General features: G+C 48.2%; 1 protein-coding gene across 2 annotated transcripts; it reads left to right on the top strand.

The window, feature by feature from the left end:
• The first annotated feature begins 199,193 nt into the window (after positions 1–199,193).
• Positions 199,194–1,134,525, top strand: WDR33 (WD repeat domain 33). Of its 2 annotated transcripts, XM_069617825.1 has the most exons (22): positions 199,196–199,487; positions 241,090–241,316; positions 342,608–342,676; positions 394,529–394,633; positions 539,172–539,267; positions 539,734–539,885; positions 800,892–800,989; positions 864,928–865,054; positions 877,841–877,995; positions 905,009–905,087; positions 924,430–924,540; positions 924,842–924,936; positions 925,480–925,566; positions 933,199–933,338; positions 935,049–935,201; positions 993,716–996,079; positions 1,031,427–1,031,538; positions 1,051,871–1,052,315; positions 1,080,981–1,081,141; positions 1,081,239–1,081,331; positions 1,095,760–1,095,969; positions 1,133,698–1,134,525. In XM_069617825.1, the coding sequence occupies exons 2-22, from the start codon at positions 241,113–241,115 to the stop codon at positions 1,133,922–1,133,924; spliced, it is 5,283 nt and encodes a 1,760-aa protein (XP_069473926.1). In that variant the 5' UTR covers positions 199,196–199,487; positions 241,090–241,112; the 3' UTR covers positions 1,133,925–1,134,525. The 2 variants fall into 2 exon arrangements, with proteins under 2 accessions (XP_069473927.1, XP_069473926.1); XM_069617826.1 differs by lacking the exon at positions 1,081,239–1,081,331 and having other exon boundaries at positions 199,194–199,487.
• The last annotated feature ends 12,607 nt before the right edge of the window (positions 1,134,526–1,147,132 follow it).

Here is a 1,147,132-nt window from a genome sequence, read left to right as displayed (position 1 = left end):
GGAAATGACTTGAAAAGTACACAAAACACATAACCCAATAAGAGAACTTTTGAAAATAAAATGTTATAGAACACATTATGAGAAGCATATAAATACCAGCAGGCTCTGACTGCCCTATAGGGCAATGCCCGAACCAAAAACGCAAAATGCTACTGTGAGCCATTTTATGTGTCCGAGTGGGCCACTTTCTTGGCCCATGTGGACCAGTTTGATAAATTGCTTCACCAGCAGCTAGTAGTTTTGACCAGTGTTACCGAATACATATTCTTTAAGATGCACAATTTGCATCACATGTTAATAAAAACCTCCCCCTTGGGTACTACTCAATTAGTCTGTCAGGAAAGGAAGGAATTGCTATTTGCAACGGTGGGCCACTTTTTCATTGGTGCCCGAGGCAATTTTATATCCAGTCCAACCATGAGTACCAGCATTCAAATTGATGTGATCTTAAAAGATTTTATCTGGGTTTCTCTTTTGTATTTAAAAGCTTTAAATATGCCCAAAGCACAGGCTTGTGAAATTATTTGTGAGAGTGCAGATACATCTTTGAATTGTTCAAAAAAAAAGTTTTTTGTGTCAAATGAACAGAGCTTAAAGAATGCTTTCCAGAAGCCTGCAATATCTGTATGCTTGCCCGTGGCCTGCAATATCTGTATGCTTGCCCGTGGTCTGCAATATCTATGCTTGCCAGAGGCCTGCAATATCTTCATGCTTGTTAGGCAGAAACCTGTGCAGTTCCCTCTGGGACCACTGCAAAAGATTTAAGACTACAGGTGTTTGGCAGTAAACCCACTTGGTAGCAGTCTGTACCACACAGATTCACTTGGTAGCTGTGGCTGAGCAGTCAGACTTCCCTCAAGAAGAGTTAGGCAGTATACAGAGTATTCACAATAGGTCAAGAGACCACAATAGAACAAGTAAACACTGACCAGGGCTTGGTGTAAAGAGATATAATTATTTATTTAAAACCACATCTAGAAAAACACACAGGCACTTATAGTAAGCAATTCAAAAACACGGTCACTAAAAGATATACACTCCCTTAAAAGAATATTAGACAAGTCTTAAGTAAAGCCCCACTTATTTTCAGACAGCGGTGAGCGCTTAACGTAGATGGCACTCTAATAGTTCGTTTTAAAAAGGGAGAGAAAAGCAGAGAACAAGTTGAAGCAGATCCCAACACTTTTACAAGAACATAACAAGAGAGGAAGGCAAAGTAAAAACCGTGAATTCATAGTCAATAGGCCGGATCCGCTTTAAGAGGATCGAAACGAAATGTGTCCAAGGTCACATGGTTGCAGTGCACAAAAGTCTTGTAATGGTTCAAAAAGGAGTTGGACCAAAGAAAGGGACCAGTTAGAGGGTCAAGGCGGCCAGCCCAGTCCAGAAGGTTAAGGAGTTATAATTACCTTGTAGCAATCTTTAGAAAGGGAGGCCTGGCGGACACGGTACCTGAAAGTGGTGAGAACACTCCAGCGGAGGCAGTTGTTCCTGGCAGCGGATGCAAGTCGGTGCTTCGTCCGGGGGAAGAGAGGATCTCGTCGTGGAGGAAGACAGTCCGTTGCACTGCCAGGGAAGAAACCAGCCGCAGAGTTTCTCAGGTACAAGGAGCGGTCTGTTGATTCGCGGTTCAGTGGTGAGTGGCTATCCGGCCGCCAGGGTGCTTGGCACGGGCAGTTCGACCACAAACCGGTCTGGGGTGCGAAGAAAGAAGGTAAACTGGTTGTGCCCACCAGTCAGGGGAAGAAGCCTCTCCAGCCGGGAGATCTTTTGTCATCGGGAAGTGGTGAGTCGGTTCTGCAGGGCTCCAGCGGTGGTGTCGTCGTGGTAGGTCGGCTCAGCTTCTCCCTCGTCGGATTCTCAGGTCCTGTGGCGACTTCTGAAGTTCTCCAGCATGGGGTCTGGCATGGATTCACATGCTCATGAATATTCCCCGTCGTCAGGCCGGGAATCCTCGGTATAGAAAAAAATCAGTATCAGTTTCATTTCTGATCTGTCTTTCTTAGTAGTAACCAATCACGGGTCTCTGGGTCATACTCCCCCCAGCCAATGACTGCCCTCTCCCTAAGCCCCGCCTCCGGCAGCCATCCTCGGATGTTTACCGCACGTTCAAGTGTTGGGAGTCCTCGTGCTGTAGCTCTCGAGCTTTTGCTGCGTTGTTTCGCTTTTTCAGGAGATTTTTCTCATTTTTCAGTTAAATAGAGCCTCAAGCTCCACCGTTTCTACATCCGATCAACGGGGATCCGTTTCGGAGTTTTCTACGCCCCTCAAGGGTGAAGATTTCGTCGAGGTACGCTTTTGGAGGATTCCAGAAGTGCCGAGGCCTACCCCGGACATGGCCCAGGAGAAAGGAAGCTCGACGCCCCGGAAGCTGTGCAGGACCTGCCCTGGATGCCAGCTTCAGAATGTTTTCAAGGAGGACGAGCATTTGTTATGCCTCTGTCTCCATGAGGACAAGATGCACACGGAGAAGGACTGTGAGTTTTGTGGGAACATGTCGGAGCGGACCATGAAGGATCGCCACCTCCGTATCGCCAACTGGCTGGAAGGGAAGAGCCCGTCAGGCGAGAAGAAGAAAAAGAAGTCCGAGCGGTCTTCTAAGTCCTGTGAGGGCGCCCCGGCGACAGGGGCCCAACAAAAGGCTAAGCACCATGAGTCCACGGGCACCGGGAGCGCCGAAAGGTCGGGCTCCTTGGCTGCCAGGCAGGGCGCATCCTCCCCGGCGCCATCAACCACGAGCCAACGCTCTGGCTCGGGTAAGAGGAAGTCCGAGAACCCGGCAAAGCTTCTGGAAAGGCCCCGGTCGATCACGAAGATTCCGGCAGACGGGGAGCGAGGCTCAGACCCTCCCCCCAAGGTGAAGGCCCCAGGCGTCCAGAAGGTGACGATGGCGTTAATTCACCCTGCTAAGACCTCGATTGAGGATGTCGCCGTGGCCCTGTGGAGGCTACACCAGTGGAGGCGACCTCAGTACCCAGAGTCTCCCTGCCACCGCGGAGGGAGTCGTCTTTCTGGCCCATTCAGAAGACCCCCACATAGTCCTCGTTGGAAAAGGTGGGGAGGGGCTGGTGGCCATCGTGGATACGGACACGACCACTGAAGAAGAGCTCATCGAAGTCGTGGAAGAGGCCCAGCCCATCGGGAGGGATCCCGACGAGAGCAACGGTGTCGCCGACAAGGCTCCTCAAGAGCCCTCGCGCCCGTCGTTTCCGGCGCCGCAGGACACTTCGGCGGCCATTTTGTCAGCGATTCAGTCCTTATGCTTGGAGTTAAGGATAAGGTTGCCCCTCCCCCCGACGGAGGTACATGAGCCAGACCCGACGGGGGAACCGGAGCCAGGACCTTCGGAAAGTCCACCGCATAAGAGGACGACGACCCATCCTACGCCACCTCTCCCACCTCTGCGGCCTGCTCTGCCTTCCCCCCGGTCTACTACCCACGGGGATGATACAGGCACGGACATGGCTACGACAGGTACAGATGACGACGGAGGCGACGACGGGAAGTGTCCCCCTTCGCCCCCTGCTCGGGCATCCCCGCCTGACGAGATTGGATCCTTTCATGCCATGATTTCCAGGTCATCCGAGCTCTTCCAGCTCTGCCCAGAAGAGAAGAAGGAGGAAGGGTTCCTTTACCAATGGCGCGAGGCTAAAAGGAAGACGGTCCTCGCCGTACCGCTTCTTGATGACATCTGAGATGAGGGGCTCGCCCTCCTCAAGAACCCTGCCACGGCGCCGGCAAAGAGGGACCGGGTCCCCGACACTGCCCCCTTGTGCCTTCGGGCGCAACCTACCCCGGATATGGTCGTCTCGGCGGCGGCAAAGAAAAAAGCTAGGGGGGCATCGGCCTCGACATCAACTTCCCCGCCGGACGGCGAGGGCAGGAAGTTGGACACGATGGGACGGCAGATCATCTCATCCGCAGCGACGACTATCAAGGCGGCCAACGCCCTGGCTATCGTAGCCCGCTACGACAGGGAGTTGTGGTTCAAAATCGCCCCTCTGTTGGACTTCCTTCCGGACGCCAAAAGGGCTGAGGCCCTTGAAATCCTACAGGAGGGTGAGATTGCTTCGGACCACGCCATCACGGTGGCAACGGACATTGCCGACACCGGTTTCCGTCAGTTGGGCAACAGCGTTTGCTTCAGACGACGAGGATGGCTCAAGGCCACGGATTTCCGCCAGGACGTACAAACCAAGGTTTTGGACATGCCCTTCGACGGGAACAACCTGTTTGGGAAGGCGGTTGATGAGTCCCTTCAGGCCATCAAGACAGACACAGAGACTGCCCGGGCACTGGGAGTGCTCCAACAACGACGGCCGTCCTTTCGGAGCTCCGGAGGCAGACAAGGTGCCTCCAAGGGATCCGGCAGTGGCTCCTCCACGTACCGCCAAGCGGCAAGATCTTCGTCCCAGGAAGCCTACAGGGGACGCGGCAAGTCAGGTGGTGCCCGTTGTTGTTGACAGGGAGGTCAAGGAGGCAAGGCGGCCTCCAAACAAGATTGAAGCGACCGTAGGGTCGGGCCCCCGCCGAAGTACCCCGGTGGGAGGCCGGCTGGCGAGGTTCGTCAGCGTGTGGGAGTCCATCTCCACCGACCGTTGGGTGCTGGACGCCCTGGCCCAAGGGAACACCCTAGTTTCAGAAGAAGTGCCCTCCCGTTCCACCCGTGGCCAGGAAGGAAAATCACGTCCCTCAACTACTGTTGGAAGTAAGGGCGATGCTCAAGAAGGGTGCCATCGAGCTCGCCCCAAAGAGGCTTCGGGGGTCCAGAGTTTACTCAAGGTACTTCCTCGTAAAAAAGAAGACGGGAGGATGGCACCCCATCCTGGACCTACGACGACTGAACAAGTACATCAAGGCACAGAAGTTCCGTATGGTCACCCTCGAGCATGTACTGGGACAGCTGGAGGAGGGCGATTTCCTGTCGTCGTTGGACTTGGAGGATGCGTACTTCCACATCCCCATTCTAAAAAGACACCGAAAGTTCCTCAGGTTCGTGGTCCAAGGGCGGCACTACAAGGCCCTCCCGTTTGGATTGAAGTCGGCACCCAGGGTGTTCACCAAGTGCCTCGCACCGGTGGCGGCGCGGCTGCGCCTACAGGGGATCCACGTCTACCCCTACCTGGATGACTGGCTCATCCGGGCAAGGACAAGGGAGCTCGCCGTGGAGCACACTGCGAAGACCGTCCACCTGCTCACGGACCTGGGATTCTCCATCAACTTTCCAAAATCCCACCTGGTTCTGTCGCAAGTCGCCCTGTTTCTGGGAGCCAAGCTCGACACAGTGGCGCGGCTGGACTCGCCGTCGGAGGAAAGGACCAGGACCATTCTGGGCAAGGTGCAGCATCTGCTGGCCACGGACATGGCCAGGGTAAGATCTATCAAATCCCTCCTCGGGATGATGTCCTCCTGCATTTATGTGGTGCGCCTTTGCAGGCTTCGGATGCGCCCCTTACAAGAGTTCCTCGACGCCCGTAGGGTCCAGTCGACGGGCAGCTTCGAGGACAGGATCCCTCTCAACGAGACGTTCCGTCAGGCGATCCTTTGGTGGGGTACCCGCTCCCATCTGTCGGCGGGCACAGACGTTCAGACCCCAGCTCACCAGGTGACGGTGACCACGGACGCCTCCCTGGAAGGTTGGGGAGCGCACTCCGGAGATCATCACGCGAGAGGCCTTTGGCTCCCGGAGAAGAAGTCTCTCCACATCAACATCTTGGAGCTCCGTGCAGTGTTCTGGGCCCTCAGGTCCTTTCTTCCGTCCCTCAAGGGCAAGGTGGTGAGGATCTTCACCGACAACACCACGATGTTCTACATCCGGAAGCAGGGCGGAACCAGGTCCCCGGCCCTATCCAAGGAAGCCCAGGATCTGTGGCATTGGGCCGTCGCCCAAGGGATGTTTCTGGTGCCTCTTCATCTGGCAGGAATAAAAAACACGATTGCCGACTCACTCAGCAGGGAGCTGCGCTCGTGCCATGAGTGGGAACTACGCCAGGATCAAGTGGATCGCCTCTTCCGACGATGGGGCGAACCCCGAATCCATCTCTTCGCGACGGCGACGAATTCCAAGTGCCGGAGGTTCGCCAGCAGGTTCCCCCAGCCGAGGAGCATGGGCGATGATTTCTCGTTCCCCTGGGACGACCTATTTCTTTATGCGTTCCCTCCGCTGCCGTTGCTGCTCCGGCTCATCAACCAGCTCAACAGGTCCCGGTGCAGGATGATCCTCGTCGCACCAGCATGGCTGAGACAGATCTGGTTCCCGGACCTTCTGGACTTGTCAACGTCCCCACCAGTCAAGATGCCGACGGACACAGAGCTTCTCTCCAGAGAAGGAGGCGCCATTCTTCACCACAACCCGGAGTCACTGAACTTGCAGGCCTGGCTCCTGCAGCACTAGAGTTTGGAGGGTACGACATCCCGGCCGACTGCAGAGAGGTTCTTGCAAAGGCCAGGGCGTCCTCAACTCTCAAGTGCTACGGACATAAATGGAAGAGGTTCTCTGTCTGATGCCGTGCACAGAAGATTAACCCGCTGCGGATTACGGCCCCTCAAGTACTGCCATACCTACTGTCGCTGGCCAAAGCTGGACTGGCTCACGCCTCCATCAAAATACATCTGGCTGCAATCTCCCGATATACCAGGACTACGGGACGGGCGTCCTTGTGGTCTCATCGCCTGGTGAAAGAATTCATGAAGGGACTTTTCCGATCATTCCAGCCGGTGAAGGCTCCTGCCCCGGCGTGGGAGCTTAATGTGGTGCTGACCAGGCTCATGGGGGGGGGCCCCCCTTCGAGCCTATGCATTCGGCGCCTTTGAAGTTCCTGTCATGGAAGACAGCTTTTCTCATGGCCATCACCTCCGCGCGACGAGTGGGAGAGATCCAGGCCCTATCTTGCAAGCCTCCATACTTGACTTTTCATGACACAAGGGTGGTGCTGAGGACACACCCCTCCTTTTTGCCCAAGGTGCCGTCGGACTTCCACCTCAACGAGCCCTTGGTGTTGCCAGTTTACTTCCCATCGCCTTCGTCGCCGGCCGAGAGGACTTTGCACTCGCTGGATGTAGCTAGAGCGCTGAAGTTCTACGTGGACCGCACGAAGAGTTTTCGGAAGACGTCACTGCTGTTTGTGAACTTTGGGGCTGTGAATCAAGGGAAGGCTCTCTCGAAGACTTCAATTTCCAGATGGCTCTCCGGCTGCATCATGCACCATCACCGGTTGTCAAACCGACCGCTGTCCGGCCGTCCGAGAGCCCATTCGACCAGAGCGATCGCTGCTACCACGGTGTTCCTGTCTGGTGTGCCCCTGCTGGACATCTGCAGAGTTGTGACGTGGAGGTCGACGCACACCTTCACAAGATTCTACTGCGTCGATCGAGACTCGTGGGAGGAGTCCAGGGTCGGCCAAGCAGTGCTGCGCAACCTGTTCGCCTAAGGTGAGCCTGGTGAGGAGGTAAGTGTTGCTTAATGTTGAGTTGTTGTATTGCTTAATGTTGAGCCTGTGGCCACCTCCCGTGGTTGTGCATGTGTGTACTGCTATGTATTCTCTTATTCATGAGCATGTGAATCCATGCCAGACCCCATGCTGGAGAAGGAACCAGTTACTTACCTGTAACTGTTGTTCTCCAGCATGGGTCTGGCATGGATTCACATGCGAACCCTCCCGCCTACCCCTCTGCGGCTCTTCACTTGGTCATACTGCCACTTTACGTGCTACCAAATCTGAGGATGGCTGCCGGAGGCGGGGCTTAGGGAGAGGGCAGTCATTGGCTGGGGGCAGTATGACCCAGAGACCAGTGATTGGTTACTACTAAGAAAGACAGATCAGAAACGAAACTGATACTGATTTTTTTCTATACCGAGGATTCCTGGCCTGATGACTGGGAATATTCATGAACATGTGAATCCATGCCAGACCCATGCTGGAGAACAACAGTTACAGGTAAGTAACTTTTTCCTTCCAGTCCCCAAAGCCCTGCTTTTATGCAGCATACCCCCATTCACTCAGCCTAGCTGTCAATCAAACATGCTAAGTGGTGAGCCGGCCGCTCACCACTTGGGCCAATCACACAAGAGTGCGACTTGAGTTACCAAGGTAACTCAGTCCAGGGTGCCTAAACCCCCTCCCACACCCCCTGTGGTACCCAGACAGAGTGGCACCACTTTTGGAGGCTTCTGTGGAGAAGCCTGCCAAAAAGTGGAACAAAGGGCTCGACTTGGGTTGGAGTCACAGAAGAGAACACAAACGCCATTTTAGAATCGAGTCTTGGCAAAAAATACCAATCGGCGAATTAATATTAATTAAATAAACCGGCGGTATGTTCGAGGCTATGAGAATTAAATAATTAAAGTTGGTAGCCTAGAATAATGGGAAAATCCCATAGGGAAATATTTGCGGTCAAATATAAGAAGTAGTTTCCACTGCCACCAGCCAAAACTCGATCAGGGGGGGAAGGAGACGTGCCCCCTCGACTAACAGACCCCAGGGCAATCGAATCGCCCCGACCAGTACGTCCACAATATGATGGTTTGTACTGGTTTCTGTTAATAATTTGGGACTAGTAAAGCCAATGGTGACTTTACATGCCCTGGGAGACAGTAGTCAGTCCAAGGGTTTGGAGTCTATGGTGGGGTGTCACTATGACACCCCTGTGTTACTGCACGGAGGGTGCTGTGTAACACACATAGTAAAAACACATGAGATCCTATGGAGTAAAGGACCCCATAGCCCAAAAAACACATTACCAGTCAAAGGAATACCATAAATCATGTCCAAGAGTGGGAGAAAGAGTCTCACTCTTGGCAGGAGGAAAAAAACAAACTCCAGAAATCCAGCAAAGCTGCTGGGGGACTCACTAGGTTAGGAAATTCAGCCTAAAGAGAGAATTCTCCCTAACAATGCTTGCCAGAGGCCTGCAATATCTGGTCTGCAATATTCTGTCTAGAACCCCTTCCACTGAAATGGCCTATATAAAAAGAAAGATCAATTAGTAGGCTAAATAATACCACAGCATGCCAGAAGGTAAACCTTTTTTAAATTATTATTTTTTTTAAAGGCAGCACAGTACTGTCAATGGTGTGCTATTTATAGATCTATTTTGCTAAAGCGCTTTACATAGGACATACAATATCAACTTACTGAAGTTGGCATTCATTTATTGACCACCGAAAGATGAAAGGCTGAGTTGGGCTTGCCGGGATTCAGACCTGTGACCTGCAGATCGTAAACAGATCACAGTTGCCAGTGCTCAACATGCTGAGCTACTTTACCAGCATATAAAATGATTTGTTCAGGATCACTATCGTCTACTGGCAAAGCCATGATAAAAGAAAGAATGCCTTAGTTTCACAGTTTTGAATTTGGATCCCTAATCACCTCTCCAGATTAACAATGCATGCTCTTCTTTAGGGGTAGCTACCTAGGTTTTACAACCACTCGTCTGAAGAAACCAATTCTGAGACCTTCACCAGACTGATGCTATGTTTGTTTTCATAGCAACCGCTATCTGGTGCAGGTACATTGCTGATAATAGCACTTGATGTGCTACAAAACAAAGTACATATACGTATAGGTTTTTCAACTTCAGAAATAGAAAAGGCTGGAATTTGCTATTGTAATCTGGTATATGAACACAGACCTCTGCAATGAGTGCTTAACACACTGAGCTATCTTCTGAATCGTCGCAGCACTCTGGTTTGTCAATATTCATATCAAATTTGGCTGTTGCGCATGATCAGTATGATCACCACAGAAATGCTACAGTTGTGCCATAGTGAATAAACAAACTATGTATACCACGATATGTGCTATTCATCTTTTGTGAGCAATGGAAACGGATTTCTTTAGATCCGGCAGTCTTGTGCGGCCCCCTCCAAGGTGAAGGAGTGGGTCAAGTACCCCTTTTGTCCTCCCATAAAGACGTCTCTGAATATAGGTTGTGTCAACTTCAAAGAAAATGTATGAGCAGCAGGTTTTCCTTCCCCAACTTTGCCTTCATCTCTTTGCCAAATGTTAGCCAAATTATTTACACAAAAGTCTTGGTGCCACTCTCTTGGCTTCAGGTAATGCTTGCACACTTGTATTTTAGGCAAGGTTAAACTTCTATTGGGCTCGGTCTTGGTTGGATTGTTTTCTGGTGCCCGTTTTCAATCTTAATAGGGTAAACTCTTGGCTTGGGCAATGCATGCTCTCTTTAACTGTCGATACAATGTTTAAATGCTTTTCCTTCTTCTATGAGTATTTGCGCGTAAATAAAGATGTCAAGGTCACTCTTGCTTTGAAAAGTGAAATTAGGACCACATGACCAATTCTTCATAAAGTTTCAAGTGTTTAAATATGTTCACAATGGCTTTCTGAAGCATTTGCTCTTCACGCCAGTGAAAGATAAATTACTGATCACACTCTAGTGCTACCTTCCCATTGTCACATTATTAAAAGTGCAGCAAATCACTTCAGCTCGCTTCTGCTTATACGCAAATGAAGATTGAACTGAATACTGTTGCCGGCAGTGATCGAGCAAGGAATCGGAACATCAGGTTTGACTCACCGGCTTCTGTGATCCCTGTTCCGTAGGTTGCACAACTTCCATGGCTTCGGGTACAGCTTCTACTGCTTCTGGCTTCACTGGGACCCGCACACCTTCCTCGTTGAAGGTGTCTCCAATCCGGCTACTCAGTTAGGGAGCCCTTCTCGCTCCTGAGACCCACCTCTGTCTCCGACACACTTCTTGCACGACAATCTCCACAATTGGGCACACATGGGGAAAGGCAGTCTTCCTGCACGCCTTTTGCTGCTCAGCCTCTGCAACACAGAGTTTGGGGGAACAGGACCCTCCCAGAATAAGTGGGTGGAATCTGCAGCATCAACGTTCTGGTGTCCCTTTTGGTTTTCCCACTTCTGCCTGGGTTGCCAACAACACGTCTTCTTTCTGCCTCTGTTTCTGCAGCTCGCACTCCAGCCACGGTTCCTGCTACTTATGCCTCCCAGGTTCCTTCAGATGTGGGCTGTTAGGCTTAATTGCCTGACTTCTACTGCAGCTTGCCCATTCAGCCCTATTCCTCTTCCCAGTACTCATGGGATTATGGTACTTGTAGTCCCCAACAACAAAGTAAGTTATTTTAGGTAGCTGCTTGATACCCATCTTTTCTGTCTCCTTTCCTCCATCCTGTATCAGCGTCCCTAGGTAGGGATGGGAACGGAACCTTTTGCACCAGAAAAAAAAACACTTTCCTTTAAATGTATCCACACGTGGCCTTAGGAACATGCGCTCCCTTAACCCCACCGCACTATGCCACACCTCAGCCCTCTTTTCCAGCTCGACGGGAGCGGACCACTTTCACCAATGCCCAAGCGCAATATTTCTAGATTTCTTTACATTATACATTTGGGAGTAAGGAGGGTGTTTATCCTGAAATACCTTGAAGCATCTTTCTGTGGGTAATGCTGACTCGGGTTTTATGGAACTTGTGCCACAAATCTTGTGTGGTTCAGATACATGATGATGACAAAAAGCCATTGCCTGTCTCAGCAACTCCTGAATGCTCTCCCTTTCAAAGGACAAATGCTGTGTCTCATCCCACGGGATATCCTTGCAACTCTCCGCGTCTGCCTTTCCCAGGACACCTGAGAGGAGACTTTAGGCAGGGTTTTAGTGAGGGATCTGTAGAATTAATCGCACCTCTCTCTCCTATTCCAATTTCCTCCTCTTCCCGCACAACTACCATCACCTTCACAAACACACTCTCATTCCCTACTTCACTCTCTCAACTGGTAACTCTCTTCTTCACATATGCTTGCACACTGCCTGAGTAATCAAACGTAATGCTCCTCTGTCCTTCCTCAGCCTTATCTGTTAGTCGGTGTCCGCCTCCTCACAACTCACCCAAACAATGACACATTGCCTTTCCTTAGTTCTCCTACTACTACATACTGTGGTCCTGAATATTCTCTCCCCGTCTACTTGGCTGCAGCTCTCACCTGATTCTAGGAACCAATATGTGCCCGTCTTCTACTCAGGAGCTGGGTTACACAGGTGAGAGGCTTAGCCACTTAAGTGCTAAGGTTATATGCTCATTCTGATTTCCCACAGGAAAACATTGTAGGCTCTGCCCACTCCCACAGTTAAAAAAAAGAAAAGAAAAAAAAAATCCTCTAAGCCCCTCACACTTTTTCATTGCTTGGCTATGGCAAGGATCTAGATGCTCCTTATGTTCGACCATCCATCCCCCATTTCCTTTCCTTTGATGTTTTTGGACCAGTGGATAGTGGGGAGGGTGTGCGGTTTGGGTCCTGCTTGGCTTACGGCCTCCTTAGCCCAACCTCCTCTGCTACAGCAGCCTACTTCAGGGGACAGGTTCATTCTAAAATTCCACATCCTCATGTCCACCCCTGCTATGTGGGTCTATTTCAGAGACCACCTCTGTGCAATGTTGCCACCATGCCTGTGGTGAGAGCCATTATCTGGGCTTCATCTGAAGATCCTCCTCTTGCGGCTCCCCTACTATGTCCCTCCAGTGCAGCCAACTCTACCACCTGCACTGCAAGTGGTAGATAATTCGCTCTTCAATGGTTATGGCCAAGGTTTACCAGAAATCTGCCTTGCATTTCCAACAGGCCAATCGTTCTGCTCTCCTAATAACTGCCAAGCAAAGACTGTGCTGGGAGTTTCAAGACAGGAAGCCATGCAGGAGGCGTTGAACTCTGGTCCTGCAGAGGTGAACAGATTTTGCAGGATCTGCTCCTGGCTGTGGCCGACCATGTCAATAAGTGGATGCCAGTAGGGGTTGGCATGAGGAGGCAGGTTATTTACGTGCCACAAAGTTTGTTTCCAGTGTCCTGGACAAATAATGGACCCTCCCCTTTGAGGGCTCGGGCGTCTTCCACACTTCCATTGGCAAAGGGCTTCCGAAGAAGAAAACAAGGATGCAAATGACCAAGTCTCTTTGGGCTAAAGCATCCCAAAAACCCTTTGCAAACCTTCAAAGATCGTCGAAGGGCAGATCTCGCTTCTTGGGGGACTTCAAGGGATTTCTGGAGAGGTGGGTTAGGCAGGCTCATCACTCCCACTCTCAGCTGAAGATGCAACAGCAGCCTAGCATGAGTAGTTGTAGCCTTGTGCACCCTCATTTATCTCTAATGGGATGGAGGATTAAATCCACCTGGTGGCATGCAGGGAAGGCTCATCAGTTCCATGGGGCTAGTCCATTGCCAGGGCTGGGTATCACAGTCCACGTCCTCGGTTTGCTCCCACTCAGCCTCCTCTGCTACAGCGAAGACCTCTCCTTGGCTTCTGCGGTTTAGAAGCTATTGAACATCCAGCCAGTGGTTGAGATTCCACCCTGCCTAAAGTGAATAGGCTATTGTTCCAATCGATTCATGGTGCCTTAAAAACAAGTTTTTAAGTTGGCCTTTAATTTGATTGCCATATTGTAGCATGCTCTAATTTTAAAATTGCTCAAGATTTTAGCTTGTAGTACATTGTCGCTTTTAATTTTGATTTTAGGGAATTATTGTTAATTGTGCCGTTTGTTTAGAAATGTGCTTTTAAACTGCTTTATTTAGTCAGTGTTTACATTATTGGGATCTCTGTGTGGATTACGATACGCTAGTGCCATGTGCACTTTCTTGGTACCCTTCAGAAGGATCGTAGAGTTTAGAAATACAACTCCCAATGGAGTTGTAGACCAATTCGAATTTCTTTGGCTAGTTGGTACGACAGCCCTGGTGCGACTGCCCCAAGCCAGTATTTGCCAGTCTTTGCCACTCTGTGTCGCTGTTTGCTGCCCAAGTCTTTCAGGTAATACTCTGTCTCCCGTCCTTCCCACTAGCGACAACTTGCCAGCATGCACCCACTGGAAGCGGTGAAGGCAAGATGCGGAACGGGATTGCGGACAACACCGCCTTCCTGTCGAGGGCATCAATTTGCCGTACAGAAATCAGCAGACATCTGAACACTGCGCTGCTTACAGATCATATGGGTAAGGGGCAGAGGGGGGGAGGGGAGGGATCTGGTTACCAAAAGGGTTAGTACATAACACACTGGAGGAGAAGGTTTCATGTGTCGGTGATACTGCCATCATCCATATAGAGAATGCATTACAGGCTCAAAATAAAGATCCTCCTCTAGTATCACCCCCAAGAGATGCCGCTATTAATATAGGGGATTTCAGAATGGGCTCACCGAAAGACGAGTCATAAAGTAGAAAATAAACAGAACTGAACACCCTATTACTTAATAGTAGATTGCTAGTAAAACATCCCATAGAGGTGGCCGATTACATCATAGAATATGATGTGATATATGCACCAGAACGTAAACATGGCTCCGCGAGGCAGCCGCACCCTCTGACATTAGCTTCACCCAATGATGATACTATTTTTATTTTATTGTATTTAACTGTATCAACAGTTTTTACAAATAGAACCGAGTCCTCATTGAGGTTGTTTATTTCTTTGTTTGTTTCTTAAAATTTCTTTAGGTTACATTGCGAGGGCTAAGCCCTTTCCTGTTGTGTCTTCTAAATTCGAGTATCCAACTCGAGGCTATGCAAAATATTTCCCATTGCTATAACTGGTCTTCGACTTAGCCGGTCCATCATGATGATACTATGCGATGCAGGAATAGGCAGAGCCAAGTGTGTGGGAGGGGTTGCTTTTATTCGTAAATATAATTTGGATGTCTGGGAAACTGATATTACTAGCCAAGATGGGTATGGAGCTCTTCTCATAAAGGTATGGACGGCAGCTAATGATATAATTTATATTATGCTAATATATAGGCCCCCTACACCGATGGCTGATTTCATTTCATAGATAGGCAAGCTCATATTCCCACTGCTCAAACACTTATCTACATTTATGTTTATGGGAGATTTTAACCTGTGGAAAGGAAACAATAGTGATGTACTGGCCACAGAACTGGAGAATATGCTCGCCAACCTGGCCTTTACCCATTGTATTGAAGAAGCTACTCGCATAAAGGGTAACATATTGGATTGTGACATATTTTACGAAGCAAACCCACAATCACCCCATGTCCCTGGTCCAAGTGGCTACAACATGGGCCATTTCCAGAAATACGAGGAAATTGAAGCCTGAAAATGTGCAAGATTGCTTTTTACCATTAAAAAATAACTTACTGCACACTTATGTAAATCTAACCAAATCATACCAAGAGACAATGAAGAAGGCTATGACTACCTCAGAAAAAAGTAATACATGGTTCTCTCCTGAGGTAAAGTTCTCTCAGAAAATGTAAAAGCTCTCAATTAGATTTGGATAAAACGGCCTATAGTATGGCTGCTAAAGAGTATAACATAGCAGTGATCCAAGCAACAACAGATATCTTTGAATCAAGAATAGTAATAGCACAGCAGGACTACAAGGATTTATTTAAAATCCTTAAAGAATTAGGAAAACCCTTGGATAACACACAAGAGGAGCCAGCCAAAGGCAAAGCATGGTGCACCTCGATGTAGAATGCCATGATAAATAAACTGGAGTTAATACAACAGAACATTCTGAAGGCTAGGCCAGTGGCTGATCTTGGATGCTCACAGCAAGGTGATGTTTATAGTCATGACCGATTCCCTAAAAAAGGCAGGCAATACCCATCTTTAACTTTATAGCGGTGACAGAATCAGAACTTAGAATCCTCTAAAGCAAGCTTAAATCGATGACTTGTAAGGGGGAAATGTGTCCTGCCTTGATAATAAAAGCATGCTTGGAATCACTCCTTTGACTCTCACTAAAATTGTTAATACTTCATTGATGGAATTCTATGTGCCATTGTATCTCAAAAATGCATGGATAACGCCATTACTGGAAAATCCAGGATTAGACCCAGGAATACCAGGGAATTATAGACCTATTACCAGCTCCCCTTTTTTGTTGAAGATCCAGGATAGAGTTGCCTATTGGCAAATATTAGACCACATGAAAGAGCTTAATGACCTCATTAAGTGGCAGTCCATATTTCTCCAACCAGGTTTTGGTACCGAATCGGCCTTCTTAGACCTTAAGTCTAATTTGGAGAAGGGTCAAATGATGTTGCTGATGGTATTGGACCTATCCGCTGTGCTTGATCTGGTGGAACACCCACTACTGCTACAAAGACTGGAGGAAGTGGCACATTTCAGTAAGGATGCTGTTGCCTGGTTACACTCCTTTCTGGAGGATAGATCTGTTAGAATTTGCAATGGTATTGCAGAGGTGAGCCTTGTTCCTTTATCATACGGGGTGCCTCTGGAGCGTGCTTGTCACCCTCCCTGTATAACATTTTCACAGATCTTTGTTTCAAATATTAGAGAGTAAAGACATATGTTTCTCAGACTATGCAGACGACACCAGTGTATCATCGCTTTAACCTGGAAATTATGAGGAGGATGCACTTGCTATAAACAAGATAAGATTTCATCCAGCATTGGATGAGGGAGAACTGGCTTGCGATAAACGAGAAGACATCGGGACTAGCCCCAGAATATCGTACCTAGGAGGTGAATACCTCAAGTTTCAAATAGAATGCAAAATTGCTATGAAAGAGAAGATCAAAACCCTTGGCGTATTCTTTGATCAAAACTTTAATATAAAAGCGTAAATTAACAGCTTTGTTGCCACATCCTCCTCCTATATTAAACTACTTTACCACATACGTCCATATCTGTCCAAAAAGAGCTGTGTTGACAGTCGCTAGAGCCATCATAAGCTCCAAGGTCATTATTGTAGCAGCTTTTTTACAGGAGTCAACAAAGGCGAAATTGCAAGACTCCAGGTCATACAAAACAGTGGCATTAGAGCTATTATAGGGCTTAAATAATACGACCATGTCTCAGAGGTTAGGAAGGGTTTACACTGGCTGCCTGTAGAGGTCAGAATACACCTCTGTTTGCTTACAATAGTGTACAAATGCCTGGAGGGCTCAAATCCGCATTACCTGGCAGAAAGGATAATGAAGCCTGTTGTCAAACACCCGAGATTAGACAATACCAACATGCTTGTTGTGTCAAGAGCAAAATTGCCACAGGTCATTAAAGGTGCATTGTATAGCAGCACCCAGATTATGGAACTCTGTCCTGCTGGATCTCAGAAGTGTAACTTCAAGAAGAAACTGAAGACCTTTCTCCAAGTAATTCCGAGAGCTAACTAGCCTCCTGGTGAGCAATCTATGTTCTAGGAGGTCTTGTTTAATCTTTGGTAGGATTTAATCCTACAGCTCCCTTATGCCTCTGGGCCTTCCTGGTTTTGCGTGGTACTAATAGAGTAAACCAAGCCGACCTGCCCTCCATCCTGGACCCGTCTTTCTTCAACACCTTCGTACTCCCATGATGATCACTCTGGTGCAGATGCGATCTGTGGTTTGTCAGGGAGATAAGATAAGACCTATTTTGGAACCACATCAGCCCTTTCATCGTTTCCACTAGAGAAGCTGCCGTTCCAATACAGACCGCTTCCTTTTGGGGTAAATGCTGCTCCCTGTATGTTTATGAAAATGTCTGTAGTGGCCTCCTCCCTCAGCCCCTCGCAAATGGGGTCATTCCTTTTTGTACTTGGCCAGCTTGTCTGCCTTGGTTTGTTGGTGAACTCTGTTAAGTAGTTCTTAATGGCTGCCCAGAGGCTGACTTTTATTGATTTTGTTTGGGATACTTACCTAGCGAAGTTTTTTCTAATAGAGGACAGTTCAAGACCTGATAAGAACCTGGGCGCAACTTTTCTGACGAGCACAGGGACGACAGCCGGGTGGTTTCAGAGGCTCTTGGGGGGGGGTCATGGCTTCCTGTGTGCCTTTATGCTGGGCTCAACATGAGGAGGGTCCAGCTCCTTCTAGTGTCCCACCTTTTTCTGGTTTCAGAGTGGAGGTGGTGGAGTGAACATTACAATCTGTTTAGGAGTGGGATTTGTGAAACCTCTTCCCTCCTGACAAATCACTACAGTACATGACCTTTGGAATACTGAGCAGAGGAACCTCAATATCGATGTGCAGATCTCCAGGCCATCTTCACTGCTCTGAAAATCCACCTCCCAATCATCTGGGATTCCTGCTTTCAAGTACTAACGGACAACAAAACTGCAATGTTCTATGTGAACAAGAAGGGTTAAGCCAGGTACCCATAGCTTGTGGCTTTAGCAGTAGACCTGTGGCAGTGGGCCAGTAAACAGAATATTCATGTGCATGCCTTCCGGGGGAGATGGGAGACCTGGAGGAGGCGGCTATGGAAGCAGATGCTGTCGGTAGGAATAGAGGCTATAGTCCACAAGTGAGAACTCTATCCAGAGTGGCACAAGAACCTTTTGTGAGGTGGTGTCCTCCAATGGTGGCCCTCCCACCACCATTTCAAAGTGGGAGGAGCTGACCATCTACATTTCCCCCCCCCCCCCTCACACACACTGTTCAGGAAATTAGGAAATTCATTGTGACTGTTTCTTGTTAATCGATTCTGGTTAATGGACTCCTAAAGGCTAGCCCACACCTCTTTGGCCAGGCTTCCCTCTGGGCTGGACCTTCTGTCGCAGAGCATCCGACACCACTCCTCTCAGCCACTTCAGTTTTCAGCCTGATTCGTGAAGAAGTGACGCTGTGTCACCAGGGGTTGTCTGAAGAAGATACTGAAGTTATAATGGCTGCAAGATGCTCTTCCTCGAGGACCCAGTCTGTAAAAGCAAATTGGCACGGTTCTGCCACTGGCAGATTAATCCTTTGTTGCATGGCCTGCACCTAGTTTTTCCACAGTGGTGTCCTTTAAGTATGTTGAAGGGGTTACCTTATACCTCTCTAATATAGTGGTGAAGCGGCATTTTGAGTGACCTAAGTATCTACCTTTTAGGAGTCTGCATCCTAGTTGGGGCGTCAATGTCCTGTTCTTTACTTTGGCCTATAAACGATTCAGGCACATGGCAACACTAGTTATCAGCCTTGTGGCCTGGAAAACAGCAGCCGGCACCTCAGCACACATGGACATCCGTCGAGCTCCGAAATTGTATCTGGATAGGACCCATGAGTTCAGGTCCTTGGATAGACGATTTATAAGGGCCGGTCTTGTGGCAATTGGCTTTCAAGCCCATGATCACTCTGTGGTTAGTTTTGAGCATCATGAAGGTTACATATGTCGGTGATTGTTCATACGGTTCAGGCCAAGGATGCAATAGTGGCATTTCAATGGCATGTTCCTTGGGAGGTCATTGCCAGGGCTGCTACTTTGGCTTCGCCATCTGCTTTTTACCGTCATTACTTCTTGGATTTAAGTTATTGGGCTAATGCCAGATTTGGGCCAAAGCTTTTGGGATAGACTACGTTGGGTCCCTTCAGTGGCTGTGTTGTGACAAGGACTGTAATCTGGCTTTGTCAAGGGGAGACGGGATCTTTTTTCTTCAGGAGGTTGGGGAAGGAATCTAGAGCCAGCCATAGTCCTGAGGGCCGGTTCAGCAGAGGACCCCAACTACTGCCCCCCACCCACTCTTTTTGCCTGTATGTTTGTATGTATGCAGACCCTTGTCTCCAGCCTTGCCTCTTTTATTAGATACTCACCAGTAGCTTTCTATCTTTTATAGAACGCCTGCATCCTATGCAGAATCTCCAGCAAAGAAGGCAGCACCATCCATGGGACAAAGCCATTCCAAGAACGAGCGAGCCGCTTGTGAGACCCAAAGTATAGCCACCGACAAACAGTGACCCAAAGAGAGTGAAGCCATGGCCCCATTTGGCAGTCCAGGAGATCATGTGGAGCAGCTGGAGGGAGCTGGCAAACCCGCGAATGGACAAGAAAAAATCCCAGGACCACCATGCAATAAAAGGTGTAGCACATCCCACCCTCCCCAGAGACTTAGCAGGAATCCCCATCAAACAGGACCTACAACAGGAGCTGGAACACTGAAGAATCTGTGCTGCCATCTTTGGTGCACGTCAAAATTGTGTGGAGCAAGTGGGCTGGGCTTGGCCCCCTTCCCCTTTTCAAGCTTTTCACTTCCATATGCAAGCCCTGGGTCAGGAAGACTAGGGAGAGGTGGCCAATTGTCACTGAGAGGGGGTTGGAGGGGAGGTATTTAAGCGAGGGACAAAGCAGTAGGTGTTGTTTGGGTGAGATCAGAGGTGAAGGAGAGTATGACCAAAAGATGTGCTTGAGGAAGGTGGGAGAGGCAGCTTGTGGATAAGATTTGTGGAGCAGGTAAGGTATTGACTTAGTGGAAGAGGTTCTGCATTGTGCTACATGTGTTTGTGTCACAAGTGAATAGAGCGGTTCATGTAAATAGTGAAGGTGAATTGAATGGTACTGGGTGAAAGAAGGGTGCTTGAGCATCTTGTGGGATGGGAGTAGTGGTGGGAGAAGGGGAATATTATTAAGCACATGAGAGTATAGCAGGAGGGGAGTAGTCTGGAGGAGGGGAAAGAGTAGCAGATAAGAGTGGTGGAATGGGAGGAGAAGTAACATCAAACGGTGGAGAACAGAACTAGGAAGATTGAATCATCTGAGGGCTAGAAGATTGATGGGAGGAGTAAGGTGGAGGGCGAAATGGAGTAGCAGAGAAGAGGTGGGCACGAATGAACCAGCCTGAATCTAACCAGGTAAGTGCAAGGCACTCTCCCAATTCCCTATTAGAACCCAACCCTTGGACAAAGGAGTGTCATAACAAGAATGCAGACAGTGGGGCAATACGCTTGAACTGTCTCTAAGACTAGAAGTGATTTCTGTGCCAGTATGCTGTGTAATCTCCCACAAGTTTGGAGGAAGGGGGCAGGCATTAAAGTAATTAACAAATACCATAGTGAATACTGTACTGCAAGTTCATAGTCCCCCTTCCTCCATATGCCCACCCCCCGCTACCAAGCCATACAGGGTCTAGGTGATGTAACAGGACTGGTGCAGAGAGGCTGGTGGCAGAGCCTGGAGGGCTATGACTGTGCGTGCCAAATCAAATTGTAGGCTTTTTCCAATGGCTCTGGTCCAGTCACCACAAGCTGGGAACACCCACAAATATGAAGGAATGGGGACTATGGACTAGAAGTGCAGTAGCGACAGCAGTGAATAATATTTACTATACAGCAGAACATTGACTGCAAATAGCCCTAATTTGTACTCTTCTTTATCTGCATGAATCCCCTTCACTTCTTCGTATTTTTTAATTGACTCTGCTAAAGGCTCAATAACAAGTGCAAACAGACGAAATAAAGGGTGTCCCTGTTGAGTCAATCTATGTAGATTTAATACATATGAAGAGCTACCATTCACCCTGCTGCTGTGTGTATAATTCTGTAATCCAAAACAGCCAAAGTGGTACAAAACTCCCAAGACGAATCTCCAAATGATCGGGGCAGAGGCCCTTCCCCACATCGAAGGAAAGTAAGACCAGCCTGATAGTAGGGATCTAGGTATGTAAATATTGTCTATGCTTTTCTTAATGTTATCCGAACATTGCCAAGCCTTCATAAATCTAAATTAGTCTGCATGAATCGGAAGTATTCCATCTAATATCTAGGCCAGCACCCTTGCTAACATTTGAGAGAAATCGTTGTATAAGAAGCACAAATCTTTGGATCCTTTTCTGTATAATACAGATATGGAGGCCTCGATTTTAAAAAAAAAGGTTCAGCTTTTTTCCATAGGGCATTCAATTAACACATTCTACTAAGAGCCAATATATCTAGGAATATTGTCTGAAATAGCACAAAAAAGCAGTCTTTTACTGGAGCATGTCTTGCTTATAAACTTTTTTTTTTTGCTGTCCTCACTTTGCGTTTCCTAAACCTGCCCCCGAGCAATGTCAATTGTTTTTGCATCATCATTGGGAGCTTAAGGCTCTCGAAGTTCTGTTGAATGCGAAGTACGTTGGTGCAATGACATCTTTGTAGCGGCGGATGGTCTGTGGGTATTTAGTGAAAGGGACCAAGTGGCACTCGATGTAGATGTGCCTGCTGCAGGCTATGTCAAATGACACCCAAAACCCCCAAATTGCTGCTTTATCCATATTAAAACTATCCCCAACCGTGATATGAAGAAGCCCTGACTGCGGTGGCTGATTTCTGCATTTATGGGAGCTTCTGACGCTGGCACTTGCCGGTGAAATACTTTTGGAAGCGCGCAAGCTCTGGCAAAATGGCGGCCTCCTTGGTGTCCTGAGAGCCCGTGGAGCGATTTGGGGACGATTATTGGGCTAATCGACTCACCCTGCACAGCTGAGCGGGACCCGTCGAGGAGCTTCAGGGATGAGGGATATCACTGGCATGGGACCTGGGAACGCTGCTTCGGGAGACCTGAGCGGCCAGGTAGCGGGAAGTACCGGCATCAGCAAAGAAGCAGCTCTTCCCCATTCGGATCCAGACACAGGGACTGAGTACCTCTGTGCCCGACACCTGCTTATCACACGCCTCTACTGGGAACCCTGCGGCGACTGGCGGGCAACCCGGAGACCAGAAGCAGATCAGACACTGTCTGCCCTGCAGTGTCCTACTGTGCGGTGCAGAGACAGTGCCTTTGAGGGACAGAGCCTGAGAACGCTGCATCCGGAGAGGCTTACTGAACGAAACTGGGCACCAGCGTGAACATGTATCCAGGCTGAAACGTAGCAGGTAACTGATAATATGATCATGTCTCTGCGTGCATTGAGAGCTCCCTCGCCAGCCTGATCTGACATTGCATCACAGGCACAGACTGAAGACACCCTGAGGCCCAGCGAACTGCCTAACCTCCACCCGCCATGTCATGCCACCATATAGGATATCCTTTGACAATAAGAGTGCACCCACTCCGACGATTCCTGCGCCTTTTTGGGAACACTAGGAGAGTCTGGAGCCAGCATGCTAGACACAATCCAGGAGTAAGTGAACATTACTGCTCTACTGCGGCGACCTGGGGCTGGGGGAATGCTTTGTGGGATCTTCCTTGCCTTGGTGGCCCCAACCCCCAACTACCTGAGGGCATAAAAGCACAGCTCCAAAAAGATCAGGCACTCAAGCGGTGGAACAGGAAGACAGACTGGGGAGTGTGGCACTGCTGAGCACAAACTCTTCACTGGAATAATGCCTAAAACAGGGGGCAAGACAAAAGGGGGTGACAGCAAAGCGCTCCTGGGAATACCTGACAGAGAAAAGACTGCTAGGGAGGTCCACTCACTACCTCCAACCCCTACCCAGACAAATCCTTCATTCAACAAGGAGGACATGATGGACATGCTCGCTACTTTAAAACATGATCTCACAATGGAGATTAAGTCCACAAATGAGGTGCTGGGCAAGACGGTTGCAGACCTCAACTCACACCTCCTGGGCCTGGAATTGCGAGTGAATGACATCGAAAATACAATTTGCGAACAGGCACATGACCAAGCAGAGCTCTCGAACAGTATGCTGGGGATCGAGAACAGCTGGACCTAATCTGGGCCAAACAAGAGGACCTAGAGAATAGGTCAAGGAGAAACAATGTTCGCATCCGAGGGGTGCCCCGCTCGGTACAAGATCAAGAGCTGCCAGAATATGTCTGCGACCTGTTTTGATCACTATTGGACATCCCAAATATAGCAGCGCTCAAACTAGATAGCACCCACAGAGTCTATTCTTCTGCCTAGTAATGGTACAATTTACTACCCGATGTACTCTCAAGAGTCCACTATTTCCTAAAATAAGAAGATATCATACTGGCAGCCCGGAAGGAGGAGCCGATAGAATTCTGAGGGGCAAGGAGCTCCCTATATCGGTACCTTTCACCCCGTACGTTGGCAAACAGCAGGAAATTGCAGGTGGGTATGGCTTGGCTTCACTCCCATAACATTCATTACTGCTGGGGATTCCCATGCAAACTATTTGAACACCAAAATCAGCGCTACTCCATCTGTTCTGAAGAAGAAATGGCCGAACTAATGGATGCTGTCCTAGAATCTAACCAGGAGGACCCTGACAAGCCCACTGGCACAACCACAGCACGGGGCTACAACATTAGGAAACCTAGATGAAGGAAGAACTCAGTGCGACCTGTGCTGTGCGAGGAGAGGGGTCGCCCCATGGTGCACCAACTTGACGATTCTGGGCCCAAGCGCCTAAACACAGAATGGAAACATAACAGTTTGCGATTCACCTCACAGGAGGCCATTTCTTATTTAAGGCCCCAGTTTTTCTTGAGGCCACAGTTACGGCACATGTGTTAGAAATCATTCCACAGTTGGGGATAAGGCGGGGGGGGGGGATATCACAAGCGAACTGCGCTCATTTCAGAAACTTTATAAATGTTTAAAGGTTGGTTAAAGATTTAGGGTGATTTCTGCCCAGATCAGGATTCATATTTTTCTTTGTTCTTCCTTTTTGGTCACACAGGGATCCTATAAACAACAGAAACCACGCTCACCCGATATTGGCTACCCTTTGGGAACATGGATGGCCTGTGGAACCAGACATTATCCTGGTATAGGACAGGATGGCGGCTTCTGACCTTATTTGCGTTAACCCTGAATGTGCGGGGTCTAAACTCTCCGGTGAAGCGCAAGGCACTTCTACATAGACTGTCCTTCCTGGATGTTGCACTAGTTTTCTTGCAGGAAACCCACCTGCTAGCCTAGGATGAAGAGCATCTATGCAATAAACAATATTCAAAAGCGTACTTCGCCGAAAGCAGCCTTAAAAAACAGGGGGTCGTCGCCATGTTCCGGAAAGGGTTTTCGGCCAGGGTGGTGTGGCTTCTGAGAGATAATGAAGGGAGATACCTGCTGCTCAATACTATTATGAATGGCTGCAAGGTAACATTAGCCGCTATATTTGGTCCCAATGATAACCAGACTGAGTTCCTCGCAGGGTGGAATTTGCAGAAGGTGAATTAGTGATCAGGGGGGATTTTAACTGTGTAATAAACCAAATGGTAGATAAATAGTTACCCCGTACCCCTTAAGACAGAAACAACTTCTATGCCATGACAACACTGTTGTTGCGAGAACACTCCTTGATTGAAGTGTGGTGCTTTTTTCACCCAGTTGAGTGATTTTACCTTTTACTCACCGGTTCACAAAGGCTTTTCAGGGCTAGATATGTTTTTGATCTCCAATACCCTTATCCCACCACACAAAGGGTAGAAATCTTACTGAAGGCCCTATCAGATCACTCGCCCCTCAGGTTAGCTCTAGACCTGTCCCATTCTGCCCCACAAGATAAGCCCCCCCTGGAAGCTTAATGACATGATTTTGACCGACATTGCCCTGAGAACACACATTGAAGAAGCCATAAGGAATTATTTCCAAGACTATGGCAAGGGAGGCATGGACCCTAGGATGATCTGGGATGCGGGAAAAGCTGTGCTTCGAGGGGTCATCATAGAATGTTCAGTGGCATGGGAAAGGGCACATAAGCAGCAGCTAAGGAGGGAAAAGAACACACGGCGAAGGGTAGCCATCGATCCCTAAGTGGCTCAGCAAGCACTAGAGGCACACCTGTCTGGGAAGGCTGCACAATCAATACTATGTACAAAGCAATTTTTATATTCCAGAGGGAACAAAGCTAACAAATTGCTGGTGGTAAAACTAAAGGAGGCAGCCTCATGACACTTTATAGGGGCACTGAGAGATGCAAAGGGTAATCACAGAAGAGGGGGAAAATGCAGGTCATGGGGGACTTCTTTAACAATGGCTCAGCCCCATTCCAAGTGGATCGAGCTCACACCCTTGAGTTCATCCAGCGGGTGCAGCTCTCGCAGGTCCCAGAAGAGATCAGAGAAGTACTCAAGAGAGATTACCGCACAGGAAGTATCACAAGATGTTCAGGCCCTCCCCATGGGCATAGCCCCCAGCCTAGATGGCTTCACAAATAAAAAAAAAAATGTTATCCAACTTTATTTTCAATTTACTACGACAAAACAGATTGTAAATAGTTACAACTTGTATTCACAAATACATTTATTTTATTTTTATTTTTTACATTTATATAGCGCGCAGGCAGCCCAAGGGCATTGTGGCGCTGTTACTTGCAGACAACTTAGTTACATTATGCATAAGTTACAGATTGGGTACATAGGCGTAACACATAATATGCATAGAGGCGTACACAGGTCAGGTATACATATGGCGTGTGTACATGAGAGACGGTTGAGAATCAAGCAAACGGTGGTTTTCAAGGTTTTGCGGAAGGTGGTCAGAGAAGGTTCAGCTCGCAGGGCAGTGGGGAGGGTATTCCAGTGTAGGGCCGCAAGGTAGGGGAAGATGGCACCCCCTGCTCTTGCTTTTTTTACCCTTGGTACAGTGAGTAGGTTGGTGTAGGGGGTCCTGGTTGGTCTTGAGGACATGGCCGGGTGGATCCTTTATGCCAGGTAGGCTGGTGCTGCAGAGTGGATGCATTTGTGGGTGAGGGTCAAGGTTTTGAAGATGATCCTCTCTTTTATAGGTAGCCAGTGGGAGGCTCTTCTGGCAGTAGATATGTGGTCTCTTTTGGAGATGCCTTGTGCTGCATGGAGGGCGTTGTTTTGAGTGACTTACAGTTTCTCAAGGATTTTTGTGGAGGTCCCTAGGAAGAGGACATTGCAGTAGTCCAGCCGTTATCCCGTGATAGCCCTAGCTCTGTTTGTGCAGGTGTCGCTAGAGAGGTAGGGTCTAACTGCATTGAGGAGTTTGGCCTGGTAGGCAGCTGAGGAGGCAATGGCGTTCACCTGTCTGGTCATGGACAGATTGGAGTCCAGGTAGACGCCTAGGGTTTTCACTGACTCAGATACTGGAATTATGATAGAGTCAATGGTGAAGTGGGAGAACTACGCGTCAAGTTTTTTTAGGGTGTCGGGGGAGCCTACAAGTAGGAGTTCAGTTTTGTCAGAGTTGAGACAGAGGCTGTTGGCAGCCATCCAGGTTTGGATTGCGTTATAGATGGTGTTGAGGGTCTTGGTCATTCTACAAAACATTTACAGGCATGCTGACCCCACACTTCATTTAACTATTCAATGCCTTAACAAACTCAAGGCAAGTATCTGACTCTATGGCTGAGTCAACTACGATCCTCCTACGGAAACGAGGCAAAGACCCAGACGAATGTACCTTATATCGCCGTATAGCCCTGTTATACACAGACGCAAAAATATTCAGTAAAATATTGGCCACTAGGCTAGGGGGAAGTCCTCCCTTTGATAATTGATAATGATCAGATGTCTTCATTAAAAATAGGAGTTCCCACGACAACATCCGCAGGGTGATTGATCTTATTGCCCTACCCCCCAAAATTTCAGGTGGTATGTCCTGCTTATCCCTAGACGCCCACAGGGCATTCAACAGCATGTCATGGGAGTATTTGCACGCTCTTTTGCATGCATATGGATTTGGCCCGGTATTTAGTAAATTTTCGGATTCCATCGTCTACTGATGCCCCCCCTGGGTAAAGGTATACGGCAAGGCTGTCCCCTCTCACCCCTAGTTTTTGCCCTGGCTATCAAACCCTTAGCACAGATAATACGCAGCCATCCCCATATCTCTGGGCCAAAATATGGATGGCACATACATAAAGTACCGCTATATGCTGACAATATTATTTGCTTTCTACAGAACCCATTAACCTCACTTCCTGCACTACTTGAGAAATTCGAGAAAACTGTCAGGTTTTCGCATTAACCATGAGAAGTCGGTGGGACTAAATAGCTCAGAGCCACCAGACATCCTGGACTCCTTGCGATCCACTTTTCAAATGAGCGGGAAAAGAAATTGTATACCTGGGGGGGGTCCATATCACCAACACATATGGAGCACTAGTAGGAGCCAACATCCCTGCGCTTGGCAAAGAAGCCAAAGACACAGAGACTCCTATATACCTTCCAAGTCCTTCCATGCAGGGTCCTGGAGCATTGGATATACAAAAAGCAATAGGGCAATTCATCTGGCGAGTTAAACCCCAGAGAATCTCCCACAAAATACTCCTGAGAACAAGAGGGTTGGGGGGTTTAGCAGTCAAGATGACCTTGCTTCTGAGACGCCTATATACCTTCCACGTCCTTCCATGCAGGGTCCTGGTGCATTGGATATACAAAAAGTAATAGGGCAATTCATCTGGCGAGGTAAACCCCAGAGAATTTCCCACAAAATACTCCTGAGATCAAGAGGGTTGGGGAGCTTAGGGGTCCCATCGATCCAGCAGTATTTCTGAGCCTCCCAGATTGCCCCAATGTCAGATTGGGCATCCGTAGACAGATACCCAAAATGGAAGACCTTAGAACAGGCGAGCCTTCGTGCCCCTATGGCCTACCTCCCGTTTCTTCCTAAATCAGCAAGGACCACCCCATATGGACTCATAGAATCCACTGCCTCATCTCTATACCATTGGGACACAGCTTGCTCCAACTAGGACTAACATCTGGTCTGGCCCACTTTCCCCAATACTTCAAAGCCCTGAGTTTTCCCCAGGCCATGAAAGGCAGGCGTATGCACAATGGGAAAAGTCACGCGTGCTGCTTTTAAAAGACATATATCGGGATGGAACGCCGCTTAATTTTATAGACTGTAAAGGAAACTTCAACCTACCAGAGACAGAGCGCTTTAGCTATACGCAACTATGACATTGGGTGTCAAATGCTGGGGTCAAACAAGCTGGATGCAGGACACCGGTGGGATTAGAACTTCGGATGCTAGAGGGTGTCGAAACACGTATCGCCTCATGGAGAAAGGGGGGTTGGGTGATATACTAACCTACATGACCCGTTGGAAAACCGAACTGGGAATGGAAATCTCAGAAGATTCTTGGCAGAGAATCTGGATGTGTGCGCATAACAGCTCACGTTGCACTCTTATCAGGAAGGGGGCTATCAAACTGTGTCATCAGTGGTATATGCCCCTTCAGAGACTGCATGCTATTTGTTCGGACTACCCTGACCGGTGCTGGCACGGCTGTGGGCAGCAGGGTGACCCCACACATATGTGGTGGCACTGCCCTATCATGCAAACATATGTTTAAGAACTGACGTTATCCTGGCATTCGACAGGTACTGTACTCATTGAAAATTCAATAAAAAGAAACTTAGTTTCTCAGCACTTGTAATGGGGAAGATGAATAAACACATCATAGCAGAAAGGAGAGGTGCAAAGAAAAGCCACCCCCTCCATTTCCCCTAAGTGTAAACATATTAAATACTATAATAAGATCAGGTCTACAGGATGCAACACACAAAACACTGGCCACTTTTTAGGGAGTTATTTAGTGGTACCTTTCTTATCTAGTGTCTGGCTTTGCCCTGGGTGTTACTGGGGAATGCCTTCTCAGTACAGCAGTCTTTTCTAGTTTTTCTATAAAAGGAGGGTTTAGAATTCACATGCCCTTTATTAATGAAATACCAATGAACCTATCTACTCTTATTACAGAATGCTACCTCTAGAAAAGCAGCTGCATGTTAAAAAATGATTTGAAAAATATAAATGTTGCACTTATAGCCATTGAATGGAAGTTCAAATGTCCTGGGCTCAGGCAGCTTATCAAGGGCTGCCTGAGGTGTTCTCTGCTTGCTGCTCCTCAGGAATCGTAATAGTGAGCCACACAAAATAGTTTTGGGTCTGGCCCCTGATGAGCTGATGGGGCTAGTGCAGTCTCCTGTGATAAGGCCAGTACCCTTGCCAAGAATGGATGTCAGGCTGGTAGGGTGGCGCTAGAGAGCCCGACCATGATGACTGTGACTCTCTTGAGCTCCGTTTAGCCGGGGCCGATTACCCTCTGAAATCCTGACTGATCCTGTACCTTACGGATGACTCGGACCGTGTACCGTGTCAATACGTGATTGTGCTCTCTCTGTGGGACTCTTGTTCCTGCCCCATGACCACTGTCCTCTGATAGCGGCCTGGCTCTCCCGACGGTGCGCTCAGGTGATGACGTGCATTGGTGAACAAGTTGACGGAGGCCAGGCCGAGAAGATGGCAGTTCGATGGTGTCTATCTGGAGGAGGCGCAGCTGGAGGAACGGCTGCAAAGAGCTCTTGTGGGCAGAGGCGGAGTGTGGCAGTGTGCTGGAGGCGAGGGGTGCCTTGAGGGGAAGTGGTCTCGCCAGCGCCGGTCAGTGGATCGGAGTGGCTGGGGGAGTCAGCTGGCCGGTCGTACAGCCGTTGGATCCTACGCTATGGTACCGCTGCGACAGTGGTGAGTGCAGCTGGCATCAGCGACCACAGGAAGGAAGTGGCCTGAACTGGGCTGGCTGTGTAAGGTACTGTGCATACTGGCCACCCCAGGTGTGGTGCACAGCCAGTTCTTACCTGGCGTTGGCGGTCGTCTGATACAAGGAGCCATATTCAGGAGTCAGAGGCTTGTGTATGGACACGCCCTGTGGAGAAACAGAGGGGTACTCTCTGGATAGTTGACAGTGTTGCGTACAGACAGCTGGGGCTGGATGCTCATTCGCCACATCAATCGGGAGTACGGAAGCATTTGTGTAGGCGTGTGATAGAAGGGCAGCTTAGGTAACCAATTTGTCTGGTTTGGGGCAGAGCTTGTGGACTCTGAGTGGGGCAGCAGGGACACTCTCTGTGGTTTATCCAAGCTGGTGTGTTCCCAAGAGTGTATTAGAGGGACGTGTAGCCTGACCCCCTGGGGACTTCTTGCATCATGGTGAAGGGCCAGCAAAAAGGAGTAAACCGCCTAAACAAAGTGCAAGTTGTGGAAGAAGGTTTGGACCCGGGCCCGCCTGAAGGAATGCTGACCATGGAGTAGCTACTGGCAGCGATCCGCGACTCCAGGTTTCGCTGGAGGGTAAGGTGCAAACGGGGTCTATTGAATTCTCCCTAGTGAGAATGGACTTCAAGAAGATGGGAGAATGGGTGTCTGAAGCGGAGAAAATAGTTGGGTATGTGAAAGATTTGGTGTTGGTACTTCAATCCCGGATTGATGTGCTCACTGCGGCTATGAGAGCACTTGAGGTCAAGGCAGAGAATGCTGAAGGCCATTCTCGGTGAAGTAACATCAAAATTCTTAGGGTCGCAGAGGTGGGCCCCAGTATGGACCTGTACCTGGAATGGATGTTCTGAAGATTAGAGGGCTTTCGATGTGGTTTATCTTTGAGATGGTACACTGGGTATTGGGAAGAAAACTTGTGATTGGATCCTGGTTGTCCATGAAAAAAACAGACAAAAATCGCTGCACCCACTTCCCCCATTTATTATATTTAAGTGCTCTACTTTCGAAAAGAATTGGGAAAAATACGGTCATTTCTTCCTTTTTTTCTGATTTGTTTTTTTCTACGGATACCTTGGAGCCCCACTGAGGGCCATAGTGGCAGAGCTATTGGATTATAGGGACTGGGATGCGATTCTTCAGGATGCACAGAGAGCATCAGTCTATAAGGGGGGGGACATATAGTGTTTTTCCCTGATTTCACCCAGGAAGTGCAGAAACCAGGCAAATCCTATGACGCGGCGAGGAGACTCTGGGACCTTGGACTGGGATAGATGATGTTCTTCCCCGCAAAACTAAAAGTGCTGGTGGATGGTCGCTCACTCTTTTTTCAGCCCTGAGTGATTTGTGTGATTGATTGGACTGTGAGCACAGAGGTAGCACCAAATCACAGCGTAGGGAGGTCAGAGGACCGAAATTAAGTGGTGAGAGAAATTCCAGTCATACTGGGAGTCAAGCAACGGAGAGTGGCCTGGGGAGAGTGGCACAGAGAAAGTCTGCGGGAATGAGGATGGCACGCTGGAAATGGGAGAGGGATTGCAGCTCCGGAACCTTGGTCATGGCACTAAGACGGAAATTGCAGATTGTGTGGACTTGGTTTGTGGTGGTAGAGAACAATGGTAGAAGAAATCAGATGGGACAAATGGTTACGCTTGCTGTACATGTTATGACAAGATTTGTTTGTTAGATGGTGGGGGTTTGTTGGGTGATGAGATGGGTGTAGGGGCAATGGTTATTAGCCGATGATTTATAAGTGGAACATGGGAATCCTGGTAGATTACGCCAGAAGGGATGTCCAAGAAGGGCTGGGGTAGGTTTAATTGGGGTGATCGCCCTGGGCTGGACGGGGTAGCCCACTCACAGTGTTCTACCTTTACCCCTATATTTGCCCACAAGGGTCAGATATGGGGCTTGAGGGGGAACCTCAATTTGAGGATTGGTGTGTGGAGCATGTTTAAAGGGTTAGGTTGGGAGATTTGGGAGCGTCCTATGTTGGGGGTTTTGGGCGTAGGTTTGTGGGGGACTCGATGGGATGGGGAGGTTTTGGTTTTAGGTTAAATTGTCATATATTTCTAGGTTTCACTCTAGTATCGGGTGGATGAGCACTGAGGACGCAGTGTGTGTGGTATGGCGATGTTGAATATAATCTGTTGGAATGTGAGGGGGCTGAATAACAGTTAAGAGGGTTAAGATCCAATCATATCTCAACAGGCATAAAGTTGATGTGGCTATCCTACATGAGACCCACCTGAATGGGCATGGGTTGCAGGTGTTGAGCACGCAGTGGAACGGGAGAGTGATTGGCACGGTTTCTTCCTCCTACTCTAGGACAGTATTCATATGGATTAGGTATTCCTTGATGCTGAAGATATCTCAATCCACAGTGGGCAAGGAACAGAGGTATGTGGCTATCCTGGGTGAGATGCTGGGAAATCCGATGTTTCGTCTTTGGACATAGGCTCCCAATATGGCTCAGGCTGAGTTATTTCAAGGAATGCAGGACCTCATTGTGCAACATAGCAGTTTTTGGACTCTTTGGTTTCAGACACTTCAGTTGCATACTGGACTGTACACTGGATGTTGCTATCAACATGGTGAGGACGCGGGGTACAGTGACTGCCTTATCATGGGTGGTTGGGGACTTGTGCCTTAGGAACGCATGTCAGATACTACATGGGGATGAGTGCAGTTATGCCCATTTCTCTGCTGTGCATGGATCCTATTTGCGCATTGATCACGCTTTGTTTGAGGAGAGATTTGACTTGGTTTCTTCAGTGGATTACCTGGACAACAACACTGTCCGACACTCGCCTCTATTGGTGGGGCTGGTTAGGAAGAATGTTAATCCACTCATACCGAAATGAAAGTTTGATAACGGAATGCTATTGGATTGCCCCTTCCGAGCCTCCGTCCGAGACAAGATCTGACTGTTTTTGGATGATAACTTGGGCACAAGGGCGCTTAGGTGTGCCGAGTAGGAAGCATTGAAATTCTTTACATGGGAGAAATGCATGTCTGTTAGTGTGGGGGTTTGCAGAGTACGCAATCAGGAAGTGAAGGTCCTTGAATTTAAAGTAGCAGCACTAGAACACAAACTTGCAAGGGGGGGTTTTGTCGTACAGTGAGGTGGCAGATGGAAGATGTGAGTTATGTGGGGCAGGGGAGCGGTTGGATATGCCAGGGATGTCGCTCAGCAACCTTCTGAGGGAGATGAGGCTAGTAAGCTATGTGAGGATGCGTAGTGGTCACTGGAGGCTGAATCATCTCACGCAGCACTGGTTAATCGGGTGTATGTTCTGATATTTTGGATTAGCAGCAAATTGCGGGGGGAGAGGTGTTGCCCCCACCTCTTGCATTAGCATGTAGGGATTGAGTCCCAAATATCTCACTCTGGTGAATATAGTGAAATAAGCTTTACTTCTGACGTTTTTGTTGAAAGTTTTGCGAGTCAAGGTAGGTCATCCAACACAGTTTTCGACCCATACAGATCTTTATGATGGCTATATTAACTCTGGGCTGCCCACGTAGGTAAGTGAGATGGTTTGCTGGTTCATCGAATCCCAATTTTCACTGGTCGAAAACACCCTTCTGTGCTTGGTGTAGTTGTCTGTGTTGACTTGGGTGTCTCTGGCTTTCAATTACTATACATATGGGCCCAGGTAGGGCTTAACGGAGCTGAGCCTTTGGGCTCACGTCTGCTCTGCGGATGTCCTGGTTAACTGAGCTATGTGCTTGGTTAGTTAGGAAGGAAGGTGGGCAACGTTTGTGAGTGATTTAAGGACTCTGAGGGGGCATTAGTCACTGATATGGTAGACATATGTGGAGAGTTTCTGCATCTCTATATGAAAAGAGGGGAGTGTCCGGCTAGCAAATCGGTGGTGCTGGATGAAGAGCAGAGGGAACGGCTGGGTTGTGCTGTAGATGTGCATGAGGTTGAGAGGGCAATTAATAGCCTATCGCGGGGTAAGAGACAAGGGTTAGGTGGGATTGCTGTTGAAGTGTATAGAGGGTACGTGGAGGTGCTGGCACCCAAATTATTTGGAGTTTTTCTTGAAGCCAAGGAGAGAGGCAAGTTCCCAGACTCGATGCTTAAAGCACTGGTAAGACTCCTACCAAAGGAGGGGGGGGCTGTGTCAGTGTGCTTTGTATCTTCCCTTACCTATGATTAATGTAGATATTAAAGTTGTGTATATTATTGGCTGGCTGCCTGTCTCCGGTGATGCAGCGTTTGTTGCATCCGGATCAGAATGGATTCAGTCCTGGTAGGTCCACTTCGCAGAGCCTGAGATGGCTGCTTTGGATCCTAGACAAGCATAGACAATCTGTGGAAAGGTTCGGTTTGGACTCGTACAAAGTGTTTGATTCTGCCTCATGGGATTTTCAGTGAATGGTGTGTGGATAGGATGGGACTGGGGGTCCAATTCATGGAATGGGTGAAGCTATTGCATAGGGGTTTGACTTCCAGAGTGCAGGTCAATGTGGTGATTTTGAGTCAATGGCAAGTGTGGCTGGGGACGTGGCCGGGGTGTCCATGCTCCCCTTTGTTATTTGCTCTAGTTATTGAGCCATTAAGTTATGGACCTACTGTTGGGGGCGGGGGGCTTAGATATTTCATATCCCTATATGCTGATTACACGCTTTTGTGCCTGCTGATCCCTGCTGTGAATTTGGAATGTGCCATGGATACGTTAGAAGAGTTCGGGAAGCTATCGGGGTTAGTCATTAATATCTCTAAATCTGCTATCTATGCTTTGCCTACACATTCCAGTGGTGATATGGCACAATTTGGGAGGGATCTCCCTGTGTGGGGATACAAATAACGTGCTCACTGGGACTGGATGGTGTCGAGGGCAGACCCAAACTGCTGGAGGTGCAAGAGAGAAATGGGGGCTTACCTACATATATGATGGGGATGTGATTGGATGAAAGGGTTTTGGGGAACAGTCAGTGGGGAATTGTTTGGGTTGGTTGCAGCGAGTTCAACTGGGGGGCTCCTGCTTGCTAAGAGAGTGATCGCAGTGGCATAGAAGGCACAAGGAGGGCCTAAAATAGGAGACTAACACAGGGAAATGTGCAAGTAGTGTGATGAACCCAATGATGTCGTCACTCCTTTCCTTGAGGTAAACTTCCCTCATGTGGCCAGGGTGAGGCAGACGCTTTCTGATCCAAGCCCTGCGGTGGCTATTTGAGGCAGGATCACATGGGGAGCAGGGGGAAGAAGTGGTCCGCAGGGAGGGGGCACAGCATCATTGAAGGAAAACCCATACCCTGCCCTTTCCTTTTAGGGGTGTTACTTCTCTTCCTCAGGCCCTGATCTATTGTAATATTCTCCCTCAACCTTTTGCCAACTCCACCTCCATATTCCTCCACGTGACATAGGGAACGATATATCCACAACTGTAACAAGGAAGAGGCAGGGAGCAGTAATGATTACTCCCAATGATGTCCAACATCAGCTTCCCCAATATTGCATATTAAAAGGACCAAGTAACATCAACATGAAACCAACATATATTTTTTTTTACTTTAAAGATACTGAAATTATAGATCCAAGCCTCCTTAGTAATACCAGATTTTCTGTCCATAGGTAGTGAAAAGGACAGGAACTTAATATTATACCAAGAACTGACTACCAATTCCATGCATGTGAAAGTACTGTGGTGAGAAAGCCGAAAAGAGTAAAGAGGACCAGTGAAGGCAGGAAACTCGAGCTTGCTGTAGTTGTTACGAGCACATATCTGGTACGGGGAGATTTAAACCCACGAACAAGCTGACTGAGATGCTGGCTGGAGAATTACACTCTTTTTGGTATTGACTGAGGGACTGTGGGGCTGGTGCGTGGTCCGTGGAGACAACCGACTCACCGACAAGGAAGAGGAGAGCTGACTGCAGGTGAGAGTATGCTGTGAGGACACCAGAAGCAAACTAAAGGCTTCTGGGCATTCACAGGTACTGGAAGACAGCCTACACACCATGTAAGCCTGGAAAGGGACAGAGCAAACTGGCGGGAGCCCGAAGAGGCAGTGAAGCGGAGAAGCAGAGGCAGTCGGTGGGAGCGAAACGCCGAAGGACCACCACAGACTTGCAGTAGGAGAACCAACATATGCCAACCAGAGCTGGTGAGTCCACTCAAGCGAAGCTGGGATACCAGTGCATATTGGCAACCCTGCCAAAGCCTAATGTGAATAAAGTATATGAGAGAGAACAAGCAAATGAACATTACTTAAAAAGGCAGAATGGAACAAGTTTGTAAGTGTAGAATTATAATGGTTCTTTTATATCGCACTTCATACCAGAGCTTGGTTTATAAGTGTTGGATTGAGATGCAAACCTGTGTTGTGCTGCATTGTCTTGCTTCCAGGACAAACGCATTTCCTGTGAGCTTCCACCACCAATGCAGTACACTTATAAGAGAATCCCTGCCAGGAGAGTATAACAGGCAGATGCAATTGTACGTGTGTTCATGTGAGAAAGCCCTGGCAGGAAAGCATACCAGGCGTGGTCAATATGAACAGTGTGTAATACACATTACCTAAGGAAGTCCTGAGACTAGCCAAAGGCTAAAAACATATTGGAAAGGAGTGAAAACCTGGCAGGAGAGTACACCAGGTATCCAGTTAAGATACAAACTAACAGCCACGTTGTTTTGTGTACCAGTTGTGTTGTTGATCAAGAAAAACCGAAGGAACTAATCATTTTCTTGAAAATATAAAACCGAGTGAAGAGAAATCCAGGGGAAGGGAACCTCCCGCTGGAACAAGAAACTCCATCCTTCTGAAACCTTGTGTTGCTGTTACATATTTATCTTTTTTGAACATTTGCACACTACTCGAGGCCAAGGATATTTTCCCTTTCACCTTGAAGTTGATTTATTTTAGAATGTGAGGGCCAGAATAGTACTTTGGACACAGAATGTTTTGCTTTGGACTTTGACATTTGTTTTGTTTGATGCCGGGACAGAGAGGCATTTACCAAACCCCTTTTCCTTTATTTATAAAGGTTTATGGCCAAAATCCAAAAGTCTCTGTCTGTGTCTAATTTCTGGCTCCTCACAGTGGGTAAGGGCTCAAATGGATTTGGGTGAACTGGTGGCAGCAGCGAGAGAGGGTGTCTCCCGGTACACTGTATGGGACAAGTTGGAAGCACGATTGGACCACAGACCGCCTTAGGTTTGGAGTGGATTACAGTTATCAGTCATTGGATTTGATAGGAAGGGGTATTCTGCGGATCAGTACTTGCATAGGTTACTTGTGGATTGGGATTGTCAATTGCTTTCCTCTCTGTACCTGAATATGTTGTAAATGAAGAGTGTTACCAGAAATTGTGTGGGTTTGTTCAGATGTACCTATGTCACATGTTGTGTAAAGAAAATTACATTGTTAAAAACAGATTGGATGTGTGGCCTATCAAGTAGAAATTCAGATCCATTACTACCCCTGAGGTGGACGGCACCAGAGAGGGCCCCTATTCCTGCCAACCCCAACCGTGCCAGCATGTATCGCAGCAGTACAACTCTTGTCTCAATCCATACCTCCAGTACAAGTTACTTGCCAGTGTTTCTCTGTTTCTTTTATAGCCACATCATCCAAGCAAGAAACTAAGAAGAGACATTAGTGTGAATCCAGATCCAACACCATACATTGGTGATAAGAAAACTGAAGCCCAGTCTCTGCCAGCCTGCATCACTAAACTGCCCTGGAGAGAGAGTAACCCACAAAGAGAAAATGGAAACTGTGACACACATGTGGATATACAGCACAGGCTTTTTGATCCACAGCGGGGGCACGGGGGAGCGGAGCAGCATAGAGGTCCACCTCCATCCATGACAAAAAGAAGGATCTTTCAGTGGCAATCCCTTGCAATGATCTACAAGCTCCCTACACCCCCTGGGATTAAGAGGGGAAAAGCACTTGCCCTCCCTGATAGGACTTAGCTCAGGGGCACCCGAGCCCGGTCCCTGAAACACCAACAGCTGCCTTCCTGGGCCTGTATTGCATGCAAAAATCTGGGTGTGCCTAGCCCACTACTGACTTTTTTTCCATAACATACCTCCGGTAGGGAAGGCCGGGCTAGATTGACCAGGTAGAGAGAACTAATGGCAAAAGAATGGGGGGGATATAAGAAAACTATAGGAAGCAGGCAGTGTGGGTTATTTTGGTGAAGTCTGAGGAGGAGGTGTAGGAGGAAAGCAATTGACAATCCCAATCCACAAGTAACCTATGCAAGTGCTGATCCGCAGATTACCCCTTCCTATCAAATCCAATGACGACCAAGAGACCAACAGGAAGGAGTAAGGCGTGGTTGAGTGTGGAGGAGTTTTCAGGTTCAGATGAGGTGTTGTGTAAGGCATGCAAGTGGGACTGCAGTGTGGGTGGTTAGTAAAGGTAGTGTAAGGAGCAGGGTTGGATTGACCCCTCGGCCTTTCAGCCCATGGCCGTGCCGAAATCTTCCCTGGGGAGTGGGGGCCGGTTTCTGGCCATGCCTGGGCCGGTTTTGACAACAAAGGAAATGATTTATTTGTATTTTTAAAAAGAATATATTTTTGGGGAAAAATACCTGCAATGGCATAATTCATCAAAGCAAGGTAACACATGTTACCTTGATGATTTATTTGCATGCATGATGTGTGCATCATAAATTATGATGCAGGAGTTATTCACATGCTGCTGCAACATGTAAAGTTGAGGGGCCGGGGCTGCCGTCGGGCCGCCGGCTGTCACCGTGCCGCCACTCCAGGGGACACGGTGCCCCCTGGAGTTGCTGTGCTGTTGTATTAGTGATAAATATGGATTAGTGATATTAGTGATAAACAACCAATTTTAGAGTAGAATAAGCATCCATTTCAGACTATGTATTTTGCCTTTTGCAAGTTGCAGTAATAGCATGTTTTCTTTCTGCCCTTGTCTCTGTTACGATCATCACAAGACATTCAATCTCGGTGTCTTCAGTCACTTGACAAAATCCTTGTGCCTTAAAGCTTCTGTACAGAGTACAAATATTTGACCATAGCACATCAAGTGGCCATTGACTTCATTGTGCCACAATGAACGCTTTGTTGCAATGTGTCTATCTTTCCCACCTCACTGGCATGCTGTTCAGGATGTTTGTTTGCATGTATGAGGTAACGAGTGCTCAGAGTATGGAATGTCCTCTAAGGCCTTAAAGTAGATGCATGCAGGCTTGACATGCGCCCAACTTTGCACCAGACCTGCAGATGAAAGGAACTGGTTTGCTGTTAAATCTCAGTTAAATGTTTAATGGTATCCACTTCAGAATAATTGCTCATTTTACTATAGCCGATATGATAGCTCAGTGAGTTGAGCACTCGCTGCTGCGATGAGTGTGTGATCTGCAGGCTCGAATCCCAGCAAGGCATCTCAGCCTTTCATCCTTCTTAGGTTGATAAATGAGTACCAACACAGGTTGGGTGATATTGTATGCATATTTGTTCTATAAAAAAGAGCTTAAGCATATGTGCTATACAATAACGTATTATCGTTTGGCCTTGGACGTCTGCTTGCATTAACAGTAATTTGACAATATGGATCTATACACACAGATATAATGATCCATATGGGCATCCATTCTTGTATGAAATGTATATTGTTTGTTGTGTACTTAGGAACAATGCTATTTGATGGCACTTCCTGTTTTGTCAAGGGGTGAAAGGTTGTTTCATCGCTTCCCGGGATGTCACTTTGGGGTGGGCTCAAATGACATCACTTCCGGTGATGTCATCAGAGGTCAAGGGTTGTGAGGCGAGGGGTGGGCCACTTTGTTTTGGGTGTCCGGGCCTATTTGTTGTACCAGTCTGACCCTGGTAAGGAGTGATTGTTAAGTGTATGATTCAGGGTGAAACGAGAGTGGTTAAGTAGTGTGGAGGAGGGAGAAGTAACATCAAAGGTTGGAGACAAGGCCTATAAGGAGTGGAAAACATCGGAGGGAAAGAAGATCAGAGTGAAAAGTGGGTAGAGAGTAGAAGAGTGTCAGTGTGATAGAAGTGGCTGAATCCAGCCACTTTTCTATAAGGCACAATTCCCAAGTCCCAGTACAACACTCACAATTGGATAGAGTAGGGAAAGTTATGAAGTCCCTGGGGGAGTTTAGCCAGAGAAGGCGCACATCTGCCTTTTAGTTATGTGAACGATGCCACAGAAATCACTGAGTGCTTGAGATGGTTCAAGGGTTTTTATGATAAAGAACATGAAGGATAGGGACAGTTTGATATAACCATGATAAGAGACAGACAATTGTTGTTGATATGGCATACTGGCTGGGTCTCGGTAATTGATGCGAAGGCTGTCCCTCTCTCTTGTCTTCCCAGGGATTCCTGCCCTAGCCCAGGTGTCAAAAAAGTTATGGTTAGAGAATTTCTAATGCAGATTACATTAGTGAAGTTTTTGGAAGAAAAAAAATGAAATTTAAAGAGTATACGCATGTGTACCTCCGTTTTGTATTCAATTGCTTGGATGCTTTCGATTGCCATAATCACGCAATAGATCACGCAAGAATAGTAAGACAGGAAGTTGAAAGCAACGCGAGAGGTTAGTAAAAGTATGAATGTGTGTGTGAATATGATTGCATCAGGGAGCTAGTGTAAGCTCAAAAATGCATAATGAAGCAGTTTCGATGACTGCACATAACTAACAATAGAATATGTCAACAAGCAGTTATACATTAGTTTGTATGTCACGCACTCAAATGTGCGAGCGCACGAAAATGGATACAACAAAGTTAACATGGGCACTATCAATGTTCGACATTATGTGAATTTGGTATTTTGGTACGGGCAAAATTCAGTTCATACGACCTTTTTAGGTTGACATGTTCAGGTATTTCCCTTTTCCTTCCCTCACTCTACTGCTACCACTCTGCCTCCTCTAATACTCTTCCTCTTCTCGCCCTACTGCACCTTTCCCACAACTACCAGTACTCCCCTTGCTACTGCCACTACTCTCTGCACTACTACTACTCCAACCTCCAAACACTACTACTCCCACACCTCCTTTAACTCTGTATCTTCCCCTTCACAGTCACTCTACACTAATTTATACTCACTTGCTGTAACGCTCACCTGGTATCCACGGGGACGTCACTCAGCCTGTTCTGACCTCTTACGACCTCAAACACTTCCCTGGAGTCTACTCGACTGGAGACTGAGCCTGAAACACAGGATTGGTAGAGTTTAACTCCCTACTGTCTCTGTGTGCTTGAACCCCTTCTTCCCCGGGGTCCGACCCTTCCCTTTGATCCACAGCTCACCTTGTTTTCTTGGAAAGTGTGCTCTCCTTCCTGCTTTCAGCGCAGGGGCGCGTTGATTGATGCGGGATCGTTGCTGCCTAGTTACTTCACTGGCAAGAGTCCGACAGGTAAGTATAATGAGTCTTTTGAACAGTTCTCTAAAATTGTTCCTTTTCTTCCTTAGAGGATGGCCGGCGTCCGTGGATGGCGACGTGCTGCTGAGATGAGTAGCGCTGAAGGTGAGTGAGAGCGCGATACGTGATGCGACCCTTTCGTATTTGTATTGAAGTGAGTTCTTTTTCTGTGTCTTTTAGGTGCCGCGAAGTTTTCAGAGTGGATGCCGGTTATGAAGAAAAAATGCAGTGAGTAAGCGCGGTATGCAGCGCCTCTAGATGTTTCCACGCTAACCTGGAGTGTCTTTTCCATCTTGCAGATGGATGAGAAGTTCCGGAGACAGAGTTCCCCCAGAGCGGTTGGGATTCAGGTAAGCGTTTGAAGCTCGTACAATCTTTAAAAATAAGCAAAGATTTGCTGAATGCTTACTAATGCCTTTTTCAGTTCTTTTTCCTTTTCCTCAGGAAGCGGCGTGCCGGGATGGCAATGATACCACTGAAGATACCAGCAGAACAGAAGGAGCGATGAATGGTGGGCAGAAGCGCTGCAAGGAAAGGCTGTTCCTAACTGTGTTCTTGTTCTTGCAGGAGCTGAGCGCAAAAGAAAGATGCAGGCCTACTGGAGACCGATCCGAACATGGTGAGTGTCACGCTACAGGTGCAGAAAACGCAAAGCATGTTTCTCAGCCTGGGCGTGGCTTAAATAGTCTCTGGGTATCCCAGGTGTCTCTGGGCTGAACCACACCCAAAAGACTAGACTGCACATGCAGTTCTGGGAACCGAAATATGTGGGGGCATCCATCTTGTCCCCATCAATGCACTACAAGTTCAATCCCCAATGTTATCCTATGGGAGTGAGTGAGTCTGGTGCCACAAGCGCCAAGTCTGACTCCAAGTGGGTCTTTGGAGGAATGGAGAGGCCCTTGAGGGCCATGTAGGTGATCGTGGCCTGGATCCAGCCTGACATCTTGGAGGGCTGGGAACATGAGGGGCAGGAATCATGACAGCACTCCCCCCGCCCCCCAAGGCCCCTCTCAAGGTGGCTCTTCTGTCTGGTCCTGGTTTGTTTGGATGGTTTTGATGAAATTGTCTAAGCAAGCGAGGTGCATCAATGTACTCACAAGGCTCCAATGTCCTGTCTTGTGGACCATACCCCTTCCAGTCTTCTAAGTAGTATAATTTGGATCTGATGTACTTTGAATCCACAATGTCCTTGACTTCGAATTCTGGCTCCCCGGCGACGACTACTGGCTGCGGTGGCGTTGCTACCCCGGTCCCAGGTTGAACAGGTTTAAGGAGAGACACGTGGAACACAGGATGAATCTGCATGTTTGACGGCAAAGCTAGTCTGACCGCCACAGGATTTATCACGGAGGTGACAGTGAATTGACCCAGGTATCTTGGACGGAAAGTTCAGGTTCCTTTAATGGACACGTGTTTAGACGCCAGCCAGACTTTGTCTCCCACTTAGTAGTTGGGGGCCTTTGCTCCGTGTTTATCAGCAAACTTCTTTTGGCGATTCATAGCTTGAAGTAGGTTTTCAGCTGCCCTTTTAAAGGTTTGAGAAATGGTCGTGTGCAAGGTTTTGACTGCTGGCATTTCCAGGGTTGTAGGAACATCCAACTCAGAAGTACGTGGGTGCCTGCCATACATGGTATAAAAGGGTGCCTGCCCAGTGCTGGTGTGTAGGGAATTATTATAAGCATATTCAGCTATCCATAATAGGTCGAACCAGCTTCCTTCAGCTTGGTGTAACATGCAACGCAGATACTGCTCGAGCATCTAATTTGTCCTCTCAGTTTGACCATCCGTTTGGGGATGGTGACTGGTGGATAGCCGGATGTCGATCTGGGCCATAGAGCAGCATTTTCTCCAGAAGTTAGATACGAATTGAGTACCTCGGTCTGAGACTAAAACTGAAGGAAACCCATGGAGCCGTATGATGCCTTCAAGGAATACCTTTGCCAGAGTGGAAGCATTTGGGAGCCCCTTAAGAGGAATGAAATGTGCCTTTTTTGAAAATAGGTCCACGACCACAAGAATAGTGTTAAACCCTTGACTGGGTGGCAAGTCAGTAATAAAATCGAGGGACAACGTGTGCCAGGGTGCTGGTGGGATTTCCAATGGTTGTAATAGCCCAGCCGGTTTCTGCTTGGATGACTTGTTTTGAACACACACTCCACAAGATAGGATGAATTGGATAATGTCTTTATGCCAAGTGGGCCACCAAAAGTTTTGTTTTACCTTGGCTAGGCTTTTAGCTTTTCTGGGGTGGCCCTCGATCAAGGAATCATGATAACCGGACATCACTTGTTCTTGTAGTTCTTGATTTGGTAAGAATAAATGATTCCTGAAGTAGGGCAACTGATCTTTTATCATGTAATGTTCTCCTTGTGCACTCCACTCTTGTAATTGCTCCGGACTCATCAGGTTTTGGATTTCTTCATGTAATTCTCTTGAGTTATGGTTGCTGTGATTCCTAGGGGCTTGTCACTTGGGATGATTGCTATTGGGTCAGGGGTCTGATACCCTTGCTCTTCCACCCCCATACGGGAAAGGGCATCGGCCTTCCCGTTTTTCACCCCTGGTTGAAATGTAATCACATAGTCATATTCAGCAAAATAAAGAGCCCAACATAGTTGTCGTGAGGATTGGGCCTTTGCCGTTTTTAGGTACTGGAGGTTCCCATGGTCAGTTATTACGGTGATTGTGTGTCTGGCGCCCAAGAGGTAGTGCCGCCATGCCTTAAAGGCTGACTTAATGGCCAGGAGTTCTTTGTCTGTGATAGCGTAATTGAGTCCAGGGGGTGTGAATTTACGCAACCAGAAGGCAACAGGGTGTAATTGGCCCGTTTCGGGGTCCTTTTGTGAGAGGACGGCTCCCATAGCCATGCTTGAGGCATCCGTTTCCACCAGGTATGGGAGATCAGGGCAAGGGTGGCGTAAAATTGGGGCAGATGTGAATCTTGCTTTGAGTTCCTGGAAAGCTTCCTCAGCTTCTGTTGTCCACTCAAACTTTTTGTTGCTTTTCCTTAGCAGTGACGTGATGGGATGCACGATTTGCAAAAATCCTGGGATGAACCGGCGGTAGAAGTTTGCAAAACCCAGCATACTTAGAACCCCCTTGAATGAATTTGGGGATGGCCAGTTCAGGATAGCATCTACCTTGTGTATTCGGATTCTATTCAGGCTGAGAATAAAGCCCAGGAATTCCACCTCAGAGACGTGGAATGAGCACTTTTAGAGCTGGTGTTGACGGAGTTTCTCCAATACAGATCGGACATGTTTAACGTGGTCTTGCTTTGATGCGGAATATACTAGAATATCGTCTATGTACACTTGAGCATCCGAGATGGTTGTTGGTGATCGTGGCCTGGCTCCAGCCTGACATCTTTGAGGGCTGGGGACATGAGGGGCAGGAAACATGACACTTGCCACACAGACACCTCACTCACTCTGCAGTACCCTTCCATTCACTAAACCAATACCTCACCTGCCTGTAACAAACTCCTCCACACTTAACCTCCTCCGCACTTAACCTTCCTCCCTCCCTCCTCTGGTCTCTTGGTCCTTGTCCACCTCACTGTTTCACCATTATGTACTCCTCCCCTTCCTGGCTTTACCTAGCCAATCTAATTCTGTTCCCCCACAATCAAACCAGGGTGTGTAGGTGCAGGGGAAGGTTTATATAGGGGCCTACACACCACCCCTTTCCCCCATTCGGGATTGCTTTAAATCTACTACGGCGGCTTTGTCAGATCCCAGTTCCCGTTTGCTGCCTGGTCCTGTTCAGGCTGCTGGGAGTTGAGGTAAGTTTAACTGGGGCAGATGGGTAAGCTTCCTGTCATTCTCAGATGGTCTAGGGATTGATGCGCAAGTGGCATTGAGGTCCTGTTGCCTGGTTGCTAAGCATGCTTCTGCTTCCTAGTGCATAGCAGGTATCCAATTGAGGAATCCTCCAAAAAGAGCCAGGGGAGTATTATGTTGTGTAGGTATGGTGTGAGATACAGGGATACCTTTAACAAACAGGCCCAGCAAGGAGGGAAGGGGTAAGGGTTGAGTCCTCTCCCCCGCTCTTGACAAACCCTGGGTGCTGGCTTTGTCACATACCTCCTACCTGTTTTCCAAAGTCGTCCTCGGCTCCCTTTACCTGTAGGCTGACTGACTCTCCACAGATGTAAGTTGGGCGTTTCCATTCTCCTGTATTTCTTGATTCCTGGTTAAATTGTGGAAGTGTTCTTTATAATTCTTATGACAGTGGTAGGAAATATGTCCCTGTATCCCACACGTATAGCACTTTGTAGCTATATTTACCCAGAGTTTCGGGGGTGTCATTGTCCTGGTCTCTGACATATGGACTCTGTTAAACCCAGGGGAAGCTTCGGTCTAGTATTGGATCGTCCAAGAGGTTCAGGTTCAGCAGGTCCTTGGTTTCTCAGACGGTCTTGCTCATTTGTATGGAGACTCTTGATGGTGGGTAGGACATTTTTTCTCCCTGAATGCAACAGGTGGCCCTTGGGCTCCTATCTTGCTGACTGTTTGGTGGTAGCACTTCTAGATGAACACTATTAGGGGCACTGTCTGAGTCTAGCAGGGCCCAGATTGCCTAACCGTGAATTCTTACCTGCAACCTGATGGTTTCTTCCAGGAGGTCACAAAGCTGCAAGTGATGAGTGTCCTTTGGAGGATCTTCCCTTCTTTTCTGGGCTTGCGCTTTCCATTTGGGTCTGTGGTTGAAGGGCTGATGTCTGGGGGACTACGCTAAACTCCTCCTCAATGGTCCCCATACTTTCATTGACTAGATACTGCACTCCTTTATCTAGTCCTTGCTCCTCTCCAGGTCATCATCCTCTGGCCATTGGTGCAATACCATAGCCCGCAGTTGGTCTATATTTTCATTAGTGGGGCCTTTCTCCTCCTTGGAAAGGATCTCTGGCAACAGGAACAGGGACTTAGGTTCTGACACCGGTTTTCCTGTGGCACGCTATCTCCCTGAAGAACCAAGGTCCTCTTTAGTCGCAAAGGAGTTCTCTTGTATAGATGTTTTAGCCCCTCCCTTTCTATTTTTTAACCCCTGGTTGACCTTTCTGCTTTGACCTGACCTCATTGACCCGTTAGGGAGGTATTGTACAAAAGGGCTGAATACCAAATGTTCGACTCCCTAAATTCCGCCCCCCCCATTTTCCACATATATATATGTGGGGGGTAAGTGTATAAAAATTGTATAGGGGTAAGGTGGGGGGGCTTTGGGAGGTCTCCCCCCACATATATATATTTGCGGAAAATTTTAAAAATAAAAAAGTCGAACCTTTGGGTTCGGTAAAATCACACAGATCGGTTAGGGAAAATGTCTCTTAATGCTAATTTACTTGTATACTTGTGGACCCCCCAAACATTTTGTTTCAGCATCCTGACCTGACTTTGTCCAATGGAGTACAGCCTTCAGCTGCACTCCACTGGGCTTTAGCTCATCGTTATGGGGAAACTGACACGTCTTTCAGGCCGTCAGTACTGAGAAACTTTGTTTCTCTTAGTCTTACGACTTTGTTGCTACTTTTGGCAACTGTATTTCATTGCCAAAGTGCATTACTGTACCGTGCAATGGGGTCCTTGCGTTTTGGAGCCCTAGTCATCCACAAAGGATTTTTTGTAACTGGACAATGTGCGGCAGAGTGCAGTGGTCAAAGTGGAAGAAAAGAAGTAGTGGAGCTATGTTCCCCACAGGCCTGCCCCGCTCCTCACAAACCCCATTGCCCTGCCCCCTCCCACACACTATACAAACCCCCAAGCACATTTGCCTGCTGTTTAAGGGAATGTTCAGTGCAGTGCACTTAAAGTGCAAGTTTCAATTTATTCCTACACTGTTATTATAAAACGAAACCGTTCCGGAACGGTTTCTTTTTAAAATAAAAGTATAGTAGCTGTAAAACTTAATTTAAAAAAGTACAGGAGCACTGCTCCCAACCGCTCCCGCTCACTTCGACCACTGGCAGAGTGGACTGTTGGCAACGGAAGCTTTTTTGTTTATTTTTTATAACGTTTTACTGATCCATACCGCGCTTACCGCATTTAGCTCATGACTGTGGCTAGTGTCCTTCATGGCCGTGCCACAAGGTCTTTTCTCAATACCTTTGGCCATTTTGTCCTTTGGCCTTCCCCCTGGTCTTTGTGACCCAGGTATTCCTCATTTGGGCATGCAGTTGGCCCGCGAAAGTCACGTCTTTCGCGGGCTACCTCAGTTCACATGTGTGGGTACACAGGAGGTGGGCTGGGACTGTATGGTACCAGGATGTCCGGTGTGCATGAGGGGAAGAGAGAGACAATAGTCCCTGATTGGACCACTGCTGGCGTACATAAGTGGGGCAGATCTCATTGACCGGCAGGTTGTGAGCACTCCCCGGATTTGTGTTAATGAGGAGGGGTTCTGAATGCAGACCCGCAGATGAGCAACAGGTCTAAATCGACCTGTCCACGGAGCCAAGTATCCAGAAGAGCTGAGCAGAACCAAGAGCTATCCAGAACCGCGCAGAAGAAGGTTGGCACCCTGAGCCCGTAGTTGTCCCGGTAGAGCCCTGCTTTGCGCTCAATCTCTGGTTGCCCTGCAAAAGAGCCTGTTCGAAAGTTTCCCAGGGCCTTCCAGTGGACTGTCCAGCTTGGACCTTGGCTCCCATTTAGGAGCGTTGTCCCATCAAGTTTTGCCTCGAACTTTTGGCCAATCCTAGCTTGCACTGCAAAGCACCTTCTTGCCGAATTTCATCATCACAGCTGCTTTGAGCCTCAAGAGTTTGTTGCCCCTGCATCACTGTCCCACAGTGGCGGTCATTGAAGGCGGTTTTCCTGCATTTCTTCAAGTGCCCTGAGACCAGCTGCATCAGTGTTTTCTTTGTCCTGCTACTGAGACGAGAGATGCAGCTCCTGGTGTGAACCGGCGCTGCATCTTCACCCGCAGCGTCTGTGCATTTTTAAACCAAATCAAGGGTGGGAAATCATACCGCTGGCGACCCTCTCCAGACCTGCCAAGTTTGGACCCAAACCGAGCTAAGGGCGGTGAGTACTGAAACCACTTACCGGTGGCCCCTGGTTCATCCTTGGTATTTTACAGACGGAGAATCCTTTGTGGTCCTCCCTTTGGCTTAGGTGGCCTCTGCTTCCTAAAGTCCTCCAAAAGTTGGGGATAGCTTTTTTCATCACAGCAAATCCTCCCTTGACTCTTGGAACCTGTTTTCACCTTTCAGAATACTTCCTCTAACTTTTCCAGCTCCTTAGATATTGTACTTTATGCCCGACCAAGCGCTTTTACGCGCACATCGAACACAATCGTAGGGCTGGCCTTATAAAGTTAGGTTTATCCATCTCTGAAGATTGTCAATGTTATAAAGTTTGCCTGCCCTTTTCCTTTACAGGTTTTGACGGGATTCCGCAATTTAATGCATTGACCAAAGTGACTATATTTTGCAAAATGTGTTTGAATGATGATTTTACTCTAATTTTCATTCTTCATGTGTGTTTATTCTTTGGCCTAATAAATGGTATATTTTCGTACACTACTGTCTAAGGGTAATTCTTGATGTCTTGCTGTTTGTGCTCATCAAAGACCTCAGATCACCCCCACTCCTCCTGTGACATAGCCAGGGCTCCTCTCCAAGCTACCGTGAATTAGTCTGGCTATCTTCACAGAAGGGTTCCCTGTTTCACCAACAAGGGTGGCCTCCTAACCTTCTGTTCACCACAGCAGAGTTTAGCAATCTGTCTTAACACCTCTCCCTTGGGTTCTGGATTTGACAGGATCTGCCTCTTCTTCTCAGTCTGTACAGGCTCCTGTCTCTCGCTCAACCCAATGGCTAACTCTAGGTCTCAAACAAGACAACAAGGGGGTACTTTGGGTCTCCTTTGCCGTTCTCCCAGGTGGCAATTTCCGCCTGTGAGCTCTCCAGGGCAAACCTTCAGCCTCTCAAGCTCAGGATCGGTCAAAGCCTCTGGACTGGGGCTGGACTCTCCAGGTGGTGGCTCTTTGATTCCCGGGGTGTATCTTCTCCACAGGTCAACCTTGATTTCCCACACCGTGTCCCAGCAGAACTGGACAAACGTATCTCCTTTATGGAGCTGGATGGGTTTGCAGGATTAACATTGAGGGCAGAGATGTCACTAGGCGGACTGATGACAGTGAATTTTTGTATTGTGGGTTTGTACAGGCCTGGTGTTCGGGATGAACCTTTCCAATACAATCCCTGGGTAGAGCTCAGTCTCCACATCACCTTCTTGTTAGTCGGAATCCAATAAATGCATGTACTTTCTACCTCATAGAAGCTCTCCCGAGGGGACCTTTGCAAGGGTACATGTGCTTGCTCGTTCAGTGTGTGGATGACAGGTCTGGCGACTGAAGTTCGTTGTATTGAAATGTGTTTGAAGAGTTCCTTTGGAACTTGTAGAATTGGAATGTGTGGAATGGAACGTGTGGAGAGAGGATGGTTGGTGAGAGAGCTCTCAGGGGAAAGAGGACAGAGTTAACCACTGACTTTGAGCAATAAAATCCATTACCTATCTACCTGGCTTTCGTCTCCCTTTGAAGAGAGACACAACTATTTGGTGATGACGCCACCCATGGTCCGGACCAACAGTGATCTGACGACGTCCCACTGTTGGTGTTGGCGCTGAAGATTCACATGCCGCTACCCTGCCCCACAGCGGCAAGGCGGGCAGCCAGCCCTGTTGGTGAGTGCACAGAGGGTCCAGAGTTCCCAAAAAAGTCAGTGCGCGGCACCCGCGAGATGTAGGGCGCTAATGCAGCAGGCTGGCATTCACGAGCAAGAAAAAAGAGACTTGCGTTGTGAACTGGCTCCGCGAAACAGAAGACATGGATTTAGGGGAAGGGACATATTAGCTTCCCTGGAAGCCACACATGGGAAAAAACAAAGCATAACACAGCAGATTTAAAGACGCAGTGTTACATTAACAGATATAGCTTGAAAAATATAGAGAAGTATTTAACTGAGATTTTAAGTATTTAACTGAGATTTTACCAAGCTGGGTACTAATATGCAAGGGATAACAGTACACCCCCCGGCAATGTTTTTGTCAAATCCTGAAAAACCTTACATCTAATGGAATGAGTGGAAAGAGTACTGGAGAAATAATCTTAAGGCAGTGGAGCATGAAAACCTCACTGCAGAAAAGAGGATTCACTTCTACAGCACGCATTTAGGATCAGAAGGGCAACAGAAGTACAGGGAGTTGCCTACATTGACAGTTCGAAGCTGGAGACTTGGATGCACATCGCGATAAAACAGATGGATAAATACCAATGTTGCAATTAATATATTACATTTTTATATGAGAGTGCAGAAAGAGGAAGAGCCATTAGAAGACTGCCTCCCTTTAAAACATTTTAGCATTGACATGTCGATTTTGGAACTGGCATAATGACCGAGGAGCCTATAAGAGATCAGATAATACATGCTCAAAATGCTTTGGTGCAAGAGCAACTGTGGATGTACGGCGACACCTGACTGCAAGACTCCATAGTCATAGTAAAGTACATTGAGTACACGCAATTGCTTGAAAGAAATCAAACTAAGAAAGAAAGAAGTGCAACAAGTACAAACTGAGAATAACAAAGAGAGCATAAATAGAGCTCAAACCAGAAGTGTGATCCGGAAAAAGATAGAGTATGTTTAAGAGTACATTTAAACACAGATGAAGAAGGTACAGAAGAAGATAGACTGCAGAAACACAGAGGACAAGAAGGTAAAGATTACAAGAAGCTAGGACAGAAAGCCGATTCCAAATGAGAGGGAAGAGAAAAGGACAAATGTTTCAGATGTGGAAGTGTTGGACTGCAAACTAAAACAAAATTGTCCAGCGATAGAACAAATGTGTGCCGCTTGTAAAATGAAGGGTTATTTTGTAATAGTGTGCAGAAATAAAGAGCGTGTCAATGTTGCAAGAAGAGTCAGACACAGAAGATGAATGAGTTGTAGTAGTACAAGAGAAATTGTAATGTCCCATGACCAGAGACATCACCCCGACCATCCTCGAGCTCTGGCTGGGCTGCGTTACAGAATTTCCCTCCGTGAAGGGATGGGACCCCTCCCAGGGCTCCCTGGGATTGACATGGAACTTGTGGACGGTCAACACTTTTTCTTTTCCACCCAGGCCAGGGCACCCACACATGTGAGGTACCATTTTCGTCAGGACACCTGTGGGGAAGGTAGGACATGTTACCAGCGTGTTATGGTGGTTTCCTGGTGGCAAATGTCTGAAAATTGTGTTTTTTCCCCCCTCAATTTAGGACTTTGTCGGGCATTGTGGATAATACATTCTAGGGCGATTCGCGAAAGTCAGACCTCTTTGGATTCCCACAGGTGTCTTCTTTTCAGAAATGCATGGCGTTCCCGGTTTTATTTAGTGGCTGCGACACCCGAGGGTCAAATCTGTGGGTTGTCCACAAAGTCAAATCCAGTCTTCCACTGGGTCTTTGATGTACCAGTTGTTTAGCCTTTTCACTTTGCGCCCAGGTAGGTGCACCCACACATGTAAGGTACTGTTTTCATCAGGACACCTGTGGGAATATGGGAAGGTAGGACATGTGTTGTTGCTGCCGTGTTTCGATGGTTTCCTGGTGGCAAATGTCTGAAAAATTTATTTTGTTCCCTAAAATGTTGACTTTTCCGGGCCTTGTGGGTATTCATTCTAGTCGATTTGTGAAAGTCAGACCTCTTTGGATTCCCACGGGCGTCTTCTTTTCAGAAATGCATGGGGTTTCCCATTTTCCTTAGTGGCTGCAACACCCCAGACCCAAATCTGTGGGTTGGCCACAAGACCAAAATCCTAAAAATGTCCACTTCCCAGACCCTTTGGTATACCAGTGATTTACTCGTTTCCCTTTGTGCCCAGGTAGGTGCACCCACACATGTGAGGTACCAATTTCCTCGGTACACCTGCGGGAATGTGGGAAGGTAGGACAATTGTTGTTTTCTCTTGGTTTTGATAACATTTTCAATACATTTGCTACTGCACTTTGTTACACAACCCTTTAATTTCCTAAATATAACATACATTTAGTCGCTAGGTACTGTACACTTTTGTAACCTGCACAAGTCACCTATGCCGCAAAAGGTCTGCCTGTGCTCTTTCAAAAAATGTATGCTTGCCATTCCTCACCATGTTTGTTTTCCTTATTTTCAAATTATGTCTGTTTAGGCTGTCAGCATGAAAATCCTGTGTACCATGGCTCAGTTTTTGGCTTGTGGTATTTCTTGTTTTGTGAAACATTATAAAAAATGTGTGATTTCCTAACTAGAAGAGTCAGGGGAATGTAGCGGTGCATTACGCTTCTCAATATTCACAGAAGCCAGTCCAAACATGTCCAGCCCATACCTTTTTCTTCTGTAATTTTTCCAATTTCTTCCCGAATATGGGAATTTTACCCACATAGTTGTTTCCTCACCTGCGGAAATAACTTCTTCCTAAACCTTTAATGTTATATGCTTTTCAGCAATGTATGCCCTTCTATTTTCAGTTTCAGATTTCCTACCCTCATTCCGTCTAAGCATGTCCTATTGAGAAAAAAAGGGCAAAATCACCTACATCTCACAAAACTGATGGTAACCTTATAAACAATGTTTTTTTGTTTCCACTCAACCTGTTCTCGAAAGCTTGGAAAATGGTGAATTCAGAACAGCAACACATTTGTTCCTAGCTCTTACAAGTAAAAAACACAGGCTTCTTTGTACATCATTTTATTGGGATTTTCTGTAAAAACACAAAATCTGCTCTTTTTTGTTATTTTCTCTCACCCCCCTAACAGCAAACTAGGATCCCTTGGTGGCATTTTGACCGCCTACATGTGGGAAAAAAAGGGGCCAAATTTGGCTGATATCTTATGTAACAACAAAAAGTTACAAGGGATTGAATGTGACATACTGAAATCTTTTAAAAAGGGCTCCACACGGGGAGGGAAAACCCTCAGCAGTTAAGGGGTTAAACAATAACCTACAGATTGACAATTTTCCATTTACCATAATGTCGGAAATTATTAATTGAATACAAGGGGCTGATTTATTTGCAACATTGGACCTTTATAGTGCTTATAAAATAAAATTGGCTGATGATTGCAGATACCCAACAGCTTTCATAACAGTTTGGAATGAATCGGTATCAAAGAATGACCCGCCGGGTTCCCCAGCAAGAACGGAAACAATCAGAGCTGGGATCCCTCTCCGGCGGCCGACACTAGAAAAGCGCTGGCCGGGCTGGCTTGCGATCTGCCATCTTGCCGCTGGGGTGGTCCCGGCGTTTTGGGTCCTGCCGAGACCGAACTCCTGGGCTGTGCTGGTTGTGCACCGTGAGCAAAGGAGGAGTGTTGTTGCGGAGAGGTCAGACAACGGACCGAAAGTGGGGGGCACTGTGTTGATCTGCGGGAGTGGGCCTCGAGCTGCGCCTGTGGCTGTGACCCAACACTCGCTGGCCCCCTTCTGTGAGAGACGTCTGTTGCTGGGCGTGCATGCAGCGGGCTGTCTGTGGTGCAGTGACTGGTGGACCCATTGAGGAACTGCCCCAGGCCGGGATGAAATAAGACGGTGTGCCTTGGAAGGAAAAAGAGAGGCCCGCCAGGTAAACGCGCTAGGATTGAGCAGAGTGGTGGTGCTCCCCCACTGCTCCTTATCCACTCTCCGGCTTCTCCCGAGATTGCTGGGTCTGGCCCAGCATGAAAACTGCTCACTGGCTAACGCCACAGAGGTCAGTTGAAGCCCTAACACACATATTGCCAGAAATATGGGTGTCTTGGAAGGTGGACAGACGAGTTGGGGCCAGAACACATGAGGTGCTGATACTGCCTGGCTATTTGTGCACTGCCTGTCCTACAAATCCTAGTGAGGTAATTATAGCCCCAGCGGCAGAGGTGTACAGCCATTGCAAATCCTGGGAGGTGCCGTGGATAGAGATTCCATTGTGTGCATACTAGTCCGTCCGGTTGGAGGCTCCGCCGGCTGCAAAGACACAGAGTTCGTGCTGCCACTCTGCCGGTAGGCGGCGGAGAGCTGGGGGTGACGGTGGAAAACCATACGGAACAGAGTCAGCAACCCAGGCCTGCCAGGCCCCAGTGGGGTTGAAAGGGATGACTAAAGACAAGCCCCGCAAGGGGTCCACACAGAACAAAATGTATTGATACTCAGTGGCTGCCCCTACACCTGCCACCATGTTGGTTGAGAAGGAAACAGACCGGGGCATCCCAGGAAATGAACAAAGCATATCCCTCACAGATATTATGAATGCCATAGAAACCTCTAGGTCATTGGTGGAAACAAATATCGGTGGACTCACTTTGCAGGTTTCTTTTCTCCAGCAAGACCTCCATAATCTATCTTCTAGGGTTGGTGAAGCAGAACAGCGCATCTCAGACAGTGAAGACGCGTTCCAGAAGATGGAGCGTCAGCTGGTGGCCATGTCCCAGAAACCTACAGTCTCAGAGAACTGCGCTGAGGATAGCCAGGTCAGATCCTGCTGCAATAATCTGTGCATTCTTGGGCTCCCTGAGAAAGAGGAGGGACCGTGTATGGAGCTGTTCTTGGAGTGGTGGCTATCGGACCTCATGGCTCCCAAAACACTCTAACAACTTCTCGATGGAGTGGGCACACCGAGTCCCGACGGGCCGCCCGGTTCCTGGAGCGCCTCCACAAACTGTTATAGCACGGCTCGTAAACTACAGAGACTGGGATACTCTCTTTCACATGGCGAGGTCAACAGGCCCAATTACTTGCAACGGAAATTGGACTGGTTTGTTCCCCGATTACACAAGGGAGGTGCAGAGAGCCAGGCAGTCCTATGACTTTGTAAAGAGAAAATGGATGGTACATAATATCAGATATGTCTTTTCTTCCCGGTGCAGCTTAAAATATACCACAAGGTCACTGTACACCTTTTCCACAACCCCAAAGACACCTGGGATTGGCTAGAGACACTTTCACGACCTTATCCCCTTCTAGGGTTCACGGGCCCTTAAGGACCTCATTTGGCTCGCCTCGGGTGCTCTGGAGCCAGTCTTGGCGTTGCTGGCATAGGAGATGCTTGCAGGAACGTGGTTTCAATGAGCGTTGGACCAGCATGGCCGCCCCCAGGTGGAATACAGGAGAAATGCATCCTGCGGTCTAGCTTCCAGGGTAGGGCCCGCCCCAAAGACACCTGGGAGACCGCCCTGCTATTTAAACCACGCCCGTCTTGAGGCACGCGCTTCGGGTTAATCTGCTTAGCAGCGTGACGCTCATCTGGTCCAGTCCAGCATACCTTCGGCTTCGTCGACATCCAAGGCCCGAATCTTCTCCATCCTTACCTGCATCTCTGCATCCGTCGGCTAGACAGTGTCCTCCAGCTTCGTCGACATCCAAGGCCCGAATCTTCCCCATCCTTACCTGCATCTCTGCATCCGTCGGCTAGACGGTGTCCTCCGGCTTCGTCGACTTCCAAGACCAGTCTCTTCTTCATCCTACCCTGCATCTCTGCATCTGTCGGCTAGACGGTGTCCTCCACCTTCGTCGACTTCCAAGACCAGTCTCGTCTTCATCTTTCCCTGCACAGCTTCATCCACCGCCTGGGCAGTACCCTCTCCTCCCGGATTTTCGAGGACAATTCACCTCCGGGCCGCCCTGGCCTGCAAGATAAAGCAAATCACAGGTTACCCATTTGCAAGGACGCTTCTGCGCCGCTTGGCGTTCACTTACCTGTTCGGACTCACCTTCGGCCACTTCGCAGCATCATCACCTGCAGCAATAGTAAGAAGGTTTCTACCGGCGAATTCATCATGGCAAAACCCCACCCAAAGACATTGTTCCACCAGTCAAGACTCACCTGAATACTTACCTGGAGTGGAGTTGCAGCTGGCCTGAACTCCGGCCCTCACCAGTTAAGTAACTCAGCGATACGGTGCCACATCGACGCGCCCCTGCCCAGCGTGGCAGGACGGAGAGCGCATCTTTACATTATACAAGGTGAGAGCCGTCACTGGGAGAAAACTCCAGGGGGAACCTGGTGGAGGGTCTCGAAGAAGTAGTTTCTAAATCGCCCCTCCTGTCTTCCAGTCTTACCTCTACCGATTCCAGGGGCAGGCGAAGGATTCCGAAGAACTTCCCGGTTTTGGAGAGGCGCCCCCGTGGAGACACAAGGTGAGTGTTACAGACACAAGTACTGTCAGACCCATGCTCTGGGGCACCGAAAGATGGGCCCCGTGGAGGGAGAGTGGGGGGGGGGGGGAGTCCTCTGCGGCCCTCTTTTGACAGGCAAGAGTCACTCATACCTGGCCTGGCAGTGGTCCGAGATGAACATGATGGAATGGGATGATTAAGGGTATCTAATGTGGACTGGACGCCTATATTTTTGAGAGGGGGTAGACCTCCTATGGACACAATGGTGCAAGATGTTTGATACTGCAGGTTGGAATCCTACACATAGCGGCCTTGGACGGGCAAGTTGGAAGGGCGTGGCTGGCACTCACAGATAACCCTGAATATGTTTTTAGTGATTTATGTATCTTGGGGGGGGAGGGGGGGGTTGGGTCTGGACGACAGGTGCTTCTGTTTGGGGGGGAGTATCGGGTGGGGGTATTTTGGTTTACGGATGTTGAAGGGGGCTGGTGGGGATTGGGGAGATGGTTTGAGGCTTGGAACACTGAAAATAGCGCTTCTCTGAGAAATGTACTACGTCTTGGCTCAGTAACCTGGGCAGAAACTGGGTCATTGACATGTCTGTTGTTAATGTATGACAGGGCAGGTAAATCCTAGGACACGCTCCTTTTTTACCTCGAATGTAAATAGGTTGGGGTTGAGCATTAAAAGGAAACTGGTACTGCAATTTCTTAATCGTCACTCCCCTGGTGATGGATCTCCTGAACGAACTACAAGCAGCACTGCTGCATGGCCAAATAGACAGATGGGTCCTCAGGGGAGGTTTTAACAATGTCATGGACCCCATGCAGGACTGCACTACCTCTGGGGGCAGATTAGTGGGTCCCCAACGAAGCTGAATACATTCACCCATGCCATGGGGTTGGTGGGTGCATGGAGGACGCCCCATCCGGGAGTGCATGGGTCTCTATCCAGGCTTGATTATATCGTGGTTCAGATGGGAGACTCACACAGGATTAGGTCAACTGATTAATTGGCCAAGGGCATCTCTGATCAATACCCCTTGTATGTGGTACTTGATACAGGACTTGGGAGGGTTGGGCCCCTGTGGTGCTTGAACAGCTCCTATCTGGGGTTTCCTGACTTTCTGAAAAGGATGGTGTCCAAAACTGAGGAATATTTGGAGATAAATGAGGGAATGGTAAGCAGCCCAACAATGTTATGGGAAGTATATAAAGCAGTCCTGTAGTGGGAGGCGATTTCTTTGGTCACAGGCGGTAGAGCTGCGCACAGACGGGCAGTTGAGGAGGAGGTGGAGGAACAGGAATGGGCGGTGGAGGTGCCATACTTGACACACACCACCCCAGGCTGGGAGGGGGGGGAGACTCTGAAGGGTGCAGGAAAAGTTTTGGAATATTGCATTGGACAACGCTAAACAGGCCTACTGGCCTAAAAGAGTCAGTGGATCAGGCGGGTAAACTGCTGGCTTGGTTGGAGATGAGAGAAGAGGGGTGCAGGCAGGTCAGGGAGGTGACCGGCCCAGATGTGACGCTGGTGAGATTGCAGAGGCATTCACCACTTATTATGAGGAACTCTACCACCCCCCACAGTGCGCAGAGTCGTCAGACATCTTCTCCTTCTTGGGAGAGATCACTCTCCTGCAACTGACCTCCACCCAGAGGGACGACCTGGAGGCAGACATTGCGGTCGAGGAGATGGCGGTGGCCGTATCACACCTCGAGTCTGGGAAGGAACCCGGACCTAACATGTTCCCGGTCGAAGTCTGGAAAAAGCTGAGAGACTTGACATTGCCGCACATATATAGTACATTCAGCCACTCTAAATCAGCGGGAAATCTTTCCCCGGACCTCAGGAGGACTTGTATAGTGGTGATTCCAAAGGTGGGTATGCCTGCAGATTCCTGCGCCTCTTACAGACCCATCTCCCTTATCAACGCTGAAGTTAAGATCCTGGCGAGGGTATTAGCAGAACGTTTCAATAGGTTGATCACTTGACTAGTTCATCGAGACCAGTGTGGCTTCATTCCTGGCAAATCCACCAGGATGAACGTCTGCAGACTGTTCATGGCTGTGTCACAAGCAGACACGTTGGAGGAACCCACAGCACTTCTCTCAGTAGATCTGCAAAAGGCCTTTTACTCAATGGAATGGGGGTTCTTGTGGGAGGCGATGTGTCGCATGGGATTTGGGAATAGCTTTGTGGGTTGGGTGCACTTGCTGTACACGCTTCCCTGTGCGGAGGTCAGGGTGAACAGGATGACTTCCCGAACATTTCCCCCTAGAGAGGGCTCTCCTGTTTCCCCCCTTTTGTTCACGCTGGCTAGAAGCACTGGGGGTTATACGCAGATGACCTCCTGATTTATCTTAGCAAGCCGCTGGTAGCCTGTGCCTGTATCACCCACACCCTACAGGAGTTTCTTGGGGTCAGTGGTTTAAAGGTGAATTGGGAGACATATATCCTCTTTCCCCTCCGAGGGGTGGAGTCTGTCCTTCCCCACGGCGCCCCATATCGATTATCGGCAGAAGGTTTCAAATATCTGGGAGTATGGGTGGTTCCCGACCTAAAACATTATGTGCTATCTAACTCCAATCCTATTACTGAAAGGTGTTTGCGGGATGTCACACACTGGAGGTCCCTCCCGCTGACGCTACTCTGGCAAAGCAGCCTTGTTTAAGATGTTGGTGCTCCCAAAATACAAGTATTCCCTTCAAAATGCCCCCCTCCAGACCAGGCCAAGTTTTATTGGACTGATGTCGCACTCCAGATGCTCCTCTGGGGTGTTGGTCAACCTCGTATTGCCCTTGCTGCACTACAATGCTCGGTCTGGGAGGGGATTATCAGGCTCCTAAGCCTGCACGGGTATATTGGGGTAGTCAGTTGGCAGTCGTGAACAATTGGCTGCATGGCGATGACTCGCTGCTGCATGTTGCCGCCAAGAAAGGGTGGATGAGGGGGATTCACCCCCCCCCCCTCAGGTTCTGTACAGTGCGCGGACAGTTCCGCCCATGATGCAGCACACCAGGCGGATATGGCCGGATGCCCACCGTCACATCGGGTGGGGGAATAGACCCACCCTTGCACAGCCTGTTTGGGAGAATGCCCTGGTCCTGGAGGTTGGGAAAATTGGTAGAGTGGTCGCTTTGGAGGAAATCGAGATATTTAGAATGGGAGACGTGGTGAGGGAGAGGGGATTGATTCCCTTTTCTGAGATGTGCAGTAGGTTTGGACTCCTTGAAACTGAACGCTATCACTTCTTATAGCTGTAACATGCTTTTTCGACCCAGTTCCGGGGTCCCCAAGACCTGCTGGTTAGCTCTCCGATTGAGGTAAATCTACTTCCTGATTGTATCAGAGCAAAGGTTATCTCTACATTGTACCAGGTCTTTACAGATTTTGCCACAGATTTAGTCTCCCCCAGAACAAGGTGGGAAGGTGATCTAGGCCTGTTACATCTAGAAGACTGGGTGGAGGCCCTAATGTTCACCCGAGATATTGGTATTTCGGCCCGAGTGAGGTTGATACAGCTAAAGAGCCTACATAGGATTTACTACTCTTGTACCACCCTATTTAGATGGCAGAGGGCATCCCATCTGAAATGTCTGATGTGGAGGACCAGAGAGCACTTTTTCTTCCACACACTCTGTGAATGTCCACGGATGGGTCTCTTTTGCCGTAAATGCTTGGGCAAGATCCAATCTGTTACTGGCTTGGTGATACCAGGGGACCCCGAAATTGCTGCTCGTGTAGATGTGGGGGAAAACAGGCTTTATGCAGTTTCAGAAGCTCTTTGTGTCCACCGCTGTAGGATTGATGAAGCGCACTATCGTGACACTGGGGGGGGGGCACCATCTCACCAGAGGCTACCAAAATGGGCCACTGATATTGACTGCTGTATGGCCCTCGAGAAGAGGATATACAATGCGAGAGGTTGCCTGGGGAAATGAGAAAATATCTGGGGTAAACTGAATGGTGAAACCTAAAAGCAAGGGAAATGGTCCCATTAGACACTCACCTTGCAACCATGTCGGATGATCTACACCCACTTCGTATGAGTTCCTCAGACTACTGCATAGCTACTGCAAGTTGTGATATCCAAACCTGTTAAAGTGTTTTTTCTCTGCTCATTGAGCCGGACTGTTTATTATATGTGTGTTTTTCTGCCTGAAAATAATAAAAAATTGTTTAACAAAAAAAGCACCAAACTGCATGATTTCAACTATGAGATCAGATATGTACCAGGAGTAAAAAACAGAGTAGAGGATTTCCTTTCGAGATTGCCAGTAAAAGCAGAAGGGCCAGTAGAGGATGATGATGAGGATGTGGTGGCTATTGCGTTGGATACTGTAAGCAGAGAAAGGTGGGAGGAAGAATTGAATGTGTCTAGGTTTTACAAAGTGTTATCAAGTATACTGTTGGCAGATGGCCAGCGAAGTGTGAGTTGTGGGAAAAGATATTCCTATTTTGGTAAGGGAAAGGAGAATATTCTGAGCAAGATAATCTTTTGGTCAGGGGGGAAAAGTTAATCCCTCCCTAGAATGCGAGGGAAGAGTTAATGGTGCTGGCACATCAAAGGCCTCCCGGATCCACCGCTACTAAATAAAAGATTAGAGAAAAATATTGGCCAGGGGTGGAGAGATTTGTGACCAATTGTTGGCCATGTCAGAATTTGATCAGATAAGACATCCAAATGAAGCTTGGGAGCAAGGTAGGTATAGAAATTGTTTGACCTTACAGTATGTTGAGTTTGGAGAGAACATTTCTCATTGTGATGGTTGTCTATTGTTCTAGATGGGCTGAAGCAAACTTTGTGTGGAACATGAGTACCGGTGAGGTGATAACATTCTTGTAGCAAGTTTTTCACAGAGAGAGGTACCCTAGCAAAATTATCAGCGATAAGGGAGTAGAATTTAGAAGTGAAAAAATTAGAAGATTTGCTCAGAGTAGGAATTTTGTGGACGTTTATTGGCAAATTATCCCTCCCAGACTAACTGGTTAGTAGAACAATACACTGAGTATTGGCTGAGACCATAGAGCAAGAAATCAGAAATAATTTGACAGTTGATTAGGCTATTGCAGAGAGGTTGTGGAGCTTTATGACGTCAGAAGTGATACTAATGAATCAACATTCAAGGTCATGCGGGGGAGGGATCCAAATACTATATTTAACCCAGCATGGGTTAGTGAATACAAGTGTCACACAACAATCAAAAACGAGAGACGAGAGTAATAGAAGGTTAGGTTTCCTATAGGGAGATTGGGTGAGAATAAACAAAGTTGTGGTACCACGTAAGGGAGGTTGTACATTTTCAGATCCCATGAGCATAAACAAGGTATTTACTGAATATGAGCAGGTTGAGTAAGTGTAGAATGATCTTCGTAGAAGTGACCTGAGGAAGGGAAAGGGTGCAAATATTGGTTGGATGCAGAGGAAAGGATGGATGTGTACGAATTGAGTGCTATAAGAAATAATGGACAGAGCAGTCATTTGGAAGTTGATGAGAGTGGTGACCGTGGGAATGGAGAGAAATTAGTGGAATGAGCAGGAAGTTGATGGTACCTCCAGTATGGTTAAAAGATTGTGATGATGAAATAATAGTGCTGTGAAGTAGAATTCACTGCATATATGTTTATGGTTCATGTTTTTTACAAGTGGTCTGAGATGTTCACTTTAGTTCTGATTCCATGTGTTCCATTTCATCCAGTTTCGTTTGAGTTACAGAAGTACAATCTTATGTTATTTCTGTTATTTGGTGGGGGGGTTGTGTTGTATTTAAATGTGTTTGTAGAATTTCTTTGGAACTCGTAGAATTAGAATGTGTGGAGAGAGGACAGTTGGTGAGAGACTGGTTGGAGTAGAGGAGAGAGGGCGGAGTTGACGAAAAAAGTCATTACCTACCCTGCTTTTGTTTATCTTTGAAGAGACCCAACAAGTTCTTAATGGGGGCTACCAAAGTGGCACACCCTGATTTCCATCTTCTTTTCTTGGGCTCCCATGTATTTGAGGCTGTGTGCGGCCTTTGTATTCCAATCTAGTTGTATCGCACTTCTGAAATCACGTGATGGATTCCACCAAAATGACTCCAGAGTCCTTGAGCTGCTTCAAGGTTTTTTAAAATTATAAATAGCACAAAGCACATGGACTGTAATAAGAGACAGATCATTTTTGTTGATCTAGGATAGTGTGGTAAACCAGCTTGAGGAATTGGTGCTCAGGATGTCCCTCTCTCGTGTCTCCCCTGGGATTCCCATTCCAGCCCTGCTATCCATAATGCCTGGTTAGTGTTATAGAATGGTAACCCCCTACTCTCTGAATTATTGACCTTAGTCAGATGGTGCAGGTTTACTAACTCCCTCAGGACTTTCTAACTTTCCCTACTCTCGACACAGGTGTATGTTCTACCGGGCAACTGTCGTGCCTATGCAATCGCTCTGTAAGGGTTTCCTAGTTCTACACAGGCCCGTTTTCACTGAGCCCTTCCTCGCTACCTACTTCCTCTACTTTCTCCTCCCCCCAACCTTCTGTTTCTCCAGCTTCCACTTTTTTTTTTATTTTTAAAAACAAATTTATTGGGGCGTGGCTTGGAGCGCCAGCGATGTGGCTGCTCCCCTGAGGCCCGCCGTGCGAGGCCCGCCGCTTCTGGGCCCCTAATGCGGCTCTACGCCTCGATACCGGAGCCCGGCTGATCCTATGGACGTCGGATGGCCTGGGGCTCATACAGGCTGAAGCGGGGATCATAACGCCCAGCGGGGACGAAGTTATTCGCCCCGGCTTCCCGAGCCGTCTTCAGCGACGAATTCCCAAGATGGCGGCCGAGCTCATCCCCCGGCCCAGGAGGGCGAAGAGAGCTCCTTGAAGCCGCATCCGGACACGGCTCAACTCCTCGAGTGCCCGGGGCGCGGCGGAGTGGCACCAGCCCCCCGGACTTTTCCTCCGGTGGCCTCCCCGAAGCGACCGCTGCGCAGCTGAGCCGCCCGCGGGGGGCCTCCGCTTCCCGCGCTACCGGCCCAGGCCTGCCCGCGGCTACCCGACGAAGAACGGCACGGACGGTGCCTATCAGGTAGGGGCTGCTGGGGGTGAGGACCCAGGAGGGGGGCTGGCCTCCCATCCCTCCGGGGCCACACGAGAGGAGCCCTCCAGACCTGCCACAGCACCTGAGGTGGGGGCCACACTACCCCCCCTCCGTCCCCCGGCGGCCCCGGAGTGGGCTTCATCCTCCACTCCTCGCTACCCGACCAATACCCGGAGATCCTGACCCCATACGCCGCATTCCTGGGGCGCCCCAGCCCATACCGACGTCTGGGGCCTCCGTCCTGGCCCGGGACCTGGAGGTCCCCTCCCATTATCATCCCCACCAGGGGATCCGGGCCTGGGTCCACGGAGGAGGGGTGGTCCTGGCCTGGCCGCGTTGGGGGGTCCACATCTGCAAGCCCCGAGGAGGGCCTGACCTACGCACCACGAACCAACGCCGCCCACCTGGAGCCCCGGCCTAAGGCCCTCACCGACGCCCCCCGACGCGGCTAGGCTAACCCCCGGGCCTGGCCGCCCCTCCGCCCCGGGCTACCCCTGACTCCGGAGGGGAAGCCCCCCCTCAGCTACAGAAGCGACTTGGCTGCGTGTTTCCTGGGGCGCCCCGGCCCACTGTATCACCCGCTCTTTCTCCCTGGCCCAGTCCCAAGCGGGCGCACAACAATCTATCTACCCACCGGGACCTACGCCCCACACATCTGCCCACCACCAAGATCTGGAGAGCTCACCCCCTTATTTGAAGCCACTGTGCACCGGCCAAGCTCGGAACCAGCATTCCCTCTCCTCAATCAAGAGCCTTGACGCCCGACCACAGGGTGGGCCTTCCAAACCATCTTCCCACCCACGATTCGCCACCATGTCTAGACAGTCGAAAGCTACTAAAAACGTGGACATTGCCACCATGCTCACCGCTCCTGACAAGGGAAAGAAACCGGATTCAGCTAAACCCACCCCAACGATCTCCCAGGAGGAGGGTGACACCCCAGCTACCAGAGGTGATCTACTGGCGTTTATGGCAGACATCAAAGCTGAGTTCCGGTCCTGCATGTCGGAACTCACCACCAAATTGGAACAAACGGACCACAGGGTGACCGAGGTGGAGCAGAGACTGAGTGAGATCGAGGACCGCTCCCAAGACCAAACATCTGCTATGGGAGATATCCAGCAAACAGTAAGAGCCCTCCAAGACAGGTGCGAAATCCTCGAACACAAACAAGAAGACTTAGAAAACAGAGCCCGTCGGAATAACCTCCGAATCCGGGGAGTTCCGTCCTCAGTCCTCCACATAAATCTTGCAGACTACATAGGAGACCTCTTCCAAACCCTCCTCCCACAACTAGATAAATCCCAACTGCTGCTGGATCGGACTCACAGACTGCGTCCGCGTCGGGGAGTAGACTCCGACCAGTTCCCAGATGTCATTACAAGAGTTCACTATTTCTCCACAAAAGAAGCTATCTCCGCTATCAGTCGGTCCGGAGATGAACTCTCCTTCCAAGGTCACCCTCTTCAAATTTATCAGGACCTCTCCCTCTCAACCCTACAGAAAAGAAGGGCTCTCCGACCTTTAGCCCTCTTCCTCCAGGAGCGTCAAGTCAAATATAGATGGCTCTTCCCCACAGCATTGCAATTTTCTTATAATGGCTCCCTCCGGAGAATATCACATTTAGAAGATGCCGCTAAAATCATGCAGAAATCCTCCTCCCCCGAAGGAACTACCTCCCCAGACTTCGATGCTTCGGGGAGCCCTACGTCAGCCTTTCCTCCCCAACCCAGGCGACCCTCATGGTCCAGGGCCTCCCGAAACAACAGAAAAAGATAGCCGGAGTCCGAGCGGCCCTAAATATCTTCCGCTCCTCCGGCGTCCCGGACGCCCGACGCCCTTTCAGCTAAACCCAGAAGCAGCAACTCCGGCCCAACACAGTCCTATGTTCACCCAGTGCGGCGGGCTTCTTTCACGGCCTATGCCCCCCTCCAAGGTCCGCTCCATTTTAGAGTCCTTGGATGCGTACGTTACTTTTTCAGATACAATTGGCCCTGTTGGCCTGGGGTGGGGTTACACCCACAATGTTTCCCACCCCGCCAGTTAAACAGTTGGCCTCCCGTTGGGGGCCTCCGTTAAAACTGCAAGTACGGTACAGATCGCTTCTACACCCTCTTCACGATGGCAGCTAATGGACAACCTGGAGTCCCCCCTCCATCCCCCAAACATGGAACCTCTAGCTCCCAGATCCCGGAACACCAGACGCTGAGATGCCTTTCCTGGAATGTTAACGGACTCAACTCTCCCCCCAAGTGCAAATCGATTCTCCAGAAGCTACAAGATGAGGAGGCCGGAGTGGTGTTCCTTCAAGAGACTCATCTCCTCCCGGCAGACTTCGGTCGTCTCCGATCTAGCATGTATCCACGCCAGTTTTTCGCCTCGGGGAACTCTAAAAAGGGGGGCACAGCAATTATGTTCCGGAAAGACCTGCACCCCCAGATCTTAGATTCCATGATGTGCCCGGAGGGCCGCTTCGTGGCCATCAAGTGCTTCCTACTGGGGGACCTCTACACCCTGGTATCGGCATATGCACCCAATTCGGGACAGGCAACTTTCTATGATTCACTGGGCTCCTCCCTCTCAAGCTTTGCGGAAGGCCAGACAATAATTGGAGGGGACTTCAATGGGGTTCCAGGCCCCACTAAGGACAAATCCCACCCCCCTGCTCTTGGCGAGTTTGGTCAGGCCCTCAGTCTGCTGCGGCTCTTCAGAACCCTGGAGGTGGTGGATACATGGCGGGTGCTTCACCCCACCGAGAAAGATTACTCTTTCTTCTCGGGCGTTCACCGAACTTATTCCAGAATTGACCTCCTCCTATCTTCCCCCCAAACTCTCGCCCTCGCTAATGAGGTATCTATAGGCCAGCGAATTCTATCAGACCATGCTCCGATAATAATGGAATTAAGCATTCAGAACACCCACGCTAAGGCGCCACGCAGATGGGCGCTCTATGACCCGATCCTCGATGATATGTCAATCAGAGACCATATAACTACCACCATCAAGAACTTCTTTGAGGAGAACCCAGCCGCGGACACCTCCCTAGCCAATAACTGGGATGCAATGAAGGCTGTAGTTCGGGGATCCCTGATAGCCCAAGGCGTAGCATACCATCGAAACCGGAAACACGTCCGTTTATCCTTGGAGGAGGACTTGCGAGCAGCTGAGGAAGCCCAGAAAAAAAATGGCTGGTCTCCCAGAACGCAAAGAGCGCTTTGTTCGGCCAGGAAGAAACTGGAGGCCCATTATGCGGAACACACTGCGCAACTTTTGGCGAAGACCAAACAATTTTACTATGCCAAAAGCAACAAGGCCAACAAGCTGCTGGTAGCCAAGCTAGCTAAAACAAGACGGACTAACACAATTATAGGGCTCCGAGACCCACGGGGGGTGATGCATCACTCCGAACAGATGAAACTACAACTAGCTTCGGACCACTTAACCCAGGTCATGACAGCGCCCCCCCGAGATCGGACGAGGCAGGAGGCATACCTGCGAAACGCAGCCTTAACGCGTCTCCCAGACTCCACACGAGAGCAGTTGGAAGCCCCAATAACAGATGAAGAAGTCGACGAAGCCAACAAGGCCCTCAAACCGCGAGCCCCGGGCCCAGACGGATTCTCCCCGAGGTTCTATAAGATATTTAAGCTCCAGCTCATCCCCCACATGGTGGCTCTTTTCAACTCTTTCCAGGTTTCGGGTTCCGTAACCCCCACAATGCAAGAGTCGGTGATGATCCTCCTTCCTAAGCCGGGGAAAGACCCGAGGGATCCGGCGTCATACAGACCCATTGCCCTACTGAATATTGACGCCAACCTGTATTCGAAGATTTTGGCTAACCGCCTGGCACTTATTCTCCCGGAAATAATCCACCCCGACCAAACAGGCTTCATTCTTCATCGAGCAGCAGGGGACAACATCCGGCGGACTCTCAATCTGGTGGACATTGCCCACCGCAACTCCCAAGGCCTGGCCTTAATGGCCCTGGACGCAACCAAAGCCTTTGACAGAGTCGATTGGTCCTATCTGGAATGTACCCTGGAAGCATTTGGGTTCGGCCCGACAACCCAAGCCATGATCCTAGCGAACTACAAGCAGCCCAAAACCATCCTCAGGATCAATGGCGCCCACTCAGCCCCGATATCTCTGACCTGTGGGACAAGGCAGGGCTGCCCGCTGTCACCCCTGCTCTTTGCCCTCACGATGGAGCCCTTCGCCCAGAAGATCAGGCGGAATGAGTCCATCAAGGGACTTCAGGTGGGCCCGTCCCACCACAAAATTGCTCTCTACGCGGACAATGTACTACTGACACTCACAGAAGCCAGTACCTCAGCGAAGCACGCCCTGGCCGAAATAAAGGAATTGGGGGAGGTTACCGGCTTTACTGTTAACTTCGCCAAATCAGTGGCCCTGGGAATCGGCTTCCGCCCAGAGGAAAAAGAGGCGTTAACGGGTCTATGCCCGATCGAATGGCGGGACCACTCGATCCCCTACCTAGGAGTTTTCATCCCGGCGAACCCAAGGGAGACCTATCAGGCGAACTTTCCCAAACTGATCAGGGAGCTGGAGGGAGACCTGAAGCGCTGGACCACGCAAGAGATCTCACTAATGGGCCGGATTACAGCCGTCAAAATGAACTTGATCCCTAGGTTCCTCTATGCCTGCTCGTCCCTATCGGTGCCTTTCCCGGCCCAGACCCTCCACCACTTACAGAGGAAGATATCGAAATTCATATGGAAAGGCAAAAAGGCCAGGATCCCCCACAAGACCCTGATTGGTAACGCCAGGCTAGGAGGCCTGGGGGTTCCGGACCTGCAGGCCTATAGCGCAGCGGCGCAACTATCACACATACACGCCTGGCAGTCGAGCACAGCCCGCCCCAGATGGGTGGAACTCGAGCAAGCCCAGCTTCCGCTCCCCCTCCGGTTCCTCCCTCACATCCAACCCTCCCTCAGGGTGTCCAGTCAACTCGTCGAAAAAAAACTGGTCGACTGCAATTTGGTCGACGCAATTTGGTCGAAAACCATTTCGTCGAAATTTTTTTTTTATTTATATATTTATTTTTTGGGTTTTCGTTTAGTTAAAAAAGGGGTTTTTAGAGAAAAAAAGGGGGTTGGGGGGGGGACCCCCCCCCAAAAAAAAAAAAAAGGGTTAACATAGAAAAAAAATTTTTTCGACGAAATGGTTTTCGACCAATTTGCTTCGACCATTTGTCTGGTCGACCAATTTTTTTCGACGAATTGACTGGCAACCTCCCTCAGGGCACGTTGGAAGGACGTCCTACTGACAACGAAGCAGACCCTAAGCTTCTGGGACTGTGCTCTAAAGCAGAAAGGAATCCCGAGGGGCCAGAGCCCCCTCTCGCCGATCTTCCACAATCCCAACTTCTCCCCGGGAACTCATCCCCGCAACTTCCAGAATTGGATAGACGGGGGCCTTGAAACCCTGGGGCAGATGTACTCGGAAAACAAACCCCGGACCTTCGAACAGTGCAAGGAGACATTTCGGCTTCAAGAGAGGGACAGATTCACGTACTGCCAGCTCCGCCACTGGTGTTCGCACCCCCGGACCCTCCAAGCGGCAACTCGCCCCCCGACTCCTCTGGAGCTAACTCTCGCGGATCTGCCGGCTAGAGGGAGAACTTCAGCCATATATAGACGCTTCTTGGGGGATTTCCTGGTGGCAAAAACCTGATGCATGGCCCAGTGGGAGGCGGACCTAGGCCACCCGATTGAGGACCAAACATGGGTGGACATATGGTCCCGCACCCACTCCTCCTCCACCTGCGTCACCAACAAAGAATGTGCATACAAACTCACCCTGCGTTGGTATTACCCCCCTCTCAGACTCCACCACATGAATCCACAAGTGGACCCCGCCTGTTGGAGAGGCTGCACTCAGCCAGGCTCTTACCTTCACATGTGGTGGACGTGCCCCAAGATCCAGCAATTCTGGACCAGGTGTCTCTCAACCATTGAACAAATCACCGGCTCCGCCCTCCCACTGGACCCTGAAACAATTCTGCTGGGGATCCCGGTCCCCGGAATCTACCCCCGCTCCGGCAACAGGGCTAAGCTCCTCACACAATGCCTCTTGGCGGGCAAGACAGTTCTGGCCCGTTTCTGGAAGTCGCAAGATGGCCCCTGCCTAGCCCACTGGTGGGGAAAACTGTGGGACATCTTGATAGCGGAAAAGGTCACCGCAGCGAGAGCAGGGACTCTGCACCGCTTCCAGAATGTATGGGCCCCAGTGCTGGACTATGATCAGCGATTTCCCGCAATGACGTTCAAACCAATCAACGCCCGTTGGGCCCTGAGGGACCGGGAGGGTACACACCAGGCGGGGGTGATAGACTGAATCTCTGGCCCGGGAAAACCAGAATGATGGGGGGAAAAGGACACACAGCCAGAATCTTTCTTTTGCTATGTTATACTGCCATCCGATACTGTTTGTAACCTATACTGCCTTGCTATAAATAAACATTTAAAAAAAAAAAAAAAAAAATTTATTAGGAAAAGCAAGACGCACACATGACAGGTTCATTTACAAGCATTACATAATCTGGACAGCTAACTCAATCCACTCGAGTGAGCGCAATCCTCAATATAAAAAAATACGAACACTTGTTCTGCTTCACATGACAATCTGCATTAGAACAGTATCTGAGTGCGCCTGTTCTTATACTGGATGTTTACAACAAGGCAAAATATTTAAATAGGTTAGGCTTATATACAGTTGGAGGCTCTTTATTGGTATATTCAATAAATGGATCCAGACACTAACATTTTGTATACAATTACAATGACAAATCTGTAATGTTCTCTGCCGCAAGAATCTCACAGATTTTACCCCACCACATTTCAGTGTTTGGGCCACTTTGAGCTTTCCAATTTCTCAGTATTGTGATCTGTGACGAATCTGGCAACGTCATCACTTCTTTCTTGGGGAAAATCTTCCCTTATGTGGCCAATGTGAGGCAGCCGCTACCTGATCCTCACCCTGGGGGAGGCTACCCTCCTAGGAGTGGGGGTAGACTTGCCAGATGAGACATGGCATCCCCATTCAGTTTCACCTTCTTTTCCTCCCTCTTCACTTATGAGGGTAGTGTGGTGTGCCACCCCCTGTTATAGAAAAGGCCCTTCCAGGGCTTGTGCTAATGTTCCATGGTTGTGACCATGTGACTTACTTAAAAAAAAGGGACGAGCATTTTCCGGCTTGTCAGCCAATACCAACTGACTCATGACTGTGGTGTGGTTCTTTCAGCAGCGTGCTGCTGCGTAGCAGGCAGAGGGCCTGCCTGCAGGGCCCTCTACCATGACAGTGCCCCTGCTGGGCAATGCTGTTCCTCTGCATTGGCTTAGCAGAGCTCCTGCTGGGCAACTCTGCAGGTGTCCTCCGTAGCCCCTGCTGGGCAACTCTGGCTCCGACGGCCTGGGTCTGTGTGATCACAGCTTATCAGGGTGACCCTCTGCAACTGTATGTGGTGGGTGCCCCCTGTATGTGGTGGGTGCCCCCCCCACCCCACCGGCTGGCGCATGTGCCTGTGAGCCAGCCCAACAGGTTCACCGTAGGTGAGTTTCTGGGTTCCCCAAGCAATGATGTACTGTGCCCTGGGCCCAGGAAATTACAGGTTGGTACCCTCGAGGAGTACCTTCATTCCACTCGCACAAGGAAGATGACAACCTGCCCTCATGACGATTACCTTGTAAGAACTGGAATGAGGAAGAAACATAGAGGAATAAAGATTACCCACAGGAGCCACTCTAAGCATTCTAGTTGTTGCTGGTTTCCTATTGGTTCCCTCCCAATAGAAATGGAGAAATGGAACCAGGAAATGGAGTCAGTCACTCCCTGGAGGAATCTGGAGCCAGGAGGACATGCTGCTTCTGTGCAGACCCAGGAAAGGTCAGTCCTTCCCGGAAGGGACCTGGAGGAAGGTCGCTGGCCTGTTGGAGAAGAGTTGCAGGAGGGATGACTGAATGGCCACCCAGCTCAGAAGGCAAGCTTGGGCCCTCGGTCCACTGCAGGGGGGCAGAGTTTGCTAATCCCTCCCCAGAAGAATTGCAAGGAAGCTGCTGACCAGGAACACCAGAGACGAGTGGTGGCATGGTCCCTTAGTATCCTGCAGTTGGCAGGACACCCACAATGCAAAGATGGCTGGGCCGCATCAAAGATTGCCAGAGGCTGCTGCAACACAAAGAGAAGCTGGGCAGAGTGCCGCCAACAAGCGTCTGAGACTCACCATTACCCAGAGGACACCTGGGACTGAGGAAACTAGGGCGGAAAGCTGCCACCTACCCGTGGAAGACCGGGACAGATGACACCAAGTGTCTGGGACCCACAGCTATCCCAGGAAGGCATGAAGAACCAGAATTGAAGAAACTAAGAAAGACAACACCCAGGGCAAGAGACCCCAACTCGGTAGAGAGTGACCTTGGAGACTGATGCAGAGGAACACACTAGGGGAAGAGAGTCCCCAGTGAGTGTGAACAAACAAGTAGGACTATAACCCCATGTAGAGCTGCTGCTGGAATACAACAAGATAAAGGGGATCACCCTAGGTATCCACAAGGTAACACTCTTTGTTTTGCCAAGTTTTCTTTTGAATTGCTGTTAAACACTTCTAGGAGAAGGGCAAACCCAAGACTATTACACATTTGTAGACCTGTGGCAAGTATTCCTTTGAACTGTCTGTAAACATTGTAGGGAGGGAAGACCCCTAGGAATATATCCACCAGTTGAACTGTAAGATATTTTGGATACTTTGTTTCTTGACATCCTGAACCTTTTCTTCCTGTGAGGAGGACCCAGGGAGAACTTGCCCTTTTTGAACTTTTGTTGGAACACTGTTTGGAACTTTGTGTAACATTGGAACTTTCAGCTAAAGAAGACAAAACACTATGCACCTCTTTAGTGAGATTGTGAACATTTATGTAGGACTTTGGACTATGCTTAGTTTTAGTTTTGAGGTACGGCAAACCCTCTGAGAGGTTAGGGATAATCAGGCCTTTCCCCAACCCCTTTTTCCTTTAATTGTCTAAACAAAAATCTTTAACCCCAACAAATATGCCACCTGTGTCTCGTCTCTCTTCTTCTGCACCCTTACAGATATTAGCTGCTACTAGAAGGTGAGTGACTAGAGAGGCCTTGCAGACTGCAATTGGGAAGAGCCCATCCGCACGTGCCTCCCAGAAATATGATTAGAGGATCTAATTGTAGGTGAATACCAGTGATTGATGTGCTATGCAGAGCACCACTTTCCAAAAGTAATGCGCTCTCGCACACACCTGCCCCATGTGGAATGATGTTCCAATCTCGTTACACTCCCTCCTACAGGTGGATGGGTAGGATGGATTAGGACAGGTTATTTTTATGAAGTGCGACGAAACGAGGGAATGTGTCCCTGCTCCCTAAAGGGGGGAGGTGGGGGATCCCATCCCCTCCCGTGATGCTAGGGAGGCGAGCCTGCTTCGTAACACCCGCCCTATTGTCGAGGCAAGTGGGACCTCACTGGGAGAGACTCCCCCTGTGGGGACAAGGACTCCCGTTCCTGTGAGGACCCTCTCAAAATGGCCTATTTAGGAATATCAGACCCACTAAGAAATATGCAATATAAAGACTTGTGGGAAGAAAGAACTGCCATATGTTGTCAACAAGAAATGGAGCCTGTCACATTTAACTGGGACGAGGATTCTGGAGAGGAGAGAGATGCGAACATCAGCCAGGAAAGCCCCACTATGAAAGCAACTCCTAAGATGGAAGGACACTGCAATCAGTGAAGCCTGTGATTTTGGAAACTGCTTGGGTGCCGAAGGCAGGGCCCTGGATGCTCAGCATCCTTGGAGAAGAGTTTGTGGTGGACTGGCGGTCCACAAAACAATGCTGAAAACATGAAGCAGTCACAGCCACATACTCTCAGGATTCCTGCAGAGTTGCTAATCCATCCAGAAGGAGAAATATATATATATAATGAAGCAGTCACAGCCACATACTCTCAGGATTCCTGCAGAATTGCTAATCTATCCAGAAGGAGAAATATATATATATGTAAAGGGAGAGAGAAAAGAAAAAAAACACGCCGAATGCAATAAAGATTGAGAGAGAAACTATAGGACACTTGCCTGGGGAGAAGGCAGCAAGTTATATATGTCTAAAGACAGAGACGATAAAGAGAAAGAATACTGTAAATTAAGAAGCAGAGAAGAGAATCCAAAGAGGGAGAGTGGTAGAGGCTGGATATCACTACCCCGGGGAAAGAATCTCCTTTTTGTAGAGGGAAAGAACAGAACCAAAGTAACGTCAAACCCCTTTATAGCATTTGTCTAACGTCAAAGAAACCAATTGTTGAGAAGAAACAAAAGTATAATGAGATCTTGAAAGACTTATACGAACTGATTAAAAAAGTCACAAAAGACTATTTATAAATCACCTATTAAGAAGAACCTGGAAGAAGGGATTTGCGAGAAGTAAAATACCAGGGGAAGGGAGTCATTCTCCTGTCTTTAGTTAGAATAGTGTTGGGGTTAGTTTGGACCGTGGACCTATTCTTTGAGGCATTCACAGACGACTGGCGAGCACCTTAGTTAGTTTGATAGGTAGGGAACACCCCATAGCCATAGGGAAAGTTAGTCCTTATTCTTTAATAGACACAAATTTGAAAATGTCCAACAGGAGTATAAGTCCTTCTTCTGACCGGCCACAGAAGCCTATCAGGGCCAATACCACATATAACAAGAGAAAGCATTCCCTATCAGTGGTGCTCACCCAAGTCCTGTTCCTACCCTAACCACATTAGGCAGGAACTACTGGGAGTAGACCCTATAGAGGGAGGATACCTTTACTTTGGCCAGACCCGAGAGGTAGGTGTGTTCAAGAGCACTCTGGGGCCCTGGTCACTCACTGCTTTATATCAGGGTGGGTTGCTCAATGTTGAAACTGTGCACATTGAAATCTTTCCTTTTCATCTAGCCAAATTTGGATTTGCATTCAACAAACACTGGTGGGACTGCCCAACTCACAAAGCTGCCTTAATTCCTTCAGGCCTCCCCTCTCACACATCACAAAATCGTTTATATGAAAGCCTAGTTTGAAGTCTGGGTTTCCTAAGACTGGGGGAAAGCTGACCCAACCCCTGTGAAACACCCCACCTGGTTCTAGCTTTGTTACACTGAGAGACTGAACTAAGTGTGGATGGCAGAAGTGAATAATCCTTAGGGGTGGAGGGATATCACCTAATATTGGTAAAGCGGAGGCCCAGCAAAATGGACTGGGGACATGTCCTGTTCTATACTTAGCCATGTGGCTTGGTTGTGCGTTTAAACCCATGGCAAAATATGAGATAGTGGCACAGCTAGGTTGTACTTGTATATATATCTGGAAAACCTAGTGCTTCTCAGTAGGACTTTTTCTGTGATTCAGTCTCCCTTACCTCGCTGTATGAAGGGGACTATCTTTCCCTGAAAAGCGTGAAAACTCCCATGAGGGATTTTGACAGGAAGGGCAAGGCAGCGGTACAAAAGTTAGGTACTGTATTCACTCGACTGCGGTGACGCAACAAATCCAGGAGGTTTCTTGACTATTGCATTGGTCTAAAGAGTCTGTCATGCCTCACTCACCTATTGCATATGGTAGCAGGAGTCCATATGCTTTCAGAGCGGCAGCAAGACCGTTCTATAACAGGTGGAGGCTATTTTCCAAACTCCCCGCGAAACGGCATTGCATTCCTGCTCCTAAAGTCACGTGATCGCACCTTTGGCTCACCAGTCACATGCCTTTGGTACGTATTTAGGTCCTGTTCTCTAAGCGTCCCGCGCTTCTGATTGTTGCAACTTTGTTTCCTGCTGGCGGTTTGTTTCCATACGGACCGCGTCCCTCAGCTATACGCTTCTTAAAGCGTTCCCGTTTCCATTCCTGGATTCCGGATCAATTTCCACAATATTTCCTGAGCCCTGAGCATCAAAGACGATTGCCGCACCTCGTGGCGGCTTCCCGAAGCCGTTTGCTGTTTCCCACAGAGGTGTCTTCGCTTTACCTGCCGTAAGGTATACTTCTAGCACATGTTCACTGCTGTGTGTTAGCATTCGTTTATAAACTTCAATGCTGCTCTCGGAGCTACAGGAGTATTTACAACATCTTTCTTAGTCCTGTGTCCACGAACATTCATTTACTGAGATTTAAGTACTGTGTCCTGGTTGGGATTACTTTATTTTCCAATTTGGCATCTACGGTGAATAACACACTACTGAATAGAGAAAGATTTCTGTTTTGAACTTCTGGAGATGCCAGGACAATTTACTTTCCAACATTAATCAAGGTGATCTACGTTGTGCCAACCAAAGACTCTTCCATTTACACCCTGCTGGAAATACCAGATTTATTTTTTGTTATGTTTAGTGCACCAAACTAAGGACACTATCCATAGTGCACCTACCTGACTCTAGTTCGGCCCTAGTTCCGTTCAGGATTAGTTTCCTACTAACTTCCCCCATTCCTTTCAGTTGTGTTGGTGTTTTGGATTCATTGGGAACATTGAGCTCACCTCAACTCGACAAACCACTCCTACAGGTTAGGGTAGCATTAGTGGGATTTAAGGAGTACATCTAATATTCTTATTACTTACCTTATGCTTCTTTGTACACAGATTGGAGAATGTGCATAGTTATTCATCCTTTCAATTCCTTCCTCGCTCTGGCTGTGTTTTGTATCGGACAGTGGGTGTAATCAAGGGAAAGGATTCTTCCTTGAGGATTCTTCAGTGAAGTTTAAGTAGAAGGAATTTGGATCCATATTGTATCCTTTAATGTTAACTCCACCTGTATCCTTTATGGTGTATACCTTTTCCTAGTTGAATTGAGGGCCGCATGTCAGAGTCAGACAATTTCCTTAAAGAGAGGTGCAATATTGAGACAAAAAAGGTTGTCCATTGAGGCCAGGCTTTTACCCTAAGTACTCTATAATGTCAGGCAACCACTGCATTGGGCTAAGGATGAACAGTATTTGCTTCGTCCTAGGGGAGATCAAGATAGCCAGGCCCTGGGATTTAGAGTAATTAATTGAAAATCCTGAGACTGATCCAAACACTGTCAACTCTTCCATCAGTGCCACCATGGAGTTAGCAACACCCATGACCATAACCAGGACATTATCGGGATAGAGGGAGAGCTTGTATTCTTCACCTTTCTGCTTTATGCCCACAGTATAGTTATTATCTCTAACGCATTTAGTGAGGTGGTCCATGGACAATGCAAATATCAAGAGGATAGAGGGCATCCCTGTCTAGTGGCTCTTGTGATTGGTATTGTTTGAGTAGATGTTCCTTTTTCACAGATTTTGTTGAAGGGGAGCATCGTAATTAGCAAGAAAGTAAGGCGTGAACATTGGACCAAATCCGGAAGCCTGTAAGAAGGTTTATATATAGCTCCAATCTAGTTGGATGAATGCTTTGTGATCTTCTAGAGAGATCACACCCACCTCTATTCCCATTAGCCCACCGATTTCTACAATGTTGAGGATCCTTATTATATTATCATGGATGGTCCTATCAATTATAAAGCCAGTCTTTTCTGCATTGATCTAGTCCGGAAGAGTCATCAGATGGGTAGCTCAAACATTAGGGTATATCTTTGCGTCGTTATTCATAATTGTAATTGTCCTGTATGATTCATGTAGCATAGTGTCACACCCAGAGGGATGGGTATCGACAACCGCTCCCAAACCACAGAAGCTGAAGGAAAACAACCCCTCTGTCTTTAGTTGGCACATGTTCCTGTTTCAGGTCACCACGAGGCAGCCAGTGGGGGGGGGCGGATTAGGGAGAGGCTGTGGATAGGTATGGGGGTTTTAGGAAAACCGGAAAGAGGGTTAGGGTAACGTAGTTGGATAGTATGGGGGAGTTTAGGAAAAAACACTGTACTCTCTGCAGCCACTCTTAATTGTGACTTCTCACAAATGCCTGCACACCTCCTGACCTACCTAATCTTGGTTCACCTACCCTCTGTTTCACATGCAGCCTAAATCCTGTAATGCGCGACCCCTAACATGAGCACCGAAGTGCAAGAGTTGCAAGAAACTCCAGCCATCTAGGGCGGCCTCTTACAAGTACATGAAAAGCATAATGGTCCTTATTAACATAGAACATGAAACTTATGGATAATACATGTACACAACTTAATACTCCTGAAATGATGGACAAGGATGATGGTGTGAAATGAAGGCCACAAGACATGCACACAAACAAAATATACAATGAGTCTCTTGCGAGTTGCACCACAGAATGTCTAGCTTTGCCTTCCAACAGAACAGCCACGTGCTAACCTCAAACTTGATTTAGAAATATTGCAGTTCATTCATCCTTTACTTAAACGTGTTAACTTCACACTTGATCATAGACATATTGCGGTTAATTCCTCATTTGCTTAATTTAAGCCGAGGATCCCCACAAGGTGTCCCCGGGGCATGTTGTACTGCCTTGAATCCACCTGGTGATGCTCTGTCGATGTAACCACCTTGCCAGGGCTGGAAATGATCACTGCCGCAGCCCGTTAGGGAAGCCAACTGCCAGCACGGTTCAACAATTGGCAGGGCTGTTCAAGCTCACTGCCACATCCGGGTTGAAAGAAGCTCACTGCTGTCTCCTGGGGTGTGGAGGGGGAAGCCTGCTGTAGTTCCGCATTTGTCCCTTAGAGCCCAAGCTGACGTAGCTTACAGCAATGGATGCTGGCACCCAGACTCGTGGCTAATGTAGTCTGGAGGCCCATTAAGTTGCACTTCCTGGGCTTATTAGCCCACAACTGGTGGCTGTGGCTACAGTGGCATGCCCCCACAATCCTGACAGTACCCCCTCTCTGAGGGCCGACCCGGACCTGGTCTCCCTGGAAATCATGTGGAATTGACTCACCAGATGTGTTGCATGTGCCGCCTCATCCGATTCTCATGAGCAGTATTTGGGTCCATATCCCAGCCACTCCACAAGATGCCACAATCGACTTTTGCTGTCTTTTTTTATCCAAATTACCTTGCGCTACAAATTCTTCTTGTCCATACTTCATGATAACCGGCTGTCTTTTAGCGCGGACACCAGGAGCTGCAAGTTTAAGCAAAGACATGTGGAAAGCTGGGTGGATTTTTAAATGACTAGGCAATTTCAACCTCATTGCGGTTTGGGACACACATTTATCAATCGCATTAAGCCCAATGAACCTAGTTTGGAATTTCTGTGGCCCCACTAATTGTAAATGTTTAGTCGATAATCGCACCTTGTCTCCTGCCCCATATGTGGGAGCCAATCTGCGTATTTATCTTCGTGTTTCTTATGTCTCTTTAGCTTTTCCAAATGTTGCAATGCATTTTGCCTGAGATTAAGAAGCACCTGTTTGCGCTCCATAACCACAGGAATTGTGTCGACATTTGGTAATGTTACAGGAAGCATATTTTGTGTCAAACCCTATAGACATTCCTTTGGTGGCATTCCCAATGAGACATGCTCGGTATTGTTATATATAAATTCTGCTAACCACAACGCCTGTACCCAAGAGGTCATTCCATCTGCCAAAAAACATTGTATGTATTGCTCCATGGTTCTAGTTCACCCTCTCCGTTTGTTGATCTGTTTGCAGATGGAAACTAGTTGAGAGTGCACAGTTGATTCCCAACATTCTGCAAAAGGCACACCAAAACCGAGAGGTACATTGTGAACCCCAATCTGACATTATAGTCTTAGGCAAACCATGCAATCGCACAGGGTTGCTAAAATAAGTCTGCCAATTGACTAGCGCTAGTATTCCACTTGTGAAGACATCATGAAGTAGACACAGACAACAGATTCAAAATTGGATCTCAAAACTATATTTAACTTAAATGTCAGTATGGAGTAAGGCCTAACTGGCCCTATCCTAAGGTGGGATTTCCCTACCTAAAGAAAACTAAGGATAGTCTGTGTCAGGAAGTCAGAATCAAGTCTGTCTTGACCAAAAATAACTGTTTACCCCTGACCGTCTTCACATCTAGAATGGCCTGTATCTCAAATTCCTCAGAACCTTTCACCAGGAGAGGCGGTGGACGAGGAAGCACATCGGCCTTCTGTAGACATGGCTTGAGTAGAGATCCATGAAAAACCGGATCTATCTTCCAAAATCAAGGGAGTTCCAAATTCACAGCCACCGGATTGACCAGAGACTGAACAGTGAAAGGACCCACAAAACGAGGCAAGAGACACTTGCAGCCTGGTATGCGAAGGTTTTTTGTGGACAACCAGACACTGTTACCTGCTACATATTGAGGGGCCTCCCCACGGTGACGGTCAGCATAATGTTTGGCATGGTCCTTTGTCATTGTCAACTGGAGCAGCACAGCTTTGTGTACGGCTGTGATATCCCGTAGACAAAGCTGGACTGCCGGATTAGCTGCATCCAGAACAGGATCCAGAGGAAGCGTCCGGGGGTTTTGGCCATACATTGCATAGAAAGGGGTGGTACCAGTGGATGTATGGATGGAGTTGTTCTATGTGAACTCAGCATGGACAAGAACCGAAAACCAAGATTCTTGAAATTACAGTGTAAGGCAGCGCAATTATTGCTCAAGGGTGGAATTGAGCCGCTCAGTTTGACCATCTGTTTGCGGATGGTAAGAGCTAGAGAAACTGTTGTCAATGCTGATAGAACTTGTAAGGTGTCTCCAGAATCTGGAGGTGAATTGTGCACCTCGATTGGACACAATGATACCCGGAAGACAAAAAAACAGAAAACCTGGTGCAAAAACAGTTCGGCAGGAGCATTAGGCAACCTCTGACGAGGAACAAAACGGGCAAGTTTGGAAAAGTAATCCACAATTGCCCAAATAGTATCAAAGCCCTGAACAGGGAGCAGTTCTACAATGAAGTCCATCAATATCCTTGACCAGGGATGATCAGGGACGGGTAAGGGTTGCATAAGTCCCACAGGCTTCGTCGTGGACCCCTTATATTGGGCACATATTGAACAAGAGGATACGTATGCGGACACATCCAGATGCAAAGATAGCCACCAGCACCAGCGTCATAACAATTCCTGGGTCTTATGTCTGCCTGAATGAGCGGCCAATAACGAATCATGACACCATTGCAGGGCAGTGCGCCGAGTAGCCAGATCAGGTAGGTACACTCAACCCTGTACATAAGGCAAAGAGTGGATGATGTCCATGTTGTATTCCTTTATTTCGCTGGGTTCCGAGGCCACCCACTCTTGGATGGACGAAAACAATGAGGGCTGTAAAGTACAGGTGCAAACTACTTGATGACCTTGAAGAACAGTACCACCCCAAGAACGGGTGAGTTGCCATGTAACCTTGACAAAGCATCAGCCTTTGAGTTCAGTGGGCCGGGGCGATAGGTGAGAGTAAAGTTGTACATGGAAAAGAATTCATGCCACCTGGCATGACGAGCCGTGGTGCATTGTAATGATTGCAAAGCCAATAGATTTCTATGGTCAGTGTACACTTGCACCGGTGAAACTGCACCAAGTAAATGGTGTCTCCAAACAATAAAGGCATCCATAACAGCCAAGAGTTCAAGTTCCGAGACCGTGTAATTCTGTTCATAAGGGATGAATGATAGGCCACCGGATGCAACGGTCCAGTGTCCTTGCTCATTTGTGAAAATACAGCTCCAACAGCGACTTCTGATGCGGCAGCCTCCACATTAAATGGATGACTTGGATCCGTATGCTGAAGCACTGGTGCTGTAGAAAATGCTTGTTTCAAGGCGTCAAATGCCGGTCGAGCTTCTTTATTCTAGACGAAAGAACGCTTACTGCTGGTCAAAGTGGTTAATGGAGCTACTGTTTCAGAAAAAGAGCGGATGAAACAACAGTAAAAATTGGCAAAACCAAGAAAAGACTGTAATGCTTTAACAGTGGTAGGAGTAGGCCAGTCCAATACTGCTTTAACCTTGACATTGCTCATTTTAATACCAGCACTGGTTATGTCACAACCAAGAAACTCTACTTCAGTGACGTGAAACAAACACTTTTCGAGTTTGGCATATAAACGGTTTTCTCTCAAACGCTGCAGAACCGCAGATACATGGTTAACGTGTTCTTCATAGGACGAGGAATACACTAGTATGTCATCTAAATAGATGACGACGCAGCTGTCCAACATGTTGGTAAAAGCATTGTTAATACATCTTTGGAAAGTTGCAGGCGCGTCACAAAGCCCAAACAGCATAACAAGGTATTCGAATAGTCTGTATTTCGTTTTGAACGCTGTTTTCCATTCATCCCCTCTTCTCATCCATACCAGATTGTAAGCTCCTCACAAATCGAGTTTAGTGAACAACTTTGAAGTACCCAACTGGTCCAGGAGGACAGAAATAAGAGGGATGGGGTACTGGTTTCGTATGGTAACAGTGTTCAGTTCACGATAATCAATACAATGCCGCAAATCTCCCTCTTTATTGGGCACAAAAAATAGAGGGGAAGCAGCCGGGGAACGAGAGGGACGTATAAAGCCATTTTCTAGGTCCTTGTCCAAATACTCCTTCAACATGACATTCTCCTGCTGAGTGAGGGAGTAAACGCGTCCTGAAGGTATTCAGGCACCTTCCACTAGGTCTATGGGGAAGTCATAAGGGTGATGAGGTGGAAGTGTTTCAGCCCCCACCTTGTCAAAAACATCCCTGAAATTCTCATATACTTTGGGAAGGACTGAAGAAACACCTCCAATCATAGCTGCTGTATCCAATAAGGGAACGGAACTCGATTCATTTAGAAGCCAGTAAATGCCGACCGAGCAGCATCGCTATATCGCTTGCACGACCCAGCAAGACACCACGAGGTTTAGTGTCGAAGGAAGTCACTCCAATCTGAAATCGTTTCACGATACGAGTCGGAGGCACCGAACTCTGAAGCTCCACCCACTGTCAAAGGGGTAGCTGGCTATAGACCGGGGAACACAGAAGATACCCTAAAATTTCATCTCCGTGGTCTACAATCTTTTTTTCGGCCACAGATTTGGCTTTTCATACGGAAAAAGGGTGAAGACGTTAAGCTTTTATTAAATCATCATTGTCCTGAAGATGGCCCAACACTGACTATTTAGACCATCGCAAACAACGATGGGACTATCGAAAGGGGCCGAAACATATGTCGACCTATATAGAAAATGTAATTGTGTATTTTCTAATTGTTTCACATATGAATAACAACCAATATGTTTGAAGAAATTGTTAACTGCCGAACCCGACTGTCACAGAATGATTGCATTGATATGAATGGTATGAGTGAGATATGATAAAGCCTATTAGTATATATATTTTTCTACAAAAATTCTTTTATTAGTATCTATTAAAGAGATTTACACATTTTGCACGGTTCTGTTTTAAAAAACTGTCTCTTCCTCTAGGCACCTGCTGTTGATTCATACATCAGTTCTCTAGCACCTATACCTGTTGTGTCGTCAGACTTAAGAGAGAGGAGTAGTCAGTCTGTTACTTGTTTCTTTTTTCCAATAAGGGAATACATGGACCACGAGGCTTCATCGGTGCGGACAAGCAATGAATCTTACAGTAGTCCGAAGAAAACATAATAACACCAGTCTGCCAATCCACCAGTGGGTTATGATGCACTAGCCATGGTAACACCTTGAATTGGGGAGCGGCGATGACATCGAAACATATAATTTCCGTATGTCCAGAATCTAGTGTCATAGTAAGTCCAATGGTACGCTCAGTAACCAAACCTGACCATAGAGAGGTGCCGTCAACAGCGTTGACCACCTCCGGGTATTCCTTTGGTTCAAAATGGATTTTCCACTGATGCAGGTACTGAACGTCAATATAATTTCCCATAGCACCTGAATCCAAGACTGCATGAACAGACCAGGGTTCTACGGAATGAAAAGCCAACCTTGCTTGTAAAACAAAGGGAACAGAAAAATTGGAGCCCTGACATGAATTGCTCGGCAACAGGACTCCGTCTATTGCCGGGCACTGGCATTTCCCTGTTTCTTGTTTTTTTTAGGACATTGTCTCAAAAAAATGTTCTGCGGAACCGCAATAAAAGCACAAGTTACTTTTCTTGCGGTGTTCTCTCTCCTCTGTGGTCAACGGACCCCGTACTGCTCCTATCTGCATAGGTTCCTCAGTGCTTGTCACAAGAGCACTTACTGAGGTGGGAGCAGGAATGGGGCCCCACTTTTCCCCCTTCCTTTCCGCCCTGCGGATGTCTATCTGGAGGATCGGGTCCAACAATTCCGGAAATGAGGAGGGTACCATTGGTACAGTAGCCAATACATCTTTTAAATTATCAGATAGACCCTTGTAAAACAGGGCAGCCTTCTTTTCATCGGGCCACCCAGCCTCGGCCATTGACTGGTTGAATTTAGCCAGATAAGCCAACAGAGTAGTGTCCCCCTGTTGCAGCGAAAGGAGTTCCAAGTCAGTGGCCTGGGTTTTGTACCTGGTATCAAAAACCCGTGACATGGCTTCAATCAATGCATCACAATCAAAAAGGAGATGGCTACCCACCTACAATAAGGGATTAGCCCAAATAGCTGCTGTACCTCCTAAATATGACAGTATGAAGGCTGACTTCGTAGTTGAGTCAGGAAAAGAAGAAGGGCGGCACAAAAAATGTAGACGGCATTGATTGAAGGTCCGATACGTTTTCGGGTCACCATGAAATCGTTCTGGCGGAGCCAGAGGAAATTGCACAGCAAGAACCACAGGAGCGCTCTCCTGTCTATTGGAGGCAGCCCCCGAACTGGCACCTGAACCGGAAGCAAGACCAGAGGTGTCTGCCCCAGCCGACTGTATGCCAAGTAGCAACTCATGAATGTTGCGTGGAGTGGTCTCATGGGCTGCTGTCATGTCAGCCCTCAGATCTGCCATTAGTTGAGCCAGAGCGGCCAGTGGGTCCTCTGTGATGTCCATTGAATTGTATATAACAGAATGTCTCACCATGTGTGAGATCTTGTTATTTTACAAGGATGGATGAATGTCTGTGGGGAAATGAACTTGGATTTTGAAGCAATGTTCCACCTACCCACCGCAGGCACGAGGACGCCTAAAATAGTAATCCAGTTTGAAAATTGATCCACCTGATAACCACCGGCATGCGGACATATAGAAAACAACAAAGCGTCCCTAGTTCAACAGAGGAAAACAATGAAGTCTGTGTTCACGGGACCGCAAACAGATCCAGTTAGTGTAGATGAAGACGAAGAGTTTCAAAGTTCCATTTTCGTAGTGAGGGGAATTCTGGGTCGGTAAACAAATGGGCAGCGTAGCAGCAAATCCGTAAAGCAAGGACAAAGTCAGTAAACAGTTCCAGGAGTCGCAATGGTGCGGGCAAGATCAAGACAGAAATCCGTAAACCAAAGGACAGTCCGGTAAGCGTTGTGAGGCTCGTAGCCAAAGTAACCAAAAAACCAAAGTAGACAAGGGGACAAGAAGCAGAGTTCCGTGAAACAAGAGCCGGGTCAAAACCTCCAAGGAAATGCAAAGTTCGTAGAGCTAAGGAAAACTATTTCAGAAGCAAGGTGAAACAGGTAGGCAGGGCATAAATATGAGTAGGAGGCCGGTCAGTGATAGCAACAAGGATCAATGTGCAAAAACACGTTAATCCAGGTACGCAAAGCGGCCGCGTTTCCAGGGCAACCCCCAGCTCTGTCTGAAAGAATAGTAATGTACTGGATGACTGCATGTACGTTTATTAGGCACCCATTTTTGTAATAAACCTGGAGATTGATAGACAGGAGAAGGTAGAGGATTAGATACGGGATGTTGAGCGTTATGATTCACAGAGCGCCTCTGTTCCTTACAATTCCTGGCACTCCCAAAGGGATCCACGGTATTTGGTTGGATATCAATTGCACAGTCTTCTGGACAATGAGAAGGAAGCTGACGAGGTAACTTGTCTTCAAAAACCTCAATATAGTGCTGATATTTGGCAGGAATCATATTGACCTCTTGTATAAGATGACAGGGAAGAACTGATCCAAGAACAGAAGCAAGATTGGCTTTGACTGTACTTTCTGATTTGTAACATCAATCCTTGCAGGTGGATGAGGTCAAATGGACTTTATTTTTTTCCCAATTAATGACCAGATTATGGAAATGCAACCAGGATATCCCGAGGATGAGGGGAAAATGTCTGGCTCGGATTATGTCAAAAACAAGTTCCTCCTTTTGTTGAGTGATGTCCATCTTCAGAGAAATGGTCTGTTGGGTTATGGGGCCAGAGCATAACGGGCGCCCGTCCACTCTTTCCACAGATTGAATTTCTGTTCTCTTTCCCAGATGGATTACATGTTTTTTGTCCATTCGCTGTCCATAAATACCCCTGCGGCTCCGCAATCCAATAATGCAAGAGTGTTTGAAGGTTTTAGTGAAGGACCTTGTAAATTCACTTGAAGTACCATCAAGCGATCGTCCATTGCTTCTCTGACGGCTGTGATGTGAATATAGGTGCTCATTACAATATCCCGGTCTCCAGTCCCCATTAGGGCCGGGGTCTGTAGTTTCCCTTTTTCCTAAGGGGAACTTCCTGGCAGTCACGGAGGAGGTGGCCTTTAGTGCCACAATATAAACAAAGGCCCTGATCTAATTTCCGTTGTCTTTCTATTGGGGTCAGAGGTCCTCTAGTTGCTCCTATCTGCATAGGTTCCTTTGGAGTGTCTGAGTCTTTAGCAGTAGGAGGAAGACTTTGTCGTGCCATCAGGAATGGTCCCTTAATCCTTTTCCACTCATCTCGCCTTTCTTGTTGTCTGTATTCGGTCTGTGGTACAACTGATATTAATTCTGCTAAAGACGGAGGGCGTGGGACTTGAGCCAGTTCATCCTTGATCTCTTCCAACAAGCCTCTATGAAAAATGGTGTATTGGGCAGATTCTGGCCCTCCAGCTTCTTCTGACAATTGTTTGAATCGTGTAACATAGGCCAAAAATTCCAGACTCCCTTTTCTGAAGTCTAAGAGAGGTCCATACGGCTGGAAAGTCAGTTCTTGTCTCTCAAACATATCCTTGAGATTTGGACAAAGGCTGTATAAGAGGCTACTAAAGGGTTTGCAGTAATCACTATTGGTGTAGCCCAGGATAAAGCATTTGCAGACATGTTAGAAATCATGAAGCCTATTTTGGCCTTGTCTGTAGAAAACGTATTGTCTCTGAACGGAAAATGAACCATGTAGGCATCCAGAAATTCCTTTAAACGTTCTGGGGAACCATCACATTTTCCTGCAGTAAGACCCCCTGCCGGCGCATCTGTGGGTAATGAATCTCTAGCCGTTATCATGTTTCTCAAAGTATCATTTTCAGCCTTTACTGCCTGTAGGTCGGCTGAGAGACCTTGGACAGCACTGATTAGTTCTTGCATCTGAGCCATCTTAGAAGTATCTTTTTGATGTTGCAATGTCTCAGCTGTGTAGCTGAGACGGAGTCCTTACGGGTGTTTTGGGATTTTTTCTTCTTGCAGTCTTCAGGGTCTGATGTGTCAACGTCCTCTCGGGAAGGCTTGGATTTTCCTTTCTTGTTCTTTGTCTTGTCACGTAATCCGTCCTGGAAGAGGTAAGGCCTATCCTGGCCCGCCACCACAATGACCTAGTGTAGGTAACCACACGTAGGGCACAGCGGCAGGCAGACATGACGTTCCCTGAGAAATTAGGGAAAAGCCCTAATGCACAAAAACCCTCTGCAAGTAGATATGACATGATATGGCATTTATAACGCGCCTATACACAAGTGTTTCAAGGCGCTGCAAGAGAGGGGGAACAGAGGGAAGACAGAGACAGCAATCCTACTAGGCCAGGTGTCATTCAGATCGCGCAAGTGCAGGAGAAGGGGGAAGAGGAAAAGTAAATAGTGGGAGCGGTGTGGGGACAGCGCAGTACAGGGGGTAATAGAAAAAAATAAACAATTGGAGACGTAGACCAGCTGGTGGCAAGTGTAGGGGAAAGTGCAGACATTGGGTGTCAAGTGCTGGAGGGGAACGGTAGAGGTACAGAAAAACAGTCCTCAAGTACAGGGGTTGCCATGGAGGCAGTGCAGGTGTGTAACTGGCGGGCGAGGGGACCTGGGCCCAAGATCAGAGGATGGCCAGGTAACCAGTAGAGTTTCAGCTGCCAGGAATTCAGCAGAGGAGGAGAGAAAGCAGAAGCAAAGAGGAAGGTTTTGAGGTGCTTCCGGAACCGGAGGTGGTTCTCCTCAAGTTTCATGGTGGCGGGGAGGCTGTTCCAGAGGGAGGCTCCGGCCGAAGAAAGAAATCTACCACCAACTCATTGCATGGAGAAGCGACTGACCCTGATGGAGTTGGAGGCGGATGAGCAAAGAGCTCGAGAAGGAAGATATTTAGGACGAGAGAGTTGAAGGTATTGAGGCCCCACGCACTCGAAGGCCTTGTGAACAATGCAGAGGGTTTTGAACTTAATCCTTGCAGCCACTGGGAGCTAGTGCAGAGATTTCAATCCTGGAGAGATACAATCCCTGGGCTTGAGGCTAAGGACAAGTCTTGCAGTCCTGTTCTGGATGAGTTGCAAAGGGCAGAGAGTAGAGGCAGGCAGATTTAGAAAGAGGCTGTTGCAGTAGTCCAGCCTAGAGAGAACCAGAGCTCTGGAGACAATGAGCTTCTGGGGGAAGGAGAGGAAAGGAAGAATACCTCTGAGGAGGTGCAGCTGGTAGTATGACTTCTTAGAGACGTCAGAGATGTGAGGAGAGAAGGAGAGTGTAGAGTCGAAGATGACCTTGAGGTTTTTAGCCTCGCAGATGGGAGCAGGAGGAGGGCCAAGAGAGGCCAGCCAGAAGGTGACAGGAAAGGAGGGAACGGGAGTGCTAATGAGGAGAATCTCTGTCTTACTGGCATTAAGGAAAAGATCATTGCCAGCACACCACTCCTGGATAGCAGACAGAGATGAGAGATGGAGAAGAGGTGGCTGAAGGTAGCCTGAAAATGAGCGGAGTATCATCCGCATAGCACTGAAAGTTGGGTCACAGAGCAGCAATGCAGTCTGCAAGAAGTGCCAGGTATTGGTTGAACAACCAGGGAGAGAGGTTAGACCCCTGTGGGACACCACAGGTAGAGATAGAGATAGAGAGGAAACACCCAAGTTGGACCTGGGAGGGTCGATCAGAGAGGAAACAAGTCAGCCACGCTAGGGCCTGACCGGTGATACCCAGGTTATCACGGATACGATTGAGCAGGATGGCATGGTTGACCATGTCAAAGGCAGAAGAGAGATCAAGTAAGATGAGGACACAGGGGGTGTTGGAATCAAGGTTTGAGAGCAGGTCTTCACGGATGTTCAGGAGAGCAGTTTACGTGCTTCTGGCAGCTCTGAAGCCAGACTGATGGTCATGAAGACAGCCAACAGATTCAGTGTGAAGATTAAGCTGGGAGATGGCCAGCTTTTCCAGGAGTTTGCCCAGGAAGGGAGTGATGGAGAGTGGGCAATAGTTAGCCAGGCAGGACGGGTCGGCGGAGGGTTTCTTAATAAGAGTGTGCACATGGGAGTGCTTCAGGGGGGATGGGAAGACTGCAGTGGCGAAGGAGTGGTTGCAGAAGTCGGCCAGAGCAGGAGCCAGGGAGTCAATACGGTCCTTGATGGTTTTGGAGGAACAGGGATGAACCTGTTTTGATGAGACTTTCATAGATCGACTTGTCTAGAAACCTCATCTAGGGAGAACAGGGGAAAGGCACAGAAGGAGGGATGAGAGATGGCCGAAGGGCCAGAGGAAGAGCAGGGAGTAGAGGGGGCAGGGGGAGAGGAAGAGAAAGAGTACAGGATGTCTTGCGTTCTAGAGATGAAATGAGAAGCCAGAGCCGTGCAGAGGGCCTGGGAAGGGACAGGAGAGATGGAGACTGCAGCAGGATTGGCCAGTTCCTTGCAGATTTTAAAGAGTTTGGCCGAGTTGTTAGATGCCACAGAGACGCGGGCTTGGATGTGAGCTTTCTTCTTGGTGCGGACTGAGAGTCGGCATTGCCTTTGGAGCAGGCGGCAGGCCAGTTTGTCAGAGGGTGTACCAGAAGCACCCCATTTCCGCTCAGCCACCCTGCACTTTCGTTTGAGAGTGATGAGGTCTGATTCGTACCAGGAATTGCACTTGGCTTTGTGCTTCAAGCTGATCCCCATGACAGGGGCAAGAACATCGAGAGTATCAGATATAGCAGAGTGGAGCATAGAAAGAGCTGTGTCAGGGTGTGAGTCAGCCAAAGGGGGAGGAGAGGGGTGAGAAAGTGGCGGCGAAAGCCTCAACTGACACACGCTTCGTGGGTCGGATAACTGAGAAGGTGGGTGGCAGTGCTGGAATTGGCTTAGCCTGGGGGGAAGAGAGGGTGAGCTGGGAGGAAAGGAGAAAGTGATCACTCCAGGAGGGAGGAGTGGTGAGAGGGATAGAAAGGGGAAGAATTCAGGCACACAGTTGGATGGCAGTATTTGGGAGATGTTCCAGATGGTAAATGTAGGAGAATGCAATTGGTAGTATGTCTTCTTGAAGTCTTGAATAAGGGATGTTGAGGTAAGAAGTCCAGAGCACATAGAGGGATGGAGAAGAGAACCATAGGAAAAAAGGGAACACAGGACGGAAGCAACAGACAACAACCAACGGGACAGGACAAGGAGCGGGTGACCACTGGAGGCAGGAGATCAAGTCACAGCAGAAATCCAGGGATCGAGGCGGAATCAAGAAAGCAGCAAAGGAAAGAGCACTGAATGAAAGGTACTAGCATTTTACCGAAACAGTGAGGCGATCAGGGTTGCAACGCAATGTACGTTGGGTCTTTGCTGGCATAAGAGTGAATGCTGCTATGCGAGCAGCTATCTTAGATTGCAACTAGACCACTGCAGCAGATATGCGGGCAACATGATAGAACACTCACAGTCCTGTAGCGTAGAACCCGGTAATGGAGCCTCTGCCGCCCTTTACACCAGCAATGCCACAGTGACCAACGGGTCGCTGTGACACATAGGAATCTTTATGTAGATGAAAACAGTTATCCGACCAGCAGATAAAGGAGGTGCACTAGTAATTTTTAACAAGGAGGATTATGAAGCAGAAGGTTTAAGACAACTCAATGATACAAGTATATACCAACTATTATTTACGAATCCAACACAAAGAATTATCGACAACCTGAATGTCATTGTAGATATGGTAATAGAGAATGAGTGGATCAATGAAAAAATGCACACTTTTCTCTCACAAGATCACCCAAAAACCCCACACTTTTATCTCCTTCCTAAGATACAGAAATCAATGGACAAACCACCTGGACGTCCTATTGTGGCGGACTACCAATAGCGTCTTGCAATCATTGTGAATCTATGTAGATATTGTCTTACAACCTTTTATACAGAAGTACCCTACATACATTAAGGGCACTACGGATTTCCTTAACTGACTTAAAGACATTAAGATTCAAGAAGACAATGGGGCTCATTACAAGCATGCCGGTCCAGAAACAACGGTGCCGGAAAGCTTACAGGCACCTTTGTTTCCGGACCGGCATACTACAGGTCTGCCTGCTGGAGCTGCCGTGCCCGACAGGTCTGACCCTGCCTGGCACAGCGGCCACGGTATGCAGGCCAACACGGAAGCACCGGCACCGTTGTTAACGGTGCCGGTGCTTCCGTGGTCCCCACTCCCATAGAGTCCTATGAGACTCTATGGGAATGGGGAACAACATGTTGCTGCTGCCTGACTTTCTGGCCCACCGGGGTTGTAATGCCCCAGTGTTACCGGGATGTCAGGCACCGGTAAAAATGTATGGGTCCAGCGACAACCTGCCGGTATCACCGGCACGGTTACTGCCAGACTCGTAATGAGGCCCAAAATCTTAGTGGCAATTGCTGTCTGTAGTTTATACACATCAATTCCACACAACTTGGGACAACAAGCAGTTGAATGGCTTCTACTTAATGAAGAGGAAGTAGGAGCATCCAAAGAGTGGATAATAATTCTTTTAGAGTTCATCTCTCAGAATGCCTACTTTGAACATGACGGAAGATATTTCTTACAAACCAGCAGGACCGCAATGGGGGCCATGATGGCCCCATTATATGCAAATGCATTTATGCTTACATTCGAGGAAGACCACATTATTAAACACCCAGTCTGGCATAAGTACATCAGCCATTGGGGTTGTTGTATAGATGACATTTTCATGGTATGGAATGACAAAATGGAGACACTGGCAGCATTTTTGAGATACCTTAACCTGATAGGCGAAAGGACACAATTCACACATGAAATTGGTAACTCTGGCATCCATTTTTTGAATGTGCAAATAACTCTGATTGCCCAAGGGTTTGACACGTCACTATATCACAAACCTACAGATTGTAATAACCTTCACAGAATGAGTTTGCATCCTCTATCTATGATCAGAAGTCTACCATATGATGAACTTTCACGCGTTAAACGTATAGTGAATATGGACAATGAATACAACCGAGAATAAAAAGAAATGATCTAAGTTAAAAAAAAAAGAGGATATACAGAAGAGGTGCTCAGAACGGCTAAAGAAGTTGCCACCAAGGTACGCCCAACTCTTTTGACACCCAAAACCAAATCCATCTCAGATGACAAACAACTAGTCTTTGTGAGCAAGTACAGCACAAAGACACCCAATGAAGAAGCTTATAGTGAAATATTGGAGAATCTTACAGTGTGACAACAAACTACAGGACGTATTTAAGGACAGGCCCAGCTTTGCTTTCCAAAGGAGCAATAATCTTAGAGATTTGGTAGTCAGAACTTATCCCAAGGAAATGAACATCCAACAAACTAAAAAGAAAGGAACGCTCCCTTGTATGACTTGCAATAATTGCAACAACATCATTAAAGGAGATATTGCCACACAGCCTAGAACAGGTGAAAAAATCAAACTACGCAACATCCAACACTAAATATATGATTTACTCCATTAAGTGTCCATGCGGCCTATTATACATAGGCCAAACCAGTCGTAAAGCTGGAATCAGGTGGAGCAAACATAAGTCCAACATCAGGAGCAATAACCAACAATCCTGGATCGCGAGACACTTTCAACAATAGAGACATCAACTGGCAAAAATCAAATTTCAAATTTTAGAAGCCATCAACCTAAAGAAATGCAACATGGGTTTCACCAAAAGACTTCAACAAAGGGAAGGTTTTTGGATTGACAAACTTTTTTTTTTTTTAAATATATTTTTATTTTATCTCAACCAAACAACATTACAACGAAACATAAATAAAACACTTCAAACAACAAAACCAAACGAACAAAAAGTAAGGCACTGCAATCCCCATCCCTCCCCCCTATGAGCCTGTAGAGTGTTCGCCATCAGTGTCCGTTCCGTGGGGTCTCATCGCTCTCAAGTCCAGCCGAGGCCTATCCCGCACCAAACAGCTCAGCTAACAACAACTTCCATGCCGTGAGAGAGCCTATTTCTTCCCCCATCCCCTGCCATACTGCCATCTTGCCACGCTGTTGTTTCGGCATCCACCCATTTTTGGAGATCCCGCCACCAGACCTCCACTCGCGGCTTGTGAAATTTCTTCCACTCCATGGCTATCCTACGTTTGGCAAGCACATAGGCCAGATCTTTAAGTTTATCAACATGTCGAAGCTTACGCGCCCTGGGATACCCTCCCAGCAGACAAGCCCAAGCCGAATCCACCTTAAGTGTGATACCCCTCCCTGCCAGCCTCCGCGCCACTTCATCCCAGTAAGTTGCAATCACTGGGCACGCCCAGAACATATGTATCATGTCCGCATTCTCTTCGTTACACTTGGGGCACGCCTGGCGCCCACTACCTAGGAATTTGGAAATTCTAAGGGGGGTCATATATGCCCTGTGCGTAATATAGAGCTGTATCTGCTTGAACCTGGTGTTCCTCGATACCTTTTTGTGGTACCCCAGGGCGCGCTCCCACATCCCATCCGACATCGGGGCCCCCATCTCCGCTTCCCACTCCAGTCTCAGGTGCCCTAAATCCTTCCCAACCTTTGTCATCAACATCTCGTACAACCTAGAGACCTCGTGTCCGCCCTCTGATGCGTCATACATCGTCTCCAGTGTGGCATCCGGTTCATCGGCCAAAGTAGTTTCGGGCCACGTGCTCCGGACCTCCCAGACCACCCTGTGATATGTTACATATTGACCCCTGTGTAGTCCCGACCCTGCCTCCAGTTCATCGAACTCCATCAGGGTCCCATCCTGCCAGATGTCGCCCATTGTAATCAATCCCACTGACTCCCAATACGTCCGGATAATAGTTCTCAGCTGCCCGTCCTCCTTTGCCAGGGCGATCAGAGGGAACTGCGGCATACACGACGAGGGGTCACCCATCATCCGACAGGCACGCCGCCATATGTTCCTGCCAAGGGCCAGCATCTTAGGACGCTCTCTCATCCATGAGCCAGTCACCCAAATCACCTCCCGCAGATAGAAGGGGGAACAGTCTTTCCCTAGCAGCCTATGTTCGGGGGTCTCTTCATCTGAAAGCCACCTGGCCACATATTGCAGTTGCGCCGCGATATAATAGGCCTCAAAGTTCGGCAGCTTCACGCCACCTTTCTCGTAAGAGTTCTGCAATTTCCATAATGCGACCCTGTTGCGCGTGCCGTGCCACAGGAAATTCCTACACACGCTATGTAACCTAGCGAAAAACTTCCTAGGTATCATATACGGGATGTTATTAAAGTAATGCAGGAGCCTGGGCAGCACCACCATTTTAAGCATAGCTCCGCGACCCATCATTGCTAAAGGCAATCTTTCCCAGAACCTCATGCACCTCTCAATCTTTCCCACAGCTAGTTCAGTATTATACTTGTGTTCTTCCTCGGTCGTGTGATACACGTCAATGCCCAAGTACCGGAAGGAGCTCGTTGCCCACGGAATCCGCAGCACCGGCAACCTCTCCACCGGTATCCCCACATAACTGCCCAGCGGGAATAATACGGATTTCTGAGGGTTAACCGCTATGCCGGACAACCAGGCGTACCTCTCCAATACCTCCAAGATATACTGCAAATTCTCTTCCGGATGTTTCAAGTATAACAGCATATCGTCTGCATACAGGGATATAAGATGGCACTCTCCTCCCACCTCTATGCCCACCGGATCATACTGCTGCCGGAGGTAAACTGCTAAGGGTTCGAGGGCCAGTATGTACAACATTGGGGACCAAGGACATCCCTGCCTGGTACCTCTGCCTAACTGCCATCTGTCTGACACTACTGCACCCGTACGGACCCTAGCCAGAGGCGCACTATATAATAGCTCGGCCCACCTCATGTAGCATGGTCCCAGTCCGAACTGCCCCAAAGCCGCCAGCAGCCATGGCCATCGGATGGAGTCGAACGCTTTAACCGCGTCCAGCGCCACTATTGCCATTTCGCTGTCCTCACTGCCCCCCCATTCCACCACCCTGTGAAGGCGCCTGTGATTGTGAGTAATATTCCTGTTCGGGACATAGCCCGTCTGGTCAGGATGGATCAGCTTGCCTATTACCCTCCGCATTCTGGCCGCCAGGACCGCTGTCAGGATCTTGCTGTCCTGGTTCAGCATCGACAGGGGCCGGTAGGAGCCACAATCATGCCCCGGTTTATTGGGTTTGGGGAGCGGTACTATAATCGCCTCCCTGAGTGATTCCGGCAGCCGCCCCACCTCGAACGCTTCATTAAACATCTCCAGCATGGGCGGGAGCACCTCCTCCCCATACGCTTTATAAAATTCACTGGGGAACCCGTCTGCACCTGGGGCCTTACAAGTGGGCAGCTGCCGCACAATCTCCTGCAGCTCCTCTAGAGTGATCGCAGCATCCATCTCCTCTCGCTCTTCGTCACTTATCTTGGGCAGGCCTATGTCTTCAAGTACTACCTCTATCTCCTCCCGGCTTCCCCCCTCTCGATCCTCATATAATGCTTGATAATATTCTGCGAATGCTCCATTCACCCCTTCCTGGGTGTCCAGCTCCACTCCCTTTTCAGTGATAACTGATCGGATCGGGGATCTTGGGGTCTCGCTCTTATACAGCCAAGCAAGAAGCCTGCCCGTCTTGTCTCCCCCGGAATGCAACCTCTCAATGTACTTCCTGTAATTCAGATTACAAAACCTGTCCCAATGTTCTGCGCACCTCTGTTGCAGATTAATGACCTCCTCCATGTCCGTCCCCCCCTCCCCCAGCTCTCTCTCCAACTCAATCTCGGCTCTACGCAGATCTGCCAGGACTCCTCCCATTAATCCTTTGGATTTAGCAATGGCAACCCCCCTCATTACAACCTTAAAGGCCTCCCACAAAGTACCAGCCGACTTGACGCTGCCAGTGTTCGCTTCAAAATAAGCAACAATCTCCTCCCTCACTTCCTCTCTGAAGACTGGATCCCTGAGCGCTTCCGCCCTAAGGCGCCATGTTGGAATACGCGCACGTGGGGGACAAAGCTGCCAACGCATGACCAGGGGCGAGTGGTCCGAAAGGACTCTCGCCCTGTAGTCTATCTGGTCACACTCCGCGACAACGTCCGGAGTGGCGAAAAAGTAATCCAGCCTTGTGTGTAACTGGTGCGGGGCCGAGTAATGTGAATATTGCCTCACGCCAGGGTGTCTCGTCCTCCACACGTCTGCCAGGCCAAGGTCTACCAGCAGCACCTGCAGTACCCTAGCCGCCGGGCTGGGCCTGTCCACCCTGTCATCTGACCTGTCCTCCTTGGGGTCTAGTACACAATTAAGTCCCCTCCCCAAATCACAGGACCCCCCATCCCCTCACCCAGTCTAGTGGTCAGTGTCCTGAAGTATGTCGCCGTGTCACGGTTGGGGGCATAGGTATTTATAACGCACACTACTTTATTTTCCACAAGCCCCCTTACCATGACCAGCCTCCCATCAGACTCCACAACCTCCCCAAGTAGCTTAAACGGGACATGTGGTGCAACCCAAATCAGCACACCTCTAGCATAGGCAGAATATGTAGATCCAACTACAGTCCCTCTCCACTTTCTCCCCACCAGTTCCAGTTTATCCCGTGTCAGATGTGTCTCCTGTAACAAGGCGATATCTATCTTTTGTCTTTTTAGGTACAACATGACCTTGTTACGCTTAAGGTAGCTGTTAAGCCCTCTAACGTTCCACGTTAGTATCCTAAGGTCCCCCATGATGCATCAGTAGCTCCCATCCCTCTCCCAGGTCCACTCGCCTCCCCCCCTACCGCAAGGGCCCCCATCCCCAGTTTCTCTCCCAGGCTCATATACAAACTGACCCACCCCACCCCCCTAACCCAACCAACTGCCCAGCTCCATCCCTGGATCTCAGGCATCCCTGTGTTCGGGTCTCTCTGGAACCCAAGTAGAGAACCCGACAGAGTGTCACCCCACACACCGTGACTAACCTAAACTCAAACTGGGGTACAAAGAACAGTCCCCTGAGGCTCCCCTCCCACACTACCGTATCCGCACACATGGACCATGTTTCGAAGTCCTAACGCATACACTACCATAACAAAGTCCCACCGACTATATTCCAGTCCCAATATTCATCGCCCAACCGGGCCCGCAGCGTCACTTATCTCTTCCCGTTCCATCCGACATCCGCTCATCTGGCTCTTGAGGACAATTTTGTGCATCGAGCCATTCCATGGCCTCCTCCGGAGTGTCAAAAAACAGTGTCTTAGTCTTAAAGAATATCTTCAATCTGGCCGGGTAAAGCAACATATACTTATACCCCGCTGCCCGCAATCGCTTCTTGACCGCCCCAAAGTTCATGCGACTACGCTGCACCTGCAGGGTGTAGTCGGGGTAAGCAGTGATGGTCGCCTCTCCTCGCTGTATGGTACCCCCCTTACGAAAGTGCTCAAGGATCCTTTCCCGGTCCCGATAGTTAAGGATCTTGGCGATCACAGGCCTAGGTGGGTTCCCCGGCGGTGGTCTTCTGTTCAAGGCCCTATGCGCCCTCTCCACCGCAAACCCCTGCGACAGGGCTCCCCCAGTGATCTCCTGCAGCAGCAAGTTCTCAATAAACTCCATGGGGTTCTGGCCTTCAGCCCCCTCCGGCAGGCCCACGATGCGAACGATATTTCTCCGAGCGCGTCCTTCCGCCTCTTCGGCCCTACTTTCCAAGTTACCCACCCGCTGCACCAGGGCATGGATATCGCTCTTATATGCAGTGCAGTCCACCACAGTAGGGCCCATCTCCTTTTCCAGAGTTTCTGTGCGCTCAGCAAGGGCTCGTACATCCTGCCTCAGGAGGTTCACGTCCTCCTGCACCGCCCCGACCTGTAGTTCCAACGCAGTTTTCAATTCGACCACAGCAAGTTGGAGCTTGGTCTCCCACGTCGCCTTCAGGTCCGCGATCGCAGCGAGGACCTCTTGGTTCGCACCCCCGGCGGCCATCTCCTTGGTCTGAGCTTTATCCCTGCTCCTGGCACCTTCCAGGCCGGGCGACGTCTTGGCGTATTCGTCGAGCGTAGGCTGCTTATTCTTCGCCCTCAGAGGTTTGCTCGACATATCTCCAGTCAGGACCGTCCTTCTGGCCGCGCTCCGGTCCAGGCCAGGGAGGCACCGTGCCCATACACCACGACTCAGTTGAGAGTCCCAGCTCGCCCTACAGCCTCAGGCACCGCTGTTGTACGGCGCACCCCCAGATGGGCCAGGTCGCGCTGCCCCCTTCGTTCCGCTGAGAGGGCGCACGTATGCTGTGGTCCCAATCTACCGCTCCTTTGTCCCCTCGTCAAGCGGCGGCGGCCATTTTGTCGTCAGTCGTGATCTCGCCACCAGTGCTTCATCCGGCTCTTAAGTACACGTGCGCACCACGAACCCGTTTAAAAATGTGTCCTCGCGTGCAGCCGGACTTCATGTTCACAGTCTTCCCACTTTCTGCCAAATCACAGCGGTCCTTGCGCGGTATCAGTCGGATTATGTACGGATCAGCGGGAGCTCCCGTACAGGCACGTCCTTTCACATGGCTTCCAAGCCACGCCCCCTGGATTGACAAACTTGACATGGTTTCACCTCAGGGTCTGAAGGAGGAGCTTGATTTTTCTTGTTTTCTATAAGAGATGATATCTTTCTCTATTCTTACAATAGAATATTACCTAACACATACGTACATGAGCCTAAATGTGTCCAACACTTGCAAATATACCATTAGTGTCAACATAGAACTATGTTACCTGGATTATGCGATGTTTTCATATGCTTCCTTCCAAAGTGAAATCACACTCATATGTGAAGAACAGTACATCATATTCACAATTGTATTTAAGTTGTTTGATGTTGGCTCTTCCCTTTAACTGTGAAGAAAATACATTGTTTGACATTATAATCGAATTAGAGGAATTCCTTTGAGAAAAGAGGTCTCTTTGCAATCAATATAGAAATTAGTCAAGGAACAAAAGGTTCGAGAGAAGTCACTTGGATGGTTTGTCTATGTTAAAAGCTGTGACAGAAGGTAATTCGCGTGACTTTTGGCAATTTATAAATCCACATTCGCAACATCAAGCTTCGGTTCAGTCAAATTGCATTACGGAATTGTCATGGACGAAGTACTTCTCTGGGGTTTTTGAGGAAATTATCCGATGGAGCTGTGGTTTAAATCCAAAAGTAAAGTGGGAACTCGACATTGAGCCAAAAGAGATTGAAGGCCTGATACCTAGCTCATCGTGATATAGGGCTGTGGGGCCAAACGGCCTCACAAATTAAACACTAAAGTCTTCCGTGGGTTTATAGACCTCTATTCTCTTTAATCTTTTTAACAACATTATAAAAACATGTCCTAACCCTGATTCTTGGAGAACAGCAATAATAATACCTATATACAAGAAAGGCGATCATGGGAACCCTGTTAATTATCGCCCAATCGCCCTGATGGACATAGAGAGTAAAATCTTTGCCCGTAGGAGTTGGAGCAATGGGCCGAGCAGACAAATATCATCTCAAAGTTTCAGACAGGTTTCTGTAAGGGACTGTCTATGACATTCAACAGCCTGGGGCTCAATATGCTAAACACAAAGCAAAATAAAGAACGGCTACTCTATGTGGTCTGGATAGATTTATTTAGGACGTTTGATACCATCAATAGAGGTAAACTCTGGTAAAAATTAAAAGATTGGGACATTCCAAGTTCTCCTGGCCTTTCTCATTCATTTACACAATAAAACCATGATAAAGGTTTGACTGGACCTTGATGGCCACTTGTCTTCACCTATTTCAACTGACAAAGGTTTAAGACAGGGATGTATAGTAGCACCCTGCCTCTTTAACCTTTTTCTGGCTGATCTTTGGAGTAAACTCACACCTCCCTCGTTGGTTACTCCATCAATTGGCAATCTCTAAATCAATGGTTTGGCCTACAAGGATGATGTGGTCCTATTGGGTCACGCCCCGATAGGCCTATAGCGCTTGATTGTAGCCTTTAAAAACAATGCACGCTCGAATTACCTCATCAGCAACCCCAACAAAATCTTCATTATGACCTATAATCATTCAATTAAGAAAAGAACAGGAAGCTTCAAGTGGAAGATGGCAAATCAGAATTTGCCTGTGGTAAAAGAAATACAATTCTTGGGCTTTTGATTAGATCGACTCCCTCCATTTCAGCCTTGGAGGTAGACCTAGGGAAAAAGGTGACCTAGCTAACATGCCAAATGAAAACAATCCTGTGTTTATTGCAGATTCACCCTATTATCTTTAATTAAATTTTATAAGGGCAAGGTGATTCTGATCTTAATGTATGGAATCGAAATTGAGAAAATGGCCCTAAACTAAAAATTAACTGGGAACAAATTGAGGGTTTGGTTTGGAAAAAAGCACTCAATTTACCATGCTCATTTCCTATGGGCAGGTTACGCTATGAATATGGTCTACAATCTTATGTAGAATGGAGAAGGATTATGTTGTATATATCAATCATAAACCCTCAAAAAAAGGCTCTTTACATAGACATAGGTGGTCTGATGGAAATAAATACCAACAAATGCCTGCGTGAATTGAAGCAAGATGCCACAGTCCTGTTATTGAAATGTCAGTCCTCAGAAAAAGAACTTATGGACAATCCACATTCTCCCGTTTTGTCCATCATACTGACTGGTTATATTCTGAGGAGTTTTGGAACCGAATGTCAGTGGGGAGAGAAACATTTCTATCTTTGGAAGTTTTGAGGTTCTTGGAGAAAATTGGGCCAACTATAAAGGCTTGATGGCTGTGTAAATTGTTAATTAAGTGGAAACATTTTAATTATTTAACTTAGTTGGTTGAGGTATTTGTTTTTGTGTATTATAAGTTTTAATCAGTGAATGTAAATGTGATTTCTAAAGTTATATCGACGCCTAGGTTGATGATATTTTCCTGGTGAATGTAAATGTAATTCCTTTTAAGTTCTATTGATGAATTGATTCTTTTTTTTTCTCTCTTCTCTTCTCTTCTGTCTGTATTGTGAAAAGTCAAACGTTGAGTAGCCACAAATACAAATAAATAAAAATAAAACAAATTAAGATCTTGTTATTGTTTTATCTTAAGTTTATTTCACAATCATGGGCACATTCTTTTGTTGACCACATATGTACTTTCTGATAGACCTCTTGAGACACATTAACTGTATAATAACAGGGAATTAGCCACTATGGTCCTCATTCCGAGATTGGAGGTAGTCATGGTACTATTTGCGCCATGACTGCCTCCAATAACGGATCCGGCACTGGTATGGTTCAATGGGGACTTACCGGTGTAGTCCGACCTTTGCAGGACCGGTAAGTCCCCATTGAAAAAGCCATTCCCCATTCCCATAGGGCTCAATGGGAATGGGGAAGGCGCTAATAACGGTACCACAAATTGCTCTGAATTCCCTTAACGGGTCCCGTCCATAACGCCTGGTCAGACCATGTGTTAAAGGAGGGACCCGCTAAGGGAACTCGTAGTAGGGCGGTAAGGGATTACCAGCACCAGTCTCCTTACCGGTGCCCGGTATCCCTTACCGCCCCACTTGGAATGAGGCCCTATGACTTGACGTGTTTTGAACCACACATGGTAACAATTGTTAAGTACAAAACGCTTGTCATACCAACTGTTTGATCATAAGATGTATTTTCTGTTTGACTTATGAGTATTTTCAGCTAGACCTTTCAGACACATCAATCATTTGTTAATTACAAATTGATCATGATGGATTTATGTTTTTTTGAGTCACATATGGCAACTATTGTAAAGGGCTAAGAGGCCTACAGCGGCATTATTTTCATCAAACCATAAAATTGGCTCACATTAGCTTGACCCTAAATTGTATATAACAACAACACTACTAGGCGCATTGATAATGTTCTCACTGTCTACGGTTTGTAACATCATTATTACAAGCAGTACACGCACACACGGCCGTTTAAGTGGTTCCTATGACAACACCAGAAAACCTCAACACAGCATCGACAGTCTCACAGAGCGTGATGACGTGTCACGTACTCTTAATGTTTTCCCTTAGCGGTTGCCATCGACACGTTTGAAACTTTGCAGTTCGCGGCAACACGCTGTGAGTTTTCCTGACTATGTTCACCTAGACACACGGTACAGCTGATCCAACGTGTTGGGGTAGTCTCCTGACTATCCTCAACCAACATTTCCTTTTTGAAGGGACGCGTAGCAGCGAAGATAAACTATTGGGCATTACAGGTGCCTTTTGGGACTCTTCGGTCATGACCGCTGTACTGGCAAGAGATGCAATATTATTATAGACAGGTACCATTTAGTGCTGTACCGTTTAACTTTAACAGAAACACACTGATAATTAAATATAGCCACTGCAGGACAAGGTCTATATATATACTCTATCTTCTAGTTAACACGTCAGGAGCACACTTCCATGTAAGCAACAAAAATCATTGATTCTCATCGAAAACCTACATCATCAGAGAACTCTTCATTTCTCCAATAGAGACCAGGTATCACAGATCACTTTTGTTTATTATCATTCCAGTAAATGTGGACAATCAATCAACTGTAATTTTCTTGTAAATGAATAAATCACATGCTAAATGTATGTATTATGTTGCATTTGTAGAGATCGCCCTGATGAAGGACAGAGGTCTGAAATGCATCAGCAACGTTGGCCTCTGCACAACGATTTTATCTAACGAAGAATAAAAAAGAATTACACATACAATATGTTCTTTGAATATCATTGTTTTATACATACGATTAACTGAATGTGACATGATTTTGAATTACTTATAGTAGCATTCACTACCACCGTTAGCGTCAACAGGTCTGGTGAGATTTTCACAAGACACTTCTTTTGTCAAAGGTTGTAACAAACCCATCCTTTTACAATGATCAGCCTTGCTCCGCATGCAAGCATCACATTCAGGCACATATTAATGTACATGTCTATTCATACCAGGCCACCCAAAATATTTTCCCAGCATGCATTTGGTCTTTCGTTCCCTATAATAACCTGCCAACGGGGATTTATGGCACCAATACATGGCTTTATCTCACAAGGCCTTCGTAGGCAAATACAGGTGCTGGGCATGGTAAGGAAGCCCATTCCACTGGATTCTTAACGGATGGCCTGCCACCCAGGAGAGTAAATACCTCCCAGCTAGACTATTCCGTAATTGTTCTAGTAGGCCTTCTGTCACTGCCCCAGTTATCTTTCAGGGGGAATGACTGCCTTGCTTTCTATATTAGGAACCTCCAGATGTTGCCATGACAATGCATCTTCCATCCCATTTTTCTTACCCAGCCGATAGGTCACCACAAAATCAAATTCATTAAAGTATTGGGACCATCTCAACTTCCAGGGACTGACTTCAAATACTGCACATTTTTATGGTCTGTCACCTCATGCCTCCACTCCTGAAAAGCTGCTCTAATTGTCAATAGCTCTTTGTCTGTTATCAAGTCGTTTTGCTCACAATGTGTGAGCTTCCTGGATTAAAATGCCACTGGGTGCAAAACTCCCTCCTGAACTCTTTGAGGCAGTACCGCTCTCCTCTGCCTGATTAGACACTTCTGTCTAAACCTGAAATGGTATCTCCAACACTTGGTGTCTTAACATTGGCGCTCTAGTGAAAGCCGTCTTTAGCTCCTGAAATGCATCCTATACCTCCTTGTCTCATGAAAAATGTGTGCTCTTCTTAAACAACTATTTAATGAGTGTAACAATTTGGGGAACATTGCAAATGTACCTCCTTTATGTACCTCCTTTATAAATTTGCAAAAACTATTACACATCGTTCACACACTGTGGTGAGGGTCAGTCAGTTAAAGCCTTCACCTTTTTTCTGTCCATGACGACTGTCAATGGAGTCAAAATATATCCTTAGAAGTCCACCTACTAAGCAGGGAACACACAGTTCTCCAATTTTGCTTATAATTCATATTCTTGCAACCTTTTTAAGCACTGCTTTAACATGAAAGACGTGTTGTTCCCTTGGCTCTAAGTAAATCAAAACATCATCAATGTGTACAATGGCGAACACATCAATATCGTCCCTTAACACCTCTTGCATACAATGTTAAAACACAGCAGGTACATTATAAAGAGGGAGACCTAAACGTGACCCTTGTTGTGCTTATCCCACTCTCGTCTGGACGGCAGAGAAACAAAAGGTGTACATCGTTCATGTGCCCTTCTCCCCATCTTGGATGTATCACAGGTGTTAAAAACGCTACTTACTCAGACAACCGTTCAGACCCTATCCTGATGACAGTGCTGAAGAGATACAGCTGCAATAAATGGAACAGGTTGACTGACTGCAACGTCGAGGGAGCTGATGACATCACGACTGACACTCTGACATATATTTGTAAGACATGAAGCACATAGGCATCCCTGCATGAAGCTTTGCAGACACTTTAGATCGATTGCTGATGGACATGAAGAACATGCTTATGACTCACTTAGATAGATGATGCACACACACTTTTGCTGAGCATAAACTGCAAGTCGCGCACACCTACATACAAACTGCTTGCTGACAGTTAAACGCAAATAACATGGGCCACTATGTAAATCAAGTTAGCAGCCACAAGTACATTAGAATGGATGGAAGGAGCAGAATGGAGTTGAGAATGCAGAGATGAACTGACTAGCTGATCTCGCTGAAACACACAGGCCTGGTTTCCATTGCAGCGCCGTGCACAGCCTTGCCAAGGACACTGGGAGAAGGAAAGGTACAAGTCAGCAGAAAGTACAAGACACCCACCTACATGGAATACAAGCTGAAAATCCTCATTGCACGCAGGATAAATTAATTCTCTGATCCCTACACACATGATCTGAACCTGCAAGACAGAGCCTATTCATTCAACCCAGACTGAGGTGGCTATTCCATGGGAATGAATACAAGATGATAAAGAGCAATATCAGGTTCAAAGCCAAATGTTCTGTCCCAAGGCCTAGGAGATCAGAGATGGGAACTTGTTGAGAACATGCAGCACCTTTTGGGCTGTTGCCACCACCTTCGGTAGTTGCACTTGGCATGGTAACTTTCCAAAGCTCCAAAGCTGAGAAGACCCTCTTTGCCCAATCCCTATTCACTTTCCATGCTAGGCTCATACTGCGTTGCATCCTCAAATCACCACACACTAACCTGCAACATTTGTACTCGCCACATTTAGAGGTGGTCGCAGGTGGAGCCACCAGATACATTCTACCCAATTGCCACTCTAACTCCTTATAGAATGTGTATATAGTTTACCTTACTAACCAATCCCAAGTCCTGTTGGGTTTTCTAGGATGTAACTTCATTTTGTGATGTCATGTATGAACAAAACTGGATGGCCTGTTTAAAAACGATGGGAGAGTGTGGAGAATGCTGAAGTGCTTATGCTTCCATCCCTGTCATTGATTTTTTAATAAAGGCAGTAAAACGTTGTCCTTTGGCTGGATCTTCAGTTTTTTGGTGCATGCGATTTCCTCTGCCCAGTTCCTCTTGCAAGTAATTGGGGAGACTGATAACAATTCCCCTGTGACTGTTATGCAGGTGGTAGCAGAGGATGGTCGCTAAGACACCCGGCAATTAAAACCGTTTTTCCTGCTGCATGCCTAAAGGGATGCATCGCGATCCGCGAGGACCGGAGTGAAAACCACGGGTGGATACTGAAGTTGTCAGGAGCTGCCTTGGAGAAATTCCTGCCCGCTCCCCTTGGGACGCCAAGCAGACTATATGGCAGAGTGGCAGATTGTGGTAGAAACAGTGCCTGAGGGCTTCAGCGGATCCATCGAGTGTAAGTATATGGCAAATGTTAGGGAGGGTAATTATCGGTTGTGATTCGTTTTGTGATTTTGTGAAGGATTCCTGTTTCAGGCCTTTAGCTAGGTTATGGAGGAATTATTTTAGGAGTTCCTGTTTTCTAGGTGCTAGCTTGGTTTACAGATGACGAGAGGAATCCCTATGTTAAGGCACTGGCTTGCTTAGGTCATGGAAGGTAGTGTCTAATTGAATCTTTTATAGATGTATTCCTATGCGATGGTGTAGAAGAAGAACCACAACGTTTGAAGAGTTTGTTTCCCCTGTAATTTGAAAAGCAGGAAGACCGATGCATTTCATTTGTGTTGTGTCTTGGGATATTGTTGGGATTTTTGCCTTAGGTTTGTCACATCGCATAAAAGGTTGATAACAGGATGTGGCGTGTTGTTACAAGGGTGAAGGCCCTCGCTGGGGCACAGACTTGTTGGTGAAATTAAACAAACAAACCTGGCCAAAAACAGTGAGTTTTTAACATGACAAAGCAATGTTGAAATTGTAAAATTGTGTTATACCATTTGGGTTGGGCTTGAGGAGCACTTGGAAGGATTGTGACTTGGCCTTGAGGGCAGAGAATAGTGTGTGGACAGTGGGCTGTGCATGCTCCTGTTGGTGTTGCTGAGCCAAAGAGCTGGTGGACTATTTAGAGAGCTTTTGTAGTTTTGGAGTTCCTTTTTTTAATGAGAACTGATGATAATTATATTTTTGTTGAAGAAATTGCTGAAAAGTGTAAAAAAAAATCACTTAAAACAGCATTAGAGGCACACGAGGACGAGGAGATGACTGTGTACTCTGATTCCACCCAACGTAACGTCAACTGTACACGTAGGATTGTCACGTTGGAAAAGGAGGGGCTACCGATGTGCTGATGGTACAGCAGTGCAGCACGTGACCCTATTGGCTAGGCTCATATACGCGCTGTAACTCCCATCAGTCATAGTGGTTGTGAAGTGCCAAGCACCCACAAGGTGGGAGGACACGATGTCCTGCTGCAACAAAGCTGCAGACACAGTGGCAAAGTCAGCAGCATATTTTACAGACTGAAATTAGTTTGATACACCGCCCAATAAATGCATACACGTGGTTAGTATGATATTGCGAGAAGAATACAGTTCAGTACCTGTTACCCAAATAGTGGAATTAGAAGGGCGAGCACCAGCAGAGGAGGAAGAGCATTGCGCATAATGCGAGGAGCACATCAGGAACCTTGTGGGCCTTTCCAACAGCTCCACATAGATTACGTGGACATGATCCAAGTGTGCAAGGGGGAGACAGATAAATGATTGTGGTTGCATGCCTCTTTTCTTGCTGGATTGAAGCCGGTCCGTGCTCACATCCTGATGCCCTCGCCAGAGAGGTGTTCCCTTCGGTGGGGTTTGTGCAAGGTCCTGTGTTCAGACAATGAACCTCACTTTGTGAATTATGTTTATGAGCACATCACAGCCCTGCTGGGGATTACGCATACGTTTTTCTGCGCTTATCACCCGCAAGCGAATGAGATTTTTGAACGCCTCAATGGCTTGCTCAAAGAAAAGATAGCAAAAATCAAAGTAACACTAGAAAAGGGATGGCTCATTGCCTAGCCTTAGCCTTGTTCGCATTGCGTAATCAACCTGGATCCAACCACTATTTAACTCCTCATGAGGTGCTGACAGGACGATGCATGTGACTCCCGCTTGCTTCTCTCGCTAGAGCATTGACAGATGTCCAAAGTACAGCCACTGTTCTGGGTGATGAAATGCGTCAATATCTTTCTTCACTGATCGCTAGTGCTTCTTTTATCTCTCAACCGCTCCAGTCCCTCTGTGGTAGGTTGAAGTAGGATGAGTGTAAGGAAGGCATGGTATCAAATAGTAAGACAGACTGGGTTTGAAAAATGCCTATCTAATCCTAAATCTAAAGATGGGAGCAAGCTACGACCATCAAATAATAACAACACATTCCTAGTGGTGTCCTAGTGGTGTCTTGCCAAATAAAAGGGCCTATACTAATAAACCCTTTGCCAATCCTTACTTCTAAATTCATATAGTGTAGGAAACAATGTTATGCAAAAGAAAAGTGTTCAAGAAGTGAAATGTTAGGATTTTCAAGCCATTGGCTTCTCTTCCAGACATTTTCAGCACAGGGCAAGGCGGCACACTGAAGCTTAGCACAATCTCTGGCTTCTCTAGCATGAGAATTCAGTTCAAATCTCAGTATCAGGGCCTTCTGTACCAAAGTCTCTTTGCCATTCAAAGTCTCTTACTTCCGAGGGCCTGATACGACAAATAAACATTCAAAAGTTCCTTTCTCCTCAGGATTCTTATGTACAACTTCTTGGCTGATTTACCATTCACCCCGGGTCCCCCTCTGCCGGGCCCAGATGCACTTCAACACAAATTCTTCAATTGGTCTCCAATTAGTCTCCCTCTGCCAGGCTCGGACCATACTAATGTGCTTTTTCATCCTTTCTCTATTTTGTCAAAATCAAAGACTTTCTACTGTGCGTGTGATTTTGCTAGACCCGTCGCAGGACAACTTCGATTCACATGTTTTCGTTCACTTTCAAATGATCTCCCTCTGTCGGGCTCAGATCAAATGTACCTACTTTTGTTACTCCTCAGCTGGATAGCTTACAGAGACCAACGATTAAGCACCCACGCAGTGCCGGACCACTCTGCCAAAGGTGTTATAGCTTGCTTTAAAGTTCATTCACTCATCAACAGTTTAACTTTACTCGTGTCTCATATTACACGTGTTTTAACAATGTTCATTCCAGCGCTCGCCATACAATGTTGCTCCTTGCAACCTTGGCTTCAGCACAGACCAGTCTTGTATCGGTCTCCCCAACTCACAGGCTGCGTTATTTTCACTGATGCTGCTTTGTTCTTGGATCCAAGGACAGTACCACGGTGGCTGGTGATTCTCCCCGCCTTGATTGTTGATGTGAGAGGGCCCCGGGTATCTCTGACACACAATGCATGATTCTTCAGCCTTTTTTCCTGGTTTTACGCTTTCTAATCTTGAGGACTCATGAAAGCAACGGTTCATTGTCGAAAAGGTCAAGGGTACTTCCCTCCTTGCGAGCCCTTTCTGTTTTGTCATCTGTCTTCTCTTGTTAAACTGCCATCTCGGAATAGCTATTTCCTCGTGTGTTCTGCCTCACCCAAAGTGTGTTCTCATGCCCCGCCTTTTATCTGTGTGGGGAAGGGTAATGGAAGTCAGGTGTGAGTGATTGTCGGTAATTGCCTGACCTCGCCTGACCATAGTATTGGGACATGTCAGGTACACGGCTCGGGTGCTAGTCTGTTTTCCCTCAGAGCGGGCTCTCAGTGAGAAAGTGCTCATGTTGTGAAAGTGGGGACGGGTTAGAGTTCCTAAATATCCTACCTGGTAGGATGGGGTAAAGGTGTTCCAGGGAAGGGGATACCGCATCTTACTGTCTGGTGTCACTCCCACTCCCTGAAGACCCCTCACCCCTCACTTCTGGTTTCTCATATGCCCTTACCCTATGCGATCTAGCCACATCTGTTTCACAGGGACACCAAGAAAGGAAATCGACATTTCGCTGGTCTTTACCTTTTCAGTGCTCCACAGTGAAATCGTACGGTTGCAGGTCTAAGAACCATCTCACGACCCAAGGGTTAGAGTACTTTTATTGCCTTATCCACACTGGTGAAGAATGAGCTGTGATGAGTGTGAACTTTCCACCTAGGAGATAGTATCTTAGATGGGTTATGGCCCATTTGATGGCAAGGGCCTCTAATTCTAACAGAGTTGTTTTTTTCACGTGGGAAGAGCATTCGACTAGTGAATAGGATATGGTGTTCTAATCCATCACAAACTCGGGACAAGACTGCTCCTAACCCTGTAAGAGAGGCGTCAATTTGTAACACAAAGTCATTTGAAAAGTCTACTACCTTTAGGATCGGGTTCTGGCACATGGTTTGTTTTAAATTGTTGTAACATACATCGTCCTCATCAGTCCAATTAATGTTGTGGGGTTTGGCGTTCTTTAATTTGTTTGTCAATCTAGCTGTTCTGTCCAAGAAATGAATCCTAAGAATGCTCTGAGGTCTCTCTTGGTTTTAGGCGTGGGGGTATCTAGGACGGCTTTCACTTTTTCCTCTTTGAGGCTGGACGCTGCCACTCCCTACAAAGAAGCCGAGGTATTTCATGGCTGATTGAGCAAACTTGCCTTTTGATGGATCGGCAGTTAAGCCTGCTTCTGAGGGCTTTCATAATAGTAAAGAGATGGAAAAAATGGTATTTGTGGTGGGCGAGCCGGTACTTCGGGCCGCCCCGTACTAACACGCACATGCATACAAGCACTGAGACATGACACATGCGACCATGCTTTCCAAGGTCCCGGCGGCAACTCCCGCACGGACATTCTTTATTCAAAATGCGCATGCGCAACCCAAAACAAGGCTTGCGCATGCGCCGTGTACACTGACAACGTCACATCCCTTTTTTTCTTTAATTAAAACAAACTAATATCAATAACGCAACAGTCCAACATGGAACAACGATGAATGTCCCCGTAGGGGATCGCTGACCTGACTAGGACGCCAGCTCAGTCTCCTGAGTCCAGGACATAGTCCTTAAACCGAGCCGGCAGCCGGCGATTATGTTGCACCGGATATTGGGGACTGTTCTGGGGGATCGCTCCTGGACACTCCACCCGCAGCAGCCCTTCCGGTGGGGTATCCGTTCCGGGGCTCTCCGTCCCCGCGTCCGATGGTGATGCCTCGTCAGGGCCTGTCTCCTCACCGGGAACGTCCACCTTCTTAAAAAAAGATTGGTTGCGTGTTATGGTCCCTCGCTCGTTGGCCGCGGTGACCATGGTCCCCTTCACGTGGGTGAGGGTCAACGGCCGGGGTTCGTGTTGTAGTGCCAGCTTCCCTTCCGGTCGACGGGTCCGCACTAACACGGAATCGCCTATGGCCATCTCCTTATCTTGCAAACCTCTCCTTGCACTTTCCTTCATGTTGCGTGCCGCTCGCTCCTCCCCGATTTTCTCATTGTCAATAACCCCAGGTTCTCGGCCCTCCATCTCAGGGATCAACCCTCTCGGGCAGCGTCCAAAAAGCGCCTCGGATGGGGCGACCCCCGTGGACTGGTGGGGCGTGGCTCTGTATTCCCTTTGAAACTCTACCAATTTCTGCCATAGGTTATTCCCTCTGATGGCCGATATTCTGAACACTTTGTTAAGGGTCTGCATCATTCTCTCAGCTTCACCATTGGCCCGAGGCCAGAGGGGCGAGACCTTCCGATGTTGGATGCCTTTGTTTTAAGTAGTGGGCGAACTTGTTTCCTGTGAACGGGGGTCCATTGTCCGAGCACAACAGTTCGGGGAAACCATGCGTGGCAAACATTCTGTCCAATGCCCTGGTGCTGTGTTCAGTGGCTGTTGATTCAACCACTTCCACCTCCGGGTACCTTGACCATTGGTGGACCACCGCCAGAAAGTACATGCCCCTTCCCGTTGATCCAAAGTCGGCATGGACCGTGCCCCACGGCTTCTCACTCCGTTCCATGGAACTGATGGGTGGAGCCTTCTCAACCGGACTCGCTGCTTGGCACGGCAAACACCTCTTCACAAACAACTCCACCAGACTTTCCAGATCGGGGAACCATACCTTGGGTCTGAGCCGCGCCTTTGTCTTGGCGATGCCCTGGTGTCCCGTATGGGCCAGTTCCAGGACGCGGTTCTTTAGGGCTTGTGGAATGACTATTTGCCTTCCCCGCAGCAGTAGTCCATCTTCCGATATTGAAAGTTCATCCTTCACCTTCCAGAGCGCCTGAAGGTCCTTCTGAGCCCTCTGTTCCTGTCTGGAGTTGTTTTGGAACATCTCCTTCCAGTCACCACTTCTCACCACCGCCTTGACCATCTGAAACACTTCATCCATCGACAACTCCTCGGCCACTGCTACCCTGGATAGTGCCATGGGCATTGCGCTCTCCACCACTTGGCACACCAACTCTTGGCAATCCAATACTTCACTGGGGCCTTCCGCCCGCTCGTGACTCGCGTGGCGGGAGAGGTAGTCCGCCGGATTATTAGTCCCCGGTCTGTAGACAAGCTTAACCCCGTACTCGATGAGTGCTAGCATCCAGCGCTCTATCCTTGGGGGAGGTTTTGACGACACGCCCACCAGGATGGGCAGGAGTGGCTTGTGGTCAGTCACAACCGTAACTGGCTTGCCCAGAATGTACAGAAGAAAATGGCGGCAACCCCACAAAATGGCCAACGCCTCTCTCTCAATCTGCGAGCAGCACTTTTTCGTGTCCGTTAGAGCCTTACTCGCATAGGCAATGGGGTGCATGTCTCCTCTATTATCGGCCTGCATAAGGACAGCCCCTAGACCCACCGGGCTGGCGTCAACGACAATCTCTGATTCTGCGGTGGGGTCAAAATAGGCCATCGTGTCCCGATCAGACAGAGCTTTCTTGATCTCCTGAAACGCCTCCTGCTCTCTCCTGTCCCACACCCAGACGGCCTCATTTCTGGTCAAAGCCCTGAGAGGCTCGGACAGGGACTCCAACCCCTTGATGAAGCGCCCGCAGTAGTTGACCATCCCCAGGAAGCTACGTACTTCCGTGGGAGACTGGGGCGCCGCCGCTTCGCGGATGTCTTTGACCTTCTCAGGGTCTGGCGATACGCCGCTAGCATGGAATATAAAGCCAAAAAACCCAATTCTGTCCTTGAAAAACTCACATTTATCACGGTGCAGAGTGAGACCCAGCTCGCTCAACCTTCACAGGGTACGCTCCAGTCTCTTCATGTGCTCTGCCTTGGACTCTGCAAAAACCAAAATGTCATCACCCATATTGAGTACCCCTTTTATGCCAGCCAGCGCACCCCGGATGGCATTTTGAAAAACTTCCGCCGCCGAGGATATGCCAAAACTCAGGCGTTTAAACTGATAGAGGCCCTGGTGTGTAGTAAACATTGTAATATATCTGAAATCTGGGTGGAGCTCTAGCTGGTGATAGCCCAACCTCAGATCTAGCTTCGAGAACACTCTGGCCCCTTGTAGTTCCCCCACGATGTCATCCAGGGTAGGTGTCAGACGTCTCTCACGTTTAATGGCGGCATTCGGGAGGCGCATGTCCACGCAGATGCATACCGCCCCAGGCTGCTTCGGTTTCGGTGCCACCACGATGGGCGAGACCCAGGGCGTCGGCCCCTCCACCCTCTCAATGATGTCCATTTCGACCAGAAGTTGAAGCTCCTTCTCCACTTGCTCCCTGAGGTGGAACGGGATCCTTCAATGTTTGAGGGCGATGGGCTGGATGGTATCATCGATATGTAGACGCACTGGGGGACCATTCAGCTTGCCCACTTCCTGAAAAATATCGGCGAATCTGGTCAGCAGTTGGTCAATGTCCACCTTGTACACCTCAAGGGCAAAATGCACCAGGTCCAACGCCTCTGACGCAGCACAACTGAGAAGCGAGTGCTGGCTGACGTCCGTGACCAAAAAACGGGCTTTGATGGTCTTGGTCCCTCTGGTGACAGGTGCCACAAACACCCCTTGAATGGGTAGTGGAGTGTCACCTCCAAAGGTGAAGATCTTTGCCGTTGACACATCCAATGGTGGTGGTCCCGGGATTGCCCTGTAATGGTCGGTGGCAAGCACACAGACAGAGGCGCCCGTGTCTATCAGTACCTGCGTCTGGACACCTTGAATGTCAACCACACACTTAGGCTGTCTCTTTTTCCGTGCTCCTGTCGCAAGGTTCGAAATGAAAAAAACCTCTTCTTCCTCTTCCTCTGCGATATCTAGTCTCTGGACATCTTGCTCGAGTGTCGCAACACTGCGTTGTCTCCTGAGCCCACTGCCATTTGGCCTCACCGGTCCTGTTTGCGTGGCAACCGGTGCAGGCGCACGACACATCCTGGCATAATTGCCCGGACCATTGCACCTGCCGCATGTTCTTGATTTGGCGGGACATTCATCAGAGTGGGGCAGATCATATCCGCAGTATTGGCAAATGGTCGCTGATCCGTGTGCTGGGGCTGCATCCTGACGTTTCTGGCTCCATCGCGCCTTCGATGAAGCTTGCCTTCCCACTGCAAATACCTCTTCAGACCTTCTGGGGCACACAGCAGCGTCCATCTTAGCTCCTCTCGTCTCAGCCAATTCATACACCCTGCCACTGTCTAATATTTGGACAAGAGACAGTCCCGGCTCTCGCAGTATCTGTCTGCGTAGTTTCCCCGAACTGCACCCCTGAATCACTTGATTGCGGAACATACCCTCTTCATTGTCCCACCTACAGGTGGTAGCCATCTGCCACAGGCGTGCACAGAACTGATCAAGCGATGCCTCCTCCTGCTGTTTCTCACTACAGAATAAAAATCTGTCAAAGTCCACGTTGGATAGGGGAATGAAATAGTTCTTGAGGGCAGTTTTAACAGCATCATATGTCGCCACTCGTAGGTTTAGAGACTCATATATGCGGAGAACGTCCATCCCTGCCGAATAGAGCAATGTCGCCCTCTTGGTGTCGTCATTGGTCTCTCCGGTCTCTGCAAAGTACATGTCCAGTTTTTTTTATCCACAGCAACCATTTTGGGCCCAATTTTGAGGGTGGACCTGAAGTGTCAAATTCCTGCATGGGTAGTAATGAACCCTGTTGTCTGTGCACTACCGTTTGCGTCGCCAACGTTTCTCCATCGCTGTCCGTCATCTTCGCCAGTCGCACGGGCACCTCACTGCAATATTAGAGGCCACAAACGTGACTCGGACAGATCGCTGACGCACCTGGTCCCGTGCACAGAGGAGACTCGGTGCTACGACGATGTTCAGTACTGCAGTCCTCTTGGAACAAAGCGCTGCGGATGCTTTGGCGTTTTGTCTTCCGTTAGCACGTAGGCAGCGCACGAGCACCCTCGCAGGCCGCTACTGCCTTTCGGCCTGAGGCTAACGACATTGCTCGTGTCGGATTCAGGATACACAACGAAGAAAATGCTCGTGGTTGACACGTCGGTGCGTGTCAAGCTGCTCACTTCGTTGTATCCCGCCTCGTCGCCAATGTGGTGGGCGAGCCGGTGCTTCGGGCTGCCCCGTACTAACACGCACATGCATACAAGCACTGAGACATGACACATGCGACCATGCTTTCCAAGGTCCCGGCGGCAACTCCCGCACGGACGTTCTTTATTCAAAACGCGCATGCGCAACCCAAAACGAGGCTCGCGCATGCGCCGTGTACACTGACAACGTCACAGTATTCCCAAGTTTTACTATAAATTACTATGTCGTCAATATAAGCTCCACAGAAATACGAGTAGGGCTGTAATATCCTGTCCATAAGCCCCTGGAAAGTGGCAGGGCCTTTGTGTAAGCCAAAAGGGAGGACTTTGAACTGGAATAGTTCCAGGAGCGTCAAGAAATCTGTCTTTTCATTATCAGGTCCATGTACTGGGACGTGCCAGTACCCCTTGGTTGAGTCTAGGGTTGATAGGAAGGTGGCATTTCAGAGCTTATCAATCAGTTTGTCAATGCATGGCATGGGATAGTCATCAAAGTCTGAGATGGCATTAACCTGTCGGAAGTCTATGCAAAACCTTCAGGAATTATCAGGTTTTGTGACCAATACTATAGGGTAGGACCATGGGCTTGGAGAAGGTTTGATAATATTAGCCCTTAGCATTTGGTTCACTTCCTCAACCACTATCTGCCTATGGGCTTCCGGGAGTCTATATGGTTTCAAAAGGACCACTTTTCCCTTTGGAGTTCTGATATAATGATATGTGCCTTGCACTCTGCCTGGTTTCTCACAGAATACATCGGGGAATGTCATGACTAAATCTTTTAAGTCTTCTTGTTGTTGACTAGATAGCTCTTGGGAAATTCATTCAAAATGATCTATTTCCTCTGGTACTAAACAAGACAGTATCGTGGCAGTGGCTGTGGATGGATTAATTTTCTTTCCATTCTTTTAAGAGATTCACATGGTAGATTTAGGTCTTTTGTTTCCTGTCAGGTTGGTTTATTTTATAGGTACAGGTCCCTGTTTGCTCTAATATTTCATATGGTCCGTTGCCACTTTAAGATACGTTTATTTTCAGAGGAAGCCAAGAGGACTAGTACCTTTTGTCCTATTGAAAAAGATCTTAAGTTTACTATTTTGTCATGGGTGGACTTTTGTTGCGCTTGGGCTTTTTCCATGTGGGTATAGACTAGGTTTCGAACAAGTTTGATATGCTCTCTCAATCTGGTAGCTGTTTGTGAGAGGGGATAAGGTGCCTCTTCTAATTCCTCCCACATCTCCTGAAGCATGTCCAGGACATCTCTTGGTTCTGTACCATAGAGTAGTTTGAAAGGAGAGAATCCATTGGACGCCTGAGGGGGCTTTCTTACTGCAAATTTGGTCCAGGGAATCATGCGATCCCAGTCCTTCCCGTCCTTGTCTGCTAACTTTCTTATGATCATTGTAAGTGTTTTGTTAAATCTTTCTTCCAATCCCTCCGTTTGGGGTTAGTAAACTGGGGTTCTTATGTGGCAATATGGAGCAATTCTTTGACTTCACCCATGAGTTTGCTCATAAAATTGAATCCCTGATCCGTTAGAATTTCCTTGGGAAAACCAACCCTATAATAATATGGCAATAGATGTTTTAACATCTGTTGGGTTGGGTTGTTCCGCATGGGGAATACCTCTGGGTGGCGTAATCAATGATTACAAGAACATACTTATTACCCAGTCCTAGATGTTTCCAGCAATCCAATGATATCCATCCCAATCTGGGAGAAAGGGATTTCTATTATTGGTAAAGGGTTCAGATGGGCAGGTAAGGGAATATGCGTACTGGTTTTCTGACATATTTCCCATGTCTAAATGAAGTTATTTATATCAGCATGGATACCTGGCCAGTAAAACTTCCCACTGATGTGCATCTAGGTCTTAGATTGACCTAAGTATCCCCCTGTCAAATGAGAATGTGCAATCTCTAGCACGGTCGTCCGATGGGTTTTTCGGATTATTGAGTTTAATTTAAGCCTTCTCGAGAGGTTTCCTTTCTGTACAGTAATCCTTGTTTTAGGAAGAGAAAAATACTTCCCTTCTCTAATCCTTACCATTCAGGAATCACCTGTAAGAAAGCCTCTGCGAGTGTTGGATAGCCAAAGTCTAACTCGGGAAGGATGGTAGGTCACTCTTCCCTTTTTTGCCTCCATAATAGATGGTTCATCAGCTTCCCCAAAGCCTAAGGTACCTCTCTGTTTCTTCTGGTTAACTTTCTATAAAACGGGGAAATATAGCCCTTTCAAGAATTCCCTGTGCAATTGTGTCCCAATTATGTACTTCAAATGGATTTTTGCCATGCTTCTGTAGGAGAACCTTTATGTCTCCCTGGAAGTCAGGATCTATTAAGCCCTCTAGGACATCCAGACCGAACTTCCAGGGCAGATTTCTAAGCCAATCTTATATAACACCCAGGAGGGGTGTCACTAAGCCATCAATCTCCTGTCAATACAGACTCCACTTCCTTAAGCTTCTCCACAGGTGGCAATACGACCCAGTCAAACTTTCTAAAATGTTGCCAAACTCTAGCCCAGAATGTTGGAGAGGATGCAGACTACTGGCACATGTGGGGGTGCCCGAGGGTACAAATCTTTTGGGACGAGGTTCTTCGGTGGATAAAAGATCTAGATGGTATAGCCCAAATGAAATTGCCCATGTTGGTCCTGTTTGGCATGGAGGGGGACAATGGGGATTATAACAGAACCTCGAAAATGGCTGCTGCGTTACTTTTGGCCGCAAAGGCATGCATAGCCACTAAATGGAAAAGTGTAATACCACCTAGTAAAACGGAATGGGCCAATGTTCTCCTCCACCAGTAACCACGCCCCTACAAGCACTGTATGTACTCCTCTAGAAATACCCACGTCCCTTCAAGCACTGTATGTGCTTCCCCAATAACCACTGTTCAAGCACTGTATATACTCCTCCACCAATAACAGCGCCTCTCATAGCACTGAATGTGCCCCTCTGGCAATAAACATGCCCCTTCAAGCACCATATGTGGTCCTCCACCAATAACCACGCTTCTTCAAGTGCTGTATGCACACCTACACCAAAAACTGCACTTTTTCAAGCACTGTATTCGCTCCTCCACTAACAACCATTCTTCACCAAACACTGTACCCCACCAATAACAGTGCCTCTCATAGCACTGCATGTTCTCTTCTAGCAATAACCACGCCCCTTCAAGCTCTAGATGTGCTCCTCTGCCAATAAACACGCCTCCGTAGTACTGGATGTGCTAAATTAATAATGCTAATGTATCTCCAAGACTTGACTGTGCTCCTCCCCAAACTCTGACCCCTCCCCAGCACTTCCTGCAGTCCTCTCCCTACGATGGACCAAACCAGGCGTGTGGTGCTGGCCAATACTGCCCACATCTCTTCAAGCACGGCCTGTGTTCCACACTAAGCACTTCCTGCCATCCTGCCTCTCCACGCCCTGGCTAGTCCCTTCCCTATATTTTCCTCCCTTTCCACACCCCTTTTCCTCTTGTTGTCCTAATTACTCACACTCTTCTTATACTTCGTATCCCAGTATTGTCCTTGCCACACTCTGCCTATGTGCTGCCCTATATTGCCTTCCACCCCATTTCCCTACTTATGCTTCTTCTCTATGCGCCTGCGCCCCCGTACTGCTTCCTGCTTGTGTCCTTCTGTGTGCTGTCTTTCATCTTTGTGCCTTGTCTATACATCTCTTACCAGTGTTGTCCTTGCTCTCTGTGCCCTATATATGCCCCGCTTCCCATTGTTGTCCTCCCTCTCCATGCCCTGGAAATGCTTCTACGATTGTGGACGTCATCTCTCCACACCTTGCCTATCCTACTCTTCCCAGTGTTGTCTTTCCTCTCCACGCCCAGCCTATACTCCACTTGCCAGTATTGTCCTCCGTTTCCACACCCTGCTTCTCTCATCCGGGGTGTTCCCCCTTTAAACAAAGATAAACACTTGCCAGCAGTGCGAGCACGTACGCACCCGCTCGATTAGGTGACACGCGGTCGGCTCCACAAATAAATACAGCTGCGCCGGACCGAGCCTTTCCATTTCTCGCATCAGTGTGGATGACACGGTTAGGCAGTGATACGGTTCCATTTCGGGTAAGTTCTTTGCTCAAACTACGTTTCTTTTGTTCTGAGACCACACAGTACCCCAGCCTTGGTCTGGAGGACAACTCTATCCTTTCTGTCCTAATTTTATGTGGCAGCATTGGGAGACAGTTTCGACTACTTACCCACATTAGGTGTTCTCCTTCTCTACCAAATTGATGAACTCATCTATTTTAGAGTCAGTTCGCTTAGCCATTTTTAAGAAATAACTATGGCTTGTGTCCTCTTTAGTCTTTAGGGATTCAAACCCCAACCGGGATACTGAACAGAGGGGAGCATGTTTTTCACTCCGGTCCTTGCAGAATCAAAATACTCATAAGCAAGCTCACTGTGCAAAACCTCCTCGCAACGTAAGCGTTCTTTAATATAAGCCACACTGTATATATGTATGTATAACCTAGCGGACAGACATATAACAATAAACTTTATCTTGTTAGCCCACAGGATACCTCTTCCGGGTCCTGAAAAAAGCAAGCTTGTCTGCTTCATGGATTGATGTGACTTCAAAATAAAAACAAATCTGTCTCCTGTGAAAGTACAGAAGTAAGTCTGGTGCTACTTCAAAGCTTTTCTTAACAGTGTTAGATAGTGAGAGCAAATAAAATTAAAAATGGTACATTTCTGTTTATAGGAATCAGTACTTTTTCCATTTGTGGAATAAAGCTCAGAAGTAGTGCCACAAGCACCTTAGAGCACACATTTGTGCTAACCCAGGCAACTAATGTGAACAACCCTGAGGAGTTTGACCTTTCAAAAAACATATCTCCTAAGTGAGTCGTCTTCTCTTAGCTTCTGGTAATAGGGATAGAAAGCTGTAGTCGGGGGTTGCCAACAATACCGCACTGGCAGTGTTTCTCAGCCATATATATATATATATATATATATATAATATATGGTTAAGTTGCTGTTTTCATAGGAAGAGCACTTTTTGGGTGGCTTATAACTCCGCTCCCCCTGGACGAATCTTCACCAACCTTTGCAAAAAAAGTACATTGCCCACTATGAATTCTTTTCCCAAGTTCGGTGATGTTTGGTAGAGGGAGGGGGAGTTATAGGGTGGGTTCCAAAACGTCTTTTTTTCCCATAGACTGAATGGTGGAAAAACCTTGCGCACGGCTACAGGTCAAGCCGCTGGATGGATTTTCACTAAATTTGCGGCAGGTGTAGGGGCTTGGTCCAGAAAGCGTGCTTTTGTAAATTTGTTGACAATCCGGCCAGTATTTTTCTTTAAAATGACCAAAAAGTATGTCTCAAAAAATTAGTGATATCTATGTCCACTCCGCGGTCACACTTCCCTGTTCACTCCGCGGACAAGATAACGATTGGCTAATGGGCTTGCATCATGACCGCTGACACGCGACATCTCTGCCGATTGGGTGCTGCGAGACTTGTTCTGCGTCAGATTGTTTGGCTGCGCCCGACATCTTGGATCCGCCGATAGCGGAGCAACAACCAGCGTATACATGCTATATTTATAAAACTCTTTTGCTATGATATGATATGATATGGTATTTGTAACGCGCCTATACACAAGTGTTTCAAGGCGCGACGAGGCAGGGAGGGAGGGAAACAAGGGGAAGACAGACAAACGATCCTACTAGGCCAGGTGTCATTCAGATCGGGCAAGTGCAGAGGTAAGGGGAAAAGGAGAAAGTGCAGGGGGAGGAGGTGGGGGGGAAAGTGCAGTACACGGTAAGTAGCGTAATAAAATAATAAATAATAAATAAAAGGGCCAGCTGGTGGCAAGTGCGAGGTAAGTGCAGAGCAAGTGCTAGGAAGGGGGCTGTAGGGATACAGTGACAGTCCCACAGTGCAGGGGGAGCCAGGGAGGCAGTGCAAGTAGAGAGTGGCTGGGCCCTGGACCGAGGTCGCTGAGAGTGGCCAAGATGCAGGTTTAGTGCAGAATTTCAGTGGGGAGTTAAGCAGGTTTAGCAGGGGAGAGGGAGAGAGAAGGCAGAAGCGAAGAGGAAGGTTTTGAGGTGCTTCCGGAACCGGAGATGGTTCTCCTCAAGTTTCAGGGAGGCAGGAAGGCTGTTCCAGAGGGAGGCCCCTGCTGCGGAGAGAGATCTACCCCCAGCTCGTTGCTTCGAGAAGCGGCTGACCATGAGGGAGTTGGAGACGGATGAGCGAAGGGCTCGTGAAGGAAGATATTTAGGAAGAGAGAGTTGAAGGTATTTAGGCCCCAGGCTCCAGAAGGCCTTGTGGACAATGCAGAGGGTTTTGAACTTAATCCTCGCAGCCACTGGGAGCCAGTGAAGAGATTTCAGTCCTGGAGAGATACGGTCCCTGGGCTTGAGGCCAAGGACAAGTCTCGCAGTTCTGTTCTGGATAAGTTGCAGAGGGCGGAGAGTGGAGGCAGGCAGATTAAGATAGAGGCTGTTACAGTAATCCAGCCTTGAGAGAACCAGGGCTCGGGAGACAGTGAGCTTCTGGGGGAAGGAGAGGAAGGGAAGAATACCTCTGAGGAGGTGCAGGTGGTAGTGTGACTTCTTAGAGACGTCAGATATATGAGGAGAGAAGGAGAGTGTGGAGTCGAAGATGACCCCAAGGTTTTTAGCCTTGCAGGTAGGGGCAGGAAGGGGGCCAAGGGAGGCCGGCCAGAGAGCTGCAGGGAAGGAGGGAGTGGGTGTGCCGATGAGTAGAATCTCAGTCTTACTGGCGTTAAGGCAGAGGTCATTGGCGGCACACCATTCCTGGATAGCAGACAGACAGTCGGAGATGAGGGAAGAAGAGGAGGAGGCCGAGGGTAGCCTGAAAATGAGCTGGGTATCGTCCGCATAGCACTGGAAGTGGGGGCAGAGAGCGGCGATGCGGTGGGCAAGGAGTGCCAGATACTGGTTGAAAAGCCAGGGAGAGAGGTTGGATCCCTGGGGGACACCACAGGTGGAGAAAAAGATGTCGGAGAGGAAGGAGCCCATTTGGACCTGGGAGGGTCGACCGGAAAGGAAAGAGGTCAGCCATGCCAGAGCCTGACCAGTGATACCCAGGTTATCACGGAGACGGTTGAGCAGGATGGAATGGTTGACAGTATCAAAGGCAGAGGAGAGATCGAGCAGAATGAGAACACAGGGAGTGTTGGAATCGAGGTTCAGGAGCAGGTCCTCACGGATGTTCAGGAGAGCAGTTTCCGTGCTTCTGGCCGCTCTGAAGCCGGATTGATGGTCATGAAGGTTACCAACATATTCAGCATGGAGGTTAAACTGGGAGATGGCCAGTTTCTCCAGGAGCTTGCCCAGGAAGGGAGTAATGGAGATTGGGCGATAGTTGGCCGGGCAGGAGGGGTCGGAAGAGGGTTTCTTGAGGAGGGGGTGCACAAGGGAGTGCTTGAGGGGGGATGGGAAGACTCCAGAGGCGAATGAGTGGTTGCAAAAGTCAGCCAGGGAAGGAGCCAGGGAGTCGATGTGGTCCTTGATGGTTTTGGAGGAACAGGGGTGAACCTGTTTAGACGAGGCTGTTTCACAGAGCGTTGGGACAGGTTCAGACAGTAAGACATGGGTGATCAATGCATTTGTTCTGGGGGTCGATCTTCACAATGTATTTTCTATGGCAACCTTGTACGCACAGAAAATGAGGGGTGTAATAACAGTAACATTTCAGTCCATGCAGTGCACAGGAACCTTGTTACTGTTGTAAGGACATGCGTAGTGGTAGCGAACATTGAAATTGAGTACATGCTGTAATTAAATCATTTTTTCCCTGTGAGTGTGCTATTCATTTGTACGCCGCCATGGGTATGACATGCTTTGGTGGTTGTGGCCAGGGCGTACAGCCATGGGTGTGACATGCTGCGGTGGTTGTGGCCAGGGCGTAGAGTCTTGGATGCATGGCCATAGGCCGTAGGCCGAAGGCCATACTTCCAAGACTGTACGCCCTGGCCACTACCACCGCCACATGACACAGCAATGGATAAACCGGTAATATTGCTTATCGATCAGATGGTTGTGGGGAGTGTGTAGAGTCTTGGCCACTGGAGGTATAAGCCACTGCACACACATACATTGTAATATCTGGGGACATACAGCTAGGAGTGTAGCCTCTGGCCACAACCACTGAAGCATACCACACTTATAGATACACCCGTACTACCGCACATCACTCAGGTGGTTGTGGGGAGGGCCTGCAGTCTTGGGTGCATGTTGGTTGTAGGCAGATTTACTTCCACCAAATTCATACGGTAAAGTGGAAGTTGGTGCTCAATGTACGGCGAGCAATGCCTGCATCTGTGTTGTAATGTTTTCAGATTAATATTGAAGTGGACTGGCGTCCTATGTTTTCAAATCTGAGGCGGCCACCTGGAGTCTTTGATGGGGATTTTCATTTGTTGTTGCACAGTGAGAATGTATGTGCCTTCTGAGTGAAGGTCAGTTAATTTGCTTTTTTGGTTGCAAGCTCAGTAGGCCCACGCATTCAAGTGAATTCCTAAGGGGCTATTGTTTTTTGACCTTGAGCGAAAGTGAAACTTTAAAAGCTATGCAAGGAATCAAAGTTTGAAAAATAAATACTATTTGATAAGGTTATAGTTTAAAAACGCTTGTAAGGAACATGAAATATCAGTTCACGAATATTCTTTGATGCGAACAGTTTGCTGTGTGACTTTGCCAAAAATAATGGAGGCTGTGAAGATGATGTAAGTTTAATGTTGACGACTGTACACTAATTGTGACAATGTACCTGAAGTATTATATCTTTGCGGAGTTGTAATTTTCCTCCAATACCAGAGAGTGTACATTGTTCGCGTTTGCAAGCTAAGAGTAGAGTCACCGTTGGTGAACGTTATTTCTTTTTCTTTGAAATGTTCTTTTGGTCTTGTCACAGTTTGCACGTTCTTTTGGTCTTGTGTAACATTACGATATGTCATTTTTTTCTTGCTTGTCCATTCATGCTGAATCCATAACCGAATTACCATGTCACTGTGTAGTTGTCCTTTTTTTATGGCGAGTGCTGTTTATATGCGTTTGTAGGGTATCATTATATGTCCCCATGGTGAACTCTAATACTTCTTTAAAATGTCATGTTTTGCCACTTACATTTGTGTAGTATTTTCCACAATCTTTGTGTCTGTTTTGGAAAATTTTCCTAAAGGTTGGGTATTGACACACATTTTGTCTCACGTTTTCCGTATAGCCATATTTTGCCATACTGTAAATGCCACGGTTTCCAGATGCCGAGTGACTGCTTCTTTCCACGCCAGATGCAACTGCTGGTGACCGGGTGCCTGTCCATTATAATGTTATGGGATGACAGCCCAGGGCCACTATGTCCCTACGCTGAACTAGCGACAAGGAGTGACTTGTCATCAATGACATTTGTGATGTCATCTTTGATTTCCTGGGTGTTAGTCTTAGCAGTGCATGGTGGTGGCGCGAGTTATGGTTGCTTAGCTTACCATAACATGTGATGTCATCAGTGATGTTATTAATGATATTTGTGATGCCATCTTTCAATTCCTGGGTGTTAGTGTTAGCAGAGGACAGTGGTGCGGGCAGTTATGGTCGCTTAACCTACCATAACTGGCGAATTTCAGGGGTTTTTCGGTTTTACTTTGAACCATAATGGCACGTTTGAAAAGTTTTTTTAGTTAAGTGCACAGGTTTTTGGTAGGGCAACTTAACCATAACGTCCCCTTAACAAAGTTTTTTTTATTGATATATATATATATATATATATATATATATATATATATATATATATATATATATAAAGGAGAAAATATCCTGTTTTTCAAGTACCCTTTGAGGGTGCGCCATATGTAAAACCCCCTCCTGCTAAAACATGCCGCAGGTTTCTTTATGTGAGAAAACCATGTTAGAGAGCAAAAAGATATAATTGCTAAGAAACAGCAAGCAGTAATAGCCATGTGCCAAATAATATGGACGATAAAGACATTTTTATCTGTAATTGAAACAGATAAGTCTTACGCCTTCAGTAAATGCCTATTAAGAGTGACTATGCTTGTTTGTCCTGTTAGTTTTGTGTATTAAGTTATGTAAAATATACCGTAACCCTTGTCTACATATTATGTGGAATTGTTGATCTGTGAACTTTTGATAAATAGAAGGACCTGTCTGATATGTTTTTATATGTTTTGTAGAAAAATCACGTATGAACACCAGCTCGGGTATAGACAAATTACCAACTATATTGAAGAAATGTTGTCCTGAAGATGACCCATAAATTTAGAGGAAAAAAGACACCAGGGATAGTGTCCAATGTTTAATTAGGCCGAAATATGTCGACAGTCTGAGACACCCACAAGAATAAGTTTGGGCTCTCTTGAAACAAAGTGGTTATCAATTTTTTATGCTGTTTTGTTCACCCCATTTCTAATGTGTATATTTAGCCTTGTTTATGTCTTTACGTACATTGTTTAAGAAGAGATTTTTACGTGTGTTAATCATGACAAATGATATTTATATGTCCGTTTTGATACACCTTATTTTATCTACTTTTGATAATGAATCAGTTGTTTTTTAGTATCGGTTTATGTTGGGTCCTATAATGTATGGTCTGTACAGTTATTAAGACTACATATGTTTAGTTTGTAAGCACCACCACTCTAATAGTTGGACGGCGTAAAGAGGAGTAATCAGTCCCACATTTGTTCATGTATCTTGATTAAAGTTCCCTTTTGAGCCCTGATCCCCCGTCATCAAAAAAGTGGGAATTTACCTGATTGAGGTAAGACTAATTAGGACAGCCCTTTGGCTGCAGGTATAATTTGTATCAAAATTGTGTTTCCGTGGGTCAATTTACTTGATACAACTAAACCTAAAGCAGAGAAAAAGGAAAATGTAAATATATTAGCTTCAGTACTACCAAAGACAAATAGGTTTACCATCCATTGTGTCCACAGACCCTCTAGGAGATATTCCATTGACCCAGTGTTAGGTGGAAACCTGTGCAGTTCCCTCTGGGACCACTGCAAAAGATTTAAGACTACAGGTGTTTGGCAGTAAACCCACTTGGTAGCAGTCTGTACCACACAGATTCACTTGGTAGCTGTGGCTGAGCAGTCAGACTTCCCTCAAGAAGAGTTAGGCAGTATACAGAGTATTCACAATAGGTCAAGAGAACACAATAGAACAAGTAAAGACTGACCAGGGCTTGGTGTAAAAGAGATATAATTATTTATTTAAAACCACATCTAGAAAAACACACAGGCACTAATAGTAAGCAATTCAAAAACACAGTCACTAAAAGATATACACTCCCTTAAAAGAATATTAGACAAGTCTCAAGTAAAGCCCCACTTATTTTCAGACAGCGGTGAGCGCTTAACGTAGACGGCACTCTAATAGTTCGTTTTTAAAAAGGGAGACAAAAGCAGAGAACAAGTTGAAACAGATCCCAACACTTTTACAAGAACAGAACAAGAGAGGAAGGCAAAGTAAAACCGGGAATTCAGAGTCAGTAGGCCGGATCCGCTTTGAGAGGATCGAAACGAAATGTGTCCAAGGTCACACGGTTGCAGTGCACAAAAGTCTTGTAATGGTTCAAAAAGGAGTTGGACCAAAGAAAGGGACCAGTTAGAGGGTCAAGGCGGCCAGCCCAGTCCAGAAGCTTAAGGGGTTATTATTACCTTGTAGCAATCTTTAGAAAGGGAGGCCTGGCGGACACAGTACCTTAAAGTGGTGAGAACACTCCAGCGGGGGCAGTTGTTCCTGGCAGCGGATGCAAGTCGGTGCTTTTTCCGGGGGAAGAGAGGATCTCATCGTGGAGGAAGACAGGAGTCCGTTGCACTGCCAGGGAAGAAACCAGCCGCAGAGTTTCTCAGGTACAAGGAGCGGTCAGTTGATTCGCGGTTCAGTGGTGAGTGGCTATCCGGCCGCCGGGGTGCTTGGTATGGGCAGTTCGACCACAAACCGGTCTGGGGTGCGAAGAAAGGAAGGTAAACTGGTTGTACCCACCAGTCAGGGGAAGAAGCCTCTCCAGCCGGGAGATCTTCTCTGTTGTCGGGAAGTGGTGAGTCGGTTCTGCAGGGCTCCAGCGGTGGTGTCGTCGTGGTAGGTCTGCTCAGCTTCTCCCTCGTCGGATTCTCAGGTCCTGTGGCGACTTCTGAAGTTCCAGTCCCCAAAGCCCTGCTTTTATGCAGCATACCCCCATTCACTCAGCCTAGCTGTCAATCAAACATGCTAAGTGGTGAGCCGGCCGGCTCACCACTTGGGCCAATCACACAAGAGTGCGACTTGAGTTACTAAGGTAACTCAGTCCAGGGTGCCTAAACCCCCTCCCACACCCCCTGTGGTACCCAGACAGAGTGGCACCACTTTTGGAGGCTTCTGTGGAGAGGACCGCCAAAAAGTGGAACAAAGGGCTCGACTTGGGTTGGAGTCACAGAAGAGAACACAAACGCCATTTTAGAATCAAGTCTTGGCAAAAAATACCAACCGGCGAATTAATATTAATTAAATAAACCGGCGGTATGTTCGAGGCTATGAGAATTAAATAATAAAAGTTGGTAGCCTCGAACAATGCGAAAATCCCATAGGGAAATATTCGCGGTCGAATATAAAAAGTAGTTTCCACTGCCACCAGCCAAAACTCGATCAGGGGGGAGGGAGACGTGCCCCCTTGACTAACAGACCCCGGGGCAATCGAATTGCCCCGACCAGTACGTCCACAATATGATGGTTTGTACTGGTTTCTGTTAATAATTTGGGACTAGTAAAGCCACATGAGACCCTATGGAGTAAAGGACCCCATAGCCCAAAAAACACATTACCAGTCAAAGGAATACCATAAATCATGTCCAAGAGTGGGAGAAAAGAGTCTCACTCTTGGCAGGAGGAAAAAAAACAAACTCCAGAAATCCAGCAAAGCTGCTGGGGGACTCACTAGGTTAGGAAATTCAGCCTAAAGAGAGAATTCTCCCTAACACCCAGTCTAATGATTTAGACTTGTTGACTCAAAAAAAGAAAAAAATTGATTAGGACAGAGTCACATGGGCCCTCATTACGACCCTGGCGGAAAGTGACTGACCGGACCGCCACAGCGTAAATAGCGTTTCCGCCATTGCACGAAGGAGCAAAGTGCGGCCCATTCTGACCCATCGGGCACGAGCACCACGGCATGGCGGAAGTGCAAAGTCCGCGATGGCGGAAATGACCCCAAAACGGCCCACACCGCCGCCGTACGGCGCCCTAGGTGCAATACCGCCACCCATCACAGCGGACACCGCAGTGTGCGCCTACCGGAAAGTACGGTGACCGTAAATATACGGAAACGGAAGTAAAAACATGGGCCCGGAACGGGAAACATCCCGCCGTACACCTATAAAACCACAAAAACCACACAACCACTAAAAACACTACCCCGAGACACACCCCAACCCGTCATCCACCCTAGCGAAACCAAGAAAAATGGGAAAAGTAGCGAAGAAAGCGTGCGACCGCAAGCGGCAGGTCCACTTCTCCCGTGAGGAACTCACCGTGCTAACAGAGACCCTCCAGGAGAATGCTGCCGTCGTCTTCTCCACGCAAATGACCAGGACGGCACTTGCGAACAAGAAGGCCATATGGGCTCTGGTGGCACAGCGGGTAAGTGCGGTGGGGACCGCACCCCGCAACCCACAGCAATGCAGAAAGCGATGGGACGACCTGCGGATACGCGTCCGCAGCATACTCTCTGCCAACCGCAACATTGCCACAGCCACCGGGGGAGGTCCTGAATCACCCATCAAGTTGACCCCCTGGGAAGAAATCTGTGCCTCCACCATCGGAATGGAGAGCATAGAGGGAGTCGGAGGGATGGAGAAAGGAGTGCAGACATCCGAAGATTCAGGTGGGTGGGCCAGATAAAACAATGCTAAATCCACAATGTCCAATCATGTGAAGTACCATGTGTCCACATAGTGCAACAGAAACACATGTCCAGGAGAACGTCCACACACATCGCCCTGATAGCGCACTTTAAAACTCACAATAAATACATAAATAATTAAAAACCCCTAAAACACCCACTACACGTGCAGCAGGCACACCCTAACTGCAGGCTGCCAAACAACTGCACCCTCACTCCACACACAAATGAAAGCACCTCCAAGGCCCCGACCCAAATCACCCTCAGGTACCACCCCAATGCATGTGATACAATGCCATTCCAATACCCACAGACCCATTAATAACCCTCGCCCTCCTTTACTCCACCACAGGGTCCGATCCAAAAGACGAGCATCAGGACACCCCTACCAGCACACCTGCAAAGAGGGCCAAGACCAACGGCCAAAGACCCTCCACCTCAGCTGCACGCATCAAGACACGGCAGCAGCACAAATCAGGTGGCAGCACAGAGGAGGGAACATCAACAGGCACCCCAGCAGCCAGCATGCCCACAACACCACCACCACAGGTCCCCCCAACGGATGCCACAGAAGGCACTGCCTCTGGTGGCAGCAGCACCATAGGTGACACCCCATTGATGGCAGCATGCTCCGACACAGAAGACGGGGATGTCGAAGTCAGATCCATCCATGACCTGTCCCATTCCCCCTGTCTGTCCCATCCCGTACAACATGAGGATACCACGCAGGGGCACCCACAAGACGACGACTGGCCATCCCCCACAAGCCCTGTGGCAAGGCAACATGAGGTCAACAGCCCCTCTGTGACACCCCCGCAAATGGCCATGGCCCAGCAGAGGCAACAGTCCCTCGACCAGTCAATCGTGCAACAGCAGCAACTGGCCACGCTCCTCAAGGACCATGCCGATGAATGTGGGCGCACTAAGGCAGACATAGAAACATCAACTGAGACACTCAGGGCAGAAATGGAGAGAAGTACAGAGACACTAAGGGCACAAATGGAGAGTAGCACCGAGAGCCTGAGAGTCCAAATGGAGAGAAGCACCGAGAGCCTGAGGGGGGAACTGCATGCGACGTCCAAAGACGTATGTGCCGAACTTGCCGCAGTGCGCCGTGTGCTCACTGAGCTCTCACAAACCCTTAGGGACATGCATGGACGTGAGCAGGCAGAGACATCATCCGTTGCAAGTTCCGTCCAGGGCAGCCCCCAACGTAGATCTGGGAGGAACCTGCGCTCCACAGGCAGGGGTGCCCCTGATACCCGCAGAGGGGGCTTGCAATAGCGACAGCCCACTGACAATGAGCATCTTTGGACACTGGTGTTCGGGGGGAGGTAGGAGGGTGGAGGGGGTGTGTTGGGCTCACTTGGGTGGCCGGTCGATAGGGTGTTCAACATGATATCACATATGCCATAAACAGTGCACGATCAACCAATGAGATGTGTGGACAATGATCTTTGTGTACTAGGCCATCATAGGCGTACAGTCCATATTGTGCATGTACCAGACACACACAGTGCCACGAGTCCCGTGTCCATGTATCAGCCACCAGGCGTGAGTGCTAGAAGCATGCATCAATGAGATGCTGACGAATGTCACGGCCCTCCGGTGCCTCGCAGACTCCTTGAGGTGCTGCCACATCCCCACCCTCATCATGACCATCATCAGGTGCTTGCAGTTCTGCGTCAGGGGGCATGGGCACATTTCTACGTACGCACATGTTGTGGAGCATGACACATGCCATGACCATCTTTGCAACTTTCTCATGGCGGTACAGGAGTGCCCCGCCAGACCTGCTGAGGCAGCGGAAACGAGTCTTCAGTAGGCCGAATGCCTGTTCAATGACTACACGGGTACGTGAGTGGGCATGGTTGTAGTCCTCCTCATGCTGGTCCCGTGGGTTCCGGACTGGTGTGAGGAGCCATCTCTTCAGTGGATACCCAGCATCACCTGTATGTGGACGATAAACGTATAATGTGGAATGCCATTGCTACGTACGCACACCCCCCCCCCCTTCCTGCCAGGTCATTGCCGCATCACATACCCCACATCATCATGCATGAAATGAGACTCACCGAGTAGCCAGGATCTGTTCCCTGCGTGTCGCTCCATGTAGCGTGGTATAGTAGAGTTCCTCAAGACCATAGAATCATGGGTTGATCCAGGGAATCTGGCACAACAATGTGTAATGATCCTGTTGGAGTCACACACCATTTGTACATTCAGGGAATGAAATTGTTTTCGGTTGCGGTACTGGGCCTCCATGGCATGTGGGACGACCAATTCCACATGGGTGCAGTCGATGGCACCAATGCAACCCGGTATGCCGGCAAGTGCATGGAATCCCACTTTTGTGTTGGTAATTTCCTGCTCCGAGCGTGGTAGAGAGATGTAGTCGTCTGCGTGCTGCAGGAGGGCATCGAGCACTTGCAATAGTGTCCGTGAGAACAGTGGCTGAGAAATGCCTTGCAACTGTCCGACTGTGTGCTGGTAGGTGCCTGTGGCCAGGAAGTGGAGTACAGACACCACCTTCAGTAGGGGTGGGATGGCGGTTGGGCTATCTATCATGCTGACAAGGTCAGCGTGTGTCATGTCCACAATGGCGGCTATGGTGTCCCGGTCCAAACGGTAGAGGGTGTGGATCTGCTCATCAGTGAGGTTGAACGGATGTGCTCGGAGGCGTGGGATTGCGGGCTGCCTGCGTGGTGGTAGTGGCTGTGCTGGCGGCCCTTGCTGGCCCTGCCTTGGCCTCCTCCTCCTCCTGCGTCTCCTCCGTGCGGCCGGTTGTAGTTGGTGTTCGTCTTCTTCTTGGAGTTGGAGTACTTGCAGTGCTATCAGGTCCCCCAGGGCCAACATCGCGAGTCCTGCCGGTAGCATTTCGGAGTGGGTGTGGTTGTGGGAGGAGACTGGGTATGCAATTTATGTGTTTTCAGGCTGTATGGCCTCCACCTGTGGTGATTCATTCCACCTGTGCAAGCTGCTCTCCCCTTTGGGCGAGCACGTCCCGCACACAACGCTGCAATTCGAGGAATGGCATCTTGCTATTGCAATCATGTATTTGTACCCGATGGCCGTGTAACATTTGTTGATATGTACATTCGGCTATGGTCCCATTGTTTCACATACAATCTTTGCAGTCGCGAACAGACTTGTGATGGGTCAGTGGAACGTAGTACTCGAGTAACGGTGGGCCCTCATGCATCACTGTACCGAGTTGCAACGACGGGCGGGGCGTCCCATTAGTGGGTGAAGGCAGTTGCCATTTTCACACACAGCCGCACTAGATGGATTAATTTGTGATTTCAAACGGCCACAGATGCCTTTTCGACGTGATGTTGCAAATGAGGAATTCGAAGGGCGGCGCTTTCGGTTTTCAGCTAGCGGCGAGGAGATGCCCACAGGTCTGACTACAAATGTAACGTTCTATTGTTCAATGTCCTTGAGACAGGGGCCATGGCGAGGATGCAATGATTGATATGAATAGTTTGGGATGCGCAATAGCGACGTGGGCGATGAGGCCGGACGTTCCCAAATACATGTTACTTCACAACACTGGAATGACGGGCTGGGGCACTGTGGACTTTGCAGGCTGCATAACGCACAGACTCAATGGAAATTTCTAATGTTATGTGAGTAAATATTCAGGCGTTTTTATACCGGGATGAGGGAATGATGAATGGATGCATGGGCAGGTGATTTGATACAGGGTTTGCCATGTACAGGGCTTCTTGGAATCTATCCGCCTCCCCTGCGCTATGTGATGCAGGGCTGCCATAGTGGGAGCCCTCCCTGTCTCGACGCGCCTTCAGACACTTGTGTCCATGCACGTTAACATTCCCATCTGATGGAATCTGTTTTGACAGACGCATGCACAGGTACACTCGTTTGTGATGGTGTTTACACCTCGATATAGATGGTTATGAGTCGCAAGTGGTTTTGGGGTGGTGATGATCCTTTGGAGTGGGCTAGCATGCATATGGCTGTGGATTTAGTGTGATCATTGAAGTGAGTTGTTCGAATGTAGTTCTGATGGCCATTCTGTTCTTTTTCTTTTCTTTTGGTTGACAGGTATCTCCTCCCCTTTTGCCACTGCCATCTGTATGCCACTCCTGCAGATGGCTTTTACTCCCGACACCTGCTGCTTCGTGTTAATCAGTGGAGCAGCATTACGATCTTATGGGACGATCGCCAATGGGCCACATGCCCTTACGCAGTACTAGTGGCTCGGAGCAACATTTCGGCCTTTCAGCTGGACTAGTGCCTCCCCATTGGGACGGCCCTGCGGTTCTGTGCGCTTCCATGTTGCCTTTTTGTACGTGAATGTGGCTCTGTGTACCATGATGGAACAGGGCGTCACACAAGTAGTAGCTGGTCATTCCTTGCGGATGCAGCCCACAATGGTGATATGTGTTTTGGAGTTCATGGCCTAATGGCTGTATGGGCTTGGTGATTTTGTTGTGCATTAAATTTCTATTCTGATATGGGCCGTGTAGCGTTCTTCTTTGCGAGTGATGTGGCATATTCCTATTTGGGGAGCGATGTATTGTGAGGAGATCTGCATTGGGTTCCAGCTTCGGAGTTTAGTTGCGTGGTACTGTGCTGGGCGCGTTTGCCTACGGAGCCCAGTGAGGTCAGGGATGGGGGCTGCCAATATGACTGTTTGAATGTTGTCATGCTCAGGGGCGGGGGATTGGGTTTTGTGTAACAGATGCCGGTCAGCCAGGTGGACTGGTGGAATGATGTGATTTTCGGAATATTGCTGGTCACAGGTGCCTGTGTTTGCGTGCGTTTCTGGGGGGGGGACTGTGGTCATGTCCATTGGAATGGCTTCTGTATTCGTGCCACCTGTGCCCTGCAGCTCCCATTGGCCCCTCTTGTGATTCTTTTGTTCGTTGGCATGCATGGGTGACTTGTACATTTCACTGGTTGCATTGTGACTTCATTGCACCTACGGGGAGTTGTACTTTGTGGGCAGGGAGCGGTGTACAGGCACTCAGTGGGGCCGTTTACGGTTGATTCGCGATGCCGTACTTCTCACCATGGCGGAATGGTACTTTCCGCCATGCTTGATGGCGTTAGGTACATGTCCGCTAGGGTCGGAATTCGCGTACCCTTGCGCCATGGTGGTATTTACGGTTTGGCATTGCGCGCGCGCGTGCTTGGTGCAGTTAGCGTTGGCGTTCACTACGGTGTCGCTAATGGCTTCGTACTTTGCGGTGACGGGTCATAGTCGCACCGAGCGCTATTCGATGGCGGTATCGCATTTCCGCCATCGTTTTCCGATTTCCGCCAGGGTCGTAATGAGGCCCATGGACAAATGATGCTAGCTTTCTTGAAAGCAGGCATCATCCCTGAGGGCCTACAGATAAAAAATGTCCCACGTGTCTTCATCGACAATCCTAAATTGAAAGGCACAGTTCAGCACATTGGGCAAGAAATGCTCAAGAGATTTCTTGATCTTTATCATTGACACCTCAGTCGAGGAGGCGACTAAACAAAAAGAAGAAATTGCCACCTTAGAGAGTGAAATAAAAGGAGATGTTTTCATCCAAAACATAAAAGACAAACTTGAAAAAATAGAAGAGGGGATACAAAAAATGTAAAAACTGACTTTGGATAAAAAATATGGAAGTACAAGAAAGATGCCGCCATCTACAAGGAAATGATTACGTACCCATATCTTGTCGACTCTTACTATACCGATTTGAATAAAACGGCCCAGAATAGAGGCAACTTCACAGGACGGGAAAAAAACAAAAAAAACAGGTTTGTCTGCTTCTCGCACACTTCCAACTCAAGCACAAGTAGCGATTCAGACAATGCCAATCTAGCAACAAATACAAACACCAATGGCCAACCCCAGTTTTTCCAGGGGAGGGGGAAACGAACCCGCAATTGGCAACAGGGACCACTGAGAATGCAAACCCGCAATTGGCGGGACCCCCCTCCCACTTGGTGATCCCGGTCTTTAATTTATCCTCGCATCTCCTTACAGACCCAGAAATGAATATTTTAAAAAATGGGCTGCGTTTTGTCCCTACTGCCCAAGCTAGAGATTTTGAGACATAAATAGAATTGCAAAGATTCTTTCGTCTAATACGTCTAAAGTTCTTTTTCAATGACTCCACTCCATCTAGTAAAGAACAGAGTGTCACTGGGCTTAAACGCCATTCGACTTTTGTTCCTCTCAATTCAATGGTTTCACCAGCCATTGTTGCATTAAAAAATAAAGTAGCAGAAGAAATCCAAGCTCTGCTTAAGACTAAAAACCTTAATAAGGACAATATGTCACGAGAAGAGAGAAACGCTTTACAATCTCTACAGAATAACTCCTCTTTCCTTGTCAAACCAGCCGACAGGGGAGGAGGCATAGTCCTGTGGGACAAGATTCTGTATGAAACAGAAGTTGGGTTGCAATTTAGCAACCAGATATTCTATCGCAAACTAGATAGAGATCCAACATCTTGAATACGAGAAGAAATTAAAAGCCTTATGGACCATGCCTTGGGGGAAAACTGGATCGAACAAGACAAATATAGTTTCTTGATTAATAAAAATCCCACCATCCCAGCATTTTACCTTCTTCCAAAAATCCATAAAAATATCACAAGTCCTCCCGGCAGACCTATTGTCTCTGCCTTGAATTCAATTCCCGAACCTCTCTCAATCTACTCAGATTGGTTTCTTAGACCATTTGTTAGATCTATGAAATCGTTTGTGAAGGATACCACAAGTATGATCAACCAACTAAAAGATGAAATAGTGACAAAAAAAGACTTTCTTGTTACCCTCGACGTGACAGCATTATATACAAGCATTCCGCAAGGTGAATGTCTCAAAGTCATGGGGCCTCATTACAACCCAGGCGGTAAGTTACCGCCTGGGTCGTACCCTTACCACCATGGCGTAAACTACGTTTACGCCATGGTGGTTGGCGGATTTACCGCCCCATTCCAAGGTGAGTGGGGCGGTAAATCCCCATTTGCCATTTTACCCTTCCCCATTCCCATTTTTGCCCCATAGGGCATAATGGGAATGGGGAAAGGTGATAATTACGGCACCGTAAATTACGGTGCCGTAATTATCGCCAAGGTCCCTTTGCGGCATGGCTTTTAACGGCTGCAAAAAGCAGCCGTTAAAAGCCATCCCGCAAAGGGAACCTTGTAATCAGGCATTAAGGGTCGGCGCCGTTTACGGCGCCGTAAACCCCTTAACGCCTGAGTCGGAATGAGGGCCATGGAATCGCTCTTAAATAAACATACTACCACCCTTGAAAAAGTACCAACTAACTTTATTTTAGAGTGCATCCGGCTAGCTCTCACTGAGAATTTGTGTAATGGCTCGTTCTACAGACAGACACTTGGAACAAGTATGGGAGCCACTTTTGCTCCCGACCTAGCAAACTTTTTTATGGATTCTTTTGAGGCGTTATCCATTTACCATGAAACCATTTTCGTTTCGGTATATTGATGATGTCCTGATGCTCTGAGAGGAGACAAATCTAACCTAGAAACTTTTCTAATATGGTTAAATGACCAGAATACGTGTATCCAGTTCACCATGACATTTGCTCTACTCCAGGTTCCTTTTTTAGACTTATTGATCAAAAAAGATACTTCTGCATTAACAAACCTTTTCAACAACATTAGGGAAACTGGGACAGTTACGCCAGACATGGGCAAATCAACCACAGTCCTCATCTCGAAACCAGGGAAAGACCCCACAAATTGCACAAGTTACAAGCCAATATCATTACTTAACAGCGACGCCAAGCTATATGCAAAAATCCTGGCAAACAGGTTAGCGAAAGTTCTACCCCAAATAATCCACAAAGACCAAGCGGGATTCATCATAGGGAGACACACACAGGACAACATTAGGCGGGCGACAGATATTATAGAAATAGGGAACAAAACAAAACAGAAATTCTCCATAGAGGCCTTAGACGCACGTAGGGCCTTCGATAGCCTAGACTGGGCATACCTGGAGCTAACCCTGAAGAAATATGGCTGCGACCCCACCTTTACAAGGATGGTCCTGGCGAACTATAAACTCCCCTGAACCACATTTATAATCAATGGCAGACCCACCACAAATATACAAATCTGCAGAGGTACGCGGCAAGGATGCCCACTATTCCCCCTCATATTCGCAAAGGCAATTGAGCCAGTGGCACAAACCATAAGAAAGGACCGAGACATAAAAGGGGTATTAGCGGGAGGGCTAGAACACAGAGTAACCCTATACGTGGATGATATCCTATTGTTCCTACGTGATACCGCCAAATCACTACCCAAAGCCCTAGGAAGACTCCAGGAATTCGCTAAAGTATCAGGGTTCACTATTAACTATACAAAATCAAAAGCCCTAAACATAACCGAAGGAGAAACAATACCCCAAAGAATGTCAGCCCAGTACCCACTGACCTGGGAGCCCAAGGCCATAGACTACCTAGGAGTCCAACTAACACGTGAATACAAACACTTATACGGGGAGAACATAGTCCCACTGTGGAAACAATTAAGGGAGGACCTCTCGAGGTGGGACGCCCAGGAACTCTCATGGTTCACGCGTATAACCGCACTCAAGATGACCCTCCTGCCTCGCCTCCTATATGTAATTAGCTCCCTTCCAATAGTGATCCCCCCCCAAAATGTGTAGAAAGTTACAAAAGGACCTGGTGACCTTCATATGGAACGGGAAGAAAGCCAGAATACAGAAAAGAATCCTAACTAGACCACCCCTATTGGGAGGGCTGGGACTCCCCGACGTCGAAAGATACGCCCTGGCATCCCGGATAGCCCCTATGCTGAAATAGATGGGAGGAAACCCACACAAGGGATGGGTGGGAATAGAACAGGGAGGAACTAATATCCCCATTGGGACCTTACACGCCCTACGGGCAGGGGCCAGAGGGGCAGAGGGACACCTACTAGAATCTACCCGCTCCTCACTAAAAGCATGGGACACAGCACTTAGAAAACAGCACATAGCCCCTGGACTGGGGCCCTTCACACCGATGGCACACAACCAACATTTCACCCCGGGTAAACGAGACAGTTTTTGGGCAAACTGGGGGCAAACACACCCGATCTACCTAAAAGATCTCTACCACGAAGGATCCCCATTACAATTTGAGGAATGCAAACAGAGATTCAGCATAGGGGAAAGGGAAAGATTCAAGTATATACAAATCAGGCACTGGATCTCCCAGGGAGGGATGAAAAAGGCGGCCACTAGGACCCCCACAGGACTCGAACTAACCCTACAGGAAGGCCAGACCCACAAAGTAATAACGAGAATATATAAGCTCCTAGACAGTGCTCGAATGGAGGACCAAATCTCTTACAGAGACAACTGGGAGAAGGACCTGGGGACCCCTATCACGGAGGAGGAATGGGGTCAAATCTGGAAAAGGGCCCAGAAAGCATCCAAATGCACCACGATCAAAGAGACCTCATATAAACTATACACAAGATGGTACCTAACCCCACACAGACTAAACAAGATAAACCCAGCCTACCCTCCTAACTGTTGGAGACAATGTAGTAACCAAGGGGACCTATACCACATGTGGTGGACCTGCCCCAAGGCTGAAATATATTGGAAAGAGATACTGGGACACATAATGGAAATCACGGGGAAACAACTCCCATACGACCCAAAGGTAATACTCTTGGGGACCGCAGTCGAAGGCGTCTATGCAGAGACAGGCAACAATGCTACCTTGATCACTCAGCTACTAAACGCGGCTAAAACAACTCTGGCCCAAGGATGGAAAAATTCCGAAAGCCCAGTGGTCGCGTGCTGGTGGGTCAAGATAGGGCACGTACTGGCAATGGAGAAGGTGGGGGCCTTAAAGGACAACAAATAACTGAAATTCAGGGCAGTGTGGGACCCATTCATAGACTATGTCACAGACAGGGAAGCCTACTTTCATAGACCTAACCTGATGAGATCGATTATGAACTAAGGCCCCTCGACAAGGAGGAAACTCGGAGGGGCCCACACCGCCCGCCAAAACAGGCAGAAAAGGCCCGAACTGTACCAGCACAATCCAACAGTGGATAAACGCGGAACCAGCCCAGTTTTGGGGGGGGGGGTTTGAAAGGGGAAACATGGCGAAGACCAAAAGAAGAGGGGGGGGGGAGTTATAAATGTTAAAACTTATGGACGTTCTATAGATTCGAAAATGTACCAGGGGGGAAAAAGAGGATAAGTACAATAATGAGATTCAATTATACTGCTCCACACAAAAGCTACTTCTGGACACCTGATGACCACTCTATACCGCAAGCCCACAGATAAAAACACGTTGTTGAAGTACAATAGTTTCCACCCATTGGGCCTCAGAGATAACTTACCGGTGGGACAATTCCTGAGAATCAGACAGAATTGCTCCTCTATGAGCGATTACGTTAAAGAAGGAAACAATCTCAAACTAAGGTTGAAAGCAAGTGGGTACCCAAGTAAAACCATCCACTCGGCCTACAAATGAGCGCAACATGCGAATAGAGAAAGATGTCTTTATCCGGAAAAGAAAATCAAAGAAGACAAGATCACATGCGTTAGCATGTACAGCCCCATCAGTAACGGTCTCAGGAGAATAGTTCAAAAACATTGGCACATGTTGAAAACAACTGATTTCAATCCAGCCATTCCCAGATTTGCCCTAAAAAGGCAGAAAAACTATAGGGATATGCTAGTGCACACATATCCAGCCAATCTAAAGGTCGATCAACAGACCACCCTATGGGGTTTGCCTACGGTAACAGGCCATTTTAAATGTGGACAATCTTCCGTTTGTGCCCTGACAAAAAAACCTGATGTTAATTGATCTGAATGGCAAAATCTGTCAATTACGCGTTTTCTCTAACTGGGCAACTGAGTGGGTTGTGTATGGTATCAAGTGCCCTTACTATCTCCTGTACATTCGGAAAACAAAAAGGCCCATCAAACAATGCATCTGTGAGCACATATCCTGTTTAAAAAACAAGGTAGAAAAGAAACTGTTAGTAGCCCACTATGAGATAAAAAAACATAAATATACCAAACTTTTCTGGTTCGTTATCCAAAGAATTACAGCCACACCAAGAGGGGGCAATAGAGAAAATATATTGTCCTGATGCGAACAACGCTGGATCTATACCCTTAAGACAGTGAAGCAGGGTCTAAATGTGTCCTTCGAGTGGAACACACTTTTATAATAGTGTGGCCTACTCCCTCCCCTGATACTAAGTGCAAGACCATATATTGTGTTAAGCATGACACATGATTTCGCTTTCCAGTACATGGTTCCATTACATGTGGAGATTTGTAGTCCATATCACACACCATTGGGCGCTTCTACAGATAAAAACAATCTCTTGTGCAAACAAATCCCTTTTGAATAACTACTGATTCCCCTTAACATTTTTTAATGTTTTGCAAACCATGTGGTTTGGTCCACTGGCCGATAACAGTTACGTGCAGGATTTGGGGAAATACATGCAGTTTAGAACTGTCACCAATTAGGGGATTACTCGTGTGTATCTCTTTAAACAAAGGTAAACACTTGACAGCAGTGCGAGAATGTATGCACCCGCTCGTAAAGATGACACATGGTCGGCTCCGCAAATAAATACAGCTGCGCCGAACCAAGCCTTTCCATTTCTCGCGTCAGTGCGGACGAGACGGTTAGGCAGTGATACGCTTCCATTTTGTGTAAGATTTTCACTCAAACTAACAGGGTAATTCATAGAATTTCGCAGAAAAGTGTCGCAAGCGGCTGGCGCAGAGTGTCCGCGTGCGATTGTCTGCGCCAGGCACGTGCGCTAAAACCGATTTCCGCGCACAGCGTATTCATGGATTTTAGGCTCCCAAACCAGCCGTGGCGCAGAGTATCGCAGCGACCCTGCAGCAGCGCCAGTAACGCCCCCAAGAACGCCCTTGCACAAGGAAAAGCCATCAAAATCGCTAAATCATCGCAAAGGGCTGCGCTAACCCTGGACCAGTCTACAGGGCTGCCAAACAAGGAACGCAAAGCGGGTAACGTGCATATCAGGGGTACGCGTGAAGTTATACACGCGATTAGCCAGGGTACGTGTATTACAGGGGTACGCATGAAGTTCTACACGCGATTAGCCAGGGCACGTGTATCACAGGGGTACGCAGGAATTATCACACGCGATTTGGCTGGGTACGTGTATTACAGGGGTACACGGGAAGTTCTACACGCGATTTGGCCAGGTACGTGTATTACAGGGGTGCGCGGGAATTATCACACGCGATTTGGCTTGGTACGTGTATTACAGGGGTGCGTGGGAAGTTCTACGCGCGATTGGCCAGGGTACGTGTATTACAGGGGTACGTGGGAATTATCACACGCGATTTGGCTGGGTACGTGTATTACAGGGGTACACGGGAAGTTCTACACGCGATTCGGCTGGGTACGTGTATTACAGGGGTGTGCGGGAATTATCACACGCAATTAGGCTGGGTGGGTCCTCACAGGTGTTCCCTGTACACCCTCCACGGCCCCTGCAGGCAGCCCAAAAAACAGGGGACTACCCTGCACACATGCTCATGTCCCCCTGCACCCCCACCCCCCAGCAGTGCAGGGACAGCCTCCACCAGGCCCCCACTCATGTCTCCCACCACCACCACCCCCCAGCATCCAGGGGCACCCTCCACCAGGCCCCCACCCATGTCTCCCACCACCCCCACCCCCCAGCCACCAGGGGCACCCTCCACCAGGCCCCCACTCATGTCTCCCACCACCCCCACCCCCCAGCAGTGCAGGGGCAGCCTCCACCAGGCCCCCACTCATGTCCCCTATCACCCCCACCCCCCAGCAGTGCAGGGGCACCCTCCACCAGGCCCCCACTCATGTCCCCTATCACCCCCACCCCCCCGCCACCAGGGGCACCCTCCACCAGGCCCCCATCCATGTCTCCCACCACCCCAACCCCCAGCCACCAGGGGCACCCTCCACCAGGCCCCCACTCATGTCTCCCACCACCCCCACCCCCCAGAAGTGCAGGGGCACCCTCCACCAGGCCCCCACTCATGTCCCCTATCACCCCCACCCCCCAGCAGTGCAGGGGCACCCTCCACCAGGCCCCCACTCATGTCCCCTATCACCCCCACCCCCCCGCCACCAGGGGCACCCTCCACCAGGCCCCCATCCATGTCTCCCACCACCCCCACCCCCCAGCCACCAGGGGCACCCTCCACCAGGCCCCCACTCATGTCCCCTATCACCCCCACCCCCCCGCCACCAGGGGCACCCTCCACCAGGCCCCCACTCATGTCTCCCACCACCCCCACCCCCCAGCAGTGCAGGGGCACCCTCCACCAGGCCCCCACTCATGTCTCCCACCACCCCCACCCCCCAGCAGTGCAGGGGCACCCTCCACCAGGCCCCCACTCATGTCCCCTATCACCCCCACCCCCCAGCAGTGCAGGGGCACCCTCCACCAGGCCCCCACTCATGTCCCCTATCACCCCCACCCCCCCCCACCAGGGGCACCCTCCACCAGGCCCCCATCCATGTCTCCCACCACCCCCACCCCCCAGCCACCAGGGGCACCCTCCACCAGGCCCCCACTCATGTCCCCTATCACCCCCACCCCCCCGCCACCAGGGGCACCCTCCACCAGGCCCCCACTCATGTCTCCCACCACCCCCACCCCCCAGCAGTGCAGGGGCACCCTCCACCAGGCCCCCACCCATGTCTCCCACCACCCCCACCCCCCAGCCACCAGGGGCACCCTCCACCAGGCCCCCACTCATGTCTCCCACCACCCCCACCCCCCAGCAGTGCAGGGGCAGCCTCCACCAGGCCCCTACTCATGTCTCCCACCACCCCCACCCCCCAGCAGTGCAGGGGCACCCTCCACCAGGCCCCCACCCATGTCTCCCACCAACCCACCCCCCAGCCACCAGGGGCACCCTCCACCAGGCCCCCACTCATGTCTCCCACCACCCCCACCCCCCAGCAGTGCAGGGGCAGCCTCCACCAGGCCCCCACTCATGTCCCCTATCACCCCCACCCCCCCGCCACCAGGGGCACCCTCCACCAGGCCCCCACTCATGTCTCCCACCACCCCCACCCCCCAGCAGTGCAGGGGCACCCTCCACCAGGCCCCCACTCATGTCCCCTATCACCCCCACCCCCCCGCCACCAGGGGCACCCTCCACCAGGCCCCCATCCATGTCTCCCACCACCCCCACCCCCCCGCCACCAGGGGCACCCTCCACCAGGCCCCCACTCATGTCTCCCACCACCCCCACCCCCCAGCAGTGCAGGGGCAGCCTCCACCAGGCCCCCACTCATGTCCCCTATCACCCCCACCCCCTCGCCACCAGGGGCACCCTCCACCAGGCCCCCACTCATGTCCCCTATCACCCCCACCCCCCAGCAGTGCAGGGGCACCCTCCACCAGGCCCCCACTCATGTCTCCCACCACCCCCACCCCCCAGCAGTGCAGGGGCACCCTCCACCAGGCCCCCACTCATGTCTCCCACCACCCCCACCCCCCAGCAGTGCAGGGGCACCCTCCACCAGGCCCCCACCCATGTCTCCCACCACCCCCACCCCCCAGCCACCAGGGGCACCCTCCACCAGGCCCCCACTCATGTCTCCCACCACCCCCACCCCCCAGCAGTGCAGGGGCAGCCTCCACCAGGCCCCCACTCATGTCCCCTATCACCCCCACCCCCCCGCCACCAGGGGCACCCTCCACCAGGCCCCCACTCATGTCCCCTATCACCCCCACCCCCCCGCCACCAGGGGCACCCTCCACCAGGCCCCCACTCATGTCTCCCACCACCCCCACCCCCCAGCAGTGCAGGGGCACCCTCCACCAGGCCCCCACTCATGTCCCCTATCACCCCCACCCCCCAGCAGTGCAGGGGCACCCTCCACCAGGCCCCCACTCATGTCTCCCACCACCCCCACCCCCCAGCAGAGCAGGGGCACCCTCCACCAGGCCCCCACCCATGTCTCCCACCACCCCCACCCCTCCGCCACCAGGGGCACCCTCCACCAGGCCCCCACTCATGTCTCCCACCACCCCCACCCCCCAGCAGTGCAGGGGCAGCCTCCACCAGGCCCCCACTCATGTCCCCTATCACCCCCACCCCCCCGCCACCAGGGGCACCCTCCACCAGGCCCCCACTCATGTCTCCTACCACCCCCACCCCCCAGCGCTGTGGGGCACCTGCCAGCAGGCCCCCACCCATGTCCAACCCATGTCTCCCACCACCCCCACCCCCCAGCCACCAGGGGCATCCTCCACCAGGACACCAACTTCCCTGGCACTGAAGCTGGTGCCCCTCTGCCTCCTTGGCCGGGGGTTGCCACTGGTGCCAGATGTTGTAGTGCCCGACATGGCAACCCCAGAGGCAGGAGTGGGTGGGCAACTGGGTCCTGGGGCTGGGCTGTGGTGCGACGGAAAAGCAGTCGGGAGCCTTTGGTTCCAGCAGGGGTGGTCACAGCAACAGCACCCCTGGCTGATGTGCAGGCAGCAAATGGCAGGGCACGTGGGCAGCAGGCAGTCAGGCAGCAGCAGATGGCAGGTGGGAGCGTGCTCAGGGCTCTGGGGGGCAGTAATTTGGCCTCCTGGGCAGGAGCGTGGTCTTTCGTGTGTGAACGCATGGACAGCTTGATACGTAGTGAGTGATTTTGCACGTGAAAATCCCACACGTCTGCGTGTAAATCGATGAAAGGCCCTTAGCGCGTAAACGCGTATGCGCGTCTATGAAGTCACGTGCACGCGTAGGAAAAAGTTGCGTGACACGTCCGAGTGTCAAAGCGTGTTATTGATGGAAATAGCCCTACACGCAGAAGTGTCAAAGCGTGTAATTGGTGCAAATGGACATACACGCAGAAGTGACAAAGCGTGTAATTGGTGCAAATGGACCTACACGCAGAAGTGACAAAGCGTGTAATTGGTGGGAATGGGCCTAGCACGTACACGCCGCGTAAGTGACGCTGTACGTGTGGGCCTGCATATAAGGTACGTGTAGAACACCAATTCCTTGTACTGCTTTTCGTGGAGAGCGAGTGGGTGAATTCTGTACTTCTTGTCGTTTCACACGCGATTTACTTCACGGCGTTTCAAGTTCGTACTCCCTGTTACCTCTGACAGCTTTTTCTATTTTTTCTCTTGTACTGGTTTACCTGGGCCTGTTCCCTCAAACAGTGTTCCCTTCTACTGTTGTCCTGTCTCCTCAGACAGCGTACATATCTTCTTTTGGCGGGGGTGTTGCCAACCAAACGCGCTCATTTTTCACGCTCTTTTACCTGGCAGACGGTGAGTCATGCACGTATCTAACATCTGTGCTTGCCCCGTGTGTAGCCTACCCCTTCAGAGGTCATTCTAGGCTGCGTGTGACACGCATACGTTCATTCTTGTGTTACTGGGTGCCACAGCGTAGTGCAGGTTTTTCTTTCTGCACACGTGGTCTAGGAGGGGTTGCGTGCACGTCATCTCCCTTTTTTGGGCCTCCTGTGCGTTGCGTGACCCGTCATCTTTCCCCAGGGGTTACATTCAGCCTTGCTAGAGCACTAGGGTACAATTACCATCTGGTACCCAACCCCTTTGACCCCCAATTGCCCAGGACAATAGTCTACATCCACTCCCATACGCACATTAACATCAGTGCCATGGCTGGGAGGCGAGGATTCCGTAAGGGTGGCAAAGGTGGAAGAGCCACAAGTGGTGGCCGTGGTGGATCCGGTAGGGGACGTGGTCGTAACTTGCAGGGTGAGCCTGTCCCCCCATGTGTGGAGGACCAGTCACGGGCACCCATAATCCCCCCCTCCCCCCCTCCCTTTGAGGCTGATGTGGCTGACACCATCCATGCTCAGCCCTTGTTGGACCAGCCCATTGTGGCACCAGACCTGGCTGACTCCATGGCTGACTTCCAGGTCAGCAGGGCTACGACACGTGCGCTGGTGCACGTTGATGCCATCATGCCACGTGGATCTGGGGCAGCAAGGTCATCTGCTGCACCAAGGAGGCAGGGCGGAGAGGCTGCAGGGGCAGCTGCGGCTCCATCCACCCCAGCCCTCACACACCCAGCCAGGACAGTGTCGGTCCTAGTCCATGCTGCTGACATTCCCCCTGACACCATCACACTAGAGCCAATGCCTGCACCAACTCCCATGCTGAGTGTGCAATCCCACACTCCTGATACAGAGTCCACCAGGGCTCCTGCCCCTAGTGTCCAGAGCGGCGCAGGACACTCAGGATCACCACCACCTTCCAAGCGGAAGAGGAAGAGTGCTCGTCCGGCACAGGCTGATGCCCCAGACACGGCTACACAGTCCGGCCCGTCCAGGAAGCCCAGCTTCAGGGATGACGAACTGAATGCACTTGTCGAGTATGTGTCCGACATGACAACGAGATGGTCATTGTTGCAGGATCCAAGACCACACCTGCACAACGCCAGGCACACTGGCAGACCGTTGCGGACATCGTAAGTGCCCTTGGAATCGTGAGGCGCACAGCCAATGGTTGCTATAAGCGCTGGAATGACCTAAAGCGCAAGTCTCTGGCTGCACCTCCCCCGAGCTGTACTCAGGTGTTGATTCGGATGAGACCTACGTGCCGTCGCAGGTGAGTGTTCCAGGGAGGGATTCTGTTCTGTCTCACCCACCTGCACCAGGGTCAGAACCCTCCATGGGGATGTCAGTGTTGGCAGCTACGCCTTTGGTGGTTACGGATGCAGGGTCACACTCCGCGACATCTGATCCTGTTCCTGGGCCAGCAGATCAGAGGGGGAATGCAGTCCTGCATCCTCAGGCAGTGCCGGCACAGCAAGGCGCAGTTCGCCTTGCCCCAGACAGGTGTGGTGCCCGCCGACGTGGTGGCCGTACGCCACCTGGCAATACCGCATGGGAGCAATCCATTTACTGTATGGCAACCCAACAGGCTGCATCATCCGAGATGATGGCTCAGGCCATGGATAGGGTGGCCACTTCCATTGTCCCCCCAGAAAGGCTGATGGAGCGACTAGAGCAGGCAACCGACTCCATCTGCCAGTCACACAGGAAGGACATGTTGGGGTCCAACAGGGACAGGCGGGCGGCACTGGCGACTCTGCAGGAGGCCATCTCCATTGAGTCCCAGGGCCACAGGGAAGCCCTGAGGCAGGAGCTCCTTCACCTCAGGACGACTCTTGTTGAGCTTGAGGCTTCAACACACCAAAGGACAGAACAGCAGCTGGAGCGTCTCACCCGTACGTTCTCAGCTGAGATGCAGGCAACGAGGGCGGAGGTCCGGGCATCCTGTGAGTTGTTGCATGGGGACCTCCGCACACTCATCCTCCAGAACCAGACCTACCACACCCGCATGCTTGCAGCCATGGAGGAGCAGACTAGGGCCTTGCGTGGGCTGCCTCCCATAGTGCAATCACCTCCGGATGCAGCTGCACAGGGTGATAATAGCGACAGCAGTGATACTCCCACAACAGGGTAGCCGTGTGGGCCATGAGCCCATGGAGGTGTTTTATTTTCCCAGGATCGACACAGGTGGGTTCTGGTGTGCATCATGTCCTCGGACCTCCTGGGTGGCCTCCCCAACCCCCCCGGGCCCATCAATGGCCATTTTTGATTGTTTCTTATTTTTATTTTTATTTATTTTATTCCCTATTTTTTTGGGACGATTTGTTGGCTTCCGTGGTTCCTGTGGGCATACGCTGCATTGTGGCTGGGCACATGCAGGCTTGTAATGTATTTGGTTCAGATGCTTGGGTTTGAGTCACACACACCCCTCCTGCTTCCCGTTTCCATGGGCTTGCAAAGGGTGTGCCCAAGTGACAGTGAATTACACAGTGACGTTGGACTCCCATGAGCTGTGTGGGCAGTCTGTAGTCAATACTGTGTATACATTCCTAGTGCATATTGCTGTTGTGTTGTACACTGCATGTTGCATTGATGTGTAACTCATCTTCTGTGTCTACCTCCCATTTTGCAGGTCCCTTCCTCATGTCTACACAAGGACCTCTAGTCTGGAGATGGGGTCCATGTTGGCAGCAGTGCACCTACAACTCTACATGGCGCCAACACTGCACAGTTGGTAGTGGTGGGAGTGCAGGCATTTCCAGGTGGTGAGACTACTAATATATAACATTTGTGATGTCATGTTAATGGTAGTACGTGCTCAAGTATGTTGTTGGTCCGGCATTGCTGTGAGCATTTCAGGTGTTGCAGGTTTCTAATAGGGACACTGTACATAGTGACACTAGTGTCATGTTGTGGGGATTACTTTGTTTACCTGCAAATAGCATGACATGGCACGGTGTGTCGTGTGGCGGTGCTGGGGTTGGGTTGGCTGACATGGCACTGTCCTCTTGTTGCATTTTGCAAGTGGGTATTCTTTTTAGCTGCTTGAATGTGTAACTCCACAAAACTGCATTGGTGGTGTCTGTGTGGGTAGGGATGCACACATTGTGACACTTCCAGGTGAACAATCTCAGGCTGATATGGTATTCACGGTTCATTCTCCAGACATTCAGGATCAGTGTCAGGTTGAGTCATCATTGATTGTCAGATGGAATGTGCCAGGGCAGTGTGCACTCCACAGGGGTGTGATTTCTATGTGAAGTAATTAGCCACTAGCTGTGTACGGGCTGCCTCCCCCCGTGCCCTTTCCCCTCCCATGCGCAGCGGCTGTGCATGTGGTTGGGGATGTGGGGCCACCACCATGTCCACGGCCAGGCCCCGGCGTGTTGCAACGTTGTGCAGGACACATGCTGCCACTATGATCCTGCACACTACTGGGGGAGCATATAACAGCTGGCCGCCAGAACGGTCAAGGGAGCGAAAGCGTGACTTTAGCACTCCGAATGTGCGCTCCACTATGCCCCGGGTCGTAATGTGGGCTGTGTTATATCTTACCTCGGGTGGCGTGGTGGGGTTCCGAATTGGCGTCATCATGTGGGGGCTGAGAGGGTAGGCACTGTCCCCTGTGGAGGTGGTGATTGGTATCATTGGTGGGGTTGTGACCTTGCTCAGTATCCAACATGCATGCATGTGCAGTGGCATACATACTCACCAAGCAGCCATGTATCGCCATGCCGCCCAGCTTCTAGGTCCCGGCTTAGGGTGGACATTCGGTAAATGAAGCAGTCGTGGGTGGACCCGGGATAGTTGGCATATACTGAGGTGATGATTCCCTTGGCATTACATGCTACCTGCATGTTGATGGAATGCCAGTGCTTGCGGTTCCTATAGATGTGCTCAGATGCCCTGGGGGGACGTAGAGCCACATGGGTGCAGTCGATGGCACCTAGCACTTTGGGGAATCGTGCCACACCGTAAAAATCCAGGGCGGCAGCATGCCTTTCTGCAGGTGTTCTGGGCAGGTATATGTGCCTGCGGACTGATGGGCGTGCAGTGATGATGTTCAAGACCTGGTGTAGGCAGCATGACTGGGTGGCCTGTGACACCCCACCCACTATGGCACTTGTCCGCTGAAATGATCCAGTGGCTAAGAAGTGCAGTACATTGATGACCTTCTCCAGGGGGCTGAGTGCTTGGGAGCACAGGGTGGGTGATGTGAGGTCATCCTCCCACTCACTCACCAGGTCCAGTATTATGTGTGGTGGAAACCTGTACCTCCCATACACCTGGTCATCAGGCATCCCGAAAAGGCTGGTTCTGGGTGTGAATATTCTGGCCCTGACTATCCTCCTCCTCCTCCTTTGGTAGCCCACTGCCACTGCTGCTAGGAACGGTATGTTCATCCTGGCGTCTGAGCTTGTTATTGTTAAAGTGCGCAAATTTATGCTTTGCGCGTGTTCTAGGCGAGCGTGTGACCCGCGCACCCCTGGAATCCAGTTCCCAGTCCAATAGCGTGTGGAAATTCCCACGCACCACGGGATACAGGTGCGCTGACGTACTTGCGTGTGTAAGTGCCCGCGCACCCATGAAATACACGTATATAGGCCAATCGCGTGTACGCGCACTTTTGTCCAATTACACGCTGACGTGCAGTATTTCCACGTGTGCTCCGTCATCACGTGCTGAGTGGGGAACACCCGTGCGGGTCACGTCACAGACGCGCTTACGCGCTGAGGGACTCTGGTCCAATAGAATCGCGTATGCGTGCTGACGCGCTTACGCGCTAAGGGCCTTTCCTCGGATTTCACGCTGACGTGCAGGATTTTCACGTGCCAAATCACTCCGTATCAAGCTGGCCACGCGAAAACACACGGAAGACCACGCTCCTGCCCAGAAGGCCGAGTTACTGCCCCCCAGTGCCCCGAGCAGCCTCCCACGTGCCATCTGCTGCTGCCTGCCTGCCTGCGTGCCTGCTGCCACCGTGCCCTGCCATTTGGTGCCTGCACATCAGCCATCTGCAGGGGTCCAGTTGCTGTGTCCACCCCTGCTGGAACTGAAGACTCCCGACTGGGATTACATCGCTCCACAGCCCAGCCCCAGGACCCAGTTGCCCACCCACACCTGCCTCTGGGGTTGCCATGTCGGACACTTCCACATCTGGCACCAGTGGCAACCCCAGGCCAGAGGGGCAGAGGGGCACCAGCTTCACTGCCACCGAAGTTGGTGTCCTGGTGGAGCATGTCCTGGGGCAGTATGATGCCCTCTTTGGATCGTCCCGCGCCAGCAAGGAAGGACGGGAGAGGATCTGGGCCGACTGTGTGGTTGTCATCAACGCGGAGGGGGTGGCAACCCGCAACATCCTGAAGATCAAGAAGCGCTGGGAGGACTTGAGGTCCAGGACCCTTGTGAAGGCCCGGCGCCTCGTGGAGGGGGCCCGGGGCCGCATGAGTTCCATCCAGATGAGGGTCCTGGAACGCGTACGCCCAGCGCTCCACGCCCAGATCTTTGAGAGGGAGGCCCGTCTGGAGTTGAGCGGTAAGTGTCCAAGCATTACTGTGTGAGACAGGGCATGTTGCGGTGTGCTGGTTCTATGATACTTGCCTGTTTGTGTGCCATAGGCCATGTATGCATGTATGTGTGCAGGGACATCATAGTAATGCATGTGCGACCAGTGATGTGTGACCCACATGGTTGTTGCATGTGTTCAAATGCCGCATGGGGAGCCCTATGCAGATTTTGAACATGAGAGCATGCCAGTCTCTGTACCTGGACATGGGTGGGGGTGAGGGATGGGTGCTGATGCCAGGTACATATATGGTAGCCATGTCTGTGTGCCTGACCTGCGTGTCTGTGACTTGTGCATGCCATGGATGCATGACACATGTGTGTGACAATGCACAGATTCAGTGAAGCAGCCAAATTACCCTTGTATCCGCTGTGTTTGGTGTGTTTGGGGCCAGATGGATGTGACTGAGGTGAAGTGTGTGCATGTGATAGGCATGAGCCATGATGCATGTGAGTTACATATCATTGAATATTTCAAGAGTCCATTGGACATGCATGGAAATGTCCATGGCATGCACCATGCCTGTTACTGTGTGTGTTTTGCCTGGACTGACCCATGTGTTGTGGAGGGACATGATGGAAGTGTACTTTGACAGTGGTGCTCATCTGCTATTGCTTCCTGTCTAGGGGACCATTGTACAGTACCCTGATGCTTGTGTTCTTTGTCTCCCTCTACGCAGCGGCTAGTGAAGAAGAGGGCGGAGAAGGCGCTGTGGAGCAAGGCGGCGGGGATGCCCCCACGGCTGCAGCGGAAGGGGTGGGTGAGCCCCCACAGGGGCCTGCTACGGTGGGAGACGGTGAGGAGCCATCCAGGTTGGTGGTTTGCACAGAGGAGGAGGAGGCCGCCACTGGGGCACACATGGGGCCTGGTGGGGGCATCCCTGCTGGTGCAAGTGGTGCAGTCCAGGGCCAGGGGCAGGAGGCAGCACAGGTCACCGTGGAGGGGCCTGTGCATGTCGCTGTCCCTGACCCTGTGAGTGCACCACCATGCACCAGCAGGGATGCCCCGTCCCAGGCCCGTCCGCAGGTAGAGGGGATGTCCATGTCACCTGACTCCCCTCCACCTGCGGACGTGGGAACCCCTGGCCGTGTGGAGAAGGTCCTGATTGGGGTCGCGATGCGCACGGCTGTGATTCGTGATGCCGTGCATGCTTCCCGGGAGGAGCACGCACGTCATCACGAAGTGCACCGTGCCGACGTGGCCCAATTGGGATCGGCCATGTTCGGGGGTTTGCTGCATGTGTTGGCCAATCTGGCGGCCCTCTCCTCCTCTGTGCAGGCTATACACCAGTCGTTCTCCTTGCCGTCTTCCGGCCCAGATGACACCAGGGCCCCCTGTGGACCTGCCCCGACCAATGCAGCCAGCTCGGTGGGGATCCCATCCCTGCCACAGTTGGGAGTCGGAGGTCCAGCAGGGGTGGACAACACAGCAACTGGACCCCAGCAGATGGAAGATGTGACAGCATCATCGGGCAGGGCACGTGCACGACGGCGTCGGTGGTTTCCATCAGCCTGGATGCCGTCGTGCTGGCAGAGGCAGTGGCGTCGGAGGCAGCAGCAGGCTCGACGTGGGAGGCATCATGGCTCGGGGCCATCAAGATCAGAGGGGCAGGCATCGGCCGGAGGGCAGGGCAACCCTGGGATGGTGGTGTCTTCCGTGTGGGAGCAGTTGGTCCAGCGGATAGGTGCGGAGCGGCAGCGGGCGGAAGAGGAGCGGCTCACCATGGTCAGGGCGGAGTTCTCCATGCGTCGGGCGTTGAGGCGGGCTGATTGCCTCGAGGAAGCTCGCAGGGAGTTTGAGCTGAACATGGGGTTATCCCTGCGAGACCTCGGGGCCAGGACAGAGTCCCGCCTCCAGGACATCGACATGGAGTTCGATGATGCCCTGGCCAGCAACATCACAGAGTGAGCCGCAGGACTTGCCCGCTGCCTTTGTATATAGTTATTTAGTTAGTTAGTGTTAGGTTTCCTTTATTCATTTTTATCTTTTTTGGACCTCTCGGACAATGGCCACTTTTTTGTAGATATTTTTTTCATTAGGTAGTAGTAGGTTTCATTTATGGTGTTGGGCTCATGGACCCTGGAATATTCGTGTATATAGTTTGCTTTCTGAAGAATAATTTTTTTTATTGATTATTGTGTTCACCATGAGGAAATGGTTTTTCATTATTTTCCTTCCACATGACATTGCTTTGGACTACATTTGTTTTTGGATTACTTTTTTTTTTTATTTTTACATTTGTTCTCGGACATGGACCATTTATTTTGTTATCCCCATTGTTGTATGTTTGATTTGTTCACTTATTTTTCATCTTTAATACATGTTTTTTTAACTTTCACTTGTGGTATTTTCTCATTGGTTTCATACATGTCATGATATGGGTTTTGACATTCACTTGCACCCGTTGTGTATGTGTGTGTGACGGACATGTGTTCATTTATATACTTGCCATTGGGGTTGTATCATGTAATTGCATTCACTATGTGGGTGGAAGCAATCCTTGCCTGTGTGTTTGTGCTGGGTATGCTGCCCATTACTGCCATGATTGAGTATCGTCAGGACCTGGGGGCAGGGGGACATGTGTGGGTGCCTGGTGGAGGCTGCCCCTGCACTGCTGGGGGTGGTGGGAGACATGAGTGGGGGCCTGGTGGAGGCTGCCACTGGTGACTGGGGGGGGTGGGGGTGGTGGGAGACATGAGTGGGGGCCTGGTGGAGGGTGCCCCTGCACTGCTGGGGGGTGGGGGTGGTGGGAGACATGAGTGGGGGCCTGGTGGAGGCTGCCCCTGCACTGCTGGGGGGTGGGGGTGGTGGGAGACATGAGTGGGGGCCTGGTGGAGGGTGCCCCTGGATGGTGGGGGTTGGGGGTGGTGGGAGACATGAGTGGGGGCCTGGTGGAGGCTGCCCCTGGATGGTGGGGTGGGGGTGGTGGGAGACATGAGTGGGGGCCTGGTGGAGGCTGCCCCTGGTGACTGGGGGGGTGGGGGTGGTGGGAGACATGAGTGGGGGCGTGGTGGAGGCTGCCCCTGGATGGTGGGGGGTGGGGGTGATAGGGGACATGAGTGGGGGCCTGGTGGAGGCTGCCCCTGCACTGCTGGGGGGTGGGGGTGGTGGGAGACATGAGTGGGGGCCTGGTGGAGGGTGCCCATGGTGGCAGGGGGGTGGGGGTGGTGGGAGACATGAGTGGGGGCCTGGTGGAGGCTGCCCCTGGTGACTGGGGGTGTGGGGGTGGTGGGAGACATGAGTGGGGGCCTGGTGGAGGGTGCCCCTGGATGGTGGGGGGTGGGGGTGGTGGGAGACATGAGTGGGGGCCTGGTGGAGGCTGCCCCTGGATGGTGGGGGGGTGGGGGTGGTGGGAGACATGAGTGGGGGCGTGGTGGAGGCTGCCCCTGGATGGTGGGGGGTGGGGGTGATAGGGGACATGAGTGGGGGCCTGGTGGAGGCTGCCCCTGCGCTGCTGGGGGGTGGGGTGGTGGGAGACATGAGTGGGGGCCTGGTGGAGGGTGCCCATGGTGGCAGGGGGGTGGGGGTAGTGGGAGACATGAGTGGGGGCCTGGTGGAGGCTGCCCCTGGATGGTGGGGGGTGGGGGTGATAGGGGACATGAGTGGGGGCCTGCTGGAGGCTGCCCCTGCACTGCTGGGGGGTGGGGGTGGTGGGAGACATGAGTGGGGGCCTGGTGGAGGCTGCCCCTGGATGGTGGGGGGTGGGGGTGGTGGGAGACATGAGTGGGGGCCTGGTGGAGGCTGCCCCTGGTGACTGGGGGGGTGGGGGTGGTGGGAGACATGAGTGGGGGCCTGGTGGAGGGTGCCCCTGGATGGTGGGGGGTGGGGGTGGTGGGAGACATGAGTGGGACCTGGTGGAGGCTGCCCCTGGATGGTGGGGGGTGGGGGTGATAGGGGACATGAGTGGGGGCCTGGTGGAGGCTGCCCCTGCACTGCTGGGGGGTGGGGGTGGTGGGAGACATGAGTGGGGGCCTGGTGGAGGGTGCCCATGGTGGCAGGGGGGTGGGGTGGTGGGAGACATGAGTGGGGGCCTGGTGGAGGCTGCCCCTGGATGGTGGGAGGTGGGGGTGATAGGGGACATGAGTGGGGGCCTGCTGGAGGCTGCCCCTGCACTGCTGGGGGGTGGGGGTGGTGGGAGACATGAGTGGGGGCCTGGTGGAGGCTGCCCCTGGATGGTGGGGGGTGGGGTGGTGGGAGACATGAGTGGGGGCCTGGTGGAGGCTGCCCCTGGTGACTGGGGGGGTGGGGGTGGTGGGAGACATGAGTGGGGGCCTGGTGGAGGGTGCCCCTGGATGGTGGGGGGTGGGGGTGGTGGGAGACATGAGTGGGGGCCTGGTGGAGGCTGCCCCTGGATGGTGGGGGTGGTGGGAGACATGAGTGGGGGCGTGGTGGAGGCTGCCCCTGGATGGTGGGGGGTGGGGGTGATAGGGGACATGAGTGGGGGCCTGGTGGAGGCTGCCCCTGCACTGCTGGGGGGTGGGGGTGGTGGGAGACATGAGTGGGGGCGTGGTGGAGGCTGCCCCTGGATGGTGGGGGGTGGGTGTGATAGGGGACATGAGTGGGGGCCTGCTGGAGGCTGCCCCTGGATGGTGGGGGGTGGGGGTGATAGGGGACATGAGTGGGGGCCTGGTGGAGGCTGCCCCTGCACTGCTGGGGGGTGGGGGTGGTGGGAGACATGAGTGGGGGCCTGGTGGAGGGTGCCCATGGTGGCAGGGGGGTGGGGGTGGTGGGAGACATGAGTGGGGGCCTGGTGGAGGCTGCCCCTGGATAGTGGGGGGTGGGGGTGGTGGGAGACATGAGTGGGGGCCTGGTGGAGGCTGCCCCTGCACTGCTGGGGGGTGGGGGTGGTGGGAGACATGAGTGGGGGCCTGGTGGAGGCTGCCCCTGGTGACTGGGGGGGTGGGGGTGGTGGGAGACATGAGTGGGGGCCTGGTGGAGTGTGCCCCTGCACTGCTGGGGGGTGGGGGTGGTGGGAGACATGAGTGGGGGCCTGGTGGAGGGTGCCCCTGGATGGTGGGGGGTGGGGGTGGTGGGAGACATGAGTGGGGGCCTGGTGGAGGCTGCCCCTGGATGGTGGGGGGTGGGGGTGGTGGGAGACATGAGTGGGGGCCTGGTGGAGGGTGCCCCTGGTGACTGGGGGGGTGGGGGTGGTGGGAGACATGAGTGGGGGCGTGGTGGAGGCTGCCCCTGGATGGTGGGGGTGGGGGTGATAGGGGACATGAGTGGGGGCCTGGTGGAGGCTGCCCCTGCACTGCTGGGGGGTGGGGGTGGTGGGAGACATGAGTGGGGGCCTGGCGGAGGGTGCCCATGGTGGCAGGGGGGTGGGGGTGGTGGGAGACATGAGTGGGGGCCTGGTGGAGGCTGCCCCTGGATGGTGGGGGGTGGGGGTGGTGGGAGACATGAGTGGGGGCCTGGTGGAGGCTGCCCCTGGTGACTGGGGGGTGGGGGTGGTGGGAGACATGAGTGGGGGCCTGGTGGAGGGTGCCCCTGGTGGGGGGGGTGGGGGTGATAGGGGACATGAGTGGGGGCCTGGTGGAGGCTGCCCCTGCACTGCTGGGGGGTGGGGGTGGTGGGAGACATGAGTGGGGGCCTGGTGGAGGGTGCCCCTGGATGGTGGGGGGTGGGGGTGGTGGGAGACATGAGCAGGTGTGCAGGGTAGTCCCCTGTTTTGTGGGCTGCCTGCAGGGGCCGTCGAGGGTGTACAGGGAACACCTGTGAGGACCCACCCAGCCTAATCGCGTGTGTAACTTCCCACGCACCCCTGTAATACACGTACCAAGCCAAATCGCGTGTGATAATTCCCGCGCACCCCTGAAATACACGCGCCCAGGCTATTCGCGTGTGGAAATTCCCGCGCACCCCTGGAATACACGTACCCAGGCTATTCGCGTGTGGAACTTCCCGCGCACCCCTGAAATACACGCGCCCAGGCTATTTGCGTGTGGAACTTCCCGCGCACCCCTGAACTACACGCGCCCAGGCTATTCGCGTGTGGAACTTCCCGCGCACCCCTGAAATACACATACCCTGCTGTAATCGCGTGTGGGACTTCCCGCGCACCCTTGAAATACACGCGCCCAGGCTATTCGCGTGTGGAACTTCCCGCGCACCCCTGAAATACACACGCCCAGGCTATTCGCGTGTGGTACTTCCCGCGCACCCCTGAAATACACGCGCCCAGGCTATTCGCGTGTGGAACTTCCCGCGCACCCCTGAAATACACGCGCCCAGGCTATTCGCGTGTGGAACTTCCCGCGCACCCCTGAAATACACGCACCCAGGCTATTCGCGTGTGGAACTTCCCGTGCACCCCTGAAATACACGTACCCTGCTGTAATCGCGTGTGGGACTTCCCGCGCACCCCTGAAATACACGCGCCCAGGCTATTCGCGTGTGGAACTTCCCGCGCACCCCTGAAATACACGCGCCCAGGCTATTCGCGTGTGGAACTTCCCGCGCACCCCTGAAATACACGCGCCCAGGCTATTCGCGTGTGGAACTTCCCGCGCACCCCTGAAATACACGCGCCCAGGCTATTCGCGTGTGGAACTTCCCGCGCACCCCTGAAATACACGTACCCTGCTGTAATCGCGTGTGGGACTTCCCGCGCACCCCTGAAATACACGTACCCTGATGGAATCGCGTGTGGAACTTCCCGCGCACCCCTGAAATACACCTACCCTGATGGAATCGCGTGTGGAACTTCCCGCGCACCCCTGAAATCCACGTACCCGGCCAAATTGCGTGTGAGACTTCCCGCGCACCCCGGTATACACGCACACGTATTTTTTGTCAGCGTGTCCGTGTTTGTGGGTACCCCTTTGCACGTCATTTGTCCTGGAGGGCCACAGTATAGGACATTCATCATGGCAGTATATGGGTGCTATTTGTTGGCGCACCTTTTGGCGCACATTTCTTACAGCCGCAGAGACGCTACCGCCTGCTTTCTTGTGGCGGTCGTGTTTGTGCCTGTGCGCTGGTTTGAGCGTGCGCTTTTTTGCCCTATTCTATTCCATGAATACGTGTTGTAGGCGAGCGTGTGGGCGTTCCGCGCACTTGTGCCCTGTACTTCCCCCGTAACGCCCACGTTTTTGCAAGTTGTTCCCCATTCCGAGTGTTACGCCCGTGTTCCGCCTACTTTTGTTGCGTGCGCCGCGCTATGTGCGAATTTCGCTGTGGCCTGTGCGATTTTCGCTGTGACCTGGCGCACGCTGTTAGATGGCCTGTGCGCCAACGTGCGCGGCGCACTTTTTATCGCACATCCGCTGGTTTTCTCGCGCACGGACTTCCATGAATCGACGTGCGCTGCTTTTCGTGCGATTTTCGCACTTGCACTGCGATTTTCGCTATTCCACTGCGATTCGCACGTTTTTGCCCACTTGCGCCGCGCTAATTATTCCATGAATCGGCCTGTAAGTTTTTTTTGTTCTGAGACGACGCGGCTACCCCATCCTTGGTCTGGAGGACAACTCTGTCCTTTCTGTCCGCATTTTGTGTGCCAGCATTGGGAGAGAGTTTCGACTACTTACCCCATTAGGTGTTCTCCTTCTCTACCAAATTTATGAACTCACCCATTTTAGAGTCGGTTCGCTTAGCCATTTTTAAAAAATAACTATGGCTTGTGTCCTCTTTAGGGATTCAAACCCCAACCAGGATACTGAACAGAGAAGAGCATGTTTTTCACTTCGGTCCTTGCAGAATCAAAATACTCATAAGCAAGCTCGCTGTGCAAAACCACCTTGCAACGTAAGCGTTCTTTAATATAAGCCACAATGGGTATATATATATATGTATAACCTAGCGGACAGACATTTAACAATAAACTTTATCTTGTTAGCCCACAGGATACCTCTTCCGGGTTCTGAAAAAAGCAAGCTTGTCTGCTTCATGGATTGATGTGACTCAAAATAAAAAATGTTTCTGTCTCCTGTGAAAGTAAAGAAGTAAGTCTGGTGCTACTTCAAAGCTTTTCTTAACAGTGTTAGATAGTGAAAGCGAAGAAAATTAAAAATGGTAAATTTCTGTTTTTAGGAATCAGTACTTTTTCCATTTGTAGAATTAAGCTCGGAAGTGACACAACCACCTCCGAGCACACGTTTGTGCTAACCCAAGCAACTAATGTGAACATCCCTGAGGAGTTTGACCTTTCAAACAACATATGTTTATGTGAGAAAACCACATTAGAGAGCAAAAAGGTATAATTGCTAAGGAACAGCAAGCAGTAATAGCCATGTGCCAAATAATATGGACGATAAAGAAATGATTATCTGTAGTTGAAACAGATAAGTCTTACGCGTTCAGTAAATGCCTGACTATGCTTGTTTGTCCTGTTAGTTTTGTGTATTAAGTTATGTAAGATATACCATCACCCTTGTCTGCATATCATGTGGAATTGTTGATCTGTGAACTTTTGATAAATAGAAGGACCAGTCTGATATGTTTTTATATGTTTTGTAGAAAAATCACATACGAACACCATCTGGGGTATAGATGAATTACCAACTATATTGAAGAAATGTTGTCCTGAAGATGGCCCATAAATGTAGAGGAAAAAAGACACTAGGGATAGGTTCTAATGTTTAATTAGGCCAAAACATGTCGACAATCTGAGACACCCACAAGAATAAGTTTGAGCTCTCTTGAAACAAAGTGGTTATCATTTTTTGTGCTGTTTTGTTCACCCCATTTCTAATGTGTATATTTAGCATTGTTTATGACTTTATGTACATTCTTTAAGAAGAGATTTTTACGTGTGTTAATCATGGCAAATGATATTTATATGTCTGTTTTGATACACCTTATTTTATCTACTTTTGTTAATTAATAAATCGGTTGTTTTTTAGTATCAGTTTTTGTTGTTTCCTATAATTTATGGTCTGTAGAGTTATTAAAACTACATATGTTTAGTTTGCAAGCACCACCACTCTAATAGTTGGGCGGCGTAAAGAGGGGAATCAGTCTCACATTGTTCATGTATCAATGGGGACAAGACAGAGATCCTACTGGTGGGCCCTAAAGAAATCCTCAGAAAACTAGACAGAAAATACTGCAATTTCAAAATTGACAACTCTATGATTACAGCCTCCTCTTCTGTAAAAACTCTGGGAGTGTACCTAGACTCAACTTTGTCCATGGATAGACATGTAAGCTATATCTCCTGAGCAGCAGCACTCACAACTAAAATAATCAATGCTGTAAAACCCCACTTATCCACTGAAAACTGCCTCAACATTGCCAGGGCCACTATAGGTACAAAACTGGACTACTGCAATGTCCTCCTACTGGGTACTTCCACCAAAAACATTAACAGATTACACATTACACAGAACAACGCCTTGAGAGCAGCCCTCAGTATCCCCAGGAGGGAGGTCATCTCCCAAGCAAGACAAAAAGCCCACTGGCTCCCAGTCAAAGTGTGCATCTTGTTCAAGACTCTCACTATCACCCATAGATGCCTATCACAATCTTCTCCCAGCTATCTAACTGAACAAATACACCAAATGCAGACACTCAGACCTAAACGGGACATGTACACACACCAACTCTCAATTCCTACCTTCAACAGAACCAAAGCCGGCGGGTCGAGTTTTGAAGTTCTAGCACCAAAATCCTGGAACTCACTGCCACCTAAATTGAGATCGGAAACATCCCTCATGGCCTTCAGAAAGGCACTGAAAACCACTTAGTAAACATGTACCTGCCCCCCTGTTCCCAGGTAACCTGGACCACGAGTAATGTCTGTAACCAGTCTTTTACTGTGTCCTCAATATTGTACCTATGTCACTGTTCCCATGTAACCTTGGAACATGAGCAATGTATGTAACCAATCTTCTACTGTGTCCTCATATTGTACCTATGTCAAGTGAGCTTTCTGTAACAGCGTCACGATGCCCCAGGGCAGTTGTGCGCTTTAAAAATGCAAATACATAAATAAATAAATAACCCAAACAAAGAAGGGAGATGTGTCATATCTTATGCTAATAAATACAGGCTCCAATGAGTTGGGGGTGGGGAGGGGAGGGAGGTGTAAGGGATAGGCTGGGGGGGCGGGGGTTTTGAAAAGTTAAAACCTGCAGATCCAGCAGAGACTCCTAACGGGTAGATAAAGTTGTTTCAAATGCAGTTGTAAGACAATGGGCCTCATTACACGGTAGGCGGTAAACCATGGTTCATGCCGGTAATTTACCGGTACCACCTTGGAGGAAAAGGGAATTACCGCCCTATTCCAAGGTTGGCGGGGCGGTAATTCCTCCTTCCTCCATTGCCCTTCCCCATTCCCATTTTTACCCCATAAGGCATAATGGGAATGGGGAAGGCGCAAATTGCGGTACCGTAATTCGCACCCTGGTCCCTTTGCGGGTTGGATTTTTAACGCCTGCAAAAAGCAGGCGTTAAATTCCCCAACCTGCAAAGGGACCTTGTAGTAAGGCGGCAAGGATTTACCGGTACCGGTAAAATACCGGTACCGGTAAACCCTTACTGCCTACCGTGTAATGAGGCCCAATGTTTTTCTGTATCAGTTGATAAGATGTTCTCTGTGTGAGTCTGCAGAATAAATAAACCTTTGAACAAAAATAATGGTGTGGAATGGTGAAGGGAGATTCCAGACTGAGTGGTTGTGAAGAAGGCAGGAGGTGATACATGGAGTAAGCCTTTGTGAAGATACTTAAGAAGCTTGTGACTGAATCCTCACCGTTGTCAAAAGCTTCCATATGTCAGAGCCTTTGCAACAGCTTCTCTTACACAAACAAGATGCTTCATTTTACACAGAGCATTCTCGCCACCTTTAAAGCAGTTTCAGAGGTATGTTGGCATTGCCATACTCATTAAGGCACTTTATTACACCTACATCTATGAATGTCACTCTATCATCCTGTTCTGGGCAAAGTGGCGGCTATGCAACAATTCTTGTCTGCTGGGTTTTAGAAGGGCAACAGGGAAGGCGTTTTGTGAACCTTGGGGGGGATATTTTGGAGGGTTGTGCCTTAGTGGTAAGCATGTTTAAGAGCTTTGCCCTTTCTATGCCTGCGGATTACAGAGGCACTTCCCCTTGGAATCTTCTGCTAGTGCTGAAGTTTCTTCAGGATTCCCATTTTGAGACGGTGAAGGGCATTGATTTTAGACTATTGACTCTAATGGCAATTACGCTGCCTGCAGATTGGGGGTGATTGGGGGTCTGATCTGTTCGGTGCCGTTTCTAAAAGTGCTCCCAGAGGCACCGGTGCTGTGCTGCAAACCTGGATTTCTACCGAAAGTAGTTTTACATTTCGCATTTCATTTTATTTATTTGTGCCTATATAGTGCTTTACACCAAAGCACTTAACAATGTACGGAAAGCAAGCAAAGTCAGTCAATGGAACAAACATGTAAAAAGAGTGACCTCTTTACATAGAGGAAATAAAATTAGATTTTAAGTGAGAGCGGAATAGACTGAATGAATCAATAGAACAAATAGAGGCAAACAATTTCAAGATTTAGGAGCCAATAAGGAAAAAGAGCTAAAGCATGATTGGGCACAAGGAGGACAAGGAACCGTAAGAAGGAAGAGGGATTAGGACTGAAGAAGGCATGGGTTGGTATAAGGAAAATAGAGAAGAAAGATAAAGAGGAGCCATGTCATAAAGGCACTTAAAAACAATAGAAAGAAAATGATATTGGAGACAGCATTCAAAGGATAACCAGTGAAGAGAGTTAAGAGCAGTAGCAATAGAACTATGATTGGAAAGAGATCAAATAAGATGGACAGAATAATGATAAATCGATTGATATGGTGCAAATGAAGAAGCAGGAAGACCAAGGAATGAAGAACAGCAATAATCAAGCCGAGCCAAAATGAAGCTGGAAACAAGCTGTTTTGTTGCTCTAAACATTATGAAGGGACAATCTTTACATATGTTGAAAAGATGGAAATGACAAGCCCGGGTAGTAGCAAGAATGTGAGAGGAAAAGGACAGAGAAGGATCAAAAGTAATAGCGAGATTATGAGCGGAATTGGATAAAGATAAATGTGATGGGGAAAATAATAGAAGGAGGGGGAATAAGAGACGGAATAGGAAAAGAAGGAAAGAATAGAATTTCTGTTTTAGATGAGTTCAGAAATAGAAAGTGAGAAGATATCCAAGACTGGATAAAGGAAAGGTAAACAGAGAGTTTTGAGTGCAGGGACTCTGAGAAGGAAGAAGAAGAGAAGAAAATGTGGGTGTCGTCTGCATACAAATGATAAGCAATAATAGCCAATAGAGTAATTGTGTATAGAGAGAAAGGTAAAGGCCCAAGAACCAATCCTTGGGGAACCCCAAAGCGAAGCAGAAGAGAGGGAGATGACTGTCCAGCCAAGAAAACAGAGTATGTGCGTTGACTCAGAACAAAACCAACTGTGAACAGTACCAGAAATTACCAAGTGAAAGTAGCCTAGAGGAAAGAATGTGGTGATCGACAGTGTAGAAAGCAACAGAAAGATCAAGTCAGATAAGAGGAGAAGATTGTTTAGAGTAAGGAGCAGAAAGGAGAGAATCAGTTACAGAAAGTAAAGACATTTCAGTTGAGTGAAAGGGTCGAAAACCAGATTGTTGGGAAGAAAGTAAAGAATGGAGATTCAGGAATTAAGGCACTTGAGCGTAAACAACTCTTCCAAGGATTTTAGACAGGAACGGTAAGAGAGAGAGATAGGACAAAAATGTGAAGGAACAGAGGGATCTAAAGAGGGCTGTTTTTAAATAGGAAGGGTAATGTCATGCTTGAAAGAGATAGGAAAAGTAGCAAGCGAGAGTGAGTTGTTAAATAGAGAAGAAAAGAGGTAAGAAGGGGAAAAATGTGTGGAATGGGAGAAGATGGGACTGGGTCTTTAGGAGCAGCTGTAAAGTTAGCATGAGCAAGAAAGAAAGAGGTAACAGTATCAGTAAGAGTAGAAAAGGAAGAAATAGAAAAAGGGGGAGAAGGAAGAACCAGCAAAGTAGTGTTTGAGGGTGTATCATCAGAAGCCAGTGGACAGGATGATCGAAGATTAACTATTTTAGTAGTAAAGTAGGTATCAAAGTCATCCAAAGGGGGAGAGAAGACGATAGAGTTCAGGAAACAGTCTGCAGGGATGAGAAGAATGATAAGTAAACAGATGAGAAAAGTAGTGTTGCTTGGCAGAAATGAAAGATTCATCATAGAGGGTGTGGAGATAGGAAAGAGAAGCAAGCCCAAAAGAGTGAGATTTTTTCCACCGACATTCAACCCGATGGAGAAGAGTTTGAAATTAGTGAAGAGAAAGGAGTAAGCCATGATTGGGGTCAGGGGGTCCTATGAGAAGGAGAAAGGGGATGTGAGGAATAAAGATGATCCATTGTAGATTGTAGACCAGAAGAGAATGTTTCTGCAGCAGAGTCAGCTGAGAGGGAAGAAAAGTGAGTAAGTGATGGAAGTACAGAACTGAGGGAGGTGACAAACATAGGTGGATTAAAGTTCCTAAGGCTACGATGAGAAAACAATAAATGTGAAGGAGAAAGGGAGGGGAATAGATTTAGGAAAGAGAAGAGAAAAAGAGAGAAGGAGATGGTCAGACAAAGGAGGGGGGATGGGGGAGATAGTGGGTGGGATAGAGGAAAAGATCAGATCTATGGGAGAACCAGATTGGTGAGAAAAAAAGAGTGGGCAACTGAAACAGATGATGAGATTCAAGAATTGGAATAAAAGGACATGAATTATGAGTAGTGGTAAGGTAAAGAGCAAAGTCACCAAGCGCAATGGTAGGAATGGAGGTAGGGAGCAAGCAAACGAGAAGTGCATCAAGCTCATCACAAAAAGAGCAACAGACCGAGGAGGGCGATAGATGACGAGTAAATTCAAGGAGAAGGTTGACTTAAAGGAATTAAAATGGTATTCAAACCTAGCAAAAGATGACAAAACCGGGCACGGAAAGGATGGCAACTAGGAAGAATGCACAAGAATTCCGGTACAGCCAGTACAGCAAGAAGAATGAGAGAATCAAGAGAGAGGGGTAGACAAAGCAGCAACAGAAGCAGTGTTAGAGGGAGAAAGCCATGTTTCAGTTAAACACAGACATTTTAGGTTTAACTGAAAAATTAAGTCCAGAATAGAATGGGTTTTATTGAAAATGGAACATGTGTTCCAAAACGCTGTAGAGATAGCAGGATCAAGATGAGAAGCGATAGGAGGATAACATAGATTTGATCAATTATGAGAAGTGCAGGTTGAATGGTTGGATGCAGGGAGCAATGCACAGGTATAGAAGTATGCATTGCGCTTGCGGAAGTAGGAGAAAGAGATAAAGCAAAAAAAAATGCAGGGAAAATCTAGACAAAAGATAGAAAAATAGAGCTGCAGTAAGTAGTAGAATGATAGCTGCGGGCAAATTGGCAAAGATGTAAATGACTCTCTAACATGTGGATAGAGTGTGCTACGGAACTGCATATAGCAGAGGAAGTGGAGACGAAATGGCTGCTCGGACGCTTGCCTGAGATCAGAGTCAAAGGAGGTGTCAGTGCGAAGACGGTAAAGATACCTTCAGGGTCGGACTGGGACAAGAAATAGGCCCGGACACCAAAATAAAAGTGGCCCACCCCCCGCCTCCAGTCATGAAAATAGAGTTGCATTTACTAAGCAGTACAGCCAAATGATTACACCGGAAAGTACCTTGCCAGTTGTATTTATGCTCAAATATAACATAACTTTGCCTACTTACAATTCGGTGACAGGGTCCACAGCTCCTAGGCTCAGGAGTGGCATGAGCCAACAACCGCCACTGGTAACTGGTAACTAGCAAATGGTAGGAAATCTACCAGAGGCACAGCAATCAGCATGCCGTGCTGAATAACCACAACCAGAGATGGAAGTGTGTTATAAATCATTGGCACGCAGTACCACTAGTCCTTTTAATTTTTACAGTGCAGCTTTACTTCAAAGGCTGAAGAAGAAACGTGTCCTAGCTGCTCTCTCTTTCTCCTGAGCCAGTTATAGAATCGGCTCAGGCCAGACATTCAAGTACTGCCAGTTTCCCAAGTCACAGCTAGGTAGACACAGACATAGCGTCTGTGGCTCTGCAGGTGGTGTGGTGTAGGTGCCCAGGTTGCAAATTGTTATCAGTGGCACTGTGGCAGTGCCTTTCATATGCATGATGGAACAATACATTTCCAATTTAAAGAGCTTGCAAAGCACCGCAAATCTGTGATAGTTAAAGTCACTAATCCAATGTTTTGAACTACATCATACATAACGACGAGTTGGAAGTTTGCGACAAGGAATATGTATATCTATCTTCGTTTATTACACACACAACTTCTTGTATTACATGTTTTTAATCACTGAAAGTACAGTGTGGTTAGGTTAACTAGATTGTTCAGGTTGGCATTATCTTGCATTCTGGGACTTATAGTTTACCATTCAGGATGTGAAAATTAAAGTCACAATGATATTCTTTTGGTTTAACATGTTGTTATAACCATTTACAAGTTGTCATGTGGCTTTATTATGCAATTTGTGTTTTTTGGAAGTAAACTCTATAAGTCATTATTACTGTGTAGAGTTGGAATACCAACAATTTGAGCTGAAGTATGTGATCCTAAACCCCCAATCCCACGGCAAAGCCCCCCATTTTCTTTCATCCCTCACCCCCCTTCAAACCATTTGGATACAATATGCTTCCACGATCGGGGGCATCGGGGACATAGAACTCATTACTTCCTAGATAGTTCTGGCGATCCCTTTGTTCGGCTGCATAAAGTAAATTAAGAAAGGAGAGCCCTGCGACTTGCCAGTTTTTTAAATACTCGTCATTTTTCACAAGTTCTAGCCTCAAAATCGTCAAAAGGCCAACTATGAGTTTGCTTTCGCTGACATTAATTTGTCCAGACGATCTGTTTTTCCTATTATTTGCATTTCTCACAGCAGGGAAGTTTTTCCTCCCGTTTCTCATTGCAAGATTTACGCTGCACCAGTGTGGAAAACTGTGCAGAACATCTCAAACGTGCACCAGGGCACAGTTAACCTTGCCACCTGTAGTATTGAGGATACCGGTGAAGTCACCAGGAAGCAGAGATGACTCAGGAGGCTTATATACATAAAGGTAAGTTGGTTTATTTAGGTTACAGGGCTAGTTGGGTGAAGGGAGGCAGGAGCTATGTAGTAAGCATCCTCTCAGATCAGTTCTCCCATCCTGACGTCCCAACTGACAGTCTCGGAACCCTGATGACCCATAAGGTTCCAGCTGACATCATACCATTCCACTGCCTGCACTGGTGCACACAATGCAAGCAGATACTACACCACCCCATATTGCAATAAATAAGGATACATGACACATGTGCGAGGTGGACGTGTGAGTCAGGCAGCGTTACTCAGGGGCTGTCAAGGCTGGTGGAAATGGTGCCATTGAGGAAAATGTGCCCATCAAGGAGGCTGCTACCGGTTCATAGATGTCCCATAGGAAATAAAGCGAAGAGTTCAGCACAAGAGCAGTAGCGTGGGGAAAAGAGCAGCGTGAAGTAAAGGCTGAGGGCCAAGCGAGACTAGCAGTGAGGGCCGGCAAGTATCCCCGAGAAAAAGGAAGCCAAGAAGCTGCAAAATTAACACTGACTAATTAGCAAGTGTTTCTCTCCACCCTTTCACCCAGGCACGCACGGACTGGGCTATAGGGCAACAGGGCAATGCCCCGAACCAAAAAGGCAAAATGCTAGTGTGGGCCAATTGTTTTGGTGAAAGTGGGCCACTTTTCTGGCCAATATGGGCCAGTAACATTTTAATGAATTACTTCACTAGCCAGCTAGTAGTTTTGACCATTGTTGCTGAATCAATATTCTTTAAATTGCACAATTTGCATTACGTTTTATCAAAAAATCCCCCCTTGTCCGGGTACTATTCAAACAGTCTGTCACAAAAGGAATGAATTGCAACTGGGCCACTTTTTCATTGGTGTCTGAGACAATGGTATACCCAGCCAGTCCGAGCCTAGACCCCTCCTGTCCCTGTAGTAATATAGTGTGTGTCATCGACAATCCACATGAATCACCACCATTTACTTGCCGGTGTGACACAGTCGTGTCCCAGTGTCGAGTCGATGAGGAGTGCCAGGCCAGTGGTGGTGGTGCCGGACTTGGGTCCCCGGCCTGGGTATCGGTGTGCATCAGCACTGGGCGGCCACTGGCCCAGGAGTACATGGCTGCCATGGCACAGTCCGCAGGCAGCTGCCGGCACCAGCCGCCAGGCACCTGACCATCTGACCCCAAGCAAGCCAAAGTAAATCAAGTGGTGGCGCAATTCAAGTCGAGGGATCCTCTCCTCTGGCTAGAGCAGCTGCCTGCTGCTGAGACTAAGGCAGGCGAACTAGTGAGAAGGTGCGGCGGGCAGGTGGACGGGCGCCGCTGTTGTGACTGCAGTGCTGCCTTGCTCCGTGTGAGTGCCCAAATTAAAATGCCCAGGCGGAAGGCCCAGTCAATCAACCACCCATCCCACCCCCACTGACTCGAGAGATGTTGATTGACCTGACCTCTAAGTCTCCTGCTCCAGGCGGAGTCATCCTCCCCACCCTGAAAATTTAATTGGCTCCCTGCTGCCTGGCAAATTTCCTGGCCCCAGGGCACTCAGACAACAAAGTTGCTTTCAATTTGTTGTTGGCACCTGCAAAGTTGAAAGCAACTTGCAAATGGACAGTGTCTGTGTGTGCAGTGTGCGAGGTGTTAGAGGAGCGGCCTGCCGCCTGACTGGTGCGAACTACGCCATTGTCGGCGGATGCCATTTACCAGCAAGGCCACTGAGGCAGGCCAGCAAGCACGGCCCCTCTATCATGATAATTCATCAAAGCAAGGTAACCAATGTGTGTGTGTTACCTTGCTTTGAAGAATGCTGTAGCCATCAGCCAGAAAAAAGTAACGTAAGTTACTTAAAGTAACGTAAGGTACAAAAACAATATTGCACCTCAATAAAACGGCCATTGGTGGAAAACCGGCCCCCAGGTCCTCAAAGTCATTCGGCCATGGCCCGAATGACCGATACCCCAGTCCACCCCTGGATACCTTTTCCATAGGACAAGGACAAAAAGATCCCGAAAAGTCCTGTGGTCTGCCGTGGACAGCTGCAGACAGCTGATGTCTCAGGACATTGTGATTCCATTATCACATCCAAACCCATGGCATGCCTTGGATGTCCGCAGGGTGGTTCTCGCATATATTTCAAACACTTCTTTTGTTAAAAAAATGCACAATTTGTTTTTTACTTATCGAGCCTCACGGGCGGTAACGAAAGCCTCACTAGTTTTCATCAGTGGTTGGATTTGAAACGCTTATTTGCATGACCTATGAGGTGGCATGAACGAGCTGCCTTTACGGATCCAGGGTTGGTCGACCAGAGGCATGGCGACGTCCTGTGCAGATACGTGGGGATTCTCCCTGCAGGAAATGTGTACAGTGGCCACTTGGACTGACCTCAACACATATATTGGACACTGGCAGTTAAATGTGGTCAGTCAGGAAGATTATGCATTTGGGGTGGTTGTATTGGGGGCTAGAACACACTGAAGGATGTGTGGGTAGTTGTCATTCAATGAAGTTGGTGATGGGGGTGTTACAACATACGTGTGTTGTGCGGTGTTTCATAAGACCCTATCATCTTCAGCTTTGGTGTTCCTCAAAATTACTGAGATGAGGAAGAGGCATGTGGAGGTAATGCCTATATTATTTACTGGTAATCATCATTACTTCTAGTCCTACTCTTCCTCGTCACATTATGCCCACCCCCCCTCGCCCTCTGTCACAATCACACTTGACAGGAAGGAAGAGAGATCGACACTCTCCCCAGAACCACGGAAGCAAATGAACTTGACCCTCCCACCGTGGTTGGCACAGGCACCTGATATAGAACACAGGTCGCCACATGGCAGCCAATAGGGAGAAGAGGGGTTAGGGAGAGGTTGTGGATAGAATGGGGAAATTAGGACCACCGGAGAGAGGGTAAGGAATTCCTAATGTGGATGGGAAAGGGGAAATACCAGGAAAAAACCCTACTCTACTCTGTCTAACATGTAACCAATAGAAATGCCACCTGCGCTACAGACCTATGCCTAGTTCTTGAATAGCACAACTTAATACGTGTACTACACCCTACTAGTTCACAGAAAACACATAAAGCAAGCAATATGATGAACAAACACAAAAAGGGAACATTCCCATAATGATTAGACAATACACATGGCCCTTCAGGCAGCATTAACAACATACAACATAAGTGCTTTTCCCACTAGTTAATTGCACTAGTGAAGAATAATTTCCTGTCCCTGTGGCCTATAGAGTCTTTGTCCGTGTGTGTCCTGATACATAACCACGAATACCGTGTTTTCCAGTACAAATGCAGTACAACCCTTAATCTGCATGTTTCCCCTTAGTGCATTCAAGAAACTGGGGACGTTACTTATCTTAGGTCTGGGAGCCCCTCGGGACTTCCCAGACGAATAATGATGAGCTGTAAATCATTCCCAACACCATTTTCCCAGATAGATCAATCACGGTGCCCCACAAGTACTTATCTTGGGTCTGGGAAGCCCCACGGGACTTCCCAGACAACGAGCGTAATGCTGTAATTCTGTAGGCAGCCTCGAGCCCCTCCGGCTCCTTCCGAACGGCGGCCGTGTAGCGGACAAGAGTTCCTCACTTGCATTCCTTCTCTCCGTGCGCGGCCCGCCTGCCTCCGACTGCTGGATAAAATAAGCCACACCTGCCCGCTGCCGTTGCCTGCTAATAAACTATTCTTAATTGAAGACAGCTGGCAATGCTCGCCCATGCCGAACTACAGAAAGGCACTAAGGATGCTGGGAACTGTAGTTCCCAAGTCCTTCCCAAATCCTATCGTCTTAATAGGCATATTTTGGCACTCCACGTCTTTGCCAGCCCTGATTCCTGACACCCTCCTTCTGGAGGGTGGTAGCAGTACTTTAAATGGGCCGGTACTTGCCAGTACTGCGTACTTGTACTTCTTTTATTTGGAAAACATAGGACCGGCACTTCTCAGCAGGTATCCAATACATTTAATGGAGGCATACCTTCACTTCTCAACAGTAAGCAGGTCCTCTGGCATACTGAGTACATGTACCTTTTTTTAACTTTATTTTATTGAGAATCATATCACAACCAACATGTCACAGGTACATCACAATCAATACAACACAAGAATAACAGCATATATGCCACGGAAGCGGCAGTCAAGGCGTAGATGAGGGGGAGCAGTTACTATCAGATAGCATGTTACACAGGTAGTTTCTGAAAGGAGCCCCAAGGTCCTTCGGGCGGCAAGTCGCTGATACAGTTAGTACATATTGTTCTTCACATTCATTAACAAGTGTGAGTTCACGAAGAAAATAGTCAAAACGGGGTGCATCTGTGGCCTGCCAACATTTCAATATACAACGTTTCACAACAACACAAGTCACATTGAATAGACGTCTGGTGGTTTCAGCCACCTTGCCGATTTCCCCGAAAAAATACTTCAAGGGCTATAGTGATGCAGGGCTTAACATAATCTTTTCAAGGATGTCTGCGACTGATCACCAGAACAAAGTTATCAAAGGACATGCCCAATACATATGGAAGGCGTTTGCATTTGGTTCACCACATTTCCAACACTCTGCCGTGCGATCCACCACAAACTTAGCCAGCTTGGCAGGGGTGTAGTGAAGTTGCTTAAGAATCTTGATTTGTATCAGTCGTAAGCCTGAGTTCAGACACACAGATTTGGTAAGTTGGCAGTACCTAAGCCATTTGTCCTTGCTCAATGTTTTGCACCCAAGTCTATTTCCCATGTTGCTTTTATGGTATTGAAAGAGCTGGAGTGTGAATGCACTAGGGCATATAGGTTAGAGACTCCCTTCCTCCCCCCACTGGTCACCGTCTTGGTGCGTGCGCATTCGTGTGTGGTGGGTTCCACAGGAAACGTTGGCCATCTTGCAGCAAACACAGCCCTCATGCAATAGTACTGAAGTTGTTTGAGTTGTCCACCCCCAACAGTGTTTACGAAATCTCCCAGACTCACATAGGTACCCCCTGGGAACATATCCTTCATTTACAGCTGTGTGTCCGGCTCCTGTGTCATTTGGAATGCTTTATCAAAAGTGGGGGAGAGACTGCGAAAGTGCCAGAGTGGAACCTCAGGGTCATATGGAACTGCCACGCCGATTCTTTTGTATATCTTGGACCATGCATGACCAGTAGTGCTTACACGGTCGAACTTGCAGGGGTCTCTGTGGCTGGGACTGAAAATGACAGATCAAAGATCGGTAGGGGAAGCTGCATATTTCTCAGTGGGGATATGTGTGGCTGTATCGTCGAGGTCGAACCAGTGTTTGGGGAACTGGGCTTGAGCTACCAAGTAATATAATTCAAAGTCTGGTGCTGCTTTACCGTGGCTCGAATATGGCTCTACCAGTTTAACCCATTTCATCCTTGCAGTCCCCCCTCCCCATAGGAATGAAGTGGCTAGCAACTGAAGCTTTTTAAAGAATGACTTGCCTGGCCAGAGGGGAACATTACCAAAATAGTACAACAGTTTGGGGAGAACACCCATTTTAAGAACCGCCACTCACCCATATATGGAAATCAGGAGCTTAGTCCATATATGGAGTTTGGCTTTCAGTACCTGCAAAAATGCTCCATGATTGTCTGCATATAGTGTATGTTTGTCTCTAGACACGACTGTACCCAAGTAGCAGACTTGCACCGGCGACCATTTAAATCCGCTAATATTGGATACGCTTTTTGTGGCAGGGGTAAGTGGGAACAATTCAGATTTGGAGATATTGATCTTATAACCGGAGTAACTTGCAAAATTGTGGATGTTGGCCATAATAGATGCCAGGTTAACCTTGGGATCTCGAATGTAAAGCTGAGTGTCTCTGCATAAAGGGATATTATCTGTGGAGGGCCCATCATTCTGATGCCTCTATGTGCATGTTTCTTCCGGACAAACTTGGCCATGGGTTCAATTGTGAGGGCAAACCATATGGGGGAGAAAGGGCAACCCTGTCTGGTACCCCTGCCCAGGGAAAAGAGCAAAGATAAAGTATGATTAATGAGAACCCTCGCACCCAGGTTGGTGTAAAGTAATCAGACGCATCTAATGAAGTACGTCCCCAAGCCAAAGCATTCAAGCACCAAGAACGGATAGGACCAGGAAACCGAATCAAATGCCTTCTCGGCGTTGAGTGCAGCGATTGCTGCATTCACGTTTGGGCTAATCTGCGCCATCACCCCGAACAGCCTACGGAGATTCAGTGCTGTGGATCGCATAGGGATGAAAGCCGACTGGTCAGGGTGCACCAGATTGGGCATGTATGGAAGGAGCCTGGTGGCAAGAATTTTAGCGAAAATGTTGGCGTCCGTGTTAATCAGGGAAAGAGGCCTGTATGATGACATGTTATGAGCGGGGCGTCTGGGTTTCAGGAGCACGGTTATTATAGCTTCACACATATGGCCTCATTACACGGTAGGCGGTAAGGGTTAACGGTCACCGGTAATGGTACCGGTGACCGTTAACCCTTACCGCCTTACTACGAGGTCCCTTAGCGGGTTGGTACTTTTAGCAGGCGTTAAAAACCAACCCGCTAAGGGACCTTGGTGCTAATTACGGCACCGCAAATTTGCGGTGCCGTAATTAGCACCTTCCCCATTCCCATTATGCCCTATGGGGCAAAAATGGGAATGGGGAAGGGCAATGGTGGAAGGGGGAATTACCGCCCCGCCAACCTTGGAATAGGGCGGTAATTCCCCTTTCCACCAAGGCGGTGCCGGTATTTTACCGGCATGGACCAAGGGGCTAATAGCACCTCCATAGCCTCCTCCCACACATTCAATAGGGTGGGAGCCAGTTTCTCATGAAATGCCTTGTATAATTCAGCCCCTAGGCTGTCAGAGCCGGGAGCCTTCCCAGATGTTAAGGCCTTGATGGCATTTGTTATCTCTTCTAGGGTGATAAGCAAGTCTAATGTGGATTGGATATCAGGGGAGAGAACAGGGAGCTCAAGCCCCCATAGATAGACATATGTTTCCTCAGCAGATCTTTCGTCATGGTTGGTGTACAGTGTCTTGTAAAACTGAGTGAATGTGGCATTTATGTCTTCCTCCCGATTCACCACCTCCCTTGTGTCGTCTGGATACTGGCAATAGGATTATGATAATTTTCAGCTTTCAGCATGTTGGCCAAAAATGCACCTGCCTTGTTGCTCTCGCCTTATATGCAGGCTATGGCTGGGGTTGCCATATATTGTACCTCTCTGTCGGCTAGTTTATGAAACTCACCCAGTAATTTATGGATGTCTGCAAGGATATCTTTATTGTGGGGGGTGCTATAGTTTTGTTTGAGTGTCGCCAGTTGAGACTCCACCTGACCCAATTCCTTTCTAATGGACGCTAGCAGCCCGGTGGTCTTAGCCATAAGAATGCCCCAAGCCCACACTTTGAATGTTTCCCACAGTGTTGCGTGGGATCGCACAGAGCCCTCATTAATCTCAAAGAATTCTTCTGAAGGGATTCGCACACATTAGGATCTTTGAGGATAGCCCGATAGCCAGGGGTCTCCTCCAACGTTTGGTCCACGGGGGGAGACTGTGTAGCTCTAAGCACAGGGAGATCGGGGAGTGATCAGAAAGAGTACGAGGGTGGATATTGCATGCCGACACCTCATCTGAGAGGGATGAAGTGAGGAGCCAGTAGTCTATACAAGATTCAGAATCGTGGACAGACGAGTAGTACGTATACTGTTTATCCAACGGGTGGAGCATGCGCCAGGCTTCTATTAAGGGAAGTTTGTAACATTATCTGTTGCAAGGTGTTGGCAGCCCTTGTGAGTCTTGGGGGACAGTGAAAGACCTATCTAGCGTTGTATCCAGGATAGTGTTAAAGTCACCGAGTCTCGTCTAATGGGGTGAGCATGTCCAGCACAGTCCGATAAAACTCTGGATCGTCCACATTCGGTCCATATGTGTTAACCAGTACCACTGAACGGCCTGCTATCTCCCACCACACCAATACAAATCTACCCAAAGTGTCTATTTTACTATTCAAGTATCAGAACCCCAGTGATGGATGGATTAGAGTAAGAACCCCCCCCCCTGGACTGTATCGGAGTGGACCCCAGCATGCATTGAAATTAACATTTGCATTTTTAAGTACATGTGTTTCCTGGAGCATTAGCATCTGTGGGTTGTGTCTTACATATGCAGCCAGCTTCCTTGCTTTAGCCAGGTTGTTTAGACCCTGCACGTTCCAGGAGAGGAGCCTGCCTGTCAGCCCGCTGCTTGCATGAGTATCACGTGCCATTTGTGACTATAACATTTATCGTGTGTTTGATATACATGAATAAGTTGAACACCGTTTGCAGTGACATGACTCTCAGTTTTCAAGCATTTAACAACCCCAACTGACCCCAGCCTAGTGCTGGGGTTTAAACATCGCAATCCCCACCCCGTCCCACACCATCAACCCCAACACGGTGATGATATCCCCTCTTGAACTTGTGGAACTTTCTGGAGGTGCGTATGTTGCGACCCGCAACTGCCACAGCTGGACGCAACCCATCCAGCATAATTTAACAGTTTTAGTTCAGTACCACCCAGACACTTCATTCCACAATGCAGAAAAAGGATATTGTACTCAGCATCGATCAGTCAGCTGGGTCTCTCCTGTCTGCCTCAGGCTGCAGGAGCCTGTTCTGGTCAGGCCCACGTCCACGTGGCGGTAGTGGAATTGAAGCCTCAATATAGACCATTGCTGCCGCAGGATGTTAAAAAAAGTGAGCTTGGCCGCCGGGAAGATCAGTGCATATGGAACGTGTCGCAGTTGTTTTTAACTTGCTTGTATGACCTTGTCTGGGCTTGCACCCCAGCAGCAAAGTCTGGATAAATGTGTATATTGTCTCCGTCATGGCGTAGGGGCCCAATCTCTCTCGCCAGCCTGAGAACTACATCCCTGTCCCTGTAGTTAAGCAATTTGGCAGTGATGGTGCGGGGAGTGGCTCCAGGCTTAGGCACAACGGCCATTGTACAGTGGACTCTCTCCACAAGGAAGTGGTCTGAGAAGGATGAGGCAGCGAAGATGGATTTTAAGAGTGCCTCAACATGTAGTTCCATAGGACCCTTACATGAGGACTCTGCCACGCCTACAATGCAAATATTCTTTCTCCTGGCCCTGGATTCCAGGTCATCACACTTGCCACGCATTTTGGCGACCTCTCCCTTTAGCAGAGCGATGTCTCCGCTGTTTTGGCCAATCGAGTCTTCATTAGTACTTATCCTGGCCTCGGCTTCTGTCACCTGGGAACTCTCCTTGTCCAGGCGTGCCCTTAGTGATCCAATGGTGGAGACAATATTGTCCAGTTTTACATTGACTGATAGAAACCCACTCTGCATGGTGGTAAGGAGGTGGTCGTCTCTGGAAGTGTTTGTGGATGTTGATGGAGGGTCACCAGGTGTTGGTGTCATAGCGGCCGGGGTTCGGCTGTTTGCGAATGAGTCCATGGGCCCTATTTTCTTTTTCCTGGCACTAGCTCCCTTTGTCATCGCTAAACCCCACTCTACCCATTTAGATGTATAATCCATCAAAACTATAATATACACTTTTTGTGTCCCCATTATTTCAAATGGTCCTGTTATATCAATAGCCAATTTGGTCCATATAGTTTTGGGAACTTCAACAGGTAGTAATGGTGTAGGCCTTGTTTTCTTTCCTTTATCACTGATGGGACACGTGTGCACTCTTTTACCAGCTGTTCCATTTGGTTCCACATATCAGGCCACCAATAAACTTCTCTTACTCTCCTTTTTCTAACGCTCCTCCCCACATGTCCTTCATGAGCAATGACCATTATTTTCTCTCTCAATGAAATATGTGGAATGATACCATCTCCTCTATATATACATGTATCATCACAAGAGATTTCATCCTTTATTTTGTCCCACATTTTGATACTATGGTCAACATCTTTCCAATCACTTCTGATAGCTCTTTTCAAATGTCCTTGTTCAATATCTTCATCTATTGCCTTGGACCATTCTCCTTTCAAAAGACTTGGATTGATGTATGCTATTACACACGTGGCTTGTTCCCCCAAAGATTATTCATTTTGTACATATTCTTCATAACAATCCCAAGGTAACCTCAAAAAACAGTCTGCCACGACATTGGATTTGCCTGGTGTGTACTTCACTATAACATTATATTGCATAATGTCTAAAATCCACCTCTTGGTGCGTGGTGATGTTAGTTGTGTGCTCTTAGAACTTAAAACGCGAATCAATGGTTTATGATTAGTTCTCAATTCAATTGGTGCACCCCAAATCAAACCTTTAAAATGCTCCAAAATCCACCTCACTCCCAACGCCTCTCTCTCTTAATGGTGGAATAATTATTTTCCACGCCTTTCAGCATCCTGGAGGCAAAAGCGAAAGGTACAACAGTGCCCTCTTGTATCTGCTCAAGGACACCGCCTAACCCTATGCTGCTGGCATCTACAGAAATAATGCTTTTGGCACCATAGTCGAACATCTTGAGTGTTGGGGCTGTATTAATCAATTCTTTCAATTGTTCAAATTCTCTGTTACATTCTTCTGACCACATGAATGTCATGCCTTTGCCCATCAAATCTCTCATATGCCTTGATCTGTCAGGAAAATGGTGCACAAATTTTGAATAATACTCTGCCAACCCTAGAAAACTGTGAAGTTGATCTTTGTAAATTCTGGAATACCTAGAATTGTATTAACCAGAGTTTATTTTGGTTTTATTTCTTCTGCATTTATAGAATGGCCCAAATAAGTCACTTAATTTTTTTTATTTTACACTTTTCTATTTTGAATGTGAGACCTCCTTCTTGGATGACCTGTAAGATTCCTAACAATTTTGCGTTATGATCCTCCTCAGTCATTGCTGATATTAGTATATCATCCTGAAAATAATGAACTCCTTGGAGGCCATCAAACAACTGGTGCATTAATCTCTGAAATACGGCTGCCGCTGATGCCAATCCAAAAGGCGTCCTCTTGTATCTGAATGCTCCTAATGGGGTAATGAAAGATGTGAGGTGTTTCGACTCCTCATCTAGTACCACCTGATGATAGGCTGATGATAAATCTAATGTTGTAAAAAACTTTGCTGGCCTCACCGTTGTTAACATCTCACTTATATTCGGTAACGGATGTCTATCCACCCAAATATTTGCATTCAAGTCTCATAGATCTACACACATCCTTATTGATCCATCTGGTTTGCGTACAATGACAAATGGCGAAAGCCATTCTGAACTTTCTATAGGTTCTATAATGTCTTGTTCACACAGCCTTACCAATTTCTTCTGTAAACCTTCCCTTATGCCAATTGGAATGTTTCTCACTTTATGAACTACTGGCTTGGCATTTCTTTTCGATACAATCCTATGTTTAAATCCCTTATTTTATTTTTTGAAAACTCTTTTTATTGAACTTTTCAAATTTTGACAACAAGGCAACAGTAAAAGAAAGAAAACATTCCCCCCATCTCTCCCCCCCAGGACGACGAGCATTCAAAACCCCCATTTTCTCTCTTCCAAACATTTCCCCCAGCCTATTGTATCTCAAGAAGTCTCAGGCGCTGCGGACACCATATCACTCTGTAGTCATCTTTAAGAAAAGTTATAATCTCTCCCTAGTCGGCAGCAAAGCTTTGCACTTTATTCTCCATGGCATAAGTTGCCCACTCCAAGGCCACTATGTCCCAAACCTTCCGCAGCCAATCCTGTTCCCTGGGGATCTCAGGGCTCCTCCACCTCTGGGCTATCAACAAAAGGGCCGCCAGAGTCAAAATTGCTTTTGCTTTCTCCCTGCCTCTGATCCTCCCTTCGTCAGAAGCCGTCCGGATGCCCAGGAGGATCTGCATTGGAGTCCGTGTATCTCCCGGGCCAAAAACCCTTTCCTGTGCCCTTTGTACCTCAACCCAAAACGGTGCAATCTTGGGGCATTGCCACCAAACATGTTCTGCCATGCTTACCAAACCACAAACCCTCCAGCAGCTGTCTGATCTCGCGGGGAACATCTTGTGAAGTCTGGCCGGGGTGTAGTGCCATCTGAATAAGAGCTTATACCATGCTCCTTGGAGCTGGGATGCTCTGGCTAATTTGGGTATCTTCTTCCATAGCCTTTCCCACTCCGCCCTACTGATTTCCCTCCCTAGGGCCTTTTCTCAATTCTGCATGTAAGCCCACTGAGGATCAGAGTGCGAGCTATTGAGGATCTTGTAAATATTGGAGATAATGCCTTTTGTACTGTCGTTGGTCAGTAGAAATCTTTCAAATTGTGTCAGCTCCCTAGTTGCCACCTTTCTAACTCCTGGGTGAAGTACCCAATGTCTTATTTGGGCATACCGCAGTCTTTCCTTCTCCTGTATTGCAAATACCCTTTTACAGTCCTCAAATGACAACAATTCCCCTTCTCGAAACATGTCACATAACTTACCACACCCTCCCTCCTGCCAACTCTCAAAAGCCCCACTCTCCAGGCCTGGGGAAAAGTCTCCATTGCCAAAGAATGGCGTAAATGGAGACGGGAATTAAGTGATTCCATTGGCCCTTACCATGCTATCCCAGATATCCACCACTAGTTTAGTTATAGTGCTTTCGTAGAGGTGCCCCAGTCTATGCTCTCTAGGGAGCCAAAGCACTTCCGAAAGGCTACAGTTGTCAAGGAGTTCCCCCCTTCTCACCTGAGTCAGATCTTTGCTGGATTTCTTGGTCGATGCCTTCTTGCGGATGGATCGGGTCTTGAATAAGGCTGCACGAGTCTCTTCCGACTCCAGCGTGCGTTCAAAGTTTCGGGATGCAACGATCCAGGAATCCGGGAAATTAAGAGAGTGCGCTACTCAGCACACGAGTCCAGGAAGCAAGAAAGAAGGGAAAGGGTCTAGGAATGGGGTTGGTTGGGATAGAACCAAGGATAACAATACTGCGAGCTACGGAGCACATGTCTGGTCGCTACTTCGCAATAGCATTGAGATGCGTGGAGCTGCGGGGGGCGTGGTCTATTAATAGAACACACTACGTCCAACGTGTAGAGCGAGGAAGGTGTTTCACGCTGGACGGCCATGTTGGGAGTACCAGGGAGTGCAAGCCCCGTTGAGACAAGGACCAGGAAGTCCAAAAGGGGCGCGTTCTGTAGGTCATGACAGCATGCCTCCTCCGAAGACCCGTTTCTCCAGGTTTGCCCGGGTCAATGAGGTGAAATCTTCTGAGCAGTCGAGGGGTCTTGAGATTAGAAAGTGGTTCCCAGGTTCTTTCACTAGGAGGATGTCCTTTCCATTCAACCAGGTATTGAAGCTGACCCCGTTTATACCTGGAGTCCATAATTCGGGACACTTCATATTCCGGTTGGTTGTCGACCAGCAGAGGAGGGGGTCTACAGGATTTCCGGGAGGATTGGATGTAGGGTTTTAATAAGGATGTGTGAAAAACTGGGTGAATTTTCTTCCAGGAGTCCAGTAGTTTGATCCGGTATGAGACTGGATTAATAATTTCCTTGATGAGAAATGGACCATAGTACCGAGGGGCCGATTTGTTTGGCCGTAGATGTCGGGGTAATAATTTTAAGGATAACCAGACTTGATCACCAATTGCATAAGAAGGCCCTGGTCTTCTTTTGGAATCTGCATACCTCTTAGTCTGTGTTCTGGCCTTCTCTAAGTTTTCTTTGGCCTCCTGGTGTACGTTGATGAGGGTTTCGATCCAGGAGTCGACAGTAGGTACCGGTGTAGGATGAGGAAGAACAGAGGGTAGAACGATGGATGGAAACCTTGGGTACAATAAAAGGGACTGGTCTTAAGTGCTGAATGATCGAAATTGTTGTAGGCAAACTCAGCCACGGGTATCAGGAGCGACCAGTCATCCTGAACCTTGGTGGCGAAACATCGAAGATACTGTTCCAGGGTCTGATTAGCACATTCTGTGGCCCCGTTGGTTTGGGGATGATAACCTGATGAGAGGGCGCGTTGGATTCCCAAAATGCGACAGAGGTGTTTCCAGAATTGTGAAACGTATTGAGGTCCTCGATCAGATATGATCTTGGAAGGAAGTCCATGCAGACGGAATATGTGTTCCAGGAAGATTCCAGCAAGTTCGGACGAGGATGGTAGCTTACACAGGGGTGTAAAATGAGCCATATGAGAGAACAAGTCAATGGTAACCACGATGGTCGTGTATCCTCGGGAAGGTGGTAATTCCACAATGAAGTCCGTAGCAATTAATTCCCATGGCCTTGTTGGCAGTGTAGGTTGCAGTAGAAGACCCACCGGTCTCTTGTTATCATGCTTATTTTGACTACAGATAGTACAAGCTTTGATGTACTGCTGTACGTTGGTCTTCATTCCAGGCCACCAAAACTGTCTTTGTATGAGGCGGAGGGTGTTGGTTATGCCATGATGTCCTGAGTGAAGGGTATCATGACAGAGGTTTATTATTCTTTGTTGTAATTTCTGTGTAGGAATGACTAGTGCATTGTCCTTGAATAAATATCCTTCCTTGACTCTTAGGTTCCATTGATTCTTCCTTGAAATATCCTTCCAGAGATCAGAGGATTGGGTTTGCACTCAAATTTTTTCCAGGAGATTGACTACTTGAGCTACAAATATCGTGTGGGGAAACATCTTAGGATAGGTCTTCAGTGGCTACATAGTCAGGACGTCGAGATAAGGCGTCAGCAATCAGGTTTTGTGATCCGGGAACATAAGTGATGCGGAACTGGTACTGGGCAAAGAAGTAGGCCCAACGCGCCTGACGACTGCTCCTACACTCCAATGACTGTAGAATTTGAAGATTCCGATGGTCCGTGCAGACCTAAACTGGATATCTAGCACCCAGAAGTAGATGTCGCCATTCAGTGAAGGCTTGGCGGATGGCTAACAGTTCCTTTTCCAGGACGGAGTAGTGTGTCTCACTGGGAGTCAGGGTTTGTGAAAGGTAAGCAATGGGGTGTTCCAGTTTATCCTCAAATTCCTGCTTCAAGACCACTCCTATGGCGTAGTTATACGTTTCCACTAGGAATGGTCGATTTATGTCGGGTTGGGCCAAGATGGGGGTTTGCGTGAACTCTGCCTTTAAACATTGGAATGCCTTATCTTGCGGTGTAGACCAGATAAAGGGGGTGTCTTTCTTCAAGAGAGCAACGATCGGCTAAACGATCTCGGAAAAGGTGGATATGAACTTGCGGTAGAAGTTGGCAAGCCCCAGGAAGGATTGAACTTGTTTCACGGACATGGGAGCGGGCCATGCCAGTATGGCCTTTACCTTTGAAGGGTCCATACCAATTCCTTCTGGGCTAAGAATGAATCCTAGGTAGGGAACAGAAGTAACGTGAAACAAGCAGTTTTCGGGTTTGGCTAAAAGTTTGTGTTCACAGAGTCGTTGTAATACTGCCTTTACATGTTCTTCATGCTTTAGAAGATCCTTGGAAAAGATCAATATGTCGTCCAGATGGACAATGACAAAGAGGTATAACATGTCAGAAAACACACTATCCATGAAATGTTGAAAAACTGCGGGGGCATTAGCTAGTCCAAAGGGCATGACTGGATATTCATAGTGACCAAGGGTGTTCTAAAGGCTGTTTTCCATTCGTCTCCTTCCCAGACACAGATCAAATGATAGGCACCCCGGAGATCCAACTTCGTGAATATTACGGCGCCTCTCACAGCTTCCAGGATATCCAAGATCAAGGGCAGTGGGTACCGATCTTTCAGGGTGCATTGATTTAAGCCACGATAGTCGAGGCAAGGTCTGAGTTCCTTGGTGTCCTTCTTGGGAACAAAGAACAACGAAGCACCCGCTGGAGATTTTGAAGGTCTTATGGTGCCATTTTCAAGGTTGGTATACAGGTATTCTCGGAGGGCCTTTTTCTCAGGTTCGGAAAGGATGAACATTCTGCCGAAGGGAATCACTGCTGAGGGATCTGTATCTAAGGCGCAGTCTTCAGGTGTGTGAGGGGGTAAGGCCTGGACTATGGCAGTTGAAAATACATCAGCATATCCCTGATAGGCCTCAAGGACTTGTATGATATTGGAAACCATGAGTGGTGTTTGCTGGTCTCTTGGTGGTTCTTTAGGGGGTGTCAAGGAGGGATCCAGGAATAGACAGTGAGACATACAAAACTCTGAGCCTAGGAATAGTGATCCTGCTGTCCATATGATATACGGATTGTGCTTCTGTAACCAGGGCATACCCAATACCATGGGGTAATGAGCTGACTTAATGATGTTGAATCTAATCCGCTCTTGGTGATGGTTTATAGAAAGCTGGATCTCTTTTGTCTGCAGGCTTATGGGTCCTGAAGTGAGGGGTCTTCCGTTGATTGCTTCCACCGGCTGCATGGTGCTTTGTGTTTCGTATGGAATATGATGACTAACAACTTAGTCTTGATCAATGAAAATTCCCATAGCTCCGCAGTCTACCAAGGCGAGAATGGAATAGGTCTTATTCTTGGAGGGCGATAGGAAGGCCTGTAGTATCACCAAATTGTTTTGTCCAGGAGAGTTCAAGGATGGAATTGATGTGGAGCAAACATCTGTCTCCCGAAGCTCTGCTCCATCTAGGATCGGGAGCTGGCGTTTCCCGAACGCCGAGGAGGGGCTAGGGGACACTCCCTAACCAAGTGTTTGTCTGAGGCACAGTACATGCACAACCCCGTATGAATCCTTCTCATCCTTTCTTGCGTGGATATAGGTCCACGGAAGGCTCCTATCTGCATGGGTTCTGGTTCAGTGACTGAGCCTGGGTTTGTGTCCGTCTTGGTGGTGCTCTCAAAGGACACTTTCGGAGGATTTCCTCTGGATTTCTTCTTCTCTGCCTTCCTTTCCTGGATACGAAAGTCTATTTGCTTGGCGAGGTCCATTAGTGCCTGGAACGAGTTTGGGCAAGCCACTCTGGCCAACTCATCCTTAATCTCCTCATTCAGTCCTCGGCTGAAAAGGGTAAAACTCGCCTCAGGGGACCAAACAGCTTCCTTGACTAATTGCTTGAATCGGGTTACATAGGTGAGCATATCCTGGGATCCCTGCTGAAAGTCTAACAGGCGTTCCTGGGCACTATAGACCTGCTCTGGGCAGTCAAACATGGTTTTAAGGGCATGTATGAACCCATCATAGTCATCTAGGAGAGCATCGCCGGAATTAACGAGGGGCGTAGCCCAGGTTAAGGCATTTCTTGAAAGCTGGGAAATTATGAAACCCACCTTAGCCCTGGGAGTCGAAAAGTAGTAGGGCTTAAATGTAAAGTGGACCAAACATGAATCCAGGAATCCACGAAGGGTTTTTGCCGACCCATCGTATTTGTCCACTATGCCGCTGTAAGAATCAAGACCCGGACCAGGGTTGGGTTGCTGAAATAATACTTTATTCAGGTGAATTTAAACTAATGAAAATATAGTCCATGAACTCCTTGAGAGTTACTCCACTCTTAGGCAGTCTTCCAGATCTAAGATTAAGCCCTCCTAAGTCTCCTTGTTGTCCGGATAGGCCCACCAGTTGTTCCTTCTCTCCTCGTCCTCTTCGTATGACTAGGAAAATCAACAACAAACGCTGGATTAGTTCCCGGGCTTTTATAGGATGTGAGTGACTTGCTTCCCCCCCAATGGAAAGCTTCCCTGTCAATCAGGCTTCTCATTGGCTGGTGTTGCCATGTCCCGCCTCCTTTAAAGGCTGCCGTGGTTTGCTGCTTCTGCTGCCTTCCCGAAGAGTCCCAGTCCCAGGCCACTCTATCCTGCGAGTCCCTCCCCCCCTTTGAAGCCTCTCCCTCTCGCCATGTGTGTCTGTCTCTTTGGCCGCCCCAGAGCGGCCCGCCGAGCAAGCCGTCTCTCCCTTCTCTCCCTTCCTGGTGGGGAGAGACGCTCGGCGGGCCGTGTGGGCCGGCTCCCCGCGTCCGCCCGCACCTCCCGCGGGTTCGCCGTCATCAACCCGTCTCCCGGGCTGCAGGCCGCGGCTACGTTACCCCTGGCGGGTTCAGGTAAGGCTGGATGGGAGGGGGCCGCTCCTTTCGTGTCGCGGCTCGTTGCCGCGATCCCGTAGAGTCCCGGGGATAGAGGGCGGGGCGGGGCTGTGTTCTCTGGATCGCGGCCCCATGCCGCGATCCCGCGGAGTCCCGCTACCCCTCCCGGCACCCCCTCCCCTCCGGGCCCCTTCTCACATCTCCCCATCACAAACCCTGGCCGATCGGGCAAGGGAGGATTCCGGGACAGATAGTCGGCCACCAGCTGGAAACCCGCAGGTCTGTGCAAGGTAACGAAATCGAATGGTTGAAGAGACAGGAACCATCTGAGTACCCGCTGGTTGGTATCTTTATGCCTTGCGAGCCACTGTAAGGGGGCATGGTCAGTATACAACGTAAAGCAGCGACCCAAAAGATAATATCTGAGGGTCTCTACCGCCCATTTGATGGCCAAACACTCCTTCTCAATAGTGGAATAGGCCTCCTCGTGAGGCACGAGCTTCCTGCTCACGAAACAGATGGGCTGAAGTTCGCCCCCTTGTTCCTGTGAAAGAACTGCTCCCAGCCCCTGATTTGACGCATCCGTCTGAAGGAAAAATTGTCTATGGAAGTCGGGGCATCGAAGTATTGGATTTGAGGTGATCCTCTGCTTCAGGACATCGATGGCTTCCAAAGCAGCGGTGTTTTCGGTCAAATCGGGAGACCCTTTGTTCCTTAAAGCGTCAGTGAGGGGAGCAGCCACCGAGGAGAAATCTGGGATAAATCTACGGTAGTAGCCTATGAAACCCAAAAAGGCACGGATCTGTTTCTTCGTGGATGGGGTAGGTATCTCGTGGATGGCCTGGATTTTTGAGAGTTGCGGTCGTATCGTGCCTCCGCCTACCAAGTGTCCCAGATATTTCGTCTCATGTGCCCCTATCACTGTTTTCTTCGGATTAATGTGTAGGCCTGCCTTAAACAACTCAGACACCACCTGTTCCAAGTGGCGTACATGTTCTGTCCAGGTCGGGCTATACACGACAATGTCGTCTAAGTAAGCCGCAGCATAACACTCATGGGGACGTAGTATGACATCCATCAGTCTCTGGAAGGTGGCTGGTGCTCCGTGTAGCCCGAATGGCAAAACTTTGAACTGGTATAGACCTTGGGGAGTAGTAAAGGCAGTCTTTTCCCGGTCCGTGGATTTCAAGGGAATCTGCCAATAACCCTTCGTTAGGTCAAGCGTGCTTAGGAAGTTGGCGGATCCTAGCCTTTCCAACAGCTCGTCCATTCGTGGCATAGGATAGGCTTCATAATTGGAGATCGTATTTAACTGTCGGTAGTCCATACAAAATCTAACAGTACCATCGGGCTTTGGTACCAACACTATCGGGGATGACCACGGGCTGGTTGAGGGTTCAATTATGTCCATACGGAGCATCTCTTCTACTTCGTTTCGGATAACTATCCTTCGTGCTTCTGGAATACGATAGGGTCTTAGTCTAACAATCCGTCCGGGATCGGTTTTGATCTCGTGTTCGATTAAATAGGTCCTCCCTGGTAAGGCCGAAAATGCTTCTCCAAAGGGAGACAGCCTATTCAAAAGTTCTGACCTCATGGAAGGAGTCAGGATGGTTCCCCATTGCACGTCTTCTAGCTTGCCCCGTTCGTGATTCACGTTTTGTTCTGAGGTATCCTCACCAGTATCCATTGTGGCTACCAATACTGGTGCGTTCCATGCTTTTAGCAGGTTCACATGGTATACCTTGTCTGGTGTGGCACGATCGGGTTGGTGGATCCGATACGTCACAGGGCTAAGTACCTCCTTAACCTCATAAGGACCTCTCCATCTGGCCAATAGCTTGTTAGTACTGGTGGGTAGTAGGATTAGTACTTGGTCTCCTATTCGGAAAGTTCTCATCCGACTTCCTCTGTTATAGTTTTTCTCCTGGTTTGTCTGCGCGTGTCCCAGATTCGTCTCGGCCATCGAGCGGAGTGCTGTCAAGTGTTCCTTCAACTCTTCAGTGTACTCTGTTAAAGAAATCTCATCTGAAGTCTCCCATTCTTCTTTTACAAGGTCCAAGATGGTTCGGGGTTGTCTTCCGAAAAGGAGCTCGAATGGAGAAAAACCAGTAGACGACTGTGGGGTGTCGCGTAATACCATCAAGACCAAGGGTAATATACGGTCCCAGTTCTTCCCATCGGACCCGGTCACTCTCCGTATCATTTTCTTGATCGTTTTGTTATACCTTTCGACAAGGCCATCGGTCTGGGGATGGTATACCGAGGTGCGTAACTGATGTATCTGCAGTCTTTCGCATACCTGCCGAAGCAAGGTGGACATAAAATTGGACCCTTGGTCTGTGATCACTTCCGAGGGCAAGCCCACTCTTGCGAAGAAGGGAATGAGCTGGTCGCATAGTTGTCGGGCTGATGTTCCCTTCAAGGGAAAAGCCTCTGGATACCGCGTAGCATAGTCAACAATGACTAGTAGATACTTGTAACCACGGGATGCGGGTTCAATAGGTCCCACGATGTCCATGCCTATCCGCTGGAAAGGAACGTTAATAAGGGGCATTTTCTGCAAAGGGGCTTTTGCGGGTAAGACGCCACTTGTTAGCTGGCAAGTGGGACACGTCTTACAGAACTGGGACACTTCACCGTATATGCCTGGCCAGTAGAATCGTCTCAGTATGTTCTGCTGCGTTTTCAGGGAGGCCATATGTCCACCGCAGGGGTGGTTGTGTGCCAGTTGCATTATGACCATTCTATGGGATTTTGGTAATATCAATTGTTCCTTTATAGTCCCATCGTCCGCCTTATATTTTCTGTACAATAGTCCATGACGGAACAGAAAGCCAGGTCCTTTTGTTACGTCTGGATCTTTCTCATTGGCCGCTCTCTCACGGGCTACCCGAAGGGTGGGATCAGTTAGGGTTTCCCCCCTCAGGGAGTCCTCATGATCCTCGGGTTGCCAGTTAATGGGTCGGGTCATGTAACTGGCTTGGCACCACTCTAGCCTGTTCCGTCTTTTATGTCCGGGGAGCGGGGTTTTAGAGTCACCTATGTTCGAGGGTCTGTTGCTCCTTGCTCTTTCTTCATCCAGTGCTTTACTAAAGTGGGGTAGGTCAGTTCCCAGGACCACTGGGGTGGGTAGAGTAGGAAGGACGGCAGCCTTTAATTGAGTGGTTTCATGGTTCACCTCTATCTGTACCTCTCTCATCGGGTATGTTTTAATGTCCCCATGTATACACTTTATCGGTACAGAAAGGTTAGGTAAATTAGGGTTATTACTCACGGTGGGAGATATGGCTGTTTGTCGACTTCCGCTATCCAGCAGCGCCCGGGTCGGTCGTCCATCCACTCTTATATCCACGATGTATGGACCAGGGTTACGTACTTCCGGGTGTGGCTTCATGTAGCCGATTTCCATAGGTTCTGTGGTCTTCCTTCTGGGGCAAAACCGGGCAATGTGACCCCATTCACCACACTCAAAGCACTGGGGTTGTCGAACTCCGGGGATTATGGGTGGCTGTCTCTCCTCATATCCAGGCTTCCTTTCTTCTAGTTTCCTGAAGACCTCCTCCGGTTGCCTCCATCTGTTATGTGCCACTTTTGGGCCCCTTTGTATCTGAGGTTCAAAGTTCGGCGACGTTATCCTTCCTGGCATACTTGTTGAGGGGAAGCGACTGTACCCGGCCTTTTGATAAGCCGATGCAATGTCCACGGCTTCCGCCAATGTAGGCCTGTGGTGTTGCCTAACCCATCTTTGCATTGGGCTCGGCAAGGCTTCTACGAACTGTTCCAGGATTATTTTATCTAGGAGGGGTTGGTTGGCTGGGTTAGGGGATTGCATCCACTTCTCCGTCAGGTCTTTAATGCAGTAATATAACTGCCTGGGACTCTCCCCGTTTTTCAACTTGGTGTCCCTTAGCTGAAGGCGATAGGCCTCCTCATCCAGGCCTAGACGGTCCAGTACAGCTGCTTTAATTTCCCCATACGGAGTGATGCCATTGGGGTTCACAGCCTGATATGCACCCTGCATTACCCCAGATAACAAGGGAGCCACATATTGTCCCCAGCGTTCAGGCGGCCATTGCGCATTTCTTGCAATCCTCTCAAAGCTTGTAAAAAAAAAGGCTGGATCCTCTCCCTCCTTATACTTCTGGAGCAGGGTGGACGGTACCATGGGTTGGTTCCTCGTGCTGGTTACTGCATCTGTGAGCCTGATAATGTTCTCATGCTGTTTATCCTGGGCCGTGGTCTGAAGGGCTCCCTGTAACTGGATGGCTTGCTGGAACGCCTGGCGATCAGCCTCTGCCTGTTGTGTTTGTAGCTGTATTAATTGCTGCAGCTGCTGTTGGCCATCCGTCAGGGTTTTAATTAGGGTATCCATCGCGTTGTCGCTAATCCCACCTTCGTCGCCAATGTAAGAATCAAGACCCGGACCAGGGTTGGGTTGCTGAAATAATACTTTATTCAGGTGAATTTAAACTAATGAAAATATAGTCCATGAACTCCTTGAGAGTTACTCCACTCTTAGGCAGTCTTCCAGATCTAAGATTAAGCCCTCCTAAGTCTCCTTGTTGTCCGGATAGGCCCACCAGTTGTTCCTTCTCTCCTCGTCCTCTTCGTATGACTAGGAAAATCAACAACAAACGCTGGATTAGTTCCCGGGCTTTTATAGGATGTGAGTGACTTGCTTCCCCCCCAATGGAAAGCTTCCCTGTCAATCAGGCTTCTCATTGGCTGGTGTTGCCATGTCCCGCCTCCTTTAAAGGCTGCCGTGGTTTGCTGCTTCTGCTGCCTTCCCGAAGAGTCCCAGTCCCAGGCCACTCTATCCTGCGAGTCCCTCCCCCCCTTTGAAGCCTCTCCCTCTCGCCATGTGTGTCTGTCTCTTTGGCCGCCCCAGAGCGGCCCGCCCCGCCGAGCAAGCCGTCTCTCCCTTCTCTCCCTTCCTGGTGGGGAGAGACGCTCGGCGGGCCGTGTGGGCCGGCTCCCCGCGTCCGCCCGCACCTCCCGCGGGTTCGCCGTCATCAACCCGTCTCCCGGGCTGCAGGCCGCGGCTACGTTACCCCTGGCGGGTTCAGGTAAGGCTGGATGGGAGGGGGCCGCTCCTTTCGTGTCGCGGCTCGTTGCCGCGATCCCGTAGAGTCCCGGGGATAGAGGGCGGGGCGGGGCTGTGTTCTCTGGATCGCGGCCCCATGCCGCGATCCCGCGGAGTCCCGCTACCCCTCCCGGCACCCCCTCCCCTCCGGGCCCCTTCTCACAGCCGCCCAGCAAGACACTTTCTTTTGTGGCAGAATCACGGGATAGCACTAATTGTTTGAGAGCTGCGTTTTCCACCTTTAGATTCTGTACCTCGGTTGATAGCTCTTGCATGCCACGTATCAAGTCCTGGACGGCCGCTTCCATGTCCATATCGAGTTCGGTCAGGTGGCGTCTCAAACTGTCAAGGAGTTCCCTCCTTCTCACCTGAGTCCGATCTTTGCTGGATTTCTTGGTCGATGCCTTCTTGTGGATGGATCGGATCTTGAATAAGGCTGCACAAGTCTCTTCCGACTCCAGCGTGCGTTCAAAATTCCGGGATTCAACGATCCAGGAATCCGGGAAATTAAGAGAGTGCACTACTCAGCACACGAGTCCAGGGAGCAATAAAGAAGAGAAAAGGTCTAGGAATGGGGTTGGTTGGGATAGAACCAAGGATAACAGTACCGCGAGCTACGGAGCACACGTCTGGTCGCTACTTTGCAATAGCATTGAGACGCGTGGAGCCGCGGGGGGCATGGTCTATTAATAGAACACGCTACGTCCAACGTGTAGAGCGAGGAAGGTGTTTCACGCTGGACGGCCATGTTGGGAGTACCAGGGAGTGCAAGCCCCGTTGAGACAAGGACCAGGAAGTCCAAAAGGGCGCGTTCTGTAGGTCATGACAACGGTGGGCCACCGCTCTGTCCATTCTCACCCAGAATATCTCTCGCTGACTCTCTTCTCCCTTCAACCATTCCCTGATAATCTGCAGTTGAGTTGCCTCATAATACCACTGAAAATTCGGCAAAGCTAGGCCTCCCTCCCTTCTAGATGCCATTAGCAGACCACCCCGCACCTTTGGTCTTTTCCCCTCCCACACGAAATCTTTAGTCAGATTCCCCAATTCCTTAAAGAAGCTTGAGGGAACAGGCTGCGTGATAGCCTGAAATAAATACAACAGTCGCGGGAGCGTAACCATCTTCACCGCTGCGATCTGCCCTAGCCAGGATACTCTAAGGCCTCGCCATCTTTGATAATCTCTTTGGATTGCCTAAAGGAGCGGGGGAAATTCGCTGGGTACCACCCTGCAATTGTTGCCGTGATCTTTACCCCCAAGTATCTAATCCCGCCCGGACCCCACATTAAATGAGTACCTCCCTTCAACTCATCAAGTTCTATTCCCCTAAGCATTAGATTGAGGACTTCTGACTTGTTACTGTTAACCTTAAGTCCCGAGGCCTCCCCAAATTGTTCCAACAGGGACAAGCTAACCCGAATCGACTCTTTGGGCACCGACAACATTAGCAACATGTCGTCAGCAAAAGCTGCGACCTTCTGTTGTTCCCCCCCGAACGGGATGCCCCGTATATCCGGCTTTTCCCTGATCGCTTGCAGTAAGGGTTCCAGATACAGCGCATAAAGAATAGGGGATAGAGGACAGTCCTGCTTAGTCCCCCTTTGTAGGTTAACCCTCCTAGCAGCCGAGCCATTATTCTAATTGATGGAGCTTGATAATTAGCCTGGACCATAGTGAGAAATTCCCCCCTAATGCCCATCTTTTCCATTACTCGAAACAGAAAAGACCACTCCATGCGGTCAAAAGCTTTTTCCGCATCGAGTGCCACCAAGACCGCTGGAGTGGATGTTCTCTGGACTTTTTCAACTAAATGGGCCACCCGCCTGATATTATCCGCTGTTTGCTGGCCCTTGATAAAGCCCGCTTGGTCGGGGTGTATTAGAGAAGGAAGGATGGCGTCCAACCTGTTAGCCAAGATTTTAGTATATAACTTGGCATCTATATTGATCAAGGCAATGGGGTGGTAAGCTGCTCTCTCTTCCGGGTCCTTATGTGGCTTGAGGACAAGAGTCACCTTTGCTTCCTCCATGGACGGGGACATTTTACCTGTCCGTCGAAACGTGTTGAATAGAGAGGTCAGTTGCGGGGCCAACTGTGTAATGAAAATTTTATAAAAGGCAGCGGTATAACCGTCAGGGCCGGTGGCTTTTTTCACTGGAAGGGCTCTGACCACCCCCCTTACTTCCTCCTCCGTGATTTCTCGGTTTAAGGCTTCCCTCGTCTCTCTATCAATTTCCCGTAGCTGGACGGATTGTAAAAACATATCTTGCACCTTACTAAGGGGGGTTTGGGATGCATAAAGGGAGTCATAGAACTCCTTCAAGTCTTCCCTCTCCGTAACCCTCACCCCAGTGCTCAGTTTTAAGGCCGTAATGGCGTTTTTTGCCCTTTTTCCCCTAAGTAGCCAAGCCAAAAGCGTATCAGCTTTATTCGCCTTTGCGTAGTACTTTTGTCTCACAGCTAGGAGTGCCCCTTACGCCTTCTTGGTACGTAACAGTTCTAACTGGCCCCGCGCTTTCATGTATTCCCGTATGGCTATCCGGGATGGGGTCACACCTGCTGCCTGCCTAGCTGCTTCAACCCCTGCCTCCAATTGAACCTCCAAAGCCTTGAATTGCTTCACCCGCAAAGCGGTCGCGGCAATTAGGTCCCCTCTGATTGTAGCCTTAAAGGCCTCCCACCTTATCCCCTCTCCCGTATCCTCCGTTCTATTAATTGCGAAGAAGGTCTTAATCTTCTCCTCAATTCCCTCCTGAACTACTGGGTCTCTCAAGATCGCACTTGGGAACTTCCAGCCCCATACCCCCCTCTCCCTCCTACCCAAATCCATAACCACTGATAATACCTTATGGTCGGCTATTCCAATCGGTCCCACCTGCACCTCCCGGATACCCCCCACTAGTCCTACCGAGACCCATATGTAATCTATTCTAGATTGAGATCCATGAACCCCAGATAAGAAGGTATAACCCTCCGCATCTCCCTTTACCTCCCTCCACACATCCCGCAACCCCAGGCTCCTGATCTTCTCCTTCAATTCAGCCAACAACACCGCCCCACCCCCTCTCACACCTTTACCGCCTCTGTCCCATTCCCTATCCCATGCAATATTCAGATTCCCCATTAAGATAATTTGCCCCCAGGATTGCTCTTCCAACACTTTCAATACTGACAGCAGCAATTGTTCCTGACCAGAGTTGGGGCTGTATACCACTGCAATTGTGTAAGGGGCATCCTGACACTTCCCCCTAACCACTAAGTATCTCCCCTCTTTATCTCTCGTGACTGCCTCCACTCTGAAATTAACCGTGCTTCTAATAGCTAGTGCTACCCCCTTCGTTTTACTGTGTCCTGAAGCATGCAATATCTGATCAAAGCCTCTCAGCTTCAACCGTCCCTGGTCTTTGGATAGCAAGTGCGTTTCTTGGGAGTCCCATAATATCAGGTCTCTCCTTTCTCGCAAAATGTTCCAACTTCTTCCTCCTAAAAGGAGAGTTCAGCCCTTTCACATTATGCGTTACCCACTTAAGGAGTTAAAGTTTGAGACTTAGATCTTCCTCTGAGCAACTGTCTTCTCGCCTTCCTCCTCCTTGAATACCTCGCCTCACCCCCTTCTCCCCTACCTCCCTATTCCCCCCTCCCTCGCAGATCATCCCCTTCCCCCTTGCTCACCACTCCTAACTCGGGCATCACCGCCCTTTCCGTACCCAAAATGGTTGCTCCTCCTCCGACCTGTGTCTTCATTTCTCCTTCTAGAGGCCCACCACCCCTTTTGCCGCATCATAAATTAGGAGCCACTGGGTGAATTACTCCTCTCTTCACTAGGATTTCCTTTTGGTACCTCATGCCACCCTTGCCACCTTTTCTCTTCTCCCACTGTCGACCAGCTCCAAGGTTTCAGCCTGTTGCGCCCCACCACTCCCCGCACTCCCGAGTTCTGCGGGGTTTCCTCCAGTTCAATGTGAAGTGTGTCGGCCCCTTCCTGTAGAGTTGTCACACGTTTCTGGGCTCCCTCCCATTCAAAGAGTAGGCCAAACGGGAATGTCCATTTATACCGTATGCCCTTCTCGTTCAATACTTTTACCAGTGGGCCCATTTGCCTCCTTTTCATGAGAGTGCTAGTCGCCATGTCCTGAAACAAAGCGATCTGCTGACCCTCAAACATAATGGGCTCACGCAGTCTCGCTGCCCGAAGGACTGCGTCCTTCTGGGCGTATCTAGCAAACGCCGCCAGAACATCTCTAGGTCTCGCCCTCTGGCCTTTGACCAACCGACCGGTTCTATGCACCCGGTCCAGCTCAATCTTCTCGGGGTTACCTTCGCCCAAGATGCCCGCAAAGATGCCTTGGAGAATCTCCTTTAGGTCCATATCTGGGACCGACTCTGGTAAAGGTTTCACTCTAATGTTGATCCTATGGGATCTATTCTCCAAGTCCTCCATTTGAACCTCGAGATTCCTTGTAGCCACGTCTAACCTCTCTATGGCTTCGCTGTTAGCTGTGGTTTCCTCCTCTACCTCTTGGAGGCCCTTTTCCAGAGTATCTGTCCTTTCCCCCAATTGGCGGGTTTCCTGTCTTATCTCTCCTAGGGCCTTGTTCAAATCTGTTCTCATTAGTTGAAATTGATCTTGAAAAGTCTTGGCCAAGTTCAGCCGTAAGGCATGGAACTCCCCCAGAAATTCCTGTCTAGTCATCACAGATTGCTCCTCCCCCATCCCCTGATCAGCATCTCCGCCCAACTTCTCCCGGGCCGCCCCGGGGCCCTCCCTTGGGGTGTGCACTGCCCAAATTGCAGGGAGTGTTCCAACCGAGTCACTTGCGGCTTGTGTCCCCTTTCCTCCTTTGCCTTTAGATTTGGTAGTCATGCTGCTCCGGGCCCCGCTGTCCTCGCGATAATGCCGGTCCCAATAACGGATCGCAGGTGATCTTGAGCCCACAGGCCCCCCCACTTCACATAAATGGGCTGGGAGTTAATGCCACAAAAGATCCAAGAATAGAGACACTGCAGATCTCTGAAGACGCCGGAGATGCTGGGCCGTGCCACCTCCTCCACCTCCTCAATCGGGACTGCGCAGGACTACACTGAGCACAACAGTTCTTACTTTTCCCCTTGATGGCACTCCCCAGTCACCTTACGAACGCTCCCCTGCCCGTCCTCTGTAGAGGGCTAGTTTATTCCAGCGGGGAGTCAGGGGTGCCGCCCAGGCCCGTCCCCCAATTCCCACGAGGGCCGCACTGCACTGCCGACCGCGATCTGATGCTTCTGTGGGCAGACCTCACTCCTTCCTCCCGCCGCTCCTGGTGCCAGGGGGGGGGGACGCACCAGGGGGCACCGCTTGGATTTCACCCCTTCTGCGAGCCGGGTTCCCTGCAGTCTCTGGCAGGCAGATACTTCCTCCCAACCTGCCCTCCCTACGTCGCGGCCACTCACTTAATATGGCGGTACAGGATAAAACATCCGACCTCCACCGCAGCCGCTTTATCCTCTCAGTGCTCCGCCGCTCTCATTCATCCCCATGGCGCCTTCTCCCTTCCATGCACCCCGGTCCGACCCGGAGCTGCTCTGCTGTCTTGCGGCCCCTCAACTCCTCCAAATGTTCTTCCTCCCTCTCCGTGGGGGGCGGGCCACGCGATCGCTCCACCACAGATCGCAAATCTTACTCCGGTGAGCCTCCCGGCTCCCGACTGTGCTGCCCCGCGCCGCCTCCTCACAAGCTCCATCCGACGGCCGCACACGCGGCCTCTGCTACCTTCACACCGGTGTCTGATGTGAGGTGCCGCACGGACCATCAGCTCGCACCAGTTCGCTCTCCGCTTCCACCCCACTTGCCGGGGGACCTTCCTAATTGCTATGGACACCTGTTGATGGGGCAGTGGGCACCACTCTGCAACAGGGTCCGGAGAGCGCCGTCAGCACGTCTAGTCAGTGCCGGCGGCCATCTTGTTTAAATCCCTTTAATGTACCAATGGTCTCATTGAACACTTTTGGAAAACTTTTTGCTAAGTTTCACGAGTTTCGCAATTTCCTTCAGTGATACCTAAAATTGGTACATTCTCTCCTGGATGTATTTTAATTTGTAAGGAAGCTTGTTCCCACCATCCTACAATTGAGAATCCATTTTCAGCCACATATAGCGTGCAATATGTCTTCCTTTCTTTAAAACTTAAGTGTACCCATGTATATCCAATTATGTTAATGGGTGTCTTTCCATACCCAGTGGCTCACACTCTTGTATCTCTTAAGTCTTCCTTACTTCCTTGTAGTTCTTTCTCAAATGTTTCTCTGTCCACCATGGTGTATGGTGAACCAGTATCAACCATTTCTCTCAATGACACACCATTCACCAACATAGACACCCATGACCCTACACCTCCTTCAGATGGTGTCAATGTCAGGATCTGTACTTGTCCTTCCATCTCATTGATGATGGACATTAAACTGCTTGGTCCAGAAATTATTTCCAGTGCTTTTACATTCGACACACTATTTCTTGTAAATTGATTCCCATCTCTTTGCATCCTATTCATGGAGAGTGTTCCTGCTCTCCTTCTTCCTCTGATGTTTCGACATACTTTTCCAAAATGGCCTACAAAACCATATTTATAACATTCTGCACAATATGCTGGGCATTCTTTTTCAATGTTATTGTGTCTATACCTGCCACATTTGTAGCATTTGCCTTGTGCTCTATTAGTTGACTGTCTTTCTCTCCTCATGTTGTTATAGTTGTCTTTTGACATGCTTCTAATCACTGCAATTAAATTTTCTTCTTCTCTATCTGGAGTTCCTTCATGAATATCCTGGACGCATCTTACTTCACCACTTTGTATTTTGTCTTGCATTTCCTTCATGCATGTATCTCCTAATTCCTTTGATCTGGCTATTTCCATGGCTTGTTCCAGGGTTGGGTCTGTTGCTTGCAATAGGCGTTGTTGTATTCGAGAGTCTGCAACCTGCAATACTAATTGATCTCTTAAATACTCATCTGCTACTGCCGCAAATTTACATGTTGATCTCAAACCTCCTAGGGCAGCCATATGTGTGTCTGCAGTTTCTCCTTTATTTTGTCGTCTTGAGAAAAAGTGGTATCTTTCCAGTACTATGTTAGTTTTATTTCCAAAATGTTTGGTCAATTTATTCACAACCAATTCATATTTTCTGTTGTTTCCAGAGCCAGTAGCCACCTCCTCAGACCCTTCTTCAATATTAACTTGATCTGGTAAAGTTCTGAATAGTCTTAAAGCCTCAGCACCCACACAGTTTAGTAATGTGGCTTCTTTAAGATCATCATTGAATTTGGCTCCCCCTACTGCTCTCATATATACCTGAAAGCTATCTAGCCACTGTTCCCAACTGCATACCGGATTGCTGGTTGTGCAAGAAATGTTATCGGTGTAGCAATGTTTTGCATTTTGATTTTTATGTTAAGTAGGTGCTGGTTTTAATCGCGATGATGTTTGTCTTATGTTTGTTTTGTTTTGACTTATTTCTTTAATAATCCTCTTACATATATCAGCATCAGATTATTGTCCATTTAAGTTTCTTATGTAGCTTGTAATTAACATTGGTTTCATATTCGTATTATACTGTTCTTCGTTTTGTTTATAGACATTTGTATTTCCGTTCTTGCACTGTTACGTTTGTGTAATAGTGAAAACACATATTATTTATGTTGCAGTGGTAACTCCCTTGTTCATAAAATGGGCAATGCACGTTTTTTTTTTACATTTTTCAGGGTCCTTTACTCTAATGTGCTATGATCCTCCCGCTTGCACTGCACTCAAAAGATGCAGTTGCTGTCACTGTTACTTGTAAGTATTCCCTTTACTGGATATATCCTTATTAGTATGCGACTCACTGTGTCTTCATCCTTCTGGGCTCGCCTATGCTCCAACTCGCTGCAACTTGCCTGGCTCTAACTTTCCATGCAGTTCCGTTACCTTGATGCACAGTATAGCAATCTGTTGGTCCCCACGTCCAAATTCGCTTTTCTTCTGCCGGAGACCTCTATTCAGCAACAGACGATCCTCGTCGCCATTTGTTGTGAAATGAACGTAGCTGACACATATGTATATATATGAACACTTGTATATTTATTCAAGTTATACAAGTATGAGGTCCCCGGGTGGTTGCGACCTCTCTCAAAGCCTTCTCATCATACTGCATCGTGAGCATACTGTTAATAAACATAGTTATCTATACTAGAACATTGCCACACAGGATTCAGGCTGAGTTTCTTGACTGGGTGGCCCTGAAGCAGGATATTTTTGACAAAAGGCATAGCTGTCAACTAACACGCTTTTGGCGGGTGTCACCCACCTTGTAAAGAGCTGACTCACCTGCCAAGTCTCCTGCACGCCCATTAATTTCAATGGGCTCTCAGCCGCCAAAAACAAAATCAGTGTTTTCACCCGCCTTTGTGACAGAAATGGTTGAGAGCTATGAAAAGTATTTAACCGGAGCGGAGCTCAACCGCTAGGCAGCCATCAGTGTGCATGCAACAGCGCCCCTGGGAGTACCTGCACCTTTGTGTTTGCATTGTGTTTGTGTTTGCATTTCAAGCACTGAGGCATAGCACTCAACTCACACGCTTTTGGCGGGTGTCCACCCGCCTTGTAAAGGGCTGTATCACCCGCCAAGCATCCTCCATGCCCATTCATTCCAATGGGTGTCTCACCCGCCAAAACCAAAATCGGGTGATTTCACCCGCCTTTGCAGCACAAATGGTTGAGAGCTATGACTGAGGGCCCACATAGCTCTCACACGCTTTTGGCGGGTGTCACCCACCTTGTAAACAGCGGACTCATCTGCCAAGCCTCCTGCACGCCGATTCGTTTCAATGGGCCTCTCACCCGCCAAAAATAAAATCGGGTGTTTTCACCCACCTTTGCGACACAAATGGTTCAGAGCTATAGGCCCATGACCCTTGGTTGGAAATGGTTAGCTGATGGGTAATGCACTAAGGCAGTATTATAACTTCTGGGAGGGAAGAAGTCATTAAAGTTAGACGAGAGGTTCCGGTGAGTGGAGGCGCGGCCCACAAAAGTAAGTACCGTGCCGAGGAAGAGCAGGAATAGGAGTCATGCGGATTATCGAGAAGTACTCTAAACTTGTAGTCCCATCATCAACACTGGTTGAATAGACTGTATTTTCTAAGATAATGTTTTATGCAGTTTTTATACTTTAATATGTTATGGCCTTTATGATAGCTTATTTTATGTTCATCATTACCCATCTTACAATACTGTATGCCCATCCTCATTTTGTTATTTGATCTAAAATGAATTCAATATTGTGAGTATAAAACAATCTCTAGTTTATTCGTCATGGAACGCACGAAACAACAGGGCTCGCTTGGCCGTACTTAAAGACATCTAAACACTAGAGAGGATAAGTAGTCGCTGTACCCATTCAGTCATCACTTTTCGCGATTTTCTTCCACCTAACATGGCTGCGGCCAGCTAGCCATGAGTGTACAAGAGCTTTGCTTTCTGTGGGTGCTAGTGTCGACGCTCGTACGCATTGTCGCAATGACGCAGAGCGAGAACGTAGCAACGGTGAAGCTGGGCTTAGGAGATGGCGACCGGTGCTCGCCTTAACGGCGGAGGGATACCTTGGTGAAGTGATTGCCGCGGACTCCTATCTCATTGGGGGTGTTGTTGGTTAAGATCTAGCGGACGCGGAAGTAATCTTGTGGCCTAGAGCCAAGCCTGAGGAAAGCGGCGGGCTTCGGGGAGTGAAGCAAGTTGAGGCCTGTCAGAGGGGGTACGGCCTGCTCACTTTGAGGACACTGGAGGTAAGAGAACACATTACAATTTACACGCGGGAAATAGCGGGCACCGAAGCCTGCTTGCTCTACCACTTGGAAGTATCGATCCTCCTTTAGCCCACTAATCTCTCACCCCCCCCCCATGCCATACTTTACGTAGTACATAACGTCACCGCTGGTCCTCGAAAACGGATCCGACCTGTATCATTCAGTCCAGTATTGGTAGTACATAAGAGAAAGAGTGCTGCTTTACCCTTGTTGGTATATCGCCGTTCTCATGTTTTCTGTATGCACGTAACTTTTTTGTATTTAACCATCTCTACACCACATTCCACCCCCCCCCCCCCCCCCAGTTTTAAGAACCGGAACAGACTGCTTACTCAACCCCAAAGAAACAACGCCCTCTCCATTGAACCAGTAGTGCCTGCCCCCATGTTTCCGCGAGAAGGTACTAGACTGCCCCAAATATTTACGGGCTGCCACATTTTCCAGCCCTCCTTACCCCCCGATCCCCACACAGGCTGGCACTTGAGCCCCTTTTCCATGTGTCATCGGATTGGGTTGTTTTTCTCCTTCATTAAGCCAGCACTGGCTGTTCATCACCTGCCGCACCAATGTCCATCTTCCATGGTGGTCATCCTGCTCCCTCTCATCCAGCCAACACCGCTGACCCACCAAAAATGGCTATGGGCAATATCATTCCGCATGTTCGATCGTGCAAATGGTTAAACATCCCCTTAGCAAAATCCTTGGGGCTGCGGTCAAGCAGCTTAGTGGTGCTACATGCAATAATGTTACTTTCTTGTAGATGTAGTGGGAGTGGTTGCTTCCTGAATTGCATGGCAGAAAATGGGGAGGGGGGGGGGGGGGGCTCATGGTCCATCTCATTTATACAATGAGCTGAGGACTGGGTTCAGCTGGCTCTTATCCGACACTTCAAGCACGAAATCCACATTAAGAAACCTCATATGTTTCCAAATTAGGTTGTTAATTCTTTGAGCCTAGTGAAAATATAAGCACATGCCATTCAGAACGGAGGACCTTGATGAAGAAACGAGGATTGTGCCCCTGCTCTTTCCTTCCTCTTACGCAAGCTGACTCCAGTGTTGCCAGGTCAGAAGGAAAAAATAAGCTGATTGCCTTTCAAAACAAGCCGACTCCCATCCAAATAAGCTGAAAAACAAGCGTGCACCAGGTCTCAAAAGAAAGAAACATAAAACCGCAAGAAAAACATACATAGACAGAACACTGATAGTGTGTTAGAACAACAATATTTTATTGCATGGAGACTAGAAGTCCCAGATTGCAAAATAATGCAGGCCTGAAATATATTCTTTTTACACTACTATATTTCATTCACTTTGAGATTTGTTAATAAACGTTGTGTAGCAACATAACTTGGCTAAAGTATGGGTATCATAAACATCTGGTTGACTATGTTCAATACCGAATAATCTGTGGCGGTAGAGCAGGCAGTGTTTGGGTATAGCGCATTCGCTGTCTCTGGGATGTGACTGGACAGGAACCTGTGGCAAACCGCTGTTTGAAAAACTGGTAATCCTGGCCGCTGATCGCAAGGTACATCTACGTTGAAATTGATCACCATATACAGCTAAATGGGGCACAAAAAGTTTCAAACTTGGTTTTAATTGGTTGCCCACAGGATTGGCTTGGATCTCCACTACTGCTTGTTAAGAAAACATCTATTGGTTTTACAGATGTGTATTACTGGTTACGGCTCAACATGGCTGGTCATCCGTTTGCAGTATCTGCCAATTGTAGTGGGGACGATGGACGACCTGCACGTGTTCTACAGATTGACAATTTCAGATGGAAGTGTGCCTATTCTGGGGGTGAACCAAGAACAAACCGAATTAGAATTTAAAAAACACTGTAACATGGCCATCTGGAAGCTTGAAAATAATAAACTCTCTCTGAGAAGATGTTGTATTCAGACTCCAATGACGTAATCCATGGATATCTAACCATGTCTTACAACCAAAAAAAGGACTTTAGTGGATAATGCAGCAGCACTGGTGATGTTACCAGGATAACATTGCTATAGTGTGACTATGTTCTTAAAAACATTTGCTAAACTAAAACAATCCCTTCTTTAAATGTCAGTGGGTCTGACAGCACAACTCAACTTTTAAAGTGAGCTTTCTTTTTGCATATGTTTAGGCATTTGGCATTGATGGGCCACCTAGTGGGTAGATAACAATCCCATTGGTGCCCAACGCATATGCATAATAAAGGGAGCAAGACAAAGGAGCATATGGTAAAGTGCTGCCAGCAGCCTGGTGCTGGACTCTCTATGCGTCGTGTAATGGGCTTAACTGTAATGTAAACAAGCCCAATTACATGCGCACAGACGGTCCAACAAGCGGACAAAAATCGCGACAAGCGGCCTCCAAATATTATAAGCGACTCTGGGCAAGAACAAGCCCAACGTCGCTTATAATAGGCGGTCCTGGCAACAGTGGTCGACTCCTGTATAATCGGCGCATCCCAAATTCTTCCCCACTTGCTCATCTTATGTAATTAGGATGTATACTTTTACTTCCATTTGCATGGACTCCATGATCTCACGTGGATGCAGAAGGGGGTGTTTGTGGGTATAGCTGGGGGGTGCGGCATGCAAGATGCCTTTGTTGATTATGGCAGACCTGAAGTATCCTGTACATATATTTTGTTTTGTGGTCATTTTATAGGTTTTCTGTTAAGAACACAAAGGCATATTTGCCTGTAGGGTAGCCTCGTGTCACCACTCGCCTGCTCTGGCTGTTATTCCACATAACTTCATTTTCGGAATGACGTTGAAATGCTGCTCGTTGCTCCTAAATGTGAAATGAGTAGCCGGAAAGATAAAGGGTGGAGTGTGGGAGTGCCTGAACTACTTGCACAACTCGCATGTGTCACAGATTTTCCCCTTTTGTAGAGTTCGGGTCTTGTATAACCCAGTGTGCAGGTCCTCGGGTTCCAGCGTGCGTTCAGCGCTCCGATCCTGGGAACGTTCTGATGTCTGGGAAGTCCGAGGAAATCCAGAAAAACGGCGAATAATGCACACGGAAGACTAGTGCACGGAGATCCAGTATGCAAGGGGGACAAAAAGGAGGGGAGTGAAGGAGGAATTTAGGGGAACCAGGAATCGAAGGAAAAACACAAGCGAACTATGGCAGCACACGTCTAGCCACGGCAAGCGGTAGCGTTGAGATGCGCAGGGCCGCGGGGGCATGCCTGCTTTATAGAACTTAATGCGTACGGCACTGAAACTGGTAAAGAGTATTCCACGTTCAGTGGTCATGTTGGGAGTACTGCTGAGTGCAAGCCCCTATGGGACAGGGACCAGGAAGTCCTGAAAGGACGCGTCCGATGGTTCATGACAGATTGCCTGCTCCGAAGGCCTGTTCCTCCGTGTTTCCCTAGGTGTATAAGGTGGTACCTTTTGAAGTAGCCTGGGGGCATTTAGGTTTGAGACCGGTTCCCAGGTGCGTTCACTGGGTGGATAGCCTTTCCACTCCACCAGATACTGTAGCTGACCACGTCTGTACCTGGAGTCACATATTCAGGACACTTTGCATTCTAACTGGTCATCGACAACCACAGGGGTAGATCTTGGAGCAGACTGGGAGGTCTGGACATATGATTTCATTAGAGATGTGTGAAACACTGGGTGGATCCTCTTCCAGGAGTCTGGTAATTTGATTTGGAAGGCCACTGGGTTAATGATTTCCTTTATGGAAAAAGGGCCATAGTACCGAGGAGCCAACTTATTAGGTCGTAAGTGTCGAGGCAGTAGTTTCGAGGATAGCCAGACCTCATCACCCACTGCATAGGAAGGTCCTGGTCTTCTTTTGGAGTCAGCATAGTTCTTGGTGTTAGCTCGGGTCCTTTTGAGGTGTTCTTTGGCTTCCTTGTTTACGTTGATGAGGGTTTCAATCCATGAGTCGACTGTAGGAAGTGGTGGTAGAACCGAAGGGTGGAATCCTTGGCTGCAGAAGAAGGGGCTGGTCTTGACAGCCGAGTGATCCGAATTGTTGTAGGCAAATTCAGCCACAGGTATTAAGAGACCAATCGTCCTGGACCTTGGTGGTGAAACAACGAAGATACTGCTCCGGGGTTGGGTTCACACGTTCTGTACCTCCGTTGGTCTGTGGATGATAACCTGAGGAGAGGGCACGTTGGATTCCTAGTATACGGCATAAGTATTTCCAGAATTGAGATGTATTGAGGACCTATGTGTGATATGATCTTGGAAGGGAGTCGGAATATGTGTTCCAGGAAGACTCCAGCGAGTTCTGAGGAAGATGGTAATTTATTCAAGGGTGTAAAATGAGCCATGTGAGTGAATAAATCAATGGTAACCATGATAGTTGCATATCCCCTGGAAGGTGGTAGTTCCACAATAAAGTCTGTAGCAATAAATTCCCAGGGCCTTGTTGGTTGGAGTAGGAGAACCGCCGGCCTCTTGTTATCATGCTTGTTTTAATTGCAGACTGCACAGGCTTGGAGGTACTGCTGGACGTCAAGCTTCATTTTTGGCCACCAAACGGTCTTTGCATTAAACAGAGTGTTGGTAATGCCATGATGTCATGAAGGAAGGGTATCATGACAGAGGCTTGTAATCCTTTGTCGCAGTCTCTGTGTGGGAATGACCAGGCCATTGTCCTTGAACAAATACCCGTCCTTGGTTTTAAGATTCCATCGATTCTTCCCAGTAAATTCCTTCCAGATCTGAGGACTGGGTTTGAATCCGAATGTCTTCCAGGAGAGTGATTGCTTGAGCTACAAAAATTATATGGGAAAACATCTTTGGGAAGGATCGACCTTCAAGAGTTTTGACGTCGGGATAAGGCGTCAGCAATTATGTTGTGTTCCAGGTACATGATGGATTTGGAACTGTTACTGGGCAAAGAAGGCCCAACAGGCTTGACGGCTATTCCTACATTCCATGGATTGTAGGACTTGGAGATTCCGATCCGTACAGATCTGAACAGGATGCTTAGCTCCCAGGAGTAGATGACACCACTTGGAGGCTTGACGGATGGCCACCAATTCCTTTTCCACAACAGAATAATGGGTCTCGCTAGGAGTTGGGGTTTGCGAGAGATAAGCAATGGGGTGTTCTAACTTGTCCTCGAATTCCTGCTTTAAGACTGCTCCAATGGCGTAGTTGGAGGCATCAGTCTACACTAGGTAGGTCGATCAATGTCAGGTTGAGCCAAGATGAGGGGGGTGGGGCGGTTTGTAAATTCCGACTTCAAACGTTGGAACGCTTCGTCTTGGGCTGCGGTCCAGAGGAAGGGAGTATCCTCCTTAATCAATGTAATGATTGGTTGAACCATCTCCGAAAATGTCATGATTCCTGCCCCTCATGTTCCCCCGCCCTCCAAGATGTCAGGCTGGAGCCAGGCCACCATCACCTACATGGCCCTCAAGGGCCTCTCCATCCCTCCAAAAGACCCACTTGGAGTCAGACTTGGCGCTTGTGGCACCAGACTCGCTCACTCCCATAGGATAACATTGTGGATTGGACTTGTAGTGCATTGATGGGGGCAAGATGGATGCCCCCACAGATTTTGGTTCCCAGCATGTGCAGTCTAGTCTTTTGGGTGTGGTTCAGCCCAGAGACACCTGGGATACCCAGAGACTATTTAAGCCACGCCCAGGCTGAGAAACATGCTTTGTGTTTTCTGCACCTGCAGCGTGACACTCAGTGTTCGGATCGGTCTCCAGTACGCCTGCATCTTTCTTCTGCGATCAGCTCCTGCAAGAACAAGAACACAGTTAGGAACAGCCTTACCTTGCGGCGCTTCTGCCCATCATTCATTGCTTCTTCTGTTCTGCGGGCATCTTCCCCGGTGTCATTCCCATCCCGGCCTGCCGCTTCCTAAGGAAAAGGGGGGAAAAAAGGCATCAGTAAACATTCAGCAAATCTTTGCTTATTTTTAAAAATGGTTTGTGCTTCAAATGCTTACCGGAATCCCAGCCGCTCTGGGGGAACTCTGTCTCTGGAACTTCTCATCCATCTGCAAGATGGAAAAGGCACTCCAGGTTAGCGTGGAAACATCTAGAGGCGCCGCATACCATGCTTACTCAACCGCATTTCTTCTTCATAACCGGCATCCACGCTGAAAATGTTGCGGCACCTAAAAGACACAGAAAAAGAACTCAGTTCAATACGAAAGGGTTGCATCACGCTCTCGCTCACCTTCAGCGCTCCTCATCTCAGCAGCATGTCGCCATCCCCGGACACCGGCCTTCCTCGAAGGAAAGGAACGAAGTTGGAGAACTGTTCAAAAGACTCATTATACTTACCTGTCGGACTCTTGCCAGTGAAGTAACTAGGCAGTAAAGAGCCCTAATCAATCAACACGCCCCTGCGCTGAAAGAAGGACAAAGAGCACACTTTCCAAGAAAACAAGCTGAGCTGTGGATCAAAGAGAAGGGTTGGACCTCGGGGAAGAAGGGGTTCAAGCACACAGAGACAATAGGGAGTCAAACTCTACCAATCCTGTGTTTCAGGCCCAGTCTCTAGTTGAGTAGACTCCAGGGAAGAGTTCGAGGTTGTAAGAGGTCAGAACAGGCCGAGTGACGTCCCCGTGGATACCAGGTGAGCGTTGCAGAAAAGGATGGTATGAATTGCTGGTAGAAGTTGGCAAGCCCCAGGAAGGATTGAATCTGTTTCACAGTAGTTGGAACAGGCCAGGATAGTATGGAATTTACTTTGAGTGGTCCATTCCAATTCCTTCTGGACTATCCGAGATAGTGAACAGTAGATACATGAAAAAAAGGCATTTCTCGGGTTTAGCCAGGAGTTTATGTTCACGTAGCCGTTGTAAGACTACCTTGGCATGCTCTTCATACTTAAGATGGTCCTTGGAGTATATCAGTATGTCGTCCAGGTAAACTATGACGAAGAGGAACAGCATATCGGAGAACACCCGGTCCATAAAACGTTGGATGACCGCTGGGGCATTGGCGAGTCCGAAAGGCATGACCAGGTATTCAAAGTGACCAAAGGGTGTTCTAAAGGCTGTTTTTCATTCGTCACCTTCCTTTATACGGATCAGATGGTAGGCACCTCTGGTTCTGATAGGATGAACATCCTTCCAAAGGGAATCGCTGCTGAGGGTTCAGTATTGATGGCACAGTATTCAGGTCTGTGGGGTGGGGGGTAGGGCTTGAACTATGGCAGTTGAAAACACATCAGTGTAGTCCTGATAGGCTCTGGGGACCTGGATAATATTTGAGACCGTGAGTGGGCCTTGCTGGTCTGTCAGCGTACCTTCAGAGGATCTTGACGAGGAATCCAGGGATAGACGGTGAGACATGTAATGTTTGGAGCCAAGAAACAAGGATCCTGCTGCCCAGTTGATGTATGGGTTGTGCTTCTGTAACCAGAGCATACCCAGTACCATTGGATAATGGGCAGACTTTATGATGTCAAACTTCATCTCTTGATGATGATGATGATGATGGTTTATCGAGAACTGGATCTCTTTGGTCTGCAGGGTGATTGGCCCTGAAGAGAGAGGTCGTCCATCGATGGCCTCTACAGGTTGCATGATGTCTCGAGTTTCATATGGAATGTGGTGGGTAGTGACCCAATCCGATCTATAAAAATCCCCGTGGCTCCACAATCCACTAATGCCAGAATGGGGTAAGTTTCTTTCTTGGGCGGCGATAAAAAGACCTGCAAGATCACAAGGTTGTTTTGTCCTGGAGAGTTCAAGGATGGAATAGATGTGGAGCAAACATCTCTCTCCCTAAACTGTGCTCCATCTAGGATCGGGAGCTGGTGTTTCCTGAACGCCGTGGAGGGGCCAAAGGACATTCTCTCACAAGATGTTTATCTGAGGCACAGTACATAGACAGTCCGGTGTAAATCCGTCGCAATCTTTCTTGCGAGGATAGGGGTCCGCGGAAGGCACCTAGTTGCATGGGTTCAGGGTCTGTGGTCGAGGCAGGAGTGGGCTCGGGTTTAGAGGGAGATTCTATAGAGGTCTTTTGTTAAGGCATCTTTGTTTTCTTCTTTTCTGCCTTACTTTCCTGGATTCGAAAGTCTATTTGTAAAGAGAGGACCATAAGGGCCTGGAAGGAACCTGGGCGAGCTACCCTGTCTAACTCGTCTTTTCTTCATTTAGTCCTCTCAGGAATAGGGTAAAACAGGCCTCCGGGGACCAATCTGCTTCCTTGGCCAGTTGCCAGGTCCTCTGGTTCTAGCGTGCGTTCAGCGTTCCGAGTCCTGGGAACGTTCAGATGTCCGGGAAGTCTGAGGAAATCCAGGAAAACAGCGAAGAGTGCACAGAGATCCGGGAAGCAAGGAGGGCAAAAAGGAGGGGGAAAGAAGGAGGAGGAATTTAGGGGAACCAGGATCAAAGGAAAAACGCAAGCGAACTACCGCAGAACACGTCTAGCCACGGCAAGCGGTAGTGTCAAGACGTGCAGGGCACCGTGGGCGTGTCCGCTTTATAGAACATAATGCGTACGGCGCGAAAACTGGTAAACAGTATTCTGCATTCATCGGCCATGTTGGGAGTACTGCTGAGTGCAAGCCCCTATGGGTCAGGGACCAGGAAGTCCAGAAAGGACGCGTCCGATGGTTCATGACAGCATGCCTCTTTCCCAACCAACGCCCCAGTTTCAATGCTAGTGCCTTATTAATTTTGCCAGCATGTCCTCAATCCCTAATTCAGCAAGCAGCGAAGTCCCTTAAGTAATGGGTGGCTGCATTTTCTGAACGCTGAAAAGATTAAATATTAGCAGCCGAGGAGGTGGTTGTGATGAATTGTTGCAGATGAAGGCTAGTTTTCGGGTTTGGACCTTAGACATGAGAACATGGTGGTCGGAGAGAAGGAGCAGGGTTAGGGATGGACATTGGAAACTGGAAGCTGGGTGAAGGATAACTTATGTTTTCGAAGATTTGTGCATTGGGCAGTGGATACCCATCCAGTGAAGGATTGCAATGAGACCTTTAGTAATCTATTCCTAGATGGCTGTTGTGAAGGATGGAAAGAGGTGGTAGTGAAAACTAAATCGCACGATTGTTCTCCTGGGCAGCTTTGCCTCATTTATTCAATAGTTGCAACATGGTCACTGTGTTAATTAACTGCATACTTTCAGTGGATATTTAATTCCAATGCTCCTGCGACATTTTGCTGCTTTTGTTTGCTACCCTATAGCATTAAGGCAGGCCTCAAGGCATAAAATGAGCATTGTCGCATAGCAATTTGCTATGTAATTCTGTAAGTTTGCTAATGAAATGAACACTTGTGTAGCAGAGTTGGCTATTTAAGTTGCGATCTTCAATGAAAGCAAAACTTGCCCTGCATTCCCCTTGCCCTCTGTGCTCTGTTTGCCCTCTTCACCTTTTTTTTTATTTATTTTTTTTTTTTTCTCTGTTCACTTCAAGTGCTAATGGAGGGGAAAGTGCAGCAGTAATCCTCTCCTCCACTCTTGAGTGCCAAAAGCATGTGTAGGAGTGCTAGGCAAGAATTTCTTTCAAAAAATTACAAACGAGAAGTAAATCGGGATGATACTTTTATTAAGCTTTCTATATCCTGTCTGACAAAGACCAGCATATGTCTACTTTATATCTTTTAAGAAGACATTAATGCAATTCCATGCCTAAAATGTAAGTTATTATATAATGCATAATGTCAGTATTGATACTGTAAAACACTACATCGGTTCCTCGCGATAACTAATGAAATAATGATTTTTTAAAACTAATTATAAATAACAAAGTACAGTTTTTTATTTTTTATTTTTTTATTGCAGGGTTCCCCCAAACACCTTGTTTCCCTAGCTTTACTACCCTCCTTAAACCCCCACCCGTTTAAATCCCTTACCCCACATGCCATATATAATTTAAACAAAATATTTGATGTGTTTTTGTTTAACTATTTTCGTTATTTTAATTTCGTTATTACTGTATACCACTGCATCATCTCCATGCATTACTACAAAGTTTAGGTTAGTGTATCTTAATTTCATAGTGTCAACAACATTTAATTTTCTTGGGTAAGATGCAGAGTGGATTTCTCTTAGGTTGAATAGGTAAACTAAGTTTCCCGACCTGCAGGTGTAGCCTTAACTTTAAAGAATTTGCAAGACCTGACGCCTCTCACTGTCTTACTTCAGCTGTACGCAAAACCGCTGTATTGTTGCTCATTTCACATCTTTTGTACCAATAGCTTCTGGTGACATTAACAACTTTAGTATGAAATTGCTAATCAAGTGGGTCTGCTAATTAAAACATTTTAATATGCAAATTCTGCTAATCAATTTTTAAACTAATTTATGCCTTGGGCCTCAAAATGTGTGCTAGCCATTGGCTAGTGAGTTGCCTCTTGGCGAGCAAGAGATGGTGTGCTGTGTGTACATTGAGAACTGAGGGGACTAATTGCTTGGTTATTGGCTTGTAGCATGCAACTTGAAATGTTTTCCTCTCCAATTAGACAGTGTCTCAACCTAGATTATCTCCTTTCAGGACTGTCCACTACAACCACACCAGGTATTTCAACTTAGATGAGAAATGATAGCCAGAGTAGGCACGTTATGGATGGCATAGGCATTCCCCAGAAGAATACCTGTACAATTGCAAAAATACTAGAAGAAGTTATGAGCCAATATATGAGGGTGTAAAAGTGGGCCATAGACTAGGGACACATCAAAACAGCTAATCTACATAGTTAACATAGAGGACAGAGCGTGGCAAACTACAAAATTACGTTAGGCAGCATTAGAGGTGAGGGGAGTGGTGGGGTCTGGTAGTGAGAAATATGATACTCCCCATTTGGCAAGTAGGTGAAGTTAAAGCCAAGCTTTAACATATTTGACAGGCTGGCTTTGATTGCGATGGGCTTCCAGAACCCCAGACAAAGTGAACATTGTGTTTCCTTGCCCCCCACACTGTCGGGGATTGTGGCTAATAAAAAGTGGGGCAATTTGCACAAGGCAGACCTCTGTGGATTCCCACGGGTGTCCTCTTTTCGGAAATGCATGGGGTTCCCAGTTTTCCTTGCTGGCTTCGACACCCTAGGCTCAAATCTGTAGGTTGCCCACATGAACAAAATGTGCTGTGCTGGAAGTCTTGGGGTTACCCTTTTTCTTTTGTGCCCCGGTAGGTGCACCCACACATGTGCGGTACCATTACTTATAAAATTGCTAGTGGGATTTGCATGATATTTGGCGGGATTATAATGAAGAAAAGTCAACGGAAAAGGTTGTGGTTGAACTAGAGGATGTTTATAAAGAATGTGTGGTGCATTATTGTGGCTGTCCTAATGATTAGAACATGTTAGCCATGACTCGAGCAAAACGTGGGAGTGTGAGCTCCACCATAAGGCAGAAACACAAATATTTTTATTTTTATTATTGTATTAGCTGAAATTAATCAGCTTTTCAATCTACAAAATTCATTGCTAAAATATATAAAAAGAAGACTTACGATATCTTACAATTCAACGTAAACAAAGGATATATAAAAATACATAAACAATTGCTCCAAATTAGTCAGAGTTAATCGAGCTATAAAAACTAATCTAAACTAAAAAGCAAACATTTGAATGCTTTCAGTATTCCATGCCATTCCTAATAACGTATAGCATATATAATTCCCAGTTGTCATGTCTTGAGCCGGAGAGTTCATTATATACAGTTAATTATGGGCAGGCTATAATATTCGCTCTTTAGACAGAAGGAATATCATTTGTAAGGTCCCCCACCCATACAATACATTGCAATCTTAATTATTCAGATAGTATTTGTGCTAACCTCAAAGCTAGACATATTTTCTAGCTTTAAAGGCATTGGAAAGTTTGCCAATGTTATCTGTACAATGTTCTTATTAATACATAATAAGAATGACCAAAGTAAATCTTGTTCAACCCTGCTCAAAATGGCGGTTGCGTTTAACAAATGTGCTGATCTTAGGTCAACTCTATACACTGACATACTAAGTGTTCTAGCGATTCGACTATAATGGGATCCAGACAAAATCTACAGAACTCCATTCCTTTTGGGATCTGATGCCTTCTAACTTGTACTTGGCGAGTGGGCCGTAGGTTAAGGCGAGCTCTCAACCGCGCCGATCTGTATACCACAGATGGAGACTTAAGGTATGCTTCAGGTGTTTTAACTTTTTTTGGGCCAAAATCGGTACTTGAAGATTTGGTGATACTTTAAGCACATATTTCTCGTATTGATCCAGTCCAATTGAAATATTAGTTCGTTAGTTTTCTCCGGGTTTGTCACTAGCCTATCGATTGTTACATTTGCATTGGCTAGATAGGCTAAACTTTCTTCAACCCACCTCTTCGCAAAATACTGGGGCGAGGTGGGAATATAGTCGGCAATCACCTGTAGCATATTTGGTTGCTGATTTGCTAGTAAGCATTTACGAAACGGTGAACATCTTCACCACAAATAAATGGCATGCAAAGAAATTAACCCCAGTTCATATCACAAGTATACCCCTGGTACACACTTGGGTAAAGACAGCACCGCTCTCCAGAATTTTGCTCGAAGTTTAGCCAGATTTAGTGATTTACAATTCAGTAATGTCTCCACTCCATATAAAATGGATGGGATGGCTTTCGTGTTCCAGAAGATAATGGCTGGTTTTATCGTAAATTTACTGTACCGGTGCAATAGTTTTCGCGCCTTGAAACACTTGTGTATAGGCGCGTTACAAATGCCATGTCATATATAATTTTCGCCTGCGATATGGCTGTGGTCCACTTCATTTCGATACTCTCCATTTGGCCACAAGGAGTTGGCATTCCCTCAAAAACCATGCCCAGGTAGATGTATCTATGCACAACCTCTAGTGGTGTTGTTTATTGCCCACTTGCATGTGTTCTTTGTAAAATACAACGCTAATGGATTTCTTATGTGTTTTATTTGTGTTAACCACTAGTTGGTTCGCTTCTAGATACAAATTAAATGCACCAAATAGGTTCTGCAAACGGATCAGGGTCTTGGAGATGAGCACAATGTCATCTGCATAATTTATTTTAAGTTGGTGATTTTAGTACCGTTAAGGGCCAGAGAATCAGATACATGCATAAACGAGTATCGCATATCTTGTATAAAATAGTTAAAAATAGCAGCTGCCTTGTTTAAGACCGTGCGCTGTCAAGATGGGGGCAGATAATGATCCTTCCAGAGTAAGTCGTATATGGATGGATGTATCTGCATGGATAATATCTTGCAGAACTGGTGGGCAGCCATCTCTTTTTAGTTTCGCCATGAGGACAAGAGAGACTGCATAAAAAGCAGAGTGTAAGTCCACAAAGGCGAAATATACAGGTTGCTTACATGCGTGGCATTGTGCTTTTATTGCATTTAGTGATAAAAGATTAACACTTGTGCCTAGGCCTATAACAAATCCAGTTTGTTGATCTCGGGCGACATGATTTCGTCCATGCATTGAATTCACCCAAAACTAATTTTGCAAAAAGTTTACCAGTAGCGTCTAATAGCGCAATTGGGCGATAATTTTTCGGGTTGGTTCGATCGCCTTTCTTATATATAGGCACTATTATTGATGTTGTCCAAGACGCTGGCAGACTGCGATTTGTCATGACTTGTCGAAAAATGGCATAAAGGATATGCGCCCAATAACTCAGATTTTCTTTAAAGGTAGCATTTTTGCAGCCCAGCAGTCCTTGATGAGCTTAGTTTTTTTTTTTATAAGCTCCTCAAGCAATATCGGCGACCATTCGATATTCCAAGATGAAGTTGTTTGCATATGATACTCCTCCGTTCCAAAAGTAGAATCCTTGTACAAGTTTGAATAATGAGTCACCCATGCTTCTTCTAAGACAGCGCTTGTTTGAACATGTGCTTGAGACAAGGTTGTACAATAATTGAGTAATCGCCACACTTCCGCTGCATTTTTAGAACTTATGGAGTTAATGTGATCAACCTGGATACGTGGCCGTCGTGCATTGGTATTCCAATATAAGTATTTACAGTTGGCCGATCTCAATTGGTAGCATTCTTGGCTAAAATTAGCAACTTTTCTTGGTGGTATTGGCATTTACGTAATTTCGGGATCAAAGGCGTGTTTATGGAACCTATTATTCTGATTCAGAACAATTGTGTTTCTAAAAGGTTCCAGTAGATCAATGTCTGTGATTAAACTATGACCCGTTAACAGGCCTGTTTATAGCTTGAGAGAACTTCCATAGGTTTCCTTGAGACCATTTCAAGCGATTTTTGGAGATAATTACTTGTTGTTTCATCCATTCCCTATCTAAGCTCCCGGATGACCAATTAATCTGCAAAGAAAGTAGGTGGGCACTTTGAGACTGAGGAATTATTTCAGATATCAAAATTCTGTTAAATAAATTTTGATCTACGTATATGTAGTCAATAGTACTTTGACTTGACCCACGCTGCCAGGTATGTCTCCCTCAACTGGTGCAGGAATACCAGGAATTTTCGAATGATAAATGGTGCATTTAACATTCGAACGTTCCTTGTATTCATAAAGTTGGACCAAGTTGAAACAGCTTTTATCTTACTTTTCGAACTGGTGTTAAGCAATCCAAATTTATGTCTCCAGCTATAATAGTTTCTGTAATGCCATTGGCTGCTGTTATCAAATCCAATAGCACTGTCGAGCCTTGAAAAAGGCTTCGTCAGTTAATCCTGCCGTATTGCGATGTATATTTATAAATGCTATCACAGTCACATGATATGATTTTCCACCAGTTGAATAAAGATATTGATTCTCCAAGCTTCAACTTTGAGACCATGTTACAGCTACCAATAATCCCAAAAAAGGCCGTCCACGCACTCCAACTTTTGCTGGTAAGAGCACTAGATCAAAATGATCCCATGTTGGGGATTCAGTAAAGCAGGTCTCTTGTAATGCAATTACATCGTATTGTTCTGTGAGTAGTTTAATCAAGGTTTGTAGATGACAATGACCACGAGTATGCCAACAAGTGGCCTTAAATGTACTCGGCCGAGTAGCTTTTTTTTTTTAAATTCTATAACACATGCAGGCAGTATGGCAGTATCAAAAGCAGACCGTGAGACAGTTGTGAGACAAGTCAGGTAACCAATGTTAACAGTGGCACTGATAGACTTCCACCAGCGGATTTCAATGAGCATCCAGCCATTTGCCCCATATTATTTCGAATTTTGCGGGGCAGCCCAGCGCATTATAGATCCGGCATTCTGAGGCTGCGCATCTGTCTACTTCGTTACTCCAGCGGTTCAGGCACAGCGGATTGGCAGAGCCCCATTTAGCCGCAATAAGTCTTTTGCCTTCTTTTGCCTGCCACCAACGCAAGTGTCCGAAACATTTTCCCATATTTAGACAGGTCTACTCCCACCCCCCCCCCCCCCCCCCCCAGATGCCTAAGAGTACCGTTTTGGGATCCCTAGGGATTGGCGTCACCAGGGCAACAGATCATGTTAATACAGTTTTCCCAGAAGGCCTGTAACACCCGGCAGTCCCCGATTTCTCTAGGGGACATTAACGCATCTACCCAGTCTTCTGATTCCAGTTGGCTTACATCTCTTTCCCACTTTGCTTTGAGCCCATCAAGCTGCGTGGCCCTGAAGGAGTTAAGGGCCTGGTAAAGAGTGGAGGTAACCTTAGAGGAGATGCGTTGCTGGAGGATATTGGTCTCAATGGGAGAGCAGGGGGGTATATTTGTCGTGTCAGGGAATTGGGTGCGAATGGTGTGGGCAAGCTGCGCATGTTGGAACCGGTCCAGGGGTGCCAGGTCAAATTGCTCTTGCATGGTCTCAAAGTCCAGGAGGTGACCCCCCCCCCCCCCCCCCCAATTGTATCACATATGCTAGTGTGTGTATTCCTTTTGCGAGCCAGTGTCCAAAAGAGCCCATTTTCACTATTTCCGGAAGGAGCGCGTTGTGCCATATGGGTTGGGATAGTGTCGGCTTTCCTTTCCAGCCAATTAGTTTGTGTGCATCCTGCCGGGTCTGGCGGGTATGGTGCGTCATTTTGGGCAACGTTGAGAGTTGTTCATGGGTGGCGTACAGGATCTGCAGCGGGGTTAACGGGGCCTGCAAACCGCTAATACTCCCTAAGGATGAGGGAGACAGCTGGGCATGAAGTGCTCGGGTTACTGAGGTATATGAGGAGGTCTTCCGCATAGAGTGATAGGCGGTCCTCCCCTCCTCCCGGCCAAGCAAAACCGGTCCAGTTGGTGTTAGTTCCAAGTTCAATTGCGAGTGGTTCAATTGCCAGGAGGAAAAGAAGTGGGGACAACGGGCATCCCTGCCTTGTACCTCGACCCAAGGGAAATTATTTAGAGGACCTGCCATTCACCCTTACTGTGGCCTCCGGGGATGCATAGAGGAGTTTAACCCATGATATAAATGTTTGCCCCAGGTTCATCCGTGCCATGATCGCCCACAGTGCATCCCACCCTACAGAGTCGAATGCTTTTTCAAAGTCCACCGCCAGGAGGGCTAGTGGGGATGGTATTTCTTGAGCTCTGCTCAACGCCAGTTGGATTCTGCATAGGTTCATGCAAGTGAGTGGATTTGTTGGGCATGAATCCACATTGGTCTGGGTGGACGAGAGTCTCTATTACCTGCAGTAATCTGTTAGCGAGTGTTGTGGCGAAGACCTTGCCTTCTCCATTAATCAGGGATATGGGGCGATGGGAGGCACATTCCTCCGGGGGTTTCCCAGGCTTATGTATGACTACTATGCATGCCTTCTTGAGGTCCGGGGGGAGAGCTCCTAGTTCTTTGCTGCGTAGGAACATACGGTCCATATGGGTAGATGGTGTACCACCGAGGCATTTCCATGTCTCTGTAGGGAACCCATTGGGACCCAGAGTTTTCCCGGGTTGGAGCTGTGCAAGCGCCTCTTGCACTTCGGTGTCAGTGATTTCAGCGTTCAGGAGGTCTGATTGGCGCTGTGAGAGTTTTGGGATCTCAATCTGGTCGAGGTAGCGTGAAGGTTCGTATGGCGAGCTCTCGGTGGGTGGGGTATAAAGATTCCTGTAGTAGGCGGCGAATGCTTCAACAATATCAGAGTCTTCAGTCAACAATGTTCCATCCGGAGATTTAATGTCCCGTACATTTCCCCTGCTTTGTTCGCGTCTCTCCAACCAGGCCAGGGTCTGATTTGCTTTGTCGCCGCGTTTGTAAATTTGTCTCCGGACTAGTTGATGGGCTGATCGTGCATTATCTAGAGACGGGTTGCTAAGGGTATCCTGTGCCGTGAGCAGGGCCTCTTTTGCTTCTTGGTTGTTGTGTTCTAGGATTCGTCGTTCGCACTCCGACTCATGCTTCTGCTTCTCTAATCCTCAGGACTTGTCGTTGGGGGGCGGAAACCGCCAAGATAGCTTCACCCCCGGAGGACGGTCTTGTACGCCTCCCAGATCGAGATAGGACAGTCCACTGAGCCTTCGCTGATCTCGAAATATTCTGTTGTCTTTTTTTTCCAGCTCCTCCGCAATTTCCGGGAGACGGAGGTGGTATGTGTTTAGGCGCCAATTACGATCTGGACATTGGTTGGAATTCTTCATAGTTAGAAGGAGCAGCGAGTGGTCCGAAATTCCCCTTGCGAGGAATTCAGCGTCGAGGAGTCTATGATTTATGCTGCGGGGATGAAGGCGTAATCAATCCTGGAGAGCGACTTGTGGACACCAGAGAAGAAAGAAAAGCCAGCCTCTTCATTATGAAGTGAGTGCCATGTATCCACCAATCCCAGGGCTTCAGCGAACACAGCAAGTGATGTGGAGAAGGGGTGGCTTCCAGATCTCCTATGAGATCTATCGACTGCAGTATCCATCACTTTGTTGAAGTCGCCACCAATCACCCATATATTGGCCTCTTCCTCCAGGAGTAAGTTCCGTAGCTCGGAGAGCAGTTCTTCCGTGAGCGTGGGGTGGGGAGGGGCATAGATTGCTGCAAGGTCCCATTTCTCGCCCCAGATGTCTGCTAATACCATTACGTACCTGCCCCGGGGGTCAGTTTTGATCTTCCTAACCTGCAGGGGGACCCGCTTATGGACGAGTATCATCATGCCCCGGGCACCTTTCGTGAATCCGGCATGGTAGGTGTGCGAGTAGTTGGATCTTTTGCCTATCAAGTGTTTCATTTAAGAGAGCGATGTCCGGCGAGTATCGGTTAAGGTACTGCAGCACCAATATTCACTTTATGCTGGAGCCGAGGCCGTTAGTTCCAGGACAGTATGGTTACCTTGTTGGAGTTCATTCTATCTGCGTGTGTCTCTTGTCGGGGCATCTGGAAGGATCCGTGGCGGTTGCGTATTTTCCGGAGATGTGTAGCAACGTTTTTTCCGGGGGAGACGTCCTGGGGTCATCTCGTAGTGGTGTGCGTGCAAACAGGATGATAACTGTGTCAGCGGTCTTGCCCGTAGACGGTTCTTGATTTCCTTGCCAGCGTTTGTCAATGTCGTGCCTTCTTGTCCCGTAATTCTGTGTAGCGGGCGATGCCGGAGTGGTTCGGGTGTCCTTGGCCCCACTCGTAGACGGTGTTTGCCAGCATGTGTCGGTGTCTTGCCTTCTCATCCTGTGAATCTGATTAATTATATCCTTACACCCCCTTCACCACCAGACTGGGAGCACCTGTCACCCAAACATTGAACTTATAACTTGGAAAACTTCCTCGGGTTGACCCGAACTAGGGTAGTAACTTTTGCGAGGTCACCCGGACTGCGCTTGAGACTGCAGTGCCTGGACAGCGGCAGCCGCTAGTGTGGTTTCCGTGATGTCGCGTAGCGAGTTCGGTTCTGTGATGCTCAGACCTCATCCGGTCTCTGTGGTGTTGTTTGGTGGGGCGCTGTGGCGAGTCAGTTTCCGGCTCCACCTGAGTGAGGGATGGCAAGCGCTGCCCGGACCCGGGTTTTTGTGTGGGCGGCCCGGAGGGCGAGCGTCGGGCCCATTGAGGATCTGTGTTTCGAGCCATTCCCATGCTTCTTTGGGGTTGTGCCCTTGTGATGGACCTTGAGCATCGCAGGGAAGAAGAGAGCATACTTGATTGACAAGGATTGAAGTTTCTTCTTGACAGTCAGACTGGTGGGTGTTTTGGACCTCTTTGGTATAGTCTGGGTAAAACCCCACTCTGTAGCCGTTATGTGATTGGGCCGGAGGCGCGTGCCATCTGCAGAATAGCGTCTCGATTCCGATAATTGAGAAGGCGTGCAATTATTATTCTGGGCGGGGCTCCTGGGGTGGGTCGCCCGGTGGGTACCTTATGTGCTCTTTCGATAGAAAAGAATTTCGACAGTTTTTGGGGGTGAAGATATGAGCCAGCCAGTCTTCTAGAAAAAGTTCGACACTGGGGCCTTCCTCTTTCTCCGGGGTCCCGAGAATCCTGAGGTTATTGCGACGTGCCCTGCCCTCGCTGTCTTCGGCACGGTATTCAAGTTGGTTGACTTTCTGGGCAATTATGGCAAGTTGTTCCAACTGGCGAACGTTGTCTTTTGTTCCGCTTCTCCGACCCTGGACGATAGGTTGCGGAGATCTTGACGTAGGAGAGATACTTCCGTGGAGACTCCGCCTATTTTGAGTTCCAGCAATGTTCTCGAGTCCCCAGTTGCCTTCATTAAGTCGCTCGGAGAGTTGGGGGTCCTGAGTCTCTTCCCTGCTTCCGCCAGGTTTTGTATCTCCTGGCGAGAGGGGGCCTCCACTGTGTAGAGGTCCATTTTGCTCTGCAGGGTTTGCCTCTTGGCCTTGCCCGTGGCGGAATCAGCAATTTGTGTGAGGTTTTAGGTCCGGGTGGATCGTGTTGATGCCCCTCAGGCTATTTAGGTCGCTGGGAGCAAATCCCTTGCTCTGGTTGGTCCGGTGTGCTTGTTGGAGGTCCACTGGGGCGTATCTGTAGGTACGCACACGTAAGGGCCGTGCCCGCAGCCTCGACTATGTGGTATTCGTGGGTGACGTGTAGCGGGCCGCAGCCTCTGGCGCTGGCCACCGATACCGCACTGCGTGCACCACTGTATGAGTAGTATCCCCAGAGACCGTTGATTGTAGGGTGGCGACGCAGTCTCCTAGCGTTGATGGTGCCCATGATCCCTAGTCTGGGATGGTCTAGTAAAATGTGGGGGGGTACCTCCATGCGTGATCTCACCAGGAGTTATCTCCCCTTTTGTGGGGTATGTCCAGTGGTTTATGCATGTGGGGCTATGAGCCCTGCATCAAAAGCCTTCGTCCCTCCAACGGCTGTGCCCCAAAGATGCCGCCTTGTGGCCAGTACTCTGGGCCTTTGAAGAATTTAATAGTGTGGGGGAAGCTGCAGGCGTGGTACAGGGTGCTTATACGGTGGGGGAGGAGAGCGACCTCGTCCCTGTCGTTCAGTTCTGTTCCGGTACCCACTCCAGGGTGGATCTTGTGTTATATTGTGGGAGAGGGTGTGCCGCCTCCTTTGTGCGGGTCGTTGTCCCGCAATTCGCTGGGTTGGGGGGGAGGTTGCACGTACCTTGTTGGTTCCGTTGGGGAGCGCGGCACCGCGTTGCCTGTGTCTGCGTCGCGACTCGACCCCAGGTGTTGCAGTCTCGCTGGTGGGGGGCCAGGGGGGCAGAGGGGTTCCAGCTCCGTGCCTCGTCCCAGTTTGTGCTGCCCGGTCCGGCTGTGTAGGGTGGATGTCCCGCATTGCAGGTGTCTGGCCGCCCAGCGCGTTGCTGATGTCTGGCGGTTCTTCCCCAGGGGATGGGGTCACAGCAGCCCCAGGCGTGGGGCGTTGGCAGCAGCCGTGCCGCGATTCGGGTGCTCATCAGCAGGGAGAGAGGGGCTCCGAGCGGTAGCCTGCAGGTGCCGGTGCAGCGCTGTCGTCTTGTCGTCCCTGATGCGCCCACACCATGATAGCCCAGGGGAGGAGGAGCGGGGCAGCTGCTCTCGGTCACACGGCAATGGCGACCTGTCCCGCTCTGGCGAGCCCAGGACCCTGTCCCGTGTCCCCGGGTCTGATTGTGCCCCAAGTTGCAGTAGTTGTTGCCTGGGTGTGTCCGCCACCGAGACGATGCTCTCAGAGGTTGGGTGGATTCAGAAAACTGTCTTTTGCAGGATATTTTTCCGCGGCCGCCGGGAGCCTGATGTAGTTAGCTCCTCATGCGCGGCTTGCGCATGCGCAGTGCGAGTAGCTCTTAATGGTTCATTTTTATTAGTGTGTGCAACTTCACGAAAGCTCATGTAGATCTTATTTTGTTGTCTAAAGGTTTCTTCTTGCATGTTAATGTGTTCTGGGTCCTGTGCAAGCAGAAACCCCATTTCAAACAGGGCTGTTTTCGCCATCGCATTCAATACTATGCTCGAAGGAATCCATGGTCTCACAGATGTATTCTACTTGAGCAATGTCGTGTGATACTAGATCTTTTAGTTCCACGACGTCACTAAATATGTTTAACACACTTTGTCTATTCAAATTATGAGGCATAAGGACCCTCTCTGCATTTTAGGAATAAAGAGCGACAGTCCGAATGTAAGGGGACTGCATGTCGTGATACACTGGTACTAAGGTTTGGAGCCTTGTTAGAGGAGTTGCTATCTGCTTCCGAGCAATATTTAGAACTTCTACCTTTTTAGGTCAGAAGCGTTTGGTAGTGTGCTCTGAAAGTGTTATCGGGTCTATCTGGTATATTCACTGGTTCCGTCACAGAGTTGGCCCAAGATGCCGAGATGCACCCCCCCCCCCCCCCCAATGTATCAGACTTTTATTTGGGTTACTACTCACTCTGTGCACGTTCATTTAAGTAGGAGTCCAATGCTTTACGCATTTCGCTCAGCATTGTGGCTCGCTGTAAGTCCAGTTTGCTTGAACAGAGGGCTTTGTTGGTACTAATAGCAGGGACTAACACTGATTTAATCGTTAGGGGCACTTGTATATTTACACATTCACCTCGTTTGATTTCATCGACCAGGTCATCTAGCTGCTTATGTACTCCTGGAGTGTTACCAGAAGCTGAGCAGTCGGTACCATTTAAGCATTAGCCGATGTCTTTAGGACACCATGATTCCAAGATTGGGGGACTGGCGCCTTGGCATTAGCTGTTTAATTACGAGGTGAGCGAGGCCTTTAGTTCTTGCAGGGGGCATATTCTTTGTTTTTTCTCAGTGATGTCTGTCTAATGCTCCTAATCTTTTTTCCGGGAATAGTGGTCTCTTTATGTATTCTGTGGATACCTCCCGAAGAGTGAGCAGAGTCATTGGCTATTGTAGGGCCAGTTGCAAGAGTCCTGCACACTAATCCAAGAGGTATTCGCCATCGGCGGACAAGGAGTCACGCCCACAGCAAAGAGAGGCGTAATTATATGGTAAATCTCTGGTAAAGCAGGCTGAAGGTCAACCTCTGGTGATGCCTCGTGTTGTACTCCTGGGAGTGAACTTAATTTAATGCACTCTTTTTTTTGCGCAGACATTTCATTGTCGTTTTTTGGGCACTTTCCAATATTTTGCAACCAGTGCAACAAGTCATCAACCTTTTGACTCCTGCTTAGATATTTTCGCGTCCAAGGTTTCAAACAATTTAAGAATGGACATAAGGGTAGTATTAATAGCTGCTAGAGCAGGCTGTAATAGCAAAGGTTGGCATTCAGAGTTATCAGTCAGAGGTCTCGCGGTAGGACAGCGCAGGGTCGGCTGGACAAACAAGACCGCAGATATAGATTGACCCAAAGACACTTCTCCAACAGATACATTTCTTGATCTATTTTGCGAGCTGCAAATGGATATAGGGTATTCGCATTGGCTCGCATACAAGACTTCTTGTTTGTCCGTGTCTTCAGATAACGCCACAGACAAGGCACTTTTTGACTGAGGTTCCCAAATATGGGGCGCAATAGGGCACGGAGAAGCCAACATTGTATTATCAGAGAGGACTTGTGGTACACTTCGGCCATCAATCGCCCCCCCCCCCAACATTATGAGTGATGCTTTTCCGTATTATCTTCAAAACGTGAGCTAGGTATGTTAAACTGTCTTTTCCCTTTATTAGGCTGTTTTGGGGTATCCCAACCCTTGGGGGTTAAAAGTGGCTACATACCCGCCTCCAATCGCGCCAGATGTAGGGGTAAGAACAATTGACTTATAAGAAACCAGTCGTTTTTTAGGAAACATTTTTTTTCTTCAAGTATTACACAGCCCGAATGCAGCGGGCATATCAGATTTCAGAGAATATGGTCTTCCACGCACATTCATGTTGTTGGCTTTAAGGGCCATAAACAAGTGCAATTTTTTTTTTTTTTTTTTTTTTTTTTTTTTTTTTTTTTTAGTATAACCACAGTAGCTTTCAGCCCCTTCAACCAAGCGCCGGCCATTCAGCAAAGCGGTACTTGCCGGAGATGCACGCGCGTGATACGCATGCTTTTGGTTTAAATGTGTAATCCAATGGCAAAATGGTGTGAAAAGCCAATCCAGGCAGAGGTGGGTCGAGCATCGCGCTGTCAATCACTTAGTGTCTCGCCAGCAGCAGACCGCCAATAATAACAGCAGCAGAATCGCGAATATTCTATTCTAGGCAAGCTTTCTGGGAGGGGGCGGAAAGTGTGGGGCTTTGTTAGCAAGACTTATACAGAGAGAATGATAAACGGGTGCTTTTTATTATGGAGGAAAGAGGAATGAAGAAAGAGAATATGGAAATTTGTGAGGTATTTAAGCAATATTATGCCTCGTATTAGGATGATATAACCGTCTCGGAAACGGAAATTGAATATTTCTTGAGTAGTGGATATGCCGGGGCTTACCAAGAAAGATTAAGTCTAGATGCGCCTTTAACAATCAAAGTTCAAGATTCCATCAATACTTTGGCAAATGGCCTAGCCTAGTTGGTTTTCCCATAGTTTTATATAAGGCTTTTAGTCTTATTTTATCACCTTTTCTTGGAAGTGTACAGAAATTCTGGATAATGAAGCAATTGCTGAATCAATGTAGACGGCATTAATAACAGCCATACCAAAGGCTGGAAAAAAACCCATCACCATGTGGGAACTATCGGCCTATATCACTCTTGAATGTGGATGTTAAAATATTTGCAAGAAAATTACATGGTTTACTCCCGAGGCTTGTTCATAGGAACCAAAAAGGTTTTGAGTGGAAGGAATAGTAGTGATAATTTACGCGAGCTGCTTGATGTTGTTTATCTCAAGAGACATTCGCTTGATGCATATGCAGCAATTGGTATAGATGCAGAGAAAGCGTTTGATCGTTTACTTTCTTTTTTATTTTATTATTTATTTTTTTTTTGGGGCCAGGTTCTTCTTGTGGACCACTTTTCATTAGGCTGTTCAGAACCCTATATATTATGGCGGCGCTAAAGTGATTGTAACTGTTAATGGTAGTCGGTCTTATTGCTTCCAAATTCCGAAAGGTACTAGGCAGGGATGCCCTTTGTCCCTGCTATTGTTGGATTTGTTTATTAAACCCCTCGCCATTCTGCTTAGAAATAACCCTAATATAATGGGTATTCCTTTTGGAGAAAATGTTAGTGCGCGGTACAAATGTCCTTTAACATTATCACCACCATGGTGGTCCCTTGGCGCTCTGACGGCTCTGAAAGAGGAGGGGAGGATGAGTGAGTGAGTGGGTGGAAGCAGGAAAAGTGCAAGAGAGCAGTGATGTGCTGTTGGCGGCCTCAGCCTGGTGGGTCCGTTGGCTGGGCCTGGGGTGTTTGCGGCCGGTAGTCGTCGTGTACTGTTGTGCAAGGCTACGTGTTTTTGTTTTGTTGTTGTGAAGTTTGTACGGTTTGTTGTGTTGTAGGTTTTGGTTGTGTTTGGGTTGGAGTTTGAGAGGTGTATGCAGAAAGACGGATGATGTCCTAGTCCTGATCTCAAACTCTGTTAACAGTCCTACTCTGAGCTCCTACTAATGTTGCAGGAATTTGGCAGCTTTTCTAATTACAAAGTTAATGTTAACAAAACTTTGATTAATCCAATTTCCGCAGCTTGTCATAGGGGATGGTTTGTTGTTCGAGAGATGTGGGCTGATTTAGGTCTTAAATATTTGGGAATTAATATAAATAGGGATAGTGAAACTTTACTTGTCACTACTTCCAAAATTCTTGTATGTTTTTAGCATGCTGCCCCAGCCACTTTCAAATAGTGTGTTAATGGGTATTAAGTCTATGAGGAGGTTTCTGTGGGGAGAAGGAAAAGGTTTCTGTGGGGAGAAGGAAACTGGGCGCGAATTCCAAAAGCCACTGCTCCAGCCGCTTCAAATCCCCTCTGAAATCTTAGTTCACAAGACCCCCGGTGGGATGCAGACATTCACTGCACCTGAAGGAATGGGGAGGCATTACTTCAGATTCAAGGGCATTCAAAACAGTTGCCCAGGGTTACTGCATTCGCTAAAAAAAATAAATAAAAAAAAAGCCCCAGCCATCCATCGGGTTACAAATCTTTGAAAGTTTCAGATCCGCTTCTTATGCAGGACATCTTGACCCAGCTATAGGGATGCTATAGAACCAGTACCTGTAGCGGAGTGGAACAAGGGTTAGTACAAATTCCTCAGGAAGTACAAGTTCAAGATGGTTACCTTTCTCAAATCCTTCAGGCCGTATAGCTTCATGACTGGATGGTATCATTGGACCGTCAGGATGCTTACTTTCATGTGCCAATCCATCACAAGCACAGACTGTACCTGAGGTTCGTCATTGGCGGTTCTCATCGGTTTAAGAGTACTGCCATTTGGACTGAACTCCGTCCCAAGGGTTTTCACCAAGTTGATGGCGGTGGTGGCAGCGAGTCTCAGGAGAAAGGGATTCATGTCTAACTGGACGATTGGCTGATCAGGGCCAGTTCCCCCGAACGGGCCCTAGAACAGCTGTCATTCCCCCCCCCCACGAACTGGGCTTCTCACTCAACTTCAAAGGGTCTCATACGATACCATCTCAAAGGCTCAATTCATGCAATCAGCCCCAGATGCATCCCTGGGAAAAGCTGCCCCACCAGAAGTGAGGGCTCAAGACATTCTGTAGATGGTCGCCAAATTCCATTGCCCAACGTCTCTGGTTGCTCGGCCTCAAGGCAACCTGCATGTTTCTGGTGCCAGAGAATGAGATCTCTCCAGTGGGCTCTCAGGACTCAACGGTCTCAATTCTCAGGCAGGATGTCGGATCTCCTTCAGGTTCCAAGCAGGGTTGCACAGGATCTCGTGGTGGGCCTGCAAGGACAATATTCTGAAGGGAACTTTTTTGGCAGCCATGGCCGGCGATAAAGGTAGTAACGGATGCCTCACTCACGGGGTGGGGAGCCCAGGCCAACGATCTGACAATCGGCGGTCGTTTGTCTCCACCGGAGACTAAAACTACCACTTGTTCTATTGATCTACTCAAACATGCTCTTTGCCCACATGGCAATCTTGTTCCTTGGTGTGATGTTGCTTTAGCTTGTGTGATGAGAATAGGAGCCCTCAGACGGTTGGGGGTCATATTAAATACATTACCATAACTCCTGTGTCAAGTGCTTAAGTCAGAGTAATGTGTCCGAGTGGAATCTTTGTCCAAGAACTTTACAATTCCTGGCTGTATGTGTAATCATTTTGGTAAGTACACAAACCTAGGCAGGCCTTTCTTTAGCGCTTAGACCTAGCCCAGGGTGAAGGACGGCATGAAATGACTGATCACATGTCTATTTTCACCACCTCATAAGGTGGAGGTAAGAGGCTCATGGTTGTGCCTAAATCGTAGGCAAGTCTGTGGAACTGGGGTCACCCCCCCCCCCCCCAATCACGCGCTCTACTTGCGGTGTCCCCAAGGGATCTAACCTATTCCCCCCTGGCTTTTCAATGGCTACGTGGCCCCCTGGCCTATATGATAGCCACCCTCATCTCCAACTTTCAGTGTTGCACGGATGACGCGCACCTCTCCTTCAGGCTACCCTCAGCCTCTCCTCACTCATACCTGGATGTCAGTCCGCAATTCAGTCGTGGTGTGCTGCAAACAACCTCTGCCTCAATGCCAGGAAGACTGATTGTCCTCATCGGGACCCCTGCTCATGCCTTCCCTCTGGCCAGCCTCGCTTAGCCCTGCACCTTCACCTACCAACAAGGCAAAAAACCAGGGCGGGCGGGGGGGGGGGGGTAGCGTCCATCTTCAACTCCACTCTCTCCTTCTCTTGTCACATCAGATGTAAAATTCCCACTGCCAACTGCGCCTTCTTTGAGGTATTCTACCTTTTCTCCCCTTACCCCAGAGGCTCACCTTCTCCTGAGCCCTGGTCCTCTCTAGGCTGGACTACTGCAACAGCCTCTTTCTCAACCTGCCCTCTTCTAACCTCTGCACTCTTCTGTTCATCCAGAACAGAACCGCAAGAATTATCCTTGGCCTCAAGCCCAGGGATACATCTCTCAGGCGCTGAAATCCCTTCCCTGGCTCCCCGTGGCTGCAAGGACTAAGTTCAAGACCCTTTGCATTGTCTACAAGGCTTTCTAGGGCCTGGGCCCCACTCTATCTGCAGTGCCCTTCCTAAATAATCGCCTTCCCGAGCCCTGCGCTCGTCTTCCTCCATTTCTCTGCGGGTGAGCCACTTCTAGCAATGACTTGGGGAGATCTTTATCCTCTGCAGGTGCCTCCCTCTGGAACAGCTTCCCTGAGCCTCTCCGTCTTGAGCCCGATCTCCTTAAATTCTAGAAACTCCAAGACTTTCCTCTTCGCCTCCTCCTTCTCCTCTTCTCATCCCCTGCTAGCCACTGCTTTCTGCTCTCGCTCCCTCTCCTCTACTCAGTTTTGCTGACTGGCTGCTTGGTGTACCTTCTGAACCTCACAGGTCCCAAGCTTTCCTAGCCAGTCTCCTGCACTTGCCCCGGGCCTTGCACGCTGCAGCACTACTGCACTTCGGTTACAACCCATGAGTCCTATCCCTCTGCACTTAATCCATGTGCCTCCCACCCCCACGCACTTCCTTTACTGTTCACCGGCATAATCTGAATGTACCATGCCTAGTAAAATCGTTTGTCTTCCCTTACCATGCATGGTTTTTAGCTTAGAAGCACTTGTGTACAAGCGCATAATCAATCTTCTTAAATTGAGAAACGGATGACTGACCTGGATTAGGGAGAAGGGAGCTACACATTCCCTTTTCCTGAGATGAGCCAGGGACAATGTTGCCGGAGCACAGGGTGGTTGGGGGGAAATTGGGGTTAAGGGAGCGCAAGCATGCACCTGCCGGTTTACCTAAACCGGCAGGGAAGAGGGTGCCCTCCCGCATCTGAGGAGGCTGTGAGCATGGGCTTTACCATGCAGTAAAACTGTTGCGAGCCTCCCGATTGCCTGGGAGGCTGGCCGGCCAAACCTGTCGGGTGCTCATGATCAAAAAGTTGCACTACTCTGCATTTCTCCATCCACTTCCACTCACTGCTGCCCCTTCCTAATATCCTAATCTGAATGCATGTTCTCCTCTCATTCTTCCCTGACATCAATCTTGAGACTCCTCACCGAAGCCACCATTGCCTTCATGGCAGACACTAACCTTACAAAATGTCGACCTTATTTGTCCACTCTGACCTCCCTACACAATCATCCTACTCATGAACATAGAAATTCCCATGACCCACCCCCACCCCAGTATCTCATTTAGTACCATTGTCCCACTCTTTACTTCCTATGTGTCCCCCCCCACCACTTGCCCCTAGATCCAAACACTGATTCAAACTAAAATCTCCAACTTGCTCCCCTACAGTGCTTGAGTCCCCATGCATAACCCTTTCCCTCAGGCCTGCTCCATTGAACATGCTTTTGACTGCAGCTGGATTCTACACATCGCTTTTGAAAATCTCGCTGCACCTACCGTTACTCACTCTATCTTAAGCTTGCACCATGTGTGGTGGCCAAGCTAATCCCCCTAGGACAGCCTTAGTTTGCAGCAAATGGGATCAGACGGACAGGTGGTAAATCAAGCTTCATGTATTATCGCAAATACACAGCATACAGAGTGATCAGAGGGGAACACAGCATGCAGGTTTTCAGGCAGTCGGCACAACAAGCTTTCTAGGAGGCCCCCTAGAGTGCCAATTATATAGCATATCCTAGGCAACCACAAATTTGTTCTAGCACTTTTCACACAGGGGGCACAATATTGCAGACCTGTTGACATCTCACTTGTGGCGACATCCTGCATGGGCGTCATGTTGTATTATGGATAAGCAGCCTTCGTAGAAACTCTATGAAACCCCAGGAGGGGTTTGGGCCTGTCTGGTGTGCAGAGTGGGTTGACGTCTGTCTCTGCGTACCTTCCTCATCGTGCAGGCCAGCCTGGCCCATATTTGCATCCTTCTCTGGTAGTGGCCTGGCTCTCCCCTTTCCAGCCATATCTGCGAGCTGCAATAATTTCGAAGAGGAGGGTGGAAGGTGCACACACTAAATTTCTAGAAATACTGATTCATATGGCAGTTTGTCAATAGTTGCGGATTTGTGGGGTGCAGGGGAGGAAATGTAACCCTGGCACAGGGTTACTAAAGGTACAAAAAGGAGAGCAAAGAGCATCCAAAATTGGAACCCTCCCGTCCCTTGCACACCTTAAGTTTGCGCCAATATCACAATAAACTAGATATATATTCCAGTGGATTTCAAAAGATAGTGTAGTAATGACATTCAATGTAAAAGAAGATTCTTTATTCCAAACGTGTGAAACGGGAAGGATTCAATTCATTTGATTGTGGCTGACGCGTTTCGAGAAGTTCATTCTCTTTCAGCTATTTGTGAACTCTCCACATCACTGCTACATGTATTTAGCATTCTGCGTTAAACATATAACGTGTTACCAGGAACCAGTAAATTGTACCAGACAACAGTAAAGGCTTCGTCATACATTGTTTAGGGAAGCAAGGGTAGAATACAAAGAATGGGTCAACATGACCAGCACCTGTAAATAGAATCCAGAGCCACAAGCTATCGGGACAAAAGAATGGCCATTTTGCTAATGGTAGATTGGAAATGCATTGTAAGTTACTTAGGAATAGGGCAACTTCCGAATAGATGTGGATGAATGGCTTACCAATTTTCTCTTTACACCTATAATTCAGTGCATATGGAAACCGCTCGATATGGGCAGGAAAGAAATTAGAAGTTGAGTTCCAACACAGTTCATCCAGCAGAGAACAGCGGAGGATTGTGCACTAAAAGAAAAATAGTGCGTGTAACTATAGGTGTAAAATGCAAAAGGCAACAGTATTGGTAGATCAAACAATGAAAGGGCAACTACTCCCCACTGAGGGGTGCCCAATGTGTTCTGGATAGGACCAGCTATTGCATCAGTGCAGCACGCAGTCTAAGGGTTCTCAAATAGTCCACACTGGGCTCGCTGGGTCTATAAAGAAAAACGGCCCCTTTAGTGTCAAAGTGACATCTATATATGTGAGACTGAAGAGGCACAGCGAAAAACGCCTCGTGTAGCTTAAAACGTACTTGAATTTGTAATAACGGTAGCATCGGCTGATGGAACGTGAGCTTCGGAATCGACGGAGCTCGTTTAAGCCCATCCAGTGGGGAGGATGTCCCCAGAGACTGTTGCTATGCGCGGGACGCTAGTGCAGCTCCACAAGCCCCTCGCTGCGGCGTAGGTCCGTGAAGCGAGGTGGGCATGCGTAGTAATAAACAAAGGACTATAGGGGTAAATTCAAATGAGGGTATTGGGCACTCGCTCGAGAGCGGCGGCCATCTTAGAAGGTGAAGAAATGAATAGATTCAAATAGAGAGTGCAAGCTGCTTGCAAAAGTTTGCAGACTGTAATTAAGCAGAAAAGTAATTGGCCATCTAAGTTACGATATGGTGGCTCTGGATTTACATTGTGTGAGAAACCGACAATAGTTCTTAAGGTGGCACAAAAGTTCACTAATAGTAGCAGTTTTAAATTGGAGAGAGTTCAAAAAATGGCCCAAGAGGATATGGTCATATAATGATATATGAAAAACATCTTTCTTAGGGTGACAATTATGTTATAAAAACAATATACAGACATCTGTTGGGTACAGGCAGAGCTAGTGTATAGAGAGGGAGATATTAGGGCAACAAGTCAGATAAAACATTTTAAAGAAAATTCATCATTAAGCCCCTTTGGTAATAGTGTGTTCAGTGTATATGTATCCAATATTTTTCTCTACGTGAGAGCATCAATGCATAATCACCTCCCCCTATAGGGTTTTTTTAAAACTTCAAGGATTTGAAATTTTAATTGTGTGATTATTCTCCCTGAAATGTCTGGAGAGGGGGTTTTGATGTTTTTGCATCTAATATTGGATTTGTGCTCCGTCAGGCGTTCTTTGACCGGTCTTGTGGTTTGACCCACATACAGTTTGCCACAAGGGCATTTGATCGCATAAATAACCCCGGATGACATGCAGGTGGCATAGTGGCGTAGTTTAATGTTCTTCCTAGTGTATGGGTGAACAATTTTGTCACCTTTTTATGACGTTGTTACAGTGAGTACAACAGAGACACGGGAAAGTGCCAATTTTCCTAGTTTGTAGGTCCGTCGGTTTGTCTTTAGGTGGTATTGCTGCTCTGACCAGAGTGTCCCTCAGATTCCTACCCTGTCTGAAGGCCATCCTAGGTGCTTTAGGGAAGAGTTCTTTCAGTGTCTGGTCGTTGTTGAGAATGCTCCAGTGTTTCCTAATGGATTTACTTATCTGGAAGCTCTGTCTTGAGTACTTGCTGATGTGAAGTAATGGTGTATCCTTTGATTTGTTTTTGGGTACCAGTAGTTCTTTGTCGATGAGTACAGATCTTTCTTTGGCCTCTTCTAGGATGGTGTTAGAATAGCCTCTGGCTGAACATTTTTCCAATAGGGTGTTGCTCTCTGTGTCCAAACCTGCTGGGTCGGAAATTATCCGTTTTAATCTCAAGACTTGGCTGTATGGTAGACTCTTAAGCATGGATTTGGGATGATGACTTGTAAAGTGTAATACGTTATTCGCATCAGTGGGTTTATGGTAGACCGTGGTCCAAATCCGATGTTCTTTTATTTCCATGTCTACATCCAAAAAGTGTAGACGAGGTTCACTGATTTCCATGGTGAATTTTATGGTGTTGTGAATGGAGTTCATGTAGGTGAGGAAAGCGGCCAGTTCTTCGCGTGTACCACACCAGATGCCAAATATGTCTATATAATGTTTCCACATTAGTATCTTGTAGGACCATTCTGGGTGGTCCAATACATGCTGATGTTCAAATCTGTACATAAATGTGTTTGCGTAGACTGGGGCCGTGGATGAGCCCATGGAGGTACCAATAGTCTGAAGGTAGTAATTCCCTTTAAATCTGAAATAACTGTTAGAGTATGGTTTCAAGGAATTTCAGAACCAGATTGTTATTGGACATGCTGTTGTTGCCATTAGAGATGAGCCATTGAACTGCTTCGAGGCCTTTGGTGTGGGGGATGGAGGTATATAAACTACATACATCCATACTGAAGATAATGCACTCTGTGCTTAGAGCTGTAATGTCGTTGATACAATTCAGGAAGTCTGTTGTGTCTCTAAGGTAGGTAGGGGTCTCCTGTACCAATTTCTGAAGGATTTGTCCACATAGATAGCTAGAGGTTTAAAAATGCTGCCCGTGCCAGCTACCATCGGTCGCAGTGGAGGATTGGTAGGGTTCTTATGAATTTTAGGAAGGCCGTAGAATACGGGAGTGATTGGATGTACATTAAGTAAAAATTCACTTGTCTTAACATCGATCATGTCTTGATCTAATGCTTCTTCAATGATCTTTTTGATGAGAATCTTAATTGTGTTGATAGGGTCACCATCCAACTTGGAGTAGGTGTTAGTATCATCTAGCAGTGTGAGGCATTTAGTCGTGTAATCTTTGGTGTCCATTATGACAATTGCACTACCTTTATCGGCGGGTCTGATAGTAAGTTCTTCATCCTTGGCCAGTCTTTCAATATCTTCCAGTTGACACCGTTTCGCATTGCTGGGTGTATTCTTTTGGTAGTTGATTCTTTCAAGATCCTTTAAAACCGTTTTTTCAAATAGATTAAGCATAGAATTTTGTGTGAACGGGTCAAAGTAACTCTTAGGACGGAATTCAAGGGTGTTGTTATCCGGTGGCGGTGTATCCTCACCCTTGTCAGAGTTGAAAAACAATTTGAGCCTCAATTTACGCAATAACCTATGAAAGCATAATTTTTCTTTGTGTAGTGTTGCTAGTAGGCACAAACGATAGTCCTCGGTTAAGCATGTCCAATTGTCCACTGGTGAGGTTTTTACAGGACAGATTCACAACTAGATTTTCGGTCATTTGTTTTTTCTTTTGTTTTGACCATTTGCCTCTCCTCGTTTTTCTTTTTGTTTGTCTCTTAGTCCTAAAAAAGCACCACTCAATGCTCCAGGGATAGGTGGTGTCACTGGGGTTGTTGGATTAGTGGTTGGTCGTTCTGTAGGATCTGTATCGGGAATAGCTGTTTCTTTACTAGAAGAGCGTTCTCCTTCAAGTTGAGTTGGGTCCCCAATGCTGCTGGTACTGCTGTCACTGCCAGAGTTTGCTTTATTCTGGAAACAAGATTTCCGCTGTTGATCACGGTGGTGGTAGAATTCTTGCCATGTGTAGACAATGTTGTTAAGATAGTCGAAGGTATCTCTTTTAAATTTCCTCAGTTCCTTTGTTCAATGTCCTGTTCATAGCCTGTAAGTTGCGATAATTTCACCCTACTCTTATTTCCTCATCGAAGTTCACCCTTACCCTGTCCTGCTCCGCCCCCCCAACCCTCAATTTTACCTTCTGCGGGTCTCTGAGCCTCGGGCCCCCATTGGCCAGTCAACAACGCCACATCTATTGTAGGTCAGAGTAAGCTTAATCAACTATAGGGAACACTGCTGCTTGCACAACTCGCTCCTATTTTGAACAATGCACCAAGACAAAGTGCAGGTGGCCATACCTAGCTGAACAAGCTACAGCAGCAAGTGTGGACTAGGGGGATGAATGAAGTAAAACTAAGAGGTTGTTCACTCGAATGCTGTGATGAAAAACCCTAGAGTGGTGATTTTACTCAAAATAGAGAAGGGGTGTGTTTTAAATTAAGTGTTTTAGTTCTAATTTGCTGTTGAAGATGCCACTATCCTAATGCATCTTTTACATTTTTCTTTATCGCAATAGTAAGAAATGGATATGCTCATGGTGACTTGTGGATCAAATAAGCTTCTTAAATTCTCCCCGTTTCATTACTTCTAAAACCTGCAAACCATTATCTGAGTTTGGAACTTGCATTCGTTTCCAGTTTTCTTAGTGGCTGAAAAGCAGGAAGAGGGAAATTAGTGTGATTTCCAGCCAGTCACCAAGCTAAACACTGACATGGGTATTGCAGGTTTCCAATCGGTCCCACTAGTGACTATTGATGTGAGCTATGGGAGGAAGAGGAAAGTGCTGTGAAGCAAAACACTTTTTTTTCACAAGCAAAGCTTGTAGAAAAACGGACACCTAATAACCCACCTGCACTTTAATGACTGGCTGTCCTGGTCTACCTGCCTTTCAAAATTGTAGTCCTCTGCTGCTGAACTTGCTGAGCAGCAGTTGGTGTGAACAAGTGGAAGGTGCATGTTTTGGTTTTATAAAAATGTTTGGAATTGATGGGACCAGCAAGCAGTACAAGGCTATTTATTATGCATGGATAATAAGGATTTTAGTCGTGCATCAAATGAACACCTACCTTTAGCATTCATACTCCTCCAGAGGGGCACATGTTAAGTTGCAAGGTACTTGCTAGACCTGCCACCTCAATTCTATACATGGGCACAGCGCCCCTTTTCTTAATTGCCAAGAGTAATTTCTCACTAGCACTTGGCTTGTAGCGAGTGCAAAAAGTGCACCCTGTAACTCTAGCAAGACCCCGTCTGTTTCGGTGGCCGCTAGGCAAGAATTGATGTAGTAACCTTGTGGGAGGACTACACAACACTTGTCCTCTTGGTATTAGGTATAGGCCTGTACTACACAAGTTGGTAGTGTGACTGAGCAGCCAGGCTCATCGCAGGAGGGCTAAGTTAGAGCTGTAGTAATGAAATTCGCAAATACAATTAGCCAAGTAACACTCAAGGTTTCAGTTATAAATACTTATTTATTTTACTTCAGTTTTTAAATGCGCATTTTTTAAAAAGGGCAATGTAGGTAATAATATACTTTTCCAGAACCAACACAAAGCCAGTAGATACTCTTTAGAGATGCTTTCTACACTCTGAGGTGACTTCACTAACTAGGACAGTAATGGCATTTATATATTACTAGTAAACTTTGTAGATTCTGAGGTTTGTAGAAAGGTTCAGGCAAGGAAAAAGGTTAAACAGGTTCTCGGAGCATGTGAGCACTTAAATCTTCCAATGAAGTCTAGATAAAAACCTTTCCCATCAGTAATTGTTAAAAACCAATTTATCAGCTCTGAGGGACAGTATATAGCAGTAAGTGGACTAGAGTCTGCAGGGAGCCAGGACAGCCAAAGTCAATTGGATCAAAGTCTATGGAGCTGAGCCACTTTTTAGAGAAGTCTTGCACAAAGCTAGAGTTTGTTGAAGAAATATCACTGTAGGGTCACAAGCTGTTACACTTGAGAAGAGTAGAGCTGAAATCCACTCTAGCAAAGTAGCTACTGCAAGTATCAACTGAGAAGAGCAAAGCTAAAGACACTGAGGGAAGTACCTAGCCCATGTCAGAACAGTACATTTGGTTAGAAGAGTTGCCCAGCTGGCTTCTGTCTGCACTGATGCAGATACTTGGTTCCTGGGCCTCAGTTGTGGGGACAAGAGGGAGGATGTCTGGAGGACTCCTGCGGCAGCAATTCGGAGGTCGGCAGCAGCTATGGGCTCTTTTCGGATCAGCAGCACTTCGCGGTTTCATCGCTCGGTAAACAGCACCACTGTGGATCTGGGACACCGGTTGGGCTTCCTTCACTCCTTGGGTCCTGGACTCTGGTGAGGGGACTCGTGCTCTCGTCATCCTGCTTCTGGAGGGTCCTTAGGAGACTCCTGGAGCTTGCAGACGTTGCACTAGACTACGGATTTCTCGACCCCTGGCACTCTGTTCCTGCAGCAGCAAAGTACAGCCAGTTGGGGAAGATGGTCCAGTGGAGCTCGTCTCGGGGTCAGTTGGTCCCACTAACCCAAGGGAAGTAGTAGTCCTTTCCAGAGCTTCTCTTGTCGATCAGGAGTTTCAGCACAGCAGCAGCGCTTCACCTGGCAGTTCAAAGGTCCAGGAGGATGCAGCAAACTTCTTTTACAGTTTCTTAGGGTGTTCTTCCCAGTGGTCGCTGCCTCTAGTCCCTAAACTCCCGCCTTCAAACAAGTTTCTCCCATTCATACACTGCTTAGCTAGCGGGGTCTAGCGGGGTAGCCAGCCAATCAGGATTGGGTGCATTCAGGCATTCCTAAAGACAAAGGACAGGGGAGTTTCGGGAACCTCCCTCACTTCCTACCCTTCCAGACAGCTGGAGCCAGAGGTGGGTTTCAGTACTGAAGCCTGCCAAAGGCAAAACAACAAAAGGCTCAAACATGGCTTGGCGCTCACAGTAAAACTAGGACCTCACAAACAGAATGGCAAAAAAAGACCAGGGCCATTTTGAGTCACCCATGGGTGCTATACTGCAGCTGAGGATTCAGCCTGCTGTAGAATATCACTATGGTAGGAAAATTAAACCACTGCCACCAGCCATTTAAAGTAGTGTGGGTAACATAAACATTTTTACATGAGTAGGTATGATAAAGGGGCTACTGAGTAACCCCCCAGCACTCTACATAAGATGGTGTGTGCTGGACCCACAAAGAGAAAAGTAGTCCATTTCACTTTACTTTTCTTGGGAACAGTAGTTCACACAAGAATGTATTTAAACCTTAAGAAAAATATAAAGTATTTCTGACACTGCACTGAAGGTGCTTTCACCACACAAGTAGATGCCTATGGAGTTTGTCAGATTCCAAAAACAAAGGAAACCCATAATCCAAATTGGGTCAAAACAGAGTGAGAAAAAGGGCTCACTCACTCTAGAGTTGAAATTAAAAAGGCTTGAAGTCCAGCAAAAGAGCTGAAGGGAATTGGCACAGAAATGAGAATTCTCCCAACACTGGCTCTTTGGAGGCTTTTATTTTGCCACATGCCTAAACAATCCTAAGCTTCATTGCAACGTGGTGTGCTTCTGCTCACTTTAGTTCAATTGCTGACATTGAATCAGTTGGCACCATGTGCCCAATTTTCCAGTTATTTTTGTTAGGTGCCTGTTTACTTGCAGTCTTTACCAGGTGTTGCCATCCTAATGCTAAGGTAATGGCTAAAGAATTCAAGTTGCAAGATATTGGCCCGCAGGGTTTGAAATTACTGGGGTGGTTTAACTCCTAGTTGTAATAAAGAATAACCCGGTAAACTTGACACCAACTGCCAGCAGATATCTATGCTTTCTTGGTCAACTGGTGCCATTCAGTCATTCATGCATAACATTAAATGTGTTTGCGAAAGTGTATAATCAAAAGTTAGGACCGGCCTAGAACACACGTAAAGCTTAATGGGCTAAAATCTTTAAAGTGCACCCTATGTGGAATTGCATTCGTGGCATGATGTGCATTAGATCCTCATTTTGCATCAGACACGGAGCAAGCAAGGTGGCATCACACACGAGGTGGCGGCAGATGTAGAACTGTGGCAGTAAATCGAGAGCAGCAGAGATGGATGCAGTGACTCGGAGCCACTGTAGTGGCACACATGACTAATGACTAACTGGGAGGTAGCAGCAAGACCAAAGAACTGACAGGGATGAAATGAAAGGCAAAGAAATGTAAAGGGACTGCATGCAATCAACTGGAATAGCCAGCAGTAGTGTGAAACTGCAACATACCAATGCGTTAGTCATGTGCGTTTCTGGGTGCATGCCACAGTTGGAAGCATAAAAGCATAGTTCCATCATCTTTCAGGCACCCCAGAGTCTATTATGACATGTGCATATCTCCATATTCACTATATAAAAATTAGTTTTCAAATCTGAATTTATTTTAATCTTGTGCTAATAATTTAAATGTTCTACTCATATTAAGCCATTCAATGAATGTGCTCCATTCTAAGAACTCCTCCATGAAACTTAACTTAAATAGCTCCTTGGTCATGATGAGCAACTCCTGGTCAGGATAATCAACACCCTTGTGCTACCCCTCAATTCTTCACATGAACACACCTCGCACCATTTCATACTAGCCGGTGGCTAGTGTATATTTTCTGGCCTGACCATGTGCCAGATAGTTCCGAGGTGCTCAGCCCATTTGCCCTCTATTACCTGTATTCTCAACCATGCTTTCTGTACTTTCGACATCCTTTCCACTACATCATGTGAATCTTTGGCTGCCTGGACCTTACTGGTAGGGAACTATCTGTATTCGTGAACCCGGTTGATGCCTTTGTAACATGCCACCATCGCAACCCCTGTCAAATCAGGCGGCAAGAGATTCATTCTTTGACTGCTTTTAAAACCTGATGCATTAGGTGTGTATGAAAGCGTATTTAAATTCTTTGCTCGGAATGCTTTCTGGTTCTGGAGTCGAAAGGGCTTGCTGTGCAAGCTCCTCTTACCTCGGAGGTCCTGCAGTTTCTCTTGCCTCCAGTTCGTTTGCAGATGCCACTAGTTACTGCTCTGGAAGGTCTTCTGGAGACCCTGCCTCCACTGCCCCTCTTCCACCTCCAGATGACAGATGAGACCGATTAACAGCCACCCCCTGACTTAGGGGAATTACCCCCCGCCCCCTCTTGACAATGAATGCAATAACGTGCCCTCTGATGCCAAGGCGTTACAAAGGCGCCTTAGGCTGCATGGAATTCTTAGATATTTTTCGTCCAAGAGGGGCCTCTTCATTAGGGCGGTTGAAAGGTCATGCATCGCCTTGCAAAAGGAAGAGCTTGCAGAGACTAGAATAATCTGGCCCAAATCCACCCAACCAATAAGAAAATCAACGTTCGCTATCTGGCGTCGAGTTTGGAAGAGGTCACGGACATCTTGTCCCCAGCTCTTTCCTGGTCGTGGCTGCTGCCACTCGTTTCAGATTCTCCGCATCTGTAGCTGCTCAAGTCTCAAACGGGGATGGACAAAGCACGAGTAAATGTGTATTAGTCCTCACTGGCATTGGCACAGGCAGTCTACTTCTGTGGTGCTGTATTTGGTGCAAATTAAAATGTGGCGAGAACTGGTAGTTTGAGAGGTTTTTTTGCCTGGCAAATCGCACAAGTTCATAGAGGTTGGGGGGGGGAGGGCTGGTGAAGACCAGGGCTATATTCCAAAAAGCCGTGGATTGGCATCCCAACACATACATTGTCCAAGTATGTTGAAAACGGGACAAATCTCATCCTAAATACCTTGAATGACTAGGCTCTGGAAGCTGTGAGGCACTACAGGCACCCTCCATTGAGGGTGTCTTTGGTCGGTGGTTCCTCGGAGCAAGGCCCTAGACCGACTTCACTAGAAATTCTAGAGACCTGCTGGGAGATTTATGGGAATGGCAATGGTGCTGCAGGAGGTTGAATTGCTTTTGGCCAGAGGTTGGGCTCCTCGGGCAGTTCATCTGCATAATCCAGCCTGGTGACCTCATCGCAACCCTGGGTGCAGTTACCTTGGCCTGTTAAGAGGGCAGTAGGGTAATGATTGGTTCAAGAAGGGTTAGTTTGCATTTGCAAGTCTGCATTGGGCAATGTGGCCCATACCTGAACTGTGCTCCATTTAAGAGTGTATTTGTTGGGGTATGAAGTGCTACATGGCTTCAGTCCTTGGCATACTTTTGCAAAGCAACATGTCATCGTAAATGGGACATAACAAAATATGGCATGACTTAACAGTATATCGTAACATGCTTATATAACAAAACTGCAGTTATGCCCAATTCAATTGGGGCAGCTAGAGTAGGGTCGCAAGTAACGTACACCAATATAAAATGACAAATACTCTGAAACCAAAATGTCACTTGGTAACAATATAGATTTTGAAGGAAGAATTAATATGAAACACAAAGTTGGAAGTCTGTGTGTAATTGGGGGGTGCGGACACCAAGGTGGAAGGTGTAAATATTAGCGTCCTACTACTTCAAATTTCGGCCAGCATGATTGCAATAAAACCTCTCAAAACCCAAATGAAATTCCTCCAAGCAGACTCCCGGTCCCGGCTACTTTGGCCAGCAGCAGTGTAAATGGGGCACTTGGGTAGTAATTATGCAGGTAAATCTTTAAAAAACCCTTTCAAAGACGGAATCGCATTAAGAACCGTGGAACACAACACTAATTTTCACCAACACTGACTCCCAGAATAAGCATTTTAGTTGCCGCAGCTTCTACAAACTTCACCTCTGGTGTGGGGATGTAAAAACCAGAAGACAGCCCTTCTTGATTTATGCCCCGTGATCTGAAAGCTTGTCCCAGTACACATTACTCACCCTCTTGCATCTATATTTCAATAAGACGCTAAAGACTCTCCTCTTCAAGGAATTGCTCCTCCTGAACAGCTGGGGCCACTACCCACCTAACCAGAGACTGGGCTCTCTGCTCCTATTGCTCTCTCTGAACCCCCCCCCCCTTCCAGGTTTCCTCCACTGGTTGCTTGTAGATCCAATGCTGCAAAATTGCCTCCCTTTCCCTCTCCCTTGTATTCAACCCTTGTGATCTGCTTCCCTGCCTTGCCTTACTTGCCTTATACCCCCCTGCCTCCCCTTGTGATGCACTCCACTTTCTTCACAAGCTGGGTCAGCACTCAAATGTCATAACAAAATACTTCAGTGGTCCCGAGCCAGCCAGCGCTAACCTACCTTCTTCTGTGTGAAATGAGGACTACACTTAACTGGGAGAGACTGCCCAAGGGGTGGATGGAGACCTCCAGGAAGAGGGTTGAACCAAATCAATTTAAAATTAAACTATATATTTAACTTAAAGGTTGTTTGCCCCTAAGCAATACATTGACTCTAATGCCCATGGAACGGCACTTCTAAAATCTCCACATGTGTTTTCTACTAGTGGTAATTCAACGCTTCGCTTAAACGTAACCAGTTGCCGTTGATTGCCTCATCTCTGCTTCTGCTGGTTTTCCTCTTTCCAGTCATGCACTCTTTCCTCTGGAACAAGTGGAGCAGTTTCAACCCACATTCCAAGCATGACTGCAGGGTTTAATCCAATTCTATAAATTAATGGTTTCCCCATAGTTTAGTAGTGATCCTCCCGTTTTAAGATGTGATTCTTGCTTCAAATGTCTCTTAACACTTCGTCATATTAACCATCTAATCTGCACCATTCAGCAGGGTTTGAGAGAACATTAATTCTGGCAGTATTGCAGAACCCAAGGCTGGTACGTTACCTGTCAATTTGTGTCTTAAAACCAAGACTTGGGCAAAAAAAGTCGGGTATTCCTCCCTTCTCCTACTACCAACTATATTATCACCCACCTCATCCCACTTTGCCAGTCGCTTCCATCATGCAAATGTCTGGTCCTTCGTCTGCCCATGTCTTTGCCCCTCATTTGCCAATGTCCATGTTTTTCTCATGCGCCCAACTGTACTCTTCCTGACCCCCTCCACCCAGGAGATAAAGTATAACATCTGCAAATATTTACAGCAAATGCTGCAGCCTTTAAATGTAGAATTTCTGATTCTCTCAACGTCTCATGTGCCAAAGGTGTGAATTTACAGTGGACCACAGTATGTTGCTTGCATTCATTTGTCTGTTTTGCTAATTTTGTTTGTAGGGCTTGTACACCACAGTCTTGCCATGGCAATGGAAATTGGCTCCCCGCCTCGGTTTTTTCACATGCCGAAGTTCCAACACCAGGCTCCACGGCAGCTCTTCTACAAGAGGCCTGACTTTGCCCAGCAGCAAGCCATGCAACAACTCACCTTTGATGGGAAACGCATGAGGAAGGCAGTCAACCGTAAGACCATAGATTATAACCCGTCTATAATAAAGTACTTGGAGGTAAGTGCAAAGACGTCTCTGAAAAGCTATGTGTGATTGTGTGTGCAAGAGGCCAGGGGTTGGCGCCAGGGGTGCTGTTGAGGTGGTGTGTGCTCTCCATAGTTAAATGTGCCCTATGTGTGTTAATTACCCGATATTCCTATCCTACCCACACTACTCCGGCATAGATGTAGAGCCTAAACGACACGTGGCAGACTTGTCTGCCCTGAAACACCAGCTGAAACATTCTGAAAAAAAGAGGCAAAACACTTTACAAGATAATTAATTAATTGCCTTCCACTCTTCAGTCTTTCCGCAACACTGCCTGTCACTTTTGCTCCTCAAAAAATACAATGGCTTTAAAGCAGATTCAAGATCATTCCTTGCTGTGCCATTATGACTCAGATTGACCCATCCAGATCATCTTGTCTTTGAATTCTGAATGAGACCTACATTTGGCTGCCAAAATCTTTCCAGAGGTGCTTCCCTTCCAACATGGCATAATCTGTCAATCATTGAGAGTTTCAGAAATGCTTGTATTCATGGTTCTTGCACTGAAGTGGTAAGCCCTTCTGGTTCTCATTGCTTTTTTCTTTTTTTCTCAACCACTTCACGTGAGATTTGATGGATGTTAATATGGATTTTCAGAATCGCCCCTGTGTTTAGATGTTGGGAGGCCACACTATTCTGATCAGGAAAAGACACCAATGTCTAGCCAAACTCTTATAAAGGTATTGTTATTGAGCAGTAATGCTTACACTTAGAGTATGGGAGTGGTGAAGGGTTCAGTTAAGCACACACGGCTTTCGACAGAATGCATACAAATGCGGTATCTGTATAACTTTTGGAAGAAGAAAAAACGAATTGCCGAAAATGCAGAATTCGGCACGGATAAACGGAACAATGTTGATCAAAGGGAGCAGGGGTGACATTATGGACTTCAGGGGTGTCCCCCCGCTTCCATTAAAAGGAAAGGGGGGTTCGGTGGGGGGAGCAAAAAAGGACTCTGCGTTGCTAGTTCCCATCCACTTCAGCGAAGGGAACTGGCGTTGCAGGGAGAAGGAGTCGGCGGCACACAGCAAAGTGTACCACTAAAAGCTAAGTAAGGGGATGGGGAAGGAGAGCAGGTTAAAAGCATGCCATTTTGCTGCTCGATGTTGATTATTGCGATTTCGAAAATTCTGAATTTTATAATTTTCGGATTCAAAACTTTCGGAATTGAAGTAATGGACAGCCTAAAAATACAGCAATATTTATTCGAAATCTGGGGAGGTGGGCGAGTGAATAAACCATTCAATTTGCAGGCTTAAAAGGTATTGGTTTGAATTTTAGTATATTCTGCAAATGTCAACATCCGGAGGTAGATGGTGTTGCCTTATACCCTGAATTTGTATTCCTTGGAGAAGCTGAGTAAAAAGCTGTCTGTTGAAGCCACACGGATGGCACTTGTTACCTGGTTTGAGTACAGTGGACAGAATTGGTGGTTAAAACGAGGCTTCGTTGTTGCACTATCTGGAATTTGCAGGTTGATAATGGGACAGGCTGGTGTTATGTAGTGTTTTTGACTCATCTCCCTGCATGGTTTCTGCATTTATTAGCTTTGATGCCCGTGAGGCCAGCATATGTTGAACGCTGGATGAGTTGCAGCATGAGTGGGACATTTTTTTTCAAAATGGTAGCAGGCGCCCCACTCAGAAAAAGAGCATGGCATGATAACCAGTTCTGTGTTTTTTTTTTCCCACTTTGAGACCAAGCAGCCATGGCTTTTTGCGCACTGTACCCTTCACAGATGAGAACTATTTCCATATCAGTCTTTGCCCCGCCCACATGGGCACTCCAGCACCGAAATGCTATGGAGTGGGAAATGGAATTGAAATGTATTGTATTTGTCATTTATATAGCTCGCTTTCCCCATTTGTATGGCCTCAATGTGCTCTGTGGCAGGAACGCCCTCAGTGACCGCAGTCAATTACAGATTTGTGCATTTTGCAAGCTCAGGACTTAAATGGGCTGGCTAGGCTCCAGTAAGCCGCCCGGAGGTCGGGCAGATAGCTAGTGCTGGAAATCCTATGTGTGCCCAGCTAGACTGACATTTTTCGTAGGTTGTTGCTGTATACGAATGTCACGACTGATCACTGGGAATTTGTTAGCGGGTTCTAAGGCAAAACTGGATTTAAATTTGAGAGATTAATCGAGATACTGGGGGAATTGTACTGGGCTCCTGTGTGCATGCACGTATTGGGTCTATTAGATAATAATTTGTGCTGAGGTTGTGGCATTGAAAACTTAACTTTATTGCACGCCTTGATGGATTGTTAGAGTGCACGCTTTTTGCAAAGATGTTCTGTATAGTTTGGATTTAATAATGAATGTGACCTTTCCTCGGTTGTCAACGCCGTCAATCTTGCTCTCCAATAGGCAGTGTAGTTGCTCTTGGTCATTCTTGTTAGATGGACTGGTCGTTAATGGTGGCAGTAAAGCAGATAATGAAGGTTTGGAAGATGTGGAAGAAACCTCAGGTGGATGATTGGGTGAAAGAGTTGCAGATTCTAATTTTGAGAGGGTCATGTTTTCGAGGCAGAGCATGGCAGAGTAGTATTAGATTTATGGGCAACCTTTAATAAGCTGCGTGGGTAATTTGGGTTGCATGTTACTGTATGCTGCGGGTGTAAGGGATCACAGGATTGTTTGTGTTTTTTTTTTGTCTTTGTAGCTCACTTATTAGTTTAGTGGTGGATTCAGTGTTTTTGCGACTTTCAAATGTTATTACTGTAGAATCTACTGTTATGTTACATTTCTTATACTTTTTGCTTATGTAAATGTATTCAGTTTCTTTCAACTAGTAGTTATTAAATTATTGCGCTTCCCTCGATTTACTTTTTCTCACAATTGTGACAAGTGCTTCATCCTCCCTAGTGGGCCATTTTAAAAAATCATTTTCATATTAAGCCAGTTCTTTTTCCCTTTTTTAGTTCGAATGGGGGTGGTGGTTGCAGTGAACTACTAAAATAAACATTAAATCGACATTTGTCAGGAATTATCCAAGTTATTTTTTAAAAGTAATTAAAGAAACAGTAAGTTGACGTATTGGAATGGGTCTCTGTACCTTGTTAAAGGCCTTCACTGCCCTCTTCGGTCTTCAGCGCCCGTAACTCCTGGTATGGGCCTCTGGCAAGGTCTAGAAAGATTGGTTGTGGCTTGAAATAAATTATGCAGGTAAATCAAACTATTATTAAACTAACACTTGGTATTTACTATAGTGTTGACTCTTGCTGCTTAGGAACTTTGCCATCGCTTTCAATCCTCCTTTAGCCCTGCACCTCCACCTATCAATGAGGCAAAACATCTGGGGGACCTCTTCGACTCTACTCTTTCCGTCTCATTACCAACTGCACCTTCTTAGAGGTATTCTACCTTTTCTCGCTTCCCCCAGAGGCTCATCATCTCCAGAGTACTGGTCCTTTCTAGGCTGGACTACTGCAATAGCCTCTTTCTCAACCTTCCCTCTTCTACCCTCCGTCCTCTTCAACTCCTCCAGAACAAACCGCAAGACTTATCCTTGACCTCAAGCCTAAGGACTGCATCTCTCCGGTGCTGAAATCCCTCCACTGGCTCCCTGTGGCTGCAATGATTAACTTGAAGACCCTTTACATTGTCCACAAGGCCTTTGGTGCCTGGGTCCACTCTATTTGCACCCTATTCCTAAATACTCTCCTTTCCGAGCCCTGCGCTCAGCTTCCTCCAACTCTCTGCAGGTGAGCCGTTTCTCCAAGCAGAGACTTCTGGGGGTAGGGGTAGGGGTGGGGGGGGTGCAGGGTGTGTGTGTGTGCGCGCGCGCACAATCTATATCTACTGCAGGTGCCTCCCTCTGGAACAGCATCTCTGTCTTGAGCAGGATCTCCTGAAGTTCCCGAAACTCCTTGACTTTATTCGCCTCCTTCTCTCCCTCTATCCTGCTAACCACCACCTGCTCTCGCCTTCTCTCCTCTACTTATGCTCCGTCTCGCTGACTGGCTACCTCTGGTACCTTCAGAGCCTCGCAGGTCCCAAGCCTTCCTTGCCGGTCTCCTGCACTTGCCCCTGACCCATGAGTGGTATCTATGTGCGCTTAACCCATGTTCTGATGGGACTGGGCGCACTTGGTCCCTTTTGCCCACCCCCTTGCACTTCCTGCCCTGTTCACCTGCGTGATCTGAATGTACCATGCTTCATAAGATCATCTGTCTTGTCTTCCCCTCCAATGCATGGGTGCGCTTTGAAACACTAGTGTATAATCTATTGTTGGTTTTATCCGCCCAAACATGTTTAAAGGATAGTTCCGGGACTTTTTTTTTATTGTTCCTATGGTTCGGCCATGTGTTTTTAAGCATAAATCGGTAGATCGTAGAAAACTTTCCTATGGACCTTACCCGACTTTTCGTCCATTAACGCACTCGAAAACATCCGCCATTTTATGATAATCCTCTCACTTGCCGCATCGCCCTGGCTCACCTGCTTTTGCGGCACTAAATCAAATCCCCCGCCCCTGAAACAGACTTGATCAAAACATTCATATTCCCCGCCTCTATCCGTGACGTGACTGAGCTGCGTAGGCAAACGCGCCCAGGCGTCTTCTACGCGACTCCACACAGAACCAGGAAATCAACACAGATGAGCTCAAACAACACAGCGCGCCACAATTGGGAATATGAAACTGTGCTTTTAAATTAAACCGCAAGATTGTAAATTTGGTAAAGTACATTTATTTGACATCAAATGTTTTGAGAATATTCAGCGATTAGCATTTTTATTTGCTCACGTTCCAAAAAGTTCGTTTCGAGGCACACGATGTTCCTTTGCTGTACACAGGGTCTTAGATCATCTCACAATACAGCGCCACAATTCGGAATATGAAACGGTGGTTTAAAAGCAAACGGCAAGATTGTACATTTGGCAAAGTACATTTATTTGACATCAAATGTTTTGAGAATATTCAGCGATTTGCATTTTTATTTGCTCTCGATCCAAAATATTTCGTCTTGAGGCAAGCGATGTTCGTGTGCAGTAGACGGGGTGTTGGTTTACGATAAAATAAGCTCTTCGGTCGCACTGATAATCGCATGGCTATTCCAACAACGAGGCACTAGGGCACCACAACGGTCTGTATGTTGCATCTAGCCGCTAGTACCGCGTAAGGGCATACTTGTACTTGGCGACCGTCCCACAAAATGGTCAGGGTGCTAACGTTGTTCACGCGGAGAAGCAACTGGCGGTTGAAAAACCCATCCGCCGGTGTCTGGTACTCGTGACACATGCAGTAATGCATGATGTATCTATTTGAAAAACATAAAAAAAGGAAATTAGTCTCACCATCAGATCTTTATTAAAATTATTCATTTTATATATTAGGTCTGGAAATTATTTCATAGCTAGGACAGTGCAACTGGGTTTTATACGTCAATGGGGGCTGTAGGATACTGAGACAGTCCCCCAGTGCAGGGGTTGACAGGGAGTGCAGGTGGAGAGTGGAAGGGCCCAGGACCGAGGTCGCAGACAGTGGACAAGTTGTAGCAGGGGAGAGGGAGAGAGAAAGCAGAAGCAAAGAGGAAGGTTTGGAGGTGCTTCCGTAAAAGGAGACGGTTCTCCCCAAGATAGTGCGCGGTACAAAACAATATGCCACATAGAATGAACAAGTACAACTTAACCCGTCTTTAAAGCTACTGTATAGTAATTAAATTGCGGTATAAACTCATCTAAAGAGTTACTTACATTATATTTGCATTTTCCATTGTGTCTGTGCGTAGGGCAGCCCCGAAATACCACTCCTTCTATGCCGACGTTTTATTTCTTCTAATGAACGAACATGAAATGGCTTTCGTTTCTGAAATTATATTCATTATCGTTTCTTACGTGGTCCCGGCCTGTCAAGGTCAAATAACAATAGAACCTTATACTGAGTCGTGGGCCATTCTGGCACTCGAGAAAAAATCAAAGCAGCTGACCTTCACTTTGAACGAACACACATTCCTAGTTAGCTAAATTCAGTGTACGGCCGTTTTACAGGACTTGAAATTTACACTCCATCTTTGCATTTTGTCTGCTTGCTTTGCTGCCCCACAGAACCATAAATACGGAGACATTCTATATTTTTGGAAAAATAATTTATATTACTGTTTGGTTTAATTTAATGCGCAAATGAACAAGGTTGGATATATAAACATATTCAATGGGCCTGCGACATGAGGAGACTCGAGAGAACAGACAATCAAATTACAATCATTTAAACCGTGATGTGTATTTCTCAATGAGCTCTTCTTTAGGTGGACATGGAACAGAGGCAATGTTGGGTGGCAATGCAGTTGTCACCTGCACAGGTTTGTTCACAACTCCATTTATGTGCCTATCTAGGACGTCAACAATAAGTCTCTCAATAAACTCATCTTGCATATCCTCAAACACTGGTTTGATCACCCATTGTTTACTTCTTTTAGTGAAGGCCTTATTGTAGCGAAGCGTCCCTAAAGTTCCGGTCGTCCTACTTTGTTGACGTCCAACGTTATGGTTATGTGCCAAGACCGCTAGAAGAGTCCGATTTATCATGCCCTAATGCAATCGTTTTGGCCTGTACTTTAGGCACATATTGTGGAACACCTCCAAATCTCCTGTGTGGCTGAATTCCGTGAGTCCCCTCAAATCTCTTGTTATAGTTTTATCAAATACAATCTTTTCAATGGCTTTGTGAGTGGGTGATGAAGGAATCAACCACTTCTTCTTCCGTGCCTCCTCTGTGGACAAATGGCCATGTTCACAATTGTGGAAATGTTGGTTTGTGTTCCAACGGTGAACGTTTGTGCAGTGTGGCATTACTGACCGCCATTTTTCCAGTAGAATTTCCAACGACCCTCCACATGTTTTTGAGCTCCACCAAAGATGGTTGCTGATTGACTTGGACCACTGTGAAATACCTTGCGTTTCTTTTTTTTTTACCTGCAGCAGACATTTTTTTATTGATTGTTTTTGCAAGATGCCAAACGTCAAATTGGTGATTTATATTTTTGTACTCTTCTCTCATTGTCTTGGCAATTGAAACGTGTCTGTCCGTGGCTATCAGGTCGATCACCATTCCCCGCGATTGTAGTTCTTGCAATGATGCTACAAAGCCAACTTTCTCCATGGCCACTGAGGATGTACTTTGTGACACCTGCACAACCACCGAACTCACAATTTTCTTACTTTCCATGTCCTGAAAGTGGTAGGTGCAGTACTTGGCTGAAAATCCTGGGCTGTCGCACTGTCCATCACCGGCTAGCCTGAACCGTTTGCCCGCGAATGTACTATCAATAGACATTTTTTCCATTCTCCAAGCTTCGCTAATGGCTGGAAATAGATAATCGGTTTGGTATTTGTAGAACTGAGTTTTCGCAATGAAACGGATTCCCACAAACTGAAAGAAAGACTCTAATTTTTTAAAACTTGAACCACTAAAAAGTGCAGCCGCTGCACAAAGTAGATTGCCTGCTGGCAGTTGTCCCAGCATGGGTTGTGCAGACCATGAGAAAGGATGATATTTTGTACAGGTGGCATGTATTTTAAGGTTAGTGCCTCGAATTGCACGAGTCACATTAATCAATGGCTCCCCACATACTTCCCCACCTACCGAATGCCCACATTTCAACCGAATAATAATATCAATCAAACAACTATCGAATACAATGAATTTGGCCTCTTTCCTTATAGTGTCACTCTGCATCCCAGCTGGTTCGGCCTGTAACGTTGAGGACATGTCACTCACATGAAAGGTAGAATCTCTGATATCGTCTTCCGCTATGTTCAGTGATATTGAAGGTGTTTCATTGTAGTCCACTTCATTCTCTTCCATTGCAACATCTGTTCCTTCTCCGGCAATGGGTGAATAGGACAATTTCTTCAACTTTCTCGCGGTCTTAGTTTTTGCGGGTGTGGATTCTGTGAATTTATCTACAACTGCATCCGAACTACCAGGAGGACATTCACTATCAATGGCTGGTGGTGGTATAGCTCCGTTGTCAATCACTTCATATTCTTCCCATTGGCACGATGCATCTCCAGTCTCAAGTCCCTGCCAAAAGGTTTGACAAGCAACATCTCTCGTTCGCTTCACTGTCTGTGTAGATCTAGTTAGTACACCCACTCGCAACTAGAGGACAGATTGGAAAAGGGATGTTCAGTTTAAACACAACTTACAGTATTGAACTATTAACAGTGAAAAACAACATAATATAGTGACCAGGACACTAACCTTCTTTTGCTTTCTTTTCTTTGAAACTTTCTTGCCTCGAACTTCAACATCAGGACGCTGTTGCTCCGACTCGTGTGTGCATGTCTCCACTTCCTCTTGCGCTGCAACGACTACATTTTCATGATAAGCACATCCATCACGCACTGACGCTCCATCGACTCCCTGAAACATAGAACTTTCATTAGTATGTATAATAATATTGAAAACACAAAATGTACTTGGGGACCAATACCCACGTACATCTCAATAGCAAAACGCGAATGAACGCTTTGTGTAGAACATTCAAACGACAATTATTCACGCATTGTTGATCTAGTTAGATGGAACTGTCAAGATCCATACCTCGGGCTCCTCATAGACTTCCATTGATGATATTATTGAAGATGATGCTTCAGTGACTCCCTGAAACACAGTAATTGCATTAGTATGGTTTTCTATTTTGATAAAAAGAACAAACTTTGTGCAGGCGTGAACGGCTCATCTAAATAGACCTGCACAAATGATCAGTTGTCTAAAATAAATAATGGATATGTAAATATGATTCGATTTGCTTGATCGTTGGAAGTGTCACCACCCAGAGATCTGCATCAACTACTAGGGGTGATGTTTTTGTAGAAGAAGCTCCGTCATCTCCCTGAAACATAGTACTAGCGTTAATAAAGAAGGAAGTATAGCGGATGTAATCACGTCATATGATTTCGCTTGATCGAACTGTCAGTATCCATACCTCGAAATGCATAAGAACATCAAGGGACGATGTAACTGCGGTGCACACTTCTGCAAGCTGTTGCGCCGACCCGTAACTGCATGCTCCCCCTTCTTCTTGGACTAATGCTCCATCGACTCCCTGAAACATAGGACTTTCATTAGTAATGAACACAAAATTGAAAAAAGAAGACACATAGGAGGGCGACGGAACTGTCCTGAAACGTACCTCGAGCATCTGAGTGACATCAACGGTAGTCGTCAATACGTTGGACTCCTCAGCATCTCCCTGAAAGACAGTACTTGCGTTATTTTGGATAACAATAATTATAACTGAAAACAAAGACTAGAGGACGAGTACAAGGGTGTACCATTAGGTAACATAATTACACGATAAATTAAAACTATTGATTTACATGCCTAAAACAAGTCAGTGGCAGAATAGCCAAGTAAGATTACCCGATAGGCGCTTGAAGTGGCTGATGACTGCAATAATGACACGGATGGAGAATCTTCCGCCTACATATTGAGTGGATACATAAATGGGGAAATTATTGTTAGCTAATGCTACACACTACCGCAAGGCCAAGAGATAAATACGTAAACTTGACTCACCAGTGTAGGGATGTGGACGAATAGAGTGGGAATAGCGGTTGAGAGCAATTTTCGCCTCGCTCGCGGTGTGTTCTTCTTTATTAGCAATGATGTGGAGTACATGTCAGAGGTAAAGTGCCTGCTGCAGATGCGGTATCGATCACCCCTCTTGTCCGCAAAGACCTCTAGGACTCTACTTTCAAGCTCAGACGGTGGATATCCGCAATATCGGACCCATTCTCTTATCTGATCTATTGTCTTAGGGAAAACATGCATTATAGTACCTTCTGATTTATTATGGGTCTTCGAAGGACAACCGCCAATGGAACAGGCAGGCATTGTGGAAAGTTCTGAAAAGAAAAGATCAACAATTCTCTATGAATACCAATGTAAACTCAGAACATGTGACTAGTTCCTTGCATGTACTGTCTTGAACGAAAAGAAATTGGACGCAAAATGATTATGGTACATGGCCTTACCTTGACGAACAAACAGTTAGATGCAGGGATCAGAGTAGTTTCTTGTCGTAGAACAGGGAGCAGTTCACAGGTTGCAATCTGACGAGTTTCCTCGAAGTGGTCACGGAAGTTCACAGACGAAGAGCAGATAACCAGCACCTTCACGGGTTGACTAGCAAAGCGCAAAGAAGTGCTCATTAGAAATATGAAGTGGGTTATAAAGAATTCGAAAACAGGGGTGTGTTTGTGAATGAATGACGGGTATATGTCGTGGCATTATGTGGATTGCAGGGGGCTGTCCAGCGTGAGGGGGGGTGCTTGGCAGGAGACACGGGGTCTGGAGGTAGACCTGGGAACAACAACCCATGCTCTATAGACCACTTTGAAGTGTACATGGTCTTTGGCACCTCTTGGCCTTTATCGCTCCCTGACTGCTCCAGTTGCCTGCACAAGTAGCCCGGTGCGAACTGCCTTTGATAGGGCGGGGGGTGGATTGGGGCGGTGGTCGTGCAGACAAGACTCGTTTGCCGCAGGGCCTCACCAAGGAGAGGCCATCTAACTGCATGTAAGAGGCTGGCTGCAGGATCTAGTACATGGAAGGCAGGGGGGTGAGTTTATAAATACCTCACCCTCCCAGGAGAATATATGGGTGCAGTTCACCCTGGAGACCCTGGATGCCTAGGCAGTTAGCAGCAGGCTGGCCTGTGGTGGCAAGGCGGCACGGGCCAGAGGGGGTCATCTCTGTACCCGGTGACCAAAAGGATGATTTATTATGATCAACCATATTTACCTATAACCATGTTTTGTATCAATAAAATACAACGGCCTTCCTTTTATTGCCAACGCTTGGACAAATCAAAACAACCATTGTTAAAATATATATTGGGTTTTATTTTGGATCTTAATTTCAATTGAACATAAATAATAAACATTACACATTGTAAATTTGCGGTTGCAGCACATCCAGGGAAAATCCGCGGTATTGTCCACTGTCGCTGGAGAAATGTTGTCTAATGGCAAATACCGCACAGGCAGGTATTACTCTCCGAACGCGGTGTCCGAGCCTCCCGTGAAGCCACCAAGTGAAGCAACGATAGGCCACCAGCCTGTACCACCTGTGAAAATGAAAGATGCAAACTGTATTAAAATGACAAAACTTTATCACTATCGATTCAGGTAAAAAATGTCATTCTGCTTTGAAAAAAATTCTATCTAGAAAATGCACAATATGGAACCAATTTACATGCATTCGAATGATATGTAGATGTAATTTTATATGTGGGAGACGACCATGACATAGTAGTGGCATCACTGACATCACAACCAGAGTATACTTACTCGTTACTCGGATTACGCGGACGAACAGTGCCGCGAAGTTCGTGCATAAGCACCATCATCATCATCCTCAACACGGTCCGTGAGAGGCAGGCTTCCCTGAACTCTGGCAGCTCGGTGATGCATTGCGGACTTTGCTCGCCTTCCTGCAGACTTTGCTCGCCTTCCGAAATGTAGGCCAGGCATCCCGATTTTTCCCGGCAGCTGTTCTCCTCCTCAGTTGGCATTAGCTCGCACCGATTGCACGTGCACCAGGTGGAGACGCCGTCCATGCGACATGGTCCAGGCTCTTCATCCGTTGACTGGTCCTCCCAACTGCCGTCCGAATCCCCGTCGTTTTCGCGTGCTTGCCTTTCCAGTAGTTCTTCCTCGGTGTACTCGGGCTCGTACATATACGGCATTATTGTAGCCATTATGTGGTAAAGAAAGTAAAATAATTTATAGCGGTGGTACTGGTATCTGTTCACACGGGCTACAATCAACGAAGGTAGCTGACCAGAGCACAGAAACGAGTCACAGAATACTCAAAGTAACACAGAGAGAGGAATGGATTCGAAAATCTGCTGCTGTGTGTTGTGAAACGGTCTGTTTATACTTATTGAGGAAAGAGGCGTCCTGCCATTTCCATGGCGACACTTCATTAGCTGAGGCGCAGCGATTGTTGACACGAAACGGGAAATGGGCGGTACGCGTCTGCTGATGTCAGGCTCAGGGGCGGGGGATTTGATTTAGTGCCGCAAAAGCAGGTGAGCCAGGGCGATGCGGCAAGTGAGAGGATTATCATAAAATGGCGGATGTTTTCGAGTGCGTTAATGGACGAAAAGTCGGGTAAGGTCCATAGGAAAGTTTTCTACGATCTACCGATTTATGCTTAAAAACACATGGCCGAACCATAGGAACAATTAAAAAAAAAGTCCCGGAACTATCCTTTAATTCTGAACGATGCGACTTACCATTCTAGCCCACATGGCCCCAACCCACACCTTGACAACACTATTGAAAATCCATATCGGTGCTCCTTTCCCAGCTTGCATCAGGTTTAATTGTCTGGCCCTAACAGATGGTGTTCTTCAATAACACTCCTATATACTTAGAGATTGCATCTCCACTTCACAATGCACCAAGATCATAAAGATCTGCCCGAAACAGACCATCTGATATTCTTTTTTTTTTTGTTAAAACTTTATTTATTAAGCGAGCAGCTTCATTACAAGACCATTAACTTCATTGAATTATGATTTAAACATAGTTCTGTTACACATATGCATTTAACAGACTGGCAAATATCGCAGATCAGGGCGAAGATGTAGGCGTTGCATCTACATCGGGCATCAAATTACACAGGTATAGGTGCAACAGAGGCCATATGTCCTTGGGACGACAGGGTGTCTGGACCGACAGTACAAAAAGTTCCTCATCATCATTTACCATACATAGGTCTTTCAGGAAATTAGCTCGGGTTGGTCCAGCTGCGATTTCCAACATTTCAGGATACATCGTTTGGCAACAATACATGAGATAATAAATAATCGCCTAGTGGTTTCTTTCACTTTACCGATGTCCCCAAACGAGTACTTCAAAGGGGACAGTTGCCGGGATCAACGTTATTTCCTCAAGGAGTCCCGCTACCTCCCTCCAGAATTCCATAATCACGGGGCATGACCAATACATATGATACGTTCCAGCATTAGGGGCATTACATTTACGTTCCAGCATTAGGGGCATTACATTTGGGACAAGACCCTGTACAGTGTTCTACAAATTTGACTAGTTTAGTAGGGGCATAGTGCAATTGATTTAGGATTTTGAATTGCTTCAGTCAGAGCACAGAATTTATTGAAACAGATTTGAGTTGACAGTAACTGGACCATTTGTCGTCGATCAGGGTGCCGTGTCGCGCTCCCAGGTCTCTTTAATTGTGTTGCATGAAGTGGAGTGAGTCTGCACCAAGGAGTATAGCATTGAGACCCCTTGCCATGGCCATCTGTGGATACCACAGCTCTAATACATTCGTGTATTTGGGGTTACACTCGCAGGCGTTCACTCCTCAGGCAGGCTCGGCCACAGAGGGCGGGCGGATCCGCTGTGGCGGTCCACCGCCACCGGGGCACAGCATTTGGCAAGGGGGGGCCAGTTCGCCCAGCGGACAACCTCGGGCTTTTCCAGCAAACCCGCTTGGGTGGATGACTGTGGAGCTCGCCGCGAGCCAATTTAGGATTTTCGCAGGTTTCCCGGCCCAGAAGCGTGCAGCGTGGCCCCTCCCCTGCTCGGCCTATAGTCAGTCAAGCCTCCGGGCTGTGTTGCTTTTTGCCGTGGAACTGCGACATGGGGCCGCCTCCACTGTTCCTGTGGTGCAGTTTCCCTGGGCCGTATCTTGGGATTCCAAGTTTTCCTTCAGGATTTGAATGAGCAGTACTATAGATCCTCCGTCATAAGTGTTTGTAGGCGCACCGGTGGCTCCAGAAAGGATTAATTATGGAAAATGATAGTTTACGGGCCCGAGCTCTCCTCTCAGGCGGCCATCGGCGTTGTGCGCCCCCAGGCCATCTGATTTTCATCGCAACTGCTGCTTGCTTTCCCCAACTTTGTAAAACTAGTTTTTCAGTCAGTTCAATTGCCAAACCGAGGTTTTTTTAGCCAGTGAAATTCCTAACTTGTAGGAACTCTGTGACAAAACAGATTTATATATTCATACTGCCCAAACCTATTTCCCTAGAGACACCATTGGAAATCTCTTGCCACGCATGCACATGTAGAGCTCCCCGCTCCTATATTAGGCGCTATGTGGCATGACACCTGTAATGCGTTTATATTGTGTCAGCAGTTTTGACACTTATCTTGCTGTGCTCATACAATTCGCAAATGTATATACTAAAACACATGCTACAACAGGGTACATTTCAAAACCTGCATGGAAAGATTGCCTTCACTGTTATCCAAACAGTCTTTTAGCACAACATAAACAGTTCTTCGGGATAAAAGATTAATATGGTCTATGCGTCACATAATTCTAAAAGAACAGGTGGGGAAACAATGTCCTGGCTGTCCCTAATAGAACAACACCCTGACTCTAACGGGAGTACCTTGCCCTAGACGGTCTGTGGTGCGCTGCCTATATAACGGGCATAGTGGAAGAGGAAACTGTCCCTCAACGCTACCAATTGAATCAGTTGTGTCCATTTTATTGAATTAAAAAGTAACCAGAGAACAACCCAACGGTTGTTTTTGCAAATGGGAATGGTTATTGGGTGCTATCGGAGTAGCTGATTGCCTGGTATATGATTTGTGACCTTGGGATTTTGAAATTGTTTATTCACCCACAGGAATCAAATTGTACAGGAAAAGGAAGAAAAAAGGTCCTGTTTGATTGGGACACCTTAAAATACTTGTTACACGTGAGTCTAATTCTATTCCTTATCCCGTATCCCTCTTTATTGCCCGGGATATCATAATGGTCATTAAGCCCCTCATGACCTGTAGGTCGACCGGTTTATCAATGGATTGTATGGTTTGCCATCTTCAGGACCGTTAATAGTTTTTGGTGATTCAGATTCCAGCGTGCCTCTATTTGACCATGCAGCGGCTCCCACTAGTCAATGATAGATCGGCCCCACACACTCCCCCGAACAGTGTTCCAATTGGGTATTGTTTGGGAAGAGTGCAGGGCCCCCGCAAGCCAGGCAAGAGCAAGTTTCCGGTGTGCCGAACATGGCAGAGGGGCTAGCACACTGCAGCAGCAGGGTTGACGGCGCCCATTAAGCTACTTTGTTTGTAGTGAGAATTTCTGAGCACTTGGTAAGGTGGAAGGAGGTGGCATCCAACAACTGGGTCTTGCAGCTCGTTGAATTGGGGGGGGGGGTACTGTGTACCATTTAGACTTGCAGACACACAGCCCCACCCCCATAACTATAACATGAGCTCCAGGGGGAACCGAGAGCCCTGTTATCGAAAGATGCCATGGAAGAGGTGACAAAGCAGAGGGATCAGGCATTATTTTGTGTCACCCAAGAAAAGGGGGAGGACTATCTAGCCTTCATGACCAGTTCCTGAGGAGGGACAATTTCAGGATGGTGAAGTTTAAAGGCACTGCAACTCTAGGACTGGTTGGTTTTTCTGGCCCTTCAGGATGCTTATTTTTATGTGCCAATTCATCTGAGGCACCGGCGATTCCTGAGATTAGTCATAGGGGACACTACCAATTTAAGGTGCTCACTTTTTTTTATTTAACCTCCGTGCCCAGGATTTTCACCAAACTGACTCTGAGATATGGTGCTCACGTATTCACTTACCTGGACAACTGACTGATCCGAGGAAGTTCTCCAGAGCAGGTATCGACACAGCTTGAGGAAACCTGAGTTGTGCTGCTCTCTAAATTTCCAGAAGTCCCACATTGCACCAACACAAACTCCCAGTTCATCGGAAGCAGTCCTAGGTGCACGGGTGGGGAAGGCCCCAACCACCCACCCCTCCTGCCTGCCTCCCCCTGTCGGGCAAATGGGCTAGCTTTTCCAGAGCCATGACAGTCTACCAGTTGCTTCCTTCCTCCAGCTCTCAAGTGTCATGATTTCCTGTATTTTTCTGGTGCCGGAGGCCAGACTGCGAATATGGTCTCTACAGTGGCTGAGGGATTAATGGTCCCAGTATTCCCAATGCACTGAAGGTCATTCTCATGGTGTCGGGCGGTGACCAGCAACCTCTTGGTGTGGACATGGTTTAGTGGGAATTCTTTTGGCCCCAAGCCCAGTTGGTCACGGATGCATCCTTGAAGGGTTGGGGCAGTCACTACAGGGACCTTTTGATCACAAATGCAATGCTGGTGGCATATCAGCAGGCTGGAGTTGCGGGCGATTAGGTTGACACTGGTGTTTGCTCCCTCCCTCAAGTGCAAACCAGTCCTTGTTCTGACAGCCAGCAGTGTCCATGCACTACCTCAACAAATAGGTCGGTGGGCATTCTCTTCCCCTTTGCATAGATGCACTGCAACTATGTTCTGGTTACTGGAGAACCAGATCTCTGCTTCAGCTGTCATCTAGCAGGAGCAGAGAACAGGCTGGCCGATGCTGTGAGCAGGCAGAGCCCAGTCTCTCACTAGTGGGAAGTGTTGCGACAAAGTTCTCAGAGGAGAGATCTTCACTCGGTGGTGTACCCAGACTGCAGATCGGTTTGCAGCGAGGTCCAACACACAGATCGGACATTGTTTTGCTCAAGGGATTTCCCAGCGAAGGGGGCGTGTTCCTGGCGGACTGGATCTTCGACCTCCATCATGCCTCTGCACCCCCCTCCTCTCTCCTCCCACTGATACCTGTCATCCTGTGGGTTTTCTGGAGTTCCTTTCCAGCAGCCCCAATGGCCGGACTTCCTATTCCAGTCAAGGTCAGTTGCTTCACACGAACCCAGAGTCACTCAGACTACATGCGTAGCTCTTGAGAGGATGAGATGACTGGTACCTTTCAGAAGAGGTACTTGAGGTACTACTGACTGCATGCAGAACATAGAGATATTTGAATTGGGCAGATGGATATTTGAGGCTTGGTGTAGGGAGCGCAGGATATACACTATCGCTTGTCCCACCACTGAGGTGATATTCTTTCTGTCACTGGCCTCTGCAGGCCTTCAGATGGGCACAGTCAGGGGCTACTTGGTGGCTTTGTCTGTATTCGATGGCCCTGGATCAGTTCTTTCTTCACAATCCCTGTTGATGCCCCAATTTCTGAAAGACTTTGCGAATAGATTCCCGCCTACTCAGTTTGTGGTTCCGGACTGGGATCTGAGCTAGGTTTTGACAATTTTGATGGTGGCTGTATTTGAGCCCATGCATTCATGCCTGATCGGGCTGCTTACCCGTAAAACTGCTTTCCTGGTGGCAGTCACATCAGCAAGGCATGCAAGTGAGCTTCAGGCTTTCTTGCAAGCCATCTTTCCTACAACTTTCCAAGGTGCACCCTAAATTCCTGTCGCAGTAGTTTCTGAATTCCACGTGTGCCTGAGGCGAGGCTACACAGGCTGCACCATAACAGCAAGCCCTTCAACCAGCGAGGAGGATCACATTCTCGGTTACTTCTCCTGTTCTCCCCATGGTCAATCTGGCTCTGAAGTACCCCATGGTCTTCCGGCCAAGGCTCATCTGGAAACAACCAATATCAACCGAGGTCCATGCAGAGGCAAGGGTAGAGGCAGGAACTCTACTCCAAGAGGCTCCCGGCCTGCACTGCAAAGTGATTCGCCGGTTCGGGTCCCCTCCCATGTCTCCCCGGGCAGTAGACGCTTATTCATTCACACGTGAGTCGCATCAGACAGTGGGTGTTAAAGACAGTCGCCCAAGGTTACTGATCCGAGTTCCACCAGCCACAACGATTCCACCGACCAAAGAGCAGGCTCCTATCACCAGCACACCTGCAAATCCTGCTAGAAAAGGGCGCTGTAGAAGTCCTCCCCATTCACCAGGTAAACGAGGGTATTTATTCAGTGTACTGCCTTGTACCCAAAAAAAGATCTCACCATGCGCGCTGTATTAGACTTGCGCTATGTGAACAAGTATGTAAAATCGCAAACATTTAGAATGTCATTGTAGGATGTAATCCTGCTGTTGCGGCAGGGGGATTAAATGACCACATTGTATGTGAACGATGCATACTTTCATATTTCAATGTTGCCAGTGCACAGAGTACCTATGGTTCATAAGAGGACACCACTATCAGTTCAAGGTTCTTCCCTTCGGCATTGCCTTGGCTCCACGGGTGTTCACAAAGGTACTGGCGGTAGTAGCTGCTCACCTGCACATCCCAGTCTATCCTTCAACTGGCTAACGGGGGATTTGTATGGAACATGCCTAACAAATACCTAGAAGATGGTAGATCTCCTCTTCAGCCTAGAGTTCTCGATCAGCAAAGTCAAGTCTAGACCCCAGCCAAGTTAAACAGTTTCTGGGAGCTCTAATTCGGACCCAAGATGGCCTCGTCATTCCCTCCGAGAGGGCCCAAAACATGCTGTGCCAGATGCCTAAGTTACGAGGTGACTGTACACCGAGCCATACGACTGTTGGGGAAGATGGCCTCCTGCATCTACCTAGTTCCACACGCATGTCTGCGCATGCGCCCCATGCAAGAATGGCTCTCGAGCCAAAGGTAACCAAAACCATGTATTGCTACACAGTGGCCCCAGCTGCACTCCTAAGGGGACACCCTTCCCTAAATTAATTTGAGTAGTTACCAGAACAGTGCCTACCCTGATGTTTGGGGTAAGTCTTTACTCAAGAGCTTTCATAAAGTCATTGTAGACACAAGTGAATCAAAATGCAACGACGCAGAATTTTCATATTCGTGATTACAAAAGCAAATCACAGAAACTGTCCTTTTCACCATAATAAATCATTAGAACAAAACACAAATTAGGTATCGGCACTTAAAACCTGATCAGTGCCACATTCCAATAAGTACTTTAAGACCTATGTTTAGATAGTGTTCACAACATTCACACTGCAGTCAAATAGTTAAGGCATCAAATAGCTCCTATATGGCCGCGTTTCGGATAAACATTCAGGGCGTGAGCTATATGTTCATATCTGGTACGTTTCATGTGTAGACTCCTACAGGATAATAGAGATGTGGGTGTTCAGTGTCTAGTGTTGCAAGTAAGGATTCACATTAATAACACAGGTAAACTACAGGGGACTAACCACCTTGTTCCTTAAACTGGAGCCAGAGACCATGAGACCTGTAGGGATTAATAGATACAATAAAAAGAATGTCAAAGTGACAAAGCTTCTAAGAGTAAAGCACCGCTCTGCACGGGACTCACCCTGTCATCAGATAATGCCCCGGGGATACTTGGTAAGAGTAGTCAGCGGTCCTCAGAAGAAACCCTGGAAAATTAAAAGGATCGGGGACAACGGCATTAGTCTGAGCCCGTGGGGCATTATCTGACGACCGGGTGAGTCCCGTGCAGTGTCACGACTTCCGAGTCCAGGCGCAGGAGTGGCACAAACCAATCACCCCCTCTGAGGTTTTGGCACCCGCAAGCAAGAGCTTACGCAGGCCTCTGCAACACCAGCAGGGAAAGGGGGTTGGGGAAACGCTGATTGGATGGGTACGGGGAGTTAGGAACACTGGTTAGAGGTTTCAGGAAACAGTCTTGGATGGGACACGGGGTAATTAGGAAAAACACATTGTCATGCACAATAAAACTCGTAACATCCCTCATTCATCCCTTTTTAGGGCATTGCAGAACAAACCAAACAAAAAAAAAAGGCACTTGGCTTTGGGTTTGAGTGCTGGCCTCCTGCCTGTGCACTCCAGGTCCGGTGTTTCTCAGAAGCAGTCAAACGCTGCAACAAGAGCTAGTTAGGAATGCTCTGCATAGTTCTGACTTACCACAGTTTTACTTACTGCACTAAAGCACCTAAGACTGTCTCATGCACAGCAGTGTGCCTGTTAGAGTGCAGCACGTGGCTCTTGACGTGCATTTCTCCCAGAAGCGCACATTGTTTCTCTACACGCAGCTATGCACAATGTATTCACTTGGGACGTGCGTTTAAACGAACTGCACGTGGTTCTGATTTTCTGGGCTTGCGTCTTCTCAACCCTAGGGTGTGGAATATGCGGAAGCTGCACGTGGCTGATTAGTAGTCTGCACATGCAACGGTGGTTCAATATGCGCGGGTTTGGCACGCGGTGCGAGAGGATAGATGCAGTTCCTAACGCCATGCGCTGTCTAGTTAAACACTACATATGTTGACTTAGCTTTCCGGAGTGCAGGGGGTTTAGAACCTGGGGCGGTGCCCCCTGCGCGTAATTCCCCTTTGACTCCTTTCCCCAATATGCATCCCTTCTCCCCTGCCAAGCATGCGCCACTTATCTTTGAGATGCGAGGGGCCTGAATGGATGTTCTTGGGGGCGTGGCCCCTGGCGTTATCCCCTGAGGCTGGAGCTCCGAAGAATGCAACTGCTCGCGTCCGAGCTCTGAGCACAAGGCCCGTGTTCGGAGCTTTGCGCGTTGCCTTGCCACACCCACCGTGGCATGTAGACAGTAGTTTCTAGCCCATGGGCTGCTGGGTATTGTAGTGTTTAGGTGTTTCCACCTCCTGTAACAAGGGTAAAGAAGACTTTTGTAGGGCGTACTACCTTTCCAAAGTCTCGGCTTTCCTGTCCTCCAGTCCTCACCTGTCACACCACACACCTTAGCCAGAACCCTGACATGCAGAGCAGTGCTTTACTCTTAGCTTTGTTTGTCACTTTGACAGTGGAACTCAATCTTCTGGCGGACGTACTCCGCAGAGATCCCCCCACTATCCGTAGAGTACAAGTGGCAACTACACGAGGACATAGTACTCGCGTCTTCGCAGACTGAGGCGTCCCATAGATTTACTTGTTCGCAACTCTAGAGAACGCGCAATGCCCAGACTATGCCTCCAGGTACCCTCAGAACCGCTCCAAGGGGAAACAGTCTCTGGATAACATGGTTAGGGAAATTTGTCTAAGCTTCTCTAATCCCCGATTCCCCTGCTCAACAGGATCGTGCACAAAATGCACCATGAGCCAGTCTGGATGATTCTGGTGGCCCCGATGTGGGCCCGCCAGCCTTGGTTCTCCCACTGTATGGCAAGGTTACTCCCCTGCCAGGAAGCTGCCATGCCGGTACAACATGCTATCACAAGGGTTCCATATAGTAATGTCCCCTCAAAAATATCGGCATACAAACAAATCGCCGAAAAATTGATGATTTTTGTGGGGACATTACATGGAACATGTGAGGGACAGGGGTTGCGCGGGTGTCCCCATATATATGGTCACCTATGTCGCCACAGCGACATTGTATGCAATGACAATATATATAGGGATATTATTACCTTATACCGTCAAACGATCAGGGGGAGACACTACATCATGCCCTCAAACTCTCAATTTAGCAGCCTGGCTCCTGAGGTCATATAGTTCGGGCACCTCCAACTCCCTCAAAGATGTATGGACATACTCTGGGATGTGCGGAAACAGAACCCCATGCATTGCTACTCCAGCAAATGGAAGCGTTTTGTCATTTGGAGTAATGGCAAAAGCATCAATCCTATTGAATGCACACCAACACATTATGCTGTACCTAACCCACCTGTTAGATTCAGGCCTGTTTTTGAATTCCCTAAAGGTCCACTTAGCTCCGCTTTCAGTGTACACAACGTCCCAGAAGGTTTCGTGGTGGAAAATTCCAGTAATGAAAGCATTTATGGAATGGGTAAAAAGGCTTCATCCCCCCCACCCCCCCCTTATTTCCAAGCCAGCTCCCGAGTGGGACCTGAACGTTGTACTTACCAGACTGATGGAGTGGGGGGGGAGGGTGGGGGGGGGGGCCCTTTGAACCAATGCGTAAGACTAGCTTTAAAGCACTTGCCTACAAGACCGCCTTCCTGGTGGCGATCACATCGAGAGGTGAGTTGGCGAACTGCAGGCCCTCAGTTCAGGACCCATTTTTCACGATTCACAAGGCCTGCGCTCACCCACGATTTGCACCTACATTTATTTCAAAGTTCCATGTAAACCCGTCCATAGAACTACCCATCTCTTTCCAGAACCCCACTAACGTGTCACACACACCACACGACACTCTTACTGTTAGGAGAGCGGTTCTCTATTTGGAAAGAACAAAACCACTAACCGTCTCAGTGGCAGCTGGTAGAGAAGGGGACCCTGTCTCTAAATCGGCTATTTCTAAATGCATCATTAACTGCATCACTGTTTCTCTCTTGCCAAGAGATCTACCCTTCAAGCCTAGAGCACGCTACTGTGGGCATGGTGGCTACCATAGCATTAATTGCAAATGTTCCTCTAGATTCAATTTGCAAAGCAGCAACCTGGAGTTCTGTACACACCTTTACACAACACTACTGCCTGGATACACTTTAGGTCTGAGTCTCAGGTGGGACAAGCAGTGCTAAGACTTCTTTGCTACTGTTCCTTCACATCCCACCACCATCTCTGGGTACTGCGTGTTAGTCTATCCACAGCATGTGATTCTAAGCAGATTCACAAGCATCCGAAGACCTGCATTACTCACCGTAATAGCATTTCTGATGATTGTGTATGCTTAGATTCACATGCGCCCACCCTTCCTCCCCTCGTGGAGTAGAAGGACCATAGACCTCTGAAACCTCTCTTCTGTACTTGCTCACGCTAACTATAAGGCTCCCTCACGGCAGAAAAAGCACAACCAGAGGGACCTCTTGAGATGTTTTGGGTACACTACACGTCAAGTTAGCGATGGTGTTAGTCACTCCCATGTCGACGTCCTCTTTCGATCTTCGAAAGAAAGATGCAATACTCCGCAATTTTCACTAGATGTCAGACTTTATGCACAGCATGTGCATTTAAGGATTTCCAATCAGAAATGCTGTTCTGGTGAGTAATGCATGTCATTTGCTTTTTTAATTCTACTTGAACTATATACTTGCTTTTCTAATTCCTTGAGCATAGCCTCACGATCTCTTTTAAAGTCTCATGAATTGATTTACACTTCATCATTCATTGTGGGTGAAGTAGGCGAACTAAATCTCCCAGAAGTATTGTAGTCCTTCCACCCCCTATTTAGACGTTGTCGGGCCTGTCCGCGCGTCTAAGGTTTGTGTGCTGTGTGGGTGTAGTGCTAAAGATTACTTTTAGCAGCATCTACTCGAAGACTCGCTTAGTAAGTACAGATACTTTTGGGCTTAAAAAAAACACTAAGTTTACTGATAATAGAATGTCTCGTAGTGACTTGATTATGAGAATATTGTTCTCGTAAAGCTAGCCTTGAAGGCCTAGAACGGGTTGGCACATATGAGATCCCAACACTAACTCGCACCAACATCTGTCCCAATACGAACGATTACATGAACATAAATGGTGACAAAGTACTATTTAATATTGAGGGACTTTCTAACACCGAGAAACCAACAAGAGACTAGGCCCATGCCTGTGGCAATGTTAACGCTTGCGGTCCTCGAGACAATGCTGCTAAATACTCACTGGTATGTCATGCCGCAGAAGTGTGACTAGATTTCTGTTGCTGAGGAAAATATAATTCCAACAGGGTTACTCGTCCGCAATGAGCCTTGCTTATTCGTGGATGATGTAGAATATAAAAATGCTTTCTCTGGTATAGGAACAAAATGTAGCAGAGATTGGATGCGCCTCACAATAAACACAGCCTTGAAAAAAGCATGGCTGTTGAGGAAGAGATCCAAAAAGCCGAATTGGCTGTCAAAACAGATACCACAATTACAATGTCAAAGAGAAATTGGAAATTATTGAAAACCAAGTAATTTAATTTCTCCAGCTTTGGATCTTTCATGGATTCACATGCTTAGAATATTCCCTGTCAGACTGGGACCCCTCAATACACTTATAAAGCCGCTTTCCATAGGAAAAAACTTAGAAACTTTTGTGTCCTGTCTACGTCGTTTTGGGCTGCTTACGCATGCCCCAATAGGACGTAGCGGTATAAATGCCCCGCAGCTCCCTTCAGATTTTACCCGTCTTACAAAGTAGTGGGATCACCTCGCGTCTTCTACTATTTTGACTAGGTTGTTTCGTCGTGTTTTTTCCTAATGTCTTGAAAAGCTCTTTTCCGCCCGTGCGCTACATGCGGGTTAAAGAAAGTGTATGAAGGAGATGGCCATATGGACTGTATATATTGTCTCCACCCTCACCATTCGGCAGACAAGTGTAAGGGGTTCTCCCAGAAGACTCTTAAAGACCGAAGTCTGCAGGTGGTGGCCTGGTTGAACGACGGAGCGGGTGTTCAACCCGCTCCCTCCCCCCCCCCCTCTCCTCTCCCCCCTCCGGAGGTAGGCGCCACACGTAGCTTGGCCTCGACAACAAAATCCTTGGGGGGGTGAGGGGGATAGGGCACCATTCAGCATCGGCTGAACCCCCAGTGAAGAAACCGTGCCCTGCGGAGAAAGGGTCGAGAGTCGGAGAGAAACAGGTCAAGTTCAAAAAGGCGGGAACGCCTCCAGGAGCTGCGCAGATACCGTCGTCGACGGGAGGGTGGTCATCGACTCCCTCGCTACTGATGACACAGTTGGTTTTGTCTGGTGTTCTGCCGCAGGTGACAGCGACGACGGCTACGACGACTACTGGGCAAAGTTTAGCCTCGTCGACAGATTCCACAGGAGGCCTGGCGGCGGGAAGTATACGACCCGGTTTTCAGACTGTTCTATCGCTATCTACTTTGCAGACCTTATTAAAGAAGGATTAGAAGTTCAGGTGGCAGCTCTGACGATACCGGACATCGAGTCGGGTCCTTTCCATCGACCAGCTCCTACGGTGCCGACGACAATGCCGGCCCATGAAGGCCTCCCATGTGCACGCCTGGAGGAAGGAGAGCTGCTGGAATCGGACAGGAGGTCCATATCGGATATTTCGTGATCCCCTTCTAGGTATCCAACCTGCGAGTCGGAAGCGGAGCTCGAAGCTCCAAGAAGCCCAGCTCAGCCGTCGCTTCCGGATGACATTGGGTCTTTCCATGCCATGGTGAGTAAGGCTTGTACCGAATTCGGATTGGCCCAGGAGGAGGAGGCGAAAAAAACTGTTTTCTGTTCGACTATATGGGGAAGAGAAGGTCGGTGTTCTCGGTTCCCATCCTAGATGCAGACGATGCGTCATCCCTTCTCGGAGCCCGCAATAAAAGGTGGACTGGAGAAGAAATTTAAGGCTCCCGAATCCACTCCCAAATGTTTGTCCTCTCAACCAACACCAGAGTCTGTGGTGTCGGCGGCTGCGGCGAGAAAGGCAAGATCCCAACACAAATGCACCACTCCTCCGGAGAACGAGGCCAGGAGACAAGATGCCTTTGGCAAGAAGGTGTTGTTGGTGGGTGCAACGACGGTGAAGGCGGCCAACTCTCTGGCTATAATGGCCAAGTATGATAGAGATGTGGCACTGGTTGGCACCTATACTACAACATCTCCCAGACGAACACAAAGGCGGCGATGTTACTTGTCCGAGAGGAGGGGGGGGGGGAGAGGCCTCTAATCATTCTATAAATATCGCTGTGGACCTGGCAGAATCTGGATTTAAACAGGTCAACAACGGGGTGGTTCTATGGAGACAGGCGTGGCTTAAATGCACCAACTTTAGATCTGAAGTGCAGTACAAGGTTCTGGATATGCCCTTTGAGGGAGACCTTCTTTTTGGCGACAAGGTGGACGAGGCCTTAAAGGGCATGAAGGAGGACACGGTGCGTTCTCTGGGTGCCCTCCAGTGGAAGAAATTTTCGTTCATTTCGCCCCTTTAAAGGAGCATCCGGAAACTCCCGGTTCTCGACATCAAGGGACTGGGCTTTCAATAGACCGACATACTCCTCGCAGGGCTACAGGCGGGCTTCTCAGACCGCGAAAAGACGTTGGGGGTTATAAAGCCTCTATGAAGAGGACAGGTTACTCGTCGAAAGATGAGCAATCTAAAGACCAGCAATGACGGGCATCAGAACGTCCTGGGAGGCAGGGTATCGCGTTGTGTCGACGAATCGGAACAGATCACCATGGACCAGTGGGTATTGGACACTGAAGTTCGGGAATTCCTTGCAATTCAAAAGCAATCCCCCGCACATTCCACCAACGGTTGAGGCTCAACCCCACCTGAGTGTTAAAACAAGAGGTAGTGCTTATGCTACAAAAAGGGGCTATAGAATTGGTACCTGTGTCGCAGAGGGGTCAGGTTGTGTATTCATGATACTTCGCAGTGAAGAAGCCCAACGGAAAATGGCGTCCCATTCTCAACCTTCAAGACTTCAACAAAACGTCGAAAATCAAAAATTCAAAATGCTCACACTTCAGGAAGTGATCCGATCCATTCAACAAGGGATTTTCTGGCGTCACTGGACCTTCAGGACGCGTACTTTCACATACCAGTGCGTTGACTGCACAGGAAGTTCCTAAGGTTTATGATTGGCCGGACTCACTAACAGTTCAGTGCTTCCTTTTGGACTAAAACCCTCCCCCAGGACGTTCACGAAATGTTTAGCCCCGGTTGCAGCATGGTTGAGAAAACGGGGGCATCACGTTTACCTGTACCTCGACGACTGGTTGGTGAGGGGATTGTCCCCTATTGCAACTCAAGCAAGTCTACAGGCCACCATGCAGCTTTTGCGACGACTCGGATTTGCAATAAATTTCGAGAAGTCCTCGTTGACTCTGTCGAGAAGCTTGGTGTTCTTGGGTGCACAGTTCGAAAAGTCAGCATTGGTACGACCGTCCATGGACAGAATCCACGGATTGGAACCAGCTGGTAAAACGATGGAAGGTCAAAAGTGTCAGTGAGGAGATGTTGATACTGGGCACGATTGCGTTGTGCATCCCTTTAGTGAACTGACGCCGCTTCATGAGGCCAGTTAGAGTTCCTGGCGGACCGATGGACCCACTACCCAGGGACTTTGGATGGACAAACTGATTGTCGATGAGCTCCTGCGAGCTCTTCGATAGTGGCAAAGCTTCCTGAACCTATCCAGGGGAGTACCCCTACAAGAACTGGAGCTCCACGTGACCATAGTGACGGACGCGTCGCTGACTGGATGGCGTGCACATATGGGTACTCAACGCAAGGCTGGTGGTCGCCGAAGGAATCGCTCCGGCATATCAAAATACTGGAGTTGAGGGCAGTGCGTTGGGCCCTGAAAGCCTTTCTACTGCACATAAAGGGCTCGGTATTGAGAATATTAACAGATAATACGACATCAATTTTTTACTTGAAAAAACAGGGAGGTACTCGCTCCAGAATCCTTTCCACCGAGGCTCAGAAAGTATGCCAGTGAGCTGTACAACACAATATAACCATCGTAGCCCACCATCTTCCGGGAGTAAAGAACGAGCAAGTGGATTCCCTCAGCAGGGAAATGGACCAAATACACGAATGGCAACTGGACAACGTTTCAGAAAGTAGGGGCATCCTCCTCTGGATCTCTTTGTAACAAAGGAGAACAGAAAATGCGAACTGTACGCCAGCAGGTGGCCACAGATAGGTTCGCTGGGGGAAATGTTCTCCTTATTGGGGACGGACCAGTTTCTGTACACCTTTCCCCGTTTCCTCTCATACGGAGGACCCTGCAATGGATTCACAGATAAAGGTGTTGGGTGATCCTAGTGGCTCCTTATTGGCCGCGACAAGCATGGCTCTCCGACCTGCTGCAGCTGTCAATAGTGCGACCAATAACATTTCGGAAAGTCCCGAACCTCCTGTCCCGGGACAAGGGAACAGTGTGGCATCACGACCCGGACAGTCTCAACCTCACAGCTTGGCTCCTGACTTCTCAGTTTGGCAGCCTGAGTATTTTGTCAGAGTGCCGTTGAATCCTGCAAGCCGCGTGAGCTCCGTCCACAAACACTTCGTATGCATGTAATTGGAGGAGAGTTTGTGCGTGGTGTCAAAATCAGCTGGGATTACAGCCCCTGAATCACTCGAACAGCTTCTTCCATATTTGCTGCATTTGACGGAGAGTGGGTTCTTTGTCGATAAAAGTACACCTAGCAGTCATTTCAAGATTCTCGCGGAGAAGACCGCCCCCTCCCCCCCCCCCCCCCCCCCCCTTGTTTAGGGATAGGCTGATAAAGCACTTCATGAAAGGTTTATTTGTATGTGTTCAAAAAGAACTTTACAAAAGAAAAAGCTGAAACTGAATTTCGCAGTAACTAACCAGGTTGGGACCCTAGGTCTGTATCATTTTCATTGTGTGTTCCAAAATTTTGACAGTTGCCAAAAGCCAAGTTGTTCCGTCTCCGGCGATCAATCTGTTCCACCATATTTCTTCTTCCTACCCTCGATCGTCCACTGTTAAGTGTTTGAGGTAGACCCGTCTCAGATTCAAGTGTTTCAGGCATGACAGGAGCAGATGTTACATGGATTCGGTTTTGTTCTCACACAAGCGGCAAAACGCTAGAGTCTGAAAGGCCTCTAATCCTGCGGATTTTGTTTGTGGCCCGCAGATTCATCTTTATCCTTAGGGAATTCCGTGCCCCCCTGCTGGGGAATTTTTGTAGGTACCTCATTGGCTCATTGAGCTTGCAAAAGGAGGAGGCAAATGATGGAGTAATTTGTTGTTTGAGGCAGACTCTTGTGTTTGAATCCAATCGAGCTCTTTTAGTTTTTTTAAGCACTCTGGTTGGATTTGCACTGAGGTTGACTTCCGAGCAAGCAACTGACTGGAGTAAGGCCTTGTTTGCTGCTTTCCATGCTGCTAGCATTTGCACCTTTCCAGATTTTAACTCCTTATTTAGCAGACCGTAGATTTCCTCACTCGTCCATGATACATTTTCGGGATAGCCTGAGGGCGTTAATGTCTATTGTTTTCTTTAGTGAAACAAGACTAAGTTCTCTCCGAATTGCAGCTATGGATGTGGATTTTGGAAGGGACAAAACCCCTTTCCAGAACACACTTTCCAATTTTTGCCAGATTTTATTGGGGATCAGAGGCATAGCTTTGGCGCCATAAGTGATGGAAGGGACGACTTTATCACTGGAATGCATGAGAATTTTCCAAATTTTGTGTCGATCACCTTTCCTTGGGATGTCGGCTTCTTTATTTTGATTTGTAGGTCGGCCTGCATGGAGATCTCGTGTTTCGAGCTATCCATCAAAACTCCTAGATATTTGTATTCTGTGACTTTCTCTATTTCATTTTCCACCAGACACCATTTGAATTTGTCTGCTTTTTTTTCTGGCTGGCCTCCAGGATCATGATTTTAGTTTTCTCTTTATTTTTAGATTCTCAGACGTGTAACGCAGCAAATTTGATAGTTGTCTCTGGAGGCCAATCTGGGTCTGGTCGAGTAAGATGAGGTTATCTGCATACAGTAGGTGGCTGATCTTTACTGTGGCCATGGACGGTGGAAAAGTCCTTGACAGATCTTCTGAGTCGCCATAGACTCCTATGTATGCTAGAAACAATGCTGGGGCTAGAGAGCATCCTGGTTTCACTCCTCGGCCCGTCTGAATTTCACCCGACAGGTTGCCCATTTGGGACAGGCGGACCCTGAGGGTGTTTTCTGAATGAAGCGCCTTGATTGGTTGCAGAATCTCCTGAGGGCAGCGCCACCCTTCTAGTTTTTTCCAAAGGCGGTGCCTATCGACCAAGTCGAAGGCTTGAGAGAGGTCCATGAAAGCCACAAAGATCCTCGGTTTGCCCTCCAGGACCTTACTTTTCAGGGCGCTGATGGTTACTATATTAACCGCTGTTCCCATGTTTCTTTTAAGTCCGTCTGAAACCTGTCGTTGCAAGGGGCCGACTTTGACCAGGCATGGAATCTTTTCAAGAGGAGGCTCCCATAGCCTTTTCCGATGCAGTCCAAAAGGGCTATAGGGCGGTAGTTTAGTGGGTCAGTAATGTCGCCTTTCTTGTAAATTGGGACAATGGTGGCTTTCGTCCATGAAGGTGAAAGGGATTTCTGAGCGGCGCATTGCGAAAAGATAGACGAGATAAGCAGAGCCCATTCATCTGCATTTTTTTTTTTCAAGTCGATGTTTGAGATTCCATCCGGGCCCGCCGCTCTAGAGTTATTCAGCTTTTTGATATGATCTCTGATTTCTGCCTGGTCGTCCAGTTTCAGCCAGTTTTCATTTGTCGATTACGTTTCAGGTGGATCCGTGGAATGTGGGGAGCTTGGAAGAGGGAGGAAAAGTGAGTGATCCATTTTTCTTCCACCATGGCGTTGATGGTCGTGTTATATGAAGGTGCCGATGTTTTTAGCAGGGACCAGAATTCTTTCACTTTGTTTCCACAGATGGCCTTTAACATGGATTCTGCATCCTGCTGGTATAATTGATGGATGTGATGTTTCGCCCAGTTTTTGTAAATTTTTGTAGCTGTCTTTAGTTTTTCTTTGTTTTGGGGAAGGTTCCCAAGCCGCCTTTTCAGCCTACGCAATTCACGTCTTTTTGCCACCAAAGTGGTGTCAAAAGAATGTCTGGCCGCGATGAAGGTTGAGGCTGACTTTTTGGTTTTGCCCTGTATTGTATTAGTAAAGGTACATAGTCCAGAGTCTTTACCATCGGTGTTAACCCCAGCGCATATTTTGCTGACAGGTTTGAGACTGCGCTGTCAAGTTCAGGCGATTTCCCCGTGAGTTTGGTTCGACCCCTGAGGCATACGGGGCCGGTGGTTTGAAGTGGCTTTGCAAAGTCATGATGAGCTGGTTGTGGTCGCTCGCTTTTGTTTTGCGAACTTCGAGTCTTTTACCTTAGACAGGAGATAGCGCAAGGTGAATATGTAGTCGATGGTGGTGTGGTGGGCACCTTGATCCCAGGTAGGAAGACGGTGAGCATTCGGGAACACTGAATCCAGATTCTCCATTTTTCTCGATGCCATTAACGCAGACCACAAACTCCCTCTTTTGGTGGCGGGGGTCGTAGATGAAGTTCTACCCAGTTTTGTAGGTCTATCGGAGCATTGGGTGTTCAGGTCGCCGCAAATGATGATCGAAGGGACCTGGTGGGATGCTTGAATTTCGTCTACTAAATTTTCCATCATTGCTAGGTATGTGTGTTGGTTTATAGCTGCTGGATTCCAGTAAGTGTTGATGATTGCTGTTTGCAAGGTTCTGCGATTTGGTTGTTCCTCCCAGTCTAGTAGTACTGCCAGGATTGAAAATTAGATAGGAGAGTGGCCTTGATCTTCAGGCCCATCCCCTGCCGACAGGCGAAGAGAAAGTCCCGATGTCAGGCGGCCCACTAGTCCTTGTTTGGCAGGGGCCAAGATGGTGTCATAACCGTCCATTGCCAGCGTTTTCCGAAGCTATGTCTCTTGTAAGCAGATGATATCGAATGATGCCAGATTTGCGTCACCCGGCGTTGCAAGGTGAAGATGACCGCGGGTGTTCCAAGAACAGAGGTGGAGGGCTGATGGTTTTTGGTCGACTGTCGGGGTGTCCGCTGACCCTTGGGGCCGACCTGCGCATTATTTTTTCATGAGTGTGAGGGCCTTAGGAAGCCAGGCCCACAGACCCTGAAGTTTTTCCTCTTGATTCTTTGTTGTTTTCCGAGCTTTCTTTTATCGCCAAAAAACAGTCGCTGTTACTTTGAACAATGCGGTCGTCGGGGACAGTTTTCACCTTGACGTTTTACTTTGTAACTAAGCTGCTCCCCCATTGCTGAAGCCTTTTAATGCCAAGCTCCGCAGATTTTTTCTGTATAGTCTCAATGACGGGAACTGAGGATTTAGGATTGTGACTTACAGATGTTTGATGCGTTCCGACGTGTCTTCTCATTTTGCTCCTATTTTCATTTTCTCGATTTTTGACCTGGCCTCCCAAGTTTCTCCCTGAGTGGCCTGACTGCTGAGAGCGAGGTTTCTGATTTTGATTGTTCAGGGTGTACCCTAGAGATGCCAATTCCTCCTTTGCTCGAGCGATTTCCTTTTCCGGGAAACCGCTAGAAGGACGTCCGCGAGCTCATTCCACAAGATCAACTTTGTCTTCGGCGGCTTTGTGGGCAGGGTTTCCGCTCACGGACATTTGTCAGGCGGCGTCCTGGTCGGTGCCACACAAATTTACCTGCCATTATTGCCTCGAACGGCAGCATGCGGACGACGTGCAGATGGGACGAGCAGTCTTGGTCCATCTTTTTCAGTGAGGTAAGCCCTAATCTCTCTATCTCAATACATATGGTGGTTAGTGTCATTAATGTCGTGGTTGTGGGTTTAAACTAACCTGTAGTTGCTGTTTTAAAAACAAAAAGAGGAATGTATCCTTGGGGATAATGTTGGATTGCTTTCACACCGCCATATCAGGATTACTGCTATACAATCTATTCTAAGCATGTGAACCCATGAAAGATCCAATGCTGGAGAAGGGAATAGTTTCTTACCTGTAACTCCATTTCTCCAGCATTGGTATCTTTCATGGATTCACATGCACCCGCCGGCCTCCCCTGAATGCAAAGTATGTTTGTGTTACCCCATTCTACTTTGGAGGGGTTAAAATCTGAAGGGAGTCGCGGGGGCGGGGCATTTATACTGCTACGTTCTATTGGGGCATGCGTAAGCAGGCCACAACGACGTAGACAGGACACAAGTGTCAAAGTTTTTTCCTATGGAAAACGGCTTTATAAGTGTACCGAGGGGTCCCAGTCTGACTGAATATTCTAAGCATATGAATCCATGAAAGATGCCAATGCTGGAGAAATGGAGTTGCATGTAAGAAACTATTCCCTTATTAAAACTACAACTGCAAAAAAAGTTGAAAAACTTTAAATTAAAGATGTTAAACTTTTCAAAAGAAACAGCATAACCCTATTTGAATGCTGATTACCAGGGACCCACATGTTGGAGAGCCCCGGATAATACATACCAGGTACACCCACTCGGAAAAAGGTGACTTTTTCAGAGACATCATCTGATGAGGGTGATGGCAACCGAAGAGGGAGAAGAGGCTATTAGCATAATTACATGCAAAGGAATAGAGGTTATCAGAGAGGAGGTAGGAGAGGAAGACCGAATACCTTCTTCCAATATCCACCATATTTCTACCAACAAGACTTTGCTCCTCCTGGGCAGATGCAGCCTTACCCACACCAGGAACTCCCTTTCCCTCCTCAACAAATGGGGCCCCCTCCTTAAGGAAACCTGTTTGAGATAAGGAGGGCGTACCGAAGATAAATTTCCCTTCAGCTCTCTATAATCTATAAAATACTCACTCCCAAAGAGACCATTGTGGAAAAGGGGTTTTCGTTTATCCCCATGAAAGATCCCAGTAAAATATATGTTGAGATTGAATTGAGTTTTTTTTCTCGGAAAGTTAGGCTAAAAGACTTTTTTGGTACTGAGCAGAAGTCTCCTTCTGGAGCCATACCCAACACTCCTTTCAAACCTCCATCCAAGTTTACTCCCTACTCTAATATGATCTCTAAGGAGACACTCATATTTGAAAAAGCAGTTCTTTGTGATTTCAATTACATCTCTGAAGGGAAAGAAAAAGCTAAACCCTTAAAACGTTGTTTTAACTTCTCAAAAGAAGATTGGGTATACCTAAAAAAAAAAATGTGAAAGCAGATAGATCGGTTGTGATTAAAGAAGCTGATGAGGGAGGGGGAGTAGTCATTTGGGATGCGGTCAAGTATGACCTTGAAGTTATGAGACAGCTTAACAACAAGGAAGTGTATGTTAAACTACAAGGAGATCCGCACATCATTCTGAAGGAAATCGAAAGGTTGGGAAAATTTGCCTTGGGGAGGGCGATTACCTAAAAAGAATGAAGTTTTCTCACTACTAGTAACACCAGGACGCCCTTAACCTACATGTTGCCTAAAATACATAAAAATGAGTGAACCCCCAGGTCAACCGATTGTGTCCCTGAGCGGATCAGTCTTGGAACCGATTGGGCAATATTTAGATTTCTTTATAAAGCCTTTGGCCAAAAATACCCCTACCTATTTGTCTGACTCCACTGATGTCATTCAAATGGTGGAATCTCTCCCTTTTCATACAAAGACATCGTAATTACTCTAGATTTGGAGTCCTACTCCAATATCCCTCAGGCAGACTCGCTGGGTATTATGAAAAGGTTCTTCCAAACAAGAACCTGTCTCAGTTCGGTCCCCAGTGAATTCTTGGTAGAACTATTGCAAATTGCATTGACCAGGAATTTCTTTAGATTTAAGAACACATACTATATGCAAATAAAGGGAACAGCAATGGGGGCAGCCTTTGCCCCTAATTATGCCACTTTATATATGTGGGATTTTGAAGAATCTAACATTGGTAGAATCCAACCCCTTCAAATCTGCACTTAAACAAGGTATATTGACGATATACTCATTATTTGGGATAGTTCTATGGGTGATTACAAAGATATTTCCATTGGATTAACAACTTGAACCCCACCATACAAACCAGTAATAAGGAGATTCCTTTCTTAGACCTCTTGATCAAAGTAGATGAAGACAAACTCGTGGTTGATCTTTTCAGAAAGGAGTCTGATAGAAGAACAAGTTACTTCTTACCTTGTAACGTTCTTTCGACGGGATGTTCCTCCGACGTATTCCTCATCTTAGATATCTCCTTCCAGCTCTGCTGGCCTCGGAAAATGTTTTTCTCTAGAGGGCGCTGCGCGTCGACGTCCGAGTCAATGTCCCTCGACAGCCGCCGTATCGACGTCATCCTGCCTATAAAGGTCGCGCGCAGCGTCCGTTGCGCAGTTCCGTTTTGTAGCCCACAATAATTCTTTCTGGACTAGACTAATCACCCTGAAGGAGCGTAAGCTGCAACAACAAGGGAAGTAGAACTGCGGGGATGGGTGGGAGGGTCGATGAGGAATACGTCGGAGGAACATCCCGTCGAAAGAATGTTACAAGTAACTTGTTCTTCGAAGGGATTGTGTCCTCCGACGTATTCATCATCTTAGATAGGCTCCCATAGCAGTATTCTATTATCGGAGGAGGGAGTACTGACTTCATGCTGTCTTCTATTGATGAATAGAATGCAGTACAGCCCTTCCAAACCTAGGCTCTTGACTGGAGGAGGAATCCAAGTTGTAAAATCGTGTAAAGGTATGGACAGACGACCATGTAGCGGCCGCACAGATGTCTTTAACCGGCACACACCTTTTGAGGGCCGATGAAGCTGCAATACCTCTGGTCGAATGAGCCCTAAGGTTTTGAGGGGGGCTCTTTCCCTGCCAGTTTATAACATTCCAGAATGGCTAGAATGATCCATCTGGAAATGGTCTGCTTAGTTATTGGTAACCCCAGCTTGTGACCTGTGTAACCTACAAACAGCTGGTCTGCCTGTCTTATCCTGGCTAGTCTACTGATGTAAAAACTTAAAGCCCTTCTAGGGTCTAGCCTGTGTACCCTCTCTTCCTCTTTCCCCGGATGAGGAGGAGGATAGAAAGATGGTAGGGTAATCTTCTGAGTGATATGGAATTCCGAAACCACCTTTGGGAGGAAATCCGGCTTCACTTGCAGGACAACTTTGTCTTTGTGAAATATTGTGAGAGGGGGTTTACAAGAAGGAGCTTGTAATTCGCGCACCCTTCTAGCAGATGCAAGTGCTATTAATAAAACAGTTTTAAGGGTAAGGAATCTTAACGAACAAGAATGGAGAGGTTCGAAAGGTGTGCCCATCAGGAAAGTTAGTTGTAAGTTTAAATCCCATAGGGGAACTTGGAATGGTCTTGGGAGATAAACATTAGTTAACCCCTTTAGAAACTGTATTACCAAGGGTAATTTGAAATAGGATGGTTCTTCCGCAGTGCGCTTAAAGACGGATAGCGCTGCGAGATAGCCCTTAATGGTGCCAACTTGAAGGCCTGAATTCGCCAAATATAGAAGGAAGGACAAAACCATTGGTGTACCACATGAAAAAGGGTCGATATTCTGTTCTCTACACCAACTGCAAAATCTGTTCCAACGGCAGCGGTATAAAGACTTTGTTGCTGGCCTCCTTGCCGAAAGCAACACCTCCATAACGTCATCAGGGAGGTCCCAATCCTTGTACCTCAACCTTTCAGAAGCCAAGCGTGAAGGTTGAGGGTTTTGATGTCTGGATGTAGAACCTGACCTCCCTTCTGTGAGAGTAGGTTCTCTCTGAGTGGAAGTCGAATTGGAGGGCAGATGGACAAGTCTAGAAGGTCCGGGTACCACGTTCTCCTGGCCCAATCCGGGGCAATTAGGATCATGGTTCTCCGGAATCTTCTCAACCTCCTGATCATTTGAGGAATGACTGGGACCGGTGGGAACGCGTACAGAAGCGGAAACTCCCAGTCCACTATGAACGCGTCTCCCAGAGCTCCCCTCGGGGGGTGAAATTCCCTTGAGCAGAACAGATCGCATTTCCTGTTGACGCTGGTGGCGAACAGATCCACCTGAGGGGTTCCCCAAAGGGCGAAGATCTCTTGGAGGACTTCCTGAGCTAGTTCCCACTCGTGGGAGACTGTGCTCTGCCTGCTCAGAGCGTCCGCTGTCAAGTTCTTCTCTCCGGCTAGGTGAACTGCCGATAGAGATTCCTTCTTGGATTGCCCAAAACCAGAGCTGCATCGCCTCGCTGCACTGGGGTAGTGATCCTACGCCTCCTCTTTTGTTGAGATAATGCATGGCCACTGTGTTGTCCGTCATTATCAGGACGTTTTTCCCTTGTACAGCTGGCAGGAACGCCTTCAGCGCAAGTCTGATGGCTCTCAGCTCTAACAGGTTGATATGTAGTCTGGACTCCGATGGAGACCAATGACCGCTGATGGTCAAGTCGTTGGCGTGGGCTCCCCACCCCGTGAGTGAGGCATCCGTGACTACTGTTATCTCCGGCCAGGGTTGCCAAAAAATGTTCTCCTTTCAGAATGTTCTCCTGACAGGCCCACCACTGAAGGTCTCGAGCTACTCTGTTGGGAACCTGAAGATCTGTCATTCTCCCTGAGAATTGTGACCACTGAGTCCTCAGTGCCCACTGGAGGGGATCTCATTCTCAGGCGAGCCTCTGGCACTAGGAAAATGCAGGATGCCATGAGGCCTAGCAACCTCAAAAAGTCGAAGGCTGGGAGACGTTGGGCATGTTGAAACTTGGTAACCATCTGTAGAATATCTTGAGCCCTCACCTCTGGTGGCGAGGCTTTTCCCAGGGAAGTGTCCAGGATCGCTCCTATGAACTGGAGTCTCTGCGATGGTATCATTTGTGACTTCTTTAAATTGAGGGAGAAGCCCAGTCTGTGAAGGGAGTGGCACACATGATTTAGTTGGATCTGAGCTTGTTCTGAAGAAACAGCCCTGATCAACCAATCGTCCAGGTAGGGGTAGACGTGAATCCCTTCCCACCTTAGACTTGCTGCCACTACCGACATTAACTTGGTGAAGACCCTCTGGGCGGAGGTCAGACCAAATGGCAGCACTCGAAATTGATAGTGAGTTGCCAATTGCGAACCTCTGGTATTTCCTGTGTTTGAGATGGATAGGCACATTGAAATAAGCGTCCTGAAAGTCCAGAGATACCAACCAGTCCTGGAACTGAAGGGCCTGGAGGATCTGAGAAAGAGTGACCATCTTGAAATTGTCTTTTCTGAGGAATTTGTTCAAATCTCGCAAGTCCAAGATGGGTCTCAGTCCTCCGTCTTTCTTTGGAATGAGAAAGTAAGGGGAGTACCAGCCCTTGTTCCTCTCCGCTACAGGTACCGGTTCTATGGCACCTTTCTCTAGCAGGTCCAAAATTTCCTGCAAGAGGAGCGGATCAGGAGCTTTCTGAGAGCTGATCCCCGGTGGATGACTCTGAGGTATACGTAGGAAAGGCAGGCAGTAACCTTGGGCAACTGTTTCCAATGCCCAAGCATCTGACGTGATAACCTGCCATACCGCCAGATGTTGAGTCAACCTGCCTCCTACAGGTGTCCTGTGAGGGAAGTCCTCAGAGTGGTTTTGGGGCGGCTGATGCAGATGCCGATGGTAAAGAGGCACCTGCTGTTGCTGCGGCTTTCGAATATCTACCCCGTCCACCTCGGGTAGTTCTTCTTTGTCCCCTTTGAGTCGGTCGTCCTCTACCTCTTCCGAATGCGGAGTAGAAGCGAAAGGACTTGCCCCTCAGGTTCCTGTAGGACGAAAAGGAGTTTGACGGATTGCAGCTCCTAGGGATTTTGCTGCTGCTTTTGAAGTTTGCAGTTTTTCTAAACTGTCATCCACCTTTTTCCCGAACAAAGAGCCATCGAATGGCATGTTCAAGAGCCTGGCTTGCACATCTGGGGCAAAACCAGACTTTCTCAACCAAGCGAACCTCCTGGTTGATCTACTTGCCGCCATTGCTCTGCTGATACTGTCAGCCGAATCAATGCCCGTCTGGAGGGATTCGCACATAGCCTCTTTACCGTCCTGTATAATATTCAGGAACGCATACCTTTCCTCTCCCTCCGGGATGCAGTCAGCCGCTGTAGAAGCACACTCCCAAAGTGTATGGCTGAACCTAGCAAGGGTGCAAGTAGCATTAACAGATTTAACGCCATGCTACATGCTGAAAAGACTTTCTTTGCCATAGCGTCATATTTTTTATATGCCGTCTTGACATCGGTAGAGGATGCTGCCTGTACCACCAGACTTTCTGGGGATGGGTGTTTAGACAAAAACTCCGGGTCTGTAGAGGATACCCTGTACTTAGTAGACAGTTTTTTTTATTTACTGCTGGTTGGGGTTTCCCAGTTTGTCATGACCTTCCTCTGAAGAGCTTTATGAAAAGGCACCACAGGATCCTCCTGTGGGCCTTTGTCAAGAATATCCGTGAGGTCATCTTGTTGGAAAGATTGTGAAGGTGTAGACCACCCCATGAACTCTGTGATCCTGGCCATTAAGGCTCTATAGGGGGTTTCAGCATGCCCCCCTGGTCTGGCCTAGCAAACTCCACCTCAGGGGAAGTGTCTAACCCACTTGCCTCATGTAAGGAATCATGAAGATCCTTTAACCTGCGTTCTTCGGAGGAAAAGTCCTCTCTAATTGGGGTTACAGGTCCCTGCAACTCAAATGTGTCTTCCTGTTCAGACAATTCACCCTCTTCCAAAATTGAGGACATAGTTTTAAATTGTTCTGAACTCAGAATGGGAATAAATCCCATTTCCAGGGCAGAGGGTGCCGAGCTTGCCATTATCGGCCTCAAACGTCAATGTCGAAGGCTTCGAGTGTGGCGTCGAAAACAAAGGCGGAGGCTTCGATGACCTCGACAGAATTGGGATTCTACTCGACAATCTCGAAGCCATCGCCATCGAGGACCTGGGGATAGTCGCTGGGTGTGTCGTGACTTTTCTTGGCGTCGACGCCGGTGTCGAGTCGACAGACCCGTGTGTCGAAGGTTCCTTCGACAACGGCGTCGAAGACACCGACCTCCGTGTCGACGGAACCTTCGAGGAAGGTTTGGAGGTTATAGTCCTACTTGAGGGTTCGAGACGCGCTCGAGAGGTTTCCTTCGCTGGGTACTGCGACTCGCAGCGTTTTTGAACTTCGGGTCTTTAGACCAGAGCATCGCTCTCGGCAGTCTTCGAGGGGGTCGAGGCCGCTTTCTCGAAGACGCTCATCATATTTTTGCAGAATTCCTCCCATTTAGCCCGGGAACTATGTTTCGTGGGGCAAGGGATTCTTTTTGGCGAAACAGAGGAAGATGAAGACGGAGAAGGGGATCTTTGACGTCTCCTCTTAGAGTGCTTCGATCTCGAGGAGTGATGGGACCCACTCCGAGACCTGGAGCGCGAATGGTGACGAGGAGACGAATGTCTCGACTTTGTCGACGAAGCTTTAAAAGTCTTACCTTTCTCCAGCTTCCCCCTAAGCTCCTTCAGGGCTTTAGCTGTCATGGACATACAGTCCTCGCACTCCGGACAATGATGTTCAGCTCCCAAACACCACTGACCACTCTGTGAGGGTCAGTCAGCGACATCTTTTTCCCACAATCTCGGCATTTTTTGAAGCCGGATCGAGGAGTTGTTGGTTCCGACGAGGAAGCCATAGAGTACGGATCGAATAACTCGAGGTAAATAAGATTAATCTGACAAGAACTGAGCAACGGTATTCCGAGGCACTGAGTAAGTGCGGAAAAACAGAACTGAGCAACGGACGCTGCGCGTGGCCTTTATAGGCAGGATGACGTCGACGTCGATACAGCGGCTGTCGAGGGACATCGACTCGGAGGACGTCGACGCGCAGCGCCCTCTAGAGAAAAAAATGTGCCGAGGCCAGCAGAGCTGGAAGGAGATATCTAAGATGAGGAATACGTCGGAGGACACAATCCCTTCGAAATACCATATTGCGTCATCAGTTTTCACTCACAATTGTTAAAGTCCACTATCCCCTATGGACAGTTCCTAAGGGCTCGAAGAAACTGCACCAGGGTGGAAGATTTCAAAAAACAAACCACGATCATTGAAGAAAGATTAAAAGTGAGAGGCTATCCCAATAAACTGTTAAAACTCTCGAGAAAAAGAGCCAGGCACCAACACAGGGAGGTTCTTCTGAGAAAGGACAATAAAGAAAGTTGGGTGAGGACCAATTGGTATGTGCTCTTACTTATAATCAACATCATAGAATTAAGAAAATATCGAACCATTGGCATTTACTCCAGCTAAATATTTCGGCCCTACCCAAACCGATTTATGCTTTTAAAAAAGGTATGAATATTAAAAACTGGGTTTGTAAAGCCGACAGAAATCAGGCACAAGAAAAACAATCCACCATTGCATCTACCTGGGGAATGCCTCCGGAACTGGGACATTACCCTTGTGGCAATTGCTGTAATTGTGCTAGTACTTCGCCTATTTCAATTAACATTCAAGGAAGAAACTGGACGCTGAGGCACATTACCACCTGCCTTAGTTCCAACGTAATATATGTAATATGCCCGTGTAAAAAGGCTTATATTGGGAAGACCTTGCGGGTATTGAAATTATGTATAGGCGAGCACAAATCTAAAATTAGAACCCGACAATTGAATGCCCCATTGGTTTATCACTTTTTGGAATTGAATCATAGCCAAGATCTTAAATGGTGGGGTTTGGAAAAGGTCTTTGGTACGGATGCTGCTAATACTGCGGCACGTTTGTCACAAAAGGAACAGTGGTGGTTATACCACACAAAGTTTTGCCAAAGGCCCTAATCAGCAAGAATGGAACTAATCCCACTTTTTTACCTTTGTTGCCCTTCCTGTTAGACCACTAGGAATTCCATCCTGTATAACTAGGAGATACTTCTTTCAAAAGAAATTTTTGGATTAAAAAATGTTGTTTTCCCTTAGGCTTGATGCTTTCTTGTGTCTCCTGACTTAACTAGTACCTTTCTGAGTACATACATAGAGGCCTATTTAGGTTGGCTGCTGACGGCTCGCTTCCGCAAGGCTATCTGTTATTTATCAGTTTTTCTTTTTTCGGTTTCACATGCCATGTTGAGTGAAGCTTTGGTCGGCAATCAACCTCTAGTTGGTTGGTGTTTGCACGCTCTATACTTCCATTTTTGCTTTAGTCCTTTTTTAGGGTTCATTACCCCTTGGACTACTTTCAGTGGTCTACTCCTGGGACTACTGTCTCCACGTTATCTATAACGTAGGATTTTCATACGTTCTAATTGAGTTACAAATGTTCCTTTCCTTTAGTTTTTTCAGTTATTATACTTTCCCTACGTGAGGTATTGCTGGGCTGAGAACTCTGCATATATCATTTGCCAAGGCCCTAGTGGTCCTTCCTTTGTGTCAAGTTTCTTTGACCAATTGAAAAAAGACGGACCTCAGCGTTTCTCCCTTCCTCGTTACGGATGGCAGCGTCCTGTTTTTCCCTCGGTCTGATGAGAACGCGACTAGGTGAATATAGAAGGTAAGCGGGAGCCAGCCTTAGTAGCGCCCATAACTCTTCGAGTCTTGCGTACAAACAAGTTTGGCTTGCGCTTTTTCCTTTGCCGTTTGTCGGCATTCGTGCAGGGTCTGAAAAAGAAACCGCACTGGCCACACTCAGTGAAGAGAACACTTTCTCTTTATTCCACCGGGAGGTGGGCCCTACACTCGTAAGACACGTTAGGTGAGCCATATTTCTGTGTCTCCTTATTTACACCAACGGTGTCTTTTAGTTTCTAGACAGTAAAGCTTGTATTTACTGTTCTTTGTCATCTCAGAGACTTATTGGTTCCATTCTGAATATATGGAACAAGCTGTCATTCCGAGTGAAGGCACATGATCTTGCTATATGGGACAAATGCCCCCCCCCCCACCCTCCCCTTTTTTGAACAAAGGTACTTTTTACCTCCCTTGGCTCATCATTGATTAAGTTTAATTTCTCCATCCCTGTTCCTCACTTTTATTTGTTTTTTCCTCTATAGTTTTCCCGTGAAATTAATTATAGAGGAATACCAGAGATTATTGGACCAGAAGCTATATGGAGCTCTGATCATATTTTGCAGGTATGATGGGCCATATCAGATAGTAGGACATGCTAGAACTGAATTGCACCATGGCGAAAGTGGTTGGCTTAAAGGGTGATATGGCATAACATGTTTAATATTTTTTCAAATGAAACGAGACGTTTGATTTAGAAGATTTACTCCTCTAAACAGTTTTATGAAGAGGTTAGGACGGACTACTCAGGCTACATCTGTATAGATGGTGTATTGTTGCTACAGAAATGTAGGCTGAAAATATTTGGACCCAATTTAAAACTTGTCCTCGGAGATGGTTGAATCATTTTGGGTACGAGGTAGACCATGTAGGTCGCTCCCCGAATTCAGACCAAGAAATTGCTTGTTAAACTTAGTGAGAATAGATACGGGATTGTAGTTTGATATTTTAGTTTTTTTAGAATTTCACCTATCCTGAAGAAGACGCACACAATCTTTCGAGTCGAAACTATTTGTTAACACGGAAGCCCTTGTGTCAATGAAGATCTACAAATTGGGGCACCCATAGTCGATACTTGTTGGGGTGAACAACTGTTATAGATACAGTCAAATTGATTTTGTATATGTCCAAGCTCTTAAAAATTATGAATTGTTTGAAGATGTGAATTTAGCTTGAATGTATGGATGCATGATGTTAGGATGTTTTTTTTACAGATTATATTAAAATGTGTAATGATTTTTATCCTTATATTTAAATCAGAATGAAATAAAAATAATAATTTAATACTTACAATCCCTCGGTCTCGTTCTCACTAGTTTTTTCCAGTTACCCTGGCACCACTTTCGTTTTATTATATTCTACCTCAAAGTGCCAGTGATAGATGAGGTTCCTACCCTTTGGGTTTGTTGCTGAGGTGGATATTGCCATATTGACAGAAACATGGCTACATGAAGCCAATTTGCATTCTGGTCAATCAGCCCCAAAACTGCCTCCCCCCCCCCCCTCCGTTACAAGGCCATGCACATAGAATGAGTCGGGAGGCGTGGTGCAGTGCCCATCATTTTCAGGGGAAATGCCTCAACATCATTCTTTCTAGCCCCTGGTACTTGATGCCTGTGAGGCTATGTTGGTGAAACTTGCCCTGAATTCCACATTTACACTTGTCATTCTTATTCTGTACCGCCCTCCCATTTCTACCCCTCTTTTTGATTAGCAACTGCTCGCTTTTTTAGAATCCCTCACTAAGAATCATGCTCTGCTATTAGTGCTTAGAGATTTTAACTAATGGGCATCCAACCCAGCAGATATTGAATCCAACATGTTAAAACCTAACAGGATCGGAGTAAAGCAACATGTAAGTGTGCCAACTAACCAAGGGAGAGTAACACCTTAGACTGGATACTATCTAGAAAACTAGTTTCCCCTTTGGATGTCCATACTTGCAATTCTTAAACCCACCCTCCTGAAAAGTCCTTATCTCACAAGGCATTTTTAACTACTATGTCACCGGTTAACTGCTCTGGATGAGCAAGGCTCTCTGGAGGGTAATGTTGTACAACTCTGTATCGCTCGGAATGACACCTTTGAGAAACTAGCTCCCTCAAGGTTAACTGGTAAACCTAAACCAATAATAAATCAATGGTTCTCCCAGGAAGTTATTGCAGCTAGGGGTGTACTGAACTTCGACTTCGAGTAAGAATTCGGCCGAATTCTGGCTGAAAAAAGCTATTCGGCTCTTGCCAAATACTTTGACATTCTCGTTTGAATATAATGATGAACTCAGAGGCAAGTGTAGACTTCAATTTGCAAAACTGAATAGTATTAGACCAGACAAATTGCTATCACACGGCTGGAAAATATCTTTTATTGTAATTTGCTCTTTAGGGCATGTTTTGTTAGATTCTTAGAGCATAAAGATGCTCATCTTTTATACTTAGCCTGTAAAAATACAGGAACATCTTTTCTTTCGGCGAATGTTTATATGCAATGTGCACTTTTTTCAGTTGGAAAAAACAATCTGAAAAATGTGCATAGATACGTTCAGTTCCTGTCATGTTTGCCGTTGCGTACGTCATAGTCCCCCAACCCCCTTTTCTTTATTGAAGGTCTTGAGTTTAACATTATCTGATATTTTATAAGGAAATTATAATTGAATGTGTTTGTGTATTGGCGAGAAAGAGGGGCTAGGATAAGTGACACATGAGCAGCATTTGTTTGGGCGGGGTGAATAGTTGAGATGGAGTTCACACATTTCAGATTTCCTCTGGATTTGTGTCCTGCATGAGCCGGCATGAACCATTTTATACATTTCTATGTGAGCTGCAAAGAAGTTTCGAAACTCGACCACATCGAGTTTGCAACTGGATGGAGAATGCACTGCATCTGATTCACAAAGGCAGTCCTTTTGCATTTGTGAAGCCTCCTACTTTAACTGGCACTGAATATGCAACAATCTTCTGTACATTTGGTCCCTTCATTTTGGTTAAATCTGCTTTATTTCTGGCTTTTATAAAGATGTTACATTAATTACAATTAATAGAAATGAAAGTATAGAATGCATTTAAAATGGTGCTTTATTTGTTTTTTTAATAAGTGTGTTTTTTGAAGTTTGGAACATGATTTTTGAAATAAAGCAACTATTCGGCTTTGGCCGAATACTAAATATGCTATTCGGTACAGCCCTAATTGCAGCCAGAAATTTCAAGTGTATGGCAGCGAGAAGTTGGAGGAAAAATCCCTCCGACTCCTCTCTTGCAACTTACAAAGCCAAAAGCTATCAAAACTATTCTCAAAGCTAAAAAAGATAAATTATGAGAACAGATCATGGGAGCAAAATCCAGCTCCATAGAGTTTTAATTTCGAACGAATTTAAGGGCATAGTTCCCAAACCCTCTGACCATTGATGGTGACTGGTGTCAGAAAATTCATGACTGCTTCACAAAGGAAATCAGCCAACATCAGACACCTCTTAGTCGATAAACACAATACATCGGGATGCAAGTTAAAACCTGTTAACACTAAGGTAGACGTTAATGTTGGAACGTTTGCCTTTCACTTAGTAACAGTTAACAAAGTCTCAGAAATCGTGGCAAAAATGAAACCCACATCCTGCATGGTCGATATCTTCCTGGCCTCATATTTTAAAGAATGTTTGTTATTGGCCCATCGGTTGTAACATTCATTAATCGATCCTTCCAGGAAGGGTCCATTCCAGACTGCATTAAAGAGTCATGGATTTCTCCTGCTAAAAAAGAATTTAAATCCAAACGACCCAGCCAATTATAGGCCTATCACAAATGTCCCATCCCTGTTGAAGGTCATTTATAAAGTTGCATGCACTCTATATGATACTTTCGTAGAATGAGTTAATCCTTGCCAAAGGCCAATCTGGCTTTCGGAAAATGCATGGAATGGAAACCGCATTGGCCGACATTAAATTGCACATAGGTCCAGCAATAGCAGCAAGCTATCTGCCGTCTTTGATTTGGTGAATTGTGACATAATGGTGATCTAACATAGGCAACTGCTCACGTATAGCTGTGAACTCGTTTAAATCCTTCAAGGGACCAAGAAGGGCAAGCGTTGCTAAGGAGAACTTAAAATCACAGCAAGTGCAACTCAGTTGTGGCGTCCCTCACGGGTCTGGTTTGTCGCCACTGCTATACAATGTATACTGCAAACCACGGTTTGATCTCCTGGATACCCTGGGAGTGAAGTTTGCAAACTATGCAGAAACCCAAATTATCCTGGCGTTAACTGGCTCATATGCTATATCAATGGTAAGAGGTCTTTGCTGCCATCAAAAAATGGATGACTGAGAACTCACTTGCACTAAATGACAGCAAGGCCGAAATCGTGATTCTTGGCACAGATGCGCAATACAAAGCTTAATTGCAGGCGTTACAAGTCTCTGACCATGTGAAAACTCTGCGGGTCATTTTTGATCCAAACCTACATTTTAAAAAGCAAGTCTTATCTAAGCTCCACATGTGCTTGTATGAACCAGCTCCTCTGGCAGATACACCTATATTTGTCAGAAGGAAACAGAGCATTAATCACAGCAGCCACTTTCAATTCTAGGCTTCATTATTGCAACAGGTTGTTGGTCGGAACTTCACGAAATAATGTAAATAGACTCTAAACTATCCTGAACGTCACGGTTACAGCTGTATGTAGCTTTAAGTTCAGAGACCACATTACTCCCACACGCAGGGAGCTGCATTGGCTTTCTGTCTGCAAGAGAATCCATTTCAAGGCATTAAACCTGGTTTATGAATGCTTGGCTGGTGATCCTCCTATTTACCTTAGTTCATGGATCAGGAGTCTGCCTTTCCGAAGTACGCTGCAATCCAATGAAGAGACCTTACCGATACAGCCACGCTTCCGATTGCAAAGGTTTTGAGGCTCAAGCTACAATTCTTGGGCTCCAAGAGTCTGGAACGCCATACCACAGCCACTTGGACAGCTTCCATTAGTTGCACAGCACTGAGGACCCATCTCTTCGATGGGGGAGGAGATTAGGAAGATTGAAGCAACCATGTCACCTTGTTTTATATTTGTGTTCCATGTTTGTCTGTTCCATGAGTGCCCAGATGCTTGTGGGCATGTTGGCGCTGTACAAAAAATCCAATAGAATCGTGTTTGCCGGTGTTCGCCTGGGGAGTTGGTAGCGACTGACAAGGGAAGTGTGGTCTGGGCAGGGAGTACAACAATCTGTTTTCCAGAAAGCCCTGACACTTATAACATAGAAAAATCAGCTGCTAGTACATATTTTGATTACTGCTGTGTACCTACCTTTAGGTGGTTTGATCTTACTGTTGTCTCATATGCAGCTGTTCTCCCTCTATCCAGATATTTCGCATCTTGATGTTTTGTGTGTTTGCATTTACTGTTGTGCATCCAATTTAGGAGTTCACCCCCCCCCCCCCCCCTGGCCAGGTGAAGTTTAGCCATGTGTCACATTTAGATTTATGGAAATTAGTAATTAGTCACAACATGCATGCCAACTATGCAGATAAACTACAATACTCCTACGTCCCGTCCCCTTTCCTCCATACTTATGGGACATTCCTCCGTCCTGTGGGATGGGACCGGAGCACTTTGTAAAAAGCATCCACAATTTTTCCAAAAATGTGTCCTTCCTCTTTCTTGCACGGGGCCCGGCACGCGGCGGTAACCCCGCCCACCTTGGCTCCGCCCTGTGCATCGCCCATCAGTCCCTTTCTCCGCACGATCGGGGCCGGACGGACTTGCATCCTTGGAAGATTTTCTTCCCTGTTTTCCGCTCTGGCTCTCGCTAGCGTTTGTTTACTAGTATGTCTTTTAAACTAGGGTTTTCCAGACTGTTCATCGTGTCACCGTCGCTTCGTGAGGGCGGATCCCCATCCTCTTGAGTGTTTGGGTCCGGAACACCGTTGGGGACTCCTGTTTTTACTGTGACTCCCTTTCGGTCCAGGCACTTTGTCGGTTAGAGCGGTGGGAGGAGGTGTTCCGATGAACTCCTCCTCATTTTCAGGCGTTCATCGACGAGAAGAAGAAACGCGCGGTAAGTTCTTTACTTTTCAGAGCACCCCGACCGAAGGTTCCTCTCGGGCCGAGAGGGGTGTTGATCGCTCTGTTACCGGGGTTTGCCCTGAGGTGCCTGTCGGGCCTAATCATTCTACCGGAGTTTTCTCCGAGGGTCTCCGTAAGGAGCCTGTGTACACCGGAGTACCCTCCGAGGCCCCTCCTGTGGGGGCTGTTTGTAGGCCCAGTTCTGAGTCGTGGGGTACCAGAGCTTGCTCTGAGGCCTCTTTCGGCTTCCCTCAAAAACAAACCAGGGTGCACCCCGAGGCCTTGGCTGGGCTTGTGGTTACCGAACGGATGTTCGAGGCCCGTGCTGATAAGGCTTTTACCGGACCTAGGTCCGAGGTACCTTGTACAGAGGCTAAGGCTACCAACAGTTCTTGAGGCAGGGTTCGGAAAAAAGACCGGTAGGGAGATCGACTGATTCAGATGGAATTCAGTTACCACCTTCGGTAGAAAGGCCGGGTTTGTCCGTAGGACTACCTTGTCCTTGTGAAAGACTAAGAAAGGATGCTCCACCGACAAGGCCTGGAGCTCACTCACTCTCCTTGCAGACGTAACAGTGACCAGAAAGGACACTTTCCAGGATAGGTACTTGAGGTCCACCGTGGCCAGGAGTTCAAAAAGGTTTGACACAGCACCGTCGGGACTACATTTAGGTCCCACGGCAGGTGCGGACTACAAACCGGAGGGTAGAGGCGTGTGAAGCCTGCAAAATGCCTCTTAACCACTGGGTTACTCAGAATAAGAGCATTGGTCTGTAGCAAGATGAGCCCGCGCAAGAGAGGGAGGAAGGACCAATTTTGGGAAAAAACTTTGCTTTTTGCAAAGTGCTCCGGTCCCGTCCCACAGGACGGAGGAATGTTCCATAAGTATGGAGGAAAGGAGACTATGGACTAGGAGTAAGGTGGTCACTAAGGTGAGTAACCTGATTATACTAAACACACAGGATAATTGTAGATGTTGAGCGCAGCAATGTAAAGACACATAGGTAAGGAAAACCTGCTAACCCAACTCTAAAATCAAATTTTTCTCCATACACATCTCATACAATTACCCCTCTGCACAGCAATCCACACGCACTTGAATAGACTAATAACGCATACCCTGGCACAACAGAACATGGGAATTCGCACCAACCCGAAAACCGCACTTAAGCTCAGCAAATGGTGCAAACCCGAACTGTAGCTGCCAACAGGACATCACAACTTTTTCCTATTCCCACTACACCCTACTAACCACACTCCCTCTTTTATCAAACACCCCTTTTCAGATCTGCCAGAGTGCTTGGGGACCACTCTGTTGGTGACGGTGCGCAGTACAAATACCTTTAACATTAACTTGCGAACACATTGTCAAGCCACGGAAGTCTTGCATGACAACACTCCAGGAGGTAATCCCTCTCTTAAAATGAGGCGGGTGGGGGGAGGAGAATCTCATGGCAACATTGGATATGAAAGATGCATTCTTTCATATTTCAATGTTCCAGCGCACAAAGTACCTGCTCCTCCGGATAGCGGGCTGACATTACCAATTCAAGGTACTCAACTTCAGCATTGCTTCAGCCCCAAGAGTGTTCTCAAAGGTACTAGCAAGTGTGGCTGTGCACTTACGCAGAAAGTTAATCCCAGTGTACCCTTATATAGACTGGCTGATAACTGGGGAGACTCCTCAAATATGCAAATACAAAGCCCAAAGAACAATCAATCTATTCTTCCAGTTGGGTTTCTTCAACAAGAACAAATCGGGTCTTGTTCCCATTCAATTAAAACAATATCTGGCGGCTATCAAAGACTCAAGGAGCTAGTCTTTCCCCCTCAAACGAAAGAGTCCAAAACATGTAGTTTCAAGTACCTCATTGTCTATTCGGTCGCCAGATAACTGCACTGAAGGCAATGCGTGTGCTTCATATGATGGCCTTGTGCGTCTACCTAGTTCCCCACCTGCAACTGCCCCCGATGCAGGAGTGGTTAGCAAAACAATGGTTTCAGGCAATCTGTCAGTGGTAAAATCTAGTGTTTGGTTCGCTAACCTTGGTACAAGCTCATCGCGGGTGGTCCAAGGACAACTTGCTAAAAGGAAAAGCATTTCACAATCCATCAGTACAAGGAACCCTAACAGGATGGGGACACCATTACCTCATCACACAGCATGTGGACAAACTACATCCCAAAACTACATAAATCTTCTAGAAATAGGAGTACTCGAGGCACTGCAAGCAACATCTAGTAGGTCCGACAGTGCAAGTCCTCAGTCGGCACCACTGCCATGTTGTATCTAAACAAGCAGGGATGTACACACTCTAACTCTGGCTAGGTTATTCCTAAAGATTTAGCACCCAAGGAGAACCTGTTCTGTGGCAACTCCATGCAGCAGACACCCTAAGCAGAATTCCTCTACCCAAAGAACATGAGTGGCAAATTCACACTGATATATTAAACAAGATATCCACCCATTGGGGGCATCCACCTATAGATTTGTTCGCAACAAACCTAAACACACAATGTCCAAATTTGGCATCCAGGTTTCCCTAACCATCGTCCAAGGGGGAACGCCCTGTGGATGAGTTGGTCGCGGAAATGTGCTTGCGCTCGTCCATTGAACAGGATAGGGTACAAGAAGCGGCAGGAACAAGTCGCTATAATCCTAATCTCGCCAATGTGCGCATGACTACCATGGTTTCCACACCTTCTCAAACTAGCAGTATCCAAACCAATCAAACTTCTGTGCCCCTTCAAAATGCTGAGCCAGCACGAGGGGACAACACTCCATCCACATTGTCTCTGAACTTGGCAGCTTGGCTCCTGAAGTCAGTTTGGGCACCTAAACCTTTCGCAAAGGTGTATATGGTTTGCCTCAAGGAAGCATGGAAACTCGACACTTGACCCATCCAAGCCCGCATCTCTGCGGCTTCCAACAACTCAGCTGAACTCTTTAAAATCTGCAAGGAACTGGCCAATCCTGCCACTGTCCACCTCCCCTGTCCCTTCCCAGGCCCTGTGCACGGCTCTGGCTTCTCATTTCATCTCTAAAACTCAGGGCATCCTGTCCTCTCCCCTTCCTCCCTCTACTCCCTGCTCTTCCTCTGGCCTTTCTTCGGCCACCTCTTTCCCCCCCCCCCCTCCTTCTCTGCCTTTCCCATGCTGTTCTCCCCTGACTAGGCTCTATGAAAGTCTTGTCAAAACATGTTCACCCCCGCTCCTCCAAAACCATAAAGGATCACATTGACTCCCTGGCTCCTGCCCTGGCTGACTTCCCCTCCCCCCTGAAGCACTCCCTTGTTCACCCTCTTAAACCCTCCGACGACCCGTCTTGCCCAGCCAACTACCGTCCAATCTCCATCACTCCTTTCCTGGGCAAACTCCTGGAAAAGCTTGCCATCTCCCAGCTTAATCTTCACACTGATGGTCATTCAGTCTGGCTTCTGAGCTGCCAGAAGCACGGAAACTGCTCTGGCATGTATGGCATGTTGGACCGCATTAAAATCCTGGAAGGAAGAGTGGATGAAAGTGAGGGAAGATCGAGACGCAACAACATCCACATCCTCGGTCTCCCTGAGAAGGTAGAGGGGGGCAAGCATGGAACTAGTCTTCGAGCAATGGCTCATAGACACATATGATGCGAAATCCTTTTCCAAATTTTTTCTCTATTGAGTGGGCACATCGCATCCCAACTGGTAGAATCGTACCAGGTGCACCGCCGCGCACAGTCATTGCAAGACTCCTAAACTATAGGGATAGAGATGCCGTACTGCAGATGGCAAGGATGAAGGGACCCATCACCTACAATGGTTCCAAATCGCTTTCTTTCCCAACTTCACCAGAGAGGTGCAAAAAGCTTGTCAATCCTTTGATCCACTCAAGACGTCTGCAATCAATGGGAATTAAATATGGTCTAATCTTCAACGCCCAACTTAAAATATTGCATAATGGCACAACGGTGCACTTCACAGACCCTAAAGAAGCGTGGAACTGGGCTGAAAGACGTATAGAAGGTGATTGGAGTACAAGAAGGAAATTGGGGGGCGAACGCAATAGACCACATCCAGAGAGACTACCAGATATCGGACCCCAACAACATCAAGAAGAAATGCTGTAACAAGAAAATGTATAATAGGGAACAGCAACCGTTAAAGCAAACATAATCGCTGGAAGCGTAAATACAACGGATTCCCCTGCTTCGAAACGGAACTACGGATCATAAAGCGCACAACGGCTGTCAGCCAAACCCGAGTGCCCCCCCCATTGATGAGTAAGCGTGTACACAGCATCAAGCAAGTGTACTAGACTGCCTAGCTTCATTGTCTATACACAGACTGTGAAACTTAACTAGTACTGAGTTAGTATATGTGAATTGAAGCTTAATTGTTCACAAGTTTATGATGGGACGACAGATGCTTCAGTTGGGGTTGGAGTATAGGGAGGGGGGAGTTGGGGGGGGGGGGGGGGGGCGGGGGAGGGGGGAATAGTTTCTTATTCCCCTGTTAGCATACAGAGGCACTATGAGCACAACAAACACAAGGAAGTCAAAAATGAATCACCTTAACAACCACAAGGCACGCACGTCCTACGAGACGTATCCGCAAACCAAGACGCCCGATGGCATCCAAAACTGTTCTAACCAATAGACGCCTAGCACTTATTACATGGAACGTGAATGGGCTAGGTTCCAGCATTAAAAGACGACTGGTGTTGCAATATATAAACCGACACACACCGGATATAGTGCTCCTAACTGAAACACATCTTGCTGGAACGATATGTAACCTTTTCAAAAGATCCAACTACGATTCAGGCAGTCTTCTCCATGGGGGCAAGAGGGGTGCTAATACTAATCCACAAGAGACTCCCACTGGCGATATCCCAAATAACTCAGGATATGGGTGGACGATGTGTACAAATACACGTGACATTATGGAATCAAACCCTGGCGATTATGGCAATCTACTCTCCACCGGCACTCCTAACCACACGACAGGCAGAAATTACCCCCATCCTTGCCTCAAATACAGCAGACACCTGGGTTATAGGTGGAGACTTCAATGAAGTAATGTACAACCCCCTAGATCGCGCACACATGCGAGGGAGAAATCCCACTAGTAACACCAAACTGGCCACCTTTGCTTCTGCGCTGGGCTTGAGACGTATGGCGAGACCTACAGACGTGCGCAAATACTCCTCCCCCCTCAGGAGTGCATGCCTCGCTGTCTAGGATAGACTACTTCCTACCAACCCAGAATATCCATAAAGCAGTGTCCCTCCTTCCGCGAGGTATATCTGATCACTCCCCACTGCTACTAGAACTTGAAACAAAGGCCACGTCCTCCTCCCACCTGGCGGCTTAACTCCTATTACCTGGGGTTCCCGGACCTACAAGAAAAGATAGAAACAGCCACTTCCAATTATTTTGAACTGAATACAGGCTCGGTGGATAACCCTGGAACATTATGGGAGGCTTATAAGCCAGTTCTGAGGGGTGAAATCCTCTCGTCGACGACAGCAAAAAAAGGCAAATCGAGCACAAGTCATATAAGCTGAAAAAGGTTATGCTCAAAGAAACAGAACACAGTTGGCAACACCCCCGAGTCAAACGGAGCCTTAACACTAGCGCAGAAGAAGCTACATAATCTGTCCCTAGACTGTGCCAAATAAGCGCATAGTGCCATGAAGGCATACCTGTATGAAACGGGGGGGGGGGGGGGGGGGGGGGGGGAGAAAGCTGGCAAATTGCTTGCATGGCTGGAAAAAAAGACCAGGGACATCAACAAGTCAAAAATATAAACGCAGATAGTCTCCTCTGATGAAGAGATAGCAGAATGTTTTGCAAAATTTTACGACGAGCTATACAAGCCCCCCAATACCTTAGTGGAAAGGACTATAATAGATTAAACTGACCTCCCTACACTTACCACGGAACAAGCGAATATATTGGACAATAAAATAACAGAGGAAGACATATCGGCAGCTATCTCCCAACTCCAATCAGGCAAGAACCCAGGCCCAAATGGCTTCCCACTTGACATCTGGAAAAAAATAAAGCATCTAGATATAGCAACCCATCTGCTCAACATGTTTGAACACTCCCAAAAGTAGGTATACTCCCACTGGACCTACGTAAGGCCACCATAATAGTATTCTCAAAAAAGGGCAAACCCCCAGATTAATGTAGCTCCTATAGGACCATATCCCTAATCAATAGCGAAGCCAAAATACTAGTGAAGGTACTAGCCAATAGACTCCAAACAGTTATCACAACATTGATCTATCCAGACCAATGTGGCTTTATGCCGCAAAGATACACAAGGATGTACATCCGCAGGCTGCATTTAGCACTTGAAAGAGCACCCACTATACAACAATCATTGGCGTTACTAGCCATAGACTTTGAAAAAGCCTTTGACTCGGTCCACTAGGAGGCACGATGGATAATTATGAGCAAAATGACCTTTGGGGAACAATTCATAAACTGGGTCCAGCTCCTATACAATACCCCAATAGCAGAAGTGGAGGTGAATGGATGGTCCTCTCGTAATATTCAACTGGGGAAAGGAACCAGACAAGGCTGCCCACTATCAGAAATGTTGTTTGCACTGATCATTGAGCCACTGGCTGTGATCCTGCGAAACACAGTGACGTGGTCTGGCTTCCGATGTAGCCCAACATGGGAAGATAAGGTATCTCTTTACGCAGATGACCTTCTGGTGTATCTAGGCAGTCCAGAAATCTCCTGCCCTATAGTTACCAAATATTGATAAATTACAGGGCCTTCAGTGGCCTGAGTGAATTGGTCCTAATCAGTACCCTTCCCAGTTAGCGGAATAGACTGTATACCGCCCCAAGGCTCCCCATATGAAATCGAACTCCACCAATTTCAGTATCTAGGCATCTTGATTGCAAATAGACTGGAAAACTACGTGACCCAAAACCTGCAACCAATAGTGAAACCATTTGCACAAGACGTAGACCATTGGCCTCACTGCCACTATTAGACAAAGCGGTGCTTTTCAAAATGCTTTCCCTCCCCTGTTTCTTGTATATTTTGCAAAACGCCCTCCTACACATCCCCACAGCGTAATTTCGCGAAATGGATAAAATACGAAAATTACTATGGGGAGGGAAACGCCCAAGGATAGCCCTAAGTACCCTCCAACAATCAGTATGGGAGGGAGGAATTGGGCTCCCAAATATCCAAACATGCTACTGGACGACCCAGATGGCGACGGTAAATGATATATTACACGGAAACCCGGAACTACCGCATATACAGGCTGAAATAGCAGCAAGACATGGCACACCTCCAATGGAAAGCCCCTATAACACCAGGGGGATACCCCCCGACCGTTCAATAATAGCTCACACGGCCCAAGTCTGGAGAGAAACACATAGGCACATTGGATGGGAAAACAAAATCACCCCAGTGCAACCCCTCTGGAACAATGCCTACCTCACGGAACTCAACAAACTCCCTAAATGGCTGAACTGGGTAACAGCGGGAATATTGACCATTCAGCAAATGATCAAAGAAGACCTAATCCTACCTTTTGCTGAACTCTCGGCTACATAGGGTCTCCCACCCAGTGAAAATTATCACTACTCAACTATACCATGCACTCACTAAGCAAATGGCAAAACTAGTGGATATGCCGGAATGCATGCCAATAGAGAGGGTGCCTTCCTGCCTGCCGCTCTTTTTCACCACTTAGCAAGCCCCGCCCACCTGGTGCCTTCCTGCCTGCCGCTCTGTTTCCCTACTTAAGGAGCCCTCCAGCTTCTTTTACTTTGCAGATGGGGAGCAGATGCAAGTGGATCTGTCACCTGACCTAAGCCGCGCCCAACTGGTGCCTTCCTGCTTGCTACTCTTTTTCACCACTTAGCAAGCCAAGCCCACCTGGTGCCTTCCTGCCTGCTACTCTTTTTCACCAATTGGCAAGCCCCGCCCACCGGTTGCCTTCTTTCACCATCGCTGTATTGTGGCCAATGCTGGATTTGAATTTTATGGACTTTATTCATGGTGCGTCACTCTCTCAACTCTCATGCTGGACTTCCTTTGCATCTTGTACTCATGGTGGCCCTGAATCATGCGGTTCCCATCTTCATCTTGTATCCTGGCTTGCAACATTGTGTTACTACTGACTTCTGCAATTGTATTCGCTCTCCACTCTTGCTTTCTGACTGCTTACTCTTTTCTCTCCTCCTTTGCCTTCTCCCTTTTCCGATCTCCTCACCTTACTTTCTTCTATGCACTTTATCAGAATTGTCCCTGGACCTAATTTGATAGCAACCTCGTCTGTTTCCTCCACCCTCCCATTACTGTTTTCCTCCCCACCACCCCTCCAGAACTATCTGAAATGTCGTCAGGCCTAGTATGATAGTTTTTTGTTTGGTTCCTCCCCTCCCTTTCTGCACCCCTCTCCCTCACCTTTTGTTTTTCTCCGGCTCTACCAGAAATGTTGTCGGGCCTAGTACGGTAGTCGCCTGTCTGTTTCCATTTCCTTCCCACTTTCGCCACAAAAGAAATGTCTAGCCTGAAGGCAAAATGGGAGAGATGTGGGCTTGATATTACCTGAGGAATGGATCTCAACTTTAATGCACCTCAGAGAGATGGCGATATCTGCTAGGATCCGTTTTATACAACTGAAAATACTTCACAGAATATACTATCCTCAAGTAGCACTATACAACTGGGGCAAAACTGACCCCAAATACCTACGCTGTAAGCAAGGAAGAGGGGACTTTCTAGCATATCCTATGGCAATGCACATGAATACAGCACTTCTGGCAAAAATGTTGTGAAAGGCTGACGAGGGTCATGGGCCGATCAATCCCAAGCGAACCGAAACTCCTTCTCCTGGGAATCGGAGAGGAAGGAGAAATGACACATTTTGAAAAACTTAAACTCAACGTCCACAGGGATCGCCAAAAGGAACATTGTGCAATTGTGGGGATCAGAGGTTACCCCTCAATATGACCAATGGATAGCGGATGTAGATGCCAGCATACTAATGGATCGCCGAGTCTATCAAGCAAGAGGCTGCCCGGGCAAGGCAGACAGACAAAATATGGCAAAAATGGGAACCGACTACGTAAAGAAAACAACCGAACCAATAGACCCTATCACAACTTTTGTAATCACGTAAAGGATCCAAATCATGAACTGTCATAACTTGTTTAGAATAAGTGTCAGTGCTCCTAAATGTATATTGTGTCTAATCATATTGCCTCACTGTCTGTATGCAAGGGAGTTATGTTTATGTATTGTACGTCATTGTATTGGAGTAACAAAATACAATAAAATTTGTTATTAAAAAAATAAATGCCATATCATTAACAAGTGGAAAAGGTTTGCTGTCTGGTGCAGATTGCAATCCTTGAACCCAATTGAATGTTCACCATCCAACATTTGTGCACTACAACATTTATCTACTAGTCTCTTGCTTAGTATTTAATCCCATCAAAATACACCTGGCGGACATGTCGGCATACACAACTTTACAACAGTGTCTTGGTGGAAAGTTCCTGTTATCAAGGCTTTCATGGAGGGAGTAAAGGGACCATAAGCTCCCATTTCGATTGGATAGTGTCCTCCCACGTATTCCCCATCTTTGAAAATCTACGATATCCTGCTTGCAGCTCGGAAACATTTCTCAGCAGTGGGCGATGTGCAACGTCGACCTAGTTACTTTCAAGGGCCTCCGTCCTAATCGAGTGTGATGCTGATGCTGGTATATAAGGCACACACTGTGCCCGTTGCCTCTGTTCCATTTTTCCACACAGCTGCTCGAAACAGATAATCGCCTCAGTGTGTTCAATAACTGCGCAGTTTGCATGTTTTATCCCAAAAATGTCAGTTTCTTAAGTCTATGGCCTCTATTTATGAGGAGGAAATCTCCAATTATGGTTTTGACCTGGAGTTTTATCTCCAGAATGAAGGACCTTGTGGACAAGGATGCCCATGGTCTGGATACTTCCTCAGTTCATTTTGGCACTCCTGAAGGCACAGGACATGCTAATGCTTCTTATAGATCAGTGATGGCAAAGGTAATACCTGGGCTAGGGCAGGTAATCTGTTTGAGCAGGTTGACTTGAGTGATAATTTGGATAATGGGCCACCTAAGGACCTAGTCCTTCCTTTTCATACTGCAGTCAAGAATAGGATCTTAGAGACTTGGAAAAGTCTAAATACCACTTCTGCAGTCCAGACTTCACAAAGAAATACAGATCTTCATCAATGGATCCGGAGTTTCTTTGGAAACATCAAAGTCCACAAAGCCTTGTTGTTCAAGCAGCCACTTGGGGAGCAGCCTATCCCACGGTTCTTGCGGACAGGGAGGATAAAAGGCTTGATGCTATGGTTTTGTCTGCTGGCAGTATGACGCTGGAGGCCGCCAATGCAGCCTGTGCCCTAGCAAAGTTCACCTACACTCTGTGGGAGGTGATGGCCATGGCATCTGAGCACAGGGTAGTATAGCTCTGTCAACGGCAGTCGTCTTGGATGCAGAGCAACACAGGTCTGAATCCCGGCTCCGCGCTTAGAAACCTCTTGGTATTAGGCGTGTTATAAAAAAAAAATATATAATAAAATCCCAGAAGGTGAAGAAAGGGATGGTTTTATGAGCATTATTCAAGACGGAAAAGACTGTCAGTACTTGGTAAGGCCTGGACAATGCAAACTGTATTAGCCGCTCTATGGCTGCTGGTACAGTGCTTACATGAGTCGCCTGCTATGAAAATCGGGGTATGCCTATTTATTCTTCGCTTGTTAGGTGCTTGTATAGGAAGTAAATAAGGTTTCAAACCGCCCACAGGGCAAGAGGGAGGAGATGGCGGGATAAGAAACGTTAATGTTACTGTTAAAGGACATTTGTACCGCGCACTATCACCACCGGAGTAGTCCAACGGCTGCTCTGAAAGAGGGAGGGAGGGAGGGAAGGTGAGTTAGTGGGAGGAGGCTGGAAAAGTGCAAGAGTGCAGTTAGGTGCTGTTGGCAGCCTCAGCCTGGTGGGTCCGTTGGGTGGGCCTGGGTGTATACGGCTGGTAGTCGTTGTGTGCTGATGTGCAAGTCTGTTCATTGTTTTGTTGTTGCAGTGCAGTGAAGTTTGTGCGGTTTGTTGTGCTGGAGTTTTGTGGTTGTTTGGGTTGGAGTTTGAGAGGTGTATGCAGAGGAGGAAATTGTTAGTGGTATTGGTTAGTTGGCATCTCTATCATGAATTGACCAATTGGGCTTGCGTAATCTCACCTGATGGGGTGCTTGGACACCCTGTGCCTCTGAAGGTCCGTGCCCGTTTTGCGTTCGAGGCCCCTTGAACATCTCACTGCCTCCTCCGCCCGCTCTGTCAACCTTGCATGTTCCTCACCCCCACCCACATGGCTAGTGCACCTGCCAGTATCCATACCCCATTAAGTGTGGTGATTGGTAGTATCTCGCCTGTTCCACAACCCAGTGGTACCTGGTTGTAGCTAAAGGGGCGGTTGGGGGGGGTGGTAAGGATTGGCTGGGGTTGTTGCCTCCGTCTCCATGTGTCTTGCATGTGAACCATTCTGTCCGGCGTCACCCCTCCCGGTGCCCTGAGTGTCTGTCGGTTCTGGGAGCTTGTCAATGTCCTTTCCCGTTTAGTCATTTTGTCTTCCTGTTTCGGTTTTAGTCTCTGGTATTGAAGAGCCAAGTTTTTAGTAATTTTCTGAATTTAAGGTGATCTTTGGTGTTCCTTATTTCTTTTGGGATGTTCCAGGTTTTTGCGGCCCAGTGGTAGAAGGCGGTTCCTCAGTTTTTCTTTTTTTTTAAATGTTTTTTAACAAGAGAAAACAGCACATATACAGATTATAATCACAGTAAAGTGACTTAACAGCGAGAGCTTAACATTTGACATTACAGTTGATGGTGAGTCCTTCGAGGGGGGAGAGGGGTAGGCGTGCTATGTCGTGTGGCGGTGCAGGGCATGTCCAGGCTCTCCTCGGTTCCTGATTTTATACCTGTTCCTCCCATATCTTGAAACTTCCGGGGGCACCCCCTTGCCGTGTAGATGCTTCTTTCTAGGGAGGCACACCTGTCAATTTCATTGGACCATCGGTCGATACCTATCCTGTGCGCAGAGCCCCAGGTGCTTGCCGTTGGTCTCTTCCCCAGCCCTAGTGCCACACTTAGAAATATCCTTTCATATTTGGTGAGGTCCGTTTCTACCCCTATTCCCAATAGGGTGAGTTTGGGGTTGTGTGGGATTGGGGCTCCCAGTAGTCTGGAGAGGTGCTCAGTTTTTTTTCTTGATGTAAGGTTTTAGTTCCAGGCAGATTTCGTTGGTTGACCGGAGGTGTCTCGTTGGCTTGTAGATTATTTTCTTTTGTAGGAATTCTGCTTCTTGTCCGCGGATTGCCCTGTGCGTTATGCACATTGTTTTGGAGGCGATCGTGTTTTACTGGGAGCCAGTGTAGTGTTTTAGGGCAGGGGTGATGTGGTCTCTTCTGGATAGTTTGAGGAGTCTGGGTGCTGTGTTTTGGATCCATTGTAGCTTCTTCCGTAGGTATTCCGAGGTAGAGGCTGTTTGCATAGTCTATTCTTGACCTGATGAGTGTGATGATGGTGAGTATTTTGTGTGTGAAGGAGAGGAAAGGTAGTATTGTTCTTGCTGTGTGGAGGAGGAAGAAGCATTTCTTGACTGTTTGTTTGCTGTTCTAAGGTTAGGGTGTTGTCCATCAAGACTCTCAGATTTGTTACTACCTTAGACAGTGATGGTGCGGTTCCCATTTCCGTTGCCCACGGGATTGCGGTTTCCTTCTATTGGTCTTTGGATATGATCATGATTGTTTTTCCTGGGTTGATTTTCAGGTTGTCATTCATCCAGTTGAAGACCTCTTTTAGACAGTTGGTTAGGTTTGAATGATCGGCTTGGGTGTGTTTGATTTTGTAGATTTTGTAGATTTGATTATCGTCTGCGTAGTTGTAGCATGTGATGTTTTTCTTGAAGATTCTGATAACTGGGGTTTGGTAGATGTTGAAGTACAGTGGTGATAGTGAGGATCCTTGTGGTACTCCAGTCGTTAACTCGTGGGGTGGATTTGAAGGGTTTAATCCAAACGTTTGTTATGTCTGCTAGGAATGATAGTCCAGTGTAGTGCTGTGTCTGTTATGCCTATGTCTTCTAGTCTTTTGGTTAGGGTGTCATGGCTAACTGTGTCGAAGGCTTCAGAGAGGTCGAGCAGAATAAGGGCTGATGTTGTGTTGGAGTCTGCGTTTGTTTTTAGGTGGCCCCAGATGGATAGTAGTGCTGTTTCTGTACCTCTTGTGGGTCTGAAGCCGACTTGTGCTTGGTCTAGCAGGGGTGTTTTTCAACATATTCTTGGGTTAGTTTGTATACCTAGGTTTCGAGGAGTTTTGCCGGGTAGATGGATGTTAGAGATTGGTCTGTAGTTGGAGAGGCCATCTACGTCGCATCTGTTTTTCAGAAGTGGTTTGACATAAGCTGATTTGAAGATCCTAGGTATGGTTGCTGTTACTAGTGATAGATTTAGAATGTTTCTGTAGTATTCTGCTGGCATTCCTTGTGCAAGGATTGATTTGTAGATGTCCGGTGGACAGGTATCCATGGGTCAACCCGCTTTCTTGCTGTGTCTTTACGAGCATTGCGAATGCCTCTGCTGATATTTCAGGAAAGTTATTGAGTTTGTGCTGCGGTTCGTTTGGTTGTATGTTGCTGTTGGATGGCCTCTGTTGGATGGTTTGTTGGATGTCATTGATTTCTTTGCAGAGTTTCTCCAAGGGGGTAGGGCTGTTGTCACAGCCTGGTGGGTTTCTCATTTCTTTAATGATGTGAAACTTGTGTGTTGGTGGCCTTTGTGATTCTGTTATCATAGTGCCTTCTCTTTGCCTTTTGAATTTCCTTCTTGTATCAACGGATTTGCTTCTGGAACAGTGTTTTATTGTCTTGGTTGTAGTCCTTTCTCCATGCAAGTTCCATCTTTTTGTTTTCCTTTTTCATGGTGCTTAATAGTGGGGCAAACCATTTAGCCATTGCTCTTTTTTTGATGGTGTAAATGGTTTTTCCGGGGCTATCTTGCCAATTGTATGTGCAATCCATTTGTGTAATATCTCTGCTTTCCCGTCTAGATCAGCTAGCTCTAGTTCTGTTGAGGGTTTGGTTAACTCCAGTTATTTGAATAGGTTGCTTTCTTTGACATCTTTCCAGTTTCGATTTGTGGTGGTTGAGAGTTTAGGGGGTTGGATGTAAACTTGCGTAGGCAGAGTGATTACGAATGGGCTGATGAGATGGTCGCTCCACAGTATTTGTATTGGTGGTGCCGTGGTGATAAGTTTTTCCTCGGCGAAAATTGCGTCCAGAGTGTCCTGAGTGTGTTGCCCCTTTTACTAGTTGTATTTTTATGGTGGTGAGTTGTTTTGGGAGTTGGCGCGATTGTCTTCGAACCAGTTGTTGAAGTCCCCCAGGATGATTAGGTGTTCGTGGTTGATGGCTATGTTGGTGATGGCTTCTATGAAGTTGTCGACGAACGCTGCATCATAAGTTGGAGGTCTGTACACCAGGATGAATGTGATGTTGGTTTTTGGGCTCGCTGTTAGGTGTATGACCATGGATTCGCAGTTGAGGATGTTGAGTGGTTCGTCAGTTCTTAATTTTAGGTGTTCTTTGAATGCTATTGCGATGCCTCCTTTTTTGTTTTTCCTGTTTATTTGAAAGCATTTGAAGTTTGCTGGAAGGCAGCTTTGGAGTGTGATTTTGTAGCTGTCGTCCAGCCAAGTTTCTGTGATGAATAGGATGTCAATACCATTGTCATCGAGTAGGTAGAAGATCTCTGTAGAGTGTTTTGACATGGATCTTGCGTTTATTAGATTGCAGTGCAGTTTGGTGGTGTAGTTTATTTTGGCTTTTCTTGTTACGGTCGTCTTCTGATCTTGTTGAGGTGTAGGTTTCGGGTTGTCGGCGTCCTCTAATAATTCTAGGTTTTGTCTTGGGTTTTTGTTTTCATCTGGTTTATCTCCCAGGGGTTGTGGTTGTGGTTGTCGATTGGAGGTGCTCCTAGCTTTGGTGATGTAAGGTGTTATCGCTTCGGTCCTGTTTGTTTCTGGTGGTGTTCATCCTTCGTGATTTAGGTAGGTTGTTTAATGTTGCTGATTGTTGCGTTGCTTGGGTCTGGTGAGCCGTTCTCTGCGAGATAGGGAGTTAGGTAGAGGGATTTGTCTCTTCTCTGAACGTTGGTTCGATTTATTATTTTTTTTTATTTTTATTTTTTCCCTGTCTGTGGGGGTGTTCTGTTGCAGTTTCGGGGTGTGGTGTTTCTTCTCTTCTTTTCCTCGGGGTGGGTCGTTTGCACAGCATTCTATGATTCCGAGTTTAGTCTTTAAAATGAGTTGATTCAAATGTCCATTTGGTTACGTTTTGGTCTGGTTGTCTTGTGGGTAGTACTTAGTGTGGATGCTGTCCTCTACCGGTTTTAGTCTGTCTGTAGGTGGTATTTCCAGCTGATGTTGCCTATTCGTTCAGTCGCTGTCTTGGTGGGGGTAAGGGAGGTGGTTAAGGGTTGTATAGTTGGGTGTTAATGGTGGTTCTCTTTAGTCTCTCCCTGAACGTGGTTCACTGTGGTGAGTTAGCCATGTGTGTTTAGGAGGGACATGCACTGGCTGTGGAGTGACTTTGAGGGGCTCAGCTAGTATTTACTCCCTTGATGTAGTCTGGGCATCAAAGCCTTGTTAGATTTGAGAGACAGGTCTGTTAATGCAATCTGAGTATCCTACAGTGTAATTTGGAGACAGAAGCCTATTAGACTTGAGAGACCTGTATAGTGGGAGAGAGGCCTATCAATGTAGTCTGGGTATCATACAATGCAGTTTGGAGTGAGAACCCTGCTGGACATGAGACCTGTATAGTGGGAGAGAGGTCTATCAATGTGATCTGAGTCATACAATGCAAATTGGAGACAGAGCCCCAGCAAAACTTGATAGGCCCCTCTCCCACAATACAGGTCTATCTGTGCAATCCGAGTATCACAGTGCAATTTGGAGATAGAGCTCCAGCTAAGCTTGAGACCTGTATTGTGGGAGAGAGGCCTATCAATGCAATCTGAGCATCACACAGTGCAATTTGGAGTTGGAACCCTAGCAGAACTTGAGACCTGTATAGTGGGGGAGAGGCCCATCAAAGGAATCAGAGTATCCTACAATGCAGTTTGGGGACAAAAACGCCAGCTAGACGAGAGACCTGCAAAAGTCTGTACAGAGCAGTGGCTCGGAGTCTGGGGTAGAGTGGTTGCTCTGCTCCTGACCCATGCCACTCCTACCTTACTGGTCCTTGCCGTCGTTGGTTGACGGCTGGCCATTGCTTCCCTTGCAGACACCTGTTGGCGCTTCCCGAAACCGCCTCTGCTGAAGCTGCCCTGGGTCTTAGGCCCCTAGCCGTGGGCTGCACGGGCAGAGGGATTCCCTGGGAGGAACAGTGATGAGGGCCGAGAGGACCAATGGATGCAGGGGAGGTGGGTCGGGTGGCGGGGGGAAGAGGAGCAAGAGGAGGGCGAGGGGTGGGAGAGGGTCTGCAAGGGGCTTCTGGTCTTGCTGAGTACACACAATGATCCCAAAAGCCATTAGCAGCAGCCAGGGGCGAGGCTAACCGCGCTCTGATAAATGGAGCGCCTGGGGGCTCACCCACTCACCTGCACGGCCCGGATGGTAGTCTGAAACAATAAAAAAAACACAAATATTAAATAAAATGGGGGAGGGGAATGACAAACCTACTATGCCTTGTGAGTGTTTAGAACGTGCAAGTGCCAAAGGGGGGTGGAATGGGATAAGTGCTGGGATGCTGCTGGGTGAGTAACCGGTAAGTGCAATGAAAAGTGCAGGAGGGTGCGCCGAGGCAAGTGCCGGGGATAGACAGAAGCTAGGGGCGATTTGGTGTGGGAGGCCAGGGCCCTGAGGACGCATAAGGGTCCTGACCACCAAACTAGCAACCGAGATTAGCGGAGGAGGTAAAGGGGAAAGTCTTGAGCATCTGTAATTTCAAGAAAGTCTTGCTGAAGACAGAGGGGCGGCTGTTCGAATGAAGGGAGCAAGCTGAGGAAAACGATTGGCCTCATGCCCTCTGGTTGGCGAAACGCTTAACAGAGTTGGTGCCAGAGGAGCGCAGGGGTCTGCAGGGGGAATATTTAGTAAGAGAGTTGCAGATAGTGTGGTCCCTGACCCCAGACAGCCTTGTGGATCATTCAGAGGGATTTGAATATAATCCATGAAGCTGCACTACCACGGTTTGTTGCCTTTGTTATTTATCTGTTTCTCCTCTGCTTCACACTTTCCACTCCTCCCCCTTCCATGCACTCCCCCCTCTCTCCCATGCACTTGCGTGTTCTCAATGTCACTGGCCATAGTAAGATCGCTGTTTTGTTCTCCCCTGCTCCCCTCCTCTCCCTTGTTGCGCTCTGAAACACTTGTGTACGAGCGCGATACAAATTAAATTTCAATTCAAGTGACCGGGTGCCAGTGAAGACTTTTTAGGGCAGGAGATATGCAATCCCTCGGCTTGAGGCTAAGGATCAGTCTTGCTGCCCTATTCTTTTTTAGCAGAGTGGAAGAGGATAGATTCAGGAGGAGGGTATTGCAATAGTCTAGCCTAGAGAGAACCAGGGCTCGGTGTCAATGAGCTTCTGGGGAAGGTCAGAAAAAGTAGAATTCCTTTCAGAAGGAAGAGCTGAAAGTGGGACTGCTTGGCAATGTCCTGGGTGTGAGGGAGGGAGGAACGAAGGAAGAAGAGCACAGCCTAAGATGACTCCCAAGGTTTCTGGCTTCAGAAGAGAGATCAAGGAGGAAGGACAGAGTGAAGGGAAGAAGGCAGGAGCCTGGGTCCCAATGGGAAGGAACTCAGTTTTGCTGGCATTGAGGCATAGATCATTTGAAGTGCACCAGTCCTGGATGGCAGAAAGGCAGTCTGGATGATGGAAGGTGCCAGAGGGTCAGCAGGAAGTTTGAAGAGTTGTCATCGGCATCAGACGAAGTTGGAGGAGATGTGCGCCAGCTGAGTAAGGTAGATGTTAAATAGACAAGGGCTGATGATGGAGACCTGGTGGACACCACAGATTGAGAAGGAAGTAGCGGGAGAAGGTGCCCAGGATGACTTGGGAGGAGCAGTCAGTAAGGAAGTTGGCCAGTCCAGTGTCCATTCCAAGATACCAAGGGCATTGTGAAGCCTTTTTATGAGGATGGAGTGGTTGACCATGTCAAATGCAGAGGAGAGATCAAGCAGGATGAGGACCACTGGGGATTTGGAATCGAGGCATGCTGCTGGGTGTTCAGAAGAGCAGTTTCTGTGCCTCTGAATGCTTGGAATCCAGATTGGTCGTGGAGACCACCAACAAGTTGTGTGAGAGTTGAGTTGGGGACAGGGCCAACTTCTACAGCAGTTTCCCCAGGAAGGTGGTGATGGAGTTAAGACGGTAGTTGGCTGGACAAGTAGGGTCTGCTGACTGCATTTTAAGGAAGGCGGGGGGGGGGCAGAATCAAAGGAGGGCCTGAGGGAGGAGGGGGAAGAACCAGTAGCAAAGGAGTGATCAGCGAGTGCAGAGGTAAGAGAGCTAATGTTGTCCTTGATGGTTCTGGATGAGCAGGGGGAAACCTGTTTGGAAGAGATGCTCATGGAGCGGACAACTCTGGTGACTTCTTCAGGTGAGACCAGGACGACGAAGGAGGGGGGAGGGAGCCAGGAGTAGGGTGAGTGGCTACGGAAGGCAAGGGGTGAGGGATGGGTTGGGAGAGTAACGGGGCTCTTCAGGATGCCCTGAGTTTTGGTGGAGTGAGTGGCGAGTGCATTGCAGAGGGCCTGAGAAGGAATAGGGAGGAGGATACTGCGGATGGGTTGGCTAGTACCCTGCAGATTTGGAAAAGTGCACCCATAGTGTTGGATGCACCAGATACTCATACCTGAATGTGGGCCCTATTTTTGGTACAGATGGGGAGGCTGTATTGCCAGTGTTGGAGAATTCTAATGTGCTAATTCCCTCTACCTTAGAGACCCCCGGCAACTTTTCTGGATTTTGAGGACTTTATATATTTTTTTTTTTTACCTGTGATTTTTGTGCACTGTTTTGGTTGCGGAGTCTGACAAACTCCATAGGCATCATCTTTTTTACATTGTCACACAGCACCTTCAGTGCAGTGACACAGGGAAGTCTTTCAGATTTCCCAAAAGTTTAAAAACATTCTCTGGGATACACTACCATTTCCCAGAGCAGTAAAGTGAAATTGACTTTACTTACTTTTGTTGCTTTCTAGACCCAGCACACACGATCTTAAACAATAGGATGCTGGAGGGGTTACTTAGTATCCCCTTTGTCTAGCTTCTCATGTAACCCTTTCCTCGCTGAATGGCTGGTGGCAGTCCGTGGTGTGAATTTAACGTGTGCTGTATTTGCAGCTGCAGTAAAGCACCAACGGGTCCCTTTGTTAATTTTGCCTTTGGCGGGATTCACGAGTGAAGCATGCCTCTGGCTCCAGGGTGTCTGGCGGGAGCAGGAAGCAAGGGAGGTGCCTGAAACTCTCTGTGCTTAGTCTCCTAGGAGACAGGAATGCACTCTTAGGTGATTGGCCGGCTGGGCTGGAATGAATGGGAGCTGCATAAAAGGCGAGGCTTTTTGGCTTGGAAGGCAGTCAACCACTGGATGAAGGAATCCGAAGAACTTGAAGAGGACGCCTGCTGCAACTCCTGGACCATTGGTTGCCCGGTGAAGCCCTACTGCTGTGCTGAAACTCCAAATTCGTATCTAAAGATAAGCCCCTGCAAGGACGACTTCTCCCTTTCAGTTGGTGGGACCAATCAACTCCAAAAGTAAGCCACCTGGACATCCTCTCAAAGCTGGTCGAGTTTCCACTGCAATCGCTGCTGGAACCGGATAGCCAGAAAGAGGAACACTAGTTCGTGTGCGTTGCATTTAAGCTGGCCAAGAGCTCCAGGAAGATCCTCTGACTATCGGGAAGCAGGACTGACCGAGTCTGAGCCCCCCTCAACAGAGTGGAGGACCCCAGATGCAAGGAAAGCCCATCTCGCCAGCCAGGAACCACGGTGTTGCTATTTGCAGGAGGTGCGAGGAGCTGTAACGCCGAAGTGACACTTGTTTGAAGATTGCCAGTTGCAAGCTGTGACGGTCCCATTGCAGTCCCCAGATGTCCCTTGTCCCCACGACTGAGGCCCAGGAACAGCAAGATCTGCAGAACTGCACAGGTACAAAAGCCATCTGCTGCACTTTTTCGTCAACCTAAAGTTACTGTACAGTCTAATACAATTTAACTCTTTTGCGTAGCCACTTGTCCTCGTTGGAGACTTGCTTGGTTGCATTTGTAGAGTTGCCTCTTTACCTCACAAGCATAATCGGCTTGTGGCTCTACTTACTTTCCTCTATTCTACCAAGACTTTTAAAACATTGTGAAATACTTTCTACTTGCCTGCAAGAAGTGCTTCAATTCATCTTGACTTTTGCTAACTTAAACATTGGCTGGCCTGGCTCCCTGAATGACTCTTTTCTCCTGTTTTAAGTGCTTCTGCCTTTCTTCGTGGAAAGGGTTAACTGACTTTGCATTGGGGGGGATTATTGAAAGTACTTACCTGCTTAAGAATTCTTGTGTGAATATTTTTATTTTGATCCCTCTTTACATTCAGACTTTCTTATGAGTTTCAAAGAAAACAGTGATATATTTTTTTTTAGACTATTTTTGGTATTTAACACACCATACAACTTCACACCCACATTAGGGTGGGCAGGTTTGTTTGTGCCTACACCTCTTTGCGCCAAATTTCTGATCTGAATGAATCAAAGTACGTAGTCCAGTTTCTTCAAGCATATTTTCTTAATTTATTTGATATATATTCTGCCCATATGGATGACACGTGTTTCGGCGTTTCTTTGGCGCCTTTTTCAAATCCGGGCTGAATGCAAACGTAACATGTAATAAAACAAAACACAAAATATAACATATGAAATGGCATTTTAGCATATTTTGTAACACATTTAGTAGTTAAAATAGTGAACTAGGCTGTGTAGTATATCCTTTGAGCATTCTCAAATTACATGAACACCTAAAAGTGCAGCACCTCTTAGTTACCTCAAATGGTTAAAAATAAATCCATTACAGTGACTATGTTAGTTTTTAAAATTAAATATGTGCAATCCAAAGAAGTATGGGATGGCATGGATCTAACAATTTTTGGCTGTCAGAAAAGCATGTAAATTTGTTTTTTAGTTCAAGTATATCACGGTAGTTCCAGGGTTAAATCCCGCCTAAAACAAATTTGATTATTCTATTATGCTAACATTAGCCTTTTAACCTTCTATCGGATTGATTCTTTGTGCATGATTCCCTTGCATATATTTAGACACATTTTAAACTCTGGTAAGCATGACTAGTAACATCTTTCTCATTGAATTTATATAAAAAGTGTTATTCATATTTGCAATCCTCCAATTGCATTACATATCCTTGGTCTCATGCATTCTGTTACTCTAGCGGTCACTAGGAATTACTTTTTCAGTTACGACGACTGGTAATCGATTTGCTCCCCATTTGTGTTTACCAAAACACCATGTCGCGTGAGTTTGAAATCCCAACAAATATATTTTATTTATGCCACTCGGCATCAAGCATGCTGATTTCTACATTGAGCATGCTTGTAGCGGTGGTCTTTCCACCCCTTAAAAGGGCTTACCTACAAAATTCACCTGCTCATGCCTCAAGCGTCGGGGGTCCCGTTTTGATTCTGACAAATCCTTGTTCATAAAGAGTTAGATTGCTAGTCCCTCTTTCCTTTTGTTCATTTGCAAAATTCGGCGGCCATACTTTGGGCTGAGTTTTAGTACGTAAGTCCTTTTTTCCTTTTTGGTGTTTAAAATGGTTTGTTGCATTTGTGTTTAGTGTAACATTGGTTTGAATTTAAACTTCCGTATTTATCTTGCGCGGCTGATCTGTTATTATTATGTCCAAATTATACAAAAATTAAAGTTAAAAGAGTAACTAGTTTTACACTATGTTTATTAGTATTTTTTACGCAATCTCTTTATTATGTATACCTGAGACAGTTTCCTGTTGGGAATGGTGCGTTATGGTAACTTTAGTTTTCTTCATTGACCATTATTTTTTCACTATTTTATTAGCATTCTTTTCACAATTTCAGAATGGTGCATTGTGGTACCTGTGGTTTGATACTTTCGCCTCATCTGTTTAACTTTCATCTGATTAGCGGTTTCGCCCATATAGGATCTCCCCATGTGTATATCTAAAGCATATTATTTAACATTGCACTGTTCAATAATATTTTTCTTTGCAACAAGTTATAATCGAACAAAATGGAAACCAGGAAAAACATTTTTGTGATTAATGAAAACATTTGCAATATTCATAACAAGAGACCTGTATATTATCATTTTTTTTGGTTTTGTTTCTGCTATTTCTCCAGCATCACAAAAAATGAATCATTTCATTATCTGAATTTAATCCATGTTCCAATGTTTGAAAATGGCAGATTAATCTGGCTTCTTCTTGCCTTAAGCAAAGTTCTTGATTTCTTCCTCGTTTGCCCATTTTGATTCTTTTCAGTCCAATAAATCTAATGTCTTTTTTATTTTGCATTTGATGTTGGTTTTGCCAATGAACAGATAACGGGAGGTTTTTGTCTTGACTTCCTATAGCTGAAATATGTTCTCTAATTCTACTTCTTAACTCCCGAATGCTGCTCCCAATGTAGAGCAGATTACAGACACATCACTGCGTAGACCACATGTTTAGATCTACAATTAATTTGTTCCCTAATCTTTGTTTTGACACCTTCTTGGTTCGTAAAAGTAACTGTTTCTTGTACTGCATAGTGGCACATCGAACAGAAGCCACATTTCCTAAAACCTGACTGTGGTTGTCGTAGCCATGTTTGTGATCTTGTTTCTTCTTTCTCCTCTTCGGACAACATAGAAGGACTCAACATGTTTTTCAAAGTTCTGGCTTTCCTATAAGTTATTGTTGGATAATCTTGTATGTGTTTCTCGATATGTGGGTCTAGTTTTAATAGATACCAGTTCTTTTTTAGGACTTTTTAAATTTCTTTGTTGTTTGCACAATATGCCGTAATAAAATGAATAGTATCGTCTGGTTGTATACTTTTGCTGCTTTGAGATAATGTTGATTGTCTGGTCATGTTTTTGGCCTTCATTTTTGCAGTTTTAATTGATTTTTGTGAGTATCCTCTGGCCTTAAATCTGTCTGATAACAGTTGACATTCACTCTCAAAATCTGATAATTCTGTGCAATTACGTCGTGCTCTAATGACCTCTCCTTTTGGAATGTTATAGATAACCGGTTTATGGTGGCAGCTAGTCGCATACAATGTTGAATTGACTTCCGTCTCTTTTTTAAATGTTTTTGTGTGTAATTGTCCTGTGGATACAAAAATGGTTAGATCCAAAAAGTTAATTTCCGTTTTGCTGCTTTGCCCAGTAAATTCTAGGCCAAATTCATTGTTGGCTTGGTTTAGTAGAGACTCCAGTTCTTCCGGTGTACCGTTCCAAATAATTAGTACATCATCTATGTACCTTAGCCATTTGATTATTTTATTCTTGAACTCTAGTAATTGGTATATGTGTAGGTCTTCAAACATTCCCATTACAATGTTGGCAAGGGCTGGGGCATATTTAACGCCCATTGCGACTCCACGTATTTGTCGAAAAAACTGATTATTGAAAATGAAACATTGTTCTCTAAAGTTGTCATGGGCATTTCTTTAAGCATGTATGCAGAGTTAAAAAATGACGCAGATCTATTTTTGAAAGTATAGTCCATTGCTTCCAGGGCCAATTCGTATTTAATAGATGTATATAGAGCCTTAACGTCCCATGTTGCTAGTAAGTATGTATCTTGCCACTCAATTTCTTCTACAATTTTGATAGCATCTGTTGTGTCTTTCAGATATGCCTGTATTTTGGGTACTTCAGGTCTTATTATATTGTCGATATATTCCGCTATAGGTTCTGTAGCCCAACCTATGCCACTTACAATAGGCCTTCCTTCTGGGATAGTGTCATATTTCTTGTGAACTTTCGGAAGAAAATATATGGTTGGAGTTGTAGGTTTATTTACCCGTAGGTGTGTCTGCTCTTCATCAGTTATTAGTCCTTGCTGGTGCCAGGCATTAATAAGGCTTGTCAAATCTTGTATTATTTTCGGTATTGGATTTCCTATTAATTTCTCATAACATTCTGGATTTTCCAAGTGGTTCATAGCCATCTTAATGTAATCCACTCTATTCATTATTATAATGTTGCCACCCTTGTCCGCTTCCTTGATAACCAATTGCTGATTTGATTGTAATTTTCTTATGGCAAGAATTTCATTTGCTGTAAGATTTGAGATTAGTCTTGTTTTTTATTGGTAGTCTTTTTTCTTAAATGGTATAAATCCTGTGTGACGGCTCTGTAAAATGCGTCCACCATGTTGTCTGGTGATAGCTGGGGTGTGAACCTGGATTTGGGTTTCAATTCTTTCTTAGAAAAAGGAGTTGGCTGTATTTCGAACTCATGAATGGTTTGACGTATTGGATAGTCTCCTGGTTCTTGTAGGGATCGTAATAGGTGAATACCGCTTAGTTCTTCTATGGTTATATCACTTCTAGTTATGGCTTCAGATGTTTTTTCATTTTTTCAACTTGAGTCGCAACAAATTTTTTAAGTTTTAATTTCCGAACAAATTTGAAAAGATCCACATGTATTTCTATGGGTTCACTCAGTTGCCGGGGCGAATGATAAGCCTTTATTCAGTACATTAATTTCATCTTCAGTTAGTATTTGGTTTGATATGTTCATCACCAAGTTATTTATTTCTGTTGTTTTTTGGCAGCTTCTTTCGACGCCGCCCGTGTTAATCGTCGATAGGCGTCTAAGCCGTCTGGAATTTCTGGGTCCTCCTGATCCTCTTACCTCTTCTCCGACTCGTTTCTGTGAGGTGTCTGGTGCTTTGCTGATCTGAAAACGGACTTGTTTCGTCTGAATGTTTGTTTCCTTGTTTGTATATTTTGATTTGATTTAAAAATCCTTGTCACCTTCGGTTTTGCACTTCCTAATACTGTTTCCACGTCATTCTCATTTTCGGGTTCTTCCTCTGCCTCTGAACTGGACGGTGAAGTGTTGGGAGTAGTCTCTCTTGATGTTGGTTTGATTTTGTTAGAGTATACACTTTCCAAGAGAAATATATCATCTTGGTAATCTCTGTCATTACGATAGAATTTTCTCATTTTTATCTCGTCTTGATATTCTTTGAGAATTTCGTGCATTTTCAAAAAGTTCTTTTCTTTAGTCACTTCTAAGGCTTTTGCCTCTTTAATTTCTTTTTTTATATTTTCAATTTGATCAGTTATTCGTTTGTGTTCTCTCTGTGCATGCTCAATTAGCATTTCTAACATGTGCTTTGAACATTGATTGAGGTTTATTTCCGAATTGTTAGCCAAATCTTTATCATCGTCTTTACTGAAATATGGAAAGATCAAAATGCGAAGTCCTCTTGGGATCTGGTCCTTTGATACATAGTTTTTCAGAGAGATTATTTCCCAATACTTGTCAATTTCTTTGCGAGAGGCCCTCTCTAGTTTTACAAATTTATATCTGAGGTCCTCTCTTTTCGGAAAACTTGAAGTCCACATTAGGGTGGACATTAACTTTGCGTCGTCTTAAACCCACCCACCGACGCCCCCCCCTCCCCACCGCCGTCTCACCCTAGCAATGTCTCTGTTGGTATTCATCACACCCCTCCTAATCCTCGACTTGAGGAAGAGTTGGCCTGGACTGAGATTTCATCACGGTGTGCCTCCTGCTCTGAAGTGCTAATTGAGGGGGCTTCTGCTTCACTCATCAGGAATGTTATCAGTGGGCCCCATATGTCAGGAGGGCGAGCGTGTAGGGGAAGAAGTTTTATAAAGTCTGATTTTACATCCTGGTAGTAGAGTAAGTCTTTACGCCACGCTGCGTAAGGAGGAGGGGGGGACCCGGCCCCACGCCATGGCAACTCTCCTGCACGCAAGTGTCAGTAGAACCCCAGTCAACTTCCTGGATGGAACAGAAAGCAGCCTTGTCATGCCTAGCAATGCTGTTGTATGTCTCGGGTGTATAGCTTCTCCTACGATCGCACTCTGTTCCAGAAAGGGGCTATTTCAGGGCACTCCCAGGACAGATGGACAAAGTTTGCGGATAGGGATCTGCATCTCTTGCACTTCGCCTGCACGTCAGGTTGATGTTTGTTGATCTTTTCGGGTGTGTGATAGGTTTGATGGAGGAAGTTGAAGTGGATAAGTTTGAGACGTGAATTAAGTGCGATTTTTCTGATTCAGGATGTAGCCCCAATCCTCATCTGAAATTACTGTGTTTAGTGCTCTTTCCCATCTGGATTTTGCACAAGTGGTGGCGGTGGTCGTGCTAGAGATTAATGCTTTGTATATTTGTGACACCAACCTGCCGTCACCTTGTGCTTGAATAACGTCATGCAGCAATTGCCAGGTAGGCGGTTGACACGGGAAGTCCAGCAGCAGGGTCTGTAATGTGTAACGAGTCCGGAAATAGAGGACCACGTCCAGTGCAGTGTTGCCCCTTTCATTTTTGCTTGATCTGGGGTTAGGAAGCCTTCCTCTGTGAAGAGGTCTCCTAGGGTTTGTATGTGAAGCTTATCGACCCATTGGTGAAAGACTTTCTCTGAGGTTAGGGGATTCCCGGAATAAACTTGACTGGCAAAAGAGGGGAGTACCGTGTTTGCACCTGAAGCCTTTGGGCGAAGGTTTTCCAGACTTTGCACGTCGTGAGCATCACGTTCATCGTGGGGCAGGAACGGGGATCTGGCCGAAGATCACTGCAGTCAGAAAATTGGGCGTTGCCAGGGCTCGTTCCACTTGTACATGAGGGCGGATCGTTTGAGTCGCATACCAATGGCTGAGGTATTTTGCCTGAACAGCCCAGAAGTATTTCTCCAAGTCCGGGAGGGCTTGCCCCCATTGGACACGGGAAGTGTCAATTTTGAGTGTGCCACTCTGGCTGGTTTGCCCACCCAAAGAAGCTCAAGAACCGAGCTTTTCAGCCTTTTCAGAAAGGTTTGCGGTAGTAGCAGAGGAATATTGTTGAAGTACAGTGATTTAGGCAGGACCACCATCTTGATCAGGGAGGCCCTCCCCCCAAAGCGTCTTCCAGCGTGAAACCTTGTCTTGGAGGGACTTATCCACTTCCTCGTAATTGTCGCAAAACACCTTGTGTTGGTCCAGAGACAGCTGTATCCCCAGGTACCGACCCTGGCAGTTTTCCATGTGAGTTTGAATTCGTCTGCAAACTGCTTTGTGGCCCTAGTCGGTGGAAAGACGACGGATTTAGAATGATTGATTTTTAACCCAGAGGCCGCTCCGAATTTGACTTCCCTCATGACCGGGTTCAGTTTAACCTCAGGGTCGCGAATGAACAGAGCCACATCGTCAGCATATAGAGGAACGATGAGCTTGTGTGGGCCGATGAGTCCCCTCTGCCGTCTGAGTTCCCGAAGGTTGGAGGCTAGTGGCTCCATTACCAGGGCAAAGATTAAAGCTGAAAGCGGGCAGCCTTGTTGCGTACCTCTTTGCAGTTCTATTGAAGCTGATTTTGCGGTGCCTACAATATTTGCTTGTGGCTTGATGAAACGGGCACCCAATCCCATCCTGGTGAGAACCATGAACATAAACGGCCACTCTACCGCATCGAACGCTTTCTCGGCGTCTAGAAGGACTGCAATTGCCTGACTTGAGGGGTCTAGTGCCTCGATGATTCCGAACATTCTCCGCATGCGGCCTGGAGTAAAGCCGGCTTGGTCCGCTAGTACAAGGGCGGACATCAGGGGCATCAACCTTTTGGCTAGAACCTTGGTGAGTATTTTATTGTCGAGGTTAAGCAAAGAGATAGGGTGGTATCATGCACATTCTTCTGGTGGTTTGCCTGGTTTGTGCAGAAGGATGACATTGGCTTCACAGGAGGAGTGAGGGAGAGTCCCCACTTCCAGCGCCTCTTCGTACACCGCCGCCAGGAGAGAAGCCAGAGTGTCTGCAAAAGCTTTATAGAATTCTCCCGTTAGGCCGTCAGGGCCCGGTGCCTTGGAAGAGGGTAGTGGTTTATGCCTGCTTTAATCTCTTCCTGTGAGATCAGCTCATTCAGAGGTTCACGCAGATGTTGTTCGACTCAGTAGAGCTCTGTGTCTTCTAGATATTCCAATGGGACGTTTGAATCTTTTGGGAGTTTCGAACTGTAGAGGTCTTGGTAGAATAGCCTGAATTCCTCTGCAATCTTATTGTCGGTGTGGATCACCTCGCCTTGCTTGGTTCGGATTCTTTCGATTTGGGACTGTTTGTTGTCGGCTCTGATTAGGTTCGCCAGAAGGGCACCAGGTTTTTGGCCCTCGCCGTATTGACGAACTTGACTGGTGCGACTTAAAAATTTGACATCCCGATCCACGGCGGCATTGAATTTTTGCAGTTCCATTTTCAGAGCTGCAGCTGACTTTGGGTCGGCCGTATTTGTGTTCTGGATCTCGAGAAATTTTAGTTTTCCTTCGCTGGCTGTAAACTCACTCCTGATGAGCTTGGGGATGCCGTTTTCTTTGGCGTGGCAGACTCCTCTAATGAAACATTTTAAAGACTCCCAGATTGTGCCTGCTGAGGCGACGGAGCCTAGGTTGGCTTCAAGAAACATGTCTATCTCCTCTTAATTCAGAGGCAAAGACTTCATCACGTAGCGAGCCCATTTTGAAGCGCCAACGCTGTAGTGGCGGTGTAGGGTTGGATGGCTTGAGATTAAGGAAAAGTGGAGAGTGGTCTGAGAGCGTTCTCGGATGGATACAACACCGGCCACATGTCAAGGGACCATTTGTTGAGGTGAAGAGAGTTGATCTGGGAGCTCGTGTTGTGGACCGCAGAATGGAAGGTGAAATCTTGCAGCTCCCCATTAGAAATTCTCCATACGTCCTGAAGATCAAACGCTTTGCAAATTTCCTTTATTTGGAGGCCAGCCTTGGAGGGCGGCAGCGGTGTGGCCTTTGATCTATCTCTCATAGGGTCTAAAACCGTGTTCATGTCTCCACCCCAAATTATTATTGCAGGGTCGTGAGTGGAGAGCTGAGTCAACACCCAGCCAAAATTGTCGGGGCCGTCCACATTCGGCACATAAGAATTAATGAGTCATTTTCTGACCTGCGATGATGCCGCACACCAATACTGCTCTGCCCTCGGTGTCCTTTGCCGTATGGAGTAGACTGAAACTGAGCCTCCTGTGTATGAGGATAGCGGCGACTCTCGAGTATGTAGAGTAGGATGAGAAATATCTATGGCATCCCCAACTCTTGGCCCACTGGTGATCTTTCCCAGGGCTGAGGCGAGTCTCTTGGATCAAGGCCACGCCCACTTCATGGCGTCTGAGGTAATGCAGAATTTTTCTGGTTTTTGCTGGGATGTCGCCGCCTCTTATATTCCACATTAAGACATTGAATGGGGCTAGTTAGTTTTTATTTAGGACCACTTTACCATTCCGGTTGATAGCGATGGTTTGTTAGCAAATGTTCTGTGCCAGAGTCAATGCTCCGAGGTAGAGAGCCTGGTTGAGGCGATTGAACTGATGATGGGCGGGGAACAGGACGGTCGGGATCTGGCGGCGCTGAACATTCCTAATGCACTCTGAGGGCTCGATCTACGGGCAAACCAACAGGCCTGAGACGTTACTCTCCGAAGGGTGGGCAACCCCCAACTGGCCCACCGCGAGGTCCCTCATTAACCAACAACCAACAAAAATGGCCTATGGAGATACCATGCCGAGGAATGAACCTCCACCTCAGCGGAAAAAACTCAACTAAAAATAAACTTAACAGTAGCTGTGCTAGGGGCGCTCGGGGCCTCCCAAGTGTTCCTGCCCCGTCTTTCGCTTAGTGTGAATGTTCCGGCTTACTCTGTGATGCAAGCAAGTTTCTGAGTCGCTGCCCTGCATTACTCTTTACGGAGGATTCCTGGGGTTTCTATCTCTCTGCGGTCTGGGGCGAGCCTGGTTCTGGGCATCCCAAATGGCCTAAGAATAGGTTTGCTTCATCCGGGGTTTGGAAGAACTGGATCTTTCCGTCATGCTGAACTCTAAGGCGCACTGGATAGAGCATTGAGTACATCATTTGACTGATTCGGAGTCTCTGCTTGACGCTGGCAAACGTTTTCCGTTGTGACTGCACTGATGGGGAGAAGTCGGGGAAGAAGTGAATTTTGTCCCCCTCGTGGCGTAGCTCGCCTTTCTCTCTGGCTAGCCGGAGTATGGAGTCCCAATCTCTGTATTTCAACAGCCTCGCTATTATTGGCCTGGGTGGCGAGCCCAGAGCTGGTCTAGACGTGGGAACTCTGAGCCCTTTCTATAATGAAAAGGTGGGACAGTGTGTCGCGTCCGAATAGGTTGATACAAAGGGATTCCACAAAGTCCTCCATTTTCTCTTGCGTTTGGTGCTCTCACTCCCACTATCCGTAGGTTATTCCTTCTTGAACGACCACCTAAATCCTCATACTTGCCAATGGTTGTTTTAATTTGTGATTCCAGTTGAGAGACTTTGTTGGTTAGAATTGCTGAGCTGTCATCGAGATTTGACACTCTTTGCTCCACGTCGTTCATGCGTTCTGTGTGAGTCCATACAATGTTGAAGGAGGTCGACTTTAGATGCTAGCCCATCCATTTTTTTTTTGCTCAGATTACCAATGCCAGCCTTCAGGTTAAGGAGGATTTCTTTGATTTCAGAGGGGTAGCCGCCGGATTCGTCTTGTTGAGGACAGACGCTGAAGCTTGGGCTACCTGGTGGAGGGGTGCCCTGGGGGTCGAGCAACTTTCAAAGTTTAATTTCCTCTGGGTCTTGTCAGTCTTCCCCATCGTGACTGCGGGAATGGGAATGTCTGTTGGCTGCTTATGGCCAGTGTGTATCTGGGGCACCACAAGGGCCTTTCACTGGTCTGAACGCTGCTTGATGTGGATGGTGGGCTTGTGACTTTAAATGGGGAGAGGCTTCACAATCCAATACTTGTGGGTAGTGGGGCAGGGTTCTGTGGACATCAATGGGGGTGGGCTACCCTTTCCAGTGTGGTCGGCTCTCCTGAAACTAGGTGGTGCCCACCTTAGTGAGGTGAAGCCCAGTGCGCCATGCTTGCGTGGTTGTCACAATGTTCAAGTCGTATTTGGAACAGGTTCATGTTGGACAGCCTCTGGATTCTGTGCCGTCTTTGTGTAAGAGGGCATCCTCAGTAGCTCAACCCTCTGCTAATCCAGGCTTGTGTGGGGGAGGAAGGAAGGGGGGGGGCGGCCGTATGGAGGACTGGCTCGCTACGGGGAGTGATGTACACTCGCCCCCCCCTGCTCCTTACCGCCGTGCTCGCTCAGCCTTATCCCTCCTCGAGGCCAGCACCACCTCGGGTGTGCACGCTGGGGCGTCGATGTTTGCGGTGGGCACGGAAGAGTGCAGGCAGAGCCGGGGGGGGGGGGGGGGCCGAGGAGCTGGCGGTGGAGCCGGCCGCAAGCCCGCCGTGACGATTGTGCCCCCTCTCGTACGCTGGCTCAGAGCTGGGGGGGGGGGGTAGATTGCACCCACTGCCGTTACGCCTCTCGCTCGATGGCTCACAGCCTCAGAGCCGGATGCCGGGGCAGGCGCAGTGGAAGCGGGCAGAGGTGGAGTGGGGGAGCAGCTGATCCTCTCACGGTGCACCGTCTCCTCCGAGGCACTCCCGCAGTCGCGATCTCCACTCCGACGCAGGCCTCCGAAGGGAGGTGGGGGCCAAGATCCTCCACCTACACGATGTCCGTAGGCGGATGCCATCCGTGCTCTGCCCGAATTCTTCGCCGTCCTCTCTGGCGCCCCGTTACAGCTCTGCTTCGGCGGGGATCAGGATACCTCGGGGGTGGGGGGTGGGCTCAGGAGAGATGGCATCCCGATAGCCAGCTACGCGGAGTTCGGGGTCAGAGCCGCGTGGGCCTGGACTCGGCGGCTCCGATTTGGCTTCATATTTCGCAGAGATGTCACTGGGGAGATCAGAAAGGCAAGGAACTGAAGACTGGCACACAGATTCACCGGGAACCGGAGGATTACGAAGGATTCATACGGGGCGAAGCGGGAGCTTTAGACCAAGTCGGCCATCTTGGTTGGCCCTCATAAACAGTGATATATTAATGCCCACAGCACCCTAGCAATTGATATCTGAGGATGTAGGTAGTGTCTGTGAGTCATCCCAAATGGGTGTCTACTGATTTAGAAACTGTATTTTTGAAGTGCATTTGTGTGTTGCTTTATATTGAAGGGGAGGGGGCTGGGAGAAAGTTAATGAGGGACGGCAGGATGCGGTCAAAGAGAAGGTTTGCCGGAGGACCCTGAACCAGAATAGTGCCAGTGTGGTCAGTGTTCCAGATAAGATTTTGAGGTGGGAGTATTTTACTCCCTATTTTTAAACTTTAAGAGTAAATGTGTTTTCAAGAGTAAAAATGACTTCTTTGCAAGACAGTAAAATGTGACATCAAGCTGATGTGTGCAAAAACGGTAGGGGAAGAATTACTATGCTGCAGCTTTCTGCATTGTGACAGAATACACCTTTCATTATTTCTCTATGGTCTGGCCATTTGATCATTCTTGTATATATTTAAATGTTGAACACAAAAACGTAGCCAATTACATAGTAAAGCAAACCTAAATTGTATTGTTTTTGAGGTTCGATAGCAGAATTGTCTCTTCATGTTTAATGAAAATCCTCATTTCCTGGAGCTATTACTACCAAATGGTATACCAATGATGATGCAATAGTGCAGAGAGGAAGGGACTCATGCTAAATTATATATCTAATCTCATGGGCAAATGGTTATTCAGCGCTTTTTGCAAAGTGCTGTACATGGAACAGGTTTTTACAATTATCACCAAACCGAAGTCGTTACTCCTTTGTCAACCTCAAAAGGATGAAAGGCTGAGTTGGGATTGCCGGGATTCGAACCTGCTAACATCCTTCAGAGGTCGGTGAACTGACTATCGACTGAGTTATAATAATCCGATGCCTAGATGTTGGACGAACCATGTATGAAGCGCTACATAAACTTAAATACCTATCTGGATTATCACAGGGACAGGTTTTGCTGAGTTTCTATTTCAATTACAAATGTAACTTTTGTTTTTTGAACAGCGCTTGCACTTCCTGGAGAGTCAGGTTTTGGATGTTTTAATTGTCTTCAAGATTCGAGAGGCTAGAACGCCTGTGATTGGTTTAATGATAATCACTCACCCTTGAGCAAAGACTCTACTACCACTGACAATTTATAGTAATGTACCCCATTGACTGCAAGGTTGAATGGATGTAAATTAGACCGTGCATACTAATTTAACACTGCTTTTATAATTAGATTGTCAATTAAATTAGTGTAAAAGTGATCTGCTTCGGCATGATTATGCACACAGTGCAGGAACTCTGAAAAATACAATTGGGCAATACTGGTTAGCTTTCACTGGCAAAAAAGCATAATTTGTTACAAAAGATTTATTCTCAGTTGCAATGTAGTTTTCCAACTTATTAATTATACAATCCTAAAATGATAGGAACATAAAGAAGCACAGTGCTTCTGTTTGCTCCATGAGCATCAACACAGGAGAAGCTGAATAGGAAAAAAACATTCCTTTTATCGGTGTGCAGTTTTTTTATTTTTTTATTTTTTCCTTTTTTATGAAGGCTTCAGAGCAAAACTTTGTTTCAGAGGCTTTCATCCATGGCTTGAAATTACAACCATGTAGATAAAATCACAATAAGCATTCTGGTTTCTGTCAAGTAACCTGACCTTTGCACTGCCCTCTGCTCTAAATTTGTGTGTAACTGTACACAGGAAAATAATAAAGCTGTCATATTTACAAGATTTTCATAAAGGCCTAGTATGCACCTTATCTGGAGGCCTGAGTGTGGTAGAAAGTCATGTTAAAGCGTGATAAGAATCCCGTCAAGAGGACTGCTCACTTGGTGCCACCATTAATGGGAGAGGATGTGAAAGGGGAGAGAGTAGAGATGTTATGTTACTTGGCATTTATATATTGCTCGATCATTGGTATGATCGCAAAGTGCTGGTAGGTTGAACGCCCTTGCAGAGAGTGTCGTAGGGTGCATGGGTGCACCAGTTATGGGTGCAGCTGATGTAGTTGCCAGATGCTAGCTGCATCCAAGCGTTCAGTGTGGTGCTGAAGATATCATTTGGATATGTGCAGTCTGGTGGGTGGCCACCCAGACTGGGTTCTGGCTGCATTAGGCCTGAAGGACGCTTATGTGAGCAACTAGGCCGGAATGTCATGGGATAGCTGCATATTAGGGTGATGAGGTGTTCATGGGGTAGTGTTGGTATGTGAACAGCTAGGCCGACTTTATCGGGGGTAAAGCTGTGTTCTAGTTGTGTGATGGTGTATGGCAGAGAGTTAAGTGTAGTGATGTGATGGTTCATCTTTAGAGCGTCCAAAACCAGTCAAGTGAACAGGATGGCAGGGAACACAGCAACACACGGATACAGTGACTGGGGGCTGAGCTTACAGCGACAGGAGGGGGCATACAGATGTATAGCAACAGCATGGGGAACAAGAAAGCAGGGTACACTGACATACGGGCACGGTGGGCATACATGGTGATGAGGGTTGGGTAATACATTGGGATCCATAGTGACATCACGGGAACAGGATGGCATGGAGCACAGCGACACACGGCCACAGTGACAGTGGGGCTGGGCTTACAGGGATAGGAGGGGGACAATAGGGATGGACAACAGCATGGGGCACAAGAAGGCGGGTTACACAAACGTGCGCGGTGGGTACACACAGGAACTAGAGGGTAGGGTAATTCCATCCCTCCCATCCCTCCATTCCCCATGCGTCCATTCCCTCCATTCATTCCATCCATAATGCATTGGGACACATAGCAACATCATGGGACAGACATAAGGGCAGAGAGGGGCATCCAGCGACAGAGGGCTGGGCTTACAGCGACACGACATGGGTGGCAGAGGGATGCATAGTGGCATAAAGTGGGAAGTTACACAGCAACGCACAAACATAGTTGGAAATTCAGTGACATAATGGGACCAGAGGGGAGGGTAATACAGTGGGATATATAGTGACATCACAAGAACAGGAGCGGAGGGTACACAGTGACACACGGGCACAAAGGGGCACAGTGATGGAGGGCTGCGGTTATAGCAACAGGACAACAGAGGGATACATGGGGACATCATGGGGAACAGAAGGCAGGGTACACCGCGACACGGACACAGTGGGGCATACAATGACATTACAGGGGCTAGAGGGGATGGCAGTATAGAGGGATACACGGGGGGGGGGGGTAAGACAGAGGGATAAATGAATACATAATGGGAGGGTAGGGTGACCTTGCAAGGGCGAAGTAGGGGCACACTGCAACGTTGTGGGGATGTGTTACGGCCTGGGGGTGTTCTCATGTGGGTAGGATCTAGAGATCATTGTTCAGGGATACAGTTCTCTATAGCCCAATCAGTGGGCGTATTCATTGAAGACTAGGTTGGGAGTCCCATTGTGTATTTAGTCATTAGGTTGTTGGAGGTTCAGTCGCATCTTTAAGGTTGATGTTGGTGTTATGGAAAGAGTAATATTTTTAGTAATTTGCGGAATATCATAGTCTTGGATGCATCGATGTGTGGTGGAAGCGAGTTCCAGAGTCTGGGCCAATGCTGAGAAAGGGGATCATCCGATCCTGTCTGAGTTAGTGGTTGGGATCACTAAAAGGAGGGCAGTGCTTGATCTTAGGGTAGGGGGTGGGAGGTAAGCTTTTAACTATCTTGCAGGTATAGTGGGCTGGTCTTCACAGCACCATGAGTGATGCACAGGGTCTTGAAAGTGGCTCTTCGTCTGACTGGGAGCCAGTGGAAGGTTTGGAGTGCTGGAGAGGCATGGTCTCTTGGACCCAGGGCGAGGAGCAGTTTAGCAGCAGTGTTTTGGGCTCTTTGGAGTTTATTAAGGTGGTATGCTGGGACCCCTATGCATAGGGAGCTGGCATAGCCCAGTCTCGACATTACAATAGACTTAACAGTAGCAAGTCTGTTCGGGAAGGAGAGGTAGGGAAGAATGCACCTGAGAATTTTGAGATTGTAGTGACCACATTTAGAGACGTTGTTGATCTGTCGGGCGAGGGTTAGGCCAGAGTCCAAAGTGCATCCTAGGTGTGTTACTGTGACGGAGGAGGTGAGGGGTTGGCCCATGGAAGGGGGCCAAGGGAGTGGACGAGGTAGAAGCTCAGTGTTGCCATGAGTTGGATTTTATCTAGGAGGCAGGCTGCAAGGTCGGGCTGTCGGTTGGAGTCGTCGGCGTAGTTGTAGCACAGGATATTGTGCAGGCGGATGATTCCAGGAAGGGTGGACATAGAGTTTGAATAGGAGAGCAGATAGAGATGCGCCTTGTGGTACTCCAGTATTAACCTAGCAAGCAGCAGAGACAAAAGTGGAGAGCAGGGTTATTTGTTTCCTGTTGAGGAAGGAGGAAATCCATTTGAGAGTGGTGCCACAGATTCCAAGGGAGTGGAGACGGTCAAGGAGGATTGAGTGGTTAATCATGTCGAAGGCTGCAGACTGGTCGAGGAGAATTGGTGCGGCGCATCCTGCAGAGTCTGCATTCATCTTAAGATCGTCCCAGATTGAGGATGGAGTGGTTTCGGTTCCATGTCGCAGTCTAAAGCCTGTTTTTGCAGCGTCAGAGGTTGTTGGATTCAACAAAGGCGTTTAGTTGGGCGTATTCTGTTCAGTCGATGAGTTTTGCAAGGAATCTGGGATGTCCATGGGTCTGGAAAGGGGACAGAGAAGATATTGGTGAAGATCTCTCTGAAGGATGCACTGACATAGGTGTCTGTGATGGGAAGGCCAGGATTTGCCCCAGGATTTTTTGTGATTTTATTTTTTTCATCCAGATTTCATGAGACGAAGGATAGGTGATAATGTAGCAGTTTGATTAGAGAGCTGGTGAGTGCCATTTCAATGACGGAGGAAGGATGAGAGATGGAAAAAACAGCAGTGGGGAGGCTTCACAATAATGGTTACGAAGGGCACAAGTACAAATTGCAGAACATTAGGTGAGGGTGCAGGGTTTTAGATTTGATTTTTCAAAAAATGGAATACAATGCACACATGGAGGTGAGAGGGAAAATGAGAAACCTACAGAGAAATCAAATTACCAATGGAACAGTTAAGTGCAGTGACAAAAAGAGGGGAAGGCAGAATAGGAATGGGACATTTATGGATCAGGAGATGGCTGGAGTAGGCACCAGGACAGTTCAGCCATCACTCACGTTGGCGTAGTAAGGGGGAGGGGAGGGCTGTGGTGCTGTTCATGCAGGAGCCGGAAGTTCACAGCAGACGGCGGCATTGTTTGTTTGTGTTCGAGCAGTGAGGTGGTGGGGGCCCATCCGACCCCAACCAGGCCTGGACAGGCGGGCAAAAGCCTGAGGAGTGGGGCTTTGGGAGGCGGTCCGGCATTCGCCTGCTGGCTTGGAGGACTGGGCCTTTAGCAGGAAGAGGGGCACAAGCTGTGTTCCTTCCCACTGAAGGCCAGGCACTCTAGTGCCTACAGGTCAGGGGCGGGCATGTTGGAAAGAGGCCAAAATGCTGCCTCGCAATGGATATCCAGGGCACACTGCACAAACTTACAGTGCCAGCATTTAAAAATGAAATTTCCTTTTTTGTTTTTAACAAAATTAAAATTTTAGAGCTAGTCACAGCTGCAAGGGTGCATTGCTTGAGCAGGGGGCTGCTTAAGGCCCCATAAAGCCCAAAGGGATTACCGTTTGTGTCGGTGTGGGGGGGGGGGGGGCACTGGCCTTGTGGAATAAGAGCGCCCCTGCTGTCTGGTTGGCTCCTCAACATGCAATCGAGGCTGTTGGATATGCCGTTTGAAGGTGCTTATTTGTTTGGAGAGTATTAGGCAGTCCCAACAAAGTCGATGGACTCCATCTTCTAACCAGGGTTTCAGAAACTTCATTTTGGTATGATGCCTGTCGCGTGAGCAAGAGGTCAGTTTACGCAAAGGGGACAGAGAAGGCAACCATGAGGAGGCTGAGGTCATGCTGGCAGAGGATCTGCTATATCTGCTTCCTTGCCTTCCGCACTGACCGGTGCCCCAAAACTGCTTTGAAGACTTAAAGCATTTCTTTGTGGTGGGAGGCAGATTAACCCACCATCTGAAGGAATGGCGAAGCATTACAACAACTGCTTGGGCTCTACAAGCTGTTGCCCATGGCTACTGCCTCCACTTTCTTAAAACACTGAACTGTTCCTCATGAGGCCAGTCCTTTAAAGTACTGGATCCGTTCCTCCTAAAGGAAGTTCAAACACTGTTAGAGAAGGATGCCAACGAACGGGTACCTGTAGCGGAAAGAAATCGAGGCTGGTACTCATTTTCTGATCACGAAAAAGGAGAAGGGTTGCATCCCATCTTGGACTTGAGATACTTGAAAAAGTTCCTCAGGAAGGACAAGCTCAAGATGGTCACTCTTTCGCAGATCCTCCAGGCCCTTCAGCTCCAGGATTTGATGTTGTCATTGGATCTTCAGGATGCTAATTTTTATGTGCCCTTTCATCTCAAGCACAGAAAATTCCAGAGATTTGCCATATGCAGTTCTGGCTATCAGCCTGGGGTACTGCCTTTCGGCTAACCTCTGCCCAAATGTCTTCACCAAGCTTATGGCCGTGGTGGCACTGACTCTACGGAGGGGGGGGGGGGTGGGCATTCACATCCATCCCCTAACTGGACGATTGGAGCCTGATCAATCATCTGAGCAGGCTCTGGAAAATCTGGACATCACCTGCTGCTCTCGCCACAGGCTGGGCTTCTCCAACTTCAAGAAGTCCCACATGACCCCTTCCCAGAAGCGGCATTTCATTGGAGCAGTCCCCGACTCAGAGGTAAGGGCTATCCACATATTGCAGATGGTAAACTAATTTCAGAGTTTCCCAAATCTTCTAGCCTTCGATTTTCTGTGGTTGCTTGGTTTTATGGCTTCCTGCATTGTTCCGGTGCCAGAGGCCCGCCTAGGGGGTCCCTTCAGTGGGCTCACAGGACTCTGCGGTCAGTTCTGTGGCGGATCTGGTACTAATCCCAAGCAGGGTCACACAGGATCTCCTTTGGTGGGCTGTCAAGGAGAATGTGTTGAAAGGGGAACCATTTTGGCAGCCATGGCTGGAGTTTACAGTAGTTACAGATGCCTCCGCTCAGGCTTGGGGCCTAGGGGGTGTGTCAGACCATTGGTGTGATCAGCGGACGCAGGTATCTGTATAAACTGCAGATCAATCAGACTAGTGCTGATGGCCTTTCTGCCCTCTGTACAGGGAAAGTGTCTCCTGATAATGAGACAAGTGGCCATGCAATACCTCAAAGGTTATGGGTGCAGGATCACTAACACTGTGCAGAGAGGCAATGCAGCTTTGGATTTGGACACCAAGAGGAAATCTGTCTGCAGTTCATCTGGCTGGAGAAGAAAACTGTATCGGGTAATAATGTCCCAATACATAATGTCGCTGGGAAAAGCCATTGGCGACATTATATATGGTGACATTATGTATGGGACCAGGTTGCGGGGATATCCCCTTCTCCCCTTGTAAAAACAATGCAGGGGTTGCAGGGTTGTTTACCGCATGTTCAATTCTAATAATGGCTCTGCAAAAAAACGACATTTTTCTAAAACAGTTTTACGGGGCCATTATTCCATGGAACCAGGAAAACACTGCAGCGGATGCTCTGGGCAGGCAGAGCAGTCTCCTGTGTGGGAGCTAGCTATGGAAGACCTTCTGTCATGATGCCTACCTCTAAGGAGCCAGGCCGGGCCCAGCAACCCCAGAGGCAGACATCATTTTCCCCAGCGAAGTCTCAGCGGGCCCAAGTCAGGGCCCTTTGGACTCAGTCCTGGCGCCTTAGGCGCCAGGCTCATAGCGGACCCCAGTCCTGGCGCCTTAGGCGCCAGGTTCATAGAAGAGGATATGTGTTTAAGTGCTTGGGTGCACACTTACCTGATGCAGACCTTGCTGCTTCATCCAGGCCCTCTTGAGGCCTGAATGGGACTACTTAACCTGTAGGACTACTTCACCACCCGGGTGTGGTCGGGGAAGGATACATACCTGATTGGTGGAAGGATACATACCAGGAACTTCTTCCAAGGCTATTTAAACCCCACTCGAACAGCCACACATGCTTCGCGTTGTTCTGCACCTAGCAGCTGGACGCTCACCGTGTCAGCTCCAGCATCCTGACTTCAGCCACGCCTGCCAGCACCCTGGAACACCTGCAAGGGGAGAAAGGAAGAGAATAGGAGAAGAAAAGCCCTTACCTGCTAAATCTGCATCCCGGAGTCATTTCTCCAACGGCCCTGAAAAGGAAGACATCATTTTAAAGGCATTTCGTTTTGATCGCTGCAGCGCTGCATTTTACTCACCTTTGCAAGGCGCTTCCATCTTCAGCAGCGATCTTCCGGATTCAGCTACGCCCCGGCGCCTAGAGGAAAAAAGACCAGAACAAAGGTGAGAGGGAGAAAAGGAATAAGGAAAGCTCAGTTTCCTTTTAAGTCTTACCTGTTGGATTATTCCCACTGCATTTCGGGTCCTGCCGCTTCCTGGCATCTCCGGACCCCGGCCCCCATGGGGAAAATAGACAAAGACATTGAATGAGCGAATGCAAAGACATTACCTGAGCGCTCATCCAGAACTGTTTCACTTCGGGTCGGCGCCATATCTCCGGCACTCCGAACCCCGGCCCCTAAGGGGAAAAAGACATGAGCATTAGCGCTTGCTGCAATTAGACAACGAACATTATTATTAAGCTTGAACTTTTGAACAGAACTTTTACAGCGCCTTACCTGAACAGTCAAGCTTACCTGAACTCCCATCAATCTTCAATTCAGTGAAGTAACTGGGTTTCAACGCATCCTGCTTCTGATGCAGGAGCGGAGAGCTCATCCTTCCAAACCCTAAGGTGAGGCTTTACGGGGAATCGTGGAGGAGGTATCGTGGAGGGTTGGAAGGGAGTGGGAGGCTTGAGCATCGTTCCACAGTTGGTAATACTCCCTTTTCACGCACAGGAGGGTATCCAACGAGCCAGGGAAGCCAGAATAGAGGGGCCCTTCCTGTCCATCTTCAGAGTTCTGCGCCTTCGACGCTGCGCCTCCGTGGGAACCAGGTGAGCGTTACAGAACGCGAAGCCTTACCACAATTTCCCACCTGGGCGCTATGGAGACTTCCGAGACAGATCAGCTGGCCCATCTTTTAGGGGAATTGCGGGCAGAAGTGCACTCAGCCCGCCAGGAGACTAATACTCTCAGAAGGGAACTAATCCTATCCAAGGAAAGAACTGATGATCTGGCCAAAAGGTTATTGCAGGGCCAGGCAGAGCACACTCCTTTACCTGTTTCCGGAGATATTTCTACAACAATGGGTTCGAATAACCCGGTACAAATCAATCTACCTGGACACATGCCTTTGGCCCCGCCGGAACGTTTTGCGGGGGATCCCAAGAAATATGCCGTTTTTATGAACCAATGCCGTTTACACTTTTTATGCAGGCCCGGGGCCTTCCCCAACGACCAGACCAAAGTAGCCTTTGTACTATCTTACCTCAGTGGCTGTGCTGCCGATTGGTCTATTCCATTGGTAAATCAGGATGATCCCATTCTCCGGGATTTCCAGGGCTTCCAGGCCAGCATGGAAAGATTGTTCGCTCGACACTAGCAGGGACATGCCCTTGACAACAAACTCCTATCCTTACGACAAGGTAATCAGGATCTTTTGTCCTATAGCGCCACCTTTAATAGACTAGTTGTGGAAACCGGATGGCCTGAAAATGAAAGGATCACATTGTTTCATCGAGGCCTGCGCGGAGAGCTTAAAGATGTTATAGCTCAGATAGTAGATCCACCCCAGGCCTGCGCAGACTACATAGACTTAGTGGTTCAACTTGATCACAGACTTCAAAATAGAAATGCAGATCGGCTCAAGTATGAAACCAGAGTACCTATCAAGACCCACGTTAACTCCAAGAGTACTGACGTTTCCGGACCTATGCAAATTGGCAGTGTTAAAGGACCATTAACGCAGAAGGAACGAGAGAGAAGGCGACAAATGCAACTTTGTCTGTATTGCGGAACTTCCGGTCACTTTCTTCAAAGTTGTCCTGTTAAACCACCCAAGAAGGTGGTTGGAGCCACTGATAACGAGTTATTGACACCTGGTTCGGGAAACGACCTAGCCCGACAAGCGTAGGGGTCCGCTTGCCGAGCTTGAAAACAAACTCTTTGACCTCGCATTTTGTCATGCCAATGGTGCTTGTGAACCCAAAACAGCTTCAGCAGTTGCATGCTATAAAAGCATACATAGACAGTGGAGCTATTGGAAATTACATAGACCGTGAATTGGCTTCCAGGATTAAGCTTCCTCTCCGCCCGAAAGTAACCCAAGATGTAATTACTACAGTTGATGGAACCGAAATAGCCTCAGGGCCTGTAACGCATTCCACAGTTGAAATCACTCTGGTGGGTCAGGACGGACATCGGGAAGCAATCGTGTTTGATGTGATCAAGGTCCCACAATTTCAAGTACTTCTTGGAATCCCTTGGTTAGAAACACATAATCCGAGAATAGACTAGCGAGCAAAGAAGATAACTTTTCCTGATTGTGAACCAACCTGTTACCTAAGGAATCCAGCTATGGGTCTAGCCTCTGTAACTTCCACCCCTGTACAGCTACCATCTGAATACCAAGAATTCCAAGACGTTTTTCAGAAAGAGCAGGCTAACACCTTACCTCCCCATCGATCTTACGATTGCCAAATCGACTTGGTACCCAATGCACAACTACCTTGTAGTAGGATTTATGCTCTTACTGAACCTGAGAACCTGCATTTGCACCAGTATTTGGATCAATACCTGGCCAATGGTTTCATTCGCCCATCAAAGTCACCAGTCTCTTCCGCTTTGTTCTTCGTAGCTAAAAAGGAAGGAGACCTTAGGGCCTGTATTGACTACCACGCCCTAAATCAGATAACGATTAAGAATCGTTACCCTTTGCCCCTGATACCTGAGCTTATCGACCAAGTAAAAGATGCTTGTGTGTACACCAAGCTAGATCTCCGAGGAGCTTACCACCTGGTACGTATAAAAGAGGGCGACGAGTGGAAGACTGCATTCCCCACCAAATTTGGGCTCTTCGAATATCAAGTAATGCCCTTCGGTTTGTGCAACGCACCTGCCGCCTTTCAGTACTTCATGAATGATGTTCTTCGGGAACTTATCGATGTTTGTGTCATCGTTTATATTGACGACATTCTGGTGTATTCCTCCTCAGAATCTGATCACAGAAACCATGTTAGGGCAGTTCTTGAGAAATTGCGCCAGCACAAATTATTTGCCAAGCTCGAAAAATGCGTTTTTCATACCACAGAAGTGGAGTTTCTCGGATTCATCCTGACACCTCAAGGAATCCGGATGGACTCGCGGAAAGTGGACGCCATTCTCAAATGGCCATCTCCTAGCTCTGTGAAGGGAGTGCAAAGCATGCTTGGCTTTGCCAATTTCTATCTAAGGTTCATCCCGGAATTTTCTCGAACTGTTCAACCCATCACAGCTCTCCTAAAGAAAAATAAACGCTTTGAATGGACTCTTGAGGCTGAACAAGCCTTTCAGGACCTGAAAACCAAATTCACCTCTGCACCTGTATTGAAGCACCCTCGCCCAGATCTCCCTTACATCGTGGAAACCGATGCATCCAGTTCGGCCATGGGAGCTGTCCTGTCGCAAAGAGACCCAGAAACTAACCAACTACACCCTCTAGCCTTTTGGTCCAGAAAATTCTCTCCACCTGAACTCAATTACGCAATTACCGACAAAGAACTACTGGCTATTAAATCGGCTTTCAAGGCTTGGCGTCACTATCTCTCGGTGCAAGACACACCATCACCGTAATTACGGACCACAGAAATTTGCAGTATTTAAAGACGGCCAAAGCTCAATCTTCGCGACAACTCCGATGGGCTTTATTCTTTGCGGAATTTGATTTTGTAATTACCTATCGCCCTGGCTGCAAGAATGGTAAGGCAGATGCCTTATCCCGGATAGGCATAGAAGAACCCAATTCGAGTTTAGAACCTGTGCCAATCATACCGGAACAAAGAATTCTGGGCTTGACTTCATTGCAAACCATTGAGGACATCCAAGCTCAAGTAAAACAGCTTTTTGACTCTTCTGCCATACTGGAATGGAGTCAAAAGGGTCCTCACTACACCGTTAAGGATGACTTACCCTACTTCCAAGAGCGGTTATTTCTGCCAAGTATAGAATTGCAGGAACTTGTCATTACCCGTCATCATGAATCATTAATGGAAGGACACCCCGGTATTGCGAAAATAGAAGAAAAGATCAAACGCCACTTCTGGTGGCCTTCTTGGAGAAAAGACAGTCATTTGTGTTGTCTTGCGGAATCTGTGCCCAAAATAAGAGTCAAAAGAAAAGGCCAGCCGGCCTACTTCAACCTTTGGACATTCCACCAGCACCTTGGCACACCTTGTCAATGGACTTTATAACTGGCCTGCCTCCTTGTGGTGGTTACAACACGATTCTCGTAATGGTGGATCTATTCTCCAAAATGGCCCATTTTATCCCTTTAAAAGGATTGCCGTCAGCTTCCACCTTGGCCAAGGAATTTATGGAAAATATAGTGCGGTTACATGGTTTCCCTTCCATATTAGTCTCAGACCGTGGAAGTCAATTTATCTCCCACTTTTGTAAGAAATGTTGCCAACTAGCACAAATAGACGTGCGGTTATCCACCAGCCACCACCCCCAGACCGACGGACAAACCGAGAGAACCAATCAGACTCTCGAGCAATATCTGCGGTGCATGTTACACCAATCCGAGTTGAATTGGAAGGACATCCTTTGGATTGCAGAATATGCATACAATTCAGTGCATTCTGGAACCGGACAGACTCCTTTTTATACCCTGTATGGTCACCATCCTCGGACCTCTGACCTAGATCCACCTCTGACCCTGGAGATGCCTGCAGTAAATCACCTACATTCCACAATAACCCAAGCCTTCAAAGAAGCTACAACCCACTTACAGCAAGCCAAGAAAAAGTATAATGAAAACGCTGATTTGCACCGAAGTAAAACTCCTCCTTACCAAGTAGGAGATCAGGTATGGCTAGCAACTAAACATCTACCCCTCAAGGGTCAGCAAACTTTTAATCCCAGATTCATTGGGCCTTACCCCATCAAAGCTATTATCAACCCAGTGGCCTTTAAACTCGATTTACCATCCAATATGCGGATTCATCCCGTTTTTCACGCATCTCTTCTAAAACCAGTACAACCTGGAACCAGACTGTCTGAGCCCCCAGGCCCTGTCCAAATTGATGGAGAATTAGAATTCGAAGTGAAAGACATTTTAGATTCCAAGATAGTTAAGTCGAAACTCTTCTATCTTGTTGATTGGAAAGGATATGGACCTCAGGAAAGATCTTGGGAACCCAGTAACTATGTTCACGCACCACGATTAATTCAAAGATTCCATCAAAGATTCCCGCACAAACCAAAACCCCCCGAGGAAAAGACCTTGGGAGGGGCCTTGAGGGGGGGTACTGTCATGATGCCTACCTCTAAGGAGCCAGGCTGGGCCCAGCAACCCCAGAGGCAGACATCATTTTCCCCAGGGAAGTCTCAGCGGGCCCAAGTCGGGGCCCTTTGTACTCAGTCCTGGCGCCTTAGGCGCCAGGCTCATAGCGGACCCCAGTCCTGGCACCTTAGGCGCCAGGCTCATAGAAGAGGATATGTGTTTAAGTGCTTGGTGCACACTTACCTGATGCAGACCTTGCTGCTTCATCCAGGCCCTCTTGAGGCCTGAATGGGACTACTTAACCTGTAGGACTACTTCACCACCTGGGTGTGGTCGGGGAAGGATACATACCTGATTGGTGGAAGGATACATACCAGGAACTTCTTCCAAGGCTATTTAAACCCCACCCGAACAGCCACACATGCTTCGCGTTGTTCTGCACCTAGCAGCTGGACGCTCACCGTGTCAGCTCCAGCATCCTGTCTTCAGCCACGCCTGCCAGCACCCTGGAACACCTGCAAGGGGAGAAAGGAAGAGAATAGGAGAAGAAAAGCCCTTACCTGGTAAATCTGCATCCCAGAGTCATTTCTCCAACGGCCCTGAAAAGGAAGACATCATTTTAAAGGCATTTCGTTTCGATCGCTGCAGCGCTGCATTTTACTCACCTTTGCAAGGCGCTTCCATCTTCAGCAGCGATCTTCCGGATTCAGCTACGCCCCGGCGCCTAGAGGAAAAAAGACCAGAACAAAGGTGAGAGGGAGAAAAGGAATAAGGAAAGCTCAGTTTCCTTTTAAGTCTTACCTGTTGGATTATTCCCACTGCATTTCGGGTCCTGCCGCTTCCTGGCATCTCCGGACCCCGGCCCCTATGGGGAAAAAAAGACAGACATTGAATGAGCGAATGCAAAGACATTACCTGAGCGCTCATCCAGAACTGTTTCACTTCGGGTCGGCGCCATATCTCCGGCACTCCGAACCCCGGCCCCTAAGGGGAAAAAGACATAAGCATTAGCGCTTGCTGCAATTAGACAACAAACATTATTATTAAGCTTGAACTTTTGAACAGAACTTTTACAGCGCCTTACCTGAACAGTCAAGCTTACCTGAACTCTCCTCAATCCAGTGGAGTAACTGGGTTTCAACGCGCCCCTGCATCAGAAGCAGGATGGGAGAGCTCATCCTTCCAAACCCTAAGGTGAGGCTTCACGGGGAATCGTGGAGGAGGTATCGTGGAGGGTTGGAAGGGAGTGGGAGGCTTGAGCATTGTTCCACAGTTGGTAATACTCCCTTTTCACGCACAGGAGGGTATCCAACGAGCCAGGGAAGCCAGAATGGAGGGGCCCTTCCTGTCCATCTTCAGAGTTCTGCGCCTTCGACGCCGCGCCTCCGTGGGAATCAGGTGAGCGTTACACCTTCAAGAGATCTTTGCCCTTTGGTAGGAACACCTCAAATGGATCTGTTCACGTTCAGTGTCCACAGGAAGTGTGACCTGTTCTGCTCCAGGGAATTTCCTCCGAGGATCTCTGACATGTTCGTAGTGGACTGGGAATTTCCACTACTGTACACGTTTCCACTGATACCCATCATTCCTTATGTTCTCAGTAGGTTGAGGAAGTTCCATGATCCGGATTACCCCGGACTGGGCCAGGAGGATGTGGTACCCGGAACTTCTGGAAATGTCCATCTGCCCTCCATTTTTGTCTTCCCCAAAGGTAGGATCTCTTCTTGCAGGAGGGAGGTTGCAATCTTCCAGAGATGGGACCCTCCAACTCCATGCATGGTTTCTGAGAGGTTGAGGCATGATGAAACAGGAAAATTATGAATTTACTCAAATTGCTTCACGTATGTGCAAGTTTAGTTAAAGGGGGTTGTTGTGAAGGCAGTGGATGCACATCGGGGGCAACCACACAGACTGATTCATCAATGGCCTATGAATAATATTAGGAAGGCATGCCCCGACAGACTTCTCCTTCCATGCACGCTAGAAGATTTGGCGGGTTGAAGAGATGAAACATTTTCACCACTCCCTCTTACTGCCCGTCTCAGGCCTGAGGCGGCAGCAAATAGTGAAGGGATGCTGCGGGGCGAACATGCTGCTGAAGGAAGGTGCCATTGTGTAAGTTTCAGGTAAATGTTAAATTCAAAACAAAGTGTGTCGTAATGTTTGTGTGAATATGCATAGTTTGTCTGTCTCTGCCTAATGTCTCTGTATGTTTACGTAAATATTCTTATGCAATTGGCTTCTGTACCTGAGAATGCTGTACAATGTTCACTCTTATTATTTTTCTCTGTGCGGAACCGGTTGGCTGTTGTGCGCACATTGTTTTCCTTGTGCGCAACTGACTTAGGAAAGCCACTTTCTGAGCTACTGTCGCAGAGCTGAGTTTGGAAACAAATTTCTTCCCAGCCACTGCAATTCTTTAAAAATCTTACAACACTTTTTCCAAACGCATAGGCTAAAATAAAATGTCATATGTGATTATGCAGAACACTCATCAACCAGTCCAAGCCTTCAATATCTGCCACAGCACCTTGCAAACTTATTTCTGTGCAGAGGAAGATTTCGGCCTCATTACGAGTTTGGCGATAAGTGGTAAAGTTGGCCGTAACTCCACTACCACCAACTTTACCCCAATGCCAAATTACAAATTTGGTTCTTGAGTGGAGGATTTGCCTCCAGGAAAATCCTGGAGGTAAATCCTCCAACTCAACGCTGAAACCGTCGGAATTTCCGCTCTGGTAATTCTGCCAAAAAAGCAAAGCCAATTATTTTACTCCTTGAAAAATCATTTCCCTCCAAGTAGGGAGCAAAATCTGATTAGAGCACTGCTTGTACCCCTGACATTGGGAGTGAAATGACAGGGCACATAATGGTGTATAGTTTTGCCCACCCTTCCGCACTACAGCCTGGATAAAATTAAACAAGAGCCTCAGTGAGGTTTATTATGGAGGCCTGTTGATGAAAATCACACAGCCTTTTAAGTTAATTGCATCAATTCATCAGAGATACAACTGATTGAGTGCCTTCTTCTGTAACTATGAATCCCTCTTCTGTAATTCTTTGTGATCAGTTAAATAAGATGCAGGGAGATGCTAGAGACTGCACACACAACAGTTGAGCATAGAAAAAAAGGTGATGTTTAGATGGGTTCTAGAATGTCCTATCCTTTAGCAAACACGCAACACATTTCCTTCAGTGTACTGCTGAAACATCCGACTTGGTCTTTGAAATGTACTGCTTTGTTCATCACCCGCAAGGAGTGATATGTCCACCCTTCCCCAGCCCCTGTGCTTGCCTCCAATGCTAGTTGATAGAGCACTGTAAAACATGAGGGTTTGTAGCAGTAAACACTCACTGGGATATTTGCAGACCCACCATACTTTGCAAGCAAGGCATATTTAAATGCCTCAAAATATGATGTGCATTTTAAGAATGGCATGACTTGCATGTACACAATTCTTTTGCAGTGCATACAAGATTGTTTGCAAAATATCCCCCCCTTATATCATTGTGTAGGATTACACAAGTACTCAGTGAAACTGTTTTTGTATAGAAGCGAGTTAGCATATAATGTGTGAAGGTTTATGCCCAAAGAACTCTGAACACTTGGAAACAATGCAGATTGTGTGAAAAGCATTCTTCTGTCTGAATATCTGTTGCCCTAATACTATGGACGAGTAATCCCAGGCATAGTCCATACCTGTTATCCCCGGTAGGCTAAGTAAATGATATTGCAATGTTGCTCTCTAATTATAGGGTAATGTAAGTAATGCTAAAGTAGGAGACGCTGAGCATCACATTTGTCTTTTCAAAATCTTGAGGGCAAAATAATATTTGAGTTTTATAATGCGTTCACTTACAAGGGGGCCACTTCAAAGCACTTGCGTGACATATGTACAAAGAGGAAGTATGAGATTTGGTTACACATCCAAGTAGATTGCTTACTTAGTCAGTATCCGATATTTGAACTGGTATTTCGATTATATAGTTGGGGTGACTCTTTTGGTAAGGCACGAGTAACACATTCTGGCCCGTGAACATTTGTTACAACAAACATACAAGTGGATGTAGGTACACGTCTGCTAACCTTTTGCAGAGCCAAGGGAGGAAGGGTCAAGGTTGTCCGGTACTACCTTAATGTACTCTCGGGCAGAAGTTAATCATAAGGTAAACGTGTGGTAGTCAGGTTTAGGAGTCATGGGTGGGGAGGGAACATTTTTGGTTAATGTGTGCAGGCATATCTTGGTTAGATTCGTCTTTCATTGAGCCAGTTTTTCATATTAGTTTTACACCTTTTGTTGTATTTTGCTGTTAGGGATTTTCGGTGCATAGTAGTGTAATGCAATTAGCAGACTATCTAGACTAGTTGCTTATTTTAAGAGAAAATATAAGGTAATTGCTATGGCTTGTGCCTTATTAAATCTTTTAGTATAGGTGAGAATTGTCTGTGCGCTACAAAAAAATCTGAGCGGCACCTAAAAGGAAGCTGAGCATGCGCACAGCTTAGAGGGAACAGCTGTATGAATGCGTGTAGGATGGGCTGGGCAGCTGGCCATTGTTTGTGTGAGGTGGTTTTGTGCATTTTAAAAATGTATTTGATTTTCCAAAAATCTCACTTACACTTATACAGATAATTGGTTGAAACTCCTTCTCCCACAGCCCCCCTCAACCAGTGCAAACGGCATCCCAGGACAAATATTTCAGACGTGTCTCCACCCCATCCCCCGTTCCTACCACCCATCGCCCCCCTCCTGATCTAGTCCTTTCAAGGGGGACACAAGTCCGGGTTCAGTTCCAGTTTGTCCCTTATCTTGTGCCATAGTGTAGCAGGGTTCCGTACCCTTCTCCTCCCACAACCGGGCGCACTCATTCATCTTGGCTCTCATCCTCTTTGCCAGCTCCTATGCCAGTCACCCAACCTGGGGAGTGAATGGGCCGTGGGTGTTCCAGGGGCACGGCAATCGTCCTTCGAGCCAAGAGGAGGCCCAGTTCCAGTGCTCTGCCCAACCCCTTCCTTTGCCTGCCCTTCCCCGCAGGGAGTAACCCCAGCAAATAGTTCTTAATCCCACTTAATGCCGACAGTTCAGAGCAGATGTCGCCCCAAAAAACTGCCACGCGCTCTTCCCCACCCCATTGTGCGTGGTTTCGATTCCATGTGTTAATATCCCCACAAAAATATTGGCGATATTAAGGCATCGAACTTGCGGGGGGACACCCCGCTACCTCTGCATTATACTTTTGGATAGTGTTGCTACTATTGCTATTGGTCCACACAGGAAAGTTTACTGTGGACCAATGCAATAGTAGCAGCACTCCTACTATCAAAAATTGGAAGTTACAAAAGCAAGAACAAATCTTTTGTATGTATAATTGGCTTTATTGATTTCATTTAGAATGATAGAAGCCCTGTGGGATGAATGATGGATGGATGAATGAAAGAGAAGATTGAAAAAAAGACTTTAGAGAAATTGAGTGGTTTTTAACAAATAAAATGTTTTAAGATTGCAGTCTCTTTCCCCTAGTCGTTTTCGCTTCCAATGGACATCATTTTTGTTTAAAAAAAAAAATGGCAGAAAGAATATTAGCTTCAAGGTTGAAGGCAGCATGAGTATCTATGTCTAGAATGGCCTAGATTCTGCAGTCATTATGGGTACATTTTCTTACTGCGGATTGACATTTATTATTGAACATCCAGGGGTAAAGCACACATCAGATTGTTCTTACTGGCCCGACTTGTCAACTGGAGAATATTCTCAAATGGTAATGCTGGCATTTATTGGTGCATCCCTCCGTAGACCTATATGAGCACATCCAGCATTAAATGGTTTTTATACCAGCAGATATTGTGGGACAAGGCATTATGAAACGAATTTGGGAAAAGCTACTGTGCTTTGTTCGTGACTTGCATCTATTGAATTTGTTAGTTACCCTACAAAACAGGTTGCAAACAGGCTTTTTACCTAATTTTTTCAGTGTGGTGAAAATGCACATTTTAACCAATTTGTTTTTAAACTTTCTCAGGTGGGGAAACCCTCACCTCTCCTTGGTGGTTAAGTGCTCCCTTTCTCGCTATGCTTTCTGTCCCACATATTCGTGGCAAACATTTGCATCACTCCAATTTTTTAAAAAAAGAGATCCAGCCTCCACTGTGTGAATGTGGCTCTGTGCTGCCTCATGTGGCAGCATAGAATTGATTTCATACTCTGTCTCAAACTGCTTCAGGGGTTAAGGGTTGACTAGAGTTCCAGTCTGATGGCAGAGTCTAGCTGTTTTCATCTTGCTTTTCCATATTGAAATGGAAAAGCAAGAGGAGATGAAATGGGTGGGGTTTGACCTCATTCCGAGTTAGTTTTATTTTTGGTTTACAATGGTTCTCTTTTAGATGTCCTTAAACCACTAAAATATAGAGCAAATTGCGCATAATTTGGCCTACCACTACTTGATTGGAGGAGGGCAGAAGCGACCCGGTGTTGAATAACACTGGTCTTCAGTGGTGCTGGACCCCCCTACTCTGTTTGAGAGGTGCTCTTTAAAAGGTGTACATACAGTGTGAAAGGGCTCCATTATCAGGGTTCACACATGTCAGCCTCGGGTGCAAACATTCTTCTGTTAAAAGAAACTCATATTCTCACAGTAGAATGTTTCATAACGTGTTTCTTCTGCATTTTCTTCCCCTTCCTTCACCAGCATGTTTAGGGGAGATGCTCTTCGGTCTGGGTTCCCCTTCACATTGAGATATGCCCTTAATGTAATGGAGTGTGGTTGCAATCTGTGGAATGATTTACTTTTCTGGTTTATACTCAATGAAGGTTGTGCTGCTTTTTTTTTTCTTCTCTTTGCTGACCTTTTATACCACTAACAGAGTTTTCCTGGGGGGGGGGGGCTGTGACTTTGATACTATTAGATGCCTCTCTTGCCCCAATTTATTTAAATGCCACTCCAGATGTACCTGAACTGCATTTGCTCTTCAAATGGAGTCTCTTGCATTTCAGATATCTGCAGAACTGCATACAATGTTAAAGCAATATTATTCCCATCTTTCACCTCCCAGTTACTTAATACCAGAACGTGTTGCCATCTCAGACCATTTTGGTGCATGCAATCTATACTTCCCAACAGTCAGATAATGCCTGAGGATTTTTACAGTTTAGAATTCAGGGCCTCATTTACTAAGTGAATTTAGATGGAGACTGGGAAATGCTCTTGCGTAATCATCAATACTTTAGGACAACATGTACAAATCCATTCAATATTGCTTTTTGTTTTAACAGTTGGGATTTGACATGCAGACCACAAGGGACTCAGTCCTGATGGCACATTTTTAAGGTTAACATCTAACTTCCTACCCAAAATTCCCTCCTCCCCAAAACTGACCTGTTATTGTAGATCTTGAAATTCCATAAACGGTTGCCCCCGCAATCTGGACCAGTTTATGCTGAAGACCTCACCAGAAGACTTCAGGAAAGTCCTCCCCAGTTGGTTGAGTGCTTTCCTGTTACCCTTAATAAGCAATCAATCTCTGGATTGTACTGTGCTTTGGCACTTTCTAAGAGCTTGAAAGGAAGTGATAGCTTGTTTTAGGCGCTTGTTTTCAATTTTTGCAAGAGAAGGGCACTCTCAATGGATTAGCGGAGTAAATCATTTCATAACACATACCTGCAAAATACATGGTGGGGGTTCTGAACTTGCTACACTTGACTGTGGTTATCAACTTTTCAGACTAACTTGGCGGTCTTTGTCTGAATAATTGTAATCGCCATTGCGCATTAAAGCAATCGCTACCTGAGAATTGGGGTATATCATGCATCAGTGCCTGGGCTTAATGTTTTGTTGAGCAGCAGCTAAGGAATTTATGAATGCCTGTCAGTAATGTACACGTGAATCCTCTTCCATATGCTTTAAAGAGTCAACCGGTTTCTGGTTGATCATTTGGACCCGTTTCCCCTGTAACATTTGAGCTTGACTTGTATCTTCCTCTTCCAGAACAGAGTATGGCAGAGGGATCAGCGGGATATGCGAGCCATCCAGCCTGATGCTGGCTATTACAATGATGTAAGTACTCTATATGTAACATTTTCTATCCCACTCCCTCTTGGCACTCTCTCCACTTGTCATACCATGTGTGCGCTTGCTAGGTCAACTATATTGTAAACTCTAGTAAAATTGAATACATTTTTGCCCTTGTTAACATGGATTTTTAGAATCCAGTTTGTGGACAGATTGAGAGACTTCCCTATTCTGATGAACAGGTCACAAAAAAAACTGTCTAGCCAAACTCTATCTGGGTACAGTGACTGAACAGCACAATTGATGCTAAACATGGAGTCGCGTAGCGGTCAACAGTCGAGGCCTACTTAACGTACAGTTTGCTATTTTGTCATGAGACAGTTAGTCCAGCCCAGTGGTATTCAAACGATTTCTTAGAGATCAACCCCCCCACCCCTCCCTGATTTAAAAAATAGTTTTAGGGCTCTTCCCACCTCCCCCCCCCCCCCCCCCCCCATACCTGGATATCAGTCAGGCCCCCCAGTTTGAAGATCACTGGTGTATCCGAAAAGGCCTATAGCAACAAAAGGCGGTAGGGGACAGGGGGATGGGGGGGCGCTCCATCCCGTCCCCTTTCCTCCATACTTGTGGGACCTTCTGTCCTTCGGGACAGGACCGGAGCACTTTCTAATAGTATCAACACTTGTACTTTTTTTTGTCATTTTTATTTGTACATGGGGCCACTGCACGTGACCATAGCCCCGCCTTCCTAAACTCCGCCCTGCAATAGTTCTCTGCACGGTCGGACATACTTGCATCACAGGGAATATTTTCCTTTTTGTTCCCTTGTCCTTCATTGCTGCTCTGGTTCCACTGTCATTTTTCCTCCGTCTATGCCGGAGCGTCTTGGATTCGTGTCCTGTTCGTGTGAACGTAGTTTCACTAGAGCAGATCCCCACTCTTTGCCTGGAGCGCTTAGACCCAGAACACTGTTGGTTCTCACCCTTCGCACTCACCCTTCCTAAAATGGTTTCTTAAATTCATTTGAGCCAGTCAATTTCTTTACAGGTCTTCCCGAAACCGGTCTGATGCCGAGGGTTCTGCACAACCTAGACGTCGGAAGAGCTCTGAAGATCCACCTCGATAAAATGAGCGTACGCTGCTTTCCACAACTTTGTTAAGTTTGGTGACCCAAAAGGGAAACCAGCTTCATGTATTCCCGAGGCCTACAAATTCAAGGCCTTCAGCCACAAAGGGCATTCATGCACATCTTGTTCGTGGCAAAGCCACTCCTGTTGCCTTCCAAAAGTACGTCCCTTGAGAGTCCATTGCCACGGCATCTACGTGGTCCTCCCCATCAGCTTTTTGCAATCATTACTGTCTCGACCTGGAGCGCCCGTGCTGATGCCTAGTTTGGCCAGGCAGTTCTTATTGAGTTCCAATAAGGGAAATTTCCATCCACCCCTAATACCTATGGTCCGTGCTTGGGAATCTCCCACAAGTATGGCGGGAAAGGGGACGGGACGTAGGAGAGAGAGTATGACAATTACTCCTTACTCCTAGTACATAATCCCCTTTCTTCCATACGCCTGCCAGCCGTCCCCTCTCAGTATCCTCTCTTGCTAATTGGTCATAGACCTGCTGATAGAAAAGGACTGAAGGGCGTTGCGTGTGTCAGTGCTCAGGAAGGTGGGGCTACAGTCACGTGCAGTGGCCCGCGTAAAAATAAAAGGAAAAATATTATTTTATGCTATTAAAAAGTGCTCCCTTCCTGAAGGACGGAATGTCCCACAAGTACAGAGGAAAGCGGACTATGAGTAAGGTAGTCACTAGGGTTAGTAACTTTGTCAAATCCCCATTTGTAATGAAGATGGATCTCTACCATTAGCCATGGTGGACAGATTTTAGGCCACCCTGGTTATTGTGAACAGGGAGCTCGGAGTTTAGCCAAAACCCAATCAAGGTAGAGTGGAGAGAGCAGTCCAGGCTTTACGTGAGGAGTGAGTCCGACCCGGGGCCCTCCAGGAGTCCACACTTCACACAGAGCAGACCACTGCAGGCGGCATCAACGTGCTATTGGAAGCATTATAAAGGTTAAGAAGCGCAACTCCAATCCAAGGAGAGAATTGTTTTTCTGAATAAACAAAGGGGATTAGATCTTAGTCCAGCCAGGTTATATATAAGCTGCTGGACATTGTTCAATCATTTAGTTAGAATGTTTAAACGCAAGGTCGAAACACGTTTTGGCAGGAGCATATTAATCACCAATTGAAATTAAATTAGAACGTGAAGAATCTGTTCAACTCTCTTTTGCGAAAAATTGGAAAGAATACCGATACCTAGTGATAAAATTTTTTGATGCTTGTTAATCTGCTTAGAATCACATGCTGTGCATATGGTCTCACATCCGGTGGTAACTGCAGAGTATTGCATCTTGTCTTTCGGGGACCGAAAGGGGATGTCTGCATGGGAGTGTAACACTATCCCTATCGTGACGTGTAGTGTACCCAAAATCCCTCACGCGCTGAGGTCCCTCGGATTGTTTTTTTCTGCTCTTTCTTAAGAGACTTATCATTTTGTCTATCGACTTTGTCGATTATCCCATTAAGTCATTTCGACGGTGGTTCCTGCACTTCTCCGAAAACTGCAGTGGACTTTCGATGCCTAAGATCCGGCGGCAGAGCCGTCCACATGACCGGGCCCTCTGGCCCCCCTATTTGCCCTGTAGGTCGGGTCATCGCATTATTGCCTTTCGCTATGGAAAGGACACCATTTAGGTTTTGTCCCTCTTGAAGGGCCAGATATCCTTGGAAGGATGAGCACTCTTAAGTGCAATAATTGTCTACCCCTTGACCATGACGGTGTGCGGTCTGTAAACTCCTGCGCCCTAAAACGCTTACTGTGTTCCGCGTTAAGCGGTTGGCGGCCTATGGCATGTCACGGGCTGGATCTTCTGCCGAAAGTGACAGGGGTACTGGTGATGACCCGGCATCCATCTTGGATGCCATCGACCTCAAGACAGACACTCCTAGGTCCACCACGCCCTTTCCCGACCCTGCTAGGCCTGACTTTAGTCACGCTATGGGGATAACGCCCAGCGACCGGGGCGTACAAGATCGAAGCCACACTAAACACACAATCCCTAGTCCGGTTTCAATGGTACCTTTTGAAACGGGTGACCGTGCCAACAGGACCGCCGAAAATTTCGACATAATCCTCCGATGTTCAAGATCAACGGCCTTCCCCGCAGCAGCGTCTTGGCCTTCTAAACCAATGGGTGCTACTGCCAAAACACGTCCTGCCGTATCACCAACGAAGTGGTCCCCTGGCGCTCTGGCGGCTCTGAAAAGGGGAGGAGAGGGGGTGGGTTAGTGGGAATAAGCTGGAAAAGTGCAAGAGAGCAGTATGTGCTGTTGGCAGCCTCAGCCGGTGGGTCCGTTGGCTGGGCTTGGGATGTTTTATGGTCCGTAGTCGTGTGCTGTTCAAGTCTGTGTGGTTTATTTTGTTGTTGGATTGTTTTGAAGTTTGTGCGGATTGCTGCGTTTTAGGCTTGTGGTTGTGTTTGGTTATAGTTTGAGAGGTGTATGCAGAGGTATGGAATTGTTGGTTGGTTAGTTGGCATCGCTGTCCTTGCAATTGTGGGATTCCATCTAGGTGCGGTACATGCTAACAGTCGCATTTCTGTCTAGATGCGACGCAAGCTAGGGTTCAGAATCCGGAGTGTGGTGCATGCTAATTATTGCGTTTCTGTCTAGATGCAACGCAAGCTAGGTTTGGAATTCTAAGTGTGGTGCATGCTAACAATCACATTTCTGTCTAGATTTGGCACAGACTAAACTCGAGAATTCATCTAGGTGTGGCACATGCTAACAATCACATTTCTACCTAGATACGACGCAAGCTAGGTTCAGAATTCTAAGTGTGGTGTGTGCTAAGAGTCTCATATGCTAACGATCACATTTCTGTCTAGATTTGGCACAGGCTAATCTTTGTGGTTCTCTCGGGGTATGGTACTAAGTAACATTATACTGCAGGCAGTGTTTGCTGTCCAGCCATGAGTAGGTTTAGGCTGGTGGTCACACATCTCTCCTAATAATGCATGGTGTAGGTCTGTAGTAGTCTAGGCCATTGAAAGGTAAGTTAAGTTAGAGTGGCAGGAGCTTTCTGCAGTAGAATAATTGCTCTACCCCCACCCATGCCAGCACTTAGTTTTATCGGTGTCTGGTGGCTTCATTGGCTTCCCCTGCTGACACCTGCAGACGCATCTTGGAACCGCCAATGTGGGAGCCGCGCTTGTCCTTGGGCCCTTAGCCGCAGGGCTGCACAGGCAGCGGGCTGCCCTGGGAGGACCAGTGATGAAGGGCTCGGGCCAAATCAGAGGGGATGGGCGGGTCGGGAGAGGGGGAAGCAGGAACGGGAAACGCTGCAAGGGGATGCAGGCACAAAAGGCCTGGAGACCCGGTTTTTCTTTTATTAAATAAAGCACACAATGGGGCAGCACAGAGGTCAGCATTTACCTGCTTCCAGGATAACTAATATGATTTTATGGGCTTTCATTTAAGACATTGTAGAATTCACTGATACCTTGGGAACAGAAATGGCAAAGAATGGATTATAAGAAAAGTATCCATGATCCAATTGTGAATTTCCATACTTACCTCCCTTATGATCCAGACACATTATGAAGTTATGGATTTTTAGGCCGAATCCTTCATATTCCAAATTACCAAAAAGTATTCGAAGGGTGAAACAAGGGCGCGCAGATTTCAGAGTTGGAGTGGAATGTTCTACATAAAATATGTAACCTGTTTATGTAAGTTGCTAAGAGAATTCAACTGTATAAATCTACCATTTGTGGCAAAATCGGATTTAGCTAAAGTACTTTTGGGAGGTTTTTTAATATTGTAAAACTCGCATCATAAATCTGAAATGCTATTCTGAAATCCGAGTTAAGAGCGAGGCGGCGATTGGCACACCTGATGAATCCCGTCAGGTGTTTAGCTAAGCCTGCCCAGCCATATACTTTGATGCTGTCACTATGCATTATAAATATGAGTCCCTGACAAGACTCTAGACAGACACACTTCCTGATTTTCCTGCGCTGGCGTTTCTGTTCCATTCAGTCCAGATTCAAACTACAAGGCCTAAGCATTGCTGACCCTTCCAGCAAGGCCTCAATTCTAAAATCCCAAATAACCAAAGGGAGAAAGCGGTGGTATTCCTTAAGCATCCTGATACCACCAATTGCTGCCCACTAACTGCATTCAGCTGTACCTGTGCCATCCAGTGACCAGAATTACCATCCGGTGACCCGACCTTGCACAGCTGTCTTTTTGCCCAGCTGTCTTTTGCCAGACGCGATGCTGTGTGGCGACCAGAACCTGTTGGCGGTCCAAAAATCCCAAACTAAAAGTGGACTGTGTATAATCCCAACCCCATAGAAATCCATAGTCCATCTTGTATTGCGTTTGTCCTTATCCCACACTCTAAGCCATCCTACCCTTATCCTGATAACTTGTTAAAACTGTCAGAATTATCCATGCAACCCTGCCCTTTATTCTAGTGCCATCTCCCTTTGCATTCTTGTCTGATGTAAACTGTAAGCCCTTAGTTATATTTGGAGTAATCCAACTCATTTCCATATTTTATTGTTGGGGCTGAGCACTGGGGTGGTAAGGTTGACCTCGTGAATCAACCTTGGTGCTTACTGTGTTCCTCTTCAACAATATAGTATAGATAATTCATTTCAAGTAACATTTGCCTTTCTTTCAAAACTGAAGTCTTTATTTTGAACGCTTTGGTACCTCTGTTCGCCAATCTAAAAACTGCATCACGATTTGCAATATTTCACACGTTTTTGTTAAACCGTTTGAGTACATTTACATGAAAATTGAAAGGAAATGCATCTTGCACATGCCATTTGGCTGCAATCTGTTTTAAACTTTCCTCTTTTGAATTGTATGCTCTTGGTAATCCATTGCTTGTGATTGTTAGTATCTTTGCATTGTTGCTAGTGAGGAATTGTATTTGTTTCAAGGTTTTTAGCACACATTAATTGTCAATTTCCAAGTGCCATTTCATAACATTGCAAGTGGTTCTAAAATTAAGTTTTTTTCCCCCTCTTATTTGGGGAGGAAAGGTCAGATTTTGATTGTTTCCTACCTCTTATTCCTGATTATGTGCTGCTTCTTTATAGCCACTCGGAATTGAATTGTGGGTTGAGGGAACATTGCAGGGGGAAATCCTAACTTGGGTGCTATCTTTCCTAAATCAAAAAGTGCTCCTTTTCCCTGGTGTTTTGTATGTTCCACTAGAAGGTTAAACCAAGTGCATTGCTTACATTCTCATTGTAATCATCCCCCCATTGGTGATTGCTCACCCATTTTAAAAATGGTATGATTTCTTTTGAATTTTAAAATATTGTATTTCACCAACTAGCCTGGTTCATGGTCCATTGTGACCCAGGGTATTTGAAAAGGGGGTGTGATACGAGTTGTGTACCATCTCAAATTGAATCTTCATAAAATAAGGAGAAAAGCATCTGTTGTGCGCTACATACTAGGCCGAGACCAAGGTGTGTCGCCTGATTGAATTGAAATCCTTAACACCCTCATGGCCCTATGGTCCTTTCTTATTTCACCACTCGCTCCCATTCCAATCCTGGCCATTACCGGCTTTAATTTTTCTTACAAGTCTTTTTCAACTGGTTTGATTTCTCTGTCCCTTCGGGCTTTTATAACATTGATCTTCCCCCTAATTGTGGCCTTGACCATGCCGCACTCACCTGCATGGAAGTGTCCCCACCATAGTTGTCCCAAAAAAAACTCCCATCGCCTCCCTAATCCTTCCCTGACATTGTTGTCCTTGACAAAGTATGTGGGGTATCTCCATTTCCAGAGCCCTAGGGGGCCTAATCTCCTGCTGATTGTCAGCGTCCTGGGTGCATGATCCGACAAGCTTATGGCCCCACTTCTATATCGGACACCCTTCCCAACAGCGAGCGAGTTGACCATATGTCCTCTATCCTAGAGGACAATCAATGCGTGTGTGAGAAGAACATGTACCCCTCCTTCTCCCTTCCCCTCCATACATCCACCAATGCAAGCCTTTCAATTTTTTTTGCTCTTTTGAGGGCTTGCTCTGCACACACTTGAATTTCCTGCTTCTATCATTTTCTGGTTCCCAGGCCAGGTTAAAATCCCCCGTCAAGACTATGGAGCCCTTAGCAATGCTTTCCATTTTGGCCCAAGATTTTTGGATAAAGCCATCGTGTCCCATATCGGGTGCATAAATAGTAGCTATCGTATATCCCTCCTCCCTTCCCCTTAAAGTACATGGCTAGGTATCTCCCCTGGGTGTCCCTCTCAATTTGGGTGACTGAGGTTGAGATTGTTGCAGAGGACTATCAATACCCCGACCATCTTGATCTTGTTATTGGATTGGTAAAGTTGACAATAACCCTGTACTCCTATTTCTGTCCCGGCTCTGCACAGGAGTCTCTTGTTGAGCGATTACATCTGGGCCTTAAGTCTGAAAAGGAAGAAATTGTTAAGATGCTTACAAAGAGGAATTCATTCTGTTAATGTTAAAGGAGATGATGCTCAACTTGTTTATCCATTATCTTTGGGGTAACCTCCTATTCTGACTCTAGATCAGGCCCTTCCAACTCCCACTCCCCCTTCCCCCTGCCCCCAGCCTCCCTCTTCCTTCATTTCCCCATCACTGGGTGAACTCAACCGTCCTCTAGCGCCCCCCCACCCCAAATCGTCTTCTCGAGAGTTGAGCCCCAAACTAACCCCAGCTTGTATTTCTGCAAGTTCACCCAAACCGGATTCCAGATTCCATCCCCTGCCCCATCCCCCCAGAACCATCAATGTAGTCCTTATTCACCTTCCCCAGGATTGCTGTGTTTAGTCCCATATATCTTAGTCTGTTCGAGCATAATGTGGCTTTTGCAGTAAGATTTTCCCTCCCCCTGCTGTTTTCAAGTCACCGATCCTTTCTGCTGGGGTTGGTATCTCCCCTTCTTACTACTTTTGGGCCTCTCCTCTGACCTCTTCCAAGACTTCATTTTGCTCTAGCCTTTTGCCGGAGGATCCCTAGGGCCCTGGTCCTCCAATTGCCATAATTCTTGCACCCTCTTCATAGGACCCAATCCGATGGTGCTTCCCTTGCCACTCAGACCAGCCCAAATGGGGAAAGTCCAGCGATATTGAATGTCCTTGTCCCGAAGCACCATCAGAACTTAGGCAGTTTTCCTCATATTGGAGAGAGTTGTCTGGGATAAATCCTGGAAAAGGATGTTTGCTTTGTTGTAGGTGATCTGTTTTACTTTCCTTCTGGTGAACACAATGTCCTTTGTGTAATCATGCAGGGCTGCTAGGATGTCCCTGGGCCTTGCCCCTTGTTCTGTTCTTCCGGGCCCCACTTTCTGGACTCTTATTTATTCTTACATCTGTTTGGTCTTGTTTCCAAGAGGCTTATGAAGATGTTCTTCATTGCCTCCAAATCTTTCAAGAACCTCCTCGGGCAGGCACTTGATTCAAAAATTCGATTTTCTTTTCCAGGTCTTCTGCCTGCAGTTCCAAATTGTGGGGCGTGTTTCATCAGATTTTCTGTCTTCCTTGAATCTTCAGATTCCTGGATTGCTTTCTCGTTGATATGCACCCTTTCCTCCATTTTGTTCATATCCTGCTTAATGGGCTGCAATCCTTCTGCCAAATCTCTCCTCATCGTGTCCATTTGCTTTCGGACCACATCTGTGATTTTGTCGCCAAAGTCATTAAATATTGCATAAGTAGTGATTGTCACTGTTTGGTCTTGGCTTTCTTGTGGTTGGGATCCCCCAGTGTCTGTCCGGTCTCTATTGCATTGCTTGGGGGAGAACCGGGGGGAGGGGGGTGTTGGCGTCCACATGAGGTTATTCTTGGGGCTTACTTGTCCCCTTCAAGGGTACTGTAGGCGCCTTGCTCTTAGACATATTCCCCTCCTATTCACCTAGTCGGGGTCTTCTATCGCCGGCAATCGGCTCCCCAATGGCAGGCCGCCTCCTCCACCCCTTTTCTTTTGTTCCATGCGATTCTTATCCTGGTCGTTTCCCTTATGGATCTCAAGTGGGGTGCGTGTTGGGCGCAATCTTGGTCTGCGGGGGCCTAACTAGCTAGGTGACTTTTTCCTTCTTGTAGTGAGGGCCGTTCCTTCGGAGTGGGGCCTGCTTCTTATTGAGGCCAGTAATTGGGCTTCCTCTCTCCATGGCCTATTGCATGCCTCATTGTGCCACTCCGTGTGGTTGTGTGAAATGGTGGGGGACAGCTCCAGTGTGGGCATTCTGAACTCCAGAGGGTCTGCTGCCGACCCCAGTTTCGGGCAGTCGCTGCTTGCAGCCTTCTCCACCTTTCTGTGTTCTCTCCCCCTTATCGCCCCCTCCGCTGGTGTTTCGGGTCACTCGACTCCCAGGGGCATCCCCTGCTCAGCTCTAGAGTCCTAGGGCTGGCCAAATGTGCCTCTGCTCCACTGGTTGAGCTCCAATCTCCCTCCTACCCCACAAGTCAGTGTTGCTTTCTGGGGTTCCTCCCACTTACCGCCAAGCCTTCTCTGTTGCCAGAGGAGGACGTCCTTTAGAGCTTCATGCTCCGGTGGCTCCAGCGACATGTCGTTCGCTCCGCTCTGCCACTGCTGCTTTTTATCTCGGTGGGACACGGGCTAGATCCGCACCGCAGGGACCCCTCCCTGCTCTGCTTCCTTCTCTCCACTGCTCTCGAAACGGTCCGCTGTCAGAGTTGTGCGTGATCCAGCTTCTCCCGGGTCATTTTTCTTGCTGGTGGACGAATGCAAGCCTCCACCTGTTCTTCCCCTCGGTTTGTGCTGGACAAAACGCCCGGGGAGGGAATTTTCTTTTCAGGCTTCCAGCTTTTTTGGTCCCGAGGTTCGGGAGAGCATTTATCACGGTGCTGTCCTGTCGGCCACCATCTTGGAATGATCTTGATTTTTAACCTCTGTGTGGCACTTTTTGCCTCCCACTCAGAATAGTGAGATGGCTTTTATCTTGCCTTTTCCTTTGTGGATCCAGCACACACCACCCTATGTGGAATGTTGGGTGGGGGGGAGTTGCATAGTAACTCCTTATCCCACTTCTTACGTACCTTTTTTGTTACACTAACTAGCTTGAATGGCTCGTGGCAGTGATTACTTTTTACTTTGTGCAGGGTACTTGCAGGCTGATTTCTCAGCTGCAGTACACAGGACCCATGGGTGACCATTTTTCTAAAATGGCCCCATATTCTTTTTTTCGCCATTTCTTGTTTTAGATCTTTCTGTGCTGTTTCAACTAGGTTCAGGTCATTTGTGTTTTGCCTTTGGTGGGCTTAGCCCTTTGTTGTGCCCTATGGTCGCTAGTAGACCACACTTGACCTATGTTATGCCCTATGGCCGCCATTAGACCACACCTAACCTATGTTGTGCGTGCCCTTTGCTGTGCCCTATGGTCGCCAATAGACCACATTTGACCCATGTTGTGCCCTGTGGTGTGCCTTATGGTCGCTATTAGACCACACTTGACCTATGTTGTGCCTTATGGTCACCAATAGACCACACCCAACCTTTGTGCCCTATGGTCGCCAATAGACAACACTTGACTTATGTTATGCCCTATGGTCGCCATTAGACCACAATTGACCTATGTTGCGCCCTTATTGTGCCCTATGGTCGCTAGTAGACCACATTTGACCCATGTTGTATACCTTTTGGTCGCTAGTCAACATTAATGTGCCTCTTGCTATGTCTTACCTAGCGCTGCTATTCACATTACGTTAGACAATCCCTAGTCCTACCTTTTCATCTGCTCTATTAGCGGGAACGGTAGCCCCACCTCTGATACCGATACTACACTATCCTGTTACTGGAATTGGAAGGATGCTATACCTAGCATTAGTCCTCTGTATCATGGCTATAGCCATACAGGGTGTCCCTAGCAGTTAAGATCACATTGATCAGTCACCAATACCTACCTCAGCCTACTTACCATTAACACTATGCAACCAAATCTTTCCATATTGTGCAAGGCCCAAGAAACAATATCTTACGCTTCCCTACCTTGCGCCACGTCCAATAGAAATAACCGACTTCGTGCAAGACTAGCCAAACTATACGAACCACTGAGAAGAGCACTTCCGGCCTTCAACCTCAAAACTAACTACAAACCTAACCCACGACTGCCCAGCCAGTCCAAATGGCCATCTCCAACATCCACCTTGAATGTGAATACCCTTCAGCTTAACCTCCAACCTAAAGCTTGCCCTATTGCTGACAAACCCATCCGAGCCAACAAAACACCTGAGGGCCCCCCTCTCAAAGGAGCGCTCCTTAATGCTAGATCACTAGTCGCACACGCCACGGACATTGCCGACTTAATTACTGAAGGGAACCTGGATTACCTCGCAATTACGGAAACTTGGCTCCATAATGCAGCAATACCTGCCCTCATGCTAGCTGTCCCTGATGGCTACACCATAATCAGACAAGACGTGATAATGCACGAAGCGGTGGTATTGCTATTATCTCTAAAACGGCTCTTGGTCTCAGACTAGTCCCTACCCAGCCTCCACAATCATGTGAAACTCGCTGCCAAAATTCAGATAAATAATTTGCAATCCCTCACTATACACCTTTATATATAGACCACCTGGCCCTCTTGGTACCTTTGAGGAAGACTTGCATAAAATAATTATGAACAACCTTAAACCCACCACGCAACTACTCGTATTAGGCGACTTCAACCTAGGATTTAACGACCAAATGGACAAAAATGCTACGGAAATAGCCAATACGATCAAAGAACTAGGCCTTACCCAAAAAAATTAATAAACCCACTCACCTTAAAGGGAGAATACTGGACTGGATAGCGGACCTTAACTGCTCTGCCACTATCACATCCATCCTGCCTTTAGCATGGACAGACCACTCTCTGATCTCCTTTCACTTATCTACTATCAGACCCACGCCATTGGCACATCCACTAGCGCCCCCATGTCCAACCAGAAGTAAAAAAAGTATTACAGTAGAGAAAATCATCCCCGCCATACTGCCTACTCTCAACGCACTGCCTGAAAATCTTGACCCTAACAGCTTAGTTTAGGAATTTAACAACATTATGCTCACAACATTGGATAAAATTGCTCCTATTAAACTCAGACCGAGCAAACCTACAGCTCACCTAAACAAATGGTTCACCCCACAACTCAAAGACCTCTGCACCTTAAAGAACAAAAGTGAAACTAACTGGAGGCTCTGCCCCTCTAGTGAGAACAAGGCTAAATTAACTGCAATTTCCTCGCACTATAAAAAGGAAATCTGCCAAGCAAAACGTAACTCCTACGATGAACGTATTGCTAACTCAAACTCAAGTATGAAAGAACTCTTCTGCATACTCCAAGAACTAGAGTCCCCTATTGCTATTCCTGACGTCTGCACCAAGGACAAATCCTGGTGCACAGACATCCAACAGGCCTTGGCGCATAAAATTGACACTTCGGAACAAAATCCAACAACAAAAGGCTCTAAACCTACAGTATTCGCCTAACCCTCTCCTGCCCAACGAGACACCATCGTCACATAATACCACCTTCCACTTCTCCAAAATGTCCATCCTAGAGGTAGAAAAAATTATCCTATCTTTGAAGCCCTCCACTGTAAAGGCGATATCTGCCCTGCACAGCTAATAAAAGATGCTGCCAGAGAACTCTCCCCATTCATAACCAAACTAATAAACGCCTCATTTGCCACAGGTACTATACCCGCCAACCTCAAACAATCTTGGGTGCTACCACTCCCCAAGAAACAGACACTTAATCCCCTTATTCCCACCAATTACCGGCCCATTACCACAGTCCCATTATTACTAAAAATATTGGATAAGGCCGCCTATACTCAAATTCAGAAGCATTTAGAATTGCACAAACTCCTGGGCAACAGACAATCTGGCTTCCGTCCACTGCACAGAACAGAGACTGCCCTAATCGACCTAAAGTCCCAAATAGACGAGTGGAGAGACATAGGAAGGACAGGACTCTTGCTCCTACTTGACCTCTCTGCCGCATTCGACTTGGTCAACCACAAGGTCTTATGCCGGCACCTCGACTCTGCAGCTCACTTCTCCATGGACGCCATCAAATGGATTGAGTCCTTCCTGAGAGGACCATGAGTCTTTTCCCCCTCAGTATCTGCCGATCCTACACACATCCTATGCGGTGTTCCCCAAGCGTCTTGCGTCTCGCCTACCCTCTACAACATCTTCACTAAGCCACTGTTCGACGATCTGGACCAGCTGGGTATCACCTACACTAACTATGCAGATGATACTCAGATTCTCCTACCACTTTCTGGGGATTATGGTATGGACATGGGCCTAGTGAACAAAGTTTACCTTATCCAAGCATGGTTGGCCACTCATGGCCTATGCTTGAACGATAAGACTGAACTAATCATTTTGGGTTCGCAGGCCAATATTAAAAAATTAGGCCAAGAATATTCATTTAATATTGACGGCAATACCATTAAAGTTTCCAAGGAAGTAAAAACCTTGGGATTCTACTTGGACTCTACACTATCCTTTGACAGGCAGGTCAAATCCCTTATCTCGGCCACTGCTTACACATGCAAACTACTTAGAGCTGGTAAACCGTTCCTCTCTGACAATAGTTGTCTGATCCTGGACAGAGCTCTAATACTCTCTAGAATCGACTATTGCAATGCCCTCTACATTGGGGCCGACAAATCCACTATTCAAAAGCTCCAAAAGCTACAGAATAACACCTTAAGAGCAGCCCTTGGCATAAATAAGAAAACCCACATCTCTGCCTTGAGACGTCAACACAAATGGCTCTCCACATCGAATAATATACTCCTAAAAACACTCTTTGACGCACAAAGCCCTTAACAATGCTGCCCCTAGCGACCTTATAGACAAACTTCAGAGCAGAATTTCTCTCAGACCCACCAGAAGTAGGAACACCAACTGCCTGACTATCCCCAAATACAAGCTTACTACCATTGGGGGTAATGGCTTCATTGTTAAGGCAGCCAAAAGCTGGAATTCACTGCCTCAGGAGCTGAGTAGACCAACCCTTTCCACGCTTCAGGAAAAATTTAATAAAACACATCACTGCTACAAATCCTTAGTCTCCCATCTCTATCTCCTCTAAGGACAATATCCTTTAGTCATGTAAAAATAGTATATTTTACAATATTTTGCTATATGTAAATATTGAAACCTGTTTATATATAACTATATAAGTTTTATATCTCAAGTACCTGGTCACCCCTTTGCTTCAGCCCTAATTTGCGTATTGTATATATCCTGTAGTCATGTAAAAATTGTTTATCTTGCTATATGTACATTTTGTAACCTGTGTATACGTAACTATGTAAGCCTTGTATTTCCTTACCGATGCGTCCTTTTACTTACGAGTCTGGTGCGCTTAACAAATGAATAAACAAACAGGCTCCATTGTGTCTGGGAAGGCAGGAAGTGATGGAGTCCTAAACTTCACTGACGTTTTGTAGGCATGCCTAGCCGAAACCAGTTCAGCTAAGTGGTTGGCTTTCCTAGAGGACGGCCCAGCCCCTGACCCCCTCCCACCCCCCACCAAAAAAAAAACTTGTGATTGACAGCTGTAGGGCTCGGAATGAATGGGATTTCCCATAAAAGGTGAGGCTCTCATGACCCACCTCTGATCTCTTCCATACCAACAGACTTTTTTCTGAATAATACTTGCTGTAGCACACGTCACCATCGAGTGAGCTAAACATTTTTATAAAAGCCAATTTTTAGTCCTCCAGCCCTTCAGCTGTGTTTTACGGCTCTACCCACGAGTGGTTTCTCCAGATGAACTGTTTTTCCATCCCAACCTCGGTGACCCACGGGCACCACTAAAGTTATACACTTTGGAAGGTATACAAACAGTTGACCTGCTCCGCAGGTTGTACCCACACCTCAGATCGAGCAGCCCTAAAATCTAATCCACAGCTTTGTTGAATATTGCTCAACCTTCTGGAGAATACCATTTTTTATCCTTTTTCTTTTTGGACGATCTGTGTCTGCCAGCAGACACTGCCACCAGTATAGGAGGTTGAGGGACAGTACTCTCCTCTATCTCTTAAGTAGGCGATACACCACGCGCTACCCAGGGACAGGCACCCCTGCCAGGGCTAGGGTGTTCTTCCTTAGGGCTAGGTACACCGAGTCGGGTGGGCCCCCTTTTTTCGTGTTTGAGTGTGAGCACTCCAATTGATCCATTTGTTAGCATACTCTTGATGCTCCTTGAATACCTGCCTTCCTAGAAAAACCGTTGTTGTGCTACCATACGTTTCCTTGTTAACGGTTAAAAGGACGATCACGGTTGTACCGTACACTCTGGCTTTCCAAGCTTTCCCTGTTTTCAAGTGAGGCTTTCGGAACTACAGGCAGTCGACCATTGAAGATCCTATCCGACGGAGAGGACAAGCAGAGATGCCAGCAGCAACTTCCAGCACCGCGGAAGTACTGGTGAAGCCTTACAGCTGTGCTGACCCCGTTCTCGTTTTCGACAGGGGAGATCCATGCAGGACGACTTCCTCCCTTGGGCTGGTGGGACCAACTAGCCTTGAGACCTGCTTCATTTTGGCTCATCACACGACTTGCAGAGACTTTCCTAGGCTGCAGAATCCCAATGCCCAGGGACCCCCCGACCATTGAGTGAATCATCTTCCGGAGAACAAATCCAGCCAAAACTGTCGCCACCTTCAAGGACCTCCAGAAGCAGGAATTCTTAGTCCAGGGGCCCCTCGCCAGAGTGAGGGAAGGAGGAAAATCCAACCAGAGATATTCATTTCTCTTTGGTGTTGAGGAAAAACACAAAGCCTCTGAATTATGTGGAATCCATTGGTGCGGAGTTCCTCCAGAGTGCTGCTGCAGAAGCTTGCCAGTTGTCCTCCCTTTCATCACAAGACCAAGAACCAGGAACAAGTGTCTGCATCGCTGCATCAGGAAGGTGTCCAGCTGGAACCCCTTCAATTCTAATGTACTGTGGGGCTTGAGGTATAACTACCTTTTGCCATTTGTAGTTCTCCCTGGCTTGGGAAGTACTGTTTGAACCCCCCCTAGAGTTGACCTCCACTCACCTGTGCAGGCCTTCCAGCGTGTGCTCCATGTGGTCTCCCCTGGAGCTCCTGTGATTTTTCAAAACTCCTGACCGTTAACTTTTTTCTAAGAAAAGCTGCATCAGACCTGGAACTGTCCCATTTGACTTTGGCTGTCCTGGTTTCCTATAGGCTCCTCTTCTGAACCCTATTGGCTTTGGCAGTGCTTGGTCCCTTATAGGTTTTAATTGTTGACACTATTATTGCTGGGATAAGACTGCCTACATCCCTCTGGGAGAAACTAACTATTGAACCAGTTGAAAGTGTGTTCTACTTTAACTCTAACCATTTTCGTGAACAAAAATAAGTGCTAATACTGAATTTGATTGTCACTCAGTGTGCTGGAACATGTTAACCATAGGAAGAAATTACTCCCCTGCATTATTGGTTCTTGTTTAAATTAATTCTATCTTCCATTGAATGTTGTTAGTTGCTACTTTGTTTTAAAGAATGCCTAATTTGTCTTGTGTATATAAATAATTGTATGTAACGTTTTGTAAGTGTTTACTGATTTCGTTGTTACTCTACAGCTCACATTACCCCTCATAAGATAAGCCCGGCTGCTCAGCCACTCTAACAACTTGTGTGGTACAGGCCTACATTAAGAGTTGGGTCTGCCTAATGCCAAGAGAGAAGTCTTATGAAGTCTCACATCAGTTGGACTTTGCAAAATCTTACTTAACAGGCCAGCAAGAAGGGTAAAAGACCAGATGGCCAAAGAACAAGAGAAACCTGGTGGCACAGCCATGTTTGGACGCTAGCCACAGTTGGTAGCCAAACACAGTAAGGCTAAAACGAAATACACCAAAAAATAGAAAAAAGTAACTGCTGCCACTTGCTTATCCTTTAGGCACACGTAGAGCAGCCAAACATCCTGAGTTAGTCTAGGGCAAAATAAAGTGCTTACTTTGTGACCTGGATCCATCTTTTATTGCATTTAATCTACTTACCTTCTTGTTGAATATGTAATTGTAGTGCTTTTATGAACCTATGGTAAATGCATGTATTTATATCCTAGTTTTGTGCGATACTACTTGTTTAGTTTTTCAGTGTCCAAAGGCATTGAATGAATGAATGAATGAGGTGTTTAGTGCTGCGCAACGATCTCACCCAGGAGCTCACGTGGCTCTACAAGACAGAGGATATGGTTGGTTAGCGAGGGAAGAATGATAGGGTAGGTACAGAACCAGGAGAAATTGGCATCTGTTTGTTGGCTTGCCGATGGGTTGTGTACACTGGCTTGTTTCCATATGGGTAGGGTCCAATGCCTGGGGCGTTTTCTGTGTGGCTGTTTGTTGTGTTGGGGTGTGTCTGTGTTTTATGTGTAGATTGCTGGCATTTAGGGTTTTGCGCACACGCTTGTTGTATCCATACGGGTAAGGTCCAATGCCTGGGATGTTTCTATGTGACTGTTATTTTGGGATGTGCATGTGTTTGTGTAGATTTACAGGTGTTTATGCGCCATGGCTTGTTGCATCCGTACAGGTAAGGATCAGTGTCCGGTTTTTTGTTGGAAGTGTTGCTTGTGTTAGAATATCGGTTGGCTAGTCCAGTGGGCGTCTATAGGGTTTGGGTGGTGTGTTTGAGGAGGTAGAAGTGGGTAGTTAGTGCTTTGGCTACTCGCTAAATTCTTCTGTGGCTAATCTACACAGTACTGTGTTGTGAGAAATGACTAATCTCCATGATTCTTCTTAGTCTGACAAATGGTTAATCTTCTCAGTTCTAAGTGTGACCCACGGCTAATCTTCACAATTCGCGGAGTGTGATGCATGGTTAATCCTCACAGTTCTAGCTGAGTGATGCATGGTTGTGACCAATATGCTGCATAACTGGGGGAAGGGTGGAAGAAGATGACAAATGGTTGCGATGCAGGGAAGATGAGGGCACTTTCTACCATACTCTATGGGTTTGTCCACAGGTTAAAACTTTTTGGGAGTAATGTATAGATAGACTGTTGGCCACATTCAATGCATAAGTTCCTAAGCACCTGAAATGAGTGTTGCTTGGAATGTAGGGGGGGGGGAAGCAGGCTTCACCAAATTTGAAATATATTCTATCTGTTGTCGTGGATCAGATTAAAAAGACCATTGCCTTGTTGTGGGGGCCCCAGATCGCCTTCGGATGTCCCGGTGGCTGGCAGAGATGGATATTTGCATGGCTCTGGAGAGGAGGGTGTATAATGCAAGGGGGTGCCTGAAAATATAATTGTCATGTTAAAGGATATTTATACTGCGCACAATCGCCACTGGAGTGGTCGCTTGGTGCTCTTGTGGATCTGAAAGGGAAAGAGGTTGGGGTGTGTTAGGATTGAGTGGGATAAGGTTAAGAGCTGTGATGTGCTGTGTGCAGCATCAGTTCGGTTGAGACTGTTCGCTGAGCTTAGGTGTGCTTTCTGTTGGTTGCTGTCATGTGCTGTTGTGCGAGACAATGTGTTTTGTTGTTGCAGTGTAGTGCATGCGGTTTGTGTTTGGAGGAGTGGTTGTTTGGTTTGAGTATGAGAGGTGAATGCAGAGGGGTGAGATTTTTAGTAGGGTGGTTAATTGCATCACTATCTAGATATGATGCATGCTAATCTTCACAATTCGATCTGGATGTGACGCAATATATACTTGTCTAAATTGTATTATTGTGTGCCATACTTTTTGGACCGAGTGCCCCTGACCCCACTCATTCTCTCCTGAAAGTAAGCCTCAACTGCTTTCCATTGCTACATTGATTGAGTTTTACCACATAGTCCCTGTTTACTAAAACTAGAGTGGCATCTAAAATCTCTATCCACAAGGCCAGATTCGAGAAATCCATCTTCACACTCACAGAACCATTCATCGAAACAGACAACTCCTATTGTTAGTCGATGCTGGCAGAGAAAACTCTTGCATGAGATGTTGTAATGGAAAACATTGGTAGACCTCTCCAATTCCAAAGATGATGAAATATGGCTGCCGTCCATAACTTCAATTCTGCATTGTAGCGCGTCGGAACAGATGCCGAAACGCACAAAATAATTATCAATGCAGGAAATTAGACACGGTTGAAAATTATGTCTTGAATGGAAATCAAGGAAACTCGCGCAAAGAGTAACTAGGGCAGGTGAAGAACCACCCTCAAAAAGATAGTTCTACCCTAGAGGAAACTCCATCTGTAATCCTCCCCGATCAGGAGGAATTTGAGGACACTACGACACTCATCAGGACTTTCAAGATTAAGACCTTGGAGAATATTGAATCCCTTCCTCGGTCGAGGTAGAACCCCAAGGTATCCTCTTCACCAGCAGAGGACAGTATCCTTTATTCAGATGTCTTGCTTAGAGCAGCTGAATGGTTGGGGTATGTTCTTGGAAGAGCCTGATGAAGATGAGGACTTCATAGAGCAGGTTTTAAAAGGGATAAAGATGGCACATTCTCCAGCATGGGGTCTGGCATGGATTCACATGCTCATGAATATTCCCCGTCGTCAGGCTGGGAATCCTCGGTAAAGAAAAAACCAGTATCAGTTTCGTTTCTGATCTGTCTTTCGTAGTAATAACCAATCACTGGTCTCTGCGTCATACTGACCACAGCCAATGACTGCCCTCTACCTAAGCACCGCCTCTGGCAGCCATCTTCAGATTTTTACCGCACGTTCATGTGTTGGGATCCTTGTGCTATTGCTCTCGAGCGTTCGTGCTATTTTTTTCACGTTTTTTCTCAAAAACTTCGTTTTTTCGGTCAAAAGAGCCTCAAGCTCCGACTCTCCATCCGATCAACGGGGACCCGTTTCGGATTCGTCTGCGCCCCTCAAGGGTGAAGATTTCGTCGAGCTACGCTTTTGGAGGACTCCAGAAGTTTCTCAGGCCCGGTCATGGCCCAGGAGAAGGGAAGCTCGACGCCCGGAAAGCTGTTCAGGGTCTGCCCTGGATGCCAGCTGCAGAACGTCTTCAAGGAGGACGAGCACTCTTTTTGTCTTTACTGCCTACATGAGGACAAGACGCACGTGGAGAAGAACTGTGCGTTTTGCGGCAACATGTCGGAGCGGACCATGAAGGACCGCCATCAACGTCTCGCCAACTGGCTAGAAGGGAAGAGCCCGTCCGGCGAGAAGAAGAGGAAGAAATCCGAGCGGTCTTATAAGACCTTTGAGGACGCCCCGGCGACGGGGGTCCAACATAAGGCCAAGCACCACGAGTCCGCTGGCACCGGGAGCGCCGAACGGTCGGGCTCTACGGGCGCCAGGCAGGGCGCACCCTCCCCGGCACCATCAACCACGAGCCAACGCTCTGGGTCGGATAAGAGGAAGGCCGAGCACCCGGCGAAGCTCCTGGAGAGGCCCCGGTCGAGCTCGAAGGCGGAGGGGGAGCGAGGCAGTGCCCCCCCCCCCTCAAGGTTAAGGCGGTGAGCGCACCTAAGGTGGTGAAGGCCTTAATCCATCCGGCCAAGCCCTCTATCGAAACTGTCGCGGCGGCCCTGGCTCAGCCTGTGGAGGCTACACCAGTGGTGGCGACCTCGGGGCTCAGAGTCTCCCTGCCACCTCGGAGGGAGTCCTCTTTTGTGCCCATCGATGGGACCCCCGTGAAATCCCCCGTGGGGAAGAAAAAGGGGGGGCAGGGCGTTGTCGTAGATTCGGCCTCAACCTCGGAGGAGGAGCTGGTCGAGGTCTTAAGCCACGGCCTCGGCGTGGAAGAAGACCGGCCTGTCGGGATGGATCCCGACGCAGGTGACGACGACATCGTCGAGGGTACCGACGGGGCCCCTGATCGCCCGTCGGATTCCCCTCTGCCAGCGCCGCGAGACAACTCGGCGGCCATTTTGTTGGCTATACAGTCCTTATGCTCTGAGATAAGGACGAGACTACCGTTGCTGACGGAACCTCTCCCGTCGGGGGACCCAGAACCGGGACCTTCTGGTGTTCCCCCTACCAAGAAAAGAAGGATCCACCCTCCACCTCATTTTCAGCCGTCGCGCCCCTTCCAGCCCTCCTCCCCGTCCACCCGAGGGGATGATACGGGGACTGACACGGCAGCGACGGGTACGGACGACGAGGTATACGACGAGGATGTACCGTCGTCGCCTCCCACCAGGGCTTCTCCGCCCGACGAGATTGGATCGTTCCACTCAATGATCGCCAGGGCATCCGAGCTTTTCCAACTCTGCCCTGAGGAGAAGGAAGGTTTCCTTTATCAGCGGCGCGAGGCCAAGAGGAAGACGGTCCTCGCGGTGCCTCTATTGGACGACATTTGGGATGAGGGCCTCACCCTCCTCAAGAACCCTTCCACAACGCCAGCTAGAAGAGACCGGTACGAGAAAAAGTACCGGGTCCCGGACACGGCCCCCCTGTGCCTCCGGGCGCAGCCTACTCCGGACTCCGTCGTCTCCGCAGCGGCCAGGAAAAAAGCAGGGGGGGGGGGGGTGCGGCCTCCACATCGACTTCCCCACCGGACGGCGAGGGAAAGAAATTGGACGCTATGGGACGCAGAGTCATCTCGTCTGCAGCGACGACGATTAAAGCTGCCAACGCCTTGGCTATCGTGGCCCGATACGACAGGGAGCTCTGGTACAAACTGGCTCCCCTGCTGGACTTCTTGCCGGACGACAAGAGGGCAGAGGCCCTGGAGATCCTGCAGGAAGGTGAGGTGGCTTCGGACCACGCCATTACCGTTGCGACGGACATCGCCGACACTGGGTTCCGCCAGTTGGGCAACAGCGTTTTCCTTAGGCGGCGTGGATGGCTCAAGGCTACGGACTTCCGTCAAGACGTTCAGACCAGAGTCCTGGACATGCCCTTCGATGGGAACAACCTGTTTGGGAAAACGGTGGACGATTGCCTTCAGGCCATTAAAGCGGACACCGAGACGGCCCGGGCCCTTGGAGTTCTGCAACAACGACGGACGCCCTTTCGGAGCAGCGGAGGCAAGGGCGCCTCCAAAGGTTCCGGCGGCGGTTTCTCCTCTTACCGTCAAGCGGCCCGCTCGTCATCTCAGGAGGCCTACAGAGGACGAGGCAAGCCTGGCGGACCCCGCCGTCGTCGCCAAGGACAAGGCGCTAAAGCCTCGTCGAAGCAGGATTGAACCGGCCGGGGGGTCGGGCCCCCACCGAAGCACCCCGGTGGGAGGCCGGCTAGCGAGCTTCGTCAGAGTGTGGGAGTCCATTTCCACCGACCGTTGGGTGCTGGACGCCTTGGCCCGGGGCCACGCGCTCGAGTTTCAAAGAAAGTGTCCGCGCGTCCCCCCCGTGGCCAGGAAAGAACTTCACGTCCCTCAACTTCTCCTGGAGGTGAAGGCGATGCTCAAGAAGGGCGCCATCGAACTCGTCCCAAAGAGGCTTTGGGTCTCCGGAGTCTACTCGAGATACTTCCTCGTGAAGAAGAAGACGGGGGGGGGGGTGGCGCCCCATCCTGGACCTGCGACGTTCATCAAGGCGCAAAAGTTCCGGATGGTCACCCTCCAGCACGTCCTGGGTCAGCTGGAGGAAGGAGACTTCCTGTCGTCGTTGGATTTGGAGGATGCCTACTTCCATATTCCCATCTTGAAGGGGCACCGAAAATTCCTCAGGTTTGTGGTCCAAGGGCGGCATTACCAGTTCAAAGCCCTCCCCTTCGGTCTACGGTCGGCACCCAGGGTGTTCACCAAGTGCCTGGCACCGGTGGCGGCTCAGCTGCGCCGCGAAGGGATCCACGTCTACCCCTACCTGGACGACTGGCTCATCCGAGCCAAGACAAGGGAGCTCGCCGTGGTTCACACGGCAAGGACCGTCCAACTTCTCACGGACCTGGGATTCTCCGTGAACTACGCCAAATCCCACCTGGTACCCGCGCAAGACACTCTGTTTCTGGGAGCGAGGCTCAACACAGTGTCCCTTCTGGCCTCCCCGTCGGAGGAGAGGACCAGGACCATCCTGGGCAAGGTGCAGCGGATGTTGGTGGCCGACGTGGCCAAGGTGAGGTCCATCAAGTCCCTCCTCGGAATGTCGGCTTCCTGCATCTACCTCATTCCCATGTGCAGGCTCCGGATGCGCCCGTTGCAGGAGCTCCTGGATGCGCGCTGGATCCAAACGACGGGCAGCTTCGAGGAAAGGATCACACTCGACGAGAGTTTCCGACGAGCGATCCGGTGGTGGGGCACCCGCGCGCATCTGACGGCGGGCATGGACTGCCAGACCCCAGCCCACCAGGAGACAGTGACCACGGATGCCTCCCTGGAAGGGTGGGGAGCGCACACCGAAAATCTGCACGCAAGGGGCCTTTGGCTCCCGACGGAGAAATCCTTACATATCAACGTCCTGGAGCTCCGTGCAGTGTTTTGGGCCCTCAGGTCTTTCCTTCCGTCCCTCAAGGGCAAGGTGGTGAGGATCTTCACCGACAACACCACCACCATGTTTTACATCAGGAAACAGGGTGGAACCAGGTCCCCAGCACTGTCCAAGGAGGCGCAGGACCTGTGGCATTGGGCCGCCGCCCAAAGGATGTTTCTGGTGCCGTTTCATCTGGCAGGGATAAAAAACACCATCGCCGACTCAGCAGGGAGCAGCGCTCGTGCCACGAGTGAGAACTACGGCAGGATCTAGTGGATCGCCTCTTCCGACGGTGGGGCACACCCCAGATCGACCTGTTCGCGACGGCGACGAACTAGTGCCGGAGGTTCGCCAGCAGGTTTCCCCAGGCGAGGAGTATGGGCGATGCTTTCTCGTTCCCCTGGGAGGGCCTGTTCCTCTAAGCGTTCCCTCCTTTGCCACTGCTAATCCGGCTCGTCAACCAGCTCAAGAGGTCACGGTGCAGGATGATCCTCGTCGCACCTGCGTGGCCGATATGGTTCCCGGACCTTCTGGACTTGTCAGCGTCCCCGCCAATCAAGCTGCCGGTGGACGCGGATCTGCTCTCCAGGGAAGGAGGCGCCATCCTCCACCACGACCCGAAATCGCTGTACTTGCAGGCCTGGCTCCTGCAGCGCTAGAGTTTGGAGGATACGACATACCGGCTGACTGCAGAGAGGTTCTTGCAAAGGCCAGGGCGTCCTCGACTCTTAAATGCTACGGACACAAATGGAAGAGGTTCTCTGTCTGGTGCCACGCACAGAAGATTAACCCTCTACGGATTACGGCTCCCCAAGTTCTGCCGTATCTGCTGACGCTGGCCAAAGCTGGACTGGCACACGCGTCCATCAAGATTCATCTTGCTGCGATCTCCAGATACACCAGAACCACGGGACGGACGTCTTTGTGGTCTCATCGTCTGGTGAAAGAGTTCATGAAGGGACTGTTCAGATCGTTCCCGCCGGTGAAGGCTCCGGCCCCGGCGTCGGAGCTCAACGTGGTGCTGACCAAGCTCATGGGACCTCCGTTCGAGCCTCTGCACTCGGCCCTGTTGAAGTTTCTGTCGTGGAAAACAGCGTTTCTTGTGGCCATCACCTCTGCACGACGGGTGGGAGAGATCCAGGCCCTTTCCTGCAAGGCCCCGTACTTTACTTTTCACGACACGAGGATAGTGCTCAGGACGCACCCCTCCTTCATGCCCAAGGTACCGTCGGACTTCCATCTCAACGAACCCTTGGTGTTGCCTGTATTCTTCCCGTCGCCTTCGTCGCCGGCTGAGAGGACTTTGCACTCGCTGGATGTGGCTAGAGCGCTGTAGTTCTACGTGGACCGCACAAAGTGTTTTCGGAAGACGTCACAACTCTTTGTGAACTTTGGACCTGTCAATCAGGGGAAGGCTCTCTCGAAGGCTTCCATTTCCAGATGGCTCTCCGGCTGTATCATGTACTGTCATCGGTTGGCAAACCGACCGCTGCCCGGCCGTCCGAGAGCCCATTCCACCAGAGCGATCGCAGCTACCACGGCGTTCCTTTCTGGTGTGCCCCTGCTGGACATATGCAGGGCTGCTACGTGGAGGTCGACGCACACCTTCACGAAGTTCTACTGCGTCGATCGGGATTCCAGGGAGGAGTCCAGGGTCGGCCAAGCAGTGCTGAGCAACCTGTTCGCCTGAGGTGAGCCTGGTGAGGAGGTAAGATGCTTAATGTTGAGTTTGATGCAATGCTTAATGTTGAGCCTTTGCCACCTCACGTGGTTGTGCATGTGTGTACTGCTATGTAATCTTTATTCATGAGCATGTGAATCCATGCCAGACCCCATTCTGGAGAAGGAACAAGTTACTTACCTGTAACTGTTGTTCTCCAGCATGGGTCTGGCATGGATTCACATGCGAACCCTCCCGCCTACCCCTCTGCGGCTCTTCACTTGGTCATACTGCCACTTCTCGTGCTTCCAAATCTGAAGATGGCTGCCAGAGGCGGTGCTTAGGTAGAGGGCAGTCATTGGCTGTGGTCAGTATGACGCAGAGACCAGTGATTGGTTATTACTACGAAAGACAGATCAGAAACGAAACTGATACTGGTTTTTTCTTTACCGAGGATTCCCAGCCTGACGACAGGGAATATTCATGAGCATGTGAATCCATGCCAGACCCATGCTGGAGAACAACAGTTACAGGTAAGTAACATGTTCCTTGCATTCCACTTCATTCCATTAAAGTGGGTCAACCCATCGCTTGTAAAACCAGTCTCCCCAAAATCAGTCAACCCAAGTGACGAAAAATGCAAATCGCCTCATGCAGAACCAATACACAACTAGGTCAACTGGCACCTCAAGGTCACTACCACTAAAAAGATGACTAACACCCATGTCTACAGAAAAACTGTCCTAACAGGGATATTCAGAAGTCCAACTAAGGGCTTTGCAAAACTGTTCAACTGAGACGGGTGGTACAGCCTTAAACCAAGAGTTAAAGTCTTGTACTGAGTATATGGTAGCATAGACAGAGCAGACGGGCTTATTTTAGGATGGAGAGTAGGCTGTAGGAAGGTACAAAGAACTTGTAGTATACTAAGAGTTAAACACCGGCAAACAGAAGTTATAAAAAAAGAAAGGCTCATTATAAATGCAAGTTAGGCCAAGATAAATATTGGGGGTTTGGGTGGTTGGATGTGGCGGGTGGTCTAAGTACTTGTTCTTACACTCATAAGCACAACACAATGCTTGAAAGTATACCGACTGAAGCATAGACCTTGCTTAAAAAAAGAACAGCATTTATAGGCAAGTCAGACCTTATGAAACACATTTAGTATAGGGCACACACATTCATGAGGGGTAAAACCATAAGTTGCTTTCTGATTACTTTCAAGAATACAAGGCTAGTAGACCTTAGCAGTTGTGCAGTGACGCTCAGTTAAGGAATCACATAGTAAACCATCCTACAAGTGTACTTGCACACTAACTTTCTGGAAGAAAGTAAAGTTGCAGCCAACAGCATTACTTTTGGGAAGGGGCACAGCCAATTCACAGGTGGGTAAAATAACCTTGCATTTACTTTCAGAATGGCACAACACTTATTCAAGGTAAGTAAGAACGTTTGTAACTGCTCACCCTCAGTTGGTAAATACTTTTTTTAAACTTTATTTTTCGGTTGCAATTCACAATACACATGCACGAACCACTCCAAGGTTATGGATATACATGTTATACACTGTTTTCTCCCATTACATATACCTATATAAAACAATATCACAATTTATGATATTAAACGTTTGTTGCCCGGGTTAAGGCGCACATTTCAGTCGGTATTGTCCTCTTCCGAGTTAGTTGGGGTGGTGCGAAGGCAAGTCCTGAACGCTGACCAAATGTCTTTAGGTCTGCACGGAGAAATGGCCTGTAAATGGCCACGCGCAGCGTCCGTCGTTCAGTTCCGGTTTTCCGTGCTTCGTGTGCCTCGGAATACCGTTGCTCAGTTCGTCAGTCAATACATATTCACATTTCCTCGAGAAAACCGACTCGTACTCGATTGCTTCCTCCTCCGACATGACTTCTCGGTCCAGTTTCAAAAAATGCCGTGACTGTGGGAAGAAAATGTCGTTGACGGATCCTCACAGGATCTGTTTGTGGTGTCTGGGAATCGAACACCAGTGTTCGGAGTTTGAGGAATGCCTATCCATGACAGCGAAAGCCTTGAAGGAGCGTAAGGGGAAGCTTGAGAGAGGTAAGTCAATTTTAACTTCCTCGAAAGTTTCAGCGGTAGAGAGTCGAGACATTGTCTCCTCACCGTTGAAAGCATTCTCGGTCTAGGTCTCGAAGTGGCTCCCACCACTCGTCGAGGTCTAGACACTCGAAAAAAAGACGAAGAAAATCCCCTTTATCGTCTTCTAGTTCCCCTGAAAGAATAAATTGCCCCACAAAACACAGCTTTCAAGCTGAGTGGGAGGAATTCAGAAAAAAGATGCTAAGCGTCTTCGAGAAAGCGGCCTCGTCTCCCTTGAAGTCAGCTGAGGGTGATACCCCGGGTGAAAAGCCCAAAAAATCTAAACGCCGCGAGTCGAAGCACCCGGCGAAAGTCGACCCGAAAGTGCCATGAGCCATCGGGAAGTAAAGCATCTTCGACGCCATCGTCGAAAGCCCCTTCGAAGCATAGATCGGCGCCATCGACGCCGTTATCGAAGGGTTCTTCGACGCATCCGTCGATCGAGTCCACGTCGACATCGACGCCGATAAAAGAAAAACCCACGGCTACTCCACAGCCCGCGGTTACACCGAGAGCCTCCGACACGACGTCCTCGAGCAGGATTCCAATCCTCTCGAGTTCTTCGAGGCCTCTTCCAGCTTTCTCGACGCCTTTGTCGGCGCCTACGATGATTTTTACATCAGCGTCGACGACATTGACCTTTCCAAGGCCACTGATGATGGCTCCCTCTGCCTTAGATGGGTTTTATACCATTTCACAGACCAGAGCATCCCCCTTAACTTCAATTTTTGAAGAAAGGGAAGATTCTGACCAAGAAAGGCCTTTTGGGCTGCAGAGGACCACATTACCTGAACCAGAGACTTTTGCCTCTGAGGAAAGAAGGTTGAAAGACCTTCAGGATGCATTACAGGAAGCAAGTGGCCTAGACACTTCCCCAGAAGTGGAATTTGTCAAACCAGACCCAGGGGAACATGCTGATACCCCTTATAGAACCCTAATGTCAAGAATTATGGAGTTCATGGGTTGGTCTGCGCCTTCACCTTTTTTTCAACAGGATGACCTCACAGATATTCTGGATAAAGGTCCACAGGAGGATCCTGTGGTTCCCTTTCATTCTGCTTTACAAAGAAAGATTTTAACTAACTGGGAAACTCCTGAAGTTGTCCCTGCGGTTAACTAGAAGTTGTCAGCTAAATATAGGGTATCTGCTGCTGACCCTGAATACCTATCTAAGCACCCTACTCCAGAGTCTTGTGGTCCAGGCTGCAACTTCATCAGGCAGTATGTGCTTACCCCACTGTTCCTCAGGAGAGGGATGATAAAAAATATGATGCCATGGCTAAAAGTCTTCTCAGCCTGTAGCATGGCTTTAAAATCTATTAATGCAACTTGTACGCTCGCTAGTTTCAGCCACACTTTGGGAGTGTGCTTCATCGGCGGCTGACTGCATACCGGAAGGAGAAGAAAGGGACGCATTTTTAAATATCATCAGAGATGGTAAAGATGCAATGTGCGAGTCCCTTCAAACTGGCATTGATTCTGCTGACAGTATCAGCAGGGCTATGGCGGCAAGTACCACAATCCGCAGGCATGCGTGGTTGAGAAAGTCCGACTTTGATTCTGACGTACCGGCCAGACTTTTAAATATGCCCTTTGACGGCTCTTCCCTATTTGGTAAAAAGGCGGATGACCGTTTGGAAAAACTACAAACATCTAAAGCAGCAGCCAAGTCACTAGGAGCTGCAATCCGACAAATTTTCGTCCCTCAGGATCCTCTTGGAGAGGAAGGTCCTTTCGCTATTATTCCTCATTTGGAAGAGGCAGAGGACGGCCGGCTCAAAGAGGCCAAGGAAAATTTACCCGTGGTGGACGGGGTAAAGGAAAGAAAGCCGCATCAGCAGGAGCCGCTTTACCTTCGGCAACTGCATCAGCCGCTCCCAAACCACTCTGAGGTCTCCCATCACAAGACACCTGTAGGGGGCAGGTTAACTCACCATCTGACGGAATGGCAGGCTATTACGTCAGATGCTTGGGCATTGGAAACAGTTGCCCAAGGTTACTGCCTGCCTTTTCTACGCATCCCTAAGACATCCACCGGGGAACAGCTCTCTGAAAGTGCCGGATCCGCTCCTCTTGCAGGAAGTTGTAGACCTGCTAGAGAAAGGTGCCATAGAACCGGTACCTGTAGTGGACAGGAACAAGGGCTGGTACTCCCCCCTACTTTCTCATAACAAAGAAAGACTGAGGATTGAGACCCATCCTGGACTTACGAGAATTGAACAAGTTCCCCAGGAAGGACAAGTTCAAGATGGTAACTCTCTCTCAGATCCTTCAGGCCCTCTAGCTTCAGGACTGGTTGGTATCTCTGGACTTTCAGGATTCTTATTTCCATGTGCCAATCCATCCCAAGCACAGGAAATACCTGAGGTTCGCAATTGGCAACTCTCATCAATTTCGAGTTCTGCCATTTGGGCTGACCTCCGTCCCGAGGGTCTTCACCAAGCTAATGTCGGTTGTGGCTGCAAGTCTGAGGGAAGGGATTCACGTCTACCCCTACCTGGACGATTGGTTGATCAGAGCAGTTTCTTCGGAACAAGCTCGGATCCAACTAGATTATGTCTGCCACTCCCTTCACAGGCTGGGCTTCTCCCTCAATTTAAAGAAGTCACAGATGATACCATCACAGACTCCAGTTCATTGGAGCAGTCGTGGACACGTCCCTGGGAAAAGCCTCGCCACCAGAGGTGAGGGCTCAAGATATTCTTCAGATGGTCACCAGGTTTCAAAATGCCCAACGTCTCCCAGCCTACGACTTTTTGAGGTTGCTAGGCCTCATGGCATCCTGCATATCCCTTGTGCCAGAGGCTCACCTGAGAATGAGATCTCTTCAGTGGGCACTGAGGACTCAGTGGTCACAATTCTCAGGGAGGATGACAGATCTCCTCCGGATTCCGGACAAGGTAGCCCACGACCTTCTATGGTGGGCCTCTCCAGAGTACATCTTGAAAGGAGAACTGTTCTGGCAACCATGGCCGCAGATAACAGTAGTCACAGACGCCTCACTCACAGGGTGGGGAGCCCATGCCAACGACTTGACCATCAGCGGTCGTTGGTCTCCATCGGAGTCCAGACTACACATCAACCTGTTGGAGCTGAGAGCCATCAGACTACACTGAAGGCTTTTCTGCTGTCTGTACGGGGGAGAAACGTCCTGATAATGACGGACAATACAATGGCCATGCACTACCTCAACTAGAGGCCACTATGCAGAGGCGATGCAGCTCTGGTTTTGGGCAATTCAGGAAGGAATCTCTATTGGCAATTCACCTAGCCGGAGAGAAGAACTTGACAGCGGACGCTCTGAGCAGGCAGAACAGTCTACTACGAATGGGAGATGGCTCAGGAAGTCCTTTAAGAGATCTTCGCCCTTTGGGGAACCCCTCAAGTGGATCTGTTCGCCACCAGTATCAACAGGAAGTGCGACAGATTTTGCTCAAGGGAATTTCTCCTGAGAGGAGCTTTAGGAGACGCGTTCGTAGTCGACTAGGAGTTCCCACTACTCAAATGATCAGGAGGTTGAGAAGGTTTCGGAAGACCATGATCCTAATTGCCCTGGATTGGGCCAGGAGAACGTGGTACCTGGACCTTCTGGACATGTCCATCTGTCCTCCAATTCGTTTACCATACTGAGAGGATCTTCTCTCGCAGAAGGGAGGTCAGGTTCTCCATCCAGCCATCAAGACCCTCAACCTTCACGCTTGGTATTTGAAAGGTTGAGGTACAAGGATTGGGACCTTCCAGATGACGTCATGGAGGTGTTGCTTTCGGCCAGAAGACCAGCAACTAAGACTCTATACCGCTGCCATTGGTATAAATTTTGCAGCTGGTGCAGAGAAAAGAATATCAAACCCTTTTCATGTGGTACACCTGCGGTGCTATCCTTACTTTATTTGGCAAATTCGGGCCTTCAAATTGGCACTATTAAGGGCTATCTCGCAGCGCTATCTATCTTTAAGCGCACTGCGGAGGAGCCATCATATTTCAAAATTCCATTGGTAATACAATACCTGAAAGGTCTAACTAATGTTTACCCTCCAAGACCATTCCAAGTTCCCTTATGGGACTTAAATCTAGTTTTTAAACTTCCTAAAGGGTGCTCCCTTTGAACCACTCCACTCTTGTTCATTGAAGTTTCTCACCCTCAAAACTGTTTTATTGGTAAACATCTGCTAGAAGGGTTAGCGAGATACAAGCCCTGTCTTGTAAACCTCCTCATACAACTTTTCACAAGGACAAAGTAGTTCTACAGGTGAAGCCTAACTTCCTCCAAAGGTAGTTTCCCAATTTTACATTACTCAGAAGATTACTTTACCTTCTTTCTATCCTCCTCCCCATCCGGGGAAAGAGGAAGAGAGACTACACAGGCTGGACCCTAAGCGAGCCTTGAGTTTTTATATTAGTAGACTTGCTAAAATTAGACAAGCAGACCAACTCTTTGTAGGTTACGCAGGACATAAGTTAGGATTACCAATAACCAAACAAACCATCTCCAGATGGATTATTTTAGCCATTCTGGAATGCTACAAACTGGCAGGGAAAGAGCCCCCTCAAAATCTAAGGGCTCATTCGACCAGGGGTATCGCAGCATCCTCAGCTCTTCAAAGAGGGGTACCAATTAGAGACATATGTGCGGCTGCCACATGGTCGTCCGCACATACCTTTACCAAATTTTATAGACTGGATTCCTCCTCGTCAAGAGACTAGATTTGGCAAAGCTCTGTTACTCTGTTCATTCTTAAAGGGTAATATGGCATCTCTTACTCCCGCCTCCAATCACATTCCGCTGCTATGGGAGTCTATCATAGATAAGGAATACGTCGGAGGACACGATCCCTTCGAAGAACAAGTTACTTCTTACCTTGTAATGTTTTTTCGATGGGATGTTCCTCCGTATTCATTATCGCCCTTTCATCCATCCCTGCAGTAACATTTCCCTTGTAGTTGCAGCTTACGCTCCTTCAAGGGTAGTAACCATTCATACAATAACTACTTTACGCTACAAAACGGAACTGAGCAACGGACGCTGCGCGTGGCCATTTATAGGCATGATGACGGCGTCGATACGGTGGCCGTCGAGGAGCACCTACTCGACGGACGTAGACGCACAGCGCCCTCTACTGGGAAACATTTTTTCCGAGGCCAGCAAGCTGGAGATACAAATATCATAAAGGAATACGTCGGAGGAACATCCCATCGAAAGAACGTTACAAGGTAAGAAGTAACTTGTTCTTTCGGGGACGAACCCCAGCGATGCATGTATTAGTGTGAGGACACCCCTGCTCTGTGACGAGTATTCATTGTAATACCTGTTACCCCATTGTTTCAAGATCTTCTCTTTAGTCTCTCGGAGAGCATGGGTCTCCTGAAGCATTACCACATGTGGACGGTGTCTGTTGATGTATGCCCCCACCTTGCTGGATTTTGCTCTATTGTTCAGACCCCGAATGTTCCAAGTTAGCAGCTTAAGCGACAATCCGCTGGAGGTGTTGGGTTTATGTGCCATGTCAATAGGTGTAAAGACCATCTTGGGAGAGCAGGATGACTATTTGTGGGAATCAGAGAATGACTTGTGATTGCATTTTTAACATTAAACACAAAAATAAACTGTTTTGCAACTTTCCCAACTGGGGCTTTCGACCATACCTCTGGCCGGTTAAACAGACCCACATTCCCGGTTCCCACCCCCACCCACAACATCTGGCCCAACTTGATGATGAACCCCATTCAAAACCCTGTGGTTTCACTCGTGGAGGGGGGCGAGTGCTGCAACACCGCCTTCGTAGCCAAGTGCGTCTCATCCGACTGTCCTTTTATTTGTTGGTTTTATTACTCTCCAACATTCAAGAACAATACTGCCTGACTTTGGTGAAACGAGAATATACGATTCGTTGTAGGAAAGTGATTCATAGCTGCGGTCGGACAGTATACAGTGTACATTACTATACCGGCTGCTGAAGGAGATTTTGATCAGGTTCGTTCCTACCAGGAGGTAGAGGAATAGCAGATTCCACATAGGCCAACGCAGCTGCCGGAGAGTCAAAGAAGTGCGCACGTCCACCATGTTGTATCCTTAGCTTTGCTGGAAACGGCACATAGGGGACCTGTCTCACCCGCAGCTGTCGTTTGATGGATTCGTAGGAACGATGCTGGGTTTGGACTCCCGCAGAGAAATCCGGATATATGTGTATGTTGCCGTGTCTCAAAGGGCCCTTTTCCCTTGCCAGCCTCAGAACCGCGTCTGTCTCTGTAATTTAGAAGCTTTGCCACTATCGTGCAGGGGGGATAGCCAGGGTGCGATGTGCTCGTTCGACCAAGAATTGTGAAGAGGGGGGGCGTGGCTTGAGCAGCCATGGAGTAGGACGTGCTTCCCGTGGAGCTCCGGAGGATCTGACAGTTGATCCGTACAAACTACCTTTAAAAGTGCGCCACTGGTTCCAGAATCGATCACACACATGGGAATGGATGCTCCGCTCATTTTATAAAGATCGAGGAAAATCGTGAGTGGGAGTCTGGAGAAATTGCTCGACGAACGACGGCAGCGGCTCGGTCCATTGTCACACAAGATGGCCGACGACAAAAGAACCAGGGTACCCGAAGAGGACGAATGGAGGCGGCGGCCACGGGAAAAGAACGACAATGGCGAGGTGAAGGCGGAATACAAAAACCCCCTTTGGGCCGCAGGTCTTGAGTTGTGAAAGCGTGGGCGCTGGCCCGCTGGCAGGGGCCCGAGGTGTGAAAATGCAGGCCGCACCACGAGAAGCGCTCGGCCGGCATTGAACTAGCAGCGGTGAGAGGAGGTGGAGGTGGTGACTGCCTGGAGACTACCGCGACAGTCGGTAAAGAGCGGACATTGCGGCTGGGGGGGGACACTCGGTCGCTGAATCGTGATAGGGAGACCCTACGGTGACCAGAAAATGGCGGCGTGAGGGGCCGTGGGCAAGAATAAGACCAAACAACCCACGAAGGACATTTTTGCAAAAGCACAACTGTCTCCTGTGGCCACCTCAACCAAAGGCCCGATGGCACAGGCTGAGGGAGCGACAGCGGCTGATAATCGTCAGATTTTGGAGGCCATTACGGAGCTGAAGGAACCTTGGGGGGGGGGGGGGGCTGAGGGGTGGTTGCGATGATGGACCTACGCACTTCCCTGGAGGCTAAAATTGAAGCAGTAGGCATCGAAGTCTCCCTGCTGAGACAGGATGTCAGGGGACTGGCGAACGCACAAGCAGCCTGGAGGGCGCGGTGAAATCTAATACGGACAGAGGAGGGGGAGGACGAAGTGAAACTTACACTTTCCTTTCATTTGGCATTTTATGTGTCCACCTGTGCCAACAATACAAAAGAGATCCATGTCCTCAAGCAACAGGTGGCCAACTTGGAGTCTCGAGCAGAAGGGAGAGCGAGGAGAAACAACATTCGTGTGCTGGGTCTGCCGGAAGGCGAGGAGGGCCAGGACCCGACTGATTATATCAAGAACCTACTCCTACAAGGAGTCGGGCCGGTATACTCTGGCAAGGATTTGTGGTCGAGCGTGCACATAGAGCCCTCATGCGGAAGCCGAGACCGGGGGCCCCTCCTCAAGCGATAATTGCCAAAATACTGAACTATAAAGACTGGGAAAAAATATTGGAGTATTTTTGTAAAGGCGGTACAATCGAGAGGGCCTCGATCACTATCACGGCATACCCGGATTACACTATGCTGGTTCAGAGGCAGCGGTACAGCTATGTAACCATCAAAAGGAGGCTGTGGGCGGCTGGGATAAAATATATATGCTGCTGTACCCTGCGAAATTGAAGGTCGTGTATAAGGGCAAAATGCACTTTTTTGACACTCCGGAAGAAGCGACAACGTGGTTGGATCTGCAGGGCTGCCCGGATCAAGACACGGAGGAAACACAAAATGGACATGAAAAGTGACTCGGACACGGTATGCATTTTGATAGGGCGGCAAGCGAACATCCTAGGCGAAGGCTGAGAACGAGGGGCTGATATTCGATAACATATTGCGGATTGTGAGAGACTTGATGGACTTGAATATAGTGGCGGTTACATGTTTTAAACTGTATAGCAATGTGTAGTTCTTTGATGTGCTATCGGAGCGGCAGGGCGGTAGCACCCTACCCCCCGAAATGTAGTTATAGTAGGTTGGCCACTAGGGCGGCCTCACCCTGCAGAGCTTAGAGTACAGGCGAAAGCCGGAAAGAGCTAGATGCGGGGGAGCCTGAGATCCAGGGATGAAGCTGGGCAACTGGGGGGGGGGGGAAGAGTGTTGGGGGTGGGGGGGAATAGTGTTGGGGGGGGGGGAGAGGGAGTGCGATGCGGGGGGTAGAGGGAGTGCGAAGTTTGGTGTTTTTGGTTAATGGGGTTTTGGAAGGGGATGCGAGCCTATATAGACTGGAATGGAACTCCAGGTTACACTGCACCGGGGGGAGGGAATGGGATCATACCAGGCCATGGGGGACCTTAAAATACTCACATGGAATGTGCGGGGGCTTAATAGCTATTTAAAAAAGAACAAGGTTATGCTGTATCTGCGCAGGCAGAAAATAGATATTGCATTGCTACAGGGAACCCACCTTACACGTGAGAAGATGGACACGATAGCGGGAAAGTGGAAGGGGGTGTTGGTGGGCTCTTCGTACTCTGCCTACGTAAGAGGAGTACTTATATGGGTGGCGCCACATGTCCCGTTTCAGCGGTTGCAAGTGGTGGCTGAAACAGACGGGAGGATGGTTATGTTGAGGGGATTGGTAGAGAATAGGGAGGTGAGTATTAACACGTACGCCCTGAACCAGAACACAGCGGCGTACATTAGGACACTTAGTACAAACCTGAGCGTGTGTGTGGGAAGCGCGGTGATCTGGGGAGGGGACTTCAACCGTGTATTAAACCCGAGGGTGGATAGACCGGCCCCTGCAGCCAGAGCGCTACAGACGCTGCTTGATGACTTTGGGTTGGAGGATGCATGGAGAGTATGGCACCCTGGGGATAGGCAATATTCGCATTATTCTGCCCCACAGCAGTTATCAACAAGGCTGGACTATATCTTCGCATCACCAGAAATGATAGTGGAGATTGCGCAGATAGAGTACAGGGCCAGGGTCCTTTCGGGCCACTCGCCCCTGATTCTTGGGTGGCAATATTGCCCCCTGAGTGTGAGGATCCCGACATGGCGCCTACGAGCGGAGGCGTTGAGAGACCCCTTTAGAGAAGATTTAAGGGAGGAGATGGTAAACTATTTTGAAACCAATACTGGGAGTGTGGACTCGGCGGGGACGCTATGGGAGGCCTTTAAAGTTATGAGGGGGGCGGCCATGGTGAAATCCAAGGGCCTACAGGGTGAGGTTTCAACAGAACTGAGGGAGATGAAAGCAACATTGGAAGAGGCCTTAAAAGCCGGCGACGATACAGCGGAGAAAGTAGATTTTATACTTAAGCTGCAGCAAAAATGTGCGGATTGTTGGGAGAGGTTTTGCAACCTTAACTATAAAAGGTACATAGAGAGACAGCATGCGGGAGGTGACAAACCAGGGAGACTTTTGGCGTGGTTATATAAGAACGAGACCCCCAGAGCCACAATCGGAACTATAGAGAGGGAAGATGGTAGCATGAAGGACACCCAGGAGGGGGTTAATCAGGCGTGTGGATTACTATAAAGTGCTATACTGGGAAAGTAGCCGAGCAATGATGGAAGAAACACTTGAGGATATGGGGTTGCCCATGATTAGTGAGGAGGAAAGAGGAATTGGACTCCCCGATTACCCTAGAAGAACTGGGGGAAGTGGTGAGGCAGTTGCCTACTAAGACGACCCCGGGGACAGACGGGCTCCCAAGCAAATTTTACAAGGTGTATATATAGAAGAGGTCCTCCCCCCCGCTGCTAGAGATGATAAATGAGGCGTTCGAGACGGGCCACCTGCCAGAGTCACTGAGAGGCTGTTATAGTACCTCTCCCTAAACCAAATAAACCAGGGCGCAGCTGTGGTTCCTTCAGACCTGTCAACGTTGAACCAAGACGGCAAGATATTAACTGCGGTCTTGGCGAACAGACTGAAAAAGGTCAATGGTAAGTTAATATATCCAGATCAAACGGGCAATGTCCCCCATAGAAACGTCACCAACAACCATAGACGACTTCAGAAGATCATTGAGTTTGGCATCGGAAGTGAGGAGGACATGGCTATCGTGTCCCTGGATGCGATCAAGGCCTTCGACTGTCAAGTGGCCGTGGCTGCTGGCGGCCCTGAAACACTATGGATTAGGGCCGGGCTATGCAAGGTGGGCAGAGATTTTGTATAGTGAACCGCTGGCCAGAGTAAACACGGGATCTGTGATATCAGAGAGGTGGCAGCTTAGTAGGGGTACTAGACAAGGATGCCCATGGTCCCCCATGCTCTTCATTTTGGCCCTGGAGCCTCTCGCGATCTACTTGAGGCAGCAATATAACCCCATAGGCATAGAGGTGAGCGGAGAGCGGCATTTGGTCTCACTATATGCGGACGACATGTTGCTGTATGTGCGGTACCCGGAGGAGAACCTCCAGTACATTTTGGAAGTGCTTGGGAGATGCACTGAGCTATCGGGCATAGCGGTGAACCCCCAGAAGTCTAGTCTGTTCCCGTTGGGGGGGGGGGGGGGAGAGGAACACAGGGGTTCCAGCGGAGAGGCTACCAGTCTCACACGTACCGCGGGCGGTTCGTACCTTTCGGTACCTGGGGATAGATATATCACACTGTGGGGGAGGAGCATAGGTGTAATACAGAGGTGGCAATCCAAAAAATTGAGAAAGGCATGCGGTTTTGGGCAAAGCTGCCTTTGGCGATAATGGGACGGGGGGCGATGCTAAAGATGGTGGTCCTGCCAAGGCTCCTACATTACTTCGGAAATATTCCATATCTGATTCCTAAAGGGTTTTTTGCGAAACTGAATAGCATGTGTAGACTTTCTGTGGCATGGCACGCGAAACAGAGTGGCGTTATGGAAGCTCCAGAACTTCCATGACAAAGGGGGTATAAAGCTGCCCAATTCGAGGCGTAATATGTGGCGAGCCAGTTGCAATATGTTGCGAAATGGCTATCTGATGAAGAGACCTCCGAATTCAGGCTGTTTGGGCGGGACTGTGCACCCTTTTATCTGAGAAGTTATGTGGGCACCCAGGGTGGAGATGGTGGGGCGCCCTAAAATGATGCTGGGGTGGAAGGTGTCGCACCGGCCATGCCAATTGATGGGGAACCCGTCCCCATGCTCGCTGCAGATGCCATTGGTGGTATTGACAGGGGCAGACGCTCAGCTGGGACTGATACTCCGGACCCACTGGGAGCTGGCTGGGGTGGCAACGATGGGGGATATTTGGCAGCGGGGCTCTTGTGTTACCTTCGAGGGGCTGTGGGAGGAGGCTGGGTTGCACGAAGGCCAGTACATTACGTACCATAGAATGGTACAAAGGATTAAGAGCATGTGGCCCGAAACTGTTGGAGGAAGAACTGGACGCCACCATAGACGTTATATATGATATAGCTGAAGGGGGCCATGAGGTCTCCAGACTGTAGGAGAAGTTGATGTCTAAACTGGGGAAGGAGGTGTAACGCAGCTGAGAATGGACTGGGAAACCGAGGTTGGGGCCCAGATGGGAGATGGGGTGTTGGAACGGACACAAAGGTATCATAAGGTGTCTAGCAACGCAAGACGGAAAGATACAGCTTTACATAACACACAGGGCTTATATGACGCCTTGGAGGATATTGAGGTTCGAGAATGCAGGTCGGCAAGCATGCCCCAAGTGCGACGAAGAGAATGCAGGCATGGTGCATGTGTTTTGGTCTTGCTTGATCATGGAGAGGTTCTGGAGGTGTGTAAAGGAGAAACTAGAAGGCAGAGGGGTCAAGATAGTAGTGGACACGGTATGGGCCTGCCTGCTTGGGGGGGGGGGGGGGGGGTTCCCCAGACCACGGAAACTCAGGCATGTAAGCAAACTAAGGGACCTGGCTTATGTGCTTTCAAAGAGAAGGATTGCCATGGGATGGAAGTCATGCCATGTGCCGAGGATAGAGGTGTGGTGGAAAGACTTGCAAAATGGGCAGAAGCCGAAACCATAGCATGGCAAGAGGCGTGCAGCAATGGGGGGAGGAGGAGAATGAGTCCCTGATGGCCTGGAAATCACTGATAGCCGGACTGTTTGGGTCATAAGATGACCTGACTGAACATGTTGAGGAGGAGACCGAACCACAAGGTGTGGAATCTGATGACTCAAGGTGTTAGACTCGCAAGGGGGGTGGGGTAGTGGGAGTAGTGGTTAGAATTAAAGTGTAATGAAACTGTTGAACATGCACTGTTTGTTTGGTTTTATTGTTTGTTCGAAAATTTTAATTAACTTTAAAAAAAAAAAAATTGTGAAGAGGAGTCAGCACCTAGAATGGACCTCAAAAGGGCTTCGATTTGGGTCTCCATCGGCCTTTCCAAAGGATTCTGCTAAGCCGACAATGCGTATATTGTTCCTTCTCGACCTCTACTCCAAATCATCACTTATCACAGAGTTTATTCATTTCGCTTTTCAAGCGAGCTATGTCTCGAGTGTTTTGATGAGTCGAGTCTTCGTTTGCACTTCTCTTTTCGGCATCAGTGACTCTGGCACTTTCCTTATCTACCCTGGCTTTAAGGGAGCCTATTGTGGAGACAATATCGTCCAACTTGACATTTATTGCCAGGAATCCGTTCTGAACCGTCGTCAAAAGATAGTCTAACTTGGAGTCTTCCGTGGCAGGAGGTCCGAGGTTGTCGAAGAGCCTGAGGCCTCTGCGGTTGCTTGTGAGTTTGTGAAAGAATCCATTGGCCCGGTCTTCCTGCCCTTGAGTGCGTTTTTCCCAGGCATCAGACGGGTGTACCAAATATTAATATCTGTTTTAGTAAGGATCGTAGATGGCCACTGGGGGATGGTTCGCCTCAGACTGTGAGTAGGCCTGCTGTAGTAGTTGATCTCGGAGCCGCGATATGGTACTAGGGCGCTGTCTGTCTCGGGGACGATCGCCGTGGGACGGACTGCATATGATTCAAAGGAGCTTCTCTTTGGGTGCCCACGCGCAGATACCAAGCAGGGTTTTTCAGTCTCTCTCTCCGCTTCCCTCGTTTGCCCGTGGGTCCGGTCCGTGGCAGGCCCGTACCACCTGCCCCGCGCGGTCACGCTCAAAGGTCGGCCACAGGATTAGCGTCTGGGACGGCTCGTGTACTTTCCGTTTCGTTCCCCCCTTTATGGCAGTGTTCGAGATCAGTGGGGGTTCCGCCCGACCAGGACCTCCCAGGGCCGTGTAGGAGAATACGGGTGATTCAAACGGAAGGACGGGGCAGGGTGCATGCAGCTCAGGTCTCAAGGCGCTTCTCCTACCAGAAAGGACACCGTCCTTGATGTGCGAATGTTTCCTATCGGGTGGCATTCGAGGCAGTCCGGTACAGGGAATCCGTTCTGCCCGCAGGGCCCATGCTCCGCCCAGAGCTGTGGCACTCGCGTAGGTTACTCCGGAGCTGAGGAGCGGCCCAAGACCCCCTGCCTGCCACCCCGTCCATATCTGGGCACGCCGGGTCCGATTTCGCCCGTTGTTTCTCCCGGTGGGTGCAGGATAGGTACAATGGTCGAATCCGCTGGTCCAGTAGCGCGGATGAAGGCAGATGGAGGATATAATTTTAGAAGGATAATACGCCGGAGAGGAGCTCCACTCTTAGACGGCCATCTTGTTGCGCGACAGCGCCCCCTCCCTTGGTAAATACACTTTTAAAAATGTGTTCTTTTCTAGTCAACTGGCCCAATCCTTAGAAAGTCATACCCTTATTCTTGGAGCATGAGTATTCTCAGTGGCAGAAGGGGAGGGGTGGTGACGGTCACTAGGTCTCTAGTATCCAACACAGTTCAGGAAGGCACTGAAGTAGTAAAAGTCAGCATGCCTAAGGAAGCCTGTTCGAACAGGTAAGTATTACACTTACAGGTTGAAAGGGATTAGGGACATCTGAGAAGACACCTTAGGAGGATTCCAGAAGTGGGCCTGGGTGAACTGGATGAGAGGACTCCCAATCACAAACACCCTAAAGCTACACAGGAATCACAAAGGCTGAAGGTAGAAAAATACCCCAGCAAACACAGTACCTCCGTGCAGAAGAGTTGCAGCAGGGGAGACTCCAGGACCTGCTGCCAAAAACCCAATCGATGGATTCCTTTGTCATGAAGACTGGACTTTGGAAGGGTTTTTGCAGCAAGGATCAATGGGGAACGCTCCAGGCAATACTTTTGTCACGTCTGGATGCGGCTCTGTGGTTAGGCGCCCTTTTCAGGTGCTAGAAGACTGAATATTGCTGATTGGGTTTGCATTGCTAATCTCGTCCAGCACACTGGTGAGGACTTAAAGGACTGGAATCATGTCTCTGGAGGTCCAGCAGGATGCCACTGAAGTTTCAGCTAGATTTGGAAGACGATGCAGAGCTCAATGGCTCAAGTTCCCAAGGTATTGGGGTATTGCAGCCCTGCAAGGTCACAGCACTGCGTGGGATGGCTCAAAATGCAGGTCGTCTTGAGTCTAGTGGATCTCACCAGGCTCAGGGTCGTGTTTTCAGAGTCCCCAGGTTGCTTGGAAGGAAGGGTAACCGCAGGCTCCATTTAAGACACAGCCTCGTCGGTCATTGGCAATCGGCTCAGCTGCATTTTTCTTTAATCTTCCTTTTCGGATTCAAGTCCAGTGGTAGACTACCTCTTGAGCTTCCACGATCAGACATTTATGCAGGAACACATCCTATCAAACAGATGTGCCACATTGAAACTTGGGGGGCGGGAAGGTTGGAGGAAACTGTAGTTTTTACAAGATTGGCCCGAAAAAGTGAATCTGACGTGTCCTTCAAGCTGTCAGTAGTGGGAAACATTGTTTCCCTTAGTCTTGTTACTTAGTTACTACTTTTAGTAACTTGTTATCACTTGTGTTAACTTTTTATCATTGTACAATGCATCTTACAATGGGGTACGCTTTTGTTTTTTCCCTATGTTAACACTCAGAGGATTTTTGGTTACTGTAGGTGTGCTAAATGGACGGACTGGTGGCAGCAGTGACTTTTTTTACCAATTTTTTGATGCTTTTCATTTTAGCCGTACTGCATTTATTGCATTTGGCTGCTAACTGGCTGCTGTCCAAACATGCCCATGCCACTAGCTTTTTCACTTGTCCTTTGGTCATCTCGTCTTTTAGCCGCCTTCCTGCACTGTGAGGACAAGAAAACTTGGACTTCCAGTGCCCGGGAAAGCATGTGTAAGGTAGAATTCTCAGAAATGTTCTAATTCCCTTCCAACTTGGAGACCCCCAGCTTTTTTTGCTGGACTTTAGGACTTTTTATTTTTATCCTGGAGAGGGACCTTTTTCCTACCCATGTATTTTTCTTTGATTTGAACTTTCTTTTGGTTTTGGAGTCTGACAAACGCCATAGGTATCATCTTTTACATTGTGACACACTGCACCTTCAGTACAGTGGCACAGGGAAGTCTCAGACCCAGCATACACTATCTTACAATAGGGTGCTGGAGAGGTTATTTGGTATCCCCTTTGTCTGGTTTCTCATGTAACATTTTAGTTTCCCTTTCTACAATTAATGGCTGGTGGCAGTGGTTTACTTCTGACTACCATTGAGTGTTTCTACCGCGGGCTGCAATTGCAGCTGCAGTAAAGCACACATGAGTGACCATTTTGTTGCAATGGCCGCAGTCTTATTTTTCACCATTTCTTGTTGGAAAGGTCCTTGAGACCAGGTTTTGTACCTTTTTGTTTGCTTTGTCTTTGGCAGGGTTCTCTGGCTCCAGCGTGTCTGGCAGGGCAGGAAGCGAAGGAGGTCCCAGAAACTCCCTGTGCTTAGTCTATATGGGTACAAGAATTCACCCAAAGGTGATTGGCTGGCTGTCCTTGGAGGACCTATGGTAGCTGTTCTTGGAGGACAGCCACCCTGCTGTGTGATAGACAGGCTGCGAATTAATGGGAGAAACCTGCATAAAAGGTGAGGTCTTTTAGACAGAAGGCAGTCTCGACCATGAAACAAAGGAATCCGAAGAACTTGGAAGAGACGCCTGCTGCAACTCCTGGACCGTTGGTTTGCCCAGTGAAGCCCTGCTGCAGTGCTGAACCTCCAAATTCACCTCGACTAGCAAAGCCCTGCAAAGGATGGCTTAATTAGTGCCGCTGACCGTCAAACTGTAGTGCAGGAGTCCCAGACGTCCTCCCTCTTGTCGCCACGACTGAGGCCCAGGAACAGGATCTGCTATACTACAACTGGAACACATTTCTTCAGACCAAAGGTACCGTAAACTAAGGGGTACTTACCTCTTGCTGTGTGCTATTTGCTAGTGGGAGTTTCTGCTCTTATCTGGCTTTTGGGATAAGGGGACCCCTGCACCCACCCTAAAGAGATCTGGAGAAACCCGAAGGAGCCAAGTCTCCTGTCCCGCTGTGAGACTCGTCCAGAAATAGGAGACCCATCGACCAACTTCTGCTGCTGTCCTGGAAGATCCCAGACTTATTGTCAATCTTCAGCAGTCCTGCGAGGGAGCTGTGACCCGTGGTGTGGATGGAACATACATTCATGACCCTGACTTCCCTGTGGCTGACCAGCTCTGAGTTTGGGCTGCTGACGTCACCGTTCCACTTTGAGGCCTGGGTCTGGGGGGATCTTCAGCTGGTCCTACAAGACTACCTCAGCAAAAGTTTGGAGTCCTAGCATCAAGGGGATCTGAGATAGGAGGGGGTAGTCCGACCGCAACAAGTGAGTCCCTTTGAGTCGCCCTGCTGACGTGACCAGCGTCCAAAACAGCTTACCTGAGTCCAGTCCTGAGGGGTACTGCATCGTGTTTTGCTGCGTTCTGCCACAGTCCTTGAACCAGCCAAAGACACTGACCTGAGATCTGCTTGAACCTGCAACCCTTCAAATTAAGGACCGAGTGTGACTGCAGGGAAAGAGACCCTGCACTTCTTCCATTGATTGCCAACTCCTGTGCAGAGTAGGGGTCGGAGGGTGGGAGTTAGTGGGTCCTACCTGCCCCTAAACTCCCTTTTTAAAAGTTAGTTTTTTTGCCAACTTTTCTAAAACTTTTACTGTACTTTTGCTTTGCCATTTGCTTGCTCGAACAAGCCTTCCGAAAGTTGGGGGCACTTTTGTTAGAATAACTGGTCCTCTAACCCTTGTAATCGTTCAATGGACCCCAGAGACCCTACATCACCAGAAGCTTTCATGAACTTTTGGGCATGAGGCCCCAGACAACTTGGGGAAGGATTTTTAATGCGATGGCTAATCTGTGGACCTTTAGTGCATTAACTAATCTATACATTCTTTTACAGGGGGTTTGATCTGTTTTTATTTTATTTGTACTGCGCCGTAAATCCACAGGCAGCCGGGCACCCTATTGGTATTATGCCCTACTGTAGTGACTATATATGCCTTCTATTAGTGTTGTGATTTCTCCGTTAGTTAATTATGGTCAAACCCTATGAAAAATGGCTATTTGTATACATACTGCATAAGTGTAATTTGTGACTCCCATTGTGTGTACTCATTGTGGACCCTTCACAAGCTCGCCACCTCTTGAGACGTAACCCAGACCACTCGTCACTGCTACCTTGAACTTGTTTGGCTACTGCTGAGTTGTCCCTGTCACTATCGGTTGGCCTTCTCTACATCCGTCCCTCAGGTCAGAGTATCGCAAATCAGTCCTAACCGAGCCTAAAGGCCAACAGTGTAAAACTAAAAAGGTATATACCAAAAGTTGTCAGTGGATAAAATTAAAAGGACAATATGGAGTCTTAAAAATGACACCCTTAAAAAGAGTAAAAGCATCAGTTTGTGGAAAAAGGTTCCCACTCAACTGAGGTATATGGAAACCTAATCTACCAGTCCAGCAAAAAGTTCTGAGGCTCTCGCAAGTGAGGTAGATTTAGCAATAAGTTTGCAATCTTAATTAACAATCCCCTAGATAAGGAGAGTAGGCCAATATACCATTTTTGAAGGCTGGCAGCAACACATGCTGCATACAATCGCAGAATCAATGCAGCAGCATTAATGTCCAGCTAAAAAAGAGCAGTGGGATGACGGGGACTTGCTAAAGCATGCCCCCTGCGGGTGTGCAGTATTCCTTTAGGAAAACTATTGAAGGGAACAAATCGGCAAATGCAGTAATCCAAACAGTCTTGATGCAGCGGATAGAGTAGGACGACAGATTGCAGGGGCAGCTTTGAATAAATGCCATGCTTGGCTAAGACTTGTGCACGCCACATTATTAGACCAACCCTTTGCCAAAGCTTGTCTGTTTGGGAAAGTCGAGGGAACATTAGAAAGAGCAGAGGCACCATAACCCACTCAAACACTGTCCAATGTCGGGCAGGTCTTTCTAACCTAAGGAGGGGCGGGGGAGGGAGAAATCTACACTTTCGTCCCAACACTTTTGTCCAACCACAAGGCCCCATCACACAATCAGCGCTCCAGCTGGTTTTCGGGAACCCAGAAGCATCACTGCTATCCGTCACATCTAAGCAACAACGTAGAGGAAAACCCAGATGGGAAGACCGACATCTAGAGGCATGTCCTCTGCCTCGAAGCAATAACACTGGCATCCATACCCCCTCTCATGCAACCCCTGTAGGGAATCTCATCACATCCTATGCCCACACATGGGAGGGCAATACGTCCAATCAGTGGGTTCTAGACGCAGTACAGAGGCAATATTGGATCAAACTTGTTGGATCTCCAAGAAACCTGCCACCATGCAATAGAAGGCTAACTCGGGAACACTAGTAGTTCCTACAAAAAGGTTGAGGCTCTCCTCCAGAAGAAAGCCATCAAGAGTAAAACCAAATCGGGTATACCATGGTATTCATTCCCTTTACTTTGTAGTACCAAGGAAAGGCAAAACAATGTGACCACTATTCGACCCAAGGCCAGTGAACCAATTGGCAAAGCCTCAAATTGTCAACTAAATTTAGCAGAAGTCATCCCTCTTTTGAAAAGGGGTATTTTTTATGACCACACTGGACATGAACAATTTATACTTTTGTATTTCCATGTTCCCTGCAACACAAAATTCCTAAGATTCAAAATAGGAAAGATGCACTACCAGTTCAAGGTACCTTCTTTTGGGATAGCATTGGCACCTTGTGTGTTCTCAACAGTGCTATTGGAGGTGGCAACTCACCTACGCAGGGAAAACATTCCCGTTTACCCTAACCTGGACAACTGGCTCATAACCGGGGAATTGCAGATCTAATGCTTACTAATAATTCCGAAGATGGTACTTTTCCAATTAATATTCACTGCAAATGAACGAGCGTCAATCTGGTAGTATCGCAGCAAAAACAATTCCTGCGAGCAATCGGATTCAAGGCAAGCTGTGGCTTACCCATCCCCAGGAAAGGGTGCAAAAATGTTTCCTCTTGATACCTGGCTTCAAGACAGGTAACCGTCATGAAAGTTAAGAAGGTTCTTTAAGAAAGAGGAACTTGCGCAAGCCATGAAGGCGATGTTCAAACAGTGAACAAGCATACCCGAGCATAGGAGGAACAAGTAAAGGAATTTGCAGCTTTCCCGGGCAAATGATTGACCATATAAGGGATTTCCTGACCTGTAAAGGCAGGAAGTCCAAGCAGCAAACTGGCCTAAGGGCAAAAGAGAAATCCTCTGGCACAGTCCTCTTTATACACTAGCCGCAGTTGTGCCCCAAACGCGGTAAACTTGATTTTGTCAACAAAAAATATAGCAAAGATTTTAAATATCTGCTGCCACCAGCTTGTCTTTAGGCACATTAAAAAGTAACCAAAAGGATCCCCCAGTGCACGATGCAGCAGGCAATTTAGAAAAGTAACCCAAACAGGTAAGAAGTAAATGGCTGGAAAACCTAGTTTCCCTGCACTTGGTATGAAGGACTGGTTTCCCATGACAAATGAATAAAAACACCAGGGAAGTGAAGCTGAAGGCTTCTCTTCACTGAAAAGTCAGTACAGGTCAAACGGACAGCAAAACTTTAGGGTATCCAAAGAATATGTAGGGGGAAAGTTGCCTTAATGAGAAATCTTTCCTAACACTGGGTAACACTCCCACCAGTAACTGCCCCTATTTCCAATTCAGTCTCTTTGAAATTACTGGTTGAACTGAAAAGCATTTTACCTCCATCTAATAGTGGTTTCTACTTCAGTTTTGAAGGACTCTAAACAAACTCTAAATTCAAAACTGATACTCACTAAATTATGACCCCAGTTTTACTTCCCGGTGAGTATGCCTTTTCTCGTAGCATTAAGGGGAAGTATGTACTGGTCCTGTAAATCACTCCACTGCCTTCAATTTGGACATGTGCTGCTCTTTCTCAACCACCACTCGGAGAGCCTGGTTTGATGGAGGGAATCACAAGTAGGATCTGAGTAAGGAAGCTATAAAAGAGGACCCTGACCTGGTCAGGGTCTAAAGAAATCTCCCTAACGGCTATCTGAAAACCGCTTGAGCTGGTCAAGTGAAAATGTTGCTAGAAATATGCATTTGGCTATTGCCCTAAAGTTAAGATATGACCCATGACCTGCTTTTGAAGGTTTATAGCAGTTTTCTTTGAAATCTTGAGGAAAGATCCTGGACAACAAAGCCGATAGTTCTCCAACAGCACCTGCTACTAATGGGGGTTTGTTGTAACTTTGAAAGACTGGGGAGAGAAGGGGCAAGGATCGTGGAAAAGAACCTGACCAGGTACTTCCCAGCACAAATGGGTTGAATGCTGTTGAAGAGACTTGACGTCCAAGCCAGTCAGCTGGGGTCATATGAGTGGCTTATTGATATCTGAGCTGGAGTGCTAGAAAGCTTGCTTTTAATTTGTGTCCAACATCTTTTTTTGTATTCTTTATTTGCATTTCTTCAACAAGGAAACAACAATAAGTAAGACCACAAAGTAGTTGTGTGCTGTCGGAACAGAGGGAGCAAATAATCGAGTCTTGTGCACTGTACCTTCTTGGGGATCAATTATTCCTCCCATTGCAATCAGTGACTTTGCACATAGTACACCTACCAGTCTTTGGTATTTGCATCTAACGCTCTCCCTCGAGTCCTTTTCAACCCATGCTTGCCTGTCCACACACAGCCAAACTAATTTGTGTCAAATTTAACTTTTTTAAAAAAAAGTGATTAGCTAGAGAGCTGCAAGTGGAAGATGTGATGCTAGTTGATGTTGTTGCTGGGTGGAATGTTAGGTAAGATTGTATTCAGTACTGTTTGGGTGCACTACAGTAACCTTGACCTCCAGGCAATAGGGACCCAACCTTTGGTAGAAGTCTGAACTGCACAGGTTGGTAGTGTGGACGAGCAGCCAGGCTTATCTCAAGAGGGGTCAATGTGAGCAGTAATGTTGTGACAGTTTCACAATACAGTTGTCCAAATAAACACGTATACTCAAGGTTTCTTGATAAAACAATTATTAATTTATTTCAGTCCGTTATATAAGCCTTCTACAGAAAGGGAGCAAAACATGGAATACTTAAATACTTTAAAACACACTTAGTTTTCTAAATCAGATGATATCCATTGGGGATGGTACACAGACACTTCCTAAACCCTCAGGAGATTTTAAATAGCTAGGACACTGTGGACATTGATTTATCACTGGTACATTCAGAGCAATACTGAGTTTGGTGAAAAAAGATAGAATAGAGGAATAAAACAAGTCATAAACAGGTAAGTACTTTTAGAAACCTTCCAATGAAGAGTAAATTAACCCTTGCTTGGGGGAAAGGCCAAAGCACAAAGCCAGAGGTAAAGAGGAGTCACTCAGGGAGCCGGGACAGCTAATGTTAGTTGTACAATGTCAAGGGGCGCTGAAGATCTTCTTTTGCAGGTAGGTTAAGTCTTGCGCAATGTTTGTAGAAAATAGAACACTTGAAGGGTCACAAGCTGAGAGGCTTGAGGGGCAACGCTTTAGCAACTCTGCAAGGTAACCAAGACTGGTCTCAACTGCAAGCAAGTAAGGCTAAACAAAGAGTTTAGTTCTTAGACTTTACAGTACCGCTTGTTAGAAGAAATGGTTGCAGCTGGCTTCTGTTCCTGCACAGCTCTGCAGATCCTGTTCTTGAGCCTCAATCGTGGGGACAAGAGGATGTCTGGGGACACCTGCTCGGCAATGGGACTGTCAGCAGTAGCAGTGGGCAAACTTCAATTCAGCAGTCCTTCAGTGTTTCAGCTCCTCGCGTCTGACAGCACCGCACTTTGCTGAGGTAACTCAGGCCTGGTTAGTCCTGCAGGAGGGAAGTCCAGAGGCTCTTCCTAGCACTTGGGTCTGACTTAAAAGCAACACACGCAATCTGGTGTTCCTCTCCCTGGTTCTTCGGTTCTAGCAGCAACTGCAGTGGAAACTCAACCGGCTTAGAGAGGATGTCCAGGCGGGCTTACTTTGGAGTTGATTGGTCCCTCCAACTCAGAGGAGCAGTCATCCTTGCAGGTCTTCTCTCGTCGAGGCAGATTCAGAGCTTCAGCATAGCAGCAGGGCTTCACCGGGCAAACCAACGGTCCAGGAGTTGCAGCAAGCGTCTCTTCCAAGAAGTTCTTTGGATTCCTTCATCCAGTGGTCGACTCTGACTTCCAAGTCAAAAAGCCTTGCCTTTTTAGGCAGGTTTCTCCCATTCATTCCGGCCTAGCTGTCAGTCACTCAGCAGGGTGGCTGTCCTTGCCGGCCTGCCAGCCAACCAATCACCTTTTGGGTGCATTTCTGTAACCAAGGGGATTAAGCACAGGGAGTTTCAGGCACCTCCCTCACTTCCGCCCCTGCCAGACATACTGGAGCCAGAGGCAGGCTTCACTTGTGAATCCTGCCAAAGACAAAACTAACAGATACCAAACCTGGTTTGGGGAGCAGAGTCGATCTCAAGAAGGACCTTTCCTACAAGAAATGGCAAAAAGACTGGGGCCATTTTGACAATGTGGACACATGGGTGCCTTACCGTGGCTGCGAACGCAGTGCGTGGTAAAAACAGTGGTAGTAAAAAGTAAACCACTGCCATCAGCCATTCATTTTAAGAAGGGTAACAAGAACCTAGACAAAAGGGGATACGAAGTAACCCCTCGAGCACCCTATGGTAAGATAGTGTGTGCTCGGTCTACAAAGTTACAAAATGTAAGTAAAGTAAATTTCACTTTACTGCTCTTGGAAACAGTAGTTTCTCCAAGAGAAGGTATTTAAACCTTTGGGAAATCTGGAAGACTTCCCTGTGCCGCTGAACTGAAGGTGCTGTGACACAATGTAAAGATGCCTATGGAGTTTGTCAAGACTCCAAAGTCAAACAAATACAAAATAAATCACATTAAAATGAAAATAGATAAGTCACAAAGTCCAGCAAAAAGAGCTGGGGTTCTGTAAGCTAGAAGGGAGTTAACACATTCCTGAGAATTCTCCCTAACATGGAGCAATTCAGTGATTTTTTTTTTGACTGCTTCTCCAAGTGTAGCTAGCACTTCAGTCTTTCAGAGTAGTGAGGTTTTGCTTTTCTAGTTTCTCCTTGGTAACCTCTCCTGTGTTGTAGGCAAATGGTTTGTTTTTTGTTTATTCCTCCGCTTGTTTTCCAGTGCTATATTGGCACTTTGTATAGTCCTATGGTCTTACGTAGGTTTGACCTTTTTCAGTGGTTTGCCGTATATAAGAGATTGCATGAACCAATCGTGGAAGATTTTAGCTCCTGCTTGTATCAAAGAGAACTAGGTGAGATACCAGCAATACAAAACAGTAAATGGGTGGCAGGGCCCTATATTGGGACACAACACTTCTAATGTATGTATACCATCAGATACGAACAGTACATCACCTACTTTAATTTTAAATGACAGGTTTCTAGGCTGTAGTGCCAATGGAAGGGGCAGGTAAGTCATGGAAATGAACACATTTCCTATACAGTACACTATCTGTAAATCGATATTGCAGCAAGCATTAAACATTGTTAAGCATGTTAGTATAAGTATAATCACTCAACTAAGTTATTAAGAGTGAAAAGTAGTGGCTTCTCACATTAAAATGCACTTGATCTCATGAAGATTCTGTATACTAGGATTACTCTTAGAACCTTAGAACCCCAAGGAGTACAAATGCACAATGCAAGTTTACCAACAGACCAGGGTCATCACTTTTTAGCAGTTTATTTTTTTATTTTTGAGTTCCAGCAAGTTTTGTCGGATTTAATGTGTCGGCCCCAAACGACCACGGTTATGGGGCAAAGCTAGTCTCATTTGACTTATGGTGTATAGGTGTGGAGCTAATGGCATGCATCAAGGTGAGTTGTTTCAGGGACCCACACAAAGGCGTTCTGGACTCTGAAACCTTCATTATATGGACTAATGGTGGAACCAGTCCACAGCAGCATAGAGTTAAGATTGTCAGTGTTTCCTATAGTGCTTGCGTTCGTTCTAGTTAACTGGAACTGCACTGCGGAAGTGGCATGTCTTTCCCCTGTAGTAACCTTGATGCAGTCTACCTGGGGTTTGATGGACTGTTGTACTTATTTTTCGGTTGCACGTTTAGGTGGTCATGTACTCTAGATCATGCTTTTTCTTATTAAAGCAGTGCAATTGGGATTGTGTGAAGAATGCTGGGCCTCTGGTTAATTAGCAGTTTGAATTTGTATGGTTTCTCTGTATCATGTGGCTTAACTAACTAGAGTTTTTCACAATCTCCTATTGCCTCTTACAGCTTGTTCCTCCGATTGGGATGTTAAACAACCCTATGAACGCTGTGACCACCAAGTTTGTCAGAACATCTACAAATAAAATGAAATGTCCTGTGTTTGTTGTCCGGGTGAGTATCCAGGGATATTGTTTGGTGGGGTGGGTGAGGATTGGGAACAGGAAGTTAAGTCGGGAGTAGGACATTTATTGCCATTGAGTTTGGCTGCTAGGTTCTTCCTTTTGTACCTGAGCATGAGTTAAACTCCTCAACCGTGTCATTGAAACATTTAATCCGCATTGGACTAGAGTTCAATTTGAGTTTGCTATAGATTGTGTACCAAATTGAGTTGAAGGTTATCCAATAAAGCTTTTGTGTGACCCCACCATAGTAGTCATAATGTACTAGTCGCTTGTCTCAAATGTGTATTGCGCCCCTGCCTGGGGTAACCAGACCATTGTTCATTGAAAATGAGGGAGAAGCTAGACTAAAACACACACCACCAACCAATTTGGGGTGGAGTGGAGTGGAGTGGAGTGGAGTGGAGTGGAGTGGAGTGCTACTTTGGTTTGGGCTATAGGGAATAGGATAGTTGAAATAAGGGCATATGCAAATTGTAGGAAGTGGGCCAGAAGGTATGCTGATCTAGGTGGATTTTAAATAAGGGCACTTCTATCAAGTATTTCCCAGTTATGACAGTTAATGGTAAATTGGAAGACATTCAAAATTAGCAGAAGCATGGTTTTGTGACTGTTGAAGAGTTCGACTGAAGACCACCTGTGGTAGGACTGTAGGGAACTCCGTTTGGCGTACAGGGCTCCAAGTTTGGCCTGAACTACCCAAAAGGTTTGGTAGCAATGGACAATTAGTCAGCTTAGTCCAAGAAGAAGGGTTATAGTTGAGCACAAATACCTTTTTTGAGAGCAATTATGGTCAAAGAAACAAACTCTGTAGTTATATAAAAAATGCTTATTGCATATAATAGGCAATATTAAATTCAAAATAATCAGGTAAGTTAAAACAGTTCAGATATTTAGACTATATATTTGCTGTAGCAATACTAATTTCAATCATCCCTTTCGATGAGGGAAGTAAAGTGTAGTTTTCGGTTAGCAAATAATTAATTTACCAACATTACTGAATTGGCAATATTGGTAGGTGAACTCAAGGAAATCCTTACCTTTAGAAGTCCAGTCCTACCTTGGGAATTATGGTCTCAAAAGATCAGATGGGGAGGGGGCACTGGATGACCAGTGACCCTTGGGCGGCAGAGCAAAGAATGCATACACTGTCAAGGTTACCAAATAGCAGAAGAAACCTTCTTGTAACAAGTAATGGAATTAGATTCAAAGGGTTCAGGGGTACACCACGTAGACCACCTGAAGGATTTCAGGCCCTAGGACAGATGTCTTTGGGCATGGCAGAATACTGTTGGGACCTCCACCCCAACATGACTTAAGCTCTGGAGGAGTGAACAGCAACTGCCCACCCAGGAGTGACTGCCTTCTACCCTCACCATGACCCACCCGGTAAACCACCTTGCCGCAGCTCCATGCTATGCCACCAAGCTCATCAATGCCAGCAATTCCTTACGCAGCACCAAAATCCAGCTTAACGTTGCACACGCCCTTATAGGATCCAAACTAGACTACTGTAACTCACCACTGTGCGGCACTTAAGAAAAAAAAGTGTATACATTACAAACAATTGAAAACCATGCCCTCCGGGCCACCTTGGACATTAGCAAGCATGATCACATCTCGGAGGCCATGAAGGCTGCCCACTGGCTTACAGTCAAGGACAGAATCAAGTTTAAAATCTTGTCCATCACCCAGCAATGTCTTACCAGCAATGCCCCTCAATACCTTGCTGAAAAAAAGAATTCCTCAAGACCGGTAAGATCGCCCTACAACCATCGCCTTCATCTGAGAGAGTGGGGGGGGGTCGAGCTTCCCTGTCTGCACACTGGTCCTCTGGAATGATCTCCCACCACACTTGTGAGATGAACCCTCCTATAACTCTATTAGGAAGCTTCTCAAAACCCACCTCTTCAACTGACATTCTCACCACTGCCCCCCAGCCCCACTTCTCTGGACTCTCCTAGTTAAAACTTTTCCCACCTTTGTAACCAGTGCCTAGATGCCCATGGGCTTTGCACGCTTCTCTATAACTGTAAAAATAAAGAAAATATGTTGAAGAAAAGGGATGTCACAGATGGGTCCCCACGGCAAGACAATAGCTCCGGTCTCTGGCCTTGGCAGTGGGAGGAAGAACTTTTGGCAGGAGCAGATGGTCAGACTTGATCACAGGGATGCCCAGAAAACTGTCTTTGTGACACTTGTGGAGGCTCGACAGTCTTTGTAGCAGCAACGTCACCTGGCAGATTCTTCCCTCTGAGTCCGCACCTCTTCTGAGGGGACTTCTACTATCCGGGTGTAGGCTCAGGAAGATGACTTCTCCTGCCTCTTGTCTGTAATTGGCTGTTTCCCTCCACAACCCCTAGGGCAGCCCATTGCCCATGCAGCCCCTTTGGCTAAGGGCCCCAAGGCAAAGGGCAGCTCCCAACCAAAGAAGCAGCTTCAGACCGTGTTTGCCCGTGTTCATCAGAGAAGCAGTAGCCAGCCGTCAACCAGCAGCCACTGACCAGATTAGTGTGGCATGGTTGGGGAGTACAGCAATCGCTGTATTCCAAAAAGCTGTGCCTCATTACTTACACAACATAAGCAAAACAAAATCAGCCAGCTAGTAAAGAATATCCCATTCACTGTTGTGTAACAAACACTCAGTGGTGTTATTCATTGTGGTGTCCCATACTTTAGCATTATCCATCCGTTCAGATACCTCAAATCTAGGTGTTTGAACTTCTGCTGTGCCTCCACTTTAGGCATTCGTATTCTTTCCTGCTGAAGTTTAGTCATGTGTCGCACTTAGCAGAATTGTGAAGATTAGCATTGCGTCACATCTAGACAGAATTGTGAAGATTAGCTCTGAACATAGTGACCAGCAATCACTGACCCCATTAGGCTCTGACCCTATCAAGTCTCCTGTCTCCCAATAGCATTTAGCCTGATTGTGCCAGATAGCCATACCTCGTATTTAGTCTGATTTTTGTAAGATTGTGAGGCCCATCTAGGCCTATTTCTCCCATTATCCAGGTGTCCCAAACCTAAGTGCTATTGAATTTGATGGCTGAAAAACACTGTTTTATCCCGTTATCCAGGTATTCCAAACCCAGGTATCACTACTACACTGCCTACTAATCTAGGTGCCAGTCTATTTTTTTTAATTCCTTTTTTTAAAGGAAAATGTATATGGTTTGAATCTTAAACCTTACATTTATGCATACATTATTGAAGCATTGTAATATTCAATTGTCAGGTAGAAAAAAAAATGTGACTGACTTTTCTTGGTATTTTAAAATTCACTTTGTGTCCATTGTTTGGGTCATTGATGTCCATCCACAATCAAATTATGGTTACCATTTTTCTATTACCCATTATTATTTGTGACCAACGTTCTGTAGCAGCCATCTGGTTTTCTGTGCTGATATTTCTTTTGCTTAAAGTTAAGCCTTTAAAATGTGGTATATACTTAGTTTTTTCCGTATTTTTGCAGAATCTGCATGTCTGGGTGATCTCTTGATTCGCATTTCTTATCCCTATAATTTCTTGTGTGGGGAGAATGTTGAGTGTCAATCTCACGAATGTGTCACGGATCACCACGTCTGGAAAAAGCTTAAGATAGTGTGGCATTTGGTTCAGGGCTCTTGTTTCACACTTGCATGTTAAGTTTGTATTTTTAAGATGTTGCGTCATGGCCCAATCAGACCTTCCAAGATGTGCTTGTGCTTTTTGCGGTCTGTTAACCAGCATTTCGAAGGGATTGTGTCCTCCGACGTATTCCTCATCTTAGATATATAGCTTCCAGCTCGCCTGGCCTCGGAAAATTTTTTCTCCAGAGGGCGCTGCGCGTCGACGTCCCTCGAGTCGATGTCCTTCGACAGCCGCCGTATCGACGTCATCCTGCCTATAAAGGCCGCGCGCAGCGTCCGTTGCTCAGTTCCGTTTTTCCGCGCTACTCGGTGCCTCGGAATACCGTTGCTCAGTTCTTAGTCAGATAATCCTATTTACCTCGAGTTATTCGATCCGTACTCGATGGCTTCCTCGTCGGAACCGACAACTCCTCGATCCGGCTTCAAAAAATGTCGAGATTGTGGGAAAAGATGTCGTTGACCGATCCTCACAGAAATTGTCTGTGGTGCTTGGGAGCCGAACACCATTGTTCGGAGTGCGAGGACTGTATGTCCATGACAGCTAAGGCCCTGAAGGAGCGTAGGGGGAAGCTGGAGAAAGGTAAGACTTTTAAAGCTTCTTCTTCGTAGACGAAGTCGAGACATTCGTCTCCTCGTCACCATTCACGCTCCAGGTCTCGGAGTGGGTCTCATCACTCCTCGAGATCGTAGCACTCGAAGAGGAGACGTCGAAGATCCCCTTCTCCGTCTTCCTCTTCCTCTGTTTCGCCAAAAAGAATCCCTTGCCCCACGAAACATAGTTCCCGGGCTGAATGGGAGGAATTCAGAAAAAATATGATGAGCGTCTTCGAGAAAGCGGCCTCGACCCCCTCGAAGACTGCCGAGAGCGATGCTCTGGTCGAAAGACCCAAAGGTCAAAAACGCCGCGAGTCGCAGTACCCGGCGAAAGAAACCTCTCGAGCGCGTCTTGAACCCTCGAGTAGGACTATGACCTCCAAACCTTCCTCGAAGGTTCCGGCGACGTCGAGGTCTATGTCGACGCCGTTGTCGAAGGGACCTTCGACACACGGGTCTGTCGACTCGACGCCGGCCTCGACGCCGAGAAAAGTCACGGTGACCACATATCCTGTGACGATCCCCAGGCCCTCGACGCCGATGGCGTCGATATTGTCGAGTAGAATTCCAATTCTGTCGAGGTCCTCGAGGCCTCCACCTCTGTTTTCGACGCCACGCTCGAAGCCTTCGTCGGCGTCGACGACATCTACGTTCTCGAGGCCAGTAACGACAAGTTCGGCACCCTCTGCCTTGGAAATGGGATTTACTCCCTTTATGAGTTCAGAACAATTGAGAACTATATCCTCAATTTTAGAAGAGGGTGATGTGTCTGAACAAGACACCTTTGAGTTACAGGTACCTGTAACCCCAGTTAGAGAGGAATTTTCCTCTGAAGAGCGCAGATTAAAGGATCTTCATGATTCTTTACATGAGGCAAGTGGGTTAGACACTTCCCCTGAGGTGGATTTTGCTAAGCCAGACCCGGGGGGCCAGACCCGGGGGGCCAGACCCGGGGGGCCAGACCCGGGGGGCCAGACCCGGGGGAGCATGCTGAAACCCCCTACAGAGCCTTAATGGCCAGGATTACAGAGTTCATGGGGTGGTCTACACCTTCACAATCTTTCCAGCAAGATGACCTCACGGATATTCTTGACAAAGGCCCACAAGAGGATCCAGTGGTGCCCTTTCATAAAGCTCTTCAGAGAAAGATCATGACAAACTGGGAAACCCCAGATGTAATACCAGCAGTAAATAAAAAAACTGTCTGCAAAGTACAGGGTATCTTCCACAGACCCAGAGTTCTTGTCTAAACATCCATCCCCAGAAAGTCTGGTGGTACAAGCAGCATCCTCTACCGATGTCAAGACGGCTTATCCTACAGTCCCACAGGACAGGGACGATAAAAAATATGATGCTATGGCAAAGAAAGTCTTTTCAGCATGTAGCGTGGCGTTAAAGTCTGTTAATGCTACTTGCACCCTTGCTAGGTTCAGCCATACACTTTGGGAGTGTGCTTCTACAGCGGCTGACTGCATCCCGGAGGGAGAAGAAAGGGATGCGTTCCTGAATATTATACAGGACGGTAAAGACGCTATGTGCGAATCCCTCCAGACGGGCATTGATTCGGCTGACAGTATCAGCATAGCAATGGCGGCAAGTACATCAACCAGGAGGTTCGCTTGGTTGAGAAAGTCGGGGTTTTGCCCCAGATGTGCAAGCCAGGCTCTTCAACATGCCATTTGATGGCTCTTCTTTGTTCGGGAAAAAGGCGGATGACAGTTTAGAGAAACTGCAAACTTCAAAAGCAGCAGCAAAATCCCTAGGAGCTGCAATCCGTCAGACTCCTTTTCGTCCCACAGGAACCTCTGCGAGGGGCAAGTCCTTTCGCTTCTACTCCGCATTCGGAAGAGGTAGAGGACGACCGGGTCAAAGAAGAACTACCCGAGGTGGACGGGGTAGATATTCTAAAGCCGCAGCAACAGCAGGTGCCTCTTTACCATCTGCATCAGCCGCCCCAAAACCACTCTGAGGACTCCCCTCACAGGACACCTGTAGGAGGCAGGTTGACTCAACATCTGGCGGTATGGCAGGCTATCACGTCAGATGCTTGGGCATTGGAAACAGTCGCCCAAGGTTACTGCCTGCCTTTCCTACGTATACCTCCGTCATCCACCGGGGATCAGATCTCAGAAAGCTCCAGATCCGCTCCTCTTGCAGGAAATTTTGGACCTGCTAGAGAAAGGTGCCATAGAACCGGTACCTGTAGCGGAGAGGAACAAGGGCTGGTACTCCCCTTACTTTCTCATTCCGAAGAAAGACGGAGGACTGAGACCCATCTTGGACTTGCGAGAATTGAACAAATTCCTCAGGAAAGACAAATTCAAGATGGTCACTCTTTCTCAGATCCTCCAGGCCCTTCAGTTTCAGGACTGGTTGGTATCTCTGGACCTTCAGGACGCTTATTTCCATGTGCCTATCCATCTCAAACACAGGAAATACCTGAGGTTCGCAATTGGCAACTCTCACTATCAATTTCGAGTACTGCCATTTGGGCTGACCTCCGTCCCGAGGGTCTTCACCAAGTTAATGTCGGTAGTGGCTGCAAGTCTAAGTAGGGAAGGGATTCACGTCTACCCCTACCTGGACGATTGGCTGATCAGGGCTGTTTCTCCGGAGCAAGCTCAGATCCAGCTAAATCACGTGTGCTACTCCCTTCACAAACTGGGCTTCTCCCTCAATTTAAAGAAGTCACAAATGATACCATCGCAGAGACTCCAGTTCATAGGAGCGATCCTGGATACTTCCCTGGGAAAAGCCTCGACACCAGAGGTGAGGGCTCAAGATATTCTACAGATGGTTACCAAGTTCCAACATGCCCAACGTCTCCCAGCCTTGGACTTTTTGAGGTTGCTAGGCCTCATGGCATCCTGCATTTTCCTTGTGCCAGAGGCTCGCCTGAGAATGAGATCCCTCCAGTGGGCACTGAGGACTCAGTGGTCACAATTCTCAGGGAGAATGACAGATCTTCTTCAGGTTCCCGGCAGGGTGGCTCGAGACCTTCAGTGGTGGGCCTGTCAGGAGAACATTCTGAAAGGAGAACAGTTTTGGCAACCCTGGCCGGAGATAAGTCACGGATGCCTCACTCACGGGGTGGGGAGCCCACGCCAACGACTTGACCATCAGCGGTCGTTGGTCTCCATCGGAGTCCAGACTACACATCAACCTGTTAGAGCTGAGAGCCATCAGACTTGCGTTAAAGGCTTTCCTGCCAGCTGTACAAGGGAAGAACGTCCTGATAATGACGGACAACACGGTGGCCATGCATTACCTCAACAAAAGAGGAGGCGTAGGATCACTACCCCTGTGCAGAGAGGCGATGCAGCTCTGGTTTTGGGCAATCCAAGAAGGAATCTCTCTATCGGCAGTTCACCTAGCCGAGAGAAGAACTTGACAGCGGACGCTCTGAGCAGGCAGAACAGTCTCCCACGAGTGGGAGCTAGCTCAGGAAGTCCTTCAAGAGATCTTCGCCCTTTGGGGAAACCCTCAGGTAGATCTGTTCGTCACCAGTCTAAACAGGAAATGCGACCTGTTCTGCTCAAGGGAATTTCCTCCGAGAGGAGCTCTGGGAGATGCGTTCATAGTGGACTGGGAGTTTCCGCTTCTGTACGCGTTCCCACCGGTCCCTGTCATTCCTCAAATGATCAGGAGGTTGAGAAGATTCTGGCGAACCATGATCCTAATTGCCCCGGATTGGGCCAGGAGAACGTGGTACCCGGACCGTCTAGACTTGTCCATCTGCCCTCCAATTCGACTTCCGCTCAGAGAACCTACTCTCACAGAAGGGAGGTCAGGTTCTCCATCCAGACATCAAAACCCTCAACCTTCACGCTTGGCTTCTGAACGGCTGAGGTACAAGGATTGGGACCTCCCTGATGATGTTATGGAGGTATTGCTTTCGGCAAGGAGGCCAGCAACAAAGTCTTTATACCGCTGCCGTTGGAACAGATTTTGCAGCTGGTGTAGAGAACAGAATATCGACCCTTTTTCATGTGGTACACCAATGGTTTTGTCCTTCCTACTATATTTGGCAAATTCAGGCCTTCAAGTTGGCACCATTAAGGGCTATCTCGCAGCGCTATCCATCTTTAAGCGTACTGCGGAGGAACCATCCTATTTCAAATTACCCTTGGTAATACAGTTTCTAAAGGGGTTAACCAATGTTTATCCCCCAAGACCATTCCAAGTTCCCCTATGGGATTTAAACTTAGTACTAACTTTCCTGATGGGTACACCTTTCGAACCTCTCCATTCTTGTTCGTTAAGATTCCTTACCCTTAAGACTGTTTTATTAATAGCACTTACATCTGCTAGAAGGGTGAGCGAATTACAAGCTTTCTTGTAAACCCCCTCATACAATCTTGCACAAAGACAAAGTTGTCCTGCAAGTGAAGCCTAATTTCCTCCCAAAGGTAGTTTCTGAATTCCATATCTCTCAGAAGATTACCCTACCATCTTTCTATCCTCCTCCTCACCCGGGGAAAGAGGAAGAGAGGTTACAGACTAGACCCTAGGAGGGTTTTAAGTTTTTACATTAGTAGACTAGCCAGGATAAGACAGGCAGACCAGCTGTTTGTAGGTTACGCAGGTCACAAGCTGGGGTTACCAATAACTAAGCAGACCATTTCCAGATGGATCATTCTAGCCATTCTGGAATGTTATAAACTGGCAGGGAAAGAGCCCCCTCAAAACCTTAGGGCTCATTCGACCAGAGGTATTGCAGCTTCATCGGCCCTCAAAAGAGGCGTGCTGATTAAAGACATATGTGCGGCCGCTACATGGTCGTCTGTCCATACCTTTACATGTTTTTACAATCTGGATTCCTCCTCTAGTCAAGAGACTAGGTTTGGAAGGGCTGTACTGCATTCTATTCATCAATAGAAGACAGCATGAAGTCAGTACTCCCTCCTCCGAATATAGAATACTGCTATGGGAGCCTATCTAAGATGAGGAATACGTCGGAGGACACAATCCCTTCGAAGAACAAGTTACTTCTTACCTTGTAACGTTCTTTCAACGGGATGTTCCTCCGACGTATTCCTCATCGACCCTCCCATCCATCCCCGCAGTTCTACTTCCCTTGTTGTTGCAGCTTACGCTCCTTCAGGGTGATTAGTCTAGTCCAGACAGTAATACTGTGGGCTACAAAACAAAACGGAACTGAGCAACGGACGCTGCGCGCGGCCTTTATAGGCAGGATGATGTCGAGCGTCGATACGGCGGCTGTCGAAGGACATCGACTCGAGGGACGTCGACGCGCAGCGCCCTCTGGAGAAAAAATTTTCCGAGGCCAGCAGAGCTGGAAGGATATATCTAAGATGAGGAATACGTCGGAGGAACATCCCGTCGAAAGAACGTTACAAGGTAAGAAACTTTTTCTTCTATGGAGATATCGCTTTTTATTCTTATGATGTTTAAAGATTCTTTCAGTTTTGTTAGAACAGTGTTGTTGACCTTACCAATTTTGGTTCGAAGGATGTCCAGTGGCGGTATGATATTATTCAATTTCCTGTAAAGGTCGAGTTTTTTCCATGTTATGATAGAAGGGATAGATTGCAAGGCGAGTTCAAACCTGATACGCAGCATAGGGGTTGATTGAGGGAGGGACAATGTTTCTCCAATATCCCTTCTAGTCCCCATTCACCCCCCGCGTATGCTGGTCGATACCTATCGTGGTCTCGCCACCGTAAGTCAATATAACTGCCACTTTGTCTATTAAACGATACCACTAGCTTGAGGGACAATTTTCAAAATGTCCTGTATAGAACAAGTCCTTGTCTTGCAAGCGCATGTGCTTTGGGTTGAGTTATGACCCATTTCTGTTCGATCTGAGACTGATCCATATGCCTAGATATTTAAATGTATGAACCTGCTTTTATTTTATTTCGCAGATAAAAGTATTGATTTTCCTTTTTGCCTTGTTGCTGAATTGGTCTTAATTAAATGTATTGCGAGTTCGTTGGCTTCCAGGTTTTCCTGTAGCTTGTTCAGGGCAATTTGTAGACCTCAGAGCGGGGCTGGGGGGGGTTGTCAGGATAACTATCATTGGCGTACATCATGGACGGCAGGATTGTTGCATTACGTTTTGGGGGGGTTCATGAGAGGGGTGTGTTTTCTTCAAAATCCAATGTAAAGAGAATAAATAGAGCTGCGGCCAAGGGGCATCATTGCTTCAGGCAGTGCCATGTTCAAATTGGTTGTGTCACAAGTCCTTCCTTAGTCATTCGTACTTGGACTTCTCTATTAGAATAGTGAAGCTTTATTGGCTCTTATATCACTCGGACAACCCCCATTTCTCAAGCTTGTCCCATGAGATGTATCGATTAATCCTATTGAATGCGAGATGCAAGTCAACAAAAGCTGCATACGTTTGTGTTTTTGTGTTTATTGCTTTGTGCTTAAGCAAGTTCAGGGTCAGAAGATTGTTTCTCTACTTGTTTAACAAAGCCTGTTTGTCTTTTTGCTTGCCTCTTTGCTGCTATGGCCCAGGTGTTTTGTCAGTAGTAGGTTGGCAAACATTTTCCCTAGAGGGTCTAACATGGCGATGGGGCGATAATTCGATGGTTCTCTCGAAGGCCCCTGTTTTTAGATTGGGATTAAAATCGCCAACTGCCACATGTTTGGTATTACATTTGTACGGTCTAGGAGTTCGTAGATATGTGCACAGAAAACTGCCCAAATTTCAGGGTTCCTCTTAATCTGATTTGAGAGGCCATCTGGGCCCAGAGCTCGCGAAAAGTTAAATTTATGAATCACGTTTGATGTATCGTCTGGCTCCCACGAAAAAGACCATTTCTTTTTTTTCGGTCTCTTCAACTTTTTTTCCCCGTGGACAGTCTTTATTTAGCTCTTGAAAGTATGACATCCATTCGGACGTCTGATATATCATATCTTTCAGCAATGTTTGTGGATTCAGAAGAGCCCATAGATTCCTAGTATTGCGCGATTTCATTGCCCTAAACATATTCTCTGCATCTTGTTCAAGGGACATTTTTGCTTCGCTGTTTTAATCTTTGCCTGTTTTCCTGTAGATAGGCAGTTTATTTGTTTCAGCGTCCATTTTAGTTCTTTTTTTTCCTCAGCTATCAGATTATTAGAAGTTTGACTATGATTTTGTTTCTGTATATATTTAGGTGCAGATTGTTGCCTGAATTTGCTGAGGATCCAACCGTAGTTGATCTTCCCTGGGTCATCCATTTGGGTTTCCCTAAATGTTTCTGGAAGCTGGTCCAATTGATGCTGAGCAATTTTGAGCCGATTTATACCTCTATTGAGTTCCAACTGTTGTAAACTTCTTCTGGGTTGGCACTCTGTGGCTGTTGACCATGTCCAGAGCATTATATAATCACTGTCTTGCGAGTAGCTATTTGTATTCCTTTGTAGACATTCTTTCATAGCAATGGAACTGTATATATAATCTATTTTCTGATGTTTGTTACTCTGCTTAGAATCACATGCTGTGCATAGTCAGACATCCAGTGGTCACTACTGAGTATTGCATTTTGTTTTTCGTAGTCGGAAAGGGGACGTCGACAAGGCGTGCCTGTAAAACTATCCCTATAGTGACGTGCAGTGTACCAACAATCCCTCGCTATTTGAGGTCCCTCAGATTGTTTTTTCTGCCCAGATATTGGTCGCCTTTACGCGGAGCTCCTCGAGACATTGCAAATATTCACTCGACCATTTGGTCGTTATTTAACGTTACGTTCCTCCTTCGATGAAGCTGTTCCCCGCCGACAAGATCTTCGCATGTGCCTTTGACGGAGAAGACCCTTCGGCGTCACCGAACACGTGGCCTGGCCTCGCCGGCCTCAAACAGTAGGGAGAGTGGGGTCGTGGGACATTTCTTGCTATCTCTTTAAGAATACCCTTCTCTTTCCCCACCTTTTCCTTCGGGGTTATCACGTCTGTCAGTTCCCTCAGCTATGGAGAGGACACCCTTTAGGTTTTGCCCGCGCTGCAAGGGCAAATTCACCTGGAAAGACGAGCACAAACGGTGCAACCGTTGCTTGCCCCTCGACCACAAGGAAGACGGTTGTGCGGCCTGTAAGCTTTTTAAACCCAAGACTTTAAAAGACCGCAGGGTCAAGAGTTGGGCAGCCTATGCCATTTCTAGGTCCGATTCTTCACCCGCCGAAAGTGGAGAGGAAAGTGATAACCCGACCTCCGCATCGGATGTTGTACACCCCTCTAGGGAGCGGTCACGCTCCTAGTCTGTCCCCGGCAAGCTCGGCTCACGCCCTGCTTATGGGGATAAACACCCTGGCGACATAGACGCACACAAGCACTCACATAAGCACACAGCCCACGGCTCTTCCTCGTAGAAGACGAAGAAAGCATTAGCGCCAACGGAGACGCAGGTCCTACCGGCGGCCTCCACGGACCATAAGGGTCCAAAACCCCCCCCCCCCCCCTCGCAACCGCAGATGCGACCAGCGACTGGGCTACCCCCATGTAAGGGCGCTATCACCAAACCGCCAGACGACGTGCCCCGCCAGCGAGCGCCCGTTGGCGTAGAGGACGCGACATCTGTAACGGCGAGGCCAGAGGAACCCTCGACAGACCATTTGTCGTCGAGAGCCTGGCGCGTATTGTTTCCAATGATAGCCACAGACGGACGGCGAAAGAGACGCCGAATACCACTCGCAAGGCCAGGGAAACGCCGTAAGGGACGGAAGGAAGGCAGGAACTGCCCCCTCCGTCGAAAGGGACTCCTAGCCTACTAGAAGGCTTTTCAGAAGGCGATGGGAGCTTATCCTCAACGTTATGGGATAAGTCAAAGCGTTTACAGGCCGAAAGCCTCCCCCAGACCGCTCTGGGCTACCACAAGGGACCTTAGACTCCAATTTTGCATGGACAAAATATAGAATTTTATTTCGAAGGGATTGTGTCCTCCGACGTATTCCTTATCTTAGATATAAATCCTTCAGCTTTGCTGGCCTCGGAAAATTTTTTCGCCAGAGGGCGCTGCGCGTCGATGATCGCCGAGTCGATGACCCTCGACGGCCTCCGTGCCGACGTCGACGTCATCCTGCCTATAAAGGCCGCGCGCAGCGTCCGTTGCTCAGTTCCGTTTTTCCGCGCTTCGTTGTGCCTCGGAACACCGTTGCTCAGTTCTCGTCAAGATAACGTATATAATAACTACTATTTACCTCGATATCGATGGCATCCTCCTCCGACCCGACGACCCCTCGGTCCGGTTTCAAAAAGTGCCGAGACTGCGGGAAGAAAATGTCGTTGACGGACCCTCACAGGGTCTGTTTGTGGTGTCTGGGAATCACGCACCAGAGTTCGGAGTGTGAGGAATGCCTTTCCATGACGGCGAAAGCCTTGAAGGAGCGTAGGGGGAAGCTCGAGAGAGGTAGGTCAACTTTAACTTCCTCGAAAGCTTCTTCGGTAGAGTCGAGACGTTCGTCTCCTCACCATAAAAAACACTCTCGATCTAGATCACGAAGTGGCTCCCACCACTCGTCGACATCGAGACACTCGAAGAAGAGACGTAGGAGATCCCCTTCGTCATCTTCGTCGAGTTCTCCTGAGAGAGTTCATTGCCCCACAAAACGCAGCTCGCAAGCTGAGTGGGAGGAATTCAGGAAAAAGATGCTAAGCGTCTTCGAGAAAGCGGCCTCGTCCCCCTCGAAGACAGCTGAGGGTGATACCCCGGGTAAAAAACCCAAAAAATCTAAACGCCGCGAGTCGCAGTACCCGGCGGAAAAGTCAACCCGAAAGCGCCTCGAGCCATCGGGAGATAAAGCATCATCGACGCCATCGTCGAAAACTCCTTCGAAACAGAGGTCGGCGCCATCGACGCCGTTGTCGAAGGATTCATCGGCGCATCAGTCGATCGAGTCGACGCCGACGTCGACGCCGATATCGACGCCGGTGAAGGAAAGAACCACGGCTACTCCACAGCCAACGGTTAGACAAAAGACCTCCGACTCGACGCCGAGAACGTCGACGTCGTTCTCGAGCAGGACTCCGATCCTTTCGAGTTCTTCGAGGCCTAGTACACATTTCTCGACGCTTTTCACGGCGCCTTCGAGTACTTTCACGTCGGTGTCGACGACATCGACGTTTTCAAGGCCTGTGATGATGGCTCCTTCTGCATTGGAAATGGGGTTTATACCATTCCAAAAACCAATGTATCCCCCTTTAACCTCGATTTTTGAGGAAAGGGAGGATTCAGACCAAGATATTGATTTACAGAGGACCACATCACCAGAGCCAGAGACTTTCGCCTCTGAGGAAGGAAGATTAAAAAATCTTCAGGATGCACTTCAGGAAGCTAGTGGCTTGGACACTTCTCCTGAAGCAGAATTTATCAAACCAGACCCAGGAGAACATGCGGAGACTCCATATAGAGCTCTGATGTCTAGAATCATAGAATTTATGGGTTGGTCTGCACCTTCTCCTGCCTTTCAGCAGGATGACCTCACTGACATACTGGACAAGGGCCCACAGGAGGATCCTGTGGTTCCATTTCACTCTGCTCTACAGAGAAGGATTTTGACAAACTGGGAAACGCCAGAAATTATCCCGGCAGTAAATAAAAAACTGTCAACAAAATACAGGGTGGCTAGTTCTGACCCTGAATATTTGTCAAAACACCCTACTCCTGAGAGCTTGGTTGTACAGGCTGCAACCTCATCAGGCAGCACATCTGCATACCCCACTGCTCCGCAGGATAGGGATGACAAAAAGTATGATGCCATGGCTAAGAAGGTTTTTTCTGCCTGTAGCATGGCGTTAAAGTCTATTAACGCGACCTGTACGCTCGCTAGGTTCAGCCACACCCTTTGGGAGTGCGCTTCATCAGCGGCTGACTGCCTCCAAGAAGGAGAGGAAAGGGACGCATTTTTAAACATCATCAGGGATGGTAAAGATGCGATGTGCGAGACCCTACAAACTGGCCTAGATTCTGCTGACAGTATCAGCAGGGCCATGGCGGCAAGTACCACAATCCGCAGGCATGCGTGGTTGAGGAAGTCTGGTTTTGCCTCTGACGTGCAGACCAGGCTTTTGAATATGCCCTTTGACGGTTCTACCCTCTTTGGAAAGAAGGCGGATGACAGTTTGGAGAAACTGCAAACGTCCAAGGCAGCAGCCAAGTCATTGGGAGCTGCTATCCGTCAGAATACCTTTCGTCCTTCGGGATCATCGTGGAGAGGACGGTCCTTTCGTTACTATTCCTCATATGGAAGGGGCAGGGGACGACCGGCTCAAAGAGGCCAAGGAAGATTTACCCGTGGTGGACGGGGTAGGGGAAAGAAAGCCGCACCCGCAGGAGCAGGAGCCACTTTACCTTCGGCAACTGCATCAGCCGCTTCAAAACCACTCTGAGGTCTCCCCTCACAGAACACCAGTAGGGGGCAGGTTAACTCACCATCTGACGGAATGGCAGGCTATTACGTCAGATGCTTGGGCTCTGGAGACAGTGGCCCAAGGTTACTGCCTGCCCTTCCTACATATCCCTCAGAGTCATCCACCGGGGAACAACCCTTTGAAGCTTCCAGATCCGCTCCTCTTGCAGGAGGTTTTAGACCTGCTAGAGAAAGGTGCCATAGAACTGGTACCTGTAGCGGAAAGGAACAAGGGTTGGTACTCCCCCTACTTCATAATACCGAAGAAGGACGGAGGACTGAGACCCATCTTAGACTTACGGGAATTGAACAAATTCCTCCGAAAGGACAAGTTCAAGATGGTGACTCTCTCTCAGATCCTTCAGGCCCTCCAGCTTCAGGACTGGTTGGTATCTCTAGACCTCCAGGACGCTTATTTCCATGTGCCGATCCATCCCAGGCACAGGAGATACCTGAGGTTCGCAATTGGCAGCTCTCATTATCAATTTCGAGTTCTGCCATTTGGGCTAACCTCCGCCCCGAGGGTCTTTACCAAGCTAATGTCGGTTGTGGCTGCAAGTCTAAGGAGGGAAGGGATTCATGTCTACCCTTACCTAGACGATTGGTTGATCAGAGCTGTATCTTCGGAACAGGCTCAGAGACAACTAGATTATGTTTGCCACTTCCTTCACAAGCTGGGCTTCTCCCTCAATTTAAAGAAGTCACAGATGATACCATCACAGAGACTCCAATTCATTGGAGCAGTCCTGGACACTTCCCTGGGAAAAGCCTTGCCACCAGAGGTGAGGGCTCGAGATATTCTGCAGATGGTCATCAGATTTCAGAATGCCCAATATCTCCCAGCCTACGACTTTCTGAGGTTGCTAGGCCTCATGGCATCCTGCATATTCCTCGTGCCGGAGGCTCGCCTGAGAATGAGATCCCTCCAGTGGGCACTGAGAACTCAGTGGTCACAGTTCTCAGGAAGGATGACAGATCTCCTTCGGATCCCGGTCAAAGTAGCCCGAGACCTTCAGTGGTGGGCCTGTCGGGAGAACATCCTGAAAGGAGAAATGTTTTGGCAACCATGGCCGGAGATAACAGTAGTCACGGATGCCTCACTCACGGGGTGGGGAGCTCACGCCAACGACTTGACCATCAGCGGTCGTTGGTCTCCATCGGAGTCCAGACTACATATCAACCTGTTGGAGCTGAGAGCCATCAGACTAGCGCTGAAGGCTTTTCTGCCGTCTGTACGGGGAAGAAACGTCCTAATAATGACGGACAATACAGTGGCCATGCACTACCTCAACAAAAGAGGAGGCGTAGGCTCACTACCACTGTGCAGAGAGGCGATGCAGCTCTGGTTTTGGGCAATTCAGGAAGGAATCTCTCTATCGGCAATTCACCTAGCCGGAGAGAAGAACTTGACAGCGGACGCTCTGAGCAGGCAGAGCACAGTCTCTCACGAGTGGGAGATAGCTCAGGAAGTCCTTCAAGAGATCTTCGCCCTTTGGGGAACCCCTCAAGTGGATCTGTTCGCCACCAGTATCAACAGGAAGTGCGACAGATTTTGCTCAAGGGAATTTCCCCCGAGAGGAGCTCTAGGAGATGCGTTCGTAGTGGACTGGGAGTTCCCACTTCTGTACGCGTTCCCTCCGGTCCCTGTCATTCCTCAAATGATCAGGAGGTTGAGAAGGTTTCGGAAGACCATGATCCTAATTGCCCCGGATTGGGCCAGGAGAACGTGGTACCCGGACCTTCTAGACATGTCCATCTGCCCTCCAATTCGACTGCCATACAGAGAGGATCTTCTCTCGCAGAAGGAAGGTCAGGTTCTCCATCCAGCCATCAAGACCCTCAACCTTCACGCTTGGTGTCTGAAAGGTTGAGGTACAAGGATTGGGACCTTCCGGATGATGTTATGGAGGTGTTGCTTTCGGCCAGAAGGCCGGCAACTAAAACTCTATACCGCTGCCGTTGGAACAAATTTTGCAGCTGGTGCAGAGAAAAGAATATTGAACCCTTTTCTTGTGGTACACCTATGGTGTTGTCATTCTTACTTTACCTGGCTAATTCAGGCCTACAGGTTGGCACAATTAAGGGCTATCTCGCAGCGCTATCAATCTTTAAGCGCACTGCAGAGGAGCCTTCATACTTCAAAATTCCATTGGTAATACAATACCTAAAAGGATTAACTAATGTTTATCCCCCGAAACCTTTTCAAGTTCCCTTATGGGATTTAAACCTAATTTTAAACTTCCTAAAGGGTGCCCCTTTTGAACCACTACACTCTTGTTCATTGAAGCTTCTCACCCTCAAAACTGTTTTGCTAATAGCATTGACATCTGCTAGAAGGGTTAGCGAGTTGCAAGCCTTATCGTGTAAACCTCCACATACAATCTTTTACAAGGACAAAGTTGTTCTTCAGGTGAAGCCTAACTTCCTCCCGAAGGTAGTCTCGGAGTTTCACATCACTCAGAAGATTATATTACCTTCTTTCTACCCTCCTCCTCATCCGGGGAAGGAGGAAGAGAGACTGCACAGGCTGGACCCTAAGCGAGCCTTGAGCTTCTATATCAGCAGATTGGCTAAGATCAGACAAGCAGACCAACTCTTTGTAGGTTATGCAGGACATAAGTTGGGCCTTCCAATAACAAAACAAACCATCTCCAGATGGATTATTTTAGCCATTCTGGAGTGCTACAAATTGGCAGGAAAGGAGCCTCCTCAAAATCTAAGGGCTCATTCTACCAGGGGTATCGCAACATCCTCAGCCCTTCAAAGAGGGGTGCCAATTCGAGATATATGTGCGGCTGCCACATGGTCGTCCGCACATACATTTACCAAATTCTATAGCCTGGATTCCTCCTCTAGTCAAGAAACTAGATTCGGCAAGGCTGTGTTACACTCTGTCCATTCTGGAAGGGTAACATAACTTTTATTACTCCCGCCTCCAGTCACAATACCACTGCTATGGGAGTCTATCTAAGATAAGGAATACGTCGGAGGACACAATCCCTTCGAAGAACTAGTTACTCTTACCTTGTAACGTTCTTTCGATGGGATGTTCCTCCGACGTATTCCTTATCGACCCTCCCATCCATCCCCGCAGTATGACTTCCTGTGGGTTTGCAGCCTATGCTCCTTCAAGGTGATTAGTCTAATCCAAAAACATTACTGGGGACTACAAAACGGAACTGAGCAACGGACGCTGCGCGCGGCCTTTATAGGCAGGATGACGTCGACGTCGGCACGGAGGCCGTCGAGGGTCATCGACTCGGCGATCATCGACGCGCAGCGCCCTCTGGCGAAAAAATTTTCCGAGGCCAGCAAAGCTGAAGGATTTATATCTAAGATAAGGAATACGTCGGAGGAACATCCCATCGAAAGAACGTTACAAGGTAAGAGTAACTAGTTCATCTACCCAATACCTGCCCACACCCAAAAGACCGAGAGGGGCCTCAGGAGGATCCTAGGGCTAAATTCCCTAGGCTGTTTAACTCCCTACAGGGGGATGTAGAGTTGTATGACCTCACTGAAGAGGACTCCCACTCTTATGAAGATGAGTTCTTATGTAACGAACAAGAACAAAACATAGACCAGGAAGGGTTTGAGGATGAGCGAGACATGGGTGATTGGGGGGGGGGGGGGTTTGAAGAAGACCCAGAAGAAGGTGCTTCACAGCCCTGGCAGTCCCCATCAGCGTCTACAGACACCGACGCCCTAAACCTGTCCCCCCAAAAAGACTCAGCAATCAGGAATACGTCACCTATGGACGATCAACCTACCTTTTAATGCACTACTACCTAAAGCAGAAGTGCATTTCGAAATCGAGACTGGGGAAATTTCTCCTGACATAGACTTCGTTGAAAGGATTATCAAGGAGAAACCCCCTGTCAAACCATTCCCCCTCCTTGCCTCAGTAAAGAGACAAATCATTCCTTCGCTATCTACACCCGCATTCGTCAGAGGGGGTGAACCCAAGGATAGAAAAATATAGTCCTCCATCTTACCCGTTATACATCAGGGGCCACTCAGTACCGGACTCCCTAGTAGTAACTAATACAAGAAAAAGGGCAGGGGTCCCGCTATCAACCAGCGAGGCACCCCCAGATAAAGGTAAAAAGCTGTATGCCCTAGGTAAAAGGATTACAGCCTCGGTAGCCTTTTCCACTAGGATTGCTAACAACAACTCCTTACTGGCTAGTTATGCAGATGCCCAATGGAGCAAACTACGCAAACATATTGAGGAGGTACCTGAACCCCTAAAAACTCGGCTTCTGGCCACGGTTACCGAGGAAACCTTAGTCAACCAGAGCATCATTTTCTTTGTGAACTGTTACAAAGGGGTCTAGAATAGATAGCGCTTGTAGTTCACTTACTCTCCTGATGGAGGTGATGGCTATTAGAAAAGCAGTTTTAAGGGTGAGGTCCTTAAGCGTTGCTTTGTGCATGGGTTCAAAGGGTGAGCCCATGAGCCTGGTTAGTACCACATTTGGGTCCCATCCGGGAGCTTGGTTAGCTATGGGAGGGTGTATTCTTTTAACTCCTTCCATGAAGGCCTTAATTACTGGGACTTTCCACCACGACACTAAGTTGAGAGGTGGTGTATGTGGAAAGTGCAGCCAAATGAACCTTAATAGAATTAAACACTAATCCTGAGTCTAGTAGGTGAGTCACGTAGAGAACAATTTGTGTGGGAGAGCAATCAACCGGGTTGATGCTCTTATTTTTACACCATATGACAAATCTTTTCCACTTGAGTAACAGTGACGAGTGTTAGGCTTACTAGCTTCCTTGAGAATGTCCATGCATCTCTGCGGGAGTTGTAAATGACCAAATTCTATGATCTCAGGAGCCATGCTGCTAAGTTCATGGTCTGTGGGCATGGGTGTTGTCTTGCCCTTGTCCTGTGACAGCATTTTGTACGGGCAGGGTAGTTTCACTGGTGGAGACAGACATCTCCATCAGGTGAGCGAACCATGGTTGCCTGGCCCACATAGGGGCCACTAGTATTATGGTGACTGTTTCCTCTTTCTTGTGCACTATCCTGTTGAGAAGGGGAGTCGGGGGGCGGGGGGGTGTAAGCATAAACAAATTTCCCTGACCATGGTATCGATAGACCGTTCCCCATGGATTGGTTCTGGGGGTACCTGGAGGCGTAATCTTGGCATTGGGAGTTCTCCAGAGTTGCGAACAGATCTATTTCTGGGAATCCCCATTGTGTGAAGACGTCGAAGACGATGTTTTCTTGTAACCGCCATTCGTATTCTGCGGGTAGAGAAGTCTCTGCTGAGTTCGTCTGCTAGCAGATTGAGTTCCCTTGGTACATGTTGTGACAACAGGAACCGGTGTTTGAGAGCCCATTTCCAGAGGTTCTGGGACAGCTTGGACAGTCCTGGAGAGTGTGCCCCCTTGCTTGTTCAGATAGTACATAGCTGTGGTGCTGTCTGTGAGGACCATCACTGTCTTCCCTTGCCGGTGTGCCTGAAAAGTGCTTTGAAGACCGCTAACAAATTACAGCAAGTTTATGTGTTTGGATGCTACGCTCAGAGTCCAAACTCTGTGTGCAGTCTGATGGGATAGGTGAGCGCCCCCCCCACCCCCCATCCTGTGAGGGATGCTTCTGTGGTTAGAGTGGCCTCCACTGCAGGGGTGGCGAATGGTTTCCCTATGACAAGGTTTTCCTTCGACCACCACCGTAGCGAGAGAACCAAGGCCTGCAAGACCACCACTAGATCGTCCCATTGTCCACTGGCCTGACGCCACTGGCTGTTGAGCTAGTCTTACATTGGACGCAGGCGCAGTCTCGCGTGAGGTACCAAATATATACATGACACCATCATTCCCAGCAAACACATTGCTTTGCACACCGTCACCTCTCGACCGGCCACATATGGAGGGATCTGAAACAGCATATTTTGGACCCTCTTGGAGGGGAAGACGAGGCCGTCCTTTGTTCAAATTAGAGCCCCTAGGAATTGTATGATTTGGCTGGGCTCTAGGCTGGACTTCTTCTTGTTGATGGAGAAGCCCAGTTGGAACAAAAGGTCTACAGTCTTTGGGTATTGGAGAAGCATGTCTCCTAAGAATCCCCTGTTATGAGCCAATCGTCGAGGTAAGGGTATACTCGGATGGACAACCTGCGCAGGTGGGCCGCTGCCACTGCCAGTACTTTCGTGAATACCCTCGGCGCTGACGCTATGCCGAAGGGTAGCACTCAACTGGTAGTGTTTGCCCTCTATCATGAACCTGAGGTATTTTCTGTGCGCTGGCAACATTAAAATATGAAAGTATGCATCTTTCATGTCCAGTGTTGTCATGTAATCCCCTTGCGATAACAGGGGGATTACTTCCAGTAATGTCACCATACGAAATTTGAGGTTTTACAAATTTGTTCGCTGGGCGCAGATCTAGTACAGGCCGCATCGTTAAATCCTTTTTGGGTACAAGGAAGTACACTGAATAAATATCTTCTGTTACCTGTGATAGAGGCACGACCTCTATAGCTCCTTTTTCTCCAGCATGGGGTCTGGCATGGATTCACATGCTCATGAATATTCCCCGTCAGGCTGGGAATCCTCGGTAAAGAAAAAAACCAGTATCCGTTTCGTTTCTGATCTGTCTTTCGTAGTAATAACTAATCACTGGTCTCTGCGTCATACTGACTACAGCCAATGACTGCCCTCTACCTAAGCACCGCCTCTGGCAGCCATCTTCAGATTTTTACCGCACGTTCATGTGTTGGGATCCTCATGCTATTGCTCTCGAGCGTTAGTGCTATTTTTTCACGTTTTTTCTCAAAACTTCGTTTTTTCGGTCAAAAGAGCTTCAAGCTTCACCGACTCTCCATCCGATCAACGGGGACCCGTGTCGGATTCATCTGCGCCCCTCAAGGGTGAAGATTTCGTCGAGCTATGCTTTTGGAGGACTCCAGAAGTTTCTCAGGCCCGGACATGGCCCAGGAGAAGGGAAGCTCGACGCCCGGAAAGCTGTTCAGGATCTGCCCTGGATGCCAGCTACAGAACGTCTTTAAGGAGGACGAACACTCCTTTTGTCTCTACTGTTTACATGAGGACAAGACGCACGTGGAGAAGGACACTGCGTTTTGCGGCAATATGTCGGAGCGGACCATGAAGGACCGCCATCAACGTCTCGCCAACTGGCTGGAAGGGATGAGCCCGTCAGGCGAGAAGAAGGGGAAGAAATCGGAGCGGTGTTCTAAGACCTTTGAGGACGCCCCGGCGACGGGGGTCCAACACAAGGCCAAGCACCGCGAGTCCGCTGGCACCGGGAGCGCTGAACGGTCGGGCTCTACGGGCGCCAGGCAGGGCGCACCCTCCCCGGCACCTTCAGCCACGAGCCAACGCTCTGGGTCAGGTAAGAGGAAGGGCGAGCACCCGGCGAAGCTCCTGGAGAGGCCCCGGTCGAGCTCGAAGGCCCCATTGGAGGGGGAGCGAGGGAGTGTCCCCCGCCTCAATGATAAGGCGGTGAGCGCACCTAAGGTGGTGAAGGCCTTAATCCATCCGGCCAAGCCCTCTATCGATACTGTCGCGGCGGCCCTGGCTCAGCCTGTGGAGGCTACACCAGTGGTGGCGACCTCGGGGCTCAGTCTACCTGCCACCTCGGAGGGAGTCCTCTTTTGTGCCCATCGATAGGACCCCCGTGAAATCCCCGGCGGGGAAGAAAAAGGGGGGGGCAGGGCGTCGTCGTAGATTCGGCCTCACCCTCGGAGGATGAGCTGATTGAGGTCTTAAGCCACGGCCTTGGCGTGGAAGACCGGCCCGTCGGGATGGATCCCGACACAGGTGACGACATCGTCGAGGGTGCAGACGGGGCCCCTGATCGCCCGTCGGATTCCCCTCTGCCAGCGCCGCAAGACAACTCGGCGGCCATCTTGTTGGCTATACAGTCCTTATGTTCAGAGATAAGGCCTAGACTACCGTTGCTGACGGAGGAACCTCTCCCGTCGGGGGATCCTGAACCGGGACCTTCTGGTGCTCCCCCACCCAAGAAAAGGATTCACCCTCCACCTCCTTTTCAGCCGTCGCGCCCCGTCCAGCCCTCCTCCCCGTCCACCCGAGGGGATGATATGGGGACTGACACGGCAGCGACGGGTACGGACGACGAGGTATACGACGAGGATATACCGTCGTCCCCTCCCACCAGGGTTTCTCCGCCCGACGAGATTGGATCGTTCCACTCCATGATCGCCAGGGCATCCGAGCTTTTCCAACTCTGCCCTGAGGAGAAGAAAAAGGAAGGATTCCTTTATCAACGGCGCGAGGCCAAGAGGAAGACGGTCCTCGCGGTGCCTCTACTGGACGACATTTGGGATGAGGGCCTCGCCCTCCTCAAGAACCCTTCCACGACGCCAGCTAGAAGAGACAGGTACGAGAAGAAGTACCGGGTCCCGGACGCGGCCCCCCTGTGCCTCCGGGCACAGCCTACCCCGGACTCCGTCGTCTCCGCGGCGGCCAGGAAGAAAGCGGGGGGGGGGTTGCGGCCTCCACATCGACTTCCCCACCGGACAGCGAGGGAAAGAAATTGGACGCTATGGTACGCAGGGTCATCTCGTCTGCAGCGACGACGATTAAAGCGGCCAACGCCTTTGCTATCGTGGCCCGCTACGACAGGGAGCTATGGTACAAACTGGCTCCCCTGCTGGACTTCCTACCGGACGACAAGAGGGCGGATGCCCTGGAGATCCTACAGGAAGGTGAGGTGGCGTCGGACCACGCCATCACTATTGCGACGGACATCGCCGACACTGGGTTTCGCCAGTTGGGCAACGGCGTGTGCCTTAGGCGGCGTGGATGGCTCAAGGCTACGGACTTCCGTCAAGACGTACAGACCAGAGTCCTGGACATGCCGTTCGATGGAACAACCTGTTTGGGAAAACAGTGGACGATTCCCTTCAGGCCATTAAAGCGGACACTGAGACGGCCCGGGCCCTTGGGGTTCTGCAGCAACGACGGACGCCCTTTCGGAGCAGCAGAGGCAAGGGCGCCTCCAAAGGTTCCGGCGGCGGTTTCTCCACCTACCGTCAAGCAGCCCGCTCGTCGTCTCAGGAGGCCTACAGAGGACGAGGCAAGTCTGGCGGACCCCGCCGTCGTCGCCAAGGAGGTCAAGGCGGCAAAGCCTCGTCGAAACAGGATTGAACCGGCCGTGGGGTCAGGCCCTCACCGAAGCACCCCGGTGGGAGGCCGGCTGGCGAGCTTCGTCAGCGTGTGGGAGTCCATCTCCACCGACTGTTGGGTGCTGGACGCCTTAGCCCGGGGCCACGCGCTCGAGTTTCAAAGAAGGTGCCCGCGCGTCCCCCCCCCGTGGCCAGGAAAGAGCTTCACGTCCCTCAGCTTCTCCTGGAGGTAAAGGCGATGCTCAGGAAGGGCGCCATCGAACTCTTCCCAAAGAGGCTTCGGGGCTCCGGAGTTTACTCGAGATACTTCCTCGTGAAGAAGAAGACGGGAGGATGGCGCCCCATCCTAGACCTGCGACATCTGAACAAGTTCATCAAGGCGCAGAAGTTCCGGATGGTCACCCTCCAGCACGTCCTGGGGCAGCTGGAGGAAGGAGACTTCCTGTCGTCGTTGGATTTGGAGGATGCCTACTTCCATATACCCATCCTAAAGGGGCACCGAAAATTCCTCAGGTTTGTGGTCCAAGGGCGTCACTACCAGTTCAAAGCCCTCCCCTTCGGACTACGGTCGGCACCCAGAGGGGATCCACGTCTACCCCTACCTGGACGACTGGCTCATCCGAGCCAAGACGAGGGAGCTCGCCGTGGAGCACACGGCAAGGACCGCCCAACTTCTCACGGACCTGGGATTCTCCGTGAACTACGCCAAGTCCCACCTGGTACCCACGCAAAACGCACCGTTTCTGGGAGCGAAGCTCGACAGTGTCCCTTCTGGCCTCCCCGTCGGAGGAAAGGACCAGGTCCATCCTGGGCAAGGTACAGCGGATGTTGGTTTCCGACGCGGCCAAGGTGAGGTCCATCAAGTCCCTCCTCGGAATGATGTCTTCTTGCATCTACCTCATTCCCATGTGCAGGCTCCGCATGCGCCCGTTGCAGGAGTTCCTGGACGCGCGCTGGATCCAAACGACGGGCGGCTTCGAGGAGAGGATCACACTCGACGAGAGTTTCCGCCGAGCGGTCCGGTGGTGGGGCAACCGCGCGCATCTGACGGCGGGCATGGACTTTCAGACCCCAGACCACCAGGAGACAGTGACCACGGATGCCTCCCTGGAAGGGTGGGGAGCGCACACCGAAAATCTGCACGCGAGAGGCCTCTGGCTCCCGACGGAGAAGTCCCTCCATATCAATGTCCTGGAGCTCCGTGCAGTGTTCTGGGCCCTCAGGTCTTTCCTTCTGTCCCTCAAGGGCAAGGTGGTGAGGATCTTCACCGACAACACCACCACCATGTTTTACATCAGGAAACAGGGCGGAACCAGGTCCCCAGCACTGTCCAAGGAGGCGCAGGACCTGTGGCATTGGGCCGCCGCCCAAAGGATGTTTCTGGTGCCGTTTCATCTGGCAGGGATAAAAAACACCATCGCCGACTCACTCAGCAGGGAGCTGCGCTCGTGCCACGAGTGAGAACTACGGCAGGATCTAGTGGATCGCCTCTTCTGACGGTGGGGCACACCCCAGATCGACCTGTTCGCGACGGCGACGAACTCCAAGTGCCGGAGGTTCGCCAGCAGGTTTCCCCAGGCGAGGAGCATGGGCGATGCTTTCTCGTTCCCCTGGGAGGGCCTGTTCCTCTAAGCGTTCCCTCCTTTGCCACTGCTAATCCGGCTCGTCAACCAGCTCAAGAGGTCACGGTGCAGGATGATCCTCGTCGCACCTGCGTGGCCGAGGCAGATATGGTTCCCGGACCTTCTGGACTTGTCAGCGTCCCCGCCAATCAAGCTGCCGGTGGACGCGGATCTGCTCTCCAGGGAAGGAGGCGCCATCCTCCACCACGACCCGAAATCGCTGAACTTGCAGGCCTGGCTCCTGCAGTGCTAGAGTTTGGAGGATACGACATACCGGCCGACTGCAGAGAGGTTCTTGCAAAGGCCAGGGCGTCCTCGACTCTTAAATGCTACAGACACAAATGGAAGAGGTTCTCTGTCTGGTGCCACGCACAGAAGATTAACCCTCTACGGATTACGGCTCCCCAGGTACTGCCGTACCTGCTGACGCTGGCCAAAGCTGGACTGACACAGGCGTCCATCAAGATTCATCTTGCTGCGATCTCCCGATACACCAGAACCACGGGCCGGACGTCTTAGTGGTCTCATCGTCTGGTGAAAGAGTTCATGAAGGGACTGTTCAGATCGTTCCCGCCGGTGAAGGCGCCGGCCCCGGCGTGGGAGCTCAACGTGGTGCTGACCAAGCTCATGGGACCTCCGTTCGAGCCTCTGCACTCGGCCCCGTTGAAGTTTCTGTCGTGGAAAACAGCGTTTCTTGTGGCCATCACCTCCGCACGACGGGTGGGAGAGATCCAGGCCCTTTCCTGCAAGGCCCCGTACTTGACTTTTCACGACACGAGGGTAGTGCTCAGGATGCACCCCTCCTTCATGCCCAAGGTACCGTCGAACTTCCATCTCAGCGAACCCTTGGTGTTGCCTGTGTTCTTCCCGTCGCCAGCTGAGAGGACTTTGCACTAGCTGGTTGTGGCTAGAGCGCTGAAGTTCTACGTGGACCGCACAAAGTGTTTTCGGAAGACGTCACAACTGTTTGTGAATTTTGGACCTGTCAATCAGGGGAAGGCTCTCTCGAAGGCTTCCATTTCCAGATGGCTCTCCGGCTGTATCATGTACTGTCACCGGTTGGCAAACCGACCGCTGCCTGGCCTTCCGAGAGCCCATTCCACCAGAGCGATCGCAGCTACCACGGCGTTCCTTTCTGGTGTGCCCCTGCTGGACATATGCAGGGCTGCTACGTGGAGGTCGACGCACACCTTCACGAAGTTCTACTGCGTCGATCGGGATTCCAGGGAGGAGTCCAGGGTCGGCCAAGCAGTGCTGCGCAACCTGTTTGCCTGAGGTGAGCCTGGTGAGGAGGGTAAGATGCTTGTTGTTGAGTTTGATGTTGAGCCTTTGCCACCTCCCGTGGTTGTGCATGTGTGTACTGCTATGTATTCTTTATTCATGAGCATGTGAATCCATGCCAGACCCCATGCTGGAGAAGGAACAAGTTACTTACCTGTAACTCTTTTTCTCCAGCATGGGTCTGGCATGGATTCACATGCGAACCCTCCCGCCTACCCCTCTGCGGCTCTTCACTTGGTCATACTGCCACTTCACGTGCTTCCAAATCTGAAGATGGCTGCCAGAGGCGGTGCTTAGGTAGAGGGCAGTCATTGGCTGTAGTCAGTATGACGCAGAGACCAGTGATTGGTTATTACTACGAAAGACAGATCAGAAACGAAACTGATACTGGTTTTTCTTTACCGAGGATTCCCAGCCTGACGACTGGGAATATTCATGAGCATGTGAATCCATGCCAGACCCATGCTGGAGAACAACAGTTACAGGTAAGTAACTTGTTCCTTCTAGTAGCTGGTCCACTTCTTGAAGGATGGCGAGGTGTTCTGGTGACAGGCGTCGTCCCCTTGGGGGGGGTCTGTACGTCGGGGAGCGGTTGAATTCTATACAGTAGCCGCGGACTGTGGTGCTGGTACCCAGCGGTCGGATGTTATTCCCTCCCATGCTGGAAGAAAGGATGTTAGCCGGCCCCCGACCGGTGATGCATGGGAGGGGACCCGAATCTTCGGGTCATTTGGTGTTGGTGGCTTGGGAACCTCTACGGGTGGAACCCCGACCTCTTCCCTTGCCACAACCATGTCCTCTCTGGGTGTATTGGCCACTGGTTCCTTGATTCGAGGACCAGTTGCCTGCAGAGTACTGCTGCTGTTGCTGATGTTGGCCTTGGCCTCGAAAAAAGCGTCTGTTTGCATAACCTCGCTTGTTGGGAGGCCTTGAAATCTGATCTAGGGTCTTAAGGTGTCAAATTCCTTTTTTGCAGTCTAACACGTCACCCACCGCCTTCCCAAAGAGGTTGGCATCCTCTATTGGTTTGTTAATGAGAGATGTTTGTGTTTCGGGTTTAAACTCCGAATTACGTAGCCAGACATGACGTTTGAGGATTCCTTGGACTAGGGAATGGCCATTTGCAAAGCGACAACCTGGAGTTCTGTACACACCTTTACAAAACACTACTGTCTAGATGCCCACTCTAGATCTGATTCACAGGTGGGACAAGCAGTTTTAAGACCTCTTTTCTCTACTGTTCCTTCTCACAACCCACCTCCAACTCCGGGTACTGCTCGCTACTCTATGCACAGCATGTGATTGTAAGCAGATTAACAAACATCAAAAGACAATGCATTACTTACCGTAAAAGCATTTCTGATGGTTGTATCTGCTTAGATTCACATGCGCCCACCCTTCCTCCCCGCTCGGATGGAAGGAACATAGACATCCTTTTATCTCTTTTCTGTGTACTCACGTCTATAAGGCTCCCTCGGGGCAGAAAAAAAACAAACTGAGGGACCTCGACGCGTGAGGGATTGTGGGTACACTGCACGTCACTATAGGGATAGTCTTACAGACACGCCTTGTCGACGTCCCCTTTTTGACTACGAAAAAGAAAATGCAATACTCCGCGGTGACCACTGGATGTCGGACTATGCACAGCATGTGAATCTAAGCAGATCCAACCATCGGAAATGCTTTTACGGTAAGTAATGCATTGTCATTCTCTCGGTGTTGCCTCTTGTCCAAGTTGGAGTGGGCTTGTTTGTATTTGAATCAAATGCGTCTAGACGTTCCATGTTTCGATCTTTCATTTCTTTAGACCATCTGAGAGCATGATGTTCTAGCATATGATCTCGTCTCTCCAGGCCTTCTTTGTTATATAGATGTATACTGAAGTCACCACATATGAACACCACAGAATTGTATTTCACAGTGGTTTCATCGATAGCTGTAAGTATGTTTATGAATGTCTCTTTATCTTTCTAGGGTTCCAATATGTTTATAATACCTAGGTAAGGTTCGAGAGATCTTTATTTTTTCAGTACCGAAATACTTTCCAGATATCGCCTCTTGGAGCAATATGGTAATTTGGGCCCTTGGGTTTACATTCCTATATTTTTACTTCAACCCAATTTAAGAAGAGTAAGTAGTCCTGCAGAAGCACAACCTTTCGCCCTGTAGATTGTGGGATTCATATATCTAGTAAAATCATCTCAAACTGGCTGCTGGATCCAAGTCTCTCGAAGACCTATAATTTGGGAGTTTTCTGGTCTTTCAGAGTTGTATAAAAGGGAGTGACCACGAGTGTTCATGAGCAAATAGTCGCTGGTTGCAGTTCTTCAGTCGCTTGTTGTAGATCTTGAGGATGTGTCCTTTTTTGTTGGTGTGAGTGGTATATCTCTAAATTGGGCATCTTGTCCTTTCATGATATATTGTCTGATGTACTCCACTACCGTTTTCTTGGTTGGTGGTCTGGTACTCTGACTGGGTACTTGAGTATTTACTTTCGCAGTCATAGTTGAGCAAATTGAGATGTTCACCGTTTTGCGAATTCAGTGTCTTTGATTATCATTGATGGTCCTTTCATCGGTTCCATGTGATTTCATCGCCTGCTTTTACATCGCCAGGCTTTTAAACTTTTAAACCTGCACATTCCATCGAATGTGCTCATCGTTTTTTTTGGGGGTCCCCAAAACCCCCACCTGCCCAAACCGTTATTTGCCCTTTCCCACCCCCCTAAAAATTTGGATGAGCTCATTCGATGTAAAGTGCATGTTTAAAAGCCTGGCGATGTAAAAGCAGGCAATGAAAGGACCTTGTATCCTTCCATCCCCTATATTGTTATTTCGAATCCCAGTTGACGTATGTCTCTTGTGATTCAATGAGTCGGTGTTTCAGCGAAGGTATAATCTATCCAGATCTGATCAAGTCTTCCTGTTTCAATAAATTCTATGAATATCTTTAGATTTTACTGTTTTCAGCTTTGGCATTACATGAAGGCGGCGCAGAGTATTTGTCCTATTGAGGATGAGACCATCTTCATGGTTAGTCATTATTTCAAGTTTTAACCTGTTCCGTTTGTTTTGTTTGTGAGGATCTGTAAATTGTGGAAGTCTTAAGTTTGGCTTTGAGTCTCCCCTGTCATCAATAACTGGTGTGGTTATGATTTGTTGTGGGGTTCTCATTTCCTTGGTGCCCTAGTCCGTTATGAGAATTTAGCTCTGAATCTGAAATATCTTCGCAGGACGGATTAATTTGAGTCTTAGGAGTAAGTTTCTTCGTAGAGGTCTATTACTATGAGGGAGGACTCGTTCATCTGGGTGTTATCTTCGTCGTTGTGTTCAATGTCTTCATTCGGATAAGTAGACAGGTTCATTAAGAGTTTGGTATTGGCAAGGTCAATTTGGGTCATCAATATACTTTCCCTAGGGGTTGTAAGGTTGTCACTTGAGCAGAAGTGGATTCTGTTTCCTTTTTGTTTTCTTTCCGTGTTTGTATGTCCTGTTTGAATACTTTGTCTTTCGTTGTTTGAGATAGTTGAGACGTCAGATTACTGAGGAAGGCTCCGGATCCTTTTTGCTGTTTGTTGCTTACCTGGATTTGGTTTATTGAACTTTGGTTGTATGATGGTTTGAGATTGATCGAAAATACTATAGGGTTCTTTACTACTTTGTGCTAGCTCCTTCATGCTTTTTTTTTTTCTCCCTTTTTTTGCAACGGGTTATTCTGAATGATTTGGGGTTTAATGGCAGAGGTTAAATCAATTAGTTGGGCTTCTGATACTAGAATTATGTTGGTCTTTTACTTTGTCTCCGATGGGATTGTTTGGAGTCAATGTAGTTTCTTCGTATTGTGTATATGTACTTCACTTGTGGTCTGTATGTTGGTGTTTCCCTCCATTCTTGGGGGTATTTTTGTTTTGTGGACGTTCCACATGGAAATTAGGGAATCAGTAAGATGTATTTTATCAGCCCTATCGTTCCTTGCAATGTTTAAGCGTAATTGCCATGAGGCAATGTTGAGACGTTCTTGTATATTAATAATGCGTACTTCAAGAATTTTTTGCTTTGAGTATATGGACGCTAGTATGGATACCTGTTCTTGTGATGCTTGTATGTTCGCTTCATGTAAGGTATTATCGTCTGCGTGGTTACAGCAATCGGCATGTTCTGCAAATCCAGCATCATTGTTGGGATGGATTTGTGCTGTGGAAATTCTTTGGACTGGCATGAGCAGAGGGTGCTCCTGGAAGGTTCTTGTAGTTCTCAATGTGCAGGGATTTGTGTAGTGTCTGTTTCTCCATTTGAAGTTGTAGACATTGTAGGTGACAATTGTAATAGGCCCAATGTGAAACGGTTTTTGAGGTGAAGGAACAGAGGGAATTTCAAAGTCTGTTTTGGTTCATTTTTTTTTTTCCTTACTCTTCGTTTCTTGCAGCTCCATGACTGCCTCTATTTATGTAAGGTCTAGCGATAATCTTTCTAGATGTTTATTGGTCGAAGATTTTGGTGCAAAATCATATCCCTCTGATCTTATTCATCGTCCATATTGGATTTTCCATTGCTCTTTTGCTCTTCTGCTCTTGCTATTTTGGCTTTGTCTTTTTGTGTAGAGATTGGTTGTGTCCCTACTATGTTGTTTTCTTGTTCTTTTGAATGTAATTTTATGTTTCAGTGTTTGAAGAATGATGTATGATTATGGTCGTCTCTACCGGAGGTCATCTGGGGATCATTGGAAAGTGATACAGAAGCTTCTTTCTCAAAGTTTGGCTCCATAGTATTGAGTTGGTTTATTACTTTTGGCTTGTCTGCGCTATTAATCTTTGTTTCTGGTTGGGTTTCTGGGTTTTGGCTTTCTTTCAAATTAGATGTTTGTTAGTGAACGTTTTGAGTTCTAAAAAGTAACGTAGCCTTTGTTTCCTTTTCGGGAGGGGATTTTTCGTTCTTCTCCTGTTGCTCTGGGTGATCAGGGGCAATATCAGGGTATTGTAAGGTTTGCTCAATGGACTCCAAGTTCTGTTTGATGGAGCTATTTAAACTAGTGACTCCCCATTGATAGCTTGTGAGCTGGTGGGGTTTCTTTGTACTAGTTCAAGAGGCTGGATGATTTTATTTTGCTCTGTTACTTATTCCACCTTGAAATTCCATGGTAAGCTGTGTGGATGGGGCCAACGCTTTTATTTGAGGCTTGTTCTCTTCAAGAGGTGCATGGTTGTTGCACCCAGTTGCATTAGATGTTGCTTTATGGCGAGTCAGGGGTCCAATTACAGGATCAGGCTTAGTCTTGCTGGGTTGCCATGTTTATTTGCTTACTCGCTCAGCGTCTTTCCGCGAAGGGGGATTCCGAGATCTGTTCGTCGCGAGCAGATCAAGAATGCTCCTATTTGAATCAGACCTTATTTTCCAGGCGCCAAGGTATACACGCCGGATCCTGTCCTCCTATGCTGCTACTCACTCGTCGCTGCACATCTTCCGCGCTGGCTCAGGGCAATCTGCTGCCGGTGTTGGAGTCTGGAGAGCGAGGCTCCGGTTCTCTAGACGGCGTGACGGTGAGCCAGCCAGGGGTAAGATGACACCAGGGTATTCTAAGGTCTCTAGTATACGCAGGTTGTGTAGCGTCTGAATGTTTAGAGCTTTGTAATTTGGGGGCAGAGTGGTGCTCAGCAGTTCATTAACCTGCCGAGCTTCACCAGGTGGGTCAAAGGAATAATCCTGCAGTCCCCACACGGTGTCTCAATCGAATCACGGGGTTCGATCAAGTGTGTCGAAGAAGGAATCCCACAGTCACCACACCTCGTATTGGTTGAGTCTGGTGTATATTAAATCTAGCAGGCCCGGAGAGGTCTCTGTACAGAGGGTTAAGCGGGGCTGAATTCAGTGTTCAGTTTATGTTTACCTGTCTCCGATTCCACTTCAGGCTTGAGTCTTGTGCTTGCAGTCCTCACATGGACTGCAGTGACTGCACACTCGTCTGCCACACTCCGCGGCCCGCACCACGGCTGGTGTGAGTGTTGAAGTCTGCTCTGCCTCCAAAGGGTAAACACTGCCAAGAGACTGCAGTGACTGCACACTCCAGTCTACTTAGTGTCTACTGCTGTACACCAGTAAGGTCTCTCCCACCACCCAGCTGTTCCCAAATCCAGGTGCCACTGCATTCAACCATTCATTGTCACCCCAGCTCAAAATCCAGATTCTAAAACTCCTTACTTTCTACTTTAGTACCCTTTGTTCGGCATGCCCCCTCCTTTGCTTTTGCAAAGGCGCTCCACAACAGTTTGCCCTCACTGTTGTCCTCTTCCCCCCCCCCCCTATCATTGTCCTCCGCCCCATGCCACGCCCCTTCCAGGACTTGCCCTGCTGCTCATACTTTCGCTCCAGAGAGGCCACGAATAGCGAGTCCATGCCGTCCGCATTGGGCAAAGAAAAAACGCTGCAGCTGAACTACACCAAAGTATACAGTATGTATACCTTACACCACGTCCGTGGACACATGCCGCAGGCACATCCATCAATGGACTATAGAATACAGCTATGGCGATGTTCTTCCGGTCAAGCAGCGCACATAGCCGTCCACACTGAAACCCCTGACATACCTTAACACCTGCCAATAGCATACAGCGACTACCAACGAAAATAACATTCGGTTGGCCCGGCACACATTGAATCTTCAGCAGTAGCACTCTATTCTAAACCACCCACATGCCCGGCCTCTGGGCTGCTTACTGGAGCCTAGTCAGCCACTTAAGTCCTAAGCCGGCAAAAATGTGCACAAGCATCTCTTAATCTAAACGCTTAGAACCTTCTACACCTTGACTGCGGTCACCGGGGGCGTTCCAACCACAAAGCGCATTGAGACCATACAAATGGGGAAAGAGCGCTACATAAATAACGAATACAATACAAGATGCTCACCAGTTTGCAGCCAGAACCGCGCCCAGCAATACGATGCACAGCAGCGGTGCCAGAGGTCCCAGGGTATTTGGATTTTGCAGGCCTGGAAGGTCGCAGCCCTTCGTGGGATGGCTCAAACTGCAGACTGGGGAAGGGAGGAAGTCATCCGGTCTGGATCTTCCTTGTCGCACAGACGATTGGGCTGAAGCAGCAGTGTTCACTCAGCAGTTGGCAGTTGCTGGAGGTAGCTGCAGAAGTCTACGTTCTTCACGGTTCTTCCATTCGTCTGCTCTGGCTTCGGCATCAAAACAATTGTTTTTTATGCAGGAACCCAGCAAATCAAAACGTGGCTAATCTTTGCCTAATCTGGACTCTCATCTCCCGACTGGGATCACCTACCACATATTTTCCATCAAGTGTAACCCATTGCAACAGTGCCCCGATGCCCCAGGGATTGGGGGGCTTTACAACTGTAAAAATTCTGCATGCATGCAACATGCAAACCTCGGCTGGTGGCTGTCCCAAGGGGGCAACCAGGCACCCTTTTGGAACTGGATCCAAGCAGACACACTGGAGGGCAAATACCTGAGGAAATTTCGGTGTCCTCCCAGCTTCCTGACCTCCCAGACACATTGGCGCCTCTGTGTAGCCTTCCCAATGGGAGCCTATTGAAGACAAAGGAGTGAGCAGTACTTGCTCCGCCCCACCCCCTCACACCTCCCTATGTTAGCAGATGAAGGCTCAAGAAGGGGCAAGTCATCGTGAGTTGGCAATCAACGACTGGCACCTTTTTTAGGTCAATTGTGACCAATGTGTCTTACTGCAGCTGCCATGGCAGCCTGCTTGTGAAAATCAGTCGGTAGAAAATATCCACTGCTACCAGCCACTTTGACTTGAGTCCGTAGTTGTGCGCTACTTAAGTTACTTTTCTACCAATATTCTCTTGTTTGCAATAATTGGACTGCTGATTGCTGGAGCTTCAGTGGCTGGTCCTGGCCTCTGAACCAGATGTCTTCTCTGCCAACAGGCTTCGGCCTACACCTGGCTTCTGCCAAAAACCAGTAGGGAGAGTGGGGAGGTGGGGGGATGACAGATCCTTTCCTTTGGAGAATGCATAACCCCGTTGCCTGCCCCTACTATTTTCATCTTGCTGCCTCTGTCCACCCTCCATTATGGAGCGTACTCACTTTACGTTTTGCACCAAGTGTAACCGGAAATTCCCATGGGTAGAATAAGTTAGTAACCACTGCCTTCCTCGTGGTCATCTTGAGTCCCGTTGTGCTGCATGTAAGGTCTTTAGGCCCTAAAGCAGCGCAGAACCAAAAGGTGCGCGGCATACGCCATGTCGGCAGAGTCCGAGGCCGTCGCCAGGATCTTTCAGTCCTACCCAGAAGGCCAAGGCAGCTGAGACTCTGACTCTGAGCTTGAAGACACTACTACGGAACCCTCCAGTTCTCACACCTGTTCCCAGCCTCACTAGGCAGTTGCAGCACACTGAGGAAGACCTGTGGTGACACTGGTGACACTGGTCTACACACACACCTTCCCATAAGCACACCCCCAAGCCATACCTAGACGACTGTCGACTGAGGGCCGTACACCGTTATTTGGCGCCTCCTTGAATACCGACATCATGCTGACCGTGCCCGCTGTGGCTCTGCTGACGCATTTACCACATGGCGATCATACTAACTCAGGTAAGGGTGTGCATAAACACTGCTCGAGGGTTGAGGCAGACACACCTGTCGAAGGCTAAAATCAGTCTCGCTCAGTAAAACATCAGGAGCACTCTGCTCACCATAAACCAGCCTCTTGGACCACTGAAGAATATGTAGACAAATCCTCACCTCTAGATTATACCTTCAACATGCACCCTAGGGAGAGTCTCAAGGACATAGCCAGTGCCCCTTGTCAGAAAGAAGCTCCTGCCAGAGGTCACCCCTGTAGCACATCCTCCATTCTGTCTTCCACATTCTCGACTCGTCAGTTTCCAGACACTATGGGAAAGATCTAATTCTTTGGACTTTTTCAGCAAGCTGCCCAGTCTGACAAAGCCTATTGAGCAGCCTCCTGCTCCTCCTACAGTGCCAGTGGCACCTCGCCTTCCTGCCCCAGCCCTGCCAACCATGGAGCCCTCACATGGACATCTGGATAGATTAAGACGACCCCGGGCAGGATGTTGACTATTCCTACTTAGGGGGGCTTAAATGATCCTGAACGGCAGCACCGTGTACTGAAAATGGTGCAACATGTTGAACTGCAGAAACTGGCTGCACTGCCTGCATGTCCAACAGCTTCAGGAACTCACTCCGGCTCCCCTGCCCTACTATATGCAGCAGTGGTGGTGAAGAGGGGAGGCAAGGGGGAAACTCAGCCCCAACTAAACAATGGAGAGGAGCAAAGGGTTTAGAACTTGCGCTTCCACGCCTCAATGTGCAAAGTTAGACGCCCCTGAATAAGAGTACTGTGGTTCCCGACCACAACTTCATTGCTTCTTCCCGTCTGATGCAGGGGCAGAGGAAGGGCAGTGGAAAAAGCCCCTTGTGGTGGGTTACTGCTTTAGTCCGAGTGTATTGGCACCCTGCCAGACTGTTCGGTTTTTCTTTCCTGAAAGCTCAAAAATCCCCCAAACGACAGTGGCTTATGGTCAGATCTGGCCTGGCTGAACTCGGCTTTTCTTTCTGGAAATCGCTGATCTCCCTCCACAGTTTGATTAGTGGCAGACAGAAGTGCATCCATGTTTGCTTATTGAAGGTGAAGTCAGCATTAAGGTAAGCCTTTCTGCCAAAGACCCCTAGTAATGTGTCCTCCTTTGAAAGGCAACTGGTCACAGAAGAGTACCCGGAAGGCTTAGAGTATAAGGAGGCCGCCACCACAAAGGCATCTGAGGGTGCTCATAGAGCAGCACAGGATCCTTCTCAATAGGTCAAACTACCTTCAAGCCGCTTGTTCATTTGCAAATTGGCACCTGATTCTCCCAGACCTTCAAGGCGACTGAAAGGACATCCTTTTGGAGACCAAGCTGGATCTTGCTGGTTTGAGGGCAAAACCTCAGCCAACAAACCTGGTTCCTGTTGAGACTTCTCTGGTTGAGGGAGCCCAAATCTGCCAGCCCTTGAAGTCTAGCATGGAAAGCCTCATCTGTGGCAGAGGCTTGGGACTCTGAGTTTTCCTTGGTCATCCTGAGAGGGGACATCACACCGTTGATCAATTAACGAGACTCCCTACAGGCTTGTGTCCTGAAACGGAGGGAGCCAGTGGCAACAAGCCAGAGGGAGTGGCAGCAGCCAAAGCAACACCACAGGTGCTGGGTCTAGGGCAGCTGCAGGCTGTGGGAGGCCTTGGAGGAAGCATCTGGAGCACCATGTCCTGGATAAGGTCCTTAAGGAAACACACCATCTGAGCATTGGGAACTGCTTGCAAAAGCAGTTCTCACATGCTGCACGGCCCAGCGCAGTTGCAGGGCTGAAGCTGCCCTGCGCGGCCCACTCTGATGGCGACTGTGGCACCCAGGGGTGGCCATCAGGGCCCAAATCCAGCCTTGCTGGTTCTGCTGTGGTCCTGGAAGACGTCCTGGTACCCTCAGTTGAATGACTGGTAGTCCACTTGTCTTGACCCTTGACCTCGTGAGATGGCTCTGCAGTCAGTGCTAGAACTGTTAGGCGATGTGCTTGAAGTCTGCCCTCTTAATGGAGCTAGAGCCCGAAGGCCGTTTGCACCCTGGTGCGGTCACAGAGCTAGGGAGCCCCCTCAGAGGCAGACCCGGGAGGGTACCTGAGCCTGTCCTCATGTGCTCCCGGAGCCATCACCGCCTCGGGTCTACCTCTGTTAGCAGAGCCTGAAAGGCCCCTCCCTTGGCAGTGATCCTGAGAAGGAATCGCTGTGCTGGAGTGCCTAGGTAAAATGTATCGATTAGAATAATTCGGAATATTCATTCTGAATGGATTGTGTCCTCCCACCTATTCCTCATCTTATGATATTCGTATCTCGCCAGCTTTGCTGCTCCGGAAAAAATATTCTCGGCAGAGGGCACTGTGCACGAGGTCATGGCGTTGATGGCCCTCGATGGGCTCCGTACCGTGTCGACATCAGCATAAGTAGCTTGTGCAGCGTCCGTTGGCTTCCCTTTTTCCTGATGGCTTTGCTCTCGAGTTAACGGCACGCTTCCAATTTTCTTAGAAAAAATGTCGTTGTCTACCCCTTGGACCCCCAAAACGCGGTTCAAAAAATGTCGACTGTCTTTGGTGCCTGGGTTCGGACCATCGGATCGGCGACTGTGGCTCCTGTCGGTTGATGACGGAGAAAGCTCTTAGTGAGAGAAAAGGTAAACTGGCGGTGGGGCGGGGAGCTTCCAAGGCTTCTTCGAAGGCGTTGTCAAAAAAAGTCTGGCGGATCCACGGATTTGGATCGGTGTAAACATTCTAAGAGGTCTCGATCACGTAGTAGATCGAGACGTTCATCTTCAAAGATGAAGAGGAGACACACTTCTCCCTCCTTCTGACACATCTGCCAAATTGGTAAGATCCGACTTAGTCGGGCATTCCCCCAAGGAAATGGGATGAATTTAGAAAGCAAGTGGTCTTTGAGAATGAGGCCCGACCCCCTCAAAGAAACCCTGAAAGAGTCTGACCCCGATAGCTCCGTTGGACGACGCAGGAGAGTCAACTACTGTGGGCAGAACCAGTAGTAAGGGTGATCTCGGCCCAACGTCAAATCGTCGAAGGTTTCTCGAATCGAGTGATTCCCGACACTGATGAAGAAAGCGAATTCATGGAAGCTCTCGATGACTTCGTCGGCGCCGAAGGCTTCAACACCGAACCCGATGGAGGTTTTGACACCTTTGAAGACATCGACGATTTCAAAGAATCCTTCAATTCCCTCGAGACCAACTCGGACACAGGAAAGGAGATTTACTCCCTTACCTAAATCAGACTTTTAAGTCCATGTCCTCCATCTTTGAAGAGGAGAGTGCCTCAGAGGAATAAGTTTCTCCTTTTGGGGTACAGTTTTTGTACCAGAGCGGTACCAGGGGAGTTAATCGCTCCAGAATTGAAAATGAGACATGTGACACCCTTCAATCTGCTAGTGGCATTAATGCGTCACCAGAGCTAGAATTTACAAAACCTGATCCTGCAGAACATGCAGACTCAGGGTACAGGAGTTTGAGGAATAGGGTCGTTGAATACATGGGCTGGGGTAGAGCCTCACCCACATTTGATCAGGATGATATGACGGATATTCTGGACCAGGGCGCCCAGAAGGACCCAGTTCGCCCCTTTGATAGGGCCTTCAGAGGTCAGTGGAAAATAACTGGGAGGCTCCTGATACTGTTTCTGCAGTTAACAGTAATTTTTCTAAAAAGTCCAGAGCTGCTAGTTGTGACCCTGATTACTTAAAGAGGCATCCCACGCCTGAGAATCTGGTGTTTCAGACAGCGACTTCAAGGCAAACAGCCTATCCATCTATTTCCCCCCCCCCCCCCTGTTAGAGAGAATAAGAAAGTGGATGCTCGGGCCCGTAAGGGCTTTACCTTGGGTAGCATGGCTCTCAAGTCAGCAAATGTCACTTGTACTCTGGCCAGGTTCACCCATACCCTGTTGGACTGCATTAAGGGGGCGGCTGATCATATTCTGGAAGGCGAGGAAAGGGAAGGTTTCCTGAATATTATAAAAGATGGCAAGGAAACAATGGGTTGGAATGTCTCCAATCTGGTCTGGATACTGCTGATCGCATCAGCAGATCCATGGCTGCAAGCACAGTGCTAATCAGATTTGCGTGGTTGAAGTCTGGGTTTGCACCCGATGTGCAGGCCAGGCTGCTCAACATGCCGTTTAATGGCTTGAGGCTGTTTGGCAGTAAAGCTGATGAAAGCTTAGAAGAACTGCAGGCCTCCAAAGCAGCGCTAAATCTCTTAGCACCTCTATGCTACAGCCTCAGAAACCTTATTGGGGCCAGTCTTCCTGAAGAAGTCGTTCTTTTCGATACTACTCTTTTGGTAGAGGAAGAGGACCGGCTGTACAAAGAGTTAAAAGAAAAATATCCCTCATGGTAATGAGTAAGCGGTGCGAAACCAGCCTCAGGAACGGCATCTTTCCCCTCAGCTGCTCCTGCAGCCGCCAAGTGACTCTGAGGGCTTATCACATAAGACCCCGGTGGGAGGCAGAATCTCACAGCATCTGAACGAATGGCGGGGCATTACTTCAGATGCTGGGGTTACTGCTTTCCTTTCCTAAAAAGGCCTCCGGACCATCCGCCTCGAGCCAACTGTCAAAATTTCAGATCTGCTCTTTGTGCAGGAAATTTTAACCCTGCTAGAGAAAGGTGCGATAGAACATGTACCTATAGCAGAGAGGAACAAGGGTTGGTACTCCCCCCTTACTTTCTCATTCCAAAGATTGACGGCGTTCTGAGACCCATCTTGGATTTAAGGAAGGAAGTCAGCGTGGGAGGAAACCAGCATATTCCGGTGATCCGGAACATGCCTGGAACGCTGCACTTGATGTCTGATGTGAACCGGGCTTTTCACTCTTTCTACGCTGCACTCTACGCACCCTCCAATGGGAGGACTGTCTGTGAGGTTGCATCTTTCCTTGAGGGTCTGCAACTCTGCATTCTGTCCAAGGCAAAGGACACGGAGTGTCCGTTGTCCAGAGATGGGAGGCTGTGCTATAGATGCTCTCCCGTCCAGTAAAGCACTGGGCCCTGACAGTCTGACAATGGAGTTTTATGAACACTTCAAATCTCGTCTGGTCTCAACTGGCCGTCCTATGGGAGGAATCCTGTGCATTGGGGGTTCTCCCTCCTACACTACGAGTGGCAGTCATTGTATTGCTCAAACCTGATAAGTCGCCGACAAGCTGCGCCTCCGATCGGCCTCGTTCTCTGTTAACTTAATCAGGAGGTTGAGAAAGTTCAGCAGAACCATGATCCTAATTGCCCCGGATTGGGCCAGGAGGACGTGGTACCCGGACCTTCTAGACATGTCCATCTGCCCTCCAATATGTCTTCCGCAAAGAGGATCTTCTCTCGCAAGCTGAGGGTCCTGTTCTCCATCCAGAGGTCAAGACACTCAACCTTCACGCATGGTTTCTGAGAGGTTGAGATACAAGGATTGGGATCTTCCGGATGACGTAATGGAAATGCTGCTTATGGCCAGAAGGCCAGCAACCAAATCCCTGTACTGGAGGTGTTGGAATAAATCCAGCATCCGGTGCAGGGATAAGGATGGTGAACCCTTTTCAATGTGGCACCCCAATGGTGTTTTTTTTTCTTATTGCATCTAGCCAATCTTGGGCTCCAGATCGGAACAATTAAAGGATATCTGGCTGCGCTGTCCATTTTCAAGCACTCCTTGGAGGAGGTTTCCTACTTCAAAATTCCATTAATTACTCCATTCCTGAAAGGGCTCACAAATGTGTACCCTCCGGTCCCTTTTCATGTCCCGACTTGGGAATTAAATTATGTACTTAAGTTCCTATCTGCATTCCTGCCCATGAAGGCTTCTAACATTAAAAACGGTCCTTGTGGCCTTAACATCAGCCTGCAGGGTTAGTGAGTTGCAGGCTCTCATGCAAACCTCTGTACACTACTTTTTACAAGTACAGTACTTAAGGTTAAACCTTTATTACCAGAAGTAGTTTGACTTTCACTTGTCACAAAAGATCATACTACCAACGTTCTACCCTCCTCCTCCTCATTTGGGAATAGAGGAGGTTTCATAGACTGGACCCAAAAAAGGCGCTCAGTTTTTATATTTCAAGAATGTCAAAATTACGTCAGGATGACCAACTTTTTGTAGGTTATATTGGCCATAAATTGAGTGCTACATATTGGCAGGAAAGGACCCACTAGGGGTATGGCTACTTCTGCGTCTCTGAAGAGGGAGTCCCTACAGCAGATATTTGTTCACCTGCAACATGGCATCAATGCATACCTTCATCATGCATAGCTGCTTAGATGCTTCTTCCAGTGAAGGTTTATTTGCTAAGGCGGTACTCCCGTGCATGAGAAATAATTAGTACTCCCACCTTCAAAATTACCACTGCTATGGGAGTCTATCATAAAATGAGGAATACGTGGGAGGACACAATCCATTCGAAGAACAAGTTACTTACCAACTGTAACGTTCTTTCGACTGGATGTTCCTCCCACGTATTCCTCATCGCCCCTCCCATCCTACCCTGCAGTACAGCTCACGTTTGTTACTTCTCTCTCACAAAGAGTTTTTCAGTCATGAGGCATGCCTCGGTGTTCTTCAAATATTTCCTCAAAAATAGAACTGAAGCCATCGGGCGCGGCACAAGCTACTTATACGGATGGTGACGTTGACATGGTACGGAGCCCGTCGAGGGACATAGACGCCATGACCTTGTGCACAGCGCCGTCTGAAAAGGAAAAAAAATTCCGAAGCAACGAAGCTGGCGAGATACGAATATCATAAGATGAGGAATACGTGGGAGGAACATCCAGTCGAAAGAATGTTACAACTGGTAATTAACTTGTTCATCTAGGCGGGTTAAGTGTGAAGTAATTACCATAGGCCGCTAGGGGCACAGTTGTTGAGTAGCTAGGATGCAGTGCGCCATGGTTGGACCAGTTAAAGGAACTAACGCAGTTTAGGCGGGGTTGAACGAACCACGATAGTTTGACTAGGCTTGGTTGCAATCCGTACTATATATGTCAATGTTAAAGGACATTTGTACCGTGCACTATCACCACTGGAGTGGCCCCCTGGTGCTCTGAAAGAGGGAGAGAGGGAGGGAGGGAGGGAGGGAGGGGAAAGAGTATTTTAGTGGGAGAAGGCTGGAAAAGTGCAGAAGTGCAGTGCTGTGGGTCCGTTGGCTGGGCCTGGGGTGTTTGCAGCCGGTAGTCGTGTACTGTTAGTCTGTGTTTTTGTTTTGTTGTTGCAGTGAAGTTTGTTGTGCTGTAGCTTTGTGGATGTGTTTGGTTTGGAGTTTGAGAGGTGTATGCAGAGGGGGAAATTGTTAGTGGAATTGGTTAGTTGGCATCTCTATCCTGAGTTGAAGAGTTGGGCTTGCGTAATCTCTCCAGATGGGGTGCGTGGGCACCCTGTACCTCTGGTTAGGTCTGGGCCCGTTCTGCATTCGAGGCCCCTTTTCACATCTCGCTGCCACCTCCACCTGCCTCCCCAACTCCACATGTCCCTCACTCCCACTTACATGGCCAGTGCACCTGTCAGTGGCCATACCTCAGTTATCGTGGTGATTGGTAGAATCTCGACTGTCCTACCTCGCAGTGGTACCTAGTAGCAGTTAAGGGGTGGTTGAAGATGTTGGTTGGGTTTGGCTGGGGTTGTTGACTACGCCTCATTGGGTGTCGCCTGTGTTTCACTCTGCCCAGCGTCACCTCTACAGGTGCTGTGGGTTCTTCTCAGTTGGTTCTGGGAGCTTGTCAGTGTCCTTTCCGGTTTAGTCACTTTCCTTTCTGTTTCGGTTTAGTCTGGTATTGAAGAGCCAGGTTTTTGGTGATTTTCTGAATTTTAGGTGATCTTTGGTGTTTATTTCTTTTGGGATGTTGTTCCAGGTTTTTGCGACTAAATGGTAGAAGGCGGTGCCTCTGTTTTTTCTTGATGTATGGTTTTAGTTCCAGGCGGATTTCGTTGCTTGACCTGAGGGGTCTCGTTGGTTTGTAGATTGTCTTTTGTAGGAATTTTGCTCCTTGTCCACAGATTGCCCTGTTCATTATGCATTGTTTTGAAGGTGATGCAATGTTTTACTGGGAGCCAGTGTGGTGTATTTAGGACAGGGGTGATGTGGTCTCTTCTGGAAATTTTGAGGAGTAGTCTGGCTGCTGTATTTTGGATCAGTTGAAGTTGCTTCAGGTGGTATTCTGGTATTCCCAGGTAGAGGCTGTTAGCAGAGTCGATTCTTGACTTGGGGGCGACGATAGTGAGTTTTGTGTGAGGAGAGGTAGGATTCTTCTTGCCGTGTGGAGGAGGAAGAAGCATTTCTTGACTGTTGGATTTATTTGCAGTTCTAAGGTTAGGGTGTTGTCCATCAGGACTCAAGTTTTTTACTACTTGTGATGATGCGGTTCCCATTTCCGTTGGCCACAGGATGGCGGTTTCTTTCTCTTGGTCTTTGGAGATGATCATGATTTCTGTTTTTCCTGGTTGATTTTCAGGTTTTTGGCATTCATCCATTTGAAAACTTCTTTTAGACAGGTGGTTACGTTTGAATGTTCGGCTTTGGTGTCTTTGATTTTGTAGATTTGAGTATCCTCTGCGTAGTGGTAGCATATAATGTAATGTTAAAGATTCTGATAACTGGGGTTTGGTAGATGTTGAAGTACAGTGGTGATAGTGAGGATCCTTGTGGCACTACACAGTAGTTAACTCGTGGGGTGGATTTGAAGGGTTTGTAACATACGGTTTCTGTTCTGTCTGCTAGGAATGATTTAGTCCAGCGTAGTGATGTCTATTATGCCTATGTCTTCTAGTCTTTTGGTTAGGGTGTAATGACAAACTATGTCAAAGGCTGCTGAGAGGTCGAGCAAAATCAGGGCTGAGGTTGTGTTGGAGTCTGCATTTGTTTTTAGGACGCCCCAGATGGGTAGTAGTGCTGTTTCTGTTGCTCTTACGGGTCAGAAGCGGACTTGAGCTTGGTCTAGCAGGTGGTGTTTTTCAACGTGTTCTTGGGTTAGTTTGTACACATAGGTTTTGAGGAGTTTTGCCGGGTAGGGGATGTTAGAGATCGGTCTGTAGTTGGAGAGGTTGTCTACGTCGCTGCTTGTTTTTTCAGAAGTAGTTTTATGTAAGCTGATTTGAAGATACTCAGTACGGTTCCTGTTGCTAGTGATAGATTTAGGTTTCTGTAATATTCTGATGGCGTTCCAAGGATTGATTTGTAGATGTCCAGGGGACAGGGATCATGGGTGAACCAGCTTTCTTGCTGTGTTTAACCAGCATTGCGAATGCCTCTGCTGATATTGCAGGAAAGTGTTCGAGTTTGTGCTGCGGTTCCGAGTTAGGTTTTTGGCTGTATCTTGCTGTTAGTTGGCCTCTGTTGAATGGTTTGTCGAATGTCGTAAGTGGTCTGCCAGGTCGTTGCAGAGTTTCTCGGAGGAGGTTGGGGTGTTGTCACAGCCTGGTGGGTTTCTCATTTCTTTAATGATGTACATTTCTTTCTGTGTGTTGGTGGCGTATGTGATTCCGTCATAACGCCTTCTCTTTGCCTTTTGAATTTCCTTCTTGTATGCACGGATTTGTTTCTGGAACAGTTTTTTGAATTTGCCTTTTGAATTTCCTTCTTGTATGCATGGATTTGTTTCTGGAACAGTTTATTTTTTTTTTCCTTTTTCATGGTGCTTAATAGTGGGGTGAACCATTTTGGTGAAAATTTCTTCCAGTGTGTCCTGCAGAGTGTGTTGCCCCTTTTACTAGTCTCATGGTGGTGAGCTGTTCAATCAGTGAGTTTTGGGAGTTCGCATGACTGTCTTCGAACCAGATGTTGAAGTCCACCAGGATGTTTAGGTGTTCGTGGTTGATGGCTATGTTGGTAATGGCTTCTATGAAGTTGTCGACGAAGGATGCGTCATAAGTTGGAGGTCTGTACACCAAGATGAATGTGATGTTGGTTTTTGCGCTCGCTGTTAGGTGTATGACCATGGATTCACAGTTGAGGATGTTGAGTGGTTCGTCTTCTTATTTTTAGGTGTTCTTTGAATGCTATTGCGGTGCCTCCTCCCCTTTTTGTTTTTCCCTGTTTATTTGAAGGCATTTGAAGTTTGCTGGAAGAAAGCTTTGCAGTGTGATTTTGTAGTAATCAGCCATGTTTCTGTGATCAATCGGATGTCAATGCCGTTGTCATCAAGTAGGTTGAAGATCTCTGTAGTGTTTTGACATGGATCTTGCGTTAATTAGATTGCAGTGCAGTTTGGTGGTCTAGTTTAGTTTGGCTTTTCTTGTTGGGGCTGTCTTCTGATCTTGTTGATGTGTAGGTTTCGGGTTGTCTACGTCCTCGAATAGTTTAGGTTTTGTCTTGGGTTTTTGTTTTCGTTGGGTTCATCTTCCAGGAGTAGGTAGTCGATTGGACGTTTTTCTAGCTTTGGTGATGTAAGGTGTTATCGCTTCGGTTGTGTTTGTTGTTTCTGGTGTTCATCATTCTTCGTGATTTTGTAAGGTTGTTTAATGTCGCTGCTTCTAGTGTTGCGTTGGTTCGGTCTGGTGAGCAGTTCTCAGCGAGTTATTGAGTTAGGTAGAGGGATTTTTCTCTTCTCAGTGTTGGTTTGATTTATTTTTTTTTTATCCTGTCAGTGGGTGTGTTCGGTTGTTGCGTTTCTTAGTGGTAGTTTCGGAGTGTTCCTTTTTTTTTTTCTCTTTCCCTCGCGATGGGTCGTTTGTGTGGCATTAAAAGATTGAGTTGTTTAGTCTTTGTTTGCTGATGTGCAGTTGGTTCTGTTTTGGTCTGGTTGTCTTGTGGTGTAGTACTTGGTGTGGGTGCTGTCCGCTACCGGTTTTAGTTTTTGTCTGTAGGTGATATTTCCGGCTGATGTTGCCTATTTGTCCAGTTGCTGTCTTTGCGGGACAGAGAGGGGGAATAGGAGGTGGTTAAGGGTTATATAGTTTGGTGTTAACGGCGGCTCACTTTAGTCTTTCTCCCTGAACGTAATTCACTGCAGTGAGTTGGCCATGTGGGTTTATGATGGACATGCACTGGTTGAGGTGTGACTTTGAGGGGTGCAGCTAAGACTTCCTCCCTTGATGCAATCTGGACACAGAAGCTCTGCTAGATTTGAGAGACCGGTCTATCAATGCAATCTGATTATCATACAATGTAACTTGGAGACAGAACCCTACAGGGCTTGGGAGAACTGTATAGTGGGGGAGAGGCCTATCAATGCAGTCTAAATATTGCTTAATGCAGTCTGGATACAATGGCCCTGGTAGATTTGAGACCGGCCTATCAATGCAGTCTAAATATCATACAGTGCAACTTAGACCCAAACCCTACTAGATTTGAGAGACCTGTATAGTGGGAGAGGCGCCCATCAATGCAGTCTGAATATTGCTTAATATAGGTGATTGTCTCCCAGCCTAAGTGGGCACACCCTGCTGTTATGCTTTGCAGGGTCAAAATCCGCCATGAAAAGAATAAAAAGCAGCGGTGCTAGGGGGCAGCCAAGTTTTATCCCATGTTTGAATCTAAGAATTCAGTGTTGTCCCCTTTCCCCCATGACTGACTGAAATCATAGCCAATGTTCCTTAAATTATTTGTTTCCAAGTGCAGGAATGGTTGGCTTGTGTGTACACATTATTTTACATGTGCGCAACTGATTTTGTGAGTGCCTACTAAGTGAGCCATCCCCGAAAAGTTTGGACAGAAATTTCCCATTCACAACCACTGCATTACAAACCAGTGTACAACACTTTTCCATACATAAAGCGCAAAAAAGCAAATTTAGATTTTTTATTTAAAAATATATATTTTTTGTTTTACAAAGAGTGCTCATCCACCAGTCTGACTTCCAACATCTGCCATAGTATCTACCAAAAGCATGTATGTACATAAAAGCATTGCATGCTCAGTATAAATTGGTTTAGTTATGGTTTTGTCAACACGGTCCAGAAAAAATGCAGAAAGGTTTTTTATGCCATTGGAGAAAACAAAACTCGTGATTTACCTAAAGCAAATATTGCTTATCACTGATGTGGCTGTCAGAAAATTCAAAACACAATATTTGCAGGTCGAAAGTCCGCTAAATGGGTTGTCAGAAAACAATACGCTAGAGCATGCCTTTCATAATTGGTGGAAGGGTGATGCTTGCATCAGAATAATTGCACAGCAGAATATAATCAGAATTCTTGGACATCTGCTTAATATCCACATTATGTTGTCCTGTGAGTTGTGACATTTACTGAAAACCAGCCTTACAGCCGAGAGGCGTATTCAATATCAATGTTTACACCCGAAAACCAGGAAAGTGTGCCGAAACAAACTCTAAACAATTCACATAGGAGCCCCCTGCTACTACCCAGAATGAGTTAATGGTTAATGAGTCACCCACACGGTTCCTTTTCCCCGGTTATGACATGTGATTGTGTTATGTGCCCTGAGGCCTATGGGCATGTGGTGCTCTACAAAAATAAAAACCTCCCCAGATATTTTTTCAAATCTGTGCCCAGCAGCAGTACTGGTAGAGGAAGGCATTTTCATATTACTCGAAGGGGAAAGAACACGTTTTAAAAAAAAAAGTTTCATTATTTTCAATATTACATTGAACATTAACAACATAACAAACATCCTCATGCCCCACCAGAGGTTTTGTCCGCTGCTTATCCATTTAGCTAGCTCCTTGGAGTTCATAGGACATCCAGTATTCTTATTCTGTGTTGGCACCACTGCCATTGGGCCCCATTCCTGTTTGAATCTCCCTTGGTCTCCTTGAAGTTTGTAAGTTACACCTTCCAGTGCCACAAAGCTCCAAACTTTATGCAACCAGTCCTGTATTTTTTGGGGGGTGGGGTGTTTCTAGGTTTGTGCCATCACCAGCAATGCTGTTATCAATCGGGTTATCATGCCCCGCTTCTGAGTCTTAGAGGGTATCTTCGCTTTTGGTTCCCACATGCCAGACATCCAGAATTTCCTCCCAGTTGAGATGAGCCCTGGTAAATTTCCTTCATTTGTTTCTCGACACCCCCAAAATTTTTGTAGCTTTGGGCAATTTCTCCAAATGTTCTTCCAGTCACCTAGCGTTTTGCATACTCTCCAGCATTGATAGGAAGCTTTGATTGTACATGTGTACGAGCACGATATAAATAAAATATCAATAAGATTGTGTGGATTCTTTCCTGCGTGTAGTGCCATTGCAATGTCACTTTAATCCACATCTCCCTGAGTTGGATAGATCTAATTAGTTTGGTTATCATACCCCACAGGTGTTCCCATTGTTTTCTAGGAATAGGTTCTCCTATTTCCCCCCCATTTCCCTCATGTAATTCCACTGACCTAGTTCTTGGTCATTCAGATACTTGTAAAGATGGAGAGTAGGCTTTTCGATCCTGTTATGTATTGTCCAAAGGGCATCGGTTGTCTTTTGGCTGCCGCTTTTATTATTGGTATGCTTAGCCAATGTGTCAGTTGATTGCATTTAAATCTGTCATTTTCCTCTAAGCTGATGTCTTAAGCGCATTCCTCGAAAGATCTAAGATTTTGCCTTTAGTACATGTCTTATTTTTTGGCAGCCTGCTATTTCCCATATCCGGAACACTTAATTGTCCATCCCCAGTCGAAATTCTGGCTTTCCAAACAAAGGGCGGAATGGTGAAGGCTTCGTCGATAATACTCCCCGCCTGGTTTTTATCTCACTAATACTTGTGGTCGGATGCCTTGTCCTTTTTTCTAGCCGCATAAATCCCTGAAGGGGTGAAACCGTGACCACACCGCCCTGTCGTGCCCATGTTTTATGTTGGTCTCCCCTTAGACATTCTCGCATGACCCTTAATTGTGCAGCCTTGTAGAATCTGAGGAAAATGCCAGCCCCCCTTTTTTCCTTGGGGCAGTGAGTGTTGCCATTTCTACCCTGGGAGGTGGTTTCTTCCATATGTATGCATTTATGGCCTTATTTGGGGAGTTGCTGAAGGACCATGGGACTCTCATTGGTGGGGCTTGGAAGTAGTACATTACTCTTGGAAGGGTCACCATTTTTGTCATTCTTCCCCACCACGTTACCATTAACAGGTTCCATTTTGTCAAGTCTTTTCTGCGAATTCTTTTTCCCCAGTAGTTGAGGATAGTTTGCTCCATATAGTTCTACTTTTTTGTGTTATGCTTAGGTATTTTATGCCCTGGCCTGCTTCAGTTGTCGTCCGCTCAAGTCTTACTCCGAGTCCGTAGTCACCTTTCCTCCATGCTTTTGGGACATTCCGTCCAGTGGGACGGGACCAGAGCACTTTTATAAAAAAAAAGCATCAAATTGAAAAATGTGTCCTTTTTATGCGGGGTACCGCATGTGGCCGTATCCCTGCCCTCCTGAGCTCCGCCCCATGCTTCGCCCTTCAGTGCTTTTCTCTGCGCGGTCTGGGCAGGACGCACTTGAATCACCGGGAAGACCTTGTTCTTGTTGTCCTTCTCTTCTGCTCCAGTTCTGCAGTCGCATAGTCCTCAGTCTATGCCGGATCTATTGGGATTTGTCTTTTGTTCCTCTTGCGAATGTTGCTTCGCTAGGGCGTATCCCCATTCTTTCTGTTTGGCGTGTCTGGGACCAGATCACTGTTGGGACTCGTGTTTCTACTGTGACTCCCTTTTGGTCCGGGCACTTCAGCGTCTTCGTTGGTGGGAGATGATCTTCCAGCGAGTTCCTCCCCTGCATTTTCAACTCTTCACAGACGAAAAGAGACGCAAGTAAGTTCCTTACTTTTAGGGCACCCCGGCCGGGAACTTCTTCCCGGGGTCCTCCAGGTCCGGGAGGGGCTTCAAGAGCTCTGCTACCAGGGTTTGCCCTGAGGTGCTTCGCAGGCCTAATGGGCGTACCAGGGGTTTTCTCAAAGGGTTCCCACACAGGATTACGATCCGAGGTTCACCTATCAGGTGCTAATAGCCAGCCCAGTTGTGCTGTGGCTTTGGGTACCGGAGTTCGCTTCGAGGTCTCCTTGTCTGGAGCTTCCCAGACACAGGGGTGCGCCCTGAGGCCTCCGTTTAGGCTTTCTGTACCGAACCACAGTTCGAGGCCCATTTCGGGGGAGCTATACAGTCCTCTCATTGAGGCTAAGGTGTGTACCGACAGACCTGTTAAGGTCTTGTCTGAGGTGGATGCCTCAACATTCCCGCGCTCGCAGTGATGCCTGTTCTGTTGAGGGGGCACAGGGAGAGGACGCTGACCGTATCTCCTCTGTTACCAGCTTTGCCGAGGTTCCTCTTGAGGCTAATTCAAGGGGCCCCTTCAGGATGTTCAGTAAACAAGGCCCCACAGTACCGGCTCTGCCGAGGATCCTTGTGTCAAGCCTAAAGTTTCGATCAAGTCCCCCTGACCATCCTGTAGCGTTAACTGCCTCATCCACACATGTGACGCGGTTCTCTTCAGGTGTGAAAAAATGGCAGGCCTTTCCTGGTCTACAGCAGCCATTTTGGATTGTTCCCTTACACCCACACTATCGACGACGGGTGCTGGCAACCTTCTTTTTGTTGAACCGTTTCCAGGGGTCGGTGCTAATCCGTTCCGCCCTCCTTATGACTGCCTTGCTCGGATGCCACTATCGCATACGGTCTCACTTCCTGGCAGCCTTCCTCATTACATTCATGGGTATATGCCCCTTATGGGCAGCCTCTGCCCACCCGAGTGTCTAAATCTTCGTTGGAGGGTTCCTTTTTTGGGAAGTTTCAGAGACTTATGCACTCTGACCCCATGAGGGAGTACTTTAAGGGCCTTGTTCATTGCTCTGTCACCAGGTTTTCCCCCTGAGGTGCCCCGAGGGCCTAACGGGCGTAACAGATTCCTGAGGATCCTGACAGACCTGCCAGTACCGGACATTGTTCCGAGGTTCACCATCACGGTGCTAAAGTCAAGCCCAGTTCGGCTGGGTGCTGTTATACCAGGGTTCACCCTGAGGTCTGTTTCTGGAACTTTCCCCGCTGTAACCAGGTTGAAACCTGAGGGTCCTCTTGTGGAGGCTTAAGTCTATATTGACAGATCTAAGAGGCCTTCTCACAGGCTCTTGTTGGTGAGGTATTGTCCTCAACCGTCACACACTCGGGGTTGTGGTGATAACGGTTCTGTCGGGTGGGGGGAGGGGCAAAGAGGGAGATCACAGACCACATTCCCTCTGGTAGCGGCTTGTTATAGGCTAATTTTGAGACTGCTTCAAAGATGTAGACTCATCCGAGACTACCCAGTACCGGCTCTGCTGAGGATCCTGTAATGCAAGTGTTAAGTCCCCCGACTCTCCTGACAAGGCAATTGCCCCAGCTAAGTATGAGTCGCAGTTCTCTTCAGATGGCAACAAAATGGTGGCCCAACCTATGTGGCCTACAGCGGCCATTTTGGATACCCCCCTTACACCTATGTTCGCAACGTCTGGTGCTGGGAGCATTCCTTTCGGCAATAGTAACCCGTTCTGCCCTTTTGACTGGCGTGCGCGGGCTCCGCTGCCTCATACTGTCTTGCTCCCTCATGCTTTTGCTTCACTGATCTATGTGGGCCTGGCTGGTGGTGGACCCTCTTGGCAATCATCCTCCTTGTGTTGAGGGGGTGGGGGATTGTGCCCCTTACGAGCACTTGCTTCCTCTTCCACACATAAGCCATCGGCTGAGGAGGAGTTTTTTGGGAAGTTTCAGATGCTCATGCACTCTGACCCTATGAGGATGTATTTCCAGCGTCTTTTCACTCCTGGTCCACCCCGGCTGCTACAATTCATATTTCCTCTTAAAACCTGAGGCGGTAGGTGTGGAGAACAAGTCTTCTGTTCCTGCCTCGTTGGGATGTGCTTTATGCGGATGAGGACAGCGATGAGCAGCCCCGCTCGGTGCGAGCATTACATGACCGGGAGGGGCTTGTGTAGCTCTATTACCATGGATTCCCCGAGGTGCCTCAAAGGCCTAATAGGCGCACCAGAGTGTTCTCTGAGGGTCCCTCAGGGGACCTGCCAAAACCAGACGTGGCCCTGAGGTTCACCATTTTGGGTGATAAGGTTCTGCTCAGTTAGTCTGTGGCTCTGGATACCGGGGTTTACCCTGACGTCTCCTTTTCTGGCGCTTGTCACACCGAGCCACGGCTCGAAGCCCCTCTTGAGGGAGCTATATGTCCTGGGTTTAAAACCCAAGGTTCCTCTAAATAGTCGACTGTCCCACGCTCAGGGTTGTGGTGGTAGCGATTCTGTCGAGGGGGCAAAGAAGGTGGTCAACAGCCTTACAGTACCGGCTCTGCTGAGGTTCCTCCATTGGAGGCTAATTCTGGGTCAGTTTCTAGGTTGTCCACTAAACCTAGACCTGCCAGGACCGGCTCAGCCGAGGATCCATGTTTCAAGGCTAATTGTTGCGTACCTGACTCCCCTGAGGGAACAGTTGCCTCATTTTCTCCTATAGCGCAGTTCTCTTCAGGTGTTGACTAAATGGCATCCCAATCTCCTTGGTCCACGGCAGCCATTTTGGATGCCTCCCTTACACCAACTTTCATGACAACTGGTGCTGGGAGCATTCCTTCTGGGGCTGAGCAGCTTTTCCACGATATGTGGTCAACAAAGACTGTTTGTCGGTCCTGGCGACTGCTTCAGCTAAGGCCCCTTGTACACAGAAGTCAGGGTCCCGGACTTGGTCCTTCTCTGGGATCTAGGTCACCATGCATGGCAATCTGAAACTCCTGTTGATAGCCCTGCCTTAAGCAGCTGCAGCAAGGTGGTTGGTTTTTCTCTCAGCCATCAGCCTCCTCTACAGGGACAAGTAATCTCCCTGCCGACAAATCACCAAATTATCTTTGTCGGTCACACTACACTTCGGTGGGAGGACGAATCTCGTTTCATCTGGAGGCGTGGCAAACAATCACCTAAGACTGGTGGGGTTTATCCATCATTTAGGCCGGGTTTCGCTTGCTTTTTCATCCTACCCCCGTCCTTCAAACCTCTCCAATAGATCGGGATGTCCTCCGTCAGAGCAGAGGTACAGAAACCACTATACCTCAGAGCGGTGGAACCTGTTCCCCTCATGGAGCATGGGAGGGGCTAGTACTGCTGTCCTTTCACAGTGCTCAATCAGGCTTGCCTGCAAACCATCTTCAGTCTTTCCGAGAGATCAAGTTAATCACACCCTGCCAAATAAAGTCCTCGCTTCGGAAGGGCGGTTGGCTCAGTGTGGTGGTCTTCCAGGATGCATAAATGCACATTCTGACTTTGAGCCCGCATATGAAATATCTGCAGTTCTCCGTGGGAGCAGAACACTTTTTAGATTCGGGTACTCCTTTTGGTCTCGACTCAGCGAGACGCACAAGAAACTCCTCTGAAGGCCCTTGCAGCGGTCTCCCAATACCAGATCTTCCAAGGTGCCCCATGTCTGCTGTGGCTCTGGATACCGGGGTTCGCCATGAGGCTTTTCCATCTGGAGCGAACTGTACTGAGTCTTGGCTCGAGGCCCCTCTCGAGGTGGCTATAAGGACAGGGTTAAACCAGAGGTTCCCCCTGCTTGGGGCTTAAATCGGTCACCATAATTAAGTCCATCGAGGGTCCTGGCTGTAAGGTATCCCTAAGACTATCTGTGCGCGTGGCTGTGGTGATACCAGGTCTGTTGAGGCAGTGAAAGAAGGGGGATCATGCACCACAGACCTTCCAGTACCAACTCTGATGAGGACCCTCCACTAGAGGCTAATTATGGGGAAGCCCCTGACATGTAGAGTAAACACCCTAGATCTGGCAGTACCGGCTCTACCGAAGTTCCTTGTTTCAAGGCTAGGATGGCACGCAGGGCTCATGACTCCTCTGGGGAGACTATTGCTCTACTTGCTCCTGTGACGCAGTTCGCCCTTAGTGTGGTGATAATAATAATTTAGCATTTATATAGCGCTACAAACCCTCAGGCATCTTTGAGCGCTGCTTATTATTGCCCAGTGTTTGGTGCTCATTTATCGACCCGGGATTCAAACCTGCGTCAACAGGCTCTGCACAGATGTCAAAGCGAGCACTCTATTGGACCAGCTAATGGCGGCCCAACCTCCACGGGCCACGGCGGCAATTTTAAATACCTCCCTTTTAAAGCGAGGTTTTACATAAACAAGCAGGGTGATGTAGCCTCTCCTCTCCTTGTGGATCTTGCCATACAAATTTGGCCTGGGCCCTTCAGTATATGGTTTGGCTCCAGGCTCCACACATCCCAGGTCACCTCAATGTGAAAGCAGATTAATTCAGTCGCCATCGGTTGAACAGCAATATCATCTCCAACTTTGCCCAGCAATGGGGGACGCGAGAGGTGGTCCTCTCTGCAGCTTGTGGGTCAACATGAAAGCTTATGCTTTCCCTTCATTGCCTCCTCTACATTGGTCGCTCTGTAAGCACATTGAACCGTTGCCAAAGCAGCTACGTGGGTTTTCAATCAGTTTTTGATGTGCATTACTGCTTAGACCTGTGCTCCATAGCCAATGCTCAATTCGGTAAGGCTGTTCTTAAGAACCTCTTTCAGTAAGGGAGTTCCATCCACCCATTTTTCCTGTGAGGAGTGCTTGATAATCTCCCAAAAGTATGGAGGAAAGGGGACGGGACATTGGAGTATAACAAAGTTGCTCACCTAGTCCATAGTCCCTTTTCCTCCATACGCACGCTCGCCTTACCCTCGATTATTGCTTAAAAGGTCTCAGACCTAGTGATAGAAAAGGACTGAAGGGCGATGCGCAGGGCAGTGCTCAGGAGGGCGGGGTTATGGCCACATGCAGTACCCCGTGTAAAGAGGACACATTTTTCAATTTGCTTGTTTTACAAAAGTGGTCCGGTCCCATCCCACTGGACGGAATGTCCCAAAAGTATGGAGGAAAGGGGAACTATGGACTAGGAGTAAGATGGTCACTACGGTGACTACCTTTGTTAATTTCCGGGTTTGCTAACAGATTCAACATTTACTTATTTTCAGTCCTGAAATCTCCCCAAAGTCTTCAAGTTCTTTTAATATGGCCGGCAGTGATTGTTCCGGGTTTGGTAGGGCGAGTAACATATCGTCTGCGAATGCCATAATTTTGTGTTTTATTTATTTTATTTTTTCCCGCCCTTTCTATTCCCGGCCGTCTGGTTGATTCTCATATCCTCGCTAGCAGCGGTTTGAAGTAGATCCCTTAAGGGAGAGGGGGGGGGGGGATAGTGCAACCTTGTTTTAGTTCCCCGTCCCAGGACGGGCTTGTCTGTTACTATGCCATTGATCGAGATGCGTATACAGTGTTTCAAAGTTTGCTCTTATGTAAATATAATTCGCCCCAAACCCCATTTTTACCTCGTCCTGAACATCCTTGTCCATTCGACCATGTTGAATGCTTCTTGTGCAACAAGTGTTATTAGGATCGCTTGGTGTTAGGCAGTTTGCATGCAGTGCCCTCTGGGACCACTACACACAACTATGACTACAGGTGTAAGCAAAACCAACCTTTGGTATAAGTCTGTACCATACAGTTTTTTGGTAGCGAGCTGAGCAGCCAGGCCGATCTCAAGAGGGAATGTGAGCTTGTAAGGGTGTTACACAAAGGTCTACAATGAAAAGTATTAAGATAGACACTTGGACTTAAGGTTTCTTGGTAAAAAACACTTCTTAATTTATTACACAATCATTTGTAAAACATTCACTAAATGAGGCAACCAATATCACATAAGTTATACTACTATAGTGAATACTAGGCAGTCGAGCTCCCTTGAAGTAGGAGCAAAATAGCTTTGAAGTAGGAGCAAAAAGGCATAAAATGGTAAAATGAATATTAGATGCTCTAAAACAGTGCTAATAGTTTGAGTTCACCAGAGGAGTTGATTCAATGCAATAGCTAGGCCAAAGTCATAAGACTAATGTCTTATATAGGTGAAAAAGATGCAGCTGAAACTTCTGTTCTCGGCAGTTCTTGCAGACCTCGCTGAGCCTGAGCCTCAGTCGTGGGGACAAGAGGGAGGACGTCGGACACATAGCTGGCAAATGGCAATTCTTCAATTCCGGTTGCTGTTCCTTCAAGCACACAAGCTGGTGTCCTTCCTCCTGGTTAATCCTAACCAGCTCTGAGAATGGTATCCATTTGGCTTACGAGTTGATTGGTCCAACCAATTCAAAGGAAGAAGTCGTCCTTGAAGGGGCTTCTCTGTTGAGGTGAACTTGGCGAGTCGGACCTGCAGCAGGGCTCCACCGCGCAAACCAATGGTCCAGTAGTTGCAGCAGCCGTCCTCTTTCAGCTCGTCTTCGGTTCATTAGTTCCAGTGGTAGACTCTGCCTTTCAGTCCAAGAGACTTGCCTTTTAAACAGTTTTCTCCCATTCATTCCAGCCTAGCTGCCACTCACCCAGCAGAGTGGCTGTCCTTGCCGTATAACCAGCCAATCATGCCAGAGTGCATTTGGGTCTCCTAGAAGACTAAGCACAGGGAGTGTAGGGCACCACCCTCACTTCCTGCCCACCCCAGACACTCAGGCACCAGAAGACGGTCTTCAGTCCTGAAGTCCGCCAAAGGCGTAGGAAAAAAGGGACCAAACTTGGTTTGACGCGCAGAGACACTCTTGAAGGACCTTTCCAAAAAGAAATGGCGAAAGAAGACTGGGACCGGTTTAAACAAAGGGGCTTAAGGTGCCATCTTGAAAAACATGGCTCCCGCGATTTTTAGCTACCGGTGTTCACGGTCGGGAAAAATCATGGTAGTTCATTGTAAAACCACTGCCACCAGCCATTCCGATAAAAAAAGGGTAGCATTTGACTGCTACATGAGTTTCTAGACACGGGACACTAGGCATCCCCTCCAGCACATTATAGGAAGATGGTGTGTGCTGGGCCTAGGAATTTAAAGACTAGTGAAGTCAATTTAACTTTGCATTCTCTGGGAGACAGTAGTTTATCCCAGAGAAGCTATTTAAATCTTGACAGCCTAAAAGGCTTCTCCGTGTCACTACAGAGGGTGCTGTGTAACGCATGAAAAGATGATGCCTATGGAGTTGTCCCAAAGGTCCGTAAAAGAGCTTGGTGTCTAAGGTAGAGAGGAATTGGCACATTTATGAGAATACTTCCCAACACTGGGTTGTTTTGTTCCTGTTTTTTCTGAGGTGGCAGATTCTGCGGGTATTGTCTAAAGTTTGCATGGCAGGTATGAAACCTGATTGGTCCTGTCCTATTTTCGGTAGGATATGAATTAATCTATTGGCGAGTATCTCGGTATAAATTTAAGCATCCAGGTTTATTAGCGCTATAGGTCTGTATGAACCTGGAATTTCTGGGTCTTTGCCTTGTTTATGGAACCCTATTAGCTTTGCTTAGTTAATTGATGGCGTGATATTTTTGTTTTTGAATGTATTATACTGCTTCGTGAGGATTGGGGTCAGAATATTTCTATATATTTTTTTTTTTTTGAGGATCGCAGTGTATCCATCTGGCGCTTTATTCTTTGGCATTTCCTTTATCACTTTTTGGACTTCCTCTTCCCTTATTTCCCCCTTCTAGGTCTGCCTGTTCCTCTTCTGTTTGTGGAATAGGGAGGCCTTTTAGATATTATTCTTGTTTGTCCTGTGATGGGTTGTCTGTGTGTCTGATAGAAGTCACTAAATATTTCTCCCATACCGTCATTTGTCTTCTCCTGCCCCAGATTATTTTTAAGCTTCATGATAGTTTGTGATCCTTTTTTTCCTTTTTCTGGCTAGGTGTCTGTCGCCTTTGTTGGCCTTCACGTAGTGCCATTGCTTTAAGTGTTTTAGTAATGCTGTCTCTGCTTTCCTTGTCCTGAGTGTCTCGAGTTGTGCCTTGATATGTCAGCGCTTTCCTTAGTTTGTTACTAGGGAGTTTGCCATTTCTGTCACTCAATTTCACCTCCAATTCTTTTTCCCACTGCCGTCTCTGCTTGGCCTTTGCCGCCTTTGGAGCTATTAAGTACCCCCCTCGTCACTGCCTTAAAGGCATCCCATATTGTTTCTTGCGAGACCTCATTTGACTTGTCTCTAAAATATTGTATCAGCTGTTCTCCTATTAGTTCACTTTGTATTGGATCGGTTTGTATTGGATTGTGGAGGTCGGTGGGGGAATTTCCACTTCCAGTCCCCCCCTTCATTTTTCCTACCCTCATGGTGATCCATAATGGGGCATGGTCCGATAATGAAATTCTATTTCTCACCTTCCCCACAAGTCCTGTGGAGGCCCAGTTGTAGTCTATCCGTGACATTGAGAGTATATGGGAGTAATGTGTGGACACCTGTTCCTGCCCCCTTTTTGATCCTCCATGTATCATGGAGGGCCTGTTAGGCAAGATTGGATGAAGTGACCCTGTGGAAGACTACACCAGCCTTTTCGTCTTGGTAATAGGTAACCCACCTATTTGGTATAGGTCTGTACTAGATAAGTTGGTAGTGTGACTGAGCAGCTAGGCTTGTCTCAAGAGGGGTAAATGTGAGCTGTAGAGGTGCAACGCTGAGATTCACAATTACAAGTATCCAAATAACACTTGGTTTTCTAGTAAAATAATTATTTTACGGTACTTTTTAAATAAGCCTTCTTTAGAAAGGGCAATAACAATACACTTCATAGCACTTCCTCGGAATTGAGATGAGCAAGTAGATACCCTTTTGGGATACCTCACACACATTTTACACCCTGGGGTGACTTCAATTACTTAGGAAAATGTTTGGCATTAATATATCATTTTTTTACTGAGGATGTGGACAAGAAAAGAAGGTTGGGGAAGGAAAAGGTTAATTCTCATAGCAGGTGAATACTTTTCAATCTCCCAATGAAGTCTAGATTAGATGTTTCCCAGCAATACAAGTTAAACTTGCATACCGTCTGAGTGACAGTTTGAACCAAAGTCAATGGGTCAGAAGAGTTTGCAAAGAGCCAGGACAGCCAAAGTCAACTCTGCAAAAGCTACAGACACGAGGTAAAGTACCCCTTTAGTCAAGACAGTACCTTAGGTTGGAAGAAGAGGATCCAGCTGGCTTCTGTTCTGGTTGCCGTTTGCAGACCCTGGGTTAGTGGGCCCCAGTCGTGGGGAGAAGAGGGGGAACGTCTGGAGAACTCCTGCACTGCAGCTTGAAGGTCAGCCACGGCTACAGGCTCTTTCCAATTCAGCGGCACTAAGCGGTGTCAGCTACCGGTCAATAGCACCTCTGCGGTTATTGGACACTGGGGCTTCCCTTGATTCTGGGGTCCAGCACTCTGGTGAGGTAGGTCAGGCTTGGGTTGTCCTGCTTTGGGAGGGTCCTCAGGATCTTCATGGAGCTCTGGTCTGGTTTAAAGAAAATGCACTTGATTTTGGTTTTCCTGAGCCCTGGCACTCTGAAGCAGCACCAGCAAAGTATAGTCAGCAGGGAGTTTTTCCAGCAACTTTTGTCTTTGGGTCAGTTGGTCCTACCAACCCAAGGGAAGAAGTAATCTATTCCGGGCTTATCTAATAGATACGAAATTGGAGCTTCACCACTGCAGCATGGCTTCACCGGGCAGTTGCTCAGTCCAGGAGTGTGTAGCATGCATCTTTTCCAGTTTTCTTTGGGGGGTTTCGTCCAGTGGTTTACTCTACCTTCTGCTCAAGATGTAATGAGGGTAACAACATTTTTACAGGCGTAGGAAAAGGGGCTACTAAGTAACCCCCAGTACTTCCACATAAGATGTGGTGTATTGGACCTACATAGGAAAACAGGTAGGTACAGTCAATTCCACTTTACTACTCTTGGGAACAGTAGTTTACCCAAGAGAAGGTATTTAAACCTTATGAGAATCTGAAGGTGCTGTCACAATACAAAAGGTAGATGCCTATGGAGTTTGTCAGACTCCAAAACCAAAGAAACAGAGTCCAAATCAGATCAAAAATACACGAGGAGTGCGAAAAAGGTCTCGCTCCAGGATAATTTCTTTTAAAAAAAAATCCTAAAGTCCAGTAAGGACAGGGCCAATGTGGTAATCTTCAGTTTGAGTGCTTTGGTGGATGTTTGTGTGCCCTGTGTTATTCCCCCTCCTATCCTGTCCCGGGACCCAGGCTATGGTAGTCTCCGGCCAGAATCTCCCCCTTGGCAAACGTTTCTAATTGTGATAGTATTCCCCTAATGTATCCATCTTCCCTTGTGTTTGAGACCTATGTTGATGCGACCGTCGGCGCTCGGCCCCCATTTTCTGTGTTTAGAAATACATATCTACCTTCCATGTCCGATTCAAGGCCTTGACTTGTGCTCCCAGTCTATCATGTAGTGCAATTGGCTTGGTAGATTTGTGTAATCCTTTTATTTTGTGCTTCCATTTATCTTGTTTTCTAATGTGTTTCTTGGTACATGAGTATGTCAAAATTCCCCTCACCCTGAGGTCTACTTTTCTCCTTTTGAATGGGGGTGTTCTGCCCCTTGACATTGAACGTCAGCATTTTCATTCATCCTGGTTCTATCCATCTCTTCCTTCCCTTTGTTACACTCCTCCTGTTGATGCCGTTCCCCTTCCCCTCCCCCCAACTTCCCCAACCATAACTCCTCTTCAACTCCCTAACTCCCTGTGGATGGTCCAGTTTCCTATGTGTGCTCGAACGGAGCGTACGTCGCACCCAACCCTTTTTCTTCCCAGAGAGAACTACGTGGGGACTCCTAGACCCCACTCGAACTTCAAAGATGCGTCCCACTCTCATTGGACCGTGTTCTTAAAATACGGGTCATTGTCTTACTCACTTCCTGGGTGTCTTTAGTCCCCTTCTTTTCTTTTTCCCCATCAGAGATTTTTTTTCTATCCCTTTTCTTCTCATGTTTTGCCTCCTCCTTTCCCTTTTCTTGGGACTGTTTTCCATTGCCATGATTTCCTACGATGTGTTGCTCCACCTCGTCTTTCGTCTGTAGACTCATCCTCCTCGCTTTGAGTTCAATATCCGCTCACCTTCCTCGCACGTGTTTATTCTGTGGTTTTGTCCCTCCCATGTGAATAGAAGGCTGAACGGGAACGTCCATTTGTACCTTATCTTTTTAGTTACCAAAAATGTCACCACTGGCCCCATAAGTTTCTTTTTTGGAGGGTTTTTTGTTCTAGGTCTTGTGCACCTCGTCACTGTTGATTCCCACTTACCCTGCCTGCCATGCTCTACTGAAGGATTTGCTTTTTCTGGTTGTAGGACGTCATTGCTACTAACAAGTCTCTTGGGCGGGTGCCTGGCTCTCCTATCCTCTTTAGGCCTACTCAATGGATTCTGTCCATTAGGATTTGTTCCTCCTTGTCCACCGTTAGTATGTCTGTGAATAGTTGTTGCGCCTTGCAGTTCAGGTCTTTGTCCTCTACTGCCTCTGATAGATTTGTTTTTCGTATATTCTCACACCTTGAGCGATTTCTTTTTTTTCATTTATTTTTCTTGTGTCCTCGCACTGGATTTAAGGTTTTTGTGATAGGCGTGCCAAGTGTTCCACCATTTCGTCCTTCATGTCTTCCATGTTCTGAGCAATTTTTCTAGCGTGTCCGATCTCTCTTCTAACTTGGCTAAATGTGTTCGTAGTTCCTGCAGCGATTGCTTCATTTCGTCTTTCAGTGAGTCGAACTGTGATTGAAAGGATGACATGAATTGATTGTGGAATTCTTTAAACCAGCCCTGCATGTCTTCGTTACTTTCCATTGTTCCTTCTGTGTGCTGGTGTGGCCTGCTTTGGGCTGTATCACCTTTCTTGGGGGCTATAATGTTTCCTGTCGTCTGCAAAGGTCTTAGGTTTAGCTCTTGCCTTGCCTGGGGGCTCTGTTGGGTTGGTGATGCCGCCTTTGCTCTTGTCTTTGACATGTCGGTGCTGCTGGGTCCTCTTGCCGTGTGCCCCTTTTTTGTTGAGCGTTCACTTTTCTTTCGCCCCTGCCACTGTCTTTTCTATGTTCACTGAGGTCCCCTGTTCACGTTTCCTTTACCCCTTCTGCTTTTGAGGGGGCGGGGGGGGATCTTCAAATCTTCCTTGTTTACGACCCTCTCAGCTGTTGCATTACGGTTTTGCCCCGTCCCTCTACTGCTTTATTCTCCATTGATGCTGGGTATGTTGGGGGGAGGGGCTTGTCTTCCATGCTCTATTTGTTTGCCCCACTCCTGGTGTCTGGTAGGTCTTTCTCCTCTCCACTGTCCACCCCTTTTTCAATTCTTCCACTGGCTTCTCTCCTGTTATGGAGTGCCTCCTGATGTGTGTAGTAGCTTGTTACCCACCTTTCACCGCCTGGCGTGAGGCGTACCAGCTTTGTTGCTTCCACTGCTATCCTCCACCTGTTTACCTTGTATTGTGGGGCTAATCGGTCGCGCCCCCCCTCTGCTGTTCCTGTCTCTTGTTGAATCTGCTGGGTTTCTTCCTGAGGGTTGTTTTTTGGTTCACCCTCTCCCAGTGTTCGGGGTGCCATCCTCGTAGCTGCCACTCCTCCCCTCTTCTTCGCCTTCTATGTGGGTTCTGGAGGGCTTATCTTGCCCCTCTCCGCTGTCCCCCCCGTCCCTAAACTCCCTCTTGTTGCTCTCCCTGGGCTCTCTGCTGGGGTGGGTTATAAAGCATTGTTGCTTCCGTGCCATTGTTCACTGTGTATTTAGGGCCCTCGGGCACTATAATCCTTCCTGTTCACCTGGTGTCCCCATCGTGGTGTTCTCCGGTGCTCCCCACCTCCTCCCCTGGGCTTGCGCCTGCGTAGTCTCCTCGCCTTCCTCTGGTCGCTGCTGTGTTCTTGGGGGCGGGGGGGGGGGGGAAGAGAGACCAGGGTAGTGCTCCCGGCCCGCTTTGTAGGCTTCATTCCTCCTTGCTCCAGCCCACCCTAGGTGTTTCCTCACCTTCTACCGGCTTCTTGGGACTGTTTTCCATTGCCATGATTTCCTACGATGTGTTGCTCCACCTAGTCTTTCCACTGGCTGCTTGTGTTCAGGGGGGGTGAGGGTGGTCAGGGGGGGTGGCCCTTATCTGCTTCTCAGTCCCTCCGGCTCAGCTGCTTACTGCTAGGTTGCCCCACTTGCTGCTCCAGTCAGGGACGGCCGGGAACTCTCCTCTTTCATGGTGGCACCCAGGATACCTCGCCCTGTTTCTCTCCCTCGTTTCCGTGGTCACCTCCGTAGCGCGGCCCGTCTCTGCCTGGGTCTTGCTGCTGCGTTTCACTGTGATCTGCCTCCTGTGGCCTCCGCATTTCAGAGAGGCACAGTGGGTAGTTCGTCTCCTATATGGATTGTGCCGGAGATGTATTTAGTGACATCCACGTTGCTTAATTATTTTGCATTTTGATGCGACCCGGTGGGGAGAGACGCTCGCGCACGTTGTCCTCTGCCGGCTGCCATCTTGAAATCGAAAGAACATGTTTTAATAAGCATTAAGTATCCCTACTTGCAAAGCCAATTACTTTTCACTCCCTGAAAAGATTTTACTCCCCACTTGGAAAGAAATTATTTATAAGTCCTACTTGTAACCCTTTTTCTAGAGAATGGGTACTTCCAATTTTTTGATATCAGGAGTAGGGGGTCGACTCTATCGATCGGAGACTAATATAGCAACAAAAAAGTGATAGGTCGACTACCCCTTCCTTGAGTCCCTGAGACGTTTACAGACTAAGTCCAAGATAATCTAGTTGAATCAAAGATTAATCAAACCACAATTTCATCAATTAGAAAAAATATATTCATTTATTTATGTGCATTTTATGCAAAACTTAAGAGGACTATTACAAAATCCTATGCATAACAAACTAAAACTACCAAATCTGTGCTAACCGCTTTCAATCCAAATAGTGTGGTGGCACCAAACCTTTTTTAATGAATAGGAACAAAACAGAGTAAACACAAGGTTATTCATAAAAACGGGAAAGAAGTAAAAAACTGAGGGCACAAATTAGTTATTTACCAATTCTGGGATCAATGGTCTTGATCCCTCCTGCATACATACATATCCCAGAGTTATATTGGATCAGTTGTTCGTTATTTTAGTATGCCTATTTTACAACCACTCTATTATTCTCAAGGCCTATCAAAGGTATAAAAGTGTATATTCTACAAGCACCTCTTTGTTGAAGGATAGATGTAAAATTGAGAGATAGGAAAAAGATACAAATTTCCTAATGTAAAGTCTACATATGTTTCGGCCTTATAACTCATACGATGCACTCTCTCGGTGCCGTTAGTTTTGTTGGTAATGGCTGTCTTCAGGACAGGATAACTAATTTGTTCAAATAGGTAATGAATACTTTCCCAGGTGCTCCTATTGCGATCGATGAAAGAATAAAAAAAACGTTTTAAAAAGACGCTACTTGAAGCAGCTTAGGTAAAAATTGTGGTAATGGACTGTCATGGTTCTGCCATAGCATGGACTCACCTGTATTGCCTCAGATTTCTTTGGGACGTTTTAGGAGCAATCTTAATAGAAAGGTTCTAACCGCACTTGGCTCCTTGAAGGATGCTCTCTTCACAAGGTGTATTCAATTCACTGTGCCTATAAGTATATATACTTTTGTCATCTTCACTTTCATTGAGGATAGATGATACATTGTCTAATATACTGTGTAACAATTGACCAAGAATATAGATGGATACCTTAGATGTTTATCGGGGGGGGCAGTCGTTCATGTACTGTCTGCACATCGGGCCTCTGATTAGTAGGCTTTAATTTGATCAATGCATTGTAGGTTGCATCTTTTGGTATATGAATACACCAGCTAGTAAGGAAAAATGACAAAGACCTTTCATTCTCGTCTCCATCTAGTCTGTAGTGCCTTAATACATCTACATAACATGAGGTAATTTAACTGGCCCGTTCGAGCCATTCAAAGGTGTATTGGCTGCGGCTGGCTCAGGGTGGTATTTTATCGTTTCGCAGTTTATTTTTTTTCACTGTTATTACCCACCATATGGCTTGTAACTACACAAATTCATTTGTATATGCGTCTAATATTTGTTGTGGAAATATGCATATAGGCAGTGGTGTGAGCCCCCAGTGTTACATATCGCAACGCCTAGTTTGATGGAGAGCCAACACTTGAAACGTCTTCTGGACGGCTGTACGCCAGACCGTGTCAACTTTCGTGACATTAGTGCATAGCTTTCGTAACAATAGTGCAGCGCGTCCATTAAACAGTTTTTAACAAGGTGCATTAATAGCCCTTACCTCTAAAAATGCTGTACTCACAAGTGCTAGTTGTCTTCTACACTGGTAGTGTGGGTGGGACCATTCAAACACTTAGTTATACAATGGAAATGATACTCGCACTCATGTGAATTTGCGTCATGTGAGCGTTTTGGTATGCATCGACTACATAGCTGATGGGATATGTAGTTCATTGGTATCGTTCAGACAGAATTTATCTAGAATTCAACTTGCTTGCTATACATAAGTAATAGGGATGTGATGTTGGGGGGTCATACTGCTTTATTGTGTTACTCCGTGACAACAGTGACAACTTTGGAACTATTGGTCACCGTATCAGTGCGTGGGTGTGTATATATATATATATATATATCCGCCATGCCTCATATGATATGAAGTTCTTTGCAGTCACAGCCAAGTGTGTGGTACGTGTTGAATATAGGCAAGTGAGCCGAATGTGTGCCAGTCAAATCTTAGAGATCCAAAATAAAGATTTTGAAAAGGCACCACATTATTAGTGTGCACCCACAGATATTGTGGAGAACCTTTGCTAAGGCTGAAGAGTTAGACCACGACTTTATCTCCGTATTCTCATGGATGTAAGAAGCCATAAGCTCTCCATGCACAATTGGCATTTGTTTTTGATTTTGAACAAATGCGGTCCAGCTGTGTTCATGTAAAGACTGTGTTTTGTAATTGTATTAACAAAAATAGTCCAACTGTGGTAGTTCAAAAACAGCTGCTGCATTACTTCGCTGTTATGCAGTATAAAGAAGGTCATGGTGATACATAGACTTTCTCAGGATGTAACGGGAGGATATGTTTCATAGAAAGATGTTCCATTTGACCGCCACATTAAGGCCTTGCTTGAACTAATTGGTATTGTAGATCCATCTTTGCTCACATTGTGTCAAGGCTAAGTCACAGTTACCACCTCTCGGGGCCTGTTCGACAACTTGTAAAACACACCAAAGCATACCTGTGAATTTATGCTGTTTCTTCACATAATGTGCTACCAGGGGTTTGTTGGTCTGATTTCTGATGCACGATTTGTGCTCACATATTCTGTCTCACCTGGCGCTTCGTTTTACCAATGCAGGCTAAATTACATGGGCAGATGATAACATATACTGCCCAGGTGGTGGTGCAATTGGTGAACTCCCGCAGGGGGACAACTCGAGTGCCTAAGGTGATGGTTTTCATCTCCTTAGTTCGTGGACAAACTGAACAATGGCCGCATTTATGGTGACCTGTTACAGGAGGTAAGCCCCATAGCGTATTTTGTATTTGTCATGGTATGGATGGTAAAGGATAGGTGTGCACTAAGTTGTCCTTTAGATTTCTTTTCCTTTTGAAGGCGAACTGTGGTTTGGAAGGATTGAAGTCTTCCGTTTTGATCATGTTCCAATGTTTAAGAATGATTTTACGTAAAGGAGCACTGATGGGGCTGAAAGTTCTAACACATGTGAACTTATCCAAGCGAGTTTTCTGTGCAGTGTGTAAGCATGTCTCCCTGGTCATGTGCTGAGCTCTTATAAGCTCTTTGTATAGTAGGCTTCGGGTAGCCTTTATCTTTCAGTCTAGTTTTCAGAACTAGGCCATGAGTTTTATAATCAGTGATCTGCAAGCAATTTATATAAATACGTAGAAATTGACCAAACGGAAGACCTTTTTAAACTTTTGGGATAGAAGCTGGAGCCAAACGCGGTTATTAAGATTGCTCCTAAAACGTCCCGAAGCAATCTGATGCAAATACAGGTGAGTCCATGCTATGGCAGAACCATGACAGTCCATTATCATAATTTTTAGCTAATATTCTTCACGGAGCGTCTTTTTAAAACTTTTCTTAAAATTTTCATTGATCGCAATAGGAGCACCTGGGAAAGTATTCATTACCTATAACTGCACCGAGAGGGTGCACCGTATGAGTTATAAGGCTGAAACATGTCGACTTTACATTAGGAAATTTGTATCTTTTTCCTATCTCTTAATTTTACATCTAGCCTTCAACAAAGGGGTGCTTGTAGAATATACACTTGTATAACTTTGATTGGCCTTGAGAATAAAAGTGGTTGTAAAATAGGCATACTAAATAAATAACGAACAACTGCGCCATTAGAACTCTGGGATATGTATGTATGCAGGAGGGATCCCAGAGTTGGTAAATTTGTGGCATCAGTTTTTTACTTCTTTCCAGTTTTTCTGAATTATCTTTTGTTTACTGTTTTGTTCCTATTCATTAAAGGTTTGGTGCCACCACACCATTTAGATTGTAAGTGGGTAGCACAGATTTGGTGGTTTTAATTTGTTATGCATAGGACTTTGGGATAGTCCTCTTTTACGTTTTGCATGAGATGCACATAAATAAATGAATACATTTTTTCTATTTGATGAAATTGTGGTATAATCTTTGCTTCAACTAGATTATCTTGGACTTAGTCTGGAAGTGTCTCAGGGACTCAAAGAAGGGGTAGTCTACCTATCACTGTTTTTTGTTGCTACTTGTAACCCTGACATAGAAAGTGTAATGACTGAGCACAAAACACAGCCTGTAGTTTTGCCCACTGTAAGGAAAGCATGGTATCGGGAGCACGGCAGACGCAAGGAATGTAGTTCAAGGGTTTTTATTGAACTTGGCATGGGTTGGAAAAATGCCTATTCTAAACCTAATTGCGAACGATAAGATCAAGCTACAACCATTAAAATAAAGAAAACCATATCCTAGTCATGTTGTGTCAAAATAAAGATGGCCTATACTAAAAAATTAACTATTGCCAAACTATACACTATATAACAAAAGAGCGTGGGATGATGTTTAACAAAATGAAAAGGTCCAATTGATTTGGTTTTTTAGGACTGCTGAACTGTAGCGTCCCCTTCCCCACATTTCAGCACGGGACAAGGCGGAACAGGAGTTGAGTTTGGAGTACACTCCAAGCTTGTGGTACCCCGAAGAAGTCCTTTACACATGGCAGGCTCTTCCTAAGCAAAGTCTTTTTCAGTGTTTATCAAGAGTCGCTCCACTGGGAAATCCTGCCACTGGGAAATCCTGCTGTACGGTTCACATGCTAAATGTTACAAACAATGAATACTTCAGGCCCCCTTCCGTCGGGCTCAGACCTTTCTCTTTTCCTTTTGATGTGGACTTGCCTCAGCCGGGCTCAAGTCAATGTGCTTTCTCACAAATGGCTCACAAGTAAAGGCTCCCCTTGATTGGGCGCAAGCCTCTTCACCTTAATCAAGAAGTTTGAAGCCTCTCCGTTATGTAAAGGGTTTTTGCTGTAACCTTTGCATGACCACTTTGAATTTAGTTCATTCAGTTCTGCACTTTTGTTTTCACTCGGACGTCCTGTCGTCGACCTTCAACTGGGCTCCCCAGGTGCCGGACCACACTGCAGTAGCTTATCCTTGAGGCTGTTTCTGTATTTTGGAAAATCCCTCTTGCCTCTTAGCCTTCTCTTGCATCTCTCAATATGTGCCTTCAAAAAGCTGTTCACGTTGCAACAATCTTGCCGCTCGCATCCTTCACGTTAAAGTACACCGGTATCTCTGTTCCCTCCAGCTCACCTGTTACACAAAGCTGTTTCAGCGGCTTCGCTCATCGAGCCAAGGACGATACTCTGGCGGCTGTAACTCCTCTCGGCCTCAAGCAGACCTGCAGGAGGGCCACGGATATTGTGTACAGATTTCAAAGCTTTGCTTCGTATTCCTGCTAGGTTTTGCTTGTGCTGTTCGCCAACCATTCGGAGATAGTTGGCCACCATTCGATGGGGTAAAGGTACTCTACCGTCACTCCCCCGTTCGGGTCTGCCACTCATTTTGCGATACTGCTGGCACCATGGAGGTTTTTGCTCGTCCGTGCCTTTCGCCTCGCTCTGTGTACGCTCATGCTCCGCCTTGTATCCCATTGGGGAAGTGTAATGGCATTCAGTTGCGAGTCGTTTTAGGCAGTGCTGATTCTGCCTGACTGTCGGGACATGTAAAACAGACTGGCTGGGGTTGAGTGTCTTCCCCCCCCGAGCGCTCCGTCCGTGTCCGTGAAAGTTCCTGGGTAATGTGATTGGGAATCGGGGAAACAAGAGCGGGGATACCATGTCTCACCTTTGGATGCACCACTCCTATTCCCCAGGACCCCTCACACAGGTGATTCTCCCGCATTGGTCCACCCCCAGGAACTGGATCCAAAAGCGATGGCCATGTCCTGGCTACCTGGATAACAGATTCCAAGGGACTAACACCATTAGGTTTCTCACACCACCCTTCCTCGCCACAGCCTAGACAGCATTCTACAAGAACGCTAAGCGAAATACCCAGTATTCAAAATATACCATTTCTATATTCGATCATATACATTATGTGAGCGACCTTAATAAAAGGCTGCTTTGCTCAATTGACATTCAACAGTAGCCTTACTTAGGTTTCTTATGGTACCCTTTTGAAGCAAATCATCTATATTTGCCATTTAAGTTAATAGCAGCAATGCTCAGATGCAACAGATTAAGTCCTCCTTTTAGAGCAATGCAATTGACTTAACGATTAAAGATGTGGTTGCTAAAGGGAATACATGCAGAACACATGATTATATTGAAAAGCCCTCAATAGTTGAACATAGAAAGAAAGAGAAGGTGCGGCTTCCTACAATCTTTTGTACTGCCGAAAATGTCTCAATTAGTTTTTGAAAGTTGCTGATTTGTTCTTCACCCCGAAGGAGTGTTCTCCTGTACCCTTTGGCATACCCCCTCCCCCTGTGTTTACTTCCAATACAAGTTGACGGGGCTCTAAAAACAGAGGGGTTGAAGCAGTAACACTCACTGGGATATTTGCATGCCCACAATACCTTACAATCAAAACCTATTTAAATATTTACCATGATAGTATGTGAAAATGTAAATTCTGCATGTGCACAATTATTTAAGTGTTTACAAGATTGTTTGCAACACTCAAAACCCTTAGGTTGTTGAGTAGGATTATACAAGTGCTCGTTGAAACCGTATTTGCATACCAGCGAGTTACCATATAATTTAAGGTCTATGCCCCACGGAACTTTGAGAACTCGGAAAGGCTACAGATTGTGAGAAACACATTCTAACCTTCTGCCCTAATACAATATCCGAAAATGCCAGATTAATATGCCAGGCACAGTCCATACCTATTATCCCTTGCAGTACAAGTAAATGATGTCGCAATGTTGCTGTACACTTATAAGGTAATGTAAGCAATGCTGAAATAGAAGACGTGGAGCATGACATTTAGCTACTCATCCTTGGAGGACAAATTAATTGACTTTTATAATGCGTTAACTTGTAAGGTGACGGTTTCAGAGTGCTTGTGACACATGTACAAAGAATAGCATGCACGGGAGGAGATTGCATCCAAGTAGCTTGCTTACTTAGTATCTGATATTTGAGCTGACAGTTGGGTTACCTTGTGTGGTAGATGTTTTTGCTAAGGCACCATGAGTAACAAATTATTGTACTTGAACGTTATTCATAATTTAACAAACCTATACAAGTCATGCGCGCAGCCTAGAGGAAACATTGGTCCCAATCCATCTTGCTCTACCCAAATAGTCATACTTGCTCTAAATCACTTGCCTGCATCTGAGCTCTTTAGCCTCTCAACTCTGAATTCTTCCCTGCCTCCTTCAAATCTGCAACTCTTACCCCTATTGAACCCACCCTTTGCTGACCAAAACGTCCCAGCAAACTATTGCTCAATTTAGCTCCTTACCCATTATTCAAATTCCCTGATCACAAAGTACCCTGAGGATAATTGTCTTGGAGATCCACTTCAATCTGGTTTCCTTAGAAAGTACACCACTGAGACTGAACTCATGCAAGTCGCAAACTTTCTCCTACGCTCGTCACTACAAACTCTTCTGTACTCATCCTTTTACGCCTTTCTGATGTTTGACACTGTTGATCACTCCCTCTCTCCACTTTCCAGGGCCTTGGGTTTCAGAGATCTGCTCTTACCTGGAAGGACACTCCTTTAAAATCTCTTGCAACTTGTGAACCTCTAACCCCATACCTCTCCCTGGGGGCCATCCCCAAAGGATCAGTCATAGGACCCCCTGTTCTTCACCCTCTACCTCTGCCATAGAAAGACTTCTCATCGTTTGGCTTGCATGATCACCTTTTTTGCTGATGACACTCAAATATCTCACCCTTTTCACCCCTGCCATCTTGGACCAGGTTAAACTGTCTGAGTGCAATTAGTTGCTGGATAGCTCTGTTGCTTCCTGGCCAACCCTCTCAAAAAGAAGTCTTTTCTCCCAGGCTCCAATACCTCCTACCATTCCTCCAATGCCGATCTTCCTTAAGCTCAACTTCCTTGCTCCCTCAACTGAGGCTCGCTATCTTGGGCTTCTGATAGACCTACTACAGCACCATCTCCTCACTGGCACTCCAGTTAACTGCCTCCAACATTCAATAAAATCGTCCTTTTCTTACCACTCTAATCTCCACTCAAACTAGACTACTGCTCGATCCTACTCGTTGGCCTTCCTCTCTACTACTTTCTCCCTCTAGACAAAGTTCTTAACTTTGCTACGCATACTGTACAACCTGCCATGATCCTACCCACTACCGACTGACATGCTGGTTGGCTCTCCGTCCACAACTGCTCTTCAAGTTCCTTCTAGTCTACAACACTAGAAATGGTCTGTCGCCTCAGTACTGGTCTGGTTGTATGTCAGTTTATTCACCACCTGGTTCCCTCCGGCCCTCTTTATTGAACATCACTGCCCAATACCCTCCCTCAGATTTCTCTTGCTCCTTTCTCCCTGCTCTCAGTGCTCCACTGGAACCCACGATCCAGCCTACTGTGGATCTCTTCAAAGCTATGCTTATACTTCACTTGATTGCTACAGAAGGAGAAGCCCAGCTTGCTACCCCCATTCTCATTACCTGACCCCACCACTGCCTCCAGTGATGCTTAATGTAACTTTGTACCTTTAATTACTACTCTTTAGTTTGAAGTGCTTGCCCCCGTAGGTAATACCTTTTGTAAGTCACCTTTTTTCTTATATAAAGTATGTGTTATTGTCTCTGGTATATTTCCTATTTTTCTTTTCTCCCTCATAAACTGGCTCACTGCTTAGCATCTGTATGCTGTTGTACAGGCGCCATTTGTGGGAAATGCTTCCATCTGTAAATGTTGTAAGTAGTTTCTGATGGAAATTGACATTCCTGTTCAAATAAATACAAAAGGGATAACATTTTAAATCACAGATTTGGACTTTTTCCCCTAATAGTCATGTTGGGCTGAGGGGAAGGGTGCGAAAGAGCATTAATCACCCCTGCTCAGAAGTGCGAACGAGTTAAGACTCTAGGTCTTTAAATCTGTTTTCTGCTAAGACTGCCAACAAATTAAATGACTGGTTTTTTAAATAGTTTTCTCTCAGATGGTCTGGTAGTGTTCGATTTAAAAGTCTCACGGCTTGTAACTACACTAGTGTGAATTCTGACTGCTAAGGGCGAGATCAGGCTTTCTGTCCAGACAACGATTGATGATCACCCTGTGGAGTCTGCCGACAAGTGCATATAATTACAAATTACTCACTGTAGTGACGTCCTCCTAGTCTGTTCTTTGTCTTGCTAGGGACGTGAATGGAACCTTTTTCACTTGAAGGACTTTGCCCTTTAAATTTAGATGCATGTGGAGGCGTGGTACCAGGAGCGTGCACTCCGATGCCACACCTCAGTCCCCTTTTATGCATCAGTCTAATAAGCTACTGATCTACATTTTTAGGGAGGAGGATGGAGGGTCTATGGACTAGGAGTAAGTTAGTCACTAAGATGAGTAATGTGTAATTACTCCTACGTTCCATCCCTTTTCCTCCAAACTGCATGCGTGATTGCAACTGATGTTTAGCTCTCAGGGAGGAGCGATAACTACAGTACTGCCCAAATGCTGTGGCTGGCAACACAAAGCTTTAAAAAGCGGATTGTGGTGCCCATGCCACCGACTTGCTAATGACCTGCGAATGAACTTGCCTTTGGAAAGCCACTGCAGTAGCCTTTGCCCTTATTAGATGGGCATGTAGGTTTTCTGGAAACTCCTTGTTCTGCCCTTTCTAGGCCACCTGGATAGCTGCAACCATCCATCTTGCTAATGGAGTCTTTTGAGGCCTGACAGGCTGGCTTTGACTCACCAAAGGTGATAAAGCATCAGAATTTTGAAACTCCTTTGCTCTGTTGAGTTAGAACTTTAGTGTTTGAACATCTAGACGATGCAGGACCCTCTGTCGTGTCGGAGATTGCATTGCGAATGAACGTTGGATGAGTAATCTTTTTCAAATGCAACACCAGCTTTAAGAATGACTACTGGGTGTGCAGCACCTCTATCCCTGTGGAACACAGTGTATGATTCTGAGGTCACCAGGGTCTGAATTTCACTGTGCTGACGTGAGCCCCACTAAAAGCGCTGCTTTGTTGGTGACCAGTCGATCTGTTGTAGCCATGGGCTAGAGTGGCTTATGCGCTAGCGCGTTTAATGCCACATTGAGATCCCAGACCGCGAGCGGGCGCTTGACTGGCGGGTATAGCCCTTTTTTAGTACACTGCAATGCCTCTCGACCACCGGATTGGAAGCGGACTAGGACATGGCATTGAGTTTTTGTATGCTCCTACAGCTGCCAGATCTGTGCGGCACTTGTCCACCTGACTTTGTAAGGTGCGCTGAAAGAGAACATGGTCGAGGGTGCAAGCCTTGGGGTGTATCCCCCTTTTCTTTTGTCCAAAAACCAAACCTTGTCCACTAACTCCTTGTTTTCTGGATATGTAAATTCTCCACATCTGCTGCAAATGCTGCAGTATCCTGTTATCAGGAACCACACTGCCAGGGTTGGCTTCTCCAGAGCTGGGTGTACCCGCCACCATGCTGTATGAGATGCAGGGGCTCCCTAGATCAGAAGAGGAATAAGTCCCTGTACCGCCATGCCCACTAGAGCCGAATGCCAGACCCTAATTGGCCACTGTGGTGCCACTAGAATGAGACGACCTGCGCCTCCCTGATCTTGGGCATGACATCAGTGGAGTTGGTGGAAAGACACATGCCCAAAGGTGGCTCCATGGGAGATGAATATCCCTCCTCCCTGACCTTGTCCCTGCATGATCACAGGCCCTGGTCCGAATGGCTGCCCAGGGTGGCCCCCCAGAGATCAATCGGTTGTGATAGTCAATGAAGCCGTTGACTGTAGAAACGGCATACCTATGGATTGTTTCTCTCATGCTTCCACCCTAAGATCTTGGCAGAGGTCTGCCGGGATGGGATTGTGGTGGACTGAGTTCATCTCCTGGTTCCATGAGCTAGTCTGGTGCAACTGAATGATCTTGAGCCCGGCAAATGGGACTGTCAGGAGGCAAGCAGCCATAATCCCCAACAATTGTTTTTTAACCACCAATCAGTTGTAGCAGCTCTGCTGAGGAAGTGACCAATGGCAGTACTCAACCAATCTTTTCTGGTGTTGAAAAACATCCTTTATTTCTGCATGTCCCGTAGGTCCAGGAAGACCCCCGATTCTGTCAATTGCAGCTAAGATTTGTGCTGGTTGATGGTGAACCCCAACTTGTACAGAATGTCCATGACCTGTTGGGCCGTAACTTGGACCACACCTGGCGACATAGCTCTGATCAGCAAGTCTAGGTACAGGTAAACCTGGTGACCTTCGGCCCTTAGAATGGAATCTACTGCATTAATTAGCCTGGTAAAAACCTGAGGGGCTGAATTCAACCCTGTACTGGAACTGGCGGCCCATAACCGTGAATCTGAAGCTCAATCGGGTTGCCAAATCGGGATGTGGAAATAAGCATCCTTGAGGTTCAGGGAGCACGTGCAATCTCCCCTATGCAGAGACTTAACGATCAGCGCTGGCGTAACCATCTTGAATTTTTGAAGGGGTAGGTATAGGTTGAGAAACAATAGAGCACGAACCACTCTTGGGCTTGTCTGGTGGTTCTTCTGAATTTTGAAAACTTGTGAATAGAAGCCTGATCCTTTGAGAGGCGGGGACCTCGTCCGCTGATCTGCTGCTGATGAGCTGGGATTTCCGCTGGTATAGTGAGTCCCAATCTGTGTGGGGGTGGGGGAAGAGGAAGAAGTGGAGGGACAGAGGGGAAAGGTTGCCGGAATTCATTAGAAACCACTGTTGGGTAAGAATTGATGCAGTCACACAATGTAAATACAAGTAGCTAAGTAACACTTACACTTAAGGTTTCAGTTATAAATATTTATTTAACATACATTTTTAAAAAGGCATTCTTTAAAAAGGCAATTCACGTAGCAATGCACACATGCTTGAAAATTACTTTTCAGAACAAGTTGGTAGATAATCTTTGGATATGCTCCTTACACAATTCCTACACCCGGAGGTGACTTCATTCAGAAGGACAATGCCAGTTATGTATCTCGCTAGTTACACTTTGTAGATTGTGAGATTGCAGAAAGGAAAGGTTTAGGGAAGGAAAAGGAGAATTCTCAGAAATTTGCTAATTCCTCTCTACCTTAGAGATCCACAGCAACTTTGCTGGATTTTGAGGACTGGATTTCTTTACCTGGAGAGTGAGACCCTTTTTCACCACTCCCTCGTGTATTTTAATGTGAGTTTGAACTCTGTTTCTTGTGGTTGTGGCGTCTGACAAACTCCATAGGCATCTTTTACATTGTCACACTGCACCTTCAGTGCTGTGGCACAGCGAAGTCTTTCAGATTTTCCGAAGGTTTCCATACCTTTTCTTGGCTAAACTGTTTCCAAGAGCAGTAAAGTGAAATTGACTTTGCTTAAAGTTGTAATTTTCTAGACCCAGCACACACAATCTTACAGTAGGATGCTGCAAGGGGTACTTAGTTTCCCCTTTGTTTAGCTTCTCATGTAAGAAAATTGTTACCCTTTCCTCGCTGAATGGCTGGTGGCAATGGTTTACTTTTAACTACTGTGGTGTCCATTTACAGCGGGCTGAGTTCGCAGCTGAAGTAAACCCCCCAATGCTGCCATTTTTGTCAAAATGGGCCTGGGCTTCTTTTTTTGCCATTTCTTTGTGGAAAGGTCCTTTTTGAGATTTAATCTGCGCGCCAAACCAGATTTAGTCCCTTTGTTCATTTTGCCTTTGGCAGGATTCATGGTGAATCCTGCCTCTGGCTCCAGGGTGTCTGGTGGGGCCTGGAAGCGAGGGAGGTGCCTAAAACTCCCTTGGTCTCCTAAGAGATTGGAATGCACTCTTAGGTAATAGGCCGGCTGGCTGTTCGGCATGGAAAGCCACCCTGCTGGGTGACTGACAGCTAGGCTGGAATGAATGGGAGGAACCAGCATAAAAGGCGAAGCTTTTTGGCTGTTGACCACTGGACGAAGGAATCCGAAGAAGAACTTGGAAGAGACGCCTGCTGCAACTCCTGGATCGTTGGTTTGCTTGGAGAAGCCCTGCTGCTGTGCTGAAACTCCAAATTCGTATAGAGAGAAGCCTCGTCTCGGAGCTGGTTGAATTTTCACTGCAGTTGCTGCTGAAACCCAATAGCCAGGGAGAGGAACACCCATTTGTGTGCATTGCTTTTAAGCTGGCCAAGAGCTCCAAGAAGATCCTGCGACTCCCAGGAAGCTGGACTGACCGAGCCTGAGCCCCCTCAACAAAGTGCGGCACCCCAGATGCAAGGAAAGCCCATCTCGACACCCTGGAACCGTGGTGTTGCTATTTGCGTTAGACTTGAGGAGCTGAAACACTGATGAGCCACTTGTTTGAAGTTTGCCGGTTGCGAGTGCTGACCGTCCCATTTCAGTGCAGGAGTCCCCAGAAGTCCTCCCTCTTGTCCCCACGACTGAGGCCCAGGAACACCAGGATCTGCAGAGCTGCAGTGGAACAGAAGTAATCTGCTGCAATTTTCTTCAACCTAAAGGTACTGTTAAGTCCGAGAACTTACCTTTTGTTGTGCCACCTTGCTGGTACTTGTCTGTTGCCTCTGTAGACTTAACAGCTTTACCTCACAAGCCTAATCAGCTTGTGGTCCTACTTTGAATGTCGTCTTATCCTACAAAGACTTCTAAAACATTGTGCAAGACTTTTTACTTCTCCAGCATGGGGGTCTGGCATGGATTCACATGCTCATGAATATTCCCCGTCAGGCAGGGAATCCTCGGTATAGAAAAAATCAGTATCAGTTTCGTTTCTGACCTGTCTTTCTTATCAGTAACCAATCACTGGTCTCTGGGTCATACTGTCCCCAGCCAATGACTGCACTCTCCCTAAGCCCCGCCTCTGGCAGCCATCCTCAGATTTTTACTGCACGTTCAAGTGTTGGGAGTCCTCATTCTGTAGCTCTCGAGCTTTTGCTGCGTTTTCACGCTTTTTCAGGAGATTTTTCTCATTTTTCGGTTAAATGGAGCCTCGTGCTCCACTGTTTCTACATCGGATCAACAGGGACCCGTTTCGGAGTTTTCTACGCCCCTCAAGGGTGAAGATTTTGTCGAGTTATGCTTTTGGAGGATTCCAGAAGTTGCGAGGCCTACCCCGGACATGGCCCAGGAGAAAGGAAGCTCGACGCCCGGGAAGCTGTTCAGAACCTGCCCTGGATGCCAGCTTCAGAATGTGTTCAAGGAGGACGAGCATTCGTTATGCCTCTACTGTCTCCATGAGGACAAGACGCACATGGAGAAGGACTGCGTTTTGTGGGAACATGTCGGAGCGGACCATGAAGGATCGTTACCTCCGTCTCGCCAACTGGCTAGAAGGGAAGAGCCCGTCAGGCAAGAAAAAGTCTGAGCGGTCTTCTAAGTCCTGTGAGGACGGGGGCCCAACAAAAGGCCAAGAACCGTGAGTGCCGAACGGTCGGGCTCCTTGGCTGCCAGGCAAGGCGCATCCTCCCCGGCGCCATCAACCACGAGCCAACGCTCTGGCTTGGGTAAGAGGAAGTCAGAGAACCCGGCGAAGCTTCTGGAGAGGCCCCGGTCGATGTCCAAGATTCCGGCAGAGGGGGAGCGATGCTCGGACCCTCCCCCCAAGGTGAAGGCCCCAGGCGTACAGAAGGTGACGATGGCCTTAATTCACCCTGCTAAGGGGATGGTGTCTTTCAGGCCCATCGAGAAGACCCCCACGAAGTCCCCATTTGAAAAGGAGGGGGAGGGGCATGCGGCCATCGTGGATACGGACACGACCTCTGAAGAAGAGCTCATCGAAGTCGTGGACGAGGCCCAGCCCATCTGGAGGGATCCCGACTAGGGCGATGACTAGAGCGACGGTGTCGCTGACGAGGTTCCTCAAGAGCCCTTGCGCCCGTCGTTTCTGGTGCCGCAGGACACTTCGGTGGCCATTTTATCAGCGATTCAGTCCTTATGCTCGGAGATGAGGACAAGGTTGCCCCCCTCTCCCCACGGAGGTACCTGACCCAGACCCGACGGGGGAACTGGAGCCAGGACCTTCGGAAAGTCCACCGCATAAGAGGATGCATCCTCCGCCACCTCTCCCACCTCTGCGGCCTGCTCTGCCTTCCCCCCCCGGTCTACTACCCACTGGGATGATACAGGCACGGACACGGCTACGACAGGTACAGATGACGGAGGCGACGACTGGATGTGTCCCCCGTCGCCCCCTGCTTGGGCGTCCCCGCCCGACGAGATTGGATCCTTCCATGCCATGATTTCCAGGGCATCAAGCTCTTCCAGCTTTGCCCCGAAGAGAAGGAAGGGTTCCTTTAACAACGGCGCGAGGCTAAAAGGAAGACGGTCCTCGTCGTACCACTTCTTGATGACATGTGGGATGAGGGGCTTGCCCTCCTCGAACCCTGCCACGGCTGCAAAGAGGGACCGGCACGAGAAGAAGTACCGGGTCTCTGATGCGGCCCCCTTGTGCCTTCGGGCGCAACCTACCCCGGATTCGGTCGTCTCGGCGTCGGCAAAGAAGAAAGCTGGGGGGCATCGGCCTGGACACGATGGGACGGGTCATCTCATCCGCAGCGACGACTATCAAGGCAGCCAACGCCCTGGCTATCGTAGCCCGCTAGGACGGCGTTGTGGTTCAAAATCGCACCTCTATTGGACTTCCTTCCAGACGCCAAAAGGGCTGGGGCCCTTGAAATCTTACAGGAATGTGAGATTGCTTTGGACCACGCCATCACGGTGGCAACAAACCTCGCCGACACCGGTTTCCGTCCGTTGGGCAACAGCGTTTGCGTGAGACGAGGATGGCTCAAGGCGACGGATTTCTGCCAGGACGTACAAACCAAAGTTTTGGACATGCCCTTCGACAGGAACAACCTGTTTGGGAAGGCGGTTGATGAGTCCCTTCAGGCTATCAAGACAGACACGGAGACTGCCCGGGCACTGGGAGTGCAACGACGACGGCTGTCCTTTCGGAGCTTCGCAGGCAGACAAGGTGCCTCCAAGGGATCCGGCAGTGGCTCCTCGACGTACTGCCAAGCGGCAAGATCTTCGTCTCAGGAGGCCTACAGGGGATGTGGCAAATCAGGTGGTGCCCGTTGTCGTCGACAGGGAGGTCAAGGAGGCAAGGCGGCCTCCAAACAGGATTGAACCGACTGTGGGGTCGGGCCCCCGCCGAAGCACCCCAGTGGGAGGCTGGCTGACGAGGTTCGTCAGCGTGTGGGAGTCCATCTCCACTGACCGTTGGGTGCTGGACGCCCTGGCCCAAGGGCACACCCTCGAGTTCCACCCGTGGCCAGGAAGGAAAATCGCGTCCCTCAACTACTGTTGGAAGTAGGGCGATGCTCAAGAGTGCCATCGAGCTTGTCCCAAAGAGGCTTCGGGGCTCCAGAGTTTACTCAAGGTACTTCCTCGTAAAGAAGACGGGAGGATGGCGCCCCATCCTGGACCTGCGACGACTGAACAAGTACATCAAGGCACAGAAGTTCCGGATGGTCACCCTCCAGCACGTGCTGGGACAGCTGGAGGAGGGCGATTTCCTGTCGTCTGACTTGGAGGATGCGTATTTCCACATCCACATCCCCATTCTAAAAAGACACCGAAAGTTCCTCAGGTTTGTGGTCCAAGGGCGGCACTACCATTTCAAGGCCCTCCCGTTCGGATTGAAGTCGGCACCCAGGGTGTTCACCAAGTGCCTTGCAACGGTGGCGGCGCGGCTGCTCCTGCAGGGGATCCACGTCGACCTGGGGTTCTCCATCAACTTTCCAAAATCCCACCTGGTCCCGTCGCAAGTCGCGCTGTTTCTGGGAGCCAAGCTCGACACAGTGGCGCGGCTGTCCTCGCCGTCGGAGGAAAGGACCAGGACCATCCTGGGCAAGGTGCAGCGTCTGCTGGCCACGGACATGGCCATGGTAAGATCTATCAAGTCCCTCCTCGGGATGATGTCTGCCTGCATTTATCTGGTGCGCCTTTGCAGGCTCTGTATGCGCCCCTTACAAGAGTTCCTCGAAGCTCGCTGGGTCCAGTCGATGGGCAGCTTCGAGGACAGGATCCCACTCAACCAGATGTTCCGTCAGGCGATCTGGTGGTGGGGTACCTACTCATCTGTCAGCAGGCACAGACTTTCAGACCACAGCTCACCAGGTGACGACGGATGCCTCCCTGGAAGGTTGGGGAGCGCACTCCGGAGATCTTCACGCGAGAGGCCTTTGACTCCTGGAGGAGAAGTCACTCCACATTAACATCTTTGAGCTCCGCGCAGTGTTCTGGGCCCTCGGGTCTTTTCTTGTTGCCATCAAGGGCAAGGTGGTGAGGATCTTCACCGACAACACCACCACAATGTTCTACATCCGGAAGCAGGGCGGAACCAGATCCCCTACCCTATCCAAGGAAGCCCAGGACCTCTGGCATTGGGCCGTCGCCCAAGGGATGTTTCTGGTGCCTTTTCATCTGGCAGGAATAAAAAACACCATCGCCGACTCTCTCAGCAGAGAGCTGCGCTCGTGCCACGAGTGGGAACTACGCCAGGATCAAGTGGATCGACTCTTCCGACGTTGGGGCGAACCCCAGATCGATCTCTTCGCGACGGCGACTAACTCCAAGTGCCAGAGGTTCGCCAGCAGGTTCCCCCAGCCGAGGAGCATGGGCGAGGCTTTCTCGTTCCCCTGGGACGCCCTATATCTTTATGCGTTCCCTCTGTTGCTGCTCCGGCTCGAGGTTCCCGGTGCAGGATGATTCTCGTCACACCAGCGTGGTTGAGACCGATCTGGTTCCTGGACCTTCTGGACTTGTCAGCGTCCACACCAGTCAAGCTGCCGACGGATGCGGATCTTCTCTCCAGAGAAGGAGGCGCCATTCTTCATATCAACCCAGAGTCACTGAACTTGCAGGCCTGGCTCCTGCAGTACTAGAGTTTGGAGGGTACGACATCCCAGCCGACTGCAGAGAGGTTCTTGCAAAGGCCAGGGTGTCCTCAACTCTCAAGTGCTACGGACATACATGGAAGAGGTTCTCTGTCTGGTGCCGTGCACAGAAGATTAACCCTCTGCGGATTACGGCCCCTCAAGTATTGCCGTACCTACTGTCATTGGCCAAGGCTGGACTAGCTCACGCTTCCATCAAGATACATCTGGCCGCCATCTCACGATACACCAGAACTACGGGACGGGCGTCCTTGTGGTCTCATCGGCTGGTGAAGGAATTTATGAAAGGATTGTTCCGATCATTCCTGCCGGTGAAGGCCCCTGCCCCGGCATGGGAGCTCAACGTGGTGCTGACCAGGCTCATTGGGGAGGGGGGGGGGGAGACATTCCAGCCTATGCATTCGGCACCGTTGAAGTTTGTCATGGAAGACAGCTTTTCTCGTGGCCATCACCTCCGCCCGTCGAGTGAGAGAGATCCAGGCCCTATCTTGCAAGCCACCATACTTGACTTTTCATGACACGAGGGTGGTGCTGAGGACGAACCCCTCCTTCATGCCCAAGGTGCCGTGGGACTTCCACCTCAACGAACCCTTGGTGTTGGCAGTTTCTTCCCGTCGCCTTCGCTGCCGGCTGCGAGGACTCTGCACTCGCTGGACGTAGCTAGAGCGCTGAAGTTCTACGTGGACCACACAAAGCGTTTTCGGAAGACATCACAGCTGTTTGTAAACGTTGGACCTGTGAATGAAGGGAAAGCTCTCTCGAAGGCTTCCATTTCCAGATGACTCTCCGGCTGCATCATGCACTTTCACCGGTTAGCAAACCGACAGCTGCCCGGCCATCTGAGAGCCTACTCGACCAGAGCGATCGCTGCTACCACGGCGTTCCTATCTGTTGTGCCCCTGCTCGACATCTGCAGGGCTGCGACATGGAGGTCGACACACACCTTCACGAGATTCTACTGCGTCGATCGAGACTCCGGGGAGGAGTTCAGGGTCGGCCAAGCAGTGCTGCGCAACCTGTTCACTTAAGGTGAGCCTGGTGAGGAGGTAAGAGATGCTTAATGTTGAGCCTGTTGCCACCTCCCGTGGTTGTGCATGTGTATACTGCTATGTATTCTTATATTCATGAGCATGTGAATCCATGCCAGACCCATGCTGGAGAAGGAACAAGTTACTTGACTCGAACTGTTGTTCTCCAGCATGGGTCTGGCATGGATTCACATGCGAACCCTCTGCGGCTCTTCACTTGGTCATACTGCCACTTTACGTGCTACCAAATCTGTGAATCTAACTAGCTCACATTGACCCCGCTTGAGATGAGCCTGGCTGCTCAACACGCTACCAACTTGTGTAGTACAGGCTTATACCAAAGGTTGGGTTCCTATTGCCAGGAGGTCAGGTTTGTTGTAGTGCACCCAAAGGGTACTGCATACAATCTTGCCTAAGAAAGGTTTAAACAGGTTCTCAGTAATTGTGAAGACAACTAAATCTCCCAATGAAATTTAGACAAGCCTTTTCCAGCAGTACAAGTTACCAGCTATGAGGGACAAACAAAATCAAAGTCAATGGACTAGAGTCTTCAGGGAGCCAGGACAGCCAAAGTCAATTTGAAATAGTCTGTAGAGCTGAAGCACTTCTTAGAATCAAAGTCTTGCACAAAGTTTGTTAGAAAATCACTTGTAGGGCTACTAGCTGTTAAGGCTGTGAGAAAGAGTTGGACTCCACTCTAAAAGTAAGCTAATGCAATTCCCAACTGAGAAAAGCACATTTAAAAGGCAATGAGGTAAGTACCCCAAACCTAAACAGTACCTCTGGTTTGAAGAGTGGTCCAGCTGTATTCTGTCTTGCTGCAGCAGTGCAGACCACTTTTCATGATCCTTGGTTGTGGGGACAAGAGATGACGTCTAGAGGGCTCCAGCTGTGGCACTTGGGAGCTCATCTGCAGCTATGGGCTCTTTTTAGTCCAGCAGCATTTCGCGGTTTCAGCGCTTAGCAAATGGCACGATTGCAGATCTCAGATACCAGTTGGACTTCCTTCACTCCTTGGGTCCTGCACTCTGGTTAGGGGACTTGAGCTCTGGTCCTGCTTCTGGAGGTTACTTTGGAGTCTGCTGGAGCTTATGGACGGATTTGTTACTGCTTCATACGTTTTATTACACCCCTGGCATTTAGTTCTTCAAGCAACGAATAAGTACAGGTAGTCCAGGTAGATGGTCCATTTGAGTTGGTCTTGGTTAGTTGCTCCCACTAACCGAAGGGGAGAAGTTGTCTCTTTCGGAGCATCTGTCGAATTGAAAAAGGAGTTTCTGCACAGCAGCAGCGCTTCTTCGGGCAATTCGAAGGTCCAGGAGGATGCACCAAGCTTCGTTCATGGTCTATTCGTCTGGTGTTTCTGCCAGTGGTAGACTCTTTCTAGTCCCAAAGCCCCTGCCTTTTAAGAGCAGGTTTCTCCTTTTCTTGCACAGCTTACGCTGTCAATCACACAGCAGGGTGGCTGTCCTGAAAGGCCAGCCAGCCAATCAGGACTGGTTGCATTCAGGCATTCCTAGAGACAAAGGACAGGGAGGTTTTGGGACCCTCCCGCACATCCTGTTCTTCCAGACACACTGGTGCCATAGGCGGGCTTCATGGCTGAAGCCCGCCAAATGCAAAACAAAGGGCTTGAATCTGTTTTGATGCAGAGTAAAACCCAAGAAAGACCCCATAAACGGAAAATCCCAAAAAGGTCTGGGGAGGGGCATTTTGACAAAATACTGCAGCTTGAGGGTTCAGCCTGCGGTAGAAAAACACAATGGTAGGAAACATAAACCACTGCCACCAGCCATTTGAAGTAGGGAGGGTAACATAAAAATGTTACTTGAGGATGTAGGATAAGGGCTATGAAGTAATCCCCCAGCACTCCACATAAGATGGTGTGTGCTGGACCTACAAAGATAAAAGGTAAGTAAAGTCAATTTCACTTTACTATTCTTGAACTAGTTCACACAAGAAAAGTTATTAAACCTCTCAAGATAAATGTTTATCGCATCGAAACAGCCTGCAGGCATCAGGGCGCTCACATTGGAGACAGACATACATGATAGACAGGACCTCAGTTGCTACCGATTTCCTAATAAGAGTCTTAAAGGAGTTCTGTCAGTGCACTGAAGGTGCTGTGTGTCACTATACAAAACGTAGATGCCTATGGAGTTTCAGACTCCCAACAGTGAACACGGAATCCACAACAGGTCAAAACACATCGGTGAGAAAATGGTCTCTCTCCCGGGTTATTAGAAAGTCGAGAGGTGGCGGTCTCCATGGTTGAAGGGAATTAGTATAGAAATGAGAAGTCTCCCTAACCACCACCATGATTCACGGGTCCACAAAGTGTGAAAGACAAGTCTCCTCCCCCCCCCACCACAGCCCCTCCCCCCCCCCCCCCGTGGGCCCGGATGCCCTCTTCATGTTTTCTGTCTGAGGCTTGTGCTTGAAAGGGGGACTGGGAAAAAACCTTGTTTGAGTTCTGCTGCTGCTTGTCTATGCAGGCTGGGTGACCATTCGGGCTGCTGCATTCTGTGCTCTTAAAAGCCCCCGAATCCCCCCCCAATTCTCCCTCTCGCTGTGCTTGCGCCGGACCAATTGTCTTTAGAGCTGTCTTGGCAAGTATTTCTATGGATTTAGCTATTTGAGAGTTGGCTTTCTTAAGTTCCTCATCCGTCAAGGAGTGGAATAAGGCCACCACCTCAAAAGGAAGGACCAGAATGTTTATCAATATCAGTATTGAACTTGGTGGCCCTCATCCAGGCTGAACGCTACATGTCCATGGCAATGCAGATAGCCCTTACAACAGTGTCTATATGTGCCTTTGCTACCTCAGTGATATCCTGTGCTGCCTCGGTTTCTTTTGGTTGTGGAGTCTGACAAACTCCATAGGCATAATCTTTTACATTTTGTGTCACAGCACCTTCAATGCAGTGACACAGGGAAGTCTTCCAGATTTCCCAAACGTGTAACTACCTTCTCTGGGATAAACTACTGTTTCCCAGAGCAGTAAAGTGGAATTGACTTTACTTGCCATTGTAAGTTGCTAGACCCAGCACACTCTATTTTACAATAGAGTGCTGGAGGGGATACCTAGTATCCCCTTTGTCTCGCTTCTCATGTAACATTTCTGTTACCCTTTTCTCATAGACTGGCTGGTGGCAGTGGTTTAGTTTAAACTACCATGGTCTGCATTTACCGCAGGCTGTGTTCACAGCTGCTCTAAAGCAACCACGGGAGCCATCTTTGTCAAAATTGCGCCCGGTCTTCTTTCACCATTTCTTTATGGAAAGGTCCTTATAGAGATTTTCTCTGCGCGCCAAACCAAGGTGGTTCTGTTAATTTTGCCGTTGGAGTTTCCATGTGAAACCCGCCTCTGGCTCCAGAGTGTCTGGGGCAGGCAGGAAGTGAGGGAGGTGCCGGAAACTCCCTGTGCTTTGTCTCCTACGAGACCCAAATGCACTCTGTGGTGATTGGCTGGCCGACTGACCAGCAATGAAAGCCACCCTGCTGGGTGAGTGGCAGCTAGGCTGCAATTAATGGGAGAGAATTGAATAGTCTCTTGGCTTGGAAGGCAGAGTCGACCACTGGACGAAGGAACTGAAGAGCTTGAAGAGGACGGCTGCTGCAACTTCTGGACCGTTGGTTTACCCGGTGAAGCCCTGCTGCAGTGCTGAAACGCCAAGTTTGCATCGACAGAGAAGCCCCTGCAAGGACGACTGCTCACTTTCTTTGTGGGACCAATCCACTCCAAAGTAAGCCACCTGGACATCCATCTCGGAGCTGGTTGTGTTTCCAAAGTTGCTGCTGGAAACCGTATAGCCAGGGAGAGGAATACCAGATTGTGTGCGTTGCTTTTAAGCGGGCCTAGAGCTTTTGGAAGATCCTCCGGACTCCCAAGAAGCAGAACAGACCAAGCCCGAACCTCCAACAGTGCGGGACCCCAGAAGCAAGGAAAGTCCATCTCAACAGCCTGGAACCACTGTGTTGCTATTTGAGGTAGACGCAAGGAGCTGAAACACTAAACAGCCACTGAAAGTGAAGTTTGCTTGTTGCAAGTTTTGGCCGTCCCAGTGCATTTCTGGAGTCCCCCAACGTCCTTCCTCTTGTCCCCACGACTGAGGCCCAGGAACGGTGAGATCTGCAGAGCTGCACAATGACAGAAGTCGTCAGCTGCATCTTTTCATTTCTATGGTACTGTAAAACAAGGCCAAGAACTACCTCTTACTGTAGAATTGCTTGAAACTTGTACAACTCACAAGTCTGATCAGCTGGTGGCCCTACATTTGATTCATCTTTTCATCAAAGACTCCTAAGAACTTGTGCAAAGACTTTTCCATTTACTCGCCAGAAGTGCTTCATCCTATACAAGACTTTTACCTATTGACTTTGGCTTAGCCTATTGAATGATGTGACTCTTCTTGGAGGATCCAAAAGTATTTGCCTGCTTAAGAATGTGTGTTCTAATAACCTTTTCGTTTTACCAATTCCTAAAAGTATTGTAAATGCCCCAGAACCCTAGCTATTGAAGTCACCTGAGGGTGTAGGTTGTCTGTGGGCCATCCCAAAAGGGTCTTTACTGATTTAGAAACTAAGAGTATACAGTATTGAAGTGTATTTGTTACTATTATATTGTTCCCTTCTAAAGAAGGCTTTATAACTGACTGATAAATAGAAACCTTAGTGTGAGTTTATTTGAATACCTGTAACTGTGAATCTTTGTGTACTTCCACTACAGCTCACATTTACCCCTCTTGAGATGAGCTTGGCTGCTCAACACGCTACCAAAACTGTGTAGTACAAGCTTATACCAAAGGTTGGGTTGCCTATACCTGTAGTCATAGTTGTGTGTAGTGGTCCCAGAGGGTACTGCATACAAACTTAGCCTAACACCGTAACCGCTGGTTGGCTCCTCAAAGCATGGCATTTGCATGTCTAAGGTGTAGCCTGGCATTCAAGTAGATCTTTTCACTGTAGGCCTACAGTGTCGTGTAATCCTTTGCTAACATTGCTGTGGTTGTGCTAGAGTAAGTAGAGACCCGGGTCTTCCAGTATGTAGGCTAGGTCTTTGAGTTTACCAACATGTTTCAAATTGCGTGGCCTGGTAAATCCCCCCAGCATGCACGCCCATAAGGATTCCACCTCCAGTTTGATATGCCCAGAACATATGGATCATCCCAGCGTCCACCTCCCTGCACTTTGGGCATTTCTGCTCTTCAGTACCTCTGAAGCTGGCGATCTTACAGGGGGTCAAGTATGCCCTGTGGGTGACGTACAGCTGAATCTGCTACAGCCTCTCGTTTCTGGACACCTTTTTATGGTATGTCTGAGCCCTTTTCCCACTGCCTGTCTTGCATAGGGTCTCTCGCCTCCTCCTAGTCCCGTCTCAATTGGGGCAGCTCCTTACTCACTCTAGACATCACCAGTTCGTAAATCCGGGATATTTCATGCACCCTCCCCTCTCCAAGATGTCATACAGCATTTCTATGGCAGTGTCGGGCTGTTCTACCAGCACTGATTTGGGCCAAGTTTCCTTCACCCTTTTAAATATTCTATTATATGTGATGTATCGCCCCGTGTGTACTCCAGTTTCGTCCACCATTTTTTGGGAAGTCTAATGCTTTCCCATCTTGCCATATATCTCCCAGGGTCGCTAGGTCTACCTGCTCCCAATGTTTTCGAATCCCTTTTCTCAGTTGTTCATCCACCTTGCACATCGCCACGAGTGGTGCCTTTGGCGAGCATGGAGCTGGATTTCCCGTGACTCAACAGGCTTTGTGAGGCTGAGTGTTAACACCTCAGACAGTATTCCAGTCTCAAGTTTCTCTTGCTAGGGATGTGGGATGTCCAGGTATTCCACTAACCCAGCCAGTGCGACGTAGATGCCTCTGCGTTGTCATCCTCTTCTGTATCTGCTTTGGAGGGGATTGTGTCCTCAGACGTATTACACATCTATGAATGACAGGTAATATCCACAGCTGTGCTGCTTTGGAAAATTTTCGGCGGAGGGCGTCCTGCATGGATGGTGTCAATCCATTGTCCCTCAAGACCCACTGTCGAGGGTCGACGTCAGCGGATGTTATATCCGTAGCCTCAGTTCTATTTTTTCTGCAAACGTGTTTGCTTCGGAATCTCGGCGCGCTCGATCGTGTTCAAAGTCTTAATCTTCTACTACCCTGGGTTTTAAAAAAATGTCGGGACTGCGGTTCGAAGATGTCCATCATGGACCCGCACAATATCTGCCTCTGGTGCCTCGGTGAAAGCCACGCCACCGAATTCGATGACTGCCAGTCCCTGCCGTCTAAGGCCTTGGTAAGGGGAAATTGAAGGTAGGTAGGTTGTCTAAGCCCCATAAATCGAAGTCCGCTGGGCTTTCCAGCAATGACTTGAGGGGCGACTCTCTGCGTCAGTAAAAATCTCGGTCTAGGAGTGGTTCCCGCCATTCCTCTGCCTCGTTGAGGCATTCTAGGAAGTGCCATCACCAGTCGCCGCCTTCGTCGGAGGACGACTCTGCCAGACGGTTGACTTGTCCCACCAAGATTTCGTCGCTGGCTGAATGGGATTCATTCCGCCAGCAGATGTTAGTGATTTTTCAGTTGTAAGGTACTGTTCAGTCCGTGCCTTCAAAAGAAGCCGGCAGGGAACGGGCTCGGTCCACTATGCGCATGCCTTCGGGCTCGGGTGGTTGGCGCGATCGGGAGCCGTCACGGTCCAGATTGGACAAGGACGATCGCCATAGCCGTGCCAGGTCCAGTTGCTGGTCCTCAATGCAGTCGAGACTGTCAACCTGTGAAGCCTTCGAAGAAGGCGTCGGCACCGTGCCCGTCGAAGGACTCTTTCGGGGATCCGCCCTCTAAGGTCGGCGCCTCGGTCGACACAGATTCCATCAGCGCCCTCGATACTGTTTGTGAAGGTTTTGCCAGAGGTGCCCCTGAGGGCTGTGGAACCTCCGAGGAAGGCTACCAGTAAGTATGGGGCCTGTTTTTGAGCCCTATTTGGTTACTCCTCCTAGATTGGAGTTTTTCCAACCTTTACAGGATATTTCAGAGGTTGAGTAACTGTCTGAGGAGATGGCCTTGTCTGTGCCTCCTGAATTCCCTGATTTTGTCTGGGCATAGTCAGATGGAGGAACTCAGTCAGTCATTGCATGACGCCAGTGGCCTTGACACCTCTCCGGAGGCGAGGTTAGCCGACCTGAGCCTGGGGCGCATGTGGACCCCTCTCGGCGTCTCATGTCAAGGGTGACAGAGTACTTGGGGTGGTCTGTGCCGATTTTGCTCAGGATGATTTAACGGACATCCTGGATCAGGGTCCACCCACTGACCAGGTATTGCCGTTTCACATGGCTTTGCAGAAGAGGCTGGCGGCGGCTTGGACTGCTCCGGAGATTCTACCAGCAGTTAATAAGTAGCTTCCTAAGAAATACCGCCCATCCAATAGTGACCTCTGCTACTTATCGACACACCCTACTCCGGAGAGTTTGGTGCAGGCGGCTACAGCTACCTCGCAGCAGGCTGCATACCCTACCATCCCTCCTGATGGGGATGATAAGCGCTTTGATGGTTTGGCGAAGACTGTATTTTTGGCTGGGGGTATGGCGCTGAAGTCGGCCAACTCCACTTGTGCCTTAGCGATATTCTCACACACACTGTGGAACTGTTCGTCTTCGACGGGTGAGCATATTCGCGAAGCGGAAGAAAGGGATGGTTTTCTAGCCCTCGTGCAAGATGGCAAGGATGCCATTTGCGAATCCCTTCAGTCGGGTTTGGACACGGCAGACCGTGACAGTCGGTCCATGGCTGCAAGCACCATGATACGCAGGTTTGCATGGTTGCAGAAGTCGGGGTTTGCTCCGGATGTGCAGGCCCGTCTTCTGAACATGCCCTTTGATGGTGTTCATCTGTTCGGCAGCAAGGCTGACAGGAGCCTTCAGAGGTTGCAGACCTCCAAAGCTGCGGCGAAGTCTTTTAGTGCTGCGGTACGTCAACCTCTGCTTTTTTTGTTCTAGGGGAACAGCAATGAAGGGGAGGTTCCTTTCGGTACTACTCTTCCTTTGGTAGGTCGAGAGAAGCTGCCAGTCAAAGGGGTCACCGTAGGAGTACTCGGGTGGAAAGCAAGGTACTCTGGGTGCCAAAGCTGCTCCGGCAGTTGCCTCTTTGCCCTCAGGCACTGCTGCAGTCGTGTCGGCTCAGTCATGAGGCCATGTCCCATGGTTCGTCGGTTGGGGGCAGACTTGCACTGCATCTTGGAGAATGACGGGCCATTACTTCAGATGTTTGGGTTCTGGAGTTCATAGCCCACAGCTACTGTCTTCCCTTCCGGCATAGGCCTCAGGACAATCCACCGGGGAAGCTCTCTGTCTCTGAAGCATCTGGATCCGCTCCTTGCACAGGAAATCCTATCCCTGCTGGAGAAGTGCGCCATAGAACTGGTGCCTGTAGCGGAGAGGAATAAGGGATGGTGTTCACCCCTTTTTTGATCCCGAAAAAAGACTGGGGATTGAAACCCATCATGGACTTGCGTTGGTTGAACAAGCTTCTCAGGAAGGACAAGTTCAAGATAACTCATTCTCAAGTCCTCCAGGCCCTTCAACTTCAGGATTGGTTGGTGTCTTTAGACCTCAAGGATGCTTACTTTCATGTGCCGATTCATCCCAAGCACAGGAAATACCGGAGGTTTGCGGTTGGCGACTCCCATTTTCAGTTCCGGGTCCTGACATTCGGATTTACCTCCGCCCCGAGGGTCTTTACCAAGCTGATGGTGGTGGTGGCAGCGTATCTCAGGAAAGGGGATCCACGTCTACCGCTACCTGGAAGATGTTGATCAGGGCGTGCTCTGCCGAGCAAGCCCTGGATCTGTCAGTCACCTGCCACTCCCTTCACAAGCTGGGCTTCTCCCTCAATTTAAAGTCACATTTGACACCTACCCAGCGGCTCCAATACATCAGAGCAGTGCTCGACACATCTCTAGGGCAGTGTTCGCCTCCCCAGGTGAGGGCTCATCACATTCTGAAGATGGTGGACAAGTTTCAATGTGCCCAGAGTCTCCCGACATTAGAATTCTTGAGGTTGGCATTCTGCATTTACCTGGTGCCAGAGGCCAGGCTGCGGATGAGATCCCTGCAGTGGGCTCTCAAGATGCAGTGTTCGCAGTCCTCTGGCAGGATGTCTGATCCCGTTCAGATTCAGACCTCGGTCGCCCAGGATCTTCTATGGTGGGCCGACGAAGGCAGTCTGATGAAGGGAGCACCATTTTGGCAACCATGGCCGGAGGTGACTATAGTGATGGACGCATGCCTCACAGGTTGGGGCTCTCATGCCAACGAGTTGACAGCCAGCAGATGTTGGTTTCCGGAGAGCTAAGTGCCGTCAGGCTAGCCCTGAATGCTTTTCTGCCATCTGTGCGGGGGAAGAATGTCCCGATTATGACGGACAATACAGTGGCCATGCACTACCTCAAAGGGGGGGGGGGGCAGGGTCACGCCCATTGTGCAGGGAGGCGATGCAGCTCTGGTTCTGGGCCATCCAGCAGGAAACTTCAATTTCGACAGCTCCTCTGGCCGGAGACGGATATGTGGTGGCGGACGCTTTGAGCAGGCAGAGCACGGTCGCTCACGAGTTGGAGCTGGCTAAGGAAGTTCTTTTGGAGATCTTCGCCCTTTGGGGAACCCCACAAGTGGATCTCTTCGCCACCAGTGTCAACCGGAAGTGCGATAGATTCTACTCGCAGGAATTTCCCCCAAGAGGAGCCTTAGGGGACGCGTTAGTAGTGGAGTGGTCCTTCCCACTGCTGTATGCGTTTCCACCAGTCCCCATCATTCCGCAAATGTTGCGGAGGTTAGAGGTTCGGTGCCCGAATGATCCTCATTGCTACGGCATGGGCCAGGAGAGCGTGGTACCCGGACCTTCTAGACATGTCCATCTGCCCATCACGTCGTCTTCCCTACCGAGACGATCTGCTCTCACGGGAGGGGGGGTCGGGTTCTCCAGTTTCTAAAAGGGCTAACTAATGTGTTTCCACTGTCGCCTTTCCAAGTGCCGGTATGGGATTTGAATTTGGTTTTCAAGTTCCTAGTGGGAGCTCCGTTTGAGCCCTTGCATTCTTGTCCATTGCGACTGTGTGCTTTAAAACTGTTGAAGTTGCGGTTACTTCGGCACGCAGAGTGAGTTGCAGGCACTCTCCACCAAGCCACCCTTTACTGTTTTCCAGAAGGACGGGGTTGTCCTGCGGGTGCGGCCGCCTTTGCTTTCGAAGGTTGTCAGAACTCCATTTTAGCCAGGTGATTCTTCCGGCGTTTTATCCTCCTCCACATCCTAAGGAAGAGGAGAGGCTCCATAGGTTGGATCATAGGAGAGCTTTGAGTTTCTATCTCACAGATGTCCCGGGTCAGAGTGGACGATCAGCTCTTTGTTGGTTATGCTGGAATGCGCTTGGTTCAGGCCGTTTCCAAACGGACCTTGTCCAGATAGATCATTTTGACAATCTGAGTGTTACCGTTGGGCGGGAAAGGACCCTCCAGTAGGCTTACGGGCTCACTCTACTAGGGGTGTGGCTGCCTCCACTGCTCTACAGAGGGGTGTTCCTATTTGCAAAACAGCCACATGGGTCTCTGTCCATACTTTTGTGAGACACTATTCCGTGGACTCCATCAATGGGCAGGATTTGGCCTTTGGTAAGGCAGTCCTTTATTCAGCAATTTGATTGCAAATTCTAAAATTCTTAAATTGTAAATTCTTTTCTCACCTAAATAAGTTGGTACTGCTTTGGGAGTCTGTCATAGATGTGGAATACGTCTGAGGACACAATCCCCTCGAAGAACAAGTTTACTTGCCATATCTGGTAATGTTCTTTCGATGGGATGTTCCTCCGATGTATTCCACATCGCCCTCCCAGCCTGCCCCTCTACTGAATTTCCTATGCAATTGCAGTTTACGTTTCCGCATCTGCGGTCATACTGGCAGGAGATTGGTGCCACACGTTCTGGGAAAAACTACAACTGATGCGAAGGGTGCCGTGTCCTATATATAACATCCAGTGTAGGCCCTTGGAGGCCCTTGAGGGACAACAGATTGTTGCCATCGACGCAGGACGCCCTCTTCCGAAAATCCTCCGAAGCAGCACAGCTATGGACATTACCTGTTATAGATGTGGAATACGTCGGAGGAACATCCCATCGAAAGAACGTTACCAGAAATGGTAAGTAACTTGTTCATCTATGGCATAGGGGGGGTGGGGGGGGGGGCCGGAGTCTGCCACAGCCTTGGAATCTGAGGCATGATCGGCGTTGTCCCCTTGTGGGATTAAGAGGGGGCCTTTGGAACCTACTGCAGGCCAGTGTCTGTCCTGAACTGCTGCTGGAAGCGGCACTGGAAGTGGTGCTGGAGGCGGTTGAAGTTGTACCAGGTTCGGCGGTTGTACAGGTATTGGTGGCTGTACTGGTGTGGGTGGCATAGGAGGCATCTCCTTAATGAGGCCATTTAGATTTCCAGCCACCTGCTGGGACTTCATGAGGCTCATGAATTTGTCAAAGAACTGCTTCACATGCTGGTGTGGAGCAGTATGGAGCCACTGTGGGCTGGGCCCTTCTGGACTTCTCTGGACCCCTCTCTAGCGTACCGATAATGATATCGGGTAAGCTGTGCACCGCATCAGTTTGTGTTTGTGCATGGGCGACTACTCTACCCTAGGGTCGAATTCTTGCCTTGGTGCGAAGGGCATACTGCCCTTTGTGGTCACGGTTTGGGGCGTGTGTGCTTCTTGCCCTGGTTCCATATTGTACTTGTTTGGCAGAGCAGGCAGGCACTGGAACTCGGACTTACCTGCACGAGCAGACAGTGGTTTGCCCTTTAACGGTTGCTCAGTAGTAGTCTGCCCCTTCGGTGTGTACCTGGGAGGCTTGTCCCCCTCTGGCTTGCGTGCGATAGTGCTTTTGCATAAAGCACCCCCAGTGATGGCGCAATGCCCCTTCAATCTTCTTGGTATCAAACTTGCGGTTCCTCAGCCTGGGGCCCATAAGGGTCCTTTGGTCCAAAGACCTATACCTTGGGGAGCCTCTGCCTTGTGACTGTTAAGAGGATCTGTATAATCCTTTCCACTCAACGTCTTCCCGGAAAAGTAATCACCATCGGGGTGCTTTGTTGAATAAGGTTCTTAGCTTAGGCCTCGCCTCCTGCATATGTATTCCTTTAAGCGTTCTGGCATTAATCTAGAGAATAGCTCCCTCCACTTGGCGACACGATTCTTCAATGACTTTGGGGTGAGCCATCGCACTAGGAACAACCAACCTTCCCAGCCGTTATCTTCACCAAGGCATTGGAGGCAGAGAGTGTAGATCTGACGCCGGGAACGAACCGTCACAGGAAGAGCACCGACTGAATCCCACCTGAACCGACCTGTTCCAGGGATGTGAGGCACCGGAGACGGGTGGAATTTTCGAAACGCAAGAAAAATATGGAAAGTAAGTTTTCAGTGGAGCGCACGCTCCTGGTACCACACCTCTCCGTGCATCTAAATCTAATGGGGGAAAGACTTTGTGAAAAAGGTTCCTTTCCCTAGCGGGATGGGATTTAAGAGTGTAACAGTTGCTCAATCTGAGCCGCTGGAGATGAAGGAAATGACAGTGCGCGGTATAAGTCAACATAACGGTCTGCAGACACGCTTGGTTTTCATACACCAAGCTTTTTATGGCATTGCATGTGCATTTTTGAATGCGAGCTATAGCACAGAGTAAAGACTCCGCAGGAGGCTGCCATCTTCCCTCGCCGGGAATCTGGTAAGTGTGATCCGTCCCCTCCCTCACCCCCGTTTCCACATCTTCAACACCCCCACTTACCATGCACTGCTGCATCCCTCGTAGGCATATGTACAAAGAAGGAAAAGGGGTTACAACATTCAAAGCATAATATACAGGTGACTACCTATAATTCTCCAGCATGGATTCACATGCTCATGAATATTCCCCATCAGGCTGGGAATCCTTGGTAAAAGAAATGTTTTGCTTTATTTTATAAACTGTCTTTCTCCTATAAACCAATCACTGAGCTCTGGGTCATAAATCCCCCAGACAATGACTGCCCTCTCCCTACGACCCTCCTCTGACAGACATCTTCAGATTTTTACTGCACGTTGAAGTATTGGTAGTCCTCATGTTTTGCTTTTCAAGCTTTCTGCGTTTTGTGCTTTTTGATTAGGAAACCCTATTTTTTTTTTTCTTTTCAATCTAGCCTGTGTGCTCCATCGTTTTCTTCATCTGATAAACTGATCTGTTTTTAGGAATCTTTCATTGCCCCTCAAGGGCAGAATCGTTGAGTGTTACTACTTGGAAGTTTCGCCAAGGCCATCTGGCCTACCCAGCGCACCAGATCTTGTCAAAGGACGGGGCTTCACTTTTCAAACTCTGCACTAGCTGTGGTTTGCAGAATGTTTTCATCGAGGACAAGCATTCCCAGTGACTTCTATGATCGTCACCCGATGCACAAGGAGAATTGCGAGGTCTGTCATGGCTTTACCAAGTGCACTATGAAAAATCAGCACGTCAGACTGGCGGTGTGGCTCAAGGCCTCTAACCAGTGTGGTTCACAGGGGCATGCCTCATCCGGATCCAGCCTGCCAGAGTAGGATTCTAAGTCCTTTGAACGCGCTCCAACCTTGGGGGCGACAGACAAGGCCAAGCACCACGAGTCAGCGTCTGTCGGTCGCTGCGCAAGCGGGTCCCGCAACAGCCAGGTCACGTTTATCATCCCCATTGGCCTCCATCTCCAGCTATCGCTCCAGTTCTACATCTACCCCGGCGAAGCTGCAGGAGAAACCAGAGAAGGCTAAGCAACAAGACAAGTTGTCCGACCTGTCCGTGAAGGCCCAGGTTAAGTCTTCATCCATCGAGCTGGTGGCGGCTGCCCCATTCGAAAGACAAAGGGGCTGACCCTGTCCAAAGTACCCCTATGACGGCCAGGGTTGCTCTTCCTCCCAGGCTGGAGGCTTCAGCAAAACCAGTGGAAAAGACCACGGAAAAGAGGATGCCTTCCCTTAGTCCGAGACCGACCCCTCAGGACCCAAAAATTGGGAGGTGGGGGGGATGGGGGGGGGGAGGCTGGAAGTACTCGGGGCAAGGGTCGTTCTTCTTCCGACGTGGAGGATGAGGCTTCTGTCCACACCATCCTAGAAGACGTTGGGGATGAGAACATCAAAGATATAGTCGCTGCAGGAGGGGATGGCGGTGATGCCATCGGCGGGGGCAACGATATAGGCGCTGTGCCCAGAAACCCTACTCCCCAGGCACCTCCCAGAGATCTGTCGGAGATGCAGAAGAGTATGCCAACGGCACCACTGGCGACGACCCTGTTAACACGGCCACCACCACCGCCGAAGAAAAGGAGGCAGCCTACAACTCCGCTACTGCTGCCTCTGCCCCCCTGCGCACCCCCCCCCCCCCAATAGGGACAGGGATGGACATGACAATTAAGGACACAGAGCGGGATCTCTCCGCCTCCAATGACTTCTCCGCCGGACGAAGTGGGTTCCTTCCACTCCATGATCACCCGCGCATTGGAACCTTTCCAGCTCATGCCGGAATAGACGGAGGGCTTCATGTATCAATCCGGGAGGCAAAAAGGAATACCATTCTGTTGGTGCCACTCGTGGAGAACGTCTGGCATGAGGGCCTGGCTCTTCTGAAGAACCCTGCCTCTGCCCTGTCGAAAAGAGACCGGCTAGAAAAGAGATACTGGGTGCTGGAGTCTGCACCCAAATGTCTGTGGTCAGTGGTCTCGGCAGCTGCTTGGAAGAAGTCGTCCAGCTCGTCCTCCGCCTCGGCTCTCCCGGACAGTGAGGGGAAGAAGTTGGACTCTGTGGGTAGAAAGGGCATCTACTCAGCGGCGACAACGGTCAAGGCAGCGAACGCTTTAGCCATCCTGGCAGGTACGATCGGGAGTTATGGTAGTTATGGTAAAAGATGGCCCCGATTCTGTATTTCCTTCCTGAAGACAAACTGGTCGAGGCCATGGAGATCCTTCAGGATGGCGAGATTGGGTTGGACCACGCCATCACCGTGGCCCTGGATATTTTGCGGATACAGGCTTCCGCCAGATGGGGAAACAGGGTTTGCCTCTGTCGTGACTGGCTGAAGGCCACCAACTTCAGACAAGAGATTCAGACCAGAGTGCTGGACATGCAGTTCGACTGAGACAATCTCCGGGAAGGCTGTCTTTGAATCTCTTCAGGCACAGATGGCCAGTGCCCTAGGCACAATGCAACAGCTTCGTACTTTCGTTCCTCAGGAGGGAAGTCGGGCAGATCGAGTTTTGGCGGCGGATTGTCCTCTTACCCCATCTCTCCCGTTCCACGACCCAGGAAGCCTACAGGGGTCGCTCCAAGGCCATTGGAGGTGACAATTGTCGTCAAGCCTCCCAAGGCAGTGCGCTAGCCTCTAAGCTGGACTCAACCGGCCAAGACGTCGGGACCACACCCCAGTGGGAGGCCGGCTGGCGAACTTTGTCAGCGTGTGGGAAAACATCTCCACCAATCGATGGATGCGGTATGCTCTCGTCCACGGACACACTTTGGAGTTTCAGCAAAGTGTCTGCAAATACCGCCTGGCAGGAACGCCTCCATCAGCTGCTGCTGGAGTTTCAGGCCATGTTAAAAAAAAAAGGGGGGCCATCGAGCTGGTTCCAAAGCGACTCTAGAGCTCTGGAGTTTACTCCATTTACTTTCTAGTAAGAGACTAGTGGGTGGAGGCCCATTCTCGAACTAGGACTAGAGTACGTAAAGTCCCAAAAATTCAGGATGGTCACATTACAACACATGCTCGGCCAACTGGAGGAGGGAGACTGTCATCGTTGAATCTAGCAGACTCGTACTTCCACATCCCCATTCAAGAAAAATATTGCAAATTACTATGCTTTGTCGTACAAGGGAAGCACTACCATTTCAAGGCTCTCCCTATTGGACTGAAGTCAGCTCCCAGAGTCTTTACGAAGTGCCTGGCTTCGGTGGGGGCCCATCTGCCCCTATGGGCATATATGTGTCCCCGTACCTCGATGCCTGGCATGTCCGGGCAAAGGACATCACCATCAATCACACGGAGAGGACCGTCTGGCTTCTGACAGATCGGGGCTTCAGTGAACTATGCGAAGTCCTGCTTGACTCCGTCGCAGGGCGTGCCATTCCTGGGGGGGCCAGGCTCAGTGTACTGCCTGGCGGCCCCCTTGGAGGAGAAAATAGCAGCCATTTTGGGCAAGGTGCAACGGCTGTTGGCACTGAAGATTGCCACAGTGAGGACCATTAAGTTGCTGCTCAGCATATCATCGTCCTGTATCTACCTGATCCGGCTCTGCAGGTTGCGGATATGACCACTCCAGGAATTCCTGTACGCCCTTTGGATCCAGGTTCCTGGAAGCTTCAAAGACAGGATTGTGCTCGACGAGGAGTTTTGTTGAGCAATGGTGGGGTGCATGCTCTAACATCGCCAGGGGGAGAGGGCAGACTTCCAGAACCCCTGTACCAGGAGACGGTCACGGCAACGCTTCCCTGGAGGGCTGACGAGCCCACACCTAATGTCTCCATGCCAGAGGCCTTTGGCTGCCGGAGGAGAAGACGCCACACATAAACATCCTGGAACTCTGGGCAGTGTTTTGGGCTCGCAAGTAATTTCTTGCATCCCTCAAGGGCAAGGTAGTGAGGGTCTTCACGGACAACACTACCACAATGTTCTACATCCAGATGCAGGGGGGCACCAGAGCCCGGCGCTCTCCAGAGAGGTGCAGGAATTGTGGCACTGGGCCGTCTCCCAGGGGATATTTCTCATCCCGTTTCACCTGGCGGGAGTCACACTGTTGCCGACTCCCTCACTTGCGACGAGTGGGAGCTTTGGCAGGATCAATTGGACAACCTCTTCCTCAGGTGGGGCAGACCCCTGATCAATCTTTTTGCGACTGCAACAAACACCAAGTGCCAGAGGTTCGCCAGCACATTCCCTCCGTTGCCTCTACCACTACGAGTCGTCGGTCAACTCGGTGTCGGTGCAGGATGATCCTCATTGCACCAGCGTGGCTGAGGCAGATCTGGTACCCAGACCTCAGCATGTCAGCGTCGTCTCCAGTCAAGCTACCATTGGTCGTGGATCTGCTTGCCAGGGAAGGTGGCACAATCCTGTACCACAACCCAGGAACGCAGAACATGAAGGCCTGTCTCCTGCAGCATTAGAGTTCGGTAGTTACAAGCTGCCGGCGGACTGCAGGGAGGTACTTGCAAGGGCCAGGGCGTTGTCGACTCTTAAATGCTACGGCAGAAATGGAAGGGTTTTTTGACTTGGTGCCGGTTGCAGAATATTAACCCTCTGAGGGTCGCAGCCCCACAAGTCCTTTCGTTCTTGTCGCGAAAACGGGACTGGCGCACTCCTCCAAAGTACATATGGCGGCTATCTCCCACTATACCAGATCTCCGGGGCGGTATTCTCTTTGCTCTACCGTCTAGTCAAGGAGTTCATTAAAGGACTGATAGTTCCCGCTGGTGAAGGCGTCTGCCCTGATGTGGGAACTCAATGTGGTGTTGACTGGAGTCCTGGGGGCCGCTTTGAAGCCTATGCATCAAGCTCCTCTCAAGTTCCTTTCTTGGAAGACAGCTGTTCTCGTGGCCATCAACTCTGCTAGGACAGTGGGTGAGATCCAGGCCCTGTCCTGCAAGCAGCCCTATTTGACTTTCCACAAGATGAGGGTGGTGCTGCAGACATACCCTCTCCTTCATGCCCAAGGTTCCGTTGAATTTAATCTCCACAAACCCTTGGTGTTGCCTGCGTCTGAAAGGACTTTCACTCGCTGGATGTGACTCGAACACTGAAGTTTTATGTGTCCTGCATGAAGAGTTTCCGGAAGACCTCAGCTTTTTGTGAACTTTAATCCTGTGAACCATGGGAAGGCATTGATCAAGGCTTCCATCTCCAGTTGGCTCTCGGGCTGCATAACTCCTTGTCAACAGTGGGCAAACCGACCGCTGCCTGGACATCGGAGAGCCCATTCTACCAGAGTGATGGCTGCTACGACACTGTTCCTGTCTGGCGTGCCCCTGTGGACATCTGCAGGGCTGCAAGGTGGTCTGTGCACCTTTACGAAGTTCTGTTGTGTCGACAGGGATTCTGGAGAGGAGTCCAAAGTCACCCAAGCAGTGCTACGCCACCTATTCGCTTGAAGGTGTGCCTGGTGATGAGTTAAGCGTAAGTGCTTCTGTTGAGCCTTGACACCTCCCGTGGTTGTGTTTATATGTACTGCTATGTATTTATTCATGGGTATGTGAATCCATGCCAGACCCCATGCTGGAGAAGGAACAAGGTACTTACCTGTAATGGTTCTCCAGCATGGGTCTGGCATGGATTCACATGTGAACCCTCCCTCCTGCTCCTCTGCTCCTCTGCGCCTCTTCTTGGTCATACTGCCACTTTGTGTTACCAAATCTGAAGATGGCTGCCAGAGGGGCCTAGGGAGAGGGCAGTCATTGGCTGGGGGCAGTATGACGCATAGCTCAGTATTTGGTTTATTGGAGAAAGACGGTTTGTAAACGAAAGTGAGTTTTTTCTTTTACTGCCGATTCCTATCCTGACGGGGAATATTCATGAGCATGTGAATCCATGCCATACCCATGCTGGAGAACAAGTTACAGGTAAGCTAAATGTTAATGGTATTTATATTGCGCAGAGTCGCCAACGGAGTTAGTCCCCAGGCACTCTGGCGGATCTGTAAACAAGAAGGCGGGCGGGGTTGGATTAGTCAGGGATGGCACTGAAGGTGTTTGTCCTCCACAAACACATTCTGCAGTCCACCGCTGGAGCAGAGCTTGAAAAGGGAGCTTCCCTCTTGACATGGTCCGGAGTGCAGAGTAGGCCCGATGGCCTTCTGGAACTTTCGACAAAAACTTGATGATCCTTGCGCTTGTGGGGTGCCGAAGTTCACTGACAAATGGATCCATGCTTGTCAGCCTATGGAGAGAAAAAGCAGGCAGGCTGATTCACAAAAATAGGACTTTCTCGAAAAAGCGCAAAAACATCAATAATACCTCCAAGAGCAAAACTTAAGGACTCCCAACACTTGAACGTGCAGTAAAATCCTGGGATGGCTGCCGGAGGATGGGCTTGGGGAGAGGGTGGTCGTTGGCTGGGGGCAGTGTGGCCCAGAGTGCAGTGATTGGTTTGGAGGAGAGGTGCAGTTTGTGATTGAGGGTGAAACTGTTTTTTCTTTGCTGCAGATTCCTGGCCTGACGGAGAATTCATGAGCATGTGCATCCCTGCTGGACCCCATGCTGGAGAATAAATGTAACAGTAGTTTTGTATCCTGAAATGTTACATTCACATACTGTCCGATCCTGCCATCTGTTTGGGTTAGGAGTATGTGGTTTGAGAAAAATTGAATATTTGTCGCTATTCATCTAGATCAGTGATGTGTGATCATATGCTTATATTTGTAACACGTCATCCCTTGGAATTGTAGCACATGCATCAATAGAAGAATTAATGCTCTTACAGGTAATTGGCACACTGGGAGGCGGCACCAGCCAAACGAAATGCAAGGAAGGCAGGCGTACGGAGTGATTTGATTGTATGTGGATGAATGAGTAATGGAGAGTTTGGAGTGTTAGATTCAGTTTACATGCATATTTGCACAGCACATGACACTTTAACGACACCACTGACACTTTAGGTCAATTGATTCACAACTTTTGTCCTATTTTACTGTCTAAAAATAGCACTGTCCTTATTGACCCATTTTGTGTTGTCTGAAGATTAATGTGCAACTATCTTATTACTACGGTGACCACTTGTGGTACTGCTTAGATATTTCTATGTGAATAAAGTTTATTTGAAGTTATACCTGTTTGTGCTTCATGATTTTAATGCACTGTAAGACCTAACATGTGTTGAAGGTCCAAAGGGAGCACAATGATGTATTACTTTTCCCTTTCACAATCTTAATCCTAGACTTTCATGCTGTGAACGCGTTTTGAAGAAAGTTAGGAGGGCTCTGATTAAATAGTTGCAAAATAGTATTAAATCCTCATGGCGAGGTTACTCTTCTGTATAGATGTAAAATGCCATTTCCGTGCATCATGTGCAGCTAAAGGGAGAAGGTATGAGCTCATACGGTCTTCCTTTAGCCATTCAGTGGAAACGGGAAAAGTAAAGCTTTTCGAGGGGATTGTGTCCTGGTGTATTCCACATCTGACAGGTAATTACCACAGCTGTGCTGCTTCGGAAAATTCTCCGGCGTAGGCGTCCTACGTCGATACATTGCCCCTCCAGGCCCTCTGTAGAGGGTCGACGTCACCGAATGTTATAGGACACATGGCACCCGTAACCTCAGTTCCGTTTTTTCAGGACTGCAGTTCAAAAATGTCCATCACGGACCCGCACATCTGCCTCTGGTGCCTCCCCGAAAGCCACGCCATAGACTGCGATGACTGCCAGTCCCTGACATCGAAGGCCTTGCAGGAGCGGAAGAAGAAATTAACGGTAGGTAGCGTGTCTAAGCCCCATAAGTCGAAATCTGCTGGGTTTTCGACCGACGACTCGAGGGGCGACTCTGCATCGGCAAAAGTCCAGGGGGTCTCGGTGTGGTTCCCGCCATTCATCTGCCTCTTTGAGGCTTTCTCGGAAGCGCCATCTTACTCGTCGGAGGACTCCTCCAGACGGCGGTTGACTTGTCCCACCAAGTCTTTGTCGCGGGCTGAATGGGATACATTCTGCTAGCAGATGATGGTGATTTTCGAATTGCAAGGCACAGTTCCGACCGTGCCTTCGAAACAAGCCGGCAGGGAACGGGCTTGGTCCACCACTCACTCCTTCGGCATCAGGCAGTCGGCGCGATCATCGGGAGCCCTCGAGGTCGCGACAAGGGAAGATCGTCATAGCCGTGCCAGGTCCTTGACGCAATAGAGACCCTTGGAACCTGTGAAGACTTCAAGGAAGGCATCGGCGCCGTGTCCGTCGAAGGACGCTCTCGGGCTCCGCCCTCAAGGAAGTTGTCGATGCTGTTGGCGCCTCGTTAAACGCTGATGCCCTCGGCACCTTTCGTGGAGGATTTGCCAGAGGTGCCCAGGAGGGCTGCGGAAGCTGTGAGGAAGGCTCTCAGTAAATCTGTGAGGCCTGTTTTTGAGCCCTACTGTTCCTCCCAGATTGGATTTGTTCCAACCTTTGGAGTATATCTCAGAGGTGGAGGAAGGGTCTGATGAGGAGTTGGTTGTGCCTCCTGAGGTCCCGATGACCTTTTGTCTGGTCAGTCAGATGGAAGACCTCTGTCAGTCCTTGCATGCCAGTGGTCTTGACACCTCTATGGAGGTGGAGTTTGGCAGGCCTGAGCCTGGAACACATGCCGAATTCTCCTATAGGCGTCTCATGTCCAGGGTGACAGAATACTTGGGTTGGTCTGATCCACCTGTTTTTTGATCAGGATGATCTGACTGGCATCCTGGACCAAGGTCCACCCACTGACCCAGTGTTGCCATTTCACATGACTTTGCAAAGAAGGGTAGCGGCGGCTTGGACTGCTCCAGAGAGTCTCCAGGCAGTTGGTAAGACGCTTCTGGAAAAAATACCGCCCAGCCAGTAGTGACCCCTGCTACTGGTCGACGCACCCTACTCAGGAGAGTTTAGTGGTGCAGGCGGCTATGGCTCCAGCGAAGCAGGCGGCATACCCTACCATCCCTCCTGATGGGGACGAGCGTTTTGATGGTTGGGTGAAAAAGGTATTTTCTTCTGGGGGTATGGCTTTGAAGGCCGCCGACTCCGTTTGTGCCTTGGCAAGATTCACTCACACACTGTGGCATTGTGCATCTTTGACGGCTGAGCATATTCACGAAGGGGAATAACGGGATGGTTTTCTAGCCCTCGTACAAGACGGCAAGGATGCCATGTGTGAATCTGTTCAGTCGGGTCTGGACATGGCAGACTGTCAGCCGGTCCATGGCTGCGAGCACTGTGATGCGCAGGTTTGTGTGGTTGCAGAAGTCGGGGTTTGCTCCTGATGTGCAATCCCGGCTTCTCAACATGCCCTTTGATGGTGTCCATCTGTTTGGCAGCAAGGCTGACGAGAGCCTTGAGAGGTTGCAGACCTCCAAAGCTGCAGCAAAGTCTTTGAGCGCTGCAGTATGTCAACCTCCACCTTTTTCGTCCTAGGGGACAGCAATGGAGGCTAGGTTCCTTTTCCTTTCGGTACTACTCTACCTTTGGTAGATCGAGAGGAGCTGCAAGTCAAAGGGGCCACCGTAGGAGTACCAGAGATGGAAAGCAAGGTACTCGAGGTGCCAAGACACCTGGGCAGTTGCCTCTTTGTCCTCAGGCGCTGCCACAGCCGCATCGGCTCACTCATGAGGCCATGTCCCATGGTTCGCCGGTTGGGGACGGACTTGTGCAGCAACTTGGAGAATGTGCGAGCCATTACTTCAGATGTGTGTTCTGGAGATCATAACCCATGGCTACTGTCTGCCCTTCGGCAGAGGCCTCACGACAACCCACCGGGGAAGCACTTTGAAGCTTCCGGATCCGCTCCTTGCGCAGGAAATCCTATCCCTGCTCGAGAAAATCCTATCCCTGCCATAGAACTGGTGCCTGTAGTGGAGAGGAACAAGGGATGGTATTCCCCTTATTTATTGATCCCCAAAAAAGACGGCTTGAGACCCATCATAGACTTGCGTTGGCTGAACAAGCTCCTCAGGAAGGAAAGACAAAGATTCTAACTTTCTCAAGTCCTCCGGGCCCTTCAACTTGAGGATTGGTTGGTGTCTCTCGACCTCAAGGATGCTTACTTTCATGTGCTGATTCATCCCAAGCACAGGAAGTACCTGAGGTTTGTGGTTGGCGACTCGCATTTTCAATTTCGGGTCCTGCCGCTCGGATTGACCTCCGCCCGAGGGTCTCCACCAAGCTGATGGTGGTGGTGGCAGCTTATCTCAGGAAGGGGGATTCACGTCTACCCCTACCTGGACGATTGGTTGATCAGGGCCCGCTCTCCCGGTTAAGCCCTAGATCTGTCCACCTGCCACTCCCTTTACAAGCTGGGCTTCTCCCTCAATTTAAAGTCCCATTTTACACCTACTTCTTGAGGTTGCTCGGCCTCATGGCATCCTGCATTTTCCTGGTGCCAGAGGCCAGGCTACGGATGAGATCTCTGCAGTGGGCTATCAAGATGTAGTGGTCACAGTTCTCCGGCAGGATGTCTGATCCCTTTCAGATTCTGCCCTCGGTCGCACAGGATCTTCTGTGGTGGGCCATCGAAGGCAATCTGATGAAGGCTGCACCAGTTTGGCAACCTTGGCCATAGGTGAGAATCGTGACGGTCGCATCCCTCACAGGTTGGCGCTCTCATGCCAACGAGTTGACAGCCAGCAGATGTTGGTCTCCGTCGGAGTCCAGACTCCACATCAATCTGTTAGAGCTGAGTGCCATCAGGCTAGCTCTGAAGGCTTTTCTGCTCTCTGTGCTGGGGAAGAATGTCCTGATTATGACAGACAATAGTGGCCATGCACTAACTCAACAATAAAGGGGGGGGGGCGGGCGGCAGGGTCACTCCCGTTGTGTAGGGGAGGCGATGTAGCTCTGGTTCTGGGCCATCCAGCAGGAAATTTTTATCTCGGCAGTTCATCTGGCCGGAGACCAACGCGGCGGTGGACTCTCTGAGCAGGCAGAAAACGGTCTTGCACGAGTTTGAGCTGGCTCAGGAAGTTCTGTTGGAGATCTTTGGGGAAACCGCACAAGTGGATCTCTTCGCCAACAGTGTCAACCAGAAGTGCGAAAGATTCTGTTCACGGGAATTCCCTTTAAGAGGAGCCTTAGGGGACGTGTTCGTAGTGGAGTGGTCCTTCCACTGCTGAACGCGTTTCCTCCAGTCCCCGTCATTCTGCAAATGTTGCGGAGGTTCGGTTCCCGGATGATCCTCATCCTCCGGCATGGGCCAGGAGAGCGTGGTACCTGGACCTTCTAGACATGTCCATCTGTCCTCCACGCTGTCTTCCCTACCAAGACGATCTGCTCTCACGTGGGCGGTCGGATTCTCCTTCCAGAGGTCCAGTCTCTCAGACTTCATGCTTGGTATCTGAAAGGTTGAGGTATAAGGATTGGGACGTGATGGAGGTGTTTCTTTCGGCCAGAAGACCTGCAACAAAGTCCCAGTACTGTTGCCGTTGGAAAAAGTTCTGCGACTGGTGCAGTGCACAGTGTGGATCCTTTCCAATGTTCTATTCCTTTGGTTTTGTCTTTTTGCTTTCTTTAGCCAACAAGGGCCTACAAGTGGGTACAATTAAGGGTTACCTGGCGGCGCTGTCTATATTTAAGGGCTCGTCTGAGGAATGTTCTTCTTTTAGAAACTGAAATCAAAGGAATCTTAAAATAACTGTGTCCTCGGTCGCCTTTCCAGGTGCTGGGATGGGATTTGAATTTGGTTTTAAAGTTCCTGATCGGAGCTCCATTTGAGTCCTTACCACCTTGTCCGTTGAAACTGTTACCCTTTTAAAAGTGTTTTTTATTTTTATTTTTTTTTAGTTGCGGTTTCTTCCGTGCTGGGTGTGAGTTGCAGGCACTTTCCACCAAGCCACCCTTCACTGTGTTCCATAAGGACAGGGTTATCCTTGGTGTGCGGCTTTCTTTTCTTCCGAAGGTTGTCGGAATTCCACTTGAGCCAGAATGTAATTCTTCCGGCATTTTATCCTCCTCCACATCCCAGTAAAGAGGAGCGGTTGGATCCGAGGAGAACTTTGAGATTCTATCTCTCACGGATGTCCCGGGTCAGAGTGGACGATCAGCTCTTTGTTGGTTATGCTTGAAGGCATTTAGGCCAGGCTGTTTCCAAGCAGACTTTGTCCAGATGGATAATTTTGACGATCTGAGTGTTATCGTTTGGCGGGAAAGGACCCTCCAGTAGGCTTACGGGCTCACTCTACTAGGGGTGTGGCTGCCTCTACGGCTCTACAGAGGGGCATTCCGATTCACAATATTTGCAAAGCAGGCACATGGGCCTCTGTCCATACTTTTGTGAGACACTATTCCTTGGACTCCATCCATGGGCAGGATGTGGTCTTTGATAAGGCAGTCTTCTATTCAGCAATTTGATTGGGCATTCTAAAATTATGAAATTGTAAATTCTTTTCTGATGCTTGTTAATCTGCTGAGAATCACATGCTGTGCATATGATCCTACATCCAGTGGTAACTGCAGATTATTGCATCTTGTCTTTCGGAGACTGAAAAGGGACGTCGGCATAGGCGTGTCTGTAACACTATCCCTATCGTGACGTGTAGTACCCAAAATCCCTTCTGCACTGAGGTCCCTCAGATTGTTTTTTTCCGCGCAGATAACTGGTCGCCCTATAGCGGAGCTCTTACTAGAGACATTGTTTATCTTACCGAATTTTCGGTTTATTCCCCGTTAAGTCGGTTCGTTATAGGAACATCTTTCGACGAAGAATACGGGGGAATAAGTCTACGGCTGTGGATTTCGGCACCTAAGTTCCGGCGGCCAGATTTTTCCACGTGGTTGGGCCCTCTGCCGACCTATACAGTAGGGAGAGTGGGCTTGGGGTGGCCATATTGTTTACTATGCCTTTCCTCCTTTTCCCTTCTTTTCCCTTTTCGGTCTGGTCATCTTTCTCTTTTGCTATGGAAAGGACTCCTTTTAGAATCTGCCCTAATGGTAGGGTCAGATATCCTTGGAAGGACGAACACAGGACGTGTGACGCCTGTCTCCGCCTAGAGCACGACGAGAAGCGGTGTGCAGCGTGCAAACTCCTTCGGCCCAAGACCCTTAAGGAGAGCACTGTGTATTCGGTGGGCCATGTACGGCATGTCACGCGTGGAGCCTCCCTCCCCCATCGCCACGCCAGCCGAAAGTGACGGAGGTACTTCGGATGACCAAACGTCCGAACACTGATGTTAGACCTTGAAGCGGACACTTCTAGGTCCGCCACGCCTGCCCCCGATTCTCCCAGGCTCGACTCTGGTCTTGCTACAGGGACTACACCTGCGACAGGGGCGTACAAGCGCATCACACTAAGCACACAACCCCTATGCCAATTTCGACGCCTTTTTCGAAAAAAGGCGAAAGCGCCTATGGGTCGCCGAAAACTTTGCTGGTTCCCTCAGATCGTTCAGATCCAAAGCCTTCCTCGCATCTGCAGCAGCATATTGCGACTGGGCAATCAAAACAAACCAAGGGCGCTATGCCTAAATCTACACGCGTCGAAGTCCGGGAGCCGGACGCTTCGGCGATTTCCAAGGCTTCAGTAGGGCGGAAAACTACGACTAGGCCTCTACTCTTAAAATCTGCCTCTTGGTGCCACAGACGGTATTTCTACTGCTGACAAATCATCGGAGCCTTTGTCTCACGATGATTCGATGACTATCCAAAGTATCATCGGAAGAATTGCAGCGGCGGTGGGCCTTATTCCGGTTCCGCCTAAAGTGATGGGCGAAGCCGCGGAAAAGATATCTGCAGATTTGGTCCGCGATTCCGATGGCACTTACGTAGATAGCCAAGAGCCTCTCCGACACTGAGAGGTTCCTTACGACGCCACAGTGCGGATAACATCGTTTTTTCTCGCCTAGGCCCGTTTGGGTCCTCTAAATGGACTACAGAAAAGTTTGAGGGTTATGTGGATCGGCTGGAGCAGATTATGGCTTCTTCTGATCATCCTCCCCCCGAAAAGGGCTCGGGTAGACCCTAACCCCCAAATTCAAGAAGTCCAGTCTCTTGTTTTCCAACAAGATGTGGTCCATATGGACACATATATAGAGACCCCTATAAAGAAGCTTCTTTTCTAAAATTATGAGGAAAATCAACGGGATATGACGGACAACTATGAGGAAACCCAGCAGGCAGGTCAAGACCCTCGGACACCGCGAGATCAAGACACTGATATTTTGTGCCTACTCTCTCCTCCGTCCACCCCAGCTCGCCAGGTCTCCCTTGTGGATGACCAAATGGTTTCAATTCCATGTTGAAAAAGCAGCTGAATACTTCAAAATTGCCACTCAAGAGGCGGTACCTGAGCACGATTTCGTGGAGGATATTATCAAGGAAAAACCTCAGGCGAGTCAATCCATTCCTCTCCTTAATTCTGTTAAGAGACGGGTAGCTCCCTCATTGGTCACACCTGCTCAGACACGGGCTGTGAACCCGAGAGTCGAAAAATTATTTCGCCCTTCTCCCTCTGACCCTCTATCTAAAAGGGCATGCCATCCCAGACTCACTGGTAGTGACTACCCCTCGAAAGAGGGCAAGGGTATCCCTTACCATGGGAGAATCACCACCGGACAAGGAGTCTAAAAGGTTGCATGCCCTGGGCAAACGTGTGACATCAGCAGCTGCATACAGCATTCGGGTTGCTAATACTACGCTGTTAGCAAGCTATGCTGATGCCCAATGGAACTTGCTCCAAGAAGGCCTTCAGTAGGTTCCTGAACCCGCCAGGACAAAGCTTCTCGCCATTGTTGCTGAGGGAAGACTTATTAACCAGAATGTGGTGAAGAACACCCTGAACACTGCAGAAACAGTAGGCAGGTGTCTTGCACAAGGGACTCTTCTGAAAAGACACGCATGGCTGCGTACATCGGGATTTAGACCTGAGACTCGGGCCTCCCTCATTAATAAACCCATTGAGGAGACTAACCTCTTCGGGAAAGCAGTGGATGAATCGTTGGAGACTGCCAAGGAGGAGCATGAGACTAGAAGGTCTCTGCACAAATTACACAAACCCTCCTCCGAGAGGGGTAATAACGCTCGGCGATCCTTTCCAGGACAAGCCCGTGCTGGTCAAAACTACGGCACAGGTAACCTCAACACAAAACATCTGGAAGCCCCACTTACTGCGTTTCTGACCCCTTGAGGGGTAGTAAGGGTAAAGGCAGAGGCCCCAATCCCAGAGGAGCCACAGCCTCTGGTCTGAAATGACCACCAAGTCCAGGTCCCCTCCCATGTCTCCCCGGTCAGGGGGCGATTGACATCTTTCCTCAAAGCATGGGAGGGGATAACTTCCGACCAGTGGGTCTTAAAGACGGTCGCCCACGGTTATTGCGTGGAATTCGCCCGACCTCCACAGTTCAGACCGCCGCGCTCATGGCACCTTTCAACGGACCATCTGGAGATCCTGATCCAAGAGGTGGAAGCACTGCTGGGAAAGATTGCCATATAAGTCTCTATTCTTCAGGTAAAGAAGGGTATTTATTCAGTGTACTTCCTTGTACCCAAAAAAGATCTCACCATGCGTCCTGTTTTAGATCTGCGGCCGGGGACTTCATGGCAACATTGGACATGAAAGATGCATACTTTCATATTTCAATGTTGCCTGCGCACAGAAAATACCCAAGGTTCATGATACAGGACAAACACTACCAATTTAAGGACTCCCCTTCGGCATCGCCTCGGCGCCAAGGGTGTTTACCAAAGTCATGGCAGCAGCACACCTGGGCAGACTATCAGTCCCAGTTTACCCTTACCTCTACAACTGGCTCATTACGAGAGACTTGTTCAACGCTTGTTTTTTGAACACCCAAAAAACAGTAGATCTCTTCAGTCTGGGTTTTTCAATCAACCGAAAGAAATCCAGCTTAGTTCCCAGCCAAGTAAAACAATTTCTGGGAGCGCTAATTCGGACCGAAGACTCTTGTCTTTCCCTCCAGCGAGAGGGTTCAGAACATGCTCTCAGATTCCTCAATATGTAGCCAGTCAGGAGGTGACGGTACGCGAAATACTTGGTTCCCCACGCGCGGCTGCGCATGCGTCCCATGCAAGAGTGGCTCAACAGCCAGTGGTGTCGGGCCAGTGGACAATGGGAAGATCTGGTAGTTCTCACCAGCCCTCGTTCTCTCTCTGCAGTGGTGGTCAAGAGAGAACCTCTTGAAAGGGAAGACCTTCACCACCGCTGCAGTGGAAGCCACTCTCGCGACAGACGCATCTCTCACAGGGTGGCGGGCTCACCTGCTTCAGCAGACAGCACACAGAGTGTGGTCCCCTCAAGTAGCGTTAAACCATATAAACTTACTGGAGCTATTAGCAGTGTTCAAAGCATTGAAAGCCTTTCGGGTGCAACTGCAAGGGAAGACATTGCTGATCCTAACCGACAGCACTACAGCAATGTATTACCTGAACGAACGGGGGCACTCACTCTTCAGGGCTATCCAAGCTGTCCCAAAACATTTGGATATGGGCTCTCAAACACAATGTTTTTGTTGTCCCAACATGTTCCAGGGGAACTCCATCTTCTGGTTGACTTACTCAGCAGAGATTTTCCTCTGCCAGAAGAATATGAATGTTAGGAAAGATTTCATATTGGAATGTAATTTTCCCTCCATGTGTCAACCCCCAAAACTTTTGCTGCTGTTCTACACCCTGATCTAACTTTTGCCAGAGAAGCGCAGCCCTCAGCCGCACTCCTCTGGGCTTTCGCTCACTTTTTATGGGGCAACTGACATGCCCTTAAGACAGTCAGTACTGGCAGACTTGGTTTCCCTTAGTCCTTTCCTCGTGTTGCAGCTTTTGTGCAACATGTAACAAGAGTGCAATGTAACTTACTTTACCGTACCCTTGGGTCTCTAGTCATTTCCAAGGACCTAGAAACTCTCGCTGGACATCTTATGAACTGGTCCAATGTGTCACGGACGGGACTGGTGGCAGCTATAGTTTTGCCATATTATCTGCGCTTACCGCGTTTCGCACGAATAGGTTGCCTGGCTCCAAAATGCAACAAGGTTCTTTGTCCTGTCCTTTGGCCATCTTGCCCCTTCACCTTCCCCAGGTCAAGCCGACCCTGGTCAGTCCTTATTTGGTCATGCACTTTCCCACGAAACCCACAAGCTTTCGCGGGCTTCTGCATGCCTTGTGTGTGTGCCTCCAGGATGTGGGCTGGGATGTCTGTTCCCAATACACATCATGGGTGCCAGAGTCTGGAGTGTCCTGAATGCCTGGGACCACTGCGGTCCGTGATTGGTCCACGTATGGAGTGAGTGTTTGTGAGCAGATCTCCCATTGGGTCTTCTCCGTTTTGGCGCGAAGGGAACTTTGGATAAGAGGTCGTCGAAAACTCCACTACCATGTCGATCTCCTGAGTTCACACGAACAAAGGTTAAGGAGCCAAGTATCCTGCAACAAGAAGCAGAGTCGAGGAACCGCTGGTGACCCGCTGGAAGGTTTGGCACCCTGGGCCTGCTGTCGTCCTGCGAGACCCCTCTGCATCTGATCATCCTAGAAGTTCTGCGAAGGCGCTTCAACCCATTGGAATAGTGGGACCAACTATTCTCGGCACCTTCATCAAACCCTGCAAGTAAGCCTCTTCGGAAGTGTCCCTGGGCCAACCAGTGGGCTGACCAGCTTACGCTGGGCGTTTGCTCTGTCACCGCTGCGGTTTCGAGGAAGCCCTGGAAACTTCGTATATTGCTTGCTCTGTGTCCACAGCACCTTCACATCGAATTTCGTACACTTGGCATTCCCAGGTCTGAAGTGAGACAAGTGCGCCCGGACCGGCGTAAACGCTGTTACCGTGTTGCCCTGATGTGGCAACGACCTGTGCAAGTTCGCCGCACTTGTGACCCCCTTGACCCTGAAGCCTGCTACCATGGAAACTACCCGTTGTTGAGTCGTCCTGATTGTTGCATTCAAACCTGCCAGCGAAGTGGACTGAACTGGGGAAGACTGGGTCTGCCTGCGTCGGGGGACCAGGGAGTAGTCCATTCCCCAACCTGTGGCCCTTAGTGCACGAACCCATTTCAATGCACGAAGTGGCCCCCGAGGGCCCCTTTCCACCGCTATTGCGAAATAGCGAATATCCCTCACTCTCAACCTGCCTCTGCCTGCAGGTGGAGGTCCTGCTTGAATAGTGGGGACTTGTTCTTCATCGACCTTATCCACCTTCCTGAGCTGCTAGTGACCCTTGAAGAGACCTATTTTGTCCCTTGGCACAAGCGCGTGCATGTACTATTGAGCATAAGGCTCCTCTCTTCGTAGGGCTTAAACTGCCACTTAGGTGTATTCTTGATGTAGAACTGGGTCTAAAGATTACTTGCACTGCCTGTTTCCTCCCCATCTAGGTGGTCTACATATTTCGTGCTTCTTAATCTGTTAGACCCCTGTGGTCTTGTGTGTATATATATATATATTTCTGATGTTTGTTAATCTGCTTAGAATCACATGCTGTGCATAGGTCCGACATCCAGTGGTCACTGTGGAGTATTGCATTTTGTTTTTCGTAGTCGAAAAGGGGGCGTCGACAAGGCGTGTCTGAAACACTATCCCTATAGTGACGTGCGTTGTACCCACAATCCCTCACGCGTTGAGGTCCCTCAGATTGTTTTTTTCCGCCCAGCTACTGGTCGCCTTTACGCAGAGCTCCTCGAGAGACATTGCAGATTTCATCTCCTCGACCTTTGGTCGCTTTCCTATTAATATGTAACACATAGATCCCTCCCTCGACGCAGTTGTGAAGCTGTTTCTCCGCCGAGCAAGATCTTCGACTGAGGGGACGAGCGGAGGAGATCCTTCAGCGTCGCCGAACACGTGGCCTGGCCTCGCAGGCCAAATACAGTAGGGAGAGTGGGGTCGGGGGACATCTGTTTCCTTTCTGAGAATGCCTTTCCTTTTCCCCTTCCTTTCCCTTGGGGTCGTTATCACGATTTATTGCCTCAGCTATGGAGAGGACACCCTTTAGGTTTTGCCCGCGTTGCAAGGGCAAGTTCACTTGGAAGGACAAGCATTCACGGTGTAACCGCTGCTTGCCCCTCGATCACAAGGAGGAGGGTTGCACGGCTTGTCGGCTTCTTAAGCCAAAGACTCTAAAAGACCGTAGGGTCAAGAGGTGGGCGGCCTACGCTATGTTGAAGGCAGATTCCTCACCCGCCGCTGCTACCACCGACAGTGACGAGGAACGTGATAACACGACCTCCGCTACGGAAGTCGTAGACCCCTCTAAAGAGCGCTCGCGCTCTTCGTCTGTCCCCGGCCCCGACGGGCTCGGTTCACGCCCTACTTATGGGGATGAACACCCCGGCGACACTGACACACACGATACCACACATAAGCACACAACCCACGGCTCTTCTTCGTCGAAGACGAAGAAAGCATCAGCGCCCAAGGAGACGCAGGTTTCACGGCGGCCTCCTCGGACCGTTCAGGTTCGAAGCCCCTCTCGCAGCCGCGACCAGCGACTGGGCTTTGGGCAAATAAGGGCGCCGCCCCCAAACCATCGGCCGGCGCGCACCAGCAGAGAGCGCACGCCGCCGTAGAACGATCGACACCCGTAACGTCAACCACAGCCGCCCTCTGACAAACGAGTCGCAGAGAGCTTGGCGAGGATCGTTGTAGCCGACGCCCAGAAGCGTACGCCGAAAGACACGTCGAGCGCTACGCAAAGGTCGAAAGACATGCCGAAAAAGCCTGAAGAAAGACGGGGACTACCCCCTTCAGTCGGGGGGACCCCCAGCACACCGGAAGGCTTTTCTGAAGGCGACGGGACACTTTCCTCGAAGTTATGGGAGAGGTTGAGCCGTTTTCAGGCGGAAGACACTAATTTTCCCCCGCTAGACCGCTCAGGGGTACCCCATGAGACCATGGAAAGGCTCATCTCTGCATGGAGAGGTTTATGAAGACCCAGAACCCTCTGTCATGATCTCTGCTTCCAAAAGGTCAGGACTTGCCCGACTCCCTTGGAAGCAGACCCATAACCCCGGTTCAGAGTGCCAGCCAGTCCCAATTGGGACCTTTTGGACCCTGTCCTGGCGCCAGTGGCACCAGGCTCATAAAGATGCCCAGTCTCCCAGCGCTGGAAGCGCCGGGCTCATAATGCTTGGGTGGACTTACCTGCAGCAGACCATGCTGCTTACTTACCTGCCAGTTGAACCCCTGATCCTCTTCTGTTTGGGACTACTTTTCCTGTTGGGTGGGGCAGGAGCCACTCCCTAGGTTCAGAACACTGGAACTCTTCTGGAAAGCAGGAACTCTTTTCTTACCTAGGCATGGCTGTGGAAGGAGACACCTAAGCACTACAGGAGGCTATTTAAACCACACCCGATGGATGAATCTTGCTTTGTGTTATTCTGCATTCTCTGCAGCAGAACGCTCATCGTGTCTTCTGATCCTGGGCCTAAGGGAACAAAGGCCATCCTGGAATCCAGTCTTCAGCAGCACCTGTAAAGACAAAGAAAGAACAGGTTAGCACTACGGTCTTCAGTGGCAGCGCATCTCTTACCTGGTCCATCGGCTGTCACCAACGCCTCGCGCTGCATTCTGGCATCTGAAAGACAAAGGCTTACCTACTCTTCGCATGCTCCGGAGGTCTTCGCACTGCATTCCGGCATCTGAAAGACAAAAGCTTACCAGCTCTTCGCACGCTCCGGAGGCCTTCGGCGCTGCATCCCGCATCTGAAAGACAAAAGAAGGTGCGTTTAAAGACATTGGGCAACTTTATTACTCACGTGCCATTACTCCGTCCCACGCCGAATCCAGTGGGTATTCCAGCACCCTTCAGCTTCTCTAAAGCTCCGAACTTGTACCTGCAAGATAAAAGGGACAGTTAGTGCGCATCGTGAAGCAGGCTACAAGCGCTTACTTACGTGCTTCCAGGCGCTTCTATTCCTCACGCGGGTTCGATCCTCAACTCATCAGCCCGCCATCCGCCATCGCCGGAACCCTGCAAAAGAAGAGATATCATTACAAAAGACGTTTAAGACATTTGAAGTGCCCAGAACTTACCGTTCGTGCAGTTAACGATGGACAGCAGTCCTCTGAGGTCAAGAGGCCTGCACCCTTATCCAGTGAAGAAACTGGTTACGGCACCCTGCCCCGAGGCAGATGGAGAGCTCGGCGTTCACTTACCTAAGGTGAGGGCGTTAACATTTGGGGTTCTACAGGAGAAGAGAAAGGGAAGAGGAGAGAGGCACCCAATAACCCCAGTTCATTAATCCCATATTTTCTATCTGCAGACATCTTACTCTTCGAGTCAGACATACAGTGCACAGAGGTCCAGCCCAAAGAGCCAACCGTGTGTTACACATCACCTTTGAAGATACGGCATTCACCCAGTCAAGACCGGCGTGTCTGCGGGAATCAGGTGAGCGTTACACCCTCCCACTCCTAAGAGAACAAGAGAAGGGCCTCAGGAGGACCCCAGGGCTAAATATCCGAGACTATTCAATCCCTCCCAGCAGGTCACAGCCTCAGATTTCCATAATGTGTATGACCTCACGGGTGAGGAACAATACTTGGAGGAGGATGAATTTGTGGACGATGAAGAGGGACAGAACCAGGAGGAAGGTCTGGAAGACAGCCCAGACATGGTAGGAGAAGGCTTCGGAGAACATCCTGAAGGGCCTTCACATCCCTGGCAATCCCCATCAGTATATTCGGACACTGGTGTCCTGAACCTAAATCCTCCTGACAATTCACCTGTTAGGAACACGTCTCCCATGGACGATCAGCCCACATTCAATGCCCTGTTGCGCAGAGCAGCAGCACATTTCGAACTGGACACTGGGGAGATCTCTCCTGAAATAGACTTTGTGGAAAGAGTAATTAAGGAGAAACCCCCGGTCAGCCAGACCATTCCCCTCCTCGCTTCAGTGAAGAGAAGAATCATCCCTTCGCTATCCATGCCCGCACTAATCAGGAGTTAATCCAAGAATTGAAAAACTTTTCACTCCTTCGCCCTCAGACCCGCTGTACATCAGGGGACATTCTATTCCTGACTCCCTTGTAGTAACCAATACAAGGAAGAGGGCAGGGGTGCCGCTGTCCACCAGCGAGGCACCACCTGACAAGGAGGGCAAGAGATTATATGCCCTTGGAAAGAGAGTCACATCCTCGGCTGCCTTTTCTGCAAGAATTGCGAACAACAATTCCTTGCTAGCTAGCTACGCGGACGCGATGTGGGCCAAACTGCGCAAAGACGCTGAAGAAGCGCCGGAACCGCTACGGACACGCCTGCTATCAACTATTGGCGAAGGAACCCAGGTCAACCAGAGCATTGTGAAGAACTCTCTGGATGCTGCAGAGACAGCGGGACGTTCCCTGGTTCAGGGAATACTCCTAAAACGCCATGTATGGCTGCGGAACTCTGGGTTCAAACCGGAGACACAGGCGTCTTTAATAAATAAACCTATTGAAGACTCAAACCTCTTCGGGAAAGCGGTGGATGAGGCTCTGGAGATGGCTAAAAAAGAGTTCGATACTATCAAAACTCTTGACCAGATCTCTAAGTTTCGTGGCCAACGCCAACAACAGAATCAGCAGCAACAGTACCCTGCCACCAATTACCAGACCAATAGTGGGCAGTACAGCCAAAGAGGCCAGCGCCGTGGCAAAGGGAGAGGTCGGGGGTCCACCCCCAGAGGCTCCCAAGCCCCCAACAACACCAAATGACGCGAAGATTCACGGCCCCTCCCATGCAACACCGGTCGGGGGCCGGCTAACATCCTTTCTTCCAGCATGGGAGGGAATAACATCAGACCGCTGGGTACTTTCTACCGTAGCCCACGGATACTGCATCGAATTCAACGGTTCCCCAACATACAGACCCCCGAGGGGACGACGCATGACACCAGAACACCTTGCCATCCTTCTCCAAGAAGTAGAACTGCTGGAAAAAGGAGCCATAGAGGTTGTGCCTCTATCTCAGGTAACGGAAGGTATTTATTCAGTGTACTTCCTTGTACCCAAAAAGGATCTAACCATGCGCCCTGTATTAGATCTGCGCCCAGCAAACAAGTTTGTCAAACCCCAAAAGTTTCATATGGTGACCTTACAGGAAGTGATCAACCTGCTATCACAAGGAGATTACATGACAACACTAGACATGAAAGATGCATACTTTCATATTTTAATGTTGCCAGCGCACAGAAAATACCTCAGGTTCATGATAGAGGGCAAACACTACCAGTTTAGAGTGCTACCCTTCGGCATAGCATCTGCACCAAGGGTATTCACGAAGGTACTGGCAGTGGCAGCGGCCCACTTGCGCAGGTTGTCCATCCCAGTTTACCCTTACCTCGACGACTGGCTCATAACGGGGGATTCTTACGAAACATGCTTCTCCAATACCCAAAAGACTGTAGACCTTTTGTTCCAGCTGGGCTTCTCCATCAACGAAAAGAAGTCCAGCCTAGACCCCAGCCAAATCAAACAATTCCTAGGGGCTCTAATTCGAACAAAGGACGGCCTCGTCTTCCCCTCCAACGTGAGGGTCCAAAACATGCTGTTTCAGATCCCTCAATATGTTGCCGGTTGAGAGGTGACGGTACGCAAAGCAATGCGCTTGCTTGGAATGATGGCGTTGTGTATTTATTTGGTACCTCACGCGCCTGCGCCCAATGCAAGAGTGGCTCAACAGCCAGTGGTGTCAGGCCAGCGGACTATGGGACGATCTAGTGGTGGTCTTGCAGGCCTTGGTTCTCTCGCTACAGTGGTGGACAAAGGAAAACCTGGTAAGAGGGAAACCCTTTGCCACACCCGCGGCGGAAGCCTCTCTAACCACAGACGCATCCCTCACAGGATGGGGGGCTCACCTATCCCATCAGACTGCTCACGGAGTGTGGACGCCGAACGTAGCATCCAAAAACATAAATCTACTGGAGCTACTAGCTGTGTTCAAGGCGCTAAAAGCCTTCCAGGAACACCTACAAGGCAAGACAGTGATGGTCCTTACAGACAGCACCACAGCCATGTACTACATCAACAAGCAGGGGGGCACCCACTCTCCAGGACTGTCCAAACTGGCCCAAAATATATGGAAGTGGGCTCTCAAACAAAACATGTTCCTACTGTCACATGTACCAGGGGAACTCAATCTGCTGGCAGACAAACTCAGCAGAGATTTCCCCCTGCCCGAAGAGTACGAATGGCAACTGCACGAAGACATCGTCTTCGACGTCTTCACGCAATGGAGTTTCCCAGAAATAGACCTGTTCGCAACCCAGGAGAACTCACAATGCCAAAGTTACGCCTCCAGGTACCCCCAGAACCAATCCAAGGGGAACGGTCTGTCGATTCAATGGTCAGGGAAATTTGTTTACGCTTTTTCCCCCCCCGACTCCCCTTCTCAACAAAGTGGTGCACAAGATGCACCAGGAACAAGTGACCATGATACTGGTGGCCCCAGTGTGGGCCAGACAGTCATGGTGCGCTCACTTGATGGAGATGTCTCTATCTCCCCCAGTGAAACTCCCCTGCCCGTACAACATGCTGTCACAAGACAAGGGCAGGACTCTGCATCCATGCCCCCAGAACATGAACTTAGCAGCCTGGCTCCTGAGATCATAGAATTTGGACATCTACAGCTCCCGCAGAGATGCATGGACATCCTCAGGGAAGCCAGAAAACCTAACACTCGCCACTGCTATTCTAGCAAGTGGAAGAGATTTGTCATCTGGTGCAGAGTAAAGAGCATCAACCTGATTGACTGCTCTCCCACACATATTGTTCTATACCTGACCCATTTATTGGACTCCGGTCTAGTGTTCAATTCCATTAAGTCCACCTAGCGGCACTTTCTGCATACACCACTTCCCAACTCAGTTTTGTGGTGGAAGATCCCTGTTATAAAGGCCTTCATGGAGGGAGTAAAGAGAATACACCCCCCGATAGCTGACCCAGCTCCCGGATGGGACCTTAACGTGGTACTTACCAGACTCATGGGCTCACCATTTGAACCCATGCACAAAGCATCTCTTAAACACCTCACTCTTAAGACTGCTTTTCTAATAGCTATCACCTCCATCAGGAGAGTAAGTTCTGTTCTAGACCCCTTCGTTACAGTTCACAGAGATAGTGGTTCTACGCATGCACCCAAGGTTTGCTCCGAAATTCATATCGAAATTCCACATAAACCAGTCTATAGAACTACCAACGTTCTTTCAAAATCCTTCCAACTTGGGAGAAAAAAGTCTGCACACACTAGATGTGCGCAGAGCGGTCATGTTCTACATGGAAAGAACCAGACCACTGAGGAAGACTAATCAGTTCTTCGTCTCGGTGGCAGCAGGAAGAGAAGGGGATGCAGTTTCAAAGGCCACCATTTCTAGATGGATTGTTCAATGCATCACTCTCTGCTATACTCTTGCTAAGAGAGAACTGCCCTTTAAGACATCTCTTCTCTACTGTTCCTTCTCACAACTCACCTCCAACTCCGGGTACTGCTTGCTAGTCTATGCACAGCATGTGATTCTAAGCAGATTAACAAGCATCAGAAGACATGCATTACTTACCGTAATAGCATTTCTGATGATTGTATCTGCTTAGATTCACCTGCGCCCTCCCTACCTCCCCGCTCTGGTGGAAGGACCATAGACGTCTTACTACTTTCTCTCTTTATGTACTCGTTCACTATAGCCGTGGGCTCCCTCATGGCAGAAAAATTACAATCAGAGGGACCTCGGCGCGTGAGAGATTTTGGGTACTACACACGTCATGATAGGGAGAGTGTTACAGACACGCCTATGCCAACGTCCCCTTTCGGTCCTCGAAAGACGACATGCAATACTCTGCGGTTACCACTGGATGTTGGACCATATGCACAGCATGTGAATCTAGGCAGATACAATCATCAGAAATGCTGTTAAGGTGAGTAATGCATGTCTTCCCACCTCATACATTGGTACTGCTTTGGGAGTCTGTCACAGATGTGGAATACATCTGAGGACACAATCTCCTCGAACAAGTTACTTACCCTATCTGGTAATGTTCTTTCGATGGGATGTTCCTCCGACGTATTCCACATTGAACCCTCCCAGCCTGCCCCTCAACAGAATTTCTTATGCGATTGCAGCTTAAGTTTCCCTAAGGCTTTCTGCAGTCATACTGGCAGGAGATTGTTGCCACACGTTCTGGGGAAAAAACTACAACTGAGGCTACGGGTGCCGTGCGTCCTATATGCAACATCTGGTGACGTCGACCCTCGACAGAGGCCCTCCAGGGACAATGTATCAACGCAGGACACATACGCCGAAAAATTTTCTGTAGCAGCACAGCTGTGGTCATTACCTGTCATAGATGTGGAATACGTCTTAGGAACACCCCATCGAAAGAACGTTACCAGATAGTAATTTGTTCTTCTCTGAGATTGAGCATTTGGTCCCTGCTTCCCCATGTCTGTGGGAAGCCACTATTGCGTCTTTCTTTGTGTGATGTTGAAGTCCAAAATCCATGACCTTATACTTGGTCTTTTCACATTAATTGGGCAACTCATGCGCATCCTGCCACTACTATAGCACAGCAAGCTAAGTGTCTGCTTATGACCTACCCACAAGCTTCCAACTATTCAGTAAATCCACTAATGGCTTGGCTTATTGATATTTTTTTTATTTTTAATTGGCGTGTTGCACTCTAGTGTCATAGAAACCCAGCTAATACAATCGTCTTTGGATAGCCACAAGGTCAGACAGCTTTTTCTTGCAAGGCCACTACCAACATCATGTCAGTTCTACTGGAGCAACCTAGACCCCGCCAGCCCCCTCCTTACACAAAAACAAATCTAGGACCATTCTGGAAAAGTAAACTGCAATATTATAATTGGAGAAGACTTTTCCCTACAATGTCCAGTTAAGATGAGCCGGAAAGTCGGTTGTCGAAATAGATGGTTCCTAAATCACCATCCCTGTATCTTCTTGGAAGATCCCGCTGGCTGGAATTGCCATCTTTCCCCACTACATGTACTAGTAGTCTTCCATTATTGTATCCTCAAATCCAATTGCAAGTTGTTCTGCACCACTTGACCTCAGGCAGTCAATAGTCTTTTGCTAATTCTCAAGTTCAAATTGCATAATTCAGACAGGTTTGCAATGTATTGGGCATTATGTTTCAAATCGCATAATTCAGACAGGTTTGCAATGCATTGGGCATTATGTATTGCAGTGAATATAACCGTCTTATTTTAAGAATTGCTTCTCAACAAATTATTCTTTCTACTGCGAGCGGCAAAGAGGATCCTACCCTTCCTATCATTGGCCAATAAAGCAACCACGATAATCGCCCTTGTCATGTCTAGAGTAGACTACGCCAATAGCCTATACTTAGGAATGCCTGAAAGACTTTAAAAAAAACTACAACTCATACAAAATGCGGCGGCCAGACTGCTTCTGAAACGACCCCGAAGAGAACACACCATGCCAGCACTGAAAACACTACATTAGCTACCAATAAAACGACGAATAAAATTCAAAACCAAGCATCACGCATCGAGCAGTACACAACCAAGGCGCAGAGTTCCATGGAGACATACTGTGTCTACATCAACCAACAAGAATGCTCAGATCAAGCATCGACATCCGCCTGGAACCGAACCCTACGACAAAAGAAAACTAGTAGGCTCTTCCTTCTCTCACCAAGCGCCAAAAACCTGGAACGACCTTTCAAAGCGCATATGTAACACAAGAGAACCACCTACTGTTCAGGAAATTACTCAAAACTTGGCTCTTCACGTCATAACTAGACTGGCCTCAGGAGCACCCTCACAACTAAAACATCGATGAACAAAGAGACAGACCCAAATCCACACCAAGCAATCTACAGAAAAACCCTGAGGAAGAATCCCAAGACATACCAAACGACTAACAGAGAGCCGTATTAAGACCAAAGACAGAATACATAGCAAGACGAAAATAGAAACATCAGGGAAACTCGTCAATAGGATCCTTACCCTAAACTATAGCTATTCCCACTAGACCTAATCATAGCAGACAGCTAGGAACAGGAAACCCATACCATTAGCCCAATCCAGAGGGTGAGAAGCAGAATAAGCACCCACTTGACCCAATGCTTACCCAGATATAGCGGGAAGCACAATGCGCCATCACACATAAAATACAACTTGAGAATAGCCCTAAGGAAGTCACCCCACGAAAACCAAAGAACTAACAGAAAGATGGTCATGATGGGAGGACACTAATGACGGAATACACAGGATGACCAAGACGGACGCACTATGATGCCTCAACAGGATTCTGACCCTGAACCATTCAAAGCGTCCACTGACCAGTGTCACACTAGATAAGAGAATATAGCACCAACCCAGTTCCACACCTGAAGAAATGGTTGACACACCTACCACCACATACAAGACTCACTAAATGTCACAGCTGGATACACGCAGCACCATCACAGCAAGTTCCCATAAGGTACCAGCAACAGCCCCACCCACAGGGATACAGCTCAAACGGAACCATAAGTACCTGAACCAGGATACAGACCCCACTAACCCAACCCTCAATTTTCTGCATACTGAAGCCACACAAGTGTCACAACCACTTCTCTCCCAGCAATCCGCACGCACTTTACCACACTGCATCAACACATAGACAGCACCTATAGCACACGAGGCCTTGTCCGGTCAGATACTTGCACCAAAGCCCAGCATCTAGTGTACACCGAGCCGAAGCTGCCAACAGTGCACCATCTCTCCTACTCCCCTCCTCATGACTAACCCTACCCGCCCTCCTTCCTGTTTACAGAGCTGCAAGAGTGCAAGTGGACTAATTCCGTGGGTGATGGTGCGCTATGTAAGTACCTTTAACATAACAAGAGGGATTAGGAGAGAAGTGGTGTGCTGTTGGCGGCTTCAGTTCGGTATACACCGTGCGCTGAGCTTTGGTGTAAGTGTTGAATTGGGGCGAGACATCATGTGCTGTTGGTGCTGTTTGTGGTGTAAGTAACTTGTTCCTTCATTCCGAATGCTTAGTCCTGCATAAATGGATCCAGTTACATGGACATATTACAATACCAATTTTATTACAATTCGGATTTCAATTTCATATAAATCTCAAACCATTCAGTAAAAAACCTATAGTCTTCCAAGTACAAGTACAACAATCACAAAAACGTCTGACCATACCTCACTTTCATCCATCCTGCCCCCACTGTATATATGAACTTACTGCCTTCGCTATATTCATGTATGTCACACTTATCTATGCCACACATTGTATATTCTCTTTTGATTTACCTGTTTCATTATGTACAGCATTGTAACCGTAGCTGTAACTATCTTTGTATACCCTGCAACCTAAGATTAACAACCCTCTTTTGCTTTCACGCCCGAATACCCCTGTCTGGTGCGCAATACAAATAATAAAACAAACCTATCAACCACAATAGGACAAAAAAGAACTTCAAGTGATCTAGTTTGTGTCTCAAAAATCATCGTGCCAACATGTTTCTGTCCCTAAAACCAATTTGGTTGGACATTCATCAGGGGCTGTCCACTGAAGATCTTTTGTAGAGCTTTTAATTCTAGTGTTGTGGATGTTGTTCACGAAGTCTTTCTGACACTGCACCCCTGAGACAAAAAAAGGGGAAGAAGAAAAGGAAAGGTCATTAAGGTTCTTGGCAGATATGAATTAATCTATATACACCTAGAGAACCATTTCAAGTTTCATCTGATAATTTTGTACACCAACAAACTAAACACAAAAGGGTATGTGCTCATTTATGCATGGTCACGCCTGTACTCTGTACATTGATTCCTCAATCCTACTTCATAGGACTCAATCGTTGGAGCATGGCCTCCATTGACCTCAGCAAACCACTGCAAAAACAAATACACCACATGTGGGCCAGTCACCAGAATGAGACACACCTGTTCAACTTACACCCAAGACCACTCTATCCAACCTACACATGGTATCCATCGTTCTATCACCCACATACCTCTCATGTGGACACAAAGTGCTCTCTATCTCTTATGTTGGCCACAGGGTCACTGGGCCATCGTATCAAGTGTTCCAGAAACCACTAAAAGGATTGTGGGTTTGTCCCTTTATGAACAAAGAAAATCGCCAAATAAGGCACACCATAAATGTGAAAACCCTGAATACACAAGTCTCACCACCACAATGGTGTGCCAACATCTTTAACACCACTCATCACATGCATTTATTATTGTTACAATGAAAAAAGTAGCGTTGCGACCATAATAGGATTTATGGGAGTTAGCACCATGATGGTATGCCAGCCAGTCAATCGCGCAGGTAACATTTTAAAAAAAAGGGGCTGCCAAGTAGATGCAAGCTTCATCAAAAACAATGTATTGCGCCTTACCTCTCAATCCGTGTGCATGTAGCAGATCTACAGACCCTAACGTTCCGCCCTGTGCGGCAAACTGCTCCTGCACGCTGTTAAAAGCTCAGCGGCATGTACAGGAAGCACAAACTGTCCGCAGTACTGCCTTTCAGATTCCTACATATGCAAGATTGTCATGGCGGCCATCTTTACCAGGTTCACCTAGTTACAGTATCTCCAATCCACTCTGCAATGCCAAAGGTCCCAAAAAGAACAGACCTCTGATAGGGAGCATTTTCATGTCTGTGCCAAGTCCCTTGAACCGTAGAGACCCCCAGCTCTTTTGCTGGACTTGGGGCTTTTTAATTTGTACTTCCGAGGTGAGTTTTTTATCTTGTTGTCCTGTGTTCCTTACTGTTTTATGGCGTATGATAACATCCATAGACACCTGCTTTTGCATTGTGAAACACTGCACCTTTTTTGTGCAGTGCCACTGAGAAGTCCCTTGGGCTTTTGTTAATGTGGATCTACATTTTCTTGTGTGAACTACTGTTCCCAAGAGTAGTAAGATGACCCCTGTCTGTCTTAACCTTTTATTTTATAGGTCTATCACAACCACCCTATGTGGAGTACTGGGGGCAGGCAGGTTACATAGTAACTAATTTAGCCCATTCTTCATGTAACTTTTTGTTACACTAACTCGAGCAGCTTGTGGCAGTGGTTTCTTTACTACGTAGTGACCTGTATCTGCTGGCTGATGCCTCAGCTGCACCAAAGGGTGACCATTTTCTCAGTCCCCTGTCTTTTTTCGCCTTGTTAATTTCTTCTGTGCTTTTACTCTCCATGTTCGAGTCCTTTGCGTGTGTTTTGCCTTTAGCGGACTTCAGCCCTGAAACCCGCCCAGCCTCTAGGATATCTGGAAAGGCAGGAAGTGAGGGAGGTTCCGAAACTTCCCTGTCCTTTGTCTCTAGGTGTGCCTGAGTGAACCCAGTTCCTATTGGCTGGTTGGCTGTCCTGGGGGACAGCCACCCTGCTGTGATTGACAGCCTAGGGCTGTGAATGGGAACTTGCATAAAAAGCAAGGTTTTTGAGACGAAGAGCAGAGTCGACCACTGGAGGACAAAATCTGAAGCAGAAGACGAAGATGCAGCAGAACCCTCCTGGACCGCGAAGTGCCCAGTAAAGCCCTGCAGTTGGGCTGCCCCATTTTCTATTTTTTTAAAACCTTTATTTTTTGTATTTCAACACACCATACAAATACACACCCACATTAGGCTGGATTTTAACTTTGCCCCGTTAACTAGAGCCCGAATACCCCCAATCCCCTCCCCCCCACCCGAGTCCCTCCCCTAACCCTCGCCGCTCCTCTGTATATTCCCTATTGCGCATCATTTCTGCCCCCCTGCGACCCTGTAGCAAGTATTGTCGGCCTGCGTTAAGACTGCATCAGGGTGTGTTCCCAGCGTCCAATGGTCCCTCTGAGGAGGTGTCCGCTTCACTTATCAGGAAAGATATCAGCGGGCCCCATATGTCGAGCGGGCGCGCGTGAAGAGGGAGGAGTTTTATGAAATCTGCTTCTATGTCCTGATAATAGAGTAAGTCTTTCCGCCAAGCTGAGTAGGAGGGTGGGGGGCTGCAGCCCCATGCCATGGCAACTCTCCTGCGAGCTAGTGTCAGTAGAACTCCGGTCAGTCTCCTCGACGGCGTGGATAGCAATCTTGTCATTCCCAACAAAGCTGCCGTGCATCTCGGTTGTATTGCTTCTCCCACGATTGCCGTTGTCGTGTCTAACACTCTGTTCCAGAATGGGGCTACTTCAGGGCATTCCCATGCCAAGTGTATGAAGCTTGCTGATAGAGTTCTACATCTCTTGCATTCGGCCTGGATGTCGGGGTGGTGTTAGCTTTTTCAGGTGTATGATAAGTTTGGTGGAGGAAATTAAAATGGATAAGTTTGAGCCGGGAGTTAAGTGCAATTTTATGGGTCTGATTCAGAATGTAGCCCCAATCAACCTCTGATATACTTGCATTTAGCGCTCGTTCCCATCTAGTTTTCGCTCCAGTGTTGACGGGGGTTTGGGGGAGTGTTCCGGTGGTTAGTGCTTTGTAAATTTGCAACACTAGCCTGCCTTCCCCCTGTGCTTGAATGACATCGTGCAGTAACTGCCAGGTCGGTGGCTGACTCGGGGAAACCAGGCAGGTGGGGTCTGCATAGTGTATCGAGTTCGGAAGTAGAGGAACACGTCCAGAGCTGTGTTGCCCCCTTTCTGTTTGGCTTGGTCAGGGGTCAGGAAGCCCTCCTCCGTGAATAGGTCTCCTAGGGGATTGTATGTGTAGCTTGTCCACCCACTGGTGAAACACTTTCTCTGTTAGGGGGATTCCAGGAATACACTTTACCAGCAAGAGGGGAAGAGTACCTTATCTGCTTCCCTTGCTTATTTGCTAGCGACTTCCAGACCTTGTATGTTGTGAGCATCAAGTTCATTGTGCGGTTGGGAACGGGAAGTCGGCCGAAAACCATTGCAGTCAGGAAGTTGGGAGTTGCCAAGGCCCTCTCCACCTGTACCGGAGGGCGAATCGTTTGCGTTGCATACCAGTGGCTGAGGTACTGTGCTTGAGCTGCCGAGAAATATTTTTCCATGTCGGGGAGGGCCAGACCACCGTTGGACACGGGAAGCGTCAATATTGTGTATGCCACTCTGGCTGGTCTGCCTGCCCACAGTAAATCTAGGACCAAGCTTTTCAGCCCTTTCAAGGAGGATTGTGGTAGTAGCAGCGGGATATTGTTGAAGAGGTACAATAATTTTGGAAACATTACCATTTTGACTAAGGAGGTTTTGCCCCAGAGTGTCAGCGTCTTCCAGCGCGCAACCTTGTCCTTTAGGGACTTGAACACCTCCTCATAGTTGTCCCGGAATACCTCTTGTGGGTCCAGTGACGGCTGGATTCCAAGGTAGCGAACCCTGGAGGTTCTCCACTTGAGTCTGAAGTCTTCGGCAAATTGTTTCGTGTCTTGGGTCAGTGGGAAGACGACTGATTTTGAGTGATTGGTTTTCAATCCGGAGGCCGCCCCGAATCTGAGGACTTCCCGCATGACCGGGTTCAGGTCGACTTCTGGGTCCCTTATGAATAGTGCCAAGTCGTCGTCGGCGTATAAGGATACGATGAGTTTGTGTGGGTCGATGGTGAGTCCCATTTGTTGGCGTAGTTCCCGCAGGTTGGAGGCTAGTGGCGCCATTACCAGAGCGAATATTAGTGCTGACGGGGGGCATCCTTGTCTCGTACCACGCTGCATGTTTATTGATGCTGATTTTGCCTTGCCCACTATATTAGCTTGTGGATTGGTGTAAAGGAGAGAGACGTTTGATAAAGCGGGCCGCCAGCCCCATTCTGGTGAGAACCATGAACATAAACGGCCACTCCACCGAGTCAAATGCTTTTTCTGCATCAAGCAGGACCGCGATTGCCTGGCCTGTAGGGTCTAAAGTCTTGATGATTCCAAACATTCTTCGGATGCCAAAGGTCGTATTGCGACCAGGTAGGAAACCTGCCTGGTCTGCCAGCACCAGGGGCATCAATCTGTTAGCCAGGATCTTGGCCAGAATTTTATTGTTCAGATTGAACAGGGAGATCGGGCGATACGAGGCGCATTCGTCTGGTGGTTTTCCTTATTTGTGTAAAAGAATGACATTGGCCTCTTGAAGAGTGAGGGAGGGTCCCAAGCTCTAGCGCTTCCTCGTACACCGCTGCCAGCAATGGAGCCAGAGGTTCTGCAAAGGCCTTATAAAATTCTCCCGTTAGGCCGTCAGGGCCTGGTTCTTTGGAGGGTGGTAGGGTCTTTATGGCTGCTTTAATCTCTTCCTGTGAGATTAGTTCGTTTAGAGCAGGCTTGTCCAACCTTTTTGAATGTGGGGCCGAAGCATGAACTTTTTGTCACCCGGAGGGCCGGCGAGCCAAAAGTCAACACCCTCACCCAAAGCAGTATATTCAAAATCGATGGTGTGTGACCTTTGACACAATTGCATCACAGGCAGTGATAGCCATGCAGTCCCAAAGATGTCTCAGGGACAGTGATCAAAGGTTAGTTTGTTGCGATTTCTTCCACCAGTTTGTGATATTCTACTGAAACGGTGGGGACGACCGAGCGTAGCGAGGGAGATATAACGATTTTGGGGGGGTTCCCCGCAAGATTTTTTTTCCAAATATGGGGATGAAATGGTGCATTTTACAGCAGGAAAAGTGGCCAAAAAGCCATAAGTTTACAATCAGTTCTAAAGGGGAACATGTACATTCCATTTCACCAACAGCAGACAAGAACATTGTAGAACACCACATTTTAATGATCAATGTTTCCTCCGTGTAAGACAGCACTGTCACTGATGTAACACATTGGCATGCTGGTTGTGGCCAAAATATGCCTCTGTAGCAACATGTCTATGCTAGTTGTTCCCAATTTAGGACAGCATTGTCCTGTACAAAGCATGATTGATGCTGCCTGAGCATGTGCAGTGTGCCCAATACATATGGCAGCTTATCTCTGTAATAAACGTTCATTACTTCTGTGGTAATGAAAGAAGCATAATCCCATTCAAAAGATAAACTGTTGAAAATTGATCACCCAAAGGTGAACCCAATTTTGAAGAAACGCGATGCGAGCCCAATCTAAAAGTATGAAGGACTTTTTTTTTATTGCATGATTAGTCACTTGTAAAGCTTTCAGCACAGTTAAGAATAATTCTAACACTGAGCATATTTTCAGTGTGACACCTGGCATTGTTTTTGCTTGCACAAATGCTCAATATCCGCTGGCACACTTGATGTGGCAATGCGGAGTATTCCAGATAGGTGTCCATCTGTCAAGTGATCTTGATTTTGTTTTTATGCTCTTCAATTTTTAGAAATGCTGTTCACAGCAATACGTGCTGCCAAAAAGTGCAATGAACCGAAGTGCATGATTAGACCGATTTGGGAAAGAGTCCCATGTAATGTATTTACTATAAAATGTATGTAGGGTATGTTAAGAAAAGGCTCTCTTCAGGTCACCATTACTTTGCATGTCACTTCCATTTGAAACATGTCAGGAGCATTGGTGACATTAGTACCAAACGGATCTGCAAAAATCTTCAGCTCATCACTGTGCTCCCTGAAATCTGAAAATCGGTTTTTAAATTCATTCAAAAGATTCCCAACCAGTGCCGAATACTTGTCATGGTTGATGCTGTGAGCATATCTAGTCATCAGTACTGTGAAATGAGTAGCATTTTTTTCATTCAGCTGTTTCTGAAACAATTCCAGCTTATGAACAAAGGATTGGATGTGCTCATACAGCTTGTTCACAAACTGTTCCTTCCCTTGCAGTTTTATATTCCGGTCTGAAAGATATTTTATGTCAACAAGGAATGCCAAGTCATTCAACCAGCTCGCATCATCCAAGAAGGTGACATCTTTCCCTTTGTTCATCATGAATGTTTTAATTTCATTAAGCAGTGACCAGAATCTGGATAGTGTGGCTGCCCTGCTAAGTCAACAAACTTGGCAAAAGTAGATCACATCATCATGGTCTGCTCCCATCTCCGCAAGAAATGCTTGGAACTGTCTATGGTTAAGCCCTTTTGCCCTTATGAAATTCACTGTAGAAACAACCTTTTCCATCACATGCGTCATCTTCAAGGCCTTTGCGCACAGTTGTTCCTGGTGAATGATGCAGTGATGCGTGATGACATTCTGGGAACTGACTTTGCCATTAAACTGACAAATCCATTGTGTTTGCCGATCATAGTAGGGGCCCCATCAGTTGTCAGACCAGAGTTTGTCCTCTGGCAGATTGAATTTCAACAAGACACGTTTCACTTCATTGAAAATGTCTTGTCCTGTTGTTTTTGCCTTTCATTGAACATAGGTCAAGTAGCTCCTCAACAATTAGGAATTCTTTGGTCACTCCTCGTACAAAGATTGCGAGTTGGCCGGTATTGCTCACATCTGTGCTTTCATCCACCACTAAGCTGTAAAACTGACAGGCACCCAATCTTTTCGTCAGTGAGTCTGCAATGTTTGATGATAGGTCATCTACTCTAGCAATTGTCTGAGACTGATTTTCTCCACCATTGCTTGTTTGTCAGGGAATGCCACAGATGTCAATATTCCCAAGCAATCTTTGACAAATTCCATCGGTCAATGGTTTCCCTCTCCTCGCTATGGCCTCGGATATCAAGTAACTTATCTTGGTTGCTGCTTCAGAGTTCTGTCTGCCAGCTTTGAAGAACGACTGCTGCCCGGTCAGGGCCTGCTTCAGCGAGTTTGCCCGATCAATCCTAATCTGGCCAATCAGGTTGTCAAATTCAGTGGCATGTTTTGTAGTATAATGCCGCTTGACATTGTATTCCTTGTAGACAGCTACTTTTTCCTGGCAAATCAGACACAAGATGTTCCCCTTTTGTTCACACACAAAGAAATCCTTGGCCCAACTATCCTTGAAAACACGACATTCAGCATCAATCTTTCTTTTCTTCTGATTCGCCATCTATTGAGAGTTTGGTAGGTTTTAGTCATATGAAAGCTACATTGTCACAGGCCCATTAAAATAAAATCAATTCAAACTTACTTGTATTACTAAGTAATAATGTGGTTTTAATATAGGCAGAACATTGGGCCACACTGTATGGCATGATTAAAAAAGCCTCACTCATAGTATTGTCCCACAAATCTATAACTGCCTGTAGAGAAGCAGTGTTTGGCATGTGATATACAAGTCAGTTGGGGTGTGTGCGGACACAGGCTCTGGCACCCTTGTGATGCTACTTAAATATGAATTAATGCAAAGGAATGCTCTTATTCTCATGTGGCAGGCAGCCAGAGGAAGATAAAACACTAAAATGCCACTGAAAAAATAGTAATTGCTCTGTCAGCTTTGTTCTAACGTAGATAAACTCAGAGAACAACATGTTTTATTTGTTACGGCGTGCTAGTTGCCAGAGTCTTCCAGCTTTGTAGTACTGCAAATTGAAGGCAAGGCTATTAACCAGTAGACATGTCATTGTATAAGTGGGAAGGCGCAATTTCTTTCACCATGCTTCTTTCCCAAAGTATATATGACCATGACCAAAGCCCATGTCCCCTACTTTTGCCTTTGGCCCCCTCTTTGCCCCTCCTAAATTTGATTCCTGATGACACCACTAGATTGACCAACTATGGCGGCTCATGAGGAGCAGGGGGCCCAATTAGTGAGCTGCAACTAGATCCATTTCAGCCTATGTCTGCTACCATAGGTGACTGATCCAGGGGGCACCATAGGCAGTAACAGTCCACAGCCACGGCCCACACATTTCCTACAAGAATGGATCACCATATGTGTCAATATCTTTGTGTATAGATCCATATTGTCAAATTACTATGAGTGGAAGCAGACGTCCAAGGGCAAATGATAATGTTATTGTATAGCACTTACAATAAAACTCTTTTTTTATAGAACAAATATGCATACAATATCACCCAACCTGTGTTGGTACTGATTTATCGAGCTACATTCTCCTAACAAAATCAGGCCTGTAACTGCCTCTGGTACCCCCTTTCCAGCAGTCTCCCATTCCATAAATAATGCATTTAATCAAAAGGGAAACACTGCACAGCGAAATGAAACAAAAACAAGTTCCAGAAGATACCCAGTCCAACACAGGCTGCTAGTAGGCTTCTGTACACCTGTCATCTCCCTGAGGCGCTGCATGGGTCTGTTTCTGAGGGCCTCCTCTCTGGCACTGGGTGGTACAAGGTACACCTTTGTGCAGTCCATGAACCAATTACTCAAGACTACCATATTATGGAAATTACCAACTACACCCACTGATTTGGTATGTGAACATTGCATGATTGGATCACTATCCTTGATACCCAGAAGGTGCATGATGGTGCCATAATGCATGTTCCATCAAGGTGTCCCACATCACGATAACGGAGCATTGGAAAACGGCGGATAGCACAGGGGCAACCTGCTGGTCTTGGAAGCAAGGCCACGCAGAGCAACAGAGGTTTAAATCCCAGATCCGCACTTAGAAACCGAACTCAGGTATTACATTTAGCTTATAAAAAACAATTAAATAAAATGCTACCATATGGAAATATGTCAGGTTGAATTGGACATGTTGGCTCAAGATTGTCCCAACTAACAAAACACATGTGACACTAAGTGGAACACTGCAACTACAAGAGTGAATATTTATCCCAATTCATATATGTTTGGGGACTTAAGGCTTCACCCTAAGGTACCCTGGCTAGTCCAGACATGGACATGGCCCAACCAACATTGCGGAAATAAATTAATCTGGTCCACGGACCCGGCAAACATTGAATAAATTAATAAATAAACTGGCCCGTGGCCTGTTACTGCCTCTGGTGCCCCCCTTACAGCGGGCACCAGAGGCAGTAACATTCCCCCACCACGGCACATAATTCGGGTCCAAGGACCCGACAAACATTGTGTTGCCTAAAATGCACTGGGCCTGTAACTGCCTCTGGTGCCCCCTGTTGCCACGGCCCACATTATTTATTAATTTATTCAATGTTTGTCGGGTCCGTGGACCCGATTAATTTATTTCCGCAATGTTGAGCCCAACCAACATTGCGGAAATAAATAAATTAATCGGGTCCACGGACCCGACAAATGTTTAACAAATAAATGAACTGGGCCGTGGCGTACGCAAAAAAAAAACAAAGAAAACTTACCAGGCCTCGCTTGGTCACCGTCGTAATGCTGGGCTGGAAAAGAACTGTGAAGGTGGTGCCAGCAGGGTATACCTTACCTTCACTCTGCCCATAAACATGACGTATGTGATTTCCATTGGCTGAGAAACAGCCAATGGAAATACTGTGACCATGCAAGGTTTTCTTTTTTTTTTTTTAATATGACGTACCTTGCATGGCAACCCATGCCGGCTTGTTTGTTTGTATTTCCTTTGTTTGTTCATCCTCGCGGGCCGCATGAAATGGCTCGGAGGGCCGCATTGTGGCCCGCTGGCCCTAGGTTGGACAACCTTGGTTTAGAGGTTCACGCAATTGATGTTCGACCCAGTAGAGTTCTGTGTCTTCCAAATATTCCAGGGGGTGGTTCGAGTCTTTCGGTAGCTTGGCACTGTAAAGGTCTTGGTAGAATAGACTGAATTCCTCTGCTATCTTTTTGCCTAGTTCTGATCCTTTCGATTAGGGACTGTTTATTGTCGGCCTTGATTAGATTTGCCAGTAAAGCTCCTGGTTTTAGGCCCTCACCGTATTGGCGGATTTGGCTGGTGCGGTGTAGAAATGTAACCCCTCGTTCCGCTGCGTTGTTGAATTTCTGCAATTCCGCCTTCAAAGCCGCTGCAGATTCCGGGTTGTCTTTGTTCGCGTTCTGGGTTTCGAGCTGTTTTAATTTATTTTTGCTGATTGCAAGCTCGCCCCTAATGAGCTTGAGAATGCCATTTTCTTTGGTGAGGCAGACTCCTCTGATAAAACGTTTAAAGGATTCCCAAATTATGCTTGCCGAGGGGACCGCACCCAGGTTGGCTTCTAAAAACACGTCAATCTCCTCTCTTAATTCGGAGGCAAAGACCTCGTCCCGCAGTGATCCCTGTTTGAAGCGCCAACGTTGTAGCGGCGGAGTGAGGCTAGCTGGCTTGAGATCAAGGAAGATTGGCGAGTGGTCTGAGAGTCTTCTCGGGTGGATGTGGCACCGGCTACACGCCAGGGGGCTGTTTGTTGAGGTAAAAAAGTAGTCGATTCGGGAGCTTGTATTTTGGACTGCAGAATTAAAGGTGTACTCGCGCCTTTCCCCATTGGAGACTCTCCGTGTTCTGTAAATCAAACGCTTTGCAGATTTCTTTTATCTGGAGACCAGCTTTGGAGGATGGTTGTTTTATGGCCGATCTATCTCTCGCAGGGTCCATAACCGTGTTCATGTCGCCGCCCCAGACAACCGTGGCCGGGTCGAGCGCGGAGAGCTGCGTCAACACCCAGCCGAAGCTCAGGGCCATTCACATGAGGAGCATATGAATTGACAAAGGTCACTTTCTGACCTGCGATGATGCCACTCACCAGTAGTGCTATGCCTTCCTCGTCCTTAGCCGTTTGCAGAAGCTGGAAACAGACGCCTGTGTATGAGGATTGCGACTCCTCTCGAGTACGTGGAGTAGGATGAAAAGTATCTGTGGCAGCCCCAGCTTTTGGCCCACTGGTGGTCTCTCCCCGGAGTAAAGTGCGTCTCTTGAATCAAGGCCACGTCTACTTCGTGACGTTTGAGATAGTGCAGAATTTTTCTAGATTTAGCCGGGATGTTACCGCCTTTTATGTTCCACGTTAAAACATTGAACGGGGCAACTTTGCTTTTATTTCGGACGCATTTCTGATTCAGCGGGCGGCCGTGGTCTGGTTGAGCCAGAGCTGCTGACTGGGTCTGTATGCGAGGGATGGGAGTCTCAATGCAATGTGTATGGCAGCGAGTAGGGAGCAGGCGGTGAGCTGGACATTCGGGATCTGGTGGCGCTGAACTTTCCCATTAACTTTGTAATATTCAAACTTCGGGCAATCCCCAACAAGCCCAAGACGTAACTCTCCCCAGGGTGGGCAACCCCGAACGTGCGCACCGGGAGGTTCCGAATTTCCCAAATTTCCCAAACCAAAAAGGCCCATGGAGTCGCCATGCCGAGACGTGAGATCGACACCTCGTCGGACAGACTCAACTTAGGCAACAGTAACTTAACGGTAGCTGTGCTGGGGGCACCTGGGGTCTCCCAAGTGTCCCAGCCCCGACTTGTGCTGCTGTAAATGATCTGGCCTACTCAATGCTGCTGTGCCGGGTCTTGTATCCAGCCATGTCAAACCATTTAAGGAGGGTTCCTGGGGTCTCTTTGCGGTCTGGGGCGAGCCTGGTTCTGATCCGGGAGACAAAGACGGTCCAGGAACAAATTTGCTTCATCTGGGGTTTGGAAAAATTGGACCTTTCCCTCGTGCTGGACTCTTAAGCGTGCTGGATAAAGCATGGAATACGGCAGTTGACTGTTGCGGAGTCAGTTTGATGCTAGCAAAAGTTTTCCTTTGTGACTGCACTGCCGGGGAGAAATCAGGGTAAAAATGGATTTTGTCCCCGTCGTGGCTCAGTTCGCCTTTTTCTCTGGCGAGGCGGAGCAAGGAGTCGCGATCTCTGTAGTTCAGCAGTCTCGCTATTATTGGTCTAGGTGGAACACCTGGAGCAGGTCTTGTCACGGGAATCCTGTGGGCTCTCTCGATTATGAATAGGTGGGATAGGGCTTTGCGGCCAAATAGAGTGGTGCATAGGGCTTCTACGAAGTCTTCCATTTTCTCCTGCGTTTGATGTTCTCTCACACCGACTACCCGTAGATTATTCCTCCTCGACCGACCTTCGAGGTCCTCGCACTTGGCAGCGGTTGCGATTCCAGCTGCGAGACTCTTATTAGTTAGAGTTGCCCAACTGTCATCGAGATTTGACACCCTCTGCTCCATCTCGTTTAGGCGTTTGGCCTGGGTGTGCATAAAGTGTTGCATGAGATCAACTTTGGACGCAAGACAATCCATTTTGTTACTCAGGCTGCCAATGCCTGCTTTTAAGTCAAGAAGGATTTCTTTGATTTCAAAGGGGTTCTCAGCCACTTCATCCTGGTGAGAGCATACAGACGATGAAGCTTGGTCTTCTAGGTGGTGAGGGGCTCTGGGGGTCGGGCCACTCTCAAAGTTTAGCTTCCTATGAGATTTATCGTTTTTCCCCATCGTGGCTGTGAATGGAAGCGTCAAATGGGTTGCAGGTGGTCTAGTTGTGCCTCGAACCCCCCCCCCCCCCGGGACCCACCCCCAGACCGGGCTGGCCACAGCTGGTTGTATGGGGTGCTTGATCAGAAATGCAGGGAGTGGGGGGGGTGCGGTTTTCGTTGTGTGCCGAGCTCTCCACTGTTAGCGCAGCCCCCTTGGTGGGTTTCAGCAGAAGATCGGCGTAGGAAGGGTGTTACCCGCCATGTGGGCTTCTTAGTGGCAGGGGTTGACTGTTGAGGAGCTTCGTTGGTACGTGTCAAAGTTGTTTACTGGGGTTTCCCGCCAGCTATTACTAACTCAGGAGGCGAAGTGTTGGTCAATTCTTTGTGCCCCTGTTTTGTAATGCAGGTCCGGGTGTTGGTCTGCGGCAAGGAGGATGCTCTTCCCAATGTGGCGGGGTTCTCCCGGCTTCTGGGGGTTCAGGTCGTCCAAGTTGATGGGGGGGGGGGGGCCCCCAGGTGCTCCGTGTGTGCGGATGCCGCACCAGACCTGGCTCAGCGGGGTGCAGGAGTGAATGGTTTGCCGGGGGGCGCTGAGCTGCTCGCCTGCCCCCGCCACTACGGGTGAGGCTGCCACTGAGTCCTGAAGGCGGGGGGGGGGGGGAGAGAAACCAACCCCGCCTGGGGAACAGCACCGTCTCCCCACCACTCCTTACCTCCCGGCACCCCCTGAACGAGTCCTCCGGGCGTCCGCCGGCCTGGTGAATGTGGACGCCGTCAGGGGGGCCCCCTGCTCACCCGCCGCGTCGCTGCAGCTCCGTGATCGCTCGCCGCCTCTGAGTGGGTGTGAGGGTTCTTGCTGGGCCGCTGGCTGTCGTCCGGGGTCTGTCGCTCCACGGCCCTCGGCCGGGAAGCCGGATGCAGGAGCAGGCCGCAGACTGCGACGGGTGGCTCTGGCGTCTTACGGCCGTCTCCTCCACTCTAGTGATGGCTCCAGGCGGGGGGACGGAGTGGGTCGGGATCCCCAAACCGCTGCCGTCTCCTTGCCAGTATACTGGGCCCCCACCTCTGGGGATGCACGGGGGGCGCGTCGGGCTCTGTAGAGAAGGAGCTCGGCTCTGGATGCGCAGAGCCGTGTGGGCCGGCCCTGCGATTCTCGGCAGCCGGGCCTCCCGGGCTGAATCTCGGGCTGGGAGCTCCGATTTTACACGAAACTTCGGGGTGGAATAGCTGGGGACATCAGCAGTTCAAGCATAGGCAGACTGGGGCACAAGTAACGCCAGGATCTGCAGGATTTTCCGGGATTGATGCAGGGCTACCAGGGAGCTCTGACCTAAGCGCCATCTTGGATGGCCCTCTAGCGCCCTCTGTCGGCTGCCCCATTTTCGAATCAGGGAAGATCCGTAAAGGACGACTTCCTCCCTTAGGCTGGTGGGACAAACTAGCCTCAACACTTTATCTCAATCCCCAACTTGCTGTGACTTTTTAAGGCTGCAGAATCGCAATACCCGGGGTACCTCGACCACCTGTGAGTGCACTGTCCTCTGAAGTGCGAATCCGGCCAAAACTTTGTGGGCATTCAGAGGACCGTACATAAGCAGGAAATCTGCGACCAGAGTCCAGGACCGATGGATCAAGGAACTTCCAACAGGCGCTGTTCCTTCTTTGGCGCTGAGAAAAAGGTGCCAAAAGCACAAAGAGCCGCTGAATCTATGGAAATCCATTGCTGCGGAGTCCCACTCTCGAGTGCTGGCGCAGGAGCCCGCCAGACCTTCTCCCTTTCGTCACCACGACCAAGCACCAGGAACAAGGGTCTGCTGCATTGCATCCAGAAGGCATCCTGCTGGAACAACTTCTTTAGTTCAGTGGTGGGGCATGGGGTATATTATCTTTTTTCCCATGTGAGTTGTTTCCTACCTTTGGGAGTGCGATTTAACCCTACTGAGTTGACCAACTAATTTGCACTGGCCTTTCAGCTTGTGCTTCTTGAAGGGGACTCCTGAGTTGCTGATTTCTTTATGAACACGGACTATTTAAGAAAATGTTTTTAAGAAGAGCATCAGAACATTTGTTGTCTGTCCTGGCTCCCTAAAAACTGCCTTCTGAACCTATTGGCTTTGGCAGTGCTTGTTCCCTTAAAGGTTTTAAATGTTGAACACTTTAATGCTGGGATAAAAGTCAACCTGCATCCCTTTGGGAGAATCTAGATTATCAGTCTGTTCTGATCTAACCCTAACCTTTCCCTGCTTAATTCAATACTGCAAAGGTGATAAAAAATAAGTGTTTTACTGACCTCAAATGAGGTCACCTTTGGGTGCTGGAACATATGTAACATATAAATGAATTGCTCACCTGCTTTAGTCACTTTTTAAATTTAATCCTAACTTGGGATTAATGTTGCTTTTATAGAATGCTTTGAATATCCTTGTGTATACATAATCTATTATATAAGTTAGAGTGTAAGTGTTAAATTGGATACTCGTATTTACTGACTTCATTGTACAGCTTCAAAACCCTCTGCATTGTCCACAAGGCCTTCTGGGGCCTGGGTCCTAAATACCTTCAACTCTCTCTTCCCAAATATCTTCCTTCCCGAGCCCTTTGCTCATCCGCCTCCAATTCCCTCAGGGTTAGCCGCTTCTCGAAGCAACGAGCTGGGGGTAGATCTCTCTCCGCGGCAGGGGCCTCCCTCTGGAACAGCCTTCCTGCCTCCCTGAAACTTGAGGAGAACCATCTCCGGTTCCGGAAGCACCTCAAAACCTTCCTCTTTGCTTCTGCTTTCTCTCTCCCTCTCCCCTGCTGAACAGCTAATTAATTTTCACTGAAACTGCACTTATCCTGCAACTGGACCACTCTAGACGGCCTCGGTCCTTGGCCCAGCCCCTCTCCTCTTGCACTGATGCCCTGGAACCCCTTTGCACTGCGGGACTGTGTCTGTATCCCTACAGCCCCCCCCCCTTCCCCAGCACTTGCTCTGCACTTACCTCGCACTTGCCACCAGCTGGCCCTATTTATTTATTTATTACTTTACGCCACTTACCTTGTACTGCACTTCCCTCGCCTCGCCTCCCCTTCCCCTTGCACTTTTCCCCCTCCCCCACCCCTGCACTTGCGCGATCTGAATGACACCTGGCCTAGTAGGATCGTTGTCTGTCTCCCCTTGTCCCTCCCCTCCCTGCCTCGTCGCGCCTTGAAACACCGGTGTATAGGCGCGTTACAAATACCATATCATATATCATAGCTCGCATTACCCCTCTTAAGATCAGCCTGGCTGCTCAGTCACACTACCAACTTGTGTAGTACAGGCCTATATTAAAAGGTGGGTTTCTGAATACCACTCGGACTGCACTAATTCTTACCCATGTCCATCTTATTCCACATTTCAAACGTGTAGCTGATAGAACAGGAACTCCTGGGATGGCTAAATCCTAATATCCCACAAACATCCTAGAATTGAAGACCACCTCCTGGGTAGCACCAGATCTAATAGAACCATATCCCAGTAGGTCAAACCTACACATCGTTGTCAAATTGAACAGGGAACTCAAAACAGACCCAATATGATAAAGCTACACCAATGGGGATCAACCACACCTTTTGTCACACCCATGGGATGCATGTATACCTCTATGGAACACTAGCCCAATGCTAAAATAGTGTAAAAGACAATTCCAGTGTTGACATCAATATTTGACATGGCATACATCTGCAAACATTTATAATTCGGTATACACATTTCCAACAAGCAGAGCAAAAGCCCATAAATAGGGGGCATTACAGATACTGATATGCATAGTGACCAGGCCATCTATCAACTAAGCTGGTAGGATAGGTTTATGAAATTGGCATTATGCCACTCGACTCCTTCATTGAGTCCATTCACATGGCTCTTGGTTTGAAGATAAATCTTTGTTCAAAAGTAAGAAGTCTCTGATGTCCTCGTTACTTGACCCCTGAATTCTTTTATGTATTACCCACTTGAAATCTTCATGGCTATGTCCCTTTTCAATAAACTTTCACCATAGGTGCCTGAATGATGCAGCTTCGATGCTAGACGCGTCTGGTTTTACATTTATTTTCTATTAGTTTTCCCTGTCTGATGTAACCCACATGGGCAACTAATCATGTATACCACATTATCACTGTTGCAGGTGGTTAAATCTTTAAGATGCCACTTTTCCTGTAAACCAATATCAACTTCACTGGTTTTGGTGGTTTATTTACACATTATGCATTGTCCACATGCAAAGTGACCCGTAACCGGGGCAAGGCCCCACAAGGTAGTCTCTTTGACCAACCCCTAATGTTTTTCTGTTATGTTATTCCTCACTAGAATATTCCTCAAATTTTGACTTCTCGTATAGGGCACAAGGGGAGACGTTTTTTGGCTACTTTACGCCGTTCTCCAATTCTTAGTGATCATGGTTTTTGATTTTGTATGGCATATTTGAAAAAGTATTGACACACTAGTCCTGTCACCTTTTTTATTTTCAGAGGAGCTTTTTCTAAACGCTTTACGATTGTTAAATGCTCCTTTAGCTGAAACTTTCAACTTCTTTGGATAACCCCTTTAGAGAATTATTTTTTTGTTCAATACATTGTCACCGTTTTCATAATACTTTTTCGTTCGTTCTATTACATTTCAGTCTGAGAAAATGGTCAAAAGGCAAGCTGGGTTTAATGTGCTTAGCATGACTGGAGAAATGTAACAGCACATTTCTGTCAGTGGCTTTGCTGCACGGTTTGACCAAAAGGATGCCTTGATGAAAAATGGTAATAGACAAAAATTGTATTTCAAAATTACTTATTTCTTTAGTGAATCAAGCTTTCGGCCTAGTCACGTTATCCTTCCCAGACAACATAGATATCTAGATATCCTAACCATTGTTTCAAATCGTTTTTGTGGGTTTTACTGTCAGTATACACGAGATTTCTCACATTTTAACATACTAGTTCGCTAAATTCCGGGCCGTGGCTGCACCCATGGCAGTACCGGCAGTACCGTCGTCTTGTTGAAAGAAACGTCCTTGGAACTGAAGTTTTTTGTAAGAATAAATTCAGTACACCAAAGGATTAACTAGATTGTCATCCATTATGCCTGACATCTCTTCAATAACATTGAGTGTAGCCCTTCACTGTATCATGGTATGCAGTGACTAAAAGTCCATGCTGATTAACAAGTGAGAATCGGGGGAGAAAGTTAAGCCTTCAATCTTCTTAATGGTATCTGTGGTGTCCCTTTTAAATAGCTTGTCATTTGTAGCACAAAAGGCCTCGGGTAGCAGTCCACATATTTGGATAAGGGCTCAGAATGGAATTAACACTCGATACTATCCTTCATAGGTGTCAGGACCACTAGTGTTCCTGGCGCATCTCCAATCTGGCAATGTCATTTTTATCTCGAGCTGATAAGCAGTAAACACGGTTCTCAACTGGAGAGAAATGCACAATTCGTACCCCCTGGTACAATGTGCTGGTGTTCTAATAGCAATATAACCCTTGCAGAAGGAGTGGGGCGCATTGCCGGTGAGGTAACTCCCTGGGGCATCAGTTACAAGCCAGAGGAAATTATTTTGCTTCCTTTTCCTACATAAGTATCCGGCGAGTGGTGTTTGGTGGCCTCCCATCCAATGAGGCGTCTCAGAATGGGGTCTTTACCACTCAGTATAGACCCTGTTCCGAGTTTCCTCAGAGTGGGAGGATGTCATCTTTCCTTGGCGGGAATTTAAGTGCACTTCCCTGTGCCCCCATCTCCCACCCCCCTTTTCCATATATTTAGACCTCCTCTATCCCTCAACCCCCCACTTAACATGTGCTTCCTTGTCCCTTGCTGGTGCTGGGAACAGTAGTGTTCCCAGCTAAGCTGACTCCCGAATGGCCACCATTGAAAGGGATAAGGGACTGACTACACATGGTGGCCATATTCTTTTGCAGTTTCTCAAGTTTGGAAACTGCTAACACACCGTTTCCCAACTTGAGAAAAATACACTATTAGTACCCCGGTACAACGTGCTGGGTTACTAATAGCAATATAACCCTCTGAAGGGGGGGGGGCATTACCAGTTAGGTACTGCCATGGGGCCTGTGCAGCAATGTTTTTAACGTAAGCCCTGGGGCATTACCTGACTGTTAAAGCCCCCCTCCCCCTTTTAAGGGTTACATTGCTTAGTGTGATCAAATATTCCTTTGTTGCACCCTGTCAATCTGTTTGCAAGGTTAGAAATGTGTTGGCACTCAGTTCAAAGTACTTGAGTTGTGGACAACCTGTGCTGTTTTTTGAGTGCCTGTTCCTTACATTGAAAGTTGTTACTTTACCCTTCTGATATCTTATCTGTTTCTTGCAGTGGACTCCTGAAGGGCGCCGCTTAGTCACTGGCGCTTCGAGTGGAGAATTCACACTGTGGAATGGCCTAACATTTAACTTTGAAACAATTTTACAGGTTAGTTCTTTTTTGTTTTGTCCAAAACCACAATTCAGCTACTCCTGTGTGGATTTTAAAGAGGTTGATTTTGCTCTATCCTTCATATGGTTAAGTTGCGGCTATTCACTAATTAGTAATACCTTGTCTTCATGAGCCTGGCGTTTCAATTATGCCCACTCTTATTTATTCATTTGTGAAGCATACTCTTGACCATAAATTCCTCTACTACATAGCTAAAAGCGATTAATTACTATTGGAGCCGCATTACACGTGGTGTGTGCATAACTGAATTACTGGAACTTTTATTGCATTCTCTTTGAGCTCAAAGTACAAAACATTGATACCCCAATTGTTGCATTTCGAAATGTATCCCAAACACCAGGCACTTTAACATTAAGTATTTTAGCAATACATGTAATCCTTTTTAAAAGTATTCTGCTGTGACCTTTTCAACACTTCTCACCTCTTCCTGTGTCCATCGTAGGCACATGACAGTCCTGTGAGAGCAATGACCTGGTCGCACAACGACATGTGGATGCTGACAGCAGATCACGGTGGATATGTGAAATACTGGCAGTCCAACATGAATAATGTGAAGATGTTCCAGGCACACAAGGAGCCGATTAGAGAGGCCAGGTTTCTACCCAATCTAACATTTTCTGTAGTGTATATTGGCCATTGTGGCCTTTGCTCCAGATGTATTTTGGGGGAGGGTGCACTGGGGAGTAATGGACAGGCCCAGCTCTGTAAAAGACAAGACTTCGCTGCTTACTGTGTAGCAGTTATGCCTCTGTCATGTTCCTGTCATGTATACATTTGCTGGATTTTAAGCTGGTTTATTGCTCTCTGCTCTGTAGAATTATTGTCTAATCAATGTTTTGCATTCTGTAAGATAGAGCATTTCATTCCAAATAAAGGATTCAGTTTTCTGGTAATCCAAATTCTGAATAAAATATACAGTATGGAAATAAACATTTTTTCAGATTAAAAACCATGCATAGATTCGCAAAATATAAACTAAATAAAGTGAAGAGCTGCATGGCAGCAAAGGCTGTTGAGAGAGGAAGTACTCTTACTGCCTTCGAGATGTACAAGAAGCTAACTGCATACATGTGGACGAATTGATTGCAGTTGAATAGAATGGACCAGAGCATCGACATGCCTGCCATCCCTGATGGCGCCAAGTCTTTTCAAGCCTTACAGTTCTAAACAAGCACTTTTTTCTGAATTTACTTTTAACATAGCATGTGGCACACTGAAGCACTTGGTAGCTTTTTACAAAAGAATGTTTATTAATGCAGTCCCTTTTTGATGCATTATCGCACCCTGATATATGGGTAAGGTGCATTTCCTACAAACCTCACCAACTATTCCAAAAGCCTAAACTGCTTTTCAGCTCGAACCCATGTTGAAATAAGCAGGCTGCAAGGACGTTTCACCCCCCCCTTATGTGCCTAACTAAGCACGTTGTAGCCCATATACACCCTACCTTTATTTTTTTTTTAAAGAAAAAAGTTTTGTTAGGAAATCCCCTGAGTTACCCACAAGTCATTTGGCCTAAGTGGAGGGATAGCTATGATCTTAAGGGACAGAGATACTTGTAATAGTGGAGCTCTTAATTTCTTGGAAGATTCTACTTGTCACTTAAAAAGCAAACTCTCCTATTGCCATCAGCAACCTAATACTTAGTAACCCCAATTATTCCCTGGTGGTTGTGCTCCATCCACTCTTTGTAGAAGCAAATAAAGTGCATCACTTCTGGGGATCCACATAGACCCCCTTAATGTCCCAATTCGGCATCGCCCCCTGCACAGCTACAAAATGACTTTCTTCAGCCCAATTTCTCAACCTCAACTGGTCTACTCCTTACCACCTCAGTTTGATGTTTCTCTGGCTCCATTTTACTATACTTCCGACAATAATACACTGCATACTACCAATATGCCATACCAGTATAACTCAAAGTAAAATCCCTAACACAAGACTCCATCTGTATTGAACACTGTTGATGCTGCTGTTAGAAGTATCCAGACTTGTGCACCTGCTTTCACTCGCACAGCTCCATGGATGTGTTTGGACCAGCAGTGCACATAGTACAGGAAGAAACTGCTATTACTGCATGATCGTAAAAAGAAAACCTGCATCTTTTAATCTGTATGTATAACTAGGTGCAAAGAATAGCTGGGGCTGCTTCCTTTCACATCACTTTGGCTTTTCCTGCTGTGCTGAAATTATCGCAATTGCGAAGCCGTGAGTTTTCTGGCACTGTCCTTCATTCAATATATCTTGGGTCCCATCTCCCATTTACAGCCTCGGATGAAGAGTCGGTTTAGACTCGAAACACGTGTCAGGCTACTTTGCAAATAAATCCATCGGACTTATAACCACATCTCTTTTCAATTACTTGCAACACATGCCTATATTGCACTCTTCGGCGCAGTGCGACTGAGAATTGCCCGTGCTCTAGGTGCAAAGAATGTTTACAAAAACATTTCCATTTCCCAGGTAAAATATATTTTTCCTCGTTTATAAAATACTCCCATTGGGAAATGGACTAAAGTCCCATTTGCCCAATGGCCGTTGAGTGCCACATAAAAACCATCTTGCTATCAAGAATATATATTGGGCTGGAGTCTGTCTCCACTGGGCTGAAATAAAAACTGAGTTAATATCGATGGGGACTTCAATCAGGCCCCTCAGTCCTTCAAGCACAATGAATGGCAGCTGCTCCAGAGATCAAACCCTTCTGCCCACACAACCAGGAAACGATGGGGCAGTCTGCTCCACTTAATGCTACTATACAAAATACGGTGCACACTGCTTCTACCTAGTGGGCACAGAGGACACAACACATTAACTCAAAATTGTAAACCAGCATCCAAAACAGTAGCTCGCTAGGGTGGTTGTGTACATTGAAATGGGCACTTCCCCCTCATAAAAAACCCTTGCCAATGCGAGGTGGAATTAACGTGGCCTGACCCCTAAATACCAGAATCCTTTGCAACTAGTTTTCAATGGTGGGTATCGTACCTGTCCCCCCGCCCCTCCCAAACTCCTCCCCACTTCACGGGGTAGTGGATCGATTTGTCCCGATTTATTATCGGACCCAAATATCATCTGAGCTGCCCCTCTATCGAGCTTGCAAGGTTTGTCAGATAAAACAAAATATCAGCGTATAGATTCTTTCCTCCTTTCCTTCCGGCCAGCAGTAGCACCTCCGTAGCAGTTCTCTTCTGAACCATTCCGCCAGTGGCTCTAATGCAATTGCAAAGAAGATGGGCGATAGATGTCAAATGTTCATTCTTTCAAATCTGTTGGGGCTAAACCCACATTGGTAATCACTCACAATTCCGGTTGTTACCTTTTGCTATCTATTCGCCAGTACAGTGGCAAATAGGTTGGTCTCACTGTTAATTGGCAAGATGGATCTATAAGACCCACACTGTTCCTTTGTCTTACCTTCCTTTGGGAGTACCACTATTGTTGCCTCAAATCTGGTGGGAGGCTCCCTTTCCTCCTTTCCTGCAAAATGTCCTCCATGGGGCCCAACGTTTAAATAGCACGCATTGCGACTGTTAATTCAGTTCCGTTTTTCCACACACTAACTTGGAGGATCCTCCTTCTCTCACCAAGCATCGAAAATCTGGATAACCTTCCAAAGTACATACCACTAAAAACCACCTATTATTTATTAGGAAATTACTCAAAACCTGGCTCTTCACAACATAACTAGAAAGACTGGCAACAGGGGCACCGACATACCAAAAAACACCAACGAACGCAGATTGAACGCGATACGCACCGATCAATCTATGGGAAAAGCTGAGGCAACTATCCAACGGCATACTAAAGGACCAAACGGGAGACACTCGCAATACGACCAAAGACAGTAAACGTAGCAAACTAAGACAGAAAAACTAGAACAAATCAAGAGGACATGGACCTAACTATGACCTTCCCCATCAGCCCTTAAAAAAAATCAGAGGGGGAAAGGAAGCACTGCATCACGGGCCCAAGGCAATGGGTGAGAAACAGAATGATTCATCACTACACACGGCCCACCAATACAAAGCAGGAAGCACAATGCCCACCACACAAACTACAACTAAACAGTCTCAAGGATGTTCGCTCCACGGAAATCAAAGAATCAGTCACGACAGAAGGATACGAACGTCTGAATACACACGCTCAGCAAGACGGACCCACTAGGACAACACTTCAACATGACCGCAACCCTGAACCACTCAAAGCCTTAACTGACCAGGGTCACACTAGATTACCCAAGAATAGATATCACCCACCCAGTCCCACACCTGAAGATTAGGCTCAGATGCACCCACCAGTCCATACTATACTGAATAGGATACAGCTGGACCAGCGCAACACCACCAAATCAAGTCGGCCACCAGGAACCAGCAACATCCGAACCCACAGCAATATCCGAACCCACAGTTATACAACTCTTAACTGAATCGTAAGTACCTGAACCTGGATACAGACCCCACTAACCCAATCCTCCAATCTTCTGCTTACTTAAACCCACACAACCATCTCTCTCCCAGCAATCCGCACGCACTTTACCACACCGCATCAACAACACATACTTCACCCACAGCACTCGAAGCCTTCATCCGATACTAGCACCAAAGCCCAGCACTCAGTGTCAACCGAGCTGAAGCTGCCAACTGCACACCACATCTCCCACTCTCCTTCTCCCCTCCTCCCGACTAACCCTACCCTCACCCTTCCCGTTTACAGATCCGCCAGAGCACCTGGGGACCAATTCCGTTGGTGACGGTGCGCTATACAAGTACCGATAACATGCGGCATGCATCAAATTGGTTTGATCGCCTCCAGAGGTTTGCGGATGTTAGGCAAAGTTTGTATGCAGTACCCTTTGGGACCACTACACACAACTAGGATTAAGTGTTAGCAGAAAAAACTTTTGGTATAAGTCTGTTTGGTAGCGTTGCTGACCAGCCAGGCTTATCTCAAGAGGGGAATGTGGGCTGTAAGGATGTTGGTCTACAATCGCAAGTATTCAAATAGACTCTTATACTCAAGGTTTCTTGGTAAAACACGTATTCATTTATTTCAGTCAGTTATAAAACATTCACTAGAAGGAGGCAATCTATATAACACAAAAATATACTTCAGTTTCTGAGGCAGTTAAACTACTTTGAAGTAGGAGCAAAAAGGCAAGAAGAAAGAGATTCATATGTTGGGTCACAAGCTGACTAGGCCTGCAAGTTGCCAAAGTTTCAAGAATTTTTGCAGTGAGAGGTAAGTTCTGTCGGGTTTTCACAGTACCTTTCAATGAAGAAAAAGATGCAGCTGAAGACGTCTGTTCCTGCAGATCTCACTGTTTCTGAGCCTCAGTCCTGGGGACAAGAGGGAGGGTGTCTGGGGGCTCCTGCACTGGGACTGGCCAAAAAGCTGGCAAAGGCAAATCTTCAATGTAGCAAGCACACAAACTAGTGTCCCTCTCCCTGGCTATTCGGTTTCCTGCAGCACTCTGAGGAAAATACAACCAGCTCCGAGAATGTTATCCAGGTGGCTTACAGGTAGAGTTGATTGGTCTCACCAACTCAAAGGGAGAAGTAGTCCTTGAAGGGCTTCTATCGAGATGAACTTGGTGATTCAGACCTGCAGCAGGGCTTCACCAGGCAAACCAACGGTCCAGGAGTTGCAGCAGCCGTCCCCTTCTAGCGCGTCTTCGGTTCTTTCGTTCCAGTGGTCGACTCTGCCTTCCAAGCCAAGAGACTCGCCTTTTAAACAGTTTGCTCCCCTTCGTTCCCGCCTAGATGCCACTCACCCAGCAGGGTGGCTGTCCTTGCCGGACAGTCAGCCAGCCAATCCCGCCAGAGTGCATTTGGCTCTCCTAGAAGATGAAGCACAGAGTTTCGGGCACCTCCCTTACTTCCTGCCCACCCCAGACACTCGGGCGCCAGAGGCGTTCTTCAGTTCTTAAGGCTGCCAAAGGCATAGGAACCAAGGGACCAAACCTGGTTTGGCGTGCAGAGACAAACTCTAGAAGGACCTTTCCAAAAAGAAATAGCGGAAAAAGGTTGGGACCTGTTTAAACAAAGGGGGCTCAGACGCCATCTTCAAAAACATGGCTCCTGCGATTTTACGCTACCGGTGTTCGCGGTCGGCGAAAAATCATGGTAGTTGTAAAACCACTGCCACCAGGGTAGCATTTGACTGCTACATGAGTTTCTATACATAGTTGATACTAAGTAACCCCTCCAGCACTCTATTGTAAGATAGGGTGTGCTGGGGCTAGGAATTTGAAAAGCCTAGTAAAGTCAATTTCACTGACGGTGCTGTTTGACACAAATGAAAAGATGCCTATGTAGTGGTTTAAAACTCCATAACCAAAGAGAACGCACAAAAAACACATTGAATTAAATAGTTAAAAGTCCCAAAGTTTAGCAAAAGAGCTGGAGGGCTCTACGGTGGGAGGAATTGGCACATTCTGAGAATTCTGCCTAACAGCGGACTGTGGATCAAAGATGTCTATTACAGATTCACACAGGATATGCCTCTGGTGGCTGTGGGTCTTTCCAGTCGATGAGCATTAAGGCTTTGACGGAGAGGAAGCTTGCCCTAGATAGGCCATCATCCAAATCTTCACCCTGTCCAAAAAGATCAGGGATTCACGACATTCGTCATCTGCTCATGAAAAATCAGAGATGCCATTGTTCCTCCTCATATGTAGCCATTGTTCCTCCTCATATGTAGGACTTCTCATCCTATAGAGTATGTTTTCAAAGCAAATTTGCTTCCAAGACTGATTGGAAGGAATTTTGCCTCCAAATGCTAGGCGTTCATGAAGGCAGCCCCTATTAGCCCTTTGATTGAAAATGGCTTCTCACCTCATCGCGCCTAGTAAGACCGGGAGTCATTGAGGACAGCCATTCACTCTTTAGAGCCCTGGCAGTGAGTCTCGGATGCATCCTTGAAGTGTCAAAAGATTTGGCGATTTGAGGGAAGTTGAAGACGCAACCTCTCTTCTGCTGTGTCGAAGGAGGCAGCGTCTAGCTGTTCAACGTCAAGGCCTTCAAAGTCCTCTTTTGAATCACCAAGTTCATCTCGACAGAAGCCCTTCAAGGACTACTTCTCCTTTTTTTTTTTTTTTTTTTTTTGGAACCCTCAATAGTTTTTCAAGATTTGTCTAGGAGTTCCATATTTGAAGAGGAGGAAAGTATTCAATTTTGGCTTGGAGTTTGGTACTACAAATGTTCTGAAGAGCTTATATCTAAGCAGTCTTAAGCTTCAGAAGCTACTGGACTGCTTAAAAGATGGCCGTGGATTGGACACTTCACTTGAAGTGGATTTGACACCACTGATTCTACAGGTCATATAGATGCTTCTTATAGGTCTGTCTTGAATAAGTTGACTTAATACTTGGGCTGGGGATCGTCCTGTTAGAAATGTTGAGCAGGATGTTCTAACAGCCATCCTGGATAAGGGTCCCCCAAGGGGTCCCATTTTGCCGTTTCATACGGCTTTCAAGCATAGAATCCTTAATTGGAGGAAGCCAGATACTATGCCAGCAGTCAATAAGGATTTGGCAAGAAAGTACAGGCCCTCAGCTATAAATGGAGTATCTATCCAAAGATCCTACTCCAAGCCTGGCTGTGCAAGTAGCTGCATCTACCTCAGGTGGCAGCCTACACAATGATCCCTCCTGATCGGGCTGATGAGAATGTGATGCCATGGGAAAGGGATTTTCTGCAGGGGCATGGCTCTGAGGTCCTAATGCTACGTGTGCTCTGGCTAAATACTTGTACACTTGTATGATTAGCACAAGCTGCAGAGCATACTCCTGAAGGGGAAATGAGGAAAAGGATTTTCAACATGTCTAGAATGGTAAGCATGTAATGTGCCAGTCATTACAATCTGGGTTAGATTCTTCCAATTGTGAGTCGTTATATGGCAGCAAGCTCAGTGGCTAGAAGGTTTGCTTGGCTGCGCAGATCTGGGTTTGCCCCAGATATTCAGGCTAGGCTACTAGACATGCTGTTTGATGGCTCTCAACTGTTTGGCTCTTGAGCCATTGAGCGTTTGGAGAAGCTGCAGGCATCCAAGGTGGCTCATTTGCTAGGAGCGTCATTTCACCAGCCTCAGCAGGGCAGTTCGACTTTGCAGTGCTGCTGACCTGAAAAGAGCCCCTGACCTCCAAATTGCTGCCGCAGGAGTGCTGCCGCAAGAGTCCTCCAGACGTCCTCCCTCTTGTCCCCACGACTGAGGCCCAGGAACCCAGCATCTGCATCGCTACACCCAGACTGAAGCCAGTTGGACCAGTCTTCTAACCTAAGGTACTGTTCTGACTTGGGGTACTTGCCTCTGTGTCAACTTTGCTCTTATCAGTTGAGACTTAGTCGCTACCTTGCTAGAGTTAATTTCAGCTCTACCCATCATGGGAATAACAGCTTGTGACCCTACAGTGATTTTTCTTCAACAAACTCTTAACTTTGTGCAATACTTTACTATCTAAGAAGTGCCTCAGCTCCATAGACTGTGCTGCAATTGACTTTGACTGTCCTGGCTCCCTGCAGACTCTTCTGTTCCATTTGACTTTACTACTTACTGTCCCTCATAGGTGATAACTTGGTATTTAACTTTTATTGTTGGAAAAGGTTTTTATCTAGACATTATTGGAAGATTTAAGTACTCCGAGAACCTGTTTAACCTTTTTCCTTCCTTTAACCTTTCTGCGAAACCTCAATCTACAAAGTGTACTAGTGATATTTAACTGCCATTACTGTCCTAGTTCGTGAAGTCTCCTCCGGGTGTAGGAAGTGTGTAAGAGGCATCTCTAAAGAGTATCTACTAGCTTTGTGTTATTCTGGAAAAGTATTTTAAAGTATATTTGATTTAGACATATTGCCCCTTTCTGAAGAATGCTGATTTAAAAACTACTGTTAAATAATTATTTTTAACAAAAACCTAGCATATAAGTGTTACTTGGCTACTTGTATTTGCGAATTTCATTGCTACAGCTCACATTTACCCCGCTTGAGATGAGCCTGGCTGCTCATTCACACTAACACCTTGAGTAGTATAGGCCTATACCAAAAGGTGGGTTACCTAATACCAAGAGGACAAGGGTTGTGTAGTCTCCCCAAGGGTTACTACATCAATTCTTACCTAGCATGCAACCCAGTCAAGCTCTCGTGCCTGTACAACATGCTCACACAACTCGAGGGAGCATCCCACGCCCACAGTGTATGAACTTGGCAGCTTTGCTTTTGAAGTCAGAGTTTTGCACTTCATTCATCCACAAGGGTTTATGGGTATCCTAAAGGAGGCATGAGAACCCAACACCAAACCCTGCTTTTTCAATAAGTGGAAGAGATTTGTGATCTGGTGCACATCACAAACACTAAACCCAACAATGTTCTCCAGCTAACATTCTACACTACATGCTTTCCCTACTGCCTGCTTCTACTCTCCGCCCTCTGCAACTTATCCATTATAGGATTGCGAGACTTGTCCTTGGCCTCAAGCCCAGGGATCGGATCTCTACAGGACTAAAATCAGTACTCTGGCTCCCAGTGGCTGCGAGGATTAAGTTCAAAACCCTCTGCGTTGTGCACAAGGCCCTCTGAGGCCTCAATACTTTCAACTCTCTTCCTAAATATCTTCCTTCTCGAGCTCTTCGCTCATCCACCTCCAACTCCCTCAGGGTCAGTCGCTTCTCCAAGCAACGATTTGGTGGTAGATCTATTTCTTCTGCTGGCGTCTCCCTTTGGAACAGCCTCCCTGCCTCCCTTAAACTTGAGGAGAACCATCTCCGGTTCCAGAAGCACCTCAAAAACCTTTCTCTTTGCTTCTGCTTTTTCTCCCCCCTCTTCTCTGCTAACCACCTGACTGTAACCCGAACTGCACTGGCTACCTGGACACCCTTGATCGCGGGCCGAGGTCCTTCCCTGCCAGCGTCACACTTCTGCACTGCCCCCTGGCAACCCCCGCACTTGGTGACTGCTTCTGTACCCCTACAGTCCCCCTACCAGCCCTTTACACTTGTTGCCTGCACTTACCCATGCACTTGCCACTTGCTGGCTGTTACTTACCTGTTACCTTTCTCCCATTTACTGCACTGTCCCTGCACCCTTCCCACGCGCTTGCACGTTCTGAATGACACCTGGCTTGGTAGGATCGTTATCCGTCCTCCCTCTGTTCCCCTCCCTTGCCTCGTCGCGCCTTGGAAAACTTGTGTATAGGCGTGTTATAAATGCCATATCATACTACTCTCCGGCCTAGTATTTAATTCCATCAAAGTACATCTTGTGGCCCTGTCGCTTACACCACTTCACAAAACAAGGTGTCCTGGTGGAAAGTTACTGTCATTAAGGCATTCATGGAAGGGATAAAGAGTCTAACTCAGTAGAAGGAAGCTTTCATACACTTGATGTGCAAAGGGCTGTCTTGTACTATGTGAACAAAATTAAACCTCTAAGGAAAACAACCAACTTTGTTTCCATAGTACCTGGTAGAGTAGGCTACCACATATCAAATAACACCATCTAAAATGGCTAGTCCAGTACATACAGCTCTACTATTCCCTATCCAAGAAAGCCTTACCTTTCACCCCAGGGCTCACTGTACCAGAGCTGCAGGAGTTGCCTTAGCTTTCATTGCAAACGTCATTCACACATTTACAAAGCTGCTACATTGAGTTCCATCCATACGTTCATACAGCATTATTGCATTGACACTCTAAAGCAGATTCATAGGTGGGACAAGCAGTCCTAAAACATCTGTGCCGCTGTACCTGCTACTTCCCACCACCTTCTCCAGATACTGCTTGCTAATCTATGCAGAGCAGGTGGTCCAAGCAGATCCACAGGCTCCAGCACTGTAATCTTATGTCTGGTACTTGTATCTGCTTAGATTCACATGCACCTTCTTTCCTCCCCTCCTGGAGTAGGTGCATAGATGTGTTCTGGGGTATCACTATTTTCTGCTTTCACATCTGTACTCCAGCTACACTTCATGCAACCTCATGTCGAAAATAAACTTTCTAATGGATTGTGTTCTCCCACGTATTCCTCATCTTTGATACTCCCATATCCAGCTTGCTGCTTCGGAATTTTCTCCAGTAGAGGGTGCTGCGCGTCTGTCGAGTTGATGTCCCTCGGAGCCTTCGGAACATAACACTGAGTTCTGTCAAGAATTCGTCTTTGTCTAAAATCCTTCGATCGAGATGGCCTCTTCATCGACTCAATCTACGCAACGATCTGGCTTTAAAAAATGCTGAGATTGTGGGGCAAAGATGTACGTGACAGACCCACACAGTCTCTGTGGTGCCTTGGGGCAGAGCATCCATGTTCTGAATGAAGTTTGTCGATGATGGCGAAAGCCTTACGAGAGCACAGAGGGAAGTTGGAGAGAGGTAAGACCCAAAAATCCATTACCCCAACTAAAGGTATCTGACAAGTCGAGACCATCGTCTCCTCGACATAAAAAGCACTCGCGTTCACCTTGCCGGAGCGGCTCGCACATTCATCCACTTCGGGCCATAATAAAAAAGGCATTCTGGATCGCCTTCCACCTCATCCTCCAGTTCACCAGAGAGTTACATGCCCCACTAAGCAGAGCTCCCCGGCTCAGTGGGAGGGTTTTCCGTAAGAAAATGTTAAAGGTGTTTGAGAACGCGGCCTTGCCCCCCCCTCAGAGGCACCTAGTGGTGATACCCCAGGAGAAATACCTGGTAAACATAAGAGCCGTGAGTCTTCTACATCAGCAAAACGGACTCCTCGAGCGTGAAAAACCCCTGAGTCGAGATAAAGCCTCTGTGACATACAAAAAGTCGTCACAATCGTCTTGCATGTCGAAGCTGAAGACTGCATCATCGAAAGAGGTCGACACCTAGAACGTTGTCCCCCCCCCCCCCCCCCCCCCGACGACTTCATCGAAGACATCAATGTCAGTTGATTATGTCGACTACCTCAAAGCCAATCGCGAATCCATCAAGGCCAATGACGTCTACGATTACTAGAATTTCTCCACCTGTAGTGACTGCTATTGCCCCTTCATTAGAAAGAAACTACATTCCTCTATCCCGCTCAGATTATTTTAAAACCTTATCCTCAATTTATGAGGGAGAGGATTCTGATGCCGAAAGAACCTTTGGTCTGGAGTGTATGAGGCCTTTCATACCTGAAGAATATGTCTCGGAAGAGGCCAGATTGAAAGACCTGAAAGAGTCCTTACAGGAAGCAAGTGGGATTAATACCTCCCCAGAGATTGATTTCAATAAGCCTGAACCAGGGGATCATGCAGACAGTAATTACCGGACACTTATGACTAGGGTGATGGAATATATGGGGTGTTCTAGGCCCACACCTGTATACGAACAAGATGACCTCACCGACCTACTTGATAAAGGACCACAAGAAGATCCAATCATCCCCTTTCACAAGGCCTTACAAAAGGTGTTTACAAACTGGGAAATGCCAGAGGTGATCCCTGCAATCAGCAAAAGACCGACGGCAAAATATAGGGCATCAGCTGCAGATCCCCTATACTTATCAAAGCACCCGACCCCTGAAAGCTTAGTTGTTCAAGCTGCCACTTCGTCAGGTAAACGGACTGCATACCCTACAATCCCGCAGGATTGTGATGATACATATTGATGCCCTGGCCAAGAGTTTTCTCGGCTTGTAGCGTGGCCCTATAGTCTACTAATGCCACATCCACGCTGGCAAGATTTAGCCAGTGCTTCAATGGTGGCTGACCATCTCCCTGAAGGGGAGGAGAGAATGTTTCTTGAAATGTATCAAGGACGGAAAGGATGCTATGCGAGTCCCTCCAGACCGATCCTGTCTCAGTTGACCGCATCAGCAGATGGTGGGTAGTACGACAATCCGCAGATGTGTGGTTGCGGGAGTCTGGGTTTGCTCCTGATGTACAGTCCAGACTTCTGAATATGCCCTTTGATGGCACTCAACTATTTGACAAAGCAGATGACAGTTTGGAGAAGTTGCATACTTCCAAGGCAGCAGCCAAATCCCTTGGAGCTACAATAAAACTCTGAACCGCCACACAGGTGCACCCTGGAGGGGTAGGTCCTTCTGCTATTATTCCGCATTCAGAAAAGGCAGAGGACAGCCAGCTCAGAGGCCAGACACTGTCCCCCCCCCCTGCCCCTGGTGGTGGATGGGGTAAAGGTACTAAGACCGCAACAGCAGGTGCTGCTTTACCATCGGCATCTGCGTCAGCCGCTCCAAAACCTGAGGTCTTAACATCACAGCATCAGTAGGAGGCAGGTTAACTCAACATCTGACAGAATGGCAGGCTATTGTCCAGGGTTACTGCCTGCCTTTCCTATGCACGCCTCCGTCATCCACCGGGGAACAACTCTTTGATGGTTCCAGATCCGCTCTTTATGCAGGAGATTCTGGACGTGCTAGAGAAAGGTGCTATAGAACAGATACCTGCAGCAGAGAGGAACAAAGGGTTGGTACTCTCAATATTTTAATTCTGAAAAATGTCAGAGCAGTGAGACCCTTCTTGGACTGTGAGAATTGAACAAATTCCTCAGGAAAGAAGAGTTCAAGATGGTTACACTTTCTCAAATCCTTCAGGCCCTGCCAACTTCAGGATTGGTTGGTATCTCTGGACCTTCTGGATGCTTGCTTTCATGTGCCAATATGTCTCAAGCACAGAAAGTACCTGAGGTTCCCCATTGGTAACTCTCACTATCGGTTTCGGATTCTGGCGTTTGTGCTAACCTCCGCCCTGAGGGTTTTCACCAAGCTAATTCCAGTTGTGGCAGTGAGTCTCAGGAGAGGGGGAATTCACGTCTACCCCTACCTGGATGATTGAGCAGGGCGGGTTCCCAGGAACAAGCTCTGGATCATCTAAACTGTTTGCCAATCCCTCCACAGGCTGGGCTTCTCCCTCAACTTCAAGAAGTCCCAAATGATGCCATCACAAAGACTCCAGTTTATTGGAGCAGTCCTGGACACATCCCTGGGGAAAAGCCTCGCTACCAGAGGAGATGGCTCAGAACATTCTTCAGATGGTGACGAAATTACAGAATACCCAGCATTTCCCAGCCTTCGATTTTGAGGTTGCTCTGCCTCATGGCATCCTGCATTTTTCTGGTGCCAGAGGCTCATCATGAGATCTCTCCAATGGGCTCTCTGGACCCAGTGGTCACAGTTCTCGGGAAGGATGTCAGATCTCCTACAAATCCCAAACAGTCTCACTGGACCTTCAGTGCTGGACCTGTCGGGGAAAATAACTTGAAAGGAGAACCTATTTGGCAACCCTGGCCAGAGCTAATAGTGACGGTTGCCTCACTCACGGGTGTGGAGCTCGTACCAACAATTTGACAATCGGCTGTGATTTGTCTCCATCTGAGTCCAAACTACATATTAACCTTTTAGCGCTGAGGGCAATCAGACTAGCGCTGAAGGCCTTTCTGCTATCTGTACAGGGAAAGAATGTCCTGATAATGACAGACAACATGGGGGCCATGTACTACCTCAACAAGAGAGGTGGTTTAGGTCGCTACCACTGTGCAAGGGAGGCAAGGAAGCTCTGGTTCTGGGCAATACAAGAAGGAATCTGTGTCGGCAGTTCATCTAGACGGAGAGAATAACACAATGGCAGACGCTCTGAGCAGGCAGAGTGCAGTGTCCCACGAGTGGGAACTAGCTCAGGGAGTCCTTCACCCTTTGTGTAACCCCTTAAGTGGATCTGGTTGCGACCAATGCCAACAGGAAGTGTGAACTGTGCTGCTCCAGGGAATTTCCTCTTAGACGGGCTCTAGGAGACGCGTTTGTGGTGGAGTGGGAATTTCCACTTCTCTACAGGTTTCCTCCAGTCCCTGTCATTCCTCATGTAATGAAGAGGTTCAGGAAAACCATGATCCTAATTGGCCCAGATTGGGCTCTGAGAACGTGGCACCCGGACCTTCTAGACATGGCCATCTGTCCTCTGATTCCTCTTCCACAAAGAGGATCTACTCTTGCGAACAGGGGGTGGAGGGGGTCAGGTTCTCCATCCGGATATCAGGACACTCAGCCTTCACACATGGTTACTGAAAGGCTGAGGTACAAAGATTGGGACCTCCCAGATGACGTAATGGAGGTGTTGCTTTCTGACAGAAGACCAGCGACCAAATCCTTATACCGCTGCCATTCGAACAAGTTCTGCAGCGACAAAAATGTTGGCCCTTTTTCATGTAATACACCTTTGGTGTTGTCTTTCCTTTCGCACTTATCAAATCTAGGGCTCCAGGTCGGCACAATTAAGGGTTACCTTGCAGAACTATATCTTCAAGCGCACCGGTGAGGAACCCTCATCCTTTAAAATGCCTTTGGTAATTCAATTCTTGAAGGGGTTGGCCAATGTTTACCCCCAACTCCTTTTCAAGTTCCTCTGTGGGACCTAGATTTAGTCTTAATTTATAATGGGTACTCCTGAAACCCTGCATTCATGCCCGTTGAGATTTCTTACCTTCGAAACTGTCTTTTTGGTGGCAATAACCTCTGCCAGAAGGGTGAGTGAGTTACAGGCCCTTATCCTGCAAACCTCCTCACACTGTCTTTCATAAAGATAGTTCTGCAAGTGAAGCCCAATTTCTTCCCAGAGGTTGTTTCAGAATTTCATATCCCACAGAAAATAATCTTGCATGCCTTCTACCCTCCTCATCCGTGATTAGAGGAAGAAAGGCTGTACAGACTTGACCAAAGCGGGCTTTGGGTTTCTATTAACTAGACTAGAAAAAAAAAAGACAAACTGACAATTGTTTATGGGATACACAGGTCATAGAATGGGCCTAGCCATCACCAAGCAAACCATTTCTAGATGGATTATTTGAGATATAGTAGAATGTTACAAATTGGCAGGTAAACCCCCACCCTCCCCTCCTCTCCCCCGAGCATCTGAGGGCTCATTCAACCAAGGGTATTGCAGCTTCATCAGCTTTTCAAAGGGGAGTTCCAGTAAGATATTTGTGCAGCTGCCACCTGGTCGTCTGCACACTTTTACAAGGTTCTATAGCTTGGATTCCTCCACTAGCCGAGAAACTAAATCCGGGAAGGCAGTATTGCATTCTGTGCATTCTTAAAGAATAAATGTTTACTCCTTCCTCCTATATACATTACTGCTTTGGGAGTTCTCCAGCATGGGGTCTGGCATGGATTCACATGCTCATGAATATTCCCCGTCGTCGAGCTGGGAATCCTCGGTAAAGAAAAAATCAGTATCAGTATCGGTTTCTGATCTGTCTTTCTTAGTGACCAATCGCTGATCTCTGGGTCATACTGCCCCCAGCCAATGACTGCCCTCTCCCTAAGCCCCGCCTCTGGCAGCCATCCTCAGATTTTTACCGCACGCTCAAGTGTTGGGAGGCCTCGTGCTTTAGCTCGAGTTTTTGCTGTGTTTTCGTGCTTTCAGGAAATGTTCTCATTTTTCGGTTTAATCGAGCCTCCAGCTCCACCGTTTCTACTTCCGATAACGGGGACCCGTTTTGGATTTCTTCTACGCCCCTCAAGGGTGGAGTTCTCGTCGAGTTTACGCTTCTTGGAGGATTCCGGAAGATCTGCGGCCTACCTCAACGGACATGGCCCAGGACAAGGGAAGCTAGACGATCCAAGCTGTTCAGGTGCTGCCCTGGATGCGGAAAAACAAACACTTTCAAGGAGGATGAGCATTCGCAATGTCTCTACTGCCTTCGTGAGGACAAGACGCACGTGGAGAAGGACTGTGCGTTCTGCAAGAACCTTTCGGAACGGACCAAACAAGATCGTTGTTCCCGCCTCGCCGCCTGGCTGGAGAAGGGCACAGCAGGTGAGAAGGCGAAGAAAGTCTCACCGGGCTTCTAAGTCCTGTGAGGGCGCCCTGGCGATTGGGGGCCCAACAGAAGGCCAAGCACCGCGAGTCAGCGGGCATCGGGAGCGCAGAAAGGTCGGGCTCTTCGGCTGCCAGGCAGGGTGCAACTTCCCCGGCACGTTCAACCACGAGCCAGCGCTCTGGTTCGGTGAAGAGGAAGCCCGGCAACCCGGGTAAACTGCTGGAGCGGCCCCAGTCGATCTCGAAGGGAACCGAAGGAGAGCAAGGCGCTGACCTCCCCCCAAGGCGAAGGCCCAGGACGCACCTAAGGTGGTGGGGGCTTTGATCTAGCCGGCAAAGGCCTCTATCGAAGTGGTCGCTGCGACCCTGGCGAAGCCGGCTGAGACTACGCCAGTGGAAACTGCCTCTGGGCCCAGAGTATCCCTGCCACCGTGGAGGGAATCCTCTTTCCAGCCCATCGTTAAGACCCCTGTGAAGCCCCCGGCGGAAAGAGGGGTGGGGGCGGTGGCCATTACAGACTTGGAATCAGCCTCTGAGGAGGATCTGGTGGAAACCGGGAAGGGCCTCAACAAGAGGTTCATAGGCCTCAACGAGAAGTTTGAGAAGGTTCGATCCCAGTGGAGCGGCCATCCCGTCCGTCGCAGCCATTACCCGAGCCCCAGGATGGCTCGGCGGCCATTTTGTTGGCGATCCAATCCTTATGTACTGAGATGGACGAGATTTCCACAGACTCAACGGAGGATCCAGAACGAGGCCCATCCGGAAGCCCTCTGAACAAGCGGAGGAAAGTCCACACTGCTCCTCCCTTCGTGCCTGCGAGGCCTGTGGACACCCTCACCACCCCCCCCCCCCCCCCTCGCCAGACCCTAGAGGATATGGCGACGGACGATGACGGCAGCGATGACGCAACAGACTCGGCTACCCGCTCCTCAGGAGGCCTACAGAGGTCGCGGCAAGCAAGGGGGATTCCGCCGCCGTCAAGGCTGCAAGGCCTCCTCCAAGCAAGACTGACCCGGCCGTGGCGTCGGGCCCCCACCGAACCTCCCCGGTGGGAGGCTGGCTGACGAAGTTCGTCAGCGTGTGGGAGTCCATCTCCACCGACCGTTGGGTGCTGGACACCCTGACCAACGGGCACTCGCTGGAATTCCAAAAGAAGTGTCCTCGCATTCCTCCTGTGGCCAGGAAGGAGAATCACGTCCCTCAACTGCTGTTGGAGGTAAGGGCGATGCTCAAGAAAGGTGCCATCGAGCTCGTCCCCAGGAGGCTCCGGGGCATACTCAAGGTACTTCCTCATCAGAAAGAAGACAGGTGGTTGGCACCCCATCCTGGACCTGCGTCGGTTAAACAAATTCAAGGCGCAGAAATTCAGGATGGTCACCCTCCAGCACGTGCTGGGACAGCTGGAGGAGGGCGGCTTCCTATTGTCGTTGGATCTGGAGGATGCTTACTTCCACATCCCCATTCTAAAAGGACACAAAGTTTCTCAGGTTCATGGTTCAGGGACGCCACTACCAATTCAGAGCCCTGCCGTTCGGATTAACGTCGGCACCCAGGGTATTCACCAAGTGCCTGGCACCAGTGGCGGCGCGGCTGCGCCTGCAGGGGATCCACGTCTACCTGGACGACTGGCTGATCCGGGCAAGGACAAGAGAACTCGCCGTCGAACACACAGCGAGGACCGTCCGGCTGCTCACGGAACTGGGATTCGCCATCAACTACCTAAAGTCCCACCTAGTTCCGTCGCAGGTATCACTGTTTCTGGGAGCGAAGCTCGATACAGTGGGGCAATTGGCCTCCCCGTCGGAGAGGACGAAGGCCATTCTGGGCAAGGTGCGACACCTGCTAGCCACGGACGTGTCCAGGGTGAGGTCCATCAAGTCCCTCCTTGGGATGATGTCCTCATGCATCTATCTTGTACCCCTTTGCACACTTCGGATGCGTCCGCTTCAGGAGTTCCTCGACGCCCGCTGGTTTCAGGCGACGGGCTGCTTCGAAGACAGGATCCCTCTTGACGAGGAGTTCCGTCGGGCGATCCTATGGTGGGGTACCCGTGCGCACCTCACTACAGACACGGACTTTCAGACCCTGGCGTTTCATGAGACGGTGACGACAGATGCCTCTCTGGAGGGTTGGGGTCCCACACCGGAGATCCCCATGCAAGAGGCCTTTGGCTCCCGGAGGAGCGGTCCCTCCACATAACATTCTGGAGCTCCGAGCAGTGTTCTGGGCGCTCAAGTCGTTCCTTCCGTCCCTCAAGGACAAAGTTTTGAGGATCTTCACCGACAACACCACCACGATGTTCTACATACAGAAGCAGGGAGGCACCAGATCCCCAGCCCTATCCAAGGAGGCCCAGGATCTGTGGCACTGGGCCGTCGCCCAGGGGAGGTTTCTGGTGCCCTTTCATCTGGCAGGGATAAAAAACACCATCGCCGACTCACTCAGCTGCGCTCGTGCCACGAGTGGGAACTATGTCGGGACCAGGTGGATCGCTCTTTTGACGATGGGGCGAAGCCCGGATCGACCTTTTTGCGGCGGCGGCGGCAACGAACTCAAAGTGCCAGAGGTTCGCCAGCAGGTTCCCGCAGCCGAGCAGCATGGGCGATGCTTTCTCGTTCACTTGGGACAGCCTGTTTCTATATGCGTTGCCGTTGCTGCTCCGCCTCATCAACCAACTCAAGAAGTCCAGGTGCAGAATGATCCTCGTCGCACCGGCGTGGCCGAGGCAGATCTGGTTCCCAGACCTTCTGGACTTAACGTCCACACCAGTCAAGCTGCCGGCGGACGCGGATCTTTTCTCCAAAGAAGGAGGCGCCATTCTTCATCGCGACCCAGAGTCGCTGAACTTGCAGGCCTGGCTCCTGCAGCACTAGAGTTTGGAGGGTACGATATCCCGGCTGACTGCAGAGAGGTTCTTGCAAAAGCCAGGGTGTCCTCAACTCTCAAGTGTTACTGTCATAAGTGGAAGAGGTTCTCTGTCTGGTGCTGTGCACAGAAGATTAACCTTCTGCGTATTACGGCCCCTCAAGTACTGCCGTACAACTGTCGCTGGCCAAAGCTGGACTGGCTCACGCCTGCATCAAAATTCATCTGGCTGCCATCTCCCGATATACCAGGACTATGGGACGGGCGTCCTTGTGGTCTCATCGCCCGGTGAAGGAATTTATGAAGGGACTATTCCGATCGTTCCCGCCTGTGAAGGCTCCTGCCCCGGCATGGGAGCTTGATGTGGTGCTGACCAGGCTCATGGGGGGGGGGGCCCATTCGAGCCTATGCATTCGGCGCCTATGAAGTTCCTGTCATGGAAGACAGTGTTCCTCGTGGCCATCACCTCCGCACGACGAGTGGGAGAGATCCAGGCCCTATCTTGCAAGCCTCCATACTTGACTTTTCATGACACGAGGGTGGTGCTGAGGACGCACCCCTCCTTCATGCCCAAGGTGCTGTTGGACTTCCACCTCAACGAGCCCTTGGTGTTACCAGTTTTCTTCCTGTCTCCTTCGACGCCGGCCGAGAGGACTTTGCACTAGCTGGATGTAGCTAGAGCGCTGAAGTTCTACGTGGACCGCACAAAGTTTTCGGAAGACGTCACAGCTGTTTGTGAACTTTGGGTCTGTGAATCAAGGGAAGGCTCTCTCGAAGACTTCCATTTCCAGATGGCTCTCGGCTGCATCATGCACTGTGACCGGTTGGCAAACCGACAGCTGCCCGGCCGTCCGAGAGCCCATTCGACCAGAGCGATCGCTGCTACCATGGCGTTCCTGTCTGGTGTGCCCCTGCTGTACATCTGCAGTGCTGCTACGTGGAGGTCGACGCACACCTTCACAAGATTCTACTGCGTCGATCGGGACTCCAGGGAGGAGTCCAGGGTCGGCCAAGAAGTGCTGTGCAACCTGTTCGCCTAAGGTGAGCCTGGTGAGGAGGTAAGAATTGCTTAATGTTGAGTTTTTGGATGTAATGCTTAATGTTAAGCCTTTGCCACCTCCCGTGGTTGTGCATGTGTATACTGCTATGCATTCTTTTATTCATGAGCATGTGAATCCATGCCAGACCCAATGCTGGAGAAGGAACAAGTTACTTACCTGTAACTGTTGTTCTCCAGCATGGGTCTGGCATGGATTCACATGCAAATCCTCCCGCCTACCCCTCTGCGGCTCTTCACTTGGTCATCCTGCCACTTTGCGTGCTACCAAATCTGAGGATGGCTGCCAGAGGCGGGGCTTAGGGAGAGGGCATTCATTGGCTGGGGGCAGTATGACCCAGAGACCAGTGATTGGTTGCTACTAAGAAAGACAGATCAGAAACAAAACTGATACTGATTTTTTTCTTTACCAAGGATTCCCAGCCTGACGACTGGGAATATTCATGAGCATGTGAATCCATGACAGACCCATGCTGGAGAACAGTTGCAGGTAAGTAACTTGTTCCTTACTTACCCATGGTAACGTTTCGACTGGATGTTCCTCCCACGTATTCCTGATCGCCCCTCCCATGCTTCCCTGCAGTAAAACTTCCCGTGTAATTGCAGTCTGCGCTCTCTCAAGGGTAGTAACCGTCTCATCCTGGACAATGCCTAACACTTCAAAGCGGAACTGAGCAACGGACGCTGCGCACGACTACTTGCACCTGTGATGACGTCATAGAGATGGAGGCCTCCGAGGGACATCGACTCGACACACGTCGATGCACAGTGCCCTCTACTGGAAAAAGTCAGAAGCAGCAAGCTGGATATGGGAATATCAAAGATGAGGAATACGTGGGAGGAACATCCAGTCGAAAGAACGTTACCATGGGTAAGTAACTTGTTGTTCCGAGGGACCTTGATGCGTGAAGGACCATGGGTGCAGTACACGTCACACTGGGATAGTATTACTAACAAGCCCTGTCTTTGTCAGTTTTCGAGTTTCGAAAACCAATCTTGTAATACATTGCAACTTCCACTAGATGTTGAGTTCCACTAGATGTAGGACTATGCAGAGCATGTGAATCTAAGCAGATAAAAGCACCAGAAATACAATTATGGTGAATAATGTATCCAATACTATACTTTAAGTGTTTAAGTGTTTACTTGGATGCCTGTATTTACTGATTTCATTGTACAGCTCTACGGCACCCCTCTTAAGATGAGCCTGGCTGCTCAGTCACACTACCAACTTGTGCAGTACAGGCCTATATTAAAAGGTGGGTTATCGAATACCAAGGTTTGTCCTGTGTAGTCCCACATCAGTTGGACTGCATCAATTCTTACTTAAGTTAGGTTTTCATTTATGTGCCACATTGCCTTCACATATGAGACCCAAGCACCTTTTGCTGGACTTTAGGGTTCTTTTTCTATATTCCCGATTTCCATAGCTTATTTTTAAATCTATACTTTCCTAAAACTTTTTGGGCATCTACATTTTATTATTGCTGTACATGGCACTATCTGTGCACTGGTGCTGGGTTGCCCCTTGGGCTTTCCTTTTTATTTTCTCTTGGCTTACCTTGCAGAACACATGTTCTCAAGGGTAGAAAGGTTTTTTCTTCCCCTCTACATTTTACATTGAGACCAGCACACACCACCTTATGTGGAGTGATGGGAAGATGCCTATTATCACTTTTCTCATTGCTCCTGCAACATTTGTTAGTGACAAGCTTACTATTATGGTTGGTGTCAGTGGATCTTCTTTACTGATTTTTGGTTAATTTTTACTCGCGAGCTGTCCAACCAGCCATGGTAATGCACTGAAGGGTCACCATTCTGCTAGAATGGTGGCTTCTTTTCTTTCATCCTTTATAGCATGCTTGCCCTTCCTTGGTCCTCCTTTTGCCATCCTGGGTGGGGGAGGTCCTGGTTGTACTTTTGTCCTGGGGCGGGAAACCTTTGTGTAGACCACCAAGGCTCCTGAGTGCCGGAAGTGGGGGACATTTCTGAAACTCTGCTTACCTTTGTCTTCTGGTGTTCACGAGAGAATCCAGTCCCCGCTTGGGATGGAGATGGAGGGAGGGGGGTTTGGATGTCCTGATTGGACAGCCACCCCGCCTCTTTCTGTAATGTAAACTGCAGGGAGAGTTTGCAGAGGATGTGTGGGGGTTCCTGTATATCTGGCCTGGATCTGGAAGCTGAAGACGTCGACCACTGGAGCGAAGTCCAATGAAGGGGACTGCTGAAGCTACTTCCAGCAACCGCCCATGCCTGCTGTGGAACCTCTGCCTGTGATCCAAACAAAGACTGATCATATAAAATGTTCAGATTCTAGGATTTTCCAAATGTAGTAGCCCTATGGCTCATGTATATGGTTTCTTGGGTACTAATGTGGCAAAGAGGCTACGGTGTGGTGTAGCCAAACGTAAGCTGTCTAGCTGCAAACAACCTACACCACACTTTCTCCATGAGAAAACACGCCCGGGGAAAATGCAGTGCTCAAAGAGCACAGTTGTCAACTTTGTCATGTGAACTACCACTGCAGGGGGACCTCATATGTTCTGAAAGCAGTGAGTCAAGAAAACCAAAAAGCCAGGGTGCCTACCAGAGCTGGCAAAGCAGTCAATTTCATTTTCACCTAAACAAATACTGTTCTTTTGCCCCCCCGAGACTGAGGGGAAATTTGGTCAGAACTCTGGTAAAAGGGCGCACGATTTTTCAGTACAATTGCATCCATTTCTTTACTAATTTATGACCCCCTGTAAGGAGCTGTGCTGCCGATGGTAAACCCTTCAGAGCTGTGCAGCACCCTTTGGTGGCTATGCGTCCCCACCAGACACACCTGGAGGTGTGCTGCAATTGGAATCTGTAGGAAGCTAGGTCAGTCGTAATGAACATTTCTTGAAAATCAGTCATTTGTTAATTAGTAGGAAATTGTGCATCAAAGGTTGATCATCCATAGGACATGGGAAGTGAGAACTTATTGCCCTGTCCTTAAATCAACTTCATGTACAGGTTTGTCCAACTTCCAAATTCTGCTTCATATCCAAGCTTCAGTACAAAAAGCAAACCCAGTCTTTCAGGCTATCTCAATATGTTGGGGCTAGACTGCATCTAGAGCAGCATATCCCGACAATTTCACACATTTCTGCTCCTCCTGCCCCCTATTATGGCCCACCCCACAAATTGGCCCCAGAAGGATATGTGCACCAGAAAAAGACCAAGCAATTTAACAATACAAATGTTGAATGGTTTCTACACTGTAAACTCACTCTTATGGTACATTTTGCTTGAGCACATTTTCTCACAAACATTGTGCTCTGTACTCATTGTTAATAAAATTAAGTAAAAACTAAGGGACTGTATTGTTATTGTCAAGTCTTTGCCTCACTTTGATATGGAGAAGGCTCAATGAGTTTTGTATTGTCAGTCCAGTAAATCAAAACAAAAAGCTGTCCCCCTGTATATAATCTTAATTGATGGAACTTCAGTAAATTAGCACCTACCCAGAGGTTACTAATTCCTGGATTCACTTTCACCCCACCCGATGCTCCCCTTTACTGGTGGGAACAGATGTTTTTTCACTGCATGAAGTAGAGCAAAAGGTAATCCTAAATCCTAGGCACATGGATGCCTGCAGTCCTGGCTGTGCCTGATGACTTCTCCAGTCGTTTCAGATCGAAATTGATCAAAACTACAAAGCTTGCATTGGACTCCCTTGGAAAACATTTTATAGTCGTGTATTCTCCTTCCTGCCCTATTCCTATTGGTTCCCTGCTTATACTTTTTTTGTACATTACCACCCTGAAGGAGAGTGAAGTTTGCCAGTACCAGTTCCTAGGTACTGAACATTTGTTGTACTTTGAGTGCATGGGTCCCAAACAACCCTATTTGATTATGCTCCGTGTGGACATTTTCATCCAGAACCCTTAACAAAACTGCTGTACCAGTGACTCACACTTAAGAATTTCCACGGTGGTGTTCCTGGACATGGTACTTTCCGAAGCAGAAGGTAAGGACTTGTTTTTACAAAGGCATGCTTTCCCAGTGATCAGTTTTTCACTAAAGAGTTTTGATTTCAGGGCTCCTAATGCCTGAGGGCGTAACGTTTTGTGTGCGCTCCAGTGGTCTCTAAACCAGTGTTTGTCTGCAGTAGGCAGCCATACTCCCTAATAGCAGAATATACAAGGTGTTGCTATTGTGATGGGTGAGGCCTATTCTGATGTGGTCTTTAGCCGGTCTGTCCCCAGGAAAGTTGCTCAGTCATACTAACTTCATTCTGTTTGCACACCCTATGCTCAAACCCACAACACCCCACCCCTACACAATTCCACAGGTCCAAGTGTTGGCTCTTACAGCAGACCAATTTTGCACCTTGTCATGGACTGAGTCTAGGCCTTCTGAGGTGATTTTATGAAAAATAATTCTGCCCTAGAAAATCACTTGCTTTTGGTTAGTTGCACTTGAATTGTTTACTCCTACATCCTGTCCCCTTTCCTCCATACTTGTGGGACATCTCTCCGTCCTGTGGGACGGGACCGGAGCACTTTGTAAAAGGCATCCCCTTTTTTTTTCAAAAATGTGTCCCTCTTTCCTGCGCAGGGCCCGGCACGCGGCCGTAACCCCGGCCACCTTGGCTCTGCCCGCGCATCGCCCCTCAGTCCTTTTCTCTGCTCGATCGGGTCCGGACGCACTTGCATCCTCCGAAGGTTTTCTTCCCTTTTTTCCTCTCTGGCTCTCGCTGGCGTTTGTTTACTAGTCTGTCTTTCAAATTAGACTTTCCAGATTGTTCATCTTGTCACCGTCTCTTCGCAAGGGCGGATCCTCATCCTCTTTGTTTAGAGTGTTTGGGTCCGGAACACCGTTGGGACTCCTGTTTTTACTGTGACTCCCTTTCGGTCCGGGCACTAACGTTGGTTGGAGCGGTGGGAGGTGTTGTTCCGACGAACTCCTCCTTCGCATTTTCAGGCGTTCATCGATGAGAAGAAAAAATGCCCGGTAAGTTTTTACTTTTCAGAGCACCCCGACCGGGGGATACCTTCCCGGGTTCCTCTCGGTCCGGGAGGGGCGTTGATCGCTCTGAGGTGCCCGTTGGCCATAATAATTCTACCAGAGTTTTCTCCGAGGGTCTCCGTAAGGGGCCTGTGGACACCGGAGTACGCTCCGAGGCCTCTCCTGTGGGGGCTGTTTGTAGATCCAGTTCTACTGAGTCGTGGGGTACCAGAGTTCGCTTTGAGGCCTCTGTCGGCTTCCCTCAAAAACAAAACTGGGGTGCGCCCCGAGGCCTTGGCTGGGCTTGTAGTTACCGAACAGATGTTCGAGGCCCGCGCAAAAAAGGCTGTTACCGGGCCTGGGTCCGAGGTCCCACGTACAGAGGCTAAAGCTACCAACAGTTCTGAGAGGCCGGTCAAGGCTTTGTCGGTGAAAGCGCACCGTTCCCGCTCTTGTGGTGACACCAGATCTGTTGAGTGGGCAAAGAAGCAAAGGTCTTCTTTTACCTGCAGTGCCGAGGTCCTTCCTTCGAAGGCTCAGTTGACGGTTGGTCACAAAAACATTCCAGGCCCCATAGTACCGGCTTGGCCGAGGTTCCTTAAGTTAAGGCTAAGATTAAGACCCCCTGATCCATCGACGGGGGGGCCCCTGCCTCACTTCCTCACATGCAGCAGTTCCCCTCAAATGAGGACAAAATGACGCCCGTTCCCGCCACAGCGGCCATTTTAGGTGCTACCCCCTACAACTACGCCATCGGCTTCTGGTGTAGGGCTCGGTCTCTTGGGTGAACCTAAGGTCCCTTGTGCGCATCCTTACCGGCCGGTTTGATTGGAATGCCCGGATGCCTCTTCCGCACAATGTTTCGTTGCCCGCGGGGGCGGCTCCTTTGATATATGTGCATATATGCGGAGGGGCCGGTGAGGCACCCTTCCCCGTTACATCCCTGGATTTGTCCACTTCATGAGAGGCCGCCTCAGGTCCCAAAATAATCTCCTGAGGATGCCTTTTTCTGTAAATTTCAAGCGCTTATGCGCACCGACCACATGAGGGAATATTTCAAAGGGCTTTTCAAGGAGATATGTCCTCCGGCTCCACCTGTTCCTCCGGTGGTACTGCCGGCACCTCCCTTGCCCGTGGTGCCCCCCACCCCCTGCTCTCCCGCCTTTGCCTCCATTGTCCCCAGTGGACAAGGCAGTGCCTGACACGACTCAGCAGGATCCTGACCTGTCAGATGACCCTCAAGGCGATCAGGACAACAAGGACCTTCCCCGCTCTATCTGAGCTTTTCATGACTAGGTACTGGACATGATGAGTTTCTTAGATGTTCCGGTGCCCGAGGCACCCGCTCCGCAGGAGGGCGTGCTTTCTGGGGATTTCACCCGGTCTCCCTTGGAGCGTACCGGCCTGTTCCTGCAGAAGGACGTTCTGGCCGTGGTCTGAAGAGTCTGGGAAAAGCCACACTCAGGACTTTTTGTCAATAAAAAGATTGACGCGAGGTAGAGGCTGCATTCTTCTGAAGAGGTGGCCCTGTCGTCTTGTCCGCCTCCCTCCTCCACAGTGTGGCTGCGGCCACTTTGCAGTCCAGGCCTGCAGCATCCTCTTCCATGACGGCTACTCAGGTTCTGGGAAAGGAGGACCAGCTCCTCGACTCCCTCGGGAGGAGAATCTTCGCCAACTCTACCTTGCAGCTCAGGCAGGCCAACGCCGAATTGATATTGGCGGGAGCTAACATGCGGATGTGGCGGATGTGGCGAGGTCTGTCTGAGTTTGAGGAGCACATCCCGGTCGAGGTTGGAAGATTTCAAAGGATCTCCTGGAGGCTGCGGCTCATCACGTAGACACCTCGGCTCGGGGCCTGATGCTTGGGGCTGATACCTCACGGCAGGCGTGGCTGTATGCCACTAAATTTTCTAAGCAAGTGCAAGACAAGATGTTGGACCTTCCATTCGATGGTAAGGAGCTTTTTCATTCTACTGATGTAGAGCTCACCAAAACCAAGGATAGCACTCAGACGGCTAGATCATTGTCTGTTCTGGTTAAAGCTCCTTTCAAATCCCAGAGACGGTTGTCGCAAAGTCACCTTACTCTGGGTTTAGGGGCTTCATCTACCGCAAATCTCGCAGAGTGGCTACTCCTGCGGGGAATAACCGCCGTAGACAACAGCGTACACGTTTTTTCTCCCGCTCCTCAGCCTCCTCATCAGGTTCAGGTGGCACGGCCACCGATAACCCTGCCAAATGAGGGTTTTCTACGCTCGCACGAGACCCCGGTGGGAGGACGCATTGCGTCTCATTGGGAGGCGTGGCAGACCATCACAGAAAACAGATGGGGTCTTGTCAGTCGCTCGAGCGGGCTTCCGCTTACCTTTACCCCCTACCACACCCCTCAACCCTCCTTTTCAGCTGTCGGGCTCACCCTCCCTCAAGTCCGAGGTTCAGAAACTTCTGGACCTCAGAGCTGTGGAACCCTTTCCCCTTGGGGAGGGAGGGGAGGGCTTCTACTCCCGGCTGTTTACGGTGCCCAAACCCAACCAGGCTGGCCTGCGCACCATCCTAGACCTTTCCCAGTTCAATCGTTTCCTACCCCAAGAGAAATTCAAGATGATCACGCCCGGCCAGATTCGCTCCTCTTTGCAGATGGGCGATTGGCTCAGCGTGGTGGATCTTCAGGATGCGTACATGCATATCCTGATTTGGAATCCACACAGGAGATACATCTGCTTCTCTTTGGGAGAGGAGCACTTCCAGTTTCGGGTGCTTCCTTTTGGCCTCAGCTCGGCGCTGCGTGTCTTCACAAAGATGATGTTGGTGATTGCGGCCTAACTTTGTTTCCAGGGTATGCATGTGTATCCTTATTTGGACGACTGGCTCTTACGCAGCCCTTGTCTGTTGGCAGCAGCGGGCAACCTCCAGTCTCTCCTTCAGCTCCTGCTCCATCTTGGGCTGTCGGTGAACTGAGGGAAATCCTCCATGACTGTCTCACAGGACCTGATCTTCTTGGGTTTTCGTTGAAACACGATCGACTGCAGAGTGTATCTGACCGGGGACAGAACGGCGGATCTGTTGGCCACTTGTCAGATGTTTGCACAGTCGGAAAGAATGTCAGCCTGGTGGTTCCTGAGGCTTCTGGGCCTCATGGCCTTGTGTGTACTGGCTCTTCCTCTTGCTCGTCTCAAAATGAGACGGACCCAGATGGCTCTTCGAATTCATGGCGTCAGGCAGTGGATCCGGATTCCATGCGGATGATTCTGGATTCCATGAGTGGACCTGGATTGATGGTCATCTCTCAGCAATCTGTCTGGGGGCGTGGGGTTTCAGGACCCGGTCCCCATGGTGACAATCACAACGGACTCCTCCCTCCTCGGGTGGGGTGCGACGTTAGATCATCTTCAGGTCTCGACCTCTGGTCGCATCAGGACAAGCTCCTGCACATGAATCATTTGGAGCTTCTGGCGATCTTCCTAGCGCTCAGGGAGTTCAGACCGCTCATTGTCAACAAGGTGGTCCGCTTAAGAACGGACAATGTGGTATCAATGTATTACATAAACAAGCAAGGGTGAACTGTTCCCTTCTACTGATAGCCCCATGGTGGCCGGCCAGGTTTTGGTTCTCAGAACTTCCACACCTGTCTGTGTATCCGCCGATCAGGTTACTAGTAACTCCCGATCTTCTTCACCAAGGGGAACAACAGATGTGGCACCCCTCCCCACAATCGCTCAGCTTGGCATGGTACCGGAGTTCAAGTCTTTAGAGCATCTGAGTTTGTCTGCTGATAACATGCGCATTATCCAGGCAGCCAGGAAACCCTCGACCAGATCTCAATACAGGAGTAAATGGCTCAGGTTCCGTCTTTGGTGTTTGGAGAAGAAGTTGGTTCCGCGGGTGGCCACGATTGACACGGTGCTGTCCTTCGTGTCCTCCCTAGCAGAGTCAGGGGTTCCTGTTCTGTCATGCAGGACTTATCTCTCAGCGGTTTCCGCTTACCTTTCTATAGACCTGTGTTCTTATTCTCTAACCCAGTGGTGAAGAGGCATTTTGCTGGCTTGACACGCCTCTACCCTCTGGTTCGTAACCCGCACCCGCCATGGGACCTAAATGTAGTCCTGACGGCCCTGTGCCATAAACCCTTTGAGCCAATGGCTACGGTAGACCTCAAGTACTTGTCTTGGGAAGTGTCCTTTCTGGTCGCCGTTACGTCAGCGAGGAGAGTAAGCGAGCTCCAGGCATTGTCGGTGGAGCATCCTTTCTTGGTCTTTCATAAGGACAAGGTAGTCCTTTGGACAAACCTGGCTTTCCTACCGAAGGTAGTGACCGAATTCCATCTGATTCAGTCGATCTCTCTTCCGGTCTTTTTTGAGAACCCTGCCTCAGAGGCTGAAAGAGTGCTGCACTGTCATGATGTCCGAAGAGCTCTTAAGTTCTGCCTGGACAGAACTTCCGAGTTTAGGAGTTCTTGTCAACTTTTTGTGACCTTTGGTAACCCTCGGGGCAAGTCGGTGTCCAAGACAACTATTTCCAGGTGGATTGCCGCCTGCATCGGTCTCTTTCACCGTCCAAAGGCTGAAACCACCTAAAGGTATTCATGCAGACCTGGTGCTGGGCAAGGCAGCCGAGGTTGCTTTTCAGAAATGTTCCCTGGGCGTCCATCTCTAGGGCAGCTACTTGGGCCTCCCCATCTGCTTTCTATAAGCATTACTGTCTCGACATGAGCTCTAGAGCTGACGCTCAGTTTGGTCAGGCTGTGCTGAAGAACCTGTTTCAGTAAGGGGTATTTCCATCCACCCGTAGTTCCTCTAAGGAGTGCTTGGGAATCTCCCACAAGTATGGATGAAAGGGGATGGGACGTACGAGTATTACCAGGTTACTCACCGTAGTGACCACCTTACTCCTAGTCCCTTTCCTCCATACGCCCGCCCGCCGTCCCCTCTAATAAGGTTCCTCTGTAATTGCTAATGGGTCTTTGACCCGGAGATAGAAAAGGACTGATGGGCGATGCGCAGGGCAGAGCCAAGGTGGGCGGGGTTATAGCCGCGTGCCGGGCCCCGCGCAGGAAAGAGAGGGACACATTTTAGAAAAAAATGGTGATGCTTTTTACAAGTGCTCCGGTCCCGTCCGACAGGACGGAGAGATGTCCCACAAGTATGGAGGAAAGGGGACTATGGACTAGGAGTAAGGTGGTCACTACAGTTAGTAGCCTGGTAATTCTGAACCTCTTGGACGCCTTAATTTTGAGTTTCATCATTGCTTAATTCTATTTCAAAATTTATATTTGAACTATTTACTGGGAATTGTGAAACATTCTTGCTGGTTTCTAGTGTCTCGCGCTAGTGTCCTAAGTGGTTTTCCTGGTTTTCCTCGCCCATTCCCGAAATGGTAGCTCTTTCTGACTTGAACTCTAAATCTTCACTGAGTAACTAGATGCCAAGAACACACATGCCTGGTCTGCTCTGAGCTGGTTCATTTCTGTGGCATTCCTCTGGTGCCTCCTTTTGCTACCGCTTTGCATCGGTTTTCCTTTTAGGCTGGTTAGTTATGCTGTTCAGATGGTAGCAATGGCATCTATGTTCATTGCTAATAATCTTAATTGCTCAGTACTAGTTTGGAAAAAAGAATCTCATCTCATCACCCTTTGATAAATGGGAAACTGCAAATACCAAAGTATTATCCATGGTGTAAACGTATCAATATTGGATAATTTGTTCAAAGCATTACATTTTAGGTTGATGGTCATCAATGGCATTCATGCAAAGCAAGGAAGTAAAAAGAATATATACGCAATGTCTAACAGATTTTTCAAAGGGGTTGTGTCCTCCGACGTATTCCACATCTGTCATGTAATGCCCACGGCTGTGTGCATTTTGAAAACTTTTTGGCTGAGAGCGTCCTGCGTCGATGACATCGAGCCGATGTCCCTTGAGGGTCGACGTCACCGAATGTTATATATATAGGATGCACGGCGCCCGTTGCCTCGTTTCAGTTTTTTCCGACAGCAAACGTATATAGCTTTGTGAAACTCGGCACGCCTCATGGATTCATCGATCTTTGAGGTCTATTTCTTCTACGTCCCCCCCACCCCCCGACTCCAAGGTCCGGGTTCAAGATTTGCCCGGACCGCAAGTCCCAGATGTCGTTGACCGATCCGCACCATATTTGTTTATGGTGTCTGGGTGAGTCGCACGACAGACTGCTGCTCCAAATGCCAGTCTCTAACAGCTAAGGCCTTGCATCAAAGGAAGGGGAAGCTACGTTTAGGTAAGCCCTCGAAGTCCCTTAAGTCCGGATCGAAGTCTAGGTTTTCCACTTACGACTCAAGGGGTGAGTCTCCGCGCCAGGAGGTTGCTCGAGGTTCTTGGTCCCGGAGTGGTTCCCACCTTTCCTCGTCCTCGTGGCACTCTCTTAAGCGCTGGCACCAGTTGCCTTCCCCGTCCTCTTCAGAGGATGGCGCTGTGCGTAAGGTAGCCTGTCCCACAAAGTCCTTGACTCCAGAGGAGTGGGCGGCTTTTAAAGAGAAAATGATGGCGATTTTTCCAGTCGCAAGGCACGGTTCCTGTTGCACCTTCTTACGAAGCTCATTGAACACTCTCTGCGGCTAGCACGCCTTCGGGCTCAGGCTTGCGCCGCGGCTCGCACCAGGGGCCCTCGAGGTCCCATGCGGACAAGAGCAGTCGCAAGAGACGTGCGTCCAGGTCTCAGTCCTCGTCCCCAGCGAGACCGTTGCAGCCTGTGGAGGTATCGGCTCGTTCGGTGGCGGGCCAGTCTGACTCGGACGATGCTTTATCGTCCTATCAGCCCACGCCTGTAGCAGCATCGACGCCAAAGGTCTCAGCGTCGACTCCTGTGGTGAAGATCCCGGCGTCGAGGCCATTGGCGCCCTCGACATCGAGGCCGTCAACGGCCTCAGCGTTATTTGGGCGTGGTGTGTCGGGGGTTCCCTAATGAGGTGGATCGGCCCTGGATGGCTGCCCCTACATCTGGGAGGCCTGTATTGGGCCCATGCTCTCCGTCACGTTGGCTTGGTTTTCCAGACATTTGGCTGGCATTTTTGAAGAGGAAAGTTCGGAGATTGAAGACCCTGCTTCTCAGGATGAGGCTTTACGATTGTTGGGTGACAGTCTCTTGGCGTTGAGGCAGACCCTCCATGATGCCAGTGGCCTGGACACTTCTCCGGAAGTTGAGTTTGGTAGTCCTGAGCCCGGGGGCTCATGCAGACTTTCTACAGGTGGCTCATGTCTAGGGTCTCCGAATACCTGGGGTGGTCCAGTCCTCCTGAGGATTTTATTTAGTATGACCTTACTGTCATCTTGGACCAAGAGCCCCCCTCCAACCCGGTATTGCTTTCTTACATTGCAGAAAGGGTGTCATCGGCTTGGCAGGTGCCGGAATCGCTTCCGGCAGTCAATAAGAATTTGTCAAAGTACCACCCATCTGTTAGCAGCCCCAGCTATTTGTCGACTCCCCCCACTCCTGAGTTTGGTGCTTCAGGTCGCTACGGACACCTCGAGGCAGCAGGCGTACCCTACCATCCCTCCGGATAGGGACGACAATCGCTTCGACGGATGGGCTCGGAAGGTCTTTTCTCCAGGGAGCATGGCACTGAAAGCTGTCAACTCCACATGTCTTGACAAGATTTACACACACACTGTGGAATTGTGCTTCCTTAGCGGCTGAGCATATTCCTGAGGGGGAGGAAAGTGATGGCTTCTTAGCCCTTGTGCGTGACGGCAAGGATGCTATGTGTGAATCCCTTCAGTCGGGTTTGGACACAGCAGACTGTCAGCCGGTCCATGGCTGTAAGCACCGTCCTACGCAGGTTTGCGCAGTTGCAGAAGTCAGGGTTTGTTCCTAATGTGCAAGCCCGTCTTCTGAACATGCCCTCTGATGGCGTTCATTTATTTGCGGGCAAGGCTGACGAGAGGTTGCAGACCTCCAAAGCTGCAGCGAAGTCTTTGAGCGCTGCAGTATGTCAACCTCCGCCTTTTCATCCTAGTGGACAGCAATGGAGGGGAGGTTCCTTTCATTTCTACTCATCTTTTGGTAGATCGAGAGGAGCTGCCAGTCAAAGGGGCCACCGTAAGGGTACCCGTGGTGGACTGAGTACTCAGGGTGTCAAAGCCGCTCGGGCAGTTGCCTCTTTGCCCTCAGGCACTGCCGCAGCACCTCCAGCTCAGTCATGAGGCCATGTCCCATGGTTCGCCGGTTGGGGGCAGACTTGCGCAGCATCTTGGAGAATGGCGTGCCACTACTTCAGATGCGTGGGTTCTGGTTATCATTCTTCAGCGGCCTCACGACAATCCACCGGGGAAGCTCTTTGAAGAGTCTGGATCCGCTCCTTGTGCAGGAAATCCTATCCCTGCTGGAGAAAGGCCCCTTAGAACTGGTGCCTGTAGCGGAGAGGAAGAAGGGATGGTATTCCCCCTTATTTTTTTTATCCCAAAGATAGACAGCGGATTGAGACCCATCATGGACTTGCGTTGGTTTAATAAGCTTCTCAGGAAGGACAAGTTCAAGTCCTCCAGGCTCTTCAACTTCAGGCTTGGTTCGTGTCTCTGGACCTCAAGGGTGCTTACTTTCATGTGCCGATTCATCCCAAGCACACGAAGTACCATAGGTTTGTGGCTGGCGACTCGCACTTTCAGATTTGGGTCCTGCCATTCGGATTGACCTCCGCTCCGAGGGTCTTCACCAAGCTGGTGGTGGCAGTGTACCTCAGGAGAGGGGAATTCACGTCTACCCCTAGCTGGACGACTGGCTGATCAGGGTGCATTGTCCCGAGTAAGCCCTGGATCATCTATCCGTCACCTGCCATTCCCTTCACAAGCTGGGCTTCTCCCTAAATTTAAAGAAGTCCCATTTGACACCTTCCACACGTCCCTTGCACAGTGTTCGCCTCCCCAGGTGCGGGCTCATCGCATTCTGCCGATGGTGGACAAGTTTCAAAGTGCCCAAAGTCTCCCGGCTTTCATATTCTTAAGGTTGCTTGGCCTCATGGCGTCCTGCATTCTTCTGGTGCCGGAGGCCAGACTGCGGATGAGATCCCTGCAGTGGGCTCTCAAGATGCAGTGGTCGCAGTTTTCCGGCAGGATATCGGATCCCGTTCAGATTCTGCTCTCGGTTGTCCAGGATATTCTATGGTGGGCCGACGAAAGAAATCTGATGAAGAGGGCACCATTTTGGCAACCAACGCTGGAGGTGATGATCGTGATGGATGCCACCCTCACAGGATGGGGCGCTCATCCCAACGATTTGACAGCAGCGGCCGTTGGTCTCTGTCAGAGTCCAGACTCCACATCATTTAGTGCTGAGAGCCATCGGGCTGGCCCTGAAGGATTTTCGCCGTCTGTGCGGGGGAAGACTGTCCTGATTATGATGGACAATACAGTGGCCATAGATTACCTCAACCAAAAAAGGGGGGGGGGCAGGGGCACTCCCGTTGTGCTGAGGCGCTGCAGCTCTGGTTCTGGGCCATCCAACAGGAAATCTCGATCTTGGCAGTTCATCTGATTGGAGACACAAATGCGGCGGCGGACGCTCTGAGCAGATAGAGCACAGTCTGTCATGAGTGGGAGTTGGCTCAGGAAGTCCTTTTTGGAGGTTTTCGCCCTTTGGGGAAGCCCACAACTGGATTTCTTCACCACCAGTGTCAACCGGAAGTGCAAGAGATTCTGCTCGCGGGAATGTCCCCCAAGAGGAGCCTTGGGGGACACGTTCATAGTGGAGTGGTCTTTACCACTGCTGTACGCGTTTCCTCCAGTCCCCGTCATTCCTCAAGTGTTGCGTATGTTCGGTTCCCGAATGATCCTCATTGCTCCAGATTGGGCCAGGAGAGCGTGGTACCCGGACCTTCTCGACATGTCCATCTGCCCTCCATGCCGTCTTGCCTACCAAGACGATCTACTCTCAAAGGAGTGGGGGGCTGGGGGGGGTGGAGATCAGGTTCTCATCCAGAGGTCAGGTCCCTCAACCTTCATGCATGGTATCTGAAAGGTTGAGGTACAAGGATTGGGACCTCCCGGATGGCGTGATGGAGGTGTTGCTTTCAGCCCGGCGGCCCTCAACAAAATCCCTGTACCTTTTGGCGGAAGTTCTGCGACTGGTCCAGGTATTATAAAGTGGATCCTTTCCAATGTTCCATTCCTATGTTGTTGTCGTTTCTGCTTTCTTTAGCCCGCAAGGGCCTTAAAGTGGGTACCATTAAGGGTTACCTGGCGGCAGTGTCCATATTTAAGCGCTCCTCTCAAGAGTGTTCTTTAAGATTCCTTCAATTTGACCGTTTCTGAAAGGACTGTCTAATGGGTTTCCCTCGTCCCCTTTCCAGGTACCGGGTTGGGATTTGAATTTGGTTTTAAAGTTTCTGATGGGAGCTCCATTTTAGCCCTTATGCTCTTGTACGCTGAGGCTGTTGTCTTTTAAAACTGTTTTTAGTTGAGGTTACTTCCGCACGCAGAGAGTGAATTGCAGGCACTTTCTGACAAACCACCCTTTACTGTTTTCCATAAGGACAGGGTTGTCCTGCGGGTACGACCTTCTTTTCTTCCGAAGGTTGTGTCTGAATTTAATTTGAGCTAGAAGGTGATTGTTCCGGCATTTTATGCTCCTCCGCATCCTGGTAAGGAAGAGGAGAGGGTCCATAGGCTGGATCGTAGGAGAGCTTTGAGCTTTTATCTTTCACCGATGTCCCGGGTCAGAGTGGACGATCAGCTCTTTGTTGGTTATGCTGGACACCGCTTGGGTCAGGCTGTTTCCAAGCAGACCTTGTCCAGATGGATTGTTTTGACGATCACTGAGTGCTACCATTTGGCGAGGAAGGACCCTACGTTGTGCTTACGAGCTCACTCTACTAGGGGTGTGGCTGCCTCCACTGCTCTACAAAGGGGTGTTCCTATTCGGAATATTTGTGAAGCAGCCACATGGGCTTCTGTCCATACTTTTGTTAAACACTATTCCCTGGATTCCATTCATGGACAGGATTTGGCAGCCATTTGATTGAGTACTCTAAATTTTACATTCTAAATTCTTTCCCTCTATAGTGTGGTACTGCTTTGGGTGTCTGTCATAGATGTGGAATACGTCGGACACAATCCCTTTGAAGAACAAGTTACTTACCAAACTTTAATGTTCTTTCCATGGGATGTTCCTCCGACGTATTCCACATCGCCCTCCCAGCCTGCCCCTCTGGAGAATTTCCTTTTACAGCTTCCATTTCCGCAAGGCTGTAGGCAATTATACTGGCAGGAGACTGGTGTTGCATGTTCTGGGGGAAAAACTAAACTGAGTCAATGGGCGCTGTGTGTCCTATATATATAATATACGGTGACAACCCTCGACTGAGGCCCTCGAGGGACATCGACTCGATGCCAATGACACAGGATGCCCTCTGCTGAAAAGTTTCAGAAGTGGACACAGCTGTGGACATTAGAGGTCATAGATGGGGGGGGGGGGGGAATACGTCAGAGGAACATCCCATCGATGGAACGTTACCGGTTTGGTAAGTAACTTGTTCATCTGAGCCTTTCCACATTTCACAAATTCAACCGTGCTATACCCATAAAATAACTCTAAAAACAAAGGTCTCCCTTGATTTACTTTTGCTGATGCCCCTCTGCAGGTGCCAATCCTTTAACAGGTTAGTTTGTTGCCAACATCCCCATTGCCAGCAGGAAGTCAACCAGTTTTGATGCAACCGCACTAATTTGAGGCTTTGTATTAGTCTGGATAATAAATAAACCTAACACACCGTGCAATCCATAAGATGACTCCTGCTTTTTTTAAATTGTATATTTTTTAAATGTATTTACAGCTTCTCCAGCATGGGGGTCTGGCATGGATTCACATGCTCATGAATATTCGCAGCCAGGCTGGGAATCCTCAGTAAAAGAAAATGTTCACTTTAAAACTGTATTTCGAATGGATTGTGTCCTCCCACGTATTCCTCATCTTATGATAATTCGTTATCTCCAGCTTTGCAAAAAAATGTTCTCGGCAGAGGGCGCTGTGCTCGAGGTTGTGGCGTCGATTGTCCCTCGACGGTCTCCGTACGGTGTCGACTTCACTGATGGTATAAGTAGCTCGAGCCGCGCCCGTTGCTCTAGTTCCGTTCTTCCGATCGCTTTGCTATCATGAACGGCGCGCTCTGAGATTTTCTTTGTGAAAATGTCGTCATCTTCGACTCCTTCGACACCCAAGACTGGGTTCAAGAAGTGTATCGATTGTGGATCGAAAATGTCGATCACGGAGCCTCACCGAGTTTGTCTCGGTTCTAGTCACCGAACCAACGACTGTGGTTCCTGCCAGTCCATGACTGAGAAGGCCCTTCATGAGAGGAGAGGTAAACTGCCGGTGGGGAGGGAAGCCTCTAAGAAGGCTGTGTCCAAAAAGCATAAAGCGACCGATTTGAAAGAATCGGATCGACATAGACACTCCAAGAGATCTCGATCTAGGAGTAGATCGAGACACTCCTCTTTCTCAAAAAAACTGAAGAGACATAGATCTCGCTCATCGTCATCTTCTGAGTCGACCGAAGAAATTCTGTCCGACAAAATCGGATTCCCCCAGAAAAGGGGAGGAATTCCGTAAAAAGATGATGGAGGTTTTCGAGAATGCGGCCCCGACCCCCTCGACAGAACCTCGGAAGAGCCATTCCTCTAAGGTCGCTCCATTGGACGACAAAGAGGTCGAGAACTACCTTGGTAAAAGCCAGTAGTATCGAAGATGCTCGAGTCGACGCCAAGTCGTCGAAGGCTCCTCGTGAGTCGAAGACTCCTCGAGAGTCGAGCACATCTCCGGTGCCTCATAAAAAGCTCAAGTCATCGAAGGCTTCGGCTTCATCAACGCCATCGGCGTCGACTGCTTCAGCATCGAATCCAAGAGCGTCTTCGACACCTGTATCAAAGTCTTCTTCGAAGTTCCCGTCGACAACCTCGAAGGATTTTTCTATTCCTTTGAAGGAAATTGTTGAGGAAGAAAGGAGATTTAGTCTGTTGCCCAGAACAGACTTTTTTAAAGCTATGTCCTCAATTTATGAGGAATCTGGCTCGGAGGAAGACCGTCACTCCCTTTGGAGTTTCATATGGCACAAGACAAGTTCCTAAGGAACTCATTGATCAGGAATCTAGAATGAGAGACCTGAGTGATACTCTACACTCTGCTAGTGGAATTGACACCACCCCAGAGTTAGAATTTGCCAAACCTGACCCTGCAGAACATGCAGACTCTGGGTACAGAGGTCTTATGAACAGGGTAGTAGAATCTATGGGTTGGGGTAACACTTCACCCGTGTTTGAACAGGACGACATGACAGATATAATTGTCAAAGGTCCCCAAAAAGACCCAGTTCTCCCCTTTCATAGGGCTCTTCAGAGAACAGTAGAAAAAAATGGGGAAAATCCTGATAGCATTGCTGCTACAAATAGTAATTTCCCAAAGAAATACACACCAGCTGGTACGGATCCTGAATATTTAAACAGGCATCCGACTCCAGAAAGTCTGGTTATTCAGGCTGCATCCACAGCAAAAAAAACTGCATATCCCACTATTCCTCCGGATAGAGAGGACAAGAAAGTTGATGCCTGGGCCCGTAAAGTTTTCACTTCAGCTAGCATGGCCCTGAAATCGACAAATGTCACCTGTACCCTGGCCAGGTTTACCCATACCCTGTGGGACTGTATTTCGGCAGCGGCTGAGCATATTCCGGAAGGCGAGGAAAGGGAATGCTTCCTGAATATAGTCGAAAGACGGAAAGGAGGCAATGGGGGAATGTCTCCAGTCTGGACTGGATACTGCTGATAGCATCAGCAGATCCATGGCTACAAGCACTGTGTTGCGCAGATTTGCGTGGTTGAAGTGGGGTTTGCACATGATGTGCAATCCAGACTCCTTAACATGCCCTTTGATGGCTCGAGGCTATTTGGCAGGAAGGCTGACGAAAGCTTAGAAAAACTCCAGACCTCGATAGCGGCAGCTAAATCTTAGTGCCTCCATGCACCAGCCTCAGAAAACCTATTCAGGATCATCTTCCTGGAGATGTCGTTCTTTTCTCTACTACTCATTTGGTAGAGGAAGAGGACAGGCTTCTCGGAGGCAGAAAAAACTTCCCTCGTGGTGGACGAGGAAGAGGTGCGAAATCAGCCTCAGGAGCGGCATCTTTGCCCTCAGCCACTCCTGCAGCCGCCTCCAAATCTCTGAGACCTTGCTCCACAAGACCCCAGTGGGAGGCAGATCTCTCAACATCTGAAGGAATGGCGAGGCATTACCTCAGATGTTTGGGCACTGGAAACAGTAGCTCAAGGTTACTGTCTCCCCTTTCTAAAAAAGGCCTCAATCATCCACCGGGAGCCAACTCCGTAAAAATTCCAGACCCGCTCCTGTTGCAGGAAATTTTAACCCTGCTAGAGAAATTTGCCGTAGTATAGGTACCTGTAGCGGAGAGGAACGGGGGTTGGTACTCCCCATACTTTCTCATCCCAAAAAAGGACGGAGGATTGAGACCCATCTTGGACTTAAGAAACTTGAACAAGTTCCTCGGGAAGGACAAGTTTAAGATGGTGACCCTTTCTCAGATCCTTCAGGCTCTACAACTCCAAGACTGGTTGGTATCATTGGACCTTCAGGATGCTTACTTTCATGTGCCAATCCATCCAGGGCACAAAGTACCTGAGGTTCGCGATTGGCAATTCTCATCATCAGTTACGAGTTCTGCCATTCGGGTTTACCTCCGCCCCGAGGGTTTTTACCAAACTGTTGGCGGTTGTGGCAGCAAGTCTCAGGAGAGGAGGTATTCACATATATCCCTACCTGGACGACTGGTTGATCAGAGCAAGTTCTCCAGAACAAGTTCAGGAACATCTTTCGATCACCTGCCACTTACTCTACAAACTGGGCTTCTCCCTCAATTTCAAGAAGTCCCACATGATACCAACCCAGAAACTCCAGTTTATCGGAGCAGTCTTGGACACTTCATCGGGAAAAGCCTTGCCTCCCGAAGTGAGAGCTTGCCACATCCAGCAGATGGTAACGAAGTTTCAGAATGCCCAACATCTACCGGCCTTCGATTTTCTCAGGTTGCTCGGCCTCATGGCATCCTGCATTTTCCTAATTCCAGAGGTCAGGTTGAGAATGAGATCCCTTCAATGGGCACTCAGAACTCAGTGGTCCCAGTTCTCAGGAAATATGTCGGATCTTCTGCAAGTCCCGAGTGCAGTTGCTCAGGATCTACTATGGTGGGCTTGCAACGACATTCTCAAGGGAGAATCCTTTTGGCAACCATGGCCGGAGATAACAGTAGTGATGGACGCCTCACTCACGGGGTGGGGAGCACACACACCAACGATCTGACAATCAGCGGTCGTTGGTCTCCATCGGAGTCCAAACCACACATCAACCCATTGGAGCTGAGGGCAATCACACTAGCGCTGAAGGCCTTTCTGCCCTCTGTACAGGGAAAGAATGTCCTGATAATGACAGACAACACAGTGGCCATGTACTACCTCAACAAGAGAGGAGGAGTAGGGTCACTACCACTGTGCAGAGAGGCAATGCAGCTCTGGTTCTGGGCAATACGAGAAGGAATCTCTCTATCAGCAATTCACCTAGCCGGAGAGCAAAACACGGCGGCAGACGCTCTGAGCAGGCAGAGCACAGTCTCCCACGAGTGGGAGCTAGCTCAGGAAGTCCTTCAAGAGATCTTCGCCCTTTGGGGAACCCCTCAAGTGGATCTGTTCGCCACTGTGATCAATCGGAAGTGCGAGCAGTACTGCTCAAGGGGAGACACATTCGTAGTGGAGTGGAAGTTTCCACTGCTGTACGCGTTTCCCCCAGTCCCTGTGATTCCTCAAGTAATCAGGAGGTTGAGAAAGTTCAGGAAAACCATGATGCGAATTGCCCCAGATTGGGCCAGGAGGACGTGGTACCCGGACCTTCTAGACATGTCCATCTGCCCTCAAATACGTCTTCCGCAAAGAGGATCTTCTCTCGAAAGAGGAAGGTCTGGTTCTCCATCCAGAGGTCAAGACACTCAACCTTCACGCATGGTTTCTGAGGGGTTGAGATACAAGGATTGGGATCTTCCGGATGACGTAATGGAGATCTTACTTTCGGCCAGAAGGCCAGCAACAAAATCTTTATACCGTTGTCGCTGGAACAAGTTCAGTAACTGGTGCAAAGATAAGAATGTGGACCCTTTTCAATGTGGCACCCCAATGGTGCTTTCTTTCCTACTGCATCTAGCCGGTCTGGGGCTCCAGATAGGGACAATTAAAGGATACCTTGCTGTGCTGTCTATTTTCAAGCGCACCTCAGAAGAGGTTTCAGATTTCAAAATTCCATTGATCATTCAATTCTTAAAGGGGCTTACTAATGTATACCCCCCCAGTACCTTTTTATGTCCCAATTTGGGACTTAAATCTAGTACTACAATTATTGACTTGTATACCTTTTTGAGCCTATGCACTCCTGCCCATTAGGGCTCCTTACATTGAAAACTGTACTACTTGTGGCCTTGTCATCAGCCCGCAGGGTTGGCGAACTTCAGGCTCTCTCATGCAAACTGCCATTTACTACTTTTTATAAGGTTAAACCTTCCTTTTTACCAAAGGTAGTTTCAGACTTCCATTTGTTGCAAAAGATAATATTACCAACTTTTTATCCTCCTCCTCAATTGGGAAAGGAAGAGGAGAGATTGCACAGACTAGATCCCAAGAGGGCTCTTACTTTCTATATCTCAAGAATGGCTAAATTGAGGCAAGATGACCAACTATTTGTGGGTTATACTGGTCATAAACTAGGATTATCTGTAACACCGACCATATCCCGCTGGATCATCTTAGCCATAACTGAATGCTACAGGTTAGCAGGAAAAGACCCACCAGATGGGCTTCGTGCCCATTCTACAAGGGGTATGGCTACTTCTACGGCTCTAAAGAGGAGTCCCGGCAGCAGATATTTGTTCAGCTGCTACTTGGAAAACAATACACACTTTTGTAAAACATTACTGTTTGGATACTGCCTCCTCTAATGAGGGTTTATTTGCGAAGGCAGTTCTGCATTCTTTCCATGAAACCTGAAAACTAATACTCCCACCTCCAAAATTACTACTGCTATGGGAGTCTATCATAAGATGAGGAATACGTGGGAGGACCCAATCCATTCGAAGAACAAGTTACTTACCAACTAACGTTCTTTCGACTGGATGTTCCTCCCATGTATTCCTCATCGACCCTCCCATCCTACCCCGCAGTACAGTTTACGTTTTCTTACTTTCCTCTCACAAAGTGTGCATCAGTCATGGGGCATGCCTGGGTGTTCCTATGTTTTAATTGAAAAAACAGAACTGGAGCAACGGGCGCGCCTTTAGCTACTTATACCATCAGTGGCGTCGACACGTTATGGAGACCGTCGAGGGACAATCAACGCCACGACCTCGAGCACAGCACCCTCTGCAGAGAAACATTTTTTCCGAAGCAGCGAAGCTGGAGATAACAAATTATCATAAGATGAGGAATACGTGGGAGGAACATCCAGACGAAAGAACGTTAGTTGGTAAGTAACTTGTTCTTCTTCTCTAAACCAATCACTGTCCTTTGTTTCGTGTTTTTTTAATTTTTTGACGAACATAGTTAGAATTTTGACCACTTTTTTGTTTTTTCTTGATCATCTTTGATAAGGACAGAGACCGGCAGTTGGGATCTGCTACCGGCAAAGATCTTCATTCACTGTCGGATCGTCATCGAAGTTTCGAGAAGACACGGCCTTGGGCCTACTTCGCGACTTTCAGTCATGACCGAGGAGAAGGAAGGTCGAAGCCTCTTCAAATTCTGCATGAAGTGTGGATTAAGAAACGTCTTTGTGGAAGATCGGCATCAAAAATGCTTATTGTCTGCACCTGGACCACGATGAAGGGTGCGAAATGTGCTGTGGTTCCTCAAAGAAAACAAAAAAGACTGCTGCAGCAGACTTTCGGCGTGCCTCGTTGATCAACGCCAATGACTCAGCTGCTGGGCAGGGTCCAGACTCATCTAGGACTGGCCGGTCCGAGGAGCAAACTTCCTCTGGGAGGAGGTTGAGATCCTTTGAGGATCGCGGGGGTCCAAGAGAAGGCCAACTCAGTGCTGGCAGTGCTGCTGCGGGTCCCCTTCAGTCTCCACAGTGAGCCTACCAACGAAGGGGGGCCGCTTCGAAGAGTCCCTAATCCCATCCAAACTGTCTGTGGATAAGCAGAGGGACAAGTCTGCAGAGGACCAATCAAAGCTGGTTAAGACCTTGCAGCATGCCAGGTCAACTGAGTAAACGACGGCGCCGTAGACTAAAGCAACGACAAGCACATCAACAAAGTCAACGGCGTCCACAACGTTGGAGTGTCTGCGACGGAACTGTCAACCGCTTCACGGGTGTCCTTAAACCGGAGGTGAGATACGGCTGCGGAGGCAGCGACTAAGAGGGCAGCCACTGCGGGATCAGGGAAAGACCCAGCAAACTCCTGAGAAGGAAATAGAAAGACTGTCCCTCGCCCCCCGGCCCCATCAGTGGATCTTCCCCGGTATGCGGACCAGCAGGCTGCTCCGGACAGGCAGGAGCAGATCTACTGGAGTACCGGCTAAGGGTCCCCTGTTCACAAGAGGCGCGTCAGTCCAGACCCTACACTGCTGGCTCTGTTCATCCCTAGACCTAGTGACGTGTCACTGGACCTTCTAACCACCCTGCGCACACTGGTCACTGAAATCCAGCAGAGGATACCTCCAGGACCTACGCCTTCACGGGATACACAAGAGCCTCTGAGGCAAAGCTTGCCCCTGCAAAAGAGCGACCAAAGGGGGCACTGGTCCTCACCATCATCCGACTCCACCCCCACCTCGTGTGAAAAGACCCCAGCCCCGCACACGGACACAACTACCGATGGTCACCGACGAGGACAAAGACTTCATTGCGGCTGACAGGGAGACGCTGCATGCAGACGAGCCCCATAGGGCCTCCCCACCTGACCAAGTTGGAGCCTTTCATGCCGTCATATCAAGGGCCTCTGAACTGTTCCAGTTAGTCCATGAGGAGGCCAAGAAAGAAGGCTTCCTATACCAACAATGCGAGTTAAGACCATGTCTCTTCCCTTCCTGGATGACATCTGGGATAAAGGTCTGGCTCTGAGCAACCAGAGTACGACCCGACCAAGCGGGACAAGTTGGAGAATTACAAGGTTCCGGATTCAGCTCCCAGGTGCTTAATGTCTCGGCACTCGCCCGATTCGGTGGTCTCGGGCTGCTGCCAGGAAGCACTCGGTGAAGTAGCCATGGTACCTGCGAACCAGGAGGGGAAGAAGCTTGATGCAATGGGCAAGAAGATAATTTATACAACAACCTCTACCATTAAGGGAGTTACCGCCCTAGTAATTTTGTCCTGATATGACCGGGAACTATGGTTCAAGTTGGGTCCTATTCTGGACTTCCTGCCCGAAGACCAGTGGTTCGAGGCACTAGACCTCTCTCTCTCTCTCTCTCTCTCTCGAGGAGGGGGGGGGGAGTGGCCTCTGATCACGCCATTGCGATGGCAGTGGACATCTCACACACAGGTTTCCGCCACATGGGGAACAGGGTGTCCCTGCGTCAAGGTTGGTTGAAGGCAACAAACTTTCTGCCGGACTTTCAGACGAAGGTGCTGGATATGCTGTTCGAAGGGGAGAGTCTCTTCGGAAAGGCAGTCGACAAGTCTTTGCAGCATTGATGGCAGTCCTCTTTTACTCTTCCAGAGGAAAACCAGGTAGATCTTCCAAGGGTTATAATACACTGTACCAACAACCTTCACGCTCCTCCACTCAAGCGTACAGGGTTTGCTCTCAAGATCCCTCCCACCCCCTCACAGGCGTGAACCGGCTGTGGCATTGGGCCCCCACTCATGCACCCTGGTGGGAGGACAGCTGGCCAAGTTTGTCAGCACGTGGGAAAAGATCATCACAAACAGATGGGTGCTGGATGCTCTCGGACACGGGCACACCTTTTGAGTTCCAACACAGGTGTCCTCTTATTCTGCCGATTCAGCGACCAGAACAGACCACAGCTTATGCAGGAGGTGTGGTCCATGTTACAGACGGGGGCAATGGAACCCTGTCCCGCAGCATCTCCGTGGCGTGAGTATTATTCAGATACTTTCTGGTTCAAATGAAAATGGGGGAAGGGGGGGCGTGATGGAGGCTGATCTTGGATCTTCGTCTCAAAAGCTCTGGAAGGTCACGTTGCAATACATACTCTGCCAGCTGGAGCAACATTTTCCAACGTAGTTGGATGTGGAGGATGCCTATGTCCACATACAACATACCCATTCACAAGAAACACCTTGTTACTACGATTCGTAGTTCAAGGTCTCATTACCAGTTCAAGGGTGTTTACGAAGGTTCTGGTCCCGCTGTCGGCACATCTTCAGGTTATCCTCGTATAACCCTACCTGGATGACTGGTTGGTGCATTCCCGCTCGCACGCTCTGGCATGCGAACACACATCGAAGATTGTACGTCTGCTGATAGAATTGGGGTGCTCCATAAACTATCCAAAGTTTTGCTTGACGCCATCACAGAACGAGCTGTTTCTCGGTGGCTGACTCAACCTGGTGATGTGGTTGGCGTCGCCATCGGAGGAGAGGGTGAGAACCATACAAGGCAAAGTACAAGCACTGCAGTGGTATGTACTTCGGTCCACCAAGTCGCTGCTGATCATGATGTCCTCCTGCATTAGCCTTGTTCGCCTGTGCAGACTTCACATGATACCTCTCCAGGAGTTCCTGGATGCAGGTGTTGGAACTTTGGACAAGATTTTGCTCAACGAGGAATTCTGTTGTACAATTCAGTGGTGGGGCATATGGCCACATCTAGTCAGGGAGCTTGGTTTCAGGTTTCTCCTTACCAGGAGGCGATGGTCACTACGGAAGCCTATCTAGATGGATGGGCAGACCACATCCCGGACAGTGGTACATCATGTAACTTCATGCTGTATTCTGGGTCCTAAAGTCTTTTGTGCTGTCGTTGAAGGGCAAGGCAGTGAGAATCTTCAAATACCAAAATACTGCCATATTCTATATCTGGAAACGGGGGGGGGGGGGGCATTCTCATCAGCACTTTCCAAGGAAGCCCAGGATCTGTGGCACTCGGCCGTTCTTCAAGGCATGGTCTTTGTCCCGATTCACGTAGCAGGAGTCAGGAACACTATTGTGGACTCACTTGGCAGGGAATTGCGTGCTTGCCTCGAGTGGTAACTTCACCAGGACCAAGTGGATTTTCTGTTGGGCAAACCGGGCCAGCCCCAGATCTCTCTTCGCGATGGCGGCGAACAAAAGTGCCAAACGTTTGCCAGCATGTTCCCTCAACCGAAGAGAATGGGGGGGGGGGAGGGAAGTGTTCTTGTTCCCGGGGGACGTTTCTTGTACACCTTGCCTTCGTTTCCACTTACGTGTGATCAACACACTGACAGTGCCATTGCAGAATAAGACTTGCTCGGGCGTATCTGAGGCAAATCTTGGATCCAGACTTACCAAGTCTGTCAGTGGCCCTGTCCATCCGGCTGCCGTTCCCCCCCCCCCCCCCCCCCGAACCTTCAAGCCAGATGTGGGGGGGAGGGAATTCTGCATCTAGACCTGGAGTTTCTGATCCTGAGGGCATGGCTCCTACAGCCCTAGAGTTTGTGGAGGTTATGCTTTACCCGCAGAATGCAAGGACATCCGGGTTAGAGCCTCGTCAATGTTGTAAGTGCTACGAACTTAAATGGAAACTCTTCTGTGTGGTGCCTGACTCAGAAGATTATCCCTCTGTCACGGCTCCACAACTTCTACCATACTTGCTTTCCTTGGCCAAAGCAGGACTGGCTCATGCCTCTATCAAGGTGCATCTCGTTTACTTATCCAGGTACACCAGGTCCCAAGGCAGACCTTCTGTGGTCTCACCGGCTTGGCAAGGAGTTCCTCAAAGGACTCTTCATGACGTTCCTGCCACTGAACCGTCTTGGGAGTGCAGTGTTGTGCTAACTAAGCTCATGGGCGCGCCCTTCAAACCTATCCATCAGGCACCGCTCCAGTTTCACTCATGGAATACTGGTTTCCCCCGGGGCCAGGCTGGTCAGGGAGATTCAGGCCCTTTCTTTACAAGCAGCCTAACTTGTCTTTCCATGCTTCGAAGGAGGTACTGTATACATACACCCAACCTTTATGCCAAAGGTACTGTTGGAACTCCACCTCAATGAACCTTTGGTGTTACCTGGCTTCGTTCCTAATCTGTCGTCAGTAGCTGAAAGGGCCTTGCATTCGCTGAGTGTTGCTTGTGCATTGAGGTTCTCTGTGGCACGAATGAAGATTTATTTTTCAGACGACTTCTCATTTGTTTTTCAACTTTGGACCTGTAAATCAAGCCAAGGGTTTGTCGAAGGCTTCCATCTCCCAGGTGGCTCTCCGGCTTAGTCATGCATGGTCGACTGGTTAGCAGGCTGCTACCAAGCCAGCAGAGAGCCCACTCCAACATGGCCATCACAGCAACAATGGTGTTTCTTTCTGTTGTGCCCCTGCTCGACATTTGCAGGGCTGCTACGTGGAGGTCCACGCACACAATCACGAGGTTCTACTGCGTCAACAGGGATTCCAGGGAGGAGTCACTAGTTGGCTATGCTACCTGTTTGAGATGACTCTTTTCCATAGGTGAGGGTTTATTGCTTCTGTTGTGCCTTGCCACCTCCCGTGGTTGTGTATATGTACTGCTGTGTAATAGTTTATCATGGGAATCCATACCAGACCCATGCTGGAGAAGGTTTAATTTACTTACCTCGAACTATTCTCCAGCATGGGTCTGCCATGGATTCACATGAGAACCCTCCCTCCTGCTACTCTGGCTCTTCTTGGTTCATACTGGCACTTTACATGCTTACCAAATCTGAAGATGGCCACCAGGGTTGGAGCTAAGTGAGAGGACTGTGATTTGTTTGGGGGCAGTATGACCCAGAGGACAGTGATTGGTTTAGAGGAGAAATACAGCTTTAAAATGAAACTTCTTTTAAAAAGGATTCTCAGCATGACGGGCAATATTCATTAGCATGTGAATCCATGCCAGACCCATGCTGGAGAACAATGGATACAGGTAAGTAACTTAAACCTTACTTGGACTGTTATTTCATACCTCTCAGCAATCTTATGCTGACCCTGCAAGATGAAACCGCGTGCTAAGCGCTTTGGCTTAAAGCGCTATATAAATTCAATAAACAAACATAAATCTGCACACTAGATTGCCTGTGTGCAGCACACTTCAACTGCTGGGCACCCAGCACCTGCCTACCAAATGATTAGACATTAAGCAGACTGTTAATTTCGAGCCAATTTGTAGACTGTTCCCTTAGTAAAAAGTTAGTCTGATTTCTCGTCCATGCTTTGTCCGATAATTAGACTGAATCTGAAAATAAACTGCCAAAAAGCATACCTACATGACTTTGTTGAAATAGGAAATTATTTAGTCATGCTTGACGCGTCCTTGTCGCTGTTAATGTCAAGGACTGCAGTCTCCTGCGTAAAGTTGTTTAGTTGGGCCATGAAGTAAAGACTGAATGTTTATACATTTCTGCTCAATCTGTGCTTCTTACCAAAAATGAAAATGGGAAAGTGCAATGCTAAATTTAAATGATCCAAAGTTAACCAGGATTTAAAAGGGCTAGTAACCTAAGATTGACATCAATTGTAGTTTTGCTAGTTTGATGAGATGTTCACATTTAGCAGCAATACATTGAAATACACGTTTTTAAGTAGTAGGGTGCATGAGAAAAACATTCTCTAATACTTAATCATACCCCCATAAGTACTTATGCACCTTAAATTAGCCTCATTTCGCAGTTCCTCTCGCTCATTCCATTTCCTGTGGATTTCAAATTGTACATCATCCAAATCTGTTCCTGAACTTCAGGTATTCTTTCAAGTTGTTCTGTATCATAACATGCTTTAGCACCAACCAAAAGTCATCACAGGTATGTGCATCTTCCAGAAAGTGTGACGTTAAAGATGCTGTGCATTTTCCTGTTTGGATTCTTGAATAAGGTAGCCAGTTATAATATAGAAGAAAAAAGTTGAATGCTAAAATGTCGAAAAAAAAAATTAGACTTTTTTTTGTATGTTTTTTGGGTTTAGGTAGTAAAAATAAACAGGGGATGGGGGAACCCCCATTAAAAAAAAATTAAAACTTTCAAATTTTTTTCTCCATTTTTGCAGTCGACTTTTTGACTATAAACCCTGAATAATGCTCTTTGAGCCATTCTTTCACCTTATTCTATGTATTTCCCACATAAATCAATTCATTTGGACATTACATTGGATAAATCACGTTTTGAATGTGGCAGGTTTTCGCACTCCTTAGTTCCAAAGTTGTTCCTCACTACTCACATGTGACATAGCTATGTGAGCCCTTTCTCTGACAATTTCTGCTACATAACAAAAATCGTCACTGGTTTATTCTGAACGCTGGCCTCACTAGTTTCTCAAGTACTTTCCTGTGTGTGATAGAAATAGTGGTTTCTCAAATTCACCATCTATCTCTTGCAGCAGATATCAATTCTGCAATATTTGTCCATCAATCTCATTACTGAATTTTCAATCTGTGGTGTTGGGCAAGATTTTCCTTTTTGCTGCTGGAATGTACCATATAGTCTAAAATGGCCGTGCCCTGAGATTTTCATCTGTTTTGTGATATTTTCTATTAGGTTATCCTTTGGCCATTTTGTGTTTTGGGCTTCTTCCTGTCCTCTCCAGGCAGGATTTACCAGGGGAAGGTCCAGCCCTCCCAGTAAAGTGGCTGTGTGCGTTTGTGGCTGGTTGTGGGGGCTGGGGACTGTCTGGTCCAAGTTTGCAGTCATACCTAAGTGTCAGTTGCTAGGCAAATGTGGTGACTGGAGGATCTGATTTGTCAGCGCCTGCCAGTTTGAATGATGCAGATCCTTAATTTTAGTGGGCTTGGGGTATACTCCGGCTTGAATCTTAGATTTAAGCATTACCTTTACGGCCATTCAACAGATGTGGGAGCCAAGACCCCCAAGAAGAGGAGCACGCCACTTAAGACTTGGAACTCGTCTGTGCAGCCATTCACCATTGTCTTCAGCAAAGAAGCAGGATTTCGCCGGAACAGATGAACTCCAGAAGGCTTTAATCAGTGATTCAACCCCTGCTTGAGGATCCATCAATCGGAAGCCTTCGGAAGTGTTTCAGAACCATCCAGTTGGCTGATATGCAGCAAGATAAACCACGAGGAAGCCTATGTGGGCGATTGTGCTGCATCAGCCATTCAGAGTTCCCATGAATTGTGAAACAAGGCCACCTCCTGCTGTTGTATCTCCCCAGCACGAAGATGGGGCCTTGCAGGCCTCTCTGCTTCCACCACAAAGGTCCATCTTCCCCCATTTCTTCAAAGCAGCCATTTCTATTCTCCAGCTGCATCGTTTCTGGAGGTCCTCTGAGGTAGTCTACAACATGGCAGTCATTTTTTTCATGCTATGGTCGTCCTTCTCTCTGGTCCCAGGCAACAGTCTTGCCAGAGCATGGAACCACTAATTAGCTGCACCAAAATACCCACTGAGGGTCACCTCTGCACCAGTAATCCTTGGACTGCTTTCCCTGTAATCCGCACACCACAGAGCATGGGGGCGCAGCGATTTCCAGAGTTGCCAAAGTGGTCCTTTGGTGATTCGGGATTGCATGGGATAAGTAAACATACCTATTACTACCTCCATTGGGTTTAACGGGCTCAAAGTCCTGTTGGGGAATTTTTCTGAAGTCCACCTGTGGAAGGACTTGTAGAACTGTCCACTTGGTATAAAGTGCTTCAACTTATAGTAAAGCCCTGTACAAATCAAGGTTTTGGTAGTATGGCATGCTCCAACCCTCAGCTGAGTCGGCAGGACATTTCAAATAACCTCCCAACGCTGAGGTTGCCAGGTCCCCTTCTCCACTGGCGAACAGGGTTTCTGAACTGCCTATTGGAACTGCAAAAATCACACGCATGGTGACTGACTGATGGACTCTGGAATTCATCTTCTGTCATCAGCAGCTGTTTGTGGCCTTCTGCCTCATTTGAATCCCCAGGAGGTTGTTACTTTGTATCCAAGAGTCTGCTATTGTAGAAGAATGATCGGACTACAAAAATGCAGCTGCTAGGACTTTATGGAAAGGTGTAACCTTTTCTGCTAAGAAAAAAGCATTTAGTGCAGTGCATGGCCCCCTTGAACACATTTTTTTTTGTTTCTTTTTAAAGGAATCGGAGTGCGGTGGCCTTGGCATTGGCTGCTCTAGTATCAGCCTACATGGAATACACTAGCCCACCAGGGAGGCTATTTTTGTTAAGTACAAGGCCATCTATCACTTGGGAACTGTATGGCTCCAGGGAGGCCTGTAGGTATGCATCCAGGTTAGGAATGTCACCAGACTGCATGAAGGGGGTGAGGCTTACTAGCCCTTGGCCCTAACCCTAATCTCCCCCTCCCAATCGCCCTTTAAGCATGGTAAGCGATTGATTGTATAAGCGCAAAATAAATGAACAAAGTGTTTCAAGCGCAACCATGCATGGGAGAGGAATACCAGACAGACTTTCTTACTAGGCATGGTACGTTCAGATCATGTGGGTGAGCGGAGCAGGAAGTGGAAGGAGGGGGAGGGCCAAAGGGACCAAGTGTGCCCATTCCCGTCTGAACATGAGTTCAGAGAGATACCACTCTCATGGGTCGTAACCAAGTGCAGTAGTGCTGCGGCAAGTGCAAGACCCGGGGGCAAGTGCAGGAGACCGGCGAGGAAGGCTTGCGACCTGTAAGGCTCTGAAGGTACCCAAGCCAGTTAGTGAGACTGAGCAGAAGTAGAGGCGAGAGAGCAGAAGGAAATGGTTAGCAGGGCAGAGGGAGTGGAGGCGGAGAAGAGGAAAGTCTTGCATTTCAGGACAGCTCAAGAGGATATTGGATAAGGTAAGTGGCCAATCATGGGAGGGGGTGGAGTATTTAAGGATGAGCGTAAGAATGGTTGAGTGTGGGTTAGTTGGGTGAGGACAGGAGTTGTTGGATGTCGTCTAACAGACCAGAGGAGGCGAGAGTGACTGGAGTGCGGAAGCTATTTAAGGGAGGGTGGTGTCTGGAGTATTTGTGATTGGAAAGTATTGAGTAGAGGTTGGAGTAGTTGCAGGGCAGTAGTGGTGGCAGAGGGTGGTAGTAGTTCTGGGAGGAGTAAAGTGGTGGTGGGAGTAGGAGGTGGTAAAAGTGGACGGTGCTGAGTCTTAGTGAGTGGTAGTGGAGTGGCTAGTAGAGAGCGTTGGTGGGCAGAAGCAAGACCAGTAGTAGAGAGCGATGGCATGGGTAGAGTACAGAGTATAAATATTAAGAGCAACAGAATATTGAGTGTGACCGTGAGTGGGAGAATAGGAGTAACTGTCAGCATAGAATGAGACCGATTATAACAAGAATAGCAGGACGAGAGGATAATGGAGGTATGGGAGATAGTAAGAGCAGGAGTAAGAAAACTAAGATCCAAGGATGGAGGCATACAGGTGGAGTGAGAGATTGGAGGGACAGTGATGTGGTAGGAAGAGGACATCTGGAGAGACCAAAAAGTGAAGGGTTGGTACGAGCTGATGTGAGAGAAGTGAGTGACACCAGGCGGAGACTACCAAGTGGGCTAGGTTAAGCAAAGCCGAGAAATCCCTAGGGAGCGAGATGGCCATTGAATCTGGGAAACAGCTATTCGCCGAAGTCGTAGCCAGCAGACGAGTGGTAAGTGTTGACTAGCACGAACATCCCAGTGGTAAGGCTGCCTGTGCTAGGGAGGTGGGCAAGACCTGGGTGAGTTTAGATGGACAGCCCTAGGGCCAATGGCGCCAGGTCCCGCTTAGCCCTGAGAACTACCCAAAAGTCCATGGCACAAGTTGATTGTAAAAATGCCGTGGTTCTTTGTGGTGGCCCACCCCAATACAATTTGAGTTTTATTTGAATATAATTTTAGAGATTTTTCCTGATCTCTAAATATACTTTAAAGATATATGGTGTAGGCAATTTTTTATTGTCGGTGTTTACCAGAACATTTATCGAGTATGCCCACCTTTCAAGTGAGGCCTATGCTGATGTCTCAATACCACTTTGAGAGCCCGGTGAGGTCAAAGGTGACCTTGTTACTCAGTTGAGGTGTTTCCTGAATTGGGACATTGAAACACTTATGGATATTCCCCCTACCTGTAGCCACATCTTTTATACATGGCAAAAGCACTTTAAAAAATACAGGCGGTTCCAAATCTTCTACTAAACAATACAGCCCAACCAACAAATGGTGAATTTACCAGGTTGGCTCCTAAAGTCCTAGAGTTTGGCCATTTAAAATTAGCCTAGAGAAATGGACATTGTGAAAGATCTGCAAAACTAATATGCAAACTAGCCCAGTACAAGAAACTGAATCCAATGTCAATTACTTGCTTTCTTCCTGAGTGGTGGAGTATTGCATCTTAGCAACATATATCCCCTCCCAACATAGGTCCCAGTGGTTAAAGAAATATCACACAAGGGGGCTGAATGAGTACACCCACCATTCTCCATCTCAGTACCATGGTGAAATCGTACCACTGAGTTACATAGACTAATGTTGCCGTCTTCATAACAAATTCACAAGTCCTTATTTAAATGAGTTACAATGTATCTATCTTAGATGCGATTACTGCAATCTGAGTGGGTTGTTAGTTTGCAGATCGTACTTACCTTTTGTGACCATGGATGGTTTCTTGCACGCAAGTCTTCTAAATGAATGTCAAAATGTCATGTTAACCAGTCAATTGAGTTGCCTGTATGTTCACAAAAAACACCAAGTCTGCAAGGTTTTACCTTAATTTGATGTTTGAGGAGCAGTCGCATTCTACACGCCAAAGGCACATGCAACATAAGCCAAAGGGTCCACTCTCGCATTTCTAGAAAACATCCCGTGGGAACAATCTGTTAAACTGCAGTTGAGTGTTCAAAGTACTTTTACTAAACCACTGTATATATGCGCAGATCAGAGGACTCGCCAGTTCCTCAAGCAGTACCAAGCAGAAGTGGGGCAAACCAGAGGCTATACAGGAGGTCGGGACAATGTTTAAGGGCAAAACAAGATGTGAAAACTCACCATGTCCGCACTACAAGGCCAATGCAATGGCAGTCAATGCTACAAAAATATCATGCAACATACGAGCAAAAATACATTAAATTCCGGAGATGACTCTTATATTTTTTGTTACATTCTGGGACCTTTAGTCCTGATTTTATGATGGTGAAATTCAGCACCAGAATGTAAGGGCTGAAATAGCAATGCCCAAATGGAAGTGAGCATGTTGGCATGCAAGCAAATGTTATAATTTTTAGGTTGTAAGAGCTAAAATACTGGTCAGATCATACATTGCCTGAAAATATGTAACTTCATATGCTAAACAAACGGGTTCTGATTGTAGCTTAGTTTCCTCCTCAATGAGCACCATGGGTACTATATAAGAAGGGTTCCTAGAGATGAAATCCTCACCATACAGTAAAAAAAATAAAGTGCATAATACCGCAAATACATTTTGGTGTTGCATGGAGGAGCATTTTTTTTTTTTAATCCTCGCTCATTGACCCCTCTTAAATCGGCCATTAAAGATATGATGGGTAGTAGGGCCAAGGACTTTGATATGCAAAATATAAACTCTTTGGCCACATATGCTGTGCGTCGAGGTTTTCCTTTGTCAGTTGGGAACTTTTACCAAATAGATCCCCATCCAGTTTTAGGATTGTGTTAGATACTTTTACGTTTTCTTACGCTTACCAAACGTTTGACGTGGATTGCGGATTTATCTTTATGTACGTATGGTCTCGGACACACAAAGCCTTGAGGCCCTTTTTGTTGATCTGCCCACGCAATGTAGTAGCTCGAAAGCTTGTGCTTCTATCTTTCTTTTTTAAATATACGTAAACCATGCAAAGAAGCAATGTGCTTTCTAATAAACTGTGGTGATATGACATTGATTTATAATCTCGTGGAGTATGTTAATGAAGCTTTGAAACTCCAAGCTCACTGCCAGTAGGACTTTTATGGAGGGATGGGGGCGATTTAATCTGGGTTTATTGCTTTCCCTATGTTTTATAAGCGTTATGTGCTAGTTTCAGAAACTGTAGTTTTGAAAAAATATTCTTATTGTTTTCACTGTGGGATATTTGGTTGGGTTGGATTTTAACCAATGTGTTTGTGGGGTATTTTGTATTTTAAGATTGCATGGGGGGAGTTTGGCTATTTATTGCATAGTGTGCATTTTTATTTTGTAAATGGAGAAATCCGAATAAAGTTTATTACTGAAATATAATGTAAAGGTTTGACCGCGCACCAACTGTACCTTCAAGACAGAAACAAAGCTGCAATCAAGTCAGTGACTAATATGATCTGCAAAAGAACACTCTTTATGTTTTCTAAAAAGCAAGAGGAACGTGTGGGGGTGGATCATGGTGAAAAAGAATGGGGGAGAGCCTGAAGCCAGATTAGAGCTGTTTGAGGGACATAGATCTTCAGTTAAAAAATAAAGATTTGAAATGCGGGAGGAAGCTGCAGCAGTATCACATGCACAACAAAGCGTGCTGGAGGACAGCATTTTCTGTGCCCGACTGCAGCCAAAGTGTTCCTCCTTGAACCCTGCCAGTCCATTTGATAGACGACAGTCCCAGGGTGGTGTCCAAAAATGAAAGTGAAACTTCAATAAGTGATCAATCAAGCCTCTGCGCTCTCCTGCTAGTCTGCATTCTTTGCCGATTGAGGGGGCTAGACAGCCCCTTGTTGAAGCCCTCCAATGGCATGAATCCCTGCAAGGGGGCACCCGGCATATGGTCTGCGCACAGATCAAGTAAGAGTTTGGTTTTCTCTTGTGTTTAATTTAGTCACGTGTGGAGGTGGCAGATGGGGATGAGCTGGAGATCTTGTTTAAAATCAAATACGCCCACCCTACCATACCTCAGTTTGGGTAGGAATAGATAACGTGTTTGAACTTGTCTCAAATGATTTAGAATTGGAGCACTTAAATTCTTCACAACATACGACAAACTACATTTTCATACAGGCAGAAAAACAATTGGTGGTGTGTCCACTTGGTGGAGCATTGTGGGCACTTGCACCTATACATCAAAGGAAAGGGATCATTAGGGAAATGTCCCTGTCAACACTTAACTTGGCATTAAACCACTTGAAATACTCTGGATCAATCGGCCGATTGTCGACTAGGTTCAGAATGATTCTTAATAGATGTAAAAAAAAAATCCCCAGTAACCAAACTCTCTAACGTCAATTTTCTGCATACACTTCTCTAACGCGAAACATACACAACCACATCTCTGCACAGCAATCCGCCCACGCTGCAACACACACATAGCCATGCACAACAGGAGATGGGAATCATAGCAACTCGAACATTTACCTACCCCCCATACACTACTAAACCCCCCCCAGCCCCCAACCCCCAGACCCCCTTGCTTTACACACACTTCAGATCCGCCAGAGCGATGGGCTCTAGTGGTGATAGTGTGTGGTACAAGTGCCCTTTAACATTGACATTGTTAGACTGTCTGTTAAATAGCATTTAACTTTTTCTCTCGCATATGCACGTTTGGGGTGATTAATTGACATGAAGGGATTATAAAGCATACATTAATTTCTTAGACTTGAGAATGTGTTTAAATCAGTGCCCCTCTCATTGTTTCTGGCCTGTTAATTGATTGTAAGTTTCTCAGAACCAACACTGGTGTGCGGTTCTGGAAAGCCAGTTTAGTGGACCTGCAAGGACTTTTCACACTTGGTATAGGCTGGACAGTGAGACGTGGACTTGGCTGATAGGGGCTTAATGACTAGTATTGTTAATATCAAATTGAATGTCAACACAGATGTATACACTTTTGAGGCCTGTTAATCTTTAGGTTCACATGCTATGCATATTGCAGCATCTAGTGGTTGATCTGGATTATTACATTTTTACTTCCATAGTAAGTGTCACAGATTTTCCTGTTAACCATCTGTACTGTACGTGTGCAAGTACCCTTGATTCTCTCTATGCCGAAGTCGTGTTTTTTTTCTCTGCCATTGTCGTGAATAAAGGTGTGGAGAGGGGGATGTTGAAGGAAGATGCTGACCTCTGTCCATAAATCAGGCGCATGGACATAGACTACCACTACCTGTTGGGACATCGACTAGAGATTCCAGCTTCACTCGATATTCTGGTATACAGCCGAGTTGTGTGTGGGGAATGTTATATTATTTGTCGAATGGCTTTTATCCCTCCAGTAACGATTTCAATTAACTTTTCAGGCATTTTCCTTTCAAGTGGGGACACAACCTTCACATTTTGCCTAAGCTATAATACGAAGAATGATTAAACCGTGTGCAACCATTGTTTGCTACCAGACCATGTCGGTTTATTGCTTGGCTTGCTAAAAGATAACAGGCCAATATATTAAAAGGATAGGATTACAAGGTGAGCAGGGTATTCCGTGGTGGCGATAACAGGCCAATATATTAAAAGGATAGGATTACAAGGTGAGCAGGGTATTCCGTGGTGGCTGCATGGACCCCTTTAGGTTACCTAGCAAGAGTGCTGGGACCTTATGACCAATTAAGTCCTTTCAAATGGGGCTTTGCTGCCTACCTTACAGTTTGTCTTCAAATCCAGAGGTCCAAATGGGTCCATGGGGCCCAAGTGACACATGATTCAAATGGAATGCTCAAGACTTCCCAACGTGACCTCCAGATTAATGCACAAGACGCAAAGACACATACTATACTCTTCCCATGGGAAAATTACTCTGGCTATTGGAAAACTGCTAAAGTTTCCAGCAGTACCGACTCTTTAGCTCCCAAACCGGGCACCTGACCTTTTGGGGATGACGCGCAAAGATAAAGCAACCACTCCAAGACAAACATGGCATTGAACGCTCACATTCCATAGCCAAAGCACTTTCAAAGAATCACACTGCTGCTAGAGCCCCAACGGCCACAGAGGCCAACATCAAGGTGATAATTGGGATACAAACCTACAGAAGGGGCCTTGAAACCAAACCAGGCCTGTTGGTGCTTAGGTTATGCCTTTAACGAAACATGCTTTCACGCCCAAACATGCTTAGATAAAGTACACCCCCCTCATCAGCAAATATTAACATCTGCATTCCAAGGGACTTGGTGCACAGATTCTTCTGAGGATGAGAATGATGTAGACACGGGTTGGCCCTTATCCACAACCTCTTGGGGGGCACAAACTGGGATAATGATTATTTTAGACTACTGTTAGAAAAGATTTTCTTTTTGCTGCGTTCCCTCCATAGATTACTCTGGAACCCCATTCCTTTGTTCTTTTTTTTTTTATCATGTTCTGATTTCTATTTTTAAGGGACCCGTCCTGATTTTTGGAAGTGAAGCATTCAGCTTTAAATCTTACCTTTTGCTTACATGTTATGGGGAAACTGATCAGGCCTTAAAACTACTAGAACTGGGAAACATTGTTTCCCTTTATAATTATTGTATTTTAACATTGCACACAGCATCTTACAATGCAGATACATTTGCATCACCATATCATTTTACAGCAGATTTTTGGTTACTTTTATGTGCCCAAGGAGAAGCTGGTTGCAGCAGTTACTTTTTAAATTGTAACTTTTATTTCAATTTGAAATGCAAAAATGAATATGCTGGGTAAGGGTTACCAATGACAATATTACAGCAACCAGCACTTGAAGTAAATGACAAAATAGTAGCATTGTGGTAAAAAGAGGGGCGGAACACTATGACCATGGAATGTAGGTTTATGATCACAATGCTTGTCATAGGGTGGGTCCGCCATGGGTACTATCACGGTTGTGTTCCATACAGGGGCGTCCTTTGCACTCAACCCGAGAGGTCTATGAAGCATTTTTTAAGTCCCTCTGTGTCTGGAGGGAAGGGTGGACTCCTCCCATCAACCACCGTTGTTGGTGCACCCCTCCAACCGCTTATGTGGTGTATCTCTGCAGTAAGTGGACCAGGGGAGCCATGTTCGGGAGAATTCCTGCAGGGAAATATTCAAGGGGGCCTTTATCATTTTCAGTCCCCAGATCTCACAAAACTTTGACCACCATATGATTGTGTGAGGGTTAATCGTTAGCAACCCTGATTAACCAGCTACTGGTTGCCAATCGCCCCACTCTTGTTGTATGCCACCTCTTGGTCTGTCGCCTAGGATTATAGTGACTGAACTGAGTTGTACCGTTGGCACTGTAATTCCCTAATTCTTGACCGAATTACTTTCCAATAAAATTGGGAGTGGGGACACGACCGCCATGTCATGAATTCCAGTGTGTCTGACTGACCGCATCCACTCAAGCATAAATGTGACTGGCCTGGTGAGATTCTGTGGCAGAGATGAGAGGAAAATACCAGCATACCATTGTTATAGGCACTTTGTCTGACCAGGGGAGCTTTTCTGTGCTCTTACCCAAATACATGACCAAGTCCTGAGGGATTTTTCCTTGGAGGCCACAATCCCAGGATATCGTGTACGGCAGTTTTTTGTGTTGGTCTGCTCTAGTAACTTGTAAATGCTTGAAATTGTCCTTCTCTAGCAGGTTGTGAAAGAGCCACTCTATGGCCGTGGGTTCCCTCCCATCGTTTTGACAGATCTTTAGCGGTGAGCCAATGTTTCAGTTGACAGTAATGTTGTCTCTCTGTTTCAGGCAGGCAGAACTTCGCTTTAAAATACTCAAAGGGAGGCCAGGCCATGGGTGTACCAGTCTCTAAGCTGGTTAGGGGAACCCTTGAACCAGAGGGGGAATGCTTTGGGGTCCAGTCCTGGTGTGAAGTCGGTGCTCCTTGAGACTGGGGAAAGAGTCTATGGTCTACGCCCCAATACAATAGGGTCACTTTTGTCTGATCCAGAAGTGGGCTTCTTTGATCGGTTGCGTCTGCTCGGGTGTAAGAGCAATGTCGGGTAGGGTTTGGGGGGCTTGCTCTATTCCCTGGCCACTCTGAACCTGTATGATACCCCCACCTCACTCTCATTTCCCTGTGTGCCAGCTGTGCTGCCTTAAGATACCTATGTACACTTGGGACGCCCAGATCTCACCTTGCTGTGGACCGGGATAGAGTTTTGCAAGACACTGTGGCGTTTACACACCATAAACCTGAAAATCATCTTCTGGATATCCGTGAACAGCGCTGCAGGAAATGTAATGGGAAGGTTGCTAAAGAGATACAACAGTTTTGGCAGGACGTTAAACTTAATTGAGTATGCAGTCGAACAATGAGATCTCTAAAGTGAGCCATCTCCGTGTCTGTGGATAGTGCTCAGGAGGGTGTCCAAATTATGCTTTGAGCTGGGCTCTACGTGCAATGACCTGTATACCTAGATACGCCAGAGAACAGCTAAGCCATTTCAGGAGGTAATTGTCCACCCCAGCACCAAATCTTCCAGCTGCTTCAGAGAAGTTTAGCTCGTGGGATTTATCATAATTGAATATAGCCTGAGCAGCCCCCGAAATCCTTGAGTTCTGGAATCCATCAGCAAGAGATTGCTGTTACTAAGGAATAGCAATTTCTGATGCTTGCGAATCTCCTTAGAATTGCATGCTGTGTATAGAGATGGAAAAAGGGCCGCCGACATGGGCATGACTGTACACTATCCCTATGTGACATGTAGTGTACCCAAAATCCTTCCTTCATCGCGGTACCAGCAGATCGTTTTTTTTCCTGTCTAACTAGTCGGTTGCACATAATGTGGAGATTTTAAGAGTTTTATATTGCTTATCCTGTTCCTTTCAGTGGTTCGCTTGCCCTTCGACTACTGTACGGCTATTGGATTCCTTATCCATCGATCCATCCTTGACTGTTCAGCAACTCTTTTCCAAGTGGCCTTGACTGCCTGACCTTTACAGTAAGGGAGAGTAAGGTCCTGTTACCAACTTCTCTTGAATGCCTTTTCTTTATCCCTTCTCTTTTCTTTGGTCTGGCTGCCATTTCCCACTGCTATGGAGAAGACGCCTGTAAAATTCTGACTGTCCTGCAACAGCAAATTTCGGGAGAGAGCACTATTGCTGATGTGATTGGTAACTCCCTTGTGATCACGACATGTCACTGTGAAGCTTGCAAACATTTTGGGCATAAGACCTTGTAAGGCAGGTTTATAAAACGGTGGGTGGCCTATGTAATGCAGGCAGAGAGCCACTCCCACCGCCGTTACCTCAGACAAGCAGCCGGGGCTCCGATTCAAAGGCAGTCAACCTAACTGTGGAACTCTAGTTCCCACGTGTCTGGCCCAGGCACGCAATGACATACACACCACCTGCTGAAAAGTACACTCCGTAAACTTCCTCAGGCGGATCCATAGAAAGATTCTACACCCTGCGGCCAGTCTAGTTGTTCGGTAGAGCCTTCCAAACCTTTCGGTTTGGCGCCACCTGCCAATGAGTCTACGCATTGCAATAGATCTTCTACTTCAGCGGGCTCTTCCACTAAATCCATGGCTTCGGGCGCGGTAGCGGTGAAAGACGTGGCGGGTCCACTTGTCAAATGCTCCCACAGCTTTCTGAAGCCCGTTTACACATTTTGGTTCCCAAGAAGGCCTCGCATTTGCCTGTGGACTATTCTCTGGCCTCCCCCGTCTTTCCAGGCCTTGCAGTAGGACCCAGCTCCATCTACCCGTCCATTTCCTCATACTGATACTTCAGGCTCCTATGAATGGACCAGGGACACATCTGAAGCCTGTATTGAAAAAATGGCTGAGTTCATTAACTTCTCAGGCCAATTTGATATTTTGAAACTCCATAGGGCTGTGGACCCCTGTCCTGTCCCTCTAAAGTCAGAGGCTCCACTCACCAGGTGCTTTATTTGCATCCCTGGAGGAATCCTGCTTGGACCGCCCAGGCAGATGTCTTTCAGGATTACTCAGATGACCCAAACCAAGACTTCTCCAATGTCCAGGAGCCTAGCCAGGATGGCCAGGACCCCACTAATGTCAGACAGGTACCCCTGCAGATGACCAGGGCGCGTGGCATTCCACACCCCCACATGACCCTGTGAAGTTTTCTGGACGCGCCTCCTGTCACTCAACACAGGGACTTGTCGCCTATCGCTGACCAAATGCTGTTTAATAACTTTCTGAAGGCGGTTTATCACTTTCAGATCACCACACAAGAAGCCGTCACTGACTCAGGACTGCGTGGAAAACCTTAAAGAAAAGATCCCGGTCATTCAAACTATCCCCTTGTTGAACTCTTTAAAGTGCCTGGTTCCCTCATTGCTCACACCATCGCTCACTCGTGTGGTCATTCCCCATGTGGAGAAAATGTTCCGCCTGGCCCCTTCAGACCCACAGTACATCAGGGCCTAGCCATCCTGGACTCCCTGATCATCCCTAATATACAGAAGGGCAGGAGTACCACTGTCCTTTGTCGGAATCTCCTCCCGACAAGGACTGCAAAAAGTTGTATGCCCTTGGCAGCCATGTCACCACCTTTGCCACCTTTTTCTACCCAGATTGCCAACAATACCACGCTCCCGGTGAGCTACAGTGACGTTCAGTGGGGAGTTGTTCAAGCCGGCCTCCAAGATGTTCTGGAACCTCCCACACACCCTCCTTTTAGCCATGGTGGTGTAGGGACGGCAAGTCACACAGGCGTCCTTGCCCAGGAAACTCTTCTCAAACGCCATGCCTGGCTGAAGAATTCAGGGTTTAAGCCGGAGACCCAGGCCTCCCTCATTAATAAGCCAGTAGAGGATGCCAACATTGAAGCTTTGGGAACTGCCAAGAAGGAGCACGAGACCTTAAAATTGCTCAATCGGCTCTCTGCCAAGCCCTTCGTCCAGCGAGGTTTCAACACCCACCGGCCCTTTCGCACCCTGTCCTGAGCTTCCTGGCAGGGCTCCACCAGAGGTTTTCAATCTCCACAACAAAGAGGGTTTCGACAAGGGAAAGGCAGAGGTAGGAACTCTGTTTCTAGAGACTCCCCAGCCTCCACCTCCAAATGCCTTGGTGGTACGGGTCCCCTCCCACCCTTCCCCAGTCAGGAGTTGGGGGGGCGTCTAACATCTTTTCGACCCACTTGTGGGAGGAGATCACATCAGTAGTTACTCAAGACTGTCGCCCACAGGTACTGCATAGAGTTCCTGCGGCCACCCTGCTACCATCCACCTGGAAGCACACTAGCATCAGACCCTCTGTGTATCCCTTGGACGAAGTCCAGGTCCCGCTGGGAAAGCGCACCATCGAAGTAGTCCCTCATTTCCAGATAAACAAGGGTATTTATTAAATATACTTCCTTGTACCCAAAAAGGATCTAACCATGCACCCTGTTTTAGATCTGCGTTCTGCGTACAAATATCACACCAGAACATTGCAGGATGACAACTAATCGGAAGTAATCTCACTGCAGCGGCACAGGGTTTGCATGGCCACATTGGACGTGAAAGATGCATACTTTCATATTTCAATGTTGCCAGCGCACAAAGTACCTCAGGTTCCAGATGAAGGACACACTATTAGTTCAAGATTCACCCCTTCGGCATTGCCTCAAAGGGTACAGGCGGCTCACCTTTGCAGGCAGTCCATCCCTGTGTAACCTTGCCTCTGACTGGTTCATAACTGGAGACTTGTATGGAGTATGTCTGGGAAATACCCAGAGGACAGTAGATCTATTCACTCTAGGGTTCTCGATCAACGAAAAGGCCAGTCTGGTTCTCAGCGAGGTCAAACAGTTTCTAGTTCCCCTAATTCCGACAGAAGACTGGCTTGTCTTTCCCTCCAATGAGAGGGTTCAAAACTTGCTGTACCAGATCCCTCATTATGTAGCCATTCAGTGGGTAACGGAATGCAAGGCCATGCGGCTGTTGGTGATGATGGAATTGTGCGTCTTCCTAGTTCCTCACGCTTGTCTGTGCCCCATGCACGAGTGGTTCTCGAGACAATGGTGTCAGGCCAGCGGACGATGTAGTGGTTGGTTGGAATGCCCTCGTCCAGTCTCTGCAGTGGTGGTCGTGGGGGGTGGGACCTCCTAAAGGGGAACAGCTTTACCCACCCCCGCAATAGAGACCACTCTCACCACGGACGCATCTGTCGGGGTGCGGGGGCTTGCCTCTTTCAACAGGCGGCACACAGCATGTGGTCCCCATCAGTGGTATTCAATCATATCCATCTATTGGAACTGCTTGCAGTGTTCAAAGCCCTAAAAGCATTCAAAGCACATCTACAGGGGAATACAGTTCTAGTCCTTACAGCCAGTACCACGGCTATGTACTACCTGATCAGACCGGGGGGCGGAGACTCTCTCTATAGGGCTGTCCAAATTGTCCTAGATCTGGAAATGGGCACTCAAACATGACCAGTTTCTTCTCTCACCATGGGGACACAAGCTTCTGGCAGTCGTGCTCAGTAGAGACCTGAACCTCACCATAGAGCAAGAGTGGAGCTTGCAACAACAGCCTAATCAACGTCTTTACAGAGTGGGATTTTCCAGATATCGACTTGTTTGCTACTCTGGAGAATGCCCAATGCCCAAATTTACGCCACCAGGTACCCACAGAAGCAGTCCAAAGGGAACGGTCTCTGGACAACATGGTCCCCGGTTTACCCCTGCCCCCCTGATTCCCCTTCTCAACCGGGTAGTGCACAAGATGCACCAGGAACAAGTTGCAATGATCAATATGTGCATGACAGCTATGGTTTTCCCCATCTCAATAGAATGCACCCCCCCCCCTCCCAGGTAACTGCCATGCCGTACAACATGCTATAGCGAGGCAAGATCAGGGGGAAAACACTGTTTCTGATGTTTGTTAATCTGCTTAGAATCACATGCTGTGCATAGGTCCGACATCCAGTGGTCACTGCGGAGTATTGCATTTTGTTTTTCGTAGTCGAAAAGGGGACGTTGACAAGGCGTGTCTGTAACACTATCCCTATAGTGACGTGTGTTGTACCCACGATCCCTCACGCGTCGAGGTCCCTCAGATTGTTTTTTTCCGCCCAGCTACTGGTCGCCTTTACGCAGAGCTCCTCGAGAGACATTGCAGATTTCATCTCCTCGACCTTTGGTCGTTTTCCTATATTAATATAGAACATATCGATCCCCCCCTCGACGCTGTTGTGAATCTGTCTCCGCCGAGCAAGATCTTCGACGGAGGGGACGAGCGGAGGAGATCCTTCGGCGTTGCCGAACACGTGGCCTGGCCTCGCAGGCCAAATACAGTAGGGAGAGTGGGGGTCGTGGGACATCTCTAGTTCTTTTCTGAGAATGCCTTTCCTTTTCCCCTTCCTTTCCCTTGGGGTGGTTATCACGTTTTATTGCCTCGGCTATGGAGAGGACACCCTTTAGGTTTTGCCCGCTTTGCAAGGGCAAGTTTACTTGGAAGGACAAGCATTCACGGTGCAACCGCTGCTTGCCCCTCGATCACAAAGAGGCAGGTTGCACGGCTTGTCGGCTTCTTAAGCCGAAGACTCTAAAAGACCGTAGGGTCAAGAGGTGGGCGGCCTACGCTATGTCGAAGGCCGACGCTCCACCCACCGTCGCTACCTCCGACAATGACGAGGAACATGATACCACGACCTCCGCTACGGAAGTCGAAAACCCCCCCTAGAGAGCGCACATGCGCTTCGTCGTCTGTCCCCAGCCCCGACGGGCTTGGCTCACGTCCTGCTTATGGGGATGAACACCCCGGCGACATTGACGCACACAAGACCACACATAAGCACACAACCCATGGCTCTTCTTTGCCGAAGGCGAAGAGAGCATCAGCGCCCAAGGAGACGCAGGTTTCACCGGCGGCCTCCTCGGACCGTTCGGGTTCAATGGCCCTCTCGCAGCCGCGACCAGCGACTGGGCTTTCGGCAAATAAGGGCGCCGCCCCCAAATCATCAGCCGGCGCGCATCAGCAGAAAGCGCATCCCGCCGTAGAGCGATCGACACCCATAACGTCGAAACCACAGCCCTCCGCTGACAAACGAGTCGCTGAGAGCTTGGCGAGGATCTTGGTAGCCGACACCCACAAGCGTACGCCGAAAGACTCGTCGAGTGCTACGCAAAGGTCGAAAGACACGCCGAAAAGACAGGGACGATCTCCTTCAGTCGAAGGGATTCCCAGCACACCTGAAGGCTTTTCGGAGGGCGACGGGACACTTTCCTCGACGTTGTGGGAGAGGTCGAGCCGTTTTCAGCTACAAGACACCAATTTTCCCCCGCTAGACCGCTCAGGGGTACCCCATGAAACCATGGAACGGCTCCATCTCTGCATGGAAAGAATGGAGAGGTTTATGAATACCCAGAACCCTCCCACTCCAAAGAGAATAAGAGAAGGGCCTCAGGAGGACCCAAGGGGCAAAATTCCAAGGCTAGTCAATCCCCACCAGGACACAGCCTCAGACTTCCATAGTGTGTATGACCTCACTGGGGAAGAACATTATTTTGAGGAAGCGGATGATTTTATGGACGAGGAAGAGGGACGGAACCAGGAGGAAGGTCTGGAAGACAGCCCAGACTTGGTAGGAGAAGGCTTCGGAGAAAATCCAGAAGAAGGACCTTCTCATCCCTGGCAATCCCCATAAATATATTCCGACACTGATGTCCTGAACCTAAATCCTCCTGACAATTCACCTGTTAGAAACACGTCTCCCATTGACGATCAACCCACATTTAATGCCCTGTTGCGCAGAGCAGCAGCACACTTTGAACTGGACACTGGGGAGCTCTCCCCTGAATTAGACTTTGTAGAAAGGGTAATTAAGGAGAAACCCCCGGTCAGTCAGACAATTCCCCTCCTCGCTTCGGTGAAGAGAAGAATCATCCCTTCGCTGTCAACACCCGCACTAATCAGAGGGGTCAATCCTAGAATTGAAAAACTTTTCACTCCTTCACCCTCAGACCCGCTGTACATCAAGGGACATTCCATTCCAGATTCCCTGGTAGTAACCAACACAAGAAAGAGGGCAGGGGTACCACTTTCCACCAGTGAGGCACCACCTGACAAGGAGGGCAAGCGGTTATATGCCCTTGCAAAAAGAGTTACATCCTCGGCCGCCTTTTCGGCAAGAATTGCCAACAACAATTCTTTGCTCGCTAGCTATGCGGACGCGCAGTGGGCCAAACTGCGCAAAGACGCCGAAGAAGCGCCGGAACCATTACGTACACGCCTGCTTTCAACTATTGGCGAAGGAACCCAGGTCAACCAGAGTATTGTAAAGAGCTCTCTGGATGCGGCAGAAACTGCGGGACGTTCCCTAGTTCAGGGAATAGTCCTAAAACGCCACGTATGGCTGCGCAACTCAGGGTTCAAACCGGAGACACAGGCGTCTTTAATAAATAAACCTGTTGAAGACTCAAACCTCTTCGGGAAAGCGGTGGATGAGGCTCTGGAGATGGCTAAAAAAGAGTTCGATACTATCAAAACTCTTGACCAAATCTCTAAGCCCTCTACCAGGCGCGGCTATGGCAACAAACGCTTTTTTAGTGGCCAACGCCAACAACAAAACCAGCAGCAAAAGTACCCTGCCACCAATTTCCAGACCAATAGTGGCCAGTATAGCCAAAGAGGACAGCACCGGGGCAAAGGAAGAGGGCGAGGGTCCACCCCCAGAGGTTCCCAAGCCCCTAACAACACCAAGTGACGCGAAGATTCGCGTCCCCTCCCATGCAACACCGGTCCGGGGCCGGATAACATCCTTTCTTCCAGCATGGGAGGGTATAACGTCAGACCGCTGGGTACTTTCCACCATAGCCCACGGATACTGCATCGAATTCAACAGTTCCCCAACATACAAACCCCCGAGGGGACGACGCATGTCACCGGAACATCTTGCCATCCTTCTACAAGAAGTACAACAACTGATGGAAAAAGGAGCCATAGAGGTCGTGCCTCTATCTCCGGTAACGGAAGGTATTTATTCAGTGTACTTCCTTGTACCCAAAAAGGATCTAACCATGCGCCCTGTATTAGATCTGCGCCCAGCGAACAAGTTCATCAAACCCCAAAAGTTTCGTATGGTGACCTTACAGGAAGTGATCCCACTGCTATCACAGGGAGATTACATGACAACATTGGACATGAAAGATGCATACTTTCATATTTTAATGTTGCCAGCGCACAGAAAATACCTCGGGTTCATGATAGAGGGCAAACAGTACCATTTCAGAGTGCTACCCTTCGCCATAGCATCAGCACCGAGGGTATTCACGAAGGTACTGGCAGTGGCAGCGGCCCACCTGCGCAGGTTGTCCATCCCAGTTTACCCTTACCTCGACGACTGGCTCATAACAGGGGATTCTTACGAAACATGCTTCTCCAATACCCAAAAGACTGTAGACCTTTTGTTCCAGTTGGGCTTCTCCATCAACGAAAAGAAGTCCAGCCTAGACCCCAGCCAAATCAAACAATTCCTAGGGGCTCTAATTCAAACAAAGGACTGCCTCGTCTTCCCCTCCAAAGAGAGGGTCCAAAACATGTTTCAGATCCCTCAATATGTGACCGGCCGAGAGGTGACGGTACGCAAAGCAATGCGCTTGCTAGGCATGATGGCGTAGTGTATTTATTTGGTACCTCACGCGCGCCTGCGCATGCGCCCAATGCAAGAGTGGCTCAACAGCCAGTGGTGTCAGGCCAGCGGACTATGGGACGACCTAGTGGTGGTCTCGCAGGCCTTAGTTCTCTCGCTACGGTGGTGGACAAAGGAAAACCTGGAAAAAGGAAAACCCTTTGCCACACCCGCGGCGGAAGCCACTCTAACCACAGACGCATCCCTCACAGGATGGGGGGCTCACCTATCCCATCAGACTGCTCACGGAGAGTGGACTCCGAACGTAGCATCCAAACACATCAATCTTCTGGAGCTACTAGCGGTGTTCAAGGCGCTAAAAGCCTTCAAGGAACACCTACAAGGCAGGACAGTGATGGTCCTTACAGACAGCACCACAGCCATCTATTACATCAACAAGCAGGGGGGAACCCACTCTCCAGGACTGTCCAAACTGGCCCAAAACATATGGAAGTGGGCTCTCAAACAGAATATGTTCCTTCTGTCACAACATGTACCAGGGGAACTCAATCTGCTGGCAGACAAACTCAGCAGAGATTTCCCCCTGCCCGAAGAGTACGAATGGCGACTGCACGAAGACATCGTCTTCGACGTCTTCACGCAAAGGGGGTTCCCAGAAATAGACCTGTTCGCAACCCTGGAGAACTCACAATGCCAAAGTTACGCCTCCAGGTACCCCCAGAACCAATCCAAGGGGAACGGTCTGTCGATTCAATGGTCAGGGAGATTTGTTTACGCTTTTCCCCCAACTCCCCTTCTCAACAAAGTAGTGCACAAGATGCACCAGGAACAAGTAACCATGATACTGGTCGCCCCAATGTGGGCCCGACAGCCATGGTTCGCTCACTTGATGGAGATGTCTCTATCTCCCCCAGTGAAACTCCCCTGCCCGTACAACATGCTGTCACAAGACAGGGGCAGGACTCTGCATCCATGCCCCCAGAACATGAACTTAGCAGCCTGGCTCCTGAGATCATAGAATTTGGACATCTACAGCTCCCACAGAGATGCATGGACATCCTCAGGGAAGCTAGAAAACCTAACACTCGCCACTGCTATTCTAGCAAATGGAAGAGATTTGTCATTTGGTGCAGAGGAAAGAGCATCAACCCAATTGACTGCTCTCCCACACATTATTCTATACCTGACCCATTTATTGGATTCAGGTCTAGTGTTCAATTCCATCAAAGTCCACCTAGCGGCACTTTCTGCATACACCACTTCCCAACTCAGTGTCGTGGTGGAAGATCCCTGTTATAAAGGCCTTCATGGAGGGAGTAAAGAGAATACACCCCCCGATAGCTGACCCAGCTCGCGGATGGGACCTTAACGTGGTACTTACCAAACTCATGGGCTCACCATTTGAACCCATGCACAAAGCATCTCTTAAAGACCTCACTCTTAAGACTGCTTTTCTAATAGCTATCACCTCCATCAGGAGAGTAAGTGAACTACAGGCTCTTTCTGTCCTAGACCCCTTTGTTACAGTTCACAAAGATAAAGTGGTTCTACGCACTCACCCAAGGTTTGCTCCGAAATTCATCTCAAAATTCCACGTAAACCAGTCTATAGAACTACCAGCGTTCTTTCAAAATCCTTCCAACTTGGGAGAAAGGACTCTGCACACACTAGATGTCCGCAGAGCGGTCATGTTCTACATGGAAAGAACCAGACCACTGAGGAAGACTAATCAGTTCTTCGTCTCGGTGGCAGCAGGAAGAGAAGGGGATGCAGTTTCAAAGTCCACTATTTCTAGATGGATTGTTCAATGCATCACTCTCTGCTATACTCTTGCTAAGAGAGAATTGCCCTTTAGGCCAAGAGCACATTCTACTCGAGGCACGGGGGTGTCCATAGCATTCATTGCAAATGTTCCCCTTGAGTCCATCTGCAAAGCGGCTACCTGGAGTTCTGTGCACACCTTTACAAAACACTGTCTAGATGCACACTCTAGATCTGACTCCCAGGTGGGGCAGGCAGTATTAAGACATCTTTTCTCTACTGTTCCTTCTCATAACCCACCGCCAACTCCGGGTACTGCTCGCTAGTCTATGCACAGCATGTGATTCTAAGCAGATTAACAAACATCAGAAGACAATGCATTACTTACCGTAAAAGCATTTCTGATGGTTGTATCTGCTTAGATTCACATGCGCCCACCCTTCCTCCCCGCTTGGATGGAAGGAACATAGACATCCTTTTCTATATTTCTCTCTTTTCTGTACTCTCTCACGTCTAGAAGGCTCCCTCAGGGCAGAAAAATACAAACAGAGGGACCTCGACGCGTGAGGGATTGTGGGTACAACACACGTCACTCTAGGGATAGTGTTACAGACACGCCTTGTCGCCGTCCCCTTTTCGACTACAAAAAACAAAATGCAATACTCCGCAGTGACCACTGGATGTCGGACCTATGCACAGCATGTGAATCTAAGCAGATACAACCATCAGAAATGCTTTTACGGTAAGTAATGCATTGTCATCTGTTTCCCTGAACACTCAACTGAGCAGCTTGGCTCCTGAACTCAGAATTTGGGCATCTCCAACTACCTCAGATGTATGGACATACTGAGTACCACAGAAAACCAACACCAGATATTGTTGCTCCATTAAGTGGAAACGCTTTATCTCGTGCAATGCTAAGAACGTCAATTCCATTGACTGTTCCCCTAAAGATGTAGTCCTTTATCTGACACTCCTATTAGACTCCAGACTTGTTTTCAATTCCCTAAAGGGCCACCTGGCCGCTCTCGCTCTCCCTGTGTATATCACTTCTCTGAACAAGCTTTCATTGTGGAAAATTCCTGTGATTAAGGCCTTCATGGAAGGGGTAAAAGACTTCACCCGCACCCCCCCCCCCCCCCCCCCCCCCTGGCTGACCCCCACCCACTATTTCCAACCCAACTCCTGGGTGGGACTTGCATGCTCACACGTTTGTGGGACGACCTTTTCAGCACATGCACAAGGCTAGCATTAAGGCCCTCACCTATAAGACTGTTGTATCGTGCTTGTTATGTATGTATGAGCGGAGAGAATGTTGATGTGCTGCAATGGAACGTTTGGGTGTGAGTCTGTCAAGGATCCATCCTGAGTCAGTTGGAAGAAGTTAGCCTGGGTGATGGGACCCAGTGGTTAGCTCTGTACCATCTTAGTCTTATAATAAAGCCTAACTGAAGGAGTGAGTGTCAAGAAAGCAGTTCCATTACAGTGGCGACGAGGATGGGATTCGAACCCACGCATGCACAGCACAATGGATGTATTGTAAGGCTCTTATGGGAAAAGAGAGAACCTACTGCAATGGAAAAGAGCAGTCTTCTTGTGGTGTAGCAGCAGTGAAGAAGAGGGACCACTGACCCGAAAGGGAAGGCCCATCACCCAGGGAAGTAAGAAGGGGAAGGTGAAGATGAGCTCCAGCGCAGCACCCAGGGCAGAACGGAAGCAGAAGCCCCAAGTTTAACCCACGGAAAAAGGAAAGGGTAAGCAAAGGACAGTGCAGTACTCACGGGTAGAAGTAAAGTGAAGAATGGCTCCATCGTAATACACAAGGGGGAGAGAAGTGAAGTTGAAGCCCAGCGAGGCTCCCAGGCTGAAGGGAAGAACTGAGCTTGGAAAGACTGCAGAGATGAGGTCACAGCGCCTGTTCCAGGCCACTGAAGAATGGCCCTATATACGGAAGTGAAGCATAGCGTGGATTGTGTCCACGGTGTTTCCAGGGGGAAACAATTATTCTCCAGCATGGGGTCTGGCATGGATTCACATGCTCATGAATATTCCCCGTCGTCAGGCTGGGAATCCTCGGTAAAGAAAAAACCAGTATCAGTTTCGTTTCTGATCTGTCTTTCGTAGTAATAACCAATCACTGGTCTCTGCGTCATACTGACCACAGCCAATGACTGCCCTCTACCAAAGCACCGCCTCTGGCAGCCATCTTCAGATTTTTACCGCACGTTCATGTGTTGGGATCCTCGTGCTATTGCTCTCGAGCGTTAGTGCTATTTTTTCGCGCTTTTTCACAAAAACTTCGATTCTTTCGGTCAAAAGAGCCTCAAGCTCCACCGATCCTACATCCGATCAACGGGGACCCGTGTCGGATTCATCTGTGCCCCTCAAGGGTGAAGATTTCGTCGAGCTACACTTCGGAGGACTCCAGAAGCTTCTCAGGCCCGGTCTCGGAGATGGCCCAGGAGAAGGGAAGCTCGACGCCCGGAAAGCTGTTCAGGGCCTGCCCTGGATGCCAGCTGCAGAACGTCTTCAAGGAGGACGAACACTCTTTCTGCCTTTACTGCCTTCATGGGGACAAGACGCACGTGGAGAAGGACTGTGCGTTTTGCGGCAACATGTCGGAACGGACCATGAAGGACCGCCATCAACGTCTCGCCAGCTGGCTGGAGGGTAAGAGCCCGTCTGGCGAGAAGAAGAAGAAATCTGAGCGGTCTTCTAAGACCTTTGAGGGCGCCCCGGCGACGGGGGCCCAACATAAGGCCAAGCACCGCGAGTCCGCTGGCACCGGGAGCGCCGAACGGTCGGGCTCTACGGGCGCCAGGCAGGGCGCACCCTCCCCGGCACCATCAACCACGAGCCAACGCTCTGGGTCGGGTAAGAGGAAGGCCGAGCACCCGGCGAAGCTCCTGGAGAGACCCCGGTCGAGCTCTAAGGCAGAGGAGGAGCGTGGCAGTGCCCCCTCCCTCAAGGATAAGGCGGTGAGCGCACCTAAGGTGGTGAAGGCCTTGATCCATTCGACCAAGCCCTCTATCGAAACGGTCGCGGCGGCCCTGGCCCAGCCTGTGGAGGCTGCACCAGTGGTGGCGGCCTCGGGGCCCAGAATCTCCCTGCCTCCTCGGAGGGAGTCTTCTTTCGTGCCCATCGATAGGACCCCCGTGAAACCCTCCGTGGGGAAGAAGGGGGGGCAGGGCGTCGTCGGAGATTCGGCCTCAACCTCAGAAGAGGAACTGATCGAGGTCTTAAGCCACGGCCTAGGCGTGGAACAAGACCAGCCCGTCGGAATGGGCCCCGACGCAGGTGACGACGACGACATCGTCGAGGATACCGACGGGGCCCCTGCTCGCCCGTCGGATTCCCCTCTGCCAGCGCCGCAGGACAACTCAGCGGCCATTTTGTTGGCTATACAGTCCTTATGCTCCGAGATAAGGACGAGACTACCGTTACCGACGGAGGAACCTCTCCCGTCGGGGGATCCAGAACCGGGACCTTCTGGTGTTCCCCCTACCAAGAAAAGAAGGATCCATCCACCGCCTCCTTTTCAACCATCGCGCCCCATCCAGCCCTCCTCCCCGTCCACCCGAGGGGATGATACGGGGACTGACACGGCAGCGACGGGTACGGACGACGAGGCATACGACGAGGATTTTCCGTCGTCGCCTCCCCCCAGGGCTTCTCCGCCCGACGAGATTGGATCGTTCCACTCAATGATCGCCAGGGCATCCGAGCTTTTCCAACTCTGCCCTGAGGAGAAGAAAAAGGAGGGCTTCCTTTACCAACGGCGCGAGACCAAGAGGAAGACGGTCCTCGCAGTGCCTCTGTTGGACGACATTTGGGATGAGGGCCTTTCCCTCCTCAAGAACCCTTCCACGACGCCAGCGAAAAGAGACCGGTACGAGAAAAAGTACCGGGTCCCGGACTCGGCCCCCCTATGCCTCCGGGCGCAGCCTACCCCGGACTCCGTCGTCTCCGCGGCAGCCAGGAAGAAAGCGGGGGGGGGTGCGGCCTCCACGTCGACTTCCCCGCCGGACGGCGAGGGAAAGAAATTGGATGCCATGGGACGCAGAGTCATCTCGTCGGCGGCGACGACGATTAAAGCGGCCAACGCCTTGGCTATCGTGGCCCGCTACGACAGGGAACTCTGGTACAAGATAGCTCCCCTGCTGGATTTTCTGCCGGACGACAAGAGGGCGGAGGCCCTTGAGATCCTGCAGGAAGGTGAGGTGGCCTCGGACCACGCCATCACCGTGGCGACGGACATCGCCGACACTGGGTTCCGCCAGATGGGCAACGGCGTTTGCCTTCGACGGCGCGGATGGCTCAAGGCTACGGACTTTCGGCAGGACGTCCAGAACAGGGTCCTGGACATGCCCTTCGACGGGAACAACCTGTTTGGGAAGACAGTGGACGATTCCCTTCAGGCCATCAAGGCGGATACGGAGACGGCCCGGGCCCTTGGAGTGCTGCAGCAACGGCGGACGCCCTTTCGGAGCGGCGGAGGCAAGGGCGCCTCCAAAGGTTCCGGCGGCGGTTTCGCTTCCTACCGTCAAGCGGCCCGCTCGTCGTCGCAAGAGGCCTACAGAGGACGAGGCAAGTCTGGCGGCCCCCGCCGTCGTCGCCAAGGGGGCCAAGGCGGCAAGGCCGCGTCCAAGCAGGATTGAACCGGCCGTGGGGTCGGGCCCCCACCGAAGCACCCCGGTGGGAGGCCGGCTGGCGGGCTTCGTCAGCGTGTGGGAGTCCATCTCCACCGACCGTTGGGTGCTGGACGCCCTGGCCCGGGGCCACGCGCTCGAGTTTCAAAGAAGGTGCCCGCGCGTCCCCCCCGTGGCCAGGAAAGAACTTCACGTCCCTCAACTTCTCCTGGAGGTGAAGGCGATGCTCAGGAAGGGCGCCATCGAACTCGTCCCAAAGAGGCTTCGGGGCTCCGGAGTCTACTCGCGTTACTTCCTCGTGAAGAAGAAGACGGGAGGATGGCGCCCCATCCTGGACCTGCGACGCCTGAACAAGTTCATCAAGGCGCAGAAGTTCCGGATGGTCACCCTCCAGCACGTCCTGGGTCAGCTGGAGGAAGGAGACTTCCTATCGTCGTTGGATTTGGAGGATGCCTACTTCCACATTCCCATCCTAAAGGGGCACCGAAAATTCCTCAGATTCGTGGTCCAAGGGCGTCATTACCAGTTCAAAGCCCTTCCCTTCGGACTGCGGTCGGCACCCAGGGTTTTCACCAAGTGCCTCGCACCGGTGGCGGCGCAGCTGCGCCGCGAGGGGATTCACGTCTACCCCTACCTGGACGACTGGCTCATCCGCGCCAAGACGAGGGAGCTCGCCGTGGTCCACACGGCAAGGACCGTCCAACTCCTCACGGACCTGGGATTCTCCGTGAACTACGCCAAATCCCACCTGGTGCCCGCGCAAGTCGCACTGTTTCTGGGAGCGAGGCTCGACACAGTGTCCCTTCTGGCCTCCCCGTCGGAGGAGAGGACCAGGACCATCTTGGGCAAGGTGCAACGGATGTTGGTGGCCGACGCGGCCAAGGTGAGGTCCATCAAGTCCCTCCTCGGGATGATGTCTTCCTGCATCTACCTCATTCCCATGTGCAGGCTCCGGATGCGCCCGTTGCAAGAGTTCCTGGATGCGCGCTGGATCCGGACGACGGGCAGCTTCGAGGAAAGGATCAAGCTCGACGAGAGTTTCCGACGAGCGATACGGTGGTGGGGCACCCGCGCGCATCTGACGGCGGGCATGGACTTCCAGACCCCAGCCCACCAGGTGACTGTGACCACGGATGCCTCCCTAGAAGGGTGGGGAGCGCACACCGAAAATCTGCACGCAAGGGGACTCTGGCTCCCGACGGAGAAGTCCCTGCATATCAACGTCCTGGAGCTCCGTGCAGTGTTTTGGGCCCTCAGGTCCTTCCTTCCGTCCCTCAAGGGCAAGGTGGTGAGGATCTTCACCGACAACACCACCACCATGTTTTACATCAGGAAACAGGGCGGAACCAGGTCCCCAGCGCTGTCCAAGGAGGCGCAGGACCTGTGGCATTGGGCCGTCGCCCAAGGGATTCTTCTGGTGCCGTTTCATCTGGCAGGGATAAAAAACACCATCGCCGACTCACTCAGCAGGGAGCTGCGCTCGTGCCACGAGTGGGAACTACGGCAGGATCTGGTGGATCGCCTCTTCCGACGGTGGGGCACACCCCAGATCGACCTGTTCGCGACGGCGACGAACACCAAGTGCCGGAGGTTCGCCAGCAGGTTTCCCCAGACGAGGAGCATGGGCGATGCTTTCTCGTTCCCCTGGGAGGGCCTGTTCCTCTACGCGTTCCCTCCCTTGCCTCTGCTAATCCGGCTCGTCAACCAGCTCAAGAGGTCACGGTGCAGGATGATCCTCGTCGCACCTGCGTGGCCGAGGCAGATATGGTTCCCGGACCTTCTGGACTTGTCGGCGTCCCCGCCAATCAAGCTGCCGGCGGACGCGGATCTACTCTCCAGGGAAGGAGGCGCCATCCTCCACCACGACCCGAAGTCGCTGAACTTGCAGGCCTGGCTCCTGCAGCGCTAGAGTTTGGAGGATACGACATACCGGCCGACTGCAGAGAGGTTCTTGCAAAGGCCAGGGCGTCCTCGACTCTTAAATGCTACGGACACAAATGGAAGAGGTTCTCTGTCTGGTGCCACGCACAGAAGATTAACCCTCTACGGATTACGGCTCCCCAAGTGCTGCCGTACCTGCTGACGCTGGCCAAAGCTGGTCTGGCACACGCGTCCATCAAGATTCATCTTGCTGCGATCTCCCGATACACCAGAACCACGGGCAGGACGTCCTTGTGGTCTCATCGTCTGGTGAAAGAGTTCATGAAGGGACTGTTCAGATCGTTCCCGCCGGTGAAGGCTCCGGCCCCGGCGTGGGAGCTCAACGTGGTACTGACCAAACTCATGGGACCTCCGTTCGAGCCTCTGCACTCGGCCTCGTTGAAGTTTCTATCGTGGAAAACAGCTTTTCTCGTGGCCATCACCTCCGCACGACGAGTGGGAGAGATCCAGGCCCTTTCCTGCAAGGCACCGTACTTGACTTTCCACGACACGAGGGTAGTGCTCAGGACGCACCCCTCCTTCATGCCCAAGGTACCGTCGGACTTTCATCTCAACGAACCCTTGGTGTTACCTGTGTTCTTCCCGTCGCCTTCGTCGCCGGCTGAGAGGACTTTGCACTCGCTGGATGTAGCTAGAGCGCTGAAGTTCTACGTGGACCGCACGAAAGGTTTTCGGAAGACGTCACAACTCTTTGTGAACTTTGGACCTGTCAATCAGGGGAAGGCTCTCTCGAAGGCTTCCATCTCCAGATGGCTCTCCGGCTGTATCATGTACTGTCACCGGTTGGCAAACCGACCGCTGCCTGGCCGTCCGAGAGCCCATTCCACCAGAGCGATCGCAGCTACCACGGCGTTCCTATCTGGTGTGCCCCTGCTGGACATATGCAGGGCTGCTACGTGGAGGTCGACGCACACCTTCACGAAATTCTACTGCGTCGACCGGGATTCCAGGGAGGAGTCCAGGGTCGGCCAAGCAGTGCTGCGCAACCTGTTCGCCTGAGGTGAGCCTGGTGAGGAGGTAAGATGCTTAATGTTGAGTTGATGTGATGCTTAATGTTGAGCCTTTGCCACCTCCCGTGGTTGTGCATGTGTGTACTGCTATGTATTCTTTATTCATGAGCATGTGAATCCATGCCAGACCCCATGCTGGAGAAGGAACAAGTTACTTACCTGTAACTGTTGTTCTCCAGCATGGGTCTGGCATGGATTCACATGCGAACCCTCCCGCCTACCCCTCTGCGGCTCTTCACTTGGTCATACTGCCACTTCACGTGCTTCCAAATCTGAAGATGGCTGCCAGAGGCGGTGCTTAGGTAGAGGGCAGTCATTGGCTGTGGTCAGTATGACGCAGAGACCAGTGATTGGTTATTACTACGAAAGACAGATCAGAAACGAAACTGATACTGGTTTTTTCTTTACCGAGGATTCCCAGCCTGACGACGGGGAATATTCATGAGCATGTGAATCCATGCCAGACCCATGCTGGAGAACAACAGTTACAGGTAAGTAACTTGTTCCTTAACCGACATGTGAAGAACCAGTGAGGTTAGTGCAGTGTTGCCCTGACCGTGACTAGTGCCATGAACTAAAGGTCAGTGCCAGACGGGGCAATGTAAGCAAAGAGAAATGTCCGTGGAGGGAGGATGGACCTTGCCTGATGGTGAGAGGGCCGACATGGTGGGCCATTGGCCAGCAGAGATGTGTGGCTGTCCCCAGACAGCATCAGTGTGGTGACGTCACAGGCTGTGCTGGAGGACTTGGCGAGCAAGTGGCATCTGACCCACTGTTATGATCTATGAGTCGGCGTTCTGAGAGAGAAACTCCAGGTAGCTGTTACCAATGGATCATCGGGACTGTTAAAGTAAAGCACTCCGCAACGTTGGAGGACGTGATGTCATCGGAGATGTATGGAAACTTTGTTTTGGAGTCACTGTTTCTCTTGAAACGTGGCGTGATCAAGGAAGTGAGTCGATTCACCGCAGTGGCACACACAGAAGTTTGTTGGAGACCAGCAGGACCATGCGCACAGAGGCACTGTCGGAAGTGTTTTGGGTGCCGTGCTGTTTTGCAGTGGGTGATGAACACTAGGATAAAGCCGGCGGCAGAAAACACAGGCCTAGAGTCAGAATTACCATATTTAACTGTGAAGCAGCGAGAATTAGTGAGAATCTCACTACCAGCTCCAAGATCAGTACCAGTGTCTGTCTTGTTTCTAATGGTATGGAGGTGCTGTGAGATGAATGCTTCAGTGGCACAGAAGGGAAATGCACGCAGTTGGTTCCGTCTGCATCCTTTAAGCGACCTATGCAAAGCAAGCACATGAAGTGTTGTTTTTATCATTTATAATGGATGCTTAATATTAACGGTGTTGGGTGGGAAAGAAGCATTGAATTGATGTATTAATTATGGGAATGGATGATTGAGTGGATGCCTGTGCAGCGCATGGGAAGGTTATAGCGCTGGTTAGTTGCATGACCAGTTTAACCGTTTTGACGAATTTAAGGTGCACAGCTGATACTCGGCATGGACTTTTAGTTGCTAAAAGTGTTAAGTGAAGTCTTAAAGCAACTTAATGTCTGAAGTATGCAGGCATAATTGTGTGGAAGGAAATGCTCTCCAAAAACAGTTGGGAGGACGCCCCTTCTGGTTGTGTGAATGAGGCTATGAATGGACGGTAGCGCCCTGCCCTCCATGAGTAAGTGAAGTTAAAGTGAAGTTGAAGCGCCTTGAAGTAGAGGTTGAAGTGTGTGTATGTCAAGGGGGCTGGATGGTCGCCCCTCCAGTTGATAAGAGTGAAGTATGTTGGTATGGTGTCTTGCAATAGAGGGGGGTCGCGCCTTCCTGTAATGAAGTGAGTGCGAGCGTGGCTGTGTGCCACAGGGTCTGGATGGTTGCGCCTCTGGTTGTAGAAGTGAATGTGCAAGAATGTATGTGTACCTGTTAAGGATGGGAATGGCAGGCAGCAAACTAAGTGAGGGGGCGTTAAGGGCAGTGGGGCTGGGAACGCCCTCTGCATGTTTATGGAGTATGTTGGGGGGAGTGCTCCCATAATGTGAGTTGCATCTCCTTAAAAAGATGCACATATAGACTGTTCCCTCGTGTTTCCCTGTGTGGTCTTGTGTGTATGTAGAAGGGGAGATGTGTTGTATCATGCTTGTTATGTATGAGCTGAGAGAATGTTGATGTGCTGCAGTGGAATGTTTGGTTGTGAGTGTCTGTTAAGGTTCCATCCTGAGTCCGTTGGAAGACGTTAGCCTGGTTGATGGGACCAAGTGGATCGCTCTGTACCATCTTAGAGTCTTACAATAAAGCCTAACTGAAGGAACCTAAGTGAGTGTCAAGAAAGCAGTTTCATTACACTGCCTTTCTAGTGCCCATTACCTCTATAAGGAGAGTTAGTGAACTGCAGGCCTTCTCAGTTCAGGACCCATTTGTGACTATTCACAAAGACAAAGTGGTTTTGCGCACTCACCCACGCTTTGTGCCTAAATTAGTCTTGAAGTTCCATGTGAGCCAATTAATCGAAATTCCCACTTTCTTTAAAAACCCTGCTAACTTAGCAGAAATACTAATTACACCACTGAGTGTACCAAGTCCGGTACCTTGGAGCAGAGAGTGACCCTGGTAATAAGAACAGTTGTTAAGCAATATTCTGAAGTGAGTCTTACCACTGTTAAAGGGAATATACCAACGAATTACCACAAGAGGTACTACACCATAATAAAATACCACACAATTAGGTGTAAACCCAGAATATATCCCACATATTTGGTAGTTGGCCATTGGGAGCTTTAAGACAGTTACTGGGCGTGGCATTGCATCATAAGCATAGGCATACTGTACACTTTTTAAGTGAATTAGTGCTGTGACGTGGTGATTCATTTGAATCACACAATCGTGTCACCATGTCCCAAATTGAGGCATATTTTTCTGGACTGGCAAGCTTATCTATTTATGGTTGTATCTGCTTGGATTCACATACACCCACCCTTCCTTCCCATCTTGAAGTAGACGGGACATAGACATCCTACACCACTTCTGTAATCGCACATGCTTTTGTAAGGCTCACGGCAGAACAAAAACAACCAGTTCAACCTTGACGTGTGTAGGATTTTGGGTACACAACACGGCACGTTAGAGAGTGTTAGTCGCACCCATGTCGATGTCCCTGTTCGATCTTCGAAAAAAGGAAGCAATACTCTGCGATTACCACTAGATGTCAGGTTATGTGCACAGCATGTGAATCTAAGAAAATACACTACTCACTGTAATCGTATTTCTGATTGTATGTCATATTGTCGGCATAGCGGGCTAGCTTATGGATAGATGGATCCACTTAGATCCTGTTAAAGTGTTTGTGTGACGTAATGTTTGTGAGGGGCTCCCTTGTGATAACGAATAGCACTGACGTGCTCTTTTAAAGATAAATTGGGTGTGTGGTGTGATCGATTACTTTGATCCACGTGAAGGGAGCTAATTGCGTAGCTTTGACCTTTATTCTGAAATTATGTCAGAACCCGAAAGAAATTAAGGGCTTTTCCAGAAAACCCCAGTCCAGCCGATCAAACGCTTTGACGTCAGTCCACCAGCGAGAATGCCAAGTTGTCTTGTCTGCCTATGTCCGAGATCCACTTTTCTGCAGAAATTATCTTGGGTAGATCTGTGTGATTTTTATAGTTTCGCATTATTGTGTGTACATTTGCATTTGCTGTGCATGACTACAAGATGTGGCTTGTGCCCTAAAATGGATGTGCTGTGAGATTTCCACTTGTTTGGCCATATTGTAGTTTGGCCTTCTTCCTGTCCTCTCGGGACTGGAATTGCCGTATATGGAATGCCCTTTATCTGAGAAAGCTTCTGCTAAAGGGCAATCTGTATGTGTGGCCAGAGGTAGGGGGTGGGAATGTCCTTGTGCCTGAACGTCTGTTGCTGGGAGAATGTGCAACAGGCTATCTAAGATAGAGGACAGGCACACATCTACTGGCTTGACCATCTTGGAGTGCTAGGCACTCTTAGGAGCCATTTGCATTAAATGTAAAAGTGAACGAGTTAAAAAGTTCAAAGCACTGTAGAATAACCTGCACTACCATCCTGGTCACATAGTATTTGTAGCCAAAAAGTTATAAAAGACAAAAGAATGCAGAGTATACTAACTGCACTTCACTTTGTCAAAATAAATGGTTTATTTAAATACAGGTAGGCCAAGACAGCTTATACATATGAACACAATTATAAAAAACAGCTCAATACTTGAGGATACAACCCAAAGTATAACCTTATTAAGAATACAATCGACAGTCCAGGTTAGTCCAACCTATAACGCATTCAGAATGGCAGTCAGCTTTTCTTGAGGAGTAAAACCAGGTTAGATTTACTTTTAGAATACAATCAGTAAATCCAGTGTAGTTGACCCTAACGATCATCCAGTGACTCAGTTGTAGAAATCACTTAGACTAACCCTGTTAAAGTATACACCTTGCAACATTACTTTTTAGTACACAGTTCAGAGCCAGTAAAGCAACTCGTATACTTTCTGGAGGTGCCTTAAGCTACTCAGTGAAACGTATCACCATGCAATAACTATTTTAGAAATGCACTAAACAATTCAGGGAAAGCAAAACCCATTTAAAGTTTAAGAAAGACACAATGTATTTAAATGCAAGTAATTGACCTATTGGTGCATAACTATCCTCTACCTCATAGCTAGTTGTTCCTAGTATACCCTTCAGACATGTACAGTACAGTTTCTAAGGTAAAGAAGAACTTTGCAAAACTTTTTGAATAGCGCTAAAGCAATTCAGGGAAAACACAAACCAGTGTTACAAGTTTAGACAAGCAGCAGCTATTCAAGGTAAGTAAATACCCATATGCTTTTAAGAGTGGTTCCAAGCAACTCAAAGACAAGTATTAACTTTCAGACTGTTTTAGAAATGCACTAGGCAGATCAGGGAAAGCAAAACCCAGTGGTGTACTTTAAGAACAGTTATTCAAGGTAGGTAAACCCTATTGGTAAGCTTTTACACTCATTCAGTTAAGAAGAATAAAACCATGGCAACACTTACTACTTTTTAGAATGTGGAACACTATTCAAAGTAAAACCACTTGTATACTTTTTACAGGTGACACTTTCGATGGTGCTCCCATCCACAATTGTTACTGCAAAATGACCGTTCCACTGCTTAAATAGTAGTGGCTTGCACTAGCAATTGTTAGCTACAATGCCAACTCCTTTACAAGTATGTTTACACTGGTTATAGTTTTCAAGACTGAAGCTTTATATTTTGTAGTGCTTCCCTAGCCTATAGCATTCGTTTTCTCAAAGGCAGTGGAGGGACCCTGGTGGTCTAGGAGCCAGATGTAGGCAGGTCAGCATTGGGTTCAGATGCAGGAAAGTCGGTGCCACAGGATATCATCTTCAACAAGTAAGTATTCACTTCAGAGTTAGTGTTCAGGGACTTCACAGGAGGCTCCATAAATATATTTCAGCATTAGGCCTGGGTGAATGGTATGGGTTAACACCCAGAATCACCCACTCAGCCTCACAGGATTCATACAAGACTTAAGGTAAGTATTACCCAAGCCAACACAGTACATTGGGAGAAAAGAAGAGCTTCTGGGTGGATGCATTCAGGATGCATCGGCACAGGACCCAGTACATGGATTCTTCGTCTGGAGACGAAAGAACTGGCCACTGGGAGCTTGCGGCAGCAGTCGCCAGAGGAGGCTTCCAGCAAAGGATTCTTCTTAGATTCCTGCGGCTCTGTGGATTTGGCCCCTTTTTACAGGCGCTAGATGGACGACTATCACTGGTTCGGATTCTCTTCACTCTCTCGGTCCTGCACTCTGGTGAGTGGACTTCAGGGATTTGAATCTTATCTCTCGAGGTCCAACAGGAGGCCACCAAAGTTTCAACAGGATTCAGACTTCGGAAGACCATGCTTTGCACTCAGTCTCCAGATCCCCTGGTATTCGCGTTTTGTAGTCCAGCAAGGTCACAACACATCGAGGGATGGCTCATTTTGCCGGTCTTCTCAAGACTAGTGGATTTCACCAGCCTCTGAGTAGAAGTCCCATTCGGGATCCGCAGGTTGCTTGCGCAGAAGGGTTACATCATGTTCCAGTTACTGCTGGTAACTGGAAATCGTTACAGCTGTGTTTTTTTCATCTTCCTCTTTGGATTTTGTTAGTGGTCGACTTATTAGCAGCTTCCAGGTTCGAGTATTGATCAGGAACTACAGCACAACTTCTGAAAACTCTCCCAACAGTTTACAGAAAGGGGCAGTCTGGCTGTCCAATCGGGACAGCCAGTCCCCCACTGGGAACTGGTTCCTTTCAGGCAAGGTGAAAGTTTTGGACTCCTCCCTTACTGCCTGCCTTCTAAGACACTCTGGAGCTTTGGCGGGGAAATCAAAGGATTCCCGCTGAAGACAAAACTTCAGCTGAGGTTGTCCCTGCCTAGAATGGTAGGAGATCTCAAACAAGCAAATGAGAAATGGTGAAAAAAGGAGTCCACCATTCTAGCAGAATTGTGGCCCTCCTGTATTACTGAGGCTGATTTGACAGCCTGCGAGTAATGACTTGGTTAAAAGTAATTGCACTGCCACCAGCCATTCAAGTTAACTTGTAATTTTCTTTACCAGGTAAGAAAGAAAGGGGATACATTATATCCCCCCAGCACTCCACATAAGGTGCACTGCGCTTGCTCAATATATAAAATGTAAATCCCACTTTATTTCTTGTGAACAGTTTCACCCGAGATGTAGTAAGAGAAATTACAAAGGGAAGCCCAAAGGGGCAACCCAACCTAAGCCCAAAAGTTATAAGGAGCTATAACTCCAATCACACACTATGGAGAGACATATAAATAGTAAGACTAGTGAGAGAGGGGAAATAGATTCCCATTCACCTAGGTGTAAGGAAAGAATAATCATAACCTCCAGTAAAAAGTCCTGGGGTTGACACCAGTCAGGAAGATTTATCACTGAAATGAAAATCTTACCTAACAGCACCGTGCAGTGCAATGGGGTTACTTTTGTGTCTCCTTAACTTGTAACACTTGGATTTTGGTTACTTTTATATGTAAATGTGTACTGTATTTGGGTAGGTAGACAGACGTTCTATGCCTGTGCTGTTTCTATAAAAATAATCAACCATTCATCTTCACTTTGGTTTGCCAGATTACTTGGTGTGTTTAGATTGGTGCCAACTTTCTCCAGTTGGAGGCACGTGCATATGTTTCTACTGAATCTAGAACTGATGCTGAACAAACACAACTATGTGAATTTAACTCTGTTTGGGACAACTTTTAAAGCTAAATGGGTAATATAATAAATAATGGACACAATTATATATTTGCATCTTATGTAGAAGCTATATTTGGGGAATGCTATGTACTGGCTCCTTGTTCCCTGGTGGTTGCGCCTGGTCACTCGTTAATGGGATAACCTGGAGACACTTAACTCCTGTTTTTCCAATCTGAATAGCAAACCCTACAACAACATAGTATCCAACAATAAGCATGACATTTTGGTTGCTTTGCAATATATCATTTTCCACAGATGAATCGCTCTATTAATGTATATCGATAATTAATCTAGAGTATAGATGCTCCAGTTCTTCCAGTACATTCCATCTATATGGTTCATTCAAAACTAACTGGCCTCATGCGCCACAATTCACTGTAGAAGTCTACCTTTAGTATTCATAAAAGCAGACATTTATTGCAAATTATACAATTTTTATTAATGTTCAAACAAGGTCAAACATGTGACACGCTCTTCCTCAGGGCTTCAAATTCACATTACTATGAATCCTTTTTAAGCATGTCTTATTGACGAGTCCCTTGTGGGATTCATTTGCAAAATTCTTTCCTTTGTCAAATTTTCGTCACAATCTCATAAATCATGTGCGATGAAATTCCTGCTTAACGTTGGTGAGAAATATGTAGATGGCTGTTCTGGTATAGCCAATCCCTGAAAATGCTGGTAAAGATAGATCGCGTGGTCCGCGTGCATCTGCGCTGTGACACGCAGACCATGCTATCACTTTAAAAAAATATAATATATAATGTATACTAAAGTTAGTCGTATACCACAGATTGTAGCGCATAAGGCCAGTTGTTTTGAATTAACCTTTTCTCAAAGACATTCGGTTTGTGCCTTTTTTCCTAGCAAGCCTCTGCCTGCCTGCCATCATGTGACTATATGAAGATCTTATAACATAAGTTTATTTGAACTTTCAAATATAGGTGTGGTAGCAGCTTACTAGGGCTCTGCCCCAATCTTCAGTTCATGCCATCTATATGTGCTATTGTATCATTATCTCAAGTGATATGCAGTGCTATATCCATGAGATTTTCTTTTCTTTAGGTATTCCTCCATCAATTTTCTGTTTTCATTCCTGGTAACATTAGGTCTCCGTGAGTCCCGGGTGTATTACCAAGTGATGAGCCATGCAGTAGATTTGCTCTCAATCTGCATCGTTATTATAGTAGCCTTTCTTTCATTTAGGTCCATGTCTTTCAGGATGGCAGGGTTTTGTGTTTGCAGGCAACACATTTATATTTTTTGACTGACTAGTGAATATCATCAGTCCAGGTTAGGTGTCTGCAGCCAAGCATTACTAACTATGAGTTAGGCACACTGCAGAATATTCCCTTCTCTTGCTACATACTTTTATATGTAGACAGGCTGGTGGCAGCAGTTATATTTTTACTGTTTTTGCTTTATTCTTTGCACATTTGTGTTTATAGTATGTGGCTACTAAGCTTGGCCAATGCCCTAAAAGGGCTGTGTTTCGTGAGATTTTCACATGCTCTTTGATCATATTGTAGTTTGGCCTACTTCTGCCTTTTCAGGAAATGCCGTACAAAGTCATCCACTTGCTTTCATTTCCAGTTTTGGATAAGAGGATGACTCATGCAGCCATTCTTAAGATCTGCGTTAGAGCCAAGAATCATTTGAGGAAGAGCAGCCAGTTGCCAACCAGAGGACAACTTCTGCCGTTGACCAGCTGCCCCTCGAGTGATTGGCCCGGTGAAACACTGCTCATCTGCTTGATCTCCGTTAGGCCCTTGGTGCTTCAGCCCTTGAACTAGTGGGACCAACTAGTCTCAACGTCTTAAGGTTTCATGCCACAAGAGCCTTCGGAAGAGTCCCTGGAGTACCAGGTAGACTGACCTGCTCCCTTGTGGGCTACCTCGCAAGAATTGTCATTCCATGTTCAATCCCGGAACTTTGGTGGCCACCAGCTTGTGCCATATGTCTCCTCCTAAATTTCCACCCAGTGAAGTGCCCAGAGGAGATCAGCATTGTTGGATTTTGCATTTGTTCACCAACAGGGGTTACATCTTGCATTTCAATCCTACTGGAAGAATCCTCAAACCTGCAATTCCTGGGCACCTCACCGGAACACAGGGTGGGAGATTGAGCCCCCAGACGATCCACAAATATATCTAGGAAAATTGCAGTCAGGGAGGCAAGCTAACATCTGTGTGCCTGTCCCCTCTGGCCTCCATAGGATAACATTAGGTGCAAAGGCCTTTATCTCTTCTGCCTCTTACTTTGGGTTGTCGAACCTGGGTCAAGTATCCTGCCCTTGGGTTAGCCTTGAGCCTGAAAGAGAGGAGAACTTAACCAATCTTCTGAAACTTTTTTAAATAGTCAAACTGTTTTGAACAATTGCCACAAGCCCATTAAATACCTGTAGAAAATACCTTCCTGAGATAAACCTTATATTGGAACCTCTGATGTTTGGGCACTGGACCCCCCATACATTTTAGGACTGCACTTCTTAAGAGAATTGTACTTGTGACTGGTTCTAATAATTTTACCTACATTTGACTGCTTACCTGTTTAGTGATTTTCTTGTAAGTGAACCTGCTGGTGAATGTGTATGTTTGTGTTGTGATATTACTTCCTGCTAGTTTCATTTCTTAGTGTTCTAAAGGCCTAAATAAATAACTATCTTTATAACTGACTAAGCTGACCTATTGTGTGTATTCCGTAAGGACTCATTGGGGCTCCTGACCACACCCACTCTCTTGAGACTAAGCATTGTCTGCTCTCCATTGCTACCTTGATTGGGGATTTGCTCAATTCCGAGTCTCCCTGTTCACCATAACTGGGTTGCCCTTCTAAAATCTGCCCGCCAGGGTTGATTTTAGAAACCGATCTTAACAGGAAACTGGGAAGATTGAGGTTTCCAAAACCAATCAAGATGAGGTAGGTGAGCAGTTAAGGTTTTAGTCCCATGTAAAATGTGAGATTGGGCTAGGGCTACAAGTCCCCAAAGAGCAACACTTAATAATTCAAGTTAGTATATCAAAGTAGTTGTTGAGCGTTTAGTTATGGACTAAGCATATAAAAATCACAGGTGAGTATCAGTTAACACCATATACAACATATACGCATTCACCAATAGGAGGCTAAAGATGCATATGAATCTGTCACTTGTGTTCAACAGGCTGGTACTCAAATGCACAAAGAATAGAAATGGAATAAGCACAAGTACAGCTTCCCTATATCTTATGGAGTTCACCACTAAGATGGTATGGGGCCATGTGCCCAAAAGACACAAGTTCCAATGTTTAGCTTCTTTAAGGTATTTCAGAAATTATGCAGTGGGCTGTGGTGATGGTTTTATGAACTTTTTTTTTTAAAAGTTAGATGAGTATTTACCCCAAGATAAACAAGTACCCCTCTTTATCCCATTTACCAAGTGTATGTATGTATATATATATATATATATATATATATATATATATTTATATTAGCGCCTTATCTACCATTGGTATGATCTCAAGGCGCTGGTAGGTTGAACGCCCTCGGGAACTGTAGTTCAAGTCAGAGTGTGAGTCATAAGGTGCATGTGAGCACCGAATTTGTGAGCAGCAGGTGAGGCACTTGTATGATAGCTTCTTATCGGTAGGTGTGGTGGTTGGGAGATCAGGAGTATGTTTGTTCTAGCAGGGTGTTACCCAGACCAATAGTGGGTGTGTTCGGCCTGAAGAGAACCCCTAGGCTGGCGGGTGTAAAGCCAGCTGTGTTTAGTTAGGATGAGGGGGGAGTATGTGGCAGGTGTTGGTATGAGAACAGCTATACCGAATGTGTCATAGTATCGCTGTGTTCTAGTTGAGTGGTGGTGTATAGAAGAGTAAGCGTGGTGATGTGATATGGTGGTTTTCAGTAGGTGCTTTAGATCGAGCGCCTTCATGCTCCATCCGTTTCGTGCACTCCAACCTTTCTTGCACAATGTCTATTCCGTGCACTCCATCTGTTCAATCCGTTCCATGCATTCCTTCAGATCCTATTCCTCACATCTGTTCCACCCATTTCGTCGGTTCCATCCACTTCATCCATTCCAGCCACCTTATCCATTCCATCCTGCTTCATCCATTCAACCTGCTTCATCCTACTTCATTCAACCCGCTTCATCCTACTACATTCATTCAATGCACTTCATCATACTTCATTCATTCTGCCTACTTCATCCTCTCCACTCAATTCATCCTACTTCGTCCTTCTACCCACTTCATCCTACTTCATTATTTCCACACTCTATCCGCTCCGCACTCTCCATCCGCTCTACATTCCATCCCATGCACTCTGTCATGCACTTGATTAATCTATTCAAAATGTTCCGTTCATTCCATGCACTCCCACATACCATGTCCGCCCCATGCACCCCATCCATCCCATGCACTCCATCCATGTCTGCACTTCATCTATTCCATTCGTTCTGTTCATTCTGTGCACTGTCATACCATGCCATCTATCCGTTCGAAACACACTATTCCATGCACTCCATCTGCATCATCTATTCATGCTTTCCATGGTCTTGTCTACTCTATTCCTCTCGTACATTTTGTTCTTCTCATCCCTTTCATTTATTTCATCCATTTCCTTAATTTCATCCACTTCACTACTTTCATCCACTTCACTCGTTCTATTCAGTTTATCCGTTTTAATTTATATTAGCGGTTATTAGTTTCCGATTTCTTTTTCGAATCGTGATGCTGGATTGTCATTTCTGGTAAAGCACCTTTGGGCTAAGGTCATTGATTGCTTTATCCAGTTTGAGTTAAGAGTCAATTTTAGGGGACGAGCCATGTTTTCATTAATTTGCGGAAGGACATGAGGTAATCTATGAGTCGGATGTGGGGAGGAAGTGCGTTCCATAGAGTGGGGGCCAAGGCTGAGAATGATGATCCACCTAACCTGACAGATGGTTTTTGGTATGACTAGGAGGCCGGCGGAGCTTGATCTTAGAGTGCATGGAGGATGGTAGGGTTTTAGTTTGTCTTGAAGATATTGAGGTCCGGGTTTGTGCATTGCTCAGTGAGAGATGCATAGGGTTTTGAATGTCACCCTTCAGGTGACCGGAAGCCAGTGCAGAGTTTTGAAGGCTGTTGAGATGTGGTCTCTTGGGCCAAGTGCTAGTAGCAGTTTGGCTGTGGCGTTTTGCGCTCTTTGTAGTTTAGTCAGTTGGTATGAGTGGACTCCGAGGTAGAGGGGGTTAGCGTAGTCCAGTCGTGACCTAACAATTGACTGGACCTCAGAGAGTCTGTTGGGAAAGGAGAGGTATGGAAAAATGCGCCTAAGATTTTTAAAGTGGTAGTGGCAGGACTTGGAGATGTTGACTTGGAGCGAGAGGGTTAGGTCTGAGTCTAGGGTTCATCCAAGGTTTTTTACTGAGTTTGAAGGTGTTGGGGAGTTGCCCATGGCAGATAGCCAGGGTAGTGGGTGTGGAAGAAGTTGTGTTGCCACATATCATTTCAGTTTTGGAGGGGTTTAGCAAGAAGTGGTTTGTGGTCATCTAGTGATCTATGTCGAGGAGGTATGAAGAGAGGTCAGGTTGGCAGTTGGGTTTTGAATTTGGGCGTTTTAGGATTAGTTGTGTATAATCGGCGTAGTTGTAGCACAGGATATTGTGCGAGCGGATTATTCGTGGCTGGGTGGACATAGAGAAATATGCCCTAGTGAAGGCTCCTCAGTCCAGAGGTAGTTGGGGATATGCACTTTATGCCCAATGTTATTGGTGGAAGGCAGACTCTCCAGCATCTGCAAGAATGGCGGGGCGTTACTTCAGATGCGTGGGCAACAGTAGCCCGGGGTTACAGCCACCTCCTTTTTAGGAAAGGCCTCTGGATCATCCACCGGGCAGCCACTCTTTCAAAGTTCCAGATGCTTTGCTTTTGCAGGAGATTTCGAGTCTGCTAGAGAGGTGTTATAGAACCTGTGACTGACGAACAAAGGGTGGTACTCTCAGAACCATCTTGGACTTGAGATACTTGGACAAGTTCAAGATGGTCCCCTTTTCTCAGATCCTTCAGGCCCTCCATCTTCAGGATTGGATGTTGTCATTGGACCTTCAGGATGTTTGCTTTCATGTGCCAATCCATCATGAGCACAGAAACCATTGGCGGTTCTCATCAGTTTTGAGTTCTGCCATACAGGACGACCTCTGCACTGAGGATTTTCACCAAATTGATGGCAGTGGTGACAGCAAGTCTCAGGAGAGGAGGAGGAAGGAGGGGGGGGCGGAGGTGAGGGGAGGATTCGCTTCTAGCCGTACTTGGACAATTGGCTGATCAGGGCCCGCTATCCTGAACAGGTCCTGGAACATCTCTGCACAGTCCTGGATGTATCCTTGGGAAAAGCCTTGCCATCTCCGGTAAGGGCTCTGCACGTTCTGCAGATGGGTCACCAAGTTCCAGAGTGCCCAGCGTCTTCCGGGGCTGCATTTCTTGAGGTTGCTCGGCCTCATGGCTTTCTGCATTTTCCTGGTGGCAGAAGCTCGCCTTAGAATTTGGGACACAGTGGTCTCTGTTCTCGGCTAAGATGTCAGACCTGCTTCGTGTTCTGAGCAGGGTCGCACAGGATCTCCTGTGGTGGACCTGCAAGAACAATATTCTGAAGGGAGAACCTTTTTGGCAACCATGGCCGGGGATAACCGTAGTTAAGGGTGCCTTGCATGGGGTGGGGAGCACATGCCAACGATCAGCAGTCGTTGTCCCCAGTCATCGTCCCCCGCTCCCCTTGAAAAATTGAAAGGTTTTGGGGGTTGCAGGGCTGTCCCATGCATGTTCCATGTAATGTCTCAGCAAAAAACACAAATCTTTTGGCAAGTTTGATTGGCAACATTTTTGCGGGGACATTATCACATGAAACCTTGTATTCACACTGATCTTTGCCTGGTCTACTGTCCTCAAAAAACAAATGTGTAAAGCTACCCTTCCCTCTTATGTTAAGATCTTGTTTACCTATGAAGAGTGTTAGGCAGAAACCTGTTCAGTTCCCTTAGGGAACACTGCAAAAGATTTAAGACTACAGGTGTTGGCAGTAAACCCACTTGGTAGCAGTCTGTACCACCCAGATTTACCTGGTAGCTGTGGCTGAGCAGTCAGACTTCTCTCAAGAAGAGTTAGACACTATGCAAAGTATACACAATAGGCACCCAGATACAATAATACAAGCAAACACTGACCAGAGCTTTGGTATCAAAGTATATAATTATTTATTTAAAAACACACGGTTTGAAACACTCCAGCACTCTAGTTGTAAAATATTCTAAACACAGTTACTATTGTAATATATACACCCCTTTTTCCTTATCAGATAGGTCACATTAAAACACCACTTATTTTCATACAGAGGTGAGCGCTTAACTAGATGGCACGCCAATAAGTTTGTGAAAAAGGGAGGGGAAAAGACAGAATATGGAAAGGTACACCACTCTAAGGTTCAGGAACACTGTTAGCAAGGCAGAAGAGCAAAAGTCACTGGTGAGCCAAAGTCCAAAGGCTGTCCTCACTCTTAGAGAGCAGAGCACAAATGCGCCCAAGATCACACAGTTACACTAGGCTTAGAAAGTCTTGCAGAGGGTTCAAAAAGAGTGTAGAGAGGCTCAGGAAAGTTTAGCCAGGGTTTCCCAGGCTAACCCAGGTTCGAAAGCCGGGGGCTAAATCTACCCCGTACAGTCGGTAGCAAGGGAAGCCAGGCGGGACATGGTACCTTAAGTGGGAAGGATCCTCCAGCGGTGGCAGTTGTTCCTGGTAGTGGGTGCAAGTTGCGTCGTCCAGGGGAAGAGAAGATCTCGACTTGGAGGAAAGATGAAGGTCGTTGCACTACCAGGGAAGAAACCAGCCACAGAGTTTTCCGGTTAAAGGTGGTACCTTTGTTTAGCGGTCGTGGTAAAACGTGGTATCCCGGTTGCCGGGGTGCTTGGCACAGGCAAGGCGGCCACGAGGTACGTCGGGAAGGCGAAAAGATGGTGAAACTGGTTATCCCCACCAGTCAAAGGAAGAAGACTCTCCGGCGGGAGATCTCCTCTGTCGTTGGGAAAAGTGGTGAGACGGTCCAGCAGGGCTCCACCGGTGGTGGCGTTGTGGCAGGTCGGCTCAGCTTCTCCCTCGTCGGATTCTGAGGTCCTGTGGCGACTTCTGAAGTTCCAGTCCCCAAAGACCTGCTTTTATGCAGAAAACCCCCATTCACACAGCCTAGCTGTCACTCAAACATGCTAAGTGGTGAGCCGGCCGGCTCACCACTTGGGCCAATCAGGACGGAGTGTGACTTGAGTTGCCTAGGCAACTCAGTCCAGGGTGTCTAAATCCCCCTCCACCCCTCCTAAGTACCCCAGACAGAGTGGCAGCACTTTGGAGGGCTTCTGTGGAGAAGCCCGCCAAAAGGTGGAACAAAGGGCTCGACTTGGGTTGGAGTCACAGAAGAGAACACAAACGCCATTTTAGAATCAAGTTTTGGCAAAAAATACCAACCGGAGAGTTAATATTAATGAAATAAACCGGCGGTATGTTTGAGGCTACCGTAAATAATTAAAGATAGTAGCCTAAAACAATGGGAAATCCCATAGGAAAATATTCGCGGTTGAATATAAAAAGTAGTATCCACTGCCACCAGCCAAAACTCGATCGGGGGGGACGGAGACGTGCCCCTTCGACTAACGGACCCTGGGGCAATTGAATTGCCCCAGCCAGTACGTCCACAATATGATGGTTTGTACTGGTTCTGTTCAGAATTTAAGACTAGTAAAGTCAATGGTGACTTTACATGCCCTGGGAGACAGTAGTCAGTCCCAGGGTATGGAGTCTATACTGGGGGGTCACTATGACACCCCTGTGTCACTGCACTGAGGGTGCAGTGTAACACACATCACAAAAACACATGAAGCCCTATGGAGTAAGACCCCATAGCCCCTTTAAACACATCTAGATTCAAAGAAACACACTCAAATCATGCCCAAGAGTGAGGGTAAAAGTCTCGCTCTTGGCAGGAGAAAAAAATAAACCCCAAAAATCCAGCAAAGCTGCTGGGGGACTCACTAGGTTAGGAAATCCAGCCTGAACAAAGAATTCTTCCTAACAAAGAGTGTGCAGATGTAGAACAAATACTGCACTGAGTCTGTAATCCTATTCTTTTTTAGAAAATTATTCATTTTATTTTCAATTGGAAAGACACAATCAAATTAACAGAATTCATAAACCGAGGATCATACAGTTTTACACCAGTGTTTTGGAACCAAACAAATGTCCATTAAATAAAATACATGTGACATTTAATTTAGCTCGCAAAGTATTCATGCTACAATTCTTCATTGCTTGTGAAAGTACACAAGTGCAGAGTGGGGTTAGTAAGGGAGTGCTTTGTATGCAGGCAACCATTATTTTAGAGAATTCTTCATAGTTGGTCTATATGGGTATGAGAACACTACCATGCCCATTTTCCAAAAGAACTAAATACATTCTTATTCTTTGGTATACATAGATGGAATCATTCTGTCCAATTTTAGTGGTTTGTGCGAAGGCTTAAAAATTGGTGACAAGGCAGGCGCTCTGTTGCCAGTTAAGTTTTCCTGCATTAGCTTCTCCTCCAAAGCATGTTTTCATGACTCCATCTATCTTCAGGGAGGCTGTTTTCTCTCTGCTTTTTCAGGCGTGTCTTCATTTCCTTTTCAGGTGTGGCAAGTTAATTGACTCTAAGGATTCTGGTACTTGTATTTTTCGCACTTAATTTTTCTTGCAGGTGGCTGGAAACCACTCCCTCCATAGGAAAAATCTTCCCCTTGATTGGGGAGGGGAAAGCCATGGTTGTGGCTCTCCATTGTAAGGCATGATGGCCCTGCTGCTGCTGCCTTTTGAGCCCGGGACTCCTGGAACAATGTTTAAACATTGGTGACAAGGCATTGCCCAGTGGTTAGGCATCAATTGATTTTTCTTTGCACTTTCTTTAGTTCACCACAGGATGTTTTTTTTCCTCATAAGCTATTCTGTTGAGACAGGTGTTTTGGCCCTTTAAAGAAGATTCGCACATCCTTACGATCATCTTTCTAAGTGTTGTACTGGGCCTTCATAAGGACATACAATACATGAACATTGATCATCAAATCACTTGACTGCCCCTTGAAAATATCTTCAAATTCTGAATCTTGTTTGAACACATGGGGGAAGATGAGAAATGTCTCAACTGATATTTTTTAACGGTATCCTGGTTATCCTCATAATGTGGTTGAAACCTAGTTTCATGGGTTGAGACCTTTTTGCACATCTGTCTCTCAGCACCTGGTGATTGTATCTTTTCTTATTGATGTCATCCACTGTATGTGGTAATCTACTTGTTTTCCTTAAACATGTACCAGGCAGGTTCCTCTTCAGCAGAAACTTGCTCAACCCCCCAGCAACAAAAAAGTTAGGGGCCGACCCTTTGTGTTCTCTGGTATTTTCTCCAGCCAGGGCTTCTTGTATTCACACACACTTGTAATTGCCTGGCTTACTGCCAGGACTTATCTTTACACGTTGTTCCTAATTTACTTCCACAGTTGTGCATATATACCCTCTTTGGGATATTAAATCTCCTTGATGCATCATTTGATTTGGCTTTGCCACATTTGCATTCCATCCACTCTAGTTAAGGGTCTTATTTGTAATGCTTTCTTGTTTCTCATTCAGTCTCTTCACTTTCTCTCCTTCTGTGGCTTTAATTATTAAAGTTTGTATTTAACGCGGTTGCTGAAATGCTGCACAGTCCCCAGTGTTTGGGCTGACTCATCGACTCTTGTTGGTGTTCCTGGCCCTGTTTGCGATGAAGTAGTGTGTACCCCCTGCTCTCGCTTCGCTCCAGTGTCACCCACAGCACCGCCTTGGCACACCTGTCTCTTGTAGGACCTGATGGTAAAACCGTGGCTTTCTGTGGTTGCTGCACGCCCAGGATCTTTTCACTGCTTCCTGGTGTCTGAGGCATGAACTGCATTGTTACACTTCTCCCCTTCTGGTGAGCCGCTTGGCTCCGCCACACCGTTTTTTGTACTTCCAGGCCTCACATGCTTTGGAGATGGACACGTCTTCTTCCAAGCAGTAGCAACCTTCATGATTTGGACTCCGGTCTTAAAATGTTCTCTGTACAGGTGCACTTTGAAAACAACCAGAATGCTCATTGTGCTCAGTGCTCTATTCATGCTGCATTGCTCCCCTCCCCCACTCCCCTCCCCCTCATCCTCGTCCCAGTATTTAGGTGATTGTGGGGAAAGGAGTCCATTGTCGGGTAACTTGGATTACTTGAAGAATTACTCAACAGTTTTATGATATTCCAGTTCTAAATGGTGAATAATTGGAACTAGAAAAGGTTGTCTTGGATCTTCCTTTTAGACCAAGGATGGTAGTCTGATCTGCAGGACTTTGGGAAAGTATTTCTCTAGTTTCACTAACCGTGGTATTGTGTTTAAAGGGGTCATCTTCACAGCCAAATGGGGAAGTAGCTTTGGGGGTACCATGTCTCATCCAATGAAGCCATGACATCTCCCCGGAGGCTGTCTCCTCCCATGTGATCCTCCCTCGTATAGCCGCCCAACGGTCAATCAGGTAGCGGCTGCCGTCACCGCCACATAGCAGGTTACCACAGGGGAATTGATCACAATTGTGAACCTGTGTACCTAAGGGCCCTTTAAGACGAGATAGCAATATATTAGCGATAGATGGGGGGATGCAGATCATACTCAAACATCAAACTGACTCAGGAAGTTGGCAAAACTTGGTACTGTTTTATTTGCAATTCTATGTCCAGACAGGAGGCGAGCATTATGCTTTTCTTTCTTTATTGTTGCCAGTCCAGCACTTCAAAACATTAAACATTTAAACAGGTATTTCTACTTTGAAAAGCGAGGAAAGAAAAAATGCAATGTTTAAAGGTTTAACTCGAGTCTTCCTTCTCCAGCACTACCAGTCCCATGAGCCTCTTATCCTCTGGTAGTCCTGAGGCTTCTCTGTTCCACAAATCCGGTGCTTGCCTAGGGTATAAACTCCCCCGGTCCTTTTCCTTTTTCTTTTTGCTGCCTCAGATACAGATAAGTGCTTTCTTGTTTGGTTCTTGAACAACTGTTTCATGAAGTGGAGCTTTTATAGAGCGCGTACTCATATATTTAAAGGATTAACCTCTGTGTGCGCATTAGTAAACATGCAAGTTGAATTCTATTGAAGGACTTTGTATGCCGCGCCCAACGCTGCTTCGATCTTCAGGCGCATGTGTTGTGTAAATACCTGGTTGTTTTTCAGTGCCGGTATTGCAGAGCAGTGGAGGCGGGGCCATAGTCATGAGCGAACGCGCTGGTGTCAGGCGGCCAGGTCATCCACGTAGCTTCACCCAAGCGCCACAGTAGAAGGTGCGCATTAGGACCCAGGGGGAGCGAGAGGCTTCTAGGATTCCCAGCATCCCCCGTGCCAATCCGTTGATTCGCACACTTTGTCACGGAGTGAGACGCGTAGCAAGGATGAACAAAGTGGGATTTCTTGATTTAAACAAAAAACAATATAATAAAAAAGGGATTAAAGTGTCACAGCGTGCATTTGACTGCTCGTTTTTCCCTGAAGGCCTAGAGCAGTATCAGAGCTCTACTGCTCTCCTCAGAGCCAGTTATCAGCTGACAAGAGAACGTTGGCTTTGCCAGCCACTGGTTGTTATGGCTCACTATGGAGGAAGTTCCCAGTCCACAACAGCTGAATGGAGTGAGGAACAATGGGAGGACGGGCCCACACAACAGGAGACTGAGTTGTCACTCAGTTTTTAGGTGGTGTTGGAGGACTCCTTGTCACCTGCAGTCTCTCGGAGTTCAGCCCATAGCTCAGAGACTGGACATGCTGGAGGCATGGATGGCAGAGAGCACGCATAAGTCCTCCAGAAAGAGATGGGATCTTAGCCCGAGAGAAGGTATGTCTGCTGGACACCCCCAAGAAGGGGTTGAGCAGGGGTGTAAAGCCCGGAAGAGGAAAGACTTTGACCCCCTCAGCAAGGAGAAGAGGGTAGATTCAGACCCCCAAAGAGTGGACGACCCTGTCGCCAGACTAAAAAAGGCCTTCCTGGCATTGACAGCAGAGCACCAGATCAGACCCCCTACCCCAGGGGTGAATAATTCAGGGGACATAGACGAGGGCTATTCGCCTGATGATGGAGGAGAATCTCAGAGACCCCTTGATAGAGGGTGGTACCCCAGAAGAAGACAGCACAGGGGACATGTTTGACCCTGAAGCTATTAGACACCCAAAATCCTCGGAGTGGGTGCCTTCGCCTAGAGTCATGGTGTATATGGCGCAACACATCAGGAAGCCCCTAGACAAGGAGTTACGTTCCCAGATGAGGACAGAGTGCCCACGGCCAGAGTTGCCAGATAAATTGGGAGAGACCCAGGACCTCAATCCCAAAATGGTCACCTTTGTGACCAAGTCATCAAGAGACGTGAGGAAAGGAGTAGACCGGCATGAGAGGATGCCAATATAAGGTCCTAGACCTGGCCAACCCACTGGCAAAAATAATGGATTTGGCGGAAAAGGTCAAGAATCCCGGGAATCCAGTCGATGCCCAGGCCTTGGCTAACTGGGTGCAGCGGGTGGTGTGCCTGCTTGGAAATGCCAACTGCGCCTTCTCCTCAGAGGACAGGGGTGCTATTGAGGATAGATGGGAAGCTGAGTGACCGCTCATCCTACGAAGCTGGAGAAGGCGCTGAAGGGCTCCTGTTTGGAGAGGCGTTTGCTAAGGAAATGTCCCAATCTGTGGGGACCTACGCAGCCTTGGAGAAGGCACAGAGCTCTATTAGAAACATTTCCTGGACAAGTTTTTGCCAGGACCGGATGCCATTGAGGTCTGTCGTTTGGTCGCTTCAGTTTCCAATGCAGGCCCCGAGGGCAGCGAGCACTGTTGTAAAAGGCAGCAAGACACCTTCCCGGTGATATCAAGATTCCCGAGGGGGCGTAGAGGTGCCAACCAGCAACCAAGTGGCACAGGCGGGGAGTATAGCATGCGAGCAAGTAGGGGTGGGGGGGTGTACCATTCGATTTTTGAGCACCTGGTGTGCTTTATCCAGTGATGCTTGGGTGCTCCAAGAAGTAGCAGGCCTGCAGCTAGAATTCTTAGGCGACCCCATACAGAGTACAGAACCTCACACGATTCATAAACCTCACACGATTCATATGCCGCTACAGGAGGCGTCACTGCTGCACAGCGAGTTGTTAAAACTAGTAGATGACAATGCGATAACCTGACTCCCAAGGGGGTCCACAGTTTATCACCCCTAGTCCTCAATGGAGGAGTTGGAGGCGCTCTCATTCGCCTCCCTGTGACCATCTCGTGGGGTGGCCAATAGAGGTGGTGGTCAGAACCAGGCTGATTTCTCACTGCATATAATGCAAGGGGCAGACAATGCAGCCACCCCTTATTCAGGGTCAGCTTTAACTTATCTATTCTCTATTTAAGCAGACCGTTAAGCCTCTCACATAGTACGTTTGCTTGCGGATGGTAAACCGAAGAAAATGTGCTTGATTCCTAATCTTATTTGGTCAAAAACTTCATTCACAAAATCAGGCCCATTATCTGATCTCAGCACCTAACATATTACCCCATCTAGGAAATACTTCTCGGGCTAAGAACCTCACAGCGCAAGTGGCGCCAGTGCGTGCATGGACTCACCTAGAGAAGGGGCACACCACCACTATTGTATACCTATATCCATTATAGACCTGCAGCATATGAACCTAGTCGATATATAAATGTTGAAACAGACCATTTGGTTGAGGGATCACTCCTCTGACTGTACACAGCGTGTGCCCAGCAGTAAACTTTTGACATACAATGCAATTTACTACAAATATTCTAACCGGTTCAGTACGAACCAGAGAGTTACTTAATGTGTTCTTAACATATATCAACACAGTGAACGACAGAATCAAATTTATCATGGAAATGGGGAACCCGAAAATCCATTACCTAGATGTGGAATTAGAATTGAAGGATGGTGAAATCATCACAAACCTCTTCACTAAACCTACTGATGTGAACAACAGCTTACATTACTTAAGTCACCACCCAAGACATCTAAAAAAACAACTTACCCTACAGTCAGTTCCTCCGGGCCAAAAGGATTACCTCTATGGAATCCACACTCACAGTGGAAATGGATAAGATGACTCACAAATACCTCGAGAGAGGTTATCCAGAGAGTATTATTACAGCAGCTAAAGAAATATCCACCTTAAAATCAAGAGAAGTTGTATTGGAGAAAACATCAGAACACAAGGAGATACCCTTTTTGTACACACTAAAATACTCGAGCCAAACTCATCATATCACTCGTTTGATAAGAAAGAATTGGAGGATTATACAGATGGACACCCAATTACAAAAACTCTTCCCTGAACCGCCCCTTATTGCCTACAAGAGAGGTAAGAACTTCTGGGACCAACTGGTAAAAGCAGAACGTACCCAGGAACAGTGAAAACGAACATTACATACCCAAAAAAACAGTACTTTCACATGCCGACATTGCGGGAATTGTAATAACATTACCAAAGGTACCTACCTTAGACATCCAAGGACAGGTGCAAAGATCAAACTAAAAGTATGCCACCTGCGATACCAAGTCAGTCATTTACGCATTGAGTTGCCCCTCTGGGATCTATTATGTGGGACATACAAGAAGGAAAATAAAAGAGGTGCCATGAGCACACAAGTTACATCAGGACGAAGAATGAACGGTCACCAGTGGCACGACATTTTTGGGAAAAAAGGCATACGATAGCCCAGTTACGTTACCAGATAGAAGTAGTCTCAAAGGCAACAAGGGGAGGTAATCATTCCAAAAAACTTGATCAACGTGCATTATACTGGATTGATAAACTGGACAGTATGACTCCTTATGGAATGAATGAAGAGTTTCATCTAGGTGCCTTTCTATAAACCAGCTACATGAACACAACATATAAACCTAAGGGTTGAATCATCAGGCGATTGGTGATCTAATCTAAAGATCCTAGATGACATCACACTATTGACCAAGTATTGGTGAGCACAATTTGATGAGAATAACATACATTACCAGCTTGTAGGTATCTAATGATCCATATTTGTACCAAATCATCATGAGTTATTGTCATCATAAAGAGCCATGTGAAAACGACTACTGCACTAATTTGTTGCCTTTAGATTGTAAACAGAGGTGCCCTGCGGTTGACCTCTGTCTCTAATCACATGCCATTCCCTGCATAATCTAGCTACCCCCCAGATTTAGGCATCCCCCATCAATCTGATGCTTAACCTGCCTAACCATGTCCTAGGGATACTGTACCATTCTGGTGCTTATGATCTTGATTTATTGAGCTTATCACGTTAATTATTCCCATTGCTCACATACTTGGGATTTACCTTCTTCAATTTTTGAGGCCAGCGTGGGACGGCATTCCCAACATATCCGCAGTCCCACTTATTTCAATTGTAGTCAATGTGTTCTTACTGGAATGCATGCACGAGCACTCTGTTTTTAACCAGCATTGTGAATACTACTTGGTCCAATATGATTCGTGCTCGTGTCACGATACGTGATGTCATGCGCTCACGTGTGACGTCATCGCGCACGTGACGCATTGACGCACATGACGCGAACGTTGCAGGAGGTCAGTTCCTGCTAAACTGAATATACGAGCCAGTCTCGTTACCTAATGCACAACCAGTTCGTTCTCCTTGGACACATGAGCAGGATCCTTATTATCGGCACGGCAGATACGATTAATAGGTAAGCCATCTGCATGATATAGATTGTTGGGATTTGCCCACTCTCTATTTCCCACCTAATAACTAAATGTTATTCTTGAGGTCAAACTAAAGCCGTGACACTGATTGAATTTGTCTTAATTTTTGTCTTTCCACATTAGGATCTTGGACCCCCATTGGGGTATGCCAAGGGAGAACCTAATACACTACCCCCTCTTGCTTTGAAACTCCAGCCACTCCTGCCAAGGCATGGCTTGGACAAGAGATTTTTGAACTACAGGCAACTTAAAGAATGTAGCGAAGTAATCCCAAGATCCATGCAGTTTCATATCCAAGGTACAACTCTTATTCTCTGGGATTCTCCTTTTATGAATACTTGTCATGATTTTTGTTACTTTACTTATTAGACCTACCCTTGTCTTGTAGGGTACATACTTACCAGTGTTGACACACGAAGACTGATAGATGTTAAGCTCATCCACTTAGACCCAGGGATTAAACCTTGTGGCACCAATGTGAGGTAGGAAGCAATGCTAGTCTGCTTATAGTAATTAGTAAGAAAGTTTTGTTTTTGATTGAGTAAAAATTACAACTAAGAATGTTTTCTCTTGTAGATATCCATACACAACGTCTCGAAGTTTAGAATATTGAAGATTAATCATTGGAAAGAATTTTTTCTTGATAATCTTTAACATCCACTCCAGAAGAAGGGAGCTTTCCCGAAACGCGTAGCATTTTTGTTTGAATTTTGATGATTAATCACGTGTGAGGAAATCGGAGACTTCTAAAAGTTTCACACAACTCTATTGTTTGTAAACTATATGTATGTTAATAAGAGAAGTCCACTAAAGTATATGTGAATAAATCTCTTTGGTAATACTGATAATTGAATTATCTATAAAACATTTTGACATAGCGGTATGTCTAGATGGTTAACATTTATATCTAGAGAACTACACATTTACTGTCTACGACAGTACCCAGAGTGTGCCGGGGACGCAAGGGCCCCACATTTTGTGGTTACCCTCCCTCTTCCAGTCTGTACGAACCAGTCCTCCGCAATTGTTGCTGTGAGGCTCTCCTTAGTGACATGCGTAGGGTAGTGTAGCTGTTCTAACGCCACCCTTAATAAGGCTACAGGCATCACCGGTTTACCAGTGCTGTCTTGTCTCCACAAAGCCTCAGAAGGGTATAAAGAACACCCCCTCCGTATCCATTAGTCTTTCTCATCCTGTGGGGCTTCACCTTGAACTTCCATTAGCTGCGTTTGCGATAAGAGATTAAAGCTTTCATTCACAATCGTCATCACAACAATTTTTTCACATCAGGCGTGTCAAAACTCATATTGGATAAATATGCAACCCTTTTTGCCTCTTCGTCTGCAGCTTGGTTTCCGCATGAAATAGTCTGTTCTCTTAGTGTGCGCTGCGCACTTGGCTATTGCAATCGCTACTGGGAGCTGTAGTGCTTTAATAAGCCTATCCAATAAGGCAGCGTGTTGCACTGGAGTGCCATCCTCTCGGAGATAGCCCCCTCCTTTTCCAGTGTGCTAGCCCTACGTGCACGGTTGACGTTACATAGGCGGAGTCACTGTACACCGTCACTTCCTGGTCTGCGTGATTCTCGAGCACGGCAATCAGCACCACCAATTCTGTAACCTGTGCTGAAAAAGGAGACTGAAGTCTTGCACTTATTACTTCAAATTCCCCATTAGCTCCGTGACTTACCACAGCGGCTTCTGAATGTCTTTCACCATTAGTTTGGTCAATTTTCGAAGACCCATCAATCAAGAGAATCTCCCCAGCTGCTGTAGCATTTTCCTTCACCCTTGGAATCTCGTCCTAGAATTACTCATAAATCGAACAATCCTGTGCATGCTCATCCTCTGCCAGAGGTTTGGGTACAAACATGGCAGGATTCACTATTTGCATCTACGATTTTAATTGCTGGATTTGATATAACCACCTCATAAGCAGAAGCTCTTTCAGATGCCTGTGAACCTTTTGGGTTTCTCCAAAGCAGCAACCAAAGCATGTTCAACAATAACATGGAACACCACCTCACTATACTGGCAGACTTCTCAATAGTGAACGCGGCTCTTTACTGTTTTTATCCAATCGTTTTTTAGTTTTTGTTTCGCTTGCTGTGGCCTTTGTTAGCATTTCTTCTGATATTTCTTCAAGTTGCAATTTTCTTTTTATTGTTGTGGTCCATTTCGAAAGAGCTGTCGTTTGAAAAGCTTGTGTTTTTCTTTTTAGTATTTCCAGTGATGGAATCTGCTCATCCGAAATTATCTTTCTATATAGGTCCATCTGTTTCCATGAAACTATAGACTCAATAGACTGTAAGGCCAATTCAAATCTGATCCTTGCAATGGGAAACGATTTTGGGAGAGCTAGTGTTTTTCGAAAGTATAGGCCTTCTAGAAAAGACCAATTGATCACCTTCTGGATGATTAATGTTTTGCTTGCATAGGTTATTATTGGAACTACCTTTTGTCTGTATAATAGGGTTGTAGCCTTTACTGAATATGTGCCGTATTTCAGTTGAAAAAACCTTCCTTGTCTGGCTAAGGATCTTGTCTTTTCTTCGATGCATTCATACCATTCTTTTTCATTGGTAGAGGGATTAATCAGAGCGCCCAGATATTTTAGTGTCTTTGTTGGCAGTATTTCTTTATTTTCAAGAAAGATTTTTTACGGGATGTTGGATTTTCCGGTTTTGAATGACAAGTTTCATGACCTTTGTTTTACTTGTGTTAATTTGCAGGTCATTTGTACACGTATACATTTGTGTTTTATCCAAGATTTCTTGAAGGCCTTTTGTGGTTTTGTCTAATATGATGTCAGCATAGATTAGTGTTTGTATTGACTCATAGTTAATCTTCGGTGGATTTGCTTTAGGATTTTGGATTTGTTCCTCAAAGTCGTTGGTGTATAAGTTATATAAACAAGCGGCTAATGGACATCCTTGTTTCAGTCCATTCCAAGTGGGAATGGATTGTGTGACCATACCATCTTTTGTTAGGCGAACTCAAACAGATGTATTTGAGTAGAGCTGTATTATCGGATTGAGGATGCAAGTAGGACAAGCCCATGCTGATAGTTTTTCCCAGAGCTTATGTCTGTTTACAGAGTCAAACGACATGGGATACTGTCGTGCTCGAGGTAAAATTGCTCCTGGCTTCAACTTAATCTTGATTTCTCCCACCCCCTTTAACTGGCCTATGTCATAGGGGCCTGTGGTCCATAAAGAAATTGGCACTTCGCCATGTCTTCATAAAAAAAAATGTGGGGCGCTTCTGCACTAACATAATTTTCTGTGGAACCTGGCGTCTTTCTGTCTTCATCCAATACGTAATGCTCATCTCTAACACTACTTTGTCATCTGACTGGTCATCTCTAAACATATCCTCGTCAGTTATGTCATTCAATCTATATCCCTCCCCAATAGCAATCACTGTTCTCCATGGGCTGCCTTGATCCTAACCTTCGAGCATGGCAAATTCCTCTTGCACTATGGCTGCCTGCAATTCCAAGGGAAAAAGCTGTCTTCCCTTTTCGTCCATGGGTACCTGTGGCCTGAACAAAAATTCATCCGGTATTCTCATAATCTTGCCCACTAAGCCAGGTAGCCACGTTGGCAAAATGCGTAGCCCATAGTGAAAAACCTTTGGGTTCTAATGGCGCTCCTCGCATGGCTATTCTGTAAATGCCATGATAATTTAGCCCCCGTTTAAATAGTGTATTCCTGGCGTTGAGCACACTATGCATTCATCCGTGAATGAAATTGTCATGTTTAGCTTCGTCATTAAATCTCTGCCCAGTATATTAACTGGTCTGTCTTGAATACAATAATGGGACAGACATCACATTCTCCTATAGAGACTGGCAATTTCTCAGTAAAAGGAACTCTATTTGTAGCTCCCGAGAAACCTTGAGCATTCATGGCATTTCCAGGTAACGAAAATGTTCCCTCTCGTATACATGAGTGAGTTGCCCCAGTGTCTACTAAAAAAACAAAGGATTTGCCTCCTGTTGTGACTTCAACACTTTGTTCCTCTTGAGGATTAGGCGTCACCGATGGTACTGAACAGATCAAGTGACCCAGTGAGCTGTCCTATTGTGGCTACATACTTATTCCTGTACCGGTGAAAGGATTCCCACCCTCAGTGGTGACACCCCCTACTCTAGGAGTCAGTAGCTGTCCTGTGTTTGTGCTTTGCTGTATTTGCATGGGTGCGTGCTGTGACTGCCCTTGTGGCGGATTCAATGGTGCTTACTGTGGTTGCAAAGCATGGTGAATTCTCAGCGTTTGTGTTTGATGCACTGTTTGATCTTGGGCGTTCCCGTCCCTGTTTTGTGGGCCATATGCTGGAGGATAAGCTGTTCCTCCCCGTCTTGAGAATTGCCCATTCTGTACATACCCTTGGCTCCCACATGTTCGCGCGATGTGTCCTGTCATTCCACATGTCCAACCCATAGGAGGGAGTCTTCTAATTTGCCCATTCTGCATGCCTGGATTACCACTATGGTTACTCTGAAAGCTTCCCTGATTATTATGAAAGCCTCCTCTTCCACTGAAGCCTCCTCTGCCTCTCAGCATAGATCTGTTCCCTCCATCAAACTGCCGTTGGTTATTCAGCTGCAGCATATCTACTGTCTGTGATCCTGGCCCTTCCCCACTAGTCGGCATTGCCCCTTCTATAGCATACTTCGATAACTTCTTCTGTACTAACTTGGCCTCCTCGATCTTCCAAGCATTCTTTCTTTCGGTTTTTCTCTCTTGCAACAATCGGCAATGATGCGCAACGGTCATTTGTATTTCTGGCCATGGTTTTGCTTCTGTACCCACCAGCTTCTTGGGCTGTCTCTGTACCTGGTCTGGCAGCCCCTGACATATGTGATAGAATACAGGTATAGATTTTCCCCACAGTTCCCGTGTTTCCAAACACCACTGCTCTTGAAAATTCTGCTTGTAGATAAATGGATCCTTCCCTTCATGCATCTTGCGAACCATTATAGCACCCATATCTGACATGTCAGGATATTGTACTCAAAGCGCTTTCCAGACTGCCGCTCTACAATTAAGCGGTGCGCCATCATGCACCGTGTTTTGTGCTGAGACACTCTAGTATCAAATGTCATCCGCCTTCTATCCAAGGATAGCTGCCAGAAGACCCTTGATGTCCGCTATGGCCAGAATGTTTCCTCCTGTCATTTTCTCTAACTCGTAGAAGAATTTTCAGCACCCAACGTCAGACTCTGGAGTTTACACCTTAAATTATCATTATCCATTTGTGGCCATTGAATATACTTTGGTCTGGCCCCTCCGTTTCCTAACAGGGGGAACTGTGAAATACCAAAATCCCAATTGGCTCCCATTGTTTGCCTGTCGATAGTAGGGACAATGGTTCATGATCTTCCTAGCAATGACCATAACCTGCTCGCATAGGGTGGCGAGAACCCTCTCTCACTAAAAGGCCGCTCTTTAGGTTGATCTGGCCGCGCCGTAAGCTCTGGCGTCCTTTGTTTATAAAGGTCCAGATCCGACCACCTCACTTGCTTGGCTTTCTGTGAACACCCCTGAGGACCCCACACTCCAGATCCCTCCCACCCACGGAAGGTTTCCCTTTCTTCGTCCGACATATCTTGTCCCCAACGAGTATGGCTGCCCTTTCTCCTGTTTATAATCTGCCTGTCCAATGACAAAGCTCTGTTCTCGAAACTAAACAAGCTTCCATCCTTACCTCGTGATTGGGAAATCTCAAATCGATCATCTTTCCCTTTATTTTATTTTTTAAAATCTTTTTATCAGTTTTAAGGTACAACATGTATCAACATCGATAACGCCCCCCTCTCTGCCTCCCCCCTTATTCCCCAGGACTCGAGACGACTAAAACATAACTATCAGCCCTTTGAAATCACCACAGAACTACACTTTTAGAACACATTAAGGATATAAATGTTATGGGGGCACCATTGAAGCATATAGTCACTCTGCAAGTATTGGGGAACCGGGCCCCAGTCCAATTGAAAGTTCTCAGTGGCTCCCTGCAGTTTACATGACATCCACGCCATAGTTACAAAGTGCCATACCTTTCTGAGCCATTGGAGTTGTCAGGGACGTCTGTTGCTTCCAACCTTGGGCTATCACCAGCCAGGCAGCCACCACCAGGACCATGATCACCTTCCGCTGGCGCTTGGTGTGCGTTTTTTGTGTGGGGTCTCATATGCCCGCCAGCCATACTCCGTCCCCAAGGTTTTCAGACCCTTGAACCATTTTCCCGGCTTGAGCCTTAACCTCGTTACAAAAGCATGTGATGTTCGGGCAGGTTCTCCAGATGTGTTTCCAATCTCCTTCCTGGCAACATCCACGTCAGCATAAACCATCCGTTTTAGGGTACATTTCTTTCAGTCTCTTTGGTGTTAGATGCCATTGCAGCAGTATTTTTTGCCACATTTCCCTCAGGTGGATGGTTCTTGTCAGTGTAGCTATGCTTGGCCATACCTATTCCCAGTGGGATTGCAGAATTTCCATCCCCAGCGCCCCCTCCCACCTCCTCATGTATAGCCATCTAACCTCTTCCCCTTGCGAGTTCAGATGGGCGTACAGGTTGGATATCAATTTGCGCGTACCTGGATCTGTTATCATGTAGGTCCCAAATTTCATGAGGTCTCTCGTTCCGCTTCTTCATTGGTCGCGGTGGAAAGCCAATGACTCAATTGGACATATCGGTACCTTTCCGCCCTCGCCACTCCCAGTTCTTGAACAGTCTTCAAACAACCTAAGTGACCTGTGTTTGTACATATTCGCAATCCTAGTGCAGCCCGCCTATTTCCTTGGCGTGAAGGCCTTCGGGTCCATCCCCTGTGGAAAATCAGGGTTGTGGAAGTGCGGCGTAAATGGGGATGGATGTGTCGTCAAGTTTCCCCTCTTTACTGCTGAGTCCCACGCATTGAGAGGAGCACTCAGTATCTCGCTTAGTCGGGTATTCGCGTGTCTGTACCTTTTGTGGGACCACAGGGGATTCGAGAGCAGGTCTTAGGCCACAGCTATGTCCTGCTTTGTCCATTTGGCCTGTGCGAAATCTGCCAACCCCTCCTTGACTCACAATTGGGCCATTTCATAGTACCTCTTAAAGTGTGGGAAAGCCTGGCCCCTTTCCTTCACTGCTGCTGTCAATGCAGCCATTGCCACCCTCTGTCTCCTGCGCTGCCACACGTATGCTGATGTCATCTTGTTTAAAGAGCGGAAGAATGACCTGGGGAGCCCAATTGGGAGAGCCTGGAAGTAATACAGGACTTTGGGGAGAATAGTCATTTTAACCGCCGAGATGCGCCCCCACCACGAAATAGATAGTGGCGTCCATTTTGTCAACAGTTTTTGGAGGTGGGTGAGCAATTCCGGATAATTTGCTGTGTACAGTTGCTGTATCCTGGAGGTGAGTTTGATTCCGAGATAGGTTATACTGTCCCGTGCCAGCTTCACTCCTTGTTCCTGGGCCAAGCTTGATATAGTCACACGGTCGGCCAACAAGTTCAGTACTTCTGATTTGCTTTTCTTTATTTTGAGGCCTGAGATGGCTCCGAATGCCTCCAACTAGCTCATAAGTGTGGGCAGGGATCTGGTGGGGTCCGTCAGAACCAACATGTCGGCGAACGCCATGGTTTTATGTTCCAGCCCGCCCATCTGCACTGCCTTAATTAGGTGCTGTTGTATCCTTGCTAGGCATACAGAGGGACTTTTGTAATTTCACTTTATCGTCCTCAAGTAGGAGTCTCCAAAGCCCATGTGTGCCATCCTACGAAAGAGCTGCGACCATTTGACTCGGTCGAACGCTTTTTCAGCGTCTAGAGCAGTAGTCTTCAAACTTTTTTGGCCGGGGCCCCCTTGAGCAAAATTTGGGTAGGCCGGGACCCCCCAGAAATGCCAAATGGAAAGTATGTATTGCGCGCCGTCACCTGCTCCCATCACAGTTGCTGGGCTCCCTCATCCCACTCCTACCCAGTCCCTGGTCTCTCCTCACCCCATCACACACCCTGGGCTCTGCCCACTCTGCTCCCACCACTATCCCATGGTTCCTGCACATTGTGCTCCCACCATAGTCCCTGGGTCCCCCCCCAATCCCGTTCCCAACACAGTCTGAGGGCCAGTGGCGGCTGGTGATTTTTTTTGAAGTGGAGGGGCATAACTATTTCCCCCAAAAATGCCATAGCGACCGAGCATAGTGAGGGAGCCTGAACTAATAAAGTGGGGTTCGGGGGTGGGGAGGGTTGGTTTCCCCCTGTGAATTAAAATGTTGCATTGTTTAGCATACTTTTAACAAAAAAAATGGTAAATAGCCAAACAGTTTGCAACTGGTGCTGGGGGGCCAAGGGGGCAGGCATGACATTTTTTACTGGACATCTATGATAGATGTCCAGTAAAAAGATATCATCCCTGTTCCCTGGGCCCCACTGGGCCTAACACAATCAACATAATTATGTGTGTATGCAAGGCGCTGCACATTCATACATCAATCACTATCATTCACACGAGCATCCATCACCATATTCACTCATAACATAAGCATACACGCATCCATACACAGGTTTAAATAAAAACAATGAACATAAAAGTACCTTCTGCATTGGCCTGCATGTGCGTGTTGAAACGCCCTGCTCCAGGCTGCTCTGTCCGTATGTGCCAGGAGGCGCAGGAGCTCCCCCTCAGACATGCAGTGCCCCAGCCAGCATTTACAATGAGCTATGCAATGCTGATGAAGCAAAACGCCCCAGTACTTACATGGCTCAGTGAGCATGTGCCGCTGGGGAGCTAAACTGAACTGTCAAAGGGAAACAGTGTTTCCCTTTGACAGTTCAACCAGCCCAGGAGCACTCCATCAGCTGGAAAAAGCAGCTGAGGAAGTGCTCACTGTTTCACTGAGCTGGCTCCTTAGCTCCTCCATAATGGGTGAGGGTCCACTGGGTGGGTGCCCCCTCGCCATTATGGATGAGCCGCCAGGCTCGGTCTGGCCTATAGGGCAATGCCTGTACCAAAAATGTAAAATGCTAGTGTGGGCCAGTCAAAATGGGCTACCATTTTGGCCAATGTGGACCAATCTGAGTTACTTTACTATGCAATTAGTAATTTTGACCATTGTTGCTGAATATATCACAATTTACTTACATTTTAACACAAAGCACCCTAGGGTACTATTGAAACAGTGGGCCTCATTACAACCCTGGCGGTAGCTGTGCCGGTAAAACTGGCATGGCTGCCGCCGGAGTTGCATCCGGTTCCGGCACCCGCAAATGGGCAATTACTGGGTCATGCCGAGTTAGGCCGACCTGATAATTGCCATTTCGAGGGTGCCGGTACAGGTAGATCCCAATTCCCATTTGAGTCCCATAGGGCTCAATGGGAAAGGGGAGCTTGCATGCACCACCACTGTTATTAACAGTGCCAGTGCATCCGACGAGCTGTGCTCGCGGGTGCCGCACGGCCTGCCAGGTCAGACCTGGCAGGCTTTCAGTCACCCACAAGCCATAGTTGTAATGAGGCCCAGTCTGTGACTAAAGGAATGAATATCCTTTTACAACTGCGGGCCACTTTTTCCATTGCTGCCTGAGACAGTTTCATGCTTCAGCCTGACCATGTGAGCCACCCCAGCCCATTTCTTCCAATCTAAAAAAGAAAAAGCTTTATATTTCATGCTGAGCTCTAGGGGGGGGGAGGGCCCAGGTATGCACCTGCGGACCCCTGGGAGGCCCAGGTATGCACCTGCAGACCCCTGGGAGGCCACGCCCCACAGTTTGAATACCGCTGGTCTAGAGCTACTAGTATAGCCTCTATGCTCGTGCCCTGGCCTGTTCTATTATGTGGCACACTCTCCTGGTGTTGTCTGCTGTTTGCCTTGTGGGGACGAAGCCTGACTGATCTGCATCCACCAGAGAGGATGGGTGTACTGTCAGCCTGTTAGCTAAGACGTTGGTGAAGAGCTTTGCATCCAGGTATATCGGAGCAATCGGTCTATATGACCCTGGGAGGGTGGGATCTTTATCCGGCTTCGGAAAGAGCACTAGTTTTGCCTCGTTAATTGACAGTGTGATATTACCCCGAGATTTGAAGGTGTTAAACAATCTTGTAAGTCTGGTGGCCAGTGTATGTCGGTATTTCTTATAGAATGCGTCAGTATACTCATCCAGGCCCGGTGCCTTGTTCTTGATGACCTGCAGCACTTCCTCCAATGAGATGTCTTGATCAAGTGTTTCACGGGGTTCCTCGGTCAATTGCGGCAGGGCTACATTCTGGAGATCTATTTCTTGGTCTGCCTCCTTTGGATTACTGGTGGTATACAGGTCCTGGTAAAAAGTTCTCATCATCTTACCCATTTCGTCGTTGGTCGTTTTTCGGGTACCGGAGGGATCCACCAGCGCCATTATGGATCTCTCCATGGTCATCTCCCGGAGCTGTTGAGCGAGTAGGGCATCCGCCTTATTGGCGAGGATGTAATATCTTTGTTTCGTCCTAATGAGTGAGTGGCCCACCTTCCGTATATGAAGGAGCTCCAGTTGGCCCTGGATGTGCTGCATGGCCCACCTCTTGGCTCTACTTGGGTTAGCCGCTGCCTCCTTCTGTGCGTCTCGCAATTGCGATTCAAGTTCCCTTTCCCATTGCGCTAGGTGTATCTCTTTTAGATTTCAAGGCTATTGATTCACCCCGCAGAACCGCCTTGAAGGTGTCCCACAGTGTCTTGCGGGGTCTCTTTCCCCGTGTCGTTTTCGTTAAAGTACGTATCAATCTTCTCTTGGATTTCCTCCGCCAGCACTGTCTTGTAGGAGCTCTGATCGGAATCGCCAGGCCCATACTCTGCCCTCCCTGGTTTTGAGTGCTAAGGACAAAGTTATTGGGGCATGATCCGAGAGGACGATGGGGCCCGTTTGCACCTCCCTGATTGTACCTAGAAGGTCTGTGGAGACCCATATATAGTCTGTTCTCGATAGTGAGTTGTGTACATGAGAGTAGTGCGTGAAGCCCTGCTGTTGCCCATTCTTTGCTGGCCAGGCGTCGAGGAGGGAGTCTAATGCTTTCTTCAGTGCTTCCGAGGGGGCCTTCGAGCCATCGCTAGTTCTACCCGTCCTATCCTGAGTGGGGTTCCAAGCCAGGTTTAGATCTCCTCCCAGTATAATCTCTCTTGTCGCAAATTCAAGTGTTCCCAGCATATCCTTTAGGAATGCCTCTTGGCCCACGTTGGGGGCGTAGACCGATGCCAGGGTGATCCGCCTCCCTTCCACCGTGATGTTCAGGAAGACATATCTCCCTTGTCGGTTATGTGGCCGTTGATCTGTGCTTTCATGGTGTCCTCTATGGCTACCAGGACCTCTGCCCTCTTTCCCTCCGCATTTGACTGGAAGATGGGTTTCGCCCCTTTTATCTTCAAACAAGTTTTTTCTCTTTTCTTTGTGTTTCCTGGTACAGTAGGATGTTCACTTTCTGCTTCCAGGCTTGTCTGTCCAGTTTGGCCCTTTTTATGGGTTATTCATGCCCCTTACATTCTGCGAGCGCACTTTCACCGGGATTTTATTTATTGTATCCATGGATAGATTGATGGGTCGGCTCTTTGTGGTTGCCCCGTTTTCCAGTTGCGCTCTGTGTTCTGCCGAAAGGTCGTCTCGCCGTCTCTAATTTGTAAAGTCCCCGTATTACCCCCCGCACCCCAGAAAAAAACCCTTGAGGTCAGAACTGGGTTGCTACATGCCCTGAGATGAAGTGTCCAGTGCCCCCGGTTCGTATTCCCCCTCAAACACATCGTGGGGCGTCCTAAACCCCACTGGAGATTCCATTGGATTCCTTCTGCCTGCTGATAATCTATTGGGCGAATCAACCGCTTCCTTCTTCTCCAGTTGGTGTTTGCAGAGTTGATCATTAACTTGTTCTGAGTTCGTGGATAGCTTGGCGTGCCCCGTGGCTGACTAAGTCTTCTTATCTCTTCCTTTCCTTTGGACCGTCTCCCACCCCTCATGCTGATTTGGCCCCCTGAGCCACCTCTGGGGTTTCGGGTGTGCACCTTCTCCTCCACTCGGTATGCCCAGTATCCTTTCTCGTTCATATGAGGTGATCCTGTGTTGGACTCCCTCCCATGTGAACAGACGGCCAAACGAAATAGTCCACTTGTATTTCACTTGGGCCGTAGATAAGTAGCGAACTACCGGGCCCCTCATCTGTCTCTTGAGAAGGGTGTACTGAGCCAGATCCTGGTATAATTGCACTTCCCGACTGTTCACTCTTATCGGGGGGACCTGTCTGGCTTTTCTCAATATCTGTTCTTTGTAAACGTAAGAGGTTATGGCCACCAGCACATCCCTGGTCCTCGTTCCTGGCTCGGCCCCTCTTTTAGGGCCCACTCTATGGATTCGGTCGATCCCTACCCCTAGGTCCACCTCTTCGGCCAGGATCTCGCTAAACAATTGCATAACCGTCAACTTCAGGTCTCTCACCTATGGATTCCAGCAGATTTTTGAGTCTCAAATTGGATCTCCTTGATCTATTTTTGAGGTCCTCGCATTGTTGTTCAAGGTACATGGTTGTCTGTGCTACCCTATCTAGTGTTTCTTCGGATTTGGGGAGTCATCCTCTAATTGCTGGAGTTTTCTCTCCACTGTCGGTTCTCTCCCCCAATTTGGTTACATCCTGCCTGATTTCCTGGATTGATTGCACCATCTCGCCCCTGAGACGTTTAAATTGAGTTGAGTAGTTGCGTTTAAAGTTCTTTAAAGCAAGTTTGCATGTTCTTTGTTCTTTAGATTTCCCTCCATCTTGCCTCGGGTTGAGCTGGTGCCTAGCGGGGGAAAGTCTTCCGGCGTGGATGTGAGGTCTTCTTGTGTCCCCCAAAGCTGCTTTAGGCTCCTTCCCTGGTTTGTATGTGGGGAGGACTGTGTTGTGGACCATGCCCATGTTTTGGACATTTATGCACCTTGTCAGACCTGGTGGTGCTTATCTGTGGGGGTTTCTGTGAGTTTGCTCTAGGAGTCCAAGGAGAGTTCTTGTAGTATGAGGGCTATTGCGTGGCGCCACCTGGGCAGTGGGGAGTTCTGGCCTCACTGCCAGTGGGCTGTTTCTGCTGTGCCTTCTAATTCTGTGTGCTGCCGTACCAACAACCATTGGGGAGGGTCCTTGGCGCAACATTAGTTAAGGGATTCCAGTGTGCGGCCGCCACGCAGTATGTCTTATTTATGGCCCTCCTCCCTCCACTTTTGCCCGTTGCGTGCGTTTTTCCTCACCTACTGTGTGGTGAGGGATGGTCTGGCTCAGGTCTGCTGTCCTCTACTGGGTGTGCGTGGGTTGGTGGGTATGTTCTGTATTGATCGTCACCACCCATGGCCACTGTCGTGGATGGCCTGCAGGACGCCGCTTGCCTGTGCACTGAGGGATACTACTGGCCCGGTTCATGTGGTGAGTTTGGGCTTCAGAGTGCTGGTTCCCTGGGTGCAGGCTTACTTGTGCTGTTGACTGGGCCCCGGCTTGGCGCACTCTTTTGGAGTTCTCCTCCTTGGGCTGCTCATTCCACTGGGTCCCCGCTCGGGCCCCGTGATTTCTGGGGGTTGCTGGTCCCTGGGGGAAGGCGTGCTGCACCTACGCGGCACTCTTGGGTGTATCGCCGTGGAGACCCTGCGCCCCCCCCACGCTTCCTTACTGCTGGTGATCAGCTGGGCACCCGGCGGGCACAATCCGGTTCCTGGCAGGGCGCTCGGGGGTGTTGCTGAGTTTATAACTGCCCCGAGGGGCTCTGGTGTTGCTGGGGGAAGGAGTCCGACCCAGATGTGGGTCTGGTCTCCGTCTGGGGGTCCCACCTCTGTTCCTGCTGTTCAGTCCACCGCAGCGATTCGACACTCGTTCAAATTACTCCTACTCTCTGGGGCGGGAGGGGGCAGCCAAGCTCTAAGTGGCGGGCGCGCTGTTCTTACCCTGCTGGGGTGCTCGGTCTCTTGCCGCTACGGTCTCCTCCCCAGCGGGCCTGGAGCACGATACTCGATGGGTGGGGACCCGCTGCCTTCTGCTTAGATGCTGCACTGCCTCCCGCTGTAGCGACCTCAGGCGGGCTCTGCGTGCGGTGCGGGCTCACTGTCCGTCTGGTGCACCCTTTCAGCTGCGGGTTGCTATGGCTCATGCGGTCTCATTCTCAAGGGGGTTGCTCTGCTGCAGTCCCGCTGTCATGTTTTCCTTCTCGGGATCGCATGATATGCTATACTGATGGGCTTAAAGTTGCGGCCCTGAGAAGAGAGATTTTTTCATTCACCTTTTGTCATCTCTCGATTAAACTTTATCAATTTTATCTCCAATATATCCTATCTCAAAATCCTCCTCTAGGTTTATTCTAGAGGGCTCTGGCATTGGTTCTTGTGACGGGAAAAACTCCTATGTCCTCCCATGCTAGTTCTGGATTTGGTCCCATTAGTTCTTTCTCAATACATCCAATGTCAAGTGCTCCATCTTCTCCTCGTTCCATCTCATTAAATGCCCTTCGGTTCTTTGATTCCTCCCTAACTTTCTTTCTTCCTGTCTTTTCACTTCTCTCATTTGCCCTACGCACTTCTTCGTCCCTGCATATGTAGCTTGCTGGTCCTGATCTTGCCTTTTGCTGTACTTCCTCTGCTCTTCATCAAGTTTGAGCAATATCTGACCGCCATCCATTCGTTCTGTATGAGCGCTACGTAATCCGCTTTAACCTTTTCCCCTCCATCGCTTTATTTTTTTCTATATCTAGAGTCATGCCTGGTCGTTCACTCTTCTTTGTCCCATGTGACGTTAGAGATCACATCCCTTTCTGGAGTCTTTTCTGGACTCTCGTTGCTATACGCTGGCGGCTCATGTATCGGATTACTGTATCCGGTCGCTGCCTTGAGCTCTCTTAATGGATATCCTTTATCTTGGCGTATTATCGCTGTTTACTTCAGTGCGCAACACCCCCCTCTTTACACTGGTTCAGCATCCAGTCTTCAGGATATGGGTCTTCTTTCTTCCTGGTACATCTTCCGAAGCTCAAGGCTAGCTAACCTCTTTGCTAACTTTTTTCCCTGTGTACGCTGCATGTCATGTGTTGCAAAACTGCTTTTGACAGTGATTCCCCCCTTTGTGGCCATGGCATGAACATTTTACCTACCGTACCCTTATCCCATTCTGCACTGCACTGCATTGCTTATGCTTGGGTGCGTGTTTTGGCAGCTGTTGCACAGGTTTATGAATAGGGTAACATCCGCCATCATGACTAGTCACAATCGACTGTCAATACTAAATCAAATTTCAGCCTTCTACCACAATCTTTTACTTTTCATCCATCAACATTTCTTTTACCACACATACAATATACAAACTGACACACTGGCCAGCCCCAACATAGATCTCCACCAACGCTCCTCGTGGCTTATTCTCGCCCCTAAATTTACTCCGATCGGAGTGCAAGTTATTTTCCTTAGCAATCCATGATCGCTCGTAGCTTAGGTATGTCCACTTGGACTTAAGCCCATTTTAATCCTACGTCAAGGGACGTCTAGAAGTTATTTTTATTCTGTGGATTGCTCCTCGTCCACAACTAAATACTTCTAATTGACGCTCTTTGTCATTAAACCAAGTACCCAACCAACCTTCCGTTACTCTTTCCCCATTATCACTTTACCCACTTGATGCTCATTTCATGTTTGCCACCTCTCAATCTACTCGCCATTCACTTTTTCAGCACCTGACCCTTGGGATTGTCTCCTCCTCAACCAGCCACCTCAGCCTTCGGTCCGCTCGGCTGCCTGTAGAAACTGAGAGGGGATTCCTGCCCCACCTATCTTTTAGGGACTTGCAGGTTTTTACTATTCTCCAGCATGGGGTCAGGCCGGGAATTCTCAGTACAGAAAAAATCAGTATCAGTTTTGTTTCTGATCTGTCTTTCCTAGAAGTAACCTATCACTGATCTCTGGGTCATACTGTGCCCAGCCAATGTCTGCCCTCTCCCTAAGCCCCGCCCCTGGCAGCCATCCTCCGATTTTTACCGCACGTTCAAGTGTTGGAGTCCTCGTGCTATAGCTCTCGAGCTTTTGCTGCGTTTTTGCACTTTTACAAAGACAATTTCAAATTTTTCGGTTAAATAGAGACTCAAGCTCCACCGTTTCAACATCCGATCAAACGGGGACCCGTTTCAGATTTTTCTACGCCCCTCAAGGGTGAAGATTCCGTCAAGTTACCCTTTTGGAGGAGTCCAGAAGTTTCTGTGGCCTACCCCGTACATGGCCCAGGAGAAAGGAAGCTTGACGCCCGGGAAGCTGTTCAGGGCTTGCCCTGGATGCCAGCTACAGAATGTGTTCAAGGAGGATGAGCATTCTTTGTCTTTACTGCCTTCATGAGGATAAAACGCATGTGGAGAAGGACTGTGCGTTTTGCGGGAACATGTCGGAGCGGACCATGAGGGATCGCCATCTTCGTCTCGCCAACTGGCTGGAGGGAAAGGGCCCGTCGGGTGAGAAGAAAAAAGTCAGAGTAGTCTTAAGTCCTGTGAGGGTGCCCCGGCGGCCCAACAGAAGGCTAAGCACCGTAAGTCCGCGGGCACCGGGAGCGCTGAAAGGTCGGGCTCCTCGGCTGCCAGGCAGGGCGCATTCTCCCCGGCACCATCAACCATGTGCCAACGCTCTGGCTCGGGTAAGAGGAAATCCGAGAACCCGGCTAAGCTTCTGGAGAGGCCACGGTCGAGCTCGAAGGATCTGGTAGAGGGGGTACGAGGTAGTGACCCTCAAACACCCCCCCAGTCCCCCCCCTCCCAAGGTGAAGGCCTCAGGCGCTCAGAAGGTGGCAAAGGCTTTGATTCACCCAGCTAAGACCTCGATCGAGGAAGTCGAGGCGGCCCTGGCGCAGCCTGTGGAGGCGACCTCGGGGCCCTGAGTTTCCCTGCCACCGCAGAGGGAATCCTCTTTCAAGCCCATAGAGAAGACCCCAGTGAACTCCCTGGCGGAAAAAGAGGGGGGGGGGCGGTGGCCATCGTGGATACAGAAACAGCCTCCGAGGAGGAGCTGATCGAAGTCTTGGAGAGCCACAACAAGGGCATGGAGGAGGACCAGCCCATCGGGAGGGATCCTGATGAGGGGACAACGAGAGCGACGGCAGCTCCGACTAGGTTCCAGATCAACCATCGCGCACTTCGCATCTAGTGCCGCAGGACAACTCGGCGGCCATTTTGATGGCAATACAATCCTTATGCACGGAGATAAAGACGAGATTGCCCATACCCCCGACGGAGGAGCCGGAGCCACGTCCGACGGAGGAGCCAGAGCCAGGCCGTCGGGAAGTCCTCCACATTAGAGGAGAAGGACACATCCTCCACCGCCTTTTCAACCCTCACGGCCTGCTCAACCTTCGCCCCGGTTCCTGGTCCCCAGGGATGACACGGGTACGGGTACGGGTACGGACACGGACATGGCCATGGATGACGACGGCGGTGACGACGGGCGGACTTCCCGTCTCCCCCTCTGCGGGCTTATCCGCCCGACAAGATTGGATCTTTCCACGCAATGATTGCCAGGGCATCCAAGCTTTTTCAGCTCTGCCCCGAGGAAAAGGAGGGGTTCCTTTACCAACGGCGCAAGGCCAAGAGGAAGACTGTCCTCGCCGTGTCTCTGCTGGATGACATCTGGGACGAGGGACTTTCCCTTCTCAAGAACCTGTCCACGACGTCTGCGAAGAGGGACCAGTGCGAGAAGAAGTACCGGGTTCCAGACACAGCCCCCTATGTGCCTTAGGGCACAACCGACCCCGGATTCAGTTGTCTCAGCGGCGGCCAAGAAGAAAGCGGGGTAGGCATCGGCCTCAACATCTACTTCCCCCGCCATACGGCGAGGGAAAGAAGCTGGACACAATGGGACAGGCATTGTCGGCAGCGACGACGATTAAGGCGGCCAACGCCTTGGATTGTGGCCCGCTACGATGGGGAGTTGTGGTACAAGATCGCCCCCCTGTTGGACTTTTTACCAGACAACAAGAGGGCGGAGGCCCTAGAAATCTTGCAGGAAGGGGAAGTGGCGTCGGACCACGCCATAACGGTGGCAACGGACATTGCCGACACCGGTTTCCGCCAGTTGGGCAACAGCGTTTGCCTTAGACGGCGAGGATGGCTCAAGGTGACGGATTTCCGCCAGGACGTACAAGCCAAGGTGTTGGACATGCCCTTCGACGGGAACAACCTGTTTGGGAAAGCGGTGGATGAGTCCCTCCAAGCCATCAAGACGGACACAGAGACTGCCCGGGCCCTGGGAGTTCGCCAGCAACGACGACCGTCCTTTCGGAACTCCGGTGGCAAGCAAGGGGCCTCCAAGGGATCGGGTGGCGGCTCCTCTACTTATCGGGCAGTCCGCTCCTCGTCACAAGAAGCCTACAGGGGACGGGGCAAGTCTGGTGGATCCCGCCATCGTCGCCAGGGAAGGCAAGGCGACCTCCAAGCAAGACTGAACCGACCGTGGCGTCAGGGGGGTGGGGGGGTGGCAGCGAAGCACCCCCGTGGGAGGCCGGCTGGCGAATTTCGTCAGCGTGTGGGAGTCCATTTCCACCGACCATTGGGTGCTGGACGCCCTGGCCCAGGGTCACCCTCTTGAGTTTCTAAAGTGCCCTCGCATTCCACCTGTGGCCACAAAGGAAAATTGCGTCCCTCAACTACTGTTGGAAGTAAGGGCGATTCTCAAGAAAGGTGCCATCAAGCTCGTCCCAAAGAGGCTTTGGGGCTCCGGAGTTTACTCAAGGTACTTCCTCATAAAGAAGACGACAGGAGGATGGCGTCCCATCCTGTACCTGCGACGACTGAACAAGTACATCAAGGCACAGAAGTTCCGTATGGTCACCCTCCAGCACATGCTGGGACAGCTGGAGGAAGGCAATTTCCTGTCTTCGTTGGATTTGGAGGATGCTTACTTCCATATCCCTATCCTAAAAGGACACCGAAAGTTCCTCAGGTTCGTGGTCCAAGGGCGGCACTACCAGTTCAAGGCCCTCCCGTTCGCATTGAAATCGGCACCCAGGGTTTTCACCAAGTGCCTGACACCGGTGGCGGCTGCGCCTGCCGGGGCTCCACGTCTACCCCTACCTGGACGATTGGCTCATCCGAGCAAGTACAAGGGAGCTCGCCGTAGAACACACAGCGAAGACCGTCCAGCTGCTCACGGATCTGGGGTTCTCCATCAATTACCCAAAATCCCACCTGGTGCCCTTGCAAGTCGCACTGTTTCTGGGAGCCAAGCTCGACACAGTGGCGCGTCTAGGCAAGGTGCAGAGTCTGCTGGCCACGGACGTGGACAGGGTGAGGTCCATCAAATCCCTCCTCGGAATGATGTCCTCGTGCATATATCTCGTGCGATTGTGCAGGCTTCGGATGCGCCCTCTGCAGGAGTTCCTCGACGCCCGCTGGGTCCAAGCGACGGGCAGCTTCGAGGACAGGATCCCCCTCAACAAGACCTTCCGACGAGCGATCCGGTGGTGGGGCACCCATGCACACCTGACGGCGGCTACAGACTTCAGACCCCAGTCCACCAGGAAACTGTGACTACGGATGCCTCCCTGGAGGGGTGGGGAGCGCACACCGGAGATCTTCACGCGAGAGGCCTTTGGCTCCCGGAGAAGTAGCTCCATATCAACATCCTGGAGCTTCGAGCAGTGTTTTGGGCCCTCATGTCCTTTCTCCCGTCCCTCACGGGCAAGGTGGTGAGGATCTTCACCGACGATGTTCTACATTCGGAAGCAGGGCCGGACCAAATCCCCAGCCCTATCCAAGGAGGCCCAGGATCTGTGGCATTGGGCCGTTGCCCAAGGGATGTTCCTGGTGCTGTTTCATCTGGCAGGAATCAAAAACACCATCGCCGACTCACTCAGCAGAGAGCTGTGCTCGTGCCACGAGTGGGAACTACGACAAGACCTAGTGGACCGACTCTTCCGACGATGGGGCACACCCCAGATCGACCTGTTCGCAACAGTGACGAACGCTAAGTGCCAGAAGTTCGCCAGCAGGTTTCCCCGGCCCAGGAGCATGGGAGATGCTTTCTCGTTCCCCTGGGACGACCTGTTCCTATATGCGTTCCCTCTGTTGCCGTTGCTGCTCTGACTCATCAACCAGCTCAAGAGGTCCCGGTGCAGGATGATCCTCGTCGCACCGACGTGGCCGAGCAGATCTGGTTCCCGGACCTTCTGCTAGAGTTTGGAGGGTACGATATCCCTGCTGACTGCAGAGAGGTTCTTGCAAAGACCAGGGCATCCTCGACTCTCGTGCTACGGACATGAGTGGAAGAGGTTCTCTGTCTGGTGCCGTGCACAGATCATCAACCCTCTATGGATTACGGCCCCTCAAGTACTGCCGTACCTACTATCGCTGGCCAAAGCTGGACTAGCTCACGCCTCCATCAAAATACATCTGGCTGCGATCTCCCGATACACCAGAACCACGGGACGGGCGTCCTTGTGGTCCCATCGCCTGGTGAAGGAATTCATGAAGGGACTGTTCCGATCGTTCCCGCCGGTGAAGGCTCCAGCCCCGGCGTGGGAGCTCAACGTGGTGCTGACCAGGCTCATGGGCCCACCATTCGAGCCCCTGCATTCGGCGCCATTAAAGTTCCTGTCGTGGAAAACAGCATTTCTTGTCGCCATCGCCTCCGCACGATGGGTGGGAGAGATCCAGGCCCTATCCTGCAAGCCTCCGTACTTGACGTTTCACGACGTGAGGGTGGTGCTGAGGACACACCCCTCCTTAATGCCCAAGGTGCCGTCTGACTTCCACCTCAACGAGCCCTTGGTGTTGCCAGTTTTCTTCCCGTCTTCGTCACCGGCTGAGAGGACTTTGTACTCGCTAGATGTGGCTAGAGCTGAAGTTCTACGTGGACCGCACAAAGAGTTTTTGGAAGACGTCGCAGCTTTTTGTGAACTTTGGACCTGTGAACCAGGGGAAGGCTCTCTCGAAGGCTTCCATTTCCCGATGGCTCTCTGGCCGTATCATGCACTGTCATCGGTTGGCAAACCGACCGTTGCCTTGCCGTCAGAGTGCCCATTCGACCAGAGCGATCGCAGCTACCACAGCGTTCCTGTCTGGTGTGCCCCTGCTGGACATCTGCAGGGCGGCTACATGGAGGTTGACGCACACCTTCACAAGATTCTACTACGTCGATCGGGACTCCAGGGTCGGCTAAGCAGTGCTGCGCAACCTGTTCGCTTAAGGTGAGCCTGGTGAGGAGGTAAGAGATGCTTAATGTTGAGCCTGTTGCCACCTCCCGTGGTTGTGCATGTGTATACGGCTATGTATTCTTATATTCATGAGCATGTGAATTCATGCCAGACCCTTGCTGGAGAAGGAACAAGTTACTTACCTGTAACTGTTGTTCTCCAGCATGGGTCTGGTATGGATTCACATGCGAACCCTCCCGCCTACCCCTCTGCGGCTCTTCACTTGGTCATACTGCCACTTTACGTGCTACCAAATCTGAGGATGGCTGCCAGGGGTGGGGCTTAGGGAGAGGGCAGTCATTGGTTGGGGTCAGTATGACCCAGAGATCAGCGATTGGTTACTACTAGGAAAGACAGATCAGAAACGAAATTGATACTGATTTTTTTCTGTACCGAGGATTCCAGGCCTGACGGGGAATATTCATGAGCATGTGAATCCATGCCAGATCCATGCTAGAGAACAACAGTTAGAGGTAAGTAACTTGTTCTTTGTCCGCTATCCACAGGGAGCTTCACGTTCCTACAGCTGACTGGTGGAGGACATCTGATATTTCGAGACCCTTAAAAGCTTACTAGGTCGATGGGTCTTTAACCATCCTCTGCTACCAAGTGAACCTGTGTACCTAAATGCCCTTTAAGACGAGTTAGCAATACTTTAGAGATCGATTGGGATGCAGATCATACTCCAACATCAATAAAACTGCCTCAGGAAGTTGGCAAAACCTTTATTTGCAATTGTCTAAAACAGGAAGTTACAACGAACATCCGCTCTAATTCTTACTCGACACAATTTAGAAAAAAACAGTTTATATAGTCAAGTGGTAATCAATGATGTCATCCTACGTGGAAAACTACAAAAACCTTCTTGGGAAAGTGATGGACTTAGAGAGAATATCTAAGTATACGTTCCATGCTCGACAGGGGAAAGTGATTGGGTCTCTTAATGGCGGGCAACTAAGCCCTTCTAGTGCACATCATCTACAATGTCACAAATTACACAACGTCCTATTGGTTACACAAACTATAGGGCTCTCTGTTACATGGCCTTCTATAATTGGTTTGGCACCTTCGTACCCCTCTGGAATATTCCACACGCTAGGAGCAGGCAGGCCTCACACAGCAGGTGCTCATGGGCTGATCTTGACGATGGCGTCCCACGCAATTAGACAGTCATCCATCACTCTTGTAAATGTTCTCTGTGCCTGAGAATTAAAGGGAGTATAGGCATAGTTTGTCTCCTGGTTTTGGTGTAGCTAGACCCAGTGTATTTTCATCTGACCATGTGACTGGAGACCAAGTTGCTGAGCTTTTTGCTGTATTAAATACTATTAAGCGATGAACATCTGACGTCTTCAGTAATTTTCCATCCCACCTCAGGCAGGGTTTGCTCTTTTCTCATGTTTGTAACTACTGAATGAACACCCAGGATCACGGTGGCCTCGACTTCTTGGTGCTGGGCCAGCCAAGCTTTTTTTGTTTTCTCCGCCATTTAGCTGTTTCCCAACTGCGCCACACTGAAATTCTGTCATTTCACTGGGTCTAAGCTCTGCTAAAGTGCGTTGTGGAACATCCATATTCCATACATTCCTATGCATATTGTTAGGCAAGATTGTATGCAGTACCCTTTGGGTGCACTACAACAACCCTGACCTCCAGGCAATAGAAACCAAACCCTTGGTATAAGTCCGCACTACACAGGTTGATAGGGTGTGGAGCAGCCAGGCTTATCTCGAGGGGTCAATGTGAGCTGTAGACTGCAACTGCACAGAGATTCACAGTGACAAGATTTCAAATAGAACTCTTACACACAAGGTTTCTTGATAAAGAAATTGCTAATTTATCAGAGTAAGCCTTCTTCAGAAGGGAGCAATGTAAAACGCCACACAAATGCACTTAAAAAAAAAGTGTCATCTGAATCGGCCAATACCCATTTGGGATCCGTTGCATTTAGAATATTCTCAGGAGTAGTGTTAAAGAGAAATAAACAAGTATTCACACAGTTATTCTTAAGTAGGTGAGTACTTTCAATACAATCCCCAATGCTTAGTCAGTTAACCCTTTCCTAGAAGGAAGGCAAAACACCTAAGCAGAAGAGAGAAGTCATTCAGGGAGCTTAGGCCGCCAATGTTAAATCAGCAAAAGTCAAGGTGAACTGAAGCACTTCTTGCAGGTAAGTAGAAAGTCTTGTCCAATGTTTAAAAAGTCTTGGTAGAATAGAAGAAATCAAAGTAGGACCACAAGCTGATTAGGCTTGTGAAGTAAAGAAGCTGGCAGCATCTCTACACATGCAACCAAGCAAGTCTCCGAGGGCAAGTGGCTACACAACAAGAGGTAAGTTCTTAGACTTTACAATACCTTTAGGTTGAAGAAAAAGTGCAGCAGATGACTTCTGTTCCTTTGCAGCTCTGCAGATCTCAATGTTCCTGGGCCTCAGTCGTGGGGACAAGAGGGAGGACTTCTGGGAACTCCTGCACTGAAATGACACGGGCACTTCTCGCAACCGGCAAACTTCAAACAAGTGGCTGTTTGGTGTTTCAGCTCCTTGTGTCGACCGCAAATAGCAACACTGCTGTTCCTGGCTGTCGAGATGGGCTTTCCTTGCTTCTGGGGTCCCGCACTCTGTTGGGGCTCAGGCTCGGTCCTTCCTGCTACCTGTGAGCACAGAGGATCTTCCTGGAACCATTGGCCAGCTTAAAAGCAACGCACACAAACTGGTGTTCCCCTCGCTGGCTATCCGGTTCCAGCAGCGATTGCAGTGGATAATCGACCAGCTTTGAGAGGATGTCCAGGTGGCTTACTTTGGGGTTAATTGGTCCCACCAACTCAAATAATAGTTAATTTAATAGTTTGGCATTTATATAGCGCTACAAACCCTTGGGTATCTGAGCGCTGCTTATTACCCACAGGGTGTGGTGTTTATTTATCCACCTCGGAAAAAGGAAAAGCTGAGTTTTGCCCTGCCGGGTTTCGAACCTGCATCAGTAGGCTTTGCACAGACGTTAAAGCGAGTGCTCTACTCGCTGTGCTATCGGACTGGCAAAGGGAGAAGTCCTTGCGGGAGCTTCTGTCGATATGAATTCAGAGTTTCAGCACAGCAGCAGGGCTTCACCGGGTAAACCAACGGTCCAGGAGTTGTAGCAGGTGTTTTCTTCAAGTTCTCTTCAGATTCCTTCGTCCATTGGTCGACTCTGCCTTCCAAGCCAAAAAGCCTCGCCTTTTATGCAGGTTTCTGCCATTCATTCCAGCCTAGCTGTCACCCAGCAGGGTGGCAGTCCTTGCTGGACAGCCAGCCGGCCAATCACCTAAGAGTGCATTCCTGTCTCCTAGGAGACTAAGCACAGGGAGTTCCTGGAATTCGATGCAAGGCCTGGCTATAAAACGTGTTGTGCGCACTAGGAAGGCAACCCAGCTTACTTGTATTGTATTTGGTTATATAGCGCTCTTTCCCAATTTGTATGGCCTCAATGCGCTTTGTGTTAGGAATGCCCTCGGTGACCATAGTCAATGTGTTTGAGGTTCTTAGAGTTTTAGATTTGCATATGCATGTGGACATGTTCACCAGTCTAGGACTTGTGTGGCTGGCTAGACTTAACTATGCAGCACAAAAGGTCAGGCAAGCGGGTGGGCGCTGTTGGTGTTTCGCGATAGAGAGCTATTGTTTCAAGAGTCGATGTGTGGCCAACTATACCGTATTTCTTTTTCGTTGGTAGTCGCTGTATGCTAGTGGCAGAGGTGTTTAGGTACGTCGGGTGTTTCAGTGCGGACGGCTTTGTGTGCTGCTAGACCGGATGAGCAAAGCCATAGCTGCATTCTACGGTGAATGGATGTTTGGCTGTGCCTGCGTCCACAGATGTGGTGTAAGGTATACATACTGTAGGCTTCATGCTTTTCGGCTGCAGCGATCTTTGTACAGTGCGGACGGCAGGGTCTCATTATTAGAATGGCAGATACAAACTCAATCACATCTGAGAGTCTTAAATAATAACGCGATTAAACGACAGATTCCTGGGCAGTGGGAGAGGCCTATGTTTCAGAAATTAGCAAATACAAACACCCCAGCACCTGAGACTCATAGACAGCGGCAGAGAGTCAGATGTTTGACAAAGTGGTAGGTGTAATAGGCAGTTAATTACAAGTTACTCACTGTAGAGACTAATGTACTCTTAGTCCCCTTTCCTCCATACTGCATGGGCGATTACAATTGAATGTAGCGCCAAGGTGGAGAGGTGACCCTCCTTAAGAAAACAAGTTCCTGAACACTGCCTGCCAGAATGCCGCATCTGACCTGGAGCCGTCATCCCAACAGCAACAGTAGTGCTTGCAAAAAGCTGAGGGAGTGGCATAAGTGGCCACCCCGCTGATGACCTGCCACATACGTGTCTCTGTAAATTGACCACTGTGGCCTAGGCTCTGAATGCGTGGGCATGCATGCATTGCCGGAAGCGGTTTGTGTTGCACCTCCTGGGTCTCCTTAAGGAGGTCACCATCCACCTTGCTATGGAGACCTTGGAAGCCTGATATCCGGGCCCTGACCCTCCGAGGGTGATAAATGGAGCCTCTGACTTGCAAAAGCTCTTGGTCATGTCCAGATAGAACTTTGGCACTCGTCTAGCATGAAGACAGTGCCAAACCCTCTGAGCATGATCCTTCGGGTCAGCGAAGAAAGTAGGGAGTACTATGCCCTCTTTTAGATGGAACGCAGAGACTACCCCAGGTAAGTATGCGTGATGCGTTCTGAGGACCACCCTGTCCTTGTGAAAGGTAGTGTATGGCTCGGGTGCCATCCGAGCTTGGATTTCGCTGACGACCCACCACGAGGGCTGTCTTAATGGTGACTAGCCTGATGTCCGCGGACGCCATTGGCCCAAAGGGTTTATGCGCCAAGGTGTCAACACTATGTTGAGGTCCCACACAAGGTGTGGCTTCTTGATGGGCAGGTAGAGCCTGGTTAGGCCCGTCAAATGTCTTAACCACCAGATTGGCGGATGAGGAAAAAAACGCCTCCCCTGAGTTCCGGTATGCTCAGATTGGCGCCAGATAGGCTTTGAGGGTGAGCCAGATGGCCATCAACTCGAGCCAGTTGATGAGGGCTGCCTGCCCCTGACAGAACTCTCTCTGTGGACACTGTGGCTGTCCAAGTTAGCTTCCTATCCTGCTAGGGATGAGTTGGTGGGGGATGGTAACCTGCAGAGCTGGCTGATGAAAGGGCCTGCCTATCTGTAAGTTGCTTCCCCTGCTCCACCAGACTAGGTCGTGACAGATGCGGTGGAATGCTGACTTGCTCTGCCTGGTAACCCCTCTCCTGACTCCAGGAGGCTGCGCAGTGTAACTGCAATTTTGGCGTTGGTACTACCATGCCGAGGTCACTGTTCCGCTGAGAAAATGCTTGTGTGATCACTCTAGCTAAAATGATCGTACTCTGTGCACACTTTTGATCATAAAACATGCAAAACAACTTGCTAAATCTCGTTAGATATAAACATGTTTTTTAATCCAAAAATGAATAAAACGTTTCTCAATAATCTCAATCAATGTGTCTGTTTGATTTAGTTAATTTTCCAAAATAAACATTTTAACAAACATTTCATTCATGCAATCTTGTATTTTCAGATTGTATACAGTTTTTTAACACATTAAAAATATAAATCTTTTGTCAAGTTGTTTTTAAACCAAGGTCACTTGATTTCTTTGATAATTGATTTCCCGTTGGGTCTTTATAGTTAAAAAATGGTCCCAAGTTCACAATCGACTCATTTTATAAATTATCTTTTTACTCTTTAATGCACAACGCGTTTCGGGCTATCTGAGCCCTTCATCAGGTGCGACCAAATTCTATTCTTCAAAAGTGTTGTATCTGTAAATAGATATATATTTTTGTTTAGTTCTTATCCTTATTTTCAGTGTTTTGTTAATTTAAAAGATTTCCCTATTCAACAAAATAGGTCATTGCGCCTGCAACACTGTGGATCACTCCCGTCTTCAAATATCTAAACCTCTTCAGTTAAGCTTCACTGTTATATCTTCCAACAATTTTTTTATCCTCCGTGTGTTCTGCCCGATCTGCAAAACGAATTGTTCACCCGCTTTTAATCAGAATTTGTGAAAATGCATATGTGGGTTTTGTGCTGGGAACAGTCGCTACATGATAGCGCTGTGCCCCAGACACAAAGCCCTGATTCAATCTCGTGCATGCTTTTCAAATGTTCTGCTTCTGGACTTCTCACCTTAGTCGACTGGACTGCTGTATGCACTGAGTCCTCAACCCGCCGTGTGCGCGACCCCGTTGGTTACACTTAAGTTCCGTGGCGAGCCGCTTCGTTCCCTCTCTCGCTTCCCTCGTTTTCCTCCATTGGTCCTCTCACACGTCTCCTCTCTCCAGTTCACTCCACAGTCTGCAAGTCACGTTCCGGTTGTAATTCTGACTTCGTGTTTATGTTTACTGGACCTCTGTGCGTATAGTCCTTTCTTGCTTGCTGTTGAATGTACAGATGGGGAAACCGTTTCCCTGGGCGCAAGCTTATGGTGGTTTGGATTATTCGTTGATTGTCCATGTCTCTCCATTGTGTGCTTGAAAGTGGCTGCACTATTTTACGGATTTCTTGATCGCTCAATGTTATGGGCTTAAGGTAGAATGTGTGTTGCGTAAGTTTTGTTACACGACCACAGATGATGACTAATGTCTTCGTTATGAAATTTCTATAGCCCACTTGAGCTCATAGGAAGCTCGCCCTTTGGAGGCATGGTTGCTTTGAACATTGTTTTCCATGCCACATTCACTTTGACTTCTTAATGTGTAGATGTCGTGTACAGACTGTATATTCTGTGCAAGGTTATAGAAAGCAGCTCAAACCCCAATCTGCATTCATACCATTTGGCTTCATTGAATTCAATTTATCAATCCAGTATGTTTCTCTTTGCAGGAGTATTTTGTTGAGATTACCTCCTCTTCTTGGTGTTTTTATTTGTTCCAGAATGATGAATCTTATCTGTGAAATGTTTCTTAGATATAGACTGATAATCTCAGAAGATGAAGAATATGTTAGAAAAACAGAAGAATTGAAAAGTAATTTCGAGAAAAGAGGTTATCCACCATCTACTATCACAACAGGTGCTGAAAAAGCAGGTAGAATTAGCAGAGAAGAAGCGTTGTTATCCAAAGAAAAGGAGAAACAGGAGAAATTAGTGTATGTGACCACTTTCTCCCAACAGAGCCCTAAAATCAAGAAAATCATTAAAAAGAATTGGTCAACATTGACCTTGGATCCAACAATGAAAAGACTCTTCCCAGAACCACCACTCTTTGCATTCTCCAAGAGCAAATCAATGAAAGTACACTTAATCAAAGCAGATTTTTCAGCGGAAAGACAGTGGACATCCATAAGGGCACAATTCCGTGTCACAATTGCAATAACTGTAACAATTTGATTTCAGGCAACACGATAACTCATCCACATAAAGGTCATAAAATAAACCTCTATCACTCCTCAACCTGTGATTCGAAAAACGTTATATATGGCATAAGATGCCCATGTGGATTATGTTACGTGGGGATGACGATGAGAAAGGCCAAAATAAGATCGTCCGAATATAAATCAAATATCAGGACAGGAGCCATTAGGTCACCGGTCACTCAACACTTCAAAAAAGAAAGACACAACATTTCACAGATAAGATTCATCAATCTGGAACAAATAGAAACACCAAGAAGAGGAGGTAATCTAAACAAAATACTCCTGCAAAGAGAAACGTACTGGATTGATTGAATTCAATGCAGCCAAATGGTATGAATGCGGATTGGGATTTGAGCTGCTTTCTGTAACCTTGCACAGAATGTACAGTCTGTACACAACATCTACACATTAAGAAGTCAAAGTGAATGTGCCATGGAAAACAATGTTCAAAGCAACCCTGCCTCCAAAGGGCGAGCTTCCTGTGAGCTCAAGTGGGCTATGGAAATTTCATAACTAAGACATCATTAGTCATTATCTGTGGTCGTGTAACAAAACTTACGCAACACACATTCAACCTTAAGCCCAGAACATCGAGCGATCAAGAAATCCGTAAAATAGTGCAGCCACTTTCAAGCACACAATGGAGAGACATGGACAATCGACGAATAATCCAAACCACCATAAAATGGCACCCAGGCAAACATGACGGTTTCCCCATCTGTACATTCAACAGCAAGCAAGGACTATACGCACAGATGTCCAGTAAACAAACACGAAGTCAGAATTACAACCGGAACGTGACTTGCAGACTGTGGAGTGGACTGGAGAGAGGAGACGTGTGAGCGGACCACTGGAGGAAAGCGAGGGAGGGAACGAAGCGGCTCGCCGCAGAACTAATGTGTAACCAACGGGGTCGCGCACACGGCGTGTTGAGGACTCGGTGCATACAGCAGTCCAGTCGACTAAGGTGAGCAGTCCAGAAGCAGAACATTTGAAAAGCATGCAAGAGATTGAATCAGGGCTTTGTGTCTGGAGCACAGCGCTATCATGTAGCGACTGTTCCCAGCACAAGACCCACATATGCATATTCACAAATTCTGATTAAAAGCGGTTGAACTATTTGTTTTGCAGAATGGGCAGAACACCCATGGAGGATAAAAGAAATTGATGAAGATATAACAGTGAAGCTTAACTGACGAGGCTTAGATATTTGAAGACGGGAGTGATCCACAGTGTTGCAGGTACAATGATCTATTTTGTTGAATAGGGAAATCTTTTAAAGTAACAAAACACTGAAAATAAGGATATAAGAACTAAACAAAAATATATATCTATTTACAGATGCAACACTTTTGAAGAATAGAATTTGGTCGCACCTGATGAAGGGCTCAGATAGCCCGAAACGCCTTGTGCATTAAAGAGTAAAAAGATCATTTATAAAATGAGTCGATTGTGAACTTGGGACAATTTTTGAACTATAAAGACCCAACGGGAAATCAATTATCAAAGAAATCAAGTGACCTTGGTTCAATAACAACTTGACAAAATATTTATTTTTTGTTAAACTGTATAGAATCTGAAAATACAAGATTGCATGAATGAAATGTTTGTTAAAATGTTTATTTTAGAAAATTAACTAAATCAGACACATTGAGATTGAGAAACTTTTTATTCATTTTTGGATTAAAAAACATGTTTATATCTAACGAGATTTAGCAAGTTGTTTTGCATGTTTTATGCTCAAAAGTGTGCACAGAGCACGATCATTTTAGCAGAGTGATCACACAAACCTTGATACTTCTGATTCTGTAGCCCAGAATCAGACTCTGTATAGCACCTAAGCACTGTTGAAATTATACAAGAAATTACCTCAAGCTACACGGAGTTCCAGAGTGCTCCTCTACACCCGTATTCACTGCTGCCCATGGGCCTCTGATGGCTGTGATCTTGTCCTCTGAGGGAAAAACTCTCTCGGAGCTTGTATCCCAGTTGAGGCACAGGAACGTTAGACTGCCTCAGCTCCAGCTGTGACTTCTCGTGATTGATGGAGATTCCCAACTCGTGTAGTGGAAGCACAAGGGCGGAGGCGGTGTGGAGGACTGCCTCCGGAGACCTTGCCCTGATGAGCCAGTCTAGGCGTGGTGACCCTGGGCCCCAAGTAGGGCTGCCACTTATTCATCTGTCCTGTACAGACCCTGGGGGCCGGATTGATGCCAAAGGGTAGACACTTGCATAGGAAATGGAAGCCCATTATCCTGACCATATGAAAGGACCGATGGGGCTGCAGATCAGTACGTGAAGGTAAGCATCCCTCAGATCCAGGGAGCACATCCAGTCTCTCGTGCACAATGGCCCTGCAATACGCACAGGGGAAACCATTATATGGGGCAAATCCATGAATATGAGCCAGGACCCCACTGGTAGGCTGGGTTTCTTCCACTGCCTGTTTCTCTACGTGCAAGTGAATTTCCGCCCACTGAGCTACTGTCCTAATCTGTGGGAGCGTAGGAGAGAGGCGAAGGAGGGATCGGTAGGTGGTAGCCCGAGGACACTGCTGGGAGGATCAGTGAACCTTGTGCGCCAGGCTATATGCCTTAGGGTGGCCTTAGTGAGGATGGATAAGGATTCAGCAGTCTGGGGACTGTTCCTCCTCATCAAGTTCCTAATCAGTCGTAGAATGGAACAGGTCACCCCCACCCCTCCAAGGAAAGGTCCAGTATGCGTTCCTGGGCGTCCGAGTTGAATTTGGTCACCCGTAGCCCGGCACGGTGCAAATGGCACCGCCTGAGGTGTCAATGTGGGCCACAGTGGACTCCATTATGTCTTGAGCAACCATTTTTGGCCTCTGCCAGCCCTACCTTGAAGCATAGTAGGAGCTGCACCAGAAGTGGCCAAGGAGTGTAACTGCGAGTGCCAACTGCAAGAGGGGGCCCCCTCCAGCTGCCTAAATTTGGCATTGAGGCACCCGTTTGTAGGCTGCGTTGAATGGGGTTCATGCTGTGACCTGCTGACCCGAGCCGGCTGCTGAGGAGGCTGTGGGGCTGCCCAGCCTGTTGGAGGCGTGGATGTAGGTGTTGTGGGTACTGGCATGGGCAGCTGGGACTGCACAGGAGCCGAAGGCGCTGGAGCCAAGGGTGGAGTTCCCATGGGCGCTTGCGACAGAACCGGAGTGAGTATGTCCTTGAGGGTCATGGCTTCTTGGTGTCAAGAAAACCCATCTTCTCAGGCCGGTGGAGTGCTTGGAGGTTCTGACATGGGCACGGGACCTTGAGGGTGCTGCGGCCTGATCCCTCTCTGCCTTACTGACTGCGGGGTTCATCTGACTGTGGGGTCCATCGGCCCTGTGACTATTAAGGGTATGCCGTGGGCCACGTACTTAGTGAAGACCAGTCACACCTCGAAACTCGATCCCCTACCTCTTCCCCCAAAGGGGGATGGTGTTGGACGAGCTGCCATTTTATCTGGCTCGTCGGCCATTTTGTCGGGCTGCATGCTGGGTGCCTGTGTTGTGGTGTTTGCTGCGTTGGGCACCGCCTCTTAAAAGACTCCTGGCAGTGGAGGTTGAGGCCTACTCTGCACCTCCAGGATGGGGCCTGGTAGGCAGATTGCCCTTGTTGATGCCACTGGTAGTGCTGCGTAAAGGTGTCCCCTCAGACATCTGTCTGGTACTAGGGCATAGCCCTTCGGGCCCAACCCCTGTAATAGAACCTTGCAGCCCCTCCGCTCAGTCACCGGTGGGATCTCGTGACCCCTCGGTTTGGTGGCTGGTAGCTGTAGTAGCAGCCTTCGTACCTGCACTGGTACAAGAACCTGGAAAGTCCCTCCCGTGCTTGTGCCTCCTGGACGGAGACAACTTTGCGTGGTGCGTAAAAGTGCCCCCTCTGACATCTGTCCGGTACTAGGGCATAGGCCCTTGGGTGTAGACCCAGTAATTGAAACTTGCGGCTCCTCAGCGCAGTCCCCGGTAGGATCTCGCGACCCCTCGGCCTGACGGCTGGTAGCTGTAGCAAGAAGCCTTGGTACCTGCACCCTCCCGCTCCTACGCTTCCTGGGGAAGAAGTCACTTTTGCGGGGTATGTGGTGCGTACAGGTGCCCCCTCAGACATCTGTCCTGTACTGGGCGTAGACCCGTTAACAGAACCTTGCAGCACAGCCTCTCAGCGCAGTGTCCGGTAGGATCTGGCGACCCCTCGGCCTGATGGCCGGTAGCTGTAGCAGCCTCAGTACCTGCACTGGTACAAGAACCTGAAAGGCCCTTCCCGGTCTAGGTGCGGATGAAAACCGTGCCCTTATGTAAGACTAGATATGTGCTATGCTATGTAACCAAACACAAGAGAATCTCGATCACAGGAATGAGATGATTTCATAGCAAAGTGCATCTTTATTTTATGCATAACAGAATGTCACTAATCTCTAACAAGCAGCAAAAGCAATCACTCTCTCTAGCAAGGAAAGCTTCAGTAATCCCCAGCCAGCCTCTAAGATGGTCTTCCTTCTCTCTCAACCCACTGTGAGACATCCCCCTCTAGCTCGCTGAACCTAACCCAACCCTCAGCCAGCTGAAACTACTGAACAGAACAGCCACTGTTATACAGAGCAATGACGCATTCATTGTGCAATTGTGTGCGTAGAAAGCATTCCATTTCAAACTACGTGTACAGTATATTATGTGTGTACATACATAATTTCAGCCAGCATAATCCTATACTGGAACACATTGACATAACATGTCCTCCTATCTTCTATTCTAAAGAACACGCTAGCAATCCTATCTTGTCTTCGCACCGAGACAGTCTCATGCGAAAACATTTCTCCGCAGCCAGCCAACCAAGGTTGTCTTTCTGCTAAAGGATTTGACAGTCTGCCAAGACTGTTTGTTATCAAAACATTTTCACTGTTTTCGGCTGTGAAAACAATTCTCTCTGCGCTCAGCTAAAAGCCTAATTCATAAAGCCAATTCTCTTGCGCCTAGAAGCACAGAATGTGCTATACATAATACCAAGTGTACATAATTACATGCTTCAGCTATAATCAAAACAAACTATTGTGCTTCAACATGGCCTATGCTAAATGGATGCAAGAATGAATGCATGTATGAATTGGTGAAAGATGGATTCGCTCATGCTAAACTATCATAGATAAATGCAGATTCACACTTACTTTGGGCCTGGACTTGTCCTGACAAATTCCTTTGAGTCCTCTGGAGGCAAACCTCTGAAGAGCTCCCTCCACCGGGCTAACCTGTTCTTCAGAGCACGCTGTTAGCTTGCGCGCTGTACAGGACACCCAGCTGTGGTCAGGGCCAAGGCAGCGGAGGCAGAGAGCATGGGGGTCAGACGTAAGGAAGAGCCCCTTGTAGGCTGAACACCTGCTGGAGCCTGCTGACGTCGAACTGTGCCGGGAAGGAGTGTGGCGCCAGATGAGAGGTATCTGATTAAAGACAAGAAGACAAAAAGAAAACACTTCTCCGGGGAAGAGCGCTTGGAATTACAATGCCGGAGGCCTAACCCAGGAGCACTGGTGAAAGTGGTCAGTTCCCGTCGACGCAGAAAATAGGACTGGGGAGTGGCGCTGGTGGGTGGAGTCGGGGGATCCCATGCTCCCAGGGCTGCGCCCCCTCACACCTCTAAATTGAAAGGGGTGGAAGGTGTCTTCTGATGAAAGGTTCTGTCTCCCGTCCCTAGCGAGGGATGCCCATGCAGTACGGAGGAAAGGTGACGGGACGTAAGAGTATGTGGGATACACATTTATTACAGTTTACTGTGTAGTGGGAGAGAGGCCCAGCTTCACAATGCACTTTGGGTACGGGAGAAACACACCTATATTTGGGAGTTCTGTACAGTGGGAGAGAGGCCTAGGTTTCAAATACAGTAGGTTTCACAGTATAATAAGCAGATATAGGGAGGATACACTTAGATTTGAGCATGTAGAAAGTCGGAGAGAGGCCTACGTTTCACAGTACAATGTGGGTATGGGAGAAAACACTTAGATTTGTGCGTCCTGTATAGATGGTGACGCCTAGGATTCACAAAACAGTAGGTTTCACAGTATACTAGGTAGATAAGGGGGGATACACTTAGATTTATGCATACTGTACAGTGGGAGAAAGGCTTAGGTTTCATAATAGAATTTGGGTGCAGGAGAAAACACACCTAGATTTGTCTGTTCTGTATAGTGGGAGAGGCCTAGGATTCACGAAACAATTTGGGTAAGGGAGAAACACCTAGGTTTGGGAGTTCTGTATAGTGGGAGAGGGGCCTAGGTTTCACAGTATGATAGGTTTTGAAAACATTTTGTGTTGATGACGGATTTCCTAGTGAGTGTGATGGATGTGGTTGGTGTATTTCTTTACTGGTGATGCTGCTGTGTGGTGGGTTGAAATGTTGGGTGGTGATTAGTATCCGTATTCATTAATTGCGCAATTCAACAAAAGAAGGGGTGGCTACACGTCTTGCTCCTGCAAACTGTATTTACAATGCCTGGTCACGGCGGTTATCTATGGCATGGAGAGTTTAGTCGATCTTGACCTGAAATGGCTACAGCTGGTCGAAGGTTCATTTTGGAGAAAGAAACTGGGACTGTTCAACTGTGTCCCTATGGCGATATTGCACTTAGAACTTGGAATAATGTCCCTCAAGGCTATGGTCCTGAAAAAGAGTAACCCTGTACATCAAAATGCTGCGTGGGCCTATCAATCCTTTGCTTCAGAGCTTCGGCAATGCTGAGCGCAGGCTTGAAGCAAAGTCTAGCTTTAACAAGAACATGAAAATCCTATTTAAAGATATAGGGAGGACTCCTAACTGGAGGGGCAACTTATGTAAATTTAAGATCCTCAATCGAGAAATGACTTGGGCTATGGGACTGGAACGAAAATGTCAGCCACCTTAGCACACAAGTGATTTCTTTGTCCCTGATGTATTATATACGTATTTGAAGGCCCAACCCTATTTGGACATGTCTCTCTGTAGACATGCAGAGATTTGTCCTTCTCTTGGGCATAAATCGCCTCCCCGTCCTGAGTCATTTATTTTATTTTTTAAATTTGTAAAGCACTCTAGCAGCCCAGAGACATAAAGATTGCTACTGGTTACAATAAACATAGCAGTTAAGAGCAGACAGTACAGTACTTTCTTTTTGTTACATGAGTTATTTATGGATACAGTTAGCGACAATGAGCAACCCAGTCATAGTGGGTGACGGCAGGTTCATATGAAAACCGTTGTCTTGATCGCTTTGCCGAAGGCTAGGTGGGAGGTTATTCCTCTGAGGTAAGGTGTTAGCGAGTTCCAGTGGGAGGCAGCAATAATGGGGAAGCTGGAGCCTCTAGTGTGTGTTCTCAAGACCTTAGGTAATGTGATTAATTTGGTGTAAGGGGTTCTGGTGGGTTTAGCAGTGTATGGTCTTGAAATTCTTCGAGAGAGATACAGGGGGGCTGTGTTGCGTAGGCATTTGTGTTCGAGGGCCAACATTTTGAAGATTACCCTTTCTTTCATAGGGAGCCAGTGGGCTTGTTTCCTAGCTGCTGTTGTGGTCTCTTTTGGGGATGCCAATGGCTGCCCTGAGTGCGTTGTTTTGGATAACCTGGAGTTTTTCAATGTTTTTAGCAGAAGTGCCAGCAAGGAGGGTGCTGCAATAATCAAGGCGGGTCCCTATTATGGCTCTGGCTATGGTTGGGCAGTTTTGTTCAAAATAAGGGTCTGGCTGCAGTTAGTAGTTTGGAGTGGTAGGCCACCCCGGATGCTATGGCGTTTACCTGTCTTGACATGGATAGGTTGGAGTCCAAGTAGACGCCAAGTGTTTTTGACGGCATGGGAGTCAGATTTTTACATTGTCGATGGTGAAGGCGTTGTAATGGTCGTTGAGCTTCCTTAGTTTTTCCGGGGAGGCAATTAGTTCAGTGTTGTCCCCATTTATACAAAGTGTTTTCTGCCATCCAGGTTTGATGGTGGCGGAGATTGAGTTGAGGGTTTTGGTGTCAGATTCATAGTCGCCTGAGTGGGATGAGGACCTGTGTCATCACTGTAATTTGTGTAGGTGATGCATAGTGTGTCAAGGATGAGGAATAATGGGCTGGTGAATATGTTGACCAGGGTGGGGGAAATGCAGGAACCCTGCGGGACATTGCACTTGATGATGTTTGGGTGTGCGGAGGCTTGGTCGGAGAAGACCTTCATGGCTCTATCTTTGAGGAATGAGGTGATCCCTGCTGTGGCATTAGGGGAGAAGTTGGCAGCAGAAGATAAGTGATGGCAGAGGGTGTTGTGGTCGAAAGCTGCCGACAAATCTACGAGGAGGAGGACTGGTTGGTCTGTGTCTCTAATGTGAGCCATTTGATTCTTAAGGTCTAACAAGGCTGTTTTCGGTCTTGTGGCCTGGGCGGAAGCCAGACTGGCGGAGACCGAGAAGGTTATTAGCTTCTAGGAACCTTTGTACTTGGCGATATGCTGCTTTGTCCAATATCTTTAGTAGAAATTGAACTCTGGTGATGGGTCTGTAGTTCCCTGGGTTAGTTGGGTGAAGCAAAGGTTTCTTTAGGAGTGGCTTCCTTAAGACCAGTTGGAACATGCCCCCTGGCGAATGAGGCGGGGCTCCCGCTCCTTGTGAGTGCTGGGGGAAGGGCAGACTCTGGCTGGGGAATAGCCTTAGTAGTGATCAGATCGAAGAGAATTATATGGTGGTCTGTCCAAGGAAGGGAGGGCGTTAGAATTCATAATGAGGTGGCAGTTATGATGTGCTAACTAGTCGAGGCTGCGACCTTTAATGTGGATGGGGCTCCTGATGGCTTATTTGAACGCTATAGTTGCTAAAGCCTTATCTAGGGATTTGGCTGAGGAGTCGTTCGGGTCATTTATGCTTGAGTTTCCGAAGAGAATGGCTTTGGGTGGTTCTTTTTAAGTTGTGGGATAAGAGGTGCAATAAGGAGGCCTGGAAGTCAGTGGTCGGTCCTGGGGTTGGGGGGCGTTAGACGATGTGGAAGAAGATCGTACAGTTGGGGGGATGGGCTTAGCTTGAAGAGCAAGTGGTCACTGTGGTTGCCTATCTCACTGTCCACCTTTCTGATTGGGATGGATTCTCTTGCTATGAGTGCCATCCGACCACCTTTAAGGTGTGGGCGGTCTTTCCTGAATATTGTGTAGCCACAAGGAATTGCTAGGGCTAGTGCTGGGCCGACGGAAGCTTTGTGGAGCCAGGTTTCGCGGACTATAAGGAGGTCTAGATTGTGGCTGGTAATGAGATCATGTATGCCCAAGGCGTGGGCTGGGAGTGACCAGGCATTAATGAGGGTGCAGCTGAGTGGAGCGTTTGTGCTCTGCCAGGTTTGGTGGGGTGCGGTGTGGTGGAGGCCTACGAGGAGTAGTTTCTAGTGGTCTTGTGTTGAGTGGGCGGCTCAGGGTGCAACAATCTGGCATGGGCCTAAAGTCAATATTTGGTGCAGGATAACCAGCAAGGTGCAACAATCCTAGGCCCTTCCCTGTCACTGATTGAACAGGATCGATATTGCTGTGTCTGCTGCAACAAATCAAAGCGGGAAACGGCCAGACACGTTAGGATAGAATGCATAATCATGGATGCTGTATATTTGACCCAGTTGGGTAAATACGTGCACCGCTTAGTCTTTCCAGCTTCCCCTTTTCTGGAAGCTCTGCATTCACACCAACAGGCTGCTTGACATGGCCTTGTTTAGAGACTGGAAGGCTGTGGCTAACCTACTAACCCCCAACAAATAAGTCCCTAGAATGAATAATAAAAAGGTACAAAAAGGTATAGACCCTTTGTGACACTCCTGATATCAAATTGATCAATAGAACGCAATGAAGTGAAATACAAAAAGTAAAGAAATGAAATGTGATATGAATTAAAATGACCGTTTTATGGATTTTATTGCTACTGCTTTTGGAGGTTTGTTCTGTCCGTGCTGTTTAGTTAGTTCAATTGATGAATTTAATATTGTCTGATTGAATGGAATTTGTTAAGAATGATAATTATGTAATGTATTATACATGTATAAAGTGTCATGCTTAAACTATAATATTAAATTAACCACTTAGCTGCCAGGCTATCATGCATGTCAATGCAAAAAGGATGAACCTACTCGTCCTTGGCACTTTCAATAAGCCAGACTCAGTGATGCATCACACATGAAGTTGACGAGAATCTTGTTAACTCATCAGACGGTCTCCGCCCTCAATGCAGTGTTGAGCTCTTTTGTCTCTCTTTATGACAACATTTGGGTGGAAATTAAAGCCCACACTCTGATCCTCGCTGATAGCAACGTGAAAGTGGAAGACCTGGGAGTTCAGGTGGACTGTGTATCATGGCAGCTCTGGGTGAAGACTGGTGTTACCATTGAATGAGAGGTGAACTTTGATCGTGGCGTCGCTCTTTGAGGTTAGAGGCAGCCCTACAAAAGGTTCCACATTCCTCTGTTTACCCTGTCAGAGCGAGAAGGATCCGGGAAACGAGAACTTCTCCAGCATGTGGTCTGGCATGGATTCACATGCTCATGAATATTCCCTGTCGTCAGGCTGGGAATCCCCGGTAAAGAAAAAATCAGTATCCGTTTCGTTTCTGATCTTTCTTTGTAGTAACCAATCACTGATCGCTGGGTCATACTGCCACCAGCCAATGACTGCCCTCTCCCTAAGCCCCGCCTCTGGCAGCCATCCTCAGATTTTTACCACACGCTCAAGTGTTGGGAGTACTCGTGCTTTGGCTCTCGTTTATGCTGCGTTTTTGCGCTTTTTCAGGAGATTTTCTCATTTTTTCGGTTTAATCGAGCCTCAAGCTCCACCGTTTCTACTTCCAATAACGGGGACCCGTTTCGGAATTCTTCTACGCCCCTCAAGGGTGAAGTTTCCGTTGAGTTTACACTTGGAGGATTCCGGAAGATCTGCGGTCTACCTCAACTGACATGGCCCAGGATAAGGGAAGCTCGACGCCCGGATCCAAGCTGTTAAGGTGCTGCACTGGATGCGGATTGCAAAACGTTTTCAAGGAGGACAAGCATTTGCAATGTCTCTACTGCCTTCATGAGGACAAGGCGCACGTGGAGAAGGACTGTGCGTTCCGCAAGAACCTTTCAGAACGAACCAAAGAAGATTGTCATTCCCGCCTGGCTGGAGAAGGGCACAGCAGGTGAGAAGGCGAAGAAAAAGTCTGTGAGGGCGCCCCGGTGACGGGGGCCCAACAGAAGGCCAAGCACCGGGAGTCCGCCGGCACCGGGAGTGCCGAAATGTCGGGCTCTTCGGCTGCCAGGCAGGGCAGGACTTCCCGGCACGTTCAACCACGAGCCAGTGCTCTGGTTCGGGGAAGAGGAAGTCCTAGAACCCGGGTAAGCTGCTGAAGCGGACCCGGTCGATCTCGAAGGGGGAGCGAGGGACTGACCCTCCCCCAAGGCGAAGGCCCAGGACACACCTAAGGTGCTGAGGGCTTTGATCCAGCCGGCAAAGGCCTCTATCGAAGTGGTCGCTGCGACCCTGGTGGAGCCGGCTGAGACTGCACCAGTGGAAACGGCCTCTGGGCCCAGAGTATCCCTGCCACCGCAGAGGGAAATCCTCTTTCCAGCCCATCGTTAAGACCCCCGTGAAGTCCCCGGCGGAAAAAGGGGGGGGGGCATTACAGACTCGGAATCAGCCTTTGAGGAGGATCTGGTGGAAACCGAGAAGGGCCTCAACGAGAAGTTCGAGAAGGTTCGATCCCAGGGGACGGTCCCCGCTGATGTGATCGAAGATAGCGACGATGGCGACGAAGAGGGCCCAGTGGAGCGGCCATCCCGTCTGTCGCAGCCATTACCCGAGCCCCAGGATAGCTCGGCGGCCATTTGTTGGCGATCCAATCCTTATGTACTGAGATAAGGACGAGATTACCACGGACCCAGACGGAGGATCCGGAACCAGGCTCATCAGGAAGCCCTCCGCACAAGCGGAGGAGAGTCCACCCCTTGCCTCCCTTCGTGTCCGCGAGGCCTGTCGACCACTCATCCCCCTCGCCGGATCCTAGAGAGGATAGGGCGACTGATACAGGGACGGATGACAACGGCGGCGATGACACAACGGACATCCCGTCATCCCCCCCCCCTTCTCCGGCTGACAAAATTGGCTCTTTTCACGCCATGATAACCAGGGCATCCGAGCTCTTCCAGCTCTGCCCTGAAGAACTAAAAAAGGAAGGGTTTCTTTACCAGCGACAAGAGGCCAAGAGGAAGACGGACCTCGCAGTGCCGTTGGTAGATGACATCTGGGACGAGGGGCTTGCTATCCTCAAGAACCCTTCCACGACACCCGCCAAGAGGGACAGGTACGAGAAGAAGTACTGACTCCCCGATGCCACCCCCTTGTGCCTCTGGGCCCAGCCCACGCCGGACTCTGTCGTCTCGGCAATGGCCAAGAAGAAAGCAAGGGGTGCGGCGGCTTCAACTTCCACTTCCCCGCCGGACAGCGAGGGCAAGAAGTTGGACTCCATGGGACGACGAGTCATGGCGACGACTATTAAGGCGGCCAATGCCTTAGCAATCGTGGCCCGCTACGACAGGGAGCTTTGGTTCAAGATAGCTCCCCTGCTAGACTTCCTACCGGATGACAAGAGGGCAGAGGCCCTAAAAATTCTGCAGGAAGGCGAGGTGGTGTCGGATCACGCCATAACGGTGGCAACTGACATTGCCGATACTGGTTTTCGCCAACTGGGCAACAGAGTTTGCCTCCGACGACAAGGATGGCTCAAGGCGACAGACTTTTGCCAGGACGTCCAGACCAGAGTGTTGGATATGCCGTTAGACGGCAACAACTTTTTTGGTAAGGCGGTGGACGAGTCGCTCCAGGCCATCAAGACCGACTCGGAGACGGGCCGGGCCTTAGGGGTACTTCAACGACGACGGCCCTTTCGGTGCTCCGGAGGCAGACAGGGTGCCTCCAAGGGATCCAGCGGTCGCGCCTCTACATACCGCCAGGCGGCCCGCTCCTCGTCCCAGGAGGCCTACAGAGGTTGCGGCAAGCAAGGGGGATTCTGCCGTGATCGTCAAGGAGTCCAAGGCGGCAAGGCCTCCTCCAAACAAGACTGACCCGGCCGTGTCGTTGGGCCCCCACTGAAGCACCCCGGTGGGAGGCCGGCTGACGAAGTTCGTCGGCGTGTGGGAGTCCAGCTCCACCGATCGTTGGGTGCTGGACACCCTGGCCAACGGGCACTTGCTGGAATTCCAAAAGGAGTGCCCTCGCATTCCTCCCGTGGCCAGGAAGGAGAATCACGTCCCTCAACTGCTGTTGGAGCTAAGGGTGATGCTCAAGAAAGGTGCCATCGAACTCGTCCCCAGGAGGCTCCGGGGCTCTTGAGTGTACTCAAGGTACTTCCTCGTCGGGAAGAAGACAGGCAGTTGGCGCCCCATCCTGGATCTGCTTCGGTTAAACAAATACATCAAGGCGCAGAAATTCAGGATGGTCACCCTCCAGCACGTGCTGGGACAGCTGGAGGAGGGCGACTTCCTATCGTCGTTGGACCTGGAGGATGCTTACTTCCACATCCCCATTCTAAAAGGACACTGAGTTCCTCAGGTTCGTGGTTCAGGGACGCCACTACCAATTCAGAGCCTTGCCGTTCGGATTGAAGTCGGCACCCATGGTATCCACCAAGTGCCTGGCACCAGTGGCGGTGCGGCTGCAGGGGATCCACGTCTATCCCTACCTGGACGCCTGGCTAATCCGGGCAAGGACAAGAGAACTCCGTCCGGCTGCTCACGGAACTGGGATTTGCCATAAACTACCTCAAATCCCACCTGGTTCCTTCGCAAGTAGCACTGTTTCTGGGTGCAAAGCTAGATACAGTGGGGCAATTGGCCTCCCCATCGGAAGAAGTCGAAGGCCATTCTGGACAAGGTGCAGCGCCTGCTAGCCACGGACGTGGCCAGGGTGAGGTCCATCAAGTCCCTCCTCGAGATGATGTCCTCATGCATCTATCTTGTGCCACTTTGCAGACTTCGGATGTGTCCGCTACAGGAGTTCCTCGGCGCCCGCTGGTTTCAGGCAACGGGCTGCTTCGAAGACAGGATCCCTCTCGACGAGGAGTTCCGTCGGGCGATCCTATGGTGGGGTACCCGTGCACACCTCACTAGTCACTGGCTTTCAGACCCCAGCGTTTCAGGAGACAGTGACGACGGACGCCTCTCTGGAGGGTTGGGGGCCCACACCGGAGATCTCCACGCAAGAAGCCTTTGGCTCCCGGAGGAGAGGTCTCTCCACATCAACATTCTGGAGCTCTGAGCAGTGTTCTGGGCGCTCAAGTCGTTCCTTCCGTCCCTCAAAGACAAGGTGGTGAGGATCTTCACCGGCCACACCACCTCAATGTTCTACATACGGGCAGGGAGGCACCAGATCCCCAGCCCTATCCAAGGAGGCCCAGGATCTGTGGCACTGGGCCGTCGCCCAGAGGATGTTTCTGGTTCTCTTCCACTTGGCAGGAATAAAAAACACCATTGCCGACTCACTCAGCAGGGAGCTTTCGACGATGGGGCAAACCCCGGATCAACCTCTTCGTGACGGCGACGAACTCCAAGTGCCAGAGGTTCGCCAGCAGGTTCCCGCAGCCGAGGAGAATGGGCGATGCTTTTTCGTTCCCTTGGGATGGCCTCTTTCTATACGCGTTCCCTCCGTTGCTGTTGTTGCTCCGCCTCATCAACCAGCTCAAGGAATCCAGGTGCAGAATGATCCTCGTCGCACCGGCATGGCCAAGGCAGATCTGGTTCCCGGACCTTCTGGACTTGTCAACGTCCCCACCAGTCAAGCTGCCGGCAGACGCGGATCTTCTCTCCAGAGGCACCATTCTTCATCACGACCCAGAGTCGCTGAACTTGCAGGCCTGGCTCCTGCAGCACTAGAGTTTGGAGGGTACGATATCCTGGCTGACTGCAGAGAGGTTCTTGTAAAAGCCAGGGCATCCTCAACTCCAGTGTTACGGTCATAAGTGGAAGAGGTTCTCTGTCTGGTGCAGCGCACAGAAGATTATAACCCTCTGCGGATTACGGCCCCTCAAGTACTGCTGTACCTACTGTAGCTGGCCAAAGCTGGACTGGCTCAGGCCTCCCATCAAAATACATCGGGCTGCCATCTCCCGATATGCCAGGACTACGGGACGGGCGTCCTTGTGGTCTCATCGCCTGGTGAAGGAATTCATGAAGGGACTATTCCGATCATTCCCGCCGGCGAAGGCTCATGTTCCGGCGTGGGAACTTAATGTGGTGCTGACCAGGCTCATGGGGGGGCCCCATTCGAGCCTATGCATTCGGCGCCTTTAAAGTTCCTGTCATGGAAGACAGCGTTCCTAGTGGCCATCACCTCTGCACGACGAGTGGGGGAGATCCAGGCCCTATCTTGCAAGCCTCCATACTTGACTTTTCATGACACTAGGGTGGTGCTGAGGACGCACCCCTCTTTTATGCCCAAGGTGCCGTCGGACTTCCACCTCAACGAGCCCTTGGTGTTACCAGTTTTCTTCCGTCGCCTTCGACGCCAGCCGAGAGGACTTTGCACTCGCTGGATGTAGCTAGAGCGCTGAAGTTTTACGTGGACCGCACAAAGAGTTTTCGGAAGACATCACAGCTGTTTGTGAACTTTGGGTCTGTGAATCAAGGGAAGGCTGTCTCGAAGACTTCCGTTTCCAGATGGCTCTCAGGCTGCATCATGCACTGTCACCGGTTGGCAAACCGACCGCTGCCCGGCCGTCCGAGAGCCCATTCGACCAGAGCGATCGCTGCTACCACGGCGTTCCTGTTTGGTGTGCCCCTGCTGGACATCTGCAGGGCTGCTACGTGGAGGTCGACGCACACCTTCACAATATTCTACTGCGTCGATCGGGACTCCAAGGAGGAGCACAACCTGTTCGCCTAAGGTGAGCCTGTTGAGGAGGTAAGAGTTACTTAATGTTGAGTTTTGGATGTAATGCATAATGTTGAGCCTTTGCCACCTCCTGTGGTTGTGCATGTGTATACTGCCAAGTATTCTTTTATTCATCAGCATGTTATTCCTTCTCCAGCATGGGGTCTGGCATGGATTAAGTTACTTACCTGGAACTGTTGTTCTCCAGCATGGGTCTGGCATGGATTCACATGCGAACCCTCCCGCCTACCCCTCTGCGGTTCTTCACTTGGTCATACTGCCACTTTGCGTGCTACCAAATCTGAGGATGGCTGCCAGAGGCGGGGCTTAGGGGAGAGGGCAGTCATTGGCTGGGGGCAGTATGACCCAGAGATCAGTGATTGGTTACTACTAAGAAAGACCGATCAGAAACGAAACTGATACTGATTTTTTCTTTACCGAGGATTCCCAGCCTGACGATGGGGAATATTCATGAGCATGTGAATCCATGCCAGACGCATGCTGGAGAACAACAGTTACAGGTAAGTAACTTGTTCCTTGATTGACTTTTTGAAGAAGGCAAGCGAGTGGTCGAATGCGGGCACACTGGAGGATCGGAGGTGGTAGGCATAACAAATGTGACAAATTACCAAAATCCAACCAAAAAAAAAAGCCTCACAATCAAAAACTGCAGAAGAAAAGTAACTTCAATAAGATCTTTTACCCCTAACCAGTCTATTATTGGAGAAGGCTGGTGGTTCTATAAGCGGTCAACCCCCTAATTTACTATTGCAAACTAGGAATGTTGAGAGCATTTTGAGGGAGGGCCCATTGTTAAGGACAGCGTTTACATCCAACAGTAAAGACAAGCTGGTTGTAAGACATTAGTAAATGTGATTTGGCACTGATATCGTCCTGTGGGGGCAATAGATGAATGGCTTCTGCAGCGGTTCCCCACACCGTTGGGAGTGGGGTGGAAAGAATGTTGAAAAAATGTTATGTCCCGAAACCCTCTAACATCCCTCTCTTGGAAGGATTAATCCCTATGTATCAGAGAATATGGTGCGGGAGATGCAGGACAAAGGGAAAGGGATATTGAAATGAGCCATCTTGGTACTAGACGGGGACCTGGCTACAGTACAGTGCACAGTATCTTGGGAAGTGCCAGGAACTCTGATTTTACTGCAGCGCCTACCGGTGAGTACATAAACGATCTCCCTTTGGCATTGAGATTCGGGTTGATAAGAATACTCCCCCCAGTTGGGGGGGCGGGACAAACCTTTGTTGAGGTGCTGTTTTGAAAGGTCCCTTATTTGTCTAAATCGTGGTAACGTTATGACCATCTTCTCTGAAATCTCTGGTTATGTCTGAAAGGGCTAAATTACATTCTCTGGGCTTCGAAATCGAGCATTTTGAAGACAAGGTGGCCACACACTGGAGAGGTCAACAGGAATGACTTCAGAATCACATTATATTCTCCGGGCCGGTGCCCAGGTTGGTTCAGAATCATGCAGAGCCTAAAGATCACAACCGTATTGACTGGGCTTCTATTACTTCTGCCGTCTGGGGGAAGCAAATTGCAAGATGGTTGTTTTACTCCTGTATTGATAATGCAGGAGGCTGTGGGGAAGAGGCTGCATAATGCTGATGGGCCAAAGGGAGGATTCAAACTAATCTCATTGGAACTCCAGGGGTAATTCCCAACTAAAGACGAATGTTGAAATGGCAACATACTTAAAGAAAGCAGACTGTGTTATGTTACAGGAGACATGGTTAACTAAGATCCCAACTTTTGATAGTTCTGTGGTATTCTCTTAAAAATGCGAAGCCAAGTCGATGGGGCGGGGGGCGTCCCTCGGGAGGCGAGGTGGTGGGGGCTGATTTTTGCAATTAAATCCTCCCTGGGCTTTACTGTAGAGCAAAGTCTTAAGCTATCTAGACTGGCGTAGTTGATCTTGATGTACTATTGCTCCAAATCTCGCTCTACATTCAGAAATGGCAGAGTGGGGGAGAACAGTGGAACATAGTGTTGGCAGGAGATTTGAATGCAAACTGCACAATAACGGCAAATGGATTTGAATTGTCGAAATTCATATCGGATGGTAAAACACTGGACGCTAAGGTCCGTGCTTGAATGAAATGGAACTTTACGTTGGGAACGTTGGGCAGTGTTAGGCAAAGTTTGTATGCAGTACCCCTTGGGACCACTACACACAAGGACTACAGGTGTAAGCAAAACCAACCTTTGGAATAAGTCTGTACTACAGTTTTGTGGTAGCGTTGCTGAGCAGCCAGGCTTATCTGAAGAGGGAATATGAGCTGTAAAGATGTTAGAGGTCTATAATTACAAGTATTCAAATACTCTTTTCTGTTGCTTGTTAATCTGCTTAGAACCACATGCTGTGCATATGGTCCGACATCCAGTGGTAACCGCGGAGTATTGCATCTCGTCTTTCGGGGACGAAAGGGGACGTCGGCATAGGCGTGTCTGTAACTCTGTCCCTATCGTGACGTGTGTAGTACCCAAAATCCCTCACGTGCCGTGGTCCCTCAAATTTTTTTCCGCCCAGATAACTGGTCGCCATATAGTGGAGCTCTTTCCAGAGACATTGTTCATCTTTACCGAATTGTCGGTTTATTCCCTGTTAAGTCACTTCGCCCAACAAGAACATTTTCGATGAAGACGATTCCCCTGTAGTCTTCATACGGCTGTGGTTTTCGGGCGCCTAAGAGCCGGCGGCCGGATTTGCCACGTGGTCGGGCCCTCTGGCCGACCTGTACAGTAGGGAGAGTGGGGTCGGGGTGGCCATATTGTTTAGTATGTCTTTCCTCCTTTCCCCTCTTTTCCCTTTTCGGTCTGGTCATCCTTCCCTTTTGCTATGGAAAGGACTCCTTTTAAATTCTGCCCTAAGTGTAGGGTCAGATATCCTTGGAAGGACGAACACAGGATGTGTAACACCTGTCTCGCCCTAGAGCACGACGAGAAGCGGCGTGCAAACTCCTTTGGCCCAAGACCCTTAAGGAGCGCTGTGTAAAGCGGTGGGCTGCGTACGGCATGTCGCGCATGGAGCCTCCCTCCCCCACCACCATGCCAGTCGAAAGTGACAGGGGTACTTCGGATGACCAAACGTCCCAACGCGGATGTTAGACCTTGAGGCGGACACTTCTAGGTCTGCCACGCCCGTCCCGACCCTTCCAGGCTCGACTCTGGTCTTGCTACAGGGAGCACACCCGGTGAGAGGGGCGTACAAGCACATCACACCAAGCCCACAACCCCTATGCCAATTTCGATGCCTTTGTCAAAAAAGGCGAAAGCACCAGCAGGTCCGCCGAAAACTTCACTGGTTCCCTAGGATCGCTCAGATCCAAAGCCTTCCCCGCATCCGCAGCTGCATATTGCGACTGCGCAATCAAAACAAAGGGCGCTATTCCTAAACCCGCACACGTCGAAGTTCGGGAGCCTGACGCTTCGATTTCCAAGGCCTCAGTAGGCCCGAAAACTACAGCTAGGCCTCTACCCGGAAAACCGACCGCTAGGTCTCCCGTTGCCGCAGACAGTTTTTCTACTGCCAAAAAATCATCTGAGACTTTGTCCCCTGACGATTCAGCGACTATCCAGAGTAGCATCGGAAGAATTGCAGCGGTGGTGGGCCTTACTCCGGTTCCGCCGAAGTTATGGGCCAAGCCGCGGAAAAGATTTCGACGGATTTGATCCTCTATTCCGATGACTTGCGTAAATAGTCAAGAGCCCCTCTCCGCCACCTTAAGAGGTTCCTCGCGTCGCCACAGTGCGGAGAACGTAGTTTCTTCTCGTGTAAACCCGTTTGGGTCCTCGAAGTGGACCATGGAAAGATTTGAGGGTTACATGGATCGACTGGAACAGTTTATCGGTTCCTCTGGTCATCCTCCCCAGGAAATGGCTCCGGTAGACCTTAACCCCCAAATTCAAGAAGTTCAGTCTCATGATTTTCAACAAGACATGGTCCATATGGACACATATAGAGACATCTATTATGAAGAAGCTTCTTTTCTCAAACTATGAAGATCAACAGAATACGACAGACAACTGGGAGGAAACCGAGCAGGAAGGTCCGGACCCTTGGACACAGCAAGATCAGGACACGGTTATTTTGGGCCTAGACTCTCCTCCGTCCACCCCGGCTCGCCAGGCCTCCCCTGTGGATGACCAAATGGCTTTTAACTCCATGTTAAAGAAAGCAGCTGAATATTTCAAAATTGCCACTCAATAGGCGGTACTTGAGCAGGATTTCGTGGAGGGATATTATCATGGAAAAACCTCCGGCGAGTCAATCCATCCCTCTCCTTAACTCTGTTAAGAGACAGGTAGCTCCCTCATTGGTCACACCAGCTCAGACTCGGGCTGTGAACCCGAGAGTCGAAAAATTATTTCGGCCTTCTCCTACCGACCCTCTGTATATCAAAGGGCATGCCATCCCAGACTCACTGGTAGTGACTACCACTCATAAAACGGCAGGGGTATCACCACCGGACAAGGAGTCTAAAAGGTTGTATGCCCTGGGCAAGTGTCACGTCAGCAGCTGCATACTCCATTCGGGTTGCTAATAACACTGTTATTAGCAAGCTATGCTGATGCACAATGGAACTTACTTCAAGAAGGCCTCCAGGATGTTCCTGAACCTGCCAGAACAAAGCTTCTCACCATTGTTTCGGAGGGTAGATTGGTTAACCAGAATGTGGTGAACACCCTGGACGCTGCAGAAACAGCAGGCAGGTCTCTTGCACAAGGTACTCTTCTGAAAAGGCACGCATGGCTGCGTACATCAGGCTTCAGACCTGAGACTAGGGCCTCCCTCATTAATAAACCCATTGAGGAGACGAACCTCTTCGGGAAAGCAGTGGATGAAGCGTTGGAGACAGCCAAGAATGAGCATGAGACTATAAGGTCCTTGCACCAAATTACACAGAAACCCTCCTCCCAGAGGGGTAATAATTCTCAGCAGTCCTTTCTAGGGCAATCCCGTGCTGGTCAAAACAACTACGGCACGGGTAACTTCAACACAAATCAAACATCTGGAAGCCCCACTTACTACCCCTCAAGGGGTCAGAAACCCGGCAAAGGTTGAGGCAGAGGCCCAATCCCAGAGGAGCCACAGCCTCTGGTCAGAAACGACCACCAAGTCCGGGTCCCCTCCCATGTCACCCCGGTCGGGTGCGATGAACTTCTTTCCTCAAGGCTTGGGAGGGGATAATTTCTGACCAGTGGGTCTTAAAGACGGTCGCCCAAGATTATTGCATGGAATTCGGCCGACCTCCACAGTTCAGACCGCCGCGTTCACCTGTCACCGGACCATCTGGAGATCCTGATCCAAGAGGGGAAGCACTGCTGGGAAAGGACGCCATAGAAGCCGCCCCTATTCAGGTAAACGAGGGTATTTATTCAGTGTACTTTTACCCAAAAAGGATCTCACCATGTGTCCTGTTCTAGATCTGCGCCCAGCGAACAAGTTTATAAAACCCCAGAAGTTTTGCATGGTGACACTGCAGGAGTTGATACCATTGCTTAAACAGGGGGACTTCATGGCAACATTGGACATGAAAGATGCATCATAATTCAATGTTGCCAGCGCACAGAAAATACCGAAGGTTCATGATCCAGGACAAACGCTACCAATTCAAGGTACTCCCCTTCGGCATCACTTCGGCGCCAAGGGTGTTTACCAAAGTCCTGGCAGTTGCAGCAGCACACCTGTGCAGACTATCAGTCCCAGTTTACCCTTACCTCGACGACTGGCTCATCACTGGGGACTCATTCGTCGCTTGTTTTTCGACCACCCAAAAAACAGTAGATCTCCCCTTCAGCCTGGGTTTTTCAATCAACGAAAAGAAATCCAGCTTAGTCCCCAGCCAAGTAAAAATTTCTGGGAGCGCTAATTCGGTCGGAAGACTCTCGTCTTCCCCTCCAGCGAGAGGGTTCAGAACATGTTCTCTCAGATTCCTCAATATGTAGCCAGTCGGGAGGTTACGGTACGCAAGGCCATACGTTTGCTAGGGATGATGGCGTCATGTATATACTTGGTTCCCCATGCGTGGCTGCACATGCGTCCCATGCAGGAGTGGCTCAACAGCCAGTGGTGTCAGGCCAGCGAGATCTGTTGGTTGTCTCACCAGCCCTTGTTCTCTCTCTGCAGTGGTAGTCAAGAGAAAACCTCTTGATGGGTAAGACCTTCAACACCCCTGCAGTGGAAGCCACTCTCATGACAGGCGCATCTCACGGGGTGGGGAGCTCACCTGCTTCAGCAGACAGCACACGGAGTGCGGACCCCTCAAGTAGCATCCAACCATATAAACTTACTGGAGCTATTTGCGGTGTTCAAAGCATTGAAAGCCTTTCAGGTACAACTGCAAGAGAAGATCCTAACTCGACAGCACTACAGCAATGTATTACCTGTACAAACAGGGGGGCACTCATTCTCCAGGGCTATCCAAGCTGTCCCAAAACATTTGGATATGGGTTCTAAAACACAAGATATTTTTGTTGTCCCAACATGTTCCAGGGGAATTTGGTCTTCTGGCAGACATACTCAGCAGAGATTTTCCTCTGCCAGAAGAATGTCAATGACTACACGAAGACATTGTGTCCAATGTCTTTGCAGAATGGGGTTTCCCAGAGATCGACCTGTTCTCTACTCAGGAGAACGCCCATTGCCAAGACTACACCTCCAGGTACCCCCCAGAACCGATCCAAGAGGAACGGACTCTGGATAACTTGGTCATGGAAATTTGTGTCTGCTTCCCCCACACCCCCCAACTCCGCTTCTCAACAAGATGGTGCACAAGATGCACCAGGAACCAGTTACCATGATACTGGTGGGCCCCATGTGGGCCTGCCAACCCTGGTTCGCTCCCCTGATGGAAATGTCCCTCTCCCCACCAGTCAAGGTGCCCTACCCGTACAACAAGTCTCAGGACAGGGGGCGACCCTACACCCATGCCCACAAAATCTGAACTCCGCAGCTTGGCTCCTTAGATCATAGAGTTTGGACACCGGCAACTCCCTCAGAGATGCATGGACATACTCGGAAGCGAGAAAGCCTAATACACGTTATTGCTATGCCAGAAAATGGAAACGTTTTGTCATCTGGTGCAATTCCACGGGCCTTGTTAGGCAGAAACCTGTGCAGTTCCCTTAGGGACCACTGCAAAAGATTTAGGACTACATGTGTTGGCAGTAAACCCACTTGGTAGCAGTCTGCACCACCCAGATTTACCTGGTAGCTGTGGCTGAGCAGTCAGACTTCCCTGAAGAAGAGTTAGGCAGTATGCAAAGTATACTCAATAGGCACTTAGATACAATAATACAAGCAAACACTAACCAGAGCTTTGGTATCAAAGTATATAATTATTTATTTAAAAACACACAGTTGAAACACTCCAGCACTCTTATTGTAAAATATCCTACACACCGTTACTATTATGGTATATACACCCCCTTTTCCCTATTAGAAAAATCACAGTAAAACACCACTTATTTTCACACAGAGGTGAGCGCTTAACTAGATTGCACTCTAATAAGTTTGTGAAAAAGGGAGGGAAAAAGACAGAATATGAAGAGGTACACCACTCTACGATTCAAGAACACTGTTAGCAAGGCAGAGAGCGAAAAGTCACTGGTGAGCCAAAGTCCAAAGGCTGGGCCCACTCTTAGAGAGAGCAGAGCACAAATACGCCCAAGATCACACATTTACACTAGGCTTAGAAAGTCTTGCAGAGGGTTCAGCAAAGCGTTTAGAGAGGCTTAGAAAAGTTTAGCCAAGGTGTCCCAGGCTAACCCAGGTTCGAAAGCCGGGGGCTAAATCTACCCCGTACAGTCGGTAGCAAGGGAAGCCAGGCGGGACACAGTACCTTAAGTGGGAAGGATCTTCCAGCGGTGGCAGTTGTTCCTGGTAGTGGATGCAAGTTGCGTCGTCGTCCAGGGGAAGAGAAGATCTCGACTTGGAGGAAAGATGAAGGTCGTTGCACTACCAGGGCAGAAACCAGCCGCAGAGTTTTCCGGTTAAAGGTGGTACCTTTGTCTTGCGGTCGTGGTAAAATGTGGTATCCTGGTTGCCGGGGTGCTTGGCACGGGCAAGGCGGCCACGAGATACGTCGGGGAAGCAAAAAGACGGTGAAACTGGTTATCCCCACCAGTTAAAGGAAGAAGACTCTCCGGCGGGAGATCTCCTCTGTCGTTGGGGGGAAAAAGTGGTTAGACGGTCCAGCAGGGCTCCACCGGTAGTGGTGTCGTGGCAGGTCGGCTCAGCTTCTCCCTCGTCGGATTCTTAGGTCCTGTGGCGACTTCTGAAGTTCCAGTCCCCAAAGCCCTGCTTTTATGGAGCAAACCCCCATTCACTCAGCCTAGCTGTCACTCAAACATGCTAAGTGGTGAGCCAGCCGGCTCACCACTTGGGCCATTCAGGACGGAGTGCGACTTGAGTTGCCTAGGCAACTCAGTCCAGGGTGCCTAAATTCCCCTCCACCCCTCCTAAGTACCCCAGACATAGTGGCACCACTTTGGAGGGCTTCTGTGGAGAAGCCCGCCAAAAAGTGGAACAAAGGGCTCGACTTGGGTTGGAGTCACAGAAGAGAACACAAACGCCATTTTAGAATCAAGTTTTGGCAAAAAATACCAACCGGAGAATTAATATTAATTAAATAAACCGGCGGTATGTTCGAGGCTACCGTAAATAATTAAATAAAGATAGTAGCCTAGAACAATGGGAAATCCCATAGGAAAATATTTGCGGTTGAATATAAAAAGTAGTATCCACTGCCACCAGCCAAAACTTGATCAGGGGGGCAGCCCCACCCAGTACGTCCACAATATGATGGTTTGTACTGGTTCTGTTCAGAATTTAAGACTAGTAAAGTCAATGGTGACTTTACATGCCCTGGGAGACAGTAGTCAGTCCCAGGGTATGGAGTCTATACTGGGGGGTCACTATGACACCCCTGTGTCACTGCACTGAGGGTGCTGTGTAACACACATCACAAAAACACATGAAGCCCTATGGAGTAAAAGACCCCATAGCCCATTAAACACATCTAGATTCAAAGAAACACACTCAAATCATGCCCAAGAGTGAGGGTAAAAGTCTCACTCTTGGCAGGAGAAAAAAATAAACCCCAAAAATCCAGCAAAGCTGCTGGGGGACTCACTAGGTTAGGAAATTCAGCCTAAACAGAGAATTCTCCCTAACAGGCGTCCATCCCATCGATTGCTCACCCTCACACATTGTGTTGTATCTAACCCACCTGTTGGACTCTGGGTTAGTCTTCAATTCCCTAAAGGTTCATTTGGCTGCTCTGTCAGCGTACACCACATCACAACAAAAAGTATTGTGGTGGAAAATACCAGTAATTAAAGCCTTTATGGAAGGGGTTAAGAGGATTTATCCTCCCATCTCTCACCCAGCCCCTGAATGTGGTTTTGACCAGGCTCATGGGAGATCTCTTCGAGCCTATGCACAAAGCAAGTCTGAAAGACCTGACTTATAAAACAGCCTTCCTAGTGGCTATCACTTCTATCCGAAGGGTTAGCGAACTGCAAGCTTTCCGTTTTAGACCCCTTTGTTACAGTCCACAAAGATAAGGTAGTTCTACGCACACATCCCAGGTTTGCGCCGAAATTCATTTCGAAGTTCCATGTGAACCAGTCAATCGAACTACCCACTTTCTTCCAGAACCCTACTAACATGACCGAAAGAAGCCTTCACACACTAGACGTGCGCAGGGCAGTCATATTTTACCTGGAAAGAACTCAACCACTGAGGAATACTAAACAATTCTTCGTTTCAGTGGCAGCTGGTAAAGAAGGGGATCCTGTCTCTAAATCGGCTATCTCAAGGTGGATTGTCAAATGCATCACACTGTTTCTCTTGCAAAGAGAGAACTGCCCTTTAAGCCTAGAGCACATTATATTCGAGGCACTGGGGCATCCATAGCATTCATTGCAAATGTTCCTCTTGAGTCCATTTGCAAAGTGGCAACCTGGAGTTCTATACACATCTTTACAAAACACTATTGCCTAGACACTCATTCTAGGTCTGATTCTCAGGTGGGACAAGCAGTACTAAGACATCTTTTCTCTACTGTTCCTTCTCACAACCCGCCTCCAACTCCGGGTACTGCTCGCTAGTCTATGCACAGCATGTGATTCTTGCAGATTAACAAGCATCAGAAGATGTGCATTACTCATCGTAATAGCATTTCTGATGATTGTATCTGCTTAGATTCACATGCACCCTCCCTACCTCCACGCTCTGGGTGGAAGGAACATGGGCGTCTTACTACTTTCTCTCTCATGTACTCACTCACTATAGCCTTGAGCTCCCTCATGGCAAAAAAAAAATACAATCAGAGGGACCTCAGTGTGTGAGGGATTTTGGGTACTACACACGTTCCGATAGGGTTAGTGTTAGACACGCCTATGCCGACGTCCCCTTTCGGTCCCCGAAAGACAAGATGCAATAATCTGCGGTTACCACTGGATGTCGGACCATATGCACAGCATGTGAATCTAAGCAGATACAATCATCCGAAATGCTCTTATGGTGAGTAATGCATGTCATACTAAAGGTTTCTTGGCAAATCACTTAATTTATCACAGTCGGTTATAAAAGATTCACTAGAAGGAGGCAATCTATATCGCACAAAAATATACTTCAGTACTTCACAATATCAGGTTCTGAGGCATTTAAACTACTTTGAAGGAGGAGCAAAATGGCATTTAGGGCATTTGAAGTAGGAGCAAAAAGGGATAAGTTAATTAAACATATATTACAGTTACTCTTAAACAGTGAACATAGTTTGAGTTCCCCAGAGGAGTTGATTCAATGCAATGGGTTAGGCCAAAGTCAAGGGGCTAAAGTCTTGTATAGGATACAGCCGTTCTGGAAGTTAAACGGAAAAGTTTTTCCAAAGTTCTCAGAAGTAGTTCGTAAAAAGATTCATATGTTGGGTCACAAGCTGACTACGCCTGCACGTTGCCAAGGTTTCAAGCACTTTCGCAGTGAGGGAAGTTCTCTTGGTCGGGTTTTCACAGCACCTTACAATGAAGAAAAAGATGCAGCTGAAGACGTCTGTTCCGGCAGATCTCTCTGTTCCCGAGTCTCAGTCGTGGGGACAAGAGGGAGGACGGGCAAATGAAAATCTTTGATTCCGGTACCTGTAGTCAAGCACACAAACTGGTGTCATTCTCCCCGGTTATTCAGGTTTCCTGGAACACGCTGAGGAAAATGCAACCATTTCCAAGAATGGTATCCAGGTGGCGTATGAGTTGATTGGTCCCACCAACTCAATGGGAGAAGTCTTCCTTGAACAGCTTCTCCGTCGAGATGAACTTGGCGACTTGGACCTGCAGCAGGGCTTCACCGGGCAAACCAACGGTCCAGGAGTTGCAGCAGCCTTCCTCTTCTAGCTTGTCTTCAGTTCTTTTGTTCCAGTGGTCGACTCTGCCTTCCAAGCCAAGAGACTCGCCTTATATCCAGTTTCCTCCCTTTGATTCCAGGCTAGCTGTCACTCACCCAGCAAGTTGGCTGTCCTTGCCGGACAGTTAAACAGCCAATCACGCCGGAGTGCATTTGGTTCTCCTAGGAGACTCGGCACAGGGAGTTTCGGTCACCTCCCTCACTTCCTGCCCACCCCGGACACTAGGGCGCCAGAGGCGGTCTTCAGTCCTGAAGCCCGCCAAAGGCATAGGAACAAAGGGACCAAACCTGCTTTGGCGCGCAGAGACACTCTAGAAGGACCTTTCCAAAAGGAATAGGCGAAAAAGACAGGGACCTGTTTAAACAAAGGGGGCTCAGACGCCATCTTGAAAAACATGGCTCCCGCGATTTAACGCTACCGGGGTTCGCGGTAGGAAAAAACATGGTAGTTCATTGTAAAACCACTGCTATCGGGCATATCAAGAGGATAGGGTAGCATTTGACTGCTACATGAGTTTCTAGATATAGGTGTTACTAAGTAACCCCACCAGCACTCTATGGTAAGATAGTATGTGCTGTGTCTAGGAATTTGGAAAGACTAGTAAAGTCAATTTCACTTTACTTTCTCTGGGAAACAATAGTTTATCCCAGAGAAGGTATTTAAACCTTAGGAAAGCCTGAAAAAGGCTTCCCTTTGTCACTGCACTGAGGGTGCTGAATGACACACATGAAAAGATGATGCCTCAAAGAACACAAGAGTAAAACGCACATGTAAACACATGAGAGATTGGGGAAAAAGGCTCACTCTCTCTCCAGGTAAAAAAATCAAGTCCTCAAAATCGAACAAAGTTGCTGGGGGTCTCTAAGGTGAAGGGAATTAGCACATTTATGAGAATTCTCCCGAACAGGCTGGACAGTCTTAAATCATACATAGCCTGGGGAAACTGCAGGAACTTTTACTTGGCGTAGAGGGTCGAGTATGTCTACCCTGGATTATAGTTTTACTGATCAAGTAATGCTGAGAAAGTGCATGCATTTTCAAAAAGGAGTTGAGTGATCATTGCATGCTAATGGCAGATTTCGATGTAATAAAATACATTGGTGAATCAGGGGGCCCTTGTAATCTGCTAACTTCTTTCGCCCCTATTGCAACGAAAGAAGTGGAAAGCATCATCGAAGGCCTACAGCCTTCCAGATTCCAAGGAGATTCCTGCCCAGCCTCCATTATTCAGGAAGGCGCAAATGATAGAACAGCTTTAATCAACGCCTCCTTTAAATCAAGCACAGTCCCTAAAAGCCTTATGGAGGCTTGGGTCATGCCCCTGCTAAAAAAACGAAGCTAGACCCTAACAGCCCCACTAATAATAGGCCAATCACCACTATACCCTACATCCTTAAGATCATACAGTGGCCTGCCTGCAAATTCAGACGGACCTGGAAGAGAAGAACCTCCTGGGCCTCAGACAATCTGGCTTCAGGCCCAGGCACGGTACAGACAGCCCTTCTGGACTTAAAAATTCAGATGGAAGAGGCAAAGGGCAAGCTAGCCATTCTCCTGCTCCTTGACCTATCGGCAGCCTTCGACCTCGTTGACCACCAGATGCTCACGGAACATCTGACCTCTTCAGCTGCATTCTCCAGTCAGTTGACCGCCTGGGTCCAATCCTTTCTAGCCAATCGAACCACCCGGGTCGTCTTACTGGGGGCTTCAGCTCTCCCCATCCTATGTGGCGTCCCTCAAGGCTTGTGCGTCTCGCCAACCTTATACAATATCTTCACAAAGCTATTTTGACTGCCTTGATAACCTGGCTGTCACAAACACAAACTATGCTGACGATACCCAGGTTCTCATCACCCTTTCAGGTTGCTATGAAGAGGATTCCATACGGATGAATAACCCCTACCTGGAGATCCAAGCCTGGATGGCAGAACACAGCCTATGCCTCAATGAGAAAACAGCTCCTTCTTGTTGGCTCCCAACCACGGCTAAACAAACTGGACCTCTTCTACGCTTCTATCAACATAGATGGTAACCTAATTACAGTGGCCAAAGGAATCAAAACCCTAGGGTTTTATTTGGATTCCACACTCTCGCTCAAAAGACAAGTAAATGCCACAGCCGCCTCCACAGCTTATATATAAATAAGCTCATCAATGCTTGCAAAGCCTCTCTCGCTGTCTAGCTGCATTACACTATTTAGAGCGCTTGTGCTTTCAAAAATCGTCTACTTCAACACTCTCTTCCTTGGTACATCAGAGCGTAATTTAAACAAATTGCAGGTGCTGCAGAATAATGCCCTCAGAGCGGCTCTGAGCATCCCGAGGCACTCGCACATCTCCAGAAAGAGGCCCATTGGCTCCCTGTACGAGATAGAATCAGCTTCAGATCACTCGTCATTGTCCAGAAATGCCTCTAATGACGCACCCAAGTACCTGGCTGATGAGTTCAACAAACACATCATTACAGACCAACCAGACCGTTGTATTCCCACTACCTATCCATCCCCAAATACTCCCAAAAAAAAAAAAGCAGGAGGTTCCAGCTTCCCGGTCCTAGCTGCCAAACTATGGAACACTATACCCACTAACCTCAGAGCAGAACCAGCCTTTTGGACCTTCAGAGCTAAAACAAAGTCCTGACTCGCCAACAAGAACACTCCCACTGTCTGGCTCACTAACCAATGTCTCATCACTTTTTATTTGTTCCTGTCTGCCCTTTGACCACCAGGTAACCCGGTCATTTGCACTTACTGTTATTTTCTTGTATGCATATACTTTGCTGTAACTTGCCCCAAGTTTCTGGCGCCCAGTTACCTCAGGGTTCGCGTGTTATAATAAATAAACTAAACAAATGTAAGGGGAAACCGAATAGGTCTGTCCGTAAAGAACATCAAATATCTAAATGCGTACTAATGCAAGATTGAGTCACCCTGACTTGGTGTGGAAACTGGGATTCTTCTGCAGGCACACGTTTGATGTGACTCGGATTAAGTCTCAAGGGAATGTTTTTATCAAAAGACCCGGTTATACAAAATAAAAAACTGAGGGCTAACCCTGTTTATGATGAGGAACTTGCTGACAGGAAAGCGGCGATAAGAAGGGCGCTCCGATCGACTAAAGAAACTAATGAGCTTGGCATCATGGTGGTAAAAATAAAAGTTATAGAAACTACTGTAAAAGCAGGCAGGCGACTCTTGAAGAATGATGCCAAGGCTATGTCGGGGGTCCTAATTATGAAGGATGCAAGGGTCTTCTGGCAGTTGGTAAATTCACTTGGTCCCGGCTTTCCTTTAAACCAGTTAAACTCAGTATCAGAATCAGATTGGGTAACTTTCTTTGATAATCTATACAGCAATACCGGTGGAGATGCTTTGTTAATGCCTTGGGAGGAGAAAGGAAGCTTAAATCAGGAGTTGACATTGCCTATTGAGTTAGGATGTATAGGTTCCCTAATTAAATCCTGTAGTACTTCGAGAGCCCCAGGACCGAACAGTTTGACCAACTGCATTTTTTTAAAAATAATTTCGGTTTATTAATTTTCACAAATCCAGCGAATCATTAAAACAAGAAAATATCAACAACCTTAACCCCCCCTTAGCCCCCTCCCCCTTTTCCCGGTTGTAGCACCTAGATAAGAACCCTCAAACTCAAATCAGCCAATCCGGCCTAGCAGCTGTAGATGTCTAACAGTTTTAGTCTTTGCGGGCACCATTGCTCCCTGAAATCGCCTTTCAAATAGTCCAAAGTCTCACCCCATTCCGCTGCAAAGTTCTCCAGCTTCCCCTCAACCGCATAAGTGGCCCACTCCAAGGAAACGATATCCAACATCTTCCTGAGTCAATCGCTCTCCGTAGGGATCCTCGGGCTCTTCCAGTTCTGCGCGATTAACCCCATTGCTGCCAAAACATAAACAATGTGCGCCTTGGGGGTTCTCGCCCCTCCTCTACCCCACTCATTCCCAATAGCATATCTCTGGGGCTCCGAGGCTCCCCTAACTCTTGAGTTTGAGTTAGAGCACCTGCAATTTCACGCAAAAAGGGTCTAATAAGTGGGCAATCCCACCAGATATGCGTTGCCGTGCCCATCTCCCCGCAGCCCCTCCAGCAATCACTTGAGTTAGTGGGGTACATTGTGTGTACTTTGGCTGGAGTGTAGTGCCAATCAAAAATGTACTTATACCAGGCTTCCTGTAATCGGGGTGCTCTAAATAATGTAGGGACCAACCTCCATAGTCTCTCCCAATCTCTTCTCTCCATCCCCACCCCCCTCTGCTGCTCCCAAACCTTCACATACGGCCACCTGACCGCCGGGCCCACGCCCTCCAGAAGTTTATACAAATCTGATATCAAGCCCCTGGTACCATCATGGGTCAAGAGGAATCGTTCAAAATGTGTGAGCTCCCTCGTGGCCCCTTTCCTCATCTCAGTCGACATTACCCAATGTCTTAGTTGAAAATATCTGTCTCTCCCCCTCACCTACTCCAAACTCCTGCTTGCATTCCCTGAATGTTTTAACCGTGCTATTGCTAAACATGTCCCTCAAGGTCTTACAGCCACCATCATCCCACGCTCGAAATGCCCCTCTCTCCAATCCCGGCGTGAAGTCTCCATTATCAAAAACGGGGGTAAAAGGGGACGGAAAAGATGAAACCCCCCGGCTCTCCACCACCCTGTCCCAAGCGGCCACCACTCCCTTTGTTATGTCGCTCCTATAAATGTGCGACGGCCGCAATTTCCGCGGAAGCCATAGAACTTCCCCCAAGTGGTGCCACGCGACTGCCCTATCCATTTGTACCCAATGCTTTACATAAGTGTCTCCGAACCATTCACTAATTACCCGGAGGAGTGCAGCGTCATGATACCGCTGGAAATCCGGCAGCCCAAGGCACCCTCGATCCCTGGACGCCGTGAGGAGGCGCCAAGACAAACGCAACTTCTTCCCCTCCCATATGAAGTCCCTAACCACCTGGTCAAGTTCCCTGAAAAAGCGCTGCGGGATCGCCAAAGGGATCGCTTGAAAAAGATACAAAATACGAGGCAGAATCACGATCTTAACTGCTTCCCTCCTCCCTAGCCAGGAGATCCTAAGGGCACCCCAGCGCCTTAAATCTCTCTTGATATCTTTAAACAAAGGGGGATAGTTCGCGCTATACCACCCGGCCAATGAGGGGGGTGATCCAAACCCCCAAATACCTAATCCCACCTGGGCTCCACCTCCCTAAGTATCTGTGCCTCCCTCTCTTCTAAAGATAGATTCATCAATTCGGATTTTTTCCAGATTGATGCGCAATCCCGATGCCTCCCCAAATTCGGTCAACAGTTCCACACATGCCTTAATAGACTCCTGCGGCCGCGTCAACATGAGCAGCATATCATCTGCAAAAGCTGCCACTTTATGTTGGCTCCCACCAAACGGTACGCCCCAGATACGATTGGATTCTCTTATGGCCAATAATAGGGGTTCCAGGTAAATCGCATAGAGCAAGGGGGATAGGGGACAGCCCTGTTTCGTACCTCTTCTAAGCCCAATTTGGTTAGAGGTTTCCCCATTGACCAGGATCCGTGACCTAGGGTTCCTGTAATTCGCCTCGACCATTCTAATGAAACCTGGCCCTAGCCCCATCCGCTCCATCACCTGGAATAAGAATGACCACTCCACCCGATCGAACGCTTTTTCCGCGTCCAGCGCTAAAAGAATCGCCGGAGTGGTCGTCTTCCGTGCCTTCTCAACAATGTGGGCCACCCTTCGAATATTATCAGCCGTCTGCCTCCCTACCACAAAGCCCGACTGGTCCTGATGAATCAACGTTGGAAGGTACCTCTCCAGCCTCTTCGCCAGAATTTTGGTATATATTTTTGCCTCAGTGTTTGAGGGCAATGGGGCGATAAGACATACACTCCTCGGGGTCTTTACCCGCCTTGTGTATAAGTGTTATTTTAGCCTCCTCCATCGATGGGGTGATGCATCCCCTGGCTCTGAAGGAGTTGAATAGTTTCGTCAGATGCGGAACGAGGAGGTGAGAGAAGTGCTTATAAAAGGCTGCTAGGTAGCCATCCGGGCCAGGGGCCTTACCTCGGGGGAGGGCTGATATAATTGCCCGCACCTCATCCTCTGATATAGCTTGGCTTAATTCTACCCCCTCTTTGTCAGAGAGCCGTGGGAGCGCAAGCCCCTCCAAAAACTTCCTCTGAGCGTCCCCTGGCGGTTTCTGCGAGGAGTATAGATCCTCGTAAAATTCAGCTAGCCTCCCTTTAATTTCCTCTGTCTTGGTGAGTCTCGCCCCGTCCCTACTCCTCAAAACCCCGATTACATTACGTTCCCTCTCACCCCTCAGTAAGCGCGCCAGGAGCGAGTCGGCCCTGTTAGCTTTTGCATAATACTTCTGCCTAACCCTTAGCATGGCCGCCTCCGCCTTTTTATTCCTGAGGATCCCCAGTTGACCCTCGACCGCCCTATACTCCTTATACAATTTTTTAGAAGTGTTTTCCCCCACCCGCACCCTAGCGGCCTCCACCTCTTTTTCCAACTGCTCCTCTAGCCGCCGCATCTGCCTATGTCTCTCCGCCTGCAGGGCGATTAAATCTCCCCTTAATGTGGCCTTAAAAGCGTCCCATCTCACCTCCAGGCTCGTGCCCAGATCACTGTTCTGGTCAAAATATTTGTGGATCCTCCCCTCTATCTCCCCACTCGTCACCTGGTCTCTCAGTAGCGCCTCCGGGAACTTCCACCTCCACAGCCCCGGCCTTCTACTCCCCAACCGTAGCCGCATTTGGACTACCATATGGTCCGCTATCCCCACAGGGCCTACCTCTATGGAGTCAACCCCCCTGATGACGCTCGCAGACACCCAGATATAGTTGATTCTGGACTGGGACCTGTGAACATCCGAGAGAAACGTAAACCCCTCCTCCTCCCCCCTTAACACTCTTCACACATCTCGCAAGCCCGCTTCCTCCCACCGTTCCTTCAATTTAAGCGAGGCAACTGCGCCCCCTCCCCTCAGCTGCGAACGATCCCTCCTTCCTTCCCATGCCAGATTCAAGTCCCCCATAAATATTATCTGTCCTTTTGCAAAATCTTGTAGCGTTCCCACCATCCCACGCAGAAACTGGTCTTGCCCCACATTTGGGCTATACACTGACACTATTGTAAGGTGCAAACCCATGTACTCTTCCCCGAACCATGATGTATCTCCCATTCTTATCCCGGATGGTGTCCGCAACCCAAAAATCTAACCCCCTTCCAAATGCCAGCGCCACCCCACCTTTCTTGGAGGGGCCTGATGCGAAAAGAATTAGCGGGAATCCCTTCAACTTCAGCCTGTGTTGATCCTTCCGCAGCAAATGGGTCTCTTGCAGAGCCAGAACATCTGGTTTGTGAGAACTGATGAATTGCTCCAATTTGGACCGCTTAAGCGGGGAGTTTAGACCCCGTACATTGTGTCATCCATTTGAACCCCATTCTGGTAACCAGATTGCTCCTCGGAGACCCACCCCTCCAGCTCCACCCTCTTAACTCCCCTCCTCACAAGCAAGATGTGGGGAGGGCCCTTGCCCTTCTTTATTTCCAGCCTCTTTCCCAGTCAAGCCTAGGACGGACGCCTTCCCAGTTGGTGCTACAACCCCCTCCCAAACCCACCCCCCGCCCACCCCTCCACCACTCCATAACCCCAACTTAGAGTGTAAGCAACACCCCCCTTCCCTACCCAACTTAACATAACTCCCCCAAACCGCTATTTTCACCTCCTCCTCTTATTTGCCCCCCCCGGGCCACCTAGCCCTTATTGACCCCAATATGTTGCCCTCCCTGACTCTGAGCTCCCATGTCAACCTTAAAGGTCCACCACCCCTTATTCAACTAGAGTTACGATTATACTTGAGCCCTTCCTCCACTACCTCCCTCCACGCAGGACCCCCTACCCTCCCCCTGCATGCCGCCATTCTCCCTCCGCCCCCTCCGTTTTTTATCTGCCACTGTGGACCACACCCAGGGCCTCTCCCGCTGCCTGCTCCCCATACCTCCCCCCTCCCTGCTCGAAGAGCCCTCCTCCAAATCCAACCGCAACAAGTCGGCTCCCTCCTAAGCTGATGTTATACGCTTCAAAGAACCTTCCCAATCAAAAACCAAACCAAAAGGAAATGTCCACCTGTACCGTGTCCCCCGTTCAAGTAGGGCCTTCAACACTGGCGCCATCTTCCTTCTTTTTATCAGAGTCGCATTAGCCAAATCCCAAAAAAGAGCTATCTTCTGGCCTCTAAACAAAACGGTTCCTTCTTCCTCGCAGCAACGAGCACTGCCTCCTTCTGAGCGTACCTAGAGAAGGCGGCGAGCACATCCCGCGGCCTTGAGGTAGGTCCCTTAGCGAGTCGCCCAACTCTGTGGACCCGGTCCAATTCGATATCACCACAGGGCCACCTCACCAAGGATGTCCGCAAACACCCCCTGCAATTCCTGTTTCAAGTCCTTGTCCAAGACGGATTCCGGCAACTGCCTCACCCTTATGTTAATCCTCCGAGATCTGGTTTCAACGTCCTCCATCTGTCTCTCCAGGTTCCGGGTCGCTATGTCCAGGTGCTCCAGCGCCTCACTATTAGCTGTCGTCTCCTTCTCGACCTCCTGCAGACCCCTCTCCAAGAGATCCGTCCTGTCCCCTAGCTGCTTTATTTCCCGCTTGATCTCCCCCAGCGCTTCATTCAGATCAGTGCGCAGTAGCTGAAACTGGTCTTGAAAGGTCTTGGCCAAGTTGGCGTGGAGTGTCTGAATTTCCCCCATGATGTCTTGGCCAAGCATCTGGGACCGCTCCTGCTTTCTCTGTCGCAATACTCCTCACCGAACCCTCATTGCCGTTCCCAGTGCTGTCCCCCATGTCCTGCGGAAGCCACAGAGTGGAGTGTACTCTGAGAGTCCCTTGAGGGTTGCTGCGCCCTTCCACTCTTTCCCTTAGAGCGAGTGGCCATCAACAGGAACCTGAGTCGGCTGTAGGTGGTCCAGCCACGGGTTGACAACGGGGCATACAGCGAAATATCCTCAAGTTGGAGGGAAAGGGGGTGGTCGGCGGTGGTAAGAATAGGGTGTCCTGTCGCCAATTCCGGACCACCTGGCCCCCACCGAACCTTCAGCCTGCCCCCCGCGGGCTGGCTCTATTCTCAATACTGTTCACCACAGACCAATGGGGGGAAGGAGGTCGGCAAACGCCTTCCCAATTCACCCTTAAAAGTCCCACTTGATCCGGGCCCACGCCGGACCTGCCCCCTCCGGGCTGCGCAATTTCTTGGGTGGGCAACAAAAACCTTGCAGCCCCTGCACTTCTCCCCTTTCCGCCACACTCACCGTGGTGCAGTACTCCACCACGCCGCGACTCCAGGATATGGCCCGCGGCAGCTCCCCAGTTGGTCCTGCACCCCTGTATCCTTTGGGGCCTCGCCAATCACAATGAGTATTTCCTCCACAGGGACATGGCCCACAATCCAGACAGCCGCTCCTACCGGGGCCCCCGTGTCCTCAGGGTCCACTTCTCCCGCGCCGGATTCCTCCGCCTCCCGGCCTCAAACACGGCCTCCAGCTGCACCTCGGGGGGGGGGCACCTCTCTCCCTGGTCCATAGCCTCGACGCAGCGCTCCTTGCAGGCGGCTGTGCTCTACGCCGCCGGACACTCCCTCATCAGTCTCCACGCTGCTCTGCCAGTGCCGGGACTTCGCTCACGCCGCCCGTGGCCAGCCCCGACTCCAAGGGGGGCAGTCCGGCTCCTCTTCCTGCCTCCGGGCGCGGGTCACAGGGGACACCCTCCCCGCTCTCATGCCGCCCAGCCCCCGCCTGCACCGCCGTTTCCAACGGCTGCGCTCCTCCTCCTCTCCCCAGCTCCGACTCCGAGGGGGCCGCCCGACTCCTCTCTCTGCTGCCGGGGCGCGACCCGCAGGGGACGACCTCCCTGCTCGATTGCCTGCACTAAGGGCTCCAGGGGCGACGTTCCCCTTTTTCTTCGCGTTCCCCAGGCCCCCCGGTGGGTGCGCGGAATGCAGCCCCGATCCACAGGCCAAAGGAGTGCCACGGGGTGGTGGACGACCGCACTTCCGCTCGTAGCCTGGGAGAGCTCGGCCGACACAGCTACTCCATACCCGCCGCCATCTTGGAATCCGACCAACTGCATTTTTAAGGCTGATCGCGGTACATGGGGTGGGGGGGATACTCTGACTCTGTGTTTTTGGGTGTAGTGAAGACCAGGGTTTGTTGCCAGCTGAGCACTGTTGTCCCTATTTATAAGCGGGGCTCTGGAAACAATACAATACGGCTGCTATCTGTTTGAGTTGTGATTGACCGCACTAAAAGCTTGTCTACTGGAAAACACTTAGTATGTTTAATAAACTGGTCAACCCTAGGCCGGATACTTTGTATGAATCCTCTGGAGCTCAAATGATTATGAAAATGTCCCAGGGTAAGAATAGAGATTTTCTGGTACATCTAGCCAATGACTGTGATAGGATTTTGGGGGATCTTGCAATGGATAGGAAAAAATGTGTCTGAGAATGCTGATAGTCACAAAAAGCTCTCTATAATGATTGGATTAAGGCCATAGAGTGCTTCCATGAATATCCATTGTTGAAACATCTTTCAAAAGAACACAGAGGGGGAACAATCTCGCATATTTTCTTTCAGTTTCCAAACAAGTATTTTCTTACCCTGCCTTTTGAAGTTAAGATGTATGGGGGGGTACTTTTGAAGGGGGCTAATCAACCAGATTAATTGGACTGACTGTTCTGTGGTATCCGGGGAACATTGGAAATGCGTAAACATCTGCTCATAGAATGTTCTGCCTTGAATGTACAAAGGATCATGCATATGGGGAGAGTTTTTGGTGTCACTAATGTGTTGAGTGTTGATCTTTTGTGGCAGAGATGTATCAATGTTTGTAACACTCGAGATGGATTAGCGATTTCCGGATTCATGAAGGGTGTACATCTAAATAGATCCTCGGGTATATAAGACACTAGCCCTAAATGTGTTGAATGAACGTTGTGTAATAGTAACTAAAGTGACTCATTTTAAGAAATCGCTATCACATTTTTAGATTGTACATTTCCTGATGTCAATGTTGAATGATTTTAGATTTTTATTTATATTCCTGATGGCATTTTGTACGCCTTGTTATGGTTTGAATAAACCATATAGCTGACCTTGGTCTGTCTGGTGCAATCCTAAATTAGTGTAGAGTGCTTGTTTACCTTATTCTGTGTTCGAGCTGAAGAGCAACTGTAATTGTATGTTGCACCAAAAGGTCTTACTCACCTAGTATAACTGTGGGTTATCCTGAATGTGATTATGTTTCTACTGTTCCTTGAAGGAGTGTTCCACTATTCAGTAAAGTATACTTGCAGGCTGGTTTTCTACATGATTCCTTAACTGAGTGTCACTGCACAACTGCTACGGTCTACTACCCTTGTATTACTGACAGTAATCCAACAGTAACTTATGGTTTTACTCCCTACAGGCCTTGCAAATTCTTAAAAATCCCAACAGATCTGCAGGGCAATTTCCTTAGTTGACATACTCAACCTAAGAGAAATGAACTTGCCCCAACGTGACTGGTGGGCAAATATTTACCAGCGTTTTTTGTAATGTAAAATGGTGCATGCTGCCATAAGCACACTTCATAGTTGACAGCATTGCACCAAGCATGCACAGTGAAACTTGTATTTGTGTCCTATACTAAATGTTTGATAAGGTCTGACTTGCCTAGAAATACTGTTTTCTGAACAAGGTTGGTCTGTGTACCTTCAAGCATTGTGTTTTTGTGTTTATGATCCTATGACTGAAAACGTACACCCCAAGTCTTGGCCGAACTGTATTTATAATAAACCTTTATTTTTGTTTATAATACTTCTGTTGTGTTTCTTTAAGACAAGATTTGCTGATCTGTCTACGCTTCCATATACTCAGGTGGTACAGTCTTGTACCAAGAGTGGAGCTTTGTACTGGTGCAGTTGAATGGTTTTCTAAGCCATGAGAAAAACAGTCCTAACAATGAGTATTGACATTTTTATAGATCTTCAGAATGTCCACTCGCCTCTGCAATCGTCAAAACACCCACTTGGAGCACACTAGATTTTCTCAAACCAATGTTTGTATTTACTCGACACAGTATTGCCCAGCCTTATTATTCAAGTCATCATATGACCAAAGAACATTCCACCAAAGCCGAAAGTAGTGAAGAAACATCTTTCTTAAAGCAAGTGCATGCACAACATACAAATGGTGTTGGCTTGCTCTGCTAAGACAAAGGTGACCTCAAAAGGTTACTCATTTTATTCAGTTAACATTTCAGGTAGAGGTAAGAATAGACACAAAAATGTAGTTTGACAGCACTTCAGAGTGGGGTTGCACAGCCTCAAGAGTGGCTCTGAATATCCACCTAACTCAAGCTTATTTCGACATAAGGAACAGAACTGTGTGCTTCATAAGGAGTGCAAATTAATGCCAATTCATAGGTAGTCTTTTTTTGAGGAAAGGTTACACAAATCCTGTTTACAAATAACCTGAAGTTGTAGTAGCACACTACTGTTGGTAAAGATTTTGCTTTGGGAAACTTGCCCTCTGTAGTTCTATGGGCTCTGTAAGGGGGCAGAGATGGACTCCGGCATCAAAGGGGACATGCTTGTTGGCATATACTTTTATTTAACAGAAAATAAGGAAGAACCCTACCTGTCCCTATTACGTAGAGGGGATTCCCAGCCTCAAAATAATCGGGATGTCTGAACGTCCGACAAAAGTAAATAGTCCACTGTCCCAAACCTATTTCTGTCTGTTACATTTCAAAAGAAAAACCTTATAACCTGTTTTGCCCTCACTCCAGAATGGTGACTCCTTTTCTCCTTGATGGTCTTTGGCAGTTTGTTAATGATGGGGGAATATTCTCCTTCCCCTAGCTGTCTCTTGGCCTTTCTATATAGTCCAACACAGATTTGGGGTGGGAGGAGGTCTCCCTTCCCCAGGCCTTCCTATCCAACTTTTATATTTTCACCAAGATGGGGGAAGAGGTCTCCCTTCCCCAAGCCTCTTCTAGGCTCTATCAACAGTCACTATCTGTATTTTTACCAGAGGATATGATATGGCATTTGTATACCTTTTTTGTATACCTTTCTTCCTCTAGGTTTCTCTCGAGTTTTGCCAAAGTATATTTCTAATGGTTGTGTCCTTCCACGTATTCCTTAACTTTGATAACTCCATTTCCAGCTTGCTGGCCTCAATTTCTTTTTTTTTTTTCACAGTAGGCGCTGCGCATCAACGTCCCTCAAAGTCCTCCATATTGGCACCAATGTCACCATAGGTATTAATGGTCTCGCACCGCGTCCGTTGCTCAGTTCCGTTTTTCCACGCTTCGTAAGCCTCAGACGCAACGCACGGTTCTACTCATTGAACATTTTTTGAAAAATATACTATATCCTACGATAGCATCTTCGTCTGAAACATCAACGTTACGGTCCGGCTTAAAAAAATGTCGATTTTGGTAATTTTCCTACGTCCCGTCCCCTTTCCTCCATACTTATTGGACATTCCTGAGTCCTCTGGGATGGGACGTGAGCGCTTTGCAAAAGCATCAAAAAATATCACATTTTTTTTAGTCCCTCCTCTTTCTACACTGGACCCGGCATGCGGACGTAACCCTGCTCATCTTGGCTCCGCATCGCCCATTAGTCCTTTTCTCCGCTTGTTCGGGACTGGACGCGCTTGCATCCTCGGAAGATCTTCTTTTTTTCCCTCCTCTCTGGCTCTCGCTAGCTATCGTGTACTAGTCTATCTGTCGTCCAAACTAGACTTTCCAGATTATTCATCGTGTCACCGACGCTTCGCGAGGGTGGACCCCCATCCTCTTTGTCTAGAGTGTTTGGGTCCGGATCACCGTTGAGACTCCTGTTTTTGTTGCGACTCCCTTTCGGTCCGGGCATTTCAACGTTGGTTGGAGCGGTGGGAGGTGTTTCGACCTACTCCTCCTTTGCATTTTCAGGCGTTTATCGATGAAAAGAAACTCCAGTAAGAAGTTTACTTTTCAACGCACCCCAGCCGGGAGATAGCTTTCCGGACCCTTCCCGAGCCAAGAGCAGCGTTGAATCGCTCTTGTTACCGGGGGTTGCCCCGAGGTGCCTTCTGGGCCTAATAAGTGTACCAGAGTTTTCTCAGAGGGTCGCCGTAAGGGGCCTGTGGATTCCGGAGCATGCACCGACGCCCCTCCTGTGGGGGCTACTTGTAGACCCTATTCTACTGAGTCGTGTGGTACCGGAGCTTGCTCGGAGGCCTCGTTATCGGCTTCCCTCAAAAGTACCTGGGTGCGCCCCGAGGCCTTCGCTGGGCTTGGTGTTTCCGTGCGGATGTTCCAGGGTCGCGCTAGTAAGGCTGTTACCGGACCTGGGTCCGAGGTCCCTCTTGCAGAGGCTAAAGTGACCAACATTTCTGAGAGGCCTGCCAAGGCCTTATCGGTGAAAGTTGTTCCTCACCGTTCCCGCTCTTGTGGCGATGCCAGAACTGTTGAGGGGGCAAGGAGTGAAAGTTCTTCCATTACTGGCAGTGCCGAGGTCCTTCCTCTGAAGGCTAATTTGGCTATTGGTATGTCGCAGAAACATTCCAGGCCTCATAGTACCGGCTCGGCCGAGGTTCCTTATGTTAAGGCGAAGATTAAGACCCCTGACCCACCGACTGGGACCCCTGCCTCACTTCTACGCTTGCCGCAGTTCCCCTCAGGTGATAGCAAAATGGCGGTCGTTCCCGCTATGACCACGGCTGCCATTTTGGGTGCTTCCCCCACAACTACGCCATCGGCCTCAGGTGTAGGAGTTGGTTCCGCAGGTGAACATAAAATTCCTTATGCGCATTCCGTTTCGTCCAGTTTACGATTGGAATGCCCGGATGCCCCTTCCGCACAATGTCTCGTTGCCTGTGGGTTCACCAACTTTGATTTTTGTGGACACTTCGGGAGATAGGCCTCTGTGGCAACCCTCCCCTCTGTGTCCCTGGAATTATCCTCCTCATGAGGGGCCTTCTCTGGCAGTTCCAAAACCTTCTCCGGAGGACGCCTTTTTCGGCAAATTTCAGACGCTCATGCGTACCGACCCCATGAGAGTATTTGAAGGGTCTTTTTAGGGAGATATGCCCGCCTGTGCCTCCGGTTCCACCAGTGGTTCCGCCGGCGCCGCCCTTGCCTACGGTGCCTCTACTGACCCTTCCTCCATTGCCCCCCGTGGACAGACGGTGCCTGACACCGGTCAGCAGGATCCTGACCTGTCGGAATATTCGCAGGGCGAGCAGGACAGCAAAGACCAGCCCCGCTCTATTAGCGCTTTTCACGACCGGGTACTGGACATGTGCCTATTGGATGTTCCAGTGCCTGAGGCACCCGCTCCGCAGGAGGGGGGTGCTTTTGGGGGCGTTCACCTTGTCTCCTTTGGAGCGTACCGGCCTGTTATTGCAGAAAGACGTTTTGGCCGAAGTCTGCAGGGTCTGGGAAAAGCCACACTCTGGACTTTTGGTCAATAAGAAAATTGACACGTGATACAGGCTGCATTCTTCGGAAGAGGTGGCCATGTCATCTTTTCCGCCCCCCCCCCCCTCCTCCACAGTGGTGGCTGCGGCCACTTTGCAGTCCAGGCCTGTAGCGTCCTCTTCTACAACTGCGACTCAGGTTCTGGGGAAAGAGGACAAACTCCTGGACTCCGTTGGGAGGAAGATTTTCACGAACTCGGCCTTGCTGCTCCGGCAGGCTAATGCGGAACTGGTGTTAGCGGGGGCGAATATGAAGATGTGGAAAGGTCTGTCTGAGTTTGAGGAGTTCATTCCGATCGAGAAGCTGGAAGACTTTAAGGCAGGATTATCCGATGCCAGTGTCTTGGCCCAGGATCTGCTTGAGGCCGCGGCTCATCACTTCGGCACGGGGCCTTATGCTTCGTGTTGACACCTCTCGACAGGCATGGTTCCTTGCGCCAAAGTTCTCGAAGGAGGTGCAGGACAAGGTGTTGGACCTGCCGTTTGACGGTAAGGAGCTTTTTCATTCCACAACGGATGTAGAGCTCACCAAAACGAAGGACAGCACCCAGACAGCTAAGTCCTGGTTAAAACCCCTTTTAGGACCCAGAGACCGCTGTCGCAAAGCCGGCCCTCCTCTGGCTTCAGGGGCTTCCTAGACCAGAAATCCCGCAGAGTGGATGATACTTTGGGTAATAACCGCCGATGGCAGCAACAGACTGTTTTTCTCCCGTTCCTCAGCCTCCTCCTCAGGTTCAGGTGGTAACACCACTGAAAAGCCTGCCAAATGAGGGTTCTCCTCACTCGCACGAGACCTCGGTGGGAGGACGCATTGCGTGTCATTGGGAGGCGTAGCAAAACATCACTGAGGACAGGTGGGTCTAGTCAGTCGCTTGGGCGGGCTTCCACATACCCCTACCCCACCCTCCTTTACAGCAGTGGGGATCGCCCTCCCTAAAAGCAGAAACTGCAGGACCTCAGAGCTGTGGAACCCGTTCCTCTTGGGGAGTGAGGGGAGGGCTTCTACTCCCGGCTGTTTACGGTGCCCAAACCCAACCAGGCTGGCCTGCGCACCATCCTAGACCTATCCCAGTTCAATCTTTTCCTACCCCAAGAGAAATTCAAGATGATCACGCCCGGCCAGATACGGTCTTCCTTGCAAATGGGCGATTGGCTCAGCGTGGTGGATCTTCAGGATGCCTACATGCATATCCTGATCTGGGGTCCACACAGGAGATATCTCTTTCTCTGTGCGAGAGGAGCATTTCCAGTTTCGAGTGCTTCCTTTTGGCTGAAGTTCGGCACCACGTGTCTTTACGAAGTTGTCTGTGATCGCGGCCCATCTTCGTCTGCAGGCTATCCATGTATATCCGTATTTGGACGACTGGCTCTTGCGCAGCCCTTGCCCGCTGAAAGCTGTCTGCAATCTTCAGTCTCTCCTCCAGCTCCTGTTCCACCTCGGGCTGTCGGTGAACTGGCGGAAATCTTCCATGTCGGTCTCTCAGGACTTGCTCTTCCTGGGTTTTCACTGGAACACGATCGACTGCAGAGTGTACCTGACCGGTGACAGAATGGCACATCTGTTGGCCACGTGTCAGGTGTTTGTGCAGTGGGAGAGCATGTCGGCCTGGTGATTTCAGAGGCTTCTGGGCCTCATGGCCTTGTGCGTTTTGGCGCTGCCTCTTGCTCGCCCCAAGATGAGGCGGACTCAGATGGCTCTTCAGAGCTCCTGGCTTCAGGCTGTGGATCCGGACTCGAAGTTGATAATGATTCCGGCTTCCATGAGAGCGGACCTGGACTGGTGGTCGTCTCTCAGCAACTTGTCGGTGGGGGTGGGGGGGTTCAGGACCCAGCTCAGACGATAAATGTCACGACGGACTCCTCCCTTCTGGGGTGGGGTGCGACGTTGGATCTTCAGGTGTTTGATCTTTGGTTGCCCCAGGAGAAGCTCCTCCACATAAATCATTTGGAGCTCCTGGCGATTTTCCAAGCGCTCAAGGTGTTAGACTGATCGTAGCCAACAAGGTGGTCTGGATTCGCACGGACAGTGTAGTGTCCGTTTTACATCAACAAGCAAGGGGCCACCAAGTCTCCTCTGCTCGTGAGCTGTCCATCCAGATTTGGGAGTGGGCGGTTCAGCATTGTATCTGGCTACTTGCAGTACACATTCCGGGCCAGCTGAATGTCACGGCAAATGCCAAGAGTCGGCGGCTATTGTCAGCTACGAGTGGGAACTGAAGGCAGAGGTCCTCTCATGGACTTTTCCTGCACTGGGGCACTCCGGAAGTGGACCTCTTCGCTATGGCGGCAAACGAAAAGCTTCCTCTGTATCCCTCCAGAAACGGACTGGGAACCTCCTCTCTAGGGGATGCTCTCGGAATTCCATGGCACAATATGAGGGCTTATGCCTGCCCGCCTCTGCCTCTAGTTCATCGGACGATTTGCAAATTGAAAAACTCGGTGAACTGTTCTCTTCTGCTCATAGCCCTGTGGTGGCCAGCCAGGTTTTGGTTCTCAGAACTTCAACACCTGTTAGTGTATCCGCTGATCAGGCTACCGGTGACCCCTGAGCTTCTTCACCGGGGGGGGGGGGGGAAACAACTGTGGCACCCTTCCCCACAATCACTCAGCTTGGCGGCGTGGTGCCTGAGTTCAGGTCTTCAGAACATCTTAGCCTGTCTGCAGATAACATGAGCATCATCCAGGCAACCAGAAAACCTTCGACTAGGTCCCAGTACAGAAGCAAATGGCTTAGGTTCTGTCATTGGTGTTTAAACAAGCAGTTGGACCCAAGGTGGGCTACGATTGACAGGGTATTGTCCTTTGTATCCTACTAAGCAGAGTCAGGAGTTCACGTTCTGTCATGTAGAACTTATCGTTCAGCGGTTTCCGCCTACCGATCTACGGACTAATGTTCTTACTCTGTCTAATCCAGTGGTGAAGAGACATTTTGAAGGCTTGACACGCCTTTATCCTCCGATTGGCAGTCCGCACCTGGCGTGGGATCTAAATGTGGTCCTGACGGCGGCGTGCCATAAGCCTTTCGAACTAATGGCCACAGTGGACCTCAAGCACATGTCATGGAAGGTGTCCTTTTTGGTGGCCGTCACTTCGGCAAGGTGAGTGAGCTCCAAGCTTTGTCGGTGGAACATCCCTTCTTGGCTTTTCACAAGGATAAGGTGGTCCTACGGACAAACCCTGCTTTCTTGCCGAAGGTGGTTTCCAAGTTCATTCTAAACAAGTCTATTTCTCTGCCGGTCTTTTTCCCGAACCCCGCTTCAGAGGCGGAAAGGGTTCTGCACTGTCTAGATGTTAGAAGGGCTCTTAAGTTCTATCTTGACAGAACTTCCAAGATTAGGAGCTCGTCTCTACTGTTCGTCTCCTTTGGTAAGCCACAAGGTAAGCAGGCCTCTAAGGCGACCATCTCCCGATGGATCATGGCCTGCATCACAGAGTCTTACACCGTTCAAGGGATGAAGCCTCCTAAAGGTATTGATGGACACCTGGTGCGGGGCATGGCAACCGCAGTTGCCTTTCAGAAATGTCCCCTGGGAGACCATCGTAAAGGCAGCTACTTGGGCCTCCCCTTCAGCTTTTTGTAAACATTGTTTAGACCGGAGTTCAAGAGCTGATGCTCAGTTTGGTCAGGCTGTGCTGAAGAACCTGTTTCAGTAAGTTTTTTTTCCATCCACCCATAGTTCCTGTAAGGAGTGCTTGGGAATTTCCCTTAAGTATGGAGGAAAGGGGACGGACGTAGGAGTATAACCAGGTTACTCACTGTAGTGACTACCTTACTCCAAGTACATTGTCCCCTTTCCTCCATACGCCCGCCTGCCGTCCCCTCTAATAAGGTTCCTCTGTTATGCTAAAAGGTCTCTGACCTGGCGATAGAAAAGGACTGATGGGCGATGCGCGGGGCAGAGCCGAGATGGGCAGGGTTACAGCCGCATGCCGGGCCCTGCGTAGAAAGAGGAAGGACTAGACATTTTTGAAATGTTTGGATGCTTTTACAAAGCGCTCCGGTCCTTTTCCCACAGGATGGAGGAATGTCCCATAAGTATGGAGAAAAGGGGACTATGGACTAGGAGTAAGGAGGTCACTACGGTGAGTAACCTGGTTAAAAGATGTCATTAACGGATCCTCACAGGATCTGTTTGTGGTGCCTGGGATCAGAGCACCAGTGTTCGGAATGTGAGGACTGCGTGACGGCGAAAACCTTAAAGGAGCGTAGGGGGAAGCTAGAAAGAGGTAAAACAGTTAAATCTTCTATCCCTTCAAAATTGTCCTCAGCTGAGTCGAGACTTTTGTCTCCTCACCATCGAAAGAAACCTTCTCGATCGAGATCTTGAAGCGGTTCCCACCATTCTTCAAGATCGAGGCACTCTAAGAAGAGTCGCCTAGATCTCCATCCTCTTCATCAAATTCCCCAGAAAGGGTCACCTTCCCCGCTAAACAGTTCTCCAGCTAAGTGGGAGGAATTTCGCAAGCAAATGCTTAGGGTCTTTGAGAACAGAGCCTTGGCTCCCTTGGAGATGTCTAGAGGTGATACCCCGGGTGAAAGACCCGAAAAACAAACTCAGTAAGTCGTTGAACCCTGCGAGCAAAAACCCTTGAGCGTCATGCACCCTCGAGTAAAGACAAAAAATCGAGCAAAGCTGCGTCATCGACGAAGGTACCTTCGACGCACATCTGTCATCAACGCCGTCATTGACCCCGATGAAGGATGCGTCCTCGAGGCCTCAAACCTCAACTACGGCACCGGCACCAGAGGTGTCGAAGGTCCCGGCCAAGGCGTCAAGTGACATCGACCATATTGACAACAGCCAGTAGGATTCTGGTCCTCTCGTACATCAAGGCCCTTTTCAAGTTTTTCGCCGCCATTTGCGAGTTTGTTGAGACTTGTAACGTCAACCTCAGCAACCACAACCTTTTCCCAAGCAGTTTCCACTAATCTGGCTCCTTTTCTGGAAATGAGTTTTATCCCTTATCCAAGATCTGATTATTTCAGAGCTTTATCCTCTATATATGAGGAAGGGAAGGATTCTGACAATGAGAGACCTTTTGGTTACAAAGAACAGTACCCATTCCAGAGGAACTAATTTCTGAGGAGAATAGATTGAAAGAGCTACAAGAATCTTTGCAAGATGCCAGTGGCATAGATACCTCTCCAGAGGCAGAATTTGCTGGACTAGAACCTGGAGAACATGCAGAAATGCCTTGCAGAGCCCTTATGTCTAGAATTATGCAATTTATGGGGTGGACAACACCTGCACCCTATTTCCTACAAGATGATCTTACTGACATCCTAGATGAAGGGCCTCAAGAAGACCCTCTAGTCCCTTTTCGTGCTGCATTGCAGAGAAAAATAGCTGCAAATTGGGAGACACCTGAAGTTATCCCTGCAGTAAATAAAAAGCTCTCTGCTAAGTATAGAGTATCTGCCTCGGACCCTGAATATTTAAGTAAGCACCCAACTCCAGAGTTTAGTAATGCAGGCAGCAACGTCGTCAAATAGTAAATCAGCATACCCCACTATATCACAAGACCGAGATGACAAAAGATTTGATGCCATGTCTAAAGTTTTTTCCGCATGCAGTACGGCACTTAAGTCTATTAACACCACTTGCACGCTAGCTAGATTCAGCCACACCCTTTGGGAGTTTGCGTCATCAGCGGCTGACTGTCTCCCAAAAAGGGAGGAACGAGACGCATTCTTGAACATAATCAAGGATGGGAAGGATACGATGTGAGAGTCCCTCAAAACGGGTATCTACTCTGTTGACAGCATCAGCAGAGCCATGGCGGCAAGTACCACAATCCGCAGATTTGCGTGGTTGCGGAAGTCTGGTTTTGCTCCTGATGTGCAAGCCAGGCTTCTGAATATGCCCTTTGACGGCATCTCTCTATTGGGCAAAAAACTAATGACCGCCAGGAGAAGTTGCAAACCTCAAAGGCGGCAGCAAAATCACTTGGGGCTACAAACCGCCAAACTCCAAATCGCCCCACAGGTCTGTCCTGGAGGGGAAAGCCTTTTTTGTTTTTACTCCACATTCAGAAAAGGCAGAGGGCAGCCAACACGGAGGGGCCAGAGACGTTTCACCCGTGGTGGATGGGTCAAAGGTACCAAACCTGCATTAGCAGGTGTTGCTTTACCCTCAGCATCTACGTCAGCTGCTTCTAAACCCCTCTCAGGTCTCCCCACACAAGACACCATTAGGAGGCAGGATAACTCAACATCTGACAGAATGGCAGGCTGTTACGTCAGATACTTGGGCATTGGAAACTGTTGCCCAAGGTTACTGCCTGCCTTTCCTACACACTCAGTCATCCACCAGGGAACAACTCTTTGAAGCTTCCAGACCCGCTCCTTATGCAGGAGATTTCCGACCTGCTAGAGAAAGGTGCCATAGAACCGGTACCTGTAGTGGATAGGAACAAGGTTTGGTATTCCCCTTATTTTCTAATACCAAAGGACGACGGAGGATTGAGACCCATCTTGGACTTGAGAAATTTGAACAAATTCCTCAGGAAGGACAAGTTCAAGATGGTGACCCTTTCTCAGATCCTCGAGCCTCTTCAGCTTTAGGCCTAGCTGGTTTCATTGGACCTTCAGAATGCTTACTTTCATGTGCCAATCCATCTCAAGCACAGAGTACCTGAGGGTCGCAATTGGTGGTTCTCATTATCAATTTCGGGTTCTACCATTTGGACTGACCACCGCCATCAGGATTTTCACCAAACTTGTGGCGGTGGTGGCAGCGAGTATCGGAAGGGGATTCACGTCTACCCTTATCTGGACGATTGGCTAATTGGGGCGAGTTCATCCGAACGAGCCCAGGAACATCTGGCCTTGACCGCCACTTCTTACAGTCTGGGCTTCTCCCTAAATTACAAGAAGTCGCAAATGATTCCAAGCCAAAAACTCCAATTCATCGGAGCAATCCTGGACACTTCCTCAGGGAAAGCCTCTTCTCCCAAGGGGAGAGCTCACCAAATTCTGCAGATGGTAATGACATTTCAAAATGCCCAACTTCTACCGTTTTTCGACTTTCTAAGGTTGTTGGGCCTCATGGCATCCTGCATTTGTCTGGTGCCAGATTGAGGATGAGATCCCTTCAATGGGCCCTCAGGACTCAATGGTCCCAATTTTCGGGGGAGATGTCAGATCTTCTGCAAGTCCCAGCCAAAGTGACTAAAGATCTCCTACAGTGGGCTTGCAAGGAGAATATCCTCAAGGGGAAACCTTTTTGGCAACCGTGGCCGGAGATAACGGTAGTGACGGACGCCTCACTCACAGGGTGGGGAGCCCACACCCACGATCTGACAATCCATTGGAGTCCAAACTACACATCAACCTTTTGGAGCGGAGAGCAATCGGACTAGCGCTGAAGGCCTTTCTGCCCTCTCTACAGGGAAAGAATGTCCTAATAATGTTGGACAACACAGTGGCCATGTACTACCTCAACAAAAGGAGGCGTAGGATCACTCCCACTGTGCAGAGGCAATGCAGCTCTGGTTCTGGGCAATGCACGAAGGAATCTCTCGATCAGCAGTTCGCCTAGCCGGAGAGCTAAACACGTCGGCAGATGCTTTGAGCAGGCAGAGCAGTCTCCCACGAATGGGAAATAGCTCAGGAAGTCCTTCAAGAGATCTTTGCCCTTTGGGGAACCCCTCAAGTGGATCGGTTCGCGACCAGTGCCAACCGGAAGTGCGAGCTGTACTGCTTAAGGGAATTTCCAAGAGGAGCAATAGGGGACGCCTTAGTGGTGGACTGGGTATTTTCACTCCTATGCATTTCCTCCAGTCCCCATGATTCCTCAGGAGGTTGAGAAAGCTCAGGAAAACCATGATCCTAATTGCCCCGTATTGGGCCAGGAGGATGTGGTACCTGGACCTTCTGGACATGTCCATCTGCCCTCCAATACGTCTTCCACAAAGAGTATCTTCTCTCACAAGAGGAAGGTCGGGTTCTCCATCCAGAGGTCAAGACACTCAGCCTTCACGCATGGTTTTTGAGAGGCTGAGATATAAGAATTGGGACCTCCCTGATGACATAATGGAGATTTTGCTTTCGGCCAGAAGGCCAGCAACAAAATCCCTGTACCAGTGTTGTTGGAACATGTTCAGTAACTGGTGCAGGGATAAGAATGTGGATCAATTTCTTTGTAATACTCCAACAGTACTTTCTTTTCTCTTACATTTAGCCAATTTGGGGCTCCAAGTTGGTACTATAAAAGGTTACTTGGCAGCGCTATCTTTCTTTAAGCGCTCCTCGTAAGAGGTGTCCTATTTTAAAATGCCTTTAGTCATCCAATTCTTGAAAGGGCTGACATGTATACCCTCTGACACCTTTTCAGGTGCCCATCTGGGATTTAAATTTAGTCTTAAAATGTCTCATCTGTGCTCCTTTCGAGCCTTTACATTCTTGTCCATTAAGACTGCTCACTCTTAAGACAATTCTGTTAGTGGTTATAACATCAGATCGCAGGGTAAGAGTTGCAGGCACTGTCTTGTAAGCCTCCTCACACCATTTTCCATTGGAACAAGGTTATCCTAAAAGTCAAACCATCTTTCTTGCCTAAAATAGTGTCTGATTTTCATCTGCCACAAATTCCTACCTTCCTTTTATCCTCCACCTCACACTAGTAAGGAAGAGGAAAGGTTGCCTAGACTGGACCCAAAAAGGGCTCGGTTTCTATATTTCCAGATCTCCGACAATGTGACCAACTATTTGTTGGATATACTGGGCACAAATTGGGCCCTGCAGTATCTAAAACGTTATCCAGATGGATAATTCTAGCAATCTCTGAATGCTATAAACAAGCTGGGAAAGAGCCTCCAGATGGATTAAGGGCTCATTCACTCAGAGGCATGGCAACTTCTACGGCTCTTCAGAGGGGCGTCCCGGTGCAGGATATTTGTGCTGCGGCCACCTGGTCATCAATGTACACCTTTGTGAAGCATTATTGCTTGGACTTCACTTCATATCAAGGACTATTTGCAAAGCCTGTCCTTCATTCAGTCCATAACTAAAATTAGGAGTCTGTCATAAGATGAGGAATACGTGGGAGGACACAATCCATTAGAAGGACAAGTTACTTAACAACTGTAACGTTCTTTCGATTGGATGTTCCTCCCACGTTCCAAACAGAACTGAGGTAACGGGCGCTGCTTGAGCCCTTTATACAGCGGATGACGTCAACACTCGACGGCGGCCCTCGAGGGACTTGGACTCTGCGGTCTCGAGAACAGCGCCCCCTGGTGAAAAATGAATTCTGAAGCAGCAGAGATACGAATATCATAAGATGAGGAATATGTGGGAGGAACATCCAATCGAAAGAACATTACAGTTGGCAAGTAAATTGTTCTTCTTTTCCCCTAGTCATCTCTTTACTTGAGGATGTCTCTTCCCCTGGGCTTCTCTTCTGGTTATGTGGGTCCCAGAACCCTTTCTCGGGTTTCAAATGTCTCTCTCGGGCCCGGTTCACTATCCTGCCAGACATTATCTTGCATATGTAACTTTCCAAACCTCTCAACGTCTCTTTGGGTTTTGTTGGTGTTCTCTCACCCACTATGTTCAATTTCTCAGGTTGGTCTCACTGGGACAAGGGAGGTGGTTCTGTGCTTTCTCCCGACCACAGCCCCTGGGGTTCCCAGTACCTTCCCTGTTCCCCTCTTCGTACCTTCTGACTTGTTCTGCAAGGGTCCTGTTCCTCTCTGGCAAGCTTCTCTGGCTTCCCCTGGGGTCTCGCGGTCTGCTCTCGGTTGCTGCGCCACGCTGGTTTCTCGCTGTATGTCTGGTCTCGCCTGGACAACTCGGATGGCTTGCTTCCTGCCACCGTATGTCCAGTTTCCCAGCCTTCAGGTGAGCCCTTGCTCCGTTTAGTCTTCTCCGATGCTGACTTCCTTATCCTGGTGTCCGGGTCAGCACAGCATCTTCCCTGCGTGGCTTCATTCCCCAGCTCGATGCTCCTCTGGGACAGGACAGACTCTGAGGAGAGTTCTTCGTTGTTTTTTTTATGGCAAGCCGTCTTTCAAATCTCGATAGCTAGTATGTTTTGATTACGTGTAGGGCTCTTCATTGCCCTGTTCTTAGTCAGTACTTCTCGAGCCATCTACCAGCACTCTTTCCTGACACTTCCTCGGCACAGTACTGTCTATCTGATGGACCTGGTTACTATGCATGAAGTTACTAACCGAAGAAAGAGGAGACAAAGAAATTGTGGCTGCTTGGACCCTATCCGTGTTGGGTGAACAATGCTTGGCGGCATGATGGTTAAAATACCACATTCTCCCTCGATAGTCTTCCCTTCTTCTGCGGCTGTGTTCCCCCTCCCATGGGATCCTCCTGCTGAATATCACCCCCAGGGGGATCATCAGGCTGCAGCCTCACCTGCGTAGCCCCATGGGTAGGGCCCCCCCCCTTCCAGGGAGAAGTGACGACACCAAGGTTTGGTTTTTGAACCTGTCCTTACAAGGATGTGAAGCCTTTAGCTTCACTCCCCTGGCTTTTTGCTCATTTTGGTAAGGGGAAACTGATCAGTCCTCCGGACTATCAACTGGGAAACTGGTTCTCTTCTGACTTTTTACGCTTTGTAACTAATTAACCTTGCACAAAGCATCTTACAATGCAGTGCAATGGGGATACCCAGAGAATCCACTGTAACTTAATAAACGCAAGGTCAATGTCCAAACATTCAACCGAAATATATGACCTATCAGGAGGCATAGACATCCTATTTGTAACCGAAACATGGCTAGACGACAACAAGATCACCATCAACAACTGCCTGCCTGAAAACTTCAAATGCATCCAGGCAAACAGGAAATCCAAAAGAGGGGGGTAGGGGGGGGGGGACTAGCGATCATCCACAAGGAGCAACTGGCCATCAAAATGGGAGATCCACTAAACATTGATAAATGTGAATCCTTAATACTATGGCTATCAGTAAACCCCAAAACAAACCTGAAATTCATACCGATATACAGACCACCAACCTATGATAAGACTTTCATAGACACCTTCACAGAAGCAATCCCCATCCTAGCCATCAAGTACAATCATCGGATCATCCTCGGAGATTTAAACATCTGGTTCGACAAAGAAACCACAACCACACAAATCCTTAACCGCCCAACTAGCAGCCATGAACCTACAACTAGTCGAAAGAGCAGCACACTCAGCAGGACACACACTTGACGCAATCTTCGCCAACAAAGATCTCATCACCACAGCACCCCCAATTCAAATACTCTGGAGCGATCACCTCATCATTCCATTCATAATCACAACGGCCGCTCCATCAAAGAAGCAACAAGAAAAACCACCGATCATGATGAAAAGAAATTGGAGAACCATAAAAAACTCCAACCTAACAGAGTTCCTGGAACTCAGCAAACCACAAGCAACAACTATGGAAAACGCTGACCTAGACATAGACAAAATAAGTTGCCCTGCTCCATACCTGGTTCGCAACAACCCTAGATGACATCGCCAAAGAAAATCCCTTCACCCCGTCAAGTAAGAAAACAGCAAAATGGTTCACCCCATTACTCAGCGACCATGAAAAGAAAAAAACGAAAACTAGAATCTGAATGGGAGGACCAACCCCACTGCAAACAAATTGAAATTCCTGCAACAGATCCGCTCATATAAAAAAGGAAATACAAAAAGTGAAGAGGAAACACTACGACAACCGAATCTTCAGAGCACCAAACGCCCAAAAAGAACTCTTCAAAATCATGAACGAAATAAAAAACCCACGGGCTGTAACAACACGCCAATTCCATCGTTGAAACTATGCGATGACCTAGGAGACCATTTTAAAAACAAAATAACTTCCATCCAACACACCATATAAAACAGACCAAGCGATCACACCTCAAACCCCACCGACACCCACGAGGAACACCCAGACAAGCTACGAAGCTTCCCAGAAATATCAGTGGAGACTTTTGTCAAACTGGTAAACCAAAGCAACGAATCAGGCTCTCCTGAAGACCCCTGCCCCCCAGACATATACAAAACAATTCTCAAACAAGGAACCCCCATGGAATACCACAGGAATCTCCTCAATTTCAACAGGTAATGTATCACAGGCCTTCAAATCGGCTTACATCAAGCTGCTACTCGGACACAACAAGAAACGTAGAGGACTGATCCAACTACAGACCCATTTCCAAGATACCCTACATAGCCAAACAGCTAGAAACGTACGTCTACAAAACGACCCAAGAATTCATAGACGAGCACTGCCTCCTAGACCAGGCACAAGTTGGTTTCAGACCAATGAGAGGAACAGAATCGGCTCTCCTCTCAATATGGAACGACCTAAAAACGAACGCAGACTCGGGACAACAGCACTGCCTTGAGTCTCCTTGGTCTTTCCATAGCTTTCGAGACCGTCAACCACGACATCCTCATAGAGATTAGGACTAGGAATAACACACTGCCCTACTATGGATCAAATTCTTCCTAACAAACAGAACCGAAACCGTGTGGATGAAACCTTTTAAGTCCAAACCTAGAGACTCCACGTGCGGAGTACCACAAGGATCATCTTTCTCCCCGCTTCTATCCAACATCTACATGTACCTATTAATCAAATTCATAAACACGGCCTCACATGCTACAACTACACTGACGATACTCAAATATTCTTCAACATACAAGACACGCGAGAAGAAAACCACCACACTAGAGAATTGCTTTCGGGATATATTCAACTGGATGAACCTCAACCACCTTAAAATCAACCCAGGCAAAACGGATAATGCTTGTCTCAAAAAAAGGAGACATCAGCTACATCCCCTGGCCAAGAGAGCTCGGCAGCACACCAGCACCATCAACTGTAAAAAACCAAGCGGTCCTGTGGATAACAATCTCACTCTAGAGCCAAAAGTAAACGCTCTACTCAAATGTTTCTTCCTCCTGCGAGCAGCAAAAAGGATCCTACCGTTCCTGTCGTTCGTCAACAAAACACTTACCATCATCGCTCTGATCATGTCCAGAGTAGATTATGCCAATAGCCTATACCTGGGCATGCCCGAATGACTTCTAAAAAAAAAAAAAAACTCCAACGTATACAAAATGCGGCAACCAGACTTCTCCTCAAGCTACCCAGAAGGGAACACATCCCACCCGTGCTAAAAATACTACACTGGCTACCATTAAAACAGTGAATAAAGCTCAAGTCTGTGTGCATCACGCACAAAGCAATACACAAACAAGGCGCAGAATTCCTAAGCGATATACTACGCCTACATCAACCAACAAGAACACTGAGATCAAGAACTGACATTCGCCTGGAACCAAAACCCTATAACAGAAGAAAACTCGGAGGATCCTCTTTCTCTCACCAAGCACCGAAAACCTGGAATGCCCTACCTAAGAATATACGTAACACCAAAAACCACCTAGCATTCAGGAAACTCCTCAAATCATGGCTCTTCAGTGTGACTACAACAGCAACGCACTAGAATGCCCACCCATTAAACAACGATGGAACACCAACCCATCCTGATGAGATTGGGAGGATTAGCGAGCGCCACACTCGGACAGAGTTCTGATTGTTAGCATGTTAAACCTCATATAACCCACTAACAAAAAACCTCTGCATTTTTGCAGACTTATCTCACTCAATCTCGCACAACCATCCGCACACACTTCACAACACCACAACCACAGATAAGCTGCGCCAACAGCACACGAGGACTGACCTCGATCCGACACTCGCACCAAAGCTCAACACCCGGTGTATACCGAGTTGAAGCTGCCAACAGAACACCACCACTCTCGCTATCCTACTCCCGCTTCACCTACTAACCCATCCCACCTTCTCGCTTGCAGATCCGCCATAGTGCCTGGGGACCAACTCTGTTGGTGAGGGTGTGCGGTACAAATATCTTTAACATTTAACTTCTGTAGTGCCTGAAAGTCTGACTGTGGGGCATGAGTGAAACAGTGGTCCTTAATTGGACCACTGCTGGCTTTTTGAATGGTGTAGATCTTTACCATTGGTGGGTGTAGACTTCCTTCCAGGCTGGATTTTGTATAAGCGGCCTCCTGTATCCATTTCGGCAGATCAGCGTTGGGGCTAAGTATCCTGTGTAGAGTAACAGCTGACTGAAGATCCGACGAAGGCTACTGAAAAAGCCTGGCATCCCTTCCTGTGTCCAGCCCAGTGAAGCCCTGTTTGACTACCTGATCTGAGAATCCCCTGAGCTTCAACACCTGGACTGGTGGGACCAACCAGTCTCGACGTGTTCGCGAGGATCGTGCTGTCATGAGCCTTCGAAAGTGTCCCTGGACCACCCGGTGGACTGACCAGCTCTCCAGTCAGCTACCTCACTAGAACTCAGCATTTTGCGTTTGCATCCGAAACTTCAGTAGTTGCCAGCTTATGGTGTAAGTTGCCTTCCTGTCGAATTTCAGCCTCCCAGCATCAAAGGATCCTGCTCAGGAAGCTGGTCTTAAACTGCTACTGGAAGGATGCCTGCGTTTTCTTGAACTCGACTTCCCCAGTCAGGTGAAGTGTCCTGAAGAGGTCTGCATTGGGGCTTTCTGCATTTCTCCCATCACAAAGGTTTGTGCTCTGCCCCTGGACCCGATGAATCCTTGGACACGCAGCTCTCACTGGAACCAACGGCAGAAAAATCTACCCCAGTCAACCCACCTAGTCCTCTGAGGGGGAAAAGGGGCTAAGGTTGGTTTTACAGGCGAGCACGGATAATGAAAGCAAAGCATTTGTCTCCCCCTCTCCTACATAGGATAAAATTGAGAACAAGCCTCTGTGACCCTCCATTCCACTGCTTTTAGGCCGTCTCCCTGGGTTATGAAACCTGAAAGATTACACATTTTTACTTACCAGTAACTTTGTTGCATCTCTTCCAACACCAGTACTTAACCTGCATCGGATACATTCTGCGGATAAGCACCGTGACTTTTTGACACAAGGCCCCACTCTTCTTAGGGATTGGACTTCTGAAGCTGGGGTGTATTTCTTGTCTTGGCTCCATCTTACTGCATCTCTTACTTAGCTCATTTTATTAATTTAAGTCATTGAATGCATTTTAGAACCTGCAGTGACTATATATATTATTGTTATGCAATATCATCCACTTGTTTTTTTTTAGGGTGTGCTTTTAGCTCTGAATATAGTATTTTTGTACTTTCATGTCCAAATTGAATTGTGTGCTTCACTGCATGGACTCATTGTGGACTGTTGACCCCACTCATTCTCTTCTGAGAATAGCCTGGACTGCGCTCCATTGCTACCTTGATTGGGTTTTGGCTAACCTCGGAGTTGTCTTGTTCACTAGAACTGAGGTGGCCTCCTAAAATCTGTCCACCAAGCCAGATTCTAGAAATCCATCTTTAATACTACTACAGATAACGCACCTGTCTGTGAATATGCAAGCTGTTGGCTAGTGCAGATGAGCCCCTTTCTGCAATGTCACAGGCACAAACCAAGACACTAAGCATGGAGGTAAAAGTGAGTTCAGTCGATATTAAAAAATGTGATTAAAAATTCTGCGACCCAAATATATACTGTTATGGTAGGAATGAAAGGCAAAGGAACACTGTCTAGGAATACAGTGGGTGGTGTGGCGAAATTGCACTGTTTCTTAGTGTCAAATAATTCAACTGTTCTACTGAACTGCACCTAATAAAAGACCTGGAGACTTCCTCAATTTTAAGCTAGAGGTGCTGAAAGGACCCATCATTTAAAATAAAAATACATTTTCGTCAGTCACTTGCTTCCTTGAGAAACCGCACTGAAAACACAAGCTCTGCACCTGCAAAATTGAACTGCACATCCAAGGATTACAAAGGCCCAAGTATCTGAAATCTAAAATACCAGCAAATGCACCCGGCCCATGCCACAACCATCAATTTTGACGATAATGAAAGCTGCGGTATATCAGAATTAAGAAACTGACTTGGAGGCATTGTTTTCAAACCTTATGCTTATCTCATCAAAAACAAGATCTATGCTTTCTAATGAATTGTCCTCCCATGTATTCCTCATTTTAGATATATTTTCCTCTGCCCACAGTAGTCGCCCCCCTGCCCTCCCACCCCCGCATCTGCCTCAGGATTAAAGACAAAAAAAATAATAGACACATAAAGGGTTCAAGTAGAGAGCCATGAAAGAGGCATAGGAGGAAGCTTGTTTAATATGGGGTAGGCTGGGGGTGGGGGGTGATGAGGACTCCATGGGAGGAACGTATATCAGAACATTACCAGGGGTAAGTAATTTTTTCTTATAATGGAGTGTGGCCTCCCACGGATTCCTCATCTAAAATAGACTCCCAAAGCATTAAGACATCATGCTGGATGGAAGGAGAAAACGCTGAAGCAGGGCGCTGTTGAGCAGCCAAGCAAGATGGCCGCTTAGCGTCGGAGCTCTGTCACGGCACACCTAAATCCTTGCTCCACCAGCGCTAATCTGATCCGTTGCAGCACAGAAAGTTAGCGATTCTAACAGCGGCGCTGCCCGCTCTACACTCCTGAAATCCCGAGGCGAAACGGCGCCCGAGACCCGAACTGGTGCAGCCTAAGGCCGTCCGAGGCCTCTCGGACCCGCGGCGGGTTGATTGCAGCCGGAGGAACTGTGTCGCCGCGGGGCCCCGGCACCGCTGGCCCCGGGCCCGCCGCCCCGGGGGCTACCTGGAGTACCCGCCATCGGGAGGAGCTGTGATCTCCGATCCTCCCGCGCCGCCGCCTGCTGCTGCCGGCGGGGGGCCCCGCCTCGGCTGCGTGGAGCTCCTGGTCGCCGCGGCTTGCGCCGCCTGGCGGGCCCGCGCTGGACGAGGCGGCGGTTCTCTGGCCCTGCGGGGAAAGGCAGATTACTCGCCTGCTCTCGCTGGTGAGGGGGCCGGACATCCCGAAGATACCGCTGCGGGGCCCCCCCGCCTCCCCGAGCCAGCTGGGAGGATCGCTGGAGGCGCTGCTGCGGCTGCGGGCCCGCGCCGGACACGACGCTTCTGGAGGCCTCGGGGTAAGTGCTTGGCGCTGCCTCCCTGACGCCTCCTGGGAGGGAAAAAACATAGCTAACTCCACCTGGGGGTCCCCCTCACCTCCTTCTGGGCTCGGGCCCCACCTGCCTTCCACACTCTGAATCCGGGGCCGGACCCGACACCTGGCAGCCGCGTAAATCACCTGGGCTCCCTGGACGACCGGGGCCTCTGCCCCCCCGCCGAAACTACACCCACCGGGAACCCCACCGGCCCACACCTCCTTGCACACTGTCACCCGCCCCCCCATCCTCCGGGCGCGCGGGTGGCCCCCCTGTGCCCGCAGTCCGGTCACTGCCTCATCCACCGACCCCACGCCCGTTGCCCATCTCTGATCCGGCCGGAGCCGCTGGAACCTTCCTGCCACAACAATGTCCAACAGGGCGCGGGGCACCAACAAAGCGGGCGCTATGGACAAATTCACCAAACCAGCCCATCGGGCAGACCAGGCGTCCTCCTCTGCGACACAGGAAGATGGCGAGGCACTCCCGGACCCCCCTCAGCCTGACCTCACTACCATGATGGAGTCCATGGCCAAAAACTTTGCTTCCTTCCATGAGAAGCTGGACGATATTAATGCTAATGTCGCCTCCCTACGCGCCCAAATTGACCAGCACGGGTCCAGGCTCACGGAAACAGAACAGCGGATAGGGACCAATGAGGACCACATCCATACCCTCCAGACTACGGTCTCAGAGCTCGTCCGTGACATGAAACAGGTCAAGGCCAAAAACGATGACCTCGAATCGAGATCACGGCGTAATAACATCCGCATAGTGGGGGTTCCCGAATCCGCACTCAAGGGCCGCATGGAGACCGCGGTTGAGCAGCTCATCAAGGACCTCCTAGGCGATCCTGTGCTCTCCCCGTTCTTCACTGTTGAAAGAGCACACCGCTCCCTGGCACCCCGCCCTAAGCCCGGAGACTTCCCCAGGCCCATCATCGCTAAACTACTCAGCTACAAAGACGGGGACCATATCCTCCGCTTGGCCAGGGAGAGGGGCGAACTAAGGTTGGAATCCCAAGTCATCAGAATCTTCCCGGACTTTTCGGTGGGAGTCCAGATGGAGCGACGCCGATTCAGTGGGGTCAAGAAGATGTTGAGAGACAGGAAAATTGAATACTCCATGCTTTTCCCGGCCCGCCTGAAATTTATCCACCGCAACAAGACCTATTTTTTCACGGTCCCGGATGAGGCCGTCAAGTTCATCGAGGCTCAGGTCCCCCTGGTGAACCCGCCTGAGGAACTGATGGATGGCGACTGACGCCGAGGTTCCTGGGCTCCCCCCCTGACCCTAGGTGGAGATCGAGGCCTCGCAAATATTTCCCAGCCCGGGGTGCCGCCTCCCTGTGCTTCATGACTCCATGAACAACCCAGGTCTCTCCCCCGGGGTCGGGGCCGCGCCGCTGCCCATGGGCCCACAATGGACTCCACGTCGCCCTTGCTATACTGTAATCTGCGGTTATCCGTTACCTGTAACCTCCATTTAAATTGGTTAATAATGCTGGTAAGAATATGTATGTCGACACTCACTCAAATTGCATTACAGGTGTGCCTGACGGCAGCAGCAGCCCCCACTGCAGCTGCAAGGCCGTTGATGGCAATTAAGTTGTGCTCGAGCCCCCGTTGGGCTTCCTTCCAGGCGTTGCCGAGTTGGGGATGGCACGCAGTTTTGCTTCAGGGTGGTTGCCTACACACTGCTGGGTATTGCTGGGCAGTGAGGGTGGGGGGTGGGAAAGTTGGGGTTTGCTGTTTTCAAAAAGGCGGGTTGGTCGGGACCGGTGCGACAGGGCGGCAGGCCTGCTGCACTACAGTGCTTCATTTTAAGCTCAAAATGAGAATACACGCCTGGGATGTCCACTAACTCATTATCATGGCTATCGGAATACTGACATGGAATGTACGTGGGCTGACCAACTTCACTAAATCTCGCAGGATTACGGCCTATGCGCAAAGGCATGGAGTCAAGTTTCTCCTGCTGCAGGAGACTCATGCTAAGAAACTCCTGGCCTCAAACCTCGCACAATCTTGGGGCCCCAACAGGTACTATACCCAGTACTCCACTCAGTCCAGAGGCGTCCTCACTCTCATCCATAAATCAATAAGTTTCACGCTTCACACATCCCACATCGATCCAGAGGGCAGGTTCGTGATACTACACTGCTCATTGGCCGGCGAAGAATGCCTGCTTGTGAACTCATACGCTCCCAATATTGATTCTCCCGACTTCATGGACACGGTGCACGGCATTCTCATGAAATATGTTGAGGTTCCCATTGTGTGGGGGGGCGACATGAATCTCATCCTCGACACAACCCTAGACAGAACAACCACGGCCAAGAGACCGGTGGCCCGAGCGGCCAAGCGGTTGCTGACCCACATGAGCTCCCTGAAACTACACGATGTGTGGAGAACACACCACCCCCGGGAAAGGGACTACACCTTTTACTCCACGGTACACGATAGCTCCTCCAGAATAGACTTATTCCTCCTGTCTAGCAGCCGGATGGGTAGGGTGTCCGAAATCAAGATCCTGGCGCGCACACTCTCCGATCATTCCCCCGTGCTGCTCGAGATCCAGCTGGGTTTCATTGCAGGGACCCGCCCCGCCTGGCGTTTCAAGTCCAACGCCCTATTAGACATAGTCTTTAAAGCAGAAATACTGGCTGACATCAACCTATTCTTTGAAACCAATAAGGCCCTCGACACGTCCGCTGGGACCCGCTGGGAGGCCTTCAAAGCCTACATCAGGGGAATGTGCATTGCCAAAGAAGCCGGGGTCCTCAAGTCCATCAGACAGGCCTTAAGCCGCTCCGAATCTAAGCTCAAAACTCTGGAGCGGGATTATGCCGCTGGGCCAGCACCCGCTACCCTAGCAAAAATTAGGACGGAACTGGAACTATTTGAGACACATGCTCTTAGTGAAGTGCGATACCATACCCGCCCTGCGGCTGCCCGCAGATATGGCGAGGCAGACAGGCCTGGCAGAACTCTGGCCAGGCTGGCCCGGGCCGAGAGAGGCGGGACTCGTATAGATAGCATTATCGACAATACGGGGTCCAGACAATGGGCAGACCAAGCTATCCTTGACACTTTCGCCTACTTTTATGCCACCCTGTACGGTCCCCAACCAGAGCACACGACCCGCGACCTAGATGACCTGTTGGAATCCATCCCTATGACCCTGATCTCCCAAGACACCAGGGAACTTCTAGACGCCCCGTTCTCACTTGAAGAGATAGTCCAGGTGATCTCAGATCTCCCTAAGGGCAAAGCCCCTGGCCCCGACGGACTCACCGCTGAGTTCTACCAAGAGCACGTGGCCATACTAGCGTCACCACTACACGAGGTCTGGACCGAATCACTCCGCTCACACACCCTCCCCCCCTCCCTAAGAGAAGCACTAATCACTGTCCTCCCCAAGCCAGGGAAACCCCCAGACGAATGTGGCTCCTACAGACCCCTGTCCCTTATCAATACTGATATGAAGATCTTTGCCAAAGTAATCGCCAACAGATTTCTTCCACTAATGCCCCACCTAGTCCATGCCGACCAGAGCGGATTTGTCCCGGGCCGCTCTACAGCACTTAACATCCGGCGCCTATTCAATGTGATGTCAAGAATTGACACGAATGCGGATGCCGTGGCAGTCACACTAGACGCCCAAAAGGCGTTTGATATGGTCTCGTGGCAATACCTGTGGGCCGTCTTGGAGAAAATGGGAATTGGGCCGAACATGATCGCCTACATTCAGCTGTTATACACGGGACCGTCAGCTAGGGTACTAATCAACTCCGTCCCCTCTCCCCCCTTCGCGTTGCATAGGGGCACCCGACAGGGCTGCCCATTCTCCCCCATCCTCTTCGCACTCGCCATAGAACCTATGGCCGATCATGTCAGGAACCGTCACACTAATAAGGGCGTCCGCTTGCAGGACACACCGGAAATCATCTCGCTGTACGCGGATGATGTCCTCCTCTACGTCAGACAACCCTCCACACACCTGGACCCTATCATCCGAGACATAACCAAAATAGGCACCTATTCGGGCTTCACTATCAACTACTCGAAATCCGAAATTTTCCCCCTCACCGTGACAACCCAGCAACCGACCTGCGAGTTTCCGCTGCGCTGGTCCCCGTCTGGGATTAAGTATCTCGGGGTTCAGGTGTCAAGGGATGCAGTTTCCCTGCTGGCGGACAACTACAATGCAGCGGCGCTGCTCATTGAAACCAAGATGCTTAGGTGGCGCAGCCTCCCTCTGTCTCTAGCTGGGAGACTCTCCCTCATAAAGATGATCGCGGTACCCAAGCTACTCTATATATTTGTAAATGTGCCGATTTGGCCTGGCAAGCAGTATTTTAAAAAGCTCCACGCGTCCTTCGCCCAATTCCTTTGGCACTCGGGGGCGGTCCGTAAAAAGTGGCAACACATGACCCTCCCGTACGAGAAGGGAGGCTTTACTGCCCCCGACCTAGCTCTTTACTGGAACGCTGCGCAGGCCCAGCATGCTACCCATTGGTACACACACCCCGACCCGCCCCCACACGTCAAATTGGAAAAAATGGCGGGAGATAGCATCCACATTATGACCCTGCTACTGCACCATGGGTACCGCGCGGATGCTCCATGGGACCCAGTAGCATCCACGATTAGGGCATGGAATAACATCCTCTCCCCTGGTCCACTACGGCGTCCGTACTATAAGTGGCTTCCCTTATGGCAATTCCCTGGCCTAACCCCCACGCATGACCAACACCTCTCCCAGCGATGGGAGAACCTGGGGTACCGCGCCCTAACAGACCTGTACCATGAAGGCTCATTCATTACCCCTCTAACACTACGCCCTGGGCACTCCGGCTCCGCTCTCGACCTGTTACAGTATTACAGACTGAGGGCAGCGGTGCGGACAATGTGGCCCTCCTTCCCAGAGGAGCCCCTTGACTCGCCTGAACTCCTGTACATTGCGAACTCCGCAGGCTGTAGGGGCATAGTATCCTCCCTGTATAAGATGCAGATGGGGAAAATAGAGAATGCCTCCCCGGCGCCACGGGAGTTGTGGGCCAGAGAGCTCGAAACTGAGATAACCGATGAGATGTGGGGTAAGATGTGTGCACTCACGCGGAAGGTATCACTCAGCGCCAGGTTCCACTGCATCCAATACAAGTTACTCAACAGACTCTACTACACCCCGTATAGAGTGGCAAAATTTACGCTTAGCTCGACACATAAATGCCCGAAATGCGAATCGAACGTAGCAGACCACGCGCACATGTTTTGGTCCTGCATCGCGCTGCGCAGGTTCTGGAGGGAGGTGACACAGGCGCTCACTGAGATAATAGATGCCCCGGTAGAGATGGATCCACTGGCCGTGCTATTTGGCATGTGGACGGGAGAGAATGTGACGAGAATGTCGAGGTTCTTGAATGTCAGTGTTATGGTTGCCAAACGATGCATATTACAATGTTGGAAGCGCCGCACTCCCCCTACCCTCAGCATGTGGCTGAACGCCCTTGCGTGGGTACAAACATGCGAGGAGGGGTACATCGGCACCCTGCCAGCTCCATCCCGACCTCCAAATGTATGGACCGAATTCTGTAGCTACCTTAACAGTAAGGATGGTACCGAACAATCTCTTGACTCCTCCTGACACGCAACATAGGAGTACGAATCTGCCTTTTACGTAATATGCTTGCCCTACTACGATGTAAATCTTTCGCTATTACTATTGCACTGTATTTTGATGCTGTAATACTGTTTTTTCGTTTGTTCTCACTTACAAGATAAATGTACTGTACCTGTCTTGACCACCTGCCAATAAACAGAAGTTTAAATAAAAAAAAAAGAAAACGCTGAAGCAATTATGTTACCGCCTGTTGGAGGACAATTCTGCCAAAATGACATTCATTGGCAAATAAGGTATCCAGAAAGTAGTGTTTTGCAAATATATGGATGGAAGCACACATCGCAAACTGTCAAATCCTTTACAGGTATCCCTCTTTGAAGAGCTGTGTGCCCCGAATTCTTTTCTCTGGCTTGGGTTAGGCGGTCGTTTGCCAGCTCCTTGTAGCGCCTGTATTTTGGTAAGCTTTCCTTTTGGAGTTCCATTTCGCACCCTGACTTGGGATTCGGTTTTCGTCAGTCTTGTATGGACCTCTACGTTGTCTAACCTACTCTGGGCTTCGATTATTCAAAGGTTGCATTGGTCTCTTTTAGCCCGCCTTGGGCTTTCAGTGATCCCTCTCTACCGTCTGTAGCCATTGCATAACTTAATTTCAAAAATGTTTCTGGGGAGACTCTGGGAACGTGTCACTGCTGACTTTCCTCAAGGTCCCTTCTGGCATAGTGGCCTGGGTAGAAGTCGCCCACCTCATTAACATGGCTTGCTTCAGGCCTGGGATGCTAGTGACTGTGCTGGTGTTCTGCCTTTCCTGTGGTGACTGAATGCTTTGCGTTGTTCGTTGGGGCTGGCTGCTTCTGGCTTGGCCAAGACCGAGTGCTCCCGGCTTGGCCAAGACTGAGTGCTCCCCACACTGTTGTGGAACTTCTCACCCAGCCTGGTGCACACTCGCGCTTATCCTGCCACATCTCTCAGGAGGAGGACCTTCCTGCTTTCTGTGCTCTATTTCCCCCTCCCCTTGAAGGTGGGCTGGTCTAGTGCTCCTTCGTCCAGGTGAAGGCTGTCCATGTCTAGGGTCAGAAGCCACACCAACGACCCTCACAGGAAGCTTTATCACACAAAGTTCCATATATCCCGCAACATTTTGGAAATCGTGGGAAGAGGGTGGATTGCTAATAATCCACGGGTATTTCCTGTGGGGTCCTACTTGCCCTGTCCGCAACATAGGTAAGCTTAGCAGGCTCACCTCCTTAGTCCCAAATGCAGTGACCTCCCTTGTGGCGAGGGGACAAATTCCCTGGATTCATCAAAGTAAAATGAATAAACCTATGATTTCCCAACATGCTATAGTTTCAAATCGTATACGAAGAACACAAATTAACCTGTGTATTCATCTGTGATTTTTCTCAACTAACCCACTAATTTCTTTTAAAAGTAGCACAGCTTATTAAGTGGATGTATTCAGAGTTCTAGATCCCATACTATCTACGTGCCAAAATACTGTGCTCTGTATTAAGATTAAATATTATATATGATTAAATATCCCACAGCCCTTTTGTGCTGACTCGCATGACCTGCATTTCAATTTTGAGCAAAATCCCTACTACCCCAGAGAAATATTCTTGAATTTAAAAAAACAAATGCATTTGCTATGTTTATTCATTCTATATAAACGATATAGCCACTGCAATTGAAAATGGAAAGGCAAATGCCCATACCCTTAGTTACAGATCATGCTGTACTGATTTGTGTACTGGTCTTTGAAAACGTTTATCTCCTTGCTGACATATGTAAAACTAAAAACCTGTAGATTACAGTAAAACTAAGACCATGGCCTGCTATAGAAAGAGAATGGAAAATACCAACGTCCATCTGGAAATATATGGCCATATAATAGTGGGTCAACTCCTATGGCTACTGGGGTTGTGCTTTTCTGCAAAAAGAGGGTGGGAAGAACATGTTACAAGGCAATATGACAATGGTCAAATATAGTGTAGCTGTTGCCAGATTCACCTCAGCAAATGAGAATAGATTTGTTAAGTCGGCGCTTACCATCTATAAGATGAAGGCAAGATAGGACTCACACTAAAGTCTATCTGTTTCTGAAAACAAGTTCCTAAAAGGTTTTAGGCCTTCCGAGCTCCCCCCTCCGCCCACCCCCCACCCCCCAAAAGAGCGCTACACCTTGAACAAGGCTGGATTGAGTTTCACAAATTGGTAAACTTGAAACCGATCTTCAGATCAGACCGGAGCTGTAAAAATATAAGGATTCCATGCTTTATGTATGGGGGAGCGGAGTACAAAATTATCATAGTACGAACACACAAGGAAAGCATTAACTAAGATGAACCTACATGAGGTCTGGCAAAACCCAGGATCCATTAAAAAAAACATGCACGTGGAAATGGCATACCACCGTTGGGCGGAGGAGCAGTTTATGGTCAAGGCCTTTTGGATGTTGCATTGAGGGTCTACCTCAAGATAAACTGTGGCTATGGGACCTGCCTGGAGGGGGTGTAGCCCTGATCTACCCTGAGTGGATTCCAGCCTCTATCATCCCTACTCATATTTACTCTTCTTTCGAATGCCTTGTCTGCAGGCTCTCTCTCTCCCCCCCTAGCCACTCTCACTGTTGCTACTCTCTACTGGCCCCCTGGACAAATAACCTTTTCTCTCCAAGTGAGCAGACCTCTCCCTCCTGGCCTCAACCACTCAACTCCTGTTCATTGGTGACCTCAATAACCATCTGGATTCTCTGTTCTTAATCGGTGCTCTTTCCCGACCTCTGTGACTCACTCTATCCTCCCCTCCGGCCCGACTCACTCTGCTGGTCACACACTTGTTGTCTTGATCTCCGCTGGCCTCCCCCTCTCCATCCCTCGGACTACTCCTCTCTCCTGGAGTGACCACTACATCCTCTCATCTCCCCCGCCCCCCTCCCCAGCCAACCTACCCCAACACTGCCACCTACCTTCTCGAACATCCGGGCCATGAAGCATGTGTCGGTTGAGGCTTTCCCTGCCACCTTCTCCCCCCCCTGCTCCCTCCCTCCCTCCTCTGGCTGACTCGCACCCGGACACAGCCCTGTCCCTGCTCTACTCTTCTATTTCTGATACTCTTGATGCTCTTGCCCCTGTCCTGAGGATCCGTTTGAAGTCCAAAGCAAAGTGCAGTTCCTGGTATGACTGACTTAAACGTAAGTGTAGGGCGGCTGAGAGGAAATGGAGGGCTTCTTTTTCATCCTCTGACAAACTGGCCTGCTCCAAAGGCAATACCGACTCTGTCCACACCAAGAAGAGTCCACATTCAAGCCTGTCTCTGCGGCATCTAACAACTCGGCCAAACCTTTTAAAATCTGCAAGGAGCTGGCCAACCCTGCTGCAGTCTCCACTCCTCCTCTCGGGCTCTTTGCAATGCCCTTGCCTCTCGCTTTATCTCTAAATCGCAGGACATCTTGTCCACCCTCTCCTCTGCTCCCCCTCCTCTCCCCTCTCTGTCTCTGCTTGCCGACCCTCCTTCAGCTGCCCCGACCCTCTTTCTCCTCCTTTCCTCTTTTTCCCCTGATGAGGTCTCTAAACAAGTCTGATCTATGAAAGCATCCTCAAAACAGGTTCATCCCAGCTCCTCTAAAACCATTATAGACCACATTGATACCCTCGCTCTGGCCCTTGGCGATTTCTGCAACCTCTCCTTTGCCACTGGATCCTCCCCTCCCCTCTGAAGCACTCCATTGTGCATCCTCTGCTCAAGAAACCCACAGCCGATCCTTCTTGTCTGGCTAACTATTGCCCAATTCCCATTACCCCCTTTTTGGGTAAACTCCTGGAACAGCTTGCCATCTCTCAGCTAAACCTTAATTCCAATTCTGTTGGCTCTCTCCGCAACCACTAATCGGGCTTCAGAGCTGCCAGCAGCACAGAAACTGCTCTCCTGAACATCCATGAAGATCTGCTCTCCAACCTTGACTCTAACATTCCTCTGTACTCATACTACTTGATCTCTCCTCTGCCTTCGACACGGTCAACCCATACCACCCTCCTCAACAGTGTTTGTGACACCCTGGGTATCACTGATCAGGTTCTGGCCTCGCTGACCTCTTTCCTCTCTGATCGACCCTCCCAGGTACACCTTGGGTCATTACTTTCATCTCCCTCTCTACCTGTGGTGTTCCCCAGGGGTCTAACCTCTCACCCTGGTTTTTCAACCAATACCTGGCAACTCTTGCCTACTGCATTTCGATTTTCTGCTCAAACTTCCAGTGCTATGCGGATGACACTCCACTCATTTTCAGGCTGCCCTCGGCCACCTCCTCTCCCTCCCTCCCTCATCTCTAATTTCCTAATCGCCGTTCAAAATGGGTGTACTGCCAACGATCTTTGTCTAAATGCTAACAAGACTGAGATCCTCCTCATCGGTACAGCATCATCATCCTTTTCCCCTCACTCTCTGGCTGGCCTCCCTTGACCCTCCTCCTACCCCTACCTTTGAGGCTAAGAACCTCAGTCATCTTTGACTCCACACTTCCCTTCTCTGCCCTCATTTCTGACGTCTCTAAAAAGTCAAACCTCTTACTTCACCTCCACAGAGGTACTCTACCTTTCCTCGCCTTCCCCCAGAAGCTCACTGTCTCCGAAGCTCTGGTTCTCAAGGTTGGACTACTGTGACAGCCTCTTTCTAAATCAACCTGCCTCCACTCTCCGCCCACTACAACTAATCCACCACAGAACTGCAAGACTTCTCCTTGGCTTCAAGCCCTGGGATCGTATCTCTCCAGCTCTGAAATCCCATTATTGGCTCCCAGTGGATGCAAGGATTAAATTTAAAACCCTCTGCATTGTCCACACGGCTTTCTGGAGCCTGTGTCCAAAATACCTTAAACTATCTCTCTGTAAATACCTCCCCTCCCGTGCCCTTCACTCCTCTACTTCAAATTCCCTCAGGGTCAGTCGTTTTTCAAAGAAACAAGCTGGTGGTAGATCTCTTTGGCTGGGGCCTCCCTTTTGAACAGCCTCCCTGTCACCTTGAAACTTGGAGAACCATTTCCGGTTCCGGAAGCACCTCAAGACCTTCCTCTTTGCTTCTTCCTTTGACTCTCTTCTCCCCTGCTGCCCTGTTTTCTCCCTTGGCACCGTGCATCTGGCCACCCTCTGTCCTTCTGCCCCAGGTACCTGCTCACCCTGCCTCCCCCTGCACTGCCTCCGCGCAATCCACTGCACTTGGTTCTGTATCTGTACCCATACAGTCCCCCAGCTTTCTTCTGCACTTATCAGATTTACCCTATCTGACCCATCATGCACTTGCCGACTGCACCACAGCCTTTTAATTGTCTATTTATTTCAATTATTTATTCTTTTCTCTCCTCTGTTCTGCACTTCCCACTTCTCCCCCTTTTACGTGCTTCCCCCTTTTCCCTTCTCCATGCACTTGCGTGTTCTCAATGTCAGTGGGCCTAGCAAGATCGTTTTTATTTTTTTGTTCTCCTTTGCTCCCCTCCCTTTGCTTGGTCGCGCTCTGAAACACTTGTGTATGAGCGCAATATAAATAAAATATCATATGGGAATTATCTTTAAGTCTGTACCTCCTATGCACATACTTTATTAAATTCTTGCTGGGAGTCTTGCCAACTGCTAAAATTTTAAAATCATTGAACCCTACTAAACTGATATTTGCCCAGCGTGTAAAAGAAACCGACTAGATGGAGCATCTTCTGTCCATTTCATGAAAATCTGGTGTCTAAAATGTGAACACTTTTCTGAATGTCAAATTAGAGAATTGTGGCAAATGCTGTAGTATTGTGTAAAAATACAATGCGCACAAGTAATTTATTCTGTCCAGCTTCCCAAAAACTGTTTGGCATCATAGGAGTTCGTTGGGTAGCCTCACTGTAGAATGAGTAAGCATAAATATTCAGATTGATATTTATGTGTTGCTTTTAAAAATGGACTGATGCGACTTTGATCCAAAAGGTAATTCTTTGGTGCTCGATTTTTATGCATTATGCTATTTTTATTACATTTAAAGCTTATTGCATGTATTATGGTTTGTGCGGTTTTATGATCTTGATCGAAATAAATCTGAATTTTAAATCTTTGAAAAACAAATGATAAAGAAAAGGAATAGGCGTTCTGCAGGGGGTGTAGAGATTATCTGAAATGAGCAGATGCTTGAATTTAATGGTCCAGCTTCAAACCGATTTCAATGAGGAATGCATGCATTAGTGGTAACCTTTCGAGCTGTCCTCCAACACTTTGTCAGATGTATGTAAACCGCCATTAAGGCCTGTTAAAAGGTTCTATCCATCGTTGTCAGGAACCACTCATGAATGCTGTTTTAACAGTGCTGGAGCACTGAGGCCGCCAAGTGGAAAAACACATCTGTTGGGTGCTTCCATTGTTAAGTTAAATGAGCAGCTATTGTATGATTGGAACACAATACAAAAGCTAAATATTTGTAACTTTTGTATAAGACGCAGGAAGCTGACAGTTTGGGTTCTGTAGATATGACAGACTTGTCCACCATTTTAATAATTAATATAAATCGTCAATGTTGTTATGACTGCATATGCCACATAGGAGTGCAACATGTCTGTGTGCGTCTCGAAGCATGGATGCCGATAATTTTGTTTTCTTTGAGATGGCGTGTTGCTGTAGGAAATTATGCAACAATTTTCCTGTCAAAAGCATGAGTAGTACTTCACCCACCAACTATTTTTGACCAAATGTGGAAATTAAAATCTAAGAAGATAAGGGGGGTGGGTATTCAATGGCAGTATCTGACATGCTCGATAAGTCACTGAAAGGGTTAGGCCAGTCAGCTAGTGTGACATAATCAGTGGACAGCCTGAGAATTCTGGAGTCTTTACAGTTTGAGCAGAGAACATGGGAATTCTGACACTGGGGATGAGCTGCAGTGAGGAGGGACAGCCCCCATTAGACTGCTGAAGCTGGATATCGTATGAAAAGTGGGCCTGTTCATGAAGGATTGGAGCTGAGCAGACAGACTCCAGGAACACATGAGGGTGTATGCTAGCTACATTCAATGAAAGATTAAATCAAGGTGAGCGTGACCACTCCCCAAATATAATTAGGTGACTGCCCTGAAATGATTGCCATGATCAGCATCCGGGTGGTGATTGTCCTGTAGGGGTGCCTCTACAAAATAGAAAAATCCTAAGTTTTTGTATGAAATGTAACAGTGCTTCCCATAATATTGAAAGTTTGTTGAGACTTGACATGTGTATAGAAAACTGTTCTCTTATAGTCCTGCTTATTGAAGGCCGCACACAGAAAGGATAGGGTTTTTCTCAGCCAATTTTGTGCCCTCTTCAAATGTGGGATTGCATTTACGGTGGCGGAAAGGGGGGGGGGGACTCACCCTTCACCTTTGACTGCTCTAGCAGAATTTCATTTAAAACGGAACTCCCCCCCCCCCTTTCCTATCTAAGCTCCCTTCTGCCAAAACATTACCCCTCTACCTCCACAGATGCCCACAAACACACTTACACTTTACCTGCTCACCATACCCCGTTGCCCCTTCCTTCCACGCTACATGCACACCCCCACATGCTTACCTTACAAGCTTGTGACTTCTGGCTGCGCCTGTCGCCTCCTGTGCAGCGAGGGGCATACTTTCTTTTGGGGGGAGGGGGCAGAATTTTTAAATCGATTTCTTCACTGCATGCCTAGAAAATATTCCATTCCTGGACACAATGAGTGGTTGACAAAATATTAATGGAAAGAGTAGCATATTGTTTGCTAAGACAACTTACATCCTGATTTTATTGTATTCAAGGTTGACTGAGATTATATTTACAAAAGGGGAATCTGTCATGAACCCGCTGTAAAATAGAGAACATTTCCCTGCGCTTATAGTGTAACCATAAATAAATGTTATACCGTAAGTGCTTTCACAAATATAATCCCCAGTAGTGATGTGCTTTACAGGATTGTGAATGATGTTTGTGTGTGGCTGATAAGGGAGGTGAGTGTGTAGTGGTGTGTTTTACTGGATGGATGCCTGCAAGCTAGTCAGGAATGAATGGGGTCCGAGAGGATGTTGGAAGGGGGAGATTATGTAGGAGTGAGAAAATACTACTGTGATGGTGTTTCAACCCAGGCAGTTGGAAGATGTGGCCTCAGTGGTGGGAGCCCAGTGGGTTCCTCTCCTGTACCTGAAGTGTAACCGGAATAGAGAAATGTCGCTATAATGTATCTGAAGTGTCCGGAATATCATTACAACACTGGCGGCAAGCTGGCCTACCCAGTCAACCTGTAAATGAATTTGCGTGTGCTCGAAGGCAAAGCTATCAAGTAAGCTGTTGCGGGGGTGGGGGATTCAAAAAGCGAGGACCCACTGCCCTACACTTAATATCCCATCAAACGGGGCGGCCTACATACGCATGGTAGGCTAGGGAATCATTGTAGGACGGATGTCCATTGAGAGGACTGAGCAGAGAAGCTCTTTGCATAGATGAGGAAAGGACCCATGTACATTATCAGATGTGAAGCTAATGCAGTGGAGACAAGCTCCGGTCGAGATTGAATGGGAGTGTTGGGAGGAATCGAAGCCATTAGTGCTGCCATCCCATGGATGGAGATAAGAGCACAGAATGGGAAGGAGGAGGCACCAGCGCTGTGCTCCAGATGTTTGTCTACAGATGGAAGTACAGCGCTGCAGGAGCAGTGTGGACTTTTAGGGAAGTGGTCAGTAGCTAGGTAGTAATGGGCACAGATGCGACAAAGACACGTGGCTGCAAAGCTAGTGCAGCATGGACTTGTAATAGGGGCGTTTGTAGAGTTGTGCCTTAGTATTTTGCTGGATTAGTAAGTTGGGAATGCAATAGTTAATGTTAGAAGCTAACACAGGATTAATGCTGCAAAACCGCAAACTGACTTGTAGAAAAATACATATAGTGCTGCATAGCAAGCGCAAAATAGCAGTAAGGACTGGATAGGAAGCGATTCATGACTTAATAGAAATTGGCTTATTTGAAATGTTGAACTCTAAATTGCATGCCAATGTCAAAGTGCTTTGTGGTGTGGATATATTGGATCAGATCACCACGCTTACTCTCTTCTTTACACGCACCTTTGACTCTCTGACTTGAACTTCGGTTCCCAAGGGAGCTCAACCTACTAGCGCCTTCAGACCATACCAATGGTACATAAGGCGCTATATAAATGCAAAGTAACATAACATAAGTGCCATGTAGATTTGTGTTTGAAATTTTGAAGAGTTAATGATGATTAACCAAATTGGAGGCACACCGGCGAATGGACTCATAGGAAATCGCATTAATTGCTGCCCAGCGGTAAACTGACTTAAGAAAATGTATTAGGTGCAGGATGGGAATTCAATATGGTGGTGTAGCATTGAATTTATGAGACTTAAAACTGCTTATGGAGTGTGACACATGAATCTAAAATATTGTTGCAACATCGATTTTGTTTGTGTGCAGAGTATGTGTACTTAAGGCTACTGGATGAGGATTGGAGCGTGCAGAGATGTTATTTATATTGCGCTTAATACCTAGAGGTTTCTAAGCGTGGGCCCGGGGATCGAACCTGTGTTCCTCGGCATCGTCTTGCTTCCAAGGCGAGCATGTTGCCACTGAGCTGTCCTCCCGATATTTACGAAGAGGTACTAAAAGTATGGAGAAATGGCCTGTTGCCCATAAGTATATAGCAGTGTAAATGCTTTTGTAGGAGTGGAAAGTGACTACCCATGGAGGTGGGTCAAATGTGGAGACTACACGTTGGGGGAGGGGGGGTCAAATTAGTTATGACTACTCGTGATTGCATGCCAAATGTCTGCAGAGCACCATTGCTCTTTAAAGATAAGAATGGGGAGTGGTTAGTGTGTGGCGTATGAAAAGGTGGCATATCTAGTTTTTACTTCGTATACGTGGGATGAGTGGTTAGTTGTTTGAGTGGTGCTTCCTGTGTTGTATGTGGTTTAGAACATTTGGCCTTTTGTTCTCAGTCGCTGCAGTGGCGTTGGCCCTGCCTCATTCCCATTTCACATATTTCATGGTATTGTCATTTTGAGGAGTTGGATATATGGGTGGGAAATGAGTGTGTGGCTGATGAGGAAGAATTGTGTAGTGGAAGGCAGGCATACATTAGTTTAAATGTATTAGCAGAGTTTGCGAATTAAAAGGTTCTTGATTAGCAAAGAAGTATTTGATTAGCAATGTTTTACTTAATGTTATAAGAAGTTATTTGTACCCAAGATTTACAATGAGCAATAATACAGCATTTTGTTTATCACTGCAGTAAGACATTCGAAAGATGAAATGTAAAGGTTAGCTGCATCAAGGCGTAAGTGCGAGACTTTGTAGCTGGTTGTCTGACAGGGTATTACCCAATTTGATTGAATTTAATTGATCGAATGGTACATCTCACCGAATTTGGCCAGTACCATTCAATCGATTTGATTCAATCAAATTGGGTAATCAATACCGAACATGGGGAGCAGGGGTTGTGAGGGGTCCAACCTCCACCCCCCCCTGCTCCCCATGTTTGGTATTGATGGCCTTGGGAGCTTGTGGGGGTGTCCCCGCTACCAAAGGATTGGAGGCGGGGGACGAAAAAAGAAAGAGAAAGGGGAACCCTGCAGCATCCGATCTGACCCACGTAAGAGGGACAGAATGGACGCCACAGGCATGGTCAGGAGAAGGAAGCGGACGTGCAAAAGGTAAGTGGGTGGATGTATGGGGGGTGTAGGGCATGGATTTGCAGAGTTTGGCCACATCAAAATTGGTTTCGCAGTGAAATTGACTACAATCAATTTCGCCGTGAACAATTCTGTCACTGCCAAATCACTCAGATTCGTCAGGCAGTGTTGCACAGGTCAGTGTCTTTTAAACCTTGCGCCTCGGAAAGAAAACACCACAACAGTCAATACTGCGCAAATGGAAACGGAAGGCTCCCTTTTGGAAATAAGAGGTTTACATTTTTATTTAGAGGACAGTGTACCTTAAATTAATCACTCATCATTTGCTGCAGAAGGAGAAGTTCAGAAGTTACATAAATGAAAAGTTCACAATGGTAAAGGAAAGCCATACCTTTAGACTGAGTTCATAGTATGGTGTTTCGGCAGGCAGGGTAATTGTCGGCTTCAGGTGGACAAGATGAAACTTGTCTTTTGATATCAGCTGTGTTCAACATAACGTTAAGTACCAATTTCGAGAGAGGCTTGCACGCAATGGCCCCCAAGCCCCAGCCATGTTTGCCCCAAGTACAGCATTCCAGCCCTGTGCACCGGTGAAACCAGTATATTTTGCTATTGGCACTCCGAATTGCTATCTGGGGCGCTGATGCGCTAGTTTTTAAGGGAGCCGGGCTTTGCGCAATTCTTGCTTCCCTTGATACAGAACTACAGCTATGTCTGTGATTGGAAAAAACTAGTTTCAGGACTTGAAGGTAGTCCAGGAGGTGGACAGGTGAGTGAGCAAGAGGGTTCGAGGTGTGGCACTGAAGTGGAGGCACTGCCTTGGGCACAGACTCAAAGGACAGGGTGAAGGCTGGGCAGACGCAAAGCTGGCCGGTATGAGATGTGCTACTTACAGATTTGGCTGGCATTCCTCAGGATTGACCATCTGTCTCCTACAGGTGCTAATATGTAACTCAGTCATTATCCTAGAGCAAAACAAGCTCTGAAGGCAGTTTCCCTCTGTATTGCTGTTAGTGGGTTGTGCATCTGGTTGGATCAGATGTGTTCCTCAAGCCTGGGGTTGGTGATGTTTAGGTTAGAGGATTCTGGTCCCTCCCTGCCCATTCCTGTGTGGGGTTCTTAGCCTACCTATGTTTCCTCTGTGGGCTAGCGGCATGTTGACATGGCGTCCTACCCCCTGACCTCCCTTGCTTGATCTGAGTCTGGAGCCATTGCGCCAGACTTGAAACCCGAATTGTAGTAGTGCCCATGTACATGACTCAATTGCTGCCTTCCGCCAAGAATACCATATGCTCTGAGGCCTAGAGATAGCGATCTCCCATAACCTGGAGTGATTGTGCTAGACTCGTAACCCAAGGACTATTAGCACTTATGAGCTTGATCAATGCCATGCAATTATGTAATACGATATCGTTCCAAGAAATGTATATGCTTGCTAATTACACTCATCTGGAGATCCATGAGCAGAACTATATACCGGGCGCTGTCTAGCACTTATTTTGCTGATCACAGCTATCTGGGAATGTATTTTGCAGAACTACCTACAGGGAATCTGTCTAGCAGAACTACCAACCCAAGCACTAATAGCTCTGACTTGATCATTGCTCTGTAACTATGCACTGCGCTGTTAGTCCAGGAAATGTCCTTGCTTTGCTAATCCTGAACATCTGGAAATCCCTGAGCAGAACCATATACCAAGGACAGTCTAGCACTTCTCCTTTGCTAATCCCACCTACCTGGGAATTTTATTATCCTATGTCCTGTTTGCCCCCCACCCCCTCCCTGTTCCCCCATGATGTCCTGTGTGCCCCCAAACCCCTCCCTGGTCCCCCGTGATGTCTTGTGTGCCCACCCCGTCCCTGGTTTGCCCGATCTCTTCTTTCCTGCCTTCCCCCTATACCTTCTTCCATCCCTCCCACCCCCCTTTCTCCTTAACTACCGTTGGAGTTGTCTTGATGCACTATGGTTTCACCACCACTGACCTGTTGCCATTGCTTGGATTTGACTTTGTGGACACATTGAGTTTTGTTGATTCACCTTCTCAACTCTCATGCTGTAACTCACCTGGATCTTGTACTCTGGGTGGCCCTGAACCATGCTGTGCCAATTGTCACCTCAAATCCTTGCTCACATTTTCTGTTCCCTGCAACGTTCTGTGTTTTACTGACCTCTGCAACTGTATTCACTCTCCCCTCTCCTTGTCCACTCTTTCACTGTTTTATTCTCTGCTCTTTCCTCCTCTCCCTCCCTTTTTCAATGTGCTTACTCAATCAGAATTGTCCTTGACCTTGTATGATGGCATCAAATGTTTGTCACCTCTCCCTTCCCTTACCTGTTTCTAACCCCCCTCCACACCCCCCCAGCACTATCTGAAATTTCATCAGGCCTAGTATGATAGTCACTTATTTTTGTTTTTCTCCTTCTCCCCTTACTCCAAATTATCCCCCCCCCCACCCACCGATTGTTACATTCCAGCACTACCCCAGTTGTGATCAGGCATAGTAATGTAGCCGCTTCTCTCCTTCACACCCCCCCTCCTTATTGTCAATAGCTCTTACTTTATCACTAATGTCACCTACCCTGTTTGATAGCAGCTTGTTTGTCTCCCCGCTAAACCCCCCACCCTCCTTTCCCTCATTTTTTTTCTCCTCCCTCCAGCACTATCTGAAATTTCGTCAGGCCTAGTATGATTGCTTGTTTTGTTCTTCTCCTATTCCAAACCCCCCATACCCCTCACCTATTCATTTCCTGCACTAACTCAATTGTCATCAGGCATAGTAATGTAGCAGCTTTTCGGTCTCATTCTCCTCCCCCCCCCCCTTATTGTCAAAAGCTCTTGCACTATCTGAAATGTCGCCAGGCTGATTGCAATAGTTAATTTCACATTCTGAATGTATCAAGGACTTGTAAGAATGTCACTGTATTCTCCCTTGCTCCCTCCCTACCTTGATGCGCTTTGAGACGGTGTATAGGCGCTATATAAATAATTCAATTCAGTACTACCTTTCGGGGAACCCATCGAGCAGAACTACCAACAGAGGACATCTCTAGCGCCTATACAGTAAAGACTTGAGTTGGGACAGATCTGCTTATCACCACCCGTCAGTCTTTGTCAAAGCAATTTGACCCAACAAAACACAGGGAGGACCTTAGCTTAACAGCTGAACCCAAAGGGAGATACCACCCCCTCGACTTGAAGCTCAACAGGAACAGGGTCTTCCTGGAAAGCACATACTCAAACACACCATTATGCAAACTCTTTCATCTGAACCATGGAAAGCAGCTATGCCCCTCGCTTAATTCGGCCTAGCAGCACACATACTTATACACCTGCACAATCACCTCAACAGTCTTTAGAAAGCAGCTAAACCGCTCAATCGGCCTAACTGCACACATTATCTCATTCACAAACTCCAGCTGTGCCAGAGTACAATTGGCCTTGCTGCTATCATGGCCATCGGGCAAGGGCCCAGGCCTTCATCACCCCCAGGGTCCACATGGACCCAGTCCTGGCGCCTCTGGTGCCAGGCTCATGGAAATGTGTGCTTTGCACGCTCTGTGCCTAAAGGCACGTGCATCAGGGCCGGTGGTGGCCCTAGAACAGCATTAGGAGGCATGTGCCAGAGTCCTTGGTCGGGGCAAGGTGGAGCCACAAGGCGTGGCTAAAGGGTGGGGCCAGAGCCAGCCTATATAAGGCCAGCCACACCACATGCCCTTGCTTCGCATTACTCTGCTTTGCAGCCTGACGCTTACCACTGTTCCTCACCTTGATTCTTGTCAGGGGAATCCCCGGATCCACACCACACTTCCGATCTACCATCTTCACACTTATAGGGAAGAGCAGAGACATTGCAAGAAATCATTATTACTTACCATCAAGTCAAGACTTATTGCTAAAGACATTATTAAAAAACGAACAATAACCATAACCAAAGACTCCAAGTGAATTGGTCGCAGCTGGTCTGGATCGCCACTTCGCGGGCCAGTGAAGCAACTAGGCCCATTCTATGCGCCCCTGCTGAAGGAAGCAGGACGGAGAGCCCAGCATTACGAATAACAGGTGAGCTTGCATGGGAAGACTCTTGTGCACTCAGTTTTGGCACAAAAGGGGCAAGGGAATTCGTAACACCTCCGCGCCATCCTCATTGCCTCTCCTCTTCTCCCAGGGGCAATACCAGCATCCAGAACAACATAATCCACAGCAGCTGGGGAAGTCAGCCGATACAGGGGAGCCAAGCTGAGGGAGGACTCCAACCGTGCCCCAACACCCTTTCAGAGACCAGGTGAGCGTAACAGTTGCACACATTCTACTGATCACACACAACCACACCTAGCACTAGTATCCAGCTACACACCACTTATTCCACACTGGCTGCACACATACCGAGTGCACCCAAGCATGTTTTACTACCTTACTCTCTCCACTGAACTGCAGTCCTCGAGGGCGTTCAACCCATGGCGCTTTGGAATCATATCAATGGTAAAAGGCGCTATAAAAATGCCAAATGACATAACCATAACACCACATTACTTGCCAGTTGTAAATGCCATGTCTGGGATACAATCCAACAACAAATTGATGCTGTCCCTGAGCCCTTGAAATTTCAGCTAATTAAGAACCATCTCAGAAGGAAAACCGGTTGCCAGCTGCATCCTAAAAAATCATTTAGGTTCATCAGATAATGTTGGCTGTATTATAGCAGAGGTCACCCTGATCAAAGGCACACCTGGCTACGAAAATCTGGTTTCAAACTGGAAACCCAGGCCACACTTTTAAATCTGCCAATAGAGCCTAACTTAGTATTTGGCAAGGCAGTTGATGCACTAAAGAGTGCAACGGAAGAACATGACTCTTAAATCATTAGGCTAGATAACAAGCCTTTCATCCAACGAGGAGTGTTCAATGCCCAACGCTCCTTTCGTGGGCAAAGTTACCCATGATCTAAGGGATATAACCAAGGCCAGTCCTCATCCTGGGGCATCACACAGGGTCCGTCGACTGGCTACCAGCCCAAAATTTAAGGCGGGTATAAATTAACTAAAAGTAAAGGTTGAGCTCTGCCACTAGAGGCTCCCATGCCTCTAAGCAATGACGCCCCGATACAGGTTCTCTCCCATCTAACTCCAGTTGGAGGTTGCATTTATCAATTAGCCCACGCTTGGGAGGGGATCACATCTAATCGGTGGGTGTTATCCACCGTGGCAGGGGGATACTGCATAGTTTCTAGAAAAACCCCAGAACCATCTTCCAAAACATTGGAAGAAGTCGTGTTTGCTGCTGCGATCTTAGGATGATCTGCAGGTCACAGGTTCGAATCCCGGCAAGGCCAATTCGGCCTTTCATCCTTCCGAGGTTGATGAATGAGTACTAATTTCAGTTGGGTGATATTGTATGTAAATATTTGCTCTGTAAAGTTCTTTGGATTAAGGGGCTATATAAATAACTTATTATCATTCTAGAAGAATTAAAGTCCCTGCTCCAGAAAGGCTCAATCGAACTAGTCCCAGCAAACCAGGTAAACACGGTTATCTATTAAACGTACTTCCTTGTGCCAAAAAGACTTAACTATGTTCCCTGTACTAGACTTGTGTCCAGCAAACACATGTCAAACCTCAGGTTTCGCATGACTACGCTACAAGAGGTAATCCCTTTATTAAAACACGGGGATTACATGCCAACATTGGATATGAAACGTGCATACTTTCATATTTCAATGTTGCCAGCCCAAAATTGCACAGTTATTCAGTTCAAAGTCCTCCCCTTCGGCATTGCATCAGTGCCATGGGTGTTAACAAATATATTTGCAGTAGTAGCAGTGCACCTACGCAGAGAATCAATCCCAGTGTACCCTTATCTGGACGACTGGCTAACAAGGGAGATGCCACACATTTGCAATTGTAACACCCAACGGACAATCAATCCATTGTTCGAATTGGGGTGTCCATCAACTCCAGTCTAGTCCCCAGTCAAATCAAACCACTCCTGGGAGCAATTATAAAGACTCAGAAGGATTAAGTCTTTCCCTCAAATGAGAAAGTACAAAACATGCTTTTTCAAGTACCTCACTTCATAGCCAGTTGTCTGAAAGTGCGCAGGGCAATGCTCCTGTTTGGCATGATGGCTTTGTGCATTTATCTTATTCTACACGCACAGTTGCGCATGTTCCCTTTGCAAGAGTGGCTAGTTAAACCATGGTCTCAGGCAAGCTGTGAGTGGGACGATCTAGTGGTCGTTTCGCTAACACTAGTACAGGCTCTACGCTGGTGGACAAGACATGTTAAAAGGGAAAGCTTTTCGCAACCCACCAGTACAAGCCACTGTTACAACAGACAGCCCACTCTCGAGATGGGGAGCTCATTATCTTCATACTGCACACAGCGTTTTGACACAACAGCAAAAAAACATAAACCTAGTGGAATTGCTAGCATTCTTCAAAGCCTTGCAAGATTTTGAACACCTAGTAGGATAAACAGTACTAGTCTTCACATACTGCACCAATGCCATATTTTATCTACACTAATGGGGAGGGACACACCAAGTCTGTCCAAATTATCCCAAAAGATTCCTAGAGTCACATGCTCCAAGGGAACACAATTCACTAGTAGACACCAAGCAGATGTCTGATACTACCCGCAGAACATGAGTGGCAAATTCACAAAGATATCTTAGACGGTATCTTCACCAATGGTGACATCACCTCTAAACTTGGTTGCAACATAACAAAACGCACAAGGCCCAGTCTTTGCATCCAGGTTTCCCCAACCAGGATCCAAAGGGAACTCCCTGTGAATCAGTTGTTCAGGGATCTTTGCCTCCACTTTTCCACAAATACCACTCCTGAACAAATAGTGCACAAAATGCACCTGGAACAAGTCACACTAATCCCTTGGCTCCAATGTGGGTGCGACGACCCTAGTTTCCATACATACTCAGACTAGCAATGTGCACACCAATCTATTTTCTGTGCCCATTGAACATGCTGTACCAACACAGGGGATGACATTCCATCCATAGCCTCAGACTATGAACTTGGCAGCTTGGCTCCTGAAGTCATAGAATTTGGACATTTAAATCTTCATAACGGTTTATGGATATCATTAAAGAAGCACGAAAGCACTAGACACTAGTAAATCCAATTGACTGCACCATTCCACATTCTTCACTATATGCTTTACCTACTAGACTTTCCTATTAAAGTACACTTGGCAGCTCTGTCGGCTTGCACTACTTCTCAAATCGAATTATCTTAGTGGAAAGTACCAGCTATCAAAGTATTCATGGAAGGAGTAAACACTTTCTCAAGCATGGGTTCTGGCATGGATTCACCTGCTCATGAATAGTCTGTGTCCGGCTGGGAATCCTCTGTAAAAGAAAAATGTTTCACTTTAAAACTGCATTCTAAACCAATCGCTGTCCTGTCATACTGCCCCCACCCAATGACTATCCTCTCCCTAAGACCCACCCCTGGTGGCCATCTTAAGGTTTTTACCGGCGGCTTCTGTGTTGGGAGACCTCGTATTGCGCACACACCGAGCGAATTTGGTGTTTTTTGGTAAGAATGTTTGTAAATGTTAGTTCTCCAGCATGGGGTCTGGCATGGATTCACATGCTCATGAATATTCCCCGTCGTCAGGCTGGGAATCCTCGGTAAAGAAAAAACCAGTATCAGTTTCGTTTCTGATCTGTCTTTCGCAGTAATAACCAATCACTGGTCTCTGCGTCATACTGACCACAGCCAATGACTGCCCTCTACCTAAGCACCGCCTCTGGCAGCCATCTTCAGATTTTTACCGCACGTTCATGTGTTGGGATCCTCGTGCTATTGCTCTCGAGCGTTAGTGCTTTTTTTCGCGCTTTTTCACAAAAAACTTCGATTCTTTCGGTCAAAAGAGCCTCAAGCTCCACCGATCCTACATCCGATCAACGGGGACCCGTGTCGGATTCATCTGTGCCCCTCAAGGGTGAAGATTTCGTCGAGCTACACTTCGGAGGACTCCAGAAGCTTCTCAGGCCCGGTCTCGGAGATGGCCCAGGAGAAGGGAAGCTCGACGCCCGGAAAGCTGTTCAGGGTCTGCCCTGGATGCCAGCTGCAGAACGTCTTCAAGGAGGACGAACACTCTTTCTGCCTTTACTGCCTTCATGAGGACAAGACGCACGTGGAGAAGGACTGTGCGTTTTGCGGCAACATGTCGGAACGGACCATGAAGGACCGCCATCAACGTCTCGCCAACTGGCTGGAGGGTAAGAGCCCGTCTGGCGAGAAGAAGAAGAAGAAATCCGAGCGGTCTTCTAAGACCTTTGAGGGCGCCCCGGCGACGGGGGCCCAACATAAGGCCAAGCACCGCGAGTCCGCTGGCACCGGGAGCGCCGAACGGTCGGGCTCTACGGGCGCCAGGCAGGGCGCACCCTCCCCGGCACCATCAACCACGAGCCAACGCTCTGGGTCGGGTAAGAGGAAGGCCGAGCACCCGGCGAAGCTCCTGGAGAGGCCCCGGTCGAGCTCTAAGGCAGAGGAGGAGCGTGGCAGTGCCCCCTCCCTCAAGGATAAGGCGGTGAGCGCACCTAAGGTGGTGAAGGCCTTGATCCATCCGACCAAGCCCTCTATCGAAACGGTCGCGGCGGCCCTGGCTCAGCCTGTGGTGGCTGCACCAGTGGAGGCGACCTCAGGGCTCAGAATCTCCCTGCCTCCTCGGAGGGAGTCTTCCTTTGTGCCCATCAATAGGACCCCCGTGAAACCCTCCGTGGGGAAGAAGAAGGGGGGGCAGGGCGTCGTCGTAGATTCGGCCTCAAAAGAGGAGCTGATCGAGGTCTTAAGCCACGGCCTAGGCGTGGAAGAAGGCCAGCCCGTCGGAATGGACCCCGACGCAGGTGACGACGACGACATCGTCGAGGATACCGACGGGGCCCCTGCTCGCCCGTCGGATTCCCCTCTGCCAGCGCCGCAAGACAACTCGGCGGCCATTTTGTTGGCCATACAGTCCTTATGCTCCGAGATAAGGACGAGGCTACCGTTACCGACGGAGGAACCTCTCCCGTCGGGGGATCCAGAACCGGGACCTTCTGGTGTTCCCCCTACCAAGAAAAGAAGGATCCGTCCACCACCTCCTTTTCAACCGTCGCGCCCCGTCCAGCCCTCCTCCCCGAGGGGATGATACGGGGACTGACACGGCAGCGACGGGTACGGACGACGAGGCATACGACGAGGATTTTCCGTCGTCGCCTCCCACCAGGGCTTCTCCGCCCGACGAGATCGGATCTTTCCACTCCATGATCTCCAGGGCTTCCGAGCTTTTCCAACTCTGCCCTGAGGAGAAGAACAAGGAAGGCTTCCTTTATCAGCGGCGCGAGGCCAAGAGGAAGACGGTCCTCGCAGTGCCTCTGTTGGACGACATTTGGGATGAGGGCCTTTCCCTCCTCAAGAACCCTTCCACGACGCCAGCTAGAAGAGACCGGTACGAGAAAAAGTACCGGGTCCCGGACACGGCCCCCCTATGCCTCCGGGCGCAGCCTACCCCGGACTCCGTCGTCTCCGCGGCAGCCAGGAAGAAAGCGGGGGGGGGTGCGGCCTCCACATCGACTTCCCCGCCGGACGGCGAGGGAAAGAAATTGGATGCTATGGGACGTAGAGTCATCTCGTCGGCAGCGACGACGATTAAAGCGGCCAACGCCTTGGCTATCGTGGCCCGCTACGACAGGGAGCTCTGGTACAAGATAGCTCCCCTGCTGGATTTTCTGCCGGACGACAAGAGGGCGGAGGCCCTTGAGATCCTGCAGGAAGGTGAGGTGGCGTCGGACCACGCCATCACCGTGGCGACGGACATCGCCGACACTGGGTTCCGCCAGCTGGGCAACGGCGTTTGCCTTCGACGTCGTGGATGGCTCAAAGCTACGGACTTTCGGCAGGACGTCCAGACCAGGGTCCTGGACATGCCCTTCGACGGGAACAACCTGTTTGGGAAGACAGTGGACGATTCCCTTCAGGCCATCAAGGCGGATACTGAGACGGCCCGGGCCCTTGGAGTCCTGCAGCAACGACGAACGCCCTTTCGGAGCGGCGGAGGCAAGGGCGCCTCCAAAGGTTCCGGCGGCGGTTTCGCTTCCTACCGTCAAGCGGCCCGCTCGTCGTCGCAAGAGGCCTACAGAGGACGAGGCAAGTCTAGCGGACCCCGCCGTCGTCGCCAAGGAGGTCAAGGCGGCAAGGCCGCGTCCAAGCAGGATTGAACCGGGCGTGGGGTCGGGCCCCCACCGAAGCACCCCGGTGGGAGGCCGGCTGGCGGGCTTCGTCAGCGTGTGGGAGTCCATCTCCACCGACCGTTGGGTGCTGGACGCCCTGGCCCGGGGCCACGCGCTCGAGTTTCAAAGAAGGTGCCCGCGCGTCCCCCCCCGTGGCCAGGAAAGAACTTCACATCCCTCAACTTCTCCTGGAGGTAAAGGCGATGCTCAGAAAGGGCGCCATCGAACTCGTCCCAAAGAGGCTTCGGGGCTCCGGAGTCTACTCGCGATACTTCCTCGTGAAGAAGAAGACGGGAGGATGGCGCCCCATCCTAGACCTGCGACGTCTGAACAAGTTCATCAAGGCGCAGAAGTTCCGGATGGTCACCCTCCAGCACGTCCTGGGTCAGCTGGAGGAAGGAGACTTCCTATCGTCGTTGGATTTGGAGGATGCCTACTTCCACATTCCCATCCTAAAGGGGCACCGAAAATTCCTCAGATTCGTGGTCCAAGGGCGTCATTACCAGTTCAAAGCCCTTCCCTTCGGACTACGGTCGGCACCCAGGGTATTCACCAAGTGCCTCGCACCGGTGGCGGCGCAGCTGCGCCGCGAGGGGATTCACGTCTACCCCTACCTGGACGACTGGCTCATCCGCGCCAAGACGAGGGAGCTCGCCGTGGTCCACACGGCAAGGACCGTCCAACTCCTCACGGACCTGGGATTCTCCGTGAACTACGCCAAATCCCACCTGGTGCCCGCGCAAGTCGCACTGTTTCTGGGAGCGAGGCTCGACACAGTGTCCCTTCTGGCCTCCCCGTCGGAGGAGAGGACCAGGACCATCTTGGGCAAGGTACAACGGATGTTGGTGGCCGACGCGGCCAAAGTGAGGTCCATCAAGTCCCTCCTCGGGATGATGTCTTCCTGCATCTACCTCATTCCCATGTGCAGGCTCCGGATGCGCCCGTTGCAAGAATTCCTGGATGCGCGCTGGATCCAGACGACGGGCAGCTTCGAGGAAAGGATCAAGCTCGACGAGAGTTTCCGACGAGCGATACGGTGGTGGGGCACCCGCGCGCATCTGACGGCGGGCATGGACTTCCAGACCCCAGCCCACCAGGAGACTGTGACCACGGATGCCTCCCTGGAAGGGTGGGGAGCGCACACCGAAAATCTGCACGCAAGGGGACTCTGGCTCCCGACGGAGAAGTCCCTGCATATCAACGTCCTGGAGCTCCGTGCAGTGTTTTGGGCCCTCAGGTCCTTCCTTCCGTCCCTCAAGGGCAAGGTGGTGAGGATCTTCACCGACAACACCACCACCATGTTTTACATCAGGAAACAGGGCGGAACCAGGTCCCCAGCGCTGTCCAAGGAGGCGCAGGACCTGTGGCATTGGGCCGTCGCCCAAGGGATTTTTCTGGTGCCGTTTCATCTGGCAGGGATAAAAAACACCATCGCCGACTCACTCAGCAGGGAGCTGCGCTCGTGCCACGAGTGGGAACTACGGCAGGATCTGGTGGATCGCCTCTTCCGACGGTGGGGCACACCCCAGATCGACCTGTTCGCGACGGCGACGAACACCAAGTGCCGGAGGTTCGCCAGCAGGTTTCCCCAGACGAGGAGCATGGGCGATGCTTTCTCGTTCCCCTGGGAGGGCCTGTTCCTCTACGCGTTCCCTCCCTTGCCTCTGCTAATCCGGCTCGTCAACCAGCTCAAGAGGTCACGGTGCAGGATGATCCTCGTCGCACCTGCGTGGCCGAGGCAGATATGGTTCCCGGACCTTCTGGACTTGTCAGCGTCCCCGCCGATCAAGCTGCCGGCGGACGCGGATCTACTCTCCAGGGAAGGAGGCGCCATCCTCCACCACGACCCGAAGTCGCTGAACTTGCAGGCCTGGCTCCTGCAGCGCTAGAGTTTGGAGGATACGACATACCGGCCGATTGCAGAGAGGTTCTTGCAAAGGCCAGGGCGTCCTCGACTCTTAAATGCTACGGACACAAATGGAAGAGGTTCTCTGTCTGGTGCCACGCACAGAAGATTAACCCTCTACGGATTACGGCTCCCCAAGTACTGCCGTACCTGCTGACGCTGGCCAAAGCTGGTCTGGCACACGCGTCCATCAAGATTCATCTTGCTGCGATCTCCCGATACACCAGAACCACGGGGCGGACGTCCTTGTGGTCTCATCGTCTGGTGAAAGAGTTCATGAAGGGACTGTTCAGATCGTTCCCGCCGGTGAAGGCTCCGGCCCCGGCGTGGGAGCTCAACGTGGTGCTGACCAAGCTCATGGGACCTCCGTTCGAGCCTCTGCACTCGGCCCCGTTGAAGTTTCTATCGTGGAAAACAGCTTTTCTTGTGGCCATCACCTCCGCACGACGAGTGGGAGAGATCCAGGCCCTTTCCTGCAAGGCCCCGTACTTGACTTTCCACGACACGAGGGTAGTGCTCAGGACGCACCCCTCCTTCATGCCCAAGGTACCGTCGGACTTCCATCTCAACGAACCCTTGGTGTTACCTGTGTTCTTCCCGTCGCCTTCGTCGCCGGCTGAGAGGACTTTGCACTCGCTGGATGTAGCTAGAGCGCTGAAGTTCTACGTGGACCGCACGAAGGGTTTTCGGAAGACGTCACAACTCTTTGTGAACTTTGGACCTGTCAATCAGGGGAAGGCTCTCTCGAAGGCTTCCATCTCCAGATGGCTCTCCGGCTGTATCATGTGCTGTCACCGGTTGGCAAACCGACCGCTGCCTGGCCGTCCGAGAGCCCATTCCACCAGAGCGATCGCAGCTACCACGGCGTTCCTATCTGGTGTGCCCCTGCTGGACATATGCAGGGCTGCTACGTGGAGGTCGACGCACACCTTCACGAAATTCTACTGCGTCGACCGGGATTCCAGGGAGGAGTCCAGGGTCGGCCAAGCAGTGCTGCGCAACCTGTTCGCCTGAGGTGAGCCTGGTGAGGAGGTAAGATGCTTAATGTTGAGTTGATGTGATGCTTAATGTTGAGCCTTTGCCACCTCCCGTGGTTGTGCATGTGTGTACTGCTATGTATTCTTTATTCATGAGCATGTGAATCCATGCCAGACCACATGCTGGAGAAGGAACAAGTTACTTACCTGTAACTGTTGTTCTCCAGCATGGGTCTGGCATGGATTCACATGCGAACCCTCCCGCCTACCCCTCTGCGGCTCTTCACTTGGTCATACTGCCACTTCACGTGCTTCCAAATCTGAAGATGGCTGCCAGAGGCGGTGCTTAGGTAGAGGGCAGTCATTGGCTGTGGTCAGTATGACGCAGAGACCAGTGATTGGTTATTACTGCGAAAGACAGATCAGAAACGAAACTGATACTGGTTTTTTCTTTACCGAGGATTCCCAGCCTGACGGGGAATATTCATGAGCATGTGAATCCATGCCAGACCCATGCTGGAGAACAACAGTTACAGGTAAGTAACTTGTTCCATTTGGACTGCTTTTTGATTCATCATCTTTGATGGCTAGAGACTGGCAGCCGGGCTCTGCTGCCGGCAAAGATCTTCATCCACCGTCGGATCATCAATGTTTCAAGAGGGCCTGGCCTTGGTGCCTGATTTGCCCTTTCAGCATGGCTGAGGAGAAGGAAGGCTACAGCCTCGTCAAATTCTGCTCGAAGTATGGGCTAAGAAACCTCTTTGTAGAAGATCTACACCATAAATGCTTGTACTGCCTGCATCCAGACCACAATGAGGAAGGATGCGAGGTGTCGTGGTTTTTTGAGAAAAAAAGAACAAATACAGCAGACTGTCGGCATTGCTCAAATCAAGCAAGGCCTCTGACGCAGCTGCGGGGCAGGGTGAAGCCCCATCTAGGACCGGCCGGTCCGAGGAGCGTTCTCCTTGCTGGAGGAGGTTGATATCCTTTGAGGACTCCCTGTGTGCGGGGGTTCAAGAGAAGGCCAAGCTCTGCAGCGCTAGCTCTGCTGGGTTCGCCACTGATGCGGGTCCCGAGTCGATCAAGAGGTGCTCGCCGTCATCCACCACGGTGAGTCTGCCGACGACAGGAGCGCCTTCGAAGAGAAAGAAGCTAACCCCGCCCAAACCCAGTCCGATGAGAGAAGTCTGGGGAGGACTCGTCAAAGCCAGCTAAGGCTTCAACCAAGGTCAAGTCTACAGATTTGAGGACAGCACCGTCGACTAAGGCAGCCACAAGAAATTTGTGATCTAAATCAACAACATCCACTGCTGCTCTGAAAGAGAGCAGGCCCAGGAAAGAGGTGGTGGCCGCCCAGCGGGTGTCCTTGCCCCTGAGGCGACAAGCTGTGAAGGGACCAGCATCGGGTAGAGACCAGGCGACTGCTCCAGCCCCACAATCTCCTGAGAGGGAAGCAGTCCCAACTGTGGAGCCTCCCAGGTATGCGGACCGGCAGGCTACGGAGGAAAGACCGGAGCAGATCTACTCCAGTACCGACGAGGATGACGATCCTTATGAGGTGTGGTGCTTGGACCACAGAGGGGGACAACCTCAGGAGAGACCTCAGTCCTTGGTGCAGAAGAGGAGACACATTAGCCCGGATCCAATACCGTTGGCTCCGTTTACCCCTAGACCTACGGATGTGTCTCTTGACATTTTATCCACCCTGCACACACTGGTCACTGAAATCCAACTGAGGATGCTGCCGTCGGGCCGGCACCTCCAGAGCCTCCGAAGGTAAACTCTCCCTTGCGAAGAGCAAGTCTAAGGGGGGGGGGGGCGAGGGCCCTCTGCATCATCCACCCTGCGCTGCCACCACCACCACCACCACCACCATCTCATCAGGATGAGACTCCTACCAGAGCTCCGGATTCACACAAAGGCATAGCTACCACAGCTACTGGTACCAACGAGGATGACTATTTCATTGAGACGAACGGGGAGACTCTGCACGCGTACAAGCCCCTTAGGGCCTCCCTTCTGGACGAAGTCAGTTCCTTTTCATTCGGTCATCAGAGCTGTTTCAGTTAGCCCCTGACGAGACGAAGGAAGACTTTCTGTACCGATGACGTGAGTCAAGGAGGAAGACTGTCAGTTTCCTGAACGATATCTGGGAAGAGGGCCTGGCCCTTATGAAGAACCAAAGTACAGATTGGTGAAGAAATAGTGTGCCTGACTCAGCACCCATGTGCCTAACCTCTGAGCCCTTGGTTTCGGTCGCAGCTAGGAAACGCACAGCGAACCAGTCATCAGCAGCCATGGTACCTCCAGACCAGCAGGGGAAGAAGCTGGATGTGATGGGCAAGAGGATAATTTACACTGCAGCCGCTACCATCAAGGCAGCCAACTCACTAGCAATTTTAGCCCGTTATGACTGGCGACACTGGTACAAGCTGGGCCCTATTCTGGATTTTCTACCAAAGAATAAGGTTGAGGCATTGGAACTTTTTCAGGAAGGAGAGGTGGCCTCGGATCATGCCATCAGTGGCGGTAGACATTGCAGACACAGGATTTCACCAGATGGGGAACAGGGTGTCTCTGCGCCATCAAGGTTTGTTGAAGGCTACCAACTTCAGACCAGACGTTCAGATGAAAGTGCTGGATATACCGTTCGGGAAAAACCTCTTCGGCATGGCTGTCAAGTCTTTGCTGGTGATAAAGACTGACAGAGGTGGCACGTTTCCTAGGAACTTTGCAGCAGCGACGGTCCGTGTCCTTTCGCTCCTCCAGCGTAAAGCCAGGAAGAGATTGTCAAAGGATTATAGTACCCCCTTAGAGGCACCCACCGCGCTCTTCCACTGAAGAATCGTACAGGGGGCATACTCAAGGCAGCGGAGGCCAGCTGCGGTGCCGTCCGCAAGGCAGAACACCACCTCCCAAACGGGCCTGAACCGGCTGTGACTCCAGGACCCCACTGGCTCGTCAGCACATGGGAAAAGATTACCACAGACAGATGGGTGCTGGATGCTCTCGGACAGGGACACACTTTGGAGTTCCACAGCAAGTGTCCTTGTATGCCTCTGATTCAGCGACAAGAACTACACGGTCGCAGCTTCTGCAGGAGGTGCGGTCCATGTTACTGAAGGAGGGGCTCTATTGCCCCTTTCTGTGACATTGGGGCTGCAGAGTATATTCCAGATACTTTCTAGGCCGAAAGAAGACAGGTTGGAGGCTGATTCTGGATCTACGTAGTCTCAACAAGTACTTAAGTCTCAAATGTTCCAGATGGTCATGTTGCAGCACATGCTGGGCGACCTGGAGCAGGGACATTTTCTGATGATGTTGGACCTGGAGGACACCTACTTCTACATCCCCATTCTCAAAAAGCACTGCAAGTTCCTGCGATTCATAATTCAGGGTTAGCACTACCAGTTCAAAGCCCTGTCTTTCGGCCTGAAGTCTGCACAGAGGATGATTATGAAGTGCCTGGTCCCGGTGGCGGCACAACATCTACAGGGCATCCACGTATACCCCTACCTGGATGACTGGCTGGTGTGTGCCCCCTCACGGTCCCTGTCAAGCGAGCATACAGCGAGTACTGTATATCTGTTGACGGAGCTGGGGTTCTCCATAAACTATCCAAAATGTTGCTTGTAGCCACCTCAATACGCTCTGTTCCTGGGTGCATAACTCAACACAGTGAGTGGCTTGGCATCTCCCTCGTAGCAGAGGGTGAAAACCATACCATACAAGGCAAGGTGCAGCACTTGTCGGCCCAGGCAGCGGCAGTGCAATCCATCAAGTTGCTTCTGGGCATGTTGTCCTCCTGCATAAACCTAGTTTGCCTCTTCAGACTGCGCATGAGACTTCTCCAGGAGTTCCTGGATGCGAGGTGGATACAAGTGTCTGGGAACTTTATGGACAAGATCGCTCTCAACGAAGAGTTCAGTCGGGCAATACGGTGTTGAGAAGTTGGGCAGCATCTCGTCCAGGGAGCTCTGTTTCAAGTTCCTCCTTGCCAGGGGACTGTCACCACAGATGCCTCTCTATAGTGATGTGGAAACCACACTGGACAGTTGCATGCCAGAAGCCTCTGGAAACCGGAGGAAAAGGACCTACACATCAATGTCCTGGAACTGCGGGCTGTATTGAAGGACAAGATGGTGAGGATCTTCAGACAACACCACGACCATGTTCTACACCCGGAAACGGGGATTTGGGGGGGAACCTCTCTCAGGCGCTCTCCAAGGAGGCACAGGACTTGTGGCACTGGGCCATTCGTCAAGGCATGTTCCTCGTTCGGTTTCACCTGGCCATTCAAGAACGCCATTGTGGACTCTCAGCAGGGAGCTGCGTTTTCCATGAGTGGGAGCTTTGCCAGGACCAGGTGGACATACTGTTCGGATTGGGATCTCTTCGCAAAGGTGGCAAACACCAAGTGCCAGAGGTTCGCCTGCAGGTTCCCTCAACAGAGCAGCTTGAGGGGCACTTTCTCGTTCCAGTGGGAGGGACAGTGTCTATAAGCCCCCCCCCCGTTTCCACTTCTATGCGTGATCAGCACACTTGAGCAGTGCCACTGCAGGATACTCGTCGACCCAGCGTGGCCAAGGCAGATCTGGTATCTGGACTTAGTACGCCTGTTGGTGGTCCAGTCCATCAGGCTACTGCTGTCCCCAGACCACCTTGCCAGAGAAGAGGTGGGGATTCTGCATCAGGACAGGGGGACTCTGAACCTGAGGGCATGGCTTCTTCATCCCTCGAGTTTGGACGTTATGCTTTAGCCGCAGAATGTTGGGGACATCCTGGCCAGGGCCAGAACCTTTTGTACGTTGAAGTGCTGCGGACATAAATGGAAATGCTTCTCTGTGTGGTGCTGGACTCAGAAGATTACCCCTCTGCGTGTCAACACTTGGCAACTTCTGCCATACTTGCTTTCCTTGGCGAAAGTGGGATGGCTCACACCTTTATCAAGGTGAATCTAGCCACCATATCCAGGTCCCTGGACAGACCTTTGCTGTGGTCTCAGACTGGTCAAGGAGTTCCTTAAGGGGCTCTTCAAGACTTTCCCGCCAGTGAAGTCTCCTGCCCCGGCTTGAGAGCTCAATGTTGTGTTCACTAAACTCATGGGAGCGCCGTTCGAACGTATGCATCGGGTCTTAAAATTACAAATATTAAGGTCAATCTCAGAGGGTAAAGGGGTTGCCAGCCGCATCTTGAAGAATAACTTGGACTCCGCAGACAATGCTGGACACAATATAGCAGAAGGAAGACTTATGAAACTCCATGCTGGCTGCATCAATCAAGTTTCTCTCGTGGCATTCGGCTTTCCTCGTGGCGATCACCTCAGCCAGGTGGGTCGGGGAGATTCAGGCCCATCTTGCAAGCAGCCTTACTTGTCTTTCCACTCTTCAAGGGTGGTACTGTGTACACACCCAGGCTTTATGCCGAAGTTTCTGTTGGAATTCCACCTCAACTAACCTTTGGTGTTGCCTGTATTCTGAATCTATTGCCGGCGGCGGAGAGGGCTTTGCGTTCGCTAGACAGTTCTCGTGCCTTGAAATTCTAGGTGGCACAAACAAAGGATTTTCAAAAGACTTCTCAGTTGTTCTTCAATTTGGACATGTAAATCAAGGAAAGGCTCCACCAGGGCCATTGCAGCTCTGACCAGTGGTTTGGTACTCTGTGGAAATAATTTTAACCCACCTAAGAGCTGACCACCTCAACTGATTTCAGCTCTATGGTCAACCTAGACACCAGACTAGCTTGAATTTCTCTACAAAGACAAACTGCGCAGATATGAACACATCCGTACTTTAGATTTATACTAGGGGCTATGTGTACTACAATACAGTTCACTGTTCTACTTTGTGCAATAATCGTTTTTTTTGTTTGTCACTCTGCAATAGTGTAAATATGACGTAATATTTACTTCACAAAGGAATACTAACACTCTTGATGCATACATTGTGATGTATTTTTGTTCTTTGTAAAAAATCATAGTATCCATATTCAGTTCATTTATTGTATCATGCATATGTGTAGAATAAACCCAGTCTTGGAATGGTGGTGTTGAATAAAAGCAACATGTTTTGAGAACTAAAATAATGGCTCAGGGTAAACCTTTGTAATTAATATCCAGAATAGAATAACCCCTGCATTTGGGTACTCTGCTTACTTTTGAAGCACGGCAAAAAAATATAACAACTTGATATAGTACAGAAAAACACTCTAACTCTAGAGTGGGAAACATTTTCATGTGGTAGGAGCCCTCTTGTTACCATTGCAGCTACGACAGCATTTCTCTCTGGTGTGGTCCTGCTCGACCACTGCAGCGCTGCTATGTGGCGGTCCACGCACACCTTCACAAGGTTTTACTGCGTTGACTGGGATACCAGGGAGAAGTTCTGAGTCGACCAAGCAGTGCTACGCAACCTGTTTGTTTGCGTGAGTCTGTTCCAGAGGTTAGTTTTGTTACTTCTGTTGAGCCTTGAGACCTCCTGTAGTTGTGTATATGTACTGCTGTGTAACTGTTACTCATGAGCATGTGAATCCATGCCAGACCCCGTGCTGGAGAAGGAAGAAGTTACTTACCTGTAACTATTGTTCTGCAGCATGGGTCAGGCATGGATTCACATGTTGAACCCTCCTGCCGTCCCCTCTGCGGCTGCTCTTGGTTCATACTGCCACTTTACGTGCTTAGTAAATCTGGAGATGGCTACCGGGATGGAGCTTTGTGAGAGGACTGTCATTGAATGAGGGAAGTAGGACCCAGAGGACAGTGATTGCTTTGGAGGAGAAATAGAAATAGTTTTAAAGTGAAAGTTTAAATGCTGGAGAACAATAGTTACAGATAACTAACTTGTTACATAGCCAACTAACGTGTTACATAACCTCCCATTTCAAATCCACCACCAGGTTGGGACTTTAATGTTCTCACAACTCATGGGTCCACCTTTTGAATTTATGCACAAGGCCAGTCTGAAGCATTTATTTTGAAAGACTGCGCCATATACAAACCCACAAACGCATATGCTTTATATATACATTTCTGAGGCTTGTGAAATCTGCTTAGATCACATGCTATGCATAGGCCGACATCTAGTGGAAGCTGCAGAGTATTAGTTTTCGAAACTCAAAGTGACGACGGGGCTTGCCAGTAATTCTATCCCTAGTGTGACGTCCACTGTACCCATGGTCCTTCACGCGTCTAGGTCCCTCAGATCGTTATTTTCCATCATCGTGAGCGGTCGCTTCTCGCGAGTTCAATTTCTTATTCAAAGTTTAAAATATAGTTACTCTTTCTGTCCTTTTCGGCCGAAACCGCTTCTCGACGCAGTGAAGAATCAAGACAAGGACAACACAGCCCGTCGGATGAAGTTGACGTTGGATGGACCCCTTTCGGCCTTGGAAGGCCCACCGGGCCTAAGCCCTTACAGTAGGGAGATTAAGGGCGGGGAGGGAGGCCAGTCATACAATATATTTTCCCACCTTTTCCCCTTATCGCGCTGCTGCCTTCCCCAGACATGGATAAGACACCCTTTAAATTCTGCCCAACCTGTAATAAAAAGTGTCTGTGGATTGATGAATACAGAGTTTGTTATGTGAATAAATCGCGACCACGACGAAGGGCACTGCCCAGCTTGTAAGCTCTTTCGCCCCAAAATCCTTAAAGATCGCAGAACGAAACGCTGGGCCCATCACCCCATGCAGGCCGAGGCCGCCGTGGAGGGAGCCCCCAGTGATGGCAGCGGCATCGTCCTTTCGGATGGCGAGGGTGACGTGGAACAGCCACCTTACCAAGTGCTAGCCCCCGATCCTGGAAGACAGGCCTGTGGCTCTGTTGGGACTACACCCGGCGGCAAGAGCACTCATCTTCCCACATTAAACACACACCCGGCGGCGATGTGTCGGCTCTGCCGAACAAACGCCCAGATTCGGTGTCTAGGGGCAGATGGGTGGATTCCCTGTCCTCTGGGCACTCCAAGTCTTGGTTGCCTCGTGACAGGCCCCATAAGACAAAAGACGTCGCCCATAAAACTTCTTCAACCGAACGTCGGCAGACACAGCGGAGATCCTTTCCAATGCCGAAACTCAACACATTTTGTCAAAACCGGCAGAAAAACCTAAAGATTTAGGGTTATCACACCTGATTTAATAACATGTCCCAGAAAGCCTTATTAGAACTTCTAATTCCAAAAAACCTTTCTCTTGAGCTCTAATCATAGATACAAGACCCAGAAAGACAAGTCTCATAGGGAAGAGTCTACCCCTTCCAGGGAAACAAAACTGTCCCACAAAAGGGGAGGGTCCATTAAGTGAGGCACTACATAAGGACCTACCTACCCCCCTACCCACCTTCTGTGCCTTACCCTGGTGTCATCCCCAGCTCAGCCGCATGGTCAGCAGAGGGCATAGATAGGGTGATGTCTAGAATTACTTTCTTTGCAGATTTCTTTGAAAAGAACCCTCAGGCCTTAGAACATTTCCAAAATACACCTCCCACTGATCAGGCCTCAAGCTCTCAGCCCCTGTCTTCCACTTCTCAGCCCCCTCTCTTCATCCCAGCCACCAGCAAAGAGGTTGTGTACGACTGCCTAGCTTTATGATATGCATATGGACACAGAAGGGGCTCTGGAGGAATATCAATACTATGATGAGGGGGATAGTGACCAGTCAGAGGTTTACACTATGGACTCTCCAGTTCCACAAGACTCCCCTTTACCTGATTCCCCAGTGGATAATCAGCCCTTGTTTTATGACCTCTTAAAGCAGCTGAGCACTTCGAAATTCAAAATCACGAAACTCAGCAGGACAAGGATTTTGTCAAGGATATCCTGGGGGACAAAAAAAGCTTCCACCCAGTTTATACCCATTCTAAATTCGGTTCAAAGGAGGATGTAACCCTCACTTGAAACGTCCAATCAAACAAAGGCAGTCAATCCGAGAAACTATTCCGCCCAGCACCATCTGATCCCTTATATATCAAAGGACAACTTAGGCCGGATTCACCAGTTGTCACAACTACCCAGAAGAGGGCCGATACACCTTTTGACCTCTTCGGGAGCTCTCCCAGACAAGGAGCTATATACCATGGGTAGAAAAATTGCAACCTCAGCAGCGTTCCAAGCAAGGATCGCCAACAATTCAACACTGTTTGCAAGCTAGGACTGCAATAAATGGGAGGAGATTACGGCCCTTGTTGACTGTTCCAGAGCCTCTAAAATCTAAACTTGCCTTTGTAGCAGCTGAAGGCAAGGCCACTGCCAGCAGCCTACCTCGACGCTGCAGACCATGCCGGACGCATAATTGCAGAAGGAACCATTCTAAAGCGCCATGCTTGGCTTCGCCAGTCCTGCTTTAAGATTGAGAGGCAGGCAACGTTGCTCAACCTGCCGGTGCAACCAAATGTACAGTTCGGCAAAGCGGTGGAGGATGCTCTGAAGTCAGCCAGAGAGGAGTATGATGCACTTAAATTCCTTGGGCAACTTACCAATAAACAAACCGGGCAAAGGGGCAGGACGAATTTTCACAGCATTCGTGGCAAAAATTCAGAAAAAGGGCTCCGGATAAGGACAAAACCAGAGTTCATGGAACAACCAGGGTCAAGTGTCCCAGGGCTATCCAAGAGGCCGGGGGAGATCCTACACTTCCAGAGGTGGAGGGACGCCTCCCAAACAATGACAGCCCGCCACTGGTCCCCTCCCATGCCTCACTAGTAGGGGGACGGATTTCAAACTTCACCCATGCATGGGAGAGAATAACCACGGACAAGTGGGTGTTATTGATGGTAGCGAGAGGTTATTGCTTGGAGCTCCTAGAAACCCCATCAAACCTCTCCCCGCGCAAAAGGAAGACATCGAAAGAAAAACTCAACTTGATAGAAGTCAAGGCGCTGCTCCTCAAGGACGCCACCCAACAAGGTAAACAAGGGTATTTATTCAACATACTTCCTTGTGCCAAAAAAAGACCTAACCCTGCACCCAGTATTAGTTACGCCCTGCAAACATTTATTTCAATGCTCCCGGCGCATAGAAAACTCTTGCGGTTCAAAGTAGAAAACCAGCACTACCAATTCAAGGTGCTAACCTATGGAATAGCATCAGCTGCAAGGGTGTTCACCAAGGTACTCGCGGTGGTGGCGGTGCACTTGCGCAGGGAAGCAATCCCAGTGTACCCCTACTTGGACGACTGGCTGATCACAGGAGAAACTCCCCATCTTTACAAAAAACATGCAAAGAGAACCATAGATCTTCTCTTCCAATTGGGCTTCTCGATAAACGAGAAAAAGTCGAGTATTGTACCAAACACATCAAAACAGTTCCTAGGAGCTGTATTAGATACAAGAACAGGCTTAGCCGTTCCATCGATGGAAAGAGTGCAGAACATGCTTCGGCAAATACCCGAGTACCAAGCCGGTCTCCAGATAAGCATACGCAAAGGAATGCGATTGCTAGGCATGATGGCATCGTGCATATACCTAGTCCCACAAACGTCTGCCCATGCAACCAATGCAGGAGTGGTTAGCGAAACAATGGTCTCGGGCAAGTGGGACGGTCTAGTGGTTGTTTCGCCAACACTAGTATAAAGCTTACGCTGTTGGTCAAGAGAAAATTCTTTAAAGGGAAAACCCTTCCACGATACCGAAGCGCAAGCGAATGTCACAACAGACGCGTCACTCTCAGGGTGGGGGGCTCATTACCTTCACCACACAGCACATGGTTTGTGGACTCACGTCACAGCACAAAACCATGTCAACCTGCTGGAACTACTAGCAGTACTCCAAGCACTGCAAGCCTTCGAAATACAACTATCGAACAAAGTGGTTCAGGTTCTAATGGACAGCACAACTTCGATGTTCTACATCAACAAACGGGGGCACACACTCGCCAAGTCTGTCCAAGTTGGTGCAGAAAATATGGAAATGGGCACTCAGACGGGGTATGTCCCAATCCTCCCAACACGTTCCAGGGGTACTCAACACTCTAGCAGACTCTGAGGCGAGATCCCCTACCAGCAGAACTAGAGTGGAAACTAAACTCAAGCATCATAGACCACATCTTCTCTGTGTGGTTACTCCACACTAGACTTGTTCGCTACAGGAGAAAACAAGCAATGCCCTGACTTTGCGTCCAGGTTCCCCCAGCCAGACTCCAAGGGAACGTCCTATGGATGAGCTGCTCAGGGAAATGTACAAATGTACTTGCACCCCCCCCCACCTGCCCCCCCCCCCCCCCCCACGGAACCCTTAATGAGCAGGATAGTGAACAAGATGCACAGGGAACAGATGATGCTTATCCTAGTTGCTCCTATGAGGGTGAGACAACCATGGTATCCACATCTGCGCAAACTGGCGATGTGCGATCCCATCAAGCTCCCGTACCTAGCCAACCTGTTAACCCAACACGGGGGAACAGTGCAACCACACTCCATGAACTTGGCAGCATGGCTCCTGAAGTCAGAGTTTGGGCACCTTAATCTACCACAGCGTTGTATGGATATCCTCAAGGAGGCATGAAAACCAAACACTAAGCACTGCTATTTCGACAAGTGGAGAAGATTTGTAATTTTGGTGCCAGTCCAAACAAACCCCATAGAATGTACTCCTTCACACATTCAAATTGTATGCTCCACTTGTTAGATTCAGGGTTAGTATACAACTCTATAAAGGTCCACCTGGCAGCTTTATCAGCCTATACCACCACTGAGTAAATGCTTGTGGTGGAAAGTGCCGGTCATTAATGCATTCATGGAGGGAGTTAAGAGATTCACCCCCCAATTTCAACCCCCCCACTAGGATGGGATCTCAATGTAGTACTAGTAAAGCTCATGGCACCTGCTTTCGAGCCTATGCATTAGTCAAGTCTTAAACACCTGACATCCAAAACTGCCTTCTTAGTGGCTATTACTTCCGTAAGAAGAGTTAGTGAATTGCGAGCATTGTCAGTGCAGGACCCTTTCTTTATTATCCATAAAGATAAATTGGTTTTACATACTCATTCTAGATTCTCTCTTAAATTCATTTCTAAATTCTATGTGACCCAATCCATTGAGCTTCTGGCTTTCTTTCAGACTCCAACTAGCTCAGTTGAGGTTAAACTCCACACACTAGATGTGAGGAGGGCGGTCCTCTACTACGTAGACAAAACCAGGCCGCTTAAGAAAACAAATCAACTGTTTGTCTCCATAGCAACAGGCAGAGAAGGAGACCGCATTTCCAAGAATGCCATCTCCAGATGGATAGTCAAATGTATAAAATTATGCAATTCATTATCAAATAAGACACTTCCTTTCACACCAAGAGCTCACTCCCCACGGAGCACAGGAACTACTCTGGCTTGTATAGCAAATGTCCCCTTAGACAGCATTTGCAAAGCAGCTACATGGAGCTCCGTACACACCTTCACCCAGCACTAATGCATTGACGCACATTCCAAAGCAGATACACAGGTTACACGAGCGGTTCTAAAACATCTATTTGCTGCTGCTCCTTCTCACAACCGACCACCACCTCCTAATACTGCTTGCTAATCTATGCATAGCATGTGATCTAAGCAGATTCCACAAGCCTCCGAAGGGATACATTACTCACTGTAATTGTGTTTCTGATGCTTGTATCTGCTTAGATTCAGATTCACATGTGTCCACCCTTCCTCCTCTGAGTGATGGTGCATAGATGTTATGTGCATTCTGTTATATATCTGCTTGGATACACCTGTACTCGCGCTACACTTCATGCAACCTCATGTCAGAACAAAACAATCTGAGGGACCTCGACGCGTTAAGGACCATGGGTACAGTGGACCTCTCACTAGGGATAGTATTACTGGCACACCCTGTCAATGTCCCTTTTCGAGTTTCAAAAACAACTGTAATACTCCACAGCTTCCACTAGATGTCTGCCTGTGCATAGCATGTCAATCTAAGCAGATACAAGCATCAGAAATACAATTACGGTCTGTAATGTATCGCATATAGATATATCTATATCTGAGGCTTATGGATCTACTTAAAATGACCTATGTGTAGGCAGACATCTAGTGGTAGTTGTGATGCATTGCATTACTTGCTTTCAAAATTCAAATAGGGACGTCGACTGGGTGTTTGTAATACTACCCTTTCTGTGACTTCTGTTGTACCCGTTGTCCTTCACGGTCCCTTAGATTGTTTTTTCCCACCATCCTAGTCGGTTGCGTGTTGCGGAGATTACTGGCTCACACCATTATTATTTTTGAGTTATTCAGTTATAACAGCTGTTCCGATATTTGTTCGCCCATCGCTGCTTCGGCCAACCTTCAGTGACATTCGATGGACAGCTCCAGTTGCCATCTTTGACAGGAGATCCTCGACTCTTGACGAACGCTGACTTTGCCCTACACCAGGCCCTTGCCGGGCTCCGGCCTGTCGCAGTAGGGAGAGTGGGGGTGGTCATTTATTCTTGTACTCAGACAATGCCTTTTACTTTTACACCACTTTCCATTAATCATCATGCTCCTTTAAATTTTGCCCCCTTGCAATCACAAATATCTCTGGAAGGACACAAACTGTGCGCGTTCATTGTCTTCCTAGAGACCACGCAGAAAAACACTGCAAGCTCTTGAAAAGTAAAATGTTAAGATTGCTGCACTAAAAGTTGGACAGCCCATGCCATGCAGGCAGAGGTTTCCATCGACTGAGCAAGTGCTGAAGAGTCTGACTAAGACAGATACGGCGCACGTACGCTGAAGATGATACTGGTTCTGTATGTTCCTGTGTGCTAGTCTCGGGCTCCAGTAAGCTGGCCGGCAGCGGTGTGATGGAGACTGCAACCAGCAACAAAAGCACCCAAAGTCATCACACTAAGCACACAAACATGAGCCACCACATCGGAAAAATGCAGCCACACTGTTTTGAAAGAGAATGAAAAAAATACTTTCTACCAAGCATTTTGTCCTCCTGGGTCCTCGCAGTCCTGATCACTGCAAGACAATGTCAAACAGACGCTGAGTAGACAGTTACTGACACCGCTCCTCAAAAGTCCCTTCTTTTGTGCGCTGAGGAACACAAGCTAAAAACTAAACTCTCGACGCAAAGTTCTGGTGTGTCAATTGCCACTAAGGTTGAAACATATCCCAAAAATGCTTTTTAAAACAAACGTCAATCTTTAAGTAAGTATTTCGAGACCCTTAGAAATCCAGCCACAGGAAAACATTGCACACCCTCCAAGACCACTTTAACAGAGGCTTTACATCCTAACAAACGTGCCTCTTACCCAGAACCCTCTCCCTCTGGGTCACACCCATTTCCAAAATCCACTGAGAGGCCTACAGAAAAATGTGAGTCACGAAACGCATTTCATGCTTCATAGATTTCATGGATAGACACCCAGAGGAATTCCTTCACCCACAGGGTAGTGGGGAACCACCTGCTAAAGTACAAAGTTTAGATCACATGCTGGCCGACATCTAGTGGAAGCTGCAGAGTATTCGTTTTTTTTTTTTTTGAAAAGGGACGTTGACAGGGTGTGCCAGTAATACTATCCCTAATGTGAAGTCCACTGTACCTGTGGTCCTCCACACGTCGAAGTCCCTCAGATTGTTTTTTTCTGCCATCTTAGACAGATGCTTATAGCAGAGTTCCTCTTTCGGCTTTTAGGACATTTACTATTATCTAATTATCGATAGTTTCTTCTTACTAGCCTTTATATCACTATTGAAACACCAGACACCGATGAAGGAAAAAACGACTGTCAAGAGTCCCGCAACGGATCAGTTCCGGCCTTAGAAGGCCGCTACAGGCTTCGGCCCACACAGTAGGCAGAGCGGGGGGCAGGGGGGTCATTTTAGAATGTATGTGCCCCTCTTCTTACATACATTCGCCTAGCTGCCGTGTCATTCCGTTATGGACAAGAACCCTTTTAAATTAATTTTGCTGCAATTGCAATAGGAAATTTCCGTGGGTCGATGAACACCTTGTTTGTAACCTGTGTCCCGTGAGACCACGTTGAGGGTAAAGAGAGGTAGTCCAAGAAAAAGTCCTCTAAGACCACTCATAGGGAGAAATCTCATGATGTTCGGCCCACTCAGAAGAGTAAAGAACCTGTATCTCATGAGTCTGTCTTCCACCCTGAAAAAGAAGGCTCCTCCTACTTTACTTACTCCCACGCCTGAAGATTTAGGCCTCCCTTCTCAACCATTGGTCATCCCTAGTTCTGCCCAATGGTCGGCTGAGGATATAGACCGGGTCATGAGGAGGATGTCCTTCATGGCCAACTTGTATGAAAAGGACCGTCCCTATTTCACAACCTTCCACTTCACCCATCCCCCACTACAGCACCCTCTGGGTCGCAGATCCCTGCTCAACCCCCTGCTAGGTCTCGCCCCGAGAATGTTATGACCCGGACTCATGTTAGGCAAAGTTTGCATGCAGTACCCTCTTGGACCACTAAACACAGTTATGACTACAGGTGTAAGCAAAACCAACCTTTGGTATAAGTCTACCACGCAGTTATTGGTAGCAAGCTGAGCAGTCAGGCTCATCTCAAGAGGGAATCTGAGCTTGTAATGAGGTTACACAGAGGTCTACAGTTACAAGTATTCAAAGACACTTAAACTCAAGGTTTCTTGGTAAAACACTTATTATTTTATTACACAGTCAGTAAGAAAACATTCACTAAAAGGAGGCAGTCAATATCACACAAAAATATACTACAGTACTTCAGACTATCCAGTTCTGAGGCATTTAAACTACTTTGAAGGAGGAGCAAAATGGCATTCAGAGCATTTGAAGTAGGAGCAAAAAGCATAAGTTAATAAAACGAATATTACATACTCTTAAACAGTGCAAATAGTTTGAGTTCACCAGAGGAGTTCCAATGCAATAGGTAGGCCAAAGTCAATGGGCTAGAGTCTTGGATAAGTAAAAACGGTTCTGGTATTTAAACAAAAAGTCTTTGCCACGGTTCTCAGAAGTAGTTCATTGAAGAAAGATTTGTATGTCTGGTAACAAGCTGACTAGGCCTGCAAGTTGCCAAAGTTTCACTTACTTTCGCAGTGAGAGAAAAGTTCTCTCGGTCAGGTTTTCACAGTACCTTAGATTGAAGAAAAAGATGCAGCTGAAGACTTCTGTTCCTGGCAATTCCTGCAGATCTCGCAGTTCCTGAGCCTCAGTCGTGGGGACAAGAGGGAGGACGTTGAGGGACTCCTGCACAGGGATTGGTCACAAAGCTGGCAAACTGGCAATTCGTCGATTCCGGTAGCTTGTGTCCTCTCTGGCTATTTGGTTTCCTGAAGCACTCTCAGGAAAATACAACAAGCTCCGAGAATGGTGTCCCAGGTGGCTTACGATTTGATTGGTCCCACCAACTCAAAGGAAGAAGTTGTCCTTGAAGGGCTTCTCTGTCGATGAACTTGGCGATTCAGACCTGCAACAGGGCTTCACTGGGCAAGTTGCAGTTGCAGCAGCTGTCCTCTTCCAGCTAGTCTTCAGTTCTTCCGTTTCAGTGGTCGACTCTGCCTTCCAAGTCAAGAGACTTGCCTTTTAAACAGTTTTCTCCCATTCATCTCAGCCTAGCTGCCACTCACCCAGCGGGGTGGCTGTCCTTGCCAGCCAGCCAGTCACGCGAGAGTGCATTTGGGTCTCCTTGGAGACTAAGCACAGAGTTTCGGGCACCTCACTCACTTCCTGGCCACCCCAGACACTCAGGGCGCCAGAGGCGGTCTTCAGTCCTGAAGCCCGCCAACAGCGTAGGATTAAAGGGAAGGACCTTTCCAAAAAGAAATGGCGAAAAAAGAAGACTGGGACTCGTTTAAACAAAGGCGGCTCAGACGCCATCTTGAAAAAAACATGGCTCCCGCGATTTAACGCTACTTGTGTTCACGGTCGGGAGAAATCATGGTATTTCGTTGTAAAGCTGCCACCAACCATTTCGAAGGAAAGGGTAGCGTTTGACTGCTATATGGGTTTCTAGACAGGGGATAGTAGGTAACCTCTCCAGCACTCTACTGTAAGATAGGGTGTGCTGGGTCTAGGAATTTAAAAATATTAGTACAGTCAATTTAATTTTACTTTCTCTGGGAAACAGTAGTTTATCCCAGAGAAGGTGTTTAAACCTTGGGATTGCCTAAAAGGCTTCCCTGTGTCACTGCACTGAGGGTGCTGTATGACGCACATGAAAAGACAATGCCTATGGAGTTGTCTAAAACGCCATAATCAAAGAACACGAGTAAAACGCACATTAAAATACATGAGGGAGTGGGGGAAAAAGGCTCACACTCTCCAGGTAAAAAAAATCAAGTCTTCAAAAAACCAGTTGCTGGGGGTCTCTAAGGTGAAGGGAATTGGCACATTTATGAGAATTCTCCCTAACAACTCTGATCTCCATTCAAGAGGCAGCAAACACTTATTGCGGGATGAGTACCATGAGGTTGACCCCGAGCCAAATATGTATGTCATGGACTCTCCTGTTAATCAGGACCCACCCCCAGTCATGGACTCACCCATTGACAATCAACCCCTGCTAAATGAAGTGCTTGTCATGGCAGCAGAGCATTTTCAGATAGCTACTCATTAAGACCAACAAGATAAAGATGTCATAGATGAAATGTTAGGAGTTAAGAAGGCGGTTCCTCAGTTTTTCCCCTCTCCTCAAGTCCATTCAACGAAACATACAGCCATCGCTGGAGACCCCTAATCTTACGTGGACAGTGAACCCCTGCATAGAGAAACTGTTTAGACCTGATCCGCTGTATATATGAGGGAAACTGAAGCCTGATTCATTAGTAGTTACTACAACAAGGAAAAGCGCTGGTACTCCTCTAGCTTCCTCTGAGGCCTCGCCTGACTAGGAAAGCATGAGGGCAATGGGCAGAATGGTGGCTTCCTCTGCGGTATTCCAGACCAGGATTGCTAACAATTCTACCTTGTTGGCTAGCTCCAACTGCAACAAATGGGATGTGGTCTTGGCCTTACTGTCATCGGCCCTGGAACCACTTAAGTCTCAGCTTGCCCAGGTGGCCGCTGAAGACAGGGCAGTGTCAAGTTGATTATTAAAAACCAATGTTGACGCTGCGGACAATGCAGGCAGGATAATAGCCGAAGGGACAATTATCAAGCGTCACGCTTGGTTGCGCCAATCAGGTTTTAAACCACAGACGCAAGCTACCCTTATTAACATGCCCGTTGAGCCCAATGTGGTCTTTGGCAAGGCTGTGGAGGACGCCGTAAAGACAGCCAAAGAAGAATAAGATACTCTTGTCATTGGGCCAACTGACCAATAAACCTATCAAAATTCAGAGGGTTTCCACCATAACCAGAACAATCTGGGTCAGCCCTCCTAGAATTACCCTAGAGGACCGCACAGATCCCGCGGTCCCGATAGGGGCAACTCCTCTCGAGGTGGCAACCCACCTTAAAAGCAGGGACTATCTGCTCCAGGTGCCCTCACATGCCTCTCCAGTAGGAGGGCGCATATCCCGCTTCACCCACGCATGGGAGGAAATCAACACAGACAGATGGGTGCTGTCCACCGTAACAGGCCGATATTGTATAGAGCTCCCAGAGCAACCCCAGAACCACCCGCCACGACAAAAGACCCATTCCAAGGAACACCAGCGCATCCTCCTCGAGGAAATCACCACGCTTCTCCTAAAGGACGCCATCAACGGGGTCCCGGCCAACCAGGTCAACAAGGGTATTTATTCAACTTACTTCCTTGTGCCAAAGAAAGATCTAACATTGAGCCCAGTCTTAGATTTGCACCCTGCAAAGAAATGCCAAGCCACAAATGTTTTGCATGACTAGGCTACAAGAGATAATTCCCCTACTAAGAAAGGGATTACATGGCAACACTGGATGTGAAAGAAGTATATTTTCATATTTCAATGTTCCCAGCGCACTGAAGATTCTTGAGTTTCAAGATAGTGAACGAGCACTACTAATTCAAAGTGCTACCCTTCAGAATAGCATCTGCTCCAAGGGTGTTCACAAAGGTACTGGCGGTGGTGGCAGCACAACTGCGCAGGGAGTCCATCCCTGTGTACCTTTACCTGGACGACTGGCTGATCGCCCCTAATTTACAGGCAAAACATTCAGAGGACTATCAACCTACTCTTCCATTTGGGCTTTTCCATCAACGAGACAAAATCAAGCCTAGTGCCAAGCACAACCAAGCAGTTCCTAAGAGCTGTCATAAACGCACACAAGGGGTTGGTTTTTCCGTCAAAGGAGAGTGCAAAACATGTTATTGCAAATACCACATTAGGCCGGCCGCCAGATAAGGGTGCGCAAATCTATGCATTTGCTAGGCATGATGGCATCTTGCATTTACCTGGTACCTCACGCGCGCCTGCAACCCATGCAGGAGTGGTTGGCGAAACAGTAGTCTCAGGTGAGTGGTCAGTGGGACCATCTAGTGGTGGTTTCGCCAACACTAGTATAAAATCTTTGCTGGTGGACTAGAGAAAATCTGTTGAAGTGCAAACCCTTCTATGATCTGGAAGTACAAGCGATTGTCACGATGGACGCCTCACTTGCTGCGTGGGGGCCTCATTACCTTCACCACACAGCTCAGGGTCTGTGGTCTCATGCAGCAGCACAGAACCACATCAATCTGCTAGAACTACTGGCAGTATTGAAAGCCCTTCAGGCGTTCGAGTCTCACCTAGTGAACCAATCTGTGCAAGTACTGACAGACTGCACTACAGCAATGTTTTACATCAACAAACGGGGTGGGTGGGTCACACGTTCTCCAAATCTGTCCAGGTTTGCGCAACAAATTTGGAAATGGGCACTCAAATGGAAGATATTCCTATCGTCACAGCACGTTCCAGGGGAACTCAACTGTCTGACACTCATTGAGCAGAGATCCCCTACTAGAAGAGCACAAGTGGCAACTACACTTTGGAGTCGTAGAACACCCCTTCTCTCAATGGGGTTTCCCCACAATAGACTTGTTCGCTACCTAGATGACTGGCTCGTCTGGACTACATCTCAAGAAGCGGTTCACCACTCCTCCCATGCACTTATGAGCGCGCTACACGACCTGGGCTTTTCGCTCAACATCAAGAAATCACATCTGCAGCCCACGCAGTATTTGACCTTCCTGGGTCTAATAAGGGGGACACACTCCGAGAGGGTCTTCCCCTCGGAGGACAAGATTGCGGCCATCAGGAGGGCCACGTCCCACTTCCTCAGCCGAGGCGCTACTTCGGCTTGGTGGTACCAGCATCTACTGGGCCTTTTTGCAGCAGTACTGTTGGCCGTCCCTCACACAAGACTCATAATGAGGACTCGGCTCCACTTTGCAGCGTCTTGGAACCAGGAGAGGGGATCTCAGGCCGAAATGATCAAGATCCCCATCTCTCTCCACCCGGACCTCACATGATGGTCCAAGGACTACAACCTGCGGACGGGCAAGCCCTTCCGGCCCCTGTCCCACAGGTGTCTGTCATCACACACTCCTCCCTAGAGGGCTGGGGAGCCACCCTGGAGGACCTCTTGGTCCACGGCACGTGGACCCGTCCAGAACAAGAATACCACATCAATTGGCTGTTTAGCGCTCAGTCTTCCTCCCACGTCTCAAGGGAAGGGTTGTCCTCATCCAGACGGACAACTAGACCAGTATGTACTACATCAACAAGTAAGGGGGGGACCAGGTCCCCTTCCCTGTGCAGACTGGTGATCAAAATGTGGGAATGGGCCTTGGAGAACGACCTTTACCTCACGGCAGTGCACCTTCTGGGGGAATCCAACCTGGAAGCGGACAGGCTCAGCAGGTTGGGAGCGGACAACTACGAGTGGCAGCCGAGCGACCTCGTTGCACAGGGGATCTTCCACTGTTGAGGCCTCCCCCTGGTGGATCTCCTTGCCACCAGGCACAACAAGAAGTGCTCCCAGTTCGCCTCTTGGCAGGGGCAGGGCCTAGGCTCCCTGGGCGACGCCTTGTGGATCCAGTGGAACGGCATGTCGGCATACGCTTTCCCGCCCACTCCACTGATTCAGAGTACTGTGCAAGTTCAAGGAGTCTCACCTCAACCTCATTCTGATAGCTCTGTGGTGGCCATCCAGGCCATGGTCCTCGGAGCTCCTCAGCCTCTCAGCGGTCCCTCCAATCCATCTCCCGACGAGTGCAGCACATCTGTCACAGCTGGGGGGCAGGGTCGTCCACCCGGCCCCCAGAAGCTGACACTCGGCCACCTCAACCTATCTCAAGCCAACCTGGAAATCATACAAGGGGCTAGGAGCAAGGCCACCAGAGCCCAGTATGAGTAAATGGACCAGCTTCTGCCACGGGGCGCACTCCAAGGATATTGACACGCTAGCTTGTTCACTGGGTGACGTACTGTCATTCTCAGCACACCTCACCAACTCTGGGACACCTGCCGCACATACCTCTCAGCCATTGGTGCCTACAGGAATTCAGAGGAAGGGGTCTTCTCTTCCAACCCGATAGTTGAGACATTTGGCCGGGCTCGCTAGACTCTACCCTCCCATCAGGAAGCCACACCCAGTGTGGGATTTAAACCTAGTCTTGGGCGCCCTCGCGCACAAGTCATTTGAGCTTATGGTGAAGGCGGACATCCGGCTGGTCACCATCAAGACGGCCCTGCTAGTCGGCTTCACATCGGCGCACAGGGTCGGCGAGATCCAGGCCCTAGTCGCCTGAGCGCCATACACCACCTTTCACAAGGATAAGGTGGTCCTGCGGATCCATCCGGCATTTCTACCTAAAGTGCCATCAGCCTTTCACTTAAACGAGGGAATCGTCCTTCCTACATTCTTTGCGGACCCGAAGGATGAGCCTCGGAAAGTTCTGCACTGCCTGGATGTCAGGCGTGCCCTGAAATTCTACCTGGACAGGACCAAGGGCTTCTGCAAGTCGGATGCCCTATTCATCACCTTTGGTGGTGCCAGGCCGGGCTATCAGGCCTCCAAAGCCTCATCTCCTGCTGGATGGTCTCTGCCATCAAGGAAGTGTACGAGGGCCAGCATAGACCCCTTCCAGCGAACATGCATGCCCAGGTGGTCAGGGGCAAGGCAAAGGCCATCGCCTTTCAGCGCCATGTCCCCTGGCAGGTCATAAGCAGGGGGGCCACATGGGCCACTCCCTCTGCTTTCTGCAAGCATTACTGTTTGGATGCCGGCTCCAGATCAGATGCAGCTTTCGGACAGGTGGTTCTCTGGAACCTGTTTGGTTAAGGAGGGTCTCCTCTCCACCATGGGGCTACATTCAGTTGTAATCGCCCATGCAGTATGGAGGAAAGGGGAAGGGATGTAAGAGTAATTATAAGTTACTCACCGTAGTGACTTACGTACTCTTAGTCCATAGTCCCCTTTCCTCCATACATCCCACCATCCTCCCCACTAATAATCTGGTGTTGTCATGCAATGGCAAACCTGTTGTTGACGTGTCTTTGGGGACTGAGGTGTGGCACCAGAGGGCGGAATGAGGGTAGCGCATGCTCACAGGGCCGCGCCTCTCGATTTCGAGGGGAAGATTTTTCTGGTGAAAAAAGTTCCATCTCCCGGTGAGTAACTTATCATTTTAGTTGTAATAGCTGGTAACACTTTTTTAAAAGTGGAGGTAGGTACAACCCCATGCCCCCATACTCTGGTTTCTGTTGGGAATTGGCAGGTCTTCGGAGTGTCGTCTGAGGTTTTTTCCTGCTGTTTCTTACGGACTTCAGTGCCCTGGAGTTGGAGATCGAGTGAATCCCTGGCCGGCTACAGATGCTGGTGCAATGTGTTCCAGTTGAAGAATGCAGCTCACTCGGCTGCAAGCCGCCTCTCGGCATACGACTGGATGCAGGAAAGCAGTTTCTGATGATTTTCGCTTCTTTCTCCAGCTGAGCGTGGAGAGCGGTCGCCGGTGGCCTGAGGGGATTAGCAGGCCTGGAAAGCCCTGCCTGGGCCTCCGTGAGTTGTTTGCATTAGAAAATACTTAAAAGAATAGTTGCATTGTTTTATTTATCTTCGCGCTCCCAGCGCGTGTGTTGCCTGCTCCTGCTCCCCCCCTCCCACTTCCTGGTCTTTCCCCTCCCTCCCCGCCTCCCTGCCCGCCCACACCCCCCCCCCCCCTCCTCGACCCTCTGCCTATAACCTCCCCCTTCCTGGGCAGCCCTCTGCCCGGCAGCCCCCTGCGGCTAAGGGCCCCAGGCCAAGGGCGACTCCTACAGTGCGGCTCCCTGTGTGTCTGCAGGTGTCCGCAGGGGACGCCAGGTACCAGCTCCTCCGCACTCCGGCCCACCCCACCTCACCTCACCCGCATGATGCCTCGCCCCCCTATTCCAATTTCCCGGTAAACTAGGGTGTTCTCTCCTCTCGCAGGAATCTCAAACTTAGGTGGCCCTGACCCACTACGCATTACTGTTTGCTCTTCACTGTGTTAAACTAGTGCCCTCCACTCACTTCCTGTCTGCATACTCGTGTCGTTCGCCTCCCCTCCTACTCCATGGTGCTCTCCATCTCGCCTATCTACTCTAACTGCTTCTCCATTGACTATCCTGCTCTCCTCACTAAATCCGGTAGGAAAAAGTTTAAAAAGGACATCCTGGTCTCCAACCCAGGCCTCCCTATCGCTGACACCTACACGAGCGCCTGCTCCAAGGAAACTCTCACTGACATTCTCTTCTTCGTACCTTCACCTGACCTATGGACCCTTCACATGGTCGCTGTGCTCTCTCCTTTCTCCACCTCTCCCATTAATGGTGGCACCCGTTGGGATGTCCTCTTGGCCCCTTTCCACTCCTCTAAAGCCATCATTAATGTCTATGCTAACGGGACCGTCTTGGTCCAAGGCCCTCAGGCCAACCTTCACCTCTTTGATAGACGCTTCCCATGCCTCATCAACTTCCTCTCCTCTCCCGCTGTCCCCCCTCCTCTATCCTCAGCTACCTTGCCTCCCCCCTCCCTCCCTGCCCCCTCCCTTGCTCCCTCTTCAACTCCTTCTCTAACACCTCCGCAGGGTGTACCTCTGATCTGTACCCCTCCCCGGAAGTTTTTCAAGGGTGGCAACCTTCTCCACATTGCCACTCTAAATTCTCGCTCTGCCATCAAGCACTCCTCTGATATCTGTCGCCTTCTTGAGGAACTGGACCTCGACGTCCTCGGTCTCACTGAGACTTGGTTCACTGCCAGCTCTGCCACCAGTTTCGACACACTCCTACCTGACGGCTACAAGATCCTCTCCGTGCCCAGGCCCAACCGTTCAGGGGGTGGCGTTGCCCTTATCTTCCCTGAGTGGATTCCTGCCACTGTCACTCCTACGCAGACCTACTCCTCCTTTGAATGTCTTGTCTGCCGACTCTCTCTCTCTCCTAGCCATTCCCTTACCGTGGCTACTATCTATCGGCCTCCTGGTCAAATTTCCTCCTTCCTCTCTGAGTGGGCTGATCTCTCCTCCTCACTCCTGTCCTCAACCACCCAACTCCTCTTTCTCGGTGACTTCAACATCCACCTTGATGCCTCCTGTCCCCCCACTGGTCTCTTTCGCGAACTCTGCAACTCTCTCTCACTCTCTATTCTCCCTTCTGGTCCTACTCACTCTGCAGGGCACACTCTTGATGCTCTGATCTCTTCTGACCTTCCCCTCTCCCTCCCTCTCTCCACTCCTCTCTCCTGGAGCGATCACTTTCTTCTATCCTCCCACCTCTCCCTCCCTACCCCACAGGCAAAGCCACCCTCTTCACTGCCACCCACCTTCTCGGTCATCCGACCCATGAAGCGCGTGTCAGTTGAGGCTTTCGCTGCCACCTTCTCGCCCCCTCCTCCCCCCTCGGCTGACTCCCACCCCGACACAGCCCTCTCCATGCTCTATTCCTCTATATCTGATACTCTCGATATCCTTGCCCCCGTCATGAGAATCCGCCTGAAGCCCAAAGCCAAATGTAATTCCTGGTACGACTCGGATCTCGTCACCCTAAAACGCAAGTGCAGGGTGGCAGAGAGGAAATGGCGTGCTTCATGTTCATCCTCTGACAAACTGGCCTGCCGCCAGCTCCAAAGGCAATACCGGCTCTCCGTTCTCACTAAGAAGAGAGCCCTTATCCAAGCCCGCATCTCTGAGGCATCAAACAACTCGGCCGAACTCTTTAAAATCTGCAAGGAGCTGGCCAACCCTGCTGCAGTCTCTACCTCTCCTGTCCCCTCCCAGGCCCTCTGCACTGCACTGGCCTCTCACTTCATCTCAAAAACTCAGGACATCCTGTCCTCACTCTCCTCCCCTCTCCTCCCTCCCTCTTTTCCCGGCTCTTCCTCTTGCTCTCTTGCAGCCGCCCCTCCGCCCTCCTTCTCTTCATTTCCACCTTTTTCTGCTGACGAGGTTTCCAGACAAGTCCGATCTATGAAAGCCTCGTCTAAACAGGTTCACCCCTGTTCCTCCAAAACCATCAAGGACCACATCGTCTCCCTGGCTCCTGCCCTGGCTGACTTTTGCAACCACTCATTCGCCTCTGGAGTCTTCCCATCCCCCCCTCAAGCACTCCCTTGTGCACCCCCTCCTCAAGAAACCCTCTTCCGACCCCTCCTGCCCGGCCAACTATCGCCCAATCTCCATTACTCCCTTCCTGGGCAAGCTCCTGTGAAACTGGCCATCTCCCAGCTTAACCTCCATGCTGAATCTGTTGGTAATCTTCATGACCATCAATCCGGCTTCAGAGCGGCCAGAAGCACGGAAACTGCTCTCCTGAACATCCGTGAGGACCTGCTCCTGAACCTCGATTCCAACACTCCCTGTGTTCTCATTCTGCTCGATCTCTCCTCTGCCTTTGACACTGTCAACCATGCCATCCTGCTCAACCGTCTCCGTGATAACCTGGGTATCACTGGTCAGGCTCTGGCATGGCTGACCTCTTTCCTCTCCGGTCGACCCTCCCAGGTCCAAATGGGCTCCTTCCTCTCTGACATCTTTTTCTCCACCTGTGGTGTCCCCCAGGGATCCAACCTCTCTCCCTGGCTTTTCAACCAGTATCTGGCACTCCTTGCCCACCGCATCGCCGCCCTCTGCCCCCACTTCCAGTGCTATGCGGACGATACCCAGCTCATTTTCAGGCTACCCTCGGCCTCCTCCTCTCCTTCCCTCATCTCCGACTGTCTGTCTGCTATCCAGGAATGGTGTGCCGCCAATTACCTCTGCCTTAACGCCAGTAAGACTGAGATTCTACTCATCGGCGCACCCACTCCCTCCTTCCCTGCAGCTCTCTGGCCGGCCTCCCTTGGCCCCCTTCCTGCCCCTACCTGCAAGGCTAAAAACCTCGGGGTCATCTTCGACTCCACACTCTCCTTCTCTCCTCATATATCTGATGTCTCTAAGAAATCACACTACCAGCTGCACCTCCTCAGAGGTATTCTTCCCTTCCTCTCCTTCCCCCAGAAGCTCACTGTCTCCCGAGCCCTGGTTCTCTCAAGGCTGGACTACTGTAACAGCCTCTATCTTAATCTCCCTGCCTCCACTCTCCGCCCTCTGCAACTTATCCAGAACAGAACTGCGAGACTTGTCCTTGGCCTCAAGCCCAGGGACCGTATCTCTCCAGGACTGAAATCTCTTCACTGGCTCCCAGTGGCTGCGAGGATTAAGTTCAAAACCCTCTGCATTGTCCACAAGGCCTTCTGGGGCCTGGGGCCTAAATACCTTCAACTCTCTCTTCCTAAATATCTTCCTTCACGAGCCCTTCGCTCATCCATCTCTAACTCCCTCATGGTCAGCCGCTTCTCGAAGCAACGTGCTGGGGGTAGATCTCTCTCCGCAGCAGGGGCCTCCCTCTGGAACAGCCTGCCTGCCTCCCTGAAACTTGAGGAGAACCATCTCCGGTTCCGGAAGCACCTCAAAACCTTCCTCTTCGCTTCTGCCTTCTCTCTCCCTCTCCCCTGCTAAACCTGCTTAACTCCCCACTAAATTCTACACTTAACCTGCATCTGGGCCACTCTCAGCGACCTCGGTCCAGGGCCCAGCCACTCTCCACTTGCACTGCCCCCCTGGCTCCCCCTGCACTGTGGGACTGTCACTGTATCCCTACAGCCCCCTACCCAGCACTTGCTCTGCACTTACCTCGCACTTGCCACCAGCTGGCCCTTTTTATTTATTATCATTTATTATTTTATTACGCCACTTACCTTGTACTGCACTTTTCCCCCCACCTCCTCCCCCTGCACTTTCTCCTTTTCCCCTTACCTCTGCACTTGCACGATCTGAATGACACCTGGCCTAGTAGGATCGTTTGTCCGTCTTCCCCTTGTTTCCCTCCCTCCCTGCCTCGTCGCGCCTTGAAACACTTGTGTATAGGCGCGTTACAAATACCATATCATATCATATCATATATCATATATCATATATCATATCATATCATTGCACAGGGACACAGTTGTTGTGGTCGGAGTCTGCTTCATATCTTGGGTCCCTTAGAGGCTGCAACGCCATATTTTCGCAGAGGTGACCCCTCGTGTATACGCTTTGTGTCTGCCAAGTTCTGGGCCAAAACGCGGAATGGCAACATCTGCAGTGTCAGAGCCCAAAGTTCGAGCTGGCCAGCCACTAGGTGTGGTGGTCCAGGGGCACTTCAGAGTGCTCTTTTTGGCAAGACACTGCTGACATCGGGAATGGTTGGTCCCACCACTCCAAGGGTCGAAACTCCACTGAAGGACTTCTGAAGATTACCAGACAAAGGGCTCCTCTGGGACTGCAGCGCAAGTTGGTCGCCAGGCATTCTTAGGACTGGTCCACAGTTGGGCAGGATATTTTGCTCCTTGCAGGATTTCTCCAGGATCTGAGGCATGGCTGCAGGGCTCCCCCGCATCCCCTCTTATCCAGGAACTCTGAGACAAACAGCTCACCCAATGGAAGATCTGCCCCTCTCACACACACCCCAGCAATGATCCAACCTTGACCACTGATGGTGACACTCATGCATACACTCTTGACATACCGGAACCAGTATGTGGATTTGGACCAGACGTTCCAGCCCACTTCCTGGCAACACGCACAAAACTTTGCACTAGCCCACGAAAACCAAGGTTTTCCCGGGCTTTGCAGGAAGGCCACAGGACAAGATTACCAAATGAAATTGCAAAAACCTTATGGTACGGCCATGTTTGGCCACTAGCCAGTACGTAGCCAAACCTAGTAGACCCAGTAAGGCTAATGAGTAGTATTGCAAAAATAGTCAAAATGAAACAGCTGGATCGAGATTGTCTTTTAGACGCATCCAAAAGTAACCAAAAATTCCTTTGTGTAGTCTAGTGTCATACAAAGGAAACCCCATTGTGCAATGGTAAAAAGTTACCCAGAAAATAGATAACATGTGTAAATGAAAGGGGAACCTAGATTCTTAGTACTGGCAGCATTCAGGATTGATCAGTTCCCCATAATAATGTGCAAAGGTGCAGTGGAGTAAGGCTTGACTTCAATGGCAAAAGTCAGGACAGAGTTAAAAAAAAACAGAAGCAAAACATTTGGGGTTCCATAGAAATAGAGCGGAAGTTGCTAAAAAGAGAACTTTCCTAACAAGTACTTGTTCCTCAGTCTTGGGCTCTTTGTTGGATTTAACATTAGAGGTCACTTGGGTGCTGGAGTGGTGGGGTAGACTAACCTTTCTTTGCCCATAGCTTCCAGCCATATTTTGTACGTCTTTTCCACCGCCATCTGTTCATGTACAAGGCCATTTTATTTTGTATTCTCCACCCAACATGGCTGTCCCTGGTCCTCATTCAGTTGATGTATATCCTGTGCCTACATTGGTGTCTCATCCTGACCACACCCTTGTATTTAGGGCAATGTTGGGGAGATTGATCATTGTTGTGCTTCATCCCGTCTCCTAGTTGAGACCACTAGCACTTTTTGCTGGACTTCCGACCTTTTTCTGAAAGCCTGAATGAGTGGAGCCTTTTTCGACGATTTCATTATGGACCATCTCTTTTGGAACTCTATTCTTTGTATTTTATCTGTCAATGTAGTCCATTTACCTCCATAACTAATAAAGGCATCTGTGTTTTACTATTACAGCACACAGCTCCTTATGGGCAGTTTTACTGGGAACCCTTAGGGTCCTCTTTTGAAATGATTTTCTTTATCCTAGAGTAACTATAGTTCTGAAGGATAGAGAGATACAATATCTCTCCTAAAATATTATAGTCTGAGAGATTGGCACACACCGCCTTATCTGGAGTGTCAAAGGGATACCCAGTATTCCCCTTCTCTCTGCTCCTGTGAATTTAGTTACATAAACAATATCCTAGTTAAGACGTGTGGCAGGGGACGTTTCCTGCCTACTAGTGTCTGATTTGTCTATCGCAGGCTGTGTCCATAGTCTCGATAGTGCAAAATAGGGGCACCCAAGTACTAACTTTGGGCCAGTCTTCATTTTTTGCCATTACTAGCATGGATTTTCTTTGACAGCCCTTCTACCATTCTGGGAGGTGTAGGTCTGTGTTTTTGCCTTTGGCGTGAACGCTTAGGTGACCCCGCCTAGCCTGCAGTGTCTCTAGGCAGGTAGGAAATGGGGAGGAGTTTTCCACCCCCTGATCTTTATCTGCCAGAGTGCCTGAATGGGACCATCTACCACTTGGAGTCTGGCCGTCCTGATTATACAGCCATGTGCCCCTTTCTGTAAACTGCTGACGAAGATTGCAGAGGATTGAGTGCTGGAACTTGGTAAAAGGCGAGGCTCCTGGAATGGAAAGCAAGTCGACCAATCAAAGGTGAATTAACCAAAGACGACCAGACACCTGCAGACCCTTTGCAACACTGTGAAGTGACCACTACTGTCCTGGCCCCGTTTTCTCTACATCAGGAACTCCAAAGAGGACTCCTTCCCTATGAGTGGTGGGAACAACCAGTCCCTATACTAACTTTGATTGGAGCCATCTCATGAGGTTCTGCGAGTTTCAGAGCTACGGAACCCCAATACCAGGAGACCTGCTGCCCATTTCGATTGCATCATCGTGGAAAGGCTGATTATGTCAAGCCTTTGTTGAGCCCTCAAGGATACTCCATAGACCTAATCCAACTCGTCCAGACCCCCTCATCAGAGTGTGGACTGCTGGACCCGAAGAAGATTGAGCAGGCAGAATGACCAGAGAAATTGAGTCGTGCCATAGGTCCTCCCTCAAGACTGTTGAGATCCCGTCCATTGTCCTGCCTTTCGTCAGACCAAAGAATACAGAGGTCTGGTGCAGAGCTGCAACATTGTGGAGCATCCTCCACAATCGTTTTCTTCAAACCTAAGCTACTGTGGTAATGCGTAACTTATTCCAGAAAGTCGTTGGTGTGCGCGTAGAGATGTCATGGGCATCCCCTTCTTACCTCTGACTCAAGCTGCTGCACGTGCCCCTTTAGCGAGTCCTTTAACAGGGTCTCCAACCTTGGTTAAGCCTTATTGTATCTTCTTTCCTAAAGACTAGAAAGTATCCACAGGAGCTTTTGACTTGCTGCTTTTCAAGACTTTAAGCCTGTGCGAACTGCCTTTTACCTAGGGTTCTGTTTTTAAATGACCTGCTGTGCAGGGACACTGCCTCTAGAACCTGAAGCTCTGCTAGGATAACTCTATCCAACTGTTTTCCTTCCCAAAATTCACTTTGTGTAAACTGACTAAATTCAACTACCATATTAGTTTGTGGGGGCGCGTTACCGATAATACGGTAGACCTGTCGAACTCCTGTAGCAATTGTGCGCGTTCAGAAACTTCCAACTAAGAAATGGCATTTTGAAAGTAATAAAGTATACCTATGTGTCAGTCTATTGTGCAAAGTATTAAATAGACTTGTGTGTAAATATAATCTCTTGACACTAGGCCTGTGTTGGCCATCTCTGGCGGGTTTGTGCAGTGGAAGGTAGTAAGTAGGTCGTAGAGGGGAGATTTTTAGTCAGTGGAGCGGAGGAGTAGGCTGTACAAGGCAAAACAACGTGATCGAGTTATCCTGCACTCCAGATGCCCCTCTCCTTCTGACCCAGCTGCCCCTGGTGCTCAACCCACTCATTTGGTGAGTTTTGACCCATACCTGCCCATTTTCACCCTTGGCAGCCCGGTCCTGCGCCTGCATCCGCGCCGAAATTCATTTCAGAAACAAAATGTTGGGCGCGATGCGGCGCTACAAGGCTGGCTACCCTATGGTAGCTAAGCAACCCTTTGAAAATTTGCCCAGATCCGCCAGCAGGTGGAAGAGCCAGCGCACTGAAGGCCATCTAGGGCCCTGTTTGCCCTCTGTTCGCCGATGTGCGTTGGCATAGGCCACCCTGCTCTCCCATTCAACGGAACGTCTAGCAGTTTGCACCAACTGTAAGTACATTGCCCCCGCTGAAGCACGCTTGTCGCTGCCCTCACAATACGCCTGCTTTTCATTGCCGATCTGATCCTGTGTGCTCTATAACTGCCTGAGACTCCCATACCCTCTTGAAGTCACCCAGTATTACTGGCGTACCACCCACAGCACCTCGAACACTGTTCTTCACCTGATTTTGCATATAGCCTGAGACCTAGACGTCAAGACTCCCAATGTGCCTGACCAACAAAGTCTGACCATAGTACCCTTATATTGCTGGTTAACCTACTTTCTGCTACTCCTCATGCATGTAATGTTACTCATATTCAACTGACATTTTGATACATAGAAGTAGCTTTCCCCAGCTTCCAGGTACTGTGTAACTGTATTATACTATATGTGCTACGTTACATGGTAATCGCCCATCCCACTGTTTTCATAGCCTAGTGTCAACGAGTGTGAACTTGCACTAACCGCTACACGAGCATGTCAAATTGCCTGTGCCTGCATTTGATATGACTGATATGATTGTTACTATCGCTAACGTCTAATAGCCTACATAGACATGGATCACGTAGTTCTCCATGCCTTCTCACCCAATTCAAGGTTCTACTAGCTCAAACCTTTTATATGATCTTGCTTACTTGGTGTCACCACTACCTACTATACTGCTGCCACTAGTTACCAATCAATGCGATGAATACTGCCTCCATTGCTTTCTATTTTACCGCGTTGTGTGACATATGAATACTATAGCTGCCCTCCAACACTGCATGTGTACTAGTGCATGATCATAAGCCAAACGTGCATAGACTGAAATTATCATAACCAGCACTAACTGAACATGCTTTTCTAGTCAGCATTTATTGTCCTCCTACCTTAAACTGTCTGCCTACTCAAGCAAGTTCATATGGTATCCTATCAGAACTGCCTGCATGCTCAACAATCCTATACTGTTGTTTGCTCTTTGTTAAACTTGCCACTTGTTAGCATCTACAGTCACTGCATCGGCACTGAACCTATCTCCTGCTGCCTGCATAGACCAGTGATACTAATTGAACCTATCCCATCTACCCACGCGGATCACTGTACAGAGTTAAACTGCCTTGTATACTAGCATAGCCGCGTAGCACTGCCACCAGATACTGCCTGCCTGTTCTGGCTTTACAACCACTGGGGGCTCAATCACCTTTATTGCCAAACTATACCATGCCCACTACAAAGGCACAACTAATATTTATGAAACATATACTCCTCGGCACCTTCATAACAATGACCTGCACCACACTCCTACCCTGCACTCCGCAGGAAAGAAACGCAAGACTGAGAGCGAGATTGCCCCAAATCTACGACCCTAAGGCTAGCAGCCTCAGCCTCCAAGACTCCGATAGACGGCAAAACACTAGAATCTCTCGCTCCCATCTACCTACAACACCTGTAGAAACTGCACATAAAACTCATGCCAAAATTAACCCACCCAAACAGACTGCCCTCTACACAAGGCAACAACTATTAAAGGAGCTATCATCAATGCCAGATCCCTTATAGCACATACCACAGGATCTAGACATCTTTGCTGTGACCGAATCCTGGCTTCATGACGCAGTGGGCCCAGCCCTCATGTTAGCCATACCAGATGGATACCAAATACTTAGTGGACAGGCCTAACACCAGAGGGGGTGGCCTGGCCATCATAGCCAAAACTAAACTTGCATTAAGGCTGAGCACTCACTCCGAATTCAAATCCTGTGACCTACTCGCAGCCAAACTCCCGATCTCGGACAACAGTACGCTAACCATTTTTCTAGTATACCAACCCCCAGGTCCAATTGGCTCTTTCGAAGAAGACCTATTCAGCCTCCTCACAGCTCCTACTGCTAGGCGACTTCAATTTGGGATTCAAAGACCCCAGGGATAAACATGCCCAATCAATTGAAACTATCTTGACGGATCTTGGCCTGATCCAAACAGTCTCTTCCCTTACACACATATAAAAGGACGTACTTTAGACTGGGTAACTAACCTAAATTGCGCAATCACCATCACCAAAATAACCCCTCAACCTTGGAGAGACCATTACTTAATCAACTTCCGGACTGCCGTAGAGCCATCAAAAAAGAAAAATATTGAAATGGCACCACTGCTCCCCACTAGAAGCAAAAAAGACATTACTGCAGAAGAATTACTCCCACTCCTCTTACCCTCCCTCTCCTCTTTCACAAACTATTCCAATCCCAAATCTCTAATAGCCACATTCAATGACACCATGACTAAAGCCCTTGACAACATTGCGCCCACCAAACTCCGCAAAAGCAAACAAAAATATCATCTGAACACGTGGTTTACTCCCCAGCTCAAAGCATGAAGACTCCAAAAAAGGAAACTTCAAGCCATCTGGCGACGCACCCTTACAGCGGAAAATAAATCTACCCTAACAAATTTTGCCAACATGTATAAAAAATAAATTATCCTCACCAAAAGAAATGCATACAATGAAATAATCTCCAAAGCTAACCACAACACTAAGGAGCTTTTCACCATCCTTCGTGAAATGGAGAACCCTATTCCTCCCACAGACAACAGCCCGAAAGATAAACCATGGTGCACCAGCATCCAAAACGCCTTATCTATCTAACAAAATAACCACACTGCAGGTGAAAATATCTGCCAAAAAAAGCTCCCAGCGCTCCACTGAGATGCACCCCACCCCTCCCATCACCACCTCAATACCAAACTCACCCTTCAGATTCAATAACATTTCCATATTGGACACTGAAAAGGTCATACACTCCTTGAAACCCTCCAATTGCCAGGGTGACAGTTGCCGAGCTCAAATCATTAAGGATGCAGCCAGAGAGCTAGCACCTTTCATATCCAAGCTAATTAATGCCTCCTTTAACTCAAGTACCATCCCGACAAACCTCAAAGAATCGTGGGTATTACCACTTCTTAAAAAGACACTTGACCCGTCCATTCCCTCCTTAAAATTGACAGAGTAGCCTACCTCCAAATTCAAACTTATACTAACTATGCTGACGACACTCAGATCCTCATTCCTCTATTGGGCAACTTTGTAGAAGATACAGCTCTGGTAAATAGGATATACCTCATCATTCAGGCATGGATGGCCTCACATGGACTCTGCCTGAATGATGACAAAACCGAAATTCTGATCCTGGGTTCTGACTCTAACCTAAAAAAACTAAGCCCCAACTATACCACTTTTACCATCGACTGCAACATAAAGTAGTCACTCAGGTGAAAACACTAGGTTTCTACCTGGATTCCACACTTTCACTAAAAAAATAAGTTGGCTTCATGGCCTCAGCTACAGCTGATACTTGTAAATTAATTAGGGCCTGTAGACCCTTCCTATCCAAATCTAGCTGCATTACACTTGCCAATGCATTAATAATGTCTAAACTAGACTATTGCAATGCTCTATATGCCGGCGCTAACAAAAGTATCATCAATACAATTCAAATATTACAAAATAATGCTCTGAGAGCAGCCTTGGATATACCCCGATGTGAACATATCTCCAACCATAGAAGAGACCAGCACTGGTTAAACATTAGCGACGGGATACTACTCAAAATGGCATCCCTCTCCTTCAAATGTCTCAACAACGCTGCTCCCCCTTATCTCCCTGCCAGACTGACCAGAAAAATCCCTACCTACCAGACCAGAGCCACCAACCACCTCTGCCTAGAAACTCCTAGATTCAGACTGTCCAAAGCAGGTGGAACAAGCTTCCCTGTCAAAGCTGCTCTCTACTGTAATGTGTTGCCTACTTACATCAGAATTGAACAACCATACTCCAGTTTTAGGTGAAATCTGCTGACCTGATTGCGAACCAACGACAATATCAATTGAACCTCTGATCTCTGCATAACCTGCATATATATATATATATATACCTGCTCCCGTTTGCCCTATCAATGTATCCATTATGTATTGTGAATACCCAACCAAATTGTAAATGTTATGTTTCTTTGATGTATGTACCTATCTGTATTCTGCAACTAAGCTTCAAGTATTCTTGCAAACAGACCCTTTTCGCTAGCTCACACTGCCCCTGTCAATCCATATCTCACCCCCCCACCCCTACTCTGCTCTCCCTCTCAATATATAGTTTCCCATATTTAACACAATAAGCATCTGCGAGTTGGCAGATGAGGGGGAAGCGGCAGTCTGTAAACTCCACTCAACTACCATAAGCTACAGCTAATCGTTATGGGAGGCAAGATCCTTTGCTCAGAGAAAGGGCTAGTTCAAATTTTGATCTGCAGTCACTCATTTTGCCTTGCTTAGCATGCTGGTTGGCAGGCTGAGATGCCTCAAAGCTCACTCTACCATGCTCGGGTGCTGTGCTCAGTGGCCTACTGGGAATTCTGCCAGTCAGGCCAGGTTCTGTCTTGGGCAGAGCAGAAAGGTTTGCCAGGCATTGTCCGGGCTGGTTCTAGAATCCCTGCCGTCTTCGCCCAGAGGTTTGCCTTGCTGTCTACCTCAAGCTGCAAACTCTTCTCACTCAGCCCAAAATGAAATCCAACCCTCCTTCGCCACCAACAAACTCACTGGGTTTTGATGTGGCACCAGGCCTCAGTATCCGAGTGATACAGTAACCATGCAGGGGTTTCTTCATGAAACACGGAGCAGAAAAGATGAAGGGTGTTGATTCCTCAAAGATGCTGCACCATGTTGTAAGAAAAGGGGATGGGAAATTGCGACGGCAGCAGGATGGTGAAGAGCAGTGTGTTGGCAATGACACAGGGGGTAACGCAGCTAGCGGATATGATGGACTTTCCAGTAAGGCTGCAATGTTGAGTTTGGTCCACAAGACTTTGGCGTCTGAATGTGTTTTCTACCCAACATCAGGAGTATTTTTTAATAGGTCCACGATTATTGAAACTTTGTGAATGGCTGTAAAATGTTCATTGAAATGTAGTCCTTTCAGTGTCTATATTGTAAACTTGAACTATAAAATTGTGTACTTGAAGGATGTAAAAGAGATGAAAAACTTGCATTTACAATCCTTGGCAGTTAAATAGCAAAGCGTTTTAAGATGAACACAATGTATGAAACCATTTATTTGGTGGAAATGTGTTTCTTAAACCACTTATGCATGCGTTTTGTAGCACACCTCTGTCGTGCCTAGCCTGAAGTCACACCTCTTGTGCCATGTTCTTCAGTGGGAAATATCTTTCCCCTAACGACCTTTCTATGCAGAAGAACCTTATTAGATGTGTTCAAATGGTCCAGCCTTTGCCTACAGCCCCATAACAATGTGTCAGTTTCATCTGTCAGCCCGTTGTGATGTTATACACCATTTATCATCTGTCGAAGCAGTTGTATCCCTGAGATGTTTTCTTAGTGCTATAGCTTCTTTCATGAGCTTTCCTTGTAGCCACTTATATAAGGCAGCCTCTACCCTGGACCGCTGCAAACTTTGGAGAGAACAGGAGTGAACTGCATCGGTCACTGTCCCATGAGAAAAGATTTTGTCAGCATTTCCCCTTATTGGTGGTCGTGACTAATACCTTTGCAGCTTAGGGTGCAAGGCCGAGAAGGGGCCCGGGTTGGTCTATTGCCTTTTCCTTTCTCTGTTTGGTATCCCGGAGACCTTCAATAAGCCCCAACAAAACCATTGCATGTCCTAGAATCCACATACATAAATGTGTTAAGTTGTCCTAGGTGTTGTGCATCACGGTTTGTCCTAGAGCCATATCCACTTGTAATCCAGTGATAAGACTGGTACCATGTACGCCTTTCTGGTCGACAAATGCATGTTGACTGTTATAGTGTCTCCACCCTAGAGACATAGGTTCAAAAATGGAAGCCTGTAAGTGGCATCATTGTCTGTTTGTGCAGCCCCAATCGCTTGTTGGCCTCTGTAGTAGTTTGTCATTTATGTAGTGCCCTTATCCTATTAGTATGGCCTCCATGTGCTTGCGGGGGTGGGTGGGGACGCACTCGGGGGGCCGAAGTCCAAGGTATGGGAACATTTTAGAATGTGTCCATTTAGTCAAATTAGGGATTTGGTTGGGATGGCCGAGCCCCAGGAAGCTACCCATGATGGTCAAGCATGTGGATGGGTGCTGTGAGCTGGCCAGTAGAGTGCAGAAGTATGGTAGACTTGTTATTGGTCCAGCTAGACCAAATCTTTTGTTGCAGGATGTGCCTAGGTTCTAATGGCAGAGATGTTGTGCTTTGTGTTTTAGTTTGGTGTATGGGAGTGAGTGCGGTCGGGCAGCTGTGATGCGGCTGGTGTCCACCGAAGTGGTCCATAAATACGTACCTTGAGCCTCAGATGGAGCTTTGCTTTTGATGAAGCGGCGTGATCCGATCGTCTGGTTTGCTCTGAAAGTATACTTTACCTTGCTCTGAAGAATATATTGGGGAGGCACCGAGAGTGTCGGGGCCGAAGTGTCATGAAAGTAAGCGTGAAATGGGGAACCATTGTCATGTTGCTGAAGGGAATAACCAGGTTTGGAAGGCCTTCCTGAAGGAGAGCTAGTCATCTCTGCGCCGGATGCTGAATGGCAGTGGGTGGGAGCTTGGACCGAGCAGGAGCATCCTCCAACTCTGGAGTTGAAGGGAGGGGGAGGGGTCAGAAGGAGTGCGGATCCAGGTTTACGTTTTCTGATGGGTTGGTACAATGTAAGCTTGTAGTGGAGGAATGCAGGGCATCTCTTGTGGAGGGCACTGGGTGGTAATCCACATGGTCTTGAAGGTCGCTAGTCAGCTGACAGGACGCCAGTGAAGCACTCTAAGGGCATGAGTGATGCGTTCTCTGGGTGAGGGGACAACGAGGAGTCTGGCTGCAAAGTTTTGGATCTGCTGGGGCTTTCTGAGCTGATGGCCGGGAGCTCCCCTATAGAGGGTTTTGGCGTAGTTAAGTGGGAGAGGATGATGGCCAAGATTGCTGAGTCTCGATGAGGGTAGGAGAGGAGGGAAGATTCGTCTGAGGATGTGGAGGTGGTAATGACAAGTTCTGGATACAGTTTTTTGGTGAGTGTTCGATCCAAGTCCAGAGTGCATCCCAGGCTTTTTACTGAGTTGGATGCCATGAGGAGGGTGGCCTGGAGGTGGGTCTGCGTAAGAGTGAGGTTTTACCGCAGATCATGATTTTGGTTTTACCAGGATTAAGGCGGTGGTTAGTTGTCATTCAGTTGTAGATATCGGCGGCAGGAGGTGAGGTCCGGATGGGAGGAGGCCGTGGTCTTGGGAATCTTGAAAATTATCTGAGGCTCATCTGTGTAGTTGTAGTAGATTGGGTCATGAGAGCAGATGGGAGGGGGCTTGGGTAAAGATTGACGAGGGTGCCAATTCCCTTGCCCGTAGAGACCTCTGGCAACTTTGCTGGATTTTGAGTACTTGATTTTTTTACCTGGAGAGTGTGACCCTTTTTCCCCACTCATATGTTTTTAAATGTGTTTTACTCTTGTGTTTTCTTTGGTTATGGAGTTTTAGACAACTCCTTAGGCAGCTTCATGTGTCACAAAGCACCCTCAGTGCAGTGACACACAGAAACCTTTTCAGACGTTCCCAAGGTTTAAATACCTTCTCTGGGATAAACTACTGTTTCCCAGAGAAAGTAAAGTGAAATTGACTTTACTAGTCTTTTCAAATTCTTAGACCCAGCACACCCCATCTTACAATAGAGTACTGGAGGGGTTACCTAGTATCCCCTATGTCTAGATACTCATGTAGCAGTCAAATGGTACCCTATCCTCTCCAAATGACTGGTGGCAGTGGTTTTACAACAAACTACCATGATTTTTCCCCACAGCGAACTCCGGTAGTGTTAAATCACCGGAGCCATGTTTTTCAAGATGGTGTCTGAGCCCCCTTTGTTTAAACAGGTCCCGGTCTTCTTTTTTTTTTACCATTTCTTTGTGGAAAGGTCCTTCTAGAGTTTTGGTCTGTGCGCCAAACCAGGTTTGGTTCCTTTGTTCATTCGCCTTTGCGGGGCTTCAGAAATGAAGACCGCCTCTGGCGCCAGAGTGTCTGGGGTGGGCAGGAAGTGGGGGAGGGGCCCGAAACTCCCTGTGCTTAGTCAACTAGGAGACCCGAATGCACTCTGGTATGATGAGCTGGCTGACTGTCCGGCAAGGACAGCCACCCTGCTGGGTGAGTGATAGTTAGCTTGGAATGAATAGGAGAGAACTGAATAAAAGGCGAGTCTCTTGGCTTGGAAGGCTGAGTCGACCACTGGAGCGAAAGAACCGAGGACAAGCTTGACGAGGACGGCTGCTGCAACTTCTGCACCATTGGTTTGCCCGGTGAAGCCCTGCTGCTGGTCCGAATCGCTAAATTCATCTCGATTGAGAAACCCTGCAAGGACGACTTATCCCTTTGAGTTGGTGGGACCAATCAACTCGACACTAAGCCACCTGGAAACCATTCTCGGAGCTGGTTGTATTTTCCCCAGAGTGCTACAGGAAACCGAATAACCTGGGATAGGGACACCAGTTTGTGTGCTTTACAGCAGCTACCAGAATTGAAGATTTGTCAAGTGCCAGCGTTTTGACCAGTCCCAGTAGTGCAGTGCAGGAGTCCCCCGATGTCCTCCCTCTTGTCCCCACGACTGAGGCTCAGTAACGAGATCTGCAGGAACTGCCAGGAACAAAAGTCTTCAGCTGCATCTTTTTCTTCATTTGTAAGGTACTCTGAAAAGAGACGGAGTACTTACCTCTCGCAGTGAAAGTGCTTGAAACTTTCACAACTAGCAGGCCTAATCAGCTTGTGACCCAACATATTCTTTTTACAAACTACTTCTGAGAACTTACAGTTTACTTACCAGAACCGTTTTATCCTATCCAAGACATTAAGCCCATTGACTTTGAGTTCGCCAGAATAGTCAATTCAATAGGCTAGGCCAAAGTATTTGCACTGTCTAAGAATAATTGTAATCCTTTTATGTTCTGAACCTACTCTTTGCTCCTCCTTCAGAGTATTTAGAATGCCATTTTGCTCCTATTTCAAAGTAGTCTGCCTCAGACTTAACGAGTAACGTACTGAAGTATATTTGTGTATGTTTAACTGCCTCCTAGTGAATGTTTTAAAACTGACTGTTGAATAAATTAATGTTTAACCAAGAAACCTTGCTTAGAAGAGTTTATTTGAACACCTGTGATTGTAGACCTCTGTAACATCCTTACAGTTCACATTCCCTCTTGAGATAAGCCTTGCTGCTCGGCTCCGCTACCAAAAACTGTGTAGTGCAGACTTATACCAAAGGTTTGTTTTGCTTACACCTGTAGTCATAGTTTAGTGTGTAGTGGTCCCAAAGGGTACTGCATACAAACTCTGCCTAACAGGCAGGGGAGGGGGCAAGAATAGAGGGAGGAGCATGACTTGTGAGCGGTTGGGGAGGAAGGAAGAGATCCATCTTAGGGCGGAATCCCTGATGCCTAGATAGTGGAGTCTGACCCCATCGACCACTCCATCTCGGACAAAGGCAGCTGAAAGGTCAAGGAGGATAAGTGCACCACAGCCTACTGATTCTGCCATTTTATTTGTCATCCCAGATCCTCGGAAGGGTCTGAAACCAGACTGGGCCCGGTCAAGTACTGAGTTGGATTCACATGTCAGTCTACCTTGAGAATTTTAATCACTTTGAGCCGTTCGTCACACACCAGTGTAGTTTATACGACTGCTGCCGTATGTACATTTGTGCAAGCTATAGTCCAAAACTTCTGCCTATGTATTTAGGGTTCTATGTATAGCAAACTGTTCATGTACCAAAAGTCGGGCCTCCTTGTGCTGTTTTGTAGTTTGGGCTAGTTAAGTGTACAGGTGGCATTCCAATCCTAAAGAAACAAACTGTATGCTTTCCATCTGGGGACCTTTCACGAAAGTGTATCCTTGCGTAATTAGCGTTTTTGTTGCACTGTTTCTCAAACCAGTGATTTATGAGAGTTAGAAAGGTAACTTTTCTCCTTTGTCTTTAACAGTTTCTCACCCACGGATAATAAGTTTGCAACATGCTCCGATGACGGCACTGTTAGGATCTGGGACTTTATGCGCTGCCACGAGGAGCGGATTCTTCGAGGTATGTGTGCAAATGTTGTGAACTGTTTGTGAGGGGAGCTTACGATATTGGTGTTTATGGAATTTGACGAGTACTCAAGCTGTTGTTCTTTTGATTTCCTGAGAGCTATGTTTAGGCAAGGAAAAGAAATGTTTCTTTGCCTCTTGAAATGTATTTTGACATAGTAATTCATGACGGCTAATGTAATTAAACAGTATAATTTCTAGGAAATATCATATCAAATCTGTTCTTAGTTTTAATTGGGAAGGGCCCTCCTTGCAATTTGTATACACTCCACTTTCTAAATGGGCGCAACGACAGTGTTTGTTTTTTGAAGTTGTATATTATCTGCCTGTAAGCCAATTTCTAGTATTTTGTATAACTGCAGACACTGCATATATCACTAAATGCACATGCAGGCACGCTTTTAATACCGTTTGCTGTTTCACCCATACACATTTTTAAGATGTTGGTGATCTTAAATTTACACATTTAAATCGTTGCTTGCACATTAAACATTTGTATTCAAACTATACTTCCACAAGGGTTGATTTTGGTTACATTTAAACTTTTTTGTGCAACCTGGAATCTATTTTAGATTCATATGCTGCGCATAGGCCATTGTTAGGATTTTTCATTACCACCAGTGATGCAGGGTTCAAAAAGATCAACCTAGAGTGGACCTGCGATGGTTTCCACGTGGATTGACCAAACTCACGGAGACAGGACCAAGAAGTAATTTTTGAAACAAAGGTGGCGTCCTGTCAGTCTCTCTCTTTCATCAAGAGTACCTACTTTAACATGCTTTATATTGTTGCAGAAAAAGACTATGTGCTAACTTGAAGTCAGTTAGGTGACTGAGAAGCAACAGCAATTAACAAGTTCACATAGCTTTTTAATATTTTAGCCAATGTTACTGATGCAATTCTTACTCAATTCATTACATTGTTCATGACAAGGGTTTTGCATTCTTATTAAATTCTTATACAACTCTTATTGTGGAAAGTGAAAAAGAATTATTCAGTACATATCATAGTGGAATAATAAAATAAAATACTACACCTGACAGTGTATACAGGTACAATAAATATTTTGGTACCATCACCAATTAGAGTGCACCTTCTTCACATAGAAAAACGAGCAGTATAGTAGAGGGCACTTCAATGCCTAACACACATACATTTGCATTTTCAGGTTTATGTTGGTATTACTTTCTTTTTACTATTGGTGATTTTAGAGCATCAAATGTTCAAAACAGAGCCAGGCAAAGGGTGACCTAGTCAGCTGTGTATGTCTAGATATAGATCAACTGTAACTGTACTGGAAAGTGCAGAGCGACAGTTCCAATCCTGTGGGTGTTGCGTCCCTTGACGTTTCGGCAAGTCGCTCAGACAGCCTTCAGTTCTTGTCTCCTGTCGGGGCCTCAGGGGTTGGGGGGGCAGCCAGTGCACACTGCTGCCACTTAGTAGTAGGAGTGACACTGGCAGTGGCACACTGGCAGGGACCCAGGCAGCAACTACGCTGCACGCACCACGCAGTGCAGCAGGCTCTGTCTCAAGACCGACGCCACGCCAAGACACCTTCACAGTAACTCGTGAAATGAAGGTGGCGCCGCGCTGCCTCCTGTGGCAACAAAACGTCACCATGTCATTTCACTGCAACCAATGAAAACTGCACTTCCTTTGTCACTATACAGAATGTATCAAATACTGAATAGTAACAACAGAATGGTAGTTTTAATTGGCTGTAACAGTTTCTTGTTGTATTGCTATTGCTGGTCCCTCCCAGGCACAGCCATGGCCTGCAACAATGATTTATGATCCAAGCGAAGTGGAAGACTGGCATTCGCGTGACTTCACTTGTCAACTCTGAAATCAGTAAGCCGGCCACGATTTCGGTTGCTGGAAGGTAAGACAACGCAACTACTGTTCCATTGTATCATTCACTCTCTCTGTTTGGCCGTCAGTTTGGGGATGATGGGCACTGGAGTATCTACCGTCGATACCCATTGCAGTAGAGATAGCCCTCCAACACCAGGAGGTAAATTGTGGACCACGATCAGAGATCAGGACAGCGGGAAGACCAAACAACCTGAATATGTTCCACAGAAAGAGATCCACCAATACTGGAGCAGTGGGAATACCCCGGAGAGGAGAGCACTATGTTGTTGCTTACCTCTTGGCCTTTGAGTTTTGATTCAACTTTAAATTAAAGTCACAACTGCGGAGGGGGAGCGGTGTGCCTGTGCCTCCTGCTGCAGACAGGCTGGCACGTGTGATTCTCACACACTAGGATCTGTGGGGGCCCCCTACAGTGCCACCAGGATGGGGGCCCAGGGCACGTGCCCTGTTTGGCCCCCCAATAGAGACGTCCCTGACCACAAGCCCAGCAAAATGACAGTAGTCCTTCCCTAGCACTGAACAAGAGCTCAATCAAAGTCCCTGTTAAGTGATGAGTCACTTGGCTATTGGAGTTTGTTTGGGAGAATACTCAAAAATGTGCTAATTCCCTTCAACCTTAGAGACCCCGAGCTCTTTCGCTGGACTTCAGGGCTTTTAATTTCTAACCTGGAGAGATTGAGCTCTTTTCTCACTCCATGTATTTTTATTGTGATTTAGATCCTGTTTCTTTTAACTTTGGAGTCTGACAAACTCCATAGGCATCATCTTTTACATTGTGACACGGAGCACCTTCAGTGCAGTGGCACAAGGAAGTCTCTTAGATTTCCCAAAGGTTTAAATACATTCTCTTGGTGAAACTACTGTTTCCAAGAGCAGTAAAGTGAAATTGACTTTACTTGCATTTTGTAACGTTCTAGACCCATACCATAGGGTGCTGGAGCGGTTACTTAGTATCCCCTTTGTCTAGTTGTTCATGTAACATTTGTGTTACCCTTTCTACAATTAATGGCTGGTGGCAGTGGAATACTTTTTACTACTGTTGTGTGATTTTACCATGGACTGCGTTCGCAGCCGCAGTGTAGCACCCATGGGTGCCCATTTCGTCAAAATGGCCCCCGTCTTCTTTTTTCGCCATTTCTTGCTGGAAAGGTCCTCCTTGAGATTTACTCTGCGCGCCAAACTAGGTTTGGCCCCTTTGTTCGTTGTGTCTTTTGCGGGATTCACAAGTGAAGCCCTCCTCTGGCTCCCTTATTTCTGGCAGTGTCAAAGTGAGGGAGATGCCCGAAACTCCATGTGCTTAATCCCCTTGGTTACTGGAATGCACCCAAAGGTGATTGGCTGGCTGTCCAGCAAGGACAGCCACCCTGATGTGAGATTGACAGGTAGGCTGGAATGAATGGAAGAAACCTGCATAAAAGGCTAGGCTTTTTGGCTTGGAAGGCAGTCGACCACTGGACGAAGGAATCCGAAGAAGAACTTGGAAGAGATGCCTGCTGCAACTCCTGGACAGTTGGTTGGCCCGGGGAAGCCCTGCTGCTGTGCTGAAGTTCCGAATTCACCTCGACTAGAGAAGCCCTGCAAGGACGACTTTTCCCTTTTGAGTTGGTGGGACCAATCCACTCCAAAGTAAGCCCGTCTGGATATCCTCTCGGAGCTGGCTGTAATGTCACTGCTGGAACCGAAGTGCCAGGGAGCGGAACACCAGATTGTGTGTGTTGATTTTAAGTCGTACCCGAGCGTTAGGAAGATCCTCCAGACTTCCCTGATGCAGGACTGACCAATCCTGGGCCACCTCAACAGAGTGCTGGACACCAGAAGCAGGGAAAGTCTGAAGTGGTATCCGAGAACCGCAATGGTTGCTATTTGCTGTCGGACGCGAGGAGCTGAAACACAGAAGAACTGCTGAATTGAAGTTTTCCCATTGCTGCTGTTGACATCCCACTGCAGAGCAAGAGTTCCCATACGTCCTCCCTCTTGTCTCCACGACTGAGGCTTAGGAACAACAGGATCTGCAGAGCTGTACAGGAACAGACGCCAGCTGGAACCATTTCTTCTAACCACTACTGTAAAGTCTAGGAGAACTCTCCTCTTGTTGTGTGGCCCTACTTGCTCTCAGTTGAGACCTGTCTTGGTTACCTTGCTAAAGCTTTGCCCCTCACAAGTATCCCAGCTTGTGGCTCTTAAAGTGTTTTTATTTTCTACAAACATTTATAAAAACATTGTGCAAGACTTTTTACCAACCTGCAAAGATGATCTTCATCTCCCCATGACATTGTGCAAGTAACATTGGCTGTCCTGGCTCCCTGAGACCACTCTTTACCTTTGACTGTGTTTTATCCTTTCCCCCAGGAAAGTGTTAAACTTATTTGACATTGAAAGGTTTTTAAAAGTACTTACCTGTTTATGAATTATTTGTTAACCTTTGTTTTATTCCTCTATTCTATCTTTTGCACCAAACACATTATTGCTCTAAATGTTCCAGTGATAAATCAATGTCCATTGTCCTAGCTATTTAAGTCACCTGAGGGTATAGGAAGTGTCTGTGTGCCATCCCCAATGGGTATAATCTGATTTAGATTTAGACAAACGGTGTGTTTTGAAGTGTATTAGAAGTGTTCTATATATGGCTCCCTTCTGAAGGCGGCTTATTCAACTGACTGAAATAAATTAGTAATTATTTTATCAAGAAACCTTGAGTGTAAGTGTTTATTTGAGTAACTGCTACTGTGAAACTGTGTCACAATATTACTGCTGACATTGACCCCTCTTGAGATAAGCCTGGCTGCCCAGCCACACTACCAGCCTGTGTAGTTCGGACTTATACCAAATGTTGGGTCCATATTGCCAGGAGGTCAAGGTTATTGTAGTTCACCCAAAGGGTACTGCATACAATCGTGCCTAACAGTTTTTCAGTAACACAAATGTTCTTCCATTGTAAAGTCAATATGCAAGCCCACTTAGTGTCACTTCTCTGTAGGTTTGTACTACAGGTTCTTCAAGTGAAATGATGGCAGTTAAGAGTGGTTTTTCAGAACCACTACTGGAGTTGTGTTCTCGGAAGCCAAACTTAGTGAACCAGGCAGGTACAAATAGATTAACCACTCACTTGGTAGTCTGACTGAGCAGTACGTCTTAAACTCAGGAAGTTAAGCAATATATAGGCCACACAGCTAAGTATTGAAAATATACTTATGTTTCTGATGCTTGTTTATCTGCTTAGAATCATATGCTGTGCATATGGTTTGATATCCAGTGGTAACCGCAAAGTATTGCATCTGGTCTTTCGGGGACCAAAAGGGGATGTCGGCATAGGCGTGTCTGTAACGCGGACTATCGTGACGTGTAGTGTATGCAAAATCCCTCACACGCCGAGGTCGCTCAGATTGTTTTTTTCTGCCCAGATAACTGGTCGCCCTATAGAGGAGCTCTTACATAAGAGATATTGTTTATCTTTGGACCGACTTTGTCGGTTATTTCCCCCTTAAGTCACTTTGACGGCAAGAAAGAACTTCGACGAAGACTGCAGGGAGTTTCTACAGTGATGGATTTCGGCGCCTAAGATCCGGCGGCTAAGGTATCCACGTGGCTGGGTCCTCTGGCCGGCCTACACAGTAGGGAGAGTGGGGTTGGGGTGACCATATCTTTGTCTTTCCTCTTTCCCCCTCTTTGCCCTCTAGGTCCGGTCATCTTTGTTTAGATCTTTCTCTATGGAAAGGACTCCATTTAGGTTCTGCCCTAAGTGTAGGGGCAGATACCCGTGGAAAGACTAGCACAGAACGTGTAATACTTGTCTCCTCTTAGATCACAACGCAAAGTGGTGTGCGGCTTGTAAGCTCCTTCGGCCTAAGACCCTTAAGGAGTGTCATGTAAAGCGGTGGGGCTGCGTACGGTATGTTGCAGGCGTAACCCCCCCCCTCCACCGCTAAAAGTGACAGGGGCACCTCTGATGACCAAACATCCGTATTGGAGGTTATAGACCTTGAGGCGGACACTTCTAGGTCTGCCACGCCCGTCCCCGACCCTTCAAGGCCTGACTCAAGTCTTGCTTCAGGGACAACACCCGGCGACAGGGGCGTACAAACACCACATCACACTAAGCACACAATCCTACCACCGATTTCGACAGGTAAGGTGAAAGTCAACAGGGCCATCGAAATTTTTAGCGGATTCCTCTGATCGGGTAGATTAGCAGCCTTCCCTGCATCCGCAGCAGCGGCTTGCGACTGGGCATTCCAAGAAGAAGGGCGCTACCCCTAAATCGGGTTTACACGTCGAAGCGCGGGCAATCGATGCTCTGACTGTCCCTAAAGGCCCGGTAGGCCCAAAATCTACTACTAGGCCTTGTGGTGAAAAATCTACCGCTAGGCCCTGTAACTCCGTGGTAGGCGGTAAATCTACCGATAGACATTCGGACCCGTTAAATAACACCGATTCGGTGGAGATTTAAGACAGTATCACGAGAATTGCTTCGGCAGTTGGGCTGGTACCTACTCCGTCGAAACGCATGGGGCAGGCTGCGACAAGCCTAAAGATGCGCCATGGTGCCCCGCTTCTCGCAAAACCTACGAGGACAGTCAGGAGTCTCTTTCCAGCATCCTTGGAGACAAATTTTAACGCCAAAAGGTGGAAGACGTTTTTCCACCTGTAAGCCCTTCTAGTTCCTCTAAGTGGACAAGTGAGAAATGTGAAGGGTGCATGGAACGTCTTGAAAAAATCTCTTTTTCTGAACATCCTTCCCCTAAGATCTCGTGGAGAACCCATTTTAAAATCGGCTTCACGTATCCAAGAAAATCTTGACTCTCAGCCCTCGGTCCCGGGCTATCATAAAGATGTCGTCCAGATGGACAAGACCCTTCCTTCCCGCAGGGTCACACTGAGGACCAGGCCGATGCCATGGCCAACTGGGAGGAAACCCAACAAGTGGAAACGGAGCCATGGACGCTCCCCACGCAAGATCAGGACACTGTTCTATGCCTGGATTCTCCTCCATCCACCCCGGCTCGCCAGACCTTTGCCTCTAGACTACCAAATGGCCTTCAATGCCTTCTTAAGGAAGGCAGCAGATCACTTTCAGATCACTACTCGAGGCGGGACCCGAACAAGACTTTGTGGAGGACATTCTCAAGGAGAAACCCCCCTCAAGCCAAGCCATTTCCCCTCCTTAATTCGGTTAAAAGAAGATTGGCCTCCTCCCTGGTGCCGCCAGCTCATACCGGGCAGTGAACCCAAGTATGGAAAAGCTATTTCAACCAGCTCCTTTGGACCCCCAATATATTAAAGGCCACGCCACCCCTGACTCCTTGGTAATGACTACCACCCGGAAACGGGCAGGAGTACCTCTTGCTACAGGGGAGGCACCTCCGGATAAGAATCCAAGAGGTTGTACGCCCTAGGTAAGCGTGTTACCTGGGCAGCTGCATACACCATACGCATAGCGAATACCACCACACTGTTGGCAAGTTATGCAGATGCACATTGGAACCTGGTACAGGAAGGTCTCCAGGAGGTCCCTGAACCCATCAGGTCCAGACGCCTCACCATCGTGGCCGAGGGCAGGCAGGTGAACCAGAATATAATAAAGAACACTCTGGACACTGCGGAGCCAGCAGGCAGGTCTGTGGCCCAGGGCACTTTACTCAAGCGGCACGCTTGGCTATGTAACTCTGGGTTCAAGCCTGAAACACAAGCTGCTCTTATCAACAAACCAATAGAAGAGACCAATCTCTTCGGGGAAAAAAGGGGTCGACGATGCCTTGGAAACGGTCAAGAAAGAGCATGAGACTCTTAAGTCCCTGCAACAGATGACTCAAACCCCTCCCCACCCCCCCCCCCAAGCGGAGGTGGTTCTCGTCGGTCCTTTCGAGGGTAGTCCCGTGCAAGTCAGAACTACAGCACGGGAAACTAACTCTGGACAAACATCAGGAAGCCCCGCCTACTACCCACCAAGGGGTCAGCGGCAAAGGCAGATGTAGAAGCCCCAATCCCAGAGGAGCCGCAGCCTCTGGTCAGAAATTACCATCAGATTCAGGTCCCCTCCCATGTCACCCCGGTCGGGGGGCGTTTAACATCTTTCCTTACGACATGGGAGGGGATAACTTCAGACCAGTGGGTTATAAAGACGGTCGACCACGGTTACTACTTGGAATTCACCTGACCACCACAGTTCAGACCACCATGCTCACGGCGCCTCTCACCGGACCACCTGCAGATCCTGAATCAAGAGGTGGAAGCGCTGCTGGGCAAGGACGCCATTGAAGCCATCCCTATTCTTCAGGTAAACGAGGGTAGGTTCATGATAGAGGACGGGCATTACCAATTCAAAGTGCTCCCCTTTGGCATCGCTTCAGCACCAAGGGTGTTTACAACAGTCCTGGCAGTAGTGGCAGCACATCTGCGCAGACTATCTGTCCCGGTTTACCCTTACCTCGACGACTGGCTCATAATAGGGCCCTTGTGACACATGCTTTTTGAACACCCAGAAGACCGTAGACCTTCTGTTCAGTCTGGGATTCTCAACGAGAAATAAATCCAGTCTAGTCCTCAGTCAAGTAAAACAATTTCGAGTAGAGTAAATTTCGCCAGAGGGTGCCGTGCGTCGATGTCAAGTCGATGGTCCCTCGAAGGCCTCTGTCGAGGGTGACGTCATCGGGTATACTAGTAGCACACGCGCCGCCCGTTGGCCTCAGTTCTGTTTTTCCGCAGTACATGTTGCTTCAGAGATTCGGTGTGCCTAGAGTCTGTGACGCAGTGAATATTACTAATTTCTGAGGCTTGTGGAATCTGCTTAGATCAAATGCTGTGCATAGGGCGACATCTAGTGGAAGCTGCGGAGTATTAGTTTGTTTTTCGAAAATGTGCGTCTACACCGGGCGTGCCAGTAATACTATCCCTAGTGTGACGTCCACTGTACCCAAGATCCCTCACGCGTCTAGGATCCTCAGATTGTTTTTTTCCGCCATACTGGTCGGAAGCATTTTGCGGAGTCCCCTGGCCTTAGCCATAATTTTGCTAAAATATTAATCTATTTACATCCTTCCCCATCCCAACGTCGAACTTCGACACTCGACGTCGGCTGGAGAAAAAATCGACCATCGGCTGCTGCATGACGGATTTGGGCCTCGGAAGGCCTCTGGCTTGGAAGGCCTCTGGCCTCGGCCATGCAAGTAGGGAGAGGGGGGTTTGTACATACTCTACACTCTTGGTATATAGATACACCTTATACATTTCCTACACTTAACAGCCCGCTGCCTTAAGGTGCGTATGGAGGGTACCCCTTTTCAATTCTGCCCCAAGTGCAATCGCAAATACCCTTGGGTCGACAGGCATGTCACGTGCAATCTCTGCTTGCCGAGGGACCACCCCGAAGCGAACTGCAGTAGTAGGTTTAAACCTAAGACACTTAAGGACTTTTCGACGAAGCGCTGGGCCCACCACGCCAGGCAAGCGGCCATGGCAGCGCAGGGCGCCTTCAGCGACGGCAGCGACGCCGTACTTTCGAACGGCGAGGGCATTACGGCGTCAAAAGACAGCCGAACGCAAGTCCCCGACCTCCGAAGGTCGTCCGGCAGGGCGGCTATGGGGAAGACCCCCGGCGACACAAGCGCTTCACACACCACACACACACTAAACACACAAAGTCCAACCAAGACTCGACAACGTCGAGTTCTCAGAAAGAGACGCATGACTCCAGGCAATCATCCACTCTCGCCAAGAGTGCCTCGCTCCCTAGGCTAACAGAAGTTTGATCGTCGGAGGACGAAGATGACTTCCACGCCCAGGCCGCGCTCCAGGAGTCGGAGCCTGCAGTCAAAATCAGCGAGGTCCCACGCTCGAAGGACAGGGACCCTACCCCCGATCCTCGACGCCAGGCGTCGAAAACCTCTGGAGCCACAAAGGGACGGGGAAAACATTTTTCCACTCGCGGGGAGGGGGGAAAACAGCAGAAGAAGCAGCCTTTGCACTCTTCCACACCTGTGAAACACACCACTCCCCCTAAACAGTCAGACAAGACCAGGTCTGCTGATATGTCTAAAACCAGCAAATCTACTCAAGATAAATCCCTGAGACTTGCTGAGAGTCATTGCCAGTTCCAAAAAATGGTCCAGTGAAGACATAGATGGGGTCATGTCAAGGATGCCTTCTTTGGCTGATTTTTACAATAAAAATTCAGCCCATTTCCTTTCGTATGATCCACAAGGGGCCACACCCTCAGGCTCTAATGATCCTATCCCCCCCGAGTAAGAAGCCCCGGTTTGAAACGCCGATGTCTACAGACCCCTTCGAGGTACAACCATACTGAAGACCATACTCACTGTATCAAGGAGAGGCTTCCTTTGGTGAGACCAAGATTTTGGCATGGTAGAAGAACAAACCAGGACGGGATACTATGGGGACGATGAGGACCAAGAAGAGGAAGACCCTGAAACCTACAGAGTAGATTCCCCAGTAGAAAACGAAGCCCCGGTTACCGACTCCCCTGTCGATAACCAACCCCTCCTAAACGAGGTTCTTGCACGTGCAGCAGAACATTTCCATATTGACACCCACGGCGTCCAGGAGGAGAGGGAATTCGCAGAGGAGTTAGTGGGAGAAAGGAGGCCTGTTGCCCAGACCATCCCGATCCTTAAGTCCATTCAGCGAAGAATAGACCCGTCCCTGGTGAACCCGAACCTCACCAGAGCAGTCAATCCCAGGGTTGAAAAACTTTTCAGGGCAGCCCAGTCTGACCCTCTCTATATAAGAGGACATCTGAAGCCAGACTCCCTAGTTGTCACTAACACTCGTAAGAGGGCTGGAACACCCTTGTCATTGTCGGAAGCTCCTCCCGACAAGGAGAGCAAAAAACTCTATGGTTTTGGCAGGAAGGTAGCCTCAACGTCCGCCTATCAAGCAAGGATTGCAAACTCCACCACCCTGTTGGCCAGCTTCAACTGCCATCAGTGGGAAGAAGTTGCGGCACTCATAGCCTCTGCTCCTAAACCTTTAAAGAGCCAGTTAGCTCGGATTTCCGCAGAGGGTAGAGCCGTGTCTGGTTGCATTTTGAAAGCAACCTTTGACGCCGCGGACAACGCAGGCAGATTGATAGCAGAAGGCACTGTTATCAAGAGACATGCGTGGTTACGGCAGTCTGGCTTTAAGGCAGAAACCCAGGCATCATTGTTGGACAAACCGGTGGAAACAGATCTGTTTGGTAAGGCGGTCGAAGACGCACTGAAGAATGCCAAGGACGAATACGAGACACTCCAATCCCTTGGCCAGTTAACCAATAAACCCCCTAACCAGAGAGGGAATAGTAATTTTCGTCGCCCACGCGGCCAAAATTCCCAGAGAGGATCTAACTATTCCCAGGGGCAGGGTACACAGTGGAACAACAGCCAACAGTCTACCCAGGGTTACGGCAGGGGTAATAGGAGAGGTCGTGGTAAAGGCAGAGGCAGCCCCAGCAAGGGAGGCGGCACGCCTCCACCAAAGCAGTGACGCTCAGTTCAGGGTCCCTTCTAACGCAACCCCAGTAGGGGGACGCATTTCCAACTTCACCCAGGCTTGGGAAGGGATCACATCAGACAGATGGGTGCTGTCAACAGTATCCACAGGGTACTCTATAGAACTACTGCAGGGTCCCCGGAACCATCCTCCACGACAGAAGATTCTCCTCGAGGAGATCGCCATTCTGCTAGAAAAAGACGCGATAGAACTCGTCCCGGGACACCAGGTAAACAAGGGTATTTATTCAACTTACTTCCTTGTGCCAAAGAAAGATTTGACAATGCGCCCAGTATTGGACTTACGGCCTGCCAACAAGTATGTCAAGCCCCAAAAGTTTCGTATGACTACGATACAAGAGGTAATCCCCCTCCTAAAAAAGGGGATTACATGGCAACCTTGGATATGAAAGATGCTTATTTTCATATTTCCATGTTCCCAGCGCACAGAAGGTACTTGCGCTTCAAGGTGGACAGTCGACACTACCAATTCAATGTACTGCCCTTCGGGATAGCTTCAGCACCAAGGGTATTCACCAAGGTACTGGCGGTGGCGGCTGCACACCTACGCAGGGAGGCAATCCCGGTGTACCCTTATCTGGACGACTGGCTCATAACGGGAGAAACCCCGGTAATTTGCAGGACAAACATTCAAAGGACTATCGACCTCCTCCACGAGTTAGGCTTCTCAATCAACGAGAAAAAGTCAAGCCGGTTGCCAAGCACCTCCAAACAGTTCCAATGGGCAATCCTAGATACTCAAGAGGGGTTGACCTTTCCTTCAGAGGAAAGAATTCAGAATATACTACTGCAAATTCCACATTATCAGTCCGGTCGCCAAATAACGGTACGCAAAGCAATGTGTTTACTGGGCATGATGGCGTCATGTATTTACCTGGTCCCCCACGCGCGCCTGCGCATGCGTCCCATGCAGGAATGGTTGGCGAAACAGTGGTCTCAGGCAAGTGGTCAGTGGGACGATCTAGTGGTCGTTTCGCCAACACTAGTACAAAGCCTTCACTGGTGGACAAGAGAGAATCTTGCACAGGGAAAACCCTTTTACGATCCCGAAGTACAGGCAGTAGTCACTACCGATGCATGTCTGACGGGGTGGGGAGCTCACCATCTCCACCACACAGCTCAGGGTCTCTGGTCTCCCTCAGCGGCCAAGAACCACATCAACCTTCTAGAGCTTCTGGCAGTATTCAGAGCGCTTCAAGCGTTCGAGCCCCACCTACTAAACCTGTCAGTGCAAATCCGGACGGACAGCACAACAGCCATGTTCTACCTGAGCAAGCAAGGAGGGACTCGTTCGCCAAATCTGTCCAAGCTTGCCCAGAAAATCTGGATATGGGCACTCCGGAACATCTTCCTGTCATCACAACATGTTCCAGGGGAGCTCAATTCCCTAGCGGATGCTCTGAGCAGAGACTCCCTCCCAGAGGAACACAAATGGGTTCTACACAGAGAGGTCGTAGAAGATATCTTCTCTCAGTGGGGTTTCCCCACTATAGACTTATTCGCCACAAGCGAAAACAGACAATGCCCAGGATTTGCATCCAGGTTCCCCCAACCAGACTCCCAGGGGAACGCCCTGTGGATGAACTGGTTAGGGATGTTTGCGTACGCTTTTCCACCAACTCCTCATCAGGAAAGTGGTGAACAAGATGAACAGAGAATCGATGACGCTCGTCCTAGTTGCTCCCATGTGGGCAAGACAACAGTGGTTCCCACACCTACGCAAGATGGCGGTGTGCGAGCCCATCAAACTTCCAGCCTGGTACAACCTACTGTCCCAGCACCAAGGTCAAACCGTGCACCAGCAACCCAACTCAATGAACCTGGCAGCATGGCTCCTGAGGTCATAGAGTTTGGACATCTCAATTTACCAAAGAGGTGTATGGACATCCTAAAGGAATCTAGGAAACCAAACACAAGGCACTGTTACTTTGACAAGTGGAAGAGGTTCGTTATCTGGTGCCAGAGTAGACAAATCAACCCTGTTGATTGCACTCCTTTCACTATAGTTACATACATGCTCCACCTGCTAGATGCAGGATTGGTTTTTAACATCTCTGAAAGTACACCTGGCAGCCCTGTCTGCATACACCACTTCCCATAGCAAGGTCTCGTGGTGGAAAGTACCAGTAGTTAAAGCCTTCATGGAAGGAGTAAAGATACTTCACCCTCCTATTTCAAACCCACCACCAGGGTGGGACCTTAATGTGGTGCTAGCCAACCAAGCTCATGCGACCCCCCCCACCCCCCCTTTCGGCCCATGCATAAAAGCAGTCTCAAACACCTGACTTATAAAACGGCCTTCTTAGTAGCTATTACTTCTATAAGAAGGTTCAGTGAAAGTCAGGCTCTGTCAGTGCAGGATCCCTTCTTTACTGTCCATAAAGACAAACTGGTTTTACGCACACACCCTAGGTTCTCACCTAAGTTTATATCAAAATTCCATGTAAACGAGTCAATCAAGCTTCCGGCTTTCTTCCAGGACCCTCAAAGCTCGGCTGAGGTGAAACTACACACCCTAGATGTGCGTAGGGCGGTCCTCTACTATGTAAATAAAACCAGACCGCTAAGAAAAACAGATCAACTGTTTGTCTCCGTAGCTACAGGCAGAGAGGGGGATCGCGTCTCTAAAGGTGCCATCTCGAAGTGGATTATTAACTGTATCCAGCTGTGTTACTCACTCTCTGAAAGAACTCTGCCTTTCACGCCAAGAGCCCACTCTACTAGAGGCATTGGGGCCACTCTGGCTTTCTTTGCAAATGTTCCCCTTGACACCATTTGCAAAGCAGCTACTTGGAGCTCTATTCACACTTTTACTCAGCATTACTGCATTGACACCCATTCCAAAGCAGATAACACAAGTGGGACAAGCGGTTCTAAGACATTTATTTGCTCATGACCCTTCTCACATCCCACCTCCTTCAGGTACTGCTCGCTAATCTATGCACAGCATGTGATCTAAGCAGATTCCACAAGCCTCAGAAGGGATACATTACTCACCGTAATCGTATTTCTGATGCTTGTATCTGCTTAGATTCACATGCAACCCACCCTTCCTCCCCTCTGAGAGAAGGCGCATGGTTACTTGTAGTCTTACCTTTCTATCTGCTTAGATTATCTGTACTCGCGCTACTCCTCATGCTACCTCATGTCAGAAAAAATACAATCTGAGGATCCTAGACGCGTGAGGGATCTTGGGTACAGTGGACGTCACACTAGGGATAGTATTACTGGCATGCCCTGTGTCGACGCCCATTTTTGAGTTTCGAAAAACAAACTGTAATACTCCGCAGCTTCCACTAGATGTCGGCCTATGCACAGCATGTGAATCTAAGCAGATACAAGCATCAGAAATACGATTACGGTGAGTAATGTATCCCATATATCTATGTCCTCGTCATCGATGCCGACTACGACCCTGCGATCGAGTTTCAAAAAGTGTAAATCTTGCGGTTCGAAAATGTCTAACGCGGACCTGCACCGAGAATGTCTGTGGTGTCTCGGGGAAGGCCACGACATGGAGGCCTGTACGAAGTGTCGGGCGATGACGGGGAAGGCCTTGCGAGAAGGGAAAGGAAAACTACAGGTAGGTCATAAAACCGACCGGAAAGCCTCTAGCGTCGAGTCGAGGTCCCGTGAGAAGTCTCCTCGACGTGAAAGGCATCGGTCCAGGTCCCGAAGCGATTCACATGGTGCGTCGTTTTCGACGAAGAAAATCAAAGAAATGACGCCACAGGACCCCCTCCACTGCGTCCTCGGACAAATTCCCAAAAAGAATGAAATGCCCCACAAAACATTCTTCTGAAGAGTGGGAAGCATTCAGCGTTAAAATGATGGAGGTGTTCAAAAAAAGCAAAGCCTCGGTCCGCACCTTCTTCGGAATCCGGCCGGGAGCGTCATCGCTCCGACACTCATGCGCCCTCGAGCCCGGGTGATCGAAGAAGGAAGGATTGAGAACCTACTAGGACGCCGAGCGAGAAAGACAGCTCAGGTCGAGCCGGCCGCTCAAGGTCATCGACTCTGTCCGAAACACAACACACCTCGAAGGGCAAATCTTCGAAAAACGCCTTGACACCCTCGAAGCCGGCTCAGTCGACGACCACTATTCCGTCAGCGCCATCAACACTTTTGTCGACCCTGAAGCCCTCGGCGCCAGGGGTTCCAAAGGCTCAAGTTCAGCCAGCTCAGCCAGAAAAAGGAAAAGAGAAGGCTGCAAAGCCTGTAATGCCTTCAGGGTCCACTAACAGACCTCTCCCAGAAAAGGTTTTTAAACCTCTTCCTAGGAAGGAATTTTTAAAGTCCCTGACCTCAATTTTTGAGGAACAGGAGAGATCTGATGAGGAGAATGTACCCTTTGGACTGGAATATGGTACCCCAAATGTCCCAGAATGCCTGATTTCTGAAGAAAGCAGGATGAGGGACCTGGTGTAATGCTCACCTGGTATCTACGGGGACGTCACACAGCCTGTTCTGACCTCTTACTATCTCGAACCCTTCCCTGGAGGCCTGAAACACAGGATTGGTAGAGTTTAACTCCCTATTGTCTGTGTGCTTGAACCCCTTCTTTCCCAGGGCCCAATCCTTCCCTTTGATCCACAGCTCACCTTGTTTTCTTGGATAGTGTGCTCTCGGTCCTGCTTTCAGTGCAGGAGCGTGTTGATTGATGCGGGCTCGTTGCTGCCTAGTTACTTCACTGGCAAGAGTCCGACAGGTAAGTATGAGTCGTTTGAACAGTTCCCTAACTTCGTTCCTTTCCTTCCTTAGATGATGGCCGGCGTCCGGGGATAGCGGCGTGCTGCTGAGATGAGTAGCGCTGAAGGTGAGTGAGAGCGCGATGCACCCCTTTCGTATTTGTATTGAGCTGAGTTCTTTTTCTGTGCCTTAGGTGCTGCGACGTTTTCAGCGTGGATGCCGGTTACAAAGAACAAATGCAGTGAGTAAGCGCGGTATGCGGCGCCTCTAGATGTTTCCACGCTAACCTGGAGTGTCTTTCCCCTCTTGCAGATGGATGAGAAGTTCCAGAGACAGAGGTCCCCCAGAGCGGCTGGGATTCAGGTAAGCATTTGAAGCTCGAACAGTATTTAAAAATAAGCGAAGATAGGCAGAAAGCTTACTAATGCCTTTTTTCTATTCTTTTCCCTTTTCCTTTGGAAGCGGCGTGCCGGAATGGGAAAGATGCCGCAGAAGATGCCGTACAACAGAAGAAGCGATGAATGATGGGCAGAAGTGCTGCAAAGTAAGGCTGTTCCTAACGGTGTTCTTGTTCTTGCAGGAGCTGAGCGCAGAATAAAGATGCAGGCCTACTGGAGACCGATCCGAACACAGTGAGTGTCACGCTGCAGGTGCAGAAAACACAAAGCATGTTTCTCAGCAGGGGCGTGGCTTAAATAGTCTCTGGGTATCCCAGATGTCTCTGGGCTGAACCACACCCAAAAGTCTAGACTGCACATGCAGTTCTGGGAATCGAAGTAGGTGGGGGCATCCATCTTGTCCCCATCAATGCACTGCAAGTCCAATCCCCAATGTTATTCTATGGTAGTGAGTGAGTCTGGTGCCACAAGCGCCAAGTCTGACTCCAAGTGGGTCTTTGGAGGGATGGAGAGGCCCTTGAGGGCCATGTAGGTGATCGTGGCCTGGCTCCAGCCTGACATCTTGGAGGGCTGGGGACATGAGGGGCAGGAATCATGACACCTGGTGGAATCCTTACATAAGTGGCAGTGATACATCTCCTGAAACAGATTTTGGCAGGCCAGAACCAGGAGAGCATGCCAGTCCCTCATACCGTCAATTAATGACAATTTGGTCGATTATTTAGGATGGGTTAGACCACCAACCCAATTCATCCAGGATGATTTGACCAATATATTGGACCATGGTCCCACCGAAGATCCAATCCTACCCTTCAATGTAGCCTTGCAAAATAGGGTGGCCAAGAATTGTGAGACTCTTGATTCTATTCCTACAGTGAATAAATCCCTTACTTCAAAATACCGCCCTGCCAGTAGCGACCCCGGCTACCTGTCTAAACATCCCACTCCCGAGAGTCTGATGTTCCAGGCAGCCACAGCTTCAAATAAAATGGCATACCCTTCTATCCCTCCGGACAGGGACGACAAGCGCGTGGATGGCTGGGCACGGAAGGTATTTTCAGCTGGGAGTATGGTGTTAAAATCAGCCAACTCCACATGTGCCTTGGCAAAGTTTTTGTACGCACTGTGGGAGTGCATTGCAATGGCGGCAGAGCACATACCAGAAGGGAATGAAAGGGAAGGGAAGGATTCCTACCCATTGTTAGAGATGGAAAGGAGGCCATGCAGGAATCACTTCAATCTGGATTGGACACTGCAGATAGTGTGAGCAGGTACATGGGTACTAGCACGGTAATACGCAGATTTGCGTGGTTACGGAAGTCTGGTTTTGCACCAGACGTACAGAACTACCTTCTGAACATGTCCTATGACGGGTCTCACCTTTTTGGCAGCAAGGCTGACGAGAGCCTTAAGTGGTTGCAGACCACAAAAGCAGCTGCCAAGTCTTTAGGAGCTGCTATTAGGCAACCTCAGCCTTTTTGTGCGCTGGGACAATCTTGGAAGGGACGATCCTATCGTTACTACTCATATGGAAAGGTGAGAGGAATGGACAGTCAAAGGGGCCAGAGAAAGACCACTCGTGGTGTACGAGGAAAACCTGCAAAGCCAGCTCCAGCTGCATCCTCTTTGCCATCAGCGGCTGCCGCAACCGCCACAAAACCACTTTGTACTTTCATCACAAGACACCTGTGGAAGGCAGGCTGTCACAGTATCTGCAAGAATGGTGAGCCATTACTTCAGATGTTTGGGCTCTAAAAATAATAGCTCAAGGTTACTGCCTTCCTTTTCTAACGCAACCTCAAAACAATCCACCAGGGAGACGCCCTTTGAAGTTTTCAGACCCGCTCCTACAGCAGGAAGTTCTAACCCTGCTGGAGAAAGGTGCTATAGAGCCACTACCTGTAGCGGAGAGGAACAAGGGATGGTACTCCCCGTATTTTGATTCCCAAAAAGGACGGGGGACTGAGACCCATCTTGGATTTAAGAAACTTGAACAAGTTCCCAAGGAAGGACAAGTTCAAGATGCTCACTCTTTCTCAGATCCTTCAGTCCCTTCAACTTCAGGATTGGTTGGTGTCATTGGACCTCCAGGACGCTTATTTTCATGTGCCAATTCATCTCAAGCACAGAAAATACCTGAGGTTCGTAATTGGCGACTCAAACTATCAGTTTCGAGTCCTGCATTGGGATTGACCTCTGCCCGAGGGTCTTCACCAAGTTAATGGTAGTGGTGGCAGCGCACCTCAGGAGAGGGGGGGGGAATTCACATCCATCCCTACCTGGACGATTGGTTGATCAGGGCACGTTCTGCCAAACAAGCGCTGGATCATCTAAACGTCACCTGCCACTTCCTCCACAAATTGGGCTTCTCCCTCAATTTCAAGAAGTCACAAATGACACCTTCCCAACAGCTCCAGTACATAGGGGCTGTATTACACATCCTTGGGAAAGAGCTCGCCTCCCAAGTCGAGGGCTCAAGACATTCTTCAGATGGTTTCCAAATTCCAAAATGCCCAAAATCTCCAGGCCTACGACTTCTAAAGGTTACTCGGCCTCATGGCATCCTGCATCTTCATAGTGCCAGATGCCCGCCTGAGGATGAGATCCCTTCAATGGGCTCTAAAGACTCAATGGTCCTAGTTCTCAGGTCAAATGACGGATTTTCTCCAGATTCCGAATAAAGCTCGGCAGGATCTTCTTTGGTGGACTTGCACAGAGAATATCCTAAAAGGAGAGCATTTTTGGCAAACATGGCTGGAGATTACAGTAGTGACGGACGCCTCACTCATGGGGTGGGGAGCTCATGCCAACGATCTGACAATCAGCGGTCGCTGTTCTCCATCAGAGTCCAAACTACACATCAACCTTTTAGAGCTGAGTGCAAACAGACTAGTACTGAAGGCTTTTCTACCATCTGTCAGAGGAAAAAGTGTCTTGATAATGACGAACAACACTGGCCATGCAATATCTAAACAAGAGGTGGTGTAGGGTCACTAACTCTGTGCACAGAGGCAATGCAGCTCTGATATTGGGCAATTCAAGAAGGAATCTCTTTAACGGCAGTTCATCTAGCCGGGGAGCAGTATATGATGGCAGACGCTGTGAGCAGGCAGAGCATAGTGTCCCACGAGTGGAACTGGCTCAGGTAGTCATTCAACAGATCTTCGCCCTTTGGGGAACCCCTCAAGTAGACCTATTTGCGACCGGAATCAACCGGAAATGCGAAAGGTATTGCTCAAGGGAATTTCCCCCGAGAGGAGCCCTAGTGGACGCGTTCGTGGTGGAATGGAACTTCCCACTATTATACACATTCCCTCTGATTCCCGTAATTCCTCAGGTCATCAGGAAGCTGAGACAGTTCGGAAACCGCATGATCCTAATTGCCCCATATTTGGCCAGGAGAACGTGGTACCTGGACCTTCTAGACATGTCCACCTGTCCCCCCGGTACGGCTTCCACAGAGAGAGGACCTTCTCTCACAAATGGAGGGTCAGGTTCTCCATCCAGAGGTCAAGATTCTCAACCTTCACGCTTGGTATCTGAAAGGCTGAGATACAAGGATTGGGACCTTACAGATGACGTCATGGAGGTGTTGCTTTCAGCAAGAAGACCAGCAACAAAATCTCTATACCATTGCCGTTGGAAAAGGTTTTGCAACTGGTGCAGGGAAAAGAATGTTGATCCTGTTCTATGTTAAATTCCGGAAGTACTGTCCTTCCTCTTGTCCCTAGCACATAGAGGTCTAAATGTTGGGACCGTTAAACGTTATCTTGCAGCGCTTTCCATCGTCAAGCGCTCGTCGGAAGAATGCTCCTATTTCAAAATTCCTTTAGTAGTACAATTCTTAAAAGGGCTCGCCAATGGGTTTCTTCCTTATCCTATCCAAGTCCAAATTTGGGATCTTAGTCTGGTTCTAAAATTCTTAATGTGTGCCCCTTTTGAACCCTTGCACACTTGTCCATTAAGATTACTGACATGGAAACATGCTTTCCTAGTTGCTTTAACATCTGCAAGAAGAGTGAGCGAATTGCAGGCACCGTCTTCTGGGCCACCATATACTGTGTTCCATAGGGACAGAGTGGTATTAAGGGTTAAACCCTCATTTTTACCTAAAGTTGTCATTTAAATCAGAAAATTGTTCTACCCTCCACCTCCTCCTAGTAACATTTCTAGGCTTTCTAAGCTTAGAGTGGATAATCAACTTTTCATTGGCTACATTGGCTACATCGGAAGGAAATTGGGTCAATCTGTGTCAAAACAAACCATATCACATTGGATTGTGCTTTGCATTTCAGAATGCTACAGATTAGCAGAGAAAGACCCACCAGAAGGCTTAAGGGCCCATTCCACCAGAGGCATCGCCTCTTCGACAGCCCTTCAAAGAGGTGTTCCCATAAAATCCATTTGTGAAGCAGCAACTTGGTCTTCGCTGCATACTTTTTCAAACATCTATAGTCTGGATGCTTCCCAGTGTAAGGAGCTGAATTTTGGTAAAGCAGTACTATATTCAGCCATTTAAGGGTATTTAAAAAAAAAATAATATACTCCCTCATCCAGAGAATTGTCCATACTGCTTTGGGAGTCTAAGATGAGGAATATGTTGGAGGACACAATCCACTCAAAGAACAAGTTACTTAGCAACTGGCAACGTTCTTTCGATTGGATGTTCCTCCAACATATTCCTCATCGCCCTCCCAGCCTACCCCTCTGTAGATTTTTCCAGGTTATTGCCACTTCAACTCTCGCAAGGCTGATACCTGACTACCGGCACAATCTACACAGTAGAACAAGAGTGAGGGGGAAAAACAGAACTGAGGCCAACGGGCTCCGCGCGTGCTACTTGTATACCCAATGATGTCACCCTCTACGGAGGCCTTTGAGGGACCATCGACTCGATGACGTCAGCGCCGTCTGCTGAAATTTCTTTCCGAAGCAGTGAAAGCTGGATGGCATACATCTAAGATGAGGAATACGTTGAACATCCAATCGAAAGAATGTTACCAGTTGGTAAGTAACTTGTTCTTCTAGGGGCTCTAATCCGGACAAAGGACGGCCGGCCTCCTCTTCCCCCTCCAACGCGAGGGTTCAGAACATGCTTTTTCAGATCCCTTTTTCAGTAGCCAGTCAGGAGGTGACGGTACGCAAAGCCATGCGTTTGCTAGGGATGATGGCATCATGCATATACTTGGTTCCCCATGCACGGCTGCACATGCGTCCCCTGCAAGACTGGCTCAACAGCCAGTGGTGTCAGGCCAGCGGACAATGGGAAGATCTGGTAGTTGTCTCGCCAGCCCTCGTTCTCTCTCTCTCTGCAGTGATGGTGAATAGAAAACCTCTTGATGGGGAAAACCTTCACCACCCTTGCCGTGGAAGACACTCACAACACTCATCTCTCAAGGGGTGGGGGTGCGGGGGGGGGGCTCACCTGCTGCAGCAGACGGTGCATGGAGCGTGGTCCCCACAAGTATCATCCAACCATATAAAACTACTGTAGCTATAGCGGTGTTCAAGGCATTGAAAGCCTTTCAAACGCGACTACAAGGGAAGATAGTGCTGGTTCTAACACAGCACCACAGCCATGTATTACCTGATAAAACAAGGGGACACACACTCCAGGGCTATCCAAGCTGTCCCAGAACATTTGCATGTGGGCTCTCAAACACAAGATGTTTCTGTTGTCCCAACACATTCCAGGCGAACTAAACCTTCTGGCAGACATGCTCAGCAGAGATTTCCCAACGCCTGTAGAATGCGAATGGCGTCTGCACAAAGACATTGTGTCCGTGTCCAATGTCTTCACAGAATGGGGTTTCCCAGAGATCGACCTGTTCGCAACTTAGGAGAACGCCCAATGCCAAGAGTACGCTTCCCAATGCCAAGAGTACGCTTCCAGTACTGCTCCAAGGGGAACGGTCTTGTCTGTGGATAACATGGTCAGGGAAATTTGTTTACCCCCCCATCCCGACTCACTGACTCCCCTACTCAAGATAGTGCACAAGATGCACCAGGATCCAGTCACCATGATATTGGTAGCCCCCATGTGGGCCCACCAACCCCTCATCTGATGGAAATGTCCCTCTCCCCACCAGTAAAACTACCCTGCCCATACAACATGGCCCAGGACAGGGGGAGACCCTACACCCATGCCCACAAACTCTGATGTTAGCAGCCTGGCTCCTGAGGTCATAGTTTGGACACCTACAGCTCCCTCAGAGGTGCATGGACATTCTTAGGGAAGGGAAGCTAGAAAACCTAACATATGTTATTGCTACGCCAGCAAATGTAATTCCAAGGGTGTCAATCCCATTGATTGCTCTCCCACACACATTGTGCTGTACCTTACCCATCTGTTAGACACTGGGTTAGTCTTCAATTCCCTAAAGGTTCATCTGGCTGCTCTCTCAGCCTACACCACATCACAACAAAAAGTGTTGTGGTGGAAGCTACCAGTGATTAAAGCCTTTATGGAAGGGGTTAAGAAGATTTATCGTCCCATTTCTCACCCAGCTCCTGGGTGGGATCTAAATGTGGTTTTAACCAGGCTCATGGGATCTCCCTTTGAGCCAATGCGTAGAGGAAGTCTAAAAGACCTTACTTAAAAGACGGCCTTCCTAGTGGCTATCACTTCGATTAGAAGGGTTAGAAAGCTACAAGCCCGTTCTGTTCTAGACCCTTTTGTTACAGTCCACAGGGATAAGGTAGTTCTGCGCCTAAATTAATCTCGAAGTTCCATTTGACCCAATCGATCGAACTACCTACCTTTGTCCAGAATCCCACTAACATGGCCGAAAGAAGCCTACACACACTAGATGTGCGCAGGGCAGTCATGTTCTACCTGGAAAGAACAAAACCACTGTGAAAAACAAACCATTTTTTTATTTCAGTGGCAGCTGGTAGGGAGCATGTGGTTCTAAGCAGATTAACGAGCATCAGAAAACATGCATTACTTACCGTAATAGCATTTCGAGGGGATTGGGTCCTCCAACGCATTCCATATCTGACAGGTAATCACCACAGCTGTGCGGCTTTGGAAATGTTTCGGCTCCTGCATCGATGACGTCGATACACCCCTTGGAGGACCTCCTCCGACAGCTGACGTCACCCGATGTTATATGCACGATGCTCGTAGCCTCAGTTCTGTTTTTTCCATGAACGTGTTCGCTTCGGAGATCTCGGCGCGCCTCGGTTCTTCTGAGTTGTTCTTTCGGTTCTTCAAACCAGTTTGTGAAGATTTCCATGATGTCTTCGTCTTCTGCCCTGCGGCCGGGTTTCAAGAAGTGTCGGGACTGCGGTTCCAAGATGTCGCTGACGGACCCGAACAATGCCTACCTCTGGTGCCTCGGTGAGGACCACGCCACGGATGATTGTGACGATTGCCAGTCGTTAACTTCGAAGGCCTTGCGGGAGCGTAAGAAGAAGCTTTGTCGGTAAATTGGCCAAGCCCCGGGAAGTCGAAATCCACAGGGCTTTCGACTGACAATTCGAGGGGCGACTCCCCGCATAGTCGGCGTAAGTCCAGGGGGTCTCGGTCCTGGAGTGGGTCCCGCTATTCCTCTGCCTCTTCGAGGCAATCATGTCATGGAAGCGCCGTCACCGGTCGCCTTCCTCGTCCGAGGACTCGCCCGTCGGCAGGTTGCTTGTCCCAACAAGCATTCCACTCCTGCGGAATGGGATTCATTTCATAAGGAGATGGCAATTTTTCAGTCCCAGGGCTCCGTTCCATCCGCGTCGTCGAAAGACGCCAGCAGGGAACGCGCTAGAGACACTGTTCGCACGCCTTGAGGCTCGAGCGTTCATCGCGATCACCGGGCACCTTCGAGGTCCCGGTCGGACAAGGTGGATCTCTCCAGCCATGCCCACTCTTACGCTCACCTGGTATCCACAGGGACGCCACCCAGCCGGGTTACTCGCTGTTATGCTTCTCAGCTTTGCCTTGATGTGGTCTGCGGGGAAGGTTCTGCCTTGTGGTAGAATTAGGTGTGCTCTCCGTCCTGCATTCTTTGCAGGGGCCCGTTGTGGTTCATGGGCGAGTGCGGTCCAGTTACTTCACTGATCCAGGCCCGTTTGATATTGTTCAGGTAGGTCTTATTGCTGTTCTTTAGTTTTGTTGCTATCCTGCATGGCTTTCTTTGTTTAAAATGTCTTTTTTCTCCCTTAGGAATGCAGAGCTTCAGCGCGGCGAAATGGCTTGGTTGAGCCCTGCTGGTAAATGATGGCGCATTAAGAGCGCTATGATGTGGTAAGTAAGCGCTATGAACAGCTCTGCAAAGTCTTGCCTTTGCCAACCTGTGTTTTCCTTCCTTGTAGGTCGCGGTGTTCTTCAGCGCGAGTGGAATGTCCGGAGTGGTGCCAGCCGAGAGGCGACCAGCCAGGTAAGCCTTTTAAGCAGTTCGTAATTTGTAAATGTCTGTACTGCTTTCTTTAATGTTGCCTCTATCTCCTTCTTTCAGGTCGTTTCTGTCCGGGAGGCGTGCAGATTCGAGGAAGCTGTTCTCAGTAGCTGCGAGTGTTTAAAGATGAAGACTGCAGGTAAGATGATGCTGCTAATGATGATCCTTTTGTCTCCTTGCAGGTTCTGCTTCTCCGAGGGAATAGCTGGACACAGTGATCGTCATGTTGCAAGCTGCAAAGTATTGCAAAGTGTGTTGTCTTGCTTGGGTGTGGTTTAAATGGCCCCAACAAAATAGCCCAGGTAAAGTAGTCCCTAGGCTACCACACCCAAAACACTAGACCGCATAGCTTGGTTCTTAGGAACCAAGCTATGTGGATGCCTCCATGTTGGCCGACAATACAATAAAGTAGTTCCCAAGCACATTGTTTTTCATGGTGTATGAGCCTGGCGCCATAGGCACCAGGACTGGCCCCATGACGGCTTTTGAAGAGGATGCCAGGCTCTAGAGGCCCGAGTCCTGACTCCACCTGGCCAATGGGTTTGCCAGAGGGGGTTTTGGGCGAGGGTCGTGACACCCGCTCCAGGTCCCGGTCCTCAACGCCCTCGAGACCGTCGGAGCCTGTGTGGTCTTTGAAGAAGACATCGGCGCCGAGGCCGTCAAAGGACTCTCTCGAGGCTCTGCCTCCGAGGAAGCCATCGGCGCCCAGGCTGTCGAAGGACAAGCTTGGGGCTCCGCCCTCGAGGACTGTGTTGAAGCCATCGGCGCCACACTACGCTGCCGCCGATTCTGTCGATGCCTTTCGAGAAGGTGCCCCGGAGACCGGTGGGAACTCCGAGAAAGGCCCTGCAGAAGTCGCTCCAGTCCCCCCCCTTGTCGAGTTTCTGGCTGGTGGCAGTGGATACCACGCAAAATATTCCACCAGTGCAATGTTAAAGATACCGCCTGGTTATTTATTGCATATTTATTCCCCTGTTGGGTCTTTTTGCCAGGACTCAGTTTTAAAATGGCGTTTGTGTTCACCTCTGAAACTCTAACCCAAGCGAGCCCTTTGTTCCACTTTTTGGCAGGCTTCTGCACAGAAGCCCTCCAAATGGTGCCACTCTGTCTGGGGTCTACAGGGTGTGTGGGAGGGGGGGATTAGGCACCCTGGACTGAGTTGCCTTGGCAACTCAAGTCGCACTCTTGTGTGATTGGCCCAGTGGTGAGTCGCCCGGCTCACCACTTAGCATGTGTGAGTGACAGCTAGGCTGTTGAATGGGGGTTTTCTGCATAAAAGCAGGGCTTTGGGGACTGGAACTTCAGAAGTCGCCACAGGACCTAAGGAATCCAAAGAGGGGAGAAGCTGAGCCATCTACAACGACGACACCACCGGTGGAGCCCTGCTGTACGAACTCACCACTTCCCCGACGACAGAGGAGATCTTCTTCCAGGAGAGTCTTCCCTTTGAGCTGGTGGGACCAACCAGTTCGCCATTTTCGCCTTCCTGGACGTCTCGTGGTCGAAGCACCCCGGCGGCCGGATAGCCACGCTTCACCACTGACCGCAAATAAAAGGGTTGTACCTTTTTAATCGGGAACTCCGCGGCTGGTTTCTTCCCTGGCAGTGCAACGACCTCCAGCTTTCTTCCTCGTCGAGATCTCTTCCTCTGGTCGAAGCCACGACTTGCACCCGCTGCCAGGAACAACTGCCACCGCTGGTGCGTTCTCACCATTTCAGGTACTGTCCTGCCTGGTCTCCCTTGCAACGGATTGTCCAAGGTGTCCCGTAAATCCTTGACCTTCCAACTGGGTTGACCTCAGACCTGGTAACTTTGCCTTTCTGAACTGCTCCAACCTCTTTTTGACTTCTTCTGCAAAGACTTTGACTGCATTTCCACTGTGTGATCTTGGGCAGATTCCGCCTTGCTCTCCAAGAGTGGGCCTGGCCTATGAAATTTTGGCTCTACAGTAGACACTGCCTTTCTTGACTTGCTGTGGTTTCTTAAGTGTTGGTATTGTGTTACTTCCATACTCTGCCTTTTCTCTCCCTTGTTAAATGTATTATAGGAGTGCCATCTACGGTTACGCGCTCACCTGTTTTACTAAAAAGTGGTGTCTTAACCTAGACTTAATAATTAACTAGAGAGGTGTATATTCTTAACGTGACTGTGTTTGAACTTGCTTGATATATTAGTGCCAGTGTGTTTTTAAATAAATAATTATATACTTCTATACCAAAGCTCTTGTCAGTGTTTGCTTGTTCTACTGTGTTTTTAGCCCTATTGTGTATACTCTATATACTGCCTAACTTCTTGAGAGAAGTCTGACTGCTCAGCCCCAGCTACCAGGTAAATCTGGGTGGTGCAGACTGCTAGCAGTGTGTTTACTGCTTACTCCTGTAGTCTTAATCCTTTTTTGCAGTGGTCCCTAAGGGAACTGCACAGGTTTCTGCCTAACACCTGGCACGCACGCCGAGTCCTCATACCGGTGCCTTATGTCGAGGGTGACGGAATACTTGGGGTGGTCTGCGCCACCAGTGGATTTTCTGCAGGATGACATGACGGATATCCTTGACCAAGGTCCTCCAACTGACTCGGTACTGCCATTCCATATGGCCTTGCCAAGAAGGGTAGCAGCGGCTTGGACTGCTCCGGAGAGTCTCCCGGCAGTGAGCAAGTCTTTGCCGAAAAAATACTGTCCAGCCAGTAGCGACCCCAGCTACTTGACTACGCACCCCACTCCGGAGAGTTTGGGGGTGCAGGCGGCTACGGTCCCGACAAAACAGGCATCGTACCCTACCATCCCTCCTGATAGGGACGATAAACGTTTTGATGGCTGGGTGAAGAAAGTGCTTTCTTCAGGGGGGTATGGCTTTACAGGCAGCCAACTCCATGTGTGCCTTAGTACGTTTCACTCATACTCTGTGGAATTGTCTCTTTGGCGGCTGAACATATTCCCAAAGGGGAGGAACGGGATGGTTTCCTTGCTCTTGTTCAGGATGGCAAGGATGCCATGTGTGAATCCGTTCGGTCGGGTCTGGACATGGCAGATTGCGTCAGCCGGTCCATGGCGGCGAGCACCGTAATGCGCAGATTTGCGTGGTCGCGGAAGTCGGGGTTTACTCCTGATGTACAAGCCCGGCTTCTCAACATGCCCTTTGATGGTGAACATCTTTTTGGCAGCAAGGCATACGAGAGCCTTGAGAGGTTGCAGACTTCCAAAGCTGCACCAAAGTCGTTGAGCCTTGAAGTTCGCCAACCTCCGCCTTTTCGTCCTAGGGGACAGCAATGGAGGGGAGGGTCCTTTCGATAGTACTCATCCTTTCGTAGATCGAGAGGAGCTGCAAGTCAAAGGGGACACCGTAGGAGTACCAGAGGTGGAAAACAAGGTACTCGAGGTGCCAAGGCCGCTCTGGCAGTTGCCTCTTTACCCTCAGGCAATGCCGCTTCAGCTCAGTCATGAGGCCATGTCCCATGGTTCGCCGGTTGGGGGAAGGCTGGGGCAACATCTTGTAGAATGGTGTGCCATTACCTCAGATGTGTGGGTTCTGGAGATCATAGCCCACGGCTACTGTCTTCCTTTCCGGCAGAGGCCTCACGACAATCCACCAGGGAATCTGTTAGGCTCACCTGGCTCCCACAGAGATGTTGATCTGGACTGCTGCGGTCTCCACCAATGTGACGCGTAGGGCCGAGATGACGGACTGGACTGGCCCACCTAGCTTCGTTTGCTTGGCCCATAGGAATATTCTTCTGCAAATGGAGAAAGGGAATTAACCACCCATGGAGTTGAGCGTAAATCCCCCCACCCCGCTGTTCTCCCCACTGATCACCTTGGATGTCCCCTCTTATAGTCTCACTTGATGATTTGAAAAGATTAGCTCTCCATCCTGGATTGAGCGCAGGGGAGCATAGATAACCAGTTGCTTCACTGGCTCGATGGAATTGGTGAGTTCCTGGACAATATTGACTCCGATATTCCCGGCAAGATGCCATAAGTATGTAGTTCATAAGAGTTCAAATGCATGACTTTCACTCTTGTCCGATTCCTTGCAGGTTGCAGCTTGACCCTACTGAAGAGTTCCTCGTGGCAACCGGTAATGTTCTGGTAAGGATGTGTAATCCAACCCAGTTCGATAAAATAATGTCCATATGTAACCTGTTGCTTTCTCCCTTATTCAGGCGCTGAGAGAAAGTATGAAGTCTCGGGGAATAATGCCTCCGGCGGTAAAATTGGGCAAGTCTTTTGTGGTGAGGAGGGTTCCCCTTGTTAGTCCCTTGTTTCACCTTGCTGTCCTTTTGTTTCCCCTTAGGGGCCGGGGTTCGGCTAGGATGCAGTGGAAGCTGCGCCGACCGGTGAAGAATCGTACCCCCGGTGGTACAATCAGGTAAGTCTATGGGGGGGTATTCATCTGTGTATTCCCTTGGCTCACCTTGCTGTTCGTGTCTTCTCCTTAGGTGCCGGAGTGCGGCGGGAACATGCAGGAGGATGCAGTGAAATGTGAAGATGCTGCGAAGGCCGGTGAGTTCAGCGCGGCGCTGCAGCAGGCAAGGCGACACGCATAAAATAACTTCTTTCTTCCAGCTCGAAGGCGCGTTGGATCGGGAATTCAGGTAAGGATCAAAGGTATTGCTCTTGTTCTAACCTTTTCTCCTTCTTTCTCCCTTTTTCTAGGAGCTCCAAACTCGAGGCGGGCGTGGCAGATGACTGGATGCAGACTTGCAGGCACGGTGAGCGTTACACTGCTGGATGCAAGTATTCCTCCCCAGCCCCACCCGAGTAAAAAAAATAGTCCCTAGGTAAAATAGTCCCTTCCAAACTTCGTTTGGCTTGGAGCTCTTGCAGCATGGTCTGCATCTGGTGAGTTTTAATCTGAGCCTGGCGCCTATGGCGCCAGGACTGACTCCATAGGAGCCTGCCGCCATAGGCGCCAGGACTGCACAGAAATAGCCCGTAGTGGGGGTTGTTGGGCTTGCTTGGGGTAACTTGATGCCTGCTTCCGGGGTTGCTGGACTTGGTCTGGGTCTCTGGGGGTAGGCATCATGACATCATCTTTCTTTGAAGAGTCCAGATCCGCTCCTTGCGCAGGAAATCAAATCCCTGCTGGAGAAAGGCACTATGTAACTAGTGCCTGTAGCGGAGAGGAACAAGGGATGGGTATTCCCCTTATTTATTGATTTCGAATAAAGACTGGGCATTGAGACCCATCATGGACTTGCGCGGTTTGAACAAGTTCCTCAGGAAGGACAAGTTCAAGATGGTTACTCTCTCTCTCTCTCAAGTCTTCCCAGGCCCTTCAACTTCAGGACTGGTTGGTGTCTCTCGACCTCAAGGACGCTTACTTTCATGTGCTGATCCATCCCAAGCACAAGAAGTACCTGAGGTTCACGGTTGGCGACTCACATTTTCAGTTTAGGGTCCTGCCGTTCGGATTGACCTTCCACCCCGAGGGTTTTCACCAAGCTCATGGTGATGGCAGCGTATCTCAGGAAAGGGAGGATTCACGTCTACCCCTACCTGGACGATTGGTTGATCAGGGCGCGCTCTCCCGAGCAAGTCCTGGATCATCTGTCTGTCACCTGCCACTCCCTTCACAAGCTGGGCTTCTCCCTCAACTTGAAGTACCACTTGATGCCAACTCAGCGGCTCCAGTACATCGGAGCAGTGCTCGACACGTCCCTGGGGCAGTGTTTTCCTCCCCAGGTGAGGGCTCATCACATGCTGCAGATGGTGCACAAGTTTCAACATGCCCAGAGTCTCCTGGCGTTCAAGTTCTTGAGGTTGCTCGGCCTCATGGCATCCTGCATTCTTCTGGTGCCAGAGGCCAGGTTGCGGATGAGATCTCTGCAATGGGCCCTCAAGATGCAGTGGTCACAGTCCTCCGGCAGGATGTTGGACCCCGTTCAGGTGCCGCCCTCGGTCGCCCAGAATCTTCTGTGGTGGGCCGTCGAAGGCAATCTGATGGGGGGGGCTCCATTTTGGCTGCCCTGGCCCGTGGTGACGATTGTGACGGACGCATCCCTCATGGGATGGAGAGCACATGCCAACGATTTGACAGTCAGCGGTCGTTTCGTCTCGGTCGGAGTCCAGACTCATATCAATATGTTGGAGAAGAGGGCCGTCAGGCTTGCCCTGAAGGCTTTTCTGCCGACTGTGCGAGGGAAGAATGTCCTGATTCTGACGGACAACACAGTGGCCATACACTACCTCAACAAAAGGGGGGGGCGGCAGGGTCACTTCCTCTGTGCAGGGAGGCGATGCACCTCTGGTTCTGGGCCATCCAGCAGGAAATTTCGACCTCGGCGGTTCATCTGGCCGGACACTAAAATGAGACGGCGGACGCTCTGAGCAGGTAGAGCGCAATCTCTCACTAGTGGGAGCTGGCTCAATAGATTCTCCTGTAGATCTCTGCCCTTTGGGGGACCCCACAAGTGGATCTCTTCGCCTCCAGTGTCAACCGGAAGTGCGAAAGGTTTTGCTTGCAGGAATTTCCTCCAAAAGGAGCCTTAGGGGACGCGTTTGTGGTGGAGTGGTCTTTCCCACTACTGTACGTGTTTCCTTGAGTGCCCGTCATCCCGCAAGTGCTGCAGAGGTTAGAGGTTCGGTTCCCGTATGATCCTCATTGCTCCGTCATGGGCCGGAGAACGTGGTACCCGGACCTTCTCGACTTGTTCATTTACCCTCCACGCCGTCTTCCTTACTGAGACAATCTGCTCTCATGGGAGGGGAGTTCTGGTTCTCCATCCAGAGGTCAGATCCCTCAACCTTCACGCTTGGCTTCTGAAAGGTTGAGGTATAAGGATTGGGACCTCCCTGAAGACGTGATGGAGGTGTTGCTTTCGGCCAGACGGCCTGCAATCAAGTCCCTGTACAGTTGCCGTTGGAGAAAGTTCTGCGACTGGTGCAGGGTTAAGAATGTGGATCCTTTTTCACGTAACATTCCTGTGGTTGTCTTTTTTGATTTCTTTAACCCATAGGGGCTTGCAAGTGGGTACCATTAAAGGTTACCTGGCAGCACTGTCCATATTTAAGCGCTCGTCTGAGGAGTGTTCTTATTTCAAAATTCCTTTAATTTCTCAGTTTCTGAAAGGGCTCACTAATGTGTTTCCACCGTCACTTTTCCAGGTGCCTGGTTGGGATTTGAACCTTGTTCTAAAATTCCTTATGGGTGCTCCATTTGAGACTGTTAACCCTTAAAACTGTATTTTTAGTTGCTGTTACTTCCGCTCGCAGAGTGAGTTGCAGACTGTTGAGCCACCCTTCAGTGTTTCATAAGGACAGGGTTGTCCTTAGGGTTCGTCCTTCCTTTCTTCTGAAAGTGGTGTCGGAATTTCATTTAAGCCAGAAGGTCATTCTTGCGGCATTTTATCCTCCTCTGCATCCTGGTAAGTAAGAGGAGAGGCTCCATAGGTTGGATCCTAGGAGAGCTTTAAATTTCTATATTTCACGCATGTCGCAGGTCAGAGTGGACGATCAGCTCTTCATAGGTTACGCTGGAAGGCGTTTGGGACAAGCTGTTACTAAGCAGACTTTGTCTAGATGGATTATCTTGCCAATTTCTGAATGTTACCCCTTGGCGGGTAAGGACCTTCCGGTAGGTTTACGGGCTCATTCTACTAGGGGTATGGCTGCCTCTACTGCCCTGCAGAGGGGTGTTCCTATTTGTAACAGCTGTGAAGCAGCTACATGGGCTTCGGTCCATACTTTTGTAAGACTCTACTCCCTAGATTCTATCCATGGGCAGGATCTGGCCTTTGGCAAGGGTCCTTTACTCTGCCATTTAATTGGGCATTCTAAATGTATATATTCTGAATTCTTTTCCCTCCTCCATACGTTGGTACTGCTTTGGGAGTCTGTCATAGATATGGAATACGTCGGAGGACCCAATCCCCTCGAAGAACAAGTTACTTTCTTACCTGGTAACGTTCTTTTACGAAGCAGCGCAGCTGTGGGGATTACCCGTCATAGATATGGAATAAGTCGTCGGACCATCCCATCAAAAGAGAGGAACACCAGATTGCGTGCGTTGCTTTTAAGTTGGCCAAGAGCTCCAGGTAGATCCTCCGGACTCCCAGGAAGCAGGACTGACCATGCCTGAGCCCTCTAAACAGAGTGCAGGACCCTAGAAGCAAGGAAAGTCCATCTCAACAGCCAGTAACTGTGGTGTTGCTATTTGCGGTAGTTGCGAGGGGCTGAAAAACCGAAGTGCCACTTGTTGGAAAGATTGCCGGTTCCGAGCAGTGACCGTCCCATTGCAGTGCAGGAGTCCCCAGAAGTCCTCCCTTTTGTCCCCACGACTGAGGCCCAGGAACGGAGAGCTGCAGAGGAGCCAAAGTCATTTGCAGCACTTTTTCTTCACTACAAAGGTACTGTAAAGTCTGAGAGAACTCTCGTTGTAGAGTTGCTTGCATCGGTTATAGGTGAAAGTATCCAAAACAAAAGGATCGAATGGCTTTTTATTTTACACCAAAAGTGCCAGGAAAAAAGGTTCTGAATGCTTCTTATTTTTTATGGGGGAGGGGGATTTCCCCCTAACCCACAGTTTTCCTTTGTAAAAAAAAAAAGAAATTTATATAAAAGCATTCTAAACTTTTCTTTTTCCGGGGCTTTTGGTTTTGAAAAAATGGCATTCAATCGTTTTTTAATTTATTTTTTTATTTGATTCAATTGTACAAACAATTTTTTCAAAGGTAAAAAAAAAAAGTCCAATGTATCCATAAAGTTCAATTAAGATCCCCTTCAACATTAAGTGTTCCTAAAGAAAACACGAAAAGAAAGTCCCTTCCATGTCCTCCATTTTGACCCTTACCGTTAATACCACTGCCTGACCTATTGGGTTCCTTATGTAAATCTAGTTGTTCTCAAGGTCTTTAACCAGTTTCTGTTGTCAGACTTCCTTCCATTATTTATATATTTAATCCCTTGGATCGCTTCACGTACTCAGACATTTTCACATATGAAGTCTTCTCCTTCGATGGAATTTTTGACACATTAAGCCACAAAGAAGTTCCTCCTATTACCTTTACTTGTTAGCTTAATATTTTCGAAGAAGGATGCCACTGCAATCACATTTTTAGTATTTTCTCCTTCGTTAAAGGCCTGCCACCAGTTATTCTCTGTTAGTGTGTAAAACGATTGCATTATTTTCCCTAGATAGACTGCTCTCGATGTACTGATACCTTCACATTCGAGTAAAAGATGTCGACTAGTTTCTACTGTCTCCTCTGATTTGCAGTATCTACATTTGTTATCTGATGACAATTTCCTTATGAATTGAATTTCGTTAGTTTGTAGTTGGTTTAATCGAAATCTCAAATATGTTCTGGCCAACCTTTTATCTGGGAACTTTTTCAGATAACCTCTTGTGTCGTATAGTTTTTTCGGGACCGTTGGGAAGTCTTTCATCAACTTATATGATCGCTCTATGTCCTCTGTCCTGATCCAATCTGCTTCAAATAGTTTTTTTGATATTTTGACTGGGTTTATTTCAAGTGTCTCTTCCAAGACATCTAGATCTTTCAATAACATCATATTTCTCAGCTTCCAGTCTTTTAGTGCATGGATCTTGTCCATTGTCATCTCGTTCTTCACCAGCTCCAAAGGTTTTGGTTTATTCTCCAATTGGTGATTTCGGTATAACATTAGCATGTTTCTCTCCTGGATCGCTTTTAGTGACAGGAGACATAGCTCTCTCCTTAACAGTGGCATCGGTGTTGATTGTGCCAAATTAAGCACTTTCTTCCAGAAATAGCTCTCTAATTTAATCCACAGTACTTCAGGTATTAGGAACATTGCATCTGCTCCATAAAGGATTGCAGGGACCACCTTTGCTTTATAAAAGTTCATTACTGCCAATAGTGAGAATTTCCCGTATTTTTTGTCAATCATCCTTGCTTGTATTGTTAAAGTTTTTATCTTTGTCCATAGCAGATTTTGCATTGTTATTTCGGACTCATTGATTGACATTGTGACTCCCAGATACTTGAAGTCTTTTACTTTTTCCAATTTTAGCCCCTCCGCGAACCAGTTCTGATTGCTTTGTTTCTTCTTTTTCTTGCCTTCCCAAGCCATTATTTTGGTTTTTTCTGGATTCAGCTTTGTTATTCTGCTTCAGATATGTGATCAGGTTCGTCAACTGTCTTTGCAGACCTATTGGTGTGTTATCCAAAAGGATAATATCGTCTGCATATAACAAGCGCGATATTTTTTCACCACCAATAGCTGGAGGGAAGCATCTTATTTCCTTCTCATACTCAGCATAGTCAGCGATATATGCGTTATATAATGCAGGTGCCAGGGGGCAGCCTTGCTTCACCCCCCTGAATGTTGGAATTTCCCTCGACAGTAGTCCATCTTGCTCGAGACTTACTTTAATAGATGTATCCTGGTAGATTGTTTGAATCGGGCCCATAATAGCTGGAGGGCACTTCATAGCATCCAGCTTTTCCCATAGTATGTCACCGTTGACCTGGTCAAACGCCTGTACCAGGTCAACAAATGCCATATATACGGGTTGACCGTTCTGCATAGCCTTGGCTTTGATTGTTGTTAGCATCAATATATTGATCGATGTTCCTGCGTTTTTTACAAATCCTGTCTGGAATGGATCGCCCCCGTTTTCAGCTTTGAGCCAGGCTTGAAATGCTTCCAAGGCGAGCCCGCCGTATATTTTCCCAATAACATCCAACAAGGATATTGGGCGATAGTGGCATGGATCTTCTCGATTTCCGCGTTTAAAGATTGGGACCACTATCGCTTTTCTCCATGAAGCTGGTATATTTTGCTCCTGGTTGCAAGTTTTAAAGATGTTACTAATCAAGGGGGCCCATATTTCTTGATGTTGTTTTAGGTCACTATTTGTGATCCCATCAGGCCCCGGGGCCCTTGAGTTAAGTTTTTTGATTTTTGCTAGGATATCTTCTTCTTTTGTTGTGATCTCCCATGGGGACTCAGTCCCCTTTTTCCTTTTTCGCAAGCAGGCGCTCTCCATGACGGGCAGTGGTGCATAAAGGTTGGAAAAGTGGGAGATCCACCTCCTTTCGCCCACGCTATTTTGTAATGCAGTGGTACAGGACATCATAGTGCCCTTTATAAGGTTCCAAACGTCTCTTGATTTTTTCCCACATAACGTTTTTAACATTAGTTCCGAGTCTGCCTGGTAAAGGGAATGCCTTTTTTGTATTATCCAGGATTTATAGTTCCTATTGGCGTTCTTCCAACTTTCATGCGCCAATTGTGTACCGGATCTGATCGCCATCCGTTTTAGTTTTCGTAGATTTCTTCTTCTTGTTACTAATTCCTGATTATAGGCATGAAGATAGTTCATTGGGGTCTCTTTGATTTTATTTGTCGCCTTTATGTATTTTTTTAACAGGAGTGTATAATCCATCATCTTCTGACTTTTATTTTTGTATTAACTTCCCCATCCATTATCATGGAGTATTTTTCAGAAATCTGCTTAATTGCATTCTCTGTCAGTTTTAACCTGGATCCCTTGATGTTCACATCTATATCTTGGTTAAAGAGCTGTTGGGGTTTCTGTAGGTTCGCCCATCTTGTATGCTGTAAATTATGATCACTGTTTAAAGTCCTTACCATCGCAAAACTGACCGTCATTCCCAGCAGCTCCTTGGACTCAAATGTATGGTCTAATGTCCCCGATTGTTCCACTCTTTGCCAAGAAGGGATCTCCAGATTTTTATCTGATCGTAACCAATACAGGTTATGGAGGTCTGTTGATCTCAATATTCTTTCGAGGTGCTCACCTCTTTTCAAGATTGGCGCAGATTTTGGTAAATGCGGTCGTGGGTTTCCAATATTCTTGCATATAGCATTGAAATCCCCTGTGATTATTGTATGGTTACACGCTTGGTTTTCCGCATCATCATCTAGAATGCTTATGAGGTTTTCCAGATATAGCTCGTCCCTACTTGTCTCTGGGTTCCAGTATGTGTTATTTAATAGTATGCGCTCTTCCTTTTCTCTACTACTACTGTCTATATATTTCCAGGATATTATTAGGAATTGAAATTGATCGCAAGAGTCTTTTTTGTTCCATCACCTCCAAACCACTACCTGATCTTATTGCTGTAAATAAACCGTCTGTGGGACGACCCTTTGGGCCCTGTTTTGCAGGTATGGCAAATGTTGAATATCCATCCATTTCTGGTTTCTGTGTTAACCAGGTCTCCTGTAGACATAGTATATCCCATTGCCCCAGATTCACGTCACTCTTTGCAATTAGGTGACTAAACCCTTGTGTGTTCCAAGAGGCCATATCTATAAAAAAAGTGTCCCCGTGTCACTAAGGAACATGCTTTTACCAGTTGGTCAACCTGGAGGATCCCGATCGAATTTTGTGGTTGCTAGTTGTGTTTCTTTATATGTATGTCCGACGATTTCCATGACCAGTTTGGCGGTGATCTCCTCACAATTTCCGCTGTGCGATTACAAGCATCGTTTTTTCCCCTTTTCTGATTTCGCATCCTTTCTTTCTTTATGTGATAGTTTATCATCCAGATCCCTGCTATAGTTGTCCCTAGGAGAAGAAGATCCATCTCCTCGCTTTTCTTTTAACCATGTACCCGTCTTGTCCTTAGAACGATCTTGGTATATTCTTTGCTGTTCCGACCCATGGTTACTCTCACGGGCCGAATCTTTACTTCCCCTTGATCCATGTTGGTTTTCCTTTTCTTTTTTCTCATTTGCTGGGTGTTTTTGATTTTGGTCGACTCCACCCATCCTTTCCCTTGCTTTTAGGTTTCCACACTGAGTTTTTCCTGAGTTTTTATGTGAAATTTCATTTATCTCGTCCTCTTGTCTTGACGCCTCCATGATTTCCTTAGATCATATCCCAGGATATCAAAGTTTGCTGTTTCATTCTGAAGCATCGTTTTAATAACTTCTGACTTAATATGTAAATATGAACAGTCTTTTCTCCCAGTTTTACAAGGTTCTACCATCCATAAATCTTGATTTTGGATGCATCGTAATCTTGGAATCTGCTTGAATAGATTGATGATTGTATTTCTGTTTAGAATCAAATTGTCTTTAGACCTTTTTTTCCGTTCCAAACGAAATATGCAGGAGCTTTCTATTCTTGACGGGTATGATTTTTCAGTTTGGTCTTTTTTTGGTGTATTTTGCCTTTGCTCGTTACTCCACCTTCGTTTCCGGCTTGACGGAAAAGAATTTCTATCTATGATGTTCCTGGATTTATTTCTAGGTGGAGTAACCCATATTTCCTTCTTCTGCTCGTATTTCTTTCTTTGAACTTCTTTCCGGCCTGCTGTGCGTTTCTGTGTCCGCTTGCCTTCCTCTAGGGTTAAATTTCCTTTTCCTATTGTAAACAACCTATCATCTTGATTTTCTTTTTGATTGCTTACCTTTTCAGCCTCTCCAGATTTATTTTTCTCTCCTATGATACAAACCTTCTTCTTAGGTTCCATTTCCATATTATAGAGGTCCAATATGACTGCTTTTCTTTTAAATCTTGGAGATGCATTATTTTCTGTTTCGTATTCGTCCACTGTATATACACTCCATTCACTTATATCACTTCCTGAGTCTATTGTCTCATCAGCTGGTTGGCTACAGTTAGTGATAATTTTATTTATTGTCTTATTGGCATTTGTTTCCGTGCACATTTTTTTTCTTATTTGTTTAGACTGGCCATTAGAGTTCGCTGTACTTATTGACGATTGTTGATTGCTCACAATTGATTTTTGGTTGGTAAATATTCCAAATGTGAAATTTGTTTTGGTTCCTGTCTCTTTCCCCCTCTGGGTTATAACCACTTTTTCTTTCTGTTGTTTTGTCTGCTTGTTCTTTATTTCCAACCCCTCTTGGGTCTCCTTTCCCACAGTTTTAATGTTTCCATTTGGTTCTTTTGAGGACACTCTTTTCCCACCCTCTATCACAATCTTCTCCAGATCTGAGTTCGTGGGTAAGATCCCTCCGTTCTCTTTCTCTATCAGCCTGTCTTCTTGTATTTTCAATAACCTGTCTTTTGCTACTACATATCCTTCTAGATATGTTAATTTCATGTTCATGAGGGCGATCAAAGAAGTCTGATCCCTTGCTGTATCATTTAAAGCCTCATATAGCTTTGTGAAGGGTGCTAAAGCTATGGTTAAAGTCGACATTATAGACATTAAGTCTATTTTTTGTGTTGAGTCGATACTTGAAGTTGAAGTTTCTTCACTACCTCTTCTGCTTGTAGTTATTATTTTGTTTTGTGCAGGCGTTTTTGTTTGTGGAGATCTTATGTTTCTGTTTAGTTTTTTTGCCGGTCCATCCTTTTCATCATTTTTACTAAGGTTTAATTCAGTTTGTATCCCGGCTGTCACTTTTTCAAAGGATTTGGTTTACGTATTAAAACTGTTGTCTGCGTTGTAACTGACACTTTTTTTGTTGCCATTGGTTCTGTTAAAAGCACGGTGGTCTGGGTGCTAGTGGCTGATGTTTCAGGCCGAAGGGTCTCGGTCTACTGCGTTTGTAGTAAAGGCGTGGTAGATAAGATCGATTTTCCACTGGGTAGTCTGTGTGTAATGGCCGGTTTCTTGAAATGCCTTCTAACCGGGGCGTTAACTTCCTTCGCTTCTTGCCCACTGATATCCTCTCTCTCTTTAACTGACATGGTATCACAGTCGTCCGTCTGTAATACACTATTTAGTAAATCTGCATCAGATATTTCTTCTTCTGTATGCTTTTCCTTAAGTTCTCTAAGGCCAAAGTAGCTTTTTATACAATTTGCCTTTGTCAGATTTAACAAAGTCATTTTATAGGCAGACTTTTTTTTTGGCCTTTAAATTTAGGTGGATTAATCAGTATTTTGCATTGCTGTTGTTTTTGAGATTTCTTTCCCTGCTTCAATCTACCACCTTTTCCGCTTTCCACTGATGCGGACTTCGTTTTTACTTGATCTGCCGACTCACATTTCTTGGAATTATCCTCCTTATCTGATCCTGTCTGTATTTCATACATCATTTCTGCTCCTCCACTTAAATTTTTCTCTCCAGGCGTTTTGTCAGTTATTGAGTTTGTATCTATCGATTCATCCATCTTGCTGTTCAGAAGTTGATGCAGGCGATCATATAAGGCCGCGTTTGGAGTTGCAGCTATGTCATCTATGTTAAAAGCGTCATATATCGATGTTATTTCTTTTAATGACTCATCCGTGATTGCCGATGTTTTACTTGGGATTTGTATCTTGCCGATTGGGGTTTGCCTAGGAGTTGAGTGCAGTTCCACTATGATTTCCACATTTTGATTTGTTATCTGGGTTTGCTCCAAAGGGTTATCGTCTTTTGCAGGCGAGACCAATATGTTACATTTTTCCAAGGTTTCCTCATCTGGTATTTGCAATTTTACTGGGGCTTCTGTGTATACTTCAGCCACAGTGCCCTTTCCCTCCTCCTCCTCAAGCTGTGTTTTTTGCCTTATTTCATTCAGGCCTTTGCAAAGAGTCTCCACATCCTGTGCCATCTGAGGCTCCTCAATCCTCTCTGCTCTTTCTTCCGTTGATATTTCCTCTATTGAAATGATTGGTTGCGCCTCAGTTGCTAAGTCAGTATTTAGGATAGCTCTTGCCTTTTCAGCATCTTTCGCCATGCGTGGGTTTACCCCTTCATTGACTAGGTGTTCCACATGTTTCACCCCTATATGGGCGTCACAAGAAGGAACTCCCCTGTGGCTGGCCCCATCCTTATCCCTCAATTCCGTTAGTCCTATTCCGGAGTTGCCCTTCAGGGCGCTCCTGAGTAAGGGCCCCTGATTTCCCACTCTCCCCCCTTTTTCCAGCTGCCCCAGTATGGATTCTACTTTCCTCGCGGGCCACAAGGTCTCCCATCTCTTCGCAGTAGTCCATTTTATTTTGGACTGCATCGGGTCCCTCGTCAGGGCCTTAGTGTCTCATCACCCTTTTCGATTTCCCCTCCAGCATGTCTCCGCTCCTCCCACTTGGACATTGTACAGTCACCTGTAGCAGAGACATGTCAGCTGGCAGATGTGTGGAAACGGTATCATAGGGGATGGGGGATGGAGGGTGTAGAGGCAGCAAAGAGACCCTACCTTCCTCCATGTTCTCGCAGGGTATTAATTCAGAGGGAATCAGGATCCCTACCTCTTCCTTTTCGGGGACCCCGTCTTCGGCCCCTCCCGGGCCCTCCTTCTCCTTTAATTTCTTACCTTCCAAACGTTTGAGCGTGTCCATTTCTCGGTCAGCTCCTGATTTGCATCTTGACATATGTAGTGGGTTCACCATCTCCTTTGGTGAAGCGGGACTCATCCTTATCTCCGGCTACCTCGAGCCACAAGCAGCCCCACAGCTCCAAACAGACTCCCAACAGACTTTGCCTCCGCCCTTTTCGCGACTCTGGGCTTATCGCCGCAAGGGTGCCACGGCCAGCTTCTTATTCAGCTGATCAGATCACGTGATCAGTCACATGTCCCGCTGGTCTTCCAAAACAAGATCAGCTGCGAAAGGATACGCAGCTGAGAGGCTCAGGATACGATGGTTTAAAGGGACAGAGCCCTAATCCAATCCTTAAAACGTAGATGCAGCTCGCCTCACTTCCAATCCCTCAACCTGCAGTACGAGTTCCTGAAACCACGAGTACACGCAGGAAAAGCACAGGGATCACAGCTCCACCACAGACTCCCAACAGACTTTGCCTCCGCCCTTTTCGCGACTCCGGGCTTTTTTTTTTTTCTCAATCCTTTGCCCGGACACCGCTTGCATCTTCTACTACTCACAAGTCTAATCAGCTTGTGGTCCTACATTTGATTCTTCTTTTCTTCAAAGACTTCTAAAACATTTTACAAATACTTTTCTACTTACCTACCAGAGGTGCTTCATCCTATATAAGACTTTTGCCCAGTGACCTTGGCCTAGTCTGTTATACTACATGACTCTGCTTAGGGGATCCAAAAATATTTGCCTGATTAAGAAAATGTGTGGTCTCTTGTTTGTTCTAATAACCTTTTCCTTTTACCAACTTCTAACGGTATTCTAAATGCAAACAGTAAAATATTAATGTCCCCGGCACCCTAGCTATTGAAGTCACCGGAGAGTGTAGGTTGTGTCTGTGGGCCCTCCCAAAGGGTCTTCACTGATTTTTAGAATATTAAGAGGGGTTTTTTTGAAGTGTATCTGAGTGTTACTTTTATATTGCTCCCTTCTGAATAAGGCTTACTCCTACTGACTGATAAATTAATAATTGTTTATTCAAGAAACCTTGTGTGTAAGTGTTTATTTGGATACTTGTCACTGTGAATCTCTGTGCAACTCCCCTACAACTCACATTGACCCCTATTGAGATAAGCCTGGCTGCTCAACACACTACCAAACTGTGTAGTAGAAGCTTATACCTAAGGTTGGGTTTCCTATTACCTGTAGTCAGTTGTTAACCTAAGTACCTAAGGGTACTGCATACAAACTTTGCCTAACCGGCTGTGCTCCGGTCCATGCAGGCCAGAAAAATGGGCTCCTTATCAAACAAGGAATATGCTTAGACTGCCATACCCATTGCAGGTCTGAAACCCAACTGGGTATCGGTGAGTATATTCTTCCAGCTGTACCAATACCACCCTTCCAAAGATTTTGAAGGTGTCCAAGAGGGAAATGAGCCTATATGAAAGAAGACATGCCCAATTTTCCTTTCTTTTTAAAAATGGGAAAGTTGGCATCCTTCCACGAGGCAGGTATCGCATTGAACTGCAAAATTGCATTGAAGCAAACAGGTAAAGCAGCCCACACTTGTAACAGATCCTGAAGATCTGTAGGTACCACATCCAGACCGGATGCTTGATTATGCGCTGTTGGGGAGAATTCTCAAGAATGTGCTAATTCCCTTCACCTTCGAGACCCCCAGCAACTTTGCTGGATTTTAAGCCTTAATATTTTTACCTGAAGAGTTACCCTTTTCCCCACTCTCTCGTGTTTTTGAAATGTTTCACTCTTGTGTTTTCTTAACACATGATCTTTTCATGTGTCCCACAGCACCTTCAGTGCAGTGGCACAGGGAAACATTTTAAGGCTTTCCCAAGGTTTAAATACCTTCTCTGGGATAAACTACTGTTTCCTAGAGAAAGTTAGGTGAAATTGACTTTACTAGTCTTTTTAAATTCCTAGACCCAGCACACCCTATCTTACTATAGAGTGCTGGAGGGGTTACTTAGTATCCCCCTTTTCTAGATGCTCATGTAGCAGTCAAATTCTACCATTTCCTCTCGAAATGGCTGGTGGTAATGGTTTTACAACAAACTACCATTATTTTTCCTGACTGCGAACACCGGTAGCGTTAAATCGTGGGAGCCGTGTTTTTCAAGATGGCGTCTGAGCCCCCTTTTGTTTAAACAGGTCCCGGTCATCTTTTTTTCGCCATTTCTTTATGGAAAGGTCCTTTTAGAGTTTTGCTCTGCGTGCCAAACCTAGTTTGGTTCCTTTGTTTTTTTGCCTTTGGCAGGCTTCAGAACTGAAGGCCGCCTCTGGTACCAGAGTGTCTGGGGTGGGCAGGAAGTGAGGGAGGTGCCCGAAACTCTCCGCTTAGTCTCCTAGGAGACCCAAATGGACTCTGATATGATTGACTGGCTGACTGTCCGGCAAGGACAGCCACCCTGCTGGGTGAGTGACAGCTAGCCTGGAATGAATGGGAGAGGACTGAATAAAAGGCAAGTCTCTTGGCTTGGAAGGCTGAGTCGACCACTGGAATGAAAGAACCGAAGACCAGCTTGAGAGGACGGCTGCTGCAACTCCTGGACCATTGGTTTGCTCAGTGTAGCCCTGCTGCAGGTCCGAATCGCCAAGTTCATCTTGACAGAGAAGCCCTGCAAGTATGACTTCTCCCTTTGAGTTGGTGGGACCAATCAACTCGACAGTAAGCCACCTGGATACCATTCTCGGAGCTGGTTGTATTTTCCTCAGAGTTGCTGCAGGAAACGGAATAACCAGGGAAGACAGACACCAGTTTGTGTGCTTTACTACAGCTACCGGAACTGAAGATTTGTCAAGTGCCAGCTTTTTCACCAGCCCCAGTGTAGGAGTCCCCCAATGTCCTCACTCTTGTCCCCATGACTGAGGCACAGGAACAGCGAGATCTGTTGCTGGCAGTTCCTGCAGAAGTCTTCAGCTGCATCTTTTTCTTAATTTGTAAGGTACTGTGAAACGAGACTGAGAGTACTTGGCTCTCGCGGTGAAAGTGCTTGAAACTTTCGCAACTAGCAGGCCTTATCAGCTTGTGACCGAACGTATAGTTTTTCTTGTTATAAACTACTTCTGAGAACATCTACAGAGTATTTACCGTTTACTTACCAGAACCGTTTTATCCTATCCAGACTTGAAGCCCATTGACTTATTCCTAGCCTATTGAATTGAATTAATTCTTCTGGTGAACTCAAAGTATCTGCACTTTCTAAGAATAATTGTAATCCTTTTATGTTCTGAACCTATTCCTTTTTGCTCCTTCAAAGTAGCCTGAGTGCCTCAAAAACTTAACGAGTATAATACTTAAGTATATTTGTGTATGATGTTTAACTGCCTCCTTCTAGTGAATGTTTTATAATTGACTGTTGAATAAATTAATAAGTGTTTAATCAAGAAACTTTGAGTGTAAGTTTATTTGAACACCTGTGATTGTAGACCTCTGTGTAACATCCTTACAGCTCACATTCCCTCTTGCGATAAGCCTGGCTGCTCAGCTCTGCTACCAAAAACCGTTTAGTACAGACTTATACCAAAGGATGGTCTTGCTTACACCTGTATTTCTAGTTGTGTGTGGTGGTCCCAAAGGGTACTGCATACATACTCTGCCTAACATGCGCTTGTTAGTCATCTCAAAGATGACTTCCTCCAGGGTAAAGGACATTAGGGCGTGTTGGAGGAACAGCATCAAACTTTTCACTTGGCCCTTGATAATGTTTTGAATAATTATCAACCCATGCCCCTACTTCCACCGCTGTCTCACTACCTTTCATATACCTTTTTATGTGGCGGACCAGAGGCCACAAACTCTCAAAACCTTTTGGAGTCCTTATTGCATGCAGCTTCAGCAAGGCTCTCCCAAGCTAAGTGATCTAGCCCCAACTTTCTTTTCTCTATGGTTGCTTTGTAATTAGATCTTGCATGTATATCAAGCCTGTAGGGACCACCTGCTCTTAATGCAGAAAGCATGGCCTGCTTGGCTCTTTTACATTCATTATTAAAGCGTCCTCCGGAGAAGGAGTGTTCTTACATGCCATGTCCTGCTAAAATAAACATGTTTCCCCAGAAGTTCAACAAACCGATGTATAATGATGAGGGTGGGGTGGGAGATGAGGGAGGGGAGGGCAACCCCGTCCTTGAGGATGGACAAGATAAAGGTCATGTTGGAGCCCGAGATATCGTGTTGAATATTAAAATTATTTAGTTTGGCCCACTTAATCCTTCATTTGCAATGCGGGTTGGTCTCTGTTTGATCAAGTGCAATGACGGAAAGGGGGACTGGCATTTGCTGCTGCCAAAGTAGGCGCTAAGCGATTGGAAAATGGTCACTAGAGGGGTCATTCAACATTTTAAAATCACAAATTAAATCCCAATGTCTTGCTGAAATGCAACAATAATCCATTGTTGAGGATCATTCATGGTTCCTAAAAGTGGCAGCCCCTGCTGTTGACTGATCTCATACCCCATTTGACCAGCCACAGACAGAGGAGATCCCCATTTGCACATGTTCAGGGATCCAGCATCTGTGGGTTTGCGTTCCCCAAGGCCCGATCCTCCATATCCTCACAGATGCCTGTTAGGAAAGGGTTTCTAAGTCCACCGAAGTAAGACTTTGAGGCTATCCTTGCGCTTTACAGAAACATCAACTGTTAGTATGGCCTGTACCACTCCGTATAGAGGTAGCTAATGCAGAGCAGCCAGTCTAGTCTTGGGAGGGAGAGAGGGCTATATGAAGGTACAAAGAACTTGTAGCATGCATATGGTCCAAAGAAACACTTAAACACTGTTATATGCACAAATAATGGCTTATTTTATATATACACAGTTAAAGAGACGACTTTAGAAAGGTAAGTAATACTATAAGCAGTTAACACAATATAAATCCAACACAATGCTTCTGGTAAATAAACCAAAGTATAGAAGACTTTAAGAATGGCAGTATGCTGGTCTAGGTAAGACCCCATTTGTAGCAAACTGTTACTGATTCTGTTTCAGGAATGAGAGTTACACTAACCTCATTAGCAGGTAAGTACACTTGAGTTCCTCCACAGAATGCTTTTGTATTAGCAGTCCTTCCCTAATCTAGGGCGTGAGTTTTCTCAGAGGCAGAAGGGGGACACCAGTGATCCAGTTGCCAGCAGTGGGCAGAACAGTTTCCGGCAACTGTAGGTTATCAGAGTTCCAGAGGATATTTTCTTTTAACAAATGAGTACAGTACTTTAGAGTTGGTAAAAGGGTTCAGGGAAGGCTCCATGAATGCGTTCCAGCATTGGGCCTGGGCGAATTATATGGGTGAACACCCAAAGGTGTGAATCACCACCAAACCCACACAGGAGTGAGACAACGACTTTAGGGAAGTATTCCCTCAAGCCACACAGTACCTCAGCAGTGAAGAAGTCGCAGACTGACGCCTTCACAATGAATCAGCTACAGGACCCAGTCTCTGGATTCTTGGTTTTCAGACGAAAAAAAGGACACTCAGTGGGACATTGCAGCCGCAGTCGAGATGAAAGGTTGCCAGCAAAGGATTCTGCAGTGCTTCTTGCAGCTGTGTGGTTTTGGCCCCTTTTCAAGACACCAGATGAACAGTTGTCGTCTGATCGATTTGCCTTGCTTTCTCGGTCCAGCATTCTGACGAGGGGAGTTCAAGGAGTGGAATCTTGCTTCTGGAGGTCCTGCAGGAGTCCACTGAAGTTTCAGCGAGATTCGTTCTTTAGAAGACTATGCACTGCACACAGCCTTGAGGTCTCGGCGTTTGGGGTTTTGCAGTCCAGGAAGGTCACAGCATGTCATTGATTGGGTTGAAATGCAGGTCTTCTTATGGCTGATTCTCACCAATCCAAGGTTGGAGTAGTCTTCGGGACCCCTCCATCGCATGGAAGAAAGGGTTGGCACAGAGAGCGGTTACTTAGTAGGCATCTTGAGTCACTGGAAGTAGCTACAGGCGTCTTCTCTTCTCTTCTTCATCCTCATCGGATTCAGCTCCAGTGGTCGACTTGTCTTCTGCTTCCAGATCCAGGCTTTTTATCCAGGAGACCAGCCAGTCAGCACTCATGCTACATTCAAACTTTGGGGGCTGTGATTGTTCACATCAAATTGATACACATCAATATTTTGGAGCTGAGCGCAATCACACTTGGGCCAACGGCTTTTCTGCACTCGGTTGGGGGAAAGAATGTCCGGATAATGGACAACGTAGTGGCCATGTACTACCTCAAGAGGTGGTGTAGGGTCACTACCACTGTGCAGAGAGGCAATGCAGCTCTGGTTCTGGGCAATACAAGAAGTAATCTGTCGGCCGTTCACCTAGCCGGAGAGAAGAACACGGCGGCAGATGTTCTAAGCAGACAGAGCAGTGTCTACCACGAGTGGGGAAATAGCTCAGGAAGACCTTCAAGAGATCTTCACGTTTTGGGGAACCCCTCATGCGGATCTGTTCGCAACCAGTGTCAAAAGGAAGTGCAAACTGTACTCTTCCAGGGAATTTCTTCCAAGAGGAGCTCTAGGGGACGCGTTTGTGGTGAACTTGGAGTTTCCACTCCTGTACATGTTTCCTCCAGTACCCGTCATTCTCACGTGATCAGGAGATTGAGAAAGTACAGGAAACGCAAGATCCCAATTGCCCCAGATTGGACCAGGACATGTCCATCTGCCACAAAGAGAGGACCTTCTCTCGCGACAGGAGGGTCGGGTTCTCCATCCAGAGGTCAAGACAGCCTGCCTTCAAACATGGTTTGTGAGGCTGAGGTACAGGGATTGGGACCTCCCGGATGACGACATGGAGATTTTTCTTTTGCCCAGAAGGACAGCAAAAAAGTCTTGTATGGCTGGGGTTGGAACAAATTCTGCAGCTGGTTCAGGGACAAGAATGTGGACCCTTTTCAAAACACCAGAGGGGTTATCCTCTCTGCTGTACTTGATCAATCTGTGGCTCCAGGTTGGGACCAATTAAAGGTTATTTAGCAGTGCTTTCCATCTTCAAGCGCTCATCTGAAGAAACTTCATATTTTAAGATACCGTCGCTGATGCAATATCTGAAGGAACTCACTAATGTGTTCTCTCCATCTCAACAGGTAATCACTTTTGAACCTCCCAATGCAATGTAGATTAACCCTTTGCCAGCGATACAAGTAAAGAATGTATGACTTTTTGGAGGGACATACAACTCAGAGGTTAGAAGAGTATCAGGGAGCCAAGACAGCCAATGTCAGTTGAGCAAAGTCTAGGGGAGCTGAAGGAGTTCTTGAAGGTAAGTAAAACGTCTTGCACTATGTTAGTTTGTGTTGAAAAAGAAATCTCTGTTGGGCCATGAGCTGGGAGGCTTGTGTAAGGCAGAGCTGCAAGCAACTCTATAAAGGGCAGTAAATGAAAGTCCCAACTGAGAGCAAGCAAACGACACAGCGAGAGGTAACCCCTTAGGTCACAGTACCTTAGGTCTGAAGAAATTGGTTCCAGCTGACTTCTCTTCCTGTTGTAGTATGGCAGATCCTGTTGTTCCTGGGCCTAAGTCATGGGGGCAAGATGGAAGGCTGGGGACCCCTGCACTACGATTCGAAGGTCGGCGGGAGCAATGGTCAAACTTCAGATCAGCTGCACTTTGCCGTTTCAGCTTCTCAGGAATAGCACCACTGCAGATCTTTTGACAATGTTTGGACATTCCTTGCTTCTGGGGTCCAGCACTCTGAGGTGGCTCAGGCTTGGTCAGCCCTGCGTCTATGGAGTCTGGAGGATCCTCCTGGAGCTCCGGTCCGGCTTAAAAACAATGCACTTGATTCTGGTCTCCCGCTCCCTGACAATCGGTGCCTGCTGCAGCAATGGAAGTACAGCCAGCTCCAAGATGATTTCCAGATAAGTTTGTCTTGGGATCGATTGGTCCCATCAACCCAAGGGGAGAAGTCGTCCTTTTCAGGGCTTCTCTAGTCGAGATGAATTTGGAGCTTCAACACAGCCGCAGGGCTTCACCGGGCAAATCAACTGTCCAGGAGTTGCAGCAGGCGTCTCTTCCAAGTCCTTCTTCAGATTCCTTCGTCCAGTGGTCGACTCTGCCTTCCAAGCCAAAAAGCCTCACCTTTTATGCAGATTTCTCCCATTCATTCCAGCCCAGCTGTCAGTCACCCAGCAGGGTGGCTGTCTTTGCCAGACAGCTAGCCGGCCAATTACCTGGAAGTGCATTCCTGTCTCCTAGGAGACTAAGCACAAGGAGTTTCGGGCACCTTCCTCGCTTCCTGCCCTCGCCAGCCACCCTGGAGCCAGAGGCGGGCTTCACTTGTGAATCCCGCCAAAGACAAAATGATCAAAGGGATCAAACCTGGTTTGGCATGCAGAGTTAATCTCAAGAAGGACTTTTCCAAAAAGACAGCAAAAAAGACGACCAGGGCCATTTTGACAGCCTGTGGTAAAAAAACACCACGGTAGTTGAAAGTAAACCACTGCCACCAGCCATTCATTGAGGAAAGGGTAACATAAAAATGTTACATGAGAAGCTAGAGAAAGGGGATGCTAAGGAACCCCTCCAGCACCCTATTGTAAGATGGTGTGTTATGGGTCTAGAAAGTTACACATGTAAGTAAAGTCCATTTCACTTCACTGCTCTTGGAAACAGTAGTTTATCCAAGAGAAGGTATTTAAACCTGAGGGAAATCTGGAATCCTTCCCTGTGCCATTGCACTGAAGGTGTGCTGTGTGACACAATGTAAAAGATGCCTATGGAGTTTGTCAGATTCCACAACCAAAAGAAACGGTGTTCAAATCATGACAATACACGAGAGAGTGGGAAAAAGGGTCTAACTCTCTCCAGGTTAAAAATCCAAGTACTCCATATCCAGCAAAGGTGCTGGGGGTCTCTAAGAGAGGAATTGGCACATTTCTGATAATTCTCCCCAACATCCTTTTACTCTTTTGGTAACTTCAACAGTGCATACAGCATCCCACAATGCAGTGCAGTGGGGATACTTTTGTATCCCCTTTAACTTTAGAATTCTTGCTTGTCCTTTGGCAATATTATTGTTTGGCCTTATTCCTGCCTTCTCAGGTCAGGAAATACCATAAAAGGCCACGCACATGCCCGTGAAAGCGGCTGCTCTTGCGGGCTAGTGATGCCTTTGTGTGTGTGTGGGGCCTATGAAGGGGGTGGGACTGTCTGGTCCGACTCCACATCTGTGGTGCCATACAGTCTGGGTGTGGGGCACGTTCATGTTAAAGGATATTTGTACCACACAGTATCACCACCAGAGTGGTCACCTGGCGCTCTGGCGACTCTGAAAAGAAAGGGAAAGGGGGGGGTGAGTAGTGGGAATGAGCTGGAAAACTGCAAGAGTACTGTGATGTGCTGTTGGCAGCCTCAACCCGGTTAACACATGTTGGCTGGGTTTGGGGTGTTTTCCGTTCGGCAGCTGTCGTGTATTGCTGTGAGAGTCTGTGTGGTTTGTTTTGTTGCAGTGTAGTGAAGTTTGTGCGGATTGTTGCATTTATAGGCTTGTGGTTGTGTTTGGTTAGAATTTGAGGTGTATGCAGAGTTGAAAATTGTTAGTGGATTGGTTAGTTGGCATAGCTGTTAGGAAGCGAGGCACTAAACTTCCATATTTCTTCTGCGCGTGTGGCGCTGTTCTGAGGCGAAGTGCTGAGCGCGACAAGGCAAGGGAGGGTAACCAGGGAGAACAAAAACAATTATCTTACTAGGCCCAGTCACATTGAGAACACCAAAGTGCATGGGAGAGGGAAAGGGGAAAAGGTGCATGGAAGGGGGAGAAATGGAAAGTGCAGAGCAAAGGAAAACAGATTAAATAATAAAAGGCAACACACAGTGGTAGTGCAGCCAGCAAGTGGCAAGTGCTGGGTTTAAGGCAGCAGATGGGGTATGTCTGATAAGTACAGGAAAAAGAGGGGGTGCGGCTGTATGGTTACAGATACAGACCCCAGTGCAAGGGATTGCCAGGAGGCAGGGTTTGAGCAGGTACCTGGGCCCGGAAGTCAGAGTATAGGCCCAGGTGCAATGTGCCGAAAGAGAAAATTGGCAGGGGAGAGGAGGGGCTAAGGCAGAAGCAAAGCGGAAGGTCTTGTTGTGCCTCCGGATCCGGAGATAGTTCTCCAAGTTTCAGAGTGGCAGGTAGGCTGTTCCAGAGGGAGGCCCCAGCCAAAGACCGAGAACTACCCCCAGCTAATTTCTTTGAAAAACTGACCCTGAGGTAGTTAGAGGAGCGAAGAGCTCGAGAGGGGAGGTATTTACAGAGGGATAGCAGAAGGTGTTTTGGACCCAGGCCCAAGAAAGCCTTGTGGACAATGCAGTGGGTTTTGAATGTAATCCTTGCATCCACTGGGAGCCAGTGGAGAGACTTCACGGCTGGAGCGATATGATCCCTGCGCTTGAGACCAAGGACAGATTGCAAGTTAGAGTCCACCAGGTTTGCTGCTGCCACGGGTCCCAGGTTGGATAGGCCACGATCACCATCGCTGTCCGCCTCCATAGCCAGCCGGCAATCAAGCTCCTACTCAAAGAGGAAGTCATCCACCCCAGCCAAGTTCCTGATGAGCCTCAGCGGAAAAAGAGAGCATCATCTGACGCCTTCACATCAGCCTCTGCCACCACGTCGGGACCAGACTTCCCCCAGCAGCCCCGGATACGGACACTGGTACAGAGCCGGCCACGGAACCGACGAAAGAAAGGACTCCGTCCCGGCAGATGATGAATCGCCACAATTGGGTGCTCCTCATAGTTTCTCCACCGGTGGGATTGTTCCACTCCATGATCAAAGGAGGGTTTTCTTGCATCAACGGTGAGAATCCAAGAGAAAGACTATCATGGCGCTAACCTTTCTGAACGACATTTGGGAGGAGGCCCTGGCCCTCATGAAGAACCCATGCAATGCTCTAGCCAAGCAAGACAGGTTGGAGAAAAAGTACAGGGTGGCAGACACCACACCCAAGAGCCTGAGGTCTCAACTGTCGCTGAGACTTGGTGGCGTCGGCTGGCGCGAGGAAACATTTGGCTAACCCGGCCTCATCATCAGTCCCCCCCAGACAGCGAGGTGAAGAGGATGGACGCCATGGGGAAGGTTATTTACATGGCAGCATCCACAGTCAAGGCGGCCAATGCCCTGGCTATCTTGGCCCGGTACGTCAGGTTGCTGTGATACGAGCTGGGCACGATCCTGGAATTCCTCCCTGATCTCAAAATTGAGGCGCTCACCCTTTTTCTGGAGGCGGTGAGTGGTGTTGGACCATGCCATCTCTGTGCAGTGTTCCGGCAGTTGGGAACAGAGTCTGCCTTTTGTCTGCAGGGATGGTTGAAGACCACTAACTTTCATCAGGACGTTCATGCAGAGGTGCTGTGCATGCCTTTCGATGGCGAGAATCTGTTTGGGAAGGTGGTCGACAAGTCCCTCCAAGCCATAATAGATTGAAGTTGGAGACAACACTTTTCCTAGGCACCCTTCAGCAGTATCGCTCATCTTTTCTCTCCTCCAGGGGAAACTTTATCAGATCGTCCAAAGGTTCTCCACATCTTAGAGCCAACCTTCCTGTTCCTCCACGCAGGAGGGCCTACAGGGGCCACGCCCAGGCCTCTGGTAGCAGAGGTCAGTGTCGCCCTCAGGGCAGGGCCCCGCCACCCAAGCAGGCCTGAACTGGCCAAGACATCGGACCCCCACTCTTGCACCCCGGTGGGAGGCCAGCTGACAAGGTTCGTCAGCGAGTGGATGATCACCACCAACCAGATGGGTGCTGGATGCTCTCGCCCAGGGCACACGTTGGAGTTCCAACACAGAACGTATTCTACCGGTTCCCCGCCAAGAGCTTAACATCCCTCTGCTCCTGGAAGAAGTGCGAGCCAGCCTACCGATAGGGGTGATGGAGCTCATTCCCCAACGACTCCGGGGCTCCAGAGTCTATTCCAGATACTTTCTGGTAAGAAAGAAAACAGGGGGTTGGAGACCCATCATGGACATACGGCATCTGAACAAGTACCCGAGGTCCCGGAAATTCAGGATGGTTGCGATGCAGCATGTGCTCGGCCAACTGGAAGAAGGGGATTTCTTGCTGCTGTTGTACGATGCCTACTTCCATGTCCCCATTTACAAGAAGCATCGAACATTTTCAATGGTCCGTGGTGTAAGTCCAGCACTACAAGTTCAAGGCCTTGCCATTCGGTTTGAAATCAGACCCAAAAGTGTTAACAAAATTCCTGGCAAAAGTTGCGGCCCAACTGCATCTGCAGGGCATACACGTATACCCGTGCCTGGAAAATTGGCTGATACATGCCCGCTCATGGGGCTGGCCAATGAGCATGCAAAGGAGACCGTTCGACTACTGACGGAGGTGGGATTCTCTGTGAACTGTCTGAAGTCCTGCTTGACGCCATCGCAGAACACACTGTTCCTTGGCACCAGACTCAAGTGTCTTGTTTGGTGTCACCCTCGGAGGAGAGGCTAGCGGCTATTCAAGGGAATTTGCAATGACTATCGGCTATGGTACAGGCCATCAAGTCGCTGCTGTGCATCTTGTTGTCCTACATCTACCTCGTCCGTCACTGCAGATTGCAGATGCGACCCCTACAGGAATTTTTGAATGCAGGCATCTCCGGAGGTTTTGCAGATGAGATCCCGCTCAATGAAGTTCCGGCGGGTTATAGAGTGGTGGGGGGTGCGCTTCCACATCACCCAGGGAACGGAATTTCAATCCCTGCCATACCAGGAGACGGTCACCACGGATGCCTCTCTGGAAGTTTTGGGGCTCACACCAGACGTCTACACACCAGAGGTCTGTGGTTTCCAGAAGCGAAGGATCTACACATCAACCTCCTGGAGCTACGGGTAGTGTTCTGGGCCCTCAAGTCTTTCCTGCCATATCTGAAGGGCAAGGAGGAGAGGATGTTCACTGACAACACCTCCACCATTTTCTACATCAGGAAGCAAGGGGGGCACTCAGTCCACAGCGCTCTCCACTGAAGTTCAGGACCTGTGGCTCTGGGCTATGGACAAGGGGATGTTGCTCGTCCGTCTCCACCTGGCAGGCGTCAAGAACACCATTGCAGACTCCCTCAGCCACGAACTGCGCTCCTGCCACGAGTGGGAACTTCATCAGGATTAGGTGGACTGCCTGTTCGTCAAATGAGGCGGACCCCCAATCGAACATTTCGCCACGGCAGCGAACTCCAAATGCCAGAAGTTTGCAAGCAGGTTTCATAAACTGAGGAGCTTGGGGGACGCGTTCTCCTTCCTTTGTGAAGGCCGTTTCTGTACGCTTCCCCTGTTTCCTCTCCTGCTACGTGTCATCAACATACTGTGTCGATGTAAGATGATACTCCTCACCCCGGTGTGGCCGAGACCGATATGGTATCCAGACCTGCTCAGCCTGTCAGCGTCGCCTCCAGTCAAGTTGCTGGTACTTCCGGATCTGCGCAATCCTTCATCGCGACCAGGACTGTTGCACCTGAACGCATGGCTCCTGCTGCCTTAGAGTGTGGAGGCTATGAGCTGCCAGCAGACTGCAAGGAGGTCCTCGCCAGGGCATCGTCAACCCTAAAGTGCTATGGCCGTAAGTGGAAGCATTTTGCCACGTGGTGCTGGTCACAAATGATGACCCCTCTGAGGGTCACAGCTCCACAGATTCTTCCTTACTTGCTGTCCTTGACGAGAGCTGGACTGGTTCATTCATCCATCAAGGTACACCTGGCAGCCATCTCCCTCTACACCAGGTCTCCGGGAAGATCTGCGCTGTGGTCCTACAGACTTGTCAAGGAGTTACTCGAGACTTTTCCGATCTTTCCATACCCATACCCGGCATGGGAACTCAACGTGGTTCTAACAAGGCTCATGGGGACCCATTTTGAACCTATGCATCAAACGCCTCTCCGGTGTTTCTCGTGAAAGACAACTTTCCTTGTGGCCATCATCTCTCCCAGACGTGTTGGTCAGATCCAGGCCCTATCCTGCAAGCAAACCGTATCTGACTTTCCACCAATCGAGGTTGGTACTGTGTATGCACCCCCTCATTCATGCCGATGGGTGTCGGCATTCCACCTTAACAAGCTTTTCGTTTTTGCCTGTTTTCTTCCCAAATCCTTTCTCGCTGGCAGAGGTGGCCTTGCATTCACTGGACGTTGCTCGTGCTCTGAAGTTCTATGCGGTGTGCACAAGTTGTTTCGGAAGACTGCTCAATTGTTTGTGACCTTTGGACCTGTGAACCATGGGAAAGCCTTGTCCAAGGCTTCCATCTCCAGATGGCTTTCCGGCTGCATCATTCACTGTCATTGGCTGGCGAACCCACTCCACCAGAGCAATCGCTGCAACAACGCGTTCCTTTCTGGTGTGCCGCTGCTCGACAACTGCAGGGCTGCAACGTAGAGGTCCACGCATACCTTCACAAGATTCTACTGCGTTGATGAGGATTCCAGGGACGAGTTCATAGTCGGCCAAGCAGTGCTGTGCAACCCGTTTGCTTGAGGTGAGTCTGTTCCAGGGGTAAGCGTTGATTACTTCTGTTGATCCTTGCCACCTCCTGTGGTTGTTTAATGTTTACTTCTGTGTATTAGATATTCATGAGCATGTAAATCCATGCCAGACTCCATGCTGGAGAAGGTTTGTTACTTACCTGTAACTATTGTTCTCCAGCATGGGTCTGGCATGGATTCATATGCCTGCTCATCTTTCGAATGCCTCGCCTGCAGGCTCTCTCTCCTGGCCAGTCCCTTACCGTGGCTACCATCTATCGGCCCCCTGGTCAGATCATCTCCTTCCTCTCTGAGTGGGCGGACCTCTCCTCTTCCCTCCTGGTCTCGACCACTCAACTCCTCCTTGGAGACTTCCACTTCCACCTGGATGCTTCCTTTCTTTCCTCTGGACTCTTTTGTGACCTCTGCGACTCGCTTCCTATTCTCCCCTCTGGCCCGACTCGCCCTGCAGGGCAGACTTTGGATGTTCTCTCTTCATACCTTCCCCTTTCTATCCCTCTCACCACTCCTATCTCCTGGAGTGATCACTTTCTCCTTTTCTCCCAGCTCACCCTCTCTACCCCTCAGGCCAAGCCATCTCCAGCACTGCCACCTACCTTCTCGATTATCCGATCAATGAAGCGTGTGTCAGTTGAAGCTTTCACCACCACTTTCTCCCCCCCTCCTTCTGGCTGACTCATCCTGACACAGCCCTTTCCATGCTCCACTCTATTTCTGATACTCTGGATGTTCTTGCCCCTGTCATGAGGATCCGCTTGAAGCCCAAAGCCAAGTATAACTCTTGGTACAGCTCAAACCTTGTCACCCTTAAACACAAGTGCAGGGTGGCTGTGAGGAAATGGCGTGCTTCATGTACACCCTCTGACAAACTGGCCTGCCGCCTGCTCTAAAGGCAATACTGGCTTTCTGGCTGTACCAAGAAGAGAGCCCACATCCAAGCCCACGTCTCCGTGGCATCTAACAAACTCTGCTAAACTCTTTAAAATCTGCAATGAGCTGGCCAGTCCTGCTGCAGTCTCTATCTCTACCTCTCCCTTCCCCTCTCAGGCCCTCTGTAAGCCCTGGCCTCTCATTTCATCTCTAAAACTCAAGGCATCCTGTCCTCTCTTCTCTACCTCCTCCCTCTACTCACTGCTCTTCCCCTGGCCCTTCTTCAGCCACCTCTCCTCCCTCCCTCCCTCCTCTGCCTTTCCCCCGTTACCCCCAGACGAGGTTTCAAGACCAGTCCGATCTATGAAAGTCTTGTCAAAACAGGTTCACCCCTACCTATTCCTCTAAAACCATCGAGGACCACATTGACACCCTAGCTCCTGCTCTGGCTGACTTCTGCAACCACTCCTTCGCCACTGGAGTCTTCTCTCCACCCCGGAAGCACTCCCTTGTACACCCTTGTCTTAAACCCTCTGCCGACCCCTCCTTCCTGGCTAACTATCGCCCAGTCTCCATTACTCTTTTCCTGGGCAAACTCCTGGAAAAGCTGGCCATCTCCCAGCTTAATCTTCACACTGTATCTGTGGTTGTCTACATGTCCATCAGTCTGGCTTCAGAGCTGCCAGAAGCACAGAAAGTGCTCTCCTAAACCTACGTGAAGACCTGCTCTCCAACCTTGATTCAACAGCCCTTGTGTCATCTTACCTGATCTCTCTTCTGCCTTTGATACGGCCAGCCTTGCCATCCTGCTAAACCGTCTGTGATAACCTGACTATCACCGATCAGGCCCTGGCATGGCTGACTTCTTTCCTCTCTGATCGCCCCTCCCAGGTCCAACTTGTGTCCTTCCTCTCCTCTATCTCTTCATGTGGTGTTCCCCAGGGGTCTAACCTCTCTTCCTGGTTTTTCAACCAATACATGGCACTTCTTGCCCACTGCATTGCCGCTCTCTGCCCCAACTTCCAGTGCTATGCAGATGACGCTCAACCCATTTTCAGGCTCCCTTCCGCCACCTCTTCTCTTTGTCTCCTCTCTGACTGTCTGCTATCCAAGAGTGGTGTGCCGCTAATGATCTCCGCCTTAATGCCAGTAAGACTGAGATTCTCCTCATCGGCCCACCTGCTCCTTCCTTTCCTGTCACTCTGGCGGGCCTCTCTTGGCCCTCTTCCTGCTCCCACCTGTGAGGCTAAAAACCTCAGGGTCATCTTCGACTCCACACTTTCCTTCTCTCGTCACATCTCTGACGTCACTAAGTCACACTACCAGCTGCTCCTCCGATGTATTCTTCCTTTCCTCTCCTTCCTCCAGAAGCTCACTGCCTCCAGAGCTCTGGTTCTCTCTAGGCTGGACTACTGCAACAGCCTCTTTCTAAATGTGCCTGCCTCTACTCTTCACCTTCTGCAACTCATCCAAAACAGGACTGAAAGACTTGTCTTTGGCCTCAAGTCCAGGGATCGTATCTCCCCAGGACTGAAATCTCTGCACTGGCTCCCAGTGGCAGAGATGATTAAGTTCAAAACCCTCTGTATTGCCGACAAGGCCTTCTGGGCACTGTGCCCTCTATACCTTCAACTCTCTTCCTAAATATCTTCCTTTTCGCGCTCTTCGCTCATCCGCCTCCAACTCCCTGAGGGTCAGTCACTTCTCCAAGCAACGAGTTGGTGGTAGATCTTTCTTCTGCTGGGGCCTCCCTCTTGAACAGCCTCCCTGCCTCTCTGAAACTTGGGGAGAACCATCTACGGTTCCGGAAGCACCTGAAGACCTTCCTCTTTGCCCCCCCCGGCAACCCTTGCCTCGGGGACGACTTCTGTATCCCTACAGCCCCCTACCAGCACTTGACACCTGATGCCTGCGCTTACCCTTGCACTCGCCACCAGCTGGCCGCACTTTTTTTGTCTTATTTATTTTACTGTTATCCTATGTGCTGCACTACTCCCACACTTTCCCCTCCCCTGCACTTGCCCTCTCAATGTCACCTGCCCTAGTAAGATTGCTGTCTGTCTTCCCTGTTTCCCACTCCCTTGCTTCGTCGCACCTTGAAACTCTTGTGTATAAGCGCGTTATAAATGCCAGATCATATCATGCAAACCCCAGCCCCTTTGCGGCTCTTCTTGGTCATACTGCCACTTTGTGTCCTTTCCAAATCTGAAGATTGCTGCCAGAGGCAGGGCTTGGGGAGAGGACCGTCATTGGATGGGGGCCGTATGACCTAGAGGACAGTGATTGGTTTAGAGGAGAAATACAGTTTTAAAGCGAAACTGTTTTTTTTTTTTTTTTCTTCAATATTCGTGAGCATGTGAATCCATGCTGGAGAACAATAGTTACAAGTAAGTAACTTAAACCTTATTTTAGTTATTTAATTTATTGTATGCATTCCTACAAACCTAAAGGTGACTATATATGTTTGGTAGTTGAGTATTGTGTGCTGTTACCGCCTGCTTGTTTCATTTTACTATTGTGTGTTGGGCCTTTAATTGAGTATTTTTGTATTTACCTCTCTGAATTGAATTGTGTGCCACATGTGCTCATTGTGGACCCCTTACCCCACCCACTTTCTCCTGAGATTGGCCCTTGACCACTCACTTTGATTGGGTTTGGCTAATCTCCGAGTTCCCCTTTTCACTAGAACTAGGGTGGCCTCCTAAAATCTGTCCCCCAGGCCAGTTTCTAGAAAGCCATCTTAACAGGTAGTGTGACTGAACAGCAATGCTTGGACTAAGAAGGGCATGAGATGGGTTAACGGATCAGTTAAACACAGAGAGCACCCTTAACGCAAGTTAGGCAGAATGTATACAAATTGTTATTTATTTAGACCTTCAACAACTTTTATCAATAAAAAAAACCACATACTTAAACCTTCACTGTTAACATACACATTCATCTCGATGTGCTCTACTAAGAGCACACACTTCACTTTTACATTAGAATCGCTTTTCACTATACTGAAATTGTAGCAAAATAAGTGAATAAAGAAATAGAACCAGGTAAGTAATCCATACTTGGCCAACTTTATTGTAAACCGATTAGTTCCCAAACACCATACAAAACCTTAGAATTAAGGTTCTAACCTTAAACAGTCCTTCCCTAGCTAGAAAATATGCCTATTGCCCTTAGTGTGACAGGTCCCAATACATATTTTCAGGAGGCTAGGATTCTCTAAGAAGGTTGTACAAGTTTTGGCTTCATCCAGCAAGTAGCTGCAAGTGATTCAAATGTTAAGAGAAACAAGAGGAAAGTCTTTAAAAGGGCCTCTCCGTATCCAGACAACTTAGGGGAGACCCAGTGGAGGATACTGGGCCAGAACACAACCATTCAACGTTAGGCAGGGCAGAGATGGGGCTAGAACTTTACATCCACAGAACCAGTGCTTAAATTGGGTGGGAGGTTTGGGGGGCTTGCCATGGCCCAACCCCAGCAATTAGTTCTGAGCCCCTGCACTTGTTGCTGATTCCAGCTTGATTATGTTGTGGTGTGGCAACTTTATTTTAACTGGCAGTGAGTGAGTCATTTTAGTATAACAGTGCAAGTTGTGAAATTGCTGGGACCTTGCAGCTATTTTGAACCTACCTCTACCCTAGGAGAGCCAAGTTACCTTGAAACCAACATTTACCAAGAACTACCTCTCTGGTCCAAGTGGTGCCTTACAAACCTGCATATGCGACATTAACTTTGAGTGTTTGAACATATTAAAGAACAAGGGCACATCTAGTACACATTAAACATAATGGATCATACATAATAGCCAAAAAGTTACTGTTCGTCTAATGTGGAAGTTAGATGTGTGGTACGCTGTGCGTCCTGGTTACCTAGGGTGTACAGTCTTTTCACTGAAACCTTTTTCATCGAAAGTTGTTTCACCGAAAATTAATTGAAAGATTTTTTTCATAGAAATAATCTTTCACTAAATATATGTATATATGTTTGGGTAGTGTAAACAGTTACATTTTGAAAACAAGCGTTCAGGGGTATCCCCCCAATTAAAATGTCATTAGTCTACATTAGGTGAAAAGGTTTTGAATGAAACCTTTTAGTTGAAACATCTTTTCGATGAAAAATGTTTGTGAAAAGGCATGTAACCGTTGCCTAGCCGTACCTGCTGCTTACTGGGCGATGCACAATGAACCTTAATTTCAAGCTCAGCAGCTTTCACTGGCCACAGTTCTGCATGGGCTAGCTCATTGTTATTCATGAACCTGATGACGTAGGTTGGCAGGGCTATTTATCAGTTTTCATGAATAACAATGAATTGGACAATGACAATGCTGGGCACTGATGCTGGCCATGTCCGCACACTACTCCACTCAGCCCGCATGACATTGCTGCAAATTCTCTATTGTAAAAACTTTCAGGGACGGTTGACAACAGGATAGTCACCAGTGAGCAGCCCCCAACACAGGGGCAAGGCCAGTGAAAAGGCCAATATCCAAGTGGAGTTCCTAACATGAGTGACGACCTATATAAAAGACAATCTTGGTGCAATGTTTGATAGTTAAGTTGATCAGTTAAGTAATGATTTTGCCTGCATTTGTCCATCATTTTACCGTAGGAGGTAAGCATGCTTGCTCTTTTTTTTCTGTGGATAGATGGTTGCCATGTTCCACTTGATATCTGTAAATTGCATAGTGGATCTGTCGCCCTCAATTAACTGGTGGGAGTTGCAGCTTTAACCACAAATATGTTGACACAGTATTGGAGCAGCCATGGGTAGTGGTAACAGTGGGCGGGAAGTTGCCCACCCAAATGTGTAACAGGCCTGCTAGAAAATATTTGGTCCCTGGCACTTAACTTCTTACAAATTAAGCACCGCATAGAACCTTATGCGGATATGGGGTGAGGTAAAAACGGGTATGTAGATTCACTCTGGGACCGTTGTACGAATTTCTGAAATCACTGGGCCTTGGTTCCATTGGAGAAAGCCCATGGGTTGCGGGTGCAGAGGTCACTTCAGGCGTCTGGTTCATGTCTGCCTGTGTGTGGTTCTGTGCTGCGATGGACCAGATTCTGGACAGATGGACATTTAGGACACATCTATGTTGGGAACACCCCTCTGCTGATGGCCTCGGAGGACTCCCAAGTCACGATGAATCTGAGGAATTTCTCTTCTTGCCAGGGGCTAGCCATCCCCTTTAAGGCTTAAGGAGGTGAGCCAACTAAGCAAGACCCTTACTAGATTTAATTCAGAAGACTGTGCCCTGCACACTGGCTTAAGTTCTCATGGTATTGGGGTATTGCAGCAAGGCAAGGTCTCAGCACAACATGAGATGGCTCAAAATGCAGGTGGTCTTGAGTCTAGTGGAACTCATCAGGCTCTTGGTTGGGTTTGTCCTTTTCGGGTTCGCCAGGTCGATACGAAGGAAGGTTAACTGAAGGCTCCTGCAGGCTTGCTCGTCGCCGGAAATTGCTACTTCCATCGTTTCTCCATCTTCCTCTTCGGTTTCAGCTACATTGTCAGCAGCTTCCGGGTCCTGAGTTTTGACATATGATCCCTCCAGGTCAAAACTCCACTACTTATATCTATGTTTTTTCTTATGTTTGTAACCCACTGTACCATTTCAATGTATTGCACTTTGTTACTCTTGCTCTTTTTTTTCTGCTGCCCCACTGTACTTATTCCAGGGTGTAACTAAGCTTTAAGTATCCTTGTACCTGTTGCGCCTCGCTACCTAAGGGTTTTGTGCGCCATATAAATTAATAAACGAACAGCAAGGGTGGTCTAGATGTCCAATTAAAACAGCCACCCCCCACTCATTTCAGGCAAGGTGGAAGACAAAGGGCAGCAGAGTTCTGCATTCCTCCCTCGCTTCCTGCCTTTCCAGACACTCTTGAGTGTCTGCAGGGAATCCACAGGATTCCCACTGAATACAAAACAGCCACTTAGGTTGTCCCCACCTAGGATGGCAGGGGAAGAACTCAAACAGCAAGTACACAGGAAATGGTGAAGAAAGGAGCCCACCAGTTTAGGGAAATTCTGGCTCTTCTGTGCATTAGAGTCTGAATTAACAGCCTGCAAGTAATGAAGACAAAAATCATACTATGCCACCAAGGAGACTTGCAATTGTAACAATGTTACAAGGTAAATAAGAAAAGGGATGCATTGTAGACACCCCCCCCCCACACTCAGCACTCCACATAAGGTGGGGTGTGCTGGCTCACTATATAAAATGTAAAGGGGAATTAAAATCATGCTTTACTACTTGGTTACTGTACTCCACCCACGTACATGAAAGAGAAATTAACAGGGGAGCCCATAGGGTCAACCCAACCTAAGCCCAAGTGTCGTGGGGAACTAGGACAACCATATACTATCGAGAGACATAAAAAGGTCACCTATAAAAAGAGTAAAAGACTAGGTGAGAGGGGCGAGAAAGATTCCCCTTAACTTGGGGACAAGGTAAAATAGCTACCTAGTCAGAGCAAAACGTGTTGACACAGGCCAGAAAGATGTATCATTTATATGAAAATCTTACCTTGCAATGACTAAAATTGACAAGCAGTTTAAAAATATGTAACAAACTCCTTTTATGTTACTGAGGATTCCCAGCCTGATGGGGGAACTTTAAAACTGCATGTGAATCTCTGAAAGTTACCAATACTGGAGAACGGGCGTTACATGCAAGTAACATATTCCTTACCCAGGAGTTGTGAACTTACATTCCACTCCAACCAAGGGTCAACTTGCCAAAGAGGTTGCCCCTCAGTCTGAGTTTTCCAATACACAACAAGAATTATTTCTTCCTCTGAGGCCTTATGGCGTGCGCCTAACTGGGGTAGTGGGCCCACATAATGGCAGTGTTGGTGAGGAGACAGTCCTCAAAGACAGTTCGTTTTTATGATATACTTTGTATTTTTTAGTACTGTGTATAATGTACTCACTGAACCTGATAGAGATCTAGATCTTTAACATCATTTAACTGTATATTTAGAATATCTCTGTGTAGGGTATTTATTATAAATAAATGTGTTGACTAATTATACCTTTGTGTAAGCCTGCTTCCCATACCGGAGAGTTAAGTCTTGTTGCTCGGTTTACGTTGCCTATTTTTCAAAGATACTTTGCTTTCCTTTCTTGTCAGATGTTACCCCCCTGCCGTCCCCCCTGCTCCCCCCAACCACCCCGCAGCCCCCATTTAGGTCAGTGGTTGCAGATCCCTCAATAGAGGGTTGTACAAAAACTGTCTTAAGTCAGGATAGGTGACCAGGGCTCAAGCCAGGGAAAGTGGAGCAAAGGTGTCATGCCAGCTGGAGGACACATTTCCTTGTTGAAAACTGGATCATCCTGCTGGATTCTGCCTCCACTCTGCAAACATGGGTGGTACAACATTTCATGAGCCCAGCCTTTGTGAAGCATGGTCAAAGGAGTCTCTTGCTCCCTAGGGGGCTAATGTAAGTCGACCAGACTGCCGTGTATCCTTGATCTGAATTTAGATAGGTGGTGATACTTAGTTGTCTGTGAAACGGTTTTGCTGGTTTTGATATTTTCACATACTTTTTAATAGATTTGTCCTAATAATTTCAAACAGGGCATGGAGCCGACGTGAAATGTGTGGACTGGCACCCAACTAAGGGATTGATTGTGTCGGGAAGCAAAGATAGTCAACAGCCAATTAAATTCTGGGATCCGAAGACGGGGCTGAGCCTTGCCACATTGTAAGTGTTTGCCTCCTACTATACACAGTAATTTTTATATTTATGATGGGAAGACTAAGAGGACTAATACCCTGGTTTTCAGTGGGATAATTTACATGGAATTGTTATTATGGGACAATTATGGGTTTTTCTAGAGAATGGAAGAGGTTGGCCGGAGGCTACACAGATCTATCATGAAAGTAAGTAAAATGTCCCACATACTAAATGTAGTTTAAAGTGGTTAATTTTTGTATTTCTTTAGGCGTTCAGAATTATTTTAATTAATTTTTATTATACAAGGATTCCCTTTTCGCAACATGTTTAAACTTTGGATTTTATTGTCGCTGTTGGTGTTTGTGTTCTGCCCCACGAGACAAATGTGTGTATAGTATAGGTATAGGGTGAAATCTATCTATACGAAATGCGAAAATGTTTGAGCCATAGGACGGATCAGCATGACATTTTATGTTCGGGTGGGGACCCATGTTAGGGAGAATTCTCAGAAATGTGCTAATTCCCTTCTACCCTAGAAACCCCCAGCTCTTTTGCTGAACTTTAGGACTTCATTTTTATCCTGGAGAGAGTGAGACCTTTTTTCAACTCTCATGTATTTGATTTCAACAGTTTTCTTTTGGCTTTGGAGTCTGACAAACTCCATGGGCATCATCTTTTTACATTGTGACACACAGCACTCTCAGTGCAGTGTCACAGTGAAATCCTTTGGATTTCTGCCAAGGTTTAAATACCTTCTCTTGGATTACCACTGTTTCCAAGAGTAGTAAAGTGACATTGACTTTACTTACCTTTTTTTTTCTCTTTGTCGACCCAGCACACACTATCTTACAATAGGGTACTGGAGGGGTTAGTTAGTATCCCCTCTGTATAACTTCTCATGTAACATTTTTGTTACCCTTTCTGCAATTAATGGCTGGTGGCAGTGGTTTACTTTTTCTTACCATTGTGTGTTTTTACCGTGGGTTGCGTTCGCAACTGCAGTAGCGCACCCATGGGCGCCCATTTTGTCAAATTGGCCCGGTCTTCTTTTTTCGCCATTTCTTGTTGGAAAGGTCAGTCTTGAGATTTGCTCTGCGCGCCAACCAGGTTTGATCCCTTTGTTCGGTTTTCTTTGGTGGGGTGGGGGCCGACTAACATGATTTCTTCAAGAATGGGAGGGAATAACATCAGACCAGTGGGTACTCAAGACCGTCGCCCACGGGTACTGCATAGAATTCAGCTAGACCCCCCAGTTCAGACCTCCACGATCAAGACGCCTGACGCCGGAACACCTGCACATCCTGCTACAAAAGGTCGAGATCCTGCAGGAAAAGGGCACCATAGAAGTCGTACCTCTCCTACAGGTAAACAAGGGTATTTATTCAGTGTACTTCCTTGTACCCAAAAAATGATCTGACCATGCGCCCTGTACCAGATTTGCAACCAGCAAACAAATTTGGCAAACCTCAAAAGGTTTGTATGGTCACTCTATAGGAAGTAATTCCCCTGTTCACACAGGGGTACTACATGGCAACATTGGACATGAAAGATGCATACTTTAATATTTCAATGTTGCCAGCGCACAGAAAATACCTCTGATTCATGATCAAGGACAATGTCAGTTCAAGTACTAACCTTCAGCATTGCCTCGGCACCAAGGGTATTAACAAAGGTACTGGCAGTGGCAGCAGCACACATGCACAGGCTTTACATCCCAGTTCATCCATACCTCGATGACTGGCTCATAACAGGGGATTCCTATGAAACATGTCTGTCAAATAACCAAAAGACGATAGACCTCTTATTCAGCCTGGGATTTTCCATCAACAAGAAGAAATCCAGCTTAGACCCCAGTCAAGTCAAGTAGTTCCTAGGGGCTCTAATTCGAACAAAGGACGGCCTTGCCATCCCCTCCAAAGATGGGGTCCAAAACATGTTTCAAATCCCTCAATATGTAGCCAGTCGAGATGTGACGGTACGCAAGTCTATGCGACTGTTAGGAATGATGACGTCCTGCATTTATTTGGGTCCTCGCGCGTGCTTGCGCATGCGTCTTTGCAAGAGTGGCTCAACAGCCAGTGGGGTCAGGCAAGCGGACAATGGGACAATCTAGTGGTTGTCTCTCCAGCCCTCGTTCTCTCGCTGCAGTGGTGGCCGAGGGAGTACCTCTTGAAGGGAAAGTCCTTCACCACCCCCGCAGTGGAAGCCACTCTCACTACAGACTAATCTCTCACAGGGTGGGGAGCTCACCTACTTCAACAGACAGTGCACAGAGTATGCTCGTCAGATATAGCCTCCAACCACATAAATCTGTTGGAACTGTTAGCAGTATTCAAAGCACTGAACACCTTTCAGACACAACTGCAGGGGAAGACAATCCTGATCCTAACATTCAGCACCACAACCATCTACTATCTGAACAAACAAGGGGCCACTCACTCTCCAGGGCTGTCCAGACGGTCCCAGAACATCTGGAAATGGGCTCTCAGACACATGTTCCTGGTCTCGCAACATGTTCCAGGGGAACTCAATCTTCTGGCAGACGTACTCAGCAGAGATTACCCACTGCCCCGGAGTACGACTCCCCTACTCAACAAGATAGTGCACAAGATGCACCATGAACAAGTCGCCATGATACTATTCGCCCTCATGTGGGCTTGCCAAGCCTGGTTTGCTCATCTGATGGAGCTGTCCCTATCTCCTCCAATGAAACTGCCTTGCCCGTACAACATGTTGTCCCAAGACAAGGGGGAAACGCTTCACCCATGCCCACAAACACTGAACTTGGCGGCCTGCCACCTGAGGTCATAGTTTGGGCACCTACAAATCCCTCAAATGTATGGATATACTCAGAGGCAAGGAAACCTAATACACGATATTACTATTCCAGTACGTGGAAGGGTTTTGTCCACTGGTGCAACTCTAAGAGGATCAACCCCATTGACTGCTCTCCTACATTGTTTTGTACTCAACTTATTTACTAGACTCAGGCCTGGTTTTTAACCCTCTTAAAGTTCACCTCGCTGCTCTTTCAGCATACACTAAGTCACAACAAACGGTGTTGTGGTGGAAGATACCAGTTATTAAGGCTTTCATGGAGGGAGTAAAGAGAATTCGCCCTCCCATTTCTAATCCAGCTCCCGGATGGGACCTGAATGTGGTGTTGACCAGACTTATGGGGTCTCCGTTCGAACCCATGCATAAAGCAAGTCTCCAGGATCTCACCTTCAAGACTGTCTTTTTAATAGCGATTACCTCCATAAGAAGAGTCTGTGAACTACAGGCCCTCTCAGTTCTAAACCCCTTTGTTACAGTTCAGATATAAGGTGGTTCTGCGCACTCACCGTAGATTTGCACCTAAATTAATTTCAAAGTTCCATGTGAACCAGTCCATAGGACTACCAACGTTCTTTCAGAACCCCTCAAGCACAGGGGGAAAGAAGCCTGCACACGCTAGATGTACGCAGAGCAGTCAAGTTTTACATGGAAAGAACTGTACCACTAAGACGAATCAGTTTTTCGTTTCAGTGGCAGCAGGTAGAGAAGGCAACCCTGTCTCTGAATCTACTATCTCAAGGTGGATTGTCAAATGCATCACACTTTTACATTCTTGCTAAGAGAACTGACCCTCAAGCCTAGAGCACGCTACTCGAGACACTGGGGCTTCCATAGCATTCATTACAAATGTTCCCCTCAAATCTATTTGCAAAGCAGCAACCTGGAGTTCTGTACACACCTTTACAAAACACTATTGCCTAGACACACTTTCTAGGTCTGATTCTCAGATGGGACAAGCCATACTAAGACATCTTTTCACTAGTGCTCCTTCTCACAACCCACCTCGAACTCCGGGTACTGCTCGCTAGTCTATTTACAGGATGTGATTCTAAGCAGATTAACAAACATCAGAAGATATGCATTACTTAGCTAAAAGCATTTCTGATGATTGTATCTGCTTAGATTCACATGCGCCAACCCTTCCTCCCCGCTCTGATGGAAGTAACACGGACATCTACTGATTTTCTCTTTTCTGTACTCATGATAGTCATAAGGCTCCCTCACGGCAGAAAAAATAAAATCGGAGGGACCTTGACGTGTGAGGTATTTTGGATACACTATACGTTACGTTAGGGATAATGTTACAGACACGCCCATGTAGAGGTCCCTTTTCGATTCTCGAAAGACAAGACGCAATACTGTGTGGTTACCACTGGATGTCGGACTACATGCACAGCATGTGAATCTAAGCAGATACAATCATCAGAAATGCTTTTATGGTAAGTAATGCATAATCGCACCCCCCCTCTTTTTTTTGTCATATATGTTGGGTAACAATTGAGGTAGTAACGCTGTCTGAGACTACCCAACACTTAGATGCTTGGTATTAGGTAACCCACCTTTTGGTATAGGTCTGTACTACTCATGTTGGTAGTGACTGAGCAGCCAGGCCTATCTCAAGATGGGTAAATGTAAGCTGTAGCACTGTAGCAATGGAATTCGTAAATACAAGTAACACACTCAAGGTTTCGGTTATAAATAATTTTTTAACATCAATTTTTAAATAAGCGTTCTTTAAAAAGGGTAAATCTACTTTAAAATACTTTTCAGAATCAAACAGGTTAGTGGATACTCTTTGAATATGCTTCTTACACAATTCCTGCATCCTGAGGTGACTTCATTCACAAGGACAGTAATATCATTTATATATTGCACTAGTTATACTTTGCAGATTCTGGGGTTGCAGAAAAGAAAGGGGTTCTCAGTATGTGAGGCCAACTAAATCTTCCAATGAAATCTATATCAGCCTTTCCCAGCAGTAACAGTCTAAAACAAGTTACCACCTATGAGGGACAAACAATATCAGCCAATGGGCTAGAAGAGTCTGCAGGGGGCCAGGACAGCCAAAGTCAATCGGAACACAGTCTATGGAGCTGAGGCACTTCTTAGATAAAAGTTTATAGAAAAATCACTTGTAGGGTCACAAGCTTTTAAGCCTGTGAATAGCAGAGTTGGAATCCATTCTACAGGTAAGCCACTGCAAGTCTTTACTGAGAAAAGCACAGCAGAGCTCAAACACACTGAGGTAAGTACCCAGAGTCTAAGCAGTACCTGTGGTTTGAAGAGTAGTCCAACTGGATTCTGTCTGATTGCAGCAATGCAGATACTGGGTTCCTGAGCCTCAGTTGTGAGGACAAGAGGGAGGATGTCTGGAGGGCTCCTGCGGCAGCACTTTGGAGGTCGTCGGCAGCTACGGGCTCGATTCGGTTCAGCTGCACTTTGCGGTTTCAGAGCTTGGTAAACAGCACCGTTGTGGATCTCGGATAACTGTTGGATTTCCTTCACTCTTTGGTTCCTGCACTCTGATGAGGGGACTCGAGCTCTGGTCATCCTGCTTCTGGAGGTTCTTTAGGAGACTCCTGGAACTTCTGGACGGATGTCGGACGTTGCAGTCGACTACGGATTTCTCGACCCCTGGCACTCGGTTCTTGCAGCAGCAAAGAAGTACAGCCAGTCGGGGAAGATGGTCCAGTGGATTTCATCTCCGGGTTAGTTGGTCCCACTAAACCAAGGGAAGAAGTCGTCCCTTCTGGAACTGCTGATTTGAAAAAGTTGGTCAGCACAGCAGTAGTGCTTCACCGGGCAATTCAAAGTCCAGGAGGTTGCACCAGGCTTCTCTTCATGGTTTCTTCATCTGATGTTTGTTCCAGTGGTCGACCCTGCCTCTAGTCCCAAAACACTCTCATTTTTAAGCAAGTTTACCATTCATTCACAGCCTAGGCAGTAAGTTGCACGGCAAGGGTGGCTGTCTTTTCAGGACAGCCAGCCTGCCAATCGGAACTGGTTTTGTTCAGGCCCTCCTAGAAACAAAGGACAGGGCCCTCCCTTCCTGCCCTTCCAGACACACTGGAGCAATGGGTGGGCTTCAGGGCTGAAACCCGCCAAAGGCAAAACACAGAGCTCAAATCTGTCAACACACTGAGTAAAAGCCATAAAAGACCTCACAAACAGTAATGGTCACCCATGGATGCTGTACTGCAGCTGAGGGTTCAGCCTGCAGTAGAAAAGCACAATGGTAGTAACAAACCATCACCAGCCATTTAAAGTAGTGAGGGTAACAGAAAATGTTATGAGAAAGTAGGATAAATGCTACTAGGTAGCCCCCAGCACCCCACATAAGATGTTGTGTGTTGGGCCAACAAAGAGAAAAGGTAAGATCAATTTCACCTTACTATTTTTTGGAACAGTAGTTCACCCAAGAAAAGGTATTTAAACCGTAAGAGAAATCCAAAGGACTTCTCAGTGACACTGCACTAAAAGTGATGTGTCAGTATACAAAAAGCAGATGCCTATGGAGTTTTATCAGACTCCCAAAACAGTGAAAACTTAAAATCCATATCGGGGGAAAAACACATGAGTGAGAAAATGGTCCCACTCACTCAGGAGTTAAAATTAAAAGTCCTAAATCCAGCGAAGGAGCTGGGGTTCTCTAAGGTTGAAGGGAATTGGCGCAGAAATTAAAATTCTCCCTAACACCAGTGCATTGCAGTGGGCCTGGGGGGGGGGGGGGTGGAGAGGTGAGGTGGAGACTGCAAACGGGTTGGCTAGTTCCTTCCAGATTGTAGAGTTCAGCCATGTTGTTGGATGCACCAGAGACCCAAGCCTGGGTGTGGGCCCTTTTATTGGAGCGAATGGAGTCTGTATTGCCTTTTGAGCAGGCAACAGGCCAGTTTGTTAGGTGAGCCTGAGTTCTGCCACTTCAGTTCCGCAGCTCATGGCTGAAAGTTCAGAGTCGTACCAGGTGTTACGCTTGTCGTCATGTTTCAGGCGGATCCTCATGACTGGGGCAAGAATGTGTTGGTGATGGCAAGATGGAGTTTGCTGAGAGCGGAGGTAGTCTACAGTGGGAGGAGGGGGCGTGAAGGTAGATGCAAAGGCCGCAGCTGGCACTTGTTTCATCGAATAGATGTTCGTAAATGAGGTTGGCAACGCTGGGGGAGGTGCAGTCAGACAGAGAGGGCCCAAATGAGAGGAGAGAACTGTCTGACCAGGAGGGTGGAGTGGGGAATAGAGCAACTCCTTGTTCTCTTTTCTAGGCAACAGGCCCAATCCTTAGTCTTTCCCTTATTCTTGGAGCATGAGTGGTCTCAGTGGTTATTAGGACAGTTTTTCTAAAGTTCTACCTCACTTCATCAAAACCATGCTTATGAGACAGTACAAGACTCCACTCTTAGTATAAGGCTGTACCACCTGAGTTCTGAGTAGCGTAGACAGAGCAGCCAGGCTTATCTCTAGAGGGGTCAATGTGAGCTGTAGTGGAGTTACAGATTTATAGTTGCAAGAGTATTCAAATAAACTCTTACACTCAAGGTTTCTTTAATAAACAATTATGAATGTATTTATCAGTCAGGTAGAATAAGCCTTCTTCAGAAGGTAGCAATATGATAGTAACACTCAAATACACTTCATGAAATACACTCTTAATATCTCTAAATCAGTAGATGCCCTTTTGGGATGGCCCACAGACACTACCTACACCCTCAGGTGACTTCAATTGCTAGGGTTCTGGAGACATTAATATATCGCTGTTGCATTTAGGGTCATATAGTAATAAGTCAAAGGAAAAGATTCTTTAGAACAAACAAGAGACCACAAATATTCTTAAGCAGGCAAATACTTTTGGATCCCCCCAAGAAGAGTCATTCAGTACAATAGGCTAGGCCAAAGTCAATGGGCAAAACGTCTTATATTGGATGAAGCACTTCTGGTAAGTTTATGGAAAAGTCTTTGCACAATGTTTTAGAAGTCTTTGAAGAAAAGAAGAATCAAATGTAGGGCCACAAGCTGATTAGACTTGTGATAAGTAGAAGATGCAAGCAAATCTACAGCAAGAGATAAGTTCTCTTAGACTTTGTACAGTACCTTTACAAATGAACAAAAGAAGCAGCAGATGACTCTTGTTCCTGTGCAGTACTGCAGATCTCACTGTTCGTGGACCTCAGTTGAGGGGACAAGAGGGAGGACGTCAGTGGACTCCTGCACTGCGACGGTCAAAACTCGCAACCGGCAAACTTCACTTTCAGTGGCTGTTCAGTGTTTCAGCTCCTTGTGTCTACCGCAAATAGCAACACAGCGGTTCCCGGCTATCGAGATGGACTTTCCTTGCTTCTGGGGTCCCGCACTCTGTTGAGGGAGCTCAAGCTCGGTCAGTCCTGCTTCCTGGGAGTCCGGAGGATCTTCCTGGAGCTCTAGGCCAGCTTAAAAGCAACACACACAATCTGGTGTTCCTCTCCCTGGCTATACGGTTTCCAGCAGCAACTCTGTGGAAATTCAACCAGCTCCGAGATGGATTTCCTGGTGGCTTACTTTGGAGTCGATTGGTCCTACCAACTCAAGGGGAGCAGTTGTCCTTGCAGGGGCTTCTCTGTCGATGCAAACTTGGCATTTCGGCACTGCAGCAGGGTTTCACCGGGCAAACCAATGGTCCAGGAGTTGCAGCAGGCGTCCTCTTCAAGTTCTTCTTCGGTTTGTTCGTCCAGTGGTCGACTCTGCCTTCCAAGCCAAAAGCCTTGCCTTTTATTTAGTTCTTTCCCATTCATTCCAGCCTAGCTGTCAGTCACCCAGCAGGGTGGCTGTCCTTGCCGAACAGTTTCCGTCCAATCACCACGGAGTGCATTTGGGTCTCCTAGGAGATGAGCACAGTGTGTTTCGGCACCTCCCTTACTTCCTGCCTACCCCAGACACCCTGGAGCCAGAGGCGGGCTTCACTTGTGAATCCCGCAAAAGGCAAAGCGAACAATGGGACCAGGCCTGGTTTGGCGAGCAGAGTAAATCTCAGACCTTTCCACAAAGAAATGGCGAAAAAAGACTGCAGCTATTTTGACAAAAATGGCACCCTTGGGTGCTTTACTGCAGCTGCGAACGCTGCCTGTGATAAATGCACACCACGGTAGTTAAAACAAAACCACTGCCACCAGCCATTCAATGAGTATAGGGTAACATAAAAAATGTTACATGAGAAGCTAGACCCTATGCTGCGTGACACAATGTATAAGATGATGCCTATGGAGTTTGTCAGACTCCATGACCAAAAGAAACAGTGTTCAAGAATCACATAAAAATGCATGCGAGTGTGGGGGGAAAAAAGGGTCTCGCTCTCTCCGAGTTAAATAAATCAAGTCCTTAAAATCCAGGAAAGTTGCTGAGGGTCTCTAAGGTGGAGGGAATTAGCACATTTCTGAGAATTCTCCCTAACAGAGTATCGTCCTCGTACCGCCAACCCTCCCGTTCCACGACCCAGGAGGCATACAGGGGTCGCTCCAAGGCCTTCTGAGGTGGCTGTTGTAGTCCAGGTTCCCAAGGCGGAAATTCAGCCTCCAAGCAGGATTGAACCAGCCAAGACATTGGGGAGAAGGGGTTTTGGGAGGGTCACACCTGCACCCTGGTGGGAGGCCGGCTGGCGAACTTCGTCAGCACGTGGGAAAACATCTCCACCAATGGATGGGTGCTGGATGCTCTCGCCCCCGGACACACTTTGGAGTTTCAGCAAGTGTGACTGCGGATACCACCGGTGGCTCTGCAAGAAAAGCACATCCCTCGGCTGCGGCTGGCAATTCGGCCATGTTAAAAAAGGGGGCGATAGAGCTGGTTTCCGAAGCAGCTCCAAAGTTTACTCCAGATACTACTTAGTAAAAAAGACGACCAGGAGCTGGAGGACCATTCTCGATCTAAGACGACTCAAGTACATAAAGTCCCAAAAATTCAGGATGGTCACGTTGCAACACGTGCTCGGTCAACTGGAGGAGGGAGACTTCCTGTCATTACTGGATCTACAGGATGTGTTCTTCCACGTCTCCATCCATGAAAAACATTGCAAGTCCTTGCGCTTCGTCCTACAGGGGAAGCACTACCAGTTCAAGGCCCTCCCCTTCGGGCTGAAGTCCACTACCTGAGTCTTTACGAAGTGCCTGGCACCAGTGGCGGCCCATCTGCGCCTACAAGGAATACACGTGTACCCATACCTTGATGACTGGCTCATCCGTGCCATGTCAAGGGAGATGTCGATCACACGGCGAGGACCGCCTGGCTGCTGACGGATCTAGGGTTCTCCGTAAACTATCCAAAATCCTGCTCGATTCCATCACACAATGCTCTGTTCATGGGGGTCCAGGCTCAACACGGTCTCCTGTCTGGCGGCTCCCTCGTAGCACAGGATAGCGTCCATTCTGGGCAAGGTCTGACAGCTGTTAGCAATGAAGATCGCCACGGTGACGACCATCAAGTCGCTGTTCGGCATGATGTTGTTGTTTATCTGATCAGACTCTGCATGTTGCGGATGCGACCTCTTCAGGAGTTCCTGGACGCTCGTTGGATCCAGGTGCCCGGAACCTTGCCAACAAGATTGTCCTCGACGAGGAGTTCCGTCTAGCACGAAGGTGGTGGGGCATGCGCTCCAACATCGCTGGGGGCACCGATTTTCAGAGAGCCCATACTAGGAGACTGTCACCACAGACTGTTAGGCAAGATTTGGAGCAGTACCCTTTGTGTGCACTACAACAACCTTGACCTCGTGGCAATAGGAACCCAACCTTTAGTATATGTCTGTACCACACAGGTTGGTAGTGTGGCTGAGCAGCCAGGCTTATCTCAAGAGGGGTCAATGTGAGCAGTAGGGGAGTTACACAGGTATTCAGTGACAAGTATCCAAATAAACACTTCGACGCAAGGTTTCTTGATTAAACAATTATTAATCTAACAGTCAGTTTGAATAAGCCTTATTCAGAAGGGACAATGTAATGGTAACAAACAAATACACTCCAAAATACACACTTGGTTTATCTAAATCAGCAAGTACGCATATGGGATGGCACACAGATGATTTCTACACCCTTGTGGTAACTTCAATAGTTAGGACACTGTGGACATTAATATATCACTGTTGCGTTTAGAGCAATACTGAGAAGCATGTCAAAGAATAGAGTTATAGAATAAGACAGTTATTCTGAATCAGGTAAATACTTTTGAACCTCCAGTACAAAGTAAGTTACCCCTTCATGGAAGGAAAGGTAAAACACAATGTCAGAGGACAGAATAGCTATTCAGGGAGACAGGCCAGCCAATGTCAATTGGGGAAAAGTGTAGGTGAGCTGAAGCACTTCTTGTAGGTGAATAAAAGTCTTGCACAATGTTTTAGAAGTCTTTGTAGAAAAAGTAGAATCAATGTAGGGCCACAAGCTGGGAGGCTTGTGAGAGGTAGAAGATGCAAGCAACTCTACAGAAGTAACCAAGACAAGTCTCAACTGAGATCAAGTAAGCCTACAATGACAAGAGGTAACTTCTTAGACTTGACAGTACCTTTGGTTAGAAGAAATGGTTCCAGCTGGCTTATTTTCCTGTGCAGCTCTGTAGATCCTGTTGTTCCTGAGCCTGTCATGGGGACAAGAGGAAGGACTTCTAGGGACTCCTACACTGCGATGGTCAGCGGCAGAAAAGAACAAACTTCTATTCAGCAGCACTTTGCGGTTTCAGCCCCTCGCGTCTCAGCAAATAGCACCACCGCCGACCACCGCGAGAGTTGCAAGGTCTTGTAAACTATCTTGCAACATGTAATAGATTGCAATTTCAGTTTCTTTTTTTCATTGCACTGTAGCTCTTAGTTTGTGACGTTTCCCACATTGAGTAGCACGTGTTCGAGGGGATTGGGTCCTCCGACGTATTCCATATCTATGACCGTAATCACCACAGCTGTGCTGCTTCGGAAAATCGAATAGATTACGTCGCCCTCGAGGACCTCCTCCGACGGCCGACGTCAATGGATGTTATAAGTAGGACGCACAACGCCTGTAGCCTCAGTTGTAGTTTTTTCCCAGAACATGTGGCACCAGTCTTCTGCCAGTCTGACCACACAAAGCCTCGCAGAAACGTAAGCTGCAATCGCATAAGAAATTCTGTAGCGGGGAAAGCAGGGAGGGAGCGATATGGAATACGTCGTCGGACCATCCCATCGAAAGAACGTTACCAGGTAAGAGTAACTTGTTCTTCTTCGTATGCAACCTTCTGGCCATATGGTCTCTGATTTTCTTTTTAATTTGTTGAGGTTGATTAAAATATATATATAGAAATAAATATAGCATGGGAACTATGCTACTCATTTAAAATTTTGCTATCATTTTAAGTGTATTTTTTAAGTTTGGAACATGATTTATTAAATACAACTTTGTCTTCATATTATTTTACTAACTATTCAATATTTAAATCTCCTATTCTCTGAAATGAGGGCTTGCTGCAAAGTCACGTTCAACTGTGATAGTTGGGCATAGCTTGAAGGGATATCCCTGCACACTTCCACAGAAGGTCTCTGAATACTTCACCAGTGCTATCTAGAAAACCCTCCTTAAAAAGTATGGATGTAAAGCTTAAACCCATTTCTCTTGATTTGATTGAAACACAATTTGCCTGCCTAGGATTACCTGCAGTTTACCACTCAACCCTCCAGTTCTTCAGTGTTTTATTTTGCACCAATCTTAGTTTTGCACAAACTTCTAAAGGGCTGTTGGGTATGGTTGGGTGAGAGCAGCTTGACTCAAAGTCTGAAAGAGGATATGGAATTTAAGGAACCTCCTCAGTAAGGTCTGTGTATGTGGATAGTTCAGAGTGGTAGGACTAAAGGGCATTAAGCCACACGCATTGTACCCTAAGCCCTTGAGACCTGCAATGTAATGCGCAGCTGAAGGTGCAAAGCCGTAGGTATATTTTTGTATTACATATCATGTCCGTGTCTTAGCAAATTTAAATCTACCAATTTTCTCTTTACAGACATGCACATAAGAACACAGTTATGGAGGTGAAGTGGAATTTGAATGGCAATTGGTTACTCACTGCTTCACGTGACCATCTTTGCAAACTATTCGACATTAGAAACTTGAAAGAGGATCTCCAGGTTTTTAGGGGTCACAAGAAGGAAGCCACAGGTGAGACCACTCCATCCACAAGGAAATAATCTAAACTGAAGACTGCACAATGGGGTGGTGATTGTTGACATTGCCTGTCTTATGCTTGATCTCATCTCCTAGTTAGACCGCCAGCACCTTTTGCTGGATTTCTGGACCTTTTTCCCATTCTCCTGAATATGGGGAGCCTTTTTTGTCTCCATTCTTACTTGCTCTTACCATGGGGACTTTGTTCTTTGATTTACTTCAGAGTCTTGCTTTCCTCCAGGCACATTAAAGGCATCTGTGTTACATTATTAGGGAATATTGCTCTTTACTGCACCTTTCCTTCCATTTCTATGGGACCCCTAAACGTTTTGCTTTTATTTTTGTATCTGACCTGTTCTTTTTATGGTGCAGCGAAGCCTTGAGCTTCGCTACAATGGCTTTTGCTCATGTGTTATGGGGAAACTGACATGTCCTTCAGGCTGTCGGTACTGGGAAACATTGTTTCCCTTAGTCTTGTTACTTTGTTACTACTTTTAGTAAGTTATCACTTGTGCGAACCTTTTATCATTGTACATTGCATCTTACAATGAAGTGCAATGGGGAACGCTTTTTGTTTTGCTCTAGACTAACACTCGGAGGATTATTGGTTGCTTTAGGTGTGCTAAATGGCAAGCTGGTGGGAGCAGTGAATATTTTAATTATTTTGATGCATTTTGTTTTAGCCTTGTCACGTTTGGCTACTAACTGTAGCTAGTGGTCAAACATGGCCATGCCACTAGATTTTTCACTTGTCCTTTGGTCATCTTATCTTTTCTTATCCTGTGAGGCCAGGAACATCCTTATATGGACTTCCGGTACCCGGGAAAGCAGAGGCTTTTGGTGGGCTATTGGAAGGCTATGTGCGTTTGCTGCCAGGAAGTGGGCTGGGACTGTCTGGGGGGGGGGGGTGTGGTGTGGGGGGTGGCAGTGTGTGGGGAGCGGGGGGTCCTTGGCATATGCAGCAAGACTTACCTATGCGAAATGTCATGTTCCTAGCATCAAGGGGACCCGAGGTAGGAGGGAGTCAGATCGAGGCAAGTGAATACATTTCTGTCGCTGTTCATCGGCGGTTGTCGTGTGACACTGCTTACCTGCACCCATTCCTGCCCTGAGATCTTCTGCATTCTTCAACTGGGAGACCTTGTACCAGCATTGGACACCGATCGGAGTGCTGCTCGAACCTGCAATCCTTGGGAATCGAGGGCTGAGGCTGACAACGGGAAAGGCAACCAAGGACCTTCTTCAATGGACCCGCCAAGTCCTTTATAGAATTGGAGTACAGGACGTGAGTTGTAACCAGAGTTGCCTGAATCCCCTTATGCCCTTTTAAAAGTTTGGAAACTTTTAGATTACTTTGGCTTTGCCATTGCTTGTTCATAAAAGCACTACGAAAGTTCGGAACACGTTTGTTAGCCAGATTAACTCATCCCCTTACACTTGGAACTGTTCACTGGACCTCAGACACCCTACCTTTAATTTTTATCCAGCTTCACAAAACTGTATTGAACTTTGCTGAACCTTTGGGCACAAGACCCCATACATTTTAGGGATGAGCTTCAAGACTAGTAGTGCTAATACTAATGTATACCTTTCCTTTTCAGGGGTTTGATAAGTATTTTGCCCTACTCCAGTAATTGTGTTTCTGATGCTTGTTATTCTGCTTAGAATAACATGCTATGCATGTAGTCCGACATCCAGTGGTAACCAAAGGGTATTGCATCTTGTCTTTCGAGAATCGAAAGGGGATGTCGACATGGGCGTGCCTGTAACACTATCCCTGACGTGTAGTGTACCCAAAATCACTCACTCGTCGAGGTCCCTCAGATTGTTTTTTTCCACCCAGTTATCTGGTCGCCTTAATGCAGAGCTCTTCTAAAACATTGCGTTATTGTTCTATTTCTCGACCTTCGGTCGTTTATTCTCATTGTCACTCCCTGCGACGGCTGATGCTTGTGCCACCGCGAAGACTGCTGACGATGGAATTTCGACGGCTGTAGATCCAGTCGGCGCTGCCAGCCTGTACAGTAGGGAGAGTGGTGTTGGGGTGGTCAGGTTCTTTTCAAGAATGCCTTTCCTTTCCCCTCTTGGTTCCTGTGGGTTTGTCGTCGCTATCACGATCCTGCGCTATGGGCAGGACTGAATTCAGATTTTGTCCTTCCTGTAAGGCAAAATATCCATGGAAAGACTAGCACCGTCGGTGCAATAATTGTCTTCCCCTAGACCACGAGGCGTCCTGTGCGGTCTGTAAACTCCTATGTCCTAAGACTATTAAGGAGCGCAGTTTGAAGCGGTGGGCGGCCTACGGTATGTGGCAGGCCGAAAGTAATTACCCTGCCGCCAAGTGTGACAAAGGGATTAGCAATGACCAAGGCTCCACTTCGGAAGCCATTGACCTTACCGCGGAGAGTTCTCAATCCTCAGCGTCCGTCCCTGGCCCCCGATGGGCAACGGGAGTCCTGCTATGGCGACTATACATCCCGGCGACAGGGACGCACCGGATTCCCACACTAAGCACACAACCCACAGTTCTGCTTCGGCGGGCCAGTCGAAGAGCCAACTGGCACGCCAGATACTTCGGCGGTGCCCACTGCTCTTTCTGATCGGCAGCCCTCCCGCAGCATGCGTCCGGGCAGTCCAAAAGTAAGGGCGCTAGCACCAAATCACACGCAACAGTCGAGACGCTTCAGAAGAAAGCTAAGACACCGTTAGTGCCGAAATCCACCGTGCAGCCACCGGCTCAACCGTCACACTCCCTGTAACCTCGAGCATCAGCGATAGTATTGCAAGGATCGCTTCGGCGGTTAAACAAAAGGAACGGTCAAAACAGACGTTGAAACAAAGAACAGCCTAAAGACGCATCGCAACACCCGGAGCCTCAAATAGTACTCTGAGAGCCCTTTGTCTTTATCCAAGACTTTAGAAGGAAAATCTCGACGTTCGTCAAGAAGATCCCATTCCTCCCCCGGACTCCTCAGGTTCATCATCATGGATCAGGGAGAAGTTTGAGGATGCATGAATAGACTGGAGGCCTCGTGAGGAGCTTCCTTATATGCCTATGGCTAAGTTTCAGAGGACCTTTGAGGATCCTCATTAAGAAAATGTTTGACCTTACTGATGACAAGGTGCCTATCAATACCTCCATACAGGATGAGCCCTTTGGGGACCCTACTGATGAGCCTTCTGATCCCATGGATAATTGGTAAGACTGCCATCAGGTGATAATCAAGCTTGCGCGTCTCCTACTCTTACCCTGGACCCTGATGCTTTGTGTATGGATTCCCCTCCTACCACTCCAGTCCGTCAGGCCTCACCTGTGGATAATCAGATGGCGTTTAACCCCTTCTTAAAGAAGGCGGCTTAACCTTTTCAAATCGCCACACAGGAGGCTGTGCAGGATTTGGATTTTGTAGAGGACATACTGAAGGAAAAGCCTCCTGCCAGTCAGGCCATTCCCTTACTGAATTCCATCAAGTGACGTCTGGTGCCTTCATTGATGACACCAGCCCAGACCAGGGCTGGTTACGCCCTTCTCCTATTAACTCCCCTTTACATTAAAGGGCATGCCACTCCAGATTCACTGGTAGTTAGGACTACGAGAAAGAGGGCAGGTGACCCCCCTGTCTACAGGTGAGGCACCACCTGATAAAGAAGGCAAATTGTGTGCACTGGGAAAAATGGTGACGACTGCTGCTGCATTCTCCACGCGAATAGCCAACACCACCACTCTGTTGGCTAGCTACTCAGATGTGCAGTGGAACCTGCTGCAAGAGGGCCTTCAAGAAGTCCCTGAACCAATGCGGGCTAAACTGCTCGCGATTTGTATCGAAGGCAAGCAAGTCAACCACAACATTCATAAGAACACTCTGGATGCTGCTGAAACAGCAGGAAGGACCTTGGCCCAGGATACACTACTAAAACGGCACGCCTGGTTGAGGAATTCTGGTTTTAAGCCTGAAACCCAAGCAGCCTTAATAAACAAGCCGGTTGAGGAGACCAACTTTTTCGGCAGGGCGGTGGACAAAGCATTTGTGACAGCTAAGAAGGAACATGAGACCCTGAAGACCCTAAACCAGATCACCGAAAAGGCCTTCACAACAGAGAGGTGGCGGCTCTTATTCCTTCCGTGGGCAATCTCGCTCCCCTCAAAACCAGCATGGTTCAGGAAACAACTGGTCTTCAGGACAAGGATCCAACACCCCCACCATGCATCCACCAAGAGGACAACGCCGTGGAAAGTGTAGAGGCCGGAATTCCACCCCAGAGGCTCCCTGGCCTCGGGTCAGTAATGACCCTCAGATCCGGGTCCCTCCCATTCCTCCCCAGTCGTGGGACGTTTAACATCATTCCTTCATGCATGGGAAGGGATAAGACCAGTGGGTGCTCAAGACCGTCACCCATGAGTATTTTTTGCCGACCACCTCAATTCAGACTGGCAAAATCAAGATGCCCGATGCCGGAACACCTACACATCCTACTGCAAGAGGTAGAGATCCAGCAGGAAAACGGCGCCATAGAAGTCAGCCCTCTTCTACAGGTAAACAAGGGTATTTATTCAGTGTACTTCCTTGTACCCAAAAAGATCTCAACATTCGCCCTGTGGTAGACTTGCGTCCAGCGAACAAATTTGTCAAACCTCAAAAGTTTCCTATGGTCACGTTGCAGGTGGTAATCCCTCTGCTGAAACAGGGATAACATGGCAACACTGGATATAAAAGAAGCATACTTTCATATTTCAATGTTACTGGCGCACAGAAAATACCTAAGGTTCATGATAGAGGACAAGCGTCATCAGTTCAAAGTACTCCCCTTCGGCATTGCCTCGGTGCCAAGGGTGTTTGCGAAGGTAGTGGCAGCAGCGTACCTGCGCAGAGAATCCATTCCGGTTTACCCTTACCTCGACGACTTGCTCATAACTGGATTCCTACAGGACATGCCTGTTGAACACTCAAGACGATCGACCTCTTAATGAGCCTGTGATTCACCATCAACAACCTAAAATCCAGCCTAGACACCAGTTAAGTCAAACAGTTCCTAGGGGCTCTAATTCAAACAGAAGACTGCCTGGTCTTCCCCTCCAACGAGAGGGTTCAAAGCATGCTGTTTCAGATCCCTCAATATGTAGCCGTTCGTGAGGCGACGGTACGTAAAGCCATGCGACTGTTAAGAAAGAAGGCGTCCTGCAGTTAGTTCCTCATGCACGTCTGCATCCTATGCAAGAGTGGCTCAAAAGCCAGTGGTGTCCGGCCAGCGGACAATGGGAAGATCTGGTGGTTGTCACGCCAGCCCTCGTTCTCTCTGCAGTGGTGGTCGAGGTGAAAACCTCTTGAAGGGAAAGGCCTTCACCACCCCCACAGTAGAAGCCACTCTCATGACAGACTCATCTCTCACGTGGTAGGGGGTTCACCTGCTTCAGCAGACGGCACACAGCGTGTGGTCCCCAGAAGAAGCATCCAACCACATAAATCTGTTGGAGCTGTTAGTCGTATTCAATGCACTGAAAGCCTTTCAGACAGTTACAGGGGAAGACCGTCCTGATTCCCACCATGTACTACTTGAACAAGCAAGGGGGCACACACTCTCCAGGGCTATCCAAGCAGTCCCAGAACATTTGGAAATGGGTTCTCAAACACAGGATGTGCCTGTTGTCTCAATACGATCCAGAGGAACTACATCTTCTAGCGGACGTGCTCAGTAGAGACTTCCCACTTCCCGTAGAGTATGAATTGCGACTGCATGAAGACATAGTCTCCAACGTTTTCACACAATGGGGTTTCCCAGAGATCGACTTGTTTGCAACTCTGGAGAACGCTCAATGCCAAGATTACACCTCTAGGTACCCCCAGAACCGATCCAAGGGGAACGGTCTCTGGATAACATGGTCCGCAAAATTTGTTTACGCTCCCCCCCCCCCCCCCCCTCTCCCCCCACTTCCCTACTAAATAAAATCGTGCACAAGATGCACCAGGAACCAGTCACTGTGATATTGGTGGCCCACATGTGGGCATCCAAACCATGGTTCTCATCTTTTGGAGATGTCCCTATCTCCTCCAATGAAAATGCCTTGCCTGTACAACATGTTATCTCCGGACAAGGGGGAGACTCTTCGCCCAGGCCCGCAAACCCTAAACTTAGTGGCTTTTCTCCTGTGGTCATAGAGTTTGGGCATCTCCAACCTCCTCAGAGATGCATGGACATACTTAGGGAGGCGAGAAAACCTAACACCCTATACTGCTACTCCAGTAAATGGAAGCTTTGTTATCTGATGCAATTCCAAGGGCGTCAATTCTATTCGGGCTTGGTTTTTAATTCCCTGAAGGTTCACTTAGCTGCGCTCTCAGGCTACACTACATCACAACAGAAGGTGTCATGGTGGAAAATACCAGTTAAGGCTTTCATGGAAGGGGTTAAAAGGATTCATCCCCCCTGTTAGGCAAGATTGTATGCACTACCCTTAGTGTACACTACAACTAACCTGACCTCCTGGCAGTAGTAACCCAACCTCTGGTATAAGTCTGTACTACACAGGTTGGTAGTGTGGACGAGTAGCCAGGCTTATCTCAAGAGGGGTCAATGTGAGCTGTAGAGGAGTTAAACAGAGGTTCACAGTGACAAGTATTCAAGCAGACACACACACAGGGTTTCTTTACAAAACAATTATTAATGTATTTACCAGTCAGTTAATATAAGCCTTCTTCAGAAGGGAGCACTGTAAAACACCACACAAATATACTTCAAAATTATACACTCTTAAGTTCAGAATCAGTAAATACCCATTTGATATGGCATACGGCAGAGACCTACACCCACAGGTGACTTCAATTGCTATGGTGCTGTTGACATTAATGTATTTCTGTTGGCATTCAGAATTAATTAAGAGCAAGCAAAAAGGGAAAAGATTAGAGCAAACAAGATGCCTCAAATATTTCTTAAGCAGGCAAATACTTTCAGATCCCCCAATAAGAGTCATTCAGTTAAAGCAGGCTAAGACACAGTCAATAGGCAAGAGTCTACATTGGCTGAAGCACTTCTTAGAAGGTAAGTAGAAAAAGTCCTTGCACATTGTTTCAGAGGTCTTTGAAGAAAAAGTTGAATCAATGTAGGGCCACATGCTGTTACACTTGTGAGAAGTAGAAGATGCAAGCAACTCTACAGTAAGAGGTAATTTGTCTTAGACTTTGTACAGTCCCTTCAAAATGAAGAAAAGATGCAGCAGATGACTCCTGTGCAACTCTGCAGATCTTACTGTTCCTGGGCCTCAGTCGTGGGGACAAGAGGGAGGACTTTGGGGGACTCCTGTACTAGGACGGTCAAAACTTGCCACCGGCAAACTTCACTTTCAGTGGCTGTTCAGTGTTTCAGCTCCTTGTGTCTACCGCAAATAGCAACGCTGCGGTTCCTGACTGTTGAAATAGACTTTCCTTGCTTCTGGGGGCCCGCACTCTCTGTTGAGGGGGCTCAGGCTCGGTCAGCCCTGCTTCCTGGAGTCTGGAGGATCTTCCTGGAGCTGTTGGCCAACTTAAAAGCAACGCACACCAACTGGTTTTCCTCTCCCGGGCTCTACGGTTTCCAGAAGCAACTCTGTGACAATTCAATCAGCTCCGAGATGGATGTCCAGGGGACTTACTTTGGAGTTGATTGTTCCTACCAACTCAAGGGGAGAAGTCATACTTGCAGGGGCTGCTCTGTCGATGCGAACTTGGCAATTCGGACCTGCAGCAGGGCCTCACCGGGCAAACCAACGCTCCAGGAGTTGCAGCAGCTGTCCTCTTCCAGCTCTTCAGTTCTTTCGTTCCAGTGGTCGACACTGCTTTCCAGTCCAAGAGACTTGCCTTTTAAACCTTTCTTTCCCTTTTATTCCACCCTAGCTGTCACTCACCCAGCAGGGTGGCTGTCCTTGCCGGGCAGTCAGCCAGCCAATCACGCCAGAGTGCATTTGGATCTCCTAGGAGACTAAGCACAGGCAGTTTTGGGCACCTCCCTCACTTCCTGCCCACCCCACACACTCGGGCGCCAGAGGTGGTCTTCAGTCGTGGCAGGAGAGGGAACACGGGGGCGGGAAGTGTACAGGAAAGGAGAAAGCGTCCCGCAGGCTCTTCGGCTGGTGGAACCTGCTGGCAAACTTCTTGCACTTGGAGTTTGTCGCCGTCGCAAACAGATCTTTCTGGGACCTGCCCCACTTGGCAAACAGGCGGTCCACCTGATCCTGACAAAGCTCACACTCTTGGCAGGAGCGCAGTTCCCTGCTGAGTGAATCTGCAATGCTGTTCTTGGTGAAGAGGGACGGTGATCATCCCCTGTCCGACGGCCCAGAGCCACAAGTCCTGCGCCTCCTTGGAGAGCGCCAGGGATTGAGTGAGCCCTTGGTTCCGAATGTAAAACATTTTGGTGGTGTGGTCAGTGAAGACCTCCAGCATGGGTCTGGTATGGATTCACATGCGAACCCTCCCTCCGTCCCCTCTGCGGCTCTTCTTGGTCATACTGCCACTTTACATGCTTACCAAATCTGAAGATGGCTTCCAGAGGAGGGACTTGGGGAGTGGACTGTCATTGGGTGGGGTCAGCAACGTTCTCTCCCCATTTTTATGGCCTCATGGCGCTTTGTGATTGGAATGCCCTCAGTGACTGCAGTCAATGTGGTGGAGATTCGAGGAGTTTACATTAAGAGATGATTGTATGCATTTCCGCCATCTTAGGACTTGGGTGGCTGGCTAGTCTTCACTAAGCAGCCCAAAGGTCAGGCATGTGGGTGGGCACTGTTGGTGGTTTAGGAAAGAGTGCTATTGATGATACGATTTGTGCCCAGCCATACTGAATTTTCTTTTTGTTGGTAGTTGCTGTATGCTAGTGGCAGAGGTGTTGAGGTACGTCAGGGGTTTGTGTGGACGTCTTTGGTGCGCTGCTAGACCGGAAAGGCATAGCCATAGCTACATTCTATAGTGCATGGATGTTTGCCCGTGCTGCGGCTTGTGTCCACAAAGGTGGTGTAAGGTATAAGTACCATATTGTTAGGCAAGATTGTGTGCAGTACCCTTTGGGAGACTACATCAACCTTGACCTCCTGGCAATAGGAACCCAACCTTTGGTATAAGTCTGTACTACACAGGTTGGTAGTGTGGTTAAGCAGCTTATCTCAAGGGGGGTCACTGTGAGCAGTAGTGTTTTTACAGAGGTATACAGTGACAACTATTCAAATGAACTCTTACACTCAAGGTTTCTTGATTAAACAATTACTAATTTAACAGTCAGTTGAATAAGCCTTCTTGAGAAGGGTCAATATATAAGTAACACACAAATACACTTCAAAATACACCCTCTTAGTTTCTCTAAATCAGCAAGTACCCATTTGGGATGGCACACAGATTATTCCTACATCCTGAGGTGACTTAAATTATTAGGACACTGTGGATATTAATATATCACTGGTCCATTTAGAGCAAGACTGAGTTGGTGTAAAAAAAGGGGTTTAAGAATAAAACAAGAGGTCACACAAATATTCTGAAGCAGGTAAGTACCCTTTGAACCCCCAATGCAAAGTAAATTAACCCTTTCCTGGGGGAAAGGTAAAACACAAAATCAGAGGGAAGAAGTCTTTCAGGGAGCAAAACAAGTCAATGGTGTACTGAAGCACTTCTTGCAGGTAAGTAAAAGTCTTGCACAATGTTTTAGAAGTCTTTGTAGATAAAGTAGAATCAAGATCTGAGAGCTGACCCAACCTACCTACACTTCAGAAAAAATGTAATAAAATAAATTATTGTCACGGACCCCTAGTCCTCTGTACCTGTTGTGGACCTGCCCACACCTGAAGAGACCTTCCTACCCTGCATTAACTGTGTACTACGGCGCTACATTCAAAGACTATGTGCAATCTAGTCTTCCTGTGCACAAGCTAATCTTCTTGTGAGCCTAAGTGATATACGAAGGGTCTTACTCTTGTAATATATATTCTCCAGCATTGGATCTTTCATGGATTCACATGCTTAGAATGTTCCCTGTCGTCAGGCTGGGAATCCTCGGTAAGTTTATATACACATTTTCCATAGGAAAACTTCCGACACTTTTGTGTCCTATCTGTCGTTTTGGGCCGCGTACGCCAGCGCCACTAGGATGTAGAGTTATAAATAGCCCTGCCCCCGCGGCTCCCTCAGATTTCAACCGTCTTCCAAAGTAGTGGGATTACCTCCTATCTACTATTTTATTAGGTTGTGCCTTCTTCTTCTTCTTCGACTGTTTCTTTTCGAAGAATGTCTGGAAAGGCGTTATTTCGTCCGTGTGCTAAATGCGGTCTTAAAGTGTATGAAGGAGACGGGCCTATGGACTGTATTTACTGTCTTCACCCTCATACGGCGGACACGTGTGAGATCTGTCAGGGCTTCTCACAAAAGACCCTAAAAGACCGCAACAGATGCCTGGTTACTTGGCTCAATGACGGAGCGGGTGCGTACCCGGCATCGTAGGTAGGCTCTACAGCCTCGAGATCTAAGTCTCCTGTGCCCCCTCGTCGCTCAGTGTCGGCAGAGCCTCTGGCGAAGAAATCGTGCTCATCTGAAAAACGCCCCTCGGAGAAACATCCTGCGAGGTCCTCCTTCAAATAAGGCTTTGTCTTCTTCCTCCTCATCTAAAAAGGAGAGAAAAGACTCTTCGAAATCCTCCTCAGGAGTCAGGTCATAAGTCTACCTCGAGTCGAGGGTCCTCGTCCCACAAGTCGAGGTCAAAAACGACGGGAACGCCTCAAGGCCCTGCGCCACAGACTTCATCGACGACGATCCGGTCGTCGACGGCTCTTCCTACGGCTATTCCGTCAGGTCAAACAGCGCGTATGGAAAAGATGTCATCGTAGACGGTGGCCCTGTCGGTGGCATGGCATCCGGAGGTTTTTGATTCGATCCCGCCTGAGGCCTTGCTGCAAGAAGCGGCTTTCTCCATCTCGTCAGCGGAGGATGACCGTGGTCCGGTCGCACATCCAACCGATCTGGGATTACAACCAACTGATTCGGGGTCGCTCTTGAGTGGAAGTGCCATTCCAGTTACCTCTTCCTTACTGAATCCACAGGCAGTTCTGTCGCTGGAGGTGTTGAAAAGATTACAGAAGCTGTTGGACACTCGGTTACCTCAGCTTGTCCCGACAGTGTTACAGGCTTCGCCAGTCGTCGACGAGCCAGGCCCGGCTCCTCGCCCTCCATCCAGAATTCCTACCGCTTACCCGGTTGAGGAAGATCGTTCTCGTCCACAGGAAGGAGAACTGTCAGTCGGAACGTGAAGGGTCGGGTTCGGACATCTCGTTATCCCCCTCAAGGGACCCTACATGGGACTCTGAAGCGGAGATGGAAACTCCAAAGAGTCCGGCGCAGCCATCACCACCTGATGACGTGGGTGCTTTCCATGCCATGATGGGTAAGGCATGTGCGGAGTTTGGCCTAGTCCCAGAAGAAGAGAAAAAAGATTTCTGTTCGATCATATGGGCAAGAGAAGAAAGTCTATATTTGCTATCCCCAATTTAGACCATTTCTGGCAGGAGGGACTAAAAACCATGCTTCACCCTTTTTCAGAACCGGCAGTAAAAGGTCGATTGGAAAAGAAATTCAAGGCTCCGGAATCGACTCCCAAGTGCTTGACGTCTCAACGTTCGCCGGAATCAGTGGTATCCGCTGCGGCGGCCAGAAAGGCAAGGTCGCAACACAAATGCACGACCCCGCCAGACAGCGAAGCCAGGAGACAAGATGCTTTTGGGAAGAGTGCCATTGGCTGGAGCGACTACAGTTAAAGCAGCCAACTCCCTAGCTATTATGGCCACGTATGATAGGGAGATGTGGTATCGGCTGGCTCCTATCTTGGACCATCTGCCGGAAGAACACAGGAAATCTGCCATGCTGCTTGTACGGGAGGGAGAAGAGGCTTCCAATCATTCCATTAACATTGCTGTCGAGCTGGCAGAATCAGGCTTTAAGCAAATCAACGATGGCGTAGTGTTACGAAGGCAAGCCTGGCTTAAGTGCACGACGTTCACACCAGAGGTACAATATAAGGTAATGGATATGCCGTGTGAAGGAGAACACCTGTTTGGGGAGAAAGTGGATGAGGCCTTGAAGGGCATGAAAGAAGATTCTGACACGACTCGTTCCCTTGGAGCCCTCCAGAGTGGTAGGAATTTTCATTCCTTTCGTCCTTTCAGAGGAGCATCCGGTAACTCCCGGTTTGGATCATCTAGAGACCGAGGTTTCAGCAGACCCTCCTACTCTTCCCAAGGCTACAGACGTGCAGCCCAAGCTACTCGTAAAGGCAGAGGTTACCAAACCTCCAGACGACGAGGCGCCTACTCCTTGTCGACGAAGGATAAACAGGCCAAAAGCCAGCAATGACAACTTACAGAACGTCCTGGGGGGTAGTGTCTCGTCACGTCGACGAGTGGGCGCGCATAACAGACCAATGGTTTTTGGACACGATACATCTGGGCCATTCTCTACAGTTCAAGGGCAAGCCACCACGCATTCCACCAGTGTTCTCGACGCAGCCCCACCTTCAAATACTAATGCAAGTGGTGGCGATTATGCTGCAGAAAGGGGCTATAGTACTGGTCCCGGTGGCAGAAAGAGGACAGGGAGTGTTCTCCCGGTACTCTGTCATCAAGAAACCCAATGGAAAATGGCGTCCCATTCTAGATCTACGAGCTCTCAACAAACTGCTCAAGAATCTAAAATTCAAGATGCTTACACTCCAAGAAGTGATCCGTTCGAAACAACCGGGAGATTATTTGTCGTTGCTAGACCTTCAGGACGCATACTTCCATATCCCGATGCGTCGACGACACAAAAAATTTCTACGGTTCGTCGTCGGACGAACCCACTATCAGTTCAAGGTCCTTCCGTTTGGACTGAAATCGTCTCCCAGGACGTTCACGAAATGCCTGGCTCCAGTTGCAGCCTGGTTAAGGAAAGGTCATCATGTGTACCCGTATCTGGACGATTGGCTAGTGAGGGGATTGTCTCTGGAAAGGGCGCAGGAAAGTCTGAAGGCCACCATGTGCCGCCTACAACATTTGGGCTTCGTAATAAACTTCGAAAAGTCCTCCTTATCGCCATCAAGGACCTTGGTCTTTCTGGGGGCGGAGTTCCAGACGCAGTCAGGACTGGTAAAGCCATCCGTCGAAAGGGTTCTGAAACTGCAGCAAAAAGCATCGGATTGGAAAGTCGACACCAGAGTGTCAGTGCGAAGGTACATGTCCCTACTGGGGACCATGTCGTCCTGCATACCCTTATTCAACAATTGTCGTCTCGTCATGAGACCGATTCAGGAATTCTTGGCGGATCGATGGGCACAGTCAAGAGCATTGGTCGGACAAATTGACCATCAACAGCAAACTCGTGCAGGCGCTTCAATGGTGGAGAGTTTCCATAAATCTGACAAAGGGAATGCCCTTGCTGGAACCGGTGGTCCAGATGACAGTGGTGACGGATGCTTCTCTAACTGGATGGGGAGCTCATCTGGATTCCCTACAGGTTCAGGGTCGTTGGTCATCAGAGGAGTCCGGCCTTCATATCAATGTGCTGGAATTAAGGGCGGTGCGTTGGGCCCTGAAATCCTTTCTTCCACGGATAAAGGGATCAGTTGTACGGATTATAACAGACAACACAACAACAATGTTTTATCTAAGGAAACAGGGAGGAACTCTCTCCAGAACTCTGTCGACCGAAGCCCAGGAGATCTGGCATTGGGCTCTTCAGCAGAAGATATATCTATTGGCGTTCCACTGGCCAGGAGTCAAAAATGTGCAAGCAGACTCTCTGAGCAGGGAGATGAATAGATTACACGAATGGGAACTGAACGACCAACAACTACACCGTGTCTTCGAGAAATGGGGTCGTCCGGCCCTCGATCTCTTTGCGACAAGAGACAACAAGAAATGCCCACAATACGTGAGCAGGTTGCCACAGCAAGGCTCACTAGGGGAAGCGTTCTCTTTCTCGTGGACGGACAAGTTTCTGTATGCCTTTCCCCCGTTTCCGCTCATACGTCGGACGCTGCAATGGATCCACAGATATCCATGTCGTGTGATCCTGGTGGCCCCGTACTGGGCCAGACAAGTGTGGTTCTCCGATCTACTCCATCTTTCAGCGGCAGAACCAATGAGGTTCCAGAAAATCCCGAACATTCTGTCTTAAGAGAAAGGGGTTGTTTGGCATCACGACCCAGACAGCCTCGGTCTGACAGTCCGGCTCCTGATTTCTCTGAGTTTGGTACGTTAGAGATTCCAACGGACTGTCGTCGCATTTTGCAAGCGGCAAGGGCGCCGTCCACGAACGCTTCATATTCATACAAATGGAAGAGATTCTGCATATGGTGCGCAGGTCAACCAGGTTTGGTCCTGCTTAATATCACACCGGAACAGCTTCTACCATACTTGCTACTCCTAGCTCAAAAAGGCGTGTGTTTCATCCATAAAAGTGCATCTGGCTGCCATTTCGAGATTTACTCGGAAGAGACATTAAACTCCGTTATTTAGTGACAGGCTGATTAAACATTTCCTTAAAGGATTGTTCCGAACCTTTCCTCCCTCGAAAAAGTTTCCTCCAATCTGGAGTCTTAACCTGGTTCTGGCAGCGCTGATGAAGGCCCGTTTTGAGCCGATGTCATCATTGAAATTTTTGTTGTGGAAATTGGCTTTTCTGGTGGCTATTACTTCGGCTCGACGACTGTCGGAAATACAAGCTTTAGTGATCGATCCACCATACTTGAGGTTTTTCAATAATAAAGTCGTGTTGGCTACTAATCCTCATTTCATTCCTAAAGTGCCTACCATGTTCCATAAGCACTCTTCTATAGTGCTGCCGATGTTTTTTCCAACACCTTCGTCGGTTGCGGAGAAGACTCTCCATACATTGGACGTGAAAAGAGCTTTAAAATTTTACCTCCATCGCACTCAAAGCTTCAGAGACACGAGACAACTATTTGTGGCTTATGGCCCTTTGGCTAAAGGTAAACCGATCTCAAAACAAGGACTAGCCCGATGGGTGTCGTCTGCTATTTCCTTTTGTCACGCAAAAGCCAGAAAACCGCTGGAGAAGCGTCCAAGGGCCCATTCGACGAGATCCACTTCTTTGTCGACAGCATTGTGGTCCGGAATTCCGCTGGGAGATATCCGTCAGGCGGCTTCCTGGTCGGTACCACACACGTTTACTCGGCATTATTGCCTCACACAGCAACATGCTGAGGATACACAGATGGGTTGTGCAGTCCTACGGCACCTGTTTCAATAAGGTAAGCCCCAATTAAGGGGTCACATCCTTCGGCTAATGTACTTTTAAGTGTGGTGTTTTCACTGTTAACATACTATAATGTGATGTTTTGCCATGATAAATATGCATTATGGTTATTGTGATATTGGTTTGCATACACACCTCCAACGTTGGGGGAATACTGCTATACAATCTATTCTAAGCATGTGAATCCATGAAAGATCCAATGCTGGAGAAGGGAATAGTTTCTTACCTGTAACTCCATTTCTCCAGCATTGGTATCTTTCATGAATTCACATGCGCCCGCCAGCCTCCCCTACGCATGCAAAACAGATCCCCCCCCCCCCCCAACTACTTTGGGGGTCGAAATCTGAGGAAGTCGCGGGGGCGGGGCTATTTATACCTCTAAGTCCTAGTGGCGCTGCCGTATGCGGCCCAAAACGACGTAGATAGGACACAAGTGTCGGAAGTTTTCCTATGGAAAATGTCTATATAACTTACCGAGGATTCCCAGCCTGACGACGGGGAATAGTCTAAGCATGTGAATCCATGAAAGATGCCAATGCTGGAGAAATGGAGTTACAGGTAAACTATTCCCTTTTTGTATAGGGCTTATTGCTTTAGATCTGTAATTATTCAGGCATTTTTTATTCTTTGCCTTTACTTTGTACATTGTGTATATCTTGTAAGCATGTAAATATTGTATATTGTGTTCATTTCGCAACCTTGTAAGCTTTGCATTTCCATACCGGTGTGCCCTTTTACTGACGAGTCTGGTGCACATAACCAATGAATAAACAAACAATGTAGGGCCACAAGCTGGGAGGCTTGTGAGGGACAAAGCTCCAAGCAACTCTGCAAGAGCAACCAAGACAAGTCTCAACTGAGAACAAGTAAGGCTTCACAACAAGAGGCAAGTCCCCTTACTTTTACAGTACATTTGGTTAGAAGAAATGGTTCCAGCTGGCTTCTGTTCCTGTACAGCTCTGCCGATCCTGTTCCGGGGCCTCAGTCGTGGGGACACGAGGTAGGACGTCTGGGGACTCCTGCACTGCAAAGGGCAAACTTCTATTCATCTGCACTTTGTGGTTTCAGCTCCTCGTGTCTCAGCAAATAGCACCACTGCGGTTCTCGGCTACCACTATGGACTTTCCTCGCATCTTCGGTCCAGCATTCTGAGGTGGTTCAGGCTTGGTCGGTCCTGTTTTCTGGGAGTCCGGAGGATCTTCCACAAGCTCGGGTCCGACTTAAAATCGATGCACTCAATCTGGTGTTCCTCTCCCTGGCACTTCAGTTCCTGCAGCAGTGGAAGTACAGCCAGCTCCGAGAGGATGTCCTGACGAGTTCACTGATTGGTCCCACCAACCCAGTGGGAGAAGTCGTCCTTGCAGGGCTTTCTAGTCGAGGAAAATTCGGTGCTTCTGCACAGCAGCAGGGCTTCACTGGGCAAACCAACGGTCCTGGAATTGCAGCAGGCTTCTTTTCCAAGTTGTTCTTCAGATTCCTTCATCAAGTGGTCGAGACTGCTTTCCAAGCCAAAAAGTCTGACCTTTTCATGCAGGTTCCTCCCATTCATTTGCAGCCTAGCTGTCACTCATACAGCAGGGTGGCTGTCCTCCAAAGACAACCAGCCGGCCATCACCTTTGGGTGCATTCCTGCAACCAAGAGGATTTAAGCACATGGAGCTTCGGGAACCTCCCTCGCTTCCTGCTCTACCAGACACGCTGGAGCCAGAGGCTGGCTTCACCAGTGAACCCCGCCAAAGACCAAACTAACAAAGGGACCAAACCTGGTTTCTCGTGCAGAATAAATCTCAAGAAGGACCCTTTACAACAAGAAATTACAAAAAAAAAGACGATCTGGGCCATTTGGATAAAATGGCCAACCATGGGTGCTGTACTGCAGCTGCGAATGCAGCCCGCGGTAAAAACACACAATGGTAGGGAAAAGTAAACCACTGCCACCAGCCATTCTTTGGAGAAAGGGCAACATAAAATTATTACATGAGAAACTAGACAAAGGGGATACAAAGTAACCCCTCCAACACCCTATTGTAAGTTAGTGTGTGCTGGGTCTAGAAAGTTACAAATGTAATCGATGTCAATTTCACTTCACTGCTCTTGGAAACAGTAGTTATCCAAGTAAAGGCATTGTTAGGCAAAGTTTGTATGCAGTACCTTTTTGGGACAACTACACACAACTGTGACTACAGGTGTAAGCAAACCAACCTTTCGTATAAGTCTGTACTACAGTTTTGGTAGCAGAGCTGAGCAGTCAGGCTTATCTCAATAGGAGAATGTGAGCAGTAATGATGTTACACAGCGGTCTACAATCACAGGTGTTCGAATAGACTCTTACACTGAAGGTTTCTTTGGTAAATACTTACTAATTTATCAGTCAGTTATAAAACATTCATTAGAAGGAGGCAATATAATCACACACAAATATACTTCAATACTATTATAGAATACTTTTCAAGAGGAGTAAAAGGCATAGATTATTAGAACATGAAAGGTTACAATTATTTTTGGGCAGTGTAAATACTTTGAGTTCACCAGAAGAGCCCATTCAATAGGCTAGGCCAAAGTCAATAGGCTTAAGTCTTGGATAGGATAGAGTGGTTCTGGGTAAGTAAACAGTCAAGTCTCTGCACAAGTTCTCAGAAGTAGTTTGTAAAAAGAAGAGCTGATTAGGCCTGTGAGTTGCAAAGGTTTCAAGCACTTTCACCGGGTGAGGTAAGTACTGTCTTGTTTCACAGTACCTTACAATGAAGAAAGAGGCAGCTGATGACTGATGTCCTGGCAGTTCCTGCAGATCTCGCTGTTCCTGGGCCTCAGTCGTGGGGACAAGAGGGAGGACGTCAGGGGGGTGGGGGCCTCCTGCACTGGGACTGGTCAAATATCTTGCAACTGGCAAACTTCAATTCTGGTGGCTATAGTAAAGCTCACAAGCTGGTGTCCCTCTCCCTGGTTCTACGGTTTCCTGCAGCAACTCTGAGGAAATTCAACCAGCTCCGAGATGGGTATCCAGGTGGCTTACTTTGGATTTGACAATAACAAAGTTATGGCAGAAAAAGTCACGAGTTCACAGCGCTTATACAGTGATTAAGAAGATAAACATCAAGGCTGCGGGTATCTGGGCGGTGTGGGTGTACTGCCAATACACAACCACAGGATTAGTTGAAGAAAAACAAAGATGTTCCCAGTCTCACTGCGCCAAGAAATTATAATTAGTTGTTTGTGCAAAGAAAAGCCTTTATTGTTTGTGCGAAGAGAAGCCTGACACGTGTTTTTCTTCAACTATTACTTTGGAGTTGATTGGTCCCACCAACTCAAACCGAGAAGTCGTCCTTGCAGAAGCTTCTCTGTCGGGGTGAACTTGGCGATTCAGAACTGCGGCAGGGCTTCACTGGGCAAACGAAAGGTCCAGGAGTTGGAACAACCGTCGTCTTCAAGCTTGTCTTCAGTTCTTTTGTTCCAGGGTTCGACTCTGCCTTACAAGCCAAGAGACTCGCCTTTTATTCAGTTCTCTCCGATTCATTCCAGCCTAGCTGGCAGGGTGGCGGTCCTTGCCGGACAGTCAGCCAGCAATCGCCACAGAGTGCATTTGGGCCTCCTAGGAGACTAAGCACAGGGAGTTTCGGGCACCTCCCTCACTTCCTGCCCACCCCAGTCACTTGGGCGCCAGAGGCGGTCTTCACTCCTGAAGCCCGCCAAAGGCAAATGAACAAAGGGAGCAAACCTGGTTTGGCACTCGGAGGCAAACTCTAGAAGGACCTTTCCAAAAAGAAATGGCAAGAGAGAAGACTGCGACCTGTTTAAACAAAGGGGGCTTGGACGCCATCTTGAAAAACATGGCTCCTGCGATTTAACATTACCGGAGATAAGAATAGTTTGCGGTCGGGAAAAATCATGGTAGTTCGTTGTGAAACCTCTGCCACCTGCCATTCTCAGAGTAAAGGGTAGCATTTGACTGCTACATTAGTATATGAACACATGGGATACTAAGTAACCCCTCCAGCACTCTAGGAGGATAGGTTGTACTGGGTCTAGGAATTTAAAAAACTAGTGAAGTCAAATTTACTTTACTTACTCTGGGAAACAGTAGTTTATCCCAGAGAAGGTATTTAAACCTTGGGAAAGCCTGAAAAAGGTTTCCCTGTGCCACTGCACCGAGGGTGCTGTGTGATACAAATGAAAAGATTCCTATGGAGTTGGTTAGACTCATAACCAAAGGAAACGCAAGAGTAAAACACATTTCAAAGTACATGAGATAGTGGGGAAAAAGGTCACACTCTCTCCAGGTAAAAAATCAAGTCCTCAAAATCCAGCAACGTTGATGGGGGGGGGGGGGCGGGATTGGAGTGGTGGGTTGGGGGGGTCTCTAAGGTGAAGGGAATTAGCACATTTATGAGAATTCTCCTTAATATGCATTCAAACCTTAACAAAAATCTAAGGGACTTTTCTTGTGAAACTGCACTGAGGGTGCTGTGTCACTATGTAAAAAGATGCCGCCTATGGAGTTTGTCAGACTCCAAAGCCAAAAGAGAAACTGTTGAAATTAAACAAAATACATGAATTAAAAGTCCTAAAGCTTGTGCTCCTTTAGAGAGTGTTAGGCAGAAACCTGTGCAGTTCCCTTAGGAACCACTGCAAAAGATTTAAGGCTACAGGTGTTTGCCAGTAAACCCACTTGGTAGCAGTCTGTACCACACAGATTCACTTGGTAGCGGTGGCTGAGCAGTCAGACTTCCCTCAAGAAGAGTTAGGCAGTATGCAGAGTATACACAATAGGTACCGAGACAGGGTAGTACAAACAAACACTGACCAGAGCTTTGGTGTAAAAGTATATAATTATTTATTTAAAAACACTTGTAAATCACACTAGCAAAAAAAAGAGGTAAGTAATTTCAGCACACAGTCACTATCGTATATATACAACCCTATTAGGCAAAGGGCGGCTCCTACGGTTGCGGCTCCCTGTGTGACTGGAGGTGTCCGCAGGGAACGCCAGGCGCCTGTACTTCTATCTCCACCTTCTCCCAGCCCACCCCATCTTTTCCTGGTCACTTCGTTCGCATGGTGTCTTCACCTCACTGTGTCCCACAGTTGTGGTAAACTAGGGTATTTTTCCCCCCTCGTAGGATTCTCAAACTTAGGTGGCCTCTGTACCTAATACGCACTCATTGTTCTGAAATGTGGTGAACTAGGGTATTTTCCCCCCCTCGCAGGATTCTCAAACTTAGGTGGCCTCTGTAACTAATATGCACTCATTGTTCTGAAATGTAGTAAGCTTGGGCTTGCCGCTCACTTCCTGCCTGCATGCTCTCGTTTCGTCTGTCTCCCCCCCCACCCCCAACTCCCTCCTACTCCATGGTGCTCTCTATCTCGCCTATCTTCTCTAACTGCTTCTCTATTGACTATCCTGCTCTCTTCACTAAATCTGGTAGGAAAAAGTTTAAAAAGGACATCCTTGTCTCCAACCCAGGCCTTCCTATCGCTGACACCTACACCAATGCCTGCTCCAAGGAATCTTACTGACATCCTCTTTTTCGTGCCTTCGCCAGACCTATGGACCCTTCATATGGTCTCCGTGCTCTCTCCTTTCTCCTCTTCTCCCATTAATGGTGGCACCCATTGGGATGTCCTCTTGGCCTCCTTCCACTCCTCTAAGGCCATCATTAATGTCTACGCTAATGGGACCGTCTTGGTCCAAGGTCCTCAGGCCAACCTTCACCTTTTTGATAGACGCTTCCCGCGCCTCATCAACTTCCTTTCCTCTCCTGCTGTCCCCCCTCCTCTGTCCTCGGCTACCTTGCCTCTACCCTCCCTCCCTGCCCCCTCTCGTGCTCCTTCACCTCCCTCTTCTACACCTCCGCAGGGCGTACCTCTGATCTGTACCCCTCCCTGGAAGTCCTTCAAGGATGGCAACCTTCTCCACATTGCCACTCTTAACTCTCGCTCTGCCATCAAGCATTCTTCTGATATCTGTCACCTTCTTGAGGAACTGGACCTTGACGTCCACGGTCTCACTGAGACATGGTTCACGGCCAGCTCTGTCACCAGCTTTGACACACTTCTACCTGACGGTTACAAGATCCTCTCCGTGCCCAGACCCAACCGTGCAGGGGGAGGGGGGCGTAGCCCTTATCTTCCCTGAGTGCATTCTTTCCACTGTCACTCCTACACAGACATACTCCTCTTTTGAATGCCTTGTCTGCCATCTCTCTCTCTTAGCCATTCCCTTACCGTGGCTACTATCTATCTGCCACCTGGTCAAATCTCCTCCTTCCTCTCTGAGTGGGCTGACCCCTCCTCCTCACTCCTGTCCTCAATCACTCAACTCCACTTTCTTGGTGACTTCAACATCCACTTGGATGCTTCCTGTCCCCCCACGGGACCCTTACGTGACCTCTGCGAGACTCTCTCACTCTCTATTCTCCGTCTGGACCTACTCGTTCTGCAGGGCACACTCTTGATGCTCTGATCTCTTCCGACCTTCCCCTCTCCGTCCCTCTCTCCACTCCTCTCTCCTGGAGTGATCACTTTCTCCTATCCTCCCACCTCACCCTCCCTACCCCACAGGCAAAGCCACCCTCATCACTGCCACCCACCTTCTCGGTCATCCGACTCATGAAGCGCGTGTCAGTTGAGGCTTTCAATGCCACGTTCTCGGCCCCACCTCCCCCTTTGGCTGACTCCCACCCTGACACAGCCCTCTCCATGCTCCACTCTGCTATATCTGATACTCTTGATATCCTTGCCCCTGTCATGAGAATCCACCTGAAGCCCAAAGCCAAATGTAACTCCTGGTATGACTCTGATCTCGTCACCCTTAAACGCAAGTGCAGGGTGGCAGAGAGGAAATGGCGTGTCTCATGTTCATCCTCTGACAAACTGGCCTGCCACCTGCTCCAGAGGCAATACTGTCTCTCTCTTCTCACCAAGAAGAGAGCCCTTATCGAAGCCCGCATCTCTGCGGCATCTAACAACTCCGCCGAACTCTTTAAAATATGCAAGGAGCTTGCCAACCCTGCTGCTGTCTCTACCTCTCCTGTCCGGTTCCAGGCCCTCTGCACTGGCCTCTCACTTCATCTCTAAAACTCAGGACATCCTGTCCTCACTCTCATCCTATCACCTCCCTCCCACTCTTCCCGGCTCTTCCTCTGGCCCTTCTGCAGCCACCCCTCCTCCCTCCTTCTCTGCCTTTCCCCTTTTTTCTGCTGACGAGGTTTCCAGACAAGTCTGATCTATGAAAGTCTCGTCTAAACAGGTTCACCCCTGTTCCTCCAAAACTATCAAGGACCACATAGACTGCCTGGGTCCGGCCCTGGCTGACTTTTGCAACCACTCCTTCGCCTTTGGAGTCTTCCCACCCCCCCTTAAGCATTCCCTTGGGCACCCTCTTCTTAAGAAACCCTCTTCTGACCCCTCCTGCCCGGCTAACTATCACCCAATCTCCATCACTCCCTTCCTGGGCAAGCTCCTGGAGAAACTGGCCATCTCCCAGCTTAACCTCCATGCTGAATCTGTTGGAAGTCTTCATGACCATCAATCTGGCTTCAGAGCCGCCAGAAGCACGGAAACTGCTCTCCTGAACATCCGTGAGGACCTGCTCTTGAATCTCTACTCCAACACTCCGTGTGTCCTCATCCTGCTCGATCTCTCTTCTGCCTTTGACACTGTCAACCATGCCATCCCGCTCAACCGTCTCCGTGATAACCTGGGTATCACTGGTCAGGATCTGGCGTGGCTGACCTCTTTCCTCTCCAATCGACCCTCCCAGGTCCAACTGGGGTCCTTCCTCTGACATCTTTTTCTCCACCTGTGGTGTCCCCCAGGGATCTAATCTTTCCCCCTGGCTGTTCAACCAGTATCTGGCACTCCTTGCCCACCACATCGCCGCTCTCTGCGCCAACTTTCAGTGCTATGCGGACGATACCCAGCTCATTTTTAGGCTACCCTCGGCCGCCTCCTCTCCTTCCCTCATCTGTCTGTCTGCTATCCAGGAATGGTGTGCCGCTAATGACCTCTGCCTTAATGCCAGTAAGACTGAGATTCTACTCATCAGCACTCCCACCCCCTCCTTCCCTGCAGCTCTCTGGCCGGCCTCTCTTGGCCCTCTTCCTGCTCCTACCTGCAAGGCAAAAAACCTTGGGGTTATCTTCGATTCCATACTCTCCTTCTCTCCTCATATATCTGACGTCTCTAAGAAGTCACACTACCAACTGCACCTCCTCAGAGGTATTCTTCCCTTCCTCTCCTTCCCCCAGAAGCTCACTGTCTCCCGAGCCCTGCTTCTCTCAAAGCTGGACTACTGTAACAGCCTCTATCTTAATCTGCCTGCCTCCACTCTCCGCCCTCTGCAACTCATCCAGAACAGAACTGTGAGACTTGTCCTTGCCTCAAGCCCAGGGACCGTATCTCTCCAGGACTGAAATCTCTACACTGGCTCCCAGTGGCTCCGAGGATAAAGTTCAAAATCCTCTGCATTGTCCACATGGCCTTCTGGGGCCTGGGGCCTAAATACCTTCAACTCTCTTCCTTCCCGAGCCCTTCGCTCATCTGTCTCCAACTCCCTCAGGGTCAGCCGCTTCTCGAAGCTACGAGCTGGGGGTAGATCTCTCTCCGCGGCAGGGGCCTCCCTCTGGAACAGCCTTCCTGCCTCCCTGAAACTTGAGGAGAACCATCTCCGGTTCCGGAAGCACCTCAAAACCTTCCTCTTTGCTTCTGCTTTCTCTCTCCCTCTCCCCTGCTAATTCTTTGCTGAAACTGCACTGAATCTGCAACTGGGCCACTCTCACCGACCCCGGTCCTGGGCCCAGCCACTCTCCACTTGCACTGCCTCCCTGGCAACCCCTGCACTACGGGACTGTCTCTGTATCCCTACAGCCCCCCCTTCCCAGCACTTGTCTGCACTTACCTTGCACTTGCCACCAGCTGGCCCTCTTTATTTTATTTTATTCTTCTTACCTTGTACTGCACTCCCCCTCCCCTTCCCCATGCACTTCTCCCTTCCCCCTACCCCTGTACTTGCGCGATCTAAATGACACGTGGCCTATTAGGATCGTTGTCTGTCTTCCCCTTGTTCCCCCCCTCCCTGCCTCGTTGCGCCTTGAAACACTTGTGTATAGGCGTGTTACAAATGCCATATCATATCATATTCACTTATTAGACAAGTCTTAGTGAGAAACACAACTTCTTTTCAGACAGAGGTGAGCGCTTAACATAAGATGACACACTAATAAGTTGTAAAGAAAGGGAGGGAAAAAGGCAGAGTTAAAGAAGCACACAAGTTTCAATACTTTTTCAAAGAACCACAGTAAGGCAGTATAGGCAGATTTCTACTGGAGAGCAAGGAAGTCAATTGCAGGGCCCACTCTTGGGGAGAGCAAGCAGAAGGGGTCCAGGTTCACCAGTGGGGTTATGCCCAAAGAGTCTTTGTAGATAGTTCGCACAAAAAAGATGAAATTAAAGTCCGGAAACGTTAGCTAGGTTGTCCCAGACTAGCCCAGGTTAGAAAGTTGAGGCTTTACTGTCACCCCGAACGATCTGTTGCAAGGGAAGCCAGGCGGGACACAGTACCTTAAGTGTGAAGGAAGCTCCAGCTGGGGCAGTTGTTCCTGGCAGCAGGTGCAAGTCGGTGTTTCGTCCAGAGGAAGAAGAGGTCTCGCCGTGGAGGAAAGATGAAGGTTGTTGCACTGCCAGGGAAGAAACCAGCCGCGGAGTTCTCTGGTTAAAAGACACTACCCTTCTCTTCGCCGTAGTGGTAAACCGTGGTATTCCGGTTGCCGCAGTGCTTGGCACGGGCAAGGCGGCCAAGAGATGCTCCAGGAAGGTGAAAAGAAGGTGAAACTGGTTATCCCCACCAGTCAAAGGAAGAAGACTCTCCGGACTGGATATCTCCTCTGTCGTCGGGGAAAAGTGGTGAGACGGTTCAGCAGGGCTCCACCGGTGGTGTCGGTGCAGGTCGGCTCAGCTTCTCCCTCCTCAGAGTCTTAGGTCCTGTGGCGACTTCTGAAGTTCCAGTCCCCAAACCCCTGCTTTTATGCAGCACACCCCCATTCACTCATCCTAGCTGTCAATCAAACATGCTAAGTGGTGAGCTGGCCGGCTCACCACTTGGGCCAATCACACAAGAGTGTGACTTGAGTTACCAAAGTAACTCAGTCCAGGGTGCCTAAACCCACGCCCCCTGTGGTACCCAGACAGAGTGGCACCACTTTTGGAGGCTTCTGTGGAGAAGCCCGCCAAAAAGTGGAACAAAGGGCTCGACCTGGGTTGGAGTCACAGAAGAGAACACAAACGCCATTTTAGAAGAGTTCTGGCAAAAAATGCCAACCGGTGAATTAATATTAAATAAATAAACCGGCGGTATGTTCGAGGCTATAAGAATTAAATAATTAAAGTTGGTAGCCTCGAACAATGGGAAAATCCCATAGAGATATATTTGCGGTCGAATATAAAAAGTAGTATCCACTACCACCAGCCAAAACTCGATCAGGGGGGACGGAGACGTGCCCCCTCGAACAACAGGCCCGGGCCAATCGAATTGCCCCGACCAGTACGTCCGCATATATGATGGTTTGTACTGGTTTCTGTTCATAATTTGGGACTAGTAAAGCCAATGGTGACTTTACATGCCCTGGGAGACAGTAGTCAGTCCCAGGGTATCGAGTCTATGTTGCGGGGTCGCTACGACACCCCTGGGTTACGGCACGGAGGGTGCTGTGTAACCCACATAAAAAACACATGAGACCCTATGGAGTAAAAGACCCCGTAGCCCATAAAACTCATGGAAAGTGAAAGGAACACCTCAAATCATGTCTAAGAGTGGGAGCAAAAGAGTCTCACTCTTAGCAGGAAATAATAAACCCCAAAAATCCAGCAAAGCTGCTGGGGGACTCACTAGGTTTGGGAAATTAGCCTTAACAGAGAATTCTCCCTAACAGAGTCCTTTGCAGGGCCCTTATAAATTGTTATCCTCCTAAAGTATTTAAGTAATTAAAGTGAGGATCTTTGCCTTTTCTGCTGCTGCATAAGGCTTTTGCTCCCATCCTACACTGACTTTGATGAACTCTTGGATAGTTGGGTATTGGACTGCTAAAGCATTAGGAGCCTTAAAGTGTTGCTAGAATGTAAATCACTGCTAATAGTCTTGAATAACCCTCCTTTTCCTTTCTACAGACGTTGTCTATGAAAACTGTAATTTCACTTTAACAAATGCAGGTGCACGCCACTACTATTTAAAGAGTACAACTGTCATTACTGCAGTTTTCTCCTTAACATTTGTAAGTGCGAGCATCTACTATTGAAGCAGTCAACTATGAAAAGTATTGATATTTCATATGTGTTGGTTAGTCTAAAATAGTATTTTAGCATTTACCTACCTTGTCTTGTATATATAAAATTAATTTGTTTTATTATAACTTCCATTGTGTAAGAGTTTCTTTGGGCTAATCTATTGACTGGGTTCATTGTACTTACCTACAGCTCACGTCGTTCTCATAAGATAAACCTGGCTGCACTGCCCTTCTACCAATCCTTTGGGTAGTACAGACTTGTATTAAGAGTTGGGGGAAGATGTATAACAAGGAATAGTTTAGATAGTCTAACCTCCAGCTGGACTGTAGGAAAACTCCCCCAGCACCTGTTGTAAACTACAATTTTGGTTTAGCGGTGGCACTACGATGGGCATAGTATTTCTACAGGTGGCACACAAGTATACTAGTGCTTTTGGTTGTCTTGTAATTGAAAGTACTGTTTCTCTCTGACAGCTGTCGCCTGGCATCCTGTACATGAAGGTCTTTTTGCCAGTGGAGGTTCTGATGGCTCGTTGCTATTCTGGCATGTTGGGTAAGAACTTCTCTCTCTGTAAAAGTTATCTGAAGTGTTTTTACTGAAGCCAATGTACATTGGCAATTATGGCAGAATGCCACCTGCAACACTGTACAGTCCTGAGCTTATTTTGCTATGTGGAATTGTCTTTCTCTGTGGGCTCTATTGAGAAGACTTCACTGTTCAAATGCTTCATGATAAAAACGGTTTGACACATGCACTTTGGTTGGCCCGGTCTACTGTCGCACAAGCAGCTGCAATGAGTGGAAGCTGCAAAGTAACGTGCTTTCTCCAGCATGGGATCTTACATGAATTCACATGTTCATGAATAGCCCCCACCCTTAGGCTGTGAATCCCCTGTAATATTAAAAGCAGTTTCTCCTTAAATTCAAAAGCTGCTGGTCGCTCGTAGTGAATTGCTGTTCTTTTGGGTCATGCCGCCCAAGCCAATGGCATTTGTCCTACTATGCTCCGTAGAGGTGGCCCTCAGATTGTTGCTACTCGTTTTTGTTTTGGGAGTCCTCGAATCTCGCTCCTCGAAAATCTCGATTCTGCGACTTTGAAGATGCTGTGTAAGTAGCAGCTAGGCTGTGCATGAATGGGAGAAACCTGCATAAAAGGTGAGGCTTCTTGGACTGAAGACAGTCGACCACTGGAAGAAACAGCCAACGAAGAAATCGTGAAGAGAAGCTTGCTGCATCCCCCTAGACCGTTGAACTGCCTGGTGAAGCCCTGCTGTTGTGCAGAAACTACTTTTCCTAATCGACAAGAGAAGCTCCGGAAAGGACGACTTCTTCCCTTGGGTTGGTGGGACCAACTAACCCCAAGGCGAACTTTGCTGGAGGACCTTCCCCTATTGGCTGTACTACTTTGCTGCTGGAACCGAGTGCCTGGCGTCGAGAAATCCGTAGTTGAGTGAAATGTCTTTAAGCCAGTCCTGAGCTCCAGGAAGATCCTGAGGACTATCCTGAAGCAGAATGACCCAAGCTTGAGTCACCTCACCAGAGTGCTGGACTCGAGCAGTGAAGGAAGCCCAACCAGTGTCCAAGATCTCCGGTGGTGCTATTTGCCGGTAGCTGAAACCGCAAATTGCTGCTGAATTGAAAACGGCCCGTAGCTGCCGCCGACCTTCGAACTGCTGTGCAGGAGTCCTCCAGACATCCTCCCTCTTGTCCCCACGACTGAGGCCCAAGAACACAGGCTCTGCAACACTGCACCCAAGAACGAAGCGAGCTGGATCATCATCATCTTCTTACCTAAGGTATTGATCTGACTAAGGGGTCTGTAACTCGCTTTTGTCAGTTGAGACTTGCAGTAGCTGCTTTTTCTAGAGTTGTGTTCAGCTCTATCTTTCACAAGTGTAACCGCTTGTGGCCGACAGTGATTTTTCTACAACAACTCTAACTTGTGCACATATTAGTTCTATCTAAGAAGTGCTTCAGCTCCATAGACTTTGTTCCAAATTGACTTTGGCTGTCCTGGCTCGTGTTAGGGAGAATTCTCTTATATGACTAATTTCCCAAAGTGAGTCCCCCAGCAGCTTTGTTGGATTTTTTTTTTTCTCCTGCTAAGAGGGAGACTCTCTTCCTCCCACTCTTAGACATACCTCAAATCATGCCTGACTTTGTGTGCTTATGGGCTATGGGGTCCTTTATTCCATAGGGTAGTATCCGTTTTGCATGTGTGTTATACAGCACCCTCAGTGCAGTAACACAGGGGTGTCATAGTGACCCACAAACATAGACTTCATACGCTGGGACTGGCTACTGTCTCCCAGGGCATGTAAAGTCACCATTGACTTTACTAGTCCAAAATTGTGAACAGAGCCAGTACAAACCATATTGTGGAAGTACTGGAAGGGGTTAATTCGATTGCCCCTGGGTCTGTTTTCAAGGGGGCACTGTCCAGTCCCCCCTTGTCTAGTTTCTGGCTGGTGGCAGTGGTTACCACGCAAAATATTCCACCGGAATATTTCCTATGGGATTTTACCATTGATTTTAAACGCACCACTTTTTGGTGCAATGTTAAAGATACTGCTGGTTTATTTATTTAATATTATATCAACGGTTGGGTCTTTTTGCCAGAACTCTTTTCTAAAATGGCGTTCGTGTCCGTCTCTCTAACTCTAACCAAGGTTGAGTCCTTTGTTCCACTTTTTGGCGGGCTTCTCCACAGAAGCCCTCCAAATGGTGCCACTCTGTCTGGATTCCACAGAATGTGTGGGGAGGGGAATTGGCACCCTGGACTCTGTTGCCTTAGCAACTCAAGTCGCACTGTGTTCTGATTGGGCCAGTGGTGAGCCGCCCGGCTCACCACTTAGCATGTTTGAGTGACAGCTAGGCTGTTGAATGGGGGTTTTTCTGCATAAAAGCAGGGCCTTTGGGGCTGGAACTTCAGAAGTCGCCACAGGACCTAGGAATCTGAAGAGGGAAGAAGCTGAGCCATCTGCAACAATGATACCACCGGTGGAGCCCTGCTGCAACAAACTCACCACTTTCCCAACGACAAGAGATCTTCTGCTGGACAAGTCTTCTTCCTCTGAGCTGGTAGGACCAACCAGTTCACCCCTTTTGCCTTCCAAAGACATCTCTTGGTCGAATCCCCGTGCCAAGCACCCCGGCGGCTGGATAGCCAAGCTTCACCACTTTGACCGCGAATAAAAGGAACTCACCTTTTAACCGACGAACTCCGCGGCTGGTTTCATCCCTGTGCAGTGCAACGACTCCAAGTTTCCCCCTCAACGAGATCCTCTCTTCCCCTGGTCGAAACAATGAACTGTAACCACTGCCAGGAACTGCCACTGCTGGAGCTTCCTCTCTCTTTAAGGTACTGTGTTCTCCCTTTCTTCGGTTTGCCCAAGGTGACCCTTAAATCCTTGGCTTTCCAACTGGGTTGGCCCAAGTCCTTATAACTTTAACTTCTTGAATCACCCCAACCTCTTTCGAACATTCTGCAAAGACTTTTAGTGCATTTTTAACTGTGTGATCTTGGGCACATTTCGTTTTGCCCCATTTAAAGTGGGCCTGGCCTATGAACTTTGGCTCTACAGTGTATACTGCCTTTATTCCCTTGCTGAGAACTCCTAAAAGTGTTGGGACCTGTTTTATTCCTATGCTCTGTCTTTTTCTCTCCCTTTAACTTAACTATTGGAGTGCCATCTAGGTTAGGCGCTCACATCTGTTTTAACAAATCGTGGTGTTTTAACTCTAACTTGTCTAAATAGTTATCAAGGGAGATGTGTATACTTTACCTGACTGTTTTAACTTGCTTTTGATTTGGAATGCTAGTGTATTGCCTAAAGTGTGTTTTAAATCAATAATTATATACTTTTTGATACAAAGCTCTGGTCAGTGTTTGTTTGCTCTACTGTGTTTTTAGCCCTATTGGGTATACTCTATATATACTGCCCTACTCTTCTTGAGAGAAGTCTGACTGCTCAGCCACAGCTACCAGGTAAATGTGGGTGGTGCAGACCGCTACCAATTCAGTTTACTGCTTAATCCTGTAGTCTTAATATTCTTGCAGTGGTCCCCAGGGGAACTGCACAGGATCCTGCCTAACAGCTCCCTGCATACTCGTCTAACCCATTGACTTGATTCTTACTGTCCTCATAGGTGATACATTGGTTTTGAACTAACGTTTCCTAAGACAGGTTTTTATCTAGACTTCATTGGGGGGGATTTAAAGTGCTCACATGCTCTGAGAACTTGTTAACCTTTTTCTTTCCTATAACCTTTCCTTGTTACCAACCTCAGAATTCACCAAGTACAAGAAGTGATATATAAATGCCAACACTGTCCTACTTAGTGAAGTCACCTCAGGATGTAAGAAGTGTGTATGATATGAAGCATCTCTAAAGAGTATCTACTTGCTTGACCTGATTCTGAGAAAGTATTTTTAAGTGTATTTGTATTGTTGCACATTGCTCCTTTTAAAGAGTGCTTATTTAAAAATGCCCGTTAAATAATAATTTTACTAGGAAACCTTGAGTGTAGTGTTATTTGGAATCTTTTATGTATGGATTTCATTGCTTCATCTCTACAGCTCACATTTACCCCTCTTGAGAGGAGTCTGGCTGCTCAGTCACTCTACCAGCTAGTGTAGTACAGACCTATACCAATAGGTAGGATACCTAATACCAAGAGGACAAGACTGGTGCAGTCTCCTGCAGGGTTACTGCATCAAATGTTGCCTAATAAGCACATAATCACTACAGCAGCTCCAACATTAAGGCCGCCAATGCCCTCGCCATCCTGTTTAGGTACGTACGACGGGGAGTTAGGGTAGAAGTTGGGGCCCATCACCACCTTTCTGACTGATCAGGCAGAAGCCTCGGCCCTGTTCCAGGAGGGGGAAGTGGCTTCTGACCACGCCTTCACCATCGCTCATGAAATCGCGGACTCTGTCTTTCGCCAGATGGGGAATGGTGTGGTCCTCTGTTGCCAGGGTTGACAAAGTCACCAACTTCCACACAGATGTGTAGACCAAGGTGATAGACTTGCCCTTCGATGCTGACAACCTGTTTGGCAATGCGGTCAATGAAACTCTTCACGCCATAAAGACTGACACTGAGACAGCACGTTCTCTGGTCACCCTTCAGCAGAAGAGGCCGTCCTTTTGTTCCTCTAAAGGGAGGGTCTTCAAAGAGTTTCACCACCCCCTATCAATATCCCTCCTGCTCGATACCCATGAGGCTTATAGGGGATGCTGCCAGGCCTATGGCAGTTGCTCTGTGTTTTCGCCTCGCAACCAGGATGCAGATGCCGAAGCAGGCCTGAATGGCCCAGGACCCACGCCTCCACTTCTGCACCCCAGTGGGAGGCCATCTATCGAACTTGGTCGATCAGTGGCGAAAGATCTCCACAGACAAATGGGTGCTCGATGTTCTTCAGCAGGGGAATATTTTGGAATTCTAGGACAGGTGCCCACGCATTCCTCTTTTCACAAGACAAGAACTGCATGTGGTTCAGCTGTTGAAGGAGATGCAAGCCATGCTAAGCAAAGGGGCAATAGAACCGGCCCCACAGGGGCTCTGAAGTATACTCCAGATACTTTCCAGTACAGAAATAGTGGGGGGGGGTCGGAGGGGTACAGCCAGATCGTAGTCCTGCGGTGCCTCAATTTACTCAAATCGCAAAAGTTCAGGATGGTCACGTTGTTATTGTAATTGTCATTTATATTGCACCCTTTCCAATTTGTATAGCCTCAATGCGCTTTGTGGTTCAAATTCCCTCAGAGACTGAAGTCCATGAATGGGAGATTGCAAGAGTTAATTTTAAGATGCGTGTGTGCATTGTGCCCCGCTAGGATTTAGGAAGGCTGGCTAGGCTCCTGTAAGCAGACCTGCGGTCAGGAACGTGGGTGGGCGCTTTAGGGTGGATTAGGATAGAGTGCTAGTGCAGGAGATTGTGCCCAGCTAGCCCGAAAAATTGTGTACATTGCCGCTGCATACATGGTAGAGGTGTTGAGGCACATCAGGGTTTCAGTATGGATGGCTATGCAAGCTGCTAGACCGGATTTGCATAGCCATAGCTGCGTTTTCATAGTGCTTGGATGGGGAGCCGTGCCTGCGGCATGTGTCCAGACGTGGTGTGAGACGCAGCATGTACTCCACCAACTGGACGAAGGGGATTTCTTGGTGGCCCTCGACCTGGAAGACTCCTACTTCCACATCACCAGTCATTGCAAACACTGGAAATTCCTGCGGTTTGTCATTCAGGGGTGACAGTACCAATTCAAGGCCTTGCCCTTTGGCCTAATATCGACCACAAGAGTATTCACCAAATGCCTGGCTCTGGTGACAGCGCATTTGTGCTGCAAGGAATCCACATTTACCTTTAACTGGACGATTGGCTGCTCCGGTCTCTCTCCTACATGCTGGGAACCCTGCACACTGCAGAGACATAGTGACATTGCAGAACACACTGTTCCGGGGGCCCAGCTCAACATACTTGTGTCTGGCGTCTCCCTTGGGTGAGAGGGTGAAGGCCATCCTGGGAAAGGTCCAACGGCTGTTGACCGCTTCAGTGGCAACATTGCGGACCAAGTCCCTGCTGGGGATGATGTCTTCCTGCATCCTTCTGGTCCCCTTCTGCAAGCTTCAGATGAGCCCCTACAAGAATTCCTGGATGCCAGGTTGCAACAAGTTACTAGCACATGGACCAACAAGACTGCCCTCAATCGAACATTGCATAAAGCCCTGCAATGGTGGTCAGTTGATCCACACCTCGCATAGGGTGCTCCCTTTCAAATACCCCCATATCTGGCTACAGTCACGACCAACACCTCTCTGGGGATACCTCACAGGACATTCTTTGTAGTTAAGAGTTTCATATTTGTAATAAATCTTCCAGACCTGTCAATCCCAGTACTTTTTGCTTTGACTTGGGGATTATTTCTCCTGGTCTCTAGGTGAGTGGGAATCTTTTTCCCCCTCTCACCCAGTATTGTACTCTTTTTATGGGTGACCTTTTATGTCTCTCCATAGTGAATGGTCGGAGTTATACTTCCCTATAACGTTTGGGCTTTGGCTGGGTTGCCCCTGGGGACTTCCCTGTTAATCTCTCTTTAATGTACTTGGGGGAACTACTGTTCCCATAGGGTAAAGGGGGATTTTCATTCCCCTGTAATTTTATATAGTAAGCCTGCACACCCCACCTTTTGTGGAGTGCTGGGAGGGGGGGGGGAGATGCAATGCATCTCCTTGCTTACTTATCTGTAGCATTTTTGTTACAATTGCAAGTTACTTGAATGGCTGGTGGAAGTGGTTTTACCTTAGTGACTTTAATCTTCTTACTCACAGGCTGTCAAATCAGCCTCAGTAATGCATAGAAGGGCCACCATTTTGCTAAAATGGTGGGCTCCTTTTATCACCATTTCTCATTTGCTTGTAGTTCCTGAGGTCTTTCACTACCATTCTAGGCATGAAAGACCTCAGTGCAAGTTTTGTCTTCGGCGGTAATCCTTTGTATTCCAGATCCAGGCTTACGAGTGTCTGAGAAGGCAGGACGCAAGGGAGAGTCCAAAACTCTGCAGCACTTCGTCGTTCTCCTTGCTTGAAGGGAACCCAGTCTCAATGGGTGACAGGGTGTTCTGATTGAGCACCCAGACTGCCCCTTTCTGTAAACTGCAGGGAGAGATTGCAGAAGTTGTGCTGTAGTTCCGGATACATTCCGGACCTGGAAGCTGCTCACAAGATGACCAATAGATCACAAACCAAATTGGAAGATCAAGAAAAGCGATTTCCATCAACCGGAGAGCCTGCTGTTAACGGAGCTTGATGCAACCCTTCTTTCCAATCAATCGGGGCACCCAAATCCGACGACTCCTACCCTGAGGATGGTTAGATCCACCAAGTTGGGGGGAATTCTAATTTCTGTGCTAATTCCCTTCAACCTTAGAGACCCCCACGTCTTTTGCTGAACTTTAGGACTTTTTCATTTTAATCTTGGAGTGAGTGAAACCTTTTTTCACTCGTTTTTACCTGATTTGGATTATGTTTCTTCTGTTTTTGGAGTTTGTCAAACTCCATAGGCATCTACTTTTTGTATGGTCACACACTGCACCTTCAGTGCAGTGTCGCAGAGAAAACCTTTACATTTCTCTTAAGGTTTAAATATCTTTTCTTGGGTGAACTACAGTTCCCAAGAATAGAAGAATAGTAAAGTGAAATTGACTTTACTTCCCTTTTCTCTTTGTAGGTCCAGCACACACCATCTTATGTGGACTGCTGGTGCTGGGGGATTCGGGGGGGGGGGTGGGGGGTTTACAGAGTAGCCCCTTATCCTACCTACTCATGTAACATTTTTTATGTTACCATCACTACTTTAAATGGCTGGTGGTAGTGGTTAAATGTTCCTAGCATTGTGCTTTTCTACCTCAGGCTGAACTCTCAGCTGCAGTACAGCACCCAAGGGTGACCATTTTGTCAAAATGGCCCATTCTTCCTTTTTTTGCCATTTTCTGTTTGTGAGGTGTTTCTTGGGTTTTACTCTGCGTGCCAAGCCAGGTTTGAGCCCTTTGTTTGTTTTGCCTTTGGCGGGTTTCAGTTCTGAAATCCACCTCTGGCTCCCGTGTTAGGCAAGAATTGATGTAGTAACACTGTGCGAGACTACATAACACTTGTTTATTTGGTATTAGGTAAACCACCTTTTGGTATCTGGCTCGGGTCTGACTTAAAAACGATGCACTCGATTCTGGTGTTCCTGTCCCCTGGCACTAGATTCCTGCAGCAGCAATGGATGTATAGCCAGCCGAGAGAGGTGTTCCAGTCGATCTCGTCTTGGGGTTGATTGGTCCCACCAACCTAAGGGGAGAAGTACTCTTTTGCAGGGCTTCTCTAGTCGATGCAAATCGGAGCTTCAGCACTGCAGCAGGCCTTTGCCGGGCAAACCAATGGGCCAGGAGTTGCAGCAAGCTTCTTTTCCAAGTTCTTCTTCAGATTCCTTCGTATAGTGGTTGACTCTGCCTTCCTTACAAAATACCTCGGCAGGGTCGCTGTGCTCCAAAGCCAGCCAATCCCCTTTGGGTGCATTCCTGTAACCAAGGAGACTAAGCACAGGGAGTTTAAGGAACCTCCCTTGCTGCCTGCCCTGCCAGATGCTGGAGCCAGAGGTGGCTTCACCAGTGAACCCGCCAAAGACAAAACGAACGAAGGGACCAAACCTGGTTTCTCGTGCAGAGTAAATCTCAAGAAGGACCTTTACAACAAGAAATGGCAAATAAAGACTGTCTGGGCCATTTTGACAAAATGGGCACCCATAGGTGCTATACTGCAGCTGCGAACGCAGCCCGCGGTAAAAATAGTGGTAGGAAAAGTAAACCACTGCCACCCGCCATCAATTGTAGAAAGGGTAAGATAAAAATGTTACTTGAGAAAGTAGACAAAGGGGATACTAAGTAACACCTCCAGCACTCTATGGCAGATAGTGTGTGCTGGGTCTACAAAGTTACAAATCTAAGTAAAGTCAATTTCACTTAACTACTCTTGGAAACAGTAGTTATCCAAGTGAAGTTATTTAAACCTTGGCAGAAATCGAAACAACTTCTCTCTGACACTGCCCTGAAGGTGCTGTGTCGCAATGTAAAAAGATGCCTATGGAGTTTCAGACTCCATAACCAAAATAACCACAGTGTTCAAATCAAAGAAAAACACATGAGTGGGAAAAAGGTCTCGCTCTCTCCAGGATAAAACTGAAGCCCTAAAGTCCAGCAAGGAGCTGGTGACTCTAAGTTATAAAGGAATTGCCACATTCCTGCGAACTCTCCTGAACAGTCTGGAAGGACAGGATGGGGAAGGAGGGTCCCGAAACTCCCCTGTCTCGAGGAATGCCTGAATGCAACCAGTCCTGATTAGCTGGCTGTCCTTTCAGGACAGCTTCCCTGCTGCCTGATTGACAGGCTATGCTGTGCTTGAATGGGAGATACCTGCTTAAAAGGCGAGGGTTTTGGGACTAGAGGCAGAGTCGACCACTGGGCGAAACACCAAACAAAGAAACCGTGAACGCTTTCTGCATCCTCCTGGACCTTTGAATTGCCTGTTGAAGCCCTGCTGCTGTGGTGAAACTCCTTTTTCGATTAGACAGAGAAGCTCCGGAAAGGACGACTGCTTCCCTTGGGTTAGTGGGACCAACTAACTCGGACGAACTCCACTGGACCAAATTCCCCGAGTGGCTGCACTTCTTCGCTGCTGCAAGAATAAAGTGCCAGGGGTCGAGAAATCTGTAGTCTAGTGCAATGTCTGAAATCCAGCTAGAAGCTCCAAGAGTCTCCTTGGGACCCTCCAGAAGCAGGACGACCAGAGCTTGAGTCCCCTCACCAGAGTGCAGGACCCAAGGAGTGAAGGAAGCCCAACTGGTATCCGAGATTCGCGATGGTGCTGTTTACTAAGAGCTGAAACTGAAAAGTGCTGCTGAACAGAATGGTGCCTGTAGCTGCCAACTACCTCAAGTGCCGCCGCAGGAGCCCTCCAGACGTCCTTCCTCTTGTCCCCAAGACTGAGGCTCAGGAACCCAGGGTCTGCACAGAATCCAGCTGAACCACTCTTCAAAACAGAGGTACTGTTTAGACTTTGGGTACTTGCCGCATTGTCTTTATAGCTGTGCTTTTCTCAGTTGGGAATTGCATTGGCTTACCTTTAGAGTTGATTCCAACTATCCTTCCACAGGCTTAACAGCTTGTGACCATACAAGTGATTTTTTTTAATTTTTTTTTTTTAATACAATTTCTCTAACTTTGCAAGACTTTGATTCTAAGGAGTGCCTCAGCTCCATAGACTGTTTCAAATAGACTTTGGCTGTCCTGGCTCCGCGCAGACTCTTCTAGCCCATTGACTTGTATATTGTTTGTCCCTCATAGGTGGTAACTTGTTTTAAACTGTTATTGCTGGGAAAGGCTGGTCTAGATTTCATTGGAAGATTCAATGTGACCGCACATATACTGAGAACCTGTGTGACCTTTTTCCTTCCTTAAACCTTTCCTTTCTGCAACCTCAGAATCTGCAACGCATAACTAGTGATGTTTAAATGCCATTACTGTCCTTGTGAGTGAAGTCCCCTAAGGGTGTAAGAATTGTGTCAGAAGCATTTCCAGCGAGTATCCGCTAACTTGTGCTGATTCTGAAAAGTAATTTTAAAGTATATTTACATTGTTAGAGGAATTGCCTTTTTAAAGAATGCTTAATTAAAAATTGATGTTAAATAACTATAACTGAGACCATGAGTGCAAGTGTTAATTGGTTACTTGTATTTATAAATGTCATGGCTACAGCTCTCATTTACCCGTTTTGAGATAGGCCTGACTGCTCCGTCACTCTACCAATTTGTGTAGTACAGACCTACACCAAAAAGTGGGTTACCTAATACCAAGCAGATAAGTGTTGTGTAGTCAGTGTGACTGCATCAATTCTTACCTAACACTTTTATGTTGGTTTTGCTATGAATGTTTTGTTCCATTTGTAATCTTGGACATGCAGGTGAGTGGAGCCCCAGCAGGACCCTCCTGGGACCTGGCTAGCAGTTTTTTTCTTTGCAAATTGTCCCCTTGTCCCGTGTGCTGACTTTGTTCCCAGGCTCTTTCCAGCTTCCTCCTCCCTGCTCCCGCCTCCCGAGCCCTGTGATTGGTTAGCAGAGAACCCATTGCAAGACCCACCAGCCCACGCTGCATCGTGCATTCCATTTGTAATGTTGGACATGCAGGTGAGTGGAGCCCCGCAAGGACCCACCTGGGACCTGGATAGCAGTTTCTTTTCTTGGCAAATTGTGTCCCCCTGCCCGGTATGCTGCCTTTGTTCCCGGGCTCTTTCCAGCTTCCTCCTCCCTGCTCCCGCCTCCCGAGCCCCGTGATTGGTTAGCAGAGAACCCATTGCAAGACCCACCAGCCCACGCTGCACTGATAGGTGCTAAAGATGGTAACCAGCCGCCAACAGACGCCAACAAAACTGTGTGTGGCATGGGTGGGGTGCAGAGCAATCACTCTACTCCAGAAAGCCCTTGCCACTCTACCTTACCTCTCCATAATGTAGACTACCATAGAATTACAATATGCATACTTAGAGAGATTTGTGACCACCAGCCTAAATCCATTCTTGGCTTGACTGTAAATGTTGTATTGCATTACACACTTACATACTAGCCAATGTTAACTAGTGACACACCTATGAAGAATGGTCAAGATTAGCCTGTGTCACATCTAGATAGAAATGTGAATGTTAGCATGCGCCACACTCGGATACAATTCTTAACCTTAGCCTGCGTTGCATCTAGATAAAAATGTGAATGTTAGCATGTCCCACACTCAGATACAATTCTTAACCTTAGCCTGCGTTGCATCTAGATAGAAATGTGAATGTTAGCATGTGCCACACTCAGATGGAATTCTTAACTTAAGCTTGCGTCACATCTTGACAGGATTATGAATGTTGGCACGTACTGCACTTAGATGGAATTCTTAACCCTAGCCCGTGTTGCTTCTAGTTAGAAATGGGAATGTTAGCGTTTGCCACACTTAGATGGAATTGTTAACTTTAGCTTGCATCACATCTAGACAGGATTATGAATGTTAGCACGTGCCACGCTTGGATGAAACTGTGAATGATGACAAGTGCCTGACATCTAGATAGAATATTGAAGGTTATCAAGCGCCACACTCCGATGGAGTAATGAATGTTAGTAGGCATCACACCTAGACATAATTGCAAGGACAGCAATGCCAACTAACCAATCCACTAACAATTTCATTCCTCTGCATACACCTCTCAAACTCTAACCAAACACAAGCCTAAAATGCAGCAATCCGCGCAAACTTCACTACACTGCACCAATAAAACAAACCCCAAATAGACTTGCACCACAGCACACGACCACTACCGACCGTAAAACACCCCAAGCCCAGCCAACGGACCCACCGGGCTGAGGCTGCCAACAGCACATCACTGCTCTCTTGCACTTTTCCAGCTTTTTCCCACTAACTCACCCCCCAAACCCCCTCCCTCTTTCAGAGCCGCCAGGGGACCACTCCGGTGGTGATAGTGCACGGTACAAATATCCTTTAACATTTAGTGTGAGTGGCAGTTTTGTGTATGCTACCAGATTTTCCCTTAGATCCTAGACTAGGTAGGGAATTCCCTGGTAGAGTAGACTTAGGTTTTCTTTGCATTTTCTGTTTAATGTGAAATACTGAGAAAACTGCAAGCAGTTGTCCGCCTTGCATTACTGAACCCCCTCACAGTAGCCACCATCTTTGAGGGCCATAAGCTCTCCAAAGGGCCACATGAAGATTTGCCTCCGCTGTGACATCTGGATGAAACTCGGTGGGGAAAAATGGTCAAAGCATGATGGAAAACAAGCAAAGCAAATGTTGAGAGGATATGCACCTACATCAAAAGGATATGCTATCTTTCTCTCACAGATAAACAATCTACTCCTATGTCACGTCCCCTTTCTTCCATATTTATGGGAAATTCCTCCGTCCTGTGGGATGGGACCAGAGCACTTTGTAAAAAGCATCACATTTAAAAACAGTGTCCTTCCTCTCTTTTTACGCAGGGTACCGCATGCGGCCGTAACCCCGACCTCCTTAGGTCTGCCCAGCGCATCACCCATCAGTTATTTTCTCTGCACGTTCGGGACTGGGCGCACTTGCATCTTCGGAAGATTTTTTCCTTCCAGTGTCCTTTTCTTCTGCTCTGGCTTAGCGGTCGCGTGGTAGTCTGTCTATGCCGTTTCAGTTAGATTTTCCTTCTTGTTCTTCCTGCCAATGTCGCTTCGCTGGGGCGGATTCCCATCCTCTTTTGTTTATAGAGTGTTTGGGTCCGGATCACCGGTGGGACTCGTGCTTCTACTACGATTCCCTTTGGGTCCGGGCACTTCAACGCCGTCTGGAGCAGTGGGAGGAGGTGTTTCAGCGCGTTCCTCCTCTGCATTTTCAGAGTTTTGTCGACTAAAAGAAGAGACGCCCAGTAAGTTCTTTAGTTTTTAGGGCACCCCGACCGGGGGACTCGTTCTCGCGGTCTTCCCGGTCCGGGAGGGGCTTCAATAGCTCTGTTACCGGCGTTTCCCCTGCGGTGCCTTCCAGGCCTAAGAAAAGTGCCTGAGTTTTCTCCGAGGGCCTCCGTAAGGGGCCGGCTCACACCAGACTGCAATCCGACGCCCCTCCTATGGGGGCTATTCAACGGCCCAGTTGTACTGAGGCGTTGGGTACCGGAGCTTGCTTAGAGGTCTCCTTGTCTGGAGCTTCCCATACAGATATCGGGGCATGCCCTGAGGCCTCGGTAGAGGCTTTCTGTACCCAACCAAGGTTCGAGGCCCTTCGTGAGGGAGCTTTTACCGGACCCTGGTCCGAGGTTCCTCTGCCTGAGGCTAAGGTGACCGATAGAACTGAGAGGCCTGTCAAGGTCTTGTCGGTGAGGTGGATACCTCATAGTTCCTGCCCTGGTGGTGATGCCAGTTCTGTTGAGGGGGCACAGAGTGAGGTCGCTATTAGTAATTCCTCTGTTACCAGCGTAGCCAAGGTTCCTCTTTTAGAGCCTACTTTGGCTCATAGTATGTCTCAGAAACCTCCTAGGCCACACAGTACCGGCTCTGCTGAGGTTCCTTGTGTCAAGGCTAAAGTCAAGACCCCTGACCAGTCTGTGGAGACCCCTGCCTCACACATGTGACGCAGTTCTCCTCAGGTGCTGCTCGAGCTACGGCAGATATTTTGGACTCCTCCCTTACACCTACGCCATCGGCGTTGGGTGCTGGGAGCATTTTTCTCAGCTGAACATCATTTTCCTTGTGCGCTGTTTCGTCCAGTTTGACTGGAATGCTCGAATGCCATTACTGCACACGGTCTCGCTTCCTGCGGCATCTGTGCCATTGATCTAGGTCAATCCGGCTTGAGACGGCCATTTTTGGCAGGCCTCTCCCTTGAGGCCCTGGAGCTAGTCCTCTCAGGAGAGGCCTCCGCCCGCCCCAGTGTCTAAGCCTTCAGCGGAGGCTGCCTTTTTCTGAAAACCTCAGAAGCTCATGCACTCTGACCCCATGAAGGAGTATTTCAGAGTTCTTTTTTAAGGAAATCTGCCCTCCAGTGTTGAATTCTGTGCCAATGGTTCCTGTTGTATCACCGGTTGTTCCGGCCACTTTTCCACCTCCACCTCTGCAGGTTGGCCCACCTCCAGCCCTTCCACCCCTGCCTCCCTTGTCTCCAATAAACAAGTCTTCGGCAGAGCCAGATGTGACGCAGGTCGAGCCGGACGGGTTAGATGACACGCAAGGGGATCAGGATGGCTATTACCAGTCCGCTCTGTTGGGGCGTTCCATGACCGGGTACTGGACATGATGGCTCTTCTGGACGTTCCAGTGCCTGAGGCACCACCTCCGCGAGAAAATTGTGGATGAGGTCTGCAAGGTCTGTGATAAGCCACACTCTGGACTGCATGTTAACAAAAAGATTGACGCTCGTTATAGGCTTCATACTTCGGAGGAGGTAGCCTTAGCGTTTTGCCCGCTCCCTTCCTCCACAGTGGTGGCCGCCACGCTACAATCCAGACCGGCTTCAGCATAGTCTACAGCGGCAGCTCAGGTTCTGGCCAAAGAGGACAAGCTACTTGACTCTTTGTGGAGGAAGATCTTTGCTAATTCGGCCCTGCAGTTGCACCAGGTGAACATGAAAATGTGGAAAGGTCTGTCGGAATTTGAGGAGTTCATTCCTGCGGACAAGCTGGATGATTTTAAGGCTGGCTTGTCAGATGCCAGAGTCCTGGCGCAGGATATGCATGAGGCTGCGGCGGATCATGTCGACATCTCGGCTCAGACCTTATGCTTGGCGTGGACACCTCATCAGGCTTGGCTTCATGACGCAGTTTTCCAAGGAGGTTCAGGATAAAGTTCTGGACCTTCCCTTTGATGGCAAAGACCTGTGCCATTCGTCAACGGATGTAGAGCAGACTAAGACTAAGGACAGCAACCAGATAGCCAAGTCCCTGTCCGTTCTGGTGAAACCTCCTTTCAGGGCAGAGAACACCATTGCAGCCTCGGTCCTCTGGTGTTCAGGGGTTTCTGGATCGAAAGATACGGAGAGTCGATCCTCCAGCTGGAAACTTCAGTTGGCATCAGCAGCAAGGCCGTTTTTATTTATTTATTTTTTCTCCCTCTGTCCTCTGGCTCCTCCTCAAGATCTGGGGGTCTCACCACCAAGAAACCTGCTAAATGAGGTTTTTCGGCGCTCGCACGAGACCCTGGTGGGAGGGCGCATTGTGTCTCGCTGGGAGGCGTGGCAGACATCGCCGAGGATCGGTGGGTTTTGGCCGTTGCTCTGGCAGGCTTTTGCTTGCCCCTTCCCCTACCCCACCCTTCAATCATCCCTCAATCCTCCCTTCCAGCAGTCGTGGACACCCTCCCTCAGAGCTGAAGTCCAGAAGCTTCTGGATCTCAAGGCAGTGGAACCCGTTCCCCCTAGGGGGAATGAGGGGAGGGCTTCTACTCCCATCTGTTTACAGTGCCCAAACCCAACCAGGCTGACTTGCGCACCATCCTACACCTTTCTCAGTTCAACCTTTCTCTGCCCCAAGGGAAATTCAAGATAATCACCCCCTGTCAGATAAAGTCCTCTCTACAGAAGGTCGACTGGTTCAGCTTGGTGGATCTTCAGGATGCTCATATGCATATCCTCATTTGGAGCCCGCATCGGAAATACCCACAGTTTTCCGTGGAGGAGGAGCATTTCCAGCTTTGTGTGCTCCTATTTGGTCTCAGCTCGGCACTGCATGGCCTTCCGAAGATGTGGGTCATTGCAGCTTGTCTTTGGCTACAGGGTATCCATATGTATCAGTATTTGGACGATTGGCTGCTGCGCAGTACTGGTCCACTGAAAGCTACGAGCAATCTTCATTCTCTCCTCCAGCTCCTGTTCCAGCTTGGGCTGTCGGTGAACTGGCAGAAATCCTCCATGACGGTCTCTCAGGACTTGAACTTCCTGGACTTTTTTGTTGGAACACGATCAATTGCAGAGTGTACCTGACTGGGGACAGAATGGCGGATCTGTTGGCCATGTGTCAGGTGTTTATACAGTCGCAGAGCCTGTTGGTTCCAGAGGCTTCTGGGCCTCATGGTTTCGTGCGTGTTGGCTCTTCCTCTTGCTTGCCTCAAGATGAGGCATACGCAGGTGGCTCTTCGGAGCTCCCGGCTTCAAGCAGTGCATCCAGATTCCAAAATGATACTGGTTCCACCTTTCACAAGGACATGGTCGTCTCTCAGAAATCTGTTTGTGGGTTCATCTTTCCAGGACCCTTGCCCACTATTGACTGTCACAACAGATTCCTCCCTTCTGGGTTGGGATGCGACTCTGGTTCATCTTCAGGTTTTCGATCTTTGGTTGCCACAAGACAGACGGCTTCATATAAATTATCTGGAGCTCTTGGCGATATTCCTGGTGCTGAAAGCGTTCAAACCAGGCATTGTCAACAAGGTGGTGTGTGTACGCACGGACAATGAGGTGTCCATGTTCTATATCAACAAGCAGGGGGATGCCAGGTCTCCTCTTGTGGATATTGCCATTCAGATTTGGGAATGGGCCATTCAGCATGGTATCTGGTTGGTAGCAGTACACATCCCGGGCCAGCTGAATGTCACTGCAGATGCCCTCAGCCGACAAGCAATTGTCAGCTCCGAGTGGGAACTGAACACGGATATCCTCAGATATTTTTTGCAGTTGGGGCACTCCAGAAGTGGACCTCTTTGCAACGTCTACAAACAGGAAGCTTCCACTGTATGCCTCCAGGAACGGGCTCAGAGTCTCCTCACGGGGGCATGCTCTTGAGATTTCATGGCACAACATGATGGCCTACGCTTTTCCGCCCCTTCCTCTGATCCATCGGGCGCTTTGCAAGCTGAGGAACAATGTGAATTGCACCTTGCTGTTCATAGCCCCTTGGTGGCCGGCCAGGTTTTGGTTTTCGGAGCTTCAGCATCTATCTGTATGCCTGCCGCTCAAGATTCCGCTGGTCCCTGATCTGCTTCATCAGAGCGATCAGCAGCTGTGGCACCCCTCCCCACAATCGTTCATCATGGCGGCCTGGTGCCGAGTTCAGATCTTAAGAGCGTTTCAATTAGTTTGCGGTTAACATGCGCATCATTCAGGCGGCCAGGAAACCCTCTACAAGATCTCGGTATAGAAGTAAATGGCATAGTTTCTGCCACTGGTGTTTGGCTAAGCAGCTGGACCCCAGGGAGGCTACTATCGACATGGCCATGTCTTTTGTTTTGCATCTGGCAGAGTTTGGCATCCATGTCTTGTTCTGCAGGACTTATTTATCGGCTGTTGCCGCTTATTTGTCCACTGACCAGTGCTCGTTTGCACTGTCGAATCCAGTCATTAAAAGACACTTTGCGGGCCTGATTCATCTTTATCCTCTTGTTCGCAACCTGCATCCAAGGTGGGATTTGAATGTGGTTCCTACGGCCTTGTGTCATAAGCCTTTTGAGCCCATGGCTACTGTCGATTTTAATTACCTTTCGTGGAAAGTGTCCCTTTGCTGTGACTTTGGCAAGGCGTGTAAGTAAGCTTCAGGTCTTGTCGGTGGAGCATCCACTCCTTACTTTTCATAAGGATAAGGTTGTCCTGCGAATGAATCCCACCTTTCTTCCGAAGGTGGTCTCTGATTTTCATTTGAATCAGTCAATTTCATTGCCTGTCTTCTTCCCAGAACCGGCCTCAGAGGCCAAAAGGGTCCTGCACTGCCTGGACGTTATATGAGCCCTTAAGTTCTATCTGGACAGAACATCTGAGCTTAGGAACTCTTCGCAGCTTTTTGTGACCTTCGGAAATCCACAAGGAAAGCCGTCCTCGAAAGCGACCATCTCCCGATGGATCGCTGCCTGTATTTCTGAGGCGTATACCATTCAGGGTCTTTGGGCCCCAAAGGGAATTCATGCTGTTCTTGTGCGGGGCAAGGCGGCTGCCGTTGCCTGTCCAAAAATATGTTCCGAGAGACCATCGTGAAAGCGGCTACATGGGCCTCTCTATCGACTTTTTGTAAGCATTACTGTCTGGACCTGAACTCCAGGGCTGATGCTCAGTTCGGTCAAGCTGTGCTTAGGAACCTGTTTCAGTAAGGAGTTTTCCATCCACCCGTAATTCCTGTGAGTGCTTGGGAATCTCCCATAAGTATGGAGGAAAGGGGACGGAACGTAGGAGTATAATAAAGTTACTCACCGTAGTGACTATCTTACTCCTAGTCCATAGTCCCCTTTCCTCCATGCGCCCACCCGCCATCCCCTCTAAAATGTTTCCTCTGTTATTGCTTAAAGGTCATAGACCTGCCGATAGAAAAGGATTGATGGGCGATGCGCTGGGCGGAGCTAAGGAGGGCGGGGTTACAGCCGTGTGCGGTACCCCGCATAAAGAGGAAGGACACATTTTTGAAAAATGATGCTTTTTACAAAGTGCTCCGGTCCCGTCCCATAGGACGGAGGAATGTCCCAGAAGTATGGAGGAAAGGGGACTATGGACTAGGAGTAATGTAGTCCCTACGGTGAGTAACTTTGATTGAACAACCTTTAGACCCAACCATTTAGAGCCACAACTTTAGAATTTTATTTTATTTGCAAGATGACAGCAGACAGCCCAAGTGTTCAGAAAATGTCTGAGATTTTGTAGATTATCAAAGATCTCAACAAATTCTGCCATTCCTATATATTGTGGTTGGCAATTACTTGCTTTTCCAACAACCTGTGGACACATATGCATTCTGGGGTGGGCTACATTGTGTGTGATACTAATACCCCTAACACCTTTATGCAATTTCTCAGACTTCACCTATCTGTAGCAGTCTTCATACTAGATAAATCTCACCAGTGTGTCTCCTATCTTGTTTGCTTTGTAGTGTGGAAAAGGAGGTCGGTGGTATGGAGATTGCCCATGAAGGCATGATCTGGAGTTTGGCGTGGCATCCTTTAGGACATATACTCTGCTCTGGATCAAACGACCACACCAGGTACAGTCCCATTTAGGGGTAGAGGCACATTTGATTGGATGTACTGGGGTTCGGGCAGGTTGAAGACATAAAAGCCATTATGTGTAACCTCTAACATATTTTTCAGCTGTGGAGTTGTAATATGTAATACCCTATATTAAACTAATCTTTTAAACATTGTTTCAAACCTCTTTGATGCCAAGCTGTGCATAGTCCACGTGTAACCTGTGTTCTGACGTTTCTGGTCTAGCTAAACCTGTATGGTGTCATTCAGTTTTGACTGTAAAGTACTCAGTGTGATTTTCTTGCACTACTTTCACAGCAAATTTTGGACCCGAAATAGACCAGGAGATAAAATGCGTGATCGATACAACCTAAACCTCCTGCCAGGAATGTCTGAGGATGGTGTAGAATATGGTGGGTTTTAACTTGCTTTTTTCACTTGGGGTAGAAACTTTGACCCTCTTCAAGGATGTCATAGGACATTGCAGCATATGTGGGACAGTTCTCTGCACTTGCAGTTACTAGACATGGAAAATGCTTACTTAGATAACATGGAATTACTTGGGGACTTCAGCACATTTGTTGTTGCTCTTGACTCAAAAAAGATTGTAAGGTTACTGTTGAATACAGGGGGAGTATCTGCCAGTCCTTTGGGACTGGGGACCTAGAATCTCAATCTCAGTGATGATGGGTAACTGAAAACCTCTGCAAGATATTTGACATGCTATTTTAAGTAGGACAATTTCCTAAGGTATGCATGAACATGCAGATTTATCCTAAACTTGTAGCTAAAGAAGTTTGAATCCATGATGAGCTACTAACTTTTGAGGTTCGGATTATTGTTGGGAGCTAGTGAGTTGGGTAGAAAGGTGTAGAGAGAAGTTTTAATGCTTAAATTGAATTTAGAATTTTCAAATCAATTTTCACAAAGCTGTACATTGCTTTCACTTTTCCCAGATGACTTGGAGCCTAACAGTTTAGCTTCCATTCCGGGAATGGGGATTCCCGAGCAGCTGAAGATTGCAATGGAGCAGGAGCAACTTGGTAAGATCACGGTTGATGCTGAAACTTATGTACATGGTGTACATTCCATCATGATGTGGTTTTTGCTGGATGCAGTTACACCTACTTTTACAGTCTTCTTATGTTCTCAGTTACTTAACTGCTTACAGGAACACAACTGCAATCTTTACGTAAAACGTGCACAATATTGCCTCTATTCACTTCAGATATTCTGATTCTTAGCCCTTGATGTCTGTCTTTTTACATTACACAATTTTATTTTGATCTGAACCTAATCTTGATTTATGGCCCATCTAACTAGGTGCTTTGCAGTAGGGTGATGAATGCAATGAACAAAACATAATTTTGAGATGAAAATCCATGGTTCTTTTTTGTCTGCTCTGAGGGCATTGCAGACCTTTTAAAATTATTGCGTTTTAAAAGGCCCCCATAGTTTTTGCTGTGTTTTAATATCTGAAGTATATTTTGGTGTAAGAAGTTTTTCTTTTCTTTTTAAACCTGACTTACCAATTTGACTCCTTTTGTGAATTGTCTGTGCTGGTAGCACCTATGGCTTCTGGGGCACGGGTGACTGTTCCCCTTTTTGTCCTTGGGTGAGTCCCTTCACCTAGGCCATGTTTTTGGAGCAGGTTGGTGGCTGGGGTTTACTTTTTAAAACATGCCACTACTGTGCCACACATGTGACTCCAAGTTACTCCCTTTGTTTTGTGTAGAAGCCAATATGGTTACCTTGTTTTAATCTTTGTGAACCAAACCACTTGAGGTTGACGAGAATTACCATATTTGATGTTAGGAAAGTTTTTCTAAAGCCCTGCCAGTCTTCTGAAAAACTTGTCACTCTGGCCGGCCTCTTGGCCCTCTTCCTGCTCCCACCTGTGAGGCTAAAAACCTCAGGGTCATCTTCGACTCCACACTCTCCTTCTCTCCTCACATCTGACGTCTCTTAAGAAGTCCTACTACCAGCTTCACCTCCTGATGTATTCTTCCTTTCCACTGCTTCCCCCATGAGCTCACTGTCTCCAGAGCTCTGGTTCTCTCTAGGCTGGACTATTGTAATAGCCCCTTTCTAAATCTGCTGCCTTCTACTCTCGGCAACTCATCTAGAAAAGGACTGCGAGACTTGTCCTTGGCCTGAAGCCCAGGGGTTGCATCTCTCCAGGACTGAAATCTCGGCATGGGTTCCCAGTGGCTGCGAGGATTAAGTTCAAACCCCTCTGCATTGTCCACAAGGCCTTCTGGGGTCGGGGGCCTCAATACCTTAAACTCTTTTCCTAAATATCTTCCTTCCTGAGCTCTTCGCTCATCTGCCTCCAACTCCCTCAGGGTCAGTCGCTTCTCCAAGCAACGAGTTTGTGGTAGATCTTTCTCCTCCCTCCCTGAAACTCGAGGAGAATCATCTCCGGTTCCGGGAGCACCTCAAAACCTTTCTCTTTGCTTCTGCTTTTTCTCCTCCTCTCCCCTGCTGAACTCCTGGCTGAAACTGAAATTGCACTGGTTACCTGGCCACCCTCTGTTCTTGGGCCCATTCGCACACCTGCACTGCCTTCCCGGCAAACCTTGCACTTTGGGACTGTTTTCAGTATCCCTACAGTCCCACTACCAGCACTTGATACCTGATGTCTGCACTTACCTATGCACTTGCCACCAGCTGGCCGTACGTTTACTTTATTTTATTATCCCATGTACAACACTGTCCCTTCACCCCTCCCCATGCACTTGCGCGATCTGTATGACACCTGCCCTAGTAGGATTGTTGTCTGTCTTCACTCTATTTCCCCTCCCTTGCCTCATCGCGCCTTGAAACACTTGTGTATAGGTGTGTTATAAATGCCATATCATATCTGAGGCAGTACACAAGCTCTACTCCTAGTATAAGGCTGTCCATGCTACTCCCAAGCTTAGGTGGTACAGAGCAGCCACGCTCATCTTATGAGTGATGAGGGCTGGAGCTTGGTACAAAGAAATTGTAGCATACATATGTTTCAAAGAAACACTGAAACACTATGTATTATAAAAAATAAAGGGTTTATTTTAAATACAAGTAGACCATGATGATTCTTGGGTAAGTATGTACTATAACATCTTATAAACACAATCATAAAAACCAATTCACTACCTATGGTATGCAAACAAAGGTATAACCTTATTTTGAGGAGCAAGAAACAAGTCAAGGTGAGTCGAGCAAACCTAAGGTTATACTTTCATGATAGTAAAATACTATTTGTTAGGGAGAATTTTCAGAAATATGCTAATTCCCTCTACCTTGGAGACCCCCAGCAACTTTGCTGGATTTTGAGGGCTTGATTTTTTAAACCTGGAGAGAGTGAGACCCTTTTTTCCCACTCATGTATTTTAATGTGATTTTGTACTGTTTCTTTTGGTTGTGGAGTCTGGCAAACTCCATAGGCATCATCTTTTACATTGTGTCACACAGCACCTTCAGTGCAGTGACACAGGGCAGTCTTTCAGATTTCCCCAAGGTTTAAATACCTTTTATGGGATAAACTACTGTTTCCCAGAGCAGTAAAGTGAAATTGACTTTACTTAAATTTGTAAATTTCTCGACCCAGCACACACTACCTTACAATAGGGAGCTGGAGGGGTTACTTAGTATCCCCTTTGTCTAGCTCCTTGTGTAACATTTTAGTTGGCCTTTCCTCGCTGAATGGCTGGTGGCAGTGGTTTACTTTTTACTACCATTATGGGATTTTACAGAGGGCTACGTTTGCAGCCACGGTAAAGCACCCATGGGTGCCATTTTTGTCAAAATGGCCCGGTCCTCTTTTTGTCGCCATTTCTTTGTGGAAAGGTCATTCTTGAGATTTACTCTGCGCGCCAAACCAGGTATGGTCCCTTTGTTTTGTCTTTGGCGGGCTTCACGAGTGAAACCCGCCTCTGGCTCCAGGGTGTCTGGCGGGGGCAGGAAGTGAGACAGGTGCCCACAACTGTGTGCTTAGTCTCCTAGGAGACCCAAATGCACTCTGTAGTGATTGGCCAGCTGACTGTCTGGCAAGGACAGCCACCCTGCTGGGTGACTGACAGCTAGGATTGAATGAATGGGAGAAACCTGCATTAAAAGGCAAGGCTTTTTGGCTTCGAAGGCAGAGTCGACCACTGAGCGAAGGAATACAAAGAAGAACTTGAAGAGGATGCCTGCTGCAACTCCTGGACCGTCCTGCTGCTGTGCTGAAACTCCAATTTTTGTTTCGACTAGAAAAGCACTGTAAGGAATGACTTCTCCCCTTGAGTTGGTGGGACCAATCAACTCTGAAGTAAGCCACCTGGACATCCTCTCTGAGCTGGTTGAAATTCCACTGCAGTTGCTGCTGGAACCAAATAGCCAGGGAGAGGAACACCAGATGGTGCATGTTGCTTTTAAGCTGGCCAAGAGCTCCAGGAAGATCTTCCGAACTCCCAGGAAGCAGGACTGACCGACTCTGAGCCACCTCAACAGAGTGCAGGACCCCAGATGCAAGGAAAGCCCATCTCGACAGCCAGGAACCACCGTGTTGCTATTTGCAGCAGACGCGAGGAGCTGAAACACTGAAGAGCCACTTGTTGGAAAGATTACTGGTTGCGAGCGGTGACCGTCCCATTGTAGTGCTGGAGTCCCCAGAAGTTCTCCATCTTTTCCCCATGAGTGAGGCCCAGGAACCAAGAGATCTGCAGAGCTGCACACGAACAGAAGTCATCTGCTGCACTTTTTTTCAATACAAAGGTTTTGTAAAGTCTGAGAGAACTTACCTCTCATTGTAGAGTTGTTTGGATCTTCTACTACTCACAAGTCTATCCAGCTTGTGGCCCTACATTTGATTAATCTTTTCTTCAAAGACTTCTAAAACATTGTGCAAAGACTTTTCTACTTACCTACCATAGGTGTTTCGTCCTATATAAGACTTTTGCCCATTGACTTTGGCCTAGCCCGTTAGACTGAATGACTGCTTAGGGGATCTAAATGTATTTGCCTGCTTAAGAATATTTGTGGTCTCTTGTTTGTTCTAATAACCTTTTCCTTTTACCAACTTCTATTAGTATTCTAAATGCAAACCGTAAGATATTGAAGTCACCTGAGGGTGTAGGTTGTGCCTGTGGGCCTTCCCAAAAGGGTCTTCACTGATTTTAGAATAGTAAGAGTGTGTTTTGAAGTGTATTTGAGTGTTACTTTTATATTGCTACCTTCTGAAGAAGGCTTACTCTAACTGACTGATACACAGAAGGTTTCTTGAATAAACAATTATTAATGTAAGTGTCTATTTGGATACTTGTCACTGTGAATCTGTGTGTAACTCCCTTACAGCTCACATTGGCCCCTCTTGAGATAAACCTGGATGCTCAGCACGCTACCAAAACTGTGTAGTACAAGCTTATCCAATATTGGGTTTCCTATTACCTGTAGTCAGTTGTAGTGCCCCCTAAAGGCATCAACTTTTTGTTTGGTGACGTACTGAAGGTGCTGTGTGTCCCCATACAAAAAGTAGATGCATATGGAGTTTGTCAGACTCCAAAAACAAAGGAAACACATAATCCAAATCTGGTCAAAAATACATGAGAGAGTGAGAAAAAGGTCTCTCACTCCAGGGTAGAAATTAAAAGTCCTAAAGTGCAGCAAAGGAGCTGGGGGTCCCGAAGGTTGAAGGGAATTAACACAGACATTAGAATTCTCCCTAACACAGTGGGTTTAGTTGAATCCTGTAGACATTAATCTTTTAATATAGTGGGATTCTTTTTAATACTGTGTATTGTTAGGCAAAGTGTGTATGCAGTACCCTCTGGGAACACTATAAACAACTGACTACAGGTATAGGCAACACAACCTTTGGTATAAGCTTGTACTACACAGTTTTGGTAGCGTGTTGAGCAGGCAGTCTTCTCTCAAGAGGGGAAATGTGAGCTGTAGTGGAGTTGCACAAAGATTCACAGTTACAGGTATTCAAAAACTCTTACACTCAAGGTTTCTTGCATAAACATTTTATTTATCAGTTATAAAGCCTTCAGAAGGGAGCAATAGAATAGTAACACACAAATACACTTCAATACTGTACACTGAGTTTCTTGATCAGACAAGGCCCTTTTGGGATAGCCCATTGACACAACCTATACCCACAGGTGACTTCAGCAACAAGGGTGCAGGGGACAATAATACCTTACTGTTGGCATACAGAATACTGTTTAAAAAGTAATATAAAGGCAAACGTTATTAGAACACAAGAAATACAAATGGTCATAAGCAGGGCAAATACTTTCAGTTAGTAAGAGAAGTCATTCAATTCAATAGGCTAGGCCAAAGTCTTTGTATAGGATGCAGCACTTCAGGTAAGTCAATGGAAAAGTCTTTGCACAAGTTCTTGGGGTCTTTGGTCAAAAGAAGAATCAAATCTAGGGCCACAACCTGATTAGACTCTTGAGTTGCAGAAGTTTCAAGCACTTCCACAGTAAGAGGTAAGTTCTCTTAGCCTAGTTTTACAGTACCTTAGTAAAGTAGAAAGATGCAGCTGACGACATACAGCTCTGCAGATCTCATTGTTCCTGGGCCTCAGTGGTGGGGATAAGGAGGAGGATGTCGGGACTCCTGCACTGTACTGGCACCGTCAAAGCTGGCAACCGGCAAACTTTACTTTCAGTGGCTGTTTCGCGTTTCAGCTCCTTGCGGTACAGCAAATGGCAATAAGCGCGGTTCCTGGCTGTCAAGGAGGACTTTCCTCACATCTGAGGTCCCGCACTCAACCGAGAGGGGAGTCAGGCTTGGTCAGTCCTGCTTCGTGGGAGTCTGCAGGATTTTCCAAAAGCTTTAGGCCAGTTTACAAGCAGCGCACACAATCTGGTGTCTCTCTCCCTGGCTCTAGAGTTTCCTGCAGCAGTTCTGGGGAAATTTAACCAGCTTCTGTTGATGCGAACTTGGCGATTCGGACCTGCAGCAGGGCTTCACTAGGCAAGCCAACGGTCCAGGAATTGCAGCAGCCGTCCTCTTCAAGCTCTTCTTCGGTTCCTTCGTCCAGTGGTCGACTCTTCCTTCCAAGCCTACCAAGCCAAGAGACCCGCCTTTTATTCAGTTCTCTCCCATTCATTCCAGCCCAGCTGACACTCACCCAGCAGGATGGCTGTCTTTGCCAGACAGTTATCCAGCCAATCACCACAGAGTGCATTTGGGTCTCCTAGGAGACTAAGCACAGGGAGTTTCGGACACCTCCCTCACTTCCTGCCTACCTTAGACACTCTGGAGCCAGAGGCGGGTTTCACTCCTGAAGCCTGCCAAAGGCAGATGAACAAAGAGACTAACCCTGGTTTGGCGCGCAGAGAAAAACTCGAAGTACCTTTCCAAAAAGAAATGGCTAAAAGACGACCCGGACCCGTTTTAACAAAGGAGGCTTTGACGCCATCTTGAAAAACATGGCTCCCGCGATTTAACATTAACGGAGCTGCGAACAGTTCGCAGTCGGGGTAAATCATGGTAGTTCATTGTAAAACCACTGCCACCAGCCATTCTGATAGGAAAGGGTAACATTTCACTTTTACATGAGCAACTAGACATGGGGGGATACTAAGTAACCCCTCCAGCACTCTATTGTAAGATGGGGTGTGCTGGGTCTAGAAATTTACAGGGCTAAGTGAAGTCAATTTCACTCCACTGTTCTGGGAAACAGTAGTTGATCCCAGAGAAGGTATTTAAACCTTGGGAAATTTGAAAGACTTCCCTGTGTCACTGCACTGAAGATGCTTTGTGACACAATTGTAAAAGAGGATGCGTATGGAGTTGGTTAGACTCCATAACCAAAAAGAAACAGTGTATAACATCACATAAAATACATTAGAGAGTGGGAAAAAGGGTCTCGCTCTCTCCCGGTTAAAAAAAATCATGTCCTCAAAATCCAGCAAAGTTGCTGGGGGGTCTCTAAGGCAGAGGGAATTAGCACATTTTTGAGAATTCTCTTTAACATGTATTCCTTAAATGTAATTTGGTATGCATATCATGCTTCAACCCAGACTCCAGCTTCTAAGCATGGGACCTGGTATTGAACGTATGTTGCTTTGTGTTATCCTCCCGGTATTTATTTGATCTGATAGTTAGACGTGTCACTTAAAGTATATATTTTTCGATAAGTCAGCATGGTTTATTTTCTATTGTTGTGTGAGGACTAATCATACCTTTGTGTCGACCTGCTTCCCATGCATCAGAGTTGAGCTTTGTTGCTCTGTCCATGTTTACTACCTTAAGAGAGGTTTGGTTTCCCTTTCTTGTCTGCTGTGTTTATCCCCATTAAGGACAGTGGTTGTAGTGTTCTCGACAGATGATGGTACAAAACTGCCTTAACAAGGGCTGTGTACTCTTAAGGAGCAGAAATTAAATGCAATGACCGAATGACCTCAGCCGAGTCACTCTGATCTCCAAAATAAGTCTGAAAACCAAACAAGTAAAGTGGGAGAAGCACGGCACAAAAAGAGGGGTCCCCATAAAATGAGACGGCGGAGCCCCTCCAAAATGGATTTCTGACCTTGCAATACTACCTTGCCATTGTTACCCACAAGGAATCAAAGAATGTCTTCTACTTGTCTCTTGAGATACATAGGCTGTGAAAAATCTCCCTAACAAATAGTTTTAATGAAATGAAATAATTGCTCTAAATATTGTGCCTTCTTGTTGCATTACACTTGCAGGAAAAGATGAATCTGCAGATTCGGAAATGACCATTCCAGGCCTAGACTGGGGAATAGAAGAGGTCCTGACTAAAGACCAAAAGAAAGTGCCTCAAAAAAAAGTGCCATATGCAAAACCCATTCCACCCCAGTTCCAGCAGGTTGGTATATATTCAGAATAGAAAATGTTCTCCTCAGTAGAATCTTTCTCTGCGATTGTAACGGAGAATTCTCATAAATGTGCTAATTCCCTTCACCTTGGAGACCCACAGCAACATTGCTGGAGTTTGAGGACTTGATTGTTTTAACTGGAAAGAGTGTGAGCCTTTTTTTCCCACTTTCATGTATTTTGATGCGTTTTACTTGTGTGTTCTTTGATTGTGGAGTTTTAGACATCTCCATAGGCATCATCTTTTCATGTCGCACAGCACCCTCAGTGCAGTGACACAGGGGCGCTGTTTAGGCTGTCCCAAGGTTTAAATACCTTCTCTGGGTGGGATGAAGTACTGTTTCCCAGAGAATGTAAAGTTAAATTGACTTTACTAGTCTTTTTACATGAGTATCTAGTCACAGGGGATACGAAGTAACTCCTCCAGCACTCTATTGTAAGATGGGGTGTGCTGGGTCTAGGAATTTAAAAGACTAAAGTCAATTTCACTTTACTTTCTCTGGTAAACAGTAGTTTATCCCAAAGAAGGTATTTAAACCTTGGGAAAGCCTGACCAGGCTTCCCTGTGCCACTGCACTGAGGGTGTTGTGCGACACAAATGAAAAGATGATACCTATGGAGTTGGTTAGACTCCATAACCAAGGGAAACGCGAGTAAAACACATTTCAAAACACATGAGAGAGTGGGGAAAAAGGGTCACTCTCTCTGGGTAAAAAAAAAATCAAGTCCTCAAAATCCAGCAGGGGTCTCGAAGGGGAAGGGAATTAGCACATTTATGAAAATTCTCCCTAACAGTCAGTGAACTGAAAAGCAACTGCAATTGAAAATTGCACCCCAATGTTAAACTCCCCTATAAAACTGTTATCCTGAATCAGAGTTATAGGTTTTTACTGTTCCTAGAAGTGTTCCACTATTCAGAAAAGTATATTGTCCAGTTGTCTTATGTGATTTCTTGCTAGGCATCACAGCACAAATGATAGTGTCTACTACCCTATTATTACTTACTGTTGGTAATCTAAAAGTAACTATTGGTTTTGACTTCCCTAGAAATACTGTTGGGTGTTCCAAATTAGGTTATTTGCGTTGGTCTGTGTACCTTCAAGTATAGGGGTGTGTTTTTCTATAATCTGTTTATATGATCTGTGACGGTACTTTCCCCCAAAATTTATCTGGGCCTACTTGTATTTAAATAATTTATTTTTACAATGCATCGTTTTTCTGTTAGTTTGGACCAGTTGTACTACAATTTCTTTGTACTGATTCTACACCCCTCTCTCCCTCCTAAGCTAAGCTGCTCTGTCTACTCTACCCTATTACTCAGTTGGTACAGCCTTATGCTAAGAGTGGGGTCTTGTACCGCCTCAGTTGAATGATTTTACTAAACCATTAGTTGGTCTTCGGAAAAACTGTCCTAACGCGGACCGTTTGGATGTAGTGTCTACTATAGCGGGTGCTCATCACTGTCCTGTTGTCCTAGTTCATTAGTCAGTCCTATCACCACCTTCTCTGAACCTTCACATGTAGCCTGTCATGCTGGCAGTGCAGATTTTATCAGGACTTTAATATTGTCGACATTCGGAAAAGAATTTGTTACAGTTCAGCCTTTCTCATAAAAGCTTTTCATCATTTTATGCATACTGTTGGTGTTACAGTGGCTTCTCATCTCTTATCACCCGATTATTTATTTTTCTGTTAATTTCAGGCATGGATGCAGAATAAAGTTCCCTTGATGCCACCATCTGAGACAGTTGTTCACAGGAAGGAGGAGATCAACATGGATGATAAGAAAAAGACACAGGCTGAGATTGAGCAGGAAATGGCAGCCCTGCAATACACCAACCCGCTACTCCTAGAGGTATATAGAACAATTCTGTGGCTATAAGATAGAATTTGAAATCAGCATAAAAACATTAAGTACATTTTTCCCAGAACTGGTTAATCTTCCTGACCTGGGTACCCCAGAACATTTTGTTTTGTTAGTGGGATATTTTTTCTTAATACCTCAGTGAGTGGGAACCTTTTTCCACACTCACAGAATCTTTAACTCTTTGTATGGGTGTCATTTGGTTGACTCTCCATTGTGTCTTTTTAAAGTTATCCTCTTTAACAACTTATTGGCAATAAGTGCCTGTTGTTGCTGGGTTGCCCTAAGGGCTCCCCTTTTAACTTTCTTTTACTAACCTTGAGAGAACTACAGTTCCCAAGGGTAGAAAGGATTGTTGGATCCCTTTTTACATTTTAAGTTAAACCAGTACACCCCCACCTTTATGTGGAGTGCTAGGGAGATTCAGTGTATCCCCTTTCACATTAAAACTGTACCAGTTCTCTTACAGGTACATGCTTACCTTCAATGGCTGGTGGCAGTGATACCTTGTATTAATTTGGTGCACCTTTACCACAGGTTGTGTGTTCAGCTGCAGTAAAGGCACCTAAGGGTGCTCATTTTAACAAAATGCCCCTGGTCGTCTTTTTTTGCCATTTTAGTGCTTCTTTTCCTTTCTTGTTCCTTCCCCTGACATCCAGGGCGGGACATTCCTTTGTGTGATTGTTATCTTAGGCGGGAGTCCCTTGGACTCCTCGCCCAGGCTCCAGTCTGTCTGTGAGGGCAGGAAGCGAGGGAGAAGTCAAACTCCACAGCCCTTTGTCTTCCATCTTGCTTGAAAGGGGACAAATCCCAGTGGGGGGCTGGCTGTCCTGATAGAACAACCAGTCCGCCCCTTCTTGTAAAATGCGTGGAGAATGCAGAGGTTGTGCTGTAGTACCCGTTAAATACTGGGAAACTAGAAGCTGAAGAGTCGTCGACCACTGTAACCGAAACTGAAGTGGATGAAGGAAAAACGGCTGAATCGATTTCCAGCAACCAGAGAGCCTGCTTTGTAACTGGATACTGCTGTAGTCCTTCCTTCCAATCGACCTGGGCACTCTGAAGATGACGACCCAGAGCCTAGTGAGACCCACTAGACTCAGGAAGACCTGCATTTTGAGCCATCCCATGCGTTGCTGCAATACCCTGGGACCTCGAGCCACTGTGTAGTGCACGGTGTTACGAATCTCTCTGAAACTTCGTGGGCATCCTGGTGGATCTCCAGAGACACAAATTGAGTCTGAAAAGTCCCCACAGAGTGTTGGACCTTTGTAACGATGAGAATTCAAATGCGATTTTCTCTCTTCTATGCTCCTTGAAAAGGCACCAAATCTGCAGAACTGCATTCAGCTGCTATCTTGTTTATAAATATCGACAAATGATTTTTAGTACTTATAAATCTTTTTAATCTCATAAATCACAGTTTAATATAAAATATTTTCAATCAATAAAACAAGCATTACATTCTCAGTAAGGTTCATTCAACAATCATCCCTACTTTCCATTTATTCACATTCTTCCTCATCCACGCAATGACATCAATATAAATAACCTAATACATTCGGTCACAATCTACAATTTTCAATGTGGGCAATTTTGAATTCCCTCAGTTCAGTCTTTGGTAGTTTTATCTGCTTGTAATTATTCCAGCAGTGGGTCGACACGTGTTTCGGTTTTCATCTTTGGACCTAAATCAGTCCCCCATGTACATCAACCTTCTTCAGGACATAGACGGGAATCTCATTATGTCCTGTTGCACATTGTAGGATGAACCACACCTCCTCCATCGAGAGATAGCAGTGTGGGAACGGAATTAGTGGCTTAATCCTGTCTGCACTTGTATATGTTTCCCCAATCAATAAGGACAAACTTCTGAAACAACTGATAGTCTCGTTTGAACCTTCTGTATAGCCAAATAATCATAGTCGAGGGTTCAATTCCCACTATGAGCTCCATTCATACAGCCCAGATCAATCCACGTGATTCTGTGTGTGGAACAATGGTTCGCTTTAACAATTGATGTCATGCAACTTCATTACCAGAAATCCTTAAATAGTTTCTTCTGTCCGCACGATAATCATCCAATAGTGGGATATATACGGTATTTGCCTCTGCCTTCTTACAAAACGAGATTTGCTAGTTTTGTTTGTGTCAATTTCACGGTTTCCATATTGCGAAACTTACTCTTGTTTCGTGTCTGCTGCCGAAAATGACTGCCGGTTTCTGCAGCGCTAGCGATGGGACAGGACACCCGGTTTGCACGTAAGGTTTTACCATTTGCAGCACAGTCCATCTACAAAGGACTCCTTTCCGGAGCTTCTATAGTTGATTCGGAAAAGCAGTTACAGCACAGCAGCAGGACTTCAACGGGCAGTTCATTGGTCCAGGAGGATGCAGCAGGCTTCTCTTCACGATTCCTTTGTCAGATGTTTCGTCCAGTGGTCGACTCTTCAGTGCAAGAAGCCTTGCCTTTTATGACGGTTTCTCTCATTCATGCACAGCCTAGCTGTCATTCACTGTTGGAGAGAATTATCAGAAATGTGCGAATTCCCTTCTACCTTGGAGACCCTGTGTTCTTTTGCTGGACTTTCAGACTTTTGATTTTTATCCTGGAGAGAGTGAGACCATTTTAGGCAAAGTTTGTATGCAGTACCCTTCGGGACCACTTCACACAACTAGGACTACCGGTGTAAGCAAAACCAACCTTTTATACAAGTCTGTACCACACAGTTTTTGGTAGCGAGCTGAGCAGCCAGGCTGATCTCAAGAGGGAATGTGAGCTTGTAATGAGGTTACACAGAGGTCTACAGTTACAAGTATTCAAATAAACGCTTGCACTCAAGGTTTCTTGGTAAAACACTTATTAATTTATTACATAGAAAACAGTCACTAAAAGGAGGCAATCAATATCGCACAAATATACTACAGTAATTTACACTATCAGGTTCTGAGGCATATAAACTACTTTGAAGTAGGAGCAAAATGGCTTTCAGAGTGGTTATAGGTCAAAGTTTGGCTCAAAAGGGTAGAATGACAAAAGGATCGTTTACATTTTTTTTTTAAAACTTTGACCAGACACCATTCAGAGTATTTGAAGTACGAGCAAAAAGGCATATGTTAATAAAACTAATAATAGTTACTCTTAAACAGTGCAAATAGTTTGAGTTCACCATAAGAGTTGATTCAATGCAATAGGTAGGCCAATGTCAATGGACTAGTGTCTTGTATATGTAAAAACGGTTCTGCTATTTAAACGGAAAAGTCTTTACCACGGTTCTTGGAAGTAGTTCACGGAAGAAAGGTTCATATGTCGGGTCACAGGCTGACTAGACCTGCAAGTTGCCAAAGTTCCACGAACTACCCCGGTGAGATGTAAGTTCTCTCGGTCTGGTTTTCACAGTACCTTAGATTGAAGAAAACGATGCAGCTGCCTGACTTCTGTTTCTGGCAGTTCCTGCAGATCTCGCCGTTCCTGAGCCTCAGTCGTGGGGACAAGAGGGAGGATGTTGGGGGACTCCTGCATTGCACAGGGGCTGGGCACAAAGCTGGCAAACAGGCATTTCTTTGATTCCTGTAGCTGTCCTCGAGCACACAAGCTGGTGTCGTCCTTCCTGGTTATTCGGTTTCCTGCAGCACTCTGAGGAAAATACAACCAGCTCCAAGAATGGTGTCCAGGTGGCTTACGAGTTGATTGGTCCTACCATCTCAAAGGAAGAAGTTGTCCTTGAAGGGCTTCTCTGTTGACATGAACTTGGCGATTCGGACTTGCAGCAGGGCTACACCGGGAAAACCAACAGTCCAGGAGTTGCAGCAACCGTCCTCTTCCAGCTCGTCTTTGGTTCTTTCGTTCCAGTGGTCGACTCTGCCTTCCAAGTCAAAAGACTTGTCTTTTAAACCGTTTTCTCCCATTAATCCCAGCCTGGCTGCCACTCACCTAGCAGGGTGGCTGTTCTTGCCGGACAGCCAGCCAGCCAATCACGCCAGAATGAATTTGGGTCTCCTCTTGGACTAAGCACAGGGAGTTTCGGGCACCTCCCTCACTTCCTGCCCACCCTAGACACCCGGGCGCCAGAGGCGGTCTTCAGTCCTGAAGCCCGCCAAAGGCATAGAAACAAAGGGAGAAAACCTAGTTTGGCATGCAGAGACAAACTCTAGAAGGACCTTTCTAAAAAGAAATGGCGAAAAAAGAAGGCGGGGACCTGTTCAAACAAAGCGGGCTCAGGGACCATCTTGAAAAACATGGCTCCCGCAGTTTTTAGCTGCCTGTGTTTGTGGTCTGGAAAAATCATGGTAGTTTGTTGTAAAACCACCGGGACCAGCCATTTCCATGGGAAAGGGTAGCATTTGACTGCTACATGAGTTTCTAGACATGGTGGGGATACTAGGTAACCCCTACAGCACTCTATTGTAAGATAGCGTGTGCTGGGTCTAGGAATTTAAAAAGACTAAAGTCAATTTAACTTTACATTCTGTGGGAAACAGTAGTTGATCCCAGAGAAGGTGTTTAAACCTTGGGAGAGCCTAAAAGGCTTCCCTGTGTCACTGCACTGAGGGTGCTGTGTGACACATGAAAAGATGCGTATGGAGTTGTCCAAAACTCCATAATCCAACAAAAAAAGAGTAAAACGCACATCAAAATAATTGAGAGAGTGGGGGACAAACGGCTCTCTCTCTCTGTCTCTCTCCAGGTAAAAAAAGTCAACATCCAGCAAAGTTGCTGGGGGTCTCTAAGGTGAAGGGAATTGGCAGATTTATGAGAATTCTCCCTAACACTTGTACCCCCCAGACTAAGGGACAGGAGGATTTAATCCACCCCTGGATGAATCTCCTTACTCCAGTCGGTCATACATTCTGAAGACATCAGCATTTTGGTGATTACACCCTGGCCTGTGTTCAATGGTAAAATCAAACCCCTGTAGGCTGTTAGACCATCATAACAATGTAGGGTTTCTGCTTTCATCTACATTAACTATCTCAAGGGGATTGTGGTCTGTCTGAATCACAAAAGTAGATCCATAAAAGTATGGTCTAGACTTCTTCAGAGACCACACAATGGCAAAACACTAACGTTCCATGGTTGCCCACCTTGTCTCGGGTTCCTTCAGCTTCATGCTGATGAAGCAGATTGGGTGTTCTCTACCTTTCTCATCCAGCTGACCTAGAACTGCACCTATACCTGTATTGGAAGCATCTGTTTGCACAATGAAGGTTTGGCTGTAGTCAGGAGCTCTTAAGACTGGAGCTTGACAAAGGTCTTTCTTAAGTCCTTCAAATGTCTTGGTGTACTCCTCATTCCACCTGACCACCTTGGGGAATTTGGGTGAAGAGACCACATTCAAGGGAGAAGCTATGGACCCATAGTTCTCTATGAAGTTCCCATAATAACCAGTGAGACATAAGAAGGCTTTCACTTGGGTTTGAGTAGTAGGGGTGGCCCATTCTTGTACAGCTTGTACTTTACTAGGCAATGGCCTTATTTCACCTCCTCCTCATGTCCAAGGTAGACCACTTTGCTCTGACCAATTTGAAATTCACTCGCCTTTATGGTCAGATGGGCCTGCTCAAGAGCCTGCAAAACATATCTTAAGTGGTCAATGTGTTCTTTCCAAGTAGGGCTGAACACTGCAATGTCATCCAAGTATGCCTTGCAGAAGTCCTCCATCACATTCAGAACTTTATTAAACATCCTTTGGAATGTAGCAGGTGCATTCTTTAATCCAAAAGGCATTACCTTAAACTGGTAGATGCCTGCTGGGGTTGAAAATGTAGTTTTCTCCTTGGCATGGTCTGTCAGGGCTATTTGCCAATAGCCTGATGGTAGGTCAAATGTACTGAGGTACTTGGCTGAACCAAGTTTGTTCACCAGCTCATCTGTCCTAGGTAAAGGATGGGCATCTGTCTAAGTGACTGCATTCAGAGCTCTATAGTCCACACAGAATTTCAACTCCTTGGGTCCTGCATTTGGCACTAGTACAACTGGACTAGACCATGGACTTGTAGATGGCTCTATTAACCCGAGATCAAGCAGCTTGTTGACCCCTTCCTTTATGTGGGTTCTAACATGATCTGACATCCTGTAACCTCTGCTTTTCAGGTAAACAGTCACCAGTGAGAAATTCATGCTGGCCCCAAGGGGTCAAGCATGGTGATAGTGAAAACATGGAGGCAAACTGATTTAACAAACTTGCACTCCTCCCGTTCCCGTGTCAGATTAGAAGAGATATTAACTCCTATCTTCTCATCTAAAGGTTGTCTCCGGAGGAGATCAGGTAGAGGTTCACTCTCCTCCTCCTGAGCTGAAGCTGGAAGCAAAGCTCCCACTACTGGTCTTTAGACATAGGCTTTTAGACGGTTGGTGTGAAAGACCCTGGGGGCCTCCTTAGGAGTGCCCAAGTTCACCAGATGATTGACACCTCCAAGTTTTTCCACAACCTTGAAGGGTCCAATCCATTTGTCCTGCAAGGCCCTCTGCCTTGTAGGTACCAAAACTAGAACTTCCTGGTCTTGAGGAAACTCAACCATGTTGGCCTTCTGGTCATGCCAATGCTTCACCAGAGCCTGACCTGCTTTCAAGTTATCAGATGCTTTCCGATGGTTCTTTCATCGTGTCATTCTCCTCTGGAGACCAAGCACATAGTCGGTGACTCTCACTGGCTTGGGGGAAGGCGAGCTCTCCAACCCCTCCTTAATTAAGGCCAATGGACCTTTAACTGGATGACAATAGAGAAGCTCAAAGGGACTAAATCAAACTCCCTCCTGCGGGACTTCCCTATAAGCAAATAGAATGCATGGCAGTAGAAGGTCCCACTTTCTTCTAGGGGGTTCCTCTACCAACCCATACATGTGGGGATGGTAGGCAGTTGAGAACTTGTAAGTCACTCCACAGTTCTTCCACATGGCCTGCATGTAGTGGGACATAAATTGTGATCCCCTGTCAGAGATGACTTCCTTAGGAAAACCTACCCTGGTAAAAATACCAAGTAGGGCCTTAGCAACACCCTGAGCTGTAACAGTCCTCGATACCTAGTAGCATGGTCTGCTACAACCAATATAAATCCATTGCCTTAAGAGGTTGTGGGGGGGGTGGGGTCTAAGGGACCAACAATGTCGATTCCTACCCTCTCAAAAGGGACTCCCACTACTGGGAGAGGCACCAAAAGTGCCACATTCTTGGCTCCACTCTTGCCAGATGTCTGACAAGTGCGACCGTTCCTACAGAATTTATCTACATCAGATCCCAACTTAGGCCAGTAGAGAAATGGAGAAAGCCTGTCCTTGGTCTTCTTGAAACTCAAGTGACCAGCCAAAGAAATCTCATGGACTAACTGTAGGAACTGTTGTCTGATCTCTAAAAGCACTACACGTCTTCTGTAGTCCCTGGGATAGGCTCAGTTGGTTCATTGTAGAAGAGGTCATCTTCCCAGTACAACCTACAACCTGTGCTTCCTTGGCTCTTGCCCGTACAGCTGGGAAGCTGCCTGTTGGCGAAGTCCTTCAAGAGTAGGGCACTCTCTTTGACCTCTGCCCTACAGGGGTCACCTACCAGTAAAGACTGCAGCTCAGGATGGTCTTTAGGATCCATATCTCCAACAGGGGGAAGGTCTTCTTCCAGCTCTGAATCTTCAGCAGCTGATTCAACCTTTCCTGGTTGTTCCTCACACTCAGCCTCAGCTGGTGGAGCAGTCATAGGTGTGACTTTGGACAGTCCTCTCGGAGATGTGCTCGCTGGAAACACAGTAGTGCTCTCTTGCTTTTTCTTTGAGTCTTTGATTTTCCCATTTGTCTCTTTCTTCCTAGAAATAGCACTTAGTAGTTCCTGTGGGCTGGGTGTTATACATTCTTCTGTAACATCCTCTGGAGAGTCAGTTAAGGTACTCTCTCAGTTAAGGTACTCTCCCTGGCCTTCCTTGTTTGTTCATATTTCCTTTTGCTGTGAGACCTGGGGGTTGCCTGATAAAACTCCAAGAGTTTTTAAGTCCTTCCCCAACATGACTCTCACAGGCACCTCACTCTGCACATTAACAGGTAATTTGACAGTTATGTTGTTGCACTGGATGAGAGCTGGTAATCTTGGAAGTATTTGAACATGGCCTCCCACAAGCTTAGTGAGGCATTTGGGTGCCTTAGCTACATCCTTAGGTTTAAAAAAAGATTCATCCACCACTGTAATGCTGGCTCCAGTGTCTCTAATGGCAGGGGTCTCCTGACCATTTACAAGAACACTCTTTATAATATTCTTTTGTGTTATCTGGAATTGAATTATAGACATATAAATTCTGCTGTTCCCACCACAGACACAGGGACACTAAAACACTGGCAGAGCCTCCAATGGGGTCTTCAGCCAGCAGTTGAAAGCTTCCACTTGCCATTTATACGTCTCCCTTGGGGAAAAGACCAAGGAGGCAGTGTGGACCCCTGAACGTTTACCCTTGCATCTGGGATCCCCTTTCACATGGTCAGTAGACCCAGAAGCAAAACATTTTCCAAATGTTTTGACAAATGGGGGTTTCTGCTGACCTCCCTCTGGTTTGGCACCAGAGGTTTCACTATCCTGATTTGGTTTCCCTTGTGGCATACCCTTTTTCTGTTTCGGGTCCTCTTTTGGTTTGGAGGTATTAGAATTCTCTTTGCCATCTTTCTTTTGCTGCTTCCCATCATCCTTCTGAGTAGCCCCAGAATCCTTGAGTAGCCCTGTTGGTAATACACAAGTCGGCAGCCTTTGCTAACTTCGTTGGATCAATTTCCAGAGTCAGCCAAGTGCAGTCTCTGTTCAGGAGAGCAGACATCAAAAATAGATTTCTTATCCCTTCAAAAGTTTTACCTCTGTAACCCTTTACCCAACCATCTAAGTTCTTCAAACATTCACACACCCAGGTAGCCCAAAGGGCACCATCATGCTTTTTGAGAGCTCTAACCGCTTAAGCTACTGTGAAGGAGTTTTCCGAAATCCAGCTATCAAAGCTAGCTTCACATTTTCATACTCCAATCTTCAAGTTCCCCCACCTCCATTACAGCATCAGTTGCAACCTGGAGGAGCCTAGATAAAAGCCAAGGAATCCACTGATTCCCTGTGAAACCCTGAATCCCATAGTTATAGTCAAAGGCAGCCAACCAATCCAAAATATCAAGTTTCACCTCATACATACTCATAGCTTCCTTAGGCATACAAGGTCTCCTAGGACTGGAAGACCTAGAAGACTCTGGGAGAGAACCATTTTCAAGAGACAATTTCTTCATTTCAAGAGCATGGTGCCTTTCCATTTCTCTTGAGTTTGATTTCCTGATGTTTACTTTCATTTTGAATTTGGATCCTTTTGAACTCTAACTCAAGTCTCATACTTTCACGCGAGACAAATTCTGCACTCAGTACTGGACCTGGTAGCGTCCCTGTGGCTAAAGGTTGAGGCCCAAGAGCAGGTAGAGGGGCAGTGGCACTCACATCCTGAGACTCCTCTGGCTCCTCAATAACATTACAGTTAGACTCTACATCATCATTTTGCTCATCAATATTATCCATATTTTCTGAGACATTAGGGGTTACAACCCAATTTCTCAGTCTTTGATGTTCCGACAATCTTTCAACCAATTAATTTTTCTTTGCTTTAACAGGGAGGTTCCTATCTTTACACTTTTCTTTCAGTTGATCTACTGTTAAAATGATTAAGGCCTCCTGCTTGTAGTTATCCATATTAGGTATGATAACGTTGCTTTTCTAGTGGTGCTTAGCCTTGTGAAGGTTACTATCTGAACAAAAGTAAAGCAGAACTCTAAATGTAACAACTATACAATTTATCCTCACAGCTTGCCACCCGTGTTAGGCAGAGTTTGCATGCAGTACCCTCTGGGGCAACTACACGCAACTATGACTACAGGTGTAAGCAAAACCAACCTTTGGTATGTCTGTACCACACAGTTTTTGGTAGCGAGCTGAGCAGCCAGGCTTATCTAAAGAGGGAATGTGAGCTTGTAAGGGTGTTACACAAAGGTCTACAATGACAAGTATTCAGATACACTTGGACTCAAGGTTTCTTGGTAAAACACACTTCTTAATTTACTACACAATTATTTGTAAAACATATCACACAAGTTATACTACAATACTGAATACTAAGCAGTTGAGCTCCCGTGAAGTAGGAGCAAAGTAGCATTAAAGTAGGAGCAAAAAGGCATAAGTTAATAAAACGAATATTACAAATACTCTAAAACAGTGCAAATACGTTGTGTTCACCACAGGAGTTGATTCAATGTAATAGGTAGGCCAAAGTCAATGGACTAATGTCTTTTATAATAAAAAACGGTTCTGGTATTTAAAACGGAAAAGTCTTTGCCACAGTTCTTAGAAGTAGTTCACGGAAGAAAGGTTTGTATGTCGGGTCACAAGCTGACTAGGCCTGCAAGTTGCCAAACTTGTACGCACTGTAGCAGTGGGAGGTAAGTTCTCTCGGTCAGGTTTTCACAGTATCTTTTTATATTGAAGAAAAAGATGCACTGAAGACTTCTGTTCCTGGCAGTTCCTGCAGATATCGCTGTTCCTGAGCCTCAGTCGTGGCGACAAGAGGGAAGACGTCGGGGGACTCCTGCACTGCACAGGGACTGGTCATAAAGCTGGCAAATCGGCAATTCTTCGGTTACTGTTCCTTCAAGCACACAAGCTGGTGTCCTTCCCATTGGTTAATCCTAACCAGCTCCGAGAATGGTATCCAGGTCGGACCTTCAGCAGGGCTCCACCGGGCAAATCAATGGTCCAGTAGTTGCAGTAGCCGTCCTCTTCCAGCTAGACTTCAGTTCTTTCGTTCCAGTGGTCGACTCTGCCTTTCAGTCCAAGAGACTGGCCTTTTAAACAGTTCTCCCATTCATTCTAGCCTAGCTGCCATTCACCCAGCAGGGTGGCTGTCCTTGCTGGACAGTCAGCCAGCCAATCATGCCAGAGTGCATTCGGGTCTCCTAGGAGACTAAGCACCGGGAGTTTCCGGCACCTCCCTCACTTCGTGCCCACCCTAGACACTCAAGCGCCAGAGGCGGTCTTCCGTCCTGAAGCCCACCCAAGACATAGGAACAAAGGGACCAAACCTGGTTTGGCATGCAGAGACAAACTCTAGAAGGACCTTTTCCAAAAGAAACGGCGAAAAAAGACAGGGACCTGTTTAAACAAAGGGGCTTAAGGCGCCATCTTGAAAAACATGGCTCCCTCGATTTTTAGCTACCAGTGTTCGCAATTGGGAAAAATCATGGTAGTTCATTGTAAAACCACCTCCACTAACTGTTTTGATATGAAAGGGTAGCATTTGACTGCTACATGAGTTTCTAGACACGGGGGATACTAGGTAACCCCTCCAGCACTTGATAGGAAGATAATGTGTGCTGGGTGTAGAAATTCCAAAAGACTAGTAAAGTCAATTTAACATTACATTCTCTGGGAAACAGTAGTTTATCCCAGAGAAGATATTTAAACCTTGGGACCGCTAAAAAAAGCTTCCCTGTGTTACTGCACTGCACACATGAAAAGATGCCTATGGAGTTATCTAAAACTAAATTATCAAAGAACACAGGAGTAAAACACGCATCAAAATATATGAGTGGAAAAAAAGGCTCTCACTTTTTCCAGGTAAAAAATTCAAGTCCTCAAATCCAGCAAAGTTGCTTGGGGTCTCTAAGGTGGAGGGAATTGGCACAGTTATGAGAATTCTCCTTAACTGCAGTAGTAACCCAACCTTTGGTATAAGTCAGTAGTACACGGGTTGGTAGTGTGGAGGAGTAGCCAAGTTTATCTCAAGAGGAGTCGATGTGAGCTGTAGGGGAGTTGCACAGAGGTTCACAATTACAAGTATTCAAGCAAACACACAGGGTTTCTTGATAAATAATTGTTAATTTACCAGTCAGTTAATGTAAGCTTTCTTTAGAAGGGAGAACTGTAAAACACCACACACACATACTTCAATATTACCCAATCTCTTAGTTCAGAATCAGTAGATACCCGTTTGGGATGGCATACAGCAGAGACCTACACCCACAGGTGACTTCAATTCCTAGTGTGCTGTTGACATTAATGTATTACTGTTGGCATTCATAATTAGTTAAGAGCAAGTAAAAAGGAAAAGATTATTAGAGCAAACAAGTTACCACAAATATTTTTTAAGCATTCAGATACTTTCAGATCCCCCAACAAGAGTCATTCAGTTAAAACAAGCTAAGCCAAAGCCAATAGGCACAAGTCTAGATAGGCTGAAGCACTTCATTGGAGTTAAGTAGAAAAGTCTTTGCACCATGTTTCAGAAGTTTTTGAAGAACAAGATGTAGGGACACAGCTGTTAGACTTAAGAATAGTAGAAGATGCAAGCAACTCGCAGCAAGAGGTAAGTTCTCTTAGACTTCGTACAGTACCTTTTAAAGTGAAGAAAAGATGCAGCAGATGACTCCTGTTCCTGTGCAGCTCTGGAGATCTCCTTGTTCCTGGGCCTCAGTCGTGGGGACAAGCGGGGAGGACGTAAGGGGACTCCTGCACTGGGTTGGTCAAAACTCACAACCGGCAAACATCTTTCTGTGGCTGTTCAGTGTTTCAGCTCATCGCGTCTACTGCAACTAGCAACACTGCGGTTCCTGGCTGTCGAGATAGACTTTACTTGCTTCTGAGGTCCCGTACTCTGTTCCTCTCCCTGGCTCTACGGTTTCCAGCAGCAACACTGTGTACTTTGGATTGGAGTTGATTGGTCCCCCCCAACTCTAGGGGAGAAGTCTTCTCTGTCGATACGAACTTGGCGTTGCGGCACTGCAGCATGGCTTCACCGGGCAAACCAACGGTCCAGGAGTTGCAGCAGGCATCTTCTTCAAGTTCTTCTTTGGTTCCCTCGTCCAGTCGTTGACTCTGCCTTCCAAGCCAAAAGACTCGCCTTTTATACAGTATTCTCCCTTTTCATTCCAGCCTACCTGTCACTCACCCAGCAGGGTGGCTGTCCTTGCCGGACAGTCAGCCAGCCAATCATCGGAGTGCATTTGGGTCTCCTAGGAGACTAAACACGGGGAGTTTCGGTCACCTCCCTCACTTCCTGCCTACCCCAGACACCGTGGAGCGAGGGGCGGGCTTCACTCGTGAATCCTGCCAAAAGGCCAAATGAACAAAGGGACCAAACCTGGTTTGGTGCGCAGAGTAAATCTCAAGAAGGACCTTTCCACAAAGAAATGGAGAAAAAAGACAGGGCCATTTTGACAAAAATGGCACCCTTGTGTGCTTTACTGCAGCTGCGAACGCAGCCCTTGGTAAAAGCACACCATGGTAGTAAAAACGAAACCACTGCCACCAGCCATTCAGTGAGGAAAGGGCAACACAAACATTTTACATGAGAAGCTAGACATAGGGGATACTAGGTAACCCCTCCAGCACCCTATTGTAAGATAGTGTGTGCTGGGTCTAGAAAGTTACAAATGTAAGTAAAGTCAATTTCACTTTACTGCTCTGGGAAACAGTAGTTTATCCCAGAGAAGATATTTAAACCTTGGGAAATCTAGGACTTCCCTGTGTCACTGCACTAAAGGTGCTGTGTGACACAATGTAAAAGATGATACCTATGGAGTTTGTCAGACTTCACAACCAAAAGAAACAGTGTACAAAAATCACATTAAAATACATGAGAGAGTGGGGAAAAGGGTCTCACTCTCTCCAGGTAAAAAAAAAAAATGAAGTCCTCGAAATCCAGCAAAGTTGCTGGGGGGGGGGGGGTCTCTAAGGTAGAGGGAATTGGCACATTTCTGAGAATTCTCCCTAGCATTCCTGAATCTCCCTGTGCTTGGTTTCATGGGTACAGGAATGCACCCAAAGGTGATTGGCTGGCTGTCCTTGGAAGACAGCCACCCTGCTGTCTGATTGATAGCTAGGGTGCGTGCAAATGAAGGTTAGAAACCTGCATGAAAGGCGAGGCTTTAAAAGGCATAAAGGCAGAGGCAACCACTGAACGAAGGAATCCGAACAAGAGCTTGGAAGAGACGCCTGCTGCAACTCCTAGACCATTGGTTTGCCCAGTGAAGCCCTGCTGCAGTGCTGAAGCTCCAAATTCGACCTCGACTAGAGAAGCCCTGCAAGGATGACTTCTCCCCTTGGGTTGGTGGGACCATTCAACCCCAAAGCGAACTATTCTGGACATCCTGTCGGAGATGGCTGTACTTCCATTGCTACTGCAGGAACCGATTGCCAGAGGAACACCTGGATCGAGTGCATCGTTTTTAAGTCTTACCCCAGCTTCGGGAAGAAGCATGACTGACTGAGCCTGAGCCACCTCAACAGAGTGCTGGACCCCAGATGTGAGGAAAGCCTATAAGGTATCCGAGAACCGCAGTGGTGCTATTCGCGAGAAGCTGAAACCGCAAAGTGCTGATGATCTGAAGTTTGCCAATTGCTGCCGCCAACCTTCAAACGATAGTGCAGGAGTCCCCAGACTTCCTCCCTCTTGTCCCCACGACTGAGGCCCAGGAACAACTGGATCTGCCATACAACTGCAAAAGAAGCCAGCTGAACAATTTCTTCAGACCTAAGGTACTGTAAACTTAAGGGGCACTTACCTCTTGCTGTGTAGTTTGCCTGTCCTCAGTTGAGGCTTGCATTTACTGGCTTTTGTAGAGTTGCTTGCAGCTCTACCTTTCACAAGCCTCCCAGTGTGTGGCCCAACAGTGATTTCATTTTGCTACGAAGACTTCTAAAACATTGTACAAGACTTTTTTTATTTACCTTCAAGAAGTGCTTCAGCTCTGCCTAGACGTTGTTCAATTGACATTGGCTGTCCTGGCTCCCTGAAAGACTCTTCTATCCTCTGACTTTGTGCTTTAACTATCCCTCAACAAAAGTCACATTCTAGAACTTGTGTAGCTGGGAAAGTGTTAATTTACTTTGCATTGGGGGGGTTCAAAATTACTTGGCTGCTTAAGAAAATTTAACCCTTGTTTTATTCCCTAACCTTTTCCTTTTTGACACCAAACTCAGTATTGCTCTAAATGTACCAGTTGTATGTAAATGTCCAGAGTGTCCTAAGTCACATCAGGGTGTAGGAAGTGTCTGTGTGCCATTCCAAATGGGTATCTGATGTATTGAAACTGCAAGTTTATTTTTGTTACATAATTTGCTCCCTTCTACAGAAGGCTTATTCAACTGACTGTTAAATTAATAAATAGTTTAATGAAGATACCTTGAGTTTAAGAGTGTATTTGGATACTTGTTACTGTAGATCTGTTACAACCCTACAGCTCACATTGACCCCTCTTGAGATAAGCGTGACTGCTCAGTCACTCTGCCAACTTGTGTTGTAAATGCTTATACCAAAGGTTGAGTTCAATATTGCCAAGAGGACAAGGCTAGTGCAGTCTCCCACATGGTACTGTATACAAGCTTGCTTAACACGTCGGAAGGGATGACTTCTTCCCTTGGTTTATTTAGACCAACTAACCCCGAGACGAACTGCACTGGCCCATCTTCCCCAACTGGCTGTACTTCATTGCTGCTGCAGGTACCGAGTGCCAGGGATTGAGAAATCCGTAGTCGCTGCAAACGTCTCAAATCTGCCATAAGCTCCAGGATTCCCCCAAGGACCCTCAAGCAGCAGGATGACCAGAGCTCGGGTCCCCTCACCAGAGTGCAGAACTCAAGGAGTGAAGGAAGCCCAACTGGTATCCTAGCTCCGTGGAGGTGCTGTTTACCGCATGCTGAAACCGTGAAGTGCTGCTAATCCGAAAAGAGCCCGCAGCTGCCGACGACCTCCAAATTGCTGCCGCAGGAGTCCTCCAGACGTCCTCCCTCTTGTCTCCACGACTGAGGCTTGTTATGCAAGAATTGATGTATTAACTGTCATGATCACTGCTTCCAAGGAGCCAGGACCAGCCCAACGTCCTTGTAAGCAGGCCCCTAACCCTAATCCTAAGCACCAGCCGGTCCCCACTGGGACCTTTTGGACCTTGTCCTGGCGCCGGTGGCACCAGGCTCATCAAAACCATTGGTCCCGGCACTGGAAGAGCCGGCTCATAATAGGTGTGAAGATGCTTGGGTGGACTTACCTGCAGCAGACCATGCTGCTTACTTACCAGCCACTTAGAAGCCATCTGAGAACAGGAACTACTTTCTTACCTGGGTGGGGCAGCTCCACTCCCTGGATACAGCACTGGAACTCTTCTGGAAACGAACTATTTTCTTACCTAGGCGGGCCGTGGAAGAAGACGCCTCATCACTCCAAGGCTATTTAAACCACACCCGATAGATGAAGCGTGCTTCGCGTTATTCTGCATCTGCAGCAGAACGCTCACCGAGACTGCTCCGGCCCTTCTTCCGATCCTGGACCTGCAAGAATCCTACTTACCATTTCGGTATCCAGACATCATCAGCACCTGCAAAGAACAGAAACAGGTTAGCAAGGCGAACTTTACACGCAGTGCTTACTTACCTGATCCATCGGCTGCGGCCGTTTCTTCACGCCGCATCTCCACCTGCAAGAACAAAAGCATTGCCATACTTACCGGCACGCTGTGAATTCCGGATTTCTTCGTTCAGCATCGCTGCCTGTGAAGGCAAAGTATCTTTAACAATTTACTGGCATTCCGCGGACTCCGGCCCTGCAACCCAACATCTGAAAGGCAAAAGAAAAGACATTAAGCAGGTATTTACTTACGTCCATCACGCTCGTCGCAATAAAACGCCTGCGAATACTCCAGCGTCTTTAACACGAACTAAGCTGCAAGGAAAGACAGTTAGAGCGCTTGCCATACTTACGAACTTCCAGGCGCTTCAATTCATCTTTCATCTCAAGAGCCCTGCAATACATAAGGGAAAGGCATTATACAGAGTCTGCATATAAACGTGCCACGCATGTAAAGACTATAAAGACAAAAGGTGTCCAGAAACTCACCGCTCGTGCAGATAACGACGGTAACCATCCTCTGAATTCAAGAGGCCTGTGTTTCACCAGTGAAGGAACTGGCAACGGCACCCTGAACCAGACGCAGATGGAGAGCCCAGCATTCACCTATATAAGGTGAGCACGTTGACCTGGGGGCTCTACGAAAAAGCTGGGAAGAGAGAGAGGGACATTCAACAACCCAGACCATTAACCCCCATATTCTTTCACCTGCAGAAACCTCACTCTTCGAGTCCGACACACAGTGCGAAGAGGTTCAACCCCAGAAGCCAATAGAGTCCTGCACATCACTTTTCGAGTCAGACAGCTTCCTGCCAAGACCCGCGCCTCCGTGGGAATCAGGTGAGCGTTACATTAACCCAGTGGGAGGATACACACTTGTCCCCTTGGTATTAGGTAACCCACCTATTGGTATGTCTGTACTACACAAGTTGGTAGTGTGCCTGAGCAGCCAGGCGTATTGCAAGAGGGGTAAATGCGAGCTGTAGAGCTGTAGCAATGAAATCCACCAATACAAGTATCCAAATAATACTTAAACTCAAAGTTTATAGTTAAAATAATGATTTATTTGAAGGTCGGTTTTAAATAAGCATTCTTTAGAAAGGGCAATGTATGCAACAATCAAATACTTGAAATACTTTCACAGAATCAATACAAAGCTAGTAAATACTCGTAAGAGATGCTGCTTACACGCGTCCTACATCCTGAGGTGACTTCATTAACTAGGACAGTAATTGCATTTTTATATCACTAGTACTGTTAGGCAAGATTTAGTGCAGTACCCTTTGGGTGCACTACAACAACCTTGAACTCCTGGCACTAGGAACCCAACCTTTGGTATAAGTCTGTACTACACAGGTTGGTAGTGTGGCTGAGCAGCCAGGCTTATCTCAAGAGGGGTCAATGTGAGCAGTAGGGTGGTTACACAGAGATTCACAGTGACAAGTGTCCAGGTAAACACTTACACTCAAGCCTTCTTGATTCAATAATTATTCATTTATTTAAGTCCGTTTGAATAAGCCTTCTTCAGTAGGGGCAATATAATAGTAAGACACAAATACACTCCAAAATACACTTAGTGTCTCTGAAACAGCAAATACCCATTTGGGATTGCACACACACTTCACACACTCAGGTGACTTCAAGAGTTGGGACACTGTGGACATTAATCTATCACAGGTACATTTAGAGCAATACTGAGTTGGGTGCCAAAAGGGTTATTAGAATAAAACAAGAGATCACACAATTCTCCTGCATGGTGTCTGGCATGGATTCGCATGCTCATCATTTCCCTTCGTCAGGCTGGGAATCCTAGTTAAAGATAATCAGTTTTTTTCATTTCTGAACTGTCTGTCTCCTAACATCCAATCATTGGTCTCTGGGTCATACTGCCCCCCAGCCAATGACTGCCCCTCCTGTGGCAGCCATCTTCAGATTTTTACCGCACGTTCAAGTGTTGGGAGTTGTGCTTAGCTCTTGAGCTTTTACTGCGTTTTCTGCTTTTTCTAAGAGTTTCTCAATTTTTTTGGTCAATCGAGCCTTGCGCGCCATCGATCCACCTTCTGATTAACGGGGACCCGTTTTTTGGGTTCTTCACCCCCTCAAGGGCGAATTTGGTTGAGTTACTTCGTGGAGGATTCCAGAAACCTCTTCAAGGTCTACGCCGCGGACCGGACCACACCAGCATGTTAGGTGAGAAAGACTCGGTCCCCCTTTGCAAGAATTGCCCCATCTGCGGCTTATGGAATGTCTTTTCAGACGACGGACATTCACTGTGCCTTTACTGCATGCACTCAGACCCGACACACGTGGAGGATGACTGCGTCTTGTCAGGATATGGTGCCTCGCATGCTGAACGATAGGCGCAGGTGGCTCAAGCAGTGGCTGCAGGCCAAGGCCCCTGCTCTGGGTGAGTCCCGGCAGCATACCTCCCCTGCCCAGAAGAAAGGTGAGCAGTCTTCTAAGACCTTTGAGGGCTCCCCTCCCATGGGGGTCCAACAAAAGGGTAAGCTCCGCAAGTCCACTGTCACAGGGAGCACCGTTGCAACAGGCTCCTCGGCAGCCAGGGAGAGTACAGCGTCTCCGGCGTCTATCATGAGTCAACGTTCAGGATCTTTGAAGAGGAGGAAATTGGACCATCTGGGCAAACTCTTGGAGAAGACCCAGAAAGGCTCTCTGGAGAAGGCCAAGGGGGGCGGGGCTTAGACCCTCCCCCTAAGGCCACAGGCTCAACCAAGCTGTGAAGACCCAGGTACATCTGTCTAAGGCCGAGCCTTCCATTGGAGGAGTGGTGTCGTCCCTTGCGAAGGCCGCCATGGCGGATCTGCAGGGCACGAACCCGAAGGCCCATTGAAAAGACACCGGAGAAGATGCCTATCATTTCGCCAAAACCATCCCCCTTGGTAGCCCTCCAGGGCACGGATATCTACTCAGGCGAGGAGCTTACCAACCTCCAGACATCCCAGGATGAACGATGCATCGAGAACAGGCCCTTCGGCGAGGATCCCGACAAGGGCAATTATTAAGGTGACGACTAGCAGACTGACGAGCAGCAGGGCGTGGGGGGCCTAGAGGACCAACCTAGGCCAGTACCGCCTTCTCTGTCCCCCCAAACCACCTTGACATCCACCTGGAGATATCTCGGTGGACATGCTCACTGCCTTGCATACTCTATCCTCAGAGATCCGGATGAGGATGCATCTTGCGCTGATGGCCCCTCCCGTGGCGACGGTACCATTGGGGGGAACCACCAGTCAAGAAGAGAGTTCACCCTCCGCCGCCTTGTCACCCCTCTGGCGGCGTTTCAACCGGTAGCTTTGGTTCAAGATCATCCTGGACTTCCTGACAAGAGGGCGGAAGCTTTGGCGATTCAACAGGAAGGTGAGGTGGCATTGGACCACGCCATTACGGTGGCCACGGATATCGCAGACACAGGGTTCCACCAGATGGGCAATAGCGTTTGCCTTCGGCGGGGCTGGCTGAGTGCCACATCGTCACCAGGATGTTCAGTCGAGAGTGTTGGACATGCCCTTTGATGGGGACAATTTGTTCGGGAAGACTGTGGATGAGTCTTCAAGCCATCAAGGCGGAGACGGCTCGTGCCTTGGGCACGCATCAACGACGGCCGTCCTATTGGTCTTCCAGTGGGAAATCCCAAGGTTCTTCCAAAGTATTCAGTGGTGGAGCTTCGTCCTATCGTCAGCCCTCCCACTCTTTGGCCCAGGGGACCTACGGGGGCCGTGCCAAATCTGGAGGACGTCGCTATCGCCAAGGACCCCAAGGGGGCCCCTCAACATCAAAACAGGATTGAACTGGCTGTGGCGTCGGGGGGGCCCCCACCCGTGCACCCCTATGGGAGGCCGGCTGGACAACTTAGTCAGCATGTGGAAGACCATCTCCACCGACCGTTGAGTGCTGGACGCTCTCGCCAGCGGACACGCCCTGGAATTTTAACGAAAGTGTCCACGAATACCACCAGTGGCCCGGCAGCAAAACCATGTCCTTCAGCTGCTGTTGGAGGTCCGGGCATGCTAAGAAAGGGCGCGATAGAGCTCTTCCCAAGGAGGCTCCGAGGTGTACTCTCATTACTTCCTCGTCAAAAAGGACTGCGGATGAAGACCCAGCCTAGACCTAGTCGTCTGAACAAGTACATCAAGTCCCAAAAGTTCCAGATGGTGACTCTTCAACACGTTCTAGGACGACTAGAAGCGGGGGCTTTCCTATTGTCGCTGGACTTGGAGAATGCTTACTTTCACATCCCCATCCACACGGGACACCCAAGTTTCTTCGCTTTGTGGTTCAAGGGCAACATTACCAGTTCAGGGCCCTTCCCCTCGGATTGAAAACGGCGCCAAGGGTTTTTCACCAAGTGCCTGGCACCGGTGGCGGCACAGCTGCGTCTGCAAGGGATCCACATATACCCTTATCTGGATGACTGGCTCATCCGGCAAGCTCAAAGGACATCGCCGTCGACCACACGGTGAGGACCGTCCGGCTCCTGGCGGATCTGGGGTTCTCGGTGAAGTAAGCAAAGTCCTGCTTGACTACATCGCAAGACGCGCTGTTTCTGGGATCCCGACTCAACAGTGTCATGCCTGGCGTCTCTGGGGGAGAGCATAGTGGCCATCTTGGGCAAGGTAAAACGGCTGTTGGCCTTGATGATCGCAAGGGTGAGGTCCATCAAGTCTCTGCTCGGCATGATGTCGTTATGAATGTACCTCATTCGATTATGCAGGCTGCGGATGCGCCCATTACAAGAGTCCCTTGACGTCCGTTGGATATAAGTATCGGGAAACTTTGAGGACAAGATCACTCAACGAGAGTTTGTCGAGTGTTCCGAAGGTGGGAAGTTCGCGCACATCTGTCTGGAGGTATGCATTTCCAGACCCCACCTTATCAGGGGACTGTTACGACGGACGCCTCCCTGGAAGGATGTGGAGCTCACACCGGAAGTCTTAACGCTAGAGCACTGTGGCTGCCGGAGAAGGCGTTGCACTTCGTGTTGGAGCTGCAGGCAGTGTTTTGAGCCCTCAAGTCTTTCCTTCCATCCTCAAGGGCAAGGTGGTGCGGGTCTTCTCGGACAACACCACCACGATGTTCTACATCAGGAAGCAGGGGGACACCAGGTCCACGGCGCTCTGCAAAGAAGCGCAGGAACTATGGCACAATGGGCCGTCGCCCAGGGGATGTTCCTCATCCCATTTCACCTGGCAGGAGTGAAAAACACTGTTGCTGTGACTGTAAATGTAACTGTGATATGCAAGATTATGAGCCGGGATGCCTGCGGGCCTGGCACACTTTACAAATAAGTTAAATACAAATACTGACTCCCTCAGCAGGGAGCTGCGTTGTTGTCATGAATGGGAGCTTCATCGGGACCAAGTGGATCGCCTGTTACGCAGATGGGGCAATCCCCAGGTCGATAGATTTGCGACGGCGAGTGCCGGAGATTCATCAGCTGGTTTCTCCAGGTGGGGAGCATGGAGGGGACGCATTCTCATTTCCCTGGGACGGCCTGTTTCTGTATGCGTTCCCTCTGTTGCTGTTCTTCAATTAGTCAATCAACTCAGACAGTCCCAGTGCAGGATGATCCTCGTTGCACTAGCGTGGCTGAGACAGATATGGTACCTGGACCTTCTCGACATGTCAGCGGCCGCTCCAGTCAAGCTTCCGGTGGTCGCAGATCTTCTCGCCACGGAAGGAGGCGCAATTCTGCACCACGTCCCAGAATCGCTGAACCTGCAGGCCTGGCTCCTGCAGCGCTAGAGTTCGGGGGCAGCTGACTGCAAGGAAGTGCTTGCTTAAGGCCAGAGCCGCATCTACTCTTAAATGCTATGGACTTAAATGGAAGAGGTTCGCTGTCTGGTGCAGTGCACGGATCGTTCCTCTACGAGGCACGGCTCCGCAGGCACTGCCGTATTTGCTGTCGTTGGCCAAGGCTGGACTGGCTCATGCCTCCAAGGTTCATCTGGCGGCTATCTCCCACTACACCTGATATTCGGGACGGTTGTCGCTGTGGCCACGCTGTCTGGTCAAGTAGTAATGTGGTGTTGACTAGGCTCATGGGTCCTCCATTTGAGATTATGTATTGGGCTCCACTGAAGTTTGTCGTGGAAAACCGCTTTCCTTGTTGCCATCAACTCTGCACGACGAGTGGGAGAGATCCAGACCCTCTCTTATAAACCACCTTACTTCTCATTCCATGAGACGAGGGTAGTGCTGCGGATGCACCCATCTTCCATGCCCTTGGTGTTGCCTGTATTTTTCCCGAAGCCTTTGTTGCCGGCTGAGATGACTTTGCAGTTGCCGGATGCGGCTAGAGCGCCAAAGTTCTATGTGGACCGCACAAAGAGTCTCCGGAAGACGTCACAACATTTTGTGAAATTTGGCCCTGTGAATCATGGGAAGGCCCTCTCCAAGACTTCCATTCCCAGGTGGCTCTCTGGCTGCATCACCCATTGCCACCAGTTGGCAATCCAACTGTTGCCTGGCCGTCCGAGAGCCCATTCGACCAGAGCGATCGATACAACTACGGCTTTCCTGTCTGGTGTGCCCGTGGCTATGTGGAGGTCGACGCACACCTTCACGAGATTCTACTGCATCGACGGGGATTCCATGGAGGCGCCCAGAGTCGGCCAAGCAGTGCTGCCCAAACTGTTCGTTTGACGGTGAGCCTGTTGAAGTAAGAGATGCTTAATGTTGAGCCTTGCCACCTCCCGTAGTTGTTCATGTGTGTACTGCTATGTATTCTTTATTCGTGAGCATGTGAATCCATGCCAGACCGCAGGCTGGAGAAGGAACAAGTTACTTACCTGTAACTATTGTTCTCCAACATGGGTCTGCCATGGATTCACATGTGAACCCTCCCGCCTACCCCTCTGCGACTCTTCTCTTGGTCCTACTGCCACTTTACGTGCTACCAAATCTGAAGATAGATGCCAGAGGAGGGGCTTGGGTACATGGCAGTCATTGGCTGGGGGCAGTATGACCCGGAGACCAGTGACTGGTTGTTAGGAGAAAGACAGTTCTGAAATGAAACTGATTTTTTTCTTTACCAAGGTTTCCCAGCCTAGGGAATATTCATGAGCATGTGAATCCATGCCAGACCCATGCTGGAGAACAACAGTTACTGGTAAGTCACTTTTTCCATATTCTGAATCGGGTAAGTACTTTTGAACCCCCAATGCAAAGTAATTTAACCCCTTCCTGGAAGGAAAGGTAAAGCACAATGTCAGAGGTAAGAAGAGACATTCGGGGAGCTATGCCAGCCAATGTCAATTGGGCAACAGTCTAGTTGAGCTGATGCAATTCTTGTAGGTAAGAACGTCTTGCACAATGTTTTAGAAATCTTTGTAGAAAAAGTAGATTCAATGTAGGGCCACAAGCTGGGAGGCTTGTGAGCGGTAGAAGATGCAAGCAACTACACAGAAGCAACCAAGACAAGTCTCAATTGAGAACAAGTAAGGCTACACAACAAGAGGTAAGTTCCCTTAGTTTCACAGTACCGTTGGTTAGAAGATATGGTTCCAGCTGGCTTCTGTTCCTGTGCAGCTGTGCAGATCCTGTTCCTGTGCCTCACTCGTGGGGACAAGAGGACTTCTGGGGACTCCTGCACTGCAATGGGATAGTCAGCAGCAGCAAAGGACAAACTTCAATTCAGCTGCACTTAGCGGTTTCAGCTCCTCGCGCCTCAGCAAATAGCACCATTGCGGTCTCTCGGATACCACTCTGGACTTTCCTCGCATTTGGGGTCCAGCACTCTGTTGAAGTGGCTCAGGCTTGGTCACTCCTGCTTCCTGGGATTCTGGAGGATCCTCCTGGCGCTCGAGTCCGACTTAGAAAGTGATGCCCTCAATTTGGTGTTACTCTCCCTGGAACTTTGCTTCAAGCAACAGCAGCAGTGGAAGTACAGCCAGCTTCGAGAGGATGTCCAAACAAGTTCACTCTGGAGTTAATTGGTCCCACCAACACAAGTGGAGAAGTCGTCCGTGCAGGACTTCTCTAGTCTAGGCGAATTTGGAGATTCAGCACAGCAGCAGGGCTTCACTGGTCAAACGAACGGTCCACGAGTTGCAGCAGGCGTCTCTTCCAAGTTCTTCAGATTCCTTCATCCAGTGGTCGAGTCTGCCTTCCAAGCAAAAAAGCCTTGACTTTTTATGCAGGTTTTTCCCATTCATTCCGGCCTAGCTGTAAATCGCACAGCAGGGTGGCTGTCTTTGCAGGACAGCCAGCAGGCCAATCGCCTTTGGGTGCATTCCTGTAACCAAGGGGATTAAGCACAGGGAGTTTTGGGCACCTCCCTCACTTACTGCTCCTTCCAGACACTCTGTAACCAGAGGCAGGCTTTGCTTTTGAATCCGACAAAAACAAACACAGGGACGAAACCTGTTGTCATGGCCACAGAGCAAGGACCACAGGCTCCATCCCTTTAAGGGTCCAGTTGGACCCAGTCCTGGTGCCTCTGGCGCCAGGCTCATGAGAAAGTGTGCTCTACACACTTTTATTCTAGTGCATGTGTTATGTCATCCCCTACAGGGCCCCCACGTGCATCCAGGTCAGGCGTGGCCATAGGAATGCATTGGGCCACACATGCAGCATCTTCTGGGAGTGGCAGGGTGGAGCCACAAGGCAGAGCAAAGGTACGTGGTTGGGACCGGGCTATTGAAGCCTGCCCCGCCCGCATGCCAGCGCTTCGCATTAGTCTGCTCATAGCAGCGTTGACGCTCACCGCCGCCTGAATCGCTTCTTACCTGATTCCAGCAAGACATCTATCCTTGCCTGAAGCCAGCAATACCATCGCCTGCAGCGCCATCTTACCTGATGCTAGCAGTCACCGCAGTCGGAGCGCTTCCTTACATGTTCCGGATTTCCAACACGTACGTGGGAGCTCATCTCGGCCAGCAGCCTCGCAGTTCCAGCCATCCATCACCCGCCGGAAGATCTTCGGATAGCTGCTCCCCATCTGACTTTGCCAGACCATCCGTGCAGGAGAAAAGGACAAATAAGGATTCCATTGGGGTTCACTTCCAACACCGCGACTCCGCTGTGCCTCTCATCACCTATTGGGGAGAAGGAAAGACATTACAAGGGATATGAACAATAATCATGGGGGGAAAAAGACATTTCAAAAGAATAGACAATAATCATTAGAAAACTTACCTTAGAAGTGGATCAGTCACAGCCAGTTTGGGCTGCCACGCACATGGACCAGTGAAGGAACTAAGTCCATTTAAAGCTTTCCTGCACTTGAGAAGCAGGACGGAGAGGTCACCCTCATAAATATACTGGGGCAGTATCAACAATCGGAGCAGTCCACAACACAGGAGCAGGGGAAGAAGCCTGACCCAGGGTAGCCAGTTACAGGGACGGCTGCAACCGTGCCCCAACGTCCCCGCAGAGACCAGGTGAGCATAACGGAACACAAAGCCTCTGAATCTCTGCCTGGGCAATATGGAGACCTTGGAAACTGAACAGTTGGCCCAACTACTGGGGGAACTGTGGGCCGAAGTGCATGCCTCCAGACAAGAAACCAATGCCTTGAGAAGGGACCGAATTGTAGCCCGAGAACAAACTGATGACTTGGCAAGACCGATGCTTCAGACACACGCAGGTCAGGTTCCATTACCGGGGATTGCACAACCTCCTATTCCGCAGCCATCGCCACCACTTCAAGTGGTACTTCCCGGGGCAGTGCCACTGGCCCCTCCTGAATGTTTTACCGGCGATCCAAATAAGCATGCTATATTCATGAACCAATGTCGTCTTCACTTTCTGTGCCGACCTGGAGCTTTTCCTAATGATGGCATAAGTGTCGCCTTTGTTCTTTCATATTTAGGAGGGAGCGCAGCGGACTGGTCGATAACATTATTAAACTAGGATGATCCTCTACTCCGAAACTTCAGAGAAGCTCAAAGGTGAAATGGAAAAGTTGTTTGCTAGGCACACCCAAGGACAAGCCCTGGATAACAAACTATTGTCCCTCAGGCAGGGAAACCAAGATCTGCTGACTGATATCGCCTCCTTTAATGGTCTTGTAGCTCAGACAAACTGGCCAGAAGAGGACCACACTCTCTTATAGGGGATTGCGTGGGGAACTAAAGGATGTGGTAGCCCAAGTGGTCAGACCTCCTGAAGGTTGTGCGGAGTACATCAATCTGATGGTACAGCTTGACCACAGGTTGCAGAACCAAAAAATGGATCGCACAAGAACTGAAGGGAGGTCGGTCTATATGCGACCTTGGGACAATCCAATCAAAACTCACGAACCAATGCAGATCGGGGTATTACGGGCTCCTATCTCCAAGGCGGAGAGAGAAAAGAGGAGACAACAACAACTCTGTTTATACTGTGAATAAGCAGTACATTTCCACCAGGAATGCCCGGTAAAACCACCCAAAAGGATAGTTGGTGCAACGGACATTGGCAACCAAGAAAAATAACAGAACCCGGAAAACTCCAATGCCCGACAAGCGTGTAGGGGTCCATTTGTCAAGTGAAGAGAAGGAATCTGTACAGACCTCACATCTGGTCATCCCGGTACTTTTGGTCAACCACCAACAGTCAAAGGTACATGCCTTGGAGGCATATATTGATAGTGGAGCGGTGGGAAATTATATTGATCAAGATCTGGCTACACGAATTGGCCTTCCCCTCCAGCAAAAGCTAAAATTGGAAAACGGCACAGCAGTGGATAGTTCAGTTGACATCCGGCCCAGTGACGCAACATATCAACAAAGTCATGCTGATATGTCAGGATGGACATCGGGAAGACATCTCTTTCGATCTTATTGGGGCTCCTCAGTTCCAGATGTTAGGAAAGCCTTGGCTGGAAACCCACAAGCCTAGGATCGACTGGCGAACATGGGTGCTGACCTTTCCTTAAGAATGCGCTAACATCTGCTAACACAAAAGCGTGAAGAGCCAGGAACTCGAGATGAAATCTATCCTGGGGTTCTCTGGTTTCCCTACCCCATGAACATCTGGATTACCAGGATGTGTTCCAGAAGGAGCAAGCGAACACCCTGCCTCCACAGACTTTACGACTGCCAGATCGATCTGGTGTCCGAGCACAAATCCCCTGCAGCCGAATTTGTGCTCTAACAGAGCAAGAAAACCAGCATCTGAAGTCTTACCTGGATCAGTACCTAGCTAACGGTTTCATCGGCCCGTCAAAGTCCCCTGCCGCCTCGGCTCTTTCTTTTGTACCAAAAAAATAGGGCAATTTAAGTACTTGTATAGATTATAGAACACTGAACCAACTCACAGTGAAGAACAGATGCCCCCTGCCCCTCATCCCGGAACTGCTAGATCAAGTGAAGAATGCTCAAATCTACACAAAACTGGACCTATGAGGGGCCTACCATCTCGCAAGAATTAAAAAGGGAAACGAGTGGAAGACGGCATTCCGAACCAAATATGGACTTTTCGAATATCAGGATATGCCCTTTGGATTATGTAATGCCCCGGCGGCGCTGCAATTCTTCATGAACGATGTGCTTCACGAATTGTTGGACGTTTGCGTGCTAGTTTACATTGATGATTCTTATTTACTCTACGTCCAAGGAGGATCACGTTGGCCATGTAAGAGCAGTGCTGGAAAAGCTTTGTCAGCACAGGCTGTTTGCCAAATTGGAAAAATGCTTCTTCCATGTCGCGGAAGTAGAATTTTTGGGCTTCGTGCTTACCCCACGAGGCGTTCACATGGACACACGCAAGGTGGATGTTATCCTTCAGTGGCCGTCACCAACAGCCACAAAAGGCGTACACAGTGTGCTCGGATTTGCCAACTTTTATCGACGGTTTATTCCCAGGTTTTCACAAATCGTTCATTCTATCACCTCCCTACTGACAAAAAATAAGATTTCTCTGGACCCCCGAGGCAGAAAACGCCTTCCAGGAGCTGAAACTTACCTTCACCTGAGCACCAGTTCTTCAGCACCCTGACCCGACCTGTCATATGTGGTCGAAACAGACGCCTCCAGCACAGCCATGGGAGCAGTATTGTCAGAGACCCGTACACGGGACAACTACATCCCATAGCTTTTTGGTCCCGTAAGTTTTCTGCGCCGGAATTAAACTATGCAATTACCGACCAGGAACTGTTGGCAATCAAAGGAGCCTTCAGAACATGGAGATGGAGACGCTATCTTCTGGGAGCAAGACACACGGTCACGGTTATCACAGATCGCCGTAATCTGCAATACTTGAAGACAGCCAGGGTCCAATCTTCACGCCAGTTTTGCCAGGCTCTTTTCTTTGCAGAATACGATTTTGTCATTACTTACAGACCTGGAGTGCGCAATGGGAAAGCTGACGCCCTGTCACGCATGGCTGAGGACAAGGAAGCTTTCGCAACATCTGAGCCTATGGCCATTGTCCCCGAAGAACGGATCCAGAACCAAATCGCTGCAACCGCCTGTTGGGAGGACTAAAAAACGATCTCTGATCTTGGATGAACCAAACTGCACAACAGGAGTGGCTAGCTAGGGGAGACCAATACTCCATCAAGGAAGATCTACCCTATTTTCAAGGAAGACTATATATTCAGGACAAGAAATTGCAAGATCAGATAATGGCAAATTACCATGAATCCTTAGTGGAAGGGCATCCTGGGATTGCCAAGGCTCGGGCCAAAATTCAAAAGTGCTATTGGTGGCCAACCTGTAGAAAAGACATTGCCCAATTCATTGCAACCTGTGGTGTCTGCGCACAACACAAATCTCAAAAGTTAAGTCCTGCAGTGTTAAAACGTCCCTTGACTGTACCACCAGCACCATGGCATACGCTGTCTATGGACTTTATCACTGATCTTCCTCCCTGCAACGGATTTAATCCAATCCTGGCTATTGTAGACTTATTCTCCAAGATGGCCCATTTTATTCCATTGAAGGGGCTTCCCACTGCTTCCGCCCTTGCCACTGTGTTTTTGGAGCAAATTGGCAAGTTGCATGGTTTCCCATCAGTGTTAATTTCAGATCGCGGAACACAATTCATCTCAGCTCTCTGGAGGAGGTGCTGCAAAATAGCCATGATTGACCCCCGGTTATCCACGAGTCATCCCCAAACCGAAAGGACCAACCAGACCTTGGAGCAATTCCTGAGGTGTATGTTACAACAAACTGAGGAGTCCTGGAAAAATATCCTCTGGTTGACCGAATTTGCCTACAATAACTCGGTCCACACTAGCACCGGACAGACCCCATTCTACACAGTGCAAGGTCAGCATACTCTAACGTCCAGTTTTGATTTGCTTGACAAATTGGAAATGCCAGCAGTTACAACATTGCACAATACTATCACTCGAACCTTTTAAAGAGGCAGCAGAAAATCTGACCAGAGCCAAAGAAAAGAAAAAATGTGCAGACCGACAGAAGAGAGGCTCTGCATTATCAAGTCGGGTATAAGGTTTGTTTGGCGTCCAAGAAGATTCCCTTGAAAGGACCCTGAGCCTTCTGTCCCAGGTACCTAAGACCTTATCCCATCAAGGCCATCATTAACCCTTCTGCCATGAAATTGGATTTACCAGCTAACATGCGGATCCATCCGGTGTTCCATGTCTCTCTTAAAACCAATGAAGCCAGATACTCTGATTGAAGCACCACCCAAGCCCGACATCATTGGAGGGGAACTGGAATATGAAGTCAAAACCATTCTGGATTCCAAGATGGTACGATCTAAACTATATTACCTTCTAGACTGGAAAGGTTATGGACCTCAAGACCGTACATGGGAGCCTAGTGAATTTGTCCATGCCCCACGACTAATCCGACAATTCCATCCTAACAACCCCACCAGACCAGGAGGAAGAGCGCCCGTGAGAGGGTCCTTGAGGGGGAGTGTGGCATGGCCACAGAGCAAGGACCACAAGCTCCAACTCTTAAAGGGTCCAGTTGTTGTTTGATCCCCTACAGGGCCCCCACGTGCATCCAGGTCGGGTGTGGCCATAGGAATGCATTCAGCCACACGTGCAGCATCTTCTGGGAGTGGCAGGGTGGAGCCACAAGGCAGAGCAAATGGGCGTGGCTGGGACAGGCTATTTAAGCCTGCCCCGCCCACATGCCAGCGCTTCGCGTTAGTCTGCTCATAGCAGCGTAACACTCACTGCCGCCTGAAGCACATTTTACCTGTTTCCAGCAATACCATCACCAGAAGCGCATCTTACCTGATCCTAGCAGTCACTGCAGTCGGAGCGCATCCTTACCTGTTCCCTATTTCCAACACGTACGCTGGAGCTCATCTCGGCCAGCATCCTCGCGGTTCCAGCCATCCCTCACCCACTGGCAGATCTTCGGATAGCTGCTCCCCATCTGACTTCGCCAGACCAGCCCTGCAGGAGAAAAGAACAAATAAGGACTCCATCGGGGCTTGCTTCCAGCACCGCAACGCTGCTGGCCCTCATCACCTATTGGGGAGAAGGAAAGACATTACAAGGGATACGAACAGTAATCATGGGGGAAAAAGACTCATTGCTGAAGAACACTTACCTTAGAAGTGGATCAGTCACAGCCGCTCTGGGCTGCCACGCACATGGCCCAGTGAAGGAACTAAGTCCATTTAAAGCTCCCCTGCACTTGAGAAGCAGGAAGGAGAGGTCACCCTTATAAATAAACAGGGGCATTATCAACAATCGGAGCAGTCCACAACACAGGAGCAGGGGAAGAAGCCTGACCCAGGGGAGCCAGTTCCAGGGAGGGCTGCAACCGTGCCCCAATGTTGCCGCAAAGACCAGGTGAGCGTAACACCTGGTTTGGCGTGCAGAGTAAATCTCAAGAAGGACCTTTTCAACAAGATATGGCGAAAAAAGACGACCGGATCATTTTGACAATGAACACAGCCCACAGTAATAACACACAACGGTAGTTAAAAGTAAACCACTGCCACCAGCCGGTAATTATAGAAAGGGTAACATAAAAATGTTACATGAAAAACTAGACAAAGGGGATACTAAGTAACCCCTCCAGCAACCTACTGCAAAATAGTGTGCTGGGTCTAGAAAGTTACAAAATGTAAGTAGTCCATTTAACTTCACTGCTCTTGGAAACAGTTTATCCAAGAGAAGGTATTTAAACCTTGGAGAAATCTGAAGGACTTAGCTGTGCTACTGCACAGAATGTGCTGTGTGCCACAATGTAAAAAGATAATGCCTATGGAGTTTGTCAGACAAGTCCTAAAGTCCAGCAAAAGTGCTGTGGGTCTCCAAGGTTGAGAGGAATTAGCACATTTCTGTAAGCTAAGGTTACATTGTAAGGTAATTCTGTAAGGTACAGTTACATTGCCGGTAAAATGGCTCATAGGGTTGAGCCCTCGCTGCTGCGATCTGAGCGTGATCTGCAGGTCGCATGTTCGAATCCCGGCAAGGCCAACTCAGCCTTTCATCCTTCCAAGGTCGATAAATGAGTACCAATTTCGGTTGGGTGATATTGTATGTAAATATGTGCCCTGTAAAGCGCTCTGGGTTAAGGCGTTCTATAAATAACTCATCATAGTTTCTGAGAATTCTACCTAACAAGTACACTTGATAAATTCTGAGGTTGGTAGAAAGGTTAAGGGAAGGAAGAAGGTTATACAGTTTCTCAGAGCATGTGAGCACTTCAAAGCGTCCAATGAAGTCTAGATCACCTTTTCCAGCAATATTAGTTGAAAACCAATTCATCACCTATGAGGGACAGTAAGTATCAAAGTCAAATGGACTAGAAGAGTCTGCAGGGAACCAGGACAGCCAAAATACATTGGAGCACTCTATGGAGCTGAGGCAGTTCTTAGATAACAAAGTCCTGCACAAAGTTAGAGAGTTTGTTGAAGAAAAATCACTAGGGTCACACGCTGTTACACTTGTGATGGGCAGAGCTGAAATCCACTCCAGCAAAGTAGCTACTCCAAATCTCAACTGAGAAGAGCGAAGCTGAAGACATGATGGTAAGTACCCCAGTCAGAACAGTACCTTTGGTTAGAAGAGTGGTCCAGTTAGCTTTTGTCTAGTTGCAGCGAAGCAGATCCTGGGTTCCTGGGCCTCAATCGTGGGGACAGGAGGGAGGATGTCTGGGGACTCCTGCAGCAGCAATTCGGAGGTCGGTGGCAGCTACAGGCTCTTACGTCCTGTCCCCTTTCCTCTATACTGCATGGGCGCCCCTTCCAAGGGACGGGAGACGGAACCATTTTTAACCTGGAAAAAAACCTTCTTCCCCTTTAAATTTAGAGGTGTGCCTGCGCTGCCCTGACTCCTTTCTCCTGGCACCACAGCTCGGTCCCCTTTTCCGCATCGATGGGGACGGGCTGAATTCACCAGTGCTCCCGAGTTTGGCTTCAGCCATGTAATTACACGCACGGATACTTCTTCTTTTCTGTCTTCTTATCATTCAGGTACTCGGTCCTCGGGCATCGCACTACTCCCCGGCACATGTCGACTTCTACAGGATTCGACAGGTGTCCATCCTGAAACAGGCTTTTTCCAACTAAAGACCCCCACGCCCTCTACCTACGTTGCCTTGGCCCAGACCACGGCTGGCAAGCTTGTACCACATGCGACATGCTCTCCTCGAGGTCTCTGAAGAACAGACTAGCCAGGTGGAGGGAGCTCTTCCAGAGATTGCTTCCAGAGGACCTAAAGAACTTCGTCCAGCCTTGATCTAAGCCCAAGGTAGGGCCGCTCTTTTCCAGCGCACCCCGCAAGGGAGACTCCTTCCCAAGGACTTTCCCGTACGGGAGGTATCGCTCAGGTCCTCATTCCGTAACGAGTACCGCGGCTATATTCGCTACTGGCTTGCAGGCCGAGGGATCAGTAGATCCTCCTGGTTACAGTGCTGAGGGACCGGAAGGTTTTTTTCCGGGTTGTTACCCGCGGGGCCAAGCCCTAGTACCGGCAACATGTCAGAGGGGGCGCCTCTACGCAATTCTACAGGCAGATCCGCCATGGGTGAAATGTTAGGGAGAATTCACATAAATGTGCGAATTCCCTTCACCTTGGAGACGCCAGCAACTTTGCTGGATTTTGAGGACTTGATTTTTTTACCTGGAGAGAGTGACCCTTTTTCCCCACTCTCGTGTTTTGAAATGTGCTTTACTCTTGTGTTTCATTTGGTTATGGAGTCAAACCAACTCCATAGGCATCATCTTTTCATGTGTCAGACAGCACCTTCAGTGCAGTGGCACAGTGAAGCCTTTTTCAGGCTTTCCTAAGGTTTAAATACCTTCTCTGGGATAAACTACTGTTTCCCAGAGTAAGTAAAGTGAAATTGACTTTCCTAGTCTTTTAAATTCCTAGACCCAACACAACAGATCTTCCTATATGCTGGAGGGGTTACTTGGTATCCCCTGTGTCTAGATACTCATGTAGCAGTCAAATGCTACCCTTTCCTCTCAGAATGGCTGGTGTCGGTGGTTTTACAATAAACTACCATGATTTTTCCCGACCAAACTATTCGTAGCCCCGGTAGCGTTAAATCGCGGAAGCCATGTTTTTCTTTTTTTTATAACTTTCTTTATTGGTGGTCACAAAGGTAGAACGGCACCACATCTCATCAAAACTTGCATATATGACAAAGAGTACATTTAACCATGGTTCTGTGTATACTGTTACAATGGCATGTCATCATTCTCAATCATGTTACATAAATAGACCCTGAAGGGGCCCCAGATGTCCTTGGGTCTGCATGCTGTAGTTTGGGTCATAACAAATTGTTCTTCTGCCTCATTTACATGCGTGAATTCTTGCCATGGCACAAATAATATTGAATAATCTTCGAATTTTTTCGGAACATTTGCCAATATCCCCAAATAAGTATTTCTGGGGAGTCATAACCGGGGGAACTTGTTATTTCTTCCAGTAATTCTGCCACTTCTCTCCAGAACCCCGCCACCACCGGACATTTCCAGTACATATGAAAGGCATCAGCCTGATGTGTATTGCATTTAGGGCAGGAGTTGGAGGCACCTGGTACAAACCTAGCCACCTTGGCGGGTGTATAATGTAGCCTATTTAGGATCTTGAATTGAATCAATCTCAAACCAGAATTAAGTGAGATGTTTTTAGTAAGCATGCAATACCTTGCCCATTTTTCCTCCTCAATTGGTTTCTGTAGGTCTGTCTCCCACCTCTCCTTAATGTGGTTCAGTGTATGGGTGTGGGCCTGAACCGCAGTGTATAACCTTGAGATCCCCAAGCCTTTAGTAGCTGTTATTATCTGTATACACGGATGAGCCACCGGTTCATCCGGGAACAGCGGCCATCTCTTAATAAATGCGGACCTTATACGGTAGTATTGGAGAGTTTTAAGTGGTCCATCTCCCAGTGCCCTCCAGAACAACTTCAGATCCACAAACTTCCCCTCTACAAACATATCACCTACTTTCATTTCCCCGTCGGGGTCCCACGATTCTTGTATGCTGGTGTCATGAGTGGGAGGCAAGCCCGGAAAGTTCCAAAGAGGAACCTCTGGGTTATTGGCTGTCTCAATCTTCAACCTTTTGAATATTGCTTCCCATGCCCTTACAGTGCAGCTCACAGGGTTGTAATCACAAGTATCTCTATACTTTGTGTCAAAAAGGACAGATTGTATATTTGTGGGGTGTGTGGTATGTTCCTCTATCCATGCGTGTGGTGTGTTTTTTGGGGGCTCATACCAGCGTTTTGCAAACTGTGCCTGGGAAACATAATAATAAAGCTCAAAGTCGGGGGCAGCTATGCCTCCCATGGAATACGGTTCTGTCATTTTTTCCCAGCTTAGTCCAGCCGTTTTTCCGCCCCAGAGAAATGTGACAGCTATAGATCGGAGTTTGGTGAAAAAGGCTCTGCTCGGCCATAAGGGGATGTTGACAATGTCATGATCTCTGCTTCCAAAAGGTCAGGACTTACCCAACTCCCTTGGAAGCAGACCCATAACCCAGGTTCCGAGTGCCAACCAGTCCCAATTGGGACCTTTTGGACCCTGTCCTAGCGCCAGTGGCACCAGGCTCATAAATATGCCCAGTCCCAGCGCTGGAAGCGCCGGGCTCATAATGCTTGGGTGGACTTACCTGCAGCAGACCATGCTGCTTACTTACCTGCCAGTTGAGCCTCTAATCCTCTTCTGTTTGGGACTACTTTTCCTGTTGGGTGGGGCAGGAGCCACTCCCTAGGTTCAGAACACTGGAACTCTTCTGGAAAGCAGGAACTGTTTTCTTATCTAGGCGAGGCTGTGGAAGGAGACTCTAAGCACCACAGAAGGCTATTTAAACCACACCCGATGGATGAATCTTGCTTTGCGTTATTCTGCATCCTCTGCAGCAGAACGCTCATCGTGTCTTCTGCATCTAAACCTGGGCCTAAGGGAAAAAGGCTTACCATCCTGAATCCAGTCTTCAGCAACACCTATTAAGACAAGAAAAACAGGTTAGCATTACGGTCTTCAGTGACAGCGCTTCTCTTACCTGGTCCATCGGCTGTCACCAACGCCTCGCGCTGCATTCCGGCATCTGAAAGACAAAGGCTTACCTACTCTTCGGGTGCTCCGGAGGCCTTCGGCGCTGCATCCCGCATCTGAAAGACAAAAGAAGGTGCGTTTAAAGACATTGGGTAACTTTATTACTCACGTGCCATTACTCCTTCCCACGCCAAATCCAGTGGGTATTCCAGCACCCTTCAGCTTCTCTAAAGCTCCAAACTTGTACCTGCAAGATAAAAGGGACAGTTCTCCAGCATGGGGTCTGGCATGGATTCACATGCTCATGAATATTCCCCGTCGTCAGGCTGGGAATCCTCGGTAAAGAAAAAAACAGTATCAGTTTCGTTTCTGATCTGTCTTTCGTAGTAATAACCAATCACTGATCTCTGCGTCATACTGACCACAGCCAATGACTGCCCTCTACCTAAGCCCCGCCTCTGGCAGCCATCTTCAGATTTTTACCGCACGTTCATGTGTTGGGATCCTCGTGCTATTGCTCTCGAGCGTTAGTGCTATTTTTTCACGTTTTTTCTCAAAAACTTTGTTTTTTCGGTCAAAAGAGCCTCAAGCTCCACCGACTCTCCATCCGATCAACGGGGACCCGTGTCGGATTCGTCTGCGCCCCTCAAGGGTGAAGATTTCGTCGAGCTACGCTTTTGGAGGACTCCAGAAGTTTCTCAGGCCCGGTCTTGGCTATCGTGGCCCGCTACGACAGGGAGCTCTGGTACAAACTGGCTCCCCTGCTGGACTTCTTGCCGGAGGGCAGAGGCCCTGGAGATCCTGCAGGAAGGTGAGGTGGCTTCGGACCACGCCATTACCGTTGCGACGGACATCGCCGACACTGGGTTCCGCCAGTTGGGCAACGGCGTTTGCCTTAGGCGGCGTGGATGGCTCAAGGCTACGGACTTCCGTCAAGACGTTCAGACCAGAGTCCTGGACATGCCCTTCGATGGGAACAACCTGTTTGGGAAAACAGTGGACGATTCCCTTCAGGCCATTAAAGCAGACACCGAGACGGCCCGGGCCCTTGGAGTTCTGCAACAACGACGGACGCCCTTTCGGAGCAGCGGAGGCAAGGGCATGGCCCAGGAGAAGGGAAGCTGGACGCCCGGAAAGCTGTTCAGGGTCTGCCCTGGATGCCAGCTGCAGAACGTCTTCAAGGAGGACGAACACTCTTTTTGTCTTTACTGCCTGCATGAGGACAAGACGCACGTGGAGAAGGACTGTGCGTTTTGCGGCAACATGTCGGATCGTGAAGCAGGCTACAAGCGCTTACTTACGTGCTTCCAGACGCTTCTATTCCTCACGCGGGTTCGATCCTCCACTCTCATCAGCCCGCCATCCGCCATCGCCGGAGCCCTGCAAAACAAGAGATATCATTACAAAAGACTTTTGACATTTGAAGTGCCCAGAACTTACCGTTCGTGCCGTTAAGGACGGACAGCAGTCCTCTGAGGTCAAGAGGCCTGCACCCTTATCCAGTGAAGAAACTGGTTACGGCACCCTGCACCGAGGCAGATGGAGAGCTCGGCGTTCACTTACCTAAGGTGAGAGCGTTAACCTTTGGGGTTCTACAGGAGAAGAGAAGGGGAAGAAGAGAGAGACACCCAATAACCCCAGTTCATTAATCCCATATTTTCTATCTGCAGACATCTTACTCTTCGAGTCAGACATACAGTGCACAGAGGTCCAGCCCAAAGAGCCAACCGTGTGTTACACATCACCTTTGAAGATACGGTATTCGCCCAGTCAAGACCGGCGCCTCTGCGGGAATCAGGTGAGCGTTACAAAGAGGTACAGTAACTTGGGAAGGATCACCATTTTAAGGACCGCAACTCTACCTGCCAACGAGAGTGGGAGGCGTCCCCATATCTGGAGTTTCGTGCTTATGTTACGTAGTGCAGTCTCATGATTGTCGGAGTACAGCGTGTTTTTGTCTCTAGATACCAGAACCCCCAAGTATCTGATGTGGTGTTCTGACCATTTAAGCCCTCCAGTGGTGGGGGGCCGCTTAGTGGCCGGGGTAAGTGGAAAGATCTCAGACTTGGTCTTGTTTATGATGTACCCGGAATATGCTGTGAATTCCTGTATCTCTTCCATTATGGGTGTTATATTTACCTCGGGTTCTTTGACATATAATAATGTGCCATCTGCATACAGTGAAACCAGCTGGGTGGACCCTTTCATCATGATCCCTCGGTGTGTATGTCTCAATCTGACCGCGGCTGCCATTGGTTCGATAGTTAATGCGAACAGTAGGGGCGGGAATGGGCATCCCTGTCTGGTACCCCTGCCCAAAAGGAACATATCAGAGATGGTCTTATTGGTTAACACTCGTGCACCAGGTTTTGTATATAGCAACCTGACATATTGTACAAAATTGGGACCCACCCCGAACGCCTCAAGAACCGCAAGAAGGTAAACCCAACGAGACCGAGTCGAATGCCTTCTCTCCATCGAGGGCTATAGCCACCACGCCTCTTCCCGGATCTATCTGTGCCATAATGCCAAAAAGCCTACGCAGGTTCAGGGCGGTGGACCTCGTGGGAATAAACCCATTCTGATCAGGGTGGACAAGGGTAGGCACAGCCGGGAGAAGTCGGTTCGCCAAGACTTTAGCAAATATTTTTGCGTCTGTGTTTATAAGTGACAGGGGTCTATATGACGATACGTCCTGTGGAGGGCGTCGCGGCTTGGGGAGGAACGTTATTACAGCCTCCCTCATGGTTGGGGGCAGGCTGTTATTTTAAAGAGCCTCCTCCCATATCTGCATCAATACAAGGACAAGTTCCTCGCGGAACTCTTTGTAAAATTCGGCCCCAATTCCATCCGACCCAGGAGCCCTGCCTGACGCCAGCCCATTAATTGCTTCCGTGATCTCGTCTGGGGTTATCGGTAGGTCCATGGCGAGGCGTTCCTCCTCAGGGAGCTTAGGGAGGTGAGGGGGCTTCGAGATATGACCTAATTTCCGGGAATGACTTCACATCTTTATTCGAATAGAGGTGTTTATAGAAGTTCACAAATTCCCCATTTATATCTGCGTCAGTGAGGCGTACATCGCCTTGTGCTGTATGAATGCTAGTGATCATGGTGGGTTGTCTACCCTGCTTAAGTAAATTGGATAGGGTTCTACCCGCCTTATTTCCTTCTCCATATCTACGAGCTCGTATGGGTGCTGCGATATATTGCACCTCTCTGCCGGCCAATTTGTTAAACTCTTGCAGGTGTGCCTGTATGTCTGCCAATATGTCTTTGTTATGAGTATGAGTGTGTTTCTAGCCTATCGTTTGGTCTCAACCTCCGTTAACTCGGTTCTCACCCTTTTAAGCATACCAGCAGACCTGGATATCAACACCCCCCTTAACCAAACCTTAAAGGATTCCCATACTGTTGAAATCTTATCAACCGATCCCACATTGTTCACCAAATACTCCACAATATCAACATGCAATGTCTCAACTTCCCCGGGGTCTGCTAGCATTCCGCCGGGCATTCTCCACCTTCTGGAGGGTGCGGGAACATTCTGGAGCAATAGGTCTAACACTGGGGAATGGTCTGACATAGTGCGTGGAAGAATTTCACATCCCTGCAGTGCCGTCGTCATTGAAGAAGAGACAAACCAGTAATCAATTCTTGATTCAGAGTCGTGGACTGAAGAGTAAAATGTATATCGTCTACTATCAGGATGTAGCTCTCCAGGAATCCACTAACAGAAGTTGAAACAGGAAATGTGCCAGAGTCTGGGCGGCTTTACTAGGAGCTCTGACAACCTTAGAGGCCCTGTCTAGGCACGGGTCAAGAACCAGATTAAAATCTCCGCCCCAAATGACCCTTGAAATTTCAAGCGAAACAATTATCTAATACAATTCTAAGTAAAAGGCAGGGTCGTCGACATTGGGCCCATATGTGTTGACTAGGAGAAGGCGCTGAGAGGCGATCTCCCCCCATACCAAAACATACCTCCCCAGCGAGTCAACCCTGTGGCCTTCTGGCCTAAACCCCAACCCTGGATGAATGAGTGTGATGACGCCCCTCGACTGAAACGAATAGTCTGTGTAGATCCTAAGGGATCCCCATTTAGGCAATATGTGCATATTATCGGTCCCCACCATATGAGTTTCTTGTAACATCAGTATCTGGGGGCTGTGTCTGGCGATGTAGTTATCAATTTTTTTATTTTAGCTTTCATATGATTAGTTAGCCCCCGAACATTCCATTTTAACAGTTTAACCTTCAGCCCCTCGCCTGCACATCATGAGGAAATATCTGCCATCGTCTCAAACTGCGGATCTATAGTATTCATATAATTTGCTCTGTACCGGTCCAAATGTGACCACATTTTTACGTTTCAGGTCATAATTACCAACTTTGTGCCACAGTAGGGCTAGTCCAGAACTGTAACGTCCAATCCCAACTCCCCTTCCCTCCCCCCCACCCTCATTGTCACCCCCAACTTGACAATGCATCAAACCAAACTCTTGGAACATTCCGAGGGTAGCCATGTTGCTTCACGTGGCTGCCGACTGGGTCCCAGCCTCCACTTAATCGCAGTGCCTGGACCAATAAGTATTACACATTTTCTTAGTTACGTCCCTCAAGCACCTTATGTTATATCTGCGTTTGTCTCATGAGATTATATTCCCCCTTCAGTCTGCGGGTCTGGGCCTGTTTTGCGCCGGTCTGCCCCCCTTGGGAGGAAGAGGTATAGAGGTTTCGATGTAGTGCGTAGCCTCAACCGGAGATTCAAAAAAATGCGCCCTGCCTGCATGCTGGATCCGCATTTTGGCAGGAAAAATTAGTGTATGGGATTTGACGCTCTCACAGGAGCTTCTTAGCTGGCTCGTAGGATCTCCTGTTCGCCTGTACCCCGGCAGAGAAGTCAGGATATATATGAATGCGATTTTCTTCAAATTGAAGTGTTCCTATCTCTCTTGCCCTACGCAGGATTGTGTCCCTGTCTCTATAATTGAGGAGTTTTGCAATAATAGTGCGTGGCGGGGCACCTGGCTTAGGAGCCGGGGCCAAAGTGCAATGTGCTCTTTCGACCAGAAAATGTTCAGAGAATGCCTCCCGTCCAAACAAGGTTTTAAGTAGCTCCTCCAATTGTCGCTCCATCTGGCCTTTCCCAAAGGATTCCGAAACCCCCACCACACGGACGTTGTTCCTCCTTGATCTCGATTCGAGATCCTCGCACTTGTTTTGCAATTTGGCCAAGTCTGCTTTGATCTGGGCAATATCTCGGGTATGGTGTGTGATGGTGTATTCATTAGTGCTATTTTCAGCCTCTGTGACACGTGAACTCTCCTTTTCCACTCTTGCCTTAAGAGAGCCCATGGTGGAAACAATGTCATCCAGCTTCGTATTAATGGAAAGGAAGCCACTCTGAACTCTGTTAGTTTATCCACTTGATCGCCAGGTTCAGGGTTCGAGTTCACATCAGTGGGAGAATGAAGCTCCGCAATCGTGGTAGGGTTTTGGCTTCCTGTGTATGCATCCATCGGGCCCTTCTTCTTGCCTGCTGGGGGTTTTGGAGCCCCTACCCGCTTTGGATGGTTCCCCCATAATAGTATCCGCTATATTAGCTGTCCCGATGGAGTGGTCCGTTGGCACACCCTCGTGCAGTGTGTATGAAAAGGAGCGGGACGCAGTGATCCACCCCCGACATCTGGGGGAGCCACCCAATATGTCCGAATGGACTGTGCCCTCCCACGTATTGTGCTACGGTAATGCCAACTCGTGATCGATCTTATATAGAAGTTTCCAGGCTGAGCATGTATGTCAGCACCACTGGCCCCCGCAAGTTATTTCACAGGGAGATGGCCGTGGCGCACTTAAAGGTGCAGGAGTGCCGGGTGGGTTCACCTCACCTTAATCGGATGTGTGCCACCGTTCCTGGGGGACCTCCGTCAGGCGGGACCCCCTCGCCGCCGCCAAGGTGCGTGTTATCACTCTCCCTCTGCTGGCACAGCTCCGGTCCCCCCTCTCACGGTGATGCAGCGTTTACAATTCCTTCTCGCAGCCGCGTATAAACTGGTTTGCGGGCCGGACACCCGCCAAGTGATTTGACTGGGCGATGGACTCACCGGAGCTCCGAGCGCGGGACCGCCTCAGGCTGAGTGCCCACCCGGTCGTGGGGAACAGTCCTCCAGGCTCGCCCCACCAGCAGTGAGCCCAGTAGCGCGATCACAGCACAGAGAGCGGGGGCTGGTCGGGGTCTCGGGCTCCTCCCACCTGCGGCCTCCCCGCACGCCAAAGCCGCGGCGCTCGAGTGGGCCGCCCTGGTGCCCGATTCCGGGTCCCGACTGCCGCAGTGGCCGGCCAATGTTCGGGATGGCACAGCTCCGTCCTCTCCGGTCTCCGGCACACAGGAGTTGCAGGGGATGTTCGCGGGTAATCGGGCTAACGATGCCTGTGTCCGGGGTTCGCTAGGCAGGTCCAAGACGGATTTCTTCCGACAGGATTTGTCAGTGGAGCGGGAGTTCAGCAATCAAGCGGCCATTTGTAACGTGCACAACAGCACCCCCCAAGCCATGTTTTTCAAGATGGCGTCTGAGCCCCTTTGTTTAACCTGGTCCCGGTCTTCTTTTTTCGCCATTTCTTTTTTGAAAGATCCTTCTAGATTTTCTCTGCGTACCAAACCTGGTTTGGTCCCTTTGTTCTTTTGCCTTTGGCAGGCTTCAGGAGTGAAGACCGCCTCTGGCGCCAGAGTGTCTGGGGTGGACAGGAAGTGAGGGAGGTGCCCGAAACTCCCTGTGCTTAGTCTCCTAGGAGATCCAAATGCTCTCTGTGGTGATTGGCTGGCTGTCCGGCAAGGACAGCCACCCTGCTGGGTGAGTGACAGCTAGGCCCGAATGAATAGGAGAGAACTGAATAAAAGTCTCTTGGCTTGGAAGGCAGAGTCGACCACTGGAACAAAAGAACCGAAGACGAGCCTGAAGAGGACGGCTGCTGTAACTCCTGTACCGTTGGTTGCCAGATGAAGCCCTGCTGCAGGTCCGAATTGCCATGTTTACCTCGGCACAGAAGCTCCTGCAAGGACGACTTCTTCCTTTTGAGTTGGTGGGACCAATCAACTCGCAAGTAAGCCACCTGGACACCTATCTCAGAGCTGGTTGAATTTCTTCAGAGTTGCTGCAGGAAACCGTAGAACCAGGGAGAGGGACACCAGCTTGTGGGCTTTCCAACAGCCACCGGAATTGAAGATTTGCCAAGTGGCAGCTTTTTGACCAGTCCCAGTGCAGGAGTCACCCGACGTCCTCCCTCTTGTCCCCACGACTGAGGCCCAGGAACAGCGAGATCTGCAGGAACTGCCAGGAACAAAAGTCATCAGCTGCCTCTTTTTCTTCATTGTGGGGTACTGCGAAATAAGACTGAGTACTTGCCTCTAAAGGTGAAAGTGCTTGGAATGCCTACCAGACATCGGCCTGAGTAACAGGGCAGGCCTCATGATCCACACTGGACGGGGCTGGTCCCAGTGAGCCAAGCAGCAAGACGCAGGCACGTGGAAGGCAGCTTAACAAAATGGCCACTGTGCCAGACATTTCTGACATCCGCCCGATACCGCACCACGACAGGGAGCAGGTGGAGGCACGTTGTCAAGGTGGAACTTGTCAACCAGGTACGTGGCCTACAGCTTACTCTTCCTTTGCGCAAGGCAGGTTTCCGCTGCATCCATTTTTGGCAGGGTACGCAACGGCTCCCGCAGCCACCCGCAACCCCGTCTTTATCGCCTACCAACCCTACGACCTGTGAGGACAGATTCTTTGAAAGGTTTCTCAGGCTCATGTAATCTCCTCGGATGGGGGTCATCCTCGGGGACGCCATCAGGGACGTGCTCCGGCGCTGCAGACTGCAGGTCAGGCGCCCCTGTTCAGCCTCCGCTGCAGCCTCCGGCTCCGGTCTCTACGCCCCAGCCTTCGGCTCCCAGCACCCCTCCACCAGTGCTGGACCAACCGGACCTTCAAGTGGACACAGATGATGAGGAGGAGGAGGACCCGGAGACACTCATCAGCCAAGGCCTTCCACGAACGTCTTGCGGGACCGGTAGAGTAGTTGGGCCTTCATCAACCCGAGGTCGAGCAGCCATCAGAGGGGTGGTCCTCGCCGAAGTCCTCAAGCTACGTCCCGCAGCAAGAACAGGTATCCCGCTGCAGAAGTTTGTAGTCGCCTTGGCCAAAAAGGGCTGGCTCAAGCCGCACTAGGTCCAGCCAGTCAATCGACGCCTGGACGCCAAGTACAGGAAGATGGAGGGGGATACACTCTTGCTATCGGCCCACCCTCAGCCGCACTCTTTGTTGATTGCTGCGGCATCCCTATACTCTAAGCCTCAGTCGGTCTCCGTCTGTCGTTCTCCGCCTCTTCCCCCGCGGCGCTGCTAGGCAAGGAGGAGAAGCTGTATTCCAACGGTTCCCTGCATCTTTATCAAGTCAACGCTGATGCCGTACTGGCAGCCATTAACCAGAGGCTTTGGTGGGAAATTGGACTATTTTCTCCCAGAGCTTCCGGCGCAGAGCCAGTCACGATTCAAGGCGGGACTGGCTGAGGCCAAGATGGTGGCACAAGACATCGTGGAGTCCACAGTGGCCCACATTGACACCTCTGGCCGGGCCATCTGCATTGCCATGGACATGAGAAGAACAGCCTGGCTGCGTGCTACTAAATTCAACCCGGATGTCCAAGTACGCATATTAGACCTTCCCTTCGAAGGGGATGACCTCTTCCACTCCACCTCGGACGAGTAGCTGGACAAAAAGAAAAACAGCTCACAAATGGCCAAGTCTTTATCCATCCTGACCAAGACCATGCCCAAAATGTACACCCAGTCACAGCAGCGCTCGAACAAGGGGCATACATATGAAGGGTTTCACGGCTTCCCAGAGCTAAGGTCCAGGCAGCCTGACCGGTCACCGACTCAACATCGGCGCAAACCGGGGGGGGGGCGGCGGGGGTGAGTAGTAAGGGCTTTTTCCAGCCCCCTCCTCCACAACAGCCTCAGAGGGAAAGGCATGTCACGCCCATCCGGGTCGACGTGTCTCCAGTGGGGGGCAGGCTTGCTCACCAAGCACATTTCTGGTTCCAGAATTTTGCCGACCACTGGATCCTCTCGGTAGAAGGCCGAGTACCGCCTACGTATCCTAGCCTCTCCTCCCTCTTCCTCTCCACTCCCACAGGTTGAGACAGTAACTCTTGGTGGAGATCTGGTCGCTCGTCGAGAGCCAGGCAGCGGAGGAAGACCCAACCTCTGAGGCATGGGCTTCTACTCCAGGATTTTTGCCGTTCAGAAAAAGAACCACGCGGGCCTGAGAGTTGTGCTGAACCTTTCCACCCTCAACCTCTCCCTACCTCTACAAAAGCTCAAGATGGTTATGCCAGCTTTAATAGCGAAGACATTGTGCAGGTGAGACTGGATGTGCTCCGTGGATCTGAAGGACGCGTCCTTACATGTCCCGATCTGGCAGCTTCATCGTTCCTTTCTATGATTAAGGATCATGGGCTACCATTTACAATACAAGGTGCTTCCCTTCTTGCTCCAACTCTGTGCTCCGTGTCTTTACCAGGCTGATGAATACAATGGCGGCCCCCCCTCAGGACTCGGGGCCACCACATCTATCTGTACCTCGATGACTGGCTCGTCAGGGCCTCATCTCCGGAAGTGGTGCACCGCATTACGCACACCCTTATGAACACACTTCACACAATCGCAAGAAGTCTCAGCTGCAGCCTACGTTGACTCTTACCTTCTTGGGACTCACATGGGACACAGCCTCAGAGTTTTTCTGTTAGAGGACAAGATCACAGCCATCAAGAGGGCCACTGTGCACTTCCTCAGCAGAGAAGTGACATCGGTCTGGTAGTACCAACACATACTGGGTCTCATAACTGTGGTCCTATTGGCCGTCCCCCACACGAGACTCATGATGAGGAGGATACAACTGCACTTTGCGGTATCATAGAACCAGGAACGGGGCTCTCATGCGGAGATGATCATCGTTCCTCCTTCTCTTCACCCGGACCTCACATGGTGGTCCAGGCACTGCAACCTGCGGACGGCCAAGCCCTTCTGGCAACCTACCCCACAGGTCACAATCACAAAGGACTCCTCTCTCGAGGGATGGGGGGGCACCCTGGACAGGTCCATGGCACCTGGACCAGGCAGGAACAGGAGTGCCACATCAATTGGCTGGAACTGAAGGCTATCTCGCTAGCGCTCAGAGCCTTCCTTCCGGTTATAGAGGACCGGGTTGTGCTCATCCAGACAGACAACTCAACCATCATGTTCTATGTCAACCAGCAGGAGGTACCAGGTCTACCCTCCACTGGGCAGACTGGCAGTCTGCATGTGGGAATGGGCCCTGGAGAACAACCTCTACCTCACGGCCGTCCACCTTCCGTGGGAATCCAACCTGCAGGCGGACAGGCTCAGCAGGCTGGGAGCGGACAATTAGGAGTGGCAGCTAAACGACCTCGTACTGCAGGAGATCTTCCGCAGATTGGGACACCCCCAGTTGGAGCTCTTTGCCTCCTGCGACAACAGGAAGTGCCAACAGTTTGCCTCCTGACAGGGGCAGGGCCCCGGCTCCCTGGGCAACGCATTTCAGATTCAGTGGAACGGCATGACAGCATGTGCCTTCCCGCCCACTCTGCTGGTACACAGGGTGATGTGCAAGATCAAGGAGTCTTGCCAACTCAGCGTCATTCTGGTGGCTCCATGGTGGCCAGCCAGGCCATGGTTTTCGAAGCTGCTCAGCCTCTGAGAGACCTCCCATTCGCCTACTGACGGACCCAACACATCTTCTGGTGCAGCAGGGGCCCAGGGTCATCCACCCGGCCCCAGAGAAACTAGCCCTCAGAGCGTGGTTCCTGAGCAGGCCACGCTAGGACACCTGCCTGTCCCAGGCTAATCTAGAGATCATACAGGGCGCTAGGAGCAAGGCTACCAGGGCCCAGTATAAGAGCAAGTGGACCAGGTTCTTCCACTGGGCAGACTCTAAGGATATCATCCCCCTTGTTTGTACATTAGACAACGTGCTCTCCTTCTCGGTGCACCTTGCCCACTCGGGCGTGCAGGTAGATACTTGCCACACTTACTTGGCAGCCATTGGGGCCTACAGAAACCTGGAGGAAGAGGTCTTCTCTTCCAACCAGATTGTTAAGAAGCATCTAACGGGCCTCGCCAGACTCTACCTGTCCAAGAGGCCACACCCCGTGTGGGAACTCAATATAGTGTTGGGTGCTCTGGCGTACAAACTATTTGAGCCAATGGCGTCCGCGGACATCAGGCTGGTCACCATCAAGAGGGCCTTACTAGTCGGGCTCGCAGGATAAGCGAAACCCAGGTGCCGGTCGCCTCAGAACCCTATACTACGTTTCATAGGGATAAAGTAGTACTGCGGGACATCCCGCATTCCTACCTACTGTGCCTTCCGCATTCCATCTAAACAAAGAAATAGTGCTGCCTATGTTTTTTTGCTGAGCCCAAAGACGAAGCAGAGTTCTGCACTGCCTGAAATTGTACTTGGACAGGACCAAGGGCTTCCGCAAGTCGGACGCACTTTTTGTCACATTCGGCGGAGCAAGACCGGGATATCGGGCCTCCTGTCGGCCAACATGCACACCCACGCAGTCGGAGCCAAGGCAACGGCCATCGCATTCCAGGGGCATGTCCCCTGGCAAGTCATAAGCAAGTCCGCCACATGGCCCACCCCTTCGGCTTTCTGCAAGCACTACCTCTTGGATGCCGGCTCTAGATCAAACGTGGCCTTCGTACAGGCGGTTCTTAGAAACCTGTTTGCTTAAGAAGGGTTTCCTCTCCACCCTGGGGCTACACTGTTGTAATCGCCCATGCAGTATGGAGGAAAGGGGACGGGATGGAAGAGTAACTCACCGTAGTGACTAACGTGCTCTTGGGCCTTAGTCCCCTTTCCTTCATACGTCCCACCATCCTCCCCCCAAGTAAAACGGGTGTCATTAGGCAATGTTAAACTATTGCCAACGTGTCTGTGGGGACTGAGGTGTGGCTTTGATGGCGGAGACAGGTCAGCACATGCTCCCAGGACTGCACCCCTGCGCACCTCTAAATTTAAAGGGGAAGGTTTTTTCTGGTGAAAAGGGTTCTATCTCCCGTCCCTTGGAAGGGACGCCCATGCAGTATGGGGGAAAGGGGACTAAGGACACAGAGTAATTAGTCAGTACGGTGAGTTACTTATCATTTTCGGATCATCTGCACTTTGTGCTTTCAGCGCTTGGTAAACAGCACCACCGTGGATCTTGGATACTGGTTGGGCTTCCTTCACTCCTCCACTCTGGTGAGGGGACTCAAGCTCTTGTCGTCCTGCTTCTGGAGGATCCTGGAGACTCCTGGAGCATCTGGCCGGATCAGATGTTGCACTCCGCTACGGATTTCTCGACCCCTGGCACTCGGTCCCTGCAGCAGCAAAGCAGTACAGCCAGTTGGGGAAGATGGTCCAGAAGAGGTCGTCTCAGGGTTAGTTGGTTCCACTAAACCAAGGGAAGAAGTCGTCCCTTCCAGAGCTTCTCTTGTCGATTAGAGAAAGGAGTTCTCATCACAGCAGCAGGGCTTCACCGGGCAATTCAAAGGTCCGGGATGATGCAGCAAACTTTGTTCACAGTTTCTTCGTCATGTTGTTGTTCCCAGTGGTCGACTGTTTCCAGTCCCAAAACACTTGCCTTTTAAGCAGAGTTCTTCCATTCATGCACAGCCTAGCTGTCACTCAAACAGCAGGGTGGCTGTCCTGCAGGGACAGCCAGCCAGCCAATCAGGACTGGGAGCATCCAGGCATTCCTAAAGACAAAGGACAAGGGAGTTTTGGGAACCTCCCTCACTTCCTGCCCTTCCAGACACACAGGAGCCAGAGGCAGGTTTCAGTACTGAAGACCGCCACAGGCAAAACAAAGGGCTCAAACCAGGCTTGGAGCGCAGAGTCAAGAAACACCCCACAAACAGAAAATAGTGAAAAAAGACGACCAGGCTAGTTTGACAAAATGGTCACCCATGGGTCTATACTGCAGCGGAGGATTCAGCCTGCGGTAGAAAGCACAATGGTAGGAAAATTAAACCACTGCCACCAGCCATTTAAAGTGGTGAGGGTAACATCAGAAATGTTACATCAGAGGGTAGGATAAGGGGCTACTAGGTACCCCCCCCCCAGCACTCCACATAAGATGGTGTATGCTGGACCTACAAAGAGAAAAGGTAAGTGAAGTCCATTTCACTTTGCTATTCTTGGGGACAGTAGTTCACACAAGAAAAGGTATTTAAACTTATGAGAAATATAAAGAATTTCTCTGACACTGCACTGAAGGTGCTGTCACCATACAAAAAGTAGATGCCTATGGAGTTTGTCAAACTCCAAAAACTGTGGAAACACATAATCCAAATCAGGTCAAAACATATGAGAAAGTGAGAAAAAGGTCACTCACTCCAGGCTTAAAATTAAAAAGTCCTAAAGTCCAGCAAAAGAGCTTGGGGTCTCTATGGCTGTAGGGAATTAGCACAGAAATGAGAATTCTCCCTAACACTGCAGAGTTTTGGACACTTCCTGCCTTCACAGTCCGAGGTCTCCCACCAAAGATAGTTAACACAAAGGAGTTTCCGGTCCTGGACGTCTGGGGAAGGAACAATAAAGGACACTCAAATGGCAAAAAAAGACGGGGTCCATTTTGGTAAAATGAGCACCCATGGGTGCCTTTTCAGGGGCTGTGCAAACAGCCTGCGGTGAAGGTGCACTGAATTAATAAAAAGGTTCACTGCCGCCACCCATTAAAGGCAAGTTTGTCCTTGTAACATAAATGTTGCATTTAAAATGGGAAAGGGATACTCAGTATCTCCCCAGCCCTCCACACAAGGTGGGGGGGGGGTGCTAGTCTCACTTAATAAAAGATCCTTTCTACCCTTTAGAACTGTAGTTATCACAAGGTTAGCCAGAGAAAGTTAAAGGAAGAGCCCCTAGGGCAACCCAGCAACAATAGGCACTTATTGCCAGATGATAACTTTTAAAAGACACTATGGAGAGTCTTAAAAATGACCCATTTTAGGCAAGATTGTATTCAGTACCATTTGGGTGCACTACAACAACCCTGATCTCCTGACAATAGTAACCCAACCTTTGGTATAAGTCTGTACTACACAGGTTGGTAGAGTGTTGAGCAGCCAGGCTTTTCGAACGTATTCCACATCTTTGACATGTAATGTCCACAGCTGTGCTACTTCGGAAATTTTTCGGCAGAAGGTGTCCTGCTTCAATGTCGTCTGGTCGATGTCCCTCGTGGGCGGCGTTACCAGATGTTATAAATAGGACGCACAGCGCCCGTAGCCTTGGTTCCCTTTTTTCCGCAAACGTCTTCATCTACCCCTCCGACTCCGCTGTCTGGCTTTAAGACTTGCCAGGACTGTAAGTCTAAGATGTCAATTACGGAACTGCATTTGTTTGTGGTGTCTGGGCGAGAGTCATGCCACCGACGACTGTTCGAAATGCCAGTCGCTGACTGTTAAGGCCTTGCGGGAGCGTAAGGGGTAGGTTACAGGTAGGTCGGCGTACTAAATCCAATAAATCCCGAAAATCTGCAAAAGGGATGCCCACCGACGATTCGAGGGGTGACTCTCCTCGTCGGAAGGAGCCCCGGGGATCTCGATCCCGGAGTGGGTCCTGTCACTTCTCCTCTGCTCGGCACTCCCGGAAACGGCATCACCGGTTGCCTTCCCCATTGGATGATGGCGCCGTGAGTAAAGGGGCTTCTCCCACTAAGTCCTCTACTCCGGAGGAATGGGAGACCTTCAGGAAGCAGATACTAGTGATTTTTCAATCCCAGGGCACAGTTCCATCCACGCCGTCGGAATAAGCCTGCAGGGAACGGTCTCCGTCCGATGCTCGCGTGTCTTTGGTCCCATGTCCTCAGCCAAGGTTCATGTTGATCGCCAACAACGTGCTAGATCCAGGTCTCAGTCTTCGTCCCCGGTCAAACTGCAGAAATTTGGTAAGGGTTCGAGGTCTGCACTGTCCGTCGGATACGGACGTCAAAGCTTTGCCTTCACACCACCCTTCGGTGCCATCAGCGCCGTTGTCGATGCTGAAGCCATCAGCGCCCTCGACGCCTTTAGGGCCTTTTGGACGGAATTTGCTGATGAGGTCCCTAGTACTATGGATCCTCCAAGGAAGGCTAAATCCAAGTCTGTGAAGTCTGTTAAGGAATTCAGACTCACTTCTGCGCCTAGGCAGGAGTTCTTCCTTCCTCTGGATGATATCTATGAGGATGAGGAGAGGTCTGATTTGGAATTTGACCCTGTGTAGCCTGGTGTGGCTTCTGTCTTTTCTGGGGCAGTCAGTTGGAAGAGTTGCAACGATCACTTCATGATGCCAGTGGCTTTGACACATCTCCGGAGGTGGAGTTCGGCAGGCCTGAGCCTGGGGCTCATGCAGAGTCCCCTTATCGGAGACTGATGGTTGGGGTTACTGAGTATCTTGGTTGGCTACTCCTCCAAATGCATCTGTTCAGGATGACTTGACTGATATTTTGGATCAAGGTTCGTCCACCGACCCGGTGTTTCATTTGACTTTACAAAAAAAGGGTGGCAGCTGCTTGGCAGACCCGAGAGTCTCTTCTGGCAGTTAACAAGTAGTTAACTATAAAATACTGCCCTTCCAGTAGTTACCTATCCACTCACGCCACTCCCGAGAGTTTGGTGGTTCAGGCGGCTATGGCCACCTTGAGGCAGGCAGCGTACCCTACCATCCCTCCTGATAGGGACAACAAGCGCTTCAATGGTTGGGCACACAATGTGTTTTCTGCAGGAGTATGGCGCTGAAGTCGGCCAACTCCACTTGTGCCATGGAAAGATTTTCACACACTCTGTGGAATTGCGTCTCTCTAGTGGCTGAGCATAGTCTTGAGGGTGAAGAAAGGGATGGGTTCCTCGTGCAGGATGGCAAGGATGCCATGTGTGAATCCCTTCAGTCTGGGTTAGACACGGCCGACAGTGTTGGCCAGTCCATGGCTGCGAGCACAGTTACACGCAGGTTTGTGTGACTGCAGAAGTCTGGTTTTGCTCCAGATGTACAGGCCCGTCTTATGAACATGCCCTTTGATGGCTCTCATTTGTTTGGCAGCAAGGTTGATGAGAGCCTTGAGAGGTTGCAGACTTCCAAAGCTGCTGCTGAATCTTTGAGTGCAGCAGTGCGTCAACCTCCGCCTTTTCGTCCTACGGGACAACAGTGGAGGGGTGGTTCCTTGCCTTAGTACTCCTCTTTTGGTAGGACGAGTTAAGCCGGCAATCAAAGGGGTCAACGTAGAAGTACCTGTGGTGGTTGGGGAAATAGAGGTGCCAAAGCTGCTCAGGCAGCAGCCTCTTTGCCTTCAGGCGCTGCCACGGCTGCTCCGAACTGTTACTTTGGATGCGTGGGTTCTGGAGACAATAGCCCACGGCTACTACCTGCCCTTCCTAAGACAGCCTCACGACAATCCACCGGGGAGTCTCTTTGAAGCTTCCGGATCCGCTCCTTGTGCAGGAAATCTTAACCCTGCTGGGGAAAGGCGCTATAGAACTAGTGCCTGTAGCAGAGAGGAACAAGGGATGGTATTCCCCATATTTTTTCTTTCCAAAGAAAGACTGGGGACTGAGACCCATCTTGGACTTGCGTTGGCTGAACAAGTTCCTCCGGAAGGACAAGTTCAAGATGGTTACTCTTTCTCCAGTCCTTCAGGCCCTTTCACTTCAAGATTGGTTGGTATCTCTGGACCTACAGGATGCTTACTTTCATGTGTCGATTCATTCAAAGCACAGAAAGTACCTGAGGTTTGCGGTTGGCAGTTTGCACTTTCAGTTTCGAGTCCTACCATTCGGATTGACCTCCGCCCTGAGGGTCTTCACCAAGCTAATGGTGGTTATGGCAGCGTATCTCAGGCTGGGGGGATTCACGTCTACCCCTACCTGGATGACTGGATGATCCGAGCACGTTCTCACGAGCAAGCTCTGGATCATCTGTCTCACCTGCCGCTCCCTCCACAAGCTGGCCATCTCCCTCAATTTCAAGAAGTTGCATCTAACACCTTCTCAACGGCTCCAGTACATCGGGGCTGTGTTGGACACGTCCTTGGGGAAGTGTTCGCCTCCCAAGGTGAGGGCTCATCACATTGTAAAGATGTGGACAAATTTCAACATGCCCAGAGTCTTCCAGCATTCGTATTCTTAAGGTTGCTCGGCCTCATGGCGTCCTACATTTTTCTGGTGCCAGAGGCCAGACTGCGGATGAGATCCTTGCAATGGGTCCTCAAGATGCAGTGGTTCCAATTCTAAGGCAAGATGTCTGTTCACGTTCAGGTTCCACTCTCTGTCTCGCAGGATCTTCTGTGGTGGGCCAGCGAAGGGAATCTGATGAAGGGGAGCCATTTTTGGCTGGAAGTGACAGACGCTTCCCTCGCAGTATGGGGAGCTCATGCCAATGATCTAACCGCAAGCGGTTGTTGGTCTCCGGAGTCCAAACTGCACATCAACCTGTTCTCGCTGAGAGCCTGAAGGCTTTTCTGCCGTCTGTGAGGGGGAAGAGTGTCCTGATCATGCATTACCTCAACTAAAAAGGGGGGGGGGTAGGGGTCACTCCCGTTGTGCAGAGAGGTAATGCAGCTCTGGTTCTGGGCAATCCAGCAAGGAATTTCACTCTAGGCAGTTCATCTGGCCGGAGATGAGAATGCGGCAGCGGATGCTCTGAGCAGGCAGAGCATGATCTCTCACGAGTGGGAGTTGACTCAGGAAGTCCTTCTGAATATCTTCGCCCTTCGGGGAACCCCACAAGTGGATCTGTTCGCAACCAGTGCCAACCGGAAAATGCGAGAGATTCTGCTCAAGGGAATTTCCTCTGAGAGGAGCCTTAGGGGGACTCATTCATCGTGGATTGGTCATTCCCACTTCTGTACGTGTTTCCTCCGGTCCCCGTCATTCCTCATGTACTAAGGAGGTTGCGGAGGATCGGATCCCACATGATCTTCATTGCTCTGGATTGGGCCATGAGAGCGTGGTACCCAGACCTTCTAGAGATGTCCATCTGTCTTCCATGCCGTCTTCCCTACCGAGAGGATCTTCTCTTGCGAGCGCGCATGGGGTTGAGGGGGGCAGGTGGGAGTGTTAAGAGGTGGGGGGGGAGCCAGGGTTCTCTATCCAGAGGTCAAGACTCAACCTACACGCTTGGTTTCTGAAAGGTTGAGATATAAGGATTGGGACCTCCCGGATGACGTGATGGAGGTGTTGCTTTCGGCTAGGCGGCCGGCAACCAAATACCTGTACTGTTGTCGTAAGTTTTGCGACTGGTGCAGAGGACACAATGTCGATCCTTTTCAATGTTCCATTCCCATGGTTCTGTCTCTTTCTTGCTTTCTTTGGCCCACATGTGTCTTCAAGTAGGTACCATTAAAGGTTACCTGGCAGAGCTGTCCATCTTCAAGTGCTCGTCTGAAGAATGTTCTTATTTAAGATTACTTTGATTTCTCAATTTCTTAAAGGGCTCACTAATGTGTTCCCTCTGCCACTGTTTCAGGTGCCGGTTTGGGATTTAAATTTGGTCTTGAAATTTCTGATGGGTGCTCTGTTTGACCCTTTGCACACTTGTCCTTTGAGACTGTTGTCTTTCAAGACGGTTTTCTTGGTTGCGGTTTCCCTCCGCTTGCAGAGTGAGTGAATTGCAGGCAATTTCATCGAAGCCACTCTTTACTGTGTGCCACAAGGATAGGTTGTACTGAGGGAACGTCCATCCTTTCTACCTAAGGTGGTGTCTGAATTTCATTTAAGCCAGAAAGTTGTACTTCCTGCTTTCTATCCTCATCGTCCTGGTAAGGAAGAGGAGTGACTCCATAGGTTGGACCCTAGGCGAGCTCTAAGCTTTTATATTTATAGAATGTCCAGGGTGCGAGTGGACGACCAACGCTTTGTGGGGTACATGGGACACCGATTGGGCTAGGCTATTACCAAACAGACCTTGTCCAGGTGGATTATCCTCACCATTACTGAATGGTACCGATTGGCGGGATAGGACCCTCCTGAGGGTTTGTAAGCTCACTCCACTAGGGGAGTGGCTACTTCCACTGCCCTGCAGCGCAGAGTTCCTATTAGGAATATTTGTAACGCAGCTACATGGGCTTCCATCCACACCTTTGTCAAACATTACTCCCTGGATATGCTCCATGGTCAAGATATGGCCTTTGGTAAAGCAGTCCTTTATTATGCCATATGATTGGGTATTCTAAATTCTTCACCCTCTATTTTCGGGTACTGCTTTGGGAGTCTGTCAAAGATGTGGAATACATTGGAGGACACAACTCATTCGAAGAACAAGTTACAATGTATTACACATCGCCCTTCCAACCTGCCCCTATGGAGAATTTCCTATGCTATTGCAGCTTGCGCTCCCTCAAGGCTATGTGCAGTCAAGCAGGCATTGTGTACGAGCAGGTCACACGTTATGGGGCAAACAATATAAACTGAGGCTGAGGGCGCTGTTCCTATTTATAACATCCAGTGACGTCGCCCTCGACGGAGGCCTTTGAGGGACATTGACCCGACGCAGGACGCCCTCTGCCAAAAAATGTCCGAAGTAGCACAGCTGTGGGCATTACATTTTAAAGATGTGGAATATGTTGGAGGAACATACAGTCGAAAGAACGTTACCGGTTGGTAAGTAACTTGTTCATCTTAAGACCGGTCAATGTGAGCTGTAGGAGTTGCACATAGATTCACAGTGACAAGTATCCAAATAAACTTTTACACACAAGGTTTCTTGATTAAGCAATTATTCATTTAACAGGCAGTTTGAGTAAGCCTTCTTCAGAAGGGAGCAATATAAAGCAACACACAAATACACTTAAAGAAAATACACACTCTTAGTTTTCTAAATCAGCAAATGCCCATGTGGGATGTCTCACAGACACTACCTACACCTTCAGGTGACTTCAATAGCTAGGGTGTTGTGGACATTAATATTTCACTGTTGCATTTAGAATATACTTGAGGAATGCTAAAGAAAGAGGTTTTAGAATAAGACAAGTATTCACACAATTATTGTCAACCAGGTAAGTACTTAAAAAAAAAAAAACAAAAAAAAAACAATGCTAATTCAGTTAACTCTTTCCTGGAAGTCAGGCAAAACACATGCAGAAGAGAAGTTATTCAGGGAGAAAGGCCAGCCAATGTTAAGTTAGCAAAAGTCAAGGTGAACTGAAGCACTTCTTGCAGGTAATAGTCTTGCACAATGTTTTAGAAATCTCTGTAGCAAAAGTAGAATCAAATGTAGGGTCACAAGCGTTTAGGCCTGTGAGTAGTAGAAGATGCAAGCAACTTTACAAGAGCAACCGAGACAAGTTTCAACTGAGATCAAGCAAGGTGGCACAACAAGAGGTAAGTTCTCTTAGACTGTACAGTACCTTCAGGTTGAAGAAAAGTGCAGCAGATGGCTTCTGTTTTTGTGCAGCTCTGTAGATCCTGGTGTTCCTGTGCCTCAGTCGTGGGGACAAGAGGAAGAACTTCTGGGGACTCCTACGCTGCAATTGGGGACAGTCGCCGACCGCAACCGGCAATCTTCAAACAAGTGGCACTTCGGTGTTTCAGCTCTTCGAGTCTACCGCAAATAGCAAAACAGCGGTTCCTGGCGGTCGAGATGGGCTTTCCTTGCATCTGGTATCCAGCACTCTTGAGGTGGCTCAGGGTCGGTCAGTCCTGCTTCCTGAGAGTTCGGAGGATCTTCCTGGAGCTCTTGACCAGCTTAAAAGCAACGCACATGAACTGGTGTTCCTCTCCCTGGTTATTTGGTTCCAGCAGCAACTGCAGTGGAATTTCAACCAGCTCCGAGAGGATGTCCAGGTGGCTTACTTTAAGTTGCATTGGTCCCACCACTCAAAGCGAGAAGTTGTCCTTGCAGGGCTTCTCTGTCTATACGAATTTGGAGTTTCAGCACAGCAGCAGAGCTTCACTGGGCAAACCAACGGTCCAGGAGTTGCAGCAGTCGTCTCTTCCAAGTTTTCTTCGGTTCCTTCGTCCAGTGGTCGACTCTGCCTTCCAAGCCAAAAAGCCTCGCCTTTTATACAGGTTTCTCCCATTCATTCGCATCTTAGCTGTCGGTCACCCCAGCAGCAGGGTGGCTGTCCTTGCCGGCCGGCCAGCCAGCCGGCCTCTCACCTAAGTGTGCATTCCTGTCTCCTAGGAGACTAAGCACAGGGATTTTCGGGCACCTACCTCGCCTCCTGCCCCCGCCAGACGCCCTGGAGCCAGAGGCGGGTTTCGCAGTGAATCCTGCCAAAGACAAAACGAACAAAGGGACCAAACCTAGTTTGGTGCGTAGAGTAAATCTCAAGAAGGACCTTTCTACAAAGAAATGGCGAAAAGGGAAGACCGGGGCAATATTTGTCAAAATGGCACCCATGGGTGCTTTACCGTAGCTGCGAACGCAGCCCGCAGTAAAAGCACACCACACTAGTTACAGGTAAACCACTGCCACCAGCCATTTATCGAAAATGGTAACATAAAATTGTTACATGAGAAGGTAGAAAAAGGGGATACTAAGTAACCCCTCCAGCCCTCTATTGTAAGATAATGTGTGCTGGGTCTAGAATTTACAAATGTAAGTAAAGTAAATTTCACTTTACTGCTCTTGGAAACAGTTTATCCAAGAGAAGGTATTTAAACCTTTGGGAAATCTGAAAGACTTCCCTGTGCCACTGTACTGAAAGTGCTGTGTGACACAATGTAAAAGATGATGCCTATGGAGTTTGTCTGACTACACAACCAAAAGAAGCAGTGTTCAAAATCACATTAAAATACGAGAGAGTGTGGAAAAAGGGTCTCACCCTCTCCAGGTTAAAAATGTAAGTCCTAAAATCCAGCAAAGTTGCTGGTGGGGGTCTCTAAGGTAGAGAGGAATTAACACATTTCTGAGAATTCTCCCTAACGCCCATACAGAGAGTAAAAGATTCTTTGAGTGTGGAAAAAGCTTCCCACTCGTACAGGTATAAGGAAAAATAATCCACCAGTAAAATCAAAACTTTCTGTGGTTGACACTGGTTAGGAAGATTTATCATTACTATGAATCTTAACTAACACGGTCTGTGTGGCTCATTGTAATCCTAGACCATTCACTCTTTTCCTGAAACTACGCCTTGACTGCTCTTCCACGTTGCCTTGATCGGGTTTCGGCTAACCTCGCAGCGCCTTGAGGAAGGGATAGCTTGGGGGCAACACGTTTGTCTTGGAAGTGCAGGTTTGAATCCTGATCCCGCACTTAAAAAACCACTTGCTGGTATTACTCTTGTTATAAAAGAACAATTCTAATTATGCCTTCACTGTTTACCATAAATAGGGTGGCCTCCTAAAATCCTCTTCAGGGGTTAATTTTTTTAATGCAACTTAACCTCTTGCATTACTGCCTCTGCACCCTTTATGAAGCTTGTTAACATACTATATACATTTCTGGGCAATAGAATACAGATGTGCTCTATGCTGCAGTCGTTGAGGATTTCTGGCTTGATTGGATGTATTCAAAGCGCATAAATCTATGTAAGATACTAACTCTGGTGAACTGCATGTACAGTTAAGTATCTTTAAATAAGCTGCTAAATTGGTACAAGTTTCTGTGATCACTTTTAGGCTTGTTTTGTTTATAAACTAAATGACTATTGTATTAAACCTTTTTTGTGTTTTTTGTTGCAGCAACTGAAAATCGAGAGAATTGCCCAGAAGCAAACCGAACAAACGCAGCCATCCCAACCACCGCCATCCCAGCCTCCATCTCAGACGGGTCCTATGCTTGGAGCTCAAGCATTCTCAGGACAGATGCCACGACCACAGGGATTTCAGCAAGCCCTCCCCTCTCAGCAAATGACTATGTCTCAAATGGGCCCTCCTGGACCTCAAGGACAATTTAGACCACCAGCTCCACCCAACCAGATGGGCCCTCCAGGGCAGATGGGGCCACCAAATCAAATGGGACAGCCAACCCAGATACGACCCCCAGGGCAGATGGGGCCTCCGAATCAGCAGATGGGGCCTCCGAATCAGCAGATGGGGCCTCCGAATCAGCAGATGGGGCCTCCGAATCAGCAGATGGGGCCTCCAGGGCATCAGATGGGGCCTCCGAATCAGATGGGGCAGATGGGGCCTCCGAATCAGATGGGGCAGATGGGGCCTCCGAATCAGATGGGGCAGATGGGGCCTCCGAATCAGATGGGGCAGATGGGGCCTCCGAATCAGATGGGGCCTCCGAATCAGATGGGGCCTCCGAATCAGATGGGGCCTCCGAATCAGATGGGGCCTCCGAATCAGATGGGGCAGATGGGGCCTCCGAATCAGATGGGGCAGATGGGGCCTCCGGGGCAGATGGGGCCTCCGAATCAGATGGGGCAGATGGGGCCTCCGGGGCAGATGGGGCCACCGAATCAGATGGGGCAGATGGGGCCTCCGGGGCAGATGGGGCCTCCGGGGCAGATGGGGCCACACGGTCCATCACTTCAAGGGGCTGGAGGACACCAAACATTCATGGGTCAAGGGCTTCAAGGAATTCCTAGGTCTCAAGATCTCCATGTTCATCAAGGAATGCAGAGACATCCTGTGCCCCATGGACCAATGGGTCCCCAAGGGAATTCCATGCCACAAGGTCATTTAGGGCATCAGGTGTCTCCCAGCACCCAAGGATTGCCAGGTGCAGGAGGTCCCAGAGGAATGGCAGGCCTTCCTCCACCTTTGCAGGGCTCTCAGGGTCAGGTGAGAGTATTGGCACCCAGAGGCATGCCAGGACCTCAGGACAACCAAGGACCTCCCCCCCAAGGTATAATGCCCAGTCACCCTGTACAGGATATGAGAGGTCCTCACCCCCAGGGTGCCATGCTACTACATGGACCCCAAGATATGAGGAGTCCTCCGGAAATGCGGGCACCACAGGAAACGCGGGGTCCTCAGGAGATGAGAGGCCCTACAGAAATGCGTGGATCTCAAGAGATGAGAGGCGCACAAGACATTCGTGGACCCCAAGATATGAGAGCACCTCAGGACATGAGGGGTCCTCAGGATTCAAGGGGCCCTCTGGAAATTAGGGGACACCAAGATTTGCGAAATGTTCAAGACTTGAGAGGGCATCAGGACATGAGGGGACCCCAAGACTTGAGAGGGCAGCAAGATATAAGAGGACCTCAAGATATAAGAGGCGCACCTGAGATGAGAACGCCCCAGGATTTAAGAGGGTCATCGGACATGAGGGGGCAACTGGATTTGAGAGCACCCCAAGATATGAGAGGATCACAAGACATGCGGGGGCCCCATGATTTGCGGGGTCAAGATGTGCGGGGGCTCCAGGATTTGCGAGGTCAACAAGATGTGCGGGGGCTGAAGGATTTAAGACCCGCCCCAGACATAAGGGTAACCCAAGCTCTGAGAGGTCCACAGGAAGTGAGAGTACATCAGGATATAAGGGGTCCAACCGATATAAGGGGGCCACAAGATTTAAGAGGCCCTCAAGAGATCAGAGGCCCACACGCTGTCAGTGGGCCCCAGCATATGAGAGGTCCTGTTGAAATGAGAGGACCCCAAGATGCAAGAGGCCCACAGGAGGTAAGAGTTCCCCAAGATATCAGAGTCCAGCATGAGCTAAGGGCACCCCAAGATGGCAGAGGCTCACAAGACTTGAGGGGACTCCAAGATTCACGAGGTTCACTGGATTTGAGAGGACCCCAAGATTCAAGAGGCCACCAGGAGTTGAGAACACCTCAGGATGTGAAAGGTCAACCGGATCTAAGGGGACCACAGGATATGAGAGGACCCCAAGAAATTAGGGCTCCACAAGAGATGAGAAGTCAACAAGAAATAAGAGGATCCCAAGAGATGAGGGGCCAAAAGGGACCACCACAAGGAACAGGACCCATGCAAGAAATGCGTGGACTATCTGGGTCACAAGGCCAACACGGAAACTTGCAAGGGCCACAAAATCTTCAGAGAGCGTCACAGACTCCCCAGGACATTGGAGCTTTCCAACAGCAAAAGGGAGCACTCCTTGGTGAGGGCCCCCGGACTACTTTCAGCCAGGTAAGCTGTTTTTATAGCTACTTAAGTAGCATAGTACTGCATGTTCTAAGAAAAGGCACTGCATTTAAAGAGGCACCAATAAACTGTAGTAAAATGTGAGGCCATGTGGTTTAGATCATAGTGGAAGGGTCATTTAGGGGTAGTCTCTGAGACAGATATGCTACTTGTCGAAAACTACAGCGTTAAAATGCAGTGTGATACACTATGGCTTCTACTGTTAAATACTGTGTGTCTATAGAGACTGTCGGAGCAGTAAAATTAAGTGCAACACATGGGTGGCAGTTACTGTGGTAACCTGGGTATGACAACTGGGATACTCGCTGTACTGCCTCCTAGCATAGATCCTGCAAGAGATGGGCTAAGGGAGGGAGTTAGTGGCAGCAGAGGGAAAGTTTTGAATCGTGATGTGTTGAGAAGTGCAGACTTGGAAGTTCCTGCTGTGTCTGCCGTTAAGATTCTGTGTGTTGGACATAGTTTTTCTATTGCCATTTGGGCCATAGGTTTAATGCTTTATTGGGTACTGATGAGATTCCTGCTAGGACCATGGGTAGGTGTGGGATGCAGCATGGTGGGAAAATGGAACAGTAAGTAGTTTGTCTGTTGTGGGTGTTAAATGTGATGCTGGTGGATGTCTTTCTTGATGTATAGAGTGTAAGGTGGTACATGGAATGAGAAGGTAATGGTGACTGAATAAGCTTTTGAGAGGAGGGCTGGATGTTCAGGTCTGTGGTGACAGGATCCTTCAGACTATTGAGATGTTTTTTGACGGCCTGGTCTGGTGTGTGGTTCTGAGAAGCCAGGTTAAAGCTGTAACCAGTTTAAACTTGTCTATGACCACATTCTCAAAAGTATTGTGACTAAGCAACACATCTTCACATTTGTAGGAGTAAGGCTTGTTTCAAAATGCAGTTAACATGAGCAAAAAACAGAGGTAGTACAAAAATATATTTGTTAATGGACATCGATCATAAAGTTCATACTTCTCATGAGTAAAAATACTAGTACATCCATAGTTTGGTAACACCATACTCCTGTCCCTGTCCTCCATACTCATGGGTGTTCATCCAAATAAAAAAAAACTTATAGTTGCCCAGTAAGGCATGCAGCAGCATTGATGTGGTTAGCTATGATGGGACTGTGTGTTCTGCTCAACACCGGTTAGTTGTTTTTATTCTGCTTGTTTTATTCTCCGTTTTTTTTTCTCCATTCCTTCCCAAGTCTCTTCTTTTGTGACTGGTGTAACATGGCCCACAACATGCTCCTCCTATAGTAGACATTACGTGGTAGTTGTCGCCCACAGACTGCCTCGAGCGTCTAGGTGGATTGACTGCACGTCGTACCACAGTTCTTCCCCATGCGCTCTACGCAGAAGATTGTCATTGGGAAGAATTCTTCAATAGGCCGCCGTGTCACATCAGAGTTCAGCAGATTGAATAAAGGTCACTCACGGTAAGTGCTTCCTTGCACCCCGCCCTGGTTCTCTGAGTGGATAGGTGCAAATCCTGTCTTGGCTAGCCACCACGCTACTGGGGCTTGCCCCAAGGCCTCCCAGCTGTACCCTCACCGAATACCCCACAGGGTCTGGTACCAGGCCCATCGGACCTGAGGTGATGCTTCAACAGCTGACACCTATTGGGATCAGTGAGACTGAGGGTCGCCGACCTACCAGACCTCCTTCGAGGGTTTCATTCATGCCACCAGGGCATGCCCAGAGGGCCCTGCTGGGTCTTTTGCACTGAGCTCAGCATTGAGCAAGCGAACAACAAAGGACCTGAACAAGTAATTAACAAGCCTCTAAAAAAGTGTCTCTCAGCCCTCACAAGATGGCAATCTGGCAACATGAAAAGCACAAGGAAAACCTCTTAGTGACGCGCACTGCTGTGATTGTTTGAGGACTCCATCCCAAAATCAGTTTCTGGAGCTTTGATTCACATGCTTGGGTATAGTCCGCTATCCAGTGGTTGGCTCAGAGTACAACTGATGAATTGGATGCTGCCTTGCTGAGGTACAAGGATGTGTAGATGCTAAAATGCCTGCTCCGCCCTCATTCTGCTACAAATCAGGAGCTAACTGAATCATAAAAGTAAAACAGACAGTTAAGAGAGATACCTCCTTCACCTTTTGTGATAACGTGGGCCGACGGAAGGTTATGCTCTTAAGAGTGGTGTGAATATGATAGAGTAACGACCAAAATAGCAAAGCATAACAATCCTAAACAAAAGGAATGTACAAGAAGGTTCTATAAAAATAGATATACTTTAATAAAGCACCTCATCTGCATAGTAACTAAATGGGACAAACACTACATGAAACCCACCTCTGAGGAAAGAACTGAGAATAAGCAAAGATGGCACAATGCTGGATAATGAATAAGGGGTGTAAGGCAAGTAAAAACCACAATGTTCTATAAAAGGATATGTTTCTTGCATGCAAAAATGGTTTAGGGACCTAACCAGTCTCCACGGCCCAAAACTAGAGCAAGGGGGACAGTTAAGCCAATAGTACCTTTTTACCTTCTTGTGGTTCTTGGTGGTTCGAGTGGATCAAGCTCAGTTCGGATACAGTGGATTGTGTGGACCAAAGCACCAAGCCGGCGTCTAGCAGGTTTTAATGCAGTAGAGCTTTGTGGTGTTAGGGCCGTTTTTCTGAAGTCCAACTAAGGGCTTAGTAAAACCATTCAACTGAGGCAGTACACAACTCCACTCTTAGTATAAGGCTCTCCCTACCACCTGAGTTCATGGTAAGAGTAGACTGAGCAGCCAGGCTTATTTTAGGAGGGAGAGAAGGCTGTAGAATCAGTACAAATGAAATTGTAATAAAAATGGGCCAAAGAAACACTGAATCACTATGTAGTGTAAACATAAATGGTTTATTTAAATACAAGTAGGCCCGGATAAATCTTGGGGGGAAATAAGTACTATCACATTATATATAACCACAATTATAGGAACACACTATGCTTGAAGGTGCACAGACCAAAGCATATAACCTAATTTGGAACACCTAACAGTAGTTGTAGGGAAGTGTTAGGCCAAGTTTGATTGCAGTACCTTCTGTGAACACTGCAAACAACTGACTACAGGTATAGGCAACCCAACCTTTGGTATAAGCTTGTACTACAAAGTTTTGGTAGCGTGTTGAGCAGCCAGGCTTATCTCAAGAGGGGAAATGTGAGCAGTAGTGGAGTTGCACAGAGATTCACAGTTACAGGTATTCAAATAAACGCTTACACTCAAGGTTTCTTGCATAAACAATTATTAATTTATCAATCGGTTATAAAACCTTCTTTAGAAGGGAGCAATAGAATAGTAAAACACAAATACACTTCAATACTGTACACACTGAGTTTCTGAATCAGTAAAGACCCTTTTGGGATGGCCCACCGATATAACCTACACCCACAGGTGACTTCAATAAGAAGGGTGCTGGGGACATTCATATCTTACTGTTGGCATTTAGAATACTCTTAAAAGTTGGTAAAAGGCAAAGGTTATTAGAACACAAGAGGTCATAAATATTCTTAAGCAGGGCAAATACTTTTAGATCATCTTGGAAGAGTCATACAGTTCAGTAGGCTAAGCCAAAGTCAATAGGCAAAAGTCTTGTATAGGATGAAGCACTTCTGGTAAGTAAATAGAAAAGTCTTTGCAGAAGTTCTTGGGAGTCTTTGTTAAAAGAAAGTATCAAATGTAGGGCCACAAGCTGATTAGACTTGAGTTGTGGAAGTTACAAGCACTTCTACAGTAAGAGGTAAGTTATTAGACTTGTTTTACAGTACCTTAGCACTGAAGAAAAGAGACAGCTGATGACTTCTGTTCCTGTGCAGATCTCGCTGATCCTGGAGCTCAGTTGTGGGACAAGAGGGAGGATGTCGGGGGACTCCTGCAATGCACTGGGACGGTCAAAACTTGCAACTGGCAAACTTCACTTTCAGTGGCTGTTTCGTGTTTCAGCTACTTGCATCTACTGCAAATAGCAACACTGAGGTTCCTGGCTGTTGAGGTGGACTTTCCTTGCTTCTGGGGTCCTGCACTCTGTTGAGGGGGTTCAGGCTTGGTCAGTCCTGCTTCTTGGGAGTCCGGAGGATCTTCCAAAAGCTTTAAGTCGGCTTAAAAGCAACGCACACAATCTGGTGTTCCTCTCCCTGGCTATATGGTTTCCAGCAGCAACTCTGTGGAAATTCAACCAGCTCCAAGATGGATGTCCAGCAGGCTTACTTTGAAGTTGATTGGTCCCACCAACTCAAAGGGAGAAGCCCTTGCCATGGGCTTCTCTGTCGATGCGAACTTGGCATTTCGGCACTGCAGCAGGGCTTCACCGGGCAAACCAATGGTCCAGGGGTTGCTGCAGGCATACTCTTCAAGTTCATTGGTTCCTTCGTCCAGTGGTCGACTCTGCCTTCCAAGCCAAAAGACTGTCCTTTTATTCAGTTCTCTCCCATTAATTCCAGCCTGTCACTCACCCAGCAGGGTGGCTGTCCTTGACGGATAGTCAGCCAGCCAATCCCCAGAGAGTGCATTTGGGTCTCCTAGGAGACTAAGCACAGGGAGTTTCAGGCACCTCTCTCACTTCCTGTCCACCCCAGATGCCAAGGGCGGACCTCAGTCCTGAAGCCCGTCAAAGGCACACGGACAAAGGGACCAAACCTGGTTTGGTGCGCAGAGACAAACACTAGAAGGACCTTTCCAAAAATAAATGGCGAAAAAAGACCAGGACCCGTTTAAACAAAGGGACTTGAGGCGCCATCTTGAAAAAAATGGCTCCCGGTGTTCGTGGTCAGGAAAAATCATGGTAGTTCGTTGTAAAGCCGCTACAACAGCCTTTTCAATAGGAAAGGGTAGCATTTGACTGCTATAAGTGTTTAGAAACAGGGGATACTATGTAACCCCTCCAGCACTCCATTGTAAGATGGTGTGTGCTAGGCCTATGAATTTCGAAAAGACTAGAAAAGTCAATTAGCTTTACATTCTTTGGGGAAACAGTTGATCCCAGAGAAGGTATTTAAACCTTTGGGAAGTCTAAAAGACATCCCTGTGTAACTGCACTGAGGGTGCTGTGTAACACACATGAAAAGATGCCTATGGAGTTATCTAAAACTCCATAATCGGAGAACACAAATGTAAAACACACATCAAAATACGTGAGAGTGGGGGAAAAAGGCTCACACTCTTTCCAGGTAAAAAATCAAGTCCTCAAAATCCAGCAAAGTTGCTGGGGGTCTCTAAGGTGAAAGGAATTAGCACATTTCTGAGAATTCTCCCTAACAGGTAAGTAATCGCTTTTGTAACTGTTCACTCTGAGATAGTTACCAACCAACTCTTTTACGAGTAAGTAACTTTTAAACGCATATTCTCTTTTTCTAGGCAAAAGGCCTAATTCCTTATTCTTGGCGCATGAGTGTTAAGTGGCAGAAGGGGGGGAGGGTCACTAGGGTCATTGTCCAACAGGCAGTGTCTGGATACCCAGTAGCAAAAGTCAGGGTTCCTAAGGAAGATTGCTCAAAAAGGTGAGTATTTGACTTTAGTTAGTTGAGAATCCAGGGGCTTCACAGAAGACATCCTAAGTAGATTCCAGCAGGGGCCTGGGTGCACTGGACGAGAGACCTCCCAATTACAGAAAGCACCCCAAAACTACACAGGAATCACAAGAGACTTAAAGTACATACCCAAGTAAGCACAGTACCTCAGCACAAAAGATTGTGCAGCAGGAGGACTTCAGGACCTGCAACCAAAAACCTGGTCAGTGGATTCCTTGTCATGTTGACTGAAAACAGGACTTTTTCAGCAACGGGGAAGGCTTTAGACAAGATTTTCTTTGCGGCTGGATGTGGTGCCTTTTTCAGGAGCGCAGAAGAAGACAGAATATCGCTTGTCAGATTCTCGTTGTTTGCAAGGGCCAGCACTCTGGTGAGGGCACTTTTCAGATTGTTACTGGCTCCTCTGGAGACCCAGCAGGATGCCCACGAAGTTTCAGCGAGATTTGGAATTCAGAAGACCATGCACTGCACAATGGCTGGAGACCTTTGGCTCTGATTGAAGGATTGGAGAGGGCTCCACCCTTAGTCCGTGTAACTGACTATGGACTAGGCCGCCTAAAGAGGATGGTGCAATTGATGACGGAAGCTTCTGAAACTTGAAGGCTGGTCAAGCATTAGCATGGCCAGAAAGCAAACATGGTGGAGTTTACTCCAGACCAGCTAGTTTTTGTCATGGTTCGCACAAGACTAGTCTTGCAGGACAAATGAATAGGTACCTTCAAAGTTGTAGGCAAGCTCGCAAAGGTCCTTGATTTAGTGGACTTGGGCAACCCCAAGGATGTCCCTAGGGTCTTCACACTAATCTTCTAAAGGCGTGTCTCCAGACCAGAACTAGGCGCTTTGTTTCTAGCCTCTGACCAAGAGGAAGAGAGTGAACCTCTCCCTGATCTCCTCAGGGACACCCTTCAAATGAAAGTATAGAAGGAGTAAAAAACTCTTGTGAACTGACCATGCAGCAGCAAGAGGAGTGCAAATCTTTAACTGTTTGCCCCTTGGAGGCAGCACAATATCCTCACTGTTGAGTCTCCCTGTCAAAAGGAGGGGATACAGAACGTCTAAACATGCAAGAAGACATATAAAGGAGCACAAGATGATTGACCTTGAGGATATTGAACCCTCTAAAAGTCCCTGGACTAGTTCTGTTATACTAGTGCCAAAGGTAGGTACCAACAAGTTAAGGTTCTGCGTGGACTATATGGCACTGAATGCAGTCACCAAGACTGGTGACCATTCTTTACCTAGGACAGATGAACTGGTGGACAAACTTGGAGTCAGGCTATTGTCAAGGAAAAAAACTGCATTCTCTACCCCTGGAGGCTTGTACCAATTCAGGGTCATGCCCTTTGAACTAAAGAATGCACCTGCCACATTCCAAAGGATGGTAAATAATGCTGTAAATGGTTTAGAGGACTTCTGCATGACATACTTGGATGACATTGCAGTGTTCATCCCCACTTGGGAAGAATAGCTTAATCACCTTGGGCATGTGTTGCAGGCCATTGAACAGGCCTATTTGACCATAAAGGCAAGCAAGTGTCAAATTGGTCAGAGTAAGGTGGTCTACCTTGGACATGAGGTAGGAGGAGGTGAGATTATTGTATTTTTTTTGGTGTTACGACTGGGCAAAGTACAAAGCAAGCCTTTCACAAAAATAGATCAGAAAAATAAATTATGCGTAAAATTCATCTTAAAACATCATACAAAAAAATAATACAAAATATCTAAATGCGAAAAAGCAGCATCATACAGTACAGTTCACAACATCGCCTGTAGAAAGTTGAGAATTGCTAAAAACAAGTGAGGTATTACCTTACCCCCCCCCCCCATTAGTCTGCCCCAAAATAGATCTCCAGAAGCTTCCCCATTCAACCCCAAGGATGCCCTTAAGTAAAATGTTCTGCATTCCATCAAACTGGAGCAGAAAAGCATGAGGTGTTTCACTGACTCAATACATCTGGTCTGTTTACAGAGTTGACAAACTGAGGACTGTCAAGTTGTCACCCCGTTACTAATACGGTCCAATGTAGGAAGATTTCATTTTAACAATATGTATAGACGTCGGACTCTGTGATAGAAACACATAGATGTACCTTGACAGGTTACATCTTTTCCTAGTTCGCATACACAGATGGGACTGATAAGAACCCAGTTTCTCAATTGCCTCAATCGAGCACAAACAATTTACGTGTTTTCATCATGGCAGACCTATTCACCAGCTCATCTTCAGAAGAGTTTTTCACTCAAAAGAATACGCATAGAATTTATTTTGAAGGTAACCAGCGGGGCAACCAACTGGTGCTTACAAACTACCCCCAAATCCTTGTATAATGAATGCAGTGGTAATTTAACAATGTTGGCATTACAGCCCAGCTGCCTCAACAAGAAGCTTGAGCTCCGAGACCAGGCATAGCTCATGACAAATTATTGCATTCGGAAGCCCAGTCTGCAAACTCAGTCTTTTTCCAAACCGTCCCCTGGACACAGTCGAGCATATCATCCATGTTCAATAGTGAGAGATCCAGACCATACAGAACACTTGGCTTGACCTTTTCTAGGTAATACTTTATAAACTGCAAAATAGAGAACCTATAGAAAAGACTGTAGATTCACATGCTTAGTAATATTCCCCGTCTTCAGGCTGGGATTCCTCGGTAAAGAAAAAAATCAGTATGTTTTGTTTCTGAACTGTCTTTCTACTAGTAACCAATCACTGGCCTCTGGGTCATACTGCCCCCAGCCAATGACTGCCCTCTACCTAAGCCCCTCCTCTGGCAGCCATCTTCAGATTTTTACTGCACGTTCAAGTGTTGAGTCCTCATGCTGTAGCTCTCAAGCTTTTACTGCATTTGTGTTTTTTCAAAGAGTTTATTCTTATATTTTCGGTCAATCGAGCCTCAAGCTCCACTGACTTGGCTTCCGATTAACGGGGATCCGTTTTCGGAAATTTTCTATGCCCCTCAAGGGCATTTTTCGTCATGTTTTCACTTTTCGGAGGATTCCGGAAGACCTTTGAGGCCTACCCTGCGTGGACATGGCCCAGGACAATGGGAGCATGACCCCTATTGGATCCAAGCTGTTCAGGAGCTGCCCTGGCTGCAGACTTCAGAACATCTTCAAGGAAAATGAGCACTCTCAGTGACTCTACTGCCTTCACGGCGACAAATCGCACGTGGAGAAAGACTGTGCGTTTTGTAAGAACATGTCCAAATGGACAGTGAAGGATCATCGTATTCGACTCACCAACTGGCTGGAGGCGTAGACCCCAGCAGCAGGTGAGAAGAAGAAACCTGAGTGGTCTTCTAAGACCTTTGAGGGCACTCTGGCGTCGGGGGCCCAACAAAAGGCAAAGCACAGCAAGTCCGTGGGCACCCGGAGCGGCGATTGGTCGGGCTCCTCAGCTGCCAGGGCGCACTATCACCGACGCCATCAACCACGAGCCAACGCTCTGGCTTGGTGAAGAGGAAGTCTGAAAACCTGGGTAAGCTCCGGGAGAAACCCCGGTCGATCCCGATGGAGACGACCGAGGGGGAGAGAGACGGTGACCCCCCCCCCCCACCCACCGAGGTGAAGGCCTCGGGCATGTCCAAGGTTGTGAAGTCCCTGATTCACCTGGCTAAGGCCTCTATTGAAGAAGTTGTGGCAGCCCTGGCGAAACCTACGGAGGCTTCCCCAGTGGAGGCGACTTCAGGGGCTAAAGTTTCCCTGCCACCCAGGAGGGAATTGTCTTTTCTGCCTATCGAGAAGACCCCCGTGAAACCCCAGCAGGGAAGAGAGGGTGGGGGGGGCACGGTAGCCATAACGGACACGAATACCACCTCTGAGGATGAGTTGGCGAGCGTCCAAAGGATCCTGGACAAGAGGTTCGAGGAATCCAGGGCCCACAGGAAGGATCCCGATGAGGAAGATAGGGCCGCGGAGAACCCTGCACCCCATCCGTCGGTCCCGTTGCAGCCGGTACCTCTACCACAGGACAATTCAGGCGCCATCTTGATGGCTATACAGACCCTGTGCGCGGAGATGAGAACGAGGTTGTCCTTACCTCCTGCTGACGACCCAGCTGAGCCTGGCCCGGCAGGGAGCCCGCCTAACAAGCGGAGGCTAGTCCATCCTCCTCCCCCGTGCAGCCTTCACCCCCATCCCCTCCTCCGAGGGATGAGACTGGTACGGAGACGGCAACGACGGGGAAGGACGACAGGGGTGACAACGGAATGGACCTCCCCTCACCACCTCCTTGGACCTCCCCACCCGACGAAATTGTCTCCTTCCACGCCATGATCGCCAGGGCATCTGAGCTCTTCCAGCTCTGCCCCGAAAACCAGAAGAAGGAAGGTTTCCTCTACCAAGACTGTCCTCTCAATCCCGTTACTGGACGACAACTGGCACTCCTGAAGAATCTGTCCACGGCTCCTGCCAGGAGAGACCGGTACGAGAAGAAATACCAGGTCCCAGACTCTGCCCCTATGTGTCTCAGGGCACAGCCGTCCCTGGATTCGGTTGTCTCCGCAGCGGCCAAGAAGAAAGCGGTGGGACGACGGCATCAACTTCAACATCCCCACCGGACGGCGAGGGGAAGAAGCTGGACGCCATGGGACGGCGGGTCATCTCGACAACGATTAAAGCGGCCAACGCCCTTTCGATCGTGTCACACTACGACAAGGAGCTGTGGTTCAAGATCGTTCCCTTACTGGACTTCCTCGCGGACGACAAGAGGGCTGAGGCCCTGGAGATCCTACAGGAAGGGGGAAGTGGCGTCTGACCACGCCATTACCGTGGCCAGATATCAGACACCGGCTTTCGTCAGATGGGCAATGGTGTTTGCCTTCGCCGGCGCGATTGGCTCAAGGCCACCGACTTCCGCCAGGACGTGCAGACCAGGGTTCTGGACATGCCCTTCGATAGGAACAACCTGTTCGGCAAGACTGTGGACAAGTCTCTACAAGCCATCAAGGCGGACACCGAGACGGCTCGGGCCTTGGGTGTTCTTCAACGACGACAGCCGCCCTTTCGGAACTCCGGAGGCAAGCAAGGTGCCTCCAAAGGATTCGACGGCGGTTCCTCGTTGTACCGCCAAGCGAACCGCTCCTTGACGCAGGAGTCCTACAGAGGACATGGCAAGGCCGCAACAAAACCGGATTGAACTGGCCGTGATGTCGTGCCCCCACCGGAGCACCCCGGTGGGAGGCCGGCTGGCGAAATTAGTTGGCGTGTGGGAGTCGATCTCCACCGACAGTTGGGTGCTGGACGCCTTGGCCCACGGGCACACCCTGGAATTTCAAGATGTGCCCCAATATTCCACCCGTGGCCAGGAAGGAAAACCACGTCCCACAACTCCTGCTGGGGGTACGGGCGATGCTGAGAAAGGGAGCCATTGAACTCATCCCCAAGAGGCTCTGGGTCTCAGGACTGTACTCGCAATACTTTCTCGTCCAAAAGAAGACCGGCTTTTGGCGACCCATCCTGGACCTCCGTCGTCTAAACAAGTCCCAGAAGTCCCGGATGGTCACCCTTCAGCACGAGCTGGGACAGCTACTTTTTATCGTCGCTGGACTTGGAAAATGCCTACTTCCACATCCCCATTCTGGAGAGACATCGGAAATTCCTGCGATTTGTGGTCCAAGGGCGACACTATCAGTTCAAGGCCCTTCCCTTCAGACTGAAATCGGCGCCCAGGGTGTTCACCAAGTGCCTAGCACCAGTGGCGGCGCGGCTGTGCCTGCAGAGGATCCACGTCTAACCCTACCTGGAGATTGGCTCGTCCGAGCAAGGTCAAGAGAACTTGCCGTCGATCACACAGCGAAGACCGTCCAACTGCTCACGGATCTGGGATTCTCGATCAACTTCGCGAAATCCCACTTGGTACCATTGCAAGTCGCCCTGTTCCTGGGTGCCAGGCTCGACACAGTGGCGCGATTGGCTTCGCCGTCGGAGGAAAGGACGAAGGCCAGCCTGGGCAAGGTACAACGGGTGTTGACCATGGACGTCGCCAGGGTGAGGTCCATCAAGTCTCTACTCGGCATGATGTCCTCGTGCATCTACCTCATGCGCTTATGCAGGTTGCGGATGCAACCCCTGCAAGAGTTCCTCGACGCCCGTTGGATGCAAGCGACGGCAGCTTCGAAGACCGAATCTAACTCAACGAGACTTTCCGCCAAGCGATCTGGTGGTGGGGCACCCGCGCACATCTGGCGGCGGGCACAGACTTCCAGACCCCGGCACATCAGGAAATAGTGACGACGGACGCCTCCCTGGAGGGATGGGGAGTGCACACCGGCGATCTCTACGCAAGAGGCCTTTGGCTCCCAGAGGAGAGGTCACTACACATCAATGTCCTGGAGCTCCGGGCTGTGTTCTGGGCTCTCGGGTCGTTTCTTCCGTCCCTCAAGGGCAAGGTGGTAAGGGTCTTCACCGGCAACACCACCACGATCTTCTACATCCAGAAGCAGGGGGGCACCAGATCCCAGCCCTATGCATGGAAGTGCAGGATCTGTGGCACTGGGCCGTTGCCCAAGGGATGTTTCTGGTGACCTTCCATCTGGCAGGAATAAAGAACACCATCGCCGACTCACTTCAGCAGGGAACGGCACTCGTGCCACGAGTGGGAGCTGCGGCAGGATCAAGTGGATCTCCTATTCCGACGGTGGGGCAATCCCCAGACCAACCTATTCGCGACGGCGACGAATACCAAGTGCCGGAGGTTCGCCAGCAGGTTTCCCCAGCCGGGGAGCATGGGCGATGCCTTCTCATTCCCCTGGGACAGCCTGTTCCTGTATGCGCGCACAGAACATTAACCCTCTATGGATTACGGCCCCTCATGTGCTGCCGTACTTGCTATCGCTGGCCAAGACGGGGCTGGCACATGCCTCCATCAAGATCCATCTGGCAGCTATCTCCCGCTACACCAGAACTCCAGGGCGGTCATCCCTATGGTCTCATCGCCTGCTTAAGGAGTTCATGAAAGGACTGCACCGATGGTTCCCGCCGGTGAAGGCTACGGCCCCGGCGTGGGAGCTAAACCTGGTGCTGAACAGGCTCATAGGGCTGCCATTCGAGCCTCTGCATTCGGCACCGTTGAAGTTCCTGTCGTGGAAGACAGCGCTTCTTGTGGCCATCACCTCTGCATGACGAGTGGGAGAGATCCAGGCCCTCTCCTGTAAACCTCCATACCTGACATTCCACAAGACGAGGGTGGTGCTGAGGACGCACCCCTACTTCATGCCCGAGGTGCCGTCGGACTTCCATCTCAACCAGCCCTTGGTGTTACCTGTTTTCTTCCCGTCACCTTCGTCGCCGGCTGAGAGGACTTTGCACTCGCTGGATGTGGTGAGAGCGCTGAAGTTCTACGTGGACCGCACAGAGTTTTCGTAAGACATCACAGCTGTTTGTGAACTGTGGACCTGTGAACCAAAGGAAGGCCCTCTCGTTGGCCTCCATTTCCAGATGGCTCTCCGGCTGCATCATGCACTTTCACTGGTTGGCAAACCAACCGTAGCCCGGCCGTCCGAGAGCCCATTCAACCAGAGCGATCGCTGCTACCACAGCATTCCTGTCTGGGTGTGCCCCTGCTGGACATCTGCAGGGCTGCTACGTGGAGGTCGACGCACACCTTCATGAGATTTTACTGCGTCGACCGGGATTCCAGGGAGGAGTCCAGAGTCGGCCAGGCAGTGCTGCGCAACCTGTTCGCTTGAAGGTGAGCTGGCTGAGGAGGTAAGAGATGCTTAATGTTGATTTGTTGTAATGCTTAATGTTGAGCCTTGCCACCTCCCGTGGTTGTGCATGTGTGTACTGCTATGTATTGTTATATTCATGAGCATGTGAATCCATGCCAGACCCATGCTGGAGAACAATAGTTACAGGTAAGTAACTTGTTCCTTTCACAGTTTAAGAGGATTTTACTTTTGCCTTCAACACAGCCCTGGTGTCGGCCAATGAACTGGTGTTAGTTAGGTTGTAACCCAGATAACTGGTTTTAAGAAATTCTCCAGTCTTTGTTCTCCTAGAACCCAGCACATGGTCTTCGGTCTCATACTTTTGGAAAAAATTACCACCTTCGACTTGGAGCCATTAACTAACAGATTGATCTTTTTTCTATCTATGCAGCAAGAAACAATCTTTCTTTGCAGACCAATCGCTGTTCGATCAAAAAGAAGTTGTCTGCAAATGCCATACAATTGAGCTTCAAATGTCCCATTCTGACTGGTAAAGTAATGTCTTCCGTTCAGAGGGAGTCTAGGTCAGAAAGGTGTGCATTAAAGAGCAGAGGGGCCAGGACACAGCTCTTCTTGGACCCCCCTCCTCCACATGGGTTGGTACTGGCCCCATATATGCCCCCTCCTTGGTAAGCCTCTCCCTCAGTGATGTATCAGTGCATCTGTGTTAGCTACTCCAACAACAAGACCAGTTTGATCGGAACCTGACAACTCAATAATTTTCCAGAGTACGCTATGATTGACTCTGTCAAACACGAAACTCCTATCCAGTGATGCCATGTAGGCCCCCCCCCCCCGATCAGGGCCCGAAGATGCGCAATGACGGTAGCATTCAACGTTGTGCCCATGCCTGCTCTAATTCCAACTTGGTATTGCGAAATCATCCCCCAACCTCAAACGAATGTACTCTAAGCATCAAGCAACTCTATTGCTCTAAACTTGTTAGGTTCTCCGACATCTCCCTTTTTATGTATCAGAATGATCAGGTATTCCCGCCAAGATGTAGGCACCAAGTTGGATTCCCAAATGATCTTTAACAAGGTACACAACACCCCTGCCCATAATTTGGGATCACTTTTAATCACCGCCAGAGCATCCAGACCTTGGTCCCAGATGTCCGTTGCCTTATTAATGGCCCATACAACATCCTCCTCCACCCAAGGGAATGGTGTTGGAGGTTCAACCGTTGGGGTGAGGATCTCCCAAGGAGAATTCCCCTCAGGACTAGGAAATGTGTTAGGAAAACTCCACCCATGTTCCCTCAGGTATTGTACAGACCAATTCAGGCACAGAGATGGCCGTCTTTTTGTTGATGGTAGACCAGACATTTGCACAGTTCCATGACCCGAGTCTTTTCTAGCATTCCCCAGTTATCGTTATTGAGCCTACTCATTCTAATACATTTGAGAAAGCTCCTGCAACAAGGCAGGATTATTTTCTTGGCTCTCCGATAGAATCCAACGTGAAGATTTTCCTTACCTAGTGCCCGCAATTGTTTTTTTATATGCTTTGCGTTCGTTATTCTAAGATCCGAAACATGAGATGGACTACTGGTCTGATGTAACTTCTACCCGAGAAAGCCCTCAAACACTGCATCATCAATACATTATACGATTCAAATGATAGTCCATGCTTTGAAACACCCCCACAATCACTTCTCTCTGAAGTTCGCTTACAAATTTCAAACAGTAGGAAACATTCCATTTGATCGTAAGACGCTGTTAGGTAAGAATTGATGTAGTAACACTGCGTTAGACTGTAGAACACTTATCTGCTTGGTATTGGGTAACCCACCTTTTGGTATAGGTCTGTACTACACAAGTTGGTGGTATGACTGAGCAGCCAAGCCTATCTCAAGAGGGGTAAATGTGAGCTGTAGAGCTGTAGCAATGGAATTCGCAAATACAAGTATCCAAGTAACACTTACACTCAAGGTTTCAGTCATAAATAGTTATTTATTTAACAACAATTTTTAAATAAGCGTTCTCTAAAAAAGGCAAGATATGTAACCATCAAATATACTTTACAAAATCAGCACAAGTTAGTGGATGCTCTTTGGATGGATATGCTTATTACACACTTCCTACACCCGGAGGTGACTTCATTCACAAGCACAGTAATGGCATTTCGAATGGATTGTGTCCTCCCACGTATTCCTCATCTTGTGATAATTCGTTATCGCCAGCTTCGCTGCTTCGGAATTTTTTTCGGCAGAGGGCGCTGTGCTTGAGGTTGTGGCGTCGAGTGTCCCTCGACGGGCTCCATACCACGTCGACGTCACTGATCGTCTAAGTAGCTCGAGCCGCGCCCATTGGCTTCAGATCCGTTTTTCTGATTGCTTCGCTCTCGTGAACGGCGCGCTTCGAGATATTCTATCAAGAAAATGTCTTCATCGACCGCTTCGACTCCCAAAACTTGGTTTAAGTGTATCAACTGCGGGTCGAAGATGTCTATCACCGATCCTCACCGTATCTGTCTTTGGTATCTGGGCTCAGACCATCGAACCGGCGACTGTGGGTCCTGTGAGTCAATGACGGAGAAGGCCCTTCGTGAGAGGAAAAGTAAGTTAGCGGTGGGGCGGGAGGCGTCTAAGGGCTCTTCGAAAGCCTTGTCAAAAACATAAAAAATCGTCCTATTCAAAAGAATCGGAACGTCATAAGAAACATTAGAAGAGATCACAATCTCGTAGCAGGTCAAGACGATCGTCTTCTAAAAAGTTCAAAAGGAGACCTAGATCTCCATCGTCATCATCCGATACATCGATGGAATTGGTTCGATGTCCAACAAGATCGGATTCCCCTTCAAAATGGGAGAGCTTTAGAAGAAAAATGATGCCGGTCTTTGAGAACACGGCCTTGACCCCCTCAAAGAAACCTCAGAAAAGCCAGAACCCGGTTGCTCCACAGGACTACGCAGGGAAGTCTGGAACTACGGTGGTAAAGCCCAGTAGTACCCATAAAACTCGAGTCGACAAATCGTCGAGAGATCCTCGAGGATCGAGTGTTTCTTCGATCCCTCATAAAAGGCAGAAATTGTCGAAGTAGAGTTCAACTTTGTCAACGCCATCGGCGCAGACAGCTTCGACAACGGAGCCAATATTATCCTCAACGCCTTTATCGAAGGCTTCGTCGAGTGTGTCGAAGGTTCCTTCGACCCCTTCGAAGAAAACACCTATTCCTTCGACGAAAAATCAGGAGGAAGAGAGAAGGTTTACACCTTTACCAAAATCTGACTTTTTTTAGGTCCATGTCTTCAATTTTTGAAGAATCTGGCTCAGAGGATGAAGATGTCAGTCCTTTTGGAGTAAAATATGGCACTTGACAAGTTCCAGAGGAACTTATAAACCCTGAAACAAAAATGAGACCTATGTGAAACTCTGCATTATGCTAGTGGTGTGGACACATCACCTAAATAGGAGTTTGCTGATCCTGCAGAACATGCAGACTCAGGGTATAGGAATTTGATGAGTAGGGTGATTGAATATATGGGTTGGGGAAGAGCCTCCCCTACGTTTGAGCAAGATAAGATGGACTTTATAGTCCGGGGACCCCGGAAAGACCCAGTTCTCCCTTTCCATAGGGCACTCCAAAGGACAGTTGAAAGGAACTGGGTAAAACCTGATGGCATTGCTGCAGTAGACAGCAATCTTCCAAAGAAGTACAGAACTTCTACTTCTGATCCAGAATACCTGAATAGACACCCTACGCCAGAAAGTCTGGTAATTCAGGCCGCTACTACTTCCAGGCAGACAGCATACCCAACCATACCTCTGGACAGGGAGGACAAAAAGCTTGATGCCTGGGCTCGTAAAGTTTTTACTTCAGGTAGCATGGCCTTGAAATCGACCAATGTCACCTGTACCCTTTCCAGGTTCACACATACCCCGTGAGAATGCATTTTGGCGGCGGCTGAACATATACCGGAAGGCGAGGAAAGGGAAGGCTTCCTGAATATAGTCAATGACAGGAAGGAGGCAATGGGGGAATGTCTCTAGTCTGGACTGGATACTGCCGACAGTATTTGTAGGTCCATGGCATCAAGCACAGTGCTATGCAGATTTGCGTGGTTGAGAAAGTCGGGGTTTGTACCAGATGTGCAGACCAGACTTAACATGCCCTTTGATGGCTTGAGGCTATTTGGTAGTAAGGCTGATGAGAGCCTAGAAAATCTACAGACCTCGAAAGCGGCAGCTAAATCACTTTGTGCCTCCATATGACAGCCTCAGAAACCCTATCCTGGCTCATTTTCCTGGAGGGGTCGTTCTTTTCGATACTAATCTGTTGGTAGAGGAAGAGGACAGGCTTTTCAAAGGGGCAAGAGGAATGTCACTCGTGGTGGCCGATGAAAGACTACAAAGCCATCTTCAGGAACGGCAGCTATTCCCTCAGCCGCTCCTGCAGCCGCCTCCAAATCTGAGGTTTTATCATACAAAACACCAGTGGGAGGCAGAATCTCTCAGCATCTGAAAGAATGGCAGGGCATTACTTCAGATGCTTGGGCACTGGAAACAGTAGCCCAAGGTTACTGCCTTCCCTTCCTAAAAAGACCCCTCGATCATCCACCAGGAGCCAGCTGTACCAAAATTCCAGATCCGCTCCTTTGGCAGGAAATTATAACCCTGATAGAGAAAGGTGCAATAGAACATATACCTGTAGTGGAGAGGAACAAGGGCTGGTACATTCGGGCTGACCTCCGCTCCGAGGGTTTTCACCAAACTGATGGCGGTAGTGACAGCGAGTCTCGGGAGAGGGGGATTCACGTTTACACCTACCTGGACGACTAGCTAATCAGAGCACGTTCTCCAGAACAAGCTCAGGAACACCTGTCTATCATCTGCCACTTCCTCCACAACCTGGGCTTCTCCCTCAAGTTCAAGAAGTCCCACATGATGCCATCCCAACAACTCCAGTTTATCGGAGCAGTCTTGGACACTTCCTCGGGCAAAGCCTCGCCGCCTAAGGTGAGAGCTCTCCACATCTAGCAGAGGATAACAAAATTCCAGAAAGCCCAGCATATGCCGGCCTTCGATTTCCTGAGGTTGCTCGGCCTCATGGCATCCTGCATTTTTCTGGTGCCAGAGGCCAGACTGAGAATGAGATCCCTCCAATGGGCCCTCAGAGCTCAGTGGTCCCAATTCTCAAGGAATATGTCAGGTCTTCTGCAAGTCCAGAGCGCAGTTGCTCAGGATCTATCATGGTGGGCTTGCAACAACAACATCCTCAAGGGAGAATCTTTTTGGCAACCATGGCCGGAGATAACAGTAGTGATGGATGCCTCACTCACGGGGTGGGGAGCTCACGGTATCCGGTAATATTATTGCCACCAAAAATATCACCGTACATATGGTCGTCGGGAACGGCCATAGGCGATATTTTTGGTGGGGGATCATTTATGGGGTAGATGGGCGGGGGGGAGCGCTGCGGGGGTGTCCCCCGCTCCCTTTAAAAATATATGGGGGTTGTGGGGGTGTCCCCCGCAGGTTCCATGGGGTAATATTGCCGCAAAAATATGGCAATTTTTGTATGGCGATATTTTTGCGCCAATATTATCACATGGAACCGAGCTCACACCAACGATCTGAAAATCAGCGGACGTTGGTCTCCATCGGAGTCCAAACTACGCATCAATCTATTGGAGCTGAGGGCAATCAGACTAGCGCTGAAGGCCTTCCTGCCCTGCGTACAGAGAAAGAATGTCCTGATAATGACGGACAACACAGTGGCCATGTACTACCTCAACTAAAGAGGAGGCGTAGGATCACTTCCTCTGTGCAGAGAGGCAATGCAGCTCTGGTTCTGGGCAATACAAGAAGGAATCTCTCGATTGGCAGTTCACCTAGCCAGAGAGCAGAACACGGAGGCAGATGCTCTCAGCAGGCAGAGCAGTCTCTTACGAGTGGGAGTTTGCTCAGGAAGTCCTTCTGGAGATCTTCGCCCTTTGGGGAACCCCTCAAGTGGATCTGTTCGCAACCATGGTAAACCGGAAGTGCGATCAGTATTGCTCAAGGGAATTTCCCCCGAGAGGAGCTCTAGGAGACGCGTTCGTAGTGGATTGGGATTTTCCCCTGCTGTATGCGTTATCTCCAGTCCCCGTGATTCCTCAAGTAATCAGGAGGTTGAGAAAGTTCAAGAAAACCATGATCCTAACTGCCCCAGACTGGCCCAGAAGAACGTGGTACCCGGACCTTCTGGACATGTCCTTCTGCCCTCCGGTACGTCTTCCACAGAGAGGATCTTCTCTTGCAAGAGGAAGGTCGGGTTTTTCATCCAGAGGTCAACACACTCAACCTTCATGCATGGTTTCTGAGAGGTTGAGATACAAGGATTGGGATCTTCCGGATGACGTAATGGAGATTTTGCTTTCGGCCAGGAGGCCAGCAATAAAATCCTTGTGCCAGTATCGTTGGAATAAGTTCAGTAACTTCTGCAAAGATAGGGATGTGGACCCTTTTCAAAGTAGCACACCAATGGTGCTTTATTTTCTATTACATCTAGCCAATCTGGGGCTCCAGATCGGAACAATCAAAGGATATCTTGCTGCGCTGTCCATTTTTTAAGCGCTCCTCGGAAGAGGTTTCTTACTTTAAAATACCATTAATGATACAGTTCCTGAAAGGACTTACAAATGTATATCCACCAATACCATTTCATGTTCCAACTTTGGATTTAAATTTAGTACTTAAATTCCTAACATGTATACCATTTGAGCCTCTGCACTCCTGTCCATTGAGGCTTTTAACACTAAAGACTGTTCTTCTTGTGGCATTAACATCAGCCTGCAGGGTTAGTGAACTACAGGCTCTCTCATGTAAACCTCCATACACCACATTTTACAAGGACAAGGTAGTTCTGAAAGTTAAATCATCTTTCTTACCTAAAGTAGTTTCCAACTTCCATTTGTCGCAGAAAATTATTTTACCAACATTCTATCCTCCTCATTTGGGAAAAGAAGAGGAGAGATTACATAGGCTGGACCCCAAGAGGGCCCTCAGCTTTTACATTTCAAGAATGACAAAATTACGTCAAGACAACCAACTCTTTGTGGGTTAAACAGGTCGTAAATTGGGGTTAGCAGTGACAAAACAAACTATATCCCGCTGGATCATTCTAGCTATATTGGAATGCTTCAGATTAGCAAGAAAAGACCCACCGGATGGGCTACGTGCTCACTCCACTAGGGGAATGGCTACTTCTGCGGCTTTGAAGAGGGGAGTCCCTGCAAAAGATATTTGCTCGGCTGTAACATGGGCATCAATGCATACTTTTATCAGACAAGGACCTAATTGAGGTGGCCCAGTCAATCTTCGCAGATATCCTGGGCGAATCGGCGCCTGAAAGGGTGGAACTGGACAGCATTCACAGGGTAGGGAGAATAGCGGAGGGTCCGGCTTCAAGACCAAGGGATGTATTGGTGGCATTTACCAGATACGCTCAAAAAGAGGCGGTTCTCCAGGCGGCAAGAAAACAAGAACCGATAATGTACAAAGATCACTGAATAGCGTTATTCCAAGACCTGGCAGCCAGCACGCTGGTGAAACGATTGATGGGCCCAGTGCTCAAGGCAGACAATGAGAGGAATTCGCTACAAATGGACCTTCCCATTTGGTTTGGTGTTCGACTGGGAGGGGACTCGGAAGTGCATCACAACAGCACGGGAAGGAGCGTTCATCTTGCAAATTGACCTGGATGAGGGCGCTGCGTGGGAAGGACAGCCCGTAGACAACAGACCAAGGCCGAGGTTGTGGGAATGGACTATGGTGAGAGAGAGAGAAAAGGAGGAGGGGGACAAGATTGACCAAGTTGCAGCCAAAAGACGGGAGCAGGGCGCCAGTTGGAGAAATGGACCCGGCAGAACGAGAAGAGTCATGAATGAAACCAGCATTTTAGGGGTGGTGGCAATAGAGCACGGGGGGGGGAGAGCAACCATCTGAGAATCAATAAGGGCAAGGGAGCCCGAGGCAGGTGAGGTGGGGATCTGGGCAGGAAAAGTCCCTCCAGTGAGGGTGAGGGTAAGGGTGTTAAGAGGGAGGGGGGAGCGGGGGCAGAGGCGGGTGTGGGAGAGGAGGTGGATTTCACACAGGACATGGGAGGTAGCAGGCAGAGGTTCGGGGTTTCCTAGGGACAAAGAGTGAGACCAAGGGGTGGGATCGGGCAAAGGGAGCCTGGGAGCACCCACGTGAGAGAAGGACAGAGGGCCATAACAAGCGGGGAGCAAACACCGGCTGATACCCGTTCAAGTGGTTAACACACAACGTTAGGGGGCTTAATACCCCCTCAAAAGGAAGAAATTGGAACAATGTACGAGGAAAGAGGGACTTTCTGGGGCTACAAGAAACACATCTCAGGTTAAAAGACTAGGGACGCCTGAAGCTGCGTGAGTTCAATCAGATACTGCATGCCTCCGGGAAGAGCAGATCGGGGGGGGGGGGAGTAGCTTTAGCCATCAGAAACTGAGTGGACTTGAGTCGCTGAAGCTATAAGGGATAAGGAGGGTAGATACATTGTAGTTAAAGCGACATCCCAAGACAACCAATATACCCTGGAGGTCATGTATACACCAAATACAGGCCAGGAGCAATTTCTGAGACGGGTCCTGGCAGATAAGGCAGGGTGGCAAATAGTGTTACTGGGGGATCTCAACATAGCCTGGGACAGGGCGCAAGGCAGGTCCGGAGACTCGGGGAGCGGGGGGGTGCAGTGATGTCTGCAGAGCTCAAGGATCGGATTGGCAGAGTAGGGCTAAGGGATGTCTGGCAGGAACTGCAAAAAGGTGAAGAGGGCTACACATTCCTATCAGGAGTTCATGGATTGCAGTCCAGAATAGATTATATTTGGGTGTCAACAGGTCTGTTGGGTCAGATTGGAAAGGTGAAGACGGGTTCCATTGGCATAGCTGATCATAAGGTGGTATCTATGCTCATGGAGTTGGGGGCGCAAGGAAAGGGGGGTGTGGGTTTGGAAATACCCAAAGTTCCTTCTTAGGGACCCAGCAATCAGAGAAGAAACGGTAGGGAAAATTGGGGACTTCTCCAGCATTGGATCTTTCATAGATTCAGATGCTGCAATAGTCCCCGTCGTCAGACTGGGAATACTCTGTGATAAAATAATTATTACAAATTTTTTTTCCATATTCACTCATTGCTACATAGAAATGCATGTAAATATCCCATTATGGCCTATGAGCCATTCTATTGTGTAGTCCCTCTACCTCACTTTGGTGCTTTATGACCCCAACCAATGAGGTGGCAGGGCTTAAACTCCGCCCCAGGCAGCCATCATCAGATTTTTCACCGCAGTGTAACAGAAATCGGGAATCCTCAAGCTCTCTGAGCTTTTCAATTATTTCTACTTTTTTGTGTGGAATATATTTTGCAAATATATTCTACTTTGTTCCCCCGGTTAGGGGCTTTGTTCTCATATATTTCTTTGGGACAAAACTTTTGTTTTTGACCCAAATTCGTTGTGTAAACCTTCTCTTCAGAATGGCTGCATCTCAGGCTGTCAAGGAGCCTTCTCTGTTCAGGGACTGCACGAGGTGCAAGAAGTACCCTCATGAACACTGCATTTACTGCTTGTATCCGCATGACATTCAGAAATGCGATATCTGCAAGTCCTTTTCCAATAAGACCCTTCAGGACAGGCACAGGAGACTTCCCTTACATCTGGAAGCCAGGGATCAGTCGTCGGACGAAGAGTCTGTCAGAACAGCGCCTGTCCACTCCAGCATTCCATCTGAGAGGCAAACTTTGAAGAGAAGGGCCTCTTCAGTGGAAAGGAGTTCCCCTCCCATTGCTAAAAGAGGAAGCTGGAGATAATACCTTTTCTACCTCCACTGGATTCCACGAGCCAGAAGACACATTTGGTAGCAAAATCTACCTCCAGAGGTAAGGAGGAGTTTGCAAAAAATCAGGGAAGGAGAAAGGGCCGCTGTCTGCCACATCGTCGCCGAAACCCTCATAGATGACGATTACCATAAAACATAGTCTATGGCAAAGTCCTCATCGGATTTATCGTCCACGAAAGTCAACGAAGGAAACGCACCATTTGTCCACGAAACGCTTGTCCACGGAGCACTCGTCGTGTGAGCGACCATCCAAAATGCATTAGTCGATGAAACTAATGTCTACGGGACGCTCGTCGACGAAGGGATCGTTTACCAGAACACCGTTGATGACACCGCAAGTTCCTGTTTCTACAGAGGAATTGGATTCTGAGGCCCCGCCCCCCCCCCCCCCCTGTTGATGCCACAGTGACACCAGTCATCAAAGACAGTTTCCTAGAGGCTGCTGAACCAATGATGGCGCAAGTATCTCCTTTGGGAGACATGGCAGAGCTTCCTGATGTGATTCTACAGGAGTTGTTTTCAGATGCTGAAGTGGTGGAAGAACGACCTTTCCTTCTCCTAAGCAACACAGTCCCCCTTGGCAGCCTTCAACGGAAGAAGCCGTCTATCCTCATGACCCGATAATAATGTTGTCCATACAGAAGATCATGGATGAGTTCTACAGGCGTTAAAGGGAGCAGAGCAGGCCGGGTGCTCTGAGAGAGCCAGCAACTCTTTGGAGAGACACTTCTCTGATACCAAGTACATCAAGAAGTTCACCTCACAGGAGTAGACCTCAAAGAGCACGATCATCTGACCCTGCTCGAAAATCTAGGAGCGGGACTCAGTGCTTCACCGACAAGAGTCCCATCACCAGCATCGTCGCATAGACCTCGATCTCCGGATAGAGATCCAACAATGGTGCTGTCCTCTGTTTCAGTCTCGGATTGGCAGGAAAATACTTTTAGAGAATTCACTGATCCAGAAGAGGGAGAGATTACACAGGAGCCTGAAGCAGCCAGTGAGTGGGATGAATACGTTGTCGAAAAGCCCAGAAAGAAAGATTCCCCAGGCGATGCTTCACCTCCGGATAATCTGGCTTCTACACTGGCTCTGGTGTCCAGACCAGAGAAGAAATATAAAGCACCCGAGTCTGCACCGCTTTGCCTAAGAGGGCATACGAAAATGGACTTGGTCATCACAGTTGCATCTAGGAAAAAGCTTGCCAATCCCGCTTCACTGTTGTCGGCACCACCGGACAAGGACGGGCGTAAGCTAGAAGCCATGGGCAGGAAGGCATCTGCTTCGGCGTCACCATCGGAGCGGGCAATGCGCTTGCCATGACAGCGAGATTTGACCGCGAGCTTCGGCTCCGTATTTCCAAGTTGGCTAAGCCGTTTCCACCAGAGATCCAGGAAGAGGCTAAATCGATAATCGCTGATGGTGAAGCAACCTCGGATCATATAATCGACGCAGCGGTTGATGTGGCGGAGTCGGGTTTCAGGCAGATTGCCCACGGCACAATACTTGGGAGACAGGCCTGGATGAAGGCTACCAATTTCAGGCCTGAAGTCCAAGTGCCGATATTGGACATGCCCTTTGATGGACAAGAGCTCTTCGGAAAGAAAGTAGACGACCACCTGAAGGGAATTAAATCTGACACGGACACAGCCCGAGCCATCAGTTCGTTAAAGGACAAGGATAAGGACCGTCTGTCTTTTCGTCCCTTTAGAGGCTCATCCTCGAAGTACAGAGGGTATGGCCGCTCCTCTTATAGCCAGAAGGCGCAAGGTAGCACGTACCAAGAGAACAAGTATCAATCCTCCAACAGATACTCCCAGAGAGGCAGGTGTGGCTCTGCCCAGTGGAAGAGGCAAACAAAACTGACTATCCGATTCTTTCCCCTCAACGTCACACACTGGTGGGGGCGGGGAGAAGGTGAGCCAGTTCTACCAGTGCTGGCAGTCAATTACATCAGACAAATGGGTGTTGCAGGTGATCCGAGAGGATCACTCCTTAGAATTTCTAGACCAACCTCCTTCCCTGCCTCCAACTTTATGCAGGGTGCATATGTTAAGTCAGGTCATGTCTGAAGTTCAAAAACTGCTCCAGAAAGCAGCGGTAGAGCCGGTGCCGTACCACCAGAGGGGAAAAGGTTTCTACTCCTGCTTCTTCCTCATCAAAAAGAACAGTCAATGGAGACGCAGCTTGGAACTGAGGGCACTCAACAAATATTATCAAACGCTTAAAATTAAAAATGGCAGCATTGCAAGGAGTGCTTCCTTGGTTAAACAAGCACGACTTCTTGGCCACTTTAGACTTTGAGGACGCATACTTCCATATACCAATCCATCCAGCCCACAGGCAGTTCCTCAGGTTCACAGTGGGAGAGCTTTTTTTTCAGTTTTGGGTGCTCCCGTTCAGGCTGAAACGACACCGAGAGTTTTCACAAAATGTGGCAGAAGTCTTCCCATACTTGGATGACTGGTTGATAAAAGCATGTTACGCTGCGAGCGCTCGCTCTGCAGTTTTAAGGGCTATCAACCTCCTAAAAGAGTTAGGTTTCTCCATTAACAACACAAAGTCCTGCCTCCTTCCCAGCAAGACAGTTCTCTTCCTGGGCGCCGAGTTTGATAAAGAGAGAGAGAGAGAGATTGAGATCAAATCCCTTCTGGGCATGATGTCCTCTTTCATATTCCTCTTACCAAACTGCAGACTTCGCATGAGACCGGTTCAGGTGGCCTTGGACCACCAATGGAAGCAAGCTCTCGGATTTTGGGAGGACGTCGTCCAGATTCCATTGATGTTACACAAGGCTCTTCGATAGTGGAATGTTCAGCGGAATCTTCTACAAGGGATGCCGTTTCAAGCACCGACATCAACCCTTCTGCTGAGGACGTGCGCCTCATTATCAGGCTGGGGCGCTTACCTTGCGGACCTCCAAACCAAGGTCACTTGGTCGGCACAAGAGTCCCAACTCCACACCAATGTGTTAGAGCTCAAGGCCATAAGGTGGGCGCTGAAGGCTTTCCTTCCTGTAGTAGCTGGACAGGTGCTTACAGTCCAGACAGACAACACGACCTCCATGCACTACACAAACAGGCAGGGAGGCACAAGGTCCGAGATCCTGACACAAGAAGCCCAGCAGCTATGGGCATGGGCCTTGCACCATAGTGTGCAGATCAAGGCAGAGCATCTTCCAGGAGTGGACAATGTTCTAGCGGACAAACTAAGCAGCGAATACACGTCATTGCACGAGTGGGAGCTCGACGAAAAGGAAACCCAACGGATATTTTCCCTATGGGGACATCCGTAGATCCACCTTTTTGCCACCAAGGACAACAAGTGCCGAAGGTTTGCCTCGAGGTACCTGGAGTATCAGTCAATGGGAGATGTTTTCTCAGTGGCTTGGGCGGGAAAGTTCCTCTCTGCCTTTCCCCCATTCCCCTCATTGTGAGGGTTCTACGCAGACTGAAGGAACAGAATTGTTCAATGACCCTAATTGCACCGGATTGGGTGCGACAAGCTGGTACTCGACTCTGCAGCATCTATCCCGACGGCCCCCGATCCGCCTCAAGGTGCAGCAGTATCTCTTGACGCAACAGAACCACAAGGTCCTCCACCACGACCCAGGGAGGATATCTCTCAAGGCATGGTTCATGAGCAGCATAAACTGATGAATCTTAAGCTACCATCAGAATGTTGGGATATCATCAGGGCAGCAAGATCCCCGTCAACACGAGTGGCCTACACCAGGAAGTGGACTCTATTTTCCAAGTGGTGAGAGAGATCTACCCTCGATCCTCTCACTGTTTCGATTGACCAAGTTCTACCCTAGTTGTATCTATCTAAAACAGGGTTTTTGTTGTCCTCTATCAAGGTCCATCTTTCAGCCATAGCGGCGTAAACAACAACTCCGGAGATGCATTCCTTGCTCTCTGCCAGCGGTTAAGACCTTTCTGAAAGGGCTGATGCGTACTTATCCTCATATGCCCATGCGAGTCCCTAACTGGAGCCTGAACACCGTCTTGACAGCCCTCATGGAACCTCCCTTCGAACCCATACACATATGCGACATGAAGTTCTTGTCCTGGAAAACGGCCTTTTTGATAGCCATCACATCAGCCAGGAGGATCCGTGAGTTTCAAGATTGGTTGTCTGAACCTTAGTTTACTTTGTTTCTTAAGGACCGCGTCATCTTAAGACTGCATCCTAAGTTCCTTCCTAAAGTGCTGTCGGAAATGACACTCACTGAGCGCATTGTCTTGCCAACTTTCTTCCAGAATCACACCTCTGAAGCAGAAAGAGCATTACATTCTCTGGACGTTGCGAGAGTGTTGAGGTTTTATTTGCAGAGAACCAAGGTGTTCCGCTCCTCAAATGGACTGTTCATTGTTTTCTCTGGCGTACCAAAGGCCAGCCTATCTCTAAACAAATGAGTTTCATCCTGCATCACCCACTGCCATCAGATGAAAGGCGGCCCTCTATCTAGACCACCATCAGCGCACTCCACCAGAGGGAGGGCAGCGTCTACAGCATTCCACGCAGGGGTAGCCTTGAAGGACATATGCAGAGCTGCCTCCTGGGGCACTCTGCACATGTTTGCTAAGCACTACTGCCTGGCTGAAGATACCAACAAGGAAGTTGCAGTTGGACAGGCAGTGCTCTGCCACCTCTTTGCATGAGGTAGGACCAACCTCCTTTTCCCACCTTTCCCTGAGTATGTAACAGTTGTGTTGCTGCATGGTAGAGGTTTGATCACAGATAGGTTTTCTGTATTATGCATATATGTATATATGGTGGCATGGTTTTAACTTCTTGGTATTCTATTCAAGCATCTGAATCTATGAAAGATCCAATGCTGGAGAATTCTTAGTTACTTACCTGTAACTGTATTTCTCCATCATTGGTATCTTTCATAGATTCACATGTGCCCACCCGCCTCCCCTGTGAGGTTGCTCCTACGGGCAGCTTCCACCATACTGTAATTCCTACGATTCAAAATCTGAAGATGGTTGCCTGGGGCGGAGCTTAAGCCCTGCCACCTCATTGGTTGGGGTCATAAAGGACCAAAGTGAGATGGAGGGACTACACAATAGAATGGATCATAGGCCATAATGGGTTATGTACATGCATTTCTATGTAGCAATGTGTGTATATTGGAAAAAAGAAAATTAGTATTTTATCACCGAGAATTCCCAGTCTGACGATGGGGAATATTCAACCGTCTGAATCTATGAAAGATACCAATGCTGGAGAAATACAGTTACAGGTAAGTAACTAAGTCTTCTTCGCACTAAATAGGAAGGGGGACACGAGTGAAGAGATAAGATGGGATGCCTTCAAGGCCACACTTAGGGGAGAGCTGATAGCAGCAAGGGCACAGAGGGAAAAACAGCTGAAGGTATTGGAAGATCAGCTAGAGGCGGAGGTGCAGACAGCAAGGCAAAAGACGGGAGCAACCCCGTACAGGGCCTCCATGAGGGAGTACAGGAGAGCACTGGGGCAGTTGGAGATCCTCCGGACGAAAAAAGCTGAAGGGGCGCTCCTTAGAGTTCATCAAAAATATTACGCAAAAGCCAATAAGGCTGATGCACTCTTTGCACGCCTCCTGAGAGGGGCGAAATCTAGTAACGAGATTACGGCTCTCAAGAAAGGCACAGGGGAATGGGTCACACTTGCGAGAGAGATACAGGAAACATTGGCAGAATAGTACGAATCCCTATACACATCGCAGAACCCACAGGCCCACTTGCAGGCAGAGTTCCTGGAAAGGTGATATTGGGAAAAGTTGGGAGGCGGTCACTAGAATTCCTCGACTGGGAAATCATGGAAGAAGTACGAAGGGTGATCCGCAACCTACCATCAAATAGGGCTCCGGGCCCGGATGGTTATACTGCAGCCTTTTATAAAATGGTCAAAGCAGAGCTAGCCCCCCCCCCAAATCTGACGTCTCTGTTTAACACCTTCCGGCAAACAAGGAGGATAACCCAGTCTATGGAAGAAGCTAAGCTAACATTGATTCTTAAGCCCAACAAGCACCCCGAGGAAAGGACGTCATACAGACAACATTGCGTTAATAAATATCGACCCCAACATCTATACGAAGATCCTGACAAATAGGCTGTTGCCTACCTCCCGGAGCTGATCCACTGGATCAGGGGGATTTATAAAAGGTCGTCAGACAGCTGATAACATTAGGAAGGTGGGCCTTTTAGTGTAAAAGGCCGAGCAGACGGACAAACCCACGGTCCTGTTAGCATTAGACGCAGAGAAGGCGTTTGGCCGCGTGGAGTGGTCCTTCCTATTCAGGGTCATGCAGAAGATGGGCCTGGGTGGGAGGGGGGGACTTGTTGAAAATGGTGCAGGCCAATTATCAAACACCATCCACAAGGATAGCGGTGAATGGGGTTATGTCAAGACCCGTTAAGTTGATTAGGGGCACAAAACAGGGCTGCCCTCTGTCCCCAATGTTATACGCAATTTATCTGGAACCACTCATGCAAGGGAAACGGGAGTGATATAGGGCATTCCATTTGGGGGGGTTCCACTCAGAAGGTGGCAGCATTAGCAGAAGATATGTTGCTCACCCATGCCGTTAGAATCTATTCAAGATAGTAGAGGAGTTTGGAAAGGTCTCGGGCCTAAAGATCAACATGGGCAAATCGGAACTCCTGAACCTGACCTTGAAAGCAGGGATGCGTGACTCACTCAGGACAGCCAGCCCCTTTGTTTGGAGCCTGGGGGGGATTAGATATCTAGGGATAAAAATCACAGCAACTCTTCAGGGCTGGTACGCTGCCAACTACCCCCCACTGCTGAAGGACATCAAGCTTGATTTTCATAGGTGGAGAAACCTACGGGTCTTGTGCATGGGTCGGGTAGCGGCAGTTAAAATGGTGTCGTTCCCCCGCATGTTGTATCTTTTTCAAGCAATCCCCCAGGCGATACCAGTAGGCTTTTTCAGGGAACTAAGAGGGATAACCAACTAGTTTTTGTGGGAAGGGAAAAAAAGCGAGAATTGGTAGGCAATTATTGATGGCGCCTAGACATGAGGGAGGGCTGGCCCTGCCAAACTTTCAACAGTACTTTGAGGCTACGCAGCTGTGTGTAATTAGAGAATGGCTCCAAGAGGGGGAATCGGTGCAAAATAAACAGTGGGTGAAAATGGACAGAGCAGTCGTACATCACAACTTGGCAGAGGTCCTGTGGCTCACGAAACAATTTAGGCCCAAGCAGCTTTATGAGAGCACCATATCCAAATTAGTGGCAGACAATTGGGATAATTTGATAAGAACCAAAGGAATCGCGACCTTCCCCTCCCCACCCATATTTAACAATGGGGACTTAACACCTGGGCTAGAACAAGGGGCATTCAATGGCAGGAAGGGGGCTGCAAAAAGCTGGGGGGGATATGTTACGGGATGGGGAGGTTCTCTCATTCTTGGACTGTAAGAGGGAATTCGGAGTGAAGGAGGGGCAAAGGCTGAGGTACGTACAGATACGGCACTGGGTGTTGAACCCCGGAAACAAAAAGGCAGCAACCAGGAATATCACGGTTTGAAAAGTTTCTCCTATCCAATGATGGGTCGAAGGGCCCAGACAACACTGGCCATATATGCGGAAATGGGAACAGATCTTTGGGAGGGAGATTGGAAGAGAGGTGTGGGAGAGGCTATGGAGGAAGATACCCAAACTAGCAAAAGCATCCCAACTGCAAGAGGGGTGGTATAAGATACTGTTTGGCACTACACACTGGCCCGCCTCCATAAGATATATCCAGAGACCTCGGGAGCCTAGTGGAGGGGTGTGGGATGGAAGGCACGGCAGAGCGCATCTGGTGGAGATGCCCTAAAATAGAACCTTTCTGGCAAGAGGTGCAAAAGGTGCAAGAACAGGCCTATGGGCTGGGAGGCAATAGACCACCAGAGCAAATACTAGGAGTTAGAGGAGATACCGAGGAGGGGGAACCCAGAACCCGGTAAAAGGCAAGAGTGATCCTCACGCTCGCAGCTATGACAGTAATCATGCAAAGGTGGAAAAGTACAGAGGTGCCCATGGTACATGACTGGTTATGGAAAATATGGGAGATTGTGGCTCTTGAGTGGGCAACATGTTATGCATGATCAGATTAAAACCTTCGCAAGTGACTGGGGAGAAACCCTGGCCTTCCTCAGAGATGACTTGCGGGTACTGTGGTGTCCCCAGCGCCTAAGACTATTGGACTTACAGTGAACCTCAGTGATCGATCCATGAAATTAATGGAATAAAGGACTATGTGGAATCTGCCTCTGGGGATGGGAGGGACGGAGGGAGGGGGTGATGGGGGAATGAGTTTATATGTTGTAAAACTAATAAAGATTTATATTTTTTAAAAAAACTTCTCAGGAAGGACAAGTTCAAGTTAGTCATTCTTTCTCAAGTCCTCCAGGCCCTTCAACTTCAGGATTGATTCGAGTCTCTGGACCTACAGGATGCTTACTTTCATGTGCCGATCCATCCCGGGCACAGACGGTACCTGAGGTTTCCGGCTGGCGACTCGCACTTTCAGTTTCGGGTCCTGCACTACGGATTGACCTCTGCCCCGAGGGTCTTCACCAAGCTAGTGGTGGTTGTGGCAGCTTAGCTCAGGCAAGGGGGGGATTCATGTCTACCCCTACCTGGACGACTGGCTGATCTGTGTGCATTCTCCCGAGCAGGCATTGGATCATCTCGGTGTCACCTGCCACTCCCTCCACAGGCTGAGCTTCTCCCTCAATTTCAGGAATTTGTATCTGGCGCCTTCCCAACAGCTCCAGTACAGTGTGTTGGACACGTCCTTGGGGGAGTGCTCGCCTCCCAAGGTGAGGGCTCATCACATTTTGCAGATGGTGGACAAGTTTCAACATGCCCAGAGTCTCCTGGCTTTTGAATTCTTAAGGTTGCTCGCCTCATGGCATCCTGCGTTTTTCTGGTGCCAGAGGTCAGACTGCAGATGAGATCCCATCAATGGGTCCTCAAGATGTAATGGTCGCAGTTCTCAGGCAAGATGTCGGATCCTGTTCAGATTCCAATCTCCATCTCCCAGGATCTTCTGTGGTGGGCCAACAAAGGAAACTTGATAAAGGGGGAGCCGTTTTGGCAACCGGGTCTTGAGGTCACTGTAGTGATGGCCGCTTCCCACACAGGATGGGGCGGTCGTTGGTCCCCGTCGGAGTCCAAACTCCACATCAATCTGTTAGAGCTGAGAGCCATCAGGCTAGCCCTGAAGGCTTTTATGCGTCTGTGCGGGGGAAGAGTGTCCTGATGAATGACAACACAGTGGCCATGCATTACCTCAACAAAAAAGGGGGGGTAGGGTTACTCCCATTGTGCAGAGACGCAATGCAACTCTGGTTCTGGGCCATCCAGCAGGGAATTTCGATCTCGGCAGTTCATCTGGCCAGAGACAAAAATGCAGCGGCGGACGCCCTTAGCAGGCAGAGCACAATCTATCACGAGTGGGAGTTTGCTCAGGAAGTCCTTCTGGAGGACTTTGCCCTTTGGGGAACCCTTCAAGTGGATCTCTTCGCCACCAGTGCCAACCGGAAGTGCAAGAGATTCTGCTCAAGGGAATTTCCTCCGAGAGGAGACTTAGGAGACAAATTCATGGTGGATTGGTCATTCCCACTGCTGTACGCGTTTCCTCCAGTACCCGTCATTCCTCAAGTGTTGAGGAGGTTACAGAGGTTCACTTCCCGCATGATCCTCATTGCCCCGGATTGGGCTAGGATAACGTGGTACCTGGACCTTCTAGAAATGTCCATCTGTCCTCCACGCCGTCCTCTCTACCGAGAGGATCTCTCGCGAGAGGGGTGGGGGGTCAGGTTCTCCATCCAGAGGTCAGAACTCTCAACCTTCACGCTTGGTATCTAAATGGTTGAGATATAAGGATTGGGACCTCCGGATGATGTGATGGAGGTGTTGCTTTCGGCCAGGAGGCCAGCAACAAAATCCCTGTACCGTTACCGTAAGTTTTGCAACTGGTGCCGAGGTCAAAATGTTGATCCTTTTCAGTGTTCCATTCCTATGGTTTTGCCTTTCTTGCTTTCTTTGGCCCACAGGCCTTCAAGTAGGTACCATTAAAGGCTATCTGGCAGTGCTATCTATATTTGAGAGCTCGTCTGAAGAATGCTCTTACTTTAAGATTCCTTTGATTTCTCAAATTCTTAAAGGACTAATGTGTTTCCGCCGTCCCCCTTCCAGGTGCCGGTTTGGGATTTGAATTTGGCTTTGAAATTTCTAATGGGTGCTCCGTTTGAACCTTTGTACTCTTGTTCCTTGAGATTATTGTCCTTCAAGACCGTGTTCTTGGTTGCGGTTACTTCTGTTCGCAGAGTGAGTGAATTGCAGGCACATTCCCCTAATCCGCCCTTTACTGTGTTCCACAAGGACAGGGTTGTACTAAGGGTACGTCCTTTGTACCTAAGGTAGTATCTGAATTTCATTTGAGCCAGAAAGAGGTTCTTCCTTCTTTCTATCCTCCTCCTCATCCTGGTAAGGAAGAGGAGCGACTCCATAAGTTGGATCCAAGGAGAGCTCTGAGCTTTTATAATTCTAGGATGTCCAGGGTCAGAGTGGACGATCAACTCTTTGTGGGATATGCTGGACATCGATTGGGCTAGGCTGTTACCAAACAGACCCTGTCCAGGTGGATTATCTTCACCATAACTGAGTGTTACTGATTGGCGGGTAAGGACCCTCTGGAAGGGTTGAGAGCTCATTCCACTAGAGTAGTGGCTACTTCCACAGCCCTCCAACTAGGAGTTTGTATTAGGAAAATTTGTGATACAGCTACATTGGCTTCTATCCACACCTTTGTTAAACATTACTCCTTGGATACGATCCATGGTCAGGATATGGCCTTTGGTAAGGCGGTTCTTTAATCCCCCATCTGTTTGGGTACTCTGAATTCTTTTCCCTCCTCCCTTTTCTGGTACTGCTTTGGGGGTCTGTCAAAGATGTGGAATACGTTGGAGGACACAATCCATTCGAAGAACAAGTTACTTACCAACTGGTAACGTTCTTTCGGCTGGATGTTCCTCCAACGTATTCCACATCGCCCTCCCAGCCTGCCCCTCTGGAGAATTTCCTATGCGATTGCAGCTTACGTTTCCGCAAGGCTATGTGCAGTCAGCCATTGGATTGGTGCCACACGTTCAGGGCGAAAAAACATAAACAGAGGTTACAGGCGCTTTGCGTCCTATTTATAACATCCGGAGAAATCATCCTCGACGGAGGCCTTCAAGGGACATCGACCCAACGTCATAGACGCAGGACACCCTCTGCCGAAAAAGTTTCCGAAGTGCACAGCTGTGTACATTACATGTCAAAGATGTGTAATACGTTGGAGGAACATCCAGTCGGAAGAACCTCATCAGTTGGTAAGTATCTTGTTCTTTTCAAAAACAGTTTCACCAATCTCACTTGTTTGCAGCAGAATTCCCAACAAGTTATGTAGGGCAATAGTACTGTAAACATCATGCCAATAATCTTTACTATATTTAAAAGGGAATTCTACAAGATTTGCTGGGCAGCAAAGTATTTTTACTTCATGCACTGGGTGGTAAAGGGTAATGTTGCAGTGTCCCCTCAAAGTGGCCGATTTTACCCAACCATTGTTCCATGGGTAACAATGGGCTTCATTTTAGGTTCGGCGGTACGGGGGAGAAGGTGGTGGTGATTATGTTACCAGCGCTTTTTTCCTGTCAGTAAGCGATGTAATTCTGTCGAGGTAAATCTGGCACTTTAAGGCCAAATATCTGTGGAAGTTACTGTATCTGAATTGCTATTTGCAGTATTGCTGTAATTCTGCCAAAATCCCCAAGGAAAGAAAATGGGGATTAACACCACCCTTCCACTACTTGTAATCCAGTGGCAAACCCACAGGACCAAGTGGCGATAACGGTAAATAAACTTGGCAGGAATTAGGCGGATAACCACTGATTTACCACAAATGTATTTATCATGTTTGTGGTACTACAAAGTACTAGTTTTGTGTTCAGCGAGCTGTAAACATCAATTTCTGCGAGCACATTCCACTCATAGCCACATATCGGGATCGTTGTGTAAATATATCTTTTACATCGTAGAGGAACACACATTTTTATCAATTCCTCCTCATCCCGAATATAATAACTATGCTATGGTGGCTCTAGAACCGAAATCCCTGGTAAGTAAACTGGAAAGCTTTACATGTTTCAATTATGAAATTTCAACAATGGAAGAGAAACCAATATATTTTTTGCCTTTTTATCAACAGGGTGGACAAAATGTGGTGGTTCCACCTCTGATGCCAGGCATGGGACAACAAGGCATCCAGGGCCGTATCCCTCCTCTCAGCCAGATCAATTTAGGACCCAGTTCAAACCAAGGTAATTCATGTGTATTGCAATTTCCAGTCTGTTTAAACTGGTGATAACATAAGGATCAAACAGATCTTCAATTCAAAATTCTTCCAGTAGAGGAGAGGTGGGTATAGCTATTGCTTTGTTGCATTATAGTACCCACCTATGAAGTTTTGCTAAGGCTCATTTTGTACCCTCCTGTATTCTGAGAAGAATGTATTAATGAACGTATTGTAACCAATAACATTTTAATCTCTATGACCCCAGTGGGACTACATCACCAGCTACCCAATTTCACACAGCAAAAAAGGCTAAGGCAATGAGCAATACAACTGTAAAGACCAAGCTAATGGTCTGAAAGCCTCTTAGAAGTGGCTATCCACAAGATATGAGATTTACAATTGGTGTTTCCATTGAGAAGGTGGATACGTTCAATATTTGGCTGTATATTTTTTTTTCTTTATTGGTTTTACAACATATATAACAATCCCACCCCCCCCCCCTCCCCAGGTACAGTTGAGGGTTTATCCAGCTCTTCAGCATATGAGTCCACGGATTCAGTCTATATCTAGAAATTTGAGGCGCTGGGGGCACCACTGTGCTCGAAAGTACTCCTTCAAAAAGATCATTACCTTTCCCCAGTCCCTTGCAAGGTATTGTATGTTGTTCATGGCGTAGGTGGCCCATTCCAGGGCTACTATCTCCCACACTTTACGTAGCCAGTCTTGTATAGTGGGCATACTGGTGTTCTTCCATCTCTGGGCTATGGTGGTCATTGCGGCCAAGGTTAGGACAACTCTTGCTTTCTCTCAGCGCTTGGGCTAGATTGTCTTGCCCTGTTCCTTATAGGCTAGTAGGATGCGTTCCGGGGACCTATCCCCTTCCGTCCCAAATGCCTGATTTAAAGCCTGTCGTATTTCTTGCCAGAAAGGGCGTTTCCACCATATTTGCTCTGCCCTGCCCCTGTAGCCCCTCCAGCACTCCGCTGATGTTGTGTTCGGGTACATGCTGTGCAGCCAGTCCGGCGCGTAGTGCCACCTAGATTTTGTCCCAGGCTTCCTGTAGTTGCAACACTCTCGCTAGTTTCGTTATTTTACCCCATAGTTCACCCCATGCTTCCCTCATGATTTCTTGTCCTAATATTTGCTCCCAGCGTCGCATGTATGCCCATGGTGTTCTAGGAGTGGCGTCTTCTAGTATTCTGTAAAGATTAGTTATCAGCCCTTTTGACCCATCATTCGTCAGTATGAATTTCTCAAATGTTACTTTTCCGGTGGCTGATTTTCTAGTGTCCAGATTAATTACCCAGTGCCTCAGCTGTGCATAGCTCAGCCTCTCCCCCTCTCCCACCCTAAAGTCTTGTTTACATTCCTGAAAGGAGCGGACTACCTCCCCCTGGAACAGGTCCCTGATGACCCTGCACCCCCTTCCTTCCACTGATTGAATGCTCCCTTTTCCATTCCCGGTGTGAAGTCGCCATTCTGAAGTATAGGGGTGAATGAAGAGGGGAAGGTCGTGATCCTCTTTGTTTTAACCACCCTGTCCCATGTGTCTGCTACTAGTGTCGTAACGGTGCTCGCGTAAAGATGTGCTGGCCTGTGCTGCTTTGGGAGTCAAAGAACTTCTGAGGTCATGCTGTGCCACTGCCCGGTCATGGCCACCCATAGCTTCCCTTCTCCTCCCTTAAACCATTCTCTAATCAATCTTAATTTTGTGGCTTCATAGTATATTTGGATATCCGGGAGACCAAAGCCCCCCACCCTCCCTCTTAGGAGCCGCGAGTAGGCGTCAATTTAACCTAGGCTTGTTTCCATCCTAAATTAATTCGTCTATCAACTTCCTCAGTTCCCTGAAAAGGCTTGTTGGGAGTGCTTGTGGTATTGGCTGGAACAAGTATAGGAGTCGGGGGAGAACTACCATTTTCACAGCCGCTATCCATGATATTCTCAGATTCCTCCATCTCTGGAACTCCGTTTTGATTTCCTTCAACAGTGGAGGATAATTTGCATTGTACCATCCTGCTAGGTTTGGGGTGAGGTGAATTTCCAAATATCTAATCTCCCTTGGGGACCAGACAAACAGAGTGGACTCTTTCAGGGCCTCCCCATCTTGCCTTGCTAGTGAGAGGTTCATTAGCTCCGACTTAGTTATGTTTATACGTAGGCCCGACACTTCCCCAAACCGGTCTAACAATGTCCTCGCTGTCCTGATAGATTAGTTTCATTATTGTTAGCATCATGTCCACGAAGGCTGTGACTTTGTTCTTGCCCCCCCCCCCCCCCCCCCCCCCCCAGAAGGGTATTCCCCTCATCTCCTCCTTTTCTTGTACTGCCTGGAGAAAGGGTTCTAAGTATATTGCGTATAGCAATGGGTAAAGCGGGCACCCCTGTTTTGTTCCCTTAGACAGTTGCACGGCGCCCGTTCAAATGCTTTTTCTGCATCGAATGCCAGTAGGACTGCAGGGGTGTTTGTTTTCCTTACCTTTACTATCAAGTGTGCCAGCCTCCGGATGTTACCCGCTGTCTGCCTTCCCCATACGAATCCTGCTTGGTCCAGATGTATTAGTTCGGGGAGATGTCCCTCCAACTTGTTGGCTAATACTTTTGTATATGTTTTTGCGTCCACGTTTGAGAGCAATGGGCCCATATGGATGTACATTCTGTGGGATCTTTATGGGGTTTCGGGATCAAAGTCACCTTTGCTTCCTCCATTGTGTGGTTGATGCGGCCCAATTCTTTAAATGAGTGAAACAGCTGTCATGTATGGGATGAGTGTGGCGGCATATGCTTTGTAAAAGGCTGCCGTGTAGCCATCCCGCCCCAGCGCCTTATTTGGAGGCAGTTTCGTCACCACCCTCCTCACCTCATCCTCCGTTATGGGTTGGCTCAGAGCTTCTTGGGCTTCCCTATCTATTTGAGGTAGTTTGAGCTTCTCAAGGAAACACTCTTGTCCTTGGCTCTGGGTGTCTTGGGACGCGTAACGTTCAGCGTAGAATCCCGCCAGGCGCTCCTGTATGTCCTCCACACGTGTGAGGAGCCCTCCCTTACCATCTGTTAAGGATGCAATCGTATTTTCCGCCCCTGCCCCTCTCTGATGTCATGGCCACTGGACAAGGGCCCATGTTTTTATAACCTAAACGGTCCCAATGGACCCAGTCCTGGCGCCTCTAGCACCAGGCTCATGCAAAAGTGTGCTTTGCACACTTTGTACCTAAGGCACGTGCATCCAGGCCTGGCGTGGCAATTGGAGAACATTCGGGAGCATGTGCAAAAAACTCTGGGAGTGGCAAGGTGGGGCCAAAGGGAGGGGCCACGGCCAGCCTATTTAAGGCCAGCCCGCCCGCCTACTGGCGCTTCGCGTTAGTCTGCTTTCTGCAGCGTAACGCTTACTGCCGCCTTACCCGTTTTCCAGCTCATCTCATCGACGCGCATCCTCCTGGTTCCAGTCCATCATCTTCAGCACGCAACCTACCTACTTCCAGCTTACCATCGGTCGATGCGCATCTTACTTGGTTCCAGCTACACCATGGCCGAAAGCGCATCTTACCTGGCTCCAGCTACACCATCTGTGAAAGCGCGTCTTACCTGTCTCCTGCACTCCATCGCCTGCAGCGCTTCTCATCTTATCTGATTCCCATAGTCATCGGAGTCGGAGCGTGTCCTCCCCTGTTCCGTACGTCCAGCTACGAGGGAGCTCATCTTCCATCCATCTTCACGGAGCCATCCACCCAGCAACCGCGGACAGGTCTTCTGATAGCCGCTACCCGCTTGATATCGCCAGGGCATTCCTGCAAGAGAAAAGAACACACAAGTTTAGAAACTGCATAAATAACTTACACTTGGCTGCGCAACACCTGAGCCTTGCGTTCAACCCTGAGAGACAACTTACCTTCTATTTGAGAGCTTCGCTATCCTCTTGGGCACCATTGGACTCGCTCTAAACACTGCGACTCCATGCAGTCATCTTCACACCTATTGGGGAGAGAAAAGACATTGTATAAGAACTCGGACGATAATCATTGTTAAGAACACTTACCTTCCAAGTGGTTAGGTCCCAGCCGGTCTGGACCGCCACATCCACGGACCAGTGAAGCAACTAGGTCCACCGAAGGCGCCCCTGCTAATAAGCAGAAGAGCTCCTCCTTACAAGAATTCAGGGGCCGTACCAGCAACCGGAGCAGTCTACATTGCAGCTGCTGGGGGAGAGAACTGATCCAGGGGAGCCAAGTCCAGGGAGGGCTCCAACTGTACCCCAACATCCCCGCAGAGACCAGGTGAGCGTAACATCAGTAGACGCTCCAGTAGCGCATCCGCCTTGTTGGCCTCTGCATAGTACCGTTGCATGACAGAAGAGTGCCCCCCCCCCCCCCCTTACTGTTTTGTGCATAGGATCACAAGTTGCCCTATCGCTTGTCCATAGTTCCTTTGTGCTCCCCTCGTGAGGTTTTCTTTTGCTGCTCTTAGCCGTCTCTGCTTCAACTTCCAATTGTTTCTCAATTGCCTTCATCTGTTTGTCCCTATTGTCCTTAGCAGCAATGAGTTCCCCCCTGATTGTGGCCTTAAATGCATCCCATCTGGTGCTTTCCCTCATTTCTGTAGCTTTATTTAGCTTGAAGAATTACTTCATTTTTGTCTCAATATCCTCTAATCACCTGGTCTCTTAGCAGTGCCCCCGGGCATTTCCGCCCCCAGATCTTATGCTTCTGTCTCCAAAGCTCTGTCATGGAGACCAGTTTGTGGTTGGCTATTCCGAGAGGTCCCTCCTCCACTTCTCTCACCTTGCCTAGAAGCAGCCGAGATATCCAGATAGTCTATTCTGGATTGTGTGCCGTGCACACTCGATAAGAAAAAGTGTATCCCTCCTCTTCTCCCCTCAGCCCCCTCCACACGTCTCGCAACACAGTTCGTTCCATCCTTTCATGCAGTTCCACTGAGGCCATGGCTCCCCCTCCCCCTGGTCCTTCCTCCCCATCTATCTTTGCCCCTCTGCCATGCCAGGTTAATATCTCCCATTAAGAGCGTGTCCTCTCGCGAAATCCTCTAGTTTTCCCATTAATTCTCTCAGAAATGCGTCCTGCCCAACATTTGGTGCGTAGATTGATGCAATTGTGTATTTGGCCCCCATGTACGTTCCTCTCACCATTACATATCTACTGCACTTGGCCTCTGCAGATGCCACCTCCCCTCTCTTGGTGCCACTTGAGGCGTGGATTTGGTTAAAGCCTCTCATTTTTAGCCTTCCCTGGTCCCTCACCATCAGGTGAGTCCCCTGCAATCCCAGGACATCTATGCCCTCTCTTCTGGTGAGCCTCTCTAATTTTGTCCTCTTCAGGGTAGTGTTGAGACCCCTAACATTGTGTCGCCCACTTAAGTCCAATGCATCTACTGCCTCTAAAGGTTCCTTCTCCCCCCTATGTTTTGCCCCTCTGATTGGGACCTCTTCCCGGCCTTCCCAGTCGCTTCCGTTGCCTCCACTTTGCTGCCCCTCCACCTCCCCAGCATTGTCAGCGCTTCCGTCAGTTTTCTCCATTTGGTACACTTTCTTCCCCCCTCCCTGCACCAGCCCCCCCCCCCCGACCCCTGGAAGCCCTTGCCCTTCCCATTCCTTCTCCTCGCCTTCCTCGGGCATACCTGCCCCTTCTAGTTCCAGGACGTTTACCTCCTCCACCCTGCCCCTTTACCACCCTTCGAGGTCCACCACCCTTATGTTGACGTTCAGGAGCCTCCTTGTTCCCCTGTTCCAGTTTCACCACCCGTGTCTTTCTTTGTTTTTTGGGGGCTGTCCACTCCACTTTGCTCTTCTCCTCTTCTTTCCTACCGTGGTCCACTCCCATGGTCTTGGCCTTGGTCTATTGTCTGTGGCATGTGCTCCGACACTCGATTGGACCCCGTCCAGATCCAGTTGCATAATGTCATCCCCTTCTTGCACTGAGGTAATGTGTTTTTGTCCTCCTTCCCAGTCAAATACGAGGCCAAAAGGGAAGGTCCATTTGTATCATATCCCTCACTCGTTGAGTGCTTTGAGTACTGGGCCCATCGGTCGTCTCTTTATTAGTGTGCTGTTGGTCCTGAATGCTATTTGTTGTCCCCTATACATTATTGGTTCCCACTTTCTTGCTGCCTGCAGGACTGTTTCCTTTTGGGCATACCTGGCAAATGCAGCCGGGCCTTTACTCATCCTTCCTACCCTGTGGATGCGATCCAGTTCTATGGAGTCTGGGATCTCCTCTCCCAAGATCTCAGCAAAAATGGTCTGAACCTCTTTTTAGTTCTCTGCCCGACACTGATTCTGGAAGCATCTTCACTCTTATATTGATTCTGTGGGCTCTGTTTTCCATGTCCTCCATTTGGATCTCTAGTTCTGCGAGGCTAGGTCGAGACGTTCTATGGCTTCGCTGTTGGATGTTGCCTCTATCCACTTCTTGCAGCCCTTTTTCTAGGAGGTCCGTTATTTCCCCCAGCTGTCCTCTGTCCTGTCGTATTTCCCCTAGGGCCGTGCTTAAGGCCGACCTCATGAGTTGAAATTGTTCTTGAAATGCCTTTGCCAGGTTATTCTGTAGTGCAAGCATTTCTCCGCTGAAGTCACATCGCGATATCTGGGCTGATCCATCCATATCCTCCGGGGTGCTGCGTCCGCTTGTTCCTTCCAGGTTGTTTGGCTATCTCCCTCACGTCTTGTATTAGCCACATATTGAGGAGCGTGTCTGGTGCATCTCCCTGGGTCTGGGCCTCCATGCCGACTCTCCCCTTCGTTTTCGTAGCCATGGTATTCCCGGGTTTGGTGGTTTTGCCTTCTCTGTGGTTTCTTTTTCAGATGTTTGTCTGAATGACCGCTGTTGGTTCTGGGGCATGTGCTGTTTTCTCTGCTCTCTCAAAGGGCCCCCCACCCCCGCTCTCCTCCCTCCAGCTCTGCCTTTCTGCTCTGGGCTTTCTCTCTTCTTTCTGGGCTTTCTCTCTTCGTTCTGGGCCGGGGCCTAACTGGGCAGACTCGTCGGCCGGACCCCTTTATTCCCTTTTGGCCTCTGGCGCTGCTCTCCTGTTTCACCTTGCTGGGGCTGCAGCCCCTTTCCTCCTTGGATGTGCCCTGCAGTGGGTTCTACTAGGTGCCTGACTCATGTCGTGTTACCCCTTACATGGGGGTATAATGTTGGTGCGGCTGTGGGGTTCTTGCCTTTCCCCCTTCGTCTTTCCTCAACTTGCCTATATGGGCCTGGTGGCCTCTTCCTGGGGAGTCTTTGTGGCAGTGGTGTTTGTGGAGTAGGGGGTAGCCGGGGGCCTGGCATTCAGCCTCTGAGGCCCCCCCCCCTTTCTTGGTGGTCTCCACTCCTGGCGCCTTGCTGTTAGGCTCTGGCGGGCTCTAATGGTTGCTTGTCAGTGCTTGGGGGGGGGGGGGGGGAGAGGTGCTTTGTTGTCCCTATGAGTGCTCCCCACGTCCTGCCTCAATGGGCCTCCAAGTCCTCTGTGGTTGGGGGCTCCTCCTGCTTCTGCGTGTTGCCTCCGGGGCCCTCACACTCACCATCGCTCACTCTGCCGTTGCCTCTGGGCTCTGGTCAGCACCCCTTTCAGGTCGTGGGGCAGTCTTCACGTTGGTACCGTGGGCAGTGGGGGGCCTGACCAGTCGCTTCCTCTCTCTGCTGGCTGCTTCTTGGGGGTGGGGGTTCTGCTGCCCTCACCGCGGCCACAGCTCCTCTGGTCCCTGGGGCAGACGACGACTCTTGCGTTCCTCCTCCGGTCCGCTCACTCTCCTGATTCCGGTCGCTGCGGCCCCACAGCACGTTGATGGGGTCCGCTGCTTCTCTCCTCTCGTCTGGGGATTGCTGTACAGGCGTTCCTCTGCTCCCTAGGGCTCTGTCCCTCTCCAGCTCTGCTCCAGAGGAGGGGACTCCCTCAGCTCCACTTCTTGTTGGGGCTCATGCAGTGGCTCTCTTCCTTGTCCTCAGGGGGATCCCCAAGCTCCGCTCCTCCGATGCCCGTTGTTGGGTGGGTTGCCCCTCCTTTGCTTCTTCAGCCAGGGCTGCCAAGGTCAGCTTGCAAGCCCTTGTGCCCGCAGTGCAGCGTTCTCTTGTTTCCCCCTACTGCCTCTCCTCCGCAGGTTCTCTGTGCTATGGGGCCTCCCCTTGTGTTTTTTCTGGAATGCTGGTGGAGTGGTGGACACCTTTTGCAGCTGGGGCCTGGGAAGCGCTGTCCGCACGTCTACTCTGTGCCGGCGCCCATCTTGGAATCCTGGCTGTAATTTTTAATAGTAACAATGGTTGGTCAGCTCAGATTGAGAAGTCTATTATAGGAAGAATGGGTCGGTGGTGAATTTGTCCAAACGACTTAAAAAATAAATGCAGGTGTTCAAGGTTTATAGTGCACAAGCTAGAGCATGTATGGCGTTGAAATATCGGGGCGCAAAAATGTAGCATAATTAGAATGCAAGGAAAACAGAATTTATATACTTTTATTGGGTCTTCCTAGAAGTGCTCCTACAATTCTTGTTGGGATGGAATTGTCTCCAACTGAAATAACTCCTAATCTTAGATTAAAATTACTCTTGCATTGGGTGAAAATATGGAACAGAGCGTACATTTACAAACTATTACAAAGATATGCAAGATGTGATATGCATTGCTAGGGCTGACCAAATACTGTTAGGCAAGTTTCATATTTGTGATAAATCTTCCTGACATGTGTTAACCCACAACCTTTTTCTTGGACTTGGCGATTATTTTCCTGTGTCCCTAGGTGAAGGGAAATCTCTTTCCACTCACCTAGTCTTTTACTCTTTTTATTTTAATTTTTTAATTTTTTGGGGGTGACCTTTTTATGTCTCTCCTTAGTGTATGGTTGGAGTTGGTTTCCTATAACTTTTCGGCTTAGGTCGGGTTGCCCTTTGGGGCTTGGAGTGCTGGTGGGGGGAATACAATGTATCCCCTTGCTTGCTTACCTGTAGCATTTTTGTTACAATTGCAAGTTTACTTGAATGGCTGGTGGCAGTGCTTTTATCTTAGTGACTTTTTAGTCTGATTACTCGCAGGCTGTTAAATCGGCCTCGGCAATGCACAGAAAGGACACCATTCGGATAAAATGGTGGGCTGCTTTTTTTCCATTTCCTGTGTAAATGCTGTTTCTGAGGACTTCCCCTGCCATTCTAGGCTTAAACGACCTTAGTGGAAGTTTTCTCTTTGGCGCAAATCCTTTGGCTCCAGTGTCTGAGAAGGCAGGAAGTCGAGTGTTAGGGAGAATTCTCAGAAATGTGCTAATTCCCTCTACCTTGGAGACCCCCAGCAACTGGAATTTGAAGGCCATATTTTTTAATCTGAAGCGAGATCCCTATTTCCCCACTCTCTCATGTATTTTAATGTGATTTGGTACACTGTGTTTCTTCTGGTTGTGGAGTCTGACAAACTCCATAGGCATCATCTTTTCATGTGTGTTACACAGCACCTTCAGTGCAGTGACACAGGGATGTCTTTTAGACTTCCAAAAGGTTTAAATACCTTCTCTGGGATAAACTGTTTCCCAGAGAACGTAAGGTTAAATTGACTTTACTAATCTTTTAAATACCTAGACCCAGCACACACCATCTTCATATAGAGTGCTGGAGGGGTTACCTAGTATCCCCTGTGTCTAGAAACTCATGTAGCAGTCAAATGCTACCCTTTTCTATCGAAATGGATGTGGCAGTGGTTTTACATCGAACTACCATGATTTTTCCCTACAGCGAACACCGGTAGCTAAAAATCACGGGAGCCATGTTTTTCAAGATGGCGCCTTAAGCCCCTTTGTTTAAACAGGTCCCGGTCTTCTTTTTTCGCCATTTCTTTTTTGGAAAGGTCCTTCTAGAGTTTGTCTCTGCGCGCCAAACCAGGTTTGGTCCCTTTGTTCGTACACCTTTGGCAGGCTTCAGGACTGAAGACTTCCTCTGGCGCCTGAGTGTCTGGGGTGGGCAGGAAGTGAGGGAGGTGCCCGAAACTCCATGTGCTTAGTCTCCTAGGAGACCCAAATGCACTCTGGTGTGATTGGCTGGCTGACTGTCCGGCAAGGACAGCCACCCTGCTGGGTGAGTGACAGCTAGGCTGGAATGAAAGGGAGAAAAATGTTTAAAAGGCGAGTCTCTTGGACAGGAAAGGAGTCGATCACTGGAACGAAAGAACTGAAGAAGAGCTGGAAGAGTACGGCTGCTGCAACTCCTGGACCGTTGGTCTGCCCGGTGAAGCCCTGCTGCAGGTCGGAATTGCCAAGATCATCTCAACAGAGAAGCCCCTTCAAGGACGACTTCTTCCTTTGAGTTGGTGAGACCAATTATATCGTAAGCCACCTGGATACCATTCTCAATGCTGGTTAGGAATAACCAGGGTGAGGCATACATACCAGGTTGTGTGCTTGAATCTACAGCTAGTGAAGTGACTCTTGTTTGCTTTTTCAACGATCCTGCGCAGTGCAGGAGTCCCCTGACGTCGTCCTTCTTGTCCCATGACTGAGGCACATGAACAGAGATCTGCTGGACCTGCCAGGAACCAATGTCGTCAGCTGCATTTTGTTCTTCATACTAAGGTACTGTGCCAACCTGATTGAGAGAACGCCACTCTCGCTCTGAAAGTTCGTGAAACTTTCCCAACTTACAGGCCTCATCAGCTTGTGGCCTGACATATGATTCTTTTTCGCCTAAACTACTTTTGAGAACTTTTGCGAATGCTTTACTGTTTGATACCAGAACTGCTCTTTCCTATCCAGAATACTAGCCCATTGACTTTGGCCTGGCCTATTGACTTCAATTGAACTCCTCTGCTGAACTGAAACTATTTGCACTTGCACTGTCTAACAAGTGTATGTGAACTATTCTACTTACCTTACCCCTTTTGCTCACTTCCAAGTAACTGAACTGCCATGTGGCTCCTATTTCAGGTGAGCTCAATCGGTCTCAAAATCTTTTTGTATTGAAGTCTGTATTATTGTATAATATTAAGTTGTCTTCTGCTAGTGAAATGTTTTCTAAATGATTGTGTAATAAATGAATAAGTGTTTTTACCAAGAAACCTTGAGTAGAAGTGTTTACTTGAACCACTGTGATTGAAAGTCCTCTGTGTAACTACTTGTACTGCTCACGTTCACTTTGAGATAAGCCTGGCTGCTCAGCTCGCTACCAAAAACGGTGTGGTATAGACTTATACCAAAGGTTAGTTTGGCTTACACCTGTAGTCCTAATTGTGTGTGGTGGTCCCAGAGGGTACTGCATTAAATTCTGCCTAACAGGCTTGCTCAACAACTCCATGAATCTATGCTTGATCGACAGCCGAGATGCGCTCATTATCACCCAGTATATCGCAGAACCCGTGCACAATGCGGGACACTTCCTTCACACCATTTCCAGCTGTTCCAACCTCATCTCCGCATCCACCCCTAAACCCCTCATCTGGATAGACCGGTCTGCCATACCTTTCTCTCTCCTCACACGGAGGCCAACCCCACCCCTGCCACAGACCCCAAGGTCTCCTCTACACCTACTTCTCAGTTAAAGTGCTGGAACATGGTCAAGATACTACCAGACTTGTCTGAGGCGCTGTTATGCGCCCTCCCCCTCATTCCAGACCACAGATAGACACTTACCCATAGAGCTCTTCGACTCATGGCTAAATTACTTTCATCCCCCTAACCCCTTCCAAGTCTGCTCCCTCCCGTAAATGACCTACTCCTAAGTGGTTAATCCACGCCTGAAGACTTATAGCCGCTCCCTTGAACTCAAATGGTGAGTTTCCAGAACCCCACAAAGCAAATCAGTATTTGCCACCACCACCAAAATTACAAATCCGAGATTCGAAATGTCAAAAAAGCATATTATAATAAAAGCATCATGAACTGCTGTGGTGGCAGCAAAGAGTTCCAAAGGATCATCCTAGATTTCCTGAACCTTTTCTGCACAGCAGCCCCGACTGCCTCCTCTCAAATGCTCTGCAGCTCCCTCTCTGAATATTTCCACAAAACAGCCCTAGACAGGATAACCACCCTCACCGCCAACTGTCCATCTGCCCAACACCCTCCTTACATGAATCAAACGTCCACACCCCCATAAATCTCCCCCGCACTCCCTCCAGAGAACCCTTTGTTCTGCTCTTTCAACCCTCGAGCAAGGAGTTTGTCAAACTACTATCTAACAGCCGACCATATGGCTCTCCCCTCGACAGTTGTCTCGGCTCGCTCCTCAAAGGAATCTTCACCTCCACTTGTGCTGAACTGGCAAAGTCCATTCTTAAGGACTACCTCACCTCTGGCAATTTCCCAGAGCCCTTAAAAACTGCACATGTAAACCTCCTTCTCAGAAAAGCTTGCCTCTACCATCTCCTACCAATCAACTACAGGCCCATATCCAGTACCCATTTCCTTGCAAAGCTCATCGACGGCACTGCGTACTCACAGCTGAATGGTTTCGTGGAATCAATCTCCTAGACCCCGTCCTCGCCACAGAACTTAAACTACACTGAACTCTGTCACACAAGATTCAGAAGGATGTTTAGCACTTGTTCATTTTGACCTCTTGGCAGCATTCGACACCATCAACCACATGATCCTCCTTGACAGACTGCACTTTCTAGGAATACGCGATTTAGCACTCATCTGAATCTGCTTGTTCCTCACTGACGGCAAATCACTCTTCTCCCCACTTTCCTCTCCACCGCACGCCCAGTGACCACTGGAGCACCGCAGGGTGTCTGCCTCTCACCCCTTCGCTTCAACCTTTACATGACCCCTCTGCCCAGGATCTTCAGCCAACACAACCTCACCTGCTATAACTATGCAGATGACAAGGGAATTCCTAAATCTCTTGACCCTCGTCCTGACCTAGCAGCATATCTCATTGACAGCTAGATGACGACGAACGATCTCCTTCTGAACCCAGGGAATAGGTATGCAGCAAAACTGCTCTAGTCCCACAACAAACTCCCTGGCACCCTCACTTGTGCTCCCACGACCACCACCACTGTAAAAGACCTTGGCTGCATAAGGGACTTGGAGCGAACTCTATCTCACCACATCAATAATGCATCCAAATTCTGTCATTTCCACCACAGGCTTCTGAGACGCATCTTTCCTTACAACACCTACCCCCAACAGACTGCCTGCTATTATGTCAATTGTCAGGTCCAGACTTGAATATGCAAACTCCCTCTATCTGGGTACACTGGCCTACCAACTAAAACTACAAAGAGTCCAAAACTCTGCTGCCAGACTGCTTCTTGCATTGGGACGAAGGCAGCCACATCTCAACTGCACTCCGCACCCACATTGGACATAGAGCTTTGTTAGGCAAGATTGTATGCAGTACCCTGTGGGAGATTGCACCAGCCTTGTCCTCTTGGCAATAGTTAACCCACCCTTTGGTATAAGCATTTACTACACAAGTTGGTAGAGTGACTGAGCAGCCAGGCTTATCTCAAGAGGGGTCAATGTGAGCTGTAAGGTTGTAACATAGTTTCACAGTGACAAGTATCCAAATAAAATGTGTACTCAAGGTTTCTTGATTAACCAATTATTTATTAATTTAAGTCATTTTGAATGAGCCTTCTTTAGAAGGGAGCAAATATGTAACACTTAAAATATAAAATACACACTGTTTCAATAAATCGGATATCCTTTTGGGTGGCACACACACTTCCTACACCCCCGGGTGACTTCAATAACTAGGACACTGTGGACATTGATATATCACTGGTACATTTAAAGCAATACTGAGTTTGGTGTCAAAAAGGAAAAGGTTAGAGGAAGAAACCATGGTTAACAAGTTTCTCAAACAGGTAAGTACTTTTAAACCCCCAATGCAATAGAGATGAACCCTTTTCCAGCTATACAAATAAAGAATGTATGAATTTTTGGAGGGACACATCACAACAATCAGAGGTTAGAAGCGCCTATCAAATAGCCAGGACTGCCAAAGTCAATTGAGCAAAGTCTAGGGGAGCTGAAGTTCTTCTTGAAGGTATGCAAAAGGTCTTACACAATGTTATAGAGAGTTTTTGTTGAAAAAAGAAATCACTGTTGGGCCATAAACTGGGAGGCTCGTGAAAGGTTGAGCTGCAAGCAACTCTACAAAAGGCAGTAAATTCAAACCTCAACGGAGGGCAAGCAAACTACACAACAAGAGGCAAGTACCCCTTAGCTCACAGTACCTTAGGTCTGAAGAAATTTGTTCCAGCTGGCTTCTGTTCCTGTTGTAGTATGGCAGATCCTGTTGTTCCTGGGTCTCGGGCGTAGGGACAAGAGGCAGGACGTCAGGGAATTCCTGCACCATGGTTTGAAGGTCGGTGGCAGCAATGGGCAAAGTGCAGATCAGCGGCACTTTGTGGTTTCAGCTTCTCGCGACTAGCACCTGTGCTTGGAGACCCCCAACCGGCCCATAGCCGGGGTTTTCCCAGGAGCACTTTAAGACAAGATAGCAGCACCCATGAGATGGATGGGGGTGCAGATTAAATACTCTTACACCAAATCAATAATGACAACTCAACAGTTTGGCAAAGGGAGTCCGTTTAATGACAAGTACAAAAAACGGGGAGTCTCTTGAACATCAGCGGATGCGTGATCTTCCTTCTCGCTTCACAACTTCCACGAACTTCATAGAAAACACATTTATACTAAAACCTCATCGATGTGTAAAACTTAAAAGTTGGCATACACTTCTATTGGTTTGGAAAAGGTAACTTTACTATAGGTACTATATCTGTATATGGTAACAGAGTAAGGGGATTTGGTAAACACTGTCACGTGGGGCATCTAAGCCCTACCTTCAAACTGGCTACTGTAGACATCACTAAAAGTACGACTTCTCATTGGTTCTACTAACTATAGGACCCTAGATTACTTTGTCCCTTGTGTTTGGGTTACACCAACCCCACCCGTACTTTTCCAGTTCGCTTGGAAGCATGCAGAATAATGAGGCCAGGTGAAGGGAGTAAGTATGTACCCCAGCTTTCCTTCAATTTATGATACAGCCATTCATCACCTTAGTGGCCGTGTGTCAATTACTGCCTTGTAGTTTGGCCTCGTGTCTGCCTCTTGATCTGAGAAAGTTGAGGAGGGATGGGTACGATAAGGCTCCATGCGTAGGTGTGAAAGGCTTACTACTTCTCACTCGGCTGGTCATGTGGTTCAGACACTGTGAATTTGCCTCTTTATTTTCGTTTCACACACCTCCTGCCTTCGGCTTATCTTGACCCTTCAGAGCAGTATATTCTGTTCTTTGCTTCAATTAATTGTAGCCACTGTTCGTCCATCTTGACAGATACGACCTTGGTTCTCCAGGCGTGATTTGCCTCTGCTGAGTTTCGTTTATGCCGCTCTATTCTTGGTTTCCCTACATAGGTTAGTAACCTTTTGGTTGATTCTGCTGCTTGTGCAAAGTGTAAATATACTTATATAACATACTACTTTGAGGTAGATTATGTATAGTGGCGCTTGCCACACTATCTTTCTACTAAGCATAGCAAGCCGCACGATTTTCTTAGCTTTCTTGCGGGTCCAAGCATATGTACATGTGTAAACTTGGTTGAATATCTTCATTTTGCTCATGGCTTAAGCTTCTTACATTTGACATCGTCCTTTCACTTTAGGTTCGCGATATCCTTGTCTCATGGCATTTCATCGCTTTACGTCATTCTCTGGTCGTCATTTTTTCTATTTGTGAGTCAGTCCAGTTTCTTGTGATGTCACCAGTCTTCCATTAAGACCTTTTTGGTTTCTTCAAGGACTGTATTTAGACAAACTTCATTTCGTTTTATTGGTTGATATGGCTTCCTCAATGGATACCTTACTGTCCAGGGTTTCCTGGGTACTGGTACTTCAACAGGTGCTGTTCTTCCGATAGGTACTGGACAGAGCCCCACTGCGGCTCTCTGCTAGTTTATTTGCTCATCATACGTCGCATATCTCGGTGTGAACGTTCCTGGTAATTCAAAATGGACGGTTGGAGTGCGGGCTATACTTGGGACCTCCTCTACACACAACTGCGGTTCTCGGATACCTTTTGGACTTTCCTTGCTTTTGGGGTCCAGCACTCTGGTCCAGCACTCTGTTGAGGCGGCTCAGGCTTGGTTAGTCCTGCTTCATGGGAGTCCAGAGGATCTTCCTGGAGTTTGGGTCTGATTTTAAAGATGATGCACTCGATTCTCCAGAGGATTTCCAGATGAGTTAGTCTTGGGGTCGATTGGTGCCACCAACCCAAGGGGAGAGGTCGTCCTTTGCAGGTCTTCCATAGTCGAGGCGAATTCAGAGCTTCAGCACTGCAGCAGGCCTTCACCGGGCAAACCAATGGTCCAGGAGTTGCAGCAAGCATCTCTTCCAAGTTCTTCTTTGGATTCCTTCGTCCAGTGGTCGACTCTGCCTTCCAAGCAAAAGACCTTGCCTTTTATGCAGGTCGCTCCCATTCATTTGCAGCCTCGCTGTCCCTCACACAGCAGGGTGGCTGTCTTCCATGGACAGCTGTTACGCAAGACTGTCCCTTTGGCAGACTACAGCAACCTTGACCTCCTGGCAATAGGAATCCAACCGTTGGTATAAGTCTTTACTAGACAGGTTGGTAGTGTGGCTGAGCAGCCAGGCTCATCTCAAGAGGGGTCAATGTGAGCAGGAGTGTTCTTACACAGCGGTCTACAGTGATAAATAAACTCTTACACTCAAGGTTTCTTGATTAAACTATTAATTTAACGGTCAGTTGAATAAGCCTTCTTCAGAAGGGGCAATTTATAAGTAAAACACAAATACACTTCAAAATGCACACTCTTCGTTTCTCCAAATCAGCAAGTACCCATTTGGGATGGCACACAGATAGTTCCTATTCCCTGAGGTGACTTAACTAACTAGGACACTGTGGACATTAATAGATCACTGGTATATTTAGAGAAATACAGAGTTTGGTATCAAAAAGGAAAAGGTTAGAGGAAGAAACAATGGTTAACAAGTTTCTCAAACAGGTAAGTACTTTTAAACCCCCCCCCCCCCCCGAATGCAATTTAGATTAACCTTTTCACAGCTATACAAGTAAAGAATATGAGTTATGGAGGGACAGATAGAAACACAAAGTTAGAGGTTAGCAGCGCCTACCAGGTAGCCAGGATAGCCAAAGTCAATTGGGCAAAGTCTGGGGGAGCTAAAGTTCTTCTTAAAGGTATGTAAAAGGTCTTGCACAATGTTGTAAGACTGTTTGTTGAAAAAAGAAATCCCTGTTGGGACAGAAGCTGGGAGGCTTGTGAAAGGCAGAGCTGCAACCAACTCTACAAAAGGCAGTAAATTCAAGCAAACTACACAACAAGAGATAGTTCACAGTACCTTAGGACTGAAGAAATTTGTTCCAGCTGGCTTCTGTTCCAGTTGTAGAATGGCAGATCCTGTTGTTCAAGGATCTCGGGCGTGGGGGCAAGAGGGAGGACATCTGGGGATTCCTGCACCGCGGTTTGAAGGTCTGTGGCAGCAATGGGCAAAGTTCAGATCAGCGGCTCTTCACGATTTCAGCTTCTCGCGACTAGCACCACCGCGGTTCTCAGACCTTTTGGACTTTCCTTGCTTCCAGGGTCCAGCATTCTGTTGAGGTGGCTCAGGCTTGGTTAGTCCTGCTTCATGGGAGTGCAGAGGATCTTCCTGGAGCTTGGGTCCAACTTAAAGATGACACACTAGATTCTGGTGTTCCTCTCCCTCGCACTCTGTTCCTGCAGCAGCAATGGAAATACAGCCAGCTTAGAGAGGATTTCCAGATGAGTTTGTCTTGGTCACACCAACCCAAGGGGAGAAGTTGTACTTTGAAGGTCTTCTCTAGTCGAGGCGAAATCGGAGCTTCAGCACTGTAGCAGGGCTTCACCGGGCAAACCAACGGTCCAGGAGTTGCAGCAAGCGTCTCTTCCAAGTTCTTCTTCTGATTCCTTAGTCCAGTGGTCGACTGCCTTCCAAGCAAAAGACCTTGCCTTTTATGCAGGTTTCTCCCATCCATTCATTTGCAGCATAGCTGTCATTCACAAAGCCGGGGGGCTGCACTCCAAGGAGACTAAGCACGGAGTGTTGGGAACTTCCCTTGCTTCCTGCCCTGCGAGACACGCTGGAACCAGAGGTGGACATCAACCGTGAACCATGCCAAAGACAAAACTAACAAAGGGACCAAACCTGGTTTGGCACGCAGATTAAATCTCAAGGACTTTTCCAACAAGAAATCGGGAATCCATGGGTGCTTTACTGCAGCTGCAATTGCAGCCTGTGGTAGAAACACAATGGTAGCAAAAAGTAAACCACTGCCACCAGCCATTAATTGTAGAAAGGGTAACATAAAAATGTTACATGAGAAACTAGTCAAAGGGGATATTAAATAACCCCTCCAGCACCCTATCGTGATAGTGTGTCCTCGGTCTAGAAAGTTAGAAATGTAAGTAAAGTCAATTGCCCTTCACTGCTCTTGGAAACAGTAGTTTAACCAAGAAGATATTTAAACCTTTGGGAAATCTGAAAGACTTCCTTGTGCCACTGCACTGAAGGTACTGTCTCGTAATGTAAAAAGATGCCTATGGAGTTTGTCAGACTCCAAAACCAAAAGAGAGAGTGCAAATCCGAGAAAAATACATGCGAGAGTGGGGAAAAAGGTCTGACTCGCTCCAGGATAAAAATGTAAAGTCCTAAAGTCCAGTAAAAGAGTTGGGGGTCTCTAAGGTAGAAGGGAATTAACACATTTCTGAGAATTCTCCCTAACAAGCTACCTTCAAAATCGTGTGCATTACTCACTGAGCGGTGCACAAAGCTGGCCCAAAATATCTAAAAGAAAAAAATGAAGTCTTGCCATCCAGCTCACACCTTAGAGTTAAGCACAGCCCTTCTCCTAGTGGTCCCCCCTCCAATTCAGCCAGCATTGCAGGGTCTGCCTACTCATCCCTGGTGCCACCTCTGTCAAACTTACTTCCTCCACGCATTAGAAACAGCCAAGATTCTATGGCTTCCCGGGATCCACTCAAAGCCTCTCATCCCCTAAAACTCATAAGGGACAGCTCTGACCACCGACTTACCACCACGTTCAAGAAATGGCTTGGTAACCTCTTCAATACGGCCCTCACTAGGCTCTCAGGCCGGGAGATACCCACCTCCTACTATCCGGAGACACTTCTCTAGACATGAAACCCAAATCCTTGTATCACTTATGTACCTATGCCATGACGGAGTTGATTCATTGCCTCCCTCCACCAGGTATACACTATGCTCTGAGATCAAAAGATATCCATCTCCAATTATCGTGCCAACTGTGCTTGCCTAGAATCCCAAGCACTAATAGCACTGATGTACGTACCACAAGACTGATCTTGACCAACAGGGTCCCCCTTGAATCTAGACAAACACTGAAACAGAACAATATGGTAACAAATTATAGGATGCAGCTCTACCTCTCAATATACGGCCTATCTGCACACATACTCGTACACCTCCATGATTGGCCTCAACAGTCTTTAGAACACAGCTATACACCACGGAAATCGGGCTTGTGCGCACACAACCACATTCACAAATTTCGCCACCAGAATGCAGCTACCCAACTGAACTGGCTGCACACATTGTACTAACCTTGCACAACCACTGCAGCACGCACAGCACTTTAATGCAGCTACACACCACTTAAACCGCCCTAGCTACGCACATGCCGAGTGCCCCCAAGTGCTCTACTTCTTTACTCTCTATCCTTATCTGGACTATAGTCCCCGAGCACGTTCATCCCACATCGCTTTGGAATCATACCAATGGTAAAAAGTGCCATACAAATGCTTGATAACCTAACATGACTAAAAGAGATAACTAACTTTAGGGCACTCTTGTTTTTGGTGTCATACAGACTCTTAAGGCAGAGCACATAAAAACACACAACCACATTCTGTCTGGTTTTGGATTAAGCCTTGCTTGGAGAAACACGTCCAAAACCCAGAAAAGCTTTCAAAAAGTACAGAACGCTACCACATGAGGTAAAATGTGATTTCTACCTGACAGAGTATGTTTAAGTGATCTTTTTGAAGTGTACATTGTAAATTTACCATTCCATCACTAGTTGCATATCCAAGGATCGAAATAAAGATTTATGTGCAGAGGCTAAATACAGTTCCTGTGTATCTGGTATCACCCAGTAAACTAGGGGCTGTTTCTGGGAGAGGACGACCACTTACATAACTTGACACTTTATGCATTTCACATGAGATGCAAACTATATTGTGTCCATAATACTTGGCTGATGCTTTAAATAGCTTCTAAATCTCCAATCTGTGCTGCAGCTTTGCTACAAGTTCTTTGGACTACTGCCACCACTACACATTAGACAAAGATTTCTACCTCCCTGTGCTGCCTGTAATCACTAATATGGCTCTGTTTCCCCTTAGGTGACTCCCGTGTTCCACCAAACCATCACTTGGGACCAGCATCTGAACGGCGGCATGAGCTCAGTGTTGGAGCTACAGACCACAGTTCTGAGAGGGCTCCATTTCGGAGCGGTCAGGACTGGGGAGACTCGCGTGACAGCCGAGGACCTCCTGATAGGCATTTGCCGTCCTCTGATTTTCCAGAGAATTTTGATCGACCAGAAGACTTCCTTCCAGATGAGCGATTTAGCCATCGCTTGAGGGATTTCGAGGGCAGAGGTGGCCAACCAACGCAAGAGGAAAAATGGAGGCGAGGCGGACCAAGACCTCCGCTTGGGCCTGATCAGCGTGATATAAGTGAAGGGGACAACCGGGGCACAAATCTCTGGGAAGGGCGAAGGCATTCCGAAGAGAGGTATACCAGAGAACCAGAAGAGCCACGATACAGAGGGCGGCAAAAAGAGAGGTAATTCCAGTTAGTCTTTTTTCTACAGATTGTTTATTTCAACGCTAATGTTAAAAAGCTTTCAACCTTAGGTTGATTGCATAAAGCCCTGAGTGACGATGGAGTTCATGCATAGTTCAAAATGTTTGGTGTGTGTATATGCAGTTATAGTGTGACTTGTAATAATTGTGAGGGTTTTTCTCAATTGTAAAGTTCATCTTTTGCACTAGCTCTAATGGATTCCTTCCTCACAAGGATTCCTCATGTATCATAATCCCATTGCAGTGCAGCTGTTCTTCAGAAACCTTTTAGCCACCAATTGGCGCGGCGCAGTTCCCCTCAACGCCTCTTCGTACCCTGCTCCGGACATGGCCTTGGGTCCAGTATATGTCAAAGTGCTGCGTCCCGTGGCCCCAATTCCATTTTTCTGTGCATTGTGTACACTACTTTTCAGCAAGAAAATGCTCAACCCCGCTAAGGCCTTGGATTTCAAACCTTGTATTAGCACACATTTTCTTTCTGCACCTTTCCCTCGATAGATTGATATGACCCCAGTCTGTTTGCTTATTTTTTTAACCCTGTCTTGACCTTTGGAGGTAAAGAAAGCCCTCTGCTTTAATTCCAATGCCTCTTTTGCTCATTCTTATGGGGAAACTGATGAGTCCCTGAGACTCTCTCATTTGGAATACGTGTATTGTTACAATTGCACACATCACCTTGCAGTGAAGTGCAGTTCAGATGATTTGTATCCTCCTAACCTTTTATCTAATGGCATTTTGGTTACTTTGACGATGTACCTAAGACAAGCTAATGGCAGCTGTTTTTTTTAAAGTTTTTTTTTTTAAAAACTATTTCAATCTTTTTCTCGTGCACTTTTGCATTTACTGCACATCAATACTGAAGGTGTTTGTTGTCAAGTTCAATAGAAACCAAAGGAAAATCTTTAACAGACGCCCTCCCAATCTAACCCCTTAGTTATTTTCCCCTAAGGTGAGGTTCTCTGACCAGAGCACCACCGTTCAAGCAAAGGCAAGGGAGAGATAGGCTAGGACTTTACATCTATAGAACCCCATAGAGACAGAGGGTGCAAAATAGGTATGTTAATTCACCCCCCTGTACTGTGATCACTCAGCGACCATTGTAGGAGATCCCAAAATCGCGGAGCATTCTGGGTTTGTGACTTAGTTCTGATGGAGGAAGTCCAGGGGACTCTGGTGCAGAGGTCACTTCAGGCATTAGGCTTTTGGGTTCGGCTAGTTAATGGTTCGGTACTCCGATGGATTGGTTCTGGATATTGGACAGCTGGACACTCGGGACACACTGACTACTGGACCACCACTCTGAGGACAACCTCGAACTCCCAGCACCAATACAGGTGGTGAACAGTGATGGCCACTTGAAGAAACTGGTGGAATGTGACCCTTGTGGCTGAAACAAAACACTGGTCCTGCAAGACCCTTCTTCATGGTAGAAAGCTGCATCTTCAGGGACATGCCAATTGTTCCATAATTGGAGGATCTGCAAAGTCCCAAGTTTTAACTCGGAACAGCAACTGGTGTAGGGAAGTTGCCCAGCAGGATGTCTGGCTAGCTCACAGAAGGATTCCAACACTCTTAGGAGCACCGCCAAAGTTTGGATCTTAGGCAGAGGTCAGGACTAGTTGTTTCCACTGGTCCAGGAGTTGAAGTACATCTGCAGAGAGACAGGCCTTCTCTGGATAAGTGAAGGAAGTGTGGCTGTCAAGCTTGTAATGACGAGCTACAGGTCTTCAGCAGGCATCTCTCCTTCGTATCAGTCTTGGCTCTTGTGATCTGAAGAATGGTTGCAGAAGTCCCACTTTTATCTAGAATCCAGGCTAGAGTTACCCATAACCCCCCCATTGGCAGGGATCTCGAACACTCAAACTTGGCAGGGGCTGTCCAATCCTAGACGGCCTCTGGACACTGCATCTGCCCAGAGTCACTTTGGCATGAATGTGGACCGGTTCCAGACAGACCCAGCACCCACATCCGGCTACGCACACAGAATGCCACTTTGACTCTGAAAAACCGGAGCTTTCTCCACAAAAGGGCATTTCCTATATAGAAAATCCAGTCACTCGCGTGTAGGAAAGTGATCAAACTACAAGGTGGCCAAAGGACAAAAGAAAGACTTGTGGCACAGTCATTTTAGAGTATCTGATACTCTAAATAGCATTAAGCCGTAAAATGCACAATGCTATTGTGACAACTCCTTGGATGTTTTCTCTTCTCCCTGAGGGGAGCCCCTTTCCATGAGACTAGGGAGGTGAAGCTGCTGCCAGATAGTCCCCTTGGGGTGGTACACGGCAGAAGGATCTCATGGGGAGAGACTACCCCTCTAGGGTTGAGGACTATCATCTAAGGGAAATGTAGTATGCCAACCCTTCAATATCTCCACCCACCACCTACACATCCTATCCCTTCACTCAACCCTCTGTAGCATGCACTTCCATTTGCCTCTTGTTAGGGAGAATTCTCTGTTTAGGCTGAATTTCCCTACCTAGTGAGTCCCCCAGCGGCTTTGCTGGATTTCTGGGGTTTCTTTTTTTTTCTCCTGCCAAGAGTGAGACTCTTTTACCCTCACTCTTGGACATGTTGAAGTGTGTTTTCTTGGTTAAACCTTGTGTTGAATGGGCTATGGGGTCTTTTACTCCATAGGGCCTCATGTGTTTTTGTGATGTGGGTTACACAGCACCCTCTGTGCCGTGACCCAGGGGTGTCCTAGGGACTCCCCAACATAGACTCCATACCCTGGGACTGACTACTGTCTCCCAGGGCATGTAAAGTCACCAAAGACTTTGCTAGTCTTGAATCCTGAACAGAACCAGTACAAACCATCATATTGTGGACGTACTGGCTGGGGCAATTCGATTGCCCCAGGGTCTGTTAGTCGAGGGGGCACGTCTCCGTCCCTCCTGATCGAGTTTTGGCTGGTGGCAGGGGAAACTACTTTTTATATTCGACCGCGAATATTTCCCTATGGGATTTCCCATTGTTTTAGGCTAACACATTTAATTATTTATTTACGGTAGCCTTAAACATACCGCCGGTTTATATATTTATTATTATAACTCCGGTTGGGACTTTTTGCCAAAACTTGATTCTAAAATGGCGTTGGCGTTCGCCTCTGTAACTCTGACCCAAAGTGGAGCCCTTTGTCCCACTTTTGGCGGGCTTCTCCACAGAAGCCCTCCAAAGTGGTGCCACTCTGTCTGGGGTACTTAGGAGGGGTGGAGGGGGATTTAGGCACCCTGGACTGAGTTACCTTGGTAACTCCAGTCGCACTCCGTCCTGATTGGCCCCAGTGGTGAGCCGGCCGGCTCACCACTTAGCATGTTTGAGTGACAGCTAGGCTGGGTGAATGGGGGTTTGCTGCATAAAAGCAGGGCTTTGGGGACTGGAACTTCAGAAGTCGCCACAGGACCAGGAATCCGACGAGGGAAGAGCTGAGCCGACCTGCTTCGACGACACCACCCGGTGGAGCCCTGCTGAACCGTCTCACCACTTTTCCCGACGACCGAGGAGAACTCTTAACGGAGTGGCTCCTTCCCTTGACTGGTGGGGACAACCAGTTTTCGCCTTCTTTTCGCTTCTCGAGGTATCTCGTGGCCGCCTTGCCAGTGCTAAGCACCCCGGCAACCGGAACCCCACCACTTTTACCCCAACCACGAAAGTCGGTACAAACCTTTAACCGGAGGACTCCGCGGCTGGTTTCTTCCCGGGCAGTGCAACGACCTTCTTCTTCTGCTCTTCAGCGAGAACTTCTTCTCCCCTGACCGACGTCGAGCCTTGCTGCCACTGCCTGGAACAACTGCCACCGCTGGAGGATCCTTTCCGCTTAAGGTACCGTGTTCCGCCTGGCTTCCCTTGCTACCGACTGTACGGGGTAGATTTAGCCCCCGGCTTTCGACCCTGGGAGTGCCTGGGACACCCTGGCTAAACTTTCTAAACCACTCTAAACTCTTTCTAACTCTTTGCAAGACTTTGAATCCCTAATAACAGTGTGATCTTGGGCACATTTTCGCTCCGGCTACTCTAAGAGTGGGCCCTGCCTAGTGACTTTTGCTCACCTGTGACTTTGTGCTTCTTGGAGCCTATTGCAAGTGTTCTGGACCTTAGAGTGGTGTGTTTAACCCATAGCTGTTTCTTTTTATCCCTTTCTTGAACCTACTAGAGTGTCATCTAACGTTAAGCGCTCACCTCTGTTTTAATTATGTGGTGTTAACTTAGAGTTGTCTAGATAGGAGTAAGGGTTGAAACTGCTTTCATTATAACTGTGTTTGAAGTGTTTTTTTTACTATACTTTGCTAGAGTGTTTTCAACTTATGTGTTCTTAAAAATAAATAACTATATACTTTTGAAACCAAGCTCTGGTCAGTGTTTGCTTGTGCTATTGTGTCTGAGTACATATGGTGTATACTTTACATACTGCCTAACTCTTCTTGAGGGAGGTCTGACTGCTCAGCCACAGCTACCAGGTAAATCTGGGTGGTGCAGACTGCTACCAAGTGGGTTTACTGCTGTACCTGTAGTCTTAAATCTTTTGCAGTGTTCCCCAAGGGAACTGCACAGGTTTCTGCCTAACACCTCTGTAACAATGAAAACCTAATAGTAACAGAGATGGGGAGGAGTGGGGATGATTTAAGGAGGATTTCACTGAAAAGTACTTGGATGAGGAGAATGTAGAAGGAATAATCAAGAGAACTGACCTGCACGTTCTAGTTATCCTTGTTCAGTGTAAAAACGAAGGAAGGACTTACCAAAGGAAGAAGCCTTCCCAGGTGGAATCGCAGGGAAGAAAGTGGTTCAACCGAGAAGAAGGTGGTTCAACCGAGAAGAAGCCAGTGGCTGGAGAAAGAGCGGGAGACACAGGAAGTGCCTGTACGGTCCACTGAGGCAGACCCGAACGGAAACCTGGCAGACAGAAGGTCTAGCTGTGCGAGAAGCCTGGACAGTGTGCAACCCTGTGTCAATGTGCACTCGAAGCAAAGATCTATGCTGTGGAGTCACGGCAGCCAGCTGGAAGAGCAGAGTACCCGGGGGAATACCAACACCTAGAGAGCCCCAGATCATCCAGAGGAAGCCAGCAAGAACGCAAAAGGTGTCTGGGTGGTGGGAAGGTTTGTGAGGGTCGAAAATTCCCAAGAGTACCGAGCAGGGATGATGAGGGAAACTCTAGGAACAGGACACAAATACAGGTCTGGGACTCACACCCAAAAAGCGAGAAGAGTCCTCCAAGTCATCATCTTTGTGGCAGTACCTGGCAGAAAAGTGAACCAGGCCTCCCAAAGCATAGAGGAACTTGCGCATGTTAGGGAGAATTCTCATTTCTGTGCTAATTCCCCTCTAACTTAGAGACCCCCAGCTCTTTTGTTGGACTTTAGGACTTTCTATCGTGTAGTGAGTGAGACCTTTTTCTCACTCCCTTGTGTATTTTTGATTTGATTTGGACTCTTTCTTTGTTTTTGGACTCTGACAAACTCCATAGGCATCTGCATTTTAGATTGTGACGCACAGCACCTTCAGTGCAGTGTCACAGAGAAGTCCTTTGGATTTCTCATAAGGTTTAAATACCTTATCTTGGGTGAACTACTGTTCCCAAGAGCAGTAAAGTGAAATTGGCTTTACTTACTGGTTTTCCTAAGTCCAGTACAAACCATCTTATGTGGAAGTACTGGGGAGTTACTTAATAGGCCCTTTTCCTACTTTCTCATTAACATTTTTATGTTACGCTCACTACATTTAATGGCTGGTGGCAGCGGTTTAATTTTCCTACCATTGTGCGTTTTTACCACAGGCTGAATCCTCAGCTGCAGTAATGCACCCATCGATGCCCATTTTGTCAAAATGGCCCCGGTCGTCTTTTTTTTTTTCACCATTTCTTGCTTGTGAGGTCTTTCTTGGGTTTTACTCTACGCGCCAAACTAGGTTTAGCCCCTTTGTTCATTTTGTCTTTGGCGGGCTTCAGTGCTGAAACCCGCCTCTGGCTCCAGTGTCTGGCAGGGCAGGAAGCGAGGAGGTGCCTGAAACTCCTTGTCCTTGGTCTCCTTGGTTACCTGAATGCACCCAGTGCCAATTGGCTGCGTGGCTGTCTTTGGAGGAGCTAGGTTGTGCATGAATGGGAGAAACCTGCATAAAAGGCGAGGTTTCTACGACTGAAGGCAGAGTCGACCACAGGACGAAACATCCGAAGAAAGAAACTGGAAGAGAAGGTTGCTGGACCCTCCCGGACCGTTGGTTTGCCCGGTGAAGCACTGCGGTGCTGAAGCTCCAATTTTCGAATCGACTAGAGAAGCCCGGAACGGACGACTTCTTCCCTTGGGTTGGTGGGACCAACTGACCCAAGACGAACTTTGCTGGAAAACCTCTCCCTGCTGGCTGTACTACTTTGCTGCTACTGGAACCGAGTGCCAGGGGTCAGGAAAACCAGAATCTAGAGCATCGTCTTTAAGCTGGACCAGAGCTCCAGGTAGATCCAGAGGACCCTCCCGAAGGACGACCCAAGCCACCTCAACAGATTGCTGGACCCCAGAAACAAGGGGAGCCCATCAAGTGTCCAACATCCACAGTGGGTCCATTTACCGGTAGCTGAAACCGTGAAGTGCCGCTCAATTGGAAAGAGCCCAAACCCGCCGCTGACCTTCGAACTGCAGTACAGGAGTCCTACAGAAGTCCTCCCTCTTGCCCTCATGACTGAGGCCCAGGAACCAGGGTCTGCAAGACTGCAACCAGAACAGAAGCCAGCTGGATCCTCTTCTTCCCAGCTAAGGTACTGCCTTGACAAAAGGGGTACTTACCTCTTGTCTGTAGCTTGCTTGTTCTCACTGGAGACTTGCAGTAGCTTCTTTTTGCAGAGTTGCTTGCAGCTTTGCCCTTCACAAGCCTTACACCTTGTGGCCCAGCAGTGATTCTTTTTCTACAAACTCTCTATTGAACATAGTGCAAGACTTTGTGCCATCTGAAGAAGAGCCTCAGCTCCCTCAACATTGTTCAAATTGACTTTGGCTGTCCTGGCTCCTTGGAGAGACTTCTGACCGGATTGACTTTAACTGTCCCTCATAGGTGGTACATAAGTTTATCTTGTATTGCTGGGAAAGGTCTAGCTTGGACTTCATTGCAAGATTGCAAGTACTCGCCTGTTCTGAGAAATAGTTAACCTTTTGCCTTCCCTAACCTTTTCCTTTTCCACAACCTCAGTATTGCATTAAGTGTACAAAGTGATATATCAGTGTCCAGTGTCCTAACAATTGAAGTCACCTCAGGGTGTAGGAAGTGTGTATCTGACAACCCAAAAGAGTATCTGCTTGTTTAACTTATATCTGAGGAAGTGTATTTTTATTGTTTCATATTGCCCTTTCTAAAGAAGGCTTATTCAAAACTGACCGTTAGATAAATAATTATTTCACTAGAAAACCTTTAGTATAAGTCTTATTTGAATACTTGTAATTGTGGATCTCTATGTTGCATCTCTACAGTTCACATTTACCCATCTTGAGAATAAGTTTGGCTGCTCAGTCACTCTACCAACTTGTGTAGCAAAGACCCATACCAGTAGTTGGATTAGCTATTGCCAAGAGACCAAGACTGGTGTAGTCCCCCACAGCGTTAGTGCATCCAAGCTTGCCTAACAGCGCAAACCATCTTCTTCGTGGCAGTACCTGGCAGGAGAGTGAACCAGGTCTGCCAAAGCCTAGAGCAACTTGTGCAAACTATCTTCTTCCTGGCAGTCCATGATTGAAAAAGGCCAAGGGAAGGAGACCTTCCCCTTACTGCTGTGAACTGTAATAAGAAACCTGAGCGAGGCCAGGGAAGTGAGAAATCCCCCACCCCCTACTGTTGTGAATGGTAATACTCCTAAGAAATTCAAGGGGAAGGGAGTCATCCCTCTGGGATTGTGGAAGTAAAAGCCAAGAGTGTGAGAACAAAGTCAAGGAAGTCCAGGGGGAAGGGAGTCCTTTCCCTGGCATTGTGGAAGTGTGAAACTAAGTGAAGCGTGTCCAGAAAAAGGGAGAAGTTCCCCCCTGGCTGTAGGTGGAGAAAACATGAAAGTCTGACACCTGGAGAAGGGAGTCATTCTCCAGGAATCCACAAGTGAAGAAACAACTTTGGACAATAAGGAATGTTGATGTCTGAATTAGAACTTTACCCTTTGAGTTTACCTGAGAACTTTACTACTTGTAGGCATGCAACCTGGAATTTAGTTGTGTATCTTGGAAGGGGATTGAGACTCTGGGAATGGAGTCATTCTCTCGGGTAAAGGTCCCACCTATAATTGTAACTGTGATACATTGTCGATAAGAAGGGAGCCAATCTTCGGGACCAAAAAGATTCACTACCTCTTTAGTTTAATTATAAGTGTAAGGGACAGAAGTAGGGTTTTGGACACAAGGATGGTGGATATTTTGATTTATACGGACATTCTGACCGAGTCTTTAGTATTTTAGTTGAGGTAGGGAAACCCCTCTTACAGTTGGGGAAAGGTAGGTTTTCTCTTTATTTCTGGTATAACAAAAGTGTATGCCAACAACCATATTGGATGTGTCAGTCTACTCCTTCTGCACCCTTTCACTATAAAAATGTCTGCTGCCACCAGCCCATCCTGGACACATCATGCAAGTAACTACTAAGTTACCCAAAACACATTTTTAGACAGATGTTTTTTTTCTGCACTTCACCAAAGGTGATGTGTGCAGATAAAATCAAACTGGGAATGTTACTACGGAGAACAGGGTTCACTGCACTGCTATCCATAGGGACTGATATCATTGCCCCCCCCCCAACTTAACTTGCCTCCAAGTCAGGAAAGGTTCAAAACAATAGCAATAGATGGAGCGTCCAATTGATGCCTAGGGAGGTGTTAAGTTGGATGTGTAAAATCAGCCCTAGTGGGAGGATTTTGGGAAGCCACCCTAGTAGGGTGAACATGGAAGACTGAGTTCGCCAAACCCAATCTAGGTGAGGTAGCAGATGGGCAAGGCTTGGTATCAAAGGTGCGAGTGTGGTCTAGGGCTACAATGAGTCCACACAGAGCAAAACCAGTAACTAAAGTTATTTAGTAGATATATAAATATACAACTATTGATTTAGTTGCACACTGAGAAAATAAAGTACCAGGCAAATAGTGTCGCAATCAAACCCTTGTAAGGATATTTCTGATGCTTGTGAATCTGCTTAGAATCACATGCTGTGCATATAGTCAGGCATCTAGTGGTAATCGTGGTGTTTTGCATCTTGTCTTTTGAGAATCGAAAGGGGACGTGGACATGGACAGGCTCCTAGGACCATCCCTAACGTGACATGTAGTGTACCCAAAATCCCTCACGCGTCGAGGTCCCTCAGATCGTTTTTTTCCACCCAGCTAGCTGGTTGCCTTATGCGAAGCTCGCAAATTGCAAAATTTCTCTTTCATTGTCCACGACAGTTGGTCATTTAATATTCATCAACTCTTCGTCGACGACTTCTCCTGAACCAACACCGAAGACGACTGCATATTTCGGCGGCTGGTGCTGGCTCCAGTGTGTCTGGAAGGACAGCAAGTGTGGGAGGGTCCCATAACTCCCCTGTCCTTTGCCTATAGGTGTGTATGAACAAAAGTAGTCCTGATTGGCCTGCTGGCTGTCTGGGAAGGATAGCCATCCTGCTGTGTGATTGACAGCCTAGGGCTGTCAATGAATGAGCATGTGCTTAAAAGGTGAGGTTCTTGGGACTACAGGCAGAGTTAACCACTGGAAGAAACATCCGAAGAAGAAATTGTGAAGAGAAGCCCGCTGCAACCTCCTGGACCTCGAATTGCCCGGTGAAGCCCTGCTGTTGTGCTGACCTTTTTCACATCGACAGAGAATCGCCGGATGGAATGACTTCTCCTCTTGGGCTGGTGGGACCAACTAGCCCTGTGACAAACTCCACTTTCGCGCAATCCCAAAGGCAAAATGAACAAAGGGGTTAAACATGGTTTGCCGCGCAGAGTAAAACCCAAGAAAGACCTCACAAACAAGAAATGGCGAAAAAAGAAGACTGGGGCCATTTTGACAGAATGGTCACCCATGGGTGCTATACTGCAGCTGAGAATTCAGCCTGCGGTAAAAAAGCACAATGGTAAGAACATTAAACCACTGTCACTAGCCATTTAAAGTATTGAGGGTAACATAAAAAATGTTACATAAGTAGGAAAGGGGGCTACTAAGTAACCCTCCCACCACTCCCCATAAAATGGTGTGTGCTGGACCTACAAAGGGAAAATGTATTTAAACCTTAAGAGGAATATAAAGGATTTCTCTGTGGCACTGAAGGTGCTGTGTGTCACCATACACAAAGTAGATGCCTATGGAGTTTTAGACCCAAAAGAAACACATTATCCAAATCACATCAAACCACACAGGGAGAGGGAAAAAGGGCTCACTCACTCCAGGATATAAATTAGAAAGTCCTGAAGTCCAGCAAAAGAGCTGGTAGTCTCTAAGGTTGAAGGGAATTAGCACACAACTGAGAATTCTCCTTAACGGGCCAGCAGTGCACAGATCTTGTAAGAAATACAAACCTGGATCATTTGACTGAGAATTCCTGACAAGGCACCCCACTCATTACAGCTTGGTGGTCCAAGTGACAACCCTAATTGCAAAAGCAAGTACTTATCTCTCCTTACCCACTGACAGGGATGACGAGAGGTATGATGCTCTAGCAAAGAAAGTCTTCGCATCATGCAGTATGGTTCAAGAGGCCGTAAATACTACATGTGCGCTCGCACAACTTGTGAGCAGTGATACCGGAGGCAGCCTAGCACATTCCAGAAGGGAAAATGAGGGATGGCTCTCGATATTGTAGGGGATGGCAAGGAAGCAGTGTGCCAAGCCCTTCAGTGAGGTCTGGATGCAGTGGACTTTGTTGGGAGAGCAATGGCTACAAGCTCCATTAACCCCTTATCTGCCATTGGTTTTCCCTCCCAGTGCCAAGCCCTTTTTTGGTGATTTCGGTATGTAGCCATTCATCCCTTTTAACTTTTTTGTTACATGTGATATCTCTGCCATGTTTGGCCCCTTTTCTTCCCACGTGTAGGCCTCCTAGTTTGCTGTATGGGGTGAGAGAAAAAGGGGGCAAATGTTGTGTTTTTTCAGAAAATGCCAATATAATGATGTACAAAGAAGCCTGTGGTTTTTTTCCTTATAAGAGCTAAGAACCAATGGTTTGCTGTTCTGAATTTGCCATTGTCCAGGCTTTCAAGAACAGGTTAGTGGAAACCAAAGAAACATATTTTTATAAGATTACTCTGTTTCTGAGAGACGATCTTACCCTTTTTTCCCAATAGGACATGCATGGATGGAATGGAAGAGGAGGGTAGGAAAGCTGAATGCAAAGACAGAAAGGCATACATTTCTGAAAAGTAGACCAATTCCAAGTTTAGGAAGAGGTCATTTGCGCAGGTCAGGCAACAACTATGTAGGTAAAATTCCCATAGTTTGGGGAACAATTTGAAAAATGCCAGAAAGAAAGTCTATGCTGGACATGGTTGGACCTGTAAGGTATTGGCTTCTGTCAATATTGAGAAAAGCAAAGCACTGCTACATTGTTACGCTCACCTGGTATCCACAGGGACGCCACCCAGCCGGGTTACTCACTGGTATGCTTCTCAGCTTTGCCCTGATGTGGTCTGCGGGGAAGATTCTGCCTGAAAATACAGGACGACTGTGTTCAAGGCTGACCGACTGGGCTAAGTATCCTCTCTCCACCCCCATATGATTAGTCCCTCTGGCGCCTTCTCCTCACCTTGTGGTAGAATTAGGCATGCTTTCCGTCCTGCCTTCTTTGCAGGGGCACGTTTTCTTTCATGGGCGAGTGCGGTCCAGTTACTTCACTGACACCGGCCCGTTTGATATTGTTCGGGTAGATCTTATTGCTGTTCTTTAGTTTTGTTGCTATCCTGCATGCCTTTCTTTGTTTAAAATGTCTTTTTTTCTCCATTAGGTATGCAGAGCTTCAACGCGGCGAACTGGCTTGGTTGAGCCCCGCTGGTAAATGATGGCACGGTAAGTAAGCGCTATGCGCAGCGCTGCAAAGTCTTGCCTTTGCTAACCTGTGTTTTCCTTCCTTGTAGGTTGCGGTGTTCTTCAGCGTGAGTGGAATGTCCAGAGTGGTGCCAGCCGAGAGGCGACCAGCCAGGTAAGCCTTTTGAGCAGTTCGTAATTTGTAAATGTCTCTACTGCTTTCTTTAATGTTGCCTCGATCTTCCTCGTTCAGGTCATTCTGTCCGGGAGGCGTGCAGATTCGAGGAAGCTGTTCTCAGGAGCTGCGAGCAAGTAAAGATGAAGCCTGCAGGTAAGATGATGATGCTGCTGCTAATGATGATCCTTTTATCTCCTTGCAGGTTCTGCTTCTCCGAGGTTCGAGGAAATAGCTGGACACGGTTAGCGTCACGTTGCAAGCTGCAAAGTAACACGAAGTGTGTTGTCTTGCTTGGGTGTGGTTTAAATAGCCCCAACAAAATAGCCCAGGTAAAGTAGTCCCTAGGCTACCACACCCAAAACACTAGATTGCATAGCTTGGTTCTTAAGAACTAAGCTATGTGGATGACTCCATGTTGGCTGACAATACAATAAAGTAGTTCCCAAGCACATTGTTTTTCATGGTGTATGAGTCTGGCGCCATAGGCGCCAGGACTGGCCCCATGAGGGCTTTTGAAGAGGATGCCGGGCTCTAGAGGCCGAGTCCTGACTCCACCTGGCCAATGGGTTTGCCAGAGGGGGTTTTGGGCGAGGGTCGTGACATACATTCCCCTTACTCTTCTAGTTAGAAAATCACAAATGTTTCGTAACGTTTAACAAAACAAGCAATACCACATGGCAAAAACTGGGCCATGGCACACAGGATTTTTATGCTGATGGCCTAAACAAACATACTTATGTGTAAATAAGGAAACAAATATGATGAGGAATGGCGAGCATAAATTGGTTAGAAATAGCTCAGGCAGACCTTTTGAAGGGTAGGTGACTTGTACAGGTTACGAAAGCGTACAGTGCCTAAAACAGCGACTAAATGTAGGTTACATTTGGGAAATGAAAAGGTTGTGTAACAAAGTGCAGTAGCAAATGCATGAAAACGTTATGAAAACCAGGAGAAAATAACAAATGTCCCACATTCCCACAGGTGTGCCGATAGAAACGGTACCTCACATGAGGCTGTGCACCTACCTGGGCGCAAATGGAGAATGCCAAACCACTGGTACATCAAATGCCCTGGGGAAGACTGGATTTGGCTTTGTGGACAACCCACAGATTTGGGCTTGGGAAAACTGGGAACCCTGTGAATTTCTGAAGACAGTGGGAATCCACAGAGGTCTGACTTGCGCAAATCGCCCTAGAATGCATTACCCACAAGCCCCGTCAAAATCCAAAATATAGGGAAAGGAAACACAATTTTCAGACATTTGCCAACTGAAAACCACTGAAACATGCTGCCAACAACACATGACCTACCTTCCCGCGTTACCACAGGTGTCAAAATGAAAGCGGTACCTCACAAGTGTGGGTACGCCTACCTGGGTGCAAAGGGAAAAGGCTAAACCACTGGTAGCCCCAAGTGTTTCGGGAGATCAGATGTTGCAGGAATTTTCTATTTGGTCCTGGGGTGTCTCAGCCAACTAGGAAAACGGGGGGAACCCCATGCATTTCTGAAAAGACACTGTGGGAAGCCAGAGAGGTCTGACTTGCACGAATCGACCTAGAATGTATTGCGCCCAATCCCCAGCAAAGTCTGGAATTTAGGAAAAAACCGACCATTTTCAGACATTTCCCACCTTGAAACTACCGAAACATGCAGCCAGCAACACAGGTCCAACAGCAGCGTCGGGGGACCCTAGCAGGGTTCCCATCTGTTCCCCAAGGGAGATTCTCTAATGCTGCCTAGCAAGAGCTCCAGGATGGTCGGAGGTGATGTCCCTGGCCTTGCGCTGCTGTCTCCCATGTGGTTTGAATGTCCTGAAGCCCAGCAAGTGGTTCCAGGGAATCCCGGCAGGGTCCCTGTCCTGTCCCAGAGAGAAAAGCTGTAAAGGAGGCCAGCCAGAATTCCAGGATGGTTGGAGATGTCTCAGGCCTTGGGCACCTGTCTCCCACATGGGTCGGTGTTAGGCAGACCACCACACACAATTAGGAGTACAGGTGTAAGCAAGCCCAACTTTTGGTATACGTCTGTACCACACAGTTTGTTGGTAGTGAGCTGAACAGCCAGGCTCATCTCAAGAGTGAATGTGAGGAGTACAAGTAGTTACTCAAAGGACTTTCAATCACATTGTTTCAAGTAGACACTGGTACTCCAGGTTTCTTGGTAAAACACTTATTAATTTGTTTACACAATCATTTATAAAACATTTCACTAGAAGAAGACAACTTAATATGATAAACCAATACACTTCAATAAAAATGTTTGACAGTTTGAACCTCCTTTGAAAAAGGAGCCAAATGGCAGTTCAGTTAATTAGCAATGAGCAAAAAGGACAAAAGTAGAATAGATTATATATACTTTCTAGGCAATGCAAATAGTTTCATTTCACCAGAATAGTTCAAAAGGCCAAAGTCAGTGGGCTAGTGTTCTGGATAGGAAAGAGCAGTTCTGGTATCTAACGGTAAAGTATTTGCAAAAGTTCTCAGAAGTAGTTTAGGCGAAAAATAATCATTTGTGGGGTCACAAGCTGATTAGGCCTGTAAATTGGGAAAGTTTCACAAACTTTCTCCGAGAGTGGCATTATATCAATCGGGTTGGCGCAGTACCCTTTGTATGAAGAAAACAAATGTTGCTGACGTCGTGGTTCCTGGCAGTTCCTGCAGATCTTGCTGTTCCTGAGGAGCCTCAGTCGTGGGGACAAAGAGGGAGGATGTCGGGGGGACTCTTGCACGGGATCGTTGAAGAAAGCAAACAAAATCAAGTCACTTCAGTTCCAGTAGCTGTAGATTCAAGAACACAAACTGGTGTCCCTCTCCCTGGTTAAACCTAACCAGCCTTGAAAATGGTATCCAGGTGTCTTATGAGTTGATTGATCCCACCAACTCAAAGGAAGAAGCAGTCCTTGAAGGAGCTTCTCTGCCGAATGGAGTTTGGCAATTCGGACCTGCAGCAGGGCTTCACCGGGCAGACCAGTGGTCCAGTGGTTGCAGAAGCCATCCTCTTCCAGCTCGTCTTCGGTTCTTTCGTTCCAGTGGTCGACTCTGCCTTTCAAGCCAAAAAGCCTTGCCTTTTATGCAGGTTTCTCCCATTCATTCCAGCCTATCTGTCGGACAGCCAGCCAGCCAATCACCTAGGAGTGCATTCCTGTCTCCTAGGAGACGAAGCACAGGGAGTTTCGGGCACCGCCTTCGCTTCCTGCCCCCGCCATACACCCTGGAACCAGAGGCAGGCTTCACTCATGAATCCCACCAAAGACAAAATGAACAAAGGGACCAAAGCTGGTTTGACGCGCAGAGTAAATCTCAAGAAGGACCTTTCCACAAAGAAACAGCGAAAAAAGACGACCGGGCAATTTTGACAAAAATGGCACCCTTGGGTGCTTTACTGCAGCTGCGAACGCAGCCCGCTATAAATGCACACCATGGTAGTTAAAAGTAAACCACTGCCACCAGCCATTCATCGAGGAAAGGGTAACATAAACATTTCACATGATAAACTAGACCAAGGGGATAATAAGTAACCCCTCAAGCATCCTTTTGCAAGATAGTGTGTGCTGGGTCTAGAAAGGTAAGTGCAAGTAAAGTCGATTTCACTTCACTGCTCTTGGAAACAGTAGTTTATCCAAGAGATGGTATTTAACCCTTTGGGAAATCTGAAAGACTTCCCTGTGCTACTGCACTGAAGGTGCTGTACCACAATGTAAAAGATGCCTATTGAGTTTGTCAGACTCCACAAGAGAAACAGTTATAGTGACTTTTTCAAATGCCATATTTCGAAATGTAATTTTCTCAACACAATTTTGTCAAAGTTTTTGAATGTTTTTTTTTTAATTTTATTTTTGAAATTGGGGTGGGGGGGTTCCCCCCAAGCCCCAGTTTTTTTGGACACTTTTTTTTACTAATTAAACCAAAAAAAAGAATTTGAAAAAAATGTTTTCGCCACTATTTTTCAAAAATGTTTTCGAAAAATTTACCGGATACTGAGAAACAGAGTTCAGATCACATTAAAAATACATGAGAGTGGGGGGAAAAGGGGTTTCACTCTCTCCAGGTCTAAACATTGTCAGAAAATCCAGCAAAGTTGCTGGGTGTCTCTAAGAGAGGAATTAGCACATTTCTGAGAATTCTCCCTAACACTGGGCTTGCGGATGGTGATCCACATGAGACAGGTGCCCAAGGCCGCAGACAACACCTCCGACCATCCTGGAATTCTGTCTGGCCTACGTTATAGCTATTCTCTCTTGGAAAGGACGGGGACCCTGCCTGGACTCCCTGCAACCGCTACTGGGGTTGGGGACAGTCAAACACATGGGAGACAGCCACCCAAGGCCAGGCACATTACCCCGACCATCCTGGAGTACTGGCTGCATTACAGAATTTCACTTGGGGAAGGGGACCCTGCCTGGCTCCCTGGGCCAGCCTCTGCACTTGGGGATGGTCGCCCCATATGAGATACAGCCGCCCAAGGCCAGGGATATCACTCCCGACCATCCTAGAGCTCCTGCTGGGCTGTGTAACAGCTTTTCCCTCTGGGAAGGGATGGGAACCTGACGGGGCTCCCTGGGACTGCTGCTGTGCTATGGAGAATTCTCATTTCTGTGCTAATTCCCTTCTACTTTCTGTGCTAATTATTCCCTAAATAACCTTGGAGACCCCCAGCTCTTTTGCTGGACTTTAGGACTTTTTAATTTTAATCCTGGAGTGAGCCCTTTTTCTCACTCATGTGTGTATCTGATTTTGATTGTTTCCTTTGTTTTTGGAGTCTGACAAACTCCATAGGCATCTACTTTTTGTATGGTGACATACAGCACCTTAATTGCAGTGTCACAGAGAAATCCTTTAGATTTCTAGTAAGGTTTACATACCTTTTCTTGTGTGAACTACTGTTCCCAAGAACAGTAAAGCATAATTGACTTTACTTAAGTTTTCCCTTTGTAGGTCCAGCACACACCATCTTATGGAGAGTGCTGGGGGGTATGGGTTACCTAGTAGCCCCTTTTCCTACTTACTCATGTAACATTTTTTGTTACCCTCACTACTTTAAATGGCTAGTGGCAGTGGTTTCATTTTCCTACCATTGTGCTTTTCTACCACAGGCTGAATCCTCAGCTGCAGTAGAGCACCAAGGGGTGACCATCTTGTCAAAATGGCCCAGTCTTCTTTTTTTTCGCCATTTTCTGTTTGTGAGGTCTTTCTTGGGTTTTACTCTGCGCGCCAAACCAGGTTTGAACTCTTTGTTCATTTTGCCTTTGACGGGCTTCAATACTGAAACCCGCCTCCGGCTCCAGTGTGTCTGGAAGGGCAGGAAGGGAGGGAGGTTCCTGAAACTCCCCTGTCCTTTGTCTTTAGGAATGCCTGAATGCACCCAGTCCTGATTGGCTGGCAAGCTATCCTTGCAGAACAGCCACCCTGCTGTTTGAGTGACAGTTAGGCTGTGCATGAATGGGAGAATCCTGCTTAAACTGTGAAGGTTTTTGGACTGAAGATAGTCGACCACTGGGAAGAACAACCAGGCGAAGAAACTGAACGAAGCTTGCTGCATCCTCCTAGACTGTTGAACTGGCCGGTGAAGCGCTGCTGCTGTGTTGAAACTCCTTTTTCTAATCTACAAGAGAAGCTCCGGAAGGGACGAATTCTTCCATTGGGTTAGTGGGACCAACTAACCCTGAGACGAACTCCGCTGGACCACCTTACCCGACAGACTGTACTACTTTGCTGCTGCATGAACCGAGTGCCAGGGGTCGAGAACTCTGTTGTCTAGTGCAACATCTGTGATCCAGCCAGAAGCTTCAGGAGTCTCCCCAGGACCCTCCAGAAGCAGGACGACCAGCTCTAGAGTCCCCTCAGCAGAGTGCAGGACTCTCGGAGTGAAGGGAAGCCCAACCGGTATCCAAGATCAACGGTGGTGCTATTTACTGAGAGCTGAAACCGCAAAGTGCCGCTGATCCGAAAAGAGCCATAGCTGCCGCCGACAACTGAATTGCTGCCGCAGAAGTCCTCAGACGTCCTCCCTCTTGTCCTCACGACTGAGGCCCAGGATCTGAATCTCTGCAACCGGACAGAAGCCAGCTGGACCACTCTTCTAACCAAAGGTACTGTTCTGACTTAGGGTACTTAACTCAGTGTCTTTAGCTTTGCTCTTCTCGGTAGAGACTTGCTGTAGCTACCTTGCTATAGTTGATTTCAGCTCTAACCTTAACAAGTGTAACAGCTTGTGACCTTACATTGATATTTCTTCAACAAACTCTCTGACTTTGTGCTAGACCTTTACTATCTAAGAAGTGCCTCAGCTCTGTAGACTGTGCTCCAGTTGACTTTGGCTGTCCTGGCACCATGCAGACTCTTCTAATCCATTTGACTTTGATTCTTACTGTCCCTCGTGTCCCTCAAAATCCATCTGTCAGCTGAATGAACCCTCCATACACTAGATGTAAGGAGAGCGGTTTTGTACTACGTAAACAAAACTAAGCCTGTACAGAAAACAGACAAACTCTTTGTTTCCATAGCAACAGGCATGGAAGGCGATCACATATTTAAAGAACATAATCTCCAGATGGATAGTCAGATGTGTACAGCTATACTATTCATTATCAAAGAAAACCCTGCCATTCACACCAAGAGCTCACTCTAGGAGGTACAGGAGCTAGTTTAGCATTTATTGTAAACGTCCCCGTTGACACTACGGACATACCTTTACTCAGCACTACTGCATTGACAAACATTCTAAAGCAGATTCACAGGTGGGTCAACCAGTGCTAAAACATCTATTGGCCGCTTGTACCATTTCATAACCCACCTCCTTCTCCAGATAATGCTCGCTAATCTATGCATAGCATGTGATCTAAGCAGATCCACATGCCTCAGAAGGGATAGATTACTCACCAGTCATATTTCTGTTGCTTGTATCTGCTTAAATTCACATCCGCCCACCCTTCCTCCTTCCTGGAGTCGAAGGTGCATGGCTGGTTCTTGATTTATCGCTGTTTTCCGCTTCATTACATATGTACCTCATGTCAGAAACAAAACAATCTGAGGGACCTTGACGTGTGAAGGACCATGGGTACAATAGACATCACACTAGGGATAGTATTATTGACCCGCCCTATCTACGCCCCTTTTTTCGAGTTTCGAAAGCAAACCATGTAATACTCTGTGACTACCACTAGATGTCAGCCTGTGCATAGCATGTGAATCTAAGCCGTGTAAGGAAACCATGGTATCGCCAATAAGACACACAAGTGATCACAGTTCAAGGGTGTTTTTACTGATTTAAAAAGGGTTTGAAAAACGCCTATCTAACCCCAAATCTACAGGTGGGAGCAACCTACGACCATCATATAATAACGCAGTCCTAGTGGTGTCTTGTCAAAATAAAAGGGCCTATACTAAAAATAAAACCTATTGCCAATCCTTGCCTCTAAATGCAACAAAAGGTGGAAGGGGTATGAAATGCTAACAGGATCAGTTTCCAAAATTATATGTCAGAATGGTAGAGCAATAAAGTTCCCTTCCCCACATTTTCAGCACGGGGTAAGGTAGAGCACTCGGCTCTATAGCACACTCTGGCTTCTCTTAGCACAAGGAGGCAGTCTCTGAGGCACGATAGGACATTCTAAGAGAGTCTCTTAACAGCATAGTCTCTTGCTCAAAGTCTTTGTTCAACAAAAAGATCTAACAACTTTGTTCCCTTCCTTTCGCTTGTAGCACATATCGGGCAGATCATCCACCCCGGGGTCTCCCTCAGCCAGGCTTGTCCTCCCCTTGCTTTCAAAGACACTGTAGGCCCACCCTCGTCCAGGCTCAGACCTTCCCTTCACTTATCGTAATGTCCTTTGATTTGTGTAACTTCAATACTATTTGTGTCACTGTTGCAGGCTCCCCTCTACCAGGCTGAAGCCTATCTTTCATTCTCTTGGGCATTTCTTGCGATCAAAGACTTTAGATTGTGTTAAGGAATTTTCTTAGACCCTCACAGGACCACTTCGATCTTTCTATCCAATCTGAAAAGTTCTATTTGCAGTTAAAACTTCCTGGCAGAGACCTTGTGACTGGGCACCCACGTGGTGCCGGACCACTCTATCATGTAGGAAAGGGGGGGTCTTTCTTCCCCAATGTTCCACTTTTATCTGGATCACCTCACTCGTGGTTTCACCAATCTTTCATCAGTGACTCTCGCCGCTGGCAACCTTTAAGCCTAGCTCAGCCTTGCACAAGTTCTCTCAACTCGGTGGCTGCCTGGAGATGGGTTTCTCTCGCCATGCCAGTCTCTCTCGCCCTCTGAATCTGCATTTTGCCTTCAAGTTCTTCTCCAGTGTCTCAAGTCTTCTTTTTATGCAGTCTGGCTCTGAGGCCTCTGTGTTCCTGACTTCTCCCCAAAAGTTCTTAGGGTTCTCCCTCTGTAAAGTTCGGACCCCTCCTTAATGACATACACAGAGGTCTCCCTCAGCCGGGCTTGGACCCCTCTCCGTTCTCTCAAAGAACCAGTTTTGGACTTCCAGTCCCAGAATGCCTTGTGGTGTCTTTTGCTCCCATTTCAAAGCTCCTCAAAACGGCATTCCATGGCTTTGGGAGCTGCAGGAGTTTCAATGGGATGTGTATTTAGATCAGGGTCTCACCACCTAACCCTCAGAGACCTAGGCATGCCGGCTTGGCCCAGTAGAGGAGCTCTGGTGCACCACTGCCAGGAGGAGACCCCAGCTGCAGCACTTCCAGGAGACCCCAGCCGCCCCTGGTTTTGCCTCCTGGAGGTACAGTTCCATCTCCACACTGCAGCCTCCCTATCTTCAAAGGTCCAGTGTCTGGGTGGTTTCTTCCTCCGCCAGGTCTCCCAGGCTCTCTGCATCTCACTTGGACTTCCTATGGCTTCTCGGCACCTTCCAGCTTCCCCAGCTTGCTCTAAATGCTTTTTCTGGCTGCTGCTTTTATACTCCCAGCTAGATTGATTGGAGTCAGGTGTGAGTAGTTGTCCCTCCCTCCCTGACTTTGACCTCATTATCGAGACAATTTGGCGACTGCCCATAGGAATCCATTGCCCATTGATTCCTATGGGTAATCCTCATGATTGCCATCTGCCTCTTCTTCGTCCCAATAATAGGGGGTGGGATTATGGGAATTGTGGTGTTCTACAATAAAGGATAAAGATGTTGTGGATTTTTGTCAGAAAAAGGGGTTTGAATGTAGGGTTGTCGGAAAGAAGGGTAAAACTCATGTTGGAATTTAGGGATGGTCTTTTGTTTCCCTGATGGTTTTGCCTTTTCCTTTCAGAAAGGTACTGGGGTATAATGGGACACTGTTTACAATATCCCATGACAACTGAGGCAATGTCCGGTAGGGGGGTATCGGAACGGGAGGAATACCATGTCTCGCCCGAGGGTGTGTCTGCCATAGTCCCCAAGGACCCCCTGCCCAGGGGTATATAGTGATATTACCGAAAACATTTTACAGACAAACAACTTTTTCGGAAAAAAATGTCGAATGTAAATGTGTCGACATTACATAATTTTAATTGAAATGGTCATTTGAAAAAAAAACAATTTCGGTAACCCAATGCCTAAATGTCAGGGTTAACTTGTCTAAAAAATGACATCATGGTGGGCCCCCCAACTCCCCCACTACCCACGCAACCCTTGCACTCTCCGCAACGAACACACAAATTATACGCATTATGAGTGGTCGAAAGCACATAAAATAACGATACTAAGGGTTAAACAAGTGAGTAAAAGCCAAGAGTAAAGCACCTTAAGTAAACAGTCACAAACCGATGACGGTTGAGATCAAACAGGCATTGCATGACAGAAACGGAGGTCAGAGACAACAAAGTGCGCAGGGAGAGCAATTGCAGAAAAAAATGATGATAAAAAGAAAAGGTGAACATAACCATTTACTGGACAGAACAGCAATACTAGTACAACGAACAGTGAATGAAATTAAAGAAAAAGCTGTGGAAAACCAGAGGTGAGGCCAGCGGGTCTGTAATAGCTCGCACATGTACCAAAGTACCATTACCTGTGGCAGCGCAAATCCAGCTGAAAAACATATACAACGTTCCTTGAACCGTAAAAAACAAAAAAAGCAAAATCTGCCAATAGCACCGAGGGGATACGAGGAAATATAGATACCAGAAATGTTTAGAAAAACGGACAAAGATGAAGATTTTCACTACGTGACATTAGAAGCAAAAGAGGAAAAGATGATAATTTTTACATCGAACAGTAACTTGCGACACCTTGGAAATTGTGATATTTGGCAAAGCGACGCCACATTTAAGGCTTGCCCACAACCGTTTCAACATTATTACAGTGTTCATGGATCAGTTAACCAAAGTCTTATTCCACTATTCGTATTAATGCCAAAGATGACAGGAATTATACAGATTAATATTTGAAAAAATAAGCCATTCCTGAAAAACTACCTAACACAATAGTAATGGACTACGAACTAGCCCAAATAAGAGCATTGAAAGGAGTATACAAAGACACATGGATGCAAGGTTGTTTTTTTCCCTTTACACAAGCCATATGGAGACAACTACAAAAAACTGGGCCTACACACAAAATACATAGAGGATAGCGATTTCCAGCACAATATTAAGAAATTGTTTGCTTTAGCATTTGTGAAAGAGGAAAAAGTGATTACATTTTACGAAAATTTAATTGACACTGCTTACAAGAAAAACGAAGAACATATGACAGATTTGCTGGATTACATGGAAGGCACATGGTTGGGGCAATTAACAAGGAATGGTACAAGGAGACCTAAATATCAAATATTGTGGTGGAACTGTTACGTTGCAGTAATTGAGGGTAGAGCTAAAACAAATAACATGCTGGAAGGGTGGCACAACAGAATAAACAAGATTCAATATCAAAAACCCAACACTATGGAATTTCTTACGGGACTTAATTACAGAACAATCGGCACAAGAGTTTATCTCAAACAATTTCACTGGAAAATGGACAAGTAAAAAAGAAAAAATATAGAGACTATGAACAACTAATTCAAAGTATAGTGAACAATTTTGAAACACAAGATGCATATGACTTTTTAGAAGCAATAGCGTATAATCTGAAGTGTTTAGGTACTCACCATTTCAAAAATCCACGTTAATCCATGAAGCATCCAAAGTAACTGAGAATCCATAAAAACGATGCCAAAGTCAGTATCCATAGTCCATAAAATGAATCCAGGAAGCGTCCAATGTAAGGAAAATACATTAAAAAAACCATTCCAAGAAGAGAATCCACAATCCATTCCAGCAAAAATAAATTGAAACCAAACGCATAAAAATGCATAAACCATTCCAAGAAGAAAATCCATAATACATTCCAGGGGAAAAAACGTGTAATCCAGGTTGCATAAAGAAAGAAACCAAGCAAAAAAATATGTAAAAAACCATTCCAATAAGAGGATCCATAATCCATTCCAGCAAAAACAATAAGTAATCCAGGTTCCATAAAGAAAGAAAGCAAACGAAAAACTTTTCTGAAATCCAAAAATGCAATCCCAAAAAACACATCCAGTACATAAAAAAAGTCAGAAAGAAAAATCCAAAGAAAGGGGAAGAGCAGCAGCAAAGACACCCGACGGTAACGAACGGACTCGCAAAATGGCGCTTACGCACACGTGACGCATGCGTAAGGGGTTACGTAAAGATCTCAGTTTTCAAAAATAATATTAAGTTACATTACTAAATGTTATACAATTGCACCATCTAGCGGTGAAGAAAGATACCAGTTCCATTCAATACATTTTTATTTTGTTACTGTTAAATGATTTAATATACTAATAAATTTTGTATTTCGAATTATTATATTTTAGAAAAAAATGTATTCGAGAAAATGTTTTTTCAAAATAATATTTTAGAAATATTGACTTTCAAAAGTATTACATTCGAAAAAAATAACTGGTTACCCTGCCCAGGTGATACTCCCTCACTTATCCGCCCCCAGGGTTGCGATCAAGAGCGATGGCCCTTCCTTGGCAACCTGAACAAAGGATCCCTGGTAATAATCTGGGAGAAACGCCTTAGGTTTCTCACAGCAAATACAAGCATCAGAAATATGTTTACGGTGAGTAATGCATCACATACATGTATATTTCTGATGCTTGTGAATCTACTTAGAATCTCATGCTGTGCATATAGTCCGACATCAAGTGGTAGTCGCGGAGTATTGCATCTTGCTTTTGAAGATCATAAGGGGACGTCGACATGGGCGTGACTGTAACACTATCCCTAACATGACGTGTAGTGTACCCAAAATCCCTCACAAGTCGAGGCCCAACTAGTTGGTCTCCTTATGCGGAGATCGCAAGAGTTAATATTGCTCAATATTGTTTTTGCCCCACAACCTATGTTCGTCTAGTCTTCTGACTACTTCTGTTCGACGACTGCTTTGTGGACTTCCTGCACCGAAGACATCCACTACTGCTCGGAGACAGGTGTACCCTTTAAATTTTGTCCATCGTGTAATGGCAAATCCCTGTGGAAAGATGCCCATCACTGTTGCAATAGGTGTCGCTCGAGACCACAGCAAGTGTTCTTGTAAGTCCTGCAAGCTCTTTCGTCCCAAGATGTTAAAGTACAGGCGGAGAAAATGGTGGGCGGCCTACGCAATGCATGCCGAGTCATTCCCCCATTGGCACCACTGCTTCTGATGTCGAGGATTCCAGAGGCAGCCATGGCTCTGATGTGGAAGCTAGCGACCTTTCGGCGGAACCCTCAGAATCCCAGGTGCCCGGCCCCGACAGACAGGCCACCGGCTCTGTTATGGGGAGTTCACATCCCAGTGACGAGGGCACACACACACCACCTAAACCCAAACACACAACCCCCAAGGCCTCCTTGACGGACACATCTAAGAAGCACCTAATGTCGTGGCTGTCTGCCGAACCTTGCGGTCCAGCACCCTGCGCGCAACAGTCTTGGCATCTCATGGCAATGTCACTCTCCCCTCCCAGGAAGCTGCCATGCCCTTACAACATGCTGCCTTAAGACCAGGGGGAGACACTTTATCCATGCCCTCAAACTCTCAACTTGGCAGCCTGGCTCCTGAGGTCATAGCGTTTGGGCACTTCGAACTTCCTCAAAGATGTATGGACATACTCAGGGAAGCGCGGAAACCTAACACCAGGCATTGCTACTCCAGCAAATGGAAACGCTTTGCCATCTGATGTAATGGCAAGGGCATCAACCCTATTGAATATACGCCAAGACATATTGTCTTGTACCTGACCCAACTGCTAGATTTAGGTCTGATTTTCAATTCCCTAAAGGTCTATCTAGTTGCGCTTTCAGCGGACACCAAGTCCCAAAACAAGGTTTCGTGGTGGAAAATTCCAGTAATTAAACCATTTATGGAAGGGGTAAAAAGGACCCATCCCCCTATTTCGAACCCAGCTCCTGGATGAAACCTGAACATTGTGTTTACCAGACTAATGGGGCCTCCTTTTGAACCAATGCACAAGGCTAGCCTCAAAGCGCTCGCCTACAAGATCGCCTTCCTGGTTGCGATCACCTCAATAAGTAGAGTAAGTGAACTACAGGTCCTTTCTGTTCAGGACCCATCATCACGATTCACAAAGATAAGGTGGTCCTGCGCACTCACCCACGATTTGCGCCTACATTTTATATCAAAGTTCCATGTAAACCAGTCCGTAGATCTACCCACCTTTTTCCAAAGCCCACTAACTTGGCTGAAAGAAGTCTCCACACACTAGATGTGAGGAGAGTGGTTATCTATTATATTGAAAAGACAAAGCCACTAAGAAAAACAAACCAGTTCTTCGTATCAGTGGCAGCTGGTAGAGAAGGGGACCGTGTCTCTAAAGCAGCTATCTCCAAGTAGATTGTGAACTGCATTACACTGTTACACTATTGCCAAGAAAGATCTACCCTTCATGCCTAGAGCACAATACTTGGGGCTCATGGGCTACCATAGCATTCATTGCAAATGTTCCTCTTGAGTCCATTTGTAAGGCAGCAACCTGGAGTTATGTACAAACCTTTGCACAACATTACTGCCTAGATACACGCTCTAGGTCTGATTCTCAGGTGGGACAAGCGGTGCCAGGCCTCCAGATAAGGTGCGTTCTAGGCATTTGTATGCATGAAAATCTTGCAAATGCGACAGCTTTATTTTCCTTTGTACATTTTTTACACACAGGTTTAGACCATAGGGCACTTCAAAGGTCAGGTTACTTGAAAGAAACCAGAAGGCTGCTTTTGATTTTTATCTACATGGATGTAATTGCAAGCTACCTCTGAAACAGAATGTAGTTCTTTGAAAACTGCACACTGTGATAAAAGGAATTGTTGCTTCCCATTCAGCTTCAGAAGCACTGTGCATATTTTCCTAGAATTTTAGGATTGTATAATTAATAAGTCTAGTTTACATCATTCAACCTTGCAGTTGATGGGGTAGTAAAATGGTCAGTGGCAGCAGAGTCTTTGCTCAATGGTGAGTGAGTGTCACTACACCAATCGCTGCTGTTCTAGCCTCTCAAATCCTCAAGACTAGAATTAAAACATCCAAAACCTGACTCTCCAGGAAGTGAAAGCGCTGTTCAAAAACAAACAAATGAAAGTTACATTGGTAATTGAAATAGAAACTCAGCAAAACCTGTCCCTGTGATAATCGAGATAGGTATTTAATTTCATGTAGTGCTTCATAAATGGTTCGTCCAACATCTAGATACTCTTATTATACCTCAGTCGATACTCAGTTAACTGACCTCTGAAGGATGTTCGCCAATAAGGTAGGTCAGCCGGTTGAGCCCTCCTTGATGCAATCTGTGCGTGATCTGTAGGTTGCAGGTTCGAATCCCGGCAAGTCCAGCTCAGCCTTTCATCCTTTCGAGGTCGATAAAGGAGTACCGACTTTGGTTTGGTGATAATTGTGATAAATGTTTTATGTACAGCACTTTGCCAAAAGCTGTCTATAAATAACCATTTGACCATTATATTAGATATTGAATTTAGCATGGAGTCATTGCCCCTCTGCATCATATCATTGGCATACCATTAGGTAGTAATAGGTCCAGGAAATTAGGACTTTCATTAAACATCAAAAGACATTTCTGCTATCGAACCTCAAAACACACAATACAATTCATGTTTGCTTTACTATGTAATTGGCTAGGTTTTTGTGATTTCAACATTTAAATATATACAGGAGAGATCAAATGGCCAGACCTTAGAGAAATAATGAAAGGTGTATTCTGTCACAATGCAGAAAGCTGCTGTACGGTAAGGATTTCCATACAGTTTGTGCATGCGTCGCAGGATGTCACATACATTTTACTCTCTTGCAAAGGAGAAAAGTCATTTTTACTCTTAAAATCACATTTACTCTCAAAGTTTAAAAACAGGGAGTAAAATACTCCCACATCTTATCTGGAGCACTGAGCGGTGATGAGACATCTTTGCTACTGTTCCTATGCACATCCCACCACCATCTCTGGGTACTGCTTGCTAGTCTATGTACAGCATGTAATTCTAAGCAGATTCACAAGCATCAGAAGACGTGCATTAAGTAGGGTAATAGAATTTCTGGTGATTGTATCTGCTTAGATTCACAGGCGCCCACCCTTACTCCCATCGTGGAGTTGGTGGAAGATGGACATCTTACACCTATTCTCTTGTGTACTCACTCACACTGACTGTAAGGCGCCCTCACGGCAGACAAAAAGACGCACAAGGGATTTTGTGTACACTACACGTCACGTAAGCAATGGTGTTAGTCACGCCCATGTCGACGTCGCCTTTCGATCTTCGAAAGCAAGATGCAGTACTCCGCGATTACCACTTGATGTCGGACTATATGCACAGCATGTGAATCTAAGCAGATACAATCATCAGAAAGGCATATGTCTATGTATGTTTGCAGAATTCTAAGGGTGTATTTCTGGCGACCTCTGTATGCTACAAGTTCTTTGGACCTTCCTAGAGACATCTCTCCCTCCTATGATGAGTCTGGATTCTCTGCTACACTACCGTTACCTCTGTATTGACAAGTAGAATAGTTTTATAAAGTCCTTTGGATGGACTTTAGAATACCTGTCCTGACGTTTTGCACAAACTATTTGCAAAAAGAGTGCATGTTACTCAGTGCATACTGACTGGACCGATGTTTACTTTGTGTGTATGTGTTCTGTATCTTACACTAGTGCCTCTCATCTAGAATGAAACCTTACTGCTCAGTCAAGTTTACCTTGCATAGAAAACCCTGCACATACTAGCGTGGTCTCTCTAATGCCCACATGAGTTGAACAGTCATCTTTATCTAGTCCTAGTTTTGTACCCAGCAGCATTTCCATATTTTAGTTTCACTTTATTTTGTATTCTTATATGCTCAACCTTCAGAATGCTTTTGGATAAAATTTGAGGATGCTCCTTTGCACCTGTTTCTTATGGCTCAGCAATGGTACAAGCAATAAAGTAAGATGGAGCAGTGTTAGTCAGAACTTGTCTGAATGGAGTCTTGTATTTTTTTAACCTGGTGTGGTTATTTCCATTGCAGCCTAAGAAGAGCACCGAGAGTGGACAGTCGTGGCTCTAGGGGCAAAGACAGCTTCTCCAGTCCAGAAAAATGTGAATCTGATGAGCTCTTTGATCCAAAGGATGAGCATCCCAGAGGAAGAGATGGCGGAGGAAGGATGCGAACCCGTGGCACTCCTAGAGGTAAGTGACCCTGGTCACCCAAAGAGATTGGGCAACGTTTGCATAATATTTCTCCCTATGAATGTGCTCTAATAAATTCTTGTGGGCTGTAATGTAGGTGGCAGAAAAGGGCTTCTTCCCACCCCAGATGTATGTCCCCGGGCTGAAGGAGGACGAAAACCAGATTCTTGGGATGGTGGAAGAGAACCAGGTAGGAAACAAGTTATTAAACCCAAAGGTTTGTAGCTGGTAGCTGTTTTTCTAAGAATCCCATTAGATCCCAGTTGGCTGTATTATAACGTGTTCTGGATGTGGCTGATACTTGTTTGCCGCAGATGAGGTAAAGGCTCTGCATACATATTGGCAATGTATGGGTTGCATTAGAGTTACTTTGCTCACTGTTGCCCTTAAAACAGTAGCCAAACATATATGGGTTAGATCTACTAGATCATAGCGTCGCTTGAGGTTAAGGCTAGGGTGGGATTACTTTGACTTTGTTCTGCCTCTGGTGGGAAAAAAAATGTGGGTTGTGGTTGATTGTAGGCTTCAATTCAAGTATACCTGTGTACGTTCACCTTCATAGGTTTCTTGATTTTACAATATTTGGTAAGAAATTAGTGCAGTCCAAATGGTGTGGGACTACACAAGACTTCTCCTTGGTATTAGGTAACCCATCTTTTAATATAGGCCTGACCTACACAAGTTTGTAGTGTGACTGAGGAGCCAGACTTAACTTAAGAGGGGTAATGTGAGCTGTAGAGCTGTGCAATGAAACTATTAAATACAAGTATCCAATTAAACATTTACATACTGTTAGGGAGAATTCTCTGAAATTTGCTAATTCCATCCACCTTAGAGACACCTAGCAACTTTCCTGGATTTTGAGGACTTGATTTTTTTTACCTGGAGAGTGTGACCCTTTTTTCCTACACTCGTTTTTTAATGTAATTTCTGAACTTTGTTTCTTTTGGTTATGGAGTCTGACAAACTCCATAAGCTTCACCTTTTATTGTGTCACAAAGCACCTTCAGTGCAGTGGCACAGGGAAGTCTTTCAGATTTCCACCCAGCACACGCTATCTTACAATAGTATGCTGGAGGAGTTACCTAGTATTCTCTTTTGTCTGGCTTATCATGTAACATTTCTGTTACCCTTTTCTCACTGAATGGCTGGTGGCAGTGGTTTTGTTTTAACTACTGTGGTGTGAATTTACCACAGGCTGCATTTGCAGCTGCATTAAAGCACACAAGGGTGCCATTTTTCTCAAAATGGCCCGGTCTTCTTTTTTCACCATTTCTTTGTGGAAAGGTCCTTCTTGAGATGTACTCTGCACGCCAAACTAGGTTTGGTCCCATTGTTTGCTTTGCCTTTGGTGGGATTCACGAGTGAAGCCCCCCTCTGGCTCCAGCGTATCTGGGGTTGGCAGGAAGTGATTGAGGTGCCCGAAACTGCCTGTGCTTAGTCTCCTAGGAGACCCAAATGCACTCTGGAGTGATTGGCTGGGTGACTGACAGCTGGGCTGGGCTGGAATGAATGGGAGCAAGCTGTATAAAAGGCAAGGTTTTTTTGGCTTGGAAGGTAGAGTCGACCACTGGACTAAGGAATCCAAAGACATCCAAGGAATCCAAAGAAGAACTTGAAGAGGACGCCTGCTGCAACTCCTGGACCGTTGGTTTGACCGTTGAAGCCCTGCTGCTGTGCTGAAACTCCATTTTCGTATCGACAGAGAAGCTTCTGCAAGGATGACTTCTCCCTTTGAGTTGGTGGGACCAATCGACTCCAAAGTAAACCACCTGGACATCCTCTCAGTTAGTCGAGTATTCGCTGCAGTCACTGCTGGAATCGGATAGCCAGGGAGAGGAACACCAGTTTGTGCGTTGCTTTTAAGCTGGCAAGAGCTCCAGGAAGATCCTCCGGACTCCAAGAAAGAAGGACTGACCGAGCCTCCTCAACAGAGTGCGGGACACCAGATGCAAGGAAAGCCCATCTTAACAGCCAAGAACCAGTGTTGCGATTTGTGATAGACTCAAGGAGCTGAAACACTGAACAGCCACTTGTTTAAAGTTTGTTGGTTGCGAGCGGTGACCATCCCATTGCAGTGCAGGAGTCCCCAGAAGTCCTCCCTCTTGTCCCCACGACTGGGGCCCAAGAACAGTGAGAACTGCAAAGCTGCACAGGAACAGAAGTCATCTGATGCACTTTATCTTCAACCTAAAGGTACTGTAAAGTCTAAGAACTTACCTCTTCTTGTGTAGCCACTTGTCCTTGTTGGAGACTTGCTTGGTTGCATGCGTAGAGTTGCTTGCAGCTTCTTTACCTCACACGCCTAATCAGCTTGTGGCCCTACTTTGATTGCTTATTTTACACAGACTTTTTAAACATTGTAAAAGACTTTCTACTGCAAGAAGAGCTTTAGTTCACCTTGAGTTTTGCTAACATTGGCTGGCCTGGCTCCCTGAATGACTCTTCTCTCTTCTTCTAATGTGTTTTGCATTCCTTCCAGGAAAGGGTTAACTAACTTTGCATTGGGGGGTTGCATTGAAAGTACTTACCTACTTAACAATAATGGTTGAATACTTGTTTTATTCTGACTCTCTTCTCTTTAACACTACTCCCAAGAATTTTCTAAATGCAACAGTGAGATATTAATGCCAACAGCACCCTAGCTATTGAAGTCACCTGAGAGTGTAGGTAGTGCCTGTGTGTCATCCCAAATGGGCATTTGCGGATTTAGATAACGAAGAGTGTGTATTTTTGAATTGTATTTGTGTGTTTTTATATTGCTCCCTTCTGAAGAAGGCTTACTAAAACTGACTGGTAAATTAATAATTGTTTACTCAAGAAACCTTGTGTGTAAGAGTTTATTTGAATACTTGTGTTATGCAAAGTTTGTATGCAGTACCCTCTGGGAACACTACAAGCAACTCTGACTACAGGTATAGGAAACCCAACCTTTGCTATAATCTTCCTGCCCCCGCCAGACACCCTGGAGCCAGAGGCAGGTTTTACTTGTGACGCCCACCAAAGACAAGACTAACAAAGGGACCAAACTTGGTTTGGTGTGCAGAGTAAATCTCAAGAAGGACCTTTCCACAAAGAAATGGCGAAAAAAGACTGGGGCCATTTTGACAAAAATGGCACCCATGGAAGCTTTACCGTGGCTGCAAACGAAGCGTGCAGTAAAATCCCAGAATGGTAGTCAAATGTAAACCACTGCCACCAGCCATTCATTGAGGAAAGGGTAACATAAACGTGTTACATGAGAAGCTAGACAAAGGGGATACTAAGTAACCCCGCCAGCACCCTGTTGTAAGATCGTGTGTGCTGGGTCTAGAAAGTTACAAATGCAAGTAAAGTCAATTTCACTTTACTGCTCTGGGAAACAGTAGTTTATCACAGAGAAGGTATTTAAACCTTGGGGAAATCTGAAAGACTTCCCTGTGTTCCCTGTGTGCTGCCTATGGAGGTTGTCAGACTCCACAACCAAGAGTACAAAATCACATTAAAATACATGTGTGGGAAACAGGGTCTCGCTCTTTCCAGGTTCAAGAAATCAAGTCCTCAAAATCCAGCAAAGTTGCTGGGTGTCTGTAAGGTAGAGGGAATTGTCACATTTCTGAGAATTCTTCCTTAACGCCGCCTCATTGGTTAGGGACCCAAATGACCAAATGGGACAGGACGCGGGTGGGAGACACTAAATACGAGTGCCTTTGAGGCGGCATTGGAAATGTGCAATGCTTTTTTAAATTACTGGTGATTCCCAGTCTGACGAAGGGGAATATTCAAGCATGTGAATCGATCAAACATACCAATGCTGGAGAAATACAGTTACAGGTAAGTAACTAAGACTTAGGCTGTAGGTGATTTATATTTATAAGACAAACTATATGGGTATTGATTTAAATGCATTGTTCTCTCACTTTATTTATGGTTTCTTGTTTCGTTGAGTGTAATTGCCTTGCTGTGTTGACATGTATATTGTAGATAGTCTCAAAGTTAGACCAACTGTTTGCGTATGTGTGGTTTGGGGTTATGCAAACTAACATACACACAAAAACAAGCATTTACCCTGCATTTACCCAGTGGGCACCAAGAGCATGCAACACCTTACTACTTCACATCCAAATTGCATCCCCAATCACCACTTGCTGAAAGAACCTCAAAACATACCAGTTTCTGTAGGGTATTTTGTGTAGATTTGGGACCTAACGGTATTTTCCTACCGCCAAAAATAGAGTAATTCAGCAATAATCGCGCCTTGCATTCAGATTGGGTTTGGTATTATAATAATATAGTGGATATGCATTATTTCAGTACACAGATACATTTAGTTGGTATGCATTTCGTTGTGGTATAGTGATGAGCATAATTTATTTTATTTGTGGCCCCAACATACAAAACCCCTTTCTTTTGTTTAGACTGTTCTTGTGATCTCTAGAGCCCTCAGGCTTCTACATTATTCAAGAACACCACATTTTCATATGGAGTGCCACTTATGGCTGTTATCACTGATTTATCTACACCAGTGAGCTATGCTTCCATAACGTATTCACAATAACATGTGGTATCATCACTAATTTATTTACATTAGTGAAACTATTTCCAGAGGCCTCTTTCTCTGTTGACTCATGTACGTCCAACAGACTATCAGATTGTGTTCCACTCAGAAGTCGCACACATACACTGAGTGGAACCACGCACACTATTTATAATTACTCATAACATAACTTTTTCCACATGGGATGCTTGACATATATTACCTAATAACCTCCCCTTTTATCAGGTGATGTGGGCTAACTGTACCAGAGAAAAATAGAAGCCTTTACACGGATTGTGGTTTACAAATTTCATTTCAATATCGTACATTACCAGTTTTGTGAGGCAGTCTTTTCTAGAATAAACACAAGAGAAGCAATTGCAAAATACATGGCATTTCATTAGATTTTTCGCAACAATAAAAAGAACAGTGCATCAGTTGACTTGCTTTTCTGAATAGCAACATTAGAACGCAGCTATCGCTACGCTGCCTGACTGAAATAGCCTTCATTCACACACCGCATTCTCGCTTTGTGTAAGATAATTAACAGCAAAATTGTAGCAGATCCGCACATGAACTCTCTGAACAGGTCACCTTCTTTAAATGGCTCGGGACTTCCCTTTGTAACACCCGGCGAGGACATGCAGTTCCAATCTGCACTCTTTGGAGATTCCAGTCAATTGGCACCGGTTTGAGGACCAGCCTGTGAAAGTCAGCAGTACACTGGAACGACACCCCTCAATCAGGCAGCCCCACAGCAACTCCCCTCAGGCTTCTCACCCAAGCTGTGTAAAAAATGTCCTCTGCCTTTCTCTCTCCCCGAGATTCTTCAGGAAACCTGTTACAGCACCTAGGGTGACGTGCACCCAATAAAATTCTATTATGTTATACCCTCCTTCTTTAAACAGTGGCTTGGATTATACAGTTTAGAAACTGTATCTACTAATTTCCTGGCATGCAGATTTTGCATCCAGCTAACAGTGAACAGAGAAGAAAAAAAATGAATCCAAGTGCACGTGTAAAATGACTTTCAGAGCCTGTTTTTTGCACCTCATTTTGCACTGGAGAACACATTATGATGTTGTTGGATTAGAATCATGTTAGTACTGTTAATTATATTAGTTCATTAATCCTCTAATGTGTCTCCTGCAACAGAGGCATTTCAGGTGAGAGAGAAGAAAAATAAATGTGTTTTTCAATGTGATAAAAATTGCTGTGTTTTTGACTGAGTAGCCTGTCTTCATTTACATGTCCATGTCACATTGGCAACACATGGCTTGCTGTACCACATTATAGCGATACATTAATCCCATGCAATGGTTCTGTGCTCCCAAAACACGCCATATATTGATCCCATGTAGTGGTGCTGCACTCCAAAAACACGCTAAATAATCCTACATTTCCCCACATGTAATCCAGCCCCTCCACCTCCCATGCGACCACTTGTCTATCCTAATCTTCCTATTCTGAAAATATTTTGCAACATCTGTTTCACCTCCCACCTTTTTGAACGTTGTAAGGCACCATGAGCCTCTCTGCATAGGGCCAGCATGGAACAAAAATTCGAATTGAATGTTTTTCTCAAATGTTACCTGCTTAGTGTGTTAAAGGCCCAATAAATCTGTATATTTTTGTACTTTTGTGTGGATTTAATAGCTTTGTGTGAGGTTAACTGTACTTAAACATCCCCCGGCCCTATATGTCCTGAAGTCATCCTTACAGGTCACTCTAATTTACCTTAATAGTTTGGTTAGACAGTGCCACATACTGTGTGCACTAACTCTGTGGGCCCATCAGAACCATCCCAAAGTGCTGGTTCTAGAAATCCATCTTCACATATAATTAACATCCTAATTTGACCTAGAAGTATACATTCCGAATTTTGGGTTAAACTGGTAAAAGGAAACTATAATGCACCACCAAACTGAATTGTTCCGTTTTCAATGTTAACTGAAAAGCATGGATATGTTCAACGTTGCTGCGCCACTAAGAGGGAGAAATTGTTTCATTATTTGCTGAACCCAAGCTGGGGGAGCAGGCCACGTGAATACTTTGTAGGAAGGCAAAGATAATATGCAACTATATTGTCACAAAAAGACTGCCACAAAGACCATACTCAAACGCGAATTGATGTAAAAGGAACCGTAGTATCAGGAATTAACAATGTACAGGGATGCAAAAAGACTGATTGCGGGACATCCCTTTTTTCTGCATATTTTTTTGACAACTAAATTAAGAAGTGGTGATGACAAACATAAAGGGCATTACCATTTGAATATACCTTCTTAGCTGTTACTTTGCACAGAGTTGTGTATGAGAGGAAAAACATTTTCTCAAACCAGTTAAATTCCTCACAAAAGGCAGGACACGATGGGCCTTATTACAGGTACAGCGGAGCAGTAACGGAGTGATAATTCTTTTACCACCACATTACCGCATCGCCATACTACAATTTCAGCGGTGAAGTGTTTACCTCCAGCAAAAAGCTGGAGCTAAATCCACAGCTTTAATGCCGCAAATCTGCAGAATTACCACTAGCAGTAATTCTGCCAAAATTCCCATAGACTACTATGGACTCCAATAAATGGCAACTAACACCGCCTACCACCACTTGTTATCCGCCGCTAAGCATGAATAGCTATATGGATAAAAGGTTGGTCTCGGACTTGAGTAGTCCACACTTTGTACTTCTGAATCCTGCGACAGGCCGACTTATTGTTCTGAGGTTGATAAATCGGGCATCATTTAAAAATGGGGTAATGGCATATGTTATTAAAGCACTTGGAAACTGGAAGAGTTTGTCATGAGGCACTATATATGAATCTGTCTAATGATTATGTTCTAGCCAATTAGGATTCAAATATACTTACCTCAGTGGTAAGGGGAAAGAGGACATGGCTGTGGTGAAGGAGAGAAAGGATAGAGTGAGTTTCTAACTCTCCCTGCCTCATACGATAACCTCAACTAGGTTGCGATGGTGTGCCGCTTATCTAACAGAACGGATAGAAAGAGATAAAACTAGCAACTCCTACATGTAGTAATACATTCAGCCTTCGTTGCCCTTAACCACCCTCTTCCAGTGATGAAGGTGGCTCGATTCACACCCATGCCACTGAAACCAGTCAACGGTGGTTGCTACATTCAAGAGGCATAATTGGCTAGAACATAATTGTGAGACCGATGTGTCTTGCCAGATTTTTTGTTTTTGTTCAAATGTGTATAGAGTAAGGGCAACACCCTGGAAACTCACTCTCCTGAACCCCCCCCCCACCCCCCAGTTTGGTTAAGCACTATATATGAACACAATTATCCTAACCCTCTCGGGTTGATAACATGTCTATCATTGAGTGGGTTAACACAATTGATTTTTACATCAAACTAGGGGTTACATGCAGTGACATGGTGTGCATTTTATCACATATTGCCCATATATGCTAAAATGGCTGTGCAACGAGATTTCGTCTTGTCCTTTGCCCATCTTGTCTTCTGGTCTTTTTCCTGCCCTCACGGTTCGGGGATACCATATGTGGTAAATTGTTCCGAAGGAAGGCGGCAGTATGTGTTTGTGGCCGGATGTGGGGGCTAAGAGTGTCTGGTTTTTGTCAACATCATGGCCAATGTTTGTCTGTCGCTGGGCTAATTTGGTGGCCACAGACTGTCCATAATTAGACGACCCCTGCCAGTTTAATTGCTGCATATCCCTGTTATTGCTTTGGCTACTCCATCTTGAATTTAGGATACAAGGACGACTCCTGCAGCCATTCAGTTAGCCATTGGCGCCACAACCCCTTCGAAAAGGAGCATCATGCTGAAGACTCTTGGATCATTGCTGTTGCCAACCAACTAGGCCTCTTGCCAAGTCCTGGCTAATTTATACTCCTTTGCCTGATCTCTTGAAGCTCTTCATTGGTGCTTCAACCCCTGGAACACTGGGAACAACCAGTCTCAACCCCTGCTAGTGGATCCTGCCTTCGGCATCTGTTGGAAGTGTCCCATTACCACCCTGTGGAGTGACCAACTCCAGCCTGGGCTACTGCGCTGTACCAGTCGCCGTCCTGAGTTCAGACATGGCCCTTTGCAAATTCTAGGCTGGTGAGACGTAAGGCCTTCCTCTGCATTTGCAGCACCCCAGCACAAAAAGGGGCATTGTGGGACCTGCTTCTTCGTCGTCTTGTCGTTTGCCTGATTGCAGTGTTCTCTGCCGTCTCCTGCTTGCATCATATCTTTGGATTCACTGAGTCTGCATTGTGGTGGTCTTGTTTCGTCCAGCTGTCATGTCTCAGGAACATCTCTCCAGAGCCAAGAACCACCGAGTAGCTGGAACTAAATTCTGACACTGAAACTGACCTCTTCAACAGAGATCACTGGACCCCATCCACCACTACAGAAAGTAAGTGGGCCCAGCAAATCTAGAAACCCTAGGGTGTGATTTCTTGTTGAATATGAATAGGACTCACCTTCATTCGGTTGCATGGGCACTACCTGAAAATGTTTATCCTGCCCTGTAATTGTATATTGATTTTATGGAACTAAGATATACGCCCAGATGCGTTTGGGCCAGGCACGCTATACAAATAAAGAAATACAAATACGTTCTCACCCTACCGCTTTCTTGCCTGGTCGTGATCAGTGGAGTTCTGGCCATGGATGCCCCCTTGGGATTCTCTGAATGTGGTGGGATTTATAGAGGACACCTTAAGAACCTTTGTTTGCTTTGTTCTTCAGTACTTGAGATGCTTACACCTACATGTTGGCTTTGCCAATACTTGTTCCGCCTACTTAAGACTTAACTCCGTATAATAGGTTAATTTAGGGACTTGTGACTTTTAGGGCTCTAGGCCCCATCTCATTTAGCATGGAAGGACTTTTAATATACAGGACCTTATTTTTTTGATTTAATCTTTTTATTCCAGTATACCAAAACAAACATGAATTGCAAAGCAACAAGCTGGGGGTAGATCTCTCTCTGCAGCAGGGGCCTCCCTCTAGAACAGCCTTCCTGCCTCCCTGAAACTTTAGGAGAACCATCTCCGGTTCCGGAAGCACCTCAAAACCTACCTCTTTGCCTCTGCTTGCTCTCCATCTCTCCCCTGCTAAAATCACTGAACCTGCACTGAATCTGCAACTGGGCCACTCACCGATCTGGGTCCTTGGCCCAGCCACTCTTCTCTGCACTGCCTACCTGCACTACGGGACTGTCTCTGTATCCTACAGCCCCTCGTCCCGGCACTTACCTTGCACTTGCCACCAACTGGCCCTATTATTTATCTTGTATTCTACTAACCATGTACTGCAAGTAGGATCGTTGTCCGTCTCCCCTTGTTCCTCCCCCCTTGCCTCGTCGCGCCTTGAAACACTTGTGTATAGACACGTTACAAATGCCATATATCATAATGTTCATTGCAGCACGCTCGATAAAATAGCCACCCCCACGCGCTTCCGCACGTCTCAACGCTACTGTTAGCTGTGGCTAGACGTGTGCTCCGTAGTTCACTTCACGGAACTTTGTTGCTTTCCTGGTTCCCGGACCCTTGCTTCATTCTATCCCTTCTCCTTCTTACCCAACCTTCTCCTGGAATCCGTGCACCCGCCTCCGAGTGCTTCTTCCCCTTATTTTTTCCTGTATTTCCTGGATTTTACTATCGATCCCGGACAAGAAGTTGAACGAACACTGGAAGCCGAAGACGGCCGAGCAGGCTTGTGCAAGACCCGAACCATAAGGAAGAAAACTTCTACAACGGAATCCATCAAGCAGCGAAAACAGGTGAGAAAGGGGGAAACCTATGACACAGTGCAGTGACACAGGGGAAGTCTTTTAGGCTGACCCAAGGTTTAAATGCCTTCTCTGGGATAAACTACTGTTTCCCAGAGCAAGTAAAGTTAAATTGACTTTACTAGTCTCTTTAAATTCCTAGACCCAGCACACTATCATCCTATAGAGTGCTGCAGGGGTTACCTAGTATCCCCTGTGTCTAGAAACTCATGTAGCAGTCAAATGCTACCCTTTCCTCTCGAAATGGCTGGTGTCAGTGGTTTTACAACAAACTACCATGATTTTTCCCGACCCTGAACACCGGTTGCGAAAAATCATGAGAGCCATGTTTTTCAAGATGGCGTCTGAGCCTCCTTTGTTTGAACGGGTCCCAGTCTTCTTTTTTCACCATTTCTTTTTGGAAAGGTCCTTCTAAAGGTTTTCTGCGTGCCAAACCAGGTTTGCTCCCTTTGTTCCTACACCTTTTGGCAGGCTTCAGGACTGAAGACCGCCTCTGGCGCCTGAGTGTCTGGGGTGGGCAGGAAGTGAGGGAGGTGCCCGAAACTCCCTGTGCTTAGTCTCCTAGGAGACCCAAATGCACTCTGGCATGATTGGCTGGCTGACTGTGGCAGCTGGGCTGGGATGAATGGGAGAAAACTGTTTAAAAGGAGAGTCTCTTGGCTTGGAAGGCAGAGTTGACCACTGGAACAAAAGAACCGAAGACGAGCTGGATAAGCCACCTTGACACCATTCTCAGAGCTGGTTGTATTTTCCTCAGAATGCTGCAGGGAACCGAATAGCCAGGGAGAAGGACACCAGTTTGTGTGCTTGAAGACAGCTACCGGAATTTAAGAATTGCCAGTTTGCCAGCTTTGTGACCAGTCCCCATGCAGTGCAGGAGTCTCCCAACGTCCTCCCTCTTGTCCCCAGGACTGAGGCTCAGGAACAGCAGGAACTGCCAAGAACAGAAGTCTTCAGCTGCATCTTTTTCTTCAATCTAAGGTACTGTGAAAACCTGACCGAGAGAACTTGCCTCTACCTGCGAAAGTGCATGAAACTTTGGCAACTTGCAGACCTAGTCAGCTTGAGAGCCGACATAGAAATCTTTCTTCTATGAACTATTTCTGACAACCGTGGCAAAAACTTTTTTCCGTTAAAATACCAGAACCGTTTTTACTTATACAAGACTCTAGCCCATTGACTTTGGCCTACCTATTACATTGGAACAACTCCTGTGGTGAACTCAAACTATTTGCACTGTTTAAAAATAACTCTACTATTTGTTTTATTGACTTATGCCTTTATGCTCCTACTTCAAATGCTCTGTATGCCATTTTGCTCCTCCTTCAAAGTAGTTTAAATGCCTCAGAACCTGATAGTGTGAAGTACTGTAGTATATTTTTGTGTGATATTGATTGCCTCCTTTTAGTGAATGTTTTCTAACTGACTGTGTATTAAATTAATAAGTGTTTTACCAAGAAACTTTTGAGTCCAAGTGTCTATTTGAATACTTGTAACTGTAGACCTTTGTGTAACAAGCTCATATTCTCTCTTGAGATGAGCCTGGCTGCTCAACTTGCTACCAAAAACTGTGTGGTACAGACTTATACCCACGGTTGGTTTTGCTTACACCTGTAGTCATAGTTGTGTGTAGTGGTCCCAGAGGGTACTGCATGCTAACTTTGCCTAACACCATATATGGGGCACATGTAGCAAATAGGTTTGTGAAAAATCCCGGCATACCGGTCGTGGGCCCATAGGTGGTTGAGTCACCTGTTGATTGTGACCCACTTTTTCTACCAGCATAGTGTGTATTACAAAACGAACCCATTGGTGGACAAGAAAGGAGATTTCCACCCCCTGCCCTACCACCGTTTTGCAACAGGAAGGGGAATGTGCGGCCATCCCCTACATAGCTTTGCTGACTCGTTAGCCTCCAGGTGGGTTTCCTACAAGAATATTATGTCCCTGTGCAGGTCACGGAGCATGTCGAGAAGGTGTCACCAGTTAATGGGAGGCCTAGTCCCTGCTCGTTGAGGGATATGCATGTGAGTGGTCATCTGTCTGTCAGTTGGTTGGGCAGCAGTAAGTCTCGGTTGGTGCATGGGCTAACTCAATATATTTGCATCCCCAGGTGCAACATGAGTGGTTCTGAGTGTGTAAGGATGTTGGCTTGATCTAAAAGTTATAATTTTCCCCCGAACCAAAAACAAGCCCCCCTCCCACCTGTAACCAAGAGAACAGAACAACATTGAAGCCCCACCAGACTACAATAAAACTCCCGAAAAAGAGCCATTGAACAGGCGTAGGGGCGCAAGGCCAAGGCGCCTTCGTTCCCCATCCTGCATATCCGACCACTCTGCGAGAGGGAGCCGGTTGGGCTTAGTAACATTTCGCATGAGCAAAGGATATAGCTAGGGAGGGCCTACAGATGGCCTTCAGGCGACAAGCTCAACATAGCATTTTTCTTGTGACTTTAGTCTTTAGAGGATTGTTAGTGGTACAGTAGTGCCCTGACCTGGCGTAAGTTGGCTCTGCATCGGATGTGTCTCCCCCATTCATGAGCTGCAGCCTCCTATTCAAGTGATCGTCTATAGGTGCCCGTGAAAGGGGCTACCGTCGCCAACTTGCAGGGGCCAATTGACATGCAAACCAACCTTAGCCTTTCAGGCCCTGGATCTGTATTTCCGTCGATTTAGGCTTTGCGGCTTCCTGCTCGTCTTCTAGTCGTCTCGTGATCTCATCTGCCGCTGCGTTCAGGGCTGGGAAGTTGCCCCCTCTCTGGTCGGTCCTCTGTTGGAGTGAACTCTCAGGTGACTATCAGTTTTCGGAAACCACAATGCATCCTCTGGGAATTCCAAGGAATGCAATTGGCGATTTAGCGGGATGTACTACACCACTGTGAATTTTATATAAATGTTTGTACTCTGACCCCTTCAGCAGATCTTGCAGGCATATAAATTGGCGTCCCAGTGTCCGCTTGGGATCCCTCCACGGTGTAGGCGCTCAACATGCAATTGGGCAACAGCCTTGCAGGCAGGGGCGCAGGCCAGCAGCAGTCTCTGCAGCAGTGTCCTTTTGATCACAGCCTTAGCCCGCACTCCCAGAGCCGGCCCGCTATAGAGTGCTCATTTGTCGTCTCAGTTGTGCGGTCTGAGTCTGTGCAGCAGGCATCCTGCCCAGTTGTGGTGCGGGCTAGATGCACAGCCCCCTACAGCGCTAATCTGGTTACAGCACCTGATCAACCTGGACTTCCCCACAGATCAAGAGGTGGGAGCGGACTTCGGCGCGCCACGCAGATTGCGGCACCTGGCCAGGAGGTGAATGGGTCTCACTCTCAACAATGACTAAATATGGGCTGTTGAACTGCCTCACAGCCTGCTGCTGCGGGCGGGATCCAACATTGCAGTGCCTTCCAAAAGCCCACACAGAGACTGCATGGCAGTCTGGATTACGTATCAACCCGATTAGCGAAGAATGCAGTCATAATCCGGCGCCTGGCCTCTTGCAGCGCTATAAGCCGGTCTGACAGTTCCCCAGGTGCTTAGCTGCACACGAGGCCATTCGTCTCGCCCAGTTCGCGCGGATCAGGACAGATTGGGGTGCGAGTACTTGTCGTTCAGGGAGCTCCATCACCCAGCGACCATCTTCCTTGGGCACTTAAGCGCCCCTCCCCCCTAAATTACCTGATTTCTAACTGGTTTATTACTAAGGTCTGTTTTCTACACCTGCTTTACTACATTTAGTGCTCTATTTTCTGATCTGACAGTGTGAAGTGTTGGTACTCTTTAGCAAGAGCATTGCAAGGTGATAAATAGTGAAAGTTAGGTAATTTTGCTTACCTGTGATTTTCATTTATAAGAGTTTGTACAATGCCTAACAAATATTTGTTTGTATACATTCTGCCTAACTTGAATTATTAAGAGTACTGTGTGTGCTTAACTCAACCCTTATTCACCCCATACTCTCCTAAATCTTAAGGCTTACTGCTCAGTCACACTACCTTGATAGAATTTGTCTAGATATAATGTAGTTTCCTGTTCACCAGAATAGGAAGGCCTTTCAGAATATGCCCACAGGGTTGGTTCTGAAAATCCATCTGAACAATTTACACAGAGTAAGTATTATTGTTGCCCTGCCCCTCTCTGAGAGCATAGGGACTGACTTTGCTTTTTGCATTAACAAGAGCGTCAGGTTGTTCGTTTCCGGGTGCAGTAAGTGGTTTTCATTGGTGGCTTTGTTCCCTAGATTCATTAAAGGGTATAACATTTGAATGCTTTCTACGCACAGTAATAGCACCATTATTGTCTTGGATACAAATATTGACCTTTCTTTCTGTATTGTGTTCAGAACATTTCAGAGATGGCCCACGACCAGATCACCCTGCACAGTCTACTTCTAATGATCCTGGCTCTCCAGTTAGTGAGCAGGCTCCATCCACACAGGGAATGGACACTTCTTCTTTGCCACCCCGGAAAAGACCTTGGCATGATGGACCAGGAACCCCCGACAGCAGAGATGCTGAAAGCACTGAGGGTCCAGCTGAAGAGCGAGCACAAGGTATTATGATCAGCTCATAGTTATTAAGGAATGCACCCACATGCCCTTGGGATGGGTGGGTGTGGGGCAGAACATGTCTTGGTAATGGCTCTGAATTACTCAGATTGAGGCATGCACATTTATTAAGAGTATTATAGATTTGAAATGCAGCTTAATTCACGTTAGCGCACTGGGCGGGGTTGCCAGCCAATCAGATGGCTAGGAACGCAGACTTGAACCACCAGTGTAAGCCCACGTTCCAAGCCACCTGGCGGCCGGCTCCTCCTGCCGCCATCTTCTCCTTACCCTCCGTCTCCCTTTTTTTCCTCCTTTAAATCCCTCCTCACCACTCCCCCCAATCTCCCCCCCCCCCCCCCCCCCCCCGCCTCTCCCCCACTTTCCTTATTTCGGCTTCGGCAGCCGCCGCAGCCAAATCTTCTCAGCTTCCAATGGCCAGCCCGGAAAGGTAAAAGCAGTACATGTGGAGCCTTGCCTTCCTACAGCGGAACGCCATGCGCATCCCGTTGTAGGAAATAAAATACTTTTTTGGGGGGGGGGTTGTTTTTGTTTTTTAGCACCCCAGGTTAACTATTTGGTAGCCCGGGGTGCTAAGGGCCTTCATCCCCCGTGCCAGCCCCTGGAACGGGGGATGAATGCTGCAAAACTGCACTGGGGCCTGTTCTAGGCAGTGATTGCTGCTCTTTCACTGTAGCTACTCAAGCTACAAAAAACTCCACAAATCGCTTAATTGTATGTATTTCTATACCGCTACGCTGGTTATCCAGTGCCATCGTCAGTATTGTGAATTTGCAGCTCTTTTGTCATGCTGCATCCACCATAGCAACGATCAAGATTACCTGAAGCTGGTTTTCATACCAAGTAGATATGAATGTCTTCCTTGCACAGTGCTAACCCACACCTTGACGATGAAGCAGACAACCCCTCCCTTGCAGCCCATCAATGCAAAAATAGATTGTTCCTTTTTGTTTCCTGTTCAGCCTTTTAACAAAAATTACTCAGAAGTACAAACCATCAAATACTACTTTAAACACAAGATAATAATTTGTTTTTTTATATGGTGCTTTAATCTAAAGCGCTTTAAATAGGACATATTTGCATACATAACTATTACTATCCAATCGAAATTCGCAATCATTTATCGACCGTGGAAGGATGAGTCTGAGCTGGCCTTGCTGGGATTCGACCCTTCAACTTGCAGATGAAACGCAGATCACAGCAAGTGTTTTACCCGCTGAGTCATCTCATCGGCTACCGTCTACAGTAGGTTCTTAAAACTTGATGTACTAATTCGGGCAGGGTGTCAGTAGTTAAGGGGAACTGGTTGAGACTTTAAAATGCGATCAGCCTAAAATAAGTGACCTAGTGTTATCACTCCTTGACAACCAGTGTTTGTTGAACTGATGAAGTTAAACACTGCAGTATCTCCACGTGTCAAAATGGTCCATCACCCTTCTTAAGTGTCATGGCACCTTGTAAAGTTCAAACCCCCAAAAGTAGCAATGTGCTTTTACTTTTAATTTGTGAAACTCTGCCAATCTGAGTGTCTAGATTCTGCTTGTTAGGGGAGGTTTGCTTTTTGCTAACTTTCCTTCTATTGTTTCCTATGGAACCCCATTCTTTTTTCTATTTATTCCTGTCCTGACTTTTTGAAGGGAAGTCAAGCCTTCAGCTTCACTTCCCTTGCTTTTTGCTGCTTGTTATGGGGGAACTGATCAGTAACTGCGAAACTGTTTCTCTTTTGAATTCTTGTACTTAACATTGCACACAGCACCTTACAGTATTTTTGTATCACCCTAGCTTTTTACACATGGCATTCTTCGTTACTTTTATATGTGCCTAAAGACAAGCTGCTGGTAGTAGTTATATTTGTACCGTTTTGCAGTATTTGTGGTATGCACATCCGCTTTTACTACGTTTGACTACTAAACGGGACTAGTGCTTTAAAATGACTGTGCCACAAGATTTTCACTTGTTCATTGGCCTTAGTGCAGTTTGGCCTTCTGCCTGCCTTCTCAAGTTAGAAAGTCCTTAAGGTCATTCACATGCCCGAAAAGGCTGCTGCTTTTGGGGGCTAATGATGCCTTTGTGTGCATGTGGCCCAGGAAGGGGGCTGGAGCGGTCTAGTTCCAGTACACATCTTTGGTGCCAGAAAGTCTGCTACTGGGGTGACTGTGAAACCAGTAGTTGTCCCCGATTGGACCACAACTGGCTGCTTGAATGGTGCAGATTCATACTATTGGTGTGCTTGGAGTTGCTTCCAGCTCGAATCTCTTGGACTAGTGAGACCAACTAGTCTCCACACCTTCTTGAGCATCCAAGCCTAACTTGCCCAGTGGACTGACCAGCTCTTGTGGGCTACCTCTCAAGAACTGTTGCCAATGTATTGGGGCAGTTAACTAGAGAGCATGTTCAAGCTCTGCCCGACTGCCTTCCTCAGAAGAAACTAAATAAAACAAGGGGCACATTTGAAAATGCACTTCAAGATCTCCTGGAAATGCAGCTGGCACAAAGTATAGTTATTTTTGCGCTACACAAGTAGGGAACAAGATTAAGGCATTAGCTTGCGCAATTAGTGTGTTCTAAAATAGAATAGATCAGGTGACAGGACGGCGTGTACACAAGATAGGTACTCAGTACACAAGTAGGGCAGAAACCTGTAGGTAGCAAAGGTTGCTGCTCCCCATAGGAAGAGAAATAATGTGGCAGGCATGCACCAGGAAATCGGCAGAGGGCCAAGCAAATGTGTCCTGACGAGGATAAAAATGTGACAAGCAGTTGCTATTTTAAACTGCACAATTACAGCAGAGAATTGTGCTCTGTAGCTTTAAGATAGGGCCCCCAGCAGCACACACTATTTGAAACAAATTCATTTTAATTCAGGAAGATTCTGTAGTGGCTGGATGGTAGCTGCCTCAAAGGAATGTCAAAAGCAGAGGACACCACATTTACATGACGGAAAAAGATACCAGCATCTGGGCACTGACCGTTCAACCATTAAGGTGAATCAGTCCTGACAACACTGCAGACTATTTGAAGTCCATGGGACGAACGGAGCATCTGAGGAAATCTCCTAAGTGGCTGACAATGTCTCAACAATCGGCTAGGCGTGACAGAGAAACGCGGATGCGTCTAAAAAGACCGTTAATTACTGCAACGCAATTCTCACATGGTGAAAGCAGCTCGACTCATAATAACAGTTCTGATGCTTGTTAATCTGCTTAGAATCACATGTTGTGCATATAGCCCGACATCCAGTGGTAACCGCATAGTATTGCATCTTGTCTTTCGGGGACCGATAGGGGACGTCGGCATAGGCGTGTCTGTAACACTATCCCTATCGTGATGTGTAGTGTACCCAAAATCCCTCACACGGCAAGGTCCCTCAGATTGTTTTTTTCCGCCCAGATAACTGGTCGCCCTATAGCGGTGCTCTTACATAAGAGACCTTGTTTCTTATACCGACTTGTCGGTTATTCCCTGTTAAGTCACTTCGGTCACAAGAACATCTTCGACGAGATTTGTCTACGGCAGGGGAATGCAGCGCCTAAGGTCCGGCGGCCAGATTTTTCACGTGGTCGGGCCTTCTGGCTGACCTTTACAGTAGGGAGAGTGGGGTTGGGGTGGCCATATTTTCGGTGTCTTTCCTCTTTCTCCCTCTTTACCCTTTTGGTCTAGTCATCTTCCCCTTTTGCTATGAAAAGGACTCCTTTTAGGTTCTGCCCTAAGTGTAGGGTCAGATATCCTTGGAAGGACGAACACAGGACGTGTAACGCTTTTCTCTCCTTACATCACGACGAAAAGCGGTGTGCGGCTTGCAAACTCCTTCGGCCTAAGACCCTTAAGGAGCGCTGTGTGACAGATGAATACAAGCGCATGTCACTAAGCACACAACCCCTACGCCTATTTCGACGTCCAAATCGAAAAAAGGTGATGGCGCCAGCAGGGCCGTCAAATTTCAGCGGTTTCCTTGGATCGTGCAGATCCAAAGCCTTCCCTGCATCTGCAGCAGCGTCTTGCGACTGGGCAATCAAAAACAAGTAAGGGTTCTACTCCAAAAGCTTCACATGTCGAAGCGCGGAAATCCGATGGGCCCGAAGGCCGCGGTAGGCCCGAAAATCACGACTAGGCCTCTAGTCGAAAAACAGACCACTAGGCCCCCTAACACTGCGGAAGGCAATACATCTACCGATAGACCACCAGAACCTTTATCTCACGCCGATTTGGCGGTTGAGGACAGCATCGAGAGTATTACTGCTGTGGTGGGACTTATCCCGGTTCCGCCGAAAATCATGGGGCAAGCCGCGGACAAATCTTTTGATACGCCATGGGGCCCCAATTCTCATGATACTTATGAGGACAGTCGGAGCCTCTTTCCAACACCCTAAGAGCCACTTTTCGGCAAAGATGATGTTTTCCACCCGTAGGCCCTCCTGGGTCCTCCAAATGGACAAGGGAGAAATTCAAAATTCAAGGGGTGTGTGGACCGTCTGGAGAGAATGATCAGTTTTTCTGATCATTCTCCCCCGAAAAGGTCTCGTGGAGAGCCTAACCTTCAATCTACTTCTCATTATCAGGAAGATCAGCCTTCTGTCCCTGTCCAGCAAGAAGACATTGTCCACATGGACAGCTATTGGGACATTTACAATGAAGAGGAAGAAACTTCCTTTCTACAGAATTGAGGAGGAACAGGTGGATGCCACAATTGGGAAGAAACCCAGCAAGAGGGAACAGACCCATGGACACTTCCCCATCAAGATCAGGACACTGATGTATTGTGTTTGGACTCCCCTCCGTCCACTCCGGCTTGTCAGGCCTCGCCTGTAGATGACCAGATGGCCTTCAACTCTGTTGAAGGCAGCTGAACATTTTCAGATCTCTACTCAAGAGGCTGTGCCTGAGCAGGACTATGATGCAGAGGATATTCTTGAGAAGTCTCCATCTAGCCAAGCCATTCCCCTCCTTAATTCCATCAAGAGAAGGCTGACTCCCTCCTTGGTATCACCGGCTCAAACCCGGGCAGTGAACCCAAGAGTGGAAAAATTGTCGGCTGTCTCCTTCCGACCCACAATACATTAAAGGGCAAACCATCCCCGATTCTCTGGTAGTGACTACCACTCGAAAAAGAGCAGGGGTACCCCTTGCCACTAAGGAGGCACTCCCGGACAAGGAATCCAAGAGGCTGTATGCCTTAAGAAAACAAGTCATCTTGGCTGCCACATACACTACGCGTATAGCAAATAATACCACGCTGTTGGCAAGTTCTGCTGACGCTCAGTGGAACTTACTCCAGGAGGGCCTCCAGGAGGTCCCAGAACCCGCCAGGTCCAAACTTCTCTCTATTGTAGCCGAGGGAAGGCAGGTGAACCAGAATGTGATAAAGAACACTATGGACAGGGCTGAAACAGCAGGGAGGTCTCTGGCCCAAGGGACCCTACTCAAAAGGCACGCTTGGCTTCCTACCTCAGGGTTTAAACCAGAAACTCAGGCCTCACTCATCAAAAAGCCTATTGAAGAAACTAACCTCTTCGGGAAAGCGGTTGATGAGGCCTTGAAAACAGCCAAAAAAGAGCATGAGACTCTTAAGTCTCTACAACAGATCACACAAAGACCCCCCCCCCAGAGAGGTAATAACTCCCGGCGGTCCTTTCGAGGGCAGTCCCGTGCAAATCAAAGTAACTATGGCACGGGGAGTTTCAATACAGGACAAACTTCATGAAGCCCCGCATACTACCCTTCAAGAGGGCAGTGACGCGGTAGAGGTAGAGGCCCCAATCCTAGAGGAGCCACAGCCTCCGGTCAGAAATCACCATCACATCCAGGTCCCCTCCCCTCCCGGTCGGGGGGCGATTAACATCTTTCCTCATGGCATGGGAGGGGATAACCTCAGACCAGTGGGTCATAAAGACGGTCACCCATGGGTACTGTGTGGATTTGCCCGACCTCCACAATTCAGACCACCACGCTCACGGCACCTTTCACCGGACCATCTGGAAATCCTGAATCGAGAAGTAGAAGCGCTGCTGGGAAAGGACGTCATAGAAGCCGCCCGTATTCTTCAGGTAAAAGAGGGTATTTATTCAGTGTACTTCCTTGCACCCAAAAATGACCTCAGCATGCCCCCTGTTCTAGACCTGCGCCCAGCGAACAAGTTTATAAAACCTCAGAAGTTTTGCATCGTAACACTACAGGACGTGACCCCACTGTTGAAACAAGGGGACTACATGGCGACATTGGACAGGAAAGACATACTTTCATATTTCAATGTTGCCAGCGCCAAGGGTGTTTACCAAGGTCCTGGCGGTGGCTGCAGCACACCTGCGCAGACTATCCGACAGTTTACCCTTACCTCGCCGACTGGCTCATCACAGGGAATTCGTACAACACATGTTTTTTGAACACCCAAAAAACAGTAGATCTTCTCTTCAGTCTGGCTTTCTCGATCAACTAGAAGAAATCCAGGAGCTGTAATTCGAACTGAAGATGGCCTCGTCTTCCCCTCCAACGAGAGTGTTCAGAACATGCTTTTTCAGATCCCTCAATATGTAGCCAGTCGGGAGGTGCGCTTGCTAGGAATGATGGCGTTGTGCATATACTTGGTTCCCCACGCGCGGCTGCGCATGCGTCCCATGCAAGAGTAGTTCAACAGCCAGTGGTGTCAGCCCAGCGGACAATGGGAAGATCTGGTAGTTGTCTCTCCAGCCCTTGTTCTCTCTCTGCAGTGGTGGTTAAGAGAAAACCTCTTGAAGGGGTAAACCTTCACCACCCCTGCAGTGGAAGCCACTCTCATGACAGACTCATCTCTCACGGGGTGGGGGGCTCACCTGCTTCAGACAGCACATGGAGTGTGGCCCCCTCAGGTAGCGTCCAACCATATAAATTTACTGGAGCTATTAGCGGTGTTCAAGGCATTAAAGGCCTTTCAGATGCAACTGCAATGGAAGACAGTGCTGATTCTAGCGGACAGCACTACAGCAATGTATTACCTGAACAAACAGGGGGCCACTCACTCTACAGGGCTAGCCAAGCTGTCCCAAAACATTTGGATATGGGCTCTCCGACACAAGACGTTTCTGTTGTCCCAACATGTTCCAGGGGAATGCAATCTTCTGGCAGACATGCTCAGCAGAGATTTTCCTCTGCCCGAAGAATACGAAGGGCGTCTGCACAAAGACATTGTTTCCAACGTCTTCGCAGAATGGGGCTTCCCAGAGATCGACTTGTTCGCAACTCGGGAGAACGCCCAATGCCAAGATTACGCATCCAGGTACCCCCAGAACCGCTCCAAGGGGAACGGTCTCTGGATAACATGGTCAGGGAAATGTGTCTACGCTTTTCCCCACCGACTCCCCTTCTCAACAAGATGGTGCACAAGATGCACCAGGAACCAGTTACCATGATACTGGTGACCCCCATGTGGGCCCGCCAACCCTGGTTCGCTCATCTGATGGAAATGTCCCTCTCCCCACCATTGAAACTACCCTGCCCGTACAACATGTCTCAGGACGGGGGGGGGGGGGGGGGTTGACCCTAAACCCATGCCCACAAACTGAACTTAGCAGCTTGGCTCCTGAGGTCATGGAGTTTGGACACCTACAGCTCCCTCAGAGATGTATGGACATATTCTGGGAAGCTAGGAAACCAAACACACGTTATTGCTATGCCAGCAAATGGAAACGTTTTGTCATCTGGTGTAATTCCAAGCGTGTCAATCCCATCGATTGCCACCCACACACATTGTGCTGTACCTAATCCATTGTTAGGCAGAAACCTGTGCAGTTCCCGCTGGGACCACTGCAAAAGATTTAAGACTACAGGTGTTTGGCAGTAAACCCACTTGGTAGCAGTCTGTACCACACAGATTCACTTGGTAGCTGTGGCTGAGCAGTCAGACTTCCCTCAAGAAAAGTTAGGCAGTATACAGAGTATTCACAGTAGGTCAAGAGAGCACAATAGAACAAGTAAACACTGACCAGGGCTTGGTGTAAAAGAGATATAATTATTTATTTAAAACCACATCTAGAAAAACACACCGGCACTAATAGTAAGCAATTCAAAAACACGGTCACTAAAAGATACACTCCCTTAAAAGAATATTAGACAAGTCTTTAGTAAAGCCCCACTTATTTTCAGACAGCGGTGAGCGCTTAACGTAGATGGCACTCGAATAGTTCATTTTTAACAGGGAGAGAAAAGCAGAGAACAAGTTGAAACAGATCCCAACACTTTTACAAGAACATAACAAGAGAGGAAGGCAAAGTAAACCGAGAATTCTGAGTCAGTATGCTGGATCCGCTTTACGAGGATTGAAACGAAATGTGTCCAAGGTCACACGGTTGCAGTACACAAAAGTCTTGTAATGGTTCAAAAAGGAGTTGGACCAAAGAAAGGGACCAGTTAGGGGGTCAAGGCGGCCAGCCAGTCCAGAAGGTTAAGGAGTTATTATTACCTTGTAGCAATCTTTAAGTACCGTGTCCGCCAGGCCTCCCTTTCTAAAGTGGTGAGAACACTCCAGCGGGGGCAGTTGTTCCTGGCAGCGGATGCAAGTCGGTGCTTCGTCCGGGGGAAGAGAGGATCTCGTTGTGGAGGAAGACAGGAGTCTATTGCACTGCCAGGGAAGAAACCAGCCGCAGAGTTTCTCAGGTACAAGGAGCGGTCCGTTGATTCGAAGAAGGTAAACTGGTTGTGCCCACCAGTCAGGGGAAGAAGCCTCTCCAGCGGGGAGATCTTCTCTGTCGTCGGGAAGTGGTGAGTCGGTTCTGCAGGGCTCCACCAGTGGTGTCGTGGTAGGTCGGCTCAGCTTCTCCCTCGTCGGATTCTCAGGTCCTGTGGCGACTTCTGAAGTTCCAGTCCCCAAAGCCCTGCTTTTATGCAGCATACCCCCATTCACTCAGCCTAGCTGTCAATCAACAAGCGAAGTGGTGAGCCAGCCGGCTCACCACTTGGGCCAATCACACGAGTGCGACTTGAGTTACCAAGGTAACTCAGTACAGGGTGCCTAAACCCCCTCCCACACCCTCTGTGGTACCCAGACAGAGTGGCACCACTTTTGGAGGATTCTGTGGAGAAGCCCGCCAAAAAGTGGAACAAAGGGCTCGACTTGGGTTGGAGTCACAGAAGAGAACACAAACGCCATTTTTGAATCGAGTCTTGGCAAAAAATACCAACCGGCGAATTAATATTAAATAAACCGGCGGTATGTTCGAGGCTATGAGAATTAAATAATTAAAGTTGGTAGCCTCGAACAATGGGAAAATCCCATAGGGAAATATTCGCGGTCGAATATAAAAAGTAGTTTCCACTGCCACCAGCCAAAACTCGATCAGGGGGGACGGAGATGTGCCCCCTCGACTAACAGACCCCGGGACAATCGAATTGCCCCGACCAGTACGTCCACAATATGATGGTTTGTACTGGTTTCTGTTAATAATTTGGGACTAGTAAAGCCAATGGTTACTTTACATGCCCTGGGAGACAGTAGTCAGTCCCAGGGTATGGAGTCTATGGTGGGGTGTCCCTATGACACCCCTGTGTTACTGCACGGAGGGTGCTGTGTAACACACATAGTAAAAACACATGAGACCCTATGGAGTAAAGGACCCCATAGCCCATAAAACACATTACCAGTCAAAGGAATACCATAAATCATGTCCAAGAGTGGGAGAGTCTCACTCTTGGCAGGAGGAAAAAAACAAACTCCAGAAATCCAGCAAAGCTGCTGGGGGACTCACTAGGTTAGGAAATTCAGCCTAAAGAGTATTCTCCCTAACACCCATCAGTTGGACACTGGTTTGGTCTTCAATTCCCTAAAGGTTCATCTGACTGTACTGTCAGCCTACACCACATCACAACAAATAGTGTTGTGGTGGAAGATACCGGTGATTAAGGCCTTTATGGAAGGGGTTAAGAGGATTTATCCCCCCATTTCTCACCCAGCTCCTGGGTGGGACCTAAATGTGGTTTTGACCAAGCTCATGGGAGCTCCCTTTGAGCCGATGCATAAAGCAAGTCTAAAAGGCCTGACTTATAGAACGGCCTTCCTAGTGGCTATCACTTCTATCAGAAGGGTTAGCGAACTACAGGCACTTTCTGTTCTAGACCCCTTTGTTAAAGTCCACAGGGATAAGGTAGTTCTGCGCACGCACCCCAGATTTGCGTTCAAATTCATCTCTAAGTTCCATGTGAACCAGTCGATTGAACTACCTACCTTTTTCCAGAATCCCACTAGCATGGCCGAAAGAAGCCTACACACACTGTGCACAGGGCAGTCATGTTGTACCTGCAAAGAACTAAACCACTGAGGAAAACAAACCTATTTTTCGTTTCATTGGCAGCTGGTAGAGAAGGGGATCCTGTCTCTCAGCTATCTCAAGGTGGATTGTCGAATGCATCCCACTATGTTACACTCTTGCTAAGAGATAACTGCCCTTCAAGCCAAGAGCACGATCTACTAGAGGCACTGGGGCATCCATTGCATTCATTGCAAATGTTCCCCTGGACTCCATTTGCAAAGCGGCAACCTGGAATTCTATATACACCTTTACAAAACACTATTGCCTAGACACTCATTCTAGGAATGATTATCAGGTGGGACAAGCAGTATTAAGACATCTTTTCCTTCTCACAACCCACCTTCAACTCCGGGTACTGCTCGCTAGTCTATGCACAGCATGTGATTCTAAGCAGATTAACAAGCATCAGAAGACATGCATTACTTACCATAATAGCATTTATGATGATTGTATATGCTTAGATTCACATGCCCTGCCTCCCCGCTCGGGGTGAAAGGAACATAGACGTCTTACTACTTCTCTCTTTCTTCATGTACTCACTCACTATAGCCTTGGGCTCCCTCATGGCAGAAAAAATACAATCGGAGGGACATCTGCGCGTGAGGGATTTTGGGTATACTACACGTCACTATACGAATAGTGTTGCAGACACGCCTATGCCGACGTCCCCGAAAGACCAGATGCAATACTCTGCGGTTACCACTGGATGTCAGACTATATGCACAGCATGGGAATCTAAGCAGATACAATCATCAGAAATGCTATTACGGTAAGTAATGCATGTCTTATTCATAATGTGTCAAGAACAGAATGGCGTGTTTACTGTTGCAAGACAGGTGAGGGCCGGACAACTGGAATTTGGACAAGAACAAAGTCCTTGAAACCCAGAGACGACATGGCAAAGATAACATGGGCTCTTTCATTTAATTAAGAACACAGGCGATACACTTGTCCTCTACACCCGTCTACATACACATATCATGCTGCCCGTTCAGAGAGGTCTAAAAAATGTGCTAATTCCCTCTACCTTAGAGACCCACAGCAACTTTGCTGGATTTTGAGGACTTGATTTTTTTAGCCTGGAGAGAGTGAGACCCTTTTTTCCACTCATGTATTTTATCTTTTTGGTTATGGAGTCTAGCAACTCTGTAGGCCTCATCTTTTACAATTGTCGCAAGGCACCTTCAGTGCAGTGACACAGGGAAGTCTTTCAGATTTCCCAAGGTTTAAATACCTTCTCTGGCACCAACTACTGTTTCCCAGAACAGTGAAGTGAAATTGACTTCACTTAGCCCTTTACATTTCTAGACCCAGAACACCTGATCTTATAATAGAATGCTGGACGGGTTACTTAGTATCCCCTATTTCTAGTTGCTCATGTAACAGTCAAATGTTAGCCTGTCCTCTCAGAATGGCTGGTGACAGTGGTTTTACAATGAACTACCATGATTTACCCTGACTGCAAACTGTTTGCAGCCCCATTAACATTAAATCACGGGAGCCATGTTTTTCAAGATATCGTCTGAGCCATCTTTGTTAAAACAGGTCGCGGTTTTCTTTTTTTTCGCCATTTCTTTGCGGAAAGGTCCTTTTAGTTTTTCTCTGCGCGCCAAACCAGGTTTGGTCTTTGTTCATTCGACTTTGGCGGGCTTCAGGAATGAAACCCGCCTCTGGCTCCAGAGTGTCTGGGGTAGGCAGGAGTGAGGGAGGTGCCCGAAACCCCCCTGTGCTTAGTCTCCTAGGAGACCCAAATGCACTCTGTGGTGATGGGCTTGTTGACTGTCCGGCAAGGACAGCCACACAGCTGGGTGAGTGGCAGCTAGGCTGAAATGAATGGGAGAGAACTGAATAAAAGGCGAGTCTCTTTGCTTGGAAGGCAGAGTCGACCACTGGATGAAGGAACCGAAGATGATCTTGAAGAGGACGGCTGCTGCAACTCCTGGACCGTTGGTTTGCCCAGTGAAGCCCTTCTCCAGGTCCGAATAGCCAAGTTTGCATCGACAGAGAAGCCCTGCAAAGGACGCCTTCTCCCTTTGAGCTGGTAGGACCAATCAATTCCCAAGCCAGGGAGAGGGACACCAGATTGTGTGCGTTGATTGTAAGCTGGCCTAAAGCTTTTGGAAGATCCTCCGGACTCAGGCGAAGCAGGACTGCCCAAGTCTGACCCCCCTCAGTTGAGTGCGGGACCTCAGATGTGAGGAAAGTCCACCTTGACCGCCATGAACCGCGCTTATTGCTATTTGCTGAACTGCCAGGAGCTGAAACGTGAAACAGCCACTGAAAGTAAAATTTGCCTGTTGCCAGCTTTGACGGTGCCAGTACAGTGCAGGAGTCCCCCGACGTCCTCCCTCTTGTCCACACGACTGAGGCCCAGGAACAGCGAGATCTGCAGAGCTGTACAGGAACAGAAGTCTTCAGCTGCATCTTTTTCTTCTTTACTAAGGTACTGTAAAACTAGCCTAAGAGAACTTCACTCTTACTGTGGAAGTGCTTGTAACTTCTGCAACTCATAAGTCTAATCAGCTTGTGGCCCTACATTTGATTCTTCTATTTACCAAAGACTCCTAAGAACTTGTGCAAAGACTTTTTCAATTACTTACCTGAAGTTCTGCATCCTATACAAAGACTTTGTCCTAATGACTTTGGCTCAGCCTATTGAATTGAATGACTCCTCTTACTATCTGAAAGTATTTGCCCTGCTTATGACGATTTGTATTTCTTGTGTTCTAATAACTTTTGCCTTTTACTTACTTTTTAAAAAGTATTATGTATGCCAACAGTAAGGTATTAATGTCCCCAGCATCCTTGTTACTGAAGTCACCTGTGGGTGTAGGTTGTCTGTGGGCCATCCCAAAAGGGCCTTGTCTGATCCAAAAACTCAGTGTACAGTATTGAGGTATATCTGTGTTACTATTCTATTGCTCCCTTCTGAAGAAGGCTTTATAACTGACTGAAACTATAGCTGTAGTCCTAGTTGTTTGTAGTGTTCCCAGAGGGTACTGTATACAAATTTTGCCCAGCAGTCTTTCCCTTGGAGACAACGATACACAGAAAGCTCCACACTTTTATGAAACTGCGCCACATTATATTTTGAGTGAAAAAATGTCTGCTTTTAATAGGTTGCCCTTTGTAGATAACACGTGTTTCGACACACAAGTGTCTTTCTCAAATCAGGGCTAATTTTGACTGGCATAATAAAATGTGAATGAGCAAACACAGGTAAACATTGTTTGGCATTCAACATCCATTAATACATCCATTGTAAAAAGACAAACATGAAAAATAAATAAGGTGAATTTCACAAATGTAGTTTCAAATCACAAAGGCATGGAGGGGGTAAGGTGGTGGAAGTTTAAGGGAAAATACAAAGAGAAAAAGAAATAGTTAAACAAAAACAGAACATCCAATTAATATAAAGGTTACGATAATGTTATCTCTGTATAGTAGATCTCCCATTGGTTTTACCATAATTATTCCATGTTTGTTATTTCGGGGACCTTACCTATCATCCATATCAAAGGTTGTTTCAATTCAGGGTGGCAACATGAAAAATGTCACGGGTTAAATCCTCCGGTTTAAAATCAAATTGAAGGTCATATTTAAAGACCAGTAGACACACTGTTCAGGCTGTCCCATGTTGTTCCAAACACCCAGTGTGATATGATCTTTTAAATACCTGGTGTAAGTTGCATAAATACAAATATTAAATTGTGGATTTAACACTATTCATTCTTCGTATAGCCATTTCCGCTATACAAATGTGCTCAACACGTGTATTGCTTATGTGTCTAACAATAGACCAGAGTTAGCAACAGTCAGTAATTTACCTAATATATCTGGTTATTAATAATACACTTGTTACGTGCGATAGAATTGTCTGTGACTACTGGCGTTCAGCACGTGCAGGACAACCCCGCACATCACCCGCGCAATCACATCCACGGCTCCCGAAGGTACTGCCGGCACGACCGCACAGACGCTGCACAGATTCACCCCCACGAGCGATCCCGTTTACATAAATGCCAACTTAAAGCCCGAGTAAAGTCTAATGCTACATGTCACCTTAACAGTTAGTAGCTTACCTCGTATCTGGCTCAAAGTCTCCTGCCGTCTGTTGTTCGCATCGGTAGCCCTACCTAGTGTTTGTATAGGTTGCCATGGCAGCCTTAGTCCTTCGATTTTGGTCAACTATTACTTCCTGCGTATGGGCACCATGGGTGCCATCTTAGAGATGGGTTACCTGCATTATAGGATATATGTAAAGGAGGATGATGGTTTGGGGGTCCCACTTTAATCTAAATAAATATCCACATGTAACCACATAGGTGGTTTATAACAGCGTTATAACACAACGTTATTGTGTTCTCATTTCTCAACATGTATATCCAGTATGTTATATTTGTATTTAATAAGATGACCCACACGTGTTATGATGAGTGTATATCCAGACGCTCAGTTGGTTGTTAGATATATTGTAACAGGACAAGTATGATGGCCATAATGTCACACAGGAGCAAGAATCAAGCATTTGGATAACTCCATATTACAAGGATCGTTTTTAGGCACAAATTATCAAGGAGCAAAAATACCCATGGAGTGGGGATATAGCCCACGCAATTATGTATTAACTATGTATCAAACATAGTTATGCTCTTGCCTCAAGCATCATTGCAAATGGTACCTTGACTGGGTCCATAGGGACAGCAAGGGGGTGTTAAATGCGCCTAAAATACATGGGTTCGAATAGTACAAATTTGTGAATACATTCTAATTCATTTACACATATGTCATGTATACATGTAGCATCTGTATTGTGTTAATTATAAGTTAAAGAAAATGGTTCATCTCATGTTCTTGATTGAGTCCAAACTCAGTCGCTCTAAACTGGCAAATGAGACGGGCTTCCAACTGGCAAAGGCGGACTTCTCCATTTCCGCCTCTTTCTCCCAGGCGAGCCTGTTTGAGGCCAATGAATCGCAGATTGGTTTTATCGTCCATTTGATGTTTCCTCTGCCAATGTTGTGCCAGCGGTACAGTTGTAGCCATTTTGTCCATTCCATGAAGATGTTCTTGTATTCTGAATCTAAGTTCACGTATGGTACTCCCTATGTATATCTGTTTACATGTACATATTATGACATATACAATATATTTGCTACGACAGTTGATAGTGTCTTTAATTGCAACAGTTATTCCCCTTGAGTCCGTGAAAACATCTGTATCAGGGTGCGCGTATGCTACAACATCCACATTTCTTGAATCCATTTGGTGCACTGGGTAACTAGTGCATTGGCTTTGGCTTAGGCACTTGTGGGAGTAGTGATGGGCTTGAGCTTGATTTCAAAGTTTTGGCTTTTTTGAAAATTAATTTGGGCTCATCATTGATGAAATCTGAGGTATTCGTCCAATTTGAGTAAATGCCAGTTTTTCTTCAATATTTTCCTTATTTCAAAGTTATTCTGTGAGAAGGTTGTGATGAAACTTACATTTTGGTGTTCCTCCTCACGTGATTGGTTTTTAGGGGTTAATGTTGTATCTCTGTGCTTTTTGTTCACTTTTGCATATGCCGCCTTTATGCTATTTTTGTTGTAGCCTCTACGGACAAATCTATGTTTGAGTAACTCGCATTCCTGTAGAAAATCAGTATTGTTGGTACAATTCCTTCGTGCTCTCACGAATTCACCTTTCGGTATATTATTTATTACTGATTTTTGATGGCAACTTGTGGCATAGAGGGTAGAATTTGCTTCTGTCTGTGTGTGAAAGGTTTTAGTGAACAATCTCCCTTTCACATATATTGTGAGGTCAAGGAAGTCTAAATTAGTACTGCTGGATGGTCCTGACAAAAAAATCCCTTCATTTTTGTTTAAACGTTCCTTGAAATCTGTAAGTTCTTGTTCAGTTCCATTCCAAATTAGTAGAATGTTGTCAATAAACCTAGTCCACATCACAATCTTGTTTTGTGCGGCTTGGTCTGTATACACATTTGTCCTCGTACATACTCATAAACAGATTAGCAAGTGCGGGTGCATACTTAACGCCCATGGGTTGGGGTTTTGATTTCCCCCCTTTTTTGTTGCCCTGCACTTAACTGCGACACAAGTTTAATCTTTAATCAATATTTTGGCGCATGGGTCTATAAGTTGCTTTAAAAAAAAAAAACCCTCCTTATTTCAGTCTTTCCCTTGGAGGACAAGAGAGCCACGACTCACTTCCTTACCAGAGCAGTGACCTCGGCCTGGTGGTACCAACACTTATTAGGTATCATGGCAGTGGTCCTACTGGCTGACCCCACACTAGACTCAAGATGAGGAGATTACAGCTGCACTTCGCAGCCTCATGGAATCGGGAGAAGGGCTCCCAAGCGGAGCCGGTCAGCATCCCTCCTTCTCTCCATTCAGACCTCACATGGTGGTCCAAGGACTGCAACCTGCGAACGGGCAAGCCCTTCCGGCAGCCGGCTCCGCAGGTAACCATCACCACGGACTCCTCCCTGGAAGAACGGGGAGCCACTCTGGGGAGCCACTCTGGACAGTCACAGCGTCCATGGGGTCTGGCCCCAGCAGGAGGCTCATATTATCTGGCTGCAGCTGAAGGCCATCTGGCTAGCTCTCAAAGCTTTCCTTCCACTCATTGGGATCAAGGTCGTCCTTATCCAGACCGACCACTCCACCAGCATGTACTATGTCAACAAGCAGGGGGGTACCAGGTCCCCTCCACTTTGCAGCCTAGCAGTCAGCATATGGGAATGGGCACTGGAGAACAATATCTACCTCACGGCCGTCCACCTGCCAGGAGAGTCCAGCTTGTAGGCGGACAGGCTCAGCAGACTGGGAGCAGACAATTACGAGTGGCAGTTGGACAATCGGGTGCTGCTTGAGCTCTTGAGCAGATGGGGGCATCCTCAAGTGGATCTTTTTGCCTCCTGGGACAACAGGAAGTGCCAGCAGTTTGTGTCCTGGCAGGGACAGGGCCCCAGCTCCCTAGGCAACGCCTTCCAAATGTAGTGGAACAGCATGACAAAGTATGCCTTCCCTCCAACACCCCTGGTGCACAGGGTGATCTGCAAGATAAAGGAATCTTGTCACCTCAGCGTCATTCTGATAGCTCCTCGGTGGCCGGTGAGACCTTGGTTCTCGGAGCTTCTCAGCCTCTCGGACAGACCACCCATTCACCTTTCGATGGGCCCAGCTCATCTCCTGATGCAACAAGCGGGTAGGGTCGTCCACCCCGCCCCACAGAACTTAGTCCCCGCAGCGTGGTTCCTGTGCAGGTCATGCTGAAGCACCTGAGCCTATCACAGGCTAACCTAGAAATCCTTCAGGGCGCTAGGAGCAAGGTTACCAGGAGCCAGTACTAGAGTAAATGGACTAGGTTCTGTCACTGGGAAGACTGTAAACCCGATCAACCCCCTTACCTGCACACTGGATGATGTGCTCTCCTTCTCGGCACACCTTGCTCACTCGGGCGTGCAGGTGGACACATGCCACACCGATTCGACAGCCATAGGGGCCGACAGAAATTCGGAGGAGGAGGTCTTCTCCTCTTCCAACCCGATAGTCGAGAAACATTTGGCAGGCCTCTCCAAGCTCTACCCGCCCATCAAGAGACCACACCCCGTGTGGGACCTCAATGTAGTGCTGGGCGCCTTGGCGCACAAACCCTTCAAGCCAATGGCTTCCGCATACATCAGGCTGGTCACCATTAAGACAGCTTTGTTAGGGGGGGGCCTCACCTCTTCCTGCAGATTCAGCGAGATCCAGGCTCAGTTGGCCTCAGAACCCTACACCACTTTTCACAGGGATAAGGTGGTCCTGCGGACAGCCCCCTCCCCCCCCACATTCCTACCTAAGGTACCCTCTGCTTACCATCTAGACGAGGGAATAGTCTTGCCTACGTTCTTTGCTGACCCTAAGGGTGAGGCTCGGTGGGTCTTGCACTGTCTAGATGTCAGGCGCGCTCTGAAATCCTTTCTGGACAGGGCCAAGGGCTTCTGCAAATTAGACGCATTGTCACCCCATTGTGGGCTCAAGGCCCGGGTATCGGGGCATCCAAGGCCTCGATGGCACAGTGGATGGTTTCGGCCATCAAGGAGGTCTACAAGGGACAGCACAAGCTACTGCCAGCAAACCTGCACGCCCACGCTCTCAGAGGCAAGCCCACGGCCTTTGCATTCCAAAGGCCGGTTCCGTGGCAGGTCATCGGCAGGGCGGCCACCTGGGCCACCCATTCGGCTTCCTGTAAGCACTACTGTTTGGACACCGGCTCTAAATCAGATGCAGCATTCGGACAGGTGGTTCTAAGGAATCTGTTTTTTTAACGAGGGTCTCCTCTCCACCCTGGGGCTAACATTCAGTTGTAATTTCCCATGCAGTATGGAGGAAAGGGAACGGGACGTAAGAGTAATTAATAGTCACCATACACCGTAGTGACTAACATACTCTTAGTCCATAGTCCCCTTTCCTCCATACGTCCCACCATCCACCCCTCCAACTCCCCCCAGTAATACTGGTGTCATTAGGCAATGTTAAATATTGTTGACGCGTCAATGGGGACTGAGGAGTGGCGCCGGAGTCAGGGTAGCACATGCTCCTAGGGCCGCACACCGCTAAATTTAAAGGGGAAGAAGTTTTTTTCTGGTGAAAAAGGTTCCGTCTCCCATCCCTTGAGAGGGGGTGACGCCCATGCAGTATGGAGGAAAGGGGACTATGGACTAAGAGTACATTGGTCACTACATTGCGTCACTATTTATTTATTGACAAATACCAGGTAGAGGGCTGTTGTTTTTGGACCTCTGTCACCATTCTGAATTTAAGTCTGGAACTTTAATGGTATCTAGCTCGTGCCACTGTTGGAGATACTTTTCATTTTAGTGCTAAATTCCTCCCACCTTAGAGACCCCGAGCTGTTCTGCTGGACTTTAGAACTTTTTAATTTTAACCCTGGAGTGAATGAGACCTTTTTTTCACTCGTGTTTTTACCTGATTTGGATTGTTTTTCCAGTTTTTGGAGTCTGACAAACTGCATAGGCATCTACCTTTGGTATGGTGACACAGCACCCTCAGTGCAGTGTCACAGAGAAATCCTTTAGATTTATCCTAAGGTTTAAATACTTTTTCTTGTGAGAACTGGTTCCAAGAATAGTAAAGTAAAATTGGCTTTACTTACCTTTTCTCTTTGTAGATCCAGCACACACCATCTTATGTGGAGTGCTGAGGGGGTTACCTAGTTGCCCCTTATCATACTCTCATGCAACATTTTTATGTTACCCTCACTACTTTAAATGGCTGGTGGCAGTGGTTTACTTTTTTCTACCAATGTGCTTTTCTCCCGCAGGCTGAACCCTCCGCTGCAGTACAGCACCCATGGGATGACCATTTTGTCAAAATGGCCCCAGTCGTCTTTTTTCACCATTTTCTGTTTGAGGGCGGTCTTGGGTTTTACTTCATGCGTTGAGACAGGTTGGAGCTCTTTGTCTTGCCTTTTGCACCTGGCTCCAGTGTGTCTGGAAGGACAGGATGAGGCAGAGGTTCCCGAAACTCCCCCCTCCTTTGACTCTTGGAATGCCTGAATGCAACTAGTCCCGATTGGCTGAGTGATTCACAGCCTAGGCTGTGCATGAATGGAAAAAAACCTGCTGAAAAGGCGAAGGTTTTGGGACTACAGGCAGGCGACCACTGGGAGATGCACCTGACGACGAAACCGTGAACGAAGCTTGCTGCAACCTCCTGGACCTTTGAATTGTCTGGTGAAGCTCTGCTGCTGTGCTGATCTCCTTTTTCACTTTAACAGAGAAGGAGAAGCTTTGGACGGAACGACTTCTCCCCTTTGGGTTAATGGGACCAACTTACCCTGAGACTAACTCCACTGGGGATACTGGTCCAACTTGCTGTGCCTCTCCGTAGTTTCGGAAGCCCAATGCCAGGGGTCGAGTATCCGTAGTCGAGTGAAACATCTGCAACGGTAACAAACCCAACTAGAAGCTCCAGGGTCCTCCTAAGGACCCTCCAGAAGCAGAACCTCCAGAGTCCCCTCACCAGAGTGCAGGACCGAAGGAGTGAAGGAAGTCCAACGTTATCCGTGATCTGCATCAGTGCTGTTTGCTAAGCGCTGAAACCGTGAAGTGCTGCTGAAACGGAAAGAGCCCTTAGCTACCGACGACCTCCCAAGTACTGCCGCAGGAGCCCTCCAGACGTCCTCCCTCTTCTCCCTGTTATGCAAGATTTGATGTAGTAACCCCGTGGGAGACTACACCAGCCTTGTCCTCTTGGTATTAGGTAACCCACCTATTGGTATAGGTCTGTACTACACAAGTTGGTAGAGTGACTGAGCAGCCAGACTTATGTCACGAGGGGTAAATTAGAGCTGTAGTATCGAAATCCACAAATACAAGTGCCCCAATAACACTAGTACTCAAGGTTTTCTAGTAAAACAATTATTTATTTAAATGTCAGTTTTAAATAAGCATTCTTTAAAAAGGACATTGTGTAACAATAAAAATACACTTGAAAATACTTTCTCAGAATCAAGTCAAGCAAGTAGATCCTATTTCGAGATGCTTCATACACACTTCCTACACCCTGGTGACTTCACTAACTAGGACAGTTTTGGCATTTATATATCATTTTTTGTACTTGGTAAATTCTGAGGTTGGTAAAATGGGAAAGGTTATAGAAAGGAAAAAGATTAACAGGTTCTCAGAGCAAATATTAGTTCAAAACCAATGCATCACCTATGAGGGACAGTAAGAATCAGTCAATGGGTGAGAAGAGTCTGCAGGGAGCCAGGACAGCCAAAGTAAATTTGGGACCAAGTGTATGGAGCTGAGGCACTTCTTGGATAGAACAAAGTCTTGCACAAAGTTAGAGAGGAGTTCTAGAAAATCACTGTTGGGCCACAAGTTGTTACACTTGTGAAAGTTAGAGCTGAATATAACTCTAGAAAAAGCAGCTACTTCAAGTTTCAACTGAGAAAAGCAAGCTACAGACAGAGGTAAAGTACCCCTTAGTAAGAACAGTACCTTAGGTTAGAAGAAAAGGATCTAGCTGGCTTCTGTCTTGGTTGCTGTGTTGCCTGGGACTCAATTGTGGTGACTAGAGGGAGGACGTCTGGAGGTCTCCTGCACAGTAGTTCGGAGGTCGACGGCAGCTACAGGCTCTTTTCAATTCAGCAACACTTAGCTGAAAACGCAAACGGCAAATAGCACCACCGTGGATCTTGGACACTGGCTGGGCTTCCTTGAGTCCAGCACTCTGGTGAGGTGACTCGCGCTTGGGTCCTCCTGCTTCAGGAGGGTCCCCAGGATCTTCCTGGAGCTCGGTGCAGCTTAGACGTTGCACTGGACTACGGATTTCTCAACCCCTGGCACTCCGTTCCAGTAGCAGCAAAGACGTACACACCGTTGGGGAAGGTCCTCCAGCAAAGTTTGTCTCCGGGTTAGTTGGTCCCGCTAACCCAAGGGAAGAAGTCCTTTCCAGAGCTTCTCTTGTCGATTAGGAAAAGCAGTTTCAGCACAGCAGCAGGGCTTCACCGGGCAGTTCAACGGTCCTGGAGGATACAACAAGCTTCGCTTCACGATTCCTTTCTCTGATGTTTCTTCCAGTGGTCGACTGTCTTCATTCCAAGAAGCCTCGCCTTTTATGCAGGTTTCTCCCATTCATGCACAGCCTAGCTGTCACTCATACAGCAGGGTGGCTGTCCTGGGGGGTTTCGGGCACCTCCCTCACTTCCTGCCTGGCCAGACACACTGGAGCCAGAGACGTGTTTCAGTACTGAAGCCCGCCAACGGAAAAAACAAACAAAGGGGTTAATGCAAAGTCAGTTAACTCTTTCCTAGAAGGAAGGCCAAAACACACAAGCAGAGGAGAGGAGAGGAGAGGAGAGGAGAGCCATTCAGGAAGCAAGGCCAGCCAATGTTAAGTTAGCAAAAGTCGAGGTGAACTGAAGCACTTCTTGCAGGTAATTAAAAGTCTTTGCACAATGTTTTAGAAGTCTTTGTCGAATAAGAAATTAAAGTAGGGCCACAAGCTGATTAGGCTTGTGAGGTAAAGATTCTGTTAGCAACTATACAGAAGTAGCCAGGACAAGTCTCCAACGAGGACAAGTGAGGTTACACAACAAGAGTTAAGTTCTTTTAGACTGTACAGTACCTTTAGGTTGAAGGAAAGTGCAGCAGATGGCTTCTGTTCCTGTGCAGCTCTGTGGATCCTGGTGTTCCTGGGATTCAGTTGTGAGGACAGGAGGGAGGACGTCTGGGGACTCCTGCAATGGGATGGTCACCGACCGCAACCGGCAATCTTCAAACAAGTGGCACTTAAGTGTTTCAGCTCCTCGCATCTACCGTAACACCACGGTTCCTGGCTGCCGAGATGGCCTTTCCTTGCATCTGGGGTCCAGCACTCTGTTGTGGCTCAGGCTCGGTCAGACCTGCTTCCTGGGAGTCCGGAGGATCTTCCTGGCGCTCTTGGCCAGCTTAAAAGCAACGCACGCAATTTGGTGTTCCTCTCTCTGGCTATTCAGTTCCAGCAGCGACTGCAGTGGAAATTCAACCAGCTTCGAGAGGATGTTCAGGTGGCTTACTTTGGAGTTGATTGGTCCCACCAACTCGAGGGGAGAAGTCGTCCTTGCAGGGCTTCTCGGTCGATACGAATTCGGAGCTTCAGCGCAGCAGCAGGGCTTCACTGGCCAAACCAACAGTCCAGGAGTTGCAGCAGGCGTCTCTTCCAAGTTCTTCTTTGGATTCCTTCGTCCAGTGGTCGACTCTGCCTTCCAAGCTAAAAAGCCTCAGTTTTATGCAGGCTTCTCCCATTCATTCCAGCCTAGCTGTCACTCACCCAGCAGGGTGCCTGTCCTTGCCGGACAGCCAGCTGGCCAATCACTTAAGAGTGCATTCCTGTCTCCTAGGACACTAAGCACAAGGAGTTTTGGGCACCTCCCTCGCTTCCTGCCCCCGCCAGACACCCTGGAGCCAGAGGCGGGTTTCACTTGTGAATCCCGCCATAGGCAAAATGAACAAAGGGACCAAAACTGGTTTGGCACGCAGAGTGAATCTCAAGAATGAGCTTTCCACAAAGAAATGGCGAAAAAAGACCAGGGCCATTTTGACAAAAATGGTAACTTTTGGTGTTTTACTGCAGCTGTGAAAGCAGCCCGTGGTAAAAGCACGCCACAGTAGTTAAAAGTAAACCACTGCCACCAGCCGTTCATCGAAGAAAGGAGTAACATAAAAGTTTTACATGAGAAACTAGATAAATGGGATACCAAGTAACCCCCCCAGCACCCTATTGTAAGATAGTGTGTGCTGGGTCTAGAAAGTTACAAGTGTAAGTAAAGTCAATTTCACTTCACTGCACTTGGAAACAGTAGTTTATCCAAGAGAAGTTATTTAAACCTGTGGGAAATTGCTGTGTGGCACAATGTTAGAGATGATGCCTATGGAGTTCGTCAGACTCCACAGCCAAAGGAAACAGTGTTTAACCTCTTAAGTGCCATTGAGGTTCCCCCCCAGTGCCAATGTTTTTTTTTTTTTAAATCGCGGTATTCACCACCCAAACCCACCAACATTTCCCCCCTCAACCCCTTAAGTGCCACCGACGAGCCCCGGCTCGTCGGTGGCAACCTGGAGCAGTTTTTACCGACGAGCCGGCTCGTCGCTGGCATTTAAAGGGTTAAAATCACATTAATGTACATGAGCAAGTGGGAAAAAGGGTCTCACTCTCTCCAGGTTAAAAATTAAAAAGGCCTAGAGTCCAGCAAAAGTGCTGGGGGTCTCCAAGGTAGAGAGGAATTGGCACATTTCTGAGAATTTTCCCTAACAGGTAGAAAAATTAAACCACTGCCACCAGCCATTTAAAGTTGTGAGGGTAACATAAAAAATGTTACATGAGTAGGTAGGAACAATGGATACTAAGTAACCCCCCAGCATTCTACATAAGATGGTGTGTGCTGGGCGTACATGCACAGGAAAAAGGTAAGTAAAGTGAAGTTCACATTACTATTCTTAACTGTAGTTCACCCAGGAAAATGTATTTAAACCTTAAGGGAAATCTAAAGGATTTCTCTGCGACACTACATGGAAGTTGCTATGTGGAGCCATACAAAAAGTAGGTGCCTATGGAGTTTGTCAGACTCAAAAAACAAAGGAAACAGTCCAAATCAGATCAAAATTGTATTGTATTTATTATATTTATATAGCGCCTTAATGCAAGGCGCTTTACAGTTTAACAATAAGAATACACAAAACATAGAACAGTAGAAGCAAACAATATACATGAATTAGACCAAAAAACAGTATGTAGAACAATTTGCATATGAGAAGGAGGGGGTGGGGAAGGAAGGATGAGGGAGAGATTAGGGAGTAAATTACATGGTAGGAAGAGTGATCATAGGGAGGAAGGGGAGGGTGGATAGAGCTGAGATGGGGGTAATAGAGGGAGAGAGAGATGGAATGAAAGAAAGGGAGAATAGGGTGTGGGGGGGAATGAAGGAGGGTTTTCAAGGAGGAACGGAATGAAGAATAGGTGGGGATGGAGAGGATAGAAAGAGGCAGGGAGTTCCAGTGTAAAGGGGCAAGGAGCTGAAAGGAGCAGAAACAAGAAGAGGCACAAGGGGGTGGGGGAAATAGAAAGTAAGAGATCAGCGGAGCGATGGGAGCGGGAGGGAATGTGGAATGAAAGGAGAGAGAAGAGATGGAGGGGCAAGGTCATGGAGAGATTTAAAGACGAGACAAGGGAAGTGAAATTTAAGTACACGAGTGAGAAAAAGGCGCACTCTCTCCAGGATTAAAATGAAAAAGTCCTAAAGTCCAGCAAAAGAGCAGGGGGTCTCTGAGGTTGAAGGGAATTAGCACAGAAATGAGAATTCACCCCAATTCTAGCCCCATGCCACCTCCCCCACCCCTACTAAAGGACAGGAGGATTTAATCCACTCCTGGATGAGTCTCCTAATCCAGTCGGTCATACTTTCTGGAGAGACCATCATTTCGGTGATTACACCCTGATCTGTGTTCTATGGTGAAATCAAACCCTTGGAGGCTGATTGACCACCTTAACAATTTAGGATTCTCCCCTTTTATCTGCATTAAGCATCTCAAGGGTTGGTGGTCTGTCTGAATAACAAAAGTTGAACCATAGAAGTATGGCCTGAACTTCTTCAGAGACCACACAATGGCAAAAAATTAACATTCAATTGTTGCCCACCTTGTCTCACGGTCCTTCAGTTTCCTTCTGATGAAGCAAATGGGTTGTTCCATGCCTTTCTCATCCAGTTGACTCAAAACCTCACCTATCCCTGTATTAGAAGCATCTGTTTGTACAATGAAGGATTGGTTGTAGTCAGGAGCTCGCAAGACTGGAGCTTGAAAAAAGGGCTTTCTTTAGTCCTTCAAAAGCCTTAATGCACTCCTCATTCCACCTGACCCTCTTGGGGCATTTGGGTGAGCAGATCACATTCAAGGGAGCATCTATGGTCCCATAGTTCGCTGACGTTCCTGTAGTACCCAGTGAGACCTAGAAAGGCTCTCACTTGGGTCTCCGTAGTAAGGGTGGCCCAGTCTTGTACAGCTTGTACTTTGCTAAGCAATGGCCTTATTTCACCTCCTCCTACCTAATGTCCAAGGAAGACCACTTTACTCTGACCAATTTGACATTTACTAGCCTTTATGGTGAAATGGGCCTGTTCAAGAGTCTGCAAAACATATCGAATGTGGAGAAGATGCTGAACACTGCAATGTCATCCAAGTATGCCATGCAGAAGTCCTCCATCCCATTCAGAACTTGATTCACCATCCTCTGAAATATAGCAGGTGCATTTCTTGGTCCCAAAGGCATAACCTTAAACTGGTAGAGGCCTCCTAGGGTGGAAAATGCAGTTTTCTCCTTGGCATGGTCTGTCGGAGCTGAGGTCAGGTCAATTATACTGAGGAACTTGGTTGAGCCATGTTTGTCCACTGGCTCATCTGTCCTGGGTAAAGGATGGGAATCACTCATGGTGACTGCATTGAGAGCTCTATAGTCCACACAGAACCTCAACTACTTGGTTCCTGCTTTTGGCACTAGTACAATTGGAGTAGCCCATAGACTTGTAGATGGCTCTGTGACCTCAAGATCAAGCCTCTTGTTGACCTCTTCCTATATGTGGGATCTTACATGGTCTGACATTCTGTAACTCCTGTTTTTGACAGGGAGACTGTCACCAGTGAGAATATCATGTTGGCCCCTAGGGGTCAAGCCCGGTGTCAGTGAAAACCAGGAGGCTAACTGATTTAACAGAGCTTTGCACTCCTCCTGTTGCAAAGTCTGATCTGAAGAGTTTTACTCCACTGTCAAATCGAAAGGTTGTCCCCTGAGGAGATCGGGGAGAGGTTCACTCTTCTCCTCCTCTTAATCAGAGGCAATAAGTAAAGCTCCTAGTTGTGGTCTGGAAACATACGCCTTCAGATGGTTGGTGTGATAGACCCTATGGTCCTCCTTTGGGCTTCCCAAGTCCACTAAATAATTGATCTATCCAAGTTTACCCACAACCTTGAAGGGTCCAATCCATTTGTCCTGTAAGGCCCTCTGCCTTGTAGGTACCATAACCAAAACTAGCTGGTCTGGAGTAAACTCCACCATGTTGGCCTCCTGGTCATGCCAATGTTTGACCAGAGCCTGACCTGATTCGAGGTTATCTGATGCTTCTATCATGAGTGCCATCCTATTCCTGAGGCCCAGCACATAGTCAGTGACTCTCACTGGCTTGAGGGAAGAGCACTCTCCAACCCTTCCTTGATCAGGGCTAAAGGGCCTCTGACCTGATGACCATAGAGAAGTTCAAAGGAGCTGTACCCAACCCTTGCATGAGGGACTTCCCTATAAGCAAATGGAATGCATAGCAGTAGAAGGTACACCTCTAAGGGGTTCCTCTAAAGCACTTATGTAGTACTGTTACACCTCTCCACCAACCCATTGGTTTAGGAATGGTAGTCTGTTGAGAACGTGTAGGTCATGCCACAGTTTTACCACATGGTCTGCATGTAGTGGGACATAACAATCAAGATTACCTCTTTAGGAAAACATACCCAAGTAAAAATGCCAATGAAGGCCTTAGCCACTGCCTGAGCAGTAACAGTTCTCATAGGTATTGCCTCAGGATACCTGGTAGCATGGTCTACCACAACCAACATAAATCGGTTGTCTGAAGAGGCTGGAGGGTCTAGAGGACCAAGTATGTCAATAACCACCCTCTCAAAAGGGTCTCCAACCACTGGGAGGGGCACTAAAGGTGCCACATTCTTGGCTCCACTCTTGCCAGAAGTCTGACAAGTGCGACAGCCATTACAGAATGTTTCTACATCTTCCCCCATCTTGGGCCAAGAGAAATACAGAGATCACCTCTTTGGTCCTCTTGAAACTCGGGTGGCCAGCCAGAGGAATCTCATTGGCTAACTCTAAGCACTTTTGTCTCACCTCCTGGGGCAATACAAGTCTCCTGGGATAGACTCAGTAGACTCACTATAGAGGCCATCCTCCCAGTACAGTCTATGCTTCCCTGGCTCTTGCCCTGTTGGCGAAAACCTTCTAGAGAGGGACACTCTCTTTGACCTCTGCTGAAGTCTGCCCTAGAGGCTCCACCTTCTGCAAGTAAAGTTTGAAGTTCAGGATGGTCTTTAGGATCCAGATCTCCAACATAGGAAATGTTTCCTTCCAGCTCTGACACCAGTAGCTGTTTGTTCTATGTTTGGTTGATCCTCCCACTCAAACTCAGCTGGGGAAGGGGTCACTGTTGTGACCTGGGACTGTCCTCTTGGGGATGTCCTTGTCCTGTGAACAAGTATAGGTTTCAGACCTTTCTTTCTCCCAGAGACTTTAGATTTCTCTTCTGTCTTTCTTTTTCCTGGAAATAGAAGGTTGGCCTTCCTGTGGACTGGGGTTATTGGAAATCTCAACCTTCCACTGAGAGTCTCCTAAAATTGCCTCTCTGGCCAATCTTGTTTACTCCTGCTTCCTTTTACTGGGAGGCCTGGGGGTACTAGATACAACTCCAAGAGTTTTCAATTAATTCCCCAACAGGACTCTCGCAGTCATTTCATTCTGTACCCTGAAAGGTATTACAACAGTCATATTATTGCACTGCATGAAAGCTGGTAGAATAGGAACCATTTGGATAGGGCCTCCAGCAAGTTCAGTGTGACCTTTGGGTGCTTTAGTCACATCCACAGGTTTACAAAAACTCATCAACCACTGTTCTGCTTGCCCCAGTGTCTCTAATGGCAGGGGTCTCTTGACCATTTAAAAGTACACTGTCCTTATAAAATTCTTTGGTGTTATTAGGTATGGGGTTGTACACATCCACATTCTGTTCCCACAGACCCAGGGACACTAAAGAAACACTGACTTCGACTCCAGTGGGATCCTCAACCAGTAGTTGAAAGTTGCCACTTGCCATATGAACTTCTCACTCAGGGATGAAAGCTCAGGGGGCAGTGTGGACCCCTGAAGGTTTATCCTTGAATCTGAGATCCCCTTTAGCATGATCAGTAGACCCACATACAAAACATTTCCCAAATGTTCTATAGAATGGGGGTTTCTGATGACCTCCCTCTGGTTTAGCACCAGAGGTTTCACTAGATTTACCAGGTTTCACATGGAATTTACTCTTACTACGTTTGTGGCCCTCTTTTGGATGGTTGGAATTTGAAGTCTCTTTTCCCTCTTTCTTGTGCTGCTTCCCTTCTTCCTTCTTGTGAGTTCCCCCATGGTCCTTGTGAGTGGCCCTGTTGGCTACACACAAGTCGGCAGCCTGTGCTAACTTTTTGGTATCTATCTCTTTTGAGTCAGCCATGTGCTGTCTCAGCTCAGGAGAGCAGGCATCAAAAATATATTCTAACAAAAATATCTCATTCCTTCCAAGGTGTTCACTCTGTAATCCTTAACCCAACCATCTAAGTTCTTTAAATACTCACATACTCGGATAGCCCAAGGGGTACCATCAGTCTTTTTGAGGCTTCTAAACCTCTCAAGGTACTGGTAAGGAGTTTACCCAAATCTGGTTATTAATGCCAGCTACACAGATTCATAATCCTTTATCTCAATGACACCCAGCTCCTTTACATCACAGCTATTCAGGGGTAGCCTAGACATGAGCCAAGGGATTAAATCATTCCCCCTGATTCCTTGACGGCGATAGGTGTTTCAAACATACACAACCAATCCAATACATCAAGCTTTGGGTCATACATACTGTTTCTTTGGGCAGGCGGGGCCTCTTGGGACTAGCAGACATAGCGGACCCTGAAAGTGAAGCAGAATCAAGGGCAGTCTTTTCATATCCATCTCATGTTGCATCTCTTTCTGAGTTTGATATCTTGATGTTTGGCTTCAGCTTGGGCATACAGTTTCTTGAATTCCAACTCTAATCTCGTTGACTCAAGTGAAACATACTCTGGGCTTAAAACTGGACCTTGTGGGGTCCCAGTGGAAATAGGCTGAGGCAGAAGGGCAGGCTGTGACTGTTAGGCAAAGTTTGTATGCAGTACCCTCTAGGACCACTACACACAACTCTGACTACCGGTATAGGCAACCCTACCTTTGGTATAAGCTACAAAGTTTTGATAGCGTGTTGAGCAGCCAGGCTTATCTCAAGAGGGATAAATGTGAGCTGTTGAGGAGGTACACTGAGATTTACAGTTACAGGTATTCAAATAAACTCTTACACTCAACGTTTCTTGCATAAACCATTATTAATTTATCAGTTATAAAGCCTTCTTCAGAAGGGAGCAATATACTAGTAACACACAAATACACTTCAATACTGTACACTTAGTTTCTAAATCAGTAAAGACCCTTTTGGGATGACCCACATACACAACCGACACCCACAGGTGACCTCAATAACTAGGGTGCTGGGGACATTAATATCTTACTGTTGCCATTTAGAATACTTAGAAGTAGGTCAAAGGCAAATGTTATTAGAACACACGAGACCACAGATATTCTTAAGCAGGCAAATACTTTTGGATCCTCCAAGAAGAGTCTTACAATTCAATAGGCCAAGCCAAAGTCAATGGGCAAAAGTCTTTTATAGGATGAAGCACTTCTGGTAAGTAAACGGAAACGTCTTTGCACAAGTTCTTAGGAGACTTTGATGAAAAGAAGAATCAAATGTAGGGCCACAAGCTGATTAGACTTGTGAGTTGTAGAAGTTTCAAGCAACTCTACAGTAAAAGGTAAGGTCTCTTGGACTTGTTTTACAGTACCTTGGAAATGAAGAAAAGATGTAGGTGATGACTTCTGTTCCTGTGCAGCTCTGCAGATCTCACTGTTCCTGGGCCTCAGTTGTGGGGACAAGAGGGAGGACGTCGGGGGACTCATGCAATGCACTGGCACAGTCAAAACCTGCAACCGGCAAACTTCTTTTGGTGGCTAAGTGTTTCACCTCCTAGTGTCTACCGCAAATAGCAACACTGCGGTTCCTGGCTGTCGAGATGGACTCTCCTTGCTTCTGGGGTCCCGCACTCTGTTGCTGGAACAGCTGAAAGAAAACCTTTCCTCTGGGAGTCTAGAGGATCTTCCAAAAGCTCTAGGCCAGCTGAAAAACAAAGCACACAATCTGGTGTTCCTCTCACTAGCTATACAGTTTCCAGCAGCAACTTTGTGGAAATTCAACCAGCTGCGAGATGGATGTGCAGGTGGCTTACTTTGGAGTTGATTGGTCCCACCAACTCAAGGGGAGAAGTCCTTGCAGGGGCTTCTCTGTCGATGCAAACTTGGTGGTTTGGCACTGCAGCAGGGCTTCACCGGGCAAACCATCAGTCCAGGAGTTGCAGCAGGCGTCCTCTTCAAGCTCATCTTTGAGTTCCTTCGTCCAGTGGTCGACTCTGCCTTCCAAGCCAAAGGACTCGCCTTTTATTCAGTACTCTCCCATTCATTCCAGCCTGGCTGTCACTCACCCAGCAGGGTGGCTGTCCTTGCCGGACAGTCAGCCAGCCAATCACCACAGAGTGCATTTGGGTATCCTAGGAGACTAAGCACAGGGAGATTCGGGCACCTCCCTCACTTCCTGCCCACCCAAGACACTCAGGCGCCAAGGGCGGACTTCTGTCCTAAAGCCCGCCAAAGGCACACGAACAAAGGGACCAAACCGAGTTTAGCGTGCAGAGACAAACACTAGAAGGACCTTTCCAAAAAGAAATGGCAAAAACAGAAGACCAGGACCAGTTTAAACAAAGGGGCTTAAAGCGCCATCTTGAAAAACATGGCTCTTGTGATTTTTAGCTACCGGTGTTCGCGGTCGGGAAAAATCATGGTAGTTCGTTATAAAACCGCTGCCACCAGCCTTTTCAATAAGAAAGGGTAGCATTTGACTGCTACATGACTGTTTAGACACAGGGGATACTATGTAACCCCTCCAGCACTCTATAGGAAGATGGTGTGTGTGTGCTGGGTCTATGAATTTAAAGACTAGTAAAGTCAATTTAACTTTACATTCTCTGGGAGACAGTCAGTCTCAGAGAAGGTATTTAAACCTTTGGAAGTCCAGAGGACACCCCTGTGCCACTGCACTAAAGGTGCTGTGTGACACAACAATAAAAAGATGATGCCTATGGAGTTATCTAAAACTCCATAACCAAAGGAATAAACACAGAAAACCAACAGAATTGAAAAGTTCAAAGCCCCAAAGTTTAGCAAAAGAGTTGGAGGACTCGAATGTAGGGGTAATTTAGCACTTGGGTGAGAATTCTCTCTTAACACCATACAAAAAGTAGATGCCTGTGAAGTTTGTCAGACTCCAAAAACAAAGGAAACAGAGTCCAAAACAGATCAAAATACATGTGTGTGAAAAAGGGCTCACTCTCTCCAGGGTTAAAATTAAAAAGTCCTAGAGACACCCCAGCTCTTTTGCTGGACTTTAAGGTTGAAGGGAATTAGCACAGAAATGATAATTTGAACTTCCTTCTCACAGGCTTCACAGCTGTTGACCATACAGTGATTTTATTGAACCTCTCTAACTTTGTGCAAGACTTTGGATCTAAGAAGTGCATCAGATCCATAGTGTGTCCCAAATGATTTTGGCTGTCCTGGCTCCCTGAAGACTCCATTGACTTTGATACTGTTTGTCCCTCATAGGTGGTAGCTTGTTGTATACTGCTACTGTTGTGAAAGGCTAATCTAGATTTCGTTGGAAGATTTAGCTGTCCTTGCATGTACTGAGAAACTATCCAACATTTTTCCTTCCCTATACTTTCCTTTCTATAAACCGCAGAATCTGCAAAGTTTACTAGTGATATATATAAATGCTATTACTGTCCTTGTGATTGAAGTCATCTCAGAGTGTAGGAATTGTGTAAGAAGCTTATCCACTAACTTGTTTTGATTCTGAAAAGTAATTTTAAAGTATATCTACATTGTTACACCTAATTGCATTTTTAACGAATGCTTATTTAAAAATGTATGTTAATTAAATAAACTCAAGGTTTCATTTATTAATAGTTATTTAAGTATTACCTGGCTACTTGTATTTAAGTATTTCATTTGTACAGCTCTACAGCTCACTATTACCCCTCTTGAGATGGCCTAGCTGCTAAGTCACACTACCAACTTGTATAGTACAGACCTATACCAAAAGATGGGTTACCTAATACCAAGCAGATAAGTGTTGTGTAGTCTCACACAGTGTGACAGCACCAATTCATACCTAACATCCTGCTTAGACCCCCAGAGCAAATTGAATAAGGGAGCCAGTGCAACACCTGTCCCTCTGGGAGCCTATCAGTGTTCCAGATGGCTTGCAGACTTGTAGGGGGAGTCTTGGTGGTTGTAGTCATAGGGAGCTTTGTTTTGCAGTCCACTATAATAGCTTATTTCTTGTGCCCTGTGCTCATGTTCGATATGGGGGATAAACTACTATGAGATACTTGATGTCTCATAGCCATATTATTTTTCCATGTTTAGTATTCTAGTTCTAGGGTAGGTTCAGTGTTACACCAATGTGGGCTGATGGAAGTCAGTACTTTAATAAATGCAGTGGCCCAAAGTTAGCGCCCAAATCGTCCATGGCAGAACTTCCTGTACGAATGTTGGAAATCATTTTTCTTCTAAGGGATGTTTTCTTGGTGTACATTGCCCAAGGTAATAGTGTCTCAAGCACTAAATTCTATGTTAATGTGGGTTGGGTTTCCTAAACAGTAAGTGACTGATCCACTCCTCTATAAATCACGTATATGTTATGAATTTGAGGCTAAATTCAAGCACAGGATTTGATTAACACACAATGGGCCAGATAGTCTGTTTTCTTGTTGAGGGCTTATACGCTGTATCGATGAGTGTTTCAACTATATTCACAATGATTAGTATTACTCCCCAAAATTTGTCATTTTGGGTCTCTTCGTAACCGCAGATCTTATTCCTGCTAAAACCTCGGTTGATGGCAGTGGAGTATCTGAAAATGTTGGGGGGGACATGACAACTGAAGGAAAGGGGTGAAGGGACGGTACGACGTCCTTTCATCGCAGAATGTTTTTTTCACTGGGTTTTTTACTGGGAATTTTTTTTCTAAAAAAACATCATATTTTTTAGGGGGGGTTAGTAAATTATATATATTTGGTGTGGGTCTTTGGGAATAAATACAAATGAAAGAAAATGGTGGAGTTGGGGGTGAGGAGGACCCCCCAAGAATAATTTGAAAAAAATGTGATGGTTTTTTTCGTAAAAGAAAATCTCGGTAAAAAACCCAGTGAAAAAACATCCCGCAATGAAATTACATGGAACCGAAGGGACGGCAGATGGTGGCTGTGAGGGATTGTTTCGGCCAAATTGTTAAAAAAAAATTGTTTGACAGATTTCGGCCACCACCATTAGTTCGAAGCCGAAGATACTGAACATGAAGAGCAGTGGTTGCAGGGGTGGCCCACTCAGCCCATGTTCGGTATTTTTGGCTTCAGTGGTTGCACGGGTATCCCTGCTTGCTCAGCATTGGTGGCAGGGGACCCAACAAAGAAAAGGGACGGTGAGGCAACAGATCCGACCCGCGTCAAAGGGATGGATCTGACGCTGCAGGTTACAGGAGAGGCAACGGATGGAGAAAAGGTAAGTGGGGGGATTTATCGTAGTACTGGCGATTTGAGGGGACATGGGTTTGGTTTTTTGTACCGAGGTAAAACCGTATTCGCAGCGAAAATGACTGGTTAATTCTGCCGTGATTTTGTTTGTCGGTCAAACAACCTAAATCCCTGAGGGATAACACTAAACTACTACACCACAAGAGCCCATTGCAGACGCTCTGTTACAAATTTCATAAGACTGGTGGGAACTCTTTTAAAATTCAATTGGGCCACCGCATATCTTCAGCCGGCCTGCCATGCACCCAGTGACACATAACATTCACAAACTTCATTCCACTAGAACATACACTAGAACATACAAACAGTGCATTATTTATCATTCATTCAGACCTAAAAGTCAACACACATATGCTTGCACACACACTCTCACACAAATGCACCTCCACTGACATACACTGTGTGCACACAACATTTATATGTACATTTACAATAACACATGAAACCATTGAGCAAACCAGGCTTCATCACCCCCTGATACCTGAAATTCTGACTTGACCTAGCTGAACTATAAAGCCATGGCCGAAAGGACCAGATTCACTGGAATGTCAGCAATTCGCCTGATCTTTCCTTTCATTCGACTTGTCCTTGGCCTCAAGCCCTGGGATCGTATCTCTCCAGCTCTGAAATCTCTCCATTGGCTCCCAGTGGATGCAAGGATTAAATTCAAAACCCTCTGCATTGTCCACAAGGCTTTCTGGGGCCTGGGTCCTAAATACCTTCAGCGATCCCTTAACCGATACCTCCCCTCCCGAGCTCTTCTCTCCTCTACCTCTAACTCCCTCATGGGTAGCTGTTTTTCAAAGAAACGAGCGGGGGGGTAGATATGTCTTCGGCTGGGGCCTCCCTCTGGAATAGCCTCCCTGCCACTCTAAAACTTGAGGAGAACCATCTTCGGTTCCGGAAGCACCTCAAGAGCTTCCTCTTTGCTTCTGACTTCACTCCCCCTCTCTCCCCTGCTGATCTGCTCTCTTGGCACTGTGCACCTGGCCACCCTCTGTCCCCTGGGCCCAGGTAACGGGTCACCCTGCTACCCTCCTGCACTGCATCCTGGCCACCCCTTGCACTGAGGACCGTATCTGTACCCATGCAGTCCCCCACTCCTTCATGTTCTTCTTTTTCTGCACTTATCAGACTTACCCCAGTCTGCTGCCGTAAACACAGCACTTGCCACTTGTTGGCTGTTTATTGCCTCTATCGATTTGTTTTTATTTATTTGTCTCCCCTCTGGTCCGCACTCTCCACTCTCCCCCTTCCATGCACTTTTCCCCTATCCCTTTCCCATGCACTTGCATGTTCTCAATGTCACTGGGCCTTGTAAGATCGTTGTTGTATTCTCCCCTTTTGCCTGGTCGCACTCTGAAACACTTGTGTATGAGCGCGATACAAATAAAATATATCATTCAAAGGCAGAAATCATTGGTCAGTGCAGTGGGTGACAAAGTATAATTGGTTTAGATTTTTAAATGCCATATATCTCCAAACGCACCTTATGTGTCTACGTGCTGATAGATTTTTTTCTACAAGATTCTGACTGATTAAAATTAAGGTATGTTTTCCTGTGTTCCAATGGCTCCACGCAGTGAAGTACAGAGCGGGAGAGTCGCATTGGGGGGGGGGAGCTACATCAACTAAGCCTGGAAAAGATGTGCACGGTTGCCTAAATTGTCCACATCCCAGTTGCACCATTTAACCAAGTGTGTGATCCTGAGCAAATTATTTAATCACAATGTGCCTTATCTGCAGCTCTGTAAGTGATTCTGATTCACTTCAAAGTGTACGTTAATGTATCATGCCATTATAATGGAAATGGTACCTCCAAGTATCAAAGACTGATGATGCGCCTTCGAATGTCCTTTTCTGTGAAGTCACTTCTGTTGGTGCAATGCATATGCTAATTAGGAAGTTTGCATGTATTTTGCCTCTGAGGGCTTGGGCAGAGCTCCCCAACAAACATACACAATTAAACATGTATATTTTTTTAAAGTAATTCTGCTCTGCTTTCAAATGCTGCTCGGGCCGTGTCTCATGCTACACCGACCTGACCTCTTCGCAGTCACGCACCTCCAGACAGAAACCAGGAAGCTGAATGAGCTTCCTAGTTCCTGTCTGTGTGTCGCACAAACACAAAGCTGGAAAACGATGCTGTGCCGCTGGCCCCCGGAAGTGCTGCTGCTAGTGTGACGGCACAGGTGCCAGGCCCTGCAACTCCCAGTTCAGCACCCTGGCTGCTGACTTTGAGTCAGGCCAGCCGGGTGAGGGACTGAGCCACGCAGGGCATCCCAGCCCTGAATGTGTTGCAGCGCGGCTGCCAGGCATCTCTGCATTATGTAATGAGGCAGCGCAAGCCTTGCTGAGCACCCAAGCCGGGCTCACGCTGTCCAATTACATAATTGATGATTGCAGCCCCCCTGCCCTCCCTCCAAAAGATGGGGTGGGGGGGACAAAAAGGCATGCCACAGAAGTTGGGGGGACAAAACCCCCTGTCCTCCCCCAGCCCACCTATAATTACACCCATGGTTGACTATCTTGTGGCAATTTGTCCTGCTTGTTCAAGCCCTTATGTATTTTTTGTAGGGTAAATATACAGAATTATTGTTTTAATAAGAGAAATGTTGCCATCTCTAGTGTTCAGTCATAATGGGTCCATGATGCCATTCAAACTCTTTTTGTGGAATTTTCTACCAACGATGCATTTGGAGAATGGCGCCTGAAGTATGATCTATGTTAGATTGTTTTCGGCTTTATTTCTCTTTGTTTTCCTGATGTAACATGATGCAAATGCTAACATCCACTCAGGCTAGGTTACAGTGAGTAAAAGGGCCAAATGTGAGAGATTAGTAATTTAATCATAGTGATGAACTCATTTGTAAAAATGTTTTTACAATTTTGTGAAGTTTTTCATTTCCTTACACGAAAGTGGTACTCTGTGGTACACCATATCCCGATAGTCGTTTAAGGTGGTAATCTTCCACCATTTCACAATTTCTTTTTTTAAGTGTTCAATTTTAAATAACTTGGAACATAGTCAAAAAGTTATCTGTCATTGTAGAGACTGCAAATACATGCACATTTGTTGTGTTTTCAGTGTTTAAACGACATTGGTCATCCAAATTCTTCAGTCCTGCTTATATCCTTTCTGTTACTTAAGCATGTTCCCAAATGCATTGTTTTCAGTAGTCATGTTTACAAATTACCATAAATCATAATTGCCAATGTATGTCTTATCAAATAGGGGGATCAAGTTGGTAAAGAAGTGTGCATGATCAAATATTCAGTTAGAGGGGCAAAACACTAAGCCTATGAAGCAGTCTGATGCACTGTTTTTCTTTTTCCACCTCTTAGGACGAGGCAGTGCACCTTCATCCCAAAGAGTGGGAAAGTCCAGCCGATCTGGCCCTCAAGATGGGGATTCCCTCCATGAGGAAGGATTTGGAGGTCCTTCAGCCAACAGCACCTCATCCAGAGGAGGCAGAAGTGCAAACTGGAGAGGTGGAAGCAGCATAAACTCTGGACAGTCACGCAGAGGAGCTGCAAGGGGATCAGGGCGTGGTGGTGGCAGAAGCCGATAGATGTTGGATTGACTGAATCCTCTGCCAAGTTAATATTTTACAATATTTGAATGGAAACATTGGGTGAACTCTTAATGAGCGAAATATGCAGGGGAGAAGCCAGAGCCACTGCTGATCAAGAATCCCCAAGCAGGACGGAGACATTACCCGGGCAAGACCCCTCTTAAATTGTGCAAAGCTAAAACAGTTGGCTCTTGGAACCGGACAACTTTGAACTGCCAGCCACCTTTCAACTGGCTTATCTCATTCAACCACACCAATGTGTTTTTCTCCACCTTCCTTACTCAATGTATTGTTCCTTCAGAACAAACCTTAACACACTATGACCCACCATCTCATCCACAATGTCATATCTGTGGATAAAAGCTGGAATTGTTTTGTTTTAGTGTGTTGAGTCTTGGGGGTTCCCCCTTTCATTCCCACCCCCTTCATGTTGCTGAGTACAGAGATTCAATCTCCACTACTCTTCCTTTCCAAAGATGTCCTCTCTCACTCAGAGAATGTTCCATGCCCTATGTACAGATTGTCAGATGTTTAGTTGTTTTTTGTATGAAAAATGGAATGTAATTTGCGCAAGAATTAACACAAATCCTTTGGTGTTGCTTATTTTTCTTATTTCATTTGCATAACCATTGTACATGTTGGTTTATTAGGCCGCTGTCGTGTTTTCACCTATTCTTTACACATGCATAGTTACTAATGGGAACATAGATTGGGGAAAATATGAACAACTTATTCAGGCTTTAAAACATCTTTAAATCAGCCTTGTCCAGCATGGGGTCTAGCATGGATTCACATGCTCATGAATATTCCCAGTCAGGCTGGAAATCTGCAGTAAAAATAAAAGCAGTTTTGCTTTAGCCTATAAACTGCTCGTCTCTCCTATAACAAATCACTGCCCTTTTGTGTCGTACTGCCCCTATCCAATGACCGGCCTCTCCCTAAGCTCCACCCAGGTGGCTATCTTCAACTTACCACACTGTTGGGGGAATGGGGAGGGTTCCTCTCACCTTACTTATCTTATTTAGCTATTTTTTCAAGTTTTTTCAGATGCATTTATTTCTTCATTTATTTTTTTCCATCCGTAGTGAGGCTCAGTTGTCTGCGAAGATATGCGTTAATCACCAGTTCTTCTCTTCAACTTGTTCGGAAGGCCCAGGCTTGGGCCGCGTTCACACCTTGACGATGTCAAAGGAAAAGATGAGTTTCTCCAGCATGGGGTCTGGCATGGATTCACATGGTCATGAATATTCCCCGTCGTCAGGCTGGGAATCCTTGGTAAAAGAAAAGTGTCACTTTTTATTTTTTAATTTTTTTTTTTACTGTCTTTCTCCTAAATACCAATCGCTAAGCTCTGGCTCAAACTGACACCAGCCAATGACTGCCCTCTCCCCAAGCCCCTGCTCTGGTAGCCATCTTCAGATTTTTACCACACGTTCAAGTGTTGGGAGTCCTTGTGTTTTGCTCTTCTAGCTTTCTGCGTTTTTCTACGCTTATTTGGTGGGAAAACTGTTTTTGTCAGTTGAGCATGTGTGCTCCATCGCTTATCAGATCAACGGGGATCCGTTTGTAGGCTTCGTTCTTGGCCCCACAAGGGCTTAAATCGTCGAGTGTTTGTTCTTGGAAGCTTCCGGAAGTCATTCATGCCTACACCGCGCCAGAGCATGTCAGAGGAGAAGGATGCAGCTACCCTCTTCAAGCTTTGCTCCTGCTGCGGTTTTCAGAATGTTTTCATGGATGACCAGCATTCCCAGTGCCTGTATTGTTTGCACCTGACGCACAAGGAGGAAGATTGTGAAATTTGCTGTGGCCTCCCCAAGCGCACAATGAAGGACCGGCATGCCTGTCTGGCGACGTGGATCAAGGCCAAAGCCCCTACCCCGAGTCAGCCTCAGGGGCATGCCTCATCTGGATCCGGCCATCCTGAGCGGGCTTCTAAGTCCTTTGAGGGTGCTCCATGCGTGGGGGCCCAAGACAAGGCCAAGCACTGCAAGTCTGTTTCCGCCGGGTTCGCTGCGCAAGCGGGTCCCGCAATGGGCAGGGCACGCTCAGTCTCAATCTGCTTCGATCTCCAGCCATCACTCCGATTCTTCGTCTGGAAGGAAGTCGGCTACCCCAGAGAAGCATGATGAGACTGGACAGGACATGGGATACGTCCTTGCGATGCAGACCCAAGGTAGTTCAGACCAGGCCGTCATGTGCCATTGAGATGCTGGCGGCCGCCCTCTCGGCTCAAGCTACTCTGGTGGGAGCCAGAGTGACACTTCCTCCCAGGTGGGAGGCTTCGGACAAACCAGTGGAGAAGACTCCGGTGAAGAGGGTGCCAGACATCAGCCCTAGGCTGACACTTCAGGACCTGAAGAGGGGCGTAGGGGGGGGGGGTGAGTGGAAGAGCTTCAGGGCACGGATATTTCATCATCCGATGAGGAAGAAGTTTCTGTCCACACCATCCAAGAGGACGTGGGTGATGACGACGAGAACATCAAGATGTTGCCTGCTGGAGGCGGCGATGCCGATCGACCAAGGGACGACGGTACAGGTGCTGAGCCCAGCGATCCTGTTCCCCTGTTCCCACTTAGGGACCTGTTGTAGGATATTCTCTCGACCCTCCACACACTGGTGTCGGAGATTCAGAAGAGGATGCTGACGGCACCACCAGCGACACCACCGATGATGACCCCGTTGACACTGGGGCCGCCTCCGCTGAAGAAAAGGAGGAGACACCCTACACCTCCACTCCAGCCATCACTGTTCTCCCACTCCCCTCCCGCACCCAGGGAAAGAAAAGGCTACAACTGACACCGATGACTGTGGTGGCCTCTCACACCACCAAGGGCTTCTCCACTGGACGAGGTGGGATCCTTTCATTCCATGCTAGCCCGTGTGTCAGACCTTTTTCAGCTCACCCCGGAAGAGAGGAAAAAGGAAGGTTTCCTGTACCAACGCTGGGAGGCAAAGAGGAAAACCATTCTGTCAGTACCACTCCTGGACCATGTCTGGGACGAGGGGCTGGCGCGCCTGATGAATCCTTCCTCGGCGCCGGCTAAGAGACCGGCTAAAGTATTGGGTGCTGGAGTCTGCACCCAAGTGTCTCAGGTCGCAACCATTGCCGGACTCGGCTCCGGCAAGAAAGAAATCATCCAATCAATTGTCGTCAACATCTGTCCCCCTGGACAGCAAGGGGAAGAAACTGGATATCGTGGGACAGAAAGTCATTTATTTGGCAGCGACAACGATGAAGTCGGCCAACGCCTTAGCAATCCTGACCAGGTACGACCGGGAGCTTTGGTTTAAGATGGCCCTGATCCTGGACTTCCTCCCCGAGGACAAGTGGGTAGAGGCAATGGAAATCCTTCAGGAGGGCGAGGTGAAGTCGGACCATGCCATCACTGTGGCCCTGGACATTGCAGACACAGGGTACTGCCAGTTGAGCAACAGTGTTTGCCTCCGTCGTCGTGGTTGGCTGAAGGCCACTGACTTCAGACAAGAGGTCCAGACAAGGGTAGTTCCAAGGCCCTTGGGAGGTGGCCACCGTCGTCATCAATGCTTAAGGCTCCCAGGGCAGGGTGCCGGCCTCCACGCAGGATTGAACTGGGTGTGATGTCGGGCCCCCATCCCTGCACTCCGGTGGGAGGCCAGCTGGCGAACTTCTTCAGCTCGTGGGAAAACCTCTCCACCGATTGATGGGTGCTGGACACTCTCGCCCGCGGACACACTCTGGAGTTTCAACTAAAGTTTATTTATATTGCGCGCCAGACCCGAATGTAGAAGGGCGCAGGTGCAACAAGATTATTCTCAGCTTGGTTACAGTGCTGTACAGTAATTGCAGAGTGAGCATAGGTACAACAGTTACGGGAGTGATACACAGTTAAAAATGTACATATTCACATATGTGAAACAATTCACAAATATACATATTACAGGTATATGTGGGGTAGGCAGGTGAGTTAATGGTCATTGTCCTTTATCCACTGAATGTAATTGCGTCTTAAGTGGGGGTAAGTTTGCGGTGCCCTTAGGAAGAGTGGCAGAGAGTTCCAATGTTGGGCTGCTTTCACCTGGAAGCTGTTGCCGCCTGTTTTGGTTCGTTTGAACCTGGGAACTAGGAGCAGGTTGGCATTGGCGGTTCCGGTAGGTCTGTTGGGGGTGTATCTTTTTATTCTGTCGACTAAGCAGCGAGGGGCTGCATAGTTGAGGCATTTATGAGTTAAGGAGGCTACTTTATGCAGGATTTTGTCGGAGGTGGTGAGCCAGTTATGGGCTCTCCTGATATTGGATATGTGTGCTCTCTTGGGAATGCTAAGCACTGCTCTAAGAGCATTGTTTTGCAGAGTCTGGATTTTGTTTGTAACATATTTGTTGGCTCCTACATAGAGGGCGTTGCAGTAGTCCAATTTTGATAGTATAAGGGCTCTGGCTAAGGTAGTGCAGCTCTGGGTGGAACGGAAGGGTTTGGCTGCTCTTATTAGTTTGCAAGTGTGGGTTGTGGAGGAGGCCATGGAACTAGCCTGTTTGCGGCAGGAGAGGGAGGAGACTAGGTAAATTCCTAAAGTTTTAACTTCCTTGGCTACCTTGATAGAGTTGCCATCTATGATGAAGTTAGTGTAGTTATGATCCAATTTGTTTAGGTTGGGGGTGGAACCGAGGATACAGAGTTCGGTCTTGTTATCATTCAGGCATAGGCTGTGGGAGGCCATCCATGCCTGGATGATGAGGTACACCCTGTTCACCAAGGCCAAATCCTTATTGTAATCTCCCGTCAACGGGATGAGGATCTGGGTATCATTGGCTTAATTTGTGTAGGTGATAGCCAGGCCGTCAAGGTCATCAAACAGGGGCTTTGTGAACACGTTGTACAATGCTTTGAGAAACGCATCATCCCCCCCCCCCCCGCAAGTGATGGGGATAGGGTCAGGGGACGCTGAGGTAGAGAAGACACACATAGACCTGCTATTCAGGAAGGATTCAATCCAACCTATGGCTTCTTGGGAGAAATGGGCTGCTGCGTTAGTGATTGCAGAGAATTTTATGATCTACTAAATCAAATGCTGCAGAGAGATCAAGAAGAAGTAATAGAGCAGTTTTCCCGTTATCTCTAAGGGTATCAATTTGAGCTTTGAGATCGATTAGGGCAGTCTCTGTCTCGTGTTGGGGTCTGAAACCCGATTGCCGGATTCCCAGGAGATGGTTTAATTCAAGGTATTGTTGTATTTGTAGGTAAACTGTCTTGTCGAATATTGAGTAGGAAGTGGATGGTTGTGATGGGTCTGTAGTTAGTAGCTACAGATGGGTCTAGGGGGGAGGGGCTTGAGTAAAGGGAGAACCCAGGACTCTTTAAGATTATTGGGGACAATGCCTGATGAGAAAGAGGTGTTAATGAGTTTGGTGATGAATGGTGAGAGGTCTCTTGCTGCGTCCTTAATGATTTGTGAGGGGCAAGGGTCACCCTGGCAGTTAGAAGGTTTGAGGCCAAGGATAATTTTTTCCTCTTCTAGCATGGAGACTTTAGAGAAGCTGAAGCGGGAGAGTGGGTTAGATGTAGTGTTGAGTGTAGGGTGGGGGGGTATCGGTAGAGTTTGTGGAATTGGTTAGGGATTCTTTTTTTATTTTGATTTGTAGACCTGTGACTTTGTTGGAGAGGGCGCTTTGGACACTGGTGCACCAATGTTGATCTTTCTCCGGCATGGGGTCTGGCATGGATTCACATGCTCATGAATATTCCCCGTCTTCAGGCTGGGAATCCTTGGTAAAGAAAAAACTCAGTATCCGTTTCTGATCTGTCTTTCTTAGTAGCAACCAATCACTGGTCTCTGGGTCATACTGCCTCCAGCCAATGACTGCTCTCTCCCTAAGCCCCGCCACTGGCAGCCATCCTCAGATTTTTACTGCACGTTTGAGTGTTGGGAGTCCTTGTGCTATAGCTCTCGAGCTTTACTGCGTTTTGCGTTTTTTCTAAGAGTTTTATCTCATGTTTTCGGTCAGTCGAGCCTCAAGCTCCACCGTTTATACTTCCGATCAACGGGGACCCGTTTCAGACTTTTCTATGCCCCTCAAGGGTGAAGTTTTTGTCGAGTTACGCTTCTTGGAGGATTCCAGAAGTTTCTGAGGCCTACCCCGCAGACATGGCCCAGGAGAAAGGAAGCTCGACACCCTGATCCAAGCTGTTTAGGAACTGTCATGGATGCGGATTACAGAATGTGTTCAAGGAGGACGAGCACTCGAGGTGCCTCTACTGTCTTCACAAGGACAAAACGCACGTGGAGAAGGACTGTGCGTTTTGCATGAACATGTCGGATCGGACTATGAGGGATCATCGGACCCGTCTCACCAACTGGCTCGAAGGCAAGAGCCTAACAGGTGCGAAGAAGTCCGAGCGGTCTTCTAAGTCCTGTGAGGATGCCCTGATGACGGGGGCCCAGCAGAAGGCAAAGCACCGTGGGCACCGGGAGCGCCGAACGGTCAGGCTCCTCGGCTGCCAGGCAGGGCGCACCTTCACTGACGCCATCAACCACGAGCCAACACTCTGGCTTCGGGAAGAGAAAATCTGAGAACCCGGCTAAGCTTCTGGAGAGGCCCTGGTCGATCTCAAAGGAACCAGCCGAAGGGGAGCGAGGCGGTGACTCTCCCCCTAAGGTGAAGCCCTCAAGCGCGCCCAAGGTGGTGAAGGCCTTGATTCAAGTGGCCAAAGCCTCTATTGAGGGAGTCGCTGCGGCCCTGGCGAAGCCTGTGGAGGCTACCCCAGTGGAGGCGACCTCGGGGCCCAGAGAATCCTCTTTTAAGCCCATCGAGAACACCCCTGTGAAGACCCCGGTGCAAAAGGGGGGGGGGCGGTGGCCGTTACGGACACGGACACAGTCTCTGAGGAGGAGCTGATCGAAGTCTAAGAGGGACTCGACAAGAATTTGGAAGAGGCCTGGTCCCACGGGAGGGATCCCGATGAGGGGACAATGAGAGTGAGGGTGGCAACGACGAGGCTCCTGTGGAGGAGGAGCAACCGTCGCAGCCCGAGCCACAGGACAACTCGGCGGCCATTTTGACAGCAATCCAAGCCTTATGTACAGAGAGAAGGACGAGATTGCCCCTACCCTCGACAGATGACACACTGAACCGGGTCCGTCGGGAAGCCCTCCAAACAAGAGGAGGAGGATTCATCCAGCCCCACCCTTTCAGCCCTCACGGCCCTCTCATTCTTTGTCTCCTTCCCCGGTCCTGAGAGATGACACAGGAACAGATACGGCCACGACGGGGACGGATGACGACGGTGGTGACAACGGGACTGACCTCCCGTCGCCGATTCCTGGGGCATCCCCGCCTGACAAAATTGGCTCCTTCCACGCCATGATTGCCAGGGCGTCCGAGCTTTTCCAGCTCTGCCCCGAAGAAAAGAAGGAAGGCTTCCTCTACCAACAGCGCGAGGCCAAGAGGAAGACGGTCCTCGCGGTGCCGTTGCTGGATGACATCTGGGACGAGGGACTTGCTCTCCTGAAGAACCCGTCCACGAAGCCTGCCAAGAGGGACCGGTACAAGAAGTAGTACCGGGTCCCCGACGGCTCCCTTTATGCCTTAGAGCACAACCGACCTCGGATTCGGTCGTCTCGGCAGTGGCCAAGAAGAAAGCGGGAGGGCATCTGCTTCAACTCCCCCGCCGGACGCCGAGGGAAAGAAACTAGATGCCATGGGACGACAAGCCATGTCGACTGCGGCGACGACGATTAAGGCGGCCCACGCCCTAGCGATTGTGGCCCGCTACAACAGGGAGTTGTGGTACAAGATCGCCCCCCTGTTGGACTTCCTCCCGGATGACAAGAGGGCAGAGGCCCTGGCGATCCTACAGGAGGGTGAGGTGGCGTCGGACCATGCCATAACGCTGGCCACGGACATTGCCGACACCAGTTTCCGCCAGTTGGGCAACAGCATTTGCCTTTGACGGCGAGGGTGGTTCAAGGCAATGGATTTCCGCCAAGACGTACAAGCCAAAGTTTTGGACATGCCCTTCGGGAACAATCTGTTTGGGAAGACAGTGGATGAGTCCCTTCAGGCCATTAAGGCCAACACAGAGATGGCTCGGGCCTTGGGAGTTCTGCAGCAGTGATGGCCGCCCTTTCGGAACTCCGGAGGAAATCAAGGTGCCTCCAAAGGGTTCGGCGGCAGCTCCTCGACATACCGTCAGGCGGCCCGTTCCTCATCGCAAGAAGCCTGCAGGGGACGAGGCAAGTCGGGGGGATCTCGCCGTCGTCGCCAGGGAAGCCAAGGTGGCAAGGCTGCCGCCAAGCAAGACTGAACCGGCAGTTGCGTCGGGCCCCCACCGAAGCACCCCGGTGGGAGGCTGGCTGACGAAGTTCATCAGCGTGTGGGAGTCCATCTCCACCGACCGTTGGGTGCTGGATGCCCTGGCCCACGGGCACCCTCTGGAATTCCTAAAGAAGTGCCTCCGCATTCCTCCCGTGGCCAGGAAGGAAAATCACATCCCTCAACTGCTGTTGGAGGGAAGGGCGATGCTCAAGAAGGGAGCCATCGAGCTCGTCCAAAAGAGGCTCCGGGGCTCCGGAGTATACTCAAGATACTTCCTCGTCAGAAAGAAGACAGGAGGATGGCGTCCCATCCTGGACTTGCGTCGGCTAAACAAATACATCAAGGCACAGAAGTTCCGGATGGTCACCCTCCAGCACGTGCTGGGCCAGCTGGAGGAAGGAGACTTCTATCATCGTTGGATTTGGAGGATGCGTACCTTCACATCCCCATCGTAAAAGGACACCAAAAGTTTCTCAGGTTCGTAGTCCAAGGGCGGCACTACCAGTTCAAGGCCCTCCCATTCGGATTGAAGTCGGCGCCCAGGGTATTCACCAAGTGCCTAGCTCCAGTGGCGGCGCGACTGCGTCTGCAGAGGATCCACGTCTACCCCTACCTGGACGATTGGCTCATCCGAGCAGGAACAACGGAACTCGCTGTCGAACACACAGCGAAGACCGTACGGCTGCTCACGGACCTGGGATTCTCCATCAACTTCCCCAAATCCCACCTGGTTCCGTCGCAGGTGGCACTGTTTCTGGGAGCCAAGCTCGATACAGTAGCGCGACTGACCTCGCCATCGGAGGAAAGGACGAAGGCCATCCTGAGCAAGGTGCAGCATCTCTTGACTACGGACGTGGCCAGGGTGAGGGCCATCCAGTCCCTTCTCGGGGATGATGTCCTTGTGCATCTATCTGGTGCGCCTGTGCAAGCTTCGGATGAGTCCTCTACAGGAGTTCCTCGACGTCCGTTGGATACAAGCGGCAGCAGTTTTGGGGACAAGATCTCGCTCGACGAGGGCTTCCGCCAAGCAATTCGGTGGTGGGGCACCCGCGCGCATCTCGCGGCGGGCACAGACTTTCAGACCCCAGTACACCAGGTTACGGTGACGACGGATGCCTCCCTGGAGGGGTGGGGAGCGCACACCGGAGATCTTCACACGAGAGGCCTTTGGCTCCTGGAGGAGAGGCTGCTCCACATCAACGTACTGGAGCTACGGGCGGTGTTCTGGGCCCTCAGGTCGTTCCTCCCGTCCCTCAAGCGCAATGTGGTGAGGATCTTCACCGACAACACCACCACGATGTTGTGCATCCGGAAGCAGGGAGGAACCAGATCCCCAGCCCTATCCAAGGAGGCCCAGGATCTGTGGCACTGGGCAGTCGCCCAGGGGATGTTTCTGGTACCCTTCCACCTGGCAGGAATAAAAAAAACACCATGGCCGACTCACTCAGCATGGAACTGCGCTCGTGCCACGAGTGGGAACTACGCCAGGATCAAGTGGATCGACTCTTCCAGCGATGGGGCAAACCCCAGATCGACCTGTTCGCGACAGCGACCAACTCCAAATGACAGAGGTTCGCCAGCAGGTTTCCCCAGCCGAGGAGCATGGGCGATGCTTTCTCGTTCCCCTGGGACGGCCTGTTCCTGTATGCGTTCCCTCTGTTACAGTTGCTGCTCCGACTCATCAATCAACTCAAGAGGTCCCGGTGCAGGATGACCCTCGTCGCACCGGCGTGGCCGAGACAGATCTGGTTCTGGACTTGTCAGCTTCCCCACCGATCAAACTGTTGACGGGCGCAGATCTTCTCCCCAGAGAAGGAGGCGCCATCCTTCATCACGACCGGGGTTGCTGAACTTGCAGGCCTGGCTCCTGCAGCACTAGAGTTTGGAGGGTACGATATCCCGGCGGACTGAAAAGAGGTCCTTGCAAAGGCAAGTGCGTCCTCAACTCTCAAGTGCTACGGACACAAGTGGAAGAGGTTCTCTGTCTGGTGCCGTGCACAGAAGATTAACCCTCTACGGATTACGGCCCCTCAAGTGCTACTGTACCTACTGTCGCTGGCCAAGGCGGGACTGGCGCATGCTTCCATCAAGATACAGCTGGCAGCAATTTCCCGATACACCAGAACTACAGGACGTCCATCCCTGTGGTCTCATCGCCTGGTGAAGGAATTTATGAAAGGACTGTTCCGATCGTTCCTGCCGGTGAAAGCTCCGGCCCCGGCGTGGGTGCTCAACGTGGTGCTGACAGGCTCATGGGGGCGCCATTCGAGCCTCTGCATTCGGCACTGTTGAAGTTCCTGTCGAGGAAGACAGCATTTCTTGTGGCCATCACCTCCGCACGACGAGTGGGAGAGATCCAGGCCCTATCCTGCAAGCCTCCATACTTGACTTTCAACGAAACGAGAGTGGTGCTGAGGACGCACCCCTTCTTCATGCCCAAGGTGCCGTCGGACTTTCACCTCAACGAGCCCTTGGTGTAACCAGTTTTCTTCCCGTTGCCGGCCGAGAGGACTTTGCACTCGCTGGATGTAGCTAGAGCGCTGAAGTTCTACGTGGATCGCACGAAGAGTTTTCGGAAGACTTCACAGCTGTTTGTGAATTTTGGACCTGTAAATCAAGGGAAGGCTTTCTCGAAGGCTTGCATTTCCAGATGTCTCTCTGGCTGCATCATGCACTGTCACGGGTTGGCAAACCCACTGTTGCCCGGCCATCCGAGAGCCCACTCGACCAGAGCGATCACTGCTACCACGGCATTCTTGTCTGGTGTGCCCCTGCTGGACACCTACTGCGTCGACCGGGATTCCAGAGAGGAGTCCAGAGTCGGCCAGGCAGTGCTGCGCAACCTGTTCGCTTAAGGTGAGCCTGGTGAGGAGGTAAGAGTTGCTTAATGTTGAGCCTTGCCACCTCCCGTGGTTGTGCTTGTGTGTACTTCTATGTATTCTTATATTCATGAGCATGTGAATCCATGCCAGACCCCATGCTGGAGAAGGAACAAGTTACTTACCTTTAAATGTTGTTCTCCAGCATGGGTCTGGCATGGATTCACATGCAAACCCTCCCTCCTACCCCTCTGCGGCTCTTCACTTGGTCATACTGTCACTTTACGTGCTACCAAATATGACGATGGCTGCCAGGGGCGGGGTTTAGGGAGAGGGCAGTCATTGGCTGGGGGCAGTATGACCCAGAGACCAGTGATTGGTTGCTACTAAGAAAGACAGATCAGAAACAAAACTGATACTGATTTTTTTCTTTACCGAGGATTCCCAGCCTGACGACGGGGAATATTCATGAGCATGTGAATCCATGCCAGACCCATGCTGGAGAACAGTTAAGGTAAGTAACTTGTTCCTTCATACATGTGTCTGGGACAGGGACTGGAGTTTCCGACTCTTTGATGGTAAACAGTTCTGTGGTGCTAGAATTGGCTGGAGCTATTCTCTGGTTATAAGATTCTTGTTCAGCGATTCTGATTTCTTTTTTGTATGTGGGCGCTATTTTATTTAGGATCAACATGTTGTCGTCTGTGGGAGATTGTCTCCAAGCTTGTTCCTTTTTACATTTCTCTGATCGGAGAGTTTTTAAGTGGGTAGAGAACCACATGTTCAGGTGTTTTTTCGGTTTGCTTTTTCTCTGTTTTAGCAGAGCAATGGCGTCTAGCACTGATCGCATGATTTTGTTGTAACCTTCTACGAGGTGGTGAGAATTGGAAGTCCCTGGGAGTTGGTTCAGGGTCGGGAGAATAAGGGGGGGGGGGGGGATACGTTTTTCCGCTGTGATATCCTTGTTTCTGGCGGGAATGGCTGTGGCTAGAGGGTTGTTGGAGGTGGGGTTTGAGGCTTCGAGGGCGAAGGTAAGGAGATGGTGGTCGGACCATGGTTGGGGTGAGATGGCGATGATGGGGGCCACACAATTATGATCTGCGACCCAGTCAAGAGTTCTCCCTTTGTTGTGGGTGGGGGTCGACACTCTTTGGTTATAGCCTAATTCTGACAAGGTATTGTCGATGAGGGTAGCCTTGGGGTCTTTGGGGTCTTGAAGGCCTAGGTTAAAATCTCCTAAAATGAGGCTCTGTGAAGTGTTCTTCAGGTTGTTAGTGAGGATGATAGTAAGGTCTTCCTCAAAGGAGCCTAAAGGCCCAGGAGGTCTGTAGAATAAGTGAATGGTGATGGTTTGGGAGTTGGCGGCAGGCAGCCTAGCTGAGAGAAATTTGCAAGATGTGAGGTTATCTGAGGTTATCTGAGGTGTCTAGTCTAATGTTTAGGTGTGTTTAGGCAATTATGGCGAGACCTCCTCCTCCTATATTCTGTTCTGTCTGCTCGGAGGATGGTATAGTCATTGGGGATAGCTAGTGAGAGAGCTGGGCCAGCGGCTGTGTGGAGCCAGGACTCTGTGATGGTGTCAGGTTTCCTTCTCTTATTCAAGTTTCCTTTTTATTATTATCCTTTTCAGATTAGCTTTGTGTGGGTGGGAAGTTTTCCATTATAGTTGGTTAGGCCTTAACTTGTTGATTCAGAATCCTGGTTCTGACCCAAGGCAAGATGGAGCCTCACAGTGACAGCTCTGATTGGCTAGAAGACAATGCTGAACAACAATGAACATTCTAAACTGTCACTCTGTGCCTTTCATCATCAAAACCCCATCTGAGAGGACGTGTTCAGTGGCTGCTCCTGCTTTAGTATTAGGCCTGGTGGATTTTATCCTTCAGATCTCAGCAGTTGAGCGGCTACTTTCTTGGGGGTTCAGGAGAAGTCTTCAGCTGGCAGGAATTCGTTTTGAAGATAGGAAAAGCAGGAAATCTTTGTGAATTCGCTCAGGAGATAAGTGACTTTATTTCTACTGTAAATCTGTTCATCTTAATAACATTCTCCTTGAAAATTCGTTAAAAGTAGTGTTTCTACTAAAACTATTGAACTATC

This window comes from Ambystoma mexicanum, chromosome 10 (assembly GCF_040938575.1).
Source record: "Ambystoma mexicanum isolate Mex_15411 chromosome 10, UKY_AmexF1_1, whole genome shotgun sequence".
Classification (NCBI taxonomy): Eukaryota; Metazoa; Chordata; class Amphibia; order Caudata; family Ambystomatidae; genus Ambystoma; species Ambystoma mexicanum.
The sequence above is the reverse complement of the archived record's forward strand: the minus strand, read 5'-3'. Positions and strand labels throughout refer to the sequence as shown.

Excerpts from the sequence above, each read along its gene's own strand:
- WDR33 (XM_069617825.1), top strand. The coding sequence starts at position 241,113 with ATGGCAATGGAAATTGGCTCCCCGCCTCGGTTTTTTCACATGCCGAAG. Across the intron at positions 924,541-924,841 it reads GGATCAAACGACCACACCAG|CAAATTTTGGACCCGAAATA; the intron begins GTACAGTCCCAT and ends CTACTTTCACAG. Across the intron at positions 935,202-993,715 it reads CCAACCCGCTACTCCTAGAG|CAACTGAAAATCGAGAGAAT; the intron begins GTATATAGAACA and ends TTTTTGTTGCAG.